Source organism: Schistocerca serialis, unplaced genomic scaffold, assembly GCF_023864345.2.
Source record: "Schistocerca serialis cubense isolate TAMUIC-IGC-003099 unplaced genomic scaffold, iqSchSeri2.2 HiC_scaffold_1393, whole genome shotgun sequence".
NCBI classification, from domain to species: Eukaryota; Metazoa; Arthropoda; class Insecta; order Orthoptera; family Acrididae; genus Schistocerca; species Schistocerca serialis.
In genome coordinates this window covers 8,119,639-9,273,071 of record NW_026047617.1, presented here as the reverse complement: position 1 = coordinate 9,273,071, position 1,153,433 = coordinate 8,119,639, and positions in this window count along the sequence as shown.

Genomic DNA, 1,153,433 nt, shown 5'->3' with positions numbered 1-1,153,433 from the left:
CCTTTATATTGGCGATGAAACACTGAAATTGCTCTGGAAATAAAGACAAGAGGCACAATGCCTACTTACATACAAGAAGACTGATTCTTCTTACTGTCTATGATTTGAGCCTTTCCCGTGAGGCCAGTTTTAGATTTCGATGCTTCACATCAGGTTTAGTGTATCCCTTGGACCTTCATATTGACGATGAAACACAGAAATTGCATCGGTAATAAATACAAAAGGCACAATGCCGACTTAGGTACAAGAAGACTGACTCTTCTTACTGTCTATGATTTGAGCCTTTCCTGTGAGGCCAGTATTAGATTCCAATGCTTCACCTCAGGTTAGCTGCATCCCTTGGACCTTCATATTGACGATGAAACACAGACAATTGCAACGGAATTAAATACAAAAGGCACATTGTCGACTTAAGTTAAAGAAGACTAACTCCTCTTACTGTCTGTGATTTGCGTCTTTCCTGTGAGACCAGTTTTAGATTCCGATGCTTCACTTCAGGTTTACTGTATCCCTTGTCCCTTCATATTGACGATGAAACACAGAAATTGCATCGGAAATAAATACAATAGGCACAATGCCGACTTAAGTACATGGAGACTGACTCTTCTTACTGTTTATGATTTGAGCCTTTCCTGTGAGGCCAGTTTTAGATTCCGATGCCTCACCTCAGTTTTACTGTATCCCTTGGACCTTCATATTGATGATGTAACACAGAAATTGCATCCGAATTTAATACAAAAGGCACAATGCCGACTTAAGTTAAAGAAGACTGACTGTTCTTACTGTCTATGATTTGAGACTATCCTGTGAGACCAGTTTTAGATTCCGGTGCTTCACATCAAGTTTACTGTATCCCGTGGACCTTCATATTGACGATGAAACACAGAAATGGCATCGGAAATAAATACAAAAGGCACAATGACGACTTAAGTACAAGGAGACTGACTCTTCTTACTGTCTATGATTTGAGCCTTTCCTGTGAGGCCAGTTTTAGATTCCGATGCTTCAACTCAGGTTTACTGTATCACTTGGACCTTAATAATGACGATGAAACACTGAAATTGCACTGGAAATTAATACAAGAGGCACAATGCCTACTTACACACAAGAAGACTGACTCTTCTTACTGTCTATGATTTGAGCCTTTTCCGTGAGGCCAGTTTTAGATTCCGATGCTTCACATCAGGTTTAGTGTATCCCTTGGACCTTCATATTGACGATGAAACACAGAAATTGCATCGGAAATAAATACAAAAGGCACAATGCCGACTTAAGTACAAGAAGACTGTCTCTCCTTACTGTCTATGATTTGAGCCTTTCCTGTGTGGATAGTATTAGATTGCAAAGCTTCACCTCAGGTTTACTGTATCCCTTGGACCTTCATATTGACGATGAAACGCAGACAATTGCAACGGAATTAAATACAAAAGGCACATTGCCGACTGAAGTTAAAGAAGACTAACTCCTCTTACTCTCTGTGATTTGCGCGTTTCCTGTGAGACCAGTTTTAGATTCTGATGCTTCACTTCAGGTTTACTGTATCCGTTGGGCCTTCATATTAACGATGAAACACACAAATGGCATCGAAAATAATTACAAAAGGCACGATGACAACTTAAGTACAAGGAGACTGACTCTTCTTACTGTTTATGATTTGAGCCTTTCCCGTGAGGCCAGTTTTCGATTCCGATGCTTCACATCAGGTTTAGTGTACCCCTTGGACCTTCATATTGACGATGAAACACAGAAATTGCATCGGTAATAAATACATACGGCACAAGGCCGACTTATGTACAAGAAGACTGACTCTTCTTACTGTCTATGATTTGAGCCTTTCCTGTGAGGCCAGTATTAGATTCCGATGCTTCACCTCAGGTTTACTGTATCCCTTGGACCTTCATATTGACGATGAAACACAGACAATTGCAACGGAATAAAATACAAAAGGCACATACAGGACTTAAGTTAAAGAAGACTAACTCCTCTTCCTGTCTGTGATATGCGTCTTTCCTGTTAGACCAGTTTTAGATTCCGATGCTTCACTTCAGGATTACTGTGTCCCTTGGGCCTTCATAATGACGATGAAACACAGAAATTGCATCGGAAATAAATACAATGGGCACAATGCCGACTTAAGTACAAGAAGACTGACTCTTCTTACTGTTTATGATTTGAGCCTTTCCTGTGAGGCCAGTTATAGATTCCGATGCTTCACCTGAGTTTTACTAAATCCCTTGGACCTTCATATTGACGATGTAAAACAGAAATTGCATCCGAATTTAATACAAAAGGCACAATGCCGACTTAAGTTAAAGAAGACTGACTGTTCTTACTGTCTATGATTTGAGCCTTTCCTCTGAGACCAGTTTTAGATTCCGGTGCTTCACATCAAGTTTACTGTAAGCCTCGGACCGTCATATTGACGATGAAACACAGAAATGGCATCGGAAATAAATACAAAAGGCACAATGACGACTTAAGTACAAGGAGACTGACTCCTCTTACTGTTTATGATTTGAGCCTTTCCTGTGAGGCCTTTTTTAGATTACGATGCTTCACCACAGGTTTACTGTATCCCTTGGACCTTAATAATGACGATGAAACACTGAAATTGCACTGGAAATTAATACAAGAGGCACAATGCCTACTTACACACAAGAAGACTGACCCTTCTTACTGTCTATGATTTCAGCCTTTCCCGTGAAGCCAGTTTTAGTTTCCGATGCTTCACATCAGGTTCAGTCTGTCCCTTGGACCTTCATATTGACGATGAAACACAGATATTGCATTGGAAATAAATACAAAAGGCACAATGCCGACTTAAGTACAGGAAGACTGACTCTCCTTACTGTCTATGATTTGAGCCTTTCCTGTGAGACCAGTTTTAGATTCCGGTGCTTCACATCAAGTTTACTGTATCCCGTGGACCTTCATATTGACGATGAAACACAGAAATGGCATCGGAAATAAATACAAAAGGCACAATGACGACTTAAGTACAAGGAGACTGACTCTTCTTACTGTCTATGATTTGAGCCTTTCATGTGAGGCCAGTTTTAGATTCCGATGCTTCACCTCAGGTTTACTGTATCCCTTGGACCTTAATAATGACGATGAAACACTGAAATTGCACTGGAAATTAATACAAAAGGCACAATGCCTACTTACACACAAGAAGACTGACTCTTCTTACTGTCTATGATTTGAGCCTTTTCCGTGAGGCCAGTTTTAGATTCCGATGCTTCACATCAGGTTTAGTGTATCCCTTGGACCTTCATATTGACGATGAAACACAGAAATTGCATCGGAAATAAATACAAAAGGCACAATGCCGACTTAAGTACAAGAAGACTGCCTCTCCTTACTGTCTATGATTTGAGCCTTTCCTGTGAGGTTAGTATTATTTTCCAAAGCTTCACCTCAGGTTTACTGTATCCCTTGGACCCTCATATTGACGATGAAACACAGACAATTGCAACGGAATTAAATACAAAAGGCACATTGCCGACTTAAGTTAAAGAAGACTAACTCCTCTTACTCTCCGTGATTTGCGCGTTTCCTGTGATACCAGTTTTAGATTCTGATGCTTCACTTCTGGTTTACTGTATCCGTTGGGCCTTCATATTGACGATGAAACACAGAAATTGCATCGGAAATAATTACAAAAGGCACATTGCCGACTTAAGTTACAGAAGACTGACTCTTCTTCCTGTCTGTGATTTGGGCCTCTTCTGTGAGACCAGTTTTAGGTTCCGATGGTTCACTTCACGTTTATTATACCCCTTTGACCTTCATATTGACGATGAAACTCAGAAATTGCATCCGAATTTAATACAAAAGGCTCAATGAAGACTTAAGTTAAAGAAGACTGACTGTTCTTACTGTCTATGCTTTGTGTCCTTCCTGTGAGACCAGCTTTAGATTCCGATGCTTCACATCTAGTTTACTGTATCCCTTGGACCTTCATATTAACGATGAAACACAGAAATGGCATCTTAAATAATAACAAAAGGCACGATGACAACTTAAGTACAAGGAGACTGACTCTTCTTACTGGCTATGATTTGAGCCTTTCCATTGAGGCCAGTTTTAGATTCCGATGCTTCACCTCAGGTTTACTGTATCCCTTGGACCTTTATATTGACGATGAAACACTGAAATTGCACTGGAAATAAATACAAGAGGCACAATGCCTACTTACATACAAGAAGACTGACTCTTCTTACTGTCAATGATTTGAGCCTTTCCCGTGAGGCCAGTTTTATTTTCCGATGCTTCACATCAGGTTTAGTGTACCCCTTGGACCATCATATTGACGATGAAACACAGAAATTGCATCGGTAATAAATACAGAAGGCACAATGCATACTTAAGTACAAGAAGACTGACTCTTCTTACTGTCTATGATTTGAACCTTTCCTGTGAGGCCAGTATTAGATTCCGATGCTTCACCTCAGGTTTACTGTATCCCTTGGACCTTCATATTGACGATGAAACACAGACAATTGCAACGGAATTAAATACAAAAGGCACATACCTGACTAAAGTTAAAGAAGACTAACTCCTCTTACTGTCTGTGATTTGTGCCTTTCCTGTGAGACCAGTTTTAGATTCCGATGCTTCACTTCAGGTTTACTGTATCCCTTGGGCCTTCATAATGACGATGAAACACAGAAATTGATTCGGAAATAAATACAGTAGGAACAATGCCGCCTTTAGTACAAAAAGACTGACTCTTCTTACTGTTTATGATTTGAGCCTTTCTGTGAGGCCAGTTTTAGAATCCGATGCTTCGCCTCAGTTTTACTGTATCCCTTGGACCTTCATATTGACGATGAAACACAGACAAATGCAACGGAATAAAATACAAAAGGCACATACAGGACTTAAGTTAAAGAAGACTAACTCCTCTTCCTGTCTTTGATTTGCGTCTTTCCTGTGAGACCAGTTTTAGATTCCGATGCTTCACTTCAGGATTACTGTGTCCCTTGGGCCTTCATAATGACGATGAAACACAGAAATTGCATCGGAAATAAATACAATAGGCACAATGCCGACTTAAGTACAAGAAGACTGACTCTTCTTACTGTTTATGATTTGAGCCTTTCCTGTGAGGCCAGTTTTAGATTCCGATGCTTCACTTCAATTTCACTGTATCCCTTGGACCTTCATATTGACGATGAAACACAGACAATTGCAACGAAATTAAATACAAATGGCACAATGGCGACTTAAGTTAAAGAAGACTGACTGTTCTTACTGTCTATGATTTGAGCCTTTCCTGTGAGACCAGTTTTAGAATCCGATGCGTCACATCAAGTTTACTGTATCCCTTGGACCTTCATATTGACGATGAAACACAGAAATGGCATCGGAAATAAATTCAAAAGGCACAATGCCGACTTAAGTACAAGGAGACTGACTCTTCTTACTGTCTATGATTTGAGCCTTTCCTGTGAGGCCAGTTTTAGATTCCGATGCTTAACCTCAGGTTTACTGTATCCCTTGGACCTTTATATTGACGATGAAACACTGAAATTGCACTGTAAATTAATACAAGAGCACAATGCCTACTTACATACAAGAAGACTGACTCTTCTTACTGTGTATGATTTGAGCATTTCCCGTGAGGCCAGTTTTAGAATCCGATGCTTCACATCAGGTTTAGTGTATCCCTAGGACCTTCATATTGACGATGAGACACAGAAATTGCATCGGAAATAAATACAAAAGGCACAATGCCGACTTAAGTACAAGAAGACTGACTCTTCTTAGTGTCTATGATTTGAGCCTTTCCTGTGAGGCCAGCATTAGGCTCCAATGCTGTATCCCTTGGACTTTCATATTGGCGATGAAACACAGACAATTGCAACAGAATTAAATACAAATTGCACATTGCCGACTTAAGTTATAGAAGACTAACTCCTCTTACTGTCTGTGATTTGCGCCTTCCCTGTGAGACCAGTTTTAGATTCCGATGCTTCACTTCAGCTTTACTGTATCCCTTGGGCCTTCATATTGACGATGGAACACAGAAATTGCATCGAAAAAAAATACAATAGGCACAATGCCGACTTAAGTTAAAGGAGACTGACTCTTTTACTGTCTGCGATCTGCGGATTCCCTTTGAGACCAGTTTTAGATTCCGATCCTTCACTTAAGGTGTACTGTATCCCTTGGACCTTCATATTGACGATGAAACACAGAAATTGCATCCAAATTAAATACAAATGGCAAAATGCCGACTTAAGTTAAAGAAGACTGACTGTTCTTACTGACTATGATTTGAGCCTTTCCTCTGAGACCAGTTTTAGATTCCGATGCTTCACCTCAGGTTTACTGTATCCCTTGGACCTTCATATTGACGATGAAACACAGAAATGGCATCGTAACTAAATACAAAAGGCACAATGCCGGCTTAAGTACAAGATGACTGACTTTTCTTACTGTCTATGATTTCAACCTTTCCTGTAAGGATTGTTTTAGATTCTGGTGCTTCACCTAAGGTGTACTGTATCCCTTGGACCATCATATTGACCATGAAACACAGAAATTGCATCGGATTTAAATACAAAAGGCTCAATGCCGACTTAAGTTAAAGAAGACTGATTCTTCTTACTGTCTGTGATTTGAGCCTTTCCTGTGAGACCGGTTTTAGATTCCGATGCATCACTTCAGGTTTTCTGTATCCCTTGGTCCTTCATATTCACATTGAAACACAGTGGTTGCATCGGAATTATGTACAAAATTCACAATGCCGACTTAAGTTAAAGAACACTGACTCTTCTTCCTGTCAATGTTTAAAGCCTATCCTGTGAGACCATTTCTAGATTCCGATGCATCACTTCAGGTTTACTGTATCCCTTGGACCTTCATATTGACATTGAAACACAGAAATTGCATCGGAATTAAATACGAAAGGCATAAAGCCGACATAAGTACAAGAAGACTGACTCTTCTTTCTGTCTATAATTTGAGCCTTTTATGTGAGACCAGTTTCAGATTCTGATGCTTCACCTCAGGTTCACTGTATCCCTTGGACCTACATATTGATGATAATACACAGAAATTGCATCGGAAATAAATGCAAAAGGCACATTGCCGACTTAAGTTAAAGAAGACTGACTCCTCTTCCAGTCTGTGATTTGAGATTCTTCTGTGAGACCAGTTTTAGATTCCGACGCTCACTTTAGGTTTACTGTATCCCTTGGACCTTCATATTGACGATGAAACACAGACAATTGCAACAGAATTAAATACAAATGGCACTTTGCCGACTTAAGTTATAGAAGACTAACTCCTCTTACTGTCTGTGATTTGCGCCTTCCCTGTGCGACCAGTATTAGATTCCGATGCTTCACTTCAGCTTTACTGTATCCCTTGGACCTTCATATTGACGATGAAACACAAAAATTGAATCGGAAATAATTACAAAAGGCACAATGCCGACTTAAGTACAAGAAGACTGACTCTCCTTACTGTCTATGGTATGAGCCTTTCCTGTGAGGCCAGTTTTAGATTCCGATGATTACCTCAGGTTTACTGTATCCCTTAGACCTTTATATTGGCGATGAAACACTGAAATTGCTCTGGAAATAAATACAAGAGGCACAATGCCTACTTACATACAAGAAGACTGATTCTTCTTACTGTCTATGATTTGAGCCTTTCCCGTGAGGCCAGTTATAGATTTCGATGCTTCACATCAGGTTTAGTGTATCCCTTGGACCTTCATATTGACGATGAAACACAGAAATTGCATCGGTAATAAATACAAAAGGCACAATGCCGACTTAGGTACAAGAAGACTCACTCTTCTTACTGTCTCTGATTTGAGCCTTTCCTGTGAGGCCAGTATTAGATTCCAATGCTTCACCTCAGGTTAGCTGCATCCCTTGGACCTTCATATTGACGATGAAACACAGACAATTTCAACGGAATTAAATACAAAAGGCACATTGTCGACTTAAGTTAAAGTAGACTAACTCCTCTTACTGTCTGTGATTTGCGTCTTTCCTGTGAGACCAGTTTTAGATTCCGATGCTTCACTTCAGGTTTACTGTATCCCTTGTCCCTTCATATTGACGATGAAACACTGAAATTGCATCGGAAATAAATACAATAGGCACAATGCCGACTTAAGTACAAGGAGACTGACTCTTCTTACTGTTTATGATTTGAGCCTTTCCTGTGAGGCCAGTTTTAGATTCCGATGCTTCACCTCAGTTTTACTGTATCCCTTGGACCTTCATATTGATGATGTAACACAGAAATTGCATCCGAATTTAATACAAAAGGCACAATGCCGACTTAAGTTAAAGAAGACTGACTGTTCTTACTGTCTATGATTTGAGACTATCCTGTGAGACCAGTTTTAGATTCCGGTGCTTCACATCAAGTTTACTGTATCCCGTGGACCTTCATATTGACGATGAAACACAGAAATGGCATCGGAAATAAATACAAAAGGCACAATGACGACTTAAGTACAAGGAGACTGACTCTTCTTACTGTCTATGATTTGAGCCTTTCCAGTGAGGCCAGTTTTAGTTTCCGATGCTTCAACTCAGGTTTACTGTATCACTTGGACCTTAATAATGACGATGAAACACTGAAATTGCACTGGAAATTAATACAAGAGGCACAATGCCTACTTACACACAAGAAGACTGACTCTTCTTACTGTCTATGATTTGAGCCTTTTCCGTGAGGCCAGTTTTAGATTCCGATGCTTCACATCAGATTTAGTGTATCCCTTGGACCTTCATATTGACGATGAAACACAGAAATTGCATCGGAAATAAATACAAAAGGCACAATGCCGACTTAAGTACAAGAAGACTGTCTCTCCTTACTGTCTATGATTTGACCCTTTCCTGTGTGGATAGTATTAGATTCCAAAGCTTCACCTCAGGTTTACTGTATCCCTTGGACCTTCATATTGACGATGAAACACAGACAATTGTAACGGAATTAAATACAAAAGGCACATTGCCGACTGAAGTTAAAGAAGACTAACTCCTCTTACTCTCTGTGATTTGCGCGTTTCCTGTGAGACCAGTTTTAGATTCTGATGCTTCACTTCAGGTTTACTGTATCCGTTGGGCCTTCATATTAACGATGAAACACAAAAATGGCATCGAAAATAATTACAAAAGGCACGATGACAACTTAAGTACAAGGAGACTGACCCTTCTTACTGGCTATGATTTGAGCCTTTCCTGTGAGGCCAGTTTTAGATTCCGATGCTTCACCTCAGGTTTACTGTATCCCTTGGACCTTCATATTGACGATGAAACACAGAAATTGCATCGGTAATAAATACAAACGGCACAAGGCCGACTTATGTACAAGCAGACTGACTGTTCTTACTGTCTATGATTTGAGCCTTTCCTGTGAGGCCAGTATTAGATTCCGATGCTTCACCTCAGGTTTACTGTATCCCTTGGACCTTCATATTGACGATGAAACACAGACAATTGCAACGGAATAAAATACAAAAGGCACATACAGGACTTAAGTTAAAGAAGACTAACTCCTCTTCCTGTCTGTGATTTGCGTCTTTCCTGTGAGACCAGTTTTAGATTCCGATGCTTCACTTCAGGATTACTGTGTCCCTTGGGCCTTCATAATGACGATGAAACACAGAAATTGCATCGGAAATAAATACAATAGGCACAATGCCGACTTAAGTACAAGAAGACTGACTCTTCTTACTGTTTATGATTTGAGCCTTTCCTGTGAGGCCAGTTTTAGATTCCGATGCTTCACCTGAGTTTTACTAAATCCCTTGGACCTTCATATTGACGATGCAAAACAGAAATTGCATCCGAATTTAATACAAAAGGCACAATGCCGACTTAAGTTAAAGAAGACTGACTGTTCTTACTGTCTATGATTTGAGCCATTCCTCTGAGACCAGTTTTAGATTCCGGTGCTTCACATCAAGTTTACTGTATCCCTCGGACCGTCATATTGACGATGAAACACAGAAATGGCATCGGAAATAAATACAAAAGGCACAATGACGACTTAAGTACAAGGAGACTGACTCCTCTTACTGTTTATGATTTGAGCCTTTCCTGTGAGGCCTTTTTTAGATTACGATGCTTCACCACAGGTTTACTGTATCCCTTGGACCTTAATAATGACGATGAAACACTGAAATTGCACTGGAAATTAATACAAGAGGCACAATGCCTACTTACACACAAGAAGACTGACTCTTCTTACTGTCTATGATTTCAGCCTTTCCCGTGAAGCCAGTTTTAGTTTCCGATGCTTCACATCAGGTTCAGTCTGTCCCTTGGACCTTCATATTGACGATGAAACACAGATATTGCATTGGAAATAAATACAAAAGGCACAATGCCGACTTAAGTACAAGAAGACTGACTCTCCTTACTGTCTATGATTTGAGCCTTTCCTGTGAGACCAGTTTTAGATTCCGGTGCTTCACATCAAGTTTACTGTATCCCGTGGACCTTCATATTGACGATGAAACACAGAAATGGCATCGGAAATAAATACAAAAGGCACAATGACGACTTAAGTACAAGGAGACTGACTCTTCTTACTGTCTATGATTTGAGCCTTTCATGTGAGGCCAGTTTTAGATTCCGATGCTTCACCTCAGGTTTACTGTATCCCTTGGACCTTAATAATGACGATGAAACACTGAAATTGCACTGGAAATTAATACAAAAGGCACAATGCCTACTTACACACAAGAAGACTGACTCTTCTTACTGTCTATGATTTGAGCCTTTTCCGTGAGGCCAGTTTTAGATTCCGATGCTTCACATCAGGTTTAGTGTATCCCTTGGACCTTCATATTGACGATGAAACACAGAAATTGCATCGGAAATAAATAGAAAAGGCACAATGCCGACTTAAGTACAAGAAGACTGTCTCTCCTTACTGTCTATGATTTGAGCCTTTCCTGTGAGGTTAGTATTATATTCCAAAGCTTCACCTCAGGTTTACTGTATCCCTTGGACCTTCATATTGACGATGAAACACAGAAATTGCATCCGAATTTAATACAAAAGGCTCAATGAAGACTTAAGTTAAAGAAGACTGACTGTTCTTATTGTCTATGCTTTGAGTCCTTCCTGTGAGACCAGCTTTAGATTCCGATGCTTCACATCTAGTTTACTGTATCCCTTGGACCTTCATATTAACGATGAAACACAGAAATGGCATCTTAAATAATAACAAAAGGCACGATGACAACTTAAGTACAAGGAGACTGACTCTTCTTACTGGCTATGATTTGAGCCTTTCCATTGAGGCCAGTTTTAGATTCCGATGCTTCACCTCAGGTTTACTGTATCCCTTGGACCTTTATATTGACGATGAAACACTGAAATTGCACTGGAAATAAATACAAGAGGCACAATGCCTACTTACATACAAGAAGACTGACTCTTCTTACTGTCAATGATTTGAGCCTTTCCCGTGAGGCCAGTTTTATTTTCCGATGCTTCACATCACGTTTAGTGTACCCCTTGGACCATCATATTGACGATGAAACACAGAAATTGCATCGGTAATAAATACAGAAGGCACAATGCCGACTTAAGTACAAGAAGACTGACTCTTCTTACTGTCTATGATTTGAACCTTTCCTGTGAGGCCAGTATTAGATTCCGATGCTTCACCTCAGGTTTACTGTATCCCTTGGACCTTCATATTGACGATGAAACACAGACAATTGCAACGGAATTAAATACAAAAGGCACATACCCGACTTAAGTTAAAGAAGACTAACTCCTCTTACTGTCTGTGATTTGCGCCTTTCCTGTGAGACCAGTTTTAGATTCCGATGCTTCACTTCAGGTTTACTGTATCCCTTGGGCCTTCATAATGACGATGAAACACAGAAATTGCTTCGGAAATAAATACAGTAGGAACAATGCCGCCTTTAGTACAAAAAGACTGACTCTTCTTACTGTTTATGATTTGAGCCTTTCTGTGAGGCCAGTTTTAGAATCCGATGCTTCGCCTCAGTTTTACTGTATCCCTTGGACCTTCATATTGACGATGAAACACAGAAATTGCATCGTAAATAAATACAAAAGCACAATGCCGGCTTAAGTACAAGAAGACTGACTCTTCTTACTATCTATGATTTGAGGCTGTCCTGTAAGGCCAGTTTTAGATTCCGATGCTTCACTCCATTTTTACTGTATCCCTTGGACCTTCATATTGACGATGAAACACAGACAATTGCAACGAAATTAAATACAAATGGCACAATGGCGACTTAAGTTAAAGAAGACTGACTGTTCTTACTGTCTATGATTTGAGCCTTTCCTGTGTGACCAGTTTTAGAATCCGATGCGTCACATCAAGTTTACTGTATCCCTTGGACCTTCATATTGACGATGAAACACAGAAATGACATCGGAAATAAATTCAAAAGGCACAATGCCGACTTAAGTACAAGGAGACTGACTCTTCTTACTGTCTATGATTTGAGCCTTTCCTGTGAGGCCAGTTTTAGATTCCGATGCTTCACCTCAGGTTTACTGTATCCCTTGGACCTTTATATTGACGATGAAACACTGAAATTGCATTGTAAATTAATACAAGAGCACAATGCCTACTTACATACAAGAAGACTGACTCTTCTTACTGTGTATGATTTGAGCATTTCCCGTGAGGCCAGTTTTAGATTCCGATGCTTCACATCAGGTTTAGTGTATCCCTTGGACCTTCATATTGACGATGAGACACAGATATTGCATCGGAAATAAATAGAAAAGGCACAATGCCGACTTAAGTACAAGAAGACTGACTCTTCTTAGTGTCTATGATTTGAGCCTTTCCTGTGAGGCCAGCATTAGGCTCCAATGCTTCACCTCAGGTTTACTGTATCCCTTGGACTTTCATATTGGCGATGAAACACAGACAATTGCAACGGAATTAAATACAAATGGCACATTGCCGACTTAAGTTAAAGAAGACTAACTCCTCTTACTGTCTGTGATTTGCGCCTTCCCTGTGAGACCAGTTTTAGATTCCGATGGTTCACTTCAGCTTTAATGTATCCCTCGGGCCTTCATATTGACGATGGAACACAGAAATTGCATCGAAAAAAAATACAATAGGCACAATGCCGACTTAAGTTAAAGGAGACTGACTCTTTTAATGTCTGCGATCTGCGGATTCCCTTTGACACCAGTATTAGATTCCGATCCTTCACTTAAGGTGTACTGTATCCCTTGGACCTTCATATTGACGATGAAACACAGAAATTGCATCCAAATTAATTACAAATGGCAAAATGCCGACTTAAGTTAAAGAAGACTGACTGTTCTTACTGACTATGATTTGAGCCTTTCCTCTGAGACCAGTTTTAGATTCCGATGCTTCACCTCAGGTTTACTGTATCCCTTGGACCTTCATATTGACGATGAAACACAGAAATGGCATCGTAACTAAATACAAAAGGCACAATGCCGGCTTAAGTACAAGATGACCGACTTTTCTTACTGCCTATGATTTCAACCTTTCCTGTAAGGATTGTTTTAGATTCCGGTGCTTCACCTAAGGTGTACTGTATCCCTTGGACCATCATATTGACCATGAAACACAGAAATTGCATCGGAATTAAATACAAAAGGCTCAATGCCGACTTAAGTTAAAGAAGACTGATTCTTCTTACTGTCTGTGATTTGAGCCTTTCCTGTGAGACCGGTTTTAGATTCCGATGCATCACTTCAGGTTTTCTGTATCCCTTGGTCCTTCATATTCACATTGAAACACAGTGGTTGCATCGGAATTATGTACAAAATTCACAATGCCGACTTAAGTTAAAGAACACTGACTCTTCTTCCTGTCAATGTTTAGAGCCTATCCTGTGAGACCATTTCTAGATTCCGATGCATCACTTCAGGTTTACTGTATCCCTTGGACCTTCATATTGACATTGAAACACAGAAATTGCATCGGAATGAAATACGAAAGGCACAAAGCCGACATAAGTACAAGAAGACTGACTCTTCTTACTGTCTATAATTTGAGCCTTTTATGTGAGACCAGTTTTAGATTCTGATGCTTCACCTCAGGTTTACTGTATCCCTTGGACCTACATATTGATGATAATACACAGAAATTGCATCGGAAATAAATGCAAAAGGCGCATTGCCGACTTAAGTTAAAGAAGACTGACTCCTCTTCCAGTCTGTGATTTGAGATTCTTCTGTGAGACCAGTTTTAGATTCCGACGCTCACTTTAGGTTTACTGTATCCCTTGGGCCTTCATATTGACGATGAAACACAGACAATTGCAACGGAATTAAATACAAATGGCACTTTGCCGACTTAAGTTATAGAAGACTAACTCCTCTTACTGTCTGTGATTTGCGCCTTCCCTGTGCGACCAGTATTAGATTCCGATGCTTCACTTCAGGTTTACTGTATCCCTTGCGCCTTCATATTGACGATGAAACACAGAAATTGCATCGGAAAAAAATACAATATACACAATGCCGACTTAAGTACAAGAAGACTGACTTTCCTTACTTTTTATGATTTGAGCCTTTCCTGTGACGCCAGTTTTAGATTCCGATGCTTCACATCAAGTTTACTGTATCCCTTGGACCTTCATATTGACGATGAGACACAGAAATCGCATCGGAAATAAATACAAAAGGCACAATGACGACTTAAGTACAAGGAGACTGACTCTTCTAACTGTCTATGATTTGAGCCATTCGTGTGAGGCATGTTTTAGATTCCGATGCTTCACCTCAGGTTTATTGTACCCCTTGGACCTTTACATTGACGATGAAACAGTAAAATTGCACTGGAAATAAATACAAGAGGCACAATGCCTACTTACATACACGAAAACTGACTCTTCTTACTGCCTATGATTTGAGCCTTTGCCGTGTGGCCAGTTTTAGATTCCGATGCTTCACATCAGGTTTAGTGTATCCCTTGGACCTTCATGTTGACGATGAAACACAGAAATTTCATCGGAAATAAATACAAAAGGCACAATGCCAACTTAAGTACAATAAGACTGACTCTTCTTACTGTCTATGATTTGAGCCTTTCCTGTGAGGCCAGTATTAGATTCCGATGCTTCACCTGAGGTTTACTGTATCCCTTGGACGATCATATTGACGATGAAACACAGACAATTGCAACGGAATTACATACAAAAGGCACATTGCCGACATAAGTTAAAGAAGACTAACTCCTCTTACTGTCTGTGATTCGCGCTTTGCTGTGAGACCAATTTTAGATTCCGATGGTTCACTTCTGGTTTACTGTATCCCTTGGGCCTTCATATTGACGATGAAACACAGAAATTGCATCGGAAATAAACACAAAAGCATAATGACGACTTAAGTACAAGAAGACTGACTCTTCTTACTGTCTATGATTTGAGACTTTCCTGTGAGGCCAGTATTAGACTCCAATGCTTCACCTCAGGTTTACTGTATCCCTTGGACCTTCATATTGACGATTAAACACAGACAATTGCAACGAAATTAAATACAAATGGCACAATGGCGACTTAAGTTAAAGAAGACTGACTGTTCTTACTGTCTATGATTTGAGCCATTCCTGTGAGACCAGTTTTAGAATCCGATGCGTCACATCAAGTTTACTGTATCCCTTGGACCTTCATATTGACGATGAAACACAGAAATGGCATCGGAAATAAATTCATAAGGCACAATGCCGACTTAAGTACAAGGAGACTGACTCTTCTTACTGTCTATGATTTGAGCCTTTCCTGTGAGGCCAGTTTTAGATTCCGATTGTTCACCTCAGGTTTACTGTATCCCTTGGACCTTTATATTGACGATGAAACACTGAAATTGCATTGTAAATTAATACAAGAGCACAATGCCCCCTTACATACAAGAAGACTGACTCTTCTTACTGTGTATGATTTGAGCCTTTCCCGTGAGGCCAGTTTTAGATTCCGATGCTTCACATCAGGTTTAGTGTATCCCTTGGACCTTCATATTGACGATGAAACACAGAAATTGCATCGGAAATAAATACAAAAGGTACAATGCCGACTTAAGTACAAGAAGACTGACTCTTCTTAGTGTCTATGATTTGAGCCTTTCCTCTGAGGCCAGTATTAGGCTCCAATGCTTCACCTCAGGTTTACTGTATCCCTTGGACTTCCATATTGGCGATGAAACACAGACAATTGCAACGGAATTAAATACAAATTGCACATTGCCGACTTAAGTTATAGAAGACTAACTCCTCTTACTGTCTGTGATTTGCGCCTTCCCTGTGAGACCAGTTTTAGATTCCGATGTTTCACTTCAGCTTTACTGTATCCCTTGGGCCTTCATATTGACGATGAAACACAGAAATTGCATCGAAAAAAAAAAAAAAAATAGGCACAATGCCGACTTAAGTTAAAGGAGACTGACTCTTCTTACTGTCTGCGATCTGTGGATTCCCTTTGAGACCAGTTTTAGATTCCTATCCTTCACTTAAGGTGTACTGTATCCCTTGGACCTTCATATTGACGATGAAACACAGAAATTGCATCCAAATTAAATACAAATGGCTCAATGCCGACTTAAGTTAAAGAAGACTGATTCTTCTTACTGTCTGTGATTTGAGCCTTTCCTGTGAGACCGGTTTTAGATTCCGATGCCTCACTTCAGGTTTACTGTATCCCTTGGTCCTTAATATTCACATTGAAACACAGTGGTTGCATCGGAATTATATACAAAATTCACAATGCCGACTTAAGTTAAAGAAGACTGACTCTTCTTCCTGTCAATATTTAGGGCCTTTCCTGTGAGACCATTTCTAGATTCCGATCCTTCACTTCAGGTTTACTGTATCCCTTGGACCTTCATATTGACATTGAAACACAGAAATTGCATCGGAATTAAATACAAAAGGCACAAAGCCGACATAAGTACAAGAAGACTGACTCTTCTTACTGTCTATAATTTGAGCCTCTTCTATGAGACCAGTTTTAGATTCCGATGCTTCACTTTAGGTTTTCTGTATCCCTTGGACCTACATATTGACGATGCAACACAGACAATTGCAACTGAATTAAATACAAATGGCACTTTGCCGACATAAGTTATAGAAGACTAACTCCTCTTACTGTCTGTGATTTGCGACTTCCCTGTGCGACCAGTATTTGATTCCGAAGCTTCACTTCAGGTTTACTGTATCCCTTGGGCCTTCATATTGACGATGAAACACAGAAATGGCATCGGAACTAAATACAAAAGGCACAATGACGACTTAAGTACAAGGAGACTGACTCTTCTTACTGTCTATGATTTCAGCCATTCCTGTGAGGCATGTTTTAGATTCCGATGCTTCACCTCAGGTTTACTGTACCCCTTGGACCTTTATATTGACGATGAAACACTAAAATTGAACTGGAAATAAATACAAGAGGCACAATGCCTACTTACATACACGAAGACTGACTCTTCTTACTGTCTATGATTTGAACCTTTGCCGTGAGGCCAGTTCTAGATTCCGATGCTTCACATCAGGTTTAGTGTATCCCTTGGAACTTCATGTTGACGATGAAACACAGGAATTTCATCGGAAATAAATACAAAAGGCACAAACCCGACTTAAGTACAAGAAGACTGACTCTTCTTACTGTCTATGATTTGAGCCTTTCCTGTGAGGCCAGTATTAGACTCCAATGCTTAACCTCAGGTTTACTGTATCCCTTGGACTTTCATATTGACGATGAAACACAGACAATTGCAACGGAATTAAATACAAATGGCACATTGCCGACTTAAGTTATAGAAGACTAACTCCTCTTACTGTCTGTGATTTGCGCCTTCCCTGTGAGACCAGTTTAGATTCCGATGCTTCACTTCAGCTTTACTGTATCATTTGGGCCTTCATATTGACAATGAAACACAGAAATTGCTTCGGAAAAAAATACAATAGGCACGATGCCGACTTAAGTTAAAGGGGACTGACTCTTCTTACTGTCTGCGATCTGAGGATATCCTTTGAGAGCAGATTTAGATTCCGATCCTTCACTTAAGGTGTACTGTATTCTTTGGACCTTCATATTGACGATGAAACACAGAAATTGCATCCAAATTAAATACAAATGGCAAAATGCCGACTTAAGTTAAAGAAGACTGACTGTTCTTACTGTCTATGATTTGAGCTTTTCCTCTGAGACCAGTTTTAGATTCCGATGCTTCACCTCAGGTTTACTGTATCCCTTGGACCTTCATATTGACGATGAAACACAGAAATTGCATCGTAACTAAATACAAAAGGCACAATGCCGGCTTAAGTACAAGAAGACTGACTTTTCTTACTGTCTATGATTTCAACCTTTCCTGTGAGGAAAGTTTTAGATTCCGGTGCTTCACCTAAGGTGTACTGTATCCCTTGGACCATCATATTGACGATGAAACACAGAAATTGCATCGGAATTAAATACGAAAGGCTCAATGCCGACTAAAGTTAAAGAAGACTGATTCTTCTTACTGTCTGTGATTTGAGCCTTTCCTGTGAGACCGGTTTTAGATTCCGATGCCTCACTTCCGGTTTACTGTAGCCCTTGGACCTTCATATTCACTTTGAAACACAGTGGTTGCATCGGAATTATATACAAAATTCACAATGCCGACATGTGTTAATGAAGACTGACTCTTCCTCCTGTCAATGTTCAGAGCCTTTCCTGTGAGACCATTTCTAGATTCCGATGCTTCACTTCAGGTTTACTGTATCCCTTGGACCTTCATATTGACATTGAAACACAGAAATTGCATCGGAATTAAATTCAAAAGCACAAAGCCGACATAAGTACAAGAAGACTGACTCTTCTTACTGTCTATAATTTGAGCCTTTTATGTGAGACCAGTTTTAGATTCTGATGCTTCACCTCAGGTTTACTGTATCCCTTGGACCTACATATTGATGATAATACACTGAAATTGCATCGGAAATAAATGCAAAAGGCACATTGCCGACTTAAAGAAGACTGACTCTTCTTCCAATCTGTGATTTGAGCCTCTTCTGTGAGACCAGCTTTAGATTCCGATGCTTCACTTTAGGTTTACTGTATCCCTTGGACCTTCATATTGACGATGAAACACAGACAATTGCAACGGAATTAAATACAAATGGCACTTTGCCGACTTAAGTTATAGAAGACTAACTCCTCTTACTGTCTGTGATTTGCGCCTTCCCTGTGCGACCAGTATTAGATTCCGATGCTTCACTTCAGGTTTACTGTATCCCTTGCGCCTTCATATTGACGATGAAACACAGAAATTGCATCGGAAAAAAATACAATATACACAATGCCGACTTAAGTACAAGAAGACTGACTTTCCTTACTTTTTATGATTTGAGCCTTTCCTGTGAGGCCAGTTTTAGATTCCGATGCTTCACATCAAGTTTACTGTATCCCTTGGACCTTCATATTGACGATGAGACACAGAAATCGCATCGGAAATAAATACAAAAGGCACAATGACGACTTAAGTACAAGGAGACTGACTCTTCTAACTGTCTATGATTTGAGCCATTCCTGTGAGGCATGTTTTAGATTCCGATGCTTCACCTCAGGTTTACTGTACCCCTTGGACCTTTACATTGACGATGAAACAGTAAAATTGCACTGGAAATAAATACAAGAGGCACAATGCCTACTTACATACACGAAGACTGACTCTTCTTACTGCCTATGATTTGAGCCTTTGCCGTGTGGCCAGTTTTAGATTCCGATGCTTCACATCAGGTTTAGTGTATCCCTTGGACCTTCATGTTGACGATGAAACACAGAAATTTCATCGGAAATAAATACAAAAGGCACAATGCCAACTTAAGTACAATAAGACTGACTCTTCTTACTGTCTATGATTTGAGCCTTTCCTGTGAGGCCAGTATTAGATTCCGATGCTTCACCTCAGGTTTACTGTATCCCTTGGACGTTCATATTGACGATGAAACACAGACAATTGGAACGGAATTACATACAAAAGGCACATTGCCGACATAAGTTAAAGAAGACTAACTCCTCTTACTGTCTGTGATTCGCGCCTTTGCTGTGAGACCAATTTTAGATTCCGATGGTTCACTTCTGGTTTACTGTATCCCTTGGGCCTTCATATTGACGATGAAACACAGAAATTGCATCGGAAATAAACACAAAAGCATAATGACGACTTAAGTACAAGAAGACTGACTCTTCTTACTGTCTATGATTTGAGACTTTCCTGTGAGGCCAGTATTAGACTCCAATGCTTCACCTCAGGTTTACTGTATCCCTTGGACCTTCATATTGACGATTAAACACAGACAATTGCAACGAAATTAAATACAAATGGCATAATGGCGACTTAAGTTAAAGAAGACTGACTGTTCTTACTGTCTATGATTTGAGCCATTCCTGTGAGACCAGTTTTAGAATCCGATGCGTCACATCAAGTTTACTGTATCCCTTGGACCTTCATATTGACGATGAAACACAGAAATGGCATCGGAAATAAATTCATAAGGCACAATGCCGACTTAAGTACAAGGAGACTGACTCTTCTTACTGTCTATGATTTGAGCCTTTCCTGTGAGGCCAGTTTTAGATTCCGATTGTTCACCTCAGGTTTACTGTATCCCTTGGACCTTTATATTGACGATGAAACACTGAAATTGCATTGTAAATTAATACAAGAGCACAATGCCCTCTTACATACAAGAAGACTGACTCTTCTTACTGTGTATGATTTGAGCCTTTCCCGTGAGGCCAGTTTTATATTCCGATGCTTCACATCAGGTTTAGTGTATCCCTTGGACCTTCATATTGACGATGAAACACAGAAATTGCATCGGAAATAAATACAAAAGGCACAATGCCGACTTAAGTACAAGAAGACTGACTCTTCTTAGTGTCTATGATTTGAGCCTTTCCTCTGAGGCCAGTATTAGGCTCCAATGCTTCACCTCAGGTTTACTGTATCCCTTGGACTTCCATATTGGCGATGAAACACAGACAATTGCAACGGAATTAAATACAAATTGCACATTGCCGACTTAAGTTATAGAAGACTAACTCCTCTTACTGTCTGTGATTTGCGCCTTCCCTGTGAGACCAGTTTTAGATTCCGATGTTTCACTTCAGCTTTACTGTATCCCTTGGGCCTTCATATTGACGATGAAACACAGAAATTGCATCGAAAAAAAAAAAAAAATAGGCACAATGCCGACTTAAGTTAAAGGAGACCGACTCTTCTTACTGTCTGCGATCTGTGGATTCCCTTTGAGACCAGTTTTAGATTCCTATCCTTCACTTAAGGTGTACTGTATCCCTTGGACCTTCATATTGACGATGAAACACAGAAATTGCATCCAAATTAAATACAAATGGCTCAATGCCGACTTAAGTTAAAGAAGACTGATTCTTCTTACTGTCTGTGATTTGAGCCTTTCCTGTGAGACCGGTTTTAGATTCCGATGCCTCACTTCAGGTTTACTGTATCCCTTGGTCCTTAATATTCACATTGAAACACAGTGGTTGCATCGGAATTATATACAAAATTCACAATGCCGACTTAAGTTAAAGAAGACTGACTCTTCTTCCTGTCAATATTTAGGGCCTTTCCTGTGAGACCATTTCTAGATTCCGATGCTTCACTTCAGGTTTACTGTATCCCTTGGACCTTCATATTGACATTGAAACACAGAAATTGCATCGGAATTAAATACAAAAGGCACAAAGCCGACATAAGTACAAGAAGACTGACTCTTCTTACTGTCTATAATTTGAGCCTCTTCTATGAGACCAGTTTTAGATTCCGATGCTTCACTTTAGGTTTTCTGTATCCCTTGGACCTACATATTGACGATGCAACACAGACAATTGCAACTGAATTAAATACAAATGGCACTTTGCCGACTTAAGTTATAGAAGACTAACTCCTCTTACTGTCTGTGATTTGCGACTTCCCTGTGCGACCAGTATTTGATTCCGATGCTTCACTTCAGGTTTACTGTATCCCTTGGGCCTTCATATTGACGATGAAACACAGAAATGGCATCGGAACTAAATACAAAAGGCACAATGACGACTTAAGTACAAGGAGACTGACTCTTCTTACTGTCTATGATTTCAGCCATTCCTGTGAGGCATGTTTTAGATTCCGATGCTTCACCTCAGGTTTACTGTACCCCTTGGACCTTTATATTGACGATGAAACACTAAAATTGAACTGGAAATAAATACAAGAGGCACAATGCCTACTTACATACACGAAGACTGACTCTTCTTACTGTCTATGATTTGAACCTTTGCCGTGAGGCCAGTTTTAGATTCCGATGCTTCACATCAGGTGTAGTGTATCCCTTGGAACTTCATGTTGACGATGAAACACAGGAATTTCATCGGAAATAAATACAAAAGGCACAATGCCGACTTAAGTACAAGAAGACTGACTCTTCTTACTGTCTATGATTTGAGCCTTTCCTGTGAGGCCAGTATTAGACTCCAATGCTTCACCTCAGGTTTACTGTATCCCTTGGACTTTCATATTGACGATGAAACACAGACAATTGCAACGGAATTAAATACAAATGGCACATTTCCGACTTAAGTTATAGAAGACTAACTCCTCTTACTGTCTGTGATTTGCGCCTTCCCTGTGAGACCAGTTTAGATTCCGATGCTTCACTTCAGCTTTACTGTATCCTTTGGGCCTTCATATTGACAATGAAACACAGAAATTGCATCGGAAAAAAATACAATAGGCACGATGCCGACTTAAGTTAAAGGGGACTGACTCTTCTTACTGTCTGCGATCTGAGGATATCCTTTGAGACCAGATTTAGATTCCGATCCTTCACTTAAGGTGTACTGTATTCTTTGGACCTTCATATTGACGATGAAACACAGCAATTGCATCCAAATTAAATACAAATGGCAAAATGCCGACTTATGTTAAAGAAGACTGACTGTTCTTACTGTCTATGATTTGAGCCTTTCCTCTGAGACCAGTTTTAGATTCCGATGCTTCACCTCAGGTTTACTGTATCCCTTGGACCTTCATATTGACGATGAAACACAGAAATTGCATCGTAACTAAATACAAAAGGCACAATGCCGGCTTAAGTACAAGAAGACTGACTTTTCTTACTGTCTATGATTTCAACCTTTCCTGTGAGGAAAGTTTTAGATTCCGGTGCTTCACCTAAGGTGTACTGTATCCCTTGGACCATCATATTGACGATGAAACACAGAAATTGCATCGGAATTAAATACGAAAGGCTCAATGCCGACTAAAGTTAAAGAAGACTGATTCTTCTTACTGTCTGTGATTTGAGCCTTTCCTGTGAGACCGGTTTTAGATTCCGATGCCTCACTTCCGGTTTACTGTAGCCCTTGGACCTTCATATTCACTTTGAAACACAGTGGTTGCATCGGAATTATATACAAAATTCACAATGCCGACATGTGTTAATGAAGACTGACTCTTCCTCCTGTCAATGTTCAGAGCCTTTAATGTGAGACCATTTCTAGATTCCGATGCTTCACTTCAGGTTTACTGTATCCCTTGGACCTTCATATTGACATTGAAACACAGAAATTGCATCGGAATTAAATTCAAAAGCACAAAGCCGACATAAGTACAAGAAGACTGACTCTTCTTACTGTCTATAATTTGAGCCTTTTATGTGAGACCAGTTTTAGATTCTGATGCTTCACCTCAGGTTTACTGTATCCCTTGGACCTACATATTGATGATAATACACTGAAATTGCATCGGAAATAAATGCAAAAGGCACATTGCCGACTTAAAGAAGACTGACTCTTCTTCCAATCTGTGATTTGAGCCTCTTCTGTGAGACCAGCTTTAGATTCCGATGCTTCACTTTAGGTTTACTGTATCCCTTGGACCTTCATATTGACGATGAAACACAGACAATTGCAACGGAATTAAATACAAATGGCACTTTGCCGACTTATGTTATAGAAGACTAAGTCCTCTTACTGTCTGTGATTTGCGCCTTCCCTGTGCGACCAGTATTAGATTCCGATGCTTCACTTCAGGTTTACTGTATCCCTTGGGCCTTCATATTGACGATGATGCACAGAAATTGCATCGGAAATAAATACAATAGGCACAATGCCGACTTAAGTACAAGAAGACTGACCCTTCTTACTGTTTATGATTTAAGCCTTTTCTGTGAGGCCTGTTTTAGATTCCGATGCTTCACATCAAGTTTACTGTATCCCTTGGACCTTCATATTGACGAGGAGACACAGAAATGGCATCGGAAATATATAGAAAAGGCACAATGACGAATTAAGTACAAGGAGACTGACCCTTCTTACGGTCTATGATTTGAGCCATTCCTGTTAGGCATGTTTTAGATTCCGATGCTTCACCTCAGGTTTACTGTACCCCTTGGACCTTTACATTGACGATGAAACACTAATATTGCACTGGAAATAAATACAAGAGGCAAAATGCCTACTTACATACACGAAGACTGACTCTTCTTACTGCCTATGATTTGAGCCTTTGCCGTCAAGCCAGTTTTAGATTCCGATGCTTCACATCAGGTTTAGTGTATCCCTTGGACCTTCATGTTGGCGATGAAACACAGAAATTTCATCGGAAATAAATACAAAAGGCACAATGCCGACTTAAGTACAAGAAGACTGACTCTTCTTACTGTTTATGATTTGAGCCTTTCCTGTGAGGCCAGTTTTAGATTCCGATGCTTCACCTCAATATTACTGTATCCCTTGGACCTTCATATTGACGATGAAACACTGAATTTGCATCCGAATTTAATACAAAAGGCACAATGGCGACTTAAGTTAAAGAAGACAGACTGTTCCTACTGTCTATGATTTGAGCCTTTCCTGTGAGATTAGTTTTAGATTCCGATGCGTCACATCAAGTTTACTGTATCCCTTGGACCTTCATATTGACGATGAAACATAGAAATGGCATCGGAAATAAATTCAAAAGGCACAATGAGGACTTAAGTACAAGGAGACTGACTTTTCTTACTGTCTATGATTTGAGCCTATCCTGTGAGACCAGTTTTAGATTCCGATGCTTCACATCAGGTTTAGTGTATCCCTTGGACCATCATATTGACGATGAAACACAGAAATTGCATCGGAAATAAACACAAAAGGCACAATGCCGACTTAAGTACAAGAAGACTGACTCTTCTTACTGTTTATGATTTGAGCCTTTCCTGTGAGGCCAGTTTTAGATTCCGATGCTTCACCTCAATATTACTGTATCCCTTGGACCTTCATATTGACGATGAAACACTGAATTCGCATCCGAATTTAATACAAAAGGCACAATGGCTACTTAAGTTAAAGAAGACAGACTGTTCCTACTGTCTATGATTTGAGCCTTTCCTGTGAGACCAGTTTTAGAATCCGATGCGTCACATCAAGTTTACTGTATCCCTTGGACCTTCATATTGACGATGAAACACAGAAATGGCATCAGAAATAAATTCAAAAGGCACAATGCCGACTTAAGTACAAGAAGACTGACTCTTCTTACTGTCTATGTTTTGAGCCTTTCCTGTGAGAACAGTTTTAGATTCCCTTGCTTCACTTCAGGTTTACTGTATCCCTTGGACCTTCATATTGACGATGAAATACAGAAATTGCATCGGAAATAAATACAAAAGGCAAATTGCAGACTTAAGTTAAAGTAGAGTGACTGTTCTTACTGACTATGATTTGTGCCTTTCCTGTGATACCAGTTTTGGATTCCGATGCTTCACATCAGATTTACTGTATCCCTTGGACCTTCATTTTGACGATGAAACACTGAAATTGCACCGGAAATGTATACAAGAGGCACAATACCTACTTACATACAAGAAGACTGACACTTCTTACTGTCTATGATTTGAGCCTTTCCTGCGAGGCCAGTTTTAGATTCCGATGCTTCACATCAGGTTTAGTGGATCCCTTGGACCTTCATAATGACGATAAAACACAGAAATTGCATCGGAAATAAATACAAAAGGCATAATGCAGACTTAAATACAAGAAGACTGACGCTTCTTACTGTCAATGATTTAAGCCTTTCCTGTAAGGCCAATTTCAGATTTCGATGCTTCACCTCAGGTTTACTGTATCCCTCGACTCTTCATACTGACGATTAAACACAGAAATTGCATCCGAATTGAATACAAAAGACACAATGCCGACTTAAGTTAAAGAAGACTGACTGTTCTTACTGTCTATGACTTGAGCCTTTCCTGTGAGACTAGTTTTAGATACCGATGTTTCACCTCAGGTTTACTGTATCCCTTGGAACTTCATATTCACGATGAAACACAGAAATTACATCGGAAATAAATACAAAAGGTGCAATTCCGACTTAAGTACAAGAAGACTGACTCTTCTTACTGTCTATGATTTAAGCCTCTCCTGTGAGTCCTGTTTTAGATTCCGATGCTTCATCTCAGGTTTACTGTATCCCTTGGACCTTCATATTGACGATGAAACACAGATATTGCATCGGAAATAAATACAAAAGGCACAATGCCTACTTAAGTTAGAGAAGACGGACTCTTCTTACTGTCTGTGATTTGAGCCTTTCCTGTGAGACCAGTTATAGGTTCCGATGCTTCACTTGAGGTTTACTGTATCCCTTGGGCCTTCATATTAACGATGAAACAGAGTAATTGCATCGGAAATAAATACAAAAGGTACAATGCCGACTTAAGTACAAGAAGACTGACTCTTCCTACTTTCTATGATTTGAGCTTTTCCTGTGAGGCCAGTTTTAGATTTCGATGCTTCACCTCAGGCTCACTGGATCCTTTGGACCTTTATATTGACGATGAAACACAGAAATTGTATCGGAATTAAATACAAAAGGCACAATGTCGGTATTAAGTTAAAGAAGACTGACTCTTCTTAATGTCTGTGATTTGAGCCTTTCCTGTGAGACCAGTTTTAGATTCCGATGCTTCACTTCAGGTTTACTGTATCACTTGGATTATCATATTGGCGATGAAACACAGAAATTGCATCGGAAATATATACAAAAGGCACAATGACGACTTAAGTACAAGAAGACTGACCCGTCTTACTGTCTACAGTTTGAGCCCTTTCTGTTAGACCAGTTTTAGATTCTGATGCTTCACCTCAGGTTTAGTGTATCCCTTGGACCTTCATATTGACGATGAAACACAGAAATTGCATCGGAAATAAATACAAAAGGCACAATGCCGACTTAAGTTACGGAAGACTGACTCTTCTTCCTGTCTGTGATTTGGGCCTTTCCTGTGATACCAGTTTTAGATTCCGATGCTTCACATCAAGTTTACTGTATCCCTTAGAACTTCATATTGACGATGAAGCACAGAAATTGCATCGGAAATAAATACAATCGCACAATGCCGACTTAAGTCCAAGAAGACTGACTCTTCTTACTGTCTATGATTTGAGCCTTTCCTGTGAGGCCAGTATTAGATTTCGGAGCTTCACCTCGGGTTTACTGTATCCATTGGAACTTTATAATGACGATGGAACACAGACATGGCATCGGAAATAAATACAAAAGGCCCAATTCCGACTTAAGTTAAAGAAGACTGACTCTTCTTACTGTCTGTGATTTGAGCCTTTCCTGTGAGACCAGTATTAGATTCCGATGCTTCGCTTCAGGTTTGCTGTATCCCTTGGGCCATCATATTGACGATGAAACAGAGAAATTGCTTCGGAAATAAATACAAAAGGCACAATGCCGACTTAAATACAAGAAGACTGACTTCTTACTGTCCATGATGTGAGAATTTCCTGTGAGGCCAGTTTTGATGCCGATGCATCACCTCATTTTTACTGTATCCCTTAAACCTTCATACTGTCGATGAAACACAGAAATTGAATCGGAAATAAATACAAAAGGCACAATGCCTACTTCAATACAAGAAGACTGACTCTTCTTACTGTCTATGATTTGGGCCTTTCCTGTGAGGGCAGTTTTAGATTCCGATGGTTCACATCAGGTTTTGTATCCGTGTGACCTTCATATTGAGGGTGAAACACAGAAATTGCATCGGAAATAATACAAAAATCACAATGCCGACTTAAGTACAAGAAGACTGACTTTTCTCACTGTCTATGATTTGAGCCTTTCCTGTGAGGCCAGTTTTCGATTCCGATGCTTCACCTCAGGTTTACTGTATCCCTTGGACCTTCATATTGACGATGAAACACAGTAATTGCATCGGAAATAAATACAATAGGCACAATGCCGACTAATATACAAGAAGACTAACTCTTCTTACGGTCTATGAATTGAGCCTTTTCTGGGAGACAAGTTTTAGATTCCGATGCTTCACCTCAGGTTTACTGTATCCCTTGGTCCCTTCATATTGACGATGAAACACAGAAATTGCATCGGAAATAAATACAAAAGGTACAATGCCGACTTAAGTACAAGAAGACTGACTCTTCCTACTTTCTATGATTTCAGGCTTTCCTGTGAGGCCAGTTTTAGATTTCGATGCTTCACCTCAGGTTTACTGGATCCTTTGGACCTTTATATTGACGATGAACCACAGAAATTTTATCGGAATTAAATACAATAGGCACAATGTCGACTTAAGTTAAAGCAGACTGACTCTTCTTAATGTCTGTGATTTGAGCCTTTCCTGTGAGACCAGTTTTAGATTCCGATGCTTCACTTCATGTTTACTGTATCACTTGGACCATCATATTGCCGATGAAACACAGAAATTGCGTTGGAAATAAATACAATAGGCACAATGCCGACTTAAGTACAAGACGACTGACTCTTCTTACAGTTTATGATTTGAGCCTTTCCTGTGAGGCCAGTTTTAGATGACGCTGCTTCACCTCAGGGTTGCTGCATCCCTTGGACCTTCACAGTAATTGCAAATGATACACAGAAATGGCATCGGAAATAAATACAAAAGGCACAATGCCTACTTAAGTACAAGAAGGCTAACACTTCTTTCTGTCTATGATTTGAGCCTTTCCTGTGAGGCCAGTTTTAGTTTCCGATGCTTCACCTCAGGTTTACTGTATCCCTTGCACCATCATATTGACGATGAAACACGGAAATTGCACCGGAAATAAATACAAGAGGCACAATGCCCACTTACATACAAGAAGACTGACTCTTCTTACTATCTATGATTTGAGCCTTTACTGTGTGGCCAGTTTTACGTTCCGATGCTTCACATCAGGTTTACTGTATCCCTTGGACCTTCATATTGACGATGAAACACAGACAATTGCTACGGAATTAAATACAAAAGGCACAATGCTGACTTAAGTTAAAGAAGTCTCACTCTTCTTACTGTCTGTGATTTGAGCCTTTCCTGTGAGACCAGTTTTCGAATCCGATGCTTCACTTCAGGTTTACTGTATCCCATGGGCCTTCAGATTGACTTTGAAACACAGAAATTGCATCGGAAATAAATTCAAAAGGCACAATGCCGACTTAAGTACAAGAAGACAAACTCTTCTTACCGTCTATGATTTGAGCCTTTCCTGTGAGGCCAGTTTTAGATTCCGATGCTTCACTTCAGGTTTACTGTATCCCTTGGACCGTCATATTGACGATGAAATACAGAAATGGCATCGGAAATAAATACAAAAGGCACAATGCCGACTTAAGTACAAGAAAGCTGACTCTTCTTACTGTCTATGATTTGAGCCTTTCCTGTGAGGCCAGTTTTAGATTCCGATGCTTCACCTCAGGTTTACTGTATCCCTTGGACCGTCATATTGACGATGAAACACAGAAATGGCATCGGAAATAAATACAAAAGGCACAATGCCAACTTAAGTACAAGAAGACCGACTTTTCTTACTGTCTTTGATTCGAGCCTCTCCTGTGAGGCTACGATTAGATTCCGATGCTTCACCTCAGGTTTACTGTATCACTTGGACCTCCATATTGACGATGAAACACAGACAATTGCAACGGAATGAAATACAAACTGCACAATGCCGACTTAAGTTAAAGAAGACTGACTCTTCATACTGTCTGTGATTTGAGCCTTTCCTGTGAGACCAGTTTTAGATTCCGATGCTTCACCTCAAGGTTTACAGTATCCATTGCGCCTTCATACTGCCGTTGAAACACAGAAATTGCGTCGGAAATAAATACAATAGGCACAATGCCGACTTAAGTACAAGATGACTGACTCTTCTTACAGTTTATGATTTGAGCCTTTCCTGTGAGGCCAGTTTTAGATAACGCTGCTTCTCCTCAGGGTTACTGTATCCCTTGGTCCTTCATATTGACGATGAAACACAGTAATTGCATCGGAATTAAATACAAAAGTCACAATGCCGGCTTAAGTTAAAGAAGACTGACTCTTCTTTCTGCCTGTGATTTGAGCTTATCCTGTGAGACCAGTTTTAGATTCCGATGCTTCACTTCAAGTTTACTGTATCCCTTGCGCCTTCATACTGACGATGAAACACAGAAATTGCGTTGGAAATAATTAAGAATGGCACAATGCCGACTTAAGTACAAGAAGACCGACTTTTCTTACTGTCTATGTTTTGAGCCTAAAATGTGAGAACAGTTTTAGATTCTCATGCTTCACTTCAGGTTTACTGTATCCCTTGGTCCTTCAAATTCACGCTGAAACACAGAAATTGCACCGGAATTAAATACAAAAGTCTCAATGCCGACTTACGTATAAGAAAACTGACTCTTCTTACTGTTTATATTTTGAGCCTTTCCTGTAAGACCAGTTTTATAGTCCGGTGTTTCACCTCAGGTTAACTGTATCCCTTGGACCTTCATATTGACGATGAAACACTGAAATTGCACCGGAAATAAATACACAAGGCACAATGCCTACTTGCATACAAGAAGACTGACTCTTCTTACTGTCTATGATTTGAGCCTTTCCTGTGAGGCCAGTTTTAGATTCCGATGCTTCACCTCAATTTTACTGTATCCCTTTGACCTTCATATTGACAATGAAACACTAACATTGCACCGGAAATAAATACACAAGGCACAATGCCTACTTACATACAAAAAGACTGATTCTTCTTACTGTCTATGATTTGAGCCTTTACTGCAAGGCCAGTTTTAGATTCCTATGCTTCACATCAGGTTTAGTGTATCCCTTGGAGCTTCATATTCACGATGAAACACATACAATTGCTACGGAATTAAATACAAAAGGCACGATTCCGACTTAAGTACAAGAGGACTAACTCTTCTTAATGTCTATGATTTGAGCCTTTGCTGTGAGGCCAGTTTTAGGTTCTGATGCTTCACTTCATGTTTAATGTATCCCTTGGACCTTCATATTGACGATGAAACACAGAAATTGCATCCGAATTAAATACAAAAGCGACAATGCCGACTTAAGTTAACGAAGACTGACTCTTCTTACTGTCTACGATTTGAGCCTTTCCTGTGAGACCAGTTCCAGATTTCGATGCTTCACCTCTGGTTTACTGGATCCATTGGACCTTCATTTTAACGATGAAACACAGAAATGGTATCGGAAATAAATACAAAAGGCACAATGCCTACCCAAGTGCAAGAAGGCTACCTCATCTTACTGTCTATGATTTGAGCCTTTCCTGTGAGGCCAGTTTTAGTTTCCAATGCTTCACATAGGGTTTACTGTATCCCTTGGACCATCATATTGACGATGAAACACTGAAATTGCACCGGAAATAAATACAAGACTCACAATGCCTACTTACATACAAGAAGACTGACTCTTCTTGCTGTCTATGATTTGAGCCTTTAATGTGAGGCCAGTTTTACATTCCGATGCTTCACATCAGGTTTAGTATATCCCTTGGACCTTCATATTGACGATGAAACACAGACAATTGCTACGGAATTAAATACAAAAGGCACAATGCCGACTTAAGTTAAAGAAGACTAACTCTTCTTACTGTCTGTGATTTGAGCCTCTCCTGTGAGACCGGTTTTCGACTCCGATGCTTCACTTCAGGTTTACTCTATCCCTTGGGCCTTCAGATTGACTTTGAAGCACAGAAATTGCACCGGAAATAAATACAAAAGGCACAATGCCGACTTAAGTACAAGAAGACTAACTCTTCTTACTCTCTATGATTTGAGCCTTTCCTTTGAGGCCAGTTTTAGATTCCGATGCTTCACTTCAGGCTTACTGTATCCCTTGGACCGTCATATTGACGATGAAACACAGATATGGCACCGGAATTAAATACAAAAGGCACAATGCCGACTTAAGTACAAGAAGGCTAACTCTTCTTACTGTCTATGAATTGAGCCTTTCCTGTGAGGCCAGTTTTAGATTCCGATGCTTCACTTCAGGTTTACTGTATCCCTTGGACCTTCATATTGACGATGAAACACAGTAATAGCATCGAATTAAATACAAAAGGCACAATGCCGACTTAAGTTGAAGAAGACTGACTCTTCTTTCTGTCTGTGATTTGAGGTTTTCCTGTGAGACCAGTTTTAGATTCCGATGCTTCACTTCAAGTTTACTGTATCCCTTGCGCCTTCATACTGACGATGAAACACAGAAATTCCATTGGAAATAAATACAAATGGCACAATGAAGACTTAAGTACAAGAAGATCGACTTTTCTTACTGTCTATGTTTTGAGCCTTTCCTGTGAGAACAGTTTTAGATTCTCATGCTTCACTTCAGATTTACTGTATCCCTTGGACCTTCACATTCACGATAAGACACAGAAATTGCACCGGAAATAAATACACAGGGCACAATGCCTACTTACATACAAGAAGACTGACTCTTCTTACTGTCTATGATTTGAGCCTTTACTGGGAGGCCAGTTCTAGGTTCCGATGCTTCACATCAGGTTTAGTGTATCCCTTAGACCTTCATATTGACGATGAAACACAGACAATTGCTACGGAATTAAATACAAAAGGCACAATGCCGCCGGCCGGTGTGGCCGTGCGGTTAAAGGCGCTTCAGTCTGCAACCGCGTGACCGCTACAGTCGCAGGTTCGAATCCTGCCTCGGGCATGGATGTGTGAGATGTCCTTAGGTTAATTAGGTTTAATTAGTTCTAAGTTCTAGGCGACTGATGACCTCAATGTTGAGGCGCATAGTGCTCAGAGCCATTTGAACCATTTAGAGCACAATGCCGACATAAGTTAAAGAAGACTAACTCTTCTTACTGTCTGTGATTTGAGCCTTTCCTGTGAGACCACTTTTAGATTCCGATTATTCACTTCAGGTTTACAGTATCCCTTGGGCCTTCATATTGGCGATGAAACACAGAAATTGCATCGGAAATAAACACAAAGGCACAATGCCAACCTAAGTTTGACTCTTCTTCCTGTCTGTGATTTGAGCCTTTTCTGTGAGACCAGATATAGATTCCGATGCCTCACTTCAGGTTTAATGTATCCCTTGGAACCTTCATATTAACGATGAAACACAGAAATTGCATCCGAATTAAAAACAAAAGGCACAATTCCGACTTAAGTTAAAGAAGACTGACTGTTCTTACTGTCTTTAATTTGAGCCTTTAGTGTGAGACCAGTTTTGGATTTCGATGCTTCACCTCAGGTTTACCGTATCACTTGGACATTCATATTGACGATGAAACACAGAAATTCATCAAAAATAAATACAAAAGCCACAATGCCGACTTAAGTACAACAAAACTGCCTCTTCTTGCTGTCTATGATTTGGGCCTTTCCTGTGAGTCCAGTATTAGATTCCGATGCTTCACCTCACGTTTACTGTATCCGTTGGACCTTCATATTGACGATGAAACACAGACAATTGCAACGGAATTAAATACAAACGGCACAATGCCGACTTAAGTTAAAGAAGACTGACTCTTCTTACTATCTGTGATTTGAGCCTTTCCTGTGAGACCTTTTTTCGATTCCGATGCTTCACCTCGGGATTACTGTATCCCTTGGGCCTTCATATTGCCGATGAAACACAGAAATTGCATCGGAAATAAATACAATAGGCACAATGCCGACTTAAGTACAAGAAGACTGACTCTTCTTACCGTTTATGATTTGAGCCTTTCCTGTGAGGCCAGTTTTAGATTACGATGCTTCACCTCAAGGTTACTGTATCCCTTGGACCTTCATATTAACGATGAAACACAGAAATTGCATCGGAAATAAACACAAAAGATACAATGCCGACTTAAGTTAAAGGAGACTAACTCTTCTTACTGTCTGTGATTTGAGCCTTTCCTGTGAGACCAGTTTTAGGTTCCGATGCCTCACTTCAGGTCTACTGTATCCCTTGGGCCTTCATATTGACGATGAAACACAGAAATTGCATCGGAAATAAATACAATAGGCACAATGCCAATTTAAGTTAAAGAAGACTGACTCTTCTTACTGTTTATGATTTGATCCTTTCCTGTGAGGCCAGTTTTAGATTCCGATACTTCACCTCAGGTTTACTGTATCCCTTGGACCTTCATATTGACGATGAAAAACAGAAATTGCATCGGAATTAAATACAAAAGGCACAATGCCGACTTAAGTTAAAGAACACTGACTCTTCTTACTGTCTGTGATTTGAGGATGTCCTGTGAGCCCAGTTTAAATTCCGATTCTTCACTTCAGGTTTACTGAATCCCTTGGGCATTCATATTGTCGATGAAACACAGAAATTGCATCGGAAATAGATACAAATGGCACAATGCCGACTTAAGTACAAGGAGACTAATTCTTCTTACTGTCTATGATTTGAGCCTCTCCTGTGAGAACAGTTTTAGATAATGATGCTTCACCTCTGGTTTACTGTATCCCTTGGACCTTCATATTGACGATGTAACACAGAAATTGCATCGGAAATTAACACAAAAGGCACAATGCCAACATAAGTTAAAGAAGACTGACTCTTCTACCTATCTGTCATTTGAGCCTTTCCTGTGAGACCAGTTTTTGATTCCGATGCTTCACCTCAGGTTTACTGTATTCCTTGGACCTCCATATTGACGATGAAACACAGAAATGGCATCGGAAATAAATACAAAAGGCACAATGCCGACTTAAGTACAAGAAGGCTGACCCTTCTTACTGTCTATGATTTGAGCCTTTCCTGTGAGGCCAGTATTAGATTCCGATGCTTCACCTCAGGTTTACTGTATCCCTTGTACCTTCATATTGACGATGAAACACAGACAATTGCAACGGAATTAAATACAATAGGCACAATGCCGACTTAAATTAAAGAAGACTTACTCTTCTTACTGTCTAAGATTTGAGCCTTTCCTGTGAGGCCAGTATTAGATTCCGATGCTACACCTCAGGTTTACTGTAGCCCTTGGACCTTCATATAGACGATGAAACACAGGCAATTGCAACGGAATTAAATACAAAAGACACAATGCCGACTTAAGTTAAAGAAGACTGACTATTCTTACTGTCTGTGATTTGAGGATGTCCTGTGAGTCCAGTTTTAGATTCCGATTCTTCACATCAGGTTTACTGTATCCGAAGGGCCTTCATATTGACTTTGAAACACAGAAATTGCATCGGAAATACATACAAAAGTCACAATGCCGACTTAAGTACAAGAAGACTCTTCTTACTGTCTATGATTTGAGCCTTTCCTGTGAGGCCTGTTTTGGGTTCCGATGCTTCACCTCAGTTTTATTGTATCCCTTTGACCTTCATGTTAACGATGATACACAGAACTTGCATCCGAATTAAATACAAAAGGCACAATGCCGACTTCAGTTAAAGAAGACTGACTGTTCTTACTGTCTATGATGTTAGCCCTTCCTGTGAGACCAGTTTCACATTCCGATGCTTCACATCAGGTTTACTGTATCCCTTGGACCTTCATATTGTCGATGAAACACAGAAATGGCATCGGAAATAAATACAAAAGGCACAATGCCGACTTAAGTACAAGAAGACTGAATCCTCTTACTGTCTATTAATTGAGCCATTCCTGTAAGGCCAGTTTTAGATTCCGATGCTTCACTTCATGTTTACTGTATACCTTGGACCTTCATATTGACGATGATACACTGAAATTGCACCGGAAATGAATACACTAGGCACAATGCCTACTTACATACAAGAAGACTGACTCTTCTTACTGTCTATGATTCGAGCCTTTCCTGTGAGGCCAGTATTAGATTCCGATGCTTCAACTCAGGTTTACTGTATCCCTTGGACCTTCATAGTGATGATGAAACACAGACACTTGCTACGGAATTAAATACAAAAGGCACAATGCCGACGTAAGGTAAAGAAGACTAACTCTTCTTACTGTCTGTGATTTGAGCCTTTCCGGTGAGACCAGTTTTAGATTCCGATGCTTCATTTCAGGTTTACTGAACTCCTTGGGCCTTCATATTGACTTTGAAGCACACAAAATGCATCGGAAATAAATACAAAAGGCACAATGCCGACTTAACTACAAGAAGACTAACTCTTCTTAATGTCTATGATTTGACACTTTCCTGTGAGGCCTGTTTTAGGTTCCGATGCTTCACCTCCGGTTTACTGTATCCCTTGGTCCTTCATATTGACGATGAAACACAGAAATGCCATCGGAAATAAATTCAAAAGGCACAATGCCGACTTAAGTAATAGAAGGCTGACTCTTCTTACTGTCTATGATTTGAGCCATTCCTGTGAGCCCAGTATTAGATTCCGATGCTTCACCTCAGATTTACTGTATCCCTTGGACCATCATCTTGACGATGAAACACTGAAATTGCATCGGAAGTAAACACTAAAGGCACAATGCCAACTTAAGTTAAAGAAGACTGACTCTGCTTCCTGTCTGTCATTTGAGCCACTCCTGTGAGACCAGTTTTTGATTCCGATGCTTCACCTCAGGTTTACTGTATCCCTTGGACCTACATATTGACGATGAAACACAGAAATCACATCGGAAAACAAAACAAAAGGCACAATGCCGACTTAAGTACAAGAAGGCTGACTCTTCTTACTGTCTATGATTCGAGCCTTTCCTGTGAGGCCAGTATTAGATTCCGATGCTTCACCTCAGGTTTACTGTATCCCTTCTCCCTTCATATTGACGATGAAACACAGAAATTGCATCGGAAATAAATACAAAAGGCACAATACCGACTTAAGTACAAGAAGACTGAGACTTCTTACTGTCATTAATTTGAGCCTTTTCTGTGAGACCAGTTTTAGATTCTGATGCTTCACCTCAGGTTTACTGTATCCCTTGGACCTTCATATTGACGATGAAACAAAGTTATTGTATCGGAAAAAAATACAAAAGTCACAATGCCGACTTAAGTACAAGAAGACTCTTCTTACTGTCTATGATTTGAGCCTTTCCTGTGAAGCCTGTTTTAGGTTCCGATGCTTCACCTCAGGTTTATTGTATCCCTTTGACCTTCATATTACCGATGAAACACAGAACTTGCATCCGAATTAAATACAAAAGGCACAATGCCGGCTTCAGTTAAAGAAGACTGACTGTTCTTACTGTCTATGATGTGAGCCTTTCCTGTGAGACCAGTTTCAGATTCCGATGCTTCACATCAGGTTTACTGTATCCCTTGGACCTCCATATTGACGATGAAACACAGAAATGGCATAGGAAATAAATACAAAAGGCACAATGCCGACTTAAGTAAAAGAAGACTAACTCTTCTTACTGTCTGTGATTTGAGCCTTTCCGGTGAGACCAGTTTTAGATTCTGATGCTTCATTTCAGGTTTACTGTATCCCTTGGGCCTTCATATTGACGTTGAAACACACAAAATGCATCGGAAATAAATACAAAATGCATAATGCCGACTTGAGTACAAGAAGACTAACTCTTCTTAATGTCTATGATTTGACTCTTTCCTGTGAGGCCTGTTTTAGGTTCCGATGCTTCACATCAGGTTTACTGTATCCCTTGGACCTTCGTATTGACGATGAAACACAGAAATTGCATCGGAAATAAACACAAAAGGCAAAATGCCAACTTAAATTAAAGAAGACTGACTCTTCTTCCTGTCAGTGATTTGAGCCTTTCCTGTGAGACCAGTTTTAGATTCAGATGCTTCATTTCAAGTTTAATGTATCCCTTAGACCTTCATATTGACGGTGAAACACAGAAAATGCATTTGAATTAAATACAAAAGGCACAATGCCGACTTAAGTTAACGAAGACCAACTCTTCTTACTGTCTATGACTTGAGCCTTTCCTGTGAGACCAGTTTTAGATTTCGATGCTTCACCTCAGGTTTACTGTATCCATTGGACCTTCATATTGACGATGAAACACAGAAATGTCATCGGAAATAATTACAATAGGCACAATGCCGACTTAAGTACAAGAGGGCTGACTCTTCTTACTGTCTATGATTTGAGCCTTTCCTGTGAGGCCAGTTTTGGATTCCGATGCTACACCTCAGGTTTAGTGTATCCCTTGGACCTTCATATTGACGATGAAACACAGACAATTGCTACGGAATTAAATACAAAAGGCACAATGCCGACTTAAGTTAAAGAAGACTAACTCTTCTTACTGTCTGTGATTTGAGCCTTTAATGTGAGACCAGTTTTAGATTCCGATGCTTCACTTCAGGTTCACTGTATCCCTTGGGCCTTCATATTGACTTTGAAACACAGAAATTAGATCGGAAATAAATACAAAAGGCACAATGCCGACTTAAGTACAAGAAGACTAACTCTTCTTACTGTCTCTGATTTGAGCCTTTCCTGTGAGGCCAGTTTTAGATTCCGATGCTTCAACTCATGTTTACTGTATCCCTTGGACCTTCATATTGACGATGATACGCAGAAATGGCATCGGAAATAAATAAAAAAGGCACAATTCCGACTTAAGTACAAAAAGGCTGACTCTTCTTACTGTCTATGATTTGAGCCTTTCCTGTGAGGCCAGTTTTAGTTTCCGATGCTTCACCTCAGGTTTACAGTATCCCTTGGACCTCCATATTGACGATGAAACACAGACAATTGCAACGGAATTAAATACAAACTGCACAATGCCGACTTAAGTTAAAGAAGACTGACTCTTCTTACTGGCTGTGATTTGAGCCTTTCCTGTGAGACCAGTTTTAGATTCCGATACTTCACCTCAAGGTTTACGGTATCCATTGAGCCTTCATATTGCCGATGATACACAGAAATTGCGTTGGAAATAAATACAATAGGCAAAATGCCGACTTAAGTACTAGATGACTGACTCTTCTTACATTTTATGATTTGAACCTTTCCTGTGAGCCCAGTATTAGATTACGCTGCTTCACCTCAGGGTTACTGTATCCCTTGGACCTTCATTATGACGATGAAACACAGTAATTGCATCGGAATTAAATACAAAAGGCACAATGCCGACTTAAGTTAAAGAAGACTGGCTCTTCTTTCTGTCTGTGATTTGAGCTTTTCCTGTGAGACCAGTTTTAGATTCCGATGCTTCACTTCAAGATTACTGTATCCCTTGCGCCTTTATACTGACGATGAAACACAGTAATTACATTTGAAATAAATACAAATGGCACAATGCCGACTTAAGTACAAGAAGACCGACTTTTCTTACTGTCTATGTTTTGAGGCTATCCTGTGAGAGCAGTTTTAGATTCTCATGCTTCACTTCAGGTTACTGTATCCCTTGGCCCTTCAAATTCACGCTGGAACACAGAAATTGCATCGGAATTAAATACAAAGGTCACAATGCCGACTTAAGTATAAGAAGGCTGACACTCCTTACAGTCTATATTTTGAGCCTTTCCTGTGAGACCAGTTTTAGAGTCCGGTGATTCACCTCAGGTTAACTGTATCCCTTGGACCTTCATATTGACGATGAAACACTGAAATTGCACCGGAAATAAATACACAAGGCACAATGATTACTTACATACAAGAAGACTGACTCTTCTAACTGTCTATGATTTGAGCCTTTCCTGTGAGGCCCGTTATAGATTCCGATGCTTCACCTCAAGTTTACTGTATCCCTTTGATCTTCATATTGACAATGAAACACTAAAATTGCACCGGAAATAATTACAAGAGGCACAATGCCTACTTACATACAAAAAGACTGACTCTTCTTACTGTCTATGATTTGAGCCTTTACTGTGAGGCCAATTTTAGATTCCGATGCTTCACGTCAGGTTTAGTGTATCCCTTGGAGCTTCATATTCACGATCAAACACAGACAATTACTACGGAATTAAATACAAAAGGCACAATGCCGAATTAAGTTAAAGAAGACTAACTCTTCTTAATGTCTATGATTTGAGCCTTTCCTTTGAGGCCAGTTTTAGATTCCGATGCTTCACTTCTTGTTTACTGTATCCCTTGGACCGTCATATTGACGATGAAACACAGAAATGGCATCGGAAATAAATGCAAAAGGCACAATGCAGACTTAAGTACAAGAAGGCTGATTCTTCTTACTGTCTATGATTTGAGCCTTTCCAGTGAGGCCACTTTTAGATTCCGATGCTTCACCTCAGGTTTACAGTATGCCTTGGACCTTCATATTGACGATGAAACACAGGAATTGCATCGGAAAAAATACAAAAGGCACAATGCCTACTTAAATTCAAGAAGACTGACTCTTCTTACTGTCTATGATTCGAGCCTCTCCTGTGAGGCCAGTATTAGATTCCGATGCTTCACCTCAGGTTTACTGTATCCCATGGACCTCCATATTGACGATGAAACACAGACAATTGCAATGGAATTAAATACAAACGGCATAATGCCGACTTAAGTTATAGAAGACTGACTCTACTTACTGTCTGTGATTTGAGCCTTTCCTGTGAGACCACTTTTGGATTCCGATGCTTCACCTCAAGGTTTACTGTATCCATTGGGCCTTGATATAGCCGATGAAACACAAAAATTGCATCGGAATTAAATACAAAAGGCACAATGCCGACTTAAGTCAAAGAAGACTGACTCTTCTTTCTGTCTGTGATTTGAGCTTTTCCTGTGAGGCCAGTTTTAGATTCCGATGCTTCACTTCAAGTTTACTGTATCCCTTGCGCCTTGATACTGACGATGAAACACAGAAATTATATTGGAAATAAATACAAATGGCACAATGCCGACTTAAGTACAAGAAGACCGACTTTTCTTACTGTCTATGTTTTGAGCCTTTCCTGTGAGAACAGTTTTAGATTCTCATGCTTCACTTCAGGTTTACTGTATCCCTTGGTCCTTCAAATTCACGCTGAAACACAGAAATTGCATCGGTATTAAATACAAAAGTCAGAATGCCGACTTAAACACAAGAAGACTGACTCTTCTAACTGCCTATGTTTTGAGCCTTTGCTGGGAGACCAGTTTTAGAGTCCGGTGTTTCACCTCAGGTTAACTGTATCAATTGGACCTTCATATTGACGATGAAACACAGACACGGCATAGGAAATAAATACAAAAGGCACAATGCCGACTTAAGTTAAAGAAGACTAACTCTTCTTACTGTCTGTGATTTGAGCCTTTAATGTGAGACCAGTTTTAGATTCCGATGCTTCACTTCTTGTTTACTGTATCCCTTGGACCGTCATATTGACGATGAAACACAGAAATGGCATCGGAAATAAATACAAAAGGCACAATGCAGACTTAAGTACAAGAAGGCTGACTCTTCTTACTGTCTATGATTTGAGACTTTCCAGTGAGGCCAGTTTTAGATTCCGATGCTTCACCTCAGGTTTACTGTATGCCTTGGACCTTCATATTGACGATGAAACACAGAAATGGCATCGGAAATAAAAACAAAAGGCACAATGCCGACTTAAGAACAAGAAGGCTACCTCTTCTTACTGTCTACGATTTGAGCCTTTCCTGTGTGGCCAGTTTTAGATTCCGATGCTTCACGTCAGGTTTACTGTCTCCCTTGGACCTTCATATTGACGATGAAACACAGGAATTGCATCGGAAAAAATACAAAAGGCACAATGCCTAATTAAATTCAAGAAGACTGACTCTTCTTACTGTCTATGATTCGAGCCTTTCCTGTGAGCCCAGTATTAGATTCCGATGCCTCACCTCAGGTTTACTGTATCCCATGGACCTCCATATTGACGATGAAACACAGACAATTGCAACGGAATTAAATACAAACTTCATAATGCCGACTTAAGTTAAAGAAGACTGACTCTACTTACTGTCTGTGATTTGAGCCTTTCCTGTGAGACCACTTTTGGATTCCGATGCTTCACCTCAAGGTTTACTGTATCCCTTGGGCCTTGATATAGCCGATGAAACACAAAAATTGCATCGGAATTAAATACAAAAGGCACAATGCCGACTTAAGTCAAAGAAGACTGACTCTTCTTTCTGTCTGTGATTTGAGCTTTTCCTGTGAGGCCAGTTTTAGATTCCGATGCATCACTTCAAGTTTACTGTATCCCTTGCGCCTTCATACTGACGATGAAACACAGAAATTTTATTGGAAATAAATACAAATGGCACAATGCCGACTTAAGTACAAGAAGACCGACTTTTCTTACTGTCAATGTTTTGAGCCTTTCCTGTGAGAACAGTTTTAGATTCTCATGCTTCACTTCAGGTTTACTGTATCCCTTGGTCCTTCAAATTCACGCTGAAACACAGACATTGCATCGGTATTAAATACAAAAGTCAGAATGCCGACTTAAGTACAAGAAGACTGACTCTTCTAACTGCCTATGTTTTGAGGCTTTGCTGGGAGACCAGTTTTAGAGTCCGGTGTTTCACCTCACGTTAACTGTATCTATTGGACCTTCATATTGACGATGAAACACAGACACGGCATAGGAAATAAATACAAAAGGCACAATGCCGACTTAAGTACAAGAAGACTGATTCTTCTTACTGTCTATGATTTGAGCCTTTCCTGTGGGGCCAGTTTTAGATTCCGATGCTTCACCTCAGGTTTACTGTATCCCTTGGGCCTTCATATTGACTTTGAAACACAGAAATTGCATCGGAAATAAATACAAAAGGCACAATGCCGACTTAAGTACAAGAAGACTAACTCTTCTTACTGTCTATGATTTGAGCCTTTTTTGTGAGGCCAGTTTTAGATTCCGATGCTTCACCTCAGATTTACTGTATCCCTTGGACCTTCATATTGACGATGAAACGCAGAAATTGCATCGGAAATAAATACAAATGGCACAATGCCTACTTAAATACAAGGAGACTGACTCTTCTTACTGTCTATGATTCGAGCCTTTCCTGTGGGGCCAGTATTAGAATCCAATGCTTCACCTCAGGTTTACTGTAGCACTTGGACCTCCATATTGACGATTAAACACAGACAATTGCAACTTAATTAAATACAAGCTGCACAATGCCGACTTAAGTTACAGAAGACTGACTCATCTTACTGTCTGTGATTTGAGCCTTTCCTGTGAGACCAGTTTTAGATATCGATGCTTCACCTCAAGGTTTACAGTATCCATTGCGCCTTCATATTGCCGATGAAACACAGACATTGCGTCGGAAATAAATACAATAGGCACAATGCCGACTTAAGTACAAGATGACTGACTCTACTTACAGTTTATGATTTGAGCCTTTCCTGTGAGGCCAGTTATAGATTCCGCTGCTTCACCTCAGGGTTACTGTATACCTTTGATCTTCATATTGACGATGAAACACAGTAATTGCATCGGAATTAAATACAAAAGGCACAATGCCGACTTAAGTTAAAGAAGACTGACTCTTCTTTCTGTCTGTGATTTGAGCTATTCCTATGAGACCAGTTTTAGAGTCCGGTGTTTCACATCAGGTTAACTGTATCCCTAGGACCTTCATATTGTCGATGAAACACTGAAATTGCACCGGAAATAAATACACAAGGCGTAATGCCTACTTTCATACAAGAAGACTGACTCTTCTTACTGTCTATGATTTGAGCCTCTCCTGTGAGGCCAGTTTTAGATTCCGATGCTTCACCTCAAGTTTACTGTATCCCTTGGACCATCATATTAACGATGAAACTCTGATATTGCACCGGAAATAAATACAAGAGGCACAATGCCTACTTACATACAAGAAGACAGACTCTACTTACTGTCTATGATTTGAGCCTTTCCTGTTAGGCAAGTTTTTGTTTCCGATGCTTCACCTCAGGTTTACTATATCCCTTGGACCATCATAATAACGATGAAACACTGATATTGCACCGGAAATAAATACAAGAGGCACAATGCCTACTTACATACAAGAAGACTGACTCTTCTTACTGTCTGTGATTTGAGCCTTTACTGTCAGCCAGTTTTACATTCCGATGCTTCACATCAGGTTTAGTGTATCCCTTGGACCTCCATATTGACGATGAAACACAGACAACTGCTACGGAATTAAATACAAAACGCACAATGCCGACTTAAGGTAAAGAAGACTAACTCGTCTTACTGTCTGTGATTTGAGCCTCTCCTGTGAGACCAGTTTTCGATTCCGATGCTTCACATCATGTTTACTGTATTCCTTGGGCCTTCAGATTGACTTTGAAACACAGAAATTGCATCGGAAATAATTACAAAAGGCACAATGCCGACTTAAGTAATATAAGGCTGACTCTTCTTACTGTCTATGATTTGAGCCATTCCTGTGAGGCAAGTTTTAGATTCCGATGCTTCACTTCAGGTTTACTGTGAAATAAATACAAAAGAGACAACGCCGACTTAAGTACAAGAAGACTGACTCTTCTTACTGTCTATAATTACAGCCCTTTCTGTGAGACTAGTTTTAGATTCTGATGCTTCACCTCAGGTTTACTGTATCCCTTGGACCTTCATATTGCCAATGAAAAACACAGAAATTGCATCGGAAATAAATACAAAAGGCACAATGCCGACTTAAGTACATGAAGACTTGCTTATCTTACTGCCTATGATTTAAACCTTTCCTGTGAGACCAGTTTTAGATTCCGATGCTTCATTTCAGGTTTACTGTATCCCTTCGAGCTTCATATTGACGATGAAACACAGAAATGGCATCGGAAATAAATACAAAAGGCACAATGCCGACTTAAGTACAAGAAGACTGATTTTTCTTACTGTCTATGATTTGAGCCTTTCCTGTGAGGCAAGTTTTAGATTCCGATGCATCACCTCAGGTTAACTGTATCCCTTGGACCTTCATGTTGTCGATGAAACACAGAAATTGAATCGGAAATAAATATAAAAGGCAGAATGCCTACTTAAGTACAAGAAGCCTAACTCATCTTACTGTCTATGATTTGAGCCTTTAATGTGAGGCCAGTTTTAGGTTCTGATGCTTCACCTCAGGTGTACTGTATCCCTTGGACCTTCATGTTGACGATGAAACACAAACACAAAAGGCACAATGCCGACTATAGTACAAGACGACTGAATCTTCTTACTGTCTATGATTTGAGTCTTTCCTGGGAGGCCACTTTTAGATTCCGATGCTTCACCTCAGGTTTAGTGTATCACTTGGATCTTCATATTGACGATGAAACACAGAAATTGCATCGGTAATAAATACAAAAGGCACAATGCCGACATAGACACAAGAAGAATGAGTCTTCTTACTTTCTATGATTTGAGCCTTTCCTGTGAGGCCAGTTTTAGATTCCGATGCTTCATCTCAGGTTTACTGTATCCTTTGGACCTTCATATTGACGATGAAACACAGATATTGCATTGGAATTAAATACAAAGGGCACAATGCCGACTTAAGTTGCAGTAAACTGACTCTTCTTACTGTCTGTTATTTGAGGATTTCCTGTGAGACCAGTTTTAAATTCCGATGCTTCACTTCAAGTTTACTGTATCCCTTGGGCCTTCATATTGACGATGAAACACAGAAATTGCATCGGAAATAAATACAAAAGGCACAATGCCGACTTAAGTACAAGAAGGCTACCTCTTCTTACTGTCTATGATTTGAGCCTTTCCTGTGAGGCCAGTTTTACTTTCCGACGCTTCACCTCAGGTTTACTGTATATCTTGGGCCTTCATATTGCCGATGAAACACAGAAATTGCGTCGGAAATAAATACAATACGCACAATGCTGACTTGAGTACAAGATGACTGACTCTTCTTTCTGTTTATGATTTGAGCATTTCCTGTGAGGCAAGTTTTAGATTACGAAGCTTCACCTCAGGGTTACTGTATCCCTTGGACCTTCATATTGACGATGAAACACAGAAATGGCATCGGAAATAAAAACAAAAAGCACTAAGCCGACTTAAGTACAAGAAGGCTGACTCCTCTTACTGTCTATGATTTGAGCTTTTCCTGTGAGGCCAGTATTAGATTCCGATGCTTCACCTCAGTTTTACTGTATCCCTTGTACCCTCATATTGACGATGAGACACAGACAATTGCAACGGAATTAAATACAATAGGCACAATGCCGACTTAAATTAAAGAAGACTTACTCTTCTTACTGTCTATGATATGAGCCTTTCCTGTGAGGCCAGAATTAGATTCCGATGCTACACCTCAGGTTTACTGTAGCGCTTGGACCATCATATTGACTATGAAACACAGGCAATTGCAACAAATTAAATACAAAAGTCACAATGCCGACTTAAGTTAAGGAAGACTGACTCTTCTTACTGTCTGTGATTTGAGCCTTTCCTGTGAGGCAAGTTTTAGTTTCCGATGCTTCACCTCAGGTTTACTGTATCCCTTGGTCCATCATATTGACGATGAAACATTGATATTGCACCGGAAATAAATACAAGAGGCACAATGCCTACTTACATACAAGAAGACTGACTCTTTTTACTGTCTATGAATTGAGCCTTTACTGTGAGGCCAGTTTTTCATTCCGATGCTTCACATCAGGTTTAGTGTATCCCTTGGACCTTTATATTGACGATGAAACACAGACAATTGCTACGGAATGAAATACAAAAGGCACAATGCCGACTTAAGTTAAAGAAGACTAACTCTTCTTACTGTCTGTGATTTGAGCCTCTCCTGTGAGACCAGTTTTCGATTCCGATGCTTCACTTCAGGTTTGATGTAGCCCTTGGGCCGTCAGATTGACTTTGAAACACAGAAATTGCATCGGAAATAAATACAAAACGCACAATGCCGACTTAAGTACAAGAAGACTAACTCTTCTTACTGTCTATGATTTGAGCCTTTCCTGTGAGGCCAGTTTTAGATTCCGATGCTTCACTTCTGGTTTACTGTATCCCTTGGACCGTCATATTGACGATGAAACACAGAAATGGCATCGGAAATAAATACAAAAGGCACAATGCAGACTTAAGTACAAGAAGGCTGACTCTTCTTGCTGTCTATGATTTGAGCCTTTCCAATGAGGCCAGTTTCAGATTCCGATGCTTCACCTCAGGTTTACTGTATCCCTTGGACCTTCATATTGACGATGAAACACAGAAATTGCATCGGAAATAAATACAAAAGGCACAATGCCTACTTAAATACAAGAAGACTGACTCTTCTTACTGTCTATGATTCGAGCCTTTCCTGTGAGGCCAGTATTAGATTCCGATGCTTCACCTCAGATTTACTGTATCCCTTGGACCTCCATATTGACGATGAAACACAGACAATTGCAACGGAATTAAATACAAACGGCAAAATGCCGGCTTAAGTTAAAGAAGACTGATTCTACTTACTGTCTGTGATTTGAGCCTTTCCTGTGAGACCAGTTTTAGATTCCGATGCTTCAGCTCAAGGTTTACTGTCTCCCTTGGGCCTTCATATTGCCGATGAAACACAGAAATTGCGTCGGAAATAAATACAATACGCACAATGCCGACTTGAGTACAAGATGACTGACTCTTCTTTCTGTTTATGATTTGAGCCTTTCCTGTGAGGCAAGTTTTAGATTACGAAGCTTCACCTCAGGGTTAATGTATCCCTTGGACCTTCATATTGACGATGAAACACGGAAATGGCATCGGAAATAAAAACAAAAAGCACTAAGCCGACTTAAGTACAAGAAGGCTGACTCCTCTTACTGTCTATGATTTGAGCTTTTCCTGTGAGGCCAGTATTAGATTCCGATGCTTCACCTCAGGTTTACTGTATCCCTTGTACCCTCATATTGACGATGAGACACAGACAATTGCAACGGAATTAAATACAATAGGCTCAATGCCGACTTAAATTAAAGAAGACTTACTCTTCTTACTGTCTATGATATGAGCTTTTCCTGTGAGGCCAGAATTAGATTCCGATGCTACACCCCAGGTTTACTGTAGCGCTTGGACCATCATATTGACTATGAAACACAGGCAATTGCAACAAATTAAATACAAAAGTCACAATGCCGACTTAAGTTAAGGAAGACTGACTCTTCTTACTGTCTGTGAATTGAGCCTTTCCTGTGAGGCAAGTTTTAGTTTCCGATGCTTCACCTCAGGTTTACTGTATCCCTTGGACCATCATATTGACGATGAAACACTGATATTGCACCGGAAATAAATACAAGAGGCACAATGACTACTTACATACATGAAGATTGACTCTTCTTACTGTCTATGATTTGAGCCCTTACTGTGAGGCCAGTTTTACATTCCGATGCTTCACATCAGGTTTAGTGTATCCCTCGGACCTTCATATTGACGATGAAACACAGACAATTGCTACGGAATTAAATACAAAACGCACAATGCCGACTTAAGTACAAGAAGACTAACTCTTCTTTCTGTCTGTGATTTTAGCTTTTCCTGTGAGACCAGTTTTAGATTCCGATGCTTCACTTCAAGTTTACTGTATCCCTTGCGCTTTTATACTGACGATGAAACACAGAAATTCCATTGGAAAGAAATGCAAATGGCACAATGCCTACCTAAGTACAAGAAGACCGACTTTTCTTACTGTCTATGTTTTGAGCCTTTCCTGTCAGAACAGTTTTAGATTCTCATGCTTCACTTCAGGTTTACTGTATCCCTTGGTCCATCAAGTTAACGCTGAAACGAAGAAATTGCTTCGTAATTAAATAGAAAAGTCACAATGCCGACATAAGTACAAGAAGACTGACTCTTCGAACTGTCTATGTTTTGAGCCTTTGCTGTGAGCCCAGTTTTAGAGTCCGGCGTTTCACCTCAGGTTAACTGTATTCATTGGACCTTCATATTGACCATGAAACACAGACATGGCATCGGAAATAAATACAAAAGGCACAATGCCGACTTAAGTACAAGAAGACTGATTCTTCTTACTGTCTATGATTTGAGCCTTTCCTGTGAGGCCAGTTTTAGATTCCGATGCTTCACCTTAAGTTTACTGTATCCCTTGGACCTTCATATTGACAATGAAACACTAAAATTGCACCGGAAATAACAACAAGAGGAACAATATCTACTTACATACAAGAAGACTGACTCTTCATGCTGTCTATGATTTGAGCCTTTCCTGTGAGGCCAGTTTTAGATTCCGATGCTCCACCATAAGTTTACTGTATCCCTTGGACCTTCATATTGACAATGAAACACTAAAATTGCACCGGAAATAACAGCAAGAGGCACAATGCCTACTTACATACAAGAAGACTGACTCTTCTTGCTGTCTATGATTTGAGCCTTTACTGGGAGGCCAGTTTTAGATTCCGATGCTTCACATCAGGTTTAGTGTATCCCTCGGACCTTCATATTGACGATGAAACACAGACAATTGCTACGGAATTAAATACAAAACGCACAATGCCGACTTAAGTACAAGAAGACTAACTCTTCTTACTGTCTATGATTTGAGCCTTTCCTGTGATGCCAGTTTCAGATTCCGATGCTTCACCTCAGGTTTACTGTATTCCTTGGACCTTCATATTGTCGATGAAACACAGAAATTGCATCGGAAATAAACACAAAAGGCACAATGCCAACCTAAGTTAAAGAAGACGGACTCTTGTTCCTGTCTGTGATTTGAGCCTTTCCTGTGAGACCAGTTATAGATTCCGATGCTTCACTTCAGGTTTGATGTATCCCTTGGACTTTCATATTAACGATGAAACACAGAAATTTCATCGGAATTAAATACAAAAGGCACAATGCCGACATAGATACAGGAGGAATGACTCTTCTTACTGTCTCTGATTTGAGCCTTTCCTGTGAGGCCAGTTTTAGTATCCGATGCTTGACATTAGGTTTACTGTATCCCTTGGACCTTCATATTGACGATGAAACACAGAAATGGCATCGGAAATAAATACAAAAGGCACAATGCCGGCTTAAGTAGAAGAAGACGGACTCTTCTTACTGTCTATTAATTGAGCCTTCCCTGTGAGGCCAGTTTTAGACTCCGATGCTTCACCTCAGGTTTACTGTATCCCTTGGACTTTCATATTGAGGATGAAACACTGAAATTGCACCGGAAATAAATACACTAGGCACAATGCCTAGTTACATACAAGAAGACTGACGCTTCTTACTCTCTATCATTTGAGCGTTTCTTGTGAGGCCAGTTTTAGTTTCCGATGCGTCACATCAGGTTTAGGGTACCCCTTGGACCTTCCTATAGACGATGAAACACAGAAATTGCATCGGAAATAAATACAAAAGGCACAATGCAGACATAAGTACAAGAAGACTGACTCTTCTTAATGTCTATGATTTGAGAATTTCCTGTGAGGCCAGTATTATGTTCCGATGTTTCACCTCAAGTTTACTGTATCCCTTGGCCTTCATATTGACAATGAAACACAGACATGGCATCGGAAATAAATACAAAAGGCACAATTCCGACTTAAGTACAAGAAGACTGACTCTTCTTGCTGCCTATAATTTGAGCCGTTTCTGTGAGACTAGTTTTAGATTCTGATGCTTAACCTCAGATTCACTTTATCCCTTGGACCTTCATATGGACGATGAAACACAGAAATTGCATAGGAAATAAATACAAAAGGCACAATGCCGACTTAAGTACATGAAGACTTGCTCATCTTACTGTCTATGATTTGAGCCTTTCCCGTGAGACCAGTTTTGGATTCCGCTGCTTCACTTCAGGTCTATTGTATCAATTGGAACTTCATATTGACGATGAAACACAGAAATTGCATCCGAATTAAATACAAAAGGCACAATGCCGACTTAAGTTAAGAAAGACTGACTGTTCTTACTGTCTAAGATTTGAGCCTTTCCTGTGAGACCAGATTTAGATTCCGATGCTTCACCTCAGGTTTACTGTATACCTTGGACCTTCATATTGACGATGAAACACTGAAATTGCACCGGAAATAAATACAAGAGGCACAATGCCTACCTACATACAAGAAGACTGACTCTTCTTACTGTCTATGATTTGAATCCTTACTGTGAGGCCAGTTTTAGATTCCGATGCTTCACATCAGGTTTAGTGTATCCCTTGTACCTTCATATTGACGATGAAACACAGACAATTGCTACGGAATTCAATAGAAAAGGCACAATGCCGACTTAAGTTAAAGAAGACTAACTCTTCTTACTGTCTGTGATTTGAGCCTTTCCTGTGAGACCAGTTTTAGATTCCTATGCTTCATTTCAGGTTTACTGTAACCCTTGGGCCTTCATATTGACTTTGAAACACAGAAATTGCATCGGAAACATATACAAAAGGCACAATGCCGACTTAAGTACAAGAAGACTAACTCTTCTTACTGTCTACGATTTGACCCTTCCCTGTGAGGCCAGTTTTAGGTTCAAATGCTTCACCTCAGGTTTACTGTATCCCTTGGACCTTCATATTGACGATGAAACACAGAAATTGCATCGGAAATGAACACAAAAGGCAAAATGCCAACTTAAGTTAAAGAAGACAGACTCCTCTTCCTGTCTGTGAATTGAGCCTTTCCTCTGAGACCAGTTTTAGATTTCGGTGCTTCACCTCAGGTTTACTGTATCCATTCGACCTTTATATTGTCGATGAAACAGAGACATGGCATCGGAAATAAATACAAAAGGCACAATGCCGACTTAAGTACAAGAATACTGACTCTTCTTACTGTCTGTGATTCAAGCCTTTCCTGTAAGGCCAGTTGTGGATCCGATGCATCACTTCACGTTTATTGTATCCCTTGGATCTTCATATTGACGATGAAACACAGAAATTGCATCTGAATTAAATACAAAAGGCACAATGCCGACTTAAGTTAAAGTAGACTAACTCTTCTAACGGTCTGTGATATGAACCGTTCCTGTGAAATCAGTTTTAGATTCCGATGCTTCATTTCAGGTTTACTGTAACCCATGGGCCTTCATATTGACTTTGAAACACAGAAATTGCATCAAAAATATTTACAAATGGCACAATGCCGACTTAAGTACAAGAAGACTTACTCTTCTTACTGTCTATGATTTGAGCCTTTCCTGTGAGGCCAGTTTTAGGTTCCGATGCTTCACCTCAGGTTTAATGTACCCCTTGGACCTAAATATTGACGAAGAAACACAGAAATTGCATCGGAAATGAACACAAAAGGCAAAATGCCAACTTAAGTTAAAGAAGACTGACTCCTCTTCCTGTCTGTGAATTGAGCCTTTCCTGTGATACCAGTTTTAGATTCCGCTGCTTCATTTCAGGTTTATTGTATCCCTTGGACCTTCATATTGACGATGAAACACAGATATTGCATCCGAATTAAATACAAAAGGCACAATGCCGACTTACGTTAAAGAAGACTGACTATTCTTACTGTCTATGATTTGAACCTTTCCTGTGAGACCTGTTTTAGATTCAGATGCATCCCCTCAGGTTTACTGTATCCCTTGGACCTTCATATTGACGATGAAACACTGTAGTTGACCCGGAAATAAATACAAGAGGCACAATGCCTACTTACAGACAAGATGACTGACTCTTCTTACTGTCTATGATTTGAGCCGTTCCTGTGAGGTGAGTATTAGTTTCTGATGCTTCACCTGAGGTTAATGTATACTTTGGACCTTCATATTGACGAAGAAACACAGAAATTGTATCGGAATTAAATGCAAAATTCACAATGTCGACTTAAGTTAGATAAGACTAACTCTACTTAATGTCTGTGATTTGAGACCTTTCTGTGAGACCAGTTTTAGATTCCGATGCTTCACTTCAGGTTTACTGTGAAATAAATACAAAAGGCACAATGCCGACTTAAGTACAAGAAGGCTGACTCTTCTTACTGTCTATAATTTGAGCCCTTTCTGTGAGACTAGTTTTAGATTCAGATGCTTCACCTCAGGTTTACTGTATCCCTAGGACCTTCACATTGACAATGAAAAACACAGAAATTGCATCGGAAATAAATACAAAATGCACAGTGCCGACTTAAGTACATGAAGACTTACTCATCTTACTGTCTATGATTTGAGCCTTTCCTGTGAGACCAGTTTTAGATTCCGATGCTTCACTTCAGGTTAACTGTATCCATTGGGCCTTCATATTGACGATGAAACACAGACACTTTCTACGGAATTAAACACAAAAGGCACAATGCCGACATCAGTTAAAGAAGATAACTCTTCTTACTGTCTGTCATTTGAGCCTTTCCTGTGAGACCAGTATTAGATTCCGATGCATCACTTCAGGTTTACTGTATCCCTTGGGCCTTCATATTGATTTTGAAACACAGAAATTGGATCGGAAATAAATACAAAAGGCACACTGCCGACTTAAGTACAAGAAGACTAACTCTTCTTACTGTCTATGATTTGAGCCTTTCCTGTGAGGCCAGTTTTAGATTCCGATGCTACACCTCAGGTTTACTGTATCCCTTCGAGCTTCATATTGACGATGAAAGACAGAAATGGCATCGTTAATAAATACAAAAGGCACAATGCCGACGTAGATACAAGAAGAATGAGTCTTCTTACTTTCTATGATTTGAGCCTTTCCTGTGAGGCCAGGTTTAGATTCCGATGCTTCACCTCAGGTTTACTGTATCCCTTGGACCTTCATATTGACGATGAAACACAGATATTGCATTGGAATTAAAAACAAAAGGCACAATGCCGACTTAAGTTGAAGTAAACTGACTCTTCTTACTGTCTGTTATTTGATGATTTCCTGTGAGACCAGTTTTAAATTCCAATGCTTCACTTCAAGTTTACTGTATCACTTGGGCCTTCATATTGACGATGAAACACAGAAATTGCATCGGAAATAAATACAATAGGCACAATGCCGACATAAGTACAAGAAGACTGATTTTTCTTACTGTCTATGATTTGAGCCTTTCCTGTGATGCCAGTTTTAGATTCCGATGCATCACCTCGGGTTTACTGTATCCCTTGGACCTTCATGTTGTCGATGAAACACAGAAATTGAATCGGAAATAAATTACAAAAGGCACAATGCCTACTTAAGTACAAGCAGACTAAGTCATCTTACTGTCTATGATTTGAGCTTTTAATGTGAGGCCAGTTTTAGGTTCCGATGCTTCACCTCAGGTTTACTGTATCCCTTGGACCTTCATATTGACGATGAAACACAAATACAAAAGGCACAATGCCGACTAAAGTACAAGAAGACTGAATCTTCTTACTGTCTATTCTTTGACCCTTTCCTGGGAGGTCAGTTTTAGATTCTGATGCTTCACCTCTGATTTATTGTATCCCTTGGACCTTCATATTAACGATGAAACACAGAAATTGCATCGGTAATAAATACAAAAGGCACAATGCCGACTTAGATACAAGAAGAATGACTCTTCTTACTTTCTATGTTTTGAGCCTTTCCTGTGAGGCCAGTTTTAGATTCTGATGCTTCACCTCAGGTTTACTGTATACTTCTGACCTTCATATTGACGATGAAACACAGATATTGCTTCGGAATTAAATATAAAAGGCACATTGCCGATTACAGTTAAAGAAGACTGACTCTTCTTAATGTCTGTGATTTGAGGATATCCTGTGAGACCAGTTATTAATTCCGATGCTTCACTTCAGGCTTACAGTAACCCTTGGGCCTTCATATTGCCGTAGAAACACAGAAATTGCATCGCAAATAAATACAAAAGACACAATGCCGACTTAAGTACAAGAAGACTAACTCTTCTTACTGTCTATGTTTTGAACGTTTCTGTGAGAACAGTTTTGGATTCCGATGCTTCACCTCATTTTTACTGTATCCCTTGGACCTTCATATTGACGATGTAACACAGAAATTGCATCGGAAATAAACACAAAAGGCACAATGCCAAATTAAGTTAAAGAAGACTGACTCTTCCTCCTGTCTGTGATTTGTGCCTTTCCTGTGAGTCCAGTTATTGATTCCGATGCTTCACTTCAGGTATATTGTATCCCTTGGACCCACATATTGACGATGAAACACAGACATTGCATCCGAATTAAATACTAAGGGCACAATGCCGACTTAAGTTAAAGAAGACTGACTGTTCTTACTGTCTATGATTTGAGCCTTTCCTGTGAGACCAGTTTTAGAGTTCGATGTTTCACCTCAGGTTTACTGTATCCCTTCGAGGTTCATATTGACGATGAAACACAGAAATGGCATCGGAAATAAATACAAAAGGCACAATGCCGACTTAAGTACAAGAAGGCTGATTTTTCTTACTGTCTATGATTTGAGCCTTTCCTGTGAGGCTAGTTTTAGATGCCGATGCATCACCTCAGATTTACTGTATCCCTTGGACCTTCATGTTGTCGATGAAACACAGAAATTGAATCGGAAATAAATACAAAAGGCACAATGCATACTTAAGTACAAGAAGCCTAACTCATCTTACTGTCTATGATTTGAGCCTTTAATGTGAGGCCAGTTTTAGGTTCTGATGCTCCACCACAGGTTTACTGTTCCCTTGGACCTTCATATTGACGATGAAACACAAATACAAAAGGCACAATGCCGACTAAAGTACAAGAAGACTGAATCTTCTTACTGTCTATGATTTGTGTCTTTCCTGGGAGGCCAGTTTTAGATTCCGATGCTTCACCTCAGGTTTAGTGTATCCCTTGGACCTTCATATTGACGTTGAAATACAGAAATTGCATCGGTAATAAATACAAAAGGCACAATGCCGACTTAGATACAACAAGAATGACTCTTCTTACTTTCTACGATTTGAGCCTTTCCTGTGAGGCCAGTTGTAGATTCCGATGCATCACCTTGGGTTTACTGTATCCCTTGGACCTTCATGTTGTCGATGAAACACAGAAATTGAATCGGAAATAAATACAAAAGGCACAATGCCTACTTAAGTACAAGCAGACTAACTCATCTTACTGTCTATGATTTGAGCCTTTAATGTGAGGCCAGTTTTAGGTTCCGATGCTTCACCTCAGGTTTACTGTATCCCTTGGACCTTCATATTGATGATGAAAGACAAATACAAAAGGCACAATGCCGTCTAAAGTACAAGAAGACTGAATCTTCTTACTGTCTATGATTTGACCCTTTCCTGGGAGGTCAGTTTTAAATTCCGATTCTTCACCTCTGATTTACAGAATCCCTTGGACCTTCATATTGACGATGAAACACAGAAATTGCATCGGTAATAAATACAAAATGCACAATGCCGACTTAGATACAAGAAGAATGGCTCTTCTTACTTTCTATGATTTCAGCCTTTCCTGTGAGGCCAGTCTTAGGTTCCGATGCTTCACATCAGGTTTACTGTATACCATGGACCTTAATATTAACGATGAAACACAGACAATTGCAACGGAAATAAATACAAAAGGCACAATGCCGACTTAAGTACAAGAAGGCTGACTCTTCTTACTGTCTATGATTTGAGCAATTCCTGTGAGGCCAAAAATATATTCCGATGCTTCACCTCAGGTTTACTGTATCCCATAGACCAACATATAGACGTTGAAGCACAATCAATTGCAACGGATTTAAATACAAAATGAACAATGCCGACTTAAGTTAAAGAAGACTAACTCTTCTTACTGTCTGTGATTTGAGCCTTTCCTGTGAGACCAGTTTTAGATTCCAATGCTTCACTTCAGGTTTACTGTATCCCTTGGGCCTTCATATTGACGATGAAACACTGAAATTGCATCGGAAATAAATACGATAGGCGCAATGCCGACTTAAGTACAAGAAGACTGACTCTTTTCACTGTTTATGATTTTAGCCTTTCCTGTGAGGCCAGTTTTAGATTCCGATGCTTCACTTCATGTTTACTGTATCCCGTGGACCTTCATACTGACGATGGAACACAGAAATTGCATCGGAAATAAAAACAAAAGGCACAATGCCAACTTAATTTAAAGAAGACTAACTCTTCTTCCCGTTTGTGACTTGTGCCTTTCCTGTGAGACCAGTTTTTAATTCCGATGCTTCACTTCAGGTTTATTGTATACCTTGGACCTACATATTGACGATGGAGCACAGAAATTGCATCCGAATTATATACAAAAGGGGCACAATGCCGACTTAAGTTAAAGAAGACTGACTGTTCTTACTGTCTATGATTTGAGCCTTTCCTGTGAGACCAGTTTTTGATTTCGATGCATCATCTCAGGTATACTGTATCCCTTGGGCCTTCATATAGACGATGAAACACAGAAATAGGATCGGAAATAAATACAAAAGGCACAATGCCGACTAAAGTACAAGAAGGCTGACTCTTCTTACTGTCTATGACTTGAGCCTTTCCTCTGATGACAGTTTTAGATTCCGATGCTTCACCTCAGGTTTACTGTATCTCTTGGACCTTCATATTGACGATGAAACACAGAAATTGCATCGGAAATAAACACAAAAGTCAAAATGCCAACAGAAGTTAAAGAAGACTGACTCTTCTTCCTGTCTGTTATTTGAGCCTTTCCTGTGAGACCAGTTTTAGATTCCGATGCTTCACTTCAGGTTTACTGTATCCCTTGGGCCTTCATATTGCAGATGAAACACACAAATTGCATCGGAAATAAATACAATGGGCACAATGCCGACTTAAGTACAAGAAGACTGACTCTTCTTACTGTTAATGATTTGAGCCTTTCCTGTGAGGTCAGTTTTAAATTCTGATGCTTCACCCCAGGTCTACTGTATCCCTTGGACCTTCATACTGGCGATGAAACACAGAAATTGCATCGGAATTAAATACAAAAGGCACAATGCCGACTTAAGTTAAAGAAGATTGACTCTTCTTACTGTCTGTGATTTGAGGATTTCCTGTGACACCAGTTTTTAACTTATGATGCATCACGTCAGGTTTTCAGTATCCCTTGGGCCTTCATGTTGCCGATGAAACACAGAAATTGCATCGGAAATAAATCCAAAGACACAATGCCGGCTTAAGTACAAGAGGACTAACTCTTCTTACAGTCTATAATTTGAGCCCTTTCTGTGAGACTAGTTTTAGATTCTGATGCTTCACCTCAGGATTACAGTATCCCTTGGACTCTCATATTGACGATGAAACATAGAAATTGCATCGGAAATAATTACAAAAGACACAATGCCGACTTAAGTTAAAGAAGACTGACTCGTCTTCCTGTCTGTGATTTGAGCCTTTCCTGTAAGACCAGATTTTGATTCCGATGCTTCACTTCTGGTTTATTGTATCCCTTGGATCTACATATTGACGATGAAACACAGAAATTACATCCGAATTGAATACAAAAGGCACAATGCTGACTTAAGTTTAAGAAGACTGACTGTTCTTACTGTCTATGATTTGAGCCTTTCCTGTCAGACCAGTTTTAGATTCCGATGCTTCACTTCAGGTTTACTGTATCTCTTCGACCTTCATATTTACTATGAAAGACAGAAATTGCATCGGAATTAAATACAAAAGGCACAATGCCGACATAGATACAAGAGCAATGACTCTTCTTACTGTCTCTGATTTGAGCCTTTCCTGTGAGTCCCGTTTTAGATTCCGATGCTTCACCTCTGGTTTACTGTATCCCTTGGACCTTCATATTGACGATGAAACACTGAAATTGCACCGGAAATAAATACAGGAGGCACAATGCTTACTAACATACAAGAAGACTGACTCTTCTTACTGTCTAAGATATGAGCCTCTCCTCTGAGGCCAGTTTTAGATTCTGCTGCTTCACATCAGGTTCATTGTATCCCTTGGACCTTCATATTGACGATGAAACACAGAAATTGCATCGGAAATAAATACAAAAGGCACAATGCCGACTTAAGTACAAGAAGACTGACTCTTCTTACTGTCTATGATTTGAGCCTTTCCTGTGAGGCCAATAATAGGTTCCGATGCTTCACCTCAGGTTTACTGTATCCTTTGGACCTTCATATTGACGTTGAAACACAACCAATTGCAACGGAATTAAATACAAAATGCACAATACCGAGTAGAATTAAAGAAGGCTAACTCTTCTTACTGTCTGTGATTTGAGCCTTTCCTGTGAGACCAGTTTTACATTCCGATGCTTCACTTCAGGTTTACTGTATCTCTTGGCCCTTCATATTGCCGATGTAACACAGAAATTCCATCGGAAACAAATACAAAAGGCACAATGCCGACTTAAGTACAAGATGACTAACTCTTCTGACTGTCTATGATTTGAGCCTTTTCTGTGAGAACAGTTTTAGATTCCGATGCTTCACCTCAGGTTTACTGTATCCCTTGGACCTTCATATTGACGATATAACACAGAAATTGCATCGGATATAAACACAAAAGGCACAATACCAACTTAAGTTAAAGAAGACTGACTCTTCTTCCTGTCTGTGACTTGTGCCTTTCCTGTGAGACCAGTTTTTGATTCCAATGCTTCACTTCAGGTTTATTGTATCCCTTGGACCTACATATTGACGATGAAACACAGAAATTGCATCCGAATTAAATACAAAAGGCACAATGCCGACTTAAGTTAAAGAAGACTGACTGTTCTTACTGTCTATGATTTGAGCCTTTCCTGTGAGACCAGTTTTTGATTTCGATGCTTCACCTCAGGTTTGCTGTATCCCTTGGACCTTCATATAGACGATGAAACACAGAAATAGCATCGGAAATAAATACAAAAGGCACAATGCCGACTTAAGTACAAGAAGGCTGACTCTTCTTACTGTCTATGATTTGAGCCTTTCCTGTGAGGCCAGTTTTAGATTCCGATGCCTACCCTCAGGTTTACTGTATCCCTTGGACCTTCATATTGACGATGAAACCCAGACAATTGCAACGGAATTAAATACAAAAGGCACAATGCCAACATAGATACAAGAAGAATGACTCTTCTTACTGTCTCTGATTTGAGCCTCTCCTGTGAGGCCAGTTTTAGATTCCAATGCTTCACTTCAGGTTTGCTGTATCCCTTGGACCTTCATATAGACGATGAAACACAGAAATAGCATCGGAAATAAATACAAAACGCACAATGCTGACTTAGGTAGAAGGAGACTGACTCTTCTTACTGTCTATGATTTGAGCCTTTCCTGTGAGACCAGTTTTAGATTCCGATGCTTCACCTCAGGTTTACTGTATCCCTTGGACCTTCATATTGACGATGATACACTGAAATTGCACCGGAAAAATATACAAGAGGCACAATGCCAACTTACATACAAGAAGACTGACTCTTCTTACTGTCTAAATTTTGAGCCTTTCCTGTGAGGCCAGTTTTAGATTCCGATGCTTCACATCACGTTTAGTGTATCCCTTGGACCTTCATATTGACGATGAAACACAGAAGTTGCATCGGAAATAAATACAAAAGGCACAATTCCTACTTAAATACAAGAAGACTAACTCTTCTTACCGTCTATGATTCGAGCCTTTCCTGTGAGGCCAGTTTTAGATACCGATGCTTCACATCATGTTTACTGTATCACTTGGACCATTATATTGACGATGGATCACTAACAATTGCAACGGAATTAAATACAAAAGGCACAATGCCGACTTAAGTTGAAGAAGACTTACTCTTCTTATTGTCTATGATATGAGCCTTTCCTGTGAGGCCAGTATTAGATTACGATGCTTCCCCTCAGGTTTACTGCATCCCTTGGACCTTCATATTGACGATGAAACACAGAAATTGCATCGGAAATAAACACAAAAGGCAAAATGCCAACTGAATTTAAAGAAGACTGACTCTTCTTCCTGTCTGTGATTTGAGCCTTTCCTGTGAGACCAGTTTTAGATTCCGATGCTTCACTTCAGGTTTATTGTATCCCTTGGCCCTTCATATTGACGATGATACACAGAAATTGCATCGGAATTAAATACAAAAGGCACAATGCCGACATAGATACAAGAAGAATGACTCTTGTTACTGTCTCTGATTTGAGCCTTTCCTGTGAGGCCAGTTTTAGATTCCGATGCTTCACCTCAGGTTTACTGTCTCCCTTGGACCTTCATATTGACGATGAAACACAGAAATTGCATCGGAAATCAATACAAAAGGCACAATGCTGACTTAAGTACAAGAAGACTGATTTTTCTTACTGTCTATGATTTGAGCCTTTCCTGTGATGTCAGTTTTAGATTCCAACGCATCACCTCGGGTTTACTGTATACCTTGGACCTTCATGTTGTCGATGAAACACGGAAATTGAATCGGAAATAAATACAAAATGCACAATGCCTACTTAAGTACAAGCAGACTAACTCATCTTACTGTCTATGATTTGAGCCTTTAATGTGAGGCCAGTTTTAGGTTCCGATGCTTTACCTCAGGTTTACTGTATCCCTTGGACCTTCATATTGACGATGTAACACAGAAATTGCATCGGAAATAAACACAAAAGGCACAATGAAAACTTAAGTTAAAGAAGACTGACTCTTCCTCCTATCTGTGATTTGTGCCTTTCCTGTGAGACCAGTTATTGATTCCGATGCTTCACTTCAGGTATATTGTATCCCTTGGACCCACATATTGACGATGAAACACAGACATTGCATCCGAATTAAATACTAAGGGCACAATGCCGACTTAAGTTAAAGAAGACTGACTGCTCTTACTGTCTATGATTTGAGCCTTTCCTGTGATACTAGTTTTAGAATCCGATGCTTCACATCAGGTTTACTTTATCCCTTGGACCTTCATATTGACAATGAAACACAGAAATAGCATCGGAATAAATACAAATGGCACAATGCCGATATAAGTACAAGAAGACTGCCTCTCCTTCCTGTCTGTAATTCGAGCCTTTCCTGTGAGGCCTGTTTTAGATTCCGATGCTTCACCTCAAGTTTACTGTATCCCTTGGACCTTCATATTGACGATGAAACACTGAAATTGCACCGGAAATAAATACAAGAGGCACAATGCCTACTTACATACATGAAGACTGACTCTTCTTATTGTCTAACATATGAGCCTTTCCTGTAAGGCCAGTTTTAGATTCCGATGCTTCACATCAGGTTTAGTGTATCCCTTGGACCTTCATATTGACGATGTAACACAGAAATTGCATCAGAAATAAAAACAAAAGGCACAATGCTAACGTAAGTTGATAAAGACTGACTCTTCTACCTCTCTGTGATTTGCGCCTTTCCTGTGAGACCAGTTTTTGATTCCGATGCTTCACTTCAGATTTATTGTGTCAATTGGACCTACATATTGACGATGAAACACAGGAATTGCATAGGTATTGAATACAAAAGGTACAATGCCGACATAAGTTAAGGAAGACTGACTGTTCTTACTGTCTATGATTTGAGCCTTTCCTGTGAGACCAGTTTTGGAGTTCGATGTTTCACCTCAGGTTTACTGTATCCCTTCGAGCTTCATATTGACGATGAAACAAAGAAATGGCATCGGAATTAAATACAAAAGGCACAATGCCGACTTAAGTATAAGAAGACTGATTTTTCTTACTGTCTATGATTTCGGCCTTTCCTGTGAGGCTAGTTTTAGATGCCGATGCATCACCTCAGGTTTACTGTATCCCTTGGACCTTCATGTTGTCGATGAAACACAGAAATTGAATCGGAAATAAATACAAAAGACACAATGCATACTTATGTACAAGAAGCCTACCTCATCTTACTGTCTATGATTTGAGCCTTTAATGTGAGGCCAGTTTTAGGTTCTGATGCTTCACCTCAGGTTTACTGTATCCCTTGGACCTTCATATTGATGATGAAGCACCAATACAAAAGGCACAATGCCGACTAAATTACAAGAAGACTGAATCTTCTTACTGTCTATGATTTGAGTCTTTCCTGGGAGGCCAGTTTTAGATTCCGATGCTTCACCTCAGGTTTAGTGTATCCCTTGGACCTTCATATTGACGATGAAACACAGAAATTGCATCGGTAATAAATACAAAAGGCACAATGCCGACTTAGATACAACAAGAATGAATCTTCTTACTTTCTATGATTCGAGCCTTTCCTGTGAGGCCAGTTTTAGATTCCGATGCATCACCTTGGGTTTACTGTATCCCTTGGACCTTCATGTTGTCGATGAAACACAGAAATTGAATCGGAAATAAATACAAAAGGCACAATGCCTACGTAAGTACAAGCAGACTAACTCAACTTACTGTCTATGATTTGAGCCTTTAATGTGAGGCCAGTTTTAGGTTCCAATGCTTTACCTCAGGTTTACTGTATCCCTTGGACCTTCATATTGATGATGAAACACAAATACAAAAGGCACAATGCCGACTAAAGTACAAGAAGACTGAATCTTCGTACTGTCTATGATTTGACCCTTTCCTGGGAGGTCACTTTTAAATTCCGATTCTTCACCTCTGATTTTCTGAATCCCTTGGACCTTCATATTGACGATGAAACACAGAAATTGCATCGGTAATAAATACAAAATGCACAATGCCGACTTAGATACAAGATGAATGGCTCTTCTTACTTTCTATGATTTCAGCCATTCCTGTGAGGCCAGTCTTAGGTTCCGATGCTTCACATCAGGTTTACTGTATACCTTGGACCTTAATATTAACGATGAAACACAGACAATTGCAACGGAATTAAATACAAAAGGCACAATGCCGACTTAAGTTAAAGAAGGCTTACTCTTCTTACTGTCTGTGATATGAGCCTTTCCTGTAAGGCCAGTATTAGAGTCCGATGCTTCCCCTCACGTTTACTGTATCCCTTGGACCTTCATATTGACGATGAAACACAGAAATTGCATCGGAAATGAACACAAAAGGCAAAATGCATACTGAAGTTAAAGAAGACTGACTCTTCTTCCTGTCTGTTATTTGAGCCTTTCCTGTGAGACCAGTTTTAGATTCCGATGCTTCACTTCAGGTTTATTGTATCCCTTGCCCCTTCATATTGACGATGATACACAGAACTTGCATCGGAAATCGATTCAAAAGGCTCAATGCTAACTTAAGTACAAGAAGACTGACTCTTCTTACAGTCTATAATTTGAGCCCTTTCTGTGAGACTAGTTTTAGATTCTGATGCTTCACCTCAGGTTTACTGTATCCCTTGGACCTTCATATTGACGATGAAACACTGAAATTGCACTGGAAATAAATACAAGAGGCACAATGCCTACTTACATACAAGAAGACTGCCTCTTCTTATTGTCTAGGATTTGAGCATCTCCTATGAGGCCAGTTTTAGATTCCGATGCTTCACATCAGGTTTAGTGTATCCCTTGGACCTTCATATTGACGATGAAACACAGAAATTGCATCGGAAATAAATCCAAAGACACAATGCCGTTTTAAGTACAAGAGGACTAACTCTTCTTACAGTCTATAATTTGAGCCCTTTCTGTGAGACTAGTTTTAGATTCTGATGCTTCACCTCAGGTTTACTGTATCCCTTGGACTCTCATATTGACGATGAAACACAGAAATTGCATCGGAAATAAATACAAAAGACACATTGCCGACTTAAGTTAAAGAAGACTGACTCGTCTTCCTGTCTGTGATTTGAGCCTTTCCTGTAAGACCAGATTTTGATTCCGATGCTTCACTTCTGGTTTATTGTATCCCTTGGATCTACATATTGACGATGAAACACAGAAATTGCATCCGAATTGAATACAAAAGGCAAAATGCTGACTTAAGTTAAAGAAGACTGACTGTTCTTACTGTCTATGATTTGAGCCTTTCCTGTCAGACCAGTTTTAGATTCCGATGCTTCACTTCAGGTTTACTGTATCTCTTCGACCTTCATATTTTCTATGAAAGACAGAAATTGCAACGGAATTAAATACAAAAGGCACAATGCCGACTTAAGTTAATGAAGACTTACTCTTCTTATTGTCTATGATGTGAGCCTTTCCTGTGAGGCCAATATTAGATTCCAATGCTTCACTTCAGGTTTATTGTATCCCTTGGATCTTCATATTGACAATGATACACAGAAATTGCATCAGAATTAAATACAAAAGGCACAATGCCTACTTACATACAAGAAGACTGACTCTTCTTACTGTCTAAGATTTGAGCCTCTCCTGTGCGACCAGTTTTAGATTCCGATACTTCACATCAGGTTTACTGTATCCCTTGGACCTTTATATTGACGATGAAACACAGACAATTGTAATGGAATTAAATACAAAAGGCACAATGCCGACATAGGTACAAGAAGAATGACTCTTCATACTGTCTAAGATTTGAGCCTCTCCTGTGAGGCCAGTTTTAGATTCCGATGTTTCACATCAGGTTTAGTGTATCCCTTGGACCTTCATATAGACGATGAAACACAGAAATTGCATCGCAAATAATTACAAAAGGCACAATGCCGACTTAAGTACAAGAAGACTGACTCTTCTTACTGTCTATGATTTGAGCCTTTCCTGTGAGAACAGATTTAGATTCCGATGCTTCACCTCAGTTTTACTGTCTCCCTTGGACCTTCATATTGACGATGAAACACAGAAATTGCATCGGAAATAAATACAAAAGGCACAATGCCGATTTAAGTACAAGAAGGCTGACTCTTCTTACTGTCTATAATTTCATCCTTTCCTGTCAGGCCGATAATAGATTCCGATGCTTCACCTCAGGTTTACTGTATACCTTGGACCTTCATATTGTCGTTGAATCACAATCAATGTCAACGGAATTAAATACAAAATGTTCAATGCCGACTTAAGTTAAAGAAGGCTAACTCTTTTACTGTCTGTGATTTGAGCCTCTCCTGTAAGACCAGTTTTAGATTCCAATGCTTCACTTCAGGTTTGCTGTATCCCTTGGACCTTCATATAGACGATGAAACACAGAAATAGCATCGGAAATAAATACAAAAGGCACAATGCTGACTTAAGTACAAGGAGACTGACTCTTCTTACTGTCTATGATTTGAGCCATCCTGTGAGACCAGTTGTAGATTCCGATGCTTCACCTCAGGTTTACTGTATCCCTTGGACCTTCATATTGACGATGAAACACTGAAATTGCACCGGAAATAAATACAAGAGGCACAATGCCAACTTACATACAAGAAGACTGACTCTTCTTACTGTCTAAGTTTTGAGCCTCTCCTGTGAGGCTAGTTTTAGATTCCGATGCTTCACATCACGTTTAGTGTATCCCTTGGACCTTCATATTGACGATGAAACACAGAAATTGCATCGGAAATAAATACGAAAGGCACAATTCCTACTTAAATACAAGCAGACTAGCTCTTCTTACCGTCTATGATTCGAGCCTTTCCTGTGAGGCCAGTTTTAGATACCGATGCTTCACATCAGGTTTACTGTATCACTTGGACCATTATATTGACGATGAATCACAGACAATTGCAACGGAATTAAATACAAAAGGCACAATGCCGACTTAAGTTAAAGAAGACTTACTCTTCTTATTGTCTATGATATGAGCCTTTCCTGTGAGGCCAGTATTAGATTCCGATGCTTCCCCTCAGATTTACTGCATCCCTTGGACCTTCATATTGACGATGAAACACAGAAATTGCATCGGAAATAAACACAAAAGGCAAAATGCCAACTTAAGTTAAAGAAGACTGACTCTTCTTCCTGTCTGTGATTTGAGCCTTTCCTGTCAGACCAGTTTTTGATTCCGATGCTTCACTTCATATTTATTGTATCAATTGGACCTACATATTGACGATGAAACACAGGAATTGCATCCGAATTGAATACAAAAGGTACAATGCCGACTTAAGTTAAAGAAGACTGACTGTTCTTACTGTCTATGATTTGAGCCTTTCCTGTGAGACCAGTTTTAGAGTTCGATGTTTCACCTCAGGTTTACTGTATCCCTTCGAGGTTCATTTTGACGATGAAACACAGAAATGGCATCGGAAATAAATACAAAAGGCACAATGCCGACTTAAGTACAAGAAGGCTGATTTTTCTTACTGTCTATGATTTGAGCCTTTCCTGTGAGGCTAGTTTTAGATGCCGATGCATCACCTCAGATGTACTGTATCCCTTGGACCTTCATGTTGTCGATGAAACACAGAAATTGAATCGGAAATAAATACAAAATGCACAATGCATACTTAAGTACAAGAAGCCTAACTCATTTTACTGTCTATGATTTGAGCCTTTAATGTGAGGCCAGTTTTAGGTTCTGATGCTCCACCTCAGGTTTACTGTTCCCTTGGACCTTCATATTGACGATGAAACACAAATACAAAAGGCACAATGCCGACTAAAGTACAAGAAGACTGAATCTTCTTACTGTCTATGATTTGTGTCTTTCCTGGGAGGCCTGTTTTAGATTCCGATGCTTCACCTCTGATTTACTGAATCCCTTGGACCTTCATATTGACGATGAAACACAGAAAGTGCATCGGTAATAAATACAAAATGCACAATGCCGACTTAGATACAAGAAGAATGGCTCTTCTTACTTTCTATGATTTCAGGCTTTCCTGTGAGGCCAGTCTTAGGTTCCGATGCTTCACATCAGGTTTACTGTATACCTTGGACCTTAATATTAACGATGAAACACAGACAATTGCAACGGAATTAAATACAAAAGGCACAATGCCGACTTAAGTTAAAGAAGGCTTACTCTTCTTACTGTCTGTGATATGAGCCTTTCCTGTAAGGCCAGTATTAGAGTCCGATGCTTCCCCTCAGGTTTACTGTATCCCTTGGACCTTCATATTGACGATGAAACACAGAAATTGCATCGGAAATGAACACAAAAGGCAAAATGCCAACTGAAGTTAAAGAAGACTGACTCTTCTTCCTGTCTGTTATTTGAGCCTTTCCTGTGAGACCAGTTTTAGATTCCGATGCTTCACTTCAGGTTTATTGTATCCCTTGCCCCTTCATATTGACGATGATACACAGAACTTGCATCGGAAATCGATTCAAAAGGCTCAATGATAACTTACGTACAAGAAGACTGACTCTTCTTACAGTCTATAATTTGAGCCCTTTCTGTGAGACTAGTTTTAGATTCTGATGCTTCACCTCAGGTTTACTGTACCCCTTGGACCTTCATATTGACGATGAAACACTGAAATTGCACTGGAAATAAATACAAGAGGCACAATGCCTACTTACATACAAGAAGACTGCCTCTTCTTATTGTCTAAGATTTGAGCATCTCCTATGAGGCCAGTTTTAGATTCCGATGCTTCACATCAGGTTTAGTGTATCCCTTGGACCTTCATATTGACGATGAAACACAGAAATTGCATCGGAAATAAATCCAAAGACACAATGCCGTTTTAAGTACAAGAGGACTAACTCTTCTTACAGTCTATAATTTGAGCCCTTTCTGTGAGACTAGTTTTAGATTCTGATGCTTCACCTCAGGTTTACTGTATCCCTTGGACTCTCATATTGACGATGAAACACAGAAATTGCATCGGAAATAAATACAAAAGACACAATGCCGACTTAAGTTAAAGAAGACTGACTCGTCTTCCTGTCTGTGATTTGAGCCTTTCCTGTAAGACCAGATTTTGATTCCGATGCTTCACTTCTGGTTTATTGTATCCCTTGGATCTACATATTGACGATGAAACACAGAAATTGCATCCGAATTGAATACAAAAGGCAAAATGCTGACTTAAGTTAAAGAAGACTGACTGTTCTTACTGTCTATGATTTGAGCCTTTCCTGTCAGACCAGTTTTAGATTCCGATGCTTCACTTCAGGTTTACTGTATCTCTTCGACCTTCATATTTTCTATGAAAGACAGAAATTGCAACGGAATTAAATACAAAAGGCACAATGCCGACTTAAGTTAAAGAATACTTACTCTTCTTATTGTCTATGATGTGAGCCTTTCCTGTGAGGCCAATATTAGATTCCAATGCTTCACTTCAGGTTTATTGTATCCCTTGGCCCTTCATATTGACAATGATACACAGACATTGCATCAGAATTAAATACAAAAGGCACAATGCCTACTTACATACAAGAAGACTGACTCTTCTTACTGTCTAAGATTGGAGCCTCTCCTGTGCGACCAGTTTTAGATTCCGATACTTCACATCAGGTTTACTGTATCCCTTGGACCTTTATATTGACGATGAAACACAGACAATTGTAATGGAATTAAATACAAAAGGCACAATGCCGACATAGATACAAGAAGAATGACTCTTCTTACTGTCTAAGATTTGAGCCTCTCCTGTGAGGCCAGTTTTAGATTCCGATGTTTCACATCAGGTTTAGTGTATCCCTTGCACCTTCATATAGACGATGAAACACAGAAATTGCATCGCAAATAAATACAAAAGGCACAATGCCGACTTAAGTACAAGAAGACTGACTCTTCTTACTGTCTATGATTTGAGCCTTTCCTGTGAGAACAGATTTAGATTCCGATGCTTCACCTCAGGATTACTGTATCCCTTGGACCTTCATATTGACGATGAAACACTGAAATTGCACCGGAAATAAATACAAGAGGCACAATGCCAACTTACATACAAGAAGACTGACTCTTCTTACTGTCTAAGTTTTGAGCCTCTCCTGTGAGGCTAGTTTTAGATTCCGATGCTTCACATCACGTTTAGTGTATCCCTTGGACCTTCATATTGACGATGAAACACAGAAATTGCATCGGAAATAAATACGAAAGGCACAATTCCTACTTAAATACAAGCAGACTAGCTCTTCTTACCGTCTATGATTCGAGCCTTTCCTGTGAGGCCAGTTTTAGATACCGATGCTTCACATCAGGTTAACTGTATCACTTGGACCATTATATTGACGAAGAATCACAGACAATTGCAACGGAATTAAATACAAAAGGCACAATGCCGACTTAAGTTAAAGAAGACTTACTCTTCTTATTGTCTATGATATGAGCCTTTCCTGTGAGGCCAGTATTAGATTCCGATGCTTCCCCTCATTTTTACTGCATCCCTTGGACCTTCATATTGACGATGAAACACAGAAATTGCATCGGAAATAAACACAAAAGGCAAAATGCCAACTTAAGTTAAAGAAGACTGACTCTTCTTCCTGTCTGTGATTTGAGCCTTTCCTGTGAGACCAGGTTTTGATTCCGATGCTTCACTTCATATTTATTGTATCAATTGGACCTACATATTGACGATGAAACACAGGAATTGCATCCGAATTGAATACAAAAGGTACAATGCCGACTTAAGTTAAAGAAGACTGACTGTTCTTACTGTCTATGATTTGAGCCTTTCCTGTGAGACCAGTTTTAGAGTTCGATGTTTCACCTCAGGTTTACTGTATCCCTTCGAGGTTCATATTGACGATGAAACATAGAAATGGCATCGGAAATAAATACAAAAGGCACAATGCCGACTTAAGTAGAAGAAGGCTGATTTTTCTTACTGTCTATGATTTGAGCCTTTCCTGTGAGGCTAGTTTTAGATGCCGATGCATCACCTCAGATTTACTGTATCCCTTGGACCTTCATGTTGTCGATGAAACACAGAAATTGAATCGGAAATAAATACAAAAGTCACAATGCATACTTAAGTACAAGAAGCCTAACTCATTTTACTGTCTATGATTTGAGCCTTTAATGTGAGGCCAGTTTTAGGTTCTGATGCTCCACCTCAGGTTTACTGTTCCCTTGGACCTTCATATTGACGATGAAACACAAATACAAAAGGCACAATGCCGACTAAAGTACAAGAAGACTGAATCGTCTTACTGTCTATGATTTGTGTCTTTCCTGGGAGGCCAGTTTTAGATTCCGATGCTTCACCTCAGGTTTAGTGTATCCCTTGGACCTTCATATTGACGTTGAAACACAGAAATTGCATCGGTAATAAATACAAAAGGCACAATGCCGACTTAGATACAACAAGAATGACTCTTCTTACTTTCTATGATTTGAGCCTTTCCTGTGAGGCCAGTTTTAGATTCCGATACATCACCTTGGGTTTACTGTATCCCTTGGACCTTCATGTTGTCGATGAAACACAGAAATTGAATCGGAAATAAATACAAAAGGCACAATGCCTACTTAAGTACAAGCAGACAAACTCATCTTACTGTGTATGATTTGAGCTTTTAATGTGAGGCCAGTTTTAGGTTCCGATGCTTCACCTCAGGTTTACTGTATCCCTTGGACCTTCATATTGATGATGAAACACAAATACAAAAGGCACAATGCCGACTAAAGTACAAGAACACTGAATCTTCTTACTGTCTATGATTTGACCCTTTCCTGGGAGGTCAGTTTTAAATTCCGATTCTTCACCTCTGATTTACAGAATCCCTTGGACCTTCATATTGACGTTGAAACACAGAAATTGCATCGGTAATAAATACAAAATGCACAATGCCGACTTAGATACAAGAAGAATGGCTCTTCTTACTTTCTATGATTTCAGCCTTTCCTGTGAGGCCAGTCTTAGGTTCCGATGCTTCACATCAGGTTTACTGTATACCATGGACCTTAATATTAACGATGAAACACAGACAATTGCATCGGAATTAAATACAAAAGGCACAATGCCGACTTAAGTTAAAGAAGGCTTACTCTTCTTACTGTCTATAATTTGAGCCCTTTCTGTGAGACTAGTTTTAGATTCTGATGCTTCACCTCAGGTTTACTGTATCCCTTGGACCTTCATATTGACGATGAAACACTGAAATTGCACCGGAAATAAATACAAGAGGTACAATGCCTACTTACATACAAGAAGACTGCATCTTCTTACTGTCTAAGATTTGAGCCTCTCCAGTGAGGCCAGTTTTAGATTCCGATGCTTCACATCAGGTTTAGTGTATCCGTTGGACCCTCATATTGACGATGAAACATAGAAATTGCATGGGAAATAAACACAAAAGGAAAAATGCCAACTGAAGTTAAAGAAGAGTGACTCTTCTTTCCGTCTGGTATTTGAGCCTTTCCTGGGAGACCAGTTTTAGATTCCGATGCTTCACTTCAGGTTTATTGTATCCCTTGGCCCCTCATCTTGACGATGATACACAGAACTTGCATCGAAAATCAATTCAAAAGGCACAATGCTGACTTAATTACAAGAAGACTGACTCTTCTTACAGTCTATAATTTGAGCCCTTTCTGGGAGACTAGCTTTAGATTCTGATGCTTCATCTCTGGTTTACTGTATCCCATGGACCTTCATATTGACGATGAAACACAGAAATTGATCCGAAATCAATTCAAAAGACACAATGCTGACTTAAGTACAAGAAGACTGACTCTTCTTACAGTCTATAGTTTGAGCCCTATCTGTGCGACTAGTTTTAGATTCTGATGCTTCACCTCAGGTTTATTGTATCGCTTGGACCTTCATATTGACGATGAAACACTGAAATTGCACCGGAAATAAATACAGGAGGCACATTGCTTACTAACATACAAGAAGATTGACTCTTCTTACTGTCTAAGATATGAGCCTCTCCTCTGAGGCCAGTTTTAGATTCTGCTGCTTCACATCAGGTTCATTGTATCCCTTGGACCTTCATATTGACGATGAAACACAGATATTGCATCGGAAATAAATACAAAAAAGGCACAATGCCGACTTAAGTACAAGAAGACTGACTCTTCTTACTGTCTATGATTTGAGCCTTTCCTGTGAGGCCAATAATAGGTTCCGATGCTTCACCTCTGGTTTACTGTATCCCTTGGACCTTCATATTGACGATGAAACACTGAAATTGCACCGGAAATAAATACAAGAGGCACAATGCCTACTTACATACAAGAAGACTGCCTCTTCTTACTGTCTAAGATTGGAGCATCTCCTCTGAGGCCAGTTTTAGATTCCGATGCTTCACATCAGGTTTAGCGTATCCCTTGGACCTTCATATTGACGATGAAACACAGAAATTGCATCGGAAATAAATACAAAAGGCACAATGCCGACTTAAGTACAAGAAGGCTGACTCTTCTTACTGTCTATGATTTGAGCAATTCCTGTGAGGCCAATAATATATTCCGATGCTTCACCTCAGGTTTACTGTATCCCATAGACCAACATATAGACGTTGAAGCACAATCAATTGCAACGGAATTAAATACAAAATGAACAATGCCGACTTAAGTTAAAGAAGACTAACTCTTCTTACTGTCTGTGATTTTAGCCTTTCCTGTGAGACCAGTTTTAGATTCCAATGCTTCACTTCAGGTTTACTGTATCCCTTGGGCCTTCATATTGACGATGAAACACTGAAATTGCATCGGAAATAAATACGATAGGCGCAATGCCGACTTAAGTACAAGAAGACTGACTCTTTTCACTGTTTATGATTTTAGCCTTTCCTGTGAGGCCAGTTTTAGATTCCGATGCTTCTCTTCATGTTTACTGTATCCCGTGGACCTTCATACTGACGATGGAACACAGAAATTGCATCGGAAATAAAAACAAAAGGCACAATGCCAACTTAAGTTAAAGAAGACTAACTCTTCTTCCCGTTTGTGACTTGTGCCTTTCCTGTGAGACCAGTTTTTAATTCCGATGCTTCACTTCAGGTTTATTGTATCCCTTGGACCTACATATTGACGATGGAGCACAGAAAATGCATCCGAATTATATACAAAAGGGCACAATGCCGACTTAAGTTAAAGAAGACTGACTGTTCTTACTGTCTATGATTTGAGCCTTTCCTGTGAGACCAGTTTTTGATTTCGATGCATCATCTCAGGTATACTGTATCCCTTGGACCTTCATATAGACGATGAAACACAGAAATAGGATCGGAAATAAATCTAAAAGGCACAATGCCGACTTAAGTTAAAGAAGACTGACTCGTCTTCCTGTCTGTGATTTGAGCCTTTCCTGTAAGACCAGATTTTGATTCCGATGCATTCACTTCTGGTTTATTGTATCCCTTGGGTCTACATATTGACGATGAAACACAGATATTGCATCCGAATTGAATACAAAAGGCACAATGCTGACTTAAGTTTAAGAAGACTGACTGTTCTTACTGTCTATGATTTGAGCCATTCCTGTCAGACCAGTTTTAGATTCCGATGCTTCACTTCAGGTTTACTGTATCTCTTCGACCTTCATATTTACTATGAAAGACAGAAATTGCATCGGAATTAAATACAAAAGGCACAATGCCGACATAGATACAAGAGCAATGACTCTTCTTACTGTCTCTGATTTGAACCTTTCCTGTGAGTCCAGTTTTAGATTCCGATGCTTCACCTCAGGTTTACTGTATCCCTTGGACCTTCATATTGACGATGAAACACTGAAATTGCACCGGAAATAAATACAGGAGGCACAATGCTTACTAACATACAAGAAGACTGACTCTTCTTACTGTCTAAGATATGAGCCTCTCCTCTGAGGCCAGTTTTAGATTCTGCTGCTTCACATCAGGTTCATTGTATCCCTTGGACCTTCATATTGACGATGGAACACAGAAATTGCATCGGAAATAAATACAAAAGGCACAATGCCGACTTAAGTACAAGAAGACTGACTCTTCTTACTGTCTATGATTTGAGCCTTTCCTGTGAGGCCAATAATAGGTTCCGATGCTTCACCTCAGGTTTACTGTATCCCTTGGACCTTCATATTGACGTTGAAACACAACCAATTGCAACGGAATTAAATACAAAATGCACAATGCCGAGTAGAATTAAAGAAGGCTAACTCTTCTTACTGTCTGTGATTTGAGCCATTCCTGTGAGACCAGTTTTACATTCCGATGCTTCACTTCAGGTTTACTGTATCTCTTGGCCCTTCATATTGCCGATGTAACACGGAAATTCCATCGGAAACAAATACAAAAGGCACAATGCCGACTTAAGTACAAGATGACTAACTCTTCTGACTGCCTATGATTTGAGCCTTTTCTGTGAGAACAGTTTTAGATTCCGATGCTTCACCTCAGGTTTACTGTATCCCTTGGACCTTCATATTGACGATATAACACAGAAATTGCATCGGATATAAACACAAAAGGCACAATACCAACTTAAGTTAAAGAAGACTGACTCTTCTTCCTGTCTGTGACTTGTGCCTTTCCTGTGAGACCAGTTTTTGATTCCAATGCTTCACTTCAGGTTTATTGTATCCCTTGGACCTACATATTGACGATGAAACACAGAAATTGCATCCGAATTAAATACAAAAGGCACAATGCCGACTTAAGTTAAAGAAGACTGACTGTTCTTACTGTCTATGATTTGAGCCTTTCCTGTGAGACCAGTTTTTGATTTCGATGCTTCACCTCAGGTTTGCTGTATCCCTTGGACCTTCATATAGACGATGAAACACAGAAATAGCATCGGAAATAAATACAAAAGGCACAATGCCGACTTAAGTACAAGAAGGCTGACTCAACTTTCTGTCAAAGATTTGAGCCTCTCCTGTGCGGCCAGTTTTAGATTCCGATACTTCACATCAGGTTTACTGTATCCCTTGGACCTTTATATTGACGATGAAACACAGACAATTGCAACGGAATTAAATACAAAAGGCACAATGCCGACATAGATACAAGAAGAATGACTCTTCTTACTGTCTCTGATTTGAGCCTTTCCTGTGAGGCCAGTTTTAGAATCCGATGCTTCACCTCAGGTTTACTGTCTCCCCCGGACCTTCATATTAACGATGAAACACAGAAATTGCATCGGAAATCAATACAAAAGGCACAATGCTGACTTAAGTACAAGGAGACTGACTCTTCTTACTGTCTATGATTTGAGCCTTTCCTGTGAGACCAGTTTTAGATTCGGATGCTTCACCTCAGGTTTACTGTATCCCTTGGACCTTCATATTGACGATGAAACACTGAAATTGCACTGGAAATAAATACAAGAGGCACAATGCCAACTTACATACAAGAAGACTGACTCTTCTTACTTTCTAAGATTTGAGCCTCTCCTGTGAGGCCAGTTTTAGATTCCGATGTTTCACATCAGGTTTAGTGTATCCCTTGGACCTTCATATAGACGATGAAACACAGAAATTGCATCGCAAATAAATACAAAAGGCACAATGCCGACTTAAGTACAAGAAGACTGACTCTTCTTACTCTCTATGATTTGAGCCTTTCCTGTGAGAACAGATTTAGATTCCGATGCTTTACCTCAGTTTTACTGTCTCCCTTGGACCTTCATATTGACGATGAAACACAGTAATTGCATCGGAAATAAATACAAAAGGCACAATGCCGATTTAAGTACAAGAAGGCTGACTCTTCTTACTGTCTATAATTTGATCCTTTCCTGTCAGGCCAATAATAGATTCCGATGCTTCACCACAGGTTTACTGTATACCTTGGACCTTCATATTGTCGTTGAATCACAATCAATATCAAAGGAATTAAATACAAAATGCACAATGCCGACTTAAGTTAAAGAAGGCTAACTCTTCTTACTGTCTGTGATTTGAGCCTCTCCTGTGAGACCAGTTTTAGATTCCAATGCTTCACTTCAGGTTTGCTGTATCCCTTGGACCTTCATATAGACGATGAAACACAGAAATAGCATCGCAAATAAATACAAAACGCACAATGCTGACTTAAGTACAAGGAGACTGACTCTTCTTACTGTCTATGATTTGAGCCTCTCCTGTGAGACCAGTTTTAGATTCCGATGCTTCACCTCAGGTCTACTGTATCCCTTGGACCTTCATATTGACGATGATACACTGAAATTGCACCGGAAATAAATACAAGAGGCACAATGCCAACTTACATACAAGAAGACTGACTCTTCTTACTGTCTAAGTTTTGAGCCTTTCCTGTGAGGCTAGTTTTAGATTCCGATGCTTCACATCACGTTTAGTGTATCCCTTGGACCTTCATATTGATGATGAAACACAGAAATGGCGTCGGAAATAAATACAAAAGGCACAATTCCTACTTAAATACAAGAAGACTAACTCTTCTTACCGTCTATGATTCGAGCCATTCCTGTGAGGCCAGTTTTAGATACCGATGCTTCACATCATGTTTACTGTATCACTTGGACCATTATATTGACGATGAATCACAGACAATTGCAACGGAATTAAATACAAAAAGCACAATGCCGACTTAAGTTAAAGAAGACTTACTATTCTTATTGTCTATGATATGAGCCTTTCCTGTGAGGCCAGTATTAGATTACGATGCTTCCCCTCAGGTTTACTGCATCCCTTGGACCTTCATATTGACGATGAAACACAGAAATTGCATCGGAAATAAACACAAAGGGCTAAATGCCAACTGAAGTTAAAGAAGACTGACTCTTCTTCCTGTCTGTGATTTGAGCCTTTCCTGTGAGACCAGTTTTAGATTCCGATGCTTCACTTCAGGTTTAGTGTATCCCTTGGCCCTTCATATTGACGATGATACACAGAAATTGCATCGGAATTAAATACAAAAGGCACAATGCCGACATAGATACAAGAAGAATGACTCTTGTTACTGTCTCTGATTTGAGCCTTTCCTGTGAGGCCAGTTTTAGATTCCGATGCTTCACCTCAGGTTTACTGTCTCCCTCGGACCTTCATATTGACGATGAAACACAGAAATTGCATCGGAAATCAATATAAAAGGCACAATGCTGACTTAAGTACAAGAAGACTGATTTTTCTTACTGTCTATGATTTGAGCCTTTCCTGTGATGCCAGTTTTAGATTCCGATGCATCACCTCGGGTTTACTGTATACCTTGGACCTTCATGTTGTCGATGAAACACGGAAATTGAATCGGAAATAAATACAAAATGCACAATGCCTACTTAAGTACAAGCAGACTAACTCATCTTACTGTCTATGATTTGCGCCTTTAATGTGAGGCCAGTTTTAGGTTCCGATGCTTTACCTCAGGTTTACTGTATCCCTTGGACCTTCATATTGACGATGTAACACAGAAATTGCATCGGAAATAAACACAAAAGGCACAATGAAAACTTAAGTTAAAGAAGACTGACTCTTCCTCCTGTCTGTGATTTGTGCCTTTCCTGTGAGACCAGTAATTGATTCCGATGCTTCACTTCAGGTATATTGTATCCCTTGGACCCACATATTGACGATGAAACACAGACATTGCATCCGAATTAAATACTAAGGGCACAATGCCGACTTCAGTTAAAGAAGACTGACTGCTCTTACTGTTTATGATTTGAGCCTTTCCTGTGATACTTGTTTTAGATTCCGATGCTTCACATCAGGTTTACTTTATCCCTTGGACCTTCATATTGGCGATGAAACACAGAAATAGCATCGGAAATAAATACAATTGGCACAATGCCGACATAAGTACAAGAAGACTGCCTCTTCTTCCTGTCTGTAATTCGAGCCTTTCCTGTGAGGCCTGTTTTAGATTGCGATGCTTCACCTCAAGTTTACTGTATCCCTTGGACATTCATATTGACGATGAAACACTGAAATTGCACCGGAAATAAATACAAGAGGCACAATGCCTACTTACATACATGAAGACTGACTCTTCTTACTGTCTAACATATGAGCCTTTCCTGTAAGGCCAGTTTTAGATTCCGATGCTTCACATCAGGTTTAGTGTATCCCTTGGACCTTCATATTGACGATGTAACACAGAAATTGCATCAGAAATAAAAACAAAAGGCACAATGCCAACTTAAGTTGATAAAGACTGACTCTTCTACCTCTCTGTGATTTGTGCCTTTCCTGTGAGACCAGTTTTTGATTCCGATGCTTCACTTCAGATTTATTGTATCAATTGGACCTACATATTAATGATGAAACACAGGAATTGCATAGGAATTGAATACAAAAGGTACAATGCCGACTTAAGTTAAAGAAGAATGACTGTTCTTACTGTCTATGATTTGAGCCTTTCCTGTGAGACCAGTTTTGGAGTTCGATGTTTCACCTCTGGTTTACTGTATCCCTTCGAGCTTCATATTGACGATGAAACACATAAATGGCATCGGAATTAAATACAAAAGGCACAATGCCGACTTAAGTACAAGAAGACTGATTTTTCTTACTGTCTATGATTTGAGTCTTTCCTGGGAGGCCAGTTTTCGATTCCGAAGCTTCACCTCAGGTTTAGTGTATCCCTTGGACCTTCATATTGACGATGAAACACAGAAATTGCATCGGTAATAAATACAAAAGGCACAATGCCGACTTAGATACAACAAGAATGACTCTTCTTACTTTCTATGATTTGAGCCTTTCCTGTGAGGCCAGTTTTAGATTCCGATGCATCACCTTGGGTTTACTGTATCTCTTGGACCTTCATGTTGTCGATGAAACACAGAAATTGAATCGGAAATAAATACAAAAGGCACAATGCCTACGTAAGTACAAGCAGACTAACTCAACTTACTGTCTATGATTTGAGCCTTTAATGTGAGGCCAGTTTTAGGTTCCAATGCTTTACCTCAGGTTTACTGTATCCCTTGGACCTTCATATTGATGATGAAACACAAATACAAAAGGCACAATGCCGACTAAAGTACAAGAAGACTGAATCTTCGTACTGTCTATGATTTGACCCTTTCCTGGGAGGTCACTTTTAAATTCCGATTCTTCACCTCTGATTTACTGAATCCCTTGGACCTTCATATTGACCATGATACACAGAAATTGCATCGGTAATAAATACAAAATGCACAATGCCGACTTAGATACAAGAAGAATGGCTCTTCTTACTTTCTATGATTTCAGCCTTTCCTGTGAGGCCAGCCTTAGGTTCCGATGCTTCACATCAGGTTTACTGTATACCTTGGACCTTAATATTAACGATGAAACACAGACAATTGCAACGGAATGAAATACAAAAGGAACAATGCCGACTTAAGTTAAAGAAGGCTTACTCTTCTTACTGTCTATGATATGAGCCTTTCCTGTAAGGCCAGTATTAGAGTCCGATGCTTCCCCTCAGGTTTACTGTATCCCTTGTACCTTCATATTGACGATGAAACACAGGAATTGCATCGGAAATGACACACAAAAGGCAAAATGCCAACTGAAGTTAAAGAAGACTGACTCTTCTTCCTGTCTGTTATTTGAGCCTTTCCTGTGAGACCAGTTTTAGATTCCGATGCTTCACTTCAGGTTTATTGTATCCCTTGCCCCTTCATATTGACGATGATACACAGAACTTGCATCGGAAATCAATTCAAATGGCTCAATGCTGACTTAAGTACAAGAGGACTGACTCTTCTTACAGTCTATAATTTGAGCCCTTTCTGTGAGACTAGTTTTAGATTCTGATGCTTCACCTCAGGTTTACTGTATCCCTTGGACCTTCATATTGACGATGAACCACTGAAATTGCACCGGAAATAAATACAAGAGGTACAATGCCTACTTACATACAAGAAGACTGCATCTTCTTACTGTCTAAGATTTGCGCCTCTCCAGTGAGGCCAGTTTTAGATTCCGATGCTTCACATCAGGTTTAGTGTATCCGTTGGACCTTCATATTGACGATGAAACATAGAAATTGCATGGGAAATAAACACAAAATGCAAAATGCCAACTGAAGTTAAAGAAGAGTGACTCTTCTTCCCGTCTGGTATTTGAGCCTTTCCTGGGAGACCAGTTTTAGATTCCGATGCTTCACTTCAGGTTTATTGTATCCCTTGGCCCTTCATCTTGACGATGATACACAGAACTTGCATCGGAAATCAATTCAAAAGGCACAATGCTGACTTAATTACAAGAAGACTGACTCTTCTTACAGTCTATAATTTGAGCCCTTTCTGGGAGACTAGTTTTAGATTCTGATGCTTCATCTCTGGTTTACTGTATCCCATGGACCTTCATATTGTCGATGAAACACAGAAATTGCATCGGAAATCAATTCAAAAGACACAATGCTGACTTAAGTACAAGAAGACTGACTCTTCTTACAATCTATAATTTGAGCCCTATCTGTGCGACTACTTTTAGATTCTGATGCTTCACCTCAGGTTTATTGTATCCCTTGGACCTTCATATTGACGATGAAACACTGAAATTGCACTGGAAATAAATACAAGATGCACAATGCCTACTTACATACAAGAAGACTGCCTCTTCTTACTGTCTAAGATTTGAGCATCTCCTGTGAGGCCAGTTTTAGATTCCGATGCTTCACATCAGGTTTAGTGTATCCCTTGGACCTTCATATTGACGATGAAACACAGAAATTTCATCGGAAATAAATCCAAAGACACAATGCCGACTTAAGTACAAGAGGACTAACACTTCTTACAGTCTATAATTTGAGCCCTTTCTGTGAGACTAGTTTTAGATTCTGATGCTTCACCTCAGGTTTACTGTATCCCTTGGACTCTCATATTGACGATGAAACACAGAAATTGCATCGGAAATAAATACAAAAGACACAATGCCGACTTAAGTTAAAGAAGACTGACTCGTCTTCCTGTCTGTGATTTGAGCCTTTCCTGTAAGACCAGATTTTGATTCCGATGCTTCACTTCTGGTTTATTGTATCCCTTGGATCTACATATTGACGATGAAACACAGAAATTGCATCCGAATTGAATACAAAAGGCACAATGCTGACTTAAGTTAAAGAAGACTGATTGTTCTTACTGTCTATGATTTGAGCCTTTCCTGTCAGACCAGTTTTAGATTCCGATGCTTCACTTCAGGTTTACTGTATCTCTTCGACCTTCATATTTTCTATGAAAGACAGAAATTGCATCGGAATTAAATACAAAAGGCACAATGCCGACATAGATACAAGAGCAATGACTCTTCTTACTGTCTCTGATTTGAGCCTTTCCTGTGAGTCCAGTTTCAGATTCCGATGCTTCACCTCAGGTCTACTGTATCCATTGGACCTTCATATTGACGATGAAACACTGAAATTGCACCGGAAAAAAATACAGGAGGCACAATGCTTACTTACATACAAGAAGACTGACTCTTCTTACTGTCTAAGATATGAGCCTCCCCTCTGAGGCAAGTTTTAGATTCTGATGCTTCACATCAGGTTCATTGTATCCCTTGGACCTTCATATTGACGATGAAACACAGAAATTGCATCGGAAATAAATACAAAAGGCACAATGCCGACTTAAGTACAAGATGACTGACTCTTCTTACTGTCTATGATTTGAGCCTTTCCTGTGAGGCCAATAATAGGTTCTGATGCTTGACCTCAGGTTTACAGTTTCCCTTGGACCTTCATATTGACGTTGAAACACAACCAATTGCAACGGAATTAAATACAAAATGCACAATGCCGAGTAGAATTAAAGAAGGCTAACTCTTCTTACTGTCTGTGATTTGAGCCTTTCCTGTGAGACCAGTTTTACATACCAATGCTTCACTTCAGGTTTACTGTATCTCTTGGCCCTTCATATTGCCGATGTAACACAGTAATTCCATCGGAAACAAATACAAAAGGCACAATGCCGACTTAAGTACAAGATGACTAACTCTTCTTACTGTCTATGATTTGAGCCTTTTCTGTGAGAACAGTTTTAGATTCCGATGCTTCACCTCAGGTTTACTGTATCCCTTGGACCTTCATATTGACGATGTAACACAGAAATTGCATCGGATATAAACACAAAAGGCACAATACCAACTTAAGTTAAAGAAGACTGACTCTTCTTCCTGTCTGTGACTTGTGCCTTTCCTGTGAGACCAGTTTTTGATTCCAATGCGTCACTTCAGGTATATTGTATCCCTTGGACCGACATATTGACGATGAAACACAGAAATTGCATCCGAATTAAATACAAAAGGCACAATGCCGACATAAGTTAAAGAAGACTGACTGTTCTTACTGTCTATGATTTGAGCCTTTCCTGTGAGACCAGTTTTTGATTTCGATGCTTCACCTCAGGTTTGCTGTATCCCTTGGACCTTCATATAGACGATGAAACACAGAAATAGCATCGGAAATAAATACAAAAGGCACAATGCCAACTTAAGTACAAGAAGGCTGACTCTTCTTACTGTCTATGATTTGAGCCTTTCCTGTGACGCCAGTTTTAGATTCCGATGCCTAACCTCAGGTTTACTGTTTCGCTTGGACCTTCATATTGACGATGAAAGACAGATATTGTATCGGAAATAAATACAAAAGGCACAATTCCTACTTAAATACAAGAAGACTGACTCTTCTTACCGTCTATGATTCGAGCCTTTCTGTGAGGCCAGTTTTAGATTCCGATGTTTCACATCAGGTTTACTGTATCCCTTGGACCTTTATATTGACGATGAAACCCAGACAATTGCAACGGAATTAAATACAAAAGGCACAATGCCGACATAGATACAAGAAGAATGACTCTTCTTACTGTCTCTGATTTGAGCCTTTCCTGTGAGGCCAGTTTTAGATTCCGATGCTTCACCTCAGGTATACTGTCTCCCCCGGACCTTCATATTGACGATGAAACACAGAAATTGCATCGGAAATCAATACAAAAGGCACAATGCTGTCTTAAGTACAAGGAGACTGACTCATCTTACTGTCTATGATTTGAGCCTTTCCTGTGAGACCAGTTTTAGATTCCGATGCTTCACCTCAGGTTTACTGTATCCCTTGGACCTTCATATTGACGATGAAACACTGAAATTGCACTGGAAATAAATACAATAGGCACAATGCCAACTTACATACAAGAAGACTGACTCTTCTTACTGTCTAAGATTTGAGCCTCTCCTGTGAGGCCAGTTTTAGATTCCGATGTTTCACATCAGGTTTAGTGTATCCCTTGGACCTTCATATAGACGATGAAACACAGAAATTGCATCGCAAATAAATACAAAAGGCACAATGCCGACTTAAGTACAAGAAGACTGACTCTTCTTACTGTCTATGATTTGAGCCTTTCCTGTGAGAACAGATTTAGATTCCGATGCTTCACCTCAGTTTTACTGTCTCCCTTGGACCTTCATATTGACGATGAAACACAGAAATTGCATCCGTAATAAATACAAAAGGCACAATGCCGATTTAAGTACAAGAAGGCTGACTCTTCTTACTGTCTATAATTTGATCCTTTCCTGTCAGGCCAATAATAGATTCCGATGCTTCACCTCAGGTTTACTGTATACCTTGGACCTTCATATTGTCGTTGAATCACAATCAATGTCAACGGAATTAAATACAAAATGTACAATGCCGACTTAAGTTAAAGAAGGCTAACTCTTTTACTGTCTGTGATTTGAGCCTCTCCTGTAAGACCAGTTTTAGATTCCAATGCTTCACTTCAGGTTTGCTGTATCCCTTAGACCTTCATATAGACGATGAAACACAGAAATAGCATCGGAAATAAATACAAAAGGCACAATGCTGACTTAAGTACAAGGAGACTGACTCTTCTTACTGCCTATGATTTGAGCCTTTCCTGTGAGACCAGTTTTAGAATCCGGTGCTTCACCTCAGGTTTACTGTATCCCTTGGACCTTCATATTGACGATGAAACACTGAAATTGCACCGGAAATAAATACAAGAGGCACAATGCCAACTTACATACAAGAAGACTGACTCTTCTTACTGTCTAAGTTTTGAGCCTCTCCTGTGAGGCTAGTGTTAGATTCCGATGCTTCACATCACGTTTAGTGTATCCCTTGGACCTTCATAATGACGATGAAACACAGAAATTGCATCGGAAATAAATACAAAAGGCACAATTCCTACTTAAATACAAGAAGACTAACTCTTCTTACCGTCTATGATTCGAGCCTTTCCTGTGAGGCCAGTTTTAGATACCGATGCTTCACATCAGGTTTACTGTATCACTTGGACCATTATATTGACGATGAATCACAGACAATTGCAACGGAATTAAATACAAAAGGCACAATGCCGACTTAAGTTAAAGAAGACGTACTCTTCTTATTGTCTATGATATGAGCCTTTCCTGTGAGGCCAGTATTAGATTCCGATGCTTCCCCTCAGGTTTACTGCATCCCTTGGAACTTCATATTGACGATGAAACACAGTAATTGCATCGGAAATAAACACAAAAGGCAAAATGCCAACTGAAGTTAAAGAAGACTGACTCTTCTTCCTGTCTGTGATTTGAGCCTTTCCTGTGAGACCAGTTTTAGATTCCGAAGCCTCACTTCAGGTTTATTGTATCCCTTGGCCCTTCATATTGACGATGATACACAGAAATTGCATCGGAATTAAATACAAAAGGCACAATGCCGACATAGATACAAGAAGAATGACTCTTGTTACTGTCTCTGATTTGAGCCTTTCCTGTGAGGCCAGTTTTAGATTCCGATGCTTCACCTAAGGTTTACTGTCTCCCTTGGACCTTCATATTGACGATGAAACACAGAAATTGCATCGGAAATCAATACAAAAGGCACAATGCTGACTTAAGTACAAGGAGACTGACTCTTCTTACAGTCTATGATTTGAGCCCTTTCTGTGAGACCAGTTTTAAATTCCGATGGTTCACCTCAGGTTTACTGTATCACTTGTACCTTCATATTGACGATGAAACACTGAAACTGCAAAGGAAATAAATACAAGAGGCACAATGCCAACTTACATACAAGAAGACTGACTCTTCTTACTTTCTATTATTCGAGCCTCTCCTGTGAGGCCAGTTTTAGATTCCGATGCTTCACATCAGGTTTACTGTATCCCTTGGACCTTTATATTGACGATGAAGCACAGACAATTGCAAGGGAATTAAATACAAAAGGCACAATGCTGACTTAAGTTAAAGAAGACTTACTCCTCTTATTGTCTATGATTTGAGCCTTTCCTGTGAGGCCAGTATTAGTTTCCGATGCTTCCCCTCAGGTTTACTGTATCCCTTGGACCTTCATATTGACGATGAAACACAGAAATTGCATCGGAAATAAACACAAAAGGCAAAATGCCATCTGAAGTTAAAGAAGACTGACTCTTCTTCCTGTCTGTGATTTGACCCTTTCCTGTGAGACCCGTTTTAGATTCCGATGCTTCACCTCATGTTTACTGTGTCCCTTGGACCTTCATATTGACGATGAAACACAGAAATTGCATCGGAAATAAAAACAATAAGCGCAATGCCCACTTAAGTACAAGAAGACTGACTCTTTTTACTGTTTATGATTTGAGCCTTTCCTGTGAGGCCTGTCTCAGATTCCGATGCTTCACATCACGTTTAGTGTATCCCTTGAACCTTCATATAGACGATGAAACACAGAAATTGCAGCGGAAATAAATACCAAAGGCGCAATGCCGACTTAAGGACAAGAAGACTGACTCTTCTTACTGTCTATGATTTGAGCCTTTCCTGTGAGGCCAGTCTTTGATTCCGATGCTTCACAACAGGTTTACTGTATCCCTTGGACTTTCATACTGACGATGTAACACAGAAATTGCATCGGAAATAAACACAAAAGGCACAATGCCAACTTAAGTTAAAGAAGACTGGCCCTTCATCCTGTCTGTGGCTTGTGCCTTTCCTGTGAGACCAGTTTTTGATTCCGATGGTTCACTTCAGGTTTTTTGTATCCCTTTGACCAACATATTGACGATGAAGCTCAGAAATTGCATACGAATAAAATACAAAAGGCACAATGCCGACTTAAGTTAAATAAGACTGGCTGTTCTTACTATCTATGATTTGAGCCTTTCCTGTGAGACCAGTTTTTGATTTCGATGCTTCACCTCAGGTTTACTGTATCCCATGGACCTTCATATTGACGATGAAACACAGAAATTGCATCGGAATTCAATACAAAAGGCACAATGCTGCCTTAAGTACAAGAAGACTGACACTTTTTACAGTATATAATTTGAGCCCTTTCTGTGAGACTAGTTTTTGATTCTGATGCTTCACCTCAGGTTTACTGTATCCCTTGGACCTTCATATTGACGATGAAACACAGAGATTGCATCGGAAATAATTACAAAAGACAGATTGCCGACTTAAGTTAAAGAAGACTGACTCTTCTTCCTGTCTCTGATTTGAGCCTTTCCTGTGATACTAGTTTTAGATTCCGATGCTTCACATCAGGTTTACTGTATCCCTTGGACCTTCATATTGACGATGAAACACAGAAATGGCATCGAAATAAATGCCAAAGGCACAATGCCGACTTAAGTACAAGAAGACTGTCTCTTCTTACTGTCTATGATTTGAGTCTTTCCTGTGAGACCAGTTTTATATTCCGATGCTTCACCTCAGGTTTACTGTATCCCTTATACCTTCATATTGACGATTAAACACTGAAATTGCACCGGAAATAAATACAAGAGGCATAATGCCCACTTACACACAAGAAGAATGACTCTTCTCACTGTCTAAGATTTGAGCCTCTCCTGTGAGGCCAGTTTTAGATTCCGATGCTTCACAACAGGTTTACTGTATCCCTTGGGCCTTCCTGTTGACGATGAAACACAGAAATTGCATCCGAATTAAATACAAAAGGCACAATGCCGACTAAAGTTAAACAAGACTGACTGTTCTTACTGTCTATGATTTGAGCCTTTCCTGTGAGACCAGTTTTTGATTTCGATGCTTCACCTCAGGTTTACTGTATCCCTTGGACCTTCAAATTGACGATAAAACACAGAAATAGCATCGGAAATAAATACAAAAGGCACAAAGCCGACCTAAGTACAGGAAGACTGACTCTACTTGCTGTGTATGTTTTGAACCATTCCTGTGACACTAGTTATAGATTCCGATGCATCTCTTCTGGTTTACTGTATCCCTTGGACCTTCTTATTGACGACGAAACACAGAAATTGAATCGGAATTAAACAGAAAAGGCACAATGCCGACTTAAGTACAAGAAGACTGACGCTTCCTACTGTCTATGTTTTAACCATTCCTGTGACACAAGTTATAGATTCCGATGCTTCACTTCAAGTTCACTGTATCCCTTGGACCTTCTTATTGACGATGAAACACAGAAATTGCATCGGAATTAAATACAAAAAGCACAATTCCGACTTAAGTACAAGAAGACTGACTCTACTTGCTGTGTATGTTTTGAACCATTCCTGTGACACTAGTTATAGATTCCGATGCATCTCTTCAGGTCTACTGGATCCCTCTGACCTTCTTATTGACGATGAAACACAGAAATTGAATCGAAATTAAATAGAAAAGCCACAATGCCGACGTAAGTACAAGAAGACTGACTCTTCCAACTGTCTATGTTTTGAACCATTCCTGTGACACTAGTTATAGATTTCGATGCTTCACTTCAGGTTTACTGTATCCCTCTGACACTCTTATTGACGATGAAATACAGAAATTGCATCGGAATTAAATACAAAAGGCACAATGCCGACTTAAGTACAAGAAGACTGACTCTTCTAACTGTCTATGTTTTGAACCTTGTCTGTGACACTAGTTATAGATTCCGATGCTTCACTTCAGGTTTACTGTATCCCTCTGACCTTCTTATTGACGATGAAACACAGAAATGGGATCGGAATTAAATACAAATGGCACAATGCCGACTTATGTACAAGAAGACTGACTCTTCTTACTGTCAATGTTTTGAGCAATTCCTGTGACACTAGTTATAGATTCCGATGCTTCACATCAGGTTTACTGTATCCCTCTGACCCACTTATTGACGATGAAACACAGAAATTGCATCGGAATTAAATACAAAAGGCACAATGCCGACATAAGTACAAGAAGACTGACTCTTCCTGCTGTGTATGTTTAGAACCATTCCTGTGACTCTACTTATAGATTCCGATGCTTCACTTCAGGTTTACTGTATCCCTCTGACCGTCATATTGACGATGAAACACAGTAATTACATCGGAATTAAATACAAACGGCACAGTGCCGATTTAAGTACAAGAAGACTGACTTTTCTTACTGTCTATGTTTTGAACCTTTTCTGTAACACTAGTTATAGATTCCTATGCTTCACTTCAGGTTTACTGTATCCCTCAGACCTTCTTATTGACGACGAAACACAGATATTGCTTCGGAATTAAATAGAAAAGACACAATGCCGACTTAAGTACAAGAACACTGACTCTTCCAACTGTCTATGTTTTGAACCATTCCTGTGACACTAGTTATTGATTCCGATGCTTCACTTCAGGTTTACTGTATCGCTCTGACACTCATATTGACGATGAAACACAGAAATTGCATCGGAATTAAATACAAAAGGCACCATGCCAACTTAATTACAAGAAGACTGACTCTTCCTACTGTCTATGTTTTGAACCATTCCTGTGACACTAGTTATAGATTCCGATGCATCACTTCAAGTTCACTGTATCCCTTGGACCTTCTTATTGACGATGAAACACAGAAATTGCATCGGAATTAAATACAAATGCACTATGCCGACTTAAGTACAAGAAGACTGACTCTACTTGCTGTGTATGTTTTGAACCATTCCTGTGACACTGGTTATAGATTCCGATGCATCTCTTCAGGTCTACTGTATCCCTCGGACCTTCTTAATGACGATGAAACACAGAAATTGAATCGAAATTAAACAGAAAAGGCACAATGCCGACTTAAGTACAAGAAGACTGACTCTTCCAACTGTCTATGTTTTGAACCATTCCTGTGACACTAGATATAGATTCCGATGCTTCACCTCAGGTTTACTGTAACCCTTGGACGTTCTTATTGACGACGAAACATAGAAATTGCATCGGAATTAAATAGAAAAGGCACAATGCCGACCTAAGTACAAGAAGGCTGACTCTTCTTACTGTCTATGTTTGAGCAATTCCTGTGATACTAGTTATAGATTCCGATGCTTCATTTCAGGTTTACTGTATCCCTTGGACCTTCTTATCGACGATGAAACACAGAAATAGCATCGGAATAAAATACAAAATGCCGACCTAAGTACAAGAAGATTGACTCTTCTTACTGTCTATGTTTTGAACCATTTCTGTGACACTAGTTATAGATTCCGATGCTTCACTTCAGGTTTACTGTATCACTTGTACCTTCTTATTGACGACGAAACACAGAAATTGAATCGGAATTAAATAGAAAATGCACAATGCCGAATTAAGTACAAGAAGACTGACTCTTCCTACTTTCTATGTTTTAACCATTGCTGATCCACTAGTTATGGATTCCGATGCTTCACTTCAGGTTTACTGTATTCCTCTGACCTTCTTATTGACGATGAAGCACAGAAATTGCATCGGAATTAAATACAAAAGGCACCATGCCAACTTAATTACAAGAAGACTGACTCTTCCTACTGTCTATGTTTTGAACCATTCCTGTGACACTAGTTATAGATTCCGATGCATCACTTCAAGTTCACTGTATCCCTTGGACCTTCTTATTGACGACGAAACACAGAAATTGCTTCGGAATTAAATAGAAAGGACACAATGCCGACTTAAGTACAAGAACACTGACTCTTCCAACTGTCTATGTTTTGAACCATTCCCGTGACACTAGTTATAGATTCCAATGCATCACTTCAAGTTCACTGTATCCCTTGGTCCTTCTTATTGACGATGAAACACAGAAATTGCATCGGAATTAAATACAAAAAGCACAATGCCGACTTAAGTACAAGAAGACTGACTCTACTTGCTGTGTATGTTTTGAACCATTCCTGTGACACTAGTTATAGATTCCGATGCATCTCTTCAGGTTCACTGTATCCCTCTGACCTTCTTATTGACGATGAAACACAGAAATTGAATCGAAATTAAATAGAAAAGGCACAATGCCGCCTTAAGAACAAGCAGACTGACTCTTCCAACTGTCTATGTTTTGAACCATTCCTGTGACACTAGTTATAGATTTCGATGCTTCACTACATTTTTACTGTATCCCTCTGACACTCTTATTGACGATGAAACACAGAAAATGCATCGGAATTAAATACAAAAGGCACATTGCCGACTTAAGTACAAGATGACTTACTATTCCTACTGTCTATGGTTTGAACCTTTTCTGTGACACTAATTATAGATTCCGATGCTTCACTTCAGGTTTACTTTATCCCTTGGACATTCTTATTGACGACGTAACACAGAAATTGCATCGGAATTAAATAGAAAAGGCACAATGCCGACTTATGTACAAGAAGACTGACTCTTCTTACTGTCAATGTATTGAGCAATTCCTGTGACACTAGTTATAGATTCCGATGCTTCACTTCAGGTTTACTGTATCCCCCTGACCTTCTTATTGACGATGAAACACAGAAATTGCATCGGAATTAAATACAAAAGGCACAATGCCGACTTAAGTACAAGAAGACTGACTCTTCTAACTGTCTATGTTTTGAACCTTGTCTGTGACACTAGTTATAGATTCCGATGCTTCACTACAGGTTTACTATATCCCTCTGACCTTCTTATTGATGATGAAACACAGAAATTTCATCGGAATTAAATACAAAAGGCACAATGCAGACTTAAGTACAAGAAGACTGACTCTTCTTACTGTCAATGTTTTGAGCAATTCCTGTGACACTAGTTATATATTCCGATGCTTCACTTCAGGTTTACTGTATCCCTCTGACCGTCTTATTGACGATGAAACACAGTAATTACATCGGAATTAAATACAAACGGCACAGTGCCGATTTAAGTACAAGAAGACTGACTCTTCTTACTGTCTATGTTTTGAACCTTTTCTGTGACACTAGTTATACATGCCGATGCTTCACTTCAGGTTTACTGTATCCCTTGGACCATCTTATTGACGACGAAACACAGAAATTGCTTCGGAATTAAATAGAAAAGACAAAGTGCCGACTTAAGTACAAGAACACTGACTCTTCCAACTGTCTATGTTAAGAACCATTCCTGTGACACTAGTTATAGATTCCGATGCTTCACTTCAGGTTTACTGTATCCCTCTGACACTCTTATTGACGATGAAACACAGAAATTGCATCGGAACTAAATACAAAAGGGACAATGCCGACTTAAATACAAGAAGACTGACTCTTCCCACTGTCTATGTTTTGAACCATTCCTGTGACACTAGTTATAGATTCCGATGCATCACTTCAGGTTTACTGTATCCCTTGGACCTTCTTATTGACGATGAAACACAGAAATTGCATCGGAATTAAATACAAAAGGCCCAATGCCGACTTAAGTACAAGAAAACTGACTCTACTTGCTGTGTATGTTTTGAACCATTCCTGTGACACAAGTTATAGATTCCGATGCTTCACTTCAAGTTCACTGTATCCCTTGGACCTTCTTATTGACGATGAAACACAGAAATTGCATCGGAATTAAATACAAAATGCACAATGCCGACTAAAGTACAAGAAGACTGACTCTACTTGCTGTGTATGTTTTGAACCATTCCTGTGACACTAGTTATAGATTCCGATGCATCTCTTCAGGTCTACTGTATCCCTCTGACCTTCTTATTGACGATGAAACACAGAAATTGAATCGAAATTAAATAGAAAAGGCACAATGCCGACTTAAGTACAAGATGACTGTCTCTTCCAACTGTCTATGTTTTGAACCATTCCTGTGACACTAGTTATAGATTTCGATGCTTCACTTCAGGTTTACTGTATCCCTCTGACACTCTTATTGACGATGAAACACAGAAATTGCATCGGAATTAAATACAAAAGGCACAATGCCGACTTAAGTACAAGAAGACTGACTCTTCTAACTGTCTATGTTTTGAACCTTGTCTGTGACACTAGTTATAGATTCCGATGCTTCATTTCAGGTTTACTGTAACCCTCTGACCTTCTTATTGACGATGAAACACAGAAATGGGATCGGAATTAAATACAAAAGGCACAATGCCGACTTAAGTACAAGAAGACTGACTCTTCTTACTGTCAATGTTTTGAGCAATTCCCGTGGCACTAGTTGTAGATTCCGATGCTACACTTCAGGTTTACTGTATCCCTCTGACCTTCTTATTGACGATGAAACACAGAAATTGCATCGGAATTAAATACAAAAGGCACCATGCCGACTTAAGTACAAGAAGACTGACTCTTCCTGCTGTGTATGCTTTGAACCATTCCTGTGTCACTACTTATAGATTCCGATGCTTCACTTCAGGTTTACTGTATCCCTGTGACCGTCTTATTGACGGTGAAACACAGTAATTACAACGGAATTAAATACAAACGCCACAGTGCCGATTTAAGTACAAGAAGACTGACTCTTCTCACTGTCTATGTTTTGAACCTTTTCTGTGACACTAGTTATAGATTCCGATGCTTCACTTCAGGTTTACTGTATCCCTTGGACCTTCTTATTGACGACGAAACACAGAAATTGCATCGGAATTAAATTGAAAAGACAAATTGCCGACTTAAATACAAGAACACTGACTCTTCCTACTGTATATGTTTTGAACCATTCCTGTGACACTAGTTATAGATTCCGATGCTTCACTTCAGGTTTACTGTATCCCTCTGACACTCTTATTGACGATGAAACACAGAATTTGCATCAGAATTAAATACAAAAGGCACAATGCCGACTTAAGTACAAGAAGACTGACTCTTCCCACTGTCTATGTTTTGAACCATTCCTGTGACACTAGTTATAGATTCCGATGCATCACTTCAGGTTTACTGTATCCCTTGGACCTTCTTATTGACGATGAAACACAGAAATTGCACCGGAATTAAATACAAAAGGCACAATGCCGACTTAAGTACAAGAAGACTGACTCAACTTGCTGTGTATGTTTTGAACCATACCTGTGACACTAGTTATAGATTCCGATGCATCTCTTCAGGTTTACTGTATCCCTCTGACCGTCTTATTGACGATGAAACACAGTAATTACATCGGAATTAAATACAAACGGCACAGTGCCGATTTAAGTACAAGAAGACTGACTCTTCTTACTGTCAATGTTTTGAACCTTTTCTGTGACACTAGTTATACATGCCGATGCTTCACTTCAGGTTTACTGTATCCCTTGGACCCTCTTATTGACGACGAAACACAGAAATTGAATCGGAATTAAATAGAAAAGGCACAACGCCGACTTAAGTACAAGAAGACTGACGCTTCCTACTGTCTATGATTTAACCATTCCTGTGACACAAGTTATAGATTCCGATGCTTCACTTCAAGTTCACTGTATCCCTTGGACCTTCTTATTGACGATGAAACACAGAAATTGCATCGCAATTAAATACAAAAAGCACAATGCCGACTTAAGACAAGAAGACTGACTCTACTTGCTGTGTATGTTTTGAACCATTCCTGTGACACTAGTTATAGATTCCGATGCATCTCTTCAGGTCTATTGGATCCCTCTGACCTTCTTATTGACGATGAAACACAGAAATTGAATCGAAATTAAATAGAAAAGCCACAATGCCGACGTAAGTACAAGAAGACTGACTCTTCCAACTGTCTATGTTTTGAACCATTCCTGTGACACTAGTTATAGATTTCGATGCTTCACTTCAGGTTTACTGTATCCCTCTGACACTCTTATTGACGATGAAACACAGAAATTGCATCGGAATTAAATACAAAAGGCACAATGCCGACTTAAGTACAAGAAGACTGACTCTTCTAACTGTCTATGTTTTGAACCTTGTCTGTGACACTAGTTATAGATTCCGATGCTTCACTTCAGGTTTACTGTATCCCTCTGACCTTCTTATTGACGATGAAACACAGAAATTGGAGCGGAATTAAATACAAAAGGCACAATGCCGACTTAAGTACAAGAAGACTGACTCTTCTTACTGTCAATGTTTTGAGCAATTCCTGTGACACTAGTTATAGATTCCGATGCTTCACTTCAGGTTTACTGTATCCCTCTGACCTACTTATTGACGATGAAACACAGAAATTGCATCGGAATTAAATACAAAAGGCACAATGCCGACTTAAGTACAAGAAGACTGACTCTTCCTGCTGTGTATGTTTTGAACCATTCCTGTGACACTACTTATAGATTCCGATGCTTCACTTCAGGTTTACTGTATCCCTCTGACCGTCTTATTGACGATGAAACACAGTAATTACATCGGAATTAAATACAAACGGCACAGTGCCGATGTAAGTACAAGAAGACTGACTCTTCTTAATGTCTATGTTTTGAACCTTTTCTGTGACACTAGTTATAGATTCCGATGCTTCACTTCAGGTTTACTGTATCCCTTGGACCTTCTTATTGACGACGAAGCACAGAAATTGCTTCGGAATTAAATAGAAAAGACAAATTGCCGACTTAAGTACAAGAACACTGACTCTTCCAACTGTCTATGTTTTGAACCATTCCTGTGACACTAGTTGTAGATTAGGATGCTTCACTTCAGGTTTACTGTATCCCTCTGACACTCTTATTGACGATGAAACACAGAAATTGCATCGGAATTAAATACAAAAGGCACAATGCCGACTTAAGTACAAGAAGACTGACTCTCCCCACTGTCTATGTTTTGAACCATTCTTGTGACACTAGTTATAGATTCCGATGCATCACTTCAGGTCTACTGTATCCCTTGGACCTTCTTATTGACGATGAAACACAGACATTGCATCGGAATTAAATACAAAAGGCACAATGCCAACTTAAGTACAAGGAGACTGACTCTTCCTACTGTCTATGGTTTGAACCTTTTCTGTGACACTAGTTATAGATTCCGATGCTTCACTTCAGGTTTACTTTATCCCTTGGACATTCTTATTGACGACGTAACACAGAAATTGCATCGGAATTAAATAGAAAAGACAAAGTGCCGACTTAAGTACAAGAACACTGACTCCTCCAACTGTCTATGTTTTGAACCATTCCTGTGACACTAGTTATAGATTCCGATGCTTCACTTCAGGTTTACTGTATCCCTCTGACACTCTTATTGACGATGAAACACAGAAATTGCATCGGAATTAAATACAAAATGGACAATGCCGACTTAAGTACAAGAAGACTGACTCTTCCCACTGTCTATGTTTTGAACCATTCCTGTGACACTAGTTATAGATTCCGATGCATCACTTCAGGTTTACTGTATCCCTTGGACCTTCTTATTGACGATGAAACACAGAAATTGCATCAGAATTTAATACAAAAGGCACAATGCCGACTTAAGTACAAGAAGACTGACTCTACTTGCTGTGTATGATTTGAACCATTCCTGTGACACTAGTTATAGTTTCCGATGCATCTCTTCAGGTTTACTGCATCCCTCTGACCTTCTTATTGACGATGAAACACAGAAATTGAATCGGAATTAAATAGAAAAGGCACAATACCGACTTAAGTACAAGGAGACTGACTCTTCATACTGTCTATGTTTGAACCATTCCTATGACACTAGTTATAGATTTCGATGCTTCACTTCAGGTTTACTGTATCCCTCAGACACTCTTATTGATGATGAAACACAGAAATTGCATCGGAATTAAATACAAAAGGCACAATGCCGACTTAAGAACAAGAGGACTGACTCTTCTTACTGTCTATGGTTTGAACCTTTTCTGTGACACTAGTTATAGATTCCGATGCTTCACTTCAGGTTTACTTTATCCCTTGGACCTTCTTATTGACGACGTAACACAGAAATTGCATCGGAATTAAATAGAAAAGGCACAATGCCGAATTATGTACAAGAAGACTGACTCTTCTTACTGTCAATGTTTTGAGCAATTCCTGTGACACTAGTTATAGATTCCGATGCTTCACTTCAGATTTACTGTATCCCCCAGACCTTCTTATTGACGATGAAACACAGAAATTGCATCGGAAATAAATACAAAAGGCACAATGCCGACTTAAGTACAAGAAGACTGACTCTTCTAACTGTCTATGTTTTGAACCTTGTCTGTCACACTAGTTATAGATTCCGATGCTTGACTTCAGGTCTACTGTATCCCTTGGACCTTCTTATTGACGACGAAACACAGAAATTGCATCGCAATTAAATAGAAAATGCACATTGCCGGTTTAAGTACAAGAAGACTGACTCTTCTTACTGTCTATGTTTTGAGCTATTCCTGTGACACTAGTTATAGATTCCGATGCTTCACCTCAGGTTTACTGTATCCCTTGGACCTTCTTATCGACGATGAAACACAGAAATAGCATCGGAATAAAATACAAAAGGCACAATGCCGACCTAAGTACAAGAAGACTGACTCTTCTTACTGTCTATGTTTTGAACCATTCCTGTGACACTAGTTATAGATTCCGATGGTTCACTTCAGGTTTACTGTATCCCTTGGACCTTCTTATTGACGAGGAAACACAGAAATTGAATCGGAATTAAACAGAAAAGGCACAATGCCGACTTCAGTATAAGAAGACTGACGCTTCCTACTGTCTATGTTTTAACCATTCCTGTGACACAAGTTATAGATTCCGATGCTTCACTTCAAGTTCACTGTATCCCTTGGACCTTCTTATTGACGATGAAACACAGAAATTGCATCGCAATTAAATACAAAAAGCACAATGCCGACTTAAGTACAAGAAGACTGACTCTACTTGCTGTGTATGTTTTGAACCATTCCTGTAACACTAGTTATAGATTCCGAAGCGTCTCTTCAGGTCTACTGTATCCCTCTGACCTTCTTATTGACGATGAAACACTGAAATTGAATCGAAATTAAATAGAAAAGGCACAATGCCGACTTAAGTACAAGAAGACTGACTCTTCCAACTGTCTATGTTGTGAACCATTCCTGAGACACTAGTTATAGATTTCGATGCTTCACTTCAGGTTTACTGTATCCCTCTGACACTCTTATTGACGATGAAACACAGAAATTGCATCGGAATTAAATACAAAAGGCACAATGCCGACTTAGGTACAAGAAGACAGACTCTTCTAACTGTCTATGTTTTGAACCTTGTCTGTGACACTAGTTATAGATTCCGATGCTTCACTTCAGGTTTACTGTATCCCTCTGACCTTCTTATTGACGATGAAACACAGAAATGAGATCGGAATTAAATACAAAAGGCACAATGCCGACTTAAGTACAAGAAGACTGACTGTTCTTACGGTCAATGTTTTGAGCAATTCCTGTGACACTAGTTATAGATTCCGATGCTTCACTTCAGGTTTACTGGATCCCTCTGACCTTCTTATTGACGATGAAACACAGAAATTGCATCGGAATTAACTACAAAAGGCACAATGCCGACTTAAGTACAAGAAGACTGACTCTTCCTGCTGTGTATGTTTGGAACCATTCCTGTGACACTACTTATAGATTCCGATGCTTCACTTCAGGTTTACTGTATCCCTCTGACCGTCTTATTGACGATGAAACACAGTAATTACATCGGAATTAAATACAAACGCCACAGTGCCGATTTAAGTACAAGAAGACTGACTTTTCTTACTGTCTATGTTTTGAACCCTTTCTGTGACACTAGTTATAGATTCCGATGCTTCACTTCAGGTTTACTGTATCCCTTGGACCTTCTTATTGACGACGAAACACAGAAATTACTTCGGAATTAAATAGAAAAGACAAATTCCCGACTTCAGTACAAGAACACTGACTCTTCCAAATGTATATGTTTTGAACCATTCCTGTGACACTAGTTATCGATTCCGATGCTTCACTTCAGGTTTACTGTATCCCTCTGACACTCTTATTGAAGAAGAAACACAGAAATTGCATCGGAATTAAATACAAAAGGCGCAATGCCGACTTAAGTACAAGAAGACTGACTCTTCCCACTGTCTATGTTTTGAACTATTCCTGTGACACTAGTTATAGATTCCAATGCATCACTTCAAGTTTACTGTATACCTTGGACCTTCTTATTGACGATGAAACACAGAAATTGCATCGGAATTAAATACAAAAGGCACAATGCCGACTTAAGTACAGGAAGACTGACTCAACGTGCTGTGTATGTTTTGAACCATACCTGTGACACTAGTTATAGATTCCGATGCATCTCTTCAGGTTTACTGTATCCCTCTGACCTTCTTATTGACGATGAAACACAGAAATTGAATCAGAATTAAATAGAAAAGGCACAATGCCGACTTATGTACAAGGAGACTGACTTTTATTACTGTCTATGTTTTGAACCATTCCTGTGACACTAGTTATAGATTCCGATGCTTCACTTCAGGTTTACTGTATCCCTTGGACCTTCTTATCGACGATGAAACACAGAAATAGCATCGGAATAAAATACAAAAGGCACAATGCCGACCTAAGTACAAGAAGACTGACTCTTCTTACTGTCTATGTTTTGAACCATTCCTGTGATACTAGTTATAGATTCCGATGCTTCACTTCAGGTTTACTGTATCCCTTGGACCTTCTTATTGACGACGAAACACAGAAATTGAATTGGAATAAAATAGAAAAGGCACAATGCCAACTTAAGTACAAGAAGACTGACGCTTCCTTCTGTCTATGTTTTAACCATTCCTGTGACACAACTTATAGATTCCGATGCTTCACTTCAGGTTTACTGTATTCCTCTGACCTTCTTATTGTCGATGAAACACAGAAATTGCATCGGAATTAAATACAAAAGGCGCAATGCCAACTCAAATACAAGATGACTGGCTCTTCTTACTCTCTAGGTTTTGCACCTTTCCTGTGAGACCGGTTTTAGATTCCGATGCTTCACTTCAGGGTTACTGTATCCCTTGAACCTTGTTATTGACGATGAAACACAGAAATTGCAACGGAATTAAATACAAAAGGCACAATGCCGACTTAAGAACAAGAAGACTGACTCTTCTTACTGTCAATGATTTGAGCAATTCCTGTGACACTAGATATAGATTCCGATGCTTCACTTCAGGTTTACTGTATCCCCCTGACCTTCTTATTGACGACGAAACACAGAAATTGCATCGGAATTAAATACAAAAGGCACCAGCCGTCTTAACTACAAGAAGACTGACTCTTCTAACTGTCTATGTTTTGAACCTTGTCTGTCACACTAGTTATGGATTCCGATGCTTGACTTCAGGTCTACTGTATCCCATGGACCTTCTTATTGACGACGAAACACAGAAATTGCATCACAATTAAATAGAAAAGGCACAATGCCGGTTTAAGTACAAGAAGACTGACTCTTCTTACTGTCTATGTTTTGAGCAATTCCTGTGACACTAGTTATAGATTCCGATGCTTCACTTCAGGTTTACTGTATCCCTTGGACCTTCTTATCGACGATGAAAAACAGAAATAGCATCGGAATAAAATACAAAAGGCACAATGCCGACCTAAGTACAAGAAGACTGACTCTTCTTACTGTCTATGTTTTGAACCATTCCTGTGACACTAGTTATAGATTTCGATGCTTCACTTCAGGTTTACTGTATCCCTCTGACACTCTTATTGACGATGAAACACAGAAATTGCATCGGAATTAAATGCAAAAGGCACAATGCCGACTTAAGTACAAGAAGACTGACTCTTCTAACTGTCTATGTTTTGAACCTTGTCTGTGACACTAGTTATAGATTCCGATGCTTCACTTCAGGTTTACTGTATCCCTCTGACCTTCTTATTGACGATGAAACACAGAAATTGGATCGGAATTAAATACAAAAGGCACAATGCCGACTTAAGTACAAGAAGACTGACTCTTCTTACTGTCAATGTTTTGAGCAATTCCTGTGACACTAGTTATAGATTACGATGCTTCACTTCAGGTTTACTGTATCCCTCTGACCTTCTTATTGACGATGAAACACAGAAATTGCATCGGAATTAAATACAAAAGGCACAATGCCGACTTAAGTACAAGAAGACTGACTCTTCCTGCTGTGTATGTTTTGAACCATTCCTGTGACACTACTTATAGATTCCGATGCTTCACTTCAGGTTTACTCTATCCCTCTGACCGTCTTATTGACGATGAAACACAGTAATTACATCGGAAATAAATACAAACGGCACAGTGCCGATTTAAGTACAAGAAGACTGACTCTTCTTACTGTCTATGTTTTGAACCTTTTCTGTGACACTAGTTATAGATTCCGATGCTTCACTTCAGGTTGACTGTATCCCTTGGTCCTTCTTATTGACGACGAAACACAGAAATTGCTTCGGAATTAAATAGAAAAGACAAATTGCCGACTTAAGTACAAGAACACTGACTCTTCCAACTGTCTATGTTTTGAACCATTCCTGTGACACTAGTTATAGATTCCGATGCTTCACTTCAGGTTTACTGTATCCCTCTGACACTCTTATTGACCATGAAACACAGAAATTTCATCGGAATTAAATACAAAAGGCACAATGCCGACTTAAGTACAAGAAGACTGACTCTTCCCACTGTCTATGTTTTGAACCATTCCTGTGACACTAGTTATTGATTCCGATGCATCACTTCAAGTTTACTGTATCCCTTGGACCTTCTTATTGACGATGAAACACAGAAATTGCATCGGAATTAAATACAAAAGGCACAATGCCGACTTAAGTACAAGGAGACTGACTCTTCCTACTGTCTATGGTTTGAACCTTTTCAGTGACACTAGTTATAGTTTCCGATGCTTCACTTCAGGGTTACTGTATCCCTTGGACCTTTTTATTGACGACGAAACACAGAATTCGCATCGGAATTAAATAGAAAAGGCACAATGCCGACATAGGTATAAGAAGACTTTCTCTTCTTACTGACTATGATTTGAACATTTCCTGTGAGAGCAGTTTTTCATTCCGATGCTTCACTATATGTTTACTGTATCCCTTGGACCATCTTGTTGACGATGAAACACAGAAATTGCATTGGAATTAAATACAAAAGGCACAATGCCGACTTAAGTACAAGAAAACTGACTCTTCATGCTGTGTATGTTTTGAACCATTCCTGTGACACTAGTTATATATTCCAATGCTTCACTTCAGGTTTACTGTATCCCTTGGACCTTCTTATTGACGTCGAAACACAGAAACTGAATCGGAATAAAATATAAAAGGCACAATGCCGACATAAGTACAAGAATACTGACTCTTCTTACTGACTATGATTTGAACATTTCCTGTGTGATCGGTTTTAGATTCCGATGCTTCACTATATGTTTACTGTATCCCTTGGACCTTCTTGTTGACGATGAAACACAGAAATTGCATCGAAATTAAATACAAACGGCACAATACCGAGTTAATTACAAGAAGACTGACTCTTCTTGCTGTGTATGTTCTGAACCATTCCTGTGACACTCGTTAGAGATTCCGATGCTTCACTTCAGGTTTACTGTATCCCTCTAACCTTCATATTGACGATGAAACACAGTAATTGCATCGGAATTAAATACAAAATGCACAATGCCGACTCATGTACAAGAAGACTGACTCTTCTTACTGTCTATGTTTTGAACCTTTCCTGTGACACTACATATATATTCCGATGCTTCACTTCAGGTTTACTGTATCCCTTGGACCTTCTTATTGACGACGAAACACAGAAATTGCATCTGAATTAATATAGAAAAGGCACAATGTGGACTTAAGTACAAGAAGACTGACTCTTCCGTGTTTATGTTTGAACGATTCCTGTGACCCTAGTTATAGATTCCGATGCTTCACTTCAGGTTTACTGTATCCCTTGGACCTTCTTATTGACGACGAAACACAGAAATTGCTTCGGAATTAAATAGAAAAGACAAATTGCCGACATAAGTACAAGAACACTGACTCTTCCAACTGTCTATGTTTTGAACCATTCCTGTGACACTAGTTATGGATTCCGATGCTTCACTTCAGGTTTACTGTATCCCTCTGACACTCTTATTGACGATGAAACACAGAAATTGCATCGGAATTAGATACAAAAGGCACAATGCCGACTCAAATACAAGATGACTGGCTCTTCTTACTCTCTAGGTTTTGAACCTTTCCTGTGAGACCGGTTTTAGATTCCGATGCTTCACTTCAGGATTACTGTATCCCTTGGACCTTGTTATTGACGACGAAACTCAGAAATTGCATCGGAATTAAATAGAAAAGGCACAAAGCCGACATAAGTATAAGAAGACTTTCTCTTCTTACTGACTATGATTTGAACATTTCCTGTGAGAGCAGTTTTACATTCCGATGCTTCACTATATGTTTACTGTATCCCTTGGACCATCTTGTTGACGATGAAACACAGAAATTGCATCGGAATTAAATTCAAAAGGCACAATGCCGACTTAGGTACAAGAAGACTGACTCTTCGAACTGTCTATGTTTTGAACCATTCCTGTGACGCTAGTCATAGATTCCGATGCATCACTTCAGGTTTACTGTATCCCTTGGACCTTCTTATTGACGATGAAACACAGAAATTGCATCGGAATTAAATAGAAAAGGCACAATGCCGACTTAAGTACAAGAAGACTGACTCTTCCGTGTCTATCTTTTGAACCATTCCTGTGACAATAGATATAGATTCCGATGCTTCACTTCAGGTTTACTGTATCCCTTGGACCTTCTTATTGACGATGAAACACAGAAATTGCATCGCAATTAAATACAAAAAGCACAATGCCGACTTAAGTACAAGAAGACTGACTCTACTTGCTGTGTATGTTTTGAACCATTAATGTAACACTAGTTATAGATTCCGAAGCGTCTCTTCAGGTCTACTGTATCCCTCTGACCTTCTTATTGACGATGAAACACTGAAATTGAATCGAAATTAAATAGAAAAGGCACAATGCCGACTTAAGTACAAGAAGACTGACTCTTCCAACTGTCTATGTTGTGAACCATTCCTGAGACACTAGTTATAGATTTCGATGCTTCACTTCAGGTTTACTGTATCCCTCTGACACTCTTATTGACGATGAAACACAGAAATTGCATCGGAATTAAATACAAAAGGCACAATGCCGACTTAGGTACAAGAAGACAGACTCTTCTAACTGTCTATGTTTTGAACCTTGTCTGTGACACTAGTTATAGATTCCGATGCTTCACTTCAGGTTTACTGTATCCCTCTGACCTTCTTATTGACGATGAAACACAGAAATGAGATCGGAATTAAATACAAAAGGCACAATGCCGACTTAAGTACAAGAAGACTGACTCTTCTTACTGTCAATGTTTTGAGCAATTCCTGTGACACTAGTTATAGATTCCGATGCTTCACTTCAGGTTTACTGGATCCCTCTGACCTTCTTATTGACGATGAAACACAGAAATTGCATCGGAATTAACTACAAAAGGCACAATGCCGACTTAAGTACAAGAAGACTGACTCTTCCTGCTGTGTATGTTTGGAACCATTCCTGTGACACTACTTATAGATTCCGATGCTTCACTTCAGGTTTACTGTATCCCTCTGACCGTCTTATTGACGATGAAACACAGTAATTACATCGGAATTAAATACAAACGCCACAGTGCCGATTTAAGTACAAGAAGACTGACTTTTCTTACTGTCTATGTTTTGAACCCTTTCTGTGACACTAGTTATAGATTCCGATGCTTCACTTCAGGTTTACTGTATCCCTTGGACCTTCTTATTGACGACGAAACACAGAAATTGCTTCGGAATTAAATAGAAAAGCAAATTCCCGACTTCAGTACAAGAACACTGACTCTTCCAAATGTATATGTTTTGAACCATTCCTGTGACACTAGTTATCGATTCCGATGCTTCACTTCAGGTTTACTGTATCCCTCTGACACTCTTATTGAAGAAGAAACACAGAAATTGCATCGGAATTAAATACAAAAGGCGCAATGCCGACTTAAGTACAAGAAGACTGACTCTTCCCACTGTCTATGTTTTGAACTATTCCTGTGACACTAGTTATAGATTCCAATGCATCACTTCAAGTTTACTGTATACCTTGGACCTTCTTATTGACGATGAAACACAGAAATTGCATCGGAATTAAATACAAAAGGCACAATGCCGACTTAAGTACAGGAAGACTGACTCAACGTGCTGTGTATGTTTTGAACCATACCTGTGACACTAGTTATAGATTCCGATGCATCTCTTCAGGTTTACTGTATCCCTCTGACCTTCTTATTGACGATGAAACACAGAAATTGAATCAGAATTAAATAGAAAAGGCACAATGCCGACTTATGTACAAGGAGACTGACTTTTATTACTGTCTATGTTTTGAACCATTCCTGTGACACTAGTTATAGATTCCGATGCTTCACTTCAGGTTTACTGTATCCTTTGGACCTTCTTATCGACGATGAAACACAGAAATAGCATCGGAATAAAATACAAAAGGCACAATGCCGACCTAAGTACAAGAAGACTGACTCTTCTTACTGTCTATGTTTTGAACCATTCCTGTGATACTAGTTATAGATTCCGATGCTTCACTTCAGGTTTACTGTATCCCTTGGACCTTCTTATTGACGACGAAACACAGAAATTGAATTGGAATAAAATAGAAAAGGCACAATGCCAACTTAAGTACAAGAAGACTGACGCTTCCTTCTGTCTATGTTTTAACCATTCCTGTGACACAACTTATAGATTCCGATGCTTCACTTCAGGTTTACTGTATTCCTCTGACCTTCTTATTGTCGATGAAACACAGAAATTGCATCGGAATTAAATACAAAAGGCGCAATGCCAACTCAAATACAAGATGACTGGCTCTTCTTACTCTCTAGGTTTTGCACCTTTCCTGTGAGACCGGTTTTAGATTCCGATGCTTCACTTCAGGGTTACTGTATCCCTTGAACCTTGTTATTGACGATGAAACACAGAAATTGCAACGGAATTAAATACAAAAGGCACAATGCCGACTTAAGAACAAGAAGACTGACTCTTCTTACTGTCAATGATTTGAGCAATTCCTGTGACACTAGATATAGATTCCGATGCTTCACTTCAGGTTTACTGTATCCCCCTGACCTTCTTATTGACGACGAAACACAGAAATTGCATCGGAACTAAATACAAAAGGCACCAGCCGTCTTAACTACAAGAAGACTGACTCTTCTAACTGTCTATGTTTTGAACCTTGTCTGTCACACTAGTTATGGATTCCGATGCTTGACTTCAGGTCTACTGTATCCCATGGACCTTCTTATTGACGACGAAACACAGAAATTGCATCACAATTAAATAGAAAAGGCACAATGCCGGTTTAAGTACAAGAAGACTGACTCTTCTTACTGTCTATGTTTTGAGCAATTCCTGTGACACTAGTTATAGATTCCGATGCTTCACTTCAGGTTTACTGTATCCCTTGGACCTTCTTATCGACGATGAAAAACAGAAATAGCATCGGAATAAAATACAAAAGGCACAATGCCGACCTAAGTACAAGAAGACTGACTCTTCTTACTGTCTATGTTTTGAACCATTCCTGTGACACTAGTTATAGATTTCGATGCTTCACTTCAGGTTTACTGTATCCCTCTGACACTCTTATTGACGATGAAACACAGAAATTGCATCGGAATTAAATGCAAAAGGCACAATGCCGACTTAAGTACAAGAAGACTGACTCTTCTAACTGTCTATGTTTTGAACCTTGTCTGTGACACTAGTTATAGATTCCGATGCTTCACTTCAGGTTTCCTGTATCCCTCTGACCTTCTTATTGACGATGAAACACAGAAATTGGATCGGAATTAAATACAAAAGGCACAATGCCGACTTAAGTACAAGAAGACTGACTCTTCTTACTGTCAATGTTTTGAGCAATTCCTGTGACACTAGTTATAGATTACGATGCTTCACTTCAGGTTTACTGTATCCCTCTGACCTTCTTATTGACGATGAAACACAGAAATTGCATCGGAATTAAATACAAAAGGCACAATGCCGACTTAAGTACAAGAAGACTGACTCTTCCTGCTGTGTATGTTTTGAACCATTCCTGTGACACTACTTATAGATTCCGATGCTTCACTTCAGGTTTACTCTATCCCTCTGACCGTCTTATTGACGATGAAACACAGTAATTACATCGGAAATAAATACAAACGGCACAGTGCCGATTTAAGTACAAGAAGACTGACTCTTCTTACTGTCTATGTTTTGAACCTTTTCTGTGACACTAGTTATAGATTCCGATGCTTCACTTCAGGTTTACTGTATCCCTTGGTCCTTCTTATTGACGACGAAACACAGAAATTGCTTCGGAATTAAATAGAAAAGACAAATTGCCGACTTAAGTACAAGAACACTGACTCTTCCAACTGTCTATGTTTTGAACCATTCCTGTGACACTAGTTATAGATTCCGATGCTTCACTTCAGGTTTACTGTATCCCTCTGACACTCTTATTGACCATGAAACACAGAAATTTCATCGGAATTAAATACAAAAGGCACAATGCCGACTTAAGTACAAGAAGACTGACTCTTCCCACTGTCTATGTTTTGAACCATTCCTGTGACACTAGTTATAGATTCCGATGCATCACTTCAAGTTTACTGTATCCCTTGGACCTTCTTATTGACGATGAAACACAGAAATTGCATCGGAATTAAATACAAAAGGCACAATGCCGACTTAAGTACAAGGAGACTGACTCTTCCTACTGTCTATGGTTTGAACCTTTTCAGTGACACTAGTTATAGTTTCCGATGCTTCACTTCAGGGTTACTGTATCCCTTGGACCTTTTTATTGACGACGAAACACAGAATTCGCATCGGAATTAAATAGAAAAGGCACAATGCCGACATAGGTATAAGAAGACTTTCTCTTCTTACTGACTATGATTTGAACATTTCCTGTGAGAGCAGTTTTTCATTCCGATGCTTCACTATATGTTTACTGTATCCCTTGGACCATCTTGTTGACGATGAAACACAGAAATTGCATTGGAATTAAATACAAAAGGCACAATGCCGACTTAAGTACAAGAAAACTGACTCTTCATGCTGTGTATGTTTTGAACCATTCCTGTGACACTAGTTATATATTCCAATGCTTCACTTCAGGTTTACTGTATCCCTTGGACCTTCTTATTGACGTCGAAACACAGAAACTGAATCGGAATAAAATATAAAAGGCACAATGCCGACATAAGTACAAGAATACTGACTCTTCTTACTGACTATGATTTGAACATTTCCTGTGTGATCGGTTTTAGATTCCGATGCTTCACTATATGTTTACTGTATCCCTTGGACCTTCTTGTTGACGATGAAACACAGAAATTGCATCGAAATTAAATACAAACGGCACAATACCGAGTTAATTACAAGAAGACTGACTCTTCTTGCTGTGTATATTCTGAACCATTCCTGTGACACTCGTTAGAGATTCCGATGCTTCACTTCAGGTTTACTGTATCCCTCTAACCTTCATATTGACGATGAAACACAGTAATTGCATCGGAATTAAATACAAAATGCACAATGCCGACTCATGTACAAGAAGACTGACTCTTCTTACTGTCTATGTTTTGAACCTTTCCTGTGACACTACATATATATTCCGATGCTTCACTTCAGGTTTACTGTATCCCTTGGACCTTCTTATTGACGACGAAACACAGAAATTGCATCTGAATTAATATAGAAAAGGCACAATGTGGACTTAAGTACAAGAAGACTGACTCTTCCGTGTTTATGTTTGAACGATTCCTGTGACCCTAGTTATAGATTCCGATGCTTCACTTCAGGTTTACTGTATCCCTTGGACCTTCTTATTGACGACGAAACACAGAAATTGCTTCGGAATTAAATAGAAAAGACAAATTGCCGACATAAGTACAAGAACACTGACTCTTCCAACTGTCTATGTTTTGAACCATTCCTGTGACACTAGTTATGGATTCCGATGCTTCACTTCAGGTTTACTGTATCCCTCTGACACTCTTATTGACGATGAAACACAGAAATTGCATCGGAATTAAATACAAAAGGCACAATGCCGACTCAAATACAAGATGACTGGCTCTTCTTACTCTCTAGGTTTTGAACCTTTCCTGTGAGACCGGTTTTAGATTCCGATGCTTCACTTCAGGATTACTGTATCCCTTGGACCTTGTTATTGACGACGAAACTCAGAAATTGCATCGGAATTAAATAGAAAAGGCACAAAGCCGACATAAGTATAAGAAGACTTTCTCTTCTTACTGACTATGATTTGAACATTTCCTGTGAGAGCAGTTTTACATTCCGATGCTTCACTATATGTTTACTGTATCCCTTGGACCATCTTGTTGACGATGAAACACAGAAATTGCATCGGAATTAAATTCAAAAGGCACAATGCCGACTTAGGTACAAGAAGACTGACTCTTCGAACTGTCTATGTTTTGAACCATTCCTGTGACGCTAGTCATAGATTCCGATGCATCACTTCAGGTTTACTGTATCCCTTGGACCTTCTTATTGACGATGAAACACAGAAATTGCATCGGAATTAAATACAAAAGGCACAATGCCGACTTAAGTACAAGAAGACTGACTCTTCCTGCTGTGTATGTTTTGAACCATTCCTGTGACACTAGTTATTGATTCCGATGCTTCACTTCAGGTTTACTGTATCCCTTGGACCTACTTATTGACGACGACACACAGAAATTGCATCGGAATTAAATAGAAAAGGCACAATGCCGACTTAAGTACAAGAAGACTGACTCTTCCGTGTCTATCTTTTGAACCATTCCTGTGACAATAGATATAGATTCCGATGCTTCACTTCAGGTTTACTGTATCCCTTGGACCTTCTTATTGACGACGAAACACAGATATTGCATCGGGATTAAATACAAAAGGCACAATGCCGACTTAAGTACAAGAAGACTGACTCTTCCTACTGTCTATGTTTTAACCATTCCTGTGACACTAGTTATAGATTCCGAGGCTTCACTTCAGGTTTACTGTATATCTCTTACCTTCTTATTGACGATGAAACACAGAAATTGCATCAGAATTAAATTCAAAAGGCACAATGCCGACTCAAATACAAGATGACTGGCTCTTCTTACTCTCTATATTTTGAACCATTCCAATGAGACCGGTTTTACATTTCGATGCTTCACTTCAGGTTTAATGTATCCCTTGGACCTTCTTATTGACGTCGAAACACAGAAACTGAATCGGAATAAAATAGAAAAGGCACAATGCCGACATAAGTACAAGAATACTGACTCTTCTTACTTAGTATGATTTGAACATTTCCTGTGTGATCGGTTTTAGATTCCGATGCTTCACTATATGTTTACAGTATCCCTTGGACCTTCTTGTTGACGATGAAACACAGAAATTGCATCGGAATTAAATACAAACGGCACAATACCGAGTTAATTACAAGAAGACTGACTCTTCTTGCTGTGTATGTTCTGAACCATTCCTGTGATACTAGTTATAGAATCCGATGCTTCACTTCAGGTTTACTGTATACCTCTGACCTTCATATTGACGATGAAACACAGTAATTGCATCGGAAATAAATACAAAATGCACAATGCCGACTCATGTACAAGAAGACTGACTCTTCTTACTGTCTATGTTTTGAACCTTTCCTGTGATACTACATATAGATCCCGATGCTTCACTTCAGGTTTACTGTATCCCTTGGACCTTCTTATTGACGACGAAACACAGAAATTGCATCGGAATTAAATAGAAACGGCACAATGCGGACTTAAGTACAAGAAGAATGAATCTTCCGTGTCTATGTTTGAACCATTCCTGTGACACTAGTTATAGATTCCGATGCTTCACTTCAGGTTTACTGTATCCCTGGGACCTTCTTATCGACGATGAAACACAGAAATAGCATCGGAATAAAATACAAAAGGCACAATGCCGACCTAAGTACAAGAAGACTGACTCTTCTTACTGTCTCTGTTTTGAACCATTCCTGTGATACTAGTTATAGATTCCGATGCTTCACTTCAGGTTTACTGTATCCCTTGGACCTTCTTATTGACGACGATACACAGAAATTGAATTGGAATTAAATAGAAAAGGCACAATGCCAACTTAAGTACAAGAAGACTCACGCTTCCTACTGTCTATGTTTTAACCATTCCTGTGACACAACTTATAGATTCCGATGCTTCACTTCAGGTTTACTGTATTCCTCTGACCTTCTTATTGTCGATGAAACACAGAAATTGCATCGGAATTAAATACAAAAGGCACAATTCCGACTCAAATACAAGATGACTGGCTCTTCTTACTCTCTAGGTTTTTAACCTTTCCTGTGAGACCGGTTTTAGATTCCGATGCTTCACTTCAGGGTTACAGTATCCCTTGAACCTTGTTATTGACGATGAAACACAGAAATTGCATCGGAATTAAATACAAAAGGCACAATGCCGACTTAAGTACAAGAAGACTGACTCTTCTTACTGTCTATGTTTTGAGCAATTCCTGTGACACTAGTTATAGATTCCGATGCTTCACCTCAGGTTTACTGTATCCCTTGGACCTTCTTATCGACGATGAAAAACAGAAATAGCATCGGAATAAAATACAAAAGGCACAATGCCGACCTAAGTACAAGAAGACTGACTCTTCTTATTGTCTATGTTTTGAACCATTCCTGTGACACTAGTTATAGATTTCGATGCTTCACTTCAGGTTTACTGTATCCCTCTGACACTCTTATTGACGATGAAACACAGAAATTGCATCGGAATTAAATACAAAAGGCACAATGCCGACTTAAGTACAAGAAGACTGACTCTTCTTACTGTCAATGTTTTGAGCAATTCCTGTGACACTAGTTATAGATTCCGATTCTTCACTTCAGGTTTACTGTATCCCTCTGACCTTCTTATTGACGATGAAACACAGAAATTGCATCGGAATTAAATACAAAAGGCACAATGCCGACTTAAGTACAAGAAGACTGACTCTTCCTGCTGTGTATGTTTTGAACCATACCTGTGACACTACTTATAGATTCCGATGCTTCACTTCAGGTTTACTCTATCCCTCTGACCGTCTTATTGACGATGAAACACAGTAATTACATCGGAAATAAATACAAACGGCACAGTGCCGATTTAAGTACAAGAAGACTGACTCTTCTTACTGTCTATGTTTTGAACCTTTTCTGTGACACTAGTTATAGATTCCGATGCTTCACTTCAGGTTTACTGTATCCCTTGGTCCTTCTTTTTGACGACGAAACACAGAAATTGCTTCGGAAATAAATAGAAAAGACAAATTGCCGACTTAAGTACAAGAACACTGACTCTTCCAACTGTCTATGTTTTGAACCATTCCTGTGACACTACTAATAGATTCCGATGCTTCACTTCAGGTTTACTGTATCCCTTGGACCTTCTTATTGACGATGAAACACAGAAATTGCATCGGAATTAAATACAAAAGGCACAATGCCGACTTAAGTACAAGGAGACTGACTCTACCTACTGTCTATGGTTTGAACCTTTTCTGTGACACTAGTTATAGATTCCGATGCTTCACTTCAGGGTTACTGTATCCCTTGGACCTTGTTATTGACGACGAAACACAGAATTTGCATCGGAATTAAATAGAAAAGGCACAATGCCGACATAGGTATAAGAAGACTTTCTCTTCTTACTGACTATGATTTGAACATTTCCTGTGAGAGCAGTTTTTCATTCCGATGCTTCACTATATGTTTACTGTATCCCTTGGACCATCTTGTTGACGATGAAACACAGAAATTGCATTGGAATTAAATACAAAAGGCACAATGCCGAATTAAGTACAAGAAGACTGACTCTTCATGCTGTGTATGTTTTGAACCATTCCTGTGACACTAGTTATAGATTCCAATGCTTCACTTCAGGTTTACTGTATCCCTTGGACCTTCTTATTGACGTCGAAACACAGAAACTGAATCGGAATAAAATATAAAAGGCACAATGCCGACATAAGTACAAGAATACTGACTCTTCTTACTGACTATGATTTGAACATTTCCTGTGTGATCGGTTTTAGATTCCGATGCTTCACTATATGTTTACTGTATCCTTTGGACCTTCTTGTTGACGATGAAACACAGAAATTGCATCGAAATTAAATACAAACGGCACAATACCGAGTTAATTACAAGAAGACTGACTCTTCTTGCTGTGTATGTTCTGAACCATTCCTGTGACACTCGTTATAGATTCCGATGCTTCACTTCAGGTTTACTGTATCCCTCTGACCTTCATATTGACGATGAAACACAGTAATTGCATCGGAATTAAATACAAAATGCACAATGCCGACTCATGTACAAGAAGACTGACTCTTCTTACTGTCTATGTTTTGAACCTTTCCTGTGACACTACATATATATTCCGATGCTTCACTTCAGGTTTACTCTATCCCTGGGACCTTCTTATTGACGCGAAACACAAAAATTGCATCTGAATTAAATAGAAAAAGCACAATGCGGACTTAAGTACAAGAAGACTGACTCTTCCGTGTTTATGTTTGAACGATTCCTGTGACATTAGTTATAGATTCCGATGCTTCACTTCAGGTTTACTGTATCCCTTGGACCTTCTTATTGACGACGAAACACAGAAATTGCTTCGGAATTAAATAGAAAAGACAAATTGCCGACATAAGTACAAGAACACTGACTCTTCCAACTGTCTATGTTTTGAACCATTCCTGTGACACTAGTTATGGATTCCGATGCTTCACTTCAGGTTTACTGTATCCCTCTGACACTCTTATTGACGATGAAACACAGAAATTGCATCGGAATTAAATACAAAAGGCACAATGCCGACTTAAGTACAAGAAGACTGACTCTTCCCACTGTCTATGTTTTGAACCATTCCTGTGACACTAGTTATAGATTCCGATGCATCACTTCAGGTTTACTGTATTCCTCTGACCTTCTTATTGTCGATGAAACACAGAAATTGCATCGGAATTAAATACAAAAGGCACAATGCCGACTCAAATACAAGATGACTGGCTCTTCTTACTCTCTAGGTTTTGAACCTTTCCTGTAAGACCGGTTTTAGATTCCGATGCTTCACTTCAGGATTACTGTATCCCTTGGACCTTGTTATTGACGACGAAACACAGATATTGCATCGGAATTAAATAGAAAAGGCACAAAGCCGACATAAGTATGAGAAGACTTTCTCTTCTTACTGACTATGATTTGAACATTTCCTGTGAGAGCAGTTTTACATTCCGATGCTTCACTATATGTTTACTGTATCCCTTGGACCATCTTGTTGACGATGAAACACAGAAATTGCATCGGAATTAAATTCAAAAGGCACAATGCCGACTTAGGTACAAGAAGACTGACTCTTCGAACTGTCTATGTTTTGAACCATTCCTGTGACGCTAGTCATAGATTCCGATGCATCACTTCAGGTTTACTGTATCCCTTGGACCTTCTTATAGACGATGAAACACAGAAATTGCATCGGAATTAAATACAAAAGGCACAATGCCGACTTAAGTACAAGAAGACTGACTCTTCCTGCTGTGTATGTTTTGAACCATTCCTGTGACACTAGTTATTGATTCCGATGCTTCACTTCAGGTTTACTGTATCCCTTGGACCTACTTATTGACGACGACACACAGAAATTGCATCGGAATTAAATAGAAAAGGCACAATGCCGACTTAAGTACAAGAAGACTGACTCTTCCGTGTCTATCTTTTGAACCATTCCTGTGACAATAGATATAGATTCCGAAGCTTCACTTCAGGTTTACTGTATCCCTTGGACCTTCTTATTGACGACGAAACACAGATATTGCATCGGGATTAAATACAAAAGGCACAATGCCGACTTAAGTACAAGAAGACTGACTCTTCCTACTGTCTATGTTTTAACCATTCCTGTGACACTAGTTATAGATTCCGAGGCTTCACTTCAGGTTTACTGTATATCTCTTACCTTCTTATTGACGATGAAACACAGAAATTGCATCAGAATTAAATTCAAAAGGCACAATGCCGACTCAAATACAAGATGACAGGCTCTTCTTACTCCCTATATTTTGAACCATTCCAATGAGACCGGTTTTACATTTCGATGCTTCACTTCAGGTTTAATGTATCCCTTGGACCTTCTTATTGACGTCGAAACACAGAAACTGAATCGGAATAAAATAGAAAAGGCACAATGCCGACATAAGTACAAGAATACTGACTCTTCTTACTTAGTATGATTTGAACATTTCCTGTGTGATCGGTTTTAGATTCCGATGCTTCACTATATGTTTACTGTATCCCTTGGACCTTCTTGTTGACGATGAAACACAGAAATTGCATCGGAATTAAATACAAACGGCACAATACCGAGTTAATTACAAGAAGACTGACTCTTCTTGCTGTGTATGTTGTGAACCATTCCTGTGACACTAATTATAGAATCCGATGCTTCACTTCAGGTTTACTGTATACCTCTGACCTTCATATTGACGATGAAACACAGTAATTGCATCGGAAATAAATACAAAATGCACAATGCCGACTCATGTACAAGAAGACTGACTCTTCTTACTGTGTATGTTTTGAACCTTTCCTGTGACACTACATATAGATTCCGATGCTTCACTTCAGGTTTACTGTATCCCTTGGACCTTCTTATTGACGACGAAACACAGAAATTGCATCGGAATTAAATAGAAACGGCACAATGCGGACTTAAGTACAAGAAGAATGAATCTTCCGTGTCTATGTTTGAACCATTCCTGTGACACTAGTTATAGATTCCGATGCTTCACTTCAGGTTTACTGTATCCCTCTGACACTCTTATTGACGATGAAATACAGAAATTCCATCGGAATTAAATACAAAAGGCACAATGCCGACTTAAGTACAAGAAGACTGACTCTTCCCACTGGCTATGTTTTGAACCATTCCTGTGACACTAGTTATAGATTCCGATGCATCACTTCAGGTTAACTGTATCCCTTGGACCTTCTTATCGACGATGAAACACAGAAATAGCATCGGAATTAAATACAAAAGGCACAATGCCGACCTAAGTACAAGAAGACTGACTCTTCTTACTGTCTCTGTTTTGAACCATTCCTGTGATACTAGTTATAGATTCCGATGCTTCACTTCAGGTTTACTGTATCCCTTGGACCTTCTTATTGACGACGAAACACAGAAATTGAATTGGAATTAAATAGAAAAGGCACAATGCCAACTTAAGTACAAGAAGACTGACGCTTCCTACTGTCTATGTTTTAACCATTCCTGTGACACAACTTATAGATTCCGATGCTTCACTTCAGGTTTACTGTATTCCTCTGACACTCTTATTGACGATGAAACACAGAAATTGCATCGGAATTAAATGCAAAAGGCACAATGCCGACTTAAGTACAAGAAGACTGACTCTTCTAACTGTCTATGTTTTGAACCTTGTCTGTGACACTAGTTATAGATTCCGATTCTTCACTTCAGGTTTACTGTATCCCTCTGACCTTCTTATTGACGATGAAACACAGAAATTGCATCGGAATTAAATACAAAAGGCACAATGCCGACTTAAGTACAAGATGACTGACTCTTCCTGCTGTGTATGTTTTGAACCATTCCTGTGACACTACTTATAGATTCCGATGCTTCACTTCAGGTTTACTCTATCCCTCTGCCCGTCTTATTGACGATGAAACACAGTAATTACATCGGAAATAAATACAAACGGCACAGTGCCGATTTAAGTACAAGAAGACTGACTCTTCTTACTGTCTATGTTTTGAACCTTTTCTGTGACACTAGTTATAGATTCCGATGCTTCACTTCAGGTTTACTGTATCCCTTGGTCCTTCTTATTGACGACGAAACACAGAAATTGCTTCGGAAATAAATAGAAAAGACAAATTGCCGACTTAAGTACAAGAACACTGACTCTTCCAACTGTCTATGTTTTGAACCATTCCTGTGACACTAGTTATAGATACCGATGCTTCACTTCAGGTTTACTGTATCCCTTGGACCTTCTTATTGAAGATGAAACACAGAAATTGCATCGGAATTAAATACAAAAGGCACAATGCCGACTTAAGTACAAGGAGACTGACTCTTCCTACTGTCTATGGTTTGAACCTTTTCTGTGACACTAGTTATAGATTCCGATGCTTCACTTCAGGGTTACTGTATCCCTTGGACCTTGTTATTGACGACGAAACACAGAATTTGCATCGGAATTAAATAGAAAAGGCACAATGCCGACATAGGTATAAGAAGACTTTCTCTTCTTACTGACTATGATTTGAACATTTCCTGTGAGAGCAGTTTTTCATTCCGATGCTTCACTATAAGTTTACTGTATCCCTTGGACCATCTTGTTGACGATGAAACACAGAAATTGCATTGGAATTAAATACAAATGGCACAATGCCGAATTAAGTACAAGAAGACTGACTCTTCATGCTGTGTATGTTTTGAACCATTCCTGTGACACTAGTTATAGATTCCAATGCTTCACTTCAGGTTTACTGTATCCCTTGGACCTTCTTATTGACGTCGAAACACAGAAACTGAATCGGAATAAAATATAAAAGGCACAATGCCGACATAAGTACAAGAATACTGACTCTTCTTACTGACTATGATTTGAACATTTCCTGTGTGATCGGTTTTAGATTCCGATGCTTCACTATATGTTTACTGTATCCTTTGGACCTTCTTGTTGACGATGAAACACAGAAATTGCATCGAAATTAAATACAAACGGCACAATACCGAGTTAATTACAAGAAGACTGACTCTTCTTGCTGTGTATGTTCTGAACCATTCCTGTGACACTCGTTATAGATTCCTATGCTTCACTTCAGGTTTACTGTATCCCTCTGACCTTCATATTGACGATGAAACACATTAATTGCATCGGAATTAAATACAAAATGCACAATGCCGACTCATGTACAAGAAGACTGACTCTTCTTACTGTCTATGTTTTGAACCTTTCCTGTGACACTACATATATATTCCGATGCTTCACTTCAGGTTTACTCTATCCCTGGGACATTCTTATTGACGCGAAACACAAAAATTGCATCTGAATTAAATAGAAAAAGCACAATGCGGACTTAAGTACAAGAAGACTGACTCTTCCGTGTTTATGTTTGAACGATTCCTGTGACACTAGTTATAGATTCCGATGCTTCACTTCAGGTTAACTGTATCCCTTGGACCTTCTTATTGACGACGAAACACAGAAATTGCTTCGGAATTAAATAGAAAAGACAAATTGCCGACATAAGTACAAGAACACTGACTCTTCCAACTGTCTATGTTTTGAACCATTCCTGTGACACTAGTTATGGATTCCGATGCTTCACTTCACGTTTACTGTATCCCTCTGACACTCTTATTGACGATGAAACACAGAAATTGCATCGGAATTAAATACAAAAGGCACAATGCCGACTTAAGTACAAGAAGACTGACTCTTCCCACTGTCTATGTTTTGAACCATTCCTGTGACACTAGTTATAGATTCCGATGCATCACTTCAGGTTTACTGTATTCCTCTGACCTTCTTATTGTCGATGAAACACAGAAATTGCATCGGAATTAAATACAAAAGGCACAATGCCGACTCAAATACAAGATGACTGGCTCTTCTTACTCTCTAGGTTTTGAACCTTTCCTGTGAGACCGGTTTTAGATGCCGATGCTTCACTTCAGGATTACTGTATCCCTTGGACCTTGTTATTGACGACGAAACACAGAAATTGCATCGGAATTAAATAGAAAAGGCACAAAGCCGACATAAGTATGAGAAGACTTTCTCTTCTTACTGACTATGATTTGAACATTTCCTGTGAGAGCAGTTTTACATTCCGATGCTTCACTATATGTTTACTGTATCCCTTGGACCATCTTGTTGACGATGAAACACAGAAATTGCATCGGAATTAAATACAAAAGGCACAATGCCGACCTAAGTACAAGAAGACTGACTCTTCTTGCTGTGTATGTTTTGAACCATTCCTGTGACACTAGTTATAGATTCCGATGCTTCACTTCAGGTTTACTGTATCACTTGGACCTTCGTATTGACGACAAAACACAGAAATTGCATCGGAATTAAATAGAAAAGGCACAATGCCGACTTAAGTACAAGAAGACTGACTCTTCCGTGTCTATGTTTTGAACCATTCCTGTGACAATAGATATAGATTCCGATGCTTCACTTCAGGTTTACTGTATCCCTTGGACCTTCTTATTGACGACGGAACACAGATATTGCATCGGGATTAAATACAAAAGGCACAATGCCGACTTAAGTACAAGAAGACTGACTCTTCCTACTGTCTATGTTTTAACCATTCCTGTGACACTAGTTATAGATTCCGAGGCTTCACTTCCGGTTTACTGTATATCTCTTACCTTCTTATTGTCGATGAAACACAGAAATTGCATCAGAATTAAATTCAAAAGGCACAATGCCGACTCATATAAAGATGACTGGCTCTTCTTACTCTCTATATTTTGAACCATTCCAATGAGATCGGTTTTACATTTCGATGCTTCACTTCAGGTTTAATGTATCCCTTGGACCTTCTTATTGACGTCGAAACACAGAAACTGAATCGGAATAAAATAGAAAAGGCACAATGCCGACATAAGTACAAGAATACTGACTCTTCTTACTTACTATGATTTGAACATTTCCTGTGTGATCGGTTTTAGATTCCGATGCTTCACTATATGTTTACTGTATCCCTTGGTCCTTCTTGTTGACGATGAAAGACAGAAATTGCATCGGAATTAATTACAAACGGCACAATACCGAGTTCATTACAAGAAGACTGACTCTTCTTGCTGTGTATGTTGTGAACCATTCCTGTGACACTAGTTATAGAATCCGATGCTTCACTTCAGGTTTACTTTATCCCTTGGACCTTATTATTGACGACGTAACACAGAAATTGCATCGGAATTAAATAGAAAAGGCACAATGTCGACTTATGTACAAGAAGACTGACTCTTCTTACTGTCAATGTTTTGAGCAATTCCTGTGACACTAGTTATAGATTCCGATGCTTCACTTCAGGTTTACTGTATCCCTTGGATCTTCTTATTGACGATGAAACACTGAAATTGCATCGGAATTAAGTACAAAATGCACAATGCCGACTCAAATACAAGATGACTGGCTCTTCTTACTCTCTATGTTTTGAATATTTCCTGTGAGACCGGTTTTAGGTTCCGATGCTTCACTTCACGGTCACTGTATCCCTTGGACCTTCTTATTGACGACGATACACAGAAATTGCATCGGAATTAAATAGAAAAGGCACAATGCCGACTTAAGTACAAGAAGACTGACTCTGCTTGCTGTGTATGTTTTGAACCATTCCTGTGACACTAGTTATAGATTCCGATGCTTCTCTTCAGGTTTACTGTGTCCCTTGAACCTTCTTATACGACGAAACACAGAAATTGCATCGGAATTAAATAGAAAAGACACAATGCCGACTTAAGTACAAGAAGACTGACTCTTCCGTGTCTATGTTTTGAACCATTCCTGTGACACTAGATATAGGTTCCGATGCTTCATTTCAGGTTTACTGTATCCCTTGGATCTTCTTATTGACGATGAAACACAGAAATTGCATCGGAATTAAGTACAAAATGCACAATGCCGACTCAAATACAAGATGACTGGCTCTTCTTACTCTCTATGTTTTGAATATTTCCTGTGAGACCGGTTTTAGATTCCGATGCTTCACTTCACGTTCACTGTATCCCTTGGACCTTCTTATTGACGACGATACACAGAAATTGCATCGGAATTAAATAGAAAAGGCACAATGCCGACATAAGTACAAGAAGACTGACTCTTCTTACTGACTATGATTTGAACATTTCCTGTGAGACCAGTTTTAGATCCCGATGCTTCTCTATATGTTTACTGTATCCCTTGGACCTTCTTGTTGACGATGAAACACAGAAATTGCATCGGAATTAAATACAAAAGGCACAATGCCGACTTAAGTACAAGAAAACTGACTCTGCTTGCTGTGTATGTTTTGAACCATTCCTGTGACACTAGTTATAGATTCCGATGCTTCACTTCAGGATTACTGTTTCCCTCTGACCTCCTTATAGACGATGAAGCATAGTAATTGCATCGGAATTAACTACAATAGGCACAATGCCGACTCATATCCAAGATGACTGACTCTTCTTACTGTCTATGTTTTGAACCTTTCCTGTGACACTGGATATAGATTCCGATGCTTCACTTCAGGTTTACTGTATCCCTCTGATCTTCTTATTGACGTCGAAACACAGAAATTGCATCGGAATTAAATAGATAAGGCACAATGCCGACTTAAGTACAAGAAGACTGACTCTTCTTACTGTCTATGTTTTGAACCTTTCCTGTGACACCAGATATAGATTCCGATGCTTCACTTCAGGTTTACTGTATCCCTCTGATCTTCTTATTGACGTCGAAACACAGAAATTGCATCGGAATTAAATAGAAAAGGCACAATGCCGACTTAAGTACAAGAAGACTGACTCTTCCTACTGTCTATGTTTTAACCATTCCTGTGACACTGGTTATAGACACCGATGCTTCACTTCACGTTTACTGTATCCCTTGGCCTTCTTATTGACGACGAAACACAGTAATTACATCGGAATTAAATAAAAAAGGTAAATTGCCAAATTAAGTACAAGAAGACTGACTCTTCTTACTGACTGTGTTTTGAACATTTCCTGTGAGACCAGTTTTAGATTCCGATGCTTCACTATATGTTTACTGTATCCCTTGGACCTTCTTATTGACGATGAAACACAGAAATTGCATCGGAATTAAATACAAAACTCACAATGCCGACTTAAGCACGAGAAGACTGACTCTTCCTACTGCCTATGTTTTGAACCATTCCTGTGACACTAGTTATAGATTTCGATGCATCACTTCAGATTTACTGTATCCCTTGGACCTTCTTATTGACGATGAAACACAGAAATTGTATCGGAATTAAATACAAAAGGCACAATTCCGACTTAAGTACAAGAAGACTGACTCTTCTTATAGTCTATGTTTTGAACCATTCCTGTGTCACTAGTTATAGATTTCGATGCTTCACTTCAGGTTTACTGTTTCCCTTGGACCTTCTTATTGACGACGAAACACAGAAATTGCATCGGATTTAAATAGAAGAGGCACAATGCCGACTTAAGTTCAAGAAGACTGACTCTTCCGACTGTCTATGTTTTGAACCATTCCTTTGACACTAGTTATAGATTCCGATGCTTCACTTCATGTTTACTGTATCCCTTGGACGTTCTTATTAACGATGAAACACAGAAATTGCATCGAAATTAAATACTTAACTCACAATGCCGACTTAAGTACAAGAAGACTGACTCTTCCTACTGCCTATGTTTTGAACCATTCGTGTGACACTAGTTATAGATTCCGATGCTTCACTTCAGGTTTACTGTATCCCTTGGACCTTCTTATTGACGACGAAACACAGAAATTGCATCGGAATTAAATAGAAAAGGCACAATGCCGCCTTAAGTACAAGAAGACTGTCTCTTCGTACTGACTGTGTTTTGAACCATTCCTGTGATACTAGTTATAGATTCCGATGCTTCACTTTAGGTTTACTGTATCCCTCTGACCTTCTTATTGACGATGTAACACAGAAATTGCATCGGAATTAAATACAAAAGACACAATGGCGACTTAAGTACAAGAAGACTGACTCATCTTACTGACTATCTTTTGAACACTTCCGGTGAGACCAGTTTTAGATTCTGATGGTTCACCATATGTTTACTGTATGCCTTTGACCTTCTTATTGACGATGAAACACAGAAATTGCATCGGAATTAAATACAAAAGGCACAAAGCCGACTTAAGTACAAGAAGACTGACTCTTCTTACTGACTATCTTTTGAACACTTCCTATGAGACCAGTTTTAGATTCCGATGCTTCACTATATGTTTTCTGTATCCCTTGGACCTTCTTATTGACGATGAAACAAAGAAATTGCATCGGAATTAAATACAAAACGCACAATGCCGACTTAAGTACAAGAAGACTGAGTCTTCTTACTGACTATGTTTTGAACATTTCCTGTGAGACCAGTTTTAGATTCCGATGCTTCACTATATGCGTACTGTATCCCTTGGACCTTCTTATTGACGATGAAACACAGAAATTGCATCAGAATTAAATACAAATGGCACATTGCCGACTTAAGTACATGAAGACTGACTCTTCCTACTGACTATGATTTCAACATTTCCTGTGAAACCAGTTTTAGACTCCGATGCTTCCCTATATGTTTACTGTATCCCTTGGACCTTCTTATCGACGATGAAACACAGAAAATGCATCGAATAAAATACAAAAGTCACAATGCCGACTTAAGTACAAGAAAACTGACTCTTCTTACTGTCTATGTTTTTAACCTTTCCTGTGACACTAGTTATAGATTCCGATGCTTCACTTCAGGTTTACTGTATCACTTGCACCTTCTTATTGACGACGAAACACAGAAATTGCATCGGAATTAAATTGAAAAGGAACAATGCCGACTTAAGTACAAGAAAACTGACTCTTCTTACTGTCTATGTTTTGAACCATTCCTGTGACACTAGTTACACATTCCGAAGCATCACTTCAGGTTTACTGTATCCCTCTGACCTTCTTACTGACGATGTAACACAGAAATAGCATCGGAATTAAATACAAAAGGCAAAATACCGACTTAAGTACAAGAAAACTGACTCATTTCACTGTCTTTGTTTTGAACCATTCCTGTGACATTAGTTATCGATTCCGATGCTTCATTTCAGGTTTACTGTATCGCTTTGACATTCTTATTGACGATGAAACACAGAAATTGCATCGGAATTAAATACAAAAGGCACAATGCCGAATTAAGTACAAGAAAACTGACTCTTCATACTTTCTATGTTTCGAACCATTACTGTGACACTAGTTATAGATTCCGATGCTTCACTTCAGGTTTACTGTATCTCTCTGACCTTCTTATTGACGATGAAACATAGAAATTGCGTCGGAATTAAATACAAAAGGCACAATGCCGACTTAAGTACAAGATGACTGACTCTTCTCACTGTCTATGTTTTGAACCATTCCTGTGACACTAGTTGTAGATGTCGATGCTTCACTTCAGGTTTACTGGATCCCTCTGACTTCCTTATTGACGATGAAACACAGAAATTGCATCGGAATGAAATACAAAAGGCAAAATGCCGACTTATGTACAAGAAGACTGGCTCTTCTAACTGTCTATGTTTTGAACCATTCCTGTAACACTAGTTATAGATTCCGATGCTTCACTTCTGGTTTACTGTATCCCTTGGACCTTGTTATTGACGATGAAACACAGAAATTGCATCGGAATTAATTACAAAAGGCACAATGCTGACTTAAGTACAAGAAGACTGACTCTTCTTGCTGTGTATGTTTTGAACCATTCTGTGACACTAATTATAGATTTCGATGCTTCACTTCAGGTTTATTGTATCCCTCTGACCTTCTTATTGACGACGAAACACAGAAATTGCATCGGAAATAAGTAGAAAAGGCACAATGCCGACTTAAGTTCAAGAAGACTGACTCTTCCGACTGTCTATGTTTTGAACCATTCCTTTGACACTAGTTATAGATTCCGATGCTTCACTTCATGTTTACTGTATCCCTTGGACGTTCTTATTAACGATGAAACACAGAAATTGCATCGAAATTAAATACTTAACTCACAATGCCGACTTAAGTACAAGAAGACTGACTCTTCCTACTGCCTATGTTTTGAACCATTCGTGTGACACTAGTTATAGATTCCGATGCTTCACTTCAGGTTTACTGTATCCCTTGGACCTTCTTATTGACGACGAAACACAGAAATTGCATCGGAATTAAATAGAAAAGGCACAATGCCGCCTTAAGTACAAGAAGACTGTCTCTTCGTACTGACTGTGTTTTGAACCATTCCTGTGATACTAGTTATAGATTCCGATGCTTCACTTTAGGTTTACTGTATCCCTCTGACCTTCTTATTGACGATGTAACACAGAAATTGCATCGGAATTAAATACAAAAGACACAATGGCGACTTAAGTACAAGAAGACTGACTCATCTTACTGACTATCTTTTGAACACTTCCGGTGAGACCAGTTTTAGATTCTGATGGTTCACCATATGTTTACTGTATGCCTTTGACCTTCTTATTGACGATGAAACACAGAAATTGCATCGGAATTAAATACAAAAGGCACAAAGCCGACTTAAGTACAAGAAGACTGACTCTTCTTACTGACTATCTTTTGAACACTTCCTATGAGACCAGTTTTAGATTCCGATGCTTCACTATATGTTTTCTGTATCCCTTGGACCTTCTTATTGACGATGAAACACAGAAATTGCATCGGAATTAAATACAAAACGCACAATGCCGACTTAAGTACAAGAAGACTGAGTCTTCTTACTGACTATGTTTTGAACATTTCCTGTGAGACCAGTTTTAGATTCCGATGCTTCACTATATGCGTACTGTATCCCTTGGACCTTCTTATTGACGATGAAACACAGAAATTGCATCAGAATTAAATACAAATGGCACATTGCCGACTTAAGTACATGAAGACTGACTCTTCCTACTGACTATGATTTCAACATTTCCTGTGAAACCAGTTTTAGACTCCGATGCTTCCCTATATGTTTACTGTATCCCTTGGACCTTCTTATCGACGATGAAACACAGAAAATGCATCGAATAAAATACAAAAGTCACAATGCCGACTTAAGTACAAGAAAACTGACTCTTCTTACTGTCTATGTTTTTAACCTTTCCTGTGACACTAGTTATAGATTCCGATGCTTCACTTCAGGTTTACTGTATCACTTGCACCTTCTTATTGACGACGAAACACAGAAATTGCATCGGAATTAAATTGAAAAGGAACAATGCCGACTTAAGTACAAGAAAACTGACTCTTCTTACTGTCTATGTTTTGAACCATTCCTGTGACACTAGTTACACATTCCGAAGCATCACTTCAGGTTTACTGTATCCCTCCGACCTTCTTACTGACGATGTAACACAGAAATAGCATCGGAATTAAATACAAAAGGCAAAATACCGACTTAAGTACAAGAAAACTGACTCATTTCACTGTCTTTGTTTTGAACCATTCCTGTGACATTAGTTATCGATTCCGATGCTTCATTTCAGGTTTACTGTATCGCTTTGACATTCTTATTGACGATGAAACACAGAAATTGCATCGGAATTAAATACAAAAGGCACAATGCCGAATTAAGTACAAGAAAACTGACTCTTCATACTTTCTATGTTTCGAACCATTACTGTGACACTAGTTATAGATTCCGATGCTTCACTTCAGGTTTACTGTATCTCTCTGACCTTCTTATTGACGATGAAACATAGAAATTGCGTCGGAATTAAATACAAAATGCACAATGCCGACTTAAGTACAAGACGACTGACTCTTCTCACTGTCTATGTTTTGAACCATTCCTGTGACACTAGTTGTAGATGTCGATGCTTCACTTCAGGTTTACTGGATCCCTCTGACTTCCTTATTGACGATGAAACACAGAAATTGCATCGGAATGAAATACAAAAGGCAAAATGCCGACTTATGTACAAGAAGACTGGCTCTTCTAACTGTCTATGTTTTGAACCATTCCTGTAACACTAGTTATAGATTCCGATGCTTCACTTCTGGTTTACTGTATCCCTTGGACCTTGTTATTGACGATGAAACACAGAAATTGCATCGGAATTAATTACAAAAGGCACAATGCTGACTTAAGTACAAGAAGACTGACTCTTCTTGCTGTGTATGTTTTGAACCATTCTGTGACACTAATTATAGATTTCGATGCTTCACTTCAGGTTTATTGTATCCCTCTGACCTTCTTATTGACGACGAAACACAGAAATTGCATCGGAAATAAGTAGAAAAGGCACAATGCCGACTTAAGTACAAGAAGACTGACTCTTCCTACTGTCTATGTTTTGAACCTTTTCTGTGACACTAGTTATAGATTCCGATGCTTCACTTCAGGTTTACTGTATCCCTTGGACCTTCTTATTGACGACGAAATAGAGAAATTGCATCGGAATTAAATAGAAAAGGCACAATGCCCACTTAAGTACAAGAAGATTGACACTTCTGTGTCTATGTTTTTAACCATTCCTGTGACACTAGTTATAGATTCCGATACTTCACTTCAGGGTTACTGTATCCCTTGGACCTTCTTATTGACGACGAAACACAGAAATTGCATCGGGATTAAATACAAAAGGCACAATGCCGACTTAGGTACAAGAAGACTGACTCTTCCCACTGTCTATATTTTAAGCATTCCTGTGACACTAGTTATAGATTCCGATGCTTCACTTCAGGTTTGCTGTATCCCTCTGACCTTCGTATTGACGATGAAACACAGAAATTGCATCGGAATTAAAGACAAAAGGCACAATGCCGACATAAGTACAAGATGACTGACTCTTCTTACCGACTATGATTTGAACATTTCCTGTGAGACCAGTTTAAGATTCCGATGCTTCACTATATGTTTACTGTATCCCTTGCACCCTCTTGTTGACGATGAAACACAGAAATTGCATCGGAATTAAATAAAAAAGGCGCAAAGCCGACATAAGTACAAGAAGACTGACTCTTCTTGCTGTGTATGTTTGAACCATTTCTGTGACACTAGTTATAGATTCCGATGCTTCACTTCAGGTTTACTGTATCCCTCTGACCTTCTTTTAGACGATGAAGCACAGTAATTGCATCGGAATTAAATACAAAAGGCACAATGCCGACCTATGTACAAGAAGACTGACTCTTCTTACTGACTATGTTTTGAACCTTTCCTGTGACACTAGATTTTGATTCCGATGCTTCACTTGAGGTTTACTGTATCCCTCTTACCTTCTTATTGACGACGAAACACAGAAATTGCATCGGAATTAAATAGAAAAGGCACAATGCCGACCTAAGTAGAAGAAGACTGACTCTTCTTACTGACTATGTTTTGTACATTTCCTGTGAGACCAGTTTTAGATTCCGATGCTTCACTATATGTTTACTGTATCCCTTGGACCTTCTTATTGACGATGAAACACAGAAATTGCATCGAAATTAAATACAAAAAGGCACAATGCCGACTTAAGTACAAGAAGACTGACTCTTCCTACAGTTTATGTTTTAACCATTCCTGTGACACTAGTTACAGACTCCGATGCTTCCCTTCAGATTTACTGTATCCCTGTGACCTTCTTATTGACGCTGAAACACAGATATTGCATCGGAATTAAATACAAAAGGCACAATGCCGACTCAAATACAAGATGACTGGCTCTTCTTACTCTCTATGTTTTGAGCCTTTCCTGTGAGACCGGTTTTAGATTCCGTTGCTTCACGTCAGGTTTACTGTATCCCTTGGACGTTCTTATTGACGGCGAAACACAGAAATTGCATCGGAATTAAATTGAAAAGGCACATTGCCGACCTAAGTACAAGAAGACTGACTCTTCTTACTGACTATGTTTTGAACATTTCCTGTGAGACCAGTTTTAGATTCCGATGCTTCACTATATGTTTACTGTATCCCTCGGACCTTCTTATTGACGATGAAACACAGAAATTGCATCGGAATTAATTACAAAAGGCACAATGCCGACTTAAGTACAAGAAGACTGACTCTTCTTATTGTCTATGTTTTGAACCATTCCTGTGACACTAGTTATAGATTTCGATGCTTCACTTCAGATTTACTGTATCCCTTTGACCTTCTTATTGACGACGAAACACAGAAATTGCATCGGAATTAAATAGAAAAGGCACAATGCCGATTTAGGTACAATAAGACTGACTCTTCCTACTGTCTATGTTTTGAACCATTCCTGTGACACTAGTTATAAATTCCGATGCTTCACTTCAGGTTTACTGTATCCCTCTGACCTTCTTAATGACGATTTAACACAGAAATAGCATCGGAATTAAATACAAAAGGCACAATGCCGACTTAAGTACAAGAAGACTGACTCTTCTTACTGTCTATGTTTTGAACCTTTCCTGTGAGACCACTTTTAGATTCCGATGCTTCACTTCAGTTTTACTGTATCCCTTGGACCTTCCATATTGAAGATGAAACACAGAATTTGCATCTGAATTAAATACAAAAGGCACAATGCCGACTTAAGTACAAGTAGACTGAGTCTTCTTACTGACTATGTTTTGAACATTTCCTGTGAGACCAGTTTTAGATTCAGATGCTTCACTATATGTTTACTGTATCCCTCGGACCTTCTTATTGACGAGGAAACACAGAAATTGCATCGGAATTAATTACAAAAGGCACATTGCCGACTTAAGTACATGAAGACTGACTCTTCCTACTGACTATGATTTCGACATTTCCTGTGAAACCAGTTTTAGATTCCGATGCTTCACTATATGTTTACTGTATCCCTTGGACCTTCTTATAGACGATGAAACACAGAGATTGCATCGGAATTAAATACAAAAGGCACAATGCGGACTTAAGCACAAGAAAACTAACTCTTCTTACTGCCGACTTAAGTACAAGAAAACTGACTCTTCTCACTGTCTTTGTTTTGAACCATTCCTCTGACACTGGTTATGGATTTCGATGATTCACTTCAGGTTTACTGTATCCCTCTGACCATCTTATTGACGATGGAACACAGAAATTGCATCGGAATTAAATACAAAAGGCACAATGCCGACTTAAGTACAAGAAATCTAACTCTTCTTACAGTCTGTGTTTTGAACCATTCCTGTGACTTTAGTTATCGATTCCGATGCTTCACTTCAGGTTTACTGTATCCCTCTGACCATCTTATTGACGATGGAGCACAGAAATTGCATCGGAATTAAATAAAAAAGGCACAATGCCGACTTAAGTATAAGAAGATTGATTCTTCATACTGACTACGATTTAAACATTTCTGTGAGACCAGGTATAGATTCCGATGCTTCACTATATGTTTACTGTATCCCTTGGACCTTCTTATTGACGATGAAACACAGAAATTGCATCGGAATGAAATACAAAAGGCAAAATGTCGACTTATGTACAAGAAGACTGGCTCTTCTTACTGTCTATGTTTTGAACCATTCCTGTAACACTAGTTATAGATTCCGATGCTTCACTTCTGGTTTACTGTATCCCTTGGACCTTGTTATTGACGATGAAACACAGAAATTGCATCGGAATTTAATACAAAAGGCACAATGCCGACTTAATTACAAGAAGACTGCCTCTTCTTACTGTCTATGATTTGAACCTTTTCTGTGACACTAGTTGTAGATTCCGATGCTTCACTTCAAGTTTACTGTATCCCTTGGACCTTCTTATTGACGACGAAACACAGAATGTGCATCGGAATTAAATAGAAAAGGCACAATGCCGAATTAAGTACAAGAAAACTGACTCTTCTAACTTTCTATGATTTGAACCATTCTCGTGACACTAGTTATAGATTCCGATGCTTCACTTCAGGTTTACTGTATCTCTCTGACCTTCTTATTGACGATGAAGCACAGAAATTGCGTCGGAATTAAATACAAATAGGCACAATGCTGACTTAAGTACAAGAGGACTGACTCTTGTTACTGTCTATGATTTGAACCATTCCTGTGACACTAGTAATGGATTTCGATGCTTCACTTCAGGTTTACAGTATCCCTCTGACCTTCTTATTGATGATGAAACACAGAAATTGCATCGGAAATAAATACAAATGGCACAATGCCGACTCAAGTACAAGAAGACTGGCTCTTCTTACTACCTGTGTTTTGAACCTTTCCTGTGAGACCGCTTTTAAATTCCGATGCTTCACTTCAGGTTTACTGTATGACACGGACCTTCTTATTGACGTCGAAACATAGAAATTGCATCGGAATTAAATAGAAAAGGCACAATGCCGACTTCAGTACAAGAAAACTGACTCTTCCTACTGTCTATATTTTGAACCATTCCTGTGACACTAGTTATAGATTCCGATGCATCACTTCAGGTTTACTGTATCCCTTGGACCTTCTTATTGACGATGAAACACAGAAATTGCATCGGAATTAAATACTAAAGGCACAATGCCGACTTAAGTACAAGAAGACTGACTCTTCTTGCTGTGTATATTTTGAACCATTCTGTGACACTAATTATAGATTCAGATGCTTTACTTCAGGTTTACTGTATCCCTCTGACCATCTTATTGACGACGATACACAGAAATTGCATCGGAGTTAAATAGAAAAGGCACAATGCCGACTTAAGTACAAGAAGACTGACTCTTCCTACTGTCTATGTTTTGAACCATTCCTGTGACTGTAGTTATAGATTCCGATGCTTCACTACAGGTTTACTGTATCCCTTGGACCTACTTATTGACGATGGTACACAGACATTGCATCGGAATTTAATACAAAAGGCACAATGCCGACTTAACTACAAGAAGACTGACTCTTCTTACTGTCTATGATTTGAACCTTTTCTGCGACACTAGTTGTAGATTCCGATGCTTCACTTCAGGTTTACTGTATCCCTTGGACCTTCTTATTGACGACGAAACACAGATATGGCATCGCAATTAAATAGAAGAGGCACAATGCCGAATTAAGTACAAGAAAACTGACTCTTCCGTGTCTATGTTTTGAACCATTCCTGTGACACTAGATATAGATTCCGATGCTTCACTTCAGGTTTACTGTACCCCTTGGACGTTCTTATTGACGACGAAACACAGAATGTGCATCGGAATTAAATAGAAAAGGCACAATGCCGACATAAGTACAAGAAGACTGACTCTTCTTACTGACTATGATTTGAACATTTCCTGTGAGACCAGTTTTAGATTCCGATGCATTACTATATGTTTACTGTATTCCTTGGACCCTCTTGTTGACGAAGAAACACAGAAATTGCATCGGAATTAAATACAAAAGGCACAATGCCGACTTAAGTATAAGAAGATTGATTCTTCATACTGACAACGATGTAAACATTTCTGTGAGACCAGGTATAGATTCCGATGCTTCACTATATGTTTACTGTATCCCTTGGACCTTCTTATTGACGATGAAACACAGAAATTGCATCGGAATGAAATACAAAAGGCAAAATGTCGACTTATGTACAAGAAGACTGGCTCTTCTTACTGTCTATGTTTTGAACCATTCCTGTAACACTAGTTATAGATTCCGATGCTTCACTTCTGGTTTACTGTATCCCTTGGACCTTGTTATTGACGATGAAACACAGAAATTGCATCGGAATTAAATACAAAAGGCACAATGCCGACGTAAGTACAAGAAGACTGACTCTTCCTACTGTCTATGATTTTAAACATTCCTGTGACACTAGTTATAGATTCTGATGCATCACTTCAGGTTTACTGTATCCCTTGGACCTTCTTATTGACGAGGAAACACAGAAATTGCATCGGAATTAAATACAAAAGGCACAATGCCGACTTAAGTACAAGAAGTCTGACTCTTCTTGCTGTGTATGTTTCGAACAATTCTGTGACACTAATTATAGATTCCGATGCTTCACTTCAAGTTTACTGTATCCCTCTGACCTTCTTATTGACGACGAAACACAGAAATTGCATGGGAAATAAATAGAAAATGCACAATGCCGACATAAGTGCAAGAAGACTGACTCTTCCTTCTGTCTATGTTTTGAACCTTTTCTGTGACACTAGTTATAGATTCCGATGCTTCACTTCAGGTTGACTGTATCCCTTGGACCCTCTTATTGACGACGAAATACAGAAATTGCATCGGAACTAAATAGAAAAGGCACAATGCCCACTTAAGTACAATAAGACTGACTCTTCCGTGTCTATGTTTTGAACCATTCCTGTGACACTAGATATAGATTCCGATGCTTCACTTCAGGTTTACTGTATCCCTTGGACCTTTTTATTGACGACGAAACACAGAAATTGCATCGGGATTAAATACAAAAGGCACAATGCCGACATAAGTACAAGAAGACTGACTCTTCTTACTGTCTATGTTTTAAGCATTCCAGTGACACTAGTTATAGATTCCGATGCTTCACTTCAGGTTTACTGTATCCCTCTGACGTTCTTGTTGACGATGAAACACAGAAATTGCATCGGAATTAAATACAAAAGCCACAAAGCCGACATAAGTACAAGAAGACTGACTCTTCTTGCTGTGTATGTTTTGAACCATTCCTGTGACACTAGTTATAGATTCTGATGCTTCGCTTCAGGTTTACTGTATCCCTCTGACCTTCTTATAGACGATGAAGCACAGTAATTGCTTCGGAATTAAATACAAAAGGCACAATGCCGATTCACGGCCAAGAAGACTGACTCTTCTTACTGTCTATGTTTTGAACCTTTCCTGTGACACTAGATTTTGATTCCGATGCTTCACTTCAGGTTTACTGTATCCCTCTGACCTTCTTATTGACGATGAAACACAGATATTGCATCGGAATTAAATACAAAAGGCACAATGCCGACTCAAATACAAGATGACTGGCTCTTCTTACTCTCTATGTTGAGCCATTCCTGTGAGACCGGTTTTAGATTCCGTTGCTTCACTTCAGGTTTACTGTATCCCTTGGACCTTGTTATTGACGGCGAAACACAGAAATTGCATCGGAATTAAATAGAAAAGGCACATTGCCGACTTAAGTACAAGAAGACTGACTCTTCTTACTGCCTATGTTTTGAACCATTCCTGTGACACTAGTTATAGATTTCGATGCTTCACTTCAGGTTTACTGTATCCCTTGGACCTTCTTATTGACGATGAAACACAGAAATTGCATCGGAATTAAATACAAAACTAACAATGCCGACTTAAGTACAGGAAGACTGACTCTTCCCACTGTCTATGTTTTGAACCATTCCTGGGACACTAGTTATAGATTCCGATGCATCACTTCAGATTTACTGTATCGCTTGGACCTTCTTATTGACGATGAAACACAGAAATTGCATCGCAATTAAATACAAAAGGCACAATACCGACTTAAGTACAAGAAGACTGACTCTTCTTATTGTCTATGTTTTTAACCATTCCTGTGACACTAGTTATAGATTTCGATGCTTCACTTCATATTTACTGTATCCCTCTGACCTTCTTATTGACGACGAAACACAGAAATTGCATCGGAATTAAATAGAAAAGGCACAATGCCAATTTAAGTACAATAAGACTGACTCTTCCTACTGTCTATGTTTTGTACCATTCCTGTGACACTAGTTATAAATTCCGATGCATCACTTCAGGTTTACAGTATCCCACTGAGCTTCTTAATGACGATTAACCACAGAAAAAGCATCGGAATTAAATACAAAAGGCACAATGCCGACTTAAGTACAAGAAGACTGACTCTTCTTACTATCTATGTTTTGAACCTCTCCTGAGACACTAGTTATAGATTCCGATGCTTCAATTCAGGTTTACTGTATCCCTTGGACCACCTTATTGACGACGAAACACAGAAATTGCATCGGAATTTAGTAGAAAAGGCACAATGCCGACTTAAGTACAAGAAGACTGACTCTTCTTACTGTCTATGTTTTGAATCATTCCTGCGACACTAGTTGTAGATTCCGATGCGTCACTTCAGGTTTACTGTATCCCTTGGACCTTCTTATTGACGACGAATCACAGAAATTGCATCGGAATTAAATAGAAAAAGCACAATGCCGACTTAAGTACAAGAAGACTGACTCTTCCTACTGTCTATGTTTTGAACCATTCCCGTGACACAAGTTATAGATTCCGATGCTTCACTTCAAGTTTACTGTATCTGTTGTGTCGGTAGCTGGGCCGACACCGTGAAGTTGAGATGGCTGAAAAGGCAAGCTAGACTAAGGCAGACGGGCGTGAAGTACTGGAACAGGATACGTAATTAATGTTAGGAAGAAAAGTACGGAGCAGGTTTAATACTTAACTTTACTCAATCATTGTGGTACATCGATCTTGACGATACACAGGAGACTTTAAGTACAATCACTGTATGGCTAATGGCGCCTCGCTAGTTCGTAGCCATTAACTTAGCAGATGGCTATTCTGTCTCTCGGCTAATGAGAGAGAAAGGCTTCGTACATCTGGTCGGTAGCTAGGTTCTCGTACAACTGGGGCGAGTGCTCTCTCGTATCACGAGACCTGCCTTGGTGGTGGCGCTAGGTCTGCGATTACACAGTGGCGACACGCGGGTCCGACATGTACTAAATGGACCGCGGCCGATTTAAGCTACCACCTAGCAAGTGTGGTGTCTGGCGGTGACACCACAGTATCCCTCTGACATTCTTATTGACGATGAAACACAGGAATTGCATCGGAATTAAATAGAAAAAGGCACAATGCCTACTCAAGTACAAAAACACTGACTCTTCTTACTGTCTATATTTTGAACAATTCTTGTGACACTAGTTATATATTCCGATGCTTCACTTCAGGTTTACTGTATCCCCTGGACCTTCTTATTGATGACGAAACACAGAAATTGCATCGGAATTAAATAGAAATGGCACAATGCCGAGTTAAGTACAAGATGACTGACTCTTCCTTCTGACTATATTTTGAACATTTCCTGTGAGACCAGTTTTAGATTCCGGTGCTACACTATATGATTACTGTATGCCTCTGACCTTCTTATTGACGATTAAACAGAGAAATTGCATCGGAATTAAATACAAAAGGCACAATGCCGACTCAAGTACAAGAAGACTGGCTCTTCTTACTGCCTGTGCTTTGAACCTTTCCTGTGAGACCGGTTTTAGATTCCGATGCTTCACTTCGGGTTTACTGTATCCCCTGGACCTTCTTATTGCCGTCGAAACAAAGTAATTGCATCGGAATTAAATAGAAAAGCCACAATGCCGACTTAAGTACAAGAAAACTGACTCTTCTTACTGTCTATGTTTTGAACCATTCCTGTGACACTAGTTATACATTCCGAAGCTTCACTTCAGGTTTTCTGTATCCCTCTGACCTTCTTATTGACGATGAAAGACAGAAATTGCATCGGAATTAAATAGAAAAGGCACAATGCCGACACAAGAACAAGTAGACTGGCTCTTCTTACTGTCTATGTTATGAAGCTTTCCTGTGAGACCCGTTTCAGATTCCGATGCTTCACTTCAGGTTTACTGTATCCCTTGACATTCTTACTGACGACGAAGCAAAGAAATTGAATCAGAATTAAATAGAAAAAGCACAATGCTAACTTAAGTACAAGAAAACTAACTCTTCTTACTGTCTATGATTTGAACCTTTCCTGTGAGACCAATTTTAGATTCCGATGCTTCACTTCAGTTTTACTGTATCCCTTGGACCATCCATATTGACGATGAAACACAGAATTTGCAATGGAATTAAATACAAAACGCACAATGCCGCCTTAAGGAAAAGAAGACTGAGTCTTCTTACTGACTATGTTTTGAACATTTCCTCTGAGACCAGTTTTAGATTCCGCTGCTTCACTATATGCTTACTGTATCCCTTGGACTTTCTTATTGACGATGAAAAACAGAAATTGCATCAGAATTAAATACAAAGGCACAATGCCGACTTAAGTAAATGAAGACTGACTCTTCCTACTGACTATGATTTCAACATTTCCTGTGAGACCAGTTTTAGATTCCGATGCTTCACTATACGTTTACTGTATCCCTTGGACCTTCTTATCGACGATTAAACACAGAAATGGCATCGAAATTAAATAGAAAAAGGCACAATGCCGACTTAAGTACAAGAAAACTGACTCTTCCAACTGTCTATGTTTTTAACCATTCCTGTGACACTAGTTATAGATTCCGATGCTTCACTTCAGGTATACTGTATCTCTCTCACCTTCGTATTGACGATGAAACACAGAAATTGCATCGGAATGAAATACAAAAGGCACAATGCCGACTCAAGTAAAAGAAGACTGGCTCTTCTTACTGCCTGTGTTTTGAACCTTTCCTGTGAGACCGGTTTTAGATTCCGATGCTTCACTTAGGTTTACTGTATCCCTTGCACCTTCTTATTGACGACGAAACACAGAAATTGAATCAGAATGAAATAGAAAAGGCACAATGCTGACTTCAGTACAAGAACACTAACTCTTCTTACTGTCAATGTTTTGAACCTTTCCTGTGAGACCAGTTTTAGATTCCGATGCTTCACTTCAGTTTTACTGTATCCCTTGGACCTTCCATATTGACGATGAAACACAGAAATTGCATCGGAATTAAATACAAAAGGCCCAATGCCGACTTAAGTACAAGAAGACTGACTCTTCTTACTGACTATGTTTGAACATTTCCTGTGAGACCAGTTTTAGATTCTGATGCTTCACTATATGTTTACAGTATCCCTCTTACCTTCTTATTGACGATGAAACACAGAAATTGCATCGGAATTAAATACAAAAGGCACAATGCCGACTTAAGTACAAGTGGACTGACTCTTCTTACTGACTATTTTTTGAACAATTCCTGTGAGACCAGTTTTAGATTTCGATGCTTCATTATATGTTTACTGTATCCCTTGGACCCTCTTATTGACGATGAAACACAGAAATTGCATCGGATTTAAATAGAAAAGGCACAATGCCGACTTAAGTACAAGAAAACTGACTCTTCTTACTGTCTATGTTTTGAACCATTCCTGAGACATTCGCTACACATTCCGATCCTTCACTGCAGATTTACTGTATCCCTCTGACCTTCTCATTGACGATGAAACACAGAAATTGCATCGGAATTAAATACAAAAGTCACAATGCCGACTCAGGTACAAGAAGACTGGCTCTTCTTACTGTCTATGTTTTGAAACTTTCCTTTGAGACCGGTTTTAGATTTCGATGCTTCACTTCAGGTTTACTGTATCCCTCTGACCTTCTTATTGACGACGAAACACAGAAATTGCATCGGAATTAAATAGAGAAGGTAAAATGCCGACTTAAGTACATGAAAACTGACTCTTCTTACTGTCTATGTTTTGAACCATTCCTGTGACATTCGCTACACATTCCGATCCTTCACTTCAGATTTACTGTATCCCTCTGACCTTCTTATTGACGATGAAACACAGAAATTGCATCGGAATTAAATACAAGAGTCAAAATGCCGAATTAAGTACAAGAGAACTGACTCTTCTTACTGTCTATGTTTTGAACCATTCCTGTGACACTAGTTATAGATTTCGATGCTTCACTTCAGGTTTACTGTATCCCTCTGACCTTCTTATTGACGATGAATTACAGAAATTGCATCGGAATTAAATACAAATGGCACAATGCCGACTCAAGTACAAGAAGACTGGCTCTTCTTACTGCCTGTGTTTTGAATCTTTCCTGTGAGACCGGTTTTAGATTCCGATGCTTCACTTCAGGTTTACTGTATCTCTCTGACCTTCTTATTGACGATGAAACACAGAAATTGCGTCGGAATTAAATACAAATGGCACAATGCCGACTTAAGTACAAGAAGACTGACTCTTCTTACTGTCTATGTTTTGAACCATTCCTGTGACACTAGTTATAGATTCCGATGCTTCACATCAGGTTTACTGTATCCCTCTGACATTCTTACTGACGATGAAACACAGGAATTGCATCGGAATTAAATACAAAAATCACAAAGCCGACTCAAGTATAAGAAGACTGGCTCTTCCTACTGCCTATGTTTTGAACCATTCCTGTGACACTAGTTATAGATTCCGATGCTTCACTTCAGGTTTACTGTATCCCTCCGACCTTCTTATTGACGATGAAACACAGAAATTGCATCGGTATTAAATACATAGGCACAATGCCGACTCAAGTACATGAAGACTGGCTCATCTTACTGTCTAAGTACTGAACCATTCCTGTGACACTAGTTATAGATTCCGATGCTTCACTTCAGGTTTACTGTATCTCTCTGACCTTCTTTATGACGATGAAACACAGAAATTGCACCGGAATCAAATAGAAAAGGCACAATGCCGACTTAAGTACAAGAAAACTGACTCTTCTTACTGTCTATGTATTGAAGCATTCCCGTTACACTAGTTATAGAATCCGATGATTCACTTCAGGTTTACTGTATCCCTCTGACCTTCTTATTGTCGATGAAACACAGAAATTGCAACTGAATCAAATACAAAAGCACAATGCCGAATTAAGTACAAGAGAACTACTCTTCCTACTGTCTATGTTTTGAACCATTCCTGTTACACTAGTTGTAGATTCCTTTGCTTCACTTCGGGTTTACTGTATCCCAGTGACCTTCGTATTGACGATGAAACACAGAAACTGCATCGGAATTAAATACAAAAGGGACAATGCCGACTCAACTACAAGAAGACTGGCTCTTCTTATTGTCTCTGTTTTGAACCATTCCTGTGACACTAGTTATAGTTTCTGATACTTCACTCAGGTTAACTGTATCCCTCTGACCTTCTTATTGACGATGAAACACACAAATTGCATCGGAATTAAATACAAAAGGCACAATGCCGACTTCAGTACAAGAACACTGACTCTTCTTACTGTCTATGTTTTGAACTATTCCCGTGACACTAGTTATAGATTCCGATGCTTCACTTCAGATTTACTGTATCCCTCTGACCTTCTTATTGACGATGAAATACAGAAATTGCATCGGAATAAAACACAAAAGGCACAATGCCGAATTAAGTACAAGTATACTGACTCTTCTTACTGTATATGTTATGAACCATTCCTGTGACACTAGTTATAGTTTCCGATGCTTCACTTCAGGTTTACTGTAACCCTCTGACCTTCTTATTGACGATGAAACACAGAAATTTCATCGGAATTAAATACAAATGGCACAATGCCGACTCAAGTACAAGAAGACTGGCTCTTCTTACTGTCTATGTTTTGAACCATTCCTGTGACACTAGTTATAGATTCCGATGCTTCACTTCAGGTTTACTGTATCCCTCTGACCTTCTTATTGACGATGAAACACAGAAATTGCATCGGAATTAAATACAAAAGGCACAATGTCGACTTAAGTACAAGAAAACTGACTCTTCTTACTGTCTATGTTTTGAACCATTCCTGTGACACTAGTTATAGATTCCGATGCTTCACTTCAGGTTTACTGTATCCCTCTGACCTTCTTATTGACGATGAAACACAGAAATTGCATCGGAATTAAATACAAAAGGCACATTGCCGACTCAAGTACAAGAAGACTGTCTCTTCTTACGGTCAATGTTCTGAAGCTTTCCTGTGAGATTGGTTTTAGATTCCGATGTTTCACTTCAGGTTTACTGTATCCCTTGTGTAGTGACGGATCAAGACTGTTACGCCACTTGAGGTAGCCGCCAGAAAGGCACGCGTACACACACGCTGACTGGCGTCAATTCTGGAACAGGATAACTATTGAATGGTAGCAGGAAAAGTACGTAGCTGCTTTATACTTAACTTTTATTATGTGATGAATACAGCGTTCTTCTTGAGACATTTAGACTGTAACTCTCAAAGTAGGTAAGGCTAATGGCGCCTTGCTAGGTCGTAACCATGGACTTAGCAGAATGCTATTCTAACTGTCTCTCGGCAAATGGGAGGAAGGCTTCGTCCGTATTGTCGCTAGCAATGTTGTCGTACAACTGGGACGAGTGCTTGTTCGTATCACGAGACCTGCCTTGTGGTGGCGCTAGGTCTGCGATTACACAGTGGCGACACGCGGGTCCGACATGTTCTAAATGGACCGCGGCCGATTTAGGCTACCACCTAGCAAGTGTGGTGTATGGCGGTGACACCACATTCCTCCCCCGCAAATCGGCGAACGGTCGTGAGATAAGGCTTCCGCCCGCCGTGGGGAGGATCCCATGTTGACGGATGCGATGAGGTGGGGAGCCTAACAACAGGCGAGGCTGTGCCACCCGCACCCGGCCATTCGGTCAGAGGGGAGCTAGGAAACGCCCGAAAACCTAGTCCAGGGTGCACGTCAACATGCGGTGTATGCGCCCGTAAAGAAACAGGAGGGGCCGAAGGGTCGACCTCCATTGCGTCCGGGTAGCCGATGCGCGATGACGTCATGTGGTCCGGAGCGGGCGGGAGTTCCATGGCGGAGGACAGCTGGTCACGGGAAGCGATCGGAAGCGCGTGATCCTGGGAGGCGCTTGGCAGCTGCAGCGAAGCGTCGAATGCGGCGGCGCCGGCCGGAGGACCGGCAGCTGCGGCGGCGACGGCGGCCGCCGCTGCGGCGGCGCGACACCATGGGGCAAAATGGAAGGCATCGTCGGTAACACCTGGGGATGAGGCGAGCCAGTAGATGGGTCCCCAGGGCGCTGACCGGACGGCACCGTCGCTGAAAGCAGACGGGGAGCGGCAGAACCCGTGCGACGACAGAGGCGCAGCTGGTTGAGATGCCGACGCACCTCACCAGAGGCCCCCAAAACCAAATACATCGCGCGGCCGAGGCAGCGAAGAATGCGCCCTGCGAGCCAACGCCGTGAACCTCGATAGTTGCGATAAAATACAACGTCGCCTGGAGCAAAAGCAGGAGTCTGCCGCTGCACAGGAACCGGATGCGGCGGATGCAGCAAAGCCATCAAGGTGCGATGAGGACGACCGTGGAGCAACTCAGCCGGCGAGCGACCATCTCGGGGCTGAGAGCGATACGAAGACAAAAAGAGCAACAATGCCTCCTCCCGAGAATGCGACTCTTTCAATTTCAACATCTGTGACTTGAAAGTCCGGACCAATCGTTCAGCGGCACCGTTTGACTGAGGCGAAAACGGCGCGGATGTCAGATGTTGAATACCATTGGCCTGGCAGAATGACTGAAATTCTGCGGACATAAATTGTGGGTCATTGTCGGAAACAGTAGTCTGCAGAAGACCTTCAATGCAAAAGATAGCAGACAACGCTTGGATGGTGGCGGAGGAAGTCGTGGAAGACATCCGGACAACAAAAGGAAAATTACTGAAGGCATCGACCAGAACCAACCATCGAGCATTCCAGAATGGACCAGCAAAATCAATGTGCAAGCGTTGCCAAGGGGAAGTGGCTTTTGGCCATGCAAAGACTTTCCACGGCGGTGCGGATTGTTGTTCGGCACACGCCGGGCAAGAAGAACACATATTCGTAATCGCAGCATCTATTCCGAACCAAGTACAGTGCTGACGAGCAAGTTGTTTCGTTCGCACTATACCCCAATGTCCGTGGTGAAGAAGCCGTAAAACAGAGGACTGTAACGAACGTGGGACCACGACTCTGCACTGATCATTATCAGAACGCAACAACAAAACACCACGTCGAACAAAACGTCTCTCCCTGTGAGCAAAAAATCGGCGAACCAACGGATCCGCAATCCGAGACTTCGACAATGGCCATTGCGTAGCAACAAAACGCAAAACAGTAGCAAGGACAGGGTCAGCAGCTGTGGCTGTAGCTACACGACGAGAATCAATCGGAAACGATTCGACCACTTCATCGGTTTCCGAATCAATGAACATGCAAGCAAGTTCGGAAGAATCGAATGCTTTATCCTCAGCAACAGGCAAACGGGACAACGCATCGGCGTTTCCGTGCTTAGCAGTGGACCGATACAAGATATCGTAGCGGTACTGCGAGAGGAAAATAGACCAGCGAATGAAGTTCTGCGCTGTACGTGGAGGTACAGGCTTGGTCGGATGAAAAAGCGATGTCAAATTTTGTGGTCTGTGATGATGGTAAAGTGACGACCATACAAGAAATCATGGAACTTTATAACACCAAACACGAGAGCCAAAGCTTCTTTCTCTATCTGGGAATAATTTCTTTGCGCAGACGATAGCAATTTGGACGCAAAGGCAATAGGGCGATCATGGGAGCCAACTTTGTGCGCAAGCACAGCACCGATCCCGCAATCCGATGCATCTACCATCAACAAAAGGGGTTTCTGGGGATCGAATGGCGTAAGGCAAGTATTAGAAATCAACGCAGTTTTCAACTGGCGAATGGCGCGTTCGCATTCCGTCGTCCAGACGAACGGAACACCTGTACGGCGTACGTTATGAAGCGGAGCTGAAAGAGAAGAGGCATTGCGCACATTCACTCACACCTTGTGATTCTACATTGATCAATGTTCTTGCGACCTCCTGACGCAATGCCTGAGGAACATTGCGCGCTCTGAAAAATTGCGGTTGCGCGTTGACCTTCAGTTCCAAATGTGCTTCATAGTTTTTAGCGGAACCTTAGCCCGGTGCAATATTGTCTGTAAATCTTCACATACACTAGAAACACTGTCTGTAGGCACAGTTGGATTCACTGATAGGACCTGATTTACTAGAGACATGTTAAACAACTGAAATAAATCTAAACCAAACAAGTTCACTGCAGAAGAAGAACGAAGAACGTAAAATGACACAAGTTTTGTTTGTCCCTTTTATGTTGCAAGAAGGCTGCACTGTCCTAACACAGGAATTTTCTGTCCTGAATATGTGGTTAGCTTAACATTTGCGGAACGCAACGGAGGTTTGCCCAGTTGTTTGTACGTGTCGTGAATGAGCAATGAAACTGCAGCTCCGGTATCGAGCTGGAATGGTATGACCTTGCCATTAAAGTCCAATCTACAAAAAGTCTATTGTCCTGCTGACGACAAGAGCGACTGTCTCGTGCAATTTGAACAGACACAGGTACAGAATCACTTGCTAACGGACGTGATTTCCGGCGACGTCGACGCACAGTTTTTGTGGGACGAACACAGTCACTGTTAGAGAAAGTGGCACTGGATGGGGTGGAATTAACGACATGAATGTCCATGGGCGAAGGTCCACGAGCCTGAGTGTCCCTGGTTCGATTCCGGCGCGAAGCAAAGGGCCTGGAATGATTGTGATTGTCTGATCTGAGCTTTTTCTGGCAAACACTTTGAACATGTCCTTTCCGATTGCAGAAAAAGCAAAGAGCTTGGCGTGACGGGCAATGTTCACGCGAATGTCTAGTAGCACACCGCGGGCATGATTTCACAGCATTTGTGTGCTGGCGCGGCACACCTGGCTTAGCGCGCGGCGGCAGCTGTGCGGACGTGCGCGAGGGCAGTTGACCGGGCCGCGTAGCGCGAGCGCGCCCGTCGGGCCGGTTAATGTGACACACGGCTGGCGAAGTTTCAAAAGATTCCTGAGCACAGTCAAGTGTGTCTTGTCTATCCAATATGTCTATCACTTGTTGAAGGGAGGGATTAACTAGTTTCAAAATTTGCTTCCGTATGCGAACATCGAAAACGTTCTGTGCAATTTCATCACGCACCATTGTATCTGAATAAGAAAGACCACAGGCACAGTCAAAGGCACAGTCCCTAGTAAGTCCTTGCAATGTTGCTACCCACTCCCTATTAGTTTGACCTGCCGTACATTTTGTACGAAAGAACGTATACCGTTTTGCAACCACATTAACTGTTTCTTTGAAATAGGCATCTAAAGCAGACAAAATTTCCTCGTAGGACAGAGTTGCTACGTCGCGTCGGGGAAACAATTTCACTATCACACGGTAGGTGGACACACCGACACAAGAAAGCAAAAACGGCTGCCGCTCATTACCTTGAATTCTGTAGGCGGCGAGTTGGAAGGCAAACTGGCGGGACCATTCCCGCCAAGTCTCGTGGGTTGCATCGAAGGGTCGGAATTAGGTGCAACAGCATGTTGTGGCTGCGGTACCGGTGAAGCGGCGGCCGCCGCATCGGTTTGAATGGCACGTTCACCCTGGACGAGCTGACCAAGGGCATCCAATAATGCCTGCGTCTGCTGATTCTGCAAGCGATAAAATTCGGACAGTACATCTGGAGAATGTGGAGAAGCCATGAGACAAATAAATTAGGGCAATCAGAAAAAACCTCTCTACTCGTCGCCAATCTGTAGTGACGTAACAAGACTGTTACGCCACTTGAGGTAGCCGCTAGAAAGGCACGCGTACACACACGCCGCCTGGCGTCAATTCTGGAACAGGATAACTATTGAATGGTAGCAAGAAAAGTACGTAGCTGCTTTATACTTAACTTTTATTATGTGATGAATACAGCGTTCTTCTTGAGACATTTATACTATAACTCTCAAAGTAGGTAAGGCTAATGGCGCCTTGCTAGGTCGTAACCATGGACTTAGCAGAAGGCTATTCCAACTGTCTCTCGGCAAATGGGAGGAAGGCTTCGTCCGTATTGTTGCTAGCAATGTTGTCGTACAACTGGGACGAGTGCTTGTTCGTATCACGAGACCTGCCTTGTGGTGGCGCTAGGTCTGCGATTACACAGTGGCGTCACACAGGTCCGACGTGTACTAAATGGACCGCTGCCGATTTAAGCTACCACCTAGCAAGTGTGGTGACTGGCGGTGACACCACACCTTGGACCTTCTTATTGACGACGAAACACAGAAATTGAATCAGAATTAAATAGAAAAGGCACAATGCTGACTTAAGTACAAGAAAACTAACTCTTGTTACTGTCTATGTTTTGAACCTTTCCTGTGAGACCAGTTTTAGATTCTGATGCTTCACATCGGGTTTAGTGTATCCCTTGGACCTTCTTATTGACGATGAAACACAGAAATTGCATCGGAATTAAATACAAAAGTCACAATGCCGACATAAGTACAAGAAGAGTGACTCTTCCTACTGACTATGTTTTGAACATTTTGTGTGATACCAGTTTTAGATTCTGATGCTTCACTATATGTTTACTGTATCCCTTGGTCCATCTTATTGTCGATGAAACACAGAAATTGCATCGGAATTACATAGACAATGCACAATGCCGACTTAAGTACAAGAAACCTGACTCTTCTTACTGTGTATGTTTGGAACCGTTCCTGTGACACTAGTTATAGATTCCGATGCTTCACTTCAGGTATACTGTATCTCTCTGACCTTGTTATTGGCGATGAAAAACCGAAATTGCATCGGAATCAAATACAAAAGGCACAATGCCGACTCAAGTACAAGAAGACTGGCTCTTCTTACTGTCTAAGTATTTAAACTTTCCTGTGAGACCGGTTTTAGATTCCGATACTTCACTTCAGGTTTACTGTATCCCTTGGATCTTCTTAGCGACGACGAAACACAGAAATTGCATCGGAATTAAACAAAAAAGGCACAATGCCGACTTAAGTACAAGAAAACTGACTCTTCTAACTGTCTATGCCTTGAACCATTCCTGTGACACTAGTTATAGATTCGGATGCTTCACTTCAGGTTTACTGTATCCCTCTGACCTTCTTATTGACGATGAAACACAGAAATTGCATCTGAATCAAATACAAAAGCACAATGATGAATTAAGTACAAGAGAACTACTCTTCATACTGTGTATGTTGGAACCATTCCTGTGACACTCGTTGTAGATTCCCATGCTTCACTTCGGGGTTACTGTAACCCACTGACCTTCGTATTGACGAAGAAACAGAGAAACAGCATCGGAATTAAATACAAAAGGCACAATGCCGACTCAAGTACGAGAAGACTGGCTCTTCTTACGGTCTATGTTCTGAAGCTTTCCTGTGAGATTGGGGTTAGATTCCGATGTTTCACTTCAGGTTTACTGTATCCCTTGGACCTTCTTATTGACAACGAAACACAGAAATTGAATCAGAATTAAATAGACAAGGCACAATGCTGACTTAAATACAAGAAAACTAACTCTTTTTACTGTCTATGTTTTGAACCTTTCCTGTGAGACCAGTCTTAGATTCCGATGCTTCACATCGGGTTTAGTGTATCCGTTGGACCTTCTTCTTGACGATGAAACACAGAAATTGCATCGGAATTAAATACAAAAGTCACAATGCCGACTTAAGTACAAGAAGACTCACTCTTCCTACTCACTATGATTTTAACATTTCCTGTGAGACCAGTTTTAGATTCTGATGCTTCACCTTATGTTTACTGTATCCCTTGGACCTTCTTATTGACGATGAAACACAGAAATTGCATCGGAATTAAATACAAAAGGCACAACGGCGACTTAAGTACAAGAAGACTGACTCTTCTTACTGTCTATGTTTTCAACCATTCTTGTGACACTAGTTATAGATTCCGATGCTTCACTTCAGGTTAACTGTATCCCTCTGACCTTCTTATTGACGATGTAACACAGATATTGCATCGGAATTAAATACATAGGCACAATGCCGACTCAAGTACAAGTAGACTGGCTCTTCCTATTGTCTATGTTTTAAACCATTCCTGTGACACTAGTTATAGATTCCGATGCTTCACTACAGGTTTACTGTATCCCTCTGACCTACTTATTGACGATGAAACACAGAAATTGCGTCGGAATTAAATACAGAAGACACAAAGCCGACTCAACTACAAGAAGACTGGTTCTTCCTACTTTCTATGTTTTGAATCATTCCGGTGACACTAGTTACACATTCCGATGCTTCACTACAGGTTTACTGTATCCCTCTGACCTTCGTATTGACGATGAAACACAGAAATTACAGCGGAATTAAATACAAAAGGCAAAATGCCGACTTAAGTACAAGAAAACTGACCCTTCTTACTGTCTATGATTTGAACCATTCCTGTGGCACTAGTTATCGATTCCGATGCTTCACTTCAGGTTTACTGTATCGCTCTGACCTTCTTATTTACGATGAAGCACAGAAATTGCATCGGAATTAAATACGAAAGGCACAATGCCCAATTAAGTACAAGAAAACAGACTCTTCTTACTGTCTATGTTTTGAAACTTTCCTGTGACACTAGTTATAGATTCCGATGCTTCACTTCAGGTTTACTGTATCCCTCTGACCTTCTTATTGACGATGGAACACAGAAATTGCATCGGAATTAAATAGAAAAGGCACAATGCCGACTTAAGTACAAGAAGGCTGACTCTTTTTACTGTCTATGTTCTGAACTATTCCTGTGACACTATTTATAGATTCCGATGCTTCACTTCAGGTTTATTGTATCCCTCTGAACTTCTTATTGACGATGAAACACAGAAATTGCATCGGAATTAAATAAAAAAGGCACAATGACGAATCAATTACAAGAAGACTGGCTCTTCCTACTGTTTATGATTTGAACCATTCCTGTGACACTAGTTATAGATTCCGATGCTTCACTTCAGGTTTACTGTATCCCTCTGACCTTCTTATTGACGATGAAACACAGAAATTGCATCGGAATTAAATACAAAAGGCACAAAGCCGACTCAACCACAAGAAGACTGGCTCTTCCTACTTACTATGTTTTGAACCATTCCTGTGACACAAGTTATAGATTCCTATGCATCACTTCAGGCGTTCTGTATCCCTCTGACCTTCTTATTGACGATGAAACCAGAAATTGCATCGGTATTAAATGCATAGGCACAATGCCGACTCAAGTACATGAAGACTGACTCTTCTTACTGTCTAAGTTTTGAACCATTCCTGTGACACTAGTTATAGATTCCGATGCTTCACTTCAGGTTTGCTGTATCTCTCTGACCCTCTTATTGACGATGAAACATAGAAATTGCATCGGAATTAAATAGAAAAGGCACAATGCCGACTTAAGTTCAAGAGAACTACTCTTCCTACTGTCTATGTTTTGAACCATTCCTGTGACACTAGTTGTAGATTCCCATGCTTCACTTCGGGTTTACTGTATCCCACTGAACTTCGTATTGACGATTAAACAGAGAAACTGCATAGGAATTAAATACAAAAGGCACAATGACGACTCAAGTACAAGAAGACTGACTCTTCTTACTGTCTATGTTTTGAACCATTCTTGTGACACTAGTTATAGATTCCGATGCTTCACTTCAGGTTTACTGTATCCCTCTGACCTTCTTATTGACGACGAAACACAGAAATTACAGCGGAATTAAATACAAAAGGCAAAATGCCGATTTAAGTACAAGTAAACTGACCCTTCTTACTGTCTATGATTTGAACCATTCCTGTGGATCTAGTTATCGATTCCGATGCTTCACTTCAGGTTTACTGTATTGCTCTGACGTTCTTATGTACGATGAAACACAGAAATTGCATCGGAATTAAATACAAAAGGCACAATGGCGAATTAAGTACAAGAAAACAGACTCTTCTTACTGTCTATGTTTTGAACCATTCCTGTGACACTAGTTATAGATTCCGATGCTTCACTTCAGGTTTACTATATCCCTCTGACCTTCTTATTGACGATGAAACACAGAAATTGAATCGGAATTAAATACAAAAGGCACAATGCCGACTTAAGTACAAGAAGACTGACACTTTTTACTGTCTATGTTCTGAACTATTCCTGTGACACTATTTATAGATTCCGATGCTTCACCTCAGGTTTATTGCATCCCTCTGACCTTCTTATTGACGATGAAACACACAAATTGCATCGGAATTAAATACAAAAGCCACAATGCCGAATCAAGTACAAGTAGACTGGCTCTTCCTATTGTCTATGTTTTAAACCATTCCTGTGACACTAGTTATAGATTCCGATGCTTCACTACAGGTTTACTGTATCCCTCTGACCTACTTATTGACGATGAAACACAGAAATTGCGACGGAATTAAATACAGAAGACACAAAGCCGACTCAACTACAAGAAGACTGGTTCTTCCTACTTTCTATGTTTTGAATCATTCCGGTGACACTAGTTACACATTCCGATGCTTCACTACAGGTTTACTGTATCCCTCTGACCTTCTTATTGACGATGAAACACAGAAATTACAGCGGAATTAAATACAAAAGGCAAAATGCCGACTTAAGTACAAGAAAACTGACCCTTCTTACTGTCTATGATTTGAACCATTCCTGTGGCACTAGTTATCGATTCCGATGCTTCACTTCAGGTTTACTGTATCGCTCTGACCTTCTTATTTACGATGAAGCACAGAAATTGCATCGGAATTAAATACGAAAGGCACAATGCCGAATTAAGTACAAGAAAACAGACTCTTCTTACTGTCTATGTTTTGAAACTTTCCTGTGACACTAGTTATAGATTGCGATGCTTCACTTCAGGTTTACTGTATCCCTCTGACCTTCTTATTGACGATGGAACACAGAAATTGCATCGGAATTAAATAGAAAAAGCACAATGCCGACTTAAGTACAAGAAGGCTGACTCTTTTTACTGTCTATGTTCTGAACTATTCCTGTGACACTATTTATAGATTCCGATGCTTCACTTCAGGTTTATTGTATCCCTCTGAACTTCTTATTGACGATGAAACACAGAAATTGCATCGGAATTAAATAAAAAAGGCACAATGACGAATCAATTACAAGAAGACTGGCTCTTCCTACTGTTTATGATTTGAACCACTCCTGTGACACTAGTTATAGATTCCGATGCTTCACTTCAGGTTTACTGTATCCCTCTGACCTCCTTATTGACGATGAAACTCAGAAATTGCATCGGAATTAAATACAAAAGGCACAAAGCCGACTCAACCACAAGAAGACTGGCTCTTCCTACTTACTATGTTTTGAACCATTCCTGTGACACAAGTTATAGATTCCTATGCATCACTTCAGGCTTACTGTATCAATCTGACCTTCTTATTGACGATGAAACCAGAAATTGCATCGGTATTAAATGCATAGGCACAATGCCGACTCAAGTACATGAAGACTGACTCTTCTTACTGTCTAAGTTTTGAACCATTCCTGTGACACTAGTTATAGATTCCGATGCTTTACTTTAGGTTTGCTGTATCTCTCTGACCCTCTTATTGACGATGAAACATAGAAATTGCATCGGAATTAAATAGAAAAGGCACAATGCCGACTTAAGTACAAGAGAACTACTCTTCCTACTGTCTATGTTTTGAACCATTCCTGTGACACTAGTTGTAGATTCCCATGCTTCACTTCGGGTTTACTGTATCCCACTGAACTTCGTATTGACGATTAAACAGAGAAACTGCATAGGAATTAAATACAAAAGGCACAATGACGACTCAAGTACAAGAAGACTGACTCTTCTTACTGTCTATGTTTTGAACCATTCTTGTGACACTAGTTATAGATTCCGATGCTTCACTTCAGGTTTACTGTATCCCTCTGACCTTCTTATTGACGATGAAACACAGAAATTGAATCGGAATTAAATAGAAAAGGCACAATGAAGACTTAAGTACAAGAAAACTGACTCTTCTTACTGTCTATGTTTTGAACCATTCCTGTGACACTAGTTATAGATTCCGATGCTTCACTTCAGGTTTACTGTAACCGTCTGACCTTCTTATTGACGATGAAACACAGAAATTGCATCGGAATTAAATACAAAAGGCACAATGCCGACTTCAGTACAAGAAGACTGACTCTTCTTACTGTCTATGTTTGAACCATTCCTGTGACACTAGTTATAGATTCCGATGCTTCACTTCAGGTTAACTGTAACCCTCTGACCTTCTAATTGACGATGTAACACAGAGATTGCATCAGAATTAAATACATAGGCACAATGCCGACTCAAGTACAAGAAGACTGGCTCTTCTTACTGTCTATGTATTGAACCACTCTTGTGACACTAGTTATAGATTCCGATGCTTCACTTCAGGTTTACTATATCCTTTGGACCTTCTCATTGCGATAAAACACAGAAATTGCATCGGAATTAAAGAGATAAGGCACAATGTCGACTTAAGTACAAGAAAACTGACTCTTCTTACTGTCTATGTTTTGAACCATTCCTGTGACACTAGTTACAGATTCCGATGCTTCGCTTTAGGTTTACTTTAACCCCTTGACCTTCTTATTGACGATGAAACACAGAAATTGCATCGGAATTAAATACAAAAGGCTCATTGCCGACTCAAGTACAAGAAGACTGGCTCTTCTTACGGTCTATGTTCTGAAGTTTCCTGTGAGATTGGGGTTAGATTCCGATGTTTCACTTCAGGTTTACTGTATCCCTTGGACCTTCTTATCGACGACGAAACACAGAAATTTAATCAGAATTAAATAGAAAAGGCACAATGCTGACTTAAGTACAAGAAAACTAACTCTTCTTACTGTGTATGTTTTGAACATTTCCTGTGAGACCAGTTTTAGATTCCGATTCTTCACATCGAGTTTAGTGTATCCCTTTTACCTTCTTATTGACGATGAAACACAGAAATTGTATCCGAATTAAATACAAAAGACACAATGCCGACTTAAGTACAAGAAGATTGACTCTTTCTACTGACTATGTTTTGAACATTTCCTGTGAGACCAGTTTTAGATTCTGATGCTTCACTATATGTTTACTGTATCCCTTGGACCTTCTTATTGGCGATGAAACACAGAAATTGCATCGGAATTAAATACAAAAGGCACAACGCCGACATCAGTACAAGAAGACTGACTCTTCATACTGACTATCTTTTGAACATTTCCTTTGAGACCAGTTTTAGATTCCGATGCTTCACTATATGTTCACTGTATCCCTTGGACCTTCTTATTCACGATGAAACACAGTAATTGCATCAGAATTAAATACAAAAGGCACAATGCTGACTTAAGTACAAGAAGACTGACCCTTCCTACTGTCTATGAATTCAACACTTCCTGTGAGACCAGTTTTAGATTCCGATGCTTCACTAAATGTTTACTGTATCCCTTGGACCTTCTTATTGACGATGAAACATAGAAATTGCATCGTAATTAAATAGAAAAGGCACAATGCCGACTTAAGTACAAGAGAACTGACTCTTCCTACTGTCTATGTTTTGAACCATTCCTGTGACACTAGTTATAGTTTCCGATGCTTCACTTCGGGTTTACTGTATCCCTCTGACCTATTTATTGACGATGAAACACAGAAATTGCATCGGAATTAAATACATAGGCACAATACCGACTCAAGTACAAGAAGACTGGCTCTTCCTACTGTCTACGATTTGAACCATTCCTGTGACACGAGTTATAGATTTCGATGCTTCACTTCAAGTTTACTGTATCCCTCTGACCTTCTTATTGACGATGAAACACAGAAATTGCATCAGAATTAAATAGAAAAGGCACAATGCAGACTTAAGTACAAGAAAACTGACTCTTCATACTGTCTATGTTTTGAAGCATTCCCGTGACACTACTTATAGATTCCGATGCTTCACTTCAGGTTTACTGTATCCCTCTGACCTTCTTATTGACGATAAAACACAGAAATTGCATCGGAATTAAATACAAAAGCACAATGCCGACTTAAGTACAAGAGAACTGACTCTTCTTACTGTCTATGTTTTGAAGCATTCCCGTGACACTACTTATAGATTCCGATGCTTCACTTCAGGTTTACTGTATCCCTCTGACCTTCTTATTGACGATAAAACACAGAAATTGCATCGGAATTAAATACAAAAGGCACAATGCCGACTCAAGTACAAGAAGACTGGCTCCTCTTACTGTCTATGCTTTGAACCATTCCTGTGACACTAGTTATAGATTCCGATGCTTCACTTCAGGGTTAATGTATTCCTCTGACCTTCTTATTGACGATGAAACACAGAAATTGCATCGGAATTAAATTCATACGCACAATGCCGACTCAAGTACAAGAAGACTGGCTCTTCATAGTGTCTATAGTTTGAACCATTCCCGTGACACTACTTATAGATTCCGATGCTTCACTTCAGGTTTACTGTATCCCTCAGACATTCTTATTGACGATGAAACACAGAAATTGCATCGGAATTAAATAGAAAAGGCACAATGCCGTCTTAAGTACAAGAAAACTGACTCTTCTTACTATCTATGTTTTGACCCATTCCCGTGACACTAGTTATAGATTCCGATGCTTCACTTCATGTTTTCTGTATCCCTCTGACCTTCTTATTGACGATGAAACACAGAAATTGCATCGGAATTAAATACAAAAGCACAATGCTGACTTAAGTACAAGAGTTCTGACTCTTCTTACTGTCTATGTTTCGAACCATTCCTGTGACACTAGTTATAGATTCCGATGCTTCAACTCAGGTTTACTGTATCCCTCTGACCTTCTTTTGACGATGAAACACAGAAATTGCATCGGAATTAAATACACAAGGCACAATGCCGACTCAAGTACAAGAAGACTGGTTCTTCTTACTGTCTATGTTTTGAACCATTCCTGTGACACTAGTTATAGATTCTGATGCTTCACTTCATGTTTACTGTATCCCTCGGACCTTCTTATTGACGATGAAACACAGAAATTGCATCGGAATTAAATAGAATAGGCACAATGCCGACTTAAGTATAAGAAAACTGACTCTTCTTACTGTCTATGTATTGAAGCATTCCCGTGACACTAGTTATAGATTCCGATGATTCACTTCAGGTTTACTGTATCCCTCTGACCTTCTTATTGACGATGAAACACAGAAATTGCATCTGAATCAAATACAAAAGCACAATGCCGAATTAAGTACAAGAGAACTACTCTTCCTACTGTCTATGTTTTGAACCATTCCTCTGACACTAGTTATAGATTCCGATGCTTCACTTCAGGTTTACTGTATCCCTCTGACCTTCTAATTGACGATGTAACACAGAAATTGCATCGGAATTTAAAACATAGGCACAATGCCGACTCAAGTACAAGAAGACTGGCTCTTCTTACTGTCTATGTTTTGTACCATTCCTGTGACACTAGTTATAGATTCCGATGCTTCACTTCAGGTTTACTGTATCCCTTGGACCTACGTATTGACGATGAAACACAGAAATTGCATCGGAATTAAATAGAAAAGGCACAATGTCGACTTAAGTACAAGAAAACTGACTCTTCTTACTGTCTATGTTTTGAACCATTCCTGTGACACTAGTTATAGATTACGATGTTCACTTCAGGTTTACTATATCCCTCTGACCTTCTTATTGACGATGAATCACAGAAATTGCATCGGAATTTAATACAAAAGGCACATTGCCGACTCAAGTACAAGAAGGCTGGCTCTTCTTACGGTCTATGTTCTGAAGCTTTCCTGTGAGATTGGTTTTAGATTTCGATGTTTCACTTCAGGTTTACTGTATCCCTCGTGTAGTGACGTAACAAGTCTGCTATGCCACTTGAGGTAGCCGCCAGAAAGGCACGCGTACACACACGCCGACTGGCGTCAATTCTGGAACAGGATAACTATTGAATGGTAGCAAGAAAAGTACGTAGCTGCTTTATACTTAACTTTTATTATGTGATGAATACAGCGTTCTTCTTGAGACATTTATACTATAACTCTCAAAGTAGGTAAGGCTAATGGCGCCTTGCTAGGTCGTAGCCATGGACATAGCAGAAGGCTATTCTTACTGTCTCTCGGCAAATGGGAGGAAGGCTTCGTCCGTATTGTCGCTAGCAATGTTGTCATACAACTGGGACGAGTGCTTGTTCGTATCACGAGACCTGCCTTGTGGTGGCGCTAGGTCTGCGATTACACAGTGGCGACACGCGGGTCCGACATGTACTAAATGGACCGCGGCCGATTTAAGCTACCACCTAGCAAGTGTGGTGTATGGCGGTGACACCACATTCCTCCCCCGCAAATCGGCGAACGGTCGTGAGATAAGGCTTCCGCCTGCCGTGGGGAGGACCCCATGTTGACTGATGCGATGAGGTGGGGAGCCTAACAAAAGGCGAGGCTGTGCCACCCGCACCCGGCCATTCGGTCCGAGGGGAGCTAGGAAACGCCTGTAAACCTATTCCAGGGTGCACGTCAACATGCGGTGTATGCGCCCGTAAAGAAACAGGAGGGGCCGAAGGGTCGACCTCCATTGCGTCGGGGTAGCCAGCGCGCGATGACGTCATGTGGTCCGGAGCGGGCGGGAGTTCCATAGCGGAGGACAGCTGGTCACGGGAAGCGATCGGCGGCGCGTGACCCTGGGAGGCGCTTGGCGGCTGCAGCGAAGCGTCGAATGCGGGCCGCGCCGGCCGGAGGACCGGCAGCTGCGGCGGCGGCGGCGGCGGCCGCTGCGGCGGCGCGACGCCGTGGGGCAAAATGGAAGGCATCGTCGGTAACACCTGGGGATGAGGCGAGCCAGTAGATGGGACCCCAGGGCGCTGACCGGACGGCACCGTAGCTGATAGCAGACGGGGAGCGGCAGAACCCGTGCGACGACAGAGGCGCAGCTGATTGAGATGCCGACGCACCTCACCAGAGGCCCCCAAAACCAAATACATCGCGCGGCCGAGGCAGTGAAGAATGCGCCCTGTGAGCCAACGCCGTGAACCTCGATAGTTGCAATAAAATACAACGTCGCCTGGAGCAAAAGCAGGAGTCTGCCGCTGCACAGGAACCGGATGCGGCGGATGCAGCAAAGACATCAAGGTGCGATGAGGACGACCGTGGAGCAACTCAGCCAGCGAGCGACCATCTCGGGGCTGAGAGCGATACGACGACAAAAAGAGCAACAATGCGTCCTCCCGAGAATGCGACTCTTTCAATTTCAACATCTGTGACTTGAAAGTCCGGACCAATCGTTCAGCGGCACCGTTTGACTGAGGCGAAAACGGCGCGGATGTCAGATGTTGAATACCATTGGCCTGGCAGAATGACTGAAATTCTGCGGACATGAATTGTGGGTCATTGTCGGAAACAATAGTCTGCGGAAGACCTTCAATGCAAAAGATAGCAGACAACGCTTGGATGGTGGCGGAGGACGTCGTGGAAGACATCCGGACAACAAAAGGAAACTTACTGAAGGCATCGACCAGAACCAACCATCGAGCATTCCAGAATGGACCAGCAAAATCAATGTGCAAGCGTTGCCAAGGGGAAGTGGCTTTTGGCCTTGCAAAGACTTTCCACGGCGGTGCGGATTGTTGTTCGGCACACGCCGGGCAAGAAGAACACATATTCGTAATCGCAGCATCTATTCCGAACCAAGTACAGTGCTGACGAGCAAGTTGTTTCGTTCACACTATACCCCAATGTCCGTGGTGAAGAAGCCGTAAAACAGAGGACTGTAACGAACGTGGGACTACGACTCTGGACTGATCATTATCAGAACGCAACAACAAAACACCACGTCGAACAAAAAGTCTCTCCCTGTGAGCAAAAAATCGGCGAACCAACGGATCCGCAATCCGAGACTTTGACAATGGCCATTGCGTAGCAACAAAACGCCAAACAGTAGCAAGGTCAGGGTCAGCAGCTGTGGCTGTAGCTACACGACGAGAATCAATCGGAAACGATTCGACCACTTCATCGGTTTCCGAATCAATGAACATGCAAGCAAGTTCGGAAGAATCGAATGCTTTAACCTCAGCAACAGGTAAACGGGACAACGCATCGGCGTTTCCGTGCTTAGCAGTGGACCGATACAAGATATCGTAGCGGTACTGCGAGAGGAAAATAGACCAGCGAATGAAGTTCTGCGCTGTACATGGAGGTACAGGCTTGGTCGGATGAAAAAGCGATGTCAAAGGTTTGTGGTCTGTGATGATGGTAAAGTGACGACCATAAAAGAAATCATGGAACTTTATAACACCAAACACGAGAGCCAAAGCTTCTTTCTCTATCTGGGAATAATTTCTTTGCGCAGACGAGAGCAATTTGGACGCAAAGGCAATAGGGCGATCATGGGAGCCAACTTTGTGCGCAAGCACAGCCCCGATCCCGAAATCCGTTGCATCTACCTTCAACAAATGGGGTTTCTGGGGATCGAATGGCGTAAGGCAAGTATTAGAAAGCAACGCAGATTTCAACTGGCGAAAGGCGCGTTCGCATTCCGTCGTCCAGACGAACGGAACACCTGTACGGCGTACGCGATGAAGCGGAGCTGAAAGAGAAGAGGCATTGCGCACATTCACTCACACCTTGTGATTCTACATTGATCAATGTTCTTGCGACCTCCTGACGCAATGCGTGAGGAACATTGCGCGCTCTGAAAAATTGCGGTTGCGCGTTGACCTTCAGTTCCAAATGTGCTTCATAGTTTTTAGCGCAACCTAAGCCCGGTGCAATAATGTCTGCAATTCTTCACATACACTAGAAACACTGTCTGTAGGCACAGTTGGATTCACTGATAGGACCTGATTTACTAGAGACATGTTAAACAACTGAAATAAATCTAAACCAAACAAGTTCACTGCAGAAGAAGAACGAAGAACGTAAAATGACACAAGTTTTGTTTGTCCCTTTTATGTTGCAAGAAGGCTGCACTGTCCTAACACAGGAATTTTCTGTCCTGAATATGTGGTTAGCTTAACATTTGCGGAACGCAACGGAAGTTTGCCCAGTTGTTTGTACGTGTCGTGATTGAGCAATGAAACTGCAGCTCCGGTATCGAGCTGGAATGGTATGACCTTGCCATTAAAGTCCAAATCTACAAAACGTTTATTGTCCTGCTGACGACAAGAGCGACTGTCTCGTGCAATTTGAACAGACACAGGTACAGAATCACTTGCTAACGGACGTGATTTCCGGCGACGTCGACGCACAGTTTTTGTGGGACGAACACAGTCACTGTTAGAGAAAGTGGCACTGGACGGGGTGGAATTAACGACATGAATGTCCATGGTCGAAGGTCCACGAGCCTGAGTGTCCCTGGTTCGATTCCGGCGCGAAGCAAAGGGCCTGGAATGATTGTGATAGTCTGATCCGAGCTTTTTCTGGCAAACACTTTGAACATGTCCTTTCCGATTGCAGAAAAAGCAAAGAGCTTGGCGTGACGGGCAATGTTCACGCGAATGTCTAGTAGCACACCGCGGGCATGATTTCACTGCATTTGTGTGCTGGCGCGGCACACCTGGCTTAGCGCGCGGCGGCAGCTGTGCGGACGTGCGCGAGGGCAGTTGACCGGGCCGCGTAGCGCGAGCGCGCCCGTCGGGCCGGTTAATGTGACACACGGCTGGCGGAGTTTCAAAAGATTCCTGAGCACAGTCAAGTGTGTCTTGTCTATCCAATATGTCTATCACTTGTTGAAGGGAGGGATTAACTAGTTTCAAAATTTGCTCCCGTATGCGAACATCAGAAACGTTCTGTGCAATTGCATCACACACCATTGTATCTGAATTAGAAAGACCACAGGCACAGTCAAAGGCACAGTCCCTAGTAAGTCCTTGCAATGTTGCTACCCACTCCCTATTAGTTTCACCTGCCGTACGTTTTGTACGAAAGAACGTATACCGTGTAGCAACCACATTAACTGTTTCTTTGAAATAGGCATCTAAAGCAGACAAAATTTCCTCGTAGGACAGAGTTGCTACGACGCGTCGGGGAAACAATTTCAGTATCACACGGTAGGTGGACACACCGACACAAGAAAGAAAAAACGGCTGCCGCTCATTACCTTGAATTCTGTAGGCGGCGAGGTGGAAGGCAAACTGGCGGGACCATTCCCGCCAAGTCTCGTGGGTTGCATCAAAGGGTCGGAATTGAGGTGCAACAGCATGTTGTGGCTGCGGTACCGGTGAAGCGGCGGCCGCCGCATCGGTTTGAAAGGCACGTTGACCCTGAACGAGCTGACCAAGGGCATCCAATAACGCCTGCGTCTGCTGATTCTGCAAGCGATAAAATTCGGACAGTACATCTGGAGAATGTGGAGAAGCCATGACACAAATAAATCAGAGCAATCAGAAAAAACCTTTCTACTCGTCGCCAATCTGTAGTGATGTAACAAGACTGTTACGCCACTTGAGGTAGCCGCTAGAAATGCACGCGTACACCCACGCCGACTGGCGTCAATTCTGGAACAGGATAACTATCGAATGGTAGCTAGAAAAGTACGTAGCTGCTTTATACTTAAGTTTTCTTATGTGATGAATACAGCGTTGTTCATGAGACATTTATACTATAACTCTCAAAGTAGGTAAGGCTAATGGCGTCTTGCTAGGTCGTAACCAAGGACTTAGCAGAAGGCTATTCTAACTGTCTCTCGGCAAATGGGAGGAAGGCTTCGTCCGTATTGTCGCTAGCAATGTTGTCGTACAACTGGGACGAGTGCTTGTTCGTATCACGAGACCTGCCTTGTGGTGGCGCTAGGTCAGCGATTACACAGTGGCGACACGCGGGTCCGACATGTACTAAATGGACCGCGGCCGATTTAAGCTACCACCTAGCAAGTGTGGTGTCTGGTGGTGACACCACACCTTGGACCTTCTTATTGACGACGAAACACAGAAATTGAATCAGAATTAAATAGAAAAGGCACAAAGCTGACTTAAGTACAAGAAGACTGACTCTTCCAACTGACTATGTTTTGAACATTTCCTGTGAGACCAGTTTTAGATTCTGTTGCTTCACTATATGTTTACTGTATACCTTGGACCATCTTATTGACGATGAAACACAGAAATTGCATCAGAATTAAATACAAAAGGCACAATGCTGACTTAATTACAAGAAGACTGACCCTTCCTACTGACTGTGATTTCAACATTTCCTGTGAGACCAGTTTTAGATTCCGATGCTTCACTATATGTTTACTGTATCACTTGGACCTTCTTATTGACGATGAAACACAGATATTGCATCGGAATTAAATACAAAAGGCACAATGCCGACTCAAGTACAAGAAGACCGGCTCTTGTTACTGTCTAAGTTTTGAAACTTTCCTGTGAGACCGGTTTTAGATTCCGATGCTTCACTTCAGGTTTACTGTATCCCTTGGAACTTCTTAGCGACGACGAAACACAGAAATTGCATCGGAATTAAACAGAAAAGGCAAAATGCCGACTTAAGTACAAGAAAACTGACTCTTCTTACTGTCTATGTTTTGAACCATTCCTGTGACACTAGTTATAGATTCCGATGCTTCACTTCAGGTTTACTGTATCCCTCAGACCTTCTTATTGACGATGAAACACAGAAATTGCATCTGAATCAAATAAAAAAGCACAATGCCGAATTAAGTACAAGAGAACTACTCTTCCTACTGTCTATGTTTACAAACCATTCCTGTGACACTAGTTGTAGATTCCTATGCTTCACTTCGGGTTTACTGTATCCCACTGACCTTCGTATTGACGACGAAATAGAAAAACTGCATCGGAATTAAATACAAAGGCACAATGCCGACTCAAGTACAAGAAGACTGGCTCTTCTTACCGTCTATGTTTTGATCCATTCCTGTGACACTAGTTATAGATTCCGATGCTTCACTTCAGGTTTACTGTATCCCTCTGACCATCTTATTGACGTTGAAACACAGAAATTGCATCGGAATTAAATACATAGGCACAATTGTGACTCAAGTACAAGAAGACTGGCTCTTGTTACTGTCTATGTTTTGAACCATTCCTGTGACACTAGTTATAGATTCCGATGCTTCACTTCAGGTTAACTGTATCCCTCTGACCTTCTTATTGACGATGAAACACAGAAATTGTATCGGAATTAAATAGAAAAGGCACAATGCCTACTTAAGTACAAGAAAACTGACTCTTCTTACTTTCTATGTTTTGAACCATTCCCGTGACACTAGTTATAGATTCCGATGCTTCACTTCATATTTACTGTATCCCTCACACCTTCTTATTGACGATGAAACACAGAAATTGCATCGGAATTAAATACAAAAGGCACAATGTCGACTTAAGTACAAGAAAACTGACCCTTCTTACTGTCTATGTTTTGAACCATTCCTGTGACACTAGTTATAGGTTCCGATGCTTCACATCAGGTATACTGTATCTCTCTGACCTACGTATTGACGATGAAACACAGCAATTGCATCGGAATCAAATACAAAAGGCACAATGCCGACTCAAGTACAAGAAGACTGGTTTTTTTTACTGTGTATGTTTTGAAACTTTCCTGTGAGACCGGTTTTAGGTTCCGATGCTTCACTTCAGGTTTACTGTATCCCTTGGATCTTCGTATCGACGACGAAACACAGAAATTGCATCGGAATTAAACAAAAAAGGCACAATGCCGACTTAAGTACAAGAAAACTGACTCTTCTTACTGTCTATGTTTTGAACCATTCCTGTGACACTAGTTACACATTCCGATGCTTCACTTCAGGTTTATTGTATCCCTCTGAACTTCTTATTGACGATGAAACACAGAAATTACAGCGGAATTAAATACAAAAGGCAAAATGCCGACTTGAGTACAAGAAAACTGACCCTTCTTACTGTCTATGATTTGAACCATTCCTGTGGCAATAGTTATCGATTCCGATGCTTCACTTCAGGTTTACTGTATCGCTCTGACCTTCTTATTTACGATGAAACACAGATATTGCATCGGAATTAAATACAAAATGCACAATACCGAATTAAGTACAAGAAAACAGACTCTTCTTACTGTCTATGTTTTGAACCATTCATGTGACACTAGTTACAGATTCCGATGCTTCACTTCAGGTTTACTGTATCCCTCTGACCTTCTTATTGACGATGAAACACAGAAATTGCATCGGAATTAAATACAAAAGGCACAATGCCGACTTAAGTACAAGAAGACTGAGCCTTATTACTGTCTATGTTCTGAACTATTCCTGTGACACTATTTATAGATTCCGATGCTTCACTTCAGGTTTATTGTATCCCTCTGACCTTATTATTGACGATGAAACACAGAAAGTGAATCGGAATTAAATACAAAAGGCACAATGCCGAATCAAGGACAAGAAGTCTGACTCTTCCTACCGTCTATGTTTTGAACCATTCCTGTGACACTAGTTATAGATTCCGATGCTTCACTTCAGGTTTACTGTATCCCTCTGACCGTCTTATTGACGATGAAACACAGAAATTGCATCGGAATTAAATACGTAGGCACAATGCCGACTCAAGTACAAGAAGACCGGCTCTTCTTACTGTCTACGTTTTGCACCATTCCTTCGACACTAGTTATAGGTTCCGATGCTTCCTTCAAGTTTACTGTATCCCTCTGACCTTCTTATTGACGATGAAACACAGAAATTGCATCGGAATTAAATAGAAAAGGCACAATGCCGACTTAAGTACAAGAAAACTGACACTTCTTACTTTCTATGTTTTGAAGCATTCCCGTAACACAACTTATAGATTCCGATGCTTCACTTCAGGTTTACTGTATCCCTCTGACCTTCTTATTGACAATGAAACACAGAAATTGCATCGGAATTAAATACAAAAGCACAATGCCGACTTAAGTACAAGGTAACTGACTCTTCCTACTGTCTATGTTGTGAACCATTCCTGTGACACTAGTTATAGATTCCGATGCATCACTTCTGGTTTACTGTATTCCTCTGACGTTCATATTGACGATGAAACACAGAAATTGCATCGGAATTAAATACATAGGCACAATGCCGACTCAAGTACAAGAAGACTGGCTCTTTTTACTGTCTATAGTTTGAACCATTCCTGTGACACTAGATATAGATTCCGATGCTTCACTTCAGGTTTACTGTGTCCCTCTGACATTCTTATTGACGATGAAACACAGAAATTGCATCGGAAATAATAGAAAATGCACAATCCAGTCTTAAGTATAAGAAAACTGACACTTCTTACTATCTATGTTTTGACCCATTCCCGTGACACTAGTTATAGATTCCGATGCTTCACTTCATGTTTACTGTATCACTCTGACCTTCTTATTGACGATGAAACACAGAAATTGCATCGGAATAAAATACAATAGCACAATGCCGACTTAAGTACAAGAGTTCTGAATCTTCTTACTGTCTATGTTTTGAACCATTCCTGTGACACTAGTTATAGATTCCGATGCTTCACTTCAGGTTTACTGTATCCCACTGACCTTCTTATTGACGATGAAACAAAGAAATTACATCGGAATTAAATACAAAAGGCACAATGCCGACTCAAGTACAAGAAGACTGGCTCTTCTTACTGTCTATGTTTTGAACCATTCCTGTGACACTAGTTATAGATTCCGATGCTTCACTTCAGGTTTACTGTATCCCTCTGATCTTCTTGTTGACGATGAAACACAGAAATTGCATCGGAATTAAATAGAAAAGGTACAATGCCGACTTAAGTACATGAAAACTGATTCATCTTACTATCTATGTTCTGAACTATTCCTGTGACACTAGTTATACATTCCGATGCTTCACTTCAGGTTTACTGTATCCCTCTGACCTTCTTATTACGATGAAACACAGATATTGCATCGGAATGAAATACAAAAGGCACAATGCCGACTTAAGTACAAGAAAACTGGCTCTTCTTACTGTCTATGATTTGATCAATTCCTGTGACACTAGTTATACATTCGGATGCTTCACTTCAGCTTTACTGTATCCCTTGGACCGTCTTATTGACGATGAAACACAGAAATTGCATGAGAATTAAATACAAAAGGCACAATGCTGACTTAAGTGCAAGTAGACTTACTCTTCCCACTGACTATGACTTCAACGTTTCCTGTGAGACCAGTTTTAGATTCCGATGCTTCACTATATGTTTACTGTATCCCTTGGACCTTCTTATTGACGATGAAACACAGAAATTGCATCGGAATCAAATACAAAAGGCACAATGCCGACTCAAGTACAATAAGACTGGTTTTTCTTACTGTCTATGTTTTGAAACTTTCCTGTGAGACCGGTTTTAGATTCCGATGCTTCACTTCAGGTTTACTGTATCCCTTGGATCTTCGTATCGACGACGAAACACAGAAATTGCATCGGAATTAAACAAAAAAGGCACAATGCCGACTTAAGTACAAGAAAACTGACTCTTCTTACTGTCTATGTTTTGAACCATTCCTGTGACACTAGTTACACATTCCGATGCTTACACTTCAGGTTTACTGTATCCCTCTGAACTTCTTATTGACGATGAAACACAGAAATTACAGCGGAATTAAATACAAAAGGCAAAATGCCGACTTAAGTACAAGAAAACTGACCCTTCTTACTGTCTATGTTTTGAACCATTCCTGTGGCACTAGTTATCGATTCCGATGCTTCACTTCAGGTTTACTGTATCGCTCTGACCTTCTTATTTACGATGAAACACAGATATTGCATCGGAATTAAATACAAAATGCACAATACCGAATTAAGTACAAGAAAACAGACTCTTCTTACTGTCTATGTTTTGAACCATTCCTGGGACACTAGTTACTGATTCCGATGCTTCACTTCAGGTTTACTGTATCCCTCTGACCTTCTTATTGACGATGAAACACAGAAATTGCATCGGAATTAAATACAAAAAGCACAATGCCGACTTAAGTACAAGAAGACTGAGCCTTAATGCTGTCCATGTTCTGAACTATTCCTGTGACACTATTTATAGATTCCGATGCTTCACTTCAGGTTTATTGTATCCCTCTGACTTTATTATTGACGATGAAACACAGAAAGTGCATCGGAATTAAATACAAAAGGCACAATGCCGAATCAAGGACAAGAAGACTCACTCTTCCTACCGTCTATGTTTTGAACCATTCCTGTGACACTATTTATAGATTCCGATGCTTCACTTCAGGTTTATTGTATCCCTCTGACTTTATTATTGACGATGAAACACAGAAAGTGCATCGGAATTAAATACGTAGGCACAATGCCGACTGAAGTACAAGAAGACTGGCTCATCTTACTGTCTACGTTTTGAACCATTCCTGCGACACTAGTTACAGATTCCGATGCTTCACTTCAAGTTTACTGTATCCCTCTGACCCTCTTATTGATGATGAAACACAGAAATTGCATCAGAATTAAATAGAAAAGGCACAATGCCGTCTTAAGTACAAGAAAACTGACACTTCTTACTGTCTATGATTTGAAGCATTCCCGTGACACAACTTAAAGATTCCGATGCTTCACTTCAGGTTTAATGTATCCCTCTGACCTTCTTATTGACGATGAAACACAGAAATTGCATCGGAATTAAATACAAAAGCACAATGCCGACTTAAGTACAAGAGAACTGACTCTTCCTACTGTCTATGTTTTGAACCATTCCTGTGACACTAGTTATGGATTCCGATGCTTCACTTCGGGTTTACTGTATCCCTCTGACCTTCTTATTGACGATGAAACACAGAATTTGCATCGGAATTAAATAAAAAAGGCACAATGCCAACTCAAGTACAAGAAGACGGGCTCCTCTTACTGTCTATGATTTGAACCATTCCTGTGACACTAGTTATAGATTCCGATGCTTCACTTCAGGTTTACTGTATTCCTCTGACCTTCATATTGACGATGAAACACAGAAATTGCATCGGAATTAAATATATAGGCATAATGCCGACTCAAGTACAAGAAGACTGGCTCTTCTTACTGTCTATAGTTTGAACCATTCCTGTGACACTAGTTATAGATTCCGATGCTTCACTTCAGGTTTACTGTATCCCTCTGACATTCTTATTGACGATGAAACACAGAAATTGCATCGGAATTAAATAGAAAATGCACAATGCAGTCTTAAGTACAAGAAAACAGACTCTTCTTACTATCTATGTTTTGACCCATTCCCGTGACACTAGTTATAGATTCCGATGCTTCACTTTATGTTTACTGTATCCCTCTGACCTTCTTATTGACGATGAAACACAGAAATTGCATCGGAATTAAATACAATAGCACAATGCCGACTTAAGTACCAGAGTTCTCACTCTTCTTATGGTCTATGTTTTGAACCATTCCTGTGACACTAGTTATAGATTCCGATGCTTCACTTTATGTTTACAGTATCCCTCTGACCTTCTTATTAACGACGAAACACAGATATTGCATCGGAATTAAATACAAAAGGCACAATGCCGACTCAAGTACTGGAAGACAGGCTCTTAATACTGTCTATGTATTGAAACTTTCCGTTGAGACCGGTTTTAGATTCCGATGCTTCACTTCAGGTTAACTGTATCCCTCTGACCTTCGTATTGACGATGAAACACAGAAATTGAATCAGAATTAAATACAAAAGGCACAATGCCGACTTAAGTACAAGAAAACTGGCTCTTCTTACTGTCTATGTTTTGATCAATTCCTGTGACATTAGTTATAGATTCGGATTCTTCACTTCAGCTTTACTGTATCCCTGTGGCCTTCTAATAGACGATGAAACACAGTAATTGAATCAGAATTAAATAGAAAAGGCACAATGCTGATTTAAGTACAAGAAAACTAACTCTTCTTACTGTCTATGATTTGAACTTTTCCTGTGAGACCAGTTTTAGATTCCGATGCTTCACTTCAGGTTTACTGTATCCCTCTGACCTTCTTATAGACGATGAAACACAGAAATTGCATCGGAATTAAATACAAAAGGCACAATGCCGACTTAAGTACAAGACAACTGACTCTTCTTACTGTCTATGTTTAGAACCATTCCTGTGACACTAGTTGAGGATTCCGATGCTTCACTTCAGGTTTACTGTATCCCTATGACCTTCTTATTGTCGATGAAACACAGAAATTGCATCGGAATTAATTACAAAAGGCACAACCCCGACATAAGTGCAAGAAGACTGACTCTTCTTACTGACTATCTTTTGAACATTTCCTGTTATACCAGTTTTAGATTCCGATGTTTCACTATATGTTTACTGTATCCCTTGGACCTTCATATTGACGATGAAACACAGTAATTGCATCAGAATTAAATACAAAAGGCACAGTCCTGACTTAAGTACAAGGAGACTGACTCTTCCTACCGACTATGATTTCAACATTTCCTGTGAGACCAGTTTTAGATTCCGATGCTTCACTATATGTTTACTGTATCCCATGGACCTTCTTATTGACGATGGAACACAGAAATTGCATCGGAATGAAATAGAAAATGCACAATGCGGACTTAAGTACAAGAAAACTGACGCTTCTTACTGCGTATGCTTGAACCATTCCTGTGACACTAGTTATGGATTCCGATGCTTCACTTCAGGTTTGCTATATCTCTCTGACCTTCGTATTGACGATGAAACACAGAAATAGCATCAGAATTAAATACAAGAGGCACAATGCCGACTCAAGTACAAGAAGACTGGCTCTTCTTACTGTCTATGATTTGAAACTTTCCTGTGAGACCGGTTTTAGATTCCGATGCTTTACTTCAGGTTTACTGTATCCCTCTGACCTTCTTATTGACGATGAAACACAGATATTGCATCGGAATTAAATACAAAAGGCACAATGCCGACTTAAGTACAAGAAAACTGGCTCTTCTTACTGTCTATGATTTGATCAATTCCTGTGACACTAGTTATAGATTCGGATGCTTCACTTCAGCTTTACTGTATCCCTTGGACCGTCTTATTGACGATGAAACACAGAAATTGCATGAGAATTAAATACAAAAGGCACAATGCTGACTTAAGTGCAAGTAGACTTACTCTTCCCACTGACTATGAATTCAACGTTTCCTGTGAGACCAGTTTTAGATTCCGATGCTTCACTATATGTTTACTGTATCCCTTGGACCTTCTTATTGACGATGAAACACAGAAATTGCATCGGAATCAAATACAAAAGGCACAATGCCGACTCAAGTACAATAAGACTGGTTTTTCTTACTGTCTATGTTTTGAAACTTTCCTGTGAGACCGGTTTTAGATTCCGATGCTTCACTTCAGGTTTACTGTATCCCTTGGATCTTCGTATCGACGACGAAACACAGAAATTGCATCGGAATTAAACAAAAAAGGCACAATGCCGACTTAAGTACAAGAAAACTGACTCTTCTTACTGTCTATGTTTTGAACCATTCCTGTGACACTAGTTACACATTCCAATGCTTACACTTCAGGTTTACTGTATCCCTCTGAACTTCTTATTGACGATGAAACACAGAAATTACAGCGGAATTAAATACTTAAGTACAAGAAAACTGACCCTTCTTACTGTCTATGATTTGAACCATTCCTGTGGCACTAGTTATCGATTCCGATGCTTCACTTCAGGTTTACTGTATCGCTCTGACCTTCTTATTTACGATGAAACACAGATATTGCATCGGAATTAAATACAAAATGCACAATACCGAATTAAGTACAAGAAAACAGACTCTTCTTACTGTCTATGTTTTGAACCATTCCTGGGACACTAGTTACAGATTCCGATGCTTCACTTCAGGTTTACTGTATCCCTCTGACCTTCTTATTGACGATGAAACACAGAAATTGCATCGGAATTAAATACAAAAAGCACAATGCCGACTTAAGTACAAGAAGACTGAGCCTTAATACTGTCTATGTTCTGAACTATTCCTGTGACACTATTTATAGATTCCGATGCTTCACTTCAGGTTTATTGTATCCCTCTGACTTTATTATTGACGATGAAACACAGAAAGTGCATCGGAATTAAATACAAAAGGCACAAAGCCGAATAAAGGACAAGAAGACTCACTCTTCCTACCGTCTATGTTTTGAACCATTCCTGTGACACTAGTTATAGATTCCGATGCGTCACTTTAGGTTTACTGTATCCCTCTGACCGTCTTATTGACGATGAAACACAGAAATTGCATCGGAATTAAATACGTAGGCACAATGCCGACTGAAGTACAAGAAGACTGGCTCATCTTACTGTCTACGTTTTGAACCATTCCTGCGACACTAGTTACAGATTCCGATGCTTCACTTCAAGTTTACTGTATCCCTCTGACCCTCTTATTGATGATGAAACACAGAAATTGCATCAGAATTAAATAGAAAAGGCACAATGCCGACTTAAGTACAAGAAAACTGACACTTCTAACTGTCTATGATTTGAAGCATTCCCGTGACACAACTTATAGATTCCGATGCTTCACTTCAGGTTTAATGTATCCCTCTGACCTTCTTATTGACGATGAAACACAGAAATTGCATCGGAATTAAATACAAAAGCACAATGCCGACTTAAGTACAAGAGAACTGACTCTTCCTACTGTCTATGTTTTGAACCATTCCTGTGACACTAGTTATAGATTCCGATGCTTCACTTCGGGTTTACTGTATCCCTCTGACCTTCTTATTGACGATGAAACACAGAATTTGCATCGGAATTAAATAAAAAAGGCACAATGCCAACTCAAGTACAAGAAGACGGGCTCCTCTTACTGTCTATGTTTTGAACCATTCCTGTGACACTAGTTATAGATTCCGATGCTTCACTTCAGGTTTACTGTATTCCTCTGACCTTCATATTGACGATGAAACACAGAAATTGCATCGGAATTAAATATATAGGCACAATGCCGACTCAAGTACAAGAAGACTGGCTCTTCTTACTGTCTATAGTTTGAACCATTCCTGTGACACTAGTTATAGATTCCGATGCTTCACTTCAGGTTTACTGTATCCCTCTGACATTCTTATTGACGATGAAACACAGAAATTGCATCGGAATTAAACAGAAAATGCACAATGCAGTCTTAAGTACAAGAAAACAGACTCTTCTTACTATCTATGTTTTGACCCATTCCCGTGACACTAGTTATAGATTCCGATGCTTCACTTTATGTTTACTGTATCCCTCTGACCTTCTTATTGACGATGAAACACAGAAATTGCATCGGAATTAAATACAATAGCACAATGCCGACTTAAGTACCAGAGTTCTCACTCTTCTTACTGTCTATGTTTTGAACCATTCCTGTGACACTAGTTATAGATTCCGATGCTTCACTTTATGTTTACAGTATCCCTCTGACCTTCTTATTAACGACGAAACACGAGATATTGCATCGGAATTAAATACAAAAGGCACAATGCCGACTCAAGTACTGGAAGACAGGCTCTTAATACTGTCTATGTATTGAAACTTTCCGTTGAGACCGGTTTTAGATTCCGATGCTTCACTTCAAGTTAACTGTATCCCTCTGACCTTCGTATTGACGATGAAACACAGAAATTGAATCAGAATTAAATACAAAAGGCACAATGCCGACTTAAGTACAAGAAAACTGGCTCTTCTTACTGTCTATGTTTTGATCAATTCCTGTGACACTAGTTATACATTCGGATTCTTCACTTCAGCTTTACTGTATCCCTGTGGCCTTCTAATAGAGGATGAAACACAGTAATTGAATCAGAATTAAATAGAAAAGGCACAATGCTGATTTAAGTACAAGAAAACTAACTCTTCTTACTGTCTATGATTTGAACTTTTCCTGTGAGACCAGTTTTAGATTCCGATGCTTCACTTCAGGTTTACTGTATCCCTCTGACCTTCTTATAGACGATGAAACACAGAAATTGCATCGGAATTAAATACAAAAGGCACAATGCCGACTTAAGTACAAGACAACTGACTCTTCTTACTGTCTATGTTTAGAACCATTCCTGTGACACTAGTTGAGGATTCCGATGCTTCACTTCAGGTTTACTGTATCCCTCTGACCTTCTTATTGTCGATGAAACACAGAAATTGCATCGGAATTAATTACAAAAGGCACAACCCCGACATAAGTGCAAGAAGACTGACTCTTCTTACTGACTATCTTTTGAACATTTCCTGTTATACCAGTTTTAGATTCCGATGCTTCACTATATGTTTACTGTATCCCTTGGACCTTCATATTGACGATGAAACACAGTAATTGCATCAGAATTAAATACAAAAGGCACAGTCCTGACTTAAGTACAAGGAGACTGACCCCTCCTACCGACTATGATTTCAACATTTCCTGTGAGACCAGTTTTAGATTCCGATGCTTCACTATATGTTTACTGTATCCCATGGACCTTCTTATTGACGATGGAACACAGAAATTGCATCGGAATTAAATAGAAAATGCACAATGCGGACTTAAGTACAAGAAAACTGACGCTTCTTACTGCGTATGCTTGAACCATTCCTGTGACACTAGTTATAGATTCCGATGCTTCACTTCAGGTATGCTATATCTCTCTGACCTTCGTATTGACGATGAAACACAGAAATAGCATCAGAATTATATACAAGAGGCACAATGCCGACTCAAGTACAAGAAGACTGGCTCTTCTTACTGTCTATGATTTGAAACTTTCCTGTGAGACCGGTTTTAGATTCCGATGCTTCACTTCAGGTTTACTGTATCCTTCTGACCTTCTTATTGACGATGAAACACAGAAATTGCATCGGAAATAAATACAAAAGGCACAATGCCGACATAAGTACAAGAAAACTTACTCTTCTTACTGTCTATGTTTTGAACCATTCCTGTGACACTAGTTATAGATTCCGATGCTTCACTTCAGGTTTACTGTATCCCTCTGACCTTCTTATTGACGATGAAACACAGAAATTGTATCGTAATTAAATACAAAAGGCACAATGCCGACTTAAGTACCAGTAAACTGTCTCTTCTTACTGTCTATGTTTTGAACCATTCCTGTGACTCTAGTTATAGATTCCGATGCTTCACTTCCGGTTTACTGTATCCCTCTGACCTTCTTATTAACGATGAAACATAGAAATTGCTTCGGAATTAAATACAAAAGGCACAATGCCGACTTAAGTACAAGAAAACTGACTCTTCTTACTGTCTATGTTTTGAACCATTCCTGTGACACTAGTTATAGATTCTGATGCTTCACTTCATGTTTACTGTATCCCTCGGACCTTCTTATTGACGATGAAACACAGAAATTGCATCGGAATTAAATAGAATAGGCACAATGCCGACTTAAGTATAAGAAAACTGACTCTTCTTACTGTCTATGTATTGAAGCATTCCCGTGACACTAGTTATAAATTCCGATGATTCACTTCAGGTTTACTGTATCCCTCTGACCTTCTTATTGACGATGAAACACAGAAATTGCATCTGAATCAAATACAAAAGCACAATGCCGAATTAAGTACAAGAGAACTACTCTTCCTACTGTCTATGTTTTGAACCATTCCTCTGACACTAGTTATAGATTCCGATGCTTCACTTCAGGTTTACTGTATCCCTCTGACCTTCTAATTGACGATGTAACACAGAAATTGCATCGGAATTTAAAACATAGGCACAATGCCGACTCAAGTACAAGAAGACTGGCTCTTCTTACTGTCTATGTTTTGTACCATTCCTGTGACACTAGTTATAGATTCCGATGCTTCACTTCAGGTTTACTGTATCCCTTGGACCTACGTATTGACGATGAAACACAGAAATTGCATCGGAATTAAATAGAAAAGGCACAATGTCGACTTAAGTACAAGAAAACTGACTCTTCTTACTGTCTATGTTTTGAACCATTCCTGTGACACTAGTTATAGATTACGATGTTCACTTCAGGTTTACTATATCCCTCTGACCTTCTTATTGACGATGAATCACAGAAATTGCATCGGAATTTAATACAAAAGGCACATTGCCGACTCAAGTACAAGAAGGCTGGCTCTTCTTACGGTCTATGTTCTGAAGCTTTCCTGTGAGATTGGTTTTAGATTTCGATGTTTCACTTCAGGTTTACTGTATCCCTCGTGTAGTGACGTAACAAGTCTGCTATGCCACTTGAGGTAGCCGCCAGAAAGGCACGCGTACACACACGCCGACTGGCGTCAATTCTGGAACAGGATAACTATTGAATGGTAGCAAGAAAAGTACGTAGCTGCTTTATACTTAACTTTTATTATGTGATGAATACAGCGTTCTTCTTGAGACATTTATACTATAACTCTCAAAGTAGGTAAGGCTAATGGCGCCTTGCTAGGTCGTAGCCATGGACATAGCAGAAGGCTATTCTTACTGTCTCTCGGCAAATGGGAGGAAGGCTTCGTCCGTATTGTCGCTAGCAATGTTGTCATACAACTGGGACGAGTGCTTGTTCGTATCACGAGACCTGCCTTGTGGTGGCGCTAGGTCTGCGATTACACAGTGGCGACACGCGGGTCCGACATGTACTAAATGGACCGCGGCCGATTTAAGCTACCACCTAGCAAGTGTGGTGTATGGCGGTGACACCACATTCCTCCCCCGCAAATCGGCGAACGGTCGTGAGATAAGGCTTCCGCCTGCCGTGGGGAGGACCCCATGTTGACTGATGCGATGAGGTGGGGAGCCTAACAAAAGGCGAGGCTGTGCCACCCGCACCCGGCCATTCGGTCCGAGGGGAGCTAGGAAACGCCTGTAAACCTATTCCAGGGTGCACGTCAACATGCGGTGTATGCGCCCGTAAAGAAACAGGAGGGGCCGAAGGGTCGACCTCCATTGCGTCGGGGTAGCCAGCGCGCGATGACGTCATGTGGTCCGGAGCGGGCGGGAGTTCCATAGCGGAGGACAGCTGGTCACGGGAAGCGATCGGCGGCGCGTGACCCTGGGAGGCGCTTGGCGGCTGCAGCGAAGCGTCGAATGCGGGCCGCGCCGGCCGGAGGACCGGCAGCTGCGGCGGCGGCGGCGGCGGCCGCTGCGGCGGCGCGACGCCGTGGGGCAAAATGGAAGGCATCGTCGGTAACACCTGGGGATGAGGCGAGCCAGTAGATGGGACCCCAGGGCGCTGACCGGACGGCACCGTAGCTGATAGCAGACGGGGAGCGGCAGAACCCGTGCGACGACAGAGGCGCAGCTGATTGAGATGCCGACGCACCTCACCAGAGGCCCCCAAAACCAAATACATCGCGCGGCCGAGGCAGTGAAGAATGCGCCCTGTGAGCCAACGCCGTGAACCTCGATAGTTGCAATAAAATACAACGTCGCCTGGAGCAAAAGCAGGAGTCTGCCGCTGCACAGGAACCGGATGCGGCGGATGCAGCAAAGACATCAAGGTGCGATGAGGACGACCGTGGAGCAACTCAGCCAGCGAGCGACCATCTCGGGGCTGAGAGCGATACGACGACAAAAAGAGCAACAATGCGTCCTCCCGAGAATGCGACTCTTTCAATTTCAACATCTGTGACTTGAAAGTCCGGACCAATCGTTCAGCGGCACCGTTTGACTGAGGCGAAAACGGCGCGGATGTCAGATGTTGAATACCATTGGCCTGGCAGAATGACTGAAATTCTGCGGACATGAATTGTGGGTCATTGTCGGAAACAATAGTCTGCGGAAGACCTTCAATGCAAAAGATAGCAGACAACGCTTGGATGGTGGCGGAGGACGTCGTGGAAGACATCCGGACAACAAAAGGAAACTTACTGAAGGCATCGACCAGAACCAACCATCGAGCATTCCAGAATGGACCAGCAAAATCAATGTGCAAGCGTTGCCAAGGGGAAGTGGCTTTTGGCCTTGCAAAGACTTTCCACGGCGGTGCGGATTGTTGTTCGGCACACGCCGGGCAAGAAGAACACATATTCGTAATCGCAGCATCTATTCCGAACCAAGTACAGTGCTGACGAGCAAGTTGTTTCGTTCACACTATACCCCAATGTCCGTGGTGAAGAAGCCGTAAAACAGAGGACTGTAACGAACGTGGGACTACGACTCTGGACTGATCATTATCAGAACGCAACAACAAAACACCACGTCGAACAAAAAGTCTCTCCCTGTGAGCAAAAAATCGGCGAACCAACGGATCCGCAATCCGAGACTTTGACAATGGCCATTGCGTAGCAACAAAACGCCAAACAGTAGCAAGGTCAGGGTCAGCAGCTGTGGCTGTAGCTACACGACGAGAATCAATCGGAAACGATTCGACCACTTCATCGGTTTCCGAATCAATGAACATGCAAGCAAGTTCGGAAGAATCGAATGCTTTAACCTCAGCAACAGGTAAACGGGACAACGCATCGGCGTTTCCGTGCTTAGCAGTGGACCGATACAAGATATCGTAGCGGTACTGCGAGAGGAAAATAGACCAGCGAATGAAGTTCTGCGCTGTACATGGAGGTACAGGCTTGGTCGGATGAAAAAGCGATGTCAAAGGTTTGTGGTCTGTGATGATGGTAAAGTGACGACCATAAAAGAAATCATGGAACTTTATAACACCAAACACGAGAGCCAAAGCTTCTTTCTCTATCTGGGAATAATTTCTTTGCGCAGACGAGAGCAATTTGGACGCAAAGGCAATAGGGCGATCATGGGAGCCAACTTTGTGCGCAAGCACAGCCCCGATCCCGAAATCCGTTGCATCTACCTTCAACAAATGGGGTTTCTGGGGATCGAATGGCGTAAGGCAAGTATTAGAAAGCAACGCAGATTTCAACTGGCGAAAGGCGCGTTCGCATTCCGTCGTCCAGACGAACGGAACACCTGTACGGCGTACGCGATGAAGCGGAGCTGAAAGAGAAGAGGCATTGCGCACATTCACTCACACCTTGTGATTCTACATTGATCAATGTTCTTGCGACCTCCTGACGCAATGCGTGAGGAACATTGCGCGCTCTGAAAAATTGCGGTTGCGCGTTGACCTTCAGTTCCAAATGTGCTTCATAGTTTTTAGCGCAACCTAAGCCCGGTGCAATAATGTCTGCAATTCTTCACATACACTAGAAACACTGTCTGTAGGCACAGTTGGATTCACTGATAGGACCTGATTTACTAGAGACATGTTAAACAACTGAAATAAATCTAAACCAAACAAGTTCACTGCAGAAGAAGAACGAAGAACGTAAAATGACACAAGTTTTGTTTGTCCCTTTTATGTTGCAAGAAGGCTGCACTGTCCTAACACAGGAATTTTCTGTCCTGAATATGTGGTTAGCTTAACATTTGCGGAACGCAACGGAAGTTTGCCCAGTTGTTTGTACGTGTCGTGATTGAGCAATGAAACTGCAGCTCCGGTATCGAGCTGGAATGGTATGACCTTGCCATTAAAGTCCAAATCTACAAAACGTTTATTGTCCTGCTGACGACAAGAGCGACTGTCTCGTGCAATTTGAACAGACACAGGTACAGAATCACTTGCTAACGGACGTGATTTCCGGCGACGTCGACGCACAGTTTTTGTGGGACGAACACAGTCACTGTTAGAGAAAGTGGCACTGGACGGGGTGGAATTAACGACATGAATGTCCATGGTCGAAGGTCCACGAGCCTGAGTGTCCCTGGTTCGATTCCGGCGCGAAGCAAAGGGCCTGGAATGATTGTGATAGTCTGATCCGAGCTTTTTCTGGCAAACACTTTGAACATGTCCTTTCCGATTGCAGAAAAAGCAAAGAGCTTGGCGTGACGGGCAATGTTCACGCGAATGTCTAGTAGCACACCGCGGGCATGATTTCACTGCATTTGTGTGCTGGCGCGGCACACCTGGCTTAGCGCGCGGCGGCAGCTGTGCGGACGTGCGCGAGGGCAGTTGACCGGGCCGCGTAGCGCGAGCGCGCCCGTCGGGCCGGTTAATGTGACACACGGCTGGCGGAGTTTCAAAAGATTCCTGAGCACAGTCAAGTGTGTCTTGTCTATCCAATATGTCTATCACTTGTTGAAGGGAGGGATTAACTAGTTTCAAAATTTGCTCCCGTATGCGAACATCAGAAACGTTCTGTGCAATTGCATCACACACCATTGTATCTGAATTAGAAAGACCACAGGCACAGTCAAAGGCACAGTCCCTAGTAAGTCCTTGCAATGTTGCTACCCACTCCCTATTAGTTTCACCTGCCGTACGTTTTGTACGAAAGAACGTATACCGTGTAGCAACCACATTAACTGTTTCTTTGAAATAGGCATCTAAAGCAGACAAAATTTCCTCGTAGGACAGAGTTGCTACGACGCGTCGGGGAAACAATTTCAGTATCACACGGTAGGTGGACACACCGACACAAGAAAGAAAAAACGGCTGCCGCTCATTACCTTGAATTCTGTAGGCGGCGAGGTGGAAGGCAAACTGGCGGGACCATTCCCGCCAAGTCTCGTGGGTTGCATCAAAGGGTCGGAATTGAGGTGCAACAGCATGTTGTGGCTGCGGTACCGGTGAAGCGGCGGCCGCCGCATCGGTTTGAAAGGCACGTTGACCCTGAACGAGCTGACCAAGGGCATCCAATAACGCCTGCGTCTGCTGATTCTGCAAGCGATAAAATTCGGACAGTACATCTGGAGAATGTGGAGAAGCCATGACACAAATAAATCAGAGCAATCAGAAAAAACCTTTCTACTCGTCGCCAATCTGTAGTGATGTAACAAGACTGTTACGCCACTTGAGGTAGCCGCTAGAAATGCACGCGTACACCCACGCCGACTGGCGTCAATTCTGGAACAGGATAACTATCGAATGGTAGCTAGAAAAGTACGTAGCTGCTTTATACTTAAGTTTTCTTATGTGATGAATACAGCGTTGTTCATGAGACATTTATACTATAACTCTCAAAGTAGGTAAGGCTAATGGCGTCTTGCTAGGTCGTAACCAAGGACTTAGCAGAAGGCTATTCTAACTGTCTCTCGGCAAATGGGAGGAAGGCTTCGTCCGTATTGTCGCTAGCAATGTTGTCGTACAACTGGGACGAGTGCTTGTTCGTATCACGAGACCTGCCTTGTGGTGGCGCTAGGTCAGCGATTACACAGTGGCGACACGCGGGTCCGACATGTACTAAATTGACCGCGGCCGATTTAAGCTACCACCTAGCAAGTGTGGTGTCTGGTGGTGACACCACACCTTGGACCTTCTTATTGACGACGAAACACAGAAATTGAATCAGAATTAAATAGAAAAGGCACAAAGCTGACTTAAGTACAAGAAGACTGACTCTTCCAACTGACTATGTTTTGAACATTTCCTGTGAGACCAGTTTTAGATTCTGTTGCTTCACTATATGTTTACTGTATACCTTGGACCATCTTATTGACGATGAAACACAGAAATTGCATCAGAATTAAATACAAAAGGCACAATGCTGACTTAATTACAAGAAGACTGACCCTTCCTACTGACTGTGATTTCAACATTTCCTGTGAGACCAGTTTTAGATTCCGATGCTTCACTATATGTTTACTGTATCACTTGGACCTTCTTATTGACGATGAAACACAGATATTGCATCGGAATTAAATACAAAAGGCACAATGCCGACTCAAGTACAAGAAGACCGGCTCTTGTTACTGTCTAAGTTTTGAAACTTTCCTGTGAGACCGGTTTTAGATTCCGATGCTTCACTTCAGGTTTACTGTATCCCTTGGAACTTCTTAGCGACGACGAAACACAGAAATTGCATCGGAATTAAACAGAAAAGGCAAAATGCCGACTTAAGTACAAGAAAACTGACTCTTCTTACTGTCTATGTTTTGAACCATTCCTGTGACACTAGTTATAGATTCCGATGCTTCACTTCAGGTTTACTGTATCCCTCAGACCTTCTTATTGACGATGAAACACAGAAATTGCATCTGAATCAAATAAAAAAGCACAATGCCGAATTAAGTACAAGAGAACTACTCTTCCTACTGTCTATGTTTACAAACCATTCCTGTGACACTAGTTGTAGATTCCTATGCTTCACTTCGGGTTTACTGTATCCCACTGACCTTCGTATTGACGACGAAATAGAAAAACTGCATCGGAATTAAATACAAAGGCACAATGCCGACTCAAGTACAAGAAGACTGGCTCTTCTTACCGTCTATGTTTTGATCCATTCCTGTGACACTAGTTATAGATTCCGATGCTTCACTTCAGGTTTACTGTATCCCTCTGACCATCTTATTGACGTTGAAACACAGAAATTGCATCGGAATTAAATACATAGGCACAATTGTGACTCAAGTACAAGAAGACTGGCTCTTGTTACTGTCTATGTTTTGAACCATTCCTGTGACACTAGTTATAGATTCCGATGCTTCACTTCAGGTTAACTGTATCCCTCTGACCTTCTTATTGACGATGAAACACAGAAATTGTATCGGAATTAAATAGAAAAGGCACAATGCCTACTTAAGTACAAGAAAACTGACTCTTCTTACTTTCTATGTTTTGAACCATTCCCGTGACACTAGTTATAGATTCCGATGCTTCACTTCATATTTACTGTATCCCTCACACCTTCTTATTGACGATGAAACACAGAAATTGCATCGGAATTAAATACAAAAGGCACAATGTCGACTTAAGTACAAGAAAACTGACCCTTCTTACTGTCTATGTTTTGAACCATTCCTGTGACACTAGTTATAGGTTCCGATGCTTCACATCAGGTATACTGTATCTCTCTGACCTACGTATTGACGATGAAACACAGCAATTGCATCGGAATCAAATACAAAAGGCACAATGCCGACTCAAGTACAAGAAGACTGGTTTTTTTTACTGTGTATGTTTTGAAACTTTCCTGTGAGACCGGTTTTAGGTTCCGATGCTTCACTTCAGGTTTACTGTATCCCTTGGATCTTCGTATCGACGACGAAACACAGAAATTGCATCGGAATTAAACAAAAAAGGCACAATGCCGACTTAAGTACAAGAAAACTGACTCTTCTTACTGTCTATGTTTTGAACCATTCCTGTGACACTAGTTACACATTCCGATGCTTCACTTCAGGTTTATTGTATCCCTCTGAACTTCTTATTGACGATGAAACACAGAAATTACAGCGGAATTAAATACAAAAGGCAAAATGCCGACTTGAGTACAAGAAAACTGACCCTTCTTACTGTCTATGATTTGAACCATTCCTGTGGCAATAGTTATCGATTCCGATGCTTCACTTCAGGTTTACTGTATCGCTCTGACCTTCTTATTTACGATGAAACACAGATATTGCATCGGAATTAAATACAAAATGCACAATACCGAATTAAGTACAAGAAAACAGACTCTTCTTACTGTCTATGTTTTGAACCATTCATGTGACACTAGTTACAGATTCCGATGCTTCACTTCAGGTTTACTGTATCCCTCTGACCTTCTTATTGACGATGAAACACAGAAATTGCATCGGAATTAAATACAAAAGGCACAATGCCGACTTAAGTACAAGAAGACTGAGCCTTATTACTGTCTATGTTCTGAACTATTCCTGTGACACTATTTATAGATTCCGATGCTTCACTTCAGGTTTATTGTATCCCTCTGACCTTATTATTGACGATGAAACACAGAAAGTGAATCGGAATTAAATACAAAAGGCACAATGCCGAATCAAGGACAAGAAGTCTGACTCTTCCTACCGTCTATGTTTTGAACCATTCCTGTGACACTAGTTATAGATTCCGATGCTTCACTTCAGGTTTACTGTATCCCTCTGACCGTCTTATTGACGATGAAACACAGAAATTGCATCGGAATTAAATACGTAGGCACAATGCCGACTCAAGTACAAGAAGACCGGCTCTTCTTACTGTCTACGTTTTGCACCATTCCTTCGACACTAGTTATAGGTTCCGATGCTTCCTTCAAGTTTACTGTATCCCTCTGACCTTCTTATTGACGATGAAACACAGAAATTGCATCGGAATTAAATAGAAAAGGCACAATGCCGACTTAAGTACAAGAAAACTGACACTTCTTACTTTCTATGTTTTGAAGCATTCCCGTAACACAACTTATAGATTCCGATGCTTCACTTCAGGTTTACTGTATCCCTCTGACCTTCTTATTGACAATGAAACACAGAAATTGCATCGGAATTAAATACAAAAGCACAATGCCGACTTAAGTACAAGGTAACTGACTCTTCCTACTGTCTATGTTGTGAACCATTCCTGTGACACTAGTTATAGATTCCGATGCATCACTTCTGGTTTACTGTATTCCTCTGACGTTCATATTGACGATGAAACACAGAAATTGCATCGGAATTAAATACATAGGCACAATGCCGACTCAAGTACAAGAAGACTGGCTCTTTTTACTGTCTATAGTTTGAACCATTCCTGTGACACTAGATATAGATTCCGATGCTTCACTTCAGGTTTACTGTGTCCCTCTGACATTCTTATTGACGATGAAACACAGAAATTGCATCGGAAATAATAGAAAATGCACAATCCAGTCTTAAGTATAAGAAAACTGACACTTCTTACTATCTATGTTTTGACCCATTCCCGTGACACTAGTTATAGATTCCGATGCTTCACTTCATGTTTACTGTATCACTCTGACCTTCTTATTGACGATGAAACACAGAAATTGCATCGGAATAAAATACAATAGCACAATGCCGACTTAAGTACAAGAGTTCTGAATCTTCTTACTGTCTATGTTTTGAACCATTCCTGTGACACTAGTTATAGATTCCGATGCTTCACTTCAGGTTTACTGTATCCCACTGACCTTCTTATTGACGATGAAACAAAGAAATTACATCGGAATTAAATACAAAAGGCACAATGCCGACTCAAGTACAAGAAGACTGGCTCTTCTTACTGTCTATGTTTTGAACCATTCCTGTGACACTAGTTATAGATTCCGATGCTTCACTTCAGGTTTACTGTATCCCTCTGATCTTCTTGTTGACGATGAAACACAGAAATTGCATCGGAATTAAATAGAAAAGGTACAATGCCGACTTAAGTACATGAAAACTGATTCATCTTACTATCTATGTTCTGAACTATTCCTGTGACACTAGTTATACATTCCGATGCTTCACTTCAGGTTTACTGTATCCCTCTGACCTTCTTATTACGATGAAACACAGATATTGCATCGGAATGAAATACAAAAGGCACAATGCCGACTTAAGTACAAGAAAACTGGCTCTTCTTACTGTCTATGATTTGATCAATTCCTGTGACACTAGTTATAGATTCGGATGCTTCACTTCAGCTTTACTGTATCCCTTGGACCGTCTTATTGACGATGAAACACAGAAATTGCATGAGAATTAAATACAAAAGGCACAATGCTGACTTAAGTGCAAGTAGACTTACTCTTCCCACTGACTATGACTTCAACGTTTCCTGTGAGACCAGTTTTAGATTCCGATGCTTCACTATATGTTTACTGTATCCCTTGGACCTTCTTATTGACGATGAAACACAGAAATTGCATCGGAATCAAATACAAAAGGCACAATGCCGACTCAAGTACAATAAGACTGGTTTTTCTTACTGTCTATGTTTTGAAACTTTCCTGTGAGACCGGTTTTAGATTCCGATGCTTCACTTCAGGTTTACTGTATCCCTTGGATCTTCGTATCGACGACGAAACACAGAAATTGCATCGGAATTAAACAAAAAAGGCACAATGCCGACTTAAGTACAAGAAAACTGACTCTTCTTACTGTCTATGTTTTGAACCATTCCTGTGACACTAGTTACACATTCCGATGCTTACACTTCAGGTTTACTGTATCCCTCTGAACTTCTTATTGACGATGAAACACAGAAATTACAGCGGAATTAAATACAAAAGGCAAAATGCCGACTTAAGTACAAGAAAACTGACCCTTCTTACTGTCTATGATTTGAACCATTCCTGTGGCACTAGTTATCGATTCCGATGCTTCACTTCAGGTTTACTGTATCGCTCTGACCTTCTTATTTACGATGAAACACAGATATTGCATCGGAATTAAATACAAAATGCACAATACCGAATTAAGTACAAGAAAACAGACTCTTCTTACTGTCTATGTTTTGAACCATTCCTGGGACACTAGTTACTGATTCCGATGCTTCACTTCAGGTTTACTGTATCCCTCTGACCTTCTTATTGACGATGAAACACAGAAATTGCATCGGAATTAAATACAAAAAGCACAATGCCGACTTAAGTACAAGAAGACTGAGCCTTAATGCTGTCCATGTTCTGAACTATTCCTGTGACACTATTTATAGATTCCGATGCTTCACTTCAGGTTTATTGTATCCCTCTGACTTTATTATTGACGATGAAACACAGAAAGTGCATCGGAATTAAATACAAAAGGCACAATGCCGAATCAAGGACAAGAAGACTCACTCTTCCTACCGTCTATGTTTTGAACCATTCCTGTGACACTATTTATAGATTCCGATGCTTCACTTCAGGTTTATTGTATCCCTCTGACTTTATTATTGACGATGAAACACAGAAAGTGCATCGGAATTAAATACGTAGGCACAATGCCGACTGAAGTACAAGAAGACTGGCTCATCTTACTGTCTACGTTTTGAACCATTCCTGCGACACTAGTTACAGATTCCGATGCTTCACTTCAAGTTTACTGTATCCCTCTGACCCTCTTATTGATGATGAAACACAGAAATTGCATCAGAATTAAATAGAAAAGGCACAATGCCGTCTTAAGTACAAGAAAACTGACACTTCTTACTGTCTATGATTTGAAGCATTCCCGTGACACAACTTATAGATTCCGATGCTTCACTTCAGGTTTAATGTATCCCTCTGACCTTCTTATTGACGATGAAACACAGAAATTGCATCGGAATTAAATACAAAAGCACAATGCCGACTTAAGTACAAGAGAACTGACTCTTCCTACTGTCTATGTTTTGAACCATTCCTGTGACACTAGTTATGGATTCCGATGCTTCACTTCGGGTTTACTGTATCCCTCTGACCTTCTTATTGACGATGAAACACAGAATTTGCATCGGAATTAAATAAAAAAGGCACAATGCCAACTCAAGTACAAGAAGACGGGCTCCTCTTACTGTCTATGATTTGAACCATTCCTGTGACACTAGTTATAGATTCCGATGCTTCACTTCAGGTTTACTGTATTCCTCTGACCTTCATATTGACGATGAAACACAGAAATTGCATCGGAATTAAATATATAGGCACAATGCCGACTCAAGTACAAGAAGACTGGCTCTTCTTACTGTCTATAGTTTGAACCATTCCTGTGACACTAGTTATAGATTCCGATGCTTCACTTCAGGTTTACTGTATCCCTCTGACATTCTTATTGACGATGAAACACAGAAATTGCATCGGAATTAAATAGAAAATGCACAATGCAGTCTTAAGTACAAGAAAACAGACTCTTCTTACTATCTATGTTTTGACCCATTCCCGTGACACTAGTTATAGATTCCGATGCTTCACTTTATGTTTACTGTATCCCTCTGACCTTCTTATTGACGATGAAACACAGAAATTGCATCGGAATTAAATACAATAGCACAATGCCGACTTAAGTACCAGAGTTCTCACTCTTCTTATGGTCTATGTTTTGAACCATTCCTGTGACACTAGTTATAGATTCCGATGCTTCACTTTATGTTTACAGTATCCCTCTGACCTTCTTATTAACGACGAAACACAGATATTGCATCGGAATTAAATACAAAAGGCACAATGCCGACTCAAGTACTGGAAGACAGGCTCTTAATACTGTCTATGTATTGAAACTTTCCGTTGAGACCGGTTTTAGATTCCGATGCTTCACTTCAGGTTAACTGTATCCCTCTGACCTTCGTATTGACGATGAAACACAGAAATTGAATCAGAATTAAATACAAAAGGCACAATGCCGACTTAAGTACAAGAAAACTGGCTCTTCTTACTGTCTATGTTTTGATCAATTCCTGTGACATTATTTATAGATTCGGATTCTTCACTTCAGCTTTACTGTATCCCTGTGGCCTTCTAATAGACGATGAAACACAGTAATTGAATCAGAATTAAATAGAAAAGGCACAATGCTGATTTAAGTACAAGAAAACTAACTCTTCTTACTGTCTATGATTTGAACTTTTCCTGTGAGACCAGTTTTAGATTCCGATGCTTCACTTCAGGTTTACTGTATCCCTCTGACCTTCTTATAGACGATGAAACACAGAAATTGCATCGGAATTAAATACAAAAGGCACAATGCCGACTTAAGTACAAGACAACTGACTCTTCTTACTGTCTATGTTTAGAACCATTCCTGTGACACTAGTTGAGGATTCCGATGCTTCACTTCAGGTTTACTGTATCCCTATGACCTTCTTATTGTCGATGAAACACAGAAATTGCATCGGAATTAATTACAAAAGGCACAACCCCGACATAAGTGCAAGAAGACTGACTCTTCTTACTGACTATCTTTTGAACATTTCCTGTTATACCAGTTTTAGATTCCGATGTTTCACTATATGTTTACTGTATCCCTTGGACCTTCATATTGACGATGAAACACAGTAATTGCATCAGAATTAAATACAAAAGGCACAGTCCTGACTTAAGTACAAGGAGACTGACTCTTCCTACCGACTATGATTTCAACATTTCCTGTGAGACCAGTTTTAGATTCCGATGCTTCACTATATGTTTACTGTATCCCATGGACCTTCTTATTGACGATGGAACACAGAAATTGCATCGGAATGAAATAGAAAATGCACAATGCGGACTTAAGTACAAGAAAACTGACGCTTCTTACTGCGTATGCTTGAACCATTCCTGTGACACTAGTTATGGATTCCGATGCTTCACTTCAGGTTTGCTATATCTCTCTGACCTTCGTATTGACGATGAAACACAGAAATAGCATCAGAATTAAATACAAGAGGCACAATGCCGACTCAAGTACAAGAAGACTGGCTCTTCTTACTGTCTATGATTTGAAACTTTCCTGTGAGACCGGTTTTAGATTCCGATGCTTTACTTCAGGTTTACTGTATCCCTCTGACCTTCTTATTGACGATGAAACACAGATATTGCATCGGAATTAAATACAAAAGGCACAATGCCGACTTAAGTACAAGAAAACTGGCTCTTCTTACTGTCTATGATTTGATCAATTCCTGTGACACTAGTTATAGATTCGGATGCTTCACTTCAGCTTTACTGTATCCCTTGGACCGTCTTATTGACGATGAAACACAGAAATTGCATGAGAATTAAATACAAAAGGCACAATGCTGACTTAAGTGCAAGTAGACTTACTCTTCCCACTGACTATGAATTCAACGTTTCCTGTGAGACCAGTTTTAGATTCCGATGCTTCACTATATGTTTACTGTATCCCTTGGACCTTCTTATTGACGATGAAACACAGAAATTGCATCGGAATCAAATACAAAAGGCACAATGCCGACTCAAGTACAATAAGACTGGTTTTTCTTACTGTCTATGTTTTGAAACTTTCCTGTGAGACCGGTTTTAGATTCCGATGCTTCACTTCAGGTTTACTGTATCCCTTGGATCTTCGTATCGACGACGAAACACAGAAATTGCATCGGAATTAAACAAAAAAGGCACAATGCCGACTTAAGTACAAGAAAACTGACTCTTCTTACTGTCTATGTTTTGAACCATTCCTGTGACACTAGTTACACATTCCAATGCTTACACTTCAGGTTTACTGTATCCCTCTGAACTTCTTATTGACGATGAAACACAGAAATTACAGCGGAATTAAATACAAATACTTAAGTACAAGAAAACTGACCCTTCTTACTGTCTATGATTTGAACCATTCCTGTGGCACTAGTTATCGATTCCGATGCTTCACTTCAGGTTTACTGTATCGCTCTGACCTTCTTATTTACGATGAAACACAGATATTGCATCGGAATTAAATACAAAATGCACAATACCGAATTAAGTACAAGAAAACAGACTCTTCTTACTGTCTATGTTTTGAACCATTCCTGGGACACTAGTTACAGATTCCGATGCTTCACTTCAGGTTTACTGTATCCCTCTGACCTTCTTATTGACGATGAAACACAGAAATTGCATCGGAATTAAATACAAAAAGCACAATGCCGACTTAAGTACAAGAAGACTGAGCCTTAATACTGTCTATGTTCTGAACTATTCCTGTGACACTATTTATAGATTCCGATGCTTCACTTCAGGTTTATTGTATCCCTCTGACTTTATTATTGACGATGAAACACAGAAAGTGCATCGGAATTAAATACAAAAGGCACAAAGCCGAATAAAGGACAAGAAGACTCACTCTTCCTACCGTCTATGTTTTGAACCATTCCTGTGACACTAGTTATAGATTCCGATGCGTCACTTTAGGTTTACTGTATCCCTCTGACCGTCTTATTGACGATGAAACACAGAAATTGCATCGGAATTAAATACGTAGGCACAATGCCGACTGAAGTACAAGAAGACTGGCTCATCTTACTGTCTACGTTTTGAACCATTCCTGCGACACTAGTTACAGATTCCGATGCTTCACTTCAAGTTTACTGTATCCCTCTGACCCTCTTATTGATGATGAAACACAGAAATTGCATCAGAATTAAATAGAAAAGGCACAATGCCGACTTAAGTACAAGAAAACTGACACTTCTAACTGTCTATGATTTGAAGCATTCCCGTGACACAACTTATAGATTCCGATGCTTCACTTCAGGTTTAATGTATCCCTCTGACCTTCTTATTGACGATGAAACACAGAAATTGCATCGGAATTAAATACAAAAGCACAATGCCGACTTAAGTACAAGAGAACTGACTCTTCCTACTGTCTATGTTTTGAACCATTCCTGTGACACTAGTTATAGATTCCGATGCTTCACTTCGGGTTTACTGTATCCCTCTGACCTTCTTATTGACGATGAAACACAGAATTTGCATCGGAATTAAATAAAAAAGGCACAATGCCAACTCAAGTACAAGAAGACGGGCTCCTCTTACTGTCTATGTTTTGAACCATTCCTGTGACACTAGTTATAGATTCCGATGCTTCACTTCAGGTTTACTGTATTCCTCTGACCTTCATATTGACGATGAAACACAGAAATTGCATCGGAATTAAATATATAGGCACAATGCCGACTCAAGTACAAGAAGACTGGCTCTTCTTACTGTCTATAGTTTGAACCATTCCTGTGACACTAGTTATAGATTCCGATGCTTCACTTCAGGTTTACTGTATCCCTCTGACATTCTTATTGACGATGAAACACAGAAATTGCATCGGAATTAAACAGAAAATGCACAATGCAGTCTTAAGTACAAGAAAACAGACTCTTCTTACTATCTATGTTTTGACCCATTCCCGTGACACTAGTTATAGATTCCGATGCTTCACTTTATGTTTACTGTATCCCTCTGACCTTCTTATTGACGATGAAACACAGAAATTGCATCGGAATTAAATACAATAGCACAATGCCGACTTAAGTACCAGAGTTCTCACTCTTCTTACTGTCTATGTTTTGAACCATTCCTGTGACACTAGTTATAGATTCCGATGCTTCACTTTATGTTTACAGTATCCCTCTGACCTTCTTATTAACGACGAAACACAGATATTGCATCGGAATTAAATACAAAAGGCACAATGCCGACTCAAGTACTGGAAGACAGGCTCTTAATACTGTCTATGTATTGAAACTTTCCGTTGAGACCGGTTTTAGATTCCGATGCTTCACTTCAAGTTAACTGTATCCCTCTGACCTTCGTATTGACGATGAAACACAGAAATTGAATCAGAATTAAATACAAAAGGCACAATGCCGACTTAAGTACAAGAAAACTGGCTCTTCTTACTGTCTATGTTTTGATCAATTCCTGTGACACTAGTTATAGATTCGGATTCTTCACTTCAGCTTTACTGTATCCCTGTGGCCTTCTAATAGAGGATGAAACACAGTAATTGAATCAGAATTAAATAGAAAAGGCACAATGCTGATTTAAGTACAAGAAAACTAACTCTTCTTACTGTCTATGATTTGAACTTTTCCTGTGAGACCAGTTTTAGATTCCGATGCTTCACTTCAGGTTTACTGTATCCCTCTCACCTTCTTATAGACGATGAAACACAGAAATTGCATCGGAATTAAATACAAAAGGCACAATGCCGACTTAAGTACAAGACAACTGACTCTTCTTACTGTCTATGTTTAGAACCATTCCTGTGACACTAGTTGAGGATTCCGATGCTTCACTTCAGGTTTACTGTATCCCTCTGACCTTCTTATTGTCGATGAAACACAGAAATTGCATCGGAATTAATTACAAAAGGCACAACCCCGACATAAGTGCAAGAAGACTGACTCTTCTTACTGACTATCTTTTGAACATTTCCTGTTATACCAGTTTTAGATTCCGATGCTTCACTATATGTTTACTGTATCCCTTGGACCTTCATATTGACGATGAAACACAGTAATTGCATCAGAATTAAATACAAAAGGCACAGTCCTGACTTAAGTACAAGGAGACTGACCCCTCCTACCGACTATGATTTCAACATTTCCTGTGAGACCAGTTTTAGATTCCGATGCTTCACTATATGTTTACTGTATCCCATGGACCTTCTTATTGACGATGGAACACAGAAATTGCATCGGAATTAAATAGAAAATGCACAATGCGGACTTAAGTACAAGAAAACTGACGCTTCTTACTGCGTATGCTTGAACCATTCCTGTGACACTAGTTATAGATTCCGATGCTTCACTTCAGGTATGCTATATCTCTCTGACCTTCGTATTGACGATGAAACACAGAAATAGCATCAGAATTATATACAAGAGGCACAATGCCGACTCAAGTACAAGAAGACTGGCTCTTCTTACTGTCTATGATTTGAAACTTTCCTGTGAGACCGGTTTTAGATTCCGATGCTTCACTTCAGGTTTACTGTATCCTTCTGACCTTCTTATTGACGATGAAACACAGAAATTGCATCGGAAATAAATACAAAAGGCACAATGCCGACATAAGTACAAGAAAACTTACTCTTCTTACTGTCTATGTTTTGAACCATTCCTGTGACACTAGTTATAGATTCCGATGCTTCACTTCAGGTTTACTGTATCCCTCTGACCTTCTTATTGACGATGAAACACAGAAATTGTATCGTAATTAAATACAAAAGGCACAATGCCGACTTAAGTACCAGTAAACTGTCTCTTCTTACTGTCTATGTTTTGAACCATTCCTGTGACTCTAGTTATAGATTCCGATGCTTCACTTCCGGTTTACTGTATCCCTCTGACCTTCTTATTAACGATGAAACATAGAAATTGCTTCGGAATTAAATACAAAAGGCACAATGCCGACTTAAGTACAAGAAAACTGACTCTTCTTACTGTCTATGGTTTGAACCATTCCTGTGACACTAGTTATAGATTCCGATGCTTCACTTCAGGTTTACTGTATCCCTCTGACCTCCTTATAGACGATGAAACACAAAAATTGCATCGGAATTAAATACAAAAGGCACAATGCCGACTTAAGTACAAGAGAACTGACTCTTCTTACTGTCTATGTTTTGAAACATCCATGTGACACTAGTTATAGATTCCGATGCTTCACTTCACGTTCACTGTATCCCTCTGACCTTCTTATTGACGATGAAACACAGAAATTTCATCGCTATTAATTACAAAAGGCACAACGCCGACTTAAGTACAAGAAGACTGCTCTTCTTACTGACTATCTTTTGAACATTTCCTGTTATAACAGTTTTAGATTCCGATGTTTCACTATATGTTTACTGTATACCTTGGACCTTCTTACTGCCGATTGAACACAGAAATAGCATCGGAATTAAATACAAAAGGCACAATGCCTACTTAAGTACAAGAAGACTGACTCTTCTTACTGACTATCATTTGAACATTTCCTGTGAGACCAGTTTTAGATTCCGATGCTTCACTATATGTTTCCTGTATTCCTTGCACCTTCTTATTGACGATGAATCACAGAAATTGCATCAGAATTAAATACAAAAGGCACAATGCTGACTTGAGTACAAGGAGACTGACTCCTCCTACTGACTATGATTTCAACATTTCCGGATTTCAACATTTCCTGTGAGACCAGTTCTAGATTACGATGCTTCACTATATGTTTACTGTATCCCCATGGACCTTCTTATTGACGATGGAACACAGAAATTGCACCGGAATTAAATAGAAAATAAACAATGCGGACTTAAGTACAAGAAAACTGGCTCTTCTTACTGTGTATGTTTTGAACCATTCCTGTGACACTAGTTATAGATTCCAATGCTTCACTTCAGGTATGCTATATCTCTCTGACCTTCTTATTGACGAAGAAACACAGAAATTGCATCGGAATTAAATACAAAAGGCACAATGCCGACTCAAGTACAAGAAGACTGGCTCTTCTTACTGTCTATGATTTGAAACTTTCCTGTGAGAAAGGTTTTAGATTCCGAAGCTTCACTTCAGGTTTACTGTATCCCTTGGATCTTCTTATTGACGACGAAACACAGAAATTGCATCGGAATTAAATAGAAAATGCACAATGCCGACTTAAGTACAAGAAAACTGACTCTTCTTAGTGTCTATGTTTGGAACCATTCCTGTGACACTAGTTACACATTCCGATGCTTCACTTCAGGTTTACTGTATCCCTCTGAACTTCGTATTGACGATTAAACACAGAAATTGCAGCGGAATTAAATACAAAAGGCAAAATGCCGACTTAAGTACAAGTAAACTGACTCTTCTTACTCTCTTTGTTTTGAACCATTCCTGTGACACTAGTTATAGATTCCGATGCTTCACTTCAGGATTACTGTATCCCTCTGACCTACTTGTTGACAATGAAACACAGAAATTGCATCGGAATTAAGTACAAAAGGCACAATGCCGACTTAAGTACAAGAAAACTGATTCTTCTTACTGTCTATGTTTTGAACCATTCCCGTGACACTAGTTATAGATTCCGATGCTTCACTTCAGGTTTACTGTATCCCTCTGACCTCCTTATAGACGATGAAACACAAAAATTGCATCGGAATTAAATAGAAAAGGCACAATGCCGACTTAAGTACAAGAGAACTGACTCTTCTTACTGTCTATGTTTTGAACCATCCATGTGACACTAGTTATAGATTCCGATGCTTCACTTCAGGTTTACTGTATCCCTCTGACCTTCGTATTGACGATGAAACACAGAAATTGAATCAGAATTAAATACAAAAGGCACAATGCCGACTTAAGTACAAGAAAACTGGCTCTTCTTACTGTCTATGTTTTGATCAATTCCTGTGACACTAGTTATAGATTCGGATTCTTCACTTCAGCTTAACTGTATCCCTGTGGCCTTCTAATAGAGGATGAAACACAGTAATTGAATCAGAATTAAATAGAAAAGGCACAATGCTGATTTAAGTACAAGAAAACTAACTCTTCTTACTGTCTATGATTTGAACTTTTCCTGTGAGACCAGTTTTAGATTCCGATGCTTCACTTCAGGTTTACTGTATCCCTCTGACCTCCTTATAGACGATGAAACACAGAAATTGCATCGGAATTAAATACAAAAGGCACAATGCCGACTTAAGTACAAGACAACTGACTCTTCTTACTGTCTATGTTTAGAACCATTCCTGTGACACTAGTTAAGGATTCCGATGCTTCACTTCAGGTTTACTGTATCCCTCTGACCTTCTTATTGTCGATGAAACACAGAAATTGCATCGGAATTAATTACAAAAGGCACAACCCCGACATAAGTGCAAGAAGACTGACTCTTCTTACTGACTATCTTTTGAACATTTCCTGTTATACCAGTTTTAGATTCCGATGCTTCACTATATGTTTACTGTATCCCTTGGACCTTCATATTGACGATGAAACACAGTAATTGCATCAGAATTAAATACAAAAGGCACAGTCCTGACTTAAGTACAAGGAGACTGACCCCTCCTACCGACTATGATTTCAACATTTCCTGTGAGACCAGTTTTAGATTCCGATGCTTCACTATATGTTTACTGTATCCCATAGACCTTCTTATTGGCGATGGAACACAGAAATTGCATCGGAATTAAATAGAAAATGCACAATGCGGACTTAAGTACAAGAAAACTGACGCTTCTTACTGCGTATGCTTGAACCATTCCTGTGACACTAGTTATAGATTCCGATGCTTCACTTCAGGTATGCTATATCTCTCTGACCTTCGTATTGAAGATGAAACACAGAAATAGCATCAGAATTATATACAAGAGGCACAATGCCGACTCAAGTACAAGAAGACTGGCTCTTCTTACTGTCTATGATTTGAAACTTTCCTGTGAGACCGGTTTTAGATTCCGATGCTTCACTTCAGGTTTACTGTATCCTTCTGACCTTCTTATTGACGATGAAACACAGAAATTGCATCGGAAATAAATACAAAAGGCACAATGCCGACATAAGTACAAGAAAACTTACTCTTCTTACTGTCTATGTTTTGAACCATTCCTGTGACACTAGTTATAGATTCCGATGCTTCACTTCAGGTTTACTGTATCCCTCTGACCTTCTTATTGACGATGAAACACAGAAATTGTATCGTAATTAAATACAAAAGGCACAATGCCGACTTAAGTACCAGTAAACTGTCTCTTCTTACTGTCTATGTTTTGAACCATTCCTGTGACTCTAGTTATAGATTCCGATGCTTCACTTCCGGTTTACTGTATCCCTCTGACCTTCTTATTAACGATGAAACATAGAAATTGCTTCGGAATTAAATACAAAAGGCACAATGCCGACTTAAGTACAAGAAAACTGACTCTTCTTACTGTCTATGTTTTGAACCATTCCTGTGACACTAGTTATAGATTCCGATGCTTCACTTCAGGTTTACTGTATCCCTCTGACCTCCTTATAGACGATGAAACACAAAAATTGCATCGGAATTAAATACAAAAGGCACAATGCCGACTTAAGTACAAGAGAACTGACTCTTCTTACTGTCTATGTTTTGAAACATCCATGTGACACTAGTTATAGATTCCGATGCTTCACTTCAGGTTTACTGTATCCCTCTGACCTTATTGACGATGAAACACAGAAATTGCATCGGAATTAAATACAAGAGGCACGATGCCGACTTAAGTACGAGAAAACTGACTCTTCTTACTTTCTATGTTTTGAACCATTCCTGTTACACTAGTTATAGATTCCGATGCTTCACTTCACGTTCACTGTATCCCTCTGACCTTCTTATTGACGATGAAACACAGAAATTTCATCGCTATTAATTACAAAAGGCACAACGCCGACTTAAGTACAAGAAGACTGCTCTTCTTACTGACTATCTTTTGAACATTTCCTGTTATAACAGTTTTAGATTCCGATGTTTCACTATATGTTTACTGTATACCTTGGACCTTCTTACTGCCGATTGAACACAGAAATAGCATCGGAATTAAATACAAAAGGCACAATGCCTACTTAAGTACAAGAAGACTGACTCTTCTTACTGACTATCATTTGAACATTTCCTGTGAGACCAGTTTTAGATTCCGATGCTTCACTATATGTTTCCTGTATTCCTTGCACCTTCTTATTGACGATGAATCACAGAAATTGCATCAGAATTAAATACAAAAGGCACAATGCTGACTTGAGTACAAGGAGACTGACTCCTCCTACTGACTATGATTTCAACATTTCCGGATTTCAACATTTCCTGTGAGACCAGTTCTAGATTACGATGCTTCACTATATGTTTACTGTATCCCCATGGACCTTCTTATTGACGATGGAACACAGAAATTGCACCGGAATAAAATAGAAAATAAACAATGCGGACTTAAGTACAAGAAAACTGGCTCTTCTTACTGTGTATGTTTTGAACCATTCCTGTGACACTAGTTATAGATTCCAATGCTTCACTTCAGGTATGCTATATCTCTCTGACCTTCTTATTGACGAAGAAACACAGAAATTGCATCGGAATTAAATACAAAAGGCACAATGCCGACTCAAGTACAAGAAGACTGGCTCTTCTTACTGTCTATGATTTGAAACTTTCCTGTGAGAAAGGTTTTAGATTCCGAAGCTTCACTTCAGGTTTACTGTATCCCTTGGATCTTCTTATTGACGACGAAACACAGAAATTGCATCGGAATTTAATAGAAAATGCACAATGCCGACTTAAGTACAAGAAAACTGACTCTTCTTAGTGTCTATGTTTGGAACCATTCCTGTGACACTAGTTACACATTCCGATGCTTCACTTCAGGTTTACTGTATCCCTCTGAACTTCGTATTGACGATTAAACACAGAAATTGCAGCGGAATTAAATACAAAAGGCAAAATGCCGACTTAAGTACAAGTAAACTGACTCTTCTTACTCTCTTTGTTTTGAACCATTCCTGTGACACTAGTTATAGATTCCGATGCTTCACTTCAGGATTACTGTATCCCTCTGACCTACTTGTTGACAATGAAACACAGAAATTGCATCGGAATTAAGTACAAAAGGCACAATGCCGACTTAAGTACAAGAAAACTGATTCTTCTTACTGTCTATGTTTTGAACCATTCCCGTGACACTAGTTATAGATTCCGATGCTTCACTTCAGGTTTACTGTATCCCTCTGACCTCCTTATAGACGATGAAACACAAAAATTGCATCGGAATTAAATAGAAAAGGCACAATGCCGACTTAAGTACAAGAGAACTGACTCTTCTTACTGTCTATGTTTTGAACCATCCATGTGACACTAGTTATAGATTCCGATGCTTCACTTCAGGTTTACTGTATCCCTCTGACCTTATTGACGATGAAACACAGAAATTGCATCGGAATTAAATACAAGAGGCACGATGCCGACTTAAGTACGAGAAAACTGACTCTTCTTACTTTCTATGTTTAGAACTATTCCTGTGACACTAGTTATAGATTCCGATGCTTCACTTCACGATCACTGTATCCCTCTGACCTTCTTATTGACGATGAAACACTGAAATTGCAACGGAATGAAATACAAAAGGCACAATGCCGACTTAAGTAGAAGAAAACTGACTCTTCTTACTGTCTATGTTTTGAACCAGTCCTGTGACACTAGTTATAGATTCCGATGCTTTACTTCAGGTTTACTGTATCCCTCTGACCTTCTTATTGACGATGAAACACAGAAATGGCATCGGAATTAAAAACAAAAGGCACAATGCCGACTTAAGTACAAGACAACTGACTCTTCTTACTGTCTATGTTTAGAACCATTCCTGTGACACTACTTGTAGATTCCGATGCTTCACTTCAGGTTTACTGTATCCCTCTGACCTTCTTATTGACGATGAAACACAGAAATTTCATCGGTATTAATTACAAAAGGCACAACGCCGACTTAAGTACAAGAAGACTGACACTTCTTACTGGCTATCTTTTGAACATTTCCTGTTATAACAGTTTTAGATTCCGATGCTTCACTATATGTTTACTGTATACCTTGGACCTTCTTACTGACGATTGAACACAGAAATTGCATCGGAATTAAATAAGAAAGGCACAATGCCTACTTAAGTACAAGAAGACTGACTCTTCTTACTGACTATCATTTGAACATTTCCTGTGAGACCAGTTTTAGATTCCGATGCTTCACTATATGTTTACTGTATTCCTTGCACCTTCTCATTGACGATGAAACACAGAAATTGCATCAGAATGAAATACAAAAAGCACAATGCTGACTTGAGTACAAGGAGACTGACTCCTCCTACTGACTATGATTTCAACATTTCCTGATTTCAACATTTCCTGTGAGACCAGTTCTAAATTCCGCTGCTTCACTATATGTTTACTGTATTCCATGGACCTTCTTATTGACGATGGAACACAGAAATTGCATCAGAATTAAATAGAAAATGCACAATGCCGACTTAAGTACAAGAAAACTGACTCATCTTACTGTCTATGTTTTGAAGCATTCCCCTGACACTAGTAATAGATTCCGATGCTTCACTTCAGGTTTACTGTATCCCTCTGACCTTATTGACGATGAAACACAGAAATTGCGTTGGAAATAAATACAAAAGGCACAATGCCGAATTAAGTACAAGAAAATTGACTCTTCTTACTGTCTATGTTTTGAACCATTCCTGTGGCACTGGTTATAGATTCCGATGCTTCACTTCAGGTGTTCTGTATCCCTCTGACCTTCTTATTGACGGTGAAACACAGAAATTTAATCGGAAATAAATACAAAAGGCACAATGGCCACTTAAGTACAAGAAGACTGACTCTTGTTACTGCCTATGTTTTGAACTATACCTGTGACGCTAGTTATAGATTCCGACGCTTCACTTCAGGTTTACTGTTTCCCTCTGACCTTCTTATTGACGATGAAACACAGAAATTGCATCGAAATTAAATACAAAAAGCACAATGCCGAATGAAGGACAAGAAGACTGGCTCTTCCTACTGTCTATGATTTGAACCATTCCTGTGACACTAGTTATAGATTCCGATGCTTCACTTCAGGTTTACTGTATCCCTCTGACCGTCTTATTGACGGTGAAACACAGAAATTTAATCGGAAATAATTACAAAAGGCACAATGGCGACTTAAGTACAAGAAGACTGACTCTTCTTACTGCCTATGTTTTGAACTATACCTGTGACGCTAGTTATAGATTCCGATGCTTCACTTCATGTTTACTGTATCCCTCTGACCTTCTTATTGACGATGAAACACAGAAATTGCATCGGAATTAATTACAAAATGCACAATGCCGAATGAAGGACAAGAAGACTGGCTCTTCCTACTGTCTATGTTTTGAACCATTCCTGTGACACTAGTTATAGATTCCGATGCTTCACTTCAGGTTTACTGTATCCCTCTGACCTTCTTATTGACGATGAAACACAGAAATTGCATCGGAATTAAATACAAAAGGCATTATGCCGACTTTAGTACAAGAAGACTGAGCCTTATTACTGTCTATGTTCTGAACTATTCCTGTGACACTATTTATAGATTCCGATGCTTCACTTCAGGTTTATTGTATCCCTCTGACCTTATTATTGACGATGAAACACAAAAAGTGCATCGGAATTAAATACAAAAGGCACAATGCCGAATCAAGGACAAGAAGACTGACTCTTCCTACCGTCTATGTTTTGAACCATTCCTGTGACACTAGTTATAGATTCCGATGCTTCACTTCAGGTTAACTGTATCCCTCTGACCGTCTTATTGACGATGAAACAAAGAAATTGCATCGGAATTAAATACGTAGGCACAATGCCGACTGGAGTACAAGAAGACTGGCTCTTCTTACTGTCTGCGTTTTGAACCATTCCTGCGACACTAGTTATAGATTCCGATGCTTCACATCAAGTTTACTGTATCCCTCTGACCCTCTTATTGACAATGAAACACAGAAATTGCATCAGAATGAAATAGAAAAGGCACAATGCTGACTTAAGTACAAGAAAACTGACACTTCTTACTGTCTATGTTTTGAAGCATTCCCGTGACACAACTTATAGATTCCGATGCTTCACTTCAGGTTTACTGTATCCCTCTGACCTTCTTATTGACGATGAAACACAGAAATTGCATTGGAATTAAATACAAAAGCACAATGCCGACTTAAGTACAAGAGAACTGACTCTTCCTACTGTCTATGTTTAGAACCGTTCCTGTGACACTAGTTACAGATTCCGATGCTTCACTTCGGGTTTACTGTATCCCTCTGACCTTCTTATTGACGATGAAACACAGAATTTGCATCGGAATTAAATACAAAAGGCACAATGCCAACTCAAGTACAAGAAGACGGGCTCCTCTTACTGTCTATGTTTTGAACCATTCCTGTGACACTAGTTATAGATTCCGATGCTTCACTTCAGGTTTACTGTTTCCCACTGACCTTCTTATTGACGATGAAACATAGAAATTGCATCGGAATTACATACAAAAGCACAATGCCGACTTAAGTACAAGAGAACTGACTCTTCCTACTGTCTATGTTTAGAACCGTTCCTGTGACACTAGTTATAGATTCCGATGCTTCACTTCGGGTTTACTGTATTCCTCTGACCTTCATATTGACAAAGAAACACAGAAATTGCATCGGAATTAAATATATAGGCACAATGCCGACTCAAGTACAAGAAGACTGGCTCTTCTTACTGTCTATAGTTTGAACCATTCCTGTGACACTAGTTATAGATTCCGATGCTTCACTTCAGGTTTACTGTATCCCTCTGACATTCTTATTGACGATGAAACACAGAAATTGCATTGGAATTAAATAGATAATGCACAATGCAGTCTTAAGTACAAGAAAACAGACTCTTCTTACTATCTATGTTTTGAACAATTCCCGTGACACTAGTTATAGATTCCGATGCTTCACTTCATGTTTACTGTATCCCTCTGACCTTCTTATTGACGATGAAACACAGAAATTGCATCGGAATTAAATACAATAGCACAATGCCGACTTAAGTACAAGAGTTCTGACTCTTCTCACTGTCTATGTTTTGAACCATTCCTGTGACACTAGTTATAGATTCCGATGCTTCACTTCAGGTTTACTGTATCCCACTGACCTTCTTATTGACGATGAAACATAGAAATTGCATCGGAATTACATACAAAAGGCACAATGCCGACTCAAGTACAAGAAGAGTGGCTCTTCTTACTGTCTATGTTTTGAACCCCTCCTGTGACACTAGTTATAGATTCCGATGCTTCACTTCAGGTTTACTGTATCCCTCTGACCTTCTTGTAGACGATGAAACACAGAAATTGCATCGGAATTAAATAGAAAAGTCACAATGCCGACTTAAGTACATGAAAACTGATTCTTCTTATTATCTATGTTTTGAACCATTCCTGTGACACTAGTTATACATTCCGATGCTTGACTTCAGGTTTACAGTATCCCTCTGACCTTCTTATTGACGATGAAACACAGATATTGCATCGGAATTAAATACAAAAGGCACAATGCCGACTCAAGTACAGGAAGACTGGCTCTTAATACTGTCTATGTATTGAAACTTTCCGTTGAGACCGGTTTTAGATTCCGATGCTTCACTTCAGGTTAACTGTATCCCTCTGACCTTCGTATTGACGATGAAACACAGAAATTGAATCAGAATTAAATACAAAAAGGACAATGCCGACTTAAGTACAAGAAAACTGGCTCTTCTTATTGTCTATGTTTTGATCAATTCCTGTGACACTAGTTATAGATTCGGATTCTTCACTTCAGCTTTACTGTATCCCTGTGACCTTCTTATAGACGATGAAACACAGTAATTGAATCAGAATTAAATAGAAAAGGCACAATGCTGATTTAAGTACAAGAAAACTAACTCTTCTTACTGTCTATGATTTGAACCTTTCCTGTGAGACCAGTTTTAGATTCCGATGCTTCACTTCAGGTTTACTGTATCCCTTGGACCTTCTTATTGACGATGAAACACAGATATTGCATCGGAATTAAATACAAAAGGCGCAACGCCGACTTAAGTACAAGAAGACTAACTCTTCTTACAGACTATCTTTTGAACATTTCCTGTGAGACCAGTTTTAGATTATGATGCTTCACTATTTGTTTACTGTATCGCTTAGACCTTCTTATTGACGATTAAACAATGAAATTGCATCGGAATTAAATACAAAGGGCACAATGCCGACTTAACTACAAGAAGACTGACTCTTCTTACTTACTATGTTTTGAACATTTCCTTTGAGACCAGTTTTAGATTCTGATGCATCACTATATGTTTACTGTATCCCTTGGACCGTCTTATTGACGATGAAACACAGAAATTGCATGAGAATTAAATACAAAAGGCACAATGCTGACTTAAGTACAAGTAGACGTACTCTTCCCACTGACTATGATTTCAACGTTTCCTGTGAGACCAGTTTTAGATTCCGATGCTTAACTATATGTTTACTGTATCCCTTGGACCCTCTTATTGACGATGAAACACAGAAATTGCATCGGAATTAAATAGAAAAGGCACAATGCCGACTTAAGTACAAGGAAACTAACACTTCTTACTGTCTATGTTTTGAACCATTCCTGTGACACTAGTTATACATTCCGATGCATCACTTCAGGTTTACTGTATGCCCCTGACCTTCTTATTCGACGATGAAACACAGAAATTGCGGCGGAATTAAATACAAAAGGAAAATTGCCGACTTAAGTACAAGAAAACTGACTCTTCTTACTGTCTTTGTTTTGAACCATTCCTGTGACACTAGTTATAGATTCCGATGCTTCACTTCGGGATTTACTGTATCCCACTGACCTTCTTATTGACGATGAAACACAGAAATGGCATCGGAATTAAATACAAAAGGCACAATGCCGACTCAAGTACAAGAGGACTGGCTCTTCTTACTGTCTATGATTTGACCCATTCCCGTGACACTAGTTATAGATTCCGATGCTTCACTTCAGGTTTACTGTATCCCACTGACCCTCTTATTGACGATGAAACAAAGAAATTGCATCGGAATTAAATACAAAAGGCACAATGCCGACTCAAGAACAGGAAGTCTGGTTCTTCTTACTGTCTATGTTTTGAACCAGTCCTGTGACACTATTTGCACATTCCGATGCTTCAATTCAGGTTTACTGTATCCCTCTGACCTTCTTATAAACGATGAAACACAGTAATTGAATCAGAATTAAATAGAAAAGGCACAATGCTGACTTAAGTACAAGAAAACTCACTCTTCTTACTGTCTATGATTTGAGCCTTTCCTGTGAGACCAGTTTCAGATTCCGATGCTTCACTTCAGGTTTACTGTATCCCTTGGACCTTCTTATTGACGATGAAACACAGAAATTGAATCGGAATTAAACACAAAAGGCACAATGCCGACTTAAGTACAAGAAGACTGACTCTTCTTACTGACAATGATTTGAACATTTCCTGTGAGACCAGTTTTAGATTCCGATGCTTCACTATATTTTCACTGTATCCCTAGGACTGTCTTATTGACGATGAAACACAGAAATGGCATGAGAATGAAAAACAAAAGGCACAATGCTGACTTAAGTACAAGTAGACTTACTCTTCCCACTGACTATGATTTCAACGTTTCCTGTGAGACCAGTTTTAGATTCCGATGCTTCACTATATGTTTACTGTATCCCTTGGACCTTCTTATTGACGATGAAACACAGAAATTGCATCGGAATTAAATAGAAAAGGCACAATGCGGGCTTAAGTACAAGAAAACTGACTCTTCTAACAGTGTATGACTTGAACCATTCCTGTGACACTAGTTACAGATTCCGATGCTTCACTTCAGGTATACTGTATCTCTCTGACCTTCTTGTTGACGATGAAACACAGGAATTGCATAGGAATTAAATACAAAAGGCACAATTCCGACTCAAGTACAAGAAGACTGGCTCTTCCTACTGTCTATATTTTAAACTTTAGTCTGAAACCGGTTTTAGATTCCGATGCTTCACTTCAGGTTTACTGTATCCCTCTGACCTTCTTATAGACGATGAAACACAGATATTGCTTAGGAATTAAATACAAAAGGCACAATGCCGACGTAAGTACAAGACAACTGACTCTTGTTACTGTCTATGTTTAAAACCATTCCTGTGACCCTAGTTGTAGATTCCGATGCTTGACTTCAGGTTTACTGTATCCCTCTGACCTTCTTATTGTCGATGAAACACAGAAATTGCATCGGAATTAATTACAAAGGGCACAACGCCGACATAAGTGCAAGAAGACTGACTGTACTTACTGACTATCTTTTGAACATTTCCTGTTATACCAGGATTAGATTCCGATGCTTCACTATATGTTTACTGTATCGCTTGGACCTTCATATTGACGATGAAACATAGTAATTCCATCAGAATTAAATACAAAAGGCACAGTCGTGACTTAAGGACAAGGAGACTGACTCTTCCTACCGACTATGATTTCAACATTTCCTGTGAGACCAGTTTTAGATTCCGATGCTTCACTATATGTTTACTGTATCCCATGGACCTTCTTATTGACGACGGTACACAGAAATTGCATCGGAATTAAATAGAAAATGCACAATGCGGACTTAAGTACAAGAAAACTGACGCTTCTTACTGCGTATGTTTTGAACCATTGCTGTGACACTAGTTATAGATTCCGATGCTTCACTTCAGGTATGCTATATCTCTCTGACCTTGTTATTGACGATGAAACACAGAAATAGCATCAGAATTAAATACAAGAGACACTATGCCGACTCAAGTACAAGAAGACTGGCTCTTCTTACTGCCTATGATTTGAAACTTTCCTGTGAGACCGGTTTTAGATTCCGATGCTTCACTTCAGGTTTACTGTATCCCTCTGACCTTCTTATTGACGATGAAAAACTGAAATTGCAACGGAATGTAATTCAAAAGGCACAATGCCGACTTAAGTAGAAGAAAACTGACTCTTCTTACTGTCTATGTTTTGAACCAGTCCTGTGACACTAGGTATAGATTCCGATGCTTCACTTCAGGTTTACTGTATCCCTCTGACCTTCTTATTGACGATGAAACACATAAATGGCATCGGAATTAAAAACAAAAGGCACAATGCCGACTTAAGTACAAGAAAACTGACTCTTCTTACTGTCTATGTTTAGAACCTTTCCTGTGACACTAGTTGTAGATTCCGATGCTTCACTTCAGGTTTACTGTAACCCTCTGACCATCTTATTGACGATGAAACACAGAAATTTCATCGGTATTAATTACAAAAGGCACAACGCCGACTTAAGTACAAGAAGACTGACTCTTCTTACTGACTATCTTTTGAACATTTCCTGTTATAACAGTTTTAGATTCCGTAGCTTCACTATATGTTTACTGTATACCTTGGACCTTCTTACTGACGATTGAACACAGAAATTGCATCGGAATTAAATACAAAAGGCACAATGCCTACTTAAGTACAAGAAGACTGACTCTTCTTACTGACTATCATTTGAACATTTCCTGTGAGACCAGTTTTAGATTCCGATGCTTCACTATATGTTTACTGTATTCCTTGCACCTTCTTATTGACGATGAAACACAGAAATTGCATGAGAATTAAATACAAAAGGCACAATGCTGACTTAAGTACAAGGAGACTGACTCCTCCTACTGACTATGATTTCAAAATTTCCTGATTTCAACATTTCTTGTGAGACCAGTTCTAGATTCCGATGCTTCACTATATGTTTACTGTATCCCATGGAGCTTCTTCATGACGATGGAACACAGAAATTGCATCGGAATTAAATAGAAAATGCACAATGCGGACTTAAGTACAAGAAAACTGACTCTTCTTACTGTGTATGTTTTGAACCATTCCTGTGACACTAGTTATAGATTCAAATGCTTCAATGAGGAATGCTATATCTCTCTGACCTTCTTATTGACGAAGAAACACAGAAATTGCATCGGAATTAATTACAAAGGGCACAACGCCGACATAAGTGCAAGAAGACTGACTGTACTTACTGACTATCTTTTGAACATTTCCTGTTATACCAGGATTAGATTCCGATGCTTCACTATATGTTTACTGTATCCCTTGGATCTTCTTATTGACGACGAAACACAGAAATTGCATCGGTATTAAATACAAAAGCACAATGCCGACTTAAGTGCAAGGGAACTGACTCTTCTTACTGTCTATGTTTTGAACCATTCCTGTGACACTAGTTATAGATTCCGATGCTTCACTTCAGGTTTACTGTATCCCTCTGACCTTCTTATTGACGATGAAACACAGATATTGCATCGGAATTAAATACAAAAGCACAATGCCGACTTAAGTGCAAGGGAACTGACTCTTCTTACTCTCTTTGTTTTGAACCATTCCTGTGACACTTGTTATAGATTCCGATGCTTCACTTCAGGTTTACTGTATCCCTCTGACCTCCTTGTTGACAATGAAACACAGAAATTGCATCGGAATTAAGTACAAAAGGCACAATGCCGACTTAAGTACAAGAAATCTGACTCTTCTTACTGTCTATGTTTTGAAGCAATCCCGTGTCGCTAGTTATAGATTCCGATGCTTCACTTCAGGTTTACTGTATCCCTCTGACCTTCTTATTGACGATGAAACACAGAAATTGCATCGGAATTAAATACAAAAGCACAATGCCGACTTAAGTACAAGAGAACTGACTCTTCCTACTGTCTATGTTTGAACCATTCCTGCGACACTAGTAATAGATTCCGATGCTACACTTAAGATTTACTGTATCCCTCTGACCTTCTTATTGACGATGAGGCACAGAAATTGCATTGGAATTAAATACAAAAGGCACAATGCCGAATTAAGTACAAGAAAACTGACTCTTCTTACTGTCTATGTTTTGAACCATTCCTGTGGCACTGGTTATAGATTCCGGTGCTTCACTTCAGGTTTACTGTATCCCTCTGACCGTCTTATTGACGATGAAACACAGAAATTGCATCGGAATTAAATACATAGGCACAATGCCGACTCAAGTACAAGAAGACTGGCTCTTCTTACTCTCTATGTTTTGAATCATTCCTGTGACACTAGTTATAGATTCCGATGCTTCACTTCAGGTTTACTGTATCCCTCTGACATTCTTATTGACGATGAAACATAGAAATTGCATCAGAATTAAATAGAAAAGGCGCAATGCCGACTTAAGTACAAGCAATCCGACTGTTCTTACTGTCTATGATTTGAAGCATTCCCGTGACACTAGATATAGATTCCGATGCTTCACTTCATGTTTACTGTATCCCTATGACCTTCTTATTGACGATGATACACAGAAATAGCATCGGAATTAAATACAAATGCACAATGCCGACTTTAGTACAATAGAACTGACTCTTCCTACTGTCTATGTTTTGAACCATTTCTGTGACACTAGTTATAGGTTCCCATGCTTCACTTCAGTTTTACTGTATCCCTCTGACCTTCTTTTTGACGATGAAACACAGATATCGCATCGGAATTATATACAAAAGGCACAATGCCGACTTAAGTACAAGAAATCCGACTCTTCTTACTGTCTATGTTTTGAACCATTCCTGTGACACTAGTTATAGATTCCGATGCTTTACTTCCGGTTTACTGTATCTTTCTGACCTTCTTATTGACGAAGAAATACATAAATTGCATCGGAATTAATTACAAAAGGCACAATGCCGACCCAAGTACAAGAAGACTGGCTCTTCTTACTGTCTATGTTTTGAACCATTCCTGTGACACTAGTTATAGATTCCGATGCTTCACTTCATGTTTACTGTATCCCTATGAACTTCTTATTGACGATGATACACAGAAATTGCATCGGAATTAAATTCAAAAGGCACAATGCCGAATAAAGGACAAGCAGACTGGCTCTTCCTACTGTGTATGTTTTGAACCATTCCTGTGACACTGGTTGTAGATTCCGATGTTTCACTTCAGGTTTACTGTATCCCTCTGACCGTCTTATTGATGATGCAACACAGAAATAGCATCGGAATTAAATACATAGGCACAATGCCGACTCATGTACAAGAAGACTGGCTCTTCTTACTGTCTATGTTTTGAACCATTCCTGTGACACTAGTTATAGATTCCGATGCTTCACTTCAGGTTTACTGTATCCCTCTGACCTTCTTATTGACGATGAAACATAGAAATTGCATCAGAATTAAATAGAAAAGGCGCAATGCCGACTTAAGTACAAGAAATCCGACTCTTCTTACTGTCTATGTTTTGAAGCATTCCCTTGACACTAGATATAGATTCCGATGCTTCACTTCATGTTTACTGTATCCCTATGACCTTCTTATTGACGATGATACACAGAAATTGCATCGGTATTAAATACAAAAGCACAATGCCGACTTAAGTACAATAGAACTGACTCTTCCTACTGTCTATGTTTTGAACCATTCCTGTGACACTAGTTATAGATCCCGATGCTACATTTCAGGTTTACTGTATCCCTCTGAGCTTTTTATTGACGATGAAACACAGAAATTGCATCGGAATTAAATACAAAAGCACAATGCCGACTTAAGTGCAAGGGAACTGACTCTTCTTACTGTCTATGTTTTGAACCATTCCTGTGACACTAGTTATAGATTCCGATGCTTCACTTCAGGTTTACTGTATCCCTCTGACCTTCTTATTGACGATGAAACACAGATATTGCATCGGAATTAAATACAAAAGCACAATGCCGACTTAAGTGCAAGGGAACTGACTCTTCTTACTGTCTATGTTTTGAACCATTCCTGTGACACTAGTTATAGATTCCGTTGCTTGACTTCAGGTTTACTGTATCCGACTGACTTTCTTATTGATGATGAAACACAGAAATTGCATCGGAATTAAATACAAAATGACCAATGCCAACTCAAGTACAAGAAGACTGGCTCTTCTTACCGTCTGTGTTTTGAACCATTCCTGTGACACTAGTTATAGATTCCGATGCTTCACTTCAGGTTTACTGTATCCCTCTGACCTTCTTATTGACGATGAAACACAGAAATGGCATCGGAATTAAATAGAAAAGGCACTATGCCGATTAAGTACAAGAAAACTGATTCTTCTTACTATCTATGTTTGAACCATTTCTGTGACACTAGTAATAGATTCCCATGCTTCACTTCAGTTTTACTGTATCCCTCTGACCTTCTTATTGACGATGAAGCACAGATATTGCATCGGATTTAAATACAAAAGGCACAATGCCGACTTAAGTACAAGAAAACTGACTCATCTTACTGTCTATGTTTTGAACCATTCGAGTGACACTAGTTATAGATTCCGATGCTTCACTTCAGGTTTACTGTATCCCTCTGACCTTCTTATTGACGATGTAACACAGAAATTACATTGGAATTAAATACAAAAGGCACAATGCCGACTCAAGTACAAGAAGTCTGGCTCTTCTTACTGTCTATGTTTTGAAACTTTCCTGAGAGACCGGTTTTAGATTCCGATGCTTCCCTTCAGGTTTACTGTATCCCTCTGACCTTCTTATGGACGATGAAACACAGAAATTGCATCGGAATGAAATACAAAAGGCACAATGCCGACTTAAGTACAAGATAACTGACTCTTCTTACTGTCTATGTTTTGAACCATTAATGTGACACTACTTATATATTCAGATGCTTCACTTCAGGATTACTGTATCCCTCTGACCTTCTTATTGACGATGAAACACAGAAATTGCATCGGAATTAAATACAAAATGCACAATGCCAACTCAAGTACAAGAAGACTGGTTCTTCTTACTGTATGTGTTTTGAACCATTCCTGTGACACTAGTTGTTGATTCCGATGCTTCACTTCAGGTTTACTGTATCCCTGTGACCTTCTTATTGACGATGAAACATAGAAATTGCATCAGAATTAAATAGAAAAGGCACAATGCCGACTTAAGTACAAGAAAACTGATTCTTCTTGCTATCTATGTTTTGAACCATTTCTGTGACACTAGTTATAGATTCCCATGCTTCACTTCAGGTTTACTCAATCCCTCTGACCTTCTTATTGACGATGAAACACAGATATTGCATCGGAATTAAATACAAAAGGCACAATGCCGACTTAAGTACAAGAAAACGGACTCATCTTACTGTCTATGTTTTGAACCATTCATGTGACACTTGTTATAGATTCCGATGCTTCACTTCAGGTTTACTGTATCCCCCTGATCTTCTTATTGACGATGTAACACAGAAATTGCATCGGAATTAAATACAAAAGGCACTATGCCGACTCAAGTACAAGACGTCTGGCTGTTCTTACTGTCTATATTTTGAAACTTTCCTGTGAGACCGGTTTTAGATTCCGATGCTTCCCTTCAGGTTTACTGTATCCCTCTGACCTTCTTATGGACGATGAAACACAGAAATTGCATCGGAATTAAATACAAAAGGCACAATGCCGACTTAAGTACAAGATAACTGACTCTTCTTACTGTCCATCTTTTGAACCATTTCTGCGACACTAGTTATAAATTCCGATGCTTCACTTCAGGTTTACTGTATCCCTCTGACCTTCTTGTTGACGATGAAACACAGAAATTGTATCAAAATGAAATACAAAAGGCACAATGCCGACTTAAGTACAAGAAAACTGACTCTTCTTACTGTCTATGTTTGAACCATTCCTGTGACACTAGTTATAGATTCCGATGCTTCACTTCCTGTTTACTGTCTCTTTCTGACCTTCTTATTGACGATGAAATACATAAATTGCATCGGAATTAATTACAAAAGGCACAATGCCGACTTAAGTACAAGACAACTGACTCCTCTTACTGTCTATGTTTAGAAACATTCCTGTGACACTAGTTATAGATTCCGATGCTTCACTTCAGGTTTACTGTGTCCCTGTGACCTTCTTATTGACGATGAAACACAGAAATTGCATCGGAATTAAATACATAGGCACAATGCCGACTCAAGTACAAGAAGACTGGCTCTTCTTACTGTCTAAGTTTTGAACCATTGCGTTGACACTAGTTATAGATTCCGATGCTTGACTTCAGGTTTACTGTATCCCACTGACCTTCTTATTGATGATGAAACACAGAAATTGCATCGGAATTAAATACAAAATGCTCAATGCCAACTCAAGAAGACTGGCACTTCTTACTGTCTATGTTTTGAACCATTCCTGTGACACTAGATATAGATTCCGATGCTTCACTTCAGGTTTACTGTATCCCTCTGACCTTCTTATTGACGACGAAACATAGAAATTCCATCAGAATTAAATAGAAAAGGCACAATGCCGACTTAAGTACAAGAAAACTGACTCTTCTTACTGTCTATGTTTTGAACCATTCCCGTGACACTAGTTATAGATTCCGATGCTTCACTTCATGTTTACAGTATCCCTATGACCTTCTTATTGACTATGATACACAGAAATTGCATCGGAATTAAATACAAAAGCACAATGCCGACTTAAGTACAATAGAACTGACTGTTCCTACTGTCTATGTTTTGAACCATTCTTGTGACACTAGTATCAGATTCCGATGCTACACTTCAGGTTTACTGTATTCCTCTGACCTTTTATTGACGATGAAACAAAGAAATTGCATCTTAATTAAATACAAAAGCACAAGGTCTACTTAAGTACAATAGAACTGACTCATCTTACTGTCTATGTTTTGAACAGTTCCTGTGACACTAGTTATAGATTCCGATGCTTGACTTCGGGTTTACTGTATCCCACTGACCTTCTTATTGATAATGAACCACAGAAATTGCATCGGAATTAAATACAAAATGCACAATGCCAACTAAAGTACAAGAAGACTGGTTCTTCTTACTGTCTGCGTTTTGAACCATTCCTGAGACACTAGTTATAGATTCCGATGCTTTACTTCAGGTTTACTGTTTCCCTCTGACCTTCTTATTGACGATGAAACACAGAAATTGCATCGGAATTAAATAGAAAAGGCACAATGCCGATTAAGTACATGAAAACAGATTCTTCTTACTATCTATGTTTTGAACCATTTCTGTGACACTGGTTATAGATTCTCATGCTTCACTTCAGGTTTACTGTATCCCTCTGACCTTCTTATTGACGATGAAACACATATATTGCATCGGAATTAAATACAAAAGGCACAATGCCGACTTAAGTGCAGGAAAACTGACTCATCTTACTGTCTATGTTTTGAACCATTCATGTGACACTAGTTATAGATTCCGATGCTTCACTTCAGGTTTACTGTATCCCTCTGACCTTCTTATTGACGATGTAACACGGAAATTGCATCGGAAATAAATACAAAAGGCACAATGCCGACTCAAGTACAAGAAGACTGGCTCTTCTTACTGTCTATGTGTTGAAACTTTCCTGTGAGACCGGTTTTAGATTCCGATGCTTCCCTTCAGGTTTACTGTATGCCTCTGACCTTCTTATAGACGATGAAACACGGAAATTGCATCGGAATTAAATACAAAAGGCACAATGCCGACTTAAGTACAAGATAACTGACTCTTCTTACTGTTTATGTTTTGAACCATTCCAGTGACACTAGTTATAGATTCAGATGTTTCACTTCAGGTTTACTGTATCCCTCTGACCTTCTTATTGACGATGAAACACAGAAATTGTATCGGTATTAAATACAAAAGGCACAATGCCGACTTAAGTACAACAAAACTGACTCTCCTTACTGTCTATGTTTGAACCACTTCTGTGACACTAGTTATAGATTCCGATGCTTCACTTCCGGTTACTGTATCTTTCTGACCTTCTTATTGACGATGAAATACATAAATTGCATCGGCATTAAATACAAAAGGCACAATGCCGCCTTAAGTACAAGAAAACTGACTCTTCTTACCGTCTATGTTTGAACCATTCCTGTGACACTAGTTATAGATTCCGATGCTTCACTTCCGGTTTACTGTATCTTTCTGACCTTCTTATTGACGATGAAATACATAAATTGCATCGGAATTAATTACAAAAGGCACAATGCCGACTTAAGTAAAAGAAAACTGACTCTTCTTACTGTCTATGCTTGAACCATTCCTGAGACACTAGTTATAGATTCCGATGCTTCACTTCCGGTTTACTGTATCTTTCTGACCTTCTTATTAACGATGAAATACATAAATTGCATCGGAATTAATTACAAAAGCACAATGCCGACTTAAGTACAAGAAAACTGAATCTTCTTACTGTCTATGTTTTGAACCATTCCTGTGACACTAGTTATAGATTCCGATGCTTCACTTCACGTTTACTGTGTCCCTTTACTGTGTCCCTCTGACCTTCTTATTGACGATGAAACACAGAAATTGTATCGGGATGAAATACAAAAGGCACAATGCCGACTTAAGTACAAGATAACTGACTCTTCTTACTGTCTATGTTTTGAACAATTCCTGTGACACTAGTTATAGATTACGATGCTTCACTTCATGTTTACAGTATCCCTATGACCTTCTTATTGACTATGATACACAGAAATTGCATCGGAATTAAATACAAAAGCACAATGCCGACTTAAGTACAATAGAACTGACTCTTCCTACGGTCTATGTTTTGAACCATTCCTGTGACACTAATAATAGATTCCGATGCTAAACTTCAGGTTTACTGTATCCCTCTGACCTTTTTATTGACGATGAAACACAGAAATTGCTTCGGTATTAAATACAAAAGCACAATGCCGACTTAAGTACAAGAGAACTGACTCTTCTTACTGTCTATGTTTTGAACCATTCCTGTGACACTAGTTATAGATTCCGAAGTTTGACTTCGGGTTTACTGTATCCCACTGACCTTCTTATTGATGATGAAACACAGAAATTGCATCGGAATTAAATACAAAATGCACAAGGCCAACTCGAGTACAAGAAGACTGGCTCTTCTTACTGTCTGTGATTTGAACCATTCCTGTGACACTAGTTATAGATTCCGATGCTTCACTTCAGGTTTACTGTATCCCTCTGACCTTCTTATTGACGATGAAACACAGAAATTGCATCGGAATTAAACAGAAAAGGCACAATGCCGATTAAGTACATGAAAACGTATTCTTTTTACTATCTATGTTTTGAACCATTTCTGTGACACTAGTTATAGATTCCCATGCTTCACTTCAGGTTTACTGTATCCCTCTGACCTTCTTATTGACGACGAAACATAGAAATTCCATCAGAATTAAATAGAAAAGGCACAATGCCGACTTAAGTACAAGAAAACTGACTCTTCTTACTGTCTATGTTTTGAACCATTCCCGTGACACTAGTTATAGATTCCGATGCTTCACTTCATGTTTACAGTATCCCTATGACCTTCTTATTGACTATGATACACAGAAATTGCATCGGAATTAAATACAAAAGCACAATGCCGACTTAAGTACAATAGAACTGACTGTTCCTACTGTCTATGTTTTGAACCATTCTTGTGACACTAGTATCAGATTCCGATGCTACACTTCAGGTTTACTGTATTCCTCTGACCTTTTATTGACGATGAAACAAAGAAATTGCATCTTAATTAAATACAAAAGCACAAGGTCTACTTAAGTACAATAGAACTGACTCATCTTACTGTCTATGTTTTGAACAGTTCCTGTGACACTAGTTATAGATTCCGATGCTTGACTTCGGGTTTACTGTATCCCACTGACCTTCTTATTGATAATGAACCACAGAAATTGCATCGGAATTAAATACAAAATGCACAATGCCAACTAAAGTACAAGAAGACTGGTTCTTCTTACTGTCTGCGTTTTGAACCATTCCTGAGACACTAGTTATAGATTCCGATGCTTTACTTCAGGTTTACTGTTTCCCTCTGACCTTCTTATTGACGATGAAACACAGAAATTGCATCGGAATTAAATAGAAAAGGCACAATGCCGATTAAGTACATGAAAACAGATTCTTCTTACTATCTATGTTTTGAACCATTTCTGTGACACTGGTTATAGATTCTCATGCTTCACTTCAGGTTTACTGTATCCCTCTGACCTTCTTATTGACGATGAAACACATATATTGCATCGGAATTAAATACAAAAGGCACAATGCCGACTTAAGTGCAGGAAAACTGACTCATCTTACTGTCTATGTTTTGAACCATTCATGTGACACTAGTTATAGATTCCGATGCTTCACTTCAGGTTTACTGTATCCCTCTGACCTTCTTATTGACGATGTAACACGGAAATTGCATCGGAAATAAATACAAAAGGCACAATGCCGACTCAAGTACAAGAAGACTGGCTCTTCTTACTGTCTATGTGTTGAAACTTTCCTGTGAGACCGGTTTTAGATTCCGATGCTTCCCTTCAGGTTTACTGTATGCCTCTGACCTTCTTATAGACGATGAAACACGGAAATTGCATCGGAATTAAATACAAAAGGCACAATGCCGACTTAAGTACAAGATAACTGACTCTTCTTACTGTTTATGTTTTGAACCATTCCAGTGACACTAGTTATAGATTCAGATGTTTCACTTCAGGTTTACTGTATCCCTCTGACCTTCTTATTGACGATGAAACACAGAAATTGTATCGGTATTAAATACAAAAGGCACAATGCCGACTTAAGTACAACAAAACTGACTCTCCTTACTGTCTATGTTTGAACCACTTCTGTGACACTAGTTATAGATTCCGATGCTTCACTTCCGGTTACTGTATCTTTCTGACCTTCTTATTGACGATGAAATACATAAATTGCATCGGCATTAAATACAAAAGGCACAATGCCGCCTTAAGTACAAGAAAACTGACTCTTCTTACCGTCTATGTTTGAACCATTCCTGTGACACTAGTTATAGATTCCGATGCTTCACTTCCGGTTTACTGTATCTTTCTGACCTTCTTATTGACGATGAAATACATAAATTGCATCGGAATTAATTACAAAAGGCACAATGCCGACTTAAGTAAAAGAAAACTGACTCTTCTTACTGTCTATGCTTGAACCATTCCTGAGACACTAGTTATAGATTCCGATGCTTCACTTCCGGTTTACTGTATCTTTCTGACCTTCTTATTAACGATGAAATACATAAATTGCATCGGAATTAATTACAAAAGCACAATGCCGACTTAAGTACAAGAAAACTGAATCTTCTTACTGTCTATGTTTTGAACCATTCCTGTGACACTAGTTATAGATTCCGATGCTTCACTTCACGTTTACTGTGTCCCTTTACTGTGTCCCTCTGACCTTCTTATTGACGATGAAACACAGAAATTGTATCGGGATGAAATACAAAAGGCACAATGCCGACTTAAGTACAAGATAACTGACTCTTCTTACTGTCTATGTTTTGAACAATTCCTGTGACACTAGTTATAGATTACGATGCTTCACTTCATGTTTACAGTATCCCTATGACCTTCTTATTGACTATGATACACAGAAATTGCATCGGAATTAAATACAAAAGCACAATGCCGACTTAAGTACAATAGAACTGACTCTTCCTACGGTCTATGTTTTGAACCATTCCTGTGACACTAATAATAGATTCCGATGCTAAACTTCAGGTTTACTGTATCCCTCTGACCTTTTTATTGACGATGAAACACAGAAATTGCTTCGGTATTAAATACAAAAGCACAATGCCGACTTAAGTACAAGAGAACTGACTCTTCTTACTGTCTATGTTTTGAACCATTCCTGTGACACTAGTTATAGATTCCGAAGTTTGACTTCGGGTTTACTGTATCCCACTGACCTTCTTATTGATGATGAAACACAGAAATTGCATCGGAATTAAATACAAAATGCACAAGGCCAACTCGAGTACAAGAAGACTGGCTCTTCTTACTGTCTGTGATTTGAACCATTCCTGTGACACTAGTTATAGATTCCGATGCTTCACTTCAGGTTTACTGTATCCCTCTGACCTTCTTATTGACGATGAAACACAGAAATTGCATCGGAATTAAACAGAAAAGGCACAATGCCGATTAAGTACATGAAAACGTATTCTTTTTACTATCTATGTTTTGAACCATTTCTGTGACACTAGTTATAGATTCCCATGCTTCACTTCAGGTTTACTGTATCCCTCTGACCTTCTTATTGACGATGAAACACAGATATTGAATCGGAATTAAATACAAAAGGCACAATGCCGACTTAGGTACAAGTAAAATTGACCCATCTTACTGTCTATGTTTTGAACCATTCATGTAACACTAGTTATAGATTCCGATGCTTCACTTCAGGTTTACTGTATCCCTCTGACCTTCTTATTGAGGATGTAACACGGAAATTGCATCGGAATTAAATACAAAAGGCACAATGCTGACTCAAGTACAAGAATACTGGCTCTTCTTACTGTCTATGTTTTCAAACTTTCCTGTGAGACCGGTTTTAGATTCCGATGCTTCCCTTCAGGTTTACTGTATCCCTCTGACCTTCTTATGGACGATGAAACACAGAAATTGCATCGGAATTAAATACAAAAGGCACAATGCCGACTTAAGTACACGAAAACTGACTCTTCTTACTGTCTGTGTTTTGAACCATTCCTGTGACACTAGTTATAAATTCCGATGCTTCACTTCAGGTTTACTGTATCCCTCTGACACTCTTATTGACGATGAAACACAGAAATTGTATCGGAATTAAATATAAAAGGCACAATGCCGACTTAAGTACAAGAAAACTGACCCTTCTTACTGTCTATGTTTGAACCATTCCTGTGACACTAGTTATAGATTCCGATGCTTCACTTCCTGTTTACTGTATCTTTCTGACCTTCTTATTGACGATGAAATACATAAATTGCAACGGAATTAATTACAAAAGGCAGAATGCCGACTTAAGTACAAGAAAACTGACTCTTCTTACTGTCTATGTTTTGAACCATTCCTGTGACCCTAGTTATGGGTTCCGCTGCTTGACTTCAGGTTTGCTGTATCCCACTGACCCTCTTATTGATAATGAAACACAGAAATTGCATCGGAATTAAATACAAAATGCACAATGCCAACTCAAGTACAAGAAGACTGGCTCTTCTTACTGTCTGTGTTTTGAACCATTCCTGTGACACTAGTTATAGTTTCCGATGCTTCACTTCAGGTTTACTGTATCCCTCTGATCTTCTTATTGACGATGAAACATAGAAATTGCATCAGAATTAAATAGAAAAGGCACAATGCCGACTTCAGTACAAGAAAACTGACTCTTCTTACTGTCTATGTTTTGAAGCATTCCCGTCACACTAGTTATAGATTCCGATGCTTCACTTCATGTTTACAGTATCCCTATGACCTTCTTATTGACTATGATACACAGCAATTGCATCGGAATTAAATACAAAAACACAATGCCGACTTAAGTACAAAAGAACTGACTCTTCTTACTGTCTATGTTTTGAACCATTCCTGTGACACTAGTAATAGATTCCGATGCTACACTTCAGGTTTACTGTATCCCTCTGACCTTTTTATTGACGATGAAACACAGAAATTGCATGTGAATTAAATACAAAAGCACAATGCCGACTTAAGTACAAAAGAACTGACTCTTCTTACTGTCTATGTTTTGAACCATTCCTGTGACACTAGTTATAGATTCCGATGCTTGACTTCGGGTTTACTGTATCCCACTGACCTTCTTATTGATAATGAAACACAGAAATTGCATCGGAATTACATACAAAATGCACAATGCCAACTCAAGTACGAGAAGACTGGCTCTTCTTACTGTCTGTGTTTTGAACCATTCATGTGACACTAGTTATAGATTCCGATGCTTCACTTCAGGTTTACTGTATCCCTCTGAACTTCTTATTGACGATGTAACACGGAAATTGCATCGGAAATAAGTACAAAGGCACAATGCCGACTCAAGTACAAGAAGACTGGCTCTTCTTACTGTCTATGTTTTAAAACTTTCCTGTGAGACCGGTTTTAGATTCCGATGCTTCCCTTCAGTTTTACTGTATCCCTCTGACCTTCTTATTGACGATGAAACACAGATATTGTATCGGAATTAAATAGAAAATGCACAATGCCGACTTAAGTACAACAAAACTGACTCTCCTTACTGTCTATGTTTGAACCATTCCTGTGACACTAGTTACAGATTCCGATGCTTCACTTCCGGTTTGCTATATCTTTCTGACCTTCTTAGTGACGATGAAATACATAAATTGCATCGGAATTAAATACAAAAGGCACAATGCCGACTTAAGTACAAGAAAACTGACTCTTCTTACTGTCTATGCTTGAACCATTAATGAGACACTAGTCATAGATTCCGATGCTTCACTTCCGGTTTACTGTATCTTTCTGACCTTCTTATTAATGATGAAATACATAAATTGCATCGGAATTAATTACAAAAGCACAATGCCGACTTAAGTACAAGAAAACTGACTCTTCTTACTGTCTATGTTTTGAACCATTCCTGTGACACTAGTTATAGATTCCGATGCTTCACTTCAGGTTTACCGTGTCCCTCTGACCTTCTTATTGACGATGAAACACAGAAATTGTATCGGAATGAAATACAAAAGACTCAATGCCGACTTAAGTACAAGATAACTGACTCTTCTTACTGTCTATGTTTTGAACAATTCCTGTGACACTAGTTATAGATTCCGATGCTTCACTTCAGGTTTACTGTATCCCTCTGACCTTCTTATTGACGATGTAACACGGAAATTGCATCGGAAATAAATACAAAAGGCACAATGCCGACTCAAGTACAAGAAGACTGGCTCTTCTTACTGTCTATGTGTTGAAACTTTCCTGTGAGACCGGTTTTAGATTCCGATGCTTCCCTTCAGGTTTACTGTATGCCTCTGACCTTCTTATGGACGATGAAACACAGAAATTGCATCGGAATTAAATACAAAAGGCACAATGCCGACTTAAGTACAAGATAACTGACTCTTCTTACTGTCTATGTTTTGAACCATTCCAGTGACACTAGTTATAGATTCAGATGTTTCACTTCAGGTTTACTGTATCCCTCTGACCTTCTTATTGACGATGAAACACAGAAATTGTATCGGAATTAAATACAAAAGGCACAATGCCGACTTAAGTACAACAAAACTGACTCTCCTTACTGTCTATGTTTGAACCACTCCTGTGACACTAGTTATAGATTCCGATGCTTCACTTCCGGTTTACTGTATCTTTCTGACCTTCTTATTGACGATGAAATACATAAATTGCATCGGCATTAAATACAAAAGGCACAATGCCGCCTTAAGTACATGAAAACTGACTCTTCTTACCGTCTATCTTTGAACCATTCCTGTGACACTAGTTATAGATTCCGATGCTTCACTTCCGGTTTACTGTATCTTTCTGACCTTCTTATTGACGATGAAATACATAAATTGCATCGGAATTTATTACAAAAGGCACAATGCCGACTTAAGTAAAAGAAAACTGACTCTTCTTACTGTCTATGCTTGAACCATTCCTGAGACACTAGTTATAGATTCCGATGCTTCACTTCCGGTTTACTGTATCTTTCTGACCTTCTTATTAACGATGAAATACATAAATTGCATCGGAATTAATTACAAAAGCACAATGCCGACTTAAGTACAAGAAAACTGACTCTTCTTTCTGTCTATGTTTTGAACCATTCCTGTGACACTAGTTATAGATTCCGATGCTTCACTTCAGGTTTACTGTGTCCCTTTACTGTGTCCCTCTGACCTTCTTATTGACGGTGAAACACAGAAATTGTATCGGGATGAAATACAAAAGGCACAATGCCGACTTAAGTACAAGATAACTGACTCTTCTTACTGTCTATGTTTTGAACAATTCCTGTGACACTTGTTATAGATTCCGATGCTTCACTTCATGTTTACAGTATCTCTATGACCTTCTTATTGACTATGATACACAGAAATTGCATCGGAATTAAATACAAAAGCACAATGCCGACTTAAGTACAATAGAACTGACTCTTTCTACGGTCTATGTTTTGAACCATTCCTGTGTCACTAATAATAGATTCCGATGCTACACTTCAGGTTTACTGTATCCCTCTGACCTTTTTATTGACGATGAAACACAGAAATTGCATCGGAATTAAATACAAAAGCACAATGCCGACTTAAGTACAAGAGAACTGACTCTTCTTACTGTCTATGTTTTGAACCATTCCTGTGACACTAGTTATAGATTCCGAAGTTTGACTTCGGGTTTACTGTATCCCACTGACCTTCTTATTGATGATGAATCACAGAAATTGCATCGGAATTAAATACAAAATGCACAAGGCCAACTCGAGTACAAGAAGACTGGCTCTTCTTACTGTCTGTGATTTGAACCATTCCTGTGACACTAGTTATAGATTCCGATGCTTCACTTCAGGTTTACTGTATCCCTCTGACCTTCTTATTGACGATGAAACACAGAAATTGCATCGGAATTAAACAGAAAAGGCACAATGCCGATTAAGTACATGAAAACTGATTCTTCTTACTATCTATGTTTTGAACCATTTCTGTGACACTAGTTATAGATTCCCATGCTTCACTTCAGGTTTACTGTATCCCTCTGACCTTCTTATTGACGATGAAACACAGATATTGAATCGGAATTAAATACAAAAGGCACAATGCCGACTTAAGTACAAGTAAAATTGACCCATCTTACTGTCTATGTTTTGAACCATTCATGTGACACTAGTTATAGATTCCGATGCTTCACTTCAGGTTTACTGTATCCCTCTGACCTTCTTATTGACGATGTAACACGGAAATTGTATCGGAATTAAATACAAAAGGCACAATGCTGACTCAAGTACAAGAATACTGGCTCTTCTTACTGTCTATGTTTTCAAACTTTCCTGTGAGACCGGTTTTTGATTCCGATGCTTCCCTTCAGGTTTACTGTATCCCTCTGACCTTCTTATGGACGATGAAACACAGAAAATACATCGGAATTAAATACAAAAGGCACAATGCCGACTTAAGTACACGATAACTGACTCTTCTTACTGTCTGTGTTTTGAACCATTCCTGTGACACTAGTTATAAATTCCGATGCTTCACTTCAAGTTTACTGTATCCCTCTGACACTCTTATTGACGATGAAACACAGAAATTGTATCGGAATTAAATATAAAAGGCACAATGCCGACTTAAGTACAAGAAAACTGACTCTTCTTACTGTCTATGTTTGAACCATTCCTGTGACACTAGTTATAGATTCCGATGCTTCACTTCCTGTTTACTGTATCTTTCTGACCTTCTTATTGACGATGAAATACATAAATTGCAACGGAATTAATTACAAAAGGCAGAATGCCGACTTAAGTACAAGAAAACTGACTCTTCTTACTGTCTATGTTTTGAACCATTCCTGTGACCCTAGTTATGGGTTCCGCTGCTTGACTTCAGGTTTACTGTATCCCACTGACCTTCTTATTGATAATGAAACACAGAAATTGCATCGGAATTAAATACAAAATGCACAATGCCAACTCAAGTACAAGAAGACTGGCTCTTCTTACTGTCTGTGTTTTGAACCATTCCTGTGACACTAGTTATAGTTTCCGATGCTTCACTTCAGGTTTACTGTATCCCTCTGATCTTCTTATTGACGATGAAACATAGAAATTGCATCAGAATTAAATAGAAAAGGCACAATGCCGACTTCAGTACAAGAAAACTGACTCTTCTTACTGTCTATGTTTTGAAGCATTCCCGTCACACTAGTTATAGATTCCGATGCTTCACTTCATGTTTACAGTATCCCTATGACCTTCTTATTTACTATGATACACAGCAATTGCATCGGAATTAAATACAAAAACACAATGCCGACTTAAGTACAATAGAACTGACTCTTCCTACGGTCTATGTTTTGAACCATTCCTGTGACACTAGTAATAGATTCCGATGCTACACTTCAGGTTTACTGTATCCCTCTGACCTTTTTATTGACGATGAAACACAGAAATAGCATGTGAATTAAATACAAAAGCACAATGCCGACTTAAGTACAAAAGAACTGACTCTTCTTACTGTCTATGTTTTGAACCATTCCTGTGACACTAGTTATAGATTCCGATGCTTGACTTCGGGTTTACTGTATCCCACTGACCTTCTTATTGATAATGAAACACAGAAATTGCATCGGAATTACATACAAAATGCACAATGCCAACTCAAGTACGAGAAGACTGGCTCTTCTTACTGTCTGTGTTTTTAACCATTCATGTGACACTAGTTATAGATTCCGATGCTTCACTTCAGGTTTACTGTATCCCTCTGACCTTCTTATTGACGATGTAACACGGAAATTGCATCGGAAATAAATACAAAAGGCACAATGCCGACTCAAGTACAAGAAGACTGGCTCTTCTTACTGTCTATGTTTTAAAACTTTCCTGTGAGACCGGTTTTAGATTCCGATGCTTCCCTTCAGTTTTACTGTATCCCTCTGACCTTCTTATTGACGATGAAACACAGATATTGTATCGGAATTAAATACAAAAGGCACAATGCCGACTTAAGTACAACAAAACTGACTCACCTTACTGTCTATGTTTGAACCATTCCTGTGACCCTAGTTATAGATTCAGATGCTTCACTTCAGGTTTACTGTATCCCTCTCACCTTCTTATTGACGATGAAACACAGAAATTGTATCGGAATTAAATACAAAATGCACAATGCCGACTTAAGTGCAACAAAACTGACTCTCCTTACTGTCTATGTTTGAACCATTCCTGTGACACTAGTTACAGATTCCGATGCTTCACTTCCGGTTTGCTATATCTTTCTGACCTTCTAATTGACGATGAAATACATAAATTGCATCGGAATTAAATACAAAATGCACAATGCCGACTTAAGTACAAGAAAACTGACTCTTCTTACTGTCTATGCTTGAACCATTCCTGAGACACAAGTTATAGATTCCGATGCTTCACTTCCGGTTTACTGTATCTTACTGACCTTCTTATTAATGATGAAATACATAAATTGCATCGGAATTAATTACATAGGCACAATGCCGACTTAAGTACAAGAAAACTGACTCTTCTTACTGTCTATGTTTTGAACCATTCCTGTGACACTAGTTATAGATTCCGATGCTTCACTTCAGGTTCACTGTGTCCCTCTGACCTTCTTATTGACGATGAAACACAGAAATTGTATCGGAATGAAATACAAAAGGCTCAATGCCGACTTAAGTACAAGATAACTGACTCTTCTTACTGTCTATGTTTTGAAAAATTCCTGTGACACTAGTTATAGATTCCGATGCTTCACATCATGTTTACAGTATCCCTATGACCTTCTTATTGACTATGATACTCAGTAATTGAATCGGAATTAAATGCAAAAGCACAATGCCGACTTAAGTACAATAGAACTGACTCTTCCTACGGTCTATGTTTTGAACCATTCCTGTGACACTAATAATAGATTCCGATGCTACACTTCAGGTTTACTGTATCCCTCTGACCTTTTTATTGACGATGAAACACAGAAATTGCATCTGAATTAAATACAAAAGCACAATGCCGACTTAAGTACAAGAGAACTGACTCTTCTTACTGTATATGTTTTGAACCATTCCTGTGACACTAGTTATAGATTCCGATGCTTGACTTCGGGTTTACTGTATCCCACTGACCTTCTTATTGATGATGAAACACAGAAATTGCATCGGAATTAAATACAAAATGCGCAAGGCCAACTCAAGTACACGAAGACTGGCTCTTCTTACTGTCTGTGTTTTAAACCATTCCTGTGACACTAGTTATAGATTCCGTTGCTTCACTTCAGGTTTACTGTGTCCCTCTGACCTTCTTATTGACGATGAAACACAGAAATTGCATCGGAATTAAACAGAAAAGGCACAATGCCGATTAAGTACATGAAAACTGATTCTTCTTACTATCTATGTTTTGAACCATTTCTGTGACACTAGTTATAGATTCTCATGCTTCACGTCAGGTTTACTGTATCCCTCTGACCTTCTTATTGACGATGAAACACAGATATTGAATCGGATTTAAATACAAAAGGCACAATGCCGACTCAAGTACAAGAATACTGGCTCTTCTTACTGTCTATGTTTTGAAACTTTCCTGTGAGACCGGTTTTGGATTCCGATGCTTCCCTTCAGGTTTACTGTATCCCTCTGACCTTCTTATTGACGATGAAACACAGATATTGAATCGCAATTAAATACAAAAGGCACAATGCCGACTAAAGTACAAGGAAATTGACCCATCTTACTGTCTATGTTTTGAACCATTCATGTGACACTAGTTATAGATTCCGATGCTTCACTTCAGGTTTACTGTATCCCTCTGACCTTCTTATTGACGATGAAATACATAAATTGCAACGGAATTAATTACAAAAGGCACAATGCCGACAAAAGTACAAGAAAACTGACTCTTCTTACTGTCTATGTTCTGAACCATTCCTGTGACCCTAGTTATGGGTTCCGGTGCTTGACTTCAGGTTTACTGTATCCCACTGACCTTCTTATTGATAATGAAACACAGAAATTGCATCGGAATTAAATACAAAATGCACAATGCCAACTCAAGTACAAGAAGACTGGCTCTTCTTACTGTCTGTGTTTTGAACCATTCCTGTGACACTAGTTATAGTTTCCGATGCTTCACTTCAGGTTTACTGTATCCCTCTGACCATCTTATTGACGATGAAACATAGAAATTGCATCAGAATTAAATAGAAAAGGCACAATGCCGACTTAAGTACAAGAAAACTGACTCTTCTTACTGTCTATGTTTTGAAGCATTCCCGTGACACTAGTTATAGATTCCGATGCTTCACTTCATGTTTACAGTATCCCTATGACCTTCTTATTGACTATGATACACAGAAATTGCATCGGAATTAAATACAAAAGCACAATGCCGACTTAAGTACAATAGAACTGACTCTTCCTACGGTCTATGTTTTGAACCATTCCTGTGACACTAGTAATAGATTCCGATGCTACACTTCAGGTTTACTGTATCCCTCTGACCTTTTTATTGACGATGAAACACAGAAATTGCATGTGAATTAAATACAAAAGCACAATGCCGACTTAAGTACAAAAGAACTGACTCTTCTTACTGTCTACGTTTTGAACCATTCCTGTGACACTAGTTATAGATTCCGATGCTTGACTTCAGGTTTACTGTATCCCACTGACCTTCTTATTGATAATGAAACACAGAAATTGCATCGGAATTACATACAAAATGCACAATGCCAACTCAAGTACGAGAAGACTGGCTCTTCTTACTGTCTGTGTTTTGAACCATTCAAGTGACACTAGTTATAGATTCCAATGCTTCACTTCAGGTTTACTGTATCCCTCTGACCTTCTTATTGACGATGTAACACGGAAATTGCATCGGAAATAAATACAAAAGGCACAATGCCGACTCAAGTACAAGAAGACTGGCTCTTCTTACTGTCTATGTGTTAAAACTTTCCTGTGAGACCGGTTTTAGATTCCGATGCTTCCCTTCAGGTTTACTGTATCCCTCTGACCTTCTTATTGACGATGAAACACAGATATTGTATCGGAATTAAATACAGAAGGCACAATGCCGACTTAAGTACAACAAAACTGACTCTCCTTACTGTCTATGTTTGAACCATTCCTGTGACACTAGTTATAGATTCAGATGCTTCACTTCACGTTTACTGTATCCCTCTGACCTTCTTATGGACGATGAAACACAGAAATGGTATCGGAATTAAATACAAAATGCACAATAACGACTTAAGAACAACAAAACTGACTCTCCTTACTGTCTATGTTTGAACCATTCCTGTGACACTAGTTACAGATTCCAATGCTACACTTCCGGTTTACTATATCTTTCTGACCTTCTTATTGACGATAAAATACATAAATTGCATCGGAATTAAATACAAAAGGCACAATGCCGACTTAAGTACAAGAAAACTGACTCTTCTTACTGTCTATGTTTGAACCATTCCTGTGACACTAGTTATAGATTCCAATGCTACACTTCCGGTTTACTATATCTTTCTGACCTTCTTATTGACGATGAAATACATAAATTGCATCGGAATTAATTACAAAAGCACAATGCCGACTTAAGTACAAGAAAACTGACTCTTCTTACTGTCTATGTTTTGAACCATTCCTGTGACACTAGTTATAGATTCCGATGCTTCACTTCAGGTTTACTGTGTCCCTTTACTGTGTCCCTCTGACCTTCTTATTGACGATGAAACACAGAAATTGTATCGTGATGAAATACAAATGGCACAATGCCGACTTAAGTACAAGATAACTGACTCTTCTTACTGTCTATGTTTTGAACCATTCCTGTGACACTAGTTATAGATTCAGATGCTTCACTTCAGGTTTACTGTATCCCTCTGACCTTCTTATTGACGATGAAACACAGAAATTGCATCGGAATTAAACAGAAAAGTTACAATGCTGATTAAGTACATGAAAACTGATTCTTCTTACTATCTATGCTTTGAACCATTTCTGTGACACTAGTTATACATTCTCATGCTTCACTTCAGGTTTACTGCATCCCTCTGACCTTCTTATTGACGATGAAACACAGATATTGAATCGGAATTAAATACAAAAGGCACAATGCCGACTTAAGTACAAGGAAATTGACCCATCTTACTGTCTATGTTTTGAACCATTCATGTGACACTAGTTATAGATTCCGATGCTTCACTTCAGGAATACTGTATCCCTCTGACCTTCTTATTGACGATGTAACACGGAAATTGCATCGGAATTAAATACAAAAGGCACAATGCCGACTCAAGTACAAGAATACTGGCTCTTCTTACTGTCTACGTTTTGAAACTTTCCTGTGAGACCGGTTTTAAATTCCGATGCTTCCCTTCAGGTTTACTGTATCCCTCTGACCTTCTTATGGACAATGAAACACAAAAATTGCATCGGAATTAAATACAAAAGGCACAATGCCGACTTAAGTACACGATAACTGACTCTTCTTACTGTCTGTGTTTTGAACCATTCCTGTGACACTAGTTATAGATTCCGATGCTTCACTTCAGGTTTACTGTATCCCTCTGACATTCTTATTGACGATGAAACACAGAAATTCTATCGGAATTAAATACAAAAGGCACAATGCCGACTTAAGTACAAGAAAACTGACTCTTCTTACTGTCTATGTTTTGAACCATTCCTGTGATCCTAGTTATAGGTTCCGCTGCTTGACTTCAGTTTTACTGTATCCCACTGACGTTCTTATTGATGATGAAACCCAGAAATTGCATCGTAATTAAATACAAAGTGCACAATGCCAACTCAAGTACAAGAAGACTGGCTCTTCTTACTGTCTGTGTTTTGAACCATTCCTGTGACACTAGTTATAATTTACGATGCTTCACTTCAGGTTTCCTGTATCCCTCTGACCTTCTTATTGACGATGAAACATAGAAATTGCATCAGAATTAAATAGAAAAGGCACAATGCCGACTTAAGTACAAGAAAACTGACTCTTCTTACTGTCTATGTTTTGACGCATTCCCGTGACACTAGTTATGGATTCCGATGCTTCACTTCATGTTTACAGGATACCTATGACCTTCTTATTGACTATGATACACAGAAATTGCATCGGAATTAAATACAAAAGCACAATGCCGACTTAAGTACAATAGAACTGACTCTTCCTACGGTCTATGTTTTGAACCATTCCTGTGGCACTAGTAATAGATTCCGATGCTACACTTCAGGTTTACTTTATCCCTCTGACCTTTTTATTGACGATGAAACACAGAAATAGCATGTGAATTAAATACAAAAGCACAATGCCGACTTAAGTACAAAAGAACTGACTCTTCTTACTGTCTATGTTTTGAACCATTCCTGTGACACTAATTATAGATTCCGATGCTTGACTTCGGGTTTACTGTATCCCACTGACCTTCTTATTGATAATGAAACACAGAAATTGCATCGGAATTACATACAAAATGCACAATGCCAACTCAAGTACGAGAAGACTGGCTCTTCTTACTGTCTGTGTTTTGAACCATTCCTGTGACACTAGTTATAGATTCCGATGCTTCACTTCAGGTTTACTGTATCTCTCTGACCTTCTTATTGACGATGTAACACGGAAATTGCATCGGAATTAAATACAATATGCACAATGCCGACTCAAGTACAAGAAGACTGGCTCTTCTTACTGTCTATGTTTTGAAACTTTCCTGTGAGACCGGTTATAGATTCCGATGCTTCCCTTCAGGTTTACTGTATCCTTCTGACCTTCTTATGGACGATGAAACACAGAAATTGCATCGGAATTAAATACAAAAGGCACAATGCCGACTTAAGTAGGAGATAACTGACTCTTCTTACTGTCTATGTTTTGAAAAATTCCTGTGACACTAGTTATAGATTCCGATGCTTCACTTCAGGTTTACTGTATCCCTCTGACCTTCTTAATGACGATGAAATACAGAAAGTGTATCTGAATTAAATACAAAAGGCACAAAGCCGACTTAGTACAAGAAAACTGACTCTTCTTACTGTCTATGTTTGAACCATTCCTGTGACACTAGTTATAGATTCCGATGCTTCACTTCTGGTTTACTGTATCCCTCTGACCTTCTTATTGACGTTGAAATACATAAATTGCATCGGAATTAATTACAAAAGGCACAATGCCGACTTATGTACAAGAAAACTGACTCTTCTTACTGTCTATGTTTTGAACCATTCCTGTGACACTAGTTATAGATTCCGATGCTTATCTTCAGGTTTACTGTGTCCCTCTGACCCTCTTATTGACGATGTAACACATAAATTGGATCGGAATTAAATGCAAAAGGTAGAATGAAGACTTAAGTACAAGAAAACTGACTCTCCCTACTGTCTATGTGTTGAACCATTCATGTGACACTAGTTATAGATTCCGATGCTTCACTTCAGCTTTACAGTATCCCTCTGACCTTTTTATTGACGATGAAACACAGAAATTGCATCGGAATTAAATACATAGGACCAATGCCGACTCAAGTATAAGAAGGCGGGCTCCTCTTACTGTCTCTGTTTTGAACCATTCCTGTGACACTAGTTATAGATTCCGATGCTTCACTTCAGGTTTACTGTATCCCTCTGACCTTCTTATTGACGATGAAACACAGAAATTGTATCAGAATTAAATAGAAAAGGCACAATGCCGACATAAGTACAAGTAAACTGACACTTCTTACTCTCTATGTTTTGAACTATTCATGTGACACTAGTTATAGATTCCGATGCTTCCCTTCAGGTTTACTGTATCCCTATGACCTTCTTATTGCCGATGGAACACAGATATTGCATCGGAATTAAATACAAAAGCACAATGCCTACTTAAGTAAAGTAGAAATGACTCTTCCTACAGTTTATGTTTTGAACCATTCCTGTGACACTAGTATTGGTTCCGATGTTACACTTCAGATTTACTGTATCCTTCTGACCTTCTTCTTGACGATGAAACACAGAAATTGCATCGGAATTAAATACAAAAGCACCATGCCGACTTAAGTACAAGAGAACTGACTCTTGTTACTGTCTATATTTTGAACCATTCCTGTGTCACTAGTTATGGATTCCGATGCTTCACTTCAGGTTTACTGTATCCCTCTGACCTTCTTATTGACGATGTAACAAGGAAATTGCATCGGAATTAAATACAAAAGGCACAATGCCGACTCAAGTACAAGAAGACTGGCTCTTCTTACTGTCTATGTTTTGAAACTTTCCTGTGAGACCGGTTTCAGATTTCGATGCTTCCCTTCTGGTTTACTGTATCCCTCTGACCTTCTTATGGACGATGAAACAAAGGAATGGTATTGGAATTAAATACAAAAGGCACAATGCCGACTTATGTACAAGAAAACTGACTCTTCTTACTGTGTCCCTCTGACCTTCTTATTGACGATGTAACACAGAAATTGCATCGGAATTAAATACAAAATGTACAATGGCGATTTAAGTACAAGAAAACTGACTCTTCCTACTGTCTATGTTTTGAACCATTCATGTGACACTAGTTATAGATTCCGATGCTTCACTTCAGCGTTACTGTATCCCTCTGACCTTCTAATTGACGATGAAACACAGAAATTGCATCGGAATTAAATACATAGGCACAATGCCAACTTAAGTACAAGAAAACTGACACTTCTTACTCTCTACAAGAAGGCTGGCACCTCTTACTGTCTATGTTTTGAACCATTCCTGTGACACTAGTTATAGATTCCGATGCTTCACTTCAGGTTTACTGTATCCTTCTGACCTTCTTATTGACGATGAAACACAGAAATTGCATCGGAATTAAATACATAGGCACAATGCCGACTCAAGTACAAGAAGGCTGGCTGCTCTTACTTTCTATGTTTTGAACCATTCCTGTGACACTAGTTATAGATTCCAATGCTTCACTTCAGGTTTACTGTATCCCTCTGACCTTCTTATTGACGATGAAACACAGGAGTTGTATTGGAATTAAATACAAAAGGCACAATGCCGACTTAAGTACAAAAAAACTGACTCTTCTTACTGCCTATGTTTGAACCATTCCTGTGACACTAGTTATAGATTCCGATGCTTCACTTCCGGTTTACTGTATCCCTCTGACCTTCTTATTGACGATGAAATACATAAATTGCATCGGAATTAATTACAAAAGTCACAATGCCGACCTAAGTACAAGAAAACTGACTCTTGTTACTGTCTATGTTTTGAACCATTCCTGTGACACTAGTTACAGATTCCGATGCTTCACTTCAGGTTTACTGTGTCCCTCTGACCTTCTTATTGACGATGTAACACAGAAATTGCATCGGAATTAAATACATAGGCACAATGCCGACTAAAGTACAAGAACGCTGGCTCCTCTTACTGTCTATGTTTTGAACCATTCCTGTGACACTAGTTATAGATTCCGAAGCATCACTTCAGGTTTACTGTATCCTTCTGACCTTCTTATTGACGATGAAACACAGAAATTGCATCAGAATTAAATAGAAAAGGCACAATGCCAACTTAAGTACAATAAAACTGACACATCTTACTCTCTATGTTTTGAACCATTCATGTGACACTAGTTATAGATTCCGATGTTTCACTTCAGGTTCACTGTTTCCCTATGACCTTCTTACTGCCGATGATACACAGATATTGCATCGGAATTAAATACAAAAGCACAATGCCTACTTAAGTACAGTAGAAGTGACTCTTCCTACAGTTTATGTTTTGAACCATTCCTGTGACACTAGTATTGGTTCCGATGTTACACTTCAGGTTTACTGTATCCATCTGACCTTCTTCTTGACGATGAAACACAGAAATTGCATCGGAATTAAATACATAGGCACAATGCCGACTCAAGTACAAGAAGACTGGCTCTTTTTACTGTCTATGTTTTGAACCATTCCTGTGACACTAGTTATAGATTCCGCTGCTTGACTTCAGGTTTACTGTATCCCACTGACCTTCTTATTGATGATGAAACACAGAAATTGCATCGGAATAAAATACAAAAGGCACAATGCCGACTCAAGTACAAGAAGACTGGCTCTTCTTACTGTCTATGTTTTGAAACTTTCCTGTGAGACCGGATTTAGATTTCGATGCTTCCCTTCAGGTTTACTGTATCCCTCTGACCTTCTTATGGACGATGAAACACAGAAAATGCATCGGAATTAAATACAAAAGGCACAATGCCGACTTAAGTACAAGATGATTGACTCTTCTTACTGTCTGTGTTTTGAACCATTCCTGTGACACTAGTTATAGATTCCAATGCTTCACTTCAGGTTTACTGTATCCCTCTGACCTTCTTATTGACGATGAAACACAGGAATTGTATTGGAATTTAATACAAAAGTCGCAATGCCGACTTAAGTACAAGAAAACTGACTCTTCTTACTGTCTATGTTTGAACCATTCCTGTGACACTAGTTATAGATTCCGATGCTTCTCTTCCGGTTTACTGTATCCCTCTGACCTTCTTATTGACGATGAAACACAGATATTGCATCGGAATTAAATACAAAAGGCACAATGCCGACTTAAGTGCAAGAAAACTGACTCATCTAACTGTCTATGTTTCGAACCATTCATGTGACACTTGTTATAGATTCCGATGCTTCACTTCAGGTTTACTGTATCCCCCTGACCTTCTTATTGACGATGTAACACAGAAATTGCATCGGAATTAAATACAAAAGGCACGATGCCGACTCAAGTACAAGACGTCTGGCTGTTCTTACTGTCTATGTTTTGAAACTTTCCTGTGAGACCGGTTTTAGATTCCGATGCTTCCCTTCAGGTTTACTGTATCCCTCTGACCTTCTTATGGACGATGAAACGCAGAAATTGCATCGGTATTAAATACAAAAGGCACAATGCCGACTTAAGTACTAGAAAACTGACTCTTCTTACTGTCTATGTTTGAACCATTCCTGTGACACTAGTTATAGATTCCGATGCTTCACTTCCGGTTTACTGTATCTTTCTGACCTTCTTATTGACGATGAAATACATAAATTGCATCGGAATAAATTACAAAAGGCACAATACCGACTTAAGTACAAGAAAACTGACTCTTCTTATTGTCTATGTTTTGAACCATTCCTGTGACGCTAGCTATAGATTCCGATGCTTGACTTCAGGTGTATTGTATCCCACTGACCTTCTTATTGATGATGAAACACAGAAATTGCATCGGAATTAAATACAAAATGCACAATGCCAACTCAAGAAAACTGGCTCTTCTTACTGTCTGTGTTTTGAACCATTCCTGTGACCCTAGATATCGATTCCGATGCTTCACTTCAGGTTTACTGTATCCCTCTGACCTTCTTATTGACGATGAAACATAGAAATTCCATCAGAATTAAATAGAAAAGGCACAATGCCGACTTAAAAACAAGAAAACTGACTCTTCTTACTGTCTATGTTTTGAACCATTCCCATGACACTAGTTATAGATTCCGATGCATCACTTTATGTATACAGTATCCCTATGACCTTCTCATTGACTATGATACACAGAAATTACATCGGAATTAAATACAAAATCACAATGCCGACTTAAGTACAATAGAACTGACTGTTCCTACTGTCTATGTTTTGAACCATTCCTGTGACACTAGTAATAGATTCCGATGCTACACTTCAGGTTTACTGTATCCCTCTGACCTTTTAATGACGATGAAACACAGAAATTGCATCTGAATTAAATACTAAAGCACAATGCCGATTTAAGTACAATAGAACTGACTCATCTTACTGTTTATGTTTTGAACCATTCCTGTGACACTAGTTATAGATTCCGATGCTTGACTTCGGGTTTACTGTATCCCACTGACCTTCTTATTGATGATGAAACACAGAAATTGCATCAGAATTAAATACAAAATGCACAATGCCAACTAAAGTACAAGAAGACTGGTTCTTCTTACTGTCTGCGTTTTGAACCATTCCTGTGACACTAGTTATAGATTCCGATGCTTCACTTCAGGTTTACTGTATCCCTCTGACCTTCTTATTGACGATGAAACACAGAAATTGCATCGGAATTAAATAGAAAAGGCACAATGCCGATTAAGTACATGAAAACTGATTCTTCTTACTATCTATGTTTTGAACCATTTCTGAGACACTAGTTATAGATTCTCATGCTTCACTTCAGGTTTACTGTATCCCTCTGACCTTCTTATTGACGATGAAACACAGATATTGCATCGGAATTAAATACAAAAGGCACAATGCCGACTTAAGTACAAGAAAACTGACTCATCTTACTGTCTATGGTTTGAACCATTCATGTGACACTAGTTATAGATTCCGATGCTTCACTTCAGGTTTACTGTATCCCTCTGACCTTCTTATTGACGATGTAACACGGAAATTGCATCGGAAATAAATACAAAAGGCACAATCCCGACTCAAGTACAAGAAGACTGGCTCTTCTTACTGTCTATGTGTTGAAACTTTCCTGTGAGACCGGTTTTAGATTCCGATGCTTCCCTTCAGGTTTACTGTATCGCTCTGACCTTCTCATGGACGATGAAACACAGAAATTACATCGGAATTAAATACAAAAGGCACAATGCCGACTTAAGTACAAGATATCTGACTCTTCTTACTGTCTATGTTTTGAACCATTCCTGTGTCACTAGTTATTGATTCAGATGCTTCACTTCAGGTTTACTGTATCCCTCTGACCTTCTTATTGACGATGAAACACAGAAATTGTATCGGAATTAAATACAAAAGGCACAATGCCGACTTAAGTACAACAAAACTGACTCTCCTTACTGTCTATGTTTGAACCATTCCTGTGGCACTAGTTATAGATTCCGATGCTTCACTTCCGGTTAACTGTATCTTTCTGACCTTCTTATTGACGATGAAATACATAAATTGCATCGGAATTAAATACAAAAGGCACAATGCCGACTTAAGTACAAGAAAACTGACTCTTCTTACTGTCTATGTTTGAACCATTCCTGTGACACTAGGTGTAGATTCCGATGCTTCACTTCCGGTTTACTGTATCTTTCTGACCTTCTTATTGCCGATAAAATACATAAATTGCATCGGAATTAATTACAAAAGGCACAATGCCAACTCAAGTACAAGAAGACTGGCTCTTCTTACTGTCTGTGTTTTGAACCATTCCTGTGACACTAGTTATAGCTTCCGATGCTTCACTTCAGGTTTACTGTATCCCTCTGACCTTCTTATTGACGATGTAACATGGAAATTGCATCGGAATTAAATACAAAAGGTACAAAGCCGACTCAAGTAAAAGAAGTCTGGCTCTTCTTACTGTCTATGTTTTGAAACTTTCCTCTGAGACCGGTTTTAGATTCCGATGCTTCCCTTCAGGTTTACTGTATCCCTCTGACCTTCTTATGGACGATGAAACACAGAAATTGCATCGGAATTAAATACAAAATGCGCAATGCCGACTTAAGTACGAGATAACTGACTCTTCTTACTGTCTATGTTTTGAACCACTCCTGTGACACTAGTTATAGATTCCGATGCTTCACTTCAGGTTTACTGTATCCCTCTGACCTTCTTAATGACGATGAAACACAGAAATTGTATCGGAATGAAATACAAAAGGCACAAAGCCGACTTAAGTACAAGAAAACTGTCTCTTCTTACTGTCTATGTTTGAACCATTCCTGTGACACTAGTTATAGATTCCGATGCTTCACTTCTGGTTTACTGTATCCCTCTGACCTTCTTATTGACGATGAAATACATACATTGCATCGGAATTAAATGCAAAGGTACAATGCCGACTTAAGTACAAGAAAACTGACTCTTCCTACTGTCTATGTTTTAAACCATTCATGTGACACTAGTTATGGATTCCGATGCTTCACTTCAGCTTTACTGTATTCCTCTGACCTTCTCATTGACGATGAAACACAGAAATTGCATCGGAATTAAATACATAGGCACAATGCCGACTCAAGTACAAGAAGGCTGGCTCCTCTTACTGTCTATGTTTTGAACCATTCCTGTGACACTAGTTATAGATTCCGATGCTTCACTTGAGGTTTACTGTATCCCTCTGACCTTCTTATTGACGATGAAACACAGAAATTGCATCAGAATTGAATAGAAAAGGCACAATGCCGACTTAAGTACAAGAAAACTGACACTTCTTACTCTCTATGTTTTGAACCATTCATGTGACACTAGTTATAGATTCCGATGCTTCACTTCAGGTTTACTGTATCCCTATGACCTTCTTGTTGCCGATGAAACACAGATATTGCATCGGAATTAAATACAAAAGCACAATGCATACTTAAGTACAGAAGAAATGACTCTTCGTACAGTTTATGTTTTGAACCATTCCTGTGACACTAGTATTGGTTCCGATGTTACATTTCAGGTTTGCTGTATCCCTCTGACCTTCTTCTTGACGATGAAACACAGAAATTGCATCGGAATTAAATACAAAAGCACCATGCCAACTTAAGTACAAGAGAACTGACTCTTCGTACTGTCTGTGTTTTGAACCCTTCCTGTGACACAAGTTATAGATTCCGATGCTTCACATCAGATTTACTGAATCCCTCTGACCTTCTTATTGACGATGAAACACAGAAATTGCATCGGAATTAAATAGAAAATGCACAATGCCGATTATGTCCATGAAAACTGATTCTTCTTACTATCTCTGTTTTGAACCATTTCTGTGAAACTAGTTATAGATTCCGATGCGTCACTTCAGGTTTACTGTATCCCTCTGACCTTCTTATTGTCGATGAAACACAGATATTGCATCGGAATTAACTACAAATGCACAATGCCGACTTAAGTACAAGAAATCTGACTCTTTTTACTGTCTATGTTTTGAACCACTCATGTGACACTAGTTATAGATTCCGATGCTTCACTTCAGGTTTACTGTATCCCTCTGACCTTCTTATGTACGATGAAACACAGAAAATGCATCGGAATTAAATACAAAAGGCACAATGCCGACTTAAGTACAAGATGATTGACTCTTCTTACTGTCTGTGTTTTGAACCATTCCTGTGACACTAGTTATAGATTCCAATGCTTCACTTCAGGTTTACTGTATCCCTCTGACCTTCTTATTGACGATGAAACACAGGAATTGTATTGGAATTTAATACAAAAGTCGCAATGCCGACTTAAGTACAAGAAAACTGACTCTTCTTACTGTCTATGTTTGAACCATTCCTGTGACACTAGTTATAGATTCCGATGCTTCTCTTCCGGTTTACTGTATCCCTCTGACCTTCTTATTGACGATGAAACACAGATATTGCATCGGAATTAAATACAAAAGGCACAATGCCGACTTAAGTGCAAGAAAACTGACTCATCTAACTGTCTATGTTTCGAACCATTCATGTGACACTTGTTATAGATTCCGATGCTTCACTTCAGGTTTACTGTATCCCCCTGACCTTCTTATTGACGATGTAACACAGAAATTGCATCGGAATTAAATACAAAAGGCACAATGCTGATATAAATACAAGAAAACTGACTCTTCTTACTGTCTATGTTTTGAACCATTCATGTGACACTAATTATAGATTCCGATGCTTCACTTCAGGTATACTGTATCCCTCTGACCTTCTTATTGACGATGAAATACAGAAATTGCATCGGAATTAAATACAAAAGGCACAATGCCGACTTAACTACAAGAAAACTGACTCTTCTTACTGTCTATGTTTTGAACCATTCCTGTGACACTACTTATAGATTCCGATGTTCACTTCAGGTTTACTGTATGCCTCTGACCTTCTTATTGACGATGAAACAAAGAAATTGCATCGGAATTAAATACAAAAGTCCCAATGCCGACTTAAGTACAACAAAACTGACTCTTCTTACTGTCTATGTTTTGAACCATTCCTGTGACACTAGTTATAGATTCCGATGCTTCACTTCAGGTTTACTGTATTCCTCTGACCTTCTTATTGACGATGAAACACAGAAATTGCATCGGAATTAAATACAAAAGGCACAATGCCGACGTAAGTACAAGAAAACTGACTCTTCTTAAAGTCTATGTTTTGAACCATCCCTGTGACACTAGTTATAGATTCCGATGCCTCCCTTCAGGTTTACTGTATCCCTCTGACCTTCTTACTGACGATGAAACACAGAAATTGCATCGGAGTTTAATAGAAAAGGCACAATGCCGATTTAAGTACAAGAAAACTGACTCTTCTTACTGTCTATGTTTTGAACCATTCCTTTGACACTAGATATAGATTCCGATGCTTCACTTCAGGTTTACTGTATCCCTCTGACCTTCTTATTGACGATGAAACACAGAAATTGCATCGGAATTAAATACAAAAAAGCACTATGCCGACTTAGGTACAAGAAAACTCTCTCTTCTTACTGTCTATGTTTTGAACCATACCAGTGACACTAGTTATAGATTCCGATGCTTCACTTCAGGTTTACTGTATCCCTCTGACCTTCTTATTGTCGATGAAACACAGAAATTGAATAGGAATTAAATACAAAAGGCACAATGCCGACTTAAGTACAAGAAAACTGACTCTTCTTACTGTCTATGTTTTGAACAATTCCTGTGACACAAGTTATAGATTCCGATGTTTCACTTCAGGTTTACTGTATCCCGCCGACCATCTTATTGACGATGAAACACAGAAAATGCATCGGATTAAATACAAAAGGCACAATGCCGACATAAGTACAAGAAAACTGATCTTCTTACTGTCTATGTTTTGAAGCATTCCTGTGACACTAGTTATAGAATCCGATGCTTCACTTCAGGTTCACTATATCCCTCTGACCTTCTTATTGACGATGAGTCACTGAAATTGCATCGGAATTAAATACAAAAGGCACAATGCCGACTTAAGTACAAGAAAACTGACTCTTCTTACTGTCTATGTTTTGAACCATTCCTGTGACACTAGTTATAGATTCCGATGCTTCACTTCCGGTTTACTGTATGCTTCTGACCTTCTTGTTGACGATGAAGCACAGAAATTGCATCGGAATTAAATACAAAAGGCACCATGCCGACTTAAGTACAAGAAAACTGACTCTTCATACTGTCTATGTATTGAACCAATCCTGTGACACTAGTTATAGATTCCGATGCTTTACTTCAGGTTTACTGTATCCCTCTGACCTTCTTATTGATGATGAAAAACAGAAATTGCATTGGATTAAATACAAAAGGCACAATGCCGACTTAAGTACAAGAAAACTGATCTTCTTACTGTCTATGTTTTGAACCATTCCTGTGACACTAGTTATAGATTCCGATGCTTCACTTCGGGTTCACTATATGCCTCTGACCATCTTATTGACGATAAAAAACAGAAATGGCTTCGGAATTAAATACAAAAGGCACAATGCCGACTTAAGTACAAGATAACTGACTCCTCTTACTCTCTATGTTTTGAACCAATCCTGTGACACTAGTTATAGATTCCGATGCTTCACTTCAGGTTCACTGTATCCCTCTGACCTTCTTATTGACGTTGAAACACTGAAATTGCATCGGAATTAAATAGAAAAGGCACAATGCCGACTTAAGTAGAAGAAAACTGACTCTTCTTACTGTCTATGTTTTGAACCATGCCTGTGACACTAGTTATAGATTCTGATGCTTCACTTCAGGTTTACTGTATCCCTCTGACCTTCTTATTGACGATGAAACACAGAAATTGCATCGGAATTAAATACAAGAGGCACAATGCCGACGTAAGTACAAGAAAACTGACTCTTCTTAATGTCTATGTTTTGAACCATTCATGTGACACTAGTTATAGATTCCAATTCTTCACTGCAGGTTTACTGTATCCCTCTGACCTTCTTATTGACGATGAAACACAGAAATTGCATCGGAATTAAATACAAAAGGCACAATGCGGACTTAAGTACAGGAAAAGTGACTCTTCTTACTGTCACTGTTTTGAACAATTCCTGTGACACTAGTTATAGATTCCGATGCTTCACTTCAGGTTTACTGTAAGACTCTGACCTTCTTATTGACGATGAAACACAGATATTGCATCGGATTTAAATGCAAAAGGCACAATGCCGACTTAAGTACAAGAAAACTGACTCATCATACAGTCTATGTTTTGAACCATTCCTATGACACTAGTTATAGATTCCGATGCTTCACTTCAGGTTTACTGTATCCTTCTGACCTTCTTATTGACGATGAATCACTGAAATTGCATCGAAATTAAATAGAAAAGGCACAATGCTGACATAAGTAGAAGAAAACTGACTCTTCTTACTGTCTATGTTTTGAACCATTCCTGTGACACTAGTTATAGATTCCGATGCTTCACTTCAGGTTTACTGTATCCCTCTGACCTTCTTATTGACGATGAAACACAGAAATTGCATCGGAATTAAATACAATAGGCACAATGCCGACTTAAGTACAAGAAAACTGACTCTTCTTACTGTCTATGTTTTGAACCATACCTGTGACACTAATTACAGATTCCGATGCTTCACTTCAGGTTTACTGTATACCTCTGACCTTCTTATTGACGATGAAACACAGAAATTGCTTCGGAATTAAATACAAAAGGCACAATGCCGACTTAAGTACAAGAAAACTGACTCTTCTTACTGTCTATGTTTTGAACCAATCATGTGACACTAGTTATAGATTCCGATGCTTCACTGTAGGATTACTGTATCCCTCTGACCTTCTTATTGTCGATGAAACACAGAAATTGAATAGGAATTAAATACAAAAGGCACAATGCCGACTTAAGTACAAGAAAACTGACTCTTCTTACTGTCTATGTTTTGAACAATTCCTGTGTCACTAGTTATAGATTCCGATGTTTCACTTCAGGTTTACCGTATCCCGCCGACCATCTTATTGACGATGAAACACAGAAAATGCATCGGATTAAATACAAAAGGCACAATGCCGACTTAAGTACAAGAAAACTGACTCTTCTTACTGTCTATGTTTGAACCATTCCTGTGACACTAGGTGTAGATTCCGATGCTTCACTTCCGGTTTACTGTATCTTTCTGACCTTCTTATTGACGATGAAATACATAAATTGCATCGGAATTAATTACAAAAGGCACAATGCCAACTCAAGTACAAGAAGACTGGCTCTTCTTACTGTCTGTGTTTTGAACCATTCCTGTGACACTAGTTATAGATTCCGATGCTTCACTTCAGGTTTACTGTATCCCTCTGACCTTCTTATTGACGATGTAACACGGAAATTGCATCGGAATTAAATACAAAAGGTACAAAGCCGACTCAAGTAAAAGAAGACTGGCTCTTCTTACTGTCTATGTTTGCAACTTTCCTCTGAGACCGGTTTTAGATTCCGATGCTTCCCTTCAGGTTTACTGTATCCCTCTGACCTTCTTATGGACGATGAAACACAGAAATTGCATCGGAATTAAATACAAAATGCACAATGCCGACTTAAGTACGAGATAACTGACTCTTCTTACTGTCTATGTTTTGAACCATTCCTGTGACACTAGTTATAGATTCCGATGCTTCACTTCAGGTTTACTGTATCCCTCTGACCTTCTTAAAGACGATGAAACACAGAAATTGTATCGGAATGAAATACAAAAGGCACAAAGCCGACTTAAGTACAAGAAAACTGTCTCTTCTTACTGTCTATGTTTGAACCATTCCTGTGACACTAGTTATAGATTCCGATGCTTCACTTCTGGTTTACTGTATCCCTCTGACCTTCTTACTGACGATGAAATACATACATTGCATCGGAATTAATTACAAAAGGCACAATGCCGACTTAAGTACAAGAAAACTGACTCTTCTTACTGTATATGTTTTGAACCATTCCTGTGATACTAGTTATAGATTCCGATGCTTCACTTCAGGTTTACTGTGTCCCTCTGACGTTCTTATTGACGATGTAACACAGAAATTGCATCGGAATTAAATGCAAAGGTACAATGCCGACTTAAGTACAAGAAAACTGACTCTTCGTACAGTTTATGTTTTGAACCATTCCTGTGACACTAGTATTGGTTCCGATGTTACATTTCAGGTTTGCTGTATCCCTCTGACCTTCTTCTTGACGATGAAACACAGAAATTGCATCGGAATTAAATACAAAAGCACCATGCCAACTTAAGTACAAGAGAACTGACTCTTCGTACTGTCTATGTTTTGAACCATTCCTGTGACACTAGTTATGGATTCCGATGCTTCACTTCAGGTTTACTGTATCCCACTGACCTTCTTATTGATGATGAAACACAGAAATTGCATCGGAATTAAATACAAAATGCACAATGCCAACTGAAGTACAATAAGACTGGCTCTTCTTACTGTCTGTGTTTTGAACCCTTCCTGTGACACAAGTTATAGATTCCGATGCTTCACATCAGGTTTACTGAATCCCTCTGACCTTCTTATTGACGATGAAACACAGAAATTGCATCGGAATTAAATAGAAAATGCACAATGCCGATTATGTCCATGAAAACTGATTCTTCATACTATCTATGTTTTGAACCATTTCTGTGAAACTAGTTATAGATTCCGATGCGTCACTTCAGGTTTACTGTATCCCTCTGACCTTCTTATTGTCGATGAAACACAGATATTGCATCGGAATTAACTACAAATGCACAATGCCGACTTAAGTACAAGAAATCTGACTCTTTTTACTGTCTATGTTTTGAACCACTCATGTGACTCTAGTTATAGATTCCGATGCTTCACTTCAGGTTTACTGTATACCTCTGACCTTCTTATTGACGATGAAACACAGAAATTTTATCGGAATGAAGTACAAAAGGCACAATGCCGACTCAAGTACAAGAAGACTGGCTCATCTTACTGTCTATGTTTTGAAACTTTCCTGTGAGCCAGGTTTTAGATTCCGATGCTTCACTTCAGGTTTACTGTTTCCCTCTGACCTTCTTATTGACGATGAAACACAGAAATTGCATCGCAATTAAATACAAAAGGCACAATGCCGACTTAAGTACAAGAAAACTGACTCTTCTTACTGTCTATGTTTTGAAACGTTCCTGTGACACTAGTTATAGATTCCGATGCTTCACTTCCGGTTCACTGTATCCCTCTGACCTTCTTATTGACGATGAAACACAGAAATTGCATCGGAATTAAATACAAAAGGTACAATGCCGACTTAAGTACAAGAAAATTGACTCTTCTTACTGTCTATGTTTTGAACCATTCCTGTGACCCTAGTTATAGATTCCGATGCTTCACTTAAGGTTTACTGTATCCCTCTGACCTTCTTATTGACGATGAAACAAAGAAATTGCATCGGAATTAAATACAAAAAGGCACAATGCTGATATAAATACAAGAAAACTGACTCTTCTTACTGTCTATGTTTTGAACCATTCATGTGACACTAATTATAGATTCCGATGCTTCACTTCAGGTATACTGTATCCCTCTGACCTTCTTATTGACGATGAAATACAGAAATTGCATCGGAATTAAATACAAAAGGCACAATGCCGACTTAACTACAAGAAAACTGACTCTTCTTACTGTCTATGTTTTGAACCATTCCTTTGACACTAGTTATACATTCCGATGCTTCACTTCAGGTTCACTGTATCGCGCTGACATTTTTATTGACGATGTAACACTGAAATTGCATCGTAATTAAATACAAAAGGCACAATGCAGACTTAAGTACAAGAAAACTGACTCTTCTTACGTTCACTTCAGGTTTACTGTATGCCTCTGACCTTCTTATTGACGATGAAACAAAGAAATTGCATCGGAATTAAATACAAAAGTCCCAATGCCGACTTAAGTACAACAAAACTGACTCTTCTTACTGTCTATGTTTTGAACCATTCCTGTGACACTAGTTATAGATTCCGATGCTTCACTTCATGTTTACTGTATTCCTCTGACCTTCTTATTGACGATGAAACACAGAAATTGCATCGGAATTAAATACAAGAGGCACAATGCCGACGTAAGTACAAGAAAACTGACTCTTCTTAATGTCTATGTTTTGATCCATTCCTGTGACACTAGTTATAGATTCCGATGCCTCCCTTCAGGTTTACTGTATCCCTCTGACCTTCTTACTGACGATGAAACACAGAAATTGCATCGGAGTTTAATAGAAAAGGCACAATGCCGATTTAAGTACAAGAAAACTGACTCTTCTTACTGTCTATGTTTTGAACCATTCCTGTGACACTAGTTATAGATTCCGATGCTTCACTTCAGGTTTACTGTATCCCTCTGACCTTCTTATTGACGATGAAACACAGAAATTGCATCGGAATTAAATAAAAAAAGCACTATGCCGACTTAGGTCCAAGAAAACTCTCTCTTCTTATTGTCTATGGTTTGAACCATACCAGTGACACTAGTTATAGATTCCGATGCTTCACTTAAGGTTTACTGTATCCCTCTGACCTTCTTATTGACGATGAAACACAGAAATTGCATCGGAACTAAATACAAAAGGAACAATGCCGAGTTAAGTACAAACTGACTCTTCTTACTGTCTATATTTTGAACCATTCATGTGACACTAGTAATAGATTCCAATTCTTCACTGCAGGTTTATTGTATCCCTCTGACCTTCTTATTGACGATGAAACACAGAAATTGCATCGGAATTAAATACAAAAGGCACAATGCGGACTTAAGTACAGGAAAAGTGACTCTTCTTACTGTCACTGTTTTGAACAATTCCTGTGACACTAGTTATAGATTCCGATGCTTCACTTCAGGTTTACTGTGTCCCTCTAACCTTCTATTGACGATGAAACACAGAAATTGCATCGGAATTAAATACAAAAGGCACAATGCCGACTTAAGTACAAGAAAACTGACTCTTCTTACTGTCTATGTTTTGAACCATACCTGTGACACTAATTATAGATTCCGATGCTTCACTTCAGGTTTACTGTATACCTCTGACCTTCTTATTGACGATGAAACACAGAAATTGCTTCGGAATTAAATACAAAAGGCACAATGCCGACTTAAGTACAAGAAAACTGACTCTTCTTACTGTCTATGTTTTGAACCAATCATGTGACACTAGTTATAGATTCCGATGCTTCACTGTAGGTTTACTGCATCCCTCTGACCTTCTTATTGTCGATGAAACACAGAAATTGAATAGGAATTAAATACAAAAGGCACAATGCCGACTTAAGTACAAGAAAACTGACTCTTCTTACTGTCTATGTTTTGAACAATTCCTGTGACACAAGTTATAGATTCCGATGTTTCACTTCAGGTTTACCGTATCCCGCCGACCATCTTATTGACGATGAAACACAGAAAATGCATCGGATTAAATACAAAAGGCACAATGCCGACTTAAGTACAAGAAAACTGACTCTTCTTACTGTCTATGTTTTGAACCATACCTGTGACACTAGTTATAGATTCCGATGCTTCACTGTAGTTTTACTGTATCCCTCTGACCTTCTTATTGACGATGAAACACAGAAATTGAATCGGAATTAAATACAAAAGGCACAGTGCCGACTTAAGTACAAGAAAACTGACTCTTCTTACTATCTATGCTTTTGAACAATGCCTGTGCACTAGTTATAGATTCCGATGCTTCACTTCAGGTTTACCGTATCCCTCCGACCTTCTTATTGACTATGAAACACAGAAATTGCATCGGATTAAATACAAAAGGCACAATGCCGACTTAAGTACAAGAAAACTGATCTTCTTACTGTCTATGTTTTGAAGCCTTCCTGTGACACTAGTTATAGAATCCGATGCTTCACTTCAGGTTCACTATATCCCTCTGACCTTCTTATTGACGATGAGTCACTGAAATTGCATCGGAATTAAATACAAAAGGCACAATGCCGACTTAAGTACAAGAAAACTGACTCTTCTTACTGTCTATGTTTTGAACCATTCCTGTGACACTAGTTATAGATTCCGATGCTTCACTTCAGGTTTACCGTATCCCTCCGACCTTCTTATTGACTATGAAACACAGAAATTGCATCGGATTAAATACAAAAGGCACAATGCCGACTTAAGTACAAGAAAACTGACTCTTCTTACTGTCTATGTTTTGAACCATACCTGTGACACTAGTTATAGATTCCGATGCTTCACTGTAGTTTTACTGTATCCCTCTGACCTTCTTATTGACGATGAAACACAGAAATTGAATCGGAATTAAATACAAAAGGCACAGTGCCGACTTAAGTACAAGAAAACTGACTCTTCTTACTATCTATGCTTTTGAACAATGCCTGTGCACTAGTTATAGATTCCGATGCTTCACTTCAGGTTTACCGTATCCCTCCGACCTTCTTATTGACTATGAAACACAGAAATTGCATCGGATTAAATACAAAAGGCACAATGCCGACTTAAGTACAAGAAAACTGATCTTCTTACTGTCTATGTTTTGAACCATTCCTGTGACACTAGTTATAGATTCCGATGCTACACTTCGGGTTCACTATATCCCTCTGACCATCTTATTGACGATAAAAAACAGAAATGGCTTCGGAATTAAATACAAAAGGCACAATGCCGACTTAAGTACAAGATAACTGACTCTTCTTACTCTCTATGTTTTGAACCATTCCTGTGACACTAGTTATAGATTCCGATGCTTCACTTCAGGTTCACTATATCTTTCTGACCTTCTTATTGACGATGAGTCACTGAAATTGCATCGGAATTAAATACAAAAGGCACCATGCCGACTTAAGTACAAGAAAACTGACTCTTCATACTGTCTATGTATTGAACCATTCCTGTGACACTAGTTATAGATTCCGATGCTTCACTTCAGGTTTACTGTATCCCTCTGACCTTCTTATTGACGATGAAACACAGAAATTGCATCGGAATTAAATACAAAAAAGCACTATGCCGACTTAGGTACAAGAAAACTCTCTCTTCTTACTGTCTATGTTTTGAACCATACCAGTGACACTAGTTATAGATTCCGATGCTTCACTTCAGCTTTACTGTATACCTCTGACCTTCTTATGGACGATGAAACACAGAAATTGCATCGGAATTAAATACAAAAGGCACAATGCCGACTTAAGTACAAACTGACTCTTCTTACTGTCTATATTTTGAACCATTCATGTGACACTAGTTATAGATTCCAATTCTTCACTGCAGGTTTACTGTATCCCTCTGACCTTCTTATTGACGATGAAACACAGAAATTGCATCGGAATTAAATACAAAAGGCACAATGCGGACTTAAGTACAGGAAAAGTGACTCTTCTTACTGTCACTGATTTGAACAATTCCTGTGACACTAGTTATAGATTCCGATGCTTCACTTCAGGTTTACTGTAAGACTCTAACCTTCTTATTGACGATGAAACACAGATATTGCATCGGATTTAAATGCAAAAGGCACAATGCCGACTTAAGTACAAGAAAACTGACTCATCATACTGTCTATGTCTTGAACCATTCCTATGACACTAGTTATAGATTCCGATGCTTCACTTCAGGTTTACTGTATCCTTCTGACCTTCTTATTGACGATGAAACACTGAAATTGCATCGAAATTAAATAGAAAAGGCACAATGCTGACATAAGTAGAAGAAAACTGACTCTTCTTACTGTCTATGTTTTGAACCATTCCTGTGACACTTGTTATAGATTCCGATGCTTCACTTCAGGTTTACTGTATCCCTCTGACCTTCTTATTGACGATGAAACACAGAAATTGCATCGGAATTAAATACAAAAGGCACAATGCCGACTTAAGTACAAGAAAACTGACTCTTCTTACTGTCTATGTTTAGAACCATACCTGTGACACTAATTATAGATTCCGATGCTTCACTTCAGGTTTACTGTATACCTCTGACCTTCTTATTGACGATGAAACACAGAAATTGCTTCGGAATTAAATACAAAAGGCACAATGCCGACTTAAGTACATGAAAACTGACTCTTCTTACTGTCTATGTTTTGAACCAATCATGTGACACTAGTTATAGATTCCGATGCTTCACTGTAGGTTTACTGTATCCCTCTGACCTTCTTATTGTCGATGAAACACAGAAATTGAATAGGAATTAAATACAAAAGGCACAATGCCGACTTAAGTACAAGAAAACTGACTCTTCTTACTGTCTATGTTTTGAACAATTCCTGTGACACAAGTTATGGATTCCGATGTTTCACTTCAGGTTTACCGTATCCCGCCGACCATCTTATTGACGATGAAACACAGAAAATGCATCGGATTAAATACAAAAGGCACAATGCTGACTTAAGTACAAGAAAACTGACTCTTCTTACTGTCTATGTTTTGAACCATACCTGTGACACTAGTTATAGATTCCGATGCTTCACTGTAGGTTTACTGTATCCCTCTGACCTTCTTATTGACGATGAAACACAGAAATTGAATCGGAATTAAATACAAAAGGCACAATGCCGACTTAAGTACAAGAAAACTGACTCTTCTTACTATCTATGCTTTTGAACAATGCCTGTGACACTAGTTATAGATTCCGATGCTTCACTTCAGGTTTACCGTATTCCTCCGACCTTCTTATTGACGATGAAACACAGAAATTGCATCGGATTAAATACAAAAGGCACCATGCCGACTTAAGTACAAGAAAACTGACTCTTCATACTGTCTATGTATTGAACCATTCCTGTGACACTAGTTATAGATTCCGATGCTTTACTTCAGGTTTACTGTATCCCTCTGACCTTCTTATTGACGATGAAACACAGAAATTGCATTGGATTAAATACAAAAGGCACAATGCCGACATAAGTACAAGAAAACTGATCTTCTTACTGTCTATGTTTTGAGCCATTCCTGTGACACTAGTTATAGATTCCGATGCTTCACTTCGGGTTCACTATATCCCTCTGACCATCTTATTGACGATAAAAAACAGAAATGGCTTCGGAATTAAATACAAAAGGCACAATGCCGACCTAAGTACAAGATAACTGACTCTTCTTACTCTCTATGTTTTGAACCATTCCTGTGACACTAGTTATAGATTCCGTTGCTTCACTTCAGGTTCACTGTATCCCTCTGACCTTCTTATTCACGTTGAAACACTGAAATTGCATCGGAATTAAATAGAAAAGGCACAATGCCGACTTAAGTAGAAGAAAACTGACTAATCTTACTGTCTATGTTTTGAACCATTCCTCTGACACTAGTTATAGATTCCGATGCTTCACTTCAGGTTTACTGTATCCCACTGACCTTCTCATTGATGATGAAACACAGAAATTGCATCGGATTTAAATACAAAATGCACAATGCCAACTGAAATACAATAATACTGGCTCTTCTTACTGTATGAGCTTTGAACCCTTCCTGTGACACAAGTTATAGATTCCGATGCTTCACTTCAGGTTTACTGTATCCCTCTGACCTTCTTATTGACGATGAAACACAGAAATTGCATCGGAATTTAATAGAAAAGGCAAAATGCCGATTTAAGTACAAGAAAACTGACTCTTCTTACTGTCTATGTTTTGAACCATTCCTGTGACACTAGTTATAGATTCCGATGCTTCACTTCAGGTTTACTGTATCCCTCTGACCTTCTTATTGACGATGAAACACAGAAATTGCATCGGAAGTAAATACAAAAAAGCACAATGTCGACTTAGGTACAAGAAAAGTCACTCTTCTTACTGTCTATGTTTTGAACCATACCAGTGACACTAGTTATAGATTCCGATGCTTCACTTCAGGTTTACTGTATACCTCTTACCTTCTGATTGACGATGAAACACAGAAATTGCATCGGAATTAAATACAAAAGGCACAATGCCGACTTAAGTACAAACTGACTCTCCTTACTGTCTATGTTTTGAACCATTTCTGTGACCCTAGTTATAGATTCCGATGCTTCACAACAGGTTTACTGTATCCCTCTGACCTTCTTATTGACGATGAAACACAGATATTGCATCGGAATTAATTACAAATGCACAATGCCGACTTAAGTACAAGAAAACTGACTGTTCTTACTCTCTATGTTTTGATCCATTCATGTGACACTAGTTATAGATTCCGATGCTTCACTTCAGGTTTACTGTATACCTCTGATCTTCTTATTAACGATGAAACACAGAAATTGCATCGGAATTAAATACAAAAGGCACCATGCCGACTCAAGTACAAGAAGACTGGCTCATCTAACTGTCAATGATTTGAAAATTTCCTGTGAGACCGGTTTTAGATTCCGATGCTTCACTTCAGGTTTCCTGTATCCCTCTGACCCTCTTATTGACGATGACACACAGAAATTGCATCGGAATTCAATACAAAAGGCACAATGCCGACTTAAGTACAAGAAAACTGACTCTTCTTACTGTCTATGTTTTAAACCATTCCTGTGACACTAGTTATGATTACGATGCTTCACTTCCGGTTTACTGTATCCCTCTGACCTTCCTATTGACGATGAAACACAGAAATTGCATCGGAATAAAATAAAAAGGCACAATGACGACTTAAGTACAAGAGAACTGACTCTTCCTACTGTCTTTGTTTTGAACCATTTTTGTGAGACTAGTTATAGATTCCGATGCTTCACTTCTGGCTTACTGTATCCCTCTGACCTTCTTATTGACGATGAAACACAGAATTTGCATCGGAATTAGATACAAAGGGCACAATTCTGATTTAAATACAAGTAAACTGACTCTTCTTACTGTCTATCTTTTGAACCATTCATGTGACTCTAATTATAGATTCCGATGCTTCACTTCAGGTTTACTGTATCCCTCTGACATTCTTATTGACTATGAAATACAGAAATTGCATCGGAATTAAATACAAAAGGCACAATGCCGACTTAACTTCAAGAAAACTGTCTCTTCTTACTGTCTATGTTTTGAACCATTCCTGTGACACTAGTCATAGATTCCGATGCTTCACCTCAGGTTTACTGTATTCCTCTAACCATCTTATTGACGATAAAACACAGAAATTGCATCGGAATTAAATACAAAAGGCACAATGCCGACTTAAGTACAAGAAAACTGACTCTTCTTACTCTCTATGTTTTGAACCATTCCTGTGACACTAGTTATAGATTCCGATTCTTCACTTCAGGTTCACTGTATACCTCTGACCTTCTTATTGACGTTGAAATACTGAAATTGCATCGGAATTAAATAGAAAAGGCACAATGCCGACTTAAGTAGAAGAAAACTGACTCTTCTTACTGTCTATGTTTTGAACTATTCCTGTGACACTAGTTATAGATTCCGATGCTTCACTTCAGGTTTACTGTATCCCACTGACCTTCTTATTGATGATGAAACACAGAGATTGCGTCGGAATTAAATACAAAATGCACAATGCCAACTGAAGTACAATAAGACTGGCTCTTCTTGCTGTCTGTGTTTTGAACCCTTCCTGTGACACAAGTTATAGATTCCGATGCTTCACTTCAGGTTTACTGTATCCCTCTGACCTTCTAATTGACGATGAAACACAGAAATTGCATCGGAATTAAATAGAAAAGGCCCAATGCCGATTAAGTACATAAAAACTGATTCTTCTTACTATCTATGTTTTGAACCATTTCTGTGAAACTGGTTATAGATTCCGATGCGTCACTTCAGGTTTACTGTATCCCTCTGACCTTCTTATTGACTATGAAACACAGATATTGCATCGGAATTAACTACAAATGCACAATGCCGACTTAAGTACAAGAAAACTGACTCTTTTTACTGTCTATGTTTTGAACCATTCATGTGACACTAGATATAGATTCCGATGCTTCACTTCAGGTTTACTGTATACCTCTGACCTTCTTATTGACGATGAAACACAGAAATTGCATCGGAATTAAATACAAAAGGCACAATGCCGACTCAAGTACAAGCAGACTGGCTCATCTTACTGTCTATGTTTTGAAACTTTCCTGTGAGCCAGGTTTTAGATTCCGATGCTTCACTTCAGGTTTACTGTTTCCCTCTGACCTTCTTATTGACGATGAAACACAGAAATTGCACCGGAATTAAATACAAAAAGCACAATGCTGACTTAAGTACAAGAAAACTGACTCTTCTTACTGTCTATGTTTTGAACCGTTCCTGTGACACTAGTTATAGATTCCGATGCTTCACTTCCGGTTCACTGTATCCCTCTGACCTTCTTATTGACGATGAAACACAGAAATTGCATCGGAATTAAATACAAAAGGTACAATGCCAATTTAAGTACAAGAAAACTGACTCTTCGTACTGTCTATGTTTTGAACCATTCCTGTGACTCTAGTTATAGATTCCGATGCTTCACTTCAGGTTTACTGTATCCCTCTGACCTTCTTATTGACGATGAAACACAGAAATTGAATCGGAATTAAATACAAAAATGCACATGCTGATTTAAATACAAGAAAACTGACTCTTCTTACTGTCTATGTTTTGAACCATTCCTTTGACACTAGTTATACATTCCGATGCTTCACTTCAGGTTCACTGTATCCCTCTGACATTTTTATTGACGATGAAACACTGAAATTGCATCGTAATTAAATACAAAAGGCACAATGCCGACTTAAGTACAAGAAAACTGACTCTTCTTACTGTCTATGTTTTGAACAATTATTGTGACACTAGTTATAGATTCCGATGCTTCACTTCAGGTTTACTGTATGCCTCTGACCTTCTTATTGACGATGAAACACAGAAATTGCATCGGAATTAAATACAAAAGTCCCAATGCCGACTTAAGTACAACAAAACTGACTCTTCTTACTGTCTATGTTTTGAACCATTCCTGTGACACTAGTTATAGATTCCGATGCTTCACTTCAGGTTTACTGTATCCCTCTGACCTTCTTATTGACGATGAAACACAGAAATTGCATCGGAATTAAATACAAGGGGCACAATGCCGACGTAAGTACAAGAAAACTGACTCTTCTTACTCTCTATGTTTTGAACAATGCCGGTGACACTAGTTATAGATTCCGATGCTTCACTTCAGGTTTACCGTATCCCTCCGACCTTCTTATTGACGATGAAACACAGAAATTGCATCGGATTAAATACAAAAGGCACAATGCCGACTTAAGTACAAGAAAACTGATCTTCTTACTGTCTATGTTTTGAAGCATTCCTGTGACACAAGTTATAGAATCCGATGCTTCACTTCAGGTTCATTATATCCCTCTGACCTTCTTATTGACGATGAGTCACTGAAATTACATCGGAATTAAATACAAAAGGCACAATGCCGACTTAAGTACAAGAAAACTGACTCTTCTTACTGTCTATGTTTTGAACCATTCCTGTGACACTAGTTATAGATTCCGATGCTTCACTTCAGGTTTACTGTATCCCTCTGACCTTCTTATTGACGATAAAACACAGAAATTGCATCGAAATTAAATAGAAAAGGTACAATGCCGACATAAGTAGCAGAAAACTGACTCTTCTTACTGTCTATAATTTTAACCATTCCTGTGACACTAGTTATAGATTCCGATGCTTCACTTCAGGTTTACTGTATCCCTCTGACCTTCTTATTGACGATGAAACACAGAAATTGCATCGGAATTAAATACAAAAGGCACAATGCCGACTTAAGTACAAGAAAACTGACTCTTCTTACTGTCTATGTTTTGAACCATACCTGTGACACTAATTATAGGTTCCGATGCTTCACTTCAGGTTTACTGTATACCTCTGACATTCTTATTGACGATGAAACACAGAAATTGCTTCGGAATTAAATACAAAAGGCACAATGCCGACTTAAGTACAAGAAAACTGACTCTTCTTACTGTCTATGTTTTGAACAATTCCTGTGACACAAGTTATAGATTCCGACGTTTCACTTCAGATTTACTGTATCCCGCCGACCTTCTTATTGACGATGAAACACAGAAATTGCATCGGATTAAATACAAAAGGCACAATGCCGACTTAAGTACAAGAAAACTGACTCTTCTTACTGACTATGTTTTGAACCATACCTGTGACACTAGTTATAGATTCCGATGCTTCACTGTAGGTTTACTGTGTCCCTCTGACTTTCTTATTGACGATGAAACACAGAAATTGAATCAGAATTAAATACAAAAGGCACAATGCCGACTTAAGTACAAGAAAACTGACTCTTCTTATTATCTATGCTTTGAACAATGCCTGTGACACTAGTTATAGATCCCGATGCTTCACTTCAGGTTTACCATATCCCTCCGATCTTCTTATTGACGATGAAACACAGAAATTGCATCGGATTAAATACAAAAGGCACAATGCCGACTTAAGTACAGGAAAACTGACACTTCTTACTGTCAATGCTTTGAACAATTCCTGTGACACTAGTTATAGATTCCGATGCTTCACTTCAGGTTTACTGTAAGACTCTGACCTTCTTATTGACGATGAAACACAGATATTGCATCGGAATTAAATACAAAAGGCACAATGCCGACTTAAGTACAAGAAAACTGACTCTTCATACTGTCTATGATTTGAACCATTCCTATGACACTAGTTATAGATTCCGATGCTTCACTTAAGGTTTACTGTATCCCTCTGACCTTCTTATTGACGATAAAACACAGAAATTGCATCGAAATTAAATAGAAAAGGTACAATGCCGACATAAGTAGAAGAAAACTGACTCTTCTTACTGTCTATAATTTTAACCATTCCTGTGACACTAGTTATAGATTCCGTTGCTTCACTTCAGGTTTACTGTATCCCTCTGACCTTCTTATTGATGATGAAACACAGAAATTGCATCGGAATTAAATACAAAAGGCACAATGCCGACTTAAGTACAAGAAAACTGACTCTTCTTACTGTCTATGTTTTGAACCATACCTGTGACACTAATTATAGATTCCGATGCTTCACTTCAGGTTTACTGTATACCTCTGACCTTCTTATTGACGATGAAACACAGAAATTGCTTCGGAATTAAATACAAAAGGCACAATGCCGACTTAAGTACAAGAAAACTGACTCTTCTTACTGTCTATGTTTTGAACAATTCCTGTGACACAAGTTATAGATTCCGACGTTTCACTTCAGATTTACCGTATCCCGCCGACCTTCTTATTGACGATGAAACACAGAAATTGCATCGGATTAAATACAAAAGGCACAATGCCGACTTAAGTACAAGAAAACTGACTCTTCTTACTGACTATGTTTTGAACCATACCTGTGACACTAGTTATAGATTCCGATGCTTCACTGTAGGTTTACTGTGTCCCTCTGACCTTCTTATTGACGATGAAACACAGAAATTGAATCAGAATTAAATACAAAAGGCACAATGCCGACTTAAGTACAAGAAAACTGACTCTTCTTACTATCTATGCTTTGAACAATGCCTGTGACACTAGTTATAGATTCCGATGCTTCACTTCAGGTTTACCATATCCCTCTGATCTTCTTATTGACGATGAAACACAGAAATTGCATCGGATTAAATACAAAAGGCACAATGCCGACTTAAGTACAAGAAAACTGATCTTCTTACTGTCTATGTTTTGAAGCATTCCTATGACACTAGTTATAGAATCCGATGCTTCACTTCAGGTTCACTATATCCCTCTGACCTTCTTATTGACGATGAGTCACTGAAATTGCATCGGAATTAAATACAAAAGGCACCATGCCGACTTAAGTACAAGAAAACTGACTCTTCATACTGTCTATGTTTTGAACCATTCCTGTGACACTAGTTATAGATTCCGATGCTTTACTTCAAGTTTACTGTATCCCTCTGACCTTCTTATTGACGATGAAACACAGAAATTGCATCGGATTAAATACAAAAGGCACAATGCCGACTTATGTACAAGAAAATTGATCTTCTTACTGTCTAAGCTTTGAACCATTCCTGTGACACTAGTTATAGAATCCGATGCTTCACTTCAGGTTCACTATATCCCTCTGACCTTCTTATTGACGATGAAACACAGAAATTGCATCGGAATTAAATACAAAAGGCACAATGCCGACTAAAGTACAAGAAAACCGATCTTCTTAATGTCTATGTTTTGAACCATTCCTGTGACACTAGTTATAGAATCCGATGCTTCACTTCAGGTTCACTATATCTTTCTGACCTTCTTATTGACGATGAGTCACTGAAATTGCATCGGAATTAAATACAATAGGCACAATGCCGACTTAAGTACAAGAAAACTGACTCTTCATACTGTCTATGTTTTGAACCATTCCTGTGACACTAGTTATAGATTCCGATGCTTCACTTCAGGTTTACTGTATGCTTCTGACCTTCTTATTGACGATGAAACACAGAAATTGCATCGGAATTAAATACAAAAGGCACCATGCCGACTTAAGTACAAGAAAACTGACTCTTCTTACTGTCTATGTTTTGAACCATTCATGTGACACTAGTTATAGATTCCGATGCTTCACTTCAGGTTTACTGTATACCTCTGACCTTCTTATTGACGATGAAACACAGAAATTGCATCGGAATTAAATACAAAAGGCACCATGCCGACTCAAGTACAAGAAGATTGGCTCAAATAACTGTCTATGATTTGAAACTTTCCTGTGAGAGCGGTTTTAGATTCCGATGCTTCACTTCAGGTTTCCTGTATCCCTCTGACCCTCTTATTGACGATGAAACACAGAAATTGCATCGGAATTAAATACAAAAGGCACAATGCCGACTTAAGTACAAGAAAACTGACTCTTCTTACTGTCTATGTTTTAAACCATTCCTGTGACACTAGTTAGGATTACGATGCTTCACTTCCGGTTTATTGTATCCCTCTGACCTTCTTATTGACGATGAAACACAGAAATTGAATCGGAATAAAATAAAAAGGCACAATGCCGACTTAAGTACAAGAGAACTGACTCTTCCTACTGTCTATGTTTTGAACCATTTTGTGAGACTAGTTATAGATTTCGATGCTTCACTTCAGTCTTACTGTATCCCTCTGACCTTCTTATTGACGATGAAACACAGAAATTGCATCGGAATTAGATACAAAGGGCACAATTCTGATTTAAATAAAAGAAAACTGACTCTTCTTACTGTCTATGTTTTGAACCATTCATGGGACTCTAATTATAGATTCCGATGCTTCACTTCAGAATTACTGTATCAATCTGACATTCTTATTGACGATGAAATACAGAAATTGCATCGGAATTAAATGCAAAAGGCACAATGCCGACTTAACTTCAAGAAAACTGACTCTTCTTACTGTCTATGTTTTGAGCCATTCCTGTGACACTAGTTATACATTCCGATGCTTCACCTCAGGTTTACTGTATCCCTCGGACCATCTTATTGACGATAAAACACAGAAATTGCAACGGACTTAAATACAAAAGGCACATTGCCGACTTAAGTACAAGAAAACTGACTCTTCTTACTCTCTATGATTTGAACCATTCCTGTGACACTAGTTATAGATTCCGATGCTTCACTTCAGGTTCACTGTATCCCTCTGACCTTCTTATTGACGTTGAAACACTGAAATTGCATCGGAATTAAATAGAAAAGGCACAATGCCGACTTACGTAGAAGAAAACTGACTCTTCTTACTGTCTATGTTTTGAACCATTCATGTGGCACTAGTTGTAGATTCCGACGCTTCACTTCAGGTTTACTGTATGCCTCTGACCTTATTATAGACGATGAAACACAGAAATTGCATCGGAATAATATACAAAAGGAACAATGCCGACTTAAGTACAAGAAAACTGACTCTTCTTACTGTCTATGTTTTGAACCATTCCTGTGACACTAGTTATAGATTCCGATGCTTCCCTTCAGGTTTACTGTATCCCTCTGACCTTCTTACTGACGATGAAACACAGAAATTGCATCGGAATTAAATAGAAAAGGCACAATGCCGATTAAAGTACAAGAAAACTGACTCTTCTTACTGTCTATGTTTTGAACCATAACTGTGACACAAGTTATAGATTCCGATGCATTACTTCACGTTTACTGTATCCCTCTGACAATCTTATTGACGATGAAACACAGATATTGCATCGGAATTAATTACAAATGCGCAATGCCGATTAAAGTACAAGAAAACTGACTCTTCTTACTGTCTATGCTTTGAACCATTCCTGTGACACTAGTTATAGATTCCGATGCTTTACTTCAGGTTTACTGTATCCCTCTGACCTTCTTATTGACGATGAAACACAGAAATTGCATCGGATTAAATACAAAAGGCACAATGCCGACTTAAGTACAAGAAAACTGATCTTCTTACTGTCTATGTTTTGAACCATTCCTGTGACACTAGTTATAGAATCCGATGCTTCACTTCAGGTTCACTATATCCCTCTGACCTTCTTATTGACGATGAAACACTGAAATTGCATCGGAATTAATAACAAAAGGCACAATGCCGACTTAAGTACAAGAAAACTGATCTTCTTACTGTCTATGTTTTTGAACCATTCCTGTGACACTAGTTATAGAATCCGATGCTTCACTTCAGGTTCACTATATCCCTCTGACCTTCTTATTGACGATGAGTCACTGAAATTGCATCGGAATTAAATACAAAAGGCACAATGCCGACTTAAGTACAAGAAAACTGACTCTTCATACCGTCTATGTTTTGAACCATACCTGTGACACTAATTATAGATTCCGATGCTTCACTTCAGGTTTACTGTATACCTCTGACCTTCTTATTGACGATGAAACACAGAAATTGCATCGGAATTAAATACAAAAGGCACAATGCCGCCTTAAATACAAGAAAACTGACTCTTCTTACGGTCTATGTTTTGAACCATTTCTGTGACACTAGTTATAGATTCCGATGCTTCACTTCAGGTTTACTGTATCCCTCTGACCTTCTAATTGACGATGAAACACAGATATTGCATCGGAATTAATTACAAATGCACAATGCCGACTTAAGTACAAGAAAACTGACTCTTCTTACTGTCTATGTTTGAACCATTCATGTGACACTAGTTATAGATTCCGATGCCTCACTTCAGGTACTGTATACCACTGACCCTCTTATTGACGATGAAACACAGAAATTGCATCGGAATTAAATACAATATTCACCATGCTGACTCAAGTACAAGAAGACTGGCTCATCTTACTGTCTATGATTTGAAACTTTCCTGTGAGACCGGTTTTAGATTCCGATGCTTCACTTCAGGTTTACTGTATCCCTCTGACCCGCTTACTGACGATGAAACACAGAAATTGCATCGGAATTAAATACAAAATGCACAATGCCGACTTAAGTACAAGAAGACTGACTCTTCTTACTCTCTATGTTTTGAACCATTCATGTGACGCTAGTTATGATTCCGATGCTTCACTTCCGGTTTACTGTAACCCTCTGACCTTCTTATTGACGATGAAACACAGAAATTGCATCGGAATAAAATAAAAAGGCACAATGCCGACTTAAGTACAAGAGAACTGACTCTTCTTACTGTCTATGTTTTGAACCATTCCTGTGAGACTAGTTATAGATTCCGATGCTTCACTTCAGGTTTACTGTATCCCACTGACCATCTTATTGACGATGAAACACAGAAACTGCATCGGAATTAGATATAAAGGGCACAATGCTGATTTAAATACAAGAAAACTGACTCTTCTTACTGTCTATGTTTGGAACCATTCATGTGACTCTAATTATAGATTCCGATGCTTCACTTCCGGTTTACTGTATCCCTCTGACATTCTTATTGACGGTGAAATACAGAAATTGCATCGGAATTAAATACAAAAGGCACAATGCCGACTTAACTTCAAGAAAACTGACTCTTCTTACTGTCTATGTTTTGAATTATTCCTTTGACACTAGTTATAGATTCCGATGCTTCACTTCAGGTTTACTGTATCCCTCTGACCATCTTATTGACTATGAAACACAGAAATTGCATCGGAATTAAATACAAAAGGCACAATGCCGACTTAAGTACAAGAAAACTGACTCTTCTTACTCTCTATGTTTTGAACCATTCCTGTGACACTAGTTATAGATTCCGATGCTTCACTTGAGGTTCACTGTATCACTCTGACCTTCTTATTGACGATGAAACACTGAAAATGCATCGGAATTAAATAGAAAAGGCACAATGCCGACTTAAGTAGAAGAAAACTGACTCTTCTTACTGTCTATGTTTTGAACCATTCCTGTGACACTAGTTATAGATTCTGACGCTTAACTTCAGGTTTACTGTATGCCTCTGACCTTATTATAGACGATGAAACACAGAAATTGCATCGGAATTAAATACAAAAGGCCCAATGCCGACTTAAGTAGAAGAAAACTGATCTTCTTACTGTCTATGATTTGAAGCATTCCTGTGACACTAGTTATAGAATCCGATGCTTCACTTCAGGTTCACTATATCCCTCTGACCTTCTTATTGACGATGAGTCACTGATATTGCATCGGAATTAAATACAAAAGGCACAATGCCGACTTAAGTACAAGAAAACTGACTCTTCTTACTGTCTATGTTTTGAACCATTCCTGTGACACTAGTTATAGATTCCGATGCTTCACTTCAGGTTTACTGTATCCCTCTGACCATCTTATTGACGATGAAACACAGAAATTGAATCGGAATTAAATACAAAAGGCACAATGCCGACATAAGTACAAGCAAACTGACTCTTCTTACTATCTATGTTTTGAACAATGCCTGTGACACTAGTTATAGATTCCGATTCTTCACTTCAGGTTTACCGTATCCCTCCGACCTTCTTATTGGCGATAAAACACAGAAATTGCATCGGATTAAATACAAAAGGCACAATGCCGACTTAGGTACAAGAAAACTGATCTTCTTACAGTCTATGTTTTGGAGCAATCCTGTGACACTAGTTATAGAATCCGATGCTTCACTTCAGGTTCACTATTTCCCTCTGACCTTCTTATTGACGATGAGTCACTGAAATTGCATCGGAATTAAATACAAAAGGAACAATGCTGACATAAGTACAAGAAAACTGACTCTTCTTACTGTCTATGTTTTGAACCATTCCTGTGAAACTAGTTATAGATTCCGATGCTTCACTTCAGGTTTACTGTATGCTTCTGACCTTCTTATTGACGATGAAACACAGAAATTGCATCGAAATTAAATACAAAAGGCACCATGCCGACTTAAGTACAAGAAAACTGACTCTTCGTACTGTCTATGTTTTGAACCATTCCTGTGACACTAGTTATAGATTCCGATGCTTTACTTCAGGTTTACTGCATCCCTCTGACCTTCTTATTGACGATGAAACACAGAAATTGCATCGGATTAAATACAAAAGGCACAATGCCGACTTAAGTACAAGAAAACTGATCTTCTTACTGTCTATGTTTTGAACCATTCCTGTGACACTAGTTATAGAATCCGATGCTTCACTTCAGGTTCACTATATCCCTCTGACCTTCTTATTGACGATGAAACACAGAAATTGCATCGGAATTAATAACAAAAGGCACAATGCCGACTTAAGTACAAGAAAACTGATCTTCTTACTGTCTATGTTTTGAACCATTCCTGTGACACTAGTTATAGAATCCGATGCTTCACTTCAGGTTCACTATATCCCTCCGACCTTCTTATTGACGATGAGTCACTGAAATTGCATCGGAATTAAATAGAAAAGGCACAATGACGACTTAAGTACAAGAAAACTGACTCTTCATACCGTCTATATTTTGAACCATACCTGTGACACTAATTATAGATTCCGATGCTTCACTTCAGGTTTACTGTATACCTCTGACCTTCTTATTGACGATGAAACACAGATATTGCATCGGAATAAAATAAATAGGCACAATGCCGACTTAAGTACAAGAGAACTGACTCTTCTTACTGTCTATGTTTTGAACCATTCCTGTGAGACTAGTTATAGATTCCGATGCTTCACTTCAGGTTTACTGTATCCCTCTGACCCTCTTATTGACGATGAAACACAGAAACTGCATTGGAATTAGATACAAAGGCCACAATGCTGATTTAAATACAAGAAAACTGACTCTTCTTACTGTCTAAGTTTTGAACCATTCATGTGACTCTAATTATAGATTCCGATGCTTCACTTCAGGTTTACTGTATCCCACAGACATTCTTATTGACGATGAAATACAGAAATTGCATCGGAATTAAATTCAAAAGGCACAATGCCGACTTAACTTCAAGAAAACTGACTCTTCTTAATGTCTATGCTTTGAACCATTCCTGTGACACTAGTTATAGATTCCGATGCTTCACTTCAGGTTTACTGTATCCCTCTGACCATCTTATTGACGATGAAATACAGAAATTGCATCGGAATTAAATACAAAAGGCACAATGCCGACTTAAGTACAAGAAAACTGACTCTTCTTACTCTCAATGATTTGAACCATTCCTGTGACACTAGTTATAGAATCCGATGCTTCACTTCAGGTTCACTGTATCCCTCTGACCTTCTTATTGACGATGAAACACTGAAATTGCATCAGAATTAAATAGAAAAGGCACAATGCCGACTTAAGTAGAAGAAAACTGACTCTTTTTACTGTCTATATTTTGAACCATTCCTGTGACACTAGTTATAGATTCCGACGCTTCACTTCAGGTTTACTGCATGCCTCTGACCTTATTATTGACGATGAAACACAGAAATTGCATCGGAATTAAATACAAAAGGCCCAATGCCGACTTAAGTACAAGAAAACTGATTTTCTTACTGTCTATGTTTTGAAGCATTCCTGTGACACTAGTTATAGAATCCGATGCTTCACTTCAGGTTCACTATATCCCTCTGACCTTCTTATTGACGATGAGTCACTGATATTGCATCGGAAGTAAATACAAAAGGCACAATGTCGACTTAAGTACAAGAAAACTGACTCTTCTTACTGTCTATGTTTTGAACAATTCCTGTGACACTAGTTATAGATTTCGATGCATCACTTCAGGTTTACTGTATGCTTCTGACCTTCTTATTGACGATGAAACACAGATATTGCATCGGAATTAAATACAAAAGGCACCATGCCGACTTAAGTACAAGAAAACTGACTCATCATACTGTCTATGTTTTCAACCATTCCTGTGACACTAGTTATAGATTCCGATGCTTTACTTCAGGTTTACTGTATCCCTCTGACCCTCTTATTGACGACGAAACACAGAAATTGCATCGGATTAAATACAAAAGGCACAATGCCGACTTAAGTGCAAGAAAACTGATCTTCTTACAGTCAATGCTTTGAACCATTCCTGTGACACTAGTTATAGAAACCGATGCTTCACTTCAGGTTTACTATATCCCTCTGACCTTCTTATTGACGATGAAACACTGAAATTGCATCGGAATTAAATACAAAAGGCACAATGCTGACGTAAGTACAAGAATGCTGAACTTCTTACTGTCTATGTTTTGAACCATTCCTGTGACACTAGTTATAGAATCTGATGCTTCACTTCAGGTTCACTATATCCCTCTGACCTACTTATTGACGATGAGTCACTGAAATTGCATCGGAATTAAATACAAAAGGCACAATGCCGACTTAAGTACAAGAAAACTGACTCTTCATACCGTCTAAGTTTTGAACCATACGTGTGACACTAATTATAGATTCCGATGCTTCACTTCAGGTTTACTGTATGCCTCTGACCTTCTTATTGACGATGAAACACAGAAATTGCATCGGAATTAAATACAAAAGGCACAATGCCGACTTAAATACAAGAAAACTGACTCTTCTTACTGTCTATGTTTTGAACCATTTCTGTGACACTAGTTATAGATTCCGATGCTTCACTTCAGGTTTACTGTATCCCTCTGACCTTCTTATTGACGATGAAACACAGATATTGCATCGGAATTAATTACTAATGCACAATGCCGACTTAAGTACAAGAAAACTGGCTCATCTTACTGTCTATGTTTGAACCATTCATAAGACACTAGTTATAGATTCCGATGCTTCACTTCAGGTTTACTGTATCCCTCTGACCTTCTTATTGACGATGAAACACAGAAATTGAATCGGAATTAAATACAAAAAGGCACATGCTGATTTAAATACAAGAAAACTGACTCTTCTTACTGTCTATGTTTTGAACCATTCATGTGACACTAATTATAGATTCCGATGCTTCACTTCAGGTTTACTGTATCCCTCTGACCTTCTTATTGACGATGAAATACAGAAATTGCATCGGAATTAAATACATAATGCACAATGCTTACTTAACTACAAGAAAACTGACTCTTCTTACTGTCTATGTGTTGAACCATTCCTTTGACACTAGTTATACATTCCGATGCTTCACTTCAGGTTCACTGTATCCCTCTGACATTTTTATTGACGATGAAACACTGAAATTGCATCGTAATTAAATACAAAAGGCACATTGCCGACTTAAGTACAAGAAAACTGACTCTTCTTACTGTCTATGTTTTGAACCATTATTGTGACACTAGTTATAGATTCCGATGCTTCACTTCAGGTTTACTGTATGCCTCTGACCTTCTTATTGACGATGAAGCACAGAAATTGCATCGGAATTAAATACAAAAGTCCCAATGCCGACTTAAGTACAACAAAACTGACTCTTCTTACTGTCTATGTTTTGAACCATTCCTGTGACACTAGTTATAGATTCCGATGCTTCACTTCAGGTTTACTGTATCCCTCTGACCTTCTTATTGACGATGAAACACAGAAATTGCATCGGAATTAAATACAAGAGGCACAATGCCGACGTAAGTACAAGAAAACTGACTCTTCTTACTCTCTATGTTTTGAACAATGCCGGTGACACTAGTTATAGATTCCGATGCTTCACTTCAGGTTTACCGTATCCCTCCGACCTTCTTATTGACGATGAAACACAGAAATTGCATCGGATTAAATACAAAAGGCACAATGCCGACTTAAGTACAAGAAAACTGATCTTCTTACTGTCTATGTTTTGAAGCATTCCTGTGACACAAGTTATAGAATCCGATGCTTCACTTCAGGTTCATTATATCCCTCTGACCTTCTTATTGACGATGAGTCACTGAAATTTCATCGGAATTAAATACAAAAGGCACAATGCCGACTTAAGTACAAGAAAACTGACTCTTCTTACTGTCTATGTTTTGAACCATTCCTGTGACACTAGTTATAGATTCCGATGCTTCACTTCAGTTTTACTGTATGCTTCTGACCTTCTTATTGACGATGAAACACAGAAATTGGATCGGAATTAAATACAGAAGGCACCATGCCGACTTAAGTACAAGAAAACTGACTCTTCATACTGTCTATGTTTTGAACCATTCCTGTGACACTAGTTATAGATTCCGATTCTTTACTTCAGGTTTACTGTATACCTCTGACCTTCTTATTGACGATGAAACACAGAAATAGCATCGGAATTAAATACAAAAGGCACAATGCCGACTTAGGTACAGGAAAACTGACTCTTCTTACTGTCAATGTTTTGAACAATTCCTGTGACACTAGTTATAGATTCCGATGCTTCACTTCAGGTTTACTGTAAGACTCTGACCTTCTTATTGACGATGAAACACAGATATTGCATCGGAATTAAATACAAAAGGCACAATGCCGACTTAAGTACAAGAAAACTGACTCTTCATACTGTCTATGATTTGAACCATTCCTATGACACTAGTTATAGATTCCGATGCTTCACTTAAGGTTACTTGTATCCCTCTGACCTTCTTATTGACGAGAAAACACAGAAATTGCATCGAAATTAAATAGAAAAGGTACAATGCCGACATAAGTAGAAGAAAACTGACTCTTCTTACTGTCTATAATTTTAACCATTCCTGTGACACTAGTTATAGATTCCGATGCTTCACTTCAGGTTTACTGTATCCTTCTGACCTTCTTATTGACGATGAAACACAGAAATTGCATCGGAATTAAATACAAAAGGCACAATGCCGACTTAAGTTCAAGAAAACTGACTCTTCTTACTGTCTATGTTTTGAACCATACCTGTGACACTAATTATAGATTCCGATGCTTCACTTCAGGTTTACTGTATACCTCTGACCTTCTTATTGACGATGAAACACAGAAATTGCTTCGGAATTAAATACAAAAGGCACAATGCCGACTTAAGTACAAGAAAACTGACTCTTCTTACTGTCTATGTTTTGAACAATTACTGTGACACAAGTTATAGATTCCGACGTTTCACTTCAGGTTTACCGTATCCCGCCGACCTTCTTATTGACGATGAGATACAGAAATTGCATCGGATTAAATACAAAAGGCACAATGCCGACTTAAGTACAAGAAAACTGACTCTTCTTACTGACTATGTTTTGAACCATACCTGTGACACTAGTTATAGATTCCGATGCTTCACTTTAGGTTTACTGTGTCCCTCTGACCTTCTTATTGACGATGAAACACAGAAATTGAATCAGAATTAAATACAAAAGGCACAATGCCGACTTAAGTACAAGAAAACTGACTCTTCTTACTATCTATGCTTTGAACAATACCTGTGACACTAGTTATAGATTCCGATGCTTCACTTCAGGTTTACCATATCCCTCCAATCTTCTTATTGACGATGAGTCACTGAAATTGCATCGGAATTAAATACAAAAGGCTCAAGGCCGACTTAAGTACAAGAAAACTGACTCTTCTTACTGTCTATGTTTTGAACCATTCCTGTGACACTAGTTATAGATTCCGATGCTTCACTTCAGGTTTACTATATCCCTCTGACCTTCTTATTGACGATGAGTCACTGAAATTGCATCGGAATTAAATACAAAAGGCACAAGGCCGACTTAAGTACAAGAAAACTGACTCTTCTTACTGTCTATGTTTGAACCATTCCTGTGACACTAGTTATAGATTCCGATGCATCACTTCAGGTTTACTGTATGCTTCTGACCTTCTTATTGACGATGAAACACAGAAATTGCATCTGAATTAAATACAAAAGGCACCATGCCGACTTAAGTACAAGAAAACTGACTCTTCATACTGTCTATGTTTTGAACCATTCCTGTGACACTAGTTATAGATTCCGATGCTTTACTTCAGGTTTACTGTATCCCTCTGACCTTCTTATTGACGATGAAACACAGAAATTGCATCGGATTAAATACAAAAGGCACAATGCCGACTTATGTACAAGAAAACTGATCTTCTTACTGTCTATGTTTTGAACCATTCCTGTGACACTAGTTATAGAATCCGATGCTTCACTTCAGGTTCACTATATCCCTCTGACCTTCTTATTTACGATGAAACACAGAAATTGCATCGGAATTAAATACAAAAGGCACAATGCCGACTAAAGTACAAGAAAACCGATCTTCTTAATGTCTATGTTTTGAACCATTCCTGTGACACTAGTTATAGAATCCGATGCTTCACTTCAGGTTCACAATATCTTTCTGACCTTCTTATTGACGATGAGTCACTGAAATTGCATCGGAATTAAATACAAAAGGCACAATGCCGACTTAAGTACAAGAAAACTGACTCTTCATACTGTCTATGATTTGAACCATTTCTGTGACACTAGTTATAGATTCCGATGCTTCAATTCAGGTTTACTGTATCCCTCTGACCTTCTTATTGACGATGAAACACAGATATTGCATCGGAATTAATTACAAATGCACAATGCCGACTTAAGTACAAGAAAACTGACTGTTCTTACTGTCTATGTTTGAACCATTCATGTGACACTAGTTATAGATTCCGATGCTTCACTTCCGGTTTACTGTATACCTCTGACCTTCTTATTGACGATGAAACACAGAACTTGCATCGGAATTAAATACAAAAGGCACCATGCCGACTCAAGTACAAGAAGACTGGCTCATCTAACTGTCTATGATTTGAAACTTTCCTGTGAGAGCGGTTTTAGATTCCGATGCTTCACTTCAGGTTTCCTGTATCCCTCTGACCCTCTTATTGACGATGAAACACAGAAATTGCATCGGAATAAAATACAAAAGGCACAATGCCGACTTAAGTACAAGAAAACTGACTCTTCTTACTATCTATGTTTTAAACCATTCCTGTGACACTAGTTATGATTACGATGCTTCACTTCCGGTTTATTGTATCCCTCTGACCTTCTTATTGACGATGAAACACAGAAATTGAATCGGAATAAAATAAAAAGGCACAATGCCGACTTAAGTACAAGAGAACTGACTCTTCCTACTGTCTATGTTTTGAAGCATTTTTGTGATACTTGTCATAGATTTCGATGCTCACTTCAGTCTTACTGTATCCCTCTGACCTTCTTATTGACGATGAAACACAGAAATTGCATCGGAATTAGATACAAAGGGCACAATTCTGATTTAAATGCAAGAAAACTGACACTTCTTACTGTCTATGTTTTGAACCATTCATGTGACTCTAATTATAGATTCCGATGCTTCACTTCAGAATTACTGTATCCCTCTGACATTCTTATTGACGATGAAATACAGAAATTGCATGGGAATTAAATGCAAAAGGCACAATGCCGACTTAACTTCAAGAAAACTGACTCTTCTTACTGTCTATGTTTTGAACCATTCCTGTGACACTAGTTATACATTCCGATGCTTCACCTCAGGTTTACTGTATCCCTCTGATCATCTTATTGACGATAAAACACAGAAATTGCAACGGACTTAAATACAAAAGGCACAATGCCGACTTAAGTACAAGAAAACTGACTCTTCTTACTCTCTATGTTTTGAACCATTCCTGTGACACTAGTTATAGATTCCGATGCTTCACTTCAGGTTCACTGTATCCCTCTGACCTTCTTATTGACGTTGAAACACTGAAATTGCATCGGAATTAAATTGAAAAGGCACAATGCCGACTTAAGTAGAAGAAAACTGACTCTTCTTACTGTCTATGTTTTGAACCATTCATGTGGCACAAGTTGTAGATTCCGACGCTTCACTTCAGGTTTACTGTATGCCTCTGACCTTATTATAGACGATGAAACACAGAAATTGCATAGGAATTAAATACAAAAGGCACAATGCCGACTTAAGTACAAGAAAACTGACTCTTCTTACTGTCTATGTTTTGAACCATTCCTGTGACACTAGTTATAGATTCCGATGCTTCCCTTCAGGTTTACTGTATCCCTCTGACCTTCTTACTGACGATGAAACACAGAAATTGCATCGGAATTTAATAGAAAAGGCACAATGCCGATTAAAGTACAAGAAAACTGACTCTTCTTACTGTCTATGTTTTGAACCATTCCTGTGACACAAGTTATAGATTCCGATGCATTACTTCACGTTTGCTGTATCCCTCTGACCTTCTTATTGACGATGAAACACAGATATTGCATCGGAATTAATTACAAATGCACAATGCCGATAAAAGTACAAGAAAACTAACTCTTCTTACTGTCTATGCTTTGAACCATTCCTGTGACACTAGTTATAGATTCCGATGCTTTACTTCAGGTTTACTGTATCCCTCTGTCCTTCTTATTGACGATGAAACACAGAAATTGCATCGGATTAAATACAAAAGGCACAATGCCGACTTAAGTACAAGAAAACTGATCTTCTTACTGTCTATGTTTTTGAACCATTCCTGTGACACCAGTTATAGAATCCGATGCTTCACTTCAGGTTCACTATATCCCTCTGACCTTCTTATTGACGATGAGTCACTGAAATTGCATCGGAATTAAATACAAAAGGCACAATGCCGACTTAAGTACAAGAAAACTGACTCTTCATACCGTCTATGTTTTGAACCATACCTGTGACACTAATTATAGATTCCGATGCTTCACTTCAGGTTTACTGTATACCTCTGACCTTCTTATTGACGATGAAACACAGAAATTGCATCGGAATTAAATACAAAAGGCACAATGCCGACTTAAATACAAGAAAACTGACTCTTCTTACTGTCTATGTTTTGAACCATTTCTGTGACACTAGTTATAGATTCCGATGCTTCACTTCAGGTTTACTGTATCCCTCTGACCTTCTAATTGACGATGAAACACAGATATTGCTTCGGAATTAATTACAAATGCACAATGCCGACTTAAGTACAAGAAAACTGACTCTTCTTACTGTCTATGTTTGAACCATTCATGTGACACTAGTTATAGATTCCGATGCCTCACTTCAGGTACTGTATACCACTGACCCTCTTATTGACGATGAAACACAGAAATTGCATCGGAATTAAATACAATATTCACCATGCTGACTCAAGTACAAGAAGACTGGCTCATCTTACTGTCTATGATTTGAAACTTTCCTCTGAGACCGGTTTTAGATTCCGATGCTTCATTTCAGGTTTACTGTAACCCTCTGACCCTCTTACTGACGATGAAACACAGAAATTGCATCGGAATTAAATACAAAATGCACAATGCAGACTTAAGTACAAGAAGACTGACTGTTCTTACTCTCTATGTTTTGAACCATTCATGTGACACTACTTATGATTCCGATGCTTCACTTCCGGTTTACTGTAACCCTCTGACCTTCTTATTGACGATGAAACACAGAAATTGCATCGGAATAAAATAAAAAGGCACAATGCCGACTTAAGTACAAGAGAACTGACTCTTCTTACTGTCTATGTTTTGAACCATTCCTGTGAGACTAGTTATAGATTCCGATGCTTCACTTCAGGTTTACTGTATCCCACTGACCATCTTATTGACGATGAAACACAGAAACTGCATCGGAATTAGATATAAAGGGCACAATGCTGATTTAAATACAAGAAAACTGACTCTTCTTACTGTCTATGTTTGGAACCATTCATGTGACTCTAATTATAGATTCCGATGCTTCACTTCAGGTTTCCTGTATCCCTCTGACATTCTTATTGACGGTGAAATACAGAAATTGCATCGAAATTAAATACAAAATGCACAATGCCGACTTAAGTACAAGAAGACTGACTGTTCTTACTCTCTATGTTTTGAACCATTCATGTGACACTAGTTATGATTCCGATGCTTCACTTCCGGTTTACTGTAACCCTCCGACCTTCTTATTGGCGATAAAACACAGAAATTGCATCGGATTAAATACAAAAGGCACAATGCCGACTTAAGTACAAGAAAACTGATCTTCTTACAGTCTATGTTTTGAAGCAATCCTGTGACACTAGTTATAGAATCCGATGCTTCACTTCAGGTTCACTATTTCCCTCTGACCTTCTTATTGACGATGAGTCACTGAAATTGCATCGGAATTAAATACAAAAGGAACAATGCCGACTTAAGTACAAGAAAATTGACTCTTCTTACTGTCTATGTTTTGAACCATTCCTGTGAAACTAGTTATAGATTCCGATGCTTCACTTCAGGTTTACTGTATGCTTCTGACCTTCTTATTGACGATGAAACACAGAAATTGCATTGAAATTAAATACAAAAGGCACCATGCCGACTTAAGTACAAGAAAACTGACTCTTCGTACTGTCTATGTTTTGAACCATTCCTGTGACACTAGTTATAGATTCCGATGCTTTACTTCAGGTTTACTGCATCCCTCTGACCTTCTTATTGACGATGAAACACAGAAATTGCATCGGATTAAATACAAAAGGCACAATGCCGACTTAAGTACAAGAAAACTGATCTTCTTACTGTCTATGTTTTGAACCATTCCTGTGACACTAGTTATAGAATCCGATGCTTCACTTCAGGTTCACTATATCCCTCTGACCATCTTATTGACGATGAAACACAGAAATTTCATCGGAATTAATAACAAAAGGCACAATGCCGACTTAAGTACAAGAAAACTGATCTTCTTACTGTCTATGTTTTGAACCATTCCTGTGACACTAGTTATAGAATCCGATGCTTCACTTCAGGTTCACTATATCCCTCTGACCTTCTTATTGACGATGAGTCACTGAAATTGCATCGGAATTAAATAGAAAAGGCACAATGACGACTTAAGTACAAGAAAACTGACTCTTCATACCGTCTATGTTTTGAACCATAGCTGTGAGTCTAATTATAGATTCCGATGCTTCACTTCAGGTTTACTGTATACCTCTGACCTTCTTATTGACGATGAAACACAGAAATTGCATCGGAATTAAATACAAAATGCACAATGCCGACTTAAATACAAGAAAACTGACTCTTCTTACTGTCTATGTTTTGAACCATTTCTGTGACACTAGTTATAGATTCCGATGCTTCACTTCAGGTTTACTGTATCCCTCTGACCTTCTAATTGACGATGAAACACAGGTATTGCATCGGAATTAATTACAAATGCACAATGCCGACTCAAATACAAGAAGACTGGCTTATCTTAATCCCTATGATTTGAAACTTTCCTGTGAGACCGGTTTTAGATTCCGATGCTTCACTTCAGGTTTACTGTATTCCTCTGACCCTCTTATTGACGATGAAACACAGAAACTGCATCGGAATTAGATACAAAGGCCACAATGCTGATTTAAATACAAGAAAACTGACTCTTCTTACTGTCTAAGTTTTGAACCATTCATGTGACTCTAATTATAGATTCCGATGCTTCACTTCAGGTTTACTGTATCCGTCTGACACTCTTATTGACGATGAAATACAGAAATTACATCGGAATTAAATTCAAAAGGCACAATGCCGACTTAACTTCAAGAAAACTGACTCTTCTTACTGTCTATGCTTTGAACCATTCCTGTGACACTAGTTATAGATTCCGATGCTTCACTTCATGTTTACTGTATCCCTCTGACCATCTTATTGACGATGAAATACAGAAATTGCATCGGAATTAAATACAAAAGGCACAATGCCGACTTAAGTACAAGAAAACTGACTCTTCTTACTCTCAATGATTTGAACCATTCCTGTGACACTAGTTATAGAATCCGATGCTTCACTTCAGGTTCACTGTATCCCTCTGACCTTCTTATTGACGATGAAACACTGAAATTGCATCAGAATTAAATAGAAAAGGCACAATGCCGACATAAGTAGAAGAAAACTGACTCTTTTTACTGTCTATATTTTGAACCATTCCTGTGACACTAGTTATAGATTCCGACGCTTCACTTCAGGTTTACTGTATGCCTCTGACCTTATTATTGACGATGAAACACAGAAATTGCATCGGAATTAAATACAAAAGGCCCAATGCCGACTTAAGTACAAGAAAACTGATTTTCTTACTGTCTATGTTTTGAAGCATTCCTGTGACACTAGTTATAGAATCCGATGCTTCACTTCAGGTTCACTATATCCCTCTGACCTTCTTATTGACGATGAGTCACTGATATTGCATCGGAAGTAAATACAAAAGGCACAATGCCGACTTAAGTACAAGAAAACTGACTCTTCTTACTGTCTATGATTTGAACCATTCCTGTGACACTAGTTATAGATTCCGATGCTTCACTTCAGGTTTACTGTATGCTTCTGACCTTCTTATTGACGATGAAACACAGAAATTGCATCGGAATTAAATACAAAAGGCACCATGCCGACTTAAGTACAAGAAAACTGACTCATCATACTGTCTATGTTTTGAACCATTCCTGTGACACTAGTTATAGATTCCGATGCTTTACTTCAGGTTTACTGTATCCCTCTGACCCTCTTATTGACGACGAAACACAGAAATTGCATCGGATTAAATACAAAAGGCACAATGCCGACTTAAGTGCAAGAAAACTGATCTTCTTACTGTCTAAGCTTTGAACCATTCCTGTGACACTAGTTATAGAATCCGATGCTTCACTTCAGGTTTACTATATCCCTCTGACCTTCTTATTGACGATGAAACACTGAAATTGCATCGGAATTAAATACAAAAGGCACAATGCCGACGTAAGTACAAGAAAGCTGAACTCCTTACTGTCTATGTTTTGAACCATTCCTGTGACACTAGTTATAGAATCCGATGCTTCACTTCAGGTTCACTATATCCCTCTGACCTTCTTACTGACGATGAGTCACTGAAATTGCATCGGAATTAAATACAAAAGGCCCAATGCCGACTTAAATACAAGAAAACTGACTCTTCTTACTGTCTATGTTTTGAACCATTTCTGTGACACTAGTTATAGATTCCGATGCTTCACTTCAGGTTTACTGTATCCCTCTGATCTTCTTATTGACGATGAAACACAGATATTGCATCGGAATTAATTACAAATGCACAATGCCGACTTAAGTACAAGAAAACTGGCTCATCTTACTGTCTATGTTTGAACCATTCATGTGACACTAGTTATAGATTCCGATGCTTCACTTCAGGTTTACTGTATACATCTAACCTTCTTATTGACGATGAAACACAGAAATTGCATCGGAATTAAATACAAAAGGCACCATGCCGACTCAAGTACAAGAAGTCTGGCTCATCTTACTGTCTATGATATGAAACTTTCCTGTGAGACCGGTTTTAGATTCCGATGCTTCACTTCAGGTTTACTGTATCCCTCTGACCCTCTTATTGACAATGAAACACAGAAATTGCATCGGAATTAAATACAAAAGGCACAATGCCGACTTAAGTACAAGAAAACTGACTCTTCTTACTGTCTATGTTTTGAACCATTCCTGCGACACTAGTTATGATTCCGATGCTTCACTTCCGGTTTACTGTATCCCTCTGACCTTCTTATTGACGATGAAACACAGAAATTGCATCGGAATAAAATAAAAAGGCACAATGCCGACTTAAGTACAAGAGAACTGACTCTTCTTACTGTCTATGTTTTGAACCATTCCTGTGACACTAGTTATAGATTCCGATGCTTCACTGCAGGTTTACTGTATCCCTCTGACCTTATCATTGACGACGAAACATAAAAATTGCAGCGGAATTAGATACAAAAGGCACAATGCTGATTTAAATACATGAAAACTGACTCTTCTTACTGTCTATGATTTGAACCATTCATGTGACTCTAATTATAGATTCCGATGCTTCACTTCAGGTTTACTGAATCCGTCTGACCTTCTTATTGACGATGAAATACAGAAATTGCATCGGAATTAAATACAAAAGGCACAATGCCGACTTAACTACAAGAAAACTGACTCTTCTTACTGTCTATGTTTTGAACCATTCTTGTGAAACTAGTTATAGATTCCGACGCTTCACTTCAGGTTTACTGTATGCCTCTGACCTTACTATTGACGATGAAACACAGAAATTGCATCGGAATCAAATACAAAAGGCCCAATGCCGACTTATGTACAACAAAACTGACTCTTCTTACTGTCTATGTTTTGAACCATTCCTGTGACACTAGTTATAGATTCCGATGCTTCACTTCAGGTTTACTGTATCCCCCTGACCATCTTATTGACGATGAAACACAGAAATTGCATCGGAATTAAATACAAAAGGCACAATGCCGACTTAAGTACAAGAAAACTGACTCTTCTTACTGTCTATGTTTTGAACCATTCCTGTGACACTAGTTATAGATTCCGATGCTTCCCTTCAGGTTTACTGTATCCCTCTGACCTTCTTACTGACGATGAAACACAGAAATTGCATCGGAATTAAATACAAAAGGCACAATGCAACATAAGTACAAGAAAACTGACTCTTCTTACTGTCTATGTTTGGAACCATTCCTGTGACACTAGTTATAGATTCCGATGCTTCACTTCCGGTTTACTGTATCCCTCTGACCTTCTTATTCACGATGAAACACAGAAATTGCATCGGAATAAAATACAAAAGGCACAATGCCGACTTAAGTACAAGAAAACTGACTCTCCTTACTGTCTATGTTTTGAACCATTCCTGTGACACTAGTTATAGATTCCGATGCTTCACTTCCGGTTTACTGTATCCCTCTGACCTTCTTATTCACGATGAAACACAGAAATTGCATCGGAATAAAATACAAAAGGCACAATGCCGACTTAAGTACAAGAAAACTGACTCTTATTACTGTCTATGTTTTGAACCATTCCTGTGACACTAGTGATAGATTCCGATGCTTCACTTCAGGTTTACTGTATCCCTCTGACCTTCTTATTGACGATGAAACACAGAAATTGCATCGGAATTAAATACAAAAGCCACAATGCTGATTTAAATACAAGAAAACTGTCTCTTCTTACTGTCTATGTTTTGAACCATTCATGTGACACTAATTATAGATTCCGATGCTTCACTGTAGGTTTACTGTATCCCTCTGACCTTCTTATTGACGATGAAATACAGAAATCGCATCGGAATTAAATACAAAAGGCACAATGCCGACTTAGCTACAAGAAAACTGACTCTTCTTACTGTCTATGTTTTGAACCATTCCTGTGACACTAATTATAGATTCCGATGCCTCACTTCAGGTTTACTGTATCCCTCTGACCATCTTATTGACGATGAGTCACAGAAATTGCATCGGAATTAAATACAAAAGGCACAATGCCGACTTAATTACAAGAAAACTGACACTTCTTACTCTCTATGTTTTGAACCATTCCTGTGACACTAGTTATAGATTCCGATGCTTCACTTCAGGTTCACTGTATCCCTCTGACCTTCTTATTGACGATGAAACACTGAAATTGCATCGGAATTAAATACAAAAGGCACAATGCCGACTTAAATACAAGAAAACTTACCCTTCTTACTGTCTATGTTTTGAACCATTCCTGTGACACTAGTTATAGATTCTGATGCTTCACTTCAGGTTTACTGTATACCTCTAACCTTCTTATTGACGATGAAACACAGAAATTGCATCGGAATTAAATACAAAAGGCACCATGCCGACTCAAGTACAAGAAGACTGGCTCATCTTACTGTCTATGATATGAAACATTCCTGTCAGACCGGTTTTAGATTCCGATGCTTCACTTCAGGTTTACTGTATCCCTCTGACCCTCTTATTGACAATGAAACACAGAATTTGCATCGGAATTCAATACAAAAGGCACATTGCCGACTTAAGTACAAGAAAACTGACTCTTCTTACTGTCTATGTTTTGAACCATTCCTGTGACACTAGTTATGATTCCGATGCTTCACTTCCGGTTTACTGTATCCCTCTGACCCTCTTATTGACGATGAAACACAGAAATTGCATCGGAATAAAATAAAAAGGCACAATGCCGACTTAAGTACAAGAGAACTGACTCTTCTTACTGTCTATGTTTTGACCATTCCTGTGACACTAGTTATAGATTCCGATGCTTCACTTCAGGTTTACTGTATCCCCTGACCTTCTTATTGACGATGAAACACAGAAATTGCAACGGAATTAGATACAAAAGGCACAATGCTGATTTAAATACATAAAAACTGACGCTTCTTACAGTCTATGTTTTGAACCATTCATGTAACTCTAATTATAGATTCCGATGCTTCACTTCAGGTTTACTGTATCCCTCTGACCTTCTTATTGACGATGAAATACAGAAATTGCATCGGAATTAAATACAAAAGGCACAATGCCGACTTAACTACAAGAAAACTGACTCTTCTTACTGTCTATGTTATGAACCATTCCTGTGACACTAGTTATAGATTCCGACGCTTCACTTCAGGTTTACTGTATGCCTCTGACCTTATTATTGACGATGAAACACAGAAATTGCATCGGAATTAAATACAAAAGACCCAATGCCGACTTAAGGACAACAAAACTGACTCTTCTTACTGTCTATGTTTTGAACCATTCCTGTGACACTAGTTATAGATTCCGATGCTTCACTTCAGGTTTACTGTATCCCTCTGACCATCTTATTGACGATGAATCACAGAAATTGCATCGGAATTAAATACAAAAGGCACAATGCCGACTTAAGTACAAGAATACTGACTCTTCTTACTGTCTATGTTTTGAACCAATCCTGTGACACTAGTTATAGATTCCGATGCTTCCCTTCAGGTTTACTGTATCCCTCTGACCTTCTTACTGACGATGAAACACAGAAATTGCATCGGAATTAAATAGAAAAGGCACAATGCCGATTTAAGTACAAGAAAACTAACTCTTCTTACTGTCTATGTTTTGAACCATTCCTGTGACACTAGTTATAGATTCCGTTGCTTCACTTCAGGTTTACTGTATCCCTCTGACCTTCTTATTGACGATGAAACACAGAAATCGCATCGGAATTAAATACAAAAAAAACACAATGCCGACTTAAGTACAAGAAAACTCACTCTTCTTACTGCCTATGTTTTGAACCATACCAGAGACACTAGTTATAGATTCCGATGCTTCACTTCAGGTTTACTGTATACCTCTGACCTTCTTATTGACGATGAAACACAGAAATTGCATCGGAATTAAATACAAAAGGCACAATGCCGACTTCAAGAAAACTGACTCTTCTTACTGTCTATGTTTTGAACCATTCATGTGACACAAGTTATAGATTCCGATTCTTCACTGCAGGTTTACTGTATCTCTCTGACCTTCTTATTGACGATGAAACACAGAAATTGTATCGGAATTAAATACAAAAGGCACAATGCCGACTTAAGTACAAGAAAACTGACTCTTCTTACTGTCAATGATTTGAACAATTCCTGTGACACTAGTTATAGATTCCGATGCTTCACTTCAGGTTTACTGTATGCCTCTGACCTTCTTATTGACGATGAAACACAGATATTGCATTGGAATTAAATACAAAAGGCACAATGCAACTTAAGTACAAGAAAACTGACTCTTCTTACTGTCTATGTTTTGAACCATTCCTGTGACTCTAGTTATAGATTCCGATGCTTCACTTCCGGTTTACTGTATCCCTCTGACCTTCTTATTGACGATGAAACACAGAAATTGCATCGGACTAAAATACAAAAGGCACAATGCCGAGTTAAGTTCAAGAAAACTGACTCTTCTTACTGTCTATGTTTTGAACCATTCCTGTGGCACTAGTGATAGATTCCGATGCTTCACTTCAGGTTTACTGTATCCCTCTGACCTTCTTATTGACGATGAAACACAGAAATTGCTTCGGAATTAAATACAAAAGGCACAATGCTGATTTAAATACAAGAAAACTGACTCTTCTTACTGTCTATGTTTTGAACCATTCATGTGACACTAATTATAGATTCCGATGCTTCACTGTAGGCTTACTGCATCCCTCTGACCTTCTTATTGACGATGAAATACAGAAATTGCATCGGAATTAAATACAAAAGGCACAATGCCGACTTAGCTACAAGAAAACTGACTCTTCTTACTGTCTATGTTTTGAACCATTCCTGTGACACTAGTTATAGATTCCGATGCTTCACTTCAGGTTTACTGTATCCCTCTGACCATCTTATTGACGATGAGTCACAGAAATTGCATCGGAATTAAATACAAAAGGCACAATGCCGACTTAATTACAAGAAAACTGATTCTTCTTACTGTCTATGATTTGAACCATTCCTGTGACACTAGTTATAGATTCCGATGCTTCAGTTGAGGTTTACTGTATCCCTCTGACCTTCTTATTGACGATGAAACACAGAAATTTCATCGGAATTAAATACAAAAGGCACAATGCCGACTTAAGTACAAGAAAACTGACTCTTCTTACAGTCTATGTTTGGAACCATTCCTGTGACACTAGTTATAGATTCCGATGCTTCCCTTCAGGTTTACTGTATCCCTCTGACCTTCTTACTGACGATGAAACACAGAAATTGCATCGGAATTAAGTAGAAAAGGCACAATGCCGATTTAAGTACAAGAAAACTGACTCTTCTTACTGTCTATGTTTTGAACCATTCCTGTGACACTAGTTATAGAATCCGATGCTTCACTTCAGGTTTACTGTATCCCTCTGACCTTCTTATTGATGATGAAACACAGAAATTGCATCGGAATTAACTACAAAAGAAGTACAATGACGACTTAAGTACAAGAAAACTCACTCTTCTTACTGTCTATGTTTTGAACCATTCCTGTGACACTAGTTATAGTGTTCGATGCTTCACTTCAGGTTTACTGTATCCCTCTGACCTTCTTATTGACGATGAAACACAGAAATTGCATCGGAATAAAATAAAAAGGCACAATGCCGACTTAAGTACAAGAGAACTGACTCTTCTTACTGTCTATGATTTGAACCATTCCTGTGACACTAGTTATAGATTCCGATGCTTCACTTCAGGTTTACTGTATCCCTCTGACCTTCTTATTGACGATGAAACACAGAAATTGCAACGGAATTAGATACAAAAGGCACAATGCTGATTTAAATACATGAAAACTGACTCTTCTTACTGTCTATGTTTTGAACCATTCATGTGACTCTAATTATAGATTCCGATGCTTCACTTCAGGTTAACTGTATCCCTCTTACCTTCTTATTGACGATGAAATACAGAAATTGCATCGGAATTAAATACAAAAGGCACAATGCCGACTTAAGTACAACAAAACTGACTCTTCTTACTGTCTATGTTTTGAACCATTCCTGTGACACTAGTTATAGATTCCGATGCTTCACTTCAGGTTTACTGAATCCCTCTGACCATCTTATTGACGATGAAACACAGAAATTGCATCGGAATTAAATACAAAAGGCACAATGCCGACTTAAGTACAAGAAAACTGACTCTTCTTACTGTCTATGTTTTGAACGATTCCTGTGACACTAGTTATAGATTCCGATGCTTCCCTTCAGGTTTACTGTATCCCTCTGACCTTCTTACTGACGATGAAACACAGATATTTCATCGGAATTAAATACAAAAGGCACAATGCAACTTAAGTACAAGAAAACTGTCTCTTCTTACTGTCTATGTTTTGAAACATTCCTGTGACACTAGTTATAGATTCTGATGCTTCACTTCCGGTTTACTGTATCCCTCTGACCTTCTTATTGACGATGAAACACAGAAATTGCATCGGAATAAAATACAAAAGGCACAATGCCGACTTAAGTACAAGAAAACTGACTCTTCTTACTGTCTATGTTTTGAACCATTCCTGTGACACTAGTGATAGATTCCGATGCTTCACTTCAGGTTTACTGTATCCCTCTGACCTTCTATTTGACGATGAAACACAGAAATTGCATCGGAATTAAATACAAAAGGCACAATGCTGATTTAAATACAAGAAAACTGTCTCTTCTTACTGTCTATGTTTTGAACCATTCATGTGACACTAATTATAGATTCCGATGCTTCACTGTAGGTTTACTGTATCCCTCTGACCTTCTTATTGACGATGAAATACAGAAATTGCATCGGAATTAAATACAAAAGGCACAATGCCGACTTAGCTACAAGAAAACTGACTCTTCTTACTGTCTATGTTTTGAACCATTCCTGTGACACTAGTTATAGATTCCGATGCCTCACTTCAGGTTTACTGTATCCCTCTGACCATCTTATTGACGATGAGTCACAGAAATTTCATCGGAATGAAATACAAAAGGCACAATGCCGACTTAATTACAAGAAAACTGACACTTCTTACTCTCTATGTTTTGAACCATTCCTGTGACACTAGTTATAGATTCCGATGCTTCACTTCAGGTTCACTGTATCCCTCTGACCTTCTTATTGACGATGAAACACTGAAATTGCATCGGAATTAAATACAAAAGGCACAATGCCGACTTAAATACAAGAAAACTGACTCTTCTTACTGTCTATGTTTTGAACCATTCCTGTGACACTAGTTATAGATTCCGATGCTTCACTTCAGGTTTACTGTATACCTCTAACCTTCTTATTGACGATGAAACACAGAAATTGCATCGGAATTAAATACAAAAGGCACCATGCCGACTCAAGTACAAGAAGACTGGCTCATCTTACTGTCTATGATATGAAACATTTCTGTGAGACCGGTTTTAGATTCCGATGCTTCACTTCAGGTTTACTGCATCCCTCTGACCCTCTTATTGACAATGAAACACAGAAATTGCATCGGAATTAAATACAAAAGGCACAATGCCGTCTTAAGTACAAGAGAAGTGACTCTTCTTACTGTCTATGTTTTGAACCATTCCTGTGACACTAGTTATGATTCCGATGCTTCACTTCCGGTTTACTGTATCCCTCTGACCTTCTTATTGACTTTGAAACACAGAAATTGCATCGGAATAAAATAAAAAGGCACTATGCCGACTTAAGTACAAGAGAACTGACTCTTCTTACTGTCTATGTTTTGACCATTCCTGTGACACTAGTTATAGATTCCGATGCTTCACTTCAGGTTTACTGTATCCCTCTGACCTTCTTATTGACGATGAAACACAGAAATTGCAACGGAATTAGATACAAAAGGCACAATGCTGATTTAAATACATGAAAACTGACTCTTCTTACTGTCTATGTTTTGAACCATTCATGTGACTCTAATTATAGATTCCGATGCTTCACTTCAGGTTTACTGTATCCCTCTGACCTTCTTATTGACGATGAAATACAGAAATTGCATCGGAATTAAATACAAAAGGCACAATGCCGACTTAACTACAAGAAAACTGACTCTTCTTACTGTCTATGTTTTGAACCATTCCTGTGACACTAGTTATAGATTCCGACGCTTCACTTCAGGTTTACTGTATGCCTCTGACCTTATTATTGACGATGAAACACAGAAATTGCACCGGAATTAAATACAAAAGGCCCAGTGCCGACTTAAGTGCAACAAAACTGACTCTTCTTACTGTCTATGTTTTGAACCATTCCTGTGACACTAGTTATAGATTCCGATGCTTCACTTCAGGTTTACTGTATCCCTCTGACCATCTTATTGACGATGAAACACAGAAATTGCATCGGAATTAAATACAAAAGGCACAATGCCGACTTAAGTACAAGAATACTGACTCTTCTTACTGTCTATGTTTTGAACCATTCCTGTGACACTAGTTATAGATTCCGATGCTACCCTTCAGGTTTACTGTATCCCTCTGACCTTCTTACTGTCGATGAACACAGAAATTGCATCGGAATTAAATACAAAAGGCACAATGCCGATTTATGTACAAGAAAACTAACTCTTCTTACTGTCTATGTTTTGAACCATTCCTGTGACACTAGTTATAGATTCCGTTGCTACACTTCAGGTTTACTGTATCCCTCTGACCTTCTTATTGACGATGAAACACAGAAATCGCATCGGAATTAAATACAAAAAAAGCACAATGCCGACTTAAGTACATGAAAACTCACTCTTCTTACTGCCTATGTTTTGAACCATACCAGAGACACTAGTTATAGATTCCGATGCTTGACTTCAGGTTTACTGTATCCCTCTGACCTACTTATTGACGATGAAACACAGAAATTGCATCGGAATTAAATTCAAAAGGCCTAATGCCGACTTAAGTACAAGAAAACTGACTCTTCTTACTCTCAATGTTTTGAACCATTCCTGTGACACTAGTTATAGATTCCGATGCTTCACTTCAGGTTCACTGTATCCCTCTGACCTTCTTATTGACGATGAAACACTGAAATTGCATCAGAATTAAATAGAAAAGGCACAATGCCGACTTAAGTAGAAGAAAACTGACTCTTCTTACTGTCTATGTTTTGAACCATTCCTGTGACACTAGTAACAGATTCCGATGCTTCACTTCAGGTTTACTGTATCCCTCTGACCTTCTTATTGACGATGAAACACTGAAATTGCATCAGAATTAAATAGAAAAGGCACAATGCCGACTTAAGTAGAAGAAAACTGACTCTTCTTACTGTCTATATTTGGAACCATTCCTGTGACACTAGTTATAGATTCCGACGCCTCACTTCAGGTTTACTGTATGCCTCTGACCTTATTATTGACGATTAAACACAGAAATTGCATCGGAATTAAATACGAAAGGCCCAATGCCGACTTAAGTACAACAAAACTGATTTTCTTACTGTCTATGTTTTGAAGCATTCCTGTGAAACTAGTTATAGAATCCGATGCTTCACTTCAGGTTCACTATATCCCTCTGACCTTCTTATTGACGATGAGTCACTGATATTGCATCGGAAGTAAATACAAAAGGCACAATGCCGACTTAAGTACAAGAAAACTGACTCTTCTTACTGTCTATGTTTTGAACCATTCCTGTGACACTAGTTATAGATTCCGATGCTTCACTTCAGGTTTACTGTATCCCTCTGACCTTCTTATTGACGATGAAACACAGAAATTGCATCGGAATTAAATACAAAAAAAGCACAATGCCGACTTAAGTACAAGAAAACTCACTCTTCTTACTGCCTATGTTTTGAACCATACCAGAGACACTAGTTATAAATTCCGATGCTTCACTTCAGGTTTACTGTATACCTCTGACCTTCTTATTGACGATGAAACACAGAAATTGCATCGGAATTAAATACAAAAGGCACAATGCCGACTTCAAGAAAACTGACTCTTCTTACTGTCTATGTTTTGAACCATTCATGTGACACAAGTTATAGATTCCGATTCTTCACTGCAGGTTTACTGTATCCCTCTGACCTTCCTATTGACGATGAAACACAGAAATTGCATCGGAATTAAATACAAAAGGCCCAATGCCGACTTAAGTACAACAAAACTGACTCTTCTTACTGTCTATGTTTTGAACCATTCCTGTGACACTAGTTATCGATTCCAATGCTTCACTTCACGTTTACTGTATCCCTCTGACCATCTTATTGACGATGAAACACAGAAATTGCATCGGAATTAAATACAAAAGGCACAATGCCGACTTAAGTACAAGAATACTGACTCTTCTTACTGTCTATGTTTTGAACCATTCCTGTGACACTAGTTATAGATTCCGATGCTTCCCTTCAGGTTTACTGTATCCCTCTGACCTTCTTACTGACGATGAAACACAGAAATTGCATCGGAATTAAATAGAAAAGGCACAATGCCGATTTAAGTACAAGAAAACTAACTCTTCTTACTGTCTATGTTTTGAACCATTCCTGTGACACTAGTTATAGATTCCGTTGCTTCACTTCAGGTTTACTGTATCCCTCTGACCTTCTTATTGACGATGAAACACAGAAATCGCATCGGAATTAAATACAAAAAAAGCACAATGCCGACTTAAGTACAAGAAAACTCACTCTTCTTACTGCCTATGTTTTGAACCATACCAGAGACACTAGTTATAGATTCCGATGCTTCACTTCAGGTCTACTGTATACCTCTGACCTTCTTATTGACGATGAAACACAGAAATTGCATCGGAATTAAATACAAAAGGCACAATGCCGACTTCAAGAAAACTGACACTTCTTACTGTCTATGTTTTGAACCATTCATGTGACACAAGTTATAGATTCCCATTCTTCACTGCAGGTTTACTGTATCCCTCTGACCTTCTTATTGACGATGAAACACAGAAATTGCATCGGAATTAAATACAAAAGGCACAATGCCGACTTAAGTACAAGAAAACTGACTCTTCTTACTGTCAATGCTTTGAACAATTCCTGTGACACTAGTTATAGATTCCGATGCTTCACTTCAGGTTTACTGTATGCCTTTGACTTTCTTATTGACGATGAAACACAGATATTGCATTGGAATTAAATACAAAAGGCACAATGCAACTTAAGTACAAGAAAACTGACTCTTCTAACTGTCTATGTTTTGAACCATTCCAGTGACACTAGTTATAGATTCCGATGCTTCACTTCCGGATTACTGTATCCCTCTGACCTTCTTATTGACGATGAAACACAGAAATTGCATCGGAATTAAATTCAAAAGGCACAATGCCGACTTAAGTACAAGAAAACTGACTCTTCTTACAGTCTATGTTTTGAACCATTCCTGTGACACTAGTTATAGATTCCGATGCTTCCCTTCAGGTTTACTGTATCCCTCTGACCTTCTTACTGACGATGAAACACAGAAATTGCATCGGAATTAAATAGAAAAGGCACAATGCCGATTTAAGTACAAGAAAACTGACTCTTCTTACTGTCTATGTTTTGAACCATTCCTGTGACACTAGTTATAGAATCCGATGCTTCACTTCAGGTTTACTGTATCCCTCTGACCTTCTTGTTGATGATGAAACACAGAAATTGCATCGGAATTAACTACAAAAAAAGTACAATGCCGACTTAAGTACAAGAAAACTGACTCTTCTTACAGTCTATGTTTTGAACCATTCCTGTGACACTAGTTATAGATTCCGATGCTTCCCTTCAGGTTTACTGTATCCCTCTGACCTTCTTACTGAAGATGAAACACAGAAATTGCATCGGAATTAAATAGAAAAGGCACAATGCCGATCTAAGTACAAGAAAACTCACTCTTCTTACTGTCTATGTTTTGAACCATTCCTGTGGCACTAGTGATAGATTCCGATGCTTCACTTCAGGTTCACTGTATCCCCCTGACCTTCTTATTGACGATGAAACATTGAAATTGCATCGGAATTAAATACAAAAGGCACAATGCCGACTTAAATACAAGAAAACTGACTCTTCTTACTGTCTATGTTTTGAACCATTCCTGTGACACTGGTTATAGGTTCCGATGCTTCACTTCAGGTTTACTGTATCCCTCTGACCTTCTTACTGTCGATGAAACACAGAAATTGCATCGGAATTAAATAGAAAAGGCACAATGCCGATTTAAGTACAAGAAAACTGATTCTTCTTACTGTCTATGTTTTGAACCATTCCTGTGGCACTAGTGATAGATTCCGATGCTTCACTTCAGGTTCACTGTATCCCCCTGACCTTCTTATTGACGATGAAACATTGAAATTGCATCGGAATTAAATACAAAAGGCACAATGCCGACTTAAATACAAGAAAACTGACTCTTCTTACTGTCTATGTTTTGAACCATTCCTGTGACACTAGTTATAGGTTCCGATGCTTCACTTCAGGTTTACTGTATCCCTCTGACCTTCTTACTGACGATGAAACACAGAAATTGCATCGGAATTAAATAGAAAAGGCACAATGCCGATTTAAGTACAAGAAAACTAACTCTTCTTACTGTCTATGTTTTGAACCATTCCTGTGACACTAGTTATAGATTCCGTTGTTTCACTTCAGGTTTACTGTATCCCTCTGACCTTCTTATTGACGATGAAACACAGAAATTGCATCGGAATTAAATACAAAAGGCACAATGCCGACTTCAAGAAAACTGACTCATCTTACTGTATATGTTTTGAACCATTTATGTGACACTAGTTATAGATTCCGATTTTTCACTGCAGGTTTACTGTATCTCTCTCACCTTCTTATTGACGATGAAACACAGAAATTGCATCGGAATTAAATACAAAAGGCACAATGCCGACTTAAGTACAAGAAAACTGACTCTTCTTACTGTCTATGTTTTGAACCATTCCTGTTACACTAGTTATAGATTCCGATGCTTCACTTCTGGTTTACTGTATCCCTCTGACCTTCTTATTGACGATGAAACACAGAAATTGCATCGGAATAAAATAAAAAAGGCACAATGCGCACTTAAGTACAAGAGAACTGACTCTTCTTACTGTCTATGCTTTGAACCACTCCTGTGACACTAGTTATAGATTCCGATGCTTCACTTCAGGTTTACTGTATCCCTCTGACCTTCTTATTGACGATGAAACACAGAAATTGCATCGGAATTAAATACAAAAGGTACAATGCCGACTTAAATACAAGAAAACTGACTCTTCTTACTGTCTATGTTTTGAACCATTTCTGTGACACTAGTTATTGATTCCGATGCTTCACTTCAGGTTTACTGTATCCCTCCGACCTTCTTATTGACGATGAAACACAGATATTGCATCGGAATTAATTACAAATGCACAATGCCGACTTAAGTACAAGAAAACTGACTCATCTTACTGTCTATGTCTGAACCATTCACGTGACACTAGTTATAGATTCCGATGCTTCACTTCAGGTTTACTGTATACCTCTTACCTTCTTATTGACGATGAAACACAGAAATTGCATCGGAATTAAATACAAAAGGCACCATGCCGACTCAAGTACAAGAAGACTGGCTCATCTTACTGTCTATGATATGAAACTTTCCTGTGAGACCGGTTTTAGATTCCGATGCTTCACTTCAGGTTTACTGTATGCCTCTGACCTTATTATTGACGATGAAACACAGAAATTGCATCGGAATTAAATACAAATATCCCAATGCCGACTTAAGTACGACAAAACTGACTCTTCTTACTGTCTATGTTTTGAACCATTCCTGTGACCCTAGTTATAGATTCCGATGCTTCACTTCAGGTTTACTGTATCCCTCTGACCATCTTATTGACGATGAAACACAGAAATTGCATCGGAATTAAGTACAAAAGGCACAATGCCGACTTATGTAGAAAAAAACTGATTCTTCTAACTGTCTATGTTTGAACCATTCCTGTGACACTAGTTATAGATTCCGATGCTTCCCTTCAGGTTTACTGTATCCCTCTGACCTTCTTACTGACGATGAAACACAGAAATTGCATCGGAATTAAATAGAAAAGGCACAATGCCGATTTAAGTACAAGAAAACTAACACTTCTTACTGTCTATGTTTTGAACCATTCCTGTGACACTAGTTATAGATTCCGATGCTTCACTTCCGGTTTACTGTATCCCTCTGACCTTCTTATTGACGATGAAACACAGAAATAGCATCGGAATAAAATACAAAAGGCACAATGCCGACTTAAGTACAAGAGAACTGACTCTTCTTACTGTCTATGTTTTGAACCATTCCTGTGACACTAGTTATAGGTTCCGATGCTTCACTTCAGGTTTACTGTATCCCTCTGACCTTCTTATTGACGATGAAACACAGAAATTGCATCGGAATTAAATACAAAAAAAGCACAATGCCGACTTAAGTACAAGAAAACTCACTCTTCTTACTGCCTATGTTTTGAACCATACCAGAGACACTAGTTATAGATTCCGATGCTTCACTTCAGGTTTACTGTATACCTCTGACCTTCTTATTGACGATGAAACACAGAAATTGCATCGGAATTAAATACAAAAGGCACAATGCCGACTTCAAGAAAACTGACTCTTCTTACTGTCTATGTTTTAAACCATTCATGTGACACAAGTTATAGATTCCGATTGTTCACTGCAGGTTTACTGTATCGCTCTGACCTTCTTATTGACGATGAAACACAGAAATTGCATCGGAATTAAATACAAAAGGCACAATGCCGACTTAAGTACAAGAAAACTGACTCTTCTTACTGTCAATGCTTTGAACAATTCCTGTGACACTAGTTATAGATTCCGATGCTTCACTTCAGGTTTACTGTATGCCTCTGACCTTCTTATTGACGATGAAACACAGATATTGCATCGGAATTAAATACAAAAGGCACAATGACGACTTAAGTACAAGAAAACTGACTCTTCTTACTGTCTATGTTTTGAACCATTCCTGTGACACTAGTTATAGATTCCGATGCTTCACTTCCGGTTTACTGTATCCCTCTGACCTTCTTATTGACGATGAAACACAGAAATTGCATCGGAATAAAATACAAAAGGCACAATGCTGACTTAAGTACAAGAGAACTGACTCTTCTTACTGTCTATGTTTTGAACCATTCCTGTGACACTAGTTATAGGTTCCGATGCTTCACTTCAGGTTTACTGTATCCCTCTGACCATCTTATCGACGATGAGTCACAGAAATTGCATCGGAATTAAATACAAAAGGCACAATGCCGACTTAATTACAAAAAAACTGACACTTCTTACTCTCTATGTTTTGAACCATTCCTGTGACACTAGTTATAGATTCCGATGCTTCACTTCAGGTTCACTGTATCCCCCTGACCTTCTTATTGACGATGAAACATTGAAATTGCATCGGAATTAAATACAAAAGGCACAATGCCGACTTAAATACAAGAAAACTGACTCTTCTTACTGTCTATGTTTTGAACCATTCCTGTGACACTAGTTATAGGTTCCGATGCTTCACTTCAGGTTTACTGTATCCCTCTGACCTTCTTACTGACGATGAAACACAGAAATTGCATGGGAATTAAATAGAAAAGGCACAATGCCGATTTAAGTACAAGAAAACTAACTCTTCTTACTGTCTATGTTTTGAACCATTCCTGTGACACTAGTTATAGATTCCGTTGTTTCACTTCAGGTTTACTGTATCCCTCTGACCTTCTTATTGACGATGAAACACAGAAATTGCATCGGAATTAAATACAAAAGGCACAATGCCGACTTCAAGAAAACTGACTCTTCTTACTGTCTATGTTTTGAACCATTTATGTGACACTAGTTATAGATTCCGATTTTTCACTGCAGGTTTACTGTATCCCTCTCTCCTTCTTATTGACGATGAAACACAGAAATTGCATCGGAATTAAATACAAAAGGCACAATGCCGACTTAAGTACAAGAAAACTGACTCTTCTTACTGTCTATGTTTTGAACCATTCCTGTTACACTAGTCATAGATTCCGATGCTTCACTTCTGGTTTACTGTATCCCTCTGACCTTCTTATTGACGATGAAACACAGAAATTGCATCGGAATAAAATAAAAAAGGCACAATGTCGACTTAAGTACAAGAGAACTGACTCTTCTTACTGTCTATTTTTTGAACCAGTCCTGTGACACTAGTTATAGATTCCGATGCTTCACTTCAGGTTTACTGTATCCCTCTGACCTTCTTATTGACGATGAAACACAGAAATTGCATCGGAATTAAATACAAAAGGTACAATGCCGACTTAAGTACAAGAAAACTGACTCTTCTTACTGTCTATGTTTTGAACCATTCCTGTGACACTAGTGATAGATTCCGATGCTTCACTTCAGGTTTACTGTATCCCTCTGACCTTCTTATTGACGATGAAACACAGAAATTGCATCGGAATTAAATACAAAAGGCAAAATGCTGATTTAAATACAACAAAACTGTCTCTTCCTACTGTCTATGTTTTGAACCATTCATGTGACACTAATTATAGATTCCGATGCTACACTGTAGGTTTACTGTATCCCTCTGACCTTCTTATTGACGATGAAATACAGAAATTGCATCGGAATTAAATACAAAAGGCACAATGAAGACTTAGCTACAAGAAAACTGACTCTTCGTACTGTCTATGTTTTGAACCATTCCTGTGACACTAGTTATAGATTCCGATGCTTCACTTCAGGTTTACTGAATCCCTCAGACCATCTTATTGACGATGAAACACAGAAATTGCATCGGAATTAAATACAAAAGGCCCAATGCCGACTTAAGTACAACAAAACTGACACTTCTTACTCTCTATGTTTTGAACCATTCCTGTGACACTAGTTATAGATTCCGATGCTTCACTGCAGGTTCACTGTATCCCTCTGACCTTCTTATTGACGATGAAACACTGAAATTGCATCGGAATTAAATACAAAAGGCACAATGCCGACTTAAGTACAAGAAAACTGATTCTTCTTACTGTCTATGTTTTGAACCATTCCTGTGACACTAGTTATAGATTTCGATGCTTCACTTCAGGTTTACTGTATGCCTCTGACCTTCTTATTGACGATGAAACACAGAAATTGCTTCGGAATTAACTACAAAAGGCACAATGCCGACTTAAGTACAAGAAAACTGATTCTTCTTACTGTCTATGTTTTGAACCATTCCTGTGACACTAGTTATAGATTCCGATGCTTCACTTCATGTTTACCGTATCCCTCCGACCTTCTTATTGACGATGAAACACAGAAATTGAATTGGATTAAATACAAAAGGCACAATGCAGCCTTAAGTACAAGAAAACTGACTCATCTTACTGTCAATGTTTTGAACCATTCATGTGACACTCGTTATACATTCCGATGCTTTACTTCAGGTATACTGTATCCCTCTGACCTTCTTATTGACGATGAAACACAGAAATTGCATCGGAATTAAATACAAAAGGCACAATGGCGACTTCTAGAAAACTGACTCTTCTTACAGTCTATGTTTTGAACCATTCATGTGACACTAGTTATAGATTCCGATTCTTCACTGCAGGTTTACTGTATCCCTCTGACCTTCTTATTGACGATGAAACACAGAAATTGCATCGGAATTAAATACAAAAGGCACAATGCCGACTTAAGTACAAGAAAACTGACTCTTCTTACTGTCAATGTTTTGAACAATTCCTGTGTCTCTAGTTATAGATTCCGATGCTTCACTTCAGGTTTACTGTATGCCTCTGACCTTCTTATTGACGATGAAACACAGATATTGCATTAGATTTAAATACAATAGGCACAATGCCGACTTAAGTACAAGAAAACTGACTCTTCATACTGTCTTTGTTTTGAACCATTCCTATGACACTAGTTATAGATTCCGATGCTTCACTTCAGGTTTACTGTATCCCTCAGACCATCTTATTGACGATGAAACACAGAAATTGCATCGGAATTAAATACAAAAGGCACAATGCCGACTTAAGTACAAGAAAACTGACACTTCTTACTCTCTATGTTTTGAACCATTCCTGTGACACTAGTTATAGATTCCGATGCTTCACTGCAGGTTCACTGTATCCCTCTGACCTTCTTATTGACGATGAAACACTGAAATTGCATCGGAATTAAATACAAAAGGCACAATGCCGACTTAAGTACAAGAAAACTGATTCTTCTTACTGTCTATGTTTTGAACCATTCCTGTGACACTAGTTATAGATTTCGATGCTTCACTTCAGGTTTACTGTATGCCTCTGACCTTCTTATTGACGATGAAACACAGAAATTGCATCGGAATTAACTACAAAAGGCACAATGCCGACTTAAGTACAAGAAAACTGATTCTTCTTACTGTCTATGTTTTGAACCATTCCTGTGACACTAGTTATAGATTCCGATGCTTCACTTCATGTTTACCGTATCCCTCCTACCTTCTTATTAACGATGAAACACAGAAATTGAATTGGATTAAATACAAAAGGCACAATGCAGCCTTAAGTACAAGAAAACTGACTCATCTTACTGTCAATGTTTTGAACCATTCATGTGACACTCGTTATACATTCCGATGCTTTACTTCAGGTATACTGTATCCCTCTGACCTTCTTATTGACGATGAAACACAGAAATTGCATCGGAAATAAATACAAAAGGCACAATGCCGACTTCTAGAAAACTGACTCTTCTTACTGTCTATGTTTTGAACCATTCATGTGACACTAGTTATAGATTCCGATTCTTCACTGCAGGTTTACTGTATCCCTCTGACCTTCTTATTGACGATGAAACACAGAAATTGCATCGGAATTAAATACAAAAGGCACAATGCCGACTTAAGTACAAGAAAACTGACTCTTCTTACTGTCTATGTTTTGAACCATTCCTGTGACACTAGTTATAGATTCCGATGCTTCACTGCAGGTTCACTGTATCCCTCTGACCTTCTTATTGACGATGAAACACTGAAATTGCATCGGAATTAAATACAAAAGGCACAATGCCGACTTAAGTACAAGAAAACTGACTCTTCTTACTGTCTATGTTTTGAACCATTCCTGTGACACTAGTTATAGATTCCGATGCTTCACTTCAGGTTTACTGTATGCCTCTGACCTTCTTGTTGACGATGAAACACAGAAATTGAATTGGATTAAATACAAAAGGCACATTGCTGACTTAAGTACAAGAAAACTGATCTTCTTACTGTCTATGTTTTGAATCCATTCCTGTGACACTAGTTACAGAATCCGATGCTTCACTTCAGGTTCACTATATCCCTCTGACTTTCTTATTGACGATGAATCACTGAAATTGCATCGGAATTAAATACAAAAGGCACAATGCCGACTTAAGTACAAGAAAACTGATTCTTCTTACTGTCTATGTTTTGAACCATTCCTGTGACACTAGTTATAGATTTCGATGCTTCACTTCAGGTTTACTGTATGCCTCTGACCTTCTTATTGACGATGAAACACAGAAATTGCTTCGGAATTAACTACAAAAGGCACAATGCCGACTTAAGTACAAGAAAACTGATTCTTCTTACTGTCTATGTTTTGAACCATTCCTGTGACACTAGTTATAGATTCCGATGCTTCACTTCATGTTTACCGTATCCCTCCGACCTTCTTATTGACGATGAAACACAGAAATTGAATTGGATTAAATACAAAAGGCACAATGCAGCCTTAAGTACAAGAAAACTGACTCATCTTACTGATAATGTTTTGAACCATTCATGTGACACTCGTTATACATTCCGATGCTTTACTTCAGGTATACTGTATCCCTCTGACCTTCTTATTGACGATGAAACACAGAAATTGCATCGGAATTAAATACAAAAGGCACAATGCCGACTTCTAGAAAACTGACTCTTCTTACTGTCTATGTTTAGAACCATTCATGTGACACTAGTTATAGATTCCGATTCTTCACTGCAGGTTTACTGTATCCCTCTGACCTTCTTATTGACGATGAAACACAGAAATTGCATCGGAATTAAATACAAAAGGCACAATGCCGACTTAAGTACAAGAAAACTGACTCTTCTTACTGTCAATGTTTTGAACAATTCCTGTGTCTCTAGTTATAGATTCCGATGCTTCACTTCAGGTTTACTGTATGCCTCTGACCTTCTTATTGACGATGAAACACAGATATTGCATTAGATTTAAATACAATAGGCACAATGCCGACTTAAGTACAAGAAAACTGACTCTTCATACTGTCTTTGTTTTGAACCATTCCTATGACACTAGTTATAGATTCCGATGCTTCACTTCAAGTTTACTGTATCACTCTGACCTTCTTATTGACGATGAAACACAGAAATTGCATCGAAATTAAATAGAAAAGGCACAATGCCGACTTAAGTAGAAGAAAACTAACTCTTCTTACTGTCTATGTTTTGAACCATTCCTGTGCACTAGTTATAGATTCCGATGCTTCACTTCAGGTTTACTGTATGCCTCTGACCTTCTTATTGACGATGAAACACAGAAATTGCATCGGAATTAAATACAAAAGGCACAATGCCGACTTAAGTACAAGATAACTGACTTTTCTTACTGTCTATGTTTTGAACCATATCTGTGACACTGATTATAGATTCCGCTGCTTCACTTCAGGTTTACTGTATACCTCTGACCTTCTTATTCACGATGAAACTCAGAAATTGCATCGGAATTAAATACAAAAGGCACAATGCCGACTTAAGTACAAGAAAACTGACTCTTGTTACTGTCTATGTTTTGAACCATTCATGTGACACTAGTTATAGATTCCCATGCTTCACTGTAGGTTTACTGTATCCCTCTGACCTTCTTATTGACGATGAAACACAGAAATTGAATCGGAAATAAATACAAAAGGCACAATGCCGACTTAAGTACAAGAAAACTGACTCTTCTTACTGTCTATGTTTTGAACAATTCCTGTTGCACTAGTTACAGATTCCGATGCTTCACTTCAGGTTTACCGTATCCCTCCGACCTTCTTATTGACGATGAAACACAGAAATTGAATTGGATTAAATACAAAAGGCACAATGCTGACTTAAGTACAAGAAAACTAATCTTCTTACTGTCTATGTTTTGAATCCATTCCTGTGACACTACTTACAGAATCCGATGCTTCACTTCAGGTTTACTATATCCCTCTGACATTCTTATTGACGATGAATCACTGAAATTGCATCGGAATTAAATACAAAAGGAACAATGCCGTCTTAAGTACAAGAAAACTGATTCTTCTTACTGTCTATGTTTCGAACCATTCCTGTGACACTAGTTATAGATTTCGATGCTTCACTTCAGGTTTACTGTATGCCTCTGACCTTCTTATTGACGATGAAACACAGAAATTGCTTCGAAATTAACTACAAAAGGCACAATGCCGACTTAAGTACAAGAAAACTGATTCTTCTTACTGTCTATGTTTTGAACCATTCCTGTGACACTAGTTATAGATTCTGATGCTTCACTTCAGGTTTACCGTATCCCTCCGACCTTCTTATTGACGATGAACCACAGAAATTGAATTGGATTAAATAGAAAAGGCACAATGCCGACTTAAGTACAAGAAAACTGACTCATCTTACTGTCTATGTTTGAACCATTCATGTGACACTCGTTATACATTCCGATGCTTTACTTCAGGTTTACTGTATCCCTCTGACATTCTTATTGACGATGAAACACAGAAATTGCTTCGGAAATAAATACAAAAGGCACAATGCCGACTTAAGTACAAGATAACTGACTCTTCTTACTGTCTATGCTTTGAACCATTCCTGTAACACTAGTTATAGATTCCGATGCTTCACTTCAGGATTACTGTATCCCTCTGACCACCTTGTTGACGATGAAACACAGAAATTGTTTCGGAATTAAATACAAAAGGCACAATGCCGACTTATGTACAAGATAACTGACTTTTCTTACTGTCTGTGTTTTGAACCATTCCTATGACACCAGTTATAGATTCCGATGCTTGACTTCAGGTTTACTGTATCCCTCTGAACATCTTATTGACGATGAAACCCAAAAATTGCGTCGGAATTTAATACAAAAGGCACAATGCCGACTTAAGCACAAGAAAACTGTCTCTTCTTACTGTGTATGTTTAGAACCATTCCTGTGACACTAGTTATAGAATCCGATGCTTCACTTCAGGTTCACTATATCCCTCTGACCTTCTTATTGACGATGAAACACAGAAATTGCATCGGTTTAAATACAAAAGGCACAATGCCGACTTAAGTACAAGAAAACAGATCTTCTTACTGTCTATGTTTTGAACCATTCCTGTGAAACTAGTTATAGAATCCGATGCTTCACTTCAGGTTCACTATATCCCTCTGACCTTCTTATTGACGATGAAACACTGAAATTGCATCGGAATTAAAAACAAAAGGCACAATGCCGACTTAAGTACAAGAAAACTAACTCTTCTTACTGTCTATGTTTTGAACCATACCTGTGACACTAGTTATAGATTCCGATGCTTCACTGAAGGTTTACTGTATCCCTCTGACCTTCTTATTGACGATGAAACACAGAAATTGAATCGGAATTAAATACAAAAGGCACAATGCCGACTTAAGTAAAAGGAAAACTGACTCTTCTTACTATCTATGTTTTGAACAATGCTGTGACACTAGTTATAGATTCCGATGCTTCACTTCAGGTTTACCGTATCCCTCCGACCTTCTTATTGACGATGAAACACAGAAATTGCATCGGATTAAATACAAAGGCACAATGCCGACTAAAGTACAAGAAAACTGATCTTCTTACTGTCTATGCTTTGAACCATTCCTGTGACACTAGTTATACATTCCGATGCTTCATTTCAGGTTTACGGTATGCCTCTGACTTTCTTATTGACGATGAAACACAGAAATTGCATCGGAATTAAATACAAAAGGCACAATGCCGACTTAAGTACAAGAAAACTGACTCTTCTTACTGTGTATGTTTTGAACCACTCCTGTGACACTAGTTATAAAATCCGATGCTTCACTTCAGGTTCACTATATCCCTCTGACCTTCTTATTGACGATTAATCTCTGAAATTGCATCGGAATTAAATACAAAAGGCACAATGCCGACTTAAGTACAAGAAAACTGATTCTTCTTACTGTCTATGGTTTGAACCATTCCTGTGACACTAGTTATAGATTTTGATGCTTCACTTCAGGTTTACTGTATGCCTCTGACCTTCTTATTGACGATGAAACACAGACATTGCATCGGAATTAAATACAAAAGGCACAATGCCGACTTAAGTACAAGAAAACTGACTCTTCATACTGTGTATGTTTTGAACCATTCCTGTGACACTAGTTATAGAATCCGATGCTTCACTTCAGGTTCACTATATCCCTCTCACCTTCTTATTGACGATGAAACACTGAAATTGCATCGGAATTAAATACAAAAGGCACAATGCCGACTTAAGTACAAGAAAACAGATCTTCATACTGTCTATGTTTTGTACCATTCCTGTGACACTAGTTATAGAATCCGATGCTTCACTTCAGGTTCACTATATCCCTCTGACCTTCTTATTGACGATGAGTCACTGAAATTGCATCGGAATTAAATACAAAAGGCACAATGCCGACTTAAGTACAAGAAAACTGACTCTTCATGCTGTCTATGTTTTGAACCATTCTTGTGACAATAGTTATAGATTCCGATGCTTCACTTCAGGTTTACTGTATCCCTCTGACCTTCTTATTGACGATGAAACACAAAAATTGCGTCGGAATTAAATACAAAAGGCACAATGCCGAGTTAATTACAAGAAAACTGACTCTTCTTACTGTGTATGTTTTGAACCACTCCTGTGACACTAGTTATAGATTCCGATGCTTCACTTCAGGTTTACCGTATCCCTCCGACCTTCTTATTGACGATGAAACACAGAAATTGCATCGGATTAAATACAAAGGCACAATCGCGACTTAAGTACAAGAAAACTGATCTTCTTACTGTCTATGTTTTGAACCATTCCTGTGACACCAGTTATAGATTCCGATGCTTCACTTCAGGTTTACTGTATCCCTCTGACCTTCTTATTGATGATGAAACACAGAAATTGCATCGGAATTAAATACAAAAGGCACAATGCCGACTTATGTACATGAAGACTGACTCTTCTTACTGTCAATGTTTTGAACTATTCCTGTGTCTCTAGTTATAGATTCCGATGCTTCACTTCAGGTTTACTGTATGCCTCTGACCTTCTTATTGACGATGAAACACAGATATTGCATTAGATTTAAATACAACAGGCACAATGCCGACTTAAGTACAAGAAAACTGACTCTTCATACTGTCTTTGTTTTGAACCATTCCTATGACACTAAATAGAGATTCCGATGCTTCACTTCAAGTTTACTGTATCACTCTGACCTTCTTATTGACGATGAAACACAGAAATTGCATCGAAATTAAATAGAAAAGGCACAATGCCAACTTAAGTAGAAGAAAACTGACTCTTCTTACTGTCTATGTTTTGAACCATTCCTGTGACACTAGTTATAGATTCCGATGCTTCACTTCAGGTTTACTGTATCCCTCTGACCTTCTTATTGACGATGAAACACAGAAATTGCTTCGGAAATAAATACAAAAGGCACAATGCCGACTTAAGTACAAGATAACTGACTCTTCTTACTGTCTATGCTTTGAACCATTCCTGTGACACTAGTTATAGATTCCGATGCTTCACTTCAGGATTACTGTATCCATCTGACCACCTTATTGACGATGAAACACAGAAATTGCATCGGAATTAATGACAAACGGCACAATGCCGACTTAAGTACAAGAAAACTGACTCTTCTTACTGTCTATGTTTTGAACCATACCTGTGACACTAGTTATGGATTCCGATGCTTCACTGTAGGTTTACTGTATGCCTCTGACCTTCTTATTGACGATGAAACACAGAAATTGCATCAGAATTAAATAAAAAGGGCACAATGCCGACTTAAGTACAAGAAAACTGATTCTTCATACTGTCTATGTTCTGAACCATTCCTGTGACACTAGTTATAGATTCCGATGCTTCACTTCAGATTTACTGTATCCCTCTGACCTTCCTATTGACGATGAAACACAGAAATTGCTTCGGAATTAAATACAAAAGGCACAATACCGACTTAAGTACAAGAAAAGTGACCCTTCTTACTGTCTACGTTTTTAACCATTTCTGTGACACTAGATATAGATTACGATGCTTTACTTCAGGTTTACTGTATCCCTCTGACCTTCTTCTTGACGATGAAACACAGAAATTGTTTCGGAATTAAACACAAAAGGCACAATGCCGACTTATGTACAAGATAACTGACTTTTCTTACTGTCTGTGATTTGAACCATTCCTATGACACCAGTTATAGATTCCGATGCTTGACTTCAGGTTTACTGTATCCCTCTGAATATCTTATTGACGATGAAACCCAAAAATTGCGTCGGAATTTAATACAAAAGGCACAATGCCGACTTAAGCACAAGAAAACTGACTCTTCTTACTGTGTATGTTTTGAACCATTCCTGTGACACTAATTATAGAATCCGATGCTTCACTTCAGGTTCACTATATCCCTCTGACCTTCTTATTGACGATGAAACACAGAAATTGCATCGGTTTAAATACAAAAGGCACAGTGCCGACTTAAGTACAAGAAAACTGAACTTCTTACTGTCTATGTTTTGAACCATTCCTGTGAAACTAGTCATAGAATCCGATGCTTCACTTCAGGTTCACTATATCCCTCTGACCTTCTTATTGACGATGAAACACTGAAATTGCATCGGAATTAAAAACAAAAGGCACAATGCCGACTTAAGTACAAGAAAACTAACTCTTCTTACTGTCTATGTTTCGAACCATACCTGTGACACTAGTTATAGATTCCGATGCTTCACTGAAGGTTCACTGTATCCCTCTGACCTTCTTATTGACGATCAAACACAGAAATTGAATCGGAATTAAATAAAAAAGGCACAATGCCGACTTAAGTAAAAGGAAAACTGACTCTTCTTACTATCTATGTTTTGAACAATGCTGTGACACTAGTTATAGATTCCGATGCTTCACTTCAAGTTTACCGTATCCCTCCGACCTTCTTATTGACGATGAAACACAGAAATTGCATCGGATTAAATACAAAGGCACAATGCCGACTTAAGTACAAGAAAACTGATCTTCTTACTGTCTATGCTTTGAACCATTCTTGTGACACTAGTTATACATTCCGATGTTTCACTTCAGGTTTACTGTATGCCTCTGACTTTCTTATTGACGATGAAACACAGAAATTGCATCGGAATAAAATACAAAAGGCGCAATGCCTTCTTAAGTACAAGAAAACTGACTCTTCATGCTGTCTATGTTTTGAACCATTCCTGTGACAATAGTTATAGATTCCTATGCTTCACTTCAGGTTTACTGTATCCCTCTGACCTTCTTATTGACGATGAAACACAAAAATTGCGTCGGAATTAAATACAAAAGGCACAATGCCGACTTAATTACAAGAAAACCGACTCTTCGTACTGTGTATGTTTTGAACCACTCCTGTGACACTAGTTATAGAATCCGATGCTTCACTTCAGGTTCACTATATCCCTCTGACCTTCTTATTGACGATTAATCACTGAAATTGCATCGGAATTAAATACAAAAGGCACAATGCCGACTTAAGTACAAGAAAACTGATTCTTCTTACTGTCTATGGTTTGAACCATTCCTGTGACACTAGTTATAGATTTTGATGCTTCACTTCAGGTTTACTGTATGCCTCTGACCTTCTTATTGACGATGAAACACAGACATTGCATCGGAATTAAATACAAAAGGCACAATGCCGACTTAAGTACAAGAAAACTGACACTTCATACTGTGTATGTTTTGAACCATTCCTGTGACACTAGTTATATATTCCGATGCTTTACTTCAGGTTTACTGTATCCCACTGACCTTCTTATTGACGATGAAACACAGAAAATGCATCGGATTAAATACAAAAGGCACAATGCCGACTTAAGTACAAGAAAACTGATCTTCTTACTGTCTATGTTTTGAACCATTCCTGTGACACTAGTTATAGAATCCGATGCTTCACTTCAGGTTCACTATATCCCTCTGACCTTCTTATTCACGATGAAACACTGAAATTGCATCGGAATTAAATACAAAAGGCACAATGCCGACTTAAGTACAAGAAAACTGATCTTCTTACTGTCTATGTTTTGTACCATTCCTGTGACACTAGTTATAGAATCCGATGCTTCACTTCAGGTTCACTATGTCCCTCTGACCTTCTTATTGACGATGAGTCACTGAAATTGCATCGGAATTAAATACAAAAGGCACAATGCCGACTTAAGTACAAGAAAACTGACTCTTCTTACTGTCTATGTTTTGAACCATACCTGTGACACTAGTTATAGATTCCGATGCTTCACTGTAGGTTTACTGTATCCCTCTGACCTTCTAATTGACGATGAAACACAGAAATTGCATCGGATTAAATACAAAGGCACAATGCCGACTTAAGTACAAGAAAACTGATCTTCTTACTGTCTATGTTTTGAACCATTCCTGTGACACTAGTTATAGATTACGATGCTTCACTTCAGGTTTACTGTATCCCTCTGACCTTCTTATTGATGATGAAACACAGAAATTGCATCGGAATTAAATACAAAAGGCAAAATGCCGACTTCAAGAAAACTGACTCTTCTTACTGTCTATGTTTTGAACCATTCATGTGACACTAGTTATAGATTCCAATTCTTCACTGCTGGTTTACTGTATCCCTCTGACCTTCTTATTGACGATGTAAGACAGAAATTGCATTGGAATTAAATACAAAAGGCACAATGCCGACTTAAGTACAAGAAAACTGACTCTTCTTACTGTCAATGTTTTGAACAATTCCTGTGTCTCTAGTTATAGATTCCGATGCTTCACTACAGGTTTACTGTATGCCTCTGACCTTCTTATTACGATGAAACACAGATATTGCATTAGATTTAAATACAACAGGCACAATGCCGACTTAAGTACAAGAAAACTGACTCTTCATACTGTCTTTGTTTTGAACCATACCTATGACACTAAATAGAGATTCCGATGCTTCACTTCATGTTTACTGTATCACTCTGACCTTCTTATTGACGATGAAACACAGAAATTGCATCGAAATTAAATAGAAAAGGCACAATGCCGACTTAAGGAGAAGAAAACTGACTCTTCTTACTGTCTATGTTTTGAACCATTCCTGTGACACTAGTTATAGATTCCGATGCTTCACTTCAGGTTTACTGTATCCCTCTGACCTACTTATTGACGATGAAACACAGAAATTGCATCGGAATTAAATACAAAAGGCACAATGCCGACTTAAGTACAAGAAAACTGACTCTTCTTACTCTCTATGTTTTGAACCATATCTGTGACACTAATAATAGATTCCGCTACTTCACTTCAGGTTTACTGTATACCTCTGACCTTCTTATTGACGATGACACTCAGAAATTGCATCAGAATTAAATACAAAAGGCACAATGCCGACTTAAGTACAAGAAAACCGACTCTTCTTACTATGTTTTGAACCATTCATGTGACACTAGTTATAGATTCCGATGCTTCACTGTAGGTTCACTATATCCCTCTGAACCTCTTATTGACGATGAAACACAGAAATTGCATCGGTTTAAATACAAAAGGCACAATGCCGACTTAAGTACAAGAAAACTGATCTTCTTACTGTCTATGTTTTGAACCATTCCTGTGAAACTAGTTATAGAATCCGATGCTTCACTTCAGGTTCACTATATCCCTCTGACCTTCTTATTGACGATGAAACACTGAAATTGCATCGGAATCAAATACAAAAGGCACAATGCCGACTTAAGTACAAGAAAACTAACTCTACTTACTGTCTATGTTTTGAACCATACCTGTGACACTAGTTATAGATTCCGATGCTTCACTGTAGGTTCACTGTATCCCTCTGACCTTCTTATTGACGATGAAACACAGAAATTGAATCGGAATTAAATACAAAAGGCACAATGCCGACTTAAGTACAAGAAAACTGACTCTTCTTACTATCTATGTTTTGAACAATGCTGTGACACTAGTTATAGATTCCGATGCTTCATTTCAGGTTTACTGTATCCCTCTGACCTTCTTATTGACGATGAAACACAAAAATTGCGTCGGAATTAAATACAAAATGCACAATGCCGGCTTAATTACAAGAAAACTGACTCTTCTTACTGTGTATGATTTGAACCATTCCTGTGACACTAGTTATAGAATCCGATGCTTCACTTCAGGTTCACTATATCCCTCTGACCTTCTTATTGACGATTAATCACTGAAATTGCATCGGAATTAAATACAAAATGCACAATGCCGACTTAAGTACAAGAAAACTGATTCTTCTTACTGTCTATGGTTTGAACCATTCCAGTGACACTAGTTATAGATTTTGATGCTTCACTTAAGGTTTGCTGTATGCCTCTGACCTTCTTATTGACGATGAGACACATACATTGCATCGGAATTAAATACAAAAGGCACAATGCCGACTTAAGTACAAGAAAACTGACTCTTAATACTGTGTATGTTTTGAACCATTCCTGTGACACTAGTTATATATTCCGATGCTTTACTTCAGGTTTACTGTATCCCACTGACCTTCTAATTGACGATGAAACACAGAAATTGCATCGGATTAAATACAAAAGGCACAATGCCGACTTAAGTACAAGAAAACTGATCTTCTTACTGTCTATGTTTTGAACCACTCCTGTGACACTAGTTATAGAATCCGATGCTTCACCTCAGGTTCACTATATCCCTCTGACATTCTTATTGACGATGAAACACTGAAATTGCATCGGAATTAAATACAAAAGACACAATGCCGACTTAAGTACAAGAAAACTGATCTTCTTACTGTCTATGTTTTGTACCATTCCTGTGACATTAGTTATAGAATCCGATGCTTCACTTCAGGTTCACTATATCCCTCTGACCTTCTTATTGACGATGAGTCACTGAAATTGCATCGGAATTAAATACAAAAGGCACAATGCCGACTTAAGTACAAGAAAACTGACTCTTCTTACTGTCTATGTTTTGAACCATACCTGTGACACTAGTTATAGATTCCGATGCTTCACTGTAGGTTTACTGTATCCCTCTGACCTTCTAATTGACGATGAAACACAGAAATTGAATTGGAATTAAATACAAAAAGCACAATGCCGACTTAAGTACAAGAAAACTGACTCTTCTTACTACCTATGTTTTGAAAAATGCTGTGACACTAGTTATAGATTCCGATGCTTCACTTCAGGTTTACCGTATCCCTCCGACCTTCTTATTGACGATGAAACACAGAAATTGCATCGGATTAAATACAAAGGCACAATGCCGACTTAAGTACAAGAAAACTGATCTTCTTACTGTCTATGCTTTGAACCATTCCTGTGACACTAGTTATAGATTCCGATGCTTCACTTCAGGTTTACTGTATGCCTCTGACTTTCTTATTGACGATGAAACACAGAAATTGCATCGGAATAAAATACAAAAGGCACAATGCCTTCTTAAGTACAAGAAATTTGACTCTTCATGCTGTCTATGTTTTGAACCATTCCTGTGACAATAGTTATAGATTCCGATGCTTCACTTCAGGTTCACTATATCCCTCTGACCTTCTTATTGACGATTAATCACTGAAATTGCATCGGAATTAAATACAAAAGGCAAAATGGCGACTTAAGTACAAGAAAACTGACTCTTCTTACTGTCTATGTTTGGAACTATCCCTGTGACACTATGTATAGATTCCGATGCTTCACTTCAGGTTTACTGTATGCTTCTGACCACCTTATTGACGATACAACACAGAAATTGCATCGGAATTAAATACAAAAGGCACAATGCCGACTTAAGTACAAGATAAGTGACTCTTCTTACAGTCTATGTTTTGAACCATACCTGTGACACTAGTTATAGATTCCGATGCTTCACTGTAGGTTTACTGTATCCCTCTGACCTTCTTATTGACGATGAAACACAGAAATTGAATCGGAATTAAATACAAAAGGCACAATGCCGACTTAAGTGCAAGAAAACTGACTCTTCTTACTATCTATGTTTTGAACAATGCTGTGACACTAGTTATAGATTCCGATGCTTCACTTCAGGTTTACCGTATCCCTCCGACCTTCTTATTGACGATGAAACACAGAAATTGCATCGGATTAAATACAAAGGCACAATGCCGACTTAAGTACAAGAAAACTGATCTTCATACTGTCTATGCTTTGAACCATTCCTGTGACACTAGTTATAGATTCCGATGCTTCACTTCAGGTTTACTGTATGCCTCTGACTTTCTTATTGACGATGAAACACAGAAATTGCATCGGAATAAAATACAAAAGGCACAATGCCTTCTTAAGTACAAGAAAACTGACTCTTCATGCTGTCTATGTTTTGAACCATTCCTGTGACAATAGTTATAGATTCCCATGCTTCACTTCAGGTTTACTGTAGCACTCTGACCTTCTTATTGACGATGAAACACAAAAATTGCGTCGGAATTAAAAACAAAAGGCACAATGCCGACTTAATTACAAGAAAACTGCCTCTTCTTACTGTGTATGTTTTGAACCATTCCTGTGACACTAGTTATAGAATCCGATGCTTCACTTCAGGTTCACTATATCCCTCTGACCTTCTTAATGACGATTAATCACTGAAATTGCATCGGAATTAAATACAAAGGGCAGAATGCCGACTTAAGTACAAGAAAACTGATTCTTCTTACTGTCTATGGTTTGAACAATTCCTGTGACACTAGTTATAGTTTTTGATGCTTCACTTCAGGTTTACTGTATGCCTCTGACCTTCTTATTGACGATGAAACACAGACATTGCATCGGAATTAAATACAAAAGGCACAATGCAGACTTAAGTACAAGAAAACTGACTCTTCATACTGTGTATGTTTTGAACCATTCCTGTGACACTAGTTATATATTCCGATGCTTTACTTCAGGTTTACTGTATCCCACTGACCTTTTTATTGACGATGAAACACAGAAATTGCATCGGATTAAATACAAAATGCACAATGCCGACTTAAGTACAAGAAAACTGATCTTCTTACTGCCTATGTTTTGAACCGTTCCTGTGACACTAGTTATAGAATCCGATGCTTCACTTCAGGTTCACTATATCCCTCTGACCTTCTTATTGACGATGAAACACTGAAATTGCATCAGAATTAAATACAAAAGGCACAATGCCGACTTAAGTACAAGAAAACTGATCTTCTTACTGTCTATGTTTTGTACCATTCCTGTGACACTAGTTATAGAATGCGATGCTTCACTTCAGGTTCACTATATCCCTCTGACCTTCTTATTGACGATGAGTCACTGAAATTGCATCGGAATTAAATACAAAAGGCACAATGCCGACTTAAGTACAAGAAAACTGACTCTTCATTCTGTCTATGTTTTGAACCATACCTGTGACACTAGTTATAGATTCCGATGCTTCACTGTAGGTTTACTGTATCCCTCTGACCTTCTAATAGACGATGAAACACAGAAATTGAATCGGAATTAAATACAAAAAGCACAATGCCGACTTAAGTACAAGAAAACTGACTCTTCTTACTACCTATGTTTTGAACAATGCTGTGACACTAGTTATAGATTCCGATGCTTCACTTCAGGTTTACCGTATCCCTCCGACTTTCTTATTGACGATGAAACACAGAAATTGCATCGGATTAAATACAAAGGCACAATGCCGGCTTAAGTACAAGAAAACTGATCTTCTTACTGTCTATGCTTTGAACCATTCCTGTGACACTAGTTATAGATTCCGATGCTTCACTTCAGGTTTACTGTATGCCTCTGACTTTCTTATTGACGATGAAACACAGAAATTGCATCGGAATAAAATACAAAAGGCATAATGCCTTCTTAAGTACAAGAAAACTGACTCTTCATGCTGTCTATGTTTTGAACCATTCCTGTGACAATAGTTATAGATTCCGTGGCTTCACTTCAGGTTTACTGTATCCCTCTGACTTTCTTATTGACGATGAAACACAAAAATTGCGTCGGAATTAAATACAAAAGGCACAATGCCGACTTAAGTACAAGAAAACTGACTCTTCTTACTGTGTATGTTTTGAACCATTCCTGTGACACTAGTTATAGAATCCGATGCTTCACTTCAGGTTCACTATATCCCTCTGACCTTCTTATTGACGATTAATCACTGAAATTGCATCGCAATTAAATACAAAAGGCACAATGCCGACTTAAGTACAAGAAAACTGATCTTCTTACTGTCTATGTTTTGAACAATCCCTGTGACACTATGTATAGATTCCGATGCTTCACTTCAGGTTTACTGTATGCTTCTGACCACCTTATTGACGACAAAACACAGAAATTGCATCGGAAATAAATACAAAAGGCACAATGCCGACATAAGTACAAGAAAACAGACTCTTCATACTGTGTATGTTTTGAACCATTTCTGTGACACTAGTTATATATTCCGATGCTTTACTTCAGGTTTACTGTATCCCACTGACCTTCTTATTGACGATGAAACACAGAAATTGCATCGGTTTAAATACAAAAGGCACAATGCCGACTTAAGTACAAGAAAACTGATCTTCTTACTGTCTATGTTTTGAACCATACCTGCGACACTAGTTATAGATTCCGATGCTTCATTGTAGGTTAACTGTAACCCTCTGACCTTCTTATTGACGATGAAACACAGAAATTGAATCGGAATGAAATACAAAAGGCACAATGCCGACTTAAGTACAAGAAAACTGACTCCTCTTACTATCTATGTTTTGAACAATGCTGTGACACTAGTTATAGATTCCGATGCTTCACTTCAGGTTTACCGTATCCCTCCGACCTTCTTATTGACGATGAAACACAGAAATTGCATCGGTTTAAATACAAAGGCACAATGCCGACTAAAGAACAAGACAACTGATCTTCTTACTGTCTATGCTTTGAACCATTCCTGTGACACTAGTTATAGATTTCGATGCTTCACTTCAGGTTCACTGTATGCCTCTGACTTTCTTATTGACGATGAAACACAGAAATTGCATCGGAATAAAATACAAAAGGCACAATGCCTTCTTAAGTACAAGAAAACTGACTCTTCATGTTGTCTATGTTTTGAACCACTCCTGTGGCAATAGTTATAGATTCCGATGCTTCACTTCAGGTTTACTGTATCCCTCTGACCTTCTTATTGACGATGAAACACAAAAATTGCGTCGGAATTAAATACAAGAGGCACAATGCCGACTTAAGTACAAGAAAACTGACTCTTCTTACTGTGTATGCTTTGAACCATTCCTGTGACACTAGTTATAGAATCCGATGCTTCACTTCAGGTTCACTATATCCCTCTGACCTTCTTATTGACGATTAATCACTGAAATTGCATCGGAATTAAATACAAAAGGCACAATGCCGACTTAAGTACAAGAAAACTGATTCTTCTTACTGTCTGTGGTTTGAACCATTCCTGTGACACTAGTTATAGATTTTGATGCTTCATTTCAGGTTTACTGTATGCCTCTCACCTTCTTATTGACGATGAAACACAGACATTGCATCGGAATTAAATACAAAAGGCACAATGCCGACTTAAGTACAAGAAAACTGACTCTTCATACTGTGTATGTTTTGAACCATTCCTGTGACACTAGTTATATATTCCGATGCATAACTTCAGGTTTACTGTATCCCACTGACCTTCTTACTGACGATGAAACACAGATATTGCATCGGATTAAATACAAAAGGCACAATGCCGACTTAAGTACAAGAAAACTGATCTTCTTACTGTCTATGCTTTGAACCATTCCTGTGACACTAGTTATAGAATCCGATTCTTCACTTCAGGTTCACTATATCCCTCTGACCTTCTTATTGACGATGAAACACTGAAATTGCATCGGAATTAAATACAAAAGGCACAATGCCGACTTAAGTACAAGAAAACTGATCTTCTTACTGTCTATGTTTGGAACCATTCCTGTGACACTAGTTATAGAATCCGATGCTTCACTTCAGGTTCACTATACCCCTCTGACCTTCTTATTGACGATGAGTCATTGAAATTGCATCGGAATTAAATAGAAAAGGCACAATGCCGACTTAAGTACAAGAAAACTGACTCTTCTTACTGTCTATGTTTTGAACCATACCTGTGACACTAGTTATAGATTCCGATGCTTCACTGTAGGTTTACTGTATCCCTCTGACCTTCTAATTGACGATGAAACACAGAAATTGAATCGGAATTAAATACAAAAAGCACAATGCCGACTTAAGTACAATAAAACTGACTCTTCTTACTACCTATGTTTTGAGCAATGCTGTGACACTAGTTATAGATTCCGATGCTTCACTTCAGGTTTACCGTATCCCTCCGACCTTCTTATTGACGATGAAACACAGAAATTGCATCGGATTAAATACAAAGGCACAATGCCGACTTAAGTACAAGAAAACTGATCTTCTTACTGTCTATGCTTTGAACCATTCCTGTGACACTAGTTATAGATTCCGATGCTTCACTTCAGGTTTACTGTATGCCTCTGACTTTCTTATTGACGATGAAACACAGAAATTGCATCGGAATAAAATACAAAAGGCACAATGCCTTCTTAAGTACAAGAAAACTGACTCTTCATGCTGTCTATGTTTTGAACCATTCCTGTGACAATAGTTATAGATTCCGATGCTTCACTTCAGGTTTACTGTATCCCTCTGACCTTCTTATTGCGATGAAACACAAAAATTGCGTCGGAATTAAATACAAAAAGGACAATGCCGACTTAAGTACAAGATAACTGACTCTTCTTACTGTGTATGTTTTGAACCATTCCTGTGACACTAGTTATAGAATCCGATGCTTCAATCCAGGTTCACTATATCCCTCTGACCTTCTTATTGACGATTAATCACTGAAATTGCATCGTAATTAAATACAATAGGCCCAATGCCGACTTAAGTACAAGAAAACTGATTCTTATTACTGTCTATGGTTTGAACCATTCCTGTGACACTAGTTATAGATTTTGATGCTTCACTTCAGGTTTACTGTATGCCTCTGAACTTCTTATTGACGATGAAACACAGACATTGCATCGGAATTAAAGACAAAAGGCACAATGCCGACTTAAGTACAAGAAAACTGACTCTTCAAATTGTCTATGTTTTGAACCAATCCTGTGACACTAGTTATAGATTCCGATGCATCACTTCAGGTTTACTGTATCCCTCTGACCATCTTATTGACGATGAAACACAGAAATTGCTTCGGAATTAAATACAAAAGGCACAATGCCGACTTAAGTACAAGAAAACTGACTCCTCTTACTGTGTACGTTTTGAACCATTCCTGTGACACTAGTTATAGAATCCGATGCTTCACTTCAGGTTCACTATATCCCTCTGACCTTCTTATTGACGATTAATCACTGAAATTGCATCGGAATTAAATACAAAAGGCACAATGCCGACTTAAGTACAAGAAAACTGATTCTTCTTACTGTCTATGGTTTCAACCATTCCTGTGACACTAGATATAGATTACGATGCTTTACTTCAGGTTTACTGTATCCCTCTGACCCTCTTCTTCACGATGAAACTCATAAATTGCTTCGGAATTAAATACAAAAGGCACAATGCCGACGTAAGTACAAGATAACTGACTTTACTTACTGTCTGTGTTTTGAACCATTCCTGTGACACTAGTTATAGATTCCGATGCTTCACTTCAGGTTTACTGTATCCCTCTGAACATCTTATTGACGATGAAACACAAAAATTGCATCGGAATTCAATACAAAAGGCACAATGCCGACTTAAGTACAAGAAAACTGACTCTTCTTACTGTCTATGTTTTGAACCATTCATGTGACACTCGTTATAGATTCCGATGCTTTACATCAGGTTTACTGTATCCCTCTGACCTTCTTATTGACGATGAAACACAGAAATTGCATCGGAATTAATTACAAAAGGCACAATGCCGACTTAAGTACAAGAAAACTGACTCTTCTTGCTGTCTATGTTTTGAACCATACCTGTGACACTAGTTACAGATTGCGATGCTTCACTGTAGGTTTACTGCATCCCTCTGACCTTCTTATTGACGATGAAACACAGAAATTGAATCGGAATTAATTACCAAAGGCACAATGCTGACTTAAGTACAAAGAAAACTGACTCTCCTTACTGTCTATGTTTTGAACAATGCCTGTGACACTACTTATAGAATCCGATGCTTCACTTCAGGTTCACTATATCCCTCTGACCTTCTTATTGACGATGAAACACTGTAATTACATCGGAATTTAATACAAAAGGCACAATGCCGACTTAAGTACAAGAAAACTGATCTTCTTACTGTCTATGTTTTGAACCATTCCTGTGACACTAGTTATAGAATCCGATGCTTCACTTCAGGTTCACTATATCCCTCTGACCTTCTTATTGACGATGAGTCACTGCAATTGCATCGGAATTAAATACAAAAGGCACAATGCCGACTTAAGTACAAGAAAACTGACTCTTCTTACTGTCTATGTTTTGAACCATACCTGTGACACTAGTTATAGATTCCGATGATTCTCTGTAGGTTTACTGTATCCCTCTGACCTTCTTATTGACGATGAAACACAGAAATTGAATCGGAAATAAATACAAAAGGCACAATGCCGACTTAAGTACAAGAAAACTGACTCTTCATACTGTGTATGTTTTGAACCATTCCTGTGACACTAGTTATATATTCCGATGCTTTACTTCAGGTTTACTGTATCCCACTGACCTTCTTATTGACGATGAAACACAGAAATTACATCGGATTAAATACAAAAGGCACAATGCCGACTTAAGTACAAGAAAACTGATCTTCTTACTGTCTATGATATGAACCATTCCTGTGACTCTAGTTATAGAATACGATGCTTCACTTCAGGTTCACTATATCCCTCTGACCTTCTTATCGACGATGAAACACTGAAATTGCATCGGAATTAAATACAAAAGGCACAATGCCGACTTAAGTACAAGAAAACTGACTCTTCTTACTGTCTATGTTTTGAACCATTCCTGTGACACTAGATATATAGATTCCGATGCTTCACTTCAGGTTTACTGTATCCCTCTGAACATCTTATTGACGATGAAACACAAAAATTGCATCGGAATTAAATACAAAAGGCACAATGCCGACTTAAGTACAAGAAAACTGACTCATCTTACTGTCTATGTTTTGAACCATTCATGTGACACTCGTTATAGATTCCGATGCTTTATATCAGGTTTACTGTATCCCTTTGACCTTCTTATTGACGATGAAACACAGAAATTGCATCAGAATTAAATACAAAAGGCAAAATGGCGACTTAAGTACAAGATAACTGACTCTTCTTACTGTCTATGTTTTGAACCATTCCTTTGACACTAGTTATAGATTCCGATGCTTCACTTCAGGTTTACTGTATCCCTCTGACCTTCTTATTGACGATGAAACACAGAAATTGCATCCGAATTAATTACAAAAGGCACAATGCTGACTTAAGTACAAGAAAACTGACTCTCCTTACTGTCTATGTTTTGAACAATGCCTATGACACTAGTTATAGTTTCCGATGCTTCACTTCAGGTTTACCGTATCCCTCCGACCTTCTTATTGACGATGAAACACAGAAATTGCATCGGATTAAATACAAAAGGCACAATGCCGACTTAAGTACAAGAAAACTGATCTTCTTACTGTCTGTGTTTTGAACCATTCCTGTGACACTAGTTATGGAATCCGATGCTTGACTTCAGGTTCACTATATCCCTCTGACCTTCTTATTGACGATGAGTCACTGAAATTGCATCGGAATTAAATACAAAAGGCACAATGCCGACATAAGTACAAGAAAACTTACTGTTCTTACTGTCTATGTTTTGAACCATCCCTGTGACAGTATGTATAGATTCCGATACTTCACTTCAGGTTTACTGTATGCTTCTGACCATCTTATTGACGATAAAACACAGAAATTGCATCGGAATTAAATACAAAAGGCACAATGCCGACATAAGTACAAGAAAACTGATCTTCTTACTGTCTATGTTTTGAACCATTCCTGTGTCACTAGTTATAGAATCCGATGCTTCACTTCAGGTTCACTATATCCCTCTGACCTTCTTATTGACGATGAGTCACTGAAATTGCATCGGAATTAAATACAAAAGGCACAATGCCGACTTAAGTACAAGAAAACTGACTCTTCTTACTGTCTATGTTTTGAACCATACCTGTGACACTAGTTATAGATTCCGATGCTTCACTGTAGGTTTACTGTATCCCTCTGACCTTCTTATTGACGATGAAACACAGCAATTGAATCGGAATTAAATACCAAAGGCCCAATGCCGACTTAAGTACAAGAAAACTGACTCTCCTTACTGTCTATGTTTTGAACAATGCCTGTGACACTAGTTATAGATTCCGATGCTTCACTTCAGGTTTACCATATCCCTCCGACCTTCTTATTGACGATGAAACACAGAAATTGCATCGGATTAAAATACAAAAGGCACAATGCCGACTTAAGTACAAGAAAACTGATCTTCTTACTGTCTATGTTTTGAACCATTCCTGTGACACTAGTTATAGAATCCGATGCTTGACTTCAGGTTCACTATATCCCTCTGACCTTCTTATTGACGATGAGTCACTGAAATTGCATCGGAATTAAATACAAAAGGCACAATGCCGACTTAAGTACAAGAAAACTGATCTTCTTACTGTCTATGTTTTGAACCATACCTGTGACACTAGTTACAGATTGCGATGCTTCACTGTAGGGTTACTGTATCCCTCTGACCTTCTTATTGACGATGAAACACAGAAATTGAATCGGAATTAAATACCAAAGGCACACTGCTGACTTAAGTACAAGAAAACTGACTCTCCTTACTGTCTATGTTTTGAACAATGCCTGTGACACTAGTTATAGAATCCGATGCTTCAATTCAGGTTCACTATATCCCTCTGACCTTCTTATTGACGATGAAACACTGAAATTGCGTCGGAATTAAATACAAAAGGCACAATGCCGACTTAAGTACAAGAAAACTGATCTTCTTACTGTCTATGTTTTGAACCATTCCTGTGACACTAGTTATAGAATCCGATGCTTCACTTCAGGTTCACTATATCCCTCTGACCTTCTTATTGACATTGAGTCACTGCAATTGCATCGGAATTAAATACAAAAGGCACAATGCCGACTTAAGTACAAGAAAACTGACTCTTCTTACTGACTATGTTTTGAACCATACCTGTGACACTAGTTATAGATTCCGATGCTTCTCTGTAGGTTTACTGTATCCCTCTGACCTTCTAATTGACGATGAAACACAGAAATTGAATCGGAATTAAATACAAAAGGCACAATGCCGACTTAAGTACAAGAAAACTGGCTCTTCTTACTATCTATGTTTTGAACAATGCTGTGACACTAGTTATAGATTCCGATGCTTCACTTCAGGTTTACCGTATCCCTCCGACCTTCTTATTGACGATGAAACAAAGAAATTGCATCGGATTAAATACAAAGGCACAATGCCGACTTAAGTACAAGAAAACTGACTCTTCTTACTATCTATGTTTTGAACTATGCTGTGACACTAGTTATAGATTCCGATGCTTCAGTTCAGGTTTACCGTATCCCTCTGACCATCTTATTGACGATGAAACACAGAAATTGCTTCGGAATTAAATACAAAAGGCACAATGCCGATTTAAGTACAAGAAAAGTGACTCTTCTTACTGTCTATGTTTAGAACCATTCCTGTGACACTAGATATAGATTACGATGCCTTACTTCAGGTTTACTGTATCCCTCTGACCCTCTTCTTGACGATGAAACTCAGCAATTGCTTCGGAATTAAATACAAAAGGCACAATGCCGACGTAAGTACAAGATAACTGACTTTACTCACTGTCTGTGTTTTGAACCATTCCTGTGACACTAGTTATAGATTCCGATGCTTCACTTCAGGTTTACTGTATCCCTCTGAATATCTTATTGACGATGAAACACAAAAATTGCATCGGAATTAAATACAAAAGGCACAATGCCGACTTAAGTACAAGAAAACTGACTCTTCTTACTGTCTATGTTTTGAACCATTCATGTGACACTCGTTAAAGATTCCGATCCTTTACATCAGGTTTACTGTATCCCTTTGACCTTCTTATTGACGATGAAAAACAGAAATTGCATCGGAATTAAATACAACAGGCAAAATGCCGACTTAAGTACAAGATAACTGACTCTTCTTACTGTCTATGTTTTGAACCATTCCTGTGACACTAGTTATAGATTCCGATGCTTCACTTCAGGTTTACTGTATCCCTCTGACCTTCTTATTGACGATGAAACACAGAAATTGCATCGGAATTAATTACAAAAGGCACAATGCCGACTTAAGTACAAGAAAACTGACTCTTCTTACTGTCTATGTTTTGAACCATACCTGTGACACTAGTTACAGATTCCGATGCTTCACTGTAGGTTTACTGTATCCCTCTGACCTTTTTATTGACGATGAAACACAGAAATTGAATCGGAATTAAATACCAAGGGCACAATGCCGAGTTAAGTACAAGAAAACTGACTCTCCTTACTGTCTATGTTTTGAACAATGCCTGTGACACTAGTTATAGATTCCGATGCTTCACTTCATGTTTACCGTATCCCTCCGACCTTCTTATTGACGATGAAACACATTAATTGCATCGGATTAAATACAAAAGGCACAATGCCGACTTAAGGACAAGAAAACTGATCTTCTTACTGTCTATGTTATGAACCATTCCTGTGGCACTAGTTATAGAATCCGATGCTTCACTTCAGGTTCACTATATCCCTCTGACCTTCTTATCGACGATGAAACACTGAAATTGCATCGGAATTAAATACAAAAGGCACAATGCCGACTTAAGTACAAGAAAACTGATCTTCTTACTGTCTATGTTTTGAACCATTCCTCTGACACTAGTTATAGAATCCGATGCTGGCCTTCAGGTTCACTATATCCCTCTGACCTTCTTATTGACGATGAGTCACTGAAATGGCATCGGAATTAAATACAAAAGGCACAATGCCGACTTAAGTACAAGAAAACTGACTCTTCATACTGTGTATGTTTTGAACCATTCCTGTGACACTAGTTATATATTCCGATGCTTTACTTCAGGTTTACTGTATCCCACTGACCTTCTTATTGACGATGAAACACAGAAATTGCATCGGATTAAATACAAAAGGCACAATGCCGACTTAAGTACAAGAAAACTGATCTTCTTACTGTCTATGATATGAACCATTCCTGTGACACTAGTTATAGAATACGATGCTTCACTTCAGGTTCAATATATCCCTCTGACCTTCTTATCGACGATGAAACACTGAAATTGCATCGGAATTAAATACAAAAGGCACAATGCCGACTTAAGTACAAGAAAAGTGACTCTTCTTACTGTCTATGTTTAGAACCATTCCTGTGACACTAGATATAGATTACGATGCTTTACTTCAGGTTTACTGTATCCCTCTGACCCTCTTCTTGACGATGAAACTCATAAATTGCTTCGGAATTAAATACAAAAGGCACAATGCCGACGTAAGTACAAGATAACTGACTTTACTTACTGTCTGTGTTTTGAACCATTCCTGTGACACTAGTTATAGATTCCGATGCTTCACTTCAGGTTTACTGTATCCCTCTGAACATCTTATTGACGATGAAACACAAAAATTGCATCGGAATTAAATACAAAAGGCACAATGCCGACTTAAGTACAAGAAAACTGACTCTTCTAACTGTCTATGTTTTGAACCATTCATGTGACACTCGTTATAGATTCCGATGCTTTATATCAGGTTTACTGTATCCCTTTGACCTTCTTATTGACGATGAAACACAGAAATTGCATCAGAATTAAATACAAAAGGCATAATGCCGACTTAAGTACAAGATAACTGACTCTTCTTACTGTCTATGTTTTGAACCATTCCTTTGACACTAGTTATAGATTCCGATGCTTCACTTCAGGTTTACTGTATCCCTCTGACCTTCTTATTGACGATGAAACACAGAAATTGCATCCGAATTAATTACAAAAGGCACAATGCCGACTTAAGTACAAGAAAACTGACTCTTCTTGCTGTCTATGTTTTGAACCATACCTGTGACACTAGTTACAGATTCCGATGCTTCACTGTAGGTTTACTGTATCCCTCTGACCTTCTTATTGACGATGAAACACAGAAATTGAATCGGAATTAAATACCAAAGGCACAATGCTGACTTAAGTACAAGAAAACTGACTCTCCTTACTGTCTATGTTTTGAACCATTCCTGTGACACTAGTTATAGAATCCGATGCTTGACTTCAGGTTCACTATATCCCTCTGACCTTCTTATTGACGATGAGTCACTGAAATTGCATCGGAATTAAATACAAAAAATACAATGCTCACTTAAGTACAAGAAAACTGACTCTTCTTACTGTCTATGTTTTGAACCATCCCTGTGACAGTATGTATAGATTCCGATACTTCACTTCAGGTTTACTGTATGCTTCTGACCATCTTATTGACGATAAAACACAGAAATTGCATCGGAATTAAATACAAAAGGCACAATGCCGACTTAAGTACAAGAAAACTGACTCTTCTTACTGTCTATGTTTTGAACCATCCCTGTGACAGTATGTATAGATTCCGATACTTCACTTCAGGTTTACTGTATGCTTCTGACCATCTTATTGACGATAAAACACAGAAATTGCTTCGTAATTTAATACAAAAGGCACAATGCCGACTTAAGTACAAGAAAACTGACTCTTCATACTGTGTATGTTTTGAACCATTCCTGTGACACTAGTTATATATTCCGATGCTTTACTTCACGTTTACTGTATCCCACTGACCTTGTTGACGATGAAACACAGAAATTGCATCGGATTAAATACAAAAGGCACAATGCCGACTTAGGTACAAGAAAACTGATCTTCTTACTGCCTATGTTTGAACCATTCCTGTGACACTAGTTATAGAATCCGATGCTTCACTTCAGGTTTACTGTATGCCTCTGACCTTCTTATTGACGATGAAACACTGAAATTGCATCGGAATTAAATACAAAAGGCACAATGCCAACTTAAGTATAAGAAAAGTGATCTTCTTACTGTCTATGTTTTGAACCATTCCTGTGACACTAGTTATAGAATCCGATGCTTCACTTCAGGTTCACTATATCCCTCTGACCTTCTTATTGACGATGAGTCACTGAAATTGCATCGGAATTAAATACAAAAGGCACAATGCCGACTTAAGTACAAGAAAACTGACTCATCTTACTGTCTATGTTTTGAACCATTCCCGTGACACTAGTTATAGATTCCGATGCTTCACTTCAGGTTTACTGTATACCTCTGACCTTCTTATTGACGATGAAACACAGAAATTGCTCGGAAATAAATACAAAAGGCACAATGCCGACTTAAGTACAAGGAAACTGACTCTTCTTACTGTCTATGATTTGAACCATTCATGTGACACTAGTTATAGATTCCGATTCTTCACTGCAGGTTTACTGTATCCCTCTGACCTTCTTATTGACGATGAAACACAGAATTCGCATCGGAATTAAATACAAAAGGCACACAGCCGACTTAAGTACAAGAAAACTGACTCTTCTTACTGTCTATGTCTTGAACCATTCATGTAACACTCGTTATAGATTACGATGCTTTACATCAGATTTACTGTATCCCTTTGACCTTCTTATTGACGATGAAACACAGAAATTGCATCGGAATTAAATACAGAAGGCAAAATGCCGACTTAAGTACAAGATAACTGACTCTTCTTACTGTCTATGTTTTGAACCATTCCTGTGACACTAGTTATAGATTCCGATGCTTCACTTCAGGTTTACTGTATCCCTCTGACCTTCTTATTGACGATGAAACACAGAAATTGCATCGGAATTAATTACAAAAGGCACAATGCCGACTTAAGTACATGAAAACCGACTCTTCTTACTGTCTATGCTTTGAACCATACCTGTGACACTAGTTACAGATTCCGATGCTTCACTGTAGGTTTACTGTATCCCTCTGACCTTTTTATTGACGATGAAACACAGAAATTTTATCGGAATTAAATACCAAAGGCACAATGCCGACTTAAGTACAAGAAAACTGACTCCCTTTACTGTCTATGTTTTGAACAATGCCTGTGACACTAGTTATAGATTCCGATGCTTCACTTCAGGTTTACCGTATCCCGCCGACCTTCTTATTGACAATGAAACACAGAAATTGCATCGGATTAAATACAAAAGGCACAATGCCGACTTAAGTACAAGAAAACTGACTCTTCTTACTGTCTATGTTTTGAACCATACCTGTGACACTAGTTATAGATTCCGATGCTTCTCTGTAGGTTTACTGTATCCCTCTGACCTTCTTATTGACGATGAAACACAGAAATTGCATCGGAATTAAATACAAAAGGCACAATGCCGACTTAAGTACAAGAAAACTGATTCTTCTTACTGTCTATGGTTTGAACCATTCCTGTGACACTAGTTATAGATTTTGATGCTTCACTTCAGGTTTACTGTATGACTCTGACCTTCTTATTGACGATGAAACACAGACATTGCATCGGAATTAAATACAAAAGGCACAATGCCGACTTAAGTACAAGAAAACTGACTCTTCATACTGTGTATGTTTTGAACCATTTCTGTGACACTAGTTATATATTCCGATGCTTTACTTCAGGTTTACTGTATCCCACTGACCTTCTTATTGACGATGAAACACAGAAATTGCATCGGATTAAATACAAAAGGCACAATGCCGACTTAAGTACAAGAAAACTGACTCTTCATACTGTGTATGTTTTGAACCATTCCTGTGACACTAGTTATATATTCCGATGCTTTACTTCAGGTTTACTGTATCCCACTGACCTTCTTATTGACGATGAAACACAGAAATTGCATCGGATTAAATACAAAAGGCACAATGCCGACTTAAGTACAAGAAAACTGATCTTCTTACTGTCTATGTTTTGAACCATTCCTGTGACACTAGTTATAGAATCCGATGCTTCACTTCAGGTTCACTATATCCCTCTGACCTTCTTATTCACGATGAAACACTGAAATTGCATCGGAATTAAATACAAAAGGCACAATGCCGACTTAAGTACAAGAAAACTGATCTTCTTACTGTCTATGTTTTGAACCATACCTGTGACACTAGTTATAGATTCCGATGCTTCACTGCAGGTTTACTGTATCCCTCTGACCTTCTAATTGACGATGAAACACAGAAATTGCATCGGATTAAATACAAAGGCACAATGCCGACTTAAGTACAAGAAAACTGATCTTCTTACTGTCTATGTTTTGAACCATTCCTGTGACACTAGTTATAGATTACGATGCTTCACTTCAGGTTTACTGTATCCCTCTGACATTCTTATTGATGATGAAACACAGAAATTGCATCGGAATTAAATACAAAAGGCACAATGCCGACTTCAAGAAAACTGAGTCTTCTTACTGTCTATGTTTTGAACCATTCATGTGACACTAGATATAGATTCCGATTCTTCACTGCAGTTTTACTGTATCCCTCTGACCTTCTTATTGACGATGTAACACAGAAATTGCATTGGAATTAAATACAAAAGGCACAATGCCGACTTAAGTACAAGAAAACTGACTCTTCTTACTGTCAATGTTTTGAACAATTCCTGTGTCTCTAGTTATAGATTCCGATGCTTCACTTCAGGTTTACTGTATGCCTCTGACCTTCTTATTGACGATGAAACACAGATATTGCATTAGATTTAAATACAACAGGCACAATGCCGACTTAAGTACAAGAAAACTGACTCTTCATACTGTCTTTGTTTTGAACCATTCCTATGACACTAAATAGAGATTCCGATGCTTCACTTCATGTTTACTGTATCACTCTGACCTTCTTATTGACGATGAAACACAGAAATTGCATCGAAATTAAATAGAAAAGGCACAATGCCGACTTAAGAAGAAGAAAACTGACTCTTCTTACTGTCTATGTTTTGAACCATTCCTGTGACACTAGTTATAGATTCCGATGCTTCACTTCAGGTTAACTGTATCCCTCTGACCTACTTATTGACGATGAAACACAGAAATTGCATCGGAATTAAATACAAAAGGCACAATGCCGACTTAAGTACAAGAAAACTGACTCTTCTTACTGTCTATGTTTTGAACCATATCTGTGACACTAATTATAGATTCCGCTACTTCACTTCAGGTTTACTGTATACCTCTGACCTTCTTATTGACGATGAAACTCAGAAATTGCATCATAATTAAATACAAAAGGAACAATGCCGACGTAAGTACAAGAAAACTGACACTTCTTACTGTCTATGTTTTGAACCATTCCTGTGACACTAGTTATAGAATCCGATGCTTCACTTCAGGTTCACTATATCCCTCTGACCATCTTATTGACGATGTAACACAGAAATTGCATCTGTTTAAATACAAAAGGCACAATGCCGACTTAAGTACAAGAAAACTGATCTTCTTACTGTCTATGTTTTGAACCATTCCTGTGAAACTAGTTATAGAATCCGATGCTTCACTTCAGGTTCACTATATCCCTCTGACCTTCTTATTGACGATGAAACACTGAAATTGCATCGGAATTAAATACAAAAGGCACAATGCCGACTTAAGTACAAGAAAACTAACTCTTCTTACTGTCTATGTTTTGAACCATACCTGTGACACTAGTTATAGATTCCGATGCTTCACTGTAGGTTTACTGTATCCCTCTGACCTTCTTATTGACGATGAAACACAGAAATTGAATCGGAATTAAATACAAAAGGCACAATGCCGACTTAAGTACAAGAAAACTGACTCTTCTTACTATCTATGTTTTGAACAATGCTGTGACACTAGTTATAGATTCCGATGCTTCATTTCAGGTTTACTGTATCCCTCCGACCTTCTTATTGACGATGAAACACAAAAATTGCGTCGGAATTAAATACAAAAGGCACAATGCCGGCTTAATTACAAGAAAACTGACTCTTCTTACTGTGTATGATTTGAACCATTCCTGTGACACTAGTTATAGAATCCGATGCTGCACTACAGGTTCACTATATCCCTCTGACCTTCTTAATGACGATTAATCACTGAAATTGCATCGGAATTAAATACAAAAGGCACAATGCCGACTTAAGTACAAGAAAACTGATTCTTCTTACTGTCTATGGTTTGAACCATTCCTGTGACACTAGTTATAGATTTTGATACTTCACTTAAGGTTTACTGTATGCCTCTGACCTTCTTATTGACGATGAGACACAGACATTGCATCGGAATTAAATACAAAAGGCACAATGCCGACTTAAGTACAAGAAAACTGACTCTTAATACTGTGTATGTTTTGAACCATTCCTGTGACACTAGTTATATATTCCGATGCTTTACTTCAGGTTTACTGTATCCCACTGACCTTCTAATTGATGATGAAACACAGAAATTGCATCGGATTAAATACAAAAGGCACAATGCCGACTTAAGTACAAGAAAACTGATCTTCTTACTGTCTATGTTTTGAACCATTCCTGTGACACTAGTTATAGAATCCGATGCTTCACCTCAGGTTCACTATATCCCTCTGACCTTCTTATTGACGATGAAACACTGAAATTGCATCGGAATTAAATACAAAAGTCACAATGCCGACTTAAGTACAAGAAAACTGATCTTCTTACTGTCTATGTTTTGTACCATTCCTGTGACACTAGTTATAGAATCCGATGCTTCACTTCAGGTTCACTATATCCCTCTGACCTTCTTATTGACGATGAGTCACTGAAATTGCATCGGAATTAAATACAAAAGGCACAATGCCGACTTAAGTACAAGAAAACTGACTCTTCTTACTGTCTATGTTTTGAACCATACCTGTGACACTAGTTATAGATTCCGATGCTTCACTGTAGGTTTACTGTATCCCTCTGACCTTCTAATTGACGATGAAACACAGAAATTGAATTGGAATTAAATACAAAAAGCACAATGCCGACTTAAGTACAAGCAAACTGACTCTTCTTACTACCTATGTTTTGAACAATGCTGTGACACTAGTTATAGATTCTGATGCTTCACTTCAGGTTTACCGTATCCCTCCGATCTTCTTGTTGACGATGAAACACAGAAATTGCATCGGATTAAATACAAAGGCACAATGCCGACTTAAGTACAAGAAAACTGATCTTCTTACTGTCTATGCTTTGAACCATTCCTGTGACACTAGTTATAGATTCCGATGCTTCACTTCAGGTTTACTGTATGCCTCTGACTTTCTTATTGACGATGAAACACAGAAATTGCATCGGAATAAAGTACAAAAGGCACAATGCCTTCTTAAGTACAAGAAAAATGACTCTTCATGCTGTCTATGTTTTGAACCATTCCTGTGACAATAGTTATAGATTCCGATGCTTCACTTCAGGTTTACTGTATCCCTCAGACCTTCTTATTGACGATGAAACATAAAAATTGCGTCGGAATTAGATACAAAAGGCACAATGCCGACTTAAGTACATGAAAACTGACTCTTCTTACTGTGTATGTTTTGAACCATTCCTGTGACACTAGTTATAGAATCCGATGCTTCACTTCAGGTTCACTATATCCCTCTGACCTTCTTATTGACGATTAATCACTGAAATTGCATCGGAATTAAATACCAAAGGCACGATGGCGACTTAAGTACAAGAAAACTGACTCTTCTTACTGTCTATGTTTTGAACCATCCCTGTGACACTATGTATAGATTCCGATGCTTCACTTCAGGTTTACTGTATGCTTCTCACCACCTTATTGACGATAAAACACAGAAATTGCATCGGAATTAAATACAAAAGGCACAATGCCGACTTAAGTACAAGATAACTGACTCTTCTTACTGTCTATGTTTTGAACCATAACTGTGACACTAGTTATAGATTCCGATGCTTCACTGTAGGTTTACTGTATCCCTCTGACCTTCTTATTGACGATGAAACACAGAAATTGAATCGGAATTAAATACAAAAGGCACAATGCCGACTTAAGTACAAGAAAACTGACTCTTCTTACTATCTATGTTTTGAACAACGCTGTGATACTAGTTATAGATTCCGATGCTTCACTTCGGGTTTACCATATCCCTCCGTCCTTCTTATTGACGATGAAACACAGAAATTGCATCGGATTAAATACAAAGGCACAATGCCGACTTAAGTACAAGAAAACTGATCTTCTTACTGTCTATGCTTTGAACCATTCCTGTGACACTAGTTATAGATTCCGATGCTTCACTTCAGGTTTACTGTATGCCTCTGACTTTCTTATTGACGATGAAACACAGAAATTGCATCGGAATAAAATACAAAAGGCACAATGCCTTCTTAAGTATAAGAAAACTCACTCTTCATGCTGTCTATGTTTTGAACCATTCCTGTGACAATAGTTATAGATTCCGATGCTTCACTTCAGGTTTACTTTATCCCTCTGACCTTCTTATTGACGATGAAACACAAAAATTGCGTCGCAATTAAATACAAAAGGCACAATGCCGACTTAATTACAAGAAAACTGACTCTTCTTACTGTGTATGTTTTGAACCATTCCTGTGACACTAGTTATAGAATCCGATGCTTCACTTCAGGTTCACTATATCCCTCTGACCTTCTTAATGACGATTAATCACTGATATTGCATCGGAATTAAATACAAAGGGCAGAATGCCGACTTAAGTACAAGAAAACTGATTCTTCTTACTGTCTATGGTTTGAACAATTCCTGTGACACTAGTTATAGATTTTGATGCTTCACTTCAGGTTTACTGTATGCCTCTGACTTTCTTATTGACGATGAAACACAGAAATTGCATCGGAATAAAATACAAAAGGCACAATGCCTTCTTAAGTACAAGAAAACTGACTCTTCATGCTGTCTATGTTTTGAACCATTCCTGTGGCACTAGTTATAGATTCCGATGCTTCACTTCAGGTTTACTGTATCCCTCTGAACATCTTATTGACGATAAATACACAGAAATTGCATCGGAATTAAATACAAAAGGCACAATGCCGACTTAAGTACAAGAAAACAGACTCTTCATACTGTGTATGTTTTGAACCATTCCTGTGACACTAGTTATATATTCCGATGCTTTACTTTAGGTTTACTGTATCCCACTGACCTTCTTATTGACGATGAAACACAGAAATTGCATCGGTTTAAATACAAAAGGCACAATGCCGACTTAAGTACAAGAAAACTGATCTTCTTACTGTCTATGCTTTGAACCATTCCTGTGACACTAGTTATAGATTTCGATGCTTCACTTCAGGTTTACTGTATGCCTCTGACTTTCTTATTGACGATGAAACACAGAAATTGCATCGGAATAAAATACAAAAGGCACAATGCCTTCTTAAGTACAAGAAAACTGACTCTTCATGTTGTCTATGTTTTGAACCACTCCTGTGGCAATAGTTATAGATTCCGATGCTTCACTTCAGGTTCACTATATCCCTCTGACCTTCTTATTGACGATTGATCACTGAAATTGCATCGGAATTAAATACAAAAGGCACAATGCCGACTTAAGTACAAGAAAACTGATTCTTCTTACTGTCTGTGGTTTGAACCATTCCTGTGACACTAGTTATAGATTTTGATGCTTCACTTCAGGTTTACTGTATGCCTCTCACCTTCTTATTGACGATGAAACACAGACATTGCATCGGAATTAAATACAAAAGGCACAATGCCGACTTAAGTACAAGAAAACTGACTCTTCATACTGTGTATGTTTTGAACCATTCCTGTGACACTAGTTATATATTCCGATGCTTAACTTCAGGTTTACTGTATCCCACTGACCTTCTTATTGACGATGAAACACAGATATTGCATCGGATTAAATACAAAGGGCACAATGCCGACTTAAGTACTAGAAAACTGATCTTCTTACTGTCTATGTTTTGAACCATTCCTGTGACACTAGTTATAGAATTCGATGCTTCACTTCAGGTTCACTATATCCCTCTGACCTTCTTATTGACGATGAAACACTGAAATTGCATCGGAATTAAATACAAAAGGCACAATGCCGACTTAAGTACAAGAAAACTGATCTTCTTACTGTCTATGTTTGGAACCATTCCTGTGACACTAGTTATAGATTCCGATGCTTCACTGTAGGTTTACTGTATCCCTCAGACCTTCTTATTGACGATGAAACATAAAAATTGCGTCGGAATTAAATACAAAAGGCACAATGCCGACTTAAGTACATGAAAACTGACTCTTCTTACTGTGTATGTTTTGAACCATTCCTGTGACACTAGTTATAGAATCCGATGCTTCACTTCAGGTTCACTATATCCCTCTGACCTTCTTATTGACGATTAATCACTGAAATTGCATCGGAATTAAATACAAAAGGCACGATGGCGACTTAAGTACAAGAAAACTGACTCTTCTTACTGTCTATGTTTTGAACCATCCCTGTGACACTATGTATAGATTCCGATGCTTCACTTCAGGTTTACTGTATGCTTCTCACCACCTTATTGACGATAAAACACAGAAATTGCATCGGAATTAAATACAAAAGGCACAATGCCGACTTAAGTACAAGATAACTGACTCTTCTTACTGTCTATGTTTTGAACCATAACTGTGACACTAGTTATAGATTCCGATGCTTCACTGTAGGTTTACTGTATCCCTCTGACCTTCTTATTGACGATGAAACACAGAAATTGAATCGGAATTAAATACAAAAGGCACAATGCCGACTTAAGTACAAGAAAACTGACTCTTCTTACTATCTATGTTTTGAACAACGCTGTGATACTAGTTATAGATTCCGATGCTTCACTTCAGGTTTACCATATCCCTCCGTCCTTCTTATTGACGATGAAACACAGAAATTGCATCGGATTAAATACAAAGGCACAATGCCGACTTAAGTACAAGAAAACTGATCTTCTTACTGTCTATGCTTTGAACCATTCCTGTGACACTAGTTATAGATTCCGATGCTTCACTTCAGGTTTACTGTATGCCTCTGACTTTCTTATTGACGATGAAACACAGAAATTGCATCGGAATAAAATACAAAAGGCACAATGCCTTCTTAAGTATAAGAAAACTCACTCTTCATGCTGTCTATGTTTTGAACCATTCCTGTGACAATAGTTATAGATTCCGATGCTTCACTTCAGGTTTACTTTATCCCTCTGACCTTCTTATTGACGATGAAACACAAAAATTGCGTCGCAATTAAATACAAAAGGCACAATGCCGACTTAATTACAAGAAAACTGACTCTTCTTACTGTGTATGTTTTGAACCATTCCTGTGACACTAGTTATAGAATCCGATGCTTCACTTCAGGTTCACTATATCCCTCTGACCTTCTTAATGACGATTAATCACTGATATTGCATCGGAATTAAATACAAAGGGCAGAATGCCGACTTAAGTACAAGAAAACTGATTCTTCTTACTGTCTATGGTTTGAACAATTCCTGTGACACTAGTTATAGATTTTGATGCTTCACTTCAGGTTTACTGTATGCCTCTGACTTTCTTATTGACGATGAAACACAGAAATTGCATCGGAATAAAATACAAAAGGCACAATGCCTTCTTAAGTACAAGAAAACTGACTCTTCATGCTGTCTATGTTTTGAACCATTCCTGTGGCACTAGTTATAGATTCCGATGCTTCACTTCAGGTTTACTGTATCCCTCTGAACATCTTATTGACGATAAATACACAGAAATTGCATCGGAATTAAATACAAAAGGCACAATGCCGACTTAAGTACAAGAAAACAGACTCTTCATACTGTGTATGTTTTGAACCATTCCTGTGACACTAGTTATATATTCCGATGCTTTACTTTAGGTTTACTGTATCCCACTGACCTTCTTATTGACGATGAAACACAGAAATTGCATCGGTTTAAATACAAAAGGCACAATGCCGACTTAAGTACAAGAAAACTGATCTTCTTACTGTCTATGCTTTGAACCATTCCTGTGACACTAGTTATAGATTTCGATGCTTCACTTCAGGTTTACTGTATGCCTCTGACTTTCTTATTGACGATGAAACACAGAAATTGCATCGGAATAAAATACAAAAGGCACAATGCCTTCTTAAGTACAAGAAAACTGACTCTTCATGTTGTCTATGTTTTGAACCACTCCTGTGGCAATAGTTATAGATTCCGATGCTTCACTTCAGGTTTACTGTATCCCTCTGACCTTCTTATTGACGATGAAACACAAAAATTGCGTCGGAATTAAATACAAAAGGCACAATGCCGACTTAAGTACAAGAAAACTGACTCTTCTTACTGTGTATGTTTTGAACCATTTCTGTGACACTAGTTATAGAATCCGATGCTTCACTTCAGGTTCACTATATCCCTCTGACCTTCTTATTGACGATTGATCACTGAAATTGCATCGGAATTAAATACAAAAGGCACAATGCCGACTTAAGTACAAGAAAACTGATTCTTCTTACTGTCTGTGGTTTGAACCATTCCTGTGACACTAGTTATAGATTTTGATGCTTCACTTCAGGTTTACTGTATGCCTCTCACCTTCTTATTGACGATGAAACACAGACATTGCATCGGAATTAAATACAAAAGGCACAATGCCGACTTAAGTACAAGAAAACTGACTCTTCATACTGTGTATGTTTTGAACCATTCCTGTGACACTAGTTATATATTCCGATGCTTAACTTCAGGTTTACTGTATCCCACTGACCTTCTTATTGACGATGAAACACAGATATTGCATCGGATTAAATACAAAGGGCACAATGCCGACTTAAGTACTAGAAAACTGATCTTCTTACTGTCTATGTTTTGAACCATTCCTGTGACACTAGTTATAGAATTCGATGCTTCACTTCAGGTTCACTATATCCCTCTGACCTTCTTATTGACGATGAAACACTGAAATTGCATCGGAATTAAATACAAAAGGCACAATGCCGACTTAAGTACAAGAAAACTGATCTTCTTACTGTCTATGTTTGGAACCATTCCTGTGACACTAGTTATAGATTCCGATGCTTCACTGTAGGTTTACTGTATCCCTCTGACCTTCTAATTGACGATGAAACACAGAAATTGAATCGGAAATAAATACAAAAAGCACAATGCCGACTTAAGTACAAGAAAACTGACTCTTCTTACTACCTATGTTTTGAACAATGCTGTGACACTAGTTATAGATTCCGATGCTTCACTTCAGGTTTACCGTATCCCTCCGACCTTCTTATTGACGATGAAACACAGAAATTGCATCGGATTAAATACAAAGGCACAATGCCGACTTAAGTACAAGAAAACTGATCTTCTTACTGTCTATGCTTTGAACCATTCCTGTGACACTAGTTATAGATTCCGATGCTTCACTTCAGGTTTACTGTATGCCTCTGACTTTCTTATTGACGATGAAACACAGAAATTGCATCGGAATAAAATACAAAAGGCACAATGCCTTCTTAAGTACAAGAAAACTGACTCTTCATGCTGTCTATGTATTGAACCATTCCTGTGACAATAGTTATAGATTCCGATGCTTCACTTCAGGTTTACCGTATCCCTCTGACCTTCTTATTGCGATGAGACACAAAAATTGCGTCGGAATTAAATACAAAAAGCACGATGCCGACTTAAGTACAAGAAAACTGACTCTTCTTACTGTGTATGTTTTGAACCATTCCTGTGACACTAGTTATAGAATCCGATGCTTCAATCCAGGTTCACTATATCCCTGTGACCTTCTTATTGTCGATTAATCACTGAAATTGCATCGGAATTAAATACAAAAGGCACAATGCCGACTTAAGTACAAGAAAACTGATTCTTCTTACTGTCAATGGTTTGAACCATTCCTGTGACACTAGTTATAGATTTTGATGCTTCACTTCAGGTTTACCGTATGCCTCTGAACTTCTTATTGACGATGAATCACAGACATTGCATCGGAATTAAAGACAAAAGGCACAATGCCGACTTAAGTACAAGAAAACTGACTCTTCAAACTATCTATGTTTTGAACCAATCCTGTGACACTAGTTATAGATTCCGATGCATCACTTCAGGTTTACTGTATCCCTCTGACCATCTTATTGACGATGAAACACAGAAATTGCTTCGGAATTAAATACAAAAGGCACAATGCCGACTTAATTACAAGAAAACTGACTCTTCTTACTGTGTATGTTTTGAACCATTCCTGTGACACTAGTTATAGAATCCGATGCTTCACTTCAGGTTCACTATATCCCTCTGACCTTCTTATTGACGATTAATCACTGAAATTGCATCGGAATTAAATACAAAAGGCACAATGCCGACTTAAGTACAAGAAAACTGATTCTTCTTACTGTCTATGGTTTGAACCATTCCTGTGACACTAGATATAGATTACGATGCTTTACTTCAGGTTTACTGTATCCCTCTGACCCTCTTCTTGACGATGAAACTCATAAATTGCTTCGGAATTAAATACAAAAGGCACAATGCCGACGTAAGTACAAGATAACTGACTTTACTTACTGTCTGTGTTTTGAACCATTCCTGTGACACTAGTTATAGATTCCGATGCTTCACTTCAGGTTTACTGTATCCCTCTGAACATCTTATTGACGATGAAACACAAAAATTGCATCGGAATTAAATACAAAAGGCACAATGCCGACTTAAGTACAAGAAAACTGACTCTTCTTACTGTCTATGTTTTGAACCATTCATGTGACACTCGTTATAGATTCCGATGCTTTACGTCCGGTTTACTGTATCCCTTTGACCTTCTTATTGACGATGAAACACAGAAATTGCATCAGAATTAAATACAAAAGGCAAAATGCCGACTTAAGTCCAAGATATCTGACTCTTCTTACTGTTTATGTTTTGAACCATTCCTGTGACACTAGTTATAGATTCCGATGCTTCACTTCAGGTTTACTGTATCCCTCTGACCTTCTTATTGACGATGAAACACAGAAATTGCATCGGAATTAATTACAAAAGTCACAATGCCGACTTAAGTACAAGAAAACTGACTCTTCTTGCTGTCTATGTTTTGAACCATACCTGTGACACTAGTTACAGATTGCGATGCTTCACTGTAGGTTTACTGCATCCCTCTGACCTTCTTATTGACGATGAAACACAGAAATTGAATCGGAATTAATTACCAAAGGCACAATGCCGACTTAAGTACAAAGAAAACTGACTCTCCTTACTGTCTATGTTTTGAACAATGCCTGTGACACTAGTTATAGAATCCGATGCTTCGCTTCAGGTTCACTATATCCCTCTGACCTTCTTATTGACGATGAAACACTGTAATTGCATCGGAATTAAATACAAAAGGCACAATGCCGACTTAAGTACAAGAAAACTGATCTTCTTACTGTCTATGTTTTGAACCATTCCTGTGACACTAGTTATAGAATCCGATGCTTCACTTCAGGTTCACTATATCCCTCTGACCTTCTTATTGACGATGAGTCACTGCAATTGCATCGGAATTAAATACAAAAGGCACAATGCCGACTTAAGTACAAGAAAACTGACTCTTCTTACTGTCTATGTTTTGAACCATACCTGTGACACTAGTTATGGATTCTGATGACTCTCTGTAGGTTTACTGTATCCCTCTGACCTTCTTATTGACGATGAAACACAGAAATTGAATCGGAAATAAATACAAAAGGCACAATGCCGACTTAAGTACAAGAAAACTGACTCTTCATACTGTGTATGTTTTGAACCATTCCTGTGACACTAGTTATGGATTCTGATGATTCTCTGTAGGTTTACTGTATCCCTCTGACCTTCTTATTGACGATGAAACACAGAAATTGAATCGGAAATAAATACAAAAGGCACAATGCCGACTTAAGTACAAGAAAACTGACTCTTCATACTGTGTATGTTTTGAACCATTCCTGTGACACTAGTTATATATTCCGATGCTTTACTTCAGGTTTACTGTATCCCACTGACCTTCTTATTAACGATGAAACACAGAAATTACATCGGATTAAATACAAAAGGCACAATGCCGACTTAAGTACAAGAAAACTGATCTTCTTACTGTCTATGATATGAACCATTCCTGTGACACTAGTTATAGAATACGATGCTTCACTTCAGGTTCACTATATCCCTCTGACCTTCTTATCGACGATGAAACACTGAAATTGCATCTGAATTAAATACAAAAGGCACAATGCCGACTTAAGTACAAAAAAAGTGACTCTTCTTACTGTCTATGTTTTGAACCATTCCTGTGACACTAGATATAGATTACGATGCTTTACGTCAGGTTTACTGTATCCCTCTGACCCTCTTCTTGACGATGAAACTTATAAATTGCTTCGGAATTAAATACAAAAGGCACAATGCCGACGTAAGTACAAGATAACTGACTTTACTTACTGTCTGTGTTTTGAACCATTCCTGTGACACTAGTTATAGATTCCGATGCTTCACTTCAGGTTTACTGTATCCCTCTGAACATCTTATTGACGATGAAACACAAAAATTGCATCGAAATTAAATACAAAAGGCACAATGCCGACTTAAGTACAAGAAAACTGACTCATCTTACTGTCTATGTTTTGAACCATTCATGTGACACTCGTTATAGATTCCGATGCTTTATATCAGGTTTACTGTATCCCTTTGACCTTCTTATTGGCGATGAAACACAGAAATTGCATCAGAATTAAATACAAAAGGCACAATGCCGACATAAGTACAAGAAAACTTACTCTTCTTACTGTCTATGTTTTGAACCATTCCTGTGACAGTATGTATAGATTCCGATACTTCACTTCAGGTTTACTGTATGCTTCTGACCATCTTTTTGACGATAAAACACAGAAATTGCATCGGAATTAAATACAAAAGGCACAATGCCTACTTAAGTACAAGAAAACTGACTCTTCATACTGTGTATGTTTTGAACCATTCCTGTGACACTAGTTACATATTCCGATGCTTTACTTCAGGTTTACTGTATCCCAGTGACCTTCTTATTGACGATGAAACACAGAAATTGCATCGGATTAAATACAAAAGGCACAATGCCGACTTAAGTACAAGAAAACTGATCTTCTTACTGCCTATGTTTTGAACCATTCCTGTGACACTAGTTATAGAATCCGATGCTTCACTTCAGGTTCACTATATCCCTCTGACCTTCTTATTGACGATGAAACACGGAAATTGCATCGGAATTAAATATAAAAGGCACAATGCCGACTAAAGTACAAGAAAACTGATCTTCTTACTGTCTATGTTTTGAACCATTCCTGTGACACTAGTTATAGAATCCGATGCTTGACTTCAGGTTCAATATATCCCTCTGACCTTCTTATTGACGATGAGTCACTGAAATTGCATCGGAATTAAATACAAAAGGCACAATGCCGACTTAAGTACAAGAAAACTGACCTTCTTACTGTCTATGTTTTGAACCATACCTGTGACACTAGTTACAGATTGCGATGCTTCACTGTAGGGTTACTGAATCCCTCTGACCTTCTTATTGACGATGAAACACAGAAATTGAATCGGAATTAAATACCAAAGGCACAATGCTGACTTAAGTACAAGAAAACTGACTCTCCTTACTGTCTATGTTTTGAACAATGCCTGTGACACTAGTTATAGAATCCGATGCTTCACTTCAGGTTCACTATATCCCTCTGACCTTCTTATTGACGATGAAACACTGAAATTGCATCGGAATTAAATACAAATGGCACAATGCCGACTTAAGTACAAGAAAACTGATCTTCTTACTGTCTATGTTTTGAACCATTCCTGTGACACTAGTTATAGAATCCGATGCTTCACTTCAGGTTCACTATATCCCTCTGACCTTCTTATTGACGATGAGTCACTGCAATTGCATCGGAATTAAATACAAAAGGCACAATGCCGACTTAAGTACAAGAAAACTGACTCTTCTTACTGTCTATGTTTTGAACCATACCTATGACACTAGTTATAGATTCCGATGCTTCTCTGTAGGTTTACTGTATCCCTCTGACCTTCTTATTGACGATGAAACACAGAAATTGAATCGGAATTAAATACAAAAGGCACAATGCCGACTTAAGTACAAGAAAACTGGCTCTTCTTACTATCTATGTTTTGAACAATGCTGTGACACTAGTTATAGATTCCGATGCTTCACTTCAGGTTTACCGTATCCCTCCGACCTTCTTATTGACGATGAAACAAAGAAATTGCATCGGATTAAATACCAAGGCACAATGCCGACTTAAGTACAAGAAAACTGACTCTTCTTACTATCTATGTTTTGAACTATGCTGTGACACTAGTTATAGATTCCGATGCTTCAGTTCAGGTTTACCGTATCCCTCTGACCATCTTATTGACGATGAAACACAGAAATTGCTTCGGAATTAAATACAAAAGGCACAATGCCGATTTAAGTACAAGAAAAGTGACTGTTCTTACTGTCTATGTTTTGAACCATTCATGTGACACTCGTTATAGATTCCGATGCTTTACATCAGGTTTACTGTATCCCTTTGACCTTCTTATTGACGATGAAACACAGAAATTGCATCGGAATTAAATACAACAGGCAAAATGCCGACTTAAGTACAAGATAACTGACTCTTCTTACTGTCTATGTTTTGAACCATTCCTGTGACACTAGTTATAGATTCCGATGCTTCACTTCAGGTTTACTGTATCCCTCTGAATATCTTATTGCCGATTAAACACAAAAATTGCATCGGAATTAAATACAAAAGGCACAATGCCGACTTAAGTATAAGAAAACTGACTCTTCTTACTGTCTATGTTTTGAACCATTCATGTGACACTCGTTATAGATTCCGATGCTTTACATCAGGTTTACTGTATCCCTTTGACCTTCTTATTGACGATGAAACACAGAAATTGCATCGGAATTAAATACAACAGGCAAAATGCCGACTTAAGTACAAGATAACTGACTCTTCTTACTGTCTATGTTTTGAACCATTCCTGTGACACTAGTTATAGATTCCGATGCTTCACTTCAGGTTTACTGTATCCCTCTGACCTTCTTATTGACGATGAAACACAGAAATTGCATCGGAATTAATTACAAAAGGCACAATGCCGACTTAAGTACAAGAAAACTGACTCTCCTTACTGTCTATGTTTTGAACAATGCCTGTGACACTAGTTATAGATTCCGATGCTTCACTTCATGTTTACCGTATCCCTCCGACCTTCTTATTGACGATGAAACACAGAAATTGCATCGGATTAAATACAAAAGGCACAATGCCGACTTAAGTACAAGAAAACTGATCTTCTTACTGTCTATGGTATGAACCATTCCTGTGACACTAGTTATAGAATCCGATGCTTCACTTCAGGTTCACTATATCCCTCTGACCTTCTTATCGACGATGAAACACTGAAATTGCATCGGAATTAAATACAAAAGGCACAATGCCGACTTAAGTACAAGAAAACAGATCTTCTTACTGTCTATGTTTTGAACCATTCCTGTGACACTAGTTATAGAATACGATGCTTCACTTCAGGTTCACTATATCCCTCTGACCTTCTTATCGACGATGAAACACTGAAATTGCATCGGAATTAAATACAAAAGGCACAATGCCGACTTAAGTACAAGAAAAGTGACTCTTCTTACTGTCTATGTTTTGAACCATTCCTGTGACACTAGATATAGATTACGATGCTTTACTTCAGGTTTACTGTATCCCTCTGACCCTCTTCTTGACGATGAAACTCATAAATTGCTTCGGAATTAAATACAAAAGGCACAATGCCGACGTAAGTACAAGATAACTGACTTTACTTACTGTCTGTGTTTTGAACCATTCCTGTGACACTAGTTATAGATTCCGATGCTTCACTTCAGGTTTACTGTATCCCTCTGAACATCTTATTGACGATGAAACACAGAAATTGAATCGGAAATAAATACAAAAGGCACAATGCCGACTTAAGTACAAGAAAACTGACTCTTCATACTGTGTATGTTTTGAACCATTCCTGTGACACTAGTTATATATTCCGATGCTTTACTTCAGGTTTACTGTATCCCACTGACCTTCTTATTGACGATGAAACACAGAAATTACATCGGATTAAATACAAAAGGCACAATGCCGACTTAAGTACAAGAAAACTGATCTTCTTACTGTCTATGATATGAACCATTCCTGTGACACTAGTTATAGAATCCGATGTTTCACTTCAGGTTCACTATATCCCTCTGACCTTCTTATCGACGATGAAACACTGAAATTGCATCTGAATTAAATACAAAAGGCACAATGCCGACTTAAGTACAAAAAAAGTGACTCTTCTTACTGTCTATGTTTTGAACCATTCCTGTGACACTAGATATAGATTACGATGCTTTACTTCAGGTTTACTGTATCCCTCTGACCCTCTTCTTGACGATGAAACTCATAAATTGCTTCGGAATTAAATACAAAAGGCACAATGCCGACGTAAGTACAAGATAACTGACTTTACTTACTGTCTGTGTTTTGAACCATGCCTGTGACACTAGTTATAGATTCCGATGCTTCACTTCAGGTTTACTGTATCCCTCTGAACATCTTATTGACGATGAAACACAAAAATTGCATCGAAATTAATTACAAAAGGCACAATGCCGACTTAAGTACAAGAAAACTGACTCATCTTACTGTCTATGTTTTGAACCATTCATGTGACACTCGTTATAGATTCCGATGCTTTATATCAGGTTTACTGTATCCCTTTGACCTTCTTATTGGCGATGAAACACAGAAATTGCATCAGAATTAAATACAAAAGGCACAATGCCGACATAAGTACAAGAAAACTTACTCTTCTTACTGTCTATGTTTTGAACCATCCCTGTGACAGTATGTATAGATTCCGATACTTCACTTCAGGTTTACTGTATGCTTCTGACCATCTTTTTGACGATAAAACACAGAAATTGCATCGGAATTAAATACAAAAGGCACAATGCCTACTTAAGTACAAGAAAACTGACTCTTCATACTGTGTATGTTTTGAACCATTCCTGTGACACTAGTTACATATTCCGATGCTTTACTTCAGGTTTACTGTATCCCAGTGACCTTCTTATTGACGATGAAACACAGAAATTGCATCGGATTAAATACAAAAGGCACAATGCCGACTTAAGTACAAGAAAACTGATCTTCTTACTGCCTATGTTTTGAACCATTCCTGTGAGACTAGTTATTGAATCCGATGCTTCACTTCAGGTTCACTATATCCCTCTGACCTTCTTATTGACGATGAAACACTGAAATTGCATCGGAATTAAATACAAAAGGCACAATGCCGACTTAAGTACAAGAAAACTGATCTTCTTACTGTCTATGTTTTGAACCATTCCTGTGACACTAGTTATAGAATCCGATGCTTCACTTCAGGTTCACTATATCCCTCTGACCTTCTTATTGACGACGAGTTACTGAAATTGCATCGGAATTAAATACAAAAGGCACAATGCCGACTTAAGTACAAGAAAACTGACTCTTCTTACTGTCTATGTTTTGAACCATACCTGTGACACTAGTTATAGATTCCGATGCTTCACTGTAGGTTTACTGTATCCCTCTGACCTTCTTATTGACGATGAAACACAGAAATTGAATCGGAATTAAATACCAAAGGCCCAATGCCGACTTATGTACAGGAAAACTGACTCTCCTTACTGTCTATGTTTTGAACAATGCCTGTGACACTAGTTATAGATTCCGATGCTTCACTTCAGGTTTACCGTATCCCTCCGACCTTCTTATTGACGATGAAACACAGAAATTGCATCGGATTAAATACAAAAGGCACAATGCCGACTTAAGTACAAGAAAACTGATCTTCTTACTGTCTATGTTTTGAACCATTCCTGTGACACTAGTTATAGAATCCGATGCTTGACTTCAGGTTCAATATATCCCTCTGACCTTCTTATTGACGATGAGTCACTGAAATTGCATCGGAATTAAATACAAAAGGCACAATGCCGACTTAAGTACAAGAAAACTGATCTTCTTACTGTCTATGTTTTGAACCATACCTGTGACACTAGTTACAGATTGCGATGCTTCACTGTAGGGTTACTGAATCCCTCTGACCTTCTTATTGACGATGAAACACAGAAATTGAATCGGAATTAAATACCAAAGGCACAATGCTGACTTAAGTACAAGAAAACTGACTCTCCTTACTGTCTATGTTTTGAACAATGCCTGTGACACTAGTTATAGAATCCGATGTTTCACTTCAGGTTCACTATATCCCTCTGACCTTCTTATTGACGATGAAACACTGAAATTGCATCGGAATTAAATACAAATGGCACAATGCCGACTTAAGTACAAGAAAACTGATCTTCTTACTGTCTATGTTTTGAACCATTCCTGTGACACTAGTTATAGAATCCGATGCTTCACTTCAGGTTCACTATATCCCTCTGACCTTCTTATTGACGATGAGTCACTGCAATTGCATCGGAATTAAATACAAAAGGCACAATGCCGACTTAAGTACAAGAAAACTGACTCTTCTTACTGTCTATGTTTTGAACCATACCTGTGACACTAGTTATAGATTCCGATGCTTCTCTGTAGGTTTACTGTATCCCTCTGACCTTCTTATTGACGATGAAACACAGAAATTGAATCGGAATTAAATACAAAAGGCACAATGCCGACTTAAGTACAAGAAAACTGGCTCTTCTTACTATCTATGTTTTGAACAATGCTGTGACACTAGTTATAGATTCCGATGCTTCACTTCAGGTTTACCGTATCCCTCCGACCTTCTTATTGACGATGAAACAAAGAAATTGCATCGGATTAAATACCAAGGCACAATGCCGACTTAAGTACAAGAAAACTGACTCTTCTTACTATCTATGTTTTGAACTATGCTGTGACACTAGTTATAGATTCCGATGCTTCAGTTCAGGTTTACCGTATCCCTCTGATCATCTTATTGACGATGAAACACAGAAATTGCTTCGGAATTAAATACAAAAGGCACAATGCCGATTTTAGTACAAGAAATGTGACTCTTCTTACTGTCTATGTTTTGAACCATTCCTGTGACACTAGATATAGATTACGATGCCTTACTTCAGGTTTACTGTATCCCTCTGACCCTCTTCTTGACGATGAAACTCAGCAATTGCTTCGGAATTAAATACAAAAGGCACAATGCCGACGTAAGTACAAGATAACTGACTTTACTCACTGTCTGTGTTTTGAACCATTCCTGTGACACTAGTTATAGATTCCGATGCTTCACTTCAGGTTTACTGTATCCCTCTGAATATGTTATTGACGATGAAACACAAAAATTGCATCGGAATTAAATACAAAAGGCACAATGCCGACTTAAGTATAAGAAAACTGACTCTTCTTACTGTCTATGTTTTGAACCATTCAAGTGACACTCGTTATAGATTCCGATGCTTTACATCAGGTTTACTGTATCCCTTTGACCTTCTTATTGACGATGAAACACAGAAATTGCATCGGAATTAAATACAACAGCCAAAATGCCGACTTAAGTACAAGATAACTGACTCTACTTACTGTCTATGTTTTGAACCATTCCTGTGACACTAGTTATAGATTCCGATGCTTCACTTCAGGTTTACTGTATCCCTCTGACCTTCTTATTGACGATGAAACACAGAAATTGCATCGGAATTAATTACAAAAGGCACAATGCCGACTTAAGTACAAGAAAACTGACTCTCCTTACTGTCTATGTTTTGAACAATGCCTGTGACACTAGTTATAGATTCCGATGCTTCACTTCATGTTTACCGTATCCCTCCGACCTTCTTATTGACGATGAAACACAGAAATTGCATCGGATTAAATACAAAAGGCACAATGCCGACTTAAGTACAAGAAAACTGATCTTCTTGCTGTCTATGTTATGAACCATTCCTGTGACACTAGTTATAGAATCCGATGCTTCACTTCAGGTTCACTATATCCCTCTGACCTTCTTATCGACGATGAAACACTGAAATTGCCTCGGAATTAAATACAAAAGGCACAATGCCGACTTAAGTACAAGAAAACTGACTCTTCTTACTGTCTATGTTTTGAACCATTCATGTGACACTCGTTATAGATTCCGATGCTTTATATCAGGTTTACTGTATCCCTTTGACCTTCTTATTGACGATGAAACACAGAAATTGCATCAGAATTAAATACAAAAGGCAAAATGCCGACTTAAGTACAAGATAACTGACTCTTCTTACTGTCTATGTTTTGAACCATTCCTTTGACACTAGTTATAGATTCCGATGCTTCACTTCAGGTTTACTGTATCCCTCTGACCTTCTTATTGACGATGAAACACAGAAATTGCATCCGAATTAATTACAAAAGGCACAATGCCGACTTAAGTACAAGAAAACTGACTCTTCTTGCTGTCTATGTTTTGAACCATACCTGTGACACTAGTTACAGATTCCGATGCTTCACTGTAGGTTTACTGTATCCCTCTGACCTTCTTATTGACGATGAAACACAGAAATTGAATCGGAATTAAATACCAAAGGCACAATGCTGACTTAAGTACAAGAAAACTGACTCTCCTTACTGTCTATGTTTTGAACAATGCCTATGACACTAGTTATAGATTCCGATGCTTCACTTCAGGTTTACCGTATCCCTCCGACCTTCTTATTGACGATGAAACACAGAAATTGCATCGGATTAAATACAAAAGGCACAATGCCGACTTAAGTACAAGATAACTGATCTTCTTACTGTCTATGTTTTGAACCATTCCTGTGACACTAGTTATAGAATCCGATGCTTGACTTCAGGTTCACTATATCCCTCTGACCTTCTTATTGACGATGAGTCACTGAAATTGCATCGGAATTAAATACAAAAGGCACAATGCCGACTTAAGTACAAGAAAACTGACTCTTCTTACTGTCTATGTTTTGAACCATCCCTGTGACAGTATGTATAGATTCCGATACTTCACTTCAGGTTTACTGTATGCTTCTGACCATCTTATTGACGATAAAACACAGAAATTGCATCGGAATTAAATACAAAAGGCACAATGCCGACTTAAGTACAAGAAAACTGACTCTTCTTACTGTCTATGTTTTGAACCATCCCTGTGACAGTATGTATAGATTCCGATATTTCACTTCAGGTTTACTGTATGCTTCTGACCATCTTATTGACGATAAAACACAGAAATTGCATCGGAATTAAATACAAAAGGCACAATGCCGATTTAAGTACAAGAAAAGTGACTCTTCTTACTGTCTATGTTTTGAACCATTCCTGTGACACTAGATATAGATTACGATGCCTTACTTCAGGTTTACTGTATCCCTCTGACCCTCTTCTTGACGATGAAACTCAGCAATTGCTTCGGAATTAAATACAAAAGGCACAATGCCGACGTAAGTACAAGATAACTGACTTTACTCACTGTCTGTGTTTTGAACCATTCCTGTGACACTAGTTATAGATTCCGATGCTTCACTTCAGGTTTACTGTATCCCTCTGAATATCTTATTGACGATGAAACACAAAAATTGCATCGGAATTAAATACAAAAGGCACAATGCCGACTTAAGTACAAGAAAACTGACTCTTCTTACTGTCTATGTTTTGAACCATTCATGTGACACTCGTTATAGATTCCGATGCTTTACATCAGGTTTACTGTATCCCTTTGACCTTCTTATTGACGATGAAACACAGAAATTGCATCGGAATTAAATACAACAGGCAAAATGCCGACTTAAGTACAAGATAACTGACTCTTCTTACTGTCTATGTTTTGAACCATTCCTGTGACACTAGTTATAGATTCCGATGCATCACTTCAGGTTTACTGTATCCCTCTGACCTTCTTATTGACGATGAAACACAGAAATTGCATCGGAATTAATTACAAAAGGCACAATGCCGACTTAAGTACAAGAAAACTGACTCTCCTTACTGTCTATGTTTTGAACAATGCCTGTGACACTAGTTATAGATTCCGATGCTTCACTTCATGTTTACCGTATCCCTCCGACCTTCTTATTGACGATGAAACACAGAAATTGCATCGGATTAAATACAAAAGGCACAATGCCGACTTAAGTACAAGAAAACTGATCTTCTTGCTGTCTATGTTATGAACCATTCCTGTGACACTAGTTATAGAATCCGATGCTGGACTTCAGGTTCACTATATCCCTCTGACCTTCTTATTGACGATGAGTCACTGAAATTGCATCGGAATTAAATACAAAAGGCACAATGCCGACTTCAGTACAAGAAAACTGACTCTTCATACTGTGTATGATTTGAACCATTCCTGTGACACTAGTTATATATTCCGATGCTTTACTTCAGGTTTACTGTATCCCACTGACCTTCTTATTGACGATGAAACACAGAAATTGCATCGGATTAAATACAAAAGGCACAATGCCGACTTAAGTACAAGAAAACTGATCTTCTTACTGTCTATGATATGAACCATTCCTGTTACACTAGTTATAGAATACGATGCTTCACTTCAGGTTCACTATATCCCTCTGACCTTCTTATCGACGATGAAACACTGAAATTGCATCGGAATTAAATACAAATGGCACAATGCCGACTTAAGTACAAGATAACTGACTTTACTTACTGTCTGTGTTTTGAACCATTCCTGTGACACTAGTTATAGATTCCGATGCTTCACTTCAGGTTTACTGTATCCCTCTGAACATCTTATTGACGATGAAACACAAAAATTGCATCGGAATTAAATACAAAAGGCACAATGCCGACTTAAGTACAAGAAAACTGACTCTTCTTACTGTCTATGTTTTGAACCATTCATGTGACACTCGTTATAGATTCCGATGCTTTATATCAGGTTTACTGTATCCCTTTGACCTTCTTATTGACGATGAAACACAGAAATTGCATCAGAATTAAATACAAAAGGCAAAATGCCGACTTAAGTACAAGATAACTGACTCTTCTTACTGTCTATGTTTTGAACCATTCCTTTGACACTAGTTATAGATTCCGATGCTTCACTTCAGGTTTACTGTATCCCTCTGACCTTCTTATTGACGATGAAACACAGAAATTGCATCCGAATTAATTACAAAAGGCACAATGCCGACTTAAGTACAAGAAAACTGACTCTTCTTGCTGTCTATGTTTTGAACCATACCTGTGACACTAGTTACAGATTCCGATGCATCACTGTAGGTTTACTGTATCCCTCTGACCTTCTTATTGACGATGAAACACAGAAATTGAATCGGAATTAAATACCAAAGGCACAATGCTGACTTAAGTACAAGAAAACTGACTCTCCTTACTGTCTATGTTTTGAACAATGCCTATGACACTAGTTATAGATTCCGATGCTTCACTTCAGGTTTACCGTATCCCTCCGACCTTCTTATTGACGATGAAACACAGAAATTGCATCGGATTAAATACATAAGGCACAATGCCGACTTAAGTACAAGATAACTGATCTTCTTACTGTCTATGTTTTGAACCATTCCTGTGACACTAGTTATAGAATCCGATGCTTGACTTCAGGTTCACTATATCCCTCTGACCTTCTTATTGACGATGAGTCACTGAAATTGCATCGGAATTAAATACAAAAGGCACAATGCCGACTTAAGTACAAGAAAACTGACTCTTCTTACTGTCTATGTTTTGAACCATCCCTGTGACAGTATGTATAGATTCCGATACTTCACTTCAGGTTTACTGTATGCTTCTGACCATCTTATTGACGATAAAACACAGAAATTGCATCGGAATTAAATACAAAAGGCACAATGCCGACTTAAGTACAAGAAAACTGACTCTTCTTACTGTCTATGTTTTGAACCATCCCTGTGACAGTATGTATAGATTCCGATATTTCACTTCAGGTTTACTGTATGCTTCTGACCATCTTATTGACGATAAAACACAGAAAATGCATCGGAATTAAATACAAAAGGCACAATGCCGACTTAAGTACAAGAAAACTGACTCTTCATACTGTGTATGTTTTGAACCATTCCTGTGACACTAGTTATATATTCCGATGCTTTACTTCAGGTTTACTGTATCCCACTGACCTTATTGACGATGAAACACAGAAATTGCACCGGATTAAATACAAAAGGCACAATGCCGACTTAAGTACAAGAAAACTGATCTTCTTACTGCCTATGTTTGAACCATTCCTGTGATACTAGTTATAGAATCCGATGCTTCACTTCAATTTCGCTATATCCCTCTGACCTTCTTATTGACGATGAAACACTGAAATTGCATCGGAATTAAATACAAATGGCACAATGCCGACTTAAGTACAAGAAAAGTGATCTTCTTACTGTCTATGTTTTGAACCATTCCTGTGACACTAGTTATAGAATCCGATGCTTCACTTCAGGTTCACTATATCCCTCTGACCTTCTTATTGACGATGAGTCACTGAAATTGCATCGGAATTAAATACAAAAGGCACAATGCCGACTTAAGTACAAGAAAACTGACTCATCTTACTGTCTATGTTTTGAACCATACCCGTGACACTAGTTATAGATTCCGATGCTTCACTTCAGGTTTACTGTATACCTCTGACCTTCTTATTGACGATGAAACACAGAAATTGCTCGGAAATAAATACAAAAGGCACAATGCCGACTTAAGTACAAGGAAACTGACTCTTCTTACTGTCTATGATTTGAACCATTCATGTGACACTAGTTATAGATTCCGATTCTTCACTGCAGGTTTACTGTATCCCTCTGACCTTCTTATTGACGATGAAACACAGAATTCGCATCGGAATTAAATACAAAAGGCACACAGCCGACTTAAGTACAAGAAAACTGACTCTTCTTACTGTCTATGTATTGAACAATTCCTGTGACACTAGTTATAGATTCCGATGCTTCACTTCAGGTTTACCGTATCCCTCCGACCTTTTTATTTACGATGAAACACAGAAATTCCATCGGATTAAATACTAAAGGCACAATGCCGATTTAAGTACAAGAAAAGTGACTCTTCTTACTGTCTATGTTTTGAACCATTCCTGTGACACTAGATATAGATTACGATGCCTTACTTCAGGTTTACTGTATCCCTCTGACCCTCTTCTTGACGATGAAACTCAGAAATTGCTTCGGAATTAAATACAAAAGGCACAATGCCGACGTAAGTACAAGATAACTGACTTTACTTACTGTCTGTGTTTTGAACCATTCCTGTGACACTAGTTATAGATTCCGATGCTTCACTTCAGGTTCACTGTATCCGTCTGAACATCTTATTGACGATGAAACACAAAAATTGCATCGGAATTAAATACAAAAGTCACAATGCCGACTTAAGTACAAGAAAACTGACTCTTCTTACTGTCTATGATTTGAACCATTCATGTAACACTCGTTACAGATTACGATGCTTTACATCAGATTTACTGTATCCCTTTGACCTTCTTATTGACGATGAAACACAGAAATTGCATCGGAATTAAATACAAAAGGCAAAAAGCCGACTTAAGTACAAGATAACTGACTCTTCTTACTGTCTATGTTTTGAACCATTCCTGTGACACTAGTTATAGATTCCGATGCTTCACTTCAGGTTTACTGTATCCCTCTGACCTTCTTTTTGACGATGAAACACAGAAATTGCATCGGAATTAATTACAAAAGGCACAATGCCGACTTAAGTACATGAAAACCGACTCTTCTTACTGTCTATGCTTTGAACCATACCTGTGACACTAGTTACAGATTCCGATGCTTCACTGTAGGTTTACTGTATCCCTCTGACCTTTTTATTGACGATGAAACACAGAAATTTTATCGGAATTAAATACCAAAGGCACAATGCCGACTTAAGTACAAGAAAACTGACTCCCCTTACTGTCTATGTTTTGAACAATGCCTGTGACACTAGTTATAGATTCCGTTGCTTCACTTCAGGTTTACCGTATCCCGCCGACCTTCTTATTGACAATGAAACACAGAAATTGCATCGGATTAAATACAAAAGGCACAATGCCGACTTAAGTACAAGAAAACTGATCTTCTTACTGTCTATGTTATGAACCATTCCTGTGACACTAGTTATAGAATCCGATGCTTCACTTCAGGTTCACTATATCCCTCTGACCTTCTTATCGACGATGAAACACTGAAATTGCATCGGAATTAAATACAAAAGGCACAATGCCGACTTAAGTACAAGAAAACTGACTCTTCGTACTGTCTATGTTTTGAACCATCCCTGTGACACTATGTATAGATTCCGATGCTTCACTTCAGGTTTACTGTATGCTTCTGACCATCTTATTGACGATAAAACACAGAAATATCATGGGAATTAAATACAAAAGGCACATTGCCGACTTAAGTACAAGAAAACTGACTCTTCATACTGTGTATGTTTTGAACCATTCCTGTGACACTAGTTATATATTCCGATGCTTTACTTCAGGTTTACTGTATCCCACTGACCTTATTGACGATGAAACACAGAAATTGCATCGGATTAAATACAAAAGGCACAATGCCGACTTAAGTACAAGAAAACTGATCTTCTTTCTGCCTATGTTTGAACCATTCCTGTGACACTAGTTATAGAATCCGATGCTTCACTTCAGGGTCACTATATCCCTCTGACCTTCTTATTGACGATGAAACACTGAAATTGCATCGAAATTAAATACAAAAGGCACAATGCCGACTTAAGTACAAGAAAACTGATCTTCTTACTGTCTATGTTTTGAACCATTCCTGTGACACTAGTTATAGAATCCGATGCTTCACTTCAGGTTCACTATATCCCTCTGACCTTCTTATTGACGATGAGTCACTGAAATTGCATCGGAATTAAATACAAAAGGCACAATGCCGACTTAAGTACAAGAAAAGTGACTCATCTTACTGTCTATGTTTTGAACCATACCCGTGACACTAGTTATAGATTCCGATGCTTCTCTTCAGGTTTACTGTATACCTCTGACCTTCTTATTGACGATGAAACACAGAAATTGCTCGGAAATAAATACAAAAGGCACAATGCCGACTTAAGTACAAGAAAACTGACTCTTCTTACTGTCTATGATTTGAACCATTCATGTGACACTAGTTATAGATTCCGATTCTTCACTGCAGGATTACTGTATCCCTCTGACCTTCTTATTGACGATGAAACACAGAAATCGCATCGGAATTAAATACAAAAGGCACAATGCCGACTTAAGTACAAAAAAACTGACTCTTCTTACTGTCTATGTATTGAACAATTCCTGTGACACTAGTTATAGATTCCGATGCTTCACTTCAGGTTTACCGTATCCCTCCGACCTTCTTATTTACGATGAAACACAGAAATTGCATCGGATTAAACACAAAAGGCACAATGCCGATTTAAGTACAAGAAAACTGACTCTTCTTACTATCTATGTTTTGAACAATGCTGTGACACTAGTTATAGATTCCGATGCTTCACTTCAGGTTTACCGTATCTCTCCGAGCTTCTTATTGACGATGAAACACAGAAATTGCATCGGATTAAATACAAAGGCACAATGCCGACTTAAGTACAAGAAAACTGATCTTCTTACTGTCTATGCTTTGAACCATTCCTGTGACACTAGTTATGGATTCCGATGCTTCACTTCAGGTTTACTGTATGCCTCTGACTTTCTCATTGACGATGAAACACAGAAAGTGCATCGGAATAAAATACAAAAGCCACAATGCCGACTTAAGTACAAGAAAACTGACTCTTCTTACTGTCTATGTTTTGAACCATTCCTGTGACACTAGTTATAGATTCCGATGCTTCACTTCAGGTTTACTGTATCCCTCTGACCTTCTTATTGACGATGAAACACAGAAATTGCATCGGAATTATATATAAAAGGCACAATGCCGACTTAAGTACAAGAAAACTGACTCTTCTTACTGTCTATGTTTTGAACCATTCCTGTGACACTAGTTATAGTTTCCGATGCTTCACTTCAGGTTAACTGTATCCCTCTGACCTACTTAATGACGATGAAACACAGAAATTGCATCGGAATTAAATACAAAAGGCACAATGCCGACGTAAGTACAAGAAAACTGACTCTTCTTACTGTCTATGTTTTGAACCATTCCTGTGACACTAGTTATGGATTCCGATGCTTCACTTCAGGTTTACTGTATCCCTCTGACCTTTTTATTGACGATGAAACACAGAAATTGCTTCGGAATTAAATAGAAAAAGCACAATGCCGACTTAAGTACAAGAAAACGGGCTCTTCTTACTGTCTATGTTTTGAACCATTCCTGTGACACTAGTTATAGATTCCGATGCTTCACTTCAGGTTTACTGTATCCCTCTGACCTTCTTATTGTCGATGAAACACAGAAATTGCATCGGAATTAAATACTAAAAAGCACAATGCCGACTTAAGTACAAGAAAACTGACTCATCTTACTGTCTATGTTTTGAACCATACCTGTGACACTAGTTACAGATTCCGATGCTTCACTTCAGGTTTACTGTATGCTTCTGCCCTTCTTATTGACGATGAAACACAGAAATTGCATCGGAATTAAATACAAAAGGCACAATGCCGACTTAAGTACAAGAAAACTGACTCTTCATACTGTCTATGTTTTGAACCATTCCTGTGACACTAGTTACAGATTCCGATGCTTCAATTCAGTTTTACTGTATGCTTCTGACCTTCTTATTGACGACGAAACACAGAAATTGCATTGGAATTAAATACAAAAGGCAAAATGCCGACTTAAGTACAAGAAAACTGACTCTTCATGCTGTCTATGTTTTGAACCATTACTGTGACACTAGTTGTAGATTCTGATGCTTTACTTCAGGTTTACTGTATCCCTCTGACCTTCTTATTGACGATGAAACACAGAAATTGCATCGGATTAAATACAAAAGGCACAATGCCGACTTAAGTACAAGAAAACTGATCTTCTTACTGCCTATGTTTTGAACCATTCCTGTGACACTAGTTATAGAATCCGATGCTTCACTTCAGGTTCACTACATCCCTCTGACCTTCTTATTGACGCTGAAACACTGAAATTGCATCGGAATAAAATAGAAAAGGCAAAATGCCGACTTAAGTACAAGAAAACTGACTCTTCTTACTGTCTATGTTTTGAACCATTCCTGTGACACTTGTTATAGATTCCGATGCTTCACTTCAGGTTTACTGTATGCCTCTGACTTTCTTATTGACGATGAAACACAGAAATTGCATCGGAATTAAATACAAAAGGCACAATGCCGACTTAAGTACAAGAAAACTGACTCTTCATGCTGTCTATGTTTTGAACAATTCTTGTGACACTAGTTATAGATTCCGATGCTTCACTTCAGGTTTACTGTATCCCTCTGACCTTATTATTGACGATGAAACACAGAAATTGCATCAGAATTATATATAAAAAGCACAATGCCGACTTAAGTACAAGAAAACTGACTCTTCTTACTGTCTATGTTTTGAACCATTCCTGTGACACTAGTTTTAGTTTCCGATGCTTCACTTCAGGTTTTCTGCATCCCTCTGACCTACTTATTGACGATGAAACACAGAAATTGCTTCGGAATTAAATACAAAAGGCACAATGCCGACTTAAGTACAGGAAAACTGACTCTTCTTACTGTCTATGTTTTGAACCATTCCTGTGACACTAGTTATAGATTCAGATGCTTCACTTCAGGTTTACTGTATCCCTCTGACCTTCTTATTGACGATGAAACACAGAAATTGCATCGGAATTAAATACAAAAAAGCACAATGCCGACTTAAGTACAAGAAAACTGACTCATCTTACAGTCTATGTTTTGAACCATACCCGTGACACTAGTTATAGATTCCGAAGCTTCACTTCAGGTTTACTGTATACCTCTGACCTTCTTATTGACGATGAAACACAGAAATTGCTCGGAAATAAATACAAAAGGCACAATGCCGACTTAAGTACAAGGATACTGACTCTTCTTACTGTCTATGATTTGAACCATTCATGTGACACTAGTTATAGATTCCGATTCTTCACTGCAGGTTTACTGTATCCCTCTGACCTTCTTATTGACGATGAAACACAGAAATCGCATCGGAATTAAATACAAAAGGCACAACGCCGACTTAAGTACAAGAAAACTGACTCTTCTTACTGTCTATGTATTGAACAATTCCTGTGACACTAGTTATAGATTCCGATGCTTCACTTCAGGTTTACCGTATCCCTCCGACCTTCTTATTTACGATGAAACACAGAAATTGCATCGGATTAAATACAAAAGGCACAATGCCGATTTAAGTACAAGAAAAGTGACTCTTCTTACTGTCTATGTTTTGAACCATTCCTGTGACACTAGATGTAGATTACGATGCCTTACTTCAGGTTTACTGTATCCCTCTGACCCTCTTCTTGACGATGAAACTCAGAAATTGCTTCGGAATTAAATACAAAAGGCACAATGCCGACGTAAGTACAAGATAACTGACTTTACTTACTGTCTGTGCTTTGAACCATTCCTGTGACACTAGTTATAGATTCCGATGCTTTACTTCAGGTTTACTGTATCCCACGGACATTCTTATTGACGATGAAACACAAAAATTGCATCGGATTAAATACAAAAGGCACAATGCCGACTTAAGTACAAGAAAACTGATCTTCTTACTGTCTATGTTATGAACCATTCCTGTGACACTAGTTAGAGAATCCGATGCTTCACTTCAGGTTCACTATATCCCTCTGACCTTCTTATCGACGATGAAACACTGAAATTGCATCGGAATTAAATACAAAAGGCACAATGCCGACTTCAGTACAAGAAAACTGATCTTCTTACTGTCTATGTTTTGAACCATACCTGTGACACTAGTTATAGATTCCGATGCTTCACTGTAGGTTTACTGTATCCCTCTGACCTTCTTATTGACGATGAAACACAGAAATTGATTCGGAATTAAATACAAAAGGCACAATGCCGACTTAAGTACAAGAAAACTGACTCTTCTTACTATCTATGTTTTGAACAATGCTGTGACACTAGTTATAGATTCCGATGCTTCACTTCAGGTTTACCGTATCCCTCCGAGCTTCTTATTGACGATGAAACACAGAAATTGCATCGGATTAAATACAAAGGCACAATGCCGACTTAAGTACAAGAAAACTGATCTTCTTACTGTCTATGCTTTAAACCATTCCTGTGACACTAGTTATGGATTCCGATGCTTCACTTCAGGTTTACTGTATGCCTCTGACTTTCTTATTGACGATGAAACACAGAAATTGCATCGGAATAAAATACAAAAGCCACAATGCCTTCTTAGGTACAAGAAAACTGACTCTTCATGCTGTCTTTGTTTTGAACCATTCCTGTGACAATAGTTATAGATTCCGATGCTTCACTTCAGGTTAACTGTATCCCTCTGACCTACTTAATGACGATGAAACACAGAAATTGCATCGGAATTAAATACAAAATGCACAATGCCGACTTAAGTACAAGAAAACTGACTCTTCTTACTGTCTATGTTTTGAACCATTCCTGTGACACTAGTTATAGATTCCGATGCTTCACTTCAGGTTTACTGTATCCCTCTGACCTTTTTATTGACGATGAAACACAGAAATTGCATCGGAATTAAATAGAAAAGGCACAATGCCGACTTAAACACAAGAAAACGGGCTCTTCTTACTGTCTATGTTTTGAACCATTCCTGTGACACTAGTTATAGATTCCGATGCTTCACTTCAGGTTTACTGTATCCCTCTGACCTTCTTATTGTCGATGAAACACAGAAATTGCATCGGAATTAAATACTAAAAAGCACAATGCCGACTTAAGTACAAGAAAACTGACTCATCTTACTGTCTATGTTTTGAACCATACCTGTGACACTAGTTATAGATTCCGATGCTTCACTTCAGGTTTACTGTATGCTTCTAGCCTTCTTATTGACGATGAAACACAGAAATTGCATCGGAATTAAATACAAAAGGCACAATGCCGACTTAAGTACAAGAAAACTGACTCTTCATACTGTCTATGTTTTGAACCATTCCTGTGACACTAGTTACAGATTCCGATGCTTCACTTCAGTTTTACTGTATGCTTCTGACCTTCTTATTGACGACGAAACACAGAAATTGCATTGGAATTAAATACAAAAGGCAAAATGATGACTTAAGTACAGCAAAACTGACTCTTCATGCTGTCTATGTTTTGAACCATTACTGTGACACTAGTTATAGATTCTGATGCTTTACTTCAGGTTTACTGTATACCTCTGACCTTCTTATTGACGATGAAACACAGAAATTGCATCGGATTAAATACAAAAGGCACAATGCCGACTTAAGTACAAGAAAACTGATCTTCTTACTGTCTATGTTTTGAACCATTCCTGTGACACTAGTTATAGAATCCGATGCTTCACTTCAGGTTCACTAGATACCTATGACCTTCCTATTGACGATGAAACACTGAAATTGCATCGGAATTAAATAGAAAAGGCAAATTGCCGACTTAAGTACAAGAAAACTGACTCTTCTAACTGTCTATGTTTTGAACCATTCCTGTGACACTTGTTATAGATTCCGATGCTTCACTTCAGGTTTACTGTATGCCTCTGACTTTCTTATTGACGATGAAACACAGAAATTGCATCGGAATTAAATACAAAAGGCACAATGCCGACTTAAGTACAAGAAAACTGACTCTTCATGCTGTCTATGTTTTGAACAATTCCTGTGACACTAGTTATAGATTCCGATGCTTCACTTCAGGTTTACTGTATCCCTCTGACCTTATTATTGACGATGAAACACAGAAATTGCATCAGAATTATATATAAAAAGCACAATGCCGACTTAAGTACAAGAAAACTGACTCTTCTTACTGTCTATGTTTTGAATCATTCCTGTGACACTAGTTTTAGTTTCCGATGCTTCACTTCAGGTTTACTGTATCCCTCTGACCTACTTATTGACGATGAAACACAGAAAATGCTTCGGAATTAAATACAAAAGGCACAATGCCGACTTAAGTACAAGAAAACTGACTCTTCTTACTGTCTATGTTTTGAACCATTCCTGTGACACTAGTTATAGATTCCGATGCTTCACTTCAGGTTTACTGTATCCCTCTGACCTTCTTATTGACGATGAAACACAGAAATTGCATCGGAATTAAATACAAAAAAGCACAATGCCGACTTAAGTACAAGAAAACTGACTCATCTTACTGTCTATGTTTTGAACCATACCCGTGACACTAGTTATAGATTCCGATGCTTCACTTCAGGTTTACTGTATCCCTCTGACCTTCTTATTGACGATGAAACACAGAAATTGCTCGGAAGTAAATATAAAAGGCACAATGCCGACTTAAGTACAAGGATACTGACTCTTCTTACTGTCTATGATTTGAACCATTCATGTGACACTAGTTATAGATTCCGATTCTTCACTGCAGGTTTACTGTATCCCTCTGACCTTCTTATTGACGATGAAACACAGAAATCGCATCGGAATTAAATACAAAAAGCACAACGGTGACTTAAGTACAAGAAAACTGTCTCTTCTTACTGTCCATGTATTGAACAATTCCTGTGACACTAGTTATAGATTCCGATGCTTCACTTCAGGTTTACCGTATCCCTCCGACCTTCCTATTTACGATGAAACACAGAAATTGCATCGGATTAAATACAAAAGGCACAATGCCGATTTAAGTACAGGAAAAGTGACTCTTCTTACTGTCTATGTTTTGAACCATTCCTGTGACACTAGATATAGATTACGATGCCTTACTTCAGGTTTACTGTGTCCCTCTGACCCTCTTCTTGAAGATGAAACTCAGAAATTGCTTCGGAATTAAATAGAAAAGGCACAATGCCGACGTAAGTACAAGATAACTGACTTTACTTACTGTCTGTGTTTTGAACCATTCCTTTGACACTAGTTATAGATTCCGATGCTTTACATCAGGTTTTCTGTATCCCTTTGCCCTTCTTATTGGCGATGAAACACAGAAATTGCATCGGAATTAAATACAAAAGGCAAAATGCCGACTTAAGTACAAGATAACTGACTCTTCTTACTGTCTATGGTTTGAACCATTCCTGTGACACTAGTTATAGATTCCGATTTTTCACTTCAGGTTTACTGTATCCCTCTGACCTTCTTATTGACGATGAAACACAGAAATTGCATCGGAATTAATTACAAAAGGCACAATGCCGACTTAAGTACAACAAAACTGACTCTTCTTACCGTCTATGTTTCGAACTATTCATGTGACACTCGTTATAGATTCCGATGCTTTACATCAGGTTTACTGTATCCCTTTGACCTTCTTATTGACGATGAAACACAGAAATTGCATCGGAATTAAATACAAAAGGCAAAATGCCGACTTAAGTACAAGATAACTGACTCTTCTTACTGTCTATGGTTTGAACCATTCCTGTGACACTAGTTATAGATTCCGATTTTTCACTTCAGGTTTACTGTATCCCTCTGACCTTCTTATTGACGATGAAACACAGAAATTGCATCGGAATTAATTACAAAAGGCACAATGCCGACTTAAGTACAAGAAAACTGACTCTTCTTACTGTCTATGTTTTGAACCATACCTGTGACACTAGTTACAGATTCCGATGCTTCACTGTAGGTTTACTGTATCCCTCTGACCTTTTTATTGACGATGAAACACAGATATTGAATCGGAATTAAATACCAAAGGCACAATACCGACTTAAGTACAAGAAAACTGACTCTCCTTACTGTCTATGTTTTGAACAATGCCTGTGACACTAGTTATAGATTCCGATTTTTCACTTCAGGTTTACCGTATCCCTCCGACCTTCTTATTGACGATGAAACAGAGAAATTGCATCGGATTAAATACAAAAGGCACAATGCCGACTTAAGTACAAGAAAACTGATCTTCTTACTGTCTATGTTATGAACCATTCCTGTGACACTAGTTATAGAATCCGATGCTTCACTTCAGGTTCACTATATCCCTCTGACCTTCTTATCGACGATGAAACACTGAAATTGCATCGGAATTAAATACAAAAGGCACAATGCCGACTTAAGTTCAAGAAAACTGATCTTCTTACTGTCTATGTTTTGAACCATTCTTGTGACACTAGTTATAGAATCCGATGCTTCACTTCAGGTTCACTAAATCCCTCTGACCTTCTTATTGACGATGAGTCACTGAAATTGCTTCGGAATTAAATACAAAAGGCACAATGCCGACTTAAGTACAAGTAAACTGACTCTTCTTACTGTCTATGTTTTGAACCATACCTGTGACACTAGTTATAGATTCCGATGCTTCACTGTAGGTTTACTGTATCCCTCTGACCTTCTTATTGACGATGAAACACAGAAATTGAATCGGAATTAAATACAAAAGGCACAATGCCGACTTAAGTACAAGAAAACTGACTCTTCTTACTATCTATGTTTTGAACAATGCTGTGACACTAGTTATAGAATCCGATGCTTCACTTCAGGTTTACCGTATCCCTCCGAGCTTCTTATTGACGATGAAACACAGAAATTGCATCGGATTAAATACAAAGGAACAATGCCGACTTAAGTACAAGAAAACTGATCTTCTTACTGTCTATGCTTTGAACCATTCCTGTGACACTAGTTATGGATTCCGATGCTTCACTTCAGGTTTACTGTATGCCTCTGACTTTCTTATTGACGATGAAACACAGACATTGCATCGGAATTAAATAAAAAATGCACAATGCCTTCTTAAGTACAAGAAAACTGACTCTTCATGCTGTCTATGTTTTGAACCATTCCTGTGACAATAGTTGTAGATTCCGATGCTTCACTTCAGGTTTACTGTATCCCTCTGACCTTCATATTGACGATGAAACACAAAAATAGCATCGGAATTATGTATAAAAGGCACAATGCCGACTTAAGTACAAGAAAACTGACTCTTCTTACTATCTATGTTTTGAACCATTCCTGTGACACTAGTTATAGTGTCCGATGCTTCACTTCAGGTTAACTGTATCCCTCTGACCTACTTAATGACGATGAAACACAGAAATTGCATCGGAATTAAATACAAAAGGCACAATGCCGACTTAAGTACAAGAAAACTGACTCTTCTTACTGTCTATGTTTTGAACCATTCCTGTGACACTAGTTATAGATTCCGATGCTTCACTTCAGGTTTACTGTATCCCTCTGACCTTTTTATTGACGATGAAACACAGAAATTGCATCGGAATTAAATAGAAAAGGCACAATGCCGACTTAAGTACAAGAAAACGGGCTCTTCTTACTGTCTATGTTTTGAACCATTCCTGTGACACTAGTTATAGATCCCGATGCTTCACTTCAGGTTTACTGTATCCCTCTGACCTTCTTATTGTCGATGAAACACAGAAATTGCATCGGAATTAAATACTAAAAAGCACAATGCCGACTTAAGTACAAGAAAACTGACTCATCTTACTGTCTATGTTTTGAACCATACCTGTGACACTAGTTACAGATTCCGATGCTTCACTTCAGGTTTACTGTATGCTTCTGACCTTCTTATTGACGATGAAACACAGAAATTGCATCGGAATTAAATACAAAAGGCACAATGCCGACTTAAGTACAAGAAAACTGACTCTTCATACTGTCTATGTTTTGAACCATTCCTGTGACACTAGTTACAGATTCCATTGCTTCAATTCAGTTTTACTGTATGCTTCTGACCTTCTTATTGACGACGAAACACAGAAATTGCATTGGAATTAAATACAAAAGGCAAAATGCCGACTTAAGTACAAGAAAACTGACTCTTCATGCTGTCTATGTTTTGAACCATTACTGTGACACTAGTTATAGATTCTGATGCTTTACTTCAGGTTTACTGTATCCCTCTGACCTTCTTATTGACGATGAAACACAGAAATTGCATCGGATTAAATACAAAAGGCACAATGCCGACTTAAGTACAAGAAAACTGATCTTCTTACTGTCTATGTTTTGAACCATTCCTGTGACACTTGTTATAGATTCCGATGCTTCACTTCAGGTTTACTGTATTCCTCTGACTTTCTTATTGACGATGAAACACAGAAATTGCATCGGAATTAAATACAAAAGGCACAATGCCGACTTAAGTACAAGAAAACTGACTCTTCATGCTGTCTATGTTTTGAACAATTCTTGTGACACTAGTTATAGATTCCGATGCTTCACTTCAGGTTTACTGTATCCCTCTGACCTTATTATTGACGATGAAACACAGAAATTGCATCAGAATTATATATAAAAAGCACAATGCCGACTTAAGTACAAGAAAACTGACTCTTCTTAATGTCTATGTTTTGAACCATACCCGTGACACTAGTTATAGATTCCGATGCTTCACTTCAGGTTTACTCTATACCTCTGACCTTCTTATTGACGATGAAAGACAGAAATTGCTCGGAAGTAAATACAAAAGGCACAATGCCGACTTAAGTACAAGGATACTGACTCTTCTTACTGTCTATGATTTGAACCATTCATGTGACACTAGTTATAGATTCCGATTCTTCACTGCAGGATTACTGTATCCCTCTGACCTTCTTATTGACGATGAAACACAGAAATCGCATCGGAATTAAATACAAAAAGCACAACGGTGACTTAAGTACAAGAAAACTGTCTCTTCTTACTGTCTAAGTATTGAACAATTCCTGTGACACTAGTTATAGATTCCGATGCTTCACTTCAGGTTTACCGTATCCCTCCGACCTTCCTATTTACGATGAAACACAGAAATTGCATCGGATTAAATACAAAAGGCACAATGCCGATTTAAGTACAAGAAAAGTGACTCTTCTTACTGTCTATGTTTTGGACCATTCCTGTGACACTAGATATAGATTACGATGCCTTACTTCAGGTCTACTGTGTCCCTCTGACCCTCTTCTTGAAGATGAAACTCAGAAATTGCTTCGGAATTAAATAGAAAAGGCACAATGCCGACGTAAGGACAAGATAACTGACTTTACTTACTGTCTGTGTTTTGAACCATTCCTTTGACACTAGTTATAGATTCCGATGCTTTACATCAGGTTTTCTGTATCCCTTTGACCTTCTTATTGGCGATGAAACACAGAAATTGCATCGGAATTAAATACAATAGGCAAAATGCCGACTTAAGTACAAGATAACTGACTCTTCTTACTGTCTATGGTTTGAACCATTCCTGTGACACTAGTTATAGATTCCGATTTTTCACTTCAGGTTTACTGTATCCCTCTGACCTTCTTATTGACGATGAAACACAGAAATTGCATCGGAATTAATTACAAAAGGCACAATGCCGACTTAAGTACAAGAAAACTGACTCTTCTTACAGTCTATGTTTTGAACCATTCATGTGACACTCGTTATAGATTCCGATGCTTTACATCAGGTTTACTGTATCCCTTTGACCTTCTTATTGACGATGAAACACAGAAATTGCATCGGAATTAAATACAAAAGGCAAAATGCCGACTTAAGTAAAAGATAACTGACTCTTCTTACTGTCTATGGTTTGAACCATTCCTGTGACACTAGTTATAGATTCCGATTTTTCACTTCAGGTTTACTGTATCCGTCTGACCTTCTTATTGACGATGAAACACAGAAATTGCATCGGAATTAATTACAAAAGGCACAACGCCGACTTAAGTACAAGAAAACTGACTCTTCTTACTGTCTATGTTTTGAACCATACCTGTGACACCAGTTACAGATTCCGATGCTTCACTGTAGGTTTACTGTATCCCTCTGACCTTTTTATTGACGATGAAACACAGAAATTGAATCGGAATTAAATACCAAAGGCACAATACCGACTTAAGTACAAGAAAACTGACTCTCCTTACTGTCTATGTTTTGAACAATGCCTGTGACACTAGTTATAGATTCCGGTTTTTCACTTCAGGTTTACCGTATCCCTCCGACCTTCTTATTGACGATGAAACAGAGAAATTGCATCGGATTAAATACAAAAGGCACAATGCCGACTTAAGTACAAGAAAACTGATCTTCTTACTGTCTATGTTATGAACCATTCCTGTGACACTAGTTATAGATTCCGATGCTTCACTTCAGGTTCACTATATCCCTCTGACCTTCTTATCGACGATGAAACACTGAAATTGCATCGGAATTAAATACACAAGGCACAATGCCGACTTAAGTACAAGAAAACTGATCTTCTTACTGTCTATGTTTTGAACCATTCCTGTGACACTAGTTATAGAATCCGATGCTTCACTTCAGGTTCACTAAATCCCTCTGACCTTCTTATTGACGATGAGTCACTAAAATTGCTTCGGAATTAAATACAAAAGGCACAATGCCGACTTAAGTACAAGAAAACTGACTCTTCTTACTGTCTATGTTTTGAACCATACCTGTGACACTAGTTATAGATTCCGATGCTTCACTGTAGGTTTACTGTATCCCTCTGACCTTCTTATTGACGATGAAACACAGAAATTGAATCGGAATTAAATACAAAAGGCACAATGCCGACTTAAGTACAAGAAAAATGACTCTTCTTACTATCTATGTTTTGAACAATGCTGTGACACTAGTTATAGATTCCGATGCTTCACTTCAGGTTTACCGTATCCCTCCGAGCTTCTTATTGACGATGAAACACAGAAATTGCATCGGATTAAATACAAAGGCACAATGCCGACTTAAGTACAAGAAAACTGATCTTCTTACTGTCTATGCTTTGAACCATTCCTGTGACACTAGATATGGATTCCGATGCTTCACTTCAGGTTTACTGTATGCCTCTGACTTTCTTATTGACGATGAAACACAGACATTGCATCGGAATTAAATACAAAAGGCACAATGCCTTCTTAAGTACAAGAAAACTGACTCTTCATGCTGTCTATGTTTTGAACCATTCCTGTGACAATAGTTGTAGATTCCGATGCTTCACTTCAGGTTTACTGTATCCCTCTGACCTTCTTATTGACGATGAAACACAAAAATAGCATCGGAATTATGTATAAAAGGCACAATGCCGACTTAAGTACAAGAAAACTGACTCTTCTTACTATCTATGCTTTGAACCATTCCTGTGACACTAGTTATAGTTTCCGATGCCTCACTTCAGGTTAACTGTATCCCTCTGACCTACTTAATGACGATGAAACACAGAAATTGCATCGGAATTAAATACAAAAGGCACAATGCCGACTTAAGTACAAGAAAACTGACTCTTCTTACTGTCTATGTTTTGAACCATTCCTGTGACACTAGTTATAGATTCCGATGCTTCACTTCAGGTTTACTGTATCCCTATGACCTTTTTATTGACGATGAAACACAGAAATTGCATCGGAATTAAATAGAAAAGGCACAATGCCGACTTAAGTACAAGAAAACGGGCTCTTCTTACTGTCTATGTTTTGAACCATTCCTGTGACACTAGTTATAGATTCCGATGCTTCACTTCAGGTTTACTGTATCCCTCTGACCTTCTTATTGTCGATGAAACACAGAAATTGCATCGGAATTAAATACTAAATAGCACAATGCCGACTTAAGTACAAGAAAACTGACTCATCTTACTGTCTATGTTTTGAACCATACCTGTGACACTAGTTATAGATTCCGATGCTTCCCTTTTGCTTTACTGTATGCTTCTGACCTTCTTATTGACGATGAAACACAGAAATTGCATCGGAATTAAATACAAAAGGCACAATGCCGAATTAAGTACAAGAAAACTGACTCTTCATACTGTCTATGTTTTGAACCATTCCTGTGACACTAGTTACAGATTCCGATGCTTCACTTCAGGTTTACTGTATGCTTCTGACCTTCTTATTGACGACGAAACACAGAAATTGCATTGGAATTAAATACAAAAGGCACAATTCCGACTTAAGTACTAGAAAACTGACTCTTCATGCAGTATATGTTTTGAACCATTCCTGTGACTCTAGTTATAGATTCTGATGCTTTACTTCAGGTTTACTGTATCCCTCTGACCTTCTTATTGACGATGAAACACAGATATTGCATCGGATTAAATACAAATGGCACAATGCCGACTTACGTACAAGAAAACTGATCTTCTTTCTGTCTATGTTTTGAACCATTCCTGTGACACTAGTTATAGAATCCGATGCTTCACGTCAGGTTCACTACATCCCTCTGACCTTCTTATTGACGATGAAACACTGAAATTGCATCGGAATTAAATAGAAAAAGCAAAATGCCGACTTAAGTACAATAAAACTGACTCTTCTTACTGTCTATGTTTTGAACCATTCCTGTGACACTTGTTACAGATTCCGATGCTTCACTTCAGGTTTACTGTATGCCTCTGACTTTCTTATTGACGATGAAACACAGAAATTGCATCGGAATTAAATACAAAAGGCACAATGTGTGGTGTAACGACGTATTAGGGTTTGCGTTTGATATATGTATGACCATGTGCAGACTTCGTCACCTACGTCAGTTACACTCACTTCAAAAATGATTCATATTCTTTTTAAATTGTCATAGAATGGTTCTTGAACGAAACTGTAAAACATCAGTTGAGTCGTGTGCAAAGAATTACATCACTTGGGCCAATTGGTTTTCGTAACTTTTTCCCAATTTAAATTTCGTTTGTTTCTCCTCAGAAAATTATATCGACACACGTTATCTTGACCTAATCGATATCAGAATCACACATTAAATAAACTTTTTAGATTCAAAGTGTTGGCCAACGCTGTCTGAATCAATAATCTTGTCAAATATATTATTAATCCGTTCACATAACTCTTCATAAATAAATCTTCACGACACGTGTTTCAACTTTAGTAGCATACACTATTTTTATTAGCTTTCTACACATACAGATGTGAACTTGAGCGTTGACAGACAGTGACTAACATTTCAATAAGACTAAGCTCATTATGACGTCATTGTTGTACAAAAAAGAGTATAAAAATTCATTTTTAATTTTTAGAAACACGACGCAACAACTCGGTTCCAGGATCTTCTGTTGCTCCTTGGCTGTCGATCCGCGACGTATAGCGGCCAGCAATTTCCTCTCTGGTCGCGGCAACGAAGATGCTGTCCCCGTTCGTTGCGCCGATCTCTCCGTACATGAAACACATAAAAAAATACAAAACTTTTAAATAATTCACATTTATTATAAATAATAAGAAAACACATACACAAAAAACTAAATTAAACTTATAGTCACCTGCAAACTGGGCTAACTTGGTGGATGGGTGACGTTTAATTTCGTCCCACTACAAATGCCGACTTAAGTACAAGAAAACTGACTCTTCATGCTGTCTATGTTTTGAACAATTCCTGTGACACTAGTTATAGATTCCGATGCTTCACTTCAGGTTTACTGTATCCCTCTGACCTTCTTATTGACGATGAAACACAGAAATTGCATCAGAATTATATATAAAAAGCACAATGCCGACTTAAGTACAAGAAAACTGACTCTTCTTACTGTCTATGTTTTGAACCATTCCTGAGACACTAGTTTTAGTTTCCGATGCTTCACTTCAGGTTTACTGTATCCCTCTGACCTACTTATTGACGATGAAACACAGAAATTGCATCAGAATTATATATAAAAAGCACAATGCCGACTTAAGTACAAGAAAACTGACTCTTCTTACTGTCTATGTTTTGAACCATTCCTGAGACACTAGTTTTAGTTTCCGATGCTTCACTTCAGGTTTACTGTATCCCTCTGACCTACTTATTGACGATGAAACACAGAAATTGCTTCGGAATTAAATACAGAAGGCACAAGGCCGACTTAAGTACAAGAAAACTGACTCTTCTTACTGTCTATGTTTTGAACCATTCCTGTGACACTAGTTATAGATTCCGATGCTTCACTTCAGGTATACTGTATCCCTCTGACCTTCTTATTGACGATGAAACACTGAAATTGCATCGGAATTAAATACAAAAGGCACAATGCCGACTTAAGTACAAGAAAACTGACTCTTCTTACTGTCTATGTTTTGAACCATTCCTGTGACACTAGTTATAGATTCCGATGCTTCACCTCAGGTTTACTGTATGCCTCTGACTTTCTTATTGACGATGAAACACAGAAATTGCATCGGAATTAAATACAAAAGGCACAATGCCGACTTAAGTACAAGAAAACTGACTCTTCATGCTGTCTATGTTTTGAACCATTCCTGTGACACTAGTTATAGATTCCGATGCTTCACTTCAGGTTTACTGTATCCCTCTGACCTTCTTATTGACGATGAAACACAGAAATTGCATCGGAATTATATATAAAAGCGACAATGCCGACTTAAGTACAAGAAAACTGACTCTTCTTACTGTCTATGTTTTGAACCATTCCTGTGACACTAGTTACAGTTTCCGATGCTTCACTTCAGTTTTACTGTATCCCTCTGACCTCCTTATTGACGTGAAACACAGAAATTGCATCGGAATTAAATACAAAAGGCACAATGCCGACTTAAGTACAAGAAAACTGACTCTTCTTACTGTCTATGTTTTGAACCATTCCTGTGACAGTAGTTATAGATTCCGATGCTTCACTTCAGGTCTACTGTATCCCTCTGACCATCTTATTTACGATGAAACACAGAAATTGCATCGGAATTAAATAGAATAGGCACAATGCCGACTTAAGTACTAGAAAACGGGCTCTTCTTACTGTCTATGTTTTGAACCATTCCTGTGACACTAGTTATAGATTCCGATGATTCACTTCAGGTTTACTGTATCCCTCTGACCTTCTTATTGACGATGAAACACAGAAATTGCATCGGAATTAAATACAAAAAAGCACAATGCCGACTTAAGTACAAGAAAACTGACTCATCTTACTGTCTATGTTTTGAACCATACCCGTGACACTAGTTATAGATTCCGATGCTTCACTTCAGGTTTACTGTATACCTCTGACCTTCTTATTGACGATGAAACACAGAAATTGCATCGGAATTAAATAGAATAGGCACAATGCCGACTTAAGTACAAGGAAACTGACTCTTCTTACTGTCTATGATTTGAACCATTCATGTGACACTAGTTATAGACTCCGATTCTTCACTGCAGGTTTACTGTATCCCTCTGACCTTCTTATTGACGATGAAACACAGAAATCGCATCGGAATTAAATACAAAAGGCACAATGCCGACTTAAGTACAAGAAAACTGACTCTTCTTACTGTCTATGTTTTGAACCATTCCTGTGACACTAGTTATAGATTCCGATGATTCACTTCAGGTTTACTGTATCCCTCTGACCTTCTTATTGACGATGAAACACAGAAATTGCATCGGAATTAAATACAAAAAAGCACAATGCCGACTTAAGTACAAGAAAACTGACTCATCTTACTGTCTATGTTTTGAACCATACCCGTGACACTAGTTATAGATTCCGATGCTTCACTTCAGGTTTACTGTATACCTCTGACCTTCTTATTGACGATAAAACACAGAAATTGCATCGAAATTAAATAGAAAAGGCACAATGCCGTCTTAAGAACAAGAAAACTGACTCTTCTTACTGTCTATGTTTTGAACCATTCCTGTGACACTAGTTATAGAATCCGATGCTTCACTTCAGGTTTACTGTATCCCTCTGACCTTCTTATTGACATTAAAACACAGAAATTGCATCGGAATTAAATACAAAAGTTACCATGCCGACTTAAGTACAAGGAAACTGACTCTTCTTACTCTCTATGTCTTGAACCATTAATGTGACACTCGTTATAGATTCCGATGCTTTACTTCAGGCTTACTGTATCCCTCTGACCTTCTTGTTGTGGATGAAACACAGAAATTGCTTCGGAATTAAATACAAAAGAGACAATGCCGACTTAAGTACAAGATAACTGACTCTTCTTACTGTCTATGTTTGAACCATTCCTGTGACACTAGCTATAGATTCCGATGCTTCACTTCAGGTTTACCGTAACCCTCCGACCTTCTTATTGACGATGAAACACAGGAATGGCATCGGATTAAATACAAAAGGCACAATGCCGACTTAAGTACAAGAAAACTGATCCTCTTACTGTCTATGTTTTGAACCATTCCTGTGACACTAGTTATAGAATCCGATGCTTTTTTCAGGTTCACTATATCCCTCTGACCTTCTTATTAACGATGAAACACTGATATTGCATCGGAATTAAAAACAAAAGGCTCAATGCCGACTTAAGTACAAGAAAACTGACTCTTCATGCTGTCTATGTTTTGAACAATTCCTGTGACACTAGTTATAGATTCCGATGCTTCACTTGAGGTTTATTGTATCCCTCTGACCATCTTATTGACGATGAAACACAGAAATAGCATCAGAATTATATATAAATGGCACAATGCCGACTTAAGTACAAGAAAACTGACTCTTCTTACTGTCTATGTTTTGAACCATTCCTGTGACACTAGTTTTAGTTTCCGATGCTTCACTTCAGGTTTACTGTATCCCTCTGACCTACTTATTGACGATGAAACACAGAAATTGCTTCGGAATTAAATACAAAAGGCACAATGCCGACTTAAGTACAAGAAAACTGACTCTTCTTACTGTCTATGTTTTGAACCATTCCTGTGACACTAGTTATAGATTCCGATGCTTCACTTCAGGTTTACTGTATCCCTCTGACCTTCTTATTGACTATCAAACACTGAAATTGCATCGGAATTAAATACAAAAGGCACAATGCCGACATAAGTACAGGAAAACTGACTCTTCTAACTGTCTATGTTTTGAACCATTCCTGTGACACTAGTTATAGATTCCGATGCTTCACCTCAGGTTTACTGTATGCCTCTGACTTTCTTATTGACGATGAAACACAGGAATGGCATCGGATTAAATACAAAAGGCACAATGCCGACTTAAGTACAAGAAAACTGATCCTCTTAATGTCTATGCTTTGAACCATTGCTGTGACACTAGTTATAGAATCCGATGCTTCACTTCAGGTTCACTATATCCCTCTGACCTTCTTATTGACGATGAAACACTGAAATTGCATCGGAATTAAATACAAAAGGCTCAATGCAAACTTAAGTACAAGAAAACTGACTCTTCTTACTGTCTATGATTTGAACCATTCCTGTGACACTACTTATAGATTCCGAAGCTTCACTTCAGATTTAATGTATACCTCTGACCTTCTTATTGACGATGAAACACAGAAATTGCTCGGAAATAAATACAAAAGGCACAATGCCGACTTAAGTACAAGGAAACTGACCCTTCTTACTGTCTATGTTTTGAACCATTCATGTGACACTAGTTAGAGATTCCGATTCTTCACTGCAGGTTTACTGTATCCCTCTGACCTTCTTATTGACGATGAAACACAGAAATTGCATCGGAATTAAATACAAAAGGCACAATGCCGACTTAAGAACAAGAAAACTGACTCTTCTTACTGTCTATGTTTTGAACCATTCCTGTGACACTAGTTATATATTCCGATGCTTCACTTCGGGTTTTTCCGTATCGCTCCGACCTTCTTATTTACGATGAAACACAGAAATTGCATCGGATTAAATACGAAAGGCACAATGCCGACTTAAGTACAAGAAAACTGATCTTCTTACTGTCTATGTTTTGAACCAATCCTGTGACACTAGTTATAGATTCCGATACTTCACTTCAGGTTTACTGTATGCCTCTGACCTTCTTATTGACGATGAAACACAGAAATTGCATCGGAATTAAATACAAAAGGCACAATGCCGAATTAAGTACAAGAAAACTGACTCCTCATACTGTTTATGTTTTGAACCATTCCTGTGACACTAGTTATAGATTCCGATGCTTCACTTCAGGTTTACTGTATCCCTCTGACCTTCTTATTGACGATGAAACACCGAAATTGCATCGGAATTAAATAGAAAAGGCACAAGCCGAATTAAGTACATGAAAACGCACTCTTCTTACTGCCTATGTTTTGAACCATTCCTGTGACACTAGTTATAGGTTCCGATGCTTCACTTCAGGTTTACTGTATCCCTCTGACCTTCTTATTGACGATGAAACACAGAAATTGCATCGGAATTAAATACAAAAAAACACAATGCTGACTTAAGTACAAGCAAACTGACTCATCTTACTGTCTATGTTTTGAACCATACCTGTGACACTAGTTATAGAATCCGATGCTTCCATCAGGTTCACTATATCCCTCTGACCTTCTTATGGACGAAGAGTCACTGAAATTGCATCGAAATTAAATACAAAAGGAACAATGCCGACTTAAGTACAAGAAAACTGACTCTTCATGCTGTCTATCTTTTGAACAATTCCTGTGACACTAGTTATAGATTCCGATGCTTCACTTGAGGTTTACTGTATACCTCTGACCTTCTTATTGACGATGAAACATAGAAATTGCATCGGAATTATATATAAAAGGCACAATGCCGACTTACGTACAAGAAAACTGACTCTTCCTACTGTCTAAGTTTTGAACCATTCCTGTGACACTAGTTATAGATTCCGATGCTTCACTTCAGGTTTACTGTATCCCTCAGACCTTCTTAATGACAATGAAACACAGAAATTGAATCGGAATTAAATAGGAAAGGCACAATGGCGACTTAAGTACAAGAAAACTGACTCTTCTTACTATCTACGTTTTGAACAATGCCTGTGACACTAGTTATAGATTCCGATGCTTCACTTCAGGTTTACCGTATCCCTCCGACCTTCTTATTGACGATGAGTCACTGAAATTCCATCGAAATTAAATACAAAAGGCACAATGCCGACTTAAGTACAAGAAAACTGACTCTTCATGCTGTCTATGTTTTGAACCATTCCTGTGACACTAGTTATAGATTCCGATGCTTCACTTGCGGTTTACTGTATCCCTCTGACCTTCTTATTGACGATGAAACATAGAAATTGCATCGGAATTATATATAAAAGGCACAATGCCGACTTAAGTACAAGAAATCTGACTCTTCTTACTGTCTATGTTTTGAACCATTCCTGTGACACTAGTTTTAGTTTCCGATGCTTCACTTTAGGTTTACTGTATCCCTCTGACCTACTTATTGACGATGAAACACAGAAATTGCATCGGAATTAAATACAAAAGGCACCATGCCGACTTAAGTACAAGAAAACTGACTCTTCTTACTCTCTATGTTTTGAACCAATCCTGTGACACTAGTTATAGATTCCGATGCTTCACTTCAGGTTTACTGTATCCCTCTGACCTTCTTATTGACGATGAAACACTGAAATTGCATCGGAATTAAATACAAAAGGCACAATGCCGACTTAAGTACAAGAAAACTGACTCTTCTTACTGTCTATGTTTTGAACCATTCCTGTGACACTAGTTATAGATTCCGATGCTTCACCTCAGGTTTACTGTATGCCTCTGACTTTCTTATTGACGATGAAACACAGAAATTGCATCGGAAATAAATACAAAAGGCACAATGCCGACTTAAGTACAAGAAAACTGACTCTTCATGCTGTCTATGTTTTGAACCATTCCTGTGACACTAGTTATAGATTCCGATGCTTCACTTCAGGTTTACTGTATCCCTCTGACCTTCTTATTGACGTTGAAACACAGAAATTGCATCGGAATTATATATAAAAGCGACAATGCCGACTTAAGTACAAGAAAACTGACTCTTCTTACTGTCCATGTTTTGAACCATTCCTGTGACACTAGTAATAGTTTCCGATGCTTCACTTCAGTTTTACTGTATCCCTCTGACCTACTTATTGAGGTGAAACACAGAAATTGCATCGGAATTAAATACAAAAGGCACAATGCCGTCTTAAGAACAAGAAAACTGACTCTTCTTACTGTCTATGTTTTGAACCATTCCTGTGACACTAGTTATAGATTCCGATGCTTCACTTCAGGTTTTTCCGTATCCCTCCGACCTTCTTATTTACGATGAAACACAGAAATTGCATCGGATTAAATACGAAAGGCACAATGCCGACTTAAGTACAAGAAAACTGATCTTCTTATTGTCTATGTTTTGAACCATTCCTGTGACACTAGTTATAGATTCCGATACTTCACTTCAGGTTTACTGTATGCCTCTGACCTTCTTATTGACGATGAAACACAGAAATTGCATCGGAATTAAATACAAAAGGCACAATGCCGAATTAAGTACAAGAAAACTGACTCCTCATACTGTTTATGTTTTGAACCATTCCTGTGACACTAGTTATAGATTCCGATGCTTCACTTCAGGTTTACTGTATCCCTCTGACCTTCTTATTGACGATGAAACACCGAAATTGCATCGGAATTAAATAGAAAAGGCACAAGCCGAATTAAGTACATGAAAACGCACTCTTCTTACTATCTATGTTTTGAACCATTCCTGTGACACTAGTTATAGGTTCCGATGCTTCACTTCAGGTTTACTGTATCCCTCTGACCTTCTTATTGACGATGAAACACAGAAATTGCATCGGAATTAAATACAAAAAAGCACAATGCTGACTTATGTACAAGCAAACTGACTCATCTTACTGTCTATGTTTTGAACCATACCTGTGACACTAGTTATAGAATCCGATGCTTCCTTCAGGTTTACTGTATCCCTCGGACCTTCTTAATGACAATGAAACACAGAAATTGAATCGGAATTAAATAGGAAAGGCACAATGGCGACTTAAGTACAAGAAAACTGACTCTTCTTACTGTCTATGTTTTGAACCATTCCTGTGACACTAGTTTTAGTTTCCGATGCTTCACTTCAGGTTTACTGTATCCCTCTGACCTACTTATTGACGATGAAACAAAGAAATTGCTTCGGAATTAAATACAAAAGGCACAATGCCGATTTAAGTACAAGAAAACTGACTCTTCTTACTGTCTATGTTTTGAACCATTCCTGTGACACTAGTTATAGATTCCGATGCTTCACCTCAGGTTTACTGTATGCCTCTGACTTTCTTATTGACGATGAAACACAGAAATTGCATCGGAAATAAATACAAAAGGCACAATGGCGACTTAAGTACAAGTAAACTGACTCTTCTTACTGTCTATGTTTTGAACCATTCCTGTGACACTAGTTATAGATTCCGATGCCTCACTTCAGGTTTACTGTATCCCTCTGACCTTCTTATTGACGATGAAACACAGAAATTGCATCGGAATTATATATAAAAACGACAATGCCGACTTAAGTACAAGAAAACTGACTCTTCTTACTGTCTATGTTTTGCACCATTCCTGTGACACTAGTTATAGTTTCCGATGCTTCACTTCAGTTTTACTGTATCCCTCTGACCTACTTATTGACGTGAAACACAGAAATTGCATCGGAATTAAATACAAAAGGCACAATGCCGACTTAAGTAAAAGAAAACTGACTCTTCTTACTGTCTATGATTTGAACCATTCCTGTGACACTAGTTATAGATTCCGATGCTTCACTTCAGGTTTACTGTATACCTCTGACCTTCTTATCTACGATGAAACACAGAAATTGCATCGGAATTAAATAGAATAGGCACAATGCCGACTTAAGTACTAGAAAACGGGCTCTTCTTACTGTCTATGTTTCGAACCATTCCTGTGACACTAGTTATAGATTCCGATGATTCACTTCAGGTTTACTGTATCCCTCTGACCTTCTTATTGACGATGAAACACAGAAATTGCATCGGAATTAAATACAAAAGGCACAATGCCGACTGAAGTACAAGAAAACTGACTCTTCTTACTGTCTATCTATTGAACAATTCCTGTGACACTAGTTATAGATTCCGATGCTTCACTTCAGGTTTACCGTATCCCTCCGACCTTCTTATTTACGATGAAACACAGAAATTGCATCGGATTAAATGCAAAAGGCACAATGCCGACTTAAGTACCAGAAGACTGACTCCTCATACTGTCTGTGTTTTGAACCATTCCTGTGACACTAGTTATAGACTCCGATGCTTCACTTCATGTTTACTGTATACCTCTGACTCTCTTATTGACGATGAAACACAGAAATTGCATCGAAATTGAATAGAAAAGGCACAATGCCGACTTAAGTACAAAAAACTGACTCTTCTTACTGTCTATGTTTTGAACCATTCCTGTGACACTAGTTATAGAATCTGATGCTTCACTTCAGGTTTACTGTATCCCTCTGACCTTCTTATTGACGTTAAAACACAGAAATTGCATCGGAATTAAATACAAAAGTTAACATGCCGACTTAAGTACAAGGAAACTGACTCTTCTTACTGTCTATGTCTTGAACCACTCATGTGACACTAGTTATCGAATCCGATGCTTCACTTCAGGTTCACTATATCCCTCTGACCTTCTTATTGACGATGAAACACTGAAATTGCTTCGGAATTAAATACAAAAGGCACAATGCCGACTTAAGTACAAGAAAACTGACTCTTCATGCTGTCTATGTTTTGAACAATTCCTGTGACACTAGTTATAGATTCCGATGCTTCACTTCAGGTTTACTGTATCCCTCTGACCTTCTTATTGACGATGAAACACAGAACTTGCATCGGAATTATAGATAAAAAGCACAATGCCGACTTAAGTACAAGAAAACTGACTCTTCTTACTGTCTATGTTTTGAACCATTCCTGTGACACTAGTTTTAGTTTCCGATGCTTCCTTCAGGTTTACTGTATCCCTCTGACCTACTTATTGACGATGAAACACAGAAATTGCATCGGAATTAAATACAAAAGGCACAATGCCGACTTAAGTACAAGAAAACTGACTCTTCTTACTGTCTATGTTTTGAACCATTCCTGTGACACTAGTTATAGATTCCGATGCTTCACTTCAGGTTTACTGTATCCCTCTGACCCTCTTATTGACGATGAAACACAGAAATTGCATCGGAATTAAATTGAATAGGCACAATGCCGACTTAAGTACAAGAAAACGGACTCCTCATACTGTCTATGTTTTGAACCATTCCTGTGACACTAGTTATAGATTCCGATGCTTCACTTCAGGTTTACTGTATCCCTCTGACCTTCTTATTGACGATGAAACACAGAAATTGCATCGGAATTAAATACAAAAAAGCACAATGCCGTCTTAAGTACAAGAAAACTGACTCATCTTACTGTCTATGTTTTGAACCATATCTGTGACACTACTTATAGATTCTGATGCTTCACTTCAGGTTTACTGTATACCTCTGACCTTCTTGTTGACGATGAAACACAGAAATTGCTCGGAAATAAATACAAAAGGCACAATGCCGACTTAAGTACAAGGAAACTGACTCTTCTTACTGTCTATGTTTTGAACCATTCATGTGACACTAGTTATAGATTCCGATTCTTCACTGCAGGTTTACTGTATCCCTCTGACCTTCTTATTGACGATGAAACACAGAAATTGAATCGGAATTAAATACAAAAGGCACAATGCCGACTTAAATACAAGAAAACTGACTCTTCTTACTGTCTATGTTATGAACCATTCCTGTGACACTAGTTATAGAATCCGATGCTTCACTTCAGGTTCACTATATCCCTCTGACCTTCTTACAGACGATGAAACACTGAAATTGCATCGGATTTAAATACAAAAGGCACAATTCCGACTTAACTACAAGAAACCTGACTCTTCTTACTGTCTATGTTTTAAACCATTCCTATGAAACTAGTTATAGATTCCGATACTTCACTTCAGGTTTACTGTATGCATCTGACCTTCTTATTGACGATGAAACACAGAAATTGCATCAGAATTAAATACAAAATGCACAATGCCGAATTAAGTACAAGAAAACTGACTGCTCATACTGTCTACGTTTTGAACCATTCCTGCGACACTAGTTATAGATTCCGATGCTTCACTTCAGGTTTACTGTATCCCTCTGACCTTCTTATTGACGATGAAACACCGAAATTGCATCGGAAATAAATAGAAAAGGCACAAGCCGACTTAAGTACATGAAAACGCACTCTTCTTACTGTCTATGTTTTGAACCATTCCTGTGACACTAGTTATAGATTCCGATGCTTCACTTCAGGTTTACTGTATCCCTCTGACCTTCTTATTGAGGATGAAACACAGAAATTGCATCGGAATTAAATACAAAAAAGCACAATGCTGACTTAAGTACAAGCAAACTGACTCATCTTACTGTCTATGTTTTGAACCATACCTGTGACACTAGTTATAGATTCAGATTCTTCACTTCAGCTTTACTGTATCCCTCTGACCTTCTTATTGACGATGAAACACAGATATTGCATCGGAATTAAATACAAAAGGCCCAATGCCGACTTACGTACAAGAAAACTGACTCTTCTTACTGTCTAAGTTTTGAACCATTCCTGTTGCACTAGTTATAGATTCCGATGCTTCACTTCAGGTTTACTGTATCCCTCAGACCTTCTTAATGACAATGAAACACAGAAATTGAATCGGAATGAAATAGAAAAGGCACAATGGCGACTTAAGTACAAGAAAACTGACTCTTCTTACTATCTATGTTTTGAACAATGCCTGTGACACTAGTTATAGATTCCGATGCTTCACTTCAGGTTTACCGTATCCCTCTGACTTTCTTATTGACGATGTAACACAGAAATTGCATCGGAATTATATGTAAAAGGCACAATGCCGACTTAAGTACTAGAAAACTGACTCTTCTTACTGTCCATGTTTTGAACCATTCCTGTGACACTAGTTATAGATTCCGATGCTTCACTTCAGGTTTACTGTATCTCTCTGACCTTCTTATTGACGATGAAACACAGAAATTGCATCTGAATTAAATACAAAAGGTACAATGCCGACTTAAGTACATGAAAACGGACTCTTCTTACTGTGTATGTATTGAACCATTCCTGTGACACAAGTTATAGATTCCGATGCTTCACTGTGGGTTTACTGTATCCTTCTGACCTTCTTATTGACGATGAAACACAGAAATTGCATCGGAATTAAATACAAAAAAGCACAATGCTGACTTAAGTACAAGAAAACTGACTCTTCTTACTGTCTATGCTTTGAACAATTCCTGTTGTTGTGTCGGTAGCTGGGCCGACACCGTGAAGTTGAGATGGCTAAAAAGGCAAGCTAGACTAACACTGTAGCCGATAGGGCACGCAAGGCTAACGCAGACGGGCGTGAAGTCTGGAACATGAGAACTTATAAATGAATAAGAAGAAAAGTATGTAGATGCTTATTACTTATCTTTTTATTAGTCCTTGGAATACATCTCTCTTGAATACTCGTAAGCTATAGGCACTGATACAAATGGCGCCTTGCTAGTTCGTAGCCATTAACTTAGCAGATGGCTATTCTGTCTCTCCGCTAATGAGAGAGAAAGGCATAGCACGTTCAATCGCTAGCTATGTTGTCCGTACAACTGGGCGGTAGCTAGGTTCTCGTACAACTGGTCGGTAGCTAGGTTCTCGTACAACTGGGCGAGTGCTCTCTCGTATCACGAGACCTGCCTTGGTGGTGGCGCTAGGTCTGCGATTACACAGTGGCGACACGCGGGTCCGACATGTACAAAATGGACCGCAGCCGATTTAAGCTACCACCTAGCAAGTGTGGTGTCTGGCGGTGACACCACACCTGTGACACTAGTTATAGATTCCGATGCTTCACTTCAGGTATACTGTATCCCTCTGACCTTCTTATTGACGATGAAACACCGAAATTGCATCGGAAATAAATAGAAAAGGCACAATGCCGACTTAAGTACATGTAAACGGACTCTTCTTACTGTGTATGTTTTGAACCATTCCTGGGACACTAGTTATAGATTCCGATGCTTCACTGTAGGTTTACTGTATCCTTCTGATCTTCTTATTGACGATGAAACACAGAAATTGCATCGGAATTAAATACAAAAGGCACAATGCCGAGTTAAGTACAAGAAAACTGACTCTTCTTACTGTCTATGTTTTGAACCATTCCTGTGACACTAGTTATAGATTCCGTAGCTTCACTTCAGGTTTACTGTATCCCTCTGACCTTCTTATTGACGATGAAACACAGAAATTGCATTGGAAATAAATACCAGAGGCACAATGCCGACTTAAGTACAAGAAAACTAACTCTCCTTACTGTCTATGTTTTGAACCATTCCTGTGACACTAGTTATAGAATCCGATGCTTGACTTCAGGTTCACTATATCCCTCTGACCTTCTTATTGACGATGAGTCACTGAAATTGCATCGGAATTAAATACAAAAGGCACAATGCCGACTTAAGTACAAGAAAACTGATCTTCTTACTGTCTATGTTTTGAACCATTCCTGTGACACTAGTTATAGAATCCGATGCTTCCTTCAGGTTCACTATATCCCTCTGACCTTCTTATTGACGATGAGTCACTGAAATTGCATCGAAATTAAATACAAAAGGCACAATGCCGACTTAAGTACAAGGAAACTGACTCTTCTTACTGTCTATGTTTTGAACCATACCTGTGACACTAGTTATAGATTCCGATGCTTCACTGTTGGTTTACTGTGTCCCTCTGACCTTCTTATTGACGATGAAACACAGAAATTGAATCGGAATTAAATACAAAAGGCACAATGCCGACTAAAGTACAAGAAAACTGACTCTTCTTACTATCTATGTTTTGAACAATGCTGTGACACTAGTTATAGATTCCGATGCTTCATTTCAGGTTTACCGTATCCCTCCGACCTTCTTATTGACGATGAAACACAGAAATTGCATCGGATTAAATACAAAAGGCACAATGCCGACTTAACTATAAGAAAACTGACTCTTCTTACTGTCTATGTTTTGAACCATTCCTGTGACACTAGTTATAGATTCCGATGCTTCACTTCAGGTTTACTGTATCCCTCTGACCTTGTTATTGACGATGAAACACAGAAATTGCATCGGAATTAAATAGAAAAGGCACAATGCCGACTTAAACAACAAAACGGGCTCTTCTTACTGTCTATGATTTGAACCATTCCTGTGACACTAGTAATAGATTCCGATGCTTCACTTCAGGTTTACTGTATCCCTCTAACCTTCTTATTGACGATGAAACACAGAAATTGCATCGGAATTAAATACAAAAAATCACAATGCCGACTTAAGTACAAGAAAACTGACTCATCTTACTGTCTATGTTTTGAACCATACCTGTGACACTAGTTATAGATTCCAATGCTTCACTTCAGTTTTACTGTATGTTTCTAAGCCTTTTTATTGACGATGAAACACAGAAATTGCATCGGAATTAAATACAAAAGGCAAAATGCCGACTTAAGTACAAGAAAACTGACTCTTCATACTGTCTATGTTTTGAACCATTCCTGTGAAACTAGTTACAGATTCCTATGCTTCACTTCAGGTTTATTGTATCCCACTGACCTTCTTATTGACGATGAAACACAGAAATTGCATCGGAATTAAATACAAAAGGCACAATGCCGACTTAAGTACAAGATAACTGACTCTTCATACTGTCTATGATTTGAACCATTGCTGTTACACTAGTTATAGATTCCGATGCTTTACTTCAGGTTTACTGTATCCCTCCGACTTTCTTATTGACGATGAAACACAGAAATTGCATCGGATTAAATACAAAGGGCACAATGCCGACTTAAGTACAAGAAAACTGATCTTCTTACTGTCTATGTTTTGAAACATTCATGTGACACTAGTTATAGAATCCGATGCTTCACTGTAGGTTTACTGTATCCTTCTGACCTTCTTATTGACGATGATACACAGAAATTGCATCGGAATTAAATACAAAAGGCACAATGCCTTGTTAAGTACAAGAAAACTGACTCTTCTTACTGTCTATGCTTTGAACCATTCCTGTGACACTAGTTATAGATTCCGTAGCTTCACTTCAGGTTTACTGTATCCCTCTGACCTTCTTATTGACGATGAATCACTGAAATTGCATCGGAATTAAATACAAAAGGCACATTGCCGACTTAAGTACAAGAAAACTGACTCTTCTAACTGTCTATGTTTTGAACCATTCCTGTGACACTAGTTATAGAATCCGATGCTTCACTTCAGGTTCACTATATTCCTCTGACCTTCTTATTGACGATGAGTCACTGAAATTCCATCGAAATTAAATACAAAAGGCACAATGCCGACTTAAGTACAAGGAAACTGACTCTTCTTGCTGTCTATGTTTTGAACCATACCTGTGACACTAGTTATAGATTCCGATGCTTCACTGTTGGTTTACTGTGTCCCTCTGACCTTCTTATTGACGATGAAACACAGAAATTGAATCGGATTAAATACAAAAGGCACAATGCCGACTTAAGTACAAGAAAACTGACTCTTCTTACTATCTAAGTTTTGAACAATGCTGTGACACTAGTTATAGATTCCGATGCTTCACTTCAGGTTTACCGAATCCCTCCGACCTTCTTATTGACGATGAAACACACAAATTACATCGGATTAAATACAGAAGGCACAATGCCGACTTAAGTACAAGAAAACTGATCTTCTTACTGTCTATGTTTTGAACCATTCCTGTGACACTAGTTATAGAATCCGATGCTTCACTTCAGGTGCACAATATCCCTTTGACCTTCTTATTGACGATGAAACACTGAAATTGCATCGGAATTAAATACAAAAGGCACAATGCCGACTTAAGTACAAGAAAACTGACTCTTCTTACTGTCTATGTTCTGAACCATTCCTGTGACACTAGTTATAGATTCCGATGCTTCACTTCAGGTTTACTGTATGCCTCTGACTTTCTTATTGACGATGAAACACAGAAATTGCATCGGAATTAAATACAAAAGGCATAATGCCGACTTAAGTACAAGAAAGCTTACTCTTCATGCTGTCTATGTTTTGAACCATTCCTGTGACACTAGTTATAGATTCCGATGCTTCACTTCAGGTTTACTGTATCCCTCTGACCTTCTTATTGACGATGGAACACTGAAATTGTATCGGAATTATATATAAAAGGCACAATGCCGACTTAAGTACAAGAAAACTGACTCTTCTTACTGTCTACGTTTTGAACCAGTAGTGTGACACTAGTTATAGTTTCCGATGCTTCACTTCAGGTTTACTGTATACCTCTGACCTACTTATTGACGATGAAACACAGAAATTGCATCGGAATTAAATACAAAAGGCACAATGCCGACGTAAGTACAAGAAAACGGGCTCTTCTTACTGTCTATGTTTTGAACCATTGCTGTGACGCTAGTTATGGTTTCCGATGCTTCACTTCAGGTTTACTGTATCCCTCTGACCTTCTTATTGACGGTGAAACACAGAAATTGCATCGGAATTAAACACAAAAAAGCACAATGCCGACTTAAGTACAAGAAAACTGACTCATCTTACTGTCTATGTTTTCAACCATACCTGTGAAACTAGTTATAGATTCCGATGCTTCACTTCATGTTTACTGTATAACTCTGACCTTCTTATCGACGATGAAACACAGAAATTGCATCGGAAATAAATACAAACGGCACAATGCCGACTTAAGTACAAGAAAACTGACTCTTCTTACTGTCTATGTTTTGAACTATTCATGTGCCACTAGTTATAGATTCCGATTCTTCACTGCAGGTTTACTGTATCCCTCTGACCTTCTTATTGACAATGAAACACAGAAATTGCATCGGTATTAAATACAAAAGGCACAATGCCGACTTAAGTACAAGAAAACTGACTCTTCTTACTGTCTATGTTTTGAACAATTCCTGTGACACTAGTTATATATTCCGATGCTTCACTTCAGGTCTACCGTATCCCTCCGACCTTCTTATTTACGATGAAACACAGAAATTGCATCGGATTAAATACAAAAGGCACAATGCCGACTTAAGTACAAGAAAACTGATCTTCTTACTGTCTATGTTTTGAACCATTCCTGTGACACTAGTTATAGAATCCGATGCTTCACTTCAGGTTCACTATATCCCTCTGACCTTCTTACTGACGATGAAACACTGAAATTACATCGGATCTAAATACAAAAGGCACAATGCCGACTTAACTACAAGAAAACTGACTCATCTTACTGTCTATGTTTTAAACCATTCCTGTGAAACTAGTTATAGATTCCGATGAATCACTTCAGGTTTACTGTATGCCTCTGACCTTCTTATTGACGATGAAACACAGAAATTGCATCGGAATTAAATACAAAAGGCACAATGCCGAATTAAGTACAAGAAAACTGACTCCTCATACTGTCTATGTTTTGAACCATTCCTGTGACACTAGTTATAGATTCCGATGCTTCACTTCATGTTTACTGTATACCTCTGACATTCTTATTGACGATGAAACACAGAAATTGCATCGGAATAAAATACAAAAGACACAATGCCGACTTCAGTACAAGATAACTGACTCATCTTACTCTCTATGCTTTGCACCATTCCTGTGACACTAGTTATAGATTCCGATTCTTCACTTCAGCTTTACTGTATCCCTCTGACCTTCTTATTGACGATGAAACACAGATATTGCATCGGAATTAAATACAAAAGGCACAATGCCGACTTACGTACAAGAAAACTGACTCTTCTTACTGTCTAAGTTCTGAACCATTCCTGTGACACTAGTTGTAGATTCCGATGCTTCACTTCAGGTTTACTGTATCCCTCTGACCTTCTTAATGACAATGAAATACAGAAATTGAATCGGAATTAAATAGAAAAGGCACAATGCCGACTTAAGTACAAGGAAACTGACTCTTCTTACTATCTATGTTTTGAACAATGCCTGTGAAACTAGTTATAGATCCCGATGCTTCACTTCATGTTTACTGTATAACTCTGACCTTCTTATCGACGATGAAACACAGAAATTGCATCGGAAATAAATACAAAGGGCACAATGCCGACTTAAGTACAAGAAAACTGACTCTTCTAACTGTCTATGTTTTGAACTATTCATGTGCCACTAGTTATAGATTCCGATTCTTCACTGCAGGTTTACTGTATCCCTCTGACCTTCTTATTGACAATGAAACACAGAAATTGCATCGGTATTAAATAAAAAAGGCACAATGCCGACTTAAGTACAAGAAAACTGACTCTTCTTACTGTCTATGTTTTGAACAATTCCTGTGACACTAGTTATATATTCCGATGCTTCACTTCAGGTCTACCGTATCCCTCCGACCTTCTTATTTACGATGAAACACAGAAATTGCATCGGAATTAAATACAAAAGGCACAATGCCAGCTTAAGTACAAGAAAAGAGACTCTTCTTATTGTCTATGCTTTGAACCATAAATGTGACACTATTTATAGATTCCGATGCTTCACTTCAGGTTTACTGTATACCTCTGACCTTCTTATTGACGATGAAACACAGTAATTGCATCGGAAGAAAATACAAAAGGCACAATGCCGACTTAAGTACAAGAAAACTGACTCTTCTTACTGTCTATTTTTTGAACAATTCCTGTGACACTAGTTATAGATTCCGATGCTTCACTTCAGGTTTACCGTATCCCTCCGACCTTCTTATTTACGATGAAACACAGAAATTGCATCGGATTAAATACAAAAGGCACAATGCCGACTTAAGTACAAGAAAACTGATCTTCTTACTGTCTATGTTTTCAACCATTCCTGTGACACTAGTTATAGAATGCGATGCTTCACTTCAGGTTCACTATATCCATCTGACCTTCTTACTGACGATGAAACACTGAAATTGCATCGGATTTAAATACAAAAGGCACAATGCCGACTTAACTACAAGAAAACTGACTCTTCTTACTGTCTATGTTTTGAACCATTCCTGTGACACTAGTTATAGATTCCGATGCTTCACTTCAGGTTTACTGTATGCCTCTGACCTTCTTATTGACGATGAAACACAGAAATTGCATCGGAATTAAATACAAAACTCACAATGCCGACTTAAGTACAAGAAAACTGACTCCTCATACTGTCTATGTTTTGAACCATTCCTGTGACACTAGTTATAGATTCCGATGCTTCACTTCAGGTTTACTGTATACCTCTGACCTTCTTATTGACGATGAAACACAGAAATTGCATCGAAATTAAATAGAAAAGGCAAAATGCCGACTTAAGTACAAGAAAACTGACTCTTCTTACTGTCTATGTTGTGAACCATTCCTGTGACACTAGTTATAGAATCCGATGTTTCACTTCAGGTTTACTGTATCCCTCTGACCTTCTTATTGACGATGAAACACAGAAATTGCATCGGAATTAAATTCAAAATGTACAATGCCGACTTAAGTACAAGGAAACTGACTCTTCTTACTGTCTATGTCTTGAACCATTCATGTGTCACTCGTTATAGATTCCGATGCTTTACTTCAGGTTTACTGTATCCCTCTGACCCTCTTATTGAGGATGAAACACAGAAATTGCTTCGGAATTAGATACAAAAGGCACAATGCCGACGTAAGTACAAGATAACAGACTCTTCTTACTGTCTATGTTTGAACCATTCCTGTGACACTAGTTATAGATTCCGATGCTTCACTTCAGGTTCACTGTATCCCTCTGACCTTCTTATTGACGATGAAACACAGAAATTGCATCGGAGTAAAATACAAAAGGCACAATTACGACTTAAGTACAAGATAAGTGACTCTTCTTACTGTCTATGTTTTGAACCATTCCTGTGACACTAGTTACAGATTCCGATGATTCACTTCTGCTTTACTGAATCCCTCTGACCTTCTTATTTACGATGAAACACAGAAATTGCATCGGAATTAAATACAAAAAGCACAATGCCGACTTACGTACAAGAAAACTGACTCTTCTTACCGTCTAAGTTTTGAACCATTCCTGTTACACTAGTTATAGAATCCGATGCTTCACTTCAGGTTCACTATATCCCTCTGACCTTCTTACTGACGATGAAACACTGAAATTGCATCGGATTTAAATACAAAAGGCACAATGCCGATTTAACTACAAGAAAACTGACTCTTCTTACTGTCTATGCTTTGAATCATTCCTGTGACACTAGTTTTAGATTCCGATGCTTCACTTTAGGTTTACTGTATGCCCCTGACCTTCTTATTGACGATGAAACACAGAAATTGCATCGGAATTAAATACAAAACTCACAATGCCGACTTAAGTACAAGAGAACTGACTCCTCATACTGTCTATGTTTTGAACCATTCTTGTGACACTAGTTATACATTCCGATGCTTCACTTCAGGTTTACTGTGTACTTCTGACCTTCTTATTGACGATGAAACACAGAAATTGCATCGAAATTAAATAGAAAAGGCAAAATGCCGACTTAAGTACAAGAAAACTGACTCTTGTTACTGTCTATATTTTGAACCATTCCTGTGACACTAGTTATAGAATCCGATGTTTCACTTCAGGTTTACTGTATCCCTCTGCCTTCTTATTGACGATGAAACACAGAAATTGCATCGGAATTAAATACAAAAGGTACAATGCCGACTTAAGTACAAGGAAACTGACTCTTCTTACTGTCTATGTCTTGAAGCATTCATGTGTCACTCGTTATAGATTCCGATGCTTTACTTCAGGTTTACTGTATCCCTCTGACCTTCTTATTGAGGATGAAACACAGAAATTGCTTCGGAATTAATTACAAAAGGCACAATGCCGACTTAAGTGCAAGATAACTGACTTTTCTTACTGATATGTTTGAACCATTCCTGTGACACTAGTTATAGATTCCGATAATTCACTTCAGGTTTACTGTATCCCTCTGACCTTCTTATTGACGATGAAACACAGAAATTGCATCGGAATTAAATACAAAAGGCACAATGCTGACTTACGTACAAGAAAACTGACTCTTCTTACTGTCTAAGATTTGAACCATTCCTGTGACACTAGTTATAGATTCCGATGCTTCACTTCAGGTTTACTGAATCCCTCTGACCTTCTTAATGACGATGAAACACAGAAATTGAATCGGAATTAAGTAGAAAAGGCAGAATGCCGACTTAAGTACAAGAAAACTGACTGTCCTTACTGTCTATGATTTGAACAATTCCTGAGACACTAGTTATAGATTCCGATGCTTCACTTCAGGTTTACTGTATCCCTCTGACCTTCTTATTGACGATGATACACAGAGAGTGCATCGGAAATAAATACAAAAGACCCAATGCCGACTTAAGTACAAGAAAACTGACTCTTCTTACTGTCTATGGTTTGGACCATACCTGTCACTCTAGTTATAGATTCCGATGCTTCACTTCAGGTTTACTGTATACCGCTGACCTTCTTATAGACGATGAAACACATAAATTGCATCGGAATTAAATACAAAAGCCACAATGCCGACTTAAGTACAAGAAAACTGACTCTTCTTACAGTCTATGATTTGAACCATTCATGTGACACTAGTTATAGATTCCGGTGCTTCACTGTAGGTTTACTGTATCCCTCTGACCTTCTTATTGACGATGAAACACAGAAATTGCATCGGAATTAAATGCAAAAGGCACAATGCCGACTTAAGTACAAGAAAAATTACTCTTCTTACTGTCTATGTTTTGAACAATTCCTGTGACACTAGTTATAGATTCCGATGCTTCACTTCAGGTTAACCGTATCCCTCCGACCTTCTTATTGACGATGAAACACAGAAATTGCATCGGATTAAATACGAATGGCACAATGCCGACTTAGGTACAAGATATTTGACTCTTCTTACTTTCTATGCTTTGAACCATTCCTGAGACATTAGTTATAGAATCCGATGCTTCACTTCAGGTACACTATATCCCTCTGACCTTCTTACTGACGACGAAACACAGAAATTGCATCGGAATTAAATACAAAAGGCACAATGCCTACTTAAGTACAAGAAAACTGACTCTTCTTACTGTCTATGTTTTGAACCATTCCTGTGACACTAGTTATAGATTCCGATGCTTTACTTCAGGTTTACTGTATCCCTCTGACCTACTTATTGAGGATGAAACACAGAAATTGCATCGGAATTAAATACAAAAGGCACAATGCCGACTTAAGTACAAGAAAACTGACTCTTCTTACTGTCTATGCTTTGAACCATTCCTGTGAGCCTAGTTATAGATTCCGATGCTTCACTTCAGGTTTACTGTATCCCTCTCACCTTCTTATTGACGATGAAACACAGAAATTGCATCGAAATTAAATAGAAAAGGCACAATGCCGACTTAAGTACAAGAAAACTGACTCTTCTTACTGTCTATGTTTTGAACCATTCCTGTGAAACTAGTTATAGAGTCCGATGTTTCACTTCAGGTTTACTGTATCCCTCTGACCTTCTTATTGACGATGAAACACAGAAATTTCATCGGAATTAAATACAAAAGGTACAATGCCGACTTAAGTACAAGGAAACTGACTCTTCTTACTGTCTATGTCTTGAACCATTCATGTGACACTCGTTATAGATTCCGATGCTTTATTTCAGGTTCACTATATCGCTCTGACCCTACTTATTGAGGATGAAACACAGAAATTGCTTCGGAATTAAATACAAATGGCACAATGCCGACTTAAGTACGAGATAAATGACTCTTCTTACTGTCTATGCTTGAAACATTCCGGTGACACTAGTTATAGATTCCGATGCTTCACTTCAGGTTTACTGTATCCCTCTGACCTTCTTATTGACGCTGAAACACAGAAATTCCATCGGAATTAAATACAAAATTCACAATGCCGACTTAAGTACAAGAAAACTGACTCTTCTTACAATCTATGTTTTGAACCATTCCTGTGACACTAGTTATAGATTCCGATGCTTCACTCATGTTTTCTGTATCCCTCTGACCTTCTTATTGACGATGAAACACAGAGATTGCATCGGAATATAATACAAAGGCACAATGCCGACTTAAGTACAAGTAAACTGACTCTTCTTACTGTCTATGATTTGGACCATTCATGTGACACTAGTTATAGATTCCGATGCTTTACTCCAGGTTTACTGTATCCCTCTGACCTTCTTATTGACGATGATACACAGAAATTGCTTCGGAATTAAATACAAAAGGCACAATGCCGACTTAAGTACGAGATAACTGACTCTTCTTACTGTCTATGCTTGAAACATTCCGGTGACACTACTTATAGATTCCGATGCTTCACTTCAGGTTTACTGTATCCCTCTGACCTTCTTATTGACGATGAAACACAGAAATTGCATCGGAATAAAATTCAAAAGGCACAATGCCGACTTAAGTACAAGATAAGGGACTCTTCTCTCTGTCTATGTTTTGAACCATTCCTGTGACGCTAGTTATAGATTCCGAAGATTCCCTTCAGCTTTACTGTATCCCTCTGACCTTCTTATTGACGGTGAAACACAGAAATTGCATCGGAATTAAATACAAAAGGCACAATGCCGACTTACGTACAAGAAAACTGACTCTTCTTACTGTCTAAATTTTGAACCATTCCTGTGACACTAGTTATAGATTCCGATGCTTCACTTCAGGTTTACTTAATCCCTCTGACCATCTTAATGACGATGAAACACAGAAATTGAATCGGAATTAAATAGAAAAGGCAGAATGCCGACTTAAGTACAAGGAAACTGACTGTCTTTACAGTCTATGATTTGAACAATTCCTGAGACACTAGTTATAGATTCCGGTGCTACACTGTAGGTTTACTGTATCCCTCTGACCTTCTTATTGACGATGAAACACAGAAATTGCATCGGAATTAAATGCAAAAGGCACAATGCTGACTTAAGTACAAGAAAAATTACTCTTCTTACTGTCTATGTTTTGAACAATTCCTGTGACACTAGTTATAGATTCCGATGCTTCACTTCAGGTTAACCGTATCCCTCCGACCTTCTTATTGACGCTGAAACACAGAAATTGCATCGGATTAAATACGAAAGGCACAATGCCGACTTAAGTACAAGAAAACTGACACTTCTTACTGTCTATGTTTTGAACCATTCCTGTGACACTAGTTATAGATTCCGATGCTTCACGTTTACTCTATGCCTCTGACCTTCTTATTGACGATGAAACACAGAAATTGCATCGGAATTAAATACAAAAGGCACAATGCCTACTTAAGTACAAGAAAACTGACTCTTCTTACTGTCTATGGTTTCAACCATTCCTGTGACACTAGTTATAGGTTCCGATGCTTCACTTCAGGTTCACTATATCCCTCTGACCTTCTGACTGACGATGAAACACTGAAATTGAATCGGATTTAAATACAAAAGGCACAATGCCGACTTAACTACAAGAAAACTGACTCATCTTACTGTCTATGTTTTGAACCATTCCTGTGACACTAGTTATAGATTCCGATGCTTCACTTCAGATTTACTGTATGCCTCTGACCTTCTTATTGACGATGAAACACAGAAATTGAATCGAAATTAAATACAAAAGGCACAATGCCGACTTAAGTACAACAAAACTGACTCCTCATAATGTCTCTGTTTTGAACCATTCCTGTGACACTAGTTATAGATTCCGATGCTTCACTTCAGGTTTACTGTATACCTCTGACCTTCTTATTGACGAGGAAACACAGAAATTGCATCGAAATGAAATAGAAAAGGCACAATGCCGACTTAAGTACAAGAAAACTGACTCTTCTTACTGTCTATGTTTTGAACCATTCCAGTGACACTAGTTATAGAATCCGATGCTTCACTTCAGGTTTACTGTATCCCTCTGACCTTCTTATTGACGATGAAACACAGATATTTCATCGGAATTAAATACAAAAGGTACAATGCCGACTTAAGTACAAGGAAACTGACTCTTCTTACTGTCTATGTCTTGAACCATTCATGTGAACTCGTTATAGATTCCGATGCTTTACTTCAGGTTCACTGTATCCCTCTGACCCTACTTATTGAGGATGAAACACAGAAATTGCTTCGGAATTAAATACAAATGGCACAATGCCGACTTAAGTACGAGATAACTGACTCTTCTTACTGTCTATGCTTGAAACATTCCGGTGACACTAGTTATAGATTCCGATGCTTCACTTCAGGTTTACTGTATCCCTCTGACCTTCTTATTGACGCTGAAACACAGAAATTGTATCGGAATTAAATACAAAAGGCACAATGCCGACTTAAGTACAAGAAAACTGACTCTTCTTACAATCTATGTTTTGAACCATTCCTGTGACACTAGTTATAGATTCCGATGCTTCACTTCTGGTTTACTGTATCCCTCTGACCTTCTTATTGACGATGATACACAGAAATTGCTTTGGAATTAATACAAAAGGCACAATGCCGACTTAAGTACGAGATAACTGACTCTTCTTACGGTCTATGCTTGAAACATTCCGGTGACACTACTTATAGATTCCGATGCTTCACTTCAGGTTTACTGTATCCCTCTGACCTTCTTATTGACGATGAAACACAGAAATTGCATCGAAGTTAAATACAAAAGGCACAATGCCGACTTAAGTACAAGAAAACTGACTCTTCTTACTGTCTAACTTTTGAACCATTCCTGTGACACTAGTTATAGATTCCGATGTCTCGCTTCAGGTTTACTGTATCCCTCTGAGATTCTTATTGACGATGAAACACAGAAAATGTATCGGAATTAGATACAAAAGGCACAATGCCGACTTAAGTACAAGATAACTGACTCTTCTTACTGTCTATGTTTGAACCGTTCCTGTGACGCTAGTTATAGATTCCGATGGTTCACTTCAGGTTTACTGTATCCATCAGACCTTCTTATTGACGATGAAACCAGACATTGCATGGGAATTAAATACAGAAGGCACAATGCTGACTTATGTACAAGAAAACTGACTCTTCTTACCGTCTATGTTTGAACCATTCCTGAGACACTAGTTATAGATTCCGATGCTTCACTTCAGGTTTACTGTATCCCTCTGACCTTCTTATTGACGATGAAACACAGATATTCCACGGAATTAAATACAAAAGGCAAAATGCCGATTTAAGTACAAGAAAACTGATCTTCTTATTGTCTATGTTTTGAACCATTCCTGTGACACTAGTTATAGATTCCGATGCTTCACTTCAGGTCTACTGTATCCCTCTGACGTTCTTATTGACGACGAAACACAGATATTGCGTCGGAATTAAATACAAAAAGCACAATGCCGATTTAAGTACAAGAAAACTGACTCTTCTTCCTGTTTATGTTTTGAACAATGCCGGTGACACTAGTTATAGATTTCGATGCTTCACTTCAGGTTTACCGTATCCCTCCGACCTTCTTATTGACGATGAAACACAGAAATTGCATCGAATTAAATACAAAAGGCACAATGCCGACTTAAGTACAAGAAAACTGATCTTCTTACTGTCTATGTTTTGAACCATTCCTGTGACACTAGTTATAGAATCCGATGCTTCACTTCAGTTTCACTATATCCCTCTGACCTTCTCATTGACGATGAAACACTGAAATTGCATCGGAATTAAATACAAAAGGCACAATGCCGACTTAAGTACAAGAAAACGGACTCTTCTTACTGTCCATGTTTTGAACCATTCCTGTGACACTACTTACAGATTCCGATGCTTCACTGTAGGTTTACTGTATCCCTCTGACCTTCTTATTGACGATGAAACACAGAAATTGAATCGGAATTAAATACAAAAGGCACAATGCCGACTTAAGTACAAGAAAACTGACTCTTCTTACTATCTATGATTTGAACAATGCCTGTGACACTAGTTATAGATTCCGATGCTTCACTTCAGGTTTACCGTATCCCTCCGACATTCTTATTGACGATGAAACACAGAAATTGCATCGGAATTAAATAGAAAAGGCACAATGCCGACTTAAGTACACGAAAACAGACTCTTCTTACTGTCCATGTTTTGAACCATTCCTGTGACACTAGTTATAGATTCCGATGCTTCAGTTCAGGTTTACTGTATCCCTCTGACCTTCTTATTAACGATGAAACACAGAAATTGCATCTGAATTAAATACAAAAGGCACAATGCCGACTTAAGTACAAGAAAACTGACTCCTCATACTGTCTATGTTTTGAACCATTCCTGTGACACTAGTTATAGATTCCGATGCTTCACTTCAGGTTTACTGTATCCCTCTGACCTTCCTATTGACGATGAAACACAGAAATTGCATCGTAATTAAATAGAAAAGGCACAATGCCGACTTAAGTACAAGAAAACTGACTCTTCTTACTATCTATGCTTTGAACCATTCCTGTGACACTAGTTATAGATTCCGATGCTTCACTTCAGGTTTACTGTATGCCTCTGACCTTCTTATTGACGAAAAAACACAGAGATTGCATCGGAATTAAATACAAAAGGCACAATGCCGACTTAAGTACAAGAAAACTGACACTTCATACTGTGTATGCTTTTGAACCATTCCTGTGACACTAGTTATAGATTCCGATGCTTCACTTCAGGTTTACTGTATCCCTCTGACCTTCTTATTGACGATGAAACACAGAAATTGCTTCGGAATTAAATACAAAAGGCACAATGCCGACTTAAGTACAAGAAAACTGACTCTTCTTACTGTCTATGTTTTGAACCATTCCTGTGACACTAGATATAGATTACGATGCTTTACTTCAGGTTTACTGTATCCCTTTGACCTTCTTCTTGACGATGAAACACAGAAATTGCTTTGGAATTATATACAAAAGGCTCAATGCCGACTTAAGTACAAGATAACTGACTTTTCTTACTGTCTGTGTTTTGAACCTTTCCTGTGACACTAGTTATAGATTCCGATGCTTCACTTCAGGTTTACTGTTTCCCTCTGACCTTCATATTGACGATGAAACACAGAAATTGCATCGGAATTAAATACAAAAGGTACAATGCCAACTTAAGTACAAGAAAACTGACTCTTCTTACTGTCTATGTCTTGAACCATTCATGTGACACTCGTTATAGATTCCGATGCATTACTTCAGGTTTACTGTATCCCTCTGACCTTCTTATTGAGGATGAAACACAGAAATTGCTTCGGAATTAAATACAAAAGGCACAATGCCGACTTAAGTACAAGATAACTGACTCTTCTTACTGTCTATGTTTGAACCATTCCTGTGACACTAGTTATAGATTCCGATGCTTCACTTCAGGTTTACAGTATCCCTCTGACCTTCTTATTGACGATGAAACACAGAAATTGCATTGGAATAAAATACAAAAGGCACAATACCGCCTTAAGTACAAGATAACTGACTCTTCTTACTGTCTATGATTTGAACCATTCCTGTGACACTAGTTATAGATTCCGATGCTTCACTTCAGGTTTACTGTATACCTCTGAACTTCTTATTGACGATGACACACATAACTTGCATCGGAATTAAATACAAAAAGCACAATGCCGTCTTAAGTACAAGAAAACTGACTCTTATTACAGTCTATGTTTTGAACGATTCATGTGACACTAGTTACAGATTTCGATGCTTCACTGTAGGTTTACTGTATCCCTCTGACCTTCTTATTGACGATGAAACACAGAAATTGCATCGGAATTAAATGCAAACGGCACAATGCCGACTTAAGTACAAGAAAACTGACTCTTCTTACTGTCTATGTTTGAACCATTCCTGTGACACTAGTTATAGATTCCGATGCTTCACTTCAGGTTTACTGTTTCCCTCTGACCTTCTTATTGACGATGAAACACAGAAATAGCATCGGAATAAAATACAAATGGCACAATGCCCACTTAAGTAAAAGAAAACTGACTCTTCTTACTGTCTATGTTTTGAACCATTCCTGTGACATTAGTTATAGATTCTGCTGCTCCACTTCAGGTTTACTGTATCCCTCTGACCTTCTTATTGACGATGAAACACCAAAATTGCATCGGAGTTAAATACAAAGGGCACAATGCCGACTTTAGTACAAGAAAACTGATTCTTCTTACTGCCTATGTTTGTAACCATTCTTGTGACACTAGTTATACATTCCGATGCTTCACTTCAGGTTTACTGTATCCCTCTGACCTTCTTATTGGCGATGAAACACAGATATTGCGTCGGAATTAAATACAAAAGGCACAATGCCGACTTAAGTACAAGAAAACTGACTCTTCTTACTGCCTATGTTTTGAACAATGCCTGTGACACTATTTATAGATTCCGATGCTTCACTTCAGGTTTACTGTATCCCTCTGACCTTCTGATTGACGAAGAAACACAGAAATTGCATCGGAATTAAATACAAAAAAGCACAATGCCGACTTAAGTACAAGAAAACTGACTCATCTTACTGTCTATGTTTTGAACCATACCTGTGACACTAGTTATAGATTCCGATGCTTCACTTCAGGTTTACTGTATACCTCTGACCTTCTAATTGACGATGAAACACAGAAAAATGCATCTGAAATAAATAGAAAAGGCACAATGCCGACTTAAGTACAACAAAACTGACTCTTCTTACTGTCTATGTTTTGAACCATTCATGTGACACTAGTTATAGATTCCGATTCTTCACTGCAGGTTTACTGTATCCCTCTGACCTTCTTAGTGACGATGAAACACAGAAATTGCATCGGAATTAAATGCAAAAGGCACAATGCCGACTTAAGTACAAGAAAACTGACTCTTCTTACTGTCTATGTTTGAACCATTCCTGTGACACTAGTTATAGATTCCGATGCTTCACTTCAGGTTTACTGTTTCCCTCTGACCTTCTTATTGACGATGAAACATAGAAATAGTATCGGAATAAAATACAAATGGCACAATGCCCACTTAAGTACAAGAAAACTGACTCTTCTTACTGTCTATGTTTTGAACCATTCCTGTGACATTAGTTATAGATTCTGCTGCTCCACTTCAGGTTTACTGTATCCCTCTGACCTTCTTATTGACGATGAAACACCGAAATTGCATCGGAGTTAAATATAAAAGGCACAATGCCGACTTTAGTACAAGAAAACTGACTCTTCTTACTGTCTATGTTTGTAACCATTCCTTTGACACTAGTTATAGACTCCGATGCTTCACTTCAGGTTTACTGTATCCCTCTGACCTTCTTATTGACGATGAATCACAGATATTGCGTCGGAATTAAATACAAAAGACACGATGCCGACTTAAGTACAAGAAAACTGACTCTTCTTACTGTCTATGTTTTGAACAATACCTGTGACACTAGTTATAGATTCCGATGCTTCACTTCAGGTTTACTGTATCCCTCTGACCTTCTTATTGACGATGAAACACAGAAATTGTATCGGAATTAAATACAAAAGGCACAATGCCGACTTAAGTACAAGAAAACTGACTCTTCTTACTGTCTATGCTTTGAACCATTCCTGTGACACTAGTTATAGATTCCGATGCTTCACTTCAGGTTTACTGTATCCCTCTGACCTTCTTAACGACGATGAAACATAGAAATAGCATCGGAATAAAATACAAATGGCACAATGCCCACTTAAGTACAAGAAAACTGACTCTTCTTACTGTCTATGTTTTGAACCATTCCTGTGACATTAGTTATAGATTCTGCTGCTCCACTTCAGGTTTACTGTATCCCTCTGACCTTCTTATTGACGATGAAACACCGAAATTGCATCGGAGTTAAATACAAAAGGCACAATGCCGACTTTAGTACAAGAAAACTGACTCTTCTTACTGTCTATGTTTGTAACCATTCCTTTGACACTAGTAATAGACTCCGATGCTTCACTTCAGGTTTACTGTATCCCTCTGACCTTCTTATTGACGATGAAACACAGATATTGCGTCGGAATTAAATACAAAAGACACGATGCCGACTTAAGTACAAGAAAACTGACTCTTCTTACTGTCTATGTTTTGAACAATACCTGTGACACTAGTTATAGATTCCGATGCTTCACTTCAGGTTTACTGTATCCCTCTGACCTTCTTATTGACGATGAAACACAGAAATTGCATCGGAATTAAATACAAAAAAGCACAATGCCGACTTAAGTACAAGAAAACTGACTCTTCTTACTGTCTATGTTTTGAACAATTTATGTGACACTAGTTATAGATTCCGATGCGTCACTTCAGCTTTTCTGTATCCCTCTGACCTTCTTATTGACGATGAAACACCGAAATTGCATCGGAATTAAATACAAAAGGCACAATGTCGACTTACGTACAAGAAAACTGACTCTACTTACTGTCTATGTTTTGAACCATTCCCGTGACACTAATTATTGATTCCGATGCTTCACTTCAGGTTTACTGTATCCCTCTCACCTTCTTAATGACGAAGAATCACAGAAATTGAATCGGAATTAAATAGAAAAGGCACAATGCCGACTTAAGTACAAGAAAACTGACTCTTCTTACTGTCTATGTTTTGAACCATTCATGTGACACTAGTTATAGATTCCGATGCTTCACTGTAGGTTTACTGTATCTATCTGACCTTCTTATTGACGATGAAACACAGAAATTGCATCGGAATTAAATGCAAAAGGCACAATGCCGACTTAAGTACAAGAAAAATTACTCTTCTTACTGTCTATGTTTTGAATAATTCCTGTGACACTAGTTATAGATTCCGATGCATCACTTCAGGTTTACCGTATCCCTCCGACCTACTTATTGACGATGAAACACAGAAATTGCATCGGATTAAATACGAAAGGCTCGATGCCGACTTAAGTACAAGAAAACTGACTCTTCTTACTGTCTATGTTTTGAACGATTCCTGTGACATTAGTTATAGAATCCGATGCTTCACTTCAGGTTCACTATATCCCTCTGACCTTCTTATTGATGATGAAACACAGAAATTTCATCGGAATTAAATACAAAAGCCACAATGCCGACTTAAGTACAAGAAAACTGACTCTTCTTACTGTCTATGTTTTGAACCATTCCTGTGACAATAGTTATAGATTCCGATGCTTCACTTCAGGTTTACTGTATGCCTCTGACCTTCTTATTGACGATGAAACACGGAAATTGCATCGGAATTAAATACAAAAGGCACAATGCCGACTTATGTACAAGAAAACTGACTCCTCATACTGTCTATGTTTTGAACCATTCCTGTGACACTAGTTTTAGATTCCGATGCTTCACTTCAGGTTTACTGTATTCCTCTGACCTTCTTATTGACGATGAAACACAGAAATTGCATCGAAATTAAATAGAAAAGGCACAGTGCCGACTTAAGTACAAGGAAACTGACTCTTCTTACTGTCTATGTTTTGAACCATTCCTGTGACACTAGTTATAGAATCCGATGCTTCACTTCAGGTTCACTATATCCCTCTGACCTTCTTATTCACGATGTAACACTGAAATTGCATCGGAATTAAATACAAAAGGCACAATGCCGACTTTAGTACAAGAAAACTGACTCTTCTTACTGTCTAGGTTTTGAACCATTCCTGTGACACTAGTTATAGTTTCCGATGCTTCACTTCAGGTTTACTGTATGCCTCTGATCTTCTTATTGACGATGAAACACAGAAATTGCATCGGAATTAAATACAAAAGGCACAATGCCGACTTAAGTACAAGAAAACTGACTCTTCATACTGTGTATGTTTTGAACCATTCCTGTGACACTAGTTATAGATTCCGATGCTTCACTTCAGGTTTACTGTATACCTCTGACCTTCTTATTGACGATGAAGCACAGAAATTGCATCGGAATTATATATAAAAAGCACAATGCCGACTTAAGTACAAGAAAACTGACTCTTCTTACTGTCTATGTTTTGAACCATTCATGTGACACTAGTTATAGATTCCGATGCTTGACTGTAGGTTTACTGTATCCCTCTGACCTTCTTATTGACGATGAAACACAGAAATTACATCGGAATTATATGCAAAAGACACAATGCCGACTTAAGTACAAGAAAACTGACTCTTCTTACTGTCTACGATTTGAACCATTCCTGTGACACTAGTTATAGATTCCGATGCTTCACTTCAGGTTTACTGTATCCTTCTGACCTTCTTATTGACGATGAAACACAGAAATTGCATCGGAATAAAATACAAAAGGCACAATGCCGTCTTAAGTATAAGATAACTGACTCTTCTTACTGTCTATGTTTTGAACCATTCCTGTGACACTAGTTATAGATTCCCATGCTTCACTTCAGCTTTCCTGTATCCCTCTGACCTTCTTATTGACGAAGAAACACAGAAATTGCATCGGAATTAAATACAAAAGGCACAATGCCGACTTACGTACAAGAAAACTGACACTTCTTACTGTCTAAGTTTTGAACCATTCACGTGACACTAGTTATAAATTCCGATGCTTCACTTCAGGTTTACTGTATCCCTCTGACCTTCTTAATGACGATGAAACACAGAAATTGAATCGGAATTAAATAGAAAAGGCACAATGCCGACTTAAGTACAAGAAAACTGACTCTTCCTACTGTCTATGTTTTGACCATTCATGTGACACTAGTTATAGATTCCGATGCTTCACTGTAGGTTTACTGTATCCCTCTGACCTTCTTATTGACGATGAAACACAGAAATTGCATCGGAATTAAATGCAAAAGGCACAATGCCGACTTAAGTACAAGAAAAATTACTCTTCTTACTGTCTATGTTTTGAACAATTCCTGTGACACTAGTTATAGATTCCGATGCTTCACTTCAGGTTTACCGTATCCCTCTGACCTTATTATTGACGATGAAACACAGAAATTGCACCGGATTAAATACGAAAGGCTCGATGCCGACTCAAGTACAAGAAAACTGACTTTTCTTACTGTCTATGTTTTGAACCATTCCTGTGACATTAGTTATAGAATCCGATGCTTCACTTCAGGTTCTCTATATCTCTCTGACCTTCATATTGACGATGAAACACAGAAATTGCATCGGAATTAAATACAAAAGCCACAATGCCGACTTAAGTACAAGAAAACTGACTCTTCTTACTGTCTATGTTTTGAACCATTCCTGTGACACTAGTTATAGATTCCGATGCTTCACTTCAGGTTTACTGTATGCCTCTGACCATCTAATTGACGATGAAACACAGAAATTGCATCGGAATTAAATACAAGAGGGACAATGCCGATTTAAGTACAGGAAATCTGACTCTTCTTACTGTCTATGATTTGAACCATCCCTGTGACACTAGTTATAGATTCCGATGCTTCACTTCAGGTACTGTATCCCTCTCACCTTCTTATTGACGATGAAACACAGAAATTGCGTCGGAATTAAATACAAAATGTACAATGCCGACTTAAGTACAAGAAAACTGACTCTTCTAACTGTCTATATTTTGAACCATTCCTGTGACACTAGTTATAGATTCCGATGCTTCACTTCAGGTTTACTGTATCCCACTGACCTTCTTATTGACGATGAAACACAGAAATTCCATCGGAATTAAATACAAAAGGCACAATGCCGACATAAGTACAAGAAAACTGACTCTTCTTACTGTCTATGTTTTGAACCATTTCTGTGACACTACATATAGATTCCGATGCTTCACATCAGGTTTACTGTATCCCTCTGACCATCTTATTGACGATGAAACACTGAGAATGCATCGGAATTAAATACAAAAAGCACAATGCATACTTAAGTACAAGAAAATTGACTCCTCTTACTGTCTATGTTTTGAGCGATTCCTGTGACACTAGTTGTAGATTCCGATGCATCACTTCAGGTTTACTGTATCCCTCTGACCTTCTTATTGACGATGAACACAGAAATTGCATCGGAATTAAATAGAAAAGGCACAATGCCGACTTAAGTACAAGAAAACTGACTCCTCATATTGTCTATGGTTTGAACCATTCCGGTGACACTAGTTATAGATTCCGATGCTTCGCTTCAGGTTTACTGTATTCCTCTGACCTTCTTATTGACGATGAAACACAGAAATTGCATCAAAATTAAATATAAAAGGCACAGTGCCGACTTAAGTACAAGGAAACTAACTCTTCTTACTGTCAATGTTTTGAACCATTCCTGTGACACTAGTTACAGAATCCGATGCTTCACTTCAGGTTCACTATATCCCTCTGACCTTCTTATTCACGATGAAACACTGAAATTGCATCGGAATTAAATACAAAAGGCACAATGCCGACTTTAGTACAAGAAAACTGACTCTTCTTACTGTCTAGGTTTGAAACCATTCCTGTGACACTAGTTATAGATTCCGATGCTTCACTTCAGGTTTACTGTATGCCTCTGACTTTCTTATTGACGATGAAACACAGAAATTGCATCGGAATTAAATACAAAAGGCACAATGCCGACTTAAGTACAAGAAAACTGACTCTTCATACTGTCTATGTTTTGAACCATTCCTGTGACACTAGTTATAGATTCCGATGCTTCACTTCAGGTTTACTGTATCCCTCTGACCTTCTTATTGACGATGAAGCACAGAAATTGCATCGGAATTATATATAAAATGCACAATGCCGACTTAAGTACAAGAAAACTGACTCTTCTTACTGTCTATGTTTTGATCCATTCCTGTGACACTAGTTATAGATTCCGATGCTTCACTTCAGCTTTTCTGTATCCCTCTGACCTTCTTATTGACGATGAAACACAGTTATTGCATCGGAATTAAATACAAAAGGCACAATGCAGACTTACGTACAAGAAAAATGACTATACTTGCTGTCTAAGTTTTGAACCATTCCCGTGACACTAGTTATAGATTCCGATGCTTCACTTCAGGTTTACTGTATCCCTCTGACCTTCTTAATGACGATGAAACACAGAAATTGAATCGGAATTAAATAGAAAAGGCACAATGCCGACTTAAGTACAAGAAAAATTACTCTTCTTACTGTCTATGTTTTGAACAATTCCTGTGACACTAGTTATAGATTCCGATGAATCACTTCAGGTTTACCGTATCCCTCCGACCTACTTATTGACGATGAAACACAGAAATTGCAACGGATTAAATACGAAAGGCTCGATGCCGACTTAAGTACAAGAAAACTGACTCTTCTTACTGTCTATGTTTTGAACCATTCCTGTGACATTAGTTATAGAATCGGATGCCTCACTTCAGGTTCACTATATCCCTCTGACCTTCTTATTGACGATGAAACACAGAAATTGCATCGGAATTAAATACAAAAGCCACAATGCCGACTTAAGTACAAGAAAACTGACCTTTCTTACTGTCTATGTTTTGAATCATTCCTTTGACAGTAGTTATAGATTCCGATGCTTCACTTCAGGTTTACTGTATGCCTCTGACCATCTTATTGACGATGAAACACAGAAATTGCATCGGAATTAAATACAAAAGGCACAATGCCCACTTAAGTACAGGAAAACTGACTCTTTTTACTGTCTATGATTTGAACCATTCCTGTGAGACTATTTATAGATTCCGATGCTTCACTTCAGGTTTACTGTATCCCTCTGACCTTCTTATTAAGGATGAAACACAGAAATTGCTTCGGAATTAAATACAAAAGGCACAATGCCGACTTAAGTACAAGATAACTGACTCTGCATACTGTCTATGTGTGAACCATTCCTGTGACACTAGTTATAGATTCCGATGCTTCACTTCAGGTTTACTGTATATCTCTGACCTTCTTATTGACGATCAAACACAGAAATTGCATCGGAATAAAATACAAAAGGCACAATGCCGACTTAGGTATAAGATAACTGACTCTTCTTACTGTCTATGTTTTGAACCATTCCTGTAACACTAGTTATAGATTCCGATGCTTCACTTCAGCTTTTCTGTATCCCTCTGACCTTCTTATTGACGAAGAAATACAGAAATTGCATCGGAATTAAATACAAAAGGCGCAATGCCGACTTATGTACAAGAAAACTGACTCTTCTTACTGTCTAAGTTTTGAACCATTCACGTGACACTATTTATAGATTCCGATGCTTCACTTCAGGTTTACTGTATCCCTCTGACCTTCTTGATGACGATGAAACACAGAAATTGAATCGGAATTAAATAGAAAAGGCACAATGCCCACTTAAGTACAAGAAAACTGACTCTTCCTACTGTCTATGTTTTGAACCACTCATGTGACACTAGTTATAGATTCCGATGCTTCACTGTAGGTTTACTGTATCCCTCTGACCTTCTTATTGACGATGAAACACAGAAATTGCATCGGAATTAAATGCAAAAGGCACAATGCCGACTTAAGTACAAGAAAAATTACTCTTCTTACTGTCTATGCTTTGAACAATTCCTGTGACACTAGTTATAGATTCCGATGCTTCACTTCAGGTTTACTGTATGCCTCCGACCATCTTATTGACGATGAAACACAGAAATTGCATCGGAATTAAATACAAAAGGGACAATGCCGATTTAAGTACAGGAAAACTGACTCTTCTTACTGTCTATGATTTGAACCATTCCTGTGACACTAGTCATAGATTACGATGCTTCACTTCAGGTTTTACTGTATCCCTCTGACCTTCTTATTGACGATGAAACACAGAAATTGCATCGGAATTAAATACAAAAGGTACAATGCCGACTTAAGTACAAGAAAACTGAGTCTTCTTACTGTCTATATTTTGAACCATTCCTGCGACACTAGTTATAGATTCCGATGCTTCACTTAAGGTTTACTGTATCTCTCTGACCTTCTCATTGACGATGAAACACGGAAATTGAATCGGAATTAAATACAAAAGACACAATGCCCACTTAAGTACAAGAAAACTGACTCTTCTTACTGTCTATGATTTGAACCATTCCTGTGACACTAGTTATAGATTCCGATGCTTCACTTCAGGTTTACTGTATCCCTCTGACCTTCTTATTGACGATGAAACACAGAAATTGCATCGGAGATAAATACAAAAGGCACAATGCCGACTTACGTACAAGTTAACTGACTCTTCTTACAGTCTATGTTTTGAACCAATCCTGTGAGAGTAGTTATAGATTCAAATGCTTCACTTCAGGTTTATTGTATCCCTCTGAACTTGTTATTGACGATGAAACACAGATATTGCATCGGAATTAAATACAAATGGCACAATGCAGACTTAAGTACAAGAAAACTGACTCTTTTTACTGTCTATGTTTTGAACCATTCCTGTGACAGTAGTTATAGATTCCGATGCTTCACTTCAGGTTTACTGTACTCCTCTGACCTTCTTATTGACGATGAAACACAGAAATTGCATTGGAATTAAATACAAAAGGCACAATGCCGACTTAAGTACAAGAAAACTGACTCATCTTACTGTCTATGTTTTGAACCATTCATGTGACACTAGTTATAGATTCCGATTCTTCACTGCAGGTTTACTGTATCCCTCTGACTTTCTTATTGACGATGAAACACAGAAATTGCATCGGAATTAAATATAAAAGGCACAATGCCGACTTAAGTACAAGAAAACTGACTCTTCTTACTGTCTAGGATTTGAACAATTCCTGTGACTCTAATTATAGGTTCCGATGCTTCACTTCAGGTTTACCGTATCCCTCCGAACTTCTTATTTACGATGAAACACAGAAATTGCATCGGATTAAATACAAAAGGCATTTTGCCGACTGAAGTACAAGAAAACTGATCTTCTTACTGTCTATGTTTTGAACCATTCCTGTGACACTAGTTACAGAATCCGATGCTTCACTTCAGGTTCACTATATCCCTCTGACCTTCTTACTGACGATGAAACACTGAAATTGCATCGGATTTAAATACAAAAGGCACAATGCCGACTTAACTACAAGAAAACTGACTCTTCTTACCGTCTATGTTTTGAACCATTCCTGTGACACTAGTTATAGATTCCGATGCTTCACTTCAGCTATTCTGTATCCCTCTGACCTTCTTATTGACGAAGAAACACAGAAATTGCATCGGAATTAAATACAAAGGGCACAATGCCGACTTATGTACAAGAAAACTGACTCTTCTTACTGTCTAAGTTTTGAACCTTTCACGTGACACTAGTTATAGATTCCGATGCTTCACTTCAGGTTTACTGTATACCTCTGACCTTCTTAATGACGATGAAACACAGAAATTGAATCGGAATTAAATATAAAAGGCACAATGCCGACTTAAGTACAAGAAAACTGACTGTTCTTACTGTCTAGGTTTTGAACAATTCCTGTGACTCTAATTATAGGTTCCGATGCTTCACTTCAGGTTTACCGTATCCCTCCGACCTTCTTATTTACGATGAAACACAGATACTGCATCGGAATTAAATACAAATGGCACAATGCCGACTTAAGTACAAGAAAACTGACTCTTTTACTGTCTATGTTTTGAACCATTCCTGTGACAGTAGTTATAGATTCCGATGCTTCACTTCAGGTTTACTGAATCCCTCTGACCTTCTTATTGACGATGAAACACAGAAATTGCATCGGAATTAAATATAAAAGGCACAATGCCGACTTAAATACAAGAAAACTGACTCTTAATACTGTCTATGTTTTGAACCATTCCTGTGACATTTGTTATAGAATCCGATGCTTCACTTCAGGTTCACTATATCCCTCTGACCTTCTTATTGACGATGAAACACAGAAATTGCATTGGAATTAAATACAAAAGCCACAATGCCGACCTAAGTACAAGAAAACTGTCTCTTCTTACTGTCTATGTTTTGAACCATTCCTGTGACAATAGTTATAGATTCCGATGCTTCACTTCAGGTTTACTGTATGGCTCTGACCATCTTATTGACGATGAAACACAGAAATTGCATCGGAATTAAAATACAAAAGGCACAATCCCGACTTAAGTACAGGAAAACTGACTCTTCTTACTGTCTATGATTTGATCCATTCCTGTGACACTAGTTATAGATTCCGATGCTTCACTTCAGGTTTACTGTATCCCTCTGACCTACTTATTGAAGATGAAACACAGAAATCGCTTCGGAATAAAATACAAAAGGCACAATGCCGACTTAAGTACAAGATAACTGACTCTTCTTACTGTCTATGTTTGAACCATTCCTGTGACACTAGTTATAGATTCCGATGCTTCACTTCAGGTTTACTGTATCCCTCTGACCTTCTTATTGACGATGAAACACAGAAATTGCATCGGAATTAAATACAAAAGGCACAATGCCGACTTAAGTACAAGAAAACTGACTCTTCTTACTGTCTATGTTTTGAACCATTCCTGTGACAATAGTTATAGATTCCGATGCTTCACTTCAGGTTTACTGTATGCCTCTGACCTTCTTATTGACGATGAAACACGGAAATTGCATCGGAATTAAATACAAAAGGCACAATGCCGACTTATGTACAAGAAAACTGACTCCTCATACCGTCTATGTTTTGAACCATTCCTGTGACACTAGTTATAGTTTCCGATGCTTCACTTCAGGTTTACTGTATCCCTCTGACCTTCTTATTGACGATGAAACACAGAAATTACATCGAAATTAAATAGAAAAGGCACAGTGCCGACTTAAGTACAAGGAAACTGACTCTTCTTACTGTCTATGTTTTGAACCATTCCTGTGACACTAGTTATAGAATCCGATGCTTCACTTCAGGTTCACTATATCCCTCTGACCTTCTTATTCACGATGTAACACTGAAATTGCATCGGAATTAAATACAAAAGGCACAATGCCGACTTTAGTACAAGAAAACTGACTCTTCTTACTGTCTAGGTTTTGAACCATTCCTGTGACACTAGTTATAGATTCCGATGCTTCACTTCAGGTTTACTGTATGCCTCGGACCTTCTTATTGACGATGAAACACAGAAATTGCATCGGAATTAAATACAAAAGGCACAATGCCGACTTAAGTACAAGAAAACTGACTCTTCATACTGTCTATGTTTTGAACCATTCCTGTGACACTAGTTATAGATTCCGATGCTTCACTTCAGGTTTACTGTATACCTCTGACCTTCTTATTGACGATGAAGCACAGAAATTGCATCGGAATTATATATAAAAAGCACAATGTCGACTTAAGTACAAGAAAACTGACTCTTCTTACTGTCTATGTTTGAACCATTCCTGTGACACTAGTTATAGATTCCGATGCTTCACTTCAGCTTTTCTGTATCCCTCTGACCTTCTTATTGACGATGAAACACAGAAATTGCATCGTAATTAAATACAAAAGGCACAATGCCGACTTACGTACAAGAAAACTGACTCTACTTTCTGTCTAAGTTTTGAACCATTCCCGTGACACTAGTTATAGATTCCGATGCTTCACTTCAGGTTTACTGTATCCCTCAGACCTTCTTAATGACGATGAAACACAGAAATTGAATCGGAATTAAATAGAAAAGGCACAATGCCGACTTAAGTACAAGAAAACTGACTCTTCTTACTGTCTATGTTTTGAACCATTCATGTGACACTAGTTATAGATTCCGATGCTTGACTGTAGGTTTACTGTATCCCTCTGACCTTCTTATTGACGATGAAACACAGAAATTACATCGGAATTAAATGCAAAAGACACAATGCCGACTTAAGTACAGGAAAAATTACTCTTCTTACTGTCTATGTTTTGAACAATTCCTGTGACACTAGTTATAGATTCCGATGCTTCACTTCAGGTTTACCGTATCCCTCTGACCTAATTATTGACGATGAAACACAGAAATTGCACCGGATTAAATACGAAAGGCTCGATGCCGACTCAAGTACAAGAAAACTGACTTTTCTTACTGTCTATGTTTTGAACCATTCCTGTGACATTAGTTATAGAATCCGATGCTTCACTTCAGGTTCTCTATATCTCTCTGACCTTCATATTGACGATGAAACACAGAAATTGCATCGGAATTAAATACAAAAGCCACAATGCCGACTTAAGTACAAGAAAACTGACTCTTCTTACTGTCTATGTTTTGAACCATTCCTGTGACACTAGTTATAGATTCCGATGCTTCACTTCAGGTTTACTGTATGCCTCTGACCATCTAATTGACGATGAAACACAGAAATTGCATCGGAATTAAATACAAAAGGGACAATGCCGATTTAAGTACAGGAAAACTGACTCTTCTTACTGTCTATGATTTGAACCATTCCTGTGACACTAGTTATAGATTCCGATGCTTCACTTCAGGTACTGTATCCCTCTCACCTTCTCATTGACGATGAAACACAGAAATTGCGTCGGAATTAAATACAAAATGTACAATGCCGACTTAAGTACAAGAAAACTGACTCTTCTAACTGTCTATATTTTGAACCATTCCTGTGACACTAGTTATAGATTCCGATGCTTCACTTCAGGTTTACTGTATCCCACTGACCTTCTTATTGACGATGAAACACAGAAATTCCATCGGAATTAAATACAAAAGGCACAATGCCGACTTAAGTACAAGAAAACTGACTCTTCTTACTGTCTATGTTTTGAACCATTCCTGTGACACTAGTTATAGATTCCGATGCTTCACTTCAGGTTTACTGTATGCCTCTGACCTTCTTATTGACGATGAAACACGGAAATTGCATCGGAATTAAATACAAAAGGCACAATGCCGACTTATGTACAAGAAAACTGACTCCTCATACCGTCTATGTTTTGAACCATTCCTGTGACACTAGTTATAGTTTCCGATGCTTCACTTCAGGTTTACTGTATCCCTCTGACCTTCTTATTGACGATGAAACACAGAAATTACATCGAAATTAAATAGAAAAGGCACAGTGCCGACTTAAGTACAAGGAAACTGACTCTTCTTACTGTCTATGTTTTGAACCATTCCTGTGACACTAGTTATAGAATCCGATGCTTCACTTCAGGTTCACTATATCCCTCTGACCTTCTTATTCACGATGTAACACTGAAATTGCATCGGAATTAAATACAAAAGGCACAATGCCGACTTTAGTACAAGAAAACTGACTCTTCTTACTGTCTAGGTTTTGAACCATTCCTGTGACACTAGTTATAGATTCCGATGCTTCACTTCAGGTTTACTGTATGCCTCGGACCTTCTTATTGACGATGAAACACAGAAATTGCATCGGAATTAAATACAAAAGGCACAATGCCGACTTAAGTACAAGAAAACTGACTCTTCATACTGTGTATGTTTTGAACCATTCCTGTGACACTAGTTATAGATTCCGATGCTTCACTTCAGGTTTACTGTATACCTCTGACCTTCTTATTGACGATGAAGCACAGAAATTGCATCGGAATTATATATAAAAAGCACAATGTCGACTTAAGTACAAGAAAACTGACTCTTCTTACTGTCTATGTTTGAACCATTCCTGTGACACTAGTTATAGATTCCGATGCTTCACTTCAGCTTTTCTGTATCCCTCTGACCTTCTTATTGACGATGAAACACAGAAATTGCATCGTAATTAAATACAAAAGGCACAATGCCGACTTACGTACAAGAAAACTGACTCTACTTTCTGTCTAAGTTTTGAACCATTCCCGTGACACTAGTTATAGATTCCGATGCTTCACTTCAGGTTTACTGTATCCCTCAGACCTTCTTAATGACGATGAAACACAGAAATTGAATCGGAATTAAATAGAAAAGGCACAATGCCGACTTAAGTACAAGAAAACTGACTCTTCTTACTGTCTATGTTTTGAACCATTCATGTGACACTAGTTATAGATTCCGATGCTTGACTGTAGGTTTACTGTATCCCTCTGACCTTCTTATTGACGATGAAACACAGAAATTACATCGGAATTAAATGCAAAAGACACAATGCCGACTTAAGTACAGGAAAAATTACTCTTCTTACTGTCTATGTTTTGAACAATTCCTGTGACACTAGTTATAGATTCCGATGCTTCACTTCAGGTTTACCGTATCCCTCTGACCTAATTATTGACGATGAAACACAGAAATTGCACCGGATTAAATACGAAAGGCTCGATGCCGACTCAAGTACAAGAAAACTGACTTTTCTTACTGTCTATGTTTTGAACCATTCCTGTGACATTAGTTATAGAATCCGATGCTTCACTTCAGGTTCTCTATATCTCTCTGACCTTCATATTGACGATGAAACACAGAAATTGCATCGGAATTAAATACAAAAGCCACAATGCCGACTTAAGTACAAGAAAACTGACTCTTCTTACTGTCTATGTTTTGAACCATTCCTGTGACACTAGTTATAGATTCCGATGCTTCACTTCAGGTTTACTGTATGCCTCTGACCATCTAATTGACGATGAAACACAGAAATTGCATCGGAATTAAATACAAAAGGGACAATGCCGATTTAAGTACAGGAAAACTGACTCTTCTTACTGTCTATGATTTGAACCATTCCTGTGACACTAGTTATAGATTCCGATGCTTCACTTCAGGTACTGTATCCCTCTCACCTTCTCATTGACGATGAAACACAGAAATTGCGTCGGAATTAAATACAAAATGTACAATGCCGACTTAAGTACAAGAAAACTGACTCTTCTAACTGTCTATATTTTGAACCATTCCTGTGACACTAGTTATAGATTCCGATGCTTCACTTCAGGTTTACTGTATCCCACTGACCTTCTTATTGACGATGAAACACAGAAATTCCATCGGAATTAAATACAAAAGGCACAATGCCGACATAAGTACAAGAAAACTGACTCTTCTTACTGTCTATGTTTTGAACCATTTCTGTGACACTACATATAGATTCCGATGCTTCACATCAGGTTTACTGTATCCCTCTGACCATCTTATTGACGATGAAACACTGAGAATGCATCGGAATTAAATACATAAAGCACAATGCATACTTAAGTACAAGAAAATTGACTCCTCTTACTGTCTATGTTTTGAGCGATTCCTGTGACACTAGTTATAGATTCCGATGCTTCACTTCAGGTTTACTGTATCCCTCTGACCTTCTTATTGACGATGAAACACAGAAATTGCATCGGAGATAAATACAAAAGGCACAATGCCGACTTACGTACAAGTTAACTGACTCTTCTTACAGTCTATGTTTTGAACCAATCCTGTGACAGTAGTTATAGATTCCGATGCTTCACTTCAGGTTTATTGTATCCCTCTGAACTTGTTATTGACGATGAAACACAGATATTGCATCGGAAATTAATACAAATGGCACAATGCCGACTTAAGTACAAGAAAACTGACTCTTTTTACTGTCTATGTTTTGAACCATTCCTGTGACAGTAGTTATAGATTCCGATGCTTCACTTCAGGTTTACTGTACTCCTCTGACCTTCTTATTGACGATGAAACACAGAAATTGCATTGGAATTAAATACAAAAGGCACAATGCCGACTTAAGTACAAGAAAACTGACTCATCTTACTGTCTATGTTTTGAACCATTCATGTGACACTAGTTATAGATTCCGATTCTTCACTGCTGTTTACTGTATCCCTCTGACTTTCTTATTGACGATGAAACACAGAAATTGCATCGGAATTAAATATAAAAGGCACAATGCCGACTTAAGTACAAGAAAACTGACTCTTCTTACTGTCTAGGATTTGAACAATTCCTGTGACTCTAATTATAGGTTCCGATGCTTCACTTCAGGTTTACCGTATCCCTCCGAACTTCTTATTTACGATGAAACACAGAAATTGCATCGGATTAAATACAAAAGGCATTTTGCCGACTGAAGTACAAGAAAACTGATCTTCTTACTGTCTATGTTTTGAACCATTCCTGTGACACTAGTTATAGAATCCGATGCTTCACTTCAGGTTCACTATATCCCTCTGACCTTCTTACTGACGATGAAACACTGAAATTGCATCGGATTTAAATACAAAAGGCACAATGCCGACTTAACTACAAGAAAACTGACTCTTCTTACCGTCTATGTTTTGAACCATTCCTGTGACACTAGTTATAGATTCCGATGCTTCACTTCAGCTATTCTGTATCCCTCTGACCTTCTTATTGACGAAGAAACACAGAAATTGCATCGGAATTATATACAAAGGGCACAATGCCGACTTATGTACAAGAAAACTGACTCTTCTTACTGTCTAAGTTTTGAACCTTTCACGTGACACTAGTTATAGATTCCGATGCTTCACTTCAGGTTTATTGTATCCCTCTGAACTTGTTATTGACGATGAAACACAGATATTGCATCGGAATTAAATACAAATGGCACAATGCGGACTTAAGTACAAGAAAACTGACTCTTTTACTGTCTATGTTTTGAACCATTCCTGTGACAGTAGTTATAGATTCCGATGCTTCACTTCAGGTTTACTGAATCCCTCTGACCTTCTTATTAACGATGAAACACAGAAATTGCATCGGAATTAAATATAAAAGGCACAATGCCGACTTAAATACAAGAAAACTGACTCTTCTTACTGTCTATGTTTTGAACCATTCCTGTGACATTTGTTATAGAATCCGATGCTTCACTTCAGGTTCACTATATCCCTCTGACCTTCTTATTGACGATGAAACACAGAAATTGCATTGGAATTAAATACAAAAGCCACAATGCCGACTTAAGTACAAGAAAACTGTCTCTTCTTACTGTCTATGTTTTGAACCATTCCTGTGACAATAGTTATAGATTCCGATGCTTCACTTCAGGTTAACTGTATGCCTCTGACCATCTTATTGACGATGAAACACAGAAATTGCATCGGAATTAAAATACAAAAGGCACAATCCCGACTTAAGTACAGGAAAACAGACTCTTCTTACTGTCTATGATTTGATCCATTCCTGTGACACTAGTTATAGATTCCGATGCTTCACTTCAGGTTTACTGTATCCCTCTGACCTACTTATTGAAGATGAAACACAGAAATTGCTTCGGAATAAAATACAAAAGGCACAATGCCGACTTAAGTACAAGATAACTGACTCTTCTTACTGTCTATGTTTGAACCATTCCTGTGACACTAGTTATAGATTCCGATGCTTCACTTCAGGTTTACTGTATCCCTCTGACCTTCTTATTGACGATGAAACACAGAAATTGCATCGGAATTAAATACAAAAGGCACAATGCCGACTTAAGTACAAGAAACCTGACTCTTCTTACTGTCAATGTTTGAACCATTCCTGAGACACTAGTTATAGATTCCGATGCTTCACTTCAGGTTCACTGTATCCCTCTGACCTTCTTATTGACGAAGAAACACAGAAATTGCAACGGAATTAAATACAAAAGGCACAATGCCGACTTACGTACAAGAAAACTGACTCTTCTTACTGACTAAGTTTTGAACCATTCCTGTGACAATAGTTATAGATTCCGATGCTTCACTTCAGGTTTACTGTATCCCTCTGACCTTCTTATTGACGATGAAACACAGAAATTGCATCGAAATTAAATAGAAAAGGCACAGTGCCGACTTAAGTACAAGGAAACTGACTCTTCTTACTGTCTATGTTTTGAACCATTACTGTGACACTAGTTATAGAATCCGATGCTTCACTTCAGGTTCACTATATCCCTCTGACCTTCTTATTCACGATGAAACACTGAAATTGCATCGGAATTAAATACAAAAGGCACAATGGCGACTTTAGTACAAGAAAACTGACTCTTCTTACTGTCTATGTTTTGAACCATTCCTGTGACACTAGTTATAGATTCCGATGCTTCACTTCAGGTTTACTGTATGCCTCTGACTTTCTTATTGACGATGAAACACAGAAATTGCATCGGAATTAAATACAAAAGGCACAAAGCCGACTTAAGTACAAGGAAACTGACACTTCATACTGTCTATGTTTTGAACCATTCCTGTGACACTAGTTATAGATTACGATGCTTCACTTCAGGTTTACTGTATCCCTCTGACCTTCTTATTGACGATGAAGCACAGAAATTGCATCGGAGTTATATATAAAAAGCACAATGCCGATTTAAGTACAAGAAAACTGACTCTTCTTACTGTCTATGTTTTGGACCATTCCTGTGACACTAGTTATAGATTCCGAGGCTTCACTTCAGCTTTTCTGTATCCCTCTGACCTTCTTATTGACGATGAAACACAGAAATTGCATCGGAATTAAACACAAAAGGCACAATGCCGACTTACGTACAACAAAACTGACTCTACTTACTAAGTTTTGAACCATTCCCGTGACACTAGTTATAGATTCCGATGCTTCACTTCAGGTTTACTGTATCCATCTGACCTTCTTAATGACGATGAAACACAGAAATTGAAACGGAATTAAATAGAAACAGCACAATGCCGACTTAAGTACAAGAAAACTGACTCTTCTTACTGTCTATGTTTTGAACCATTCAAGTGACACTAGTTAAAGATTCCGATGCTTCACTGTAGGTTTACTGTATCCCTCTGACCTTCTTATTGACGATGAAACACAGAAATTGCATCGGAATTAAATGCAAAAGGAACAATGCCGACTTAAGTACAAGAAAACTGTCTCTTCTTACTGTCTATGTTTTGAACCATTCCTGTGACAATAGTTATAGATTCCGATGCTTCACTTCAGGTTTACTGTATGCCTCTGACCATCTTATTGACGATGAAACACAGAAATTGCATCGGAATTAAAATACAAAAGGCACAATGCCGACTTAAGTACAGGAAAACTGACTCTTCTTACTGTCTATGATTTGAACCATTCCTGTGACACTAGTTATAGATTCCGATGCTTCACTTCAGGTTTACTGTATCCCTCTGACCTTCTTATTGAGGATGAAACACAGAAATTGCTTCCGAATTAAATACAAAAGGCACAATGCCGACTTAAGTACAAGATAACTGACTCTTCTTACTGTCTATGTTTGAACCATTCCTGTGACACTAGTTATAGATTCCGATGCTTCACTTCAGGTTTACTGTATCCCTCTCACCTTCTTATTGACGATGAAACACAGACATTGCATCCGAATAAAATACAAAAGGCACAATGCCGACTTAAGTATAAGATAGCTGACTCTTCTTACTGTCTATGATTTGAACCATTCCTGTGACACTAGTTATAGATTCCGATGCTTCACTTCAGCTTTTCTGCATCCCTCTGACCTTCTTATTGACGAAGAAACACAGAAATTGCATCGGAATTAAATACAAAAGGCACAATGCCGACTTACGTACAAGAAAACTGACTCTTCTTACTGTCTAAGCTTTGAACCATTCACGTGACACTAGTTATAGATTCCGATGCTTCACTTCAGGTTTACTGTATCCCTCTGACTATCTTAATGACGATGAAACACAGAAATTGAATCGGAATTAAATAGAAAAGGCACAATGCCGACTTAAGTACAAGAAAACTGACTCTTCCTACTGTCTATGTTTTGAACCATTCATGTGACACTAGTTATAGATTCCGATGCTTCACTGTAGGTTTACTGTATCCCTCTGATCTTCTTATTGATGGTGAAACACAGAAATTGCATCGGAATTAAATGCAAAAGGCACAATGCCGACTTAAGTACAAGAAAAATTACTCTTCTTACTGTCTATGTTTAGAACAATTCCTCTGACACTAGTTATAGATTCCGATGCTTCACTTCAGGTTTACCGTATCCCTCTGACCTTCTTATTGACGATGAAACACAGAAATTGCATCGGATTAAATACGAAAGGCTCGATGCCGACTTAAGTACAAGAAAACTGACTTTTCTTACTGTCTATGTTTTGAACCATTCCTGTGACACTAGTTATAGATTCCGATGCTTCACTTCAGCTTTTCTGTATACCTCTGACCTTCTTATTGACGAAGAAACACAGAAATTGCATCGGAATTAAATACAAAGGGCACAATGCCGACTTACGTACAAGAAAACTGACTCTTCTTACTGCCTAAGTTTTGAACCATTCACGTGACACTAGTTATAGATTCCGATGCTTCACTTCAGGTTTACTGTATCCCTCTGACCTTCTTAATGACGATGAAACACAGACATTGAATCGGAATTAAATATAAAAGGCACAATGCCGACTTAAGTACAAGAAAACTGACTCTTCTTGCTGTCTAGGTTTTGAACAATTCTTGTGACTCTAATTATAGGTTCCGATGCTTCACTTCAGGTTTACCGTATCCCTCCGACCTTCTTATTTACGATGAAACACAGAAATTGCATCGGATTAAATACAAAAGGCATTTTGCCGACTTAAGTACAAGAAAACTGATCTTCTTACTGTCTATATTTTGAACCATTGCTGTGACACTAGTTATAGATTCCGATTCTTCACTGCAGGTTTACTGTATCCCTCTGACTTTCTTATTGACGAAGAAACACAGAAATTGCATCGGAATTAAATACAAAAGGCACAATGCCGACTTACGTACAAGAAAACTGACTCTTCTTACTGTCTAAGATTTGAACCAATCCTGTTACAGTAGTTATAGATTCCGATGCTTCACTTCAGGTTTATTGTATCCCTCTGAACTTGTTATTGACGATGAAACACAGATATTGCATCGGAATTAAATACAAATGGCACAATGCCGACTTAAGAACAAGAAAACTGACTCTTTTTACTGTCTATGTTTGAACCATTCCTGTGACAGTAGTTATAGATTCCGATGCTTCACTTCAGGTTTACTGTATCCCTCTGACCTTCTTATTGACGATGAAACACAGACATTGAATCGGAATAAAATACAAAAAGCACAATGCCGACTTAAGTATAAGATAACTGACTCTTCTTACTGTCTATGTTTTGAACCATTCCTGTGACACTAGTTATAGAATCCGATGCTTCACTTCAGCTTTTCTGTATCCCTCTGACCTTCTTATTGACGAAGAAACACAGAAATTGCATCGGAATTAAATACAAAAAGGCACAATGCTGACTTACATACAAGAAAACTGACTCTTCTTACTGACTAAGTTTTGAACCATTCACGTGACACTAGTTATAGATTCCGATGCTTCACTTCAGGTTTACTGTATCCCTCTGACCTTCTTAATGACGATGAAACACAGAAATTGAATCGGAATTAAATAGAAAAGGCACAATGCCGACTTAAGTACAAGAAAACTGACTCTTCCTACTGTCTATGTTTTGAACCATTCATGTGACACTAGTTATAGATTCCGATGCTTCACTGTAGGTTTACTGTATCCCTCTGATCTTCTTATCGACGATGAAACACAGAAATTGCATCGGAATTAAATGCAAAAGGCACAATGCCGACTTAAGTACAAGAAAAATTACTCTTCTTACTGTCTATGTTTAGAACAATTCCTCTGACACTAGTTATAGATTCCGATGCTTCACTTCAGGTTTACCGTATCCCTCTGACCTTCTTATTGACGATGAAACACAGAAATTGCATCGGATTAAATACGAAAGGCTCGATGCCGACTTAAGTACAAGAAAACTGACTTTTCTTACTGTCTATGTTTTGAACCATTCCTGTGACACTAGTTATAGATTCCGATGCTTCACTTCAGCTTTTCTGTATCCCTCTGACCTTCTTATTGACGAAGAAACACAGAAATTGCATCGGAATTAAATACAAAGGGCACAATGCCGACTTACGTACAAGAAAACTGACTCTTCTTACTGCCTAAGTTTTGAACCATTCACGTGACACTAGTTATAGATTCCGATGCTTCACTTCAGGTTTACTGTATCCCTCTGACCTTCTTAATGACGATGAAACACAGAAATTGAATCGGAATTAAATATAAAAGGCACAATGCCGACTTAAGTACAAGAAAACTGACTCTTCTTGCTGTCTAGGTTTTGAACAAATCTTGTGATTCTAATTATAGGTTCCGATGCTTCCCTTCAGGTTTACCGTATCCCTCCGACCTTCTTATTTACGATGAAACACAGAAATTGCATCGGATTAAATACAAAAGGCATTTTGCCGACTTAAGTACAAGAAAACTGATCTTCTTACTGTCTATATTTTGAACCATTGCTGTGACACTAGTTATAGATTCCGATTCTTAACTGCAGGTTTACTGTATCCCTCTGACTTTCTTATTGACGAAGAAACACAGAAATTGCATCGGAATTAAATACAAAAGGCACAATGCCGACTTACGTACAAGAAAACTGACTCTTCTTACTGTCTAAGTTTTGAACCATTCCTGTTACAGTAGTTATAGATTCCGATGCTTCACTTCAGGTTTATTGTATCCCTCTGAACTTGTTATTGACGATGAAACACAGATATTGCATCGGAATTAAATACAAATGGCACAATGCCGACTTAAGTACAAGAAAACTGACTCTTTTTACTGTCTATGTTTTGAACCATTCCTGTGACAGTAGTTATAGATTCCGATGCTTCACTTCAGGTTTACTGTATCCCTCTGACCTTCTTATTGACGATGAAACACAGACATTGAATCGGAATAAAATACAAAAAGCACAATGCCGACTTAAGTATAAGATAACTGACTCTTCTTACTGTCTATGTTTTGAACCATTCCTGTGACACTAGTTATAGAATCCGATGCTTCACTTCAGCTTTTCTGTATCCCTCTGACCTTCTTATTGACGAAGAAACACAGAAATTGCATCGGAATTAAATACAAAAAGGCACAATGCCGACTTACGTACAAGAAAACTGACTCTTCTTACTGACTAAGTTTTGAACCATTCACGTGACACTAGTTAAAGATTCCGATGCTTCACTTCAGGTTTACTGTATCCCTCTGACCTTCTTAATGACGATGAAACACAGAAATTGAATCGGAATTAAATAGAAAAGGCACAATGCCGACTTAAGTACAAGAAAACTGACTCTTTCTACTGTCTATGTTTTGAACCATTCATGTGACACTAGTTATAGATTCCGATGCTTCACTGTAGGTTTACTGTATCCCTCTAATCTTCTTATCGACGATGAAACACAGAAATTGCATCGGAATTAAATGCAAAAGGCACAATGCCGACTTAAGTACAAGAAAAATTACTCTTCTTACTGTCTATGTTTTGAACAATTCCTGTGACACTAGTTATAGATTCCGATGCTTCACTTCAGGTTTACCGTATCCCTCTGACCTTCTTAATGACGATGAAACACAGAAATTGAATCGGAATTAAATAGAAAAGGCACTATGCCGACTTAAGTACAAGAAAAATTACTCTTCTTACTGTCTATGTTTTGAACAATTCCTGTGACACTAGTTATAGATTCCGATGCTTCACTTCAGGTTTACTGTATGCCTCCGACCATCTTATTGACGATGAAACACAGAAATTGCATCGGAATTAAATACAAAAGGGACAATGCCGATTTAAGTACAGGAAAACTGACTCTTCTTACTGTCTATGATTTGAACCATTCCTGTGACACTAGTCATAGATTACGATGCTTCACTTCAGGTTTTACTGTATCCCTCTGACCTTCTTATTGACGACGAAACACAGAAATTGCATCGGAATTAAATACAAAAGGTACAATGCCGACATAAGTACAAGAAAACTGAGTCTTCTTACTGTCTATATTTTGAACCATTCCTGCGACACTAGTTATAGATTCCGATGCTTCAGTTAAGGTTTACTGTATCTCTCTGACCTTCTCATTGACGATGAAACACGGAAATTGAATCGGAATTAAATACAAAAGACACAATGCCCACTTAAGTACAAGAAAACTGACTCTTCTTACTGTCTATGATTTGAACCATTCCTGTGACACTAGTTATAGATTCCGATGCTTCACTTCAGGTTTACTGTATCCCTCTGACCTTCTTATTGACGATCAAACACAGAAATTGCATCGGAATAAAATACAAAAGGCACAATGCCGACTTAAGTATAAGATAACTGACTCTTCTTACTGTCTATGTTTTGAACCATTCCTGTAACACTAGTTATAGATTGCGATGCTTCACTTCAGGTTTACTGTATCCCTCTGACCTTCTTATTGACGAAGAAATACAGAAATTGCATCGGAATTAAATACAAAAGGCGCAATGCCGACTTATGTACAAGAAAACTGACTCTTCTTACTGTCTAAGTTTTGAACCATTCACGTGACACTATTTATAGATTCCGATGCTTCACTTCAGGTTTACTGTATGCCTCCGACCATCTTATTGACGATGAAACACAGAAATTGCATCGGAATTAAATACAAAAGGGACAATGCCGATTTAAGTACAGGAAAACTGACTCTTCTTACTGTCTATGATTTGAACCATTCCTGTGACACTAGTCATAGATTACGATGCTTCACTTCAGGTTTTACTGTATCCCTCTGACCTTCTTATGGACGATGAAACACAGAAATTGCATCGGAATTAAATACAAAAGGTACAATGCCGACTTAAGTACAAGAAAACTGAGTCTTCTTACTGTCTATATTTTGAACCATTCCTGCGACACTAGTTATAGATTCCGATGCTTCACTTAAGGTTTACTGTATCTCTCTGACCTTCTCATTGACGATGAGACACGGAAATTGAATCGGAATTAAATACAAAAGACACAATGCCCACTTAAGTACAAGAAAACTGACTCTTCTTACTGTCTATGATTTGAACCATTCCTGTGACACTAGTTATAGATTCCGATGCTTCACTTCAGGTTTACTGTATCCCTCTGACCTTCTTATTGACGATGAAACACAGAAATTGCATCGGAGATAAATACAAAAGGCACAATGCCGACTTACGTACAAGTTAACTGACTCTTCTTACAGTCTATGTTTTGAACCAATCCTGTGTCAGTAGTTATAGATTCCGATGCTTCACTTCAGGTTTATTGTATCCCTCTGAACTTGTTATTGACGATGAAACACAGATATTGCATCGGAAATTAATACAAATGGCACAATGCCGACTTAAATACAAGAAAACTGACTCTTTTTACTGTCTATGTTTTGAACCATTCCTGTGACAGTAGTTATAGATTCCGATGCTTCACTTCAGGTTTACTGTACTCCTCTGACCTTCTTATTGACGATGAAACACAGAAATTGCATTGGAATTAAATACAAAAGGCACAATGCCGACTTCAGTACAAGAAAACTGACTCATCTTACTGTCTATGTTTTGAACCATTCATGTGACACTAGTTATAGATTCCGATTCTTCACTGCGGTTTACTGTATCCCTCTGACTTTCTTATTGACGATGAAACACAGAAATTGCGTCGGAATTAAATATAAAAGGCACAATGCCGACTTAAGTACAAGAAAACTGACTCTTCTTACTGTCTAGGATTTGAACAATTCCTGTGACTCTAATTATAGGTTCCGATGCTTCACTTCAGGTTTACCGTATCCCTCCGAACTTCTTATTTACGATGAAACACAGAAATTGCATCGGATTAAATACAAAAGGCATTTTGCCGACTGAAGTACAAGAAAACTGATCTTCTTACTGTCTATGTTTTGAACCATTCCTGTGACACTAGTTATAGAATCCGATGCTTCACTTCAGGTTCACTATATCCCTCTGACCTTCTTACTGACGATGAAACACTGAAATTGCATCGGATTTAAATACAAAAGGCACAATGCCGACTTAACTACAAGAAAACTGACTCTTCTTACCGTCTATGTTTTGAACCATTCCTGTGACACTAGTTATAGATTCCGATGCTTCACTTCAGCTATTCTGTATCCCTCTGACCTTCTTATTGACGAAGAAACACAGAAATTGCATCGGAATTATATACAAAGGGCACAATGCCGACTTATGTACAAGATAACTGACTCTTCTTACTGTCTAAGTTTTGAACCTTTCACGTGACACTAGTTATAGATTCCGATGCTTCACTTCAGGTTTATTGTATCCCTCTGAACTTGTTATTGACGATGAAACACAGATATTGCATCGGAATTAAATACAAATGGCACAATGCGGACTTAAGTACAAGAAAACTGACTCTTTTACTGTCTATGTTTTGAACCATTCCTGTGACAGTAGTTATAGATTCCGATGCTTCACTTCAGGTTTACTGAATCCCTCTGACCTTCTTATTAACGATGAAACACAGAAATTGCATCGGAATTAAATATAAAAGGCACAATGCCGACTTAAATACAAGAAAACTGACTCTTCTAACTGTCTATGTTTTGAACCATTCCTGTGACATTTGTTATAGAATCCGATGCTTCACTTCAGGTTCACTATATCCCTCTGACCTTCTTATTGACGATGAAACACAGAAATTGCATTGGAATTAAATACAAAAGCCACAATGCCGACTTAAGTACAAGAAAACTGTCTCTTCTTACTGTCTATGTTTTGAACCATTCCTGTGACAATAGTTATAGATTCCGATGCTTCACTTCAGGTTAACTGTATGCCTCTGACCATCTTATTGACGATGAAACACAGAAATTGCATCGGAATTAAAATACAAAAGGCACAATCCCGACTTAAGTACAGGAAAACAGACTCTTCTTACTGTCTATGATCTGATCCATTCCTGTGACACTAGTTATAGATTCCGATGCTTCACTTCAGGTTTACTGTATCCCTCTGACCTACTTATTGAAGATGAAACACAGAAATTGCTTCGGAATAAAATACAAAAGGCACAATGCCGACTTAAGTACAAGATAACTGACTCTTCTTACTGTCTATGTTTGAACCATTCCTGTGACACTAGTTATAGATTCCGATGCTTCACTTCAGGTTTACTGTATCCCTCTGACCTTCTTATTGACGATGAAACACAGAAATTGCATCGGAATTAAATACAAAAGGCACAATGCCGACTTAAGTACAAGAAACCTGACTCTTCTTACTGTCAATGTTTGAACCATTCCTGAGACACTAGTTATAGATTCCGATGCTTCACTTCAGGTTCACTGTATCCCTCTGACCTTCTTATTGACGAAGAAACACAGAAATTGCAACGGAATTAAATACAAAAGGCACAATGCCGACTTACGTACAAGAAAACTGACTCTTCTTACTGACTAAGTTTTGAACCATTCCTGTGACAATAGTTATAGATTCCGATGCTTCACTTCAGGTTTACTGTATCCCTCTGACCTTCTTATTGACGATGAAACACAGAAATTGCATCGAAATTAAATAGAAAAGGCAGTGACGACTTAAGTACAAGGAAACTGACTCTTCTTACTGTCTATGTTTTGAACCATTACTGTGACACTAGTTATAGAATCCGATGTTTCACTTCAGGTTCACTATATCCCTCTGACCTTCTTATTCACGATGAAACACTGAAATTGCATCGGAATTAAATACAAAAGGCACAATGGCGACTTTAGTACAAGAAAACTGACTCTTCTTACTGTCTATGTTTTGAACCATTCCTGTGACACTAGTTATAGATTCCGATGCTTCACTTCAGGTTTACTGTATGCCTCTGACTTTCTTATTGACGATGAAACACAGAAATTGCATCGGAATTAAATACAAAAGGCACAAAGCCGACTTAAGTACAAGGAAACTGACACTTCATACTGTCTATGTTTTGAACCATTCCTGTGACACTAGTTATAGATTACGATGCTTCACTTCAGGTTTACTGTATCCCTCTGACCTTCTTATTGACGATGAAGCACAGAAATTGCATCGGAGTTATATATAAAAAGCACAATGCCGACTTAAGTACAAGAAAACTGACTCTTCTTACTGTCTATGTTTTGGACCATTCCTGTGACACTAGTTATAGATTCCGAGGCTTCACTTCAGCTTTTCTGTATCCCTCTGACCTTCTTATTGACGATGAAACACAGAAATTGCATCGGAATTAAACACAAAAGGCACAATGCCGACTTACGTACAACAAAACTGACTCTACTTACTAAGTTTTGAACCATTCCCGTGACACTAGTTATAGATTCCGATGCTTCACTTCAGGTTTACTGTATCCATCTGACCTTCTTAATGACGATGAAACACAGAAATTGAAACGGAATTAAATAGAAACAGCACAATGCCGACTTAAGTACAAGAAAACTGACTCTTCTTACTGTCTATGTTTTGATCCATTCAAGTGACACTAGTTAAAGATTCCGATGCTTCACTGTAGGTTTACTGTATCCCTCTGACCTTCTTATTGACGATGAAACACAGAAATTGCATCGGAATTAAATGCAAAAGGAACAATGCCGACTTAAGTACAAGAAAACTGTCTCTTCTTACTGTCTATGTTTGAACCATTCCTGTGACAATAGTTATAGATTCCGATGCTTCCCTTCAGGTTTACTGTATGCCTCTGACCATCTTATTGACGATGAAACACAGAAATTGCATCGGAATTAAAATACAAAAGGCACAATGCCGACTTAAGTACAGGAAAACTGACTCTTCTTACTGTCTATGATTTGAACCATTCCTGTGACACTAGTTATAGATTCCGATGCTTCACTTCAGGTTTACTGTATCCCTCTGACCTTCTTATTGAGGATGAAACACAGAAATTGCTTCCGAATTAAATACAAAAGGCACAATGCCGACTTAAGTACAAGATAACTGACTCTTCTTACTGTCTATGTTTGAACCATTCCTGTGACACTAGTTATAGATTCCGATGCTTCACTTCAGGTTTACTGTATCCCTCTCACCTTCTTATTGACGATGAAACACAGACATTGCATCCGAATAAAATACAAAAGGCACAATGCCGACTTAAGTATAAGATAGCTGACTCTTCTTACTGTCTATGTTTTGAACCATTCCTGTGACACTAGTTATAGATTCCGATGCTTCACTTCAGCTTTTCTGCATCCCTCTGACCTTCTTATTGACGAAGAAACACAGAAATTGCATCGGAATTAAATACAAAAGGCACAATGCCGACTTACGTACAAGAAAACTGACTCTTCTTACTGTCTAAGCTTTGAACCATTCACGTGACACTAGTTATAGATTCCGATGCTTCACTTCAGGTTTACTGTATCCCTCTGACTATCTTAATGACGATGAAACACAGAAATTGAATCGGAATTAAATAGAAAAGGCACAATGCCGACTTAAGTACAAGAAAACTGACTCTTCCTACTGTCTATGTTTTGAACCATTCATGTGACACTAGTTATAGATTCCGATGCTTCACTGTAGGTTTACTGTATCCCTCTGATCTTCTTATTGATGGTGAAACACAGAAATTGCATCGGAATTAAATGCAAAAGGCACAATGCCGACTTAAGTACAAGAAAAATTACTCTTCTTACTGTCTATGTTTAGAACAATTCCTCTGACACTAGTTATAGATTCCGATGCTTCACTTCAGGTTTACCGTATCCCTCTGACCTTCTTATTGACGATGAAACACAGAAATTGCATCGGATTAAATACGAAAGGCTCGATGCCGACTTAAGTACAAGAAAACTGACTTTTCTTACTGTCTATGTTTTGAACCATTCCTGTGACACTAGTTATAGATTCCGATGCTTCACTTCAGCTTTTCTGTATACCTCTGACCTTCTTATTGACGAAGAAACACAGAAATTGCATCGGAATTAAATACAAAGGGCACAATGCCGACTTACGTACAAGAAAACTGACTCTTCTTACTGCCTAAGTTTTGAACCATTCACGTGACACTAGTTATAGATTCCGATGCTTCACTTCAGGTTTACTGTATCCCTCTGACCTTCTTAATGACGATGAAACACAGACATTGAATCGGAATTAAATATAAAAGGCACAATGCCGACTTAAGTACAAGAAAACTGACTCTTCTTGCTGTCTAGGTTTTGAACAATTCTTGTGACTCTAATTATAGGTTCCGATGCTTCACTTCAGGTTTACCGTATCCCTCCGACCTTCTTATTTACGATGAAACACAGAAATTGCATCGGATTAAATACAAAAGGCATTTTGCCGACTTAAGTACAAGAAAACTGATCTTCTTACTGTCTATATTTTGAACCATTGCTGTGACACTAGTTATAGATTCCGATTCTTCACTGCAGGTTTACTGTATCCCTCTGACTTTCTTATTGACGAAGAAACACAGAAATTGCATCGGAATTAAATACAAAAGGCACAATGCCGACTTACGTACAAGAAAACTGACTCTTCTTACTGTCTAAGATTTGAACCAATCCTGTTACAGTAGTTATAGATTCCGATGCTTCACTTCAGGTTTATTGTATCCCTCTGAACTTGTTATTGACGATGAAACACAGATATTGCATCGGAATTAAATACAAATGGCACAATGCCGACTTAAGTACAAGAAAACTGACTCTTTTTACTGTCTATGTTTGAACCATTCCTGTGACAGTAGTTATAGATTCCGATGCTTCACTTCAGGTTTACTGTATCCCTCTGACCTTCTTATTGACGATGAAACACAGACATTGAATCGGAATAAAATACAAAAAGCACAATGCCGACTTAAGTATAAGATAACTGACTCTTCTTACTGTCTATGTTTTGAACCATTCCTGTGACACTAGTTATAGAATCCGATGCTTCACTTCAGCTTTTCTGTATCCCTCTGACCTTCTTATTGACGAAGAAACACAGAAATTGCATCGGAATTAAATACAAAAAGGCACAATGCCGACTTACATACAAGAAAACTGACTCTTCTTACTGACCAAGTTTTGAACCATTCACGTGACACTAGTTATAGATTCCGATGCTTCACTTCAGGTTTACTGTATCCCTCTGACCTTCTTAATGACGATGAAACACAGAAATTGAATCGGAATTAAATAGAAAAGGCACAATGCCGACTTAAGTACAAGAAAACTGACTCTTCCTACTGTCTATGTTTTGAACCATTCATGTGACACTAGTTATAGATTCCGATGCTTCACTGTAGGTTTACTGTATCCCTCTGATCTTCTTATCGACGATGAAACACAGAAATTGCATCGGAATTAAATGCAAAAGGCACAATGCCGACTTAAGTACAAGAAAAATTACTCTTCTTACTGTCTATGTTTAGAACAATTCCTCTGACACTAGTTATAGATTCCGATGCTTCACTTCAGGTTTACCGTATCCCTCTGACCTTCTTATTGACGATGAAACACAGAAATTGCATCGGATTAAATACGAAAGGCTCGATGCCGACTTAAGTACAAGAAAACTGACTTTTCTTACTGTCTATGTTTTGAACCATTCCTGTGACACTAGTTATAGATTCCGATGCTTCACTTCAGCTTTTCTGTATCCCTCTGACCTTCTTATTGACGAAGAAACACAGAAATTGCATCGGAATTAAATACAAAGGGCACAATGCCGACTTACGTACAAGAAAACTGACTCTTCTTACTGCCTAAGTTTTGAACCATTCACGTGACACTAGTTATAGATTCCGATGCTTCACTTCAGCTTTTCTGTATCCCTCTGACCTTCTTATTGACGAAGAAACACAGAAATTGCATCGGAATTAAATACAAAAAGGCACAATGCCGACTTACGTACAAGAAAACTGACTCTTCTTACTGACTAAGTTTTGAACCATTCACGTGACACTAGTTAAAGATTCCGATGCTTCACTTCAGGTTTACTGTATCCCTCTGACCTTCTTAATGACGATGAAACACAGAAATTGAATCGGAATTAAATAGAAAAGGCACAATGCCGACTTAAGTACAAGAAAACTGACTCTTCCTACTGTCTATGTTTTGAACCATTCATGTGACACTAGTTATAGATTCCGATGCTTCACTGTAGGTTTACTGTATCCCTCTAATCTTCTTATCGACGATGAAACACAGAAATTGCATCGGAATTAAATGCAAAAGGCACAATGCCGACTTAAGTACAAGAAAAATTACTCTTCTTACTGTCTATGTTTTGAACAATTCCTGTGACACTAGTTATAGATTCCGATGCTTCACTTCAGGTTTACCGTATCCCTCTGACCTTCTTAATGACGATGAAACACAGAAATTGAATCGGAATTAAATAGAAAAGGCACTATGCCGACTTAAGTACAAGAAAAATTACTCTTCTTACTGTCTATGTTTTGAACAATTCCTGTGACACTAGTTATAGATTCCGATGCTTCACTTCAGGTTTACTGTATGCCTCCGACCATCTTATTGACGATGAAACACAGAAATTGCATCGGAATTAAATACAAAAGGGACAATGCCGATTTAAGTACAGGAAAACTGACTCTTCTTACTGTCTATGATTTGAACCATTCCTGTGACACTAGTCATAGATTACGATGCTTCACTTCAGGTATTACTGTATCCCTCTGACCTTCTTATTGACGACGAAACACAGAAATTGCATCGGAATTAAATACAAAAGGTACAATGCCGACATAAGTACAAGAAAACTGAGTCTTCTTACTGTCTATATTTTGAACCATTCCTGCGACACTAGTTATAGATTCCGATGCTTCAGTTAAGGTTTACTGTATCTCTCTGACCTTCTCATTGACGATGAAACACGGAAATTGAATCGGAATTAAATACAAAAGACACAATGCCCACTTAAGTACAAGAAAACTGACTCTTCTTACTGTCTATGATTTGAACCATTCCTGTGACACTAGTTATAGATTCCGATGCTTCACTTCAGGTTTACTGTATCCCTCTGACCTTCTTATTGACGATGAAACACAGAAATTGCATCGGAGATAAATACAAAAGGCACAATGCCGACTTACGTACAAGTTAAGTGACTCTTCTTACAGTCTATGTTTTGAACCAATCCTGTGACAGTAGTTATAGATTCCGATGCTTCACTTCAGGTTTATTGTATCCCTCTGAACATGTTATTGACGATGAAACACAGATATTGCATCGGAATTAAATACAAATGGCACAATGCCGACTTAAGTACAAGAAAACTGACTCTTTTTACTGTCTATGTTTTGAACCATTCCTGTGACAGTAGTTATAGATTCCGATGCTTCACTTCAGGTTTACTGTACTCCTCTGACCTTCTTATTGACGATGAAACACAGATATTGCATCGGAATTAAATACAAATGGCACAATGACGACTTAAGTACAAGAAAACTGACTCTTTTTACTGTCTATGTTTTGAACCATTCCTGTGACAGTAGTTATAGATTCCGATGCTTCACTTCAGGTTTACTGTATCCCTCTGACCTTCTTATTGACGATGAAACACAGACATTGAATCGGAATAAAATACAAAAAGCACAGTGCCGACTTAAGTATAAGATAACTGACTCTTCTTACTGTCTATGTTTTGAACCATTCACGTGACACTAGTTATAGATTCCGATTCTTCACTGCAGGTTTACTGTATCCCTCTGACTTTCTTATTGACGATGAAACACAGAAATTGCATCGGAATTAAATATAAAAGGCACAATGCCGACTTAAGTACAAGAAAACTGACTCTTCTTACTGTCTAGGATTTGTACAATTCCTGTGACTCTAATTATAGGTTCCGATGCTTCACTTCAGGTTTACCGTATCCCTCCGAACTTCTTATTTACGATGAAACACAGAAATTGCATCGGATTAAATACAAAAGGCATTTTGCCGACTGAAGTACAAGAAAACTGATCTTCTTACTGTCTATGTTTATAACCATTCCTGTGACACTAGTTATAGAATCCGATGCTTCACTTCAGGTTCACTATATCCCTCTGACCTTCTTACTGACGATGAAACACTGAATTTGCATCGGATTTAAATACAAAAGGCACAATGCCGACTTAACTACAAGAAAACTGACTCTTCTTACCGTCTATGTTTTGAACCATTCGTGTGACACTAGTTATAGATTCCGATGCTTCACTTCAGGTTTACTGTATGCCTCTGACCTTCTTATTGACGATGAAACACGGAAATTGCATCGGAATTAAATACAAAAGGCACAATGCCGACTTATGTACAAGAAAACTGACTCCTCATACTGTCTATGTTTTGAACCATTCCTGTGACACTAGTTATAGATTCCGATGCTTCTCTTCAGGTTTACTGTATCCCTCTGACCTTCTTATTGACGATGAAACACAGAAATTGCATCGAAATTAAATAGAAAAGGCACAGTGCCGACTTAAGTACAAGGAAACTGACTCTTCTTACTGCCTATGTTTTGAACCATTCCTGTGACACTAGTTATAGAATCCGATGCTTCACTTCAGGTTCACTATATCCCTCTGACCTTCTTATTCACGATGAAACACTGAAATTGCATCGGAATTATATACAAAAGGCACAATGCCGACTTTAGTACAAGAAAACTGACTCTTCTTACTGTCTAGGTTTTGAATCAGTCCTGTGACACTAGTTATAGATTCCGATGCTTCACTTCAGGTTTACTGTATGCCTCTGACTTTCCTATTGACCATGAAACACAGAAATTGCATCGGAATTAAATACAAAAGGCACAAAGCCGATTTAAGTACAAGAAAACTGACTCTTCATACTGTCTATGATTTGAACCATTCCTGTGACACTAGTTATAGATTACGATGCTTCACTTCAGGTTTACTGTATCCCTCTGACCTTCTTATTGACGATGAAGCACAGAAATTGCATCGGAATTATATATAAAAAGCACAATGCCGACTTAAGGACAAGAAAACTGACTCTTCTTACTGTCTATGTTTTGAACCATTCCTGTGACACTAGTTATAGATTCCGATGCTTCACTTCAGCTTTTCTGTATCCCTCTGACCTTCTTATTGACGATGAAACACAGGAATTGCATCGGAATTAAACCCAAAGGCACAATGCCGACTTACGTAGAAGAAAACTAACTCTACTTACTAAGATTTGAACCATTCCCGTGACACTAGTTATAGATTCCGATGCTTCACTTTAGGTTTACTGTATCCATCTGACCTTCTTAATGACGATGAAACACAGAAATTGAATCGGAATTAAATAGAAAAGGCACAATGCCGACTTAAGTACAAGAAAACTGACTCTTCTTACTGTCTATGTTTTGAACCATTCATGTGACACTAGTTATAGATTCCGATGCTTCACAGTAGGTTTACTGTATCCTCTCTGACCTTCTTATTGACGATGAAACACAGAAATTGCATCGGAATTAAATGCAAAAGGAACAATGCCGACTTAAGTACAAGCAAACTGTCTCTTCTTACTGTCTATGTTTTGAACCATTCCTGTGACAATAGTTATAGATTCCGATGCTTCACTTCAGGTTTACTGTATGCCTCTGACTTTCCTATTGACCATGAAACACAGAAATTGCATCGGAATTAAATACAAAAGGCACAAAGCCGATTTAAGTACAAGAAAACTGACTCTTCATACTGTCTATGTTTTGAACCATTCCTGTGACACTAGTTATTGATTCCGATGCTTCACTTCAGGTTTACTGTATCCCTCTGACATTCTTATTGACGATGAAACACAGACATTGCATCGGAATAAAATACAAAAGGCACAATGCCGACTTAAGTATAAGATAACTGACTCTTCTTACTGTCTATGTTTTGAACCATTCCTGTGACACTAGTTATAGATTCCGATGCTTCACTTCAGCTTTTCTGTATCCCTCTGACCTTCTTATTGACGAAGAAACACAGAAATTGCATCGGAATTAAATACAAAAGGCACAATGGCGACTTACGTACAAGAAAACTGACTCTTCTTACTGTCTAAGTTTTGAACAATTCACGTGACACTAGTTGTAGATTCCGATGCTTCACTTCAGGTTTACTGTATCCCTCTGACCTTCTTAATGACGATGAAACACAGAAATTGAATTGGAATTAAATAGAAAAGGCACAATGCCGACTTAAGTACAAGAAAACTGACTCTTCCTACTGTCTATGTTTTGAACCATTCATGTGACACTAGTTATAGATTCCGATGCTTCACTGTAGGTTTACCGTATCCCTCTGATCTTCTTATTGACGATGAAACACAGAAATTGCATCGGAATTAAATGCAAAAGGCACAATGCCGACTTAAGTACAAGAAAAATTACTCTTCTTACTGTCTATGTTTTGAACAATTCCTGTGACACTAGTTATAGATTCCGATGCTTCACTTCAGCTATTCTGTATCCCTCTGACCTTCTTATTGACGAAGAAACACAGAAATTGCATCGGAATTAAATACAAAGGGCATAATGCCGACTTATGTACAAGAAAACTGACTCTTCTTACTGTCTAAGTTTTGAACCTTTCACGTGACACTAGTTATAGATTCCGATGCTTCACTTCAGGTTTACTGTATCCCTCTGACCTTCTTAATGACGATGAAACACAGAAATTGAATCGGAATTAAATATAAAAGGCACAATGCCGACTTAAGTACAAGAAAACTGACTCTTCTTACTGTCTAGGTTTTGAACAATTCCTGTGACTCTAATTATAGGTTCCGATGCTTCACTTCAGGTTTACCGTATCCCTCCGACCTTCTTATTTACGATGAAACACAGAAATTGCATCGGATTAAATACAAAAGGCTTTTTGCCGACTTAAGTACAAGAAAACTGATCTTCTTACTGTCTATGTTTTGAACCATTCCTGTGACACTAGTTATAGATTCCGATTCTTCACTGCAGGTTTACTGTATCCCTCTGATCTTCTTATTGACGATGAAACACAGAAATTGCATCGGAATTAAATGCAAAAGGCACAATGCCGACTTAAGTACAAGAAAAATTACTCTTCTTACTGTCTATGTTTTGAACAATTCCTGTGACACTAGTTATAGATTCCGATGCTCCACTTCAGCTATTCTGTATCCCTCTGACCTTCTTATTGACGAAGAAACACAGAAATTGCATCGGAATTAAATACAAAAGGCACAATGCCGACTTACGTACAAGAAAACTGACTCTTCATACTGTCTAAGTTTTGAACCATTCCTGTTACAGTAGTTATAGATTCCGATGCTTCACTTCAGGTTTATTGTATCCCTCTGAACTTGTTATTGACGATGAAACACAGATATTGCATCGGAATTAAATACAAATGGCACAATGCCGACTTAAGTACAAGAAAACTGACTCTTTTTACTGTCTATGTTTTGAACCATTCCTGTGACAGTAGTTATAGATTCCGATGCTTCACTTCAGGTTTACTGAATCCCTCTGACCTTCTTATTGACGATGAAACACAGAAATTGCATCGGAATTAAATATAAAAGGAACAATGCCGACTTAAATACAAGAAAACTGACTCTTCTTACTGTCTATGTTTTGAACCATTCCTGTGACATTTGTTATAGAATCCGATGCTTCACTTCAGGTTCACTATATCCCTCTGACCTTCTTATTGACGATGAAACACAGAAATTGCATTGGAATTAAATACAAAAGCCACAATGCCGACTTAAGTACAAGAAAACTGTCTCTTCTTACTGTCTATGTTTTGAACCATTCCTGTGACAATAGTTATAGATTCCGATGCTTCACTTCAGGTTTACTGTATGCCTCTGACCATCTTATTGACGATGAAACACAGAAATTGCATCGGAATTAAAATACAAAAGGCACAATCCCGACTTAAGTACAGGAAAACTGACTCTTCTTACTGTCTATGATTTGATCCATTCCTGTGACACTAGTTATAGATTCCGATGCTTCACTTCAGGTTTACTGTATCCCTCTGACCTACTTATTGAAGATGAAACACAGAAATTGCTTCGGAATAAAATACAAAAGGCACAATGCCGACTTAAGTACAAGATAACTGACTCTTCTTCCTGTCTATGTTTGAACCATTCCTGTGACACTAGTTATAGATTCCGATGCTTCACTTCAGGTTTACTGTATCCATCTGACCTTCTTATTGACGATGAAACACAGAAATTGCATCGGAATTAAATACAAAAGGCACAATGCCGACTTAAGTACAAGAAACCTGACTCTTCTTACTGTCAATGTTTGAACCATTCCTGAGACACTAGTTATAGATTCCGATGCTTCACTTCAGGTTCACTGTATCCCTCTGACCTTCTTATTGACGAAGAAACTCAGAAATTGCAACGGAATTAAATACAAAAGGCACAATGCCGACTTACGTACAAGAAAACTGACTCTTCTTACTGACTAAGTTTTGAACCATTCCTGTGACAATAGTTATAGATTCCGATGCTTCACTTCAGGTTTACTGTATCCCTCTGACCTTCTTATTGACGATGAAACACAGAAATTGCATCGAAATTAAATAGAAAAGGCACAGTGCCGACTTAAGTACAAGGAAACTGACTCTTCTTACTGTCTATGTTTTGAACCATTACTGTGACACAAGTTATAGAATCCGATGCTTCACTTCAGGTTCACTATATCCCTCTGACCTTCTTATTCACGATGAAACACTGAAATTGCATCGGAATTAAATACAAAAGGCACAATGCCGACTTTAGTACAAGAAAACTGACTCTTCTTACTGTCTATGTTTTGAACCATTCCTGTGACACTAGTTATAGATTCCGATGCTTCACTTCAGGTTTACTGTATGCCTCTGACTTTCTTATTGACGATGAAACACAGAAATTGCATCGGAATTAAATACAAAAGGCACAAAGCCGACTTAAGTACAAGGAAACTGACACTTCATACTGTCTATGTTTTGAACCATTCCTGTGACACTAGTTATAGATTACGATGCTTCACTTCAGGTTTACTGTATCCCTCTGACCTTCTTATTGACGATGAAGCACAGAAATTGCATCGGAGTTATATATAAAAAGCACAATGCCGACTTAAGTACAAGAAAACTGACTCTTCTTACTGTCTATGTTTTGGACCATTCCTGTGACACTAGTTATAGATTCCGAGGCTTCACTTCAGCTTTTCTGTATCCCTCTGACCTTCTTATTGACGATGAAACACAGAAATTGCATCGGAATTAAACACAAAAGGCACAATGCCGACATACGTACAACAAAACTGACTCTACTTACTAAGATTTGAACCATTCCCGTGACACTAGTTATAGATCCCGATGCTTCACTTCAGGTTTACTGTATCCATCTGACCTTCTTAATGACGATGAAACACAGAAATTGAAACGGAATTAAATAGAAAAAGCACAATGCCGACTTAAGTACAAGAAAACTGACTCTTCTTACTGTCAATGTTTTGAACCATTCAAGTGACACTAGTTAAAGATTCCGATGCTTCACTGTAGGTTCACTGTATCCCTCTGACCTTCTTATTGACGATGAAACACAGAAATTGCATCGGAATTAAATGCAAAAGGAACAATGCCGACTTAAGTACAAGAAAACTGTCTCTTCTTACTGTCTATGTTTTGAACCATTCCTGTGACAATAGTTATAGATTCCGATGCTTCACTTCAGGTTTACTGTATGCCTCTGACCATCTTATTGACGATGAAACACAGAAATTGCATCGGAATTAAATGCAAAAGGCACAATGCCGACTTAAGTACAAGAAAAATTACTCTTCTTACTGTCTATGTTTTGAACAATTCCTGTGACACTAGTTATAGATTCCGATGCTTCACTTCAGCTATTCTGTATCCCTCTGACCTTCTTATTGACGATGAAACACAGAAATTGCATCGGAATTAAATACAAAGGGCACAATGCCGACTTATGTACAAGAAAACTGACTCTTCTTACTGTCTAAGTTTTGAACCTTTCACGTGACACTAGTTATAGATTCCGATGCTTCACTTCAGGTTTACTGTATCCCTCTGACCTTCTTAATGACGATGAAACACAGAAATTGAATCGGAATTAAATATAAAAGGCACAATGCCGACTTAAGTACAAGAAAACTGACTCTTCTTACTGTCTAGGTTTTGAACAATTCCTGTGACTCTAATTATAGGTTCCGATGCTTCACTTCAGGTTTACCGTATCCCTCCGACCTTCTTATTTACGATGAAACACAGAAATTGCATCGGATTAAATACAAAAGGCATTTTGCCGACTTAAGTACAAGAAAACTGATCTTCTTACTGTCTATGTTTTGAACCATTCCTGTGACACTAGTTATAGATTCCGATTCTTCACTGCAGGTTTACTGTATCCCTCTGACCTTCTTATTGACGAAGAAACACAGAAATTGCATCGGAATTAAATACAAAAGGCACAATGCCGACTTACGTACAAGAAAACTGACTCTTCATACTGTCTAAGTTTTGAACCATTCCTGTTACAGTAGTTATAGATTCCGATGCTTCACTTCAGGTTTATTGTATCCCTCTGAACTTGTTATTGACGATGAAACACAGATATTGCATCGGAATTAAATACAAATGGCACAATGCCGACTTAAGTACAAGAAAACTGACTCTTTTTACTGTCTATGTTTTGAACCATTCCTGTGACAGTAGTTATAGATTCCGATGCTTCACTTCAGGTTTACTGAATCCCTCTGACCTTCTTATTGACGATGAAACACAGAAATTGCATCGGAATTAAATATAAAAGGAACAATGCCGACTTAAATACAAGAAAACTGACTCTTCTTACTGTCTATGTTTTGAACCATTCCTGTGACATTTGTTATAGAATCCGATGCTTCACTTCAGGTTCACTATATCCCTCTGACCTTCTTATTGACGATGAAACACAGAAATTGCATTGGAATTAAATACAAAAGCCACAATGCCGACTTAAGTACAAGAAAACTGTCTCTTCTTACTGTCTATGTTTTGAACCATTCCTGTGACAATAGTTATAGATTCCGATGCTTCACTTCAGGTTTACTGTATGCCTCTGACCATCTTATTGACGATGAAACACAGAAATTGCATCGGAATTAAAATACAAAAGGCACAATCCCGACTTAAGTACAGGATAACTGACTCTTCTTACTGTCTATGATTTGATCCATTCCTGTGACACTAGTTATAGATTCCGATGCTTCACTTCAGGTTTACTGTATCCCTCTGACCTACTTATTGAAGATGAAACACAGAAATTGCTTCGGAATAAAATACAAAAGGCACAATGCCGACTTAAGTACAAGATAACTGACTCTTCTTACTGTCTATGTTTGAACCATTCCTGTGACACTAGTTATAGATTCCGATGCTTCACTTCAGGTTTACTGTATCCATCTGACCTTCTTATTGACGATGAAACACAGAAATTGCATCGGAATTAAATACAAAAGGCACAATGCCGACTTAAGTACAAGAAACCTGACTCTTCTTACTGTCAATGTTTGAACCATTCCTGAGACACTAGTTATAGATTCCGATGCTTCACTTCAGGTTCACTGTATCCCTCTGACCTTCTTATTGACGAAGAAACTCAGAAATTGCAACGGAATTAAATACAAAAGGCACAATGCCGACTTACGTACAAGAAAACTGACTCTTCTTACTGACTAAGTTTTGAACCATTCCTGTGACAATAGTTATAGATTCCGATGCTTCACTTCAGGTTTACTGTATCCCTCTGACCGTCTTATTGACGATGAAACACAGAAATTGCATCGAAATTAAATAGAAAAGGCACAGTGCCGACTTAAGTACAAGGAAACTGACTCTTCTTACTGTCTATGTTTTGAACCATTACTGTGACACTAGTTATAGAATCCGATGCTTCACTTCAGGTTCACTATATCCCTCTGACCTTCTTATTCACGATGAAACACTGAAATTGCATCGGAATTAAATACAAAAGGCACAATGCCGACTTTAGTACAAGAAAACTGACTCTTCTTACTGTCTATGTTTTGAACCATTCCTGTGACACTAGTTATAGATTCCGATGCTTCACTTCAGGTTTACTGTATGCCTCTGACTTTCTTATTGACGATGAAACACAGAAATTGCATCGGAATTAAATACAAAAGGCACAAAGCCGACTTAAGTACAAGGAAACTGACACTTCATACTGTCTATGTTTTGAACCATTCCTGTGACACTAGTTATAGATTACGATGCTTCACTTCAGGTTTACTGTATCCCTCTGACCTTCTTATTGACGATGAAGCACAGAAATTGCATCGGAGTTATATATAAAAAGCACAATGCCGACTTAAGTACAAGAAAACTGACTCTTCTTACTGTCTATGTTTTGGACCATTCCTGTGACACTAGTTATAGATTCCGAGGCTTCACTTCAGCTTTTCTGTATCCCTCTGACCTTCTTATTGACGATGAAACACAGAAATTGCATCGGAATTAAACACAAAAGGCACAATGCCGACTTACGTACAACAAAACTGACTCTACTTACTAAGATTTGAACCATTCCCGTGACACTAGTTATAGATTCCGATGCTTCACTTCAGGTTTACTGTATCCATCTGACCTTCTTAATGACGATGAAACACAGAAATTGAAACGGAATTAAATAGAAAAAGCACAATGCCGACTTAAGTACAAGAAAACTGACTCTTCTTACTGTCTATGTTTTGAACCATTCAAGTGACACTAGTTAAAGATTCCGATGCTTCACTGTAGGTTTACTGTATCCCTCTGACCTTCTTATTGACGATGAAACACAGAAATTGCATCGGAATTAAATGCAAAAGGAACAATGCCGACTTAAGTACAAGATAACTGTCTCTTCTTACTGTCTATGTTTTGAACCATTCCTGTGACAATAGTTATAGATTCCGATGCTTCACTTCAGGTTTACTGTATGCCTCTGACCATCTTATTGACGATGAAACACAGAAATTGCATCGGAATTAAAATACAAAAGGCACAATGCCGACTTAAGTACAGGAAAACTGACTCTTCTTACTGTCTATGATTTGAACCATTCCTGTGACACTAGTTATAGATTCCGATGCTTCACTTCAGGTTTACTGTATCCCTCTGACCTTCTTATTGAGGATGAAACACAGAAATTGCTTCCGAATTAAATACAAAAGGCACAATGCCGACTTAAGTACAAGAAAACTGTCTCTTCTTACTGTCTATGTTTTGAACCATTCCTGTGACAATAGTTATAGATTCCGATGCTTCACTTCAGGTTTACTGTATGCCTCTGACCATCTTATTGACGATGAAACACAGAAATTGCATCGGAATTAAAATACAAAAGGCACAATCCCGACTTAAGTACAGGATAACTGACTCTTCTTACTGTCTATGATTTGATCCATTCCTGTGACACTAGTTATAGATTCCGATGCTTCACTTCAGGTTTACTGTATCCCTCTGACCTACTTATTGAAGATGAAACACAGAAATTGCTTCGGAATAAAATACAAAAGGCACAATGCCGACTTAAGTACAAGATAACTGACTCTTCTTACTGTCTATGTTTGAACCATTCCTGTGACACTAGTTATAGATTCCGATGCTTCACTTCAGGTTTACTGTATCCATCTGACCTTCTTATTGACGATGAAACACAGAAATTGCATCGGAATTAAATACAAAAGGCACAATGCCGACTTAAGTACAAGAAACCTGACTCTTCTTACTGTCAATGTTTGAACCATTCCTGAGACACTAGTTATAGATTCCGATGCTTCACTTCAGGTTCACTGTATCCCTCTGACCTTCTTATTGACGAAGAAACTCAGTAATTGCAACGGAATTAAATACAAAAGGCACAATGCCGACTTACGTACAAGAAAACTGACTCTTCTTACTGACTAAGTTTTGAACCATTCCTGTGACAATAGTTATAGATTCCGATGCTTCACTTCAGGTTTACTGTATCCCTCTGACCTTCTTATTGACGATGAAACACAGAAATTGCATCGAAATTAAATAGAAAAGGCACAGTGCCGACTTAAGTACAAGGAAACTGACTCTTCTTACTGTCTATGTTTTGAACCATTACTGTGACACTAGTTATAGAATCCGATGCTTCACTTCAGGTTCACTATATCCCTCTGACCTTCTTATTCACGATGAAACACTGAAATTGCATCGGAATTAAATACAAAAGGCACAATGCCGACTTTAGTACAAGAAAACTGACTCTTCTTACTGTCTATGTTTTGAACCATTCCTGTGACACTAGTTATAGATTCCGATGCTTCACTTCAGGTTTACTGTATGCCTCTGACTTTCTTATTGACGATGAAACACAGAAATTGCATCGGAATTAAATACAAAAGGCACAAAGCCGACTTAAGTACAAGGAAACTGACACTTCATACTGTCTATGTTTTGAACCATTCCTGTGACACTAGTTATAGATTACGATGCTTCACTTCAGGTTTACTGTATCCCTCTGACCTTCTTATTGACGATGAAGCACAGAAATTGCATCGGAGTTATATATAAAAAGCACAATGCCGACTTAAGTACAAGAAAACTGACTCTTCTTACTGTCTATGTTTTGGACCATTCCTGTGACACTAGTTATAGATTCCGAGGCTTCACTTCAGCTTTTCTGTATCCCTCTGACCTTCTTATTGACGATGAAACACAGAAATTGCATCGGAATTAAACACAAAAGGCACAATGCCGACTTACGTACAACAAAACTGACTCTACTTACTAAGATTTGAACCATTCCCGTGACACTAGTTATAGATTCCGATGCTTCACTTCAGGTTTACTGTATCCATCTGACCTTCTTAATGACGATGAAACACAGAAATTGAAACGGAATTAAATAGAAAAAGCACAATGCCGACTTAAGTACAAGAAAACTGACTCTTCTTGCTGTCTATGTTTTGAACCATTCAAGTGACACTAGTTAAAGATTCCGATGCTTCACTGTAGGTTTACTGTATCCCTCTGACCTTCTTATTGACGATGAAACACAGAAATTGCATCGGAATTAAATGCAAAAGGAACAATGCCGACTTAAGTACAAGATAACTGTCTCTTCTTACTGTCTATGTTTTGAACCATTCCTGTGACAATAGTTATAGATTCCGATGCTTCACTTCAGGTTTACTGTATGCCTCTGACCATCTTATTGACGATGAAACACAGAAATTGCATCGGAATTAAAATACAAAAGGCACAATGCCGACTTAAGTACAGGAAAACTGACTCTTCTTACTGTCTATGATTTGAACCATTCCTGTGACATTAGTTATAGATTCCGATGCTTCACTTCAGGTTTACTGTATCCCTCTGACCTTCTTATTGAGGATGAAACACAGAAATTGCTTCCGAATTAAGTACAAAAGGCACAATGCCGACTTAAGTACAAGATAACTGACTCTTCTTACTGTCTATGTTTGAACCATTCCTGTGACACTAGTTATAGATTCCGATGCTTCACTTCAGGTTTACTGTATCCCTCTCACCTTCTTATTGACGATGAAACACAGACATTGCATCGGAATAAAATACAAAAGGCACAATGCCGACTTAAGTATAAGATAACTGACTCTTCTTACTGTCTATGTTTTGAACCATTCCTGTGACACTAGTTATAGATTCCGATGCTTCACTTCAGCTTTTCTGTATCCCTCTGACCTTCTTATTGACGAAGAAACACAGAATTTGCATCGGAATTAAATACAAAAGGCACAATGCCGACTTACGTACAAGAAAACTGACTCTTCTTACTGTCTAAGCTTTGAACCATTCACGTGACACTAGTTATAGATTCCGATGCTTCACTTCAGGTTTACTGTATCCCTCTGACCTTCTTAATGACGATGAAACACAGAAATTGAATCGGAATTAAATAGAAAAGGCACAATGCCGACTTAAGTACAAGAAAACTGACTCTTCCTACTGTAGATTTTTTGGACCATTCATGTGACACTAGTCATAGATTCCGATGCTTCACTGTAGGTTTACTGTATCCCTCTGATCTTCTTATTGATGGTGAAACACAGAAATTGCATCGGAATTAAATGCAAAAGGCACAATGCCGACTTAAGTACAAGAAAAATTACTCTTCTTACTGTCTATGTTTAGAACAATTCCTCTGACACTAGTTATAGATTCCGATGCTTCACTTCAGGTTTACCGTATCCCTCTGACCTTCTTATTGACGATGAAACACAGAAATTGCATCGGATTAAATACAAAAGGCACAATGCCGACTTACGTACAAGAAAACTGACTCTTCTTACTGTCTAAGTTTTGAACCATTCCTGTTACAGTAGTTATAGATTCCGATGCTTCACTTCAGTTTTATTGTATCCCTCTGAACTTGTTATTGACGATGAAACACAGATATTGCATCGGAATTAAATACAAATGGCACAATGCCGACTTAAGTACAAGAAAACTGACTCTTTTTACTGTCTATGTTTTGAACCATTCCTGTGACAGTAGTTATAGATTCCGATGCTTCACTTCAGGTTTACTGTATCCCTCTGACCTTCTTATTGACGATGAAACACAGACATTGAATCGGAATAAAATACAAAAAGCACAATGCCGACTTAAGTATAAGATAACTGACTCTTCTTACTGTCTATGTTTTGAACCATTCCTGTGACACAAGTTATAGAATCCGTTGCTTCACTTCAGCTTTTCTGTATCCCTCTGACCTTCTTATTGACGAAGAAACACAGAAATTGCATCGGAATTAAATACAAAAAGGCACAATGCCGACTTACGTACAAGAAAACTGATTCTTCTTACTGACTAAGTTTTGAACCATTCACGTGACACTAGTTATAGATTCCGATGCTTCACTTCAGGTTTACTGTATCCCTCTGACCTTCTTAATGACGATGAAACACAGAAATTGAATCGGAATTAAATAGAAAAGGCACAATGCCGACTTAAGTACAAGAAAACTGACTCTTCCTACTGTCTATGTTTTGAACCATTCATGTGACACTAGTTATAGATTCCGATGCTTCACTGTAGGTTTACTGTATCCCTCTGATCTTCTTATCGACGATGAAACACAGAAATTGCATCGGAATTAAATGCAAAAGGCACAATGCCGACTTAAGTACAAGAAAAATTACTCTTCTTACTGTCTATGTTTTGAACAATTCCTGTGACACTAGTTATAGATTCCGATGCTTCACTTCAGGTTTACCGTATCCCTCTGACCTTCTTATTGACGATGAAACACAGATATTGCATCGGATTAAATACGAAAGGCTTGATGCCGACTTAAGTACAAGGAAACTGACTTTTTTTACTGTCTATGTTTTGAACCATTCCTGTGACACTAGTTATAGATTCCGATGCTTCACTTCAGCTTTTCTGTATCCCTCTGACCTTCTTTTTGACGAAGAAACACAGATATTGCATCGGAATTAAATACAAAAGGCACAATGCCGACTTAGGTACAAGAAAGCTGACTCTTCTTACTGTCTAAGTTTTGAACCATTCACGTGACACTAGTTATAGATTCCGATGCTTCACTTCAGGTTTACTGTATCCCTCTGACCTTCTTAATGACAATGATACACAGAAATTGAATCGGAATTAAATATAAGAGGCACAATGCCGACTTAAGTACAAGAAAACTGACTCTTCTTACTGTCTAGGTTTTGAACAATTCCTGTGACTCAATTATAGGTTCCGATGCTTCACTTCAGGTTTACCGTATCCCTCCCACCTTCTTATTTACGATGAAACACAGAAATTGCATCGGATTAAATACAAAAGGCATTTTGCCGACTTAAGTACAAGAAAACTGATCTTCTTACTGCCTATGTTTTGAACCATTCCTGTGACACTAGTTATAGAATCCGATGCTTCACTTCAGGTTCACTATATCCCTCTGACCTTCTTACTGACGATGAAACACTGAAATTGCATCGGATTTAAATACAAAAGGCACAAAGCCGACTTAACTACAAGAAAATTGAATCTTCTTACTGTCTATGTTTTGAACCATTCCTGTGACACTAGTTATAGATTCCGATGCTTCACTTCAGTTTTACTGTATGCCTCTGACCTTCTTATTGACGATGAAACACCGAAAGTGCATCGGAATTAAATACAAAAGGCACAATGCCGACTTATGTACAAGAAAACTGACTCCTCATACTGTCTATGTTTTGAACCATTCCTGTGACACTAGTTATAGATTCCGATGCTTCACTTCAGGTTTACTGTATCCCTCTGACCTTCTTATTGACGATGAAACACAGTAATTGCATCGTAATTAAATAGAAAAGGCACAGTGCCGACTTAAGTACAAGGAAACTGACTCTTCTTACTGTCTATGATTTGAACCAGTCCTGTGACACTAGTTAGAGATTCCGATGCTTCACTTCAGGTTTACTGTATGCCTCTGACTTTCTTATTGACGATGAAACACAGAAATTGCATCGGAATTAAATACAAAAGGCACAATGCCGACTTAAGTACAAGAAAACTGACTCTTCATACTGTCTATGTTTTGAACCATTCCTGTGACACTAGTTATAGATTCCGATGCTTCACTTCAGGTTTACTGTATCCCTCTGACCTTCTTATTGACGATGAAGCACAGAAATTGCATCGGAATTATATATAAAAAGCACAATGCCGACTTAAGTACAAGAAAACTGACTCTTCTTACTGTCTATGTTTTGATCCATTCCTGTGACAATAGTTATAGAACCCGATGCTTCACTTCAGGTTTACTGTATGCCTCTGACCATCTTATGGACGATGAAACACAGAAATTGCATCGGAATTAAAATACAAAAGGCACCATGCCGACTTAAGTACAAGAAAAATTACTCTTCTTACTGTCTATGTTTTGAACAATTCCTGTGACACTAGTTATAGATTCCGATGCTTCACTTCAGGTTTACCTTATCCCTCTGACCTTCTTATTGACGATGAAACTCAGAAATTGCATCGGATTAAATACGAAAGGTTCGATGCCGTCTTAAGTACAAGAAAACTGACTTTTCTTACTGTCTATGTTATGAACCATTCCTGTGACACTAGTTATAGATTCCGATGCTTCACTTCAGCTTTTCTGTATCCCTCTGACCTTCTTTTTGACGAAGAAACACAGAAATTGCATCGGAATTAAATACAAAAGGCACAATGCCGACTTACGTACAAGAAAACTGACTCTTCTTACTGTTTAAGTTTTGAACCATTCACGTGACACTAGATATAGATTCCGATGCTTCGCTTCAGGTTTACTGTATCCCTCTGACCTTCTTAATGACGATGAAACACAGAAATTGAATCGGAATTAAATAGAAAGGGCACAATGCCGACTTAAGTACAAGAAAACAGACTCTACCTACTGTCTATGTTTTGAACCATTCATGTGACACTAGTTATAGATTCCGATGCTTCACTGTAGGTTTACTGTATCCCTCTGACCTTCTTATTGACGATGAAACACAGAAATTGCATCGGAATTAAATGCAAAAGGCACAATGCCGACTTAAGTACAAGAAAAATTACTCTTCTTACTGTCCATGTTTTGAACAATTCCTGTGACACTAGTTATAGATTCCGATGCTTCACTTCAGGTTTACCGTATCGCTCTGACCTTCTTATTGACGATGAAACACAGAAATTGCATCGGAATTAAATACGAAAGGGACAATGCCGATTTAAGTACAGGAAAACTGACTCTTCTTACTGTCTATGATTTGAACCATTCCTGTGACAATAGTTATAGATTCCGATGCTTCACTTCTGGTTTACTGTATCCCTCTGACCTTCTTATTGACGATGATACACAGAAATTGCATCGGAATTAAATACAAAAGGTACAATGCCGACTTAAGTACAAGAAAACTGACTCTTCCTACTGTCTATATTTTGAACCATTCCTGTGACACTAGTTATAGATTCCGATGGTTCACTTCAGGTTTACTGTATCCCTCTGACCTTCGTATTGACGATGAAACACAGAAATTGCATCGGAATCAAATACAAAAGGCACAATGCCGACTTAAGTACAAAAAGACTGACTCTTCTTACTGTCTATGTTTTGGACCATTCATGTGACACTAGTTACAGATTACGATGCTTTACTCCAGGTTTTCTGTATCCCTCTGACCTTCTTATTGACGTTGATACACAGAAATTGCTTCGGAATTAAATACAAAAGGCACAATACCGACTTAAGTACAAGAAAACTGACTCTTGTTACTGTCTAAGTTGTGAACCATTTCTGTGACACTACATATAGATTCCGATACTTCACATCAGGTTTACTGTATCCCTCTGACCTTCTTATTGACGATGAAACACTGAGAATGCATCGGAATTAAATACAAAAAGCACAATGCATACTTAAGTACAAGAAAATTGACTCCTCTTACTGTCTATGTTTTGAGCGATTCCTGTGACACTAGTTATAGATTCCGATGCATCACTTCAGGTTTACTGTATCCCTCTGACCTTCTTATTGACGGTGAACACAGAAATTGCATCGGATTAAAATACAAAAGGCACAATGCCGACTTAAGTACAAGAAAACTGACTCTTCTTACTGTCTATGTTTGAACCATTCCTGTGACACTAGTTATAGATTCCGATGCTTCACTTAAGGTTTACTGTATCCCTCTGACCTTCTCATTGACGATGAAACACAGAAATTGCATCGGAATTAAATACAAAAGGCACAATGCCCACTTAAGTACAAGAAAACTGACTCTTCTTACTGTCTATGTTTTGAACCATTCCTGTGAAACTTGTTATAGATTGTGCTGCTTCACTTCAGGTTTACTGTATCCCTCTGACCTTCTTATTGACGATGAAACACAGAAATTGCATCGGAGTTAAATACAAAAGGCACAATGCCGACTTAAGTACAAGAAAACTGACTCTTCTTACAGTCTATGTTTTGAACCAATCCTGCGACAGTAGTTATAGATTCCGATGCTTCACTTCAGGTTCACTGTATTCCTCTGACCTTCGTATTGACGATGAAACACAGAAATTGCATCGGAATTAAATACAAAAGGCACAATGCCGACTTAAGTACAAGAAAACTTACTCTTCTTACTGTCTATGATTTGCACCATTCCTGTGACACTAGTTATAGATTCCGATGCTTCACATCAGGTTTACTGTTTCCCTCTGACCTTCTTATTGACGATGAAACACAGAAATTGTATCGGAATTAAATACAAAAGGTACAATGCCGACTTCAGTACAAGAAAACTGACTCTTATTACTGTCTATATTTTGAACCATTCCTGTGACACTAGTTATAGATTCCGATGTTTCACTTCAGGTTTACTGTATCCCTCTGACCTTCGTATTGACGATGAAACACAGAAATTGCATCGGAATTAAATACAAAAGGCACAATGCCGACTTAAGTACAAAAAGACTGACTCTTCTTACTGTCTATGTTTTGAACCATTCCTCTGACACTAGTTATAGATTCCGATGTTTCACTTCAGGTTTACTGTATCCCTCTGACCTTCTTATTGACCATGAAACACAGAAATTGCATCGGAATTAATTACAAAATGCACAATGCCGACTTAAGTACAAGAAAACTGACTCTTCTAACTGTCTATGTTTTGAAAAATTCCTGTGACACTAGTTATAGATTCCGATGCTTCACTTCAGGTTTACTGTATCCCTCTGACCTTTTTATTGACGATGAAACACAGATATTGCTTCGGAATTAAATACAAAAGGCACAATGCCGACTTAAGTACAAGAAAACCGACTCTTCTTAATATCTATGTTTTGAACCATTCCAGTGACACTAATTATACATTCCGATGCTTCACTTCAGGTTTACTGTATCCCACTGACCTTCTTATTGACGATGAAACACAGAAATTCCATCGGAATTAAATACAAAAGGCACAATGCCGACTTAAGTACAAGAAAACTGACTCTTCTTACAATCTATGTTTTGAACCATTCCTGTGACACTAGTTATAGATTCCGATGCTTCACACACGTTTTCTGTATCCCTCTGACCTTCTTATTGACGATGAAACACAGAAATTGCATCGGAATTTAATACAAAGGCACAATGCCGACTTAAGTACAAGAAAACTGTCTCTTCTTACTGTCTATGTTTTGGACCATTCATGTGACACTAGTTATAGATTCCGATGCTTTACTCCAGGTTTACTGTATCCCTCTGACCTTCTTGTTGACGATGATACACAGAAATTGCTTCGGAATTAAATACAAAAGGCACAATGCCGACTTAAGTACAAGAAAACTGACTCTTCTTACTGTCTATGTTTTGAACCATTTCTGTGACACTACATATAGATTCCGATACTTCACATCAGGTTTACTGTATCCCTCTGACCTTCTTATTGACGATGAAACACTGAGAATGCATCGGAATTAAATACAAAAAGCACATTGCATACTTAAGTACAAGAAAATTGACTCCTCTTACTGTCTATGTTTTGAGCGATTCCTGTGACACTAGTTGTAGATTCCGATGCATCACTTCAGGTTTACTGTATCCCTCTGACCTTCTTATTGACGATGAACACAGAAATTGCTTCGGAATTAAATACAAAAGGCACAATGCCGACTTAAGTACAAGAAAACTGACTCTTCTTACTGTCTATGTTTAAACCATTCCTGTGACACTACTTATAGATTCCGATGCTTCACTTAAGGTTTACTGTATCCCTCTGACCTTCTCATTGACGATGAAACACAGAAATTGCATCGGAGTTAAATACAAAAGGCACAATGCCGACTTAAGTACAAGAAAACTGACTCTTCTTACAGTCTATGTTTTGAACCAATCCTGTGACAGTAGTTATAGATTCCGATGCTTCACTTCAGGTTTACTGTATCCCTCTGAACTTGTTATTGACGATGAAACACAGATATTGCATCGGAATTAAATCCAAATGGCACAATGCCGACTTAAGTACAAGAAAACTGACTCTTTTTACTGTCTATGATTTGAACCATTCCTGTGACAGTAGTTATAGATTCCGATGCTTCACTTCAGGTTTACTGTATTCCTCTGACCTTCTTATTGACGATGAAACACAGAAATTGCATCGGAATTAAATACAAAAGGCACAATGCCGACTTTAGTACAAGAAAACTTACTCTTCTTACTGTCTATGATTTGCACCATTCCTGTGACACTAGTTATAGATTCCGATGCTTCACATCAGGTTTACTGTTTCCCTCTGACCTTCTAATTGACGATGAAACACAGAAATTGCATCGGAATTAAATACAAACATACAATGCAGACTTAAGTACAAGAAAACTGACTCTTCTAACTGCCTATGTTTTGAACCATTCCTGTGACACTAGTTATAGATTCCGGTGCTTCACTTCAGGTTTACTGTATCCCTCTGACCTTCTTATTGACAATGAAACACAGAAATTGCATCGGAATTAAATACAAAAGGCACAATGACGACTTAACTACAAGAAAACTGACTCTTCTTACTCTCTATGTTTTGAACCATTCCTGTGACAGTAGTTATAGATTCCGATGCTTCACTTCAGGTTTACTGTATTCCTATGACCTTCTTATTAACGATGAAATACAGAAATTGCATCGGAATTAAATACAAAAGGCACAATGCCGACTTAAGTACAAGAAAACTGACTCTTCTTACTGTCTATGTTTTGAACCATTCCTGTGACACTAGTTATAGATTCCGATGCTTTAATTCAGGTTTACTGTATCCCACTGACTTTCTTATTAACGATGGAACACAAAAATTGCATCGGAATAAAATACAAAAGGCACAACGCCGACTTAAGTACAAGAAAACTGACTCTTCTTACTGTCTATGTTTGGAACCATTCCTGTGACACTAGTTATAGATTCCGATGCTTGACTCATGTTTTCTGTATCCCTCTGACCTTCTTATTGACGATGAAACACAGAAATAGCATCGGAATTTTATACAAAGGCACAATGCCGACTTAAGTACAAGAAAACTGACTCTTTTTACTGTCTATGATTTGAACCATTCCTGTGACAGTAGTTATAGATTCCGATGCTTCACTTCAGGTTTACTGTATTCCTCTGACCTTCTAATTGACGATGAAACACAGAAATTGCATCGGAATTAAATACAAACATACAATGCAGACTTAAGTACAAGAAAACTGACTCTTCTAACTGCTTATGTTTTGAACCATTCCTGTGACACTAGTTATAGATTCCGATGGTTCACTTCAGGTTTACTGTATCCCTCTGACCTTCGTATTGACGATGAAACACAGAAATTGCATCGGAATCAAATACAAAAGGCACAATGCCGACTTAAGTACAAAAAGACTGACTCTTCTTACTGTCTATGTTTTGGACCATTCATGTGACACTAGTTACAGATTACGATGCTTTACTCCAGGTTTTCTGTATCCCTCTGACCTTCTTATTGACGATGATACACAGAAATTGCTTCGGAATTAAATACAAAAGGCACAATACCGACTTAAGTACAAGAAAACTGACTCTTGTTACTGTCTAAGTTGTGAACCATTTCTGTGACACTACATATAGATTCCGATACTTCACATCAGGTTTACTGTATCCCTCTGACCTTCTTATTGACGATGAAACACTGAGAATGCATCGGAATTAAATACAAAAAGCACAATGCATACTTAAGTACAAGAAAATTGACTCCTCTTACTGTCTATGTTTTGAGCGATTCCTGTGACACTAGTTATAGATTCCGATGCATCACTTCAGGTTTACTGTATCCCTCTGACCTTCTTATTGACGGTGAACACAGAAATTGCATCGGATTAAAATACAAAAGGCACAATGCCGACTTAAGTACAAGAAAACTGACTCTTCTTACTGTCTATGTTTGAACCATTCCTGTGACACTAGTTATAGATTCCGATGCTTCACTTAAGGTTTACTGTATCGCTCTGACCTTCTCATTGACGATGAAACACAGAAATTGCATCGGAATTAAATACAAAAGGCACAATGCCCACTTAAGTACAAGAAAACTGACTCTTCTTACTGTCTATGTTTTGAACCATTCCTGTGAAACTTGTTATAGATTGTGCTGCTTCACTTCAGGTTTACTGTATCCCTCTGACCTTCTTATTGACGATGAAACACAGAAATTGCATCGGAGTTAAATACAAAAGGCACAATGCCGACTTAAGTACAAGAAAACTGACTCTTCTTACAGTCTATGTTTTGAACCAATCCTGCGACAGTAGTTATAGATTCCGATGCTTCACTTCAGGTTCACTGTATTCCTCTGACCTTCGTATTGACGATGAAACACAGAAATTGCATCGGAATTAAATACAAAAGGCACAATGCCGACTTAAGTACAAGAAAACTTACTCTTCTTACTGTCTATGATTTGCACCATTCCTGTGACACTAGTTATAGATTCCGATGCTTCACATCAGGTTTACTGTTTCCCTCTGACCTTCTTATTGACGATGAAACACAGAAATTGTATCGGAATTAAATACAAAAGGTACAATGCCGACTTCAGTACAAGAAAACTGACTCTTATTACTGTCTATATTTTGAACCATTCCTGTGACACTAGTTATAGATTCCGATGTTTCACTTCAGGTTTACTGTATCCCTCTGACCTTCGTATTGACGATGAAACACAGAAATTGCATCGGAATTAAATACAAAAGGCACAATGCCGACTTAAGTACAAAAAGACTGACTCTTCTTACTGTCTATGTTTTGAACCATTCCTCTGACACTAGTTATAGATTCCGATGTTTCACTTCAGGTTTACTGTATCCCTCTGACCTTCTTATTGACCATGAAACACAGAAATTGCATCGGAATTAATTACAAAATGCACAATGCCGACTTAAGTACAAGAAAACTGACTCTTCTAACTGTCTATGTTTTGAAAAATTCCTGTGACACTAGTTATAGATTCCGATGCTTCACTTCAGGTTTACTGTATCCCTCTGACCTTTTTATTGACGATGAAACACAGATATTGCTTCGGAATTAAATACAAAAGGCACAATGCCGACTTAAGTACAAGAAAACCGACTCTTCTTAATATCTATGTTTTGAACCATTCCAGTGACACTAATTATACATTCCGATGCTTCACTTCAGGTTTACTGTATCCCACTGACCTTCTTATTGACGATGAAACACAGAAATTCCATCGGAATTAAATACAAAAGGCACAATGCCGACTTAAGTACAAGAAAACTGACTCTTCTTACAATCTATGTTTTGAACCATTCCTGTGACACTAGTTATAGATTCCGATGCTTCACACACGTTTTCTGTATCCCTCTGACCTTCTTATTGACGATGAAACACAGAAATTGCATCGGAATTTAATACAAAGGCACAATGCCGACTTAAGTACAAGAAAACTGTCTCTTCTTACTGTCTATGTTTTGGACCATTCATGTGACACTAGTTATAGATTCCGATGCTTTACTCCAGGTTTACTGTATCCCTCTGACCTTCTTGTTGACGATGATACACAGAAATTGCTTCGGAATTAAATACAAAAGGCACAATGCCGACTTAAGTACAAGAAAACTGACTCTTCTTACTGTCTATGTTTTGAACCATTTCTGTGACACTACATATAGATTCCGATACTTCACATCAGGTTTACTGTATCCCTCTGACCTTCTTATTGACGATGAAACACTGAGAATGCATCGGAATTAAATACAAAAAGCACATTGCATACTTAAGTACAAGAAAATTGACTCCTCTTACTGTCTATGTTTTGAGCGATTCCTGTGACACTAGTTGTAGATTCCGATGCATCACTTCAGGTTTACTGTATCCCTCTGACCTTCTTATTGACGATGAACACAGAAATTGCTTCGGAATTAAATACAAAAGGCACAATGCCGACTTAAGTACAAGAAAACTGACTCTTCTTACTGTCTATGTTTAAACCATTCCTGTGACACTACTTATAGATTCCGATGCTTCACTTAAGGTTTACTGTATCCCTCTGACCTTCTCATTGACGATGAAACACAGAAATTGCATCGGAGTTAAATACAAAAGGCACAATGCCGACTTAAGTACAAGAAAACTGACTCTTCTTACAGTCTATGTTTTGAACCAATCCTGTGACAGTAGTTATAGATTCCGATGCTTCACTTCAGGTTTACTGTATCCCTCTGAACTTGTTATTGACGATGAAACACAGATATTGCATCGGAATTAAATCCAAATGGCACAATGCCGACTTAAGTACAAGAAAACTGACTCTTTTTACTGTCTATGATTTGAACCATTCCTGTGACAGTAGTTATAGATTCCGATGCTTCACTTCAGGTTTACTGTATTCCTCTGACCTTCTTATTGACGATGAAACACAGAAATTGCATCGGAATTAAATACAAAAGGCACAATGCCGACTTTAGTACAAGAAAACTTACTCTTCTTACTGTCTATGATTTGCACCATTCCTGTGACACTAGTTATAGATTCCGATGCTTCACATCAGGTTTACTGTTTCCCTCTGACCTTCTAATTGACGATGAAACACAGAAATTGCATCGGAATTAAATACAAACATACAATGCAGACTTAAGTACAAGAAAACTGACTCTTCTAACTGCCTATGTTTTGAACCATTCCTGTGACACTAGTTATAGATTCCGGTGCTTCACTTCAGGTTTACTGTATCCCTCTGACCTTCTTATTGACAATGAAACACAGAAATTGCATCGGAATTAAATACAAAAGGCACAATGACGACTTAACTACAAGAAAACTGACTCTTCTTACTCTCTATGTTTTGAACCATTCCTGTGACAGTAGTTATAGATTCCGATGCTTCACTTCAGGTTTACTGTATTCCTCTGACCTTCTTATTAACGATGAAATACAGAAATTGCATCGGAATTAAATACAAAAGGCACAATGCCGACTTAAGTACAAGAAAACTGACTCTTCTTACTGTCTATGTTTTGAACCATTCCTGTGACACTAGTTATAGATTCCGATGCTTTAATTCAGGTTTACTGTATCCCACTGACTTTCTTATTAACGATGGAACACAAAAATTGCATCGGAATAAAATACAAAAGGCACAACGCCGACTTAAGTACAAGAAAACTGACTCTTCTTACTGTCTATGTTTGGAACCATTCCTGTGACACTAGTTATAGATTCCGATGCTTGACTCATGTTTTCTGTATCCCTCTGACCTTCTTATTGACGATGAAACACAGAAATAGCATCGGAATTTTATACAAAGGCACAATGCCGACTTAAGTACAAGAAAACTGACTCTTCTTACTGTCTATGATTTGAACCATTCCTGTGACACTAGTTATAGATTCCCATGCTTCACTTCAGGTTCACTGTGTCCCTCTGACCTTCCTATTGACGATGAAACACTGAAATTCCATCGGAATTAAATACAAAAGGCACAATGCCGACTTAAGTACCAGAAAACTGACTTTTCTTACTTTCTATGATAGGAACCATTCCTGTGACACTAGTTATAGATTCCGATGCTTCATTTCAGGTTCACTGTATCCGTCTGACGTTCTTATTGACGATGAAACACAGAAATTGCATTGGAATTAAATACAAAAGACACATCGCCGACTTTAGTACAAGAAAACTGACTCTTCTTACTGTCTATGATTTGAACCATTCCTGTGACACTAGTTATAGATTCCGATGCTTCACTTCAGGTTTACTGTATCCCTCTGACCTCCTTATTGACGATGAATCACAGAACTTGCATCGGAATTAAATACAAAAGGCACAGTGCTGACTATAGAACAAGATAACTGACTCTTTTTACTGTCTATATTTGAACCATTCATGTGACACCTCTTATAGATTTCGATGCTTCACTTCAGGTATACTGTATCCCTCTGACCTTCTTATTGACGATGAAACTCAGTAATTTCATCTGAATTAAATACAAAAGGCACAATGACGACTTAAGTACAAGAAAACTGACTCTTCTTACTGTCTATGTTTTGAACCATTCCTGTGACACTAATTATACATTCCGATGCTTCACTTCAGGTTTACTGTATCCCACTGACCTTCTTATTGACGATGAAACACAGAAATTCCATCGGAATTAAATACAAAAGGCACAATGCCGACTTAAGTACAAGAAAACTGACTCTTCTTACAATCTATGTTTTGAACCATTCCTGTGACACTAGTTATAGATTCCGATGCTTCACACACGTTTTCTGTATCCCTCTGACCTTCTTATTGACGATGAAACACAGAAATTGCATCGGAATTTAATACAAAGGCACAATGCCGACTTAAGTACAAGAAAACTGTCTCTTCTTACTGTCTATGTTTTGGACCATTCATGTGACACTAGTTATAGATTCCGATGCTTTACTCCAGGTTTACTGTATCCCTCTGACCTTCTTGTTGACGATGATACACAGAAATTGCTTCGGAATTAAATACAAAAGGCACAATGCCGACTTAAGTACAAGAAAACTGACTCTTCTTACTGTCTATGTTTTGAACCATTTCTGTGACACTACATATAGATTCCGATACTTCACATCAGGTTTACTGTATCCCTCTGACCTTCTTATTGACGATGAAACACTGAGAATGCATCGGAATTAAATACAAAAAGCACATTGCATACTTAAGTACAAGAAAATTGACTCCTCTTACTGTCTATGTTTTGAGCGATTCCTGTGACACTAGTTGTAGATTCAGATGCATCACTTCAGGTTTACTGTATCCCTCTGACCTTCTTATTGACGATGAACACAGAAATTGCTTCGGAATTAAATACAAAAGGCACAATGCCGACTTAAGTACAAGAAAACTGACTCTTCTTACTGTCTATGTTTAAACCATTCCTGTGACACTACTTATAGATTCCGATGCTTCACTTAAGGTTTACTGTATCCCTCTGACCTTCTCATTGACGATGAAACACAGAAATTGCATCGGAGTTAAATACAAAAGGCACAATGCCGACTTAAGTACAAGAAAACTGACTCTTCTTACAGTCTATGTTTTGAACCAATCCTGTGACAGTAGTTATAGATTCCGATGCTTCACTTCAGGTTTACTGTATCCCTCTGAACTTGTTATTGACGATGAAACACAGATATTGCATCGGAATTAAATCCAAATGGCACAATGCCGACTTAAGTACAAGAAAACTGACTCTTTTTACTGTCTATGATTTGAACCATTCCTGTGACAGTAGTTATAGATTCCGATGCTTCACTTCAGGTTTACTGTATTCCTCTGACCTTCTTATTGACGATGAAACACAGAAATTGCATCGGAATTAAATACAAAAGGCACAATGCCGACTCTAGTACAAGAAAACTTACTCTTCTTACTGTCTATGATTTGCACCATTCCTGTGACACTAGTTATAGATTCCGATGCTTCACATCAGGTTTACTGTTTCCCTCTGACCTTCTAATTGACGATGAAACACAGAAATTGCATCGGAATTAAATACAAACATACAATGCAGACTTAAGTACAAGAAAACTGACTCTTCTAACTGCCTATGTTTTGAACCATTCCTGTGACACTAGTTATAGATTCCGGTGCTTCACTTCAGGTTTACTGTATCCCTCTGACCTTCTTATTGACAATGAAACACAGAAATTGCATCGGAATTAAATACAAAAGGCACAATGACGACTTAACTACAAGAAAACTGACTCTTCTTACTCTCTATGTTTTGAACCATTCCTGTGACAGTAGTTATAGATTCCGATGCTTCACTTCAGGTTTACTGTATTCCTCTGACCTTCTTATTAACGATGAAATACAGAAATTGCATCGGAATTAAATACAAAAGGCACAATGCCGACTTAAGTACAAGAAAAACTGACTCTTCTTACTGTCTATGTTTTGAACCATTCCTGTGACACTAGTTATAGATTCCGATGCTTTAATTCAGGTTTACTGTATCCCACTGACTTTCTTATTAACGATGGAACACAAAAATTGCATCGGAATAAAATACAAAAGGCACAACGCCGACTTAAGTACAAGAAAACTGACTCTTCTTACTGTCTATGTTTGGAACCATTCCTGTGACACTAGTTATAGATTCCGATGCTTGACTCATGTTTTCTGTATCCCTCTGACCTTCTTATTGACGATGAAACACAGAAATAGCATCGGAATTTTATACAAAGGCACAATGCCGACTTAAGTACAAGAAAACTGACTCTTCTTACTGTCTATGATTTGAACCATTCCTGTGACACTAGTTATAGATTCCCATGCTTCACTTCAGGTTCACTGTGTCCCTCTGACCTTCCTATTGACGATGAAACACTGAAATTCCATCGGAATTAAATACAAAAGGCACAATGCCGACTTAAGTACCAGAAAACTGACTTTTCTTACTTTCTATGATAGGAACCATTCCTGTGACACTAGTTATAGATTCCGATGCTTCATTTCAGGTTCACTGTATCCGTCTGACGTTCTTATTGACGATGAAACACAGAAATTGCATTGGAATTAAATACAAAAGACACATCGCCGACTTTAGTACAAGAAAACTGACTCTTCTTACTGTCTATGATTTGAACCATTCCTGTGACACTAGTTATAGATTCCGATGCTTCACTTCAGGTTTACTGTATCCCTCTGACCTCCTTATTGACGATGAATCACAGAACTTGCATCGGAATTAAATACAAAAGGCACAGTGCTGACTATAGAACAAGATAACTGACTCTTTTTACTGTCTATATTTGAACCATTCATGTGAGACCTCTTATAGATTTCGATGCTTCACTTCAGGTATACTGTATCCCTCTGACCTTCTTATTGACGATGAAACTCAGTAATTTCATCTGAATTAAATACAAAAGGCACAATGACGACTTAAGTACAAGAAAACTGACTCTTCTTACTGTCTATGCTTTGGACCATTCATGTGACACTAGTTATTGCTTCTGATGCTTCACTTCAGGTTTACTGTATCCATCAGACCTTCTTATTAACGATGAAACACTGAAATTGCAACGGAATTAAATACAAAAGGCACAATGCCGACTTAAGTACAAGAAAACTGACTCTTCTTACCCTCTATGTTTTGAACAATTACCGTGAAACTACTTACAGATTCCGATGCTTTACTTCAGGTTTATTGTATCCCTCTGACCTTCTTATTGACGATGAAACACAAAAATTGCATCGGAATTAAATACAAAAGGCACAACGCCGACTTAAGTACAAGAAAACTGACTCTTCTTACTGTCTATGGTTTGGACCATTCATGTGACACTAGTTATAGATTCCGGTGCTTAACTCCAGGTTTACTTTATCCCTCTGACCTTCTTATTGGCGATGAAACACAGAAAATGCATCGGAATTAAATACAAAAAGCACAATGCAGACTTAAGTACAAGAAAACTGACTCCTCTTACTGTCTATGTTTTGAGCCATTCCTGTGACACTACTTATAGATTCCGATGCTTCACTTCAGGTTTACTGTATCCCTCTGACCTTCTTATTGACGATGAACAGAGAAATTGCATCGGAATTAAATACAAAAGGCACAAGCCGACTTAAGTACAAGTAAACTGACTCTTCCTACTGTCTAAGTTTTGAACCATTCCTGTGACACAAGTTATAGATTCTGCTGCTTCATTCAGGTTTACTGTATCCCTCTGACCTTCTTATTGACGATGAAACACAGAAATTGCATCGGAGTTAAATACAATAGGCACAATGCCGACTTAAGTACAAGAAAACTGACTCTTCTTACAGTCTGTGTTTTGAACCATTCGTGTGACGCTAGTTATGGATTCCGATGCTTCACTTCAGGTTTACTGTATCGCTCTGACTTTGTTATTGACGATGAAACACTGATATTGCATCGGAATTAAATACAAAAGGCACAATGCCGATTTAAGTACAAGAAAACTAACTCTTCTTACTGTCTATGTTTTAAAACAATCCTGTGACAGTAGTGATGGATTCCGATGCTTCACTTCAGGTTTACTGTATCCCTCTGACCTTCTTATTGACGATGAAACACTGATATTGCATCGGAATTAAATACAAAAGGCACAATGCCGACTTAAGTACAAGAAAACTGACTCTTCTCACTGTCTATGCCTTGAACCATTCCTGTGACACTAGTTGTAGATTCCGATGCTTCACTTCATGTTTACTGTATGCCTCTTACCTTCTTATTGACGATGAATCACTGAAATTGCATGGGATTTAAATATAAAAGGCACAATGCCGACTGTGACAGTAGTTATAGATTCCGATGCTTCACTTCAGGTTTACTGTATCCCTCTGACCTTCTTATTGACGATGGAACACAGAAATTGCATCGGAATTCAATACAAAAGGCACAATGCCGACTTAAGTACAAGAAAACTGACTCTTCTCACTGTCTATGCCTTGAACCATTCCCGTGACACTAATTGTAGATTACGATGCTTCACTTCAGGTTTACTGTATCCCTCTGACCGTCTTATTGACGATGAAACACAGAAATTGCATCGGAATAAAATACAAAAGGCACAATGCCGTCTTAAGTACGAGAAAACCGACTCTTCTTACAGTCTATGTTTTGAACCATTCCTGTGACACTAGTTATAGATTCCGATGCTTCAATTCAGGTTTACTGTATCCCACTGACCTTCTTATTAACGATGAAACACAAAAATTGCATCGGAATTAAATACAAAAGGCACAACGCCGACTTAAGTACAAGAAAACCGACTATTCCTACTGTCTATGTTTTGAACCATTCCTGTGACACTAGTTATAGATTCCGATGATTCACTCATGTTTTCTGTATCCCTCTGACCTTCTTATTGACGATGAAACACAGAAATTGAATCGGAATTTAATACAAAGGCACAATGCCGACTTAAGTACAAGAAAACTGACTCTTCTTACTGTCTATGCTTTGAACCATTCCTGTGACACTAGTTATAGATTCCGATGCTTCACTTCAGGTTTACTGTATCCCTCTGACCTTCTTATTGACGATGAAACACAGAAATTGCATCGGAATTAAATACATAAGGCACAATGCCGACTTAAGTACAAGAAAACTGACTCTTCTCACTGTTTATGTTTTAAACCAATCCTGTGACAGTAGTTATAGATTCCGATTCTTCACTTCAGGTTTACTGTATCCCTCTGACCTTCTTATTGACGACGGAACACAGAAATTGCATCGGAATTCAATACAAAAGGCACAATGCCGACTTAAGTACAAGAAAACCGACTCTTCTCACTGTCTATGCCTTGAACCATTCCCGTGACACTAATTGTAGATTACGATGTTTCACTTCAGGTTTACTGTATCCCTCTGACCTTCTTATTGACGATGAAACACAGAAATTGCATCGGAATTAAATACAAAAGGCACAATGCCGACTTAAGTACGAGAAAACCGACTCTTCTTACAGTCTATGATTTGAACCATTCGTGTGACACTAGTTATAGATTCCGATGCTTCACTTCAGGTTTACTGTCTCCTTCTGAACTTCTTATTGACGATGAAACACAGATATTGCATCGGAATTAAATACAAATGGCACAATGCCGACTTAAGTACAAGAAAACTGACTCTTTTTTCTGTCTATGTTTTGAACCATTCCTGTGAAAGTAGTTATAGATTCCGATGCTTCACTTCAGGTTTACTGTATTCCTCTGACCTTCTTATTGACGATGAAACATAGAAATTGCATCGGTATTAAATACAAAAGGCACAATGCCGACTTAAGTACAAGAAAACTGACTCTTTCACTATCTATGTTTTGAACCATTTCTGTGACACTAGTTATAGATTCCGATGCTTCAATTCAGGATTACTGTATCCCAATGACCTTCTTATTAACGATGAAACACAAAAATGGCATCGGAATTAAATACAAAAGGCACAACGCCGACTTAAGTACAAGAAAACCGACTCTTCTTACTGTCTATGTTTTGAACCATTCCTGTGACACTAGTTATAGATTCCGATGCTTCACTCATGTTTTCTGTATCCCTCTGACCTTCTTATTGACGATGAAACACAGAAATTGCATCGGAATTAAATACAAAAGGCACAATGCCGACTTAAATACAAGAAAACTGACTCTTCTCACTGTCTATGTCTTGAACCATTCCTGTGATACTAGTTTTAGATTCCGATGCTTCACTTCAGGTTTTCTGTATCCCTCTGACCTTCTTATTGACGATGAAACACAGAAATTGCATCGGAATTAAATACAAAAGGCACAATGCCGACTTAAGTACAAGAAAACTGACCCTTCTTACTGTCTATGTTTTGAACCATTCCTGTGACACTAGTTATAGATTCCGATGCTTCACTTCAGGTTCACCGTATCCCTCTGACCCTCTTATTGACAATGAAACTGCGAAATTGCATCGGAATTAAATACAAAAGGCACAATGCCGACTTAGGTGCAAGAAAACTGACTCTTCTTACTGTCTATGATTGGAACCATTCCTGTGACACTAGTTATAGAATCCGATGCTTCACTTCAGGTTCACTGAATCCCTCTGACGTTTTTATTGACGATGAAACACAGAAATTGCATTGGAATTAAATACAAAAGGCACAACGCCGACTTAAGTACAAGAAAACTGACTCTTCTTACTGTCTATGATTGGAACAATTCCTTTGACACTAGTTATAGATTACGATGCTTCACTTCAGGTTTACTGTATCCCTCTGACCTCCTTATTGACGATGAAACACAGAAATTGCATCGGAATTAAATACAAAAGGCACAATGCTGACTACAGTACAAGAAAACTGACTCTTTTTACTGTCTATATTTGAACCATTAATGTGACACCTCTTATAGATTCCGATGCTTCACTTCAGGTTTACTGTATCGCTCTGACCTTCTTATTGACGATGAAACACAGTAATTTCATCTGAATTAAATACAAAACGTACAATGCAGACTTAAGTACAAGAAAACTGACTCTTCTAACTGTCTATGTTTGAACCATTCCTGTGACGCTAGTTGTAGATTCCGATGCTTCACTTCAGGTTTACTGTATCCCTCTTACCTTGTTATTGACGATGAATCACTGAAATTGCATCGGATTTAAATATAAAAGGCACAATGCCGACTTAAGTACAAGAAAACTGAATCTTCTTACTGTCTATGTTTGCACCATTCCTGTGACACTAGTTATAGATTCCGATGCTTCACTTCAGGTTTACTGTTTCCCTCTGACCTTCTTATTGACGATGAAACACAGAAATTGCATCGGAATTAAATACAAAACGTACAATGCAGACTTAAGTACAAGAAAACTGACTCTTCTAACTGTCTATGTTTTGAACCATTCCTGTGACACTAGTTACAGATTCCGACGCTTAACTTCAGGTTTACTGTATCCCTCTCACCTTCGTATTGACAACGAAACACAGATAATGCGTCGGAATTAAATACAAAAGGCACAATGCCGACTTAAGTACAAGAAAACTGACTCTTCTTTCTGTCTATGCTTTGAACCATTCCTGTGACACTAGTTATAGATTCCGATGCTTCACTTCAGGTTTACTGTATCCCTCTGACCTTCTTATTGACGATGAAACACAGAAATTGCATCGGAATTAAATACAAAAGGCACAATGCCGACTTAAGTACAAGAAAACTGACTCTTCTCACTGTCTATGTTTTAAACCAATCCTGTGACAGTAGTTTTAGATTCCGATGCTTCACTTCAGGTTTACTGTATCCCTCTGACCTTCTTATTGACGATGGAACACAGAAATTGCATCGGAATTCAATACAAAAGGCACAATGCCGACTTAAGTACAAGAAAACTGACTCTTCTCACTGTCTATGCTTGAACCATTCCTGTGACACTAGTTGTAGATTACGATGCTTCACTTCAGGTTTACTGTATCCCTCTGACCTTCTTATTGACGATGAAACACAGAAATTGCATCGGAATTAAATACAAAAGGCACAATGCCGACTTAAGTACAAGAAAACTGATTCTTCTTACATTCTATGTTTTGAACCATTCGTGTGACAGTAGTTATAGATTCCAATGCTTCACTTCAGGTTTACTGTATCCCTCAGAACTTGTTATTGACGTTGAAACACAGATATTGCATCGGAATTAAATACAAATGGCACAATGCCGACTTAAGTACAAGAAAACTGACTCTTTTTACTGTCTATGTTTTGAACCATTCCTGTGAAAGTAGTTATAGATTCCGATGCTTCACTTCAGGTTTACTGTATTCCTCTGACCTTCTTATTGACGATGAAACACAGAAATTGCATCGGAATTAAATACAAAAGGCACAATGCTGACTATAGTACAAGAAAACTGACTCCTTTTACTGTCTATATTTGAACCATTCATGTGACACCTCTTATAGGTTCCGATGCTTCACTTCAGGTTTACTGTATCCCTCTGACCTTCTTATTGACGATTAAAGACAGAAATTGCATCGGAATTAAATACAAAAGGCACAATGCCGACCTAAGTACAAGAAAACTGACTCTTCTTACTGTCAATGTTTGAACCATTCCTGTTACACTAGTTATAGATTCCGATGCTTCACTTCAGGTTTACAGTATCCCTCTGACCTTCTTATTGACGATGAAACACAGAAATTGCATCGGAATTAAATACAAAAGGCACAATGCCAACTTAAGTACAAGAAAACTGACTCTTCTCACTGTCTATGATTTGAACCATTCCTGTGACACTAGTTATGGATTCTGCTGCTTCACTTCAGGTTTACTGTATCCCTCTGACCTTCTTATTGACGTTGAAACACAGAAATTGCATTGGAGTTAAATACAAAAGGCACAATGCCGACTTAAGTACAAGAAAACTGACCCCTCTTACTGTCTATGTTTTGAGCCATTCCTGTGACACTAGTTATAGATTCCGATGCTTCACTTCAGGGTTACTGTATCCCTCTGTCCTTCTTATTAACGATGAAACACTGAAATTGCATCGGAATTAAATACAAAAGGCACAATGCCGACTTAAGTACAAGAAAACTGACTCTTCTTACTGTCTATGTTTTGAACCATTGCCGTGACACTAGTTACAGATTCCGATGCTTCACTTCAGAATTACTGTATCCTTCTGACCTTCTTATTGACGATGAAACACAAAAATTGCATCGGAATTAAATACAAAAGGCACAACGCCGACTTAAGTACAAGAAAAGTGACTCTTCTTACTGTCTATGTTTTGAACCATTCCTGTGACACTAGTTATAGATACCGATGCTTCACTCATGTTTTCTGTATCCCTGTGACCTTGTTATTGACGATGAAATACAGAAATTGCATCGGAATGAAATACAAAGGCACAATGCCGACTTAAGTACAAGAAAACTGACTCTTCTTACTGTCTATGGTTTGGACCATTCATGTGACACTAGTTATAGATTCTGATGCTTTACTTCAGGTTTACTGTAACCCTCTGACTTTCTTATAGACGATGTTACACAGAAATTGCTTCGGAATTAAATACAAAATGCACAATGCGCGCTTTAATTACTAGAAAACTGACTCTTCTTACTGTCGATGTTTTGAACCATTCCTGTGACACTACATACAGAATCCGATGCTTCACATCAGGTTTACTGTATCTCTCTGACCTTCTTATTGACGATGAAACGCAGAAAATGCATCGGAATTAAATACAAAAAGCACAATGCCGACTTAAGTACAAGAAAACTGACTCTTCTCACTGTCTATGTTTTAAACCTTATCCTGTGACAGTAGTTATAGATTCCGATGCTTCACTTCAGGTTTACTGTATCCCTCTGACCTTCATATTGACGATGGAACACAGAAATTGTATCGGAATTCAATACAAAAGGCACAATGCCGACTTAAGTACAAGAAAACTGACTCTTCTCACTTTCTATGCCTTGAACCATTCCTGTGACACTAGTTGTAGATTACGATGCTTCACTTCAGGTTTACTGTATCCCTCTGACCTTCTTATTGACGATGAAACACAGAAATTGCATCGGAATTAAATACAAAAGGCACAATGCCGACTTAAGTACAAGAAAACTGACTCTTCTTACAGTCTATGATTTGAACCATTCGTGTGACACTAGTTATAGATTCCGATGCTTCACTTCAGGTTTACTGTATCCCTCTGAACTTGTTATTGACGATGAAACACAGATATTGCATCGGAATTAAATACAAATGGCACAATGCCGACTTAAGTACAAGAAAACTGACTCTTTTTACTGTCTATGTTTTGAACCATTCATGTGAAAGTAGTTATAAATTCCGATGCTTCACATCAGGTTTACTGTATCCCTCTGACCTTCTTATTGACGATGAAACGCAGAAAATGCATCGGAATTAAATACAAAAAGCACAATGCCGACTTAAGTACAAGAAAACTGACTCTTCTCACTGTCTATATTTTAAACCAATCCTGTGACAGTAGTTATAGATTCCGATGCTTCACTTCAGGTTTACTGTATCCCTCTGACCTTCTTATTGACGATGGAACACAGAAATTGCAGCGGAATTCAATACAAAAGGCACAATGCCGACTTAAGTACAAGAAAACTGACTCTTCTCTCTGTCTATGTTTTGAACCATTTCTGTGACACTAGTTATAGATTCCGATTCTTCAATTCAGGATTACTGTATCCCTTGGACCTTCTTATTGACGATGAAACACAGAAATTGCATCGGAATTAAATACAAAAGGCACAATGCCGACTTAAGTACAAGAAAACTGACTCTTCTCACTGTCTATGCCTTGAACCATTCCTGTGACACTAGTTATAGATTCCGATGCTTCACTTCAGGTTTTCTGTATCCCTCTGACCTTCTTATTGACGATGAAACACAGAAATTGCATCGGAATTAAATACAAAAGGCACAATGCCGACTTAAGTACAAGAAAACTGACTCTTCTTACTGTCTATGATTGGAACCATTCCAGTGACACTAGTTATAGAATCCGATGCTTCACTTCAGGTTCACTGTATCCCTCTGACGTTCTTATTGACGATGAAACACAGAAATTGCATTGGAATTAAATACAAAAGGCACAACGCCGACTTTAGTACAAGAAAACTGACTCTTCTTACTGTCTATGATTGGAACCATTCCTGTGACACTAGTTACAGATTCCGATGCTTCACTTCAGGTTTACTGTATCCCTCCGACCTCCTTATTGACGATGAAACACAGAAATTGCATCGGAATAAAATACAAAAGGCACAATGGTGACTATAGTACAAGAAAACTGACTCTTTTTACTGTCTATATTTGAATAATTCATGTGACACCTCTTTTGGATTCCGATGCTTCACTTCAGGTTTACTGTATCCCTCTGACCTTCGTATTGTTGATGAAACACAGAAATTGCATCGGAATTAAATACAAAAGGCTCATTGCCGACTTAAGTACAAGAAAACTGACTCTTCTTACTATCTAAGTTTTGAACCATTCCTGTGACACTAGTTATAGATTCCGATGCTTCACTTCAGGTTTACTGTATCCCTCTGACCTTCGTATTGACGATGAAACACAGTAATTTCATCTGAATTAAATACAAAAGGCACAATGACGACTTAAGTACAAGAAAACTGACTCTTCTAACTGTCTATGTTTTGGACCATTCATGTGCCACTAGTTATTGCTTCCGATGCTTCACTTCAGGTTTACTATATCCATCAGACCTTCTTATTGACGATAAATCACAGAAATTGCATCGGAATTAAATACAAAAGGCACAATGGAGACTTATGTACAAGAAAACTGACTCTTCTTACTGTCTATGTTTGAACCATTCATGTGACAGTAGTTATAGATTCCGATGCTTCACTTCAGGTATACTGTATCCCTCTGACTTTCTTATTGACGATGAAACACAGAAATTGCATCGGAATTAAATACAAAAGGCACAATGCCGACTTAAGTACAAGAAAACAGACTCTTCTTACTGTCTATGATTGAACCATTCCTGTGACACTAGTTATAGATTCCGATGCTTCACTTCAGGTTTACTGCATCCCTCTGACCTTCTTATTGACGATGAAACAGAGAAATAGCATCGGAATTAAATACAAAAGGCACAATGCCGACTTAAGTACAAGAAAACTGACTCTTCTTACTGTCAATGTTTGAACCATTCCTGTAACACTAGTTATAGATTCCGATGCTTCACTTCAGGTTAATGTATCCCTCCGACCTTCTTATTGACGATGAAACACAGAAATTGCATCGGAATTAATTACAAAAGGCACAATGCCCACTTATGTACAAGAAAACTGACTCTTCTTACTGTCTACGATTTGAACCATTCCTGTGACACTAGTTATAGATTCTGCTGCTTCACTTCAGGTTTACTGTATCCCTCTGACCTTCTTATTGACGATGAAACACAGAAATTGCATTGGAGTTAAATACAAAAGGCACAATGCCGACTTAAGTACAGGAAGACTGACTCTTCTTACTGTCTATGTTTTGAGCCATTCCTGTGACACTAGTTATAGATTCCGATGCTTCACTTCAGGGTTACTGTATCCCTCTGTCCTTCTTACTGACGATGAAACACAGATATTGCGTCGGAATTAAATACAAAAGGCACAATGTCGACTTAAGTACTAGAAGACTGCCTCTTCTTACTGTCTATGTTTGAACCTATCCTGTGACACTAGTCATAGATTCCGATGCTTCAATTCAGGTTTACTGTATCCCACTGACCTTCTTATTAACGATGAAACACTGAAATTGCATCGGAATTAAATACAAAAGGCACAAAGCCGACTTAAGTACAAGAAAACTGACTCTTCTTACTGTCTATGTTTTGAACCATTGCCGTGACACTAGTTACAGATTCCGATGCTTCACTTCAGGTTTACTGTATCCCTCTGACCTTCTTATTGACGATGAACACAGAAATTGCATCGGAATTAAATAAAAAGGCACAAGCCGACTTAAGTACAAGAAAACTGACTCTTCTTACTGTCTAAGTTTAGAACCATTCCTGTGACACAAGTTATAGATTCCGATTCTTCACTTCAGGTTTACTGTATCCCTCTGACCTTCTTATTGACGATGAAACACAGAAATTGCATCGGAATTAAATACAAAAAGCACAATGCCGACTTAAGTACAAGAAAACTGACTCTTCTTACTGTCTATGTTTGAACCATTCCTGTGACGCTCTTTATAGTTTCCGATGCTTCACTTCAGGTTTACTGTATCCCTCTGACCTTCTTATTGACGATGAAACACAGAAATTGCATCGAAATTAAATACAAAAGGCACAATGCCCACTTAAGTACAAGAAAACTGACTCTTCTTACTGTCTATGTTTGAACCATTCCTGTGACACTACTTATAGATTCTGCTGCTTCATTCAGGTTTAGAGTATCCCTCTGACCTTCTTATTGACGATGAAACACAGAAATAGCATAGGAGTTAAATACAATATGCACAATGCCGACTTAAGTACAAGAAAACTGACTCTTCTTACAGTCAATGTTTTGAACCATTCGTGTGACACTAGTTATAGATTCCGATGCTTCACTTCAGGTTTACTGTATCGCTCTGACTTTGTTATTGACGATGAAACACTGATATTGCATCGGAATTAAATACGAAAGGCACAATGCCAATTTAAGTACAAGAAAACTGACTCTTCTTACTGTCTATGGTTTGAACCAATCCTGTGACAGTAGTTATAGATTCCGATGCTTCACTTCAGGTTTACTGTATCCCTCTGACCTTCTTATTGACGATGAAACACAGAAATTCCATCGGAATTAAATACAAAAGGCACAATGCCGACTTAAGTACAAGAAAACTGACTCAACTCACTGTCTATGCCTTGAACCATTCCTGTGACACTAGTTATGGATTCCGATGCTTCACTTCAGGTTTACTGTATCCCTCTGACCTTCTTATTGACGATGAAACACAGAAATTGCATCGGAATTAAATACAAAATCACAATGCCGACTTAAGTACAAGAAAACTGACTCTTCTTACTGTCTATGTTTGAACCATTCCTGTGACGCTATTTATAGATTCCGATGCTTCACTTCAGGTTTACTGTATCCCTCTGACCTTCTTATTGACGATGAAACACAGAAATTGCATCGAAATTAAATACAAAAGGCACAATGCCCACTTAAGTACAAGAAAACTGACTCTTCTTACTGTCTATGTTTGAACCATTCCTGTGACACTACTTATAGAACCTGCTGCTTCATTCAGGTTTACAGTATCCCTCTGACCTTCTTATTGACGATGAAACACGGAAATAGCATAGGAGTTAAATACAATATGCACAATGCCGACTTAAGTACAAGAAAACTGACTCTTCTTACAGTCAATGTTTTGAACCATTCGTGAGACACTAGTTATAGATTCCGATGCTTCACTTCAGGTTTACTGTATCGCTCTGACTTTGTTATTGACGATGAAACACTGATATTGCAACGGAATTAAATACAAAAGGCACAATGACAATTTAAGTACAAGAAAACTGACTCTTCTTACTGTCTATGGTTTGAACCAATCCTGTGACAGTAGTTATAGATTCCGATGCTTCACTTCAGGTTTGCTGTATCCCTCTGACCTTCTTATTGACGATGAAACACACAAATTGCATCGGAATTAAATACAAAATCACAATGCCGACTTAAGTACAAGAAAACTGACTCTTCTTACTGTCTATGTTTTGAACCATTCCTGTGACACTAGTTATAGTTCCGATGCATCACTTCAGGTTCACTGTATCCCTCTGACCTTCTTATTGACGATGAAACACTGAAATTGCATCGGAATTAAATACAAAAGGCACAATGCCGACTTAAGTACAAGAAAACTGACTCTTCTTGCTGTCTATGATTTGAACCATTCCTGTGACACTAGTTATAGATTCCGATACTTCACTTCATGTTCACTGTATCCCTATGACGTTCTTATTGACGATGATACACAGAAATTGCATTGGAATTAAATACAAAAGGCACAACGCCGACTTTATTTCAAGAAAACTGACTCTTCTTACTGTCTATGTTTTGAACCATTCCTGTGACACTAGTTATAGATTCCGATGCTTCACTTCAGGTTTACTGTATCCCTCTGACCTCCCTATTGACGATGAAACGCAGAAATTGCATCGGAATTAAATACAAAAGGCACAATGCTGACTTAAGTACAAGAAAACTGACTCTTTTTACTGTCTATGTTTGAACCATTCATGTGACACTTGTTATAGATTCCGATGCTTCACTTCAGGTTTACTGTATCTCTCTGACCTTCTTATTATTGATGAAACACAGAAATTGCATCGGAATTAAATACAAAAGGCACAATGCCGACTTAAGTACAAGAAAACTGACTCTCCTTACTGTCTATGTTTTGAAGCATTCCTGTGACACTAGTTATAGATTCCGATGCTTCACTTCAGGTTTACTGTATCCCTCTGACCTTCTTAATGACGATGAAACACAGTAATTGCATCTGAATTAAATACAAAAGCACAATGACAACTTAAGTACAAGAAAACTGACTCTTCTTACTGTCTATGTTTGATCCATTCATGTGACACTAGTTATAGATTCTGATGCTTCACTTCAGGTTTACTGTATCCCTCTGACTTTCTTATTGACGATGAAACACTGAAATTGCATCGGAATTAGATACAAAAGGCACATTGCCGACTTAAGTACAAGAAAACTGACTCTTCTTACTGTCTATGTTTGAACCATTCATGTGACACTAGTTATAGATTCCGATGCTTCACTTCAGGTATACTGTATCCCTCTGACTTTCTTATTGACGATGAAACACAGAAATTGCATCGGAATTAAATACAAAAGGCACAATGCCGACTTAAGTACAAGAAAACTGACTCTTCTTACTGTCTATGATTGAACCATTCCTGTGACACTAGTTATAGATTCCGATGCATCACTTCAGGTTTACTGCATCCCTCTGACTTTCTTATTGACGATGAAACAGAGAAATTGCATCGGAATTAAATACAAAAGGCACAATGCCGACTTAAGTACAAGAAAACTGACTCTTCTTACTGTCAATGTTTGAACCATTCCTGTAACACTAGTTATAGATTCCGATGCTTCACTTCAGGTTAATGTATCCCTCCGACCTTCTTATTGACGATGAAACACAGAAATTGCATCGGAATTAATTACAAAAGGCACAATGCCCACTTAAGTACAAGAAAACTGACTCTTCTTACTGTCTACGATTTGAACCATTCCTGTGACACTAGTTATAGATTCTGCTGCTTCACTTCAGGTTTACTGTATCCCTCTGACCTTCTTATTGACGATGAAACACAGATATTGCATTGGAGTTAAATACAAAGTGCACAATGCCGATTTAAGTACAGGAAGACTGACTCTTCTTACTGTCTATGTTTTGAGCCATTCCTGTGACACTAGTTATAGATTCCGATGCTTCACTTCAGGGTTACTGTATCCCTCTGTCCTTCTTATTGACGATGAAACACTGATATTGCGTCGGAATTAAATACAAAAGCACAATGTCGACTTAAGTACTAGCAGACTGCCTCTTCTTACTGTCTATGTTTGAACCTATCCTGTGACACTAGTCATAGATTCCGATGCTTCAATTCAGGTTTACTGTATCCCACTGACCTTCTTATTAACGATGAAACACTGAAATTGCATCGGAATTAAATACAAAAGGCACAAAGCCGACTTAAGTACAAGAAAACTGACTCTTCTTACTGTCTATGTTTTGAACCATTGCCGTGACACTAGTTACAGATTCCGATGCTTCACTTCAGGTTTACTGTATCCCTCTGACCTTCTTATTGACGATGAACACAGAAATTGCATCGGAATTAAATAAAAAGGCACAAGCCGACTTAAGTACAAGAAAACTGACTCTTCTTACTGTCTAAGTTTAGAACCATTCCTGTGACACAAGTTATAGATTCCCATGCTTCACTTCAGGTTTACTGTATCCCTCTGACCATCTTATTGACGATGAAACACAGAAATTGCATCGGAATTAAATACAAAAAGCACAATGCCGACTTAAGTACAAGAAAACTGACTCTTCTTACTGTCTATGTTTGAACCATTCCTGTGACGCTATTTATAGTTTCCGATGCTTCACTTCAGGTTTACTGTATCCCTCTGACCTTCTTATTGACGATGAAACACAGAAATTGCATCGAAATTAAATACAAAAGGCACAATGCCCACTTAAGTACAAGAAAACTGACTCTTCTTACTGTCTATGTTTGAACCATTCCTGTGACACTACTTATAGATTCTGCTGCTTCATTCAGGTTTACAGTATCCCTCTGACCTTCTTATTGACGATGAAACACAGAAATAGCATAGGAGTTAAATACAATATGCACAATGCCGACTTAAGTACAAGAAAACTGACTCTTCTTACAGTCAATGTTTTGAACCATTCGTGTGACACTAGTTATAGATTCCGATGCTTCACTTTAGGTTTACTGTATCGCTCTGACTTTGTTATTGACGATGAAACACTGATATTGCATCGGAGTTAAATACAAAAGGCACAATGCCAATTTAAGTACAAGAAAACTGACTCTTCTTACTGTCTATGGTTTGAACCAATCCTGTGACAGTGGTTATAGATTCCGATGCTTCACTTCAGGTTTACTGTATCCCTCTGACCTTCTTATTGACGATGAAACACAGAAATTCCATCGGAATTAAATACAAAAGGCACAATGCCGACTTAAGTACAAGAAAACTGACTCTTCTCACTGTCTATGCCTTGAACCATTCCTGTGACACTAGTTATGGATTCCGATGCTTCACTTCAGGTTTACTGTATCCCTCTGACCTTCTTATTGACGATGAAACGCAGAAATTGCATCGGAATTAAATACAAAATCACAATGCCGACTTAAGTACAAGAAAACTGACTCTTCTTACTGTCTATGTTTGAACCATTCCTGTGACGCTATTTATAGATTCCGATGCTTCACTTCAGGTTTACTGTATCCCTCTGACCTTCTTGTTGACGATGAAACACAGAAATTGCATCGAAATTAAATACAAAAGGCACAATGCCCACTTAACTACAAGAAAACTGACTCTTCTTACTGTCTATGTTTGAACCATTCCTGTGACACTACTTATAGAACCTGCTGCTTCATTCAGGTTTACAGTATCCCTCTGACCTTCTTATTGACGATGAAACACAGAAATAGCATAGGAGTTAAATACAATATGCACAATGCCGACTTAAGTACAAGAAAACTGACTCTTCTTACAGTCAATGTTTTGAACCATTCGTGAGACACTAGTTATAGATTCCGATGCTTCACTTCAGGTTTACTGTATCGCTCTGACTTTGTTATTGACGATGAAACACTGATATTGCATCGGAATTAAATACAAAAGGCACAATGCCAATTTAAGTACAAGAAAACTGACTCTTCTTACTGTCTATGGTTTGAACCAATCCTGTGACAGTAGTTATAGATTCCGATGCTTCACTTCAGGTTTGCTGTATCCCTCTGACCTTCTTATTGACGATGAAACACACAAATTGCATCGGAATTAAATACAAAATCACAATGCCGACTTAAGTACAAGAAAACTGACTCTTCTTACTGTCTATGTTTTGAACCATTCCTGTGACACTAGTTATAGTTCCGATGCTTCACTTCAGGTTCACTGTATCCCTCTGACCTTCTTATTGACGATGAAACACTGAAATTGCATCGGAATTAAATACAAAAGGCACAATGCCGACTTAAGTACAAGAAAACTGACTCTTCTTACTGTCTATGATTTGAACCATTCCTGTGACACTAGTTATAGATTCCGATACTTCACTTCATGTTCACTGTATCCCTATGACGTTCTTATTGACGATGATACACAGAAATTGCATTGGAATTAAATACAAAAGGCACAACGCCGACATTAGTTCAAGAAAACTGACTCTTCTTACTGTCTATGTTTTGAACCATTCCTGTGACACTAGTTATAGATTCCGATGCTTCACTTCAGGTTTACTGTATCCCTCTGACCTCCCTATTGATGATGAAACGCAGAAATTGCATCGGAATTAAATACAAAAGGCACAATGCTGACTTAAGTACAAGAAAACTGACTCTTTTTACTGTCTATGTTTGAACCATTCATGTGACACTTGTTATAGATTCCGATGCTTCACTTCAGGTTTACTGTATCTCTCTGACCTTCTTATTGTTGATGAAACACAGAAATTGCATCGGAATTAAATACAAAAGGCACAATGCCGACTTAAGTACAAGAAAACTGACTCTTCTTACTGTCTATGTTTTGAAGCATTCCTGTGACACTAGTTATAGATTCCGATGCTTCACTTCAGGTTTACTGTATCCCTCTGACCTTCTTAATGACGATGAAACACAGTAATTGCATCTGAATTAAATACAAAAGCACAATGACGACTTAAGTACAAGAAAACTGACTCTTCTTACTGTCTATGTTTTGGACCATTCATGTGACACTAGTTACAGCTTCCGATGCTTCACTGCAGGATTACTGTATCCATCAGACCTTCTTATTGACGATGAAACACAGAAATTGCATCGGAATTAAATACAAAAATCACAATGCCGACTTATGTACAAGAAAACTGACTCTTCTTACTGTCTATGTTTGATCCATTCATGTGACACTAGTTATAGATTCTGATGCTTCACTTCAGGTTTACTGTATCCCTCTGACTTTCTTATTGACGATGAAACACAGAAATTGCATCGGAATTAGATACAAAAGGCACATTGCCGACTTAAGTACAAGAAAACTGACTCATCTTACTGTCTATGATTGAACCATTCGAGTGACACAAGTTATAGATTCCGATGCTTCACTTCAGGTTTATTGCATCCCTCTGACCTTCTTATTGACGATGAAGTACAGAAAATGCATCGGATTTAAATACAAAAGGCACAATGCCGACTTAAGTACAAGAAAACTGACTCTTTTTACTGTCTGTATTTGAACAATTCATGTGACACCTCTTATAGAATCCGATGCTTCACTTCAGGTTTACTGTATCCCTCTGACCTTCTTATTGTTGATGAAACACAGAAATTGCATCGGAATTAAATACAAAAGGCACAATGCCGACTTAAGTACAAGAAAACTGACTCTTCTTACTGTCTATGTTTTGAAGCATTCCTGTGACACTAGTTATAGATTCCGATGCTTCACTTCAGGTTTACTGTATCCCTCTGACCTTCTTAATGACGATGAAACACAGTAATTGCATCTGAATTAAATACAAAAGCACAATGACGACTTAAGTACAAGAAAACTGACTCTTCTTACTGTCTATGTTTTGGACCATTCATGTGACACTAGTTACAGCTTCCGATGCTTCACTGCAGGATTACTGTATCCATCAGACCTTCTTATTGACGATGAAACACAGAAATTGCATCGGAATTAAATACAAAAATCACAATGCCGACTTATGTACAAGAAAACTGACTCTTCTTACTGTCTATGTTTGCTCCATTCATGTGACACTAGTTATAGATTCTGATGCTTCACTTCAGGTTTACTGTATCCCTCTGACTTTCTTATTGACGATGAAACACAGAAATTGCATCGGAATTAGATACAAAAGGCACATTGCCGACTTAAGTACAAGAAAACTGACTCATCTTACTGTCTATGATTGAACCATTCGTGTGACACAAGTTATAGATTCCGATGCTTCACTTCAGGTTTATTGCATCCCTCTGACCTTCTTATTGACGATGAAGTACAGAAAATGCATCGGATTTAAATACAAAAGGCACAATGCCGACTTAAGTACAAGAAAACTGACTCTTTTTACTGTCTGTATTTGAACAATTCATGTGACACCTCTTATAGAATCCGATGCTTCACTTCAGGTTTACTGTATCCCTCTGACCTTCTTATTGTTGATGAAACACAGAAATTGCATCGGAATTAAATACAAAAGGAACAATGCCGACTTAAGTACAAGAAAACTGACTCTTCTTACTGTCTAAGTTTTAACCATTCCTGTGACACTAGTTATAGATTCCGATGCTTCACTTCAGGTTTACTGTATCCCTCTGTCCTTCTTATTGACGATGAAACACAGTAATTTCATCTGAATTAAATACAAGAGGCACAATGACGTCTTAAGTACAAGAAAACTGACTCTTCTTACTGTCTATGTTTTGGACCATTCCTGTGACACTAGTTACAGATTCCGATGCTTCACTTCAGGTTTACTGTATCCCTCTTACCTTCTTAGTGACGATGAAACACAGAAATTGCATCGGAATTAAATACAAAAGGCACAATGCCCACTTAAGTACAAAAAACTGACTCTTCTTACTGTCAATGTTTGAACCATTCCTGTGACACTAGTTATAGATTCCGATGCTTCACTTCAGGTTTACTGTATCCCTCTTACCTTCTTATTGACGATGAAACACAGAAATTGCATCGGAATTAAATACAAAAGGCACAATGCCCACTTAAGTACAAGAAAACTGACTCTTCTTACTGTCTATGATTCGAACCATTCCTGTGACACTAGTTATAGATTCTGCTGCTTCACTTCAGGTTTACTGTATCCCTCTGACCTTCTTATTGACGATGAAACACAGAAATTGCATTGGAGTTAAATACAAAAGGCACAATGCCGACTTAAGTACAAGAAAACTGACTCCTCTTACTGTCTATGTTTTGAGCCATTCCTGTGACACTAGTTATAGATTCCGATGCTTCACTTCAGGGTTACTGTATCTCTCTGACCTTCTTATTGACGATGAAACACAAAAATTGCATCGGAAGTAAATACAAATGGCACAACGCCGACTTAAGTACAAGAAAACTGACTCTTCTTACTGTCTATGTTTTGAACAATTCCTGCGACACTAGTTATAGATTCCGATGCTTCACTCATGTTTTCTGTATCCCTCTGACCTTCTTATTGACGAAGAAACACAGAAATTGCATCGGAATTTAATACAAAGTCACAATGCCGACTTAAGTACAAGAAAACTGACTCTTCTTACTGTCTATGGTTTGGACCATTCATGTGACACTAGTTATAGATTCCGATGCTTTACTCCAGGTTTACTGTATCCCTCTGACCTTCTTATAGACGATGATACACAGAAATTGCTTCGGAATTAAATACAAAAGGCATAATGCCGACTTAAGTACAAGAAAACTGACTCTTCTTACTGTCTAAGTTTTGAACCATTCCTGTGACACTAGTTATAGATTCTGCTGCTTCACTTCAGGTTTACTGTATCCCTCTGACCTTCTTATTGACGATGAAACACAGAAATTGCATCGAAATTAAATACAAAAGGCACAATGCCCACTTAAGTACAAGAAAACTGACTCTTCTTACTGTCTATGTTTGAACCATTCCTGTGACACTAGTTATAGATTCTGCTGCTTCATTCAGGTTTACTGTATCCCTCTGACCTTCTTAATGACGATGAAACACAGAAATTTTATCGGATTTAAATACAATAGGCACAATGCCGACTTAAGTACAAGAAAACTGACTCTTCTTACAGTCTATGATTTGAACCATTCGTGTGACACTAGTTATAGATTCCGATGCTTCACTTCAGGTTTACTGTATCGCTCTGACTTTGTTATTGACGATGAAACACTGATATTGCATCGGAATTAAATACAAAAGGCACAATGCCGATTTAAGTACAAGAAAACTAACTCTTCATACTGTCTATGTTTTGAACCAATCCTGTGACAGTAGTTATAGATTCCGATGCTTCACTTCAGGTTTACTGTATCCCTCTGACCTTCTTATTGACGATGAAACACAGAAATTGCATCGGAATTAAATACAAAAGGCACAATGCCGACTTAAGTACAAGAAAACTGACTCTTCTCACAGTCTATGCCTTGAACCATTCCTGTGACACTAGTAATAGATTCCGATGCTTCACTTCAGGTTTGCTGTATCCCTCTGACCTACATATTGACGATGAAACACAGAAATTGCATCGGAAATAAATACAAAAGGCACAATGCCGACTTAAGTATAAGAAAGCTGACTCTTCTTACTGTCTATGTTTTGAACCATTCCTGTGACACTAGTTATGGATTACGATGCTACACTTCAGGTTCACTGTATCCCTCTGACGTCCTTATTGACGATGAAACACTGAAATTGCATCGGAATTAAATACAAAGGGCACAATGACGACTTAAGTACAAGAAAACTGACTCTTCTTACTGTCTATGTTTTGAAGCATTCCTGTGACACTAGTTATAGATTCCGATGCTTCACTTCAGGTTTACTGTATCCCTCTGACCTTCTTAATGACGGTGAAACACAGTAATTGCATCTGAATTAACTACAAAAGCACAATGACGACTTAAGTACAAGAGAACTGACTCTTCTTACTGTTATGTTTTGGACCATTCATGTGACACTAGTTAAAGATTCCGATGCTTCACTTCAGGTTTATTGTATCCCTCTGACTTTCTTATTGACGATGAAACACATAAATTGCATCGGAATTAAATACAAAAGGCACAATGCCGGCTTAAGTACAAGAAAACTGAATCTTCTTCCTGTCAATGTTTGAACCATTCCTGTGACACTAGTTATAGAATCCGATGCTTCACTTCAGGTTTACTGTATCCCTCTGACCTTCTTATTGACGATGAAACACAGAAATTGATTCGGAATTAAATACAAAAGGCACAATGCCCACTTAAGTACAAGAAAACTGACTCTTCTTACTGTCTATGATTTGAACCATTCCTGTGACACTAGTTACAGATTCTGCTGCTTCACTTCAGGTTTACTGTATCCCTCTGACCTTCTTATTGACGATGAAACTCAGAAATTGCATTGGAGTTAAATACAAAAGGCACAATGCCGATTTAAGTACAAGAAAACTGACTCCTCTTACTGTCTATGTTTTGAGCCATTCCTGTGACACTAGTTATAGATTCCGATGCTTCACTTCAGGGTTACTGTATCCCTCTGACCTTCTTATTGACGATGAAACACAGATATTGCGTCGGAATTAAATACAAAAGGCACAATGCCGACTTAAGTACAAGAAGACTGACACTTCTTACTGTCTATGTTTTGAACCATTCCTCTGACACTAGTCAATGATTCCGATCCTTCAATTCAGGTTTACTGTATCCCACTGACCTTCCTATTAACGATGAAACACAGAAATTGCATCGGAATTAAATACAAAAGGCACAATGCCGACTTAAGTACAAGAAAACTGACTCTTCTTACTGTCTATGTTTTGAACCATTGCCGTGACACTAGTTACAGATTCCGATGCTTCACTTCAGGTTTACTGTATCCCTCTGACCTTATTGACGATGAAACACAAAAATTGCATCGGAAATAAATACAAAAGGCACAAAGCCGACTTAAGTACAAGAAAACTGACTCTTCTTACTGTCTATGTTTTGAACCATTCCTGTGACACTAGTTATAGATTCCGATGCTTCACTCATGTTTTCTGTATCCCTCTGACCTTCTTATTGACGATGAAACACAGAAATTGCATCGGAATTTAATACAAAGGCACAATGCCGACTTAAGTACAAGAAAACTGACTCTTCTTACTGTCTGTGGTTTGGACCATTCATGCTACACTAGTTATAGATTCCGATGCTTTACTCCACGTTTACTGTATCCCTCTGACCTTCTTATAGACGATGATACACAGAAATTGCTTCGGAATTAAATACAAAAGGCACAATGCCGACTTAAATACAAGAAAACTGACTCTTCTTACTGTCTATGTTTTGAACCATACCTGTGACACTACATATAGATTCCGATGCTTCACATCAGGTTTACTGTATCCCTCTGACCTTCTTAATGACGATGAAACACAGAAAATGCATCGGCATTAAATACAAAAAGCACAATGCAGACTTAAGTACAAGAAAACTGACTCCTCTTACTGTCTATGTTTTGAGCCATTCCTGTGACACTAGTTATAGATTCCGATGCTTCACTTCAGGTTTACTGTATCCCTCTGACCTTCTTATTGACGATGAACACAGAAATTGCATCGGAATTAAATAGAAAAGGCACAAGCCGACTTAAGTACAAGAAAACTGACTCTTCTTACTGTCTAAGTTTTGAACCATTCCTGTGACACAAGTTATAGATTCCGATGCTTCTCTTCAGGTTAACTGTATCCCTCTGACCTTCTTATTGACGATGAAACAAAGAAATTGCTTCGGAATTAAATACAAAAGGCACAATGCCGACTTAAGTACAAGAAAACTGACTCTTCTTACTGTCTATGTTTGAACCATTCCTGTGACGCTATTTATAGATTCCGATGCTTCACTTCAGGTTTACTGTATCCCTCTGACCTTCTTATTGACGATGAAACACAGAAATTGCATCGAAATTAAATACAAAAGGCACAATGCCCACTTAAGTACAAGAAAACTGACTCTTCTTACTGTCTATGTTTGAACCATTCCTGTGACACTAGTTATAGATTCTGCTGCTTCATTCAGGTTTACTGTATCCCACTGACCTTCTTATTGACGATGAAACACAGAAATTGCATCGGAGTTAAATACAATAGGCACAATGCCGACTTAAGTACAAGAAAACTTACTCTTCTTACAGTCTATGTTTTGAGCCATTCCTGTGACACTAGTTATAGATTCCGATGCTTCACCTCAGGTTTACTGTATCGCTCTGACTTTGTTATTGACGATGAAATACTGATATTGCATCGGAATTAAATACAAAAGGCACAATGCCGATTTAAGTACAAGAAAACTGACTCTTCTTACTGTTGATGTTTTGAACCAATCCTGTGACAGTAGTTATAGATTCCGATGCTTCCCTTCAGGTTTACTGTATCCCTCTGACCTTCTTAATGACGATGAAACACAGTAATTGCACTGAATTAAATACAACAGCACAATGACGACTTAAGTACAAGAAAACTGACTCTTCTTACTGTCTATGTTTTGGACCATTCATGTGACACTAGTTATTGCTTCCGATGCTTCACTTCAGGTTAACTGTATCAATCAGACCATCTTATTGACGATGAAACACAGAAATTGCATCGGAGTTAAATACAAAAGGCACAATGCCGACTTAAGTACAAGAAAACTGACTCTTCTTACTGTCTATGTTTGATCCATTCCTGTGACACTAGTTATAGATTCCGATGCTTCACTTCATTTTTACTGTATCCCTCTGATCTTCTTATTGGCGATGAAACATCGAAATTGCATCGGAATTAAATAGAAAAGTCACAATGCCAACTTAAGTACAAGAATACTGACTCTTCTTATTGTCAACGCTTTGAACCATTCCTGTGATACTAGTTATAGATTCCGATGCTTCACTTTAGGTTTACTGTATCCCTCTGACCTTCTTATTGACGTTGAAACACAGAAATTTCATCGGAATTAAATACAAAATGCACAATACCGACTTAAGTACAAGAAAACTGACTCTTCTTACTGTCTACGTTTTGAACCATTCCTGTGACACTAGTTATGGATTCCGATGCTTCACTTCAGGTCTACTGTATCCCTCTGACCTTCTTATTGACGATGAAACACAGAAATTGCATCGGAATTAAATACAAAAGGCACAATGCCGACTTAAGTACAAGAAAACTGACTCTTCTCACTGTCTATGCCTTGAACCATTCCTGTGACACTAGTAATAGATTCCGATGCTTCACTTCAGGTTTACTTTATCTCTCTGACCTTCATATTGACGATGAAACACAGAAATTGCATCGGAAATAAATACAAAAGGCACAATGCCGACTTAAGTACAAGAAAGCTGACTCTTCTTACTGTCTATGTTTTGAACCATTCCTGTGACACTAGTTATAGATTACGATGCTACACTTCAGGTTCACTGTATCCCTCTGACCTCCTTATTGACGATGAAACACTGAAATTGCATCGGAATTAAATACAAAGGGCACAATGACGACTTAAGTACAAGAAAACTGACTCTTCTTACTGTCTATGATTTGAACCATTCCTGTGACACTAGTTATAGATTCCGATACTTCACTTCAGGTTTACTGTATCTCTCTGACCTTCTTATTGTTGATGAAACACAGAAATTGCATCGGAATTAAATACAAAAGGCACAATGCCGACTTAAGTACAAGAAAACTGACTCTTCTTACTGTCTATGTTTTGAAGCATTCCTGTGACACTAGTTATAGATTCCGATGCTTCACTTCAGGTTTACTGTATCCCTCTGACCTTCTTAATGACGATGAAACACAGTAATTGCATCTGAATTAACTACAAAAGCACAATGACGACTTAAGTACAAGAGATCTGACTCTTCTTACTGTCTATGTTTTGGACCATTCATGTGACACTAGTTAAAGATTCCGATGCTTCACTTCAGGTTTATTGTATCCCTCTGACTTTCTTATTGACGATGAAACACATAAATTGCATCGGAATTAAATACAAAAGGCACAATGCCGGCTTAAGTACAAGAAAACTGAATCTTCTTCCTGTCAATGTTTGAACCATTCCTGTGACACTAGTTATAGATTCCGATGCTTCACTTCAGGTTTACTGTATCCCTCTGACCTTCTTATTGACGATGAAACACAGAAATTGCATCGGAATTAAATACAAAACGCACAATGCCCACTTAAGTACAAGAAAACTGACTCTTATTACTGTCTATGATTTGAACCATTCCTGTGACACTAGTTACAGATTCTGCTGCTTCACTTCAGGTTTACTGTATCCCTCTGACCTTCTTATTGACGATGAAACTCAGAAATTGCATTGGAGTTAAATACAAAAGCACAATGCCGATTTAAGTACAAGAAAACTGACTCCTCTTACTGTCTATGTTTTGAGCCATTCTTGTGACACTAGTTATTGATTCCGATGCTTCACTTCAGGGTTACTGTATCCCTCTGACCTTCTTATTGACGATGAAACACAGATATTGCGTCGGAATTAAATACAAATGGCACAATGCCGACTTAAGTACAAGAAGACTGACACTTCGTACTGTCTATGTTTTGAACCATTCCTCTGACACTAGTCATAGATTCCGATGCTTCAATTCAGGTTTACTGTATCCCACTGACCTTCCTATTAACGATGAAACACAGAAATTGCATCGGAATTAAATACAAAAGGCACAATGCCGACTTAAGTACAAGAAAACTGACTCTTCTTACTGTCTATGTTTTGAACCATTGCCGTGACACTAGTTACAGATTCCGATGCTTCACTTCAGGTTTACTGTATCCCTCTGACCTTCTTATTGACGATGAAACACAAAAATTGCATCGGAAATAAATACAAAAGGCACAAAGCCGACTTAAGTACAGGAAAACTGACTCTTCTTACTGTCTATGTTTTGAACCATTCCTGTGACAGTAGTTATAGATTCCGATGCTTCACTCATGTTTTCTGTATCCCTCTGACCTTCTTATTGACGATATAACACAGAAATTGCATCGGAATTTAATACAAAGGCACAATGCCGACTTAAGTACAAGAAAACTGACTCTTCTTACTGTCTATGGTTTGGACCATTCATGCTACACTAGTTATAGATTCCGATGCTTTACTCCAGGTTTACTGTATCCCTCTGACCATCTTATAGACGATGATACACAGAAAGCGCTTCGGAATTAAATACAAAAGGCACAATGCCGACTTAAATACAAGAAAACTGACTCTTCTTACTGTCTATGTTTTGAACCATACCTGTGACACTACATATAGATTCCGATGCTTCACATCAGGTTTACTGTATCCCTCTGACCTTCTTAATGACGATGAAACACAGAAAATGCATCGGCATTAAATACAAAAAGCACAATGCAGACTTAAGTACAAGAAAACTGACTCCTCTTACTGTCTATGTTTTGAGCCATTCCTGTGACACTAGTTATAGATTCCGATGCTTCACTTCAGGTTTACTGTATCCCTCTGACCTTCTTATTGACGATGAACACAGAAATTGCATCGGAATTAAATAGAAAAGGCACAAGCCGACTTAAGTACAAGAAAACTGACTCTTCTTACTGTCTAAGTTTTGAACCATTCCTGTGACACAAGTTATAGATTCCCATGCTTCACTTCAGGTTAACTGTATCCCTCTGACCTTCTTATTGACGATGAAACAAAGAAATTGCTTCGGAATTAAATACAAAAGGCACAATGCCGACTTAAGTACAAGAAAACTGACTTTTCTTACTGTCTATGTTTGAACCATTCCTGTGACGCTATTTATAGATTCCGATGCTTCACTTCAGGTTTACTGTATCCCTCTGACCTTCTTATTGACGATGAAACACAGAAATTGCATCGAAATTAAATACAAAACGCACAATGCCCACTTAAGTACAAGAAAACTGACTCTTCTTACTGTCTATGTTTGAACCATTCCTGTGACACTAGTTATAGATTCTGCTGCTTCATTCAGGTTTACTGTATCCCACTGACCTTCTTATTGACGATGAAACACAGAAATTGCATCGGAGTTAAATACAATAGGCACTATGCCGACTTAAGTACAAGAATACTGACTCTTCTTACTGTCTATGTTTGATCCATTCCTGTGACACTAGTTATAGATTCCGATGCTTCACTTCATTTTTACTGTATCCCTCTGATCTTCTTATTGGCGATGAAACATCGAAATTGCATCGGAAGTAAATAGAAAAGTCACATTGCCGACTTAAGTACAAGAATACTGACTCTTCTTATTGTCAACGCTTTGAACCATTCCTGTGACACTAGTTATAGATTCCGATGCTTCACTTTAGGTTTACTGTATCCCTCTGACCTTCTTATTGACGTTGAAACACAGAAATTTCATCGGAATTAAATACAAAATGCACAATACCGACTTAAGTACAAGAAAACTGACTCTTATTACTGTCTACGTTTTGAACCATTCCTGTGACACTAGTTATGGATTCCGATGCTTCACTTCAGGTCTACTGTATCCCTCTGACCTTCTTATTGACGATGAAACCAAGAAATTGCATCGGAATAAATAGAAAACGCACAATGCCGACTTAAGTACAAGAAAACTGACTCTTCTTACTGTCTATGTTTTGAACCATTCCTGTGACACTAGTTAAAGATTCCGATGCTTCACTTCAGGTTTACTGTATCCCTCTGACCTTCTTACTGACTATGAAACACAGAAATTGCATCGGAATTAAATACAAAAGGCACAATGCCGACTTAAGTACAAGAAAACTGACTCTTCTTACTGTCTAAGTGTTGAACCATTCCTGTGACACTAGTTATAGATTCTGTTGCTTCACTTCAGCTTTACTGTATCCCTCTGACCTCCTTGTTGACGATGAAACACAGAAATTGCATCGGAATTAAATACAAAAGGCACTATGCCGACTTAGGTACAAGAAAACTGACTCTTTTTACGGTCTATGTTTGAACCATTCATGTGACACTAGTTATAGATTCCGATGCTTCACTTCATTTTTACTGTATCCCTCTGACCTTCTTATTGACGATGAAACATCGAAATTGCATCGGAATTAAATAGGAAAGACACAATGCCGACTTAAGTACAAGAAAACTGACTCTTCTTATTGTCAACGCTTTGAACCATTCCTGTGATACTAGTTATAGATTCCGATGCTTCACTTTAGGTTTACTGTATCCCTCTGACCTTCTTATTGACGTTGAAACACAGAAATTTCATCGGAATTAAATACAAAATACACAATACCGACTTAAGTACAAGAAAACTGACTCTTCTTACTGTCTACGTTTTGAACCATTCCTGTGACACTAGTTATAGATTCAGATGCTTCACTTCAGGTTTACTGTATCCCTCTGACCTTCTTATTGACAATGAAACCCAGAAATAGCATCGGAATAAATAGAAAAGGCACAATGCCGACTTAAGTACAAGGAAACTGACTCTTCTTACTGTCTATGTTTTGAACCATTCCTGTGACACTAGTTATAGATTCCGATGCTTCACCTCAGGTTTACTGTATCCCTCTGACCTTCTTATTGACGATGAAACACAGAAATTGCAACGGAAATGAATACAAAAGGCACAATGCCGACTTAAGTACAAGAAAACTGACTCTTCTTAGTGTCTATGTTTTTAACCATTCCCGTGACACTAGTTAAAGATTCCGATGCTTCACTTCAGGTTTACTGTATCCCTCTGACCTTCTTACTGACGATGAAACACAGAAATCGCATCGGAATTAAATACAAAAGGCACAATGCCGACTTAAGTACAAGAAAACTGACTCTTCTTACTGTCTAAGTGTTGAACCGTTCCTGTGACACTAGTTATAGATTCCGTTGCTTCACTTCAGCTTTACTGTATCCCTCAGACCTTCTTATTGACGATGAAACACAGAAATTGCATCGGAATTAAATACAAAAGGCACAATGCCGACTTAAGTACAAGATAACTGACTCTTCTTACTGTCTATGCTTTGAACCATTCCTGTGACACTAGTTATAGATTCCGATGCTTCACTTAAGGTTCACTGCATCCCTCTGACCTTCTTATTGACGATGAAACACTGAAATTGCATCGGAATTAAATACAAAAGGCACAAAGCCGACCAAAGTACTAGAAAACTCACTCTTCTTACTGTCTATGTTTGAACCATTCCTGTGACGCTATTTATAGATTCCGATGCTTCACTTCAGGTTTACTGCATCCCTCTGACCTTCTTATTGACGATGAAACACAGAAATTGCATCGAAATTAAATACAAAAGGCACAATGCCCACTTAAGTACAAGAAAACTGACTCTTCTTACTGTCTATGTTTGAACCATTCCTGTGACATTAGTTATAGATTCTGCTGCTTCATTCAGGTTTACTGTATCCCACTGACCTTCTTATTGACGATGAAACACAGAAATTGCATCGGAGTTAAATACAATAGGCACAATGCCGACTTAAGTACAAGAAAACTTACTCTTCTTACTGTCTATGTTTTGAGCCATTCCTGTGACACTAGTTATAGATTCCTATGCTTCACTTCAGGTTTACTGTATCGCTCTGACTTTGTTATTGACGATGAAACACTGATATTGCATCGGAATTAAATACAATAGGCCACAATGCCGATTTAAGTACAAGAAAACTGACTCTTCTTACTGTCTATGTTTTGAACCATTCCTGTGACAGTAGTTATAGATTCCGATGCTTCCCTTCAGGTTTACTGAACTCTCTGACCTTCTTAATGACGATGAAACACAGTAATTGCACTGAATTAAATACAACAGCACAATGACGACTTAAGTACAAGAAAACTGACTCTTCTTACTGTCTATGTTTTGGACCATTCATGTGACACTAGTTATTGCTTCCGATGCTTCACTTCAGGTTAACTGTATCAATCAGACCATCTTATTGACGATGAAACACAGAAATTGCATCGGAGTTAAATACAAAAGGCACAATGCCGACTTAAGTACAAGAAAACTGACTCTTCTTACTGTCTATGTTTGATCCATTCCTGTGACACTAGTTATAGATTCCGATGCTTCACTTCATTTTTACTGTATCCCTCTGATCTTCTTATTGGCGATGAAACATCGAAATTGCATCGGAATTAAATAGAAAAGTCACAATGCCGGCTTAAGTACAAGAATACTGACTCTTCTTATTGTCAACGCTTTGAACCATTCCTGTGATACTAGTTATAGATTCCGATGCTTCACTTTAGGTTTACTGTATCCTTCTGACCTTCTTATTGACGTTGAAACACAGAAATTTCATCGGAATTAAATACAAAATGCACAATACCGTCTTAAGTACAAGAAAACTGACTCTTCTTACTGTCTACGTTTTGAACCATTCCTGTGACACTAGTTATGGATTCCGATGCTTCACTTCAGGTCTACTGTATCCCTCTGACCTTCTTATTGACGATGAAACCCAGAAATTGCATCGGAATAAATAGAAAACGCACAATGCCGACTTAAGTACAAGAAAACTGACTCTTCTTACTGTCTATGTTTTGAACCATTCCTGTGACACTAGTTAAAGATTCCGATGCTTCACTTCAGGTTCACTGTATCCCTCTGACCTTCTTACTGACTATGAAACAGAGAAATTGCATCGGAATTAAATGACAAAAGGCACAATGCCGACTTAAGTACAAGAAAACTGACTCTTCTTACTGTCTAAGTGTTGAACCATTCCTGTGACACTAGTTATAGATTCTGTTGCTTCACTTCAGCTTTACTGTATCCCTCTGACCTTCTTATTGACGATGAAACACAGAAATTGCATCGGAATTAAATACAAAAGGCACAATGCCGACTTAAGTACAAGATAACTGACTCTTCTTACTGTCTATGTTTTGAACCATTCCTGTGACACTAGTTATAGATTCCGATGCTTCACTTAAGGTTCACTGTATCCCTCTGACCTTCTTATTGACGATGAAACACTGAAATTGCATCGGAATTAAATACAAAAGGCACAATGCCGACCTAAGTACTAGAAAACTGACTCTTCTTCCTGTCTCTGATTTGAACCATTCCTGTGACACTAGTTATAGATTCCGATGCTTCACTTCAGGTTCACTGTATCCCTCTGACGTTCTTATTGACGATGAAACACGGAAATTGCGTTGGAATTAAATACAAAAGGCACAACGCCGACTTTAGTACAAGAAAACTGACTCTTCTTACTGTCTATGTTTTGAACCATTCCTGTGACACTAGTTATAGATTCCGATGCTTCACTTCAGGTTTACTGTATCCCTCTTACCTCCTTGTTGACGATGAAACACAGAAATTGCATCGGAATTAAATACAAAAGGCACAATGCCGACTTAGGTACAAGAAAACTTACTCTTTTTACGGTCTATGTTTGAACCATTCATGTGACACTAGTTATAGATTCCGATGCTTCACTTCATTTTTACTGTATCCCTCTGACCTTCTTATTGACGATGAAACATCGAAATTGCATCGGAATTAAATAGGAAAGACACAATGCCGACTTAAGTACAAGAAAACTGACTCTTCTTATTGTCAACGCTTTGAACCATTCCTGTGATACTAGTTATAGATTCCGATGCTTCACTTTAGGTTTACTGTATCCCTCTGACCTTCTTATTGACGTTGAAACACAGAAATTTCATCGGAATTAAATACAAAATGCACAATACCGACTTTAGTACAAGAAAACTGACTCTTCTTACTGTCTAAGTTTTGAACCATTCCTGTGACACTAGTTATAGATTCAGATGCTTCACTTCAGGTTTACTGTATCCCTCTGACCTTCTTATTGACGATGAAACACAGAAATTGCAACGGAAATGAATACAAAAGGCACAATGCCGACTTAAGTACAAGAAAACTGCCTCTTCTTAGTGTCTATGTTTTTAACCATTCCCGTGACACTAGTTAAAGATTCCGATGCTTCACTTCAGGTTTACTGTATCCCTCTGACCTTCTTACTGACGATGAAACACAGAAATCGCATCGGAATTAAATACAAAAGGCACAATGCCGACTTAAGTACAAGAAAACTGACTTCTCTTACTGTCTAAGTGTTGAACCGTTCCTGTGACACTAGTTATAGATTCCGTTGCTTCACTTCAGCTTTACTGTATCCCTCAGACCTTCTTATTGACGATGAAACACAGAAATTGCATCGGAATTAAATACAAAAGGCACAATGCCGACTTAAGTACAAGATAACTGACTCTTCTTACTGTCTATGTTTTGAACCATTCCTGTGACACTAGTTATAGATTCCGATGCTTCACTTAAGGTTCACTGCATCCCTCTGACCTTCTTATTGACGATGAAACACTGAAATTGCATCGGAATTAAATACAAAAGGCACAAACCGACCAAAGTACTAGAAAACTCACTCTTCTTCCTGTCCATGATTTGAACCATTCCTGTGACACTAGTTATAGATTCCGATGCTTCACTTCAGGTTCACTGTATCCCTCTGACGTTCTTATTGACGATGAAACACAGAAATTGCGTTGGAATTAAATACAAAAGGCACAACGCCGACTTTAGTACAAGAAAACTGACTCTTCTTACTGTCTATGTTTTGAACCATTCCTGTGACACTAGTTATAGAATCCGATGCTTCACTTCAGGTTTACTGTATCCCTCTGACCTCCTTATTGACGATGAAACACAGAAATTGCATCGGAATAAATTACAAAAGGCACAATGCCGACTTAGGTACAAGAAAACTGACTCTTTTTATGGTCTATGTTTGAACCATTCATGTGACACTTGTTATAGATTCCGATGCTTCACTTCAGGTTTACGGTATCCCTCTGACCTTCTTATTGACGACGAAACACGGTAATTGCATCTGAATTAAATACAAAAGACACAATGACGACTTAAGTACAAGAAAACTGACTCTTCTTACTGTCTATGTTTTGGACCATTCATGTGACACTAGTTATTGCTTCCGATGCTTCACTTCAGGTTTACTGAATCCCTCTGACCTTCTTATTGACGATGAAACACAGATATTGCATGGGAGTTAAATACAAAAGGCACAATGCCGACTTAAGTACAAGAAAACTGACTCTTCTTACTGTCTATGTTTTGAACCATTCCTGTGACACTAGTTATAGATTCCGATGCTTCACTTAAGGTTCACTGTATCCCTCTGACCTTCTTATTGACGATGAAACACTGAAATTGCATCGGAATTAAATGCAAAAGGCACAATGCCGACCTAAGTACTAGAAAACTGACTCTTCTTCCTGTCTATGATTTGAACCATTCCTGTGACACTAGTTATAGATTCCGATGCTTCACTTCAGGTTCACTGTATCCCTCTGACGTTCTTATTGACGATGAAACACAGAAATTGCGTAGGAATTAAATACAAAAGGCACAACGCCGACTTTAGTACAAGAAAACTGACTCTTCTTACTGTCTATGTTTTGAACCATTCCTGTGACACTAGTTATAGCTTCCGATGCTTCACTTCAGGTTTACTGTATCCCTCTGACCTGATTATTGACGATGAAACACAGAAATTGCATCGGAATTAAATACAAAAGGCACAATGCCGACTTAGGTACAAGAAAACTGTCTCTTTTTACGGTCTATGTTTGAACCATTCATGTGACACTTGTTATAGATTCCGATGCTTCACTTCAGGTTTACTGTATCCCTCTGACCTTCTTATTGACGATGAAACACAGTAATTGCATCTGAATTAAATACAAAAGACACAATGACGACTTAAGTACAAGAAAACTGACTCTTCTTACTGTCTATGTTTTGGACCATTTATGTGACACTAGTTATTGCTTCCGATGCTTCACTTCAGTTTTACTGTACCCCCCTGACCTTCTTATTGACGATGAAACACAGAAATTGCATCGGAATTAAATAGAAAAGTCACAACGCCGACTTAAGTACAAGAAAACTGACTCTTCTTACTGTCAATGCTTTGAACCATTCCTGTGACACTAGTTATAGATTCCGATGCTTCACTTCAGGTTTTCTGTATCCCTCTAACCTTCTTATTGACGATGGAACACAGAAATTTCATCGGAATTAAATACAAAATGCACAGTGCCGACTTAAGTACAAGAAAACTGACTCTTCTTACTGTCTACGTTTTTCAACCATTCCTGTGACTCTAATTATAGATTCCGATGCTTCACTTCACGTCTACTGTATCCCTCTGAGCTTCTTATTGGCGATGAAACACGGAAATTGCATCGGAATTAAATACAAAAGGCACAATGCCGACTTACGTACAAGAGAACTGACCCTTCTTACAATCTATGTTTTCAACCATTCCTGTGACACTAGGTATAGATTCCGATGCTTCACTTCAGGTTTACTGTATCCCTCTGACCTTCTTATTGACGATGAAACACAGAAATTGCATCGGAATTAAATAGAAAAGGCACAATGCCGACTTAAGTACAAGAAAACTGACTCTTCTTACAGTCTATGTTTTGAACCATTCCTGTGACACTAGTTTTAGATTCCGATGCTTAACCTCAGGTTTACTGTATCCTTCTGACCTTCTTATTGACGATGAAACGCTGAAATTGCATCGGAATTAAATACAAAAGGCACAATGCCGACCTAAGTACTAGAAAACTGACTCTTCTTCCTGTCTATGATTTGAACTATTCCTGTGACACTAGTTATAGATTCCGATGCTTCACTTCAGGTTCACTGTATCCCGCTGACGTTCTTATTGACGATGAAACACAGAAATTGCGTTGGAATTAAATACAAAAGGCACAACGCCGACTTTAGTACAAGAAAACTGACTCTTTTTACTGTCTATGTTTTGAACCATTCCTGTGACACTAGTTATAGATTCCGATGCTTCACTTCAGGTTTACTGTATCCCTCTGACCTCCTTATTGACGATGAAACACAGAAATTGCATCGGAATAAAATACAAAAGGCACAATGCCGACTTAGGTACAAGAAAACTGACTCTTTTTACGGTCTATGTTTGAACCATTCATGTGACACTTGTTATAGATTCCGATGCTTTACTTCAGGTTTACTGTATCCCTCTGACCTTCTTATTGACGATGAAACACAGTAATTGCATCTGAATTAAATACAAAAGACACAATGACGACTTAAATACAAGATAACTGACTCTTCTTACTGTCTATGTTTTGGACCATTCATGTGACACAAGTTATTGCTTCCGATGCTTCACTTCAGGTTTACTGTATCCCTCTGACCTTCTTATTGACGATGAAACACAGATATTGCATGGGAGTTGAATACAAAAGAAACAATGCCGACTTAAGTACAAGAAAACTGACTCTTCTTACTTTCTATGTTTTGAACCATTCCTGTGACACTAGTTATAGATTCCGATGCTTCACTTCATTTTTACTGTATCCCCCTGACCTCCTTATTGACGATGAAACACAGAAATTGCATCGGAATTAAATAGAAAAGTCACAACGCCGACTTAAGTACAAGAAAACTGACTCTTCTTACTGTCAATGCTTTGAACCATTCCTGTGACACTAGTTATAGATTCCGATGCTTCACTTCAGGTTTACTGTATCCCTCTAACCTTCTTATTGACGATGGAACACAGAAATTTCATCGGAATTAAATACAAAATGCACAATGCCGACTTAAGTACAAGAAAACTGACTCTTCTTACTGTCTACGTTTTGAACCATTCCTGTGACTCTAGTTATAGATTCCGATGCTTCACTTCAGGTTTACTGTATGCCTCTGACCTTCTTATTGACGATGAATCACAGAAATTGCATCGGAATTAAATAGAAAAGGCATTATGCCGACTTAAGTACAAAAAAACTGACTCTTCTTACTGTCTATGTTTTGAACCATTCCTGTGACACTAGTTATAGATTCCGATGCTTCACTTCAGGTTTACTGTATTCCTCTGCCCTTCTTATTGACGATGAAACACTGAAATTGCATCGGAATTAAATACAAAAGGCACAATGCTGACTTAAGTACATGAAACCTGACTCTTCTTACTGTCTATGTTTGAACCATTCCTGTGCCACTAGTTATAGATTCCGATGCTTCACTTCAGGTTTACTGTATCCCTCTGAGCTTCTTATTGACGATGAAACATGGAAATTGCATCGGAATTAAATACAAAAGGCACAACGCCGACTTAAATACAAGAAATCCGACTCTTCTTACTGTCTATATTTTGAACCATTCCTGTGACACTAGTTATCGATTCCGATGCTTCACTTAATGTTTACTGTATCCCTCTGACCTTCTTATTGACGACGGAACGCAGTAATTGTATCGGAAATTAATACAAAAGGCACAATGCCGACTTAAGTACAAGAAAACTGTCTCTTCTTACTGTCTATGTTTTGAACCATTCATGTGACACTAGGTATAGATTCCGATGCTTCACTTCAGGTTTACTGTATCCCTCTGACCTTCTTATTGACGATGAAACACAGAAATTGCATCGGAATTAAATAGAAAAGGCACAATGCCGACTTAAGTACAAGAAAACTGACTCTTCTTACAATCTATGTTTTGAACCATTCCTGTGACATAGATTCCGATGCTTCACCTCAGGTTTACTGTATCTCTCTGACCTTCTTATTGACGATGAAACACAGAAATTGCAACGGAATTCAATACAAAAGGCACAATGCCGACTTAAGTACAAGAAAACTGACTCTTCTTACTGTCTATTTTTTGAACCATTCGTGTGGCACTAGTTAAAGATTCCGATGCTTCACTTCAGGTTTACTGTATCCCTCTGACTTTCTTATCGACGATGAAACACAGAAATTGCATCGGAATTAAAAACAAAATGCACAATGCCGACTTAAGTACAAGGAAACTGACTCTTCTTACTGTCTAAGTTTTGAACCATTCCTGTGACACTAGTTATAGATTCCGTTGCTTCACTTCAGCTTTACTGTATCCCTCTGACCTTCTTATTGACGATGAAACACAGAAATTGCATCGAAATTAAATACAAAAGACACAATGCCGACTTAAGTACAAGAAAACTGACTCTTCTTACCGTCTATGTTTTGAACCATTCCTGTGACACTAGTTATAGATTCCGATGCTTCACTTCAGGTTAACCGTATCCCTCTGACATCCTTATTGACGATGAAACACAGAAATTGCATCGGAATTAAATACAAAATGCACAATGCCGACTTAAGTACAAGAAAACTGACACTTTTTACGGTCTATGTTTGATCCATTCATGTGACACTTGTTATAGATACCGATGCTTCACTTCAGGTTTACTGTATCCCTCTGACCTTCTTACTGTTGATGAAACACTGAAATTGCATCTGAATTAAATACAAAAGGCACAATGCCGACTTAAGTACAAGAAAACTGACTCTTCTTACTGTCTATGTTTTGAACCATTCCAGTGATACTAGTTATAGTTTCCGATGCTTCACTTCAGGTTTACTGTATCCCTCTGACCTTCTTATTGACGATGAAACACAGTAATTGCATCTGAATTAAATACAAAAGGCACACTGACGACATAAGTACAAGAAAACTGACTCTTCTTACTGACTATGTTTTGGACCATTCATGTGACACTAGTTATTGCTTCCGATGCTTCACTTCAGGTTTACTGTATCCCTCTGACCTTCTTATTGACGATGAAACACAGATATTGCATGGGAGTTAAATACAAAAGTCACAATGCCGACTTAAGTACAAGAAAACTGACTCTTCTTACTGTCTATGTTTTGAACCATTCCTGTCACACTAGTTACAGATTCCAATGCTTCACTTCATTTTTACTGTATCCCCCTGACCTTCTTATTGACGATGAAACACAGATATTTCATCGGAATTAAATAGAAAAGTCACTACGCAGATTTAAGTACAAGAAAACTGACTCTTCTTACTGTCAATGCTTTGAACCATTCCTGTGACACTAGTTATAGATTCCGATGCTTCACTTCAGGTTTACTGTATCCCTCTGACCTTCTTATTGACGATGTAACACAGAAACTTCATCGGAATTAAATACAAAACGCACAATGCCGACTTAAGTACAAGAAAACTGACTCTTCTTACTGTCTACGTTTTGAACCATTCCTGTGACTCTAGTTATAGATTCCGATGCTTCACTTCAGGTTTACTGTATCCCTCTGACCTTCTTATTGACGATGAAACACAGAAATTGCATCGGAATTAAATAGAAAAGGCACAATGCCGACTTAAGTTCAAAAAAACTGACTATTCTTACTGTCTATGTTTTGAACCATTCCTGTTACACTACTTATAGATTCCGATGCTTCACTTCAGGTTTACTGTATCCCACTGACCTTCTTATTGACGATGTAACACAGATATTGCATCGGAATTAAATACAAATGGCACAATGACGACTTAAGTATAAGAAACCTGACTCTTCTTACTGTCTATGTTTTGAACTTTATTTTTAGATTAAAGTTCAGTCTTGATCACGTTATGTCTGTTTTAATGGGTAACCGGTTTCGGTTTTCTCTATAAAACCATCATCAGACCCATTGGCTCCCTTGGGTTGGTAGGTGGAGCTCTCCTTGCTGCTGCACAGCAGCAAGGAGAGCTCCACCTACCAACCCAAGGGAGCCAATGGGTCTGATGATGGTTTTATAGAGAAAACCGAAACCGGTTACCCATTAAAACAGACATAACGTGATCAAGACTGAACTTTAATCTAAATATAACAATTGATCACTGTATTCCAAAAATGTTTACCAAAATTGTGATATGTTTTGAACCATTCCTGTGACACTAGGTATAATTTCCGATGCTTCACTTCAGGTTTACTGTATCCCTCTGACCTTCTTATTGACGATGAAACACAGAAATTGCATCGGAATTAAATACAAAAGGCACAATGCCGACTTAAGTACAAGAAACCAGACTCTTCTTACTGTCTATGTTTGAACCATTTCTGTGACACTAGTTATAGATTCCGATGCATCACTTCAGGTTCACTGTATCCCTCTGACATTGTTATTGACGATGAAACACTGAAATTGCATCGGAATTAAATACAAAAGGCACAATGCCGACTTAAGTACAAGAAAACTGTCTCTTATTACTGTCTATGTTTTGAACCATTTCTGTGACACTAGTTATAGATTCCGATGCTTCACTTCAGGTTTACTGTATCCCTCTGAGCTTCTTATTGACGATGAAACAAGGAAATTGCATCGGAATTAAATACAAAAGGCACAATGCCGACTTAAGTACAAGAAAGCTAACTCTTCTTACAATCTATGTATTCAACCATTCCTGTGACACTAGGTATAGATTCCGATGCTTCACTTAAGGTTTACTGTATCCCTCTGACCTTCTTATTGACGAAGAAACACTGAAATTGCATCGGAATTAAATACAAAAGGCACAATGATGACTTAAGTACAAGAAAACTGACTCTTCTTACTGTCTATGTTTTGAACCATTCCTGGGACACTAGTTATAGATTCGGATGCTTCACTTCAGGTTTACTGTATCCCTCTGACCTTCTTATTGACGATGAAACACAGAAATTGCATCGTAATTAAATACAAAAGGCACAACGCCGACTTAAGTACAAGAAAACTGACTCTTCTAACTGTCTATGTTTTGAACCATTTCTATGACACTAGTTATAGATTCCGATACTTCACTTCATGTTCACTGTATCCCTCTGACCTTCTTTTTGACGATGAAACACTGAAATTGCATCGGAATTAAATACAAAAGGCACAGTGCCGACTTAGGTACAAGAAAACTGACTCTCTTTATTGTCTATGCTTTTGAACCATTCCTGTGACAATAGTTATAGATTCCGATGCTTCACATCAGGTTTACTGTATCCCTCTGACCTTCTTATTGACGATGAAACACAAAAATTGCATCGGAATTAAATACAAAAGGCACAACGCCGACTTAAGTACAAGAAAACTGACTCTTCTTACTGTCTATGTTTTGAACCATTCCTGTGACACTAGTTATAGATTCCGATGCTTCACTTCATGTTTTGTGTATCCCTCTTACCTTCTTATTGACGATGAAACACAGAAATTGCATAGGAATTTAATACAAAAGGCACAATGCCGACTTATGTACAAGAAAACTGATTCTTCTTACTGTCTATGATTTGAACCATTCCTGTGACACTAGTTATAGATTCCGATGCTTCACTTCAGGTTTACTGTATCCGTCTGACCTTCTTATTGACGATGAAACACAGAAATTGCATCGGAATTAAATAGAAAAGGCACAATGCCGACTTAAGTACAAAAAAACTGACTCTTCTTACTGTCTATGTTTTGAACCATTCCTGTTACACTAGTTATAGATTCCGATGCTTCACTTCAGGTTTACTGTATCCCACTGACCTTCTTATTGACGATGAAACACAGATATTGCATCGGAATTAAATACAAATGGCACAATGACGACTTAAGTACAAGAAACCTGACTCTTCTTACTGTCTATGATTTGAACCATTCCTGTGACACTAGGTATACATTCCGATGCTTCACTTCAGGTTTACTGTATCCCTCTCACCTTCTTATTGACGATGAAACACAGAAATTGCATCGGAATTAAATACAAAAGGCACAATGCCGACATAAGTACAATAAACCAGACTCTTCTTACTGTCTATGTTTGAACCATTCCTGTGACACTAGTTAGAGATTCCGATGCTTCACTTCAGGTTTACTGTATCCCTCTGAGCTTCTTATTGACGATGAAACAAGGAAATTGCATCGGAATTAAATACAAAAGGCACAATGCCGACTTAAGTACAAGAAAGCTAACTCTTCTTACAATCTATGTATTCAACCATTCCTGTGACACTAGGTATAGTTTCCGATGCTTCACTTAAGGTTTACTGTATCCCTCTGACCTTCTTATTGACGATGAAACACTGAAATTGCATCGGAATTAAATACAAAAGGCACAATGATGACTTAAGTACAAGAAAACTGACTCTTCTTACTATCTATGTTTTGAACCATTCCTGGGACACTAGTTATAGATTCGGATGCTTCACTTCAGGTTTACTGTATCCCTCTGACCTTCTTATTGACGATGAAACACAGAAATTGCATCGTAATTAAATACAAAAGGCACAACGCCGACTTAAGTACAAGAAAACTGACTCTTCTAACTGTCTATGTTTTGAACCATTCCTATGACACTAGTTATAGATTCCGATACTTCACTTCATGTTCACTGTATCCCTCTGACCTTCTTTTTGACGATGAAACACTGAAATTGCATCGGAATTAAATACAAATGGCACAACGCCGACTTAAGTACAAGAAAACTGACTCTTCTTACTGTCTATGTTTTGAACCATTCCTGTGACACTAGTTATAGATTCCGATGCTTCACTTCATGTTTTGTGTATCCCTCTTACCTTCTTATTGACGATGAAACACAGAAATTGCATAGGAATTTAATACAAAAGGCACAATGCCGACTTAAGTACAAGAAAACTGATTCTTCTTACTGTCTATGATTTGAACCATTCCTGTGACACTAGTTGTAGATTCCGATGCGTTACTCCAGGTTTACTGTATCCCTCTGACCTTCTTATTGACGATGATACACAGAAATTGCTTCGGGATTAAATACAAAAGGTACAATGCCGACTTAAGTACAAGAAATCTGACTCTTCTTACTGTCTATGTTTGAACCATTCCTGTGAAACTAGTTATAGATTCCGATGCTTCACTTCAGGTTTACTGTATCCCTCTGAGCTTCTTATTGACGATGAAACACGGAAATGGCATCGCAATTAAATACAAAAGGCACAACGCCAACTTAAGTACAAGATATCCGACTCTTCTTACTGTCTATGTTTTGAACCATTGCTGTGACATTAGTTATCGATTCCGATGCTTCACTTCATATTTACTGTATCCCTCTGACCTTCTTATTGACGACGGAACGCAGTAATTGCATCGGAAATTAATACAAAAGGCACAATGCCGACTTAAGTACAAGAGAACTGTCTCTTCTCACTGTCTATGTTTTGAACCATTCATGTGACACTAGTTATAGATTCCGATGCTTCACTTCAGGTTTACTGTATCCCTCTGAGCTTCTTATTGACGATGAAACATGGAAATTGCATCGGAATTAAATACAAAAGGCACAATGCCGACTTACGTACAAGAAAACTGACCCTACTTACAATCTATGTTTTCAACCATTCCTGTGACACTAGGTATAGATTCCGATGCTTCACTTCAGGTTTACTGTATCCCTCTGACCTTCTTATTGACGATGAAACACAGAAATTGCATCGGAATTAAATAGAAAAGGCACAATGCCGACTTATGTACAAGAAAACTGACTCTTCTTACAGTCTATGTTTTGAACCATTCCTGTGACACTAGTTATAGATTCCGATGCTTCACCTCAGGTTAACTGTATCCCTCTGACTTTCTTATTGATGATGAAACACAGAATTTGCATCGGAATTAAATACAAAATGCACAATGCCGACTTAAGTACAAGAAAACTGACTTTTCTTACTGTCTAAGTTTTGAACCATTCCGGTGACACTAGTTATAGATTCCGTTGCTTCACTTCATCTTTACTGTATCCCTCTGACCTTCTTATTGACGATGAAACACAGAAATTGCATCGGAATTATATACAAAAAGCACAATGCCGACTTAAGTACAATAAAACTGACTCTTCTTACTGTCTATGTTTTGAACCATTCCTGTGACACTAGTTATAGATTCCGATGCTTCACTTCAGGTTCACTGTATACCTCTGACCTTCTTATTGACGATGAAACACTGAAATTGCATCGGAATTAAATACAAAAGGCACAATGCCGACTTAAGTACAAGAAAACTGACTCTTCTTACTGTCTATGATTTGAACCATTCCTGTGACACTAGTTATAGATTCCGATGCTTCACTTCAGGTTTACTGTATCCCTCTGACCTTCTTATTGACGATGAAACACAGAAATTGCGTTGGAATTAAATACAAAATGCACAACGCCGACTTTAGTACAAGAAAACTGACTCTTCTTACTGTCTATGTTTTGAACCATTCCTGTGACACTAGTTATAGATTCCGATGCTTCACTTCAGGTTTACTGTATCCCTCTGACCTCCTTATTGACGATGAAACACAGAAATTGCATCGGAATTAAATACAAAAGGCACAATGCCGACTTAAGTACAAGAAAACTGACTCTTTTTACGGTCTATGTTTGAACCATTCCTGTGATACTAGTTATAGATTCCGATGCTTCACTTCAGGTTTACTGTATCCCTCTGACCTTCTTATTGATGATGAAACACAGTAATTGCATCTGAATTAAATACAAAAGGCACAATGACGACTTAAGTACAAGAAAACTGACTCTTCTCACTGTCTATGTTTTGGACCATTCATGTGACACAAGTTATTGCTTCCGATGCTTCACTTCAGGTTTACTGTATCCCTCTGACCATCTTATTGACGATGAAACACAGATATTGCATGGGAGTTAAATACAAAAGGCACAATACCGACTTAAGTACAAGAAAACTGACTCTTCTTACTGTCTATGTTTTGAACCATTCCTGTGACACTAGTTACAGATTCCGATGCTTCACTTCATTTTTACTGTATCCCCCTGACCTTCTTATTGACGATGAAACACAGATATTTCATCGGAATTAAATAGAAAAGGCACAATGACGACTTAAGTACAAGAAACCTGACTCTTATTACTGTCTATGTTTTGATCCATTCCTGTGACACTAGGTATACATTCCGATGCTTCACTTCAGGTTTACTGTATCCCTCTGACCTTCTTATTGACGATGAAACACAGAAATTGCATCGGAATTAAAAACAAAAGGCACAATGCCGACTTAAGTACAAGAAACCTGACTCTTCTTACTGTCTATGTTTGAACCATTCCTGTGACACTAGTTATAGATTCCGATGCTTCACTTCAGGTTCACTGTATCCCTCTGACCTTCTTATTGACTATGAAACACTGAAATTGCATCGGAATTAAATACAAAACGCACAATGATGACTTAAGTACAAGAAAACTGACTCTTCTTACTGTCTATGTTTTGAACCATTCCTGTGAAACTAGGTACACATTCCGATGCTTCACTTCAGGTTTACTGTATCCCTCTGACCTTCTTATTGACGATGAAACACAGAAATTGCATCGGAATTAAATACAAAAGGCACAATGCCGACTTAAGTACAAGAAACCTGACTCTTCTTACTGTCTATGTTTGAACCATTCCTGAGACACTAGTTATAGATTCCGATGCTTCACTTCAGGTTCACTGTATCCCTCTGACCTTCTTATTGACGATGAAACACTGAAATTGCATCGGAATTAAATACAAAAGACACAATGATGTCTTAAGTACAAGAAAACTTACTCTTCTTACTGTCTATGTTTTGAACCATTCCTGTGACACTAGTTATAGATTCCGATGCTTCACTTCAGGTTTACTGTATCCCTCTGACCTTCTAATTGACGATGAAACACAGAAATTACATCGGAATTAAATACAAAAGGCACAACGCCGACTTAAGTACAAGAAAACTGACTCTTCTAACTGTCTATGTTTTGAACTATTTCTGTGACACTAGTTATCGATTCCGATGCTTCACTTCATGTTTACTGTATCCCTCTGACCTTCTTATTGACGACGGAACACAGTAATTATATCGGAAATTAATACAAAAGGCACAATGCCGACTTAAGTACAAGAAAACAGACTCTTCTTACTATCTATGATTTGAACCATTCATGTGACACTAGTTATAGTTTCCGATGCTTCACTTCAGGTTTACTGTATCCCTCTGAGCTTCTTATTGACGATGAAACAAGGAAATTGCATCGGAATTAAATACAAAAGGCACAATGCCGACTTAAGTACAAGAAAACTGACCCTTCTTACAAATCTATGTATTCAACCATTCCTGTGACACTAGGTATGGATTCCATGCTTCATTTAAGGTTTACTGTATCCCTCTGACCTTCTTATTGACGATGAAACACAGAAATTGCATCGGAATTAAATACAAAACGCACAATGCGGACTTAAGTACAAGAAATCTGACTCTTCTTACTGTCTATGTTTTGAACCATTCCTATGACACTAGTTATAGATTCCGATACTTCACTTCAGGTTCACTGTATCCCTCTGACCTTCTTATTGACGATGAAACACTGAAATTGCATCGGAATTAAATACAAAAGGCACAGTGCCGACTTAGGTACAAGAAAACTGACTCTACTTATTGTCTATGCTTTGAACCATTCCTGTGACAATAGTTATAGATTCCGATGCTTCACATCAGGTTTACTGTATCCCTCTGACCTTCTTATTGACGATGAAACACAAAAATTGCATCGGAATTAAATACAAAAGACACAACGCCGACCTAAGTACAAGAAAACTGACTCTTCTTACTGTCTATGTTTTGAACCATTCCTGTGACACTAGTTATAGATTCCGATGCTTCACTTCATGTTTTGTGTATTCCTCTTACCTTCTTATTGACGATGAAACACAGAAATTGCATAGGAATTTAATACAAAAGGCCCAATGCCGACTTTATTACAAGAAAACTGATTCTTCTTACTGTCTATGTTTTGAACCATTCATGTGACACTAGTTATAGATTCCGATGCGTTACTCCAGGTTTACTGTATCCCTCTGACCTTCTTATTGACGATGATACACAGAAATTGCTTCGGGATTAAATACAAAAGGTACAATGCCGACTTAAGTACAAGAAAACTGACTCTTCTTACTGTCAATGTTTTGAACCATTCCTGTGACACCAGATATAGATTCCGGTGCTTCACATCAGGTTTACTGTATCCCTCTGACCTTCTTATTGATGATGAAACACAGAAAATGCATTGGAATTAAATATAAAAAGCACAATGCAGACCCAAGTACAAGAAAACTGACTCCTCTTACTGTCTATGTTTTGCGCCATTCCTGTGACACTAATTATAGATTCCGATGCTTTACTTCAGGTTTACTGTATCCTTCTGACCTTCTTATTGACGATGAACACAGAAATTGCATCGGAATTAAATACAAAAGGCACAATGCCGACTTAAGTACAAGAAAACTGACTCTTCTTAGTGTCCATGTTTGAACCATTCCTGTGACACTAGTTATAGATTCCGATGTTTCACTTCAGGTTTACTGTATCCCTCTGACCTTCTTATTGACGATGAAACACAGAAATTGCATCGGAATTAAATACAAAAGGCACAATGTTGACTTAAGAACAAGAAAACTGACTCTTCTTACTGTCTATGTTTTGAACCATTCCTGTGACACTAGTTATAAATTCTGCTGCTTCACTTCAGGTTTACTGTATCCCTCTGACCTTCTTATTGACGATGAAACACAGAAATTGCATCGGAGTTAAATACAAAAGGCACAATGCCGACTTAAGTACTAGAAAACTGACTCTTCTTACAGTCTATGTTTTGAACCATTCCTGTGACACTAGTTATAGATTCCGATGCTTCACTTCAGGTTTACTGTATCCCTCTGACCTTGTTATTGACGATGAAACACAGATATTGCATCGGAATTACATACAAAAGGCACAATGCCGACGTAAGTACAAGAAAACTGATTCTTCTCACTGTCTACGCCTTGAACCATTCCTGTGACACTAGTAATAGATTCCGATGCTTCACTTCAGGTTTACTGTATCCCTCTGACCTTGTTATGGACGATGAAACACAGATATTGGATCGGAATTAAATACAAAAGGCCAAATGCCGACTTAAGTACAAGAAAACTGACTCTTCTTACTGTCTAAGTTTGAACCATTCCTGTGACACTAGTTATAGACTCCGATGCTTCACTTCAGGTTTACTGTATCCCTCTGACCTTCTTATTGCCGATGAAACACAGAAATTGCATTGGAATTAAATACAAAAAGCAAAATGCCGACTTTAGTACAAGATAACTGACTCTTCTTACTGTCTAAGTTTGAACCATTCCTGTGACACTAGTTATAGATTCCGATGCATCACTTCAGGTTTACTGTATCCTTCTGAGCTTCTTGTTGACGATGAACACAGAAATTGCATCGGAATTAAATACAAAAAGCAAAATGCCGACTTTAGTACAAGAAAACTGACTCTTCTTACTGTCTAAGTTTGAACCATTCCTGTGACACTAGTTATAGATTCCGATGCTTCACTTCAGGTTTACTGTATCCCTCTGACCTTCTTATTGACGATGAAACACAGAAATTGCATCGGAATTAAATACAAAAGGCACAATGATGACTTAAGTACAAAAAACTGACTCTTCTTACTGTCTATGTTTTGAACCATTCCTGTGACACTAGTTATAAATTCTGCTGCTTCCCTTCAAGTTTACTGTATCCCTCTGACCTTCTTATTGACAATGAAACACAGAAATTGCATCGGAGTTAAATACAAAAGGCACAATGCCGACTTAAGTACTAGAAAACTGACTCTACTTACAGTCTATGTTTTGACCCACTCGTGTTACACTAGTTATAGATTCCGATGCTTCACTTCAGGTTTACTGTATCCCTCTGACCTTGTTATGGACGATGAAACACAGATATTGGATCGGAATTAAATACAAAAGGCCCAATGCCGACTTAAGTACAAGAAAACTGACTCTTCTCACTCTCTATGTCTTGAACCATTCCTGTGACACTAGTTATAGATTCCGATGCTTCACTTCAGGTTTACTGTACCCCTCTGACCTTCTTATTGATGATGAAACACAGAAATTGCAATGGAATTAAATACAAAAGGCACAATGGCGACTTAAGTACAAGAAAACTGACTCTTCTTACTGTCTATGCTTTGAACCATTCCTGTGACACTAGTTATAGATTCCGATGCTTCACTTCAGATTCACTGTATTCCTCTGACCTTCTTATTGACGATGAAACACTGAAATTGCATCGGAATTAAATACAAAAGGCACAATGCCGACTTAAGTACAAGAGAACTGACTCTTCTCACTGTCTATGATTTGAACCATTCCTGTGACTCTAGTTATAGATTCCGATGCTTCACTTCAGGTTCACTGTATCTCTCTGACGTTCTTATTGACAATGAAACACAGAAATTGCATCGGAATTAAATACAAAAGGCACAATGCCGACTTAAGTACAAGAAACCTGACTCTTCTTACTGTCTATGAATTGAACCATTCCTGTGACGCTAGTTATAGATTCCGATGCTTCACTTAAGGTTTACTGTATCCCTCTGACCTTCCTATTGACGATGAAACACAGAAATTGCATCGGAATTAAATACAAATGGCACAATGCCGACTTAAGTACAAGAAACCTGACTCTTCTTACTGTCTATGTTTGAACCATTACTGGGTCACTAATTATAGATTGCGATGCTTCACTTCAGGTTCACTGTATCCCTCTGAACTTCTTATTGACGATGAAACACTGAAATAGCATCGGAATTAAATACAAAAGGCACAATGCCACCTTAAGTACAAGAAAACTGACTCTTCTTACTGTATATGATTTGAACCATTCCTGTGACAATAGTTATAGATTCCGATGCTTTACTTCATGTTTACTGTATCCCTCTGACCTTCTTATTGACGATGAAACACAAAAATTGCATCGGAATTAAATACAAAAGGCTCAACGCCGACTTAAGTACAAGAAAACTGACTCTTCTTAATGTGTATGTTTTGAACCATTCCTGTGACACTAGTTATAGATTCCGATGCTTCACTTCATGTTTTCTGTATCCCTCTTACCTTCTTATTGACGATGAAACACAGAAATTGCATCGGAATTTAATACAAAAGGCAAAATGCCGACTTAAGTACAAGAAAACTGACTCTTCTTACTGTCTATGTTTTGATCCATTCATGTGACACTAGTTATAGATTCCGATGCTTTACATCAGGTTTACTGTATCCCTCTGACCTTCTTATTGACGATGATACACAGAAATTGCTTCGGAATTAAATACAAAAGGCACAATGCCGACTTAAGTACAAGAAAACTAACTCTTCTTACTGTCTATGTTGTGAACCATTCCTGTGACACCAGATATAGATTCCGATGCTTCACATCAGGTTTACTGTATCCCTCTGACCTTCTTATTGATGAAGAAACACAGAAAATGCATCGGAATTAAATACAAAAAGCACAATGCAGACTTAAGTACAAGAAAACTGATTCCTCTTACTGTCTATGATTTGCGCCATTCCTGTGACACTTTTAATAGATACCGATGCTTCACTTCATGTTCACTGTATCCCTCTGACCTTCTTATTGACGATGAACACAGAAATTGCATCGGAATTAAATACAAAAGGCACAATGCCGACTTAAGTACAAGAAAACTGACTCTTCTTACTGTCTAAGTTTTGAACCATTCCTGTGACACTAGTTATAGATTCCGTTGCTTCACTTCAGCTTTACTGTATCCCTCTGACCTTCTTATTGACGATGAAACACTGAAATTGCATCGGAATTAAATACAAAAGGCACAATGCCGACTTAAGTACAAGAAAACTGACTCTTCTCACTCTCTATGTCTTGAACCATTCCTGTGACACTAGTTATAGATTCCGATGCTTCACTTCAGGTTTACTGTACCCCTCTGACCTTCTTATTGATGATGAAACACAGAAATTGCAATGGAATTAAATACAAAAGGCACAATGGCGACTTAAGTACAAGAAAACTGACTCTTCTTACTGTCTATGCTTTGAACCATTCCTGTGACACTAGTTATAGATTCCGATGCTTCACTTCAGGTTTACTGTATCCCTCTGACCTTCTTATTGACGATGAAACACAGAAATTGCATCGGAATTAAATACAAAAGGCACAATGATGACTTAAGTACAAAAAACTGACTCTTCTTACTGTCTATGTTTTGAACCATTCCTGTGACACTAGTTATAAATTCTGCAGCTTCCCTTCAAGTTTACTGTATCCCTCTGACCTTCTTATTGACAATGAAACACAGAAATTGCATCGGAGTTAAATACAAAAGGCACAATGCCGACTTAAGTACTAGAAAACTGACTCTACTTACAGTCTATGTTTTGACCCACTCGTGTTACACTAGTTATAGATTCCGATGCTTCACTTCAGGTTTACTGTATCCCTCTGACCTTGTTATGGACGATGAAACACAGATATTGGATCGGAATTAAATACAAAAGGCCCAATGCCGACTTAAGTACAAGAAAACTGACTCTTCTCACTCTCTATGTCTTGAACCATTCCTGTGACACTAGTTATAGATTCCGATGCTTCACTTCAGGTTTACTGTACCCCTCTGACCTTCTTATTGATGATGAAACACAGAAATTGCAATGGAATTAAATACAAAAGGCACAATGGCGACTTAAGTACAAGAAAACTGACTCTTCTTACTGTCTATGCTTTGAACCATTCCTGTGACACTAGTTATAGATTCCGATGCTTCACTTCAGATTCACTGTATTCCTCTGACCTTCTTATTGACGATGAAACACTGAAATTGCATCGGAATTAAATACAAAAGGCACAATGCCGACTTAAGTACAAGAGAACTGACTCTTCTCACTGTCTATGATTTGAACCATTCCTGTGACTCTAGTTATAGATTCCGATGCTTCACTTCAGGTTCACTGTATCTCTCTGACGATCTTTTTGACAATGAAACACAGAAATTGCATCGGAATTAAATACAAAAGGCACAATGCCGACTTAAGTACAAGAAACCTGACTCTTCTTACTGTCTATGAATTGAACCATTCCTGTGACGCTAGTTATAGATTCCGATGCTTCACTTAAGGTTTACTGTATCCCTCTGACCTTCCTATTGACGATGAAACACAGAAATTGCATCGGAATTAAATACAAATGGCACAATGCCGACTTAAGTACAAGAAACCTGACTCTTCTTACTGTCTATGTTTGAACCATTACTGGGTCACTAATTATAGATTGCGATGCTTCACTTCAGGTTCACTGTATCCCTCTGAACTTCTTATTGACGATGAAACACTGAAATAGCATCGGAATTAAATACAAAAGGCACAATGCCACCTTAAGTACAAGAAAACTGACTCTTCTTACTGTATATGATTTGAACCATTCCTGTGACAATAGTTATAGATTCCGATGCTTTACTTCATGTTTACTGTATCCCTCTGACCTTCTTATTGACGATGAAACACAAAAATTGCATCGGAATTAAATACAAAAGGCTCAACGCCGACTTAAGTACAAGAAAACTGACTCTTCTTAATGTGTATGTTTTGAACCATTCCTGTGACACTAGTTATAGATTCCGATGCTTCACTTCATGTTTTCTGTATCCCTCTTACCTTCTTATTAACGATGAAACACAGAAATTGCATCGGAATTTAATACAAAAGGCAAAATGCCGACTTAAGTACAAGAAAACTGACTCTTCTTACTGTCTATGTTTTGATCCATTCATGTGACACTAGTTATAGATTCCGATGCTTTACTCCAGTTTTACTGTATCCCTCTGACCTTCTTATTGACGATGATACACAGAAATTGCTTCGGAATTAAATACAAAAGGCACAATGCCGACTTAAGTACAAGAAAACTAACTCTTCTTACTGTCTATGTTGTGAACCATTCCTGTGACACCAGATATAGATTCCGATGCTTCACATCAGGTTTACTGTATCCCTCTGACCTTCTTATTGATGAAGAAACACAGAAAATGCATCGGAATTAAATACAAAAAGCACAATGCAGACTTAAGTACAAGAAAACTGATTCCTCTTACTGTCTATGATTTGAGCCATTCCTGTGACACTTTTAATAGATACCGATGCTTCACTTCATGTTCACTGTATCCCTCTGATCTTCTTATTGACGATGAACACAGAAATTGCATCGGAATTAAATACAAAAGGCACAATGCCGACTTAAGTACAAGAAAACTGACTCTTCTTACTGTCTAAGTTTTGAACCATTCCTGTGACACTAGTTATAGATTCCGTTGCTTCACTTCAGCTTTACTGTATCCCTCTGACCTTCTTATTGACGATGAAACACTGAAATTGCATCGGAATTAAATACAAAAGGCACAATGCCGACTTAAGTACAAGAAAACTGACTCTTCTTACTGTCTATGATTTGAACCATTCCTGTGACACTAGTTATAGATTCCGATGCTTCACTTCAGGTTTACTGTATCCCTCTGACGTTCTTATTGACGATGAAACACAGAAATTGCGTTGGAATTAAATACAAAAGGCACAACGCCGACTTTAGTACAAGAGAACTGACTCTTCTTACTGTCTATGTTTTGAACCATTCCTGTGACACTAGTTATAGATTCCGATGCTTCACTTCAGGTTTACTGTATCCCTCTGAACTCCTTATTGACGATGAAACACAGAAATTGCATCGGAATTAAATACAAAAGGCACAATGCCGACTTAAGTACAAGAAAACTGACTCTTTTTACGGTCTATGTTTGATCCATTCATGTGACACTTGTTATAGATACCGATGCTTCACTTCAGGTTTACTGTATCCCTCTGACATTCTTATTGTTGATGAAACACAGAAATTGCATCGGAATTAAATACAAAAGGCACAATGCCTACTTAAGTACAAGAAAACTGACTCTTCTTACTGTCTATGTTTTGAACCATTCCTGTGATACTAGTTATAGATTCCGATGCTTCAATTCAGGTTTACTGTATCCCTCTGACCTTCTTATTGATGATGAAACACAGTAATTGCATCTGAATTAAATACAAAAGGCACAATGACGACTTAAGTACAAGAAAACTGACTCTTCTTACTGTCTATGTTTTGGACCATTCATGTGACACAAGTTATTGCTTCCGATGCTTCACTTCAGGTTTACTGTATCCCTCTGACCATCTTATTGACGATGAAACACAGATATTGCATGGGAGTTAAATACAAAAGGCACAATACCGACTTAAGTACAAGAAAACAGACTCTTCTTACTGTCTATGTTTTGAACCATTCCTGTGACACTAGTTACAGATTCCGATGCTTCACTTCATTTTTACTGTATCCCCCTGACCTTCTTATTGACGATGAAACACAGATATTTCATCGGAATTAAATAGAAAAGGCACAATGACGACTTAAGTACAAGAAACCTGACTCTTCTTACTGTCTATGTTTGATCCATTCCTGTGACATTAGGTATACATTCCGATGCTTCACTTCAGGTTTACTGTATCCCTCTGACCTTCTTATTGACGATGAAACACAGAAATTGCATCGGAATTAAATACAAAAGGCACAATGCCGACTTAAGTACAAGAAACCTGACTCTTCTTACTGTCTATGTTTGAACCATTCCTGTGACACTAGTTATAGATTCCGATGCTTCACTTCAGGTTCACTATATGCCTCTGACCTTCTTATTGACTATGAAACACTGAAATTGCATCGGAATTAAATACAAAAGGCACAATGATGACTTAAGTACAAGAAAACTGACTCTTCTTACTGTCTATGTTTTGAACCATTCCTGTGACACTAGGTATACATTCCGATGCTTCACTTCAGGTTTACTGTATCCCTCTGACCTTCTTATTGACGATGAAACACAGAAATTGCATCGGAATTAAATACAAAAGGCACAATGCCGACTTAAGTACAAGAAACCTGACTCTTCTTACTGTCTATGTTTGAACCATTCCTGAGACACTAGTTATAGATTCCGATGCTTCACTTCAGGTTCACTGTATCCCTCTGACCTTCTTATTGACGATGAAACACTGAAATTGCAACGGAATTAAATACAAAAGACACAATGATGACTTAAGTACAAGAAAACTTACTCTTCTTACTGTCTATGTTTGAACCATTCCTGTGACACTAGTTATAGATTCCGATGCTTCACTTCAGGTTTACTGTATCCCTCTGATCTTCTTGTTGTCGATGAAACACAGAAATAGCATCGGAATTAAATACAAAAGGCACAACGCCGACTTAAGTACAAGAAAACTGACTCTTCTAACTGTCTATGTTTTGAACTATTTCTGTGACACTAGTTATCGATTCCGATGCTTCACTTCATGTTTACTGTATCCCTCTGACCTTCTTATTGACGACGGAACACAGTAATTGCATCGGAAATTAATACAAAAGGCACAATGCCGACTTAAGTACAAGAAAACTGACTCTTCTTACTGTCTATGTTTTGAACCATTCCTGTGACACTAGTTATAGATTCCGATGCTTCACTTCAGGTTTACTGTATCCCTCTGACCTTCTTATTGACAATGAAACACAGAAATTGCATCGGAGTTAAATACAAAAGGCACAATGCCGACTTAAGTACTAGAAAACTGACTCTACTTACAGTCTATGTTTTGACCCACTCGTGTTACACTAGTTATAGATTCCGATGCTTCACTTCAGGTTTACTGTATCCCCCTGACCTTGTTATTGACGATGAAACACAGATATTGGATCGGAATTAAATGCAAAAGGCCCAATGCCGACTTAAGTACAAGAAAACTGACTCTTCTCACTCTCTATGTCTTGAACCATTCCTGTGACACTAGTTATAGATTCCGATGCTTCACTTCAGGTTTACTGTATCGCTCTGACCTTCTTATTGATGATGAAACACAGAAATTGCAATGGAATTAAATACAAAAGGCACAATGGCGACTTAAGTACAAGAAAACTGACTCTTCTTACTGTCTATGCTTTGAACCATTCCTGTGACACTAGTTATATATTCCGATGCTTCACTTCAGATACACTGTATTCCTCTGACCTTCTTATTGACGATGAAACACTGAAATTGCATCGGAATTAAATACAAAAGGCACAATGCCGACTTAAGTACAAGAGAACTGACTCTTCTCACTGTCTATGATTTGAACCATTCCTGTGACTCTAGTTATAGATTCCGATGCTTCACTTCAGGTTCACTGTATCTCTCTGACGTTCTTATTGACAATGAAACACAGAAATTGCATCGGAATTAAATACAAAAGGCACAATGCCGACTTAAGTACATGAAACCTGACTCTTCTTACTGTCTATGAATTGAACCATTCCTGTGACGCTAGTTATAGATTCCGATGCTTCACATAAGGTTTACTGTATCCCTCTGACCTTGCTATTGACGATGAAACACAGAAATTGCGTTGGAATTAAATACAAAAGGCACAATGCCGACTTAAGTACAAGAAAACTGACTCTTCTTACTGTCTATGATTTGAACCATTCCTGTGACACTAGTTATAGATTCCGATGCTTCACTTCAGGTTTACTGTATCCCTCTGACGTTCTTATTGACGATGATACACAGAAATTGCGTTGGAATTAAATACAAAAGGCACAACGCCGACTTTAGTACAAGAAAACTGACTCTTCTTACTGTCTATGTTTTGAACCATTCCTGTGACACTAGTTATAGATTCCGATGCTTCACTTCTGGTTTACTGTATCCCTCTGACCTCCTTATTGACGATGAAACACAGAAATTGCATCGGAATTAAATACAAAAGGCACAATGCCGACTTAAGTACAAGAAAACTGACTCTTTTTACGGTCTATGTTTGATCCATTCATGTGACACTTGTTATAGATACCGATGCTTCACTTCAGGTTTACTGTATCCCTCTGACATTCTTATTGTTGATGAAACACAGAAATTGCATCGGAATTAAATACAAAAGGCACAATGCCGACTTAAGTACAAGAAAACTGACTCTTCTTACTGTCTATGTTTTGAACCATTCCTGTGATACTAGTTATAGATTCCGATGCTTCAATTCAGGTTAACTGTATCCCTCTGACCTTCTTATTGATGATGAAACACAGTAATTGCATCTGAATTAAATACAAAAGGCACAATGACGACTTAAGTACAAGAAAACTGACTCTTCTTACTGTCTATGTTTTGGACCATTCATGTGACACAAGTTATTGCTTCCGATGCTTCACTTCAGGTTTACTGTATCCCTCTGACCATCTTATTGACGATGAAACACAGATATTGCATGGGAGTTAAATACAAAAGGCACAATACCGACTTAAGTACAAGAAAACAGACTCTTCTTACTGTCTATGTTTTGAACCATTCCTGTGACACTAGTTACAGATTCCGATGCTTCACTTCATTTTTACTGTATCCCCCTGACCTTCTTATTGACGATGAAACACAGATATTTCATCGGAATTAAATAGAAAAGGCACAATGACGACTTAAGTACAAGAAACCTGTCTCTTCTTACTGTCTATGTTTTGATCCATTCCTGTGACACTAGGTATACATTCCGATGCTTCACTTCAGGTTTACTGTATCCCTCTGACCTTCTTATTGACGATGAAACACAGAAATTGCATCGGAATTAAATACAAAAGGCACAATGCCGACTTAAGTACAAGAAACCTGACTCTTCTTACTGTCTATGTTTGAACCATTCCTGTGACACTAATTATAGATTCCGATGCTTCACTTCAGGTTCACTGTATCCCTCTGACCTTCTTATTGACTATGAAACACTGAAATTGCATCGGAATTAAATACAAAAGGCACAATGATGACTTAAGTACAAGAAAACTGACTCTTCTTACTGTCTATGTTTTGAACCATTCCTGTGACACTAGGTATACATTCCGATGCTTCACTTCAGGTTTACTGTATCCCTCTGACCTTCTTATTGACGATGAAACACAGAAATTGCATCGGAATTAAATACAAAAGGCACAATGCCGACTTAAGTACAAGAAACCTGACTCTTCTTACTGTCTATGTTTGAACCATTCCTGAGACACTAGTTATAGATTCCGATGCTTCACTTCAGGTTCACTGTATCCCTCTGACCTTCTTATTGACGATGAAACACTGAAATTGCAACGGAATTAAATACAAAAGACACAATGATGACTTAAATACAAGAAAACTTACTCTTCTTACTGTCTATGTTTTGAACCATTCCTGTGACACTAGTTATAGATTCCGATGCTTCACTTCAGGTTTACTGGATCCCTCTGACCTTCTTATTGACGATGAAACACAGAAATTGCATCGGAATTAAATACAAAAGGCACAACGCCGACTTAAGTACAAGAAAACTGACTCTTCTAACTGTCTATGTTTTGAACTATTTCTGTGACACTAGTTATCGATTCCGATGCTTCACTTCATGTTTACTGTATCCCTCTGACCTTCTTATTGACGACGGAACACAGTAATTGCATCGGAAATTAATACAAAAGGCACAATGCCGACTTAAGTACAAGAAAACTGACTCTTCTTACTGTCTATGTTTTGAACCATTCCTGTGACACTAGTTATAGATTCCGATGCTTCACTTCAGGTTTACTGTATCCCTCTGACCTTCTTATTGACAATGAAACACAGAAATTGCATCGGAGTTAAATACAAAAGGCACAATGCCGACTTAAGTACTAGAAAACTGACTCTACTTACAGTCTATGTTTTGACCCACTCGTGTTACACTAGTTATAGATTCCGATGCTTCACTTCAGGTTTACTGTATCCCTCTGACCTTGTTATGGACGATGAAACACAGATATTGGATCGGAATTAAATACAAAAGGCCCAATGCCGACTTAAGTACAAGAAAACTGACTCTTCTCACTCTCTATGTCTTGAACCATTCCTGTGACACTAGTTATAGATTCCGATGCTTCACTTCAGGTTTACTGTATCCCTCTGACCTTCTTATTGATGATGAAACACAGAAATTGCAATGGAATTAAATACAAAAGGCACAATGGCGACTTAAGTACAAGAAAACTGACTCTTCTTACTGTCTATGCTTTGAACCATTCCTGTGACACTAGTTATAGATTCCGATGCTACACTTCAGATTCACTGTATTCCTCTGACCTTCTTATTGACGATGAAACACTGAAATTGTATCGGAATTAAATACAAAAGGCACAATGCCGACTTAAGTACAAGAGAACTGACTCTTCTCACTGTCTATGATTTGAACCATTCCTGTGACTCTAGTTATAGATCCCGATGCTTCACTTCAGGTTCACTGTACCTCTCTGACGTTCTTATTGACAATGAAACACAGAAATTGCATCGGAATAAATACAAAAGGCACACTGCCGACTTAAGTACAAGAAACCTGACTCTTCTTACTGTCTATGAATTGAACCATTCCTGTGACGCTAGTTATAGATTCCGATGCTTCACATAAGGTTTACTGTATCCCTCTGACCTTCCTATTGACGATGAAACACAGAAATTGCGTTGGAATTAAATACAAAAGGCACAATGCCGACTTAAGTACAAGAAAACTGACTCTTCTTACTGTCTATGATTTGAACCATTCCTGTGACACTAGTTATAGATTCCGATGCTTCACTTCAGGTTTACTGTATCCCTCTGACGTTCTTATTGACGATGATACACAGAAATTGCGTTGGAATTAAATACAAAAGGCACAACGCCGACTTTAGTACAAGAAAACTGACTCTTCTTACTGTCTATGTTTTGAACCATTCCTGTGACACTAGTTATAGATTCCGATGCTTCACTTCTGGTTTACTGTATCCCTCTGACCTCCTTATTGACGATGAAACACAGAAATTGCATCGGAATTAAATACAAAAGGCACAATGCCGACTTAAGTACAAGAAAACTGACTCTTTTTACGGTCTATGTTTGATCCATTCATGTGACACTTGTTATAGATACCGATGCTTCACTTCAGGTTTACTGTATCCCTCTGACATTCTTATTGTTGATGAAACACAGAAATTGCATCGGAATTAAATACAAAAGGCACAATGCCGACTTAAGTACAAGAAAACTGACTCTTCTTACTGTCTATGTTTTGAACCATTCCTGTGATACTAGTTATAGATTCCGATGCTTCAATTCAGGTTTACTGTATCCCTCTGACCTTCTTATTGATGATGAAACACAGTAATTGCATCTGAATTAAATACAAAAGGCACAATGACGACTTAAGTACAAGAAAACTGACTCTTCTTACTGTCTATGTTTTGGACCATTCATGTGACACAAGTTATTGCTTCCGATGCTTCACTTCAGGTTTACTGTATCCCTCTGACCATCTTATTGACGATGAAACACAGATATTGCATGGGAGTTAAATACAAAAGGCACAATACCGACTTAAGTACAAGAAAACAGACTCTTCTTACTGTCTATGTTTTGAACCATTCCTGTGACACTAGTTACAGATTCCGATGCTTCACTTCATTTTTACTGTATCCCCCTGACCTTCTTATTGACGATGAAACACAGATATTTCATCGGAATTAAATAGAAAAGGCACAATGACGACTTAAGTACAAGAAACCTGTCTCTTCTTACTGTCTATGTTTTGATCCATTCCTGTGACACTAGGTATACATTCCGATGCTTCACTTCAGGTTTACTGTATCCCTCTGACCTTCTTATTGACGATGAAACACAGAAATTGCATCGGAATTAAATACAAAAGGCACAATGCCGACTTAAGTACAAGAAACCTGACTCTTCTTACTGTCTATGTTTGAACCATTCCTGTGACACTAATTATAGATTCCGATGCTTCACTTCAGGTTCACTGTATCACTCTGACCTTCTTATTGACTATGAAACACTGAAATTGCATCGGAATTAAATACAAAAGGCACAATGATGACTTAAGTACAAGAAAACTGACTCTTCTTACTGTCTATGTTTTGAACCATTCCTGTGACACTAGGTATACATTCCGATGCTTCACTTCAGGTTTACTGTATCCCTCTGACCTTCTTATTGACGATGAAACACAGAAATTGCATCGGAATTAAATACAAAAGGCACAATGCCGACTTAAGTACAAGAAACCTGACTCTTCTTACTGTCTATGTTTGAACCATTCCTGAGACACTAGTTATAGATTCCGATGCTTCACTTCAGGTTCACTGTATCCCTCTGACCTTCTTATTGACGATGAAACACTGAAATTGCAACGGAATTAAATACAAAAGACACAATGATGACTTAAATACAAGAAAACTTACTCTTCTTACTGTCTATGTTTTGAACCATTCCTGTGACACTAGTTATAGATTCCGATGCTTCACTTCAGGTTTACTGGATCCCTCTGACCTTCTTATTGACGATGAAACACAGAAATTGCATCGGAATTAAATACAAAAGGCACAACGCCGACTTAAGTACAAGAAAACTGACTCTTCTAACTGTCTATGTTTTGAACTATTTCTGTGACACTAGTTATCGATTCCGATGCTTCACTTCATGTTTACTGTATCCCTCTGACCTTCTTATTGACGACGGAACACAGTAATTGCATCGGAAATTAATACAAAAGGCACAATGCCGACTTAAGTACAAGAAAACTGACTCTTCTTACTGTCTATGTTTTGAACCATTCCTGTGACACTAGTTATAGATTCCGATGCTTCACTTCAGGTTTACTGTATCCCTCTGACCTTCTTATTGACAATGAAACACAGAAATTGCATCGGAGTTAAATACAAAAGGCACAATGCCGACTTAAGTACTAGAAAACTGACTCTACTTACAGTCTATGTTTTGACCCACTCGTGTTACACTAGTTATAGATTCCGATGCTTCACTTCAGGTTTACAGTATCCCTCTGACCTTGTTATGGACGATGAAACACAGATATTGGATCGGAATTAAATACAAAAGGCCCAATGCCGACTTAAGTACAAGAAAACTGACTCTTCTCACTCTCTATGTCTTGAACCATTCCTGTGACACTAGTTATAGATTCCGATGCTTCACTTCAGGTTTACTGTATCCCTCTGACCTTCTTATTGATGATGAAACACAGAAATTGCAATGGAATTAAATACAAAAGGCACAATGGCGACTTAAGTACAAGAAAACTGACTCTTCTTACTGTCTATGCTTTGAACCATTCCTGTGACACTAGTTATAGATTCCGATGCTACACTTCAGATTCACTGTATTCCTCTGACCTTCTTATTGACGATGAAACACTGAAATTGCATCGGAATTAAATACAAAAGGCACAATGCCGACTTAAGTACAAGAGAACTGACTCTTCTCACTGTCTATGATTTGAACCATTCCTGTGACTCTAGTTATAGATCCCGATGCTTCACTTCAGGTTCACTGTATCTCTCTGACGTTCTTATTGACAATGAAACACAGAAATTGCATCGGAATAAATACAAAAGGCACAATGCCGACTTAAGTACAAGAAACCTGACTCTTCTTACTGTCTATGAATTGAACCATTCCTGTGACGCTAGTTATAGATTCCGATGCTTCACATAAGGTTTACTGTATCCCTCTGACCTTCCTATTGACGATGAAACACAGAAATTGCGTTGGAATTAAATACAAAAGGCACAATGCCGACTTAAGTACAAGAAAACTAACTCTTCTTACTGTCTATGTTGTGAACCATTCCTGTGACACCAGATATAGATTCCGATGCTTCACATCAGGTTTACTGTATCCCTCTGACCTTCTTATTGATGAAGAAACACAGAAAATGCATCGGAATTAAATACAAAAAGCACATTGCAGACTTAAGTACAAGAAAACTGATTCCTCTTACTGTCTATGATTTGAGCCATTCCTGTGACACTAGTAATAGATACCGATGCTTCACTTCATGTTCACTGTATCCCTCTGACCTTCTTATTGACGATGAACACAGAAATTGCATCGGAATTAAATACAAAAGGCACAATACCGACTTAAGTACAAGAAAACTGACTCTTCTTACTGTCTAAGTTTTGAACCATTCCTGTGACACTAGTTATAGATTCCGTTGCTTCACTTCAGCTTTACTGTATCCCTCTGACCTTCTTATTGACGATGATACACTGAAATTGCATCGGAATTAAATACAAAAGGCACAATGCCGACTTAAGTACAAGAAAACTGACTCTTCTTACTGTCTATGATTTGAACCATTCCTGTGACACTAGTTATAGATTCCGATGCTTCACTTCAGGTTTACTGTATCCCTCTGACGTTCTTATTGACGATGAAACACAGAAATTGCGTTGGAATTAAATACAAAAGGCACAACGCCGACTTTAGTACAAGAAAACTGACTCTTCTTACTGTCTATGTTTTGAACAATTCCTGTGACACACGTTATAGATTCCGATGCTTCACTTCAGGTTTACTGTATCCCTCTGACCTCCTTATTGACGATGAAACACAGAAATTGCATCGGAATTAAATACAAAAGGCACAATGCCGACTTAAGTACAAGAAAACTGACTCTTTTTACGGTCTATGTTTGATCCATTCATGTGACACTTGTTATAGATACCGATGCTTCACTTCAGGTTTACTGTATCCCTCTGACATTCTTATTGTTGATGAAACACAGAAATTGCATCGGAATTAAATACAAAAGGCACAATGCCGACTTAAGTACAAGAAAACTGACTCTTCTTACTGTCTATGTTTTGAACCATTCCTGTGATACTAGTTATAGATTCCGATGCTTCAATTCAGGTTTACTGTATCCCTCTGACCTTCTTATTGATGATGAAACACAGTAATTGCATCTGAATTAAATACAAAAGGCACAATGACGACTTAAGTAGAAGAAAACTGACTCTTCTTACTGTCTATGTTTTGGACCATTCATGTGACACAAGTTATTGCTTCCGATGCTTCACTTCAGGTTTACTGTATCCGTCTGACCATCTTATTGACGATGAAACACAGATATTGCATGGGAGTTAAATACAAAAGGCACAATACCGACTTAAGTACAAGAAAACAGACTCTTCTTACTGTCTATGTTTTGAACCATTCCTGTGACACTAGTTACAGATTCCGATGCTTCACTTCATTTTTACTGTATCCCCCTGACCTTCTTATTGACGACGAAACACAGATATTTCATAGGAATTAAATAGAAAAGGCACAATGACGACTTAAGTACAAGAAACCTGACTCTTCTTACTGTCTATGTTTTGATCCATTCCTGTGACACTAGGTATACATTCCGATGCTTCACTTCAGGTTTACTGTATCCCTCTGACCTTCTTATTGACGATGAAACACAGAAATTGCATCGGAATTAAATACAAAAGGCACAATGCCGACTTAAGTACAAGAAACCTGACTCTTCTTACTGTCTATGTTTGAACCATTCCTGAGACACTAGTTATAGATTCCGATGCTTCACTTCAGGTTCACTGTATCCCACTGACCTTCTTATTGACGATGAAACACTGAAATTGCAACGGAATTAAATACAAAAGACACAATGATGACTTAAGTACAAGAAAACTTACTCTTCTTACTGTCTATGTTTTGAACCATTCCTGTGACACTAGTTATAGATTCCGATGCTTCACTTCAGGTTTACTGTATCCCTCTGACCTTCTTATTGACGATGAAACACAGAAATTGCATCGGAATTAAATACAAAAGGCACAACGCCGACTTAAGTACAAGAAAACTGACTCTTCTAACTGTCTATGTTTTGAACTATTTCTGTGACACTAGTTATCGATTCCGATGCTTCACTTCATGTTTACTGTATCCCTCTGACCTTCTTATTGACGACGGAACACAGTAATTGCATCGGAAATTAATACAAAAGGCACAATGCCGACTTAAGTACAAGAAAACTGACTCTTCTTACTGTCTATGTTTTGAACCATTCCTGTGACACTAGTTATAGATTCCGATGCTTCACTTCAGGTTTACTGTATCCCTCTGACCTTCTTATTGACAATGAAACACAGAAATTGCATCGGAGTTAAATACAAAAGGCACAATGCCGACTTAAGTACTAGAAAACTGACTCTACTTACTGTCTATGTTTTGACCCACTCGTGTTACACTAGTTATAGATTCCGATGCTTCACTTCAGGTTTACTGTATCCCTCTGACCTTGTTATGGACGGTGAAACACAGATATTGGATCGGAATTAAATACAAAAGGCCCAATGCCGACTTAAGTACAAGAAAACTGACTCTTCTCACTCTCTATGTCTTGAACCATTCCTGTGACACTAGTTATAGATTCCGATGCTTCACTTCAGGTTTACTGTATCGCTCTGACCTTCTTATTGACGATGAAACACAGAAATTGCAATGGAATTAAATACAAAAGGCACAATGGCGACTTAAGTACAAGAAAACTGACTCTTCTTACTGTCTATGCATTGAACCATTCCTGTGACACTAGTTATAGATTCCGATGCTTCACTTCAGATTCACTGTATTCCTCTGACCTTCTTATTGACGATGAAACACTGAAATTGCATCGGAATTAAATACAAAAGGCACAATGCCGACTTAAGTACAAGAAAACTGACTCTTCTCACTGTCTATGATTTGAACCATTCCTGTGACTCTAGTTATTGATTCCGATGCTTCACTTCAGGTTCACTGTGTCTCTCTGACGTTCTTATTGACAATGAAACACAGAAATTGCATCGGAATTAAATACAAAAGGCACAATGCCGACTTAAGTACAAGAAACCTGACTCTTCTTACTGTCTATGAATTGAACCATTCCTGTGACGCTAGTTATAGATTCCGATGCTTCACATATGGTTAACTGTATCCCTCTGACCTTCCTATTGACGATGAAACACAGAAATTGCGTTGGAATTAAATACAAAAGGCACAATGCCGACTTAAGTACAAGAAAACTGACTCTTCTTACTGTCTATGATTTGAACCATTCCTGTGACACTAGTTATAGATTCCGATGCTTCACTTCAGGTTTACTGTATCCCTCTGACGTTCTTATTGACGATGAAACACAGAAATTGCGTTGGAATTAAATACAAAAGGCACAACGCCGACTTTAGTACAAGAAAACTGACTCTTCTTACTGTCTATGTTTTGAACCATTCCTGTGACACTAGTTATAGATTCCGATGCTTCACTTCAGGTTTACTGTATCCCTCTGACCTTCTTATTGACGATGAAACACAGAAATTGCATCGGAATTAAATACAAAAGGCACAATGCCGACTTAAGTACAAGAAAACTGACTCTTTTTACGGTCTATGTTTGATCCATTCATGTGACACTTGTTATAGATACCGATGCTTCACTTCAGGTTTACTGTATCCCTCTGACATTCTTATTGTTGATGAAACACAGAAATTGCATCGGAATTAAATACAAAAGGCACAATGCCGACTTAAGTACAAGAAAACTGACTCTTCTTACTGTCTATGTTTTGAACCATTCCTGTGATACTAGTTATAGATTCCGATGCTTCAATTCAGGTTTACTGTATCCCTCTGACCTTCTTATTGATGATGAAACACAGTAATTGCATCTGAATTAAATACAAAAGGCACAATGACGACTTAAGTACAAGAAAACTGACTCTTCTTACTGTCTATGTTTTGGACCATTCATGTGACACAAGTTATTGCTTCCGATGCTTCACTTCAGGTTTACTGTATCCCTCTGACCATCTTATTGACGATGAAACACAGATATTGCATGGGAGTTAAATACAAAAGGCACAATACCGACTTAAGTACAAGAAAACAGACTCTTCTTACTGTCTATGTTTTGAACCATTCCTGTGACACTAGTTACAGATTCCGATGCTTCACTTCATTTTTACTGTATCCCCCTGACCTTCTTATTGACGATGAAACACAGATATTTCATCGGAATTATATAGAAAAGGCACAATGACGACTTAAGTACAAGAAACCTGACTCTTCTTACTGTCTATGTTTTGATCCATTCCTGTGACACTAGGTATACATTCCGATGCTTCACTTCAGGTTTACTGTATCCCTCTGACCTTCTTATTGACGATGAAACACAGAAATTGCATCGGAATTAAATACAAAGGGCACAATGCCGACTTAAGTACAAGAAACCTGACTCTTCAGACTGTCTATGTTTGAACCATTCCTGTGACACTAGTTATAGATTCCGATGCTTCACTTCAGGTTCACTGTATCCCTCTGACCTTCTTATTGACTATGAAACACTGAAATGGCATCGGAATTAAATACAAAAGGCACAATGATGACTTAAGTACAAGAAAACTGACTCTTCTTACTGTCTATGTTTTGAACCATTCCTGTGACACTAGGTATACATTCCGATGCTTCACTTGAGGTTTACTGTATCCCTCTGACCTTCTTATTGACGATGAAACACAGAAATTGCATCGGAATTAAATACAAAAGGCACAATGCCGACTTAAGTACAAGAAACCTGACTCTTCTTACTGTCTATGTTTGAACCATTCCTGAGACACTAGTTATAGATTCAGATGCTTCACTTCAGGTTCACTGTATCCCTCTGACCTTCTTATTGACGATGAAACACTGAAATTGCAACGGAATTAAATACAAAAGACACAATGATGACTTAAGTACAAGAAAACTTACTCTTCTTACTGTCTATGTTTTGAACCATTCCTGTGACACTAGTTATAGATTCCGATGCTTCACTTCAGGTTTACTGTATCCCTCTGACCTTCTTATTGACGATGAAACACAGATATTGCATCGGAATTAAATACAAAAGGCACAACGCCGACTTAAGTACAAGAAAACTGACTCTTCTAACTGTCTATGTTTTGAACTATTTCTGTGACACTAGTTATCGATTCCGATGCTTCACTTCATGTTTACTGTATCCCTCTGACCTTCTTATTGACGACGGAACACAGTAATAGCATCGGAAATTAATACAAAAGGCACAATGCCGACTTAAGTACAAGAAAACTGACTCTTCTTACTGTCTATGTTTTGAACCATTCATGTGACACTAGTTATAGATCCCGATGCTTCACTTCAGGTTTTCTGTATCCCTCTGACCTTCTTATTGACAATGAAACACAGAAATTGCATCGGAGTTAAATACAAAAGGCACAATGCCGACTTAAGTACTAGAAAACTGACTCTACTTACAGTCTATGTTTTGACCCACTCGTGTTACACTAGTTATAGATTCCGATGCTTCACTTCAGGTTTACTGTATCCCTCTGACCTTGTTATGGACGATGAAACACAGATATTGGATCGGAATTAAATACAAAAGGCACAATGGCGACTTAAGTACAAGAAAACTGACTCTTCTTACTGTCTAATCTTTGAACCATTCCTGTGACACTAGTTATAGATTCCGATGCTTCACTTCAGATTCACTGTATTCCTCTGACCTTCTTATTGACGATGAAACACTGAAATTGCATCGGAATTAAATACAAAAGGCACAATGCCGACTTAAGTACAAGAGAACTGACTCTTCTCACTGTCTATGATTTGAACCATTCCTGTGACTCTAGTTATAGATTCCGATGCTTCACTTCATGTTTACTGTATCCCTCTGACCTTCTTATTGACGATGAAACACAAAAATTGCATCGGAATTAAATACAAAAGGCTCAACGCCGACTTAAGTACAAGAAAACTGACTCTTCTTACTGTGTATGTTTTGAACCATTCCTGTGACAATAGTTATAGATTCCGATGCTTTACTTCATGTTTACTGTATCCCTCTGACCTTCTTATTGACGATGAAACACAAAAATTGCATCGGAATTAAATACAAAAGGCTCAACGCCGACTTAAGTACAAGAAAACTGACTCTTCTTACTGTGTATGTTTTGAACCATTCCTGTGACACTAGTTATAGATTCCGATGCTTCACTTCATGTTTTCTGTATCCCTCTTACCTTCTTATTGACGATGAAACACAGAAATTGCATCGGAATTTAATACAAAAGGCAAAATGCCGACTTAAGTACAAGAAAACTGACTCTTCTTACTGTCTATGTTTTGAACCATTCATGTGACACTAGTTATAGATTCCGATGCTTTACTCCAGGTTTACTGTATCCCTCTGACCTTCTTATTGACGATGATACACAGAAATTGCTTCGGAATTAAATACAAAAGGCACAATGCCGACCTAAGTACAAGAAAGCTAACTCTTCTTACTGTCTATGTTGTGAACCATTCCTGTGACACCAGATATAGATTCCGATGCTTCACATCAGGTTTACTGTATCCCTCTGACCTTCTTATTGATGAAGAAACACAGAAAATGCATCGGAATTAAATACAAAAAGCACAATGCAGACTTAAGTACAAGAAAACTGACTCCTCTTACTGTCTATGATTTGAGCCATTCCTGTGACACTAGTAATAGATACCGATGCTTCACTTCATGATCACTGTATCCCTCTGACCTTCTTATTGACGATGAACACAGAAATTGCATCGGAATTAAATACAAAAGGCACAATGCCGACTTAAGTACAAGAAAACTGACTCTTCTTACTGTCTAAGTTTTGAACCATTCCTGTGACACTAGTTATAGATTCCGTTGCTTCACTTCAGCTTTACTTTATCCCTCTGACCTTCTTATTGACGATGAAACACTGAAATTGCATCGGAATTAAATACAAAAGGCACAATGCCGACTTAAGTACAAGAAAACTGACTCTTCTTACTGTCTATGATTTGAACCATTCCTGTGACACTAGTTATAGATTCCGATGCTTCACTTCAGGTTTACTGTATCCCTCTGACGTTCTTATTGACGATGAAACACAGAAATTGCGTTGGAATTAAATACAAAAGGCACAACGCCGACTTTAGTACAAGAAAACTGACTCTTCTTACTGTCTATGTTTTGAACCATTCCTGTGACACTAGTTATAGATTCCGATGCTTCACTTCAGGTTTACTGTATCCCTCTGACCTCCTTATTGACGATGAAACACAGAAATTGCATCGGAATTTAATACAAAAGGCACAATGCCGACTTAAGTACAAGAAAACTGACTCTTTTTACGGTCTATGTTTGATCCATTCATGTGACACTTGTTATAGATACCGATGCTTCACTTCAGGTTTACTGTATCCCTCTGACATTCTTATTGTTGATGAAACACAGAAATTGCATCGGAATTAAATACAAAAGGCACAATGCCGACTTAAGTACAAGAAAACTGACTCTTCTTACTGTCTATGTTTTGAACCATTCCTGTGATACTAGTTATAGATTCCGATGCTTCAATTCAGGTTTACTGTATCCCTCTGACCTTCTTATTGATGATGAAACACAGTAATTGCATCTGAATTAAATACAAAAGGCACAATGACGACTTAAGTACAAGAAAACTGACTCTTCTTACTGTCTATGTTTTGGACCATTCATGTGACACAAGTTATTGCTTCCGATGCTTCACTTTAGGTTTACTGTATCCCTCTGACCATCTTATTGACGATGAAACACAGATATTGCATGGGAGTTAAATACAAAAGGCACAATACCGACTTAAGTACAAGAAAACTGACTCTTCTTACTGTCTATGTTTTGAACCATTCCTGTGACACTAGTTACAGATTCCGATGCTTCTCTTCATTTTTACTGTATCCCCCTGACCTTCTTATTGACGATGAAACACAGAAATTGCATCGGAATTAAATACAAAAGGCACAATGCCGACTTAAGTACAAGAAACCTGACTCTTCTTACTGTCTATGTTTGAACCATTCCTGAGACACTAGTTATAGATTCCGATGCTTCACTTCAGGTTCACTGTATCCCTCTGACCTTCTTATTGACGATGAAACACTGAAATTGCAACGGAATTAAATACAAAAGACATAATGATGACTTAAGTACAAGAAAACTTACTCTTCTTACTGTCTATGTTTTGAACCATTCCTGTGACACTAGTTATAGATTCCGATGCTTCACTTCAGGTTTACTGTATCCCTCTGACCTTCTTATTGACGATGAAACACAGAAATTGCATCGGAATTAAATACAAAAGGCACAACGCCGACTTAAGTACAAGAAAACTGACTCTTCTAACTGTCTATGTTTTGAACTATTTCTGTGACACTAGTTATCGATTCCGATGCTTCACTTCATGTTTACTGTATCCCTCTGACCTTCTTATTGAAGACGGAACACAGTAATTGCATCGGAAATTAATACAAAAGGCACAATGCCGACTTAAGTACAAGAAAACTGACTCTTCTTACTGTCTATGTTTTGAACCATTCATGTGACACTAGTTATAGATTCCGATGCTTCACTTCAGGTTTACAGTATCCCTCTGAGCTTCTTATTGACGATGAAACAAGGAAATTGCATCAGAATTAAATACAAAAGGCACAATGCCGACTTAAAAACAAGAAAACTGACTCTTCTTACAATCCATGTATTCAACCTTTCCTGTGACACTAGGTATGGATTCCATGCTTCACTTATGGTTTATTGTATCCCTCTGACCTTCTTATTGACGATGAAACACAGAAATTGCATCGGAATTAAATACAAAAGGCACAATGCCGACTTAAGTACAAGAAACTTGACTCTTCTTACTGTCTATGTTTTGAACCATTCCTATGACACTAGTTACAGATTCCGATACTTCACTTCAGGTTCACTGTATCCCTCTGACCTTCTTATTGACGATGAAACACTGAAATTGCATCGGAATTAAATACAAAAGGCACAGTGCCGACTTAGGTACAAGAAAACTGACTCTTCTTATTGTCTATGCTTTGAACCATTCCTGTGACAATAGTTATAGATTCCGATGCTTCACATCAGGTTTACTGTATCCCTCTGACCTTCTTATTGACGATGAAACACAAAAATTGCATCGGAATTAAATACAAAAGACACAACGCCGACCTAAGTACAAGAAAACTGACTCCTCTTACTGTCTATGTTTTGAACCATTCCTGTGACACTAGTTATAGATTCCGATGCTTCACTTCATGTTTTGTGTATCCCTCTTACCTTCTTATTGACGATGAAACACAGAAATTGCATAGGAATTTAATACAAAAGGCCCAATGCCGACTTTAGTACAAGAAAACTGATTCTTCTTACTGTCTATGTTTTGAACCATTCATGTGACACTAGTTATAGATTCCGATGCGTTACTCCAGGTTTACTGTATCCCTCTGACCTTCTTGTTGACGATGATACACAGAAATTGCTTCGGGATTAAATACAAAAGGTACAATGCCGACTTAAGTACAAGAAAACTGACTCTTCTTACTGTCTATGTTTGGACCATTCCTGTGACACCAGATATAGATTCCGGTGCTTCACATCAGGTTTACTGTATCCCTCTGACCTTCTTATTGATGATGAAACACAGAAAATGCATTGGAATTAAATATAAAAAGCACAATGCAGACTCAAGTACAAGAAAACTGACTCCTCTTACTGTCTATGTTTTGCGCCATTCCTGTGACACTAGTTATAGATTCCGATGCTTTACTTCAGGTTTACTGTATCCTTCTGACCTTCTTATTGACGATGAACACAGAAATTGCATCGGAATTAAATACAAAAGGCACAATGCCGACTTAAGTACAAGAAAACTGACTCTTCTTAGTGTCCATGTTTCAACCATTCCTGTGACACTAGTTATAGATTCCGATGTTTCACTTCAGATTTACTGTATCCCTCTGACCTTCTTATTGACGATGAAACACAGAAATTGCATCGGAATTAAATACAAAAGGCACAATGATGACTTAAGAACAAGAAAACTGACTCTTCTTACTGTCTATGTTTTGAACCATTCCAGTGACACTAGTTATAAATTCTGCTGCTTCACTTCAGGTTTACTGTATCCCTCTGACCTTCTTATTGACGATGAAACACAGAAATTACATCGGAGTTAAATACAAAAGGCACAATGCCGACTTAAGTACTAGAAAACTGACTCTTCTTACAGTCTATGTTTTGAACCATTCCTGTGACACTAGTTATAGATTCCGATGCTTCACTTCAGGTTTACTGTATCCCTCTGACCTTGTTATTGACGATGAAACACAGATATTGCATCGGAATTACATACAAAAGGCACAATGCCGACTTAAGTACAAGAAAACTGATTCTTCTCACTGTCTACGCCTTGAACCATTCCTGTGACACTAGTAATAGATTCCGATGCCTCAATTCAGGTTTACTGTATCCCTCTGACCTTGTTATGGACGATGAAACACAGATATTGGATCGGAATTAAATACAAAAGGCACAATGCCGACTTAAGTACAAGAAAACTGACTCTTCTTACTGTCTAAGTTTGAACCATTCCTGTGACACTAGTTATAGATTCCGATGCTTCACTTCAGGTTTACTGTATCCCTCTGACCTTCTTATTGACGATGAAACACAGAAATTGCATCGGAATTAAATACAAAAAGAAAAATGCCGACTTTAGTACAAGATAACTGACTCTTCTTACTGTCTAAGTTTGAACCATTCCTGTGACACTAGTTATAGATTCCGATGCTTCACTTCAGGTTTACTGTATCCTTCTGAGTTTCTTATTGACGATGAACACAGAAATTGCATCGGAATTAAATACAAAAAGCAAAATGCCGACTTTAGTACAAGAAAACTGACTCTTCTTACTGTCTAAGTTTGAACCATTCCTGTGACACTAGTTATAGATTCCGATGCTTCACTTCAGGTTTACTGTATCCTTCTGACCTTCTTATTGACGATGAAACACAGAAATTGCTTCGGAATTAAATACAAAAGGCACAATGATGACTTAAGTACAAGAAAACTGACTCTTCTTACTGTCTATGTTTTGAACCATTCCTGTGACACTAGTTATAAATTCTGCTGCTTCACTTCAGGTTTACTGTATCCCTCTGACCTTCTTATTGACGATGAAACACAGAAATTGCATTGGAGTTAAATACAAAAGGCACAATGCCGACTTAAGTACTAGAAAACTGACTCTACTTACAGTCTATGGTTTGACCCATTCGTGTTACACTAGTTATAGATTCCGATGCTACACTTCAGGTTTACTGTATCCCTCTGACCTTGTTATGGACGATGAAACACAGATATTGGATCGGAATTAAATACAAAAGGCCCAATGCCGACTTAAGTACAAGAAAACTGACTCTTCTCACTCTCTATGTCTTGAACCATTCCTGTGACACTAGTTATAGATTCCGATGCTTCACTTCAGGTTTACTGGATCCCTCTGACCTTCTTATTGATGATGAAACACAGAAATTGCAATGGAATTAAATACAAGAGGCACAATGGCGACTTAAGTACAAGAAAACTGACTCTTCTTACTGTCTATGCTTTGAACCATTCCTGTGACACTAATTATGGATTCCGATGCTTCACTTCAGATTCACTGTATTCCTCTGACCTTCTTATTGACGATGAAACACTGAAATTGCATCGGAATTAAATACAAAAGGCACAATGCCGACTTAAGTACAAGAGAACTGACTCTTCTCACTGTCTATGATTTGAACCATTCCTGTGACTCTAGTTATAGATTCCGATGCTTCACATCAGGTTTACTGTATTTCTCTGACCTTCTTATTGACGATGAAACACAGAAATTGCATCGGAATTAAACACAAAAGCCACAATGCCGACTTAAGTACAAGAAAACTGACTCTTCTTACTGTCTATGTTCCGAACCATTCCTGTGACACTAGCTATAGATTCCGATGCTTCACTTCAGGTTCACTGTATCCCTCTGACCTTCTTATTGACGATGAAACACTGAAATTGCTTCGGAATTAAATACAAAATGCACAATGCCGACTTAAGTACAAGAAAACTGTCTCTTCTTACTGTCTATGATTTGAACCATTCCTGTGACTCTAGTTATAGATTCCGATGCTTCACTTCAGGTTCACTGTATCCCTCTGACGTTCTTATTGACAATGAAACACAGAAATTGCTTCGGAATTAAATACAAAAGGCACAATGCCGACTTAAGTACAAGAAACCTGACTCTTCTTACTGTCTATGTTTGAACCATTCCTGTGACACTAGTTATAGATTCCGATGCTTCACTTCAGGTCCACTGTATCCCTCTGACCTTCTCATTGACGATGAAACACTGAAATTGCATCGGAATTAAATACAAAAGGCACAATGCCGACTTAAGTACAAGAAAACTGACTCTTCTTACTGTCTATGATTTGAACCATTCCTGTGACACTAGTTATAGATTCCGATGCTTCACTTCATGTATTCTGTATCCCTCTTACCTTCTTATTGACAATGAAACACAGAAATTGCATCGGAATTTAATACAAAAGGCAAAATGCCGACTTAAGTACAAGAAAACTGACTCTTCTTACTGTCTATGTTTTGAACCATTCATGTGACCCTAGTTATAGATTCCGATGCTTTACTCCAGGTTTACTGTATCCCTCTGACCTTCTTATTGACGATGATACACAGAAATTGCTTCGGAATTAAATACAAAAGGCCCAATGCCGACTTAAGTACAAGTAAACTGACTCTTCTCACTCTCTATGTCTTGAACCATTCCTGTGACACTAGTTATAGATTCCGATGCTTCACTTCAGGTTTACTGTATCCCTCTGACCTACTTATTGATGATGAAACACAGAAATTGCAATGGAATTAAATACAAAAGGCACAATGGCGACTTAAGTACAAGAAAACTGACTCTTCTTACTGTCTATTCTTTGAACCATTCCTGTGACTCCAGTTATAGATTCCGATGCTTCACTTCAGATTCACTGTATTCCTCTGACCTTCTTATTGACGATGAAACACTGAAATTGCATCGGAATTAAATACAAAAGGCACAATGCCGACTTAAGTACAAGAAACCTGACTCTTCTTACTGTCTATGAATTGAACCATTCCTGTGACGCTAGTTATAGATTCCGATGCTTCACTTAAGGTTTACTGTATCCCTCTGACCTTCTTATTGACGATGAAACACAGAAATTGCATCGGAAATAAATACAAAAGGCACAATGCCGACTTAAGTACAAGAAACCTGACTCTTCTTACTGTCTATGTTTGAACCATTCCTGTGACACTAGTTATAGATTGCGATGCTTCACTTCAGGTTCACTATATCCCTCTGACCTTCTTATTGACGATGAAACACTGAAATAGCATCGGAATTAAATACAAAAGGCACAATGCCACCTTAAGTACAAGAAAACTGACTCTTCTTACTGTCTATGATTTGAACCATTCCTGTGACAATAGTTATAGATTCCGATGCTTTACTTCATGTTTACTGTATCCCTCTGACCTTCTTATTGACGATGAAACACAAAAATTGCATCGGAATTAAATACAAAAGGCACAACGCCGACTTAAGAACATGAAAACTGACTCTTCTTACTGTGTATGCTTTGAACCATTCCTGTGACACTAGATATAGATTCCGATGCTTCACTTCATTTTTTCTGTATCCCTCTTACCTTCTTATTGACGATGAAACACAGAAATTGCATCGGAATTAAATACAAAAGGCACAATGCCGACTTAAGTACAAGAAAACTGACTCTTCTTACTGTCTATGTTTTGAACCATTCCTGTGACACTAGTTATAGATTCCGATGCTTCACTTCAGGTTTACTGTATCCCTCTGACCTTCTTATTGACGATCAATTACAGAAATTGCATCGGAATTAAATACAAAAGGCACAATGCCGACTTAAGTACAAGAAAACTGACTCTTCTTACTGTCCATGTTTAAACCATTCGTGTGACACTAGTTATAGATTCCGATGCTTCACTTCATGTTTACTGTATCCCTCTGACCCTTGTTTATGACGATGAAACACAGATATTGCATTGGAATTAAATACAAAAGGCACAATGCCGACTTAAGTACAAGAAACCTGACTCTTCTCACTGTCTATGACTTGAACCATTCCTGTGACACTAGTTATAGATTCCGATGCTTCACATCAGGTTTACTGTATTTCTCTGACCTTCTTATTGACGTTGAAACACAGAAATTGCATCGGAATTAAACACAAAAGCCACAATGCCGACTTAAGTACAAGAAAACTGACTCTTCTTACTGTCTATGTTTCGAACCATTCCTGTGACACTAGTTATAGATTGCGATGCTTCACTTCAGGTTCACTATATCCCTCTGACCTTCTTATTGACGACGAAACACTGAAATAGCATCGGAATTAAATACAAAAGGCACAATGCCACCTTAAGTACAAGAAAACTGACTCTTCTTACTGTCTATTATTTGAACCATTCCTGTGACAATAGTTATAGATTCCGATGCTTTACTTCATGTTTACTGTATCCCTCTGACCTTCTTATTGACGATGAAACACAAAAATTGCATCGGAATTAAATACAAAAGGCACAACGCCGACTTAAGTACATGAAAACTGACTCTTCTTAGTGTGTATGCTTTGAACCATTCCTGTGACACTAGTTATAGATTCCGATGCTTCACTTCATGTTTTCTGTATCCCTCTTACCTTCTTATTGACGATGAAACACAGAAATTGCATCGGAATTAAATACAAAAGGCACAATGCCGACTTAAGTACAAGAAAACTGACTCTTCTTACTGTCTATGTTTTGAACCATTCCTGTGACACTAGTTATAGATTCCGATGCTTCACTTCAGGTTTACTGCATCCCTCTGACCTTCTTATTGACGATGAATTACAGAAATTGCATCGGAATTAAATACAAAAGGCACAATGCCGACTTAAGTACAAGAAAACTGACTCTTCTTACTGTCCATGTTTAAACCATTCGTGTGACACTAGTTATAGATTCCGATGCTTCACTTCAGGTTTACTGTATCCCTCTGACCTTGTTTATGACGATGAAACACAGATATTGCATTGGAATTAAATACAAAAGGCACAATGCCGACTTAAGTACAAGAAACCTGACTCTTCTCACTGTCTATGTCTTGAACCATTCCTGTGACACTAGTTATAGATTCCGATGCTTCACATCAGGTTTACTGTATTTCTCTGACCTTGTTATTGACGATGAAACACAGAAATTGCATCGGAATTAAACACAAAAGCCACAATGCCGACTTAAGTACAAGAAAACTGACTCTTCTTACTGTCTATGTTCCGAACCATTCCTGTGACACTAGTTATAGATTCCGATGCTTCACTTCAGGTTCACTGTATCCCTCTGACCTTCTTATTGACGATGAAACACTGAAATTGCTTCGGAATTAAATACAAAATGCACAATGCCGACTTAAGTACAAGAAAACTGTCTCTTCTTACTGTCTATGATTTGAACCATTCCTGTGACTCTAGTTATAGATTCCGATGCTTCACTTCAGGTTCACTGTATCCCTCTGACGTTCTTATTGACAATGAAACACAGAAATTGCTTCGGAATTAAATACAAAAGGCACAATGCCGACTTAAGTACAAGAAACCTGACTCTTCTTACTGTCTATGTTTGAACCATTCCTGTGACACTAGTTATAGATTCCGATGCTTCACTTCAGGTCCACTGTATCCCTCTGACCTTCTCATTGACGATGAAACACTGAAATTGCATCGGAATTAAATACAAAAGGCACAATGCCGACTTAAGTACAAGAAAACTGACTCTTCTTACTGTCTATGATTTGAACCATTCCTGTGACACTAGTTATAGATTCCGATGCTTCACTTCAGGTTTACTGTATCCCTCTGACGTTCTTATTGACGATGAAACACAGAAATTGCGTTGGAATTAAATACAAAAGGTACAACGCCGACTTTAGTACAAGAAAACTGACTCGTCTTACTGTCTATGATTTGAACCATTCCTGTGACAGTAGTTATAGATTCGGATGCTTCACTTCAGGTTTACTGTATCCCTCTGACCTCCTTATTGACGATGAAACACAGAAATTGCATCGGAATTAAATACAAAAGGCACAATGCCGACTTAAGTACAAGAAAACTGACTCTTTTTACGGTCTATGTTTGATCCATTCATGTGACACTTGTTATAGATACCGATGCTTCACTTCAGGTTTACTGTATCCCTGTGACATTCTTATTGTTGATGAAACACAGAAATTGCATCGGAATTAAATACAAAAGGCACAATGCCGACTTAAGTACAAGAAAACTGACTCTTCTTACTGTCTATGTTTTGAACCATTCCTGTGATACTAGTTATAGATTCCGATTCTTCACTTCAGGTTTACTGTATCCCTCTGACCTTCTTATTGACGATGAAACACAGTAATTGCATCTGAATTAAATACAAAAGGCACAATGACGACTTAATTACAAGAAAACTGACTCTTCCTACTGTCTATGTTTTGGACCATTCATGTGACACAAGTTATTGCTTCCGATGCTTCACTTCAGGTTTACTGTATCCCTCTGACCATCTTATTGACGATGAAACACAGATATTTCATCGGAATTAAATAGAAAAGTCACCACGCCGACTTAAGTACAAGAAAACTGACTCTTCTTACTGTCTACGTTTTGAACAATTCCTGTGACTCTAGATATAGATTCCGATGCTTCACTTCAGGTTTACTGTATCCCTCTGACCTTCTTATTGACGATGAAACACACAAATTGCATCGGAATTAAATAGAAAAGGAACAATGCCGACTTAAGTACAAAAAAACTGACTCTTCTTACTGTCTATGTTTTGAACCATTCCTGTGACACTAGTTATAGATTCCGATGCTTCACTTCAGGTTTACTGTATCCCACTGACCTTCTTATTGACGATGAAACACAGATATTGCATCGGAATTAAATACAAATGGCACAATGACGACTTAAGTACAAGAAACCTGACTCTTCTTACTGTCTATGTTTTGAACCATTCCTGTGACACTAGGTATACATTCCGATACTTCACTTCAGGTTTACTGTATCCCTCTGACCTTCTTATTGACGATGAAACACAGAAATTTCATCGGAATTAAATACAAAAGGCACAATGCCGACTTAAGTACAAGAAACCTGACTCTTCTTACTGTCTATGTTTGAACCATTCCTGTGACACTAGTTATAAATTCCAATGCTTCACTTCAGGTTCACTGTATCCCTCTGACCTTCTTATTGACGATGAAACACTGAAATTGCATCGGAGTTAAATACAAAAGGCACAATACCGACTTAAGTACAAGAAAAATGACTCTTCTTACTGTCTATGTTTTGAACCATTCCTGTGACACTAGTTACAGATTCCGATGCTTCACTTCATTTTTACTGTATCCCCCTGACCTTCTTATTGACGATGAAACACAGATATTTCATCGGAATTAAATAGAAAAGTCACAACGCCGACTTAAGTACAAGAAAACTGACTCTTCTTACTGTCTACGTTTTGAACCATTCCTGTGACTCTAGTTATAGATTCCGATGCTTCACTTCAGGTTTACTGTATCCCTCTGCCCTTCTTATTGACGATGAAACACAGAAATTGCATCGGAATTAAATAGAAAAGGCACAATGCCGACTTAAGTACAAAAAAACTGACTCTTCTTACTGTCTATGTTTTGAACCATTTAGTGACACTAGTTATTGATTCCGATGCTTCACTTCAGGTTTACTGTATCCCACTGACCTTCTTATTGACGATGAAACTCAGATATTGCATCGGAATTAAATAGAAATGGCACAATGACGTCTTAAGTACAAGAAACCTGACTCTTCTTACTGTCTATGTTTTGAACCATTCCTGTGACACTAGGTATACATTCCGATGCTTCACTTCAGGTGTACTGTATCCCTCTGACCTTCTTATTGACGATGAAACACAGAAATTGCATCGGTATTAAATACAAAAGGCACAATGCCGACTTAAGTACAAGAAACCTGACTCTTCTTACTGTCTATGTTTGAACCATTCCTGTGACACTAGTTATAGATTCCGATGCTTCACTTCAGGTTCACTGTATCCCTCTGACCTTCTTATTGACGATGAAACACTGAAATTGCATCGGAATTAAATACAAAAGGCACAATGATGACTTAAGTACAAAAATACTGACTCTTCTTACCGTCTATGTTTTGAACCATTCCTGTGACACTAGGTATACATTCCGATGCTTCACTTCAGGTTTACTGTATCCCTCTGACCTTCTTATTGACAATGAAACACAGAAATTGCATCGGAATTAAATACAAAAGGCACAATGCCGACTGAAGTACAAGAAACCTGACTCTTCTTACTGACTATGTTTGAACCATTCCTGAGACACTAGTTATAGATTCCGATGTTTCACTTCTGGTTTACTGTATCCCTCTGACCTTCTTATTGTCGATGAAACACAGAAATTGCATCGGAAGTAAATACAAAAGGCACAATGACGACTTAAGTACAAGAAACCTGACTCTTCTTACTGTCTATGTTTGCACCATTCCTGAGACACTAGTTATAGATTCCGATGCTTCACTTCAGGTTCACTGTATCCCTCTGACCTTCTTATTGACGATGAAACACTGAAATTGCATCGGAATTAAATACAAAAGGCACAATGCCGACTTAAGTACAAGAAACCTGACTCTTCTTACTGTCTATGTTTCGAACCATTCATGTGACACAAGTTATAGATTCCGATGCTTCACTTCAGGTTCACTGTATCCCTCTGACCTTCTTATTGACGATGAAACAAGGAAATTGCATCGGAATTAAATACAAAAGGCACAATGCCGACTTAAGTACAAGAAAACTGACTCTTCTTACAATCTATGTATTCAACCATTCCTGAGACACTAGGTATGCATTCCGATGCTTCACTTCAGGTTCAGTGTATCCCTCTGACCTTCTTATTGACGATGAAACACTGAAATTGCATCGGAATTAAATACAAAAGGCACAGTGCCGACTTAGGTACAAGAAAACTGACTCTTCTTATTGTCTATGCTTTGAACCATTCCTGTGACAATAGTTATAGATTCCGATGCTTCACATCAGGTTTACTGTATCACTCTGACCATCTTATTGACGATGAAACACAAAAATTGCATCGGAATTAAATACAAAAGACACAACGCCGACTTAAGTACAAGAAAACTGACTCTTCTTACTGTCTATGTTTTGAACCATTCCTGTGACACTAGTTATATATTCCGATGCTTCACTTCATGTTTTGTGTATCCCTCTTACCTTCTTATTGACGATGAAACACAGAAATTGCATAGGAATTTAATACAAAAGGAACAATGCCGACTTAAGTACAAGAAAACTGATTCTTCTTACTGTCTATGTTTTGAACCATTCATGTGACACTAGTTATAGATTCCGATGCGTTACTCCAGGTTTACTGTATCCCTCTGACCTTCTTATTGACGATGATACACAGAAATTGCTTCGGGATTAAATACAAAAGGTACAATGCCGACTTAAGTACAAGAAAACTGACTCTTCTTACTATGTTTTGAACCATTCCTGTGACACCTGATATAGATTCCGGTGCTTCACATCAGGTTTCCTGTATCCCTCTGACCTTCTTATTGATGCTGAAACACAGAAAATGCATTGGAATTAAATACAAAAAGCACAATGCAGACTCAAGTACAAGAAAACTGACTCCTCTTACTGTCTATGTTTTGCGCCATTCCTGTGACACTAGTTATAGATTCCGATGCTTTACTTCAGGTTTGCTGTATCCTTCTGACCTTCTTATTGACGATGAACACAGAAATTGCATCGGAATTAAATACAAAAGGCACAATGCCGACTTAAGTACAAGAAAACTGACTCTTCTTAGTGTCCATGTTTGAACCATTCCTGTGACACTAGTTATAGATTCCGATGTTTCACTTCAGGTTTACTGTATCCATCTGACCTTCTTATTGACGATGAAACACAGAAATTGCATCGGAATTAAATACAAAAGGCACAATGATGACTTAAGAACAAGAAAACTGACTCTTCTTACTGTCTATGTTTTGAACCATTCCTGTGACACAAGTTATAAATTCTGCTGCTTCACTTCAGGTTTACTGTATCCCTCTGACCTTCTTATTGACGATGAAACACAGAAATTGCATCGGAGTTAAATACAAAAGGCACAATGCCGACTTAAGTACTAGAAAACTGACTCTTCTTACAGTCTATGTTTTGAACCATTCCTGTGACACTAGTTATAGATTCCGATGCTTCACTTCAGGTTTACTGTATCCCTCTGACCTTGTTATTGACGATGAAACACAGATATTGCATCGGAATTCAATACAAAAGGCACAATGCTGACTTAAGTACAAGAAAACTGATTCTTCTCACTGTCTACGCCTTGAACTATTCCTGTGACACTAGTAATAGATTCCGATGCTTCACTTCAGGTTTACTGTATCCCTCTGACCTTCTTATTGACGATGAAACACAGAAATTGCATCGGAATTAAATACAAAAGGCACAATGATGACTTAAGAACAAGAAAACTGACTCTTCTTACTGTCTATGTTTTGAACCATTCCTGTGACACTAGTTATAAATTCTGCTGCTTCACTTCAGGTTTACTGTATCCCTCTGACCTTCGTATTGACCATGAAACACAGAAATTGCATCGGAATTAAATACAAAAAACACAATGCAGACTCAAGTACAAGAAAACTGACTCCTCTTACTGTCTATGTTTTGAACTATTCCTGTGACACTAGTTGTCGATTCCGATGCTTCACTTCATGTTTACTGTATCCCTCTGACCTTCTTATTGACGACGGAACACCGTAATTGCATCGGAATTAAATACAAATGGCACAATGCCGACTTAAGTACAAGAAAACTGACTCTTCTTACTGTCTATGTTTTGAACCATTCCTGTGACACTAGGTATACATTCCGATGCTTCACTTCAGGTTTACTGTATCCCTCTGACCTTCTTATTGACGATGAAACACAGAAATTGCATCGGAATTAAATACAAAAGGCACAATGCCGACTTAAGTACAAGAAACTGGGCTCTTCTTACTGTCTATGTTTGAATCATTCCTGTGACACTAGTTATAGATTCCGATGCTTCACTTCAGGTTCACTGTATCCCTCTGACCTTCTTATTGACGATGAAACACTGAAATTGCACCGGAATTAAATACAAAAGGCACAATGATGACTTAAGTACAAGAAAACTTACTCTTCTTACTGTCTATGTTTTGAACCATTCCTGTGACACTAGGTATACATTCCGATGCTTCACTTCAGGTTTACTGTATCCCTCTGACCTTCTTATTGACGATGAAACACAGAAATTGCATCGGAATTAAATACAAAAGGCACAATGACGACTTAAGTACAAGAAACCTGACTCTTCTTACTGTCTATGTTTGAACCATTCCTGAGACACTAGTTATAGATTCCGATGCTTCACTTCAGGTTTACTGTATCCCTCTGACCTTCTTATTGACGATGAAACACAGAAATTGCATCGGAAATAAATACAAAAGGCACAATGCCGACTTAAGTGCAAGAAACCTGTCTCTCCTTACTGTCTATGTTTGAACCATTCCTGAGACACTAGTTATAGATTCCGATGCTTCACTTCAGGTTCACTGTATCCCTCTGACCTTCTTATTGACGATGAAACACTGAAATTGCATCGAAATTAAATACAAAAGGCACAGTGCCAACTTAGGTACAAGAAAACTGACTCTTCTTATTGTCTATGTTTTGAACCATTTTTGTGACAATAGTTATAGATTCCGATGCTTCACATCAGATTTACTGTATCCCTCTGACCTTCTTATTGACGATGAAACACAAAAATTGCGTCGGAATTAAATACAAAAGACACAACGCCGACTTAAGTACAAGAAAACTGACTCTTCTTACTGTCTATGTTTTGAACCATTCCTGTGACACTAGTTATAGATTCCGATGCTTCACTTCATGTTTTGTGTATCCCTCTTACCTTCTTATTGACGATGACACACAGAAATTGCATAGGAATTTAATACAAAAGGCACAATGCCGACTTAAGTACAAGAAAACTGACTCCTCCTACTGTCTATCTTTTGCGCCATTCCTGTGACACTAGTTATAGATTCCGATGCTTTACTTCAGGTTTACTGTATCCTTCTGACCTTCTTATTGACGATGAACACAGAAATTGCATCGGAATTAAATAGAAAAGGCACAATGCCGACTTAAGTACAAGAAAACTGACTCTTCTTAGTGTCCATGTTTGAACCATTCCTGTGACACTAGTTATAGATTCCGATGTTTCACTTCAGGTTTACTGTATCCCTCTGACCTTCTTATTGACGATGAAACACAGAAATTGCATCGGAATTAAATACAAAAGGCACAATGATGACTTATGAACAAGAAAACTGACTCTTCTTACTGTCTATGTTTTGAACCATTCCTGTGACACAAGTTATAAATTCTGCTGCTTCACTTCAGGTTTACTGTATCCCTCTGACCTTCTAATTGACGATGAAACACAGAAATTGCATCGGAGTTAAATACAAAAGGCACAATGCCGACTTAAGTACTAGAAAACTGACTCTTCTTACAGTCTATGTTTTGAACCATTCCTGTGACACTGGTTATAGATACCGATGCTTCACTTCAGGTTTACTGTATCCCTCTGACCTTGTTATTGACGATGAAACACAGATATTGCGTCGGAATTAAATACAAAAGACACAACGCCGACTTAAGTACAAGAAAACTGACTCTTCTTACTGTCTAAGTTTGAACCATTCCTGTGACACTAGTTATAGATTCCGATGCTTCACTTCAGGTTTACTGTATCCCTCTGACCTTCTTACTGACGATGAAACACAGAAATTTCATCGGAATTAAATACAAAAGGCACAATGATGACTTAAGTACAAGAAAACTGACTCTTCTTACTGTCTATGTTTTGAACCATTCCTGTGACAGTAGTTATAAATTCTGCTGCTTCACTTCAGGTTTACTGTATCCCTCTGACCTTCTTATTGACGATGAAACACAGAAATTGCATCGGAGTTAAATACAAAAGGCACAATGCCGACTTAAGTACTAGAAAACTGACTCTACTTACAGTCTATGTTTTGACCCATTCGTGTTACACTAGTTATAGATTCCGATGCTTCACTTCAGGTTTACTGTATCCCTCTGACCTTGTTATGGACGATGAAACACAGATATTGGATCGGAATTAAATGCAAAAGGCCCAATGCCGACTTAAGTACAAGAAAACTGACTCTTCTCACTCTCTATGCCTTGAACCATTCCTGTTACACTAGTTATAGATTCCGATGCTTCACTTCAGGTTTACTGTATCCCTCTGACCTTCTTATTGATGATGAAACACAGAAATTGCATTGGAATTAAATACAAAAGGCACAATGGCGACTTAAGTACAAGAAAACTGACTCTTCTTACTGTCTATGCTTTGAACCATTCCTGTGACACTAGTTATAGATTCCGATGCTTCACTTCAGATTCAGTGTATTCCTCTGACTTTCTTATTGACGATGAAACACTGAAATTGCATCGGAATTAAATACAAAAGGCACAATGCAGACTTAAGTACAAGAAATCTGACTCTTCTTACTGTCTATGATTTGAACCATTGCAGTGACTCTAGTTATAGATTCCGATGCTTCACTTCAGGTTCACTGTATCTCTCTGACGTTCTTATTGACAATGAAACACAGAAATTGCATCGGAATTAAATACAAAAGGCACAATGCCGACTTAAGTACAAGAAACCTGACTCTTCTTACTGTCTATGAATTGAATAATTCCTGTGACGCTAGTTATAGATTCCGATGTTTCACTTAAGGTTTACTGTATGCCTCTGACCTTCCTATTGACGATGAAACGCAGAAATTGCATCGCAATTAAATACAAAAGGCACAATGCCGACTTAAGTACAAGGAACCTGACTCTTCTTACTGTCTATGTTTGAACGATTACTGTGTCACTAGTTATAGATTGCGATGCTTCACTTCAGGTTTACTGTATCCCTCTGATCTTCTTATTGACGATGAAACCCTGAAATATTATCGGAATTAAATACAAAAGGCACAATGCCACCTTAAGTACAAGAAAACTGACTCTTCTTACTGTCTATGATTTGAACCATTCCTGTGACAATAGTTATAGATTCCGATGCTTTACTTCATGTTTACTGTATCCCTCTGACCTTCTTATTGACGATGAAACACAGAAATTGCATCGGAGTTAAATACAAAAGGCACAATGCCGACTTAAGTACTAGAAAACTGACTCTTCTTACAGTCTATGTTTTGAACCATTCCTGTGACACTGGTTATAGATACCGATGCTTCACTTCAGGTTTACTGTATCCCTCTGACCTTGTTATTGACGATGAAACACAGATATTGCGTCGGAATTAAATACAAAAGACACAACGCCGACTTAAGTACAAGAAAACTGACTCTTCTTACTGTCTAAGTTTGAACCATTCCTGTGACACTAGTTATAGATTCCGATGCTTCACTTCAGGTTTACTGTATCCCTCTGACCTTCTTACTGACGATGAAACACAGAAATTTCATCGGAATTAAATACAAAAGGCACAATGATGACTTAAGTACAAGAAAACTGACTCTTCTTACTGTCTATGTTTTGAACCATTCCTGTGACAGTAGTTATAAATTCTGCTGCTTCACTTCAGGTTTACTGTATCCCTCTGACCTTCTTATTGACGATGAAACACAGAAATTGCATCGGAGTTAAATACAAAAGGCACAATGCCGACTTAAGTACTAGAAAACTGACTCTACTTACAGTCTATGTTTTGACCCATTCGTGTTACACTAGTTATAGATTCCGATGCTTCACTTCAGGTTTACTGTATCCCTCTGACCTTGTTATGGACGATGAAACACAGATATTGGATCGGAATTAAATGCAAAAGGCCCAATGCCGACTTAAGTACAAGAAAACTGACTCTTCTCACTCTCTATGCCTTGAACCATTCCTGTTACACTAGTTATAGATTCCGATGCTTCACTTCAGGTTTACTGTATCCCTCTGACCTTCTTATTGATGATGAAACACAGAAATTGCATTGGAATTAAATACAAAAGGCACAATGGCGACTTAAGTACAAGAAAACTGACTCTTCTTACTGTCTATGCTTTGAACCATTCCTGTGACACTAGTTATAGATTCCGATGCTTCACTTCAGATTCAGTGTATTCCTCTGACTTTCTTATTGACGATGAAACACTGAAATTGCATCGGAATTAAATACAAAAGGCACAATGCAGACTTAAGTACAAGAAATCTGACTCTTCTTACTGTCTATGATTTGAACCATTGCAGTGACTCTAGTTATAGATTCCGATGCTTCACTTCAGGTTCACTGTATCTCTCTGACGTTCTTATTGACAATGAAACACAGAAATTGCATCGGAATTAAATACAAAAGGCACAATGCCGACTTAAGTACAAGAAACCTGACTCTTCTTACTGTCTATGAATTGAATAATTCCTGTGACGCTAGTTATAGATTCCGATGTTTCACTTAAGGTTTACTGTATGCCTCTGACCTTCCTATTGACGATGAAACGCAGAAATTGCATCGGAATTAAATACAAAAGGCACAATGCCGACTTAAGTACAAGGAACCTGACTCTTCTTACTGTCTATGTTTGAACGATTACTGTGTCACTAGTTATAGATTGCGATGCTTCACTTCAGGTTTACTGTATCCCTCTGATCTTCTTATTGACGATGAAACCCTGAAATATTATCGGAATTAAATACAAAAGGCACAATGCCACCTTAAGTACAAGAAAACTGACTCTTCTTACTGTCTATGATTTGAACCATTCCTGTGACAATAGTTATAGATTCCGATGCTTTACTTCATGTTTACTGTATCCCTCTGACCTTCTTATTGACGATGAAACACAAAAATTGCATCGGAATTAAATACAAAAGGCTCAACGCCGACTTAAGTACAAGAAAACTGACTCTTCTTACTGTGTATGTTTTGAACCATTCCGTCGACACTAGTTATAGATTCCGATGCTTCACTTCATGATTTCTGTATCCCTCTTACCTTCTTATTGACGATGAAACACAGAAATTGCATCGGAATTTAATACAAAAGGCAAAATGCCGACTTAAGTACAAGAAACCTGACTCTTCTTACTGTCTATGTTTCGAACCATTCATGTGACACTTGTTATAGATTCCGATGCTTCACTTCAGGTTCACTGTATCCCTCTGACCTTCTTATTGACGATGAAACACTGAAATTGCATCGGAGTTAAATACAAAAGGCACAATACCGACTTAAGTACAAGAAAAATGACTCTTCTTACTGTCTATGTTTTGAACCATTCCTGTGACACTAGTTACAGATTCCGATGCTTCACTTCATTTTTACTGTATCCCCCTGACCTTCTTATTGACGATGAAACACAGATATTTCATCGGAATTAAATAGAAAAGTCACAACGCCGACTTAAGTACAAGAAAACTGACTCTTCTTACTGTCTACGTTTTGAACCATTCCTGTGACTCTAGTTATGGATTCCGATGCTTCACTTCAGGTTTACTGTATCCCTCTGACCTTCTTATTGACGATGAAACACAGAAATTGCATCGGAATTAAATTGAAAAGGCACAATGCCGACTTAAGTACAAAAAAACTGACTCTTCTTACTGTCTATGTTTTGAACCATTTAGTGACACTTGTTATTGATTCCGATGCTTCACTTCAGGTTTACTGTATCCCACTGACCTTCTTATTGACGATGAAACTCAGATATTGCATCGGAATTAAATAGAAATGGCACAATGACGACTTAAGTACAAGAAACCTGACTCTTCTTACTGTCTATGTTTTGAACCATTCCTGTGACACTAGGTATACATTCCGATGCTTCACTTCAGGTGTACTGTATCCCTCTGACCTTCTTATTGACGATGAAACACAGAAATTGCATCGGTATTAAATACAAAAGGCACAATGCCGACTTAAGTACAAGAAACCTGACTCTTCTTACTGTCTATGTTTGAACCATTCCTGTGACACTAGTTATAGATTCCGATGCTTCACTTCAGGTTCACTGTATCCCTCTGACCTTCTTATTGACGATGAAACACTGAAATTGCATCGGAATTAAATACAAAAGGCACAATGATGACTTAAGTACAAAAAAACTGACTCTTCTTTCCGTCTATGTTTTGAACCATTCCTGTGACACTAGGTATACATTCCGATGCTTCACTTCAGGTTTACTGTATCCCTCTGACCTTCTTATTGACAATGAAACACAGAAATTGCATCGGAATTAAATACAAAAGGCACAATGCCGACTGAAGTACAAGAAACCTGACTCTTCTTACTGACTATGTTTGAACCATTCCTGAGACACTAGTTATAGATTCCGATGTTTCACTTCAGGTTTACTGTATCCCTCTGACCTTCTTATTGTCGATGAAACACAGAAATTGCATCGGAAGTAAATACAAAAGGCACAATGACGACTTAAGTACAAGAAACCTGACTCTTCTTACTGTCTATGTTTGAACCATTCCTGAGACACTAGTTATAGATTCCGATGCTTCACTTCAGGTTCACTGTATCCCTCTGACCTTCTTATTGACGATGAAACACTGAAATTGCATCGGAATTAAATACAAAAGGCACAATGCCGACTTAAGTACAAGAAACCTGACTCTTCTTACTGTCTATGTTTCGAACCATTCATGTGACACTAGTTATAGATTCCGACGCTTCACTTCAGGTTCACTGTATCCCTCTGACCTTCTTATTGACGATGAAACAAGGAAATTGCATCAGAATTAAATACAAAAGGCACAATGCCGACTTAAGTACAAGAAAACTGACTCTTCTTACAATCTATGTATTCAACCATTCCTGAGACACTAGGTATGCATTCCGATGCTTCACTTCAGGTTCAGTGTATCCCTCTGACCTTCTTATTGACGATGAAACACTGAAATTGCATAGGAATTAAATACAAAAGGCACAGTGCCGACTTAGGTACAAGAAAACTGACTCTTCTTATTGTCTATGCTTTGAACCATTCCTGTGACAATAGTTATAGATTCCGATGCTTCACATCAGGTTTACTGTATCACTCTGACCATCTTATTGACGATGAAACACAAAAATTGCATCGGAATTAAATACAAAAGACACAACGCCGACTTAAGTACAAGAAAACTGACTCTTCTTACTGTCTATGTTTTGAACCATTCCTGTGACACTAGTTATAGATTCCGATGCTTCACTTCATGTTTTGTGTATCCCTCTTACCTTCTTATTGACGATGAAACACAGAAATTGCATAGGAATTTAATACAAAAGGAACAATGCCGACTTAAGTACAGGAAAACTGATTCTTCTTACTGTCTATGTTTTGAACCATTCATGTGACACTAGTTATAGATTCCGATGCGTTACTCCAGGTTTACTGGATCCCTCTGACCTTCTTATTGACGATGATACACAGAAATTGCTTCGGGATTAAATACAAAAGGTACAATGCCGACTTAAGTACAAGAAAACTGACTCTTCTTACTATGTTTTGAACCATTCCTGTGACACCAGATATAGATTCCGGTGCTTCACATCAGGTTTCCTGTATCCCTCTGACCTTCTTATTGATGCTGAAACACAGAAAATGCATTGGAATTAAATACAAAAAGCACAATGCAGACTCAAGTACAAGAAAACTGACTCCTCTTACTGTCTATGTTTTGCGCCATTCCTGTGACACTAGTTATAGATTCCGATGCTTTACTTCAGGTTTGCTGTATCCTTCTGACCTTCTTATTGACGATGAACACAGAAATTGCATCGGAATTAAATACAAAAGGCACAATGCCGACTTAAGTACAAGAAAACTGACTCTTCTTAGTGTCCATGTTTGAACCATTCCTGTGACACTAGTTATAGATTCCGATGTTTCACTTCAGGTTTACTGTATCCATCTGACCTTCTTATTGACGATGAAACACAGAAATTGCATCGGAATTAAATACAAAAGGCACAATGATGACTTAAGAACAAGAAAACTGACTCTTCTTACTGTCTATGTTTTGAACCATTCCTGTGACACAAGTTATAAATTCTGCTGCTTCACTTCAGGTTTACTGTATCCCTCTGACCTTCTTATTGACGATGAAACACAGAAATTGCATCGGAGTTAAATACAAAAGGCACAATGCCGACTTAAGTACTAGAAAACTGACTCTTCTTACAGTCTATGTTTTGAACCATTCCTGTGACACTAGTTATAGATTCCGATGCTTCACTTCAGGTTTACTGTATCCCTCTGACCTTGTTATTGACGATGAAACACAGATATTGCATCGGAATTAAATACAAAAGGCACAATGCTGACTTAAGTACAAGAAAACTGATTCTTCTCACTGTCTACGACTTGAACTATTCCTGTGACACTAGTAATAGATTCCGATGCTTCACTTCAGGTTTACTGTATCCCTCTGACCTTCTTATTGACGATGAAACACAGAAATTGCATCGGAATTAAATACAAAAGGCACAATGATGACTTAAGAACAAGAAAACTGACTCTTCTTACTGTCTATGTTTTGAACCATTCCTGTGACACTAGTTATAAATTCTGCTGCTTCACTTCAGGTTTACTGTATCCCTCTGACCTTCGTATTGACCATGAAACACAGAAATTGCATCGGAATTAAATACAAAAAACACAATGCAGACTCAAGTACAAGAAAACTGACTCCTCTTACTGTCTATGTTTTGAACTATTCCTGTGACACTAGTTGTCGATTCCGATGCTTCACTTCATGTTTACTGTATCCCTCTGACCTTCTTATTGACGACGGAACACAGTAATTGCATCGGAATTTATATACAAATGGCACAATGCCGACTTAAGTACAAGAAAACTGACTCTTCTTACTGTCTATGTTTTGAACCATTCCTGTGACACTAGGTATACATTCCGATGCTTCACTTCAGGTTTTACTGTATCCCTCTGACCTTCTTATTGACGATGAAACACAGAAATTGCATCGGAATTAAATACAAAAGGCACAATGCCGACTTAAGTACAAGAAACTGGGCTCTTGTTACTGTCTATGTTTGAATCATTCCTGTGACACTAGTTATAGATTCCGATGCTTCACTTCAGGTTCACTGTATCCCTCTGACCTTCTTATTGACGATGAAACACTGAAATTGCATCGGAATTAAATACAAAAGGCACAATGATGACTTAAGTACAAGAAAACTTACTCTTCTTACTGTCTATGTTTTGAACCATTCCTGTGACACTAGGTATACATTCCGATGCTTCACTTCGGGTTTACTGTATCCCTCTGACCTTCTTATTGACGATGAAACACAGAAATTGCATCGGAATTAAATACAAAAGGCACAATGCCGACTTAAGTACAAGAAACCTGACTCTTCTTACTGTCTATGTTTGAACCATTCCTGAGACACTAGTTATAGATTCCGATGCTTCACTTCAGGTTTACTGTATCCCTCTGACCTTCTTATTGACGATGAAACACAGAAATTGCATCGGAATTAAATACAAAAGGCACAATGCCGACTTAAGTGCAAGAAACCTGTCTCTCCTTACTGTCTATGTTTGAACCATTCCTGAGACACTAGTTATAGATTCCGATGCTTCACTTCAGGTTCACTGTATCCCTCTGACCTTCTTATTGACGATGAAACACTGAAATTGCATCGAAATTAAATACAAAAGGCACAGTGCCAACTTAGGTACAAGAAAACTGACTCTTCTTATTGTCTATGCTTTGAACCATTTTTGTGACAATAGTTATAGATTCCGATGGTTCACATCAGATTTACTGTATCCCTCTGACCTTCTTATTGACGATGAAACACAAAAATTGCGTCGGAATTAAATACAAAAGACACAACGCCGACTTAAGTACAAGAAAACTGACTCTTCTTACTGTCTATGTTTTGAACCATTCCTGTGACACTAGTTATAGATTCCGATGCTTCACTTCATGTTTTGTGTATCCCTCTTACCTTCTTATTGACGATGACACACAGAAATTGCATAGGAATTTAATACAAAAGGCACAATGCCGACTTAAGTACAAGAAAACTGACTCCTCTTACTGTCTATCTTTTGCGCCATTCCTGTGACACTAGTTATAGATTCCGATGCTTTACTTCAGGTTTACTGTATCCTTCTGACCTTCTTATTGACGATGAACACAGAAATTGCATCGGAATTAAATACAAAAGGCACAATGCCGACTTAAGTACAAGAAAACTGACTCTTCTTAGTGTCCATGTTTGAACCATTCCTGTGACACTAGTTATAGATTCCGATGTTTCACTTCAGGTTTACTGTATCCCTCTGACCTTCTTATTGACGATGAAACACAGAAATTGCATCGGAATTAAATACAAAAGGCACAATGATGACTTATGAACAAGAAAACTGACTCTTCTTACTGTCTATGTTTTGAACCATTCCTGTGACACAAGTTATAAATTCTGCTGCTTCACTTCAGGTTTACTGTATCCCTCTGACCTTCTAATTGACGATGAAACACAGAAATTGCATCGGAGTTAAATACAAAAGGCACAATGCCGACTTAAGTACTAGAAAACTGACTCTTCTTACAGTCTATGTTTTGAACCATTCCTGTGACACTGGTTATAGATACCGATGCTTCACTTCAGGTTTACTGTATCCCTCTGACCTTGTTATTGGCGATGAAACACAGATATTGCGTCGGAATTAAATACAAAAGACACAACGCCGACTTAAGTACAAGAAAACTGACTCTTCTTACTGTCTATGTTTGAACCATTCCTGTGACACTAGTTATAGATTCCGATGCTTCACTTCAGGTTTACTGTATCCCTCTGACCTTCTTACTGACGATGAAACACAGAAATTTCATCGGAATTAAATACAAAAGGCACAATGATGACTTAAGTACAAGAAAACTGACTCTTCTTACTGTCTATGTTTTGAACCATTCCTGTGACACTAGTTATAAATTCTGCTGCTTCACTTCAGGTTTACTGTATCCCTCTGACCTTCTTATTGACGATGAAACACAGAAATTGCATCGGAGTTAAATACAAAAGGCACAATGCCGACTTAAGTACTAGAAAACTGACTCTACTTACAGTCTATGTTTTGACCCATTCGTGTTACACTAGTTATAGATTCCGATGCTTCACTTCAGGTTTACTGTATCCCTCTGACCTTGTTATGGACGATGAAACACAGATATTGGATCGGAATTAAATACAAAAGGCCCAATGCCGACTTATGTACAAGAAAACTGACTCTTCTCACTCTCTATGCCTTGAACCATTCCTGTTACACTAGTTATAGATTCCGATGCTTCACTTCAGGTTTACTGTATCCCTCTGACCTTCTTATTGATGATGAAACACAGAAATTGCAATGGAATTAAATACAAAAGGCACAATGGCGACTTAAGTACAAGAAAACTGACTCTTCTTACTGTCTATGCTTTGAACCATTCCTGTGACACTAGTTATAGATTCCGATGCTTCACTTCAGATTCAGTGTATTCCTCTGACTTTCTTATTGACGATGAAACACTGAAATTGCATCGGAATTAAATACAAAAGGCACAATGCAGACTTAAGTACAAGAAATCTGACTCTTCTTACTGTCTATGATTTGAACCATTCCTGTGACTCTAGTTATAGATTCCGATGCTTCACTTCAGGTTCACTGTATCTCTCTGACGTACTTATTGACAATGAAACACAGAAATTGCATCGGAATTAAATACAAAAGGCACAATGCCGACTTAAGTACAAGAAACCTGACTCTTCTTACTGTCTATGAATTGAATAATTCCTGTGACGCTAGTTATAGATTCCGATGCTTCACTTAAGGTTTACTGTATGCCTCTGACCTTCCTATTGACGATGAAACGCAGAAATTGCATCGGAATTAAATACAAAAGGCACAATGCCGACTTAAGTACAATGAACCTGACTCTTCTTACTGTCTATGTTTGAACGATTACTGTGTCACTAGTTATAGATTGCGATGCTTCACTTCAGGTTCACTGTATCCCTCTGACCTTCTTATTGACGATGAAACCCTGAAATATTATCGGAATTAAATACAAAAGGCACAATGCCACCTTAAGTACAAGAAAACTGACTCTTCTTACTGTCTATGATTTGAACCATTCCTGTGACAATAGTTATAGATTCCGATGCTTTACTTCATGTTTACTGTATCCCTCTGACTTTCTTATTGACGATGAAACACAAAAATTGCATCGGAATTAAATACAAAAGGCTCAACGCCGACTTAAGTACAAGAAAACTGACTCTTCTTACTGTGTATGTTTTGAACCATTCCGTCGACACTAGTTATAGATTCCGATGCTTCACTTCATGATTTCTGTATCCCTCTTACCTTCTTATTGACGATGAAACACAGAAATTGCATCGGAATTTAATACAAAAGGCAAAATGCCGACTTAAGTACAAGAAACCTGACTCTTCTTACTGTCTATGTTTCGAACCATTCATGTGACACTAGTTATAGATTCCGATGCTTCACTTCAGGTTCACTGTATCCCTCTGACCTTCTTATTGACGATGAAACAAGGAAATTGCATCAGAATTAAATACAAAAGGCACAATGCCGACTTAAGTACAAGAAAACTGACTCTTCTTACAATCTATGTATTCAACCATTCCTGAGACACTAGGTATGGATTCCGATGCTTCACTTCAGGTTCACTGTATCCCTCTGACCTTCTTATTGACGATGAAACACTGAAATTGCATCGGAATTAAATACAAAAGGCACAGTGCCGACTTAGGTACAAGAAAACTGACTCTTCTTATTGTCTATGCTTTGAACCATTCCTGTGACAATAGTTATAGATTCCGATGCTTCACATCAGGTTTACTGTATCCCTCTGACCTTCTTATTGACGATGAAACACAAAAATTGCATCGGAATTAAATACAAAAGACACAACGCCGACTTAAGTACAAGAAAACTGACTCTTCTTACTGTCTATGCTTTGAACCATTCCTGTGACACTAGTTATAGATTCCGATGCTTCACTTCTTGTTTTGTGTTTCCCTCTTACCTTCTTATTGACGATGAAACACAGAAATTGCATAGGAATTTAATACAAAAGGCACAATGCCGACTTAAGTACTAGAAAACTGATTCTTCTTACTGTCTATGTTTTGAACCATTCATGTGACACTAGTTATAGATTCCGATGCGTTACTCCAGGTTTGCTGTATCCCTCTGACCTTCTTATTGACGATGATACACAGAAATTGCTTCGGGATTAAATACAAAAGGTACAATGCCGACTTAAGTACAAGAAAACTGACTCTTCTTACTGTCAATGTTTGAACCATTCCTGTGACACCAGATATAGATTACGGTGCTTAACATCAGGTTTACTGTATCCCTCTGACCTTCTTATTGATGATGAAACACAGAAAATGCATTGGAATTAAATACAAAAAGCACAATGCAGACTCAAGTACAAGAAAACTGACTCCTCTTACTGTCTATGTTTTGCGCAATTCCTGTGACACTAGTTATAAATTCCGATGCTTTACTTCAGGTTTACTGTATCCCTCTGACCTTCTTATTGACGATGAAACACAGAAATTGCATCGGAATTAAATACAAAAGGCACAATGATGACTTAAGAACAAGAAAACTGACTCTTCTTACTGTCTATGCTTTGAACCATTCCTGTGACACTAGTTATAAATTCTGCTGCTTCACTTCAGGTTTACTGTATCCCTCTGACCTTCTTATAGACGATGAAACACAGAAATTGCATCGGATTTAAATACAAAAGGCACAATGCCGACATAAGTACTAGAAAACTGACTCATCTTACAGTCTATGTTTTGAACCATTCCTGTGACACTAGTTATAGATTCCGATGCTTCACTTCAGGTTTACTGTATCCCTCTGACCTTGTTATTGACGATGAAACACAGATATTGCATCGGAATTAAATACAAAAGGCACAATGCCGACTTAAGTACAAGAAAACTGATTCTTCTCACTGTCTACGCCTTGAACCATTCCTGTGACACTAGTAATAGATTCCGATGCTTCACTTCAGGTTTACTTTATCCCTCTGACCTTCTTATTGACCATGAAACACAGAAATTGCATCGGAATTAAATACAAAAAACACAATGCAGACTCAAGTACAAGAAAACTGACTCCTCTTACTGTCTATGTTTTGCGCCATTCCTGTGACACTAGTTATAGATTCCGATGCTTCACTTCAGGTTTACTGTATCCTTCTGACCTTCTTATTGACGATGAACACAGAAATTGCATCGGAATTAAATACAAAAAGCAAAATGCCGACTTTAGTACAAGAAAACTGACTCTTCTTACTGTCTAAGTTTGAACCATTCCTGTGACACTAGTTATAGATTCCGATGCTTCACTTCAGGTTTACTGTATCCCTCTGACCTTCTTATTGACGATGAAACACAGAAATTGCATCGGAATTAAATACAAAAGGCACAATGATGACTTAAGTACAAGAAAACTGACTCTTCTTACTTTCTATGTTTTGAACCATTTCTGTGACACTAGTTATAAATTCTGCTGCTTCACTTCAGGTTTACTGTATCCCTCTGACCTTCTTATTGACGATGAAACACAGAAATTGCATCGCAGTTAAATACAAAAGGCACAATGCCGACTTAAGTACTAGAAAACTGACTCTACTTACAGTCTATGTTTTGACCCATTCGTGTTACACTAGTTATAGATTCCGATGCTTCACTTCAGGTTTACTGTATCCCTCTGACCTTGTTATGGCCGATGAAACACAGATATTGGATCGGAATTAAATACAAAAGGCCCAATGCCGACTTAAGTACAAGAAAACTGACTCTTCTCACTCTCTATGCCTTGAACCATTCCTGTGACACTAGTTATAGATTCCGATGCTTCACATCAGGTTTACTGTATCCGTCTGACCTTCTTATTGATGATGAAACACAGAAATTGCAATGGAATTAAATACAAAAGGCACAATGGCGACTTAAGTACAAGAAAACTGACTATTCTTACTGTCTATGCTTTGAACCATTCCTGTGACACTAGTTATAGATTCCGATGCTTCACTTCAGATTCACTGTATTCCTCTGACCTTCTTATAGACGATGAAACACTGAAATTGCATCGGAATCAAATACAAAAGGCACAATGCCGACTTAAGTACAAGAAAACTGACTCTTCTTACTGTCTATGATTTGAACCATTCCTGTGACTCTAGTTATAGATTCCGATGCTTCACTTCAGGTTCACTGTATCTCTCTGACGTTCTTATTGACAATGAAACACAGAAATTGCATCGGAATTAAATACAAAAGGCACAATGAAGACTTAAGTACAAGAAACCTGACTCTTTTTACTGTCTATGAATTGAACCATTCCTGTGACGCTAGTTATAGATTCCGATGCTTCACTTAAGGTTTACTGTATCCCTCTGACCTTCTTATTGACGATGAAACACAGAAATTGCATCGGAATTAAATACAAAAGGCACAATGCCGCCTTAAGTACAAGAAACCTGACTCTTCTTACTGTCTATGTTTGAACCATTCCTGTGACAATAGTTATAGATTCCGATGCTTTACATCATGTTTACTGTATCCCTCTGACCTTCTTATTGACGATGATACACAGAAATTGCTTCGGAATTAAATACAAAAGGCACAATGCCGACTTAAGTACAAGAAAACTGACTCCTCTTACTATCTATGATTTGAGCCATTCCTGTGACACTAGTTACAGATTCCGATGCTTCACTTCATGTTCACTGAATCCCTCTGACCTTCTTATTGACGATGAACACAGAAACTGCATATGAATTAAATACAAAAGGCACAATGCCGACTTAAGTACAAGAAAACTGACTCTTCTTACTGTCTATGTTTTGAACCATTCATGTGACACTAGTTATAGATTCCGATGCTTTACTCCAGGTTTACTGTATCCCTCTGACCTTCTTATTGACGATGATACACAGAAATTGCTTCGGAAATAAATACAAAAGGCACAATGCCGACTTAAGTACAAGAAAACTAACTCTTCTTACTGTCTATGTTGTGAACCATTCCTGTGACACCAGATATAGATTCCGATGCTTCACTTCAGGTTTACTGTATCCCTCTGACCTTCTTATTGATGTAGAAACACAGAAAATGCATCGGAATTAAATACAAAAAGCACAATGCAGACTTAAGTACAAGAAAACTGACTCCTCTTACTGTCTATGATTTGAGCCATTCCTGTGACACTACTTATAGATTCCGATGCTTCACTTCATGTTCACTGAATCCCTCTGACCTTCTTATTGACGATGAACACAGAAATTGCATATGAATTAAATACAAAAGGCACAATGCCGACTTAAGTACAAGAAAACTGACTCTTCTTACTGTCCATGTTTAAACCATTCGTGTGACACTAGTTATAGATTCCGATGCTTCACTTCAGGTTTAATGTATCCCTCTGACCTTGTTTATGACGATGAAACACAGATATTGCATTGGAATTAAATACAAAAGGCAAAATGCCGACTTAAGTACAAGAAACCTGACTCTTCTCACTGTCTATGTCTTGAACCATTCCTGTGACACTAGTTATAGATTCCGATGCTACACTTCAGGTTTACTGTATTCCTCTGACCTTCTTATTGACGATGAAACACAGAAATTGCATCAAAATTAAACACAAAAGGCACAATGCCGACTTAAGTACAAGAAAACTGACTCTTCTTACTGTCTATGTTTCGAACCATTCCTGTGACACTAGTTATAGATTGCGATGCTTCACTTCAGGTTCACTGTATCCCTCTGACCTTCTTATTGACGATGAAACACTGAAATTGCTTCGGAATTAAATACAAAATGCACAAGTCCGACTTAAGTACAAGAAAACTGTCTCTTCTTACTGTCTATGATTTGAACCATTCCTGTGACTCTAGTTATAGATTCCGATGCTTCACTTCAGGTTCACTGTATCCCTCTGACGTTCTTATTGACGATGAAACATAGAAATTGCATCGGAATTAAATACAAAAGGCACAATGCCGACTTAAGTACAAGAAACCTGACTCTTCTTACTGTCTATGTTTGAACCATTCCTGTGACACTAGTTATAGATTCCGATGCCTCACTTCAGGTTCACTGTATCCCTCTGACCTTTTTATTGACGATGAAACACTAAAATTGCATCGGAATTAAATACAAAAGGCACAATGCCGACTTAAGTATAAGAAACCTGACTCTTCTTACTGTCTATGTTTGAACCATTCCTGTGAAAATAGTTATAGATTCCGATGCTTCACTTCAGGATTACTGTATCCCTCTGACGTTCTTATTGACGATGAAACATAAAAATTGCATTGGAATTAAATACAAAAGGCACAACGCCGACCTAAGTACAAGAAAACTGACTGTTCTTACTACCCAAGTTTTGAACCATTCCTGTGACACCAGTTATAGATTCCGATGCTTGACTTCATGTTTTCTGTATCCCTCTTACCTTCTTATTGACGATGAAACACAGAAATTGCATCGGAATTTAATAAAAAAGGCACAATGCCGACTTAAGTACAAGAAAACTGAATCACCTTACTGCCTATGTTTTGAACCATTATAGATTCCGTTGCTTTACTCCAGGTTTACTGTATCCCTCTGACCTTCTTATTGACGATGATACACAGAAATTGCTTCGGAATTAAATACAAAAGGCACAATGCCGACTTAAATACAAGAAAACTAACTCTTCTTACTGTCTATGTTTTGAACCATACCTATGACACCAGATATAGTTTCCGATGCTTCACATCAGGTTCACTGTATACCCCTGACCTTCTTATTGATGATGACACACAGAAAATGCATCGGAATTAAATTCAAAAAGCACAATGCAGACTTAAGTACAAGAAATCTGACTCCTCTTACTGTCTATGTTTTGAGCCATTTCTGTGACACTAGTTATAGATTCCGATGCTTCAATTCAGGTTTACTCTATCCCTCTGACCTTCTTATTGACGATGAACACAGAAATTGCATCGGAATTATATACAAAAGGCACAATGCCGACTTAAGTTCAAGAAAACTGACTCTTCTTACAGTCTAAGTTTTGAACCATTCCTGTGACACTAGTTATAGATTCCGATGCTTCACTTCAGGTTTACTGTATCCCTCTGACCTTCTTATTGTCGATGAAACACAGAAATTGCATCGGAATTAAATACAAAAGGCACAATGCCGACTTAAGTACAAGAAAACTGACTCTTCTTACTGTCCACGTTTGAACCATTCCTGTGACACTAGTCATAGATTCCGATGCTTCACTTCAGGTTTACTGTATCCCTCTGACCTTCTTATTGACGATGAAACACAGAAATTGCAACGGAATTATATACAAAAGGCACAATGATGACTTAAGTACAAGAAAACTGACTCTTCTTACTGTCCATGTTTTGGACCATTCATGTGACACTAGTTATTGCTTCCGATGTTTCGCTTCAGGTTTACTGTATCCATCAGACCTTCTTATTGACGATGAAACACAGAAATTATATCGAAATTAAATACAAAAGGCACAATGCCGACTTATGTACAAGAAAACTGACTCTTCTTACTGTCTATGTTTGAACCATTCATGTGACACTATTTATAGATTCCGATGCTTCACTTTAGGTTTACTGTATCCCTCTGCCACTCTTATTGACGATGAAACACAGAAATTGCATCGGAATGAAATACAAAAGGCACAATGCCGACTTAAGTACAAGAAAATTGACTCTTCTTACTGTCTATGATTGAACCATTCCTGTGACACTAGTTATAGATTCCGATGCATCACTTCAGGTTTACTGCATCCCTCTGACCTTCTTGTTGACGATGAAACACAGAAAATGCATCGGATTTAAATACAAAAGCCACAATGCCGACTTAAGTACAAGAAATCTGACTCTTCCTACTGCCTACGTTTTGAACCATTCCTGTGACACTAGTTATAGATTCCGATGCTTCCATTCAGGTTTACTGTATCCCTCTGACCTTCTTATTGACGATGAAACACAGAAATTGCTTCGGAATTAAATACGAAAGGCACAATGCCGACTTAAGTACAAGCAAACTGACTCTTCTTACTGTCTATGTTTTGAACCATTCCTGTGACACTAGGTATACATTCCGGTGCTTCACTTCAGGTTTACTGTATCCCTCTGACCTTCTTATTGACGATGAAACACTGAAATTGCATCGGAATTAAATACAAAAGCCACAATGCCGACTTAAGTACAAGAAAACTGACTCTTCTTACTGTCTATGTTTAAACCAGTCCTGTGACACTAGTTATAGATTCCGATGCTTCACTTCAGATTCACTGTATCCCTCTGACCTTCTTATTGACGATGAAACACTGAAATTGCATCGGAATTAAATACAAAAGGCACAATGCCGACTTAAGTACAAGATAACTAACTCTTCTTACTATCTATGTTTTGAACCATTCCTGTGCCACTAGTTATAGATTCCGATGTTTCACTTCAGGTTTACTGTATCCCTCTGACGCCCTTATTGACGATGAAACACAGAAATTGCATCGGAATTAAATACAAAAGGCACAATGCCGACTTAAGTACAAGAAAACTGACTCTTCTTATTGTCTATGTTTTGAACCATTCCTGTGACACTAGTTATAGATTCCGATGCTTCACTTCAGGTTCACTGTATCCCTCTGACCTTCTTATTGACGATGAAACACTGAAATTGCATCGGAATTAAATACAAAAGGCACAATGCCGACTTAAGTACAATAAAACTGACTCTTCTTACTGTCTATGATTTGAACCATTCCTGTGACACTAGTTATAGATTCCGATGATTCACTTCTGGATCACTGTATCCATATGACGTTCTTATTGACGATGAAATACAGAAATTGCATTGGAATTAAATACAAAAGGCACAACGCCGACTTTAGTACAAGAAAACTGACTCTTCTTACTGTCTATGTTTTGAACCATTCCTGTGACACTAGTCATAGATTACGATGCTTCACTTCAGGTTTGCTGTATCCCTCTGACCTCCTTATTGACGATGAAACACAGAAATTGCATCGGAATTAAATACAAAAGGCATAATGCAGACTTAAGTACAAGAAAACTGACTCTTTTTACTGTCTATGTTTGAACCATTCATGTGACACTTGTTATAGATTCCGATGCTTCACTTCAGGTTTACTGTATCCATCAGACCTTCTTATTGACGATGATACACAGAAATTGCATCGGAATTAAATACAAAAGGCACAATGCCGACTTATGTACAAGATAACTGACTCTTCTTACTGTCTATATTTGAACCATTCATGTTACACTAGTTATTGATTTCGATGCTTCACTTCAGGTTTACTGTAAGCCTCTGACCTTCTTATTGACGATGAAACACAGAAATTGCATCGGAATGAAATACAAAAGGCACAATGCCGACTTAAGTACAAGAAAACTGACTCTTCTTACTGTCTATGATTGAACCATTCCTGTGACATTAGTTACAGATTCCGATGCTTCACTTCAGGTTTACTGCATCCCTCTGACCTTCTTATTGACGACGAAACACAAAAATTGCATCGGAATTTAATACAAAAGGCACAATGCCGACTTAAGTACAAGAAAACTGTCTCTTCTTACTGTCTATGTTTTGAACCATTCATGTGACACTAGTTATTGATTCCGTTGCTTGACTCCAGGTTTACTGTATCCCTCTGACCTTCTTATTGACGATGAAACACAAAAATTGCATCGGAATTAAATACAAAAGGCACACCGCCGACTTAAGTACAAGAAAACTGACTCTTCTTACTGTCTATGTTTTGAACCATTCCTGTGACACTAGTTATAGATTCCAATGCTTCACTTCATGTTTTCTGTATCCATCTTACCTCCTTATTGACGATGAAACACAGAAATTGCATCGGAATTTAATACAAAAGGCACAATGCCGACTTAAGTACAAGAAAACTGACTCTTCTTACTGTCTATGATTTGAACCATTCATGTGACACTAGTTATAGATTCCGATGCTTTACTCCAGTTTTTGTGTATCCCTCTGACCTTCTTATTGACGATGATACACAGAAATTGCTTCGGAATTAAATAAAAAATGCACAATGCCGACTTAAGTACAAGAAAACTGACTCTTCTTTCTGTCTATGATTGAACCATTCCTGTGACACTAGTTATAGATTCCGAGGCTTCACTTCAGGTTTACTGCATCCGTCTGACCTTCTTATTGACGATGAAACGCAGAAAAGGCATCGGAATTAAATACAAAAGGCACAATGCCGACTTAAGTACAAGAAAACTGACTCTTCTTATTGTCTATATTTTGAACCATTCCTGTGACACTAGTTATAGATTCCGATGCATCACTTCAGGTTCACTGTATCCCTCTGACCTTCTTATTGACGATGAAACACTGAAATTGCATCGGAATTAAATACAAAAGGCACAATGCCCACTTAAGTACAATAAAACTGACTCTTCTTACGGTCTATGATTCGAACCATTCCTGTGACACTAGTTATAGATTCCGATGATTCACTTCGGGTTCACTGTATCACTCTGCCCTTCTTATTGACGATGAAACACGGAAATTGCATCGGAATTAAATACAAAAGGAACAACGCCGACTTAAGTACAAGAAAACTGACTCTTCTTACTGTCTATGTTTTGAACCATGCCTGTGACACTAGGTATAGATTCCGATGCTTCACTTCAGGTTTACTGTATCCCTCTGACCGTCTTATTGACGATGAAACACAGAAATTGCATCGGAATTAAATACAAAAGGCACAATGCCGACTTAAGTACAATAAAACTGACTCTTCTTACTGTATATGATTCGAACCATTCCTGTGACACTAGTTATAGAGTCCGATGATTCACTTCAGGTTCACTGTATCCCTCTGACCTTCTTATTGACGATGAAACACGGAAATTGTATCGGAATTAAATACAAAAGGCACAACGCCGACTTAAGTACATGAAAACTGACTCTTCTTACTGTCTATGTTTTGAACCATTCCTGTGACACTAGATATAGATTCCGATGCTTCACATCAGGTTTACTGTATCCCTCTGACCATCTTATTGATGATGAAACACAGAAAATTCATCGGAATTAAATACAAAAGGCCCAATGCCGACTTAAGTACAAGAAAACTGACTCTTCTCACTCTCTATGCCTTGAACCATTCCTGTGACACTAGTTATAGATTCCGATGCTTCACATCAGGTTACTGTATCCCTCTGACCTTCTTATTGATGATGAAACACAGAAATTGCAATGGAATTAAATACAAAAGGCACAATGGCGACTTAAGTACAAGAAAACTGACTCTTCTTACTGTCTATGCTTTGAACCATTCCTGTGACACTAGTTACAGATTCCGATGCTTCACTTCAGATTCACTGTATTCCTCTGACCTTCGTATTGACGATGAAACACTGAAATTGCATCGGAATTAAATACAAAAGGCACAATGCCGACTTAAGTACAACAAAACTGACTCTTCTTACTGTCTATGATTTGGACCATTCCTGTGACTCTAGTTATAGATTCCGATGATTCACTTCAGGTTCACTGTATCTCTCTGACGTTCTTATTGACAATGAAACACAGAAATTGCATCGGAATTAAATACAAAAGGCACAATGCCGACTTAAGTACAAGAAACCTGACTCTTCTTACTGTCTATGAATTGAACCATTCCTGTGACGCTAGTTATAGATTCCGATGCTTCACTTAAGGTTTACTGTATCCCTCTGACCTTCCTATTGACGATGAAACACAGAAATTGCATCGGAATTAAATACAAAAGGCACAATGCCGACTTAAGTACAAGAAACCTGACTCTTCTTACTGTCTATGTTTGAACCATTACTGTGTCACTAGTTATAGATTGCGATGCTTCACTTCAGGTTCACTGTATTCCCCTGACTTTCTTATTGACGATGAAACCCTGAAATAGCATCGGAATTAAATACAAAAGGCACAATGCCACCTTAAGTACAAGAAAACTGACTCTTCTTACTGTCTATGATTTGAACCATTCCTGTGACAATAGTTATAGATTCCGATGCTTTACTTCATGTTTACTGTATCCCTCTGACCTTCTTATTGACGATGAAACACTGATATTGCATCGGAATTAAATACAAAAGGCACAATGCCGACTTAAGTACAAGGAAACTGACTCTTCTTACTGTCCATGTTTGAACCATTCGTGTTACACTAGTTATAGATTCCGATGCTTCACTTCAGGTTTGCTGTATCCCTCTGACTTTGTTATTGACGATGAAACACAGATATTGGATCGGAATTAAATACAAAAGGCCCAATGCCGACTTAAGTACAAGAAAACTGACTCTTCTCGTTCTCTATGTATTGAACCATTCCTGTGACACTAGTTATAGATTCCGATGCTTCACTTCAGGTTTACTGTATCCGTCTGACCTTCTTATTGATGATGAAACACAGAAATTGCAATGGAATTAAATACAAAAGGCACAATGGCGACTTAAGTACAAGAAAACTGACTATTCTTACTGTCTATGCTTTGAACCATTCCTGTGACACTAGTTATAGATTCCGATGCTTCACTTCAGATTCACTGTATTCCTCTGACCTTCTTATTGACGATGAAACACTGAAATTGCATCGGAATCAAATACAAAAGGCACAATGCCGACTTAAGTACAAGAAAACTGACTCTTCTTACTGTCTATGATTTGAACCATTCCTGTGACTCTAGTTATAGATTCCGATGCTTCACTTCAGGTTCACTGTATCTCTCTGACGTTCTTATTGACAATGAAACACAGAAATTGCATCGGAATTAAATACAAAAGGCACAATGAAGACTTAAGTACAAGAAACCTGACTCTTTTTACTGTCTATGAATTGAACCATTCCTGTGACGCTAGTTATAGATTCCGATGCTTCACTTAAGGTTTACTGTATCCCTCTGACCTTCTTATTGACGATGAAACACAGAAATTGCATCGGAATTAAATACAAAAGGCACAATGCCGCCTTAAGTACAAGAAACCTGACTCTTCTTACTGTCTATGTTTGAACCATTCCTGTGACAATAGTTATAGATTCCGATGCTTTACATCATGTTTACTGTATCCCTCTGACCTTCTTATTGACGATGATACACAGAAATTGCTTCGGAATTAAATACAAAAGGCACAATGCCGACTTAAGTACAAGAAAACTAACTCTTCTTACTGTCTATGTTGTGAACCATTCCTGTGACACCAGATATAGATTCCGATGCTTCACATCAGGTTTACTGTATCCCTCTGACCTTCTTATTGATGTAGAAACACAGAAAATTCATCGGAATTAAATACAAAAACACAATGCAGACTTAAGTACAAGAAAACTGACTCCTCTTACTATCTATGATTTGAGCCATTCCTGTGACACTAGTTACAGATTCCGATGCTTCACTTCATGTTCACTGAATCCCTCTGACCTTCTTATTGACGATGAACACAGAAACTGCATATGAATTAAATACATAAGGCACAATGCCGACTTAAGTACAAGAAAACTGACTCTTCTTACTGTCTATGTTTTGAACCATTCATGTGACACTAGTTATAGATTCCGATGCTTTACTCCAGGTTTACTGTATCCCTCTGACCTTCTTATTGACGATGATACACAGAAATTGCTTCGGAAATAAATACAAAAGGCACAATGCCGACTTAAGTACAAGAAAACTAACTCTTCTTACTGTCTATGTTGTGAACCATTCCTGTGACACCAGATATAGATTCCGATGCTTCACTTCAGGTTTACTGTATCCCTCTGACCTTCTTATTGATGTAGAAACACAGAAAATGCATCGGAATTAAATACAAAAAGCACAATGCAGACTTAAGTACAAGAAAACTGACTCCTCTTACTGTCTATGATTTGAGCCATTCCTGTGACACTACTTATAGATTCCGATGCTTCACTTCATGTTCACTGAATCCCTCTGACGTTCTTATTGACGATGAACACAGAAATTGCATATGAATTAAATACAAAAGGCACAATGCCGACTTAAGTACAAGAAAACTGACTCTTCTTACTGTCCATGTTTAAACCATTCGTGTGACACTAGTTATAGATTCCGATGCTTCACTTCAGGTTTACTGTATCCCTCTGACCTTGTTTATGACGATGAAACACAGATATTGCATTGGAATTAAATACAAAAGGCAAAATGCCGACTTAAGTACAAGAAACCTGACTCTTCTCACTGTCTATGTCTTGAACCATTCCTGTGACACTAGTTATAGATTCCGATGCTTCACTTCAGGTTCACTGTATCCCTCTGACCTTTTTATTGACGATGAAACACTAAAATTGCATCGGAATTAAATACAAAAGGCACAATGCCGACTTAAGTATAAGAAACCTGACTCTTCTTACTGTCTATGTTTGAACCATTCCTGTGAAAATAGTTATAGATTCCGATGCTTCACTTCAGGATTACTGTATCCCTCTGACCTTCTTATTGATGATGAAACACAGAAATTGCAATGGAATTAAATACAAAAGGCACAATGCCGACTTAAGTACAAGAAAACTGAATCACCTTACTGTCTATGTTTTGAACCATTATAGATTCCGTTGCTTTACTCCAGGTTTACTGTATCCCTCTGACCTTCTTATTGACGATGATACACAGAAATTGCTTCGGAATTAAATACAAAAGGCACAATGCCGACTTAAATACAAGAAAACTAACTCTTCTTACTGTCTATGTTTTGAACCATTCCTATGACACCAGATATAGTTTCCGATGCTTCACATCAGGTTCACTGTATACCCCTGACCTTCTTATAGATGATGACACACAGAAAATGCATCGGAATTAAATTCAAAAAGCACAATGCAGACTTAAGTACAAGAAATCTGACTCCTCTTACTGTCTATGTTTTGAGCCATTTCTGTGACACGAGTTATAGATTCCGATGCTTCAATTCAGGTTTACTGTATCCCTCTGACCATCTTATTGACGATGAACACAGAAATTGCATCGGAATTATATACAAAAGGCACAATGCCGACTTAAGTTCAAGAAAACTGACTCTTCTTACAGTCTAAGTTTTGAACCATTCCTGTGACACTAGTTATAGATTCCGATGCTTCACTTCAGGTTTACTGTATCCCTCTGACCTTCTTATTGTCGATGAAACACAGAAATTGCATCGGAATTAAATACAAAAGTCACAATGCCGACTTAAGTACAAGAAAACTGACTCTTGTTACTGTCCACGTTTGAACCATTCCTGTGACACTAGTCATAGATTCCGATGCTTCACTTCAGGTTTACTGTATCCCTCTGACCTTCTTATTGACGATGAAACACAGAAATTACAACGGAATTATATACAAAAGGCACAATGATGACTTAAGTACAAGAAAACTGACTCTTCTTACTGTCTATGTTTTGGACCATTCATGTGACACAAGTTATTGCTTCCGATGTTTCGCTTCAGGTTTACTGTATCCATCAGACCTTCTTATTGACGATGAAACACACAAATTGCATCGAAATTAAATACAAAAGGCACAATGCCGACTTATGTACAAGAAAACTGACTCTTCTTACTGTCTATGTTTGAACCATTCATGTGACACTATTTATAGATTCCGATGCTTCACTTTAGGTTTACTGTATCCCTCTGACACTCTTATTGACGATGAAACACAGTAATTGCATCGGAATGAAATACAAAAGGCACAATGCCGACTTAAGTACAAGAAAATTGACTCTTCTTACTGTCTATGATTGAACCATTCCTGTGACACTAGTTATAGATTCCGATGCATCACTTCAGGTTTACTGCATCCCTCTGACCTTCTTGTTGACGATGAAACACAGAAAATGCATCGGATTTAAATACAAAAGCCACAATGCCGACTTAAGTACAAGAAAACTGACTCTTCCTACTGCCTACGTTTTGAACCATTCCTGTGACACTAGTTATAGATTCCGATGCTTCCATTCAGGTTTACTGTATCCCTCTGACCTTCTTATTGACGATGAAACACAGAAATTGCTTCGGAATTAAATACGAAAGGCACAATGCCGACTTAAGTACAAGCAAACTGACTCTTCTTACTGTCTATGTTTTGAACCATTCCTGTGACACTAGGTATACATTCCGGTGCTTCACTTCAGGTTTACTGTATCCCTCTGACCTTCTTATTGACGATGAAACACAGAAATTGCATCGGAATTAAATACAAAAGCCACAATGCCGACTTAAGTACAAGAAAACTGACTCTTCTTACTGTCTATGTTTGAACCAGTCCTGTGACACTAGTTATAGATTCCGATGCTTCACTTCAGATTCACTGTATCCCTCTGACCTTCTTATTGACGATGAAACACTGAAATTGCATCGGAATTAAATACAAAAGGCACAATGCCGACTTAAGTACAAGATAACTAACTCTTCTTACAATCTATGTTTTGAACCATTTCTGTGCCACTAGTTATAGATTCCGATGTTTCACTTCAGGTTTACTGTATCCCTCTGACGCCCTTATTGACGATGAAACACAGAAATTGCATCGGAATTAAATACAAAAGGCACAATGCCGACTTAAGTACAAGAAAACTGACTCTTCTTATTGTCTATGTTTTGAACCATTCCTGTGACACTAGTTATAGATTCCGATGCTTCACTTCAGGTTCACTGTATCCCTCTGACCTTCTTATTGACGATGAAACACTGAAATTGCATCGGAATTAAATACAAAAGGCACAATGCCGACGTAAGTACAATAAAACTGACTCTTCTTACTGTCTATGATTTGAACCATTCCTGTGACACTAGTTATAGATTCCGATGATTCACTTCTGGATCACTGTATCCATATGACGTTCTTATTGACGATGAAATACAGAAATTGCATTGGAATTAAATACAAAAGGCACAACGCCGACTTTAGTACAAGAAAACTGACTCTTCTTACTGTCTATGTTTTGAACCATTCCTGTGACACTAGTCATAGATTACGATGCTTCACTTCAGGTTTGCTGTATCCCTCTGACCTCCTTATTGACGATGAAACACAGAAATTGCATCGGAATTAAATACAAAAGGCATAATGCAGACTTAAGTACAAGAAAACTGACTCTTTTTACTGTCTATGTTTGAACCATTCATGTGACACTTGTTATAGATTCCGATGCTTCACTTCAGGTTTACTGTATCCATCAGACCTTCTTATTGACGATGATACACAGAAATTGCATCGGAATTAAATACAAAAGGCACAATGCCGACTTATGTACAAGATAACTGACTCTTCTTACTGTCTATATTTGAACCATTCATGTTACACTAGTTATAGATTTCGATGCTTCACTTCAGGTTTACTGTATGCCTCTGACCTTCTTATTGACGATGAAACACAGAAATTGCATCGGAATGAAATACAAAAGGCACAATGCCGACTTAAGTACAAGAAAACTGACTCTTCTTACTGTCTATGATTGAACCACTCCTGTGACATTAGTTATAGATTCCGATGCTTCACTTCAGGTTTACTGCATCCCTCTGACCTTCTTATTGACGACGAAACACAGAAATTGCATCGGAATTTAATACAAAAGGCACAATGCCGACTTAAGTACAAGAAAACTGTCTCTTCTTACTGTCTATGTTTTGAACCATTCATGTGACACTAGTTATTGATTCCGTTGCTTGACTCCAGGTTTACTGTATCCCTCTGACCTTCTTATTGACGATGAAACACAAAAATTGCATCGGAATTAAATACAAAAGGCACACCGCCGACTTAAGTACAAGAAAACTGACTCTTCTTACTGTGTATGTTTTGAACCATTCCTGTGACACTAGTTATAGATTCCAATGCTTCACTTCATGTTTTCTGTATCCCTCTTACCTCCTTATTGACGATGAAACACAGAAATTGCATCGGAATTTAATACAAAAGGCACAATGCCGACTTAAGTACAAGAAAACTGACTCTTCTTACTGTCTATGATTTGAACCATTCATGTGACACTAGTTATAGATTCCGATGCTTTACTCCAGTTTTTGTGTATCCCTCTGACCTTCTTATTGACGATGATACACAGAAATTGCTTCGGAATTAAATAAAAAATGCACAATGCCGACTTAAGTACAAGAAAACTGACTCTTCTTACTGTCTATGATTGAACCATTCCTGTGACACTAGTTATAGATTCCGAGGCTTCACTTCAGGTTTACTGCATCCGTCTGACCTTCTTATTGACGATGAAACACAGAAAAGGCATCGGAATTAAATACAAAAGGCACAATGCCGACTTAAGTACAAGAAAACTGACTCTTCTTATTGTCTATATTTTGAACCATTCCTGTGACACTAGTTATAGATTCCGATGCATCACTTCAGGTTCACTGTATCCCTCTGACCTTCTTATTGACGATGAAACACTGAAATTGCATCGGAATTAAATACAAAAGGCACAATGCCCACTTAAGTACAATAAAACTGACTCTTCTTACGGTCTATGATTCGAACCATTCCTGTGACACTAGTTATAGATTCCGATGATTCACTTCAGGTTCACTGTATCACTCTGCCCTTCTTATTGACGATGAAACACGGAAATTGTATCGGAATTAAATACAAAAGCAACAACGCCGACTTAAGTACAAGAAAACTGACTCTTCTTACTGTCTATGTTTTGAACCATTCCTGTGACACTAGGTATACATTCCGGTGCTTCACTTCAGGTTTACTGTATCCCTCTGACCTTCTTATTGACGATGAAACACAGAAATTGCATCGGAATTAAATACAAAAGCCACAATGCCGACTTAAGTACAAGAAAACTGACTCTTCTTACTGTCTATGTTTGAACCAGTCCTGTGACACTAGTTATAGATTCCGATGCTTCACTTCAGATTCACTGTATCCCTCTGACCTTCTTATTGACGATGAAACACTGAAATTGCATCGGAATTAAATACAAAAGGCACAATGCAGACTTACGTACAAGATAACTAACTCTTCTTACAATCTATGTTTTGAACCATTTCTGTGCCACTAGTTATAGATTCCGATGTTTCACTTCAGTTTTACTGTATCCCTCTGACGCCCTTATTGACGATGAAACACAGAAATTGCATCGGAATTAAATACAAAAGGCACAATGCCGACTTAAGTACAAGAAAACTGACTCTTCTTATTGTCTATGTTTTGAACCATTCCTGTGACACTAGTTATAGATTCCGATGCTTCACTTCAGGTTCACTGTATCCCTCTGACCTTCTTATTGACGATGAAACACAGAAATTGCATCGGAATTAAATACAAAAGGCACAATGCCGACTTAAGTACAATAAAACTGACTCTTCTTACTGTATATGATTCGAACCATTCCTGTGACACTAGTTATAGATTCCGATGATTCACTTCAGGTTCACTGTATCCCTCTGACCTTCTTATTGACGATGAAACACGGAAATTGTATCGGAATTAAATACAAAAGGCACAACGCCGACTGAAGTACAAGAAAACTGACTCTTCTTACTGTCTATGTTTTGAACCATTCCTGTGACACTAGATATAGATTCCGATGCTTCACATCAGGTTTACTGTATCCCTCTGACCATCTTATTGATGATGAAACACAGAAAATTCATCGGAATTAAATACAAAAAGCCCAACGCAGACTTAAGTACAAGAAAACTGACTCCTCTTACTGTCTATGTTTTGAGCAATTCCTGTGACACTAGTTATAAATTGCGATGCTTCACTTCAGGTTTACTGTGTCCCTCCGACCTTTTTATTGACGATGAAACACTGAAATTGCATCGGAATTAAATACAAAAGGCACAATGCCGACTTAAGTACAAGAAAACTGACTCTTCTTACTGTCTATGTTTTGAACCATTCCTGTGACACTAGTTACAGATTCCGATGCTTCACTTCAGATTCACTGTATCCCTCTGACCTTCTTATTGACGATGAAACACTGAAATTGCATCGGAATTAAATACAAAAGGCACAATGCCGACTTAAGTACAAGATAACTGACTCTTCTTACTGTCTATGATTTGAACCAGTCCTGTGACACTAGTTATAGATTCCGATGCTTCACTTCAGGTTCACTGTATCCCTCTGACGTTCTTATTGACGATGAAACACTGAAATTGCATCGGAATTAAATACAAAAGGCACAATGCCGACTTAAGTACAAGAAAACTGACTCTTGTTACTGTCTATGATTTGAACCATTCCTGTGACACTAGTTATAGATTCCGATGATTCACTTCAGGTTCACTGTATCCTTCTGACGTTCTTATTGACGATGAAACACTGAAATTGCATCGGAATTAAATACAAAAGGCACAATGCCGACTTAAGTACAAGAAAACTGACTCATCTTACTGTCTATGCTTTGAACCATTCCTGTGACACTAGTTATAGATTCTAGTGCTTCACTTCTGGTTTACTGTATCCCTCTGACCTTCTTATTGACGATGAAACACAAAAATTGCATCGGAATTAAATACAAAAGGCACACCGCCGACTTAAGTACAAGAAAACTGACTCTTCTTACTGTCTATGTTTTGAACCATTCCTGTGACACTAGTTATAGATTCCAATGCTTCACTTCATGTTTTCTGTATCCCTCTAACCTCCTTATTGACGATGAAACACAGAAATTGCATCGGAATTTAATACAAAATGCACAATGCCGACTTAAGTACAAGAAAACTGACTCTTCTTACTGTCTATGTTTTGAACCATTCATGTGACACTAGTTATAGATTCCGATGCTTTACTCCAGTTTTTGTGTATCCCTCTGACCTTCTTATTGACGATGATACACAGAAATTGCTTCGGAATTAAATAAAAAATGCACAATGCCGACTTAAGTACAAGAAAACTGACTCTTCTTACTGTCTATGATTGAACCATTCCTGCGACACTAGTTATAGATTCCGAGGCTTCACTTCAGGTTTACTGGATCCGTCTGACCTTCTTATTGACGATGAAACACAGAAAAGGCATCGGAATTAAATACAAAAGGCACAATGCCGACTTAAGTACAAGAAAACTGACTCTTCTTATTGTCTATATTTTGAACCATTCCTGTGACACTAGTTATAGATTCCGATGCATCACTTCAGGTTCACTGTATCCCTCTGACTTTCTTATTGACGATGAAACACTGAAATTGCATCGGAATTAAATACAAAAGGCACAATGCCCACTTAAGTACAATAAAACTGACTCTTCTTACTGTCTATGATTCGAACCATTCCTGTGACACTAGTTATAGATTCCGATGATTCACTTCAGGTTCACTGTATCCCTCTGCCCTTCTTATTGACGATGAAACACGGAAATTGCATCGGAATTAAATACAAAAGGAACAACGCCGACTTAAGTACAAGAAAACTGACTCTTCTTACTGTGTATGTTTGAACCATGCCTGTGACACTAGGTATAGATTCCGATGATTCACTTCAAGTTTACTGTATCCCTCTGACCGTCTTATTGACGATGAAACACAGAAATTGCATCGGAATTAAATACAAAAGGCACAACGCCGACTTAAGTACAATAAAACTGACTCTTCTTACTGTCTATGATTCGAACCATTCCTGTGACAATAGTTATAGATTCCGATGATTCACTTCAGGTTCACTGTATCCCTCTGACCTTCTTATTGACGATGAAACACGGAAATTGCATCGGAATTAAATACAAAAGGCACAACGCCGACTTAAGTACAAGAAAACTGACTCTTCTTACTGTCTATGTTTTGAACCATTCCTGTGACACTAGATATAGATTCCGATGCTTCACATCAGGTTTACTGTATCCTTCTGACGTGCTTATTGACGATGAAACACAGAAATTGCATTGGAATTAAATACAAAATGCACAACGCCGACTTTAGTACAAGAAAACTGACTCTTCTTACTGTCAATGTTTTGAACCATTCCTGTGACACTAGTCATAGATTCCGATGCTTCACTTCAGGTTTACTGTATCCCTCTGACCTTCTTATTGACGATGAAACACAGTAATTGCAACCGAGTTAAATACAAAAGGCACAATGACGACTTAAGTACAAGAAAACTGACTCTTCTTACTGTCTAGGTTTTGGACCATTCATGTGACACTAGTTATTGCTTCCGATGCTTCGCTTCAGGTTTACTGTATCCATCAGACATTCTTATTGACGATGAAACACAGAAATTGCATCGGAATTATATACAAAAGGCACAATGCCGACTTATGTACAAGAAAACTGACTCTTCTTACTGTCTATGTTTGAAACATTCATGTGACACTAGTTATAGATTCCGATGCTTCACTTCAGGTTTAATGTATCCCTCTTTCCTTCTTATTGACGATGAAACACAGATATTGCATCGGATTTAAATACAAAAGGCACAATGCCGACTTAAGTACAAGAAAACTGACTCTTCTTATTGTCTATGATTTGAACCTTTCCTGTGACGCTAGTTATAGATTCCGATGCTTCACTTGAGGTTTATTGTATCCCTCTGACCTTCTTATTGACGATGAAACACAGAAGTAGCATCGGAGTTAAATACAAAGGGCACAATGGCGACTTAAGTTCAAGGAAACTGACTCTTCTTACTGTCTATGTTTTGAACCATTCATGTGACACTAGTTATAGAATCCGATGCTTCACTTCATTTTTACTGTATCACACTGACCTTCTTATTGACGATGAAACACGGAAATTTCATCGGAATTAAATACAAATGGCACAATGCCGACTTCAGTACAAGAAACCTGACTCTTCTTACTGTCTATGTTTTGAACCATTCCTGTGACACTAGATATAGATTCCGATACTTCACATCAGGTTTACTGTATCACTCTGACCTCCTTATTGATGATGAAACACAGAAAATTCATCGGAATTAAATACAAAAAGCACAATGCAGACTTAAGTACAAGAAAACTGACTCCTCTTACTGTCTATGTTTTGAGCCATTCCTGTGACACTAGTTATAGATTCCGATGCTTCACTTCAGGTTTACTGTATCCCTCTGACCTTCTTATTGACGATGAACACAGAAATTGCATCGGAATTAAATACAAAAGGCACAATGCCGACTTAAGTAAAAGAAAACTGACTCTTCTTACTGTCTATGACTTGAACCATTCCTGTGACACTAGTTATAGATTCCGATGCTTCACTTCAGGTTTACTGTATTCCTCCGACCTTCTTATTGACGACGAAACACTGAAATTGCATCGGAATTAAATACAAAAGGCACAATGCCGACTTAAGTACAAGAAACCTGACTCTTCTTACTGTCTATGTTTTGAACCATTCCTGTGACACTAGTTACAGATTCCGATGCTTCACTTCAGACTCACTGTATCCCTCTGACCTTCTTATTGACGATGAAACACTGAAATTGCATCGGAATTAAATACAAAAGGCACAATGCCGACTTAAGTACAAGAAAACTGACTCTTCTTACTGTCTATAATTTGAACCATTCCTGTGACACAAGTTATAGATTCCGATGCTTCACTTCAGGTTTACTGTATCCCTCTGACCTTCTTATTGACGATGAAACACAGTAATGGCATCTGAATTAAATACAAAAGGCACAATGACGACTTAAGTACAAGAAAACTGACTCTACTTACTGTCTATAATTTGAACCATTCCTGTGACACTAGTTATAGATTTCGATGCTTCACTTCAGGTTCACTGTATCCCTCTGACGTTCTTATTGACGATGAAACACAGAAATTGCATTGGAATTAAATACAAAAGGCACAACGCAGACTTGAGTACAAGAAAACTGACTCTTCTTACTGTCAATGTTTTGAACCATTCCTGTGACACTAGTCATAGATTCCGATGCTTCACTTCAGGTTTACTGTATCCCTCTGACCTCCATATTGACGATGAAACACAGAAATTGCATCGGAATTAAATACAAAAGGCACAATGCCGACTTAAGTACAAGAAAACTGACTCTTTTTACTGTCTATGTTTGAACCATTCCAGTGACACTAGTCATAGATTCCGATGCTTCACTTCAGGTTTACTGTATCCCGCTGACCTTCTTATTGTAGATGAAACACAGATATTGCATCGGAATTAAATACAAATGCCACAATGCCGACTTAAGTACAAGAAAACCAAATCTTCTTTTTGTCTATGTTTTGAACCATTCCTGTGACACTAGTTATAGATTCCGATGCTTCACTTCAGGTTTACTGTATCCCTCTGACCTTCTTATTGACGATGAAACACAGTAATGGCATCTGAATTAAATACAAAAGGCACAATGACGACTTAAGTACAAGAAAACTGACTCTTCTTACTGTCTATGTTTTGGACCATTCATGTTACACCAGTTATTGCTTCCGATGCTTCGCTTCAGGTTTACTGTATACATCAGACCTTCTTATTGACGATGAAACACAGAAATTGCATCGGAATTAAATACAAAAGGCACAATGCCGACTTATGTACAAGAAAACTGACTCTTCTTACAGTCTACGTTTGAAACATTCATGTGACACTAGTTATAGATTACGATGCTTCACTTCAGGTGTACTGTATCCCTCTGACCTTCTTATTGACGATGAAACACAGAAATTGCATCGGATTGAAATACAAAAGGCACAATGCCGACTTAAGTACAAGAAAACTGACTCTTCTTACTGTCTATGATTGAACCATTCCTGTGACACTAGTTATAGATTCCGATGCTTCACTTCAGGTTTTCTGCATCCCTCTGACCTTCTTATTGACGATGAAACACAGAAATTGCATCGGATTAAAATTCAAAAGGCACAATGCCGACTTAAGTACAAGAAGACTGACTCTTCTTATTGTCTATGATTTGAACCTTTCCTGTGACGCTAGTTATAGATTCCGATGCTTCACTTGAGGTTTATTGTATCCCTCTGTCCTTCTTATTGACGATGATACACAGAAATGGCATCGGAGTTAAATACTAAGGGCACAATGGCGACTTAAGTTCAAGGAAACTGACTCTTCTTACTGTCTATGTTTTGAACCATTCATGTGACACTAGTTATAGATTCCGATGCTTCACTTCATTTTTACTGTATCCCTCTGACCTTCTTATTGACGATGAAACTCGGAAATTTCATCGGAATTAAATACAAATGGCACAACGCCGACTTAAGTACAAGAAAACTGACTCTTCTTACTGTCTATGTTTTGAACCATTCCTGTGACACTAGGTATAGATTCCGATGCTTCACTTCACGTTCACTGTATCCCTCTGACCTTCTTATTGACGATGAAACACTGAAATTGCATCGGAATTAAATACAAAAGGCACAATGCCGACATAAGTACAAGAAAATTGACTCTTCTTACTGTCTATGTTTTGAACCATTCCTGTGACACTAGATATAGATTCCGATGCTTCACATCAGGTTTACTGTATCCCTCTGACCTTCTTATTGATGATGAAACACAGAAAATTCATCGGAATTAAATACAAAAAGCACAATGCAGACTAAAGTACAAGAAAACTGACTCCTCTTACTGTTTATGTTTTGAGCCATACCTGTGACACTAGTTATAGATTCCGATGCTTCACTTCAGGTTTACTGTATCCCTGTGACCTTCTTATTGACGATGAACACAGAAATTGCATCGGAATTAAATACAAAAGGCACAATGACGACTTAAGTAAAAGAAAACTGACTCTTCTTACTGTCTATGCCTTGAACCATTCCTGTGACACTAGTTATAGATTCCGATGCTTCACTTCAGGTTTACTGTATCCCTCCGACCTTCTTATTGACGATGAAACACTGAAATTGCACCGGAATTAAATACAAAAGGCACAATGCCGACTTATGTACAAGAAAACTGACTCTTCTTACTGTCTATGTTTTGAACCATTCCTGTGACACTAGTTACAGATTCCGATGCTTCACTTCAGATTCACTGTATCCATCTGACCTTCTTATTGACGATGAAACACTGAAATTGCATCGGAATTAAATACAAAAGGCACAATGCCGACTTAAGTACAAGAAAACTGACTCTTCTTACTGTCTATGATTTGAACCATTCCTGTGACACTAGTTATAGATTTCGATGCTTCACTTCAGGTTCACTGTATCCCTCTGACGTTCTTATTGACGATGAAACACAGTAATTGCATTGGAATTAAATACAAAAGGCACAACGCCGACTTTAGTACAAGAAAACTTACTCTTCTTACTGTCAATGTTTTGAACCATTCCAGTGACACTAGTCATAGATTCCGATGCTTCACTTCAGGTTTACTGTATCCCTCTGACCTCCTTATTGACGATGAAACACAGAAATTCAATCGGAATGGAATACAAATGCCACAATGCCGACTTAAGTACAAGAAAACTGACTCTTCTTTTTGTCTATGTTTTGAACCATTCCTGTGACACTAGTTATAGATTCCGATGCTTCACTTCAGGTTTACTGTATCCCTCTGACCTTCTTATTGACGATGAAACACAGTAATTGCATCTGAATTAAATACAAAAAGGCACAATGACGACTTAAGTATAAGAAAACTGACTCTTCTTACTGTCTATGTTTTGGACCATTCATGTGACACTAGTTATTGCTTCCGATGCTTCGCTTCAGGTTTACTGTATCCATCAGACTTTCTTATTGACGATGAAACACAGAAATTGCATCGGAATTAAATACAAAAGGCACAATGCCGACTTATGTACAAGAGAACTGACTCTTCTTACTGTCTATGATTGAACCATTCCTGTGACACTAGTTGTAGATTCCGATGCTTCACTTCAGGTTTTCTGCATCCCTCTGACCTTTTTATTGACGATGAAACACAGAAATTGCATCGGATTTAAATTCAAAAGGCACAATGCCGACTTAAGTACAAGAAAACTGACTCTTCTTTTGTCTATGATTTGAACCTTTCCTGTGACGCTAGTTATAGATTCAGATGCTTCACTTGAGGTTTATTGTATCCCTCTGACCTTCTTATTGACGATGAAACACAGAAATGGCATCGGAGTTAAATACAAAGGGCACAATGGCGACTTAAGTTCAAGGAAACTGACTCTTTTTACTGTGTATGTTTTGAACCATTCATGTGACACTAGTTATAGATTCCGATGCTTCACTTCATTTTTACTGTATCACACTGACCTTCTTATGGACGATGAAACACGGAAATTTCATCGGAATTAAATACAAATGGCACAACGCCGACTTAAGTACAAGAAAACTGACTCTTCTTACTGTCTATGTTATGAACCATTCCTGTGACACTAGTTATAGATTCCGATGCTTCACTTCAGGTTTACTGTATCCCTCTGACCTTCTTATTGACGATGAAACACAGAAATTGCATCGGAATTAAATACAAAAGGCACAATGCCGACTTAAGTACAAGAAACCTGACTCTTCTTACTGTCTATGTTTTGAACCATTCCTGTGACACTAGTATAGATTCCGATGCTTCACTTCAGGTTCACTGTATCCCTCTGACCTTCTTATTGACGATGAAACACTGAAATTTGCATCGGAATTAAATACAAAAGGCACAATGCCGACATAAGTACAAGAAAATTGACTCTTCTTACCGTCTATGTTTTGAACCATTCCTGTGACACTAGATATAGATTCCGATGCTTCACATCAGGTTTACTGTATCCCTCTGACCTTCTTATTGATGAAGAAACACAGAAAAGTCATCGGAATTAAATACAAAAAGCACAATGCAGACTTAAGTACAAGAAAACTGACTCCTCTTACTGTCTATGCTTTGAGCCATTCCTGTGACACTAGTTATAGATTCCGATGCTTCACTTCAGGTTTACTGTATCCCTCTGACCTTCTTATTGACGATGAGCACAGAAATTGCATCGGAATTAAATACAAAAAGCACAATGCCGACTTAAGTAAAAGAAATCTGCCTCTTCTTACTGTCTATGCCTTGAACCATTCCTGTGACACTAGTTATAGATTCCGATGCTTCACTTCAGGTTTACTGTTTCCCTCCGACCTTCTTATTGACGATGAAACACTGAAATTGCATCGGAATTAAATACAAAAGGCACAATGCCGACTTAAGTACAAGAAAACTGACTCTTCTTACTGTCTATGTTTTGAACCATTCCTGTGACACTAGTTATAGAATCCGATGCTTCACTTCAGGTTTACTGTATCCCTCTGACCTCCTTATTGACGATGAAACACAGAAATTGCATCGAAATTAAATACAAAAGGCACAATGCCGACTTAAGTACAAGAATACCGAATCTTTTTACTGTCTATGTCTGAACCATTCCTGTGACAATAGTTATAGATTCCGATGCTTCACTTCGGTTTACTGTATCCCTCTGACCTTCTTATTGTTGATGAAACACAGAAACTAAATCGGAATTAAATACAAAAGGCACAATGCCGACTTAAGTACAAGAAAACTGACTCTTCTTACCGTCTATGTTTTGAACCATTCATGTCACACTAGTTATAGATTCCGAAGCTTAACTTCAGGTTTACTGTATACCTCTGACCTTCTTATTGAGGATGAAACACAGACATTACATCTGAATTAAATACAAAAGGCACAATGACGACTTAAGTACAACAAAACTGACTCTTTTTCCTGTCTATGTTTTGGACCATTCATGTGGCTCTAGTTATTGCTTCCGATGCTTCACTTCAGGTTTACTGTATCCATCAGACCTTCTTACTGACGATGAAACACAGAAATTGCATCGGAATTTAATACAAAATGCACAATGCCGACTTATGTACAAGAAAACAGACTCTTCTTACTGTCTATGTTTGAACCATTCATGTGAAACTAGTTATAGATTCCGATGCTTCACTTCAGATTTACTGTATCCCTCTGACCTTCACATTGACGATGAAACACAGAAATTGCATCGGACTTAAATACAAAAGGCACAATGCCGACTTAAGTACAAGAAAACTGACTCTTCTTACTGTCTAGGATTGAACCATTCCTGTGACACTAGTTATTGATACCGATGCTTCACCTCAGGATTACTGCATCCCTCTGCCCTTCTTATTGACGATGAAACACAGAAAAGGCATCGGAATTAAATACAAAAGGCACAATGCCGACTTAAGTACAAGACAATTGACTCTTCTTATTGTGTATGTTTTGAACCGTTCCTGTGACACTAGTTATAGATTCCGATGCTTCACTTCAGGTTCACTGTATCCCTCTGACCTTCTTATTGACGATGAAACACTGAAATTGCATCGGAATTAAATACAAAAGGCACAATGCCGACTTAATTACAAAAAAACTGACTCTTCTTACTGTCTATGTTTTGACCATTCCTGTGACACTAGTTATAGATTCCGATGCTTCACTTCAAGTTTACTGTATCCCTCTGACCTTCTTATTGACGATGAAACACAGAAATTGCATCGGAATTAAATACAAAAGGCACAATGCCGACTTAATTACAAGAAACCTGACTCTTCTTACTGTCTATGTTTTGAACCATTCCTGTGACACTAGTATAGATTCTGATGCTTCACTTCAGGTTCACTGTATCCCTCAGACCTTCTTATTGACGATGAAACACTGAAATTGCATCGGAATTAAATACAAAAGGCACAATGCCGACTTAAGTACAAGAAAATTGACTCTTCTTACTGTCTATGCTTTGAACCATTCCTGTGACACTAGTTATAGATTCTGATGCTTCACTTCTGGTTTACTGTATCCCTCTGACCTTCTTATTGACGATGAAACACAAAAATTGCATCGGAATTAAATACAAAAGGCACACCGCCGACTTAAGTACAAGAAAACTGACTCTTCTTACTGTCTATGTTTTGAACCATTCCTGTGACACTAGTTATAGATTCCAATGCTTCACTTCATGTTTTCTGTATCCCTCTTACCTCCTTATTGACGATGAAACACAGAAATTGCATCGGAATTTAATACAAAAGGCACAATGCCGACTTAAGTACAAGAAAACTGACTCTTCTTACTGTCTATGTTTTGAACCATTCATGTGACACTAGTTATAGATTCCGATGCTTTACTCCAGTTTTTGTGTATCCCTCTGACCTTCTTATTGACGATGATACACAGAAATTGCTTCGGAATTAAATAAAAAATGCACAATGCCGACTTAAGTACAAGAAAACTGACTCTTCTTACTGTCTATGATTGAACCATTCCTGTGACACTAGTTATAGATTCCGAGGCTTCACTTCAGGTTTACTGCATCCGTCTGACCTTCTTATTGACGATGAAACACAGAAAAGGCATCGGAATTAAATACAAAAGGCACAATGCCAACTTAAGTACAAGAAAACTGACTCTTCTTATTGTCTATATTTTGAACCATTCCTGTGACACTACTTATAGATTCCGATGCATCACTTCAGGTTCACTGTATCCCTCTGACCTTCTTATTGACGATGAAACACTGAAATTGCATCGGAATTAAATACAAAAGGCACAATGCCCACTTAAGTACAATAAAACTGACTCTTCTTACGGTCTATGATTCGAACCATTCCTGTGACACTAGTTATAGATTCCGATGATTCACTTCAGGTTCACTGTATCCCTCTGCCCTTCTTATTGACGATGAAACACGGAAATTGCATCGGAATTAAATACAAAAGGAACAACGCCGACTTAAGTACAAGAAAACTGACTCTTCTTACTGTCTATGTTTTGAACCATGCCTGTGACACTAGGTATAGATTCCGATGCTTCACTTCAGGTTTACTGTATCCCTCTGACCGTCTTATTGACGATGAAACACAGAAATTGCATCGGAATTAAATACAAAAGGCACAATGCCGACTTAAGTACAATAAAACTGACTCTTCTTACTGTCTATGATTCGAACCATTCCTGTGACACTAGTTATAGATTCCGATGATTCACTTCAGGTTCACTGTATCCCTCTGACCTTCTTATTGACGATGAAACACGGAAATTGTATCGGAATTAAATACAAAAGGCACAACGCCGACTTAAGTACAAGAAAACTGACTCTTCTTACTGTCTATGTTTTGAACCATTCCTGTGACACTAGATATAGATTCCGATGCTTCACATCAGGTTTACTGTATCCCTCTGACCATCTTATTGATGATGATACACAGAAAATTCATCGGAATTAAATACAAAAGGCACAATGCCGACTTAAGTACAAGATAACTGACTCTTCTTACTGTCTATGATTTGAACCAGTCCTGTGACACTAGTTATAGATTCCGATGCTTCACTTCAGGTTCACTGTATCCCTCTGACGTTCTTATTGACGATGAAACACTGAAATTGCATCGGAATTAAATACAAAAGGCACAATGCCGACTTAAGTACAAGATAACTGACTCTTCTTACTGTCTATGATTTGAACCAGTCCTGTGACACTAGTTATAGATTCCGATGCTTCACTTCAGGTTCACTGTATCCCTCTGACGTTCTTATTGACGATGAAACACAGAAATTGCATCGGAATTAAATACAAAAGGCACAATGCCGACTTAAGTACAAGAAAACTGACTCTTGTTACTGTCTATGATTTGAACCATTCCTGTGACACTAATTATAGATTCCGATGATTCACTTCAGGTTCACTGTATCCTTCTGACGTTCTTATTGACGATGAAACACAGAAATTGCATTGGAATTAAATACAAAAGGCACAACGCCGACTTTAGTACAAGAAAACTGACTCTTCTTACTGTCAATGTTTTGAACCATTCCTGTGACACTAGTCATAGATTCCGATGCTTCACTTCAGGTTTACTGTATCCCTCTGACCTTCTTATTGACGATGAAACACTGAAATTGCATCGGAATTAAATACAAAAGGCACAATGCCGACTTAAGTACAAGAAAACTGACTCTTCTTACTGTCTATCCTTTGAACCATTCCTGTGACACTAGTTATAGATTCTAATGCTTCACTTCTGGTTTACTGTATCTCTCTGACCTTCTTATTGACGATGAAACACAAAAATTGCATCGGAATTAAATACAAAAGGCACACCGCCGACTTAAGTACAAGAAAACTGACTCTTCTTACTGTCTATGTTTTAAACCATTCCTGTGACACTAGTTATAGATTCCAATGCTTCACTTCATGTTTTCTGTATCCCTCTTACCTCCTTATTGACGATGAAACACAGAAATTGCATCGGAATTTAATACAAAATGCACAATGCCGACTTAAGTACAAGAAAACTGACTCTTCTTACTGTCTATGTTTTGAACCATTCATGTGACACTAGTTATAGATTCCGAAGCTTTACTCCAGATTTTGTGTATCCCTCTGACCTTCTTATTGACGATGATACACAGAAATTGCTTCGGAATTAAATAAAAAATGCACAATGCCGACTTAAGGACAAGAAAACTGACTCTTCTTACTGTCTATGATTGAACCATTCCTGTGACACTAGTTATAGATTCCGAGGCTTCACTTCAGGTTTACTGTATCCCTCTGACCTTCTTATTGACGATGAAACACTGAAATTGCATCGGAATTAAATACAAAAGGCACAATGCCCACTTAAGTACAATAAAACTGACTCTTCTTACGGTCTATGATTCGAACCATTCCTGTGACACTAGTTATAGATTCCGATGATTCACTTCAGGTTCACTGTATCCCTCTGCCCTTCTTATTGACGATGAAACACGGAAATTGCATCGGAATTAAATACAAAAGGAACAACGCCGACTTAAGTACAAGAAAACTGACTCTTCTTACTGTTTATGTTTTGAACCATGCCTGTGACACTAGGTATAGATTCCGATGCTTCACTTCAAGTTTACTGCATCCCTCTGACCGTCTTATTGACGATGAAACACAGAAATTGCATCGGAATTAAATACAAAAGGCACAATGCCGACTTAAGTACAATAAAACTGACTCTTCTTACTGTCTATGATTCGAACCATTCCTGTGACACTAGTTATAGATTCCGATGATTCACTTAAGGTTCACTGTATCCCTCTGACCTTCTTATTGACGATGAAACACGGAAATTGCATCGGAATTAAATACAAAAGGCACAACGCCGATTTAAGTACAAGAAAACTGACTCTTCTTACTGTCTATGTTTTGAACCATTCCTGTGACACTAGATATAGATTCCGATGCTTCACATCAGGTTTACTGTATCCTTCTGACGTTCTTATTGACGATGAAACACAGAAATTGCATTGGAATTAAATACAAAATGCACAACGCCGACTTTAGTACAAGAAAACTGACTCTTCTTACTGTCAATGTTTTGAACCATTCCTGTGACACTAGTCATAGATTCCGATGCTTCACTTCAGGTTTACTGTATCCCTCTGACCTCCTTATTGTCGATGAAACACAGAAATTGCATCGGAATTAAATACAAAAGGCACAATGCCGACTTAAGTACAAGAAAACTGACTCTTTTTACTGTCTATGTTTGAACCATTCATGTGACACTTCTTATAGATTCCGATGCTTCACTTCAGGTTTACTGTATCCCGCTGACCTTCATATTGTTGTTGAAACACAGATATTGCATCGGAATTAAATACAAATGCCACAATGCCGACTTAAGTACAAGAAAACTGACTCTTCTTTTTGTCTATGTTTTGAACCATTCCTGTGACACTAGTTATAGATTCCGATGCTTCACTTCAGGTTTACTGTATCCCTCTGACCTTCTTATTGACGATGAAACACAGTAATTGCAACCGAATTAAATACAAAAGGCACAATGACGACTTAAGTACAAGAAAACTGACTCTTCTTACTGTCTAGGTTTTGGACCATTCATGTGACACTACTTATTGCTTCCGATGCTTCGCTTCAGGTTTACTGTATCCATCAGACATTCTTATTGACGATGAAACACAGAAATTGCATCGGAATTAAATACAAAAGGCACAATGCCGACTTATGTACAAGAAAACTGACTCTTCTTACTGTCTATGTTTGAAGCATTCATGTGACACTAGTTATAGATTCCGATGCTTCACTTCAGGTTTACTGTATCCCTCTTTCCTTCTTATTGACGATGAAACACAGAAATTGCATCGGATTTAAATACAAAAGGCACAATGCCGACTTATGTACAAGAAAACTGACTCTTCTTATTGTCTATGATTTGAACCTTTCCTGTGACGCTAGTTATAGATTCCGATGCTTCACTTGAGGTTTATTGTATCCCTCTGCCCTTCTTATTGACGATGAAACACAGAAATAGCATCGGAGTTAAATACAAAGGGCACAATGGCGACATAAGTTCAAGGAAACTGACACTTCTTACTGTCTATGTTTTGAACCATTCATGTGACACTATTTATAGATTCCGATGCTTCACTTCATTTTTACTGTATCACACTGACCTTCTTACTGACGATGAAACACGGAAATTTCATCGGAATTAAATACAAATGGCACAATGCCGACTTAAGTACAAGAAACCTGACTCTTCTTACTGTCTATGTTTTGAACCATTCCTGTGACACTAGATATAGATTCCGATACTTCACATCAGGTTTACTGTATCCCTCTGACCTCCTTATTGATGATGAAACACAGAAAATTCATCGGAATTAAATACAAAAAGCACAATGCAGACTTAAGTACAAGAAAACTGACTCTTCTTACTGTATATGACTTGAACCATTCCTGTGACACTAGTTATAGATTCCGATGCTTCACTTCAGGTTTACTGTATTCCTCCGACCTTCTTATTGACGATGAAACACTGAAATTGCATCGGAATTAAATACAAAAGGCACAATGCCGACTTAAGTACAAGAAACCTGACTCTTCTTACTGTCTATGTTTTGAACCATTCCTGTGACACTAGTTACAGATTCCGATGCTTCACTTCAGATTCACTGTATCCCTCTGACCTTCTTATTGACGATGAAACACTGAAATTGCATCGGAATTAAATACAAAAGGCACAATGCCGACTTAAGTACAAGAAAACTGACTCTTCTTACTGTCTATAATTTGAACCATTCCTGTGACACTAGTTATAGATTCCGATGCTTCACTTCAGGTTTACTGTATCCCTCTGACGTTCTTATTGACGATGAAACACAGAAATTGCATTGGAATTAAATACAAAAGGCACAACGCCGACTTGAGTACAAGAAAACTGACTCTTCTTACTGTCAATGTTTTGAACCATTCCTGTGACACTAGTCATAGATTCCGATGCTTCACTTCAGGTTTACTGTATCCCTCTGACCTCCATATTGACGATGAAACACAGAAATTGCATCGGAATTAAATACAAAAGGCACAATGCCGACTTAAGTACAAGAAAACTGACTCTTTTTACTGTCTATGTTTGAACCATTCATGTGACACTTCATATAGATTCCGATGCTTCACTTCAGGTTTACTGTATCCCGCTGACCTTCTTATTGTAGATGAAACACAGATATTGCATCGGAATTAAATACAAATGCCACAATGCCGACTTAAGTACAAGAAAACCTAATCTTCTTTTTGTCTATGTTTTGAACCATTCCTGTGACACTAGTTATAGATTCCGATGCTTCACTTCAGGTTCACTGTATCCCTCTGACCTTCTTATTGACGATGAAACACAGAAATTGCATCGGATTGAAATACAAAAGGCACAATGCCGACTTAAGTACAAGAAAACTGACTCTTCTTACTGTCTATGATTGAACCATTCCTGTGACACTAGTTATAGATTCCGATGCTTCACTTCAGGTTTTCTGCATCCCTCTGACCTTCTTATTGACGATGAAAGACAGAAATTGCATCGGATTTAAATTCAAAAGGCACAATGCCGACTTAAGTAGAAGAAAACTGACTCTTCTTATTGTCTATGATTTGAACCTTTCCTGTGACGCTAGTTATAGATTCCGATGCTTCACTTGAGGTTTATTGTATCCCTCTGACCTTCTTATTGACGATGATACACAGAAATGGCATCGGAGTTAAATACAAAGGGCACAATGGCGACTTAAGTTCAAGGAAACTGACTCTTCTTACTGTCTATGTTTTGAACCATTCATGTGACACTAGTTATAGATTCCGATGCTTCACTTCATTTTTACTGTATCACACTGACCTTCTTATTGACGATGAAACTCGGAAATTTCATCGGAATTAAATACAAATGGCACAACGCCGACTTAAGTACAAGAAAACTGACTCTTCTTACTGTCTATGATTTGAACCATTCCTGTGACACTAGGTATAGATTCCGATGCTTCACTTCACGTTCACTGTATCCCTCTGACCTTCTTATTGACGATGAAACACTGAAATTGCATCGGAATTAAATACAAAAGGCACAATGCCGACATAAGTACAAGAAAATTGACTCTTCTTACTGTCTATGTTTTGAACCATTCCTGTGACACTAGATATAGATTCCGATGCTTCACATCAGGTTTACTGTATCCCTCTGACCTTCTTATTGATGATGAAACACAGAAAATTCATCGGAATTAAATACAAAAAGCACAATGCAGACTAAAGTACAAGAAAACTGACTCCTCTTACTGTCTATGTTTTGAGCCATACCTGTGACACTAGTTATAGATTCCGATGCTTCACTTCAGGTTTACTGTATCCCTGTGACCTTCTTATTGACGATGAACACAGAAATTGCATCGGAATTAAATACAAAATGCACAATGACGACTTAAGTAAAAGAAAACTGACTCTTCTTACTGTCTATGCCTTGAACCATTCCTGTGACACTAGTTATAGATTCCGATGCTTCACTTCAGGTTTACTGTATCCCTCTGACCTTCTTATTGACGATGAAACACAGTAATTGCATCTGAATTAAATACAAAAAGGCACAATGACGACTTAAGTATAAGAAAACTGACTCTTCTTACTGTCTATGTTTTGGACCATTCATGTGACACTAGTTATTGCTTCCGATGCTTCGCTTCAGGTTTACTGTATCCATCAGACTTCCTTATTGACGATGAAACACAGAAATTGCATCGGAATTAAATACAAAAGGCACAATGCCGACTTATGTACAAGAGAACTGACTCTTCTTACTGTCTATGATTGAACCATTCCTGTGACACTAGTTATAGATTCCGATGCTTCACTTCAGGTTCACTGTATCCCTCTGACCTTTTTATTGACGATGAAACACAGAAATTGCATCGGATTTAAATTCAAAAGGCACAATGCCGACTTAAGTAGAAGAAAACTGACTCTTCTTATTGTCTATGATTTGAACCTTTCCTGTGACGCTAGTTATGGATTCAGATGCTTCACTTGAGGTTTATTGTATCCCTCTGACCTTCTTATTGACGATGAAACACAGAAATGGCATCGGAGTTAAATACAAAGGGCATAATGGCGACTTAAGTTCAAGGAAACTGACTCTTTTTACTGTCTATGTTTTGAACCATTCATGTGACACTAGTTATAGATTCCGATGCTTCACTTCATTTTTACTGTATCACACTGACCTTCTTATGGACGATGAAACACGGAAATTTCATCGGAATTAAATACAAATGGCACAACGCCGACTTAAGTACAAGAAAACTGACTCTTCTTACTGTCTATGTTTTGAACCATTCCTGTGACACTAGTTATAGATTCCGATGCTTCACTTCAGGTTTACTGTATCCCTCTGACCTTCTTATTGACGATGAACACAGAAATTGCATCGGAATTAAATACAAAAAGCACAATGCCGACTTAAGTAAAAGAAAACTGCCTCTTCTTACTGTCTGTGCCTTGAACCATTCCTGTGACACTAGTTATAGATTCCGATGCTTCACTTCAGGTTTACTGTTTCCCTCCGACCTTCTTATTGACGATGAAACACTGAAATTGCATCGGAATTAAATACAAAAGGCACAATGCCGACTTAAGTACAAGAAAACTGACTCTTCTTACTGTCTATGTTTTGAACCATTCCTGTGACACTAGTTATAGAATCCGATGCTTCACTTCAAGTTTAGTGTATCCCTATGACCTCCTTATTGACGATGAAACACAGAAATTACATCGAAATTAAATACAAAAGGCACAATACCGACTTAAGTACATGAAAACCGAATCTTTTTACTGTCTATGTCTGAACCATTCCTGTGACAATAGTTATAGATTCCGATGCTTCACTTCGGTTTACTGTATCCCTCTGACCTTCTTATTGTTGATGAAACACAGAAACTAAATCGGAATTAAATACAAAAGGCACAATGCCGACTTAAGTACAAGAAAACTGACTCTTCTTACTGTCTATGTTTTGAACCATTCCTGAGACACTAGTTATAGATTCCGAAGCTTAACTTCAGGTTTACTGTATACCTCTGACCTTCTTATTGACGATGAAACACAGAAATTGCATCTGAATTAAATACAAAAGGCACAATGACGACTTAAGTACAACAAAACTGACTTTTTTTCCTGTCTATGTTTTGGACCATTCATGTGGCTCTAGTTATTGCTTCCGATGCTACACTTCAGGTTTACTGTATCCATCAGACCTTCTTACTGACGATGAAACACAGAAATTGCATCGGAATTTAATACAAAATGCACAATGCCGACTTATGTACAAGAAAACTGACTCTTCTTACTGTCTATGTTTGAACCATTCATGTGACACTAGTTATAGATTCCGATGCTTCACTTCAGATTTACTGTATCCCTCTGACCTTCTCATTGACGATGAAACACAGAAATTGCATCGGAATTAAATACAAAAGGCACAATGCCGACTTAAGTACAAGAAAACTGACTCTTCTTACTGTCTAGGATTGAACCATTCCTGTGACACTAGTTATTGATACCGATGCTTCACCTCAGGATTACTGCATCCCTCTGCCCTTCTTATTGACGATGAAACACAGAAAAGGCATCGGAATTAAATACAAAAGGCACAATGCCGACTTAAGTACAAGACAATTGACTCTTCTTATTGTGTATGTTTTGAACCGTTCCTGTGACACTAGTTATAGATTCCGATGCTTCACTTCAGGTTCACTGTATCCCTCTGACCTTCTTATTGACGATAAAACACTGAAATTGCATCGGAATTAAATACAAAAGGCACAATGCCGACTTAATTACAAGAAAACTGACTCTTCTTACTGTCTATGTTTTGACCATTCCTGTGCGACTAGTTATAGATTCCGATGCTTAACTTCTGGTTTACTGTATACCTCTGACCTTCTTATTGACGATGAAACACAGATATATCATCGGAGTTAAATACAAAGGGCACAATGGCGACTTAAGTACAAGGAAACTGACTTCTTACAGTCTATGTTTTGAACCATTCCTGTGACACTAGTTATAGATTCCGATGCTTCACTTCATTTTTAATTTATCCCTCTGACCTTCTTATTGACGATGAAACACAGAAATTGCATCGGAATTAAATAGAAAAGTCACAATGCCGACTTAAGTACAAGAAAACTGACTCTTCTTACTGTCAATGGTTTGAACCATTCCTGTGACACTAGTTATAGATTCCGATGCTTCACTTCAGGTTTACTGTATCCCTCTGACCTACTTATTGACGATGAAACACAGAAATTGCATCGGAATTAAATAGAAAAGGCACAATGCCGACTTAAGTACAAGAAAACTAACTCTTTTTACTGTCAATGTTTTGAACCATCCCTGTGACACTAGTTATAGATTCCGATGCTTCACCTCAGGTTTACTGTTTCCCTCTGACCTTCTTATTGACGATGAAACACAGAAATTGCAACGGAATTAAATACAAAAGGCACAATGCCGACTTAAGTACAGGAAAACGGACTCTTCTTACTGTCTATGTTTTGAACCATTCCTGTGACACTAGTTATAGATTCCGATGCTTCACTTCAGTTTTACTGTATCCCTCTTACCCTCTAGTTGACGATGAAAAACAGAAATTGCATCGGAATTAAATACAAAAGGCACAATGCCGACTTATGTACAAGAAAACTGACTCTTCTTACTGTCTAAGTTTGAACCATTGCTGTGACACTAGTTATAGATTCCGATGCTTCACTTCAGGTTTACTGTATCCCTCTGACGTTCTTATTGACGATGAAACACAGAAATTGCATCGGAGTTAAATACAAAAGGCACAACGCCAACTTAAGTACAGGAAAACTGACTCTTCTTACAGTCTATGTTTTGAACCATTCCTGTGACACTAGTTATAGTTTCCGATGCTTCACTTCAGGTTTACTGTATCCCTCTGACCTTCTTATTGACGATGAAACACATAAATTGCATCGGAATTTAATACAAAAGGCACAATGCCGACTTAAGTACAAGAAAACTGTGTCTTCTTACTGTCTATGTTTTGAACCATTCATGTGACACTAGTTATAGATTCCGATGCTTGACTCCAGATTTACTGTATCCCTCTGACGTTCTTATTGACGATGAAAGACAGATATTGCGTCGGAATTAAATACAAAAGGCACAATGCCGACTTAAGTACAAGAAAACTGACTCTTCTTACTGTCTATGTTTGAACCATTCCTGTGACACTAGTTATAGATTCCGATGCTTCACTTCAGTTTACTGTATCCCAGTAACCTTCTTATTGACGATGAAACACAGAAATTGCATTGGAATCAAATCCGAAAGGCACTATGCCGACCTAAGTACGAGAAAGCTGACTCTTCTTACAATCTATGCTTTGAACCATACCTGTGACAATAGTTATAGATTCCGATGCTTCACTTCACTTTTACTGTATCCCTCTGACCTTCTTATTGACGATGAAACACGGAAATTGCATCGGAATTAAGTACAAAAGGCACAATGCCGACTTAAGTACAAGAAAACAGACTCTTCTTACTGTCTATGTTTTGAACCATTCCTGTGACACTAGTTATAGATTCCGATGCTTCACTTCATGTCTACTGTATCCCTCTGACCTTCTTATTGACGACGAAACACAGATATTGCATCGGAATTTAATACAAAAGGCACAATGCCGATTTAAGTTCAAGAAAACTGCCTCTTCTTACAGTCTATGTTTTGAACCATTCATGTGACACTAGTTATAGATTCCGTTGCTTGACTCCAGGTTTACTGTATCCCTCTGACCTTCTTATTGACGATGAAACACAGATATTGCGTCGGAATTAAATACAAAAGGCACAATGCAGACTTAAGTACAAGAAAACTGACTCTTCTTACTGTCTATGATTTGAACCATTCCTGTGACACTAGTTACAGATTCCGATGCTTCACTTCAGAATTACTGTATCCCACTGACCTTCTTATTGACGATGAAACACAGAAATTGCATCGGAATTAAATCCGAAAGGCACAATGCCGACCTAAGTACAAGAAAGCTGACTCCTCTTACAATCTATGCTTTGAACCATTCCTGTGACTCTAGTTATAGATTCCGATGCTTCACTTCAGGTTTACTGTATCCCTCTGACCTTCTTATTGACGATGAAACACAGAAATTGCATCGGAATTAAATACAAAGGGCACAATGCCGACTTAAGTAGAAGAAAACTGACTCTTTTTACTGTCTACGTTTTGAACCATTCCTGTGACACTAGTTATAGATTCCGATGCTTCACATCAGGTTTACTGTATCAATCTCTCCTTCTTATTGACGATGAAACACAGAAATTGCAACGGAATTAAATGCAAAAGGCACAATGAAGACTTAAGTACAAGAAGACTGACTCTTCTTACTGTCTATGTTTTGAACCATTCCTGTGACACTAGTTATAGATTCCGATGCTTCACTTCAGGTTTACTGTATCCCTCTTACCTTCTTGTAGGTGATGAAACACAGAAATTGCATCGGAATTAAATACAAAAGGCACAATGCCGACTTATGTACAAGAAAACTGACTCTTCTTACTGTTTAAGATTTGAAACATTCCTGTGACACTAGCTATGGATTCCGTTGCTTCACTTCAGCTTTACTGTATCCCTCTGACCTTCTTATTGACGATGAAACACAGAAATTGCATCGGAATAAAATACAAAAGGCACAATGCCGACTTAAGTACAAGAAAACTGACTCTTCTTACTGTCTATGTTTTGAACCATTCCTGTGACACTAGTTATAGTTTCCGATGCTTCACTTCAGGTTTACTGTATCCCTCGGACCTTCTTATTGACGATGAAACACAGATATTGCATCGGATTAAATAGAAATGGCACAATAACGACTTATTACAAGAAAACTGACTCTTATTACTGTCTATATTTGAACCATTCCTGTGACACAAGTTATAGATTCCGATGTTCACTTCAGAGTCACTGTATCCCTCTGACCTTCGTATTGACGATGAAACACAGATATTGCATCGGAATTTAATACAAAAGGCACAATGCCGACTTAAGTTCAAGAAAACTGACTCTTCTTACTGTCTATGTTTTGAACCATTCCTGTGACACTAGTTATAGATTCCGATGCTTCACTTCAGGTTTACTGTATCCCTCTGACCTTCTTATTGACGATGAAACACAGAAATTACATCGGAATTAAATACAAAAGGCACAACGCCGACTTAAGTACAAGAAAACAGACTCTGCTTACTATCTATGTTTTGAACCATTCCTGTGACACTAGTTATAGATTCCTATGCTTCACTTCATGATTACTGTATCCCTCTGACCTTCTTATTGACGACGAAACACAGATATTGCATCGGAATTTAATACAAAAGGCACAATGCCGACTTAAGTTCAAGAAAACTGTCTCTTCTTACAGTCTATGTTTTGAACCATTCATGTGACACTAGTTATAGATTCCGTTGCTTGACTCCAGCTTTACTGTATCCCTCTGACCTTCTTATAGACGATGAAACACAGACATTGCTTCGGAATTAAATACAAAAGGCACAATGCCGACTTAAGTACAAGAAAACTGACTCTTCTTACTGTCTATGTTTTGAACCATTCCTGTGACACTAGTTATAGATTCCGATGCTTCTGTTCAGGTTTACTGTATCCCTCTGACCTTCTTATTGACGATGAAACACAGAAATTGCATCGGAATTAAATACAAAAGGCACAACGCCGACTTAAGCACAAGAAAACAGACTCTTCTTACTGTCTATGTTTTGAACCATTCCTGTGACACTAGTTATAGATTCCGATGCTTCACTTCATGTTTACTGTATCCCTCTGACCTTCTTATTGACGACGAAACACATAAATTGCATCGGAATTTAATACAAAAGGCACAATGCCGACTTAAGTACAAGAAAACTGTCTCTTCTTACTGTCTATGTTTTGAACCATTCATGTGACACTAGTTATAGATTCCGATGCTTGACTCCAGATTTACTGTATCCCTCTGACGTTCTTATTGACGATGAAAGACAGATATTGCGTCGGAATTAAATACAAAAGGCACAATGCCGACTTAAGTACAAGAAAACTGACTCTTCTTACTGTCTATGTTTGAACCATTCCTGTGACACTAGTTATAGATTCCGATGCTTCACTTCAGTTTACTGTATCCCACTAACCTTCTTATTGACGATGAAACACAGAAATTGCATTGGAATTAAATGCGAAAGGCACTATGCCGACCTAAGTACAAGAAAGCTGACTCTTCTTACAATCTATGCTTTGAACCATACCTGTGACACTAGTTATAGATTCCGATGCTTCACTTCACTTTTACTGTATCCCTCTGACCTTCTTATTGACGATGAAACACGGAAACTGCATCGGAATTAAGTACAAAAGGCACAATGCCGACTTAAGTACAAGAAAACTGACTCTTCTTACTGTCTATGCTTTGTACCATTCCTGTGACACTAGGTATAGATTCCGATGCTTCACTTCAGGTTTACTGTATCATTCTGACCTTCTTATTGACGATGAAACACAGAAATTGCATCGGAATTAAATACAAAAGGCACAATGCCGACTTACGTACAAGAAAGCTGACTCTTCTTACTGTCTATGCTTTGAACCATTCCTGTGACACTAGTTATAGATTCCGATGCTTCACTTCAGGTCTAGTGTATCATTCTGACCTTCTTATTGACGATGAAACACAGAAATTGCATCGGAATTAAATACAAAAGGCACAATGCCGACTTACGTACAAGAAAGCTGACTCTTCTTACTGTCTATGCTTTGAACCATTCCTGTGACACTAGTTATAGATTCCGATGCTTCACTTCAGGTCTAGTGTATCATTCTGACCTTCTTATTGACGATGAAACACAGAAATTGCATCGGAATTAAATACAAAAGGCACAATGCCGACTTACGTACAAGAAAGCTGACTCTTCTTACTGTCTATGTTTTGAACCATTCCTGTGACACTAGTTATAGATTCCGATGCTTCACTTCAGGTTTACTGTATCCCTCTGACCTTCTTATTGACGATGAAACACAGATATTGCATCGGAATTATATACAAATGGCAGAATGACGACTTAAGTACAAGAGAACTGACTCTTCTTACTTTCTATCTTTTGAACCATTCCTGTGACTCTAGGTATACATTCCGATGCTTCACTTCAGGTTTACTGTATCCATCTGAACATTTTATTGACGATGAAACAGAGAAATTGCATCGGAGTTAAATACAAAAGGCACAATGCCGACTTAAGTACAAGAAACCTGACTCTTCTTACTGTCTATATTTGAACCAATCCTGTGACACAAGTTATAGATTCCGATGCTTCACTTCAGATTCACTGTATCCCTCTGACCTTCTTATTGACGATGAAACACTGAAATTGCATCGGAATTAAATACAAAAGGCACAATGCCGACTTAAGTACAAGAAAACTGACTCTTCTTACTGTCTATGTTATGAACCATTCCTGTGACACTAGTTATAGATTCCGATGCTTCACTTCAGGTTTACTGTATCCCTCTGACCTTCTTATTGACGATGAAACACAGAAATTACATCGGAATTAAATACAAAAGGCACAACGCCGACTTAAGTACAAGAAAACAGACTCTTCTTACTGTCTATGTTTTGAACCATTCCTGTGACACTAGTTATAGATTCCGATGCTACACTTCATGTTTACTGTATCCCTCTGACCTTCTTATTGACGACGAAACACAGATATTGCATCGGAATTTAATACAAAAGGCACAATGCCGATTTAAGTTCAAGAAAACTGCCTCTTCTTACAGTCTATGTTTTGAACCATTCATGTGACACTAGTTATAGATTCCGTTGCTTGACTCCAGGTTTACTGTATCCCTCTGACCTTCTTATTGACGATGAAACACAGATATTGCATCGGAATAAAATACAAAAGGCACAATGCCGACTTAAGTAGAAGAAAACTGACTCTTTTTACTGTCTACGTTTTGAACCATTCCTGTGACACTAGTTATAGATTCCGATGCTTCACATCAGGTTTACTGTATCAATCTCTCCTTCTTATTGACGATGAAACACAGAAATTGCAACGGAATTAAATGCAAAAGGCACAATGAAGATTTAAGTACAAGAAGACTGACTCTTCTTACTGTCTATGTTTTGAACCATTCCTGTGACACTAGTTATAGATTCCGATGCTTCACTTCAGGTTTACTGTATCCCTCTTACCTTCTTGTTGACGATGAAACACAGAAATTGCATCGGAATTAAATACAAAAGGCACAATGCCGACTTATGTACAAGAAAACTGACTCTTCTTACTGTTTAAGATTTGAAACATTCCTGTGACACTAGCTATGGATTCCGTTGCTTCACTTCAGCTTTACTGTATCCCTCTGACCTTCTTATTGACGATGAAACACAGAAATTGCATCGGAATAAAATACAAAAGGCACAATGCCGACTTAAGTACAAGAAAACTGACTCTTCTTACTGTCTATGTTTTGAACCATTCCTGTGACACTAGTTATAGTTACCGATGCTTCACTTCAGGTTTACTGTATCCCTCGGACCTTCTTTTTGACGATGAAACACAGATATTGCATCGGATTAAATAGAAATGGCACAATAACGACTTATTACAAGAAAACTGACTCTTCTTACTGTCTATATTTGAACCATTCCTGTGACACAAGTTATAGATTCCGATGTTCACTTCAGAGTCACTGTATCCCTCTGACCTTCTTATTGACGATGAAACACAGATATTGCATCGGAATTTAATACAAAAGGCACAATGCCGACTTAAGTTCAAGAAAACTGACTCTTCTTACTGTCTATGCTTTGAACCATTCCTGTGACACTAGTTATAGATTCCGATGCTTCACTTCAGGTTTACTGTATCCCTCTGACCTTCTTATTGACGATGACACACAGAAATTACATCGGAATTAAATACAAAAGGCACAACGCCGACTTAAGTACAAGAAAACAGACTCTTCTTACTATCTATGTTTTGAACCATTCCTGTGACACTAGTTATAGATTCCGATGCTTCACTTCATGATTACTGTATCCCTCTGACCTTCTTATTGACGAGGAAACACCGATATTGCATCGGAATTTAATACAAAAGGCACAATGCCGACTTAAGGTCAAGAAAACTGTCTCTTCTTACAGTCTATGTTTTGAACCATTCATGTGACACTAGTTATAGATTCCGTTGCTTGACTCCAGCTTTACTGTATCCCTCTGACCTTCTTATAGACGATGAAACACAGATATTGCTTCGGAATTAAATACAAAAGGCACAATGCCGACTTAAGTACAAGAAAACTGACTCTTCTTACTGTCTATGTTTTGAACCATTCCTGTGACACTAGTTATAGATTCCGATGCTTCTGTTCAGGTTTACTGCATCCCTCTGACCTTCTTATTGACGATGAAACACAGAAATTGCATCGGAATTAATTACAAAAGGCACAACGCCGACTTAAGCACAAGAAAACAGACTCTTCTTACTGTCTATGTTTTGAACCATTCCTGTGACACTAGTTATAGATTCCGATGCTTCACTTCATGTTTACTGTATCCCTCTGACCTTCTTATTGACGACGAAACACATAAATTGCATCGGAATTTAATACAAAAGGCACAATGCCGACTTAAGTACAAGAAAACTGTCTCTTCTTACTGTCTATGTTTTGAACCATTCATGTGACACTAGTTATAGATTCCGATGCTTGACTCCAGATTTACTGTATCCCTCTGACGTTCTTATTGACGATGAAAGACAGATATTGCGTCGGAATTAAATACAAAAGGCACAATGCCGACCTAAGTACAAGAAAACTGACTCTCCTTACTGTCTATGTTTGAACCATTCCTGTGACACTAGTTATAGATTCCGATGCTTCACTTCAGTTTACTGTATCCCACTAACCTTCTTATTGACGATGAAACACAGAAATTGCATTGGAATTAAATCCGAAAGGCACTATGCCGACCTAAGTACAAGAAAGCTGACTCTTCTTACAATCTATGCTATGAACCATACCTGTGACACTAGTTATAGATTCCGATGCTTCACTTCACTTTTACTGTATCCCTCTGACCTTCTTATTGACGATGAAACACGGAAATTGCATCGGATTTAAGTACAAAAGGCACAATGCCGACTTAAGTACAAGAAAACTGACTCTTCTTACTGTCTATGCTTTGTACCATTCCTGTGACACTAGGTATAGATTCCGATGCTTCACTTCAGGTTTACTGTATCATTCTGACCTTCTTATTGACGATGAAACACAGAAATTGCATCGGAATTAAATACAAAAGGCACAATGCCGACTTACGTACAAGAAAGCTGACTCTTCTTACTGTCTATGTTTTGAACCATTCCTGTGACACTAGTTATAGATTCCGATGCTACACTTCAGGTTCACTGTATCCCTCTGACCTTCTTATTGACGATAAAACACTGAAATTGCAACGGAATTAAATACAAAAGGCACAATGCCGACTTAAGTACAAGAAAACTGACTCTTCTTACTGTCTATGCTTTGAACCATTCATGTGAAACTAGTTGTAGATTCCGATGCTTCACTTCTGGTTTACTGTATCCCTCTGACCTTCTTATTGACGATGAAACACAAAAATTGCATCGGGGGGCTTTTTGAGCGCTCAACATCGAGGTCATCAGCGAAATTGCATCGGAATTAAATACAAAAGGCACAACGCCGACTTAAGTACAAGAGAACTGACTCTTCTTAATGCCTTAGTTTTGAACCATTCCTGTGACACTAGATATACATTCCGATGCTTCACTTCATGTTTTCTGTATCCCTCTTACCTTCTTATTGACGATGAAACACAGAAATTGCACGCGAATTTAATACAAAAGGCACAATGCCGTCTTAAGTACAAGAAAACTGACTCTACCTACCGTCGTTGTTTTGAACCATTCATGTGACACTAGTTATAGATTCCGGTGCTTTACTCCAGGTTTACTGTATCCCTCTGACCTTCTTATTGACGATGATACACAGAAATTGCTTCGGAATAAAATACAAAAGGCACAATGCCGACTTAAGTACAAGAAAACTGCCTCTTCTTACGGTCTAAGTTTTGAACCATTCCTGTGACACTAGTTATAGATTCCGATGCTTCACTTCAGATTTACTGTATCCCTCTGACCTTCTTATTGACGATAAAACACTGAAATTGCAACGGAATTAAATACAAAAGGCACAATGCCGACTTAAGTACAAGAAAACTGACTCTTCTTACTGTCTATGTTTTGAACCATTCCTGTGACACTAGATATAGATTCCGATGCTTCACATCAGGTTTACTGTATCCCTCTGACCTTCTTATTTACGATGAACACAGAAATTGCATCGGAATTAAATACAAAAGGCACAATGCCGACTTAAGTACAAGAAAACTGCCTCTTCTTACGGTCTAAGTTTTGAACCATTCCTGTGACACTAGTTATAGATTCCGATGCTTCACTTCAGATTTACTGTATCCCTCTGACCTTTTTATTGACGATGAAACACAGAAATTGCATCGGAATTAAATGCAAAAGGCACAATGCCGACTTAAGTACAAGGAAACTGACTCTTCTTACTGTCTATGTTTTGAACCATTCCTGTGACACTAGTTATAGATTCCGATGCTCCACTTCAGGTTGACTGTATCCCTCTGACCTTCTTATTGACGATAAAACACTGAAATTGCAACGGTATTAAATACAAAAGGCACAATGCCGACTTAAGTACAAGAAAACTGACTCTTCTTACTGTCTATGCTTTGAACCATTCATGTGACACTAGTTATAGATTCTGATGCTTCACTTCAGGTTTACTGTATCCCTCTGACCTTCTTATTGACGATGAAACACAAAAATTGCATCGGAATTAAATACAAAAGGCACAATGCCGACTTAAGTACAAGAAAACTGACTCTTCTTACTGTCTATGTTTTGAACCATTCCTGTGACACTAGTTATAGATTCCGATGCTCCACTTCAGGTTGACTGTATCCCTCTGACCTTCTTATTGACGATAAAACACTGAAATTGCAACGGTATTAAATACAAAAGGCACAATGCCGACTTAAGTACAAGAAAACTGTCTCTTCTTACTGTCCATGTTTTGAACCATTCATGTGACACTAGTTATAGATTCCGATGCTTCACCTGAGGTTTACTGTATCAATCTGTCCTTCTTATTGACGATGAAACACAGAAATTACATCGGAATTAAATACAAAAGGCACAATGCCGACTTATGTACAAGAAACCTGACTTTTCTTACTGTCTATATTTGAACCATTCCTGTGACACTAGTTATAGATTCCGATGCTTCACTTCAGGTTTACTGTATCCCACTGACCTTCTTATTGACGATGAAACACAGAAATTGCATCGGAATTAAATCCGAAAGGCACAATGCCGACCTAAGTACAACAATGCTGACTCTTCTTACAATCTATGCTTTGAACCATACCTGTGACACTAGTTATAGATTCCGATGCTTCACTTCAGGTTTACTGTATCCCTCTGACCTTTTTATTGACGATGAAACACAGAAATTGCATCGGAATTAAATACAAAAGGCACAACGGCGACTTAAGTACAAGAAAACAGACTCTTCTTACTGTCTATGTTTCGAACCATTCCTGTGACACTAGTTATAGATTCCGATGCTTCACTTCAAGTTTACTGTATCCCTCTGAACTTCTTATTGACGACGAAACACAGAAATTGCATCGGAATTTAATAGAAAAGGCACAATGCCGACTTAAGTACAAGAAAACTGTCTCTTCTTACTGTCCATGTTTTGAACCATTCATGTGACACTAGTTATAGATTCCGATGCTTGACACCAGATTTACTGAATCCCTCTGACGTTCTTATTGACGATGAAAGACAGATATTGCGTCGGAATTAAATACAAAAGGCACAATGCCGACTTAAGTACAAGAAAACTGACTCTTCTTACTGTCTATGTTTGAACCATTCCTGTGACACTAGTCATAGATTCCGATGCTTCACTTCAGGTTTACTGTATCCCACTGACCTTCTTATTGACGATGAAACACAGAAATTGCATCGGAATTAAATCCGAAAGGCACAATGCCGGCCTGAGTACAACAAAGCTGACTCTTCTTACAATCTATGCATTGAACCATACCTGTGACACTAGTTATAGATTCCGATGCTTCACTTCAGGTTTACTGTATCCCTCTGACCTTCTTATTGACGATGAAACACGGAAATTGCATCGGAATTAAGTACAAAAGGCACAATGCCGACTTAAGTACAAGAAAACTGACTCTTCTTACTGTCTATGCTTTGAACCATTCATGTGAAACTAGTTGTAGATTCCGATGCTTCACTTCAGGTTTACTGTATCCCTCTGACCTTCTTATTGACGATGAAACACAGAAATTGCATCGGAATTAAATACAAAGGGCACAATGCCGACTTAAGTAGAAGAAAACTGACTCTTTTTACTGTCTATGTTTTGAACCATTCCTGTGACACTAGTTATAGATTCCGATGCTTCACTTCAGGTTTACTGTATCCCTCTTACCTTCTTGTTGACGATGAAAGACAGAAATTGCATCGGAATTAAATACAAAAGGCACAATGCCGACTTATGTACAAGAAAACTGCCTGTTCTTACTGTCTAAGATTTGAACCATTCCTGTGACACTAGTTATAGATTCCGATGCTTCACTTCACGTTTACCGTATCCCTCTGACCTTTTTATTGACGATGAAACACAGAAATTGCATCGGAATTAAATCCGAAAGGCACAATGCCGACTTAAGTACAAGAAAACTGACTCTTCTTACACTCTATGTTTTGAACAATTCCTGTGACACTAGATATAGATTCCGAATCTTCAAATCAGGTTTACTGTATCCCACTGACCTTCTTATTGTTGATGAAACACAGAAATTGCATCGGAATTAAATCCGAAAGGCACAATGCCGACCTAAGTACAAGAAAGCTGACTCTTCTTACAATCTATGATTTGAACCATTCTTGTGACACTAGTTATAGATTCCGATGCTTCACCTCAGGTTTACTGTATCAATCTGTCCTTCTTATTGACGATGAAACACAGAAATTGCAACTGAATTAAATGCAAAAGGCACAATGAAGACTTAAGTACAAGAAGACTGACTCTTCTTACTGTCTATGTTTTGAACCATTCCTGTGACACTAGTTATAGATTCCGATGCTTCACTTCAGGTTTACTGTATCCCCCTTACCTTCTTGTTGACGATGAAACACAGAAATTGCATCGGAATTAAATACAAAAGGCACAATGCCGACTTATGTACAAGAAAACTGACTCCTCTTACTGTCTATGTTTTGAACCATTCCTGTGACACTAGTTATAGTTTCCGATGCTTCACTTCAAGTTTACTGCATCCCTCGGACCTTCTTATTGACGATGAAACACAGATATTGCATCGGAATTAAATAGAAATGGCACAATGACGACTTAAGTACAAGAAAACTGACTCTTCTTACTGTCTATGTTTTGAACCATTCCTGTGACTCTAGGTATACATTCCGATGCTTCACTTCAGGTTTACTGTATCCCTCTGACCATCTCATTGACGATGAAACACAGATATTGCATCGGAATTAAATACAAAAGGCACAATGCCGACTTAAGTACAAGAAACCTGACTCTTCTTACTGTCTATATTTGAACCATTCCTGAGACACTAGTTATAGATTCCGATGCTTCACTTCAGGTTCACTGTATCCCTCTGACCTTCTTATTGACGATGAAACACTGAAATTGCATCGGAATTAAATATAAAAGGCACAATGCCGACTTAAGTTCAAGAAAACTGACTCTTCTTACTGTCTATGTTTTGAACCATTCCTGTGACACTAGTTATAGATTCCGATGCTTCAGTTCAGGTTTACTGTATCCCTCTGACCTTCTTATTGACGATGAAACACAGAAATTGCATCGGAATTAAATACAAAAGGCACAACGCCGACTTAAGTACAAGAAAACAGACTCTTCTTACTGTCTATGTTTTGAACCATTCCTGTGACACTAGTTATAGATTCCGATGCTTCACTTCATGTTTACTATATCCCTCTGAACTTGTTATTGACGACGAAACATAGAAATAGCATCGGAATTTAATACAAAAGGCACAATGCCGACTTAAGTACAAGAAAACTGACTCTTCTTACTGTATATGGTTTGAACCATTCATGTGACACTAGTTATAGATTCCGATGCTTGACTCCAGATTTACTGTATCCCTCTGACGTTCTTATTGACGATGAAAGACAGATATTGCGTCGGAATTAAATACAAAAGGCACAATGCCGACTTAAGTACAAGAAAACTGACTCTTCTTACTGTCTATGTTTGAACCATTCCTGTGACACTAGTTATAGATTCCGATGCTTCACTTCAGGTTTACTGTATCCCACTGACCTTCTCATTGACGATGAAACACAGAAATTGCATCGGAATTAAATCCGAAAGGCACAATGCCGACCTAAGTACAAGAAAGCTGACTCTTCTTACAATCTATGCTTTGAACCATACCTGTGACACTAGTTATAGATTCCGATGCTTCACTTCAGGTTTTCTGTATCCCTCTGACCTTCTTATTGACGATGAAACACGGAAATTGCATCGGAATTAAGTACAAAAGGCACAATGCCGACTTAAGTACAAGAAAACTGACTCTTCTTACTGTCTATGTTTTCTACCATTCCTGTGACACTAGGTATAGATTCCGATGCTTCACTTCAGGTTTACTATATCCCTCTGACCTTCTTATTGACGATGAAACACAGAAATTGCATCGCAATTAAATACAAAAGGCACAATGCCGACTTTCGTACAAGAAACCTGACTCTTCTTACTGTCTATGTTATGAACCATTCCTGTGACACTAGTTATAGATTCCGATGCTTCACTTCAGGTTTACTGTATCCCCCTTACCTTCTTGTTGACGATGAAACACAGAAATTGCATCGGAATTAAATACAAAAGGCACAATGCCGACTTATGTACAAGAAAACTGACTCCTCTTACTGTCTATGTTTTGAACCATTCCTGTGACACTAGTTATAGTTTCCGATGCTTCACTTCAAGTTTACTGCATCCCTCGGACCTTCTTATTGACGATGAAACACAGATATTGCATCGGAATTAAATAGAAATGGCACAATGACGACTTAAGTACAAGAAAACTGACTCTTCTTACTGTCTATGTTTTGAACCATTCCTGTGACTCTAGGTATACATTCCGATGCTTCACTTCAGGTTTACTGTATCCCTCTGACCATCTCATTGACGATGAAACACAGATATTGCATCGGAATTAAATACAAAAGGCACAATGCCGACTTAAGTACAAGAAACCTGACTCTTCTTACTGTCTATATTTGAACCATTCCTGAGACACTAGTTATAGATTCCGATGCTTCACTTCAGGTTCACTGTATCCCTCTGACCTTCTTATTGACGATGAAACACTGAAATTGCATCGGAATTAAATATAAAAGGCACAATGCCGACTTAAGTTCAAGAAAACTGACTCTTCTTACTGTCTATGTTTTGAACCATTCCTGTGACACTAGTTATAGATTCCGATGCTTCAGTTCAGGTTTACTGTATCCCTCTGACCTTCTTATTGACGATGAAACACAGAAATTGCATCGGAATTAAATACAAAAGGCACAACGCCGACTTAAGTACAAGAAAACAGACTCTTCTTACTGTCTATGTTTTGAACCATTCCTGTGACACTAGTTATAGATTCCGATGCTTCACTTCATGTTTACTATATCCCTCTGAACTTGTTATTGACGACGAAACATAGAAATAGCATCGGAATTTAATACAAAAGGCACAATGCCGACTTAAGTACAAGAAAACTGACTCTTCTTACTGTATATGGTTTGAACCATTCATGTGACACTAGTTATAGATTCCGATGCTTGACTCCAGATTTACTGTATCCCTCTGACGTTCTTATTGACGATGAAAGACAGATATTGCGTCGGAATTAAATACAAAAGGCACAATGCCGACTTAAGTACAAGAAAACTGACTCTTCTTACTGTCTATGTTTGAACCATTCCTGTGACACTAGTTATAGATTCCGATGCTTCACTTCAGGTTTACTGTATCCCACTGACCTTCTCATTGACGATGAAACACAGAAATTGCATCGGAATTAAATCCGAAAGGCACAATGCCGACCTAAGTACAAGAAAGCTGACTCTTCTTACAATCTATGCTTTGAACCATACCTGTGACACTAGTTATAGATTCCGATGCTTCACTTCAGGTTTTCTGTATCCCTCTGACCTTCTTATTGACGATGAAACACGGAAATTGCATCGGAATTAAGTACAAAAGGCACAATGCCGACTTAAGTACAAGAAAACTGACTCTTCTTACTGTCTATGCTTTGAACCATTCATGTGAAACTAGTTGTAGATTCCGATGCTTCACTTCAGGTTTACTGTATCCCTCTGACCTTCTTATTGACGATGAAACACAGAAATTGCATCGGAATTAAATACAAAGGGCACAATGCCGACTTAAGTAGAAGAAAACTGACTCTTTTTACTGTCTATGTTTTGAACCATTCCTGTGACACTAGTTATAGATTCCGATGCTTCACTTCAGGTTTACTGTATCCCTCTTACCTTCTTGTTGACGATGAAAGACAGAAATTGCATCGGAATTAAATACAAAAGGCACAATGCCGACTTATGTACAAGAAAACTGCCTGTTCTTACTGTCTAAGATTTGAACCATTCCTGTGACACTAGTTATAGATTCCGATGCTTCACTTCACGTTTACCGTATCCCTCTGACCTTTTTATTGACGATGAAACACAGAAATTGCATCGGAATTAAATCCGAAAGGCACAATGCCGACTTAAGTACAAGAAAACTGACTCTTCTTACACTCTATGTTTTGAACCATTCCTGTGACACTAGATATAGATTCCGAATCTTCAAATCAGGTTTACTGTATCCCACTGACCTTCTTATTGTTGATGAAACACAGAAATTGCATCGGAATTAAATCCGAAAGGCACAATGCCGACCTAAGTACAAGAAAGCTGACTCTTCTTACAATCTATGATTTGAACCATTCTTGTGACACTAGTTATAGATTCCGATGCTTCACCTCAGGTTTACTGTATCAATCTGTCCTTCTTATTGACGATGAAACACAGAAATTGCAACTGAATTAAATGCAAAAGGCACAATGAAGACTTAAGTACAAGAAGACTGACTCTTCTTACTGTCTAAGTTTTGAAACATTCCTGTGACACTAGTTATAGATTCCGTTGCTTCACTTCAGCTTTACTGTATCCCTCTGACCTTCTTATTGATGATGAAACACAGAAATTGCATCGGAATAAAATACAAAGGGCACAATGCCGACTTAAGTACAAGAAAACTGACTCCTCTTACTGTCTATGTTTTGAACCATTCCTGTGACACTAGTTATAGTTTCCGATGCTTCACTTCAAGTTTACTGCATCCCTCGGACCTTCTTATTGACGATGAAACACAGATATTGCATCGGAATTAAATAGAAATGGCACAATGACGACTTAAGTACAAGAAAACTGACTCTTCTTACTGTCTATGTTTTGAACCATTCCTGTGACTCTAGGTATACATTCCGATGCTTCACTTCAGGTTTACTGTATCCCTCTGACCATCTCATTGACGATGAAACACAGATATTGCATCGGAATTAAATACAAAAGGCACAATGCCGACTTAAGTACAAGAAACCTGACTCTTCTTACTGTCTATATTTGAACCATTCCTGAGACACTAGTTATAGATTCCGATGCTTCACTTCAGGTTCACTGTATCCCTCTGACCTTCTTATTGACGATGAAACACTGAAATTGCATCGGAATTAAATATAAAAGGCACAATGCCGACTTAAGTTCAAGAAAACTGACTCTTCTTACTGTCTATGTTTTGAACCATTCCTGTGACACTAGTTATAGATTCCGATGCTTCAGTTCAGGTTTACTGTATCCCTCTGACCTTCTTATTGACGATGAAACACAGAAATTGCATCGGAATTAAATACAAAAGGCACAACGCCGACTTAAGTACAAGAAAACAGACTCTTCTTACTGTCTATGTTTTGAACCATTCCTGTGACACTAGTTATAGATTCCGATGCTTCACTTCATGTTTACTATATCCCTCTGAACTTGTTATTGACGACGAAACATAGAAATAGCATCGGAATTTAATACAAAAGGCACAATGCCGACTTAAGTACAAGAAAACTGACTCTTCTTACTGTATATGGTTTGAACCATTCATGTGACACTAGTTATAGATTCCGATGCTTGACTCCAGATTTACTGTATCCCTCTGACGTTCTTATTGACGATGAAAGACAGATATTGCGTCGGAATTAAATACAAAAGGCACAATGCCGACTTAAGTACAAGAAAACTGACTCTTCTTACTGTCTATGTTTGAACCATTCCTGTGACACTAGTTATAGATTCCGATGCTTCACTTCAGGTTTACTGTATCCCACTGACCTTCTCATTGACGATGAAACACAGAAATTGCATCGGAATTAAATCCGAAAGGCACAATGCCGACCTAAGTACAAGAAAGCTGACTCTTCTTACAATCTATGCTTTGAACCATACCTGTGACACTAGTTATAGATTCCGATGCTTCACTTCAGGTTTTCTGTATCCCTCTGACCTTCTTATTGACGATGAAACACGGAAATTGCATCGGAATTAAGTACAAAAGGCACAATGCCGACTTAAGTACAAGAAAACTGACTCTTCTTACTGTCTATGTTTTCTACCATTCCTGTGACACTAGGTATAGATTCCGATGCTTCACTTCAGGTTTACTATATCCCTCTGACCTTCTTATTGACGATGAAACACAGAAATTGCATCGCAATTAAATACAAAAGGCACAATGCCGACTTTCGTACAAGAAACCTGACTCTTCTTACTGTCTATGTTATGAACCATTCCTCTGACACTAGTTATAGATTCCGATGCTACACTTCAGGTTGACTGTATCCCTCTGACCTTCTTATTGACGATGAAACACTGAAATTGCAACGGAATTAAATACAAAAGGCACAATGCCGACTTAAGTACAAGAAAACTGACTCTTCTTACTGTCTATGCTTTGAACCATTCATGTGAAACTAGTTGTAGACTCCGATGCTTCACTTCAGGTTTACTGTATCCCTCTGACCTTCTTATTGACGATGAAACACAAAAATTGCATCGGGGGGGCTTTTTGGGCGCTCAACATCGAGGTCATCAGCGAAATTGCATCGGAATTAAATACAAAAGGCACAACGCCGACTTAAGTACAAGAGAACTGACCCTACTTAATGTCTAAGTTTTGAACCATTCCTGTGACACTAGATATAGATTCCGATGCTTCACTTCATGTTTTCTGTATCCCTCTTACCTTCTTATTGACGATGAAACACAGAAATTGCACGCGAATTTAATACAAAAGGCACAATAAAGACTTAAGTACAAGAAAACTGACTCTACCTACCGTCTTTGTTTTGAACCATTCATGTGACACTATTTATAGATTCCGGTGCTTTACTCCAGGTTTACTGTATTACTCTGACCTTCTTATTGATGATGAAACACAGAAAATGCATCGTAATTAAATACAAAAAGCACAATGCAGACTTAAGTACAAGAAAACTGACTCCTCTTACTGTCTATGTTTTGAGTCATTCCTGTGACACTAGTTATAGATTCCGATGCGTCACTTCAGGTTTACTTTATCCCTCTGACCTTCTTATTTACGATGAACACAGAAATTGCATCGGAATTAAATACAAAAGGCACAATGCCGACTTAAGTACAAGAAAACTGCCTCTTCTTCTTGTCTAGGTTTTGAACCATTCCTGTGACACTAGTTATAGATTCCGATGCTTCACTTCAGGTTTACTGTATCCCTCTGACCTTTTTATTGACGATGAAACACAGAAATTGCATCGGAATTAAATACAAAAGGCACAATGCCGACTTAAGTACAAGAAAACTGACTCTTCTTACTGTCTGTGTTTGAACCATTCCTGTGACACTAGTTATAGATTCCGATGCTACACTTCAGGTTGACTGTATCCCTCTGACGTTCTTATTGACGATAAAACACTGAAATTGCAACGGAATTAAATACAAAAGGCACAATGCCGACCTAAGTACAAGAAAACTGACTCTTCTTACTGTCTATGCTATGAACCATTCATGTGACACTAGTTATAGATTCCGATGCTTCACTTCAGGTTTACTGTATCCCTCTGACCTTCTTATTGACGATGAAATACAAAAATTGCATCGGAATTAAATACAAAAGGCACAACGCCGACTTAAGTACAAGAGAACTGACTCTTCTTAATGTCTAAGTTTTGAACCATTCCTGTGACACTAGATATAGATTCCGATGCTTCACTTCATGTTTTCTGTATCCCTCTTACCTTCTTATTGACGATGAAACACAGAAATTGCACGCGAATTTAATACAAAAGGCACAATGCCGACTTAAGTACAAGAAAACTGACTCTACCTACCGTCTTTGTTTTGATCTATTCATGTGACACTAGTTATAGATTCCGATGCTTTACTCCAGAGTTAATGTATCCCTCTGACCTTCTTATTGATGATGATACACAGAAATTGCTTCGGAATTAAATACAAAAGGCACAATGCCGACTTAAGTACAAGAAAACTGACTCTTCTTACTGTCTATGTTTCGAACCATTCCTGTGACACTAGATATAGATTCCGATGCTTCACATCAGGTTTACTGTATCCCGCTGACCTTCTTATTGATGATGAAACACAGAAAATGCATCGGAATTAAATACAAAAAGCACAATGCAGACTTAAGTACAAGAAAACTGAATCATCTTACTGTCTATGTTTTGAGTCATTCCTGTGACACTAGTTATAGATTCCGATGCGTCACTTCAGGTTTACTTTATCCCTCTGACCTTCTTATTTACGATGAACACAGAAATTGCATCGGAATTAAATACAAAAGCCACAATGCCGACTTAAGTACAAGAAAACTGCCTCTTCTTACTGTTTAAGTTTTGAACCATTCCTGTGACACTAGTTATAGATTCCGATGCTTCACTTCAGGTTTACTGTATCCCTCTGACCTTTTTATTGACGATGAAACACAGAAATTGCATCGGAATTAAATACAAAAGGCACAATGCTTACTTAAGTACAAGAAAACTGACTCTTCTTACTGTCTATGATTTGAACCATTCCTGTGACACTAGTTATAGATTCCGATGCTACACTTCAGGTTGACTGTATCCCTCTGACCTTCTTATTGACGATAAAACACTGAAATTGCAACGGAATTAAATACAAAAGGCACAATGCCGACTTAAGTACAAGAAAACTGACTCTTCTTACTGTCTATGCTTTGAACCATTCATGTGACACTAGTTACAGATTCCGAAGCTTCACTTCAGGTTTACTGTATCTCTCTGACCTTCTTATTGACGATGAAACACAAAAATTGCATCGGAATTAAATACAAAAGGCACAACGCTGACTTAAGTACAAGAGAACTGACTCTTCTTAATGTCTAAGTTTTGAACCATTCCTGTGACACTAGATATAGATTCCGATGCTTCACTTCAGGTTTACTGTATCCCTCTGACCTTTTTATTGACGATGAAACACAGAAATTGCATCGGAATTAAATACAAAAGGCACAATGCTTACTTAAGTACAAGAAAACTGACTCTTCTTACTGTCTATGTTTTGAACCATTCCTGTGACACTAGTTATAGATTCCGATGCTACACTTCAGGTTGACTGTATCCCTCTGACCTTCTTATTGACGATAAAACACTGAAATTGCAACGGAATTAAATACAAAAGGCACAATGCCGACTTAAGTACAAGAAAACTGACTCTTCTTACTGTCTATGCTTTGAACCATTCATGTGAAACTAGTTGTAGACTCCGATGCTTCACTTCAGGTTTACTGTATCCCTCTGACCTTCTTATTGACGATGAAACACAAAAATTGCATCGGGGGGGCTTTTTGGGCGCTCAACATCGAGGTCATCAGCGAAATTGCATCGGAATTAAATACAAAAGGCACAACGCCGACTTAAGTACAAGAGAACTGACCCTACTTAATGTCTAAGTTTTGAACCATTCCTGTGACACTAGATATAGATTCCGATGCTTCACTTCATGTTTTCTGTATCCCTCTTACCTTCTTATTGACGATGAAACACAGAAATTGCACGCGAATTTAATACAAAAGGCACAATAAAGACTTAAGTACAAGAAAACTGACTCTACCTACCGTCTTTGTTTAGAACCATTCATGTGACACTATTTATAGATTCCGGTGCTTTACTCCAGGTTTACTGTATTACTCTGACCTTCTTATTGATGATGAAACACAGAAAATGCATCGTAATTAAATACAAAAAGCACAATGCAGACTTAAGTACAAGAAAACTGACTCCTCTTACTGTCTATGTTTTGAGTCATTCCTGTGACACTAGTTATAGATTCCGATGCGTCACTTCAGGTTTACTTTATCCCTCTGACCTTCTTATTTACGATGAACACAGAAATTGCATCGGAATTAAACACAAAAGGCACAATGCCGACTTAAGTACAAGAAAACTGCCTCTTCTTCTTGTCTAGGTTTTGAACCATTCCTGTGACACTAGTTATAGATTCCGATGCTTCACTTCAGGTTTACTGTATCCCTCTGACCTTTTTATTGACGATGAAACACAGAAATTGCATCGGAATTAAATACAAAAGGCACAATGCCGACTTAAGTACAAGAAAACTGACTCTTCTTACTGTCTGTGTTTGAACCATTCCTGTGACACTAGTTATAGATTCCGATGCTACACTTCAGGTTGACTGTATCCCTCTGACCTTCTTATTGACGATAAAACACTGAAATTGCAACGGAATTAAATACAAAAGGCACAATGCCGACCTAAGTACAAGAAAACTGACTCTTCTTACTGTCTATGCTATGAACCATTCATGTGACACTAGTTATAGATTCCGATGCTTCACTTCAGGTTTACTGTATCCCTCTGACCTTCTTATTGACGATGAAATACAAAAATTGCATCGGAATTAAATACAAAAGGCACAACGCCGACTTAAGTACAAGAGAACTGACTCTTCTTAATGTCTAAGTTTTGAACCATTCCTGTGACACTAGATATAGATTCCGATGCTTCACTTCATGTTTTCTGTATCCCTCTTACCTTCTTATTGACGATGAAACACAGAAATTGCACGCGAATTTAATACAAAAGGCACAATGCCGACTTAAGTACAAGAAAACTGACTCTACCTACCGTCTTTGTTTTGAACCATTCATGTGACACTAGTTATAGATTCCGATGCTTTACTCCAGGTTTAATGTATCCCTCTGACCTTCTTATTGATGATGATACACAGAAATTGCTTCGGAATTAAATACAAAAGGCACAATGCCGACTTAAGTACAAGAAAACTGACTCTTCTTACTGTCTATGTTTCGAACCATTCCTGTGACACTAGATATAGATTCCGATGCTTCACATCAGGTTTACTGTATCCCGCTGACCTTCTTATTGATGATGAAACACAGAAAATGCATCGGAATTAAATACAAAAAGCACAATGCAGACTTAAGTACAAGAAAACTGACTCATCTTACTGTCTATGTTTTGAGTCATTCCTGTGACACTAGTTATAGATTCCGATGCGTCACTTCAGGTTTACTTTATCCCTCTGACCTTCTTATTTACGATGAACACAGAAATTGCATCGGAATTAAATACAAAAGCCACAATGCCGACTTAAGTACAAGAAAACTGCCTCTTCTTACTGTTTAAGTTTTGAACCATTCCTGTGACACTAGTTATAGATTCCGATGCTTCACTTCAGGTTTACTGTATCCCTCTGACCTTTTTATTGACGATGAAACACAGAAATTGCATCGGAATTAAATACAAAAGGCACAATGCTTACTTAAGTACAAGAAAACTGACTCTTCTTACTGTCTATGTTTTGAACCATTCCTGTGACACTAGTTATAGATTCCGATGCTACACTTCAGGTTGACTGTATCCCTCTGACCTTCTTATTGACGATAAAACACTGAAATTGCAACGGAATTAAATACAAAAGGCACAATGCCGACTTAAGTACAAGAAAACTGACTCTTCTTACTGTCTATGCTTTGAACCATTCATGTGACACTAGTTACAGATTCCGAAGCTTCACTTCAGGTTTACTGTATCTCTCTGACCTTCTTATTGACGATGAAACACAAAAATTGCATCGGAATTAAATACAAAAGGCACAACGCTGACTTAAGTACAAGAGAACTGACTCTTCTTAATGTCTAAGTTTTGAACCATTCCTGTGACACTAGATATAGATTCCGATGCTTCACTTCATGTTTTCTGTATCCCTCTTACCTTCTTATTGACGATGAAACACAGAAATTGCACGCGAATTTAATACAAAATTCACAATGCGGACTTAAGTACAAGAAAACTGACTCTACCTACCGTCTTTGTTTTGAAACATTCATGTGACACTAGTTATAGATTCCGATGCTTTACTCCAGATTTAATGTATCCCTCTGACCTTCTTATTGATGATGATACACAGAAATTGCTTCGGAATTAGATACAAAAGGCACAATGCCGACTGAAGTACAAGAAAACTGACTCTTCTTACTGTCTATGATTTGAACCATTCCTGTGACACTAGATATTGATTCCGATGCTTCACATCAGGTTTACTGTATCCCTCTGACCTTCTTATTGATGATGAAACACAGAAAATGCATCGGAATTAAATACAAAAAGCACAATGCAGACTTAAGTACAAGAAAACTGACTCATCTTACTGTCTATGTTTTGAGTCATTCCTGTGACACTAGTTATAGATTCCGATGCGTCACTTCAGGTTTATTTTATCCCTCTGACCTTCTTAATTACGATGAACACAGAAATTGCATCGGAATTAAATACAAAAGGCACAATGCCGACTTAAGTACAAGAAAACTGCCTCTTCTTACTGTCTAAGTTTTGAACCATTCCTGTGACACTAGTTATAGATTCCGATGCTTCACTTCAGGTTTACTGTATCCCTCTGACCTTTTTATTGACGATGAAACACAGAAATTGCATCGGAATTAAATACAAAAGGCACAATGCCTACATAAGTACAAGAAAACCGACTCTTCTTACTGTCTATGTTTTGAACCATTCCTGTGACACTAGTTATAGATTCCGATGCTATACTTCAGGTTGACTGTATCCCTCTGACCTTCTTATTGACGATAAAACACTCAAATTGCAATGGAATTAAATACAAAATGCACAATGCCGACTTAAGTACAAGAAAACTGAATCTTCTTACTGTCCATGCTTTGAACCATTGATGTGACACTAGTTATAGATTCCGATGCTTCACTTCAGGTTTACTGTATCCCTCTGACCTTCTTATTGACGATGAAACACAAAAATTGCATCGGAATTAAATACAAAAGGCACAACGCCGACTTAAGTACAAGAGAACTGACTCTTCTTAATGTCTAAGTTTTTAACCATTCCTGTGACACTAGATATAGATTCCGATGCTTCACTTCATGTTTTCTGTATCCCTCTTACCTTCTTATTAATGATGAAACACAGAAATTGCACGCGAATTTAATACAAAAGGCACAATGCCGACTTAAGTACAAGAAAACTGACTCTACCTACCGTCTTTGTTTTGAACCATTCATGTGACACTAGTTATAGATTCCGATGCTTTATTCCAGGTTTAATGTATCCCTCTGACCTTCTTATTGATGATGATACACAGAAATTGCTTCGGAATTAAATACAAAAGGCACAATGCCGACTTAAGTACAAGAAAACTGACTCTTCTTACTGTCTATGTTTTGAACCATTCCTGTGACACTAGATATAGATTCCGATGCTTCACATCAGGTTTACTGTATCCCTCTGACCTTCTTATTGATGATGAAACACAGAAAATGCATCGGAATTAAATACAAAAAGCACAATGCAGACTTAAGTACAAGAAAACTGACTCCTCTTACTGTCTAAGTTTTGAGTCATTCCTGTGACACTAGTTATAGATTCCGATGCGTCACATCAGGTTTACTTTATCCCTCTGACCTTCTTATTTACGATTAACACAGAAATTGCATCGGAATTAAATGCAAAAGGCACAATGCCGACTTAAGTACAAGAAAACTGACTCTTCTTACTGTCTATGTTTTCTACCATTCCTGTGACACTAGGTATAGATTCCGATGCTTCACTTCAGGTTTACTATATCCCTCTGACCTTCTTATTGACGATGAAACACAGAAATTGCATCGCAATTAAATACAAAAGGCACAATGCCGACTTACATACAAGAAACCTGACTCTTCTTACTGTCTATGTTATGAACCATTCCTCTGACACTAGTTATAGATTCCGATGCTACACTTCAGGTTGACTGTATCCCTCTGACCTTCTTATTGACGATGAAACACTGAAATTGCAACGGAATAAATACAAAAGGCACAATGCCGACTTAAGTACAAGAAAACTGACTCTTCTTACTGTCTATGCTTTGAACCATTCATGTGAAACTAGTTGTAGACTCCGATGCTTCACTTCAGGTTTACTGTATCCCTCTGACCTTCTTATTGACGATGAAACACAAAAATTGCATCGGGGGGGCTTTTTGGGCGCTCAACATCGAGGTCATCAGTGAAATTGCATCGGAATTAAATACAAAAGGCACAACGCCGACTTAAGTACAAGAGAACTGACCCTACTTAATGTCTAAGTTTTGAACCATTCCAGCCGGCCGAAGTGGCCGAGCGGTTCTGGGCGCTACAGTTTGGAACCGCGCGACCTCTACGGTCGCAGGTTCGAATCCTGCCTCGGGCATGGATGTGTGTGCTGTCCTTAGGTTAGTTAGGTTTAAGTAGTTCTAAGTTCTAGGGGACTCATGACCACAGCAGTTAAGTCCGATAGTGCTCAGAGCCATTTGAACCATTTATTTGAACCATTCCTGTGTCACTAGATATAGATTCCGATGCTTCACTTCATGTTTTCTGTATCCCTCTTACCTTCTTATTGACGATGAAACACAGAAATTGCACGCGAATTTAATACAAAAGGCACAATGCCGACTTAAGTACAAGAAAACTGACTCTACCTACCGTCTTTGTTTTGAACCATTCATGTGACACTATTTATAGATTCCGGTGCTTTACTCCAGGTTTACTGTATTACTCTGACCTTCTTATTGATGATGAAACACAGAAAATGCATCGTAATTAAATACAAAAAGCACAATGCAGACTTAAGTACAAGAAAACTGACTCCTCTTACTGTCTATGTTTTGAGTCATTCCTGTGACACTAGTTATAGATTCCGATGCGTCACTTCAGGTTTACTTTATCCCTCTGACCTTCTTATTTACGATGAACACAGAAATTGCATCGGAATTAAATACAAAAGGCACAATGCCGACTTAAGTACAAGAAAACTGCCTCTTCTTCTTGTCTAGGTTTTGAACCATTCCTGTGACACTAGTTATAGATTCCGATGCTTCACTTCAGGTTTACTGTATCCCTCTGACCTTTTTATTGACGATGAAACACAGAAATTGCATCGGAATTAAATACAAAAGGCACAATGCCGACTTAAGTACAAGACAACTGACTCTTCTTACTGTCTGTGTTTGAACCATTCCTGTGACACTAGTTATAGATTCCGATGCTACACTTCAGGTTGACTGTATCCCTCTGACCTTCTTATTGACGATAAAACACTGAAATTGCAACGGAATTAAATACAAAAGGCACAATGCCGACCTAAGTACAAGAAAACTGACTCTTCTTACTGTCTATGCTTTGAACCATTCATGTGACACTAGTTATAGATTCCGATGCTTCACTTCAGGTTTACTGTATCCCTCTGACCTTCTTATTGACGATGAAATACAAAAATTGCATCGGATTTAAATACAAAAGGCACAACGCCGACTTAAGTACAAGAGAACTGACTCTTCTTAATGTCTAAGTTTTGAACCATTCCTGTGACACTAGATACAGATTCCGATGCTTCACTTCATGTTTTCTGTATCCCTCTTACCTTCTTATTGACGATGAAACACAGAAATTGCACGCGAATTTAATACAAAAGGCACAATGCCGACTTAAGTACAAGAAAACTGACTCTACCTACCGTCTTTGTTTTGAACCATTCATGTGACACTAGTTATAGATTCCGATGCTTTACTCCAGGTTTAATGTATCCCTCTGACCTTCTTATTGATGATGATACACAGAAATTGCTTCGGAATTAAATACAAAAGGCACAATGCCGACTTAAGTACAAGAAAACTGACTCTTCTTACTGTCTATGTTTTGAACCATTCCTGTGACACTAGATATAGATTCCGATGCTTCACATCAGGTTTACTGTATCCCGCTGACCTTCTTATTGATGATGAAACACAGAAAATGCATCGGAATTAAATACAAAAAGCACAATGCAGACTTAAGTACAAGAAAACTGACTCATCTTACTGTCTATGTTTTGAGTCATTCCTGTGACACTAGTTATAGATTCCGATGCGTCACTTCAGGTTTACTTTATCCCTCTGACCTTCGTATTTACGATGAACACAGAAATTGCATCGGAATTAAATACAAAAGGCACAATGCCGACTTAAGTACAAGAAAACTGCCTCTTCTTACTGTTTAAGTTTTGAACCATTCCTGTGACACTAGTTATAGATTCCGATGCTTCACTTCAGGTTTACTGTATCCCTCTGACCTTTTTATTGACGATGAAACACAGAAATTGCATCGGAATTAAATACAAAAGGCACAATGCTTACTTAAGTACAAGAAAACTGACTCTTCTTACTGTCTATGTTTTGAACCATTCCTGTGACACTAGTTATAGATTCCGATGCTACACTTCAGGTTGACTGTATCCCTCTGACCTTCTTATTGACGATAAAACACTGAAATTGCAACGGAATTAAATACAAAAGGCACAATGCCGACTTAAGTACAAGAAAACTGACTCTTCTTACTGTCTATGCTTTGAACCATTCATGTGACACTAGTTACAGATTCCGAAGCTTCACTTCAGGTTTACTGCATCTCTCTGACCTTCTTATTGACGATGAAACACAAAAATTGCATCGGAATTAAATACAAAAGGCACAACGCTGACTTAAGTACAAGAGAACTGACTCTTCTTAATGTCTAAGTTTTGAACCATTCCTGTGACACTAGATATAGATTCCGATGCTTCACTTCATGTTTTCTGTATCCCTCTTACCTTCTTATTGACGATGAAACACAGAAATTGCACGCGAATTTAATACAAAATTCACAATGCCGACTTAAGTGCAAGAAAACTGACTCTACCTACCGTCTTTGTTTTGAACCATTCATGTGACACTAGTTATAGATTCCGATGCTTTACTCCAGATTTAATGTATCCCTCTGACCTTCTTATTGATGATGATACACAGAAATTGCTTCGGAATTAAATACAAAAGGCACAATGCCGACTGAAGTACAAGAAAACTGACTCTTCTTACTGTCTATGATTTGAACCATTCCTGTGACACTAGATATTGATTCCGATGCTTCACATCAGGTTTACTGTATCCCTCTGACCTTCTTATTGATGATGAAACACAGAAAATGCATCGGAATTAAATACAAAAAGCACAATGCAGACTTAAGTACAAGAAAACTGACTCATCTTACTGTCTATGTTTTGAGTCATTCCTGTGACACTAGTTATAGATTCCGATGCGTCACTTCAGGTTTATTTTATCCCTCTGACCTTCTTAATTACGATGAACACAGAAATTGCATCGGAATTAAATACAAAAGGCACAATGCCGACTTAAGTACAAGAAAACTGCCTCTTCTTACTGTCTAAGTTTTGAACCATTCCTGTGACACTAGTTATAGATTCCGATGCTTCACTTCAGGTTTACTGTATCCCTCTGACCTTTTTATTGACGATGAAACACAGAAATTGCATCGGAATTAAATACAAAAGGCACAATGCCTACATAAGTACAAGAAAACTGACTCTTCTTACTGTCTATGTTTTGAACCATTCCTGTGACACTAGTTATAGATTCCGATGCTATACTTCAGGTTGACTGTATCCCTCTGACCTTCTTATTGACGATAAAACACTCAAATTGCAACGGAATTAAATACAAAATGCACAATGCCGACTTAAGTACAAGAAAACTGACTCTTCTTACTGTCCATGCTTTGAACCATTGATGTGACACTAGTTATAGATTCCGATGCTTCACTTCAGGTTTACTGTATCCCTCTGACCTTCTTATTGACGATGAAACACAAAAATTGCATCGGAATTAAATACAAAAGGCACAACGCCGACTTAAGTACAAGAGAACTGACTCTTCTTAATGTCTAAGTTTTTAACCATTCCTGTGACACTAGATATAGATTCCGATGCTTCACTTCATGTTTTCTGTATCCCTCTTACCTTCTTATTAATGATGAAACACAGAAATTGCACGCGAATTTAATACAAAAGGCACAATGCCGACTTAAGTACAAGAAAACTGACTCTACCTACCGTCTTTGTTTTGAACCATTCATGTGACACTAGTTATAGATTCCGATGCTTTATTCCAGGTTTAATGTATCCCTCTGACCTTCTTATTGATGATGATACACAGAAATTGCTTCGGAATTAAATACAAAAGGCACAATGATGACTTAAGTACAAGAAAACTGACTCTTCTTACTGTCTATGTTTTGAACCATTCCTGTGACACTAGATATAGATTCCGATGCTACACATCAGGTTTACTGTATCCCTCTGACCTTCTTATTGATGATGAAACACAGAAAATGCATCGGAATTAAATACAAAAAGCACAATGCAGACTTAAGTACAAGAAAACTGACTCCTCTTACTGTCTATGTTTTGAGTCATTCCTGTGACACTAGTTATAGATTCCGATGCGTCACATCAGGTTTACTTTATCCCTCTGACCTTCTTATTTACGATTAACACAGAAATTGCATCGGAATTAAATGCAAAAGGCACAATGCCGACTTAAGTACAAGAAAACTGACTCTTCTTACTGTCTAAGTTTTGAACCATTCCTGTGACATTAGTTATAGATTCCGATGCTTCACTTCAGGTTTACTGTATCCCTTTGACCTTTTTATTGACGATGAAACACAGAAATTGCAGCGGAATTAAATACAAAAGGCACAATGCCGACTTAAGTACAAGAAAACTGACTCTTCTTACTGTCTATGTTTGAACCATTCCTGTGACACTAGTTATAGATTCCGATGCTTCACTTCAGGTTTACTGTATACCTCTGACCTTCTTATTGACGATGAAACACAGAAATTGCATCGGAATTAAATACAAAAGGCACCATGATGACTTAAGTACAAGAAAACTGACTCTTCCTACTGTCTATGATTTGAACCATTCCTGTGACACTAGTTATAGATTCTGCTGCTTCACTTCAGGTTTACTGTATCCCCCTGACCTTCTTGTTGACGATGAAACAGAAATTGCATCGGAGTTAAATACAAAAGGCACAATGCCGACTTAAGTACTAGAAAACTGACTCTTCTTACAGTCTATGTTTTGAACCACTCGTGTGACACTAGTTATAGATTCCGATGTTTCACTTCAGGTTTACTGTATCCCTCTGACCTTGTTATTGACGATGAAACACAAATATTGCATCGGAATTAAATACAAATGGCAGAATGCCGACTTAAGTACTAGAAAACTGACTGTTCTTACTATCTATGTTCTGAACCATTCCTGTGACAGTAGTTATAGATTCCGATGCTTCGCTTCAGGTTTACTGTATCCCTCGGACCTTATTATTGACGATGAAAAGCAGATATTGAATCGGAATGAAATACAAAAGGCACAATGCCGACTTAAGTACAAGAAAACTGACTCTTCTGACTGTCTATGCCTTGAACCATACCTGTGACACTAGTTACAGATTCCGATGCTTCACTTCAGGTTCACTGTATCCCTCCGACCTTCTTATTGACTATGAAACACAGAAATTGCATCGAAATTAAATACAAAAGGCACAATGCCGAGTTAAGTACAAGAAAACTGACTCTTCTTACTGTCTATGTTTTGAACCATTCCTGTGACTCTAGGTATACATTCCGATGCTTCACTTCAGGTTTACTGTATCCCTCTGACCATCTCATTGACGATGAAACACATAAATTGCATCGGAATTAAACACAAAACGCACAATGCCGACTTAAGTACAAGAAACCTGACTCTTCTTTCTGTCTATATTTGAACCATTCCTGTGACACTAGTTATAGATTCCGATGCTTCACTTCAGGTTCACTGTATCCCTCTGACCTTCTTATTGACGATGAAACACTGAAATTGCATCGGAATTAAATATAAAAGGCACAATGCCGACTTAAGTTCAAGAAAACTGACTCTTCTTACTGTCTATGTTTTAACCATTCATGTGAAACTAGTTGTAGATCCCGATGCTTCACTTCAGGTTTACTGTATCCCTCTGACCTTCTTATTGACGATGAAACACAAAAATTGCATCGGGGGGGCCTTTTGGGCGCTCAAGTTCGAGGTCATCAGCGAAATTGCATCGGAATTAAATACAAAAGGCACAACGCCGACTTAAGTACAAGAGAACTGACTCTTCTTAATGTCTAAGTTTTGAACCATTCCTGCGACACTAGATATAGATTCCGATGCTTCACTTCTAGTTTTCTGTATCCCTCTTACCTTCTTATTGACGATGAAACACAGAAATTGCACGCGAATTTAATACAAAAGGCACAATGCCGACTTCAGTACAAGAAAACTGACTCTACCTACCGTCTTAGTTTTGAACCATTCATGTGACACTAGTTATAGATTCCGGTGCTTTACTCTAGGTTTACTGTATCCCTCTGACCTTCTTATTGACGATGATACACAGAAATTGCTTCGGAATTAAATACAATAGGCACAATGCCGACTTAAGTACAAGAAAACTGACTCTTCTTACTGTCTATGTTTTGAACCATTCCTGTGACACTAGATATAGATTCCGATGCTTCACATCAGGTTTACTGTATCCCTCTGACCTTCTTATTGATGATGAAACACATAAAATGCATCGGAATTAAATTGAAAAAGCACAATGCAGACTTAAGTACAAGAAAACTGACTCCTCTTACTGTCTATGTTTTGAGTCATTCCTGTGACACTAGTTATAGATTCCGATGCGTCACTTCAGGTTTACTTTATCCCTCTGACCTTCTTATTTACGATGAACACAGAAATTGCATCGGAATTAAATACAAAAGGCACAATGCCGACTTAAGTACAAAAAAACTGCCTCTTCTTACTGTCTTAGTTTTGAACCATTCCTGTGACACTAGTTTTAGATTCCGATGCTTCACTTCAGGTTTACTGTATCCCTCTGACCTTTTTATTGACGATGAAACACAGAAATTGCATCGGAATTAAATACAAAAGGCACAATGCCGACTTAAGTACAAGAAAACTGACTCTTCTTACTGTCTATGTTTTGAACCATTCCTGTGACACTAGTTATAGATTACGATGCTACACTTCAGGTTGACTGTATCCCTCTGACCTTCTTATTGACAATAAAACACTGAAATTGCAACGGAATTAAATACAAAAGGCACAATGCCGACTTAAGTACAAGAAAACTGACTCTTCTTACTGTCTATGCTTTGAACCATTCATGTGACACTAGTTATAGATTCCGATGCTTCACTTCAGGTTTACTGTATCCCTCTGACCTTCTTATTGACGATGAAACACAAAAATTGCATCGGAATTAAATACAAAAGGCACAACGCCGACTTAAGTACAAGAGAACTGACTCTTCTTAATGTCTAAGATTTGAACCATTCCTGTGACACTAGATATAGATTCCGATGCTTCACTTCATGTTTTCTGTATCCCTCTTACCTTCTTATTGACGATGAAACACAGAAATTGCACGCGAATTTAATACAAAAGGCACAATGCCGACTTAAGTACAAGAAAACTGACTCTAACTATCGTCTTTGTTTTGAACCATTCATGTGACACTAGTTATAGATTCCGATGCTTTACTCCAGGTTTACTGTATCCCTCTGACCTTCTTATTGATGATGATACACAGAAATTGCTTCGCAATTAAATACAAAATGCACAATGCCGACTTAAGTACAAGAAAACTACTCTTCTTACTGTCTATGTTTTGAACCATTCCTGTGACACTAGATATAGATTCCGATGCTTCACATCGGGTTTACTGTATCCCTCTGACCTTCTTATTGATGATGAAACACAGAAAATGCATCGGAATTAAATACAAAAAGCACAATGCAGACTTAAGTACAAGAAAACTGACTCCTCTTACTGTCTATGTTTTGAGTCATTCCTGTGACACTAGTTATAGATTCCGATGCGTCACTTCAGGTTTACTTTATCCCTCTGACATTCTTATTTACGATGAACACAGAAATTGCATCGCAATTAAATACAAAAGGCACAATGCCGACTTAAGTACAAGAAAACTGCCTCTTCTTACTGTCTAAGTTTTGAAACATTCCTGTGACACTAGTTATAGATTCCGATGCTTCACTTCAGGTTTACCGTATCCCTCTGACCTTTTTATTGACGATGAAACACAGAAATTGCATCGGAATTAAATACAAAAGGCACAATGCCGACTTAAGTACAAGAAAACTGACTCTTCTTACTGTCTATGTTTGAACCATTCCTGTGACACTAGTTATAGATTCCGATGCTTCACTTCAGGTTTACTGTATACCTCTGACCTTCTTATTGACGATGAAACACAGAAATTGCATCGGAATTAAATACAAAAGGCACCATGATGACTCAAGTACAAGAAAACTGACTCTTCTTACTGTCTATGTTTTGAACCATTCCTGTGACACTAGTTATAGATTCTGCTGCCTCACTTCAGGTTTACTGTATCCCCCTGACCTTCTTGTTGACGATGAAACACAGAAATTGCATCGGAGTTAAATACAAAATGCACAATGCCGACTTAAGTACTAGAAAACTGACTCTTCTTACAGTCTATGTTTTGAACCATTCGTGTGACACTAGTTATAGATTCCGGTGTTTCACTTCAGGTTTACTGTATCCCTCTGACCTTGTTATTGACGATGAAACGCAAATATTGCATCGGAATTAAATACAAATGGCAGAATGCCGACTTAAGTACAAGAAAACTGACTCTTCTTACTGTCTATGTTTTGAACCATTCCTGTGACAGTAGTTATAGATTCCGATGCTTCACTTCAGGTTTACTGTATCCCTCGGACCTTCTTATTGACGATGAAAAACAGATATTGAATCGGAATCAAATACAAAAGGCACAATGCCGACTTAAGTACAAGAAAACTGACTCTTCTTACTGTCTATGTCTTGAACCATTCCTGTGACACTAGTTACAGATTCCGATGCTTCACTTCAGGTTTACTGTATCCCTCCGACCTTCTTATTGACTATGAAACACAGAAATTGCATCGGAATTAAATACAATAGGCACAATGCCAACTTAAGTACAAGAAAACTGACTCTTCTCACTGTCTATGTTTTGAACCATTCCTGTGACTAGTTATAGATTCCGATGCTTCACTTCAGGTTTACTGTATCCCTCTGACCTTTTTATTGACGATAAACCACAGAAATTGCATCGGAGTTAAATACAAAAGGCACAATGCCGACTTAAGTACTAGAAAACTGACTCTTCTTACAGTCTATGTTTTGAACCATTCGTGTGACACTACTTATAGATTCCGATGCTTCACTTCAGGTTTACTGTATCTCTCTGACCTTGTTATTGACGATGAAACACAAATATTGCATCGGAATTAAATACAAATGGCAGAATGCCGACTTAAGTACAAGAAAACTGACTCTTCTTACTGTCTATGTTTGAACCATTCTTGTGACAGTAGTTATAGATTCCGATGCTTCACTTCAGGTTTACTGTATCCCTCGGACCTTCTTATTGACGATGAAAAACAGATATTGCATCGGAATCAAATACAAAAGGCTCAATGCCGACTTAAGTACAAGAAAACTGACTCTTCTTACTGTCTATGTCTTGAACCATTCCTGTGACACTAGTTACAGATTCCGATGCTTCACTTCAGGTTTACTGTATCCCTCCGACCTTCCTATTGACGATAAAACACAGAAATTGCATCGGAATTAAATACAAAAGGCACAATGCCGACTTAAGTACAAGAAAACTGACTCTTCTTACTGTCTATGTTTGAACCATTCCTGTGACACTAGTTATAGATTCCGATGCTTCACTTCAGGTTCACTGTATCCCTCTGACCATCTTATTGACGATGAAACACTGAAATTGCATCGGAATTAAATACAAAAGGCACAATGCCGACATAAGTACAAGAAAACTGCCTCTTTTTACTGTCTATGTTTGAACCATTCATGTGACACTAGTAATAGACTCCGATGCTTCACTTCAGGTTTACTGTATCCCTCTGACCTTCTTATTGTTGATGAAACACAGAAATTGCATCGGAATTAAATACAAAAGGCACAATGCCCACTTAAGTACAAGAAAACTGACTCTTCTTACTGTCTATGTTTTGAACCTTTCCTGTGACACTAGTTATAGATTCCGATGCTTCACTTCAGGTTTACTGTATCCCTCTGACCTTCTTATTGACGATGAAACACAGTAATTGCATCTGATATAAATACAAAATGCACAATGACGACTTAAGTAGAAGAAAACTGACTCTTGTTCCTGTCTAGGTTTTGGACCATTCATGTGGCACTAGTTATTGCTTCCGATGCTTCACTTCAGGTTTACTGTATCCATCAGACCTTCTTATTGACGATCTAACACAGAAATTGCATGGGACTTTAATACAAAAGGCACAATGCCGACTTATGTACAAGAAAACTGACTCTTCTTACTGTCTATGTTTGAACCATTCATGTGACACTAGTTAGAGATTCCGATGCTTCACTTCAGGTTTACTGTATCCCTCTGACCTTCTTATTGACGATGAAACACAGAAATTGCATCGGAATTAAATACAAAAGGCACAATGCCGACTTAAGTACAAGAAAACTGACTCTTCTTACTGTCTATGATTGAACCATTCCTGTGCCACTAGTTATAGATTCCGATGCTTCACTTCAGGTTTACTGCATCCCTCTGACCTTCTTATTGACGATGAAACACAGAAAAGGCATCGGAATTAAATACAAAAGGCACAATGCCAACTTAAGTACAAGAAAACTGACTCTTCTTAGTGTCTATGATTTGAACTATTCCTGTGACACTAGTTATTGATTCCGATGCTTCACTTCAGGTTTACTGTATCTCTCTGATCTTCTTATTGACGATGAAACATAGAAATTGCATCGGAGTTAAATACAAAAGGCACAATGCCGACTTAAGTACAAGAAAACTGACTCTTCTTACTGTCTATGTTTTGAACCATTCCTGTGACACTAGTTATAGATTTCGATGCTTCACTTCATTTTTACTGTATCCCTCTGACCTTCTTATTGACGATGAAACACAGAAATTGCAACGGAATTACATACAAAAGGCACAATGCCGGCTTAAGTATAAGAAAACTGACTCTTCTTACTGTCTATGCTTTGAACCATTCCTGTGACACTAGTTATAGATTCCGATGCTTCACTTCAGGTTTACTGTATCCCTCTGACCTTCTTATTGACGATGAAACACAGAAATTGCACGCGAATTTAATACAAAAGGCAGAATGCCGACTTAAGTACAAATAAACTGACTCTACCTACCGTCTTTGTTTTGAACCATTCATGTGACACTAGTTATAGATTCCGATGCTTTACTCCAGGTTTACTGTATCCCTCTGACCTTCTTATTGATGATGATACACAGAAATTGCTTGGGAATTAAATACAAAATGCACAATGCCGACTTAAGTACAAGAAAACTGACTCTTCTTACTGTCTATGTTTTGAACCATTCCTGTGACACTAGATATAGATTCCGATGCTTCATATCAGGTTTACTGTAGCCCTCTGACCTTCTTATTGATGATGAAGCACAGAAAATGCATCGGAATTAAATACAAAAAGCACAATGCAGACTTATGAACAAGAAAACTGACTCCTCTTACTGTCTATGTTTTGAGTCATTCCTGTGACACTAGTTATAGATTCCGATGCGTCACTTCAGGTTTACTTTATCCCTCTGACCTTCTTATTTACGATGAACACAGAAATTGCATCGGAATTAAATACAAAAGGCACAATGCCGACTTAAGTACACGGAAACTGCCTCTTCTTACTGTCTAAGTTTTGAACCATTCCTGTGACACTAGTTATAGATTCCGATGCTTCACTTCAGGTTTACCGTATCCCTCTGACCTTTTTATTGACGATGAAACACAGAAATTGCATCGGAATTAAATACAAAAGGCACAATGCCGACTTAAGTACAAGAAAACTGACTCTTCTTACTGTCTATGTTTGAACCATTCCTGTGACACTAGTTATAGATTCCGATGCTTCACTTCAGGTTTACTGTATACCTCTGACCTTCCTATTGACGATGAAACACAGAAATTGCATCGGAATTAAATACAAAAGGCACCATGATGACTTAAGTACTAGAAAACTGACTCTACTTACTGTCTATGTTTTGAACCATTCCTGTGACACTAGTTATAGATTCTGCTGCTTCACTTCAGTTTTACTGTATCCCCCTGACCTTCTTGTTGACGATGAAACACAGAAATTGCATCGGAGTTAAATACAAAAGGCACAATGCCGACTTAAGTACTAGAAAACTGACTCTTCTTACAGTCTATGTTTTGAACCATTCGTGTGACACTAGTTATAGATTCCGGTGTTTCACTTCAGGTTTACTGTATCCCTCTGACCTTGTTATTGACGATGAAACGCAAATATTGCATCGGAATTAAATACAAATGGCAGAATGCCGACTTAAGTACAAGAAAACTGACTCTTCTTACTGTCTATGTTTTGAACCATTCCTGTGACAGTAGTTATAGATTCTGATGCTTCACTTCAGGTTTACTGTATCCCTCAGACCTTCTTATTGACGATGAAAAACAGATATTGAATCGGAATCAAATACAAAAGGCACAATGCCGACTTAAGTACAAGAAAACTGACTCTTCTTACTGTCTATGCCTTGAACCATTCCTGTGACACTAATTACAGATTCCGATGCTTCACTTCAGGTTTACTGTATCCCTCCGACCTTCTTATTGACTACGAAACACAGAAATTGCATCGGAATTAAATACAAAAGGCACAATGCCAACTTAAGTACAAGAAAACTGACTCTTCTCACTGTCTATGTTTTGAACCATTCCTGTGACTAGTTATAGATTCCGATGCTTCACTTCAGGTTTACTGTACCCCTCTGACCTTTTTATTGACGATGAAACACAGACATTGCATCGGAATTAAATTCAAAAGGCACAATGCCGACTTAAGTACAAGAAAACAGACTCTTCTTACTGTCTATGTTTGAACCATTCCTGTGACACTAGTTATAGATTCCGATGCTTCACTTCAGGTTAACTGTATCCCTCTGACCTTTTTATTGACGATGAAACACAGAAATTGCATCGGAATTAAATACAAAAAGCACCATGATGACTTAAGTACAAGAAAACTGACTCTTCTTACTGTCTATGTTTTGAACCATTCCTGTGACACTAGTTATAGATTCTGCTGCTTCACTTCAGGTTTACTGTATCCCCCTGATCTTCTTGTTGACGATGAAACACAGAAATTGCATCGGTGTTAAATACAAAAGGCACAATGCCGACTTAAGTACTAGAAAACTGACTGTTCTTACAGTCTATGCTTTGAACCATTCGTGTGACACTAGTTATAGATTCCGATGCTTCACTTCAGGTTTACTGTATCCCTCTGACCTTGTTATTGACGATGAAACACAAATATTGCATCGGAATTAAATACAAATGGCAGAAAGCCGACTTAAGTACAAGAAAACCGACTCTTCTTACTGTCTATGTTTTGAACCATTCTTGTGACAGTAGTTATAGATTCCGATGCTTCACTTCAGGTTTACTGTATCCCTCGGACCTTCTTATTGACGATGAAAAACAGATATTGCATCGGAATCAAATACAAAACGCTCAATGCCGACTTAAGTACAAGAAAACTGACTCTTCTTACTGTCTATGTCTTGAACCATTCCTGTGACACTAGTTACAGATTCCTATGCTACACTTCAGGTTTACTGTATCCCTCTGACCTTCTTATTGTTGATGAAACACAGAAATTGCATCGGAATTAAATACAAAAGGCACAATGCCCACTTAAGTACAAGAAAACTGACTCTTCTTACTGTCTATTTTTTGAACCATTCCTGTGACACTAGTTATAGATTCCGATGCTTCAGGTTTACTGTATCCCTCTGACCTTCTTAATGACGATGAAACACAGTAATTGCATCTGAATTAAATACAAAATGCACAATGACGACTTAAGTAGAAGAAAACTGACTCTTCTTCGTGTCTAGGTTTTGGACCATTCATGTGGCACTAGTTATTGCTTCCGATGCTTCACTTCAGGTTTACTGTATCCATCAGACCTTCTTATTGACGATCAAACACAGAAATTGCATCGGAATTTAATACAAAAGGCACAATGCCGACTTATGTACAAGAAAACTGACTCTTCTTACTGTCTATGTTTGAACCATTCATGTGACACTAGTTAGAGATTATGATGCTTCACTTCAGGTTTACTGTATCCCTCTGACCTTCTTATTGACGATGAAACACAGAAATTGCATCGGAATTAAATACAAAAGGCACAATGCCGACTTAAGTACAAGAAAACTGACTCTTCTTACTGTCTATGATTGAACCATTCCTGTGACACTAGTTATAGATTCCGATGCTTCACTTCAGGTTTACTGCATCCCTCTGACGTTCTTATTGACGATGAAACACAGAAAAGGCATCGGAATTAAATACAAAAGGCACAATGCCAACTTAAGTACAAGAAAACTGACTCTTCTTAGTGTCTATGTTTTGAACTATTCCTGTGACACTAGTTATTGATTCCGATGCTTCACTTCAGGTTTACTGTATCTCTCTGATCTTCTTATTGACGATGAAACACAGAAATTGCATCGGAGTTAAATACAAAAAGCACAATGCCGACTTAAGTACAAGAAAACTGACTCTTCTTACTGACTATGTTTTGAACCATTCCTGTGACACTAGTTATAGATTTCGATGCTTCACTTCATTTTTACTGTATCCCTCTGACCTTCTTATTGACGATGAAACACAGAAATTGCAACGGAATTAAATACAAAAGGCACAATGCCGACTTAAGTACAAGAAAACTGACTCTTCTTACTGTCTGTGCTTTGAACCATTCCTGTGACACTAGTTATAGATTCCGATGCTTCACTTCAGGTTTACTGTATCCCTCTGACCTTCTTATTGACGATGAAACACAGAAATTGCTTCGGAATTATATACAAAAGGCACAATGCCGACTTAAGTACAAGAAAACTGACTCTTCTTACTGTCTAAGTTTTGAACCATTCCTGTGACACTAGTTATAGATTCCGATTCTTCACTTCAGCTTTGCTATATCTCTCTGACCTTCTTATTGACGATGAAACACAGAAATTGCATTGGAATTAAATAGAAAAGGCACAATGCCGACTTTAGTACAAGAAAACTGACTCTTCTTACTGTCTAAGTTTTGAACCATTCCTGTGACACTAGTTATAGATTCCGATTCTTCACTTCAGCTTTGCTCTATCTCTCTGACCTTCTTATTGACGATGAAACACAGAAATTGCATTGGAATTAAATAGAAAAGGCACAATGCCGACTTTAGTACAAGAAAACTGACTCTTCTTACGGTCTATGTTTTGAACCATTCCTGTGACACCAGTTATAGATTCCGATGCTTCACTTCAGGTTAACTGTATCCCTCTGACCTTCTAATTGACGATGAAACACAGAAATTGCATCGGAATTAAATACAAAAGGCACCATGATGACTTAAGTACAAGAAAACTGACTCTTCTTACTGTCTATGTTTTGAACCATTCCTGTGACACTAGTTATAGATTCTGCTGCTTCACTTCAGGTTTACTGTATCCCCCTGATCTTCTTGTTGACGATGAAACACAGAAATTGCATCGGAGTTAAATACAAAAGGCACAATGCCGACTTAAGTACTAGAAAACTGACTCCTCATACTGTCTATGTTTTGAACCATTCGTGTGACACTAGTTATAGATTCCGATGCTTCACTTCATGTTTACTGTATCCCTCTGACCTTGTTTTTGACGATGAAACACAAATATTGCATCGGAAATAAATACAAATGGCAGAATGCCGACTTAAGTACAAGAAAACTGACTCTTCTTACTGTCTATGTTTTGAATCATTCCTGTGACAGTAGTTATAGATTCCGATGCTTCACTTCAGGTTTACTGTATCCCTCTGACCTTCTTATTGACGATGAAACACAGTAATTGCATCTGAATTAAATACAACATGCACAATGACGACTTAAGTACAAGAAAACTGACTCTTCTTCCTGTCTAAGTTTTGGACCATTCATGTGGCACTAGTTATAGATTCCGATGCTACACTTCAGGTTGACTGTATCCCTCTGACCTTCTTATTGACGATAAAACACTGGAATTGCAACGGAATTAAATACAAAAGGCACAATGCCGACTTAAGTACAAGAAAACTGACTCTTCTTACTGTCTATGCTTTGAACCATTCATGTGACACTAGTTATAGATTCCGATGCTTCACTTCAGGTTTACTGTATCCCTCTGACCTTCTTATTGACGATGAAACACAAAAATTGCATCGGAATTAAATACAAAAGGCACAACGCCGACTTAAGTACATGAGAACTGACTCTTCTTAATGTCTAAGTTTTGAACCATTCCTGTGATACTAGTTATAGATTCCGATGCTTCACTTCATGTTTTCTGTATCCCTCTTACCTTCTTATTGACTATGAAACACAGAAATTGCATCGGAATTAAATACAAAAGGCACAATGCCAACTTAAGTACAAGAAAACTGACTCCTCTCACTGTCTATGTTTTGAACCATTCCTGTGACTAGTTATAGATTCCGATGCTTCACTTCAGGTTTACTGTACCCCTCTGACCTTTTTATTGACGATGAAACATAGACATTGCATCGGAATTAAATTCAAAAGGCACAATGCCGACTTAAGTACAAGAAAACAGACTCTTCTTACTGTCTATGTTTGAACCATTCCTGTGACACTAGTTATAGATTCCGATGCTTCACTTCACGTTAACTGTATCCCTCTGACCTTTTTATTGACGATGAAACACAGAAATTGCATCGGAATTAAATACAAAAGGCACCATGATGACTTAAGTACAAGAAAACTGACTCTTCTTACTGTCTATGTTTTGAACCATTCCTGTGACACTAGTTATAGATTCTGCTGCTTCACTTCAGGGTTACTGTATCCCCCTGATCTTCTTGTTGACGATGAAACACAGAAATTGCAACGGTGTTAAATACAAAAGGCACAATGCCGACTTAAGTACTAGAAAACTGACTGTTCTTACAGTCTATGCTTTGAACCATTCGTGTGACACTAGTTATAGATTCCCATGCTTCACTTCAGGTTTACTGTATCCCTCTGACCTTGTTATTGACGATGAAACACAAATATTGCATCGGAATTAAATACAAATGGCAGAAAGCCGACTTAAGTACAAGAAAACTGACTCTTCTTACTGTCTATGTTTTGAACCATTCTTGTGACAGTAGTTATAGATTCCGATGCTTCACTTCAAGTTTACTGTATCCCTCGGACCTTCTTATTGACGATGAAAAACAGATATTGCATCGGAATCAAATACAAAAGGCTCAATGCCGACGTAAGTACAAGAAAACTGGCTCTTCTTACTGTCTATGTCTTGAACCATTCCTGTGACACTAGTTACAGATTCCGATGCTTCACTTCAGGTTTACTGTATCCCTCTGACCTTCTTATTGTTGATGAAACACAGAAATTGCATCGGAATTAAATACAAAAGGCACAATGCCCACTTAAGTACAAGAAAACTGACTCTTCTTACTGTCTATTTTTTGAACCATTCCTGTGACACTAGTTATAGATTCCGATGCTTCACTTCAGGTTTACTGTATCCCTCTGACCTTCTTATTGACGATGAAACACAGTAATTGCATCTGAATTAAATACAAAATGCACAATGACGACTTAAGTAGAAGAAAACTGACTCTTCTTCCTGTCTAGGTTTTGGACCATTCATGTGGCACTAGTTATTGCTTCCGATGCTTCACTTCAGGTTTACTGTATCCATCAGACCTTCTTATTGACGATCAAACACAGAAATTGCATCGGAATTTAATACAAAAGGCACAATGCCGACTTATGTACAAGAAAACCGACTCTTCTTACTGTCTATGTTTGAACCATTCATGTGACACTAGTTAGAGATTCCGATGCTTCACTTCAGGTTTACTGTATCCCTCTGACCTTCTTATTGACGATGAAACACAGAAATTGCATCGGAATTAAATACAAAAGGCACAATGCCGACTTAAGTTCAAGAAAACTGACTCTTCTTACTATCTATGATTGAACCATTCCTGTGATACTAGTTATAGATTCCGATGCTTCACTTCAGGTTTACTGCATCCCTCTGACCTTCTTATTGACGATGAAACACAGAAAAGGCATCGGAATTAAATACAAAAGGCACAATGACAACTTAAGTAAAAGATAACTGACTCTTCTTAGTGTCTATGTTTTGAACTATTCCTGTGACACTAGTTATTGATTCCGATGCTTCACTTCAGGTTTACTGTATCTCTCTGATCTTCTTATTGACGATGAAACACAGAAATTGCATCGGAGTTAAATACAAAAAGCACAATGCCGACTTAAGTACAAGAAAACTGACTCTTCTTACTGTCTATGTTTTGAACCATTCCTGTGACACTAGTTATAGATTTCGATGCTTCACTTCATTTTTACTGTATCCCTCTGACCTTCTTATTAACGATGAAACACAGAAATTGCAACGGAATTAAATACAAAAGGCACAATGCCGACTCAAGTACAAGAAAACTGACTCTTCTTACTGTCTATGCTTTGAACCATTCCTGTGACACTAGTTATAGATTCCGATGCTTCACTTCAGGTTCACTGTATCCCTCTGACATTCTTATTGACGATGAAACACAGAAATTGCATTGGAATTAAATACAAAAGGCACAACGCCGACTTTAGTACAAGAAAACTGACTCTTCTTACTGTCTATGCTTTGAACCATTCCTGTGACACTAGTCATAGATTCCGATGCTTCACTTCAGGTTTACTGTATCCCTCTGACCCCCTTATTGATGATGAAACACAGAAATTGCATCGGAATTAAATACAAAAGGCACAATGCCGACTTAAGTACAAGAAAACTGCCTCTTTTTACTGTCTATGTTTGAACCATTCTTGTGACACTAGTTATAGACTCCGATGCTTCACTTCAGTTTTACTGTATCCCTCTGACCTTCTTATTGTTGATGAAACACAGTAATTGCATCGGCATTAAATACAAAAGGCATAATGCCCACTTAAGTACAAGAAAACTGACTCTTCTTACTGTCTATGTTTTGAACCATTCCTGTGACACTAGTTATAGATTCCGGTGCTTCACTTCAGGTTTACTGTATCCCTCTGACCTTCTTATTGACGATGAACCACAGTAATTGCATCTGAATTAAATACAACATGCACAATGACGACTTAAGTACAAGAAAACTGACTCTTCTTCCTGTCTAAGTTTTGGACCATTCATGTGGCACTAGTTATTGCTTCCGATGCTTCACTTCAGGTTTACTGTATCCATCAGACCTTCTTATTGACGATGAAACACAGAAATTGCATCGGAACTTAATACAAAAGGCACAATACCGACTTATGTACAAGAAAACTGACTCTTCTTACTGTCTATGTTTGAACCATTCATGTGACACTAGTTAGAGATTCCGATGCTTCACTTCAGGTTTACTGTATCCCTCTGATCTTCTTATTGACGATGAAACACAGATATTGCATCGGAATTAAATAGAAAAGGCACAATGCCGACTTAAGTACAAGAAAACTGACTCTTCTTACGGTCTATGTTTTGAACCATTCCTGTGACACCAGTTATAGATTCCGATGCTTCACTTCAGGTTTACTGTATCTCTCTGACCTTCTTATTAGCGATGAAACACAGAAATTGCATCGGAATGAAATACAAAAGGCACAACGCCGACTTAAGTACAGGAAAACTGACTCTTCTTACAGTCTATGTTTTAAACCATTCCTGTGACACTAGTTATAGTTTCCGATGCTTCACTCAGGTTTACTGTATCCCTCTGACCTTCTTATTGACGATGAAACACAGATATTGCATCGGAATTAAATACAAAAGGCACAATGCCGACTTTATTACAAGAAAACTGACTCTTCTTACGGTCTATGTTTTGAACCATTCCTGTGACACCAGTTATAGATTCCGATGCTTCACTTTAGGTTAACTGTATCCCTCTGACCTTCTTATTGACGGTGAAACACAGAAATTGCATCCGAATTAAATACAAAAGGCACCATGATGACTTAAGTACAAGAAAACTGACTCTTCTTACTGTCTATGTTTTGAACCATTCCTGTGACACTAGTTATAGATTCTGCTGCTTCACTTCAGGTTTACTGTATCCCCCTGATCTTCTTGTTGACGATGAAACACAGAAATTGCATCGGAGTTAAATACAAAAGGCACAATGCCGACTTAAGTACTAGAAAACTGACTCTTCTTACAGTCTATGTTTTGAACCATTCGTGTGACACTAGTTATAGATTCCGATGCTTCACTTCATGTTTACTGTATCCCTCTGACCTTGTTATTGACGATGAAACACAAATATTGCATCGGAATTAAATACAAATGGCAGAATGCCGACTTAAGTACAAGAAAACTGACTCTTCTTACTGTCTATGTTTTGAACCATTCCTGTGACAGTAGTTATAGATTCCGATGCTTCACTTCAGGTTTACTGTATCCCTCTGACCCCCTTATTGACGATGAAACACAGAAATTGCATCGGAATTAAATACAAAAGGCACAATGCCGACTTAAGTACAAGAAAACTGCCTCTTTTTACTGTCTATGTTTGAACCATTCATGTGACACTAGTTATAGACTCCGATGCTTCACTTCAGGTTTACTGTATCCCTCTGACCGGCTTATTGACGATGAAACACAGAATTTGCATCGGAATTAAATACAAAATGCACAATGCCGACCTAAGTACAAGAAAACTGACTCTTCTTACTGTCTATGTTTTGAACCATTCCTCTGACACTAGTTATAGATTCCGATGCTTCACTTCAGGTTCACTGTATACATCTGAATTTCTCATTGACGATGAAACACTGAAATTGCATCGGAATTAAATACAAAAGGCACAATGACGACTTAAGTACAAGAAAACTGACTCTTCTTTGTGTCTATGTTTTGAACCATTCCTGTGACAATAGTTATAGATTCCGATGCTTCACTTCAGGTTTACTGTATCCCTCTGACCTTGTTATTGACGATGAAACACAAATATTGCATCGGAATTAAATACAAATGGCAGAATGCCGACTTAAGTACAAGAAAACTGACTCTTCTTACTGTGAATGTTTTGTACCATTCCTGCGACAGTAGTTATAGATTCCGATGCTTTACTTCTGGTTTACTGTATCCCTCGGACCTTCTTATTGACGATGAAACACAGAAATTGCATCGGAATTAAATACAAAAGGCACAATGCCGACTTAAGTACAAGAAAACTGACTCTTCTTACTGTCTATGTTTTGAACCATTCCTGTGACACTAGTTATAGATTCCAATGCTTCACCTCAGGTTCACTGTATCCCTCTGACCATCTTATTGACGATGAACCACTAAAATTGCGTCGGAATTAAATACAAAAGGCACAATGCCGACTTAAGTTCAAGAAAACTGACTCTTCTTACTGTCTATGATTTGAACCATTCCCGTGACACTAGTTATAGATTCCGAAACTTCACTTCAGGTTCACTGTATCCCTCTGACGTTCTTATTGACGATGAAACACAGTAATTGCATTTGAATTAAATACAACATGCACAATGACGACTTAAGTACAAGAAAACTGACTCTTCTTCCAGTCTAAGTTTTGGACCATTCATGTGGCACTAGTTATTGCTTCCGATGCTTCACTTCAGGTTTACTGTATCCATCAGACCTTCTTATTGACGATGAAACACAGAAATTGCATCGGAATTTAATACAAAAGGCACAATGCCGACTTATGTACAAGAAAACTGACTCTTCTTACTGTCTATGTTTGAACCATTCATGTGACACTAGATAGAGATTCCGATGCTTCACTTCAGGTTTACTGTATCCCTCTGATCTTCTTATTGACGATGAAACACAGAAATTGCATCGGAATTAAATAGAAAAGGCACAATGCCGACTTAAGTACAAGAAAACTGACTCTTCTTACGGTCTATGTTTCGAACCATTCCTGTGACACCAGTTATAGATTCCGATGCTTCACTTCAGGTTTACTGTATCTCTCTGACCTTCTTATTAGCGATGAAACACAGAAATTGCATCGGAATGAAATACAAAAGGCACAACGCCGACTTAAGTACAGGAAAACTGACTCTTCTTACAGTCTATGCTTTGAACCATTCCTGTGACACTAGTTATTGTTTCCGATGCTTCACTGCAGGTTTACTGTATTCCTCTGACCTTCTTATTGACGATGAAACACAGATATTGCATCGGAATTAATTACAAATGGCACAATGACGACTTAAGTACAAGAAAACTGACTCTTCTTACTGTCTATGTTTTGAACCATTCCTGTGACACTAGATATACATTCCGATGCTTCACTTCAGGTTTACTGTATCCCTTTGACCTTCTTATTGACGATGAAACACAGAAATTGCATCGGAATTAAATACAAAAGGCACAATGCCTACTTAAGTACAAGAAACCTGACTCTTCTTACTGTCGATGTTTGAACCATTCCTGTGACACTAGTTATAGATTCCGATGCTTCACTTGAGGTTCACTGTATCCCTCTGACCTTCTTATTGACGATGAAACACTGAAATTGCATCGGAAATAAATACAAAAGGCACAATGCCGACTTAAGTACAAGAAAACTCAATCTTCTTACTGTCTATGTCTTCAACCATTCCTGTGACACTAGGTATAGATACCGATGCTTCACTTCAGGTTTACTGTATCCCTCTGACCTACTTATTGACGATGAAACACAGAATTTGCATCGGAATTAAATACAAAATGCACAATGCCGACTTAAGTACAAGAAAACTGACTCTTCTCGCTGTCTATGTTTTGAACCATTCCTCTGACACTAGTTATAGATTCCGATGCTTCACTTCAGGTTCACTGTATCCCTCAGACCTTGTTATTGACGATGAAACACAAATATTGCATCGGAATTAAATACAAATGGCAGAATGCCGACTTAAGTACAAGAAAACTGACTCTTCTTACTGTGAATGTTTTGTACCATTCCTGCGACAGTAGTTGTAGATTCCGATGCTTCACTTCTGGTTTACTGTATCCCTCAGACCTTCTTATTGACGATGAAAAACAGATATTGCATCGGAATCAAATACAAAAGGCTCAATGCCGACTTAAGTACAAGAAAACTGACTCTTCTTACTGTCTATGTCTTGAACCATTCCTGTGACACTAGTTATAGATTCCGATGCTTCACTTCAGGTTTACTGTATCCCTCTGACCTCCTTATTGACGATGAAACACAGAAATTGCATCGGAATTAAATACAAAAGGCACCATGATGACTTAAGTACAAGAAAACTGACTCTCCTTACTGTATATGTTTTGAACTATTCCTGTGACACTAGTTATAGATTCTGCTGCTTCACTTCAGGTTTACTGTATCCCCCTGATCTTCTTGTTGACGATGAAACACAGATATTGCATCGGAGTTAAATACAAAAGGCACAATGCCGACTTAAGTACAAGAAAACTGCCTCTTTTTACTGTCTATGTTAGAACCATTCATGTGACACTAGTTATAGACTCCGATGCTTCACTTCAGATTTACAGTATCCCTCTGACCTTAGTATTGTTGATGAAACACAGAAATTGCATCGGAATTAAATACAAAAGGCACAATGCCCACTTAAGTACAAGAAAACTGACTCTTCTTACTGTCTATGTTTTGAACCTTTCCTGTGACACTAGTTATAGATTCCGATGCTTCACTTCAGGTTTACTGTATCCCTCTGACCTTCTTATTGACGATGAAACACAGTAATTGCATCTGAATTAAATACAAAATGCACAATGACGACATAAGTAGAAGAAAACTGACTCTTCTTCCTGTCTAGGTTTTGGACCATTCATGTGGCACTAGTTATTGCTTCCGATGCTTCACTTCAGATTTACTGTATCCCTCTGACCTTCTTATTGACGATTAAACACAGAAATTGCAACGGAATTAAATACAAAAGGCACAATGCCGACTTAAGTACAAGAAAACTGACTCTTCTTACTGTCTATGCTTTGAACCATTCCTGTGACACTAGTTATAGATTCCGATGCTTCACTTCAGGTTTACTGTATCCCTCTGACCTTCTTATTGACGATGAAACAGAGAAATTGCTTCGGAATTAAATACAAAAGGCACAATGCCGATTTAAGTACAAGAAAACTGACTCTTCTTACTGTCTAAGTTTTGAACCATTCCTGTGACACTAGTTATAGATTCCGATTCTGCACTTCAGCTTTGTTGTATCTCTCTGACCTTCTTATTGACGATGAAACACAGAAATTGCATGGGAATTGAATAGAAAAGGCACAATGCCGACTTAAGTACAAGAAAACTGACTTTTCTTACGGTCTATGTTTTGAACCATTCCTGTGACACCAGTTATAGATTCCGATGCATCACTTCAGGTTTTCTGTATCCCTCTGACCTTCTTATTGACGATGAAACACAGAAATTGCATCGGAATTAAATACAAAAGGCACCATGATGACTTAAGTACAAGAAAACTGACTCTCCTTACTGTATATGTTTTGAACTATTCCTGTGACACTAGTTATAGATTCTGCTGCTTCACTTCAGGTTTACTGTATCCCCCTGATCTTCTTGTTGACGATGAAACACAGATATTGCATCGGAGTTAAATACAAAAGGCACAATGCCGACTTAAGTACTAGAAAATTGACTCTTCTTACAGTCTATGTTTTGAACCATTCGTGTGGCACTAGTTATAGATTCCGATGCTTCACTTCAGGTTTACTGTATCCCTCTGACCTAGTTATTGACGATGAAACACAAATATTGCATCGGAATTAAATACAAATGGCAGAATGCCGACTTAAGTACAAGAAAACTGACTCTTCTTACGGTCTATGTTTTGAACCATTCCTGTGACACCAGTTATAGATTCCGATGCTTCACTTCAGGTTTACTGTATCCCTCTGACCTTCTTATTAGCGATGAAACACAGAAATTGCATCGGAATGAAATACAAAAGGCACAACGCCGACTTAAGTACAGGAAAACTGACTCTTCTTACAGTCTATGTTTTGAACCATTCCTGTGACACTAGTTATAGGTTCCGATGCTTCACTTCAGGTTTACTGTATCCCTCTGACCTTCTTATTGACGATGAAACACAGATATTGCATCGGAATTAATTACAAATGGCACAATGACGACTTAAGTACAAGAAAACTGACTCTTCTTACTGTCTATGTTTTGAACCATTCCTAAGACACTAGGTATACATTCCGATGCTTTACTTCAGGTTTACTGTATTCCTTTGACCTTCTTATTGACGATATAACACAGAAATTGCGTCGGAATTAAATCCGAAAGGCACAATGCCGACCTAAGTACAAGAAAGCTGACTCTTCTTACAATCTATGCTTTGAACCATTCCTGTGACACTAGTTATAGATTCCGATGCTTCACTTCAAGTTTACTGTATCCCTCTGACCTTTTTATTGACGATGAAACACGGAAACTGCATCGTAATTAAGTACAAAAGGTACAATGCCGACTTAAGTACAAGAAAACTGACTCTTCTTACTGTCCATGTTTTGAACCATTCCTGTGACACTAGGTATTGATTACGATGCTTCACTTCAGGTTTACTGTATCCCTCTGACCTTCTTATTGACGATGAAACACAGAAATTGCATCGGAATTAAATACAAAAGGCACAATGCCGCCTTAAGTACAAGAAACCTGACTCTTCTTACTGTCTATGATTTTAACCATTCCTGTGACACTAGTTATAGATTCCGATGCTACACTTCAGGTTCACTGTATCCCTCTGACCTTCTTATTGACGATAAAACACTGAAATTGCATCGGAATTAAATACAAAATGCACAATGATGACTTAAGTACAAGAAAACTGACTCTTCTTACTGTCTATGTTTTGAACCATTCCTGTGACACTAGTTATTGATTCTGCAGCTTCACTTCAGGTTTACTGTATCCCTCTGACCTTCTTGTTGACGATGAAACACAGATATTGCATCGGAGTTAAATACAAAAGGCACAAGGCCGACTTAAGTACTAGAAAACTGACGCTTCTTACCGTCTATGTTTTGAACCATTCGTGTGACACTAGTTATAGATTCCGATGCTTCACTTCAGGTTTACTGTATCCCTCTGACCTTGTTATTGACGATGAAACACAGATATTGCATCGGAATTAAATACAAAAGGCAGAATGCCGACTTATGTACAAGAAAACTGACTCTTCTTACTGTCTATGTTTGAACCATTCCTGTGACACTAGTTATAGATTCTGCTGCTTCACTTCAGGTTTACTGTATCCCTCTGCCCTTCTAGTTGACGATGAAACACAGAAATTGCATCGGAGTTAAATACAAAAGGCACAATGCCGACTTAAGTACTAGAAAACTGACTCTTCTTACAGTCTATGTTTTAAACCATTCGTGTGACACTAGTTATAGATTCCGATGCTTCACTTCAGGTTTACTGTATCCCTCTGACCTTCTTATTGACGATGATACACAAAAATTGCATCGGAATTAAATACAAAAGGCACAACGCCGACTTAAGTACAAGAAAACAGACTCATCTTACTGTCTATGTTTTGAACCATTCCTGTGACACTAGTTATAGATTCCGATGCTTCACTTCATGTTTTCTGTATCCCTCTTACCTTCTTATTGACGATGAAACACAGAAATTGCACGCGACTTTAATACAAAAGGCACAATGCCGACTTAAGTACAAGAAAACTGACTCTTCCTACCGTCTTTGTTTTGAACCATTCATGTGACACTAGTTATAGATTCCGATGCTTTACTCCAGGTTTACTGTATCCCTCTAACCTTCTTGTTGACGATGATACACAGAAATTGCTTCGGAATTAAATACAAAAGGCACAATGCCGATATAAGTACAAGAAAACTGATTGTTCTTACTGTCTATGATTTGAACCATTCCTGTGACACTAGATATAGATTCCGATGCTTCACATCAGGTTTACTGTATCCTTCTGACCTTCTTATTGATGATGAAACACAGAAAATGCATCGGAATTAAATACAAAAAGCACAATGCAGACTTAAGTACAAGAAAACTGACTCCTCTTACTGTCTGTGTTTTGAGTCATTCCTGTGGCACTAGTTATAGATTCCGATGCTTCACTTCAGGTTTACTGTATCCCTCTGACCTTCTTATTTACGATGAACACAGATATTGCATCGGAATTAAATACAAAATGCACAATGCCGACTTAAGTACAAGAAAACTGACTCTTCTTACTGTCTATGCTTTGAACCATACATGTGACACTAGTTATAGATTCCGATGCTTCACTTCAGGTTTACTGTATCCCTCTGACCTTCGTATTGACGATGAAACACAAAAATTGCATCGGAATTAAATACAAAAGGCACAACGCCGACTTAAGTACAAGAAAACTTACTCTTCTTACTGTCTATGTTTTAAACCATTCCTATGACACTAGTTATAGATTCCGATGCTTCACTTCATGTTTTCTGTATCCCTCTTACCGTCTTATTGACGATGAAAATCAGAAATTGCACGCGAATTTAATACAAAAGGCACAAAGCCGACTTAAGTACAAGAAAAGTGACTCTTCCTACCGTATTTGTTTTCAACCATTGATGTGACACTAGTTATCGATTCCGATGCTTTACTCCAGGTTTACTGTATCCCTCTGACCTTCTTATTGACGATGATACACAGAAATTGCTTCGGAATTACATACAAAAGGCACAATGCCGACATAAGTACAAGAAAACTCACTCTTCTTACTGTCTATGTTTTGAACCATTCCTGTGACAATAGATATAGATTCCGATGCTTCACATCAGGTTTACTGTATCGCTCTGGCCTTCTTATTGATGATGAGAAACAGAAAAAGCATCGGAATTAAATACAAAAAGCACAATGCAGACTTAAGTACAAGAAAACTGACTCTTCTTACTGTCTATGTTTGAACCATTCCTGTGACACTAGTTATAGATTCCGATGCTTCACTTCAGGTTTATTGTATCGCTCTGACCTTCTTATTGACGATGAAACACAGAAATTGCATCGGAATTAAATACAAAGAGCACAATGATAACTTAAGTACAAGAAAACTGACTCTTCTTACTGTCTATGTTTGAACCATTCCTGTGACACTAGTTATAGATTCTGCTGCTTCACTTCAGGTTTACTGTATCCCTCTGACATTCTTGTTGACGATGAAACACAGAAATTGCATCGGAGTTAAATACAAAAGGCACAATGCCGACTTAAGTACTAGAAAACTGACTCTTCTTACAGTCTATGTTTTGAACCATTCGTGTGACACTAGTTATAGATTCCGATGCTTCACTTCAGGTTTACTGTATCCCTCTGACCTTCTTATTGACGATGAAACACAAAAATTGCATCGGAATTAAATACAAAAGGCACAATACCGATATAAGTAGAAGAAAACTGATTGTTCTTACTGTCTATGATTTGAACCATTCCTGTGACACTAGATACAGATTCCGATGCTTCACATCAGGTTTACTGTATCCCTCTGACCTTCTTATTGATGATGAAACACAGAAAATGCATCGGAATTAAATACAAAAAGCACAATACATACTTAAGTACAAGAAAACTGACTCCTCTTACTGTCTATGTTTTGAGTCATTCCTGTGGCACTAGTTATAGATTCCGATGCTTCACTTCAGGTTTACTGTATCCCTCTGACCTTCTTATTTACGATGAACACAGATATTGCATCGGAATTAAATACAAAATGCACAATGCCGACTTAAGTACAAGAAAACTGACTCTTCCTACTGTCTAAGTTTTGAACCATTCCTGTGACACTAGTTATAGATTCCGATGCTTCACGTCAGGTTTACTGTATCCCTCTGACCTTGTTATTGACGATGAAACACAAATATTGCATCGGAATTAAATACAAATGGCAGAATGCCGACTTAAGTACAAGAAAACTGACTCTTCTTACGGTCTATGTTTTGAACCATTCCTGTGACACCAGTTATAGATTCCGATGCTTCACTTCAGGTTTACTGTATCCCTCTGACCTTCTTATTAGCGATGAAACACAGAAATTGCATCGGAATGAAATACAAAAGGCACAACGCCGACTTAAGTACAGGAAAACTGACTCTTCTTACAGTCTATGTTTTGAACCATTCCTGTGACACTAGTTATAGGTTCCGATGCTTCACCTCAGGTTTACTGTATCCCTCTGACCCTCTTATTGACGATGAAACACAGATATTGCATCGGAATTAATTACAAATGGCACAATGACGACTTAAGTACAAGAAAACTGACTCTTCTTACTGTCTATGTTTTGAACCATTCCTAAGACACTAGGTATACATTCCGATGCTTTACTTCAGGTTTACTGTATCCCTTTGACCTTCTTATTGACGATGAAACACAGAAATTGCATCGGAATTAAATACAAAAGGCACAATGCCTACTTAAGTACAAGAAAACTGTCTCTTATTACTGTATATGTTTAGAACCATTTCCGTGACACTAGTTACAGATTCCGATGCTTCAATTCAGGTTTATTGTATCCCTCTGACTTTCTTATTGACGATGAAACACAGAAATTGCTTCGGAATTAAATACAAAAGGTTCAATGCCGACTTAAGTACAAGAAAACTGACTCTTCTTACTGTCCAGGTTTTGAACCATTCCTGTGACACTAGTTATAGATTCCGATGCTTCACTTCAGGTTTACTGTATCCCACTGACCTTCTTGTTGACGATGAAACACAGAAATTGCATCGGAATTAAATCCGAAAGGCACAATGCCGACCTAAGTACAAGAAAGCTGACTCTTCTTACAATCTATGCTTTGAACCATTCCTGTGACACTAGTTATAGATTCCGATGCTTCACTTCAAGTTTACTGTATCCCTCTGACCTTTTTATTGACGATGAAACACGGAAATTGCATCGTAATTAAGTACAAAAGGTACAATACCGACTTAAGTACAAGAAAACCGACTCTTCTTACTGTCCATGTTTTGAACCATTCCTGTGACACTAGGTATTGATTACGATGCTTCACTTCAGGTTTACTGTATCCCTCTGACCTTCTTATTGACGATGAAACACAGAAATTGCATCGGAATTAAATACAAAAGGCACAATGCCGCCTTAAGTACAAGAAACCTGACTCTTCTTACTGTCTATGATTTTAACCATTCCTGTGACACTAGTTATAGATTCCGATGCTACACTTCAGGTTCACTGTATCCCTCTGACCTTCTTATTGACGATAAAACACTGAAATTGCATCGGAATTAAATACAAAAGGCACAATGCCGACTTAAGTACTAGAAAACTGACCCTTCTTACTGTCTAAGTTTTGAACCATTCCTGTGACACTAGTTGTAGATTCCGATGCTTCACGTCAGGTTTACTGTATCCCTCTGACCTTCTTATTTACAATGAAACACAGAAATTGCATCGGAATTAAATACAAAAGGCACAATGATGACTTAAGTACAAGAAAACTGACTCTTCTTACTGTCTATGTTTTGAACCATTCCTGTGACACTAGTTATAGATTCTGCTGCTTCACTTCAGGTTTACTGTATCCCTCTGACCTTCTTGTTGACGATGAAACACAGATATTGCATCGGAGTTAAATACAAAAGGCACAAGGCCGACGTAAGTACTAGAAAACTGACGCTTCTTACAGTCTATGTTTTGAACCATTGGTGTGACACTAGTTATAGATTCCGATGCTTCACTTCAGGTTTACTGTATCCCTCTGACCTTGTTATTGACGATGAAACACAGATATTGCATCGGAATTAAATACAAAAGGCACAATGCCGATATAATTACAAGAAAACTGATTGTTCTTACTGTCTATGATTTGAACCATTCCTGTGACACTAGATATAGATTCCGATGCTTCACATCAGGTTTACTGTATCCTTCTGACCTTCTTATTGATGATGAAACACAGAAAATGCATCGGAATTAAATACAAAAAGCACAATGCAGACTTAAGTACAAGAAAACTGACTCCTCTTACTGTCTGTGTTTTGAGTCATTCCTGTGGCACTAGTTATAGATTCCGATGCTTCACTTCAGGTTTACTGTATCCCTCTGACCTTCTTATTTACGATGAACACAGATATTGCATCGGAATTAAATACAAAATGCACAATGCCGAATTAAGTACAAGAAAACTGACTCTTCTTACTGTCTATGCTTTGAACCATACATGTGACACTAGTTATAGATTCCGATGCTTCACTTCAGGTTTACTGTATCCCTCTGACCTTCGTATTGACGATGAAACACAAAAATTGCATCGGAATTAAATACAAAAGGCACAACGCCGACTTAAGTACAAGAAAACTTACTCTTCTTACTGTCTATGTTTTAAACCATTCCTATGACACTAGTTATAGATTCCGATGCTTCACTTCATGTTTTCTGTATCCCTCTTACCTTCTTATTGACGATGAAAATCAGAAATTGCACGCGAATTTAATACAAAAGGCACAATGCCGACTTAAGTACAAGAAAAGTGACTCTTCCTACCGTATTTGTTTTCAACCATTGATGTGACACTAGTTATCGATTCCGATGCTTTACTCCAGGTTTACTGTATCCCTCTGACCTTCTTATTGACGATGATACACAGAAATTGCTTCGGAATTAAATACAAAAGGCACAATGCCGACATAAGTACAAGAAAACTCACTCTTCTTACTGTCTATGTTTTGAACCATTCCAGTGACAATAGATATAGATTCCGATGCTTCACATCAGGTTTACTGTATCGCTCTGACCTTCTTATTGATGATGAGAAACAGAAAAAGCATCGGAATTAAATACAAAAAGCACAATGCAGACTTAAGTACAAGAAAACTCACTCTTCTTACTGTCTATGTTTGAACCATTCCTGTGACACTAGTTATAGATTCCGATGCTTCACTTCAGGTTTACTGTATCCCTCTGACCTTCTTATTGACGATGAAACACAGAAATTGCATCGGAATTAAATACAAAAAGCACAATGATAACTTAAGTACAAGAAAACTGACTCTTCTTACTGTCTATGTTTGAACCACTCCTGTGACACTAGTTATAGATTCTGCTGCTTCACTTCAGGTTTACTGTATCCCTCTGACCTTCTTGTTGACGATGAAACACAGAAATTGCATCGGAGTTAAATACAAAAGGCACAATGCCGACTTAAGTACTAGAAAACTGACTCTTCTTACAGTCTATGTTTTGAACCATTCGTGTGGCACTAGTTATAGATTCCGATGCTTCACTTCAGGTTTACTGTATCCCTCTGACCTTCTTATTGACGATGAAACACAAAAATTGCATCGGAATTAAATACAAAAGGCACAATACCGATATAAGTAGAAGAAAACTGATTGTTCTTACTGTCTATGATTTGAACCATTCCTGTGACACTAGATACAGATTCCGATGCTTCACATCAGGTTCACTGTATCCCTCTGACCTTCTTATTGACGATAAAACACTGAAATTGCATCGGAATTAAATACAAAAGGCACAATGCCGACTTAAGTATAAGAAAACTGACTCTTCTTACTGTCTATGCTTTGAACCATACATGTGACACTAGTTATAGATTCCGATGCTTCACTTCAGGTTTACTGTATCCCTCAGACCTTCTTATTGACGACGAAACTCAAAAATTGCATCGGAATTAAATACAAAAGGCACAACGCCGACTTAAGTACAAGAAAACTTACTCTTCATACTGTCTATGATTTGAACCATTCCTATGACACTAGTTATGGATTCCGATGCTTCACTTCATGTTTTCTGTATCTCTCTTACCTTCTTATTGACGATGAAACACAGAAAATGCACGCGAATTTAATACAAAAGGCACAATGCCGACTTAAGTACAAGAAAACCTGACTCTTCCTACCGTCTTTGTTTTGAACCATTGATGTGACACTAGTTATAAATTCCGATGCTTTACTCCAGGTTTACTGTATACCTCTGACCTTCTTATTGACGATGATACACAGAAATTGCTTCGGAATTAAATACAAAAGGCACAATGCCGACATAAGTACAAGAAAACTGACTCTTCTTACTGTCTATGTTTTGAACCATTCCTGTGACACTAGATATAGATTCCGATGCTTCACATCAGGTTTACTGTATCGCTCTGACCTTCTTATTGATGATGAGACACAGAAAATGCATCGGAATTAAATACAAAAAGCACAATGCAGACTTAAGTACAAGAAAACATATTCCACTTACTGTCTATGTTTTGAGTCATTCCTGTGACACTAGTTATAGATTCCGATGCTTCACTTAAGGTTTACTGTATCCCTCTGACCTTCTTATTTACGTTGAACACAAAAATTGCATCGGAATTAAATACAAAAGGCACAATGCCGACTTAAGTACAAGAAAACTGACTCTTCTTACTGTCTAAGTTTGAACCATTCCTGTGACACTAGTTATAGATTCCAATGCTTCACTTCAGGTTTACTGTATCCCTCTGACCTTCTTATTGACGATGAAACACATAAATTGCATCGGAATTAAATACAAAAGGCACAATGCCGACTTAAGTACAAGAAAACTGACTCTTCTTACTGTCTATGTTTGAACCATTCCTGTGACACTGGTTATAGATTCCGATGCTTCACTTCAGGTTTACTGTATCCCTCTGACCTTCTTATTGACGATGAAACACAGAAATTGCATTGGAATTAAATACAAAAGGCACAACGCCGACTTTAGTACAAGAAAACTGACTCTTCTTACTGTCTATGTTTTGAACCATTCCTGTGACACAAGTTATAGATTCCGATGCTTCACTTCAGGTTTGCTGTATCCCTCTGACCTCCTTGTTGACGATGAAACACAGAAATTGCATCGGAATTAAATACAAAAGGCACACTGCTGACTTAAGTACAAGGAAACTGCCTCTTTTCACTGTCTATGTTTGAACCATTCATGTGACACTACATATAGACTCCGATTCTTCACTTCAGGTTTACTGTATCGCTCTGACCTTCTTATTGTTGATGAAACACAGAAATTGCATCGAAATTAAATACAAAAGGCACGATGCCGACTTAAGTACAAGAAAACTGACTCTTCTTACTGTCTATGTTTTGAACCATTCCTGTGACACTAGTTATAGATTCCGATGCTTCATTTCACGTTTACTGTATCCCTCTGACCTTCTTATTGACGATGAAAGACAGTAATTGCATCTGAATTAAATACAGAAGGCACAATGACGACTTAAGTACAAGAAAACTGACTCTTCTTCCTGTCTATGTTTTGGACGATTCATGTGGCACTAGTTATTTCTTCCGATGCTTCACTTCCGGTTTACTGCATCCATCAGACCTTCTTATTGACCATTAAACACAGAAATTGCATCGGAATTTAATACAAAGGGCACAATGCTGACTTATGTACAAGAAAACTGACTCTTCTTACTGTCTATATTTGAACCATTCATGTGACACTAGTTATAGATTCCGATGCTTCACTTCAGGTTTACTGTATCCCTCTGACCTTCTTATTGACGATGAGACACAGAAATTGCATCGGAATTAAAAACAAAAGGCACAATGCCGACTTAAGTACAAGAAAACTGACTCTTCTTACTGTCTATGATTTTAACCATTCCTGTGACACTAGTTATAGATTCCGATGCTTCACTTCAGGTTTACTGCATCCCTCTGACCTTCTTATTGACGATGATACACAGAAAAGGCATCGGTATTAAATACAAAAGGCACAATGCCAACTTTAGTACAAGAAAACTGACTCTTCTTAGTGTCTATGTTTTGAACCATTCCTGTGACACTAGTTATAGATTCCGATGCTTCACTTCAGGTTTACTGTATCCCTCTGACCTTCTTATTGACGATGAAACACAGAAATTGCATCGGAATTAAATACAAAAGGCACAACGCCGACTTAAGTACAAGAAAACTGACTCTTCTTACTGTCCATGCTTTGAACCATTCCTGTGACACTAGTTATAGATTCCGATGCTTCACTTCAGGTTTACTACATCCCTCTGACCTTCTTTTTGACGATGAAACACAGAAATTGCATCGGAATTAAATACAAAAGGCACAATGCCGACTTAAGTACAAGTGAACTGACTCTTCTTACTGTCTATGATTTGAATCATTCCTCTGACACTAGTTATAGATTCCGATGCTTCACTTCAGGTTTACTACATCCCTCTGACGTTCTTAGTGACGATGAAACACAGAAATTGCATTGGAATTAAATACAAAAGGCAGAACGCCGACTTTAGTACAAGAAAACTGACTCTTCTTACTGTCTATGCTTTGAACCATTCCTGTGACACAAGTTATAGATTCCGATGCTTCACTTCAGGTTTACTGTATCCCTCTGACATCCTTATTGACGATGAAACACAGAAATTGCATCGGAATTAAATACAAAAGGCACACTGCCGACTTAAGTACAAGGAAACTGCCCCTTTTTACTGTCTATGTTTGAACCATTTATGTGACACTAGTTCTAGATTCCGATGCTTCACTTCAGGTTTACTGTATCGCTCTGACCTTCTTATTGTTGATGAAACACAGAAATTGCATCGAAATTAAATACAAAAGGCACAATGCCGACTTAAGTACAAGAAAACTGACTCTTCTTACTGTCTATGTTTTGAACCATTCCTGTGACACTAGTTATAGATTCTGCTGCTTCACTTCAGGTTTACTGTATCCCTCTGACCTTCTTGTTGACGATGAAACACAGAAATTGCATCGGAGTTAAATACAAAAGGCACAATGCCGACTTAAGTACTAGAAAACTGACTCTTCTTACAGTCTATTTATGAACCATTCGTGTGACACTAGTTATAGATTCCGATGCTTCACTTCAGGTTTACTGTATCCCTCTGACCTTGTTATTGACGATGAAACACAGATATTGCATCGGAATTAAATACAAAAGGCAGAATGCCGACTTAAGTACAAGAAAACTGACTCTTCTTACTGTCTATGATTTGAACCATTCCTGTGACAGTAGTTATTGATTCCGATGCTTCACTTCAGGTTTACTGTATCCCTCGGACCTTCTTATTGACGATGAAACAAAGATATTGCATCGGAATCAAATACAAAAGGCACAATGCCGACATAAGTACAAGGAAACTGACTCTTCTTACTGTCTATGACTTCAACCATTCCTGTGACACTAGTTACAGATTCCGATGCTTCACTTCAGGTTTACTGTATCCCTCCGACCTCCTTATTGACGATGAAACACTGAAATTGCATCGGAATTAAATACAAAAGGCACAATGCCGACTTAAGTACAAGTGAACTGACTCTCCTTACTGTCTATGATTTGAACCATTCCTGTGACACTAGTTATAGATTCCGATGCTTCACTTCAGGTTCACTGTATCCCTCTGACGTTCTTATTGACGATGAAACACAGAAATTGCATTGGAATTAAATACAAAAGGCACAACGCCGACTTTAGTACAAGAAAACTGACTCTCCTTACTGTCTATGCTTTGAACCATTCCTGTGACACTAGTTATAGATTCCGATGCTTCAGTTCAGGTTTACTGTATCCCTCTGACCTCCTTATTGACGATGAAACACAGAAATTGCATCGGAATTCAATACAAAAGGCACACTGCCGACTTAAGTAGAAGGAAACTGCCTCTTTTTACTGTCTGTGTTTGAACCATTCATGTGACACTAGTTATAGACTCCGATGCTTCACTTCAGGTTTACTGTATCGCTCTGACCTTCTTATTGTTGATGAAACACAGAAATTGCATCGAAATTAAATACAAACGGCACAATGCCGACTTAAGTACAAGAAAACTGACTCTTCTACCTGTCTATGTTTTGGACGATTCATGTGGCACTAGTTATTTCTTCCGATGCTTCACTTCAGGTTTACTGTATCCCTCAGACATTCTTATTGACGATGAAACACAGAAATTGCATCGGAATTTAATACAAAGGGCACAATGCTGACTTATGTACAAGGAAACTGACTCTTCTTACTGTCTATATTTGAACCATTCATGTGACACTAGTTATAGATTCCGTTGCTTCACTTCAGGTTTACTGTATCCCTCTGACCTTCTTATTGACGATGAGACACAGAAATTGCATCGGAATTAAAAACAAAAGGCACAATGCCGATTTAAGTACAAGAAGACTGACTCTTCTTACTGTCCATGTTTTGACCCAATCCTGTGACACTAGTTATAGATTCCGATGCTTCACTTCAGGTTCACTGTATCCCTCTGAATTTGTTATTGACGATGAAACACTCAAATTGCATCGGAATTAAATACAAAAGGCACAATGCCGACTTAAGTACATGAAAACTGACTCTTCTTACTGTCGATGATTTGAACCATTCCTGTGACACTAGTTATAGATTCCAATGCTTCACTTCAGGTACACTGTATCCCTCTGACGTTCTTATTGACGATGAAACACAGAAATTGCAATTGAATTAAATACAAAAGGCACAACGCCGACTTAAGTACAAGAAAACTGACTCCTCTTACTGCCTATGTTTTGAACCATTCCTGTGACACTAGTTATAGATTCCGATGCTTCACTTCAGGTTTACTTTATCCCTCTGACCTTCTTATTGACGATGAAACACAGAAATTGCATCGGAATTAAATACAAAAGGCACAATGCCAACTTAAGTACAAGAAAACTGACTCTTCTTACTGTCTATGTTTGAACCATTCCTGTGAAATTAATTATTGATTCCGATGCTTCACTTCAGGTTTACTGTACCCCTCTGACCTTCTTATTGTCGATGAAACACAAAAATTGCATCGGAATTAAATACAAAAGGCACAACGCCGACTTAAGTACAAGAAAACTGACTCTTCTTACTGTCTATGTTTTGAACCATTCCTGTAAAACTAGTTTTAGATTCCGATGCTACACTTCACGTTCACTGTATCCCTCTGACCTTCTTATTGACGATAAAACACTGAAATTGCATCGGAATTAAATACAAAAGGCACAATGCCGACTTAAGGACAAGAAAACTGACTCTTCTTACTGTCTATGCTTTGAACCATACATCCGACACTAGTTATAGATTCCGATGCTTCACTTCAGGTTTACTATATCCCTCTGACCTTCTTATTGACGATGAAACGCAAAAATTGCATCGGAATTAAATACAAAAGGCACAACGCCGACTTAAGTACAAGAAAACTTACTCTTCATACTGTCTATGTTTTGAACCATTCCTATGACACTAGTTATAGATTCTGATGCTTCACTTCATGTTTTCTGTATCCCTCTTACCTTCTTATTGACGATGAAACACAGAAATTGCAGGCGAATTTAATACAAAAGGCACAATGCCGACTTAAGTACAAGAAAACCTGACTCTTCTTACCGTCTTTGTTTTGAACTATTGATGTGACACTAGTTATAGATTCCGATGCTTTACTCCAGGTTTACTGTATCCCTCTGACCTTCTTATTGACGATGATACACAGAAATTGCTTCGGAATTAAATACAAAAGGCACAATGCCGACATAAGTACAAGAAAACTGACTCTTCTTACTGTCTATGTTTTGAACCATTCCTGTGACACTAGATATAGATTCCGATGCTTCACATCAGGTTTACTGTATCCCTCTGACCTTCTTATTGATGATGAGACACAGAAAATGCATCGGAATTAAATACAAAAAGCACAATGCAGACTTAAGTACAAGAAAACATATTCCGCTTACTGTCTATGTTTTGAGTCATTCCTGTGACACTAGTTATAGATTCCGATGCTTCACTTCAGATTTACTGTATCCCTCTGACCTTCTTGTTGATGATGAAACACAGAAATTGCATCGGAGTTAAATACAAAAGGCACAATGCCGACTTAAGTACTAGAAAACTGACTCTTCTTACAGTCTATGTTTTGAACCATTTGTGTGACACTAGTTATAGATTCCGATGCTTCACTTTAGGTTTACTGTATCCCTCGGACCTTGTTATTGACGATGCAACACAGATATTGCATCGGAATTACATTCAAAAGGCAGAATGCCGACTTAAGTACAAGAAAACTGACTCTTCTTACTGTCTATGACTTGAACCATTCCTGTGACATTAGTTACAGACTCCGATGCTTCACTTCAGGTTTACTGTATCCCTCCGACCTTCTTATTGACGATGAAACGCAAAAATTGCATCGGAATTAAATACAAAAGGCACAACGCCGACATAAGTACAAGAAAACTTACTCTTCATGCTGTCGATGTTTTGAACCATTCCTATGACACTAGTTATAGATTCCGATGCTTCACTTCATGTTTTCTGTATCCCTCTTACCTTCTTATTGACGATGAAACACAGAAATTGCAGGCGAATTTAATACAAAAGGCACAATGCCGACTGAAGTACAAGAAAACCTGACTCTTCCTACCGTCTTTGTTTTGAACCATTGATGTGACACTAGTTATAGATTCCGATGCTTTACTACAGGTTTACTGTATCGCTCTGACCTTCTTATTGACGATGATACACAGAATTTGCTTCGGAATTAAATACAAAAGGCACAATGCCGACATAAGTACAAGAAAACTGACTCTTCTTACTGTCTATGTTTTGAACCATTCCTGCGACACTAGATATAGATTCCGATGCTTCACATCAGGTTTACTGTATCCCTCTGACCTTCTTATTGATGATGAGACACAGAAAATGCATCGGAATTAAATACAAAAAGCACAATGCAGACTTAAGTACAAGAAAACATATTCCGCTTACTGTTTATGTTTTGAGTCATTCCTGTGACACTAGTTATAGATTCCGATGCTTCACTTCAGGTTTACTGTATCCCTCTGACCTTCTTGTTGATGATGAAACACAGAAATTGCATCGTAGTTAAATACAAAAGGCACAATGCCGACTTAAGTACTAGAAAACTGACTCTTCTTACAGTCTATGTTTTGAACCATTTGTGTGACACTAGTTATAGATTCCGATGCTTCACTTTAGGTTTACTGTATCCCTCGGACCTTGTTATTGACGATGCAACACAGATATTGCATCGGAATTAAATTCAAAAGGCAGAATGCCGACTTAAGTACAAGAAAACTGACTCTTCTTACTGTCTATGACTTGAACCATTCCTGTGACATTAGTTACAGACTCCGATGCTTCACTTCAGGTTTACTGTATCCCTCCGACCTTCTTATTGACGATGAAACGCAAAAATTGCATCGGAATTAAATACAAAAGGCACAACGCCGACTTAAGTACAAGAAAACTTACTCTTCATACTGTCTATGATTTGAACCATTCCTATGACACTAGTTATAGATTCCGAAGCTTCACTTCATGTTTTCTGTATCCCTCTTACCTTCTTATTGACGATGAAACACAGAAATTGCAGGGGAATTTAATACAAAAGGCACAATGCCGACTGAAGTACAAGAAAACCTGACTCTTCCTACCGTCTTTGTTTTGAACCATTGATGTGACACTAGTTATAGATTCCGATGCTTTACTACAGGTTTACTGTATCCCTCTGACCTTCTTATTGACGATGATACACAGAAATTGCTTCGGAATTAAATACAAAAGGCACAATGCCGACATAAGTACAAGAAAACTGACTCTTCTTACTGTCTATGTTTTGAACCATTCCTGCGACACTAGATATAGATTCCGATGCTTCACATCAGGTTTACTGTATCCCTCTGACCTTCTTATTGATGATGAGACACAGAAAATGCATCGGAATTAAATACAAAAAGCACAATGCAGACTTAAGTACAAGAAAACATATTCCGCTTACTGTTTATGTTTTGAGTCATTCCTGTGACACTAGTTATAGATTCCGATGCTTCACTTCAGGTTTACTGTATCCCTCTGACCTTCTTGTTGACGATGAAACACAGAAATTACATCGGAGTTAAATACAAAAGGCACAATGCCGACTTAAGTACTAGAAAACTGACTCTTCTTACAGTCTATGTTTTGAACCATTTGTGTGACACTAGTTATAGATTCCGATGCTTCACTTTAGGTTTACTGTATCCCTCGGACCTTGTTATTGACGATGAAACACAGATATTGCATCGGAATTAAATACAAAAGGCAGAATGCCGACTTAAGTACAAGAAAACTGACTCTTTCTTACTGTCTATGACTTGAACCATTCCTGTGACATTAGTTACAGATTCCGATGCTTCAATTCAGGTTTACTGTATCCCTCCGACCTTCTTATTGACGATGAAACACTGCAATTGCATCGGAATTAAATACAAAAGCACAATGCCGACTTCAGTACAATAGAACTGACTCTTCTTACTGTCTATGATTTGAACCATTCCTGTGACACTAGTTATAGATTCCGATGCTTCACTTCAGGTTCACTGTATCCCTCTGACGTTCGTATTGACGATGAAACACAGAAATTGCATTGGAATTAAATACAACTGGCACAACGCCGACTTTAGTACAAAAAAACTGACTCTTCTTAGTGTCTATGTTTTGAACCATTCCTGTGACACAAGTTATAGATTCCGATGCTTCACTTCAGGTTTACTGTATCCCTCTGACCTCCTTATTGACGATGAAACACAGAAATTGCATCGGAATTAAATACAAAAGGCACACTGCCGACTTAAGTACAAGGAAACTGCCTCTTTTCACTGTCTATGTTTGAACCATTCATGTGACACTAGATATAGACTCCGATGCTTCACTTCAGGTTTACTGTATCGCTCTGACCTTCTTATTGTTGATGAAACACAGAAATTGCATCGAAATTAAATACAAAAGGCACAATGCCGACTTAAGTACAGGAAAACTGACTCTTCTTACTGTCTATGTTTTGAACCATTCCTGTGACACTAGTTATAGATTCCGATGCTTCATTTCAGGTTTACTGTATCCCTCTGACCTTCTTATTGACGATGAAAGACAGTAATTGCATCTGAATTAAATACAGAAGGCACAATGACGACTTAAGTACAAGAAAACTGACTCTTCTTCCTGTCTATGTTTTGGACAATTCATGTGGCACTAGTTATTTCTTCCGATGCTTCATTTAAGGTTTACTGTATCCATCAGACCTTCTTATTGACGATGAAACACAGAAATTGCATCGGAATTTAATACAAAGGGCACAATGCTGACTTATGTACAAGAAAACTGACTCTTCTTACTGTCTATATTTGAACCATTCATGTGACACTAGTTATAGATTCCGATGCTTCACTTCAGGTTTACTGTATCCCTCTGACCTTCTTATTGACGATGAGACACAGAAATTGCAACGGAATTAAAAACAAAAGGCACAATGCCGACTTAAGTACAAGAAAACTGACTCTTCTTACTGTCTATGATTTTAACCATTCCTGTGACACTAGTTATAGATTCCGATGCTTCACTTCAGGTTTACTGCATCCCTCTGACCTTCTTATTGACGATGAAACACAGAAAAGGCATCGGTATTAAATACAAAAGGCACAATGCCAACTTTAGTACAAGAAAACTGACTCTTCTTAGTGTCTATGTTTTGAACCATTCCTGTGACACTAGTTATAGATTCCGATGCTTCACTTCAGGTTTACTGAATCCCGCTGACCTTCTTATTGACGATGAAACACAGAAATTGCATCGGAATTAAATACAAAAGGCACAACGCCGACTTAAGTACAAGAAAACTGACTCTTCTTACTGTCCATGTTTTGAACCATTCCTGTGACACTAGTTATAGATTCCGATGCTTCACTTCATTTTTACTGTATCCCTCTGACCTTCTTATTGACGATGAAACACAGAAATTGCAACGGAATTAAATACAAAAGGCACAATGCTGACTTAAGTAGAAGAAAACTGACTCTTCTTACTGTCTATGCTTTGAACCAATCCTGTGACACTAGTTATAGATTCCGATGCTTCACTTCAGGTTTACTACATCCCTCTGACCTTCTTATTGACGATGAAACACAGAAATTGCATGGGACTTTAATACAAAAGGCACAATGCCGACTTAAGTACAAGTGAACTGCCTCTTCTTACTGTCTATGATTTGAACCATTCCTCTGACACTAGTTATAGATTCCGATGCTTCACTTCAGGTTCACTGTATCCCTCTGACGTTCTTATTGACGATGAAACACAGAAATTGCATTGGAATTAAATACAAAAGGCACAACGCCGACTTTAGTACAAGAAAACTGACTCTTCTTACTGTCTATGTTTTGAACCATTCCTGTGACACAAGTTATAGATTCCGATGCTTCACTTCTGGTTTACTGTATCCCTCTGACCTCCTTATTGACGATGAAACACAGAAATTGCATCGGAATTAAATTCAAAAGGCACACTGCCGACTTAAGTACAAGAAAACTGCCTCTTTTTACTGTCTATGTTTGAACCATTCATGTGACACTAGTTATAGATTCCGATGCATCACTTCAGGTTTACTGTATCGCTCTGACCTTCTTATTGTTGATGAAACACAGAAATTGCATCGAAATTAAATACAAAAGGCACAATGCCGACTTAAGTACAAGAAAACTGACTCTTCTTACTGTCTATGTTTTGAACCATTCCTGTGACACTAGTTATAGATTCCGATGCTTCATTTCCGGTTTACTGTATCCCTCTGACCTTCTTATTGACGATGAAAGACAGTAATTGCATCTGAATTACATACAGAAGGCACAATGACGACTTAAGTACAAGAAAACTGACTCTTCTTCCTGTCTATGTTTTGGACGATTCATGTGGTACTAGTTATTTCTTCCGATGCTTCATTTCAGGTTTACTGTATCCCTCTGACCTTCTTATTGACGATGAAAGACAGTAATTGCATCGGAATTAAATACAGAAGGCACAATGACGACTTAAGTACAAGAAAACTGAGTCTTCTTACTGTCTAAGTTTTGAACCATTCCTGTGACACTAGTTATAGATTCCAATGCTTCACTTCAGGTTTACTGTATCCCTCTGACCTTCTTATTGACGATGAAACACAGAAATTGCATCGGAATTAAATACAAAAGGCACAATGATGACTTAAGTACAAGAAAACTGATTCTTCTTTCTGTCTATGTTTTGAACCATTCCTGTGACACTAGTTATAGATTCTGCTGCTTCACTTCAGGTTTACTGTATCCCTCTGACCTTCTTGTTGACGATGAAACACAGAAATTGCATCGGAATTAAATACAAAAGGCACAATGCCGACTTAAGTACTAGAAAACTGACTCTTCTTACAGTCTATGTTTTGAACCATTCGTGTGACACTAGTTATAGATTCCGATGCTTCACTTCAGGTTTACTGTATCACTCTGACCTTGTTATTGACGATGAAACACAGATATTGCATCGGAATTAAATACAAAAGGCAGAATGCCGACTTAAGTACAAGAAAACTGACTCTTCTTACTGTCTATGTTTTGAACCATTCCTGTGACAGTAGTTATAGATTCCGATGCTTCACCTCAGGTTCACTGTATACCTCTGACGTTCTTATTGACGATGAAACACAGAAATTGCATTGGAATTAAATACAAAAGGCACAACGCCGACTTTAGTACAAGAAAACTGACTCTCCTTACTGTCTATGTTTTGAACCATTCCTGTGACACTAGTTATAGAATCCGATGCTTCACTTCAGGTTTACTGTATCCCTCGGACCTCCTTATTGGAGATGAAACACAGAAATTGCATCGGAATTAAATACAAAAGGCACACTGCCGACTTAAGTACAAGGAAACTGCCTCTTTTTACTGTCTATGTTTGAACCATTCATGTGACACTAGATATAGACTCCGATGCTTCACTTCAGGTTTACTGTATCGCTCTGACCTTCTTATTGTTGATGAAACACAGAATTGCATCGAAATTAAATACAAAAGGCACAATGCCGACTTAAGTACAAGAAAACTGACTCTTCTTCCTGTCTATGTTTTGGACGATTCATGTGGCACTAGTAATTTCTTCCGATGCTTCACTTCAGGTTTACTGTATCCATCAGACATTCTTATTGACGATGAAACACAGAAATTGCATCGGAATTTAATACAAAGGGCACAATGCTGACTTATGTACAAAGAAACTGACTCTTCTTACTGTCTATATTTGAACCATTCATGTGACACTAGTTATAGATTCCGATGCTTCACTTCAGGTTTACTGTATCCCTCTTACCTTCTTATTGACGATGAGACACAGAAATTGCATCGGAATTAAAAACAAAAGGCACAATGCCAACTTAAGTACAAGAAAACTGACTCTTCTTACTGTCTATGTTTGAACCATTCCTGTGAAATTAATTATTGATTAAGGTGCTTCACTTCAGGTTTACTGCATCCCTCCGACCTTATTATTGACGATGAAACACAGAAATTGCATCGGAATTAAATACAAAAGGCACAATGCCGACTTAAGTACAAGAAATCTGACACTTCTTACTGTCTATGTTTTGAACCATATATGTGACACTAGTTATAGGTTCCGATGCTTCACTTCAGGTTTACTGTATCCCTCTGACCTTCTTATTGACGATGAAACACAGAATTTGCATCGGAGTTAAATACAAATGGCACAATGCCGACTTAAGTACAAGAAAACTGCCTCTTCTTACTCTCTGTGTTTTGAACCATTGATGTGACACTAATGATAGATTACGATGCTTCACTTCAGCTTTACTGTATCCCTCTGACCTTCGTATTTACGATGAAACACAAAAATTGCATCAGAATTAAATACAAAAGTCACCATGCCGACATAAGTACAAGAAAACTGACTCTTATTACTGTCTATGTTTTGAACCATTCCTGTGACACTAGTTATAGATTCCGAAGCTTCACTTCAGGTTTACTGTATCCCTCTGACCTACTTATTAACGATGAAACACAGAAATTGCATCGGAATTAAATACAAAAGGCACAATGCCGACTTAAGTACAAGAAAACTGACTCTTCTTACTGTCTATGCTTTGAACCATTCTTGTGACACTAGTTATAGATTCCGATGCTTCACTTCATGTTTACTGTACCTCTCTGACATTCTTATTGACGATGAAACACAGATATTGCAACGGAATGAAATAAAAAAGGCACAATGCCGACTTAAGTACAAGAAAACTGACTCTTCATACTGTCAATGCTTTGAACCGTTCTTGTGACACTAGTTACAGATTCCGATGCTTCAGTTCAGCTTTACTGTATCCCTCTGACCATCTTATTGACGATGAAACACCGAAATTGCATCGGAATGAAATACAAAAGGCACAATGCCGACATAAGTACAAGAAAACTGACTCTTCTTACTGTCTATGTTTTGAACCATTCCTGTGACAGTAGTTATAGATTCCGATGCTTCACTTCAGGTTTACTGTATCCCTCGGACCTTCTTATTGACGATGAAACAAAGATATTGCATCGGAATCAAATACAAAAGGCACAATGCCGACTTAAGTACTAGAAAACTGACTCTTCTTACTGTCTATGACTTGAACCATTCCTGTGACACTAGTTACAGATTCCGATGCTTCACTTCAGGTTTACTGTATCCCTCCGACCTTCTTATTGACGATGAAACACAGAAATTGCATCGGAATTAAATACAAAAGGCACAATGCCGACTTAAGTACAAGTGAACTGACTCTTCTTACTGTCTATGATTTGAACCATTCCTGTGACACTAGTTATAGATTCCGATGATTCACTTCAGGTTCACTGTATCCCTCTGACGTTCTTATTGACGATGAAATACAGAAATTGCATTGGAATTAAATACAAATGGCACAACGCCGACTTTAGTACAAGAAAACTGACTCTCCTTACTGTCTATGAATTGAACCATTCCTGGTACACTAGTTATAGATTCCGATGCTTCACTTCAGGTTTACTGTATCCCTCGGACCTTCTTATTGACGATGAAACAAAGATATTGCATCGGAATCAAATTAAAAAGGCACAATGCCGACTTAAGTACTAGAAAACTGACTCTTCTTCATGTCTATGACTTGAACCATTCCTGTGACACTAGTTACAGATTCCGATGCTTCACTTCAGGTTTTCTGTATCCCTCCGACCTTCTTATTGACAATGAAACACAGAAATTGCATCGGAATTAAATACAAAAGGCACAATGCCGACTTAAGTACAAGTGAACTGACTCTTCTTACTGTCCATGTTTTGAACCATTCCTGTGACACTAGTTATAGATTCCGATGCTTTACTTCATTTTTACTGTATCCCTCTGACGTTCTTATTGACGATGAAGCACAGATATTGCAACGGAATTAAATACAAAAGGCATAATGCCGACTTAAGTACAAGAAAACTGACTCTTCTTACTGTCTATGCTTTGAACCAATCCTGTGACACTAGTTATAGATTCCGATGCTTCACTTCAGGTTCACTGTATCCCTCTGAATTTGTTATTGACGATGAAACACTCAAATTGCATCGGAATTAAATACAAAAGGCACAATGCCGCCTTAAGTACATGAAAACTGACTTTTCTTACTGCCTATGATTTGAACCATTCCTGTGAGACTAGTTATAGATTCCAATGCTTCACTTCAGGTACACTGTATCCCTCTGACGTTCTTATTGACGATGAAACACAGAAATTGCAATTGAATTAAATACAAAACGCACAACCCCGACTTAAGTACAAGAAAACTGACTCTTCTTACTGTCTATGTTTGAACCATTCCTGTGACACTAGTTATAGATTCCGATGCTTCACTTCAGGTTTACTGTATCCCTCTGACCTTCTTATTGACGATGAAAAACAGAAATTGCATCGGAATTAAATACAAAAGGCACAATGCCAACTTAAGTACAAGAAAACTGACTCTTCTTACTGTCTATGTTTGAACCATTCCTGTGACATTAATTATTGATTCCGATGCTTCACTTCAGGTTTACTGCATCCCTCTGACCTTATTATTGGCGATGAAACACAGAAATTGCATCGGAATTAAATACAAAAGGCACAATAACGACTTAAGTACAAGAAAACTGACACTTCTTACTGTCTATGTTTTGAACCATATCTGCGACACTAGTTATAGGTTCCGATGCTTCACTTCAGGTTTACTGTATCCCTCTGACCTACTTATAGACGATGAAACACAGAAATTACATCGGAATTAAATACAAAAGGCACAATGCCGACTTACGTACAAGAAAACTGACACTTCTTACTGTCTATGTTTTGAACCATTCCTGTGACACTAGTTATAGATTCCGATGCTTCACTTCAGGTTTACTGTATCCCTCTGACCTTCTTACTGACGATGAAACACAGAATTTGCATCGGAATTAAATGCAAATGGCACAATGCCGACTTAAGAACAAGAAAACTGCCTCTTCTTACTCTCTGTGTTTTGAACCATTGATGTGACACTAAAGATAGATTACGATGCTTCACTTCAGCTTTACTGTATCCCTCTGACCTTCGTATTGACGATGAAACACAAAAATTGCATCAGAATTAAATACAAAAGGCACCATGCCGACATAAGTACAAGAAAACTGACTCTTATTACTGTCTATGTTTTGAACCATTCCTGTGACACTAGTTATAGATTTCGAAGCTTCACTTCAGGTTTACTGTATCCCTCTGACCTACTTATTAACGATGAAACACAGAAATTGCATCGGAATTAAATACAAAAGGCACAATGCCGACTTAAGTACAAGAAAACTGACTCTTCATACTGTCAATGCTTTGAACCGTTCTTGTGACACTAGTTACAGATTCCGATGCTTCAGTTCAGCTTTACTGTATCCCTCTGACCATCTTATTGACGATGAAACACCGAAATTGCATCGGAATGAAATACAAAAGGCACAATGCCGACATAAGTACAAGAAAACTGACTCCTCTTACTGTCTATGTTTTGAACCATTCCTGTGACAGTAGTTATAGATTCCGATGCTTCACTTCAGGTTTACTGTATCCCTCGGACCTTCTTATTGACGATGAAACAAAGATATTGCATCGGAATCAAATACAAAAGGCACAATGCCGACTTAAGTACTAGAAAACTGACTCTTCTTACTGTCTATGACTTGAACCATTCCTGTGACACTAGTTACAGATTCCGATGCTTCACTTCAGGTTTACTGTATCCCTCCGACCTTCTTATTGACGATGAAACACAGAAATTGCATCGGAATTAAATACAAAAGGCACAATGCCGACTTAAGTACAAGTGAACTGACTCTTCTTACTGTCTATGATTTGAACCATTCCTGTGACACTAGTTATAGATTCCGATGCTTCACTTCAGGTTCACTGTATCCCTCTGACGTTGTTATTGACGATGAGACACAGAAATTGCATTGGAATTAAATACAAAAGGCACAACGCCGACTTTAGTACAAGAAAACTGACTCTCCTTACTGTCTATGAATTGAACCATTCCTGGTACACTAGTTATAGATTCCGATGCTTCACTTCAGGTTTACTGTATCCCTCGGACCTTCTTATTGACGATGAAACAAAGATATTGCATCGGAATCAAATTAAAAAGGCACAATGCCGACTTAAGTACTAGAAAACTGACTCTTCTTACTGTCTATGACTTGAACCATTCCTGTGACACTAGTTACAGATTCCGATGCTTCACTTCCGGTTTTCTGTATCCCTCCGACCTTCTTATTGACAATGAAACACAGAAATTGCATCGGAATTAAATACAAAAGGCACAATGCCGACTTAAGTACAAGTGAACTGACTCTTCTTACTGTCCATGTTTTGAACCATTCCTGTGACACTAGTTATAGATTCCGATGCTTCACTTCATTTTTACTGTATCCCTCTGACCTTCTTATTGACGATGAAGCACAGAAATTGCAACGGAATTAAATACAAAAGGCATAATGCCGACTTAAGTACAAGAAAACTGACTCTTCTTACTGTCTATGCTTTGAACCAATCCTGTGACACTAGTTATAGATTCCGATGCTTCACTTCAGGTTCACTGTATCCCTCTGAATTTGTTATTGACGATGAAACACTCAAATTGCATCGGAATTAAATACAAAAGGCACAATGCCGACTTAAGTACATGAAAACTGACTTTTCTTACTGCCTATGATTTGAACCATTCCTGTGAGACTAGTTATAGATTCCAATGCTTCACTTCAGGTACACTGTATCCCTCTGACGTTCTTATTGACGATGAAACACAGAAATTGCAATTGAATTAAATACAAAACGCACAACCCCGACTTAAGTACAAGAAAACTGACTCTTCTTACTGTCTATGTTTGAACCTTTCCTGTGACACTAGTTATAGATTCCGATGCTTCACTTCAGGTTTACTGTATCCCTCTGACCTTCTTATTGACGATGAAACACAGAAATTGCATCGGAATTAATTACAAAAGGCACAATGCCAACTTAAGTACAAGAAAACTGACTCTTCTAACTGTCTATGTTTGAACCATTCCTGTGACATTAATTATTGATTCCGATGCTTCACTTCAGGTTTACTGCATCCCTCTGACCTTATTATTGACGATGAAACACAGAAATTGCATCGGAATTAAATACAAAAGGCACAATAACGACTTAAGTACAAGAAAACTGACACTTCTTACTGTCTATGTTTTGAACCATATCTGCGACACTAGTTATAGGTTCCGATGCTTCACTTCAGGTTTACTGTATCCCTCTGACCTTCTTATTGACGATGAAAGACAGAAATTGTAACGGAATGAAATACAAAGGGCACAATGCCGACTTAAGTAAAAGAAAACTGACTCTTCTTACTCTCTATGTTTTGAACTATTCCTGTGACACTAGTTATAGGTTCCGATGCTTTACTTCAGGTTTACTGTATTCCTCTGACCTACTTATAGACGATGAAACACAGAAATTACATCGGAATTAAATACAAAAGGCACAATGCCGACGTACGTAAAAGAAAACTGACACTTCTTACGGTCTATGTTTTGAACCATTCCTGTGACACTAGTTATAGATTCCGATGCTTCACTTCAGGTTTACTGTATCCCTCTGACCTTCTTACTGACGATGAAACACAGAATTTGCATCGGAATTAAATGCAAATGGCACAATGCCGACTTAAGAACAAGAAAACTGCCTCTTCTTACTCTCTGTGTTTTGAACCATTGATGTGACACTAATGATAGATTACGATGCTTCACTTCAGCTTTACTGTATCCCTCTGACCTTCGTATTGACGATGAAACACAAAAATTGCATCAGAATTAAGTACAAAAGGCACCATGCCGACATAAGTACAAGAAAACTGACTCATCTTACGGTCTATGTTTGATCCATTCCTGTAACACTACTTATTAATTCCGATGCTTCACTTCAGGTTTACTGTATCCCTCTGACCTTCTTATTGACGGTGAAACACAGAAATTGCATCGGAATTAAATACAAAAGGCACAATGCCGACTTAAGTACAAGAAAACTGACACTTCTTACTGTCTATGTTTTGAACCATATCTGTGACACTAGTTATAGGTTCCGATGCTTCACTTCAGGTTTACTGTATCCCTCTGACCTTCTTATTGACGATGAAAGACAGAAATTGCAACGGAATGAAATACAAAGGGCACAATGCCGACTTAAGTACAAGAAAACTGACTCTTCTTACTCTCTATGTTTTGAACTATTCCTGTGACACTAGTTATAGGTTCCGATGCTTTACTTCAGGTTTACTGTATCCCTCTGACCTACTTATAGACGATGAAACACAGAAATTACATCGGAATTAAATACAAAAGGCACAATGCCGACTTAAGTACAAGAAAACTGACACTTCTTACTGTCTATGTTTTGAACCATTCCTGTGACACTAGTTATAGATTCCGATGCTTCACTTCAGGTTTACTGTATCCCTCTGACCTTCTTATTGACGATGAAACACAGAATTTGCATCGGAATTAAATACAAATGGCACAATGCCGACTTAAGTACAAGAAAACTGCCTCTTCTTACATTCTGTGTTTTGAACCATTGATGTGACACTAATGATAGATTACGATGCTTCACTTCAGCTTTACTGTATCCCTCTGACCTTCGTATTGACGATGAAACACAAAAATTGCATCAGAATTAAATACAAAAGGCACAATGCCGACATAAGTACAAGAAAACTGACTCTTATTACTGTCTATGTATTGAACCATTCCTGTGACACTAGTTATAGATTCCGAAGCTTCACTTCAGGTTTACTGTATCCCTCTGACCTACTTATTAACGATGAAACACAGAAATTGCATCGGAATTAAATACAAAAGGCACAATGCCGACTTAAGTACAAGAAAACTGACTCTTCTTACTGTCTATGCTTTGAGCCATTCTTGTGACACTAGTTATAGATTCCGATGCTTCACTTCATGTTTACTGTATCCCTCTGACCTTCTTATTGACGATGAAACACAGAAATTGCAACGGAATGAAATACAAAAGGCACAATGCCGACTTAAGTACAAGAAAACTGACTCTTCATACTGTCAATGCTTTGAACCGTTCTTGTGACACTAGTTACAGATTCCGATGCATCACTTCAGCTTTACTGTATCCCTCTGACCATCTTATTGACGATGAAACACCGAAATTGCATCGGAATGAAATACAAAAGGCACAATGCCGACATAAGTACAAGAAAACTGACTCTTCTTTCTGTCTATGTTTTGAACCATTCCTGTGACAGTAGTTACAGATTCCGATGCTTCAGTTCAGGTTTACTGTATCCCTCGGACCTTCTTATTGACGATGAAACAAAGATATTGCATCGGAATCAAATACAAAAGGCACAATGCCGACTTAAGTACTAGAAAACTGACTCTTCTTACTGTCTATGACTTGAACCATTCCTGTGACACTAGTTACAGATTCCGATGCTTCACTTCAGGTTTACTGTATCCCTCCGACCTTCTTATTGACGATGAAACACAGAAATTGCATCGGAATTAAATACAAAAGGCACAATGCCGACTTAAGTACAAGTGAACTGACTCTTCTTACTGTCTATGATTTGAACCATTCCTGTGACACTAGTTATAGATTCCGATGCTTCACTTCAGGTTCACTGTATCCCTCTGACGTTCTTATTGACGATGAAACACAGAAATTGCATTGGAATTAAATACAAAAGGCACAACGCCGACTTTAGTACAAGAAAACTGACTCTCCTTACTGTCTATGATTTGAACCATTCCTGGTACACTAGTTATAGATTCCGATGCTTCACTTCAGGTTTACTGTATCCCTCTGACCTCCTTATTGACGATGAAACACAGAAATTGCATCGGAATTAAATACAAAAGATACACTGCTGACTTAAGTACAAGGAAACTGCCTCTTTTTACTGTCTATGTTTGAACCATTCATGTGACACTAGTTATAGACTCCGATGCTTCACTTCAGGTTTACTGTATCGCTCTGACCTTCTTATTGTTGATGAAACACAGAAATTGCATCGAAATTAAATACAAAAGGCACAATGCCGACTTAAGTACAAGAAAACTGACTCTTCTTCCTGTCTATGTTTTGGACGATTCATGTGGCACTAGTTATTTCTTCCGATGCTTCACTTCAGGTTTACTGTATCCATCAGACCTTCTTATTGACGATGAAATACAGAAATTGCATCGGAATTTAATACAAAGGGCACAATGCTGACTTATGTACAAGGAAACTGACTCTTCTTACTGTCTATATTTGAACCATTCATGTGACCCTAGTTATAGATTCCGATGCTTCACTTCAGGTTTACTGTATCCCTCTGACCTTCTTATTGACGATGAGACACAGAAATTGCATCGGAATTAAAAACAAAAGTCACAATGCCGACTTAAGTACAAGAAAACTGACTCTTCTTACTGTCTATGTTTGAACCATTCCTGTGACATTAATTATTGATTCCGAAGCTTCACTTCAGGTTTACTGCATCCCTCTGACCTTATTATTGACGATGAAACACAGAAATTGCATCCGAATTAAATACAAAAGGCACAATGCCGACTTAAGTACAAGAAAACTGACACTTCTTACTGTCTATGTTTTGAACCATATCTGTGACACTAGTTATAGGTTCCGATGCTTCACTTCAGGTTTACTGTATCCCTCTGACCTTCTTATTGACGATGAAAGACAGAAATTGCAACGGAATGAAATACAAAGGGCACAATGCCGACTTAAGTACAAGAAAACTGACTCTTCTTACTCTCTATGTTTTGAACTATTCCTGTGACACTAGTTATAGGTTCCGATGCTTTACTTCAGGTTTACTGTATCCCTCTGACCTACTTATAGACGATGAAACACAGAAATTACATCGGAATTAAATACAAAAGGCACAATGCCGACTTAAGTACAAGAAAACTGACACTTCTTACTGTCTATGTTTTGAACCATTCCTGTGACACTAGTTATAGATTCCGATGCTTCACTTCAGGTTTACTGTATCCCTCTGACCTTCTTATTGACGATGAAACACAGAATTTGCATCGGAATTAAATACAAATGGCACAATGCCGACTTAAGTAAAAGAAAACTGCCTCTTCTTACATTCTGTGTTTTGAACCATTGATGTGACACTAATGATAGATTACGATGCTTCACTTCAGCTTTACTGTATCCCTCTGACCTTCGTATTGACGATGAAACACAAAAATTGCATCAGAATTAAATACAAAAGGCACAATGCCGACATAAGTACAAGAAAACTGACTCTTATTACTGTCTATGTATTGAACCATTCCTGTGACACTAGTTATAGATTCCGAAGCTTCACTTCAGGTTTACTGTATCCCTCTGACCTACTTATTAACGATGAAACACAGAAATTGCATCGGAATTAAATACAAAAGGCACAATGCCGACTTAAGTACAAGAAAACTGACTCTTCTTACTGTCTATGCTTTGAGCCATTCTTGTGACACTAGTTATAGATTCCGATGCTTCACTTCATGTTTACTGTATCCCTCCGACCTTCTTATTGACGATGAAACACAGAAATTGCAACGGAATGAAATACAAAAGGCACAATGCCGACTTAAGTACAAGAAAACTGACTCTTCATACTGTCAATGCTTTGAACCGTTCTTGTGACACTAGTTACAGATTCCGATGCTTCACTTCAAGTTTACTGTATCCCTCTGACCATCTTATTGACGATGAAACACAGAAATTGCATCGGATTTAAATGCAAAATGCACAATGCTGACTTAAGTACAAGAAAACTGACTCTTCTTACTCTCTATGTTTTGAACCAGTCAAGTGACACTAGTTATAGATTCCGATGCTTCACTTCAGGTTTACTGTATTCCTCTGACCTTTTTATTGACGATGAAACACAGAAATTGTATCGGAATTAAATACAAAAGGCACAATGCCGACTTAAGTACAAGTAAACAGACACTTCTTACTATCTTTGTTTTGAACCATTCCTGTGACACTAGTTATAGATTCCGATGCTTCACTCTGACCTTCTTATTGACGATGAAACTCAGAAATTGAATCGGAATTAAATACAAAAGTCACAATGCCGCCTTAAGTACAAGAAAACTGACTCTTCTAACTCTCTATGTTTTGAACCATTGATGTGACACTAATGATAGATTCCGATGCTTCACTTCAGGTTTACTGTATCCCTCTGACCTTCTTTTTGACGATAAAACACAGATATTGCATCCTAATTAAATACAAAAGGCACAATGCCGACTTAAGTACAAGAAAACTGACTCATCTTACGGTCTATGTTTGATCCATTCCTGTAACACTACTTATTAATTCCGATGCTTCACTTCAGGTTTACTGTATCCCTCTGACCTTCTTATTGACGGTGAAACACAGAAATTGCATCGGAATTAAATACAAAAGGCACAATGCCGACTGAAGTACAAGAAAACAGACTCATCTTACTGTCTATGTTTTGAACCATTCCTGTGACACTAGTTATAGATTCCGATGCTTCACTTCAGGTTTACTGTATCCCTCTGACCTTCTTATTGACGATGAAACACAGAAATTGCATCGGAGTTAAATACAAAAGGCACAATGCCGACTTAAGTACAAGAAAACTGACTCTTCTTACAGTCTATATGTTGAACCATTCCTGTGACACTAGGTATAGATTCCGATGCTTCACTTCAGGTTTACTGTATCCCTCTGACCTTCTTATTGACGATGAAGCACAGAAATTGCAACGGAATTAAATACAAAAGGCATAATGCCGACTTAAGTACAAGAAAACTGACTCTTCTTACTGTCTATGCTTTGAACCAATCCTGTGACACTAGTTATAGATTCCGATGCTTCACTTCAGGTTCACTGTATCCCTCTGAATTTGTTATTGACGATGAAACACTCAAATTGCATCGGAATAAATACAAAAGGCACAATGCCGACTTAAGTACATGAAAACTGACTTTTCTTACTGCCTATGATTTGAACCATTCCTGTGAGACTAGTTATAGATTCCAATGCTTCACTTCAGGTACACTGTATCCCTCTGACGTTCTTATTGACGATGAAACACAGAAATTGCAATTGAATTAAATACAAAACGCACAACCCCGACTTAAGTACAAGAAAACTGACTCTTCTTACTGTCTATGTTTGAACCTTTCCTGTGACACTAGTTATAGATTCCGATGCTTCACTTCAGGTTTACTGTATCCCTCTGACCTTCTTATTGACGATGAAACACAGAAATTGCATCGGAATTAATTACAAAAGGCACAATGCCAACTTAAGTACAAGAAAACTGACTCTTCTTACTGTCTATGTTTGAACCATTCCTGTGACATTAATTATTGATTCCGATGCTTCACTTCAGGTTTACTGCATCCCTCTGACCTTATTATTGACGATGAAACACAGAAATTGCATCGGAATTAAATACAAAAGGCACAATAACGACTTAAGTACAAGAAAACTGACACTTCTTACTGTCTATGTTTTGAACCATATCTGCGACACTAGTTATAGGTTCCGATGCTTCACTTCAGGTTTACTGTATCCCTCTGACCTTCTTATTGACGATGAAAGACAGAAATTGTAACGGAATGAAATACAAAGGGCACAATGCCGACTTAAGTAAAAGAAAACTGACTCTTCTTACTCTCTATGTTTTGAACTATTCCTGTGACACTAGTTATAGGTTCTGATGCTTTACTTCAGGTTTACTGTATCCCTCTGACCTACTTATAGACGATGAAACACAGAAATTACATCGGAATTAAATACAAAAGGCACAATGCCGACTTACGTACAAGAAAACTGACACTTCTTACTGTCTATGTTTTGAACCATTCCTGTGACACTAGTTATAGATTCCGATGCTTCACTTCAGGTTTACTGTATCCCTCTGACCTTCTTACTGACGATGAAACACAGAATTTGCATCGGAATTAAATGCAAATGGCACAATGCCGACTTAAGAACAAGAAAACTGCCTCTTCCTACTCTCTGTGTTTTGAACCATTGATGTGACACTAATGATAGATTACGATGCTTCACTTCAGCTTTACTGTATCCCTCTGACCTTCGTATTGACGATGAAACACAAAAATTGCATCAGAATTAAATACAAAAGGCACCATGCCGACATAAGTACAAGAAAACTGACTCTTATTACTGTCTATGTTTTGAACCATTCCTGTGACACTAGTTATAGATTCCGAAGCTTCACTTCAGGTTTACTGTATCCCTCTGACCTACTTATTAACGATGAAACACAGAAATTGCATCGGAATTAAATACAAAAGGCACAATGCCGACTTAAGTACAAGAAAACTGACTCTTCTTACTGTCTAGGCTTTGAACCATTCCTGTGACACTAGTTATAGATTCCGATGCTTCACTTCATGTTTACTGTATCCCTCTGACCTTCTTATTGACGATGAAACACAGAAATTGCAACGGAATGAAATAAAAAAGGCACAATGCCGACTTAAGTACAAGAAAACTGACTCTTCATACTGTCAATGCTTTGAACCGTTCTTGTGACACTAGTTACAGATTCCGATGCTTCACTTCAGCTTTACTGTATCCCTCTGACCATCTTATTGACGATGTTACACCGAAATTGCATCGGAATGAAATACAAAAGGCACAATGCCGACATAAGTACAAGAAAACTGACTCTTCTTTCTGTCTATGTATTGAACCATTCCTGTGACAGTAGTTATAGATTCCGATGCTTCAGTTCAGGTTTACTGTATCCCTCGGACCTTCTTATTGACGATGAAACAAAGATATTGCATCGGAATCAAATACAAAAGGCACAATGCCGACTTAAGTACTAGAAAACTGACTCTTCTTACTGTCTATGACTTGAACCATTCCTGTGACTCTAGTTACAGATTCCGATGCTTCACTTCAGGTTTACTGTATCCCTCCGACCTTCTTATTGACGATGAAACACAGAAATTGCATCGGAATTAAATACAAAAGGCACAATGCCGACTTAAGTACAAGTGAACTGACTCTTCTTACTGTCTATGATTTGAACCATTCCTGTGACACTAGTTATAGATTCCGATGCTTCACTTCAGGTTCACTGTATCCCTCTGACGTTCTTATTGACGATGAAACACAGAAATTGCATTGGAATTAAATACAAAAGGCACAACGCCGACTTTAGTACAAGAAAACTGACTCTCCTTACTGTCTATGATTTGAACCATTCCTGGTACACTAGTTATAGATTCCGATGCTTCACTTCAGGTTTACTGTATCCCTCTGACCTCCTTATTGACGATGAAACACAGAAATTGCATCGGAATTAAATACAAAAGATACACTGCTGACTTAAGTACAAGGAAACTGCCTCTTTTTACTGTCTATGTTTGAACCATTCATGTGACACTAGTTATAGACTCCGATGCTTCACTTCAGGTTTACTGTATCGCTCTGACCTTCTTATTGTTGATGAAACACAGAAATTGCATCGAAATTAAATACAAAAGGCACAATGCCGACTTAAGTACAAGAAAACTGACTCTTCTTCCTGTCTATGTTTTGGACGATTCATGTGGCACTAGTTATTTCTTCCGATGCTTCACTTCAGGTTTACTGTATCCATCAGACCTTCTTATTGACGATGAAATACAGAAATTGCATCGGAATTTAATACAAAGGGCACAATGCTGACTTATGTACAAGGAAACTGACTCTTCTTACTGTCTATATTTGAACCATTCATGTGACCCTAGTTGTAGATTCCGATGCTTCACTTCAGGTTTACTGTATCCCTCTGACCTTCTTATTGACGATGAGACACAGAAATTGCATCGGAATTAAAAACAAAAGGCACAATGCCGACTTAAGTACAAGAAAACTGACTCTTCTTACTGTCTATGTTTGAACCATTCCTGTGACATTAATTATTGATTCCGATGCTTCACTTCAGGTTTACTGCATCCCTCTGACCTTATTATTGACGATGAAACACAGAAATTGCATCGGAATTAAATACAAAAGGCACAATGCCGACTTAAGTACAAGAAAACTGACACTTCTTACTGTCTATGTTTTGAACCATATCTGTGACACTAGTTATAGGTTCCGATGCTTCACTTCAGGTTTACTGTATCCCTCTGACCTTCTTATTGACGATGAAAGACAGAAATTGCAACGGAATGAAATACAAAGGGCACAATGCCGACTTAAGTACAAGAAAACTGACTCTTCTTACTCTCTATGTTTTGAACTATTCCTGTGACACTAGTTATAGGTTCCGATGCTTTACTTCAGGTTTACTGTATCCCTCTGACCTACTTATAGACGATGAATTACAGAAATTACATCGGAATTAAATACAAAAGGCACAATGCCGACTTAAGTACAAGAAAACTGACACTTCTTACTGTCTATGTTTTGAACCATTCCTGTGACACTAGTTATAGATTCCGATGCTTCACTTCAGGTTTACTGTATCCCTCTGACCTTCTTATTGACGATGAAACACAGAATTTGCATCGGAATTAAATACAAATGGCACAATGCCGACTTAAGTACAAGAAAACTGCCTCTTCTTACATTCTGTGTTTTGAACCATTGATGTGACACTAATGATAGATTACGATGCTTCACTTCAGCTTTACTGTATCCCTCTGACCTTCGTATTGACGATGAAACACAAAAATTGCATCAGAATTAAATACAAAAGGCACAATGCCGACATAAGTACAAGAAAACTGACTCTTATTACTGTCTATGTATTGAACCATTCCTGTGACACTAGTTATAGATTCCGAAGCTTCACTTCAGGTTTACTGTATCCCTCTGACCTACTTATTAACGATGAAACACAGAAATTGCATCAAAATTAAATACAAAAGGCACAATGCCGACTTAAGTACAAGAAAACTGACTCTTCTTACTGTCTATGCTTTGAGCCATTCTTGTGACACTAGTTATAGATTCCGATGCTTCACTTCATGTTTACTGTATCCCTCTGACCTTCTTATTGACGATGAAACACAGAAATTGCAACGGAATGAAATACAAAAGGCACAATGCCGACTTAAGTACAAGAAAACTGACTCTTCATACTGTCAATGCTTTGAACCGTTCTTGTGACACTAGTTACAGATTCCGATGCTTCACTTCAAGTTTACTGTATCCCTCTGACCATCTTATTGACGATGAAACACAGAAATTGCATCGGATTTAAATGCAAAATGCACAATGCTGACTTAAGTACAAGAAAACTGACTCTTCTTACTCTCTATGTTTTGAACCAGTCAAGTGACACTAGTTATAGATTCCGATGCTTCACTTCAGGTTTACTGTATTCCTCTGACCTTTTTATTGACGATGAAACACAGAAATTGTATCGGAATTAAATACAAAAGGCACAATGCCGACTTAAGTACAAGTAAACAGACACTTCTTACTATCTTTGTTTTGAACCATTCCTGTGACACTAGTTATAGATTCCGATGCTTCACTTCAGGTTTACTGTATCACTCTGACCTTCTTATTGACGATGAAACTCAGAAATTGAATCGGAATTAAATACAAAAGTCACAATGCCGCCTTAAGTACAAGAAAACTGACTCTTCTAACTCTCTATGTTTTGAACCATTGATGTGACACTAATGACAGATTCCGATGCTTCACTTCAGGTTTACTGTATCCCTCTGACCTTCTTTTTGACGATGAAACACAGATATTGCATCCTAATTAAATACAAAAGGCACAATGCCGACTTAAGTACAAGAAAACTGACTCATCTTACGGTCTATGTTTGATCCATTCCTGTAACACTACTTATTAATTCCGATGCTTCACTTCAGGTTTACTGTATCCCTCTGACCTTCTTATTGACGGTGAAACACAGAAATTGCATCGGAATTAAATACAAAAGGCACAATGCCGACTTAAGTACAAGAAAACTGACACTTCTTACTGTCTATGTTTTGAACCATATCTGTGACACTAGTTATAGGTTCCGATGCTTCACTTCAGGTTTACTGTATCCCTCTGACCTTCTTATTGACGATGAAAGACAGAAATTGCAACGGAATGAAATACAAAGGGCACAATGCCGACTTAAGTACAAGAAAACTGACTCTTCTTACTCTCTATGTTTTGAACTATTCCTGTGACACTAGTTATAGGTTCCGATGCTTTACTTCAGGTTTACTGTATCCCTCTGACCTACTTATAGACGATGAAACACAGAAATTACATCGGAATTAAATACAAAAGGCACAATGCCGACTTAAGTACAAGAAAACTGACACTTCTTACTGTCTATGTTTTGAACCATTCCTGTGACACTAGTTATAGATTCCGATGCTTCACTTCAGGTTTACTGTATCCCTCTGACCTTCTTATTGACGATGAAACACAGAATTTGCATCGGAATTAAATACAAATGGCACAATGCCGACTTAAGTACAAGAAAACTGCCTCTTCTTACATTCTGTGTTTTGAACCATTGATGTGACACTAATGATAGATTACGATGCTTCACTTCAGCTTTACTGTATCCCTCTGACCTTCGTATTGACGATGAAACACAAAAATTGCATCAGAATTAAATACAAAAGGCACAATGCCGACATAAGTACAAGAAAACTGACTCTTATTACTGTCTATGTATTGAACCATTCCTGTGACACTAGTTATAGATTCCGAAGCTTCACTTCAGGTTTACTGTATCCCTCTGACCTACTTATTAACGATGAAACACAGAAATTGCATCGGAATTAAATACAAAAGGCACAATGCCGACTTAAGTACAAGAAAACTGACTCTTCTTACTGTCTATGCTTTGAGCCATTCTTGTGACACTAGTTATAGATTCCGATGCTTCACTTCATGTTTACTGTATCCCTCTGACCTTCTTATTGACGATGAAACACAGAAATTGCAACGGAATGAAATACAAAAGGCACAATGCCGACTTAAGTACAAGAAAACTGACTCTTCATACTGTCAATGCTTTGAACCGTTCTTGTGACACTAGTTACAGATTCCGATGCTTCACTTCAAGTTTACTGTATCCCTCTGACCATCTTATTGACGATGAAACACAGAAATTGCATCGGATTTAAATGCAAAATGCACAATGCTGACTTAAGTACAAGAAAACTGACTCTTCTTACTCTCTATGTTTTGAACCAGTCAAGTGACACTAGTTATAGATTCCGATGCTTCACTTCAGGTTTACTGTATTCCTCTGACCTTTTTATTGACGATGAAACACAGAAATTGTATCGGAATTAAATACAAAAGGCACAATGCCGACTTAAGTACAAGTAAACAGACACTTCTTACTATAATTGTTTTGAACCATTCCTGTGACACTAGTTATAGATTCCGATGCTTCACTTCAGGTTTACTGTATCACTCTGACCTTCTTATTGACGATGAAACTCAGAAATTGAATCGGAATTAAATACAAAAGTCACAATGCCGCCTTAAGTACAAGAAAACTGACTCTTCTAACTCTCTATGTTTTGAACCATTGATGTGACACTAATGATAGATTCCGATGCTTCACTTCAGGTTTACTGTATCCCTCTGACCTTCTTTTTGACGATGAAACACAGATATTGCATCCTAATTAAATACAAAAGGCACAATGCCGACTTAAGTACAAGAAAACTGACTCATCTTACGGTCTATGTTTGATCCATTCCTGTAACACTACTTATTAATTCCGATGCTTCACTTCAGGTTTACTGTATCCCTCTGACCTTCTTATTGACGGTGAAACACAGAAATTGCATCGGAATTAAATACAAAAGGCACAATGCCGACTGAAGTACAAGAAAACAGACTCATCTTACTGTCTATGTTTTGAACCATTCCTGTGACACTAGTTATAGATTCCGATGCTTCACTTCAGGTTTACTGTATCCCTCTGACCTTCTTATTGACGATGAAACACAGAAATTGCATCGGAGTTAAATACAAAAGGCACAATGCCGACTTAAGTACAAGAAAACTGACTCTTCTTACTCTCTATGTTTTGAACTATTCCTGTGACACTAGTTATAGGTTCCGATGCTTTACTTCAGGTTTACTGTATCCCTCAGACCTACTTATAGACGATGAAACACAGAAATTACATCGGAATTAAATACAAAAGGCACAATGCCGACTTAAGTACAAGAAAACTGAAACTTCTTACTGTCTATGTTTTGAACCATTCCTGTGACACTAGTTATAGATTCCGATGCTTCACTTCAGGTTTACTGTATCCCTCTGACCTTCTTATTGACGATGAAACACAGAATTTGCATCGGAATTAAATACAAATGGCACAATGCCGACTTAAGTACAAGAAAACTGCCTCTTCTTACATTCTGTGTTTTGAACCATTGATGTGACACTAATGATAGATTACGATGCTTCACTTCAGCTTTACTGTATCCCTCTGACCTTCGTATTGACGATGAAACACAAAAATTGCATCAGAATTAAATACAAAAGGCACAATGCCGACATAAGTACAAGAAAACTGACTCTTATTACTGTCTATGTATTGAACCATTCCTGTGACACTAGTTATAGATTCCGAAGCTTCACTTCAGGTTTACTGTATCCCTCTGACCTACTTATTAACGATGAAACACAGAAATTGCATCGGAATTAAATACAAAAGGCACAATGCCGACTTAAGTACAAGAAAACTGACTCTTCTTACTGTCTATGCTTTGAGCCATTCTTGTGACACTAGTTATAGATTCCGATGCTTCACTTCATGTTTACTGTATCCCTCTGACCTTCTTATTGACGATGAAACACAGAAATTGCAACGGAATGAAATACAAAAGGCACAATGCCGACTTAAGTACAAGAAAACTGACTCTTCATACTGTCAATGCTTTGAACCGTTCTTGTGACACTAGTTACAGATTCCGATGCTTCACTTCAAGTTTACTGTATCCCTCTGACCATCTTATTGACGATGAAACACAGAAATTGCATCGGATTTAAATGCAAAATGCACAATGCTGACTTAAGTACAAGAAAACTGACTCTTCTTACTCTCTATGTTTTGAACCAGTCAAGTGACACTAGTTATAGATTCCGATGCTTCACTTCAGGTTTACTGTATTCCTCTGACCTTTTTATTGACGATGAAACACAGAAATTGTATCGGAATTAAATACAAAAGGCACAATGCCGACTTAAGTACAAGTAAACAGACACTTCTTACTATCTTTGTTTTGAACCATTCCTGTGACACTAGTTATAGATTCCGATGCTTCACTTCAGGTTTACTGTATCACTCTGACCTTCTTATTGACGATGAAACTCAGAAATTGAATCGGAATTAAATACAAAAGTCACAATACCGCCTTAAGTACAAGAAAACTGACTCTTCTAACTCTCTATGTTTTGAACCATTGATGTGACACTAATGATAGATTCCGATGCTTCACTTCAGGTTTACTGTATCCCTCTGACCTTCTTTTTGACGATGAAACACAGATATTGCATCCTAATTAAATACAAAAGGCACAATGCCGACTTAAGTACAAGAAAACTGACTCATCTTACGGTCTATGTTTGATCCATTCCTGTAACACTACTTATTAATTCCGATGCTTCACTTCAGGTTTACTGTATCCCTCTGACCTTCTTATTGACGGTGAAACACAGAAATTGCATCGGAATTAAATACAAAAGGCACAATGCCGACTGAAGTACAAGAAAACAGACTCATCTTACTGTCTATGTTTTGAACCATTCCTGTGACACTAGTTATAGATTCCGATGCTTCACTTCAGGTTTACTGTATCCCTCTGACCTTCTTATTGACGATGAAACACAGAAATTGCATCGGAGTTAAATACAAAAGGCACAATGCCGACTTAAGTACAAGAAAACTGACTCTTCTTACAGTCTATGTGTTGAACCACTCCTGTGACACTAGGTATAGATTCCGATGCTTCACTTCAGGTTTACTGTATCCCTCTGACCTTCTTATAGACGATGAAACACAGATATTGCATCGGAATTAAATACAAATGACACAATGACGACTTAAGTACAAGAAAACTGTCACTTCTTACTGTCTATGATTTGAACCGTTCCTGTGACACAAGTTATAGATTTCGATTCTTCACTTCAGGTTTACTGTATTCCTCTGACCTTCTTATTGACGATGAAACACACAAATTGAATCGGAATTAAATATAAAAGGCACAATGCCGACTTAAATACAAGAAAACGACTCTTCTTACTGTCTATGTTTTGAGCCATTCCTGTGACACTAGTTATAGATTCCGATGCTTCACTTTAGGTTCACTGTATCCCTCTGAAGTTCTAATTGACCATGAAACACTGATATTGCATCGGAATTAATTACAAAAGGCACAATGCCGACTTAAGTACATGAAAACTGACTCTTCTTACTGTCTATGATTTGAACCATTCCTGTGACACTAGTTATAGATTCAAATGCTTCACTTCAGGTACACTGTATCCCTCTGACGTTCTTATTGACGATGAAACACAGAAATTGCAATTGAATTAAACACAAAAGGCACAACGCCGACTTAAGAACAAGAAAACTGACTCTTCTTACTGTCTATGTTTTGAACCATTCCTGTGACACTAGTTATAGATTCTGATGCTTCACTTCAGGTTTACTGTATCCCTCTGACCTTCTTATTGACGATGAAACACAAAAATTTCATTGGAATTAAATACAAAAGGCACAATGCCGACTTAAGTACAAGAAAACTGACTCTTCTTACTGTCTATGTTTTGAACCATTCCTGTGACACTAGTTACAGATTCCGATGCTTCACTTCAGGTTTATTGTATCCCTCTGACCTTCTTATTGACGATTAAATACAGAAATTGCATCGGAATTAAATACAAAAGGCACAATGCCGACTTAAGTACAAGAAAACTGACTCTTCTTACTCTCTATGTTTTGAACCATTCATGTGACACTAGTTATAGATTCCGATGCTACACTTCAGGTTTACTGTGTCCCTCGGACCTTCTTATTGACGATGAAACACAGAAATTGCAACGGAATTAAATACAAAGGGCACAATGCCGACTTAAGTACAAGAAAACTGACTCTTCTTACTGTCTATGTTTTGAACCATTCCTGTGACACTAGTTATAGATTCCGATGCTTCACTTCAGGTTTACTGTATCCCTCTGACCTTCTTATTGACGATGAAACACAGAATTTGCATCGGAATTAAATACAAATGGCACAATGCCGACTTAAGTACAAGAAAACTGCCTCTTCTTACTCTCTATGATTTGAACCATTGATGTGACACTAATGATAGATTCCGATGCTTAACTTCATGTTTACTGTATCCCTCTGACCTTCTTATTGACCATGAAACACAGAAATTGCATTGGAATTAAATACAAAAGGCACAATGCCAACTTAAGTACAAGAAAACTGACTCTTGTTACTGTCTATGTTTGAACCATTCCTGTGACACTAGTTATTGATTCCGATGCTTCACTTCAGGTTTACTGCATCCCTCTGACCTTATTATAGACGATGAAACACAGAAATTGCATCGGAATTAATCACAAAAGGCACAACGCCGACTTAAGTACAAGAAAACTGACAATTCTTACTGTCTATGTTTTCAACCATTCCTGTGACACTAGTTATAGATTCTGATGCTTCACTTCAGGTTTACTGTGTCCCTCTGTCCTTCTTAATGACGATGAAACACAGAAATTGCAACGGAATTAAATACAAAGGGCACAATGCCGACTTAAGTACAAGATAACTGACTCTTCTTACTCTCCATGCTTTGAACCATTCCTGTGACACTAGTTATAGATTCCGATGCTTGACTTCAGGTTTACTGTATTCCTCTGACCTACTTAAGGACGATGAAACACAGAAATTGCATCGGAATTAAATACAAAAGGCACAATGCCGACTTAAGTACAAGAAAACTGACACTTTTTACTGTCTATGTTTTGAACCATTCCTGTGACACTAGTTATAGATTCCGATGCTCCACATAAGGTTTACTGTATTCCTGTGACCTTCTTATTGACGATGAAACACAGAAATTGCATCGGAATTAAATACAAAAGGCACAATGCCGATTTAAGTACATGAAAACTGACTCTTCTTACTGTCTAAGATTTGAACCATTCCTGTGACACTAGTTATAGATTCCGATGCTTCACTTCAGCTTTACTGTATCCCTTCGACCTTCGTATTGGCGATGAAGCACAGAAATTGCATCAGAATTAAATACAAAAGGCACAATGCCGACATAAGTACAAGAAACCTGACTCTTCTTACTGTCCATGTTTTGAACCATTCCTGTGACAATAGTTATAGATTCCGAAGCTTCACTTTAGGTTTACTGTATTCCTCTGACCTTTTTATTGACGATGAAACACAGAAATTGCATCGGAATTAAATACAAAAGGCACAATGCCGATTTAAGTACATGAAAACTGACTCTTCTTACTCTCTATGTTTTCAACCATTAATGTGACACTAGTTATAGATTCCGATGATTCACTTTAGGTTTACTGTATTCCTCTGACCTTTTTATTGACGATGAAACACAGAAATTGCATCGGAATTAAATACAAAAGGCACAATGCCGACTTAAGTGCAAGAAAACTGACACTTCTTACTATCTTTGCTTTGAACCATTCCTGTGACACAAGTTATAGATTCCGATGCTTCACTTCAGGTTTACTGTATCCCTCTGACCTTCTTATTGACGATGAAACACAGAAATTGCATCGGAATTAAATACAAAAGGCACAATGCCGACTTAAGTACAAGAAAACTGACTCTTCTTACAGTCTATGTTTTGAACCATTCCTGTGACACTAGTTATAGATTCCGATGCTTCACTTCAGGTTTACTGTATCCCTCTGACCTTCTTATAGACGATGAAACACAGATATTGCATCGGAATTAAATACAAATGGCACAATGACGACTTAAGTACAAGAAAACTGACTCTTATTACTGTCTATGATTTGAACCGTTCCTGTGACACTAGTTATAGATTCCGATTCTTCACTTCAGGTTTACTGTATTCCTCTGACCTTCTTATTGACGATGAAACACTGAAATTGCATCGGAATTAAATACAAAAGGCACAATGCCGACTTAAGTACAAGAAAACTGACTCTTCTAACTTTCTATGTTTTGATCGATTCCTGTGACACTAGTTATAGATTCCGATGCTTCACTTCAGGTTTACTGTATCCCTCTGACCATCTTATTGACGATGAAACACAGAAATTGCAACGGAATTAAATAGAAAAGGGACAATGCCGACTAAAGTACAAGAAAACAGACACTTCAAACTGTCTATGTATTGAACCATTCCTGCGACACTAGTTATAGATTCCGATGCTTCACTTCAGGTTAACTGTATCCCTCTGACCTTCTTATTGACGATGAAACACAGAAATTGCATCGGAATTAAATACAAAAGGCACAATGCCGACTTAAGTACAAGAAAACTGACTCTTCTTACTGTCTATGTTTTGAACCATTCCTGTGGCACTAGATATAGATTCCGATGCTTCACTTCAAGTTTACTGTATCCCTCAGACCTTCTTATTGACGATTAAACGCAGGAATCGCATCGGAATTAAATACAAAAAGCACAATGCCGACTTAAGTACAAGAAAACTGACTCTTCTTACTGTCTATGTTTTGAACCATTCATGTGACTCTAGTTATAGCTTCCGATGCTTCACTTCATGTTTACTGAATCCATCAGACCTTCTTATTGACGATGAAACACAGAAATTGCACCGGAATTGAATACATAAGGCACAATGCCGACTTATGTACAATAAAACTGACTCTTCTTACTGTCTATGTTTGAAACGTTCATGTGATTCTAGTTATGGATTCCGATGCTTCACTTCAGGTTTACTGTATCCCTCTGACCTACTTATTGGCGATGAATCACAGAAATTGCATCGGAATTAAATACAAAAGGCACAATGCCGACTTAAGTACAAGAAAACCGACTCTTCTTACTCTCTATGTTTTGAAACATTGATGTGACACTAGTAATAGATTCCGGTGCTTCACTTCAGGTTTACTGTAATCCTCTGACCTTTTTATTGACGATGAAACACAGAAATTGCATCGGAATTAAATACAAAAGGCACATTGCCGACTTAAGTACAAGAAAACTGACACTTCTTTCTATCTATGTTTTGAACAATTCCTGTGACACTAGTTATAGATTCCGATGCTTCACTTCAGGTTTACTGTATCCCTCTGACCTTCTTATTGACGATGAAACACAGAAATTGCATCGGAATTAAATACAAAAGGCACAATGCCGACTTAAGTACAAGAAAACTTACTCTTCTAAATCTCTATGTTTTGAACCATTCATGTGACACTAATGATAGATTCCGGTGCTTCACTTCATTTTTACTGTATCATTCTGACCTTCTTATTGACGATGAAACACAGAAATTGCATCGGAATTAAATACAAAAGGCACAATGCCGACTTAAGTACAAGAAAACTGACTCTTCTTACTGTCTATGTTTGAACCATTCCTGTGACACTAGTTATTGATTCCGATGCTTCACTTCAGGTTTACTGTATCCCTCTGACCTTCTTATTGACGATGAACCATAGAAATTGCATAGGAATTAAATACAAAAAGCACAATGCCGACTAAAGGACAAGAAAACTGACTCTTTTTACTGTCTACGTTTTGAACCATTCATGTGACTCTAGTTATAGCGTCCGATGCTTCACTTCAGGTTTACTGTATTCATCAGACCTTCTTATTGACGATGAAACACAGAAATTGCATCGGAATTAAATACAAAAGGCACAATGCCGACTTAAGTAAAAGAAAAATGACTCTTCATACTGTCAATGCTTTGAACCATTCTTGTGACACTAGTTACAGATTCCGATGCTTCACTTCAGGTTTACTGTATCCCTCGGACCATCTTATTGACGATGAAACACAGAAATTGCATCGGAATTAAATACAAAAGGCACAATGCCGACTTAAGTACAAGAAAACAGACTCATCTTACTGTCTATGATTTGAACCATTCCTGTGACACTAGTTATAGATTCCGATGCTTCACTTCCGGTTTACTGTATCCCTCTGACCTTCTTATTGACGATGAAACACAGAAATTGCATCGGAGTAAAATACAAAAGGCACAATGCCGACTTAAGTACAAGAAAACTGACTCTTCTTACAGTCTATGTTTTGAACCATTCCTGTGACACTATTTATAGATTCCGATGCTTCACTTCAGGTTAACTGTATACCTCTGACCTTCTTATTGACGATGAAACACATTAATTGCATCGGAATTAAATACAAAAGGCACAATGCCGACTTAAGTACAAGAAAACTGACTCTTCTTACTGTCTATGTTTTGAACCATTCCTGTGGCACTAGATATAGATTCCGATGCTTCACTTCAAGTTTACTGTATCCCTCTGACCTTCTTATTGACGATGAAACGCAGAAATCGCATCGGAATTAAATACAAAAAGCACAATGCCGACGTAAGTACGAGAAAACTGACTCTTCTTACTGTCTATGTTTTGAACCATTCATGTGACTCTAGTTATAGCTTCCGATGCTTCACTTCAGGTTTACTGTATCCTTCAAACCTTCTTATTGACGATGAAACACAGAAATTGCATCGGAATTGAATACATAAGGCACAATGCCGACTTATGTACAATAAAACTGACTCTTCTTACTGTCTATGTTTGAAACGTTCATGTGACACTAGTTATGGATTCCCATGCTTTATTTCAGGTTTACTGTATCCCTCTGACCTACTTATTGGCGATGAAACACAGAAATTGCATCTGAATTAAATACAAAAGGCACAATGCCGACTTAAGTACAAGATAACTGACTCTTCTTACTGTCAATGCTTTGAACCATTCTTGTGACACTAGTTACAGATTCCGATGCTTCACTTCAGGTTTACTGTATCCCTCTGACCTTGTTACTGACGATGAAACACTGAAATTGCATCGGAATTAAATACAAAAGGCACAATGCCGACTTAAGTACAACAAAACTGACTCTTCTTACTGTCTATGTTTTGAACCATTCCTGTGGCACTAGATATAGATTCCGATGCTTCACTTCAAGTTTACTGTATCCCTCTGACCTTCTTATTGACGATGAAAAACAAAAATCGCATCGGAATTAAATACAAAAAGCACAATGCCGACATAAGTACGAGAAAACTGACTCTTCTTACTGTCTATGTTTTGAACCATTCATGTGACTCTAGTTATAGCTTCCGATGCTTCACTTCAGGTTTACTGTATCCATCAGACCTTCTTATTGACGATGAAACACAGAAATTGCATCGGAATTGAATACATAAGACACAATGCCGACTTATGTACAATAAAACTGACTCTTCTTACTGTCTATGTTTGAAACGTTCATGTGATACTAGTTATGGATTCCCATGCTTTATTTCAGGTTTACTGTATCCCTCTGACCTACTTATTGGCGATGAAACACAGAAATTTCATCTGAATTAAATACAAAAGGCACAATGCCGACTTAAGTACAACATAACTGACTCTTCTTACTGTCAATGCTTTGAACCATTCTTGTGACACTAGTTACAGATTCCGATGCTTCACTTCAGGTTTACTGTATCCCTCTGACCTTGTTATTGACGATGAAACACTGAAATTGCATCGGAATTAAATACAAAAGGCACAATGCCGACTTAAGTACAAGAGAACCGACTCTTCTTACTCTCTATGTTTTGAACCATTCATGTGACACTAGTAATAGATTCCGGTGCTTCACTTCAGGTTTACTGTATTCCTCTGACCTTTTTATTGACGATGAAACACAGAAATTGCATCGGAATTAAATACAAAAGGCACTTTGCCGACTTAAGTACAAGAAAACTGACACTTCTTACTATCTACGTTTTGAACAATTCCTGTGACACTAGTTATAGGTTCCGATGCTTCACTTCAGGTTTACTGTATCCCTCTGACCTTCTTATTGACGATGAAACACAGAAATTGCATCGGAATTAAATACAAAAGGCACAATGCCGACTTAAGTACAAGAAAACAGACTCATCTTACTGTCTATGTTTGAACCATTTCTGTGACACTAGTTATAGATTCCGATGCTTCACTTCAGGTTTACTGTATCCCTCTGACCTTCTTATTGACGATGAAACACAGAAATTCCATCAGAGTAAAATACAAAAGGCACAATGCCGACTTAAGTACAAGAAAACTGACTCTTTAAAATGTCTATGTATTGAACCATTCCTGTGACACTAGTTATAGATTCCGATGCTTCACTTCAGGTTAACTGTATCCCTCTGACCTTCTTATTGACGATGAAACACAGAAATTGCATCGGAATTAAATACAAAAGGCACAATGCCGACTTAAGTACAAGAAAACTGACTCTTCTTACTGTCTAAGTTTTGAACCATTCCTCTGGCACTAGTTATAGATTCCGATGCTTCACTTCAAGTTTACTGTATCCCTCTGACCTTCTTATTGACGATGAAACGCAGAAATCGCATCGGAATTAAATACAAAAAGCACAATGCCGACTTAAGTACAAGAAAACTGACTCTTCTTACTGTCTATGTTTTGAACCATTCATGTGACTCTAGTTATAGCTTCCGATGCTTCACTTCAGGTTTACTGTATCCATCAGACCTTGTTATTGACGATGAAACACAGAAATTGCATCGGAAATGATTACATAAGGCACAATGCCGACTTATGTACAATAAAACTGACTCTTCTTACTGTCTATGTTTGAAACGTTCATGTGGCACTAGTTATGGATTCCGATGCTTCACTTCAGGATTACTGAATCCCTCTGACCTACTTATTAAGGATGAAACACAGAAATTGCATCGGAATTAAATACAAAATGCACAATGCCGACTTAAGTACAAGATAACTGACTCTTCTTACTGTCAATGCTTTGAACCATTCTTGTGACACTAGTTACAGATTCCGATGCATCACTTCAGGTTTACTGTATCCCTCTGACCTTGTTGTTGACGATGAAACACTGAAATTGCATCGAAATTAAATACAAAAGGCACAATGCCGACTTAAGTACAAGAAAACCGACTCTTCTTACTCTCTATGTTTTGAACCATTCATGTGACACTAGTAATAGATTCCGGTGCTTCACTTCAGGTTTACTGTATTCCTCTGACCTTTTTATTGACGATGAAACACAGAAATTGCATCGGAATTAAATACAAAAGGCACAATGCCGACTTAAGTACAAGAAAACTGACACTTCTTACTATCTATGTATTGAACAATTCCTGTGACACTAGTTATAGATTCCGATGCTTCACTTCAGGTTTACTGTATCCCTCTGACCTTCTTATTGACGATGAAACACAGAAATTGCATCGGAATTAAATACAAAAGGCACAATGCCGACTTAAGTACAAGAAAACTTACTCTTCTAACTCTCTATGATTTGATCCATTGATGTGACACTAATGATAGATTCCGGTTCTTCACTTCATTTTTACTGTATCCCTCTGACCTTCTTATTGACGATGAAACACAGAAATTGCATCGGAATTAAATACAAAAGGCACAATGCCGACTTAAGTACAAGAAAACTGACTCTTCTTACTGTCTATGTTTGAACCATTCCTGTGACACTAGTTATTGATTCCGATGCTTCACTTCAGGTTTACTGTATCTCTCTGACCTTCTTATTGACGATGAAACACAGAAATTGCATCGCAATTAAATACAAAAGGCACAATGCCAACTTAAGTACAAGAAAACTGACTCTTCTTACTCTCTATGTTTGAACCATTGATGTGACACTAATGATAGATTCCGATGCTTCACTTCAGGATTACTGTATCCCTCTGACCTTCTTGTTGACGATGAAACACAGAAATTGTATCGGAATTAAATACAAAAAGCACAATGCCGATTTAAGTACAAGAAAACTGACTCTTTTTACTCTCTACGTTTTGACCCATTCATGTGACTCTAGTTATAGCGTCCGATGCTTCACTTCAGGTTTACTGTATTCATCAGACCTTCTTATTGACGATGAAACACAGAAATTGCATCGGAATTAAATACAAAAAGCACAATGCCGACTTAAGTACAAGATAACTGACTCTTCTTACTGTCTATGCTTTGAACCATTCTTGTGACACTAGTTATAGATTCCGATGCTTCACTTCAGGTTTACTGTATCCCTCTGACCTTCTTATTGACGATGAAACACAGAAATTGCATCGAAATTAAATACAAAATGCACAATACCGACTTAAGTAAAAGAAAAATGACTCTTCATACTGTCAATGCTTTGAACCATTCTTGTGACACTAGTTACAGATTCCGATGCTTCACTTCAGGTTTACTGTATCCCTCTGACCATCTTATTGACGATGAAACACAGAAATTGCATCGGAATTAAATACAAAGGGCACAATGCCGACTTAAGTACAAGAAAACTGACTCTTCTTACTCTCTATGTTTTCAACCATTCATGTGACACTAGTTATAGATTCCGATGCTTCACTTCACGTTTACAGTATCCCTCTGACCTTCTTATTGACGGTGAAACATAGATATTGCATCGGAATTTAATACAAAAGGCACAATGCCGACTTAAGTACAAGAAAACTGACTCTTCTTACTCTCTATGTTTCGAACCATTCTTGTGACTCTAATTGTAGTTTCCGATGCTTCACTTCAGGTTTACTGTATACCTCTGACCTTCTTATTGACGATGAGACACAGAAATTGCATCGGAATTAGATACAAAAGGCACAATGCCGACTTATGTACAAGAAAGCTGACTCGTCTTACTGTCTATGTTTGAACCATGCATGTGACACTAGTTATAGATTCCGATGCTTCACTTCAGTTTTACTGTACCCCTTTGACGATGAAACACAGAAATTGCTTCGGAATTAAATACAAAAGGCACAATGCCGACTTAAGTACAAGAAAACTGACTCTTCTTACTGTCTATGTTTTGAACCATTCCTGTGACACTAGATATAGATTCCGATTCTTCACTTCAGGTTCACTGTATCCCTCTGACCTTCTTATTGACGATGAAACACAGAAATTGCATCGGAGTTAAATACAAAAGGCACAATGCCGACTTAAGTACAAGAAAACTGATTCTTCTTACAGTCTGTGTTTTGAACCATTCCTGTGACACTAGTTATAGATTCCGATGCTTCACTTCAGGTTTACAGTATCCCTCTGACCATCTTATTGACGATGAAACGCAGAAATCGCATCGGAATTAAATACAAAAAGCACGATGCCGACTTAAGTACAAGAAAACTGACTCTTCTTACTGTATATGCTTTGAACCATTCCTTTGACACTAGTAATAGATTCCGATGCTTCACTTCAGGTTTACTGTATCCCTATGACCTTCTTATTGACGATGAAACACAGAAATTGCATTGGAATTAAATACAAAAGGCACAATTCCGACTTAAGTACAAGAAAACTGACTCTTCTTACTGTCTATGTTTTGAACCATTCCTGTGATACTAGTTATAGATTCCGATGCTTAACCTCAGGTTTACTGTATCCCTCTTACCTTCTTATTGACGATGGAACACAGAAATTGCAACGGAATTAAACACAAAAGGCACAATGCCGACTTAAGTACAAGAAAACTGACTCTTCTTACTGTCTATGTTTTGAACCATTCCTGTGACACTAGTTATAGATTCCGTTGCTTCACTTCAGGTTTACTGTATCCCTCTGACCTTCTTATTGACGGTGAAACATAGAAATTGCATCGGAATTAAATACAAAAGGCTCAATGCCGACTTAAGTACAAGAAAACTGACTCTTCTTACTCTCTATGTTTCGAACCATTCATGTGACACTAATTATAGTTTCCGATGCATCACTTCAGGATAACTGTATCCCGCTGACCTTCTTATTGACGATGAAACACAGAAATTTCATCGGAATTAAATACAAAAGGCACAATGCCGACTTATGTACAAGAAAACTGACTCTTCTTACTGTCTATGTTTGAACCATTCATGTGACACTAGTTATAGATTCCGATGCTTCACTTCAGTTTTGCTGCATCCCTCTGACGATGAAACACAGAAATTGCATCGGAATTAAATACAAAAGGCACAATGCCGGCTTAAGTACAGGAAAACTGAACTCTTCTTACTGTCTCTGTTTTGAACCATTCCTGTGACACTAGTTAAGGATTCCGATGCTTCACTTCAGGTTTTTCTGTATCCTTCTCACCTTCTTATTGACGATGAAACACAGAAATTCCATCGGAGTTAAATACAAAAGGCACAATGCCGACTTAAGTACAAGAAAACTGACTCTTCTTACAGTCTGTGTTTTGAACCACTCCTGTGACACTAGTAATAGATTCCGATGCTTAACCTCAGGTTTACTGAATCCCTCTGATCTTCTTATTGACGATGAAACACAGAAATTGCAACGGAATTAAACACAAATGGCACAATGCCGACTTAAGTGCATGAAAACTGACTCTTCTTACTGTCTATGCTTTGAACCATTCCTGTGATACTAGTTATAGATTCCGATGCTTAACCCCAGGTTTACTGTATCCCTCTTACCTTCTTATTGACGGTGAAACATAGATATTGCATCGAAATTAAATACAAAAGGCACAATGCCCACTTAAGTACAAGAAAACTGACTCTTATTGCTCTCTATGTTTCGAACCATTCATGTGACTCTAATTATAGTTTCCGATGCTTCACTTCAGGTTTACTGTATACCTCTGACCTTCTTATTGACGATGAAACACAGAAATTGCATCGGAATTAGATACAAAAGGCACAATGCCAACTTAAGTACAGGAAAACAGAACTCTTCTCTACTAACTATGTTTTGAACTATTCCTGAGACACTAGTTATAGATTCCGATGCTTCACTTCAGGTTTACTGTATCCCTCTGACCTTCTTATTGACGATGAAACACAGAAATTGCATCTGAGTTAAATACAAAAGGCACAATGCCGACTTAAGTACAAGAAAACTGACTCTTCTTACAGTCTATGTTTTGAACCATTCCTGTGACACTAGTTATAGATTCCGATGCTTCACTTCAGGTTTACTGTATTCCTCTGACCTTCTTATTGACGATGAAACACAGAAATTGCATCGGAATTAAATACAAAAGGCACATTGCCGACATAAGTACAAGAAAACTGACTCTTATTACTGTCTACGTTTTGAACCATTCCTGTGACACTAGTTATAGATTCCGATGCTTTACTCCAGGTTTGCTGTATCCCTCTGACCTTCTTTTGACGATGGAACACAAATATTGCATCGGACTTAACTACAAAAGGCACAATGCCGACTTAAGTACAAGAAAACTGACTCTTCTTACTGTCTATGTTTTGATCCATTCCTGTGACACTAGTTATAGATTCCGATGGTTCACTTCAGGTTCACTGTATCGCTCTGCACTTCTTATTGACGATGAAACTTAGAAATTGCAGCGGAATTAAATACAAAAGCAACAATGCCGGCGTAAGTACAAAAAACTGACTCATCTTACTGTCTATGTTTTGAACCATTCCTGTGACACTAGTTATAGATTCCGATGCTTCACTTCAGGTTTACTGAATCCCTCTGCCCTTCTTATTGACGATGAAACACAGAAATTGCATCGGAATTAAATACAAAAGGCTCAATGCCGACTCAAGTATAAGAAAACTGACTCTTCTTACTGTCTATGTTTTGAACCATTCATGTGACACTAGTTATAGATTCCGATGCTTCACTTCAGGTTTACTGTATAACTCTGCCCTTCTGATTGCCGATGAAACACAGAAATTGCATCGGAATTAAATACAAAAGGGACAACGCCGACTTATGTACAAGGAAACTGATTCTTCTTACTGTCTATGATTTGAACCATTCCTGTGACACTAGTTTTATATTCCGATGCTTCACTTCAGGTTTACTGTATCCCTCTGACCATCTTGTTGACGATGAATCAAAGAAATTGCTTCGGAATTAAATACAAAAGGCACAATGCCGACATAAGTACAAGAAAACTGACTCTTCTTACTGTCTATGTTTTGAACCATTCCTGTGACACTAGTTATAGATTCCGATGCTTCACTTCAGGTTTACTGTATTCCTCTGACCTTCTTATTGACGATGCAACACAGAAATTGCATCGGAATTAAATACAAAAGGCACAATGCCGACTTAAGTACAAGAAAACTGACTCTTCTTACGGTCTATGTTTTGTACCATTCCTGTGACACTAGTTATAGATTCCGATGCTTCACATAAGGTTCACTGTATCCCTCTGACCTTCTTATTGACGTTGAAACACTGAAATTGCATCGGAATTAAATACAAAAGGCACAATGCAGACTTAAGTACAAGAAAACTGACTCTTCTTACTGTCTTTGTTTTGAACCATTCCTGTGACACTAGTTATAGATTCCGATGCTTCACTTCAGGTTTACTGTATCCCTCTGACCTTCTTATTGACGATGAAACACAGAAATTGCATCGGAATTGAATACATAAGGCACAATGCCGACTTATGTACAATAAAACTGACTCTTCTTACTGTCTATGTTTGAAACGTTCATGTGACACTAGTTATGGATTCCCATGCTTTATTTCAGGTTTACTGTATCCCTCTGACCTACTTATTGGCGATGAAACACAGAAATTGCATCTGAATTAAATACAAAAGGCACAATGCCGTCTTAAGTACAAGATAACTGACTCTTCTTACTGTCAATGCTTTGAACCATTCTTGTGACACTAGTTACAGATTCCGATGCTTCACTTCAGGTTTACTGTATCCCTCTGACCTTGTTATTGACGATGAAACACTGAAATTGCATCGGAATTAAATACAAAAGGCACAATGCCGACTTAAGTACAACAAAACCGACTCTTCTTACTCTCTATGTTTTGAACCATTCATGTGACACTCTCTGACCTTGTTATTGACGATGAAACACTGAAATTGCATCGGAATTAAATACAAAAGGCACAATGCCGACTTAAGTACAAGAAAACCGACTCTTCTTACTCTCTATGTTTTGAACCATTCATGTGACACTAGTAATAGATTCCGGTGCTTCACTTCAGGCTTACTGTATTGCATCGGAATTAAATACAAAAGGCACAATGCCCACTTAAGTACAAGAAAACAGACTCATCTTACTGTCTATGTTTGAACCATTCCTGTGACACTAGTTATAGATTCCGATGCTTCACTGTATCCCTCTGAACTTCTTATTGACGATGAAACACAGAAATTCCATCAGAGTAAAATACAAAAGGCACAATGCCGACTTAAGTACAAGAAAACTGACTCTTCAAAATGTCTATGTATTGAACCATTCCTGTGACACTAGTTATAGATTCCGATGCTTCACTTCAGGTTAACTGTATCCCTCTGACCTTCTTATTGACGATGAAACACAGAAATTGCATCGGAATTAAATACAAAAGGCACAATGCCGACTTAAGTACAAGAAAACTGACTCTTCTTACTGTCTAAGTTTTGAACCATTCCTGTGGCACTAGATATAGATTCCGATGCTTCACTTCAAGTTTACTGTATCCCTCTGACCTTCTTATTGACGATGAAACGCAGAAATCGCATCGGAATTAAATACAAAAAGCACAATGCCGACTTAAGTACAAGAAAACTGACTCTTCTTACTGTCTATGTTTTGAACCATTCATTTGACTCTAGTTATAGCTTCCGATGCTTCACTTCAGGTTTACCGTATCCATCAGACCTTGTTATTGACGATGAAACACAGAAATTGCATCGGAATTGATTACATAAGGCACAATGCCGACTTATGTACAATAAAACTGACTCTTCTTACTGTCTATGTTTGAAACGTTCATGTGGCACTAGTTATGGATTCCGATGCTTCACTTCAGGTTTACTGTATCCCTCTGACCTACTTATTGGCGATGAAACACAGAAATTGCATCGGATTTAAATACAAAAGGCACAATGCCGACTTAAGTACAAGATAACTGACTCTTCTTACTGTCAATGCTTTGAACCATTCTTGTGTCACTAGTTACAGATTCCGATGCATCACTTCAGGTTTACTGTATCCCTCTGACCTTGTTATTGACGATGAAACACTGAAATTGCATCGAAATTAAATACAAAAGGCACAATGCCGACTTAAGTACAAGAAAACCGACTCTTCTTACTCTCTATGTTTTGAACCATTCATGTGACACTAGTAATAGATTCCGGTGCTTCACTTCAGGTTTACTGTATTCCTCTGACCTTTTTATTGACGATGAAACATAGAAATTGCATCGGAATTAAATACAAATGGCACAATGCCGACTTAAGTACAAGAAAACTGACTCTTCTTACTATCTATGTATTGAACAATTCCTGTGACACTAGTTATAGATTCCCATGCTTCACTTCAGGTTTACTGTATCCCTCTGACCTTCTTATTGACGATGAAACACAGAAATTGCATCGGAATTAAATACAAAAGGCACAATGCCGACTTAAGTACAAGAAAACTTACTCTTCTAACTCTCTATGTTTTGATCCATTGATGTGACACTAATGATAGATTCCGGTGCTTCACTTCATTTTTACTGTATCCCTCTGACCTTCTTATTGACGATGAAACACAGAAATTGCATCGGAATTAAATACAAAAGGCACAATGCCGACTTAAGTACAAGAAAACTGACTCTTCTTACTGTCTATGTTTGAACCATTCCTGTGACACTAGTTATTGATTCCGATGCTTCACTTCAGGTTCACTGTATCCCTCTGACCTTCTTATTGACGATGAAACACAGAAATTGCATCGGAGTTAAATACAAAAGGCACAATGCCGACTTAAGTACAAGAAAACTGATTCTTCTTACGGTCTGTGTTTTGAACCATTCCTGTGACACTAGTTATAGATTCCGATGCTTCACTTCAGGTTTACTGTATTCCTCTGACGTTCTTATTGACGATGAAACACAGAAATTGCATCGGAATTAAATACAAAAGGCACATTGCCGACATAAGTACAAGAAAACTGACTCTTATTACTGTCTACGTTTAGAACCATTCCTGTGACACTAGTTATAGATTCCGATGCTTTACTCCAGGTTTACTGTATCCCTCTGACCTTCTTTTGACGATGGAACACAAAAATTGCATCGGACTTAACTACAAAAGGCACAATGCCGACTTAAGTACAAGAAAACTGACTCTTCTTACTGTCTATGTTTTGATCCATTCCTGTGACACTAGTTATAGATTCCGATGGTTCACTTCAGGTTTACTGTATCGCTCTGCACTTCTTATTGACGATGAAACTTAGAAATTGCACCGGAATTAAATACAAAAGGAACAATGCCGGCGTAAGTACAAAAAACTGACTCTTCTTACTGTCTATGTTTTGAACCATTCCTGTGACACTAGTTATAGATTCCGATGCTTCACTTCAGGTTTACTGAATCCCTCTGACCTTCTTATTGACGATGAAACACAGAAATTGCTTCGGAATTAAATACAAAAGGCTCAAAGCCGACTCAAGTATAAGAAAACTGACTCTTCTTACTGTCTATGTTTTGAACCATTCATGTGACACTAGTTATAGATTCCGATGCTTCACTTCAGGTTTACTGTATAACTCTGCCCTTCTGATTGCCGATGAAACACAGAAATTGCATCGGAATTAAATACAAAAGGGACAACGCCGACTTAAGTACAAGGAAACTGACTCTTCTTACTGTCTATAATTTGAACCATTCCTGTGACACTAGTTTTAGATTCCGATGCTTCACTTCAGGTTTACTGTATCCCTCTGACCATCTTGTTGACGATGAATCAAAGAAATTGCTTCGGAATTAAATACAAAAGGCACAATGCCGACATAAGTACAAGAAAACTGACTCTTCTTACTGTCTATGTTTTGAACCATTCCTGTGACACTAGTTATAGATTCCGATGCTTCACTTCAGGTTTACTGTATTCCTCTGACCTTCTTATTGACGATGCAACACAGAAATTGCATCGGAATTAAATACAAAAGGCACAATGCCGACTTAAGTACAAGAAAACTGACTCTTCTTACGGTCTATGTTTTGTACCATTCCTGTGACACTAGTTATAGATTCCGATGCTTCACATCAGGTTTACTGTATCCCTCAGACCTTCTTATTGACGATGAAACACAGATATTTCATCGGAATTAAATATAAAAGGCACAATGCCGATTTAAGTACAAGGGAACTAACTCTTCTTACTGTCTATGTTTTGAACCATTCCTGTGACACTAGTTATAGATTCCGATGCTTCACTTCAGGTTCACTGTATCCCTCTGACCTTCTTATTGACGTTGAAACACTGAAATTGCATCGGGATTAAATACAAAATGCACAACGCCGACTTAAGTACAAGAAAACTGACTCTTCTTACTGTCTATGTTTTGAAAGGTTCCTGTGACTCTAGTTATAGATTCCGATGCTTCACTTCAGGTTTACTGTATCCCTCTGACCTTATTGACGATGAAACAAAGAAATTGCATCGGAATTAAATACAAAAGGCACAATGCCGACTTAAGTACAAGAAAACTGAATCTTCTTACTGTCTATGTTTTAAACCATTCATGTGACACTAGTTATAGATTCCGATGCTTTACTCCAGGTTTACTGTATCCCTCTGACCTTCTTATTGACGATGAATCACAGAAATTGCTTAGGAATTAAATACAAAAGGCACAATGCCGACTTAAGTTCAAGAAAACTGACTCTTCTTACTGTCTATGTTTTGATCCATTCCTGTGACACTAGTTATAGATTCCGATGCTTCACTTCAGGTTTACTGTATCCCTCTGACCTTCGTATTGACGATGTAACATAGAAATTGCATCGGAATTCAATAGAAAATAAACAATGCCGACTTAAGTATAAGGAAACTGACTCTTCTAATTGTCTATATTTTGAACCATTCTTGTGAGACTAGTTATAGATTCCGATGCATCACTTCAGGTTTACTGTATCCCTCTGACCTTATTGACGATGAAACACAGAAATTGCATCGGAATTAAATACAAAAGGCACAATGCCGTCTTAAGTACAGGAAAACCGACTCTTCTTACTCTCTATGTTTTGAACCATTCATGTGACACTAGTAATAGATTCCGGTGCTTCACTTCAGGTTTACTGTATTCCTCCGACGTTTTTATTGACGATGAAACACAGAAATTGCATCGGAATTGAATACAAAAGGCACAATGCCGACTTAAGTACAAGAAAACTGACACTTCTTACTATCTATGTTTTGAACAATTCCTGTGACACTAGTTATAGATTCCGATGCTTCACTTCAGGTTTACTGTATCCCTCTGACCTTCTTATTGACGATGAAACACAGAAATTGCATCGGAATTAAATACAAAAGGCACAATGCCGACTTAAGTACAAGAAAACAGACTCATCTTACTGTCTATGTTTGAACCATTCCTGTGACACTAGTTATAGATTCCGATGCTTCACTTCAGGTTTACTGTATCCCTCTGACCTTCTTATTGACGATGAAACACAGAAATTCCATCAGAGTAAAATACAAAAGGCACAATGCCGACTTAAGTACAAGAAAACTGACTCATCAAAATGTCTATGTATTGAACCATTCCTGTGACTCTAGTTATAGCTTCCGATGCTTCACTTCAGGTTTACTGTATCCATCAGACCTTGTTATTGACGATGAAACACAGAAAATGCGTCGGAATTGATTACATAAGGCACAATGCTGACTTATGTACAATAAAACTGACTCTTCTTACTGTCTATGTTTGAAACGTTCATGTGACACTAGTTATGGATCCCGATACTTCACTTCAGGTTTACTGTATCCCTCTGACCTACTTATTGGCGATGAAACACAGAAATTGCATCGGAATTAAATACAAAAGGCACAATGCCGACTTAAGTACAAGATAACTGACTCTTCTTACTGTCAATGCTTTGAACCATTCTTGTGACACTAGGTACAGATTCCGATGCATCACTTCAGGTTTACTGTATCCCTCTGACCTTGTTATTGACGATGAAACACAGAAATTGCATCGGAATTAAATACAAAACGCACAATGCCGACTTAAGTACAAGAAAACCGACTCTTCTTACTCTCTATGTTTTGAACCATTCATGTGACACTAGTAATAGATTCCGGTGCTTCACTTCAGGTTTACTGTATTCCTCTGACCTTTTTATTGACGATGAAACACAGAAATTGCATCGGAATTAAATACAAAAGGCACAATGCGACTTAAGTACAAGAAAACTTACTCTTCTAACTCTCTATGTTTTGATCCATTGATGTGACACTAATGATAGATTCCGGTGCTTCACTTCATTTTTACTGTATCCCTCTGACCTTCTTATTGACGATGAAACACAGAAATTGCATCGGAATTAAATACAAAAGGCACAATGCCGACTTAAGTACAAGAAAACTGACTCTTCTTACTGTCTATGTTTGAACCATTCCTGTGACACTAGTTATAGATTCCTATGCTTCACTTCAGGTTTACTGAATCCCTCTGACCTTCTTATTGACGATGAAACACAGAAATTGCATCGGAATTAAATACAAAAGGCTCAATGCCGACTCAAGTATAAGAAAACTGACTCTTCTTACTGTCTATGTTTTGAACCATTCATGTGACACCAGTTATAGATTCCGATGCTTCACTTCTGGTTTACTGTATAACTCTGCCCTTCTGATTGCCGATGAAACACAGAAATTGCATCGGAATTAAATACAAAAGGGACAACGCCGACTTAAGTACAAGGAAACTGACTCTTCTTACTGTCTATGATTTGAACCATTCCTGTGACACTAGTTTTAGATTCCGATGCTTCACTTCAGGTTTACTGTATCCCTCTGACCATCTTGTTGACGATGAATCAAAGAAATTGCTTCGGAATTAAATACAAAAGGCACAATGCCGACATAAGTACAAGGAAACTGACTCTTCTTACTGTCTATGTTTTGAACCATTCCTGTGCCACTAGTTATAGATTCCGATGCTTCACTTCAGGTTTACTGTATTCCTCTGACCTTCTTATTGACGATGCAACACAGAAATTGCATCGGAATTAAATACGAAAGGCACAATGCCGACTTAAGTACAAGAAAACTGACTCTTCTTACTGTCTATGTTTGTACCATTCCTGTGACACTAGTTATAGATTCCGATGCTTCACATCAGGTTTACTGTATCCCTCAGACCTTCTTATTGACGATGAAACACAGATATTTCATCGGACTTAAATACAAAAGGCACAATGCCGATTTAAGTACAAGGGAAATAACTCTTCTTACTGTCTATGCTTTGAACCATTCCTGTGACACTAGTTATAGATTCCGATGCTTCACTTCAGGTTCACTGTATCCCTCTGACCTTCTTATTGACGTTGAAACACTGAAATTGCATCGGAATTAAATACAAAAGGCACAATGCAGACTTAAGTACAAGAAAACTGACTCTTCTTACTGTCTTTGTATTGAACCATTCCTGTGACACTAGTTATAGATTCCGATAATTCACTTCAGGTTTACTGTATCCCTCTGACCTTCTTATTGACGATGAAACACAGAAATTGCATCGGAATTAAATACAAAATGCACAACGCTGACTTAAGTACAAGAAAACTGACTCTTCTTACTGTCTATGTTTTGAAAGGTTCCTGTGACTCTAGTTTTAGATTCCGATGCTTCACTTCAGGTTTACTGTATCCCTCTGACGTTATTGACGATGAAACAAAGAAATTGCATTGGAATTAAATACAAAAGGCACAATGCCGACTTAAGTACAAGAAAACTGACTCTTCTTACTGTCTATGTTTTAAACCATTCATGTGACACTAGTTATAGATTCCGATGCTTTACTCTAGGTTTACTGTATCCCTCTGACCTTCTTATTGACGATGAATCACAGAAATTGCTTAGGAATTAAATACAAAAGGCACAATGCCGACTTAAGTACAAGAAAACTGACTCTTCTTACTGTCTATGTTTTGATCCATTCCTGTGACACTAGTTATAGATTCCGATGCTTCACTTCAGGTTTACTGTATCCCTCTGACCCTCGTATTGAAGATGTAACATAGAAATTGCATCGGAATTCAATAGAAAATAAACAATGCCGACTTAAGTATAAGAAAACTGACTCTTCTAATTGTCTATATTTTGAACCATTCTTGTGACACTAGTTATAGATTCCGATGCATCACTTCAGGTTTACTGTATCCCTCTGACCTTTTTATTGACGATGAAACACAGAAATTGCATCGGAATTAAATACAAAAGGCACAATGCCGTCTTAAGTACAAGAAAACCGACTCTTCTTACTCTCTATGTTTTGAACCATTCATGTGACACTAGTAATAGATTCCGGTGCTTCACTTCAGGTTTACTGTATTCTTCTGACCTTTTTATTGACGATGAAACACAGAAATTGCATCGGAATTAAATACAAAAGGCAAAATGCCGACTTAAGTACAAGAAAACTGACACTTCTTACTATCTATGTTTTGAACAATTCCTGTGACACTAGTTATAGATTCCGATGCTTCACTTCAGGTTTACTGTATCCCTCTGACCTTCTTATTGACGATGAAACACAGAAATTGCATCGGAATTAAATACAAAAGGCACAATGCCGACTTAAGTACAAGAAAACAGACTCATCTTACGGTCTATGTTTGAACTATTCCTGTGACACTAGTTATAGATTCCGATGCTTCACTTCAGGTTTACTGTATCCCTCTGACCTTCTTATTGACGATGAAACACAGAAATTCCATCAGAGTAAAATACAAAAGGCACAATGCCGACTTAAGTACAAGAAAACTGACTCTTCAAAATGTCTATGTATTGAACCATTCCTGTGACACTAGTTATAGATTCCGATGCTTCACTTCAGGTTAACTGTATCCCTCTGACCTTCTTATTGACGATGAAACACAGAAATTGCATCGGAATTAAATACAAAAGGCACAATGCCGACTTAAGTACAAGAAAAGTGACTCTTCTTACTGTCTAAGTTTTGAACCATTCCTGTGGCACTAGATATAGATTCCGATGCTTCACTTCAAGTTTACTGTATCCCTCTGACCTTCTTATTGACGATGAAACGCAGAAATCGCATCGGAATTAAATACAAAAAGCACAATGCCGACTTAAGTACAAGAAAACTGACTCTTCTTACTGTCTATGTTTTGAACCATTCATGTGACTCTAGTTATAGCTTCCGATGCTTCACTTCAGGTTTACTGTATCCATCAGACCTTCTAATTGACGATGAAACACAGAGAATGCGTCGGAATTGATTACATAAGGCACAATGCCGACTTATGTACAATAAAACTGACTCTTCTTACTGTCTATGTTTGAAACGTTCATGTGACACTAGTTATTGATTCCGATGCTTCACTTCAGGTTTACTGTATCCCTCTGACCTACTTATTGGCGATGAAACACAGAAATTGCATCGGAATTAAATACAAAAGGCACAATGCCGACTTAAGTACAAGATAACTGACTCTTCTCACTGTCAATGTTTTGAACCATTCTTGTGACACTAGGTACAGATTCCGATGCATCACTTCAGGTTTACTGTATCCCTCTGACCTTGTTATTGACGATGAAACACTGAAATTGCATCGGAATTAAATACAAAAGGCACAATGCCGACTTAAGTACAAGAAAACCGACTCTTCTTACTCTCTATGTTTTGAACCATTCATGTGACACTAGTAATAGATTCCGGTGCTTCACTTCAGGTTTACTGTATTCCTCTGACCTTCTTATTGACGATGAAACACAGAAATTGCATCGGAATTAAATACAAAAGGCACAATGCGACTTAAGTACAAGAAAACTTACTCTTCTAACTCTCTATGTTTTGATCCATTGATGTGACACTAATGATAGATTCCGGTGCTTCACTTCATTTTTACTGTATCCCTCTGACCTTCTTATTGACGATGAAACACAGAAATTGCATCGGAATTAAATACAAAAGGCACAATGCCGACTTAAGTACAAGAAAACTGACTCTTCTTACTGTCTATGTTTGAACCATTCCTGTGACACTAGTTGTTGATTCCGATGCTTCACTTCAGGTTTACTGTATCCCTCTGACCTTCTTATTGACGATGAAACACAGAAATTGCATCGCAATTAAATACAAAAGGCACAATGCCAAATTAAGTACAAGAAAACTGACTCTTCTTACTCTCTATGTTCTGAACCATTGATGTGACACTAATGATAGATTCCGATGCTTCACTTCAGGTTTACTGTATCCCTCTGACCTTCTTGATGACGATGAAACACAGAAATTGTATCGGAATTAAATACAAAAAGCACAATGCCGATTTAAGTACAAGAAAACTGACTCTTTTTACTGTCTACGTTTTGAACCATTCATGTGACTCTAGTTATAGCGTCCGATGCTTCACTTCAGGTTTACTGCATTCATCAGACCTTCTTATTGACGATGAAACAAAGAAATTGCATCGGAATTAAATACAAAAGGCACAATGCCGACTTAAGTACAAGATAACTGACTCTTCTTACTGTCTATGTTTTGAACCATTCTTGTGACACTAGTTATAGATTCCGATGCTTCACTTCAGGTTTACTGTATCCCTCTGACCTTCTTATTGACGATGAAACACAGAAATTGCATCGAAATTAAATACAAAAGGCACAATACCGACTTAAGTTAAAGAAAAATGACTCTTCATACTGGCAATGCTTTGAACCATACTTGTGACACTAGTTACAGATTCAGATGCTTGACTTCAGGATTACTGTATCCCTCTGACCATCTTATTGACGATGAAACACAGAAATTGCATCGGAATTAAATACAACAGGCACAATTCCGACTTAAGTACAAGAAAACTGACTCTTCTTACTCTCTATGTTTTCAACCATTCATGTTACACTAGTTATAGATTCCGATGCTTCACTTCACGTTTACAGTATCCCTCTGACCTTCTTATTGACGGTGAAACATAGATATTGCATCGGAATTTAATACAAAAGGCACAATGCCGACGTAAGTACAAGAAAACTGACTCTTTTTACTCTCTATGTTTCGAACCATTCATGTGACTCTAATTGTAGTTTCCGAAGCTTCACTTCAGGTTTACTGTATACCTCTGACCTTCTTATTGACGATGAAACACAGAAATTGCATCGGAATTAGATACAAAAGGCACAATGCCGACTTATGTACAAGAAAGCTGACTCGTCTTACTGCCTATGTTTGAACCATGCATGTGACACTAGTTATAGATTCCGATGCTTCACTTCAGTTTTACTGTACCCCTTTGACGATGAAACACAGAAATTGCATCGGAATTAAATACAAAAGGCACAATGCCAACTTAAGTACAGGAAAACAGAACTCTTCTTACTAACTATGTTTTGAACCATTCCTGTGACACTAGTTATAGATTCCGATGCTTCACTTCAGGTTTACTGTATCCCTCTGACCTTCGTATTGACGATGAAGCACAGACATTGCATCGGAGTTAAATACAAAAGGCACAATGCCGACTTAAGTACAAGAAAACTGACTCTTCTTACAGCCTATGTTCTGAACCATTCCTGTGACACTAGTTATAGATTCCGCTGCTTCACTTCTGGTTTACTGTATCCCTCTGACTTTCTTATTGACGATGAAACACAGAAATTGCATCGGAATTAAATACAAATGGCACATTGACGACTTAAGTACAAGAAAACTGACTCTTTTTACTGTCTATGTTTTGATCCATTCCTGTGACACTAGTTATAGATTCCGATGCTTCACTTCAGGTTTACTGTATCGCTCTGCCCTTCTTATTGACGATGAAACTTAGAAATTGCATCGGAATTAAATACAAAAGGAACAATGCCGGCATAAGTACAAAAAACTGACTCTTCTTACTGTCTATGATTTGAACCATTCCTGTGACACTAGTTTTAGATTCCGATGTTTCACTTCAGGTTTACTGATCCCTCTGACCATCTTGTTGACGATGAATCACAGAAATTGCTTCGGAATTAAATACAAAAGGCACAATGCCGACTTCAGTACAAGAAAACTGACTCTTCTTACTGTCTATGTTTTGAACCATTCCTGTGACACTAGTTATAGATTCCGATTCTTCACTTCAGGTTCACTGTATCCCTCTGACCTTCTTATTGACGATGAAACACAGATATTGCATCGGAGTTAAATACAAAATGCACAATGCCGACTTAAATACAAGAAAACTGATTCTTCTTACAGTCTGTGTTTTGAACCATTCCTGTGACACTAGTTATAGATTCCGATGCTTCACTTCAGGTTTACTGTATCCCTCTGACCATCTTGTTGACGATGAATCAAAGAAATTGCTTCGGAATTAAATACAAAAGGCACAATGCCGACATAAGTACAAGAAAACTGACTCTTCTTACTGTCTATGTTTTGAACCATTCTTGTGACACTAGTTATAGATTCCGATGCATCACTTCAGGTTTACTGTATCCCTCTGACCTTATTGACGATGAAACACAGAAATTGCATCGGAATTAAATACAAAAGGCACAATGCCGTCTTAAGTACAAGAAAACCGACTCTTCTTACTCTCTATGTTTTGAACCATTCATGTGACACTAGTAATAGATTCCGGTGCTTCACTTCAGGTTTACTGTATTCCTCTGACCTTTTTATTGACGATGAAACACAGAAATTGCATCGGAATTAAATACAAAAGGCACAATGCCGACTTAAGTACAAGAAAACTGACACTTCTTACTATCTATGTTTTGAACAATTCCTGTGACACTAGTTATAGATTCCGATGCTTCACTTCAGGTTTACTGTATCCCTCTGACCTTCTTATTGACGATGAAACACAGAAATTGCATCGGAATTAAATACAAAAGGCACAATGCCGACTTAAGTACAAGAAAACAGACTCATCTTACTGTCTATGTTTGAACCATTCCTGTGACACTAGTTATAGATTCCGATGCTTCACTTCAGGTTTACTGTATCCCTCTGACCTTCTTATTGACGATGAAACACAGAAACTCCATCAGAGTAAAATACAAAAGGCACAATGCCGACTTAAGTACAAGAAAACTGACTCTTCAAAATGTCTATGTATTGAACCATTCCTGTGACACTAGTTATAGTTTCCGATGCTTCACTTCAGGTTAACTGTATCCCTCTGACCTTCTTATTGACGATGAAACAGAGAAATTGCATCGGAATTAAATACCAAAGGCACAATGCCGACTTAAGTACAAGAAAACTGACTCCTCTTACTGTCTAAGTTTTGAACCATTCCTGTGGCACTAGATATAGATTCCGATGCTTCACTTCACGTTTACTGTATCCCTCTGACCTTCTTATTGACGATGAAACGCAGAAATCGCATCGGAATTAAATACAAAAAGCACAATGCCGACTTAAGTACAAGAAAACTGACTCTTCTTACTGTCAATGCTTTGAACCATTCTTGTGACACTAGGTACAGATTCCGATGCATCACTTCAGGCTTACTGTATCCCTCTGACCTTGTTATTGACGATGAAACACTGAAATTGCATCGGAATTAAATACAAAAGGCACAATGCCGACTTAAGTTCAAGAAAACCGACTCTTCTTACTCTCTATGTTTTGAACCATTCATGTGACACTAGTAATAGATTCCGGTGCTTCACTTCAGGTTTACTGTATTCCTCTGACCTTTTTATTGACGAAGAAACACAGAAATTGCATCGGAATTAAATACAAAAGGCACAATGCGACTTAAGTATAAGAAAACTTACTCTTCTAACTCTCTATGTTTTGATCCATTGATGTGACACTAATGATAGATTCCGGTGCTTCACTTCATTTTTACTGTATCCCTCTGACCTTCTTATTGACGATGAAACACAGAAATTGCATCGGAATTAAATACAAAAGGCACAATGCCGACTTAAGTACAAGAAAACTGACTCTTCTTACTGTCTATGTTTGAACCATTCCTGTGACACTAGTTATTGATTCCGATGCTTCACTTCAGGTTTACTGTATCCCTCTGACCTTCTTCTTGACGATGAAACACAGAAATTGCATCGCAATTAAATACAAAAGGCACAATGCCAACTTAAGTACAAGAAAACTGACTCTTCTTACTCTCTATGTTTTGAACCATTGATGTGACACTAATGATAGATTCCGATGCTTCACTTCAGGTTTACTGTATCCCTCTGACCTTCTTGATGACGATGAAACACAGAAATTGTATCGGAATTAAATACAAAAAGCACAATGCCGATTTAAGTACAAGAAAACTGACTCTTTTTACTGTCTACGTTTTGAACCATTCATGTGACTCTAGTTATTGCGTCCGATGCTTCACTTCAGGTTTACTGTATTCATCAGACCTTCTTATTGACGATGAAACACAGAAATTGCATCGGAATTAAATACAAAAGGCACAATGCCGACTTAAGTACAAGATAACTGACTCTTCTTACTGTCTATGCTTTGAACCATTCTTGTGACAGTAGTTATAGATTCCGATGCTTCACTTCAGGTTTACTGTATCCCTCTGACCTTCTTATTGACGATGAAACACAGAAATTGCATCGAAATTAAAAACAAAAGGCACAATACCGACTTAAGTAAAAGAAAAATGACTCTTCATACTGTCTATGCTTTGAACCATTCTTGTGACACTAGTTACAGATTCCGATGCTTCACTTCAGGATTACTGTATCCCTCTGACCATCTTATTGACGATGAAACACAGAAATTGCATCGGAATTAAATACAACAGGCACAATGCCGACTTAAGTATAAGAAAACTGACTCTTCTTACTCTCTATGTTTTCAACCATTCATGTGACACTAGTTATAGATTCCGATGCTTCACTTCACGTTTACAGTATCCCTCTGACCTTCTTATTGACGGTGAAACATAGATATTGCATCGGAATTTAATACAAAAGGCACAATGCCGACTTAAGTACAAGAAAACTGACTCTTCTTACTCTCTATGTTTCGAACCATTCATGTGACTCTAATTGTAGTTTCCGATGCTTCACTTCAGGTTTACTGTATACCTCTGACCTTCTTATTGACGATGAAACACAGAAATTGCATCGGAATTAGATACAAAAGGCACAATGCCGACTTATGTACAAGAAAGCTGACTCGTCTTACTGTCTATGTTTGAACCATGCATGTGACACTAGTTATAGATTCCGATGCTTCACTTCAGTTTTACTGTACCCCTTTGACGACGAAACACAGAAATTGCATCGGAATTAAATACAAAAGGCACAATGCCAACTTAAGTACAGGAAAACAGAACTCTTCTTACTAACTATGTTTTGAACCATTCCTGTGACACTAGTTATAGATTCCGATGCTTCACTTCAGGTTTACTGTATCCCTCTGTCCTTCGTATTGCCGATGAAGCACAGAAATTGCATCGGAGTTAAATACAAAAGGCACAATGCCGACTTAAGTACACGAAAACTGACTCTTCTTACAGTCTATGTTCTGAACCATTGCTGTGACTCTAGTTATAGATTCCGCTGCTTCACTTCTGGTTTACTGTATCCCTCTGACTTTCTTATTGACGATGAAACACAGAAATTGCATCGGAATTAAATACAAATGGCACATTGACGACTTAAGTACAAGAAAACTGACTCTTTTTACTGTCTATGTTTTGATCCATTCCTGTGACACTAGTTATAGATTCCGATGCTTCACTTCAGGTTTACTGTATCGCTCTGCCCTTCTTATTGACGATGAAACTTAGAAATTGCATCGGAATTAAATACAAAAGGAACAATGCCGGCATAAGTACAAAAAACTGACTCTTCTTACTTTCTATGATTTGAACCATTCCTGTGACACTAGTTTTAGATTCCGATGTTTCACTTCAGGTTTACTGATCCCTCTGACCATCTTGTTGACGATGAATCACAGAAATTGCTTCGGAATTAAATACAAAAGGCACAATGCCGACTTAAGTACAAGAAAACTGACTCTTCTAACTGTCTATGTTTTGAACCATTCATGTGACTCTAATTGTAGTTTCCGATGCTTCACTTCAGGTTTACTGTATACCTCTGACCTTCTTATTGACGATGAAACACAGAAATTGCATCGGAATTAGATACAAAAGGCACAATGCCGACTTATGTACAAGAAAGCTGACTCGTCTTACTGTCTATGTTTGAACCATGCATGTGCCACTAGTTATAGATTCCGATGCTTCACTTCAGTTTTACTGTACCCCTTTGACGACGAAACACAGAAATTGCATCGGAATTAAATACAAAAGGCACAATGCCAACTTAAGTACAGGAAAACAGAACTCTTCTTACTAACTATGTTTTGAACCATTCCTGTGACACTAGTTATAGATTCCGATGCTTCACTTCAGGTTTACTGTATCCCTCTGACCTTCGTATTGACGATGAAGCACAGAAATTGCATCGGAGTTAAATACAAAAGGCACAATGCCGACTTAAGTACAAGAAAACTGACTCTTCTTACAGTCTATGTTCTGAACCATCCCTGTGACTCTAGTTATAGATTCCGCTGCTTCACTTCTGGTTTACTGTATCCCTCTGACTTTCTTATTGACGATGAAACACAGAAATTGCATCGGAATTAAATACAAATGGCACATTGACGACTTAAGTACAAGAAAACTGACTCTTTTTACTGTCTATGTTTTGATCCATTCCTGTGACACTAGTTATAGATTCCGATGCTTCACTTCAGGTTTACTGTATCGCTCTGCCCTTCTTATTGACGATGAAACTTAGAAATTGCATCGGAATTAAATACAAAAGGAACAATGCCGGCATAAGTACAAAAAACTGACTCTTCTTACTGTCTATGATTTGAACCATTCCTGTGACACTAGTTTTAGATTCCGATGTTTCACTTCAGGTTTACTGATCCCTCTGACCATCTTGTTGACGATGAATCACAGAAATTGCTTCGGAATTAAATACAAAAGGCACAATGCCGACTTAAGTACAAGAAAACTGACTCTTCTGACTGTCTATGTTTTGAACCATTCACGTGACACTAGTTATAGATTCCGATTCTTCCCTTCAGGTTCACTGTATCCCTCTGACCTTCTTATTGACGATGAAACACAGAAATTGCATCGGAGTTAAATACAAAATGCACAATGCCGACTTAAATACAAGAAATCTGATTCTTCTTACAGTCTGTGTTTTGAACCATTCCTGTGACACTAGTTATAGATTCCGATGCTTCACTTCAGCTTTACTGTATCCCTCTGACCTTCTTATTGACGATGAAACACAGAAATTGCATCGGAATTAAATACAAATGGCACAATGACGACTTAAGTACAAGAAAACTGACTCTTCTTACTGTCTATGATTTGAACCATTCCTGTGACACTAGTTTTAAATTCCGATGCTTCACTTCAGGTTTACTGTATCCCTCTGACCATCTTGTTGACGATGAATCAAAGAAATTGCTTCGGAATTAAATACAAAATGCACAATGCCGACATAAGTACAAGAAAACTGACTCTTCTTACTGTCTATGTTTTGAACCATTCCTGTGACACTAGTTATAGATTCCGATGCTTCACTTCAGGTTTACTGTATTCCTCTGACCTTCTTATTGACGATGAAACACAGAAATTGCATCGGAATTAAATACAAAGGGCACATTGCCGACATAAGTACAAGAAAACTGACTCTTATTACTGTCTACGTTTTGAACCATTCCTGTGACACTAGTTATAGATTCCGATGCTTTACTCCAGGTTTACTGTGACCCTCTGACCTTCTTTTGACGATGGAACACAAAAATTGCAGCGGACTTAACTACAAAAGGCACAATGCCGACTTAAGTACATGAAAACTGACTCTTCTTACTGTCTATGTTTTGATCCATTCCTGTGACACTAGTTATAGATTCCGATGCTTCACATCAGGTTTACTGTATCCCTCAGACCTTCTTATTGACGATGAAACACTGATATTTCATCGGAATTAAATACAAAAGGCACAATGCCGATTTAAGTACAAGGGAACTAACTCTTCTTACTGTCTATGTTTTGAACCATTCCTGTGACACTAGTTATAGATTCCGATGCTTCACTTCAGGTTCACTGTATCCCTCTGACCTTCTTATTGACGTTGAAACACTGAAATTGCATCGGAATTAAATACAAAAGGCACAATGCAGACTTAAGTACAAGAAAACTGACTCTTCTTACTGTCTTTGTTTTGAACCATTCCTGTGACACTAGTTATAGATTCCGATGCTTCACTTCAGGTTTACTGTATCCCTCTGACCTTCTTATTGACGATGAAACACAGAAATTGCATCGGAATTAAATACAAAATGCACAACGCCGACTTAAGTACAAGAAAACTGACTCTTCTTACTGTCTGTGTTTTGAAAGGTTCCTGTGACTCTAGTTATAGATTCCGATGCTTCACTTCAGGTTTACTGTATCCCTCTGACCTTATTGACGATGAAACAAAGAAATTGCATCGGAATTAAATACAAAAGGCACAATGCCGACTTAAGTACAAGAACACTGACTCTTCTTACTGTCTATGTTTTAAACCATTCATGTGACACTAGTTATAGATTCCGATGCTTTACTCCAGGTTTACTGTATCCCTCTGACCTTCTTATTGACGAAGAATCACAGAAATTGCTTAGGAATTAAATACAAAAGGCACAATGCCGACTTAAGTACAAGAAAACTGACTCTTCTTACTGTCTATGTTTTGATCCATTCCTGTGACACTAGTTATAGATTCCGATGCTTCACTTCAGGTTTACTGTATCCCTCTGACCTTCTTATTGACGATGAAACACAGAAATTGCATCGGAATTAAATACAAAATGCACAACGCCGACTTAAGTACAAGAAAACTGACTCTTCTTACTGTCTATGTTTTGAAAGGTTCCTGTGACTCTAGTTATAGATTCCGATGCATCACTTCAGGTTTACTGTATCCCTCTGACCTTATTGACGATGAAACACAGAAATTGCATCGGAATTAAATACAAAAGGCACAATGCCGACTTAAGTACAAGAAAACTGACTCTTCTTACTGTCTACGTTTGAACCATTCCTGTGACACTAGTTAAATTTTCAGATGCTTCACTTCAGGTTTACTGTATACCTGTGACCTTCTTATTGACGATGAAACACAGAAATTGCATCGGAATTAAATACAAAAGGCACAATGCCGACTTAAGTACAAGAAAACTGACTCTTCTTACTGTCTATGATTTGAACCATTCCTGTGACACTAGTTATATATACCGATGATAAACTTCAGGTTTACTGTATCCCTCTGACATTCTTATTGACGATGAAGTACAGAAATTGCATCGGATTTAAAAACAAAAGGCACAATGCCGACTTAAGTACAAGAAAACTGACTCTTCTTACTGTCTATGATTTGAACCATTCCTGTGACACTAGTTATAGATTCCGATGATTCACTTCAGGTTTACTGTATCCCTCTGACCTTCTTATTGTCGATGAAAAACAGAAATTGCATCGGAATTATATACAAAAGGCACAATGCCTACTTAAGTACAAGGAAACTGACTCTTGTTACTGTCTATGTCTTGAACCATTCCTGTGACACTAGTTATAGTTTCCGATGCTTCACTTCAGGTTCACTGTATCCCTCAGACCTACTTATTGACGATGAAACACTGAAATTGCATCGGAATTAAATACAAAAGGCACAATGCCGACTTAAGTACAAGAAAACTGACTCATCTTCCTGTCTTTGTTTTGAACCATTCCTGTGACACTAGTTATAGATTCCGATGCTTCACTTCAGGTTTACTGTATCCTTCTGACCTTCTTATTGACGATGAAACACAGAAATTCCATGGGAGTTAAATACAAAAGGCACAATTCCGACTTAAGTACAAGAAAACTGACTCTTCTTACAGTCTGTGTTTTGAACCATTCCTGTGACACTAGTTATAGATTCCGATGCTTAACCTCAGGATTACTGAATCCCTCTGACCTTCTTATTGACGATGAAACACAGAAATTGCAATGGAATTAAATACAAAAGGCCCAATGCCGGCTTAAATACAGGAAAACTGAACTCTTCTTACTGTCTCTGTTTTGAATCATTCCTGTGACACTAGTTGTAGATTCCGATGCTTCACTTCAGGTTTACTGTATCCCTATGACCTTCTTATTGACGATGAAACATTGCATCGGAATTAAATAGAAAAGGAACAATGCCGACTTAAGTACAAGAAAACTGACTCTTCTTCCTGTCTTTGTTTTGAACCATTCCTGTGACACTAGTTATAGTCTCCGATGCTTCACTTCAGGTTTACTGTATCCCTCTGACCTTCTTATTGACGATGAAACACAGAAATTGCATCGGAATTAAATTGAAAAGGCACAATGCCGACTTAAGTACAAGAAAACTGACTCTTCTTACTGTCTATGTTTTGAACCATACCTGTGACACTAGTTATAGATTCCGATGCTTCACATCAGGTTTACTGTATCCCTCTGACCTTCTTATTGACGATGAAACACAGAAATTGCATCGGAATTAAATACAAAACGCACAATGACGAATTAAGTACAAGAAAACTGACTCTTCTTACTGTCAAAGTTCTGAACCACTCCTGTGACACTAGTTATAGATTCCGATGCTTCACTTCAGGTTTACTGTATCCCTCAGACCTACCTATTGTTGATGAAACATAGAAATTGCATCGGAATTAAATACAAAAGGCCCAATGCCGGCTTAAGTACAGGAAAACTGAACTCTTCGTACTGTCTCTGTTTTGAACCATTCCTGTGACACTAGTTATAGATTCCGATGCTTCACTTCAGGTTTACTGTATCCTTCTGACCTTCTTATTGACGATGAAACACAGAAATTCCATGGGAGTTAAATACAAAAAGCACAATGCCGACTTAAGTACAAGAAAACTGACTCTTCTTACAGTCTGTGTTTTGAACCATTCCTGTGACACTAGTTATAGATTCCGATGCTTAACCTCAGGACTACTGAATCCCTCTGACCTTCTTATTTACGATGAAACACAGAAATTGCAAAGGAAATAAACACAAAAGGCACAATGCCGACTTAAGTACAAGAAAACTGTCTCTTCTTACTGTCTATGCTTTGAACCATTCCTGTGATACTAGTTATAGATTCCGATGCTTAACCTCAGGTTTACTGTATCCCTCTGACCCTCTTATTGACGATGAAATACAGAAATTGCAACGGAATTAAACACAAAAGGCACTATGCTGACTTAAGTACAAGAAAACTGACCCTTCTTACTGTCTATGTTTTGAACCATTCCTGTGACACTAGTTATAGATTCCGATGCTTCACTTCACGTTTACAGTATCCCTCTGACCTTCTTATTTACGGTGAAACATAGAAATTGCATCGGAATTAAATACAAAAGGCACAATGCCGACTTAAGTACAAGAAAACTGACTCTTCTTACTCTCTATGTTTCGAACCATTCATGTGACTCTAATTATAGTTTCGGATGCTTCACTTCAGGTTTACTGTATACCTCTGACCTTCTTATTGACGATGAAACACAGAAATTGCATCGGAATTAGATACAAAAGGCACAATGCCGACTTATGTACAAGAAAGCTGACTCTTCTTACTGTCTATGTTTGAACCATGCATGTGACACTAGTTATAGATTCCGATGCTTCACTTCAGTTTTACTGTACCCCTTTGACGATGAAACACAGAAATTGCATAGGAAATAAATATAAAAGGCACAATGCCAACTTAAGTACAGGAAAACAGAACTCTTCTTACTAACTATGTTTTGAACTATTCCTGTGACACTAGTTATAGATTCCGATGCTTCACTTCAGGTTTACTGTATCCCTCTGACCTTCTTATTGACGATGAAACACAGAAATTGCATCGGAGATAAAAACAAAAGGCACAATGCCGACTTAAGTACAAGAAAACTGACTCTTCTTACAGTGTATTTTCTGAACCATTCCTGTGACACTAGTTATAGATTTCGCTCCTTCACTTCTGGTTTACTGTATCCCTCTGACTCTCTTATTGACGATGAAGCACAGAAATTGCATCGTAATTAAATACAAATGGCACATTGACGACTTAAGTACAAGAAAACTGACTCTTCTTACTGTCTATGTTTTGAACCATTCCTGTGACACTAGTTATAGATTCCGATGCTTCACTTCAGGTTTACTGAATTCCTCTGACCTTCTTATTGACGATGAAACACAGAAATTGCATCGGAATTAAATACAAAAGGCACATTGCCGACTTAAGTACAAGTAAACTGACTCCTATTACTGTCTACGATTTGAACCATTCCTGTTACACTAGTTATAGATTCCGATGCTTTACTCCAGGTTTGCTGTATCCCTCTGACCTTCTTTTGTCGATGGAACACAAAAATTGCATCGGAATTAACTACAAAAGGCACAATGCCGACTTAAGTACAAGAAAACTGACTCTTCTTACTGTCTATGTTTTGATCCATTCCTGTGACACTAGTTATAGATTCCGATGCTTCACTTCAGGTTTGCTGTATCGCTCTGCTCTTCTTATTGACGATGAAACTTAGAAATTGCACCGGAATTAAATACAAAAGGAACAATGGTGGCATAAGTACAAAAAACTGACTCTTCTTACTGTCTATGTTTTGAACCATTCCTGTGACACTAGTTATAGATTCCTATGCTTCACTTCAGGTTTACTGAATCCCTCTGACCTTCTTATTGACGATGAAACACAGAAATTGAATCGGAATTAAATACAAAAGGCACAATGCCTACTCAAGTATAAGAAAACTGACTCCTCTTACTGTCTATGTTTTTAACCATTCATGTGACACTAGTTATAGATTCCGATGCTTCACTTCAGGTTTACTATATAACTCTGACCTTCTGATTGACGATGAAACACTGAAATTGCATCGGAATTAAATACAAAAGGGACAACGCCGGCTTAAGTACAAGGAAACTGACTCTTCTTACTGTCTATGATTTGAACCATTCCTGTGACACTAGTTTTAGATATCGATGCTTCACATCAGGTTTACTGTATCCCTCTGACCATCTTGTTGACGTTGAATCACAGAAATTGCTTCGGAATAAAATACAAAAGGCACAATGCCGACTTAAGTACAAGAAAACAGACTCTTCTTACTGTCTATGTTTTGAACCATTCCTGTGACACTAGTTATAGATTCCGATTCTTCACTTCAGGTTCACTGTATCCCACTGACCTCCTTATTGACGATGAAACACAGAAATTGCATCGGAGTTAAATACAAAAGGCACAATGCTGACTTAAGTACAAGAAAACTGACTCTTCTTACTGTCTTTATTTTGAACCATTCCTGTGACACTAGTTATAGATTCCGATTCTTCACTTCAGGTTCACTGTATCCCACTGACCTCCTTATTGACGATGAAACACAGAAATTGCATCGGAATTAAATACAAAAGGCACAATGCCGACTTAAGTACAAGAAAACTGACTCTTCTTACTGTCTATGTTTTTGTACCATTCCTGTGACACTAGTTATAGATTCCGATGCTTCACATCAGGTTTACTGTATCCCTCAGACCGTCTTATTGACGATGAAATACAGATATTTCATCGGAATTAAATACAAAAGGCACAATGCCGATTTTAGTACAAGGGAACTAACTCTTCTTACTGTCTATGTTTTGAACCATTCCTGTGACACTAGTTATAGATTCCGATGCTTCACTTCAGGTTCACTGTATCCCTCTGACCTTCTTATTGACGTTGAAACACTGAAATTGCATCGGAATTAAATACAAAAGGCACAATGCAGATTTAAGTACAAGAAAACTGACTCTTCTTACTGTCTTTGTTTTGAACCATTCCTGTGACACTAGTTATAGATTCCGATGCTTCACTTCAGGTTTACTGTATCCCTCTGACCTTCTTATTTACGAAGAAACACAGAAATTGCATCGGAATTAAATACAAAATGCACAACGCCGACTTAAGTACAAGAAAACTGACTCTTCCTACTGTCTATGATTTGAAAGGTTCCTGTGACTCTAGTTATAGATTCCGATGCTTCACGTCAGGTTTACTGTATCCCTCTGACCTTATTGACGATGAAACACAGAAATTGCATCGGAATTAAATTCAAAAGGCACAATGCCGACTTAAGTACAAGAAAACTGACTCTTCTTACTGTCTGTAGTTTAAACCATTCATGTGACACTAGTTATAGATTCCGATTCTTCACTTCAGGTTCACTGTATCCCACTGACCTCCTTATTGACGATGAAACACAGAAATTGCATCGGAGTTAAATACAAAAGGCACAATGCTGACTTAAGTACAAGAAAACTGACTCTTCTTACTGTCTTTATTTTGAACCATTCCTGTGACACTAGTTATAGATTCCGATTCTTCACTTCAGGTTCACTGTATCCCACTGACCTCCTTATTGACGATGAAACACAGAAATTGCATCGGAATTAAATACAACAGGCACAATGCCGACTTAAGTACAAGAAAACTGACTCTTCTTACTGTCTATGTTTTTGTACCATTCCTGTGACACTAGTTATAGATTCCGATGCTTCACATCAGGTTTACTGTATCCCTCAGACCGTCTTATTGACGATGAAATACAGATATTTTATCGGAATTAAATACAAAAGGCACAATGCCGATTTAAGTACAAGGGAACTAACTCTTCTTACTGTCTATGTTTTGAACCATTCCTGTGACACTAGTTATAGATTCCGATGCTTCACTTCAGGTTCACTGTATCCCTCTGACCTTCTTATTGACGTTGAAACACTGAAATTGCATCGGAATTAAATACAAAAGGCACAATGCAGACTTAAGTACAAGAAAACTGACTCTTCTTACTGTCTTTGTTTTGAACCATTCCTGTGACACTAGTTATAGATTCCGATGCTTCACTTCAGGTTTACTGTATCCCTCTGACCTTCTTATTTACGATGAAACACAGAAATTGCATCGGAATTAAATACAAAATGCACAACGCCGACTTAAGTACAAGAAAACTGACTCTTCCTACTGTCTATGATTTGAAAGGTTCCTGTGACTCTAGTTATAGATTCCGATGCTTCACGTCAGGTTTACTGTATCCCTCTGACCTTATTGACGATGAAACACAGAAATTGCATCGGAATTAAATTCAAAAGGCACAATGTTGACTTAAGTACAAGAAAACTGACTCTTCTTACTGTCTGTAGTTTAAACCATTCATGTGACACTAGTTATAGATTCCGATGCTTTACTCCAGGTTTACTGTATCCCTCTGACCTTCTTATTGACGATGAATCACAGAAATTGCTTAGGAATTAAATACAAAAGGCACAATGCCGACTTAAGTACAAGAAAACTGACTCTTCTTACTGTCTATGATTTGATGTATTCCTGTGACACTAAATATTGATTCCGATGTTTCACTTCAGGTTTACTGTATAGCTCTGAACTTCTTATTGACGATGAAACACAGAAATTGCATCGGAATTAAATACAATAGGCACAATACCGACTTAAGTACAAGAAAACTGACTCATCTTACTCTCTATGTTTTGAACCATTCCTGTGACACTAGTTATATTTTCAGATGCTTCACTTCAGGTTTACTCTATCCCTCTGACCTTCGTTTGACGACGAACCACAGAGATTGCATTGGAATGAAATACAAAAGGCACAATGCCGACTTATGTACAACAAAACTGACTCTTCTTACGGTCTATATTTTGAACCATTCATGTGACACTAGTAATAGATTCCGATGCTTCACTACAGGTTTACTGTATCCCTCTGACATTCTTATTGACGATGAAACACAGAAATTGCAACGGAATTAAATACAAAAGGCACAATGCCGACTTAAGTACAAGAAAACTGAATTTTCTTACTGTCTATGTTTTGAAAGATTCCTGTGACACTAGTTATAGATTCCGATGCTTCACTTCAGGTTTACTGTATCCCACTGTCCTTTCTATTGACGATGAAAACACAGATATTGCATCGGAATTAAATACAAAACGCTCAATGACGAATTAAGTACAAGAAAACTGACTCTTCTTACTGTCAAAGTTTTGAACCACTCCTGTGACACTAGTTATAGATTCCGATGCTTCACTTCAGGTTTACTGTATCCCTCTGACCTTCCTATTGTTGATGAAACACAGAAATTGCATCGAAATTAAATAAAAAAGGCACAATGCCGACATAAGTACATGAAAACCGAATCTTCTTACTGCTATGTTTTGAACCATTCCTGTGACACTAGTTATAGATTCCGATGCTTCACTTCAGGTTTACTGTATCCCTCTGACCTTCTTATTGACGATGAAACACAGAAATTGCATCGGAATTAAATACAAAAGGCACAATGCCGACTTAAGTACAACAAAACTGACTCTTCTTACGGTCTATATTTTGAACCATTCATGTGACACTAGTAATAGATTCCGATGCTTCACTACAGGTTTACTGTATCCCTCTGACATTCTTATTGACGATGAAACACAGAAATTGCATCGGAATTAAATACAAAAGGCAGAATGCCGACTTAAGTACAAGAAAACTGACTCTTCTTACTGTCTATGTTTTGAACCATTCCTGTGACACTAGTTATAGATTCCGATGCTTCACATCCGGTTTACTGTATCCCTCTGACCTTCTTATTGACGATGAAACACAGAAATAGCATCGGAATTAAAAACAAAAGGCACAATGCCGACTTAAGTGCTAGATAACTGACTCTTCATACTGTCTATGTGTTGAACTATTCATGTGACAATAGTTATAGATTCCGATGCTTCACTTCAGGTTTACTGTATCCCTCTGGCCTTCTTATTGACGATGAAACACAGAAATTGCATCGGAATTAAATACAAAAGGCACAATGCCGACTTAAGTCAAGAAAAGTGACTCTTCTTACTGACTCTGACTTGAACCATTCCTGTGACACTAGCTATAGATTCCGATGCTTCACTTCAGGTTTACTGTAGCCCTCTGACCTTCTTATTGACGATGGAACACAGAAATTGCATCGGTATTAAATACAAAAGGCACAATGCCGACTTAAGTACAAGATAACTGACTCTTCTTACTGGATATGTTTTGAACCATTCCTGTGACACTAGTTATAGATTCCGATGCTTCACTTCAGGTTTACTTTATCCCTCTGACCTTCTTATTGACGACGAAGCACAGAAATTGCATCGGAATTAAATTCAAAAGCCACAATGCCGACTTAAGCACAAGAAAACTGACTCTTCTTACTGTCTATGTTTTGAATCATTCCATTGACACTAGTTATAGATTCCGATGCTTCACTTCAGGTTTACTGTATCCCTCTGACCTTCAGATTGATGATGATATACAGAAATTGCATCGGAATTAAATACAAAAGGCACAACGCCGACTCAAGTACATGAAGGCTGGCTCTTCATACTGTCTATGTTTTGAACCTTTCCTGTGACACCGGTTTTAGATTCCGTTACTTCACTTCAGGTTTACTGTATCCCATGGACCTTCTTATTTTGCACGAAACACAGAAATTGCATCGGAATTAATTACAAAAGGCACAAACCGAATTAAGTACAAGAAAACTGACTCTTCTTACTGTCTATGTTTTGAACCATTCCAGTGACACTAGTTATAGATTCCGATGCTTCACTTCTGGTTTACTGTACCCTCTGACGATCTTATTGACGATGAAACACAGAAATTGCATCGGAATTAAATACAAGAGGGACAATGCCAACTGAAGTACAAGAAAACTGACTCTTCTTACTGTCTATGTTTTGAACCATTCATGTGACACTAGTTATAGATTCCGATGCATCACTTCAGGTTTAATGTATCCCTTGGACCTTCTTATTGACGACGAAACACAGAATTTGCATCGGAATTAAATTCAAAAGGCACAATGCCGACTTAAGCACAAGAAAACTGACTCTTCTTACTGTCTATGTTTTGAATCATTCCATTGACACTAGTTATAGATTCCGATGCTTCACTTCAGGTTTACTGTATCCCTCTGACCTTCTGATTGATGATGAAATACAGAAATTGCATCGGAATTAAATACAAAAGGCACAACGCCGACTCAAGTACATGAAGGCTGGCTCTTCATACTGTCTATGTTTTGAACCTTTCCTGTGACACCGGTTTTAGATTCCGTTACTTCACTTCAGGTTTACTGTATCCCATGGACCTTCTTATTTTGCACGAAACACAGAAATTGCATCGGAATTAATTACAAAAGGCACAAACCGAATTAAGTACAAGAAAACTGACTCTTCTTACTGTCTATGTTTTGAACCATTCCAGTGACACTAGTTATAGATTCCGATGCTTCACTTCTGGTTTACTGTACCCTCTGACGATCTTATTGACGATGAAACACAGAAATTGCATCGGAATTAAATACAAGAGGGACAATGCCAACTGAAGTACAAGAAAACTGACTCTTCTTACTGTCTATGTTTGGAACCATTCATGTGACACTAGTTATAGATTCCGATGCATCACTTCAGGTTTAATGTATCCCTTGGACCTTCTTATTGACGACGAAACACAGAATTTGCATCGGAATTAAATTCAAAAGGCACAATGCCGACTTAAGTACAAGAAGACTGACTCTTCTTACTGTCTTTGTTTTGAACCATTCCTGTGACACTAGTTATAGATTCCGATGCTTCACTTCAGGTTTACTGTATCCCTCGGACCTTCTTATTGACGATGAACACACAGAACTTGCATCGGAATTAAATACAAAAGGCACAGTGCCGACTTAAGTACATGGAAACCGACTCTTCTTACTGTCTATAATTTAAACCATTCATGTGACACTAGTTATAGCTTCCGATGCTTTACTTCATGTTCACTGTATCCCTCTGACCTTCTTATTGACGATGAAACAGTGAAATTGCATCGCAATTAAATACAAAATGCAAAATGCCGACTTAAGTACAAGAAAGCTGACTCTTCTTAATGTCTTTGTTTTGAACCATTCCTGTGACACTAGTTATAAATTCCGATGCTTCACTTCAGGTTTACTGTATCCCGCTGACCTTCTTATTGACGATGAAACACAGAAATTGCATCAGAATTAAATACAAAAGGCACAACGCCGACTTAAGTACAAGAAAACTGACTCTTCTTACTGTCTATGCTTTGAAGCATTCCTGTGACACTAGTTATAGATTCCGAAGCTTTACTTCAGGTTTACTGTATCCCTCTGACCTTCCTGTTGTTGAAAACACAGAAATTGCATCGGAATTAAATACAAAAGGCACAATGCCGACTTAAGTACAAGAAAACTGACTCTTCTTACTGTCTATGTTTTAAACCATTCATGTGACACTAGTTATAGCTTGCGATGCTTTACTGCAGGTTTACTGTATCCCTCTGACCTTCTTATGGACGATGAATCACAAAAATTGCTTCGGAATTAAATACAAAAGGCACAATGCCGACTTAAGTACAAGAAAACTGACTCTTCTTACTGTCTATGTTTTGAACCATTCCTGTGACACTAGTTATTGATTCCGATGCTTCACTTCCGGTTTACTGTATCCCACTGACCTTCTTATTGACGATGAAACACAGAAATTGCATCGGAATTAAATCCAAAAGGCACAACGCCGACTTAAGTACAAGAAAACTGAATTTTCTTACTGTCTATGTTTTGAAGCATTCCTGTGACACTAGTTATAGATTCCGATGCTTCACTTCAGGTTTACTGTATCCCTTTGACCTTCTTATTGTCGATGAAACACAGATATTGCATCGGAATTAAATAGAAAAGGCACAATGTTGACTTAAGTACAAGAAAACTGTCTCCTCTTACTGTCTATGATTTGAACCACTCCTGTGACACTAAATATAGATTCCGATGCTTCACTTCAGGTTTACTATATCCCTCTGACCTTCTTATTGACGATGAAGCACAGAAATTGCATCGGAATTAAATACAAATAGCACAATGCAGACTTAAGTACAAGAAAACTGACTCTTCTTACTGTCTATGTTTTGAACCATTTATGTGACACTAGTTATAGATTCCGATGCTTCACTTCTGGTTTACTGTATCCCTCTGACCTTCCTATTGACGATGAAAACACAGAAATTGCATCGGAATTAAATACAAAAGGCACAATGCCGAATTAAGTACAAGAAAACTGTCTCTTCTTACTGTCAAATTTTTGAACCATTCCTGTGACACTAGTTATAGATTCCGATGCTTGACTTCAGGTTTACTGTATCCCTCTGACCTTCTTATTGTTGATGAAACACAGAAATTGCATCGGAATTAAATACAAAAGGCACAATGCCGACATAAGTACAAGGAAACTGATTCTTCTTACTGTCTATGTTTTGAACTATTCCTGTGACACTAGTTATAGATTCCGATGCTTCACTTCAGGTTTACTGTATCCCTCTGACCTTCCTATTGTTGATGAAACACAGAAATTGCATCGAAATTAAATACATAAGGCACAATGCCGACATAAGTACAAGAAAACCGAATCTTCTTACTACTATGTTTTGAACCATTCCTGTGACCCTAGTTATAGATTCCGATGCTTCACTTCATGTTTACTGTATCCCTCTGACCTTCTTATTGACGATGAAACACAGAAATTGCATCGGAATTAAATACAAAAGGCACAATGCCGACTTAAGTACAAGAAAACTGACTCTTCTCACTGTCCATATTTTGAACGATTCATGTGACACTAGTTATAGATTCCGATGCTTCACTACAGGTTTACTGTATCCCTCTGACCTTCTTATTGACGATGAAACACAGAAATTGAATCGGAATTAAATACAACAGGCACAATGCCGACTTAAGTACAAGAAAACCGACTCTTCTAATTCTCTATGCTTTGAACCATTGATTTGACACTAATGATAGATTCCGATGCTTCACTTCAGGTTTACTGTATCCCTCTGACCTTCTTTTTGACGATGAAACACAGAAATTGCATCGGAGTTAAATACAAAAGGCACAATACCGACTTAAGTACAAGAAAACTGACTCTTCTTACAGTCTATGTTTTGAACCATTCCAGTGACACTAGTTATAGATTCCGATGCTTCACTTCAGGTTTACTGTACCCTCTGACGATCTTATTGTCGATGAAACACAGAAATTGCATCGGAATTAAATACAAAAGGGACAATGCCAACGTAAGTACAAGAAAACTGACTCTTCTTACTGTCTATGTTTTGCACCATTCACGTGAAACTAGTTATAGATTCCGATGCTTCACTTCAAGTTTAATGCATCCCTTGGACCTTCTTATTGACGAAGAAACACAGAATTTGCATCGGAATTAAATTCAAAAGGCACAATGCCGACTTAAGTACAAGAAGACTGACTCTTCTTACTGTCTTTGTTTTGAACCATTCCTGTGACACTAGTTATAGTTTCCGAAGCTTCACTTCACGTTCACTGTTACCCTCTGACCTTCTTATTGACGATGAAACACAGAAATTGCACCGGAATTAAATACAAAAGGCACAACGCCGACTTAAGTACAACAAAACTGACATTTCTTACTGTCTATGTTTTGAAAGATTCCTGTGACACTAGTTATAGATTCCGATGCTTCACTTCAGGTTTACTGTATCCCTCTGACCTTCCTATTGTTGATGAAACACAGATATTGCGTCGAAATTAAATACAAAAGGCACAATGCCGACATAAGTACAAGAAAACCGAATCTTCTTACTGTCTATGTTTTGAACCATTTATGTGACACTAGTTATAGATTCCGATGCTTCACTTCAGGTTTACTGTATTCCTCTGACCTTCCTATTGACGATGATAACACAGAAATTGCATCGGAATTAAATACAAAAGGCACAATGCCGAATTAAGTACAAGAAAACTGTCTCTTCTTACTGTCAAAGTTTTGAACCATTCCTGTGACACTAGTTATAGATTCCGATGCTTGACTTCAGGTTTACTGTATCCCTCTGACCTTCTTATTGTTGATGAAACACAGAAATTGCATCGGAATTAAATACAAAAGGCACAATGCCGACATAAGTACAAGGAAACAGACTCTTCTTACTGTCTATGTTTTGAACTATTCCTGTGACACTAGTTATAGATTCCGATGCTTCACTTCAGGTTTACTGTATCCCTCTGACCTTCCTATTGTTGATGAAACACAGAAATTGCATCGAAATTAAATACAAAAGGCATAATGCCGACATAAGTACAAGAAAACCGAATCTTCTTACTGCTATGATTTGAACCATTCCTGTGACCCTAGTTATAGATTCCGATGCTTGACTTCAGGTTTACTGTATCCCTCTGACCTTCTTATTGTTGATGAAACACAGAAATTGCATCGGAATTAAATACAAAAGGCACAATGCCGACATAAGTACAAGGAAACTGACTCTTCTTACTGTCTATGATTTGAACCATTCCTGTGACACTAGTTATAGTTTCCGAAGCTTCACTTCACGTTCACTGTATCCCTCTGACCTTCTTATTGACGATGAAACACAGAAATTGCACCGGAATTAAATACAAAAGGCACAACGCCGACTTAAGTACAACAAAACTGACATTTCTTACTGTCTATGTTTTGAAAGATTCCTGTGACACTAGTTATAGATTCCGATGCTTCACTTCAGGTTTACTGTATCCCTCTGACCTTCCTATTGTTGATGAAACACAGAAATTGCATCGGAATTAAATACAAATAGCACAATGCAGACTTAAGTACAAGAAAACTGACTCTTCTTACTGTCTATGTTTTGAACCATTTATGTGACACTAGTTATAGATTCCGATGCTTCACTTCTGGTTTACTGTATCCCTCTGACCTTCCTATTGACGATGGAAACACAGAAATTGCATCGGAATTAAATACAAAAGGCACAATGCCGAATTAAGTACAAGAAAACTGTCTCTTCTTACTGTCAAAGTTTTGAACCATTCCTGTGACACTAGTTATAGATTCCGATGCTTGACTTCAGGTTTACTGTATCCCTCTGACCTTCCTATTGTTGATGAAACACAGAAATTGCATCGGAATTAAATACAAAAGGCACAATGCCGACTTAAGTACAAGAAAACTGACTCTTCTTACTGTCCATATTTTGAACCATTCATGTGACACTAGTTATGGATTCCGATGCTTCACTACAGGTTTACTGTATCCCTCTGACCTTCTTATTGACGATGAAACACAGAAATTGAATCGGAATTAAATACAACAGGCACAATGCCGACTTAAGTACAAGAAAACTGACTCTTCTTACTGTCTATGTTTGATCCATTCCTGTAACACTAGTTATTAATTCCGATGCTTCACTTCAGGTTTACTGTATCCCTCTGACCTTCTTATTGACGATGAAACACAGAAATTGCATCGGAATTAAATACAAAAGGCACAATGCCGACTTAAGTCCAAGAAAACAGACTCATCTTAATGTCTATGATTTGAACCAATCCTGTGACACTAGTTATAGATTCCGATGCTTCACTTCAGGTTTACTGTATCCCTCTGACCTTCTTATTGACGATGCAACACAGAAATTGCATCGAAATTAAATACAAAAGGCACAATGCCGACATAAGGACAAGAAAACCGAATCTTCTTACTACTATGTTTTGAACCATTCCTGTGACCCTAGTTATAGATTCCGATGCTTCACTTCAGGTTTACTGTATCCCTCTGACCTTCTTATTGACGATGAAACACAGAAATTGCATCGGAATTAAATACAAAAGGCACAATGCCGACTTAAGTACAAGAAAACTGACTCTTCTTACTGTCCATATTTTGAACCATTCATGTGACACTAGTTATAGATTCCGATGCTTCACTACAGGTTTACTGTATCCCTCTGACCTTCTTATTGACGATGAAACACAGAAATTGAATCGGAATTAAATACAACAGGCACAATGCCGACTTAAGTACAAGAAAACTGACTCTTCTAATTCTCTATGCTTTGAACCATTGATTTGACACTAATGATAGATTCCGATGCTTCACTTCAGGTTTACTGTATCCCTCTGACCTTCCTTTTGACGATGAAACACAGAAATTGAATCGGAGTTAAATACAAATGGCACAATACCGACTTAAGTACAAGAAAACTGACTCTTCTTACAGTCTATGTTTTGAACCATTCCAGTGACACTAGTTATAGATTCCGATGCTTCACTTCAGGTTTACTGTACCCTCTGACGATCTTATTGTCGATAAAACACAGAAATTGCATCGGAATTAAATACAAAAGGGACAATGCCAACTTAAGTACAAGAAAACTGACACTTCTTACTGTCTATGTTTTGAACCATTCACGTGAAACTAGTTATAGATTCCGATGCTTCACTTCAGGTTTAATGCATCCCTTGGACCTTCTTATTGACGACGAAACACAGAATTTGCCACGGAATTAAATTCAAAAGGCACAATGCCGACTTAAGTACAAGAAGACTGACTCTTCTTACTGTCTTTGTTTTGAACCACTCCTGTGACACTAGTTATAGTTTCCGAAGCTTCACTTCACGTTCACTGTATCCCTCTGACCTTCTTATTGACGACGAAACACAGAATTTGCCACGGAATTAAATACAAAAGGCACAATGCCGACTTAAGTACAAGGAAACCGACTCTTCTTACTGTCTTTATTTTAAACCATTCATGTGACACTTGTTATACCTTCCGTTGCTTTACTTCAGGTTCACTGTATCCCTCTGACCTTCTTATTGACGATGAAACACTGAAATTGCATCGGAATTAAATGCAAAATGCACAATGCCGACTTAAGTACAAGAAAGCTGACTATTCTTACTGTCTTTGTTTTGAACCATTCCTGTGACACTAGTTATAGATTCCGATGCTTCACTACAGGTTTACTGTATCCCTCTGACCTTCTTATTGACGATGAAACACAGAAATAGCATGGGAATTAAATACAAAAGGCACAACGCCGACTTAAGTACAAGAAAACTGACTCTTCTTACTGTCTATGTTTTGAAAGATTCCTGTAACACTAGTTATTGATTCCGATGCTTCACTTCAGGTTTACTGTATCCCTCTGACCTTCTTATTGACGATGAAACACAGAAATTGCATCGGAAATAAATACAAAAATCACAATGCCGACTTAAGTACAAGAAAACTGACTCTTCTTACTGTCTATGATTTGAACCATTCCTGTGACACTAGTTTTAGATTCCGATGCTTCACTTCAGGTTTACTGTATCCCTCTGACCAACTTGTTGACGATGATTCAAAGAAATTGCTTCGGAATTAAATACAAAAGGCACAATGCCGACATAAGTACAAGAAAACTGACTCTTCTTACTGTCTATGTTTTGAACCATTCCTGTGACACTAGTTATAGATTCCGATTCTTCACTTCAGGTTCACTGTATCCCTCTGACCTTCTTATTGACGATGAAACACATAAATTGCATCGGAATTAAATACAAAAGGCACAATGCCGACTTAAGTACAAGAAAACTGACTCTTCTTACTGTCTATGTTTTAAACCATTCATGTGACACTAGTTATAGATTCCGATGCTTTACTCCAGGTTTACTGTATCCCTCTGACCTTCTTATTGCCGATGAATCACAGAAATTGCATCAGAATTAAATACAAAAGGCACAATGCCGACATAAGTACAAGAAAACTGACTCTTCTTACTGTCTATGATTTGAACCATTCCTGTGACACTAGTTATATATTCCGATGATAAACTTCAGGTTTACTGTATCCTTCTGACCTTCTTATTGACGATGAAGTACAGAAATTGCATCGGATTTAAAAACAAAAGGAACAATGCCGACTTAAGTACAAGAAACCTGACTCTTCTTACAGTTTATGCTCTAAAACCATTCCTGTGACACTAGTTATAGATTCCGATGATTCACTTCAGGTTTACTGTATCCCTCTGACCTTCTTATTGTCGATGAAAAACAGAAATTGCATCGGAATTAAATACAAAAGGCACAATGCCTACTTAAGTACAAGGAAACTGACTCTTGTTACTGTCTATGTCTTGAACCATTCCTGTGACACTAGTTATAGTTTCCGATGCTTCACTTCAGGTTCACTGTTTCCCTCAGACCTACTTATGGACGATGAAACACTGAAATTGCATCGGAATTAAATACAAAAGGCACAATGCCGACTTAAGTACAAGAAAACTAACTCTTCTTCCTGTCTTTGTTTTGAACCATTCCTGTGACACTAGTTATAGATTCCGATTCTTAACCTCAGGTTTAGTGAATCCCTCTGACCTTCTTATTGACGATGAAACACAGAAATTGCAATGGAATTAAATACAAAAGGCCCAATGCCGGCTTAAGTACAGGAAAATTGAACTCTTCTTACTGTCTCTGTTTTGAACCATTCCTGTGACACTAGTTATAGATTCCGATGCTTCACTTCAGGTTTACTGTATCCCTCTGACCTTCTTATTGACGATGAAACATTGCATCGGAATTAAATAGAAAAGGAACAATGCCGACTTAAGTACAAGAAAACTGACTCTTCTTCCTGTCTTTGTTTTGAACCATTCCTGTGACAGTAGTTATAGATTCCAATGCTTCACTTCAGGTTTACTGTATCCCTCTGACCTTCCTATTGACGATGAAACACAGAAATTGCATCGGAATTAAATAGAAAAGGCACAATGCCGACTTAAGTACAAGAAAACTGACTCTTCTTACTGTCTATGTTTTGAACCATACCTGTGACACTAGTTATAGATTCCGATGCTTCACTTCAGGTTTACTGTATCCCTCTGACCTTCTTATTGACGATGAAACACAGAAATTGCATCGGAATTAAATACAAAACGCACAATGACGAATTAAGTACAAGAAAACTGACTCTTCTTACTGTCAAAGTTTTGAACCACTTCTGTGACACTAGTTATAGATTCCGATGCTTCACTTCAGGTTTACTGTATCCCTCTGACCTTCCTATTGTTGATGAAACACAGAAATTGCATCGGAATTAAATACAAAAGGCCCAATGCCGGCTTAAGTACAGGAAAACTGAACTCTTCTTACTGTCTCTGTTTTGAACCATTCCTGTGACACTAGTTATAGATTCCGATGCTTCACTTCAGGTTTACTGTATCCTTCTGACCTTCTTATTGACGATGAAACACAGAAATTCCATGGGAGTTAAATACAAAAGGCACAATGCCGACTTAAGTACAAGAAAACTGACTCTTCTTACAGTCTGTGTTTTGAACCATTCCTGTGACACTAGTTATAGATTCCGATGCTTAACCTCAGGACTACTGAATCCCTCTGACCTTCTTATTGACGATGAAACACAGAAATTGCAACGGAATTAAACACGAAAGGCACAATGCCGACTTAAGTACAAGAAAACTGACTCTTCTTACTGTCTATGCTTTGAACCATTCCTGTGATACTAGTTATAGATTCCGATGCTTAACCTCAGGTTTACTGTATCCCTCTGACCTTCTTATTGACGATGAAATACAGAAATTGAAACGGAATTAAACACATAAGGCTCTATGCCGACTTAAGTACAAGAAAACTGACCCTTCTTACTGTCTATGTTTTGAAACATTCCTGTGACACTAGTTATAGATTCCGATGCTTCACTTCACGTTTACAGTATCCCTCTGACCTTCTTATTGACGGTGAAACATAGAAATTGCATCGGAATTAAATACAAAAGGCACAATGCCGACTTAAGTACAAGAAAACTGACTCTTCTTACTCTCTATGTATCGAACCATTCATGTGACTCTAATTATAGTTTCGGATGCTTCACTTCAGGTTTACTGTATACCTCTGACCTTCTTATTGACGGTGAAACACAGAAATTGCATCGGAATTAGATACAAAAGGCACAATGCCGACTTATGTACAAGAAAGCTGACTCTTCTTACTGTCTATGTTTGAACCATGCATGTGACACTAGTTATAGATTCCGATGCTACACTTCAGTTTTACTGTACCCCTTTGACGATGAAACACAGAAATTGCATAGGAATTAAATACAAAAGGCCCAATGCCGGCTTAAGTACAGGAAAACTGAACTCTTCTTACTGTCTCTGTTTTGAACCATTCCTGTGACACTAGTTATAGATTCCGATGCTTCACTTCAGGTTTACTGTATCCTTCTGACCATCTTATTGACGATGAAACACAGAAATTCCATGGGAGTTAAATACAAAAGGCACAATGCCGACTTAAGTACAAGAAAACTGACTCTTCTTACAGTCTGTGTTTTGAACCATTCCTGTGACACTAGTTATAGATTCCGATGCTTAACCTCAGGACTACTGAATCCCTCTGACCTTCTTATTGACGATGAAACACAGAAATTGCAACGGAATTAAACACGAAAGGCACAATGCCGACTTAAGTACAAGAAAACTGACTCTTCTTACTGTCTATGCTTTGAACCATTCCTGTGATACTAGTCATAGATTCCGATGCTTAACCTCAGGTTTACTGTATCCCTCTGACCTTCTTATTGACGATGAAATACAGAAATTGAAACGGAATTAAACACAAAAGGCTCTATGCCGACTTAAGTACAAGAAAACTGACCCTTCTTACTGTCTGTGTTTTGAACCATTCCTGTGACACTAGTTATAGATTCCGATGCTTCACTTCACGTTTACAGTATCCCTCTGACCTTCTTATTGACGGTGAAACATAGAAATTGCTTCGGAATTAAATACAAAAGGCACAATGCCGACTTAAGTACAAGAAAACTGACTCTTCTTACTCTCTATGTTTCGAACCATTCATGTGACTCTAATTATAGTTTCGGATGCTTCACTTCAGGTTTACTGTATACCTCTGACCTTCTTATTGACGGTGAAACACAGAAATTGCATCGGAATTAGATACAAAAGGCACAATGCCGACTTATGTACAAGAAAGCTGACTCTTCTTACTGTCTATGTTTGAACCATGCATGTGACACTAGTTATAGATTCCGATGCTACACTTCAGTTTTACTGTACCCCTTTGACGATGAAACACAGAAATTGCATAGGAATTAAATACAAAAGGCACAATGCCGACTTAAGTACAAGAAAACAGACTCTTCTTACTGTCTATGATTTGAACCATTCCTGTGACACTAGTTATAGATTCCGATTCTTCACTTCAGGTTCACTGTATCCCCCTGACCTCCTTATTGACGATGAAACACAGAAATTGCTTCGGAGTTAAATACATAAGGCACAATTCCGACTTAAGTACAAGAAAACTGACTCTTCTTACAGTCTGTGTTTTGAACCATTCCTGTGACACTAGTTATAGATTCCGATGCTTAACCTCAGGTTTAGTGAATCCCTCTGACCTTCTTATTGACGATGAAACACAGAAATTGCAATGGAATTAAATACAAAAGGCCCAATGCCGGCTTAAGTACAGGAAAATTGAACTCTTCTTACTGCCTCTGTTTTGAACCATTCCTGTGACACTAGTTATAGATTCCGATGCTTCACTTCAGGTTTACTGTATCCCTCTGACCTTCTTATTGACGATGAAACATTGCATCGGAATTAAATAGAAAAGGAACAATGCCGACTTAAGTACAAGAAAACTGACTCTTCTTCCTGTCTTTGTTTTGAACCATTCCTGTGACAGTAGTTATAGATTCCGATGCTTCACTTCAGGTTTACTGTATCCCTCTGACCTTCCTATTGACGATGAAACACAGAAATTGCATCGGAATTAAATAGAAAAGGCACAATGCCGACTTAAGTACAAGAAATCTGACTCTTCTTACTGTCTATGTTTTGAACCATACCTGTGACACTAGTTATAGATTCCGATGCTTCACTTCAGGTTTACTGTATCCCTCTGACCTTCTTATTGACGATGAAACACAGAAATTGCATCGGAATTAAATACAAAACGCACAATGACGAATTAAGTACAAGAAAACAGACTCTTCTTACTGTCAAAGTTTTGAACCACTTCTGTGACACTAGTTATAGATTCCGATGCTTCACTTCAGGTTTACTGTACCCTCTGACCTTCCTATTGTTGATGAAACACAGAAATTGCATCGGAATTAAATACAAAAGGCCCAATGCCGGCTTAAGTACAGGAAAACTGAACTCTTCTTACTGTCTCTGTTTTGAACCATTCCTGTGACACTAGTTATAGATTCCGATGCTTCACTTCAGGTTTACTGTATCCTTCTGACCTTCTTATTGACGATGAAACACAGAAATTCCATGGGAGTTAAATACAAAAGGCACAATGCCGACTTAAGTACAAGAAAACTGACTCTTCTTACAGTCTGTGTTTTGAACCATTCCTGTGACACTAGTTATAGATTCCGATGCTTAACCTCAGGACTACTGAATCCCTCTGACCTTCTTATTGACGATGAAACACAGAAATTGCAACGGAATTAAACACGAAAGGCACAATGCCGACTTAAGTACAAGAAAACTGACTCTTCTTACTGTCTATGCTTTGAACCATTCCTGTGATACTAGTTATAGATTCCGATGCTTAACCTCAGGTTTACTGTATCCCTCTGACCTTCTTATTGACGATGAAATACAGAAATTGCAACGGAATTAAACACAAAAGGCTCTATGCCGACTTAAGTACAAGAAAACTGACCCTTCTTACTGTCTATGTTTTGAACCATTCCTGTGACACTAGTTATAGATTCCGATGCTTCACTTCACGTTTACAGTATCCCTCTGACCTTCTTATTGACGGTGAAACATAGAAATTGCATCGGAATTAAATACAAAAGGCACAATGCCGACTTAAGTACAAGAAAACTGACTCTTCTTACTCTCTATGTTTCGAACCATTCATGTGACTCTAATTATAGTTTCTGATGCTTCACTTCAGGTTTACTGTATACCTCTGACCTTCTTATTGACGGTGAAACACAGAAATTGCATCGGAATTAGATACAAAAGGCACAATGCCGACTTATGTACAAGAAAGCTGACTCTTCTTACTGTCTATGTTTGAACCATGCATGTGACACTAGTTATAGATTCCGATGCTACACTTCAGTTTTACTGTACCCCTTTGACGATGAAACACAGAAATTGCATAGGAATTAAATACAAAAGGCACAATGCCAACTTAAGTACAGGAAAACAGAACTCTTCTTACTAACTATGCTTTGAACAATTCCTGTGACACTAGTTATAGATTCCGATGCTTCACTTCAGGTTTACTGTATCCCTCTGACCTTCTTATTGACGATGAAACACAGAAATTGCATCGGAGTTAAATACAAAAGGCACAATGCCGACTTAAGTACAAGAAAACTGACTCTTCTTACAGTCTATGTTCTGAACCATTCCTGTGACACTAGTTATAGATTTCGCTGCTTCACTTCTGGTTTACTGTATCCCTCTGACTATCTTATTGACGATGAAGCACAGAAATTGCATCGTAATTAAATACAAATGCCACATTGACGACTTAAGTACAAGAAAACTGACTCTTCTTACTGTCTATGTTTTGAACCATTCCTGTGACACTAGTTATAGATTCCGATGCTTCACTTCAGGTTTACTGAATTCCTCTGACCTTCTTATTGACGATGAAACACAGAAATTGCATCGGAATTAAAAACAAAAGGCACATTGCCGACTTAAGTACAAGTAAACTGACTCTTATTACTGTCTATGTTTTGAACCATTCCTGTGACACTAGTTATAGATTCCGATGCTTCACTTCAGGTTTACTGAATCCATCTGACCTTCTTATTGACGATGAAACTTAGAAATTGCACCGGAATTAAATACAAAAGGAACAATGCCGGCATAAGTACAAAAAACTGACTCTTCTTACTGTCTATGATTTGAACCATTCCTGTGACACTAGTTATAGATTCCGATGCTTCACTTCAGGTTTACTGAATCCCTCTGACCTTCTTATTGACGATGAAACACAGAAATTGAATCGGAATTAAATACAAAAGGCACAATGCCTACTCAAGTATAAGAAAACTGACTCCTCTTACTGTCTATGTTTAGAACCATTCATGTGACAGTAGTTATAGATTCCGATGCTTCACTTCAGGTTTACTGTATAACTCTGACCTTCTGATTGACGATGAAACACAGAAATTGCATCGGAATTAAATACAAAAGGGACAAAGCCGGCTTAAGTACAAGGAAACTGACTCTTCTTACTGTCTATGATTTGAACCATTCCTGTGACACTAGTTTTAGATTCCGATGCTTCACTTCAGGTTTACTGTATCCCTCTGACCATCTTGTTGACGTTGAATCACAGAAATTGCTTCGGAATTAAATACAAAAGGCACAATGCCGACTTAAGTACAAGAAAACAGACTCTTCTTACTGTCTATGATTTGAACCATTCCTGTGACACTAGTTATAGATTCCGATTCTTCACTTCAGGTTCACTGTATCCCTCTGACCTCCTTATTGACGATGAAACACAGAAATTGCATCGGAGTTAAATACAAATGGCACAATGCCGACTTAAATACAAGAAAACTGGTTCTTCTTACAGTCTATGTTTTGAACCACTCCTGTGACACTAGTTATAGATTCCGATGCTTCACTTCAGGTTTACTGTATCCCTCTGACCTTCCTATTGACGATGAAACACAGAAATTGTATCGGAATTAAATACAAATGGCACAATGACGACTTAAGTACAAGAAAACTGACTCTTCTTACTGTCTTTATTTTGAACCATTCCTGTGACACTAGTAATAGATTCCGATGCTTCACATCAGGTTTACTGTATCCCTCAGACCGTCTTATTGACGATGAAATACAGATATTTCATCGGAATTAAATACAAAAGGCACAATACCGATTTAAGTACAAGGGAACTAACTCTTCTTACTGTCTATGTTTTGAACCAATCCTGTGACACTAGTTATAGATTCCGATGCTTCACTTCAGGTTCACTGTATCCCTCTGACCTTCTTATTGACGTTGAAACACTGAAATTGCATCGGAATTAAATACAAAAGGCACAATGCAGACATAAGTACAAGAAAACTGACTCTTCTTACTGTCTTTGTTTTGAACCATTCCTGTGACACTAGTTATAGATTCCGATGCTTCACTTCAGGTTTACTGTATCCCTCTGACCTTCTTATTGACGATGAAACACAGAAATTGCATCGGAATTAAATACAAAATGCACAACGCCGACTTAAGTACATGAAAACTGACTCTTCCTACTGTCTATATTTTGAAAGGTTCCTGTGACTCTAGTTATAGATTCCGATGCTTCACTTCAGGTTTACTGTATCCCTCTGACCTTATTGACGATGAAACACAGAAATTGTATCGGAATTAAATACAAAAGGCACAATGCCGACTTAAGTACAAGAAAACTGACTCTTCTTACTGTCTATGTTTTAAACCATTCATGTGACACTAGTTATAGATTCCGATGCTTTACTCCAGGTTTACTGTATCCCTCTGACCTTCTTATAGACGATGAAACACAGAAATTGCATCGGAATTAAATAGAAAAGGCACAATGCCGAATTAAGTACAAGAAAACTGGCTCTTCTTACTGTCTATGTTTTGAACCATTCCTGTGACGCTAAATATTGATTCCGATGTTTCACTTCAGGTTTACTGTATAGCTCTGACCTTCTTATTGACGATGAAACACAGAAATTGCATCGGAAATAAATACAATAGGCACAATACCGACTTAAGTACAAGAAAACTGACTCATCTTACTCTCTATGATTTGAACCATTCCTGTGACACTAGTTATATTTTCAGATGCTTCACTTCAGGTTTACTCTATCCCTCTGACCTTCGTATTGACGATGAACCACAGAGATTGCATCGGAATGAAATACAAAAGGCACAATGCCGACTTATGTACAATAAAACTGACTCTTCTTACTGTCTATGTTTGAACCATTCATGTGACACTAGCTATAGATTCCGATTCTTCACTTCAGGTTTACTGTATCCCTCTGACCTTCTTATTGACGATGAAACACAGAAATTGCATCGGAATTAAATACAAAAGGCACAATGGCGACTTAAGTACAAGAAAACTGACTCTTCTTATTGTCTATGTTTGAACCATTCCTGTGACACTAGTTATATTTTCAGATGCTTCACTTCAGGTTTACTGTATACCTGTGACCTTCTTATTGACGATGAAACACAGAAATTGCATCGGAATTAAATACAAAAGGCACAATGCCGACTTAAGTACAAGAAAACTGACTCTTCTTACTGTCTATGATTTGAACCATTCCTGTGACACTAGTTATATATTCCGATGATAAACTTCAGGTTTACTGTATCCCTCTGACCTTCTTATTGACGATGAAACACAGAAATTGCAATGGAATTAAATACAAAAGGCCCAATGCCGGCTTAAGTACAGGAAAATTGAACTCTTCTTACTGCCTCTGTTTTGAACCATTCCTGTGACACTAGTTATAGATTCCGATGCTTAACCTCAGGTTTAGTGAATCCCTCTGACCTTCTTATTGACGATGAAACACAGAAATTGCAATGGAATTAAATACAAAAGGCCCAATGCCGGCTTAAGTACAGGAAAATTGAACTCTTCTTACTGCCTCTGTTTTGAACCATTCCTGTGACACTAGTTATAGATTCCGATGCTTCACTTCAGGTTTACTGTATCCCTCTGACCTTCTTATTGACGATGAAACATTGCATCGGAATTAAATAGAAAAGGAACAATGCCGACTTAAGTACAAGAAAACTGACTCTTCTTCCTGTCTTTGTTTTGAACCATTCCTGTGACAGTAGTTATAGATTCCGATGCTTCACTTCAGGTTTACTGTATCCCTCTGACCTTCCTATTGACGATGAAACACAGAAATTGCATCGGAATTAAATAGAAAAGGCACAATGCCGACTTAAGTACAAGAAATCTGACTCTTCTTACTGTCTATGTTTTGAACCATACCTGTGACACTAGTTATAGATTCCGATGCTTCACTTCAGGTTTACTGTATCCCTCTGACCTTCTTATTGACGATGAAACACAGAAATTGCATCGGAATTAAATACAAAACGCACAATGACGAATTAAGTACAAGAAAACAGACTCTTCTTACTGTCAAAGTTTTGAACCACTTCTGTGACACTAGTTATAGATTCCGATGCTTCACTTCAGGTTTACTGTACCCTCTGACCTTCCTATTGTTGATGAAACACAGAAATTGCATCGGAATTAAATACAAAAGGCCCAATGCCGGCTTAAGTACAGGAAAACTGAACTCTTCTTACTGTCTCTGTTTTGAACCATTCCTGTGACACTAGTTATAGATTCCGATGCTTCACTTCAGGTTTACTGTATCCTTCTGACCTTCTTATTGACGATGAAACACAGAAATTCCATGGGAGTTAAATACAAAAGGCACAATGCCGACTTAAGTACAAGAAAACTGACTCTTCTTACAGTCTGTGTTTTGAACCATTCCTGTGACACTAGTTATAGATTCCGATGCTTAACCTCAGGACTACTGAATCCCTCTGACCTTCTTATTGACGATGAAACACAGAAATTGCAACGGAATTAAACACGAAAGGCACAATGCCGACTTAAGTACAAGAAAACTGACTCTTCTTACTGTCTATGCTTTGAACCATTCCTGTGATACTAGTTATAGATTCCGATGCTTAACCTCAGGTTTACTGTATCCCTCTGACCTTCTTATTGACGATGAAATACAGAAATTGCAACGGAATTAAACACAAAAGGCTCTATGCCGACTTAAGTACAAGAAAACTGACCCTTCTTACTGTCTATGTTTTGAACCATTCCTGTGACACTAGTTATAGATTCCGATGCTTCACTTCACGTTTACAGTATCCCTCTGACCTTCTTATTGACGGTGAAACATAGAAATTGCATCGGAATTAAATACAAAAGGCACAATGCCGACTTAAGTACAAGAAAACTGACTCTTCTTACTCTCTATGTTTCGAACCATTCATGTGACTCTAATTATAGTTTCTGATGCTTCACTTCAGGTTTACTGTATACCTCTGACCTTCTTATTGACGGTGAAACACAGAAATTGCATCGGAATTAGATACAAAAGGCACAATGCCGACTTATGTACAAGAAAGCTGACTCTTCTTACTGTCTATGTTTGAACCATGCATGTGACACTAGTTATAGATTCCGATGCTACACTTCAGTTTTACTGTACCCCTTTGACGATGAAACACAGAAATTGCATAGGAATTAAATACAAAAGGCACAATGCCAACTTAAGTACAGGAAAACAGAACTCTTCTTACTAACTATGCTTTGAACAATTCCTGTGACACTAGTTATAGATTCCGATGCTTCACTTCAGGTTTACTGTATCCCTCTGACCTTCTTATTGACGATGAAACACAGAAATTGCATCGGAGTTAAATACAAAAGGCACAATGCCGACTTAAGTACAAGAAAACTGACTCTTCTTACAGTCTATGTTCTGAACCATTCCTGTGACACTAGTTATAGATTTCGCTGCTTCACTTCTGGTTTACTGTATCCCTCTGACTATCTTATTGACGATGAAGCACAGAAATTGCATCGTAATTAAATACAAATGCCACATTGACGACTTAAGTACAAGAAAACTGACTCTTCTTACTGTCTATGTTTTGAACCATTCCTGTGACACTAGTTATAGATTCCGATGCTTCACTTCAGGTTTACTGAATTCCTCTGACCTTCTTATTGACGATGAAACACAGAAATTGCATCGGAATTAAAAACAAAAGGCACATTGCCGACTTAAGTACAAGTAAACTGACTCTTATTACTGTCTATGTTTTGAACCATTCCTGTGACACTAGTTATAGATTCCGATGCTTCACTTCAGGTTTACTGAATCCATCTGACCTTCTTATTGACGATGAAACTTAGAAATTGCACCGGAATTAAATACAAAAGGAACAATGCCGGCATAAGTACAAAAAACTGACTCTTCTTACTGTCTATGATTTGAACCATTCCTGTGACACTAGTTATAGATTCCGATGCTTCACTTCAGGTTTACTGAATCCCTCTGACCTTCTTATTGACGATGAAACACAGAAATTGAATCGGAATTAAATACAAAAGGCACAATGCCTACTCAAGTATAAGAAAACTGACTCCTCTTACTGTCTATGTTTAGAACCATTCATGTGACAGTAGTTATAGATTCCGATGCTTCACTTCAGGTTTACTGTATAACTCTGACCTTCTGATTGACGATGAAACACAGAAATTGCATCGGAATTAAATACAAAAGGGACAAAGCCGGCTTAAGTACAAGGAAACTGACTCTTCTTACTGTCTATGATTTGAACCATTCCTGTGACACTAGTTTTAGATTCCGATGCTTCACTTCAGGTTTACTGTATCCCTCTGACCATCTTGTTGACGTTGAATCACAGAAATTGCTTCGGAATTAAATACAAAAGGCACAATGCCGACTTAAGTACAAGAAAACAGACTCTTCTTACTGTCTATGATTTGAACCATTCCTGTGACACTAGTTATAGATTCCGATTCTTCACTTCAGGTTCACTGTATCCCTCTGACCTCCTTATTGACGATGAAACACAGAAATTGCATCGGAGTTAAATACAAATGGCACAATGCCGACTTAAATACAAGAAAACTGGTTCTTCTTACAGTCTATGTTTTGAACCACTCCTGTGACACTAGTTATAGATTCCGATGCTTCACTTCAGGTTTACTGTATCCCTCTGACCTTCCTATTGACGATGAAACACAGAAATTGTATCGGAATTAAATACAAATGGCACAATGACGACTTAAGTACAAGAAAACTGACTCTTCTTACTGTCTTTATTTTGAACCATTCCTGTGACACTAGTAATAGATTCCGATGCTTCACATCAGGTTTACTGTATCCCTCAGACCGTCTTATTGACGATGAAATACAGATATTTCATCGGAATTAAATACAAAAGGCACAATACCGATTTAAGTACAAGGGAACTAACTCTTCTTACTGTCTATGTTTTGAACCAATCCTGTGACACTAGTTATAGATTCCGATGCTTCACTTCAGGTTCACTGTATCCCTCTGACCTTCTTATTGACGTTGAAACACTGAAATTGCATCGGAATTAAATACAAAAGGCACAATGCAGACATAAGTACAAGAAAACTGACTCTTCTTACTGTCTTTGTTTTGAACCATTCCTGTGACACTAGTTATAGATTCCGATGCTTCACTTCAGGTTTACTGTATCCCTCTGACCTTCTTATTGACGATGAAACACAGAAATTGCATCGGAATTAAATACAAAATGCACAACGCCGACTTAAGTACATGAAAACTGACTCTTCCTACTGTCTATATTTTGAAAGGTTCCTGTGACTCTAGTTATAGATTCCGATGCTTCACTTCAGGTTTACTGTATCCCTCTGACCTTATTGACGATGAAACACAGAAATTGTATCGGAATTAAATACAAAAGGCACAATGCCGACTTAAGTACAAGAAAACTGACTCTTCTTACTGTCTATGTTTTAAACCATTCATGTGACACTAGTTATAGATTCCGATGCTTTACTCCAGGTTTACTGTATCCCTCTGACCTTCTTATAGACGATGAAACACAGAAATTGCATCGGAATTAAATAGAAAAGGCACAATGCCGAATTAAGTACAAGAAAACTGGCTCTTCTTACTGTCTATGTTTTGAACCATTCCTGTGACGCTAAATATTGATTCCGATGTTTCACTTCAGGTTTACTGTATAGCTCTGACCTTCTTATTGACGATGAAACACAGAAATTGCATCGGAAATAAATACAATAGGCACAATACCGACTTAAGTACAAGAAAACTGACTCATCTTACTCTCTATGATTTGAACCATTCCTGTGACACTAGTTATATTTTCAGATGCTTCACTTCAGGTTTACTCTATCCCTCTGACCTTCGTATTGACGATGAACCACAGAGATTGCATCGGAATGAAATACAAAAGGCACAATGCCGACTTATGTACAATAAAACTGACTCTTCTTACTGTCTATGTTTGAACCATTCATGTGACACTAGCTATAGATTCCGATTCTTCACTTCAGGTTTACTGTATCCCTCTGACCTTCTTATTGACGATGAAACACAGAAATTGCATCGGAATTAAATACAAAAGGCACAATGGCGACTTAAGTACAAGAAAACTGACTCTTCTTATTGTCTATGTTTGAACCATTCCTGTGACACTAGTTATATTTTCAGATGCTTCACTTCAGGTTTACTGTATACCTGTGACCTTCTTATTGACGATGAAACACAGAAATTGCATCGGAATTAAATACAAAAGGCACAATGCCGACTTAAGTACAAGAAAACTGACTCTTCTTACTGTCTATGATTTGAACCATTCCTGTGACACTAGTTATATATTCCGATGATAAACTTCAGGTTTACTGTATCCCTCTGACCTTCTTATTGACGATGAAACACAGAAATTGCATCGGATTGAAATACAAAAGGCACAATGCCGACTTAAGTACAAGAAAACTGACTCTTTTTACAGTTTATGCTTTAAAACCATTCCTGTGACACTAGTTATAGATTCCGATGATTCACTTCAGGTTTACTGTATCCCTCTGATCTTCCTATTGTCGATGAAAAACAGAAATTGCATCGGAATTAAATACAAAAGTCACAATGCCTACTTAAGTACAAGGAAACTGACTCTTGTTACTGTCTATGTCTTGAACCATTCCTGTGACACTAGTTATAGTTTCCGATGCTTCACTTCAGGTTCACTGTATCCCTCTGACCTACTTATTGACGATGAAACACTGAAATTGCATCGGAATTAAATACAAAAGGCACTATGCCGACTTAAGTACAAGAAAACTGACTCTTCTTCCTGTCTTTGTTTTGAACCATTCCTGTGACACAAGTTATAGATTCCAATGCTTCACTTCAGGTTTACTGTATCCCTCTGACCTTCTTATTGACGATGAAACACAGCAATTGCATCGGAATTAAATACAAAAGGCACAACGCCGACTTAAGTACAAGAAAACTGAATTTTCTTGCTGTCTATGTTTTGAAAGATTCCTGTGACACTAGTTATAGATTCCGATGCTTCACTTCAGGTTTACTGTATCCCTCTGACCTTCTTATTGACGATGAAACATTGCATCGGAATTAAATAGAAAAGGAACAATGCCGACTTAAGTACAAGAAAACTGACTCTTCTTACTGTCTATGTTTTGAACCATTCCTGTGACACTAGTTATAGATTCCGATGCTTCACTTCAGGTTTACTGTATCCCTCTGACCTTCTTATTGACGATGAAACACAGATATTGCATCGGAATTAAATAGAAAAGGCACAATGCCGAATTAAGTACAAGAAAACTGTCTCTTCTTACTGTCTATGATTTGAACCACTCCTGTGACACTAAATATAGATTCCGATCCTTCACTTCAGGTTTACTGTATCCCTCTGACCTTCTTATTGACGATGAAACACAGAAATTGCATCGGAATTAAATACAAAGAGCACATTGCCGACTTAAGTACAAGAAAACTGACTCTTCTTACTGTCTATGTTTTGAACCATTCATGTGACACTAGTTATAGATTCCGATGCTTCACTTCAGGTTTACTGTATCCCTCGGACCTTTCTATTAACGATGAAAACACAGAAATTGCATCGGAATTAAATACAAAACGCACAATGACGAATTAAGTGCAAGAAAACTGACTCTTCTTACTGTCAAAGTTTTGAACCACTCCTGTGACACTAGTTATAGATTCCGATGCTTCACTTCAGGTTTACTGTATCCCTCTGACCTTCCTGTTGTTGCTGAAACACAGAAATTGCATCGAAATTAAATACAAAAGGCACAATGCCGATATAAGTACAAGAAAACCGAATCTTCTTACTGCTATGTTTTGAACCATTCCTGTGACACTAGTTATAGATTCCGATCCTTCACTTCAGGTTTACTGTATCCCTCTGACCTTCTTATTGACGATGAAACACAGAAATTGCATCGGAATTAAATACAAAAGGCACAATGCCGACTTAAGTACAAGAAAACTGACTCTTCTTACTGTCTATATTTTGAACCATTCATGTGACACTAGTAATAGATTCCGATGCTTCACTACAGGTTTACTGTATCCCTCTGACATTCTTATTGACGATGAAACACAGAAATTGCAACGGAATTAAATACAAAAGGCACAATGCCGACTTAAGTAGAAGAAAACTGACTCTTCTTACTGTCTATGCTTTGAACCATTCCTGTGACACTAGTTATAGATTCCGATGCTTCACATCCGGTTTACTGTATCCCTCTGACCTTCTTATTGACGATGAAACACAGAAATAGCATCGGAATTAAAAACAAAAGGCACAATGCCGACTTAAGTACTAGATAACTGACTCTTCATACTGTCTATGTGTTGAACTATTCATGTGACAATAGTTATAGATTCCGATACTTCACTTCAGGTTTACTGTATCCCTCTGGCCTTCTTATTGACGATGAAAGACAGAAATTGCATCGGAATTAAATACAAAAGGCACAATGCCGACTTAAGTCAAGAAAACTGACTCTTCTTACTGACTATGTTTTGAATCATTCCTGTGACACTAACTATAGATTCCGATGCTTCACTTCAGGTTTACTGTAGCCCTCTGACCTTCTTATTGACGATGGAACACAGAAATTGCATCGGAATTAAATAGAAAAGGCACAATGCCGACTTAAGTACAAGAAAACTGACTCTCCTTACTGGATATGTTTTGAACCATTCCTGTGACACTAGTTATAGATTCCGATGCTTCACTTCAGGTTTACTTTATCACTCTGACCTTCTTATTGACGACGAAACACAGAAATTGCATCGGAATTAAATACAAGAGGGACAATGCCAACTTAAGTACAAGAAAACTGACTCTTCTTACTGTCTATGTTTTGAACCATTCATGTGACACTAGTTATAGATTCCGATGCTTCACTTCAGGTTTAATGTATCCCTTGGACCTTCTTATTGACGACGAAACACAGAATTTGCATCGGAATTAAATTCAAAAGGCACAATGCCGACTTAAGTACAAGAAAGCTGACTCTTCTTACTGTCTTTGTTTTGAACCATTCCTGTGACACTAGTTATAGATTCCGATGCTTCACTTCAGGTTTACTGTATCCCTCTGACCTTCTTATTGACGATGAAACACAAAAATTGCATCAGAATTAAATACAAAAGGCACAACGCCGACTTAAGTACAAGAAAACTGACTCTTCTTACTGTCTATGATTTGAACCATTCCTGTGACACTAGTTATATATTCCGATGATAAACTTCAGGTTTACTGTATCCCTCTGACCTTCTTATTGACAACGAAACACAGAAATTGAATCGGATTTAAATACAAAAGGCACAATGCCGACTTAAGTACAAGAAAACTGACTCTTCTTACAGTTTATGCTTTAAAACCATTCCTGTGACACTAGTTATAGATTTCGATGATTCACTTCAGGTTTACTGTATCCCTCTGACCTTCTTATTGTCGATGAAAAACAGAAATTGCATCGGAATTAAATACAAAAGGCACAATGCGTACTTGAGTACAAGGAAACTGTCACTTGTTACTGTCTATGTCTTGAACCATTCCTGTGACACTAGTTATAGTTTCCGATGCTTCACTTCAGGTTCACTGTATCCCTCTGACCTACTTATTGACGATGAAACACTGAAATTGCATCGGAATTAAATACAAAAGGCACAATGCCGACTTAAGTACAAGAAAACTGACTCTTCTTCTTGTCTTTGTTTTGAACCATTCCTGTGACACTAGTTATAGATTCCGATGCTTCACTTCAGGGTTACTGTATCCCTCTGACTTTCTTATTGACGATGAAACACAGAAATAGCATCGGAATTAAATACAAAAGGCACAACGCCGACTTAAGTACAAGAAAACTGAATTTTCTTACTGACTATGTTTTGAAAGATTCCTGTGACACTAGTTATAGATTCCGATGCTTCACTTCAGGTTTACTGTATCCCTCTGACCTTCTTATTGACGATGAAACATTGCATCGGAATTAAATAGAAAAGGAACAATGCCGACTTAAGTACAAGAAAACTGACTCTTCTTACTGTCTATGTTTTGAACCATTCCTGTGACACTAGTTACAGATTCCGATGCTTCACTTCAGGTTTACTGTATACCTCTGACCTTCTTATTGACGATGAAACACAGAAATTGCATCGGAATTAAATTCAAAGAGCACAATGCCGACTTAAGTAGAAGAAAACTGACACTTCTTACTGTCTATGTTTTGAACCATTCATGTGACACTAGTTATAGATTCCGATGCTTCACTTCAGGTTTACTGTATCCCTCTGTCCTTTCTATTGAGGATGAAAACACAGAAATTGCATCGGAATTAAATACAAAACGCACAATGACGAATTAAGTACAAGGAAACTGACTCTTCTTACTGTCAAAGTTTTGAACCACTCCTGTGACACTAGTTATAGATTCCGATGCTTCACTTCAGGTTTACTGTATCCCTCTGACCTTCCTGTTGTTGATGAAACACAGAAATTGCATCGAAATTAAATACAAAAGGAACAATGCCGACATAGGTACAAGAAAACCGAATCTTCTTACTGCTATGTTTTGAACCATTCCTGTGACACTAGTTATAGATTCCGATGCTTCACTTCAGGTTTACTGTATCCCTCTGACCTTCTTATTGACGATGAAACACATAAATTGCATCGGAATTAAACACAAAAGGCACAATGCCGACTTAAGTACAACAAAACTGACTCTTCTTACGGTCTATATTTTGAACCATTCGTGTGACACTAGTAATAGATTCCGATGCATCACTACAGGTTTACTGTATCCCTCTGACATTCTTATTGACGATGAAACACAGAAATTGCATCGGAATTTAATACAAAAGGCACAATGCCGACTCAAGTACAAGAAAACTGACTCTTCTTACTGTCTATGTTTTGAACCATTCCTGTGACACTAGTTATAGATTCAGATGCTTCACATCCGGTTTACTGTATCCCTCTGACCTTCTTATTGACGATCAACCACAGAAATAGCATCGGAATTAAAAACAAAAGGCACAATGCCGACTTAAGTGCTAGATAACTGACTCTTCATACTGTCTATGTTTTGAACTATTCATGTGACAATAGTTATAGATTCCGATGCTTCACTTCAGGTTTACTGTAGCCCTCTGACCTTCTTATTGACGATGGAACACAGAAATTGCATCGGAATTAAATACAAAAGTCACAATACCGACTTAAGTACAAGAAAACTGACTCTTCTTACTGGATATGTTTTGAACCATTCCTGTGACACTAGTTATAGATTCCGATGCTTCACTTCAGGTTTACTTTATCCCTCTGACCTTCTTATTGACGACGAAACACAGAAATTGCATCGGAATTAAATTCAAAAGGCACAATGCCGACTTAAGCACAACAAAACTGACTCTTCTTACTGTCTATGTTTTGAATCATTCCATTGACACTAGTTATAGATTCCGATGCTTCACTTCAGGTTTACTGTATCCCTCTGACCTTCTGATTGATGATGAAATACAGAAATTGCATCGGAATGAAATACAAAATGCACAACGCCGACTCAAGTACATGAAGGCTGGCTCTTCATACTGTCTATGTTTTGAACCTTTCCTGTGACACCGGTTTTAGATTCCGTTACTTCACTTCAGGTTTACTGTATCCCATGGACCTTCTTATTTTGCACGAAACACAGAAATTGCATCGGAATTAAATACAAAAGGCAAAATGCCGAATTAAGTACAAGAAAACTGACTCTTCTTACTGTCTATGTTTTGAACCATTCATGTGACACTAGTTATAGATTCCGATGCTTCACTTCAGGTTTAATGTATCCCTTGGACCTTCTTATTGACGACGAAACACAGAATTTGCATCGGAATTAAAATCAAAAGGCACAATGCCGACTTAAGTACAAGAAGACTGACTCTTCTTACTGTCTTTGTTTTGAACCATTCCTGTGACACTAGTTATAGATTCCGATGCTTCACTTCAGGTTTACTGTATCCCTCGGACCTTCTTATTGACGATGAACACACAGAACTTGCATCGGAATTAAATACAAAAGGCACATTGCCGACTTAAGTACAAGGAAACCGACTCTTCATACTGTCTATAATTTAAACCATTCATGTGACACTAGTTATAGCTTCCAATGCTTTACTTCAGGTTCACTGTATCCCTCTGACCTTCTTATTGACGATGAAACACTGAAATTGCATCGGAATTAAATACAAAATGCAAAATGCCGACTTAAGTACAAGAAAGCTGACTCTTCTTACTGTCTTTGTTTTGAACCATTCCTGTGACACTAGTTATAAATTCCGATGCTTCACTTCAGGTTTACTGTATCCCGCTGACCTTCTCATTGACGATGAAACACAGAAATTGCATCAGAATTAAATAGAAAAGGCACAACGCCGACTTAAGTACAAGAAAACTGACTCTTCTTACTGTCTATGTTTTGAAAGATTCCTGTGACACTAGTTACTGATTCCCATGCTTCACTTCAGGTTTACTGTATCTCTCTGACCTTCTTATTGACGATGAAACACAGAAATTGCATCGGAATTAAATACAAAAGGCACAATGCCGACTTAAGTACAAGAAAACTGACTCTTCTTACTGTCTATGCTTTAAACCATTCATGTGACACTAGTTATGGCTTGCGATGCTTTACTGCAGGTTTACTGTATCCCTCTGACCTTCTTATTGACGATGAATCACAAAAATTGCTTCGGAATTAAATACAAAAGGCACAATGCCGAGTTAAGTACAAGAAAACTGACTCTTCTTACTGTCTATGTTTTGATCCATTCCTGTGACACTAGTTATAGATTCCGATGCTTCACTTCAGGTTTACTGAATCCCTCTGACCTTCTTGTTGACAAATAAACATAGAAATTATATCGGAATTAAATAGAAAAGGAACAATGCCGACTTAAGTAAAAGAAAACTGACTCTTCTTACTGTCTATATTTTGAACCATTCATGTGACACTAGTAATAGATTCCGATGCTTCACTACAAGTTTTCTGTATCACTCTGACCTTCTTATTGACGATGAAACACAGAAATTGCATCGGAATTAAATGCAAAAGGCACAATGCCGACTTAAGTACAAGAAAACTGTTTCTTCTTACTGTCTATGTTTTGAACCATTCCTGTGACACTAGTTATTGATTTCGATGCTTCACTTCCGGTTTACTGTATCCCACTGACCTTCTTATTGACGATGAAACACAGAAATATCATCGGAATTAAATCCAAAAGGCACAACGCCGATTTAAGTACAAGAAAACTGAATTTTCTTACTGTCTATGTTTTGAAGCATTCCTGTGACACTAGTTATAGATTCCGATGCTTCACTTCAGGTTTACTGTATCCCTTTGACCTTCTTATTGACGATGAAACACAGATATTGCATCGGAATTAAATAGAAAAGGCACAATGCCGACTTAAGTACAAGAAAACTGTCTCCTCTTACTGTCCATGATTTGAACCATTCCTGTGACCCTAGTTATAGATTCCGCTGCTTCACTACAGGTTTACTGTATCCCTCTGACCTTCTTATTGACGATGAAACACAGAAATTGAATCGGAATTAAATACAAAAGGCACAATGCCGACTTAAGTAGAGGAAAACTGACTTTTCTAATTCTCTATGTTTTGAACCATTGATTTGACACTAATGATAGATTCCGATGCTTCACTTCAGGTTTACTGTATCCCTCTGACCTTCTTTTTGACGATGAAACACAGAAATTGCATCGGAATTAAATACAAAAGGCACAATACCGACTTAAGTACAAGAAAACTGACTCTTCTTACTGCCTATGTTTGATCCATTCCTGTAACACTAGTTATTAATTCCGATGCTTCACTTCAGGTTTACTGTATCCCTCTGACCTTCTTATTGTCGATGAAACACAGAAATTGCATCTGAATTAAATACAAAAGGCACAATGCCGACTTAAGTACAAGTAAACAGGCTCATCTTACTGTCTATGTTTTGAACCAATCCTGTGACACTAGTTATAGATTCCGATGCTTCACTTCAGGTTTACTGTATCCCTCCGACCTTCTTATTGACGATGCAACACAGAAATTGCATCGAAATTAAATACAAAAGGCACAATGCCGACATAAGTACAAGAAAACCGAATCTTCTTACTACTATGTTTTGAACCATTCCTGTGACCCTAGTTATAGATTCCGATGCTTCACTTCAGGTTTACTGTATCCCTCTGACCTTCTTATTGACGATGAAACACAGAAATTGCATCGGAATTAAATACAAAAGGCACAATGCCGACTTAAGTACAAGAAAACTGACTCTTCTTACTGTCCATATTTTGAACCATTCATGTGACACTAGTTATAGATTCCGATGCTTCACTACAGGTTTACTGTATCCCTCTGACCTTCTTATTGACGATGAAACACAGAAATTGAATCGGAATTAAATACAACAGGCACAATGCCGACTTAAGTACAAGAAAACTGACTCTTCTAATTCTCTATGTTTTGAACCATTGATTTGACACTAATGATAGATTCCGATGCTTCACTTCAGGTTTACTGTATCCCTCTGACCTTCTTTTTGACGATGTAACACAGAAATTGCATCGGAATTAAATACAATAGGCACAATACCGACTTAAGTACAAGAAAACTGACTCTTCTTACTGTCTATGTTTTGAACCATTCCAGTGACACTAGTTATTGATTCCGATGCTTCACTTCAGGTTTACTGTACCCTCTGACGATCTTATTGTCGATGAAACACAGAAATTGCATCGGCATTAAATACAAAAGGGACAATGCCAACTTAAGTACAAGAAAACTGACTCTTCTTACTGTCTATGTTTTGAACCATTCAAGTGAAACTAGTTATAGATTCCGATGCTTCACTTCAGGTTTAATGCATCCCTTGGACCATCTTATTGACGACGAAACACAGAATTTGCATCGGAATTAAATTCAAAAGGCACAATGCCGACTTAAGTACAAGAAGACTGACTCTTCTTACTGCCTTTGTTTTGAACCATTCCTGTGACACTAGTTATAGTTTCCGATGCTTCACTTCACGTTCACTGTATCCCTCTGACCTTCTTATTGACGATGAAACACAGAAATTGCACCGGAATTAAATACAAAAGGCACAACGCCGACTTAAGTACAACAAAACTGACATTTCTTACTGTCTATGTTTTGAAAGATTCCTGTGACACTAGTTATAGATTCCGATGCTTCACTTCAGGTTCACTGTATCCCTGAGACCATCTTATTGACGATGAAGCACAGAAATTGCATCGGAATTAAATACAAAAGGCACAATGCCGACTTAAGTACAAGGAAACCGACTCTTCTTACTGACTTTATTTTAAACCATTCATGTGACACTTGTTATAGCTTCCGTTGCTTTACTTCAGGTTCACTGTATCCCTCTGACCTTCTTATTGACGATGAAACACTGAAATTGCATCGGAATTAAATACAAAATGCACAATGCCGACTTAAGTACAAGAAAGCTGACTCTTCTTACTGTCTTTGTTTTGAACCATTCCTGTGACACTAGTTATACATTACGATGCTTCACTTCCGGTTTACTGTATCCCACTGACCTTCTTATTGACGATGATACACAGAAATTGCATCGGAATTAAATACAAAAGGCACAACGCCGACTTAAGTACAAGAAAACTGACTCTTCTTACTGTCTATGTTTTGAAAGATTCCTGTAACACTAGTTATTGATTCCGATGCTTCACTTCAGGTTTACTTTATCCCTCTGACCTTCGTATTGACGATGAAACACAGAAATTGCATCGGAAGTAAATACAAAAATCACAATGCCGACTTAAGTACAAGAAAACTGACTCTTCTTACTGTCTATGATTTAAACCATTCATGTGACACTAGTTATAGCTGCCGATGCTCTACTGCTGGTTTACTGTATCCCTCTGACCTTCTTATTGACGATGAATCACAGAAATTGCTTCGCAATTAAATACAAAAGGAACAATGCCGACTTCAGTACAAGAAAACTGACTCTTCTTACTGTCTATGTTTTGATCCATTCCTGTGACACTAGTTATTGATTCCGATGCTTCACTTCAGGTTTACTGAATCCCTCTGACCTTCTTATTGACGGTTAAACTAAGAAATTGCATCGGAATTAAATAGAAAAGGCACAATGCCGAATTAAGTACAAGAAAACTGATTCTTCTTACTGGCTATGTTTTGAACCATTCCTGTGACACTAAATATTGATTCTGATGCGTCACTTCAGGTTTACAGTGTCCCTCTGACCTTTTTATTGACGATGAAACACAGAAATTGCATCGGAATTAAATACAAAAAGCACAATGCCGACTTAAGTACAAGAAAACTGACTCTTCTTACTGTCTATGTTTTGAACCATTCATGTGACACTAGTTATAGATTCCGATGCTTCACTTCAGGTTTACTGTATCCCTCTGACCTTCTTATTGACGATGAAACACAGAAATCGCATCTGAATTTAAAAAAAAGCACAGTGAATACTTAAGTTCAAGAAAACTGACTCTTCTTACAGTCTAAGTTTTGAACCATTCCTGTGACACTAGTTATAGATTCCGATGCTTCACTTCAGGTTTACTGTATCCCTCTGACCTTCTTATTGTTGATGAAACACAGAAATTGCATCGGAATTATATACAAAAGGCACAATGCCGACTTAAGTACAAGAAAACCGACTCTTCTTGCTGCTATGTTTTGAACCATTCCTGTGACACTACTTATAGATTCCGATTCTTCACTTCAGGTTTACTGTATCCCTCTGACCTTAATATTGACGATGAAACACAGAAATTGCATCGGAATTAAATACAAAAGTCACAATGCCGACTTAAGTACAAGAAAACTGACTCTTCTTACTGTCTATATTTTGAACCATTCATGTGACACTAGTAATGGATTCCGATGCTTCACTACAAGTTTTCTGTATCCCTCTGACCTTGTTATTGACGATGAAACACAGAAATTGCATCGGAATTAAATACAAAAGGCACAATGCCGACTTAAGTACAAGAAAACTGATTCTTCTTACTGGCTATGTTTTGTACCATTCCTGTGACACTAGTTATAGATTCCGATGCTTCACTTCCGGTTTACTGTATCCCACTGACCTTCTTATTGACGATGAAACATAGAAATTGCATCGGAATTAAATACAAAAGGCCCAATGCAGAGTTATGTACAAAATAACTGACTCTTCTTACTGTCTATGTGTTGAACCATTCATGTGACACTAGTTATAGATTCCGATGCTTCACTTCAGGTTTACTGTATCCCTCTGACCTTCTTATTGACGATGAATCACAGAAGTTGCATCTGAATTAAATACAAAAGGCACAATGCCAACTTAAGTACAAGAAAACTGACTCTTCTTACTGTCTATGTTTTGAAACATTCCTGTGTCACTAGTTAAAGATTCCGATGCTTCACTTCAGGTTTACTGTATCCCTCTGACCTTCTTATTGACGATGAAACACAGAAATTGCATCGGAATTAAATACAAAAGGCACAATGCCGACTTAAGTACAAGAACACTGACTCTTCTTACTGTCTATGTGTTGAACCATTCATGTGACACTAGTTATAGATTCCAATGCTTCACTTCAGGTTTACTGTATCCCTCTGACCTTCTTATTGACGATGAAACACAGAAATTGCATCGGAATTAAATACAAAAGGCACAATGCCGACTTAAGTACATGAAAACTGACTCTTCTTACTGTCTATGTTTTGAACCATTCCATTGAAACTAGTTATAGATTCCGATGCTTCACTTCAGGTTTACTGTATCCCTCTGACCGTATTATTGACGATGAAACAAAGTAATTGCATCTGAATTAAATACACAAGGCACAATGCCGACTCAAGTACAAAAAGGCTTGCTCTTCATACTGTCTATGTTTTGAACCTTTCCTGTGAGACCGGTTTTAGTTTCCGATGCTTCACTTCCGGTTTACTGTATCGCATGGACCTTCTTACTGACGACAAAAAACAGATATTGCATCGGAATTAAATACAAAAGGCACAATGCCGTCTTATGTACAAGAAAACTGACTTATCTTACTGTCTATGTATTGAACCATTCCTGTGACACTAGTTACAGATTCCGATGCTTCACTTCAGGTTTACTGTATCCCTCTGACATTCATATTGACGATGGAACACAGAAATTGCATCGGAATTAAATACAAAAGGCACAATGCCGACTTAAGTACAAGAAAACTGACTCTTCTTACTGTCTAAGTTTTGATCCATTCCTGTGACACTAGTTATAGATTCCGATGCTTCACTTCAGCTCTACTGTATCCCTCTGACCTTCTTATTGACGATGAAACACAGAAATTGCATCGATATTAAATACAAAAGGCTCAATGTCGATTGAAGTACAGGAAAACTGACTCTTCTTACTCTCTACGTTTGAACCATTCCTGTGACACTAGTTATAGAATCCGATGCTTCACTTTCGGTTTACTGTATCCCACTGACCTTCTTATTGACGATGAAACACAGAAATTGCATCTGAATTAAATACAAAAGGCACAATGCCGACTTAAGTACAAGAAAACTGACTCTTCTTACTGTCTATGTTTTGAACCATTCCTGTGACACTAGTTATAGATTCCGATGCTTCACTTCAGGTTTACTGTATCCCTCTGACCTTCGTATTGACGATGAAACACAGAAATTGCATCGGAATTAAATACAAAAGGCTCAATGCCGATTTAAGTACAAGAAAACTGACTCTTCTTACTGTCTATGTTTTGAACCATTCCTGTGACACTAGTTATTGATTCCGATGCTTCACTTCAGGTTTACTGAATCCCTCTGACCTTCTTATTGACGAATAAACATAGAAATTATATCGGAATTAAATGGAAAAGGAACAATGCCGACTTAAGTACCAGAAAACTGACTCTTCTTACTGTCTATGTTTTGAACCATTCCTGTGACACTAGTTATAGATGCCGATGCTTCACTTCGGGTTTACTGTATGCCTCTGACCTTCTTGTTGACGATGAAACACAGATATTGCATCGGAATTAAATAGAAAAGGCACAGTGCCGAATTAAGTACAAGAAAACTGACTCTTCTTACTGTCTATGTTTTGAACCATTCCTGCGACACAAAATATTGATTCCGATGCTTCACTTCAGGTTTACAGTGTCCCTCTGACCATCTTATTGACGATGAAACACAGAAATTGCATCGGAGTGAAATACAAAAATCACAATGCCGACTTAAGTACAAGAAAACTGACTCTTCTTATTGTCTATGTGTTGAACCACTCATGTGACACTAGTTATAAATTCCGATGCTTCACTTCCGGTTTACTGTATCCCACTGACCTTCTTATTGACGATGAAAAACAGAAATTGCATCGGAATTAAATACAAAAGGCCCAATGCTGACTTATGTACAAGATAACTGACTCTTCTTATTGTCTATGTGTTGAACCACTCATGTGACACTAGTTATAAATTCCGATGCTTCACTTCAGGTTTACTGTATCCCTCTGACCTTCTTATTGACGATGAATCACAGAAATTGCATCTGAATTAAATAAAAAAGGCACAATGCCGACTTAGGTACAAGAAAACTGACTCTTCTTACTGTCTATGCTTTGAACCATTCCTGTGACACTAGTTATAGCTTCCGATGCTTCACTTCAGATTTACTGTATCTCTCTGACCTTCTTATTGACGATGAAACACAGAAATTGCATCGGAATTAAATACAAAAGGCACAATGCCGACTTAAGTACAAGAAAACTGACTCTTCTTACTTTCTAAGTTTTGATCCATTCCTGTGACACTAGTTATAGATTCCGATGCTACACTTCAGCTCTACTGTATCCCTCTGACCTTCTTATTGACGATGAAACACAGAAATTGCATCGGAATTAAATACAAAAGGCTCAATGCCGATTTAAGTACAAGAAAACTGACTCTTCTTACTATCTATGATTTGAACCATTCCTGTGACACTAGTTATAGATTCCGATGCTTCACTTCAGGTTTACTGAATCCCTCTGACATTCTTATTGACGATTAAACATAGAAATTATATCGGAATTAAATAGAAAACGAACAATACCGACTTAAGTACAAGAAAACTGACTCTTCTTACTGTCTATGTTTTGAACCATTCCTGTGACACTAGTTATAGATGCCGATGCTTCACTTCAGGTTTACTGTATCCCTCTGAACTTCTTATTGATGATGAAACACAGAAATTGCATCGGAATTAAATAGAAAAGGCACAATGCCGAATTAAGTACAAGAAAACTGACTCTTCTTACTGTCTATGTTTTGAACCATTCCTGTGACACTAGTTATTGATTCCGATGCTTCACTTCAGGTTTACTGTATCCCTCGGACCTTCATATTGACGATAGAACACAGAAATTGCATCGGAACTAAATACATAAGGCACAATGCCGACTTAAGTACAAGATAACTGACTCTTCTTACTGTCTACGTTTTGAACCATTCCTGTGACACTAGTTATAGATGCCGATGCTTCACTTCAGGTTTACTGTACCCCGCTGACCTTCTTATTGATGATGAAACCCAGAAATTGCATCGGAATTAAATAGAAAAGGCACAATGCCGAATTAAGTACAAGAAAACTGACTCTTCTTACTGTCTATGTTTTGAACCATTCCTGCGACACTAAATATTGATGCCGATGCTTCACCTCAGGTTTACAGTGTCCCTCTGACCTTCTTATTGACGATGAAACACAGAAATTGCATCGGAATTAAATACAAAAAGCACATTGCCGACTTAAGTACAAGAAAACTGACTCTTCTTAATGTCTGTGATTTGAACCATTCCTGTGACACTAGTTATTGATTCCGATGCTTCACTTCAGGTTTACTGTATCCCTCGGACCTTCATATTGACGATGAAACACAGAAATTGCATCGGAACTAAATACATAAGGCACAATGCCGACTTAAGTACAAGATAACAGACTCTTCTTACTGTCTATCTTTTGAACCATTCCTGTGACACCAGTTATACATTCCGATGCTTCACTTCCGGTTTACTGTTTCCCACTGACCTTCTTATTGACGATGAAACACAGAAATTGCATCGGAATTAAATACAAAAAGCACAATGCCGACTTAAGTACAAGAAAACTGACTCTTCTTACTGTCTATGTTTTGAACCATTCATGTGACACTAGTTACAGATTCCGATGCTTCACTTCAGGTTTACTGTATCCCTCTGACCTTCTTATTGACGATGAAATACAGAAATCGCATCTGAATGAAAAAAAAGCACAATGCCTACTTAAGTACAAGAAAACTGACTCTTCTTACTGTCTATATTTTGAACCATTCATGTGACACTAGTAATAGATTCCGATGCTTCACTACAAGTTTTCTGTATCCCTCTGACCTTCTTATTGACGATGAAACACAGAAATTGCATCTAATTTTAATACAAAAGGCGCAATGCCGACTTAAGTACAAGAAAACTGACTCTTCTTACTGTCTATGTTTTGAACCATTCCTGTGACACTAGTTATAGATTCCGATGCTTCACTTCCGGTTTACTGTATCCCACTGCCCTTCTTATTGACGATGAAAAACAGAAATTGCATCGGAAATAAATACAAAAGGCCCAATGCTGACTTATGTACAAGATAACTGACTCTTCTTATTGTCTATGTGTTGAACCACTCATGTGACACTAGTTATAAATTCCGATGCTTCACTTCAGGTTTACTGTATCCCTCTGACCTTCTTATTGACGATGAATCACAGAAATTGCATCTGAATTAAATAAATAGGCACAATGCCGACTTAAGTACAAGAAAACTGACTCTTCTTACTTTCTAAGTTTTGATCCATTCCTGTGACACTAGTAATAGATTCCGATGCTTCACTTCTGGTTTACTGTATCCCTCTGACCTTCTTATTGACGATGAAACACAGAAATCGCATCTGAATTAAATACAAAAGGCCCAATGCTGAGTTATGTACAAGATAACTGACTCTTCTTACTGTCTATGTGTTGAACCATTCATGTGCCACTAGTTACAGATTCCGATGCTTCACTTCAGGTTAACTGTATCCCTCTGACCTTCTTATTGACGATGAATCACAAAAATTGCATCTGAATTAAATACAAAAGGCACAATGCCAACTTAAGTACAAGAAAACTGACTCTTCTTAATGTCTGTGATTTGAACCATTCCTGTGACACTAGTTATAGATTCCGATGCTTCACTTCAGGTTTACTGTATCCCTCTGACCTTCTTGTGGACGATGAAACTCAGAAATTGCATCGGAATTAAATACAAAAGGCTCAATGCCGATTTAAGTACAAGAAAACTGTCTCTTCTTACTGTCTATGTTTTGAACCATTCCTGTGACACTAGTTATTGATTCCGATGCTTCACTTCAGGTTTACTGTATCCCTCGGACCTTCATATTGACGATGAAACACAGAAATTGCATCGGAACTAAATACATAAGGCACAATGCCGACTTAAGTACAAGATAACTGACTCTTCTTACTGTCTATCTTTTGAACCATTCCTGTGACACTAGTTATACATTCCGATGCTTCACTTCCGGTTTACTGTATCCCACTGACCTTATTGACGATGAAACACAGAAATTGCATAGGAATTAAACACAAAAGGCTCAATGCCGATTTAAGTACAAGAAAACTGACTCTTCTTACTGTCTATGATTTGAACCATTCCTGTGACACTAGTTATTGATTCCGATGCTTCACTTCAGGTTTACTGAATCCCTCTGACATTCGTATTGACGATTAAACATAGAAATTATATCGGAATTAAATAGAAAAGGAACAATGCCGACTTAAGTACAAGAAAACTGACTCTTCTTACTGTCTATGTTTTGAACCATTCCTGTGACACTAGTTATAGATGCCGATGCTTCACTTCAGGTTTACTGTATCCCTCTGACCTTCTTATTGATGATGAAACACAGAAATTGCATCGGAATTAAATAGAAAAGGCACAATGCCGAATTAAGTACAAGAAAACTGACTCTTCTTACTGTCTATGTTTTGAACCATTCCTGCGACACTAAATATTGATGCCGATGCTTCACTTCAGGTTTACAGTGTCCCTCTGACCTTCTTATTGACGATGAAACACAGAAATTGCATCGGAATTAATACAAAGAGCACAATGCCGACTTAAGTACAAGAAAACTGACTCTTCTTACTGTCTATGATTTGAACCATTCATGTGACACTAGTTATAGAGTCCGATGCTTCACTTCTGGTTTACTGTATCCCTCTGACCTTATTGACGATGAAACACAGAAATCGCATCTGAATTAAAAAAAAGCACAATGCCTACTTAAGTACCAGAAAACTGACTCTTCTTACTGTCTATGATTTGAACCATTCCTGTGACACTAGTTATTGATTCCGATGCTTGACTTCAGGTATACTGAATCCCTCTGACATTCTTATTGACGATTAAACATAGAAATTATATCGGAATTAAATAGAAAAGGAACAATGCCGACTTAAGTACCAGAAAACTGACTCTTCTTACTGTCTATGTTTTGAACCATTCCTGTGACACTAGTTATAGATGCCGATGCTTCACTTCAGGTTTACTGTATCCCTCTGACCTTCTTATTGACGATGAAACACAGAAATTGCATCGGAATTAAATACAAAAGGCAAAATGCCGACTTAAGTACACGAAGACTGACTCTTCTTATTGTCTATGTTTTGAACCATTCATGTGACACTAGTAATAGATTCCGATGCTTCACTACAGGTTTTCTGTATCCCTCTGACCTTCTTATTGACGATGAAACACAGAAATTGCATCTGAATTAAATACAAAAGGCACAATGCCAACTTAAGTACAAGAAAACTGACTCTTCCTAATGTCTGTGATTTGAACCATTCCTGTGCCACTAGTTATAGATTCCGATGCTTCACTTCAGGTTTACTGTATCCCTCTGACCTTCTTGTGGACGATGAAACTCAGAAATTGCATCGGAATTAATAAAAAAGGCTCAATGCCGATTTAAGTACAAGAAAGCTGACTCTTCTTACTGTCTATGTTTTGAACCATTCCTGTGACACTAGTTATTGATTCCGATGCTTCAATTCAGGTTTACTGTATCCCTCGGACCTTCATATTGACGATGAAACACAGAAATTGCATCGGAACTGAATACATAAGGCACAATGCCGACTTAAGTACAAGATAACTGACTCTTCTTACTGTCTATCTTTTGAACCATTCCTGTGACACTAGTTTTACATTCCGATGCTTCACTTCCGGTTTACTGTATCCCACTGACCTTCTTATTGACGATGAAACACAGAAATTGCATCGGAATTAAATACAAAAGGCCCAATGCCGAGTTATGTACAAGATAACTGACTCTTCTTACTGTCTATGTGTTGAACCATTCATGTGACACTAGTTATAGATTCCAATGCTTCACTTCAGGTTTACTGTATCCCTCCGGCCTTCTTATTGACGATGAAACACAGAAATTGCATCGGAATTAAATACAAAGGGCACAATGCCGACTTAAGTACAAGAAAACTGACTCTTCTTTCTGACTATGTTTGAACCATTCATGTGACACTAGTTATAGATTCCGATGCTTCACTTCAGGTTTACTGTATCCCTCCGGCCTTCTTATTGACGATGAAACACAGAAATTGCATCGGAATTAAATACAAAAGGCACAATGCCAACTTAAGTAGAAGAAAACTGACCCTTCTTACTGGCTATGATTTGAACCATTCCTGTGACAGTAGTTATAGATTCCGATGCTTCACTTCAGGTTTACTGTATCCCTCTGACCTTCTTATTGACGATGAATCACAGAAATTGCATCTGAATTAAATACAAAAGGCACAATGCCGACTTAAGTACAAGAAAACTGACTCTTCTTACTGTCTATGTTTTGAACCATTCCTGTGACACTAGTTATAGATTCCGATGCTTCACTTCAGGTTTACAGTATCCCTCGGACCTTCTTATTGACGATGAAACACAGAAATTGCATCGGAATTACATACAAAAGGCACAATGCCAGCTTAAGTACAAGAAAACTGACTCTACTTACTGTCTATGTTTTGAACCATTCCTGTGACACTAGTTATAGATTCCGATGCTTCAAATCCGGTTTACTGTATCCCACTGAACTTCTTATTGACGATGAAACACAGAAATTGCATCGGAATTAAATACAAAAGGCCCAATGCTGAGTTATGTACAAGATAACTGACTCTTCTTACTGTCTATGTGTTGAACCATTCATGTGACACTAGTTATAGATTCCGATGCTTCACTTCAGGTTTACTGTATCCCTCTGACCTTCTTATTGACGATGAAACACAGAAATTGCATCTGAATTAAATACAATAGGCACAATGCCAACTTAAGTACAAGAAAACTGACTCTTCTTACTGTCTATGTTTTGAACCATTCCTGTGACACTAGTTATAGATTCCGATGCTTCACTTCAGGTTTACTGTATCCCTCTGACCTTCGTATTGACGATGAAACACAGATATTGCATCGGAACTATATACATAAGGCCCAATGCCGACATAAGTACAGGATAACTGACTCTTCTTGCTGTCTATGTTTTGAACCATTCATGTGACACTTGTTATAGATTCCGATACTTCACTTCAGGTTTACTGTATCCCTCCGGCCTTCTTATTGACGATGAAACACAGAAATTGCATCGGAATTAAATACAAAAGGCACAATGCCGATTTAAGTACAAGAAAACTGACTCTTCTTACTGTCTATGTTTTGAACCATTCCTGCGAAACTAAATATTGATTTCAATGCTTCACTTCAGGTTTACAGTGTCCCTCTGACCTTCTTATTGACGATGAAACACAGAAATAGCATCGGAATTAAATACAAAAAGCACAATGCCGACTTAAGTACAAGAAAACTGACTCTTCTTGCTGTCTATGTTTTGATCCACTCATGTGACACTAGTTACAGATTCCGATGCTTCACTTCAGGTTTACTGTATCCCTCTGACTTTCTTATTGACGATGAAACACAGAAATCGCATCTGAATTAAAAAAAAAAAGCACAATGCCTACTTAAGTACCAGAAAACTGACTCTTCTTACTGTCTATAATTTGAACCATTCATGTGACACTAGTAATAGATTCCGATGGTTCACTACAAGTTTTCTGTAACCCTCTGACCGTCTTATTGACAATGAAACACAGACATGGCATCGCATTTAAATACAAAAGGCACAATGCCGACTTAAGTACAAGAAAACTGACTCTTCTTACTGTCTAAGTTTTGATGTATTCCTGTGACACTAGTTATAGATTCCGATGCTTCACTTCTGGTTTACTGTATCCCACTGACCTTCTTATTGACGATGAAACACAGAAATTGCATCGGAATTAAATACAAAAGGCCCAATGCTGAGTTATGTACAAGATAACTGACTCTTCTTACTGTCTATGTGTTGAACCATTCATGTGACACTAGTTATAGATTCCGATGCTTCACTTCAGGTTAACTGTATCCCTCTGACCTTCTTATTGACGATGAATCACAGAAATTGCATCTGAATTAAATACAAAAGGCACAATGCCACTTAAGTACAAGAAAACTGACTCTTCTTACTGTCTATGATGTGAACCATTCCTGTGACACTAGTTATAGATTCCGATGCTTCACTTCAGGTTTACTGTATCCCTCTGACCTTCTTGTTGACGATGAAACACCGAAATTGCATCAGAATTAAATACAAAAGGCTCAATGCTGATTTAAGTACAAGAAAACTGACTCTTCTTACTGTCTATGTTAGGAACCATTCCTGTGACACTAGTTATTGATTCCGATGCTTCACTTCAGGTTTACTGTATCCCTCTGACCTTCATATTGACGATGAAACACAGAAATTGCATCGGAACTAAATACATAACTCACAATGCCGACTTAAGTCAAGATAACTGACTCTTCTTACTGTGTATAATTTGAAACATTCATGTGACACTAGTAATAGATTCCGATGCTTCACTACAAGTTTTCTGTATCCCTCTGACCGTCTTATTGACGATGAAACACAGAAATTGCATCGGATTCAAATACAAAAGGCACAATGCCGACTTAAGTACAAGAAAACTGACTCTTCTTACTGTCTATGCTTTGAACCATTCCTGTGACACTAGTTATAGATTCCGATGCTTCACTTCTGGTTTACTGTATCCCACTGAAATTCTTATTGACGATGAAACACAGAAATTGCATCGGAATTAAATACAAAAGGCACAATGCCGACTTAAGTACAAGAAAACTGACTCTGCTTACTGTCTATGTGTTGAACCATTCATGTGACACTAGTTATAGATTCCGATGCTTCACTTCAGGTTAACTGTAACCCTCTGACCGTCTTATTGACGATGAATCACAGAAATTGCATCTGAATTAAATACAAAAGGCACAATGCATACTTAAGTACATGATAACTAACTCTTCTTACTGTCTATGATTTGAACCATTCCTGTGACACTAGTTATACATTCCGATGCTTCACATCCGGTTTACTGTATCCCACTGACATTCTTATTGACGATGAAACACGGAAATTGCATCGGAATTAAATACAAAAGGCCCAATGCTGAGTTATGTACAAGATAACTGACTCTTCTTACTGTCTATGTGTTGAACCATTCATGTGACACTAGTTATAGATTCCGATGCTTCACTTCAGGTTAACTGTATCCCTCTGACCTTCTTATTGACGATGAATCACAGAAATTGCATCTGAATTAAATACAAAAGGCACAATGCCCACTAAAGTACAAGAAAACTGACACGTCTTACTGTCTATGTTTTGAACCATTCCTGTGACACTAGTTATAGATTCCGATGCTTCACTTTAGGTTTACTCTATCCCTCTGATCTTCTTATTGACGATGAAACACAGAAATTGCATCGGAATTAAATACAAAAATGCACAATGCCGACTTAAGTACAAGAAAACTGACTCTTCTTACTGTCTAAGTTTTGATGTATTCCTGTGACACTAGTTATAGATTCCGATGCTTCACTTCAGCTCTACTGTATCCCTCTGACCTTCTTATTGACGATGAAACACAGAAATTGCATCGGAATTAAATACAAAAGGCTCAATGCCGACATAAGTACAGGATAACTGACTGTTCTAGCTGTCTATGATTTGAACCATTCATGTGACACTAGTTATAGATTCCGATGCTTCACTTCAGGTTTACTGTATCCCTCCGGCCTTCGTATTGACGATGAAACACAGAAATTGCATCGGAATTAAATACAAAAGGCACAATGCCAACTTAAGTAGAAGAAAACTGACCCTTCTTACTGGCTATGATTTGAACCATTCCTGTGACAGTAGTTATAGATTCCGATGCTTCACTTCAGGTTTACTGTATCCCTCTGACCTTCTTATTGACGATGAATCACAGAAATTGCATCTGAATTGAATACAAAAGGCACAATGCCGACTTAAGTACAAGAAAACTGACTCTTCTTACTGTCTATGTTTTGAACCATTCCTGTGACACTAGTTATAGATTCCGATGCTTCACTTCAGGTTTACAGTATCCCTCGGACCTTCTTATTGACGATGAAACACAGAAATTGCATCGGAATTAAATACAAAAGGCACAATGCCAGCTTAAGTACAAGACAACTGACTCTACTTACTGTCTATGTTTTGAACCATTCCTGTGACACTAGTTATAGATTCCGATGCTTCACATCCATTTTCTGTATCCCACTGAACTTCTTATTGACGATGAAACACAGAAATTGCATCGGAATTAAATACAAAAGGCCCAATGCTGAGTTATGTACTAGATAACTGACTCTTCTTACTGTCTATGTGTTGAACCATTCATGTGACACTAGTTATAGATTCCGATGCTTCACTTCAGGTTTACGGTATCCCTCTGACCTTCTTATTGACGATGAAACACAGAAATTGCATCGGAATTAAATACAAAGGGCCCAATGCTGAGTTATGTACAAGATAACTGACTCTTCTTACTGTCTATGTGTTGAACCATTCATGTGACACTAGTTATAGATTCCGATGCTTCACTTCAGGTTTACTGTATCCCTCTGACCTTCTTATTGACGATGAATCACAGAAATTGCATCTGAATTAAATACAATAGGCACAATGCCAACTTAAGTACAAGAAAACTGACTCTTCTTACTGTCTATGTTTTGAACCATTCCTGTGACACTAGTTATAGATTCCGATGCTTTACTTCAGGTTTACTCTATCCCTCTGACCTTCTTAATGACGATGAAACACAGAAATTGCATCGGAATTAAATACAAAAGGCACAATGCCGACTTAAGTACAAGAAAACTGACTCTTCTTACTGTCTAAGTTTTGATGTATTCATGTGACACTAGTTATAGATTCCGAAGCTTCACTTCAGCTCAGCTGTATCCCTCTGACCTTCTTATTGACGATGAAACACAGAAATTGCATCGGAATTAAATACAAAAGGCTCAATGCCGATTTAAGTACAAGAAAACTGACTCTTCTTACTGTCTATGTTTTGAACCACTCCTGTGACACTAGTTATTGATTCCGATGCTTCACTTCAGGTTTACTGTATCCCTCTGACCTTCGTATTGACGATGAAACACAGAAATTGCATCGGAACTATATACATAAGGCCCAATGCCGACATAAGTACAGGATAACTGACTCTTCTTGCTGTCTATGTTTTGAACCATTCATGTGACACTAGTTATAGATTCCGATGCTTCACTTCAGGTTAACTGTAACCCTCTGACCTTCTTATTGACGATGAATCACAGAAATTGCAACTGAATTAAATACAAAAGGCACAATGCATACTTAAGTACAAGATAACTAACTCTTCTTACTGTCTATGATTTGAACCATTCCTGTGACACTAGTTATAGATTCCGATGCTTCACTTCAGGTTTACTGTATCCCTCTGACCTTCTTATTGACGATGAAACACAGAAATTGCATCGTAATTAAATACAAAAGGCTCAAAGCCGATTTAAGTACAAGAAAACTGACTCTTCTTACTGTCTATGTTTTGAACCATTCCTGTGACACTAGTTATTGATTCCGATTCTTCACTTCAGGTTTACTGTATCCCTCTGACCTTCATATAGACGATGAAACACAGAAATTGCATCGGAACTAAATACATAAGGCACAATGCCGACTTAAGTACAAGATAACTGACCCTTCTTACTGTCTATCTTTTGAACCATTCCTGTGACACTAGTTATACATTCCGATGCTTAACTTCCGGTTTACTGTATCCCACTGACATTCTTATTGACGATGAAACACAGAAATTGCATCGGAATTAAATACAAAAGGCCCAATGCTGAGTTATGTACACGATAACTGACTCTTCTTACTGTCTATGTGTTGAACCATTCATGTGACACTAGTTATAGATTCCGATGCTTCACTTCAGGTTTACTGTATCCCTCTGACCTTCTTATTGACGATGAATTACAGAAATTGCATCTGAATTAAATACAAAAGGCACAATGCCCACTAAAGTACAAGAAAACTGACACGTCTTACTGTCTATGTTTTGAACCATTCCTGTGACACTAGTTATAGATTCCGATGCTTCACTTCAGCTCTACTGTATCCCTCTGACCCTCTTATTGACGATGAAACACAGAAATTGCATCGGAATTAAATAGAAAAGGCTCAATGCCGACATAAGTACAGGATAACTGACTCTTCTTGCTGTCTATGATTTGAACCATTCATGTGACACTAGTTATAGATTCCGATGCTTCACTTCAGGTTTACTGTATCCCTCCGGCCTTCTTATTGACGATGAAACACAGAAATTGCATCGGAATTAAATACAAAAGGCACAATGCCAACTTAAGTAGAAGAAAACTGACCCTTCTTACTGGCTATGATTTGAACCATTCCTGTGACAGTAGTTATAGATTCCGATGCTTCACTTTAGGTTTACTGTATCCCTCTGACCTTCTTATTGACGATGAATCACAGAAATTGCATCTGAATTAAATACAAAAGGCACAATGCCGACTTAAGTACAAGAAAACTGACTCTTCTTACTGTCTATGTTTTGAACCATTCCTGTGACACTAGTTATAGATTCCGATGCTTCACTTCAGGTTTACTCTATCCCTCTGACCTTCTTATTGACGATGAAACACAGAAATTGCATCGGAATTAAATACAAAAGGCACAATGCCAGCTTAAGTACAAGAAAACTGACTCTTCTTACTGTCTATGTTTTGAACCATTCCTGTGACACTAGTTATAGATTCCGATGCTTCACATCCGGTTTACTGTATCCCACTGAACTTCTTATTGACGATGAAACACAGAAATTGCATCGGAATTAAATACAAAAGGCCCAATGCTGAGTTATGTACAAGATAACTGACTCTTCTTACTGTCTATGTGTTGAACCATTCTTGTGACACTAGTTATAGATTCCGATGCTTCACTTCAGGTTTACTGTATCCCTCTGACCTTCTTATTGACGATGAAACACAGAGATTGCATCGGAATTAAATACAAAGGGCCCAATGCTGAGTTATGTACAAGATAACTGACTCTTCTTACTGTCTATGTGTTGAACCATTCATGTGACACTAGTTATAGATTCCGATGCTTCACTTCAGGTTTACTGTATCCCTCTGACCTTCTTATTGACGATGAATCACAGAAATTGCATCTGAATTAAATACAATAGGCACAATGCCAACTTAAGTACAAGAAAACTGACTCTTCTTACTGTCTATGTTTTGAACCATTCCTGTGACACTAGTTATAGATTCCGATGCTTTACTTCAGGTTTACTCTATCCCTCTGACCTTCTTAATGACGATGAAACACAGAAATTGCATCGGAATTAAATACAAAAGGCACAATGCCGACTTAAGTACAAGAAAACTGACTCTTCTTACTGTCTAAGTTTTGATGTATTCATGTGACACTAGTTATAGATTCCGAAGCTTCACTTCAGCTCAGCTGTATCCCTCTGACCTTCTTATTGACGATGAAACACAGAAATTGCATCGGAATTAAATACAAAAGGCTCAATGCCGATTTAAGTACAAGAAAACTGACTCTTCTTACTGTCTATGTTTTGAACCACTCCTGTGACACTAGTTATTGATTCCGATGCTTCACTTCAGGTTTACTGTATCCCTCTGACCTTCGTATTGACGATGAAACACAGAAATTGCATCGGAACTATATACATAAGGCCCAATGCCGACATAAGTACAGGATAACTGACTCTTCTTGCTGTCTATGTTTTGAACCATTCATGTGACACTAGTTATAGATTCCGATGCTTCACTTCAGGTTAACTGTAACCCTCTGACCTTCTTATTGACGATGAATCACAGAAATTGCAACTGAATTAAATACAAAAGGCACAATGCATACTTAAGTACAAGATAACTAACTCTTCTTACTGTCTATGATTTGAACCATTCCTGTGACACTAGTTATAGATTCCGATGCTTCACTTCAGGTTTACTGTATCCCTCTGACCTTCTTATTGACGATGAAACACAGAAATTGCATCGTAATTAAATACAAAAGGCTCAAAGCCGATTTAAGTACAAGAAAACTGACTCTTCTTACTGTCTATGTTTTGAACCATTCCTGTGACACTAGTTATTGATTCCGATTCTTCACTTCAGGTTTACTGTATCCCTCTGACCTTCATATAGACGATGAAACACAGAAATTGCATCGGAACTAAATACATAAGGCACAATGCCGACTTAAGTACAAGATAACTGACCCTTCTTACTGTCTATCTTTTGAACCATTCCTGTGACACTAGTTATACATTCCGATGCTTAACTTCCGGTTTACTGTATCCCACTGACATTCTTATTGACGATGAAACACAGAAATTGCATCGGAATTAAATACAAAAGGCCCAATGCTGAGTTATGTACACGATAACTGACTCTTCTTACTGTCTATGTGTTGAACCATTCATGTGACACTAGTTATAGATTCCGATGCTTCACTTCAGGTTTACTGTATCCCTCTGACCTTCTTATTGACGATGAATTACAGAAATTGCATCTGAATTAAATACAAAAGGCACAATGCCCACTAAAGTACAAGAAAACTGACACGTCTTACTGTCTATGTTTTGAACCATTCCTGTGACACTAGTTATAGATTCCGATGCTTCACTTCAGCTCTACTGTATCCCTCTGACCCTCTTATTGACGATGAAACACAGAAATTGCATCGGAATTAAATAGAAAAGGCTCAATGCCGACATAAGTACAGGATAACTGACTCTTCTTGCTGTCTATGATTTGAACCATTCATGTGACACTAGTTATAGATTCCGATGCTTCACTTCAGGTTTACTGTATCCCTCCGGCCTTCTTATTGACGATGAAACACAGAAATTGCATCGGAATTAAATACAAAAGGCACAATGCCAACTTAAGTAGAAGAAAACTGACCCTTCTTACTGGCTATGATTTGAACCATTCCTGTGACAGTAGTTATAGATTCCGATGCTTCACTTTAGGTTTACTGTATCCCTCTGACCTTCTTATTGACGATGAATCACAGAAATTGCATCTGAATTAAATACAAAAGGCACAATGCCGACTTAAGTACAAGAAAACTGACTCTTCTTACTGTCTATGTTTTGAACCATTCCTGTGACACTAGTTATAGATTCCGATGCTTCACTTCAGGTTTACTCTATCCCTCTGACCTTCTTATTGACGATGAAACACAGAAATTGCATCGGAATTAAATACAAAAGGCACAATGCCAGCTTAAGTACAAGAAAACTGACTCTTCTTACTGTCTATGTTTTGAACCATTCCTGTGACACTAGTTATAGATTCCGATGCTTCACATCCGGTTTACTGTATCCCACTGAACTTCTTATTGACGATGAAACACAGAAATTGCATCGGAATTAAATACAAAAGGCCCAATGCTGAGTTATGTACAAGATAACTGACTCTTCTTACTGTCTATGTGTTGAACCATTCTTGTGACACTAGTTATAGATTCCGATGCTTCACTTCAGGTTTACTGTATCCCTCTGACCTTCTTATTGACGATGAAACACAGAGATTGCATCGGAATTAAATACAAAGGGCCCAATGCTGAGTTATGTACAAGATAACTGACTCTTCTTACTGTCTATGTGTTGAACCATTCATGTGACACTAGTTATAGATTCCGATGCTTCACTTCAGGTTTACTGTATCCCTCTGAGCTTCTTATTGACGATGAATCACAGAAATTGCATCTGAATTAAATACAATAGGCACAATGCCAACTTAAGTACAAGAAAACTGACTCTTCTTACTGTCTATGTTTTGAACCATTCCTGTGACACTAGTTATAGATTCCGATGCTTCACTTCAGGTTTACTGTATCCCTCTGACCTTCGTATTGACGATGAAACACAGAAATTGCATCGGAACTATATACATAAGGCCCAATGCCGACATAAGTACAGGATAACTGACTCTTCTTGCTGTCTATGTTTTGAACCAATCATGTGACACTAGTTATAGATTCCGATACTTCACTTCAGGTTTACTGTATCCCTCCGGCCTTCTTATTGACGATGAAACACAGAAATTGCATCGGAATTAAATACAAAAGGCACAATGCCGATTTAAGTACAAGAAAACTGACTCTTCTTACTGTCTATGTTTTGAACCATTCCTGCGAAACTAAATATTGATTTCAATGCTTCACTTCAGGTTTACAGTGTCCCTCTGACCTTCTTATTGACGATGAAACACAGAAATAGCATCGGAATTAAATACAAAAAGCACAATGCCGACTTAAGTACAAGAAAACTGACTCTTCTTGCTGTCTATGTTTTGATCCACTCATGTGACACTAGTTACAGATTCCGATGCTTCACTTCAGGTTTACTGTATCCCTCTGACTTTCTTATTGACGATGAAACACAGAAATCGCATCTGAATTAAAAAAAAAAGCACAATGCCTACTTAAGTACCAGAAAACTGACTCTTCTTACTGTCTATAATTTGAACCATTCATGTGACACTAGTAATAGGTTCCGATGGTTCACTACAAGTTTTCTGTAACCCTCTGACCGTCTTATTGACAATGAAACACAGACATGGCATCGGATTTAAATACAAAAGGCACAATGCGCGACTTAAGTACAAGAAAACTGACTCTTCTTACTGTCTATGTTTTGAACCATTCCTGTGACACTAGTTATAGATTCCGATGCTTCACTTCTGGTTTACTGTATCCCACTGACCTTCTTATTGACGATGAAACACAGAAATTGCATCGGAATTAAATACAAAAGGCCCAATGCAGAGTTATGTACAAGATAACTGACTCTTCTTACTGTCTATGTGTTGAACCATTCATGTGACACTAGTTATAGATTCCGATGCTTCACTTCAGGTTAACTGTAACCCTCTGACCATCTTATTGACGATGAATCACAGAAATTGCATCTGAATTAAATACAAAAGGCACAATGCCAACTTAAGTACAAGATAACTGTCTCTTCTTACTGTCTATGTTTTGAACCATTCCTGTGACACTAGTTATTGATTCCGATGCTTCACTTCAGGTTTACTGTATCCCTCTGACCTTCCTATTGACGATGAAACACAGAAGTTGCATCGGAACTAAATACATAAGGCCCAATGCCGACATAAGTACAGGATAACTGACTCTTCTTGCTGTCTATGTTTTGAACCATTCATGTGACACTAGTTATAGATTCCGATGCTTCACTTCAGGTTTACTGTATCCCTCCGGCCTTCTTATTGACGATGAAACACAGAAATTGCAGCGGAATTAAATACAAAAGGCACAATGCCGACTTAAGTACAAGAAAACTGACTCTTCTTACTGACTATGTTTTGAACCATTCCTGTGACACTAGCTATAGATTCCGATGCTTCACTTCAGGTTTACAGTATCCCTCTGACCTTCTTATTGACGATGGAACACAGAAATTGCATCGGAATTCAATACAAAAGGCACAATGCCGACATAAGTAGAAGAAAACTGACTCTTCTTACTGGCTATGATTTGAACCATTCCTGTGACAGTAGTTATAGATTCCGATGCTTCACTTCAGGTTTACTGTATCCCTCTGACCTTCCTATTGACGATAAATCACAGAAATTGCATCTGAATTATATACAAAAGGCACAATGCCGACTTAAGTACAAGAAAACTGACTCTTCTTACTGTCTATGTTTTGAACCGTTCCTGTGACACTAGTTGTAGATTCCGATGCTTCAATTCAGGTTTACTGTATCCCTCTGACCTTCTTATTGACGATGAAACACAGAAATTGCATCGGAATTAAATACAAAAGGCACAATGCCAGCTTAAGTACAAGAAAACTGACTCTTCTTACTGTCTATGTTTTGAACCATTCCTGTGACACTAGTTATAGATTCCGATGCTTCACTTCCGGATTACTGTATCCCACTGACCTTCTTATTGACGATGAAACACAGAAATTGCATCGGAATTAAATACAAAAGGCCCAATGCTGAGTTATGTACAAGATAACTGACTCTTCTTACTGTCTATGTGTTGAACCATTCATGTGACACTAGTTATAGATTCCGATGCTTCACTTCAGGTTTACTGTATCCCTCTGACCTTCTTATTGACGATGAATCACAGAAATTGCATCTGAATTAAATACAAAAGGCACAATGCCAACTTAAGTACAAGAAAAATGACTCTTCTTACTGTCTATGATTTGAAACATTCCTGTGACACTAGTTCTACATTCCGATGCTTCACTTCCGGTTTATTGTATCCCACTGACCTTCTTATTGACGATGAAACACAGAAATTGCATCGGAATTAAATACAAAAGGCCCAATGCTGAGTTATGTACAAGATAACTGACTCTTCTTACTGTCTATGTGTTGAACCATTCATGTGACACTAGTTATAGATTCCGATGCTTCACTTCAGGTTCACTGTATCCCTCTGACCTTCTTATTGACGATGAATCACAGAAATTGCATCTGAATAAAATACAAAAGGCACAATGCCAACTTAAGTACAAGAAAACTGATTCGTCTTACTGTCTATGTTTTGAACCATTCCTGTGACACTAGTTATAGATTCCGATGCTTCACTTCAGGTTTACTCTATCCCTCTGACCTTCTTATTGACGATGAAACACAGAAATTGCATCGGAATTAAATACAAAAGGCACAATGCCGACTTAAGTACAAGAAAACTGACTCTTCTTACTGTCTAAGTTTTGATGTATTCCTGTGACACTAGTTATAGATTACGATGCTTCACTTCAGCTCTACTGTATCCCTCTGACCTTCTTATTGACGATGAAACACAGAAATTGATTCGGAATTAAATACAAAAGGCTCAATGCCGATTTAAGTACAAGAAAACTGACTCTTCTTACTGTCTATGTTTTGAACCATTCCTGTGACACTAGTTATTGATTCCGATGCTTCACTTCAGGTTTACTGTATCCCTCTGACCTTCGTATTGACGATGAAACACAGAAATTGCATCGGAACTAAATACATAAGGCCCAATGCCGACATAAGTACAGGATAACTGACTCTTCTTGCTGTCTATGCTTTGAACCATTCATGTGACACTAGTTATAGATTCCGATGCTTCACTTCAGGTTTACTGTATCCCTCCGGCCTTCTTATTGACGATGAAAGACAGATATTACATCGGAATTAAATACAAAAGGCACAATGCCGACTTAAGTACAAGAAAACTGACTCTTCCTACTGACTATGTTTTGAACCATTCCTGTGACACTAGCTATAGTTTCCGATGCTTCACTTCAGGTTTACTGTATCCCTCTGACCTTCTTATTGACGATGGAACACAGAAATTGCATCGGAATTAAATACAAAAGACACAATGCCGACTTAAGTACAAGAAAACTGACTCTTCTTACTGACTATGTTTTGAACCATTCCTGTGACACTACCTATAGATTCCGATGCTTCACTTCAGGTTTACTGTATCCCTCTGACCTTCTTATTGACGATGAAACACAGAAATTGCATCGGAATTAAATACAAAAGCCTCAATGCCAGCTTAAGTACAAGAAAACTGACTCTTCTTACTGTCTATGTTTTGAACCATTCCTGTGACACTAGTTATAGATTCCGATGCTTCACTTCCGGATTACTGTATCCCACTTCCCTTCTTATTGACGATGAAACACAGAAATTGCATCGGAATTAAATACAAAAGGCCCAATCCTGAGTTATGTACAAGATAACTGACTCTTCTTACTGTCTATGTGTTGAACCATTCATGTGACACTAGTTATAGATTCCGATGCTTCACTTCAGGTTTACTGTATCAATCTGACCTTCTTATTGACGATGAATCACAGAAATTGCATCTGAATTAAATACAAAAGGCACAATGCCAACTTAAGTACAAGAAAACTGACTCTTCTTACTGTCTATGTTCTGAACCATTCCTGTGACACTAGTTATAGATTCCGATGCTTCACTTCCGGTTCACTGTATCCCACTGACCTTCTTATTGACGATGAAACACAGAAATTGCATCGGAATTAAATACAAAAGGCCCAATGCTGAGTTATGTACAAGATAACTGACTCTTCTTACTGTCTATGTGTTGAACCATTCATGTGACACTAGTTATAGATTCCGATGCTTCACTTCAGGTTTACTGTATCCCTCTGACCTTCTTATTGACGATGAATCACAGAAATTGCATCTGAATTAAATACAAAAGGCACAATGCCAACTTAAGCACAAGAAAAATGACTCTTCTTACTGTCTATGTCTTGAACCATTCCTGTGACACTAGTTATTGATTCCAATGCTTCACTTCTGGTTTAATGTATCCCACTGACCTTCTTATTGACGATGAAACACAGAAATTGCATCGGAATTTAATACAAAGGGCCCAATGCTGAGTTATGTACAAGATAACTGACTCTTCTTACCGTCTATGTGTTGAACCATTCATGTGACACTAGTTATAGATTCCGATGCTTCACTTCAGGTTAACTGTAACCCTCTGACCATCTTATTGACGATGAATCACAGATATTGCATCTGAATTAAATACAAAAGGCACAATGCCAACTTAAGTACAAGATAACTGTCTCTTCTTACTGTCTATGTTTTGAACCATTCTTGTGACACTAGTTATAGATTCCGACGCTTCACCTCAGGTTTACTGTATCCCTCTGACCTTCTTATTGACGATGAAACACAGAAACTGCATTGGAATTAAATACAAAAGGCTCAATGCCGATTTAAGTACAAGAAAACTGACTCTTCTTACTGTCTATGTTTTGAACCTTTCCTGTGACACTAGTTATTGATTCCGATGCTTCACTTCAGGTTTACTGTATCCCTCTGACCTTCATATTGACGATGAAACACAGAAATTGCATCGGAACTAAATACATAAGGCACAATGCCGACTTAAGTACAAGATAACTGACTCTTCTTACTGTCTATCTTTTGAACCATTCCTGTGACACTAGTTATACATTCCGATGCTTCACTTCCGGTTTACTGTATCCCACTGACCTTCTTATTGACGATGAAACACAGAATTTGCATCGGAATTAGATACAAAAGGCCCAATGCTGAGTTATGTACAAGATAACTGACTCTTCTTACTGTCTATGTGTTGAACCATTCATGTGACACTAGTTATAGATTCCGATGCTTCACTTCAGGTTCACTGTATCCCTCTGACCTTCTTATTGACGATGAATCACAGAAATTGCATCTGAATTAAATACAAAAGGCACAATGCCAAATTAAGTACAAGAAAACTGATTCGTCTTACTGTCTATGTTTTGAACCAATCCTGTGACACTAGTTATAGATTCCGATGATTCACTTCAGGTTTACTCTATCCCTCTGACCTTCTTATTGACGATGAAACACAGAAATCGCATCGGAATTAAATACAAAAGGCACAATGCCGACTTAAGTACAAGAAAACTGACTCTTCTTACTGTCTAAGTTTTGATGTATTCCTGTGACACTAGTTATAGATTACGATGCTTCACTTCAGCTCTACTGTATCCCTCTGACCTTCTCATTGACGATGAAACACAGAAATTGATTCGGAATTAAATACAAAAGGCTCAATGCCGATTTAAGTACAAGAAAACTGACTCTTCTTACTGTCTATGTTTTGAACCATTCCTGTGACACTAGTTATTGATTCCGATGCTTCACTTCAGGTTTACTGTATCCCTCTGACCTTCGTATTGACGATGAAACACAGAAATTGCATCGGAACTAAATACATAAGGCCCAATGCCGACATAAGTACAGGATAACTGACTCTTCTTGCTGTCTATGCTTTGAACCATTCATGTGACACTAGTTATAGATTCCGATGCTTCACTTCAGGTTTACTGTATCCCTCCGGCCTTCTTATTGACGATGAAACACAGAAATTGCATCGGAATTAAATACAAAAGGCACAATGCCGACTTAAGTACAAGAAAACTGACTCTTCTTACTGACTATGTTTTGAACCATTCCTGTGACACTAGCTATAGATTCCGATGCTTCACTTCAGGTTTGCTGTATCCCTCTGACGTTCTTATTGACGATGGAACACAGAAATTGCATCGGAATTAAATACAAAAGGCACAATGCCGACTTAAGTACAAGAAAACTGACTCTTCTTACTGACTATGTTTTGAACCATTCCTGTGACACTAGCTATAGATTCCGATGCTTCACGTCAGGTTTACTGTATCCCTCTGACCTTCTTATTGACGATGAAACACAGAAATTGCATCGGAATTAAATACAAAAGGCACAATGCCAGCTTAAGTACAAGAAAACTGACTCTTCTTACTGTGTATGTTTTGAACCATTCCTGTGACACTAGTTATAGATTCCGATGCTTCACTTCCGGATTACTGTATCCCACTGACCTTCTTATTGACGATGAAACACAGAAATTGCATCGGAATTAAATACAAAAGGCCCAATGCTGAGTTATGTACAAGATAACTGACTCTTCTTACTGTCTATGTGTTGAACCATTCATGTGACACTAGTTATAGATTCCGATGCTTCACTTCAGGTTTACTGTATCCCTCTGACTTTCTTATTGACGATGAATCACAGAAATTGCATCTGAATTAAATACAAAAGGCACAATGCCAACTTAAGTACAAGAAAACTGACTCTTCTTACTGTCTATGTTTTGAACCATTCCTGTGACACTAGTTATAGATTCCGATGCTTCACTTCCGGTTCACTGTATCCCACTGACCTTCTTATTGACGATGAAACACAGAAATTGCATTGGAATTAAATACAAAAGGCCCATTGCTGAGTTATGTACAAGATAACTGACACTTCTTACTGTCTATGTGTTGAACCATTCATGTGACACTAGTTATAGATTTCGATGCTTCACTTCAGGTTTACTGTATCCCTCTGACCTTCTTATTGACGATGAATCACAGAAATTGCCTCTGAATTAAATACAAAAGGCACAATGCCAACTTAAGTACAAGAAAAATGACTCTTCTTACTGTCTATCTTTTGAACCATTCCTGTGACACTAGTTATAGATTCCGACGCTTCACTTCAGGTTTACTGTATCCCTCTGACCTTCTTATTGACGATGAAACACAGAAATTGCATTGGAATTAAATACAAAAGGCTCAATGCCGATTTAAGTACAAGAAAACTGACCCTTCTTACTGTCTATCTTTTGAACCATTCCTGTGACACTAGTTATACATTCCGATGCTTCACTTCCGGTTTACTGTATCCCACTGACCTTCTTATTGGCGATGAAACACAGAAATTGCATCGGAATTAAAAACAAAAGGCCCAATGCTGAGTTATGTACAACATGACTGACTCTTCTTACTGTCTATGTGTTGAACCATTCATGTGACACTAGTTATAGATTCCTATGCTTCACTTCAAGTTCACTGTATCCCTCTGACCTTCTTATTGACGATGAAACACAGAAATTGCATCGGAATTAAATACAAAGGGCCCAATGCTGAGTTATGTACAAGATAACTGACTCTTCTTACTGTCTATGTGTTGAACCATTCATCTGACACTAGTTATAGATTCCGATGCTTCACTTCAGGTTTACTGTATCCCTCTGACCTTCTTATTGACGATGAATCACAGAAATTGTATCTGAATTAAATACAATAGGCACAATGCCAACTTAAGTACAAGAAAACTGACTCTTCTTACTGTCTATGTTTTGAACCATTCCTGTGACACTAGTTATAGATTCCGATGCTTCACTTCAGGTTTACTGTATCCCTCTGACCTTCTTATTGACGATGAATCACAGAAATTGCATCTGAATTAAATACAAAAGGCACAATGCCAACTTAAGTACAAGAAAACTGATTCGTCTTACTGTCTATGTTTTGAACCATTCCTGTGCCACTAGTTATAGATTCCGATGCTTCACTTCAGGTTTACTCTATCCCTCTGACCTTCTTATTGACGATGAAACACAGAAATTGCATCGGAATTAAATACAAAAGGCACAATGCCGACTTAAGTACAAGAAAACTGACTCTTCTTACTGTCTAAGTTTTGATGTATTCCTGTGACACTAGTTATAGATTCCGATGCTTCACTTCAGCTCTACTGTATCCCTCTGACCTTCTTATTGACGATGAAACATGGAAATTGATTCGGAATTAAATACAAGAGGCTCAATGCCGATTTAAGTACAAGAAAACTGACTCTTCTTACTGTTTATGTTTTGAACCATTCCTGTGACACTAGTTATTGATTCCGATGCTTCACTTCAGGTTTACTGTATCCCTCTGACCTTCTTATTGACGATGGAACACAGAAATTGCATCGGAATTCAATACAAAAGGCACAATGCCGACATAAGTAGAAGAAAACTGACTCTTCTTACTGGCTATGATTTGAACCATTCCTGTGACAGTAGTTATAGATTCCGATGCTTCACTTCAGGTTTACTGTATCCCTCTGACCTTCTTATTGACGATGATCACAGAATTTGCATCTGAATTAAATACAAAAGGCACAATGCCGACTTAAGTACAAGAAAACTGACTCTTCTTACTGTCTATGATTTGAACCATTCCTGTGACACTAGTTGTAGATTCCGATGCTTCACTTCAGGTTTACTGTATCCCTCTGACCTTCTTATTGACGATGAAACACAGAAATTGCATCGGAATTAAATACAAAAGGCACAATGCCAGCTTAAGTACAAGAAAACTGACTCTTCTTACTGTCTATGTTTTGAACCATTCCATTGACACTAGTTATAGATTCCGATGCTTCACTTCCGGATAACTGTATCCCACTGACCTTCTTATTGACGATGAAACGCAGAAATTGCATCGGAATTAAATACAAAAGGCCCAATGCTGAGTTATGTACAAGATAACTGACTCTTCTTACTGTCTATGTTTTGAACCATTCCTGTGACAGTAGTTATAGATTCCGATGCTTCACTTCTGGTTTAATGTATCCCACTGACCTTCTTATTGACGATGAAACACAGAAATTGCATCGGAATTAAATACAAAGGGCCCAATGCTGAGTTATGTACAAGATAACTGACTCATCTTACTGTCTATGTGTTGAACCATTCATGTGACACTAGTTATAGATTCCGATGCTTCACTTCAGGTTTACTGTATCCCTCTGACCTTCTTATTGACGATGAAACACAGATATTGCACCGGAATTAAATAGAAAAGGCACAATGCCGACTTAAGTACAAGAAAACTGACTCTTCTTACTGTCTATGTTTTGAACCATTCCTGTGACACTAGTTATAGATTCCGATGCTTCACTTCAGGTTTACTGTATAACTCTGCCTTTCTTATTGACGATGAAACACAGATATTGCATCGGAATTAAGTACAAAAGGCACAATGCCGTATTAAGTACAAGAAAACTGACTCTTCTTACTGTCTATGTTTTGAACCATTCCTGTGACACTAGTTATAGATTCCGATGCTTCACTTCAGGATTACTGTATAACTCTGACCTTCTTATTGACGATGAAACACAGATATTGCATCGGAATTAAATACAAAAGGCACAATGCCGACTTAAGTGCAAGAAAACTGACTCTTCTTACTGTCTATGTTTTGAACCATTCCTGTGACACTAGTTATAGAATCCGATGCGTCACTTCAGGATTACTGTACCCTCTGACAATCTTATTGACGATGAAACACAGAAATTGCATCGGAATTAAATACAAAAGGCACAATGCCGACTTAAGTGCAAGTAAACAGACTCTTCTTGCAGTCTATGATTTGAACCATTCCTGTGACACTAGTTATTGATTCCGATGCTTCCCTTCAGATTGAATGTATCCCTCTGACCTCCTTATTGTCGATGAAACACAGAAATTGCATCGGAATTAAATACAAAAGGCACAATGCCGACTCAAGTACAGGAAGGCTGGCACTTCATACTGTCTATGTTTTGAACCTTTCCTGTGAGACCGGTTTTAGATTCCGATGCTTCACTTCAGGTTTACTGTATCGCATGGACCTTCTTACTGACGACGAAACACAGAAATTGCATCGGAATTAATTACAAAAGGCACAATGCCGACTTATTTACAAGAAAACTGATTCTTCTTACTGTCAATGTTTTGAACCATTCCTGTGACTCTAGTTATAGATTCCGATGCTTCATTTCATCTTTACTGTATCCCTCTGGCATTCTTATTGACGATGAAACACAGAAATTGCATCGGAATTAAATACAAAAGGCACAATTCCGACTCAAGTACAAGAAGACTGGCTGTTCTTACAGTCTATGTTTTGAACCATTCCTGTGACACTAGTTATTGATTCCGATGCTTCCCTTCAGGTTGACTGTATCCCTCTGACCTCCTTATTGTCGATGAAACACAGAAATTGCATTGGAATTAAATACAAAAGCGGCAATACCGACTCAAGTACAAGAAGACTGGCTCTTCTTACTGTCTATGTTTTGAACCATTCCTGTGACACTAGTTATGGATTCGGATGCTCAACTTCAGGTTCACTGCCTCCCTCTGACCTTCTTATTGGCGATGAAACACAGAAATTGCATCGGAATTAAATACAAAAGGCACAATGCCGTATTAAGTACAAGAAAACTGACTCTTCTTACTGTCTATGTTTTGAACCATTCCTGTGACACTAGTTATAGATTCCGATGCTTCACTTCAGGTTTACTGTTGAAACGTCCCCTTTTTTGAACAATTATACATGACTGTCCTTAAACTGACACACAATATTTTGTTAGCGGAACGCAATCTGACTTTCAATAATCCCTACAAAAGAATGGGCCCTGACTAACCGTAAACTATACCTTTCACAAATCACTTACCTCACAATAATCTTCGCTACTGATGCTACTGCAATACAGCGTGCGCCACTACTGCCAGCTAAATAAAAGATTCATACTACTGAAGGCACTAACTACTGATAGGGATAGTTAGCAAATTAAAGATATTAATAGAGAACAAACAATGTATTTACCTTGATATCATCATATATAAATATAGCAGTTCATGACAAATTTCAAAACTCCGCCATCTCTCTCCCCACATCCACCACTGCTGGCGGCTCGCCTCCAACCGCCCAACGCTACGCGCTGTTCACAGCCAGCTGCCTAACACTACAATGGCGAGTATTACAACAATGCAAAGCAGCCACAGACTGCACACAGCACAGACATTGATTTTCATACAGAGGTGGCGTTACCAATAAAAAAACCTAAACAGCCTACTTACATAGCCCCCATGCTCCCCACAAAAGAAATTTTACAAATTTTTTTTGGCATTGGCCAATACATATTTGTTAAGATTTTTTTCACAATTACAATAACAAAGATATCAAATGCACACACTTATTGATACAATGTCGGTCAAAAGCTAAAATTTTCTCACAGTCCATGAAGACAGTCCTGATCATTCATCACGGTAAATTGGTAGTGATTTTCTCAAAGTCTGAGCAGTAGAAGAAAATGCACACGGAAGTAGTGGATTTCCATGCAGTCTTGAAGAAATAGTGTTGTCCTTCCAACGGAAAGACAGTGCTGACCCTTGACATGCATACAGGTAATAGGCCACAACAGAGCAAACCCACAGCAGAGTCAGTCGAAATTTTGAAGAGTATTGGTGGGTAGGTCATCACAGAGCAGACCCACTGTAGTCCTGGTAGAGATTACGGTATTGGTGGGCCACCAGAGGTGCAGACCCACTGCAGTCCTTGTAGAAATAATGGTACTGGTGAGACAGCAAAGACGCAGACCCAATGTAGTCCTTGTAGAGATGGCCAGCAGCGATCTGTTGTGACTGAGCAGGTACACACTCACCATTGAAGAGTCTTGCAGATAATATAGCAAGTCCATAACCACCACTTGTGCACTCACAAAGTGTTTGGAATTGTCCTTAGAACCAGCAATGCTGTTCTCCAGTCCCTTGCTGAATTATTAACACACGTGCAAACACTAACAGTCCCTACTTCTCACATATTGTCTTATCCCTCTGACCTTCTTATTGACGATGAAACACAGAAATTGCATCGGAATTAAATACAAAGGGCTCAATGCCGACTTAAGTACAAGAAGACTGACTCTTCTTAGTGTCAATGTTTTGAACCATTACTGTGACACTAATTATAGATTTCGATTCTTCACTTCAGGTTTACTGAATCCCACTGACCTTCTTATAGACGATGAAACACAGAAATTCCATCGGAATTAAATACAAAAGGCACAATGCCGACTCAAATACAAGAAGACTGGCTCTTCTTACTGTCTATGTTATGAACCTTTCCTGTGACACCGGTTTTAGATTCCGATGCATCACTTCAGGTTTACTGTATCCCTGTGACCTTATTATTGACGACGAAACACAGAAATTGCATCGGAATTAAATACAAAAGGCACAATGGCGACTTAAGTACAAGAAAACTGACTATTCTTACATTCAATGTTTTGAACCATTCCTGTGACACTAGTTATAGATTCCGATACTTCACTTCAGGTTAACTGTATCCCTCTGACCTCCTTATTGACAATGAAACACAGAAATTGCATCGAAATTAAATACAAAAGGCACAATGCCGAATCAAGTACAAGAAGACTGGCTCTTCTTACTGTCTATGTTTTGAACCATTCCTATGACACTAGTTATAGACTCCGATGCTTCAATTCAGTTTTACTGTATCCCACTGACCTTCGTATTGACGATGAAACACAGATATTGCATCGGAATTAAATACAAAATGCACAATGCCGACTCAAATACAAGAAGACTGGCTCTTCTTACTGTCTATGTTATGAACCTTTCCTGTGAGACCGGTTTTAGATTCCGATGCTTCATCTCAGGTTAACTGTATCCCTTGGACCTTATTATTGACGACGAAACACAGAAATTGCATCGGAATTAAATAGAGAAGGCACGATGCCGACTGAAGTACAAGAAAACTGACTCTTCTTGCTGTCTATGTTTTGAACCATTCCTGTGACACTAGTTATAGATTCCGAATCTTCACTTCAGTTTTACTGAATCCCGCTGACCTTCTTACTGACGATGAAACACAGAAATTGCATCGGAATTAAATACAAAAGGCGCAATGAGGTCTTAAGTACAGGTAATCTGACTCTTCTTACTTTTTATGTTTCGAATTATTCTTGTGGCACTAGTTATAGATTCCGAAGCTTCACTTCAGGTTTACTGTGACCCTAGGACCTTCTTATTTACGACGAAACACAGAAATTGCATCGGAATTAAATACAAAAGGCACAATGTCGACTTAAGTACAAGAAAACTGACTCTTCTTACTGTATATGTTTTGAACCATTCCTGTGACACTAGTTATAGATTCCGATGTTTCACTTCAGGTTTACTTTATCCCTGTGACCTTCTTATTGACGATGAAACACAGAAATTGCATCGGAATTAAATACAATAGGCACAATGCCGACTTAAGTGCAAGAAAACTGACTCTTCTCACTGTCTATGCTTTGAACCATTCCTGTGACACTAGTTATAGATTCCGATGCTTCACTTCAGGTTCACTGAAACCCTCTGACTTTCTTATTGACGATGAAATACAGAAATTGCATCGGAATTAAATACAAAAGGCACAATGCCGACTTAAGTACAAGAAAACTGACTCATCTTACTGTCTATGCTTTGAACCATTCTTGTGACACCAGTTATAGATTCTGATGCTTCACTTCGAGTTTACTGTATCTCTCTGACCCTCTTATTGTCGATGAAATACAGATATTGCATCGGAATTAAATACAAAAGTCACAATGCCGACTTAAGTACAAGAAAACTGACTCTTCTCACTGTCTATGCTTTGAACCATTCTTGTGACACCAGTTATAGATTCTGATGCTTCACTTCGAGTTTACTGTATCTCTCTGACCCTCTTATTGTCGATGAAATACAGATATTGCATCGGAATTAAATACAAAAGTCACAATGCCGACTTAAGTATAAGAAAACTGACTCATCTTACTGTCTATGTTTTGAACCAATCCTGTGTAACTATTTATAGTTTCCGATGCTTCACATCAGGTTTACTGTATCCCTCTGACCTCCTTACTGACGATGAAACACAGAAATTGCATCGGAATTAAATACAAAATGCAGAATGCCGACTCAAATACAAGAAGACTGGCTCTTCTTACTGTCTATGTTATGAACCGTTCCTGTGAGACTAGTTTTAGATTCCGATGCTTCACCTCAGGTTAACTGTATCTCTTGGACCTTATTATTGACGACGAAACACAGAAATTGCATCGGAATTAAATAGAAAAGGCGCAATGCCGTCTTAAGTACAGGTAAACTGACTCTTCTTACAGTTTATGTTTTGAATTATTCTTGTGGCACTAGTTATAGATTCCGAAGCTTCACTTCAGGTTTACTGTGTCCCTTGGACCTTCTTATTTACGACGAAACATAGAAAATGCATCGGAATTAAATACAAAATGCAGAATGCCGCCTTAAGTTCAAAAAAGCTGACTGTTCTTACTGTCTATCTTTTGAACCTTTCCTGTGCCACTAGTTATACATTCTGATGCTTTACTTCAGGTTTACTGTATCCCTCTGAACTTCTTATTGACGATGAAACACAATAATTGCATCGGAATTAAATACAAAAGGCACAATGCCGACTTAAGTACAAGAAAACTGACTGTTCATACTGTCTATGTTTTGAACCATTCCTGTGACACTAGTTATAGATTCCGATGCTTCACTTCAAGCTTACTGTATCCCTCTGACCTTCTTATTGACGATGAATCACAGAAATTGCATCGGAATTAAATACAAAAGGCAAAATGCCGTCTTAAGTACAGGTAAACTGACTCTTCTTACTGTTTATGTTTTGAATTATTCTTGTGGCACTAGTTATAGATTCCGAAGCTTCGCTTCAGGTTTACTGTGTCCCTTGGACCTTCTTATTTACGACGAAACACAGAAAATGCATCGGAATTAAATACAAGAGGCACAATGCCGACTTAAGTTCAAGAAAACTGACTGTTCTTACTGTCTATCTTTTGAACCTTTCCTGTGACACTAGTTATACATTCTGATGCTTCACTTCAGGTTTACTGTATCCCTCTAAACTTCTTATTGACGATAAAACACAATAATTGCATCGGAATTAAATACAAAAGGCTCAATGCTGACTCAAGTACAAGAAGACTGGCTCTTCTTACTGTCTATGTTTTGAACCATTCCTGTGACACTAGTTATAGATTCCGATGCTTCACTTCAGGTTTACTGTATACCCCCGACCTCCTTATTGACGATGAAACTCAGAAATTGCATCGGAATTAAATACAAAACGCTCAATGACGACTTAAGTACAAGAAAACTGACTCTTCTTACTGTCTATGTTTTGAACCATTCCTGTGACACTAGTTATAGATTCCGATGCTTCACTTCAGGTTTACTGTATCCCTCTGACCTTCTTATGGACGATGAAACTTAGAAATTGCATCGGGATTAAATACAAAAGGCAAAATGCCGACTCAAATACAAGAAGACTGGCTCTTCTTACTGTCTATGTTTTGAACCTTTCCTGTGAGCCCGGTTTTAGATTACGATGCTTCTCTTCAGGATTACTGTATCCCTCGGATATTCCTATTGACGACGAAACACAGAAATTGCATCGGAATTAAATACAAAAGGCACAATGCTGACTTAAGTACAAGAAAACTGACTCTTCTTACTGTCCATTTTTGAAGCATTCCTGTGCACTAGTTATAGATTCCGATGCTTCACTTCAGATTTACTGTATCCCTCTGGCCTCCTTATTGACGACGAAACACAGAAATTGCATTTGAATTAAATACAAAAGGCACAATGCCGACTCAAGTACAAGAAGACTGGCTCTTCTTACTGTCTATGTTTGAACATTTCCTGTAAGACCGGTTTTAGATTCCGATGCTTCACTTCATGTTTACTGTATCCCTCTGACCTTCTTATGGACGATGAAACACAGAAATTGCATCGGAATTAAATACAAAAGCCACAATGCCGACTCAAGTACAAGAAGACTGGCTCTTCTGACTGTCTATAATGTAAACCTTTCCTGTGAGACAGGTTTTAGATTCCGTTGCTTCACTTCCTCTTTACTGTATCCCATGGACATTCTTATTGACGACGAAACACAGAAATTGCATCGGAATTAAATACAAAAGGCACAATACCGACTTAAGTACAAGATAACTGACTCTTCTTACTGGCTATGATTTGAACCATTCCTGTGACACTAGTTATAGATTTCGATGCTTCACTTCAGGTACACTGTATCCCTCTGACCTTCTTATTGACGATGAAACACATAAATTGCATCGGAATTAAATAGAAAAGGCACAATGCCGACTTAAGTACAAGAAAACTGACTCTTCTGACTGTCTACGTTTTGAACCATTCCTGTGACACTAGTTATAGATTCCGATGCTTCACTTCAAGTTTACTGTATCCCTGTGACCTTCTTATTGACGATGAAACACAGAAATTGCATCGGATTTAATTACAACAGGCACAATGCCGACTTAAGTAGAAGAAAACTGACTCTTCTTACTGTCTATGTTTTGAACCATTCCTGTGACACTAGTTATAGATTCCAATGCTTCACTTCAGGTTGACTGTATCCCTCTGACATTCTTATTGACGATGAAACACAGAAATTGCATCGGAATTAAATACAAAAGGCACAATGCCGACTCAAGTACAAGAAGACTGGCTCTTCTTACTGTTTATGCTTTGAACCCTTCCTGTAAGCCCGGATTATTATTCTGATGCTTCACTTCAGGTTTACTGTATCCCTTGGACATTCCTATTGACGACGAAACACAGAAATTGCATCGGAATTAAACACAAAAGGCACAATGCCGACGTAAGTACAAGAATACTGTCTCTTCTTACTGTCTATGTTTTGAACATTCCTGTGACACTAGTTATAGATTCCGATGCTTCACTTCAGGTTTACTGTGTCCCTCTGACCTTCTTATTGACGATGAAACACAGAAATTGCATCGGAATTAAAAACAAAAGGCACAATGCCGACTCAAGTACAAGAAGACTGGCTCTTCTTACTGTCTATGTTGTGAACCTTTCCTGTGAGACAGGTTTTAATTTCCGTTGCTTCACTTCCGGTTTACTGTATCCCATGGACATTCTTATTGACGACGAATCACATAAATTGCATCGGAATTAAATACAAAAGGCACAATACAGACTTAAGTACTAGAAAACTGATTCTTCTTACTGTCTATGATTTGAACCATTCCTGTGACACTAGTTGTAGATTCCGATGCTTCACGTCAGGTTTACTGTATCCCTCTGACTTTCTCATTGACGATGAAACACAGATATTGCATCGTAATTAAATACAAAAGGCACAATGTTGACTCAAGTACAAGAAGACTGGATCTCCTTACTGTCTATGTTGTGAACCTTTCCTGTGAGACAGGTTTTAGATTCCGTTGCTTCACTTCCGGTTTACTGTATCCCATGGACCTTCTTATTGACGACGAAACACATAAATTGCATCGGAATTAAATACAAAAGGCACAATACAGACTTAAGTAATAGAAAACTGATTCTTCTTACTGTCTATGATTTGAACCATTCCTGTGACACTAGTTGTAGATTCCGATGCTTCACGTCAGGTTTACTGTATCCCTCTGACTTTCTCATTGACGACGAAAAGCAGAAATTGCATCGGAATTGAATACAAAAAGCACAATGCCGACTTAAGTACAAGAAAACTGACACTTCCTACTATCTATGTTGTGAACCATTTCTGTGACACTAGTTATAGATTACGATGCTTCACTTCAGGTTTACTGTATCTCTCTGACCTTCTTATTGACGATGAAACACATAAATTGCATCGGAATTAAATACAAAATGCACAATGCCGACTTAAGTACAAGAAAACTGACTCTTCTTACTGTCTATGTTTTGAACCATTCCTGTGACACTAGTTATAGTTTCCGATGCTTCACTTCAGGTTTACTGTATCCCTCTAACCTTCTTATTGACGATAAAACACAGAAATTGTATCGGAATTAAATACAGAAGGCACAATGCCGACTCAAGTACAAGAAGACTGGCTCTTCTTACTGTCTATGTTTTGGACCGTTCCTGTGAGACCGGTTTTAGATTCCGATACTTCACTTCAGGTTTACCGTATCCCTTGGACCTTCTTATTGACGCCGAAACACAGAAATGGCATCGGAGTTAAATAGAATAGGCACAATGCCGACTTAAGTACAAGAAAACTGACTCTTCTTACTGTCTATGTTTTGAACCATTCCTGTGACACTAGTTATAGATTCCGATGCTCACATCAGGTTTACTGTATCACTTTGACCTTCTTATTGACGATGGAACACAGAAATTGCATCGGAATTAAATACAAAAGGCACAATGCCGACTTAAGTACAAGAAAACTGACTCTTCTTACTGTCTATGTTTTGAACCATTCCTGTGACACTAGTTATAGATTCCGATGCTTCACTTCAGGTTTACTGTATCCCTCTGACTTTCTTATTGACGATGAAACACAGATATTGCATCGGAATTAAATACAAAAGGCACAATGCCGACTCAAGTACAAGAGGAGTGGCTCTTCTAACTGTCTATGTTTTGAACCTTTCCTGTGAGACCGGTTTTAGATTCCGATGCTTCACTTCAGGTTTACTGTATCCCATGGACTTCCTTATTGACGATGAAAAACAGAAATTGCATCGGAATTAAATACAAAAGGCACAATGCCGACTTAAGTACAAGAAAACTGACTCTTCTTACTGTCTATGTTGTGAACCATTCCTGTGACACTAGTTATAGATTCCGATGCTTCACTTCAGGTTTACTGTATCCGTCTAACCTTCTTATTGACGATAAAACACAGAAATTGTATCGGAATTAAATGCAGAAGGCACAATGCCGACTCAAGTAAAAGAAGACTGGCTCTTCTTACTGTCTATGTTTTGGACCGTTCCTGTGAGACCGGTTTTAGATTCCGATGCTTCACTTCAGGTTTACCGTATCCCTTGGACCTTCTTATTGACGCCGAAACACAGAAATTGCATCGGAGTTAAATAGAATAGGCACAATGCCGACTTAAGTACAAGAAAACTGACTCTTCCTAATGTCTATGCTTTGAAACATTCCTGTGACACTAGTTATAGATTCAGATGCTTCCGATTAGGTTTACTATATCCCTCTGACTTTCTTATTGACGATGAAACACAGAAATTGCATCGGATTTAAATACAAAAGGCACAATGCCGTCTCAAGTACAAAAGACTGGCCCCTCTTACTGTCTATATTTTGAACCATTCCTGTGTCACTAATTATAGATTCCGGTGCTTCACTTCAGGTTTACTGTATCCCATGGACTTCCTTATTGACGATGAAACACAGAAATTACATCTTAATTAAATACAAAAGGCACAATGCCGACTTAAGTGCAAGAAGAGTGACTCTTCTTACTGTCTGTGGTTTGAACCATTCCCGTTACACTAGTTATAGATTCAGATGCTGCACTTCAGGTATACTGTATCCAGCTGTTCTTCTTATTGATGATGAAGCACAGAAATTGGATCGGAGTTAAATACAAAAGGCACAATGCCGAGTTTAGTACAAGAAGACTGACTCTTCTTACTGTCCATGTTTTGAACCATTCCTGTGACACTAGTTATAGATTCCGATGCTTCACTTCAGGTTAACTGTATCCAGCTGATCTTCTTATTGACGTTGAAACACAGAAATTGCATCGGAATTATATACAAAAGGCACAATGCCGACTTAGGTACAAGAAGACTGACTCTTCTTAGTGTCTATGTTTTGAACCTTTCCTGTGACACTAGTTATAGATTCCGATGCTTCACGTCAGGTTTACTGTATCCCGTGGACCTTCTCATTTACGACGAAAAGCAGAAATTGCATCGGAATTGAATACAAAAAGCGCAATGCCGACTTAAGTACAAGAAAACTGACACTTCTTACTGTCTATGTTTTGAACCATTTCTGTGACACTAGTTATAGATTACGATGCTTCACTTCAGGTTTACTGTATCTCTCTGACCTTCTTATTGACGATGAAACACATAAATTGCATCGGAATTAAATACAAAATGCACAATGCCGACTTAAGTAGAAGAAAACTGACTCTTCTTACTGTCTATGTTTTGAACCATTTCTGTGACACTAGTTATAGATTCCGATGCTTCACTTCAGGTTTACTGTATCCCTCTAGCCTTCTTATTGACGGTAAAACACAGAAATTGTATCGGAATTAAATACAGAAGGCACAATGCCGACTCAAGTACAAGAAGACTGGCTCTTCTTACTGTCTAAGTTTTGAACCGTTCCTGTGAGACCGGTTTTAGGTTCCGATGCTTCACTTCAGGTTTACCGTATCCCTTGGACCTTCTTATTGACGCCGAAACACAGAAATTGCATCGGAGGTAAATAGAATAGGCACAATGCCGACTTAAGTACAAGAAAACTGACTCATCTTACTGTCTATGCTTTGAACCATTCCTGTGACACTAGTTATAGATTCCGATGCTTCACTTCAGGTTTACTGTATCCCTCTGACCTTCTTATTGTCGATGAAACACAGAAATTGCATCGGAATTAAATACAAAAGGCACAATGCCGACTTAAGTACAAGAAAACTGACTCTTCTTACTGTCTATATTTTGAACCATTCCTGTGACACTAGTTATAGATTCCGATGCTTCACATCAGGTTTAGTGTATCCCTCTGACTTTCTTATTGACGATGAAACACAGAAATTGCATCGGAATTAAATACAAAAAGCACAATGCCGACTCAAGTACAAGAAGAGTGGCTCTTCTAACTGTCTATGTTTTGAACCTTTCCTGTGAGACCGGTTTTAGATGCCGATGCCTCACTTCAGGTTTTCTGTATCCCTCTGACCTTCTTATTGACGCTGAAACACAGAAATTAAATCGGAATTAAATAGAAAAGGCACAAAGCCGACTTAAGTACAAGAAAACTGACTCTTCTTACTGTCTATGCTTTGAACCATTCCTGTGACACTAAACATAGATTCCGATGCTTCACTTCAGGTTTAATGTATCCCTCTGACCTTCTTATTGACGATGAAACACAGAAATTGCATCGGAATTATATACAAATAGCACAATGCCGACTTAAGTATGAGAAAACTGACTCTTCTTACTGTCTATGTTTTGAACCATTCCTGTGACACTAGCTATAGATTCAGATGCTTCACTTCAGGTTTACTGTATCCCTGTGACCTTCTTATTGACGATGAAACACTGAAATTGCTTCGGAATTATATACAGAAGACACAATGCCGACTTAGGTACAAGGAAACTGACTCTTCTTACTGTCTATGTTTTTAACCATTCCTGTGACACTAGTTATCGATTTCGATGCTTCAGATTAGGTTTACTATATCCCTCTGACTTTCTTATTGACGATGAAACACAGAAATTGCATCGGAATTAAATACAAAAGGCACAATGCCGTCTCAAGTACAAGAAGACTGGCCCCTCTTACTGTCTATGTTTTGAACCATTCCTGTGACACTAGTTATAGATTCCGATGCATCACTTCAGGTGTACTGTATCCCTCTGACCTTCTTATAGACGATGAAACACAGAAATTGCATCGGAATTATATACAAAACGCACAATGCCGACATAAGTACAAGGAGACTGACTCTTCTTATTGTCTACGTTTTGAACCATTCCTGTGACACTAGTTATAGATTCCGGTGCTTCACTTCAGGTTTACTGTATCCCATGGACTTCCTTATTGACGATGAAACACAGAAATTGCATCTTAATTAAATACAAAAGGCACAATGCCGACTTAAGTGCAAGAAGAGTGCCTCTTCTTACTGTCTGTGGTTTGAACCATTCCCGTTACAGTAGTTATAAATTCAGATGCTGCACTTCAGGTATACTGTATCCAGCTGACCTTCTTATTGATGATGAAGCACAGAAATTGCATCGGAGTTAAATACAAAAGGCACAATGCCGAGTTTAGTACAAGAAGACTGACTCTTCATACTGTCCATGTTTTGAACCATTCCTGTGACACTAGTTATAGATTCCGATGCTTCACTTCAGGTTAACTGTATCCAGCTGATCTTCTTATTGACGTTGAAACACAGAAATTGCATCGGAATTATATACAAAAGGCACAATGCCGACTTAGGTACAAGAAGACTGACTCTTCTTAGTGTCTATGTTTTGAACCTTTCCTGTGACACTAGTTATAGATTCCGATGCTTCACGTCAGGTTTACTGTATCCCGTGGACCTTCTCATTTACGACGAAAAGCAGAAATTGCATCGGAATTGAATACAAAAAGCGCAATGCCGACTTAAGTACAAGAAAACTGACACTTCTTACTGTCTATGTTTTGAACCATTTCTGTGACACTAGTTATAGATTACGATGCTTCACTTCAGGTTTACTGTATCTCTCTGACCTTCTTATTGACGATGAAACACATAAATTGCATCGGAATTAAATACAAAATGCACAATGCCGACTTAAGTAGAAGAAAACTGACTCTTCTTACTGTCTATGTTTTGAACCATTTCTGTGACACTAGTTATAGATTCCGATGCTTCACTTCAGGTTTACTGTATCCCTCTAGCCTTCTTATTGACGGTAAAACACAGAAATTGTATCGGAATTAAATACAGAAGGCACAATGCCGACTCAAGTACAAGAAGACTGGCTCTTCTTACTGTCTAAGTTTTGAACCGTTCCTGTGAGACCGGTTTTAGGTTCCGATGCTTCACTTCAGGTTTACCGTATCCCTTGGACCTTCTTATTGACGCCGAAACACAGAAATTGCATCGGAGGTAAATAGAATAGGCACAATGCCGACTTAAGTACAAGAAAACTGACTCATCTTACTGTCTATGCTTTGAACCATTCCTGTGACACTAGTTATAGATTCCGATGCTTCACTTCAGGTTTACTGTATCCCTCTGACCTTCTTATTGTCGATGAAACACAGAAATTGCATCGGAATTAAATACAAAAGGCACAATGCCGACTTAAGTACAAGAAAACTGACTCTTCTTACTGTCTATATTTTGAACCATTCCTGTGACACTAGTTATAGATTCCGATGCTTCACATCAGGTTTAGTGTATCCCTCTGACTTTCTTATTGACGATGAAACACAGAAATTGCATCGGAATTAAATACAAAAAGCACAATGCCGACTCAAGTACAAGAAGAGTGGCTCTTCTAACTGTCTATGTTTTGAACCTTTCCTGTGAGACCGGTTTTAGATGCCGATGCCTCACTTCAGGTTTTCTGTATCCCTCTGACCTTCTTATTGACGCTGAAACACAGAAATTAAATCGGAATTAAATAGAAAAGGCACAAAGCCGACTTAAGTACAAGAAAACTGACTCTTCTTACTGTCTATGCTTTGAACCATTCCTGTGACACTAAACATAGATTCCGATGCTTCACTTCAGGTTTAATGTATCCCTCTGACCTTCTTATTGACGATGAAACACAGAAATTGCATCGGAATTATATACAAATAGCACAATGCCGACTTAAGTATGAGAAAACTGACTCTTCTTACTGTCTATGTTTTGAACCATTCCTGTGACACTAGCTATAGATTCAGATGCTTCACTTCAGGTTTACTGTATCCCTGTGACCTTCTTATTGACGATGAAACACTGAAATTGCTTCGGAATTATATACAGAAGACACAATGCCGACTTAGGTACAAGGAAACTGACTCTTCTTACTGTCTATGTTTCTAACCATTCCTGTGACACTAGTTATCGATTTCGATGCTTCAGATTAGGTTTACTATATCCCTCTGACTTTCTTATTGACGATGAAACACAGAAATTGCATCGGAATTAAATACAAAAGGCACAATGCCGTCTCAAGTACAAGAAGACTGGCCCCTCTTACTGTCTATGTTTTGAACCATTCCTGTGACACTAGTTATAGATTCCGATGCATCACTTCAGGTGTACTGTATCCCTCTGACCTTCTTATAGACGATGAAACACAGAAATTGCATCGGAATTATATACAAAACGCACAATGCCGACATAAGTACAAGGAGACTGACTCTTCTTATTGTCTACGTTTTGAACCATTCCTGTGACACTAGTTATAGATTCCGGTGCTTCACTTCAGGTTTACTGTATCCCATGGACTTCCTTATTGACGATGAAACACAGAAATTGCATCTTAATTAAATACAAAAGGCACAATGCCGACTTAAGTGCAAGAAGAGTGCCTCTTCTTACTGTCTGTGGTTTGAACCATTCCCGTTACAGTAGTTATAAATTCAGATGCTGCACTTCAGGTATACTGTATCCAGCTGACCTTCTTATTGATGATGAAGCACAGAAATTGCATCGGAGTTAAATACAAAAGGCACAATGCCGAGTTTAGTACAAGAAGACTGACTCTTCATACTGTCCATGTTTTGAACCATTCCTGTGACACTAGTTATAGATTCCGATGCTTCACTTCAGGTTTACTGTATCCAGTTGACCTTCTTATTGACGTTGAAACACAGAAATTGCATCGGAATTATTAACAAAAGGCACAATGCCGACTTAGGTACAAGAAGACTGACTCTTCTTACTGTCTATGTTTTGAACCATTCCTGTGACACTAGTTATAGATTCCGATGCTTCACTTGAGTTTTACTGTATCCCTCTGACCTTCTAATTGACGATGAAACACAGAAATTGCATCAGAAATAGATACAAAAGGCACAATGCCGACTCAAGTACAAGAAGACTGGCTCTCCTTTCTGTCTATGTTTAGAACCTTTCCTGTGAGACCGCTTTTAGATTGCGAAGCTTCACTTCAGGTTTACTGTATCCCGTGGACCTTCTCATTGACGACGAAAAGCAGCAATTGCATCGGAATTGAATACAAAAAGCACAATGCCGACTTAAGTACAAGAAAACTGACACTTCTTACTGTCTATGTTTTGAACCATTTCTGTGACACTAGTTATAGATTACGATGCTTCACTTCAGGTTTACTCTATCTCTCTGACCTTCTTATTGACGATGAAACACATAAATTGCATCGGAATTAAATACAAAATTCACAATGCCGACTTAAGTACAAGAAAACTGACTCTTCTTACAGTCTATGTTTTGCACCATTCCTGTGACACTAGTTATAGATTCCGATGCTTCACTTCAGGTTTACTGTATCCCTCTAACCTTCTTATTGACGATAAAACACAGAAATTGTATCGGAATTAAATACAGAAGGCACAATGCCGACTCAAGTACAAGAAGACTGGCTCTTCTTACTGTCTATGTTTTGAACCGTTCCTGTGAGACCGGTTTTAGATTCCGATGCTTCACTTCAGGTTTACCGTATCCCTTGGACCTTCTTATTGACGCCGAAACACAGAAATTGCATCGGAGGTAAATAGAATAGGCACAATGCCGACTTAAGTACAAGAAAACTGACTCTTCTTACTGTCTATGTTTTGAACCAATCCTGTGACACTAGTTATAGATTCCGATGCTTCACTTCAGGTTTAGTGTATCCCTCTGACTTCCTTATTGACGATGAAACACAGAAATTGCATCGGAATTAAATACAAAAGGCACAATGCCGACTCAAGTACAAGAAGAGTGACTCTTCTAACTGTCTATGTTTTGAACCTTTCCTGTGAGACCGGTTTTAGATTCCGAAGCTTCACTTCAGGTTTACTGTATCACGTGGACCTTCTTATTGACGATGAAGCACAGAAATTGCGTGGGAATTAAATACAAAAGGCACAATGCCGACTAAAGTACAAGAAAACTGACTCTTCTTACTGTCTACGCTTTTAACCATTCCTGTGAGACTAGTTATAGATTCCGATGCTTCACATTAGGTTTACTGTATCCCTCTGACCTTCTTATTGACGATGAAACACAGAAATTGCATTGGAATTAAATACAAAAGGCACAATGCCGACTTAAGTACAAGAAGACTGACTCTTCCTAATGTCTATGTTTTGAACCATTCCTGTGACACTAGTTATAGATTCAGATGCTTCGTTTCAGGTTTACTGTATCCCTGTGACCTTCTTATTGACGATGAAACACAGAAATTGCTTCGGAATTATATACAGAAGGCACAATGCCGACTTAAGTACAAGGAAACTGACTCTTCTTACTGTCTATGATTTTAACCATTCCTGTGACACTAGTTACCGATTCCGATGCTTCAGATTAGGTTTACTATATCCCTCTGACTTTCTTATTGACGATGAAACACAGAAATTGCATCGGAATTAAATACAAAAGGCACAATGCCGTCTCAAGTACAAGAAGACTGGCCCCTCTTACTGTCTATGTTTTGAACCATTCCTGTGACACTAGTTATAGATTCCGATGCATCACTTCAGGTTTACTGTATCCCTCTGACCTTCTTATAGACGATGAAACACAGAAATTGCATCGGAATTATATACAAAACGCACAATGCCGACTTAAGTACAAGAAGACTGACTCTTCTTATTGTCTACCTTTTGAACCATTCCTGTGACACTAGTTATAGATTCCGGTGCTTCATTTAAGGTTTACTGTATCCCATGGACTTCCTTATTGACGATGAAACACAGAAATTGCATCGGAATTATATACAAAAGGCACAATGCCGACTTAGGTACAAGAAGACTGACTCTTCTTAGTGTCTATGTTTTGAACCATTCCTTTGACACTAGTTATAGATTCCGATGCTTCACTTGAGTTTTACTGTATCCCTTGGACCTTCTTATTGACGATGAAACACAGAAATTGCATCGGAATTAATTAGAAAAGGCACAATGCCGACTTAAGTTCAAGAAGACTGACTCTTCCTACTGTCTATGTTTTGAACCATTCCTGTGACACTATTTATTGATTCCGATGTTTCACGTCAGGTTTACTATATCCCTTCTGACCGTCTTATTGACGATGAGACACAGAAATTGCATCGGAATTAAATACAAAAGGCACAATGCCGACTCAAGTACAGAAGTAGGGCTCTTCTTACTGTCTATGTCTTGAACCTTTCCTGTGTGACCGGTTTTAGATTCCGATGCTTCACTTCAGGTTTACTGTATCCCTTTGATCTTCTTATTGACGACTAAACACAGAAATCGCAGCAGGATTATATAGAAAAGGCACAATGCCGACTTAAGTACAAGAAAATTGACTCTTCTTTCTGTCTATGTTTTGAACCATTCCTTTGACACTAGTTATAGATTCCGATGCTTCACTTGAGTTTTACTGTATCCCTCTGACCTTGTTATTGACGATAAAACTTAGAAATTGCATCGGGATTAAATACAAAAGGCACAATACCGACTCAAGTACAAGAAGACTGCCTCTTCTTACTGTCTATGTTTGAACCTTTCCTGTGAGACCAGTTTTAGATTCCGATGATTGACTTCAGGTTTACTGTATCCCTTGGACCTTCTTATTGACGACGAAACACAGAAATTGCATCGGAATTAAATACAAAAGGTACAATGCGGACTTAAGTAAAAGAAAACTGACTCTTCTTACTGTCTATGTTTGAACCATTCCTGTGACAGTAGTTATAGATTCCAGTGCTTCACTTCAAGTTAACTGTATCTCTCTGAACTCCTTATTGACGATTAAACACAGAAATTGCATCGGAATTAAATACAAAAGTCACAATGCCGACTCAAGTACAAGAAGACTGGCTCTTCTTACTGTCTATGTTTTGAACCTTTCCTGTGTGATGGGTTTTAGATTCCGATGCTTCACTTCAGGTTTACTGTATCCCTTGGACCTTCTTATTCACGCCGAAACACAGAAATTCATCGGAATTAAATAGAAAAGGCACAATGGCGACTTAAGTACAAGAAAACTGACTCTTCTTACAGTCTATGATTTGAACCATTCCTGTGACACTAGTTATAGATTCCGATGCTTCACTTCAGGTTGACTGTATCCCTCTGACCTTGTTATTGACAATGAAACACAGAAATTGCATCGGAATTAGATGCTAAAGGCACAATGCCGACTTTAGTACAAGTAGACTGACTCTTCCTACTGTCTATGTTTTGAACCATTCCTGTGACACTAGTTATTGATTCCGATGTTTCACTTCAGGTTTACTGTATCCCTTCTGATCGTCTGATTGACGTTGAAACACAGAAATTGCATAGGAATTAAACACAAAAGGCTCAATGCCGACTCAAGTACAGAAGTATGGCTCTTCTTACTGTCTATGTTTTGAACCTTTCCTGTTAGACCGGTTTTAGATTCCGATGCTTCACTTCTGGTTTACTGTATCCCTCTGACCTTCCTATTGACAATGAAAGACAGAAATTGTATCGGAATTAAATACATAAGACACAATGCAGACTAAAGTACAAGAAAACTGACTCTTCCTACTGTCTATGTTTGAACCATTCCTATGACACTAGTTATAGATTTCGATGCTTCACTTCAGGTTTACTGTATCCCTCTGACCTTCTTATTGACGATCAAACACAGAAATTTCATCAGAATTAAATACAAAAGGCACAATGCCGACTCAAGTACAAGAAGACTGCCTCTTCTTATTGCCTATGTTTTGAATCATTCCTGTGACACTAGTTATAGATTCCGATGCTTCACTTCAGGTTTACTGTAACCAGCTGACCTTCGTATTGACGATGAAACACAGAAATTTCATCGGAATTATATACAAAAGGCACAATGCCGACTTAGGTACAAGAAGACTGACTCTTCTTACTGTCTATGTTTTGAAACATTCCTGTGACACTTGTTATCGATTCCGATGCTTCACTTCAGTTTTACTGTATCCCTCTGACCATCTAATTGACGATGAAATACAGAAATTGCATCGGAATTAGATGCTAAAGGCACAATGCCGACTTAAGTACAAGTAGACTGACTCTTCCTACTGTCTATGTTTTGAACCATTCCTGTGACACTAGTTATTGATTCCGATGTTTCACTTAAAGTTTACTGTATCCCTTCTGACAGTCTTATTGACGTTGAAACACAGAAATAGCATAGGAATTAAATACAAAAGGCTCAATGCCGACTCAAGTACAGAAGTATGGCTCTTCTTACTGTCTATGTTTTGAACCTTTCCTGTTAGACCGGTTTTAGATTCCGATGCTTCACTTCAGGTTTACAGTATCCCTTGGACCTTCTAATTGACGACTAAACACAGAAATTGCATCGGAATTTAATAGAAAAGGCACAATGCCGACTTAAGTACAAGAATACTGACTCTTCTTCCTGTCTATGATTTGAACCATTCCTGTGACACTAGTTATAGATTCCGACGCTTCACATCAGGTTTACTGTATCCAGCTGACCTTCTTATTGACGATGAAACACAGAAATTGCATCGGAATTAAATACAAAAAACACAATGCCGACTTAAGTACAAGAAGACTGACTCTTCTAACTGTCTATGTTTTGAACCATTCCTGTGACACTAGTTATAGATTCCGATGCTTCACTTCAGTTTTACTGTATCCCTCTGACCTTCTTATTGACGATGAAACACAGAAATTGCACCGGAAGTATACACAAAAGGCACAATGCCGACTCAAGTACAAGAAGACTGACTCTTCTTACTGTCTATGCTTTGAACCTTTCCTGTGACCCTATTTATAGATTCCGATGCTTCACTTCAGGTTTACTGTATCCCTCGGACCTTCTTATTGACGACGAAACACAGAAATTGCATCGGAATTAAATACAAAAGGCACAATGCCGACTTAAATATAAGAAAACAGACTCTTCTTACTGTCTATGATTTGAACCATTCCTGTGACACTAGTTATAGTTTCCGATGCTTCACTTCAGGTTTACTGTATCCATCTGACTTTCTTATTGAAGATGAAACCTAGAAATTGCATTGGGATTAAATACAAAAGGCACAATACCGACTCAAGTACAAGATGACTGCCTCTTCTTACTGTCTATGTTTGAACCTATCCTGAGAGACCAGTTTTAGATTCCGATGCTTGACTTCACTTTTACTGTATCCCTTGGACCTTCTTATTGACGCCGAAACACAGATATTGCATCGGAATTAAATAGAAAAGGCACAATACCGACTTAAGTACAAGAAAACTGACTCTTCTTACAGTCTATGTTATGAACGATTCCTGTGACACTAGTGATAGATTCCGATGCTTCACTTAGGTTTACTGTATCCCTCTGACCTTCTTATTGACAATGAAACACAGATATTGCATCGGAATTAAATACATAAGACACAATGCCGACTTAAGTACATGAAAACTGATTCTTCTTACTGTCTATGTTTGAACCATTCCTATGACACTAGTTATAGATTCCGAGGCTTCACTTCAGGTTTACTGTATCCCTCTGACTTTCGTATTGACGATCAAACACAGAAAATTGATCCGCATTAAATACAAAAGGCACAAAGCCCGTCAAGTACAAGAAGACTGGCTCTTCTTACTGTCTATGTTTTGAACAATTCCTATGACATTAGTTATAGATTCCGATGCTTTACTTCAGGTTTACTGTATCCAACTGTCCTTCTTATTGACGATGAAACACAGAAATTGCATCGGAATTAAATACAGAAGGCACAATACCGACCTAAGTACAAGAAGACTGACTCTTTTTACTGTCTATGTTTTGAACCATTCCTGAGACACAAGTTATAGATTCCGGGTCTTCACTTCAGTTTTACTGTCTCCCTCTGACCTTCTTATTGACGATGAGACACAGAAATTGCATCGCAATTAAATACAAAAGTGACAATGGCGACTTAAGTGCAAGAAGACTGACTCTTCCTACTGTCTATGTTTTTAACCATTCCTGTGACACTAGTGATAGATTCCGATGCTTCACTTAGGTTTACTGTATCCCTATGACCGTCTTATTTACGATGAAACACAGAAATTGCATCGGAATTAAATACAAAAATCACAATGCCGACTCAAGTACAAGAATTCTGCCTCTTCTTACTGCCTATGTTTTGAACTTTTCCTGTGACACCGGATTTAGATTTCGATGCTTCACTTCAGGTTTACTACATTTCTTGGACCTTCTTATTGACGACGAACACAAAAATTGAATCGGAATTAAATAGAAAATGCACAACACCGACTTAAGTACAAGAGAACTGACTCTTTTTCCTGTCTATGCGTTGAACCATTCCTGTGACACAATTTATAGATTCCGATGCTTCACTTCAGGTTTACTGTATCCAGCTGACCTTCTTATTGACGATGAAACACAGAAATTGCATTGGAATTAAATACAAAGGGCACAATGCCGACTTAAGTACAAGAAGACTGACTCTTCCTACTGTCTATGTTTTGAACCATTGCTGTGACACTAGTTATAGATTCCGATGCTTCACTTTAGGTTTACTGTATCCCTCTGACCTCCTTATTGACGATGAAACACAGAAATTGCATCGTAATTAAATACAAAATCAGAATACCAACTTAAGTACAAGAACACTGACTCTTCTTACTGTTTATGTTTTGAACCATTCCTGTGACACTAGTTATAGATTCCGATGCTTCACTTCAGGTTTACTGTATCCCTCTGACCTTCTTATTGACGATCAAACACAGATATTTCATCGGAATTAAATACAAAAGGCACAATGCCGACTCACGTACAAGAGGACTGCCTCTTCTTACTGCCTATGTTTTGAATCATTCCTGTGACACTAGTAATAGATTCCGTTGCTTCACTTCAGGTTTACTGTATCCAGCTGACCTTCTTATTGACGATGAAACACAGAAATTGCATGGGAATTATATAGAAAAGGCAGAATGCCGACTTAGGTACAAGAAGACTGACTCTTCTTACTGTCTATGTTTTGAACCATTCCTGTGACACTAGTTATAGATTCCGATGCTTCACTTCAGTTTTGCTGTATCCATCTGACCTTCTAATTGACGATGAAACACAAAAATTGCATCGGAATTAGATACTAAAGGCACAATGCCGACTTAAGTACAAGTAGACTAACTCTACCTACTGTCTATGTTTTGAACCATTCCTGTGACACTAGTTATTGATTCTGATGCTTCACTTCAGGTTTACTGTATCCCTTCTGACCATCTTATTAACGTTGAAACACAGAAATTGCATCGGAATTAAATACAAATGGCTCAATGCCGACTCAAGTACAGAAGTATGGCTCTTCTTACTGTCTATGCTTTGAACCTTTCCTGTGAGACCGGTTTTAGATTCCGATGCTTCACTTCAGGTTTACTGTATCCCTTGGACCTTCTTATTGACGACTAAACACAGAAATTGCATCGTAATTAAATAGAAAAGGCACAATGCCGACTTAAGTACAAGACAACTGACTCTTCTTCCTGTCTAGGATTTGAACCATTCCTGTGACACTAATTATAGATTCCGGTGCGTCCCTTAAGGTTTACTGTATCCAGCTGACCTTATTGGCGATGAAACACAGAAATTGCATCGGAATTAAATATAAAAGTCCCAATGCCGACTCAAGTACAAGAAGACCGGCTTTTCTTACTGTCAATAATTTGAACATCTCCTGTTAGACCGGTTTCAGATTCCGATGCTTCACTTCAAGTTTACTGTATCCCTCTGACGTTCTTATTGACGATGAAACCTAGAAACTGCATCGGGATTAAATACAATAGGCACAGTGCCGACTTAAGTACAAGAAAACTGACTCTTCTTACTGTCTATGTTTTGAACGATTCCTGTGACACTAGTTATAGATTCCGATGCTTCACTTCAGGTTGACTGTACCCCTCTGACCTTGTTATTAAAAATGAAACACAGTAATTGCATCGGAATTAAATACATAAGACACAATGCCGACTTAAGTACAAGAAAACTGACTCTATTTACTGTCAATGTTTGAACCATTCCTATGACACTAGTTATAGATTCCGATGCTCCACTTCAGGTTAACTGTATCCCTCTGACCTCCTTATTGACGATGAAACACAGAAATTGCATCGGAAGTAAATATAAAATGCACAATGCCGACCTAAGTACAAGAAGACTCACTCTTCTCACTGTCTATGTTTGGAACCATTCCTGTGACACTAGTTATAGATACCGTTGCTTCACTTCAGTTTTACTGTATCCCTGTGACCGTCTTATTGACGATGAAACACAGAAATTGCATCGGAATTAAATACAAAAATCACAATGCCGACTCAAGTACAAGAAGACTGTCTCTTCTTACTGTCTATGTTTTTAACTTTTCCTGTGACACTGGTTTCAGATTCCGATGCTTCACTTCAGGTATACTGTATTCCTTGGACCTTGTTATTGACGACGAACATAGAAATTGCATCGGAATTAAATAGAAAATGCACAACGCCGACTTAAGTACAAGAAAACTGACTATTTTTCTGTCTATGTTTTGAACCATTCCTGTGGCACTATTTATAGATTACGATGTTTCACTTCAGGTTTACTGCATCCATCTGACCTTCTTATTGACTATGAAACACAGAAATTGCATCGGAATTAAATACAAAAGGTACAATGCCGACTGAAGTACAAGAAGACTGACTCTTCTTAGTTTCTATGCTTTGAAACATTCCTGTGACACTAGTTATAGATTCCGATGCTTCACTTCAGTTTTACTGTATCCCTCTGACCTTCTTATTGACGATGAAACACAGAAATTGCATCGGAATTAAATACAAAAGGCACAATGCCGACTCCAATACTAGAAGACTGACTCTTCTTACTATCTATGATTTGAACCATTCCTGTGACACTAGTTATAGATTCCGATGCTGCACTTCAGGTTTACTGTATCCCTCTGACCGTCGTGTTGACGATGAAACACAGAAATTGCATCGGAATTAAATACAAAAGGGACAATGCCGACTCAAGTACAAGAAGACTGGCTCTTCTTCCTGTCTATGGTTTGAACCATTCCTGTGACACTAGTTATGGATTTCGATCCCTCTCTTCAGGTTTACTGTATCCCTCTGACTTTCTAATTGACGATCAAACACAGATATTTCATCGGAATTAAATACAAAAGGCACAATGCCGACTCAAGTACAAGAAGACTGCCTCTTCTTACTGCCTATGTTTTGAACCATTCCTGTGACACTAGTTATAGATTCCGATGCTTCACTACAGGTTTACTGTATCCTGCTGACCTTCTTATTGACGATGAAACACAGAAATTGCATCGGAATTAAATACAAAAATCACAATGCCGACTCAAGTACAAGAAGTCTGGCTCTTCTTACTGTCTATGTTTTGAACTTTTCCTGTGACACTGGTTTCAGATTCCGATGCTTCACTTCAGGTATACTGTATTCCTTGGACCTTCTTATTGACGACGAACATAGAAATTGCATCGGAATTAAATAGAAAATGCACAACGCCGACTTAAGTACAAGAAAACTGACTATTTTTCTGTCTATGTTTTGAACCATTCCTGTGACACTAGTTATAGATTAGGATGTTTCACTTCAGGTTAACTGTATCCAGCTGACCTTATTATTGACGATTAAACACGGAAATTCCATCGGATTAAATACAAATGGCACAATGCCGACTTAAGTACAAGAAGACGGACTCTTCTTACTGTTCATGTTTTGAAACATTCCTGTGATAATAGTTATAGATTCCGATGCTTAACTTCAGGTTTACTGTATCCCTCTGACCTCCTTACTGACGATGAAACACAGAAAATGCATCGGAATTAATTACAAAAGGCACAATGCCGACTTAAGTATAAGAAAACAGACTCTTCATACTGTCTATGCTTTGAAACATTCCTGTGACACTAGTTATAGATTCGGATGCTTCACTTCAGGTTTACTGTATCCCTCTGACTTTCTTATTGACGATGAAACCTAGAAATTGCATCGGGATTAAATACAAAAGGCACAATACCAACTCAAGAACAAGATGACTGCCTCTTCTAACTGCCTATGTTTGAACCATTCCTGTGAGACCAGTTTTAGATTCCGATGCATGACTTCACTTTTGCTGTATCCCTTGGACCTTCTTATTGACGACGAAACACAGAAATTGCATCGGAATTAAATAGAAAAGGCACAATGCCGACTTAAGTACAAGAAAACTGACTCTTCTTCCTGTCTATGACTTGAACCATTCCTGTGACACTAGTTATAGATTCCGACGCTTCACATCAGGTTTACTGTATCCAGCTGACCTTCTTATTGACGATGAAACACAGAAATTGCATCGGAAGTATACACAAAAGGCACAATGCCGACTCAAGTACAAGAAGACTGACTCTTCTTACTGTCTATGCTTTGAACCATTCCTGTGACCCTATTTATAGATTCCGATGCTTCACTTCAGGTTTACTGTATCCCTCGGACCTTCTTATTGACGACGAAACACAGAAATTGCATCGGAATTAAATACAAAAGGCACAATGCCGACTTAAATATAAGAAAACAGACTCTTCTTACTGTCTATGCTTTGAACCATTCCTGTGAAACTAGTTATAGTTTCCGATGCTTCACTTCAGGTTTACTGTATCCATCTGACTTTCTTATTGAAGATGAAACCTAGAAATTGCATTGGGATTAAATACAAAAGGCACAATACCGACTCAAGTACAAGATGACTGCCTCTTCTTACTGTCTATGTTTGAACCTATCCTGAGAGACCAGTTTTAGATTCCGATGCTTGACTTCAATTTTACTGTATCCCTTGGACCTTCTTATTGACGCCGAAACACAGATATTGCATCGGAATTAAATAGAAAAGGCACAATACCGACTAAAGTACAAGAAAACTGACTCTTCTAACAGTCTATGTTATGAACGATTCCTGTGACACTAGTGATAGATTCCGATGCTTCACTTCAGGTTTACTGTATCCCTCTGACCTTCTTATTGACAATGAAACACAGAAATTGCATCGGAATTAAATACATAAAACACAATGCCGACTTAAGTAAAAGAAAACTGATTCTTCTTACTGTCTATGTTTGAACCATTCCTATGACACTAGTTATAGATTCCGAGGCTTCACTTCAGGTTTACTGCATCCCTCTGACTTTCGTATTGACGATCAAACACAGAAAATTGATTGGCATTAAATACAAAAGGCACAAAGCCCGTCAAGTACAAGAAGACTGGCTCTTCTTACTGTCTATGTTTTGAAAAATTCCTATGACATTAGTTATTGATTCCGATGCTTTACTTCAGGTTTACTGTATCCAACTGACCTTCTTATTGACGATGAAACACAGAAATTGCATCGGAATTAAATACATAAGGCACAATACCGACCTAAGTACAAGAAGACTGACTCTTTTTACTGTCTATGTTTTGAACCATTCCTGAGACACAAGTTATAGATTCCGGGTCTTCACTTCAGTTTTACTGTATCCCTCTGACCTTCTTATTGACGATGAGACAAAGAAATTGCATCGGAATTAAATACAAAAGTGACAATGGCGACTTAAGTGCAAGAAGACTGACTCTTCCTACTGTCTATGTTTTGAACCATTCCTGTGACACTAGTTTTAGTATCCGATGCTTCACTTCAGGTTTACTGTATCCAGCTGACCTTATTATTGACGATGAAGCACAGAAATTGCATCGGAATTAAATACAAAATGCACAATGCCGACTTAAGTACAAGAAGACGGACTCTTCTCACTTTCTATGTTTTGAACCATTCCTGTGACTCTATTTATAGATTCCGATGCTTCACTTCAGTTTTACTGTATCCCTATGACCGTCTTATTTACGATGAAACACAGAAATTGCATCGGAATTAAATACAAAAATCACAATGCCGACTCAAGTACAAGAAGTCTGGCTCTTCTTACTGCCTATGTTTTGAACTTTTCCTGTGACACCGGATTTAGATTCCGATGCTTCACTTCAGGTTTACTATATTCCTTGGACCTTCTTATTGACGACGGACACAAAAATTTCGTCGGAATTAAATAGAAAATGCACAACACCGACTTAAGTACAAGAGAACTGACTCTTTTTCCTGTCTATGCTTTGAACCATTCCTGTGACACTATTTATAGATTCCGATGCATCACTTCAGGTTTACTGTATCCAGCTGACCTTCTTATTGACGATGAAACACAGAAATTGCATCGGAATTAAATACAAAGGGCACAATGCCGACTTAAGTACAAGAAGACTTACTCTTCCTACTGTCTATGTTTTGAACCATTCCTGTGACACTAGTTATAGATTCCGATGCTTCACTTTTTGTTTACTGTATCCCTCTGACCTCCTTATTGACGATGAAACACAGAAATTGCATCGTAATTAAATACAAAATCAGAATACAGACTTTAGTACAAGAACACTGACTCTTCTTATTGTTTATGTTTTGAACCATTCCTGTGACACTAGTTATAGATTCCGATGCTTCACTTCAGGTTTACTGTATCCCTCTGACCTTCTAATTGACGATCAAACACAGATATTTCATCGGAATTAAATACAAAAGGCACAATGCCGACTCAAGTACAAGAGGACTGCCTCTTCTTACTGCCTATGTTTTGAACCATTCCTGTGACACTAGTTATAGATTCCGTTGCTTCACTTCAGGTTTACTGTATCCAGCTGACCTTCTTATTGACGATGAAACACAGAAATTGCATGGGAATTATATACAAAAGGCAGAATGCCGACTTAGGTACAAGAAGACTGACTCTTCTTACTGTCTATGTTTTGAACCATTCCTGTGACACTAGTTATAGATTCCGATGCTTCACTTCAGGTTTACTGCATCCAGCTGACCTTCTTATTGACGATGAAACACAGAAATTGCATCGGAATTAAATACAAAAGGTACAATGCCGACTTAAGTACAAGAAGACTGACTCTTCTTAGTTTCTATGATTTGAAACATTCCTGTGACACTAGTTATAGATTCCGATGCTTCACTTCAGTTTTACTGTATCTCTCTGACCTTCTTATTGACGATGAAACACAGAAATTGCATCGGAATTAAATACAAAAGGCACAATGCCGACTCCAATACTAGAAGACTGACTCTTCTTACTATCTATGATTTGAACCATTCCTGTGACACTAGTTATAGATTCCGATGCTGCACTTCAGGTTTACTGTATCCCTCTGACCGTCGTGTTGACGATGAAACACAGAAATTGCATCGGAATTAAATACAAAAGGCACAATGCCGACTCAAGTACAAGAAGACTGGCTCTTCTTCCTGTCTATGGTTTGAACCATTCCTGTGACACTAGTTATGGATTTCGATGCCTCCCTTCAGGTTTACTGTATCCCTCAGACTTTCTAATTGACGATCAAACACAGATATTTCATCGGAATTAAATACAAAAGGCACAATGCCGACTCAAGTACAAGAAGACTGCCTCTTCTTACTGCCTATGTTTTGAACCATTCCTGTGACACTAGTTATAGATTAGGATGTTTCACTTCAGGTTTACTGTATCCAGCTGACCTTATTATTGACGATTAAACACGGAAATTCCATCGGATTAAATACAAATGGCACAATGCCGACTTAAGTACAAGAAAACGGACTCTTCTTACTGTTCATGTTTTGAAACATTCCTGTGATACTAGTTATAGATTCCGATGCTTAACTTCTGGTTTACTGTATCCCTCTGACCTCCTTATTGACGATGAAACACAGAAAATGCATCGGAATTAATTACAAAAGGCACAATGCCGACTTAAGTATAAGAAAACAGAATCTTCATACTGTCTATGCTTTGAAACATTCCTGTGACACTAGTTATAGATTCCGATGCTTCACTTCAGGTTGACTGTATCCCTCTGACCTTGTTATTAAAAATGAAACACAATAATTGCATCGGAATTAAATACATAAGACACAATGCCGACTTAAGTACAAGAAAACTGACTCTATTTACTGTGAATGTTTGAACCATTCCTATGACACTAGTTATAGATTCCGATGCTCCACTTCAGGTTAACTGTATCCCTCTGACCTCCTTATTGACGATAAAACACAGAAATTGCACGGGAATTATATACAAAAGGCAGAATGCCGACTTAGGTACAAGAAGACTGACTCTTCTTACTGTCTATGTTTTGAACCATTCCTGTGACACTAGTTATAGATTCCGATGCATCACTTCAGTTTTGCTGTATCCCTCTGACCTTCTAATTGACGATGAAACACAGAAATTGCATCGGAATTAGATACTAAAGGTACAATGCCGACTTAAGTACAAGTAGACTAACTCTACCTACTGTCTATGTTTTGAACCATTCCTGTGACACTAGTTATTGATTCTGATGCTTCACTTCAGGTTTACTGTATCCCTTCTGACCATCTTATTGACGTTGAAACACAAAAATTGCATCGGAATTAAATACAAAAGGCTCAATGCCGACTCAAGTACAGAAGTATGGCTCTTCTTACTGTCAATGCTTTGAACCTTTCCTGTGAGACCGGTTTTAGATTCCGATGCTTCACTTCAGGTTTACTGTATCCCTTGGACCTTCTTATTGACGACTAAACACAGAAATTGCATCGTAATTAAATAGAAAAGGCACAATGCCGACTTAAGCACAAGAAAACTGACTCTTCTTCCTGTCTATGATTTCTAACCATTCCTGTTACACTAGTTATAGATTCCGATGCTTCACATCAGGTTTACAGTGTCCAGCTGACCATCTTATTGACGATGAAACACAGAAATTGCATCGGAAGTTTATACAAAAGGCACAATGCCGACTCAAGTACAAGAAGACTGACTCTTCTTACTGTCTATGCTTTGAACCATTCCTGTGACCCTATTTATAGATTCCGATGCTTCACTTCAGGTTTACTGTATCCCTCGGACCTTCTTATTGACGACGAAACACAGAAATTGCATCGGAATTAAATACAAAAGGCACAATGCCGACTTAAGTACAAGACAACTGACTCTTCTTCCTGTCTAGGATTTGAACCATTCCTGTGACACTAATTATAGATTCCGGTGCGTCCCTTAAGGTTTACTGTATCCAGCTGACCTTATTGGCGATGAAACACAGAAATTGCATCGGAATTAAATACAAAAGTCCCAATGCCGACTCAAGTACAAGAAGACCGGCTCTTCTTACTGTCAATAATTTGAACATCTCCTGTTAGACCGGTTTCAGAATCCGATGCTTCACTTCAAGTTTACTGTATCCCTCTGACCTTCTTATTGACGACGGAACACAGAAATTGCATCGGAATTAATTACAAAAGGCACAATGCCGACTTAAGTATAAGAAAACAGACTCTTCATACTGTCTATGCTTTGAAACATTCCTGTGACACTAGTTATGGATTCCGATGCTTCACTTCAGGTTTACTGAATCCCTCTGACATTCTTATTGACGATGAAACCTAGAAATTGCATCGGGATTAAATACAAAAGGCACAATACCAACTCAAGAACAGGATGACTGCCTCTTCTAACTGTCTGTGTTTGAACCATTCCTGTGAGACCAGTTTTAGATTCCGATGCATGACTTCACTTTTACTGTATCCCTTGAAACTTCTTATTGACGACGAAACACAGAAATTGCATCGGAATTAAATAGAAAAGGCACAGTGCCGACTTAAGTACAAGAAAACTGACTCTTCTTACAGTCTATATTTTGAACGATTCCTGTGACACTAGTTATAGATTCCGATGCTTCACTTCAGGTTGACTGTACCCCTCACCTTGTTATTAAAAATGAAACACAGTAATTGCATCGGAATTAAATACATAAGACACAATGCCGACTTAAGTACAAGAAAACTGACTCAATTTACTGTCAATGTTTGAACCATTCCTATGACACTAGTTATAGATTCCGATGCTCCACTTCAGGTTAACTGTATCCCTCTGACCTCATTATTGACGATGAAACACAGAAATTTCATCGGAATTATATACTAAAGGCACAATGCCGACTCAAGTACAAGAAGACTGGCTCTTCTTACTGTCAATGTTTTGAACCATTCCCGTGACACTAGTTATAGATTCCGATGCTTCACTTCAGGTTTACTGTATCCCTCTGACTTTCTTATTGACGATGAAACCTAGAAATTGCATCGGGATTAAATACAAAAGGCACAATACCAACTCAAGAACAAGATGACCGCCTCTTCCAACTGTCTATGTTTGAACCATTCCTGTGAGACCAGTTTTAGATTCCGATGCATGACTTCACTTTTACTGTATCCCTTGGACCTTCTTATTGACGACGAAACACAGAAATTGCATCGGAATTAAATAGAAAATGCACAGTGCCGACTTAAGTACAAGAAAACTGACTCTTCTTACATCCTATGTTTTGAACGATTCCTGTGACACTAGTTATAGATTCCGATGCTTCACTTCAGGTTGACTGTATCCCTCTGACCTTGTTATTAAAAATGAAACACAGTAATTGCATCGGAATTAAATACATAAGACACAATGCCGACTTAAGTACAAGAAAACTGACTCTATTTACTGTCAATGTTTGAACCATTCCTATGACACTAGTTATAGATTCCGATGCTCCACTTCAGGTTAACTGTATCCCTCTGACCTCCTTATTGACGATGAAACACAGAAATTGCATCGGAATTAAATATAAAATGCACAATGCCGACCTAAGTACAAGAAGACTCACTCTTCTCACTGTCTATGTTTGGAACCATTCCTGTGACACTAGTTATAGATACCATTGCTTCACTTCAGTTTTACTGTATCCCTGTGACCGTCTCATTGACGATGAAACACAGAAATTGCATCGGAATTATATACAAAAATCACAATGCCGACTCAAGTACAAGAAGACTGCCTCATCTTACTGCCTATGTTTTGAACCATTCCTGTGACACTAGTTATAGATTCCGATGCTCCACTTCAGGTTAACTGTATCCCTCTGACCTCCTTATTGACGATGAAACACAGAAATTGCATCGGAATTAAATATAAAATGCACAATGCCGACCTAAGTACAAGAAGACTCACTCTTCTCACTGTCTATGTTTGGAACCATTCCTGTGACACTAGTTATAGATACCATTGCTTCACTTCAGTTTTACTGTATCCCTGTGACCGTCTTATTGACGATGAAACACAGAAATTGCATCGGAATTAAATACAAAAATCACAATGCCGACTCTAGTACAAGAAGACTGTCTCTTCTTACTGTCTATGTTTTGAACTTTTCCTGTGACACCGGTTTTAGATTCCGATGCTTCACTAAAGGTTTACAGTATTCCTTGAACCTTCTTATTGACGACGAACACAGAGATTGCATCGGAATTAAATAGAAAATGCACAACGCCGACTTAACTACAAGAAAACTGACTCTTTTTCCTGTCTATGTTTTGAACCATTCCTGTGGCACTATTTATAGATTACGATGTTTCACTACAGGTTTACTGTATCCAGCTGACCTTATTATTGACGATGAAACACAGAAATTGCATGGGAATTAAATACAAAAATCACAATGCCGACTCAGGTACAAGAAGTCTGGCTCTTCTTACTGTCTATGTTTTGAACTTTTCCTGTGACACCGGTTTTAGACTCCGATGCTTCACTTCAGATTTACTGTATTCCTTGGACCTTCTTATTGACGACGAATTCAGAAATTGCATCGGAATTAAATAGAAAATGTACAACGCCGACTTAAGTACAAGAAAACTGACTCTTTTTCCTGTCTATGCTTTGAACCATTCCTGTGACACTAGTTATAGATTCCGATGCTTCACTTCAGGTTTACTGTATCCAGCTGCCCTTCTTATTGACGATAAAACACAGAAATTGCATCGCAATTAAATACAAGGGGCACAATGCCGACTTAAGTACAAGAAGACTGACTCTTATTACTGTCTATGTTTTGAACCATTCCTGTGACACTAGTTATAGATTCCGACGCTTCGCTTCAGGTTTACTGTATCCCTCTGACCTCCTTATTGACGATGAAACACAGAAATTGCATCGTAATTAATTACAAAATCAGAATACCGACTTAAGTACAAGAGCACTGACTCTTCTTACTGTCTATGTTTTGAACCATTCCTGTGACACTAGTTATAGATCCCGATGCTTCACTTCAGATTTACTGTATCCCTCTGACCTTCATATTGACGATCAAACACAGAAATTTCATCGGAATTAAATACAAAAGGCACAATGATGACTCAAGTACAAGAAGACTGCCTCATCTTACTGCCTATGTTTTGAACCATTCCTGTGACACTAGTTATAGATTCCGATGCTTCACTTCAGGTTTACTGTATCCCTCTGACCTTCTAATTGACGATGAAACACAGAAATTGCATCGGAATGAGATACTAAAGACACAATGCCGACTTAAGTAAAAGTAGACTGACTCTTCATACTGTCTATGTTTTGAACCATTCCTGTGACACTAGTTATTGATTCCGATGCTTCACTTCAGGTTTACTGTATCCCTTCTGACCGTCTTATTGACGTTGAAAAACAGAAATTGCATCGGAATTAAATACAAAGGGCTCAATGCCGACTCAAGTACAGAAGTATGGCTGTTCTTACTGTCAATGTTTTAAACCTTTCCTGCGAGACCGGTTTTAGATTCCGATGCTTCACTTCAGGTTTACTGTATCCCTTGGACATTCTTATTGACGACTAACCACAGAAATTGCATCGGAATTAAATAGAAAAGTCACAATGCCGACTTAAGTACAAGAAAACTGACTCTTCTTCCTGTCTATGTTTTGAACCATTCCTGTGACACTAGTTATAGATTCCGATGCTTAACATCAGGTTTACTGTATCCAGCTGACCTTCTTATTGACGATGAAACACAGAAATTGCATCGGAATTAAATACAAAAGGCACAATGCCGACTTAAGTACAAGACAACTGACTCTTCTTCCTGTCTATGATTTGAACCATTCCTGTGACACTAATTATAGATTCCGGTGCTCCCCTTTAGGTTTACTGTATCCAGCTGACCTTATTGGCGATGAAACACAGAAATTGCATCGGAATTAAAAACAAAAGGCCCAAAGCCGACTCAGGTACAAGAAGACCGGCTCTTCTTACTGTCTATGATTTGAACATCTCCTGTTAGACCGATTTTAGATTCCGTCGCTTCACTTCAAGTTTACTGTATCCCTCTGACCTTCTTATTCACGATCAAACACAGAAAATTGTTCGGAATTAAATACAAAAGGCACAATGCCCCTCAAGTACAAGAAGACTGGCTCTTCTTACTGTCTATGGTTTGAACTATTCCTATGACACTAGTTATAGATTCCGATGCTTCACTTCACGTTTACTGTATCCAGCCGACCTTCTTATTGACGATGAAACACAGAAATTGCATCGGAATTAAATACAAAAGGCACAATGCCGACCTAAGTACAAGAAGACTGGCTCTTCTTACTAACTATGCTTTGAACCATTCCTGTGACACTAGTTATAGATTCCGAAGCTTCACTTCAGGTTTACTGTATCCAGGTGACCTTATAATTGACGATGAAACACAGAAATTGCATGGGAATTAAATACAAAAATCACAATGCCGACTCAAGTACAAGAAGTCTGGCTCTTCTTACTGTCTATGTTTTGAACTTTTCCTGTGACACCGGTTTTAGACTCCGATGCTTCAGTTCAGATTTACTGTATTCCTTGGACCTTCATATTGACGACGAATTCAGAAATTGCATCGGAATTAAATACAAAAGGCTCAATGCCGACTCAAGTACAGAAGTATGGCTCTTCTTACTGTCTATGTTTTGAACCTTTCCTGTGAGACCGGTTTTAGATTCGAATGCTTCACTTCAGGTTTACTGTATCCCTTGGACCTTCTTATTGACGACTAAACACAGAAATTGCATCGGAATTAAATACAAAAGGCACAATGCCGACCTAAGTACAAGAAGACTGACTCTTATTACTGTCTATGTTTTGAAAAATTCCTGAGACACAAGTTATAGATTCCGATGCTTCACTTCAGTTTTACTGCATCCCTCTTACCTTCTTATTAACGATGAGACAGAGATATGGGATCGGAATTAAATACAAAAGGGACAATGGCGACTTAAGTACATGAAGACTGACTCTTCCGACTGTCTATGTTTTGAACCATTCCTGTGACATTAGTTTTGGATTCCGATGCTTCACTTTAGGTTTACTGTATCCCTCTAACCTCCTTATTGATGATGAAACACAGAAATTGCATCTTAATTCAATACAAAAGGCACACTGCCGACTTAAGTACAACAAGAGTGTCTCTTCTTACTGTCTATGATTTGAACCATTCCTGTGACACTAGTTATAGATTCCGATGCTTCACTTCTGGTTTACTGTATCCCTCTGACATTCTCATTGACGATCAAACACAGAAATTTCATCGGAATTATATACTAAAGGTACAATGCCGACTCAAGTACAAGAAGACTGGCTCTTCTTACTGTCAATGTTTATAACCATTCCCATGACACTAGTTATAGATTCCGATGCTTCACTTCAGGTTTACTGTATTTCTTGAACATTCTTATTGACGACGAACACAGAAATTGCATCGGAATTAAATAGAAATTGCACAACGCCGACTTAACTACAAGAAAACTGACACTTTTTCCTGTCTATGTTTTGAACCATTCCTGTAACACTAGTTATAGATTACGATGTTTCACTTCAGGTTTACTGTATCCAGCTGACCTTATTATTGACGATGAAACACGGAAATTGCATCGGATTAAATACAATGGCACAATGCCGACTTAAGTACAAGAAGACGGACCCTTCCTTGTGTCTATGTTTGAACCATTCCTGTGACACTAGTTATAGATTCCGATGCTTCACTTCAGGTTTACTGTATCCCTCTGACCGTCTTATTCACGATGAAACAAAGAAATTGCATCGGAATTAAATACAAAAGGCACAATGCCGACTCAGGTACAAGAAGTCTGGCTCTTCTTACTGTCTATGTTTTGAACCTCTCCTGTGAGACAGGTTTTAGATTCCGATGTTTCACTTCAGTTTTACTGTATCCCTCTGACCTTCTAATTGACGATGAAACACAGAAATTGCATCGGAATTAGATACAAAAGGCTCAATGCCGACTCAAGTACAAGAAGACTGTGTCTTCCTACTGTCTATGTATTGAACCATTCCTGTGACATTAGTTTTGGATTCCGATGCTCCACTTCAGGTTTACTGTATCCCTCTGACCTCCTTAATGACGATGAAACACCGAAATTGCATTGGAATTAAATACAAAAGGCACAATGCCGACCTAAGTACAAGAAGACTGACTCTTTTAACAGTCTATGTTTTGAACCATTCCTGTGACATTAGTTTTGGATTCCGATGCTTCACTTCAGGTTTACTGTATCCCTCTGACCTCCTTAATGACGATGAAACACCGAAATTGCATTGGAATTAAATACAAAATGCACAATGCCGACTTAGGTACAAGAAGACAGACTCTTCCTACTGTCTATGTTTTGAACCATTCCTGTGACACTAGTTATAGATTCAGATGCTTCACTTCAGGTTTACTGTATCCTGCCGACCTTCTTATTGACGATGAAACACAGAAATTGCATCGGAATTATGTACAAAAGGCACAATGCCGACATAGGTACAAGAAGACTGACTCTTCTAACGGTCTATGTTTTGAACCATTCCCGTGACACTAGTTATTGATTCCGATGCTTCAATTCAGTTTTACCGTATCCCTGTGACCGTCTTATTGACGATGAAACACAGAAATTGCATCGGAATTAAATACAAAAATCACAATGCCGACCCAAGTACAGGAAGTCTGGCTCTTCTTACTGTCTATGTTTTGAACTTTTCTTGTAACACCGGTTTTAGATTCAGATGCTTCACTTCAGGTTTACTGTATCCCTCTGACCGTCTTATTGACGATGATTCACAGAAATTGCATCGGAATTAAATACAAAAGGCACAATGCCGACTCAGGTAGAAGAAGTCTGGCTCTTCTTACTGTCTATGTTTTGAACCTTTCCTGTGAGACCGGTTTTAGATTCCGATGCTTAACATCAGGTTTACTGTATCCCTTGGCCCTTCTTATTGACGACGAAACACAGAAATTGAATCGGAATTAAATACAAAAGGCACAATGCCGACTCCAATACTAGAAGCCTGACTCTTCTTACTATCTATGTTTTGAACCATTCCTGTGACACCAGCTATAGATTCCGATGGTGCACTTCAGGTTTACTGTACCCCTCTGACCGTCGTATTCACGATGAAACACAGAAATTGCATCGGAATTAAATACAAAATGTGCAATGCCGACTGAAGTACAAGAAGACTGGCTCTTATTCCTGTCTATGTTTTGAACCATTCCTGTAACACTAGATATGGATTCCGATGCCTCTCTTCAGGTTTACTGTATCCCTCTGACCTCCTTAATGACGATGAAACACCGAAATTGCATCGGATTAAATACAAATGGCAAAATGCCGACTTAGGTACAAGAAGACAGACTCTTCCTACTGTCTATGTTTTGAACCATTCCTGTGACACTAGTTATAGATTCAGATGCTTCACTTCAGGTTTACTGTATCCTGCCGACCTTCTTATTGACGATGAAACACAGAAATTGCATCGGAATTATGTACAAAAGGCACAATGCCGACATAGGTACAAGAAGACTGACTCTTCTTACTGTCTATGTTTTGAACCATTCCTGTGACACTAGTTATAGATTCCGATGCTTCACTTCAGTTTTACTGTATCCCTCTGACCTTCTAATTGACGATGAAACACAGAAACTGCATCGGAATTAGATACAAAAGGCTCAATGCCGACTCAAGTACAAGAAGACTGACTCTTCCTACTGTCTATGTTTTGAACCATTCCTGTGACATTAGTTTTTGATTCCGATGCTTCACTTCAGGTTTACTGTATTCCTTGGAACTTCTTATTGACGACGAACACAGAAATTGCATCGGAATTACATACTAAAGGCACAATGCCGACTCAAGTACAAGAAGACTGGCTCTTCTTACTGTCAATGTTTTGAACCATTCCCGTGACACTAGTTATAGATTCCGATGCTTCACTTCAGGTTTATTCTATCCAGCTGACCTTCTTATTGACGATTAAACACAGAAATTGCATCGGAATTAAATACAAAATTCACAATGCCGACCTAAGTACAAGAAGACTGACTCTTCTCACTGTCTATGTTTTGAACCATTCCTGTGACACTAGTTATAGATTCCGATGCTTCACTTCAGTTTTACTGTATCCCTGTGACCGTCTTATTGACGATGAAACACAGAAATTGCATCGTAATGAAATACAAATATCACAATGCCGATTCAAGTACAAGAAGTCTGGCTCTTCTTACTGTTAATGTTTTGAACTTTTCCTGTGACACCGGTTTTAGATTCCGATGCTTCACTTCAGGTATACTGTATTCCTTGGACCTTCTTATTGACGACGAACACAGAAATTGCATCGGAATTAAATAGTAAATGCACAACGCCGACTAAAGTACAAGAAAACTGACTCTTTTTCCTGTCTATGTTTTGAACCATTCCTGTGACACTAGTTATAGATTACGATGTTTCACTTCAGGTGTACTGTATCCAGCTGACCTTATTATTGACGATGAAACACGGAAATTGCGTCGGATTAAATACAAATGGCACAATGCCGACTTAATTACAAGAAGACGGACTCTTCCTACTGTCTATGTTTTGAACCACTCCTGTGACACTAGTTATAGATTCCGATACTTCACTTCAGGTTTACTGTATCCCTCTGACCTTCTTATTGACGATGAAACACAGAAACTGCATCGGAATTAAATACAAAAGGCACAATGCCGACTCAGGTACAAGAAGTCTGGCTCTTCTTACTATATATGTTTTGAACCTTTCCTGTGAGACCGGATTTAGATTCCGATGCTTCACTTCAGGTTTACTGTATCCCTTGGCCCTTCTTATTGACGACGAAACACAGATATTGCATCGGAATTAAATTGAAAAGGAACAATGCCGACTTAAGTACAAGAAAAAAGACTTTTCTTAATATCTATGCTTTGAACCATTCCTGTTACACTAGCTATAGATTCTGATGCCTCACTTCAGGTCTACTGTATCCAGCTTACTTTCTTATTGACGATGAAACACAGAAATTGCTTCAGAATTAAATACAAAAGGTACAATGCCGACTTAAGTACAAGAAGACTGACTCTTCTTACTGTATATGTTTTGAAACATTCCTGTGACACTGGTTATAGATTCCTATGCTTCACTTCAGTTTTAATGTATCCCTCTGACTTTCTTATTGACGATGAAACACAGAAATTGCATCGGAATTAAATACAAAAGGCACAATGCCGACTCCAATACTAGAAGACTGACTCTTCTTACTATCTATGTTTGAACCATTCCTGTGACACTAGTTATAGATTCTGATGCTCCACTTCAGGATTACTGTGTCCCTCTGACCGTCGTATGGACGATAAAACACAGAAAATGCATCGGAATAAAATACAAAAGGCACAATGCCGACTTAAGTACAAGAAAACTGACTCCTCTTACTGTCTATGTTTTGAACCATTCCTATGACACTAGTTATAGATTCCGATGCTTCACTTCAGGTTTACTGTATCCCTCTGACCTTCTTATTGACGATGAAACACAGAAATTGCATCGGAATTATATACAAAAGGCACAATGGCGACATAGGTACAAGAAGACTGACCCTTCTTACTGTCTATGTTTTGAACCATTCTTGTGACACTAGTTATAGATTCCGATTCTTCACTTCAGTTTTACTGTATCCCTCTGACCTTCTAATTGACGATGAAACACAGAAATTGCATCGGAATTTAATAGATAATGCACAACGCCGACTTACGTACAAGAAAACTGACTCTTTTTCCTGTCTATGTTTTCAACCATTCCTGTGACACTAGTTATAGATTACGATGTTTCACTTCAGGTTTACTGTATCCAGCTGACCTTATTATTGACGACGAAACACAGAAATTGCATTTGAATTAAATACAAAATGCACAATGCCGATCTAAGTACAAGAAGACTGACTCTTCTCACTGTCAATGTTTTGAACCATTCCTGTGACACTAGTTATAGATTCCGATGCTTCACTTCAGTTTTACTGTATCCCTGTGACCGTCTTATTGACAATGAAAAACAGAAATTGCATCGGAATTAAATACAAAAATCACAATGCCGAAACAAGTACAAGACGTCTGGTCTTCTTACTGTCTATGTTATGAACCTTTCCTGTGACACTGGTTTTAGATTCCGATGCTTCACTTCAGGTTTACTGTATTCCTTGGACCTTCTTATTGACGACGAACACAGAAATTCCATCGGAATTTAATAGATAATGCACAACGCCGACTTACGTACAAGAAAACTGACTCTTTTTCCTGTCTATGTTTTCAACCATTCCTGTGACACTAGTTATAGATTACGATGTTTCACTTCAGGTTTACTGTATCCAGCTGACCTTATTATTGACGACGAAACACGGAAATTGCATCGGATTAAATCCAAATGGCACAATGCCGACTTAAGTACAAGAAGACGGACTCTTCCTACTTTCTAAGTTTTGAACCATTCCTGTGACACTAGTTATAGATATCGATGCTTCACTTCAGGTTTACTGTATCCCTCTGAACGTCTTATTGACGATGAAACACAGAAATTGCATCGGAATTAAGTACAAAATGCACAAAGCCGACTCCAATACTTGAAGACTGACTCTTCTTACTATCTATGTTTTGAACCATTCCTGTGACACTAGTTATAGATTCCGATGCTGCACTTCAGGTTTACTGTATCCCTGTGACTGTCGTATTGACGATCAAACACAGATATTGCATCCGAATTAAATACAAAAGGCACAATGCCGAGTCAAGTACAAGAAGACTGGCTCTTCTTCCTCTCTATGTTTTGAACCATTCCTGTGACACTAGTTGTAGATTCCGATGCTTCACTTCAGGTTTACTGTATCCCTCTGATTTCTTTATTGACGATGAAACACAGAAATTGCATCTTAATTAAATACAAAAGGCACACTGCCGACTTAAGTACAACAAGAGTGACTCTTCTTACTGCCTATGTTTGAACCATTCCTGTGACACTAGTTATAGATTCCGATGCTTCACTTCTGGATTACTGTATCCCTCTGGCCTTCTCATTGACGATCAAACACAGAAATTTCATCGGTATTATATACAAAAGGCACAATGCCGACTTAGGTACACGAAGACTTACTCTTCTTACTGTCTATGTTTGAACCATTCCTATGACACTAGTTATAGATTCCGATGCTTCACTTCTGGTTTACTGTATCCCTCTGACCTTCTCATTGACGATCAAATATAGAAATTTCATCGGAATTATATACTAAAGGCACAATGCCGACTCAAGTACAAGAAGACTGGCTCTTCTTACTGTCAATGTTTTGAACCATTCCCGTGACAGTACTTATAGATTCCGATGCTTCACTTCAGGTTTACTGTATCCAGCTGACCTTCTTATTGACGATGAAACACAGAAATTGCATTTGAATTAAATACAAAATGCACAATGCCGATCTAAGTACAAGAAGACTGACTCTTCTCACTGTCAATGTTTTGAACCATTCCTGTGACACTAGTTATAGATTCCGATGCTTCACTTCAGTTTTACTGTATCCCTGTGACCGTCTTATTGACAATGAAAAACAGAAATTGCATCGGAATTAAATACAAAAATCACAATGCCGAAACAAGTACAAGACGTCTGGTCTTCTTACTGTCTATGTTATGAACCTTTCCTGTGACACTGGTTTTAGATTCCGATGCTTCACTTCAGGTTTACTGTATTCCTTGGACCTTCTTATTGACGACGAACACAGAAATTCCATCGGAATTTAATAGATAATGCACAACGCCGACTTACGTACAAGAAAACTGACTCTTTTTCCTGTCTATGTTTTCAACCATTCCTGTGACACTAGTTATAGATTACGATGTTTCACTTCAGGTTTACTGTATCCAGCTGACCTTATTATTGACGACGAAACACGGAAATTGCATCGGATTAAATCCAAATGGCACAATGCCGACTTAAGTACAAGAAGACGGACTCTTCCTACTTTCTAAGTTTTGAACCATTCCTGTGACACTAGTTATAGATATCGATGCTTCACTTCAGGTTTACTGTATCCCTCTGAACGTCTTATTGACGATGAAACACAGAAATTGCATCGGAATTAAATACAAAAGGCACAAAGCCGACTCCAATACTTGAAGACTGACTCTTCTTACTATCTATGTTTTGAACCATTCCTGTGACACTAGTTATAGATTCCGATGCTGCACTTCAGGTTTACTGTATCCCTGTGACTGTCGTATTGACGATCAAACACAGATATTGCATCCGAATTAAATACAAAAGGCACAATGCCGAGTCAAGTACAAGAAGACTGGCTCTTCTTCCTCTCTATGTTTTGAACCATTCCTGTGTCACTAGATATGGATTCCGATGCCTCTCTTCAGTTTTACTGTATCCCTCTTACCATCTTATTGACGATCAAACACAGAAAATTCATGGGAATTAAATAAAAAAGGCACAATGCCGACTCAAGTACAAGAAGACTGCCTCTTCTTACTGCCTATGTTTGAACCAATCCTGTGACACTAGTTATAGATTCCGATGCTTCACTTCAGGTTTACTGTATCCTGCGGACCTTCTTATTGACGATGAAACACAGAAATTGCATCGGAATTATATACAAAAGGCACAAAGCCGACTTAGGTACACGAAGACTTACTCTTCTTACTGTCTATGTTTGAACCATTCCTATGACACTAGTTATAGATTCCGATGCTTCACTTCAGGTTCACTGTATCCCTCTGACCTTCTTATTGACGATCAAACACAGAAAATTGATCGGAATTAAATACAAAATGCACAATGCCGCTCAAGTACAAGAAGACTGGCTCTTCTTACTGTCTATGTTTTGAACTATTCCTATGACACTAGATATAGATTCCGATGCTTCACTTCAGGTTTACTGTATCCTTCTGATCTTCTTATTGACGATGAGACACAGAAATTGCATCGGAATGATATACAAAATGCACAATGCCGACATAGGTACAGGAAGACTGACTCTTCTTACTTTCTATGTTTTGAACCATTCCTGTGACACTAGTTATAGATTCCGATGCTTCACTTAAGTTTTACTGTATCCCTCTGACCTTCTAATTGACGATGAAACACAGAAATTGCATCGGAATTAGATACTAAAGGCACAATGCCGACTTAAGTACAACAAGACTGGCTCTTCCTACTGTCTATGTTTTGTACCATTCCTGTGACACTAGTTATAGATTCCGATGCTTCACTTCAGGTTTACTCTATACCTTCTGACCGTCTAATTGACGTTGAAGCACAGAAATTGCATCGGTATTAAATACAAAAGGCTCAATGCCGACTCAAGTACAAGAAGTATGGCTCTTTATACTGTCTATGTTTTGAACCTTTCCTGTGAGACCGGTTTTAGATTCCGATGCTTCACTTCAGGTTTACTGTATCCCTTGGACCTTCTTATTGACGACTAAACACAGAAAGAGCATCGGAATTAAATAGAAAAGGCACAATGCCAACTTAAGTACAAGAAAACTGACTCTTCTTCCTATCTATGTTTTGAACCATTCCTGTGACACTAGTTATAGATTCCGATGCTTCACATCAGGATTACTGTATCCAGCTGACATTCTTATTGACGATGAAACACAGAAATTGCATCGGAATTAAATACAGAAATCACAATGCCGACTTAAGTACAAGAAGACTGACTCTTCTTACTGTATATGTTTTGAAACATTCCTGTGACACTAGTTATAGATTCCGATGCTTCACTTCTGTTTCACTGTATCCTTCTGACCTTCTTATTGACGATGAAACACAGAAATTGCATCGGAATTAAATTCAAAAGGCACAAAGCCGACTCCAATACTAGAAGACTGACTCTTTTTACTATCTACAGTATGTTTTGAGCCACACACAGTAGTTATAGATTCGGATGCTGCACTTCAGGTTTACTGTATCCCTCTGACCGTCGTATTGACGATCAAACACAGAAATTGCATCGGAATTAAATGCAAAAGGCACAATGCCGACTAAAGTACAAGAAGACTGGCTCTTCTTCCTGTCTATGTTTTGAACCATTCCTGTGACACTAGATATGGATTCCGATGCCTCTCTTCTGGTTTACTGTATCCCTCTTACTTTCTTATTGACGATCAAACACAGAAATTTCATGGGAATTAAATACAAAAAGCACAATGCCGACTCAAGTACAAGAAGACTGCCTCTTCTTACTGCCTATTTTTTGAACCAATCCTGTGACACTAGTTATAGATTCCGATGCTTCACTTCAGGTTTACTGTATCCTGCTGACCTTCTTATTGACGATGAAACACATAAATTGCATCGGAATTATATACAATAGGCACAATGCCGACTTAGGTACAAGAAGACTGACTCTTCTTACTGTCTATGTTTGAACCATTCCTATGACACTAGCTATAGATTCCGATGCTTCACTTCAGGTTTACTGTATCCCTCTGACCTTCTTATTGACGATGAAAAACAGAAATTGCATCGGAATTAAATACAAAAATCACAATGCCGAAACAAGTACAAGACGTCTGGCTCTTCTTACTGTCTATGTTTTGAACTTTTCCTGTGACACCGGTTTTAGATTCCGATGCTTCACTTCAGGTTTACTGTATTCCTTGGACCTTCTTATTGACGACGAACACAGAAATTCCATCGGAATTTAATAGATAATGTACAACGCCGACTTATGTACAAGAAAACTGACTCTTTTTCCTGTCTATGTTTTGAACCATTCCTGTGACACTAGTTATAGATTACGATGTTTCACTTCAGGTTTACTGTATCCAGCTGACCTTAATATTGACGACGAAACACGGAAATTGCATCGGAGTTAAATACAAAAGGTACAATGCCGACTTAAGTACAAGAAGACCGACTCTTCTTACTGTCTATGTTTTGAAACATTCCTGTGACACTAGTTATAGATTCCGATGCTTCACTTCGGTTTCACTGTATCCCTCTGACCTTCTTATTGACGATGAAACACAGAAATTGCATCGGAATTAAATACAAAAGGCACAAAGTCGACTCCAATACTTGAAGACTGACTCTTCTTACTATCTATGTTTTGAACCATTCCTGTGACACTAGTTATAGATTCCGATGCTGCACTTCAGGTTTACTGTATCCCTGTGACTGTCGTATTGACGATCAAACACAGAAATTGCATCCGAATTAAATACAAAAGGCACTATGCCGACTTAGGTACAAGAAGACTGACTCTTCTTACTGTCTATGTTTGAACCATTCGTATGACAATAGTTACAGATTCCGATGCTTCACTTCAGGTTCACTGTATCCCTCTGACCTTCTTATTGACGATCAAACACAGAAAATTGATCGGAATTAAATACAAAAGGCACAATGCCGCTCAAGTACAAGAAGACTGGCTCTTCTTACTGTCTATGTTTTGAACTATTCCTATGACACTAGATATAGATTCCGATGCTTCACTTAAGTTTTACTGTATCCCTCTGACCTTCTAATTGACGATGAAACACAGAAATTGCATCGGAATTAGATACAAATGGCTCAATGCCGACTCAAGTACAAGAAGACTGACTCTTCCTACTGTCTATATTTTGAACCATTCCTGTGACATTAGTTTTGGATTCCGATGCTTCACTTCAGGTTTACTGTATCCCTCTGACCTCCTTATTGACGATGAAACAGAGAAATTGCAGCTTAATTAAATACAAAAGGCACACTGCCGACTTAAGTACAACAAGAGTGACTCTTCTTACTGTCTATGTTTTGAACCATTCCTGTGACACTAGTTAATGATTCCGATGCTTCACTTCTGGTTTACTGTATGCCTCTGACCTTCTCACAGACGATCAAACACAGAAATTTCATCGGAATTATATACTAAAGGCACAATGCCGACTCAAGTACAAGAAGTCTGGCTCTTCTTACTGTCAATGTTTTGAACCATTCCCGTGACACTAGTTATAGATACCGATGCTTCACTTCAGGTATACTGTATCCAGCTGACCTTCTTATTGACGATGAAACACAGAAATTGCATCTTAATTAAATACAAAAGGCACACTGCAGACTTAAGTACAAAGAGAGTCACTCTTCTTACTGTCTATGTTTTGAACCATTCCTGTGACACTAGTTGTAGATTCCGATGCTTCACTTCTGGTTTACTGTATCCCTCTGACCTTCTCATTGACGATCAAACACAATTATTTCATCGGAATTATATACTAAAGGCACAATGCCGACTCAAGTACAAGAAGACTGGCTCTTCTTACTGTCAATGTTTTGAACCATTCCCGTGACACTAGTTATAGATTCCGATGCCTCACTTCAGGTTTGCTGTATCCAGCTGACCTTCTTATTGACGATGAAACACAGAAATTGCATCGGAATTAAATACAAAATGCACAATGCCGACCTAAGTACAAGAAGACTGACTCTTCTCACTGTCTATGTTTTAAACCATTCCTGAGACACAAGTTATAGATTCCGAAGCGTCACTTCAGTTTTACTGCATCCCTCTGATCTTCTTATTGAGGATGAGACAGAGAAATTGCATCGGAATTAAATACAAAAGGCACAATGCCGACTCAGGTACAAGAAGTCTGGCTCTTCTTACAGGCTATGTTTTGAACCTTTCCTGTGAGACCGGTTTTAGATTCCGATGCTTCACTTCAGGTTTAATGTATCCCTTGGCCCTACTTATTGACGACGAAACACAGAAATTGCATCGGAATTAAATAGAAAAGGAACAATGCCGACTTAAGTACAAGAAAAAAGAGTCTTCTTAATATCTATGTTTTGAACCATTCCTGTGACACTAGTTATAGATTCCGATGCCTCACTTCAGGTTTACTGTATCCAGCTGACCTTCTTATTGACGATGAACCACAGAAATTGCATCGGACTTAAATACGAAAGGTACAATGCCGACTTAAGTACAAGAAGACTGACTCTTCTTACTGTCTATGTTTTGAACCGTTCCTGTGACACTAGTTATAGATTCCGATGCTGCACTTCAGGTTTACTGTATCCCTCTGACCGTCGTATTGACGATGAAACACAGAAATTGCATCGGAATTAAATACAAAAATCACAATGCCGACTCAAGAACAAGAAGTGTCGCTCTTCTTGCTGTCTATGTTTTGAACTTTTCCTGTGACACCGGTTTTAGATTCCGATGCTTGACTTCAGGTTTACTATATTCCTTGGACCTTCTTATTGACGACGAACACAGAAAATGCATCGGAATTAAATAGAAAATGCACAACGCCGACTTAAGTACAAGAAAACTGACTATTTTTCCTGTCTATGTTTTGAACCATTACTATGACACTAGTTATAGATTACGATGTTTCACTTCAGGTTTACTGTATCCAGCTGACCTTATTATTGACGAAGAAACACGGAAATTGCATCGGATTAAATACAAATGCCACAATGCCGACTTAAGTACTAGGAGACGGACTCTTTCTACTGTCTATGTTTTGAACCATTCCTGTGACACTAGTTCTAGATTCCGATGCTTCACTTCAGGTTTACTGTATCCCTCTGACCGTCTTATTGACAATGAAACAGAGATATTGCATCGGAATTATATACAAACGGTACAATGCCGACCTAAGTACAAAAAACTGACTCTTATTACTGTTTATGTTTTGAACCATTCCTGTGACACTAGTTATAGATTCCGATGCATCATTTCAGGTTTACTGTATCGCTGTGACCTTCTTATTGACGATGAAACACAGAAATTGCATCGGAATTTAATACAAAAGGCACAATGCCGACTTATGTACAAGAAAACTGACTCTTCTTACTGTCTATGTTTTGAACCATTCCTGTGACACTAGTTATAGATTCCGATGCTTCACTTCAGGTTTACTGTATCCCTCTGACCTTCTTATTGACGATGAAACACGTAAATTGCATCGGAATTAAATACAAAAGGCACAATGCCGACTTAAGTACAAGAAGACTGACTCTTCTCACTGTCTATGTTTTGAACGATTCCTGTGACACTAGTTATAGATTCCGATTCTTCACTTCAGGCTTACTGTATCCCTCTGACCTTCGTATTGACGATGAAACACAGAAATTGCATCTGAATTATATACAAAAGGCACAATGCCGACTCAAGTACAAGAAGACTGGCTCTTATTACTGTCTATGTTTGAACCATTTCTGTGACAATAGTTATAGATTCCGATGCTTCACTTCAGGTTTACTGTATCCCTCTGAGCTTCTTATTGACGATGAAACACAGAAATTGCATCGGAATTATATTCAAAAGGCACAATGCCGACTTAAGTACAAGAAGAATGACTCTTCTTACTGTCTATGTTTTGAACCATTCCTGTGACACTAGTTATAGATTCCGATGCTTCACTTCAGGCTTACTGTATCCCTTTGACCTTCTTATTGACGATGAAGGACAGAAATTGCATCCTAATTAAATACAAAAGGCACAATGCAGAAATAAGTACAAGATGACTGACTCTTCTCACTGTCTATGTTTTGATCCTTTCCTGTGAGACCGGTTTCAAATTTCGATGCTACACTTCTGGTTTACTGTATGCCTTGGACCTTCTTATTGACGACGAATACAGAAATTGCATCGGAATTAAATAGAAAATGCACAATGCCGACTTCAGTACAAGATAACTGACTCTTTTTCCTGTCTATGTTTTGAACCATTCCTGTGACACTTGTTATAGATTCCGATGGCTCACTTCAGGTTTACTGTATCCAGCTGACTCTCTTATTGACGATGAAACACAGAAATTGCATCGGAATTAAATACAAGAGGCACAATACCGACTTAAGTACAAGAAGACTGACTCTTCCTACTGTCTATGTTTGAACCATTCCTGTGACACTACTTATAGATTCCAATGCTTCACTTCAGGTTTACTGTATCCCTCTGACCGTCGTACTGACGATGAAACACAGAAATTGCAATGGAAATTAATACAAAAGGCAAAATGCCGACTCAAGTGCAAGAAGACTGGCTCTTTTTACTGTCTATGTTTTGAACCTTTCCTGTGAGACCGGTTTTAGATTCCGATGCTTCACTGCAGGTTTACTGTGTCCCTTGGACCTTCTTATTGACGACGAAACACAGAAATTGCATCGGAATTAAATACAAAAGGCACAATGCCGACTCAAGTACAAGAAGACTGGCTCTTCTTACTGTCTAATTTTGAACCATTTCTGTGACACTAGTTATAGATTCCGATGGTTCACTTCCGGTTTACTGTATCCCTCTGACCTTCTTATTGATGATGAAACACAGAAATTGCATCGGAAAAAAATACAAAATGCACAATGCCGACCTAAGTACAAGAAAACTGACTCTTCTTACTGTTTATGTTTTCAACCATTCCTGTGACACTTGTTATAGATTCCGATGCTTCACTTCAGGTTTACTGTATCCTTGTGACCTTCTTATTGACGATGAGACACAGAAATTGCATCGGAATTAAATACAAAAGGCACAATGCCGACTTAAGTACAAGAAAACTGACCCTTCTTACTGTGTATGTTTTGAGCCATTCCTGTGACACTAGTTATAGATTCCGATGCTTCACGTCAGGTTTACTGTAACCAGGTGACCTTCTTATTGACGATGAAACACAGAAATTGCATCGGAATTAAATACAAAAGGCACAATGCCGACTCATGTACAAGAAGACTGGCTCTTCTTACTGTCTATGTTTTGAATCTTTCCTCTGAGACCGGTTTTAGATTCCGATGCTTCACTTCAGGTTTACTGTATCCCGCGGACCTTCTTATTGTCGCCGCAACACAGAAATTGCATCGGAATTAAATAGGAAAGGCACAATGCCGACTTAAGTACAAGAAAATTGACTCTTCTTACTGTCTATGTTTTGAACCATTCCTGTGACACTAGTTACAGATTCCGATTCTTCACTTCAGGTTTACTGTATCCCTCTGGCCTTCTTATTGACGATGAAACACAGAAATTGCATCAGAATTAAATACAAAAGGCACAATGCCGACTCAAGTACAAGAAGACTGGCTCTTCTTACTGTCTATTTTTGAACCATTTCTGTGACACTAGTTATAGATTCCGATGGTTCACTTCCGGTTTACTGTATCCCTCTGACCTTCGTATTGACGAAGAAACACAGATATTGCTTCGGAATTAAATACAAAAGGCGCAATGCCGACTTATGTACAAGAAGACTGACCCTTCTTACTGTCTATGTTTTGAACCATTCCTGTGACACTAGTTACAGATTCCGATGCTTCACTTCAGGTTTACTGTATCCCTCTGACCTTCCTATTGACGATGAAACACAGAAATTGCATCGGAATTAAATACAAAAGGCCCAATGGCGACTTAAGTACAAAAAGACTGACTCTTCTTACTGTCTATGTTTTGAACCATTCCTGTGACACTAGTTATAGATTCCGGTGCTTCACTTCAGGTTTACTGTATCCCTCTGAGCTTCTTATTGACGATGAAACACAGAAATTGCATCGGAATTATATACAAGATTAACAATGCCGACTTAAGTACAAGAAGACTGACTCTTCTTACTGTCTATGTTTTGAACCATTCCTGTGACACTAGTTATAGATTCCGATGCTTCACTTCAGGCGTACTATATCCCTTTGACATTCTTATTGACGATGAAGCACAGAAATTGCATCTTAATTAAATACAAAAGGCACAATGCAGAAATAAGTACAAGAAGGCTGACTCTTCTTACTGTCTATGATTTGAACCATTCCTGCGACACTAGTTATAGATTCCAATGCTTCACTTCAGGTATATTGAATCCCTCTGACTTTATTATTGACGATGAAACACAGAAATTGCATCTTAATTAAATACAAAAGTCACAATGCCAACTTAAGTACAAGAAGACTGCCTCTTCTTACTGTCAATGTTTTGAGCCATTCCTGTGACACTAGTTATAGATTCCGATGCTTCACTTCAGGTTTACTGTATCCCTCTGACCGTCGTACTGACCATGAAACACAGAAATTGCATCGGAATTAAATACAAAAGGCACAATGCCGACTCAAGTACAAGAAGACTGGCTATACTTCCTGTCTATGCTTTGAACCATTCCTGTGACACTAGTTATAGATTCTGATGCTTCGCTTCAGGTTTCCTGTATCCAGAGACCTTCTTATTGACGATGAAACACAGAAATTGCATCGGAATTATATACAAAAGGCACAATGCCGACTCATGTACAAGAAGACTGGCTCTCCTTACTGTCTATGATTTGAATCTTTCCTCTAAATCCGGTTATAGATTCCGATGCTTCACTTCAGGTTTACTGTATCCCTTGGACCTTCTTATTGACGCCGCAACACAGAAATTGCATCGGAATTAAATAGGAAAGGCACAATGCCGACTTAAGTACAAGAAAATTGACTCTTCTTGCTGTCCATGTTTTGAAGCATTCCTGTGACACTAGTTTTAAATTCCGATGCTTCACTTCAGGTTTACTGTATGCCTCTGACCCTCTTATTGACGATGAAACACAGAAATTGCATCGGAATTACATACTAAAGGCACAATGCCGACTTAAGTACAAGAATACTGACTCTTCTTACTGTCTATGTTTTGAACGATTCCTGTGACACTAGTTATAGATTCCGATGCTTCACTTCTGGTTTACTGTATGCCTCTGACCTTCTCACTGACGATCAAACACAGAAATTTCATCGGAATTATATACTAAAGGCACAATGCCGACTCAAGTACAAGAAGTCTGGCTCTTCTTACTGTCAATGTTTTGAACCATTCCCGTGACACTAGTTATAGATACCGATGCTTCACTTCAGGTTTACTGTATCCAGCTGACCTTCTTATTGACGATGAAACACAGAAATTGCATCGGAATTAAATACAAAAATGCACAGTGCCGATCTAAGTACAAGAAGACTGACTCTTCTCACTGTCAATGTTTTGAACCATTCCTGTGACACTAGTTATAGATTCCGATGCTTCACTTCAGTTTCACTGTATCCCTGTGACCGTCTTATTGACGATGAAAAACAGAAATTGCATCGGAATTAAATACAAAAGGCATAATACCGACCTAAGTACAAGAAGACTGACTCTTCTTACTGTCTATGTTTTGAACCATTCCTGAGACACAAGTTACAGATTCCGAAGCGTCACTTCAGTTTTTCTGCATCCCTCTGACCTTCTTATTGACGATGAGACAGAGAAATGGCATCGGAATTAAATACAAAAGGGACAATGGCGACTTAAGTACAAGAAGACTGACTCTTCCTACTGTCTATGTTTTGAACCATTCCTGTGACATTAGTTTTGCATTCCGATGCTTCACTTCAGGTTTACTGTATCCCTCTGACCTCCTTATTGACGATGAAACACAGAAATTGCATCTTAATTAAATACAAAAGGCACACTGCAGACTTAAGTACAAAGAGAGTCACTCTTCTTACTGTCTATGTTTTGAACCATTCCTGTGACACTAGTTATAGATTCCGATGCTTCACTTCTGGTTTACTGTATCCTTCTGACCTTCTCATTGACGATCAAACACAATTATTTCATCGGAATTATATACTAAAGGCACAATGCCGACTCAAGTACAAGAAGACTGGCTCTTCTTACTGTCAATGTTTTGAACCATTCCCGTGACACTAGTTATAGATTCCGATGCCTCACTTCAGGTTTGCTGTATCCAGCTGACCTTCTTATTGACGATGAAACACAGAAATTGCATCGGAATTAAATACAAAATGCACAATGCCGACCTAAGTACAAGAAGACTGACTCTTCTCACTGTCTATGTTTTAAACCATTCCTGAGACACAAGTTATAGATTCCGAAGCGTCACTTCAGTTTTACTGCATCCCCCTGATCTTCTTATTGACGATGAGACAGAGAAATTGCATCGGAATTAAATACAAAAGGCACAATGCCGACTCAGGTACAAGAAGTCTGGCTCTTCTTACTGTCTATGTTTTGAACCTTTCCTGTGAGACCGGTTTTAGATTCCGATGCTTCACTTCAGGTTTAATGTATCCCTTGGCCCTACTTATTGACGACGAAACACAGAAATTGCATCGGAATTAAATAGAAAAGGTACAATGCCGACTTAAGTACAAGAAGACTGACTCTTCTTACTGTCTATGTTTTGAACCGTTCCTGTGACACTAGTTATAGATTCCGATGCTGCACTTCAGGTTTACTGTATCCCTCTGACCGTCGTATTGACGATGAAACACAGAAATTGCATCGGAATTAAATACAAAAATCACAATGCCGACTCAAGAACAAGAAGTGTGGCTCTTCTTGCTGTCTATGTTTTGAACTTTTCCTGTGACACCGGTTTTAGATTCCGATGCTTCACTTCAGGTTTACTATATTCCTTGGACCTTCTTATTGACGACGAACACAGAAATTGCATCGGAATTAAATAGAAAATGCACAACGCCGACTTAAGTACAAGAAAACTGACTATTTTTCCTGTCTATGTTTTGAACCATTACAATGACACTAGTTATAGATTACGATGTTTCACTTCAGGTTTACTGTATCCAGCTGACCTTATTATTGACGAAGAAACACGGAAATTGCATCGGATTAAATACAAATGCCACAATGCCGACTTAAGTACTAGGAGACGGACTCTTTCTACTGTCTATGTTTTGAACCATTCCTGTGACACTAGTTCTAGATTCCGATGCTTCACTTCAGGTTTACTGTATCCCTCTGACCGTCTTATTGACGATGAAACACAGAAATTGCATCGGAATTAAATACAAAAGGCACAATGCCGACTCAGGTACATGAAGTCTGGCTCTTCTTACTGTCTATGATTTGAACCTATCCTGTGAGACCGGTTTTAGATTCCGATGCTTCACTTCAGGTTTACTGTATCCCTTGACCCTTCTTATTGACGACGAAACACAGAAATTGCATCGGAATTAAATAGAAAAGGAACAATGCCGACTTAAATACAAGAAAAAAGACTCTTCTTAATATCTATGTTTTGAACCATTCTGTGACACTAGTTATAGATTCCGATGCCTCACCTCAGGTTTACTGTATTCAGCTGACCTTCTTATTGACGATGAAACACAGAAATTGCATCGGAATTAAATACAAAAGGTACAATGCCGACTTAAGTACAAGAAGACTGACTCTTCTTCCTGTCTATGTTTTGAACCATTCCTGTGACACTATTTATGGATTCGGATGCCTATCTTCAGGTTTACTGTATCCCTCTGACCGTCGTATTGACGATGAAACACAGAAATTGCATCTGAATTAAATACAAAATGCACAATGCGGACTCAGGTACAAGAAGTCTGGCTCTTCTTACTGTCTATGTTTTGAACCTATCCTGTGAGACCGGTTTTAGATTCCGATGCTTCACTTCAGGTTTACTATATCCCTTGGCCCTTCTTTTTGACGACGAAACAGAGAAATTGCATCGGAATTAAATACAAAAGTCACAATGCCGACTCCAATACTAGAAGACTGACTCTTCTTACTATCTATGTTTTGAACCATTCCTGTGACACTAGTTATAGATTCCGATGCTGCACTTCACGTTTACTGTATCCCTCTGACCGTCGTAGTGACGATGAAACTCAGAAATTGCATCGGAATTAAATACAAAAGACACAATGCCGACTAAAGTACAAGAAGACTGGCTCTTCTTCCTGTCTATGTTTTGAACCATTCCTGTGACACTAGTTATGGATTCCGATGCCTCTCTTCAGGTTTACTGTATCCCTCTTACCTTCTTATTGACGATCAAACACAGTAATTTCATCGGAATTAAATACAAAGGGCACAATGCCGACTCAAGTACAAGAAGACTGCCTCTTCTTACTGCCTATGTTTTGAACCATTCCTGTGACACTAGTTATAGATTCCGATGCTTCACTTCAGGTTTACTGTATCCTGCTGACCTTCTTATTGACGATGAAACACAGAAATTGCATCGGAATTATATATAAAAGGCACATTGCCGACTTAGGTACAAGAAGACTGACTCTTCTTACTGTCTATGTTTTGAACCATTCCTGTGACACTAGTTATAGATTCCGATGTTTCACTTCAGTGTTACTGTATCCCTCTGACCTTCTAATTGACGATGAAACACAGAAATTGCATCGGAATTAGATACTAAAGGCACAATGCCGACTTAAGTACAAGAAAACTGACCCTTCTTACTGTGTATGTTTTGAGCCATTCCTGTGACACTAGTTATAGATTCCGATGCTTCACTTCAGGTTTACTGTAACCAGCTGACCTTATTGACGATGAAACACAGAAATTGCATCGGAATTAAATACAAAAGGCACAATGGCTACTCATGTACAAGAAGACTGGCTCTTCTTACTGTCTATGTTTTGAATCTTTCCTCTGAGACCTGTTTTTGATTGCGATGCTTCACTTCAGGTTTACTGTATTCCTCGGACCTTCTTATTGACGCCGCAACAATGAATTTGCATCGGAATTAAATAGGAAAGGCACAATGCCGACTTAAGTACAAGAAAATTGACTCTTCTTACTGTCTATGTTTTGAACCATTCCTGTGACACTAGTTATAGATTCCGATGCCTCACCTCAGGTTTACTGTATTCAGCTGACCTTCTTATTGACGATGAAACACAGAAATTGCATCGGAATTAAATACAAAAGGTACAATGCCGACTTAAGTACAAGAAGACTGACTCTTCTTCCTGTCTATGTTTTGAACCATTCCTGTGACACTATTTATGGATTCGGATGCCTATCTTCAGGTTTACTGTATCCCTCTGACCGTCGTATTGACGATGAAACACAGAAATTGCATCTGAATTAAATACAAAATGCACAATGCGGACTCAGGTACAAGAAGTCTGGCTCTTCTTACTGTCTATGTTTTGAACCTATCCTGTGAGACCGGTTTTAGATTCCGATGCTTCACTTCAGGTTTACTATATCCCTTGGCCCTTCTTTTTGACGACGAAACAGAGAAATTGCATCGGAATTAAATACAAAAGTCACAATGCCGACTCCAATACTAGAAGACTGACTCTTCTTACTATCTATGTTTTGAACCATTCCTGTGACACTAGTTATAGATTCCGATGCTGCACTTCACGTTTACTGTATCCCTCTGACCGTCGTAGTGACGATGAAACTCAGAAATTGCATCGGAATTAAATACAAAAGACACAATGCCGACTAAAGTACAAGAAGACTGGCTCTTCTTCCTGTCTATGTTTTGAACCATTCCTGTGACACTAGTTATGGATTCCGATGCCTCTCTTCAGGTTTACTGTATCCCTCTTACCTTCTTATTGACGATCAAACACAGTAATTTCATCGGAATTAAATACAAAAGGCACAATGCCGACTCAAGTACAAGAAGACTGCCTCTTCTTACTGCCTATGTTTTGAACCATTCCTGTGACACTAGTTATAGATTCCGATGCTTCACTTCAGGTTTACTGTATCCTGCTGACCTTCTTATTGACGATGAAACACAGAAATTGCATCGGAATTATATATAAAAGGCACATTGCCGACTTAGGTACAAGAAGACTGACTCTTCTTACTGTCTATGTTTTGAACCATTCCTGTGACACTAGTTATAGATTCCGATGTTTCACTTCAGTGTTACTGTATCCCTCTGACCTTCTAATTGACGATGAAACACAGAAATTGCATCGGAATTAGATACTAAAGGCACAATGCCGACTTAAGTACAAGAAAACTGACCCTTCTTACTGTGTATGTTTTGAGCCATTCCTGTGACACTAGTTATAGATTCCGATGCTTCACTTCAGGTTTACTGTAACCAGCTGACCTTATTGACGATGAAACACAGAAATTGCATCGGAATTAAATACAAAAGGCACAATGGCTACTCATGTACAAGAAGACTGGCTCTTCTTACTGTCTATGTTTTGAATCTTTCCTCTGAGACCTGTTTTTGATTGCGATGCTTCACTTCAGGTTTACTGTATTCCTCGGACCTTCTTATTGACGCCGCAACAATGAATTTGCATCGGAATTAAATAGGAAAGGCACAATGCCGACTTAAGTACAAGAAAATTGACTCTTCTTACTGTCTATGTTTTGAACCATTCCTGTGACACTAGTTATAGATTTCGATGCTTCACTTCAGGTTTACTGTATCCCTCTGACCCTCTTATTGACGATGAAACACAGAAATTTCATCGGAATTTCATACAAAAGGCACAATGCCGACTTAAGTATAAGAATACTGACTCTTCTTAATGTCTATGCTTTGAACCATTCCTCTGACACTAGTTATAGATTCCGATGCTTCACTTCAGGTTTACTGTTTCTTTCTGACCTTCTTATTGACAATGAAACAGAGATATTGCATCGGAATTATATACAAACGGTACAATGCCGACCTAAGTACAAAAAACTGACTCTTATTACTGTTTATGTTTTGAACCATTCCTGTGACACTAGTTATAGATTCCGATGCATCATTTCAGGTTTACTGTATCGCTGTGACCTTCTTATTGACGATGAAACACAGAAATTGCATCGGAATTTAATACAAAAGGCACAATGCCGACTTATGTACAAGAAAACTGACTCTTCTTACTGTCTATGTTTTGAACCATTCCTGTGACACTAGTTATAGATTCCGATGCTTCACTTCAGGTTTACTGTATCCCTCTGACCTTCTTATTGACGATGAAACACGTAAATTGCATCGGAATTAAATACAAAAGGCACAATGCCGACTTAAGTACAAGAAGACTGACTCTTCTCACTGTCTATGTTTTGAACGATTCCTGTGACACTAGTTATAGATTCCGATTCTTCACTTCAGGCTTACTGTATCCCTCTGACCTTCGTATTGACGATGAAACACAGAAATTGCATCTGATTTATATACAAAAGGCACAATGCCGACTCAAGTACAAGAAGACTGGCACTTATTACTGTCTATGTTTGAACCATTTCTGTGACACTAGTTATAGATTCCGATGCTTCACTTCAGGTTTACTGTATCCCTCTGAGCTTCTTATTGACGATGAAACACAGAAATTGCATCGGAATTATATTCAAAAGGCACAATGCCGACTTAAGTACAAGAAGAATGACTCTTCTTACTGTCTATGTTTTGAACCATTCCTGTGACACTAGTTATAGATTCCGATGCTTCACTTCAGGCTTACTGTATCCCTTTGACCTTCTTATTGACGATGAAGGACAGAAATTGCATCTTAATTAAATACAAAAGGCACAATGGAGAAATAAGTACAAGAAGACTGACTCTTCTCACTGTCTATGTTGTGATCCTTTCCTGTGAGACCGGTTTCAAATTTCGATGCTACACTTCTGGTTTACTGTATGCCTTGGACCTTCTTATTGACGACGAATACAGAAATTGCATCGGAATTAAATAGAAAATGCACAATGCCGACTTCAGTACAAGATAACTGACTCTTTTTCCTGTCTATGTTTTGAACCATTCCTGTGACACTTGTTATAGATTCCGATGGCTCACTTCAGGTTTACTGTATCCAGCTGACTCTCTTATTGACGATGAAACACAGAAATTGCATCGGAATTAAATACAAGAGGCACAATACCGACTTAAGTACAAGAAGACTGACTTTTCCTACTGTCTATGTTTGAACCATTCCTGTGACACTACTTATAGATTCCAATGCTTCACTTCAGGTTTACTGTATCCCTCCGACCGTCGTACTGACGATGAAACACAGAAATTGCAATGGAAATTAATACAAAAGGCAAAATGCCGACTCAAGTGCAAGAAGACTGGCTCTTCTTACTGTCTATGATTTGAATCTTTCCTCTGAGACCGGTTTTAGATTCCGATGCTTCACTTCAGGTTTACTTTATCCCGTGGACCTTCTTATTGTCGCCGCAACACAGAAATTGCATCGGAATTAAATAGGAAAGGCACAATGCCGACTTAAGTACAAGAAAATTGACTCTTCTTACTGTCTATGGTTTGAACCATTCCTGTGACACTAGTTATAGATTCCGATTCTTCACTTCAGGTTTACTGTATCCCTCTGGCCTTCTTATTGACGATGAAACACAGAAATTGCATCAGAATTAAATACAAAAGGCACAATGCCGACTCAAGTACAAGAAGACTGGCTCTTCTTACTGTCTATTTTTGAACCATTTCTGTGACACTAGTTATAGATTCCGATGGTTCACTTCCGGTTTACTGTATCCCTCTGACCTTCGTATTGACGAAGAAACACAGATATTGCTTCGGAATTAAATACAAAAGGCGCAATGCCGACTTATGTACAAGAAGACTGACCCTTCTTACTGTCTATGTTTTGAACCATTCCTGTGACACTAGTTACAGATTCCGATGCTTCACTTCAGGTTTACTGTATCCCTCTGACCTTCCTATTGACGATGCAACACAGAAATTGCATCGGAATTAAATACAAAAGGCCCAATGGCGACATAAGTACAAAAAGACTGACTCTTCTTACTGTCTATGTTTTGAACCATTCCTGTGACACTAGTTATAGATTCCGGTGCTTCACTTCAGGTTTACTGTATCCCTCTGAGCTTCTTATTGACGATGAAACACAGAAATTGCATCGGAATTAAATACAAGAGTAACAATGCCGACTTAAGTACAAGAAGACTGACTCTTCTTACTGTCTATGTTTTGAACCATTCCTGTGACACTAGTTATAGATTCCGATGCTTCACTTCAGGCGTACTGTATCCCTCTGACATTCTTATTGACGATGAAGCACAGAAATTGCATCTTAATTAAATACAAAAGGCACAATGCAGAAATAAGTACAAGAAGACTGACTCTTCTTACTGTGTATGATTTGAACCATTCCTGCGACACTAGTTATAGATTCCAATGCTTCACTTCAGGTATATTGAATCCCTCTGACTTTATTATTGACGATGAAACACAGAAATTGCATCTTAATTAAATACAAAAGTCACAATGCCAACTTAAGTACAAGAAGACTGCCTCTTCTTACTGTCAATGATTTGAGCCATTCCTGTGACACTAGTTATAGATTCCGATGCTTCAATTCAGGTTTACTGTATCCCTCTGACCGTCGTACTGACGATGAAACACAGAAATTGCATCGGAATTAAATACAAAAGGCACAATGCCGACTCAAGTACAAGAAGACTGGCTATACTTCCTGTCTATGCTTTGAACCATTCCTGTGACACTAGTTATAGATTCTGATGCTTCGCTTCAGGTTTCCTGTATCCAGAGACCTTCTTATTGACGATGAAACACAGAAATTGCATCGGAATTATATACAAAAGGCACAATGCCGACTCATGTACAAGAAGACTGGCTCTCCTTACTGTCTATGATTTGAATCTTTCCTCTAAATCCGGTTATAGATTCCGATGCTTCACTTCAGGTTTACTGTATCCCTTGGACCTTCTTATTGACGCCGCAACACAGAAATTGCATCGGAATTAAATAGGAAAGGCACAATGCCGACTTAAGTACAAGAAAATTGACTCTTCTTACTGTCTATGTTTTGAAGCATTCCTGTGACACTAGTTATAAATTCCGATGCTTCACTTCAGGTTTACTGTATGCCTCTGACCCTCTTATTGACGATGAAACACAGAAATTGCATCGGAATTACATACTAAAGGCACAATGCCGACTTAAGTACAAGAATACTGACTCTTCTTACTGTCTATGTTTTGAACCATTCCTCTGACACTAGTTATAGATTCCGATGCTTCACTTCAGGTTTACTGTATCTCTCTGACCTTCTTATTGACAATGAAACAGAGATATTGCATCGGAATTAAATACAAACGGTACAATGCCGACCTAAGTACAAGAAAACTGACTCTTCTTACTGTTTATGTTTGAACCATTCCTGTGACACTAGTTATAGATTCCGATGCTTCATTTCAGGTTTACTGTATCCCAGTGACCTTCTTATTGACGATGAAACACAGAAATAGCATCGGAATTAAATACAAAAGGCAGAATGCCGACTTAAGTACAAGAAAACTGACTCTTCTTACTGTCTATGTTTGAACGATTCCTGTGACATTAGTCATAGATTCCAATGCTTCACTTAAGGTTTACTGTGTCCCTCTGACCTTCTTTTTGACGATGAAACACAGAGATTGCATCGGAATTAAATACAAAAGGCACAATGCCGACTCAAGTACAAGAAGACTGGCTCTTATTACTGTCTACGTTTGAACCATTTCTGTGACACTAGTTATAGATTCCGATGCTTCACTTCAGGTTTACTGTATCCCTCTGAGCTTCTTATTGACGTTGAAACACAGAAATTGCATCGGAATTATATACAAAAGGCACAATGCCGACTTAAGTACAAGAAGACTGACTCTGCTTACTGTCTATTTTTTGAACCATTCCCTTGACACTAGTTATAGATTCCGATGCTTCACTTCAGGCTTACTGTATCCCTTTGACCTTCTTATTGACGATGAAGCACAGAAATTGCATCTTAATTAAATACAAAAGGCACAATGCAGAAATAAGTACAAGAAGACTGACTCTTCTTACTGTCTATGTTTTGATCCATTCCTGCGACACTAGTTATAGATTCCGATGCTTCACTTCAGGTATATTAAATCCCTCTGACCTTATTATTGACGATGAAACACAGAAATTGCATCTTAATTAAATACAAAAGGCACAATGCCGACTTAAGTACAAGAAGACTGACTCTTCTTACTGTCTATGTTTTGAACCATTCCTGTGACACTAGTTATAGATTCCGATGCTTCACTACAGGTTTTACTGTGTCCAGCTGACCTTCGTATTGACGATGAAACACAGAAATTGCATCGGAATTAAATACAAAAGGCACAATGCCGACTTAAGTACAAGAAAACTGACTCGTCCTACTGGCTATGGTTTGAACCATTCCTGTGACTCTAGTAATAGGTTCCGATGCATCACTTCAGTTTTAATGTATCCCTCTGACCGTATTATTGACGATGAAACACAGAAATTGCATCGGTAATAAATACAAAAGGTACAATGCCGACTCATGTACAAGTAGTCTGGCTCTTCTTACTGTCTATGTTGTGAACCTTTCCTGTGAGACCGGTTTCAAATACCGATGCTTCACTTCTGGTTTACTGTATCCCTTGGACCTTCTTATTGACGACGAATGCAGAAATTGCATCGGAATTAAGTAGAAAATGCACAATGCCGACTTCAGTACAAGATAACTGACTCTTTTTCCTGCCTATGTTTTGAACCATTCCTGTGACACTAGTTATAGATTCCGATGCCTCACTTCAGGTTTACTGTATCCAGCTGACTCTCTTATTGACGATGAAACACAGAAATTGCATCGGAATTAAATACAAAAGGCACAATGCCGATTTAAGTACAAGAAGACAGACTCTTTCTACTGTCTATGTTTTGAACCATTCCTGTGACACTAGTTATAGATTCCGAAGCTTCACTTCAGGTTTACTGTATCCCTCTGACCGTCGTACTGACGATGAAACACAGAAATTGCATTGGAATTAAATACAAAAGGAAAATGCCGACTCAAGTACAAGAAGACTGGCTCTTTTTACTGTCTGTGTTTTGAACCTTTCCTGTGAGACCGGTTTTAGATTCCGATGCTTCACTTCAGTCTTACTGTATCCCTTTGGCCTTCTTATTGACGATGAAGCACAGAATTTGCATCTTAATTAAATACAAAAGGCACAATGCAGAGATAAGTATAAGAAGACTGACTCTTCTTACTGTCTACGATTTGAACCATTCCTGCGACACTACTTATAGATTCCGATGCTTCACTTCAGGTATATTGAATCCCTCTGACCTTATTATTGCAGATGAAACAGAAATTGCATCTTAATTAAATACAAAAGGCACAATGCCGACATAAGTACAAGAAGACTGCCTCCTCTTACTGTCTATGATTTGAACCATTCCTGTGACACTAGTTATAGATTCCGATGCTTCACTTCAGGTTTACTGTATCCCTCTGACCGTCGTACTGACGATGAAACACAGAAATTGCATCGGAATTAAATACAAAAGGCCCAATGCCGACTCAAGTACAAGAAGACTGGCTATACTTCCTGTCTATGTTTTGAACAATTTCTGTGACACTAGTTATAGATTCCGATGCTTCGCTTCAGGTCTCCTGTATCCAGATGACCTTCTTATTGACGATGAAACACAGAAATTGCATCGGAATTAAATACAAAAGGCACAATGCCGACTCATGTACAAGAAGACTGGCTCTCCTTACTGTCTATGTTTTGAATCTTTCCTCCAAAACCGGTTTTAGATTCCGATGCTTCATTTCAGGTTTACTGTAACCAGCTGACCTTCTTATTGACGATGAAACACAGAACTTGCATCGGAATTAAATACAAAAGGCACAATGCCGACTCATGTACAAGAAGACTGGCTCTTCTTACAGTCTATGTTTTGAATCCTTCCTCTGAGACCGGTTTCAGATTCCGATGCTTCACTTCAGGTTTACTGTATCCCTTGGACCTTCTTATTGACGCCGCAACACAGAAATTGCATCGGAATTAAATAGGAAAGGCACAATGGCGGCTTAAGTACAAGAAAATTGACTCTTCTTACTGTCTATGTTTTGAACCATTCCTGTGACACTAGTTATAGATTCCGATGCTTCACTTCAGGTTTACTGTATCCCTCTGACCTTCTTATTGACGATGAAACACAGAAATTGCATCGGAATTACATACAAAAGGCACAATGCCGACTTAAGTACAAGAATACTGACTCTTCTTCCTGTCTATGTTTGAACCATTCCTCTGACACTAGTTATAGATTCAGATGCTTCACTTCAGGTTTACTGTATCTCTCTGACCTTCTTATTGACAATGAAACAGAGAAATTGCATCGGAATTAAATACAGACGGTACAATGCCGACCTAAGTACAAGAAAACTGAATCTTCTTACTGTTTATGTTTTGAACCATTCCTGTGACACTAGTTATAGATTCCGATGCTTCATTTCAGGTTTACTGTATCCCTCTGACCTTCTTATTGACGATGAAACACGTAAATTGCATCGGAATTAAATACAAAAGGCATAATGCCGACTTAAGTAAAAGAAGACTGACTCTTCTCACTGTCTATGTTTTGAACGATTCCTGTGACACTAGTTATAGATTCCGATTCTTCACTTCAGGTTTACTGTATCCCTCTGACCTTCTTATTGACGATGAAACACAGAAATTGCATCGGAATTAAATACAAAAGGCACAATGCCGACTCAAGAACAAGAAGACTGCCTCTTCTTACTGTCTACTTTTCAACCATTTCTGTGACACTAGTTACTGATTCCGATGCTTCACTTCCGGTTTACTGTATCCCTCTGACCTTCGTATTGACGAAGAAACACTGATATTGCTTCGGAATTAAATACAAAAGGCGCAATGCCGACTTAAGTACAAGAAAACTGACCCTTCTTACTGTCTATGTTTTGAACCATTCCTGTGACACTAGTTACAGATTCCGATGCTTCACTTCGGGTTTACTGTATCCCTCTGACCTTCCTATTGACGATGAAACACAGAAATTTCATCGGAATTAAATACAAAAGGCCCTATGCCGACTTAAGTACAAAAAGACTGACTCTGCTTACTGTCTATGCTTTGAACCATTCCTGTGACACTAGTTATAGATTCCGCTGCTTCACATCAGGTTTACTGTATCCCTCTGAGTTTCTTATTGACGATGAAACACAGAAATTGCATCTTAATTAATTACAAAAGGCACAATGCAGAAATAGGTACAAGAAGACTGACTCTTCTTACTGTCTATGATTTGAACCATTCCTGCGACACTAGTTACAGATTCCGATGCTTCAATTCAGGTATATTGATACCCTCTGACCTTATTATAGCCGATGAAACACAGAAATTGCATTTTAATTAGATACAAAAGGCACAATGCCGACATAAGTACAAGAAGACTGCCTCTTCTTACTGTCTATGTTTTGAACCATTCCTGTGACACTAGTTATAGATTCCGATGCTTCACTTCAGGTTTACTGTATCCCTCTGACCGTCGTACTGACGATGAAACACAGAAATTGCATCGGAATTAAATACAAAAGGCACAATGCCGACTCAAGAACAAGAAGACTGGCTATAATTCCTGTCTATGTTTGAACCATTCCTGTGACACTAGTTATAGATTCCGATGTTTCGGTTCAGGTTTACTGTATCCCTCTGACCTTCTTATTGATGATGAAACACAAAAATTGCATCGGAATTAAATACAAAAGTCACAAAGCCGACTCATGTACAAGAAGACTGGCTCTCCTTACTGTCTATGTTTTGAATCTTTCCTCTAAAACCGGTTATAGATTCCGATGCTTAACTTCAGGTTTACTGTATCCCTCTGACCTTCTTATTGACAATGAAACACAGATATTGCATCGGAATTACATACAAAAGGCACAACGCAGACTTAAGTACAAGAAGACTGACTCTTCTTACTGTCTATGCTTTGAACCATTCCTGTGACACTAGTTATAGATTCCGATGCTTCACTTCAGGTTTACTGTATCCCTCTGACCTTCTTATTGACGATGAAACACAGAAATTGCATCGGAATAAAATACGAAATACACAATGCCGACCTAAGAACATGAAAACTGACTCTTCTTACTGTTTGTATTTTGAACCATTAATGTGACCCTAGTTATAGATTCCGATGCTTCACTTCATGTTTACTGTATCCCTGTGACCTTCTTATTGACGATGAAACACAGAAGTTGCATCGGAATAAAATACAAAAGACACAATGCCGACTTAAGTACAAGAAAACTGACTCTTCTTACTGTCTATGATTTGAACCATTCCTGTGACACTAGTTATAGATTCCGATGCTTCACTTCAGGTTTACTGTATCCCTCTGACCTTCTTATTGACGATGAAACACGTAAATTGCATCGGAATTAAATACAAAAGGCACATGTCCGACTTAAGTACAGGAAGACTGACTCTTCTTACTGTCTATGTTTTGAACCATTCCTGTGGCACTAGTTATAGATTCCGATGCTTCACTTCAGGTTTACTGTATACCTCTGACCGTCGTACTGACGATGAAACACAGAAATTGCATCGGAATTGAGTACAAAACGCACAATGCCGACTCAACTACAAGAAGACTGGCTTTTCTTACTGTCCATGTTTTGAACCTTTCCTGTGAGACCGGTTTGAGATTCCGATGCTTCCTTTCAGGGTAACTGTATCCCTTGGACCTCATTATTGACGACGAAACACAGAAATTGCATCGGAATTAAATACAAAAGACACAATGCCGACTCATGTACAAGAAGACTGGCTCTTCATACTGTCTATGTTTGAACCTTTCCTCTGTGACCGGTTTTAGATTCCGATGCTTCACTTCGGGTTCATTGTTTCCCTTGGACCTTCTTATTGGCGCCGAAACACAGATATTGCATCTGATTAAAATAGAAAAGGCACAGTGCCGACTTAAGGACAAGAAAATGGACTCTCCTTACTGTTTATGTTTTGAACCAATCCTGTGACACCAGTTATAGATTCCGATGCTTCACTTCAGGTTTACTGTATCCCTCTGACCGTCATACTGACCATGAAACACAGAAATTGCATCGGAATTAAATACAAAATGCACAATGCCGACTCAAGTACAAGAAGACTGGTTCTTCTTACTGTCTGTGTTTTGAACCTTCCGTATGAGACCGGTTTTAGATTCCGATGCTTCACTTCAGGTTTACTGTATCCCTTGGACCTTGTTATTGACGACGAAACACAGAAATTGCATCTTAATGAAATAGAAAAGGCACAATGCCGACTTAAGTACAAGAAAACAGACTCTTCTTAATATCTATGATTAGAACCATTCCAGATACACTAGTTATAGATTCCGATGCATCACTTCAGGTGTACTGTATCCCTCTGACGCTCTTATTGACGATGAAACACAGAAAATGCATCGGAATTAAATACAAACGGCACAATGCCGACTTAAGTACTAGAAGACTCACTCTTCTTACTGTCTATGTTTTGAATTACTCCTGTGACACTAGAATAGATTCCGATGCTTCACTTCAGGTTTACTGTATCCCTCTGACCCTCTTATTGACGATGAAACACAGAAATTGCATCGGAATTAAATACAAAAGGCACAATGCTGACACAAGTACAAGAAGACTGGCTATACTTCCTGTCTATGTTTTGAACCATTCCTGTGACACTAGTTATAGTTTCGGATGCTTCGCTTCAGGTTTACTGTATCCAGCTGACCTTCTTATTGACGATGAAACAGAGAAATTGCATCGGAATTAAATACAAAAGGCACAATACCGACTCATGTACAAGAAGACTGGCTCTTCATACTGTCTATGTTTGAACCTTTCCTCTGAGACCGCTATTAGATTCCGATGCTTCACTTCAGGTTAATTGTATCCCTTGGACCTGCTTATTGACGCCGAAACACATAAATTGCATCGAAATTAAATAGATAAGGCACAATGCCGACTTAAGTACAAGAAAATTGACTCTCCTTAGTGTCTATGTTTTGAACCATTCCTGTAACACTAGTTATAGATTCCGATGCTTCATTTCAGGTTTACTGTATCCCTGTGACCTTCTTATTGACGATGAAACACAGAAATTGCATCGGAATTAAATACAAAAGGCACAATGCCGACTTAAGTACAAGAAAACTGACTCTTCTTACTGTCTATGTTTTGAACCATTCCTGTGACACTAGTTATAGATTCCGATGCTTCACTTCAGGTTTACTGTGTCCCTCTGACCTTCTTATTGACGATGAAACAAGTAAATTGCATCGGAATTAAATACAAAAGGCATAATGCCGACTTAAGTAAAAGAAGACTGACTCTTCTCACTGTCTATGTTTTGAACGATTCCTGTGACACTAGTTATAGATTCCGATAATTCACTTCAGGTTTACTGTATCCCTCTGACCTTCTTATTGACGATGAAACACAGAAATTGCATCGGAATTAAATACAACAGGCACAATGCCGACTCAAGAACAAGAAGACTGCCTCTTCTTACTGTCTATTTTTCAACCATTTCTGTGACACTAGTTACTGATTCCGATGCTTCACTTCCGGTTTACTGTATCCCTCTGACCTTCGTATTGACGAAGAAACACTGATATTGCTTCGGAATTAAATACAAAAGGCGCAATGCCGACTTAAGTACAAGAAAACTGACCCTTCTTACTGTCTATGTTTTGAACCATTCCTGTGACACTAGTTACAGATTCCGATGCTTCACTTCGGGTTTACTGTATCCCTCTGACCTTCCTATTGACGATGAAACACAGAAATTTCATCGGAATTAAATACAAAAGGCCCTATGCCGACTTAAGTACAAAAAGACTAACTCTGCTTACTGTCTATGCTTTGAACCATTCCTGTGACACTAGTTATAGATTCCGCTGCTTCACATCAGGTTTACTGTATCCCTCTATTTTTCTTATTGACGATGAAACACAGAAATTGCATCGGAATTATACACAAAATTAACAATGCCGACTTAAGTACAAGAACACTGACTCAACTTATTGTCTATGTTTTGAACCATTCCTGTGACACTAGTTATAGAATCCGATGCTTCACTTCAGGCTTACTGTATCCCTTTGACCTTCTTATTGACGATGAAACACAGAAAATGCATCGGAATTAAATACAAACGGCACAATGCCGACTTAAGTACTAGAAGACTCACTCTTCTTACTGTCTATGTTTTGAATTACTCCTGTGACACTAGTATAGGTTCTGATGCTTCACTTCAGGTTTACTGTATCCCTCTCACCGTCATATTGACGATGAAACACAGAAATTGCATCGGAATTAAATACAAAAGGCACAATGCTGACACAAGTACAAGAAGACTGGCTATACTTCCTGTCTATGTTTTGAACCATTCCTGTGACACTAGTTATAGTTTCCGATGCTTCGCTTCAGGTTTACTGTATCCAGCTGATCTTCTTATTGACGATGAAACAGAGAAATTGCATCGGAATTAAATACAAAAGGCACAATGCCGACTCATGTACAAGAAGACTGGCTCTTCATACTGTCTATGTTTGAACCTTTCCTCTGAGACCGCTATTAGATTCCGATGCTTCACTTCAGGTTAATTGTATCCCTTGGACCTCCTTATTGACGCCGAAACACATAAATTGCATCGAAATTAAGTAGATAAGGCACAATGCCGACTTAAGTACAAGAAAATTGACTCTCCTTAGTGTCTATGCTTCGAACCATTCCTGTAACACTAGTTATAGATTCCGTTGCATCATTTCAGGTTTACTGTATCCCTGTGACCTTCTTATTGACGATGAAACACAGAAATTGCATCGGAATTAAATACAAAAGGCACAATGCCGACTTAAGTACAAGAAAACTGACTCTTCATACTGTCTATGTTTTGAACCATTCCTGTGACACTAGTTATAGATTCCGATGCTTCACTTCAGGTTTACTGTGTCCCTCTGACCATCTTATTGACGATGAAACACGTAAATTGCATCGGAATTAAATACAAAAGGCTTAATGCCGACTTAAGTAAAAGAAGACTGACTTTTCTCACTGTCTATGTTTTGAACGATTCCTGTGACACTAGTTATAGATTCCGATTCTTCACTTCAGGTTTACTGTATCCCTCTGACCTTCTTATTGACGATGAAACACAGAAATTGCATCGGAATTAAATACAAAAGGCACATTGCCGACTCAAAAACAAGAAGACTGCCTCTTCTTACTGTCTATTTTTCAACCATTTCTGTGACACTAGTTACTGATTCCGATGCTTCACTTCCGGTTTACTGTATCCCTCTGACCTTCGTATTGACGAAGAAACACTGATATTGATTCTGAATTAAATACAAAAGGCGCATTGCCGACTTAAGTACAAGAAAACTGACCCTTCTTACTGTCTATGTTTTGAACCATTCCTGTGACACTAGTAACAGATTCCGATGCTTCACTTCGGGTTTACTGTATCCCTCTGACCTTCCTATTGACGATGAAACACAGAAATTTCATCGGAATTAAATACAAAAGGCCCTATGCCGACTTAAGTACAAAAAGACTGACTCTGCTTACTGTCTATGCTTTGAACCATTCCTGTGACACTAGTTATAGATTCCGCTGCTTCACATCAGGTTTACTGTATCCCTCTGAGTTTCTTATTGACGATGAAACACAGAAATTGCATCGGAATTATATACAAAAGTAACAATGCCGACTTAAGTACAAGAACACTGACTCTTATTATTGTCTATGTTTTGAACCATTCCTGTGACACTAGTTATAGAATCCGATGCTTCACTTCAGGCTTACTGTATCCCTTTGACCTTCTTATTGACGATGAAGCACAGAAATTGCATCTTAATTAATTACAAAAGGCACAATGCAGAAAAAAGTACAAGAAGACTGACTCTTCTTACTGTCTATGTTTTGAACCATTCCTGCGACACTAGTTACAGATTCCGATGCTTCAATTCAGGTATATTGAATACCTCTGACCTTATTATTGCCGATGAAACACAGAAATTGCATCTTAATTAGATACAAAAGGCACAATGCCGACATAAGTACAAGAAGACTGCCTCTTCTTACTGTCTATGATTTGAACCATTCCTGTGACACTAGTTATAGATTCCGATGCTTCACTTCATGTTTACTGTATCCCTCTGACCGTCGTACTGACGATGAAACACAGAAATTGCATCGGAATTAAATACAAAAGGCACAATGCCGACTCAAGAACAAGAAGACTGGCTATACTTCCTGTCTATGTTTTCAACCATTCCTGTGACACTAGTTATAGATTCCGATGTTTCGGTTCAGGTTTCCTGTATACAGATGACCTTCTTATTGACGATGAAACACCAAAATTCCATCGGAATTAAATACAAAAGTCACAATGCCGACTCATGTACAAGAAGACTGGCTCTCCTTACTGTCTATGTTTTGAATCTTTCCTCTAAAACCGGTTTTAGATTCCGATGCTTCACTTCAGGTTTACTGTATCCCTTGGACCTTCTTATTGACGCCGAATTACAGAAATTGCATCGGAATTAAATAGAAAAGGCACAATGCCGACTTAAGTACAAGAAAATTGACTATTCTTACTGTCAATGTTTTGAACCATTCCTGTGACACTGGTTATAGATTCCGATGCTTCACTTCAGGTTTACTGTATCCCTCTGACCTTCTTATTGACAATGAAACACAGATATTGCATCGGAATTACATACAAAAGGCACAATGCAGACTTAAGTACAAGAAGACTGCCTCTTCTTACTGTCTATGCTTTGAACCATTCCTGTGACACTAGTTATAGATTCCGATGCTTCACTTCAGGTTTACTGTATCCCTCTGACCTTCTTATTGACGATGAAACACAGAAATTGCATCGGAATAAAATACGAAAGGCACAATGCCGACCTAAGGACATGAAAACTGACTCTTCTTACTGTTTGTATTTTGAACCATTAATGTGACCCTAGTTATAGATTCCGATGCTTCACTTCATGTTTACTGTATCCCTGTGACCTTCTTATTGACGATGAAACACAGAAGTTGCATCGGAATAAAATACAAAAGACACAATGCCGACATAAGTACAAGAAAACTGACTCTTCTTACTGTCTATGATTTGAACCATCCTGTGACACTAGTTATAGATTCCGATGCTTCACTTCAGGTTTACTGTATCCCTCTGACCTTCTTATTGACGATGAAACACGTAAATTGCATCGGAATTAAATACAAAAGGCACATGTCCGACTTAAGTACAAGAAGACTGACTCTTCTTACTGTCTATGTTTTGAACCATTCCTGTGGCACTAGTTATAGATTCCGATGCTTCGCTTCAGGTTTACTGTATACCTCTGACCGTCGTACTGACGATGAAACACAGAAATTGCATCGGAATTGAATACAAAAGGCACAATGCCGACTCAACTACAAGAAGACTGGCTTTTCTTACTGTCCATGTTTTGAACCTTTCCTGTGAGACCGGTTTGAGGTTCCGATGCTTCCTTTCAGGTTAACTGTATCCCTTGGACCTCGTTATTGACGACGAAACACAGAAATTGCATCGGACATAAATACAAATGACACAATGCCGACTCATGTACAAGAAGACTGGCTCTTCATACTGTCTATGTTTGAACCTTTCCTCTGTGACCGGTTTTAGATTCCGATGCTTCACTTCGGGTACATTGTTTCCCTTGGACCTTCTTATTGACGCCGAAACACAGATATTGCATCGGATTAAAATAGAAAAGGCACAGTGCCGACTTAAGGACAAGAAAATGGACTCTCCTTACTGTCTATGTTTTGAACCATTCCTGTGACACTAGTTATAGATTCCGATGCTTCACTTCAGGTTTACTGTATCGCTCTGACCGTCATACTGACCATGAAACACAGAAATTGCATCGGAATTAAATACAAAAGGCACAATGCCGACTCAAGTACAAGAAGACTGGCTCTTCTTACTGTCTGTGTTTTGAACCTTCCGTATGAGACCGGTTTTAGATTCCGATGCTTCACTTCAGGTTTACTGTATCCCTTGGACCTTGTTATTGACGACGAAACACAGAAATTGCATCTTAATGAAATAGAAAAGGCACAATGCCGACTTAAGTACAAGAAAACAGACTCTTCTTAATATCTATGATTAGAACCATTCCAGATACACTAGTTATAGATTCCGATGCATCACTTCAGGTTTACTGTATCCCTCTGACGCTCTTATTGACGATGAAACACAGAAAATGCATCGGAATTAAATACAAACGGCACAATGCCGACTTAAGTACTAGAAGACTCACTCTTCTTACTGTCTATGTTTTGAATTACTCCTGTGACACTAGAATAGATTCCGATGCTTCACTTCAGGTTTACTGTATCCCTCTGACCCTCTTATTGACGATGAAACACAGAAATTGCATCGGAATTAAATACAAAAGGCACAATGCTGACACAAGTACAAGAAGACTGGCTATACTTCCTGTCTATGTTTTGAACCATTCCTGTGACACTAGTTATAGTTTCCGATGCTTCGCTTCAGGTTTACTGTATCCAGCTGACCTTCTTATTGACGATGAAACAGAGAAATTGCATCGGAATTAAATACAAAAGGCACAATGCCGACTCATGTACAAGAAGACTGGCTCTTCATACTGTCTATGTTTGAACCTTTCCTCTGAGACCGCTATTAGATTCCGATGCTTCACTTCAGGTTAATTGTATCCCTTGGACCTGCTTATTGACGCCGAAACACATAAATTGCATCGAAATTAAATAGATAAGGCACAATGCCGACTTAAGTACAAGAAAATTGACTCTCCTTAGTGTCTATGTTTTGAACCATTCCTGTAACACTAGTTATAGATTCCGATGCTTCATTTCAGGTTTACTGTATCCCTGTGACCTTCTTATTGACGATGAAACACAGAAATTGCATCGGAATTAAATACAAAAGGCACAATGCCGACTTAAGTACAAGAAAACTGACTCTTCTTACTGTCTATGTTTTGAACCATTCCTGTGACACTAGTTATAGATTCCGATGCTTCACTTCAGGTTTACTGTGTCCCTCTGACCTTCTTATTGACGATGAAACAAGTAAATTGCATCGGAATTAAATACAAAAGGCATAATGCCGACTTAAGTAAAAGAAGACTGACTCTTCTCACTGTCTATGTTTTGAACGATTCCTGTGACACTAGTTATAGATTCCGATTCTTCACTTCAGGTTTACTGTATCCCTCTGACCTTCTTATTGACGATGAAACACAGAAATTGCATCGGAATTAAATACAAAAGGCACAATGCCGACTCAAGAACAAGAAGACTGCCTCTTCTTACTGTCTATTTTTCAACCATTTCTGGGACACTAGTTACTGATTCCGATGCTTCACTTCCGGTTTACTGTATCCCTCTGACCTTCGTATTGACGAAGAAACACTGATATTGCTTCGGAATTAAATACAAAAGGCGCAATGCCGACTTAAGTACAAGAAAACTGACCCTTCTTACTGTCTATGTTTTGAACCATTCCTGTGACACTAGTTACAGATTCCGATGCTTCACTTCGGGTTTACTGTATCCCTCTGACCTTCCTATTGACGATGAAACACAGAAATTTCATCGGAATTAAACACAAAAGGCCCTATGCCGACTTAAGTACAAAAAGACTGACTCTGCTTACTGTCTATGCTTTGAACCATTCCTGTGACACTAGTTATAGATTCCGCTGCTTCACATCAGGTTTACTGTATCCCTCTGAGTTTCTTATTGACGATGAAACACAGAAATTGCATCGGAATTATATACAAAAGTATCAATGCCGACTTAAGTACAAGAACACTGACTCTTATTATTGTCTATGTTTTGAACCATTCCTGTGACACTAGTTATAGAATCCGATGCTTCACTTCAGGCTTACTGTATCCCTTTGACCTTCTTATTGACGATGAAGCACAGAAATTGCATCTTAATTAATTACAAAAGGCACAATGCAGAAAAAAGTACAAGACGACTGACTCTTCATACTGTCTATGTTTTGAACCATTCCTGCGACACTAGTTACAGATTCCGATGCTTCAATTCAGGTATATTGAATCCCTCTGACCTTATTATTGCCGATGAAACACAGAAATTGCATCTTAATTAGATACAAAAGGCACAATGCCGACATAAGTACAAGAAGACTGCCTCTTCTTACTGTCTATGATTTGAACCTTTCCTGTGACACTAGTTATAGATTCCGATGCTTCGCTTCATGTTTACTGTATCCCTGTGACCTTCTTATTGACGATGAAACACAGAATTTGCATCGGAATAAAATACAAAAGACACAATGCCGACATAAGTACAAGAAAACTGACTCTTCTTACTGTCTATGATTTGAACCATTCCTGTGACACTAGTTATAGATTCCTATGTTTCGGTTCAGGTTTCCTGTATCCAGATGACCTTCTTATTGACGATGAAACACCAAAATTCCATCGGAATTAAATACAAAAGTCACAATGCCGACTCATGTACAAGAAGACCGGCTCTCCTTACTGTCTATGTTTTGAATCTTTCCTCTAAAACCGGTTTTAGATTCCGATGCTTCACTTCAGGTTTACTGTATCCCTTGGACCTTCTTATTGACGCCGAATTACAGAAATTGCATCGGAATTAAATAGAAAAGGCACAATGCCGACTTAAGTACAAGAAAATTGACTATTCTTACTGTCTATGTTTTGAACCATTCCTGTGACACTGGTTATAGATTCCGATGCTTCACTTCAGGTTTACTGTATCCCTCTGACCTTCTTATTGACAATGAAACACAGATATTGCATCGGAATTACATACAAAAGGCACAATGCAGACTTAAGTACAAGAAGACTGCCTCTTCTTACTGTCTATGCTTTGAACCATTCCTGTGACACTAGTTATAGATTCCGATGCTTCACTTCTGGTTTACTGTATCCCTGTGACCTTCTTATTGACGATGAAACACAGAAATTGCATCGGAATAAAATACGAAAGGCACAATGCCGACCTAAGAACATGAAAACTGACTCTTCTTACTGTTTGTATTTTGAACCATTAATGTGACCCTAGTTATAGATTCCGATGCTTCACTTCATGTTTACTGTATCCCTGTGACCTTCTTATTGACGATGAAACACAGAAGTTGCATCGGAATAAAATACAAAAGACACAATGCCGACATAAGTACAAGAAAACTGACTCTTCTTACTGTCTATGATTTGAACCATTCCTGTGACACTAGTTATAGATTCCGATGCTTCACTTCAGGTTTACTGTATCCCTCTGACCTTCTTATTGACGATGAAACACGTAAATTGCATCGGAATTAAATACAAAAGGCACATGTCAGACTTAAGTACAAGAAGACTGACTCTTCTTACTGTCCATGTTTTGAACCATTCCTGTGACACTAGTTATAGATTCCGCTGCTTCGGTTCAGGTTTCCTGTATCCAGATGACCTTCTTATTGACGATGAAACACAAAAATTGCATCGGAATTAAATACAAAAGTCACAATGCCGACTCATGTACAAGAAGACTGGCTCTCCTTACTGTCTATGTTTTGAATCTTTCCTCTAAAACCGGTTTTAGATTCCGATGCTTCACTTCAGGTTTACTGTATCCCTTGGACCTTCTTATTGACGCCGAATCACAGAAATTGCATCGGAATTAAATAGAAAAGGCACAATGCCGACTTAAGTACAAGAAAATTGACTATTCTTACTGTCCATGTTTTGAACCATTCCTGTGACACTGGTTATAGATTCCGATGCTTCACTTCAGGTTTACTGTATCCCTCTGACCTTCTTATTGACAATGAAACACAGATATTGCATCGGAATTACATACAAAAGGCACAATGCAGACTTAAGTACAAGAAGACTGACTCTTCTTACTGTCTATGCTTTGAACCATTCCTGTGACACTAGTTATAGATTCCGATGCTTCACTTCAGGTTTACTGTATCCCTCTGACCTTCTTATTGACGATGAAACACAGAAATTGCATCGGAATAAAATACGAAAGGCACAATGCCGACCTAAGAACATGAAAACTGACTCTTCTTACTGTTTGTATTTTGAACCATTAATGTGACCCTAGTTATAGATTCCGATGCTTCACTTCATGTTTACTGTATCCCTGTGACCTTCTTATTGACGATGAAACACAGAAGTTGCATCGGAATAAAATACAAAAGACACAATGCCGACTTAAGTACAAGAAAACTGACTCTTCTTACTGTCTATGATTTGAACCATTCCTGTGACACTAGTTATAGATTCCGATGCTTCACTTCAGGTTTACTGTATCCCTCTGACCTTCTTATTGACGATGAAACACGTAAATTGCATCGGAATTAAATACAAAAGGCACATGTCCGACTTAAGTACAAGAAGACTGACTCTTCTTACTGTCTATGTTTTCAACCATTCCTGTGACACTAGTTATGGATTCCGAATCTTCACTTCAGGTTTACTGTATCCCTCTGACCCTATTGTTGACGTTGAAACACAGAATTTGCATCTTAATTAAATACAAAAGGCACAATGCCGACTTCAGTACAAGAACACTGACTCTTCTTACTGTCTATGTTTTGAACCATTCCTGCGGCACTAGTTATAGATTCCGATGCTTCACTTCAGGTTTACTGTATACCTCTGACCGTCGTACTGACGATGAAACACAGAAATTGCATCGGAATTGAATACAAAAGGCACAATGCCGACTCAACTACAAGAAGACTGGCTTTTCTTACTGTCCATGTTTTGAACCTTTCCTGTGAGACCGGTTTGAGATTCCGATGCTTCCTTTCAGGTAAACTGTATCCCTTGGACCTCGTTATTGACAACGAAACACAGAAATTGCATCGGAATTAAATACAAAAGACACAATGCCGACTCATGTACAAGAAGACTGGCTCTTCATACTGTCTATGTTTGAACCTTTCCTCTGTGACCGGTTTTAGATTCCGATGCTTCACTTCGGGTACATTGTTTCCCTTGGACCTTCTTATTGACGCCGAAACACAGATATTGCATCGGATTAAAATAGAAAAGGCACAGTGCCGACTTAAGGACAAGAAAATGGACTCTCCTTACTGTCTATGTTTTGAACCATTCCTGTGACACTAGTTATAGGTTCCGATGCTTCACTTCAGGTTTACTGTATCCCTCTGACCGTCATACTGACCATGAAACAAAGAAATTGCATCGGAATTAAATACAAAAGGCACAATGCCGACTCAAGTACAAGAAGACTGGCTCTTCTTACTGTCTGTGTTTTGAACCTTCCGTATGAGACCGGTTTTAGATTCCGATGCTTCACTTCAGGTTTACTGTATGCCTTGGACCTTGTTATTGACGACGAAACTCAGAAATTGCATCTTAATGAAATAGAAAAGGCACAATGCCGACTTAAGTACAAGAAAACAGACTCTTCTTAATATCTATGATTAGAACCATTCCAGATACACTAGTTATAGATTCCGATGCATCACTTCAGGTTTACCGTATCCCTCTGACCCTCTTATTGACGATGAATCACAGAAAATGCATCGGAATTAAATACAAACGGCACAATGCCGACTTAAGTACTTGAAGACTCACTCTTCTTACTGTCTATGTTTTGAATTACTCCTGTGACACTAGTATAGATTCCGATGCTTCACTTCAGGTTTACTGTATCCCTCTCACCGTCGTATTGACGATGAAACACAGAAATTGCATCGGAATTAAATACAAAAGGCACAATGCTGACACAAGTACAAGAAGACTGGCTATACTTCCTGTCTATGTTTTGAACCATTCCTGTGACACTAGTTATAGTTTCCGATGCTTCGCTTGAGGTTTACTGTATCCAGCTGACCTTCTTATTGACGATGAAACAGAGAAATTGCATCGGAATTAAATACAAAAGGCACAATGCCGACTCATGTACAAGAAGACTGGCTCTTCATACTGTCTATGTTTGAACCTTTCCTCTGAGACCAATATTAGATTCCGATGCTTCACTTCAGGTTAATTGTATCCCTTGGACCTTCTTATTGACGCCGAAACACATAAATTGCATCGAAATTAAATAGATAAGGCACAATGCCGACTTAAGTACAAGAAAATTGACTCTCCTTAGTGTCTATGTTTTGAACCATTCCTGTAACACTAGTTATAGATTCCGATGCTTCATTTCAGGTTTACTGTATCCCTTTGACCTTCTTGTTGACGATGAAGCACAGAAATTGCATCGGAATTAAATACAATAGGCACAATGCTGACACAAGTACAAGAAGACTGGCTATACTTCCTGTCTATGTTTCGAACCATTCCTGTGATACTAGTTATAGTTTCCGATGCTTCGCTTCAGGTTTACTGTATCCAGCTGACCTTCTTATTGACGATGAAACACAAAAATTGCATTTTAATTAAATACAAAAGGCACAATGCCGACTTCAGCACATGAAGAGTGACTCTCCTTACTGTCTATGTTTTGATCCATTCCTGTGAGACTAGTTATAGATTCCGATGCTTCACTTCAGGTTTGCTGTATCCCTCCGACCGTCGTACTAACGATGAAACACAGAAATTGCATCGGAATTAAATACAAAAGGCACAATGCCGACTCAAGTACAAGAAGACAGGCTCTTCTTACTGTCTGTCCTTTGAACCTTTCCTGTGAGACCGGTTTTAGATTCCGATGCTTCACTTCAGGTTTACTGTATCCCTCTCACCGTCGTATTGACGATGAAACACAGAAATTGCATCCGATCTAAATACAAAAGGCACAATGCCGACTCAAGTACAAGAAGACTGGCTATACTTCCTGTCTATGATTTGAACCATTCCTGTGACACTAGTTCTAGAGTCCGATGCTTCGCTTCAGGTTTACTGTATTGAGCTGACCTTCTTATTGATGATGAAACACAGAAATTGCATCGGAGTTAAATACAAAAGGCACAATTCCGACTCATGTGCAAGAAGACTGGCTCTTCTTACTGTCTATGTTTTGAACCTTTCCTCTGAGACCGGTTTTGATTCCTATGCTTCACTTCAGGTTTACTGTATCCCTTGGACCTTCTTATTGACGATGAAACACAGAAATTGCATCGGAATTAAATACAAAAGGCACAATGCCGACCTAAGAACAAGAAAACTGACTCTTCTTACTGTTTATGTTTTGAACCATTCCTGTGACACTAGTTATAGGTTCCGATGCATCAATTCAGGTTTACTGTATCCCTCTGACCCACTTATTGACGATGAAACACAGAAAATGCATCGGAATTAAATACAAACGGCACAATGCAGACTTAAGTACTAGAAGACTCACTCTTCTTACTAACTATGTTTTGAATTACTCCTGTGACACTAGTTATAGATTCCGATGCTTCACTTCAGGTTTACTGTATCCCTCTCACCGTCGTATTGACGATGAAACACAGAAATTGCATCGGAATTAAATACAAAAGGCACAATGCTGACACAAGTACAAGAAGACTGGCTATACTTCCTGTCTATGTTTTGAACCATTCCTGTGACACTAGTTATAGTTTCCGATGCTTCGCTTCAGGTTTACTGTATCCAGCTGACCTTCTTATTGACGATGAAACACAAAAATTGCATTTTAATTAAATACAAAAGGCAAAATGCCGCCTTAAGCACATGAAGAGTGACTCTCCTTACTGTCTATGTTTTGAACCATTCCTGTGAGACTAGTTATAGATTCCGATGCTTCACTTCAGGTTTACTGTATCCCTCTGACCCTCCTATTGACGATGAAACACAGAAAATGCATCGGAATTACATACAAACGGCACAATGCCGACTTAAGTACTAGAAGACTGACTCTTCCTACTGTCTATGTTTTGAATTATTTCTGTGACACTAGTTATAGATTCCGATGCTTCACTTCAGGTTTCCTGTATCCCTCTCACCGTCGTATTGACGATGAAACACAGAAATTGCATCGGATCTAAATACAAAAGGCACAATGCCGACTCAAGTACAAGAAGACTGGCTATACTTCCTGTCTATGTTTTGAACCATTCCTGTGACACAAGTTCTAGAGTCCGATGCTTCGCTTCAGGTTTACTGTATCGAGCTGACCTTCTTATTGATGATGAAACACAGAAATTGTTCGGAGTTAAATACAAAAGGCACAATGCCGACTCATGTGCAAGAACACTGGCTCTTCTTACTGTCTATGTTTTGAACCTTTCCTCTGAGACCGGTTTTGATTCCTATGCTTCACTTCAGGTTTACTGTATCCCTTGGACCTTCTTATTGACGATGAAACACAGAAATTGCATCGGAATTAAATACAAAAGGCACAATGCCGACCTAAGAACAAGAAAACTGACTCTTCTTACTGTTTATGTTTTGAACCATTCCTGTGACACTAGTTATAGATTCCGATGCTTCACTTCAGGTTTACTGTATCCCTGTCACCTTCTTATTGACGATGAAACACAGAAAATGCATCGGAATAAAACACAAAAGTCACAATGCCGACTTAAGTACAAGAAAACTGACTCCTCTTACTGTCTATGTTTTGAACCATTCCTATGACACTAGTTATAGATTCCAATGCTTCACTTCAGGTTTACTGTATCCCTCTGACCTTCTTATTGACGATGAAACACAGAAATTGCATCGGAATTAAATACAAAAGGCACAATGCCGACTCATGTACAAGAAGACTGGCTCCTCATACTGTCTATGTTTGAACCTTTCCTCTGAGACCGGTATTAGATTCCGATGCTTCACTTCAGGTTAATTGTATCCCTTGGACCTTCTTATTGACGCCGAAACACAGAAATTGAATCGGAATTAAATAGATAAGGCACAATGCCGACTTCAGTACAAGAAAATTGACTCTCCTTAGTGTCTATGTTTTGAACCATTCCTGTAACACTAGTTATAGATTCCGATGCATCATTTTAGGTTTACTGTATCCCTTTGACCTTCTTATTGACGATGAGGCACGGATATTGCATCTTAATTAAATACAAAAGGCACAATGCGGACTTAAGTCCAAGAAGACTGACTCTTCTTACTGTCTATGTTTTGAACCATTCCTGCGAGACTAGTTATGGATTCCGATGCTTCACTTCAGGTATACTGAATCCCTCTGACCTTATTATTGACGATGAAACACAAAAATTGCATCTTAATTAAATACAAAAGGCACAATGGCGACTTCAGCACATGAAGAGTGACTCTCCTTACTGTCTATTTTTTGAACCATTCCTTTGAGACTAGTTATAGATTCCGATGCCTCACTTCAGGTTTGCTGTATCCCTCTGACCGTCGTACTGACGATGAAACACAGAAATTGCATCGGAATTAAATACAAAAGGCACAATGCCGACCTAAGAACAAGAAAACTGACTCTTCTTACTGTTTATGGTTTGAACCATTCCTGTGACACTAGTTATAGATTCCGATGCTTCCCTTCTGGTTTACTGTATCCCTGTGACCTTCTTATTGACGATGAAACACAGAAAATGCATCGGAATAATATACAAAAGGCACAATGCCGACTTAAGTACAAGAAAACTGACTCTTCTTACTGTCTATGTTTTGAACCATTCCTATGACACTAGTTATAGATTCCAATGCTTCACTTCAGATTTACTGTATCCCTCTGACCTTCTTATTTGCGATGAAACACAGAAATGGCATCGGAATTAAATACAAAAGGCACAATGCCGACTTCTGGACAAGAAGACTAACTCTTCTTACTGTCTATGTTTGAACCATTCCTGTGACACTAGTTATAGATTCCGATGCTTCACTTCAGGTTTACTGTATCCCTCGGACCATCTTATTGACGATGAAACACAGAAATTGCATCGGAATGAAATACAAAAGGCACAATGCCGACCCAAGTACAAGAAGACTCACTCTTCTTACTGTCTATGTTTTGAACCTTTCCTCTGAGACCGGTTTTAGATTCCGATGCTTCACTTCTGGTTTACTGTATCCCTTGGACCTTCTTATTGACGATGAAACACAGAAATTGCATCGGAAATAAATACAAGAGGCACAATGCCGACCTAAGAACAAGAAAACTGACTCTTCTTACTGTTTATGTTTTGAACCAATCCTGTGACACTAGTTATGGATTCCGATGCTTCACTTCAGGCTTACTGTATCCCTTTGACCTTCTTATTGACGATGAAGCATAGAAATTGCATCTTAATTAAATACAAAAGGCACAATTCAGAAATAAGTATAAGAAGACTGACTCTTCTTACTGTCTATTATTTGAACCATTCCTGCGACACTAGTTATAGATTCCGATGCTTCACTTCAGGTATATTGAATCCCTCTGACCTTATTATTGCCGATGAAACACAGAAATTGCATCTTATTTAAATACAAAAGGCACAATGCCGACATAAGTACAAGAAGACTGCCTCTTCTTACTGTCTATGTTTTGAAACATTCCTGTGACACTAGTTATAGATTCCGATGCTTCACTTCAGGTTTACTGTATCCCTCTGACCGTCGTACTGACCATGAAACACAGAAATTGCATCGGAATTAAATACAAAAGGCACAATGCCGACTCAAGTACAAGAAGACTGGCTATACTTCCTGTCTATGTTTTGAAACATTCCTGTTACACTAGTTATAGATTCCGATGCTTCGCTTCAGGTTTCCTGTATCCAGATGACCTTCTTATTGACGATGAAACACAGAAATTGCATCGGAATTAAAAACAAAAGGCACAATGCCGACTCATGTACAAGAAGACTGGCTCTCCTTACTGTCTATGCTTTGAATCTTTCCTCTAAAACCGGTTTTAGATTCCGATGCTTCACTTCAGGTTTACTGTAACCAGCTGACCTTCTTATTGACGATGAAACACAGAAATTGCATCGGAATTAAATACAAAAGGCACAATGCCGACTCATGTACAAGAAGACTGGCTCTTCTTACAGTCTATGTTTTGAATCTTTCCTCTGCGACCGGTTTTAGATTCCGATGATTCACTTCAGGTTTACTGTATCCCTTGGACCTCCTTATTGACGCCGCAACACAGAAATTGCATCGGAATTAAATACAAAAGGCACAATGCCGACTCAAGTACAAGAGGACATGCTACACTTCCTGTCTATGTTTTGAACCATTCCTGTGACACTAGTTATAGATTCCGATGCTTCGCTTCAGGTTTCCTGTATCCAGATGACCTTCTTATTGACGACGAAACACAGAAATTGCATCGGAAATAAATACAAAAGGCACAATGCCGACTCATGTACAAGAAGACTGGCTCTCCTTACTGTCTATGTTTTGAATCTTTCCTCTAAAACCGGTTTTAGATTCCGATGCTTCACTTCAGGTTTACTGTATCCCTCTCACCGTCGTATTGACGATGAAACACAGAAATTGCATCGGAATTAAATACAAAAGGCACAATGCTGACACAAGTACAAGAAGACTGGCTATACTTCCTGTCTATGTTTTGAACCATTTCTGTGACACTAGTTATAGTTTCCGATGCTTCGCTTCAGGTTTACTGTATCCAGCTGACCTTCTTATTGACGATGAAACAGAGAAATTGCATCGGAATTAAATACAAAAGGCACAATGCCGACTCATGTACAAGAAGACTGGCTCTTCATACTGTCTATGTTTGAACCTTTCCTCTGAGACCGCTATTAGATTCCGATGCTTCACTTCAGGTTAATTGTATCCCTTGGACCTTCTTATTGATGCCGAAACACAGAAATTGCATCGGATTAAAATAGAAAAGGCACAGTGCCGACTTAAGTACAAGAAAATGGAATCTCCTTACTGTCTATGTTTTGAACCATTCCTGTAACACTAGTTATAGATTCCGATGCTTCATTTCAGGTTTATTGTATCCCTTTGACCTTCTTATTGACGATGAAGCACAGATATTGCATCTTAATTAAATACAAAAGGCACAATGCCGACTTAAGTACAAGAAGACTGTCTCTTCTTACTGTCTATGTTTTGAACCATTCCTGTGACACTAGTTATAGTTTCCGATGCTTCACTTCAGGTTTACTGTATCCAGCTGACCTTCTTATTGAGATAAAACAGAGAAATTGCATCGGAATTAAATAGAAAAGGCACAATGCCGACTCATGTACAAGAAGATTTGCTCTTCATAATGTCTATGTTTGAACCTTTCCTCTGAGGCCGCTATTAGTTTCCGATGCTTCACTTCAGGTTAATTGTATCCCTTGGACCTTCTTATTGACGCCGAAACACAGAAATTGCATCGAAATTAAATAGATAAGGCACAATGCCGACTTAAGTACAAGAAAATTGACTCTCCTTAGTGTCTATGTTTTGAACCATTCCTGTAACACTAGTTATAGATTCCGATGCTTCATTTCAGGTTTACTGTATCCCTTTGACCTTCTTGTTGACGATGAAGCACAGAAATTGCATCGGAATTAAATACAAAAGGCACAATGCTGACACAAGTACAAGAAGACTGGCTATACTTCCTGTCTATGTTTTGAACCATTCCTGTGACACTAGTTATAGTTTCCGATGCTTCGCTTCAGGTTTACTGTATCCAGCTGACCTTCTTATTGACGATGAAACACAAAAATTGCATTTTAATTAATTACAAAAGGCACAATGCCGACTTCAGCACATGAAGACTGACTCTCCTTACTGTCTAAGTTTTGAACCATTCCTGTGAGACTAGTTATAGATTCCGATGCTTCACTTCAGGTTTGCTGTATCCCTCTGACCGTCGTACTGACGATGAAACACAGAAATTGCAACGCAATTAAATACAAACGGTACAATGCCGACCTAAGTACAAGAAAACTGACTCTTCTTACTGTTTATGTTTTGAACCATTCCTGTGACACTAGTTATAGATTCCGATGCTTCATTTCAGGTTTACTGTATCCCTGTAACCTTCTTATTGACGATGAAACACAGAAATTGCATCGGAATTAAATACAAAAGGCACAATGTCGACTTAAGTACAAGAAAACTGACTCTTCTTACTGTCTATGTTTTGAACCATTCCTGTGACACTAGTTACAGATTCTGATGCTTCACTTCGGGTTTACTGTATCCCTCTGACCTTCTTATTGACAATGAAACACAGATATTGCATCGGAATTACATACAAAAGGCACAATGTAGACTTAAGTACAAGAAGACTGACTCTTCTTACTGCCTATGTTTTGAACCATTCCAGTGACACTACTTATAGATTCCGATGCTTCACATCAGGTTTACTGTATCCCACTGAGTTTCTTATTAACGATGAAACACAGAAATTGCATCGGAATTATATACAAAAGTAACAATGCCGACTTAAGTACAAGAAGACTGACTCTTCTTATTGTCTATGTTTTGAACCATTCCTGTGACACTAGTTATAGAATCCGATGCTTCACTTCAGGCTTACTGTATCCCTTTGACCTTCTTATTGACGATGAACCACAGAAATTGCATCTTAATTAATTACAAAAGGCACAATGCAGAAATAAGTACAAGAAGACTGACTCTTCTTACTGTCTATGATTTGAACCATTCCTGCGACACTAGTTATAGATTACGATGCTTCACTTCAGGTATATTGAATCTCTCTGACCTTATTATTGCCGATGAAACACAGAAATTGCATCTTAATTAAATACAAAAGGCAGAATGCCGTCATAAGTACAAGAAGACAGCCTCTTCTTACTGTGTATGTTTCGAACCATTCCTGTGACACTAGTTATAGATTCCGATGCTTCACTTCAGGTTTACTGTATCCCTCTGACCGTCGTACTGACGATGAAACACAGAAATTGCATCGGAATTAAATACAAAATGCACAATGCCGACTCAAGTACAAGAAGACTGGCTATACTTCCTGTCTATGTTTTGAACCATTCCTGTGACACTAGTTATAGATTCCGATGCTTCGCTTCAGGTTTCCTGTATCCAGATGACCCTCTTATTGACGATGAAACACAGAAATTGCATTGGAATTAAATACAAAAGGCACAATGCCGACTCATGTACAAGAAGACTGGCTCCCCTTACTGTCTATGTTTTGAATCTTTCCTCTAAAACCGATTTGGATTCCGATGCTTCACTTCAGGTTTACTGTATCCCTTGGACCTTCTTATGGACGCCGAATCACGGAAATTGCATCGGAATTAAATAGAAAAGGCACAATGCCGAGATAAGTACAAGAAAATTGACTATTCTTACTGTCTATGTTTTGAACCATTCCTGTGACACTGGTTATAGATTCCGATGCTTCACTTCAGGTTTTCTGTATCCCTCTGACCTTCTTATTGACAATGAAACACAGATATTGCATCGGAATTACATACAAAAGGCACAATGCAGACTTAAGTACAAGAAGACAGACTCTACTTACTGTCTATGCTTTGAAACATTCCTGTGACACTAGTTATAGATTCCGATGCTTCACGTCAGGTTTACTGTATCCCTCTGACCTTCTTATTGACGATGAAACACAGAAATTGCATCGGAATAAAATACGAAAGGCACAATGCCGACCTAAGAACATGAAAACTGACTCTTCTTACTGTTTGTATTTTGAACTATTCCTGTGACCCTAGTTATAGATTCCGATGCTTCACTTTATGTTTACTGTATCCCTGTGATCTTCTTATTGACGATGAAACACAGAAATTGCATCGGAATAAAATACAAAAGACACAATGCCGACTTAAGTACAAGAAAACAGACTCTTCTTAATATCTATGTTTAGAACCATTCCAGATACACAGGTTGAAGATTCTGATGCATCACTTCAGGTTTACTGTATCCCTCTGAGCCTCTTATTGACGATGAAACACAGAAAATGCATCAAAATTAAATACAAACGGCACAATGCCGACTTAAGTACTAGAAGACTCACTCTTCTTACTGTCTATGATTTGAATTATTCCTGTGACACTAGTTATAGATTCCGATGCTTCACTTCAGGTTACTGTATCCCTCTCACCGTCGTATTGACGATGAAACACAGAAATTGCATCGGAATTAAATACAAAGGCACAATGCTGACACAAGTACAAGAAGTCTGGCTATACTTCCTTTCTATGTTTTGAACCATTCCTGTGACACTAGTTATAGTTTCCGATGCTTCGCTTCAGGTTTATTGTATCCAGCTGACCTTCTTATTGACGATGAAACAGAGAAATTGCATCGGAATTAAATACAAAAGGCACAATGCCGACTTCAGCATATGAAGAGTGACTCTCCTTACTGTCTATGTTTTGAACCATTCCTGTGAGACTAGTTATAGATTCCGATGCTTCACTTCAGGTTTGCTGTATCCCTCTGACCGTCGTACTGACGATGAAACACACAATTTGCATCGGAATTAAATACAAAAGGCACAATGCCGACTCAAGTACAAGAAGACAGGCTCTTCTTACTGTCTATGTTTTGAACCTTTCCTCTGAGATCGGTTTTGATTCCTATGCTTCACTTCAGGTTTACTGTATCCTTTGGACTTCTTATTGACGATGAAACACAGAAATTGCATCTGAATTAAATACGAATGGCACAATGCCGACCTAACAACAAGAAAACTGACTCTTCTTACTGTTTATGTTTTGAACCATTCCTGTGACACTAGTTATAGATTCCGATGCTTCACTTCAGGTTAACTGTATCCCTGTCACCTTCATATTGACGATGAATTACAGAGAATGCATCGGAATAAAATACAAAAGGCACAATGCCGACTTAAGTACAAGAAAACTGACTCCTCTTACTGTCTATGTTTTGAACCATTCCTATGACACTAGTTATAGATTCCGATGCTTCACTTCAGGTTTACTGTATCCCTCGGACCTTCTTATTGACGATGAAACACAGAAATTGCATCGGAATTAAATACAAAAGGCACAATGCCGACCTAAGTACAAGAAGACTGACTCTTCTTACTGTCTATGTTTTGAACCTTTCCTCTGAGACCGGTTTTAGATTCCGATGCTTCACTTCAGGTTTACTGTATCCCTTGGACCTTCGTATTGACGATGAAACACAGAAGTTGCATCGGAATTAAATACAAGAGGCACAATGCCGACCTAAGAACCAGAAAACTGACACTTCTTACTGTTTATGTTTTGAACCATTCCTGGGACACTAACTATAGATTCCGATGCTTCACTTCAGGTTTACTGTATACCTCTGACCGTCGTACTGACGATGAAACACAGAAATTGCATCGGAATTAAATACAAAAGGCACAATGCCGACTCAAGTACAAGAAGACTGGCTCTTCTTACTGTCTGTGTTTTGAACCTTCCGTGTGAGACCGGTTTTAGATTCCGATTCTTCACTTGAGGTTTACTATATCCCTCTCACCGTCGTATTGACGATGGAACACAGAAATTGCATCGGAATTAAATACAAAAGGCACAATGCTGACACAAGTACAAGAAGACTGGCTATACTTCCTGTCTATGTTTTGAACCATTGCTGTGACACTAGTTATAGTTTCCGATGCTTCGCTTCAGGTTTACTGTATCCAGCTGACCTTCATATTGACGATGAAACACAGAAATTTCATCGGAATTAAATACAAAAGGCACAATGCCGACTCATGTACAAGAAGACTGGCTCTTCATACTGTCTATGTTTGAACCTTTCCTCTGAGACCGGTATTAGATTCTGATGCTTCACTTCAGGTTAATTGTATCCCTTGGACCTTCTTATTGACGCCAAAACACAAAAATTGCATCGGAATTAAATAGATAAGGCACAATGCCGACTTAAGTACAAGAAAATTGACTCTCTCAGTGTCTATGTTAGAACCTTTCCTGTAACAGTAGTTATAGATTCCGATGCTTCATTTCAGGTTTACTGTATCCCTTTGACCTTCTTATTGACAATGAAACACAGGTATTGCATCTTAATTAAATACAAAAGGCACAATGCCGACTCAAGTACAAGAAGACTGGCTCTACTTACTGTCTATGTTTTGAACCTTTCCTCTGAGACCGGTTTTCATTCCGATGCTTCACTTCAGGTTTACTGTATCCCTTGGACCTTCTTATTGACGGTGAAACACAGAAATTGCATCGGAATTAAATACAAAAGGCACAATGCCGACCTAAGAACAAGAAAACTGACTCTTCTTACTGTTTATGTCTTGAACCATTCCTGTGACACTAGTTATAGATTCCGATGCTTCACTTCAGGTTTACTGTATACCTGTGACCTTCTTATTGACGATGAAACACAGAAAATGCATCGAAATAAAATACAAAAGGCACAATGCCGACTTAAGTACAAGAAAACTCACTCTTCTTACTGTCTATATTTTGAACCATTCCTATGACACTAGTTATAGATTTCAATGCTTCACTTCAGATTTACTGTATCCCTCTGACCTTCTTATTGGCGATGAAACAGAGAAATGGCATCGGAATTAAATACAAAAGGCACAATGCCGACTTAAGTACTTGAAGACTAACTCTTCTTACTGTCTATGTTTGAACCATTCCTGTGACACTAGTTATAGATTCCGATGCTTCACTTCAGGTTTACTGTATCCCTCGGACCTTCTTATTGACGATGAAACACAGAAATTGCATCGGAATTAAATACAAAAGGCACAATGCCGACCTAAGTACAAGAAAACTGACTCTTCTTACTGTCTATGTTTTGAACCTTTCCTCTGAGACCGGTTTTAGATTCCTATGCTTCACTTCATGTTTACTGTATCCCTCTGACCTTCTTATTGACGATGAAATACGTAAAATGCATCGGAATTAAATACAAAAGGCACAATGCCGACTTAAGTACAAGAAGACTGACTGATCTCACTGCCTATGTTTTGAACGATTCCTGTGACACTAGTTATAGATTTCGATTCTTCACTTCAGGTTTACTGTATCCCTCTGACCTTCTTATTGACGATGAAACACAGAAATTGCATCGGAATTAAATACAAAAGGCAGAATGCCGACTCAAGTACAAGAAGACTGGCTCTTCTTAATTTCTATTTTTGAACCATTTCTGTGACACTAGTTATAGATTCCGATGCTTCACTTCCGGTTTACTGTATCCCTCTGACCTTCGTATTGACGAAGAAACACAGATATTGCTTCGGAATTAAATACAAAAGGCGCAATGCCGACTTAAGTACAAGAAGACTGACCCTTCTTACAGTCTATGTTTTGAACCATTCCTGTGACACTAGTTACTGATTCCGATGCATCACTTCAGGTTTACTGTATCCCTCTGACCTTCTTATTGACAATGAGACACAGAAATTGCATCGGAATTACATACAAAAGGCACAATGCAGACCTAAGCACAAGAAGACTGACTCTTCTTACTGTCTATGCTTTGAACCATTCCTGTGACACTAGTTATAGATTCCGATGCTTCACATCACATTTACTGTATCCCTCTGACCTTCTTATTGACGATGAAACACGTAAATTGCATCGGAATTAAGTTCAAAAGGCGCAATGCCGACTTAAGTACAAGAAGACTGACCCTTCTTACTGTCTATGTTTTGAACCATTCCTGTGACACTAGTTACAGATTCCGATGCTTCACTTCAGTTTTACTGTATCCCTCTGACCTTCCTATTGACGATGAAACACAGAAATTGCATCGGAATTAAATACAAAAGTCCCAATGCCGACTTAAGTACAAAAAGACTGACTCTTCTTACTGTCTATGCTTTGAACCATTCCTGTGACACTAGTTATACATCCCGATGCTTTACTGCAGGTTTACTGTATCCCTCTGAGCTTCTTATTGACGATGAAACACAGAAATTGCATGGGAATTATATACAAAAGTAACAATGCCGACTTAAGTACAAGAAGACTGACTCTTCTTACTGTCTATGTTTTGAACCGTTCCTGTGACACTAGTTATAGATTCCGATGCTTCACTTCAGGCTTATTGTATCCCTTTGACCTTCTTATTGACGATGAAGCACAGAAATTGCATCTTAATTAAATACAAAAAGCACAATGCAGAAATAAGTACAAGAAGACTGACTCATCTTACTGTCTATGATTTGAACCATTCCTGCGACACTAGTTACAGATTCCGATGCTTCACTTCAGGTATATTGAATCCCTCTGACCTTATTATTGACGATGAACCCCAGAAATTGCATCTTAATTAAATACAAAAGGCACAATGCCGACATAAGTACAAGAAGACTGCCTCTTCTTACTGTCTTTGTTTTGAACCATTCCTGTGACACTAGTTATAGATTCCGATGCTTCACTTCAGGTTTACTGTATCCCTCTGACCGTCGTACTGACGATGAAACACAGAAATTGCATCGGAATTAAATACAAAAGGCACAATGCCGACTCAAGTACAAGAAGACTGGCTGTACTTCCTGTCTATGTTTTGAACCATTCCTGTGACACTAGTTATAGATTCCGATGCTTCGCTTCAGGTTTCCTGTTTCCAGATTACCTTCTTATTGACGATGAAACATAGAAATTGCATCGGAATTAAATACAAAAGGCACAATGCCGACTCATGTATAAGAAGACTGGCTCTCCTTACTGTCTATGTTTTGAATCTTTCCTCTAAAACCGGTTTTAGATTCCGATGCTTCACTTCAGGTTTACTGTGTCCCTTGGACCTTCTTATTGACGCCGAATCACAGAAATTCCATCGGAATTAAATAGAAAAGGCACAATGCCGACATAAGTACAAGAATACTGACTCTTCTTACTGTCTATGCTTTGAACCATTCCTGTGACACTAGTTATAGATTCCGATGCTTCACTTCAGGTTTACTGTATCCCTCTGACCTTCTTATTGACGATGAAACACAGAAATTGCATGGGAATAAAATACGAAAGGCACAATGCCGACCTAAGAACATGAAAACTGACTCTTCTTACTGTTTATGTTTTGAACCATTCCTGTGACACTGGTTATAGTTTCCGATGCTTCACTTTAGGTTTACTGTATCCCTCTGACCTTCTTATTGACGATGAAACACGTAAATTGCATCGGAATTAAATACAAAAGACACAATGCCGACTCATGCACAAGAAGACTGGCTCTTCATACTGTCTATGTTTGAACCTTTCCTCTGTGACCGGTTTTAGAATCCGATGCTTTACTTCAGGTTCATTGTTTCCCTTCGACCTTCTTATTGACGCCGAAACACAGAAATTGCATCGGATTAATATAGAAAAGGCACAATGCCGACTCAAGTACAAGAAGACTGGCTCTTCTTACTGTCTGTGTTTTGAACCTTCCGTGTGAGACCGGTTTTAGATTCCGATGCTTCACTTCAGGTTTACTGTATCCCTTGGACCTTGTTATTGACGACGAAACACAGAAATTGCATCGTAATTAAATAGAAAAGGCACATTGCCGACTTAAGTACAAGAAAACAGACTCTTCCTAATATCTATGTTTAGAACCATTCCAGATACACTAGTTATAGATTCCGATGCATCACTTCAGGTTTACTGTATCCCTCTGACCCTCTTATTGACGATGATACACAGGAAATGGATCGGAGTTAAATACAAACGGCACAATGCCGACTTAAGTACTAGAAGACTGACACTTCTTACTGTCTATGCTTTGAATTATTCCTGTGGCACTAGTTATAGATTCCGATGCTTCACTTCAGGTTTACTGTATCCCTCTCACCGTCGTATTGACGATGAAACACAGAAATTGCATCGGAAGTAAATACAAAACGCACAATGCCGACTCAAGTACAAGAAGACTGGCTATACGACCTGTCTATGTTTTGAACCATTCCTGTGACACTAGTTATAGATTACGATGCTTCGCTTCAGGTTTACTGTATCCAGCTGACCTTCTTATTGACGATGAAACACAGAAATTGCATCGGAGTTAAATACAAAAGGCACAAAACCGACTTAAGTACAAGAAAACAGCCTCTTTTTACTGTCTATGTTTGTACCATTCATGTGACACTAGTTATAGACTCCGATGCTTCACTTCAGGTTTACTGTAACCCTCTGACCTTCTTATTGTTGATGAAACACAGTAATTGCATCGGAATTAAATACAAAAGGCACAATGCCCACTTAAGTACAAGAAATATGACTCTTCTTACTGTCTATGTTTTGAACCTATCCTGTGACACTAGTTATAGATTCCGATGCTTCACTTCAGGTTTACTGTATCCCTCTGACCTTCTTATTGACGATGAAACACAGTAATTGTATCTGAATTAAATACAAAATGCACAATGACGACTTAAGTACAAGAAGACTGACTCTTCTTACTGTCTATGTTTTGAACCATTTCTGTGACACTAGTTATAGATTCCGATGTTTCACTTCAGGTTTACTGTATCCCTCTGATCATCTTATTGACGATGAAACACAGAAATTGCATCGGAATTATATACAAAAGGCAGAATGCAGATTTAAGTACAAGAAGACTGACTCTTCTTACTGTCTATGTTTTGAACCATTCCTGTTACACTAGTTATAGATTCCGATGCTTCACTTCAGGTTTACTGTATCCCTCTGGCCGTCGTACTGACGATGAAACAGAGATATTGCATTGGAATTAAATACAAAAGGCACAATTCCGACTCAACTACAAGAAGACTATCTCTTCTTACTGTCCATGTTTTGAACCTTTCCTGTGAGACCGGTTTTAGATTCCGATGCTTCCTTTCAGGTTTACTGCATCCCTTGGACCTTGTTATTGACGACGAAACACAGAAATTGCATTGGATTTAAATAGAAATGGCACAATGCCGACTTAAGTACAAGAAAACGGACTCTTCTTAATATCTATGTTTTGAACCATTCCCGTGACAATAGTTATAGATTCCGATGCTTCACTTTAGGTTTACTGTATCCCTCTGATCTTCGTATTGACGATGAAACACAGAAATTGCATCGGAATTAAATACAAAAGGCACAATGCCGACTTAGGTACAAAAAGACTGACTCTTCTTACTGTCAATGTTTTGAACCATTCCTGTGACACTAGTTATTGATTCCGATGCTTCACTTCAGGTTTACTTTATCCCTCTGACCTTCTTATTGACGATGAAACCCGTAAATTGCATCGGAACTAAATACAAAAGTCACAATTCCCACTTAAGTACAAGAAGACTGCCTCTTCTTACTGTCTATGTTTTGAACCATTCCTGTGACACTAGTTATAGATTCCGATGCATCACTTCAGGTTTACTGTATCCCTCTGACCCTCTTATTGACGAAGAAACACAGAAAATGCATCGGAATTAAATACAAAAGGCTCAATGCCGACTTAAGTACAAGAAGACTGACTCTTCTTACTGTCTATGTTTTGAACCATTCCTGTGCCACTAGTTATAGATTCCGATGGTTCACCTCAGGTTTACTGTATCCCTGTGACCGTCGTGTTGACGATGAAACACAGAAATTGCATCGGAATTAAATACAAAAGGCACAATGCCGACTCAAGTACAAGAAGACTGGCTATACTTCCTGTCTATGTTTTGCACCATTCCTGTGACACTAGTTATAGATTCCGATGCTTCACTTCAGGTTTACTGTATCCAGCTGACCTTCTTATTGACGATGAAACACAGAAATTGCATCGGAATTAAATACAAAAGGCACAATGCCGACTCATGTACAAGAAGACTGGCTCTTCTTACTGTCTCGGTTTTCATCCTTTCCTCTGAGACCGGTTTTAGATTCCGATGATTCACTTCAGGTTTACTGTATTCCTTGGACCTTCTTATTGACGCCGCAACACAGAAATTGCAACGGCATTAAATAGAAATGGCACAATGCCGACTTAAGTACAAGAAAATTGACTCTTCTAACTGTCTGTGTTTTGCACCATTCCTGTGACACTAGTTATAGATTCCGATGCTTCACTTCAGGTTTACTGTATCCAGCTGACCTTCTTATTGACGATGAAACACAGAAATTGCATCGGAATTAAATACAAAAGGCTCAATGCCGACTCATGTACAGAAGACTGGCTCTTCTTACTGTCTCTGTTTTCATCCTTTCCTCTGAGACCGGTTTTAGATTCCGATGCTTCACTTCAGGTTTACTGTATTCCTTGGACCTTCTTATTGACGCCGCAACACAGAAATTGCAACGGCATTAAATAGAAATGGCACAATGCCGACTTAAGTACAAGAAAATTAACTCTTCTAACTGTCTATGTTTTGAACCATTCCTGTGACACTAGTTATAGATTCCGATGCTTCACTTCAGGTTTACTATATCCCTCTGACCTTCTTATTGAAGATGAAACACTGAAATTGCATCGGAATTACATACAAAAGCACAATGGCGACATAAGTACAAGAAAACAGACCCTTCTTACAGTCTATGTTTTGAACCATTCCTGTGACACTAGTTATAGATTCCGATACTTCACTTCCGGTTTACTGTATCCCTCTGACCTCATTGACGAAGAAACCCATACATTGCATCGGAATTAAATACAAAAGGCACAATGCCGACTTAAGTACAAGAAGACTGACTCTTCTTACTGTCTATGTTTTGAACCGTTCCTGTGACACTAGTTATAGATTCCGATGCTTCACTTCTGGCTTATTGTATCCCTTTGACCTTCTTATTGACGATGAAGCACAGAAATTGCATCTTAATTAAATACAAAATGCACAATGCAGAAATAAGTACAAGAAGACTGACTCATCTTACTGTCTATGATTTGAACCATTCCTGCGACACTAGTTACAGATTCCGATGCTTCACTTCAGGTATATTGAATCCCTCTGACCTTATTATTGACGATGAACCACAGAAATTGCATCTTAATTAAATACAAAAGGCACAATGCCGAAATAAGTACAAGAAGACTGCCTCTTCTTACTGTCTTTGTTTTGAACCATTCCTGTGACACTAGTAATAGATTCCGATGCTTCACTTCAGGTTTACTGTATCCTTCTGACCGTCGTACTGGCGATGAAACACAGAAATTGCATCGGAATTAAATACAAAAGGCACAATGCCGACTCAAGTACAAGAAGACTGGCTGTACTTCCTGTCTATGTTTTGAACCATTCCTGTGACACTAGTTATAGATTCCGATGCTTCGCTTCAGGTTTCCTGTATCCAGATTACCTTCTTATTGACGATGAAACATAGAAATTGCATCGGAATTAAATACAAAAGGCACAATGCCGACTCATGTATAAGAAGACTGGCTCTCCTTACTGTCTATGTTTTGAATCTTTCCTCTAAAACCGGTTTTAGATTCCCATGCTTCACTTCAGGTTTACTGTGTCCCTTGGACCTTCTTATTGACGCCGAATCACAGAAATTCCATCGGAATTAAATAGAAAAGGCACAATGCCGACTTAAGTACAAGAAAATTGACTATTCTTACTCTCTATGTTTTGAACCAATCCTGTGACACTGGTTATAGTTTCCGATGCTTCACTTCAGGTTTACTGTATCCCTCTGACCTTCTTATTGACAATGAGACACAGAAATTGCATCGGAATTACATACAAAAGGCACAATGCAGACATAAGTACAAGAAGACTGACTCTTCTTACTGTCTATGCTTTGAACCATTCCTGTGACACTAGTTATAGATTCCGATGCTTCACTTCAGGTTTACTGTATCCCTCTGACCTTCTTATTGACGATGAAACACAGAAATTGCATCGGAATAGAATACGAAAGGCACAATGCCGACCTAAGAACATGAAAACTGACTCTTCTTACTGTTTATGTTTTGAACCACTCCTGTGACACTGGTTATAGTTTCCGATGCTTCACTTTAGGTTTACTGTATCCCTCTGACCTTCTTATTGACGATGAAACACGTAAATTGCATCGGAATTAAATACAAAAGACACAATGCCGACTCATGCACAAGAAGACTGGCTCTTCATACTGTCTATGTTTGAACCTTTCCTCTGTGACCGGTTTTAGATTCCGATGCTTTACTTCAGGTTCATTGTTTCCCTTCGACCTTCTTATTGACGCCGAAACACAGAAATTGCATCGGATTAATATAGAAAAGGCACAATGCCGACATAAGTACAAGAGAATGGGCTCTCCTTACTGTCTATGTTTTGAACCATTCCTGTGACACTAGTTATAGATTCCGATGCTTCACTTCAGGTTTACTGTATCCCTTGGACCTTGTTATTGACGACGAAACACAGAAATTGCATCGTAATTAAATAGAAAAGGCACATCGCCGACTTAAGTACAAGAAAACAGACTCTTCCTAATATCTATGTTTAGAACCATTCCAGATACACTAGTTATAGATTCCGATGCATCACTTCCGGTTTACTGTATCCCTCTGCCCCTCTTATTGACGATGATACACAGGAAATGGATCGGAGTTAAATACAAACGGCACAATGCCGACTTAAGTACTAGAAGACTGACACTTCTTACTGTCTATGCTTTGAATTATTCCTGTGGCACTAGTTATAGATTCCGATGCTTCACTTCAGGTTTACTGTATCCCTCTCACCGTCGTATTGACGATGAAACACAGAAATTGCATCGGAAGTAAATACAAAACGCACAATGCCGACTCAAGTACAAGAAGACTGGCTATACGACCTGTCTATGTTTTGAACCATTCCTGTGACACTAGTTATAGATTACGATGCTTCGCTTCAGGTTTACTGTATTCAGCTGACCTTCTTATTGACGATGAAACACAGAAATTGCATCGGAGTTAAATACAAAAGGCACAATGCCGACTCATGTACAAGAAGACTGGCTCTTCTTACTGTCTTTGTATTGAACCTTTCCTCTGAGACCGGTTTTAGATTCCGATGCTTCACTTCAAGTTTACTGTAACCCTCTGACCTCCTTATTGACAATGAAACACAGAAATTGCATCGGAATTAAATACAAAAGGCACAATGCCGACTTAAGTACAAGAAAACTGCCTCTTTTTACTGTCTATGTTTGTACCATTCATGTGACACTAGTTATAGACTCCGATGCTTCACTTCAGGTTTACTGTAACCCTCTGACCTTCTTATTGTTGATGAAACACAGTAATTGCATCGGAACTAAATACAACAGGCACAATGCCCACTTAAGTACAAGAAATATGACTCTTCTTACTGTCTATGTTTTGAACCATTCCTGTGACACTAGTTATAGATTCCGATGCTTCACTTCAGGTTTACTGTATCCCTCTGATCTTCTTATTGACGATGAAACACAGAAATTGCATCGGAATTATATACAAAAGGCAGAATGCAGACTTAAGTACAAGAAGACTGACTCTTCTTACTGTCTATGTTTTGAACCATTCCTGTTACACTAGTTATAGATTCCGATGCTTCACTTCAGGTTTACTGTATCCCTCTGGCCGTCGTACTGACAATGAAACAGAGATATTGCATTGGAATTAAATACAAAAGGCACAATTCCGACTCAACTACAAGAAGACTATCTCTTCTTACTGTCCATGTTTTGAACCTTTCCTGTGAGACCGGTTTTAGATTCCGATGCTTCCTTTCAGGTTTACTGCATCCCTTGGACCTTGTTATTGACGATGAAACACAGAAATTGCATTGGATTTAAATAGAAATGGCACAATGCCGACTTAAGTACAAGAAAACAGACTCTTCTTAATATCTATGTTTTGAACCATTCCCGTGACAATAGTTATAGATTCCGATGCTTCACTTTAGGTTTACTGTATCCCTCTGATCTTCGTATTGACGATGAAACACAGAAATTGCATCGGAATTAAATACAAAAGGCACAATGCCGACTTAGGTACAAAAAGACTGACTCTTCTTACTGTCAATGTTTTGAACCATTCCTGTGACACTAGTTATTGATTCCGATGCTTCACTTCAGGTTTACTTTATCCCTCTGACCTTCTTATTGACGATGAAACCCGTAAATTGCATCGGAACTAAATACAAAAGTCACAATTCCCACTTAAGTACAAGAAGACTGCCTCTTCTTACTGTCCATGTTTTGAACCATTCCTGTGACACTAGTTATAGATTCCGATGCATCACTTCAGGTTTACTGTATCCCTCTGACCCTCTTATTGACGAAGAAACACAGAAAATGCATCGGAATTAAATACAAAAGGCTCAATGCCGACTTAGGTACAAGAAGACTGACTCTTCTTACTGTCTATGTTTTGAACCATTCCTGTGCCACTAGTTATAGATTCCGATGCTTCACTTCAGGTTTACTGTATCCCTCTGACCGTCGTATTGACGATGAAACACAGAAATTGCATTGGAATTAAATACAAAAGGCACAATGCCGACTCAAGTACAAGAAGACTGGCTATACTTCCAGTCTATGTTTTGCACCATTCCTGTGACACTAGTTATAGATTCCGATGCTTTACTTCAGGTTTACTGTATCCAGCTGACCTTCTTATTGACGATGAAACACAGAAATTGCATCGGAATTAAATACAAAAGGCACAATGCTGACTCATGTACAAGAAGACTGGCTCTTCTTACTGTCTCGGTTTTCATCCTTTCCTCTGAGACCGGTTTTAGATTCCGATGATTCACTTCAGGTTTACTGTATTCCTTGGACCTTCTTATTGACGCCGCAACACAGAAATTGCAACGGCATTAAATAGAAATGGCACAATGCCGACTTAAGTACAAGAAAATTGACTCTTCTAACTGTCTGTGTTTTGCACCATTCCTGTGACCCTAGTTATAGATTCCGATGCCTCACTTCAGGTTTACTGTATCCAGCTGACCTTCTTATTGACGATGAAACACAGAAATTGCATCGGAATTAAATACAAAAGGCTCAATGCCGACTCATGTACAAGAAGACTGGCTCTTCTTACTGTCTCTGTTTTCATCCTTTCCTCTGAGACCGGTTTTAGATTCCGATGCTTCACTTCAGGTTTACTGTATTCCTTGGACCTTCTTATTGACGCCGCAACACAGAAATTGCAACGGCATTAAATAGATATGGCACAATGCCGACTTAAGTACAAGAAAATTAACTCTTCTAACTGTCTATGTTTTGAACCATTCCTGTGACACTTGTTATAGATTCCGATGCTTCACTTCATTTTTACTATATCCCTCTGACCTTCTTATTGACGATGAAACACTGAAATTGCATCGGAATTACATACAAAAGCACAATGGCGACATAAGTACAAGAAAACAGACCCTTCTTACAGTCTATGTTTTGAACCATTCCTGTGACACTAGTTATAGATTCCGATACTTCACTTCCGGTTTACTGTATCCCTCTGACCTCATTGACGAAGAAACACATACATTGCATCGGAATTAAATACAAAAGGCACAATGCCGACTTAAGTACAAGAAGACTGACCCTTCTTATTGTCTATGTTTTGAACCATTCCGGTGACACTAGTTATAGATTCCGATGCTTCACTTCAGGTTTACTGTATCCCTCTGACCTTCTTATTGACGTTGATACACAGAAATTGCATCGGCATTAAATACAAAAGGCCCAATGCCGACTTAAGTATAAGAAAACAGATTCTTCTTACTGTCTATGTTTTGATACGTTCTTGCGACACTAGTTATAGATTCCGATGCTACACTTCAGGTTTACTGTATCCCTCTGAGCTTCTTATTGACGATGAAACACAGAAATTGCATCGGAATTATATACAAAAGGCACAATGCAGACTTAAGTACAAGAAGACAGACTCTTCTTACTGTCAATGTTTTGAACCATTCCTGTGACACTAGTTATGGATTCCGATGCTTCACTTCAGGTTTACTGTATCCCTCTGACCGTCGTACTGACGATGAAACACAGAAATTGCATCGGAATTATATACAAAAGGCACAATGCAGACTTAAGTACAAGAAGACTGTCTCTTCTTACTGTCTGTGTTTTGAACCATTCCTGTGACACTAGTTATAGATTCTGATGCTTCACTTCAGGTTTACTGTATCCCTCTGTCCTTCGTATTAAAGATGAAATGCAAAAATTGCATCGGAATTACATACAAAAGGCACAATGCCAACTTATGTACAAGAAAACTGAATCTTCTTACTGTCAATGTTTTGAACCATTTCTGTGACACTAGTTATAGATTCTGATGCTTCACTTCAGGTTTACTGTATCCCTCTGACCTTCTTATTGACGATGAAACACAGAAATTTCATCGGAACTAAATACAAAAGGCACAATGCCGACCTAAGGACAAGAAAACAGACTCTTCTTACTGTTAATGATTTGAACCATTCCTGTAGCACTAGTTATAGATTCCGAAGCTTCACTTCAGGTTTACTGTATCCCCGTGACCTTCTTATTGACGATGAAACACAGAAATTGCATCGGAATTAAATACAAAAGGCACAATGACGACTTAAGTACAAGAAAACTTACTCTTCTTACTGTCTATGTTTTGAACCATTCCTGTTACACTAGTTATAGATTCCGATGCTTCACTTCAGGTTTACTGTATCCCTCTGATCTTCGTATTGACGATGAAACACAGAAATTGCATCGGAATTAAATACAAAAGGCACAATGCCGACTTAGGTACAAAAAGACTGACTCTTCTTACTGTCAATGTTTTGAACCATTCCTGTGACACTAGTTATTGATTCCGATGCTTCACTTCAGATTTACTTTATCCCTCTGACCTTCTTATTGACGATGAAACCCGTAAATTGCATCGGAACTAAATACAAAAGTCACAATGCCCACTTAAGTACAAGAAGACTGCCTCTTCTTACTGTCTATGATTTGAACCATTCCTGTGACACCAGTTATAGATTCCGATGCATCACTTCAGGTTTACTGTATCCCTCTGACCCTCTTATTGACGAAGAAACACAGAAAATGCATCGGAATTAAATACAAAAGGCACAATGCCGACTTAAGTACAAGAAGACTGACTCTTCTTACTGTCTATGTTTTGAACCATTCCTGTGCCACTAGTTATAGATTCCGATGCTTCACTTCAGGTTTACTGTATCCCTCTGACCTTCGTATTGACGATTAAACACAGAAATTGCATCGGAATTAATTACAAAAGGCACAATGCCGACTCATGTACAAGAAGACTGGCTCTTCTTACTGTCTCTGTTTTCATCCTTTCCTCTGAGACCTGTTTTAGATTCCGATGCTTCACTTCAGGTTTACTGTATTCCTTGGACCTTCTTATTGACGCCGCAACACAGAAATTGCAACGGCATTAAATAGAAATGGCACAATGCCGACTTAAGTACAAGAAAATTGACTCTTCTAACTGTCTGTGTTTTGCACCATTCCTGTGACACTAGTTATAGATTCCGATGCTTCACTTCAGGTTTACTGTATCCAGCTGACCTTCTTATTGACGATGAAACACAGAAACTGCTTCGGAATTAAATACAAAAGGCTCAATGCCGACTCATGTACAAGAAGACTGGCTCTTCCTACTGTCTCTGTTTTCATCCTTTCCTCTGAGACCGGTTTTAGATTCCGATGCTTCACTTCAGGTTTACTGTATTCCTTGGACCTTCTTATTGACGCCGCAACACAGAAATTGCAACGGCATTAAATAGAAATGGCACAATGCCGACTTAAGTACAAGAAAATTGACTCTTCTAACTGTCTATGTTTTGAACCATTACTGTGACACTAGTTATAGATTCCGATGCTTCACTTCAGGTTTACTGTATCCCTCTGAGCTTCTTATTGACGATGAAACACAGAAATTGCATCGGAATTATATACAAAAGGCACAATGCAGACTTAAGTACAAGAAGACTGACTCTCCTTACTGTCTATGTTTTGAACCATTCCTGTGACACTAGTTATAGATTCCGATGCTTCACTTCACGTTTACTGTATCCCTCTGACCGTCGTACTGACGATGAAACACAGAAATTGCATCGGAATTATATACAAAAGGCACAATGCAGACTTAAGTACAAGAAGACTGACTCTTCTTACTGTCTATGTTATGAACCATTCCTGTGACACTAGTTATAGATTCTGATGCTTCACTTCAGGTTTACTGTATCCCTCTGTCCTTCGTATTAAAGATGAAATGCTGAAATTGCATCGGTATTACATACAAAAGGCACATTGCCGACTTAAGTACAAGAAAATTGACTCTTCTTAATGTCTATGTTTTGAACCATTCCTGTGACACTAGTTATAGATTCTGATGCTTCACTTCAGGTTTACTGTATCCCTCTGACATACTTATTGACGATGAAACACAGAAATTGCATCGGAATTAAATACAAAAGGCACAATGCCGACCTAAGTACAAGAAAACTGACTCTTCTTACTCTTTATGTTTTGAACTATTCCTGTGACACTAGTTATAGATTCCGATGCTTCACTTCAGGTTTACTGTATCCCTGTGACCGTCGTGTTGACGATGAAACACAGAAATTGCATCGGAATTAAATACAAAAGGCACAATGCCGACTTAAGTACAAGAAAACTGACTGTTCTTACTGTCTATATTTTGAACCATTCCTGTGACACTAGTTATAGATTCCGATGCTTCACTTCAGGTTTACTTTATCCCTCTGACCATCTTATTGACGATCAAACACAGAAAATTCATCGGAATTAGATAGAAAAGGCACAATGCCGACTTAAGTACAAGAAGACTGGCTCTTCTTACTGTCTATGTTTTCAACCATTCCTGTGACACTAGTTATAGATTCCGAAGCTTCACTTCAGGTTTACTGTATCCAGCGGGCCTTCTTATTGACGATGAAGCACATAAATTGCTTCGGAATTAAATACAAAAGGCACAATTACGACTAAAAGAAAAGAAGACTAACTCTACTTACTGTTTATGTTTTGAACCATTCCTGTGACACTAGTTATAGATTCCGATGCTTAACTTCAGGTTTACTGTATCCCACTTTCCTTCTTATTGACGAAGAAACACATAAATTGCATCGGAATTAAATACAAAAGGCACAATGCCGACTCAAGTACAAGATGACTGGCTCTTCTTCTGTCTATGTCTTGAACCATTTCTGTGACACTAGTTATAGATTCCGATGCTTCACTTCAGCTTTAATGTATCCCTCTGACCTTCTTATTGGCGATGAAAGACAGAAATTGCTTCGGAATTACATACAAAAGGCACAATGCCGACTTAAGTACAAGAAAACTGACTCTTCTTACTGTCTATGTTTTGAACCATTCCTGTGACACTAGTTATAGATTCCGATGCTTCACTTTAGGTTTACTGAATCCCTCTGACCTTCTTATTGACGATGAAACACAGAAATTGCATTTGAATTATATACAAAAGGCACAATGCAGACTTAAGTACAAGAAGACTGACTCTTCTTACTGCCTATGTTTTGAACCATTCCTGTTACACTTGTTATAGATTCCGATGCTTCACTTCAGGTTTACTGTATCCCTCTGGCCGTCGTACTGACGATGAAACACAGAAATTGCATCGGAATTAAATACAAAAGGCACAATTCCGACTCAACTACAAGAAGACTGGCTATACTTCCTGTCTATGCTTTGAACCATTCCTGTGACACTAGTTATAAATTCCGATGCTTCACTTCAGGTTTACTGTATCCAGCTGACCTTCTTATTGACGATGAAACACAGAAATTGCATTGGAATTAAACAAAAGGCACATTGCCGACTCATGTACAAGAAGACTGGCTCTTCTTGCTGTCCATGTTTTTAACCTTTCCTGTGAGACCGGTTTTAGATTACGATGCTTCATTTCAGGTTTACTGCATCCCTTGGACCTTGTTATTGATGTTGAAACACAGAAATTGCATTGGATTTAAATAGAAATGGCACAACGCCGACTTAAGTACAAGAAACCAGACTCTTCTTAATATCTATGATTTGAACCATTCCCGTGACAATAGTTATAGATTCCGATGCTTCACTTCAGGTTTACTGTATCCCTCTGACCTTCGTATTTACGATGAAACACAGAAATTGCATCGGAATTAAATACAAAAGGCACAATGCCGACTTAGGTACAAAAAGACTGACTCTTCTTACAGTCAATGTTTTGAACCATTCCTGTGACACTAGTTATTGATTCCGATGCTTCACTTCAGGTTTACTTTATCCCTCTGACCTTCTTATTGACGATGAAACCCGTAAATTGCATCGGAACTAAATACAAAAGTCACAATGCCCACTTAAGTACAAGAAGACTGCCTCTTCTTACTGTCTATGTTTTGAACCATTCCTGTGCCACTAGTTATAGATTCCGATGCTTCACTTCAGGTTTACTGTATCCCTCTGACCGTCGTATTGACGATGAAACACAGAAATTGCATCGGAATTAAATACAAAAGGCACAATGCCGACTCAAGTACAAGAAGACTGGCTATACTTCCTGTCTATGCTTTGAACCATTCCTGTGACACTAGTTATAAATTCCGATGCTTCACTTCAGGTTTACTGTATCCAGCTGACCTTCTTATTGACGATGAAACACAGAAATTGCATTGGAATTAAACAAAAGGCACATTGCCGACTCATGTACAAGAAGACTGGCTCTTCTTACTGTCTCTGTTTTTAACCTTTCCTCTGCGACAGGTTTTAGATTCCGATGCTTCACTTCAGGTTTACTGTATTCCTTGGACCTTCTTATTGACGCCGCAGCACAGAAATTGCAACGGAATTAAATAGAAATGGCACAATGCCGACTAAAGTACAAGAAAATTGACTCTTCTAACTGTCTATGTTTTGAACCATTCCTGTGACACTAGTTATAGAATCCGATTCTTCACTTCAGGTTTACTATATCCCTCTGACCTTCTTATTGACGATGAAACACTGAAAATGCATCGGAATTACATACAAAAGCACAATGCCGACTTATGTACAAGAAAACTGACTCTTCTTACTGTCTCTGTTTTGAACCATTCCTCTGACACTAGTTATAGATTCCGATGCTTCACTTCAGGTTTTCTGTATCCCTCTGTCCTTCTTATTGACGATGAAACACAGAAATTGCATCGGAATTAAATACAAAAGGCACAATGCCGACCTAAGTACAAGAAAACTGACACATCTTACTGTTTTTGTTCTGAACCATTTCTGTGACACTAGTAATAGATTCCGATACTTCACTTCAGGTTTACTGTATCCCTGTGACCTCCTTATTGACGATGAAACACAGAAATTGCATCGGAATTAAATACAAAAGGCACAATGCAGACATAAGTACAAGAAAACAGACTCTTCTTAAAGTCTATGTTTTGAACCATTCCTGTGACACTAGTTATAGATTCCGATGCTTCACTTCAGGTTTACTGTATCCCTCTGACCGTCGTACTGACGATGAAACACAGAAATTGCATCGGAATTAAATACAAAAGGCACAATGCCGACTCAACAACAAGGAGACTGGCTCTTCTTCCTGTCCATGTTTTGAACCCTTCCTGTGAGACCGGTTTTAGATTCAGATGCTTCCTTTCAGGTTTACTGTATCCCTTGGACCTTGTTATTGACGGCTTAACACAGAAATTGCATCGGAATCAAATAGAAATGGCACAATGCCGACTTAAATACAGTAAAACTGACTCTTCTTACTGTCTATGTTTTGAACCATTTCTGTGACACTAGTTATGCTTCCGATGCTTCACTTCACGTTTACTGTATCCCTCTGACCTTCTTATTGACGATGAAACACAGAAATTGCTTCAGAACTAAATACAAAAGGCACAATGCCGACTTAAGTACAAGAAAATTGACTCTTCTTACTGTCTATGTTTTGAACCATTCCTGTGACACTAGTTATAGATTCCGATGCTTGACTTCAGCTTTACTGTATCCCTCTGACCTTCGTATTGACGATGAAACACAGAAATTGCATCGGAATTAAATACAAAAGGCACAATGCCGACTTAAGTACTAAAAGACTGACTTTTCTTTCTGTCAATGCTTTGAACCATTCCTGTGACACTAGTTATAGATTCCGATGTTCACTTCAGGTTTACTTCATCCCTCTGACCTTCTTATTGACGATGAAACACAGAAATTGCATTGGAATTAAATAGAAAAGGAACAATGCCGACAAAAGTACCAGAAAACAGACTCTTCTTAATATCTATGTTTTGAACCATTCCTATGACACGAGTTATAGATTCCGATGCATCACTTCAGGTTTACTGTATCCCTCTGACCCTCTTATTGCCGATGAAACACAGAAAATGCATAGGAATTAAATACAAAAGGCACAATGCTGACTTAAGTACTAGAAGACTGACTCTTCTTACTGTCTATGTTTTGAACCATTCCTGTGACACTAGTTATAGATTCCGATGCTTCACTTCAGGTTTACTGTATCCCTCTGACCGTCGTATTGACGATGAAACAATGAAATTGCGTCGGTATTAAATACAAAAGCCACAATGCCGACTCAAGTACAAGAAGACTGGCTATACTTCCTGTCTATGTTTTCAACCATTCCTGTGACACTAGTTATAGATTCCGATGCTTCACTTCAGGTTTACTGTCTCCAGCTGACCTTCTTATTGACGATGAAACACAGAAATAGCATCGGAATTAAATACAATAGGCACAATGCCGACTCATGTACAAGAAGGCTGGCTCTTCTTACTGTCTTTGTTTTCAACCTTTCCTCTGAGACCGGTTTTAGATTCCGATGCTTCACTTCAGGTTTACTGTATCCCTTGGATCTTCTTATTGACGCCGAAACACAGATATTGCACCGGAATTAAATACAAAAGGCACATTGCCGACTTAAGTACAAGAAAATTGACTCTTCTTACTGTTTATGTTTTGAACCATTCCTGTGACACTAGTTATAGATTCCGATGCTTCACTTCAGGTTTACTGTGTCCCTCTGACATTCTTATTGACGATGAAACACAGAAATTGCATCGGAATTACATACAAAAGGCACAATGCCGACTTAAGTACAAGGAAACTGACTCTTCTTACTGTCTATGTTTTGAACCATTCCTGTGACACTAGTTATAGATTCCGATGCTTCACTTCAGGTATACTGTATCCCTCTGACCTTCTTATTGACGATGAAGCACAGAAATTGCATCGGAATTAAATACAAAAGGCACAATGCCGACCTAGGTACAAGAAAACTGACTATTCTTACTCTTTATGTTTTGAACCATTCCTGTGACACTAGTTATAGATTCCGATGCTTCACTTCAGGTTTACTGTATGCCTGTGACCGTCTTATTGACGATGAAACACAGAAATTGCATCGGAATTAAATACAAAAGGCACAATGCCGACTTAAGTACAAGAAAACTGACTGTTCTTACTGTCTATGTTTTGAACCATTCCTGTGACACTAGTTATAGATTCCGATGCTTCACTTCAGGTTTACTGTATCCCTCTGACCGTCGTATTGACGATGAAACACTGAAATTGCGTCGGTATTAAATACAAAAGCCACAATGCCGACTCAAGTACAAGAAGACTGGCTATACTTCCTGTCTATGTTTTCAACCATTCCTGTGACACTAGTAATAGATTCCGATGCTTCACTTCAGGTTTACTGTATCCAGCGGTCCTTCTTATTGACGATGAAACACAGAAATTGCATCGGAATTAAATACAAAAGGCACAATGCCGACTCATGTACAAGAAGACTGGTTCTTCTTACTGTCTCTGTTTTCAACCTTTCCTCTGAGACTGGTTTTAGATTCCGATGCTTCACTTCTGGTTTACTGTATCCCTCTGACCTTCTTATTGACGAAGAAACACATATATTGCATCGGAATTAAATACAAAAGGCACAATGCCGACTTAAGTACAAGAAGACTGACCCTTCTTACTGTCTATGTTTTGAACCATTCCTGTGACACTAGTTATAGAATCCGATGCTTCACTTCAGGTTTACTGTATCCCTGCGACCTTCGTATTGACGATGAAACTCAGAAATCGCATCGGAATTAAATACAAAAGGCTCAATGCCGACTTAAGTACAAAAAGACTGACTCTTCTTATTGTCTATGTTTTGAACCATTCCTGTGACACTAGTTTTAGATTCAGATGCCTCACTTCAGGTTTACTGTATCCCTCTGACCATCCTATTGACGTTGAAACACAGAAATTGCATTGGAATTAAATACAAAAGGCACAATGCCGACTTAAGTACATGAAATCTGACTCTTCTTACTGTCTATGTTTGAACCATTCCTGTGACACTATATATAGACTGCGATGCTTCACTTCAGGTTTACTGTATCCCTCTCAGCTTCTTATTGACGATGAAACACAGAAATTGCATGATAATTAAATACAAAAGGCACAATGCCGACTTCAGTACAAGAACACTGACTCTTCTTACTGTCTATATTTTGAACCATTCCTGTGCCACTAGTTATAGATTCCGATGCTTCACTTCAGGTTTACTGTATCCCTCTGACTCTCTTATTGACGATGAAAAACGTAAATTGCATCGGATTTAAATACAAAAGGCACAATGCCGACTTAAGTACAAGAAGACTGACTCTTCTTACTGTCTATGTTTTGAACCATTCCTGTGACACTAGTTATAGATTCCGATGCTTCACTTCAGGTTTACTGTATCCCTCTGACCTTCGTATTGACGATGAAACACAGAAACTGCATCGGAATTAAATACAAAAGGCACACTGCCAACTTAAGTACAATAAGACTGACTCTTCTTACTGTCTATGTTTTGAACCATTCCTGTGACACTAGTTATCGTTTCCGTTGCTTCTCTTCAGGTTTACTGTATCCCTCCGACCTTGTTATTGACGATGAAACACAGAAATTGCATCGGAAATAAATACAAATGGCACAATGCCGACTTAAGTACAAGAAAACAGACTCTTCTTACCGTCTATGTTTTGAACCATTCCTGTGACACTAGTTATAGATTCCGATGCTTCACTTCAGGTTTACTGTATCCCTCTGAGCTTCATATTGACGATGAAACACAGAAATTGCATCGGAATTATATACAAAAGGCACAGTGCCGACTTAAGTACAAAAAGACTGACTCTTCTTACTGTCTATGTTTTGAACCATTCCTGTGACACTAGTTATCGATTCCGATGCTTCACTTCAGGTTTACTGTATCCCTCTGACCTTCTTATTGACGTTGAAACACAGCAATTGCATCGGCATTAAATACAAAAGGCCCAATGCCGACTTAAGTATAAGAAAACTGATTCTTCTTACTGTCTATGTTTTGATACATTCTTGCGACACTAGTTATAGATTCCGATGCTTCACTTCAGGTTTACTGTATCCCTCTGAGCTTCTTATTGACGATGAAACACAGAAATTGCATCGGAATTATATACAAAATTCACAATACAGCCTTAAGTACAAGAAGACTAACTCTTCTTACTGTCTATGTTTTGAACTATTCCTGTGACACTAGTTATAGATTCAGATGCTTCACTTCAGGTTTACTGTATCCCTCTGACCGTCGTACTGACGATGAAACACAGAAATTGCATCGGAATTAAATACAAAAGGCACAATGCCGACTCAACAACAAGGAGACTGGCTCTTCTTACTGTCCATGTTTTGAACCCTTCCTGTGAGACCGGTTTTAGATTCCGATGCTTCACTTCTGGTTTACTGTATCCCTCTGACCTTCTTATTGACGAAGAAACACATATATTGCATCGGAATTGAATACAAAAGGCACAATGCCGACTTAAGTAAAAGAAGACTGAGAGTTCTTACTGTCTATGTTTTGAACCATTCCTGTGACACTAGTTATAGAATCCGATGCTTTACTTCAGATTTACTGTATCCCTGTGACCTTCGTATTGACGATGAAACACAGAAATCGCAGCGGAATTAAATACAAAAGGCTCAATGCCGACTTAAGTACAAAAAGACTGACTCTTCTTACTGTCTATGTTTTGAACCATTCCTGTGGCACTAGTTATAGATTCAGATGCCACACTTCAGGTTTACTGTATCCCTCTGACCGTCTTATTGACGTTGAAACACAGAAATTGCAAAGGAATTAAATACAAAAGGCACAATGCCGACTTAAGTACAAGATATCTGACTCTTTTTACTGTCTATGTTTGAACCATTCCTGTGACACTATATATAGATTCCGATGCTTCACTTCAGGTTTACTGTATCCCTCTCAGCTTCTTATTGACGATGAAACACAGAAATTGCATTATAATTAAATACAAAAGGCACAATGCCGACTTCAGTACAAGAACACTGACTCTTCTTACTGTCTATATTTTGAACCATTCCTGTGCCACTAGTTATAGATTCCGATGCAACACTTCAGGTTTACTGTATCCCTCTGACTTTCATATTGACGATGAAAAACGTAAATTGCATCGGAATTAAATACCAAAGGCACAATGCCGACTTAAGTACAAGAAGACTGACTCTTCTTACTGTCTATGTTTTGAACCATTCCTGTGACACTAGTTATAGATTCCGATGCTTCACTTCAGGTTTACTGTATCCCTCTGACCTTCGTATTGACGATGAAACACAGAAACTGCATCGGAATTAAATACAAAAGGCACACTGCCGACTTAAGTACAAAAAGACTGACTTTTCTTACTGTCAATGCTTCGAACTATTCCTCTGACACTAGTTATAGATTCCGATGGTTCACTTCAGGTTTACTTCGTCCCTCTGACCTTCTTATTGACGATGAAACACAGAAATTGCATCGGAATTAAATAGAGAAGGAACAATGCCGACATAAGTACCAGAAAACAGACTCTTCTTAATATCTATGTTTTGAACCATTCCTATGACACTAGTTATAGATTCCGATGCATCACTTGAGGTTTACTGTATCCCTCTGACCCTCTTATTGCCGATGAAACACAGAAAATGCATAGGAATTAAATACAAAAGGCACAATGCTGACTTAAGTACTAGAAGACTGACTCTTCTTACTGTCTATGTTTTGAACCATTCCTGTGACACTAGTTATAGATTCCGATGCTTCACTTCAGATTTACTGTATCCCTCTGACCGTCGTATTGTCGATGAAACACTGAAATTGCGTCGGTATTAAATACAAAAGCCACAATGCCGACTCAAGTACAAGAAGACTGGCTATACTTCCTGTCTATGTTTTCAACCATTCCTGTGACACTAGTTATAGATTCCGATGCTTCACTTCAGGTTTACTGTATCCAGCTGAGCTTCTTATTGACGATGAAACACAGAAATAGCATCGGAATTAAATACAAAAGGCACAATGCCGACTCATGTACAAGAAGGCTGGCTCTTCTTACTGTCTCTGTTTTCAACCTTTCCTCTGAGACCGGTTTTAGATTCCGATGCTTCACTTCAGGTTTACTGTATCCCTTGGATCTTCTTATTGACGCCGAAACACAGAAATTGCATCGGTATTAAATACAAAAGGCACATTGCCGACATAAGTACAAGAAAATTGACTCTTCTTACTGTTTATGTTTTGAACCATTCCTGTGACACTAGTTATAGATTCCGATGCTTCACTTCAGGTTTACTGTGTCCCTCTGACCTTCTTATTGACGATGAAACACAGAAATTGCATCGGAATTACATACAAAAGGCACAATGCCGACTTAAGCACAAGGAAACTGACTCTTCTTACTGTCTATGTTTTGAACCATTCCTGTGACACTAGTTATAGATTCCGATGCTTCACTTCAGGTTTACTGTATCCCTCTGACCTTCTTATTGACGATGAAACACAGAAATTGCATCGGAATTAAATACAAAAGTCACAATGCCGACCTAAGTACAAGAAAACTGACTCTTCTTACTCTTTATGTTTTGAACCATTCCTGTGACACTAGTTATAGATTCCGATGCTTCATTTCAGGTTTACTGTATCCCTGTGACCGTCTTATTGACGATGAAACACAGAAATTGCATCGGAATTAAATACAAAAGGCACAATGCCGACTTAAGTACAAGAAAACTGACTGTTCTTACTGTCTATGTTTTGAACCATTCCTGTGACACTAGTTATAGATTCCGATGCATTACTTTAGGTTTACTGTATCCCTCTGACCCTCTTATTGACGATGAAACACAGAAAATGCATAGGAATTAAATACAAAAGGCACAATGCCGACTTAAGTACAAGAAAACTGACTCTTCTTACTGTCTATGTTTTGAACCATTCCTGTGACACTAGTAACAGATTCCGATGCTTCACTTCAGGTTTACTGTATCCAGCGGACCTTCTTATTGACGATGAAACACAGAAATTGAATCGGAATGAAATACAAAAGGCACAATGCCGACTCATGTACAAGAAGACTGGCTGTTCTTACTGTCTCTGTTTTCAACCTTTCCTCTGAGACCGGTTTTAGATTCCGATGCTTCACTTCTGGTTTACTGTATCCTTCTGACCTTCTTATTGACGAAGAAACACATATATTGCATCGGAATTAAATACAATAGGCACAATGCCGACTTAAGTACATGAAGACTGACAGTTCTTACTGTCTATGTTTTGAACCATTCCTGTGACACTAGTTATAGAATCCGATGCTTCACTTCAGGTTTACTGTATCCCTGTGACCTTCGTATTGACGATGAAACACAGAAATCGCATCGGAATTAAATACAAATGGCTCAATGCCGACTTAAGTACAAAAAGACTGACTCTTCTTACTGTCTATGTTTTGAACCATTCCTGTGACACTAGTTATAGATTCAGATGCCACACTTCATGTTTACTGTAACTCTCTGACCATCTTATTGACGTTGAAACACAGAAATTGCATTGGAATTAAATACAAAAGGCACAATGCCGACTTAAGTACAAGAAATCTGACTCTTCTTACTGTCTATGTTTGAACCATTCCTGTGACACTATATATAGATTCCGATGCTTCACTTCAGGTTTACTGTATCCCTCTCAGCTTCTTATTGACGATGAAACACAGAAATTGCATTATAATTAAATACAAAAGGCACAATGCCGACTTCAGTACAAGAACACTGACTCTTCTTACTGTCTATATTTTGAACCATTCCTGTGCCACTAGTTATAGATTCCGATGCTTCACTTCAGGTTTACTGTATCCCTCTGACTTTCTTATTGACGATGAAAAACGTAAATTGCATCGGAATTAAATACCAAAGGCACAATGCCGACTTAAGTACAAGAAGACTGACTCTTCTTACTGTCTATGTTTTGAACCATTCCTGTGACACTAGTTATAGATTCCGATGCTTCACTTCAGGTTTACTGTATCCCTCTGACCTTCGTATTGACGATGAAACACAGAAACTGCATCGGAATTAAACACAAAAGGCACACTGCCGACTTAGGTACAGAAAGACTGACTCTTCTTACTGTCTATGTTTTGAACCATTCCTGTGACACTATTTATCGATTCCGATGCTTCACTTCAGGTTTACTGTATCCCTCCGACCTTGTTATTGACGATGAAACACAGAAATTGCATCGGAAATTAATACAAAAGGCACAATGCCGACTTAAGTACAAGAAAACTGACTCTTCTTACCGTCTATGTTTTGAACCATTCCTGTGACACTAGTTATAGATTCCGATGCTTCACTTCAGGTTTACTGTATCCCTCTGAGCTTCATATTGACGATGAAATACAGAAATTGCATCGGAATTATGTACAAAAGGCACAATGCCGACTTAATTACAAAAAGACTGACTCTTCTTACTGTCTATGTTTTGATCCATTCCTGTGACACTAGTTATAGATTCCGATGCTTCACTTCAGGTTTACTGTATCCCTTTCACCTTCTTATTGACGATGAAACACAGAAATTGCATCCTAATTAAATACAAAAGTTACAACGCCGACTTAAGTACAAGAAGAGTGACTCTTCTTACTGTCTATGTTTTCAACCATTCCTGTGACACTAGTTATGGATTCCGAATCTTCACTTCCGGTTTACTGTATCCCTCTGACCGTATTGTTGACGTTGAAACACAGAATTTGCATCTTAATTAAATACAAAATGCACAATGCCGACTTCAGTACAAGAACACTGACTCTTCTTACTGTCTATGGTTTGAACCATTCCTGAGACACTAGTTATAGATTCCGATGCTTCACTTCAGGTTTTCTGTATCCCTCTGTCCTTCTTATTGACGATGAAACACAGAAATTGCATCGGAATTAAATACAAAAGGCACAATGCCGACTTAAGTACAAGAAGACTGTCCCTTCTTATTGTCTATGTTTTGAACCATTCCGGTGACACTAGTTATAGATTCCGATGCTTCACTTCAGGTTTACTGTATCCCTCTGACCGTCGTATTGACGATGAAACACAGAAATTGCGTCGGTATTAAATACAAAAGCCACAATGCCGACTCAAGTACAAGAAGACTGGCTAAACTTCCTGTCTATGTTTTCAACCATTCCTGTGACACTAGTTATAGATTCCGATGCTTCACTTCAGGTTTACTGTATCCAGCTGACCCTCTTATTGATGATGAAACACAGAAATAGCATCGGAATTAAATACAAAAGGCACAATGCCGACTCATGTACAAGAAGGCTGGCTCTTCTTACTGTCTCTGTTTTCAACCTTTCCTCTGAGACCGGTTTTAGATTCCGATGCTTCACTTCAGGTTTACTGTATCCCTTGGATTTTCTTATTGACGCCGAAACACAGAAATAGCATCGGAATTAAATACAAAAGGCACATTGCCGACTTAAGTACAAGAAAATTGACTCTTCTTACTGTTTATGTTTTGAACCATTCCTGTGACACTAGTTATAGATTCCGATGCTTCACTTCAGGTTTACTGTGTCCCTCTGACCATCTTATTGACGATGGAACACAGAAATTGCATCGGAATTACATACAAAAGGCACAATGCCGACTTAAGTACAAGGAAACTGACTCTTCTTACTGTCTATGTTTTGAACCATTCCTGTGACACTAGTTATAGATTCCGATGCTTCACTTCAGGTTTACTGTATCCCTCTGACCTTCTTATTGACGATGAAACACAGAAATTGCATCGGAATTAAATACAAAAGTCACAATGCCGACCTAAGTACAAGAAAACTGACTCTTCTTACTCTTTATGTTTTGAACCATTCCTGTGACACTAGTTATAGATTCCGATGCTTCATTTCAGGTTTACTGTATCCCTGTGACCGTCTTATTGACGATGAAACACAGAAATTGCATCGGAATTAAATACAAAAGGCACAATGCCGACTTAAGTACAAGAAAACTGACTGTTCTTACTGTCTATGTTTTGAACCATTCCTGTGACACTAGTTATAGAATCCGATGCTTCACTTCAGGTTTACTTTATCCCTCTGACCTTCTTATTGACGATGAAACACAGAAATTGCATCGGAATTAAATAGAAAAGGAGCAATGCCGACTTAAGTCCAAGAAAACAGACTCTTCTTAATATCTATGATTTGAACCATTCCTGTGACACTAGTTATAGATTCCGATGCATTACTTTAGTTTTACTGTATCCCTCTGACCCTCTTATTGACGATGAAACACAGAAAATGCATAGGAATTAAATACAAAAGGCACAATGCCGACTTAAGTACTAGAAGACTGACTCTTCTTACTGTCTATGTTTTGAACCATTCCTGTGACCCTAGTAATAGATTCCGATGCTTCACTTCAGGTTTACTGTATCCAGCGGACCATCTTATTGACGATGAAACACAGAAATTGCATCGGAATTAAATACAAAAGGCACAATGCCGACCTAAGTACAAGAAAACTGACTCATCTTACTGTTTTTGTTCTGAACCATTTCTGTGACACTAGTTATAGATTCCGATACTTCACTTCAGGTTTACTGTATCCCTGTGACCTTCTTATTGACGATGAAACACAGAAATTGCATCGGAATTAAATACAAAAGGCACAATGCCGACTTAAGTACAAGAAAACTTACTCTTCTTACTGTCTATGTTTTGAACCATTTCTGTGACACTAGTTATGCTTCCGATGCTTCACTTCAGGTTTACTGTATCCCTCTGACCTTCTTATTGACGATGAAACACAGAAATTGCTTCAGAACTAAATACAAAAGGCACAAGGCCGACTAAAGTAAAAGAAAATTGACTCTTCTAACTGTCTATGTTTTGAACCATTCCTGTGACTCTAGTTATAGATTCCGATTCTTCACTTCAGGTTTACTATATCCCTCTGACCTTCTTATTGACGATGAAACACTGAAATTGCATCGGAATTACATACAAAAGCACAATGCCGACTTAAGTACAAGAAAACTGACTCTTCTTACTGTCTCTGTTTTGAACCATTCCTCTGACACTAGTTATAGATTCCGATGCTTCACTTCAGGTTTTCTGTATCCCTCTGTCCTTCTTATTGACGATGAAACATAGAAATTGCATCGGAATTAAATACAAAAGGCACAATGCCGACCTAAGTACAAGAAAACTGACTCATCTTACTGTTTTTGTTCGGGACCATTTCTGTGACACTAGTTATAGATTCCGATACTTCACTTCAGGTTTACTGTATCCCTGTGACCTTCTTATTGACGATGAAACACAGAAATTGCATCGGAATTAAATTCAAACGGCACAATGCCGACATAAGTACAAGAAAACAGACTCTTCTTACAGTCTTTGTTTTGAACCATTCCTGTGACACTAGTTATAGATTCCGATGCTTCACTTCCGGTTTACTGTCTCCCTCTGACCTTCTTATTGACGAAGAAACACATACATTGTATCGGAATTAAATACAAAAGGCACAATACCGACTTAAGTACAAGAAGACTGACCCTTCTTATTGTCTATGTTTTGAACCATTCCGGTGACACTAGTTATAGATTCCGATGCTTCACTTCAGGTTTGCTGTATCCCTCTGACCGTCGTATTGACGATGAAACACTGAAATTGCGTCGGTATTAAATACAAAAGCCACAATGCCGACTCAAGTACAAGAAGACTGGCTATACTTCCTGTCTATGTTTTTAACTATTCCTGTGACACTAGTTATAGATTCCGATGCTTCACTTCAGGTTTACTGTATCCAGCTGACCTTCTTATTGAAGATGAAACACAGAAATAGCATCGGAATTAAATACAAAAGGCACAATGCCGACTCATGTACAAGAAGGCTGGCTCTTCTTACTGTCTCTGTTTTCAACCTTTCCTCTGAGACCGGTTTTAGATTCCGATGCTTCACTTCAGGTTTACTGTATCCCTTGGATCTTCTTATTGACGCCGAAACTCAGAAATTGCATCGGAATTAAATACAAAAGGCACATTGCCGACTTAAGTACAAGAAAATTGACTCTTCTTACTCTTTATGTTTTGAACCATTCCTGTGACACTAGTTATAGATTCCGATGCTTCACTTCAGGTTTACTGTGTCCCTCTGACCTTCTTATTGACGATGAAACACAGAAATTGCATCGGAATTACATACAAAAGGCACAATGCCGACTTAAGTACAAGGAAACTGACTCTTCTTACTGTCTATGTTTTGAACCATTCCTGTGACACTAGTTATAGATTCCGATGCTTCACTTCAGGTTTACTGTATCCCTCTGACCTTCTTATTGACGATGAAACACAGAAATTGCATCGGAAATAAATAAAAATGTCACAATGCCGACCTAAGTACAAGAAAACTGACTCTTCTTACTCTTTATGTTTTGAACCATTCCTGTGACACTAGTTATAGATTCCGATGCTTCATTTCAGGTTTACTGTATCCCTGTGACCGTCTTATTGACGATGAAACACAGAAATTGCATCGGAATTAAATACGAAAGGCACAATGCTGACTTAAGTACAAGAAAACTGACTGTTCTTACTGTCTATGTTTTGAACCAATCCTGTGACACTAGTTATAGATTCCGATGCTTCACTTCAGGTTTACTTTATCCCTCTGAACGTCTTATTGACGATGAAACACAGAAATTGCATCGGAATTAAATAGAAAAGGAGCAATGCCGACTTAAGTCCAAGAAAACAGACTCTTCTTAATATCTATGATTTGAACCATTCCTGTGACACTAGTTATAGATTCCGATGCATTACTTTAGGTTTACTGTATCCCTCTGACCCTCTTATTGACGATGAAACACAGAAAATGCATAGGAATTAAATACAAAAGGCACAATGCCGACTTAAGTACTAGAAGACTGACTCTTCTTACTGTCTATGTTTTGAACCATTCCTGTGACACTAGTAATAGATTCCGATGCTTCACTTCAGGATTTCTGTATCCAGCGGACCTTCTTATTGACGATGAAACACATAAATTGCATCGGAATTAAATACAAAAGGCACAATGCCGACTCATGTACAAGAAGACTGGCTCTTCTTACTGTCTCTGTTTTCAACCTTTCCTCTGAGACCGGTTTTAGATTCCGATGCTTCACTTCTGGTTTACTGTATCCCTCTGACCTTCTTATTGACGAAGAAACACATATATTGCATCGGAATTAAATACAAAAGGCACAATGCCGACTTAAGTACAAGAAGACTGACAATTCTTACTGTCTATGTTTTGAACCATTCCTGTGACACTAGTTATAGAATCGATGCTTCACTTCAGGTTTACTGTATCCCTGTGACCTTCGTATTGACGATGAAACACAGAAATCGCATCGGAATTAAATACAAAAGGCTCAATGCCGACTTAAGTACAAAAAGACTGACTCTTCCTGCTGTCTATGTTTTGAACCATTCCTGTGACACTAGTTATAGATTCAGATGCCACACTTCAGGTTTACTGTATCCCTCTGACCATCTTATTGACGTTGAAACACAGAAATTGCATTGGAATTAAATACAAAAGGCACAATGCCGACTTAAGTACAAGAAATCTGACTCTTCTTACTGTCTATGTTTGAACCATTCCTGTGACACTATATATAGATTCCGATGCTTCACTTCAGGTTTACTGTATCCCTCTCAGCTTCTTATTGACGATGAAACACAGAAATTGCATGATAATTAAATACAAAAGGCACAATGCCGACTTCAGTACAAGAACACTGACTCTTCTTACTGTCTATATTTTGAACCATTCCTGTGCCACTTGTTATAGATTCCAATGCTTCACTTCAGGTTTACTGTATCCCTCTGACTTTCTTATTGACGATGAAAAACGTAAATTGCATCGGAATTAAATACCAAAGGCACAATGCCGACTTAAGAACAAGAAGACTGACTCTTCTTACTGTCTATGCTTTGAACCATTCCTGTGACACTAGTTATAGATTCCGATGCTTCACTTCAGGTTTACTGTATCCTTCTGAAATTCGTATTGACGATGAAACACAGAAACTGCATCGGAATTAAATACAAAATGCACACTGCCGACTTAAGTACAAAAAGACTGACTCTTCTTACTGTCTATGTTTTGAACCATTCCTGTGACACTAGTTATCGATTCCGATGCTTCACTTCAGGTTTACTGTATCCCTCCGACCTTGTTATTGACGATGAAACACAGAAATTGCATCGGAAATAAATTCAAAAGGCACAATGCCGACTTAAGTACAAGAAAACTGACTCTTCTTACCGTCTATGTTTTGAACCATTCCTGTGACACTAGTTATAGATTCCGATGCTTCACTTCAGGTTTACTGTATTTCTCTGAGCTTCATATTGACGATGAAACACAGAAATTGCATTGGAATTATATACAAAAGGCACAATGCCGACTTAAGTACAAAAAGACTGACTCTTCTTACTGTCTATGTTTTGATCCATTCCTGTGACACTAGTTATAGATTCCGATGCTTCACTTCAGGTTTACTGTATCCCTTTCACCTTCTTATTGACGATGAAACACAGAAATTGCATCCTAATTAAATACAAAAGTTACAACGCCGACTTAAGTACAAGAAGAGTGACTCTTCTTACTGTCTATGTTTTCAACCATTCCTGTGACACTAGTTATGGATTCCGAATCTTCACTTCAGGTTTACTGTATACCTCTGACCCTATTGTTGACGTTGAAACACAGAATTTGCATCTTAATTAAATACAAAATGCACAATGCCGACTTCAGTACAAGAACACTGACACTTCTTACTGTCTATGGTTTGAACCATTCCTGTGACACTAGTTATAGATTCCGATGCTTCACTTCAGGTTTTCTGTATCCCTCTGTCCTTCTTATTGACGATGAAACACAGAAATTGCATCGGAAATAAATACAAAAGGCACAATGCCGACCTAAGTACAAGAAAACTGACTCAACTTACTGTTTTTGTTCTGAACCGTTTCTGTGACACTAGTTATAGATTCCGATACTTCACTTCAGGTTTACTGTATCCCTGTGACCTTCTTATTGACGATGAAACACAGAAATTGCATCGGAATTAAATACAAAAGGCACAATGCCGACTTAAGTACAAGAAAACTTACTCTTGTTACTGTCTATGTTTTGAAGCATTTCTGTGACACTAGTTATGCTTCCGATGCTTCACTTCAGGTTTACTGTATCCCTCTGACCTTCTTATTGACGATGAAACACAGAAATTGCTTCAGAACTAAATACAAAAGGCACAATGCCGACTAAAGTACAAGAAAATTGACTCTTCTAAATGTCTATGTTTTGAACCATTCCTGTGACACTAGTTATAGATTCCGATTCTTCAATTCAGGTTTACTATATCTATCTGACCTTCTTATTGACGATGAAACACTGAAATTGCATCGGAATTACATACAAAAGCACAATGCCGACTTAAGTACAAGAAAACTGACTCTTCTTACTGTCTCTGTTTTGAACCATTCCTCTGACACTAGTTATAGATTCCGATGCTTCACTTCAGGTTTTCTGTATCCCTCTGTCCCTCTTATTGCCGATGAAACATAGAAATTGCATCGGAATTAAATACAAAAGGCACAATGCCGACCTAAGTACAAGAAAACTGACTCATCTTACTGTTTTTGTTCTGAACCATTTCTGTGACACTAGTTATAGATTCCGATACTTCACTTCAGGTTTACTGTATCCCTGTGACCTTCTTATTGACGATGAAACACAGAAATTGCATCGGAATTAAATACAAACGGCACAATGCCGACATAAGTACAAGAAAACTGATTCTTCTTACTGTCTATGTTTTGATACATTCTTGCGACACTAGTTATAGATTCCGATGCTTCACTTCAGGTTTACTGTATCCCTCTGAGCATCTTATTGACGATGAAACACAGAAATTGCATCGGAATTATATACAAGAGGCACAATGCAGACTTAAGTACAAGAAGACTAACTCATCTTACTGTCTATGTTTTGAACCATTCCTGGGACACTAGTTATAGATTCCGATGCTTCACTTCAGGTTTACTGTATCCCTCTGTCCGTCGTACTGATGATGAAACACAGAAATTGCATCGGAATTAAATACAAAAGGCACAATGCCGACTCAACAACAAGGTGACTGGCTCTTCTTACTGTCCATGTTTGAACCCTTCCTGTGAGACCGGTTTTAGATTCAGATGCTTCCTTTCAGGTTTACTGTATCCCTTGGACCTTGTTATTGACGGCGAAACACAGACATTGCATCGGAATCAAATAGAAATGGCACAATTCCGACTTAAATACAGTAAAACTGACTCTTCTTACTGTCTATGTTTGAACCATTCCTGTGACACTAGTTATAGATTCCGATGCTTCGCTTCAGGTTTACTGTATCCAGCTGACCTTCTTATTGACGATGAAACACAGATATTGCATCGGAATTAAATACAATAGGCACAATGCCGACTCATGTACTAGAAGACTGGCTCTTCTTACTGTCTATGTTTTGAACCATTCCTCTGACACTAGTTATAGAATCTGATGCTTCACTTCAGGTTTACTGTATCCCTCTGTCCTTCGTATTGAAGATGAAACGCCGAAATTGCATCGGAATTACATACAAAAGGCACAATGCCAACTCATGTACAAGAAAACTGACTCTTCTTACTGTCTATGTTTTGAACCATTCCTGTGACACTAGTTATAGATTCTGATGCTTCACTTCAGGTTTACTGTATCCCTCTGACCTTCTTATTGACGATGAAACACAGAAATTGCATCGGAATTAAATACAAAAGGCACAATGCCGATCTAAGGACAAGAAAACTGACTGTTCTTACTGTTAATGTTTTGAACCATTCCTGTGGCACTAGTTATAGATTCCGATGCTTCACTTCAGGTTTACTGTATCCCCGTGACCTTCTTATTGACGATGAAACACAGAAATTGCATCGGAATTAAATACAAAAGGCACAATGCCGACTTAAGTACAAGAAAATTGACTCTTCTTACCGTCTATGTTTTGAACTATTCCTGTGACACTAGTTATAGATTCCGATGCTTGACTTCAGGTTTACTGTATCCCTCTGACCTTCGTATTGACGATGAAACACAGAAATTGCATCGGAATTAAATACAAAAGGCACAATGCCGACTTAAGTACTAAAAGACTGACTTTTCTTACTGTCAATGCTTTGAACCATTCCTGTGACACTAGTAATAGATTCCGATGGTTCACTTCAGGTTTACTTCATCCCTCTGACCTTCTTATTGACGATGAAACACAGAAATTGCATCGGAATTAAATAGAGAAGGAACAATGCCGACATAAGTACCAGAAAACAGACTCTTCTTAATATCTATGTTTTGAACCATTCCTATGACACTAGTTATAGATTCCGATGCATCACTTCAGGTTTACTGTATCCCTCTGACCGTCGTATTGACGATGAAGCACAGAAATTGCATCGGAATTAAATACAAAAGTCACAATGCCTACTCATGTACAAGAAGACTGGCTATACTTCCTGTCTATGTTTTGAACCATTCCTGTGACACTAGTAATAGATTCCGATGCTTCACTTCAGGTTTACTGTGTCCCTCTGACCTTCTTATTGACGATGAAACACAGAAATTGCATCGGAATTACATACAAAAGGCACAATGCCGACATAAGTACAAGGAATCTGACTCTTCTTACTGTCTATGTTTTGAACCATTCCTGTGACACTAGTTATAGATTCCGATGCTTCACTTCAGGTTTACTGTGTCCCTCTGACCTTCTTATTGACGATGAAACACAGAAATTGCATCGGAATTACATACAAAAGGCACAATGCCGACATAAGTACAAGGAATCTGACTCTTCTTACTGTCTATGTTTTGAACCATTCCTGTGACACTAGTTATAGATTCCGATGCTTCACTTCAGGTTTACTGTATCCCTCTGTCCTTCTTATTGACGACGAAACACAGAAATTGCATCGGAATTAAATACAAAAGGCACAATGCCGACCTAAGTACAAGAAAACTGACTCTTCTTACTCTTTATGTTTTGAACCATTCCTGTGACACTAGTTATAGATTCCGATGCTTCACTTCAGGTTTACTGTATCCCTGTGACCGTCTTATTGACGATGAAACGCAGAAATTGCATGGGAATTAAATACAAAAGGCACAATGCCGACTTAAGTACAAGAAAACTGACTGTTCTTACTGTCTATGTTTTGAACCATTCCTGTGACACTAGTTATAGATTCCGATGCTTCACTTCAGGTTTACTTTATCCCTCTGACCTTCTTATTGACGAAGAAACACAGAAATTGCATCGGAATTAAATAGAAAAGGAGCAATGCCGACTTAAGTCCAAGAAAACAGACTCTTCTTAATATCTATGATTTGAACCATTCCTGTGACACTATTTATAGATTCCGATGCATCACTTCAGGTTTACTGTATCCCTCTGACCCTCCTATTGACGATGAAACACAGAAAATGCATAGGAATTAAATACAAAAGGCACAATGCCGACTTAAGTACTAGAAGACTGACTCTTCTTACTGTCAATGTTTTGAACCATTCCTGTGACACTAGTAATAGATTCCGATGCTTCACTTCAGGTTTACTGTATCCAGCGGACCTTCTTATTGACGATGAAACACAGAAATTGCATCGGAATTAAATACAAAAGGCACAATGCCGACTCATGTACAAGAAGACTGGCTCTTCTTACTGTCTCTGTTTTCAACCTTTCCTCTGAGACCGGTTTTAGATTCCGATGCTTCACTTCTGGTGTACTGTATCCCTCTGACCTTCGTATTGACGAAGAAACACATATATTGCATCGGAATTAAATACAAAAGGCACAATGCCGACTTAAGTACAAGAAGACTGATCCTTCTTACTGTCTATGTTTTGAACCATTCCTGTGACACTAGTTATAGATTCCGATGCTTCACTTCAGGTTTACTGTATCCCTCTGACCTTCGTATTGACGATGAAACACTGAAATCGAATCGGAATTAAATACAAAAGGCTCAATGCCGACTTAAGTACAAAAAGACTGACTCTTCTTACTGTCTATGTTTTGAACCATTCCTGTGACACTAGTTATAGATTCAGATGCCTCACTTCAGGTTTACTGTATCCCTCTGAGCATCTTATTGACGTTGAAACACAGAAATTGCATTGGAATTAAATACAAAAGGCACAATGCCGACTTATGTACAAGAAATCTGACTCTCCTTACTGTCTATGTTTGAACCATTCCTGTGACACTATATATAGATTCCGATGCTTCACTTCAGGTTTACTGTATCCCTCTGAGCTTCGTATTGACGATGAAACACAGAAATTGCATCGGAATTAAATACAAAAGGCACAATGCCGACTTAAGTACTAAAAGACTGACTTTTCTTACTGTCAATGCTTTGAACCATTCCTGTGACACTAGTAATAGATTCCGATGGTTCACTTCAGGTTTACTTCATCCCTCTGACCTTCTTATTGACGATGAAACACAGAAATTGCATCGGAATTAAATAGAGAAGGAACAATGCCGACATAAGTACCAGAAAACAGACTCTTCTTAATATCTATGTTTTGAACCATTCCTATGACACTAGTTATAGATTCCGATGCATCACTTCAGGTTTACTGTATCCCTCTGACCGTCGTATTGACGATGAAGCACAGAAATTGCATCGGAATTAAATACAAAAGTCACAATGCCTACTCATGTACAAGAAGACTGGCTATACTTCCTGTCTATGTTTTGAACCATTCCTGTGACACTAGTAATAGATTCCGATGCTTCACTACAGGTTTACTGTATCCCTCTGACTTTCTTATTGACGATGAAAAACGTAAATTGCATCGGAATTAAATACAAAAGGCACAATGCCGACTTAAGTACAAGAAGACTGACTCTTCTTACTGTCTATGTTTTGAACCATTCCTGTGACACTAGTTATCGATTCCGATGCTTCACTTCAGGTTTACTGTATCCCTCCGACCTTGTTATTGACGATGAAACACAGAAATTGCATCGGAAATAAATACAAAAGGCACAATGCCGACTTAAGTACAAGAAAACTGACTCTTCTTACTGTCTATGTTTTGAACCATTCCTGTGACACTAGTTATAGATTCTGATGCTTCACTTCAGGTTTACTATATCCCTCTGACCTTCTTATTGACGATGAAACACAGAAATTGCATCGGAATTAAATACAAAAGGCACAATGCCGATCTAAGGACAAGAAAACTGACTCTTCTTACTGTTAATGTTTTGAACCATTCCTCTGACACTAGTTATAGAATCTGATGCTTCACTTCAGGTTTACTGTATCCCTCTGTCCTTCGTATTGAAGATGAAACGCCGAAATTGCATCGGAATTACATACAAAAGGCACAATGCCAACTCATGTACAAGAAAACTGACTCTTCTTACTGTCTATGTTTTGAACCATTCCTGTGACACTAGTTATAGATTCTGATGCTTCACTTCAGGTTTACTGTATCCCTCTGACCTTCTTATTGACGATGAAACACAGAAATTGCATCGGAATTAAATACAAAAGGCACAATGCCGATCTAAGGACAAGAAAACTGACTCTTCTTACTGTTAATGTTTTGAACCATTCCTGTGGCACTAGTTATAGATTCCGATGCTTCCTTCAGGTTTACTGTATCCCCGTGACCTTCTTATTGACGATGAAACACAGAAATTGCATCGGAATTAAATACAAAAGGCACAATGCCGACTTAAGTACAAGAAAACTTACTCTTCTTACTGTGTATGTTTTGAACCATTTCTGTGACACTAGGTATGCTTCCGATGCTTCACTTCAGGTTTACTGTATCCCTCTGACCTTCTTATTGACGATGAAAAACAGAAATTGCTTCAGAACTAAATACAAAAGGCACAATGCCGACTTAAGTACAAGAAAATTGACTCTTCTTACTGTCTATGTTTTGAACCATTCCTGTGACACTAGTTATAGATTCCGATGCTTGACTTCAGGTTTACTGTATCCCTCTGACCTTCGTATTGACGATGAAACACAGAAATTGCATCGGACTTAAATACAAAAGGCACAATGCCGACTTAAGTACTAAAAGACTGACTTTTCTTACTGTCAATGCTTTGAACCATTCCTGTGACACTAGTTATAGATTCCGATGGTTCACTTCAGGTTTACTTCATCCCTCTGACCTTCTTATTGACGATGAAACACAGAAATTGCATCGGAATTAAATAGAGAAAGAACAATGCCGACATAAGTACCATAAAACAGACTCTTCTTAATATCTATGTTTTGAACCATTCCTATGACACTAGTTATAGATTCCGATGCATCACTTCAGGTTTACTGTATCCCTCTGACCGTCGTATTGACGATGAAGCACAGAAATTGCATCGGAATTAAATACAAAAGTCACAATGCCTACTCATGTACAAGAAGACTGGCTATACTTCCTGTCTATGTTTTGAACCATTCCTGTGACACTAGTAATAGATTCCGATGCTTCACTTCAGGTTTACTGTATCCAGCGGACCTTCTTATTGACGATGAAACACAGAAATTGCATCGGAATTAAATACAAAAGGCACATTGCCGACTTAAGTACAAGAAAATTGACTCTTCTTACTGTTTATGTTTTGAACCATTCCTGTGACACTAGTTATAGATTCCGATGCTTCACTTCAGGTTTACTGTGTCCCTCTGACCTTCTTATTGACGATGAAACTCAGAAATTGCATCGGAATTACATACAAAAGGCACAATGCCGACATAAGTACAAGGAATCTGACTCTTCTTACTGTCTATGTTTTGAACCATTCCTGTGACACTAGTTATAGATTCGGATGCTTCACTTCAGGTTTACTGTATCCCTCTGTCCTTCTTATTGACGACGAAACACAGAAATTGCATCGGAATTAAATACAAAAGGCACAATGCCGACTTAAGTACAAGAAAACTGACTCTTCTTACTCTTTATGTTTTGAACCATTCCTGTGACACTAGTTATAGATTCCGATGCTTCACTTCAGGTTTACTGTATCCCTGTGACCGTCTTATTGACGATGAAACGCAGAAATTGCATGGGAATTAAATACAAAAGGCACAATGCCGACTTAAGTACAAGAAAACTTACTCTTCTTACTGTGTATGTTTTGAACCATTTCTGTGACACTAGGTATGCTTCCGATGCTTCACTTCAGGTTTACTGTATCCCTCTGACCTTCTTATTGACGATGAAACACAGAAATTGCTTCAGAACTAAATACAAAAGGCACAATGCCGACTTAAGTACAAGAAAATTGACTCTTCTTACTGTCTATGTTTTGAACCATTCCTGTGACACTAGTTATAGATTCCGATGCTTGACTTCAGGTTTACTGTATCCCTCTGACCTTCGTATTGACGATGAAACACAGAAATTGCATCGGAATTACATACAAAAGGCACAATGCCAACTCATGTACAAGAAAACTGACTCTTCTTACTGTCTATGTTTTGAACCATTCCTGTGACACTAGTTATAGATTCTGATGCTTCACTTCAGGTTTACTGTATCCCTCTGACCTTCTTATTGACGATGAAACACAGAAATTGCATCGGAATTAAATACAAAAGGCACAATGCCGATCTAAGGACAAGAAAACTGACTCTTCTTACTGTTAATGTTTTGAACCATTCCTGTGGCACTAGTTATAGATTCCGATGCTTCACTTCAGGTTTACTGTATCCCCGTGACCTTCTTATTGACGATGAAACACAGAAATTGCATCGGAATTAAATACAAAAGGCACAATGCCGACTTAAGTACAAGAAAACTTACTCTTCTTACTGTGTATGTTTTGAACCATTTCTGTGACACTAGGTATGCTTCCGATGCTTCACTTCAGGTTTACTGTATCCCTCTGACCTTCTTATTGACGATGAAACACAGAAATTGCTTCAGAACTAAATACAACAGGCACAATGCCGACTTAAGTACAAGAAAATTGACTCTTCTTACTGTCTATGTTTTGAACCATTCCTGTGACACTAGTTATAGATTCCGATGCTTGACTTCAGGTTTACTGTATCCCTCTGACCTTCGTATTGACGATGAAACACAGAAATTGCATCGGAATTAAATACAAAAGGCACAATGCCGACTTAAGTACTAAAAGACTGACTTTTCTTACTGTCAATACTTTGAACCATTCCTGTGACACTAGTTATAGATTCCGATGGTTCACTTCAGGTTTACTTCATCCCTCTGACCTTCTTATTGACGATGAAACACAGAAATTGCATCGGAATTAAATAGAGAAAGAACAATGCCGACATAAGTACCAGAAAACAGACTCTTCTTAATATCTATGTTTTGAACCATTCCTATGACACTAGTTATAGATTCCGATGCATCACTTCAGGTTTACTGTATCCCTCTGACCGTCGTATTGACGATGAAGTACAGAAATTGCATCGGAATTAAATACAAAAGTCCCAATGCCTACTCATGTACAAGAAGACTGGCTATACTTCCTGTCTATGTTTTGAACCATTCCTGTGACACTAGTAATAGATTCCGATGCTTCACTTCAGGTTTACTGTATCCAGCGGACCTTCTTATTGACGATGAAACACAGAAATTGCATCGGAATTAAATACAAAAGGCACATTGCCGACTTAAGTACAAGAAAATTGACTCTTCTTACTGTTTATGTTTTGAACCATTCCTGTGACACTAGTTATAGATTCCGATGCTTCACTTCAGGTTTACTGTGTCCCTCTGACCTTCTTATTGACGATGAAACACAGAAATTGCATCGGAATTACATACAAAAGGCACAATGCCGACATAAGTACAAGGAATCTGACTCTTCTTACTGTCTATGTTTTGAACCATTCCTGTGACACTAGTTATAGATTCCGATGCTTCACTTCAGGTTTACTGTATCCATCTGACCTTCTCATTGACGATGAAGCACATAAATTGCATCGGATTTAAATACAAAAGGCACAATGCCGACCTAAGTACAAGAAAACTGACTCTTCTTACTCTTTATGTTTTGAACCATTCCTGTGACACTAGTTATAGATTCCGATGCTTCACTTCAGGTTTACTGTATCCCTGTGACCGTCTTATTGACGATGAAACGCAGAAATTGCATGGGAATTAAATACAAAAGGCACAATGCCGACTTAAGTACAAGAAAACTGACTGTTCTTACTGTCTATGTTTTGAACCATTCCTGTGACACTAGTTATAGATTCCGATGCTTCACTTCAGGTTTACTTTATCCCTCTGACCTTCTTATTGACGAAGAAACACAGAAATTGCATCGGAATTAAATAGAAAAGGAGCAATGCCGACTTAAGTCCAAGAAAACAGACTCTTCTTAATATCTATGATTTGAACCATTCCTGTGACACTATTTATAGATTCCGATGCATCACTTCAGGTTTACTGTATCCCTCTGACCCTCCTATTGACGATGAAACACAGAAAATGCATAGGAATTAAATACAAAAGGCACAATGCCGACTTAAGTACTAGAAGACTGACTCTTCTTACTGTCAATGTTTTGAACCATTCCTGTGACACTAGTAATAGATTCCGATGCTTCACTTCAGGTTTACTGTATCCAGCGGACCTTCTTATTGACGATGAAACACAGAAATTGCATCGGAATTAAATACAAAAGGCACAATGCCGACTCATGTACAAGAAGACTGGCTCTTCTTACTGTCTCTGTTTTCAACCTTTCCTCTGAGACCGGTTTTAGATTCCAATGCTTCACTTCTGGTGTACTGTATCCCTCTGACCTTCGTATTGACGAAGAAACACATATATTGCATCGGAATTAAATACAAAAGGCACAATGCCGACTTAAGTACAAGAAGACTGACCCTTCTTACTGTCTATGTTTTGAACCATTCCTGTGACACTAGTTATAGATTCCGATGCTTCACTTCAGGTTTACTGTATCCCTCTGACCTTCGTATTGACGATGAAACACTGAAATCGAATCGGAATTAAATACAAAAGGCTCAATGCCGACTTAAGTACTAAAAGACTGACTCTTCTTACTGTCTATGTTTTGAACCATTCCTGTGACACTAGTTATAGATTCAGATGCCTCACTTCAGGTTTACTGTATCCCTCAGACCATCTTATTGACGTTGAAACACAGAAATTGCATTGGAATTAAATACAAAAGGCACAATGCCGACTTAAGTACAAGAAATCTGACTCTCCTTACTGTCTATGTTTGAACCATTCCTGTGACACTATATATAGATTCCGATGCTTCACTTCAGGTTTACTGTATCCCTCTGAGCTTCTTATTGACGATGAAACACAGAGATTGCATGATAATTAAATACAAAAGGCACAATGCCGACTTCAGTACAAGAACACTGACTCTTCTTACTGTCTAAATTTTGAACCATTCCTGTGCCACTAGTTATAGATTCCGATGCTTCACTACAGGTTTACTGTATCCCTCTGACTTTCTTATTGACGATGAAAAACGTAAATTGCATCGGAATTAAATACAAAAGGCACAATGCCGACTTAAGTACAAGAAGACTGACTCTTCTTACTGTCTATGTTTTGAATCATTCCTGTGACACTAGTTATAGATTCCGATGCTTCACTTCAGGTTTACTGTATCCCTCTGACCTTCGTATTGAAGATGAAACACGGAAACTGCATCGGAATTAAATACAAAAGGCACACTGCCGACTTAAGTACAAAAAGACTGACTCTTCTTACTGTCTATGTTTTGAACCATTCCTGTGACACTAGTTATCGATTCCGATGCTTCACTTCAGGTTTACTGTATCCCTCCGACCTTGTTATTGACGATGAAACACAGAAATTGCATCGGAAATAAATACAAAAGGCACAATGCCGACTTAAGTACAAGAAAACTGACTCTTCTTACTGTCTATGTTTTGAACCATTCCTGTGACACTACTTATAGATTCCGATGCTTCACTTCAGGTTAACTGTATCCCTCTGAGCTTCATATTGACGATGAAACACAGAAATTGCATCGGAATTATATACAAAAGGCACAATGCCGACTTAAGTACAAAAAGAATGACTCTTCTTACAGTCTATGTTTTGATCCATTCCTGTGACACTAGTTATAGATTCCGATGCTTCACTTCAGGTTTATTGTATGCCTTTCACCTTCTTATTGACGATGAAACACAGAAATTGCATCCTAATTAAATACAAAAGTTACAACGCCGACTTAAGTACAAGAAGAGTGACTCTTCTTACTGTCTATGTTTTCAACCATTCCTGTGACACTAGTTATGGATTCCGAATCTTCACTTCAGGTTTACTGTATCCCTCTGACCCTATTGTTGACGTTGAAACACAGAATTTGCATCTTAATTAAATACAAAAGGCACAATGCCGACTTCAGTACAAGAACACTGACACTTCTTACTGTCTATGGTTTGAACCATTCCTGTGACACTAGTTATAGATTCCGATGCTTCACTTCAGGTTTTCTGTATCCCTCTGTCCTTCTTATTGACGATGAAACACAGAAATTGCATCGGAATTAAATACAAAAGGCACAATGCCGACCTAAGTACAAGAAAACTGACTCATCTTACTGTTTTTGTTATGAACCATTTCTGTGACACTAGTTATAGATTCCGATACTTCACTTCAGGTTTACTGTATCCCTGTGTCCTTCTTATTGACGTTGAAACACAGAAATTGCATCGGAATTAAATACAAAAGGCACATTGCCGACTTAAGTTCAAGAAAATTCACTCTTCTTACTGTCTATGTTTTGAACCATTCCTGTGACACTAGTTATAGATTCCGATGCTTCACTTCAGGTTTACTGTATCCCTCTGACCGTCGTATTGACGATGAAGCACAGAAATTGCATCGGAATTAAATACAAAAGTCACAATGCCTACTCAAGTACAAGAAGACTGGCTATACTCCCTGTCTATGTTTTGAACCATTCCTGTGACACTAGTAATAGATTCCGATGCTTCACTTCAGGTTTACTGTATCCAGCGGACCTTCTAATTGACGATGAAACACAGAAATTGCATCGGAATTAAATACAAAAGGCACATTGCCGACTTAAGTACAAGAAAATTGACTCTTCTTACTGTTTATGTTTTGAACCATTCCTGTGACACTAGTTATAGATTCCGATGCTTCACTTCAGGTTTACTGTGTCCCTCTGACCTTCTTATTGACGATGAAACACAGAAATTGCATCGGAATTACATACAAAAGGCACAATGCCGACATAAGTACAAGGAAACTGACTCTTCTTACTGTCTATGTTTTGAACCATTCCTGTGACTCTAGTTATAGATTCCGATGCTTCACTTCAGGTTTACTGTATCCCTCTGTCCTTCTTATTGACGGTGAAACACAGAAATTGCATCGGAATTAAATACAAAAGGCACAATGCCGACTTAAGTACAAGAAACCTGACTCTTATTACTGTCTATATTTTGAACCATTCCTGTGCCACTAGTTATAGATTCCGATGCTTCACTACAGGTTTACTGTATCCCTCTGACTTTCTTATTGACGATGAAAAACGTAAATTGCATCGGAATTAAATACAAAAGGCACAATGCAGACTTAAGTACAAGAAGACTGACTGTTCTTACTGTCTATGTTTTGAACCATTCCTGTGACACTAGTTATAGATTCCGATGCTTCACTTCAGGTTTACTGTATCCCTCTGTCCGTCGTACTGACGATGAAACACAGAGATTGCATCGGAATTAAATACAAAAGGCACAATGCCGACTCAACAACAAGGGGACTGGCTCTTCTTACTGTCCATGTTTTGAACCCTTCCTGTGAGACCGGTTTTAGATTCAGATGCTTCCTTTCAGGTTTACTGTATCCCTTGGACCTTGTTATTGACGGCGAAACACAGAAATTGCATCGGAATCAAATAGAAATGGCACAATTCCGACTTAAATACAGTAAAACTGACTCTTCTTACTGTCTATGTTTGAACCATTCCTGTGACACTAGTTATAGATTCCGATGCTTCGCTTCAGGTTTACTGTATCCAGCTGACCTTCTTATTGACGATGAAACACAGATATTGCATCGGAATTAAATACAATAGGCACAATGCCGACTCATGTACTAGAAGACTGGCTCTTCTTACTGTCTATGTTTTGAACTATTCCTCTGACACTAGTTATAGAATCTGATGCTTCACTTCAGGTTTACTGTATCCCTCTGTCCTTCGTATTGAAGATGAAACGCCGAAATTGCATCGGAATTACATACAAAAGGCACAATGCCAACTCATGTACAAGAAAACTGACTCTTCTTACTGTCTATGTTTTGAACCATTCCTGTGACACTAGTTATAGATTCTGATGCTTCACTTCAGGTTTACTGTATCCCTCTGACCTTCTTATTGACGATGAAACACAGAAATTGCATCGGAATTAAATACAAAAGGCACAATGCCGATCTAAGGACAAGAAAACTGACTGTTCTTACTGTTAATGTTTTGAACCATTCCTGTGGCACTAGTTATAGATTCCGATGCTTCACTTCAGGTTTACTGTATCCCCGTGACCTTCTTATTGACGATGAAACACAGAAATTGCATCGGAATTAAATACAAAAGGCACAATGCCGACTTAAGTACAAGAAAACTTACTCTTCTTACTGTGTGTGTTTTGAACCATTTCTGTGACACTAGGTATGCTTCCGATGCTTCACCTCAGGTTTACTGTATCCCTCTGACCTTCTTATTGACGATGAATCACAGAAATTGCTTCAGAACTAAATACAAAAGTCACAATGCCTACTCATGTACAAGAAGACTGGCTATACTTCCTGTCTATGTTTTGAACCATTCCTGTGACACTAGTAATAGATTCCGATGCTTCACTTCAGGTTTACTGTATCCAGCGGACCTTCTTATTGACGATGAAACACAGAAATTGCATCGGAATTAAATACAAAAGGCACATTGCCGACTTAAGTACAAGAAAATTGACTCTTCTTACTGTTTATGTTTTGAACCATTCCTGTGACACTAGTTATAGATTCCGATGCTTCACTTCAGGTTTACTGTGTCCCTCTGACCTTCTTATTGACGATGAAACACAGAAATTGCATCGGAATTACATACAAAAGGCACAATGCCGACATAAGTACAAGGAATCTGACTCTTCTTACTGTCTATGTTTTGAACCATTCCTGTGACACTAGTTATAGATTCCGATGCTTCACTTCAGGTTTACTGTATCCCTCTGTCCTTCTTATTGACGACGAAACACAGAAATTGCATCGGAATTAAATACAAAAGGCACAATGCCGACCTAAGTACAAGAAAACTGACTCTTCTTACTCTTTATGTTTTGAACCATTCCTGTGACACTAGTTATAGATTCCGATGCTTCACTTCAGGTTTACTGTATCCCTGTGACCGTCTTATTGACGATGAAACGCAGAAATTGCATGGGAATTAAATACAAAAGGCACAATGCCGACTTAAGTACAAGAAAACTGACTGTTCTTACTGTCTATGTTTTGAACCATTCCTGTGACACTAGTTATAGATTCCGATGCTTCACTTCAGGTTTACTTTATCCCTCTGACCTTCTTATTGACGAAGAAACACAGAAATTGCATCGGAATTAAATAGAAAAGGAGCAATGCCGACTTAAGTACTAGAAGACTGACTCTTCTTACTGTCAATGTTTTGAACCATTCCTGTGACACTAGTAATAGATTCCGATGCTTCACTTCAGGTTTACTGTATCCAGCGGACCTTCTTATTGACGATGAAACACAGAAATTGCATCGGAATTAAATACAAAAGGCACAATGCCGACTCATGAACAAGAAGACTGGCTCTTCTTACTGTCTCTGTTTTCAACCTTTCCTCTGAGACCGGTTTTAGATTCCGATGCTTCACTTCTGGTGTACTGTATCCCTCTGACCTTCGTATTGACGAAGAAACACATATATTGCATCGGAATTAAATACAAAAGGCACAATGCCGACTTAAGTACAAGAAGACTGACCCTTCTTACTGTCTATGTTTTGAACCATTCCTGTGACACTAGTTATAGATTCCGATGCTTCACTTCAGGTTTACTGTATCCCTCTGACCTTCGTATTGACGATGAACCACTGAAATCGAATCAGAATTAAATACAAAAGGCTCAATGCCGACTTAAGTACAAAAAGACTGACTCTTCTTACTGTCTATGTTTTGAACCATTCCTGTGACACTAGTTATAGATTCAGATGCCTCACTTCAGGTTTACTGTATCCCTCTGACCATCTTATTGACGTTGAAACACAGAAATTGCATTGGAATTAAATACAAAAGGCACAATGCCGACTTAAGTACAAGAAATCTGACTCTCCTTACTGTCTACGTTTGAACCATTCCTGTGACACTATATATCGATTCCGATGCTTCACTTCAGGTTTACTGTATCCCTCTGAGCTTCTTATTGACGATGAAACACAGAAATTGCATGATAATTAAATACAAAAGGCACAATGCCGACTTCAGTACAAGAACACTGACTCTTCTTACTGTCTATATTTTGAACCATTCCTGTGCCACCAGTTATAGATTCCGATGCTTCACTACAGGTTTACTGTATCCCTCTGACTTTCTTATTGACGATGAAAAACGTAAATTGCATCGGAATTAAATACAAAAGGCACAATGCCGACTTAAGTACAAGAAGACTGACTCTTCTTACTGTCTATGTTTTGAACCATTCCTGTGACACTAGTTATCGATTCCGATGCTTCACTTCAGGTTTACTGTATCCCTCCGACCTTGTTATTGACGATGAAACACAGAAATTGCATCGGAAATAAATACAAAAGGCACAATGCCGACTTAAGTACAAGAAAACTGACTCTTCTTACTGTCTACGTTTTGAACCATTCCTGTGACACTAGTTATAGATTCTGATGCTTCACTTCAGGTTTACTGTATCCCTCTGACCTTCTTATTGACGATGAAACACAGAAATTGCATCGGAATTAAATACAAAAGGCACAATGCCGATCTAAGGACAAGAAAACTGACTCTTCTTACTGTTAATGTTTTGAACCATTCCTCTGACACTAGTTATAGAATCTGATGCTTCACTTCAGGTTTACTGTATCCCTCTGTCCTTCGTATTGAAGATGAAACGCCGAAATTGCATCGGAATTACATACAAAAGGCACAATGCCAACTCATGTACAAGAAAACTGAATCTTCTTACTGTCTATGTTTTGAACCATTCCTGTGACACTAGTTATAGATTCTGATGCTTCACTTCAGGTTTACTGTATCCCTCTGACCTTCTTATTGACGATGAAACACAGAAATTGCATCGGAATTAAATACAAAAGGCACAATGCCGATCTAAGGACAAGAAAACTGACTCTTCTTACTGTTAATGTTTTGAACCATTCCTGTGGCACTAGTTATAGATTCCGATGCTTCACTTCAGGTTTACTGTATCCCCGTGACCATCTTATTGACGATGAAACACAGAAATTGCATCGGAATTAAATACAAAAGGCACAATGCCGACTTAAGTACAAGAAAACTTACTCTTCTTACTGTGTATGTTTTGAACCATTTCTGTGACACTAGGTATGCTTCCGATGCTTCACTTCAGGTTTACTGTATCCCTCTGACCTTCTTATTGACGATGAAACACAGAAATTGCTTCAGAACTAAATACAAAAGGCACAATGCCGACTTAAGTACAAGAAAATTGACTCTTCTTACTGTCTATGTTTTGAACCATTCCTGTGACACTAGTTATAGATTCCGATGCTTGACTTCAGGTTTACTGTGTCCCTCTGACCTTCGTATTGACGATGAAACACAGATATTGCATCGGAATTAAATACAAAAGGCACAATGCCGACTTAAGTACTAAAAGACTGACTTTTCTTACTGTCAATGCTTTGAACCATTCCTGTGACACTAGTTATAGATTCCGATGGTTCACTTCAGGTTTACTTCATCCCTCTGACCTTCTTATTGACGATGAAACACAGAAATTGCATCGGAATTAAATAGAGAAAGAACAATGCCGACATAAGTACCAGAAAACAGACTATTCTTAATATCTATGTTTTGTACCATTCCTATGACACTAGTTATAGATTCCGATGCATCACTTCAGGTTTACTGTATCCCTCTGACCGTCGTATTGACGATGAAGCACAGAAATTGCATCGGAATTAAATACAAAAGTCACAATGCCTACTCATGTACAAGAAGACTGGCTATACTTCCTGTCTATGTTTTGAACCATTCCTGTGACACTAGTAATAGATTCCGATGCTTCACTTCAGGTTTACTGTATCCAGCGGACCTTCTTATTGACGATGAAACACAGAAATTGCATCGGAATTAAATACAAAAGGCACATTGCCGACTTAAGTACAAGAAAATTGACTCTTCTTACTGTTTATGTTTTGAACCATTCCTGTGACACTAGTTATAGATTCCGATGCTTCACTTCAGGTTTACTGTGTCCCTCTGACCTTCTTATTGACGATGAAACACAGAAATTGCATCGGAATTACATACAAAAGGCACAATGCCGACATAAGTACAAGGAATCTGACTCTTCTTACTGTCTATGTTTTGAACCATTCCTGTGACACTAGTTATAGATTCCGATGCTTCACTTCAGGTTTACTGTATCCCTCTGTCCTTCTTATTGACGACGAAACACAGAAATTGCATCGGAATTAAATACAAAAGGCACAATGCCGACCTAAGTACAAGAAAACTGACTCTTCTTACTCTTTATGTTTTGAACCATTCCTGTGACACTAGTTATAGATTCCGATGCTTCACTTCAGGTTTACTGTATCCCTGTGACCGTCTTATTGACGATGAAACGCAGAAATTGCATGGGAATTAAATACAAAAGGCACAATGCCGACTTAAGTACAAGAAAACTGACTGTTCTTACTGTCTATGTTTTGAACCATTCCTGTGACACTAGTTATAGATTCCGATGCTTCACTTCAGGTTTACTTTATCCCTCTGACCTTCTTATTGACGAAGAAACACAGAAATTGCATCGGAATTAAATAGAAAAGGAGCAATGCCGACTTAAGTCCAAGAAAACAGACTCTTCTTAATATCTATGATTTGAACCATTCCTGTGACACTATTTATAGATTCCGATGCATCACTTCAGGTTTACTGTATCCCTCTGACCCTCCTATTGACGATGAAACACAGAAAATGCATAGGAATTAAATACAAAAGGCACAATTCCGACTTAAGTACTAGAAGACTGACTCTTCTTACTGTCAATGTTTTGAACCATTCCTGTGACACTAGTAATAGATTCCGATGCTTCACTTCAGGTTTACTGTATCCAGCGGACCTTCTTATTGTCGATGAAACACAGATATTGCATCGGAATTAAATACAAAAGGCACAATGCCGACTCATGTACAAGAAGACTGGCTCTTCTTACTGTCTCTGTTTTCAACCTTTCCTCTGAGACCGGTTTTAGATTCCAATGCTTCACTTTTGGTGTACTGTATCCCTCTGACCTTCGTATTGACGAAGAAACACATATATTGCATCGGATTTAAATACAAAAGGCACAATGCCGACTTAAGTACAAGAAGACTGACCCTTCTTACTGTCTATGTTTTGTACCATTCCTGTGACACTAGTTATAGATTCCGATGCTACACTTCAGGTTTACTGTATCCCTCTGACCTTCGTATTGACGATGAAACACTGAAATCGAATCGGAATTAAATACAAAAGGCTCAATGCCGACTTAAGTACAAAAAGACTGACTCTTCTTACTGTCTATGATTTGAACCATTCCTGTGACACTAGTTATAGATTCAGATGCCTCACTTCAGGTTTACTGTATCCCTCAGACCATCTTATTGACGTTGAAACACAGAAATAGCATTGGAATTAAATACAAAAGGCACAATGCCGACTTAAGTACAAGAAATCTGACTCTCCTTACTGTCTATGTTTGAACCATTCCTGTGACACTAAATATAGATTCCGATGCTTCACTTCAGGTTTACTGTATCCCTCTGAGCTTCTTATTGACGATGAAACACAGAAATTGCATGATAATTAAACACAAAAGGCACAATGCCGACTTCAGTACAAGAACACTGACTCTTCTTACTGTCTATATTTTGAACCATTCCTGTGCCACTAGTTATAGATTCCGATGCTTCACTACAGGTTTACTGTATCCCTCTGACTTTCTTATTGACGATGAAAAACGTAAATTGCGTCGGAATTAAATACAAAAGGCACAATGCCGACTTAAGTACAAGAAGACTGACTCTTCTTACTGTCTATGTTTTGAATCATTCCTGTGACACTAGTTATAGTTTCCGATGCTTCACTTCAGGTTTACTGTATCCCTCTGACCTTCGTATTGAAGATGAAACACGGAAACTGCATCGGAATTAAATACAAAAGGCACACTACCGACTTAAGTACAAAAAGACTGACTCTTCTTACTGTCTATGATTTGAACCATTCCTGTGACACTAGTTATCGATTCCGATGCTTCACTTCAGGTTTTCTGTATCCCTCCGACCTTGTTATTGACGATGAAACACAGAAATTGCATCGGAAATAAATACAAAAGGCACAATGCCGACTTAAGTACAAGAAAACTGACTCTTCTTACTGTCTATGTTTTGAACCATTCCTGTGACACTACTTATAGATTCCGATGCTTCACTTCAGGTTTACTGTATCCCTCTGAGCTTCATATTGACGATGAAACACAGAAATTGCATCGGAATTATATACAAAAGGCACAATGCCGACTTAAGTACAAAAAGAATGACTCTTCTTACTGTCTATGTCTTGATCCATTCCTGTGACACTAGTTATAGATTCCGATGCTTCACTTCAGGTTTACTGTATGCCTTTCACCTTCTTATTGACGATGAAACACAGAAATTGCATCCTAATTAAATACAAAAGTTACAACGCCGACTTAAGTACAAGAAGAGTGACTCTTCTTACTGTCTATGTTTTCAACCATTCCTGTGACACTAGTTATGGATTCCGAATCTTCACTTCAGGTTTACTGTATCCCTCTGACCCTATTGTTGACGTTGAAACACAGAATTTGCATCTTAATTAAATACAAAAGGCACAATGCCGACTTCAGTACAAGAACACTGACTCTTCTTACTGTCTATGGTTTGAACCATTCCTGTGACACTAGTTATAGATTCCGATGCTTCACTTCAGGTTTTCTGTATCCCTCTGTCCTTCTTATTGACGATGAAACACAGAAATTGCATCGGAATTAAATACAAAAGGCACAATGCCGACCTAAGTACAAGAAAACTGACTCATCTTACTATTTTTGTTATGAACCATTTCTGTGACACTAGTTATAGATTCCGATACTTCACTTCAGGTTTACTGTATCCCTGTGTCCTTCTTATTGACGTTGAAACACAGAAATTGCATCGGAATTAAATACAAAAGGCACATCGCCGACTTAAGTTCAAGAAAATTGACTCTTCTTACTGTTTATGTTTTGAACCATTCCTGTGACACTAGTTATAGATTCCGATGCTTCACTTCAGGTTTACTGTGTCCCTCTGACCTTCTTATTGACGATGAAACACATAAATTGCATCGGAATTATATACAAAAGGCACAATGCTGACTTAAGTACTAGAAGACTGACTCTTCTTACTGTCTATGTTTTGAACCATTCCTGTGACACTAGTTATAGATTCCGATGCTTCGCTTCAGGTTTACTGTATCCCTCTGACCGTCGTATTGACGATGAAGCACAGAAATTGCATCGGAATTAAATACAAAAGTCACAATGCCTACTCAAGTACAAGAAGACTGGCTATACTCCCTGTCTATGTTTTGAACCATTCCTGTGACACTAGTAATAGATTCCGATGCTTCACTTCAGGTTTACTGTATCCAGCGGACCTTCTTATTGACGATGAAACACAGAAATTGCATCGGAATGAAATACAAAAGGCACATTGCCGACTTAAGTACAAGAAAATTGACTCTTCTTACTGTTTATGTTTTGAACCATTCCTGTGACACTAGTTATAGATTCCGATGCTTCACTTCAGGTTTACTGTGTCCCTCTGACCTTATTGACGATGAAACACAGAAATTGCATCGGAATTACATACAAAAGGCACAATGCCGACATAAGTACAAGGAAACTGACTCTTCTTACTGTCTATGTTTTGAACCATTCCTGTGACCTTAGTTATAGATTCCGATGCTTCACTTCAGGTTTACTGTATCCCTCTGTCCTTCTTATTGACGATGAAACACAGAAATTGCATCGGAATTAAATACAAAAGGCACAATGCCGACTTAAGTACAAGAAATCTGACTCTTCTTACTGTCTATATTTTGAACCATTCCTGTGCCACTAGTTATAGATTCCGATGCTTCACTACAGGTTTACTGTATCCCTCTGACTTTCTTATTGACGATGATAAACGTAAATTGCATCGGAATTAAATACAAAAGGCACAATGCCGACTTAGGTACAAGAAGACTGACTGTTCTTACTGTCTATGTTTTGAACCATTCCTGTGACACTAGTTATAGATTCCGATGCTTCATTTCAGGTTTACTGTATCCCTCTGACCTTCGTATTGACGATGAAACACAGAAACTGCATCGGAATTAAATACAAAAGGCACACTGCCGACTTAAGTACAAAAAGACTGACTCTTCTTACTGTCTATGTTTTGAACCATTCCTGTGACACTAGTTATCGATTCCGATGCTTCACTTCAGGTTTACTGTATCCCTCCGACCTTGTTATTGACGATGAAACACAGAAATTGCATCGGAAATAAATACAAAAGGCACAATGCCGACTTAAGTACAAGAAAACTGACTCTTCTTACTGTCTATGTTTTGAACCATTCCTGTGACACTACTTATAGATTCCGATGCTTCACTTCAGGTTTACTGTATCCCTCTGAGCTTCATATTGACGATGAAACACAGAAATTGCATCGGAATTATATACAAAAGGCACAATGCCGACTTAAGTACAAAAAGAATGACTCTTCTTACTGTCTATGTTTTGATCCATTCCTGTGACACTAGTTATAGATTCCGATGCTTCACTTCAGTTTTACTGTATGCCTTTCACCTTCTTATTGACGATGATACACAGAAATTGCATCCTAATGAAATACAAAAGTTACAACGCCGACTTAAGTACAAGAAGAGTGACTCTTCTTACTGTCTATGTTTTCAACCATTCCTGTGACACTAGTTATGGATTCCGAATCTTCACTTCAGGTTTACTGTATCCCTCTGACCCTATTGTTGACGTTGAAACACAGAATTTGCATCTTAATTAAATACAAAAGGCACAATGCCGACTTCAGTACAAGAACACTGACTCTTCTTACTGTCTATGGTTTGAACCATTCCTGTGACACTAGTTATAGATTCCGATGCTTCACTTCAGGTTTTCTGTATCCCTCTGTCCTTCTTATTGACGATGAAACACAGAAATTGCATCGGAATTAAATACAAAAGGCACAATGCCGACCTAAGTACAAGAAAACTGACTCATCTTACTGTTTTTGTTATGAACCATTTCTGTGACACTAGTTGTAGATTCCGATACTTCACTTCAGGTTTACTGTATCCCTGTGACCTTCTTATTGACGATGAAACACAGAAATTGCATCGGAATTAAATACAAAAGGCACAATGCCGACTTAAGTACAAGAAAACTTACTCTTCTTACTGTCTATGTTTTGAACCATTTCTGTGACACTAGTTATGCTTCCGTTGCTTCACTTCAGGTTTACTGTTTTCCTCTGACCTTCTTATTGACGATGAAACACAGAAATTGCTTCAGAACTAAATACAAAAGCACAATGCCGACTTAAGTACAAGATAATTGACTCTTCTTACTGTCTATGTTTCGAACCATTCCTGTGACACTAGTTATAGATTCCGATGCTTGACTTCAGGTTTACTGTATCCCTCTGACCTTCGTATTGACGATGAAACACAGAAATTGCATCGGAATTAAATACAAAAAGCACAATGCCGACTTAAGTACTAAAAGACTGACTTTTCTTACTGTCAATGTTTTGAACCATTCCTGTGACACTAGTTATAGATTCCGATGGTTCACTTCATGTTTACTTCATCCCTCTGACCTTCTTATTGACGATGAAACACAGAAATTGCATCGGAATTAAATAGAGAAGGAACAATGCCGACATAAGTACCAGAAAACAGACTCTTCTTAATATCTATGTTTTGAACCATTCCTATGACACTAGTTATAGATTCCGATGCATCACTTCAGGTTTACTGTATCCCTCTGACCCTCTTATTGCCGATGAAACACAGAAAATGCATAGGAATTAAATACAAAAGGCACAATGCTGACTTAAGTACTAGAAGACTGACTTTTCTTACTGTCTATGTTTTGAACCATTCCTGTGACACTAGTTATAGATTCCGATGCTTCACTTCAGGTTTAATGTATCCCTCTGACCGTCGTATTGACGATGAAACACTGAAATTGCGTCGGTATTAAATACAAAAGCCACAATGCCGACTCAAGTACAAGAAGACTGGCTATACTTCCTGTCTATGTTTTCAACCATTCCTGTGACCCTAGTTATAGATTCCGATGCTTCACTTCAGGTTTACTGTATCCAGCTGACCTTCTTATTGACGACGAAACACAGAAGTAGCATCGGAATTAAATACAAAAGGCACAATGCCGACTCATGTACAAGAAGGCTGGCTCTTCTTACTGTCTCTGCTTTCAACCTTTCCTCTGAGACCGGTTTTAGATTCCGATGCTTCACTTCAGGTTTACTGTATCCCTTGGATCTTCTTATTGACGCCGAAACACAGAAATTGCATCGGAATTAAATACAAAATGCACATTGCCGACTTAAGTACAAGAAAATTGACTCTTCTTACTGTTTATGTTTTGAACCATTCCTGTGACACTAGTTATAGATTCCGATGCTTCACTTCAGGTTTACTGTGTCCCTCTGACCTTCTTATTGACGATGAAACACAGAAATTGCATCGGAATTACATACAAAAGGCACAATGCCGACATAAGTACAAGGAAACTGACTCTTCTTACTGTCTATGTTTTGAACCATTCCTGTGACACTAGTGATAGATTCCGATGCTTCACTTCAGGTTTACTGTATCCCTCAGACCTTCTTATTGACGATGAAACACAGAAATTGCATCGGAATTAAATAGAAAAGGAACAATGCCGACCTAAGTACAAGAAAACTGACTGTTCTTACTCTTTATGTTTTGAACCATTCCTGTGACACTAGTTATAGATTCCGATGCTTCACTTCAGGTTTACTGTATCTCTGTGACCGTCTTATTGACGATGAAACACAGAAATTGCATCGGAATTAAATACAAAAGGCACAATGCCGACTTAAGTACAAGAAAACTGACTGTTCTTACTGTCTATGTTTTGAACCATTCCTGTGACACTAGTTATAGATTCCGATGCTTCACTTCAGGTTTACTTTATCCCTCTGACCTTCTTATTGACGATGAAACACAGAAATTGCATCGGAATTAAATAGAAAAGGAGCAATGGCGACTTAAGTCCAAGAAAACAGACTCTTCATAATATCTATGATTTGAACCATTCCTGTGACACTAGTTATAGATTCCGATGCATCACTTCAGGTTTACTGTATCCCTCTGACCCTCTTATTGACGATGATACACAGAAAATGCATAGGAATTAAATACAAAAGGCACAATGCCGACTTAAGTACTAGAAGACTGACTCTTCTTACTGTCAATGTTTGAACCATTCCTGTGACACTAGTTATAGATTCCGATGTTTCACTTCAGGTTTACTGTATCACTCTGACCGTCGTATTGACGATGAAGCACAGAAATTGCATCGGAATTAAATACAAAAGTCACAATGCCGACTCAAGTACAAGAAGACTGGCTATATTTCCTGTCTATGTTTTGAACCATTCCTGTGACACTAGTAATAGATTCCGATGCTTCACTTCAGGTTTACTGTATCCAGCGGACCTTCTTATTGACGATGAAACACAGAAATTGCATCGGAATTAAATACAAAAGGCACAATTCCAACTCATGTACAAGAAGACTGGCTCTTCTTACTGTCTCTGTTTTCAACCTTTCCTCTGAGACCGATTTTAGATTCCGATGCTTCACTTCTGGTTTACTGTATCCCTCTGACCTTCTTATTGACGAAGAAACACATATATTGCATCGGAATTAAATACAAAAGGCACAATGCCGACTTAAGTACAAGAAGACTGACCCTTCTTACTGTCTATGTTTTAAACCGTTCCTGTGACACTAGTTATAGAATCCGATGCTTCACTTCAGGTTTACTGTATCCCTCTGACCTTCGTATTGATGATGAAACACTGAAATCGAATCGGAATTAAATACAAAAGGCTCATGCCGACTTAAGTACAAAAAGACTGACTCGTCTTACTGTCTATGTTTTGAACCATTCCTGTGACACTAGTTATAGATTCCGATGCTTCACTTCAGGTTTACTGTATCCCTCTGACCATCTTATTGACGTTGAAACACAGAAATTGCATTGGAATTAAATACAAAAGGCACAATGCCGACTCAAGTACAAGAAATCTGACTCTTCTTACTGTCTATGTTTGAACCATTCCTGTGACACTATATATAGATTCCGATGCTTCACTTCAGGTTTACTGTATCCCTCTCAGCTTCTTATTGACGATGAAACACAGAAATTGCATGATAATTAAATACAAAAGGCACAATGCCGACTTCAGTACAAGAACACTGACTCTTCTTACTGTCAATATTTTGAACCATTCCTGTGCCACTAGTTATAGATTCAGATGCCTCACTTCAGGTTTACTGTATCCCTCTGACCATCTTATTGACGTTGAAACACAGAAATTGCATTGGAATTAAATACAAAAGGCACAATGCCGACTTAAGTACTAGAAGACTGACTCTACTTACTGTCTATGTTTTGAACCATTCCTGTGACACTAGTTATAGATTCCGATGCTTCACTTCAGGTTTACTGTATCCCTCTGACCTTCGTATTGACGATGAAACACAGAAACTGCATCGGAATTAAATACAAAAGGCACACTGCCGACTTAAGTACAAAACGACTGACTCTTCTTACTGTCTATGTTTTGAACCATTCCTGTGACACTAGTTATCGATTCCGATGCTTCACTTCAGGTTTACTGTATCCCTCCGACCTTGTTATTGACGATGAAACACAGAATTGCATCGGAAATAAATACAAAAGGCACAATGCCGACTTAAGTACAAGAAAACTGACACTTCTTCCTGTCTATGTTTTGAACCATTCCTGTGACACTAGTTATAGATTCCGATGCTTCACTTCAGGTTTACTGTATCCCTCTGAGCTTCATATTGACGATGAAACACAGAAATTGCATCGGAATTATATACAAAAGGCACAATGCCGACTTAAGTACAAAAAGAATGACTCTTCTTACTGTCTATGTTTTGATCCATTCCTGTGACACTAGTTATAGATTCCGATGCTTCACTTCAGGTTTACTGTATGCCTTTCATCTTCTTATTGACGATGAAACACAGATATTGCATCCTAATTAAATACAAAAGTTACAACGCCGACTTAATTACAAGAAGAGTGACTCTTCTTACTGTCTATGTTTTCAACCATTCCTGTGACACTAGTTATGGATTCCGAATCTTCACTTCAGGTTTACTGTATCCCTGTGACCTTCTTATTGACGATGAAACACAGAAATTGCATCGGAATTAAATACAAAAGGCACATTGCCGACTTAAGTACAAGAAAACTTACTCTTCTTACTGTCTATGTTTTGAACCATTTCTGTGACACTAGTTATGCTTCCGATGCTTCACTTCAGGTTTACTGTATCCCTCTGACCGTCGTATTGACGATGAAACACTGAAATTGCGTCGGTATTAAATACAAAAGCCACAATGCCGACTCAAGTACAAGAAGACTGGCTATACTTCCTGTCTATGTTTTCAACCATTCCTGTGACACTAGTTATAGATTCCGATGCTTCACTTCAGGTTTACTGTATACCTTGGATCTTCTTATTGACGCCGAAACTCAGAAATTGCATCGGAATTAAATACAAAAGGCACATTGCCGACTTAAGTACAAGAAAATTGACTCTTCTTACTGTTTATGTTTTGAACCATTCCTGTGACACTAGTTACAGATTCCGATGCTTCACTTCAGGTTTACTGTGTCCCTCTGACCTTCTTGTTGACGATGAAACACAGAAATTGCATCGGAATTACATACAAAAGGCACAATGCCGACTTAAGTACAAGGAAACAGACTCTTCTTACTGTCTATGTTTTGAACCATTCCTGTGACACTAGTTATAGATTGCGATGCTTCACTTCAGGTTTACTGTATCCCTCTGACCTTCTTATTGACGATGAAACACAGAAATTGCATCGGAATTAAATCCATAAGGCATAATGCTGACCTAAGTACAAGAAAACTGACTCTTCTTACTCTTTATGTTTTGAACCATTCCTGTGACACTAGTTATAGATTCCGATGCTTCACTTCAGGTTTACTGTTTCCCTGTGACCGTCTTATTGACGATGAAACACAGAAATTGCATCGGAATTAAATACAAAAGGCACAATGCCGACTTAAGTACAAGAAAACTGACTGTTCTTACTGTCTATGTTTTGAACCATTCCTGTGACACTAGTTATAGATTCCGATGCTTCACTTCAGGTTTACTTTATCCCTCTGACCTTCTTATTGACGATGAAACACAGAAATTGCATCGGAATTAAATAGAAAAGGAGCAATGCCGACTTAAGTCCAAGAAAACAGACACTTCTTAATATCTATGATTTGAACCATTCCTGTGACACTAGTTATAGATTCCGATGCATCACTTCAGGTTTACTGTATCCCTCTGACCCTCTTATTGACGATGAAACACAAAAAATGCATAGGAATTAAATACAAAAGGCACAATGCCGACTTAAGTACTAGAAGACTGACTCTTCTTACTGTCTATGTTTTGAAACATTCCTGTGACACTAGTTATAGATTCCGATGCTTCACTTCGATTTACAGTATCCCTCTGACCGTCGTATTGACGATGAAGCACAGAAATTGCATCGGAGTTAAATACATAAGTCACAATGCCGACTCAAGTACAAGAAGACTGGCTATACTTCCTGTCTATGTTTTGAACCATTCCTGTGACACTAGTAATAGATTCCGATGCTTCACTTCAGGTTTACTGTATCCAGCGGACCTTCTTATTGACGATGAAACACAGAAATTGCATCGGAATTAAATACAAAAGGCACAATGCCGACTCATGTACAAGAAGACTGGCTCTTCTTACTGTCTCTGCTTTCAACCTTTCCTCTGAAACCGGTTTTAGATTCCGATGCTTCACTTCTGGTTTACTGTATCCCTCTGACCTTCTTATTGACGAAGAAACACATATATTGAATCGGAATTAAATACAAAAGGCACAATGCCAACTTAAGTACAAGAAGACTGACCCTTCTTACTGTCTATGTTTTAAACCATTCCTGTGACAATAGTTATAGAATCCGATGCTTCACTTCAGGTTTACTGTATCCCTCTGACCTTCGTATTGACGATGAAACACAGAAATCGCATCGGAATTAAATACAAAAGGTTCAATGCCGACTTAAGTACAAAAAGACTGACTCTTCTTACTGTCTATGTTTTCAACCATTCCTGTGACCCTAGTTATAGATTCAGATGCCTCACTTCAGGTTTGCTGTATTCCTCTGACCATCTTATTGACGTTGAAACACAGAAATTGCATTGGAATTAAATACAAAAGGCACAATGCCGACTTAAGTACAAGAAATCTGACTCTTCTTACTGTCTATGTTTGAACCATTCCTGTGACACTATATATAGATTCCGATGCTTCACTTCAGGTTTACTGTATCCCTCTGAGCTTCTTATTGACGATGAAACACAGAAATTGCATGATAATTAAATACAAAAGGCACAATGCCGACTTCAGTACAAGAACACTGACTCTTCTTACTGTCTATATTTTGAACCATTCCTGTGCCACTAGTTATAGATTCCGATGCTTCACTTCAGGTTTACTGTATCGCTCTGACTTTCTTATTGACGATGAAAAACGTTAATTGCATCGGAATTAAATACAAAAGGCACAATGCCGACTTAAGTACAAGAAGACTGACTCTTCTTACTGTCTATGTTTTGATCCATTCCTGTGACAATAGTTATAGATTCCGATGTTTCACTTCTGGATTACTGCATCCCTTTCACCTTCTTTTTGACGATGAAACACAGAAATTGCATCCTAATTAAATACAAAAGTTACAACGCCGACTTAAGTACAAGAAGAGTGACTCTTCTTACTGTCTATGTTTTCAACCATTCCTGTGACACTAGTTATGGATTCCGAATCTTCACTTCAGGTTTACTGTATCCCTCTGACCCTATTGTTGACGCTGAAACACAGAATTTGCATCTTAATTAAATACAAAAGGCACAATGCCGACTTCAGTTCAAGAACACTGACTCTTCTTACTGTCTATGTTTTGAACCATTCCTGTGACACTAGTTATAGCTTCCGATGCTTCACTTCAGGTTTACTGTATCCCTCTGACCTTCGTATTGACGATGAAACACTGAAATTGCATCGGAATTAAATACAAAAGACACAATGCCGACTCAAGTACAAGAAGACTGGCTATACTTCCTGTCTATGTTTTCAACCATTCCTGTGACACTAGTTATAGATTCCGATGCTTCACTTCAGGTTTACTGTATCCAGCTGACCTTCTTATTGACGATGAAACACAGAAATAGCATCGGAATTAAATACAAAAGGCACAATGCCGACTCATGTACAAGGAGGATGGCTCTTCTTACTGTCTCTGTTTTCAACCTTTCCTCTGAGACCGGTTTTAGATTCCGATGCTTCACTTCAGGTTTACTGTATCCCTGTGACCGTCTTATTGACGATGAATTACAGAAATTGCATCGGAATTAAATACAGAAGGCACAATGCCGACTTAAGTACAAGAAAACTTAATGTTCTTACTGTCTATGCTTTGAACCATTCCTGTGACACTAGTAATAGATTCCGATGCTTCACTTCAGGTTTACTTTATCCCTCTGACCTTCTTATTGACGATGAAACACAGAAATTGCATCGGAATTAAATACAAAAAGGCACAATGCGACTCAAGTACAAGAAGACTGGCTCTTCTTACTGTCTATGTTTTGAACCATTTCTGTGACACTAATTATAGTTTCCGATGCTTCACTTCTGGTTTACTGTATCCTTCTGACCTTCTTATTGACGAAGAAACACATATATTGAATCGGAATTAAATACAAAAGGCACAATGCCGACTTAAGTACAAGAAGACTGACCCTTCTTACTGTCTATGTTTTGAACCATTCCTGTGACACTAGTTATAGAATCCGATGCTTCACTTCAGGTTTACTGTATCCCTCTGACCTTCGTATTGACGATGAAACACAGAAATCGCATCGGAATTAAATACAAAAGGCTCAATGCCTACTTAAGTACAAAAAGACTGACACTTCTTACTGTCTATGTTTCGAACCATTCCTGTGACACTAGTTATAGATTCAGATGCCTCACTTCAGCTTTACTGTATCCCTCTGACCTTCTTATTGACGTTGAAACACAGAAATTGCATTGGAATTAAATACAAAATGCACAATGCCGACTTAAATACAAGAAATCTGACTCTCCTTACTGTCTATGTCTGAACCATTCCTGTGACACTAGTTATAGTTTCCGATGCTTGACTTCAGGTTTACTGTAACCCTTTCACCTTCTTATTGACGATGAAACACAGAAATTGCACCTTAAATAAATTCAAAAGGCACAATGCCGACTTAAGTTCAAGAAGACTGACTCTTCGTACTGTCTATGTTTTGATACATTAATGTGACACTAGTTATAGATTCCGATGCTTCACTTCAGGTTTACTGTATCCCTCTGACATTATTATTGACAATGAAACACAGAAATTGCATCTTAATTAAATACAAAAGTCACAATGCCGACTTCAGTACAAGAACTCTGACTCTTCTTGCTGTCTATGTTTTGAACCATTCCTGTGACACTAGTTATAGATTCCGATGCTTCACTTCAGGTTTACTGTAACCCTCTGACCATCTTCTTGACGATCAAACACAGAAAATTCATCGGAATTAAATAGAAAAGGCACAATGCCGACTCAAGTACAAGAAGACGGACTCTTCTTACTGTCTATGTCTTCAACCATTCCTGTGTCACTAGTTATAGATTCCGATGCTTCACTTCAGGTTTACTGTATCCAGGGGACCTTCTTTTTGACGATGAAGCACATAAATTGCTTCGGAATTAAATACAAAAGGCACAATTACGACTAAAGTACAGGAAGGCTAACTCTACTTACTGTTTATGTTTTGAACCATTCCTGTGACACTAGTTATAGATTCCGATGCTTCACTTCAGGTTTACTGTATCCCTCTGACCGTCGTATTGACGAAGAAACACATAAATTGCATCGGAATTAAATACAAAAGGCACAATGCCGACTCAAGTACAAGATGACTGGCTCTTCTTCTGTCTATGTTTTGAACCATTTCTGTGACACTAGTTATTGATTCCGATGCTTCACTTCAGGTTTACTGTATCTCTCTGACCTTCTTATTGACGATGAAACACAGAAATTGCATCGTAGTTACATACAAAAGGCACTATGCCGACTTAAGTACAAGAGAACCGACTCTTCTTACTGTCTATGTTTTGAACCATTCCTGTGACACTAGTTATAGATTCCGCTGCTTCACTTCAGGTTTACTGTATCTCTCTGACATTCTTATTGACGATGAAACACAGAAATTGCATCGTAGCTATATACAAAAGGCACTATGCCGACTTAAGTACAAGAGAACTGACTCTTCTTACTGTCTATGTTTTGAACCATTCCGGTGACAATAGTCATAGATTCCGCTGCTTCACTTCAGGTTTAGTGTATCTCTCTGACCTTCTTATTGACGATCAACACAGAAAATTCATCGGAATTAAATACAAAAGGCACAATGCCGACTCAAGTACAAGAAGACTGGCTCTTCTTAGTGTCTATGTTATAAACCATTCTTGTGACACTAGTTATAGATTCCGATGCTTCACTTCAAGTTTACTGTATCCAGCTGACATTCTTATTGACGAAGTAGCACAGAAATTGCATCGGAATTAAATACAAAAGGCACAATGCCGACTTAAGTACAAGATGACTGACACTTCATACTGTCTATGCTTTGAACCATTCCTGTGACACTAGTTATAGATTCCGATGCTTCACTTCAGTTTTACTGTATCCCTCTGACCTTCTTATTGGCGATGAAACACAGAAATTGCATCGGAATTAAATACAGAAGGCAAAATGCCGACTTAAGTAAAAGAAGACTGACTCTTCCTACTGTCTATGCTTTGAACCATTCCTGTGACACTAGTTTTAGATTCCGATGCTTCACTTCAGGTTTTCTGTATCCCTCTGACCTCCTTATTGACGATGAAACACACAAATTGCATCTTAATTAAATACAAAAGGCACAATGCCGACTTAAGTACAAGAAGACTGACTCTTCTTACTATCAATGATTTCTACCATTCCTGTGATACTAGTTATAGATTCCGATGCCTCACTTCAGGTTTACTGTATCCCTCTGACCTTCTTATTGACGATGAAACACAGAAATCTCATCGGAATTAAATACAAAAGGCACAATGCCGACTCAAGTACAAGAAGACTGGCTCTTCTTACTGCCTATGCTTTTAACCATTCCTGTGGCACTAGTTATAGATTTCGATGCTTCACTTCAGGTTTACTGTATCCAGCTGACCTTCTTATTGACGATGAAGCACAGAAATTGCATCGGAATTATATACAAAATGCACAATGCCAACTTAAGTAAAAGAAGACTGACTCTTCTTACTGTCTATGATTTCAACCATTCCTGTGAAACTAGTTATAGATTCCGATGCTTCACTTAAGGTTTACTGTATCCCTCTGACCTTCTTATTGATGATGAAACACAGAAATTGCATGATAATTAAATACAAACGGCACAATGCCGACTTCAGTACAAGAACACTGACTCTTCTTACTGTCTATGGTTTGAACCATTCCGGTGCCACTAGTTATAGTTTCCGATGCTTCACTTCAGGTTTACTGTATCCCTCTGACTTTCTTATTGACGATGAAAAACGTAAATTGCATCGGAATTAAATACAAAAGGCACAATGGCGACTTAAGTACAAGAAGACTGACTCTTCTTACTGTCTATGATTTGAACCATTCCTGTGACACTAGTTATAGATTCCGATGCTTCACTTCAGGTTTACTGTATCCCTCTGACCTTCTTATTGACGAAGAAACACAGATATTGCATCGGAATTAAATACAAAAGTCACAATGCCGACTTAAGTACAAGAAGAGTGACTCTTCTTACTGTCTATGTTTTCAACCATTCCTGTGACACTAGTTATGGATTCCGAATCTTCACTTCAGGTTTACTGTATCCCTCTGACCCTATTGTTGACGTTGAAACACAGAATTTGCATCTTAATTAAATACAAAAGGCACAATGCCGACTTCAGTACAAGAACACTGACTCTTCTTACTGTCTATGGTTTGAACCATTCCTGTGACACTAGTTATAGATTCCGATGCTTCACTTCAGGTTTTCTGTATCCCTCTGTCCTTCTTATTGACGATGAAACACAGAAATTGGATCGGAATTAAATACAAAAGGCACACTGCCGACTTAAGTACAAAAAGACTGACTCTTCTTACTGTTTTTGTTATGAACCATTTCTGTGACACTAGTTATAGATTCCGATGCTTCACTTCAGGTTTACTGTATCCCTCCGACCTTGTTATTGACGATGAAACACAGAAATTGCATCGGAATTAAATACAAAAGGCACAATGCCGACTTAAGTACAGGATAACTGACTCTTCTTACTGTCTATGTTTTGAACCATTCCTGTGACACTAGTTATAGATTCCGATGCTTCACTCCAGGTTTACTGTATCCCTCTGAGCTTCATATTGACGATGAAACACAGAAATTGCATCGGAATTATATACAAAAGGCACAATGCCGACTTAAGTACAAGAAGACTGACTCTTCTTACTGTCTATGTTTTGATCCATTCCTGTGACACTAGTTATAGATTCCGATGCTTCACTTCAGGTTTACTGTATCCCTTTCACCTTCTTATTGACGATGAAACACAGAAATTCCATTCTAATTAAATACAAAAGTTACAACGGCGACTTAAGTACAAGAAGAGTGACTCTTCTTACTGTCTATGTTTTCAACCATTCCTGTGACACTAGTTATGGATTCCGAATCTTCACTTCAGGTTTACTGTATCCATCTGACCCTATTGTTGACGTTGAAACACAGAATTTGCATCTTAATTAAATACAAAAGGCACAATGTCGACTTCAGTACAAGAACACTGACTCTTCTTACTGTCTATGGTTTGAACCATTCCTGTGACACTAGTTATAGATTCCGATGCTTCACTTCAGGTTTACTGTATGCAGCTGACCTTCTTATTGACGATGAAGCACATATATTGCATCGGAATTAAATACAAATGGCACAATGCCGACTAAAGTACAAGAAGACTGACTCTACTAACTGTTTATGTTTTGAACCATTCCTGTGACACTAGTTATAGATTCCGATGCTTCACTTCAGGTTTACTGTATCCAGCTGACCTTCTTATTGACGATGAAACACAGAAATTGCATCGGAATTAAATACATAAGGCACAATGCCGACTTCAGTACAAGAAAACTGACTCTTCTTACTGTCTATGTTTTGAACCATTCCTGTGACACTAGTTATTGATTCCGATGCTTCACTTTGGGTTTACTGTATCCCTCTGACCTTCTTATTGACGATGAAACACAGAAATTGCATCGGAATTAAATACAAAAGGCACAATGCCGACTCAAGTACAAGAAGACTGGCTCTTCTTAATGTCTATGTTTTGAACCATTCCTGTGAGACTAGTTACAGATTCCTATGCTTCACTTCAGGTTTGCTGTATCTCTCTGACATTCTTCTTGACGATGAAACACAGAAATTGCATCTTAATTAAATACAAAAGGCACAATGCCGACTTAAGTACAAGAAGACTGACTCTTTTTACTGTCTATGTTTTGAACCATTCCTGTGACACTAGTTATAGATTACGATGCTTCACTTCAGGTTTACTGTATCCCTCTGACCTTCTTATTGACGATGAAACACAGAAATTGCATTGGAATGAAATACAATGGGCACAATGCCGACTTAACTACAAGAAAACTGACCCTTCTTACTGTCTATGTTATGAACCATTCCTGTGACACTAGTTATAGATTCCGATGCTTCACGTCAGGTGTACTGTATACCTCTGACCTTCTTATTGACGATGAAACACAGAAATTGCATCGGAATTAAATCCAAAATCTTAATGCCGACTCAAGTACAAGAAGACTGGCTCTTCCTACTGTCAATGATTTCTACCATTCTTGTGACTCAAGTTATAGATTCCGATGCTTCACTTCAGGTTTAGTGTATCCCTCTGACCTTCTTATTGACGATGAAACACAGAAATTGCATCGGAATTAAATACAAAAGGAACAATGCCGACTCAAGTACAAGAAGACTGGCTCTTCTTAATGTCTATGTTTTGAACCATTTCTGTGACACTAGTTATAAATTCCGATGCTTCACTTCAGGTTTACTGTATCCCTCTGACCTTATTGACGAAGAAACACAGATATTGCATCGTAATTAAATACAAAAGGCACAATGCCGACTTAAGTAAAAGAAGACTGACCCTTCTTACTGTCTATGTTTTGAAACATTCCTGTGATACTAGTTACAGATTCCGATGCTTCACTTCAGGTTTACTGTATCCCTCTGACATTCGTATTGACGATGAAAGACAGAAATTGCATCGGAATTAAATACAAGAGGCACAATGCCATCTTAAGTACAAAAAGACTGACTCTTCTTACTGTCTATGTTTTGAACCATTCCTGTGACACTAGTTATAGATTCCGATGCTTCACTTCAGGTTTACTGTGTCCCTCCGACCTTCTTATTGACGATGAAACACATAAATTGCATCGGAATTAAATACAAAAGGCACAATGCCGACTTAAGTACAAGAAGACTGACTCTTTCTACTGTCTATGTTTTGAACCATTCCTGTGACACTAGTTATAGATTCCGATGCTTCACTTCAGGTTCACTGTATCCCTCTGAGCTCCTTATTGACGATGAAACACAGAAGTTGCATCGGAATTATATACAAAAGGCACAATGCCGACTCAAGTGCAAGAAGACTGGCTCTTCTTACTGTCTATGTTTTGAACCGTTCCTGTCACACTAGTTATAGATTCCGATGCTTCACTTCAGGTGTACTGTATCCCTCTGAGCTTCATATTGACGATGAAACACAGAAATTGCATCGGAATTATATACAAAAGGCACAATGCCGACTTAAGTACATGAAGACTGACTCTTCTTACTGTCTATGATTTGATCCATTCCTGTGACACTAGTTATAGATTCCGATGCTTCACTTCAGGTTCACTGTATCCCTTTCACCTTCTTATTGACGATGAAACACAGAAATTGCATTCTAATTAAATACAAAAGTTGCAACGGCGACTTAAGTACAAGAAGAGTGACTCTTCTTACTGTCTATGTTTTCAACCATTCCTGTGACACTAGTTATGGATTCCGAATCTTCACTTCAGGTTTACTGTATCCATCTGACCCTATTGTTGACGTTGAAACACAGAATTTGCATCTTAATTAAATACAAAAGGCACAATGTAGACTTCAGTACAAGAACACTGACTCTTCTTACTGTCTATGGTTTGGACCATTCCTGTGACACTAGTTATAGATTCCGATGCTTCACTACATGTTTACTGTATGCAGCTGACCTTCTTATTGACGATGAAGCACATATATTGCATCGGAATTAAATACAAATGGCACAATGCCGACTAAAGTACAAGAAGACTGACCCTTCTAACTGTCTATGTCTGAACCATTCCTGTGACACTAGTTATAGATTCCGATGCTTCACTTCAGGTTTATTGTATCCCTCTGACCTTCGTATTGACGATGAAACACAGAAATTGCATCGGAATTAAATACAAAAGGCACACTGCCGACTTAAGTACAAAAAGACTGACTCTTCTTACTGTCTATGTTTTGAACCATTCCTGTGACACTAGTTTTAGATTCCGATGCTTCACTTCAGGTTTACTGTATCCCACCGACCTTGTTATTGACGATGAAACACAGAAATTGCATCGGAATTAAATACAAAAGGCACAATGCCGACTTAAGTACAAGAAAACTGACACTTCTTACTGTCTATGTTTTGAACCATTCCTGTGACACTAGTTATAGATTCCGATGCTTCACTTCAGGTTTCCTTTATCCCTCTGAGCTTCATATTGACGATGAAACACAGAAATTGCATCGGAATTATATACAAAAGGCACAATGCCGACTTCAGTACAAGAAAACTGACTCTTCTTACTGTCTATGTTTTGAACCATTCCTGTGACACTAGTTATTGATTCCGATGCTTCACTTCAGGTTTACTGTATCCCTCTGACCTTCTTATTGACGATGAAACACAGAAATTGCATCGGAATTATATACAAAAGGCACAATGCCGACTCAAGTACAAGAAGACTGGCTCTTCTTAATGTCTATGTTTTGAACCATTCCTGTGAGACTAGTTACAGATTCCTATGCTTCACTTCAGGTTTGCTGTATCCCTCTGACATTCTTCTTGACGATGAAACATAGAAACTGCATCGGAATTATATACAAAAGGCACAATGCCGACTTAAGTACAAGAAGACTGACTCTTCTTACTGTCTATGTTTTAAACCTTTCCTGTGACACTAGTTATTGATTCCGATGGTTCACTTCAGGTTGACTGTATATCTCTGACCTTCTTATTGACGATGAAACACAGAAATTGCAACTTAATTAAATACAAAAGGCACATTGCCGACTTAAGTACAAGAAGACTGACTCGTTTTACTGTCTATGTTTTGAACCATTCCTGTGACACTAGTTATAGATTACGATGCTTCACTTCAGGTTTACTGTATCCCTCTGACCTTCTTATTGACGATGAAACACAGAAATTGCATCGGAATTAAATACAAAAATCTTAATGCCGACTCAAGTACAAGAAGACTGGCTCTTCCTACTGTCAATGTTTTCTACCATTTTTGTGACTCAAGTTATAGATTCCGATGCTTCACTTCAGGTTTACTGTATCCCTCTGACCTTCTTATTGACGATGAAACACAGAAATTGCATCGGAATTAAATACAAAAGGCACAATGCCGACTCAAGTACAAGAAGACTGGCTCTTCTTAATGTCTATGTTTTGAACCATTTCTGTGACACTAGTTATAAATTCCGATGCTTCACTTCAGGTTTACTGTATCCCTCTGACCTTCTTATTGACGAAGAAACACAGATATTGCAACGTAATTAAATACAAAAGGCACAATGCCGACTTAAGTAAAAGAAGACTGACCCTTCTTACTGTCTATGTTTTGAACCATTCCTGTGATACTAGTTATAGATTCCGATGCTTCAGTTCAGGTTTACTGTATCCCTCTGACATTCGTATTGACGATGAAAGACAGAAATTGCATCGGAATTAAATACAAAAGGCACAATGCCATCTTAAGTACAAAAAGACTGACTCTTCTTACTGTCTATGTTTTGAACCATTCCTGTGACACTAGTTATAGATTCCGATGCTTCACTTCAGGTTTACTGTGTCCCTCCGACCTTCTTATTGACGATGAAACACAGAAATTGCATCGGAATTAAATACAAAAGGCACAATGCCGACTTAAGTACAAGGAGACTGACTCTTTTTACTGTCTATGTTTTGAACCATTCCTGTGACACTAGATATAGATTCCGATGCTTCACTTCAGGTTCACTGTATCCCTCTGAGCTCCTTATTGACGATGAAACACAGAAATTGCATCGGAATTATATACAAAAGGCACAATGCCGACTCAAGTACTAGAAGACTGGCTCTTCTTACTGTCTATGTTTTGAACCATTCCTGTCACACTAGTTATAGATTCCGATGCTTCACTTCAGGTTTACTGTATCCAGCTGACCTTCGTTTTGACGATGAGGCACATAAATTGCATCGGACTTAAAAGCAAAAGGCACAATGCCGACTAAAGTACAAGAAGACTGACTCTACTTACTGTTAATGTTTTGAACCATTCCTGTGACACTAGGTATAGATTCCGATGCTTCACTTCAGGTTTACTGTATCCAGCTGACCGTCTTATTGACGATGAAACACAGAAATTGCATCTTAATTAAGTACAAAAGGCACAATGCCGACTTCAGTACAAGAACACTGACTCTTCTCACTGTCAATGGTTAGAACCATTCCTGTGCCACTAGTTATAGATTCCGATGCTTCACTTCAGGTTTACTGTATCCCTCTGACATTCTTATTGACGAAGAAACACAGAAATTGCATCGGAATTAAATACAAAAGGCACAATGCCGACTCAAGTACAAGAAGACTGACTCTTCTTACTGTCTATGTTTTGAACCATTTCTGTGACACTAGTTATAGATTCAGATGCCTCATTTCAGTTTTACTGTATGCCTCTGACCTCCTTATTGACTATGAAACACAGACACTGCTTTGGAATTAAATACAAAAGGCACAATGCCGACTTAAGTACAAGAAGACTGGCTCTTCTTACTGCCTATGTTTGGAACCATTCCTTCGACACTAGTTATAGATTCCGATGCTTCACTTCAGGTTTACTGTACCCAGCTGACCTTCTTATTGACGAGGAAACACAGAAATTGCATCGGCATTTTTTACAAAAGGCACAATGCCGACTTAAGTACAAGATGACTATCTCTTCTTACTGTCTATGTTTTGAACCTATCTTGCGACACTAGTTATTGATTCTGATGCTTCACTTCAGGTTGACTGAATCCCTCTGACCTTCTTATTGACGATGAAACACAGAAATTGCATCGGAATTAAATACAAAAGGCACAATGCCGACTTAAGTACAAGAAGACTGACTCTTCTTACTGTCTATGTTTGAATCATTTCTGTGACACTAGTTATAGATTCCGATGCTTCACTTCAGGTTTACTGTATCCCTCTGTCCTTCTTATTGACGATCAAACACAGAAAATTGATCGGAATTGAAAACAAAAGGCACAATGCCGACTCAAGAACAAGAAGACTGGCTCTTCGTACTGTCTACGTTTTGAACCATTTCTGTGACACTAGTTATAGATTCCGATGCTTCACTTCAGGTTTACTGTATCCCTCTGACCATCTTATTGACGAAGAAACACAGATATTGCATCAGAATTAAATACAAAAGGCACTATGCCACTTAAGTACAAGAAGACTGACCCTTCTTACTGTCTATGTTTTGAACCATTCCTGTGACACTAGTTATAGATTTCGATGCTTCACTTCAGGTTTACTGTATCCCTCTGAGTTTCTTATTGACGATGAAACACAGAAATTGCATCGGAATTATATACAAAAGGCACAATGCCGACTTAAGTACAAGAAGACTGACTCTTCTTACTGTCTATGTTTTTAAACATTCCTGTGACACTAGTTATAGATTCCGATGCTCCACTTCAGGTTTACTGTATCCCTTTCACCTTCTTATTGACGATGAAACACAGAAATTGCATCGGAATTATATACAAAATGCACAACGCCGACTTAAGTACAAGAAGAGTGACTCTTCTTACTGTATATGTTTTGAACCATTCCTGTGACACTAGTTATAGATTCCGATGCTTCACTTCAGGTTTACTGTATCCCTCTGACCTTATTGTTGACGTTAAAACACAGAAATGGCATCTTAATTAAATACAAAAGGCACAATGCCGACTTCAGTACAAGAACACTGACTCTTCTTACTGTCTATGGTTTGAACCATTCCTGTGACACTAGTTATAGATCCCGATGCTTCACTTCAGGTTTACTGGATCCCTCTGACCGCCTTATTGACGATCAAGCACAGATAATTCGTCGGAATTAAATACAAAAGGGACAATGCCGACTCAAGTACAAGAAAACTGACTCTTCTTACTGTCTATGCTTTGAACCATTCCTGTGACACTAGTAATAGATTCCGATGCTTCACTTCAGGTTTACTGTAACCAGCTGACCTACTTATTGACTAAGAAGCACAGATATTGCATCGGAATTAAATACAAAAGGCACATTGTCGACTTAAGTACAAGAAGACTGACTCTTCTTACTATGTTTTGCACCATTTCTGTGACACTAGTTACAGATTCCGATGCTTCACTTCAGGTTTACTGTATCCCTCTGACCGTCTTATTGACGATGAAACACAGAAATTGCATCTTAATTAAATACACAAGGCACAATGCCGACTTCAGTACAAGAACACTGACTCTTCTTACTGTCAATTGTTAGAACCATTCCTGTGCCCCTAGTTATAGATTCCGATGCTTCACTTCAGGTTTACTGTATCCCTCTGACATTCTTATTGACGATGATACACAGAAATTGCATCGGAATTAAATAGAAAAGGCACAATGCCGACTCAAGTACATGAAGACTGGCTCTTCTTACTGTCTATGTTTTGAACCATTCCTGTGACACTAGTTATAGATTCCGATGCTTCACTTCAGGTTTACTGTATCACTCTGATCGTCTTATTGACGATGAAACACAGAAATTGCATCGGAATTAAATATAAAAGGCACAATGCCGACTTAAGTACAAAAAGACAGACTCTTCTTACTCTCTATGTTTGGAACCATTCCTGTGACACTAGTTATAGATTCCGATGCTTCACTTTTGATTTACTGTATCCCTCTGCCCTTCTTATTGACGATGAAACACAGAAATTGCATCGGAATGAAATACAAAGGGCACAATGCCGACTTAAGAACAAGAAAACTGACCTTTCTTACTGTCTATGTTTTGAACCATTCCTGTGACACTAGTTATAGATTCCGATGCTTCACGTCAGGTGTACTGTATCCCTCTGACCTTCTTATTGACGATGAAACACAGAAATTGCATCGGAATTAAATACAAAAGGAACTATTCCGACTCAAGTACAGGAAGACTGGCTCTTCTTACTGTCAATGTTTTCTACCATACTTGTGACACTAGTTATAGATTCCGATGCTTCACTTTAGGTTTACTGTATCCCTCTGACCTTCTTATTGACAATGAAACACAGAAATTGCATAGGAATGAAATACAAAGGGCACAATGCCGACTTAAGTACAAGAAAACTGACTCTTCTTACTGTCTATGTTTTGAACCATTCCTGTGACACTAGTTATAGATTCCGATGCTTCACTTCAGGTTTAGTGTATCCCTCTGAGCTACTTATTGACGATGAAACACAGAAATTGCATCGGAATTATATACAAAGGGCACAATGCCGACTTAAGTACAAGAAGACTGACTCTTCCTATTGTCTATGTTTTGAACCATTCCTGTGACACTAGTTATAGATTGCGATGCTTCACTTCAGGTTTACTGTATCCCTTTCACCTTCTTATTGACGATAAAACACAGAATTTGCTTCTTAATTAAATACAAAAGGCACAGTGCCGAATTAAGTAGAAGAAGAGTGACTCTTCTTACTGTCTATGTTTTGAACCATTCCTGTGACAGTAGTTATAGATTCCGATGCTTCACTTCAGGTTTACTGTATCCCTCTGACCTTATTGTTGACGTTGAAACACAGAAATGGCATCTTAATTAAATACAAAAGGCACAATGCCGACTTCAGTACAAGAACACTGAATCTTCTTACTGTCTATGGTTTGAGCCATTAGTGTGACACCACTTATAGTTTCCGATGCTTCACTTCAGGTTTACTGTATCCCTCTGACCTTCTTATTGACGATCAAGCACAGAAAACTCATCGCAATTAAATACAAAAGGCACAATGCCGACTTAAGTACAAGAAGACTGGCTCTTCTTACTGTCTATGTTTTGAACCATTCCTGTGACACTAGTTATAGATTCCGATGCTTCACTTCAGGTTTACTGTATCCAGCTGACCTTCTTATTGACGATGAAGCACATAAATTGCATCGGAATTAAATACAGAGGGCACAATGCCGACTAAAGTACAAGAAGACTGACTCTACTTATTGTTAATGTTTTGAACCATTCCTGTGACACTAGTTATAGATTCCGATGCTTCACTTCAGGTTTACTGTATCCAGCTGACCTTCTTATTGACGACGAAACACAGAAATTGCATCGGAATTAGATACATAAGGCACAATGCCGACTTAAGTACAAAAAAACTGACTCTTCCCACTGTCTATGTTTTGAACCATTCCTGTGACACTAGTAATAGATCCCGATGTTTCACTTCAGTTTTACTGTATCCCTCTGACCTTCTTATTGACGATCAAACACAGAAAATTCATCGAAATTAAATACAAATGGCACAATGCCGACTCAAGTACAAGAAGACTGCCTCTTCTTACTGTCTATGTTTTGAACCATTCCTGTGACACTGGTTATAGATTCCGATGCTTCACTTCAGGTTTACTGTAACCAGCAGACCTTCTTATTGACTATGAAGCACAGAAATTGCATCGAAATTAAATACAAAAGGCACATTGTCAACTTAAGTACAAGAAGAATGACTCTTCTTAATATGTTTTGAACCATTCCTGTGACACTAGTTATAGATTCCGATGCTTCACTTCAGGTTTACTGTATCCCTCTGACCGTCTTATTAACGATGAAACACAGAAATTGCATCTTAATTAAATACAAAAGGCACAATGCCGACTTCAGTACAAGAACACTGACTCTTCTAACTGTCAATTGTTAGAACCTTTCCTGTGCCACTAGTTATAGATTCCGAAGCTTCACTTCAGGTTTACTGTATCCCTCTGACCTTATTGTTGACGTTAAAACACAGAAATGGCATCTTAATTAAATACAAAAGGCACAATGCCGACTTCAGTACAAGAACACTGACTCTTCTTACTGTCTATGGTTTGAACCATTCCTGTGACACTAGTTATAGATCCCGATGCTTCACTTCAGGTTTACTGTATCCCTCTGACCGCCTTTTTGACGATCAAGCACAGAAAATTCGTCGGAATTAAATACAAAAGGGACAATGCCGACTCAAGTACAAGAAAACTGACTCTTCTTACTGTCTATGCTTTGAACCATTCCTGTGACACTAGTAATAGATTCCGATGCTTCACTTCAGGTTTACTGTAACCAGCTGACCTACTTAATGACTAAGAAGCACAGATATTGCATCGGAATTAAATATAAAAGGCACATTGTCGACTTAAGTACAAGAAGACTGACTCTTCTTACTATGTTTTGCACCATTTCTGTGACACTAGTTACAGATTCCGATGCTTCACTTCAGGTTTACTGTATCCCTCTGACCGTCTTATTGACGATGAAACACAGAAATTGCATCTTAATTAAATACACAAGGCACAATGCCGACTTCAGTACAAGAACACTGACTCTTCTTACTGTCAATTGTTAGAACCATTCCTGTGCCACTAGTTATAGATTCCGATGCTTCACTTCAGGTTTACTGTATCCCTCTGACATTCTTATTGTCGATGATACACAGAAATTGCATCGGAATTAAATAGAAAAGGCACAATGCCGACTCAAGTACATGAAGACTGTCTCTTCTTACTGTCTATGTTTTGAACCATTCCTGTGACACTAGTTATAGATTCCGATGCTTCACTTCAGGTTTACTGTATCACTCTGATCGTCTTATTGACGATGAAACACAGAAATTGCATCGGAATTAAATATAAAAGGCACAATGCCGACTTAAGTACAAAAAGACAGACTCTTCTTACTGTCTATGATTTGAACCATTCCTGTGACACTAGTTATAGATTCCGATGCTTCACTTCAGGTTTAGTGTATCCCTCTGAGCTACTTATTGACGATGAAACACAGAAATTGCATCGGAATTATATACAAAAGTCACAATGCCGACTTAAGTACAAGAAGACTGACTCTTCCTATTGTCTATGTTTTGAACCATTCCTGTGACACTAGTTATAGATTGCGATGCTTCACTTCAGGTTTACTGTATCCCTTTCACCTTCTTATTGACGATAAAACACAGAAATTGCTTCTTAATTAAATACAAAAGGCACAATGCCGAATTAAGTACAAGAAGAGTGACTCTTCTTACTGTCTATGTTTTGAACCATTCCTGTGACAGTAGTTATAGATTCCGATGCTTCACTTCAGGTTTACTGTATCCCTCTGACCTTATTGTTGACGTTGAAACACAGAAATGGCATCTTAATTAAATACAAAAGGCACAATGCCGACTTCAGCACAAGAACACGGAATCTTCTTACTGTCTATGGTTTGAGCCATTCCTGTGACACCACTTATAGATTCCGATGCTTCACTTCAGGTTTACTGTATCCCTCTGACCTTCCTATTGACGATCAAGCACAGAAAACTCATCGCAATTAAATACAAAAGGCACAATGCCGACTTAAGTACAAGAAGACTGGCTCTTCTTACTGTCTATGTTTTGAACCATTCCTGTGACACTAGTTATAGATTCCGATGCTTCACTTCAGGTTTACTGTATCCAGCTGACCTTCTTATTGACGATGAAGCACATAAATTGCATCGGAATTAAATACAGAGGGCACAATGCCGACTAAAGTACAAGAAGACTGACTCTACTTATTGATAATGTTTTGAACCATTCCTGTGACACTAGTTATAGATTCCGATGCTTCACTTCAGGTTTACTGTATCCAGCTGACCTTCTTATTGACGACGAAACACAGAAATTGCATCGGAATTAAATACATAAGGCACAATGCCGACTTAAGTACAAAAAAACTGACTCTTCCTACTGTCTATGTTTTGAACCATTCCTGTGACACTAGTAATAGATCCCGATGTTTCACTTCAGTTTTACTGTATCCCTCTGACCTTCTTATTGACGGTCAAACACAGAAAATTCATCGAAATTAAATACAAATGGCACAATGCCGACTCAAGTACAAGAAGACTGCCTCTTCTTACTGTCTGTGTTTTGAACCACTCCTGTGACACTGGTTATAGATTCCGATGCTTCACTTCAGGTTTACTGTAACCAGCTGACCTTCTTATTGACTATGAAGCACAGAAATTGCATCGGAATTAAATACAAAAGGCACATTGTCAACTTAAGTACAAGAAGAATGACTCTTCTTACTATGTTTTGAACCATTCCTGTGACACTAGTTATAGATTCCGATGCTTCACTTCAGGTTTACTGTATCCCTCTGACCGTCTTATTAACGATGAAACACAGAAATTGCATCTTAATTAAATACGAAAGGCACAATGCCGACTTCAGTACAAGAACACTGACTCTTCTAACTGTCAATTGTTAGAACCTTTCCTGTGCCACTAGTTATAGATTCCGAAGCTTCACTTCAGGTTTACTGTATCCCTCTGACCTTCTTATTCACGATGAAACACAGAAATTGCATCGGTATGAAATACAAAGGGCACAATACCGACTTAAGTACAAGAAAACTGACTCTTCTTACTGTCTATGATTTGAACCATTCCTATGACACTAGTACTAGATTCCGATGCTTCACTTCAGGTTTACTGTATCCCTCTGACCTTCATATTGACGATCAAACACAGAAAATTCATCGCAATTAAATACAAAAGGCACAATGCCGACTTAAGTACAAAAAGACTGACTCTTCTTACTGTCTATGTTTTGAACCTTTCCTGTGACACTAGTTATAGATTCCGATGCTTCACTTCAGGTTTACTGTATCCCTCTGACCTTCTTATTGACGATGAAACACAGAAATTGGATCGGAACTAAATACAAATGGCACAATGCCGACTTAAGTACAAGAAAACTGATTAGTCTTACTGTCTATGTTTTGAACCATTCCTGTGACACTAGTTATAGATTCCAATGCTTCACTTCAGGTTTACTGTATCTCTCTGAGCTTCTTATTGACGATGAAACACAGAAATTGCATCAGAATTAAATACAAAAGGCACAATGCCGACTCAAGTACAAGAGGACAGGCTCTTTTACCGTCTATATTTTGAACCATTCCTGTGACACTAGTTATAGATTCCGATGCTTGACTTCAGGTTTACTGTATCCCTCTGATCGTCTTATTGACCATGAAACACAGAAATTGCATCGGAATTAAATATAAAAGGCACAATGCCGACTTAAGTACAAAAAGACTGACTCTTCTTACTCTCTAAGTTTGGAACCATTCCTGTGACACTAGTTATAGATTCCGATGCTTCACTTTAGGTTTACTATATCCATCTGACCTTCTTATTGACGATGAAACACAGAAATTGCATCGGAGTGAAATACAAAGGGCACAATGCTGACTTAAGTACAAGAAAACTGACTCTTCTTACTGTCTATGTTTTGAACCATTCCTGTGACACTAGTTATAGATTCCGATGATTCACTTCAGGTTTACAGTATCCCTCTGACCTTCTTATTGACGATGAAACACAGAATTTGCTTTGGAATTAAATACAAAAGGCACAATGCCGACTCAAGTACGAGAAGACTGACTCTTCTTACTGTCTATGTATTGAACCATTCCTCTGACACTAGTTATAGATTCCGATGCTTCACTTCAGTTTTATTGTATCCCTCTGACCTTCTGATTGACGATGTAACACAGACACTGCATCGGAATTAAATACAAAAGGCACAATGCCGTCTTAAGTACAAGAAGACTGACCCTTCTTACTGTCTATGTTTGAACCATTCCTGTGACACTAGTTATAGATTCCGATGCTTGACTTCAGGTTTACTGTTTCCCTCTGACCATCGTATTGACGATGAAACACAGAAATTGCATCGGAATTAAATACAAAAGGCACAATGCCGACTTAAGTACAAAAAGTCTGACTCTCCTTACTGTCTATGTTTTGAACTATTCCTGTGACACTAGTTATAGATTCCGATGCTTCACTTCAGGTTTACTGTATCCCTCTGACCTTCTTATTGACGATGAAACACAGAAATTGCATCGGAATTAAATACAAAAGGCACAATGCCGACTTAAGTACAAGAAAACTGACTCTTCTTACTGTCTATGTTTTGAACCATTCCTGTGATACTAGTTATAGATTCCGATGCTTCACTTCAGGTTTACTGTATCCCTCTGAGCTTCTTATTGACGATGAAACACAGAAATTGCATCGGAATTATATACAAAAGGCACATTGCTGACTTAAGTACAAGAAGACTGACTCTTCCTATTGTCTATGTTTTGAACCATTCCTGTGACACTAGTTATAGATTGCGATGCTTCACTTCAGGTTTACTGTATCCCTTTCACCTTCTTATTGACGATAAAACACAGAAATTGCTTCTTAATTAAATACAAAAGGCACAATGCCGAATTAAGTACAAGAAGAGTGACTCTTCTTACTGTCTATGTTTTGAACCATTCCTGTGACAGTAGTTATAGATTCCGATGCTTCACTTCAGGTTTACTGTATCCCTCTGACCTTATTGTTGACGTTGAAACACAGAAATGGCATCTTAATTAAATACAAAAGGCACAATGCCGACTTCAGCACAAGAACACGGAATCTTCTTACTGTCTATGGTTTGAGCCATTCCTGTGACACCACTTATAGATTCCGATGCTTCACTTCAGGTTTACTGTATCCCTCTGACCTTCCTATTGACGATCAAGCACAGAAAACTCATCGCAATTAAATACAAAAGGCACAATGCCGACTTAAGTACAAGAAGACTGGCTCTTCTTACTGTCTATGTTTTGAACCATTCCTGTGACACTAGTTATAGATTCCGATGCTTCACTTCAGGTTTACTGTATCCAGCTGACCTTCTTATTGACGATGAAGCACATAAATTGCATCGGAATTAAATACAGAGGGCACAATGCCGACTAAAGTACAAGAAGACTGACTCTACTTATTGTTAATGTTTTGAACCATTCCTGTGACACTAGTTATAGATTCCGATGCTTCACTTCAGGTTTACTGTATCCAGCTGACCTTCTTATTGACGACGAAACACAGAAATTGCATCGGAATTAAATACATAAGGCACAATGCCGACTTAAGTACAAAAAAACTGACTCTTCCTACTGTCTATGTTTTGAACCATTCCTGTGACACTAGTAATAGATCCCGATGTTTCACTTCAGTTTTACTGTATCCCTCTGACCTTCTTATTGACGGTCAAACACAGAAAATTCATCGAAATTAAATACAAATGGCACAATGCCGACTCAAGTACAAGAAGACTGCCTCTTCTTACTGTCTGTGTTTTGAACCACTCCTGTGACACTGGTTATAGATTCCGATGCTTCACTTCAGGTTTACTGTAACCAGCTGACCTTCTTATTGACTATGAAGCACAGAAATTGCATCGGAATTAAATACAAAAGGCACATTGTCAACTTAAGTACAAGAAGAATGACTCTTCTTACTATGTTTTGAACCATTCCTGTGACACTAGTTATAGATTCCGATGCTTCACTTCAGGTTTACTGTATCCCTCTGACCGTCTTATTAACGATGAAACACAGAAATTGCATCTTAATTAAATACAAAAGGCACAATGCCGACTTCAGTACAAGAACACTGACTCTTCTAACTGTCAATTGTTAGAACCTTTCCTGTGCCACTAGTTATAGATTCCGAAGCTTCACTTCAGGTTTACTGTATCCCTCTGACCTTCTTATTCACGATGAAACACAGAAATTGCATCGGTATGAAATACAAAGGGCACAATACCGACTTAAGTACAAGAAAACTGACTCTTCTTACTGTCTATGATTTGAACCATTCCTATGACACTAGTACTAGATTCCGATGCTTCACTTCAGGTTTACTGTATCCCTCTGACCTTCATATTGACGATCAAACACAGAAAATTCATCGCAATTAAATACAAAAGGCACAATGCCGACTTAAGTACAAAAAGACTGACTCTTCTTACTGTCTATGGTTTGAACCTTTCCTGTGACACTAGTTATAGATTCCGATGCTTCACTTCAGGTTTACTGTATCCCTCTGACCTTCTTATTGACGATGAAACACAGAAATTGGATCGGAACTAAATACAAATGGCACAATGCCGACTTAAGTACAAGAAAACTGATTAGTCTTACTGTCTATGTTTTGAACCATTCCTGTGACACTAGTTATAGATTCCAATGCTTCACTTCAGGTTTACTGTATCTCTCTGAGCTTCTTATTGACGATGAAACACAGAAATTGCATCAGAATTAAATACAAAAGGCACAATGCCGACTCAAGTACAAGAGGACAGGCTCTTTTACCGTCTATATTTTGAACCATTCCTGTGACACTAGTTATAGATTCCGATGCTTGACTTCAGGTTTACTGTATCCCTCTGATCGTCTTATTGACCATGAAACACAGAAATTGCATCGGAATTAAATATAAAAGGCACAATGCCGACTTAAGTACAAAAAGACTGACTCTTCTTACTCTCTAAGTTTGGAACCATTCCTGTGACACTAGTTATAGATTCCGATGCTTCACTTTAGGTTTACTATATCCATCTGACCTTCTTATTGACGATGAAACACAGAAATTGCATCGGATTGAAATACAAAGGGCACAATGCTGACTTAAGTACAAGAAAACTGACTCTTCTTACTGTCTATGTTTTGAACCATTCCTGTGACACTAGTTATAGATTCCGATGATTCACTTCAGGTTTACAGTATCCCTCTGACCTTCTTATTGACGATGAAACACAGAATTTGCTTTGGAATTAAATACAAAAGGCACAATGCCGACTCAAGTACGAGAAGACTGACTCTTCTTACTGTCTATGTATTGAACCATTCCTCTGACACTAGTTATAGATTCCGATGCTTCACTTCAGTTTTATTGTATCCCTCTGACCTTCTGATTGACGATGTAACACAGACACTGCATCGGAATTAAATACAAAAGGCACAATGCCGTCTTAAGTACAAGAAGACTGACCCTTCTTACTGTCTATGTTTGAACCATTCCTGTGACACTAGTTATAGATTCCGATGCTTGACTTCAGGTTTACTGTTTCCCTCTGACCATCGTATTGACGATGAAACACAGAAATTGCATCGGAATTAAATACAAAAGGCACAATGCCGACTTAAGTACAAAAAGTCTGACTCTCCTTACTGTCTATGTTTTGAACTATTCCTGTGACACTAGTTATAGATTCCGATGCTTCACTTCAGGTTTACTGTATCCCTCTGACCTTCTTATTGACGATGAAACACAGAAATTGCATCGGAATTAAATACAAAAGGCACAATGCCGACTTAAGTACAAGAAAACTGACTCTTCTTACTGTCTATGTTTTGAACCATTCCTGTGATACTAGTTATAGATTCCGATGCTTCACTTCAGGTTTACTGTATCCCTCTGAGCTTCTTATTGACGATGAAACACAGAAATTGCATCGGAATTATATACAAAAGGCACATTGCTGACTTAAGTACAAGAAGACTGACTCTTCCTATTGTCTATGTTTTGAACCATTCCTGTGACACTAGTTATAGATTGCGATGCTTCACTTCAGGTTTACTGTATCCCTTTCACCTTCTTATTGACGATAAAACACAGAAATTGCTTCTTAATTAAATACAAAAGGCACAATGCCGAATTAAGTACAAGAAGAGTGACTCTTCTTACTGTCTATGTTTTGAACCATTCCTGTGACAGTAGTTATAGATTCCGATGCTTCACTTCAGGTTTACTGTATCCCTCTGACCTTATTGTTGACGTTGAAACACAGAAATGGCATCTTAATTAAATACAAAAGGCACAATGCCGACTTCAGCACAAGAACACGGAATCTTCTTACTGTCTATGGTTTGAGCCATTCCTGTGACACCACTTATAGATTCCGATGCTTCACTTCAGGTTTACTGTATCCCTCTGACCTTCCTATTGACGATCAAGCACAGAAAACTCATCGCAATTAAATACAAAAGGCACAATGCCGACTTAAGTACAAGAAGACTGGCTCTTCTTACTGTCTATGTTTTGAACCATTCCTGTGACACTAGTTATAGATTCCGATGCTTCACTTCAGGTTTACTGTATCCAGCTGACCTTCTTATTGACGATGAAGCACATAAATTGCATCGGAATTAAATACAGAGGGCACAATGCCGACTAAAGTACAAGAAGACTGACTCTACTTATTGTTAATGTTTTGAACCATTCCTGTGACACTAGTTATAGATTCCGATGCTTCACTTCAGGTTTACTGTATCCAGCTGACCTTCTTATTGACGACGAAACACAGAAATTGCATCGGAATTAAATACATAAGGCACAATGCCGACTTAAGTACAAAAAAACTGACTCTTCCTACTGTCTATGTTTTGAACCATTCCTGTGACACTAGTAATAGATCCCGATGTTTCACTTCAGTTTTACTGTATCCCTCTGACCTTCTTATTGACGGTCAAACACAGAAAATTCATCGAAATTAAATACAAATGGCACAATGCCGACTCAAGTACAAGAAGACTGCCTCTTCTTACTGTCTGTGTTTTGAACCACTCCTGTGACACTGGTTATAGATTCCGATGCTTCACTTCAGGTTTACTGTAACCAGCTGACCTTCTTATTGACTATGAAGCACAGAAATTGCATCGGAATTAAATACAAAAGGCACATTGTCAACTTAAGTACAAGAAGAATGACTCTTCTTACTATGTTTTGAACCATTCCTGTGACACTAGTTATAGATTCCGATGCTTCACTTCAGGTTTACTGTATCCCTCTGACCGTCTTATTAACGATGAAACACAGAAATTGCATCTTAATTAAATACAAAAGGCACAATGCCGACTTCAGTACAAGAACACTGACTCTTCTAACTGTCAATTGTTAGAACCTTTCCTGTGCCACTAGTTATAGATTCCGATGCTTCACTTCAGGTTTACTGTATCCCTCTGACCTTCTTATTCACGATGAAACACAGAAATTGCATCGGTATGAAATACAAAGGGCACAATACCGACTTAAGTACAAGAAAACTGACTCTTCTTACTGTCTATGATTTGAACCATTCCTATGACACTAGTACTAGATTCCGATGCTTCACTTCAGGTTTACTGTATCCCTCTGACCTTCATATTGACGATCAAACACAGAAAATTCATCGCAATTAAATACAAAAGGCACAATGCCGACTTAAGTACAAAAAGACTGACTCTTCTTACTGTCTATGTTTTGAACCTTTCCTGTGACACTAGTTATAGATTCCGATGCTTCACTTCAGGTTTACTGTATCCCTCTGACCTTCTTATTGACGATGAAACACAGAAATTGGATCGGAACTAAATACAAATGGCACAATGCCGACTTAAGTACAAGAAAACTGATTAGTCTTACTGTCTATGTTTTGAACCATTCCTGTGACACTAGTTATAGATTCCAATGCTTCACTTCAGGTTTACTGTATCTCTCTGAGCTTCTTATTGACGATGAAACACAGAAATTGCATCAGAATTAAATACAAAAGGCACAATGCCGACTCAAGTACAAGAGGACAGGCTCTTTTACCGTCTATATTTTGAACCATTCCTGTGACACTAGTTATAGATTCCGATGCTTGACTTCAGGTTTACTGTATCCCTCTGATCGTCTTATTGACCATGAAACACAGAAATTGCATCGGAATTAAATATAAAAGGCACAATGCCGACTTAAGTACAAAAAGACTGACTCTTCTTACTCTCTAAGTTTGGAACCATTCCTGTGACACTAGTTATAGATTCCGATGCTTCACTTTAGGTTTACTATATCCATCTGACCTTCTTATTGACGATGAAACACAGAAATTGCATCGGATTGAAATACAAAGGGCACAATGCTGACTTAAGTACAAGAAAACTGACTCTTCTTACTGTCTATGTTTTGAACCATTCCTGTGACACTAGTTATAGATTCCGATGATTCACTTCAGGTTTACAGTATCCCTCTGACCTTCTTATTGACGATGAAACACAGAATTTGCTTTGGAATTAAATACAAAAGGCACAATGCCGACTCAAGTACGAGAAGACTGACTCTTCTTACTGTCTATGTATTGAACCATTCCTCTGACACTAGTTATAGATTCCGATGCTTCACTTCAGTTTTATTGTATCCCTCTGACCTTCTGATTGACGATGTAACACAGACACTGCATCGGAATTAAATACAAAAGGCACAATGCCGTCTTAAGTACAAGAAGACTGACCCTTCTTACTGTCTATGTTTGAACCATTCCTGTGACACTAGTTATAGATTCCGATGCTTGACTTCAGGTTTACTGTTTCCCTCTGACCATCGTATTGACGATGAAACACAGAAATTGCATCGGAATTAAATACAAAAGGCACAATGCCGACTTAAGTACAAAAAGTCTGACTCTCCTTACTGTCTATGTTTTGAACTATTCCTGTGACACTAGTTATAGATTCCGATGCTTCACTTCAGGTTTACTGTATCCCTCTGACCTTCTTATTGACGATGAAACACAGAAATTGCATCGGAATTAAATACAAAAGGCACAATGCCGACTTAAGTACAAGAAAACTGACTCTTCTTACTGTCTATGTTTTGAACCATTCCTGTGATACTAGTTATAGATTCCGATGCTTCACTTCAGGTTTACTGTATCCCTCTGAGCTTCTTATTGACGATGAAACACAGAAATTGCATCGGAATTATATACAAAAGGCACATTGCTGACTTAAGTACAAGAAGACTGACTCTTCTTACTGTCTATGTTCTGAACCATTCCTGTGACACTAGTTATAGATTCCAATGCTTCACTTCAGGTTTACTGTATCACTTTCACCTTCTTATTGACGATGAAACAAAGAAATTGCATCTTAATGAAATACAAAATGCACAATGCCGACTTAAGTACAAGAAGAGTGACTCTTCTTACTGTCTATGTTTTGAACCATTCCCATCACACTAGTTATAGATTCCGATGCTTCATTTCAGGTTTACTGTATCCCTCTGACCTTATTGTTGACGTTGAAACACAGAAATTCCATCTTAATTAAATACAAAAGGCACAATGCCGACTTCAGTACAAGAACACTGACTCTTCTTACTGTCTATGTTTTGAACCATTCCTGTGACACTAGTTATAGATTCCGATGCTTCACTTCAGGTTTACTGTATCCATCTGACCTTCTCATTGACGATGAAGCACATAAATTGCATCGGATTTAAATACAAAAGGTACAATGCCGACTAAAGTACAAGAAGACTGACTCTACTTACTGCTAATGTTTTGAACCATTCCTGTGACACTAGTTATAGATTCCGATGCTTCACTTCAGGTTTACTGTATCCAGCTGACCGTCTTATTGACGATGAAACACAGAAATTGCAACGGAATTAAGTACATAAGGCACAATGCCGACTTAAGTACAAGAAAACTGACTCTTCTTACTGTCTATGATTTGAACCTTTCCTGTGACACTAGTAATAGATTCCGATGCTTCACTTCAGGTTTACTGTATCCCTCTGACCTTCTTATTGATGATCAAACACAGAAAATTCATCGCAATTAAATACAAAAGGCACAATGCCGACTCAAGTACAAGAAGACTGGCTCTTCTTACTGTCTATGTTTTGAACCATTCCTGTGACACTAGTTATAGATTCCGATGCTTCACTTCAGGTTTACTGTAACCAGCTGACCTTCTTATTGACTATGAAGCACAGAAATTGCATCTGAATGAAATACAAAAGGCACATTGTCGACTTAAGTACAAGAAGACTGACTCTTCTTACTATGTTTTGAACCATTCCTGTGACACTAGTTATAGATTCCGATGCTTCACTTCAGGTTTACTGTATCCCTCTGACCGTCTTAATAACGATGAAACACAGAAATTGCATCTTAATTAAATACAAAAGGCACAATGCCGACTTCAGTACAAGAACACTGACTCTTCTTACTGTCAATGGTTAGAACCATTCCTGTGCCACTAGTTATAGATTCCGATGCTTCACTTCAGGTTTACTGTATCCTTCTGACCTTCTTATTGACGATGAAACACAGAAATTGCATCGGAATTAAATAGAAAAGGCACAATGCCGACTCAAGTACAAGAAGACTGGCTCTTCTTACTGTCTATGTTTTGAACCATTCCTGTGACACTAGTTATAGATTCCGATGCTTCACTTCAGGTTTACTGCATCCCTCTGATCGTCTTACTGACGATGAAACACAGAAATTGCATCGGAATTAAATATAAAAGACGCAATGCCTTCTTAAGTACAAAAAGACTGACTCTTCTTACTCTCTATGTTTTGAACCATTCCTGTGACACTAGTTATAGATTCCGATGCTTGACTTCAGGTTTACTGTTTCCCTCTGACCATCGTATTGACGATGAAACACAGAAATTGCATCGGAATTAAATACAAAAGGCACAATGCCGACTTAAGTACAAAAAGTCTGACTCTCCTTACTGTCTATGTTTTGAACTATTCCTGTGACACTAGTTATAGATTCCGATGCTTCACTTTAGGTTTACTATATCCATCTGACCTTCTTATTGACGATGAAACACAGAAATTGCATCGGATTGAAATACAAAGGGCACAATGCTGACTTAAGTACAAGAAAACTGACTCTTCTTACTGTCTATGTTTTGAACCATTCCTGTGACACTAGTTATAGATTCCGATGATTCACTTCAGGTTTACAGTATCCCTCTGACCTTCTTATTGACGATGAAACACAGAATTTGCTTTGGAATTAAATACAAAAGGCACAATGCCGACTCAAGTACGAGAAGACTGACTCTTCTTACTGTCTATGTATTGAACCATTCCTCTGACACTAGTTATAGATTCCGATGCTTCACTTCAGTTTTATTGTATCCCTCTGACCTTCTGATTGACGATGTAACACAGACACTGCATCGGAATTAAATACAAAAGGCACAATGCCGTCTTAAGTACAAGAAGACTGACCCTTCTTACTGTCTATGTTTGAACCATTCCTGTGACACTAGTTATAGATTCCGATGCTTGACTTCAGGTTTACTGTTTCCCTCTGACCATCGTATTGACGATGAAACACAGAAATTGCATCGGAATTAAATACAAAAGGCACAATGCCGACTTAAGTACAAAAAGTCTGACTCTCCTTACTGTCTATGTTTTGAACTATTCCTGTGACACTAGTTATAGATTCCGATGCTTCACTTCAGGTTTACTGTATCCCTCTGACCTTCTTATTGACGATGAAACACAGAAATTGCATCGGAATTAAATACAAAAGGCACAATGCCGACTTAAGTACAAGAAAACTGACTCTTCTTACTGTCTATGTTTTGAACCATTCCTGTGATACTAGTTATAGATTCCGATGCTTCACTTCAGGTTTACTGTATCCCTCTGAGCTTCTTATTGACGATGAAACACAGAAATTGCATCGGAATTATATACAAAAGGCACATTGCTGACTTAAGTACAAGAAGACTGACTCTTCCTATTGTCTATGTTTTGAACCATTCCTGTGACACTAGTTATAGATTGCGATGCTTCACTTCAGGTTTACTGTATCCCTTTCACCTTCTTATTGACGATAAAACACAGAAATTGCTTCTTAATTAAATACAAAAGGCACAATGCCGAATTAAGTACAAGAAGAGTGACTCTTCTTACTGTCTATGTTTTGAACCATTCCTGTGACAGTAGTTATAGATTCCGATGCTTCACTTCAGGTTTACTGTATCCCTCTGACCTTATTGTTGACGTTGAAACACAGAAATGGCATCTTAATTAAATACAAAAGGCACAATGCCGACTTCAGCACAAGAACACGGAATCTTCTTACTGTCTATGGTTTGAGCCATTCCTGTGACACCACTTATAGATTCCGATGCTTCACTTCAGGTTTACTGTATCCCTCTGACCTTCCTATTGACGATCAAGCACAGAAAACTCATCGCAATTAAATACAAAAGGCACAATGCCGACTTAAGTACAAGAAGACTGGCTCTTCTTACTGTCTATGTTTTGAACCATTCCTGTGACACTAGTTATAGATTCCGATGCTTCACTTCAGGTTTACTGTATCCAGCTGACCTTCTTATTGACGATGAAGCACATAAATTGCATCGGAATTAAATACAGAGGGCACAATGCCGACTAAAGTACAAGAAGACTGACTCTACTTATTGTTAATGTTTTGAACCATTCCTGTGACACTAGTTATAGATTCCGATGCTTCACTTCAGGTTTACTGTATCCAGCTGACCTTCTTATTGACGACGAAACACAGAAATTGCATCGGAATTAAATACATAAGGCACAATGCCGACTTAAGTACAAAAAAACTGACTCTTCCTACTGTCTATGTTTTGAACCATTCCTGTGACACTAGTAATAGATCCCGATGTTTCACTTCAGTTTTACTGTATCCCTCTGACCTTCTTATTGACGGTCAAACACAGAAAATTCATCGAAATTAAATACAAATGGCACAATGCCGACTCAAGTACAAGAAGACTGCCTCTTCTTACTGTCTGTGTTTTGAACCACTCCTGTGACACTGGTTATAGATTCCGATGCTTCACTTCAGGTTTACTGTAACCAGCTGACCTTCTTATTGACTATGAAGCACAGAAATTGCATCGGAATTAAATACAAAAGGCACATTGTCAACTTAAGTACAAGAAGAATGACTCTTCTTACTATGTTTTGAACCATTCCTGTGACACTAGTTATAGATTCCGATGCTTCACTTCAGGTTTACTGTATCCCTCTGACCGTCTTATTAACGATGAAACACAGAAATTGCATCTTAATTAAATACAAAAGGCACAATGCCGACTTCAGTACAAGAACACTGACTCTTCTAACTGTCAATTGTTAGAACCTTTCCTGTGCCACTAGTTATAGATTCCGATGCTTCACTTCAGGTTTACTGTATCCCTCTGACCTTCTTATTCACGATGAAACACAGAAATTGCATCGGTATGAAATACAAAGGGCACAATACCGACTTAAGTACAAGAAAACTGACTCTTCTTACTGTCTATGATTTGAACCATTCCTATGACACTAGTACTAGATTCCGATGCTTCACTTCAGGTTTACTGTATCCCTCTGACCTTCATATTGACGATCAAACACAGAAAATTCATCGCAATTAAATACAAAAGGCACAATGCCGACTTAAGTACAAAAAGACTGACTCTTCTTACTGTCTATGTTTTGAACCTTTCCTGTGACACTAGTTATAGATTCCGATGCTTCACTTCAGGTTTACTGTATCCCTCTGACCTTCTTATTGACGATGAAACACAGAAATTGGATCGGAACTAAATACAAATGGCACAATGCCGACTTAAGTACAAGAAAACTGATTAGTCTTACTGTCTATGTTTTGAACCATTCCTGTGACACTAGTTATAGATTCCAATGCTTCACTTCAGGTTTACTGTATCTCTCTGAGCTTCTTATTGACGATGAAACACAGAAATTGCATCAGAATTAAATACAAAAGGCACAATGCCGACTCAAGTACAAGAGGACAGGCTCTTTTACCGTCTATATTTTGAACCATTCCTGTGACACTAGTTATAGATTCCGATGCTTGACTTCAGGTTTACTGTATCCCTCTGATCGTCTTATTGACCATGAAACACAGAAATTGCATCGGAATTAAATATAAAAGGCACAATGCCGACTTAAGTACAAAAAGACTGACTCTTCTTACTCTCTAAGTTTGGAACCATTCCTGTGACACTAGTTATAGATTCCGATGCTTCACTTTAGGTTTACTATATCCATCTGACCTTCTTATTGACGATGAAACACAGAAATTGCATCGGATTGAAATACAAAGGGCACAATGCTGACTTAAGTACAAGAAAACTGACTCTTCTTACTGTCTATGTTTTGAACCATTCCTGTGACACTAGTTATAGATTCCGATGATTCACTTCAGGTTTACAGTATCCCTCTGACCTTCTTATTGACGATGAAACACAGAATTTGCTTTGGAATTAAATACAAAAGGCACAATGCCGACTCAAGTACGAGAAGACTGACTCTTCTTACTGTCTATGTATTGAACCATTCCTCTGACACTAGTTATAGATTCCGATGCTTCACTTCAGTTTTATTGTATCCCTCTGACCTTCTGATTGACGATGTAACACAGACACTGCATCGGAATTAAATACAAAAGGCACAATGCCGTCTTAAGTACAAGAAGACTGACCCTTCTTACTGTCTATGTTTGAACCATTCCTGTGACACTAGTTATAGATTCCGATGCTTGACTTCAGGTTTACTGTTTCCCTCTGACCATCGTATTGACGATGAAACACAGAAATTGCATCGGAATTAAATACAAAAGGCACAATGCCGACTTAAGTACAAAAAGTCTGACTCTCCTTACTGTCTATGTTTTGAACTATTCCTGTGACACTAGTTATAGATTCCGATGCTTCACTTCAGGTTTACTGTATCCCTCTGACCTTCTTATTGACGATGAAACACAGAAATTGCATCGGAATTAAATACAAAAGGCACAATGCCGACTTAAGTACAAGAAAACTGACTCTTCTTACTGTCTATGTTTTGAACCATTCCTGTGATACTAGTTATAGATTCCGATGCTTCACTTCAGGTTTACTGTATCCCTCTGAGCTTCTTATTGACGATGAAACACAGAAATTGCATCGGAATTATATACAAAAGGCACATTGCTGACTTAAGTACAAGAAGACTGACTCTTCTTACTGTCTATGTTCTGAACCATTCCTGTGACACTAGTTATAGATTCCAATGCTTCACTTCAGGTTTACTGTATCACTTTCACCTTCTTATTGACGATGAAACAAAGAAATTGCATCTTAATGAAATACAAAATGCACAATGCCGACTTAAGTACAAGAAGAGTGACTCTTCTTACTGTCTATGTTTTGAACCATTCCCATCACACTAGTTATAGATTCCGATGCTTCATTTCAGGTTTACTGTATCCCTCTGACCTTATTGTTGACGTTGAAACACAGAAATTCCATCTTAATTAAATACAAAAGGCACAATGCCGACTTCAGTACAAGAACACTGACTCTTCTTACTGTCTATGTTTTGAACCATTCCTGTGACACTAGTTATAGATTCCGATGCTTCACTTCAGGTTTACTGTATCCATCTGACCTTCTCATTGACGATGAAGCACATAAATTGCATCGGATTTAAATACAAAAGGTACAATGCCGACTAAAGTACAAGAAGACTGACTCTACTTACTGCTAATGTTTTGAACCATTCCTGTGACACTAGTTATAGATTCCGATGCTTCACTTCAGGTTTACTGTATCCAGCTGACCGTCTTATTGACGATGAAACACAGAAATTGCAACGGAATTAAGTACATAAGGCACAATGCCGACTTAAGTACAAGAAAACTGACTCTTCTTACTGTCTATGATTTGAACCTTTCCTGTGACACTAGTAATAGATTCCGATGCTTCACTTCAGGTTTACTGTATCCCTCTGACCTTCTTATTGATGATCAAACACAGAAAATTCATCGCAATTAAATACAAAAGGCACAATGCCGACTCAAGTACAAGAAGACTGGCTCTTCTTACTGTCTATGTTTTGAACCATTCCTGTGACACTAGTTATAGATTCCGATGCTTCACTTCAGGTTTACTGTAACCAGCTGACCTTCTTATTGACTATGAAGCACAGAAATTGCATCTGAATGAAATACAAAAGGCACATTGTCGACTTAAGTACAAGAAGACTGACTCTTCTTACTATGTTTTGAACCATTCCTGTGACACTAGTTATAGATTCCGATGCTTCACTTCAGGTTTACTGTATCCCTCTGACCGTCTTAATAACGATGAAACACAGAAATTGCATCTTAATTAAATACAAAAGGCACAATGCCGACTTCAGTACAAGAACACTGACTCTTCTTACTGTCAATGGTTAGAACCATTCCTGTGCCACTAGTTATAGATTCCGATGCTTCACTTCAGGTTTACTGTATCCTTCTGACCTTCTTATTGACGATGAAACACAGAAATTGCATCGGAATTAAATAGAAAAGGCACAATGCCGACTCAAGTACAAGAAGACTGGCTCTTCTTACTGTCTATGTTTTGAACCATTCCTGTGACACTAGTTATAGATTCCGATGCTTCACTTCAGGTTTACTGCATCCCTCTGATCGTCTTACTGACGATGAAACACAGAAATTGCATCGGAATTAAATATAAAAGACGCAATGCCTTCTTAAGTACAAAAAGACTGACTCTTCTTACTCTCTATGTTTTGAACCATTCCTGTGACACTAGTTATAGATTCCGATGCTTCACTTTAGGTTTACTGTATCCCTTTGACCTTCTTATTGACGATGAAACACAGAAATTGCATCAGAATGAAATACAAAGGGCACAATACCGACTTAAGTACAAGAAAACTGACTCTTCTTACTGTCTATGTTTTGAACCATTCCTGTGACAATAGTTATAGATTCCGATGCTTCACTTCAGGTTTACTGTATCCCTCTGATCGTCTTATTGACGATGAAACACAGAAATTGCATCGGAATTAATTATAAAAGGCACAATGCCGACTTAAGTACAAAAAGTCTGACTCTCCTTACCGTCTATGTTTTGAACTATTCCTGTGACACTAGTTATAGATTCCGATGCTTCACTTCAGGTTTACTGTATCCCTCTGACCTTCTTATTGACGATGAAACACAGAAATTCCATCGGAATTAAATACAAAAGGGACAATGCCGACTTAAGTACAAGAAAACTGACTCTTCTTACTGTCTATGTTTTGAACCATTCCTGTGATACTAGTTATAGATTCCGATGCTTCACTTCAGGTTTACTGTATCCCTCTGAGCATCGTATTGACGATGAAACACAGAAATTGCATCGGAATTATATACAAAAGGCACATTGCTGACTTAAGTACATGAAGACTGACTCTTCTTACTGTCTATGTTTTGAACCATTCCTGTGACACTAGTTATAGATTCCAATGCTTCACTTCAGGTTTACTGTATCACTTTCACCTTCTTATTGACGATGAAACACAGAAATTGCATCTTAATGAAATACAAAAGGCACAATGCCGACTTAAGTACAAGAAGAGTGACTCTTCTTACTGTCTATGTTTTGAACCATTCCTATCACACTAGTTATAGATTCCGATGCTTCACTTCAGGTTTACTGTATCCCTCTGACCTTATTGTTGGCGTTGAAACACAGAAATTCCATCTTAATTAAATACAAAAGGCACAATGCCGACTTCAGTACAAGAACACTGACTCTTCTGACTGTCTATGTTTTGAACCATTCCTGTGACACTAGCTATAGATTCCGATGCTTCACTTCAGGTTTACTGTATCCATCTGACCTTCTCATTGACGATGAAGCTCATAAATTGCATCGGAATTAAATACAAAAGGCACAATGCCGACTAAAGTAAAAGAAGACTGACTCAACTTACTGTTAATGTTTTGAACCATTCCTGTGACACTAGTTATAGATTCCGATGCTTCACTTCAGGTTTACTGTATCACTTTCACCTTCTTATTGACGATGAAACACAGAAATTGCATCTTAATGAAATACAAAAGGCACAATGCCGACTCAAGTACAAGAAGACTGGCTCTTCTTACTGTCTATGTTTTGAACCATTCCTGTGACACTAGTTATAGATTCCGATGCTTCACTTCAGGTTTACTGTAACCAGCTGACCTTCTTATTGACTATGAAGCACAGAAATTGCATCGGAATTAAATACAAAAGGCACATTGTCGACTTAAGTACAAGAAGACTGACTCTTCTTACTACGTTTGAACCATTCCTGTGACACTAGTTATAGATTCCGATGCTTCACTTCAGGTTTACTGTATCCCTCTGACCGTCTTAATAACGATGAAACACAGAAATTGCATCTTAACAAATACAAAAGGCACAATGCCGACTTCAGTACAAGAACACTGACTCTTCTTACTGTCAATGGTTAGAACCATTCCTGTGCCACTAGTTATAGATTCCGATGCTTCACTTCAGGTTTACTGTATCCTTCTGACCTTCTTATTGACGATGAAACACAGAAATTGCATCGGAATTAAATAGAAAAGGCACAATGCCGACTCAAGTACAAGAAGACTGGCTCTTCTTACTGTCTATGTTTTGAACCATTCCTGTGACACTAGTTATAGATTGCGATGCTTCACTTCAGGTTTACTACATCCCTCTGATTGTCTTATTGACGATGAAACACAGAAATTGCATCGGAATTAAATATAAAAGGCGCAATGCCTTCTTAAGTACAAAAAGACTGACTCTTCTTACTCTCTATGTTTTGAACCATTCCTGTGACACTAGTTATAGATTCCGATGCTTCACTTTAGGTTTACTGTATCCCTTTGACCTTCTTATTGACGATGAAACACAGAAATTGCATCAGAATGAAATACAAAGGGCACAATACCGACTTAAGTACAAGAAAACTGACTCTTCTTACTGTCTATGTTTGAACCATTCCTGTGACAATAGTTATATTTTCCGATGCTTCACTTTTGGTTTACTGTATCCCTCTGACCTTCTTATTGACGATGAAACACAGAAATTGCATCGGTATGAAATACAAAGGGCACAATACCGACTTAAGTACAAGAAAACTGACTCTTCTTACTGTCTATGTATTGAACCATTCCTGTGACACTAGTTATAGATTCCGATGCTTCACTTCAGGTTTACTGTATCCCTCTGATCGTCTTATTGACGATGAAACACAGAAATTGCATCGGAATTAAATATAAAAGGCACAATGCCGACTTAAGTACAAAAAGACTGACTCTTCTCACTCTCTAAGTTTTGAACCACTCCTGTGACACTAGTTAGAGATTCCGGTGCTTCACTTTAGGTTTACTGTATCCCTTTGACCTTCTTATTGACGATGAAACACAGAAATTGCATAGGAATTAAATAGAAAAGGCACAATGCCGACTCAAGTACAAGAAGACTGGATCTTCTTACTGTCTATGTTTTGAATCATTCCTGTGACACTAGTTACAGATTCCGATGCTTCACTTCAGGTTTAATGCATCCCTCGGATCGTCTTATTGACGATGAAACCCAGAAATTGCATCGGTATGAAATACAAAGGGCACAATACCGACTTAAGTACAAGAAAACTGACTCTTCTTACAGTCTATGATTTGAACCATTCCTGTGACGCTAGTTATAGATTCCGATGCTTCACTTCAGGTTTACTGTAACCAGCTGACCTTCTTGTTGACTATGAAGCACAGAAATTGCATCGGAATTAAATACAAAAGGCACAATGCCTACTTAAGTACACGAAGACTGACTCTTCTTACTGTCTATGTATTGAACCATTCCTGTGACACTAGTTATAGAATCCGATGCTTCACTTCAGGTTTACTGTATCACTCTGAACGTCTTATTGACGATGAAACACAGAAATTGCATCGGAATTAAATATAAAAGGCACAATTCTGACTTAAGTACAAAAACGCTGACCCTTCTTACTGTCTATGTTTTGAACCATTCCTGTGACACTAGTTATAGATTCCGATGCTCCACTTTAGGTTTACTGTAACCAGCTGACCTTCTTATTGACAATGAAGCACAGAAATTGCATCGGAATTAAATACAAAAAGCACAATGCCCACTTAAGTACAAAAAGACTGACTCTTCTTACTCTCTAAGTATTGAACCATTCCTGTGACACTAGTTATAGATTCCGATGCTTCACTTTAGGTTTACTGTATCCCTCTGACCTTCTTATTGACAATGAAACACAGAAATTGCACCGGAATGAAATACAAAGGGCACAATGCCCACTTAAGTACAAGAAAACTGACTCTTCTTACTGTCTATGTTTTGATCCATTCCTGTGACACTAGTTATAGATTCCGATGCTTCACTTCAGGTTTACTGTATCCCTCTGACCGTCTTAATAACGATGAAACACAGAAATTGCATCTTAATTAAATACAAAAGGCACAATGCCGACTTCAGTACAAGAACACTGACTCTTCTTACTGTCAATGGTTAGAACCATTCCTGTGCCACTAGTTATAGATTCCGATGCTTCACTTCAGGTTTACTGTATCCTTCTGACCTTCTTATTGACGATGAAACACAGAAATTGCATCGGAATTAAATAGAAAAGGCACAATGCCGACTCAAGTACAAGAAGACTGGCTCTTCTTACTGTCTATGTTATGAACCATTCCTGTGACACTAGTTATAGATTGCGATGCTTCACTTCAGGTTTACTGCATCCCTCTGATTGTCTTATTGACGATGAAACACAGAAATTGCATTGGAATTAAATATAAAAGGCGCAATGCCTTCTTAAGTACAAAAAGACTGACTCTTCTTACTCTCTATCTTTTGAACCATTCCTGTGACACTAGTTATAGATTCCGATGCTTCACTTTAGGTTTACTGTATCCCTTTGACCTTCTTATTGACGATGAAACACAGAAATTGCATCAGAATGAAATACAAAGGGCACAATACCGACTTAAGTACAAGAAAACTGACTCTTCTTACTGTCTATGTTTGAACCATTCCTGTGACAATAGTTATAGATTCCGATGCTTCAATTTTCGTTTACTGTATCCCTCTGACCTTCTTATTGACGATGAAACACAGAAATTGCATCGGTATGAAATACAAAGGGCACAATACCGACTTAAGTACAAGAAAACTGACTCTTCTTACTGTCTATGTATTGAACCATTCCTGTGACACTAGTTATAGATTCCGATGCTTTACTTCAGGTTTACTGTATCCCTCTGATCGTCTTATTGACGATGAAACACAGAAATTGCATCGGAATTAAATATAAAAGGCACAATGCCGTCTTAAGTACAAAAAGACTGACTCTTCTCACTCTCTAAGTTTTGAACCACTCCTGTGACACTAGTTATAGATTCCGGTGCTTCACTTTAGGTTTACTGTATCCCTTTGACCTTCTTATTGACGACGAAACACAGAAATTGCATCGGAATTAAATAGAAAAGGCACAATGCCGACTCAAGTACAAGAAGACTGGATCTTCTTACTGTCTATGTTTTGAATCATTCCTGTGACACTAGTTACAGATTCCGATGCTTCTCTTCAGGTTTAATGCATCCCTCTGATCGTCTTATTGACGATGAAACACAGAAATTGCATCGGAATTAAATATAAGAGTCGCAATGCCTTCTTAAGTACAAAAAGACTGGCTCTTCTTACTCTCTATGTTTTGAACCATTCTTGTGACACTAGTTATAGATTCCGATGCTTCACTTTAGGTTTACTGTATCCCTCGGACCTTCTTATTGACGATGAAACACAGAAATTGCATCGGTATGAAATACAAAGGGCACAATACCGACTTAAGTACAAGAAAACTGACTCTTCTTACTGTCTATGATTTGAACCATTCCTGTGACACTAGTTATAGATTCCGATGCTTCACTTTAGGTTTACTGTATCCCTCTGACCTTCTTATTGACAATGAAACACAGAAATTGCATCGGAATGAAATACAAAGGGCACAATGCCCACTTAAGTACAAGAAAACTGACTCTTCTTACTGTCTATGTTTTGAACCATTCCTGTGACACTAGTTATAGATTCCGATGCTTCACTTCAGGTTTAGTGTATCCCTCTGAGCTACTTATTGACGATGAAACACAGAAATTGCATCGGAATTATATATAAAAGGCACAATGCCGACTTAAGTACAAGAAGACTGACTCTTCCTATTGTCTATGTTTTGAACCATTCCTGTGACACTAGTTATAGATTCCGATACTTCACTTCAGGTTTACTGTATCCCTTTCACCTTCTTATTGACGATAAAACACAGAAATTGCTTCTTAATTAAATACAAAAGGCACAATGCCGACTTAAGTACAAGAAGAGTGACTCTTCTTACTGTCTATGTTTTGAACCATTCCTGTGACACTAGTTATAGATTCCGATGCTTCACTTCAGGTTTACTGTATCCCTCTGACCTTCTTATTGACGATAAAACACAGAAAATTCATCGCAATTAAATACAAAAGGCACAATGCCGACTTAAGTACAAAAAGACTGACTCTTCTTACTGTCTATGTTTTGAACCTTTCCTGTGACACTAGTTATAGATTCCGATGCTTCACTTCAGGTTTACTGTATCCCTCTGACCTTCTTATTGACGATGAAACACAGAAATTGAATCGGAACTAAATACAAAAGGCACAATGCCGACTTAAGTACAAGAAAACTGACTTTTCTTACTGTCTATGTTTTGAACCATTCCTGTGACACTAGTTATAGATTCCAATGCTTCACTTCAGGTTTACTGTATCCCTCTGAGCTTCTTATTGACGATGAAACACAGAAATTGCATCAGAATTATATACAAAAAGCACAATGCCGACTCAAGTACAAGAGGACAGGCTCTTTTACCGTCTATATTTTGAACCATTCCTGTGTCACTAGTTATAGATTCCGATGCTTGACTCTAGGTTTACTGTTTCCCTCTGACCTTCGTATTGACGATGAAACACAGAAATTGCATCGGAATTAAATACAAAAGGCACAATGCGGACTTAAGTACAAAAAGTCTGAATCTCCTTACTGTCTATGTTTTGAACTATTCCTGTGACACTAGTTATAGATTCCGATGCTTCACTACAGGTTTACTGTATCCCTCTGACCTTCTTATTGACGATGAAACACAGAAATTGCATCGGAATTATATACAAAAGGCACATTGCTGACTTAAGTACAAGAAGACTGACTCTTCTTACTGTCTATCTTTTGAACCGTTCCTGTGACACTAGTTATAGATTCCAATGCTTCACTTCAGGTTTACTGTATCCCTTTCACCTTCTTATTGACGATGAAACACAGAAATGGCATCTTAATGGAATACAAAAGGCACAATGCCGACTTAAGTACAAGAAGAGTGACTCTTCTTACTGTCTATGTTTTGAACCATTCCTATCACACTAGTTATAGATTCCGATGCTTCACTTCAGGTTTACTGTATCCCTCTGACCTTATTGTTGACGTTGAAACACAGAAATTGCATCGGTATTAAATACAAAAGGCACAATGCCCACTAAAGTACAAGAAGACTGACTCTACTTACTGTTAATGTTTTGAACCATTCCTGTGACACTAGTTATAGATTCCGATGCTTCACTTCAGGTTTACTGTATCCAGCTGACCGTCTTATTGACGATGAAACACAGAAATTGCAACGGAATTAAATACATAAGGCACAATGCCGACTGAAGTACAAGAAAACTGACTCTTCTTACTGTCTATGTTTTGAACCATTCCTGTGACACTAGTAATAGATTCCGATGCTTCACTTCAGGTTTACAGTATCCCTCTGACGTTCTTATTGATGATCAAACACAGAAAATTCATCGCAATTAAATACAAAAGGCACAATGCCGACTCAAGTACAAGAAGACTGGCTCTTCTTACAGTCTATGTTTTGAACCATTCCTGTGACACTAGTTATAGATTCCGATGCTTCACTTCAGGTTTACTGTAACCAGCTGACCTTATTATTGACTATGAAGCACAGAAATTTTATCGGAATTAAATACAAAAGGCACATTTTCGACTTAAGTACAAGAAGACTGACTCTTCTTACTATGTTTTGAACCATTCCTGTGACACTAGTTATAGATTCCGATGCTTCACTCCAGGTTTACTGTATCCCTACGACCGTCTTAATAACGATGAAACACAGAAATTGCATCTTAATTAAATACAAAAGGCACAATGCCGACTTCACTACAAGAACACTGACTCTTCTTACTGTCAATGGTTAGAACCATTCCTGTGCCACTAGTTATAGATTCCGATGCTTCACTTCAGGTTTACTGTATCCCTCTGACCTTCTTATTGACGATGAAACACTGAAATTGCATCGGAATTAAGTAGAAAAGGCACAATGCCGACTCAAGTACAAGAAGACTGGCTCTTCTTACTGTCTATGTTTGGAACCATTCCTGTGACACTAGTTATAGATTGCGATGCTTCACTTCAGGTTTACTGCATCCCTCTGATCGTCTTATTGACGATGAAACACAGAAATTGCATCGGAATTAAATATAAAAGGCGCAATGCCTTCTTAAGTACAAAAAGACTGACTCTTCTCACTCTCTATGTTTTGAACCATTCCTGTGACACTAGTTATAGATTCCGATGCTTCACTTTAGGTTTACTGTATCCCTTTGACCTTCTTATTGACGATGAAACACAGAAATTGCATCGGAATGAAATACAAAGGGCACAATAGCGACTTAAGTACAAGAAAACTGACTCTTCTTACTGTCTATGTTTTGAACCATTCCTGTGACAATAGTTATAGATTCCGATGCTTCACTTTTGGTTTACTGTATCCCTATGACCTTCTTATTGACGATGAAACACAGAAATTGCATCGGTATGAAATACAAAGGGCACAATACCGACTTAAGTACAAGAAAACTGACTCTTCTTACTGTCTATGATTTGAACCATTTCTGTGACGCCAGTTATAGATTCCGTTGTTTCACTTCAGGTTTACTGTAACCAGCTGACCTTCTTATTGACTACGAAGCACAGAAATTGCATCGGAATTAAATACAAAAGGCACAATGCCGACTTAAGTACACGAAGACTGACTCTTTTTACTGTCTATGTATTGAACCATTCCTGTGACACTAGTTATAGATTCCGATGCTTCACTTCAGGTTTACTGTATCCCTCTGATCGGCTTATTGACGATGAAACACAGAAATTGCATCGGAATTTAATATAAAAGGTACAATGCCGACTTAAGTACAAAAAGACTGACTCTTCTCACTCTCTAAGTTTTGAACCACTCCTGTGACACTAGTTATAGATTCCAGTGCTTCACTTTAGGTTTACTGTATCCCTTTGACCTTCTTATTGACGATGAAACACAGAAATTGCATCGGAATTAAATAGAAAGGGCACAATGCCGACTCAAGTACAAGAAGACTGGCTCTTCTTACTGTCTATGTTTTGAATCATTCCTGTGACACTAGTTACAGATTCCGATGCTTCACTTCAGGTTTACTGCATCCCTCTGATCGTCTTATTGACGATGAAACACAGAAATTGCATCGGAATTAAATATATATGGCGCAATGCCTTCTTATGTACAAAAAGACTGACTCTTCTTACTCTCTATGTTTTGAACCTTTCCTGTGACACTAGTTATAGATTCCAATGCTTCACATTAGGTTTACTGTATCCCTTTGACCTTCTTATTGACGATGAAACACAGAAATTGCATCGGAATGAAATACAAAGGGCACAATACCGACTTAAGTACAAGAAAACTGACTCTTCTTACTGTCTATGTTTTGAACCATTCCTGTGACACTAGTTATAGATTCCGATGCTTCACTTTAGGTTTACTGTATCCCTCTGACCTTCTTGTTGACGATGAAACACAGAAATTGCATTGGTATGAAATACAAAGGGCACAATACCGACTTAAGTACAAGAAAACTGACTCTTCTTACTGTCTATGAATTGAACCATTCCTGTGACGCTAATTATAGATTCCGATGCTTCACTTCAGGTTTACTGTAACCATCTGACCTTCTTATTGACTATGAAGCACAGAAATTGCATCGGAATTAAATACAAAAGGCACAATGCCGAATTAAGTACACGAAGACTGACTCTTCTTACTGTCTATGAATTGAACCATTCCTGTGACACTAGTTATAGAATCCGATGCTTCACTTCAGGTTTACTGTATCCCTCTGAACGTCTTATTGACGATGAAACACAGAAATTGCATCGGAATTAAATATAAAAGGCACAATTCTGACTTAAGTACAAAAGGGCTGACCCTTCTTACTGTCAATGTTTTGAACCATTCCTGTGACACTAGTTATAGATTCCGATGCTCCACTTCAGGTTTACTGTAACCAGCTGACCTTCTTATTGACTATGAAGCACAGAAATTGCATCGGAATTAAATACAAAAAGCACAATGCCCACTTAAGTACAAAAAGACTGACTCTTCTTACTCTCTAATTTTTGAACCATTCCTGTGACACTAGTTATAGATTCCGATGCTTCACTTTAGGTTTACCGTATCCCTCTGACCTTCTTATTGACAATGAAACACAGAAATTGCATCGGAATAAAATACAAAGTGCACAATGCCGACTTAAGTACAAGAAAACTGACTCTTCTTACTGTCTATGTTTTGAACCATTCCTGTGACACTAGTTATAGATTCCGATGCTTCACTTCAGGTTTAGTGTATCCCTCTGAGCTACTTATTGACGATGAAACACAGAAATTGCATCGGAATTATATACAGAAGGCACAATGCCGACTTAAGTACAAGAAGACTGACTCTTCCTATTGTCTATGTTTTGAACCATTCCTGTGACACTAGTTATAGATTCCGATGCTTCACTTCAGGTTTACTGTATCCCTTTCACTTTCTTATTGAAGATAAAACACAGAAATTGCTTCTTAATTAAATACAAAAGGCACAATGCCGACTTCAGTACAAGAACACTGAATCTTCTTACTGTCTATGGTTTGAGCCATTCCTGTGACACTAATTATAGATTCCGATGCTTCACTTCAGGTTTACTGTATCCCTCTGACCTTCTTATTGACGATCAAGCACAGAAAACTCATCGCACTTAAATACAAGAGGAACAATGCCGACTTAAGTACAAGAAGACTGGCTCTTCTTACTGTCTATGTTTTGAACCATTCCTGTGACACTAGTTATAGATTCCGATGCTCACTTCAGGTTTACTGTATCCAGCTGACCTTCTTATTGACGATGAAGCACAAAAATTGCATCGGAATTGAATACAAAAGGCACAATGCCGACTAAAGTACAAGAAGACTGACTCTACTTATTGTTAATGTTTTGAACCATTCCTGTGACACTAGTTATAGATTCCGATGCTTCACTTCAGGTTTACTGCATCCAGCTGACCTTCTTATTGACGACGAAACACAGAAATAGCATCGGAATCAAATACATAAGGCACAATGCCGACTTAAGTAGAAAAAACTGACTCTTCCTACTGTCTATGTTTTGAACCGTTCCTGTGACACTAGTAATAGATCCCGATGCTTCACTTCAGGTTTTCTGTATCCCTCTGACCTTCTTATTGACTATCAAACACAGAAAATTCATCGAAATTAAATACAAAAGGCACAATGCCGACTTCAGTACAAGAACACTGACTCTTCTAACTGTCAATTGTTAGAACCTTTCCTGTGCCACTAGTTATAGATTCCGAAGCTTCACTTCAGGTTTACTGTATCCCTCTGACCTTCTTATTGACGATGAAACACAGAAATTGCATCGGTATGAAATACAAAGGGCACAATACCGACTTAAGTACAAGAAAACTGACTCTTCTTACTGTCTATGATTTGAACCATTCCTGTGACGCAAGTTATAGATTCCGATGCTTCACTTCAGGTTTACTGTAACCAGGTGACCTTCTTATTGACTATGAAGCACAGAAATTGCATCGGAATTAAATACAAAAGGCACAATGCCGACTTAAGTACACGAAGACTGACTCTTCTTACTGTCTATGTATTGAACCATTTCTGTGACACTATTTATAGATTCCGATGCTTCACTTCAGGTTTACTGTATCCCTCTGATCGTCTTATTGACGATGAAACACAGAAATTGCATCGGAATTAATTATAAAAGGCACAATGCAGACTTAATTACAAAAAGACTGACCCTTCTTACTGTCTATGTTTTGAACCATTCCTGTGACACTAGTTACAGATTCCGATGCTCCACTTCAGGTTTACTGTATCCCTCTGACCCTCGTATTGACGATGAAACCCAGAAATTGCACCGGAATTAAATACAAAAGGCACAATGCCGACTTAAGTACAATAAGACTGACTCTTCTTACTGTATATGTTTTGAACCATTCCTGTGACACTAGTTATTGATTCCGATGCTTCACTTCAGGTTTACTGTATCCCTCTGACCTTCTTATAGACGATGAAACACAGAATTTGCATCGGAATTACATACAAAAGGCTCAATGCCGACTTAAGTAAAAAAAGTCTGACTCTTCTTACTGTCTATGTTTTGAACTAATCCTGTGACACTAGTTATAGATTCCGATGCTTCACTTCAGGTTAACTGTAACCAGCTGGCCTTCTTATTGACTATGAAGCACAGAAATTGCATCGGAATTAAATACAAAAGGCACATTGTCGACTTAAGTACAAGAAGACTGACTCTTCTTACTAAGTTTTGCACCATTTCTAGTTATAGATTCAGATGCTTCACTTCAGGTTTACTGTATCCCTTTGACCGTCTTATTGACGATGAAACACAGAAATTGCATCTTAATTAAATACAAAAGGCACAATGCCGACTTCAGTACAAGATCACTGACTCTTCTTACTGTCAATGGTTAGAACCATTCCTGTGCCACTAGTTATAGATTCAGATGCTTCACTTCAGGTTTACTGTATCCCTCTGACCTTCTTATTGACGATGAAACACAGAAATTGCATCGGAATTAAACAGAAAAGGCACAATGACGACTCAAGTACAAGAAGACTGGCTCTTCTTACTGTCAATGTTTTCTACCATTCTTGTGACACTAGTTGTAGATTCCTATGCTTCACTTCAAGTTTACTGTATCCCTCTGACCTTCTTATTGACAATGAAACACAGAAATTGCATCGGAATTAAATACAAAAGGCACAATGCCGACTCAAGTACAAGAAGACTGGTTCTTCTTACTGTCTATGTTTTGAACTATTTCTGTGACACTAGTTATAGATTCCGATGCTTCACTTCAGGTTTACTGTATCCCTCTGACCTTCTTATTGACGAAGAAACACAGATATTGCATCGGAATTAAATACAAAAGGCACAATGCCGACTTAAGTATAAGAAGAATGACCCTTCTTACTCTCTATGTTTTGTACCATTCCTGTGACACTAGTTATAGATTCCGATGCTTCACTTCAGGTTTACTGTATCCCTCTGACCTTCGTATTGACGATGAAACACAGAAATTGCATCGGAATTAAATACAAAAGGCACAATGCCGACTTAAGTACAAAAAGACTGACTCTTCTTAGTGTCTATGTTTTGAACCTTTCCTGTGACACTAGTTATAGATTCCGATGCTTCACTTCAGGTTTACTGTATCACTTTGACCTTCTTATTGACGATGAAACACAGAAATTTCATCGGAACTAATTACAAAAGGCACAATGCCGACTTAAGTACAAGAAAACTGACTCTACCTACTGTCTATGTTTTGAACCACTCCTGTGACACTAGTTATAGATTCCGATGCTTCACTTCAGGTTTACTGTATCCCTCTGACCTTCGTATTGACGATGAAACACAGAAATTGCATCGGAATTAAATACAAAAGGCACAATGCCGACTTAAGTACAAAAAGACTGACTCTTCTTACTGTCTATGTTTTGAACCATTCCTGTGACACTAGTAATAGATTCCGATGCTTCACTTCAGGTTTACTGTATCCCTTTCACCTTCTTATTGACGATGAAACACAGAGATTGCATCTAAATTAAATACAAAAGGCACAATGCCGACTTAAGTACAAGATGAGTGACTCTTCTTACTGTCTATGTTTTGAACCATTCCTGTGACACTAGTTATAGATTCCGATGCTTCACTTCAGGTTTGCTGTATTCCTCTGACCTTATTGTTGACGTTGAAACACAGAAATGGCATCATAATAAAATCCAAAAGGCACAATGCCGACTTCAGTACAAGACCACTGACTCTTCTTACTGTCTATGGTTTGATCCATTCCTGTGACACTAGTAATAGATTCCGATGCTTCACTTCAGGTTTACTGTATCCCTCTGACCTTCTTATTGACGATCAAGCACAGAAAAATTCGGAATTAAATACAAAAGGCACATTTCCGACTCAAGTACAAGAAGACTGGCTCTTCTTACTGTCTATGTTTTGAACCATTTCTGTGACACTAGTTACAGATTCCGATGCTTCACTTCAGGTTTACTGTATCCAGCTGACCTTCTTATTGACGATGAGGCACATAAATTGCATCGGAATTAAATACAAAAGGCACAATGCCGACTAAAGTACAAGAAGACTGACTCTACTTACTGTCTATGTTTTGAACCTTTCCTGTGACACTAGTTAGAGATTCCGATGCTTCACTTCAGGTTTACTGTATCCCTCTGACCTTCTTATTGACGATGAAACACAGAAATTGCATCGGAATTAAATACAAAAGGCACAATGCCGACTTAAGTAGAAGAAAACTGACTTTTCTTACTGTCTATGTTTTGAACCATTGCTGTGACACTTGTTATAGATTCCAATGCTTCACGTCAGGTTTACTGTATCCCTCTGAGTTTCTTATTGACGATGAAACACAGAAATTGCATCGGAATTATATACAAAAGGCACAATGCCGACTTAAGTACAAGAAGACTGTCTCTTCTTACTGTCTATGTTTTGAACCATTCCTGTGACACTAGTAATAGATTCCGATGCTTCACTTCAGGTTTACTGTATCCTTTTGACCTTCTTATTGACGATGAAACACAGAAATTGCATCTTAGATAATTACAAAAGGCACAATGCCGACTTAAGTACAAGAAGAGTGACTCTTCTTACTGTCTATGATTTGAACCATTCCTGTGACACTAGTTATAGATTCCGATGCTTCACTTCAGGTTTACTGTATCCCTCTGATCTTATCGTTGACGTTGAAACACAGAAATGGCATCTTAATGAAATACAAAAGGCACAATGCCGATTTCAGTACAAGAATACTGACTCTTCTTACTGTCTATGGTTTGAACCGTTCCTGTGACACTAGTAATTGATTCCGATGCTTCACTTCAGGTTTACTGTATCCCTCTGACCTTCTTATTGACGATCAAGCACAGAAAAATTCGGAATTGAATACAAAAGGCACAATTCCAGCTCAAGTACAAGAAGACTGGCTCTTCTTACTGTCTATGTTTTGAACCATTCCTGTGACACTTGTTATAGATTCCAATGCTTCACGTCAGGTTTACTGTATCCCTCTGAGTTTCTTATTGACGATGAAACACAGAAATTGCATCGGAATTATATACAAAAGGCACAATGCCGACTTAAGTACAAGAAGACTGTCTCTTCTTACTGTCTATGTTTTGAACCATTCCTGTGACACTAGTAATAGATTCCGATGCTTCACTTCAGGTTTACTGTATCCCTTTGACCTTCTTATTGACGATGAAACACAGAAATTGCATCTTAGATAATTACAAAAGGCACAATGCCGACTTAAGTACAAGAAGAGTGACTCTTCTTACTGTCTATGTTTTGAACCATTCCTGTGACACTAGTTATAGATTCCGATGCTTCACTTCAGGTTTACTGTATCCCTCTGATCTTATCGTTGACGTTGAAACACAGAAATGGCATCTTAATGAAATACAAAAGGCACAATGCCGATTTCAGTACAAGAATACTGACTCTTCTTACAGTCTATGGTTTGAACCGTTCCTGTGACACTAGTAATAGATTCCGATGCTTCACTTCACGTTTACTGTATCCCTCTGACCTTCTTACTGACGATCAAGCACAGAAAAATTCGGAATTAAATACAAAAGGCACAATTCCGGCTCAAGTACAAGAAGACTGGCTCTTCTTACTGTCTATGTTTTGAACCAGTCCTGTGACACTAGTTATAGATTCCGATGCTTCACTTCAGGTTTACTGTATCCAGCTGACCATCTTATTGACGATGAGGCTCATAAATTGCATCGGAATTAAATACAAAAGGCACAATGCCGACTAAAGTACTAGAAGACTGACTCTACTTACTGTTAATGTTTTGAACCATTCCTGCGACACTAGTTATAGATTCCGATACTTCACTTCAGGTTTACTGTATCCAGCTGACCTTCTTATTGACAATGAAACACAGAAATTGCATCGGAATTAAATACATAAGGCACAATGCCGACTTAAGTACAAGAAAACTGACTCTTCTTACTGTCTATGATTTGAACCATTCCTGTGACACTAGTAATAGATTCCGATGCTTCACTTCAGGTTTACTGTATCCCTCTGACCTTCTTATTCACGATGAAACACAGAAAATTCATCGCAATTAAATACAAAAGGCACAATGCCGACTTAAGTACAAAAAGACTGACTCTTCATACTGTCTATGTTTTGAACCTTTCCTGTGACACTAGTTATAGATTCCGATGCTTCACTTCAGGTTTACTGTATCTCTCTGACCTTTTTATTGGCGATGAAACACAGAAATTGCATCGGAACTAAATACAAAAGGCACAATGCCGACTTAAGTACAAGAAAACTGACTTTTCTTACTGTCTATGTTTTGAACCATTCCTGTGACACTAGTTATAGATTCCAATGCTTCACTTCAGGTTTACTGTATCCCTCTGACATTCTTATTGACGATGAAACACAGAAATTGCATCGGAATTAAATAGAAAAGGCACAATGCCGACATAAGTACAAGAAGACTGTCTCTTCTTACTGTCTATGTTTTGAACCATTCCTGTGACACTAGTAATAGATTCCGATACTTCACTTCAGGTTTACTGTATCCCTTTCACCTTCTTATTACGATGAAACACAGAAATTGCATCTTAGATAATTACAAAAGGCACAATGCCGACTTAAGTACAAGAAGAGTGACTCTTCTTACTGTCTATGTTTTGAACCATTCCTGTGACACTAGTTATAGATTCCGATGCTTCACTTCAGGTTTACTGTATCCAGCTGACCTTCTTATTGACGATGAAACACAGAAATTGCATCGGAATTAAATACATAAGGCAGAATGCCGACTTAAGTACAAGAAAACTGACTCTTCTTACTGTCTATGATGTGAACCATTCCTGCGACACTAGTAATAGATTCCGATGGTTCACTTCAGGTTTACTGTATCCCTCTGACCATCTTATTGACGATCAAACACAGAAAATTCATCGCAATTAGATACAAAAGGCACAATGCCGACTCAAGTACAAGAAGACTGGCTCTTCTTACTGTCTATGTCTTGAACCATTCCTGTGACACTAGTTATAGATTCCGATGCTCACTTCAGGTTTACTGTAACCAGCTGACCTTCTTATTGACTATGAAGCACAGAAAGTGCATCAGAATTAAATACAAAAGGCACATTCTCGACTTAAGTACAAGAAGACTGACTCTTCTTACTATGTTTTGAAACATTCCTGTGACACTAGTTATAGATTCCGATGCTTCACTTCAGGTTTACTGTATCCCTCTGAGTTTCTTATTGACGATGAAACACAGAAATTGCATCGGAATTATATACAAAAGGCACAATGCCGACTTAAGTACAAGAAGACTGTCTCTTCTTACTGTCTATGTTTTGAACCATTCCTGTGACACTAGTAATAGATTCCGATGCTTCACTTCAGGCTTACTGTATCCCTTTGACCTTCTTATTGACGATGAAACACAGAAATTGCATCTTAGATAATTACAAAAGGCACAATGCCGACTTAAGTACAAGAAGAGTGACTCTTCTTACTGTCTATGTTTTGAACCATTCCTGTGACACTAGTTATAGATTCCGATGCTTCACTTCAGGTTTACTGTATCCCTCTGATCTTATCGTTGACGTTGAAACACAGAAATGGCATCTTAATGAAATACAAAAGGCACAATGCCGATTTCAGAACAAGAATACTGACTCTTCTTACTGTCTATGGTTTGAACCGTTCCTGTGACACTAGTAATAGATTCCGATGCTTCACTTCACGTTTACTGTATCCCTCTGACCTTCTTATTGACGATCAAGCACAGAAAAATTCGGAATTAAATACAAAAGGCACAATTCCGGCTCAAGTACAAGAAGACTGGCTCTTCTTACTGTCTATGTTTTGAACCAGTCCTGTGACACTAGTTATAGATTCCGATGCTTCACTTCAGGTTTACTGTATCCAGCTGACCATCTTATTGACGATGAGGCTCATAAATTGCATCGGAATTAAATACAAAAGGCACAATGCCGACTAAAGTACAAGAAGACTGACTCTACTTACTGTTAATGTTTTGAACCATTCCTGCGACACTAGTTATAGATTCCGATACTTCACTTCAGGTTTACTGTATCCAGCTGACCTTCTTATTGACAATGAAACACAGAAATTGCATCGGAATTAAATACATAAGGCACAATGCCGACTTAAGTACAAGAAAACTGACTCTTCTTACTGTCTATGATTTGAACCATTCCTGTGACACTAGTAATAGATTCCGATGCTTCACTTCAGGTTTACTGTATCCCTCTGACCTTCTTATTCACGATGAAACACAGAAAATTCATCGCAATTAAATACAAAAGGCACAATGCCGACTTAAGTACAAAAAGACTGACTCTTAATACTGTCTATGTTTTGAACCTTTCCTGTGACACTAGTTATAGATTCCGATGCTTCACTTCAGGTTTACTGTATCTCTCTGACCTTTTTATTGGCGATGAAACACAGAAATTGCATCGGAACTAAATACAAAAGGCACAATGCCGACTTAAGTACAAGAAAACTGACTTTTCTTACTGTCTATGTTTTGAACCATTCCTGTGACACTAGTTATAGATTCCAATGCTTCACTTCAGGTTTACTGTATCCCTCTGACATTCTTATTGACGATGAAACACAGAAATTGCATCGGAATTAAATAGAAAAGGCACAATGCCGACATAAGTACAAGAAGACTGTCTCTTCTTACTGTCTATGTTTTGAACCATTCCTGTGACACTAGTAATAGATTCCGATACTTCACTTCAGGTTTACTGTATCCCTTTCACCTTCTTATTACGATGAAACACAGAAATTGCATCTTAGATAATTACAAAAGGCACAATGCCGACTTAAGTACAAGAAGAGTGACTCTTCTTACTGTCTATGTTTTGAACCATTCCTGTGACACTAGTTATAGATTCCGATGCTTCACTTCAGGTTTACTGTATCCAGCTGACCTTCTTATTGACGATGAAACACAGAAATTGCATCGGAATTAAATACACAAGGCAGAATGCCGACTTAAGTACAAGAAAACTGACTCTTCTTACTGTCTATGATGTGAACCATTCCTGCGACACCAGTAATAGATTCCGATGGTTCACTTCAGGTTTACTGTATCCCTCTGACCATCTTATTGACGATCAAACACAGAAAATTCATCGCAATTAGATACAAAAGGCACAATGCCGACTCAAGTACAAGAAGACTGGCTCTTCTTACTGTCTATGTCTTGAACCATTCCTGTGACACTAGTTATAGATTCCGATGCTCACTTCAGGTTTACTGTAACCAGCTGACCTTCTTATTGACTATGAAGCACAGAAAGTGCATCAGAATTAAATACAAAAGGCACATTCTCGACTTAAGTACAAGAAGACTGACTCTTCTTATCATGTTTTGAAACATTCCTGTGACACTAGTTATAGATTCCGATGCTTCACTTCAGGTTTACTGTATCCCTCTGACCGTCTTATTAACGATGAAACACAGAAATTGCATCTTAATTAAATACAAAGGCACAATGCCGACTTCAGTACAAGAACACTGACTCTTCTTACTGTCAATGGTTAGAACCATTCCTGTGCCACTAGTTATAGATTCCGATGCTTCACTTCAGGTTTACTGTATCCCTCTGACCTTCTTATTGACGATGAAACACAGAAATTGCATCGGAATTAAATAGAAAAGGCACAATGCCGACTCAAGTACAAGAGGACAGGCTCTTCATACCGTCTATATTTTGAACCATTCCTGTGACACTAGTTATAGATTCCGATGCTTGACTTCAGGTTTACTGTATCCCTCTGATCGTCTTATTGACCATGAAACACAGAAATTGCATCGGAATTAAATATAAAAGGCACAATGCCGACTTAAGTACAAAAAGACTGACTCTTCATACACTCTAAGATTGGAACCATTCCTGTGACACTAGTTATAGATTCCGATGCTTCACTTTTGGTTTACTGTATCCCTCTGAATTTCTTATTGACGATGAAACACAGAAATTGCATCGGATTGAAATACAAAGAGCACAATGCCGACTTAAGTACAAGATAACTGACTCTTCTTACTCTCTATGTTTTGAACCATTCCTGTGACACTAGTTATAGATTCCGATGATTCACTTCTGGTTTACAGTATCCCTCTGATCTTCTTATTGACGATGAAACACAGAAATTGCGTTGGAATTAAATACAAAAGGCACAATGCCGACTCAAGTACAAGAATACTGACTCCTCTTACTGTCTATGTATTGAACCATTCCTCTGACACTAGTTATAGATTCCGATGCTTCACTTCAATTTTACTGTATCCCTGTGACCTTCTTATTGACGATGAAACACAGACACTGCATCGGAATTAAATACAAAAGGCACAATGCCGACTTAAGTACAAGAAGACTGACCCTTCTTACTGTCTATGTTTTGAACCATTCCTGTGACACTAGTTATAGATTCCGATGCTTCCTTCAGGTTTAATGTTTCCCTCTGACCTTCGTATTGACGATGAAACACAGAAATTGCATCGGAATTAAATACAAAAGGCACAATGCCGACTTAAGTACAAGAAAACTGACTCTTCTTACTGTCTATGTTTTGAACCATTCCTGTGATACTAGTTATAGATTCCGATGCTTCACTTCAGGTTTACTGTATCCCTCTGAGCTTCTTATTGACGATGAAACACAGAAATTGCATCGAAATTATATACAAAAGTCACATTGCCGACTTAAGTACAAGAAGACTGCCTCTTCTTACTTTCTATGTTTTGAACCATACCTGTGACACTAGTTATAGATTCCAATGCTTCACTTCAGGTTTACTGTATCCCTTTCACCTTCTTATTGACGATGATACACAGAAATTGCATCTTAATTAAATACAAAAGGCACAATGCCGACTAAAGTACAAGAAGACTGACTCTACTTACTGATAATGCTTTGAACCATTCCTGTGACACTAGTTATAGATTCCGATGCTTCACTTCAGGTTTACTGTATCCAGCTGACCGTCTTGTTGACGATGAAACACAGAAATTGCATCGGAATTAAATACATAAGGCACAATGCCGACTTAAGTACAAGAAAACTGACTCTTCTTACTGTCTATGTTTTGAACCATTCCTGTGACACTAGTAATAGATTCCGATGCCTCACTTCAGGTTTACTGTATCCCTCTGACCTTCTTACTGATGATCAAACACAGAAAATTCATCGCAATTAAATACAAAAGGCACAATGCCGACTCAATTACAAGAAGACTGGCTCTTCTTACTGTCTATGTTTTGAACCATTCCTGTGACACTAGTTATGGATTCCGATGCATCACTTCAGGTTTACTGTAACCAGCTGACCTTCTTATTGACTATGAAGCACAGAAATTGCATCGGAATTAAATACAAAAGGCACATTGTCGACTTAAGTACAAGAAGACTGACTCTTGTTACTATGTTTTGAACCATTCCTGTGACACTAGTTATAGATTCCGATGCTTCACTTCAGGTTTACTGTATCCCTCTGACCGTCTTATTAACGATGAAACACAGAAATTGCAACTTAATTAAATACAAAAGGCACAATGCCGACTTCAGTACAAGGACACTGACTCTTCTTACTGTCAATGGTTAGAACCATTCCTGTGCCACTAGTTATAGATTCCGATGCTTCACTTCAGGTTTACTGTATCCCTCTGACCTTCTTATTGACGATGAAACACAGAAATTGCATCGGAATTAAATAGAAAAGGCACAATGCCGACTCAAGTACAAGAAGACTGGCTCTTCTTACTGTCTATGTTTTGAACCATTCCTGTGACACTAGTTATAGATTGCGATGCTTTACTTCAGGTTTACTGCATTCCTCTGATCGTCTTATTGACGATGAAACACAGAAATAGCAGCGGAATTAAATATAAAAGGCGCAATGCCTTCCTAAGTACAAAAAGACTGACTCTTCTTACTCTCTATGTTTTGAACCATTTCTGTGACACTAGTTATAGATTCCGATGCTTCACTTTAGGTTTACTGTATCCCTTTGACCTTCTTATTGACGATGAAACACAGAAATTGCATCGGAAAGAAATAGAAAGGGCACAATACCGACTTAAGTACAAGAAAACTGACTCTTCTTACTGTCTATGTTTTGAACCATTCCTGTGACAGTAGTTATAGATTCCGATGTTTCACTTTTGGTTTACTGTTCCCCTCTGACCTTCTTATTGACGATGAAACACAGAAATTGCATCGGTATGAAATACAAAGGGCACAATACCGACTTAAGTACAAGAAAACTGACTCTTCTTACTGTCTATGATTTGAACCATTCCTGTGACGCTAGTTATAGATTCCGATGCTTCACTTCAGGTTTACTTTAACCAGCTGACCTTCTTATTGACTATGAAGCACAGAAATTGCGTCGGAATTAAATACAAAAGGCACAATGCCGACTTAAGTACACGACGACTGACTCTTCTTACTGTCTATGATTTGAACCATTCCTGTGACACTAGTTATAGATTCCGACGCTTTACCTCAGTTTTATTGTATCCCTCTGACCTTCTTATTGACGATGAAACACAGACACTGCATCGGAATTAAATACAAAAGGCACAATGCCGACTTAAGTACAAGAAGACTGATCCTTCTTACTGTCTATGTTTTGAACCATTCCAGTGACACTAGTTATAGATTCCGATGCTCCACTTCAGGTTTACTGTATCCCTCTGACCTTCGTATTGACGATGAAACACAGAAATTGCATCGGAATTAAATACAAAATACACAATGACGAGTTAAGTACAATAAGACTGACTCTTCTTACTGTATATGATTTGAACCATTCCTGTGACACTAGTTATAGATTCCGATGCTTCACTTCAGGTTTACTGTATCCCTCTGAGCTACTTATTGACGATGAAACACAGAAATTGCATCGGAATTATATACAAAAAGCACAATGCCGACTTAAGTACAAGAAGAATGACTCTTCCTATTGTCTATGTTTTGAACCATTCCTGTGACACTAGTTATAGATTCCGATCCTTCACTTCAGGTTTACTATATCCCTTTCACCTTCTTATTGACGATAAAACACAGAAATTGCTTCTTAATTAAATACAAAAGTCTCAATGCCGACTTAAGTACAAGAAGAGTAACTCTTTTTACTGTCTATGTTTTGAACCATTCCTGTGACACTAGTTACAGATTCCGATGCTTCACTTCAGGTTTACTGTATCCCTCTGACCTTATTGTTGACGTTGAAACACAGAAATGGCATCTTAATTAAATACAAAAGGCACAATGCCGACTTCAGTACAAGAACACTGAATCGTCTTACTGTCTACGGTTTGAGCCATTCCTGTGACACTAGTTATAGATTCCGATGCTTCACTTCAAGTTTACTGTATCCCTCTGACCGTCTTATTAACGATGAAACACAGAAATTGCAACTTAATTAAATACAAAAGGCACAATGCCGACTCAAGTACAAGAAGACTGGCTCTTCTTACTGTCTATGTTTTGAACCATTCCTGTGACACTAGTTATAGATTCCGATGCTTCACTTCAGGTTTACTGTATCCCTTTCACCTTCTTAATGACGATAAAACACAGAAATTGCTTCTTAATTAAATACAAAAGGCTCAATGCCGACTTAAGTACAAGAAGAGTAACTCTTCTTACTGTCTATGTTTTGAACCATTCCTGTGACACTAGTTATAGATTCCGATGCTTCACTTCAGGTTTACTGTATCCCTCTGACCTTATTGTTGACGTTGAAACACAGAAATGGCATCTTAATTAAATACAAAAGGCACAATGCCGACTTCAGTACAAGAACACTGAATCTTCTTACTGTCTATGGTTGGAGCCATTCCTGTGACGCTAGTTATAGATTCCGATGCTTCACCTCAGGTTTACTGTATCCCTCTGAACTTCTCATTGACGATGAAGGACATAAATTGCATCGGAATTAAATACAAAGGGCACAATACCGACTTAAGTACAAGAAAACTGACTCTTCTTACTGTCTATGATTTGAACCATTCCTGTGACACTAGTTATAGATTCCGATGTTTCACTTTTGGTTTACTGTATCCCTCTGACCTTCTTATTGACGATGAAACACAGTAATTGCATCGGTATGAAATACAAAGGGCACAATACCGACTTAAGTACAAGAAAACTGACTCTTCTTACTGTCTATGATTTGAACCATTCCTGTGACGCTAGTTATAGATTCCGATGCTTCACTTCAGGTTTACTGTAACCAGCTGACCTTCTTATTGACTATGAAGCACAGAAATTGCGTCGGAATTAAATACAAAAGGCACAATGCCGACTTAAGTACACGAAGACTGACTCTTCTTACTGTCTATGTTTTGAACCATTCCTGTGACACTAGTTATAGATTCCGACGCTTTACCTCAGTTTTATTGTATCCCTCTGACCTTCTTATTGACGATGAAACACAGACACTGCATCGGAATTAAATACAAAAGGCACAATGCCGACTTAAGTACAAGAAGACTGATCCTTCTTACTGCCTATGTTTTGAACCATTCCTGTGACACTAGTTATAGATTCCGATGCTCCACTTCAGGTTTACTGTATCCCTCTGACCTTCGTATTGAAGATGAAACACAGAAATTGCATCGGAATTAAATACAAAAGGGCACAATGCCGAATTAAGTACAATAAGACTGACTCTTCTTACTGTATATGATTTGAACCATTCCTGTGACACTAGTTATAGATTACGATGCTTCACTTCAGGTTTACTGTATCCCTCTGAGCTACTTATTGACGATGAAACACAGAAATTGCATCGGAATTATTTACAAAAGGCACAATGCCGACTTAAGTACAAGAAGACTGACTTTTCCTATTGTCTATGTTTTGAACCATTCCTGTGACACTAGTTATAGATTCCGATGCTTCACTTCGGGTTTACTGTATCCCTTTCACCTTCTTATTGACGATAAAACACAGAAATTGCTTCTTAATTAAATACAAAAGGCTCAATGCCGACTTAAGTACAAGAAGAGTAACTCTTCTTACTGTCTATGTTTTGAACCATTCCTGTGACACTAGTTATAGATTCCGATGCTTCACTTCAGGTTTACTGTATCCCTCTGACCTTATTGTTGACGTTGAAACACAGAAATGGCATCTTAATTAAATACAAAAGGCACAATGCCGACTTCAGTACAAGAACACTGAATCTTCTTACTGTCTATGGTTGGAGCCATTCCTGTGACGCTAGTTATAGATTCCGATGCTTCACTTCAGGTTTACTGTATCCCTCTGACCTTCTCATTGACGATGAAGGACATAAATTGCATCGGAATTAAATACAAAGGGCACAATACCGACTTAAGTACAAGAAAACTGACTCTTCTTACTGTCTATGTTTTGAACCATTCCTGTGACGCTAGTTATAGATTCCGATGCTTCACTTCAGGTTTACTGTAACCAGCTGACCTTCTTATTGACTATGAAGCACAGAAATTGCGTCGGAATTACATACAAAAGGCACAATGCCGACTTAAGTACACGAAGACTGACTCTTCTTATTGTCTATGTTTTGAACCATTCCTGTGACACTAGTTATAGATTCCGACGCTTTACCTCAGTTTTATTGTATCCCTCTGACCTTCTTATTGACGATGAAACACAGACACTGTATCGGAATTAAATACAAAAGGCACAATGCCGACTTAAGTACAAGAAGACTGATCCTTCTTACTGTCTATGTTTTGAACCATTCCTGTGACACTAGTTATAGATTCCGATGCTCCACTTCAGGTTTTCTGTATCCCTCTGACCTTCGTATTGACGATGAAACACGAAATTGCATCGGTATGAAATACAAAGGGCACAATACCTACTTAAGTACAAGAAAACTGACTCTTCTTACTGTCTGTGATTTGAACCATTCCTGTGACGCTAGTTATAGATTCCGATGCTTCACTTCAGGTTTACTGTATCCAGCTGACCATCTTATTGACGATGAAGTACATAAATTGCATCGGAATTAAATACAAGAGTCACAATGCCGACTTCAGTACAAGAAGACTGACTCTACTTACTGTTAATGTTTTGAACCATTCCTGTGACACTAGTTATAGGTTCCGATGCTTCACTTCAGGTTTACTGTATCCAGCTGACCTTCTTATTGACGACGAAACACAGAAATTGCATCGGAATTAAATACATAGGGCACAATGCCGACTTAAGTACAAGAAAACTGACTCTTCTTACTGTCTATGGTTTGAACCATTCCTGTGACATTAGTAATAGACCCCGATGTTTCACTTAAGGTTTACTGTATCCCTCTGCCCTTCTTATTGACGATCAAACACAGAAAATTCATCGAAATTAAATACAAAAGGCACAATGCCGACTCAAGTACAAGAAAACTGCCTCTTCTTACTGTCTATGTTTTGAACCATTCCTGTGACACTGGTTATAGATTCCGAAGCTTCACTTCAGGTTTATTGTAACCAGCTGACCTTCTTATTGACTATGAAGCACAGAAATTGCAATGGAATTAAATACAAAAGGCACATTGTCAACTTAAGTACAAGAAGACTGACTCTTCTTACTATGTTTTGAACCATTCCTGTGACACTAGTTATAGATTCCGATGCTACACTTCAGGTTTACTGTATCCCTCTGACCGTCTTATTAACGATGAAACAAAGAAATTGCATCTTAATTAAATACAAAAGGCACAATGCCGACTTCAGTACAAGAACACTGAATCTTCCAACTGTCAAATGTTAGAACCTTTCCTGTGCCACTAGTTATAGATTCCGATGCTTCACTTCACGTTTACTGTATCCCTCTGACCTTCTTATTGACGATGAAACACAGAAATTGCATCGGAATTAAATATAGAAGGCACAATGCCGACTCAACTACAAGAAGACTGGCTCATCTTACTGTCTATGTTTTGAACCATTCCTGTGACACTAGTTATAGATTCCGAAGCTTCACTTCAGGTTTACTGTATCCCTCTGATCGTCTTATTGACGATGAAACACAGAAATTGCATCGGAATTAAATAAAAAAGGCGCAATGCCTTCTTAAGTACAAAAAGGCTGACTCTTCTTACTCCCTATGTTTTGAAACATTCCTGTGACACTAGTTATATATTCCGATGCTTCACTTTAGGATTACTGTATCCCTCTGACCTTCTTATTGACGATGAAACACAGAAATTGCATCGGAATGAAATACAAAGGGCACAATACCGACTTAAGTACAAGAAAACGGACTCTTCTTACTGTCTATGCTTTGAACCATTCCTGTGATACTAGTTATAGATTCCGATGCATCTCTTTAGGTTTACTGTATCCCTCTGACCTTCTTATTGACGATTAAACACAGAAATTGCATCGGAATGAAATACAAAGGGCACAATACCAACTTAAGGACAAGAAAACTGACTTTCTTACTGTCTATGATTTGAACCATTCCTGTGACGCTAGTTATAGATTCCGATGCTTCACTTCAGGTTTACTGTAACCAGCTGACCTTCTTATTGACTATGAAGCACAGAAATTGCATCGGAATTAAATATAAAAGGCACAATGCCGACTTAAGTACAAGAAGACTGACTCTTCTTGCTGTCTATGATTTGAACCATTCCTGTGACGCTAGTTATAGATTACGATGCTTCACTTCAGGTTTACTGTATCCCTCTGACCTTCTTATTGACTATGAAACACAGAAATTGCATCGGAATTAAATACAAAAGGCACAATGCCGACTTAAGTACAAGAAAACTGACTCTTCTTACTGTCTATGTTTTGAACCATTCCTGTGATACTAGTTATTGATTCCGATGCTTCACTTCAGGTTCACTGTATCCCTCTGAGCCTGTTACTGACGATGAAACACAGAAATTGCATCGGAATTATATACAAAAGACACATTGCTGACTTAAGTACAAGAAGACTGACTCTTCTTACTGTCTATGTTTTGAACCATTCCTGTGACACTAGTTATAGATTCCAATGCTTCACTTCAGGTTTACTGTATCCCTTTCACCTTCTTATTGACGATGAAACAAAGAAATTGCATCTTAATGAAATACAAAAGGCACAATGCCGACTTAAGTACAAGAAGAGTGACTCTTCTTACTGTCTATGTTTTGAACCATTCCTGTGACACTAGTTATAGATTCCGATGCTTCACTTCAGGTTTACTGTATCCCTCTGACCTTATTGTTGACGTTGAAACACAGAAATTGCATCTTAATTAAATACAAAAGGCACAATGCCGACTTCAGTACAAGAACACTGACTCTTCTTACTGTCTATGTTTTGAACCATTCCTGTGACACTAGTAGTAGATTCCGATGCTTCACTTCAGGTTCAATTTATCCCTCTGACCTTCTTATTGACGATCAAACACAGAAAATTCATCGCAATTAAATACAAAAGGCACAATGCCGACTCAAGTACAAGAAGACTGGCCTGGCTCTTCTTACTGTCTACTTTTTGAACCATTCCTGTGACACTAGTTATAGATTCCGATGCTTCACTTCAGGTTTACTGTATCCCTCTGACCTTATTGTTGACGTTGAAACACAGAAATTGCATCTTAATTAAATACAAAAGGCACAATGCCGACTTTAGTACAAGAACACTGACTCTTGTAAACTGTCTATGTTTTGAACCATTCCTGTGACACTAGTTATAGATTCCGATGCTTCGCTTCAGGTTTACTGTATCCATCTGACCTTCTCATTGACGATGAAGCACATAAATTGCATCGGAATAAAATACAAAAGGCACAATGCCGACTAAAGTACAAGAAGACTGACTCTACTTACTGTTAATGTTTTGAACCATTCCTGTGACACTAGTTATAGATTCCGATGCTTCACATCAGGTTTACTGTATCCAGCTGACGGTCTTATTGACTATGAAACACAGAAATTGCATCGGAATTAAATACAGAAGGCACAATGCCGACTTAAGTACAAGAAAACTGACTCTTATTACTGTCTATGCTTTGAACCATTCCTGTGACACTAGTAATAGTTTCCGATGCTTCACTTCAGGTTTACTGTATCCCTCTGACCTTCTTATTGATGATCAAACACAGAAAATTCATCGCAATTAAATACAAAAGGCACAATGCCGACTCAAGTACAAGAAGACTGGCTCTTCTTACTGTCTATGTTTTGAACCATTCCTGTCACACTAGTTATAGATTCCGATGCTTCACTTCAGGTTTACTGTAACCAGCTGACCTTCTTATTGACTATGAAGCACAGAAATTGCATCGGAATTAAATACAAAAGGCACATTGTCGACTTAAGTACAAAAACACTGACTCTTCTTACTATGTTTTGAACCATTCCTGTGACACTAGTTATAGATTCCGATGCTTCACTTCAGGTTTACTGTATCCCTCTGACCGTCTTATTAACGATGAAACACAGAAATTGCATCTTAATTAAATACAAAAGGCACAATGCCGACTTCAGTACAAGAATACTGACTCTTCTTACTGTCAATGGTTAGAACCATTCCTGTGCCACTAGATATAGATTCCGATGCTTCACTTCAGGTTTACTGTATCCCTCTGACCTTCTTATTGACGATGAAACACAGAAATTGCATCGGAATTAAATACAAAAGGGCACAATGCCGAATTAAGTACAATAAGACTGACTCTTCTTACTGTATATGATTTGAACCATTCCTGTGACACTAGTTATAGATTACGATGCTTCACTTCAGGTGTACTGTATCCCTCTGAGCTACTTATTGACGATGAAACACAGAAATTGCATCGGAATTATATACAAAAGGCACAATGCCGACTTAAGTACAAGAAGACTGACTCTTCCTATTGTCTATGTTTTGAACCATTCCTGTGACACTAGTTATAGATTCCGATGCTTCACTTCAGGTTTACTGTATCCATTTCACCTTCTTATTGACGATAAAACACAGAAATTGCTTCTTAAATAAATACAAAAGGCTCAATGCCGACTTAAGTACAAGAAGAGTAACTCTTCTTACTGTCTATGTTTTGAACCATTCCTGTGACACTAGTTATAGATTCCGATGCTTCACTTCAGGTTTACTGTATCCCTCTGACCTTATTGTTGACGTTGAAACACAGAAATGGCATCTTAATTAAATACAAAAGGCACAATGCCGACTTCAGTACAAGAACACTGAATCTTCTTACTGCCTATGGTTGGAGCCATTCCTGTGACGCTAGTTATAGATTCCGATGCTTCACTTCAGGTTTACTGTATCCAGCTGACCTTCTTATTGACGATGAAGGACATAAATTGCATCGGAATTAAATACAAAGGGCACAATACCGACTTAAGTACAAGAAAACTGACTCTTCTAACTGTCTATGATTTGAACCATTCCTGTGACGCTAGTTATAGATTCCGATGCTTCACTTCAGGTTTACTGTAACCAGCTGACCTTCTTATTGACTATGAAGCACAGAAATTGCGTCGGAATTAAATACAAAAGGCACAATGCCGACTTAAGTACACGAAGACTGACTCTTCTTATTGTCTATGTTTTGAACCATTCCTGTGACACAAGTTATAGATTCCGACGCTTTACCTCAGTTTTATTGTATCCCTCTGACATTCTTATTGACGATGAAACACAGACACTGTATCGGAATTAAATACAAAAGGCACAATGCCGACTTAAGTACAAGAAGACTGATCCTTCTTACTGTCTATGTTTTGAACCATTCCTGTGACACTAGTTATAGATTCCGATGCTCCACTTCAGGTTTACTGTATCCCTCTGACCTTCGTATTGACGATGAAACACAGAAATTGCATCGGTATGAAATACAAAGGGCACAATACCGACTTAAGTACAAGAAAACTGACTCTTCTTACTGTCTGTGATTTGAACCATTCCTGTGACGCTTGTTATAGATTCCGATGCATCACTTCAGGTTTACTGTATCCAGCTGACTTTCTTATTGACGATGAAGTACATAAATTGCATCGGAAATAAATACAAAAGGCACAATGCCGACTTAAGTACAAGAAGACTGACTCTACTTACTGTTAATGTTTTGAACCATTCCTGTGACACTAGTTATAGATTCCGATGCTTCACTTCAGGTTTACTGTATCCAGCTGACCTTCTTATTGACGACGGAACACAGAAATTGCATCGGAATTAAATACATAAGGCACAATGCCGACTTAAGTACAAGAAAACTGACTCTTCTTACTGTCTATGTTTTGAACCATTCCTGTGACATTAGTAATAGACCCCGATGTTTCACTTCAGGTTTACTGTATCCCTCTGCCCTTCTTATTGACGATCAAACACAGAAAATTCATCGAAATTAAATACAAAAGGCACAATGCCGACTCAAGTACAAGAAAACTGCCTCTTCTTACTGTCTATGTTTTGAACCATTCCTGTGACACTGGTTATAGATTCCGATGCTTCACTTCAGGTTTATTGTAACCAGCTGACCTTCTTATTGACTATGAAGCACAGAAATTGCAATGGAATTAAATACAAAAGGCACATTGTCAACTTAAGTACAAGAAGACTGACTCTTCTTACTATGTTTTGAACCATTCCTGTGACACTAGTTATAGATTCCGATGCTACACTTCAGGTTTACTGTATCCCTCTGACCGTCTTATTAACGATGAAACAAAGAAATTGCATCTTAATTAAATACCAAAGGCACAATGCCGACTTCAGTGCAAGAACACTGAATCTTCTAACTGTCAATTGTTAGAACTTTTCCTGTGCCACTAGTTATAGATTCCGATGCTTCACTTCAGGTTTACTGTATCCCTCTGACCTTCTTATTGACGATGAAACACAGAAATTGCATCGGAATTAAATATAAAAGGCACAATGCCGACTCAACTACAAGAAGACTGGCTCATCTTACTGTCTATGTTTTAAACCATTCCTGTGACACTAGTTATAGATTCCGATGCTTCACTTCAGGTTTACTGTATCCCTCTGATCGTCTTATTGACGATGAAACACAGAAATTGCATCGGAATTAAATATAAAAGGCGCAATGCCTTCTTAAGAACAAAAAGGCTGACTCTTCTTACTCTCTATGTTTTGAAACATTCCTGTGACACTAGTTATAGATTCCGATGCTTCACTTTAGGTTTACTGTATCCCTCTGACCTTCTTATTGACGATGAAACACAGAAATTGCATCGGAATGAAATACAAAGGGCACAATACCGACTTAAGTACAAGAAAACTGACTCTTCTTACTGTCTATGCTTTGAACCATTCCTGTGATACTAGTTATAGACTCCGATGCTTCACTTTAGGTTTACTGTATCCCTCTGACCTTCTTATTGACGATGAAACACAGAAATTGCATCGGAATGAAATACAAAGGGCTCAATACCGACTTAAGTACAAGAAAACTGACTTTCTTACTGTCTATAATTTGAACCATTCCTGTGACGCTAGTTATAGATTCCGATGCTTCACTTCAGGTTTACTGTAACCAGCTGACCTTCTTAATGACTATGAAGCACAGAAATTGCATCGGAATTAAATATAAAAGGCACAATGCCAACTTAACTACAAGAAGACTGTCTCTTCTTACTGTCTATGATTTGAACCATTCCTCTGACGCTAGTTATAGATTACGATGCTTCATTTCAGGTTTACTGTATCCCTCTGACCTACTTATTGACGATGAAACACAGAAATTGCATCGGAATTAAATACAAAAGGCACAATGCCGACTTAAGTACAAGAAAACTGACCCTTCTTACAGTCTATGTTTTGAACCATTCCTGTGATACTAGTTATAGATTCCGATGCTTCACTTCAGGTTCACTGTATCCCTCTGAGCCTGTTATTGACGATGAAACACAGAAATTGCATCGGAATTATATACAAAAGGCACATTGCTGACTTAAGTACAAGAAGACTGACTCTTCTTACTGTCTATGTTTTGAACCACTCCTGTGACACTAGTTATAGATTCCAATGCTTCACTTCAGGTTTACTGTATCCCTTTCACCTTCTTATTGACGATGAAACACAGAAATTGCATCTTAATGAAATACAAAAGGCACAATGCCGACTTAAGTACAAGAAGAGTGACTCTTCTTACTGTCTATGTTTTGAACCATTCCTGTGACACTAGTTATAGATTCCGATGCTTCACTTCAGGTTTACTGTATCCCTCTGACCTTATTGTTGACGTTGAAACACAGAAATTGCATCTTAATTAAATACAAAAGGCACAATGCCGACTTCAGTACAAGAACACTGACTCTTCTTACTGTCTATGATTTGAACCATTCCTGTGACACTAGTAGTAGATTCCGATGCTTCACTTCAGGTTCAATGTATCCCTCTGACCTTCTTATTGACGATCAAACACAGAAAATTCATCGCAATTAAATACAAAAGGCACAATGCCGACTCAATTACAAGAAGACTGGCCTGGCTCTAATTACTGTCTACTTTTTGAACCATTCCTGTGACACTAGTTATAGATTCCGATGCTTCACTTCAGGTTTACTGTAACCAGCTGACCTTCTTATTGACTATGAAGCACAGAAATTGCATCGGAATTAAATACAAAAGGCACATTGTCGACTTAAGTAAAAGAAGACTGACTCTTCTTACTATGTTTTGAACCATTCCTGTGACACTAGTTATAGATTCCGATGCTTCACTTCAGGTTTACTGTATCCCTCTGACCGTCTTATTAACGATGAAACACAGAAATTGCATTTTAATTAAATACAAAAGGCACAATGCCGACTTCAGTACAAGAACACTGACTCTTCTTACTGTCAATGGTTAGAACCATTCCTGTGCCACTAGTTATAGATTCCGATGCTTCACTTCAGGTTTACTGTATCCCTCTGACCTTCTTATTGACGATGAAACACAGAAATTGCATCGGAATTAAATATAAAAGGCACAATGCCGACTCAACTACAAGAAGACTGGCTCATCTTTCTGTCTATGTTTTGAACCATTCCTGTGATACTAGTTATAGATTCCGATGCTTCACCTCAGGTTTACTGTATCCCTCTGATCGTCTTATTGAAGATGAAACACAGAAATTGCATCGGAATTAAATATAAAAGGCGTAATGCCTTCTTAAGTACAAAAAGGCTGACTCTTCTTACTCTCTATGTTTTGAACCATTCCTGTGACACTAGTTATAGATTCCGATGCTTCACTTTAGGTTTACTGTATCCCTCTGACCTTCTTATTGACGATGAAACACAGAAATTGCATCGGAATGAAATACAAAGGGCACAATACCGACTTAAGTACAAGAAAACTGACTCTTCTTACTGTCTATGCTTTGAACCATTCCTGTGATACTAGTTATAGATTCCGATGCTTCACTTTAGGTTTACTGTATCCCTCTGACCTTCTTATTGACGATGAAACACAGATATTGCATCGGAATGAAATACAAAGGGCACAATACCGACCTAAGTACAAGAAAACTGACTTTTCTTACTGTCTATGATTTGAACCATTCCTGTGACGCTAGTTATAGATTCCGATGCCTCACTTCAGGTTTACTGTAAAGAACTGACCTTCTTATTGACTATGAAGCACAGAAATTGCATCGGAATTAAATATAAAAGGCACAATGCCGACTCAACTACAAGAAGACTGGCTCATCTTACTGTCTATGTTTTAAACCATTCCTGTGACACTAGTTATAGATTCCGATGCTTCACTTCAGGTTTACTGTATCCCTCTGATCGTCTTATTGACGATGAAACACAGAAATTGCATCGGAATTAAATATAAAAGGCGCAATGCCTTCTTAAGTACAAAAAGGCTGACTCTTCTTACTCTCTATGTTTTGAAACATTCCTGTGACACTAGTTATAGATTCCGATGCTTCACTTTAGGTTTACTGTATCCCTCTGACCTTCTTATTGACGATGAAACACAGAAATTGCATCGGAATGAAATACAAAGGGCACAATACCGACTTAAGTACAAATAAACTGACTCTTCTTACTGTCTATGCTTTGAACCATTCCTGTGATACTAGTTATAGACTCCGATGCTTCACTTTAGGTTTACTGTATCCCTTTGACCTTCTTATTGACGATGAAACACAGAAATTGCATCGGAATGAAATACAAAGGGCACAATACCGACTTAAGTACAAGAAAACTGACTTTCTTACTGTCTATAATTTGAACCATTCCTGTGACGCTAGTTATAGATTCCGATGCTTCACTTCAGGTTTACTGTAACCAGCTGACCTTCTTAATGACTATGAAGCACAGAAATTGCATCGGAATTAAATATAAAAGGCACAATGCCGACTTAACTACAAGAAGACTGTCTCTTCTTACTGTCAATGATTTGAACCATTCCTGTGACGCTAGTTATAGATTACGATGCTTCACTTCAGGTTTACTGTATCCCTCTGACCTACTTATTGACGATGAAACACAGAAATTGCATCGGAATTATATACAAAAGGCACATTGCTGACTTAAGTACAAGAAGACTGACTCTTCTTACTGTCTATGTTTTGAACCACTCCAGTGACACTAGTTATAGATTCCAATGCTTCACTTCAGGTTTACTGTATCCCTTTCACCTTCTTATTGACGATGAAACACAGAAATTGCATCTTAATGAAATACAAAAGGCACAATGCCGACTTAAGTACAAGAAGAGTGACTCTTCTTACTGTCTATGTTTTGAACCATTCCTGTGACACTAGTTATAGATTCCGATGCTTCACTTCAGGTTTACTGTATCCCTCTGACCTTATTGTGGACGTTGAAACACAGAAATTGCATCTTAATTAAATACAAAAGGCACAATGCCGACTTCAGTACAAGAACACTGACTCTTCTTACTGTCTATGTTTTGAACCATTCCTGTGACACTAGTAGTAGATTCCGATGCTTCACTTCAGGTTCAATGTATCCCTCTGACCGTCTTATTGACGATCAAACACAGAAAATTCATCGCAATTAATTACAAAAGGCACAATGCCGACTCAATTACAAGAAGACTGGCCTGGCTCTAATTACTGTCTACTTTTTGAACCATTCCTGTGACACTAGTTATAGATTCCGATGCTTCACTTCAGGTTTACTGTAACCAGCTGACCTTCTTATTGACTATGAAGCACAGAAATTGCATCGGAATTAAATACAAAAGGCACATTGTCGACTTAAGTAAAAGAAGACTGACTCTTCTTACTATGTTTTGGACCATTCCTGTGACACTAGTTATAGATTCCGATGCTTCACTTCAGGTTTACTGTATCCCTCTGACCGTCTTATTAACGATGAAACACAGAAATTGCATTTTAATTAAATACAAAAGGCACAATGCCGACTTCAGTACAAGAACACTGACTCTTCTTACTGTCAATGGTTAGAACCATTCCTGTGCCACTAGTTATAGATTCCGATGCTTCACTTCAGGTTTACTGTATCCCTCTGACCTTCTTATTGACGATGAAACACAGAAATTGCATCGGAATTAAATATAAAAGGCACAATGCCGACTCAACTACAAGAAGACTGGCTCATCTTTCTGTCTATGTTTTGAACCATTCCTGTGACACTAGTTATAGATTTCGATGCTTCACCTCAGGTTTACTGTATCCCTCTGATCGTCTTATTGAAGATGAAACACAGAAATTGCATCGGAATTAAATATAAAAGGCGTAATGCCTTCTTAAGTACAAAAAGGCTGACTCTTCTTACTCTCTATGTTTTGAACCATTCCTGTGACACTAGTTATAGATTCCGATGCTTCACTTTAGGTTTACTGTATCCCTCTGACCTTCTTATTGACGATGCAACACAGAAATTGCATCGGAATGAAATACAAAGGGCACAATACCGACTTAAGTACAAGCAAACTGACTCTTCTTACTGTCTATGCTTTGAACCATTCCTGTGATACTAGTTATAGATTCCGATGCTTCACTTTAGGTTTACTGTATCCCTCTGACCTTCTTATTGACGATGAAACACAGATATTGCATCGGAATGAAATACAAAGGGCACAATACCGACCTAAGTACAAGAAAACTGACTTTTCTTACTGTCTATGATTTGAACCATTCCTGTGACGCTAGTTATAGATTCCGATGCCTCACTTCAGGTTTACTGTAAAGAACTGACCTTCTTATTGACTATGAAGCACAGAAATTGCATCGGAATTAAATATAAAAGGCACAATGCAGACTTAAGTACAAGAAGACTGACTCTTCTTACTGTCTATGATTTGAACCATTCCTGTGACGCTAGTTATAGATTCCGTTGCTTCACTTCAGGTTTACTGTATCCCTCTTACCTTCTTACTGACGATGAAACACAGAAATTGCATCGGAATTAAATACAAAAGGCACAATGCCGACTTAAGTACAAGAAAACTGACTCTTCTTACTGTCTATGTTTTGAACCATTCCAGTGATACTAGTTATTGATTCCGATGCTTCACTTCAGGTTTACTGTATCCCTCTGAGCTTTTTATTGACGATGAAACACAGAAATTGCATCGAAATTATATACAAAAGGCACATTGCTGACTTAAGTACAAGAAGACTGACTGTTCTTACTGTCTATGTTTAGAACCATTCCTGTGATACTAGTTATAGATTCCAATGCTTCACTTCAGGTTTACTGTATCCCTTTCACCTTCTTATTGACGATGAAACACAGAAATTGCATCTTAATGAAATACAAAAGGCACAATGCCGACTTAAGTACAAGAAGAGTGACTCCTCTTACTGTCTATGTTTTTGAACCATTCCTGTGACACTAGTTATAGATTCCGATGCTTCACTACAGGTTTTCTGTATCCCTCTGACCTTATTGTTGACGTTGAAACACAGAAATTGCATCTTAATTAAATACAAAAGGCACAATGCCGACTTTAGTACAAGAACACTGACTCTTCTTACTGTCTATGTTTTGAACCATTCCTGTGACACTAGTTATAGATTCCGATGCTTCGCTTAAGGTTTACTGTATCCATCTGACCTTCTCATTGACGATGAAGCACATAAATTGCATCGGAATAAAATACAAAAGGCACAATGCCGACTAAAGTACAAGAAGACTGACTCTACTTACTGTTAATGTTTTGAACCATTCCTGTGACACTAGTTATAGATTCCGATGCTTCACATCGGGTTTACTGTATCCAGCTGACGGTCTTATTGACTATGAAACACAGAAATTGCATCGGAATTAAATTCAGAAGGCACAATGCCGACTTAAGTACAAGAAAACTGACTCTTCTTACTGTCTATGCTTTGAACCATTCCTGTGACACTAGTAATAGATTCCGATGCTTCACTTCAGGTTTACTGTATCCCTCTGACCTTCTTATTGATGATCAAACACAGAAAATTCATCGCAATTAAATACAAAAGGCACAATGCCGACTCAAGTACAAGAAGACTGACTCTACTTACTGTTAATGTTTTGAACCATTCCTGTGACACTAGTTATAGATTACGATGCTTCACTTCAGGTTTACTGTATCCCTCTGACCGTCTTATTAACGTTGAAAGACAGAAATTGCATCTTAATTAAATACAAAAGGCACAATGCCGACTTCAGTACAAGAATACTGACTCTTCTTACTGTCAATGGTTAGAACCATTCCTGTGCCACTAGATATAGATTGCGATGCTTCACTTCAGGTTTACTGTATCCCTCTGACCTTCTTATTGACGATGAAACACAGAAATTGCATCGGAATTAAATAGAAAAGGCACAATGCCGACTCAAGTACAAGAAGACTGGCTCTTCTTACTGTCTATGTTTTGAACCATTCCTGTGACACTAGTTATAGATTGCGATGTTTCACTTCAGATTTGCTGCATCCCTCTGATCGTCTTATTGACGATGAAACACAGAAATTGGATCGGAATGAAATACAAAGGGCACAATACCGACTTAAGTACAAGAAAACTGACTCTTCTTACTGTCTATGTTTTGAACCATTCCTGTGACACTAGTTATAGATTCCGATGCTTCACTTTTGGTTTACTGTATCCCTCTGACCTTCTTATTGACGATGAAACACAGTAATTGCATCGGTATGAAATACAAAGGGCACAATACCGACTTAAGTACAAGAAAACTGACTCTTCTTACTGTCTATGATATGAACCATTTCTGTGACGCCAGTTATAGTTTCCGATGCTTCACTTCAGGTTTACTGTAACCAGCTGACCTTCTTATTGACGATGAAACACAGAAATTGCTTCGGAATGAAATACAAAGGGCACAATACCGACTTAAGTACAAGAAAACTGACTCTTCTTACTGTCTATGTTTTGAACCATTCCTGTGACACTAGTTATAGTTTCCGATGCTTCACTTCAGGTTTACTGTATCCCTCTGATCGTCTTATTGACGATGAAGCACAAAAATTGCATTGGAATTAAATACAAAAAGCACATTGTCGACTTAAGTAAAAGAAGACTAACTCTTCTTACTATGATTTGAACCATTCCTGTGACACTAGTTATAGATTCCGATGCTTCACTTCAGGTTTACTGTATCCCTCTGACCTTCTTATTGACGATCAAACACAGAAAATTCATCGCAATTAAATACAAAAGGCACAATGCCGACTCAAGTACAAGAAGACTGTCTCTTCTTACTGTCTACTTTTTTAACCACTCCTGTGACGCAAGTTATAGATTCCGATGCTTCACTTCAGGTTTACTGTAACCAGCTGACCTTCTTATTGACTATGAAGCACAGAAATTGCATCGGAATTAAATACAAAAGGCACATTGTCGACTTAAGTAAAAGAAGACTGACTCTTCTTACTATGTTTTGAACCATTCCTGTGACACTAGTTATAGATTCCGATGCTTCACTTCAGGTTTACCGTATCCCTCTGACCGTCTTATTAACGATGAAACACAGAAATTGCATCTTAATTAAATACAAAAGGCACAATGCCGACTTCAGTACAAGAACACTGACTCATCTTACTGTCAATGGTTAGAAATATTCCTGTGCCACTAGTTATAGATTCCGATGCTTCACTTCAGGTTTACTGTATCCCTATGATCGTCTTATTGACGATGAAACACAGAAATTGCATCGGAATTAAATATAAAAGGCGCAATGCCTTCTTAAGTACAAAAAGGCTGACTCTTCTTACTCTCTATGTTTTGAACCATTCCTGTGACACTAGTTATAGATTCCGATGCTTCACTTTAGGTTTACTGTATCCCTCTGACCTTCTTATTGACGATGAAACACAGAAATTGCATCGGAATGAAATACAAAGGGCACAATACCGACTTAAGTACAAGAAAACTGACTCTTCTTACCGTCTATGCTTTGAACCATGCCTGTGATACTAGTTATAGATTCTGATGCTTCACTTTAGGTTTACTGTATACCTCTGACCTTCTTATTGACGATGAAACACAGAAATTGCATCGGAATGAAATACAAAAGGCACAATACCGACTTAAGTACAAGAAAACTGACTCTTCTTACTGTATATGTTTTGAACCATTCCTGTGACACTAGTTATTGATTCCGATGCTTCGCTTCAGGTTTACTGTATCCCTCTGACCTTCTTATAGACGATGAAAAACAGAAATTGCATCGGAATTAAATACAAAAGGCACATTGTCGACTTAAGTAAAAGAAGACTGACTCTTCTTACTATGTTTTGAACCATTCCTGTGACACTAGTTATAGATTCCGATGCTTCACTTCAGGTTTACTGTATCCCTCTGATCGTCTTATTGAAGATGAAACACAGAAATTGCATTGGAATTAAATATAAAAGGCGCAATGCCTTCTTAAGTACAAAAAGGCTGACTCTTCTTACTCTCTATGTTTTGAACCATTCCTGTGACACTAGTTAAAGAATCCGATTCTTCACTTTAGGTTTACTGTATCCCTCTGACCTTCTTATTGACGATGCAACACAGAAATTGCATCGGAATGAAATACAAAGGGCACAATACCGACTTAAGTACAAGAAAACTGACTCTTCTTACTGTCTATGCTTTGAACCATTCCTGTGATACTAGTTATAGATTCCGATGCTTCACTTGAGGTTTACTGTATCCCTCTGACCTTCTTATTGACGATGAAACACAGAAATTGCATCGGAATGAAATACAAAGAGCACAATACCGACCTAAGTACAAGAAAACTGACTTTTCTTACTGTCTATGATTTGAACCTTCCTTTGACGCTAGTTATAGATTCCGATGCTTCACTTCAGGTTTACTGTAAAGAGATGACCTTCTTATTGACTATGAAGCACAGAAATTGCATCGGAATTAAATATAAAAGGCACAATGCCGACTTAAGTACAAGAAGACTGACTCTTCTTACTGTCTATGATTTGAACCATTCCTGTGACGCTAGTTATAGATTCCGATGCATCACTTCAGGTTTACTGTATCCCTCTTACCTTCTTACTGACGATGAAACACAGAAATTGCATCGGAATTAAATACAAAAGGCACAATGCCGACTTAAGTACAAGAAAACTGACTCTTCTTACTGTCTATGTTTTGAACCATTCCTGTGATACTAGTTATCGATTCCGATGCTTCACTTCAGGTTTACTGTATCCCTCTGAGCTTCTTATTGACGATGAAACACAGAAATTGCATCGGAATTATATACAAAAGGCACATTGCTGACTTAAGTACAAGAAGACTGACTCTTCTTACTGTCTATGTTTTGAACCATTCCTGTGACACTAGTTATAGATTCCAATGCTTCACTTCAGGTTTACTGTATCCCTTTCACCTTCTTATTGACGATGAAACACAGAAATTGCATCTTAATGAAATACAAAAGGCACAATGCCGACTTAAGTACAAGAAGAGTGACTCTTCTTACTGTCTATGTTTTGAACCATTCCTGTGACACTAGTTATAGATTCCGATGCTTCACTTCAGGTTTACTGTATCCCTCTGACCTTATTGTTGACGTTGAAACACAGAAATTGCCTCTTAATTAAATACAAAAGGCACAATGCCGACTTCAGTACAAGAATACTGACTCTTCTTACTGTCAATGGTTAGAACCATTCCTGTGCCACTAGATATAGATTCCGATGCTTCACTTCAGGTTTACTGTATCCCTCTGACCTTCTTATTGACGATGAAACACTGAAATTGCATCGGAATTAAATAGAAAAGGCACAATGCCGACTCGAGTACAAGAAGACTGGCTCTTCTTACTGTCTATGTTTTGAACCATTCCTGTGACACTAGTTATAGATTGCGATGTTTCACTTCAGGTTTACTGCATCCCTCTGATCGTCTTATTGACGATGAAACACAGAAATTGCATCGGAATGAAATACAAAGGGCACAATACCGACTTAAGTACAAGAAAACTGACTCTTCTTAGTGTCTATGTTTTGAACCATTCCTGTGACACTAGTTATAGATTCCGATGCTTCACTTTCGGTTTACTGTAACCAGCTGACCTTCTTATTGACTATGAAGCACAGAAATTGCATCGGAATTAAATACAAAAGGCACATTGTCCACTTAAGTACAAGAACACTGACTCTTCTTACTATGTTTTGAACCATTCCTGTGACACTAGTTATAGATTCCGATGCTTCACTTCAGGTTTACTGTATCCCTCTGACCGTCTTATTAACGATGAAACACAGAAATTGCATCTTAATTAAATACAAAAGGCACAATGCCGACTTCAGTACAAGCATACTGACTCTTCTTACTGTCAATGGTTAGAACCATTCCTGTGCCACTAGATATAGATTCCGATGCTTCACTTCAGGTTTACTGTATCCCTCTGACCTTCTTATTGACGATGAAACACAGAAATTGCATCGGAATTAAATAGAAAACTCACAATGCCGACTCAAGTACAAGAAGACTGGCTCTTCTTACTGTCTATGTTTTGAACCATTCCTGTGACACTAGTTATAGATTGCGATGTTTCACTTCAGGTTTACTGCATCCCTCTGATCGTCTTATTGACGATGAAACACAGAAATTGCATCGGAATGAAATACAAAGGGCACAATACCGACTTAAGTACAAGAAAACTGACTCTTCTTACTGTCTATGTTTTGAACCATTCCTGTGACACTAGTTATAGATTCCGATGCTTCACTTTCGGTTTACTGTATCCCTCTGACCTTCTTATTGACGATGAAACACAGAAATTGCATCGGTATGAAATACAAAGGGCACAATACCGACTTAAGTACAAGAAAACTGACTCTTCTTATTGTCTATGATTTGAACCATTTCTGTGACGCCAGTTATAGATTCCGATGCTTCACTTCAGGTTTACTGTAACCAGCTGACCTTCTTATTGACTATGAAGCACAGAAATTGCATCGGAATTAAATACAAAAGGCACAATGCCGACTTAAGTACACGAATACTGACTCTTCTTACGGTCTATGTATTGAACCATTCCTGTGACACTAGTTATAGGTTCCGATGCTTCACTTCAGGTTTACTGTATCCCTCTGATCGTCTTATTGACGATGAATCACAGAAATTGCATCGGAATTAAATACAAAAGGCAAAATGCCGATTTAAGTACAAGAAAACTGACTCTTCTTACTGTCTATGTTTTGAACCATTCCTGTGACACTAGTAGTAGATTCCGATGCTTCACTTCAGGTTTACTGTATCCCTCTGACCTTCTTATTGACGATCAAACACAGAAAATTCATCGCAATTAAATACAAAAGGCACAATGCCGACTCAATTACAAGAAGACTGGCTCTTCTTACTGTCTACTTTTTGAACCACTCCTGTGACACTAGTTATAGATTCCGATGTTTCACTTCAGGTTTACTGCATCCCTCTGATCGTCCTATTGACGATGAAAAACAGAAATTGCATCGGTATGAAATACAAAGTGCACAATACCGACTTAAGTACAAGAAAACTGACTCTTCTTACTGTCTATGATTTGAACCATTTCTGTGACGCCAGTTATAGATTCCGATGCTTCACTTCAGGTTTACTGTAACCAGCTGACCTTCTTATTGACTATGAAGCACAGAAATTGCATCGGAATTAAATAAAAAAGGCACATTGTCGACTTAAGTAAAAGAAGACTGACTCTTCTTACTATGTTTTGAACCATTCCTGTGACACTAGTTATAGATTCCGATGCTTCACTTCAGGTTTACTGTATCCCTCTGACCGTCTTATTAACGATGAAACACAGAAATTGCATCTTAATTAAACACAAAAGGCACAATGCCGACTTCAGTACAAGAACATTGACTCTTCTTACTGTCTATGGTTAGAACCATTCCTGTGCCACTAGTTATAGATTCCGATGCTTCACTTCAGGTTTACTGTATCCCTCTGACCTTCTTATTGACGATGAAACACAGAAATTGCATCGGAATTAAATATAAAAGGCACAATGCCGACTCAAGTACAAGAAGACTGGCTCAACTTACTGTCTATGTTTTGAACCATTCCTGTGACACTAGTTCTAGATTCCGATGCTTCACTTCAGGTTTACTGTATTCCTATTATCGTCTTATTGACGATGAAACACAGAAATTGCATCGGAATTAAATATAAAAAGCGCAATGCCTTCTTAAGTACAAAAAGGCTGACTCTTCTTACTCTCTATGTTTTGAACCATTCCTGTGACACTAGTTATAGATTCCGATGCTTCACTTTAGGTTTACTGTATCCCTCTGACCTTCTTATTGACGGTGAAACACAGAAATTGCACCGGAAAGAAATACAAAGGGCACAATACCGACTTAAGTACAAGAAAACTGACTCTTCTTACTGTCTATGCTTTGAACCATTCCTGTGATACCAGTTATAGATTCCGATGCTTCACTTTAGGTTTACTGTATCCCTCTGACCTTCTTATTGACGATGAAACACCGAAATTGCATCGGAATGAAATACAAAGGGCACAATACCGACTGAAGTACAAGAAAACTGACTTTCTTACTGTCTATGATTTGAAAAATTCCTGTGACGCTAGTTATAGATTCCGATGCTTCACTTCAGGTTTACTGTAACCAGCTGACCTTCTTATTGACTATGAAGCACAGAAATTGCATCGGAATTAAATATAAAAGGCACAATGCCGACTTAAGTACAAGAAGACTGACTCTTCTTACGGTCTATGATTTGAACCATTCCTGTGACGCTAGTTATAGATTCCGATGTTTCACTTCAGGTTTACTGTATCCCTCTGACCTTCTTATTGACGATGAAACACAGAAATTGCATCGGAATTAAATACAAAAGGCTCAATGCCGACTTAAGTACAAGAAAACTGACTCTTCTTACTGTCTATGTTTTGAACAATTCCTGTGATACTAGTTATAGATTCCGATGCTTCACTTCAGGTTCACTGTATCCCTCTGAGCTTGTTATTGACGATGAAACACAGAAATTGCATCGGAATTATATACAAAAGGCACATTGCTGACTTAAGTACAAGAAGACTGACTCTTTTTACTGTCTATGTTTTGAAACATTCCTGTGACACTAGTTATAGATTCCAATGCTTCACTTCAGGTTTACTGTATCCCTTTCACCTTCTTATGGACGATGAAACACAGAAATTGCATCTCAATGAAATACAAAAGGCACAATGCCGACTTAAGTACAAGAAGAGTGACTCTTCTTACTGTCTATGTTTTGAAACATTCCTCTGACACCAGTTATAGATTCCGATGCTTCACTTGAGGTTTACTGTATCCCTCTGACCTTATTGTTGACGTTGAAACACAGAAATTGCATCTTAATTAAATACAAAAGGCACAATGCTGACTTCAGTACAAGAACACTGACTCTTCTTACTGTCTATGATTTGAACCATTCCTGTGACACTAGTTATAGATTCCGATGCTTCGCTTCAGGTTTACTGTATCCATCTGACCTTCTCATTGACGATGAAGCACATAAATTGCATCGGAATTAAATACAAAAGGCACAATGCCGACTTAAGTACAATAATACTGACTCTTCTTACTGTATATGTTTGAACCATTCCTGTGACACTAGTTATTGATTCCGATGCTTCGCTTCAGGTTTACTGTATCCCTCTGACCTTCTTATAGACGATGAAACACAGAAATTGCATCGGAATTAAATACAAAAGGCACAATGCCGACTTAAGTCCAAAAAGTCTGACTCTTCTTACTGTCTATGTTTTGAACTATTCCTGTGACACTAGTTATAGATTCCGATGCTTCACTTCAGGTTTACTGTAACCAGCTGACCTTCTTATTGACTATGAAGCACAGAAATTGCATCGGAATGAAATACAAAAGGCACATTGTCGACTTAAGTAAAAGAAGACTGACTCTTCTTACTATGTTTTGAACCATTCCTGTGACACTAGTTATAGATTCCGATGCTTCACTTCAGGTTTACTGTATCCCTCTGAGCTTCTTATTGACGATGAAACACAGAAATTGCATCGGAATTATATACAAAAGGCACATTGCTGACTTAAGTACAAGAAGACTGACTCTTCTTACTGTCTATGTTTTGAACCATTCCTGTGACACTAGTTATAGATTCCAATGCTTCACTTCAGGTTTACTGTATCCCTTTCACCTTCTTATTGACGATGAAACACTGAAATTGCATCTTAATGAAATACAAAAGGCACAATGCCGACTTAAGTATAAGAAGAGTGGCTCTTCTTACTGTCTGTGTTTTGAACCATTCCTGGTACACTAGTTATAGATTCCGATGCTTCACTTCAGGTTTACTGTATCCCTCTGACCTTATTGTTGACGTTGAAACACAGAAATTGCATCTTAATGAAATACAAAAGGCACAATGCCGACTTCAGTACAAGAACACTGACTCTTCTTACTGTCTATGTTTTGAACCATTCCTGTGACACTAGTTATAGATTCCGATGCTTCGCTTCAGGTTTACTGTATCCATCTGACCTTCTCATTGACGATGAAGCACATAAATTGCATCGGAATAAAATACAAAAGGCACAATGCCGACTTAAGTACAAGAAAACTGACTCTTCTTACTGTCTATGTTTTGAACCATTCCTGTGACGCTAGTAGTAGATTCCGATGCTTCACTTCAGGTTTACTGTATCCCTCTGACCTTCTTATTGATGATCAAACACAGTCAATTCATCGCAATTAAATACAAAAGGCACAATGCCGACTCAGGTACAAGACGACTGGCTCTTCTTACTGTCTATGTTTTGAACCATTCCTGTGACACTAGTTATAGATTCCGATGCTTCACTTCAGGTTTACTGTATCCCTCTGACCTTCTTATTGACGATGAAACACAGATATTGCATCGGAATTAAATAGAAAAGGCACAATGCCGACTCAAGTACAAGAAGACTGGCTCTTCTTACTGTCTATGTTTTGAACCATTCCTGTGACACTAGTTATAGATTGCGATGTTTCACTTCAGGTTTACTGCATCCCTCTGATCGTCTTATTGACGATGAAACACAGAAATTGCATCGGAATGAAATACAAAGGGCACAATACCGACTTAAGTACAAGAAAACTGACTCTTCTTACTGTCTACGTTTTGAACCATTCCTGTGACACTAGTTATAGATTCCGATGCTTCACTTTCGGTTTACTGTATCCCTCTGACCTTCTTATTGACGATGAAACACAGAAATTGCATCGGTATGAAATACAAAGGGCACAATACCGACTTAAGTACAAGAAAACTGACTCTTCTTACTGTCTATGATTTGAACCATTTCTGTGACGCCAGTTATAGATTCCGATGCTTCACTTCAGGTTTACTGTAACCAGCTGACCTTCTTATTGATTATGAATCACAGAAATTGCATCGGAATTAAATACAAAAGGCACAATGCCGACTTAAGTACACGAATACTGACTCTTCTTACTGTCTATGTTTTGAACCATTCCTGTGACACTAGTTATAGATTCCGATGCTTCACTTCAGGTTTACTGTAACCAGCTGACCTTCTTATTGACTATGAAGCACAGAAATTGCATCGCAATTAAATACAAAAGGCACATTGTCCACTTAAGTACAAGAACACTGACTCTTCTTACTATGTTTTGAACCATTCCTGTGACACTAGTTATAGATTCCGATGCTTCACTTCAGGTTTACTGTATCCCTCTGACCTTCTTATTGACGATCAAACACAGAAAATTCATCGCAATTAAATACAAAAGGCACAATGCCGACTCAATTACAAGAAGACTGGCTCTTCTTACTGTCTACTTTTTGAACCACTCCTGTGACACTAGTTATAGATTCCGATGTTTCACTTCAGGTTTACTGCATCCCTCTGACCGTCTTATTGACGATGAAACACAGAAATTGCATCGGTATGAAATACAAAGGGCACAATACCGACTTAAGTACAAGAAAACTGACTCTTCTTACTGTCTATGATTTGAACCATTTCTGTGACGCCAGTTATAGATTCCGATGCTTCACTTCAGGTTTACTGTAACCAGCTGACCTTCTTATTGACTATGAAGCACAGAAATTGCATCGGAATTAAATAAAAAAGGCACATTGTCGACTTAAGTAAAAGAAGACTGACTCTTCTTACTATGTTTTGAACCATTCCTGTGACACTAGTTATAGATTCCGATGCTTCACTTCAGGTTTAATGTATCCCTCTGACCGTCTTATTAACGATGAAACACAGAAATTGCATCTTAATTAAATACAAAAGGCACAATGCCGACTTCAGTACAAGAACATTGACTCTTCTTACTGTCAATGGTTAGAACCATTCCTGTGCCACTAGTTATAGATTCCGATGCTTCACTTCAGGTTTACTGTATCCCTCTGACCTTCTTATTGACGATGAAACACAGAAATTGCATCGGAATTAAATATAAAAGGCACAATGCCGACTCAAGTACAAGAAGGCTGGCTCAACTTACTGTCTATGTTTTGAACCATTCCTGTGACACTAGTTCTAGATTCCGATGCTTCACTTCAGGTTTACTGTATCCCTATTATCGTCTTATTGACGATGAAACACAGAAATTGCTTCGGAATTAAATATAAAAAGCGCAATGCCTTCTTAAGTACAAAAAGGCTGACTCTTCTTACTCTCTATGTTTTGAACCATTCCTGTGACACTAGTTATAGATTCCGATGCTTCACTTTAGGTTTACTGTATCCCTCTGACCTTCTTATTGACGATGAAACACAGAAATTGCATCGGAATGAAATACAAAGGGCACAATACCGACTAAAGTACAAGAAAACTGACTCTTCTTACTGTCTATGCTTTGAACCATTCCTGTGATACTAGTTATAGATTCCGATGCTTCACTTTAGGTTTACTGTATCCCTCTGACCTTCTTATTGACGATGAAACACAGAAATTGCATTGGAATGAAATACAAAGGGCACAATACCGACTGAAGTACAAGAAAACTGACTTTCTTACTGTCTATGATTTGAAAAATTCCTATGACGCTAGTTATAGATTCCGATGCTTCACTTCAGGTTTACTGTAACCAGCTGACCTTCTTATTGACTATGAAGCACAGAAATTGCATCGGAATTAAATATAAAAGGCACAATGCCGACTTAAGTACAAGAAGACTGACTCTTCTTACTGTCTATGATTTGAACCATTCCTGTGACGCTAGTTATAGATTCCGATGTTTCACTTCAGGTTTACTGTGTCCCTCTGACCTTCTTATTGACGATGAAACACAGAAATTGCATCGGAATTAAATACAAAAGGCTCAATGCCGACTTAAGTACAAGAAAACTGACTCTTCTTACTGTCTATGTTTTGAACAATTCCTGTGATACTAGTTATAGATTCCGATGCTTCACTTCAGGTTCACTGTATCCCTCTGAGCTTGTTATTGACGATGAAACACAGAAATTGCATCGGAATTATATACAAAAGGCACATTGCTGACTTAAGTACAAGAAGACTGACTCTTCTTACTGTCTATGTTTTGAACCATTCCTGCGACACTAGTTATAGATTCCAATGCTTCACTTCAGGTTTACTGTATCCCTTTCACCTTCTTATGGACGATGAAACACAGAAATTGCATCTTAATAAAATACAAAAGGCACAATGCCGACTTAAGTACAAGAAGAGTGACTCTTCTTACTGTCTATGTTTTGAACCATTCCTCTGACACCAGTTATAGATTCCGATGCTTCACTTGAGGTTTACTGTATCCCTCTGACCTTATTGTTGACGTTGAAACACAGAAATTGCATCGGAATTAAATACAAAAGGCACAATGCCGACTTAAGTCCAAAAAGTCTGACTCTTCTTACTGTCTATGTTTTGAACTATTCCTGTGACACTAGTTATTGATTCCGATGCTTCACTTCAGGTTTACTGTATCCCTCTGACCTTCTTATTGACGATCAAACACAGAAAATTCATCGCAATTAAATACAAAAGGCACAATGCCGACTCACGTACAAGAAGACTGGCTCTTCTTACTGTCTACTTTTTGAACCACTCCTGTGACACTAGTTATAGATTCCGATGCTTCACTTCAGGTTTACTGTAACCAGCTGACGTTCTTATTGACTATGAAGCACAGAAATTGCATCGGAATTAAATACAAAAGGCACATTGTCGACTTAAGTAAAAGAAGACTGACTCTTCTTACTATGTTTTGAACCATTCCTGTGCCACTAGTTATAGATTCCGATGCTTCACTTCAGGTTTACTGTATCCCTCTGACCGTCTTATTAACGATGAAACACAGAAATTGCATCTTAATTAAATACAAAAGGCACAATGCCGACTTCAGTACAAGAACATTGACTCTTCTTACTGTCAATGGTTAGAACCATTCCTGTGCCACTAGTTATAGATTCCGATGCTTCACTTCAGGTTTACTGTATCCCTCTGACCTTCTTATTGACGATGAAACACAGAAATTGCATCGGAATTAAGTATAAAAGGCACAATGCCGACTCAAGTACAAGAAGACTGGCTCAACTTACTGTCTATGTTTTGAACCAATCCTGTGACACTAGTTATAGATTCCGATGCTTCACTTCAGGTTTACTGTATCCCTATTATCGTCTTATTGACGATGAAACACAGAAATTGCATCGGAATTAAATATAAAAAGCGCAATGCCTTCTTAAGTACAAAAAGGCTGACTCTTCTTACTCTCAATGTTTTGAACCATTCCTGTGACACTAGTTATAGATTCCGATGCTTCACTTTAGGTTTACTGTATCCCTCTGATCTTCGTATTGTCGATGAAACACAGAAATTGCATCGGAATGAAATACAAAGGGCACAATACCGACTTAAGTACAAGAAAACTGACTCTTCTTACTGTCTATGCTTTGAACCATTCCTGTGATACTAGTTATAGATTCCGATGCTTCACTTTAGGTTTACTGTATCCCTCTGACCTTCTTATTGACGATGAAACACAGAAATTGAATCGGAATGAAATACAAAGGGCACAATACCGACTGAGGTACAAGAAAACTGACTTTCTTAGTGTCTATGATTTGAAAAATTCCTGTGACGCTAGTTATAGATTCCGATGCTTCACTTCAGGTTTACTGTAACCAGCTGACCTTCTTATTGACTATGAAGCACAGAAATTGCATCGGAATTAAATATAAAAGGCACAATGCCGACTCAAGTACAAGAAGACTGGCTAAACTTACTGTCTATGATTTGAACCATTCGTGTGACGCTAGTTATAGATTCCGATGTTTCACTTCAGGTTTACTGTATCCCTCTGACCTTCTTATTGACGATCAAACACAGAAAATTCATCGCAATTAAATACAAAAGGCACAATGCCGACTCAAGTACAAGAAGACTGGCTCTTCTTACTGTCTACTTTTTGAACCACTCCTGTGACACTAGTTATAGATTCCGATGCTTCTCTTCAGGTTTACTGTAACCAGCTGACCTTCTTATTGACTATGAAGCACAGAAATTTGCATCGGAATTATATACAAAAGGCACATTGTCGACTTAAGTAATAGAAGACTGACTCTTCTTACTATATTTTGAACCATTCCTGTGACACTAGTTATAGATTCCGATGCTTCACTTCAGGTTTACTGTATCCCTCTGACCGTCTTATTAACGATGAAACACAGAAATTGCATCTTAATTAAATACAAAAGGCACAATGCCGACTTCAGTACAAGAACATTGACTCTTCTTACTGTCAATGGTTAGAACCATTCCTGTGCCACTAGTTATAGATTCCGATGCTTCACTTCAGGTTTACTGTATCCCTCTGACCTTCTTATTGACGATGAAACACAGAAATTGCATCGGAATTAAATATAAAAGGCACAATGCCGACTCAAGTACAAGAAGATTGGCTCAACTTACTGTCTATGTTTTGAACCATTCCTGTGACACTAGTTATAGATTCCGATGCTTCACTTCAGGTTTACTGTATCCCTATTATCGTCTTATTGACGATGAAACACAGAAATTGTATCGGAATTAAATATAAAAAGCGCAATGCCTTCTTAAGTACAAAAAGGCTGACTCTTCTTACTCTCTATGTTTTGAACCATTCCTGTGACACTAGTTATAGATTCCGATGCTTCACTTTAGGTTTACTGTATCCCTCTGACCTTCTTATTGACGATGAAACACAGAAATTGCATCGGAATGAAATACAAAGGGCACAATACCGACTTAATTACAAGAAAACTATCTCTTCTTACTGTCTATGCTTTGAACCATTCCTGTGATACTAGTTATAGATTCCGATGCTTCACTTTAGGTTTACTGTATCCCTCGGACCTTCTTATTGACGATGAAACACAGAAATTGCATCGGAATGAAATACAAAGGGCACAATACCGACTGAAGTACAAGAAAACTGACTTTCTTACCGTCTATAATTTGAAAAATTCCTGTGACGCTAGTTATAGATTCCGATGCTTCACTTCAGGTTTACTGTAACCAGCTGACCTTCTTATTGACTATGAAGCACAGAAATTGCATCGGAATTAAATATAAAAGGCACAATGCCGACTTAAGTACAAGAAGACTGACTCTTCTTACTGTCTATGATTTGAACCATTCCTGTGACGCTAGTTATAGATTCCGATGTTTCACTTCAGGTTTACTGTATCCCTCTGACCTTCTTATTGACGATGAAACACAGAAATTGCATCGGAATTAAATACAAAAGGCTCAATGCCGACTTAAGTACAAGAAAACTGACTCTTCTTACTGTCTATGTTTTGCACAATTCCTGTGATACTAGTTATAGATTCCGATGCTTCACTTCAGGTTCACTGTATCCCTCTGAGCTTGTTATTGACGATGAAACACAGAAATTGCATCGGAATTATATACAAAAGGCACATTGCTGACTTAAGTACAAGAAGACTGACTCTTCTTACTGTCTATGTTTTGAACCATTCCTGTGACACTAGTTATAGATTCCAATGCTTCACTTCAGGTTTACTGTATCCCTTTCACCTTCTTATGGACGATGAAACACAGAAATTGCATCTTAATGAAATACAAAAGGCACAATGCCAACTTAAGTACAAGAAGAGTGACTCTTCTTACTGTCTATGCTTTGAACCATTCCTCTGACACCAGTTATAGATTCCGATGCTTCACTTGAGGTTTACTGTATCCCTCTGACCTTATTGTTGACGTTGAAACACAGAAATTGCATCTTAATTAAATACAAAAGGCACAATGCTGACTTCAGTACAAGAAAACTGACTCTTCTTACTGTCTATGTTTTGAACCATTCCTGTGACACTAGTTATAGATTCTGATGCTTCACTTCAGGTTTACTGTATCCAGCTGACCGTCTTTTTGACGATCAAACACAGAAAATTCATCGCAATTAAATACGAAAGGCACAATGCCGACTCAAGTACAAGAGGACTGGCTCTTCTTACTGTCTACTTTTTGAACCATTCCTGTGACACTAGTTATAGATTCCGATGCTTCACTTCAGGTTTACTGTAACCAGCTGACCTTCTTATTGACTATGAAGCACAGAAATTGCATCGGAATTAAATACAAAAGGCACATTGTCGACTTAAGTAAAAGAAGACTGACTCTTCTTACTATGTTTTGAACCATTCCTGTGACACTAGTTATAGATTCCGATGCTTCACTTCAGGTTTACTGTATCCCTCTGACCGTCTTATTAACGATGAAACACAGAAATTGCATCTTAATTAAATACAAAAGGCACAATGCCAACTTCAGTACAAGAACACTGACTCTTCTTACTGTCAATGGTTAGAACCACTCCTGTGCCACTAGTTATGGATTCCGATGCTTCACTTCAGGTTTACTGTATCCCTCTGACCTTCTTATTGACGATGAAACACAGAAATTACTTCGGAATTAAATATAAAAGGCACAATGCCGACTCAAGTACAATAAGACTGGCTCATCTTACAGTCTATGTTTTGAACCATTCCTGTGACACTAGTTATAGATTCCGATGCTTCACCTCAGGTTTACTGTATCCCTCTGATCGTCTTATTGAAGATGAAACACAGAAATTGCATCGGACTTAAATATAAAAGGCGCAATGCCTTCTTAAGTACAAAAAGGCTGACTCTTCTTACTCTCTATGTTTTGAACCATTCCTGTGACACTAGTTATAGATTCCGATGCTTCACTTCAGGTTTACTGTATCCCTCTGACCGTCTTATTAACGATGAAACACAGAAATTGCATCTTAATTAAATACAAACGGCACAATGCCAACTTCAGTACAAGAACACTGACTCTTCTTACTGTCAATGGTTAGAACCACTCCTGTGCCACTAGTTATAGATTCCGATGCTTCACTTCAGGTTTACTGTATCCCTCTGACCTTCTTATTGACGATGAAACACAGAAATTGCTTCGGAATTAAATATAAAAGGCACAATGCCGACTCAAGTACAAGAAGACTGGCTCATCTTACTGTCTATGTTTTGAACCATTCCTGTGACACTAGTTATAGATTCCGATGCTTCACCTCAGGTTTACTGTATCCCTCTGATCGTCTTATTGAAGATGAAACACAGAAATTGCATCGGACTTAAATATAAAAGGCGCAATGCCTTCTTAAGTACAAAAAGGCTGACTCTTCTTACTCTCTATGTTTTGAACCATTCCTGTGACACTAGTTACAGAATCCGATGCTTCACTTTAGGTTTACTGTATCCCTCTGACCTTCTTATTGACGATGAAACACAGAAATTGCATCGGAATGAAATACAAAAGGCACAACACCGACTTAAGTACAAGAAAACTGACTCTTCTTACTGTCTATGCTTTGAACCATTCCTGTGATACTAGTTATAGATTCCGATGCTTCACTTTATGTTTACTGTATCCCTCTGACCTTCTTATTGACGATGAAACACAGAAATTGCATCGGACTGAAATACAAAGGGCACAATACCGACCTAAGTACAAGAAAACTGACTTTTCTTACTGTCTATGATTTGAACCATTCCTGTGACGCTAGTTATAGATTCCGATGCTTCACTTCAGGTTTACTGTAAAGAGCTGACCTTCTTATAGACTATGAAGCACAGAAATTGCATCGGAATCAAATATAAAAGGTACAATGCCGACTTAAGTACAAGAAGACTGACTCTTCTTACTGTCTATGATTTGAACCATTCCTGTGACGCAAGTTATAGATTCCGATGCTTCACTTCAGGTTTACTGTATCCCTCCTACCTTCTTACTGACGATGAAACACAGAAATTGCATCGGAATTAAATACAAAAGGCACAATGCCGACTTAAGTACAAGAAAACTGACTCTACTTACTGTCTATGTTTTGAACCATTTCTGTGATACTAGTTATAGATTCCGATGCTTCACTTCAGGTTTACTGTATCCCTCTGAGCTTCTTATTGACGATGAAACACAGAAATTGCATCGGAATTATATACAAAAGGCACATTGCTGACTTAAGTACAAGAAGCCTGACTCTTCTTACTATCTATGTTTTGAACCATTTCTGTGACACTAGTTATAGATTCCAATGCTTCACTTCAGGTTTACCTTATCCCTTTCACCTTCTTATTGACGATGAAACACAGAAATTGCATATTAATGAAATACAAAAGGCACAATGCCGACTTGAGTACAAGAAGAGTGTCTCTTCTTACTGTCTATGTTTTGAACCATTCCTGTGACACTAGTTATAGATTCCGATGCTTCACTTCAGGTTTACTGTATCCCTCTGACCTTATTGTTGACGTCGAAACACAGAAATTGCATCTTAATTAAATACAAAAGGCACAATGCCGACTTCAGTACAAGAACACTGACTCTTCTTACTGTCTATGTTTTGAACCATTCCTGTGACACTAGTTATAGATTCCGATGCTTCGCTTCAGGTTTACTGTATCCATCTGACCTTCTCATTGACGATGAAGCACATAAATTGCATCGCAATTAAATACAAAAGGCACAATGCCGACTAAAGTACAAGAAGACTGACTCTACTTACTGTTAATGTTTTGAACCATTCCTGTGACACTAGTTATAGATTCCGATGCTTCACTTCAGGTTTACTGTATCCAGCTGACCGTCTTATTGACGATGAAACACAGAAATTGCATCGGAATTAAATACATAAGGCACAATGCCGACTTAAGTACAAGAAAACTGACTCTTCTTAAAGTCTATGTTTTGAACAATTCCTGTGACACTAGTAATAGATTCCGATGCTTCACTTCAGGTTTACTGTATCCCTCTGACCTTCTTATTGATGATCAAACACAGAAAATTCATCGCAATTAAATACAAAAGGCACAATGCCGACTCAAGTACAAGAAGACTGGCTCTTCTTACTGTCTATGTTTTGAACCATTCCTGTGACACTAGTTATAGATTCCGATGCCTCACTTCAGGTTTACTGTAACCAGCTGACCTTCTTATTGACTATGAAGCACAGAAATTGCAACTTAATTAAATACAAAAGGCACATTGTCGACTTAAGTACAAGAACACTGACTCTTCTTACTATGTTTTGAACCATTCCTGTGACACTTGTTATAGATTCCGATGCATCACTTCAGGTTTACTGTATCCCTCTGACTGTCTTATTAACGATGAAACACAGAAATTGCGTCTTAATTAAATACAAAAGGCACAATGCCGACTTCAGTACAAGAACACTGACTCTTCTTACTGTCAATGGTTAGAACCATTCCTGTGCCACTAGATATAGATTCCGATGCTTCACTTCAGGTTTACTGTATCCCTCTGACCTTCTTATTGACGATGAAACACAGAAATTGCATCGGAATGAAATACAAAGGGCACAATACCGACTTAAGTACAAGAAAACTGACTCTTCTTACTGTGTATGTTTTGAACCATTCCTGTGACACTAGTTATAGATTCCGATGCTACACTCCAGGTTTACTGTATCCCTTGGACCTTCTTATTGACGATGAAACACAGAAATTGCATCGGAATTAAATACAAAAGGCACAATGCCGACTTAAGTACAAGAACACTGACTCTTCTTACTGTCAATGGTTAGAACCATTCCTGTGCACTAGTTATAGATTCCGATGCTTCACTTCAGGTTTCCTCTATCCCTCTGACCATCTTATTGACGATGAAACACAGAAATTGCATCGGAATTAAATATAAAAGGCACAATGCCGACTACAGTACAAGAAGACTGGCTCATCTTACTGTCTATATTTTGAACCATTCCTGTGACACTAGTTATAGATTCCGATGCTTCACTTCAGGTTTACTGTATCCCTCTGATCGTCTTATTGACGATGAAACACAGAAATTGCATCGGAATTATATATAAAAGGCGCATTGCCTTCTTAAGTACAAAAAGGCTGACTCTTCTTACCCTCTATGTTTTGAACCTTTCCTGTGACACTAGTTATAGATTCCGATGTTCACTTTAGCTTTACTGTATCCCTCTGACCTTCTTATTGACGATGAAACACAGAAATTGAATCGGAATGAAATACAAAGGGCACAATACCGACTTAAGTACAAGAAAACTGACTCTTCTTACTGTCTATGCTTTGAACCATTTCTGTGACGCCAGTTATAGATTCCGATGCTTCACTTCAGGTTTACTGTAACCAGCTGACCTTCTTATTGACTTTGAAGCACAGAAATTGCATCGGAATTTAATAGAAAAGGCACAATGCCGACTTAAGTACATGATGACTGACTCTTCTTACTGTGTATGTTTTGAACCATTCCTGTGACACTAGTTATAGATTCCGATGCTACACTCCAGGTTTACTGTATCCCTTGGACCTTCTTATTGATGATGAAACACAGAAATTGCATCGGAATTAAATACAAAAGGCACAATGCCGACTTCAGTACAAGAACACTGACTCTTCTTACTGTCAATGGTTAGAACCGTTCCTGTGCCACTAGTTATAGATTCCGATGCTTCACTTCAGGTTTACTGTATCCCTCTGACCTTCTTATTGACGATGAAACACAGAAATTGCATCGGAATTAAATATAAAAGGCACAATGCCGACTCAAGTACAAGAAGACTGGCTCATCTTACTGTCTATATTTTGAACCATTCCTGTGACACTAGTTATAGATTCCGATGCTTCACTTCAGGTTTACTGTATCCCTCTGATCGTCTTATTGACGATGAAACACAGAAATTGCATCGGAATTAAATATAAAAGGCGCGTTTGCCTTCTTAAGTACAAAAAGGCTGACTCTTCTTACTCTCTATGTTTGGAACCTTTCCTGTGACACTAGTTATAGATTCCGATGCTTCACTTTAGGTTTACTGTATCCCTCTGACCTTCTTATTGACGATGAAACACAGAAATTGCATCGGAATGAAATATAAAGGGCACAATACCGACTTAAGTACAAGAAAACTGACTCTTCTTACTGTCTATGCTTTGAACCATTTCTGTGACGCCAGTTATAGATTCCGATGCTGCACTTCAGGTTTACTGTAACCAGCTGACCTTCTTATTGACTATGAAGCACAGAAATTGCATCGGAATTTAATACAAATGGCACAATGCCGACTTAAGTACATGATGACTGACTCTTCTTACTGTCTATAATTTGAACCATTCCTGTGACACTAGTTATAGATTCCGATGTTTCACCTCAGGTTTACTGTATCCCTCTGATCGTCTTATTGAAGATGAAACACAGAAATTGCATCGGACTTAAATATAAAAGGCGCAATGCCTTCTTAAGTACAAAAAGGCTGACTCTTATTACTCTCTATGCTTTGAACCATTCCTGTGACACTAGTTATAGAATCCGATGCTTCACTTTAGGTTTACTGTATCCCTCTGACCTTCTTATTGACGATGAAACACAGAAATTGCATCGCAATGAAATACAAAGGGCACAATACCGACTTAAGTACAAGAATACTGACTCTCCTTACTGTCTATGTTTTGAACCATTCCTGTGACACTAGTTATAGATTCCGATGCTTCACTTTTGGTTTACTGTATCCCTCTGACCTTCTTATTGACGATGAAACACAGAAATTGCATCGGAATGAAATACAAAGGGCACAATACCGACTTAAGTACAAGAATACTGACTCTCCTTACTGTCTATGTTTTGAACCATTCCTGTGACGCTAGTTATAGATTCCGATGCTTCACTTCAGGTTTACTGTAAAGAGCTGACCATCTTATTGACTATGAAGCACAGAAATTGCATCGGAATCAAATATAAAAGGCACAATGCCGACTTAAGTACAAGAAGACTGACTCTTCTTACTGTCTATGATTTGAACCATTCCTGTGACGCAAGTTATAGATTCCGATGCTTCACTTCAGGCTTACTGTATCCCTCTTACCTTCTTACTGACGATGAAACACAGAAATTGCATCGGAATTAAATACAAAAGGCACAATGCCGACTTAAGTACAATAAAACTGACTCTACTTACTGTCTATGTTTTGAACCATTTCTGTGATACTAGTTATAGATTCCGATATTTCACTTCAGGTTTACTGTATCCCTCTGAGCTTCTTATTGACGATGAAACACAGAAATTGCATCGGAATTATATACAAAAGGCACATTGCTGACTTAAGTACAAGAAGACTGACTCTTCTTACTATCTATGTTTTGAACCATTTCTGTGACACTAGTTATAGATTCCAATGCTTCACTTCAGGTTTACTGTATCCCTTTCACCTTCTTATTGACGATGAAACACAGAAATTGCATCTTAATGAAATACAAAAGGCACAATGCCGACTTAAGTACAAGAAGAGTGTCTCTTCTTACTGTCTATGATTTGAACCGTTCCTGTGACACTAGTTATAGATTCCGATGCTTCACTTCAGGTTTACTGTATCCCTCTGACCTTATTGTTGACGTTGAAACACAGAAATTGCATCTTAATTAAATACAAAAGGCACAATGCAGACTTCAGTACAAGAACACTGACTCTTCTTACTGTCTATGATTTGAACCATTCCTGTGACACTAGTTATAGATTCCGATGCTTCGCTTCAGGTTTACTGTATCCATCTGACCTTCTCATTGACGATGAAGCACATAAATTGCATCGGAATTAAATACAAAAGGCACAATGCCGACTAAAGTACAAGAAGACTGACTCTAATTACTGTTAATGTTTTGAACCATTCCTGTGACACTAGTTATAGATTCCGATGCTTCACTTCAGGTTTACTGTATCCAGCTGACCGTCTTATTGACGATGAAACACAGAAATTGCATCGGAATTAAATACATAAGGCACAATGCCGACTTAAGTACAAGAAAACTGACTCTTCTTAAAGTCTATGTTTTGAACAATTCCTGTGACACTAGTAATAGATTCCGATGCTTCACTTCAGGTTTACTGTATCCCTCTGACCTTCTTATTGATGATCAAACACAGAAAATTCATCGCAATTAAATACAAAAGGCACAATGCCGACTCAAGTACAAGAAGACTGGCTCTTCTTACTGTCTATGTTTTGTACCATTCCTGTGACACTAGTTATAGATTCCGATGCCTCACTTCAGGTTTACTGTAACCAGCTGACCTGCTTATTGACTATGAAGCACAGAAATTGCAACTTAATTAAATACAAAAGGCACATTGTCGACTTAAGTACAAGAACACTGACTCTTCTTACTATGTTTTGAACCATTCCTGTGACACTTGTTATAGATTCCGATGCATCACTTCAGGTGTACTGTATCCCTCTGACCGTCTTATTAACGATGAAACACAGAAATTGCATCTTAATTAAATACAAAAGGCACATGCCGACTTCAGTACAAGAACACTGACTCTTCTTACTGTCAATGGTTAGAACCATTCCTGTGCCACTAGATATAGATTCCGATGCTTCACTTCAGGTTTACTGTATCCCTCTGACCTTCTTATTGACGATGAAACACAGAAATTGCATCGGAATTAATAGAAAAGGCACAATGCCGACTCAAGTACAAGAAGACTGGCTCTTCTTACTGTCTATGTTTTGAACCATTCCTGTGACACTAGTTATAGATTGCATTGTTTCACTTCAGGTTTACTGCATCCCTCTGAACGTCTTATTGACGATGAAACACAGAAATTGCATCGGAATGAAATACAAAGGGCACAATACCGACTTAAGTACAAGAATACTGACTCTCCTTTCTGTCTATGTTTTGAACCATTCCTGTGACACTAGTTATAGATTCCGATGCTTCACTTTTGGTTTACTGTATCCCTCTGACCTTCTTATTGACGATGAAACACAGAAATTGCATCGGTATGAAATACAAAGGGCACAATACCGACTTAAGTACAAGAAAACTGACTCTTCTTACTGTCTATGATTTGAACCATTTCTGTGACGCCAGTTATAGATTCAGATGCTTCACTTCAGGTTTACTGTAACCAGCTGACCTTCTTATTGACTATGAAGCACAGAAATTGCATCGGAATTAAATACAAAAGGCACATTGTCGACTTAAGTAAAAGAAGACTGACTCTTCTTACTATGTTTTGAACCATTCCTGTGACACTAGTTATAGATTCCGATGCTTCACTTCAGGTTTACTGTATCCCGCTAACCGTCTTATTAACGATGAAACACAGAAATTGCATCTTAATTAAATACAAAAGGCACAATGCCAACTTCAGTACAAGAACACTGACTCTTTTTACTGTCAATGGTTAGAACCATTCCTGTGCCACTAGTTATAGATTCCGATGCTTCACTTTAGGTTTACTGTTTCCCTCTGACATTATTGTTGACGTTGAAACACAGAAATTGCATCTTAATTAAATACAAAAGGCACAATGCCGACTTCAGTACAAGAACACTGACTCTTCTTACTGTCTATGTTTTGAACCATTCCTGTGACACTAGTTATAGATTCCGATGCTTCGCTTCAGGTTTACTGTATCCATCTGACCTTCTCATTGACGATGAAGCACATAAAATGCATCGGAATTAAATACAAGAGGCACAATGCCGACTTAAGTACAATAAGACTGACTCTTCTTACTGTATATGATTTGAACCATTCCTGTGACTCTAGTTATTGATTCCGATGCTTCGCTTCAGGTTTACTGTATCCCTCTGACCTTCTTATAGACGATGAAACACAGAAATTGCATCGGAATTAAATACAAAAGGCACAATGCCGACTTAAGTCCAAAAAGTCTGACTCTTCTTACTGTCTATGTTTTGAACTATTCCAGTGACACTGGTTATAGATTCCGATGCTTCACTTCAGGTTTACTGTATCCCTCTGACCTTCTTATTGACGATGAAACACAGAATTTGCGTCGGAATTAAATACAAAAAGCTCAATGCCGACTTAAGTACAAGAAAACTGACTCTTCTTACTGTCTCTGTTTTTAACCATTCCTGTGACACTAGTTATAGATTGCGATGTTTCACTTCAGGTTTACTGCATCCCTCTGATCGTCTTATTGACAATGAAACACAGAAATTGCATCGGAACGAAATACAAAGGGCACAATACCGACTTAAGTACAAGAAAACTGACTCTCCTTACTGTCTATGTTTTGAACCATTCCTGTGACACAAGTTATAGATTCCGATGCTTCACTTTTGGTTTACTGTATCCCTCTGACCTTCTTATTGACGATGAAACACAGAAATTGCAACGGTATGAAATACAAAGGGCACAATACCGACTTAAGTACAAGAAAACTGACTCTTCTTACTGTCTATGTTTTGAACCATTCCTGTGACACTAGTAATAGATTCCGATGCTTCACTTCAGGTTTACTGTATCCCTCTGACCTTCTTATTGTTGATCAAACACAGAAAATTCATCGCAATTAAATGCAAAAGGCACAATGCCGACTCAAGTACAAGAAGACTGGCTCTTCTTACTGTCTATGTTTTGAACCATTCCTGTGACACTAGTTATAGATTCAGACGCTTCACTTCAGGTTTACTGTAACCAGCTGACCTTCTTATTGACTATGAAGCACAGAAATTGCATCGGAATTAAATACAAAAGGCACATTGTCGACTTAAGTTCAAGAACACTGACTCTTCTTACTATGTTTTGAACCATTCCAGTGACAGTAGTTATGGATTCCGATGCATCACTTCAGGTTTACTGTATCCCTCTGACCGTCTTATTAACGATGAAACACAGAAATTGCATCTTAATTAAATACAAAAGGCACAATGCCGACTTCAGTACAAGAACACTGACTCTTCTTACTGTCAATGGTTAGAACCATTCCTGTGCCACTAGATATAGATTCCGATGCTTCACTTCAGGTTTACTGTATCCCTCTGACCTTCTTATTGACGATGAAACACAGAAATTGCATCGGAAATAAATAGAAAAGGCACAATGCCGACTCAAGTACAAGAAGACTGGCTCTTCTTACTGTCTCTGTTTTGAACCATTCCTGTGACACTAGTTATAGATTCCGATGCTTCACTTCAGGTTTACTGTATCCCTCTGATCGTCTTATTGACGATGAAACACAGAAATTGCATCGGAATTAAATATAAAAGGCGCAATGCCTTCTTAAGTACAAAAAGGCTGACTCTTCTTACTCTCTATGTTTTGAACCATTCCTGTGACACTAGTTATAGATTCCGATGCTTCACTTTAGGTTTACTGTATCCCTCTGACCTTCTTATTGACGATGAAACACAGAAATTGCATCGGAATGAAATACAAAGGGCACAATACCGACTTAAGTACAAGAAAACTGACTCTTCTTACTGTCTATGCTTTGAACCATTCCTGTGATACTAGTTATAGATTCCGAAGCTTCACTTTAAGTTTACTGTATCCCTCTGACCTTCTTATTGACGATGAAACACAGAAATTGCATCGGAATGAAATACAAAGGGCACAATACCGACTTAAGTACAAGAAAACTGACTTTCTTACTGTCAATGATTTGAACCATTCCTGTGACGCTAGTTATAGATTCCGATGCTTAACTTCAGGTTTACTGTAACCAGCTGACCTTCTTATTGACTATGAAGCACAGAAATTGCATCGGAATTAAATATATAAGGCACAATGCCGACTTAAGTACAAGAAGACTGACTCTTCTTACTGTCTATGATTTGAACCATTCCTGTGACGCTAGTTATAGATTCCAATGTTTCACTTCAGGTTTACTGTATCCCTTTCACCTTCTTATGGACGATGAAACACAGAAATTGCATCTTAATGAAATACAAAAGGCACAATGCCGACTTAAGTACAAGAAGAGTGACTCTTCTTACTGTCTATGATTTGTACCATTCCTGTGACACTAGTTATAGATTCCGATGCTTCACTTCAGGTTTACTGTATCCCTCTGACATTATTGTTGACGTTGAAACACAGAAATTGCATCTTAATTAAATACAAAATGCACAATGCCGACTTCAGTACAAGAACACTGACTCTTCTTACTGTCTATGTTTTGAACCATTCCTGTGACACTAGTTATAGATTCCGATGCTTCGCTTCAGGTTTACTGTATCCATCTGACCTTCTCATTGACGATGAAGCACATAAATTGCATCGGAATTAAATACAAAAGGCACAATGCCGACTTAAGTACAATAAGACTGACTCTTCTTACTGTATATGTTTTGAACCATTCCTGTGACACTAGTTATTGATTCCGATGCTTCGCTTCAGGTTTACTGTATCCCTCTGACCTTCTTATAGACGATGAAACACAGAAATTGCATCGGAATTAAATACAAAAGGCACAATGCCGACTTAAGTCCAAAAAGTCTGACTCTTCTTACTGTCTATGTTTTGAACTATTCCTGTGACACTACTTATAGATTCCGATGCTTCACTTCTGGTATACTGTATCCCGCTGACCTTATTATTGACGATGAAACACAGATATTACATCGGAATTAAAAACAAAAGGCACAATGCCGACTTAAGTACAAGAAAACTGACTCTTCTTACTGTCTATGTTTTGAACCATTCCTGTGACACTAGTAGTAGATTCCGATGCTTCACTTCAGGTTTAATGTACCCCTCTGACCTTCTTATTGACGATCATACACAGAAAATTCACCGCAATTAAATACAATAGGCACAATGCCGACTCAAGTACAAGAAGACTGGCTCTTCTTACTGTCTACTTTTTGAACCATTCCTGTGACACTAGTTATAGATTCCGATGCTTCACTTCAGGTTTACTGTTGCCAGCTGACCTTCTTATTGACTATGAAGCACAGAAATTGCATCGGAATTAAATACAAAAGGCACATTGTCGACTTAAGTACAAGAACACTGACTCATCTTACTATGATTTGAACCATTCCTGTGACACTAGTTATAGATTCCGATGCATCACTTCAGGTTTACTGTATCCCTCTGACCGTCTTATTAACGATGAAACACAGATATTGCATCTTAATTAAATGCAAAAGGCACAATGCCGACTTCAGTACAAGAACACTGACTCTTCTTACTGTCAATGGTTAGAACCATTCCTGTGCCACTAGTTATAGATTCCGATACTTCACTTCAGGTTTACTGTATCCCTCTGACCTTCTTATTGACGATGAAACACAGAAATTGCATCGGCATTAAATATAAAAGGCACAATGCCGACTCAAGTACAAGAAGACTGGCTCATCTTACTGTCTATGTTTTGAACCATTCCTGTGACACTAGTTATAGATTCCGATGCTTCACCTCAGGTTTACTGTATCCCTCTCATCGTCTTATTGAAGATGAAACACAGAAATTGCATCGGAATTAAATATAAAAGGCGCAATGCCTTCTTAAGAACAAAAAGGCTGACTCTTCTTACTCTCTATGTTTTGAACCATTCCTGTGACACTAGTTATAGATTCCGATGCTTCACTTTAGGTTTACTGTATCCCTCTGACCTTCTTATTGACGATGAAACACAGAAATTGCATCGGAATGAAATACAAAGGGCACAATACCGACCTAAGTACAAGAAAACTGACTTTTCTTACTGTCTATGATTTGAACCATTCCTGTGACGCTAGTTATAGATTCCGATGCTTCACTTCAAGTTTACTGTAAAGAGCTGACCTTCTTATTGACTATGAAGCACAGAAATTGCATCGGACTTAAATATAAAAGGCACAATGCCGACTTAAGTACAAGAAGACTGACTCTTCTTACTGTCTATGATTTGAACCATTCCTGTGACGCTAGTTATAGATTCAGATGCTTCACTTCAGGTTTACTGTATCCCTCTTACCTTCTTACTGACGATAAAACACAGAAATTGCATCGGAATTAAATACAAAAGGCACAATGCCGACTGAAGTACAAGAAATCTGACTCTTCTTACAGTCTATGTTTTGAACCCTTCCTGTGATACTAGTTATAGATTCCGATGCTTCACTTCAGGTTTACTGTATCCCCCTGAGCTTCTTATTGACGATGAAACACAGAAATTGCATCGGAATTATATACAAAAGGCACATTGCTGACATAAGTACAAGAAGACTGACTCTTCTTACTGTCTATGTTTGAACCATTCCTGTGACACTAGTTATAGATACCAATGTTTCACTTCAGGTTTACAGTATCCCTTTCACCTTCTTATTGACGATGAAACACAGAAATTGCATCTTAATGAAATACAAAAGGCACAATGCCGACTTAAGTACAAGAAGAGGGACTCTTCTTACTGTCTATGTTTTGAACCATTCCTGTCACACTAGTTATAGATTCCGATGCTTCACTTCAGGTTTACTGTATCCCTCTGACCTTATTGGTGACGTTGAAACACAGAAATTGCATCTTAATTAAATACAAAAGGCACAATGCCGACTTCAGTACAAGAACACTGACTCTTCTTACTGTCTATGTTTTGAACCATTCCTGTGACACTAGTTATAGATTCCGATGTTTGGCTTCAGGTTTACTGTATCCATCTGACCTTCTCATTGACGATGAAGCACATAAATTGCATCGGAATTAAATACAAAAGGCAAAATGCCGACTTAAGTACAAGAAGACTGGCTCTTCTTACTGTCAATGTTTCGAAACAATTCCTGTGACACTAGTTATAGATTCCGACGATTCACTTCAGGTTTACTGTAACCAGCTGACCTTCTTATTGACCATGAAGCACAGAAATTGCATCGGAATTAAATACAAAAGGCACATTGTCGACTTAAGTACAAGAACACTGACTCTTCATACTATGTTTTGAACCATTCCTGTGACACTAGTTATAGATTCCGATGCATCACTTCAGGTTTACTGTATCCCTCTGACCGTCTTATTAACGATGAAACACAGAAATTGCATCTTAATTAAATACAAAAGGCACAATGCCGACTTCAGTACAAGAACACTGACTCTTCTTACTGTCAATGGTTAGAACCATTCCTGTGCAACTAGATATAGATTCCGATGCTTCACTTCAGGTTTACTGTATCCCTCTGACCTTCTTATTGACGATGAAACACAGAAATTGCATCGGAATTAAATATAAAAGGCGCAATGCCTTCTTAAGTACAAAAAGGCTGACTCTTCTTACTGTCTATGTTTTGAACCATTCCTGTGACACTAGTTATAGATTCCGATGCTTCACTTTAGGTTTACTGTATCCCTCTGACCTTCTTATTGACGATGAAACACAGAAATTGCATCGGAATGAAATACAAAGGGCACAATACCGACTTAAGTACAAGAAAACTGACTCTTCCTACTCTCTATGCTTTGAACCATTCCTGTGATACTAGTTATAGATTCCGATGCTTCACTTTAGGTTTACTGTATCCCTCTGACCTTCTTATTGACGATGAAACACAGAAATTGCATCGGAATGAAATACAAAGGGCACAATACCGACTTAAGTACAAGAAAAATGACTCTACCTACTGTCTATGCTTTGAACCATTCCTGTGATACTAGTTATAGATTCCGATGCTTCACTTTAGGTTTACTGTATCCCTCTGACCTCCTTATTGACGATGAAACACAGAAATTGCATCGGAATGAAATACAAAGGGCACAATACCGACTTAAGTACAAGAAAACTGACTTTCTTACTGTCTATGATTTGAACCATTCCTGTGACGCTAGTTATAGATTCCGATGCTTAACTTCAGGTTTCCTGTAACCAGCTGACCTTCTTATTGACTATGAAGCACAGAAATTGCATCGGAATTAAATATATAAGGCACAATGCCGACATAAGTACAAGAAGACTGACTCTTCTTACTGTCTATGATTTGAACCATTCCTGTGAAGCTAGTTATAGATTCCGATGTTTCACTTCAGGTTTACTGTATCCCTCTGACCTTCTTATTGACGATTAAACACAGAAATTGCATCGGAATTAAATACAAAAGGCTCAATGCCGACTTAACTACAAGAAAACTGACTCTTCTTACTGTCTATGCTTTGAACCATTCCTGTGATACTAGTTATAGATTCCGATGCTTCACTTCAGGTTCACTGTATCCCTCTGAGCTTGTTATTGACGATGAAACACAGAAATTGCATCGGAATTATATACAAAAGGCACATTGCTGACTTAAGTAAATAAGACTGACTCTTCTTACTGTATATGTTTTGAACCATTTCTGTGACACTAGTTATTGATTCCGATGCTTCGCTTCAGGTTTACTGTATCCCTGTGACCTTCTTATAGACGATGAAACACAGAAATTGCATCGGAATTAAATACAAAAGGCACAATGCCGACTTAAGTCCAAAAAGTCTGACTCTTCTTACTGTCTATGTTTTGAACTATTCCTGTGACACTAGTTATAGATTCCGATGCTTCACTTCAGGTTTACTGTATCCCTCTGACCTTCTTATTGACGATGAAACACAGAAATTGCATCGGAATTAAATACGAAAGGCACAATGCCGACTTAAGTACAAGAAAACTGACTCTTCTTACTGTCTATGTTATGAACCATTTCAGTGACACTAGTAGTAGATTCCGATGCTTCACTTCAGGTTTACTGTATCCCTCTGACCTTCTTATTGACGATGAAACACAGAAATTGCATCGGAATTAAATATAAAAGGCACAATGCCGACTCAAGTACAAGAAGACTGGCTCATCTTACTGTCTATGTTTTGAACCATTCCTGTGACACTAGTTATAGATTCCGATGCTTCACCTCAGGTTTACTGTATCCCTCTGATCGTCTTATTGAAGATGAAACACCGAAATAGCATCGGAATTAAATATAAAAGGCGCAATGCCTACTTAAGTACAAAAAGGCTGACTCTTCTTACTCTCTATGTTTTGAACCATTCCTGTGACACTAGTTATAGATTCCGATGCTTCTCTTTAGGTTTACTGTATCCCTCTGACCTTCTTATTGACGATGAAACACAGAAATTGCATCGGAATGAAATACAAAGGACACAATACCGACTTAAGTACAAGAAAACTGACACTTCTTATTGTCTATGCTTTGAACCATTCCTGTGATACTAGTTATAGATTCCGATGCTTCACTTTAGGTTTACTGTATCCCTCTGACCTTCTTATTGACGATGAAACACAGAAATTGCATCGGAATGAAATACAAAGGGCACAATACCGACCTAAGTACAAGAAAACTGACTTTTCTTACTGTCTATGATTTGAACCATTCCTGTGACGCTAGTTATAGATTCCGATGCTTCACTTCAGGTTTACTGTAAAGAGCTGACCTTCTTATTGACTATGAAGCACAGAAATTGCATCGGACGTAAATATAAAAGGCACAATGCCGACTTAAGTACAAGAAGACTGACTCTTCTTACTGTCTATGATTTGAACCATTCCTGTGACGCTAGTTATAGATTCCTATACTTCATTCAGGTTTACTGTATCCCTCTTACCTTCTTACTGACGATAAAACACAGAAATTGCTTCGGAATTAAATTCAAAAGGCACAATGCCGACTGAAGTACAAGAAGACTGGCTCTTCTTACTGTCAATGTTTCGAAACAATTCCTGTGACACTAGTTATAGATTCCGACGCTTCACTTCAGGTTTACTGTAACCAGCTGACCTTCTTATTGACTATGAAGCACAGAAATTGCATCGGAATTAAATACAAAAGGCACATTGTCGACTTAAGTACAAGAACACTGACTCATCTTACTATGTTTTGAACCATTCCTGTGACACTAGTTATAGATTCCGATGCATCACTTCAGGTTTACTGTATCCCTCTGACCGTCTTATTAACGATGAAACACAGAAATAGCATCTTAATTAAATGCAAAAGGCACAATGCCGACTTCAGTACAAGAACACCGACTCTTCTTACTGTCAATGGTTAGAACCATTCCTGTGCCACTAGATATAGATTCCGATGCTTCACTTCAGGTTTACTGTATCCCTCTGACCTTCTTATTGACGATGAAACACAGAAATTGCATCGGAATTATATAGAAAATGCACAATGCCGACTCAAGTACAAGAAGACTGGCTCTTCTTACTGTCTATGTTTTGAACCATTCCTGTGACACTAGTTATAGATTGCGATGTTTCACTTCAGGTTTACTGCATCCCTCTGATCGTCTTATTGACGATGAAACACAGAAATTGCATCGGAATGAAATACAAAGGGCACAATACCGACTTAAGTACAAGAAAACTGACTCTCCTTACTGTCTATGTTTTGAACCATTCCTGTGACACTAGTTATAGATTCCGATGCTTCACTTTTGGTTTACTGTATCCCTCTGACCTTCTTGTTGACGATGAAACACAGAAATTGCATCGGTATGAAATACAAAGGGCACAATACCGACTTAAGTACAAGAAAACTGACTCTTCTTACTGTCTATGATTTGAACCATTTCTGTGACGCCAGTTATAGATTCCGATGCTTCACTTCAGGTTTACTGTAACCAGCTGACCTTCTTATTGACTATGAAGCACAGAAATTGCATCGGAATTAAATACAAAAGGCACATGGTCGACTTAAGTAAAAGAAGACTGACTCTTCTTACTATGTTTTGAACCATTCCTGTGACACTAGTTATAGATTCCGATGCTTCACTTCAGGTTTACTGTATCCCTCTAACCGTCTTATTAACGATGAAACACAGAAATTGCATCTTAATTAAATACAAAAGGCACAATGCCGACTTCAGTACAAGAACACTGACTCTTCTTACTGTCAATGGTTAGAACCATTCCTGTGCCACTAGTTATAGATTCCGATCCTTCTCTTCAGGTTTACTGTATCCCTCTGACCTTCTTATTGACGATGAAACGCAGAAATTGCATCGGAATGAAATACAAAGTGCACAATACCGACTTAAGTACAAGAAAACTGACTTTCTTACTGTCTATGATTTGAACCATTCCTGTGACGCTAGTTATAGATTCCGATGCGTCACGTCTGGTTTACTGTAACCAGCTGACCTTCTTATTGACTATGAAGCACAGAAATTGCATCGGAATTAAATATAAAAGACACAATGCCGACTTAAGTACAAGAAGACTGACTCTTCTTACTGTCTATGATTTGAACCATTCCTGTGACGCTAGTTATAGATTCCGATGTTTCACTTCAGGTTTACTGTATCCCTCTGACCTTCTTATTGACGATGAAACACAGAAATTGCATCGGAATTATATACAAAAGGCTCAATGCCGACTTAAGTACAAGAAAACTGACTCTTCTTACTGTCTATGTTTTGAACCATTCCTGTGATACTAGTTATAGATTCCGATGCTTCACTTCAGGATCACTGTATCCCTCTGAGCTTGTTATTGACGATGAAACACAGAAATTGCATCGGAATTATATACAAAAGGCACATTACTGACTTAAGTACAAGAAGACTGACTCTTCTTACTGTCTATGTTTTGAACCATTCCTGTGGCACTAGTTATAGATTCCAATGCTTCACTTCAGGTTTACTGTATCCCTTTCACCTTCTTATGGACGATGAAACACAGAAATTGCATCTTAATGAAATACAAAAGGCACAATGCGGACTTAAGTACAAGAAGAGTGACTCTTCTTACTGTCTATGTTTTGAACCATTCCTGTGACACTAGTTATAGATTCCGATGCTTCACTTCAGGTTTACTGTATCCCTCTGACCTTATTGTTGACGTTGTAACACAGAAATTGCATCTTAATTAAATACAATAGGCACAAGGCCGACTTCAGTACAAGAACACTGACTCTTCTTACTGTCTATGTTTTGAACCATTCCTGTGACACTAGTTATAGATTCCGATGCTTCGCTTCAGGTTTACTGTATCCATCTGACCTTCTCATTGACGATGAAACACAGAAATTGCATCGGAATTAAATACAAAAGGCACAATGCCGACTTAAGTCCAAAAAGTCTGACTCTTCTTACTGTCTATGTTTTGAACTATTCCTGTGACACTAGTTATAGATTCCGATGCTTCACGTCAGGTTTACTGTATCCCTCTGACCTTCTTATTGACGATGAAACGCAGAAATTGCATCGGAATTAAATACAAAAGGCACAATGCCGACTTAAGTACAAGAAGACTGGCTCTTCTTACTGTCTACTTATTGAACCATTCCTGTGACACTAGTTATAGATTCCGATGCTTCACTTCAGGTGTACTGTAATCAGCTGACCTTCTTATTGACTATGAAGCACAGAAATTGCATCGGAATTAAATACAAAAGGCACATTGTCGACTTCAGTACAAGAACACTGACTCTTCTTACTATGTTTTGAACCATTCCTGTGACACTAGTTATAGATTCCGATGCATCACTTCAGGTTTACTGTATCCCTCTGACCGTCTTATTAACGATGAAACACAGAAATTGCATCTTAATTAAATACAAAAGGCACAATGCCGACTTCAGTACAAGAACACTGACTCTTCTTACTGTCAATGGTTAGAACCATTCCTGTGCAACTAGATATAGATTCCGATGCTTCACTTCAGGTTTACTGTATCCCTCTGACCTTCTTATTGGCGATGAAACACAGAAATTGCATCGGAATTAAATAGAAAAGGCACAATGCCGACTCAAGTACAAGAAGATTGGCTGTTCTTACTGTCTATGTTTTGAACCATTCCTGTGACACTAGTTATAGATTGCGATGTTTCACTTCAGGTTTACTGCATCCCTCTGATCGTCTTATTGACGATGAAACACAGAAATTGCATCGGAATGAAATACAAAGGGCACAATACCGACTTAAGTACAAGAAAACTGACTCTCCTTACTGTCTATGTTTTGAACCATTCCTGTGACACTAGTTATAGATTCCGATGCTTCACTTTTGGTTTACTGTATCCCTCTGACCTTCTTATTGATGATGAAACACAGAATTTGCATCGGTATGAAATACAAAGGGCACAATACCGACTTAAGTACAAGAAAACTGACTCTTCTTACTGTCTATGATTTGAACCATTTCTGTGACGCCAGTTATAGATTCCGATGCTTCACTTCAGGTTTACTGTAACCAGCTGACCTTCTTATTGACTATGAAGCACAGAAATTGCATCGGAATTAAATACAAAAGGCACATTGTCGACTTCAGTAAAAGAAGACTGACTCTTCTTACTATGTTTTGAACCATTCCTGTGACACTAGTTATAGTTTCCGATGCTTCACTTCAGGTTTACTGTATCCCTCTAACCGTCTTATTAACGATGAAACACAGAAATTGCATCTTAATTAAATACAAAATGCACAATGCCGACTTCAGTACAAGAACACTGACTCTTCTTACTGTCAATGGTTAGAACCATTCCTGTGCCACTAGTTATAGATTCCGATGCTTCACTTCAGGTTTACTGTATCCCTCTGACCTTCTTATTGACGATGAAACACAGAAATTGCATCGGAATTAAATATAAAAGGCGCAATGCCTTCTTAAGTACAAAAAGGCTGACTCTTCTTACTGTCTATGTTTTGAACCATTCCTGTGACACTAGTTATAGATTCCGATGCTTCACTTTAGGTTTACTGTATCCCTCTGACCTTCTTATTGACGATGAAACACAGAAATTGCATCGGAATGAAATACAAAGGGCACAATACCGACTTAAGTACAAGAAAACTGACTCTTCCTACTGTCTATGCTTTGAACCATTCCTGTGATACTAGTTATAGATTCCGATGCTTCACTTTAGGTTTACTGTATCCCTCTGACCTTCTTATTGACGATGAAACACAGAAATTGCATCGGAATGAAATACAAAGGGCACAATACCGACTTAAGTACAAGAAAACTGACTCTACCTACTGTCTATGCTTTCAACCATTCCTGTGATACTAGTTATAGATTCCGAAGCTTCACTTTAGGTTTACTGTATCCCTCTGACCTTCTTATTGACGATGAAACACAGAAATTGCATCGGAATGAAATACAAAGGGCACAATACCGACTTAAGTACAAGAAAACTGACTTTCTTACTGTCCATGATATGAACCATTCCTGTGACGCTAGTTATAGATTCCGATGCTTAACTTCAGGTTTACTGTAACCAGCTGACCTTCTTATTGACTATGAAGCACAGAAATTGCATCGGAATTAAATATATAAGGCACAATGCCGACATAAGTACAAGAAGACTGACTCTTCTTACTGTCTATGATTTGAACCATTCCTGTGACGCTAGTTATAGATTCCGATGTTTCACTTCAGGTTAACTGTATCCCTCTGACCTTCTTATTGACGATTAAACACAGAAATTGCATCGGAATTAAATACAAAAGGCTCAATGCCGACTTAACTACAAGAAAACTGACTCTTCTTACTGTCTATGCTTTGAACCATTCCTGTGATACTAGTTATAGATTCCGATGCTTCACTTCAGGTTCACTGTATCCCTCTGAGCTTGTTATTGACGATGAAACACAGAAATTGCATCGGAATTATATACAAAAGGCACATTGCTGACTTAAGTACAATAAGACTGACTCTTCTTACTGTCTATGTTTTGAACTATTCCTGTGACACTAGTTATAGATTCCGATGCTTCACTTCAGGTTTACTGTATCCCTCTGACCTTCTTATTGACGATGAAACACAGAAATTGCATCGGAATTAAATACAAAATGCACAATGCCGACTTAAGTACAAGAAAACTGACTCTTCTTACTGTCTATGTTATGAACCATTTCTGTGACACTAGTAGTAGATTCCGATGCTTCACTTCAGGTTTACTGTATCCCTCTGACCTTCTTATTGACGATGAAACACAGAAATTGCATCGGAATGAAATACAAAGGACACAATACCGACTTAAGTACAAGAAAACTGACACTTCTTATTGTCTATGCTTTGAACCATTCCTGTGATACTAGTTATAGATTCCGATGCTTCACTTTAGGTTTACTGTATCCCTCTGACCTTCTTATTGACGATGAAACACAGAAATTGCATCGGAATGAAATACAAAGGGCACAATACCGACCTAAGTACAAGAAAACTGACTTTTCTTACTGTCTATGATTTGAACCATTCCTGTGACGCTAGTTATAGATTCCGATGCTTCACTTCAGGTTTACTGTAAAGAGCTGACCTTCTTATTGACTATGAAGCACAGAAATTGCATCGGACTTAAATATAAAAGGCACAATGCCGACTTAAGTACAAGAAGACTGACTCTTCTTACTGTCTATGATTTGAACCATTCCTGTGACGCTAGTTATAGATTCCGATACTTCATTCAGGTTTACTGTATCCCTCTTACCTTCTTACTGACGATAAAACACAGAAATTGCATCGGAATTAAATTCAAAAGGCACAATGCCGACTGAAGTACAAGAAGACTGGCTCTTCTTACTGTCAATGTTTCGAAATAATTCCTGTGACACTAGTTATAGATTCCGACGCTTCACTTCTGGTTTACTGTAACCAGCTGACCTTCTTATTGACTATGAAGCACAGAAATTGGATCGGAATTAAATACAAAAGGCACATTGTCGACTTAAGTACAAGAACACTGACTCATCTTACTATGTTTTGAACCATTCCTGTGACACTAGTTATAGATTCCGATGCATCACTTCAGGTTTACTGTATCCCTCTGACCGTCTTATTAACGATGAAACACAGAAATTGCATCTTAATTAAATGCAAAAGGCACAATGCCGACTTCAGTACAAGAACACCGACTCTTCTTACTGTCAATGGTTAGAACCATTCCTGTGCCACTAGATATAGATTCCGATGCTTCACTTCAGGTTTACTGTATCCCTCTGACCTTCTTATTGACGATGAAACACAGAAATTGCATCGGAATTATATAGAAAATGCACAATGCCGACTCAAGTACAAGAAGACTGGCTCTTCTTACTGTCTATGTTTTGAACCATTCCTGTGACACTAGTTATAGATTGCGATGTTTCACTTCAGGTTTACTGCATCCCTCTGATCGTCTTATTGACGATGAAACACAGAAATTGCATCGGAATGAAATACAAAGGGCACAATACCGACTTAAGTACAAGAAAACTGACTCTCCTTACTGTCTATGTTTTGAACCATTCCAGTGACACTAGTTATAGATTCCGATGCTTCACTTTTGGTTTACTGTATCCCTCTGACCTTCTTATTGACGATGAAACACAGAAATTGCATCGGTATGAAATACAAAGGGCACAATACCGACTTAAGTACAGGAAAACTGACTCTTCTTACTGTCTATGATTTGAACCATTTCTGTGACGCCAGTTATAGATTCCGATGCTTCACTTCAGGTTTACTGTAACCAGCTGACCTTCTTATTGACTATGAAGCACAGAAATTGCATCGGAATTAAATACAAAAGGCACATGGTCGACTTAAGTAAAAGAAGACTGACTCTTCTTACTATGTTTTGAACCATTCCTGTGACACTAGTTATAGATTCCGATGCATCACTTCAGGTTTACTGTATCCCTCTAACCGTCTTATTAACGATGAAACACAGAAATTGCATCTTAATTAAATACAAAAGGCACAATGCCGACTTCAGTACAAGAACACTGACTCTTCTTACTGTCAATGGTTAGAACCATTCCTGTGCCACTAGTTATTGATTCCGATCCTTCACTTCAGGTTTACTGTATCCCTCTGACCTTCTTATTGACGATGAAACGCAGAAATTGCATCGGAATGAAATACAAAGTGCACAATACCGACTTAAGTACAAGAAAACTGACTTTCTTACTGTCTATGATTTGAACCATTCCTGTGACGCTAGTTATAGATTCCGATGCGTCACGTCTGGTTTACTGTAACCAGCTGACCTTCTTATTGACTATGAAGCACAGAAATTGCATCGGAATTAAATATAAAAGACACAATGCCGACCTAAGTACAAGAAGACTGACTCTTCTTACTGTCTATGATTTGTACCATTCCTGTGACGCTAGTTATAGATTCCGATGTTTCACTTCAGGTTTAGTGTATCCCTCTGACCTTCTTATTGACGATGAAACACAGAAATTGCATCGGAATTATATACAAAAGGCTCAATGCCCACTTAAGTACAAGAAAACTGACTCTTCTTACTGTCTATGTTTTGAACCATTCCTGTGATACTAGTTATAGATTCCGATGCTTCACTTCAGGATCACTGTATCCCTCTGAGCTTGTTATTGACGATGAAACACAGAAATTGCATCGGAATTATATACAAAAGGCACATTACTGACTTAAGTACAAGAAGACTGACTCTCCTTACTGTCTATGTTTTGAACCATTCCTGTGGCACTAGTTATAGATTCCAATGCTTCACTTCAGGTTTACTGTATCCCTTTCACCTTCTTATGGACGATGAAACACAGAAATTGCATCTTAATGAAATACAAAAGGCACAATGCGGACTTAAGTACAAGAAGAGTGAATCTTCTTACTGTCTATGTTTTGAACCATTCCTGTGACACTAGTTATAGATTCCGATGCTTCACTTCAGGTTTACTGTATCCCTCTGACCTTATTGTTGACGTTGTAACACAGAAATTGCATCTTAATTAAATACAATAGGCACAAGGCCGACTTCAGTACAAGAACACTGACTCTTCTTACTGTCTATGTTTTGAACCATTCCTGTGACACTAGTTATAGATTCCGATGCTTCGCTTCAGGTTTACTGTATCCATCTGACCTTCTCAATGACGATGAAGCACAGAAATTGCATCGGAATTAAATACAAAAGGCACAATGCCGACTTAAGTCCAAAAAGTCTGACTCTTCTTACTGTCTATGTTTTGAACTATTCCTGTGACACTAGTTATAGATTCCGATGCTTCACTTCAGGTTTACTGTATCCCTCTGACCTTCTTATTGACGATGAAACACAGAAATTGCATCGGAATTAAATACAAAAGGCACAAAGCCGACTTAAGAACAAGAAGACTGGCTCTTCTTACTGTCTACTTATTGAACCATTCCTGTGACACTAGTTATAGATTCCGATGCTTCACTTCAGGTGTACTGTAATCAGCTGACCTTCTTATTGACTATGAAGCACAGAAATTGCATCGGAATTAAATACAAAAGGCACATTGTCGACTTAAGTAAAAGAAGACTGACTCTTCTTACTATGTTTTGAACCATTCCTGTGACACTAGTTATAGATTCCGATGCCTCACCTCAGGTTTACTGTATCCCTCTGATCGTCTTATTGAAGATGAAACACAGAAATTGCATCGGAATTAAATATAAAAGGCGCAATGCCTTCTTAAGTACAAAAAGGCTGACTCTTCTTACTCTCTATGTTTTGAACCTTTCCTGTGACACTAGTTATAGATTCCGATGCTTCACTTTAGGTTTACTGTATCCCTCTGACCTTCTTATTGACGATGAAGCACAGAAATTGCATTGGAATGAAATACAAAGGGCACAATACCGACTTAAGTACAAGAAAACTGACTCTTCTTACTGTCTATGCTTTGAACCATTCCTGTGATACTAGTTATAGATTCCGATACTTCACTTTCGGTTTACTGTATCCCTCTGACCTTCTTATTGACGATGAAACACAGAAATTGCATCGGAATGAAATACAAAGTGGACAATACCGACCTAAGTACAAGAAAACTGATTTTTCTTACTGTCTATGATTTGAACCATTCCTGTGACGCTAGTTATAGATTCCGATGCTTAACTTCAGGTTTACTGTATCCCTCTTACTTTCTTACTGACGATGAAACACAGAAATTGCATCGGAATTAAATACAAAAGGCACAATGCCGACTTAAGTACAAGAAAACTGACTCTTCTTACTGTCTATGTTTTGAACCATTCCTGTGATAATAGTTAGAGATTCTGATGCTTCACTTCAGGTTTACTGTATCCCTCAGAGCTTCTTAATGACGATGAAACGCAGAAATTGCATCGGAATTATATACAAAAGGCACATTGTTGACTTAAGTACAAGAAGACTGACTCTTCTCACTGTCTATGTTTTGAACCATTCCTGTGACACTAGTTATAGATTCCAATGCTTCACTTCAGGTTTACTGTATCCCTTTCACCTTCTTATTGACAATGAAACACAGAAATTGCATCTTAATGAAATACAAAAGGCACAATGCCGACTTAAGTACAAGAAGAGTGACTCTTCTTACTGTCTATGATTTGAACCATTCCTGTGACACTAGTTACAGATTCCGATGCTTCACTTCAGGTTTACTGTATCCCTCTGACCTTATTGTTGACGTTGAAACACAGAAATTGCATCTTAATTAAATACAAAAGGCACAATGCCGACTTCAGTACAAGAACACTGACTCTTCTTATTGCCTATGTTTTGAACCATTCCTGTGACACTAGTTATAGATTCCGATGCTTCGCTTCAGGTTTACTGTATCCATCTGACCTTCTCATTGACGATGAAGCACATAAATTGCATCGGAATTAATTACAAAAGGCACAATGCCGACTAAAGTACAAGAAGACTGACCCTACTTACTGTTAATATTTTGAACCATTCCTGTGACACTAGTTATAGATTCCGATGCTTCACTTCAGGTTTACTGTATCCGGCTGACCGTCTTATTGACGATGAAACACAGAAATTGCATCGGAATTAAATACATAAGGCAAAATGCCGACTTAAGTACAAGAAAACTGACTCTTCTTACTGTCTATGTTTTGAACCATTCCTGTGACACTAGTAATAGATTCCGATGCTTCACTTCAGTTTTACTGTATCCCTCTGACCTTCTTATTGATGATCAAACACAGAAAATTCATCGCAATTAAATACAAAAGGCACAATGCCGACTCAAGTACAAGAAGACTGGCTCTTCTTACTGTCTATGTTTTGAACCATTCCTATGACACTAGTTATAGATTCCGATGCTTCACTTCAGGTTTACTGTAACCAGCTGACCTTCTTATTGACTATGAAGCACAGAAAGTGCATCGGAATTAAATACAAAAGGCACATTGTCGACTTAAGTACAAGAAGACTGACTCTTCTTACTATGTTTTGAACCATTCCTGTGACACTAGTTATAGATTCCGATGCTTCACTTCAGGTTTACTGTATCCCTCTGACCTTCTTATTGACGATGAAACACAGAAATTGCATCGGAATTAAATAGAAAAGGCACAATGCCGACTCAAGTACAAGAAGACTGGCTCTTCTTACTCTCTATGCTTTGAACCATTCCTGTGACACTAGTTATAGATTGCGATGCTTCACTTCAAGTTTACTGCATCCCTCTGATCGTCTTATTGACGATGAAACACAGAAATTGCATCGGAATTAAATATAAAAGGCGCTATGCCTTCTTAAGTACAAAAAGACTGACTCTTCTTACTCTCTATGTTTTGAACCATTCCTGTGACACTAGTTATAGATTCCGATGCTTCACTTTAGGTTTACTGTATTCCTTTGACCTTCTTATTGACGATTAAACACAGAAATAGCATCGGAATGAAATACAAGGGGCACAATACCGACTTAAGTACAAGAAAACTGACTCTTCTTACTGTCTATGTTTTGAACCATTCCTGTGACACTAGTTATAGATTCTGATGCTTCACTTTTGGTTTACTGTATCCCTCTCACCTTCTTATTGACGATGAAACACAGAAATTGCATCGGTATGAAATACAAAGGGCACAATACCGACTTAAGTACAAGAAAACTGACTCTTCTTACTGTCTATGATTTGAACCATTTCTGTGACGCCAGTTATAGATTCCGATGCTTCACTTCAGGTTTACTGTAACCAGCTGACCTTCTTATTGATTATGAAGCACAGAAATTGCATCGGAATTAAATACAAAAGGCACAATGCCGACTTAAGTACACGAAGACTGACTCTTCTTACTGTCTATGTATTGAACCATTCCTGTGACACTAGTTATAGATTCCGATGCTTCACTTCAGGTTTACTGTATCCCTCTGATAGTCTTATTGACGATGAAACACAGAAATTGCATCGGAATTAAATATAAAAGGCACAATGCCGACTTAAGTACAAAAAGACTGACTCTTCTCACTCTCTAAGTTTTAACCATTCCTGTGACACTAGTTATAGATTCCGGTGTTTCACTTTATTTTTACTGTATCCCTTTGACCTTCTTATTGACGATGAAACACAGAAATTGCATTGGAATTAAACAGAAAAGGCACAATGCCGACTCAAGTACAAGAAGACTGGCTCTTCTTACTGTCTATGCTTTGAACCATTCCTCTGACACTAGTTATAGATTCCGATGCTTCACTTCAGGTTTACTGCATCCCTCTGATCGTCTTATTGACGATGAAACACAGAAATTGCATCGGAATTAAATATAAAAGGCGCAATGCCTTCTTAAGTACAAAAAGACTGACTCTTCTTACTCTCTATGTTTTGAACCATTCCTGTGACACTAGTTATAGATTCCGATGCTTCACTTTAGGTTTACTGTATCCCTTGTACCTTCTTATTGACGATGAAACACAGAAATTGCATCGGTATGAAATACAAAGGGCACAATACCGACTTAAGTACAAGAAAACTGACTCTTCTTACTGTCTATGATTTGAACCATTTCTGTGACGCCAGTTATAGATTCTGATGCTTCACTTCAGGTTTACTGTAACCAGCTGACCTTCTTATTGACTATGAAGCACAGAAATTGCATCGGAATTAAATAAAAAAGGCACAATGCCGACTTAAGTACACGAAGACTGACTCTTCTTACTGTCTATGTATTGAACCATTCCTGTGACGTTAGTTATAGATTCCGATGCTTCACTTCAGGTCTACTGTATCCCTCTGATCGTCTTATTGACGATGAAACACAGAAATTGTATCGGAATTAAATATAAATGGCACAATGCCGACTTAAGTACAAAAAGACTGACACTTCTCACTCTCTAAGTTTGAACCATTCCTGTGAAACTAGTTATAGATTCCGATGCTCCACTTCAGGTTTACTGTAACCAGCTGACATTCTTATTGACTATGAAGCACAGATATTGCATCGGAATTAAATGCAAAAGGCACAATGCCCACTTAAGTACAAAAAGACATTCTCTTCTTACTCTCTAAGTTTTGAACCATTCCTGTGACACTAGTTATTGATTCCGATGCTTCAATTTAGGTTTACTGTATCCCTCTGACCTTCTTATTGACAATGAAACACAGAAATTGCATCGGAATGAAATACAAAGGGCACAATGCCGACTTAAGTACAAGAAAACTGAGTCTTCTTACTGTCTATGCTTTGAACCATTCCTGTGACACTAGTTATAGATTCCGACGCTTTACTTCAGTTTTACTGTATCCCTCTGACCTTCTTATTGACGATGAAACACAGACAGTGCATCGGAATTAAATACAAAAGGCACAATGCCGACTTAAGTACAAGAAGACTGATCCTTCTTACTGTCTATGTTTTGAACCATTCCTGTGACACTAGTTATAGATTCCGATGCTCCACTTCAGGTTTACTGTATCCCTCTGACCTTCGTATTGACGATGAAACACAGAAATTGCATCGGAATTAAATACTAAAGGCACAATGCCCAGTTAAGTACAATAAGACTGACTCTTCTTACTGTATATGATTTGAACCATTCCTGTGACACTAGTTATTGATTCCGATGCTTCACTTCAGGTTTACTGTATACCTCTGACCTTCTTATTGACGATGAAACACAGAAATTGCATCGGAATTAAATACAAAAGGCACAATGCCGACTAAAGTACAAGAAGACTGACTCTTCCTATTGTCTATGTTTTGAACCATTCCTGTGACCCTAGTTATAGATTCCGATGCTTCACTTTAGGTTTACTGTATCCCTCTGACCTTCTTATTGACAATGAAACACAGAAATTGCATCGGAATGAAATACATAAGGCACAATGCCGACTTAAGTACAAGAAGACTGACTCTTCTTACTATGTTTTGAACCATCCTGTGACACTAGTTATACATTCCGATGCTTCACTTCATGTTTACTGTATCAATCTGACCGTCTTATCAACGATGAAACACAGAAATTGTATCTTAATGAAATACAAAAGGCACAATGCCGACTTCAGTACAAGAACACTGACTCTTCTTACTGTCAATGGTTAGAACCATTCCTGTGCCACTAGTTATAGATTCCGATGCTTCACTTCAGGTTTACTGTATCCCTCTGACCTTCTTATTGACGATGAAACACAGAAATTGCATCGGAATTAAATAGAAAAGGCACAATGCCGACTCAAGTACAAGAAGACTGGCTCTTCGTACTGTCTATGTTTTGAACCATTCCTGTGACACTAGTTATAGATTGCGATGCTTCACTTCAGGTTTACTGCATCCCTCTTATCGTCTTATTGACGATGAAACACAGAAATTGCATCGGAATTAAATATAAAAGGCGCAACGCCTTCTTAAGTACAAAAAGACTGACTCTTCTTACTCTCTATGTTTTGAACCATTCCTGTGACACTAGTTATAGATTCCGATGCTTCACTTTAGGTTTACTGTATCCCTCTGACCTTCTTATTGACGATGAAACACAGAAATTGCATCGGTATGAAATACAAAGGGCACAATGCCGACTTAAGTACAAGAAAACTGACTATTCTTACTGTCTATGATTTGAACCATTTCTGTGACGCCAGTTATAGATTCCGATGCTTCACTTCAGGTTTACTATAACTAGCTGACCGTCTTATTGACTATGAAGCACAGAAATTGCATCGGAATTAAATACAAAAGGCACAATGAGGACTTAAGTACACGAAGACTGACTCTTCTTACTGTCTATGTATTGAACCATTCCTGTGACACTGGTTATAGATTCCGATGCTTCACTTCAGGTTTACTGTATCCCTCTGATCGTCATATTGACGATGAAACACAGAAATTGCATCGGAATTAAATATAAATGGCACAATGCCGACTTAAGTACAAAAAGAATGACTCTTCTCACTCTCTAAGTTTTGAACCATTCCTGTGACACTAGTTATAGATTCCGGTGCTTCACTTTAGGTTTACTGTATCCCTTTGACCTTCTTATCGACGATGAAACACAGAAATTGCATCGGAATTAAATAGAATAGGCACAATGCCGACTCAAGTACAAGAATACTGGCTCTTCTTACTGTCTATGTTTTGAACCATTCCTGTGATACTAGTTATAGATTCCGATGCTTCACTTCAGGTTTACTGCATCCCTCTAATCGTCTTATTGACGATGAAACACAGAAATTGCATCGGAATTAAATATAAAAGGCGCAATGCCTTCTTAAGTACAAAAAGACTGACTCTTCATACTCTCTATATTTTGAACCATTCCTGTGACACTAGTTATAGATTCAGATGCTTCACTTTAGGTTTACTGTATCCCTTTGACCTTCATATTGACGATGAAACACGGAAATTGCATCGGAATGAAATACAAAGGGCACAATACTGACTTAAGTACAAGAAAACTGACTCTTCTTACTGTCTATGTTTTGAACCATTCCTGTGACACTAGTTATAAATTCAGATGCTTCACTTTAGGTTTACTGTATCCCTCTGACCTTCTTATTGACGATGAAACACAGAAATTGCATCGGTATGATATACAAAGGGCACAATACCGACTTAAGTACAAGAAAACTGACTCTTCTTACTGTCTATGATTTGAACCATTCCTGTGACGCTAGTTATAGATTCCGATGCTTCACTTCAGGTTTACTGTAACCAGCTGACCTTCTTATTGACTATGAAACACAGAAATTGCATCGGAATTAAATACAAAAGGCACAATGCCGACTTAAGTACAAGAAGACTGATCCTTCTTACTGTCTATGTTTTGAACTATTCCTGTGACACTAGTTATAGATTCCGATGCTCCACTTCAGTTTACTGTATCCCTCTGACCTTCGTATTGACGATGAAACACAGAAATTGCATCGGAATTAAATACAAAAGGCACAATGCCGAGTTAAGTACCATAAGACTGACTCTTCTTACTGTATATGATTTGAACCATTCCTGTGACACTAGTTATTGATTCCGATGCTTCACTTCAGGTTTACTGTATACCTCTGACCTTCTTATTGACGATGAAATACAGAAATTGCATCGGAATTAAATACAAAAGGCACAATGCCGACCTAAGTACAAGAAGACTGACTCTTCCTATTGTCTATGTTTTGAACCATTCCTGTGACACTAGTTATAGATTCCGATGCTTCACTTTAGGTTTACTGTATCCCTCTGACCTTCTTATTGACAATGAAACACTGAAATTGCATCGGAATGAAATACAAAGGGCACAATGACGACTTAAGTACAAGAAGACTGACTCTACTTACTGTTAATGTTTTGAACCATTCCTGTGACACTAGTTATAGATTCCGATGCTTCACTTCAGGTTTACTGTATCCAACTGACCGTCTTATTGATGATCAAACACAGAAAATTCTTCGCAATTAAATACAAATGGCACAATGCCGACTCAAGTACAAGAAGAGTGGCTCTTCTTACTGTCTATGCTTTGAACCATTACTGTGACACTAGTTACAGATTCCGATGCTTCACTTCAGGTTTACTGATACCAGCTGACCTTCTTATTGACTATGAAGCACAGAAATTGCATCGGAATTAAATACAAAAGGCACATTGTCGACTTAAGTACAAAAAGACTGACTCTTCTTTTTATGTTTTGAACCATTCCTGTGACACTAGTTATAGATTCCGATTCTTCACTTCAGGTTTACTGTAACCAGCTGACCTTCTTATTGACTATGAAGCACAGAAATTGCATCGGAAATAAATACAAAAGGCACAATGCCGACTTAAGTACACGAAGACTGACTCTTCTTACTGTCTATATATTGAACCATTCCTGTGACACTAGTTATAGATTCCGATGCTTCACTTCAGATTTACTGTATCCGTCTGATCGTCTTATTGACGATGAAACACAGAAATTGCATCGGAATTAATAATAAAAGGCACAATGCCGACTTAAGTACAAAAAGACTGACCCTTCTTACTGTCTATGTTTTGAACCATTCCTGTGACACTAGTTATAGATTCCGATGCTCCACTTCAGGTTTACTGTAACCAGCTGACCTTCTTATTGACTATGAAGCACAGAAATTGGATCGGAATTAAATGCAATAGGCACAATGTCCACTTAAGTACAAAAAGACTGACTCTTCTTACTCTGTAAGTTTTGAACCAATCCTGTGACACTAGTTATAGATTCCGATGCTTCACTTTAGGTTTACTGTATCCCTCTGACCTTCTTATTGACAATAAAACACAGAAATTGCATCGGAATGAAATACAAAGGCCACAATGCCGACTTAAGTACAAGAAAACTGACTCTTCTTACTGTCTATGTTTTGAACCATTCCTGTGACACTAGTTATAGATTCCGATGCTTCACTTCAGGTTTACTGTATCCCTCTGAGCTACTTATTGACGATGAAACACAGAAATTGCATCGGAATTAGATACAAAAGGCACAATGCCGACTTAAGTACAAGAAGAGTGACTCTTCTTACTGTCTATGTTTTGAACCATTCCTGTGACACTAGTTATAGATTCCGATGCTTCACTGCAGGTTTACTGTATCACTCTGACCTTATTATTGACGTTGAAACACAGAAATGGCATCTTAATTAAATACAAAAGGCACAATGCCGACTTCAGTACAAGAACACTGAATCTTCTAACTGTCTATGGTTTGAGCCATTCCTGTGACACTACTTATAGATTACGATGCTTCACTTCAGGTTTACTGTATCCCTCTGACCTTCTTATTGACGATCAAGCACAGAAAATTCATCGCAATTAAATACAAAAGGCACAATGCCGACTTAAGTACAAGAAGACTGGCTGTTCTTACTGTCTATGTTTTTGAACCATTCCTGTGACACTAGTTATAGATTCCGATGCTTCACTTCAGGTTTACTGTATCCATCTGACCTTCTCATTGACGATGAAGCACTGAAATTGCATCGGAATTAAATAAAAAAGGCACAATGCCGACTAAAGTACAAGAAGACTGACTCTACTTACTGTTAATGTTTTGAACCATTCCTGTGACACTAGTTATAGATTCCGATGCTTCACTTCAGGTTTACTGTATCCAGCTGACCGCCTTATTGACGATGAAACACAGAAATTGCATCGGAATTAAATACATAAGGCACAATGCCGACTTAAGTACAAGAAAACTGGCTCTTCTTACTGTCTATGTTTTGAACCATTCCTGTGACACTAGTAATAGATTCCGATGCTTCACTTCAGTTTTACTGTATCCCTCTGACCTTCTTATTGATGATCAAACACAGAAAATTCATCGCAATTAAATACAAAAGGCACAATGCCGACTCAAGTACAAGAAGACTTGCTCTTCTTACTGTCTATGTTTTGAACCATTCCTGTGACACTAGTTATAGATTCCGATGCTTCACTTCAGGTTTACTGTAACCGGCTACCTTCTTATCGACTATGAAGCACAGAAATTGCATCGGAATTAAATACAAAAGGCACATTGTCGACTTAAGTACAAGAAGACTGACTCTTCTTACTATGATTTGAACCATTCCTGTGACACTCGTTATAGATTCCGATGCTTCACTTCAGGTTTACTGTATCCCTCTGACCGTCTTATTAACGATGAAACACAGAAATTGCATCTTAATTAAATACAAAAGGCACAATGCCGACTACAGTACAAGAACACTGACTCTTCTTACTGTCAATGGTTAGAACCATTCCTGTGCCACTAGTTATAGATTCCGATGCATCACTTCAGATTTACTGTATCCCTCTGATCGTCTTATTGACGATGAAACACAGAAATTGCATCGGAATTAAATAGAAAAGGCACAATGCCGACTCAAGTACAAGAAGACTGGCTCTTCTTACTGTCTATGTTTTGAACCATTACTGTGACACTAGTTATAGATTGCGATGCTTCACTTCAGGTTTACTGCATCCCTCTGATCGTCTTATTGATGATCAAACACAGAAAATTCATCGCAATTAAATACAAAAGGCACATTGTCGACTTAAGTACAAGAAGACTGACTCTTCTTACTATGTTTTGAACCATTCCTGTGACACTAGTTATAGATTCCGATGCTTCACTTCAGGTTTACTGTAACCAGCTGACTTTCTTATTGACTATGAATCACAGAAATTGCATCGGAATTAAATACAAAAGGCACAATGCCGACTTAAGTACACGAAGACTGACTCTTCTTACTGTCTATATATTGAACCATTCCTGTGACACTAGTTATAGATTCCGATGCTTCACTTCAGGTTTACTGTATCCGTCTGATCGTCTTATTGACGATGAAACACAGAAATTGCATCGGAATTAATAATAAAAGGCACAATGCCGACTTAAGTACAAAAAGACTGACCCTTCTTACTGTCTATGTTTTGAACCATTCCTGTGACACTAGTTATAGATTCCGATGCTCCACTTCAGGTTTACTGTAACCAGCTGACCTTCTTATTGACTATGAAGCACAGAAATTGCATAGGAATTAAATGCAAAAGGCACAATGCCCACTTAAGTACAAGAAAACTGACTCTTCTTACTGTCTATGTTTTGAACCATTCCTGTGATACTAGTAATAGATTCCGATGCTTCACTTCAGGTTTACTGTATCCCTCTGACCTTCTTATTGATGATCAAACACAGAAAATTCATCGCAATTAAATACAAAAGTCACAATGCCGACTCAAGTACAAGAAGAGTGGCTCTTCTTACTGTCTATGTTTTGAAATATTACTGTGACACTAGTTATAGATTCCGATGCTTCACTTCAGGTTTACTGTAACCAGCTGACCTTCTTATAGACTATGAAGCACAGAAATTGCATCGGAATTAAATACAAAAGGCACATTGTCGACTTAAGTACAAGAAGACTGACTCTTCTTTTTATGTTTTGAACCATTCCTGTGACACTAGTTATAGATTCCGATGCTTCACTTCAGGTTAACTGTAACCAGCTGACCTTCTTATTGACTATGAAGCACAGAAATTGCATCGGAATTAAATACATAAGGCACAATGCCGACTTAAGTACACGAAGACTGACTCTTCTTACTGTCTATATATTGAACCATTCCTGTGACACTAGTTATAGATTCCGATGCTTCACTTCAGGTTTACTGTATCCGTCTGATCGTCTTATTGACGATGAAACACAGAAATTGCATCGGAATTAATAATAAAACTCACAATGCCGACTTAAGTACAAAAAGACTGACCCTTCTTACTGTCTATGTTTTGAACCATTCCTGTGACACTAGTTATAGATTCCGAGGCTCCACTTCAGGTTTACTGTAACCAGCTGACCTTCTTATTGACTATGAAGCACAGAAATTGCATCGGAATTAAATGCAATAGGCACAATGCCCACTTAAGTACAAAAAGACTGACTCTTCTTACTCTCTAAGTTTTGAACCATTCCTGTGACACTAGTTATAGATTCCGATGCTTCACTTTAGGTTTACTGTATCCCTCTGACCTTCTTATTGACAATAAAACACAGAAATTGCATCGGAATGAAATACAAAGGGCACAATGCCGACTTAAGTACAAGAAAACTGACTCTTCTTACTGTCTATGTTTTGAACCATTCGTGTGACACTAGTTATAGATTCCGATGCTTCACTTCAGGTTTACTGTATCCCTCTGAGCTACTTATTGACGATGAAACACAGAAATTGCATCGGAATTAGATACAAAATGCACAATGCCGACTTAAGTACAAGAAGAGTGACTCTTCTTACTGTCTATGTTTTGAACCATTCCTGTGACACTAGTTATAGATTCCGATGCTTCACTTCAGGTTTACTGTATCACTCTGACCTTATTATTGACGTTGAAACACAGAAATGGCATCTTAATTAAATACAAAAGGCACAATGCCGACTTCAGTACAAGAACACTGAATCTTCTTACTGTCTATGGTTTGAGCCATTCCTGTGACACTACTTATAGATTACGATGCTTCACTTCAGGTTTACTGTATCCCTCTGACCTTCTTATTGACGATCAAGCACAGAAAATTCATCGCAATTAAATACAAATGGCACAATGCCGACTTAAGTACAAGAAGACTGGCTGTTCTTACTGTCTATGTTTTGAACCATTCCTGTGACACTAGTTATAGATTCCGATGCTTCACTTCAGGTTTACTGTATCCATCTGACCTTCTCATTGACGATGAAGCACTGAAATTGCATCGGAATTAAATAAAAAAGGCACAATGCCGACTAAAGTACAAGAAGACTGACTCTACTTACTGTTAATGTTTTGAACCATTCCTGTGACACTAGTTATAGATTCCGATGCTTCACTTCAGGTTTACTGTATCCAGCTGACCGTCTTATTGACGATGAAACACAGAAATTGCATCGGAATTAAATACATAAGGCACAATGCCGACTTAAGTACAAGAAAACTGGCTCTTCTTACTGTCTATGTTTTGAACCATTCCTGTGACACTAGTAATAGATTCCGATGCTTCACTTCAGTTTTACTGTATCCCTCTGACCTTCTTAATGATGATCAAACACAGAAAATTCATCGCAATTAAATACAAAAGGCACAATGCCGACTCAAGTACAAGAAGACTGGCTCTTCTTACTGTCTATGTTTTGAACCATTCCTGTGACACTAGTTATAGATTCCGATGCTTCACTTCAGGTTTACTGTAACCGGCTACCTTCTTATTGACTATGAAGCACAGAAATTGCATCGGAATTAAATACAAAAGGCACATTGTCGACTTAAGTACAAGATGACTGACTCTTCTTACTATGCTTTGAACCATTCCTGTGACACTCGTTATAGATTCCGATGCTTCACTTAAGGTTTACTGTATCCCTCTGACCGTCTTATTAACGATGAAACACAGATATTGCATCTTAATTAAATACAAAAGGCACAATGCCGACTTCAGTACAAGAACACTGACTCTTCTTACTGTCAATGGTTAGAACCATTCCTGTGCCACTAGTTATAGATTCCGATGCTTCACTTCAGGTTTACTGTATCCCACAGATCGTCTTATTGACGATGAAACACAGAAATTGCATCGGAATTAAATAGAAAAGGCACAATGCCGACTCAAGTACAAGAAGACTGGCTCTTCTTACTGTCTATGTTTTGAACCATTACTGTGACACTAGTTATAGATTGCGATGCTTCACTTCAGGTTTACTGCATCCCTCTGATCGTCTTATTGATGATCAAACACAGAAAATTCATCGCAATTAAATACAAAAGGCACATTGTCGACTTAAGTACAAGAAGACTGACTCTTCTTACTATGTTTTGAACCATTCCTGTGACACTAGTTATAGATTCCGATGCTTCACTTTAGGTTTACTGTATCCCTCTGACCTTCTTATTGACAATGAAACACAGAAATTGCATCGGAATGAAATACAAAGGGCACAATGCCGACTTATGCACAAGAAAACTGACTCTTCTTACTGTCTATGTTTTGAACCATTCCTGTGACACTAGTTATAGATTCCGATGCTTCACTTCAGGTTAACTGTATCCCTCTGAGCTACTTATTGACGATGAAACACAGAAATTGCATCGGAATTATATACAAAAGGCACAATGCCGACTTAAGTACAAGAAGAGTGACTCTTCTTACTGTCTATGTTTTGAACCATTGCTGTGACACTAGTTATAGATTCCGATGCTTCACTTCAGGTTTACTGTATCACTCTGACCTTATTATTGACGTTGAAACACAGAAATGGCATCTTAATTATATACAAAAGGCACAATGCCGACTTCAGTACAAGAACACTGAATCTTCTTACTGTCTATTGTTTGAGCCATTCCTGTGACACTACTTATAGATTCCGATGCTTTACTTCAGGTTTACTGTATCCCTCTGACCTTCTTATTGACGATCAAGCACAGAAAATTCATCGCAATTAAATACAAAAGGCACAATGCCGACTTAAGTACAAGAAGACTGGCTGTTCTTACTGTCTATTGTTTGAACCATTCCTGTGACACTAGTTATAGATTCCGATGCTTCACTTCAGGTTTACTGTATCCATCTGACCTTCTCATAGACGATGAAGCACTGAAATTGCATCGGAATTAAATAAAAAAGGCACAATGCCGACTGAAGTACAAGAAGACTGACTCTACTTACTGTTAATGTTTTGAACCATTCCTGTGACACTAGTTAAAGATTCCGATGCTTCACTTCAGGTTTACTGTATCTAGCTGACCGTCTTATTGACGATGAAACACAGAAATTGCTTCGGAATTAAATACATAAGGCACAATGCCGACTTAAATACAAGAAAACTGGCTCTTCTTACTGTCTATGTTTTGAACCATTTCTGTGACACTAGTAATAGATTCCGATGCTTCACTTCAGTTTTACTGTATCCCTCTGACCTTCTTATTGATGATCAAACACAGAAAATTCATCGCAATTAAATACAAAAGGCACAATGCCGACTCAAGTACAAGAAGACTGGCTCTTCTTACTGTCTATGTTTTGAACCATTCCTGTGACACTAGTTATAGATTCCAATGCTTCACTTCAGGTTTACTGTAACCGGATACCTTCTTAATGACTATGAAGCACAGAAATTGCATCGGAATTAAATACAAAAGGCACATTGTCGACTTAAGTACAAGAAGACTGACTCTTCTTACTATGTTTTGAACCATTCCTGTGACACTAGTTATAGATTCCGATGCTTCACTTCAGGTTTACTGTATCCCTCTGACCGTCTTATTAACGATGAAACACAGAAATTGCATCTTAATTAAATACAAAAGGCACAATGCCGACTTCAGTAGAAGAACACTGACTCTTCTTACTGTCAATGGTTAGAACCATTCCTGTGCCACTAGTTATAGATTCCGAAGCTTCACTTCAGGTTTACTGTATCCCTCTGATCGTCTTATTGACCATGAAACACAGAAATTGCATCGGAATTAAATATAAAAGGCGCAATGCCTTCTTAAGTACAAAAAGACTGACTCTTCTTACTCTCTATGTTTTGAACTATTCCTGTGACACTAGTTATAGATTCCGATGCTTCACTTTAGGTTTACTGTATTCCTTTGACCTTCTTATTGACGATGAAACACAGAAATTGCATCGGAACGAAATACAAAGGGCACAATACCGACTTAAGTACAAGAAAACTGACTCTTCTTACTGTCTATGTTTTGAACCATTCCTGTGACACTAGTTATAGATTCCGGTGCTTCACTTTTGGTTTACTGTATCCCTCTGACCTTCTTATTGACGATGGAACACAGAAATTGCATCGGTATGAAATCCAAAGGGCACAATACCGACTTAAGTACAAGAAAACTGACTCTTCTTACTGTCTGTGATTTGAACCATTTCTGTGACGCCAGTTATAGATTCCGATGCTTCACTTCAGGTTTACTGTAACCAGCTGACCTTCTTATTGACTATGAATCACAGAAAATGCATCGGAATTAAATACATAAGGCACAATGCCGACTTAAGTACACGAACACTGACTCATCTTACTGTCTATGTATTGAACCATTCCTGTGACACTAGTTATAGATTCCGATGCTTCACTTCAGGTTTACTGTATCCCTCTGATCGTCTTATTGACGATGAAACACAGAAATTGCATCGGAATTAAATAGAAAAGGCACAATGCCGACTCAAGTACAAGAAGACTGGCTCTTCTTACTGTCTATGTTTTGAACCATTACTGTGACACTAGTTATAGATTGCGATGCTTCACTTCAGGTTTACTGTATCCCTCTGATCGTCTTATTGACGATGAAACACAGAAATTGCATCGGAATTAAATATAAAAGGCGCAATGCCTTCTTAAGTACAAAAAGACTGACTATTCTTACTCTCTATGTTTTGAACCATTCCTGTGACACTAGTTATAGATTCCGATGCTTCACTTTAGGTTTACTGTATTCCTTTGACCTTCTTATTGACGATGAAACACAGAAATTGCATCGGAATGAAATACAAAGGGCACAATACCGACTTAAGTACAAGAAAACTGACTCTTCTTACTGTCTATGTTTTGAACCATTCCTGTGACACTAGTTATAGATTCCGGTGCTTCACTTTTGGTTTACTGTATCTTTCTGACCTTCTTATTGACGATGAAACACAGAAATTGCATCGGTATGAAATCCAAAGGGCACAATACCGACTTAAGTACAAGAAAACTGACTCTTCTTACTGTCTGTGATTTGAACCATTTCTGTGACGCCAGTTATAGATTCCGATGCTTCACTTCAGGTTTACTGTAACCAGCTGACCTTCTTATTGACTATGAAGCACAGAAAATGCATCGGAATTAAATACAAAAGGCACAATGCCGACTTAAGTACACGAAGACTGACTCATCTTACTGTCTATGTATTGAACCATTCCTGTGACACTAGTTATAGATTCCGATGCTTCACTTCAGGTTTACTGTATCCCTCTGATCGTCTTATTGACGATGAAACACAGAAATTGCATCGGAATTAAATATAAAAGGCACAATGCCGACTTAAGTACAAAAAGACTGACTCTTCTCACTCTCTAAGTTTTGAACCATTCCTGTGAGACTAGTTATAGATTCCGGTGCTTCACTTTAGGTTTACTGTATCCCTTTGACCTTCTTATTAACGATGAAACACAGAAATTGCATCGGAATTAAATAGAAAAGGCACAATGCCGACTCAAGTACAAGAAGACTGGCTCTTCTTACTGTCTATGTTTTGAACCATTCCTGTGACACTAGTTGTAGATTCCGATGCTTCACTTCAGGTTTACTGCATCCCTCTGATCGTCTTATTGACGATGAAACACAGAAATTGCATCGGAATTAAATATAAAAGGCGCAATGCCTTCTTAAGTACAAAATGACTGACTCTTCTTACTCCCTATGTTTTGAACCATTACTGTGACACTAGTTATAGATTCAGATGCTTCACTTTAGGTTTACTGTATCCCTTTGACCTTCTTATTGACGATGAAACACAGAAATTGCATCGGAATGAAATACAAAGGGCACAATACCGACTTAAGTACAAGAAAACTGACTCTTCTTACTGTCTATGTTTTGAACCATTCCTGTGACACTAGTTATAGATTCAGATGCTTCACTTCTGGTTTACTGTATCCCTCTGACCTTATTGTTGACGTTGAAACACAGAAATGGCATCTTAAATAAATACAAAAGGCACAATGCCGACTTCAGTACAAGAACACTGAATCTTCTTACTGTCTATGGTTTGAGCCATTCCTGTGACACTACTTATAGATTCCGATGCTTCACTTCAGGTTTACTGTATCCCTCTGACCTTCTTATTGACGATCAAGCACAGAAAATTCATCGCAATTAAATACAAAAGGCACAATGCTGACTTAAGTACAAGAAGACTGGCCCTTCTTACTGTCTATGTTTTGAACCATTCCTGTGACACTAGTTATAGATTCCGATGCTTCACTTCAGGTTTACTGTATCCATCTGACCTTCTCATTGACGAAGAAGCACATAAATTGCATCGGAATTAAATACAAAAGGCACAATGCCGACTAAAGTACAAGAAGACTGACTCTACTTACTGTTAACGTTTTGAACCATTCCTGTGACACTAGTTATAGATTCCGATGCTTCACTTCAGGTTTACTGTATCCAGCTGACCGTCTTATTGACGATGAAACACAGAAATAGCATCGGAATTAAATACATAAGGCACAATGCCGACTTAAGTACAAGAAAACTGACTCTTCTTACTGTCTATGTTTTGAACCATTCCTGTGACACTAGTAATAGATTCCGATGCTGCACTTCAGGTTTACTGTATCCCTCTGACCTTCTTATTGATGATCAAACACAGAAAATTCATCGCAATTAAATACAAAAGGCACAATGCCGACTCAAGTACAAGAAGACTGGCTCTTCTTACTGTCTATGTTTTGAACCATTCCTGTGACACTAGTTATAGATTCCGATGCTTCACTTCAGGTTTACTGTAACCAGCTGACCTTCTTATTGACTATGAAGCACAGATATTGCATCGGAATTAAATACAAAAGGCACATTGTCGACGTAAGTACAAGAAGACTGACTCTTCTTACTATGTTTTGAACCATTCCTGTGACACTAGTTATAGTTTCCGATGCTTCACTTCAGGTTTACTGTATCCCTATGAGCTACTTATTGACGATGAAACACAGAAATTGCATCGGAATTATATACAAAATGTAGAATGCCGACTTAAGTACAAGAAGAGTGACTCTTCTCACTGTCTATGATTTGAACCATTTCTGTGACACTAGTTATAGATTCCGATGCTTCACTTCAGGTTTACTGTATCCATCTGACCTTCTCATTGACGATGAAGCACATAAATTGCATCGGAATTAAATACAAAAGGCACAATGCCGACTAAAGTACAAGAAGACTGACTCTTCTTACTGTCTATGTTTTGAACCATTCCTGTGACACTAGTTATAGAGTGCGATGCTTCACTTCAGGTTTACTGCATCCCTGTGATCGTCTTATTGACGATGAAACACAGAAATTGCATCGGAATTAAATATAAAAGGCGCAATGCCTTCTTAAGTACAAGAAGACTGACTCTTCTTACTCTCTATGTTTTGAACCATTCCTGTGACACTAGTTATAGATTCCGATGCTTCACTTTAGGTTTACTGTATTCCCTTGACCTTCTTATTGACGATGAAACACAGAAATTGCATCGGAATGAAATACAAAGGGCACAATACCGACTTAAGTACAAGAAAACTGACTCTTCTTACTGTCTGTGATTTGAACCATTTCTGTGACGCCAGTTATAGATTCCGATGCTTCACTTCAGGTTTACTGTATCCCTCTGATCGTCTTATTGACGATGAAACACAGAAATTGCATCGGAATTAAATATAAAAGGCACAATGCCGACTTAAGTCCAAAAAGACTGACTCTTCTCACTCTCTAAGTTTTGAACCATTCCTGTGACACTAGTTATAGATTCCGGTGCTTCACTTTAGGTTAAATTTATCCCTTTGACCTTCTTATTAACGATGAAACACAGAAATTGCATCGGAATTAAATAAAAAAGGCACAATGCCGACTCAAGTACAAGAAGACTGGCTCTTCTTACTGTCTATGTTTTGAACCATTCCTGTGACACTAGTTATAGATTCCGATGCTTCACTTCAGGTTTACTGCATCCCTCTGATCGTCTTATTGACGATGAAACACAGAAATTGCATCGGAATTAAATATAAAAGGCGCAATGCCTTCTTAAGTACAAAAAGACTGACTCTTCTTACTCTCTATGTTTTGAACCATTCCTGTGACACTAGTTATAAATTCAGATGCTTCACTTTAGGTTTACTGTATCCCTTTGATCTTCTTATTGACGATGAAACACAGAAATTGCATCGGAATGAAATACAAAGGGCACAATACCGACTTAAGTACAAGAAAACTGACTCTTCTTACTGTCTATGTTTTGAACCATTCCTGTGACACTAGTTATAGATTCAGATGCTTCACTTCTGGTTTACTGTATCCCTCTGACCTTATTGTTGACGTTGAAACACAGAAATGGCATCTTAATTAAATACAAAAGGCACAATGCCGACTTCAGTACAACAACACTGAATCTTCTTACTGTCTATGGTTTGAGCCATTCCTGTGACACTACTTATAGATTCCGATGCTTCACTTCAGGTTTACTGTATCCCTCTGACCTTCTTATTGACGATCAAGCACAGAAAATTCATCGCAATTAAATACAAAAGGCACAATGCCGACTTAAGTACAAGAAGACTGGCTCTTCTTACTGTCTATGTTTTGAACCATTCCTGTCACACTAGTTATAGATTCCGATGCTTCACTTCAGGTTTACTGTATCCATCTGACCTTCTCATTGACGATGAAGCACATAAATAGCATCAGAATTAAATACATAAGGCACAATGCCGACTTAAGTACAAGAAAACTGACTCTTCTTACTGTCTATGTTTTGAACCATTCCTGTGACACTAGTAATAGATTCCGATGCTTCACTTCAGGTTTACTGTATCCCTCTGACCTTGTTATTGATGATCAAACACAAAAAATTCATCGCAATAAAATACAAAAGGCACAATGCCGACTCAAGTACAAGAAGACTGGCTCTTCTTACTGTCAATGTTTTGAACCATTCCTGTGACACTAGTTATAGATTCCGATGCTTCACTTCAGTTTACTGTAACCGGCTACCTTCTTATTGACTATGATGCACAGAAATTGCATCGGAATTAAATACAAAAGGCACATTGTCGACTTAAGTACAAGAAGACTGACTCTTCTTACTATGTTATGAACCATTCCTGTGACACTAGTTATAGATTCCGATGCTTCACTTCAGGTTTACTGTATCCCTCTGACCGTGTTATTAACGATGAAACACAGAAATTGCATCTTAATTAAATACAAAAGGCACAATGCCGACTTCAGTACAAGAACACTGACTCTTCTTACTGTCAATGGTTAGAACCATTCCTGTGCCACTAGTTATAGATTCCGATGCTTCACTTCAAGTTTACTGTATCCCTCTGATCGTCGTATTGACGATGAAACACAGAAATTGCATCGGAATTAAATAGAAAAGGCACAATGCCGACTCAAGTACAAGAAGACTGGCTCTTCTTACTGTCTATGTTTTGAACCATTCCTGTGACACTAGTAATAGAGTGCGATGCTTCACTTCAGGTTTACTGCATCCCTCTGATCGTCTTATTGACGATGAAACACAGAAATTGCATCGGAATTAAATATAAAAGGCGCAATGCCTTCTTAAGTACAAAAAGAATGACTCTTCTTAATCTCTAAGTTTTGAACCATTCCTGTGACACTAGTTATAGATTCCGATGCTTCACTTTAGGTTTACTGTATTCCTTTGACCTTCTTATTGACGATGAAACACAGAAATTGCATCGGAATGAAATACAAAGGGCACAATACCGACTTAAGTACAAGAAAACTGACTCTTCTTACTGTCTATGTTTTGAACTATTCCTGTGACACTAGTTATAGATTCCGGTGCTTCACTTTTGGTTTACTGTATCCCTCTGACCTTCTTATTGACGATGAAACACAGAAATTGCATCGGTATGAAATCCAAAGGGCACAATACCTACTTAAGTACAAGAAAACTGACTCTTCTTACTGTCTGTGATTTTAACCATTTCTGTGACGCCAGTTATAGATTCCGATGCTTCACTTCAGGTTTACTGTATCCCTCTGATCGTCTTATTGACGATGAAACACAGAAATTGCATCGGAATTAAATATAAAAGGCACAATGCCGACTTAAGTACAAAAAGACTGACTCTTCTCACTCTCTAAGTTTTGAACCATTCCTGTGACACTAGTTATAGATTCCGGTACTACACTTTAGGTTTACTGTATCCCTTTGACCTTCTTATTAACGATGAAACACAGAAATTGCATCGGAATTAAATAGAAAAGGCACAATGCCGACTCAAGTAAAAGAAGACTGGCTCTTCTTACTGTCTATGTTTTGAACCATTCCTGTGACACTAGTTATAGATTCCGATGCTTCACTTCAGGTTTACTGCATCCCTCTGATCGTCTTATTGACGATGAAACACAGAAATTGCATCGGAATTAAATATAAAAGGCGCAATGCCTTCTTAAGTACAAAAAGACTGACTCTTCTTACTCTCTATGTTTTGAACCATTCCTGTGACACTAGTTATAGATTCAGATGCTTCACTTTAGGTTTACTGTATCCCTTTGACCTTCTTATTGACGATGAAACACAGAAATTGCATCGGAATGAAATACAAAGGGCACAATACCGACTTAAGTACAAGAAAACTGACTCTTCTTACTGTCTATGTTTTGAACCATTCCTGTGACACTAGTTATAGATTCAGATGCTTCACTTCTGGTTTACTGTATCCCTCAGACCTTATTGTTGACGTTGAAACACAGAAATGGCATCTTAATTAAATACAAATAGCACAATGCCGACTTCAGTACAAGAACACTGAATCTTCTTACTGTCTATGGTTTGAGCCATTCCTGTGACACTAATTATAGATTCCGATGCTTCACTTCAGGTTTACTGTAACCCTCTGATCTTCTTATTGACGATCAAGCACAGAAAATTCATCGCAATTAAATACAAAAGGCACAATGCCGACTTAAGTACAAGAAGACTGGCTCTTCTTACTGTCTATGTTTTGAACCATTCCTGTGACACTAGTTATAGTTTCCGATGCTTCACTTCAGGTTTACTGTATGCATCTGACCTTCTCATTGACGATGAAGCACATAAATTGCATCGGAATTAAATACAAAAGGCACAATGCCGACTAAAGTACAAGAAGACTGACTCTTTTTACTGTTAATGTTTTGAACCATTCCTGTGACACTAGTTATAGATTCCGATGCTTCACTTCAGGTTTACTGTATCCAGCTGACCGTCTTATTGACGATGAAACACAGAAATTGCATCGGAATTAAATACATAAGGCACAATGCCGACTTAAGTACAAGAAAACTGGCTCTTCTTACTGTCTATGTTTTGAACCATTCCTGTGACACTAGTAATAGATTCCGATGTTTCACTTCAGGTTTACTGTATCCCTCTGACCTTCTTATTGATGATCAAACACAGAAAATTCATGGCAATTAAATACAAAAGGCACAATGCCGACTCAAGTACAAGAAGACTGGCTCTTCTTACTGTCTATGTTTTGAACCATTCCAGTGACACCAGTTATAGATTCCGATGCTTCACTTCAGGTTTACTGTAACCAGCTGACCTTCTTATTGACTATGAAGCACAGAAATTGCATCGGAATTAAATACAAAAGCACATTGTCGACTTAAGTACAAGAAGACTGACTCTTCTTACTATGCTTTGAACCATTCCTGTGACACTAGTTATAGATTCCGATGCTTCACTTCAGGTTTACTGTATCCCTATGAGCTACTTATTGACGATGAAACAAAGAAATTGCATCGGAATTATATACAAAATGCACAATGCCGACTTAAGTACAAGAAGAGTGACTCTTCTTACTGTCTATGTTTTGAACCATTTCTGTGACACTAGTTATAGATTCCGATGCTTCACTTCAGGTTTACTGTATCCATCTGACCTTCTCATTGACGATGAAGCACATAAATTGCATCGGAATTAAATACAAAAGGCACAATGCCGACTAAAGTACAAGAAGACTGACTCTACTTACTGTTAATGTTTTGAACCATTCCTGTGACACTAGTTATAGATTCCGATGCTTCACTTCAGGTTTACTGTATCCAGCTGACCGTCTAATTGACGATGAAACACAGAAATTGCATCGGAATTAAATACATAAGGCACAATGCCGACTTAAGTACAAGAAAACTGACTCTTCTTACTGTCTATCTTTTGAACCATTCCTGTGACACTAGTAATAGATTCCGATGCTTCACTTCAGGTTTACTGTATCCCTCTGACCTTGTTATTGATGATCAAACACAGAAAATTCATCGCAATTAAATACAAAAGGCACAATGCCGACTCAAGTACAAGAAGACTGGCTCTTCTTACTGTCTATGTTTTGAACCATTCCTGTGACACTACTTATAGATTCCGATGCTTCACTTCAGGTTTACTGTAACCGGCTACCTTCTTATTGACTATGAAGCACAGAAATTGCATCGGAATTAAATACAAAAGGCACATTGTCGACTTAAGTACAAGAAGACTGACTCTTCTTACTATGTTTTGAACCATTCCTGTGACACTAGTTATAGATTCCGATGCTTCACTTCAGGTTTACTGTATCCCTCTGACCGTCTTATTAACGATGAAACACAGAAATTGCATCTTAATTAAATACAAAATTCACAATGCCGACTTCAGTACAAGAACACTGACTCTTCTTACTGTCAATGGTTAGAACCATTCCTGTGCCACTAGTTATAGATTCCGATGCTTTACTTCAGGTTTACTGTATCCCTCTGATCGTCGTATTGACGATGAAACACAGAAATTGCATCGGAATTAAATAGAAAAGGCACAATGCCGACTCAAGTACAAGAAGACTGGCTCTTCTTACTGTCTATGTTTTGAACCATTCCTGTGACACTAGTTATAGATTGCGATGCTTCACTTCAGGTTTTCTGCATCCCTCTGACCTACTCATTGACGATGAAGCACATAAATTGCATCGGAATTAAATACAAAAGGCACAATGCCGACTAAAGTACAAGAAGACTGACTCTACTTACTGTTAATGTTTTGAACCATTCCTGTGACACTAGTTATAGATTCCGATGCTTCACATCAGGTTTACCTCATCCCTCTGATCGTCTTATTGACGATGAAACACAGAAATTGCATCGGAATTAAATATAAAAGGCGCAATGCCTTCTTAAGTACAAAAAGACTGACTCTTCTTACTCTCTATGTTTTGAACCATTCCTGTGACACTAGTTATAGATTCAGATGCTTCACTTTAGGTTTACTGTATCCCTTTGACCTTCTTATTGACGATGAAACACAGAAATTGCATCGGAATGAAATACAAAGGGCACAATACCGACTTAAGTACAAGAAAACTGACTCTTCTTACTGTCTATGTTTTGAACCATTCCTGTGACACTAGTTATAGATTCAGATGCTTCACTTCTGGTTTACTGTATCCCTCAGACCTTATTGTTGACGTTGAAACACAGAAATGGCATCTTAATTAAATACAAAGGGCACAATGCCGACTTCAGTACAAGAACACTGAATCCTCTTACTGTCTATGGTTTGAGCCATTCCTGTGACACTACTTATAGATTCCGATGCTTCACTTCAGGTTTACTGTACCCCTCTGACCTTCTTATTGGCGATCAAGCACAGAAAATTCATCGCAATTAAATACAAAAGGCACAATGCCGACTTAAGTACAAGAAGACTGGCTCTTCTTACTGTCTATGCTTTGAACCATTCCTGTGACACTAGTTATAGATTCCGATGCTTCACTTCAGGTTTACTGTATCCATCTGACCTTCTCATTGACGATGAAGCACATAAATTGCATCGGAATTAAATACAAAAGGCACAATGCCGACTAAAGTACAAGAAGACTGACTCTTTTTACTGTTAATGTTTTGAACCATTCCTGTGACACTAGTTATAGATTCCGATGCTTCACTTCAGGTTTACTGTATCCAGCTGACCGTCTTATTGACGATGAAACACAGAAATTGCATCGGAATTAGATACATAAGGCACAATGCCGACTTAAGTACAAGAAAACTGGCTCTTCTTACTGTCTATGTTTTGAACCATTCCTGTGACACTAGTAATAGATTCCGATGCTTCACTTCAGGTTTACTGTATCCCTCTGACCTTCTTATTGATGATCAAACACAGAAAATTCATGGCAATTAAATACAAAAGGCACAATGCCGACTCAAGTACAAGAAGACTGGCTCTTCTTACTGTCTATGTTTTGAACCATTCCAGTGACACTAGTTATAGATTCCGATGCTTCACTTCAAGTTTACTGTAACCAGCTGACCTTCTTATTGACTATGAAGCACAGAAATTGCATCGGAATTAAATACAAAAGCACATTGTCGACTTAAGTATAAGAAGACTGACTCTTCTTACTATGTTTTGAACCATTCCTGTGACACTAGTTATAGATTCCGATGCTTCACTTCAGGTTTACTGTATCCCTATGAGCTACTTATTGACGATGAAACAAAGAAATAGCATCGGAATTATATACAAAATGCACAATGCCGACTTAAGTACAAGAAGAGTGACTCTTCTTACTGTCTATGTTTTGAACCATTTCTGTGACACTAGTTATAGATTCCGATGCTTCACTTCAGGTTTACTGTATCCATCTGACCTTCTCATTGACGATGAAGCACATAAATTGCATCGGAATTAAATACAAAAGGCACAATGCCGACTAAAGTACAAGAAGACTGACTCTACTTACTGTTAATGTTTTGAACCATTCCTGTGACACTAGTTATAGATTCCGATGCTTCACTTCAGGTTTACTGTATCCAGCTGACCGTCTTATTGACGATGAAACACAGAAATTGCATCGGAATTAAATACATAAGGCACAATGCCGACTTAAGTACAAGAAAACTGACTCTTCTTACTGTCTATGTTTTGAACCATTCCTGTGACACTAGTAATAGATTCCGATGCTTCACTTCAGGTTTACTGTATCCCTCTGACCTTGTTATTGATGATCAAACACAGAAAATTCATCGCAATTAAATACAAAAGGCACAATGCCGACTCAAGTACAAGAAGACGGGCTCTTCTTACTGTCTATGTTTTGAACCATTCCTGTGACACTACTTATAGATTCCGATGCTTCACTTCAGGTTTACTGTAACCGGCTACCTTCTTATTGACTATGAAGCACAGAAATTGCATCGGAATTAAATACAAAAGGCACATTGTCGACTTAAGTACAAGAAGACTGACTCTTCTTACTATGTTTTGAACCATTCCTGTGACACTAGTTATAGATTCCGATGCTTCACTTCAGGTTTACTGTATCCCTCTGACCGTCTTATTAACGATGAAACACAGAAATTGCATCTTAATTAAATACAAAATTCACAATGCCGACTTCAGTACAAGAACACTGACTCTTCTTACTGTCAATGGTTAGAACCATTCCTGTGCCACTAGTTATAGATTCCGATGCTTCACTTCAGGTTTACTGTATCCCTCTGATCGTCGTATTGACGATGAAACACAGAAATTGCATCGGAATTAAATAGAAAAGGCACAATGCCGACTCAAGTACAAGAAGACTGGCTCTTCTTACTGTCTATGTTTTGAACCATTCCTGTGACACTAGTTATAGATTGCGATGCTTCACTTCAGGTTTACTGCATCCCTCTGATCGTCTTATTGACGATGAAACACAGAAATAGCATCGGAATTAAATATAAAAGGCGCAATGCCTTCTAAAGTACAAAAAGACTGACTCTTCTAACTCTCTATGTTTTGAACCATTCCTGTGACACTATTTATAGATTCCGATGCTTCACTTTAGGTTTACTGTATTCCTTTGACCTTCTTATTGACGATGAAACACAGAAATTGCAGCGGAATGAAATACAAAGGGCACAATACCGACTTAAGTACAAGAAAACTGACTCTTCTTACTGTCTATGTTTTGAACTATTCCTGTGACACTAGTTATAGATTCCGGTGCTTCACTTTTGGTTTACTGTATCCCTCTGACCTTCTTATTGACGATGAAACACAGAAATTGCATCGGTATGAAATCCAAAGGGCACAATACCGACTTAAGTACAAGAAAACTGAATCTTCTTACTGTCTGTGATTTGAACCATTTCTGTGACGCCAGTTATAGATTCCGATGCTTCACTTCAGGTTTACTGTAACCAGCTGACCTACTCATTGACTTTGAAGCACAGAAAATGCATCGGAATTAAATACAAAAGGCACAATGCCGACTTAAGTACACGAAGACTGACTCATCTTACTGTCTATGTATTGAACCATTCCTGTGACACTAGTTATAGATTCCGATGCTTCACTTCAGGTTTACTGTATCCCTCTGATCGTCTTATTGACGATGAAACACAGAAATTGCATGGGAATTAAATATAAAAGGCACAATGCCGACTTAAGTACAAAAAGACTGACTCTTCTCACTCTCTAAGCTTTGAACCATTCCTGTGACACTAGTTGTAGATTCCGGTGCTTCACTTTAGGTTTACTGTATCCCTTTGACCTTCTTATTAACGATGAAACACAGAAATTGCATCGGAATTAAATAGAAAAGGCACAATGCCGACTCAAGTACAAGAAGACTGGCTCTTCTTACTGTCTATGTTTTGAACCATTCCTGTGACACTAGTTATAGATTCCGATGCTTCACTTCAGCTTTACTGCATCCCTCTGATCGTCTTATTGACGATGAAACACAGAAATTGCATCGGAATTAAATATAAAAGGCGCAATGCCTTCTTAAGTACAAAAAGACTGACTCTTCTTACTCTCTATGTTTTGAACCATTCCTGTGACTCTAGTTATAGATTCAGATGCTTCACTTTAGGTTTACTGTATCCCTTTGACCTTCTTATTGACGATGAAACACAGAAATTGCATCGGAATTAAATACAAAGGGCACAATACCGACTTAAGTACAAGAAAACTGACTCTTCTTACTGTCTATATTTTGAACCATTCCTGTGACACTAGTTATAGATTCAGATGCTTCACTTCTGGTTTACTGTATCCCTCTGACCTTATTGTTGACGTTGAAACACAGAAATGGCATCTTAATTAAATACAAAAGGCACAATGCCGACTTCAGTACAAGAACACTGAATCTTCTTACTGTCTATGGTTTGAGCCATTCCTGTGACACTACTTATAGATTCCGATGCTTCACTTCAGGTTTACTGTATCCCTCTGACCTTCTTATTGACGATCAAGCACAGAAAATTCATCGCAATTAAATACAAAAGGCACAATGCCGACTTAAGTACAAGAAGACTGGCTCTTCTTACTGTCTATGTTTTGAACCATTCCTGTGACACTAGTTATAGATTCCGAAGCTTCACTTCAGGTTTACTGTATCCATCTGACCTTCTCATTGACGATGAAGCACATAAATTGCATCGGAATTAAATACAAATGGCACAATGCCGACTAAAGTACAAGAAGACTGACTCTACTTACTGTTAATGTTTTGAACCATTCCTGTGAAACTAGTTATAGATTCCGATGCTTCACTTCAGGTTTACTGTATCCAGCTGACCGTCTTATTGACGATGAAACACAGAAATTGCATCGGAATTAAATACATAAGGCACAATGCCGACTTAAGTACAAGAAAACTGACACTTCTTACTGACTATGTTTGAACCATTCCTGTGACACTAGTTATAGATTCCGATGCTTCACTTCAGGTTTACTGTATCCCTCTGACCTTCTTATTGATGATCAAACACAGAAAATTCATGGCAATTAAATACAAAAGGCACAATGCCGAAACAAGTACAAGAAGACTGGCTCTTCATACTGTCTATGTTTTGAACCATTCCTGTGACACTAGTTATAGATTCCGATGCTTCACTTCAGGTTTACTGTATCCCTCTGATCGTCTTATTGACGATGAAACACAGAAATTGCATCGGAATTAAATATAAAAGGCACAATGCCGACATAAGTACAAAAAGACTGACTCTTCTCACTCTCTAAGCTTTGAACCATTCCTGTGACACTAGTTATAGATTCCGGTGCTTCACTTTAGGTTTACTGTATCCCTTTGACCTTCTTATTAACGATGAAACACAGAAATTGCATCGGAATTAAATAGAAAAGGCACAATGCCGACTCAAGTACAAGAAGACTGGCTCTTCTTACTGTCTATGTTTTGAACCATTCCTGTGACACTAGTTATAGATTCCGATGCTTCACTTCAGGTTTACTGCATCCCTCTGATCGTCTTATTGACGATGAAACACAGAAATTGCATCGGAATTAAATATAAAAGGCGCAATGCCTTCTTAAGTACAAAATGACTGACTCTTCTTACTCTCTATGTTTTGAACCATTCCTGTGACACTAGTTATAGATTCAGATGCTTCACTTTAGGTTTACTGTATCCCTTTGACCTTCTTATTGACGATGAAACACAGTAATTGCATCGGAATGAAATACTAAGGGCACAATACCGACTTAAGTACAAGAAAACTGACTCTTCTTACTGTCTATGTTTTGAACCATTCCTGTGACACTAGTTATAGATTCAGATGCTTCACTTCTGGCTTACTGTATCCCTCTGACCTTATTGTTGACGTTGAAACACAGAAATGGCATCTTAATTAAATACAAAAGGCTCAATGCCGACTTCAGTACAAGAACACTGAATTTTCTTACTGTCTATGGTTTGAGCCATTCCTGTGACACTACTTATAGATTCCGATGCTTCACTTCAGGTTTACTGTATCCCTCTGACCTTCTTATTGACGATCAAGCACAGAAAATTCATCGCAATTAAATACAAAAGGCACAATGCCGACTTAAGTACAAGAAGACTGGCTCTTCTCACTGTCTATGTTTTGAACCATTCCTGTGACACTAGTTATGGATTCCGATGCTTCACTTCAGGTTTACTGTATCCAGCTGACCGTCTTATTGACGATGAAACACAGAAATTGCATCGGAATTAAATACATAAGGCACAATGCCGACTTAAGTACAAGAAAACTGACTCTTCTTACTGTCTATGTTTTGAACCATTTAAGTGACACTAGTTATAGATTCCGATGCTTCACTTCAGGTTTACTGTAACCAGCTGACCTTCTTATTGACTATGAAGCACAGAAATTGCATCGGAATTAAATACAAAAGGCACATTGTCGACTTAAGTACAAGAAGACTGACTCTTCTTACTATGTTTTGAACCATTCCTGTGACACTAGTTATAGATTCCGATGCTTCACTTCAGGTTTACTGTATCCCTATGAGCTACTTATTGACGATGAAACACAGGAATTGCATCGGAATTATATACAAAATGCACAATGCCGACTTAAGTACAAGAAGAGTGACTCTTCTTACTGTCTATGTTTTGAACCATTTCTGTGACACTAGTTATAGATTCCGATGCTTCACTTCAGGTTTACTGTATCCATCTGACCTTCTCATTGACGATGAAGCACATAAATTGCATCGGAATTTAATACAAAAGGCACAATGCCGACTAAAGTACAAGAAGACTGACTCTACTTACTGTTAATGTTTTGAACCATTCCTGTGACACTAGTTATAGATTCCGATGCTTCACTTCAGGTTTACTGTATCCAGCTGACCGTCTTATTGACGATGAAACACAGAAATTGCATCGGAATTAAATACATAAGGCACAATGCCGACTTAAGTACAAGAAAACTGACTCTTCTTACTGTCTATGTTTTGAACCATTCCTGTGACGCTAGTAATAGATTCCGATGCTTCACTTCAGGTTTACTGTATCCCTCTGACCTTCTTATTGATGATCAAACACAGAAAATTCATCGCAATTAAATACAAAAGGCACAATGCCGACTCAAGTACAAGAAGACTGGCTCTTCTTACTGTCTATGTTTTGAACCATTCCTGTGACACTAGTTATAGATTCCGATGCTTCACTTCAGGTTTACTGCATCCCTCTGATCGTCTTATTGACGATGAAACACAGAAATTGCATCGGAATTAAATATAAAAGGCGCAATGCCTTCTTAAGTACAAAAAGACTGACTCTTCTTACTCTCTATGTTTTGAACCATTCCTGTGACACTAGTTATAGATTCAGATGCTTCACTTTAGGTTTACTGTATCCCTTTGACCTTCTTATTGACGATGAAACACAGAAATTGCATCGGAATGAAATGCAAAGGGCACAATACCGACTTAAGTACAAGAAAACTGACTCTTCTTACTGTCTATGTTTTGAACCATTCCTGTGACACTAGTTATAGATTCAGATGCTTCACTTCTGGCTTACTGTATCCCTCTGACCTTATAGTTGACGTTGAAACACAGAAATGGCATCTTAATTAAATACAAAAGGCTCAATGCCGACTTCAGTACAAGAACACTGAATCTTCTTACTGTCTATGGTTTGAGCCATTCCTGTGACACTACTTATAGATTCCGATGCTTCACTTCATGTTTACTGTATCCCTCTGACCTTCTTATTGACGATCAAGCACAGAAAATTCATCGCAATTAAATACAAAAGGCACAATGCCGACTTAAGTACAAGAAGACTGGCTCTTCTTACTGTCTATGTTTTGAACCATTCCTGTGACACTAGTTATGGATTCCGATGCTTCACTTCAGGTTTACTGTATCCATCTGACCTTCTCATTGACGATGAAGCACATAAATTGCATCGGAATTAAATACAAAAGGCACAATGTCGACTAAAGTACAAGAAGACTGACTCTACTTACTGTTAATGTTTTGAACCGTTCCTGTGACACTAGTTATAGATTCCGATGCTTCACTTCAGGTTTACTGTATCCAGCTGACCGTCTTATTGACGATGAAACACAGAAATTGCATCGGAATTAAATACATAAGGCACAATGCCGACATAAGTACAAGAAAACTGACTCTTCTTACTGTCTATGTTTTGAACCATTCCTGTGACACTAGTTATAGATTCCGATGCTTCACTTCAGGTTTACTGTATCCATCTGACCTTCTCATTGACGATGAAGCACATAAATTGCATCGGAATTAAATACAAAAGGCACAATGCCGACTAAAGTACAAGAAGGCTGACTCTACTTTTTGTTAATGTTTTGAACCATTCCTGTGACACTAGTAATAGATTCCGATGCTTCACTTCAGGTTTACTGTATCCCTCTGACCTTCTTATTGATGATCAAACACACAAAATTCATCGCAATTAAATACAAAAGGCACAATGCCGACTCAAGTACAAGAAGACTGGCTCTTCTTACTGTCTATGTTTTGAACCATTCCTGTGACACTAGTTATAGATTCCGATGCTTCACTTCAGGTTTACTGTAACCAGCTGACCTTCTTATTGACTATGAAGCACAGAAATTGCATCGGAATTAAATACAAGAGGCACATTGTCGACTTAAGTACAAGAAGACTGACTCTTCTTACTATGTTTTTAACCATTCCTGTGACACTAGTTATAGATTCCGATGCTTCACTTCAGGTTTACTGTATCCCTCTGACCGTCTTATTAACGATGAAACACAGAAATTGCATCTTAATTAAATACAAAAGGCACAATGCCGACTTCAGTACAAGAACACCGACTCTTCTTACTGTCAATGGTTAGAATCATTCCTGTGCCACTAGTTATAGATTCTGATGCTTCAATTCAGGTTTACTGTATCCCTCTGATCGTCTTATTGACGATGAAACACAGAAATTGCATCGGAATTAAATAGAAAAGGCACAATGCCGACTCAAGTACAAGAAGACTGGCTCTTCTTACTGTCTATGTTTTGAACCATTCCTGTGACACTACTTATAGATTGCGATGCTTCACTTCAGGTTTACTGCATCCCTCTGATCGTCTTATTGACGATGAAACACAGAAATTGCATCGGAATTAAATATAAAAGGCGCAATGCCTTCTTAAGTACAAAAAGACTGACTCTTCTTACTCTCTATGTTTTGAACCATTCCTGTGACACTAGTTATAGATTCCGATGCTTCACTTCAGGTTTACTGTAACCAGCTGACCTTCTTATTGACTATGAAGCACAGAAATTGCATCGGAATTAAATACAAAGGGCACAATGCCGACTTAAGTACACGAAGACTGACTCTTCTTACTGTCTATGTATTGAACCATTCCTGTGACACTAGTTATAGAATCCGATGCTTCACTTCAGGTTTACTGTATCCCTCTGATCGTCTTATTGACGATGAAACACAGAAATTGCATCGGAATTAAATATAAAAGGCACAATGCCGGCTTAAGTACAAAAAGACTGACTCTTCTCACTCTCTAAGTTTTGAACCATTCCTGTGACACTAGTTATAGATTACGGTGCTTCACTTTAGGTTTACTGTATCCCTTTGACCTTCTTATTGACGATGAAACACAGAAATTGCATCGGAATTAAATAGAAAAGGCACAATGCCGACTCAAGTACAAGAAGACTGGCTCTTCTTACTGTCTATGTTTTGAACCATTCCTGTGACACTAGTTAAGGATTCCGATGCTTCACTTCAGGTTTACCGCATCCCTCTGATCGTCTTATTGACGATGAAACACAGAAATTTCATCGGAATTAAATATAAAAGGCGCAATGCCTTCTTAAGTACAAAAAGACTGACTCTTCTTACTCTCTATGTTTTGAACCATTCCTGTGACACTAGTTATAGATTCAGATGCTTCACTTTAGGTTTACTGTATCCCTTTGACCTTCTTATTGACGATGAAACACAGAAATTGCATCGGAATGAAATACAAAGGGCACAATACCGACTTAAGTACAAGAAAACTGACTCTTCTTACTGTCTATGTTTTGAACCATTCCTGTGACACTAGTTATAGTTTCCGATTCTTCACTTTAGGTTTACTGTATCCCGCTGACCTTCTTATTGACGATGAAACACTGAAATTGCATCGGTATGAAATACAAAGGGCACAATACCGACTTAAGTACAAGAAAACTGACTCTTCTTACTGTCTATGATTTGACCCATTCCTGTGACGCTAGTTATAGATTCCGATGCTCCACTTCAGGTTGACTGTAACCAGCTGACCTTCTTATTGACTATGAAGCACAGAAATTGCATCGGAATTAAATGCAAAAGGCACAATGCCAACTTAAGTACAAAAATACTGACTCTTCTTACTCTCTAAGTTTTGAACCATTCCTGGGACACTAGTTATAGATTCCGATGCTTCACTTTAGGTTTACTGTATCCCTCTGACCTTCTTATTGGCAATGAAACACAGAAATTGCATCGGAATGAAATACAAAGGGCACAATGCCGACTTAAGTACAAGAAAACTGACTCCTCTTACTGTCTATGTTTTGAACCATTCCTGTGACACTAGTTATAGATTCCGACGCTTTACTTCAGTTTTACTGTATCCCTCTGACCTTCTTATTGACGATGAAACACAGACAGTGCATCGGAATGAAATACAAAAGGCACAATGCCGACATAAGTACAAGAAGACTGATCTTTCTTACTGTCTATGTTTTGAACCATTCCTGTGACACTAGTTATAGATTCCGATGCTCCACTTCAGGTTTACTGTATCCCTTTGACCTTCGTATTGACGATGAAACACAGAAATTGCATCGGAATTAAATACAAAAGGCACAATGCCGAGTTAAGTACAATGAGACTGACTCTTCTTCCTGTATATGATTTGAACCATTCCTGTGACACTAGTTATTGATACCGATGCTTCACTTCAGGTTTACTGTATACCTCTGACCTTCTTATTGACGATGAAACACAGAAATTGCATCGGAATTAAATACAAAAGGCACAATGCCGACTTAAGTACAAGAAGACTGACTCTTCCTATTGTCTATGTTTTGAACCATTCCTGTAACACTAGTTATAGATTCCCATGCTTCACTTTAGGTTTACTGTATCCCTCTGACCTTCTTATTGACAATGAAACACAGAAATTGCATCGGAATGAAATACAAAGGGCACAATGCCGACTTAAGTACAAGAAAACTGACTCTTCTTACAGTCTATGTTTTGAACCATTCCTGTGACACTAGTTATAGATTCCGATGCTTCACTTCAGGTTTACTGTATCCCTCTGAGGTACTTATTGACGATGAAACACAGAAATTGCATCGGAATTATATACAAAAGGCACAATGCCGACTTAAGTACAAGAAGACTGACTCTTCCTATTGTCTATGTTTTGAATCATTCCTGTGACACTAGTTATAGATTCCGATGCTTCACTTCAGGTTTACTGTATCCCTTTCACCTTCTTATTGACGATAAAACACAGAAATTGCTTCTTAATTAAATACAAAAGGCACAATGCCGACTAAAGTACAAGAAGTGTGACTCTTCTTGACGTCTATGTTTTGAACCATTCCTGTGACACTAGTTATAGACTCCGATGCTTCACTTCAGGTTTACTGTATCCCTCTGACCTTATTGTTGACGTTGAAACACAGAAATTGCATCGGAATTAAATACAAAAGGCACATTGTCAACTTAAGTACAAGAAGACTGAGTCTTCTTACTATGTTTTGAACCATTCCTGTGACACTAGTTATAGATTCCGATGCTTCACTTCAGGTTTACTGTATCCCTCTGACCGTCTTATTAACGATGAAACACAGAAATTGCATCTTAATTAAATACAAAAGGCACAATGCCGACTTCAGTACAAGAACACTGACTCTTCTAACTGTCAATTGTTAGAACCTTTCCTGTGCCACTAGTTATAGATTCCGATGCTTCACTTCAGGTTTACAGTATCCCTCTGACCTTATTGACGATGAAACACAGAAATTGCATCGGTATGAAATACAAAGGGCACAATACCGACTTCAGTACAAGAAAACTGACTCTTCTTACTGTCTATGATTTGGACCATTCCTTTGACGCTAGTTATAGATTCCGATGCTTCACTTCAGGTTTACTGTAACCAGCCGACCTTCTTATTGACTATGAAGCACAGAAATTGCATCGGAATTAAATACAAAAGGCACAATGCCGACTTAAGTACAAAAAGATTGACCCTTCTTACTGTCTATGTTTTGAACCATTCCTGTGACACTAGTTATAGATTCCGATGCTTCACTTTAGGTTTACTGTATCCCTCTGACCTTCTTATTGACAATGAAACACAGAAATTGCATCGGAATGATATACAAAGGGCACAATGCCGACTTAAGTACATGAAAACTGACTCTTCTTACTGTCTATGTTTTGAACCATTCCTGTGACACTAGTTATAGATTCCGATGCTTTACTTCAGTTTTACTGTATCCCTCTGACCTTCTTATTGACGATGAAACACAGACACTGCATCGGAATTAAATACAAAAGGCACAATGCCGACTTAAGTACAAGAAGACTGATCCTTCTTACTGTCTATGTTTTGAACCGTTCCTGTGACACTAGTTATAGATTCCGATGCTTCACTTCAGGTTTACTGTATCCCTTTCACCTTCTTATTGACGATAAAACACAGAAATTGCTTCTTCATTAAATACAAAAGGCACAATGACGACTTAAGTACATGAAGAGTGACTCTTCTTACTGTCTATGTTTTGAACCATTCCTGTGACACTACTTATAGATTACGATGCTTCACTTCAGGTTTACTGTATCCCTCTAACCTTCTTATTGACGATCAAGCACAGAAAATTCATCGCAATTAAATACAAAAGGCACAGTGCCGACTTAAGTACAAGAAGACTGGCTCTTCTTACTGTCTATGTTTTGAACCATTCCTGTGACACTAGTTATAGATTCCGATGCTTCACTTCAGGTTTACTGTATCCAGCTGACCTTCTTATTGATGATGAAGCACATAAATTGTATCGGAATTAAATACAAAGGCACAATGCCGACTAAAGTACAAGAAGACTGACTCTACTTACTGTTAATGTTTTGAACCATTCCTGTGACACTAGTTATAGATTCCGATGCTTCACTTCAGGTTTACTGTATCCCTCTGACCTTCTTATTGACGATCAAGCACAGAAAATACATCGCAATTAAATACAAAAGGGACAATGCCGACTTAACTACAAGAAGACTGTCTCTTCTTACTGACTATGTTTTGAACCATTCCTGTGACACTAGTTTTAGATTCCGATGCTTCACTTCAGGTTTACTGTATCCCTTTGACTTTCTTATTGACACTGAAACACAGAAATGGCATTGGAATTAAACACAAAAGGCACAATGCCGACTTAAGTACAAGAAGACTGACTCTTCTTACTGACTATGTTTGAACCATTCCTGTGACACTAGCGATAGATTCCGTTGCTTCACTTCAGGTTTACTGTATCCCTCTGACCTTCTTGTTGACGATGAAACACAGAAATTGCATCGGAATTAAATACAATAGGCACAATGCCGACTTAAGTACAAGAAGACTGACTCTTCTTATTGTCGATGTTTTGAACATTCCATTGACACTAGTTATGGATTCCGATGCTTCACTCCATGTTTACTGTATCCCTTGGACCTTCTTATTGACGATGATACACAGAAATTGCATCGGAATTAAATACAAAAGGCACAATGCCGACTTAAGTACAAGAAGACTGTCTCTTCTTACTGACTATGTTTTGAACCATTCCTGTGACACTAGCTTTAGATTCCGATGCTTCACTTTAGGTTTACTGTATCCCTCTGACTTTCTTATTGACGATGAAACACAGAAATGTCATCGTAATTAAATACAAAAGGCACAATGCCGACTTAAGTACAAGAAGACTGACTCTTCGTACTGTCTATGATTTGAACCATTCCTGTGACACTAGTTATAGATTCCGATGCTTCACTTCAGGTTTACTGTTTCCCTTGGACCTTCTTATTAACAATGAAACACAGAAAATGCATCGGAATTAAATACAAAAGGCAAAATGCCGACATAAGTACACGAAGCCTGAGTCTTCTTACTGTCTATGTTTTGAACCATTTCTGTGACACTAGTTATAGAATCCGATGCTTCACTTCAGGTTTACTGTATCCTTTGGACCTTCTTATTGACGATGAATCACAGAAATTGCATCGGAATTAAATACAAAAGGTACAATGCCGACTTAACTACAAGAAGACTGACTCTTCTTACTGTCTATATTTTGAACCATTCCAGTGACAATAGTTATAGATTCCGATGTTTCACTTGAGGTTAACTCTATCCCTTGAACCTTCTTATTGACGGTGAAACACAGAAATTGCATCGGAAGTAAATACAAAAGGCACAATGCCGACTTAAGTACAAGAAGACTGACTCATCTTACTATGTTTTGAACCATTCCTGTGACACTAGTTATAGATTCCGATGCTTCGCTCCAGATTTACTGTATCCCTTGGACCTTCTTGTTGACAATGAAACACAGATATTGCATCGGAATTAAATGCAAAAAGCACAATACCGACTTAAGAACAAGAAGACTGACTCTTCTTACTGACTATGTTTGAACCATTCCTGTGACACTAGCAATAGATTCCGATGCTTCACTTCAGGTTTACTGTATCCCTCTGACCTTCTTGTTGACGATGAAACACAGAAATTGCATCGGAATTAAATACAATACGCACAATGCCGACTTAAATACAAGAAGACTGACTCGTCTTATTGTCGATGTTTTGAACATTCCATTGACCCTAGTTACAGATTCCGATGCTTCACTCCAGGTTTACTGTATCCCTTGCACTTTGTTATTGTGGATGAAACACTGAAATTGCATCGGAATTAAATACAAAAGGCACAATGCCGACTTAAGAACAAGAAGACTGACTCTTCTTACTGACTTTGATTTGAACCATTAGTGTGACACTAGTTATAGATTCCGATGCTTCACTTCAGGTTTACTGTATCCCTTGGACCTTCTCATTGACGATGAAACACAGAAATTGCATCGGAATTAAATAGATAAGGCACAATGCCAACTTAAGTACAAGAAGACTGACTCTTCTTACTGTCTATGTTTTGAACCATTCCTGTGACACTAGTTATAGATTCCGATGCTTCACTTCAGGTTCACTGCATCCCTTGGACCTTCTTAATGACGAAGAAACACAGAAATTGCATCGGAATTAAATACAAAAGGCACAAAGCCGACATAAGTACATGAAGACCGACTCTTCCTACTGACTATGTTTTGAACCATTCCTGTGACACTAGTTATACATTCTAATGCTTCACTTGAGGCTTACTGTATCCCTTGGAACATTTTATTAACGATGAAACACAGAAATGGCATCGGAATTAAATACAAAAGGCACAAAGCCAACATAAGTACATGAAGACCGACTCTTCCTACTGACTATGTTTTCAACCATTCCTGTGACACTAGTTATAGATTCTAATGCTTCACTTGAGGCTTACTGTATCCCTTGGAACTTTTTATTGACGATGAAACACAGAAATTGCATCGGAATTAAATACAAAAGACACAATGCCGACTTAAGTACAAGAAGACTGACTCTTCTTACTGTCTATGTTATGAACCATTCCTGTGACACTACTTATAGAATCCGATGCTTCACTCCAGGTTTACTGTATCCCTTGGACCTTCTTATTGACGATGATACACAGAAATTGCATCGAAATTAAACACAAAAGGCACAATGCCGACTTAAGTATAAGAAGACTGACTCTTCTTACTGACAATGCTTTGAACCATTCCTGTGACACTAGTTATAGATTCCGATGCTTCTCTTCAGGTTTACTGTATCCCTATGACCTTCGTATTGACGATGAAACACAGAAATTGCATCGGAATTAAATACAAAAGCAAGAATGCCGACTTAAGTACAAGAAGACTGACTCTTCGTACTGTCTATGCTTTGAACCATTCCTGTGACACTAGTTGTAGATTCCGATGCTTCACTTCAGGTTTACTGTATCCCTTGGACCTTCTTATTGACGATGAAACACAGTAATTGCATTGGAAGTAAATACAAAAGGCAGAATGCCGACTTAATTCAAGAAGACTGACTCTTCTAACTGTCTATGTTTTGAACCATTCCTGTGACACTAGTTATTGATTCAGATGCTTCGCTCCAGGTTTACTGCATCCCTTGGACCTTCTTATAGACGTTGAAACACAGTAATTGCATCGGAAGTAAATACAAAAAGCACAATGCCGACTTAAGGACAAGAAGACTGACTCTTCCTACTGACTATGTTTGAACCATTCCTGTGACACTAGCTAGAGATTGCGATGCTTCACTTCAGGTTTACTGTATCCCTCTGACGTTCTTGTTGACGATGAAACACAGAAATTGCATCGGAATTAGGTACAATAGGCACAATGTCGACTTAAGTACAAGAAGACTGACTCTTCGTACTGACTATTTTTGAACCATTCCATTGACACTAGTTATAGATTCCGATGCTTCACTCCAGGTTTACTGTATCCCTTGGTCCTTGTTATTGTCGATGAAACACAGAAATTGCATCAGAATTAAATACAAAAGGCACAATGCCGACTTAAGAACAAGAAGACTGACTCTTCTTACAGTCTTTGTTTTGAACCATTAGTGTGACACTTTTTATAGATTCCGATGCTTCACTTCAGGTTTACTGTATCCCTTGGACCTTCTTATTGACGATGAAACACAGAAATTGCATCGGAATTTAATACAAAAGGCACAATGCCAACTTAAGTACAAGAAGACTGACTCTTCCTACTGTCTATGTTTTGAACCATTCCTGTGACGCTAGTTATAGATTCCGATGCTTCACTTCAGGTTTACTGTATCCCTTGGACCTTCTTAATGACGATGAAACACAGAAATTGCATCGGAATTAAATACAAATGGCACAATGCCGACATAAGTACATGAAGACCGACTCTTCCTACTGACTATGTTTTGAACCATTCCTGTGACACTAGTTATTGATTCAGATGCTTCGCTCCAGGTTTACTGTATCCCTTGTACCTTATTGACGTTGAAACACAGAAATTGCATCGGAAGTAAATACAAGAAGCACAATGCCGAATTAAGAACAAGAAGACTGACTCTTCTTACTGACTATGTTTGAACCATTGCTGTGACACTAGATATAAATTCCGATGCTTCACTTCAGGTTTACTGTATCCCTCTGACGTTCTTGTTGACGATGAAACACAGAAATTGCATCGGAATTAAGTACAATAGGCACAATGTCGACTTAAGTACAAGAAGACTGACTCTTCTTACTGACTATTTTTGAACCATTCCATTGACACTAGTTATAGATTCCGATGCTTCACTCCAGGTTTTCTGTATCCCTTGGACCTTGTTATTGTCGATGAAACACAGAAATTGCATCGGAATTAACTACAAAAGGCACAATGCCGACTTAAGAACAAGAAGACTGACTCTTCTTACTGACTTTGTTTTGAACCATTAGTATGACACTAGTTATAGATTCCGATGCTTCACTTGAGGTTTACTGTATCCCTTGGAAATTCTTATTGACGATGAAACACAGAAATAGCATCGGAATTAAATACAAAAGGCACAATGCCAACTTAAGTACAAGAAGACTGACTCTTCCTACTGTCTATGTTTTGAACCATTCCTGTGACACTAGTTATAGATTCCGATGCTTCACTTCAGGTTTACTGTGTCCCTTGGACCTTCTTAATGACGATGAAACACAGAAATAGCATCGGAATTAAATGCAAAAGGCACAATGCCGACATAAGTACATGAAGACCGACTCTTCCTACTGACTGTGTTTTGAACCATTCCTGTGACACTAGGTATAGATTCTGATGCTTCACTTGAGGCTTACTGTATCCCTTGGAACTTCTTATTGACGATGAAACACAGAAATTGCATGGGAAGTAAATACAAAAGGCACAATGCCGACTTAAGTACAAGAAGACTGACTCTTCTTACTGTCGATGTTTTGAACATTCCATTGACACTAGTTATGGATTCCGATGCTTCACTCCATGTTTACTGTATCCCTTGGACCTTCTTATTGACGATGAAACACAGAAATTGCATCGGAATTAAATACAAAAGGCACAATGCCGACTTAAGTACAAGAAGACTGTCTCTTCTTACTGACTATGTTTTGAACCATTCCTGTGACACTAGCTTTAGATTCCGATGCTTCACTTTAGGTTTACTGTATCCCTCTGACTTTCTTATTGACGATGAAACACAGAAATGTCATCGTAATTAAATACAAAAGGCACAATGCCGACTTAAGTACAAGAAGACTGACTCTTCGTACTGTCTGTGCTTTGAACCATTCCTGTGACACTAGTTGTAGATTCCGATGCCTCACTTCAGGTTTACTGTATCCCTTGGACCTTCTTATTGACGATGAAACACAGTAATTGCATTGGAAGTAAATACAAAAGGCAGAATGCCGACTTAATTCAAGAAGACTGACTCTTCTAACTGTCTATGTTTTGAACCATTCCTGTGACACTAGTTATTGATTCAGATGCTTCGCTCCAGGTTTACTGCATCCCTTGGACCTTCTTATAGACGTTGAAACACAGTAATTGCATCGGAAGTAAATACAAAAAGCACAATGCCGACTTAAGAACAAGAAGACTGACTCTTCTTACTGACTATGTTTGAACCATTCCTGTGACACTAGCTATAGATTCCGATGCTTCACTTCAGGTTTACTGTATCCCTCTGACGTTCTTGTTGACGATGAAACACAGAAATTGCATCGGAATTAGGTACAATGGGCACAATGTCGACTTAAGTACAAGAAGACTGACTCTTCGTACTGACTTTTTTTGATCCATTCCATTGACACTAGTTATAGATTCCGATGCTTCACTCCAGGTTTACTGTATCCCTTGGACCTTGTTATTATCGATGAAACACAGAAATTGCATCGGAATTAAATACAAAAGGCACAATGCCGACTTAAGAACAAGAAGACTGACTCTTCTTACAGTCTTTGCTTTGAACCATTAGTGTGACACTTTTTATAGATTCCGATGCTTCACTGCAGGTTTACTGTATCCCTTGGACCTTCTTACTGACGATGAAACACAGAAATTGCATCGGAATTTAATACAAAAGGCACAATGCCAACTTAAGTACAAGAAGACTGACTCTTCCTACTGTCTATGTTTTGAACCATTCCTGTGACGCTAGTTATAGATTCCGATGCTTCACTTCAGGTTTACTGTATCCCTTGGACCTTCTTAATGACGATGAAACACAGAAATTGCATCGGAATTAAATACAAAAGGCACAATGCCGACATAAGTACATGAAGACCGACTCTTCCTACTGACTATGTTTTGAACCATTCCTGTGACACTAGTTATTGATTCAGATGCTTCGCTCCAGGTTTACTGTATCCCTTGTACCTTATTGACGTTGAAACACAGAATTTGCATCGGATGTAAATACAAGAAGCACAATGCCGAATTAAGAACAAGAAGACTGACTCTTCTTACTGACTATGTTTGAACCATTGCTGTGACACTAGATATAAATTCCGATGCTTCACTTCAGGTTTACTGTATCCCTCTGACGTTCTTGTTGACGATGAAACACAGAAATTGCATCGGAATTAAGTACAATAGGCACAATGTCGACTTAAGTACAAGAAGACTGACTCTTCTTATTGTCGATGTTTTGAACATTCCATTGACACTAGTTATGGATTCCGATGCTTCACTCCATGTTTACTGTATCCCTTGGACCTTCTTATTGACGATGAAACACAGAAATTGCATCGGAATTAAATACAAAAGGCACAATGCCGACTTAGGTACAAGAAGACTGTCTCTTCTTACTGACTATGTTTTGAACCATTCCTGTGACACTAGCTTTAGATTCCGATGCTTCACTTTAGGTTTACTGTATCCCTCTGACTTTCTTATTGACGATGAAACACAGAAATGTCATCGTAATTAAATACAAAAGGCACAATGCCGACTTAAGTACAAGACGACTGACTCTTCGTACTGTCTATGATTTGAACCGTTCCTGTGACACTAGTTATAGATTCCGATGCTTCACTTCAGGTTTACTGTTTCCCTTGGACCTTCTTATTAACAATGAAACACAGAAAATGCATCGGAATTAAATACAAAAGGCAAAATGCCGACATAAGTACACGAAGCCTGAGTCTTCTTACTGTCTATGTTTTGAACCATTTCTGTGACACTAGTTATAGAATCCGATGCTTCACTTCAGGTTTACTGTATCCTTTGGACCTTCTTATTGACGATGAATCACAGAAATTGCATCGGAATTAAATACAAAAGGTACAATGCCGACTTAACTACAAGAAGACTGACTCTTCTTACTGTCTATATTTTGAACCATTCCAGTGACAATAGTTATAGATTCCGATGTTTCACTTGAGGTTAACTCTATCCCTTGAACCTTCTTATTGACGGTGAAACACAGAAATTGCATCGGAAGTAAATACAAAAGGCACAATGCCGACTTAAGTACAAGAAGACTGACTCATCTTACTATGTTTCGAACCATTCCTGTGACACTAGTTATAGATTCCGATGCTTCGCTCCAGATTTACTGTATCCCTTGGACCTTCTTGTTGACAATGAAACACAGATATTGCATCGGAATTAAATGCAAAAAGCACAATACCGACTTAAGAACAAGAAGACTGACTCTTCTTACTGTCTATGTTATGAACCATTCCTGTGACACTACTTATAGAATCCGATGCTTCACTCCAGGTTTACTGTATCCCTTGGACCTTCTTATTGACGATGATACACAGAAATTGCATCGAAATTAAACACAAAAGGCACAATGCCGACTTAAGTATAAGAAGACTGACTCTTCTTACTGACAATGCTTTGAACCATTCCTGTGACACTAGTTATAGATTCCGATGCTTCTCTTCAGGTTTACTGTATCCCTATGACCTTCGTATTGACGATGAAACACAGAAATTGCATCGGAATTAAATACAAAAGCAAGAATGCCGACTTAAGTACAAGAAGACTGACTCTTCGTACTGTCTATGCTTTGAACCATTCCTGTGACACTAGTTGTAGATTCCGATGCTTCACTTCAGGTTTACTGTATCCCTTGGACCTTCTTATTGACGATGAAACACAGTAATTGCAATGGAAGTAAATACAAAAGGCAGAATGCCGAATTAATTCAAGAAGACTGACTCTTCTAACTGTCTATGTTTTGAACCATTCCTGTGACACTAGTTATTGATTCAGATGCTTCGCTCCAGGTTTACTGCATCCCTTGGACCTTCTTATAGACGTTGAAACACAGTAATTGCATCGGAAGTAAATACAAAAAGCACAATGCCGACTTAAGAACAAGAAGACTGACTCTTCCTACTGACTATGTTTGAACCATTCCTGTGACACTAGCTAGAGATTGCGATGCTTCACTTCAGGTTTACTGTATCCCTCTGACGTTCTTGTTGACGATGAAACACAGAAATTGCATCGGAATTAGGTACAATAGGCACAATGTCGACTTAAGTACAAGAAGACTGACTCTTCGTACTGACTATTTTTGAACCATTCCATTGACACTAGTTATAGATTCCGATGCTTCACTCCAGGTTTACTGTATCCCTTGGTCCTTGTTATTGTCGATGAAACACAGAAATTGCATCAGAATTAAATACAAAAGGCACAATGCCGACTTAAGAACAAGAAGACTGACTCTTCTTACAGTCTTTGTTTTGAACCATTAGTGTGACACTTTTTATAGATTCCGATGCTTCACTTCAGGTTTACTGTATCCCTTGGACCTTCTTATTGACGATGAAACACAGAAATTGCATCGGAATTTAATACAAAAGGCACAATGCCAACTTAAGTACAAGAAGACTGACTCTTCCTACTGTCTATGTTTTGAACCATTCCTGTGACGCTAGTTATAGATTCCGATGCTTCACTTCAGGTTTACTGTATCCCTTGGACCTTCTTAATGACGATGAAACACAGAAATTGCATCGGAATTAAATACAAATGGCACAATGTCGACATAAGTACATGAAGACCGACTCTTCCTACTGACTATGTTTTGAACCATTCCTGTGACACTAGTTATTGATTCAGATGCTTCGCTCCAGGTTTACTGTATCCCTTGTACCTTATTGACGTTGAAACACAGAAATTGCATCGGAAGTAAATACAAGAAGCACAATGCCGAATTAAGAACAAGAAGACTGACTCTTCTTACTGACTATGTTTGAACCATTGCTGTGACACTAGATATAAATTCCGATGCTTCACTTCAGGTTTACTGTATCCCTCTGACGTTCTTGTTGACGATGAAACACAGAAATTGCATCGGAATTAAGTACAATAGGCACAATGTCGACTTAAGTACAAGAAGACTGACTCTTCTTACTGACTATTTTTGAACCATTCCATTGACACTAGTTATAGATTCCGATGCTTCACTCCAGGTTTTCTGTATCCCTTGGACCATGTTATTGTCGATGAAACACAGAAATTGCATCGGAATTAACTACAAAAGGCACAATGCCGACTTAAGGACAAGAAGACTGACTCTTCTTACTGACTTTGTTTTGAACCATTAGTATGACACTAGTTATAGATTCCGATGCTTCACTTGAGGTTTACTGTATCCCTTGGACCTTCTTATTGACGATGAAACACAGAAATAGCATCGGAATTAAATACAAAAGGCACAATGCCAACTTAAGTACAAGAAGACTGACTCTTCCTACTGTCTATGTTTTGAACCATTCCTGTGACACTAGTTATAGATTCCGATGCTTCACTTCAGGTTTACTGTGTCCCTTGGACCTTCTTAATGACGATGAAACACAGAAATAGCATCGGAATTAAATACAAAAGGCACAATGCCGACATAAGTACATGAAGACCGACTCTTCCTACTGACTGTGTTTTGAACCATTCCTGTGACACTAGGTATAGATTCTGATGCTTCACTTGAGGCTTACTGTATCCCTTGGAACTTCTTATTGACGATGAAACACAGAAATTGCATGGGAAGTAAATACAAAAGGCACAATGCCGACTTAAGTACAAGAAGACTGAATCTTCTTACTGTCGATGTTTTGAACATTCCATTGACACTAGTTATGGATTCCGATGCTTCACTCCATGTTTACTGTATCCCTTGGACCTTCTTATTGACGATGAAACACAGAAATTGCATCGGAATTAAATACAAAAGGCACAATGCCGACTTAAGTACAAGAAGACTGTCTCTTCTTACTGACTATGTTTTGAACCATTCCTGTGACACTAGCTTTAGATTCCGATGCTTCACTTTAGGTTTACTGTATCCCTCTGACTTTCTTATTGACGATGAAACACAGAAATGTCATCGTAATTAAATACAAAAGGCACAATGCCGACTTAAGTACAAGAAGACTGACTCTTCGTACTGTCTGTGCTTTGAACCATTCCTGTGACACTAGTTGTAGATTCCGATGCTTCACTTCAGGTTTACTGTATCCCTTGGACCTTCTTATTGACGATGAAACACAGTAATTGCATTGGAAGTAAATACAAAAGGCAGAATGCCGACTTAATTCAAGAAGACTGACTCTTCTAACTGTCTATGTTTTGAACCATTCCTGTGACACTAGTTATTGATTCAGATGCTTCGCTCCAGGTTTACTGCATCCCTTGGACCTTCTTATAGACGTTGAAACACAGTAATTGCATCGGAAGTAAATACAAAAAGCACAATGCCGACTTAAGAACAAGAAGACTGACTCTTCTTACTGACTATGTTTGAACCATTCCTGTGACACTAGCTATAGATTCCGATGCTTCACTTCAGGTTTACTGTATCCCTCTGACGTTCTTGTTGACGATGAAACACAGAAATTGCATCGGAATTAGGTACAATAGGCACAATGTCGACTTAAGTACAAGAAGACTGACTCTTCGTACTGACTATTTTTGAACCATTCCATTGACACTAGTTATAGATTCCGATGCTTCACTCCAGGTTTACTGTATCCCTTGGACCTTGTTATTATCGATGAAACACAGAAATTGCATCGGAATTAAATACAAAAGGCACAATGCCGACTTAAGAACAAGAAGACTGACTCTTCTTACAGTCTTTGTTTTGAACCATTAGTGTGACACTTTTTATAGATTCCGATGCTTCACTGCAGGTTTACTGTATCCCTTGGACCTTCTTACTGACGATGAAACACAGAAATTGCATCGGAATTTAATACAAAAGGCACAATGCCAACTTAAGTACAAGAAGACTGACTCTTCCTACTGTCTATGTTTTGAACCATTCCTGTGACGCTAGTTATAGATTCCGATGCTTCACTTCAGGTTTACTGTATCCCTTGGACCTTCTTAATGACGATGAAACACAGAAATTGCATCGGAATTAAATACAAAAGGCACAATGCCGACATAAGTACATGAAGACCGACTCTTCCTACTGACTATGTTTTGAACCATTCCTGTGACACTAGTTATTGATTCAGATGCTTCGCTCCAGGTTTACTGTATCCCTTGTACCTTATTGACGTTGAAACACAGAATTTGCATCGGATGTAAATACAAGAAGCACAATGCCGAATTAAGAACAAGAAGACTGACTCTTCTTACTGACTATGTTTGAACCATTGCTGTGACACTAGATATAAATTCCGATGCTTCACTTCAGGTTTACTGTATCCCTCTGACGTTCTTGTTGACGATGAAACACAGAAATTGCATCGGAATTAAGTACAATAGGCACAATGTCGACTTAAGTACAAGAAGACTGACTCTTCTTACTGACTATTTTTGAACCATTCCATTGACACTAGTTATAGATTCCGATGCTTCACTCCAGGTTTTCTGTATCCCTTGGACCTTGTTATTGTCGATGAAACACAGAAATTGCATCGGAATTAACTACAAAAGGCACAATGCCGACTTAAGAACAAGAAGACTGACTCTTCTTACTGACTTTGTTTTGAACCATTAGTGTGACACTAGTTATAGATTCCGATGCTTCACTTGAGGTTTACTGTATCCCTTGGACCTTCTTATTGACGATGAAACACAGAAATAGCATCGGAATTAAATACAAAAGGCACAATGCCAACTTAAGTACAAGAAGACTGACTCTTCCTACTGTCTATGTTTTGAACCATTCCTATGACACTAGTTATAGATTCCGATGCTTCACTTCAGGTTTACTGTGTCCCTTGGACCTTCTTAATGACGATGAAACACAGAAATTGCATCGGAATTAAATACAAAAGGCACAATGCCGACATAAGTACATGAAGACCGACTCTTCCTACTGACTGTGTTTTGAACCATTCCTGTGACACTAGGTATAGATTCTGATGCTTCACTTGAGGCTTACTGTATCCCTTGGAACTTCTTATTGACGATGAAACACAGAAATTGCATGGGAAGTAAATACAAAAGGCACAATGCCGACTTAAGTACAAGAAGACTGACTCTTCTTACTGTCTATGTTTTGAACCATTCCTGTGACACTACTTATAGATTCCGATGCTTCGCTCCACGTTTACTGTATCCCTTGGACCTTCTTATTGACGATGAAACACAGAAATTGCATCGGAATTAAATACAAAAGGCACAATGCCGACTTAACTACAAGAAGACTGTCTCTTCTTACTGACTATGTTTTGAACCATTCCTGTGACACTAGTTTTAGATTCCGATGCTTCACTTCAGGTTTACTGAATCCCTCTGACTTTCTTATTGACGATGAAACACAGAAATGGCATCGGAATTAAACACAAAAGGCACAATGCCGACTTAAGTACAAGAAGACTGACTCTTTTTTACTGACTATGTTTGAACCATTCCTGTGACACTAGCGATAGATTCCGTTGCTTCACTTCAGGTTTACTGTATCCCTCTGACCTTCTTGTTAACGATGAAACACAGAAATTGCATCGGAATTAAATACAATAGGCACAATGCCGACTTAAGTACAAGAAGACTGACTCTTCTTATTGTCGATGTTTTGAACATTCCATTGACACTAGTAATGGATTCCGATGCTTCACTCCATGTTTACTGTATCCCTTGGACCTTCTTATTGACGATGAAACACAGAAATTGCATCGGAATTAAATACAAAAGGCACAATGTCGACTTAAGTACAAGAAGACTGTCTCTTCTTACTGACTATGTTTTGAACCATTCCTGTGACACTAGCTTTAGATTCCGAAGCTTCACTTTAGGTTTACTGTATCCCTCTGACTTTCTTATTGACGATGAAACACAGAAATGTCATCGTAATTAAATACAAAAGGCACAATGCCGACTTAAGTACAAGAAGACTGACTCTACGTACTATCTATGCTTTGAACCATTCCTGTGACACTAGTTATAGATTCCGATGCTTCACTTCAGGTTTACTGTTTGCCTTGGACCTTCTTATTAACAATGAAACACAAAAATTGCATCGGAATTAAATACAAAAGGCAAAATGCCGACATAAGTACACGAAGCCTGAGTCTTCTTACTGTCTATGTTTTGAACCATTCCTGTGACACTAGTTATAGATTCCTATGCTTCACTTCAGGTTTACTGTGTCCCTTGGACCTTCTTAATGACGATGAAACACAGAAATTGCATCGGAATTACATACAAAAGGCACAATGCCGACATACGTACATGAAGACCGACTCTTCCTACTGACTGTGTTTTGAACCATTCCTGTGACACTAGGTATAGATTCTGATGCTTCACTTGAGGCTTACTGTATCCCTTGGAACTTCTTATTGACGATGAAACACAGAAATTGCATGGGAAGTAAATACAAAAGGCACAATGCCGACTTAAGTACAAGAAGACTGACTCTTCTTATTGTCGATGTTTTGAACATTCCATTGACACTAGTTATGGATTCCGATGCTTCACTCCATGTTTACTGTATCCCTTGGACCTTCTTATTGACGATGAAACACAGAAATTGCATCGGAATTAAATACAAAAGGCAAAATGCCGACATAAGTACACGAAGCCTGAGTCTTCTTACTAATGCCGACATAAGTACACGAAGCCTGAGTCTTCTTACTGTCTATGTTTTGAACCATTCCTGTGACACTAGTTATAGATTCCGATGCTTCACTTCAGGTTTACTGTTTCCCTTGGACCTTCTTATTAACAATGAAACACAGAAATTGCATCGGAATTAAATACAAAAGGCAAAATGCCGACATAAGTACACGAAGCCTGAGTCTTCTTACTGTCTATGTTTTGAACCATTTCTGTGACACTAGTTATAGAATCCGATGCTTCACTTCAGGTTTACTGTATCCTTTGGACCTTCTTATTGACGATGAATCACAGAAATTCCATCGGAATTAAATACAAAAGGCACAATGCCGACTTAACTACAAGAAGACTGACTCTTCTTACTGTCTATATTTTGAACCATTCCAGTGACAATAGTTATAGATTCCGATGTTTCACTTGAGGTTAACTCTATCCCTTGAACCTTCTTAATGACGGTGAAACACAGAAATTGCATCGGAAGTAAATACAAAAGGCACAATGCCGACTTAAGTACAAGAAGACTGACTCATCTTACTATGTTTTGAACCATTCCTGTGACACTAGTTATAGATTCCGATGCTTCGCTCCAGGTTTACAGTATCCCTTGGACCTTCTTATTGACAATGAAACACAGAAATTGCATCGGAATTAAATACAAAAGGCAAATTGCCGACATAAGTACACGAAGACTGACTCATCCTACTGTCTATGTTTTGAACCATTCCTGTGACACTAGTTATAGATTCCGATGCTTCGCTCCAGATTTACTGTATCCCTTGGACCTTCTTGTTGACAATGAAACACAGATATTGCATCGGAATTAAATGCAAAAAGCACAATACCGACTTAAGAACAAGAAGACTGACTCTTCTTACTGACTATGTTTGAACCATTCCTGTGACACTAGCGATAGATTCCGATGCTTCACTTCAGGTTTAATGTATCCCTCTGACCTTCTTGTTGACGATGAAACACAGCAATTGCATCGGAATTAAATACAATACGCACAATGCCGACTTAAATACAAGAAGACTGACTCTTCTTATTGTCGATGTTTTGAACATTCCATTGACACTAGTTACAGATTCCGATGCTTCACTCCAGGTTTACTGTATCCCTTGCACTTTGGTATTGTCGATGAAACACTAAAATTGCATCGGAATTAAATACAAAAGGCACAATGCCGACTTAAGAACAAGAAGACTGACTCTTCTTACTGACTTTGATTTGAACCATTAGTGTGACACTAGTTATAGATTCCGATGCTTCACTTCAGGTTTACTGTATCCCTTGGACCTTCTTATTGACGATGAAACACAGAAATTGCATCGTAATTAAATAGATAAGGCACAATGCCAACTTAAGTACAAGAAGACTGACTCTTCTTACTGTCTATGTTTTGAACCATTCCTGTGACACTAGTTATAGATTCCGATGCTTCTCTTCAGGTTTACTGTATCCCTATGACCTTCGTATTGACGATGAAACACAGAAATTGCATCGGAATTAAATACAAAAGCAAGAATGCCGACTTAAGTACAAGAAGACTGACTCTTCGTACTGTCTATGCTTTGAACCATTCCTGTGACACTAGTTGTAGATTCCGATGCTTCACTTCAGGTTTACTGTATCCCTTGGACCTTCTTATTGACGATGAAACACAGTAATTGCATTGGAAGTAAATACAAAAGGCAGAATGCCGACTTAATTCAAGAAGACTGACTCTTCTAACTGTCTATGTTTTGAACCATTCCTGTGACACTAGTTATTGATTCAGATGCTTCGCTCCAGGTTTACTGCATCCCTTGGACCTTCTTATAGACGTTGAAACACAGTAATTGCATCGGAAGTAAATACAAAAAGCACAATGCCGACTTAAGAACAAGAAGACTGACTCTTCTTACTGACTATGTTTGAACCATTCCTGTGACACTAGCTATAGATTCCGATGCTTCACTTCAGGTTTACTGTATCCCTCTGACGTTCTTGTTGACGATGAAACACAGAAATTGCATCGGAATTAGGTACAATAGGCACAATGTCGACTTAAGTACAAGAAGACTGACTCTTCGTACTGACTATTTTTGAACCATTCCATTGACACTAGTTATAGATTCCGATGCTTCACTCCAGGTTTACTGTATCCCTTGGACCTTGTTATTATCGATGAAACACAGAAATTGCATCGGAATTAAATACAAGAGGCACAATGCCGACTTAAGAACAAGAAGACTGACTCTTCTTACAGTCTTTGTTTTGAACCATTAGTGTGACACTTTTTATAGATTCCGATGCTTCACTTCAGGTTTACTGTATCCCTTGGACCTTCTTATTGACGATGAAACACAGATATTGCATCGGAATTTAATACAAAAGGCACAATGCCAACTTAAGTACAAGAAGACTGACTCTTCCTACTGTCTATGTTTTGAACCATTCCTGTGACGCTAGTTATAGATTCCGATGCTTCACTTCAGGTTTACTGTATCCCTTGGATCTTCTTAATGACGATGAAACACAGAAATTGCATCGGAATTAAATACAAAAGGCACAATGCCGACATAAGTACATGAAGACCGACTCTTCCTACTGACTATGTTTTGAACCATTCCTGTGACACTAGTTATTGATTCAGATGCTTCGCTCCAGGTTTACTGTATCCCTTGTACCTTATTGACGTTGAAACACAGAATTTGCATCGGAAGTAAATACAAGAAGCACAATGCCGAATTAAGAACAAGAAGACTGACTCTTCTTACTGACTATGTTTGAACCATTGCTGTGACACTAGATATAAATTCCGATGCTTCACTTCAGGTTTACTGTATCCTTTGGACCTTCTTATTAACAATGAAACACAAAAATTGCATCGGAATTAAATACAAAAGGCAAAATGCCGACATAAGTACACGAAGCCTGAGTCTTCTTACTGTATATGTTTTGAACCATTTCTGTGACACTAGTTATAGAATCCGATGCTTCACTTCAGGTTTACTGTATCCTTTGGACCTTCTTATTGACGATGAATCACAGAAATTGCATCGGAATTAAATACAAAAGGCTCAATGCCGACTTAACTACAAGAAGACTGACTCTTCTTACTGTCTATATTTTGAAACATTCCAGTGACACTAGTTATAGATTCCGATGTTTCACTTGAGGTTAACTCTATCCCTTGAACCTTCTTATTGACGGTGAAACACAGAAATTGCATCGGAAGTAATTACAAAAGGCACAATGCCGACTTAAGTACAAGATGACTGACTCTTCTTACTGTCTATGTTTTGAACCATTCCTGTGACACTAGTTATAGATTCCGATGCTTCGCTCCAGGTTTACAGTATCCCTTGGACCTTCTAATTGACAATGAAACACAGAAATTGCATCGGAATTAAATACAAAAGTCAAAATGCCGACATAAGTACACGATGACTGACTCCTCTTCCTGTCTATGTTTTGAACCATTTCTGTGACACTAGTTATAGAATCCGATGCTTCACTTCAGGTTTACTGTATCCTTTGGACCTTCTTATTGACGTCGAATCACAGAAATTGCACCGGAATTAAATACAAAAGGCAAAATGCCTACTTAAGTACAAGTTGACTGACTCTTCGTACTGTCTATGCTTTGAACCATTCCTGTGACACTAGTTGTAGATTCCGATGCTTCACTTCAGGTTTACTGTATCCCTTGGACCTTCTTATTGACGATGAAACACAGAAATTGCATCGGAATTAAATACAAAAGACACAATGCCGATTTAAGTACAAGAATACTGACTCTTCCTACTGTCTATGTTTTGATCCATTCCTGTGACACTAGTTATAGATTCCGATGCTTCTCTTCAGCTTTACTGTATCCCTTGTATCTTCTTATTGACGATGAAACACAGAAAGTGCATCGGAATTAAATACAAAAGGCACAATGGCGACTTAAGTACATGAAGACCGACTCTTCTTATTGACAATGATTTGAACCATTCCTGTGACACTAGTTATAGATTCCGATGCTTCACTTCAAGTTTACTGTATCCCTTGGTCATTCTTATTGACGATGGAACACAGAAATTGCATCGGAATTAAATACAAAAGCACAATGCCGACTTAAGTACAAGAAGACTGACTCTTCTTACTGACTATGTTTTGAACCATTCCTGTGACACTAGTTATAGATTCCGATGCTTCACTTCAGGTTTACTGTATCCCTTGGACCTTCTTATTGACGATGAAACACAGAAATTGCATCGGAATTAAATACAAAAGGCAAAATGCCGACTAAAGTACAAGAAGAGTGACTCTTCGTACTGTCTATGCTTTGAACCATTCCTGTGACACTAGTTATAGATTCCGATGCTTCACTTCAGGTTTACTGTTTCCCTTGGACCTTCTTATTGACAATGAAACACAGAAATTGCATCGGAAGTAAATACAAAAGGCACAATGCCGACTTAAGTACAAGAAGACTGACTCATCTTACTATGTTTTGAACCATTCCTGTGACACTAGTTATAGATTCCGATGCTTCGCTCCAGGTTTACAGTATCCCTTGGACCTTCCTATTGACAATGAAACACAGAAATTGCATCGGAATTAAATACAAAAGGAAAAATGCCGACATAAGTACACGAAGACTGAATCTTCTTACTGTCTATGTTTTGAACCATTTCTGTGACACTAGTTATAGAATCCGATGCTTCACTTCAGGTTTACTGTATCCTTTGGACCTTCTTATTGACGATGAATCACAGAAATTGCATCGGAATTAAATACAAAAGGCACAATGCCGACTTATCTACAAGAAGACTGACTCTTCTTACTGTCTATACTTTGAACCATTCCTGTGACACTAGTTTTAGATTCCGATTCTTCACTTCAGGTTTACTGTATCCCTCTGACTTTCTAATTGACGATGAAACACAGAAATGGCTTAGGAATTAAACACAAAAGTCACAATGCCGACTTAAGTACAAGAAGACAGTCTCTTCTTACTGACTATGCTTTGAACCATTCCTGTGACACTAGTTATAGATTCCGATGCTTCTCATCAGGTTTATAGTGTCCCTATGACCTTCTTATTGACAATGAAACACAGAAAATGCATCGGAATTAAATACAAAAGGCCCAATGCCGACTTAACTACAAGAAAACTGACTCTTGTTACGGTCTATAATTTGAACCATTCCAGTGACACTAGTTATAGATTCCGATGTTTCACTTTAGGTTAACTGTATCCCTTGAACCCTCTTATTGACGATGAAACACTGAAATTGCATCGGTAGTAAATACAAAAGGCACAATGCCGACTTAAGTACAAGAAGACTGACTCTTCCTACTGTCTATGTTTTGAATCATTCCTGTGACACTAGTTATAGATTCCGATGCTTCGCTCCAGGTTTACTGTATTCCTTGGACCTTCTTGTTGACAATGAAACACAGATATTGCATAGGAAGTAAATGCAAAAGGCACAATTCCGACTTAATAACAAGAAGACTGACTCTTCTTACTGACTTTGATTTGAACCATTAGTGTGACACTAGTTATAGATTCCGATGCTTCACTTCAGGTTTACTGTATCCCTTGGACCTTCTTATTGACGATGAAACACAGAAATTGCATCGGAATTAAATAGAAAAGGCACAATGCCAACTTAAGTACAAGAAGACTGACTCTTCTTACTGTCTATGTTTTGAATCATTCCTGTGACACTAGTTATAGATTCCGATGCTTCACTTCAGGTTCACTGCATCCCTTGGACCTTCTTAATGACGAAGAAACACAGAAATTGCATCGGAATTAAATACAAAAGGCACAATGCCGACTTAAGTACAAGAAGACTGACTCTTCTTACTGTCTATGTTATGAACCATTCCTGTGACACTACCTATAGATTCCGATGCTTCACTCCCGGTTTACTGTATCCCTTGGACCTTCTTATTGACGATGAAACACAGAAATTGCATCGAAATTAAACACAAAAGGCACAATGCCGACTTAAGTATAAGAAGACTAACTCTTCTTACTGACTATGCTTTGAACCATTCCTGTGACACTAGTTATAGATTCCGATGCTTCTCTTCAGGTTTACTGTATCCCTATGACCTTCGTATTGACGATGAAACACAGAAATTGCATCGGAATTAAATACATAAGCAAGAATGCCGACTTAAGTACAAGAAGACTTACTCTTCGTACTGTCTATGCTTTGAACCATTCCTGTGACACTAGTTGTAGATTCCGATGCTTCACTTCAGTTTTACTGTATCCCTTGGACCTTCTTATTGACGATGAAACACAGAAATTGCATCGGAATTAAATACAAAAGGCACAATGCCGACTCAAGTACAAGAACACTGACTCTTCCTACTGTCTATGTTTGGAACCATTCCTGTGACACTAGTTATAGATTCCGATGCTTCTCTTCAGCTTTACTGCATCCCTTGTATCTTCTTATTGACGATGAAACACAGAAAGTGCATCGGAATGAAATACAAAAGGCACAATGCCGACTTAAGTACATGAAAACCGACTCTTCTTATTGACAATGATTTGAAACATTCCTGTGACACTAGTTACAGTTTCCGATGCTTCACTTCAGGTTTACTGTATCCCTTGGTCATTCTTATTGACGATGAAGCACAGAAATTGCATCGGAATTAAATACAAAAGCACAATGCCGACTTAAGTACAAGAAGACTGACTCTTCTTACTGACTATGTTTTGAACCATTCCTGTGACACTAGTTATAGATTCCGATGCTTCACTTCAGGTTTACTGTATCCCTTGGACCTTCTTATTGACGATGAAACACAGAAATTGTATCGGAATTAAATGCAAAAGGCAAAATGCCGACTTAAGTACAAGAAGACTGACTCTTCGTACTGTCTATGCTTTGAAACATTCCTGTGACACTACTTATGGATTCCGATGCTTCACTCCATGTTTACTGTATCCCTTGGACCTTCTTATTGAAGATGAAACACAGAAATTGCATCGGAATTAAATACAAAATGCACAATGCCGACTTAAGTACAAAAAGACTGTCTCTTCTTACTGACTATGTTTTGAACCATTCCTGTGACACTAGCTTTGGATTCCGATGCTTCACTTTAGGTTTACTGTATCCCTCTGACTTTCTTATTGACGATGAAACACAGAAATGGCATCGGAATTAAATACAAAAGGCACAATGCCGACTTAAGTACAAGAAGACTGACTCTTCGTACTGTCTATGCTTTGAACCATTCCTGTGACACTAGTTATAGATTCCGATGCTTCACTTCAGGTTTACTGTTTCCCTTGGACCTTCTTATTGACAATGAAACACAGAAATTGCATCGGAATTAAATACAAAAAGCACAATGCCGACTTAAGAACAAGAAGACTGACTCTTCTTACTGACTATGTTTGAACCATTCCTGTGACACTAGTTTTAGATTCCGATGCTTCACTTCAGGTTTACTGTATCCCTCTGACGTTCTTGTTGACGATGAAATACAGAAATTGCATCGGAATTAAGTACAATAGGCACAATGTCGACTTAAGTACAAGAAGACTGACTCTTCTTACTGACTATTTTTGAACCATTCCATTGACACTAGTTATAGATTCCGATGCTTCACTCCAGGTTTTCTGTATCCCTTGGACCTTGTTATTGTCGATGAAACACAGAAATTGCATCGGAATTAACTACAAAAGGCACAATGCCGACTTAAGAACAAGAAGACTGACTCTTCTTACTGACTTTGTTTTGAACCATTAGTATGACACTAGTTATAGATTCCGATGCTTCACTTGAGGTTTACTGTATCCCTTGGACCTTCTTATTGACGATGAAACACAGAAATAGCATCGGAATTAAATACAAAAGGCACAATGCCAACTTAAGTACAAGAAGACTGACTCTTCCTACTGTCTATGTTTTGAACCATTCCTGTGACACTAGTTATAGATTCCGATGCTTCACTTCAGGTTTACTGTGTCCCTTGGACCTTCTTAATGACGATGAAACACAGAAATTGCATCGGAATTAAATACAAAAGGCACAATGCTGACATAAGTACATGAAGACCGACTCTTCCTACTGACTGTGTTTTGAACCATTCCTGTGACACTAGGTATAGATTCTAAAGCTTCACTTGAGGCTTACTGTATCCCTTGGAACTTCTTATTGACGATGAAACACAGAAATTGCATGGGAAGTAAATACAAAAGGCACAATGCCGACTTAAGTACAAGAAGACTGACTTTTCTTATTGTCGATGTTTTGAACATTCCATTGACACTAGTTATGGATTCCGATGCTTCACTCCATGTTTACTGTATCCCTTGGACCTTCTTATTGACGATGAAACACAGAAATTGCATCGGAATTAAATACAAAAGGCACAATGCCGACTTAAGTACAAGAAGACTGTCTCTTCTTACTGACTATGTTTTGAACCATTCCTGTGACACTAGCTTTAGATTCCGATGCTTCACTTCAGGTTTACTGTATCCCTCTGACGTTCTTGTTGACGATGAAATACAGAAATTGCATCGGAATTAGGTACAATTGGCACAATGTCGACTTAAGTATAAGAAGACTGACTCTTCGTACTGACTATTTTTGAACCATTCCATTGACACTAGTTATAGATTCCGATGCTTCACTGCAGGTTTACTGTATCCCTTGGACCTTGTTATTGTCGATGAAACACAGAAATTGCATCAGAATTAAATACAAAAGGCACAATGCCGACTTAAGAACAAGAAGACTGACTCTTCATACAGTCTTTGTTTTGAACCATTAGTGTGACACTTTTTATAGATTCCGATGCTTCACTTCAGGTTTACTGTATCCCTTGGACCTTCTTATTGACGATGAAACACAGAAATTGCATCGGAATTTAATACAAAAGGCACAATGCCAACTTAAGTACAAGAAGACTGACTCTTCCTACCGTCTATGTTTTGAACCATTCCTGTGACGCTAGTTATAGATTCCGATGCTTCACTTCAGGTTTACTGTATCCCTTGGACCTTCTTAATGACGATGAAACACAGAAATTGCATCGGAATTAAATACAAATGGCACAATGCCGACATAAGTACATGAAGACCGACTCTTCCTACTGACAATGTTTTGAACCATTCCTGTGACACTAGTTATTGATTCAGATGCTTCTCTCCAGGTTTACTGTATCCCTTGTACCTTATTGACGTTGAAACACAGAAATTGCATCGGAAGTAAATACAAGAAGCACAATGCCGAATTAAGAACAAGAAGACTGACTCTTCTTACTGACTATGTTTGAACCATTGCTGTGACACTAGATATAAATTCCGATGCTTCTCTTCAGGTTTACTGTATCCCTCTGACGTTCTTGTTGACGATGAAACACAGAAATTGCATCGGAATTAAGTACAATAGGCACAATGTCGACTTAAGTACAAGAAGACTGACTCTTCTTACTGACTATTTTTGAACCATTCCATTGACACTAGTTATAGATTCCGATGCTTCACTCCAGGTTTTCTGTATCCCTTGGACCTTGTTATTGTCGATGAAACACAGAAATTGCATCGGAATTAACTACAAAAGGCACAATGCCGACTTAAGAACAAGAAGACTGACTCTTCTTACTGACTTTGTTTTGAACCATTAGTATGACACTAGTTATAGATTCCGATGCTTCACTTGAGGTTTACTGTATCCCTTGGACCTTCTTATTGACGATGAAACACAGAAATAGCATCGGAATTAAATACAAAAGGCACAATGCCAACTTAAGTACAAGAAGACTGACTCTTCCTACTGTCTATGTTTTGAACCATTCCTGTGACACTAGTTATAGATTCCGATGCTTCACTTCAGGTTTACTGTGTCCCTTGGACCTTCTTAATGACGATGAAACACAGAAATTGCATCGGAATTAAATACAAAAGGCACAATGCCGACATAAGTACATGAAGACCGACTCTTCCTACTGACTGTGTTTTGAACCATTCCTGTGACACTAGGTATAGATTCTGATGCTTCACTTGAGGCTTACTGTATCCCTTAGAACTTCTTATTGACGATGAAACACAGAAATTGCATGGGAAGTAAATACAAAAGGCACAATGCCGACTTAAGTACAAGAAGACTGACTCTTCTTATTGTCGATGTTTTGAACATTCCATTGACACTAGTTATGGATTCCGATGCTTCACTCCATGTTTACTGTATCCCTTGGACCTTCTTATTGACGATGAAACACAGAAATTGCATCGGAATTAAATACAAAAGGCACAATGCCGACTTAAGTACAAGAAGACTGTCTCTTCTTACTGACTATGTTTTGAACCATTCCTGTGACACTAGCTTTAGATTCCGATGCTTCACTTTAGGTTTACTGTATCCCTCTGACTTTCTTATTGACGATGAAACACAGAAATGTCATCGTAATTAAATACAAAAGGCACAATGCCGACTTAAGTACAAGAAGACTGACTCTTCGTACTGTCTATGATTTGAACCATTCCTGTGACACTAGTTATAGATTCCGATGCTTCACTTCAGGTTTACTGTTTCCCTTGGACCTTCTTATTAACAATGAAACACAGAAATTGCATCGGAATTAAATACAAAAGGCAAAATGCCGACATAAGTACACGAAGCCTGAGTCTTCTTACTGTCTATGTTTTGAACCATTTCTGTGACACTAGTTATAGAATCCGATGCTTCACTTCAGGTTTACTGTATCCTTTGGACCTTCTTATTGACGATGAATCACAGAAATTCCATCGGAATTAAATACAAAAGGCACAATGCAGACTTAACTACAAGAAGACTGACTCTTCTTACTGTCTATATTTTGAACCATTCCAGTGACAATAGTTATAGATTCCGATGTTTCACTTGAGGTTAACTCTATCCCTTGAACCTTCTTATTGACGGTGAAACACAGAAATTGCATCGGAAGTAAATACAAAAGGCACAATGCCGACTTAAGTACAAGAAGACTGACTCATCTTACTATGTTTTGAACCGTTCCTGTGACACTAGTTATAGATTCCGATGCTTCGCTCCAGGTTTACAGTATCCCTTGGACCTTCTTATTGACAATGAAACACAGAAATTGCATCGGAATTAAATACAAAAGGCAAAATGCCGACATAAGTACACGAAGACTGACTCATCCTACTGTCTATGTTTTGAACCATTCCTGTGACACTAGTTATAGATTCCGATTCTTCGCTCCAGATTTACTGTATCCCTTGGACCTTCTTGTTGACAATGAAACACAGATATTGCATCGGAATTAAATGCAAAAAGCACAATAGCGACTTAAGAACAAGAAGACTGACTCTTCTTACTGACTATGTTTGAACCATTCCTGTGACACTAGCGATAGATTCCGATGCTTCACTTCAGGTTTACTGTATCCCTCTGACCTTCTTGTTGACGATGAAACACAGAAATTGCATCGGAATTAAATACAATACGCACAATGCCGACTTAAATACAAGAAGACTGACTCTTCTTATTGTCGATGTTTTGAACATTCCATTGACACTAGTTACAGATTCCGATGCATCACTCCATGTTTACTGTACCCCTTGCACTTTGTTATTGTCGATGAAACACTGAAATTGCATCGGAATTAAATACAAAAGGCACAATGCCGACTTAAGAACAAGAAGACTGACTCTTCTTACTGACTTTGATTTGAACCATTAGTGTGACACTAGTTATAGATTCCGATGCTTCACTTCAGGTTTACTGTATCCCTTGGACCTTCTTATTGACGATGAAACACAGAAATTGCATCGGAATTAAATAGATAAGGCACAATGCCAACTTAAGTACAAGAAGACTGACTCTTCTTACTGTCTATGTTTTGAACCATTCCTGTGACACTAGTTATAGATTCCGATGCTTCACTTCAGGTTCACTGCATCCCTTGGACCTTCTTAATGACGAAGAAACACAGAAATTGCATCGGAATTAAATACAAAAGGCACAAAGCCGACATAAGTACATGAAGACCGACTCTTCCTACTGACTATGTTTTGAACCATTCCTGTGACACTAGTTATACATTCTAATGCTTCACTTGAGGCTTACTGTATCCCTTGGAACATTTAATTGACGATGAAACACAGAAATGGAATCGGAATTAAATACAAAAGGCACAAAGCCAACATAAGTACATGAAGACCGACTCTTCCTACTGACTATGTTTTGAACCATTCCTGTGACACTAGTTATAGATTCTAATGCTTCACTTGAGGCTTACTGTATCCCTTGGAACTTTTTATTGACGATGAAACACAGAAATTGCATCGGAATTAAATACAAAAGAGACAATGCCGACTTAAGTACAAGAAGACTGACTCTTCTTACTGTCTATGTTATGAACCATTCCTGTGACACTACTTATAGAATCCGATGCTTCACTCCAGGTTTACTGTATCCCTTGGACCTTCTTATTGACGATGAAACACAGAAATTGCATCGAAATTAAACACAAAAGGCACAATGCCGACTTAAGTATTAGAAGACTGACTCTTCTTACTGACAATGCTTTGAACCATTCCTGTGACACTAGTTATAGATTCCGATGCTTCTCTTCAGGTTTACTGTATCCCTATGACCTTCGTATTGACGATGAAACACAGAAATTGCATCGGAATTAAATACAAAAGCAAGAATGCCGACTTAAGTACAAGAAGACTGACTCTTCGTACTGTCTATGCTTTGAACCATTCCTGTGACACTAGTTGTAGATTCCGATGCTTCACTTCAGGTTTACTGTATCCCTTGGACCTTCTTATTGACGATGAAACACAGTAATTGCATTGGAAGTAAATACAAAAGGCAGAATGCCGACTTAATTCAAGAAGACTGACTCTTCTAACTGTCTATGTTTTGAACCATTCCTGTGACACTAGTTATTGATTCAGATGCTTCGCTCCAGGTTTACTGCATCCCTTGGACCTTCTTATAGACGTTGAAACACAGTAATTGCATCGGAAGTAAATACAAAATGCACAATGCCGACTTAAGAACAAGAAGACTGACTCTTCTTACTGACTATGTTTGAACCATTCCTGTGACACTAGCTAGAGATTCCGATGCTTCACTTCAGGTTTACTGTATCCCTCTGACGTTCTTGTTGACGATGAAACACAGAAATTGCATCGGAATTAGGTACAATAGGCACAATGTCGACTTAAGTACAAGAAGACTGACTCTTCGTACTGACTATTTTTGAACCATTCCATTGACACTAGTTATAGATTCCGATGCTTCACTCCAGGTTTACTGTATCCCTTGGACCTTGTTATTATCGATGAAACACAGAAATTGCATCGGAATTAAATACAAAAGGCACAATGCCGACTTAAGAACAAGAAGACTGACTCTTCTTACAGTCTTTGTTTTGAACCATTAGTGTGACACTTTTTATAGATTCCGATGCTTCACTGCAGGTTTACTGTATCCCTTGGACCTTCTTACTGACGATGAAACACAGAAATTGCATCGGAATTTAATACAAAAGGCACAATGCCAACTTAAGTACAAGAAGACTGACTCTTCCTACTGTCTATGTTTTGAACCATTCCTGTGACGCTAGTTATAGATTCCGATGCTTCACTTCAGGTTTACTGTATCCCTTGGACCTTCTTAATGACGATGAAACACAGAAATTGCATCGGAATTAAATACAAAAGGCACAATGCCGACATAAGTACATGAAGACCGACTCTTCCTACTGAGTATGTTTTGAACCATTCCTGTGACACTAGTTATTGATTCAGATGCTTCGCTCCAGGTTTACTGTATCCCTTGTACCTTATTGACGTTGAAACACAGAATTTGCATCGGAAGTAAATACAAGAAGCACAATGCCGAATTAAGAACAAGAAGACTGACTCTTCTTACTGACTATGTTTGAACCATTGCTGTGACACTAGATATAAATTCCGATGCTTCACTTCAGGTTTACTGTATCCCTCTGACGTTCTTGTTGACGATGAAACACAGAAATTGCATCGGAATTAAGTACAATAGGCACAATGTCGACTTAAGTACAAGAAGACTGACTCTTCTTACTGACTATTTTTGAACCATTCCATTGACACTAGTTATAGATTCCGATGCTTCACTCCAGGTTTTCTGTATCCCTTGGACCTTGTTATTGTCGATGAAACACAGAAATTGCATCGGAATTAACTACAAAAGGCACAATGCCGACTTAAGAACAAGAAGACTGACTCTTCTTACTGACTTTGTTTTGAACCATTAGTGTGACACTAGTTATAGATTCCGATGCTTCACTTGAGGTTTACTGTATCCCTTGGACCTTCTTATTGACGATGAAACACAGAAATAGCATCGGAATTAAATACAAAAGGCACAATGCCAACTTAAGTACAAGAAGACTGACTCTTCCTACTGTCTATGTTTTGAACCATTCCTGTGACACTAGTTATAGATTCCGATGCTTCACTTCAGGTTTACTGTGTCCCTTGGACCTTCTTAATGACGATGAAACGCAGAAATTGCATCGGAATTAAATACAAAAGGCACAATGCCGACATAAGTACATGAAGACCGACTCTTCCTACTGACTGTGTTTTGAACCATTCCTGTGACACTAGGTATAGATTCTGATGCTTCACTTGAGGCTTACTGTATCCCTTGGAACTTCTTATTGACGATGAAACACAGAAATTGCATGGGAAGTAAATACAAAAGGCACAATGCCGACTTAAGTACAAGAAGACTGACTCTTCTTACTCTCTATGTTTTGAACCATTCCTGTGACACTACTTATAGATTCCGATGCTTCGCTCCAGGTTTACTGTATCCCTTGGACCTTCTTATTAACGATGGAACACAGAAATTGCATCGGAATTAAATACAAAAGGCACAATGCCGACTTAACTACAAGAAGACTGTCTCTTCTTACTGACTATGTTTTGAACCATTCCTGTGACACTAGTTTTAGATTCCGATGCTTCACTTCAGGTTTACTGTATCCCTCTGACTTTCTTATTGACGATGAAACACAGAAATGGCATCGGAATTAAACACAAAAGGCACAATGCCGACTTAAGTACAAGAAGACTGACTCTTTTTTACTGACTATGTTTGAACCATTCCTGTGACACTAGCGATAGATTCCGTTGCTTCACTTCAGGTTTACTGTATCCCTCTGACCTTCTTGTTAACGATGAAACACTGAAATTGCATCGGAATTAAATATAATAGGCTCAATGCCGACTTAAGTACAAGAAGACTGACTCTTCTTATTGTCGACGTTTTGAACATTCCATTGACACTAGTAATGGATTCCGATGCTTCACTCCATGTTTACTGTATCCCTTGGACCTTCTTATTGACGATGAAACACAGAAATTGCATCGGAATTAAATACAAAAGGCACAATGCCGACTTAAGTACAAGAAGACTGTCTCTTCTTACTGACTATGCTTCGAACCATTCCTGTGACACTAGTTATAGATTCCGATGCTTCACTTCAGGTTTACTGTTTGCCTTGGACCTTCTTATTAACAATGAAACACAAAAATTGCATCGGAATTAAATACAAAAGGCAAAATGCCGACATAAGTACACGAAGCCGGAGTCTTCTTACTGTCTATGTTTTGAACCATTCCTGTGACACTAGTTATAGATTCCTATGCTTCACTTCAGGTTTACTGTGTCCCTTGGACCTTCTTAATGACGATGAAACACAGAAATTGCATCGGAATTAAATACAAAAGGCACAATGCCGACATACGTACATGAAGACCGACTCTTCCTACTGACTGTGTTTTGAACCATTCCTGTGACACTAGGTATAGATTCTGATGCTTCACTTGAGGCTTACTGTATCCCTTGGAACTTCTTATTGACGATGAAACACAGAAATTGCATGGGAAGAAAATACAAAAGGCACAATGCCGACTTAAGTACAAGAAGACTGACTCTTCTTACTGTCGATGTTTTGAACATTCCATTGACACTAGTTATGGATTCAAATGCTTCACTCCATGTTTACTGTATCCCTTGGACCTTCTTATTGACGATGAAACACAGAAATTGCATCGGAATTAAATACAAAAGGCAAAATGCCGACATAAGTACACGAAGCCTAAGTCTTCTTACTAATGCCGACATAAGTACACGAAGCCTGAGTCTTCTTACTGTCTATGTTTTGAACCATTCCTGTGACACTAGTTATAGATTCCGATGCTTCACTTCAGGTTTACTGTTTCCCTTGGACCTTCTTATTAACAATGAAACACAGAAATTGCATCGGAATTAAATACAAAAGGCAAAATGCCGACATAAGTACACGAAGCCTGAGTCTTCTTACTGTCTATGTTTTGAACCATTTCTGTGACACTAGTTATAGAATCCGATGCTTCACTTCAGGTTTACTGTATCCTTTGGACCTTCGTATTGACGATGAATCACAGAAATTCCATCGGAATTAAATACAAAAGGCACAATGCCGACTTAACTACAAGAAGACTGACTCTTCTTACTGTCTATATTTTGAACCATTCCAGTGACAATAGTTATAGATTCCGATGTTTCACTTGAGGTTAACTCTATCCCTTGAACCTTCTTATTGACGGTGAAACACAGAAATTGCATCGGAAGTAAATACAAAAGGCACAATGCCGACTTAAGTACAAGAAGACTGACTCATCTTACTATGTTTTGAACCATTCCTGTGACACTAGTTATAGATACCGATGCTTCGCTCCAGGTTTACAGTATCCCTTGGACCTTCTTATTGACAATGAAACACAGAAATTGCATCGGAATTAAATACAAAAGGAAAATGCCGACATAAGTACACGAAGACTGACTCATCCTACTGTCTATGTTTTGAACCATTCCTGTGACACTAGTTATAGATTCCGATGCTTCGCTCCAGATTTACTGTATCCCTTGGACCTTCTTGTTGACAATGAAACACAGATATTGCATCGGAATTAAATGCAAAAAGCACAATACCGACTTAAGAACAAGAAGACTGACTCTTCTTACTGACTATGTTTGAACCATTCCTGTGACACTAGCGATAGATTCCGATGCTTCACTTCAGGTTTACTGTATCCCTCTGACCTTCTTGTTGACGATGAAACACAGCAATTGCATCGGAATTAAATACAATACGCACAATGCCGACTTAAATACAAGAAGACTGACTCTTCTTATTGTCGACGTTTTGAACATTCCATTGACACTAGTTACAGATTCCGATGCTTCACTCCAGGTTTACTGTATCCCTTGCACTTTGTTATTGTCGATGAAACACTGAAATTGCATCGGATTAAATACAAAAGGCACAATGCCGACTTAAGAACAAGAAGACTGACTCTTCTTACTGACTTTGATTTGAACCATTAGTGTGACACTAGTTATAGATTCCGATGCTTCACTTCAGGTTTACTGTATCCCTTGGACCTTCTTATTGACGATGAAACACAGAAATTGCATCGTAATTAAATAGATAAGGCACAATGCCAACTTAAGTACAAGAAGACTGACTCTTCTTACTGTCTATGTTTTGAATCATTCCTGTGACACTAGTTATACATTCCGATGCTTCACTTCAGGTTCACTGCATCCCTTGGACCTTCTTAATGACGAAGAAACACAGAAATTGCATCGGAATTAAATACAAAAGGCACAAAGCCGACATAAGTACATGAAGACCGACTCTTCCTACTGACTATGTTTTGAACCATTCCTGTGACACTAGTTATACATTCTAATGCTTCACTTGAGGCTTACTGTATCCCTTGGAACATTTTATTGACGATGAAACACAGAAATTGCATTGGAAGTAAATACAAAAGGCAGAATGCCGACTTAATTCAAGAAGACTGACTCTTCTAACTGTCTATGTTTTGAACCATTCCTGTGACACTAGTTATTGATTCAGATGCTTCGCTCCAGGTTTGCTGCATCCCTTGGACCTTCTTATAGACGTTGAAACACAGTAATTGCATCGGAAGTAAATACAAAAAGCACAATGCCGACTTAAGAACAAGAAGACTGACTCTTCTTACTGACTATGTTTGAACCATTCCTGTGACACTAGCTATAGATTCCGATGCTTCACTTCAGGTTTACTGTATCCCTCTGACGTTCTTGTTGACGATGAAACACAGAAATTGCATCGGAATTAGGTACAATAGGCACAATGTCGACTTAAGTACAAGAAGACTGACTCTTCGTACTGACTATTTTTGAACCATTCCATTGACACTAGTTATAGATGCCGATGCTTCACTCCAGGTTTACTGTATCCCTTGGACCTTGTTATTATCGATGAAACACAGAAATTGCATCGGAATTAAATACAAAAGGCACAATGCCGACTTAAGAACAAGAAGACTGACTCTTCTTACAGTCTTTGTTTTGAACCATTAGTGTGACACTTTTTATAGATTCCGATGCTTCACTTCAGGTTTACTGTATCCCTTGGACCTTCTTATTGACGACGAAACACAGAAATTGCATCGGAATTTAATACAAAAGGCACAATGCCAACTTAAGTACATGAAGACCGACTCTTCCTACTGACTATGTTTTGAACCATTCCTGTGACACTAGTTATTGATTCAGATGCTTCGCTCCAGGTTTACTGTATCCCTTGTACCTTATTGACGTTGAAACACAGAATTTGCATCGGAAGTAAATACAAGAAGCACAATGCCGAATTAAGAACAAGAAGACTGACTCTTCCTACTGACTATGTTTGAACCATTGCTGTGACACTAGATATAAATTCCGATGCTTCACTTCAGGTTTACTGTATCCTTTGGACCTTCTTATTAACAATGAAACACAAAAATTGCATCGGAATTAAATACAAAAGGCAAAATGCCGACATAAGTACACGAAGCCTGAGTCTTCTTACTGTATATGTTTTGAACCATTTCTGTGACACTAGTTATAGAATCCGATGCTTCACTTCAGGTTTACTGTATCCTTTGGACGTTCTTATTGACGATGAATCACAGAAATTGCATCGGAATTAAATACAAAAGGCACAATGCCGACTTAACTACAAGAAGACTGACTCTTCTTACTGTCTATATTTTGAACCATTCCAGTGACACTAGTTATAGATTCCGATGCTTCACTTCAGGTTTACTGTATCCCTTGGACCTTCTTATTGACGATGAAACACAGTAATTGCATTGGAAGTAAATACAAAAGGCAGAATGCCGACTTAATTCAAGAAGACTGACTCTTCTAACTGTCTATGTTTTGAACCATTCCTGTGACACTAGTTATTGATTCAGATGCTTCGCTCCAGGTTTACTGCATCCCTTGGACCTTCTTATAGACGTTGAAACACAGTAATTGCATCGGAAGTAAATACAAAATGCACAATGCCGACTTAAGAACAAGAAGACTGACTCTTCTTACTGACTATGTTTGAACCATTCCTGTGACACTAGCTAGAGATTCCGATGCTTCACTTCAGGTTTACTGTATCCCTCTGACGTTCTTGTTGACGATGAAACACAGAAATTGCATCGGAATTAGGTACAATAGGCACAATGTCGACTTAAGTACAAGAAGACTGACTCTTCGTACTGACTATTTTTGAACCATTCCATTGACACTAGTTATAGATTCCGATGCTTCACTCCAGGTTTACTGTATCCCTTGGACCTTGTTATTATCGATGAAACACAGAAATTGCATCGGAATTAAATACAAAAGGCACAATGCCGACTTAAGAACAAGAAGACTGACTCTTCTTACAGTCTTTGTTTTGAACCATTAGTGTGACACTTTTTATAGATTCCGATGCTTCACTGCAGGTTTACTGTATCCCTTGGACCTTCTTACTGACGATGAAACACAGAAATTGCATCGGAATTTAATACAAAAGGCACAATGCCAACTTAAGTACAAGAAGACTGACTCTTCCTACTGTCTATGTTTTGAACCATTCCTGTGACGCTAGTTATAGATTCCGATGCTTCACTTCAGGTTTACTGTATCCCTTGGACCTTCTTAATGACGATGAAACACAGAAATTGCATCGGAATTAAATACAAAAGGCACAATGCCGACATAAGTACATGAAGACCGACTCTTCCTACTGAGTATGTTTTGAACCATTCCTGTGACACTAGTTATTGATTCAGTTGCTTCGCTCCAGGTTTACTGTATCCCTTGTACCTTATTGACGTTGAAACACAGAATTTGCATCGGAAGTAAATACAAGAAGCACAATGCCGAATTAAGAACAAGAAGACTGACTCTTCTTACTGACTATGTTTGAACCATTGCTGTGACACTAGATATAAATTCCGATGCTTCACTTCAGGTTTACTGTATCCCTCTGACGTTCTTGTTGACGATGAAACACAGAAATTGCATCGGAATTAAGTACAATAGGCACAATGTCGACTTAAGTACAAGAAGACTGACTCTTCTTACTGACTATTTTTGAACCATTCCATTGACACTAGTTATAGATTCCGATGCTTCACTCCAGGTTTTCTGTATCCCTTGGACCTTGTTATTGTCGATGAAACACAGAAATTGCATCGGAATTAACTACAAAAGGCACAATGCCGACTTAAGAACAAGAAGACTGACTCTTCTTACTGACTTTGTTTTGAACCATTAGTGTGACACTAGTTATAGATTCCGATGCTTCACTTGAGGTTTACTGTATCCCTTGGACCTTCTTATTGACGATGAAACACAGAAATAGCATCGGAATTAAATACAAAAGGCACAATGCCAACTTAAGTACAAGAAGACTGACTCTTCCTACTGTCTATGTTTTGAACCATTCCTGTGACACTAGTTATAGATTCCGATGCTTCACTTCAGGTTTACTGTGTCCCTTGGACCTTCTTAATGACGATGAAACACAGAAATTGCATCGGAATTAAATACAAAAGGCACAATGCCGACATAAGTACATGAAGACCGACTCTTCCTACTGACTGTGTTTTGAACCATTCCTGTGACACTAGGTATAGATTCTGATGCTTCACTTGAGGCTTACTGTATCCCTTGGAACTTCTTATTGACGATGAAACACAGAAATTGCATGGGAAGTAAATACAAAAGGCACAATGCCGACTTAAGTACAAGAAGACTGACTCTTCTTACTCTCTATGTTTTGAACCATTCCTGTGACACTACTTATAGATTCCGATGCTTCGCTCCAGGTTTACTGTATCCCTTGGACCTTCTTATTAACGATGAAACACAGAAATTGCATCGGAATTAAATACAAAAGGCACAATGCCGACTTAACTACAAGAAGACTGTCTCTTCTTACTGACTATGTTTTGAACCATTCCTGTGACACTAGTTTTAGATTCCGATGCTTCACTTCAGGTTTACTGTATCCCTCTGACTTTCTTATTGACGATGAAACACAGAAATGGCATCGGAATTAAACACAAAAGGCACAATGCCGACTTAAGTACAAGAAGACTGACTCTTTTTTACTGACTATGTTTGAACCATTCCTGTGACACTAGCGATAGATTCCGTTGCTTCACTTCAGGTTTACTGTATCCCTCTGACCTTCTTGTTAACGATGAAACACAGAAATTGCATCGGAATTAAATATAATAGGCTCAATGCCGACTTAAGTACAAGAAGACTGACTCTTCTTATTGTCGATGTTTTGAACATTCCATTGACACTAGTAATGGATTCCGATGCTTCACTCCATGTTTACTGTATCCCTTGGACCTTCTTATTGACGATGAAACACAGAAATTGCATCGGAATTAAATACAAAAGGCACAATGCCGACTTAAGTACAAGAAGACTGTCTCTTCTTACTGACTATGCTTCGAACCATTCCTGTGACACTAGTTATAGATTCCGATGCTTCACTTCAGGTTTACTGTTTGCCTTGGACCTTCTTATTAACAATGAAACACAAAAATTGCATCGGAATTAAATACAAAAGGCAAAATGCCGACATAAGTACACGAAGCCGGAGTCTTCTTACTGTCTATGTTTTGAACCATTCCTGTGACACTAGTTATAGATTCCTATGCTTCACTTCAGGTTTACTGTGTCCCTTGGACCTTCTTAATGACGATGAAACACAGAAATTGCATCGGAATTAAATACAAAAGGCACAATGCCGACATACGTACATGAAGACCGACTCTTCCTACTGACTGTGTTTTGAACCATTCCTGTGACACTAGGTATAGATTCTGATGCTTCACTTGAGGCTTACTGTATCCCTTGGAACTTCTTATTGACGATGAAACACAGAAATTGCATGGGAAGAAAATACAAAAGGCACAATGCCGACTTAAGTACAAGAAGACTGACTCTTCTTATTGTCGATGTTTTGAACATTCCATTGACACTAGTTATGGATTCAAATGCTTCACTCCATGTTTACTGTATCCCTTGGACCTTCTTATTGACGATGAAACACAGAAATTGCATCGGAATTAAATACAAAAGGCAAAATGCCGACATAAGTACACGAAGCCTAAGTCTTCTTACTAATGCCGACATAAGTACACGAAGCCTGAGTCTTCTTACTGTCTATGTTTTGAACCATTCCTGTGACACTAGTTATAGATTCCGATGCTTCACTTCAGGTTTACTGTTTCCCTTGGACCTTCTTATTAACAATGAAACACAGAAATTGCATCGGAATTAAATACAAAAGGCAAAATGCCGACATAAGTACACGAAGCCTGAGTCTTCTTACTGTCTATGTTTTGAACCATTTCTGTGACACTAGTTATAGAATCCGATGCTTCACTTCAGGTTTACTGTATCCTTTGGACCTTCGTATTGACGATGAATCACAGAAATTCCATCGGAATTAAATACAAAAGGCACAATGCCGACTTAACTACAAGAAGACTGACTCTTCTTACTGTCTATATTTTGAACCATTCCAGTGACAATAGTTATAGATTCCGATGTTTCACTTGAGGTTAACTCTATCCCTTGAACCTTCTTATTGACGGTGAAACACAGAAATTGCATCGGAAGTAAATACAAAAGGCACAATGCCGACTTAAGTACAAGAAGACTGACTCATCTTACTATGTTTTGAACCATTCCTGTGACACTAGTTATAGATACCGATGCTTCGCTCCAGGTTTACAGTATCCCTTGGACCTTCTTATTGACAATGAAACACAGAAATTGCATCGGAATTAAATACAAAAGGAAAATGCCGACATAAGTACACGAAGACTGACTCATCCTACTGTCTATGTTTTGAACCATTCCTGTGACACTAGTTATGGATTCCGATGCTTCGCTCCAGATTTACTGTATCCCTTGGACCTTCTTGTTGACAATGAAACACAGATATTGCATCGGAATTAAATGCAAAAAGCACAATACCGACTTAAGAACAAGAAGACTGACTCTTCTTACTGACTATGTTTGAACCATTCCTGTGACACTAGCGATAGATTCCGATGCTTCACTTCAGGTTTACTGTATCCCTCTGACCTTCTTGTTGACGATGAAACACAGCAATTGCATCGGAATTAAATACAATACGCACAATGCCGACTTAAATACAAGAAGACTGACTCTTCTTATTGTCGACGTTTTGAACATTCCATTGACACTAGTTACAGATTCCGATGCTTCACTCCAGGTTTACTGTATCCCTTGCACTTTGTTATTGTCGATGAAACACTGAAATTGCATCGGAATTAAATACAAAAGGCACAATGCCGACTTAAGAACAAGAAGACTGACTCTTCTTACTGACTTTGATTTGAACCATTAGTGTGACACTAGTTATAGATTCCGATGCTTCACTTCAGGTTTACTGTATCCCTTGGACCTTCTTATTGACGATGAAACACAGAAATTGCATCGTAATTAAATAGATAAGGCACAATGCCAACTTAAGTACAAGAAGACTGACTCTTCTTACTGTCTATGTTTTGAATCATTCCTGTGACACTAGTTATACATTCCGATGCTTCACTTCAGGTTCACTGCATCCCTTGGACCTTCTTAATGACGAAGAAACACAGAAATTGCATCGGAATTAAATACAAAAGGCACAAAGCCGAAATAAGTACATGAAGACCGACTCTTCCTACTGACTATGTTTTGAACCATTCCTGTGACACTAGTTATACATTCTAATGCTTCACTTGAGGCTTACTGTATCCCTTGGAACATTTTATTGACGATGAAACACAGAAATTGCATTGGAAGTAAATACAAAAGGCAGAATGCCGACTTAATTCAAGAAGACTGACTCTTCTAACTGTCTATGTTTTGAACCATTCCTGTGACACTAGTTATTGATTCAGATGCTTCGCTCCAGGTTTACTGCATCCCTTGGACCTTCTTATAGACGTTGAAACACAGTAATTGCATCGGAAGTAAATACAAAAAGCACAATGCCGACTTAAGAACAAGAAGACTGACTCTTCTTACTGACTATGTTTGAACCATTCCTGTGACACTAGCTATAGATTCCGATGCTTCACTTCAGGTTTACTGTATCCCTCTGACGTTCTTGTTGACGATGAAACACAGAAATTGCATCGGAATTAGGTACAATAGGCACAATGTCGACTTAAGTACAAGAAGACTGACTCTTCGTACTGACTATTTTTGAACCATTCCATTGACACTAGTTATAGATGCCGATGCTTCACTCCAGGTTTACTGTATCCCTTGGACCTTGTTATTATCGATGAAACACAGAAATTGCATCGGAATTAAATACAAAAGGCACAATGCCGACTTAAGAACAAGAAGACTGACTCTTCTTACAGTCTTTGTTTTGAACCATTAGTGTGACACTTTTTATAGATTCCGATGCTTCACTTCAGGTTTACTGTATCCCTTGGACCTTCTTATTGACGACGAAACACAGAAATTGCATCGGAATTTAATACAAAAGGCACAATGCCAACTTAAGTACATGAAGACCGACTCTTCCTACTGACTATGTTTTGAACCATTCCTGTGACACTAGTTATTGATTCAGATGCTTCGCTCCAGGTTTACTGTATCCCTTGTACCTTATTGACGTTGAAACACAGAATTTGCATCGGAAGTAAATACAAGAAGCACAATGCCGAATTAAGAACAAGAAGACTGACTCTTCCTACTGACTATGTTTGAACCATTGCTGTGACACTAGATATAAATTCCGATGCTTCACTTCAGGTTTACTGTATCCTTTGGACCTTCTTATTAACAATGAAACACAAAAATTGCATCGGAATTAAATACAAAAGGCAAAATGCCGACATAAGTACACGAAGCCTGAGTCTTCTTACTGTATATGTTTTGAACCATTTCTGTGACACTAGTTATAGAATCCGATGCTTCACTTCAGGTTTACTGTATCCTTTGGACGTTCTTATTGACGATGAATCACAGAAATTGCATCGGAATTAAATACAAAAGGCACAATGCCGACTTAACTACAAGAAGACTGACTCTTCTTACTGTCTATATTTTGAACCATTCCAGTGACACTAGTTATAGATTCCGATGTTTCACTTGAGGTTAACTCTATCCCTTGAACCTTCTTATTGACGGTGAAACACAGAAATTGCATCGGAAGTAATTACAAAAGGCACAATGCCGACTTAAGTACAAGATGACTGACTCTTCTTACTGTCTATGTTTTGAACCATTCCTGTGACACTAGTTATAGATTCCGATGCTTCGCTCCAGGTTTACAGTATCCCTTGGACCTTCTTATTGACAATGAAACACAGAAATTGCATCGGAATTAAATACAAAAGGCAAAATGCCGACATAAGTACACGATGACTGACTCCTCTTCCTGTCTATGTATTGAACCATTTCTGTGACACTAGTTATAGAATCCGATGCTTCACTTCAGGTTTACTGTATCCTTTGGACCTTCTTATTGACGATGAATCACAGAAATTGCACCGGAATTAAATACAAAAGGCAAAATGCCTACTTAAGTACAAGTTGACTGACTCTTCGTACTGTCTATGCTTTGAACCATTCCTGTGACACTAGTTGTAGATTCCGATGCTTCACTTCAGGTTTACTGTATCCCTTGGACCTTCTTATTGACGATGAAACACAGAAATTGCATCGGAATTAAATACAAAAGACACAATGCCGACTTAAGTACAAGAATACTGACTCTTCCTACTGTCTATGTTTTGATCCATTCCTGTGACACTAGTTATAGATTCCGATGCTTCTCTTCAGCTTTACTGTATCCCTTGTATCTTCCTATTGACGATGAAACACAGAAAGTGCATCGGAATTAAATACAAAAGGCACAATGGCGACTTATGTACATGAAGACCGACTCTTCTTATTGACAATGATTTGAACCATTCCTGTGACACTAGTTATAGATTCCGATGCTTCACTTCAGGTTTACTGTATCCCTTGGTCATTCTTATTGACGATGGAACACAGAAATTGCATCGGAATTAAATACAAAAGCACAATGCCGACTTAAATACAAGAAGACTGACTCTTCTTACTGACTATGTTTTGAACCATTCCTGTGACACTAGTTATAGATTCCGATGCTTCACTTCAGGTTTACTGTATCCCTTGGACCTTCTTATTGACGATGAAACACAGAAATTGCATCGGAATTTAATACAAAAGGCAAAATGCCGACTAAAGTACAAGAAGAGTGACTCTTCGTACAGTCTATGCTTTGAACCATTCCTGTGACACTAGTTATAGATTCCGATGCTTCACTTCAGGTTTACTGATTCCCTTGGACCTTCTTATTGACAATGAAACACAGAAATTGCATCGGAAGTAAATACAAAAGGCACAATGCCGACTTAAGTACAAGAAGACTGACTCATCTTACTATGTTTTGAACCATTCCCCTGACACTAGTTATAGATTCCGATGCTTCGCTCCAGGTTTACAGTATCCCTTGGACCTTCCTATTGACAATGAAACACAGAAAATGCATCGGAATTAAATACAAAAGGAAAAATGCCGACATAAGTACACGAAGACTGACTCTTCTTACTGTCTATGTTTTGAACCATTTCTGTGACACTAGTTATAGAATCCGATGCTTCACTTCAGGTTTACTGTATCCTTTGGACCTTCTTATTGACGATGAATCACAGAAATTGCATCGGAATTAAATACAAAAGGCACAATGCCGACTTAACTACAAGAAGACTGACTCTTCTTACTGTCTATACTTTGAACCATTCCTGTGACACTAGTTTTAGATTCCGATTCTTCACTTCAGGTTTACTGTATCCCTCTGACTTTCTAATTGACGATGAAACACAGAAATGGCTTAGGAATTAAACACAAAAGGCACAATGCCGACTTAAGTACAAGAAGACCGTCTCTTCTTACTGACTATGCTTTGAACCATTCCTGTGACACTAGTTATAGATTCCGATGCTTCTCTTCAGGTTTACAGTATCCCTATGACCTTCTTATTGACAATGAAACACAGAAAATGCATCGGAATTAAATACAAAAGGCACAATGCCGACTTAACTACAAGAAAACTGACTCTTGTTACGGTCTATAATTTGAACCATTCCAGTGACACTAGTTATAGATTCCGATGTTTCACTTGAGGTTAACTGTATCCCTTGAACCCTCTTATTGACGATGAAACACTGAAATTGCATCGGTAGTAAATACAAAAGGCACAATGCCGACTTAAGTACAAGAAGACTGACTCTTCCTACTGTCTATGTTTTGAATCATTCCTGTGACACTAGTTATAGATTCCGATGCTTCGCTCCAGGTTTACTGTATCCCTTGGACCTTCTTGTTGACAATGAAACACAGATATTGCATAGGAAGTAAATGCAAAAAGCACAATTCCGACTTAATAACAAGAAGACTGACTCTTCTTACTGACTTTGTTTGAACCATTCCTGTGACACTAGCGATAGATTCCGATGCTTCACTTCAGGTTTACTGTATCCCTCTGACCTTCTTGTTGACGATGAAACACAGAAATTGCATCGGAATTAAATACAATACGCACAATGCCGACTTAAGTACAAGAAGACTGACTCTTCTTATTGTCGATGTTTTGAACATTCCATTGACACTAGTTTTAGATTCCGATGCTTCACTCCAGGTTTACTGTATCCCTTGCACTTTGTTATTGTCGATGAAACACTGAAATTGCATCGGAATTAAATACAAAAGGCACAATGCCGACTTAAGAACAAGAAGACTGACTCTTCTTACTGACTTTGATTTGAACCATTAGTGTGACACTAGTTATAGATTCCGATGCTTCACTTCAGGTTTACTGTATCCCTTGGACCTTCTTATTGACGATGAAACACAGAAATTGCATCGGAATTAAATAGAAAAGGCACAATGCCAACTTAAGTACAAGAAGACTGACTCTTCTTACTGTCTATGTTTTGAACCATTCCTGTGACACTAGTTATAGATTCCGATGCTTCACTTCAGGTTCACTGCATCCCTTGGACCTTCTTAATGACGAAGAAACACAGAAATTGCATCGGAATTAAATACAAAAGGCACAATGCCGACTTAAGTACAAGAAGACTGACTCTTCTTACTGTCTATGTTATGAACCATTCCTGTGACACTACTTATAGATTCCGATGCTTCACTCCCGGTTTACTGTATCCCTTGGACCTTCTTATTGACGATGAAACACAGAAATTGCATCGAAATTAAACACAAAAGGCACAATGCCGACTTAAGTATAAGAAGACTAACTCTTCTTACTGACTATGCTTTGAACCATTCCTGTGACACTAGTTATAGATTCCGATGCTTCTCTTCAGGTTTACTCTATCCCTATGCCCTTCGTATTGACGATGAAACACAGAAATTGCATCGGAATTAAATACATAAGCAAGAATGCCGACTTAAGTACAAGAAGACTTACTCTTCGTACTGTCTATGCTTTGAACCATTCCTGTGACACTAGTTGTAGATTCCGATGCTTCACTTCAGGTTTACTGTATCCCTTGGACCTTCTTATTGACGATGAAACACAGAAATTGCATCGGAATTAAATACAAGAGGCACAATGCCGACTCAAGTACAAGAACACTGACTCTTCCTACTGTCTATGTTTGGAACCATTCCTGTGACACTAGTTATAGATTCCGATGCTTCTCTTCAGCTTTACTGCATCCCTTGTATCTTCTTATTGACGATGAAACACAGAAAGTGAATCGGAATGAAATACAAAAGGCACAATGCCGACTTAAGTACATGAATACCGACTCTTCCTATTGACAATGATTTGAACCATTCCTGTGACACTAGTTACAGTTTCCGATGCTTCACTTCAGGTTTACTGTATCCCTTGGTCATTCTTATTGACGATGAAACACAGAAATTGCATCGGAATTAAATACAAAAGCACAATGCCGACTTAAGTACAAGAAGACTGACTCTTCTTACTGACTATGTTTTGAACCATTCCTGTGACACTAGTTATAGATTCCGATGCTTCACTTCAGGTTTACTGTATCTCTTGGACCTTCTTATTGACGATGAAACACAGAAATTGTATCGGAATTAAATACAAAAGGCAAAATGCCGACTTAAGTACAAGAAGACTGACTCTTCGTACTGTCTATGCTTTGAAACATTCCTGTGACACTACTTATGGATTCCGATGCTTCACTCCATGTTTACTGTATCCCTTGGACCTTCTTATTGAAGATGAAACACAGAAATTGCATCGGAATTAAATACAAAATGCACAATGCCGACTTAAGTACAAAAAGACTGTCTCTTCTTACTGACTATGTTTTGAACCATTCCTGTGACACTAGCTTTAGATTCCGATGCTTCACTTCAGGTTTACTGTATCCCTCTGACCTTCTTGTTGACGATGAAACACAGAAATTGCATCGGAATTAAATACAATGGGCACAATGCCGACTTAAGTACCAGAAGACTGACTCTTCTTACTGTCTATGTTTTGAACCATTCCATTGACACTAGTTATAGATTCCGATGCTTCACTCCAGGTTTACTGTATCCCTTGCACCTTGTTATTGTCGATGAAACACTGAAATTGCATCGGAATTAAATACAAAAGGCACAATGCTGACTTAAGAACAAGAAGACTGACTCTTCTTACTGACTTTGATTTGAACCATTAGTGTGACACTAGTTATAGATTCCGATGCTTCACTTCAGATTTACTGTATCCCTTAGACCTTCTTATTGACGATGAAACACAGAAATTGCATCGGAAATAAATAGAAAAGGCAATATGCCAACTTAAGTACAAGAAGACTAACTCATCATACTGTCTATGATTTGAACCATTCCTGTGACACTAGTTATAGATTCCGATGCTTCACTTCAGGTTTACTGTATCCCACTGACCTTCTTATTGACGATGAAACACAGAAATTGCATCGGAATAAAATAGAAATGGCACAATGCCGACGTTAGTACAAGAATACTGACTCTTCTTACTGTCTATGTTTTGAACCAATCCTGTGACACTAGTTGTAGATTCTGATGCTTCACTTCAGGTTTACTGTATACTTTGGACCTTCTTGTTGACGATGAAACACAGAAATTGCATCGGAATTAAATACAAAAGGCAAAATGTCGACTTAAGTACAAGAACACTGACTCTTCCTACTGTCTATGTTTTGAACCATTCCTGTGACACTAGTTATAGATTCCGATGCTTCTCTTCAGCTTTACTGTATCCCTTGTACCTTCTTATTGACGATGAAACATAGAAAGTGCATCGGAATTAAATACAAAAGGCACAATGCCGACTTAAGTACATGAAGACCGACTCTTCTTATTGACAATGATTTGAACCATTCCTGTGACACTAGTTATAGATTCCGATGCTTCACTTCAGGTTTACTGTATCCCTTGGTCATTCTTATTGACGATGAAACACAGAAATTGAATCGGAATTAAATACAAAAGTACAATGCCGACTTAAGTACAAGAAGACTGACTCTTCTTACTGACTACGTTTTGAACCATTCCTGTGACACTAGTTATAGATTCCGATGCTTCACTTCAGGTTTACTGTATCCCTTGGACCTTCTTAATGACGATGAAACACAGAAATTGCATCGGAAATAAATACAAAAGGCAAAATGCCGACTTAAGAACACGAAGACTGGCTCTTCTTACGGTCTATGTTTTGAACCATTCCTGTGACACTAGTTTTAGATTCCGATGCTACACTCCAGGTTTACTGTATCCCTTGGACCTTCTTATTGACGATGAAACACAGAAATTGCATCGGAATTAATTACAAAAGGCACAATGCCGATTTAAGGACAAGAAGACTGAATCTTCTTACTGACTTTGTTTTGAACCATTAGTGTGACACTACTTATAGATTCCGATGCTTCACTTCGGGTTTACTGTATCCCTTGGACCTTCTTATTGACGATGAAACACAGAAATCGCATCGGAATTAAATAGAAAAGGCAATATGCCGACTTAAGTACATGAGGACTGACTATTCTTACTGACTATGTTTTGAACCATTCCTGTGACACTAGTTATAGATTCCGATGCTTCACTTCAGGTTTAGTGTATCCCTTGGACCTTCTTATTGACGATGAAACACAGAAATTGCGTCGAAATTAAATACAAAAGGCTAAATGCCGACTTAAGTACAAGAAGACTGACTCTTCTTACTGACTATGTTTTGAACCATTCCTGTGACACTAGTTATATATTCCGATGCTTCACTTCAGGATTGCTATATACCTTGGACCCCCTTATTGACGATGAAACACAGAAATTGCATCGGAATTAATTACAAAAGGCACAATGCCGATTTAAGGACAAGAAGACTGACTCTTCTTACTGACTTTGCTTTGAACCATTAGTGTGACACTAGTTATAGATTCCGATGCTTCACTTCAGGTTTACTGTATCCCTTGGACCTTCTTATTGACGATGAAGCAGAGAAACTGCATCGGAATTAAATACAAAATTCACAGGGCCGACTTAAGTACAAGAAGACTGACTCTTCCTACTGTCTATGTTTTGAACCATTCCTGTGATACTAGTTATAGATTCCGATGCATCACTTCAGGTTTACTGTATCCCTCTGATCTTATTGCCGATGAAACACAGAAATTGCGTCGGAATTAAATACAAAAGGCACAATGCCGACTTATGGACAAGAAAACTGACTCTTCTTACTGACTATGTTTTGAAACATTCCTGTGACACTAGTTATAGATTCCGACGCTTCACATCAGGTTCACTGTATCCCTCTGACCTTCTTATTGACGATGAAACACAGAAATTGCATCGGAATTAAATACAAAAGCCACAATGCCGACCTAAGTACAAGAAGACTGACTCTTCGTACTGTCTATGTTTGGAACCATTCCTGTGACACAAGTTATAGATTCCGATGCTTCCCTTCAGGTTTTCTGATTCCGTTCGACCTTCTTATTGACGATGAAACACAGAAATTGCATCGGAATTAAATACAAAACTTACAATGCCGACTTAAGTATAAGAAGACTGACTCTTCCTACTGTCCATGTTTTGAACCATTTCTGTGACACTAGTTATAGAGTCCGATGCTTCACTTCAGCTTTACTGTATCCCTTGGACCTTCTTATTGACGATGAAACACAGAAATTGCATCGGAATTAAATACAAAAGGCAAAATGCCGACTTAAGAACACGAAGACTGGCTCTTCTTACGGTCTATGTTTTGAACCATTCCTGTGACACTAGTTTAAGATTCCGATCTAACAATCCAGGTTTACTGTATCCCTTGGACCTTCTTATTGACGATGAAACACAGAAATTGCATCGGAATTAAATCCAAAAGGCACAATGCTGATTTAAGGACAAGAAGACTGACTCTTCTTACTGACTTTGTTTTGAACCATTAGTGTGAAACTAGTTATATATTCCGATGCTTCACTTCAGGTTTACTGCATCACTTGGACCTTCTTATTGACGGTGAAGCACAGAAATTGCATCGGAATTAAATACGAAAAGCAAAATGCCGACTTAAGTACAAGAAGACTGACTCTTCTTACTCACTATGATTTGAAAAAAATCCTGTGACACTAGTTATAGATTCCAATGCTTCACTTCAGGTTTACTGTATCCCTCTGACCTTCTTAGTGACGATGAAACACAGAAATTGCATCGGAATTAAACAGAAAAGACACAATGTCGACTTAAGTACAAGAAGGCTGACTCTTCTTACCGTCTATGTTTTGAACCAATCCTGTGACACTAGTTGTAGAATCCGATGCTTCACTTCAGGTTTACTGTGTCCCTTGGACCTTCTTATTGACGATGAAACACAGAAATTGAATAGGAATTAAATACAAAAGGCACAATGCCGACTTAAGTACAAGAACACTGACTCTTCCAACTGTCTATGCTTTGAACCATTCCTGTGACACTAGTTATAGATTCCGACGCTTCACTTCAGGTTTACTGTATCCAATTGTACCTTCTTATTGACGATGAAACACAGAAATAGCATCGGAATTAAATACAAAAGGCACAATGCCGACTTAAGTACATGAAGACCGACTCTTCTTATTGTCAATCATTTGAACCATTCCTGTGATACTAGTTATAGATTCCGATGCGTCACTTCAGGTTTACTGTATCCCTTGGACTTTCTTATTGACGATGAAATACAGAAATTGCATCGGAATCAAATACAAAAGGCACAATGCCGACTTAAGTACAAGAAGACTGACTCTTCTTACTGTCTATGTTTTGAACCATTGCTGTGACACTACGTATGGTTCCGATGCTTCACTCCAGGTTTACTATATCCCTTGGACTTTCTTATTGACGATGAAACACATAAATTGCATCGGAATTAAATACAAAAGGCACAATGCCGACTTAAGGACAAGAAGACTGACTCTTCTTACTGACTATGTTTTGAACCATTCCTTTGACACTAGTTATAGATTCCGATGCTTAACTTCAGGTTTACTGTATCGCTTGGACCTTCTTATTGACGATGAAACACAGAAATTGCATCGGAATTAAATACAAAAGGCCAAATGCCGACTTAAGAACACGATAACTGGCTCTTCTTACGGTCTATGTTTTGAACCATTCCTGTGACACTAGTTTTAGATTCCGATGCTACACTCCAGGTTTACTGTATCCCTTGGACCTTCTTATTGACGATGAAACACAGAAATTGCATCGGAATTAATTACAAAAGGCACAATGCCGATTTAAGGACAAGAAGACTGACTCTTCTTACTGACTTTGTTTTGAACCATTAGTGTGACACTAGTTATAGATTCCGATGCTTCACTTCAGGTTTACTGTATCCCTTGGACCTTCTTATTGACGATGAAACACAGAAATCGCATCGGAATTAAATAGAAAAGGCACAATGCCGACTTAAGTACATGAGGACTGACTCTTCTTACTGACTATGTTTTGAACCATTCCTGTGACACTAGTTATAGATTCCGATGCTTCACTTCAGGTTTACTGTATCCCTTGGACCTTCTTATTGACGATGAAACACAGAAATTGCGTCGAAATTAAATACAAAAGGCAAAATGCCGACTTAAGTACAAGAAGACTGACTCTTCTTACTGACTATGTTTTGAACCATTCCTGTGACACTAGTTATAGATTCCGATGCTTCACTTCAGGATTGCTATATACCTTGGACCCTCTTATTGACGATGAAACACAGAAATTGCATCGGAATTAAATACAAAAGGCACAATGCCGACTTACGTACAAGAAGACTGACTCTTCCTACTGTCTATGTTTTGAACCATTCCTGTGACACTAGTTTTGGATTCCGATGCTTCACTTCAGGTTTACTGTCTCCATCTGACCTTCTTATTGACGATGAAACACAGAAATTGCATCGGAATTAAATACAAAAGGCACAGGGCCCACTTAAGTACAAGAAGACTGACTCTTCCTACTGTCTATGTTTCGAACCATTCCTGTGATACTAGTTATAGATTCCGATGCATCACTTCAGGTTTACTGTATCCCTCTGATCTTATTGCCGATGAAACACAGAAATTGCATCGGAATTAAATACAAAAGGCACAATGCCGACTTATGGACAAGAAAACTGACTCTTCTTACTGACTATGTTTTGAAACATTCCTGTGACACTAGTTATAGATTCCGACGCTTCACCTCCGGTTTACTGTATCCCTCTGACCTTCTTATTGACGATGAAACACAGAAATAGCATCGGAATTAAATACAAAAGCCACAATGCCGACTTAAGTACAAGAAGACTGACTCTTCGTACTGTCTATGTTTGGAACCATTCCTGTGACACAAGTTATAGATTCCGATGCTTCCCTTCAGGTTTTCTGATTCCGTTCGACCTTCTTATTGACGATGAAACACAGAAATTGCATCGGAATTAAATACAAAACTTACAATGCCGACTTAAGTATAAGAAGACTGACTCTTCCTACTGTCCATGTTTTGAACCAGTTCTGTGACACTAGTTATAGAGTCCGATGCTTCACTTCAGGTTTACTGTATCCCTTGGACCTTCTTATTGACGATAAATCACAGAAATTGCATCGGAATTAAATAGAAAAGGCACAATGCCGACTTAAGTACAAGAAGACTGACTCTTCTTACTGACTATGATTTGAACCATTCCTGTGACACTAGTTATAGAATCCGATGCTTCACTTCAGGTTTACTGTATCCCTTGGACCTTCTTATTGACGATGAAACACAGAAATTGCATCGGAATTAAATACAAAAGGCAAAATGCCGACTTAAGAACACGAAGACTGGCTCTTCTTACGGTCTATGTTTTGAACCATTCCTGTGACACTAGTTTAAGATTCCGATCCAACAATCCAGGTTTACTGTATCCCTTGGACCTTCTTATTGACGATGAAACACAGAAATTGCATCGGAATTAAATCCAAAAGGCACAATGCCGATTTAAGGACATGAAGACTGACTCTTCTTACTGACTTTGTTTTGAACCATTAGTGTGAAACTAGTTATATATTCCGATGCTTCACTTCAGGTTTACTATATCACTTGGACCTTCTTATTGACGGTGAAGCACAGAAATTGCATCGGAATTAAATACGAAAAGCAAAATGCCGACTTAAGTACAAGAAGACTGACTCTTCCTACTGTCCATGTTTTGAACCAGTTCTGTGACACTAGTTATAGATTCCAATGCTTCACTTCAGGTTTACTGTATCCCTCTGACCTTCTTAGTGACGATGAAACACAGACATTGCATCGGAATTAAACAGAAAAGGCACAATGCCGACTTAAGTACAAGAAGGCTGACTTTTCTTACCGTCTATGTTTTGAACCAATCCTGTGACACTAGTTGTAGAATCCCATGCTTCACTTCAGGTTTACTGTGTCCCTTGGACCTTCTTATTGACGATGAAACTCAGAAATTGCATAGGAATTAAATACAAAAGGCACAATGCCGACTTAAGTACAAGAACACTGACTCTTCCAACTGTCTATGCTTTGAACCATTCCTGTGACACTAGTTATAGATTCCGACGCTTCACTTCAGGTTTACTGTATCCAATTGTACCTTCTTATTGACGATGAAACACAGAAATAGCATCGGAATTAAATACAAAAGGCACAATGCCGACTTAAGTACATGAAGACCGACTCTTCTTATTGTCAATCATTTGAACAATTCCTGTGATACTAGTTATAGATTCCGATGCGTCACTTCAGGTTTACTGTATCCCTTGGACTTTCTTATTGACGATGAAACACAGAAATTGCAGCGGAATCAAATACAAAAGGCACAATGCCGACTTAAGTACAAGAAGACTGACTCTTCTTACTGTCTATGTTTTGAACCATTGCTGTGACACTACGTATAGTTCCGATGCTTCACTCCAGGTTTACTATATCCCTTGGACTTTCTTATTGACGATGAAACACAGAAATTGCATCGGAATGAAATCCAAAAGGCACAATGCCGACTTAAGGACAAGAAGACTGACTCTTCTTACTGACTTTGTTTTCAACCATTAGTGTGACACTAGTTATAAATTCCGATGCTTCACTTCAGGTTTACTGTATCCCTTGGACCTTCTTATTGACGATGAAACACAGAAATTGTATCGGAATTAAATGCAAAAGGCAAAATGCCGACTTAAGTACAAGAAGACTGACTCTTCGTACTGTCTATGCTTTGAAACATTCCTGTGACACTACTTATGGATTCCGATGCTTCACTCCATGTTTACTGTATCCCTTGGACCTTCTTATTGAAGATGAAACACAGAAATTGCATCGGAATTAAATACAAAATGCACAATGCCGACTTAAGTACAAAAAGACTGTCTCTTCTTACTGACTATGTTTTGAACCATTCCTGTGACACTAGCTTTAGATTCCGATGCTTCACTTTAGGTTTACTGTATCCCTCTGACTTTCTTATTGACGATGAAACACAGAAATGGCATCGGAATTAAATACAAAAGGCACAATGCCGACTTAAGTACAAGAAGACTGACTCTTCGTACTGTCTATGCTTTGAACCATTCCTGTGACACTAGTTATAGATTCCGATGCTTCACTTCAGGTTTACTGTTTCCCTTGGACCTTCTTATTGACAATGAAACACAGAAATTGCATCGGAATTAAATACAAAAAGCACAATGCCGACTTAAGAACAAGAAGACTTACTCTTCTTACTGACTTTGATTTGAACCATTAGTGTGACACTAGTTATAGATTCCGATGCTTCACTCCAGGTTTACTGTATCCCTTGCACCTTGTTATTGTCGATGAAACACTGAAATTGCATCGGAATTAAATACAAAAGGCACAATGCTGACTTAAGAACAAGAAGACTTACTCTTCTTACTGACTTTGATTTGAACCATTAGTGTGACACTAGTTATAGATTCCGATGCTTCACTTCAGGTTTACTGTATCCCTTAGACCTTCTTATTGACGATGAAACACAGAAATTGCATCGGAAATAAATAGAAAAGGCAATATGCCAACTTAAGTACAAGAAGACTAACTCATCATACTGTCTATGTTTTGAACCATTCCTGTGACACTAGTTATAGATTCCGATGCTTCACTTCAGGTTTACTGTATCCCACTGACCTTCTTATTGACGATGAAACACAGAAATTGCATCGGAATAAAATAGAAATGGCACAATGCCGACTTTAGTACAAGAATACTGACTCTTCTTACTGTCTATGTTTTGAACCAATCCTGTGACACTAGTTGTAGATTCTGATGCTTCACTTCAGGTTTACTGTATACTTTGGACCTTCTTGTTGACGATGAAACACAGAAATTGCATCGGAATTAAATACAAAAGGCAAAATGTCGACTTAAGTACAAGAACACTGACTCTTCCTACTGTCTATGTTTTGAACCATTCCTGTGACACTAGTTATAGATTCCGATGCTTCTCTTCAGCTTTACTGTATCCCTTGTACCTTCTTATTCACGATGAAACACAGAAAGTGCATCGGAATTAAATACAAAAGGCACAATGCCGACTTAAGTACATGAAGACCGACTCTTCTTATTGACAATGATTTGAACCATTCCTGTGACACTAGTTATAGATTCCGATGCTTCACTTCAGGTTTACTATATCCCTTGGTCATTCTTATTGACGATGAAACACAGAAATTGCATCGGAATTAAATACAAAAGTACAATGTCGACTTAAGTACAAGAAGACTGACTCTTCTTACTGACTACGTTTTGAACCATTCCTGTGACACTAGTTATAGATTCCGACGCTTCACATCAGGTTTACTGTATCCCTCTGACCTTCTTATTGACGATGAAACACAGAAATTGCATCGGAATTAAATACAAAAGCCACAATGCCGACTTAAGTACAAGAAGACTGACTCTTCGTACTGTCTATGTTTGGAACCATTCCTGTGACACAAGTTATAGATTCCGATGCTTCCCTTCAGGTTTTCTGATTGCGTTCGACCTTCTTATTGACGATGAAACACAGAAATTGCATCGGAATTAAATACAAAACTTACAATGCCGACTTAAGTATAAGAAGACTGACTCTTCCTACTGTCCATGATTTGAACCATTTCTGTGACACTAGTTATAGAGTCCGATGCTTCACTTCAGGTTTACTGTAACCCTTGGACCTTCTTATTGACGATAAATCACAGGAATTGCATCGGAATTAAATAGAAAAGGCACAATGCCGACATAAGTACAAGAAGACTGACTCTTCTTACTGACTATGTTTTGAACCATTCCTGTGACACTAGTTATAGATTCCGATGCTTCACTTCAGGTTTACTGTATCCCTTGGACCTTCTTATTGACGATGAAACACAGAAATTGCATCGGAATTAAATGCAAAAGGCAAAATGCCGACTTAAGAACACGAAGACTGGCTCTTCTTACGGTCTATGTTTTGAACCATTCCTGTGACACTAGTTTATGATTCCGATCTAACAATCCAGGTTTACTGTATCCCTTGGACCTTCTTATTGACGATGAAACACAGAAATTGCATTGGAATTAAATCCAAAAGGCACAATGCTGATTTAAGGACAAGAAGACTGACCCTTCTTACTGACTTTGTTTTGAACCATTAGTGTGAAACTAGTTATTTATTCCGATGCTTCACTTCAGGTTTACTGTATCACTTGGACCTTCTTATTGACGGTGAAGCACAGAAATTGCATCGGAATTAAATACGAAAAGCAAAATGCCGACTTATGTACAAGAAGACTGACTCTTCTTACTCTCTATGTTTTGAAACAATCCTGTGACACTAGTTATAGATTCCAATGCTTCACTTCAGGTTTACTGTATCCCTCTGACCTTCTTAGTGACGATGAAACACAGAAATTGCATCGGAATTAAACAGAAAAGACACAATGCCGACTTAAGTACAAGAAGGCTGACTCTTCTTCCCGTCTATGTTTTGAACCAAACCTGTGACACTAGTTGTAGAATCCGATGCTTCACTTCAGGTTTACTGTGTCCCTTGGACCTTCTTATTGACGATGAAACACAGAAATTGCATTGGAATTAAATACAAAAGGCACAATGCCGACTTAAGTACAAGAACACTGACTCTTCCAACTGTCTATGCTTTGAACCATTCCTGTGACACTAGTTATAGATTCCGACGCTTCACTTCAGGTTTACTGTATCCAATTGTACCTTCTTATTGACGATGAAACACAGAAATAGCATCGGAATTAAATACAAAAGGCACAATGCCGACTTAAGTACATGAAGACCGACTCTTCTTATTGTCAATCATTTGAACCATTCCTGTGATACTAGTTATAGATTCCGATGCGTCACTTCAGGTTTACTGTATCGCTTGGACCTTCTTATTGACGATGAAACACAGAAATTGCATCGGAATTAAATACAAAAGGCCAAATGCCGACTTAAGAACACGAAGACTGGCTCTTCTTACGGTCTATGTTTTGAACCATTCCTGTGACACTAGTTTTAGATTCCGATGCTACACTCCAGGTTTACTGTATCCCTTGGACCTTCTTATTGACGATGAAACACAGAAATTGCATCGGAATTAATTACAAAAGGCACAATGCCGATTTAAGGACAAGAAGACTGACTCTTCTTACTGACTTTGTTATGATCCATTAGTGTGACACTAGTTATAGATTCCGATGCTTCACTTCAGGTTTACTGTATCCCTTGGACCTTCTTATTGACGATGAAACACAGAAATCGCATCGGAATTAAATAGAAAAGGCACAATGCCGACTTAAGTACATGAGGACTGACTCTTCTTACTGACTATGTTTTGAACCATTCCTGTGACACTAGTTATAGATTCCGATGCTTCACTTCAGGTTTACTGTATCCCTTGGACCTTCTTATTGACGATGGAACACAGAAATTGCGTCGAAATTAAATACAAAAGGCAAAATGCCGACTTAAGTACAAGAAGACTGACTCTTCTTACTGACTATGTTTTGAACCATTCCTGTGACACTAGTTATAGATTCCGATGCTTCACTTCAGAATTGCAATATACCTTGGACCCTCTTATTGACGATGAAACACAGAAATTGCATCGGAATTAAATACAAAAGGCACAATGCCGACTTACGTACAAGAAGACTGACTCTTCCTACTGTCTATGTTTTGAACCATTCCTGTGACACTAGTTTTGGATTCCGATGCTTCACTTCAGGTTTACTGTCTCCATCTGACCTTCTTATTGACGATGAAACACAGAAATTGCATCGGAATTAAATACAAAAGGTACAATGCCGACTTAAGGACAAGAAGACTGACTCATCTTACTGACTTTGTTTTCAACCATCAGTGTGACACTAGTTATAAATTCCGATGCCTCCCTTCAGGTTTACTGTATCCCTTGGACCTTCTTATTGACGATGAAACACAGAAATTGCATCGGAATTAAATAGAAAAGGCACATTGCCGACATAAGTACAAGAAGACTGACTCTTCTTACTGACTATGTTTTGAAACATTCCTGTGACACTAGTTATAGATTCCGATGCTTCACTTCAGGTTTACTGTATCCCTTGGACCTTCTTATTGACGATGAAACACAGAAATTGCGTCGGAATTAAATACAAAAGGCAAAATGCCGACTTAAGTACACGAAGACTGACTCTTCATACTGTCTTTGTTTTGAACCATTCCTGTGACACTAGTTATAGATTAAGATGCTTCACTTCAGGTTTATTGTATCCCTCTGACCTTCTTATTGACGATGAAACACAGAAATTGCATCGGAATTAAATAGAAAAGCCACAATGTCGACTTAAGTACAAGAAGACTGACTGTTCTTACTGTCTTTGTTTTGAACCATTCCTGTGACACTAGTGATAGATTCCGCTGCTTCACTCCAGGTTTACTGTATCCCTTGGACCATCTTATTGACGTTGAAACACTGAAATTGCATCGGAATTAAATACAAAAGGCACAATGCCGACTTAAGTACAAGAAGACCGAATCTTCATATTGTCTATGTTTTGAACCATTACTGTGACTCTAGTTATAGATTCCGGTGCTTCCCTCCAGGTTTACTGTATCCCTTGGACCTAGTTATTGACGATGAAACACAGAAATTGCATCGGAAGTAAATACAAAAGGCACAATGCCGAGTTAAGTACAAGAAGATTGACTCTTTTTACTGTATATGTTTGAACCATTCCTGTGACACTAGTTATAGATTCCGATGCTTCACATCAGGTTTACTGTATCGCTCTGACCTTCTTAGTGGCGATGAAACACAGAAATTGCATCGGAATTAAATAGAAAAGGCACAATGCCGACTTAAGTACATGAAGGCTGACTCTTCTTACCGTCTATGTTTTGAACCAATCCTGTGACACTAGTTGTAGATTCCGATGCTTCACTTCAGGTGTACTGTATCCCTTGGACCTTCTTATTGACGATGAAACACATAAATTGCATCGGAATTAAATACAAAAGGCACAATGCCGACTTAAGTACAAGAAGACTGACTCTTCTTACTGTCTATGTTTTGAACCATTCCTGTGACACTAGTTGTAGATTCCGATGCTTCACTCCAGGTTTACTATATCACTTGGACCTTCTAATTGACGATGAAAAACAGAAATTGCATCGGAATTTAATACAAAAGGAACAATGCCGACTTAAGGACAAGAAAACTGACTCTTCTTACTGACTATATTTTGAACCATTCCTGTGACACTAGTTATAGGTTCCGATGCTTCACTTCAGGTTTACTGTATCCCTCTGACCCTCCTATTGACGATGAAACTCAGAAATAGCATCAGAATTAAATACAAAAGGCACAATGCCGACTTCAGTACAAGAAGACTGACTCTTCTTACTGTCTATATTTTGAACCATTCCATTGACACTAGTTACAGATTCCAATGCTTCACTACAGGTTTACTGTATCCCTTGGACCTTCTTATTGACGATGAAACACAGAAATTGCATCGGAATTAAATACAAAATGCACAATGCCGACTTAAGTACATGAAGACCGACTCTTCTTATTGACAACGATTTGAACCATTCCTGTGATACTAGTTATAGATTGCGATGCTTCACTTCAGGTTTACTGTATCGCTTGGACCTTCTTATTGACGATGAAACACAGAAATTGCATCGGAATTAAATACAAAAGGCCATATGCCGACTTCAGAATACGAAGACTGACTTTTGTTAAGGTCTATGTATTGAACCATTCCTGTGACACTAGTTGTAGATTCCGATGCTACACTCCAGGTTTACTGTATCCCTTGGACCTTCTTATTGACGATGAAACACAGAAATTGCATCGGAATTAAATAAAAAGGCACAATGCCGACTTAAGGACAAGAAGACTGACTCTTCTTACTGACTTTGTTTTCAACCATCAGTGTGACACTAGTTATAAATTCCGATGCTTCACTTCAGGTTTACTGTATCCCTTGGACCTTCTTATTGACGATGAAACACAGAAATTGCATCGGAATTAAATAGAAAAGGCACATTGCCGACGTAAGTACAAGAAGACTGACTCTTCTTACTGACTATGTTTTGAAACATTCCTGTGACACTAGTTATAGATTCCGATGCTTCACTTCAGGTTTACTGTATCCCTTGGACCTTCATATTGACGATGAAACACAGAAATTGCGTCGGAATTAAATACAAAAGGCAAAATGCCGACTTAAGTACACGAAGACTGACTCTTCTTACTGTCTTTGTTTTGAACCATTCCTGTGACACTAGTTATAGATTAAGATGCTTCACTTCAGGTTTATTGTATCCCTCTGACCTTCTTATTGACGATGAAACACAGAAATTGCATCGGAATTAAATAGAAAAGCCACAATGTCGACTTAAGTACAAGAAGACTGACTGTTCTTACTGTCTTTGTTTTGAACCATTCCTGTGACACTAGTGATAGATTCCGCTGCTTCACTCCAGGTTTACTGTATCCCTTGGACCATCTTATTGACGATGAAACACTGAAATTGCATCGGAATTAAATACAAAAGGCACAATGCCGACTTAAGTACAATTAGACCGAATCTTCATAATATCTATGTTTTGAACCATTACTGTGACTCTAGTTATAGATTCCGGTGCTTCCCTCCAGGTTTACTGTATCCCTTGGACCTAGTTATTGACGATGAAACACAGAAATTGCATCGGAAGTAAATACAAAAGGCACAATGCCGACTTAAGTACAAGAAGATTGACTCTTTTTACTGTATTTGTTTGAACCATTCCTGTGACACTAGTTATAGATTCCGATGCTTCACATCAGGTTTACTGTATCCCTCTGACCTTCTTAGTGGCGATGAAACACAGAAATTGCATCGGAATTAAATAGAAAAGGCACAATGCCGTCTTAAGTACATGATGGCTGACTCTTCTTACCGTCTATGTTTTGAACCAATCCTGTGACACTAGTTGTAGATTCCGATGCTTCACTTCAGGTGTACTGTATCCCTTGGACCTTCTTTTTGACGATGAAACACATAAATTGCATCGGAATTAAATACAAAAGGCACAATGCTGACTTAAGTACAAGAAGACTGACTCTTCTTACTGTCTATGTTTTGAACCATTCCTGTGACACTAGTTGTAGATTCCGATGCTTCACTCCAGGTTTACTATATCACTTGGACCTTCTAATTGACGATGAAAAACAGAAATTGCATCGGAATTTAATACAAAAGGAACAATGCCGACTTAAGGACAAGAAAACTGACTCTTCTTACTGACTATATTTTGAACCATTCCTGTGACACTAGTTATAGGTTCCGATGCTTCACTTCAGGTTTACTGTATCCCTCTGACCTTCCTATTGACGATGAAACTCAGAAATAGCATCAGAATTAAATACAAAAGGCACAATGCCGACTTCAGTACAAGAAGACTGACTCTTCTTACTGTCTATATTTTGAACCATTCCATTGACACTAGTTACAGATTCCAATGCTTCACTACAGGTTTACTGTATCCCTTGGACCTTCTTATTGACGATGAAACACAGAAATTGCATCGGAATTAAATACAAAATGCACAATGCCGACTTAAGTACATGAAGACCGACTCTTCTTATTGACAACGATTTGAACCATTCCTGTGATACTAGTTATAGATTCCGATGCTTCACTTCAGGTTTACTGTATCGCTTGGACCTTCTTATTGACGATGAAACACAGAAATTGCATCGGAATTAAATACAAAAGGCCAAATGCCGACTTCAGAATACGAAGACTGACTTTTCTTAAGGTCTATGTATTGAACCATTCCTGTGACACTAGTTGTAGATTCCGATGCTACACTCCAGGTTTACTGTATCCCTTGGACCTTCTTATTGACGATGAAACACAGAAATTGCATCGGAATTAAATACAAAAGGCACAATGCCGACTTAAGGACAAGAAGACTGACTCTTCTTACTGACTTTGTTTTCAACCATCAGTGTGACAGTAGTTTTAAATTCCGATGCTTCACTTCAGGTTTACTGTATCCCTTGGACCTTCTTATTGACGATGAAACACAGAAATTGCATCGGAATTAAATAGAAAAGGCTCATTGCCGACGTAAGTACAAGAAGACTTACTCTTCTTACTGACTATGTTTTGAAACATTCCTGTGACACTAGTTATAGATTCCGATGCTTCACTTCAGGTTTACTGTATCCCTTGGACCTTCATATTGACGATGAAACACAGAAATTGCGTCGGAATTAAATACAAAAGGCAAAATGCCGACTTAAGTACACGAAGACTGACTCTTCTTACTGTCTTTGTTTTGAACCATTTCTGTGACACTAGTTATAGATTAAGATGCTTCACTTCAGGTTTATTGTATCCCTCTGACCTTCTTATTGACGATGAAACACAGAAATTGCATCGGAATTAAATAGAAAAGCCACAATGTCGACTTAAGTACAAGAAGACTGACTGTTCTTACTGTCTTTGATTTGAACCATTCCTGTGACACTAGTGATAGATTCCGCTGCTTCACTCCAGGTTTACTGTATCCCTTGGACCATCTTATTGACGATGAAACACTGAAATTGCATCGGAATTAAATACAAAAGGCACAATGCCGACTTAAGTACAAGAAGACCGAATCTTCATATTGTCTATGTTTTGAACCATTACTGTGACTCTAGTTATAGATTCCGGTGCTTCCCTCCAGGTTTACTGTATCCCTTGGACCTAGTTATTGACGATGAAACACAGAAATTGCATCGGAATTAAATACAAAAGGCACAATGCCGACTTAAGTACAAGAAGATTGACTCTTTTTACTGTATATGTTTGAACCATTCCTGTGACACTAGTTATAGATTCCGATGCTTCACTTCAGGTTTACTGTATCCCTCTGACCTTCTTAGTGGCGATGAAACACAGAAATTGCATCGGAATTAAATAGAAAAGGCACAATGCCGACTTAAGTACATGAAGGCTGACTCTTCTTACCGTCTATGTTTTGAACCAATCCTGTGACACTAGATGTAGATTCCGATGCTTCACTTCAGGTGTACTGTATCCCTTGGACCTTCTTATTGACGATGAAACACATAAATTGCATCGGAATTAAATACAAAAGGCACAATGCCGACTTAAGTACAAGAAGACTGACTCTTCTTACTGTCTATGTTTTGAACCATTCCTGTGACACTAGTTGTAGATTCCGATGCTTCACTCCAGGTTTACTATATCACTTGGACCTTCTAATTGACGATGAAAAACAGAAATTGCATCGGAATTTAATACAAAAGGAACAATGCCGAATTAAGGACAAGAAAACTGACTCTTCTTACTGACTATATTTTGAACCATTCCTGTGACACTAGTTATAGGTTCCGATGCTTCACTTCAGGTTTACTGTATCCCTCTGACCTTCCTATTGACGATGAAACTCAGAAATAGCATCAGAATTAAATACAAAAGGCACAATGCCGACTTAAGTACAAGAAGACTGACTCTTCTTACTGTCTATATTTTGAACCATTCCATTGACACTAGTTACAGATTCCAATGCTTCACTACAGGTTTACTGAATCCCTTGGACCTTCATATTGACGATGAAACACAGAAATTGCATCGGAATTAAAAACAAAAGGCACAATGCCGACTTAAGTACATGAAGACCGACTCTTCATATTGACAACGATTTGAACCATTCCTGTGATACTAGTTATAGATTCCGATGCTTCACTGCAGGTTTACTGTATCCCTTGGACATTCTTATTGACGATGAAACACGGAAATTGCATCGGAATTAAATACAAAAGGCACAATGCCGACTTAAGTACAAGAAGACTGACTCTTCTTACTGTCTATGTTTTGAACCATTCCTGTGACACTAGTTATAGATTCCGATGCTTCACTCCAGGTTTACTATATCCCTTGGACCTTCTTATTGACGATGAAACACAGAAATTGCATTGGAATTAAATACAAAAGGCACAATGCTGACTTAAGGACAAGAAGACTGACTCTTCTTACTGACTATGTTTTGAACCATTCCTGTGACACTAGTTATAGATTCCGATGCTTGACTTCAGGTTTATTGTATCCCTTGGACCTTCTTATTGACGATGAAACACAGAAATTGCATAGGAATTAAATACAAAAGGCACAATGCCGACATAAGTACAAGAACACTGACTCTTCCAACTGACTATGTTTTGAACCATTCCTGTGACACTAGTTATAGATTGCGCTGCTTCACTTCAGGTTTACTGTATCCCTCTGACCTTCTTATTGACGGTGAAACACAGAAATTGCATCGGAATTAAATACGAAAAGAAAAATGCCGACATAAGTACAAGAAGACTGACTCTTCTTACTGTCTATGTTTTGAACCATTCCTGTGACACTAGTTATAGATTCCGACGCTTCACTTCAGGTTTACTGTATCCCTTGTACCTTCTTATTGACGATGAAACACAGAGATTGCATCGGAATTAAATACAAAAGGCACAATGCCGACTTAAGTACATGAAGACCGACTCTTCTTATTGACAATGATTTGAACCATTCCTGTGATACTAGTTATAGATTCCGATGCTTCACTTCAGGTTTACTGTATCCCTTGGACATTCTTATTGACGATGAAAGACGGTAATTGCATCGGAATTAAATATAAAAGACACAATGCCGACTTAAGTACAAGAAGACTGACTCTTCTTACTGTCTATGTTTTGAACCATTCCTGTGACACTAGTTACAGATTCCGATGCTTCACTCCAGGTTTACTATATCCCTTGGACCTTCTTATTGACGATGAAACACAGAAATTGCATCGGAATTAAATACGAAAGGCACAATGCCGACTTAAGGACAAGAAGACTGACTCTTCTTACTGACTATGTTTTGAACCATTCTTGTGACACTAGTTATAGATTCCGATGCTACACTCCAGGTTTACTGTATCCCTTGGACCTTCTTATTGACGATGAAACACAGAAATTGCATCGGAATTAAATAAAAAAGCACAATGCCGACTTAAGGACAAGAAGACTGACTCTTCTTACTGTATGTGTTTTAACCATTCCTGTGACACTAGTTATAGATTCCGATGCTTCACTTCAGGTTTACTGTATCCCTTGGACCTTCTTATTGACGATGAAACACAGAAATTGCATCGGAATTAAATAGAAAAGGCACAATGCCGACTTAAGTACAAGAAGACTGACTCTTCTTACTGTATATGTTTTAACCATTCCTTTGACACTAGTTATAGATTCCGATGCTTCACTTCAGGTTTACTGTATCCCTCTGAACTACTTATTGACGATGAAACACAGAAATTGCATCGGAATTAAATAGAAAAGGCACAATGTCGACTTAAGTACAAGAATACTGACTGTTCTTACTGTGTATGTATTGAACCATTCTTGTGACACTAGTGATAGATTCCGATGCTTCACTCCAGGTTTACTGTATCCCTTGGACCTTCTCATTGACGATGAAACACATAAATTGCATCGGAATTAAATAGAAAAGGCACAATGCCGACTTAAGTAAAAGAAGACTGACTCTTCTTACTGACTATGTTTCGAATCATTCCTGTGACACTAGTTATAGATTCCGATGCTTCACTTCAGGTTTGCAGTATACCTTGGACCTTCTTATTGACGATGAAACACAGAAATTGCATCGGAATTAAATACAAAAGGCACAATGCCGACTTAAGTACAAGAAGACTGACTCTTCTTACTGTATATGTTTTAACCATTCCTGTGACACTAGTTATAGATTCCGATGCTTCACTTCAGGTTTACAGTATACCTCTGACCTTCTTAGTGACGATGAAACACAGAAATTGCAACGGAATTGAATAGAAAAGGCACAATGCCGACTTAAGTACATGAAGACTGACTCTTCTTACAGTCTATGTTTTGAACCAATTCTGTGACACTAGTTGTAGATTCCGATGCTTCACTTCAGGTGTACTGTATTCCTTGGACCTTCTTATTGACGATGAAACACAGAAATTGCATAGGACGTAAATACAAAAGGCACAATGCCGACTTAAGTACAAGAAGACTGACTCTTCTTACTGTATATGTTTTAACCATTCCTGTGACACTAGTTATAGATTCCGATGCTTCACTTCAGGTTTACTGTATCCCTTGGACCTTCTTATTGACGATGAAACACAGAAATTGCATAGGAATTAAATACAAAAGGCACAATTCCGACTTAAGTACAAGAACACTGACTCTTCCAACTGACTATGTTTTGAACCATTCCTGTGACACTAGTTATAGATTCCGACGCTTCACTTCAGGTTTACTGTATCCCTTGTACCTTCTTATTGACGTTGAAACACAGAGATTGCATCGGAATTAAATACAAAAGGCACAATGCCGTCTTAAGTACATGAAGACCGACTCTTCTTATTGACAATGATTTGAATCATTCCTGTGATACTAGTTATAGATTCCGATGCTTCACTTCAGGTTTACTGTATCCCTTGGACATTCTTATTGACGATAAAACACGGTAATTGCATCGGAATTAAATACAAAAGACACAATGCCGACTTAAGTACAAGAAGACTGACTCTTCTTACTGTCTATGTTTTGAACCATTCCTGTGACACTAGTTACAGATTCCGATGCTTCACTCCAGGTTTACTGTATCCCTTGGACCTTCTTATTGACGATGAAACACAGAAATTGCATAGGACTTAAATACAAAAGGCACAATGCCGACTTAACTACAAGAAGACTGACTCTTCTTACTGTCTATGTTTTGAACCATTCCTGTGACACTTGTTATAGATTCCGATGCTTCACTCCAGGTTTACTATATCCTTTGGACCTTCTTATTGACGATGAAACACAGAAATTGCATTGGAATTAAATACAAAAGGCACAATGCTGACTTAAGGACAAGAAGACTGACTCTTCTTACTGACTATGTTTTGAACCATTCCTGTTACACTAGTTATAGATTCCGATGCTTGACTTCAGGTTTATTGTATCCCTTGGACCTTCTTATTGACGATGAAACACAGAAATTGCATAGGAATTAAATACAAAAGGCACAATGCCGACTTAAGTACAAGAACACTGACTCTTCCAACTGTCTATGTTTTGAACCATTCCTGTGACACTAGTTATAGATTCCGACGCTTCACTTCAGGTTTACTGTATCCCTTGTACCTTCTTATTGACGATGAAACACAGAGATTGCATCGGAATTAAATACAAAAGGCACAATGCCGACTTAAGTACAAGAAGACTGACTCTTCTTACTTTATATGTTTGAACCATTCCTGTGACACTAGTTATAGATTGCGATGCTTCACTTCAGGTTTACTGTATCCCTCTGACCTTCTTATTGACGGTGAAACACAGAAATTGCATCGGAATTAAATACGAAAAGAAAAATGCCGACATAAGTACAAGAAGACTGACTCTTCTTACTGTCTATGTTTTGAACCATTCCTGTGACACTAGTTATAGATTCCGACGCTTCACTTCAGGTTTACTGTATCCCTTGTACCTTCTTATTGACGATGAAACACAGAGATTGCATCGGAATTAAATACAAAAGGCACAATGCCGACTTAAGTACATGAAGACCGACTCTTCTTATTGACAATGATTTGAACCATTCCTGTGATACTAGTTATAGATTCCGATGCTTCACTTCAGGTTTACTGTATCCCTTGGACATTCTTATTGACGATGAAAGACGGTAATTGCATCGGAATTAAATACAAAACACACAATGCCGACTTAAGTACAAGAAGACTGACTCTTCTTACTGTCTATGTTTTGAACCATTCCTGTGACACTAGTTACAGATTCCGATGCTTCACTCCAGGTTTACTATATCCCTTGGACCTTCTTATTGACAATGAAACACAGAAATTGCATCGGAATTAAATACGAAAGGCACAATGCCGACTTAAGGACAAGAAGACTGACTCTTCTTACTGACTATGTTTTGAACCATTCTTGTGACACTAGTTATAGATTCCGATGCTACACTCCAGGTTTACTGTATCCCTTGGACCTTCTTATTGACGATGAAACACAGAAATTGCATCGGAATTAAATAAAAAAGCACAATGCCGACTTAAGGACAAGAAGACTGACTCTTCTTACTGTATATGTTTTAACCATTCCTGTGACACTAGTTATAGATTCCGATGCTTCACTTCAGGTTTACTGTATCCTTTGGACCTTCTTATTGACGATGAAACACAGAAATTGCATCGGAATTAAATAGAAAAGGCACAATGCCGACTTAAGTACAAGAAGACTGACTCTTCTTACTGTATATGTTTTAACCATTCCTTTGACACTAGTTATAGATTCCGATGCTTCACTTCAGGTTTACTGTATCCCTCTGACCTACTTATTGACGATGAAACACAGAAATTGCATCGGAATTAAATAGAAAAGGCACAATGTCGACTTAAGTACAAGAATACTGACTGTTCTTACTGTGTATGTATTGAACCATTCTTGTGACACTAGTGATAGATTCCGATGCTTCACTCCAGGTTTACTGTATCCCTTGGACCTTCTCATTGACGATGAAACACGTAAATTGCATCGGAATTAAATAGAAAAGGCACAATGCCGACTTAAGTACAAGAAGACTGACTCTTCTTACTGACTATGTTTCGAACCATTCCTGTGACACTAGTTATAGATTCCGATGCTTCACTTCAGGTTTGCAGTATACCTTGGACCTTCTTATTGACGATGAAACACAGAAATTGCATCGGAATTAAATACAAAAGGCACAATGCCGACTTAAGTACAAGAAGACTGACTCTTCTTACTGTATATGTTTTAACCATTCCTGTGACACTAGTTATAGATTCCGATGCTTCACTTCAGGTTTACAGTATACCTCTGACCTTCTTAGTGACGATGAAACACAGAAATTGCAACGGAATTGAATAGAAAAGGCACAATGCCGACTTAAGTACATGAAGACTGACTCTTCTTACAGTCTATGTTTTGAACCAATTCTGTGACACTAGTTGTAGATTCCGATGCTTCACTTCAGGTGTACTGTATTCCTTGGACCTTCTTATTGACGATGAAACACAGAAATTGCATAGGACGTAAATACAAAAGGCACAATGCCGACTTAAGTACAAGAAGACTGACTCTTCTTACTGTATATGTTTTAACCATTCCTGTGACACTAGTTATAGATTCCGATGCTTCACTTCAGGTTTACTGTATCCCTTGGACCTTCTTATTGACGATGAAACACAGAAATTGCATAGGAATTAAATACAAAAGGCACAATTCCGACTTAAGTACAAGAACACTGACTCTTCCAACTGACTATGTTTTGAACCATTCCTGTGACACTAGTTATAGATTCCGACGCTTCACTTCAGGTTTACTGTATCCCTTGTACCTTCTTATTGACGTTGAAACACAGAGATTGCATCGGAATTAAATACAAAAGGCACAATGCCGTCTTAAGTACATGAAGACCGACTCTTCTTATTGACAATGATTTGAATCATTCCTGTGATACTAGTTATAGATTCCGATGCTTCACTTCAGGTTTACTGTATCCCTTGGACATTCTTATTGACGATGAAACACGGTAATTGCATCGGAATTAAATACAAAAGACACAATGCCGACTTAAGTACAAGAAGACTGACTCTTCTTACTGTCTATGTTTTGAACCATTCCTGTGACACTAGTTACAGATTCCGATGCTTCACTCCAGGTTTACTGTATCCCTTGGACCTTCTTATTGACGATGAAACACAGAAATTGCATAGGACTTAAATACAAAAGGCACAATGCCGACTTAAGTACAAGAAGACTGACTCTTCTTACTTTATATGTTTGAACCATTCCTGTGACACTAGTTATAGATTGCGATGCTTCACTTCAGGTTTACTGTATCCCTCTGACCTTCTTATTGACGGTGAAACACAGAAATTGCATCGGAATTAAATACGAAAAGAAAAATGCCGACTTAAGTACAAGAAGACTGACTCTTCTTACTGTCTATGTTTTGAACCATTCCTGTGACACTAGTTATAGATTCCGACGCTTCACTTCAGGTTTACTGTATCCCTTGTACCTTCTTATTGACGATGAAACACAGAGATTGCATCGGAATTAAATACAAAAGGCACAATGCTGACTTAAGTACATGAAGACCGACTCTTCTTATTGACAATGATTTGAACCATTCCTGTGATACTAGTTATAGATTCCGATGCTTCACTTCAGGTTTACTGTATCCCTTGGACATTCTTATTGACGATGAAACACGGTAATTGCATCGGAATTAAATACAAAAGACACAATGCCGACTTAAGTACAAGAAGACTGACTCTTCTTACTGTCTATGTTTTGAACCATTCCTGTGACACTAGTTACAGATTCCGATGCTTCACTCCAGGTTTACTATATCCCTTGGACCCTCTTATTGACGATGAAACACAGAAATTGCATCGGAATTAAATAAAAAAGCACAATGCCGACTTAAGGACAAGAAGACTGACTCTTCTTACTGTATATGTTTTAACCATTCCTGTGCCACTAGTTATAGATTCCGATGCTTCACTTCAGGTTTACTGTATCCCTTGGACCTTCTTATTGACGATGAAACACAGAAATTGCATCGGAATTAAATAGAAAAGGCACAATGCCGACTTAAGTACAAGAAGACTGACTCTTCTTACTGTATATATTTTAACCATTCCTGTGACACTAGTTATAGATTCCGATTCTTCACTTCAGGTTTACTGTATCCCTCTGACCTTCTTATTGACGATGAAACACAGAAATTGCATCGGAATTAAATAGAAAAGGCACAATATCGACTTAAGTACAAGAAGACTGACTCTTCTTACTGTATATGTTTTAACCATTCCTGTGCCACTAGTTATAGATTCCGATGCTTCACTTCAGGTTTACTGTATCCCTTGGACCTTCTTATTGACGATGAAACACAGAAATTGCATCGGAATTAAATAAAAAAGCACAATGCCGACTTAAGGACAAGAAGACTGACTCTTCTTACAGTATATGTTTTAACCATTCCTGTGACACTAGTTATAGATTCCGATGCTTCACTTCAGGTTTACTGTATCCCTTGGACCTTCTTATTGACGATGAAACACAGAAATTGCATCGGAATTAAATAGAAAAGGCACAATGCCGACTTAAGTACAAGAAGACTGACTCTTCTTACTGTATATGTTTTAACCATTCCTTTGACACTAGTTATAGATTCCGATGCTTCACTTCAGGTTTACTGTATCCCTCTGACCTACTTATTGACGATGAAACACAGAAATTGCATCGGAATTAATTAGAAAAGGCACAATGTCGACTTAAGTACAAGAAGACTGACTGTTCTTACTGTGTATGTATTGAACCATTCTTGTGACACTAGTGATAGATTCCGATGCTTCACTCCAGGTTTACTGTATCCCTTGGACCTTCTCATTGACGATGAAACACAGAAATTGCATCGGAATTAAATAGAAAAGGCACAATGCCGACTTAAGTACAAGAAGACTGACTCTTCTTACTGACTATGTTTCGAACCATTCCTGTGACACTAGTTATAGATTCCGATGCTTCACTTCAGGTTTGCAGTATACCTTGGACCTTCTTATTGACGATGAAACACAGAAATTGCATCGGAATTAAATACAAAAGGCACAATGCCGACTTAAGTACAAGAAGACTGACTCTTCTTACTGTATATGTTTTAACCATTCCTGTGACACTAGTTATAGATTCCGATGCTTCAATTCAGGTTTACAGTATACCTCTGACCTTCTTAGTGACGATGAAACACAGAAATTGCAACGGAATTGAATAGAAAAGGCACAATGCCGACTTAAGTACATGAAGACTGACTCTTCTTACAGTCTATGTTTTGAACCAATTCTGTGACACTAGTTGTAGATTCCGATGCTTCACTTCAGGTTTACTGTATCCCTTGGACCTTCTTATTGACGATGAAACACAGAAATTGCATAGGACGTAAATACAAAAGGCACAATGCCGACTTAAGTACAAGAAGACTGACTCTTCTTACTTTATATGTTTGAACCATTCCTGTGACACTAGTTATAGATTGCGATGCTTCACTTCAGGTTTACTCTATCCCTCTGACCTTCTTATTGACGGTGAAACACAGAAATTGCATCGGAATTGAATACGAAAAGAAAAATGCCGACTTAAGTACAAGAAGACTGACTCTTCTTTCTGACTATGTTTTGAACCATTCCTGTGACACTAGTTATAGATTCCGATGCTTGACTTCAGGTTTATTGTATCCCTTGGACCTTCTTATTGACGATGAAACACAGAAATTGCATAGGAATTAAATACAAAAGGCACAATGCCGACTTAAGTACAAGAACACTGACTCTTCCAACTGTCTATGATTTGAACCATTCCTGTGACACTAGTTATGGATTCCGACGCTTCACTTCAGGTTTACTGTATCCCTTGTACCTTCTTATTGACGATGAAACACAGAGATTGCATCGGAATTAAATACAAAAGGCACAATGCCGACTTAAGTACATGAAGACCGACTCTTCTTATTGACAATGATTTGAACCATTCCTGTGATACTAGTTATAGATTCCGATGCTTCACTTCAGGTTTACTGTATCCCTTGGACATTCTTATTGACGATGAAACACGGTAATTGCATCGGAATTAAATACAAAAGACACAATGCCGACTTAAGTACAAGAAGACTGACTCTTCTTACTGTCTATGTTTTGAACCATTCCTGTGACACTAGTTACAGATTCCGATGCTTCACTCCAGGTTTACTATATCCCTTGGACCTTCTTATTGACGATGAAACACAGAAATTGCATCGGAATTAAATACGAAAGGCACAATGCCGACTTAAGGACAAGAAGACTGACTCTTCTTACTGACTATGTTTTGAACCATTCCTGTGACACTAGTTTTGGATTCCGATGCTTCACTTCAGTTTTACTGTATACCTCTGACCTTCCTAGTGACGATGAAACACAGAAATTGCATCGGAATTAAATACAAAAGGCACAATGCCGACTTTAGTAGAAGAAGACTGACTCTTCTTACTGTATATGTTTGAACCATTCCTGTGACACTAGTTATAGTTTCCGATGCTTCACTTCAGGTTTACAGTATCCCTCTGACCTTCTTAGTGACGATGAAACACAGAAATTGCATCGGAATTTAATAGAAAAGGCACAATACCGACTTAAGTACATGATGGCTGACTCTTCTTACCGTCTATGTTTTGAACCAATTCTGTGACACTAGTTGTAGATTCCGATGCTTCACTTCAGGTTTACTGTATCCCTTGGACCTTCTTATTGACGACGAAACACAGAAATTGCATAGGACTTAAATACAAAAGGCACAATGCCGACTTAAGTACAAGAACACTTACTCTTCCAACTGTCTATGTTTTGAACCATTCCTGTGACACTAGTTATAGATTCCGACGCTTCACTTCAGGTTTACTGTATCCCTTGTACCTTCTTATTGACGATGAAACACAGAAATTGCATCGGAATTAAATACAAAATCACAATGCCGACTTAAGTACATGAAGACCGACTCTTCTTATTGACAATGATTTGAACCATTCCTGTGATACTAGTTATAGATTCAGATGCTTCACTTCAGGTTTACTGTATCCCTTGGACATTTTTATTGACTATGAAACACAGAAATTGCACCGAAAAGGAAATACAAAAGGCACAACGCCGACTTAAGTACAAGAAGACTGACTATTCTTACTGTCTAAGTTTTGAACCATTCCTGTGACACTAGTTGTAGATTCCGATGCTTCACTCCAGGTTTACTATATCCCTTGGACCTTCTTATTGACGATGAAACACAGAAAATGCATCGGAATTAAATACAAAAGGCACAATACCGATTTAAGGACAAGAAGACTGACTCTTCTTACTGACTATGCTTTGAACCATTCCTGTGACACTAGTTATAGGTTCCGATGCTTCAGTTCAGGTTTACTGTATCCCTCCGACCTTCTTATTGAGGATGAAACTCAGAAATAGCATCGGAATTAAACACAAAAGGCACAATGCCGACTTAAGAACAAGAAGACTTACTCTTCTTACTGTCTATGTTTTGAACCATTCCATTGACACTAGTAACAGATTCCGATGCTTCACTCCAGGTTTACTGTATCCCTTGGACCTTCTTATTGACGATGAATCACAGAAATTGCATCGGAATTAAATACAAAAGGCACAATGCCGATTTAAGGACAAGAAGACTGACTCTTCTTACTGACTATGTTTTGAACCATTCCTGTGACACTAGTTATGGGTTCCGATGCTTCACTTCAGGTTTACTGTATACTTTGGACGTTCTTATTGACGATGAAACACAGAAATTGCATCGGAATTAAATACAAAAGGCACAATGCCGACTTCAGTACAAGAAGACTGACTCTTCTAACTGTCTATGTTTTGAACCATTCCAGTGACACTAGTTATAGATTCCGATGCTCCACTTCAGGTTTACTTTATCCCTTGTACCTTCTTATTGACGATGAATCACAGAAATTGCATAGGAATTAAATACAAAACACAAAATGCCGACTTAAGAGCACGAAGACTGACTCTTCTTACGGTCTATGTTTTGAACCATTCCTGTGACACTAGTTATAGATTCCGATGCTACACTCCAGGTTTACTGTATCCCTTGGACCTTCTTATTGACGATGAAACACAGAAATTGCATCGGAATTAAATACAAAAGGCAAAATGGCGACTTAAGAACACGAAGACTGACTCTTCTTACTGTCTTTGTTTTGAACCATTCCTGTGACACTAGTTATAGATTATGATGCTTCACTTCAGGTTCATTGAATCCCTCTGACCTTCTTATTGACGATGAAACACAGAAATTGCATCGGAATTAAATAGCAAAGGCACAATGTCGACATAAGTACATGAAGACTGACTGTTCTTACTGTCTATGTTCTGAACCATTCCTGTGACACTAGTTATAGATTCCGATGCTTCACTTCAGGTTTACTGTATCCCTTGGACCTTCTTATTGACGATGAAACACAGTTAATGTATCGGAATTAAATACAAAAGGCACAATGCCGACTTAAGTACAAGATCACCGAATCTTCTTATTGCCTATGTTTTGAACCAATACTGTGACTCTAGTTATAGATTCCGGTGCTTCACTCCACGTTTACTGTATCCTTTGGACCTACTTATTGACGATGAAACACAGAAATTGCATCGGAATTAAATACAAAAGGCACAATGCCGACTTAAGTACAAGAAGACTGAGTCTTCTTACTGTATATGTTTTAACCATTCCTGTGACACTAGTTATAGATTCCGATGCTTCACTTCAGGTTTACTGTATCCCTCTGACCTTCTTAGTGACGATGAAACACAGAAATTGCATCGGAATTAAATAGAAAAGGCACAATGCCGACTTAAGTACATGAAGGCTGACTCTTCTTACCGTCTATGTTTTGAACCAATTCTGTGACACTAGTTGTAGATTCCGATGCTTCACTTCAGGTTTACTGTATCCCTTGGACTTTCTTATTGACGATGAAACACAGAAATTGCATAGGACTTAAATACAAAAGGCACAATGCCGACTTAAGTACAAGAACACTTACTCTTCCAACTGTCTATGTTTTGAACCATTCCTGTGACACTAGTTATAGATTCCGACGCTTCACTTCAGGTTTACTTTATCCCTTGTACCTTCTTATTGACGATGAATCACAGAAATTGCATCGGAATTAAATACAAAATGCACAATGCCGACTTAAGTACATGAAGACCGACTCTTCTTATTGACAATGATTTGAACCATTCCTGTGATACTAGTTATAGATTCAGATGCTTCACTTCAGGTTTGCTGTATCCCTTGGACATTTTTGTTGACTATGAAACACAGAAATTGCATCGAAATTGAATACAAAACGCACAACGCCGACTTAAGTACAAGAAGACTGACTCTTCTTACTGTCTATGTTTTGAACCATTCCTGTGACACTAGTTGTAGATTCCGATGCTTCACTCCAGGTTTACTGTATCCCTTGGACTTTCTTATTGACGATGAAACACAGATATAGCATCGGAATTAAATACAAAAGGCACAATGCCGACTTAAGGACAAGAAGAATGACTCTTCTTACTGACTATGTTTTGAACCATTCCTGTGACACTAGTTATAGGTTCCGATGCTTCACTTCAGGTTTACTGTATCCCTCTGACCTTCTTATTGACAATGAAACTCAGAAATAGCATCGGAATTAAACACAAAAGGCACAATGCCGACTTAAGTACAAGAAGACTGACTCTTCTTACTGACTATGTTTTGAACCATTCCTGTGACACTAGTTATAGGTTCCGACGCTTCACTTCAGGTTTACTGTATCCCTCTGACCTTCTTAGTGACGATGAAACACAGAAATTGCATCGGAAATAAATAGAAAAGGCACAATGCCGACTTAAGTACAAGAAGGCTGACTCTTCTTACCGTCTATGTTTTGAACCAATCCTGTGACACTAGTTGTAGATTCCGATGCTTCTCTTCAGGTTTACTGTATCCCTTGGACCTTCTTATTGACGATGAAACACAGAAATTGCATAGGAATTAAATGTATAAGGCAAAATGCCGTCTTAAGTTCACGAAGACTGACTCTTCTTACGGTCTATGTTTTGAACCATTCCTGTGACACTAGTTATAGATTCCGATGCTACACTCCAGGTTTACTGTATCCCTTGGACCTTCTTATTGACGATGAAACACAGAAATTGCATTGGAATTAAATACAAAAGGCAAAATGCCGACTTAAGAACACGAAGACTGACTCTTCTTACTGTCTTTGTTTTGAACCATACCTGTGACACTAGTTATAGATTAAGATGCTTCACTTCAGGTTCATTGAATCCCTCTGACCTTCTTATTGACGATGAAACACAGAAATTGCATCGGAATTAAATAGCAAAGGCACAATGTCGATATAAGTACAAGAAGACAGCCTGTTCTTACTGTCTATGTTCTGAACCATTCTGTGACACTAGTTATAGATTCCGATGCTTCACTTCAGGTTTACTGTATCCCTTGGACCTTCTTATTGACGATGAAACAGTGAAATTGCATCGGAATTAAATTCAAAAGGCACAATGCCGACTTAAGTACAAGATCACCGAATCTTCTTATTGCCTATGTTTTGAACCAATACTGTGACTCTAGTTATAGATTCCGGTGCTTCACTCCAGGTTTACTGTATCGGTTGGACCTACTTATTGACGATGAAACACAGAAATTGCATCGGAACTAAATACAAAACGCACAATGCCGTCTTAAGTACAAGAAGACTGA